This window comes from Schistocerca nitens, chromosome 4 (genome assembly GCF_023898315.1).
Source record: "Schistocerca nitens isolate TAMUIC-IGC-003100 chromosome 4, iqSchNite1.1, whole genome shotgun sequence".
Lineage (NCBI taxonomy): Eukaryota > Metazoa > Arthropoda > Insecta > Orthoptera > Acrididae > Schistocerca > Schistocerca nitens.
The window spans coordinates 331,359,496-332,359,095 of record NC_064617.1 but is presented as its reverse complement, the minus strand read 5'-3'; the positions used below and the strand labels follow the sequence as shown (position 1 = coordinate 332,359,095).

The window sequence follows — 999,600 nt, the reverse complement described above, 5'->3', positions numbered from 1 at the left end:
TTGTCATGATCTCTAGTGAAATGCTAGTGTATTTTGTTTCTTGTAGTGTTAAGTGAAGGAATTTCACCACGTTTGGAAAATAAAGTATTATTCACCATGGCACACAATTTCTGAAATGCCAGTGTACTGGCCTTTTCAATGGACAGGTGTATTAAAAGATGAAGCATTGGTACAAACTGTGCAGTTATTTTTGTTCACCTATTTTCGAACTACATAACAGTTAAATCACTGAACTTACTACCTCATTTCCTATAAAACCTCTCCTCACACAATAAACTTCTTTGAAAACTCACAGGATTGACTTTTCGGTAGCCTGTTTTCTTATGTAATAGCAATATAAAGGACGCTTTAAAAAAATGCGTCCCTACAATGTATTGGTAAAAACTAGATGAAATGTTGTAATATACCTAGGAACCCATTCCTGTTGAGATAAGGTCCAGTCTATCCTCGGGGCCCATCTGTCCTCTTTCCTATCTGATTGTTACATAGTAGATACTGTAGGTCATGCTGCATGTGGTTACACACATTCAGACACATCTTTCAGCCTTTCTTCGCAGTGAGGTATACCCTCTTTGAAATACATCTAGCTCAATTTGGAGTGCATCACATGCGCTGGTCTCACACTCTTGTAACATAGGTTGGTCACACAACAATGCCTTTAATTGCCCACCATAGCAGAAATCCAATGGATTCAGGTCTGGTGAATGGGGAGGCCATGCAGCTGGACCACGTCACCCCTGAAACTGTGCGGTAGGTACTGTCACTCGTGGCCCATCCTGCATAAACCACAGTCATTGTCTTTATGCCATTGTAACAGTCTCAAATATTGTAGGTAATTTGTTGCAAAAAAATTGGTGATACAGCACCTGTTAATCTATTTGGTAAAGTGCATGGCCCTATGCGTCTTGTCACAAACGATTCTGTGCACATTATCAACACTTCCTCACCTCCATGATTGCTCAAGAATTTGCACCTGCCCACATGTGTTTTGCGGTAATTTCTTATGCCATGTCTTGTGAATCCTGCTTTATATTACAAATTACTCACCACAAGAAAAATTATCCATATCAGCATAGATATTGGTTCATGGACATACAGTTATAGGCAGTTTTTTTCTAGGTTTGATCAAAACTTCATCTTGTAGGAATACACGACACTTTCTTTAAAGGGTCTGTAATAGCAAAAATGAAACAGCAATAATTGAAGTCAGTCATTGCTCAGAAATGTGTAAACAGCATTTCCATTCTTATGCCTACAGAGAACAACAAGCATTTTACATTTTTTCCTTGCCCTAAATCTTTCATAGAAAAATTTTATGGGGTCAGTATATGTAAAATACTTAAACAGCAGCAGTAACAAGTACTTCAGGCTGGTATCAAGTAATCATAATGATATAAAATTTCATCCTGGAGTGGGTAATATGTACATATCTAATGAGACTGCAATTGCAGCAAAGTACAATAGGGCTGATAGTGGTTTTTTGCTTTTCTTTCCTAGTTTATGAATTTCACAAATGTTTGTAAGAATTGTAAAACATTAGATGAAAATTTTTAGGGGAAGGGGGGGGGGGGCAGTTACTGTGGTGTACAATACAATGTTATGATGAAAGCAAGAGATGTTTTTGTCTTCTTGGCTAGTGGGATAAGGAAATAACTTACTGATCAGCTCCCATATTTTAGGTAGTGATATTTATTGTATGAGTAGTAGTAATATATTTTTAACCACCACCTTGAAAAAATAAAAATATGTAATTTGTTCGTTTGAAGATACATCTGCAAGCCTGGCACAGATTGAAATTCCTTCACCTCAGTACTTCAACTAGAGGGGGAGGGTGGGAAGGGGAGAATGGGAGGAGAGAGGGGCATTGTTAAACGTTTTGGCTCTACTAGCAGGGTGCTGTGGTACTGTGAAGTGAGCAGTTTGTTATTCAAGACTGCAGATTAGTACCTACAGACAAACGAAAAATCAGTTAAATAATTTTTTTTGTAAGTGATCATCAAATTATTCACAAAATATGTATCGTATAAGTAAAGATGGGGAAAAAAAGTATCAAACATCTTCAGAGCATCTGTTTGGCCTTCCTCAGTTGTTGTTTTGCAGGAGTGTCCCCTTTTCACTCACTATCCAGCAACAGTAAATATGGTCGTACTCTGTTCCTCTCAGTAGCTTTGCACTATTAATGATATTCTGGTGATAAGCACTCATTGTTCACATCAATGCAATTTGATTGGAAGATATCAGATGTGACAGCAAAAAGTTCATTTTTAGTGACATTTTACCTTGCAGATATTCATACTAGTACACTAGACCATCCTAAATTTTTTTTATTTTAGAAAAACGTTTCCAGGAGAACTATTTAATATTCTAAGCATTTGCCGTGGTATTCTCTCTCTGCCCTTTGGCACTTTTTCAAATTCTTTCTCTGAAAAATTCTGTGATCTGGGATTTTTCAAAACTAAACTTTCGGACGTTTTGATGTAAGTTAATGCAGAATTTTATATATATGGAAGTAATAATGTACTTGGCTCTATTAAGGGTGGTGGTTGGTGTAAAAACACGTTTAATGGTACAAGTTAATGACCAGTCAACTTTTATGTGAATGGTTTTTGTGCCTAAGAATGGCCATCCCTCTCGCACAAAGCACTCCTTTGTGTGACAGATTGCAGTAACAGTATCATGAAAATATCGTAAAAATCCCCAAATACTTCCTGCCTCGTGTGATAGGATTATATCAGGATTTTCTAACATTTGGATACGTTTTTCATGTTGATTTCTTCATCACAGGAGTAGAAGGAAACCTACTACCATAGTTTGTTTCAAAGTGCCTATGAACATTCACCTTTGATAAGGTCTTCGAAGTTTGTGAGGCTATCATCAGTTTTAAAGAGCTGCTCCAATTCTGTTGTGTTGTGAAATACAGGCATGTCCTCACAATTTCATAGCAGCTTATTATTTTGAACATATTTCAAAAGTTCTGCCCTGTTTCTAGAAAGTTACTGGTTATAGAGGTGGTTGAGCTCTTCACATTTGTGAATAGAGGCATGTGTGCTCAGGGAGAAGCTCCAAATCGCAATACTTTAGAGCTCATGGAAACTTTTTGTGTAGGTCCAGAAACAGGTTCTTTCTCATGAGTTACACTGAATGTGATATTTGAAGCTATCTGAGTGGTGTTATTTCTTAAGGCTACGCTGACACTTGAGCAACGCCATATGATGTTGCATTGCGATTTGGTGATCAATGCTGCATTGTCAGTAGTCAGTTTGAAGCTTGTTCCGAATATAGTTCTGCAGAACGCCTTTCACAATCAAAGAAAGAGTGTTTTAACAATAAACTTTTTTGGATGTAAATTGTTTAAAATTCTAAATGAAAGATTTGCAATAAAATATCGAAAGACAGCTGCTCGTACAAAAGATTGTGCAGAAACTGAGCACTAAACTTAGAGCAACTGATTCACTCACTAATGCCAAACATAAATGTGTAAAGAAAATTTATTTTCTGGAAAATATTGATAATGTTCAGTAGTCTATGGTAAGAAGTCCATGGAAATCAACTAGACTTCTGTCCTCCCAGCTACAGACCAAACGAACAACATGCCAGAATCTATTAGAAGCTGTTACATGTGCGACCGTACTGAGGAGTAGCGATGCAAGCATTGAAACATATGGATTACACACGATGACACTATTGCAAATGGTTACTCTGCATGTTGCTGATGGTTATCTGGATCCATATCTTTACTTCAGCTCGGACAAAGCATGGTTTCGCCTTAACAGCTATGTGAATTCTCAAAACATGCCATTGGTCAACAGACAATCACAGTGATTGCTTTCAGGTGCCTCCGTTTGGTTGGAAAGTAGGCATTTGGTGTGCAGTTCTAGGCCAAGGGATTGTAGGCCCCATTTTCTTTACCAATACTGTGAACTGTCAAGTGTATGTAATGGAATTGTCACAGCCATTTATAGTGAAGCTAATAGAGGAAAAAGAGAGGATGCGTTTTCACAGCAAGCTGGTGCCATGGCGCATACTTCAAAATTTTCAATGTCAATGCCTACAAAACTTACAGAGAAGAATGTAGAGGTTCAACGGGTTTGTGGCCTCCTAAATTGCTCGATCTGTTTGTCTGTGATTTCTATTTGTGGGGTAATTTAAAGGCTAAAGTTACAGTAACAGTCTACATACAGTTAAAGAGTGGAAAACAAACATTTGCAACGCTATCGCAGAAATCATACCAAATGAATTGCCAAAAGTTTCCAGGAACAGTTTGAGGTGTGCTGAGTTGTGTATTGAAGTCTATGATGAACATTTTCAGCACCTCCTGTGAACTATTCACCTATAGATTGTTTAGTATGTGTTTTTCGACTCGCTATTTTGAATTAACAATAAATGAGGGGAATTGCATGTATATTGTTAATAAGACAAGGGCCTCTTTTTAACTTGGCCTCCCTGTGCAAGACATGTTGCAGAGTAAATCTTAAAGAGTATACAACTCCTCATTGTTTCTTCAGGGTGACACTTTTTTATGGGGGACCATACCAAAATATATCATTTGTATGTGCAAGGTGTATAAAACCCAGGAATTTTTTCATCTGGGAGAAAACCGAGAAAAACACTGGAATTTTTCATTGTTTTTGCTTTCAGTTAATTTTTTGTAATTTTGACTGCAGAATTGATTCTCTAGCAAAGAATGTTATTGTATCCTTCTACTGGAGAATGATACTGCAGCAATAAAATATAAACGAGAGGGAAAAAAACTAAAGCTGTAGTGGCAAAGGAAATGTGCAGTTTACAATAACAAAACACCGTGTACGCACAAGACAAGCGTCTGCAAGTAGCAAAAATATGTCAAAGGTCGTAGGGCGCAGACTGTAGTTCTTCATAACAATAAACTGCTTGCTATGAGCATGACGTCACAACTGTTCACATTAGGTTCGTTTGACCAATTGCCAGCGGTCTGTTGCGCATGCGCATTTGACTCGTGTATAAGCAGCACCTTCTCCCGCTTCCCGCTACTTGAAGTTTGGCTGTGAGCTGTATCGGTAGTAGCAGCAAGCAGCCAGATGCAAACGAGAAAAATTTTTCTCGCGCGCCCTAGCTGCCAGATTCGCGCTTGCACAGAGTTGTCTGAGTTGCAGTGGGGAGGGGGTTAACCTCCACGTGAACCGTGTTTACGTTAAGTGATTTCGCTGCTTCTCTTCGTGTACAGCTCCCAAGTCAACTGAAAACAAAACGGATATCTGTGCCCGGGAGCTATCAAGCGAACTGAAATAGATTCACATACCGTATTTACTCGAATCTAAGCCGCACCTGAAAAATGAGACTCGAAATCAAGGAAAAAATAATTTCCCAAATCTAAGCCGCACCTGAAATTTGAGACTCTAAATTCAAGGGGAGAGAAAAGTTTTAGGCCGCACCTTCAAATCGAAACAAAGTTGGTCCATTGTAATATGAGACACAGTTTAGGTCGAATGAAAGACGATACAGCTACAATAGTTTGGTTTGAGTCTTAAGCTTAGCAGTTAAGCTTTACCGTGTAGCCATTGCTATGCGCCAGGTGCTCCGTCCATATTTATACGGGTAGCCTTCCTTTTTCACGTGCTTCGTCTGGTTTGAATCGATTGCTTATTTTGCTTTGATCTGATAAGTGCCATTTTCTTTGTTATAGGTGTTTACGTCACTCTAAGCTGAAAATGCATTACTGTACTGCGTCATGCATTGTTTGTCACATTCTGATAGTGCGTGTTTATGGCCTGTCGCCGCCCGCGGCATGTCTTGCTTTTGTGCGCGCTGCCGCCGCTTACGATTAAAAAAACGAGAGGAATTGTCTCATTAGCAAAACAATGGCAAGTGACTGCTACTTGTTGTTACTTACACTGCTGGTTTCTTTGATAATGATCAACAAGAACCAAATAATAGACTGCGTATGATAGAACATGTTCTGAATGAGAGTTAGACGAAAATTTTTCTCTGTTTGAAAATCTTTGCGGCCACTTCTTTAGTACATCAAATTCTGCCCAGAAATTAATCATTTTAGATTTAAAAATCTAGTCAGTTGCCGTGCTTCATTTCTGACTGTATCACTATTAGGCATAAGAATAATACGAATATAAACATGACACGATACGTATATTCTTCCGCGTTTGCTGTTGCCTCACTCTAGTTTCGTAGTTTATTAGGCAGACAGGATTTAAATGAGATAGCAGCAAACATGAAAGAATACATGGCAAAATGTTTATATTCGTATTATTCTTATGGTGAAGAGAATACTGCATGTGATTCTCATTTCATCAGGTTCCTATTAGCAACAGTCTTGCCAGTCGGATTTTCGTAGTACATTGAAATTCTGCTACTTTCGAAGACGAACAATACGGAATTTGTATTTACTTCGTTGGATAATGTATGAAAATGCAGTGGTTGAAACTCGGGGCGGAGAAAAAAAAGCTCGTCTTCCACCTTTTTTTTTATTTATTTACTGACGCAGAGGTTTTGGCGCAAGTATTTATCTCTGTGCCTACAAAGCATCCCTGTGTAGCACTACATATATTCGACGGCAGAAGTTAGTTGTGGCGGCACCTACCAACATTTTTCAGAACTTCCGCTTGCTTTGCACTCGATTCTAAGCCGCAGGCGGTTTTTTGGATTACAAAAACCGGAAAAAAAGTGCGGCTTAGATTCGAGTAAATACGGTAATTACGGAGGGCAAAAATATGATATTAATTTCAGTTTTCTGATTTTATTTCTAGCTGGCCGAAGTGGCCGTGCGGTTAAAGGCGCTGCAGTCTGGAACCGCAAGACCGCTACGGTCGCAGGTTCGAATCCTGCCTCGGGCATGGACGTTTGTGATGTCCTTAGGATAGTTAGGTTTAACTAGTTCTAAGTTCTAGGGGACTAATGACCTCAGCAGTTGAGTCCCATAGTGCTCAGAGCCATTTGAACCATTTTTTTTTTTTTTTTTCTAAGTCAGCAGCAGTCAATCATTAATCGCCTCGCAGAACAATGAAGTTATTTTTGCAAGTTTGCTAAAGAAATTTGGCTTTATTAATCTTTCCGCTGAGGCTATCATTTTATTTGAAACAAGGGGGTTTCATTCTACAGTATTGGCTAGTTCCAGCTGTTCACTGATTTTCAAGTGCATGTTATCATCTTCTGCCATATATGGCATTATGCCATAATAAAGAACCAAAAATGAGATCCTAGAGTACTGGTACTCCAAGAAAATTTACATCCCAAAAACCACACTGAAAAGCTTAATATCAGCTGGGACCTACTTCATTGTGAATCTGGGAAAGCCAATTTGCACTTCAAGCTGAATTATGCATTTTAGTATGGTTTACGAAATTCCGATGCTCTTTGGAGTATCCTCTGATGCCCTGTTTCTTTTATGGTGTAATGTAAGCTCTCTTAGTGCTTTATACACACGAACATGCGGGCTTCCAACACCACTGCAGTTTCACACGCACAATAATGCCTGTTTTCTGGCACACTCTGGCAACTGGTAAATCGAACCTATTTCTAACAGTCTCCGGATAGTATTGCGAACGGGAAATTTACTGGCATATTTGTGTGATGTATCTTAAAGTATAACACACCCAAAAAAAGATCAATATTACATGTGAAAGCTTAGCTTTTCTTGTAGATATAGGGTACTGTGTACATTAATGTAAACCGTTAACTTTTCCTCTTGTGTGTTCGCACTATGTAACCAGTGATCTTTCTATTGGCTGACTATAACACATGTCCTATGCTCTGAATAGCTGCTGTCATTGGTTGGCGAGATCTTGTGGCCTGAGATGTGACTCGCTTACAAAAGGACATCTCAACCTTGGTTTCAACTCTCCGGAAATCAACGCACTGTGTTTGGTGTAATTCGAATTTATACTTCCGTAATACGAAAATATGCAGCGTGTATGTCATATCTCTCTCTCTCTCTCTCTCTCTCTCTCTCTCTCTCTCTCTCTCTTTCTTTTTATTATTAAAAGTCTCTTCAAAACTTCTCTGCCCCGTCTTTTCTTTTTTCCCCGGGGTAAGTTCTACGTGATTGTATAAAATGTTAACCATTCAAAGGATTGATAAGTTTTACAGTTCCGAGCGAAAATCTATGGAAAACCTACTCTACTGTCACTTAGCACAGAAAAAGTGTATTTTCGCCCGGGAAAAAAGCCTATTTTTTAAACAGGATATCCGAGAATGATCCGGGAATTTTTTTTCCTTGTCCCCATATACACTCTGTATGTGTTGGCAGACTGTCCATGGCCCCTCTCCTTTTATCTACACAGTAAGGATGAATGACAATGTAGTTCTGTGTAAAGGCAGTGCCCATTATTGCCCTGTTTCCTTGTCATAGAGCCAAAATATAAGAAATATGCTTTTTTAGTATATAGGAAGTGTAACTGAACAGGTCCTCGGAGCAGATTGTGTCACAGTTAATACAATGGAAATTATTAGCATTTTTACGAGGCATATGTGTCTGTTAACAGTAGATTACAAACTGTAATTACATCACAATTAAATGTTCGTGTAAACACTTGGAGAAACTTAAAAACACAACCATTAGTGTAGTTCGCCACTGCTTCATAAGACGTAGCATGTATATCCAGTTGACGTATTTTCTCTGGTTAATTGTTCATTATGGTTGCATACTTTATGACAGCAGTTTGCTACTGGAAGATAGGGAACTTCGGTTATTCACTATTATGGATTTTTAAGGATATGTACTGAAAGGTCAACATCTGGTACTGAAGATGTGACAATGTCACAAAACTATCTGTGGCCAATAAATCGTTTTGACGCAGCTGTTCATAATAACTTAACAGAAATGTTTACAGTTCTTTGGCAACATGTGAAGGACACCTGCAGAGCATGTAGCAGATTATGGGTTGATACCTTGCTGTGAACAGAGCTAGGTGGCGCAGTGGTTAGCACACTGGACTTGAATTCAGGAGAATGGCGGTTCAGTCCCACGTCTGGCCATTCTGATTTAGGTTTTCCACAATGTCCCTAAATCGCTCCAGGCAAATGCTGGGATGGTTCCTTTGAAAGGGCACAGCCGATTTCATTCCGGTCCTTCCCTAATCTGATGAGACCTATGACCTCACTGTTTGGTCTCTTCCCCCAAACAACCCAGCCCAACCCTTGCTGTGAAAAGTATGATAGGATCGGGTACTGCCTTCAGTTGCTTATGTGGGGGTGTGATATTTATTGGAAAAATTTAAATAAAACTTTGCCTTGGATAAAAGAAACCTCTGTGAATGAGGAAATATTAAAACACACATCCATAAGAACAGACGTCCTTTTAATTAATTTAGTTGCATTGATATTTATTCAAACCACAACCGGTTTTGAGATTCTAAAATCTCGTTTTCAAGTGTATGAAATTATTGTATTTGGTAAAACATAACATACGCTGGGCCATTTTGATCCTGCAGCCACTATGAATCAAGACACAAAGGAATTAGACATCAGCTGCTAGTGAACGTTTATGTATATCAGTAGGGATGTTGAACATTTGTGGTGGACTGTGATTCGAAGCTGTGTCTCCTGCTTACTAAGCAGATGTGCTGACCATTACACCATATGGATGCGGGTCGCTGCAACTGCGTGGACTACCCTAGCGCACCTCTCATCAAAGATGCTCAATTTCTGCCGGACACTATTGATGTAGTGCCACTGATCATTAGCCTCAGTACTCGCGGCATGCTGATTCCTGTATGAGTATGAGCCGAATAAGGTGATTACAGCCAACGATCCCTTTAGTGCACATGAACACCAGGGTTGAACTCTTACGAGAATCGGCGAGATACCCCAAGTAATGAGCCTAACGAGCAGGGGCACGACATAAGTAGTTTGTGGTCTGACAAGAGACATGCTAGGGTAATCAGTACAGTAGCACGGCATAGTGTTCAATGCATCTGCCTAGTAACCTGGGTTTGAATCCCAGTCTGGCACAAATTTTCAGTTTACACCATGATATAAATCAGTGCCCACTGGCAGCTAATGTTTTTAATTCCTTTGTGTCTTAGTAATAAAAGATGAAAGTAACTGATAAAATGAGGTAGCATAAACTTTTTTCCATGTATCATCTTCTAAATAACTGAGTTCCATGTTGTTGGAATTTTCACAAATACTATTAAGCACTCTAGTTATAGTTTGTTGTTATAATGTGCAGATTAAAAAGTTGTTTGTGGGGTCCAACAAAAGTTGATCCTGACAAGGAAAAAACCTGCCATTACTAAGGTTTTATTGATTGCTGTGGAGGCATTGCACGAGTGTGTGTGATGAAGCTTATGACACTAATGTAATTCTACAATTCCTGCTAAAGGTATTAGTTCCACTCAGTATTACTAGGTGCCAGACTTCCTTCCATCAGTATCATCGTGGCAAGTGGTTAATGCGGTTTCTGTGCCATTATTTGTAAATATATTATTTATGAAGACTCCAGTTTCCAGTTTGTGGTAGTTTTACCATAACAGTGGATAAAATGGAGTGCACGTAGGATGTCACACACACACACACACACACAAAATCAAATGTAAGAAACATTATGGGGTTAAAACAGCCCATGAAGTTGGACATGAGAATGTCATTGTCTAAAGCTGTCTCCCCTAAAACTGCAGTTACTTCTAGTTGATTACATCAGTGCCATCTGTCTGTCGTACTTTGTAATAACACAGTCAATATCTTTACTGACAAAGCCATTTCATTTGAATTGTGAAGTAAGTAGAAATTGATTAGTAGGAGGATGTGTGCAAACATACCACTAGTATCGGGACAATTTGTGTGAGTGAAAGTTAATGTTGCAAAGCATACCATAAAACTCATTTGTCAAAGGCAGTGTTGTAATGAGAATTGGGTCACAGAAAGCCTGCTTTTTCAGCTTTATGAGAACAATGATAACTTCATACTGCAGCAGGATAGTAATCAGCTGCACTAGTAAGGTCAGAGCCCTTTTAACAAAATACCTACTGTTCCATACATATGTATGTCATAATACAATTTTCATGAAAGGATTTAAAAATTGCACCTTTTTCCCAAAATTCTGGATAACGTTGTGCACTAATGTGTTGCCTCCTAGTAATTTATGACTGTTGTTAGTGAATAATCAACAGTTTGCAGATCCAGAAAGATTGCTGAAACCTGGTCACCATTATGTATCTTCACTTAGTACTCCTATCATTCCTCTTAATGTGTACGCGTCCCAGATTCTTCAGGTAATCGTGTGTGTGAACAGGTCTCTTCGTAATGGAAACTTCTTGGCCACATTAAAGATTACGGCCAACTAAAATATGAAGTCTGTCAAATTGGTTACAAAGTAAAATGCTTGGTGAGATTTAATCAAACATTGTTGCAACTAAATTTGACTTTTGTAGGTGCAGTCCCAAAATGAGATTTAAAATGTCATTTTAATGGGATGTAGTTTCTAAGGAACTCCGATAAGTAACCAGTGTTAAAAATAAGCAGACTCCAGGTACTCTTCCAGGCACACTTTCTACCAGGAAACTGGTAGAAATAAAGACCTGAAACTTTTTTTACAGAATATTGATTAAACACCTTCCTCAAATTGCATAATAAGTGGTTACTGTATTTTATATGTTACGCGAAAAGCTTTTTTATTATGAAAGAAAAAATTACTTTAACTTCATGGAGCTTGCAAATTTTTTCTTGGTGTCGCTACAGGTTCCTTTTTTATGTGATTAATCATAACGACAGATACTGAAAGTTTCAAGTATTTATCAGTCTTACTTTTTCAGGAAAGTGTGCCAGAATATATAAAAAGAATTTTGAGAAAAACTGTGTTAAAGTTGTACATATAAGAAATTAATGTACATTTTCATCCTGTTCATCTACTTTCGTTCTTTTGTTTGCTTATCTGGCTATCCTGGCAACTGTGGTAGCATTTCCTTTAGTAATTCCCAAATAACGGATCATGTCTTTGTTGATGCTTTTAGTTCCCTTTCAATACTGATGCCATTCGTTGCTCCAAGAACCTTAACACAGAAGTTTTCTTCGTCACACCACGATTGAAACACATCATTGTATCATGAACCTCAAACTTTTGCAATAAAAACAAATGTCAAAATAAAAAACTTTCATTCAGATTCTTAGTGTTACAATGGATACACTCTTTCAGTAGCTCTTGCAAATAGGATAGCTTCTGGACTTGTATGTTTAAGCTTATAATTGGAAGCTGTAGCTGGGATATAGAATTTGCACTGAGTGCCTTGGGCAAAGATGATGATGATGTGGCTTCTCATCTGTTAATATTTCATGAAAGAATATAGCCCAGATATGTCTGTCTGTTGCAGTTATTCCTAACTGTCATACCATAATTATTCTGGATACTGTATACTTAAACCTTTCTCAGACCCCTATTACCACCTAACTTCTTTTTCTTACATATCTCCAGAACTTGTGACGCTACTTGTTTTTGTACAAGCCGTATACACTCCAGGATATCAGTGTTGACTGTAGGCCCACACAACTTCTCCTCTACCACTTTCTGATTAGCCTTTCCAAAATTAGTTGACTGCTTAGAGCTGATGAAAATGTGAACAACATTGGCCACTTCCATTCCTCCATTAGAACCATTAATCCTTACTGCACATATGTGGATTTTTGCCACAAATACTGCAAAACTTAGTAATTATTTCAATATCCAGTACCAAGAGAAATGGTTCACATAACACAAATTACAGAGTGTGCCCATGTTTCTGTCAACTGCCATCAAGACCACAGCAATATGCCTTGGGTTAGATTTCAGATCAGTCAACTGAACGCTGTTTTTGCTGCTTTCACCATAATAAAAGATGTACAACTATGCTTCTGCCATTTTTTCCACAACATTTGAGGCTTTAATGAAACGAGTTGGTTACATATGTATCATTCAAAGTATATTCCATTGCTGGCCACTACTTTCTCCCATCTTTTGGCCAGTGTACGAAGCCTGCATTGAAAAAATTGCTCGCCTTTTGAAGCGATCCAATTTGTGACTTCTTCATGAGATTGGAAGTGTTGGCCAGCCACGCCACATGCCATTAATCTACACAGGTGATAGTCAGAGGGAGGATTGTCTAGAGAATACGGTGGGTGGGGTAGACTTCCCATTTTAACATTTTGACTTATTGCAACGTGGGGTCGAGCATTGTCGTGCTGCAAAACCACGTTATCATGCCTCTCGCTGTATTGGGGCCATTTGTCTTTTAATGCTCTGCTCATACGCATTAATTGCATTCAGTAATGAGCACCTGTGATTGTATCACTTGGTTTTAACACTTCATAGTACACGATGCCAAGCTGGTCCCATCAAATGCAGAGCATGATCTTGGAACCGTGAATATTCGGTTTGTCCGTCGACGTGGAAGGATGGCCGAGATATCCCCATGATTTTTGCATTTAGGGTTATCGTAATGAACCCATTTTTCGTCCCCGGTCACAATGCGGTGCAGAAATCCCTTCCATTTTTGCCTCTGAAGCAGCTGTTCACAAACACACAAACCCCGTTCAACGTCTATTGGTTTCAGCTCACAAGGGACCCAAGTTCTTCTTTCTGACTCATGCCCAAGGCCATGAGACGTTTTGAAATGGCTTGCTGTGTCAATCCCACTAATCGTGCCAATTCTTGACTTTGATGCGAGTCTTCACTCAGCAATGTCTCCAATTCTGCATCTTTGTAAACAGTCTCTCTTCCACCACCATGCTGGTTTACGACATTAAAATCACCTTACTTGAAGCGTTGAAACCACTCAAGCCACATTCTTTCACTAATGGCATCCTTACCATACATACTTAAGAGCATTTGATGAGACTCAGCTGCTGTTTTCTTCATATTGAAACAAAACAGTAACACCTCCCGCAAATGACGAGAATTAGGCTCGTAAACTGACAGCTTCAATCAAGAACAACTTTTTGATGCAGACACAAATCAACTAATGTTTGAATGAGGTTATATTGACCAATGCCCAAGCTAACTGCCTGACATCTGTGATCTGTTTCTTTTGACCGCTACTTACCGTTGTCGCCACCTATCGGCAAACAGCGGAAGCAAAGTTGTACACCTTGTAGACTCAACTCAGCTACAGCAGCACCATTAATCTTGTTGTAAACAAACTTTCTGGGAGGTGGGGGAATATTTATCACTCCACAAAGAATTGCTCCTGAATTTCACCCTTTACCAATAGATGTAGGGGCATATTTATTGTTTTCATACACTCTGCTTCTTGTTGCATGAGATGACAATATTGGCAGCAAATTTACATGGCAAATATTTTTGAACTATGTTAGAAAACAGTTTCCTAGGTTTTCCTCACAACCTCATACAAAGTGATGTTTCCACCACAGCCATTATAGCACATGTGTTTTTCCGTAAGTTTACATTATAATCTCATGGAAATCAGACTGTGTGTGTCAGTAGAAGCAGAAACACTGTTCATGCCACACGTTTAACTGTCAAGCATTTGAGAGGCACTTGGAAAACAGAAAGCACCAAGAAGTTAATTACTTGAAGTGCTGACACTCGGGCTGGTTTCCCTTTCAACATCATTTTCTTCTCTCTGTTTGTAACTAGTGGTTTCATGGTTTACTTTTGTAAATTTATTTTAATGAAACCTGGGCTTGTACCCAAACTTCCTTATTCTACCCATTCTGCTTATACCTTTCCATAACTCACACTACAACATTACTTTTGTATCACCAAAACATAAACAACAAAGATGAGAGCTGACAAATTATAGTCAATAATGCAAATAGGCTGGCAAACATCGAAACAGTTCTCTGTTGCAACCGAAATAAGAATATCTGTGGAACTCAAATAATGGCTTTACTGTAGGCATTGCTCAGCAAAAGTGGGCATGGAAACTAGTTGCTATGCATCATGAAAAAAATTAATAACTCAGTAACTGATGGTCAGATTTGAACGAAACAAATAGCATTTTGTAACCAAATAATTGGAGCACTAAATAAAACTAAAAAAAAAAATAATTTTTTAAGCCTTTTAATGACTGTGTCCCTTCAATGTTCTACGCTCATTTGTCTTTTTAAAATACTTGTCAAACCACATGGAGCTCCTGTCCAGGATTCTGTACCCTACAACTATTACACGAGGAGGCCCACACCTCTTTGTACGCACTTGTGTGCCTTATTTACATTTGATTTTAAAGAGTAGGACTGTTTAGGTATGAGGAAATGAATGAAACACTCCAGAATTTCTCAGTGCATTTTTTGGTATGCAAACCTTGTGAGAGCCTTGGGAGTGTAAACATGCATCCGATGATATGATTTTGCACCAATGTCTGAGGGTAACAACAAATTCAGAATTTGGCAAAGCAGAGCCATTTACAGAGGTGTGGCCTTCTGTTCACAGCACAGTGCTAAATGGTAGTGTTGCGATACCAAACACTGCACTGGGAAAATTGTAGTCCAGCGTCACCAAACACAATATTAGGATTTTTGTCATTTCATTTGAGCTGTATCATTCATTGGTGTGAGAATACTGCATATTTATATTTAAAATTAATGGTGATGAAGAGGAAATCTTGGGTCAGGAAATATTTTGTGGATTTCACAGAAAATTAAGTGCAGTGTCATTTTGTTCTCAGTAAATCAGTTTAGAAATCTAAAATACAACAGACATAATTTGCCATTTGAATAATCAAGGAATATTTCAAGGCATTCAGTTGTCAACGAGTAGCTCTAGTTTGTGAGTTACTACTACAACTGAAAACTTGAATATCGTACTCATTTTCTGTAGGTGAAGTTTTTTTTTTTTTTGCATGTGTTCTATGTTACTGACACAATTTGTGACAGTTTTGCCATAAGTATTGTGTACATCGGATTGATTTTCTTTGTAGCAGCTATCTTCATATACCTACAGTAAGTGTAGATTAAATTCAGATGCCGAGATATATTTGCTTTTGAGTTTAAACAAGTTTAACAAGATCATATGCTGCAGTATTTATTAAAATCAAAAAAGTGAAACATTGCTTGAAGTTTTATTGTAAATGATGCAGTCATCCATTTTTGACCACTAACAAGTACTCTCACTTAAGGTTCCTATTTTTTCTTTTAATTGTCTGTGGTCATATCCTCATGGTAACATCAGTTGAATGAATTTATTGTTTTTTTGCAAAATGACAATTTGACGTTGAAGATTTTGTGGAGATGAATAACTGTTGCAGCGTCAGTACACAGCAGACCAAAAATTCGAAATTGTTTCTCCAGAAGCGCAGTGAAAAAAATAATATACATATTGTCATACTAAGTGCTATTGCAACCAGATGTTTCGTTTCCTCTATTCAAGTACCCTTTAGAATCATAAATTGACCGATTCTATCAATTTTAATATCCCTGTTTTCTTGGGCGTCATATACATAAGTTTTATTTGCAACTTGATTGCTTTTAATGCTGGTTTTCCATGAAAGTTTCAAGATGTGTAAATCTGGAGACTGGAATTTCTCAGCTGTTTTGGAATGTTTTTCGAGGACCTCATTTTAGTATTTGTGGCAGTATGCTTAATACCATTTTCCTCTTGGAATATGAAATTTTCTTATACATTTATAGACACCACCATGTGATATGTGATTTTTTTTGGGGGGGGGGGGGGGGTGGAGTGATACTTCACGTAACAAAAACTTAGTTTTTCCGCACTCTTGCACAGCTGATTGATACAATTAGTTCGTGTTGCCCATTAGTCCAACGAAATGCAGGTTTCTGATTTCAGCACAAACAAGGAAGCACTGACTTACCTCCATATTTTGTGATACAGTACTTCTTTGGGCTACACCTTTGTATGTTATAGATACAAAGTTGGGAAAAAAATGTCATGGATGTCAGCATACTAAATTATTTTGATATAGAAAATGCTATGTTCATTTCATTAAGAACAGAATAAACTCTTATAGGAGGGAGCAGCAGTTTGTGTTTGTATAGAGTATGTAGTTTAGTGTTTTCTTCTCATGAGCTTCTATCAATTTTAGTGACTCTACCTAATTCCTTTGGTCCTTATAAGGGCATAGGCCATCCGTGAGAACTTGCAATTCGTTTGTCTTTTGCCATTTCCCTCATTTCATCCCAAACCTTGCTAATTCTCCTTGCTTTCCCTTCCACTCTGTAACTTGGATATTATCTCCTTGGTTGCTTTCCAACTTCCAGTGGCACATATAATCACAGCCTTCACAAAAAGGAAATTTTTGTTTTGCATGTGATGTTTCTGTTTCACCATATTGAGTACAACTGACGTGCTGAGAACAGAAGGCCTAATGATCATTGTTGTCAATTTTGAGATTGTAGCATGTATGCCTTGCTCCTGATGCCTGTTGATCTTATGGCAAACCAAGGTTATCCTTGCTTTTGCAGGCCAACGTGGTATATATGAATATTCATGAAAAGCTGTCTCACCAATTTATCTGATACTCACTTCCATGTGGGCCCAAAGCAGAAAGCATAATTTTGTTGACAGCTACACTTTATTGTTGTATGATGTTGACTTAAGTCATATCAAAATAGTGATGTTTGGTACCAAGTTACCTGGGAAACAAAGCTAGCTAATCCTTTCATAGTCTGTCAAATGAACACTGAAGATTTACAATCTGTAATAATGTTACCGATCTCACTACCAAACTAAAAGTTGATCTACATAGTAAAAACGTCTCTTCAGGAACTTTACAATGATGTTTTCAACAGGTTGCATAGAACTGTTGTTTAAAGTAACATATTCTTCATTATAGTCTTTGGAGATGTCTGCAAGTCACGCTAAGGGAGACCACAGTTTGCCATTTCCCAGTATCCTGTATATGTCTTGCTAAATCGAGTTCCCAAATAAGTATGTGGATGGCAAATATCACCCTTGAAAAACAGGCTTAATAAAACTACTAGATTTCATGCTGGTAGTGGGCAGGCAGGTTTATCTGAACCTCAAGCCACAGAATGTGCATAATGAAAATAACAAGCACCATAAAGTCTTAGAATAGGTCAACTTGTGTGTGTGTGTGTGTGTGTGTGTGTGTGTGTGTGTGTGTGTGTGTGTTGCATTTACTATCACTTTTTATGTTCTGATTCTAGTTTCACATTATTAAAAACTTTACAACTGTTAAAAAGTCACTATTTTCGCTAGTGTATATATGAAAGTTTTGTGGATTAACATCTATAGTAATAATAACCAATACTGAATAAAATTTTCTAACAAAGTGAGTACATTATTTTTTCATGTGAAGTATGGGATGATGACACTTTTTAATCAACTCCAACCTGTGAGACGTTTGCTTACAAATTTGATTTTCACAAACATCTGTTTTTCTCAAAACTTTGTGTTTGGGCCTTAATAGTTCCTGTTCATCAACTGTACGAAAGCGGCATTTGCCTTCTTTATGTGATTCTTAACACCTTCTCCAGCTCCACCGTCTTTTGTCACCACACTACCGAGAGGCAAGAATGAGCCCAGTCTCCACCTCCTGCTCATGTATAAACAAAAGTACTTTCAAGTTCCCAGAATTTAGTTTCATTTCCTTTGTATTACCTACATTTATCTGGAGGCAAGCAATATCAGCTTCTCTCTCTCTCTCTCTCTTTATCTTTCTTGACACGTCCAGAAATGCTACAGAGTAGCTTCAAGAACAATCTTCTGAGTTTTAAATACTTCCGCTGGCCACCAAACTCCCCGGACATGAACATTATTGAGCATATCTGGGATGCCTTGCAACGTGCTGTTAAGAAGAGATCTCCACCCCCTCGTACTCCTGTGGATTTATGGAGAGCCTTGCAGGATTCATGATGTCAATTCCCTCCAACACTACTGCAGACATTAGTCGAGTCCATGCCACGTCGTGCTATTAGACAGGTGTACCAGTTTCTTTGGCTCTTGAGTGTAGTATCAACTGAAGAATAGAATGCTAGTAGTAGCGGAGACGACAATAGCAACGGCGAGAAAGTTGACACATTAAATTTGTATATCGTATTGCAAGTAACCTATGCAGATCAGGTGAATTTCGGGATAAAACTTGTATATGGCAACTGAGGCAGACCATGTTAACATTACTTTTGTCCCCTTTTTTTCCACTAGTATTCCATTCTTCAGTTGAGATGTACAGGTCAGCTGAAGATAAGGATACTAGGACTAAAAGAAGCGATATACCTAATATGTTCGGAATATATATGTACAATATGTTCTCTCCTTCCTGCATTCCTTTGTTTCTCAATATTTGTCTTTGACGTTAAAACTGTGCAATACGTCATCTTTGCTAACTATTGACATCATTCGTCAAAGCCGACAGGTTGTACCCATTCTTAAATCCAGTACCGTGTTTCCCAAGCATCCTGCATCGAGCACTAACGAAAGACATTTACACTTCGTATGGTCTTTGTTAACGGTGTATAACGTCAAAATGACGTTGTGCGTGCATGAAGTGTTTGAACTACAGGTCTCGCTGTGAACTGTCGTCTACAAAATGGTCCGCCATCGTGTCACTGGATTTAGTTCTCTTTTGCACCAGAGATAACTGTAGATCTGAGATATGCCAGAAGAGACAATATGAAAAAATACTTCACTGTCAAGCCACAGTCTTGTTTCGTAGGCCACAGGAATAGTTATGATATTTTACATAATTTTCCATAGGAAAATCAAAATGTCCAAATATGACATACGATCATCGAATTAATCTAAATGGATTCTGGTCAAGGTTACGAGACTGGCTTGAGGGCTCGTGATTTTCCCATGACAGCAGGTGTTTTCCCAGAATCCGTTAGAAAGAAATAGTTCTTGTAGGAATCATCAACTCTCAAAGAAGTGCTATTAGTCAGAGCAGGAAATAACAAATGGAGGAAACGCTTGTATTCTCCTTCCATTGTTGTTTCCCTGAAAGGCCTGGATTTTGAAACAAGTGGCTGAGCTGTTTGGAATTCATGAAATTAGAAAGATAGTCCGTCGGCAGGCCTTGCTACAGTGAGACATATATAGTGAGCAGGGGCGTAGCTACCGCCATATCAATGGTACGAGGCCCCGGGCTACAGGGACCCCGACGTGTTAGCAAAGATTCATAAAATGTGTGGTGTCCTGCCCGTTCGTCTCTTATAGGGTGCCTAAAAGATGCTGCTTTCTCGGATAGCTATACAACAATTCAAGCAAATCACGTTAGTGGTTTTTATTACAATAACGCAGATTGACAATAATTAACTTTGGGTCGCAAGCAAATGGCGACATGCAAATGGCGACATGCAAATAATCAATATCTTTCGGTATATACAGTGTCCAACAAGTAATTCACACAAGTTCATATGGATCACTAATCACGGCCCTTCTAATGCCTCTCTTCTAGTGCGTGGTTTCTAGTCCGGGTCTGCTAGTGCGCATCTTCTACTGTCCAGCCGGCGCGGTGGTCTCGCGGTTCTAGGCGCGCAGTCCGGAACCGTGGGACTGCTACGGTCGCAGGTTCGAATCCTGCCTCGGGCATGGATGTGTGTGATGTCCTTAGGTTAGTTAGGTTTAAGTAGTTCTAAGTTCTAGGGGACTGATAACCACAGCAGTTGAGCCCCATAGTGCTCAGAGCCATTTGAACCATCTACTGTCCAGCCAAGGCTGGCAGGAGCAGCGCTTATATTGTCTTCGGTTAGAGGCCGCTCCTGTCATGCTGCGGTCCCCTACTCAGCATACTGTTGGCTGACGTTGTCTCAACCTTCTCTGCGGTTACGTTCTTGATCTTCATGCCGGCGCTTGTCGTTACGCTGGAATATTCCTCCCCCCCCCCCCCCCCCCAAAAAAAAAAGCGACGGACCGTCGTCGTACAGGGAGACAGGGAGTGCGACAACGGCGAGGGAGGCAGAAGTGTGGGCACATCGCTGGACCGGAAGCTGTGGCTGCACGGTACGTCAAGATTCGCTCGTAACCCACCATCCACCCTTCGCTCTGGCGGAATCATCCCCCAGGAAATGACCAGAAGGGTACGTGTTCACCTCCTGCTGCCATGAACTAGATGAAGGCGGCGACTGCTGCGGTGTGGGCGTTTCCAGCTCCATCGGAAGGACTAGAGGATGCAGAGGACGTGAAAGCTCCGTCTCCTTGGGGTTGTACCGCCGTGTCGTGATGACACCCTCTTTCGGCTGCCGTGGTTACGCTGTCCTCGGGATCCGTGAATCTGGGGGAAGAGACACTGAAAGATCATTGTGCACATGACAGAGGTGAAGTTGATTTTGATGGCGGTGCTGCAAGCCATCTGGACTTGAAATAAGATACATGCAAGCGCCAAGTCGACGGACGATCTCACCTCGCGCCTACCGTCTGCTGCCGCTAAAAACCCTGTGAAAGACAATATATCATGCGGCACGAAGCGATACTTGCAGTGTTAATTCAGCGCCGGATGCTGAGGAGGGTGGAGCAGTGCCGACGGCATCGACCGTGAAGAAATTCCGTCGGCAATGGATCATCTTGTGGGTGCGAACGATACGAGGCGAGAAAAAAATGCAATTGATTCCTGGTGTGTGCGGAGCGAAATTTGGCCATCTGCTGCCTGAAGGTTCTGACAAAATGTTCCGCTTCACTGTTTGACTGTGGATGGAACGGTGCACTAGTTAGATGCTGTATGCCATTGCATTCACAGAAATGTTTCAGATTCATTTGACGTGAATCAAGGGCGGTTGTCTGACACTATGACTTCAGGTGAACCTTCGAGGCAAAAAATAGAGGACAAGATCTGAATTGTACTACGTGATGATGTCGAGTTCACTGGCACAGCAAAAGGTAACTTGCTATATGAGTAAACCATAATCAATCAACGAGTGATCCGGAAAAGTGCCGCAAATTCTATGTGCACACGTTGCCATGGTTATTGCGACTTTTAAGTCAAGCAGAGAATTTTTATGGCGGTGCGGACTGATTTTCCGCACACGCATGGCACTGTGACGTCATCTGTTCTATTTGGGCGTCCATACCCCGCCAAATACAGTGTCAACGCCATAACTGTTTCGTACGAACGATAGACCAGTGTCCTTGGTGAAGTAACTGCAACTCTTCTTTTTGCAAAGCGTTAGGGATCAACAAACGTGAGTGTCCACCGTCAATTTGAAGAAGAATCACACCTTTCTGTACAGCGAGGCTATGCTGACGGACAAAATATCAGCACACTGCAGAGTTCTTTATGCTATGCAATGAGCGAGGCCAAAAAGAGCGAATGTATTTTAGCAAAATTGTTCAAATATGAATCAGCTTCCGTGGGCTGTGCAATTTGCCTATAGTTCAGTGACAAGACTGAAGCGTTTCAGAATCCTGAGCATCGATGCAGCAGAAGCATCAAAGTCTGTGTCAGGGCCAATTGGAAGACGTGAAAGTGCTTCCACATTACCATGTTGAGCTGCTGGACGATACACAATCTCGTACTGGTACTGAGACAACAACAACGCCCATCTTTGCAATTTTTGGGCCGTTCGTGCAGGAACCAGTTTCATTGGATGAAACATGGACTGCAAAATGAAATTTTCACTGTGCACTGGAGTGTGCGCTGATTTGAAACTTTCTGGCAGGTTAAAACTGTGGGTAGGTGGACAACCTTTGTGTAACCCCAAAGTACGATTATCCAAAATGGCGGCCGTGACGTCAGCTGATGACGTCATCCAAGATGGCGGCTGTGACATCAGTTGATGACGCAAGTACCGTTATCCAATATGGCGGTCGTGACGTCAGTTGATGACGCTAGTACTATTATCCAAGATGGCGTCTTTTGGCGGAAAAGTGCCACACCCCCAGGTGGGAAGTTCAAATTCCATCAGGACAATGCAACACACCACAGCTACCTCCACTAACCTAAGAAAATGGCGGGAAGATAGGTCAGGTGGGCTTCCTCCACTAACCTAAGTCAACCGACCGCCCTCTCTTCCTAGGAACTGTCAGGAAGTTCAATTTCCAGCAGGACAATGCAACACACCACGGCTACCTTTACTAACCTAAGAAAATGCTGGGAAAGAAAGGGCACTTGGGCTACCTCCAATAACCTAAGTCATCCGACTGCCAACTCTTCCTGGGAACTGGTGGGGAAAATGACTCAGCCTGTTCTGGAGATAACTCTTTATTTTGCATGCAGTCTTTATTTAAACAATTAGAGGCAGTACTTCCATCACCAAGGGGGCCGGAGTCCAACTGACCTAGTACACAGTACTGCCACCAGAGGGCGCTGTCATCCCTCCTGTGACATAATCCAAGATGGTGGTCTGGAAGGGAAAATAACTCAGCCTGCGCTGGGCTGCTGGAGAGAGGAAGGTGTGTACTTTATTTATTTTGGAACAATTTATTTAGGGACAGATTTCATGTAGTTTATTTATCACACTGATACAAAACACGTAACCTGACATGCTTGGTGTTACAATTCACAGTCTGCAAACCTGCAAACTACTCGTAAGTAATGCTGTACACTGATGTACAGACATGCAAACAACTCGTAAATTACCAAAATAAAGCAGTACACAGCATACTGACCGTAAAGTGCTCGTAAATCACTGAAATAATGCAGTACACAGAAGTGCAGACAGGAAAACAACTCGTAAAATATCAAAATAACTGATGTAAAACGCTCAGCAGACACACTCACTACTCGTAAACTGTTCAAATAATGGATGGAACAGCCTACAGACCTGCTCGCATAATAATGCAACAGACACGCAGACAACGCATGCATGCACCACCTGCTGCCACCTGTCCACTAGACGCACAGGACACTACTGCACACGCTCCTGGAAGTCGGGATGCACCCGCATCCCTTTCGAAGTTACGACAAGACTGTCAGCTGCCAAGCCATGTGTAGGTGCCCGTTTGGGCCCCTGAAGTACGAGGTGGCGACATCATACCTTGTTAGTGCTCCATCTCAGTCGATCACCCCGTCCACTCTCTGCCATCCTTTAACTGCAGATGCATTTAAGTTTAGAGGCGGATGGTTCTCTGTCTTCCTGAAAAGCGTCAAATACAGTAGTCAACTACTGCTATGCATGCTATTACATCACAACACTTTCAAATCTGTTACTATACATCAATAAGGAGTGCTAACCTCCTCGACATGAGGGCATCCCAAGAAGTCTTGTGCACTTGGATGGGCGAGGACTTGGCAATCTCCATTCTTTCATGAGACATGGAATGTAGCGGTCTACTTCTGGTCGATTGCAGATTAAATCGGTAATAGTGTGACAGGGCGGGTTGCTCATTGACAGTGTGAGGGGGTTTTTCAGTCTCTGTTTTTACTCTAAGACTACGAGAATGCTCTGTGACTCCCATCAGCATAGAGATAGATCGTAAATTAAGCAGTATGCTTGAAGTGTTAGAAATATGTAGAGCACTGTTTGTTATACTTTGATGATGGATGTGTTCAAGAATTAACAATGCATGGACGTACTGCACAGTCATCTATCTGCATTCACAATGATACTCGCAAAGTGGAGAGGGGGTGGTTTAGCTATGATACTGAAACTGGGAAACATGCTCTCACATCATTGGTCAGTGTTGAAATTACTGCAAAATCGGTAAAATTGTTCACACAATCAACTGTAATGCTTATTATTTCAATACATCGTGGTGTCTTTTCCATCCCATTTGTTGTCGGCGCAATTTGACGATTTGTGTAATATAGTTTTTTTCCACAGAAAGTCTCATATGCAGAAACAAAAAAAACAAAAAAAAGGTGGACGGTGCTCCCACACCAGCGGCATCAGTAATTCGGCGGATAAAGTTGATAAGAGCCAGTCATAATACCACATTCATCCACAAGACATCCTTTGTGCTCGGATATAGGAGTCTGTACATAGCCGTGAGAATGGCTGCAGATGGTGAAAGCAGGAATGGTAACACGTGATGGACGGGGTGCAATGTTAGGACCACGAGGAAGAATTCATACAATGTTTTTCTGCAATAATTTTGTAAACAGGTTCTGCTAGGGCAAGAATGACCATGCATACAAGCCAAGACATCACAAAAGCTCCTACAAAAGCGAGTGTTCACTATTTCTGGGACACTATACAATTTCCGAGAGGGTGACTTGGTTCTTATTTTACATAGCCATGTGACATCAGTATAACATTGAGAACCATTTTTAGATGTGCTTGCGATGATGTGTAGCTACGCACACGCATTTTGCAGCGATGCGTCAGTCATGCTGGGCAGATAAAATCATGCCTAGACGCGGATCGAATGTCGTGTTAGCATTGCAAGGAAGAGAGAGCAGCCTGTACTATTCTGGGAAGCACTGGAACGGACTTCTGCAGTGTCTGTGAGGGTCAGTCGCTCTGCAATAAGGTCTTAGCTCCTGTCCAGTTGCGTCAGCAATGGTGCCTAGGTGAACACGTATTTCAACAGGAATTTCTCAGGTGTCAAGTATGAAAGGGATGTTGCTGCCTCATGCTTGTGGGACCCAAACGGGCACCTGTGCATGGCTTGGCAGCTGACGGTCGCGTCGTAAATTTGCAAGGGATGCCGGTGCATCCCGACTCCTGGGAGCATGTGCGGCAGTCCTGTGCAGTCTTGTGGACAGGGGGTGGCAGGCAGTGCATGCATGTCTAGTTCGCGTATCTGTTGCATTATTATGTGAGCAGGTCTGTAGGCTGCGCCATTCATTATTTGAACAGTTTATGAGTAGTGAGTGTGTCTGCTGAGCGTCTTACATGCGTTATTTTGATATTTTACGAGTTGTTTTCGTGTCTGCACTTCTGTGTACTGCATTATTTTGGTGGTTTACAAGTAGTTTACAGATCAGTATGCTGTGTGCTGCAGTATTTCGGTAATTTACGAGTTGTTTGCGTGTCTGTACATCAGTGTACAGCATTATTTACAAGTAGTTTGCAGGTCTGCAGACTGTGTATTGTGACCCCAAGCACATCAGGGCAAGTGTTTTATATCAGTGTGTGAAATGAACTACATGATATCCATCCCTAAATAAATTGTTCCAGAATAAATAAAGTACACTCCTTCCTCTCTCCACCATCCCAGCGCAGGCTGTCATTTTCCCACCATTTTCCCCTCCAGACCACCATCTTGGATTATGTCACAGGAGGGATGACAGCGCCCTCTGGTGGCAGTACTGTGTACTAGGTCAGTTGGACCCTGGATCCCTTGGTGAACACACTGGCTGGAGGTACTGCCTCTAATTGTTTAAATAAAGACTGAATGCAAAATAAAGACTTATGTCCAGAACAGGTTGAGTCCTTTTCCCCACCAGTTCCTAGGAAGAGGTGGCAGTTGGATGACTTAGGTTAGTGGAAATAGTCTAAGTGCCCTTTCTTTCTCAACATTTTCTTAGGTTAGTAGAGGTAACTGTGGTGTGTTGCATTGTCCTGCTGGAAATTGAACTTCCTGACAGTTCCTAGGAAGAGAGAGCGGTCGGTTGACTTAGGTTTGTGGAGGAAGTCCACCTGACCTATCTTCCCGCCATTTTCATAGGTTAGTGGAGGTAGCTGTGGTGTGTTGCATCGCCCTGATGGAATTTGAATAATGGCTCTGAGCACTATAGGACTTAACATCTGTGGTCATCAGTCCCCTAGAACGTAGAACTACTTAAACCTAACTAACCTAAGGACATCACACACATCCATGCCCGAGGCAGGATTCGAACCTGCGACCGTAGCAGTCCCGCGGTTCCGGACTGAGCGCCTAGAACCGCGAGACCATCGCGGCCGGCATGGAATTTGAACTTCCCACCATGGGGGCGCGGCACTTTCCCGCCAAAAGACGCCATCTTGGATAATGGTACTTGCCTCATCAACTGACGTCACGTTCACCATATTGGATAACGGTACTAGCGTCATCAACTGACGGCACGGCCGCCATCTTGGATAATGCTACTTTGGGGTGACATGCAGATTGTGCCCCTACTACTGGGTGCCGGACCGAGTTTCAAACTCCGGACCTTTGTCTGTTGCGGGCAACTGCTGTACCACCACATGTGGGAAAACTTGTGAATATAAAATTATGGAACAAATTTTCTTATAAAGATGCATACTGCTTGCATACAAATCTAGTGAACACGTAGCTCACATGTATTTATGTAGTGCAGTTTGTTCGACTAGACGACAGACCTAGATGCAACTTTTCATATGCTACTGGTCTCGACCGACATGCACTGCAAGCGCTCTCTTAATATAACCCTATGGTTTATACCCTAATTCAATAAATTTACATATGTTGTACATTTCTGTGATGACGTGTAATGATACTTAAACGAATTCCACACTGCATAACCTGACCTAAATTATAAACAAGAAGTATTTTTTCCACGGAGGAAGATAAGGTTTTAGTACTTACCATTGCAAAGTAAATCGCTTACAGAATCCGAGTGCTGAAAAAATGAAGAAATTTTGGGCAATTTCCTTAGAACTTCCTCCTCCTATTTATTTATTCTATTCACAGCTCCGCTGGAGTAATCTCTCTTTCTTTCACAATTAAACTTACTAACGAACAAATAATCATTAGATTTACAACGTCTGAACGTCATAAACCGCGTGTACAGACTGAAATAAACGCGTATAGATAGTTCCCATTAAATTGAAAAGGAGAAATACCGTAATCATTGTTATTTGGTCACGAGCGCGTCAGGAAATCTGAGACGTTCACTGTTGCCAACATTTGGGTGCCTGGTTAATTAAGTGTTTAGTGTATGGCCTAAGACTTTAGCATTCACCTTGAGAGAAATTGTGGAAAACATTTTGTTCCGACGTAACGACAAGCGCTAGCACGAAGATCAAAAACGTAACCGCAGAGAAGGCTGTGGGATGACGTCAGCCAGTAGTATGCTGACTAGGACCGCACCACGACAGGAAGAGAATATAAGCGCCTCTCGTGCCAGCCTCGTCCGGACAGTAGAAGACGTGCACCTGCAGACCCGGACTAGAAACACGCACTAGAAGAGAGGCACTTGTGTCACTAGAAGAGAGGCACTTGTGTGAATTACTCTTATGGACATTGTATACAGGGTGTTACAAAAAGGTACGGCCAAACTTTCAGGAAACATTCCTCACACACAAATAAAGAAAAGATGTTATGTGGACATGTGTCCGGAAATGCTTAATTTCCATGTGAGAGCTCATTTTAGTTTCGTCAGTATGTACTGTACTTCCTCGATTCACCGCCAGTTGGCCCAATTGAAGGAAGGTAATGTTGACTTCGGTGCTTGTGTTGACATGCGACTCATTGCTCTACAGTACTAGCATCAAGCACATCAGTACGTAGCATCAACAGGTTAGTGTTCATCACGAACGTGGTTTTGCAGTCAGTGCAATGTTTACAAATGCGGAGTTGGCAGATGCCCATTTGATGTATGGATTACCACGGGGCAATAGCCGTGGCGCGGTACGTTTGTATCGAGACAGGTCCAGAACGAAGGTGTCTCGACAGGAAGACGTTCGAAGCAATTGATCGGCGTCTTAGGGAGCACGGAACATTCCAGCCTATGACTCGCGACTGGGGAAGACCTAGAACGACGAGGACATCTGCAGTGGACGAGACAGTTCTTCGTGCAGTTGACGATAACCCTAATGTCAGCGTCAGAGAAGTTGCTGCTGTACAAGGTAACGTTGACCACGTCACTGTATGGAGAGTGCTACAGGACAACCAGTTGTTTCCGTACCATGTACAGCGTGTGCAGGCACTATCAGTAGCTGATTGGCCTCCACGGGTACACTTCTGCGAATGGTTCATCCAACAATGTGTCAATCCTCATTTCAGTGCAAATGTTCTCTTTACGGATGAGGCTTCATTCCAACGTGATCAAATTGTAAATTTTCACAATCAACATGTGTGGGCTGACGAAAATCCGCACGCAATTGTGCAATCACGTCATCAACACGGATTTTCTGTGAACGTTTGGGCAGGCATTTTTGGTGATGTCTTGATTGGCCCCCATGTTCTTCCACCTACGCTCAATGGAGCACGTTATCATGATTTCATACGGGATACTCTACCTGTGCTGCTAGAACATGTGCCTTTACAAGTACGACACAACATGTGGTTCATGCACGATGGAGCTCCTGCACATTTCAGTCGAAGGGTTCGTACACTTCTCAACAACAGATTCGGTGACCGATGGATTGGTAGAGGCGGACCAATTCCATGGCCTCCACGCTCTTCTGACCTCAACCCTCTTGACTTTCATTTATGGGGGCATTTGAAAGCTCTTGTCTACGCAACCCTGGTACCAAATGTAGAGACTCTTCGTGCTCGTACTGTGGACGGCTGTGATACAATACGCCATTCTCCAGGGCTGCATCAGGGATTCCATGTGACGGAGGGTGGATGCATGTATCCCCGCTAACGGAGGACTTTTTGAACATTTCCTGTAACAAAGTGTTTGAAGTCACGCTGGTACGTTCTGTTGCTGTTTGTTTCCATTCCATGATTAATGTGATTTGAAGAGAAGTAATAAAATGAGCTCTAACATGGAAAGTAAGCTTTTCCGGACACATGTCCACATAACATATTTTCTTTCTTTGTGTGTGAGGAATGTTTCCGTACCTTTTTGTAGCACCCTGTATAGGGAAGGACATTGATTATTTGCATGTCGCCATTTGCTTGTAGCCCAAAGTTAAGTATTGTCAGTCTACTTTATTGTAATAAAAACCATTAATGTGATTTGTTGTATAGCTATTCGAGAAAACAGCATCCTTTAGGCACCCTATTAGAGTTGAGTGGGCAGGACACCACATTGGCGACGAGTTATACGACGAACCAGTGCCTGGCGGCCACGGAATTTTCGTTTATATTTTGCTGGCGCTTTAATTCTCTCTTGTCTTTTCTCTGCAGGGGGCGTTTACTTGTTTTAACAATACATTTTGCTACTTAGTGTTTTTAGGTGCGGAAATTTTCTTTGCTTTTGTCCTAATTTTGCTTGCTTGCCTTATCTGTTTGTTGCATTGGTCTCTTCCAAAATGCCCACCCCGCCTATCCCTCCCCAGCTTAGGCCCCACAGCCGCAAGCATTAGATGTCACACAGATAATGCGGATGTTTCAGTTCTAGACTTTGATTTATCGTGGTTTTTACTGTCTGGTTTGAGTATATCGAAGAACAAGCAAATAATAATAATTAATGATAATAGTATGTGAACAGTTTATACAAACTTTGCGCACTTGACAATGGCTTTTTGCGTAAGGTCCGTTCATTGTGAATTGACCGTGATTTTTTGAAAATATCGGACTTCGTAGTTTGAATAATTCCAAAGCTTTCGTTCGTACTGGACCTTTGATATAATTTGTAACACGGAACCTTTAGTTTTGCCAAGACGCCGTTTAATTGGAACAATAGGTTGCAACATAAATGAAACACAAGATTAAATAACATCACTGTATTCCTAAAAATATACTATACTAAATTAAACCATATAGACAAATTAATTCTGTTCTTGTGTGCAACTATGAGTACGCCTAGTGAGATTGCGTCTCCTAGAATGGTGGCGGTGTGCCAAATAATTATCTGCAGCGATGGCAGAAATGCGTCCGGCCAGGACAGCTTCCAGAACAAAAAAGGTGCCATCTTCTCCGCAAGACAACTGAACAGCGTAATTATTCTAATGTTTCAGCGGTTGTACGCCAGAGTCGATACAACCGCTTATACTAATTAATATCTTATGTAATTCTTTATTTATATTCTGAATTTATATCTACGTTTTTGCTATATATCCACCGCCCATCCTGTAAATATGCCTTTAAAAGACGCCGCAAATTTCTATATTTCTCGACACGGTGTAGCAGCTACTGGTCAACACTGCACGCCCAACGAAACAAACACCGCCTACAGCAACACCTACTGCTATACCGCCTTTTTGACAGTTTCGTGACAAGAAGAGGAATGGCTCGAGTGGCTACAACAGTTTGAAGCACACATCCTCGCTCACAACGTACCAGGTACTATGAAATGCTATTATTTCTTATCCACAGCAGGACGTGCAGTGTTCTGCTTCACCACCAAACTTTTTCCTAACGCCTCTCCGAGTGAAATGTCGTGTGAGCAAGTTATCGAGTCGTTAACTAACAATTATGGCCAAGAAGAGAATGTGGTAGCAGCTAGGTACCAATTCTTTAATTGCAAAAAACGGTCAGAAAGCACTCATCGTGAATGGGTGACAGATTTACAGGGTATGACAATGAAATGTAAATTCAAATGTGTTTGCAGTGCTTTATATTCAGATGTTATGTTGCATGATGCGATTGAGTGTATGTCCCAGATGCCAAACTCTGAGAACAGGTTCTGGAACAGTTTGATCCATCATTTCAGCAGGTAGTGCAAATACTACATCAGTACGATTCCGGTGCCTTGTCGACCCATAAATTTGAGCAGCCAGGTATATGTCGGGTTGAGTCGCATGTTTGCGATCGGCCCATTCAGTGGCAGCTTGCACTAGCCACGCCTCGTAAACACATCTACACGCATCGTAAGTAGCTAGCTAAACAGGCGACAATTAAGTCTTGCCCTCGGTGTTATTCACGGCACAGACTGCCCCTCCCAACATGCTCAGTGTTACACTTGTGGAAGGAAAGGACATGTACAATTCGTATGTCTGCAACGCAACTAGCATAAGAATTTGGTACACTTACAAATATCTAGTCACAATGACCATGTCATTACTGCAGTATATTCAGTCTGCAACAGGCATTTGCAAAACTAGCAAGCGTGCAGATTCTTCAGTGATACGCCAGTCAAACAAACTTTTTGTTCATTTTTTGTTGTTGTGGGAAACATGAGACATTTCAGTTGGATACGGGTGTCTCTGTCACATTGCTAAATCGTCACACATATAAACTGTTAGGCTCCCCACACCTGTCTAAAACTAGTACATAACTGATCCCAGATAGCACAGTAAGCCGGTTTCAAACTTGTTTCCAGATGTAAAGTTCAAGTATATAAGCTTGATCAAAGCTGGAATATTCAGGCCTGTTATTTGGATTCAAGCTTGAAACAAACATCAAAGTTGGCAGAGTTCAAGCTATATTTCAAGCTTGACTTATCAAGTTTGGCTCCAGCTGTATCTACACACATGGAATACAGCCTGGCATTTACAGCTTGTTTTAAGCTATATAATTATTAATCTTAATTTATTGAACCTAATTAATTAAATAAATATCAGAATGGAAATGGTATGAAAAAATTATCAAGACATTTATGTTTAAAATTTTTTATTTTCAAAGTGTTTAAAATTGTTTTATTTCAAAATTTAATTATTCTGATGCCCCTCCGGCCCCAGCACACAGACCAGAGCAGGATCAAATTTCGCTGACTTCTGCTGGTATAATGATCCTGTAACAGGTAAAAGAAAATGTTAGCCACACCTAAATATAACAAATGTAAAAAGTTGAAACTGATCAACCTAAATATGAAAAGTAATGTTACGCTTATTATGAATATGCTTAACTTTTGCCAAGCATGAGTCACAAGAAATTTTGTGTCCATCACCACAGAAAGAATTAACAGCTTCAACAAAATCTCTCAAGACTGATGGCGTAATAACAGACTGCAACTCTGATTTTACTGTTGCCCCAACTTTAAGACTTCTTTGACTTGAATTTTTTGAGCATGTTTACTTTGTGCAAGAGTGTCATACTAACGGGAAGAAATTTCATATTACCGCAATTGAAGAGCAGTCAAAGCTACGTAAATATAAAAGACTGACACCTATGTAGTGACTGGTTCTTTATGTACTTTTTCCCGTTCACCATGTCATTACTATTTGTATTCACAAAGAGACTTAAAGCACTTCACGATTATTCATTCATGGTGTGACACACGCGAGTACTTACAAGTAAACAAATGTAATAGGGCGATATATATAAAAAGGCGAGATTTTAAAAATAACATTAAGTTTTAATTTATTGGTGCCACGTACTAGAGAGCTAGTTTAAAATGATCTCTTTTTGCTGAACAACTTGTAATATGTATTCTTAGCTGGTAATCCATTTCACTTTCATCCAGGCTCAATTTTTCTACGTAAAAGAATATGATATTTCGTTATGTTACGTAATAGTATTTAACATTTGTAATATTAACGTACCACTAGAGAGAAATGCACCAACATACCTGTAATACACTATATATCCTCTTCAGACCCGGTGTAGCAGTAAGGCACGAGACGCCACACACTTACCGAGCTATTTTCCAGTATAAAACAAACTTCACAACAGTCAACAATCATTAACGCGTGTCACAAAGGTAAAATGGCCGTAAACCGAGCAGAGTCAGTGCAAGGCTTATAAACGCTTGTGGCGCTTCCCGTGGACATCTATGGAAGCTATGCTGCACACACATCTGCTGTACAGCCTTCCAGGGAAATTACAGTTTATTTCAAGCTTGGGAAAATTATTTTAATTCAAGCTAAATTTTTACAGCTTGATGTAAACTGTGTAACAGGTTGATTTTTCAATCTTGAATTTTCAACTGAACCTAAACTCAATATCCACCCTGAAATAAGCTGTGTAACAGGTTGATTTTTCAATCTTGAATTTTCAACTGAACCTAAACTCAATATCCACCTTGAAATAAGCTTGAGTGCTAGCTGGGATGGCTTATAATGGACAAGACATTCTTGATCTAGGAAAATGTACTTTGCCTGCCATGTATTGCTTGCATACATGAACAGTGACTTTTACGGTGCTACAATCACGCGAGTACGAGAACATATTTGGTATTGATTCATTTGATTTGTTTGGTTTCAACTTTCAGGACAATGTGTTGTCAGTGTCTTGCTAGGTTGCTAAAAGAATCCCTGGACCTCTTTTCTGAGCGTGTACAGGTGTATGTACATGGATGTCAAATTTTACGCATTTCGTGCAGACTGTATTATATAAATTTTTATCGTGCACAATCAACGAGATGGTGATACATAAAATTTGTTTGCAACAGTGAGATTACATCAGGAAGAGGTCTTTACCAGCGAGCACATATGGCGTTGAAAGGGCGATGAAAAATAAAATCAGTCAATGTAGATTTTATTAAGCACACATTTAATAAAATAAAATTTTAATCAATATAGTATGGCATGAGTGTTTAACTTCGATAACTCGAAATCGCTCAAGATGAGCTCATGGTTAACGCGAAAAAAATTGGTCCAGGCAGGAATACATTAGTTCTAATAGTAAATTTCATCGGTTAAAACAAATTTCGGTTTAGGCGAAGTACCAACTCTTTCTGAGTCCCAAACGTAATTAAATTTCATTTTAACACAAACTTCCAATATTAGAATAATTTTTTTCCGAAATGAATGCAAGAAATGTAACAACAGATCTAACTACCTATTGTTGACTCGTTTCCAAGGTTACTAAATAATAAGGTTGGGCAGTAAGCGCTCTGCTCTGCCATTGGCTGGCCTAGTGACGTCAGCGTGGAAGCAAGCGCTCACAAGCAGACTACACGGCATGCGCGTTTACGTCAAGTTTTTGGCGGAAGATTTTGTTTATACCAGAATTGAGATGTCTAAACTGCTTTTCTGCTGCTAAAATATTACAGTTAAAACTGATGAGTTATATTCTTTCGCAACTTATGCCTCACACATCGGTAAAATATCAGACCACAACCACACTAACACACACTTGAAATTCGAAACCTCGGCTCAAATAAATCAGAAACTATTCATTTAATCGCATTGAAATGAATTTACTTAAGAGCTCGAAGTTGCACACACTTGTTTGTAAGGACAGCATTCCTTCTTTCTAAAGCCGCTATAGTATTCATCAAAGTAACTTTATCTGTGTCTGAAAAAAAAACTGTCATTGGTACATGTGCTCTTATTATGATGTTTCTTATTTGGTGACAGCTTTTCCAGAGTTTCCAGGGATCTCTTATGTAGTTCTCGTTTCTTATACCGTTTGGTTCTGTCTTCTGTTGCGGGTGACACATTGACAGTCGCACTACTGCACAGCAAATTGCACGAAGGAACTGCATCTGGCTTGAGCATTCTTTTTCGGGGCAAATTAAGCAATTCAGACTGTAAATCCCTTAAGTAATCTGTTTCTGCGAAATGGCGAGAACATATTCGTGCATGCGCAACATTTACACTGTCTTTCCTACAACATTTCGACAACCATAGTTTTTGTTACGTTTCATTACGCGGGAAACTGTGATACATTACGTCAGTTCCCTTTGTGCTCCGGTTGTAAGAAAAACAGCCCGTAACAGCACAGCCTGACATTGTAAAAATTAATTTTCTCACTCACTTGTAGATTATCCAATAAGAATTTCACAGGACGAACCATAAACTATAGAGCTGGCGAACACAATGTTGATCCCGCTGTCCACTATCGCTAACTATTTCAGTTCCGAATCAAATATTAATTACAGCAAAAACCGTTAACACTCCCGAATTCCGAATGTTTCCGCTGTTGACTGAGTACCTCAGAAGAAAGAACTCAATCAAAATACTCCTTCAAACACAAAACAACACAAGAAAAACAATCACATACAATTCGAACTGTGTACTGTTCGGCACAGCTGCTTCCACCGTGACGTCATGCGCACAACTGAGAAAACACGTTGCTTTCTGCGCCCCCCTGCTCGTTTCTAACATATTGTAGGTCGGGAGTCGCGATTATCAGCGTGTACCGTTCATTTAACAAAAGATTATAAAAGCATGTTTTACAGATATTTGCGCATTGTCATACGTAATGAAAACAAAATAAGAGCTGATGCCTCCAAGAGAAAAAAAAAGTTGCTTTGGAGAACTTGCCCGATGGAAAATTCATAATAAGTAAGGACGGCAATCGATTTTCGAGTAAGATCGATGAATTTACGGATAATAGGTTAGACGAAAACGTCTGAACCAGCTACATAAATTCCAGGATGGTATGTTCGATGTGTTGACTTTGTTGGTTAGATATACCCCAAGACCATTAATTCCGTCTTAGAGCTGCTACAAATATTTGTTTCTAATTTTATGCCCTTTGGAAAACATCATAGGTCAATATGCTTACATGGTATTTATTACAACATTCATTTGCCACGAATGGAGAGTATGAAAAAATAGCTCACCAAAGAAAGGAAAGGCACATTTTATATCGACAAAGAACAGGAACACTACAGTATAAGTACATAAGTAATACTTTGCAGAAGTGTAACTTGAACGAACAGAAATAATTCTCGATATACACCAAACTTACAGAGGGCTACAAATGGGAGGAGCATACATACAGGGAGGTCAGTCAGTGCACATTGCAGTTTTGCAGCTATTGCAAAATGATATTAGTGTGGAATGTTTTCTTGCAAACAGAGCGCTAATACTCTTTCGTAACACAGAGACCAGTTCACTGTTACGTTCACTGGTGCCTCCGCAGCGGCGAATTCTATTTTACGTTTTACATTTTAAAAGAAGTGTGATACTTTCAATCTCCGGTGCTTACTTGGTCCACTCGGTTCCATAAAAATCTTACCTAGGAGGTGCCGAAACGCCGTTCCAGCTCAAATTAAGCCCTGTAATCCACTATTTTATTCTTATTTTGACGATCCCCCTATTTCTGAAGAAATCTCGCCTGTGATGCTTAGTACTTTTCGTGCAGCTTTGAAACATCACCTATGCGGTGAACATTTGTGTTGCCCTCCAGTATCAGATATGCCGTGTATGTTTTATTGTTGTTATTATGGCTTTGTTGAGCGCTAAGTTGAATTTCTAATATTACTAGATGGGCAAGGAACGTTTTCCTGGCACATTATCTATTACTTTTTCAACGCCTCAAGGGCACTTAACAGGATCGTGTAAGTTTAAAACGTACCGTATTTTAAATGTCAGTCTTTTCTTACTCATGAAATACACTATGTGAACAAAAGTATCCGGAACTTCCAAAATCATACGTTTTTCATATTAGGTGCATTGTGCTGCCACCTACTGCCAGGTACTCCATATTAGCGACCTCAGTAGTCATTAGACGTCGTGAGAAGGAGAATGGGGCGCTCCGCGGAACTCACGGACTTCGAACGTGGTCATAGGTGATTGGGTGTCACTTGTGTCATACGTCTGTACGCGAGATTTCCAAACTTTTAAACATCCTTAGATCCACTGTTTCCGGTATGATAGTGGAGACGTGAAAGAACACGTACAGCACAAAAGAGTACAGGCCGACTTCGTCTGTTTGACAGAGACTGCCGACAGTTGAAGAGGGTCATAATGTGTAATAGGCAGACATCCATCCAGACCATCACACAGGAATTCCAAACTGCACCAGGATCGAGCGGCTGCTCGTAAGCCACACATCACGCCGGTAAATACCAAACGACGCCTCGCTTGGTGTACGGAGTGTAAACATTGGACGACTGAACAATGGAAAAACGTTGTGTGGAGTGACGAATCACGGTACACAATGTGGCGATCCGATGGCAGGGTGTGGGTATGGCGAATGTCCGGTGACCGTTATCTGCCAGCATGTGTAGTGCCAACAGTAAAATTCGGAGGCGGTGGTGTTATGGTGTGGTAGTGTTTTTCATTGAGGGGGCTTGCACCCCCTGTTTTGCATGGCACTATCACAGCACAGACCTACATTGATGTTTAAGCACTTTCTTGCTTCCCACTGTTGAAGAGCAATTTGGGGATGGCGATTGTATCTTTCAACACGATCGAGCACCTGTTCATAATGCACGGCCTGTGGCGGAGTGGTTACACGACAATAACATCCCTGTGATGGACTGGCCAGCACAGAGTCCTGACCTGAATCCTACAGAACACCTTTGGGATGTTTTGGAACGCCGACTTTGCGCCAGGGCTCACCGACTGACATCGATACCTCGCCTCAGTGCAGCACTTCGTGAAGAATGGGGTGCCGTTTCCCAAGAAGCCTTCCAGCACCTGATTGAATGTATGCATGCGAAAGTAGAAGCTGTCATCAAGACTGAAGGTGGGCCAACACCATACTGAACTCCAGCATTACCGGTGGAGGGTGCCACGAACTTGTAAGTCGTTTTCAGTCAGGTGTCCGGATACTTTTGATCACATAGTGTGTGTGTGTGTTTTGCTTGCATTGAATAAGATGGCGCAGATTTGGCCTATTTATTTCATTCCTTTCACCGCACCGTTGTTCATCCGCCTTCTGCACCTCGTACTACCACACTGAACAACCTATAAAATATGACCCGCTTTGACGTTGAACGTCATCAAGGAGGCCCGTGAAACAATTTGGGTTCGCCGAGCCTGGTTTAAAGATTAACTAAAACATTAAAGATTTGTTTAATTAACATTTTTAGCTTTACAGTTTTGAATAATTTCCAAAAATTCTCAATATTAATTTTACTTAATTTTATTTTTATATTCATCTGGAACACATTGTCTGCCAGAGGTTCGGGAAATAGGAGAAACCCGTGCCGAAGATCTTAATAAGTCTGAGAAATTTTTTAATATATCTTCGTCAGATAGAGGAAATTTTGGCTACAGCCTTACTGAATGCGAACGAAAAATAGTTTTTAAATTGGGGCCATTTAAACCAATTAATCATATATCAATAAGACTGGTATAAAAATTTCAAGGCCATGACTATGTTATTCTAATGTTCTAAATAAACTGTATTGTCACTTCTGTTGATTGTTTGCAGATTGGCAAAACGAATCATACTCCTCCGCATGGGTTAACGGTGTTTCAGTTAGAAGCAATTTTACACAATGTGTATCTGGCCATGAAAACTCATAGCAGCATATTAACGCGGCTCTATCTTTTAATAACTGGTTACAAGATAATACCATCGATACTTTACTGCAAAGTGAAATGAATGGTAAAATTACTTTATGGCGAGAACTATTGCATCGTGTTATTAATGTCACAATTACTTTAGCTTCATGCAGTTTACCTTCTGAATCTGGAAATTTCATGTCAGTTATACGTTTACTATCAAATTATGATCCTATTTTAAAGCCAAAAGCGAAATAAATTATTTAAGCCCTACTATTCAAAATGAGATTGTTAATTACTGCTATGCCAGTTAGAGAAATTATTGTTTTAGAAATTAAAAAGCTTCATTTCTGGCTATTATTTTGGATACAATTCAACACTTGTCAAAAACTGGCAAACTTTCTATTGTTTTTCGATACGTCTCGATAGCAGAAAATGATAATCGTATGCCTAAAGAAATAAAAATCTGCGAGTCCTTTTTGGGATTTATATCAGTAGCTGACTGTAGTGCAGAAGGGCTTAAAACTGAAATTTTTAATAGTATAAAAGAATATGTAATTTATTTGTCCATATCTAGAGGGAAGAGCTACGATGGAGCAAATGTTATGTTGGGTGTGTATAGAACTATAGAGGATTACAAGCCCTTATAAAAGAACATGCACCAAATGCCGATTATATTCATTGTGCGGCACACGCATTAAATTTTAAATGGCGCTACGAAATGTGTTCCTGAAGTGTGAGTTTTTTTCGATAATTTGGAAAAAATGTGCATCTTTTCTTGCAATAGTATAAAACACTTGTCATTGCTGAGTAACGATAAATATTTAAAATATAAAATCATCCTTAAGAAGGCATGCTTCACTAAATGGTCTTCAAGACACGATGCTTTATCGGCTATAAAGATTAAATTTTTCGTTAATAATTAAAATTTTGTACCACATAAATTTAATTTCCACTGAAAAGTCGAGCGTAACGAATGTAAAAGTATACTTAATATTTCACAGAACTGCGATTTTATAGTGTTTGTCGCCTTTTTTAATTCATTATTTGAAATCGTCAATCCAGTTTCTAAGGCTCAACAGCATGAAAATAATGATTTATGGAAAGCTAGTTTTTTACTAAGCAATGTTTTCACAAGATTGAGCGAAATAAGAAATCAAGATTCATTCTATAGTTTGCTAGGCGAGTCCAGAGACCTATCAAAAGAATGGGGGGGGGGGGGGGGGGGACAACTGTTTTCAAAAATAAAAGACGAAAGATGACGAAGCGATATTTTGATGAGTTATAAGAATATGAGAGAATTTCAGACCCGGAATCGTTCTTCAAAGTTAGTGTGTACTATTGCTATTTAGATATATTAATTCGTCAAACTAAACAAAGATTACGAAGCCTCTGTGACCTTGGTAATTCATGCGAAGCGTTACAACCGAAGAAACTATTACCATTTACAAATGAAATAATAAAAAAGGATGCGGGAAAACTGGCTGCTAAATACAGTAAAGACATGTCGTTTGATCTGTATGAACAATTAATTTCTCTTTGAAATTGTGCTTCAAAACAGAAATTCAGAAAATCCATTCCATTAAGGAATTCACAGAATTATTACTCATTAAATCCAGTAGCCTTTCATCCCGTTTTCCAGAGGTAATAACAGGATGTTTCCTGTTTTTGGTCCGTTCTGTAACAACTACAACAACTGAAAGAAGTTTTTCGAAATTAAAACTGATTAAAAACTACCTTACGACTTCTATGAGCCAAGGAGGCTTTCACATTTGTCAGTGCTGTCTATAGAGGCATAACATCTCGAAAAACTAAAATCGTGTTCAGCTATGTATGGTTTAAAAACCAAGTTTGCCGAAAAAAGCCGAGAAAAGTACATATTTGAATTGTTTGGGTAACTTGGCCCTAGGAACATTAATTGTAAATAATTACTTATCTATGTAATACTTATTTTATTCAAAATGAGAGTTTTTGTTTCATTTGAGCTTCGACCCGCTACAAATTTTGATACAGGGCTCCTGTTAGGAAAGCTACGACACTGGTAGTGAAACCAGAGGGATGGAGATGATGTTTTAAATGTTGAGTGCATCAGATCCGTGGTGAGAGATTCCTAGTATTTGTTGTTGTCTCGGCCAGTATGGGAGAAACTTTGAAAGTGTTCCCAGGTGCGTTTCCCTCGTGCAGGTGTGCAATTCTGCATGATCTTCTAGTTTTCACAGTGAATGTTGTGGATGAGTGAATGTACACATGCTTAGCAACAAGAAACCTTACTGGAGAGTTTATAGAATTTTTCAACTTGGGGAAAATACTTATATGGAGGCGCACACACCAAAAGTCAGTTTCCTCCATTTTTAATCTTTTGCACAAAAATTGTTTATTTTTAGAAGAGAACCATAACTACAAAAAATATTCCTCGTAACTTTACACAAAAAGCTCTTGTGAGTATTTCAAATCAGATGAACACTTTTAAAAATATGAGAGTTGGGATAGGATTCTGTTAATGCAGTAATTTTTTTGCAAATTTGTTGCTTTGTTAGTTATTTAAATGAAAAGAGTAATTAAGTATATGGGAATATTTCGTGTATTTTCAGCTTTATAAAGTTTCCTGTGTGTTCAGTGTTGTTGAAATCAGGATTACGTGCCCAACAATGAAAACGGCAAACTCCCAATCCCATTCACTCGCCGTTCCCCTAACAATGTCGTTGCCGGTTTTTCCTACACGTGTCCAGTTAATAGCTGAGTTTTATGTCGTGGACTTCTAAGAGTCGTAAAGGACAGTTCAATTTGTTGTGTAATCTAGAGTTCTTTCTTATTCTCTTTGCTCTTCTGTGAACCGAGAGAAAAATAATTCCTGGCCCTACACTTGTTTTGCTTCGGAAGGAGGGACACCAAAAGCGGTTGGAAACTTTGATACGTGTCAGCAAGGAACGGACGCATGAGGCTCACACTCCTCTACAAAACATTGGGATCAATGAACTACACAATGTACGTCAAACTGAATATATTAAGCAACGTATCGTAAAAAAAAAACAAAGTAATCAGGAAGCTGTACAAATAGGGTATAGAAGTTCAAGGTTGCTTTCGGTTTATCCATTCAGTTAAAAAAACGGCTGTGTCACACGTGCTGAAAAATGTGACATAGAAGCTGAAAGAAAAACCACTCCAAAAACGTCGTGGGATGTTTGAAGTTCATGGAAGAAATGTCAATTAGGGAAGAAGAGAAACAACGTATTAAAGACTGTCTTTCTAGCTTGAGTGGGAATGCACCATCCTTCGACGATTCGGAAAAGATCAAGTGATAGAAAAACTGGGAAATCAATTTGTTGACAGGGGTGATATCAAGAAAAGAGAGAACACCTCACAGTTGTGGATACAATGCTGAGAGCTCGTTGTCCTGGCATTGCATTTCTCCCAGACAGAGCGCATGGGGAATAGAAAACTCCACGTACGAGTATAATGTGTGAGGGCTATGCTCCCCATTTTCCACTTTCCCTATGCTAAGACGTGCCAGTTGTACCTCCAGTAAATGAAAAAGCTGAGAGAAACCATGAATCCTGCGCAGTTTGATAAATTCACAAAGGACAGCTTTTTCACTGTTCGGCTCACTGACAAGTATTGGTATGGAGTATGGACCGACATAGTGATCGAACAAACTCTAATGAAGAACTTGAAGAATGTTGGGGGGCGCTTCACATGGAAGAGGTTTCACCAATAGTGTGTATGCCAATGGCCCATCACGTATCTGCAGCAATGGAACAGCTCTGCAATGTCTTCAGTGAACAATATGTTGAAGTGAGAAGTTGGAGGATAGAAACTAAAGGGAAAAATTCGCAAAACATTTCACCTGTGGCTGCAACAACACTTTCCGTTTGTGTACAAGGAACAACTGTATCCAGTAGCGTCTGGATCAGTTGCTTCTGAGGACGTAAACTGCAACAAAGATGTGTCCGTTAGTGAACAATCTCTTCAAAGAATAGGAACTGACTCGACAAAATTTCGTTCTCTGAAGCTTAAAGCGGCTTTCCAGTCTAGATGTCCGATTTTTACATTTTCAACATTTTCTTTGAGGTGAAATAAAAAGATAAGTCAAACAATGGTTATATGCTTTGGTTAATCCATCTTTTACCTGCAATGAAAACTTTTTTTATCCAAAAATGTTAAGGGGTTACTAAACAAAATGGCGCCGATGATCGTAAGGCATGCCGTGCACCACAAGGCGGGTGGATCTGGTTCGGGTAACTGGGTGGTCTGAAACAGACCAGACCTAAAAACTATAAAAATATACGAGCGTAGCTATGGCCAGACTATATGAAAACTGAAAAAATGTCATTTTTTCACAATATTGCTGCTATTTGAAAAAAGTAAGAAAAATGGACTTTGCTCGGGCCTCCAAAGGTACATAATAAAATCGATATTTTGAAAATTGTTTAACTTTGGGAGGTTCCCCTGGGTAACCTTGATCAATTCTCGGTGGTTCCCTGGGGGAGAGGGTGTGGAGGTGAACTCGAATTAAGTCGGCCAAGTGTGTAACCTGACATCGGCTGTCCTTATCAATAACTTTGTGATAAGAAACCGGTTACAGCTGATTTGTTCGTTGAAATGGTACTGATAACTTAGTAACATTGACCAGTGAGTTAACGTGTTCAACGGATCAAAAGTCACTATGCCCAAGCAACATTATACCTCCACACACTGTAACACCTGGACGACCAAAGTGATCGACAATGCATGATGTTGAGAAGTGGGAACGCGTAATGCACCAAGGAACCATTGTGTCCAGTTTTTCTCTCAACAAACATCAGATGGTAGAGCACTTGTCCGCGAAAGGCAAAGGTCCCGAGTTCGAGTCTCGGCCCGGCACAGAGTTTTAATCTGCCAGGAAGTTTCATATCAGCGCTCACTCCGCTGCAGAGTGAAAATCTCATTCTGGAAACATTCCCCCGGCTGTGGCTAAGCCATGTCTCCGCAATATCCTTTCTTTCAGGGGTGCTAGTTCTGCAAGGTTCGCAGGAGAGCTTCTGTAAAGTTTGGAAGGTAGGAGACGAGGTGCTGGCAGAAGTAAAGCTGTGAGGTCGGGGTGCTTGGGTAGCTCAGATGGTAGAGCACTTGCCCACAAAAGGCAAAGTTTCGGAGTTCGAGTCTCGGTCCGGCACACAGTTTTAATCTTCCAGGAAATTTCAAATATCAGAGGTGTTTGGCCATTGGAACCTAAGGATCTTTTCACCATCATCTACAATGTCAAGTTCTGCCTATTGAGGTGTGATATATTATAGTAGTTGCTGCTTTCGTCGTCAACGCTGCAATTGCAAACAACTGTCACTGGTACGAGAATGCAGTTTTAAGTAGTGATATTCTTAAGTAATTGCTTCACCTAGTTCTTGCCATTTCAGATTAGTTCAAGTAACTGGGTTGCACTTGTCTAGCATCTATGGTTCTCATAGCAACGCTCTAAACAATAGCGAGAGTCTGAGGTGCAATCAACTGAAGTTTTTAATTCAAAGAAGACAGAAAGTGTTGTGCTCTTTATTCTTGAAAGACTTTTGGAATTCGGATTTGCATAAATCATTTGTCTTCAGAAAAAAAATGCTATACTGACATATTTCATACACGCAAATTATTTCTAGTGTCGAAGGCAGAATTATTAGTCCGCCTGCTTAGCTGGGTGGTAACATACTCGCCTCCCATGCAAGTGGGCTTTGGTTCGATTCCCGACCAGGCTGGTGATTTTCTCCGCTCGGGGCTGGGTGTTGTGTTGTCCTCATCATCATTTCATCCTCATCAACGGCGCACAACTCGTCCAATGTGACGTCGAATGAAATAAGACTTGCACTTGGCGGCCGAACTTCCACGAATAGGGGCCTCCCGGCCAACGATGCCATACGCTCATTTCGATTCCCGTACCATTTAACTTGGCCCCCAGAATAGAGGACGACACATTTCATGTCTCATGCAAGTGACAGGACATGAAATGGGGACGCAAACAGAAAATTAATGGAATGAACTTGGAAAAAGAGTATCATTTGGAAGAAAGATTATCTTTTAAAAACAAGATAGAGGAAAGAAGATAAAGATTCAAGGAGAAAGACGAAGACCCAAGAAAAGAGGAACAAGCAATTTGGGGAAGAAGGGGAGTATATCTGTCCAGTTGGTGTTATAAATTCGAGTTTGGAGAGCTTCCAAGACGTCCAGCTGCAACTACACTACTGGCCATTAAAACTGCTACAACAAGAAGAAATGCAGATGATAAACGGGTATTCATTGGACAAATATATTATACTAGAACTGACATGTGATTACATTTTCACGCAATTTGGGTGCATAGATCCTGAGAAATCAGTACCCAGAACAACCACCTTGGATGGCGTGTACAGGTACAGCTGTCCATGCAGCTTCAACACGATACCACTGTTCATCAAGAGTAGTGACTGGCGTATTGTGATGAGCCAGTTCCTCGGCCACCAGTGACCAGACGTTTTCAATTGGTGAGAGATCTGGAGAATGTGATGGCCAGGGCAGCAGTCGAACATTTTCTGCATCGAGAAAGGCCCGTACAGGACCTGCAACATGCAGTCGTGCATTATCCTGCTGAAATGTAGGGTTTTGCAGGGATCGAATGAAGGGTAGAGCCACGGGTCGTAGCACATCTGAAATGTCACGTCCACTGTTCAAAGTGCCGTCAATGCGAACAAGAGGTGACCGGGACGAGTAACCAATGGCACCCCATACCATCACGCCGGGTGATACGCCAGTATGGCGATGACAAATACAAGCTTCCAATGTGCGTTCACCGCGATGTCGCCAAACACGGATGCGACCATCATGATGCTGTAAACAGAACGTGGATTCATCCGAAGAAATGACGTTTTGCCATTAGTGCACCCAGGTTCGTCGTTGAGTACACCATCGTAGGCGCTCCTGTCTATGATGTAGCGTCAAGGGTAACCGCAGCGATGGTCTCCGAGCTGATAGTCCATGCTGCTGCAAACGTCGTCGAACTGTTCGTGCAGATGGTTGTTGTCTTGCAAACGTCCCCATCTGTTGATTCAGGGATCTAGACGTGGCTGCACGACCCCTTACAGCCATGCGGATAAGATGCCTGTCATCTCGACTGCTAGTGATACGAGGCCGTTGGGATCCAGCACGGCGTTCCGTATTACCCTCCTGAACCCACAGATTCCATATTCTGCTAACAGTCATTGGATCTCGACGAACGCGAACAGCAATGTCGCAATACGATAAACCGCAATCGCGATAGGCTACAATCCGACCTTTATCAAAGTTGGAAACGTGATGGCACGCATTTAGGTTAGAAAATATTTATTTATTAGGGAGTAATACACGGAGTATCAAAAAGAATCATTCGTAATGGCACGTCTATATTTCTGAAACTAATGAACATAGACAATGAATTTTTTTTTAATGAACAGGAAACTCAAAATTTTTTTTTCCATACCTTTTTATAGGTGTTCAATATGCCTCCCCTTGAGATGCACGAATTGTTCTCACACTGCAGCGAACATGTCTTGAGTTACAGCTTCCAAGCTGCTGTTAGGCGATGTTTCAGTTCATTCACATTATGGCGGTTCACCTTGGAATGTAGCCTCGTCACTAAACACTAAGAGCGGAAGAAAACTGTCATCCTCCATCTTGCCAAGAACGAAATTACAGAACTCCACAGGTCGTTGTTTGTCACCTTCACGAAGGGCTTGCAGTAGCTGAATTTTGTACGGTTTCATGTGTAAACGTCGCCACAACACACCCCGGATGGACATCGGGGGCATGTTGAGCTGTCTAGCTGCATGGCGAACGGATTTCTGCGGGCTCCTTCTGAAACTATGGAGGATGAGTTGGACGCCTGTGTCGGACACTCGGGGACGGCGCGGCGATTTGCCTTCACACAAAAAATCTGTTTCACGGAATTGTTCATGCCATCGTCTAACGCTCTGCGCTATAGGACGATCCACACCATACCTAGAGCGAAAGTCACACTGAACAGTTATTGCTGACTCACACTGCGCAAAACGTAGAACACAAAACGTTTTCTGTTGTCCCGACACCATTTTTACAAGAACTGAAGTGGGCGCATACTGCTGCTACCTAGCGGGAACCATGTAAAACTCAAAGAGTTCGCTCTTTCCAACAGTTCGTTGCTCACGCGCGTATCATCCAAATCGGATGATTCTTTTTGATACACCCTGTATTTGGTCAACGAGTACTTATTTCTAATAGATGATGACAGTGGAGTCTGTTACTACTGCTGCTGGGAATTTATGGATACTAGGTTATCATTATCAACAAGTGTAACATGTCTGGAGTGTGTATTTGCTAAGTATGGAAAAAATATTTGTAAGCTAAAATTTTAAGCTGTTTCAAATACTTGCTTCTAATATTTACAATAACGGAAGAATTCGATACATATAAGTATAAATGGAAAGAATGTTTAAAAAAATGGTTCAAATGGCTCTGAGCACTATGGGACTCAACATCTTAGGTCATAAGTCCCCTAGAACTTAGAACTAGTTAAACCTAACTAACCTAAGGAATCACACACATCCATGCCCGAGGCAGGATTCGAACCTGCGACCGTAGCGGTCTCGCGGTTCCGGACTGCAGCGCCAGAACCGCGCGGCCACTTCGACCGGCGAACGTTTAAACAGAATGCAACAAAGCAGATAACGAATCCTAAAATAGCTTTGCAATATACACTGCTCTGCAGAACTTGAGGTAGAGATAATTAATGTAACATAACATAGAAAGGACTCGGTGGAAATGAATGAAAGTGTGGGAACATGTTGCCAAAGGTCTCCTAGTCGCGCACAATAAGTTGGACGTCGCATGGGGTGACCGAGCGAGGTGGCGCAGTGGTTAGCACACTGAACTAGCACTCGAGAGGACGACGGTTCAATCCCGCGTCTGGTCATCCAGATTTAGGTTTTCCGTGATTTCCCTAAATCGCTCCAGGCAAATGCTGGGATGGTTCCTTTGAAAGGGCACGGGAAACTTCCTTCCCCGTCCTTTCCTAATCTGATGAGACCGATGACCTCGCTGTTTGGTCTCTTCCCCCAAACAATAAAAAAAAAAACAATCGCATGGGGTGACGACAGCTGCCTGTAGTACCAAACGGGGCTGGCCCCGCAACATGGAACAGTTGAAGGAACGTGAAAAGACAGAGACAGTTACGATGTACTGTGATGGAGTTCTTCATTACAAGACGGTCCAGGGAAAACATGTGGGTGATTTCACATGGAGAAGAATTATCGGGAAATTGGAATAAGGACGAAGTGTGATGAGTGTTACCGAGGTGTCTGGTACTCCTCAAAGGATTGTTTCAGGTGCATGGGGAACTTTCTGAACCACAAGCTCTGCTGCCCAAAGGAGAGGAGGTGGTTGACCACAGTGAACAACCGCAGCAGTCGACTGCTACATTGCGCAACGTGCAGGAAGAGACTCTCGTCAAACAGTGGGTGCAGTCAGTGCCGTATTCAACAGGACTGCGGGGCGTGCAAGGTCACGCTCCACAGTGGTACGGCCCCTGAATGGGGGTGGTCTGCTTGCCTGATGACCACTAAGTTGTGTCCCGTCGACACCCGTACATCGGCGGCAACATTTACGATGGCACCAAGAGCATAGAGACTGGATCAAAGAGGACTAGGATTGGGTGCTCTTCTCGGATGATAGCTAATTCCGGACATACCCTAACATGGCGAGAGGTGGGAACACCTAATGCACCCAAGAACATTGTCGAACGTGATAGTTTTGGTGGTGCAGGTGGCAGGCTGTGGTAAGGCATGATATTGCATGGGCATACAGACCTCCAAATCTTCGAACATACTACACTCACTGGTCAACCTTATTGCGACGCTATACTCCTTCCCCACGTGCTTCTGCCCAGGGTGCGTTCAGTTCAGACTTCATTTTTATGGATGGTGATGCGCTAGTGGAGAAGCTCTTGGAACGACAGGATATTCTTCGAATGGATTGGTCTGGCAGTTACCGCGACTTAAATCCCATCATCCCATTTAGGATGTGTGGGATCCGTTGAGGAGACATTTGGAGAACATCCACGTTCACCAACGACCATCCAGCAGTTTTTAACCGCGATTGTGGAGGAAAGGAACGTCCTACCACACGATCTCCGTACCCACTCTGTGGCCAACATAGGAACACGTTGCAGAACGATGTATTGTCGTCCGTGGTGTTCACAGACCCTATTAAGAACCACGTTCCGCCTTTTGTAATGTAAAGAGAACCATTTTGATTCGCGGTGAGTTCAGTGTAAGTACTGTCTTTGAATAAAAATGTCATTTGTGTGACCCTCACAGCGTATTTCTTTCAGTTATTTTCTGTACTACACTGTACTGATGTATAATCCAAGTCGGCCGGTGTGGTCATGCGGTTCTAGGCGCTACAGTCTGGAACCGCGCGGCCGCTACGGTCGCAGGTTTGAATCCTGCCTCGGGCATGGATGTGTGTGATGTCCTTAGGTTAGTTAGGTTTAAGTAGTTCTAAGTTCTAGGGGACTGTTGACCTAAGATGTTGAGTCCCATAGTGCTCAGAGCCATTTTTGAAAGTTACTTCCGTCCTTAAGGCTTTGACACCAGCGCACATCGAAAGGAATAATAGACTTGAGAAATGATGGACCTAAGACACTGAAGCCGAAGTAGGTTCTTCGAACCTAACCCATGACTGCAGATGATGATGGTGAAAAAGTACTAGGTCCAAGGATTGTAAAATTTTTCAAATGTATGTGTAATCTTATGGGACTTAACTGCTACGGTCATCAGTCCCTAAGCTTACACACTACTTAACCTAAATTATCCTAAGGACAAACACACACACCCATGCCCGAGGGAGGACTCGAACTTCCGCCGGGGCCAGCCGCACAGTCCACGACTGCAGCGCCTCTGACCGCTTTTTTTTTTAACTCATTTTGTTCGTTTTTTTGTTCGTTGTATCTGCTCTAGGCGGCCGTTGAAAGACACCCGTTTCAGTTCGTTGTTGATCCATTAACTCAGTTTTTTTATTACAGAGGGCAGCTAGCCCTCTGACCGAACACGCTGAGCTACCGTGCCGGCGTCCGCTCGGCTAATCCCGCGCAGCACAGGGTTGTAAATTACGGAAATAGGATCTATGGTTATGTTAACATGGAAACTGATTATGATGTTAAAAATGTGAACTGTTGTTGCGTTGATTTGGTGGAAGAGACTAAATGGCGAGGTCATCGGTCTCATAGGATTAGGGAACGATGGGGAAGGAAGTCGGCCGCGTCCTTTCAAAACGAACCATCTCGGCATTTGCCTGAAGCGATTTAGGGAAATCACGGAAAACCTAAATCAGGATGGCCGGACGCGGGATTGAAATGTCGTCCTCCCGAATGCGAGTCCAGTGTGCTAACCACTGCGCCACCTCACTCGGTATGTTCAGTATTTGCAGGGAATGAAATTACACAGGAGAATAACAGTAGTTGAATTGACAAGTCGATCTATTTTAAGCCAATATACTGCAGAAGATGTAAAGGAAAATGTAAATAAGGTAGAGGGTGTACCTCAGAAGGAAGTAGTACGTAAATAAAAAGATTTAAAAATCCTGAAGGAAAGAAGAGTTGCTGGAGTGGTCGGTAGACCAACTGCGCAGTTTTCTCGCAGCTATGGAACGATAGCAGGGTTAGCAGATGTGGTAAGGACGGCACCTTTTTCGACCACGCCGGCCGCTGTGGTCATGCGGTTCTAGGCACTTCAGTCCGGAACCGCGTGACTGCTACGGTCGCAGGTTCGAATCCTGCCTCGGGCATGGATGTGTGTGATGTCCTTAGGTTAGTTAGGTTTAAGTAGTTCTAAGTTCTAGGGGACTGATGACCTGAGATGTTGAGTCCCATAGTGCTCACAGCCATTTGAATTTTTTTCGGCCACAATTTGTGCGTCGCGCGCCTCACGCAGCTGTATGAAAGAACGGCATTTTTAAGCCTCCCGCCAGCACGGCCTGGCCGTGCTCGCTCTTCCATCGCTCGCTGTTCTCCAGTGGGTGGCGTCACGCCTACACCAGAGGACGCTAAACTGAGATGACGTCACTGCTGCGACTTGGATTGACTGGCGCGTCTCTTTCAGCAGCCGCAATACATAGCTTCAGCTCATTTTCAGGGCTTCTATAGATTTATCAAAATTAGTATGGAAGAGTGCAGTGATGATAATACATGATGTAGTAGAACGCTTATAAACATTACTAATATTCAGAGTCAATGTAAGTGTATGTGGTTTCAAGACTTTGTTTCTCTTAAGAAGTTTCTCTGGTTGTATACAGGGTGTTACAAAAAGGTACGGCCAAACTTTCAGGAAACATTCCTCACACACAAATAAAGAAAAGTTGTTATGTGGAAATGTGTCCGGAAACGCTTAATTTCCATGTTAGAGCTCATTTTAGTTTCGTCAGTATGTACTGTACTTCCTCGATTCACTGCCAGTTGACCCAATTGAGGGAAGGTAATGTTAACTTCGGTGCTTGTGTTGATATGCGACTCATTGCTTACAGTACTAGCATCAAGCACATCAGTACGTAGCATCAACAGGTTAGTGTTCATCACGCACGTGGTTTTCCAGTCAGTGCAATGTTTACAAATTCGGAGTTGCCAGTTGCCCATTTGATGTATGGATTAGCACGGGGCAATAGCCGTGGCGCGGTACGTTTGTATCGAGACAGATTTCCAGAACGAAGGTGTCCCGACAGGAAGACGTTCGAAGCAATTGATCGGCGTCTTAGGGAGCACGGAACATTCCAGCCTATGACTCGCGACTGGGGAAGACCTAGAACGACGAGGACACCTGCAATGGACGAGGCAATTCTTCGTGAACTTGACGATGCCCCTTATGTCAGCCTCAGGGAAGTTGCTGCTGTACAAGGAAACGTTGACCACGTCACTGTATGGAGAGTGCTACGGGAGAACCAGTTGTTTCCGTACCGTGTACAGCGTGTGCAGGCAATATCAGCAGCTGATTGGCCTCCACGGGTACACTTCTGCGAATGGTTCATCCAACAATGTGTCAATCCTCATTTCAGTGCAAATGTTCTCTTTACGGACGAGGCTTCATTCCAACGTGATCAAATTGTAAATTTTCACAATCAACATGTGTGGGCTGACGAGAATCCGCACGCAATTGTGCAAACACGTCATCAACACAGATTTTCTGTGAACGTTTGGGCAGGCATTGTTGGTGATGTCTTGATTGGGCCCCATGTTCTGCCACCTACGCTCAATGGAGCACGTTATCATGATTTCATACGGGATACTCTACCTGTGCTGCTAGAACATGTGCCTTTACAAGTACGACACAACATGTGGTTCATGCACGATGGAGCTCCTGCACATTTCAGTCGAAGTGTTCGTACACTTCTCAACAACAGATTCGGTGACCGATGGATTGGTAGAGGCGGACCAATTCCATGGCCTCCACGGTCTCCTGACCTCAACCCTCTTGACTTTCATTTATGGGGGCATTTGAAAGCTCTTGTCTACGCAACCCCGGTACCAAATGTAGAGACTCTTCGTGCTCGTACTGTGGACGGCTGTGATACAATACGCCATTCTCCAGGGCCGCATCAGCGCATCAGGGATTCCATGTGACGGAGGGTGGATGCATGTATCCCCGCTAACGGAGGACATTTTGAACATTTCCTGTAACAAAGTGTTTGAAGTCACGCTTGTACGTTCTGTTGCTGTGTGTTTCCATTCCATGATTAATGTGATTTGAAGAGAAGTAATAAAATGAGCTCTAACATGGAAAGTAAGCGTTTCTGGACACATGTCCACATATCATATTTTATTTCTTTGTGTGTGAGGAATGTTTCCTGAAAGTTTGGCCGTACCTTTTTGTAACACCCTGCATAACTCACCATTACAGACAAACCTATAGCACTTTAAAGCTATGTGTATCTCACTTATTAAGTGTAGCCGGCCTGTGTGGCCGAGCGGTTCTAGGCGCTTCAGTCTGGAACCGCGTGACCGCTACGGTCGTAGGTTCGAATCCTGCCTCGGGCATGGATGTGTGTGATGTCCTTAGGTTAGTTAGGTTTAAGTAGTTCTAAGTTCTAGGGGACTGATGATCTCAGATGTTAAGTCCCACAGTGCTCAGAGCCATTTGAACCAGTTCCAGTATGATGGACATAGAGGAATTAGGTTCAAATGGCTCTGAGCACTGTGGGACTTAACTTCTGAGATCATCAGTCCCCTAGAACTTAGAACTACTTAAACCTAACTAACCTAAGGACATCACACACATCCATGCCCGAGGCAGGATTCCAACCTGCGACCGTAGCGGTCGCGCGGTTCCAGACTGTAGCGCCTACAACCGCTCGGCCACTCTGGCCGGCAGAGGAATTAGGGCAAATTTTAAACAGATTGTAAATTGCGCTCTGGAGAAGTATGTGACTAGTAACTACATTAACGACGAAGAGACCACCGTGTTTTAACAACGAAATTCGGAAAATTCTGAGGAAGCAAACGCTGTTGCACCCTCGGTTCAAAAGAGAACATGCAAATGACGACAGGCAAAGGCTAATAGAGATTCGGGTTAGTAGAGATACGTGCGTCTGTAAAAAAATCCATGCGCGGAACATACTCAGCTACCTCTCACACCTGGCTGAGAACCGAAAAAAAATATGGTCCTACGTAAAACTGCCAAGCGGCTATAAGGCTTTTCCATCCAGTCACTCGTTGACTAGTCTGGTGAGGCAGTAGAAGATAGCAAAAAGAAAGCTGAAGTTTTAAATTTCGCGTTTAAAAAATTGTTCACGCAGGAGAATCGAACAAACATACTGTGTTTTGACCATTGCACAGACTCCCGTAAGAATGACATAGTAATAGTCCTCCCAGGCGTAGAGAAACAGCTGAAAGAGTTGAAAACACGTAAGTCGCTACGTCCGGATGGAACCCCAGTTCGGTTTTACGTTGGCCCCTTACTTTGTTTGCCTTCATCGTGAATCTCTCGCCCACCGCAAAGTCTCAAGCGAACGGGAAAGATCGCAGGTGACTGCTGTATATAAGAAGGGTAAAAGAAAGGATCCGCAAAATTACAGACTAATATCCTCAACACTGGTTTGCTGCAAAATTCTTTGACATATCTACATCTACATCCATACTCCGCAAGCCACCTGACGGTGTGTGGCGGAGGGTACCCTGAGTACCTCTATCGGTTCTCCCTTCTCTTCAATTCGAATGTAATAAATTTCCTTGAGACGTAAAAGCTTCTGTCCACAAATCAGAACGGTTTTAAAAAGCATCGCTCTTGCGAAACTCAGCTTGCCCTTTTTCTCATATTATATATTGCGAACCATGAACGAACGTAAACATGCAGATTCCATATTTCTGGATTTCCGAAAAGCATTTGACGCGGTGCCCCACTGCAGTTCCCTGATATGTGAATGGCTCGAAGACTTATTAAGCAATAGAACGGCGAGTGTTTAACTCAGGATACTGTCAGGAACGTTCCAGAGAACTGTTATAGGACCGCTATTATTTTCTATATGCATAAATGATCTGTCGCATAGGGTGGATAGCAGTCTGTAGTTGTTTGCTGATGATGCTTTGATGTACGAGGAGCTGTTGTGGTGTCGTCATTGAGTGACTATAGGAGGGCGGGAATACAGCACTGGAAATCAGTATAAAGGCAGCGTTCCTGCAGTGGTAATATACGAAGTCTGAAGCATACATATATCGAGTTTATTATCAAAGTAGTAGATCCATATAAGACAAGAAAACTCGTGACGGAATTACAACTCTTCTTTCATAACAAGAGTAACAAAATTAGGCATTTGCGTTTCCTGTATGGAAACTGGAATAAAGGCAGTCACCGTTCTCTTGTGTTATTTGCATTGTTAGTACTTTGTCCAACCTCCGTTCTTCCCATTTACCTCAAAACTTCTCCTCCGCAGCTCGTGGTCCCGAGCACGGGGTCCCGGGTTCGATTCTCGGCGGGGTCAGGGATTTTCACCTGCCTCGAGATGACTGGGTGTTTGTGTTGTCCTCATCATTTCATCATCATTCATGCACGGGGCAAGATTGGACTGAGAAGACTTTGGGAATTTGTACGGGCGCTGATAACCGCGCAGTTGAGCGCCCCACAATCCAAACATCGTCACATCATCAAAAATTCTCTTCAGCATTGATTTTGTTAGGATTTGTAATTCTCAGGGATTTTCACCTGCCTCGAGATGACTGGGTGTTTGTGTTGTCCTCATCATTTCATCATCATTCATGCACGGGGCAAGATTGGACTGAGAAGACTTTGGGAATTTGTACGGGCGCTGATAACCGCGCAGTTGAGCGCCCCACAATCCAAACATCGTCACATCATCAAAAATTCTCTTCAGCATTGATTTTGTTAGGATTTGTAATTCTCAGGGATTTTCACCTGCCTCGAGATGACTGGGTGTTTGTGTTGTCCTCATCATTTCATCATCATTCATGCACGGGGCAAGATTGGACTGAGAAGACTTTGGGAATTTGTACGGGCGCTGATAACCGCGCAGTTGAGCGCCCCACAATCCAAACATCGTCACATCATCAAAAATTCTCTTCAGCATTGATTTTGTTAGGATTTGTAATTCTTGCAGTGAAATTGTCGCTCACTCTTTTCCTACCGCTCTTTTCAGCTCACATACGGCCCTAAATTGCCGTCCATCGTGACAAACACGTCTTGTAAGTATTCGCCCTAGGTTTTCCATGGGGTTCAAATTCAGTCCGGGGTAAGACATGTTCAACCACTATTCCAACCGGCCATGTTAATTTTACTGCAAATATCCATGCCTTTGTGCTGGTTTCCATCACTCTACACCTAACGGATGAGTGTAGTTTGTGACACATGGACGATGACGTATGGAAGTTTGTTCCTGGCCGTGTTTCGTGCACGGATAGCCGAAGCAGTTACGGGACTAGTCACGTGACGCGGGAAATCACTGTCGTCATTTCAGTATACAGCCCATGGTGGTACACATTCCCAATTGCGAATGCATTTCCTGATATCTGATTGTGTTTATTGATCCGCACCTCTAGCGAGACATCAGTTGTCACTTTAATGTGAGCGTAGGTTGTTGTTGTTGTTGTGGTCTTCAGTCCTGAGACTGGTTTGATGCAGCTCTTCACGCTAGTCTATCCTGTGCAAGCTTCTTCATCTCCCAGTACGTACTGCAGCCTACATCCTTCTGAATCTGTTTAGTGTATTCATCTCTTGGTCTCCCTCTACGATTTTTACCCTCCACGCTGCCCTCCAATACTAAATTTGTGATCCCTTGATGCCTCAGAACGTGTCCTACCAACCGATCCCTTCTTCTAGTCAAGTTGTGCCACAAACTCCTCTTCTCCTCGATCCTATTCAGTACCTCCTCATTAGTTATGTGATCTACCCATCTAATCTTAACATTCTTCTGTAGCACCACGTTTCGAAAGCTTCTATTCTCTTCTTGTCCAAACTAGTTATCGTCCATGTTTCACTTCCATACATGGCTACTCTCCATACATATAATTTCAGAAACGACTTCCTGACACTTAAAATCTATACTCGATGTTAACAAATTTCTCTTCTTCAGAAACGGTTTCCTTTGCCATTGACAGTCTACATTTTATATCCTCTCTACTTCGACCATCATCAGTTATTTTGCTCCCCAGATAGCAAAACTCCTTTACTACTTTAAGTGTCTCATTTCCTAATCTAATTCCTCAGCATCACCCGACTTAATTCGACAACATTCCATTATCCTCATTTTGCTTTTGTTGATGTTCATCTTATATCCTCCTTTCAAGACACTGTCAATTCCGTTCAACTGCTCTTCCAAGTCATTTGCTATCTCTGACAGAATTACAATGTCATCAGCGAACCTCAAAGTTTTTATTTCTTCTCCATGGATTTTAATACCTACTCCGAATTTTTCTTTTGTTTCCTTTACTGCTTGCTCAATATACAGATTGAACAACATCGGGGAGAGACTACAACCCTGTCTCATTCCCTTCCGAACCACTGCTTCCCTTTCATGTCCCTCGACTCTTATAACTGCCATCTGGTTTCTGTACAAATTGCTATAGCCTTTCGTTCCCTGTATTTTACTCCTGCCACCTTCAGAATTTGAAAGAGAGTATTCCAGTCAACACTGTCAAAAGCTTGAGCGTAGGTAACAATATGATAACTTTCGTCCTTCCAGTTTCACAATCGCGTCACGGAGGTAGGTCGCACAGAGCGATGACGTGTGAGTTGAAACCTGGTGTGTGACACAGTTATCGCATTTTTTTTTTATTCCCGAGTAGTAAACAAGTGACTGGATTGCCACAGACCAAAGTGGAGCCGACTCCCGCTTTCGGGCGGTGCGGCTCTTCCTGGGGGCTGGTCGGCGCGTCGTTATACAACGAATGGGCTGTCCGAGCGCCGCCCGCAGGTGACCGGCAGCCGGCCAGCCGGTTCGCCTTGGCTGTTGCCGGACGTGTCCGCCGTAGAGGCGTGGCGGCCCGACTCTACCGGAGAAAGGAGAGCGGCGGCTCCCGCCGTTGCAGCGCGGGAAAGGTCGTGGCGGGGAGGGGGTGGCGGCAGGGGGAGGGGGCAGAAAGAGACAGCGGCCGGCTTTTTGCAGCCGCGGGGATTTCGACTCGTGCGGGCGAACCGACTGCCCGACCAGCGCTCTTCACGGCTGCCCCAGTCCGCGGACTCCTGAGGACACGCTAAGCTGCCGTGATCGCGGGGGATGCTCATTGCTCAGTGCCACCACCGGTGACGCTCCTCCGCATCTCTAGGGAAACCGACCGTGGCCAGTGCGACGTAGGGCGCGCATGTGAGAAGACAGTGTGTGCTGCACCTGCGCTGACGACAGCTTATCTCGAGGGAGGAATAAACGACTAAGGTAGGCACGCCCGGTCGCCTTTTGTGTTGCAGTTTACCGCTGTGTTTTCCAGCAGATGTATTCCCTTCTCCATTTCTATTCTTGTCTCAACGATGATGTCGGCCCTTCTCGACAACTTTCATGTTGTTGTTGTTGCTGTGGTCTTCAGTCCTGAGACTGGTTTGATGCAGCTTTCCATGCTACTCTATCCTGTGCAAGCTTCTTCATCTCCCAGTACCTACTGCAACCTACATCCTTCTGAATCTGTTTCATGTATTCATCTCTTGGTCTCCCTCTACGATTTTTACCCTCCACGCTGCCCTCCAGTACTAAATTGGTGATCCATTGATGCCTCAGAACATTTCCTACCAACCGATCCCTTCTTCTAGTCAAGTTGTGCCACAAACTTCTCTTCTCCCCAATCCTATTCAGTACCTCCTCATTAGTTATGTGATCTACCCAACTAATCTTCAGCATTCTTCTGCAGCACCACGTTTCGAAAGCTTCTATTCTCTTCTTGTCCAAACTAGTTATCGTCCATGTTTCACTTCCATACATGGCTACGCTCCATACAGATACTTGCAGAAACGACTTCCTGACACTTAAATCTATACTCGATGTTAACAAATTTCTCTTCTTCAGAAACGGTTTCCTTTGCCATTGACAGTCTACATTTTATATCCTCTCTACTTCGACCATCATCAGTTATTTTGCTCCCCAAATAGCAAAACTCTTTTACTACTTTAAGCGTCTCATTTCCTAATCTAATTCCCGCAACATCACCCGACTTAATTCGACTACATTCCATTATCCTCGTTTTGCTTTTGTTGATGTTCATCTTATATCCTCCTTTCAAAACACTGTCCATTCCGTTCAACTGCTCTTCCAAGTCCTTAGCTGTCTCTGACAGAATTACAATGTCATCGGCGAACCTCAAAGTTTTTATTACTTCTCCATGGATTTTAATACCTACTCCGAATTTTTCTTTTGTTTCCTTTACTGCTTGCTCAATATACAGATTGAATAACATCGGGGAGAGGCTACAACCCTGTCTCACTCCCTTCCCAACCACTGCTTCCCTTTCATGCCCCTCGACTCTTGTAACTGCCATCTGGTTTCTGTACAAACTGTAAATAGCCTTTCTCTCCCTGTATTTTACCCCTGCCTTCTTCAGAATTTGAAAGAGAGTGTTGCAGTCAACATTGTCAAAAGCCTTCTCTAAGTCTAAAAATTCTAGAGACGTAGGTTTGCCTTTCCTTAATCTAGCTTCTAAGATAAGTCGTAGGGAGTTTATCCCATATGAATCTTCATCCACAGAGTGTTTCACTATTCAGGTTACGCTCTTGTAGAGGTTGCAGAGCGGACATAGTACATCTACATCCATACTCCTCAAGCCACCTGACGGTGTGTGGCGGAGGGTACTTTGAGTACCTCTATCGGTTCTCCCTTCTATTCCAGTCTCGTATTGTTCGTGGAAAGAAGGACTGTCGGTATGCTTCCGTGTGGGCTCTAATCTCTCTGATTTTATCCTCATGCTCTCTTCGCGAGATATACGTAGGAGGGAGCAATATACTGCTTGACTCCTCGGTGAAGGTATGTTCTCGAAACTTCGACAAAAGCCCGTACCGAGTTACTGAGCGTCTCTCCTGCAAAGTCTTCCACTGGAGTTTATCTATCATCTCCGTAACGCTTTCGCGATTACTAAATGATCCTGTAACGAAGCGCGCTACTCTCCGTTGGATCTTCTCTATCTCTTCTTTCAACCCTATCTGGTACGGATCCGACACTGGTGAGCAATATTCAGCCAGTGGGCGAACAAGTGTACTGTAACCTACTTCCTTTGTTTTCGGATTGCATTTCCTTAGGATTCTTCCAATGAATCTCAGTCTGGCACCTGCTTTACCGACGATCGACTTTATATGATCATTCCATTTTAAATCACTCCTAATGCGTACTCCCAGATAATTCATGGAATTAACTTCTTCCAGTTGATGACCTGCTATATTGTAGCTAAATGATATGGGATCTTTCCTTCTAGTATTCGCAGCACATTACACTTATCTACATTGAGATTCAATTGCCATTCCCTGCACCATGCGTCAATTCGTTGCAGATCCTCCTGCATTTCAGTACAAATTTCCATTGTTACAACCTCTCGATATACTACAGCATCATCCGCAAAAAGCCCCAGTGAACTTCCTATGTTATCCACAAGGTCATTTATGTATATTGTGAATAGCAACGGTCCTACGACACTCCCCTGGGCACACCTGAAATCACTCTTACTTCGGAAGACTTCTCTCCATTGAGAAAGACATGCTGCAATCTGTTATCTAGGAACTCTTCAATCCAGTCTCACAGTTGGTCTGATAATCCATATGTTCTTACTTTGTTCATTAAACGACTGTGGGGAACTGTATCGAACGCCTTGCGGAAGTCAAGAAACACGGCATCTGCCTGGAAACCCGTGTCTATGGCCCTCTGAGTCTCGTGGACGAATAGCGCGAGCTGGGTTTCACACGATCGTCTTTTGCGAAACCCATGCTGATTCCTACAGAGTAGATTTCTAGTCTCCAGAAAAGTCATTATACTCGAACGTAATACGTGTTCCAAAATTCTACAACTGATGGACGCTAGAGATATAGGTCTATAGTTCTGCACATCTGTTCGACGTCCCTTCTTAAAAACGGGGATGACCTGTGCCCTTTTCCAATCCTTTGGAACGCTACGCTCTTCTAGAGATCTACGGTACACCGCTGCAAGAAGGGGGGCAAGTTCGTTCGCGTACTCTGTGTAAAATCGAATTGATATCCCATCAGGTCCAGCGGCCTCTCCTCTTTTGAGCGATTTTAATTGTTTCTCTATCCCTCTGTCGTCTGTTTCGATATCTACCATTTTGTCATCTGTGCGACAATCTAGAGAGAGAACTACAGTGCAGTGTTCCTCTGTGAAACAGCTTTGGAAAAAGACATTTAGTATTTCGGCCCTTAGTCTGTCATCCTTTGTTTCAGTACCATTTTGATCAAGTTTTACATGGAACCCATGTCCGGAAACGTCATCCAGCGACGCTACAGAGCGCCAAAGTTACAGGCGCTGGCGCCTGTAGATGTACGAGTATGTGCATATAAGATGATTCTGTTATGATGTTACAAACTTTCTAGGACGATGGAGAAGGGTAAATGTATCAATTTGAGGTAAGCGTCCCTGCGCCGGAAACTAACGAATCGCAAGGTTTGGCGAAACTCGTTCTGATACCTCTGACAATGGAATACGTGTACTGTTGCTCAGATTGCAGGGTACGCAAGTTTCAGAGGTAACAGTTTGGACCAAAACAAGAAAAAAATGTCTAGTAAACATGGGCTGTAAAATGCATATCTGAGACGCTATGAGGGCTTGATCATCTTCACTACTGTGAAACACATCTTTGACATTGAACAAGTGCTCACAGCTCTTAAAGTATACATTTTAGAGCCCATTTTTACTAGACTTTCCTACCCTACGACTGTCAGAACCATCAGAACCATCAGAACGATTTGTGCTTTTAACTTCTGACTCGTTCGATTTCGGTACAGGGAACCTTACCTCAGATTGATGCATTTGTCCTTCTCCATTATCCTAGAAAGTTTGTATCATAGTTACGGGATCATCCTATATATATATATATATATATATATATATATATATATATATATATATATAACTTCGACGCTCCGTATCATCGTTGGATGACGTCTCTGGACATGAGTTCCTATGTAAAACTTGATCTACTAAGTCCCCTCTAAAACCACTAGAAGTGCATAACATGAATTGTGAAACATTCCTGTACATATTCATCCTTACTCTGGACAGCCACTGTGAAGTACATGGCAGAGGGTACATCGCATTGTACCAGTTACTAGGGCTTTTCCAGTTCCATTCACGTATGGAGCTCGGGAAGAACGATTACTTAAATGCCTCTGTACGCGCTGTAATTTGTAAAACTTGACTTCGCGATTCCTATGGGAGCGATCTGTAAGGGGTTGTGCTGTATTCCCAGATTCATCGCTAAAAGCTGGTTTTAGAAACTTTCTAAGTAGATTTTCACGGAATAGTTTGCATCTATATTCAAGAGGCCGCCAGTTCAGTTCTTTCAGCATCTTCGAGACAGTCTCCCAAGGGTCGAACAAACCTGTGACTATTCGTGCTACTCATCTTTTTATAAGTTCCTTTTTGATATAAATTCCACACACTTGAGCAATATTCGAGGACTATGTGCAGTCTCCTTTGTTGACTGATTGCATTTCCGCAGTATTCTACAAATGAACCCCAATCTCTCCCACCCGCTTTGTCTACGACTGCGACTGTGTGATAGTGCCATTTCATATCCCTATTAACTACTACATCCAAGTGTTTTTATCAGCTGACCAATTCAAACTGTGACTCACTGGTATTATAATCATAGAATGCTACTTTTTTGCGAGGTGTTAAGTTTTACGTTTCTGTACATTTGAATCAAGCTGACAATCTTTGCACCACTTTGAAATCTTATCAAAATCTGACTGAATATTTTTGCACCTTTTTCAGTACTCACTATCAGTAAATGCTTAGTCTTGGAAAATTCTGCGGTTACTATTAATATTGTCTGCGAGATCATTTATAAGCAACATGAACAACAGAAGACCCAACACACTTCCATGTGGTACACCAGATGTTAGGTTGGCTCTGAGCACTATGGGACTTAACATCTATGGTCATTAGTCCCCTAGAACTTAGAACTACTTAAACCTAACTAACCTAAGGACATCACACAACACCCAGCCATCACGAGGCAGAGAAAATCCCTGACCCCGCCGGGAATCGAACCCGGGAACCCGGGCGTGGGAAGCGAGAACGCTACCGCACGACCACGAGATGCGGGCGATGTTAGGTTGACGACTCTCCATCCAAGATGGCTTGCTGCGTCCTCCCGACCAACAGACCCTCAATCCAGTCACAAATTTCCCTTGATAACATATCGATCCTACTTTCGACATTATGTTTTTCGGGACTCGAGAAATACTGCATCTACCTGACAGCCTTAATCCAAAGTTCTGAGTACGACATATGAGAAAAGTGCGAACTGTGTTTGACATGATGAGTATGTTCGGAATTCGTGCTGGTTCGCATGGAGGTGGTCATTCTGTTCGAGATACCTCATTACATTTGAGCTCATAATATATTCTAAAAGCCGGCCGGGGTGGCCGAGCGGTTCTAGGCGCTACATTCTGGAACCGCGCGACCGCTACGGTCGCAGGTTCGAATCCTGCCTCGGGCATGGATGTGTGTGATGTCCTTAGGTTAGTTAGGTTTAAGTGGTCCTAAGTTATAGGGTTCTGATGACCTCAGAAGTTAAGTCCCATAGTGCTCAGCGCCATTTGAACCATATTCTAAAATTCTACAACAAATCGATGTCAGCGATACTACATGATAGTTTTATAAATCAAGTCTGCTATCCTTCTTGTAGACAGTGTGACGTGTGCTTTCTTTCCAACTACCGAACACGTTTTTTTTGTTCAAGGAAGCTACGGTAGATTATAGTTAAAAGAGGACTAACACAGCCGCAAATTGGGTATAGAATCTGACAGGGAGTCCATCGGGTCCTGGAACTATATTCAATTGTAACGATTTGAGCTGTTTCTGAACACTACTGAATCTAACATCTATTTCACTCATCTTTCCACTAGCACGAGAATTTAATTGTGGTAGCACTGTTGGGTTTTCCTTTGCAACGGAACAATTGAAAACGGAGTTAAGTATGTTCTGCTTTGCTTTGATACCATCAATTTCAGTTTCTGTCTCACTCACGAGTGACTGGAGACTAGTTTTGTTACCATTGATAGCCTTTACATACGACCAGAATTTCCTTGGGTTTTGTAAGAGATCTTTCAATAATATTCTGCTACGATAGTCAATGGAGGCTTTACGAATTGCCCTCTTGGCGGATAGTCGCGTGTCATTCAACATCTCTCTGTCTATAGCTGTAAGCTTTCTTTTAAACCTAATATGGAGTAGTCCCTGTTTCTTTAGGAGTGTCTTTACTGTGACAGTGCCTCCCATCACGAACTGTTCTACTGGTTACATATTTGTTCAGTCTGTGGTCAGCTATTCTTTTAAACTTGTTCCTATCCAAAGTTAAAAAAGTTTTAAATTCCTCAACGGGATGTGACACCATTGCTCTTTTATCCATTTCAGTGAACGTATGAATCTTTCTACTTGTTTCAGGTCTCTTTGTACTTTGGTAATCATTTTTGTCACAAATTTCTCATGGTCACTGGTACCAATTTCGATGTGGACGTTCTCAAAGAGCTCATGTCTATTTGTTGCTACCAGATCTATTTTCACCATGACAGGGTTTTGAACCATTAGTTCTTGGTAGTTCTTTGGAGAAAGCATTTATTAATGTTTCACAGGATGACTTGTCACCCCCACCACTACCAAAACTGTTATTATCCCAATTCATTTTTGGATGATTACTGTGTGATTGGGGGAACTTAAGAACTAGCGAAATGAGGTTTTTTCTAATATTTTCTTTCACATCAGGAGGCGGATATTGTAGATTTCTTTTAAATATACTTCTCAGTCTCCGATATAGAGTCAGGGAGTTTTCGGCCAAATACCAGACGAACTAATACTGGGTCAGAGAGGGCCTCAATTGGGAATATGTAGGAAGGGATTTCCAGTTCCGGCATCTGCCTTACAATTAAGAGAAACTTCTCGAAAATCTTGGTCAGAACCAGGGGATGGGAATATTTTTAACGTACAGTGTGAACATGAAGTCTTTTCCTGAATACGAAAATTTACTTCTAAGGAACTATGTTAGGAACAGCTACACGGTTTGTAGCGAATGGTAGCTTAACTCATACTTCTTTTTTTGTAGACACACTTCATTATGTGGTCTGTTTCTTGCCCATAGCACGTCTAAGTGATAGTTTCTTTCCACGTCTTTGCCAATATCTCTCCTATCGCCGCCTCTACAGCATCTCGTCTCCATGAGGGCGCTGATAACCTCGCCGTTGAGCGCCAGTAAGCACCAAACACCTCGTATCAAATGGCTCTAAGCACTATGGGACTTAACATCTGAGGTCATCAGTCCCCTAGAACTTAGAACTACTTAAACCTAACTAACGTAAGGACATCACACACATTCATACCCGAGGCAGGATTCGAACCTGCGACCGGTTCCGGACTGCGCGCCTAGAACCACGAGACCACCGCGGCCGGCAAACACCTCGTATCCATGACGTAAAGAGTTTGCGCATCAGGAACTGCTGAACTGGGCACGTTATCCTTAACGTCAGCCCGCATCTCGTGGTCGTGCGGTAGCGTTCTCGCTTCCCACACCCGGGTTCCCGGGTTCGATTCCCGGCGGGGTCAGGGATTTTCTCTGCCTCGTGATGGCTGGGTGTTGTGTGCTGTCCTTAGGTTAGTTAGGTTTAAGCAGTTCTAAGTTCTCGGGGACTTATGACCACAGCAGTTGAGTCTCACAGTGCTCAGAGCCATTTGAACCATTTGAACCTTAACGTCATCTCGCAAAAAATCTACAGAGGTTATGCCTGGTGAACGTGGTGTCCATGTTGTTGGACCGGCTCTACCGCTCCATCTGTCCGGAAAGGATTCATCCAAGGAGAACTGCCAAACAAACGACCCCCAGTGTGGTGGTGCTTGATTCATTTGAAATATCTGTAACTGATACTGTGAGAACACATTTAGAAATATACACATAGAAACATCATGAATTAAGCTGTCATATCGAAACACCGCACTGACATGCGGAAATTCCTGTAACTGATGCCAGAGCACGTGTAGAAGAGCATATACTAAAGCTTTGTGAGTTAATCTACCTTTTGCAAAATACTGCATAGGGATGTGGTACTCTATTCAGTAGAGACGTTATTAGTTAAGCTGCGTAAGATAGCACTTGCAACAAAACCGCATGGATGTGTCTACTACAGTTCCTTAGGAGTACATTTTTGGAATTAGGGAAAGATTTTATGTTCATCCTGTATTTCTGGGGCAACAGGTCCCAGATAAAAAAATCCAAGCCTAATGTATGCGAAACTGTGTTAGTTTATGGGTGTACAGAGTCAAGTGTTGACTTGTTCGACAAAAATAGTGAATCTGTAAGCTGATATTGTAAAACACCGTGGCTGTACGTTAACTGAATGTGAGCGCAGCCACTTACGAAGTATTGGTTTATTTCCGTTAACTAGTGTTCGCGCTTTTTCAGGCTCATCTTCAGGTGAGGTATGCAGAATATTCCACATTCACGTTTGAGTGTGACACTAGGTACTGGAGGTAGCCTGTAGCGGCTGTGAGGGCGGTACTGGTGTTGATATCTGCATGGTAGCTTCCATTTCCATTGCCTGCCGGCCACAAAACTGCTTGATTCTGTGACCAGCGCGCTATGAAAAAGGACGCTTTCAGGTGGATATCTGCATCAGTACTGCCTACACTGCCGCTAGGAGCCACCTCCAGTACCCAGCATCGCTATACGCTTTTGGATATGTACTGTTTTGCTTACCTCATCTAAAGGGCCTGGAAAGGTTCTAGGACTGTTTAACAGAAATAAATATTTCGCAACTGACTCTTCACAGTTATCTGCATTTATACTCAATTCTACATCGATACAATGCTCAGCACTTTGAAACACATGGGTGTGGGTACTTTCTACTGTACCTTACATGAAGCTTTCATCCCTGTCCATTCGCGTATGAAGCGCGGGAAGAATGACTGCTCAGATACCTATAAGTGCACTGTAATACTTCTCGTCTTCGTGGTCTCTACAGGAGCAACACGTAGGTGGCTGTATTATATTTCTGGAGCCCTCACTTAACGCTGGCTCTTGAAACTTTGTGGGTTCGCTTTCGTGGTATACTTGGCGTCTGTCTTCATGCGTCTGCCAGTTAAGATTTTTCTGTATGTCAGTGCCCTTTTCAGTGAGTCAAACGAACCTGTGACTATTCGTACTGTCTTACTTTGTCCTCCCCCATTTTGTTTGTGACCCCAACACTTGAACAAATTCTAGCATGAGTTGCACGAGTGTTTTGTGAGCTATCTGTTTTGTAGACTTACTGTACTTTATTTTAGTGGAGCCTTCCGCTGCCGAAAAAGTCATACTTATTATAATATACTTTGATTTTTCTCAAATAAAACGAATTGTCATAGACTATAATACGACTATAATATGAGTGAGCCACAAGTGGAGCCATTCAGTTCATACAAATAACTGGGTGTAACGATTTGGGGGGATATGAAATGGAACGATTACATAGGCTTAGTGGAAGATGAAACAAGTGGCACACCCGTTCACTGGAGGAGTACTAGAGATATGCAGTCAGTTAACAGAATTCTTTCTTTCTTTCTTTCTTTCTTTCTTTTGCTTGCACCTTTGTCCTGCAATGACACGGGGTCGGCATGGTTAATCGGATTTGGCAAGGTTAACTGAAGGGGTGGCCGGATGCCTTTCCTGCCGCCACCCTGTACCCCCGGGACGGAATTAGTGTATACCAACTGTCTGTGTCTAGTGTAATCCATGGAGTAGTGCGAATGTGTTCAGATGTCTGCGAGCTGTGGAACTGAGGCGGGACGTGGGGACCAGCCCGGTATTCACCTAGTGGGATGTGGAAAACCGCCTAAAACCACATCCAGGCTGGCCGGCACACGGGCCTCCGTCGTTAAGCCGCCGGGTGGATTCGATCCAGGGCCGGCGCGCCTACCCGAGTCCAGGAAGCAGCATATTAGCGCTTTCGTCTAACCTGGCGGGTCAGTCAGTTAACAGAATATTCCGGGCTAATTGCTACCGTGGTGGAATGAATTTCTTGGACAAAAGCAACGTTTCGTTCCCATCCATGGAGGACATCCTTAAAGGGAGCTGTAGCATCTCTGAATGTCCGAGTCATGGTGTGAATCAAACATTCATAGAACATACAACCTTCCCCCCTCCCCCTTGAAGATGTCCTCCTCAACTGAGGACGAAACGTTGGATTTATCCGACAAACTCATTCGACCAGGACTAATTAGCCCAGAATATTTTGCTATGTAGCTGCGTTTTTCCGGTATGCTACCAATTTTCTGCGAATTGTCTCACTCTCAATTTCGAAAAGACGCAACACATTCAGGCCTTACATTACTGCAATGCCTGCGTTTCTCCGAATTATGATGCAATTTACCTTCGAACATGCATGCATGTCCGGAGGAATCGACACTACAGCGACTACAGCAGTTATGAAAGACAGGAAATACATTCGTAGTTGTGACTACGGACAGCCATCAGCTGTATAATGGAATAACGACAGCGAAAATTTGTACCGGATCGGAAATCGATCGTAATTCGGAATAACAAAGACGCTGCCATGTTTATCCGTCGACACCGGGCCAGCGACTTACAAGTGAACTGTCTCCCCTGCACGGGAATATACATAATGGATGTAGGAGTACAGATTTTAGACCCATGGTTGACGACAGATGGAAGTTTGGGCGTGGCCGTGAGTCGTGCTTGGGTAGCCGAATGGTTAGGCGACCGCTCGCGATAAGCGGGAAATCTGGGATCGAGTTCCGGTAGCCGGCCTTTGTGACCGAGTGGTTCTAGGCGCTTCAGTCTGGAACCGCGCGACCGCTACGGTCGCAGCTTCGAATCCTGCCTCGGGCATGAAAGTGTGTGATGTCCTTAGGTTATTTAGATCAAGTAGTTCTAAGTTCTAGGGGACTGATGACCTCAGATGGTAAGTCCCATAGTGCTCAGAGCCACCTGAACCATTTTTCGAGTTCCGGTCCGGCACAAATTTTCATTGCCGTCATTCCATTATACAGCTGATAGTTGTCCATATTCGCAACTGTACATTTCCTGTACATCATATTCAGTTTTTCACATCTAGAGGTACTATGCCAGTGACATCATATGGTGAGGAAATAGTAATTGGGGATGGACACTTCAAAATTTTTAGATGTCCATATTGACGAGAATTTAAACTGGAGAAAACTCATTTTCTAACTCTTAAAATAACTTATTTCAACCACATTTGCGCTTAGAATCAGTTAATATCTTGGGGAGAGAAAAATTAGTAGGTTGACGTATTTTGCGTATTTTAGTTCAGTAATGTCACGTGGAATAATGTTCTGGGGTAACTCAATTCATAGAAAGAGCGTCTTCATTGCTCAGAAACATACTGTAAGAATAATATGTGGTGCTCACCCACGACCATCTTGTAGATATCTGTTTCAGGAGTTTGGTATTTTTATTACTGCTTCACAGTATATTTATTTCCTAATGTACGAGGGTCGACTGAAAAGTAATGCCTCCACCTTCGTAACTCTTCAACAGTTGGCAGCATTGGTATGCGGCAGGTACTGGCTTCTTCCGTAGCCTCTTCTCCACAGCTCGAATCGGCGGGAAGCCTTAGCACTGAACGATTGTGTTGTTACAGTGTAAAGTATGGAATCCTGCGCAGACGGTCGGTCAATGCGATTTAAGCAACGTGCAATCACTAAATTCTTGACAGCAGGAGGTGTCACCCCAAAGGAGATTCATCAGAGAATGAAAGCAGTTTCTGGTGATTGTGCTGATGTGAGTACTGTGCATCGTTGGGCGAGTAAGTTTAAAGATGTTGAGGCGGGAACATATGACCTGCGTGACAAAGAGTTGGACGTCCTGTGACAGCAACCACGAAGTTTCACAAGCAAAGTGTTGACAGACTGATTCACGACGATCGTCGTATCACTCAGACAGAAACTGCAAGCACAATCGGCATTTCACAAGAACGAGTGGGTCACATTATTGCTTTGCTTGGCTATCGGGAGATCTGTGGACAGTGGGTATCCCGGATGCTGACTCCTGAAATGAAATTTCACCACCGTACGGCATCCTCCATACAGTCCAGATTTAGCACCGTCTGCCTTCCACCTGTTCCCGATAATGAAAGACGATCTGCGGGGACATCATTATGCTTCTGATGAAGACGTTGAGACAACTGCGAGACTGTGGTTGCGGAAACAGAATGTCGACTTCTTCCGTGACGGCTTCAGTAAACTTGTTCATCGTTGGCAGAAATGCATCCAATTGCCTGGTGATTATGTGGAAAAGTGAATATTCGTAATTAAAGATCACATTCAAAGGAATATTTCTGTGTTTCAGTTATTAAAATATTCCCATCGAAACCCAGTTAACGAGGGTGGAGGCATTGCTTTTATTTCAACTCCCGTAGTTTGTCGTAAATAATCCACTGCAGTTCAAAAGGAACAGTGATGTACATAAATACAATACAAGAAGAAAAAAATGACATTCATTATTCACATCTATATTAAAAAAACACCTTGCAGGTAGCATGTAACCGTATTTACAAACAAATGTGTAACGTGAGTGTAAAATGACTCCTTCCACATCATTACGAATAATCGTACAAATGATCCATGGAACATTAGCTAATTAACTAACTACGAATCGGTGTGTGCCATCTCCTTTACCTTCGCTTGAACTAAAGTGATCGTTCCGTTTCGTATCCCCACAAATTATTACGCCTAGCTATTTCTATGAACTGATCGACTCCAGTTGCGGATCACTGATAGTCCAATCGTTTGATACTGCATTTTGATCTTTTGGGAAAACACAGGCTCTAGATTTTAAGTTGTGAAAGTAGTTCTAAGGTAGTGTTCGCCTTTGTCCTCTGTGATGGTCAGTACCTAAATAAAAGGTCCGCCTTAGACCTTGGTAGAAGCAACGGTTTTTTCTCTGAGAGTTTTGTGTTCTGGAACTACTGGACGAACTCAAGGCCGTGAGGGTACTCATATCAATAATTGGATCCAAGTAATTGAATCGTACTCTTATGCAGCTTTGGTTTTCTAGAAAATTCATTGCTGAGTGCGAGGTTGGAGTCAGGGGACAATATCGCGTTGTTGCGCATAATGACCACGCGCTGCTGCGAGTACCGCACGATAACGGAAAGCGAAAGTCCAGCGTGAGCGGTGGTCGGATTTATCGTGGTAAGAGGCGCCTGCTTATAGGAGAATAATACAATCGTTCGAATTTATGTGTGCTATAGCAGAATAATTATCGTGCAGAACCCAAGAAGTGAGACAGAATTATTGCGTTGTGTGGTCCCTGTGTTAACACTCCCCTTAACGTCCCACAGAAACTCTCCAACTCACTGGACGAAGTTTCCGCCCGCAACATTCAATGTCTCATTCTTACATGACTGCAGCTTTTTTAATGGTAAGTTGGACAGTTAAGAGTGAAATTCAATCTACGTTTCCTAATCGCAGTGGAAACTCAGATGCTAGATGTCTAATTCTTCAATTAATTTAATTAACTATCGCTTTGCTTCTATTTTACATACAGACAAGCAGTATTTCTTGATTGTGTTTTTAATCCTAGCTGAATCACTCTAGGGAGTTTTGGAATCTCACTGCAGTATGGAATATTCCTCCACCGCACTGGCGACCATTTCGTGACAGAAGTTCAGCCATGTTGATGTGAACGACAGTTGCGAGTGCAGCACGTTTGTTGCTTCACAACACTCTGAGATAAATCGTCTTTTTTAAAAATATTTTCTCGGTAGCAATGCGAAAAATGTCTGAATGAATATTGTCTTCATTCAGTTTGATAAGATTTCCGCAAGTAGCCGCAAGGCCCAATAATTATTTTTAAATTTCATAAATCGTTGTTTCTCCGAGCTGGATTCCGTGCACGTGGAGTATTAATATCATTTTCATTTGCTTCGAAGAGAGATGATTAGTAATAAAATTGACTCCAAATGTTAAAGAATATGTTCTAATATCCCTCCTTAAAGCATAATCAAGAGGAAACATACGTCGATAGCTAAATATGCAACTTGGTACAAGAATTGTTCGAGAAATGTAGTCGATGTCGTTTAATGACACTTCACTACATTTTTATTGCATACAGTGTGGACCTGTGTATTCATTGGTATGGAACAACTGCACTTTACAGTCAGAAAACACTCCCCTTAATTGAGATCTTTGTTCCACATCAGTCACTGAAAATGACAGACGAGCTCTTAGCATATCAGAAATCAGGGAAACTTGTTTTTCATGTTTGACTACTTTGCTAATATGGTATTAGCATGACGTAAACGGTCACGGTCCAGCTTTCTGTCGCTCCTGGAATTAATTTTTCCGTGAACCGTAACATGACTGACATATCTGGCCCAAATTTGCTGCATGAGAAAAGATTCACAAGTAGAATTTTCTTTGAGTTTCGGTGTTAATGTTCAAATGTGTGTGAAACCTTATGGGACTTAACTGCTAAGGTCATCAGTCCCTAAGCGTACACACTACTTAACCTAAATTATCCTAAGGACAAACACACACCCATGCCCGAGGGAGGACTCGAACCTCCGCCGGAACCAGTTCGGTGTTAATGCTCATGGGTGGTTGAAACGTTGCGGCAGCAAGAGAAAGACAAATACATATTATTTCCTACGGGTGGACACTTTAGAAAAATCTTCTGTTGCCTAAACTAATTTTACAAATATCTTAGGCAGCATGAGACGTAGCTGCAAGGTGAGCATGTACGTCGTACTAACGGCCTCTGAGGAATGAAAGTAAGGAAGGTTAGGCTTTGCCGTGTCGTCGACGAGGAGATCATTAAAGACGGCACACAAGCTCGGAGACGGAGCGAGGTGTCGCCTTGGTAACACATTGGACACGCTTTCGGCAGGACGAAGACTTTTGTTCAGTCATTCAGATTTACGTTTGCTGTGTTTATCTAAATTGCATAGGTCCTTTCAGTCGAACATTGTCGTGCAATTCTGAATTTTATTTCTCAAGAGGTATTCATCAAATACAGTTTGGTTCTTGTGCTATATTAGTATGCGTTTCTCACGGGAATCCACAACAACCGCTCAACAAAAACTCCCCCATGGTACGTTACCATTCAAGTGTTCGGCCTCTCTCTTATTTACAAATAACTATCGGCTGTCATTTTTCTTTGTTTTCAGTTAGCCATTGGTGCTATCAATTCTGAAAACAACTGCCACAGAGGTCATGCAACAATAAACTACAATCTGAACGAATGACTGACCCTACGATTACTTTTTGTTCAGTTGCAACTCAGAAAGAGTGTGTTCCAGTCAACACTCTCACACGTTTCCTCCAAATTTACAAATGCTACGAACGCAGGCTTTCCTTTCTTCAGTTTAGGATAAGTCGTACAGCCAGTATTGCCTTGCGTGTCTCCACGTTTCTTCGGAACCCTAACTGATATTCCACAAAATCAGCATCTATCAGTATTTCCATTCCTCTGTAAATAAAAATGGGCGAAAGGTTACACACAGCTTGTACAGAAACCAGACTGTAGTTGTAAGAGTCGAAGGACTCGAAAGGGAAGTATTGTTTGAGAAGGGACAGAGACGGGGTTGTAGCCTAGCCCCGATGTTATTCAATAAGTATGTTGGGCAAGCAGTAAAGAAAACCAAAGAGAAATTTGGAAAGGCAATTAAAATTCGGGAGAAGACACCAAAACAGAAAAGCAGCTGAACGGATTGGATATTGTTCTGAAATTCTTACGAATTAAATTTCAATAAAATTTTAAAGAAGGTGGTGGAGTCGAGTGGTACTAAAACAGACGATGCTGAGGGAATTAGGAAACAGGACACTACAATAATAGACAACTTCTGCTCGTAAATGACTACTGCTGAAGGACGGGCATAGATGGTACGGATTGGCAACAGCAAGGAAAGTATTTCTGTAAAATAGAAGTTAATTAACAGCGAACATAAGTTTAAGTGTTTGGAGTATTTTCTGATGGAATTTGTCTAGATTGTAGACTCGTACAGTAGTGAAACGTCGACGACATCGATCTCCGACAAAAAGAGAATAGAATTTTTTGAAACGTGGTGCTACAGAACAATGGTTAAGATTAAATGGAATCGGATTATTGATGAGGAGTTACTGAATCAAAGTGATGAGAAAGCAATTTTATGGTACAACATGACTGCAAGAAACAATCGGTTGATAGGGCTCATCATTACGTTTCAAGGAATGTCTGTTTCGTAATGGAGGTAGTTTTGGGGTAAAGACTGTAAAGGGAGACCACGGCTTAAATAGAGTAAGCACGTTCAAATGAATGTAGGTTGTAGTAGTTACACGTGGTGAAGGGGCCTTGTATAAGATAGAATGGCATGGAAAGCTGCATCGTACCAGTCTTCGGACTGAAGACCACAATAGCAACTGAGAAGATGGAATGCGAGATCTGGTGTGGCGATGAAACGCGCTCAGTTCGTAAAGTGACAGTGACGCCGCCCACTCAAATAGCGTAATTAGAGCGCCGCATTGATCAAGTTTCCAGAATCGAATCCTTCACTGTGCAACTGAGAATCGCCCCACAAAATTCTATAATCTTTCGCTACTTTACAGTGCAGAGCTAGCAGGAGAAAGAACGTGGATTAGCTACGACCTAAAATTTGTTGCACGGTGGAACCTTTCACTCTACAGCGATAGACCATCGGTGAAAGCTAGAGATCCAAGAGAATAACCGCGCGTAACGCTGTTTCATTTACCGTTCACTACAACCTACATCGTGCTGTAAGGATAAAATATTCCGCCTTGAAACTCTACAGGGCAAATATTCTTTTCCCGACAAGTTTACAAACCTAACAAGATAGCCCCTGCCACGTTTGGAACAGCAGAAAAGAACACCTGTTGCGTAGTGATGTGTGATCCGGTAAGTCAGTGTAAACGAATCGAAACTTCAGGTTTAGAGGGTAAAGCCACTCCTTTAATTTCTTTTGCGCTACTAGGAATAAGAAATACAGCAGATATGCAGTACGAAACAGCCTGACAAATTGCGATGAGCAGATTTATTTTTACTTAAGAACAAATATTACCCTTCGCCTCATTAGAGACAGAACATTATCTCTCAAAAGGCTAAGCGAAGCATGCGAATGTGGTCTTGTTGAGCGATGTAGCCTGGTGCGGGAGGCGAGGGAACAAAAAGGAAGGTATAACAAACCGTTAATATCATAATCATTATAGTCAGAAAAATGCATCAGATATTACAGTAAATATAGTTCCACTACGTTTTAATGTCCTTTTTTTAAAAAAGATTACCGGTTTCGAAGAAAATAATCTTCCAGCGTCAGGCAGTTTTAATAATGGGAAATCATTACCACGGGGCACAGAATTGGTTTCCAACCTCCAACCGTCGCACCAGGAAGAATATTAGGCGTGCTTCGCCACATGATTTGGCCTTCCAGACCAATCTGGTTCTCAGCCCATTTTATTGAAGGCTAGCGATCCATTCCAAGCCGTATGGTTATCACTGCACATGATCGAATACCTGAAGATGAAAGATTAATCTTCGGAAACTAGTAGCCTTTCTTAATGGACATTTGAGTTAGAAATTGTATTTACTGTAATTTATAACTGTCCCGATCGAATTGTAAATGTATAAGCTTTAGATCACAAACATAGATATCGCTGACGGAATCGGTAGCAGCCTTGTGAAAGAAATCATCCTAACTTCCCCTAAAGTGATTTAGCAAACCACATAAATCCAAACGACAATGGCTTTCTTTCGCTGGGTTTCACAACCGCTTGGAATTCATTGAAGATTAGAATAATGAATCAATCAGTGCAGTAAACTTTTTTTTGTAAAATTAAAAAATTTATTGGAAATTTGTGCATGAAAGTCATGGAGGACTAAATCTGGCTATATCGGCTTATCACAGTGTAGCACAGTGTAGGAATAAAACTGTCATTGAACTGGTGGCTAATAACATGTAGATAATGGCGATCACCTTCTCGTCTTGCGCCATAGAAGCCACTGCCTCACATAATTACCTTAAATAACAGCACATCACTGAGTACAGAGACTATTTCGGATGAAGGAATATAAGAGGGATGAAACTTTAATAGTGGCAACTATTTATTTACAGCTTGTTCAAGTTAGATACGTGTTTCAAAGTTTTACTGACCTTCAGAGTAGTCACCAGCATTGTGTATGTCCCGTTGCTAGCGATGTGGAAGTCGTAGGATACTCTTAGCAGTACCAGTTGTGTTGACAGTTCGAGCGACGCGGTCTATCCCCCGACGAATTTGTAGCAGTTCTGAAGAGAATGCGGTGAAGTGTTTCCTTCAGTTTAGAAATCGAGTTGAACTCAAGAGGACTTATGCCAGGAGAGTGTAGTAGGTGCTATAGCACTTAGCAGCCCCATCAGGCAAACAGATCAGTAACAGCTTGCACTGTACGTGCTTGAGAATTGTCCTGCAAAATGATGGTCAGGTCCTGCAGAAAGTGTCATCATTTCTGTCTCTATGTTGTTCATTTTTGGAACACAGCCTACGACCAGCTTAGAGACAGAAGTGATGACACTTTCTCCAGGACCTGGCCATCATTTCGCAGGACAATACTCAAGCACGTACAGTGCAAGCTGTTACTGATTTGTTTGACTGATGGGGCTGCTAAGTGCTATACCACCTACAGCACTCCCCTGACTTGAGTCCTCGAGACTTCAGCTCGAATTCTAAACTGAAGGAAACACTTCACGGCATTCTCTTCAGAACTGCTACAAATTCGTCGGGCAATAGACCGCGCCGCTCGAACTGTCAACACAATTGGCATTGCTAAGAGTGTCCTACGACTTGCACATCGCTGGCAACGGGTTATACGCAATGCTGGTGACTACTTTGAAGGTCAGTAAAACTTTGAAACACGTATTTATTTTGTACGAGCTGTAAATAAACAGTTACCATTATTAAAGTTCCAACCCTCGTAGAAGCCACCGTCTCTTCTAACCACACATCAGAGTGGAGTACAGAGCTTAGATCGTGTGAAGTAATATGGCGACTGGATGCTCTAAATGAATATGGGAGCCAATCCGGATTGATACTTCTTGGTTAAAGCACTCTCGTCGCAAGTGATTAGTGTGCCTAAATGCAGTGTGAAAGCGGGGTATAGTTGAGTGTGGTGATGATGCCCTGCTATGAGGAAATCTAGGTTGTGTAAAATAGGATCCATGGTATGTCTACCAAGGTCCCTCTTACCAGAAAACGATACTGAGACCTGCCGGCAGATCACGTTCTCCATTTTACTCACAACACGCTGGATACCTACAATCTGAGGAAGCCAGTTCACCATCCTCCTGTCCTAAATTATGTCAGAGTGCTTAGAATATCTACGGACACGTTTACGGGAGGCAGGGTGGACAAAAGTATGAAAACACCAAAAACACAAAACTACCAAACCTAATACAGTGTAGGAAAACCAATGACATTCAAACATGCTTCCAGTAGTCTCGGAAAGGATAAATACAAGCCTTGTATGTTTTTAAAGAAACCTTTGCCATTATTGCTACAAAATAGGGGCAAGTCCAAGTAATAATGATAGAACTGGACAGCGATCACGCTCCCATCTCTCCAAAGCAGACCACAGAGGATCAATAATAATGAAATCCGCTAATCTAGTGACCGGAGGAGATACGACAGATCATAACCTCGTGCTCACAAAACTAGTGCTGGGCTGCGAGCTTTGAGAACAGGAGCCTTGTGGCCTTGGAACGCGGCGTCACCATTGGGAAACAAATATTGCACCGTAGGCTGTACGAGATCAGCCAATATGGTCACATAACACTTGAAAGTAATGCGACCTTGCACCACGTTTCCCTGTTATGGGTTTGCATCACTGATTAGTAGTTTTGGAATGCCAGTTTATGGAGCTTCCTTCTTCTTTCTTTGCGCTGACAGGGATCGCGAGTGCGTCATTCAGTTCTGCAGTGACTTTCGCAGCTGTTGCCATTTTTCGTCACAATCCTCTTAAACGACTGTATGTCACACACTTCCGTCCGCGTTGTGCGTTAGGGGATGATGTTTTTCCGCTTTCCCTATAAACGATTTAAGTCTTCAACAACGCGCCTTTTGAAACAGCAACTAGCTCCCTGGTTTACGGAATCACTCACCATACGAGCATCAACAATTTTCCCACGTTCGAATTCACTTAATCCCGACAAAATACAATTTAGATTAAGGGATCATTAATGAATTTTAATTCGTTGCTCCAATTGTTGTAGAACTTTTTCTTAGTTTCTGTTGTCCGTGGTCTAAGAGCTGAAAACAAAAGCTGATTGCTAATTTGAACACTCGATATCTAGAGCTTTTCACCTATTGATTCGAGTGAACTCGTAAACTTATGACACTACTATTATAGTTCCTCGAAGTTAAACGATGCCTTAATGTAGTGGTTTGTAGATTTCAATTTCTTATTAGTTCTCATAGGACGCGAAACCATCTCCAACTTCACCCGCAGCGAACCAAAATCGTTTGACACACCATACCTCGCTTGTCAAGATTTCCTACTGGCGTTGCGCACGGAAAGTCGGCAACCCGGCTAACAGCACTGTCGTCGAGCAGAGTACTTGGCAGGCGCTGAGCCCGTATTTAAACCGACTGTGGTTCCGTTTCTAAGGCATCGCCTAGGCCCTAGAGTCATGGTTTTCATACTTTCTTTATTTGATTTCAGAAATGGGTAGGTAACAGATTAATTTGCCACATCGTTTAACTCACTCCCCGCCAACACTGTTGTGATTCCGATCCGATATTATTTTTTTATTTAATATTTATTTGATTCACCTTCAGACACTATACAATATACAGTCAGTCTCATTGTAAGTTGTTAAATATGAAATGAAGTAATTCCAGAGTAGTAGTCCTTGGATGAAATGGCAAGATTGCATTTTAACGGGTTTAGTTATTAAAGACCCATCTGTTGATTCGTCAGAGACAACGCATCCTCAGAACAGCCCAGGGAGGAGTTATAGGACCGCTTTTGTTCTCTGTACACATAAACGGTCTGAAGGATAGGGTGGGCAGTAATCTGCGACTGTTTACTGATCACTGTAGTGTACGGCAAAGTGTCGTCGTTGAGTGACTGTAGGAGGAGGCATGGTGGCTTACACAGAATTTTTGTTTGGCGTGATGAATGGCAGCTGTTGCAGATGAGTAGGAAAAACTATCCTCTAGTGTGCGAATGCAGTATTAGTGGTGTGCTGCTTGACTCAGTCTCGTCGACTGAATCCCTAGGCGTAATGTTGCAAAGCGAAATAAAATGGAACGAGCGTATAAGGTCGGTAGTAGGAAAGGCGACAAGTCGACTTGGGTTTATTGAGAGAATTCTAGGAAAGTATTAGCTCGTGTATAGAACACCTGTGAGCCCCATCTTCGAATACTGCTCCAGTGTTTGGGGTCCACGCTAGCTCAGATTGAAGGAAGACATCGCAGAACTCACAAATGTGCTGCTAGAACTGTTACCAGTAGGTTCGATCAATAGGCGACTGTTACTGAAATGCTCCCTGAACTCAAATGGGAATCCGTGGAGGGATGACGACTTGCTTTTCGCGAAACACTATTTAAAGAACCAGCATCTGCAGCTGACCGCAGGACGTTTCTGTTGGCACCGGCGTCTACATTTCGCTCAAGGGCCGCGAAGATAAGAGAAGGGATATTAGGGCTCGCACGGGAGCATGTAGACAGTTGTTTTCCTTTCGTTCCACTTGCTACTGGAACAGGGAAAGGAATCATTAGCGGTGTTGCAAGGTGCCCAATGCCTCGCACTGCAAGGTACCTCGCAAATTATACATGCGGATGTAGACTGATGGCGATAATGGGAAAGGGGACGAGGGTAGCCGTGCTTCAGAATCTTCGACCCCCGCTCACTTTTGCCCCCGCCCTCCCTCCCCTACTTAGTCCTCGTGTGTACCGAGTGAGGTGGCGCAGTGGTTAGACGCTGGACTCGCATTCGGGAGGACGACGGTTCAATCCCGCGTCCGGCCATCCTGATTTAGGTTTTCCGTGATTTCCCTCAGTCACTTCAGGCAAATGCTGGGACGGTTCCTCTGAAAGGGCACGGCCGACTTCCTTCCCCATCCTTCCCTAATCCGATTAGACCAATGACCACGCTGTCTGGTCTCCTTCCCCAAAAACAACCAACAACCAATCCTCGTGTGTGTGACGTTAATATGGCTATTAACATTCTGTTTTGTCTCCAGCTACGGAGAGAAGACCTTAACGTTGAGAACTGGAGGTGTTTAATTCCTTGCCGGCATTCTGGTCCAAAGACACGTCAATCACAAATTTTTGTTTATCATCCTAGATTAAGGTTGACCTTTACACGCGTAAGCTTGCTTTTATCTTCATACTTGAAGAGCGCTTCTAGAGAAGAACATTAAATTTTTAAGTTAAACAAAGAACGTTATATTTTTTAAAAGGAGAACAAGATTTTGTAGAATGTGGATCTCTTTTTGGGAAAAGACAGCCTATTAGAGAACGGATTGCAATTTAAGAGTGGGGCCTCATGACCGAGGCTGCTCATAAACAAAAATAAAAAGGTAATTGTAAATAAGAAAGTGAAAATGAACAATTTTCTCAAAAAACGGATAAGTTCCATGATACGAATCCAAAGCTGTAGGAATGACTTCTTCTGAGTGGTCACTACAGCCTCGTTAAATCTGAAGAATGACATCGTGGCCACCTGTGTGTATTTTACAAATCGTTCTTTGTTAAGTGCCACTAGCTAGCATCGAGGTTTGCTCATTCTCAAGAGTTTAATGGATGTGGAGACATCATCCTCGATAGTTCTATAACACAGAAGTCACATGCTACGCACAGTTATAAGTAGCACGGTCGTCAATGTGAACGACCTTCGGATATGTATCCGCAATTTAGATACACACATGGAGAGGCTGCGCAACATGTGTGCAAGTGTCCGCGGGAAAATTTAGTACTCAACCACACAGAGAATCTGTAGCAAACAACACAGATACTCGGTGGATGTTGATTGAGAAAACGAAGAAAACATCTTGATTAAAAGAGTGAAAAGCAAAGTGATTTCACCGCTTATACGGCCTAACTTTTAAATTAATTCTCTCTAGGATATCACAGAAGAAACTTCTAACTTCAAAGCTGCGTCCATTATTTTTATAATAATGGGACGTAAAGATTCTTAATTCAGGCGAAAGTATTGATTCTGCGTGTCACGTGAACTCCGCTCGCCTACAACAGCGTCCTGTGCGGCGCCTCTTCAATTCAGTGATGAGGGTACTCTTATTAACAAACGCCACATTTCAAACGTCCTGGCAGACTGAAACTGTGCGCCGTTCTGGGACTCGAACCCGGAACTTTGCACCATTTGTAATCCACCAGTAAGTTTCAAATCGGCGCACGCTCCACTTCAGAGCGAAAATTGTTATTGGGAATACCCCATTAGTTCCGTTGTCTGCATTGATCGTGTGTTAATGGTGTGGATTTCTTTTAAAACTCATTGTAGCCGTCAGTCACAAAAATTGCTTTGTTGAGCTTTCCTTTATTTTCAGGGACTCTAGAATCTTGTAGCGCATCATCACTATGTATATCTACATCTATATCGTCCTCCGAAAAACACCTAATGTTGGGTGGGGGGAGCTACTTCTGTTACCACTAACTTATCCCTCCTACCCCATTCCACTCGCGAATAACTCGTGGGATGAATGGTTGGCGCTAAATCCCTGTATTGGCTATAATGTCTCTAATTTTCTCATCGTGATGATTTACGCGAGATATATGTGGGAAGAAGTAATATGTTCTCCGACTTTTCCCGTAAAGTTCTCTCTAGAAATTTCAATAGTAAACCTGTCCGTGATGCACAACACCTGTCTTGTAACATCTGCCACTGGAGTCTGTTGAGCATCTCGATAACGCTCTCGTGCCGATTAAACGATCTTGTGACGAAACGCGCTGCCCTCCGCTGGCTCTTCATATTTTCTATCAGTCCTACCTGTATATACTGTACAGTAAACAACTGCAGTAGTGATTAAGCTAAGAGTACTTCTCTAGCACTGTTTACCGTAGCCAGTTTCTTAAGATAACCATCCGTAACTCTGAATACAAATCAGGGACCTCAGCAAAGTGAATCTTGTGACTGACAGCTGCTGTATGATGTAAAATACACTACTGGCCATTAAAATTGCTACACCACGAAGATGACATGCTACAGACGCGATATTTAACCAACAGGAAGAAGATGCTGTGATATGCAAATGATTAGCTTTTCAGAACATTCACACAAGGTTGGCGCCGGTGGCGACACCTACAACGTGCTGACATGAGGAAAGTTTCCAACCGATTTCTCATACACAAACAGCAGTTGACCGGCGTTACCTGGTGAAACGTTGTTGTGATGCCTCGTGTAAGGAGGAGACATGCGTACCATCGCGTTTCCGACTTTGATAAAGGTCGGATTGCAGCCTATCGCGATTGCGGTTTATCGTATCGCGACATTGCTGCTCGCGTTGGTCGAGATCCAATGACTGTTAGCAGAATATGCAATCGATGGGTTCAGGAGGATAATACGGAACGCCGTGCTGGATCCCGACGGCCTGGTATCACTAGCAGTCGAGATGACAGGTATCTTATCCGCAAGGCTGTAACGGATCATGCAACCACGTCTCGATCCCTGAGTCAACAGATGGGAACGTTTGCAAGACAACAACCATCTGCACGAACAGTTCGACAACGTTTGCAGCAGCATGGACTATCAGTTCGGAGACCATGGCTACGGTTACCCTTGACGCTGTATCACAGACAGGAGCGCCTACGATGGTGTGCTCAATGACGCACCTGGATACACGAATGGCAAAATGTCATTTTTCGGATGAATCCAGGTTCTGTTTACCGCGTCATGATGGTCGCATCCGTGTTTAGCGACATCGCGATGAACGCACGTTGGAAGCGTGCTTTCGTCATCGCCATACTGGCGTATCACCAGGCGTGATGGTATGGGGTGCCACTGGTTTCACGTCTCGGTCACCTCTTGTTCGCATTGACGGCAGTTTGAACAGTGGACGTTACATTTCAGATGTGTTACGACCCGTGGCTCTACCCTTCCTGCGAAACCCTACATTTCAACAGGATAATGCACGACCGCTTGTTGCATGTCCTGTACGGGACTTTCTGGATACAGAGAATGTTCGATTGCTGCCCTGGCCAGCACATTCTCCAGATCTGTCACCAATTGAAAACGTGTGGTTAATGGTAGCCAAGCAACTGGCTCGTCACTATACGCCAGTCACTACTCTTGATGAACTGTGGTATCGTGTTGAAGCTGCATGGGCAGCTGTACCTGTACACGCCATCCAAGCTCTGTTTGACTCAATTCCCAGGGGTATCAAGGCGTTATTACGGCCAGAGGTGGTTGTTCTGGGTACTGATTTCTCAGGTTCTATGCACCCAAATTGCGTGACAATGTAATCACATGTCAGTTCTAGTACAGTATATTTGTCCAATGAATACCCGTTTATCATCTGCACTTCTTCTTGGTGTAGCAATTTTAATGGCCAGTAGTGTATCTCCTATCTATTCATTCATAGCTCACACGACACAACTCTAAATATTCTTCATAAATTAGAATTGTACTAACGTTCCTCATCGTCTGGCACAGATGTTTTTCATTTTATACGTTTTCTGAACGATTAATGCTGAAGTCGTCACAAGTGAAATTGCCAGTACAGGTATTTCTAGCATTATGATTACTGATGAATAGCTTGCAGTTCTTTTATTCACATCCAAAAGCAATAAAATTCAACAAAAAAAATTTTATTCACATTTAACATTATTACGGCCAGAGGTGGTTGTTCTGGGTACTGATTTCTCAGGTTCTATGCACCCAAATTGCGTGACAATGTAATCACATGTCAGTTCTAGTACAGTATATTTGTCCAATGAATACCCGTTTATCATCTGCACTTCTTCTTGGTGTAGCAATTTTAATGGCCAGTAGTGTATCTCCTATCTATTCATTCATAGCGCACACGACACAACTCTAAATATTCTTCATAAATTAGAATTGAACTAAGGTTCCTCATCGTCTGGCACAGATGTATTTCATTTTATACGTTTTCTGAACGATTAATGCTAAAGTCGTCACAAGTGAAATTGCCAGTACAGGTATTTCTAGCATTATGATTACTGATGAATAGCTTGCAGTTCTTTTATTCACATTTAACATTAGAAATTTTCGACATTTGGTTGCTATGTTGGGGAAAAGTCGCCGGAAAAATGGCTCTGAGCACTATGGGGCTCAACTGCTGAGGTTATTAGTCCCCTAGAACTTAGAACTAGTTAAACCTAACTAACCTAAGGACATCACAAACATCCATGCCCGAGGCAGGATTCGAACCTGCGACCTTAGCGGTCCTGCGGTTCCAGACTGCAGCGCCTTTAACCGCACGGCCACTTCGGCCGGCCAGTCGCCGGAAACCTCCCAGCAACCGTCTCACAGCGGTTTCCGAAATATCACTATCAAAACAGTTCTGATAATGATCAATACTTCTACGTACGAAATAACTACGCTACTGAAGACAAGCACACTTACTTTTCTTTCTAATCAAAGTGTTCACAGTGATCCAACAACAGCGTAAGTGGGCACGCTCTCAACGCCGATGTGCATGATGTAATTCCGTGAGTGACTTGTTGAGAGTCATTCTATCCAGTACGTCGTTACCATTAGTTTTTGCAGCTAACCTTCCTTTTCTTTCGCGGAATGATGTTCTTCGGTGGTCCGGCACCCAACGTTTCCCCGTCGTCTCAACTCTGACTTTAGCTTTCTCTCGGGATTAACGCGATTTAGAAAGTTGCTCTGGCCGGTACAGTGACATCCCACGAGTTAGCCCTACTCGTACGTGTTCCGGTGAATACATTGTACGAAGAGTTCATAAAAAAAACTGAATACCCGTTGCGTCTCTGGAAACAGTTGAGACCACAGTTGTCCTGTTTAGCGGTTAATGCCTTCACTTTAGATGTTTCATGATTTTTGTAGGCAGGACGACCTATCTAACACTCGAGACGCTCAGTCACTTCTTCACAGTTATGGAATGTACGAAGCGTTTCTTGTTTTAGGAGTCATGATGTATGATGAGATACAATATTCATCACGGTTTCTGTAGAGTCACATCTCTGTATCGTCACATCTGTTATAGCGGGAGCATTTCGCAGTGTGGTGTAATGGCTGAGCTACTGGAATAGATGTCGGAGACACTGGGAGTCCAGTCATTTTCATAAAGGTAGGGACTGGGAAAAATGGTTTTCTTTTACGACCAATTTTGGCGATAATTTTTCCAAATTCAGATATTTTTGCTGTGAGTTTTTGTCTCTTTGTTCCTTACACAGTCCGACTAATATAGATTTTGTCATTAATTTTTGTAAGATGATTTAATCAATTATCTTGATATTTTTTGGGACCTGCATCCAAACCTAATATAAGTATTCTTTGTCTGTCACATACTGTTCTACCACAATGTGACTTCGTTATAAAATAACATTAATTTTAGAATCTCAGGGACAATCAACAAGCTTTACTTCAGTTTCGCTTCCGATAGACGAGGGAACGCCTTGTAGACATACTTAAAACGTACTCCTTCTTTGGGTACGGCTTTCACAAACTGTTGAATTAACCCCAACATAATGTACAGAGGAGGTGCTCTACAGTGCATTGCATCAAATCAAATTTTAAAAACCGTTGATATTATTGGTCTTCTGCAACTGTAGGCGAAACGTCGGTTTTGTTCGACTGCAGTTATTTTGCAATATGACGCCGCACCATATCAAAAAGTACATCTATGGCAACTGCTTTTCATCGTTTGCCTGTACTATTAAAATCGCTGAAAATTTTTGGTAAAGAGGACTAGGTGTTTGTTAATTTTAAAATAATGATGGGTGATACAACATTTTTATCACCTTACGAACTCACACACTAAAAACTACTTGACCTGTGTATTTTTGGCTAAGTAAATGGCAAGACAGATCAATAGGGAATGAAATAACAAAATATAACAGTGCATGTAAAGGCGTTGAAAATACAGTGTACTGCTCTTCGGATGAAGAGGTGCACACATGGATACAATCACGGTTCCATAGGCAACCGCAAACATTTTTTCATGAAGGTACTGACCGTCTTCTCTCACATATTAACAGTTATGGAGATTACTTTTGAAATTAACAGTTTACTTGCTCTTTCCATCCGTCTCGTTTTCATTTGGCTGTCTCTTGTAGAAGGGGAGGAGGGAACGAAAGTTCATACGTGGTGTTATTGCAGTGATTAGAAAATCGAGCCAGATTTAGAAAGAACTTGGCAGCATGAGCCTACTTCTCAGAATGACGATGCATCATCTCTTGCCTGGATGCATGCACTGTTCAGCTGGTAAGGGTGTCATAAGGCCATTATATGCTCCCCTGACGCAAGATGGTCCACAACTGGTGTAACTTGTCCTTGATTTCCAGGATATTGCCATTGGAAAGCTGTCCCAGCTTGTCACACAAGTGTCTATCGTCGACAGATCTGGGGATCTCGCTAGCCACGGGAGTACCTCAACATCATGCAGACACGTCATAGAAACACATATCATTTATGGACGAACATTCTTCTGTTGAAAAATGGCATCACAATACGGTCACACGAGAGGTAACACACGAAGACGCAGATTGTCCGCCGGCCGCTGTGGCTGAGCGGTTCTAGGCGCTTCAGTCCGGAACCGCGCTGCTGCTACGGTCGCAGGTTCGAATACTGCCTCGGTCATGGATGTGTGTGATGTCCTTAGGTTAGTTACATCTACATTTACATCTACATCTACATAGATACTCTGCAAATCACATCCAAGTGCCTGGCAGAGGGTTGATCGAACCACCCTCACAATTCTCTAGTATTCCAATCTCGTATAGCGCGCGGGACGAATGAACACCTATATCTTTCCGTACGATCTCTGATTTCCCTTATTCGAAGGAGAAAGTTGGTGATTGGAATTTCGTGAGAAGATTCCGTCGCAACGAAAAACGCCTTTCTTTTAATGATGTCCATCCCAAATCCTGTATCATTTCTGTGACACTCTCTCCCATATTTCACGATAATACAAAACGTGCTGCCTTTCTTTGAACTTTTTCGATGTACTCAGTCAGTCCTATCTGGTAAGGATCCCACACCGCGCAACAGTATTCTAAAAGAGGACGGACAAGCGTAGTGCAGGCAGGCTCCTTAGTAGGTCTGTTACATTTTTCTACGTGTCCCTTCCAATTTAAATTGTTCGTAATTGTAATATCTAGGTATTTAGTTGAATTTACGGCTTTTAGATTAGAATGATTTATCGTGTAACTGAAGTTTAACGCGTTCCTTTTAGCACTCATGTGGATGACCTCACACTTTTCGTTATTTAAGGTCAACTGCCACTTTTTGCACCATTCCGAGATTTCTCCTAAATCATTTTGCAGTTTGTTTTGATCTTCTGATGACTTTATTAGTCTATAAACGACAGCGTCATCTGCAAACAACCGAAGACAGCTGCTCTGATTGTCTCCCAAATCGTTTATATAGATAAGAAACAGCAAAGGACGTATAACACTATCTTGGGGAACACCTGAAATCACCTCTGTTAGGTTTAAGTAGTTCTAAGTCTAGGGGACTGATGACCTCAGATCTTAAATCCCATAGTGCTTAGAGCCATTTGAACCATTTTGATCAGAATGTCCATCACGTAGCAGTGTGCCGTTAGACTTCTCTCAATCAGTACCATCCGTGACCTGAAGTGGCACCCGAAAGGCCGCCACATGATGACGCTAGGAGTAACACTGCTGTGTGTCTGCAAAACCTTTGAAGGTGGGACCTCTGGACCTCTCCCCAAGTCTCCGCCTACTTGTCGACGGTAGTCATTTGAGGAAGTGCAGAACTATGTTTCATCGCCAAACATAATGCGATTCCACTCAACAGCAGTCCAAGTTCCCCAGTCACGACACCGCTCCAAAGGCAGCGGTTTTCGTTCTGGTATTAGCGGCAGCGTCCGCGTGGGACGGTTATTCCATAGTCCGGCAGATGCTAGTCGCAGATCAATGGTGTAGGATGACACAAAATCGGATGTCGGATGACAGGCATGGATGTGGAGGGGTTACGATGTATTCAGACTGAAAGTCGCGAGCTCTGTATCTTCTTATCTCGTGTTTTCTACTGAAAATCTCGTGCTTGTACTCTTGTTAACTTTACTACTACAGAAATCGCCTAAACTTTATTTTTTTAAAAATTGGTCCTGTGCGCAACAAATAACTTACTTGGTCTTTCTGCTGCCACTGCTTGATCTGCTGCATTCCATTATTTAACAAAAACATGAAAAACCTATTATTCATGCTGAGTGCAATGCATGTTCTGTATGGCGGCTCCTGCTGTTGCTGCGGCTGCTGCTGCTTACTACAACTACATATAATTCAAGAGAAAGGATTTTGTCAAATCTAAATTCGATATATGATAACCAAAACAAGTAATTCCTTTTTTCAAAAACTATATTCTGAAAGCGATTCTTTCTCATTCAGTTAACAAAACGCTAGAAGCTCTTTGAACAGCCGCTTCGTATGTAAATCTGCCTCCAGTGGCATTAAAGCAATATTACAAATTAATCAAACTCGTGAGACAGACTGAAATACTTCTCAACTAAATACATAGTGAAACAATTCCCTGACAATTACAAAAGAAATCAATGACGAAAATCAATACTTAATCTATTGGCCTAACAATGGTTTCCCTTAAGAATTCAACACCTATCATTATCAAAATTACTGTCTGCTGCTACTCACATACACAAACCCTTTTCTTTAAATTAATAAGCGCGCTGCAAATTATAAAAAATATCAACTCAATGCCAAATCCTGTGTCGCTGCTGGCGGACACGGCAGTACGGCATCTAGGCGACGACCCCTCGCCCAACACACGGGCTCCTACACTGGCTTCCAAACTGCCACAAATTAATCCTTGCGCTGCGAAGCGCGACAACAATATCTTAGATTCCAGAGCTTGTGTATGCGCGCTGTAGCCAACCTTTAAATCCTAAGAGAGTATTGCCAACTCTCAAGACATGGTTAGCCAGAAGCTTAATGACGAGTACGCATGCCCGCAAGTTCCCACGCAGTCCAACCTCAGCCTACTGTCACATCCGAATGCCCCACAGATCTGGATATTGTTCGATTCGACCAACTAACCGGATGGTGACCCTCAGTGAGACTCCTTTCACGCTCGTATACCCTACCAGGCCTGGTAACAACAGTAAACACGAACAAAACCAACGCATTGTGGTGGCCATTCTATGTTCAAATATGTGTGAAATCCTATGGGACTTAACTGCTAAGGTCATCAGTCCCTAAGCTTACACACTACTTAACCTAAATTATCCTAAGGACAAACACAGACACCCATGCCCGAGGGAGGACTCGAACCTCCGCCGGGACCAGCCGCACAGTCCATGACTGCAGCGCCTCAGACCGCTCGGCTAATCCCACACGGCAGGTGGTGGCCATTCTACCTTTCGCAGAGTATTGCAACTCTGTTCATGGTGTGGACGTATACGAAGTTACACTGATATCACACAATGTCTTTATGCTGCTTCACTTTTTGGCAGGCACGATATATTGTAAATACTAATGGGCCTGTAAGTCTACCTTGGTGTACCTCCGAAGTTACTTTTACATCCGTCTGTTTCGCCCCATTATGAACGATTTTTTGCGTTCTATATGCTGGGACGTTCTGAATCCAGTAACGGATATGTTCCCATAATGGGAAAGTTCGCATTTTGCTCACTAAAGGACGGTGTGGAGCTCTATGGAATGCCTTCCTGAAGTCAAGTAATAAGGCATCAACGTTGTCGCCTTTGTCTATGGCGATCTGGATTTCGCGAAGGAGTTGGGTATTCTAAAACACAAATGTTCAAGAAGCATGACCCCTGGGGCTACAGACAGAGCAAACTATCCTCAGTCGCCCTGTGACGTCATCGTAATTGTAGCCCCGGCAGGCGGTCGCACGCACCTCGGTGCCCGGTGCGTGTCCCAGATACGCGTGAGTGGCTGTTGGGCAACGCGCCGAGCCCGCGCCCGCGCCTGTGCCGGCCGGGACCAGACGGCGCGAAAGTGGAACCGCTCTGCCGTTCACCAAACAGCCGGCCAGCAGGTTCTTGCTCTGCTGCGGCAGCCGAGGCGCACTACGCCACAGGCCGACTTAACAGGCGTTGCAGGAACAAATATCGCCAGTGTTCTTCCATTTTCCGCTTCAGTCTGGAACCACGCGGCCTCTACGGTCGCAGGTTCGAATCCTGCCTCGGGTATGGATGTGTGTGATGTCCTTAGGTTAGTTAGATTTAAGTAGTTCTAATTTCTAGGGGACTGATGACCTCAGATGTTGTCCCATAGTGCTCAGAGCCATGTGAACCATGTGTGTCCTTCCATTTTCCATTCTGCCACTTACCACAGGTTTTTATTACCATCTCTAAAAAAAAAAATGAAGCTGAGATCATGAAACATACTGATGAAGTCCGTCTTTATCTACATGTCTGACATACAAACTTTAGCACTCAGAGGGGAAGAGGAAATAGAATCAAACTTGAAAGGTCGACAGGGCATGTGATGTTATTTCAGTGATCAGAATACACTCAAGCGCCAAAGAAACTGCTATAGGCATGCTTATTCAAACTCAGAGATGTGTGAACAGGCAGAATACAGTGCTGCGGTCGGTAACGCCTACGTAAGACGGCAAGTATCTGGCGCAGTTGTTAGATCGGTTACTGCTGTTACAATGGCAGGTTATCAAGATTTAAGTGAGTTTAAACGTGGTGTTATAGACGGCGGATGAGCGATGGGACACAGAATCTCCGAGATAGCGATGAAGTGGAGATTCTCCCGTATGACCATTTCACGAGTGTACCGTGAATATCAGGAGTCCGGTAAAACACCAAATCTGCGACATCGCTGCGGCCGGAAAAGGATCCTGCAAGAATGGGACCAAAGACGACTGAAGAGAATGGGCTTTCGGAGCAGAAGGTCCACTCGTGTACCCTTGATGACTGCACGACACAAAGCTTTGCGCCTCTCCTGGGCCCGTCAACACCGACATTGAACTGTTGATGACTGCAAACATGTTGCCTGATCGCTCAAGCCTTGTTTCAAATTGTATCGAGTGGATGGACGCTTACAGGTATGGAGATAATCTTATGAATCCATGGACCCTGCATGTCGGCAGGAGACTTTTCAATCTGGTGGAGGCTCTGTAATGATGTGGTGCGTGTGCAGTTGGAGTGATATGGGACCCCTGATATGTCTAGATACGACTGTGACAGGTGACACGTACGTAAGCACCCTATCTGATGACCATCCATTCATGTCCATAGAGTATTCCGACGGACTTGGGCAATTCCAGCAGGACAATGCGAAACCCCGTACGTCCACAATTGCTACAGAGTGGCTCCAGGAACATTCTTCTGACTTTAAAGACTTCCGCTGTCCACCAAACTCCCCAGATGTGAACATTATTGGGCGTATATGGGATGCCTTGCAACTGCTATTCAAAAGGGATCTCCACCCCCTCGTACTCTTACTGATTTATGGACAGCCCTGCAGGATTAATGCTGTTAGTTCCCTCCAGTAGTACTTCAGACGTCAGCCTAGTCCTTGCCACGTCGTAATTCGACACTTCTGCGTGCTCGCGGGATCCCTACACGATATTAGGCAAATATACCAGATTATTTGGCTTTTCAGTGTAGGAACAAATTGACGAAGAACGCAACACCTCTATGTAGCCTGGATGATTGCGCTGATTCAGATGGGAAGGATCATAATGCCGTTCTGTTGTCTCCTAATGCAAGCTGGCCCACAACAGTTGTAACTGGTCCTTGATATCCAGGATGAAGTAGACGTCTGAGCTCATCACACACAATTTCTATCGACAATATCTGTGGGATCTCGCTGGCCACGAGAGTACATGAACATTACGCATACAGTTCATACAGACACGTGGTCTTTTTCGACGAGCATTGTCCTATTGAAAAATGGCACCACGATACTGTCTCATGAGACGTAACTCATGAGCACACAGGAAGTCCGCAACTTTCCGGTGTGCTGGCGAATTTCCTTCGATAACTACCAGTATGATCCGAAGTTATAAGCTATAGTTCCCCACACGGTGACCCCAGAGTAACAACGCTGTGCCTCCCCAGAACATTCGAAGTGTGGTGTCACGTATCGATACCACCATACGGGCGATTGCTATCGACTCGCTATTTCGTTGCCAAGATCGCGACGCCGGTGTGATGGTATCGATACGTGACACGACAGGAAGAATGGGACCTCTCCCCGGATCGCCCCCGACGACGTCCATCCGAGATAGTGCAGAACCACAATTCATCACACAACACCATATGATGCCTTTTATCTGCACGCCTTGCTTCCCAGTCACGACACCATTCCAAATATAGCCGTTTGTGTTGTAGTGTTAGCAGCAGTCTACGCATGAACAGTATTTCCCTAGTTCGGCTACTGCTAGTCTCTGACCACTGGTGTTGGATGACACAAAAGTTGCACCTCTTCTCGGATTGCAGGCGCAAAAATGAAGGGGTTACGATGTGCTTCGTGCAAAGTAGGGCAATCCTCCCTGGTGGTGGTCGGACGTGATCAAGCGGAGTCATGACGACGAGCATGTATGTCCTTACGTTCCCATACAGTCAAACATCGGCCCACCGTCATGTCTGAATGCCCCACAAATCTAGAAATTGTAGGATTCGACCAACCGACCGTATCGTGACCCACAACGAGGCCCCTTTCAAACCTTTAGGTCGTTAACGTGCGTAATCACTAGTGAGCAGCGTAGTTAACGTACGTAATCAATAGTGAGCAACGTGCTCAGGAGGGGTTCATGAGCCACTAGGAGGAAAAGCTGATACAGCGAGCCTGGCCTAAGCCCCATTGCTCGCGATCACGAAAACTTTTTTGGGTACGCAACAGTGTCCTCTCCATTTCGGCCCTTCCTCCTCACCAGAAGAAAATAGGCGACCTGCGCCGAGCGGCTCACAAGTTTACACATTTGACAGCAACGTGCTCGGGAGTGGCTCATGAGCCTCTCGGCTCGCAATCTTTAGATACGTCGAAAGCGTCCAAACCTATCACGACAACACTGCTAGCTGTCCGTCAGTGCAGAAACTCTCGTTAGCCGCCGGAGGGATGACCTAGTGGCAGGTGTTGTACCTTTAACTTCTACAGATTTGGTGACTTTTCCGTAGATAGTTTCCTATCCACATTTTTTTTATGAAGGTACCATTTACAGGGTAGCCAGAAAGTCTCTGCATACCTGAGCTAAATACATTTAACGGTATAACGTGGTAAGATAATTAAGTTTTGAAGTTCTCATCCTAATCATTGATAAGAAACAGTGCTCCTCACGAGAATTGCATTGTGATTGCCACGTAACTACCACGTGACTACCAGCAGAGGTGAATAAAGTGCCGGCCGGAGTGGCCGAGCGGTTCTAGGCGCTACAGTCTGGAACCGCGCGACCGCTGCGATCGCAGGTTCGAATCCTGCCTCGGGCATGGTTGTGTGTGAGGTCCTTAGGTTAGTTAGGTTTAAGTAGTTCTAAGTCCTAGGGGACTGATGACCTCAGAATTTAAGTCCCATAGTGCTCAGAGCCATTTGAACCATTTGTGAATAAAGTAAGTGAGTTGACCAGTTCATTGCTCACTTTTCCATGTTTGGTGAAGTAAAATGACAGATGCCTGCGACCTCACTTTCAAGGAGGGCTTAGTGGCAAGTTTGTGGGTTCATGTGTGGAAGCACAACAATGAAAATCAGACACAAGCGACTGATAAGGTCCGGTAAGCAGCGATCGAACCCTCAGATTCTGATCACGTGGGAGAAGAAAGCTTATCGCTTGGTAAGTGTTTTCGGTATCCATTCCTCTGGTCCATCAATCTGATGGGAAACATGTGCTGAAGCTAATGCGTCAGTGTTGCGGTCACCCTCCGAGTCGACCAGAAAGCGTGCTGCAGAACTACGAAATAAAAGGAGCACGACGCATTTCCACGTGGAAATGGAATGCAAGCATTCCTGACAGTGGCAGTCAGTGCACCACAGACTATGACTTAAACCGTCGGAGGTTTATGAAGCTGTTCAGGGATAGTGGTTGTGCACCTACGAACGTTTTGGACGAAGGAGTAAGTGTCATTAAAGGCACAATGAAATTATTTCACGTGTGATGGTCTTTCTCCCCACCCTGTTCAATGCATCGAAGTTTACCGATATTACGCTGTATGGAGTAGGCAGAAAAATGTTGACTAGGTACGAGTATTTCACAAGAATGGAAGATTAAAAATATGTAAGTAATGCCCCATGGAATGTAAATCCTATAAAATTTGTATAAAAACCTGTGGGTGGCAGGAAGCTCGTCTGGAAAGTTGTCGGAAGCAGAATCTTCTTGCGTGTCGGGTGCAAGAAACAGCGAAGGGTGTACCCCAGAAAGACGGAATAATAATAATAACAACAATAATGCCATTAGGGCATCATCAAAAAAAATGTTCAAATGTGTGTGAAATCTTATGGGACTTAACTGCTAAGGTCATCAGTCCCTAAGCTTACACACTACTTAGCCTAAATTATCCTAAGGACAAACACACACACCCATGCCCGAGGGAGGACTCGAACCTCCGCCGGGACTGGTGTTGTGTGCTGTCCTTAGGTTAGTTAGGTTTAAGTAGTTCTAAGTTCTAGGGGACTGATGACCATAGATGTTAAGTCTCATAGTGCTCAGAGCCATTTGAATCCGCCGGGACCTAGGGCATCATCAGTTTCAATAAAACTTCAATTACAAATGAAACTTTTTTTAATCATAGAAATTGCAATGATTAACATTTTGTTGAAACTGTTGCAGATTTTAACTTAACATTTGAAAACAAATGTAGATTTTTAGAAATGTAACTTTTATTCTACCACATGACTGTGCCGATCTGTAACTGTTAATAAGCGAAGTGCAGAAGTAGATAGACAACATAATTGTCTTAGAAAGTTTATTTTTCTACTTCCCGCAGCGCAAGGTGAAATAAAAAATTGGGTTTCCGATTTATTACAACATGTCAGAAATAACTTCGCGGTTGTAAACGAGGCATTTTAACGGCTGGTGATGGCTCTAAAAACTGCTGATCGTCGTTGTTCGAATAACTGTTTTCTAAGACTACTACTATGGTGGAAAGAGTGTACGATTCTGCTTAGTTAAGTTTTAATTTGTCATTGACAACGACGCCACACAAAAGGGTTCTGTTCAGGAGCACAGGAAGGGGAATACTCGTCAGGAACTTGGCAGAGCTATTGAAGGTCGAAACCAAAGAAGGAATGAAGGAAAATTACGGTTTAACATTCTGTTCTCGTTGTCTCTAAGACGGAGCACGAGTTGACGGCGAAGGTAGTTGGCTGAGTATTTTTCAAATGAATCTTCGTGCTATTCGTGTTCATCGGCTTCTGGAAACTACAGGAACAGCGGCGCTTGGTAGTATAGAACTAGGTGGTCGGCCAATCGCTTCCGGCAATGCTCTGCTTCTTTCGACTGCTATATTCTTCCGCTATGTCTTTCGCCTACGTACGAGAGACAGTGATAAAGTTTTGTTACCTCGAAAAAATCAAATTATGTAATTAATTTTTTATTTATTTGCAGGTAAATGTCTGCTGTAGCTCCGTAGCACGCCAGGAGAGAAAGCAAAACAAAATGGCTGCGTTATGCTCTGGCGGTGTGCTACGGTAGTGTGACGCGGGAATGTCAGTGTGTTGCGGGACTGCAGACACATACCTCTAAAGAAACGAAAAATTAATTACGTAACTTCATTCTTCTCTTGGTGACAGCTAAAAAGCTTTCGGAAACACCCCTCTTACTTCAGAGGAAGCTGTCGGTGTCTAGTACGCTTTCTCTACTACGTTTGCGTCGGGCTCCCATAACTGGGCGTTGTATACCGATTTCCTGTACCTCTTCAGTTTGGCCATGTGAACACTGCAATACAGAATTAGGAAATGCTGTTCCAGCTGCCGGATTTCACTTTCCACAACTGATTTTCGCCCACATGTAAACACTCAATTTTTTGTTTAAAATGTATTTTGGTCTTCAGTTTCCGTCGTGTTTAAAAAAAAATATCCACTAATATACACCGACTGATCTTTTTTGTGCAGCGAGGGTGAAGAAAAGTAATCTTAGTACTGAAATGAAGAGAAACAACCATCTTACCAGCTAAATTGGAAACTAGAACTGCTGATTTCCAGAGGCCCTTCGTGTAAAATAACTGCCAATAGGAAAATTTTTAGTTGGCCATGCTATCAAAATAGCCTCACAATTAACATGCAAATTACATTGAAGAACAGTTACCGAAATTAGCTTTCGTATTCTGATAAATGTGTCACATGTAAACGTAGCAAATGTCTGTTACTTTTTGGTTTTCTTCGGCCGAGATGACACGGGCTGCTCCCGTAAGCGGCATTATAACAATGACAAAATCGCTTTTTAATAGTTTAATATTGACATGATTATAAATTAGACTTCCTTCTATTACTATTTCTTTGTAGGAATGCTGAGTCAAAATAAGACTGATGTCGTTTTCGTCGTCGTCTACTGCGGCTGAAAACTGTTAGATGCGTACAATACTTAAGGCTTAGACCCAGATCACATAAGAAACTTTCTTATGTGATCTGGGGCTTAGATCACTAATCAAGCCGCGCGGGGTAGCCGCGCTTTCTAGAGCGCCTTGTCACGGTCCGTGCGGCTCCCCAGGTCGGAGGTTCGAGTTCTCCCTCGGGCACGTATGTGTGTGTGTGTGTGTGTGTGTGTGTGTGTGTGTCCACATCGTAAGTTAGTTTAAGTTAGAATAAGTAGCGTGTAGGCTTAGGGACCGATAACCTCAGCAGTTCGGTCCCATAAGACCTTATCACAAATTTCCAATTCACTAATCAAAACAGACCTAGTAAGCAAGGTTAAATGCATGTGATAGAGACCATCTGACTTGTTGGTGAAGTAAGTTACCTCTAGTCGAACGGGAACTTACTCTGCTTTCATATTGATAATGCCGAGCGAGATGACGCCGTGGTTAGCAAACTGGACTCGCATTCGAGAGAAAGACGGTTCAAACCCACGTCCGGCCATCCCGGTTTAGGTTTTCCGTGATTTCCGTAAATCGTTTCAGGCAAATGCCGGGAAGGATCCTTTGCAAGGGCTCGGTCGACTTCCTTCACCAATCCGATGGGACCGATAACTTCGCTGTTTGGTCCTCACCCCCCAAATCAACCATCCAACCAACGCTGATAGTCCGACTTCTAGCCCTAGAACATTTTCGCTCCCTGCCGTGTTCTCGGTAGGGTGATGTGACACGTCTTTCTACATGAAGGTTTTTAGCGTTAGTACTAGGCGTTATCAATAAGCAATGCAAAACTTTTTCTGAAAGCAGGTTGGTTTTAATCAGGATTGCAATACACCATATTATTCATCACTCTTTCGGCTACAAAACCCAGTTTTTTGAACATAATTTCCGTTCAATGCGATGGCCTTAGGCCACCATATTGGGAGGGCCTGTATGCCCGCATCATACCACTCTACTGGTCGACGTCAGAGCCAATATCGTTCTGCATCAATAACCTCCCCATCATCCAAGTACTGTTTCCCGCGGAGAGCATCCTGCACTGGGCCAGACATGTGGAACTCGGAAGGTGCGAGATCCTGGCTGTAGGGTGGATGAGGAAGAGAGCCGCGCGGGATTAGCCGAGCCGTCTATGGCGCTGCAGTCATGGACTGTGCGGCTCGTCCCGGCGGAGGTTCGAGTCCTCCCTCGGGCATGGGTGTGTGTGCTTGTCCTAAGGGACTGATGACCTTAGCAGTCCGATGACCTTAGCAGTCCGACTTAGCAGTCCTTAGCAGTCCCATAAGATTTCACACACATTTGAACATTTTTGATGAGGAAGAACAGTTCAGTGACGTTTAGTGAGCTCCTCCCGGGTGTGCAGTTTTGTGTGAGGCCTTGCCCTGTCATGGAGAATGAGAAGTTAGTTTGCAGTTTTGTGGCGACAAATGCGCTGAAGCCATTTCTGCAATATCCTGAGGGTAGCACAATACGTTTCAGAGCTGATCATTGAACGAAGAGGGAGGGCATCAAACATAATAACCCCTTCAAAGTCCCAGAAGATCGTCGCCGTGAGGGTGTGGCTTTGAACTTTTTGTTCGGAGGACAAGTGGTGTGCCGCCACTCCATGAATTGCAGTTTTGTTTCCGGTTTGAAGTGATGAACTCATGTTTCATCACCTGTGACAATGTTCGAGGAAACATTGTCCGATGAACGTCGCATAGCGCAAGCAATTCCGCACAGATGGTCCTTCTTTGCTCTTTATGGTCTTCTACTGGGCGGCGAGTAACCCAACCGGCACACACCTTTGAGTACTGGTGGGTGCGCGTGTCTGTCCACTTGAGCAGCGAGGTGTTTGCTTGTGATTTGTCGATCACCTCGAATGAGAGTATCCGTACGTTCCAACACTGCAGGAGTCACAGCTGCGTGCGGTCGGCCGGCGCGCAGGAGATCGAACAAGTGTGCGGGGCCTTATTGCGATGATGTCAGACGCCTCGCACAACGACTCACTGTGCTTTTGTTAACTGTCAAGTTTATTTAGCGCCTATGAATATCTGTGATGCTCTGGTTTTCCGCCAAAAGAAACTCATAACTCAATGAGAGCTCTCTTCTTGGAACGAACCTCTGTTACAGGTGCCATTTTAAATGCTACTATAGCGCCGCCATCTATCGGATCTTCATGAAACTATAGGGGTTGAAGCGGGAATATTCCACAACGTCCTACAACAAATTCTGTTTTATTTTCCAACCGAAATTGGCCGAGAAAAAAAAGTGTTGCATTACTTATTGAACGCTCCTTGTAGTATTACAGTACACCTAAACTGCGCCCTTAGGGGACAAAGAGACAGTTTATCGCTTTTCGCTTGCTACAATGAAGTAAAATCTGCAACTTACCCACTTCAAATCGACGGTATTTTCAAGAAATAAATTGAGACAGACTCAAGAAAACCTCTCCCCCTCCCAGATGATGCCCTCTCTCTCTCCATTTATCCCTCCTATCAACTCTGATCCTCACCTCCCCCTCCCTTCCTCTGTCCTTTTCCTGGGCTCCCTCTCCCCCCTCTTTTCCATCCTGTTTTTTCACTGCCTACCCTCTCTCTACCTTCCTTCTCTCCCTCAAGTCCTTTTGCATTTCCCTCCTCTACCTTTCCTCATTCCCTCTCGCGTCTGCCCTGCCCCCCCCCCCCCCCCATGAGTCCTCTCCCTCCGTCGGTTCCCGCCACCCCTTTCGTTTTTCCTCTCCTCCCTCCTTTTGTTCTCCTCATCTGTCCAGGTCCTCTCCCATCTGCCCTTGGCTGTGATGTGTCATTTTCGTGCCGACTTTTTGGTGCTGTGTTTCCAGTGATTGTTTAGTGTTGTGCGTCTTTTCCGAAGTGTTGCGAACGGATATCATATTGTCGCTGGGTGTGATTTTTCTATCTCCTGCGAAGAGAAACCTGACTGTCACCCTGTTTTTTAATTGTCTGTCTACTATTTTACCTGTCTGCTTCCTGTGTATTTTATTAGCATCGCCCCCCCACCCCCCCTTGTTTATGTTTTAACTTTCCACAATTTTCCGCTGATTTTCCGCCGTTTCACAATTTAAGTCACCGTTTTATCGCCTGCTTTTATTGTTTCTTATCTTCTTATGTTTTAAAAATTCTGTAGGATGAAGAGCATCGTACTACGCTGCTGCCAGCCCGCCCCCTTCGGGGGGGGGAAATCGAAATTCAATAAAGAAAAAAAAAAAGAAAACTTCTGTGAAATGAGGCAGCAGTACGAAGAACGAAATGGAAGGAGGAGAGATTTGGGGGTTAATGTTCTATTGTCGACGAATTGAGACACAGCATAATGTCAGGTTTGGGGAAGGACATCGGCCGTGTCCTTTTTAAGAAAACTATCATGGAATTTGCCCTAAGTGATTTAGCAAACCGCAAAAGACCTATACCTGGCTCCCTCGGTAGTAGCGAAAGAGAGCCAACGTAAGCGAGAGGTGGCTCGACGGGCCTGCGAAAGGCACGAGAGGGAAACTTGGTCCCTTCTGTTATAGAAGGTCGCGTTCTGAACGCTTCTCGATAATCGGGACAACACCTTTTTGCCCCTCACGAGCGTGGAGAGTAATTGCGAGGAAGGAAGTGGAGAACGAAGTCCCTTCTCTCTTATTTCGATATGCTTTGCAATACGTTATGTACGGGAAGATTTTAACTTGTTCAGCTGGTTAACGTCACGCTCACGGAAGGACCATTGCAGAGCAAGCAGCTGTTATCAGTAAGCTAAAATATGAAAGGTGATCGGCCACAATCCTGAGTCGAGAAACGAAAGATATTAGGGTGAATGCGAATCATTTGGAATTTAAGCCAGAATAACCGATACAAATTGCAAAACACGAACTTTCAAATTAAGATCGGGCTTGTTACCACAACCACGCTGAAACTGGGCCATAAATGGAGAATCATACGACAGCTATGAAACGCATACAAGACGTTGCAGTACACATTGGCGCAAAAGTCTGGTCAACAGAAACTTTACTCCTCCTCCCCTTGCCGGTCAAATATTGACTGTGAAAATTTCTTCCACTACTAGGATTCGAACTGGCTACATTCGAATTGAACGCTCAGGGCACGACCTCGACTACGGATGTGGGTGCAGCTCTTAGAAGACAGATTCAGTATAGTTAAATGTTCAATGACTGTACTAATTGCTACAAAATATTTGCCACGGAATTGAAAAACAGCATTGAAAAATATTGCTGTTCAGAATATTGTTTGATAGCTATTGTTTGTAGCGACTGTACACAAACACTTCCGACACGAAATCTTCCGATTCCTACTGATTCAGGATTAGGTAATCCAGACGCTAATATACCGAGCGAACACAGTCATCTTCCTATTTCTATCAACACAGTTTATGGTTTCAAACAGCCAATATTATATTTACGTACATTTTAGTGGATTCGCTAACGGTACTACGCAATAGTAATACTAAACATTATAGGCCAAACGATGTCGTGGATGGCTATTATTGCTCAAAGAATCAATTCTGTAACAGTTTCGGTTATGATGTTTACCTGTTATTTTCTGGTTGATATTGAATATTTCAACAGAACAATAGCTAGACAAGGATTAACGTAAGGTCAGTTACTGGAGAAAGCATTGCTTACTGACAACGCTAGCAATTTTGTAGTGTATAATAATAGTTCTCAGCATTTTGTCAAAAGAGTAGCGGATATAGATAATTGCATCAGCTGAGCATTTACCCTGACAGATGTGTTAGATCGACGGACGTTGTGCCCGAAGTAATGAAGACACTGAATTCGTGTTGCAGAAGAATCGAGATCAAGTCAGCATCGAGCTATCCAGAATTAAAGTCTCTATGGTTTCTCAAATTCACTTCCACAGTGTCACAGTTCTTTCCTTTTTTCTCTGTTGCTTTTCACTCTCCCGCAGGAGTGGACTGCCAACAGGTAGTACTTGCTCTTCAGTCATGCATATTTCACACACAGAAAGAGGAAAATTAAAACATTCGAAGATGAAAAAATCAGATACTGTTAATTAAAACTAGTCATCTTGATGAGACAATGGATGACTACGACAGCGATAGAGTCGGTGTTGTTATGCTGCAGAAGATGTTGATGTAGGAGCTGCTGTAGTTATATTGGTTGTAGTCTGTCTGGGTCATTGTGACCAGCTCTGGGTAAAGTCACTTTCTTTTGTCTCCTGAAGAGGTATGAAACGGTTCCTTACAGGGCAGTTTATTTACGATTCTCTTGTAGCCGATAGGTATACAGTGAAACCGTAGCTCTCGTTTAAGAACAGAAAAGTCTAGTAAACCGATGACATGACCTGTTGCAGAAAGACGTCATATATCTACTCAACAGCGTGAAGTTTTGTTCACTACACTTCTAGGTAAATCGGTGAATGCTTAACGGAGGAACCTTATGTGGAATGCAATACCTACATTATTTAATTCCCCAAACAAGCCATCACAGCAGCAGCTGAAGGGAAAATCACACAGACGTGATAATAAATCGTCAAAGCAATAACACGGCTTCCCGCCACAGAAGAAACCAATTCCACGGTAATTCATGTTGCGACATCTGAGCCACAGACGGCAATAGTTTTCAACACATTCGCTTTGGAAGCAAAAGCAATTACATTTACAAAAGTATTCCTATTATTAGAAAGCAGAGGGAAGTGTGAGAATGTGCAAATCATTAGAGTCCATACAAGATTGTTACGTGTCAACGAAAGTGCCTATCGTAATAAGAACAAACAACAAAATGCGCTGTCCGGTCACATTAATGTTCAAATTCAAATGGCTCTAGCACTATGGGACTTAACTTCTGAGGTCATCAGTGCCCTAGAACTTAGAACTACTTAAACCTGACTAACCTAAGGACATGACACACATCCATGCCCGAGGCCGGCCACAGCGGCCGGCTTCTGACATGTGGTCACATTAATGTGACTGGACAGTGTATATGCCCCACATGCATGAAACATGTGTTTATATCCTCTTGCTTTCACGGAGTAAGCTGCAATTATACATATACATTACACATATATCCGGAAGCGTTGGCCCTGCGGTTCTAAGCGCTACAGTCTCGAACCGGGCGACCGCTACGGTCACAGGTTCGAATCCTGCCTCGGGCATGGATGTGTGTGATGTCCTTAGGTTAGTTAGGTTTAATTAGTTCTAAGTTGTAGGCGACTGATGACCTTAGAAGTTAAGTCGCATAGTGCTCAGAGTCATTTTTTTGAACCGGAAGCGGTTTTTTGGAAATTTGTGGTAAGGTCTTATTGGACAAAACTGCGGAGGTCATCGGCCCCTAAGCTTACCCACTAGTTAATCTAACTTAAACTAACTTACGCTAAGGACAACATACACTCATGCCCGAGGGATGACTTGAACCTTCGACGGGGGAACCGCGCAGACCGTGACAAGACGCCAGAGACGTCGCGGCTACCCCGCGCGACGAAAGCGTTTCTTCATGAATAAGTTATAGCTGATGAAATTCCGGCAGTTTTTCCGTTTATTTCACGATCATTCATGTCTCTTGATAATTTACTAACGCTTGGAACGCAAAAGTATAATAATTTCGTTAATCAAGTATAAGTTCATACAACCGATTCTAGTACCGTTCCAACCGTCAGACGATAACTTTCACAGCAGTAAGTGTTGCGACTGTAAATGTTAGACTGTGGCAGAGCTCAATGTGACCAGAGATTAGATTGGCACAAACGATGAAATGTCACTCGCAGCGTATTTTTTATCATTACGGTTTATAAACAGGGAACATACTGATGTTAAACTAATTTCAACCCCCAGATTTTGACCAATATTTCCGGTAGGCTCCAGATGGTTATTAGGTTCAAAACGGTTCAAATGGCTCTAAGCACTATAGGACTTAACATCTGAGGTCAGCAGTCCCCTAGGCTTAGAACTACTTAAACCTAACTAACCTAAGGACATCACACACATCCATGCCTGAGGCAGGATTCGAACCTGCGACCTTAGCAGTAGCGCGGTTCCGAACTGAAGCGGTTATTAGGAGAATGCCACAACCGGAAGGCTCTCCAAAATATTCCCGGTGGGCATTCCCTCTGCCTCTCAGCCACCCCCCCCCCCCCCCCCCCGCCGCCATTCTGCTTGGATATTTGGCTTGAAAGAACCACAGAACCACCAGGTCTCAGACACTCCGCTCCACTTCTCGAAGTAGAGAAAAATTTCAGATAATGCAGTCTCTTTTCCCGTATGTTCTCACTAAAAATCCTCTGCCATAATTCCAACCTACTGCGATATTTATCATAATACAATAAAGTTTGTTTTGCAACAGAAGCTATCCAACACTGAGGAGTATGGAGTGGAAGTTGTGAAAGAAAAAGGTCAGTCAGCCCACTGTTGAGTGTGAATCCCGTACCTCCACTGAAGCCGTGCACGTGCATTTCAACTTCCACAAGCTCTTCAATGAGACCCAGTAGTTCAACGCGTAAACAAGAATTGTTGTGTACAGCTTTGTACTCGTTGATAAGGAGAGGTGGCCCGCAGAGTGGTGCGTCAACTGTCGTCGGAGGGAGACTGGACAGGAACAGAAATGATTAGCAAACAAGTTAACAGAGCAAACGGAAGACTTACTTAACTTGTATTTTTCGAAGAGTACAAAGCCTTAGCCGGCCGCCGGTGGCCGAGCGGTTCTGGCGCTACAGTCTGGAACCGCGCGACCGCTAGGGTCGCAGGTTCGAATCCTGCCTCGGGCATGGGTGTGTGTGTTGTCCTTAGGTTAGTTAGGTTTAAGTAGTTCTAGGGGACTTATGACCTCAGAAGTTGAGTCCCATAGTGCTCAGAGCCATTTGAACCATTTTACAAAGCCTTATTGCAGATAATGCAGCAAGAAGAGCCCAGCTCATACTCTTATCAACAAAGATGAGGCTCTTGGTATTAAAGCACGGACTATGGAGTCAGAGCCACGACTAGGCAGCGTCAGCACTACGTCCTGTAGCGAACTGGCTCTGAGTACGAGTGGGCCGCCTGTCTACCGCCAGCCGAGCTATACTGCGGCGGCAGAGCGCGCCCGTGGTAGCGAGCTGCTGGAGGTGTTCCTCAACAGGCGAGCTGCATTGGGTCCGCTGGATCCCACACAACCGCTATCGTCTGGTGGAAACTTCCAATTCCGCTGTTAACTTTGCCGCCCGTGGGGTGGTATCAGTACTTGATACCATAAGAACAGACTGTCCCGTGAAATTACTGCCACACTTACATGGAATATTATAATCAAATGGGACTCGGAGCCGCCACAGTACATTAGTGATCAGTGTGGCTGACTGCCATGCAGGCGACCCGCGTTCGATTCCCGGTACTGGCAGCGATTTTTCCATGGTGCGGGCGACTGGAAAAGGGTGTACTCAGTCTTGTGATGCCAACTGAGGAGCCACTTGACCGAGTACTAGCCCTACCAAGTCTGCCAACCCGACAGTCGCCGAGAGAGAGGTATGCTGCCCTCACACCCCTTTATCCCACATGTCGATGACGCCCTTGGCTGAGCATGACACGGCGATCGGTTGGGCCCATCTGTTTCCAGAATGACGGCGATTTCCTTGAGACTCGGAGGCGATGACTATACGTCAAAGGACGAATCAAGTGATTTCTTAGGCAAACGAAGAACGGTTTTAATCTCAAGATTCGTCCGCATTTACCGTTCTTTTCAACCCTAAGAAACAACTTCAAAAATTAAGAAAAAATTGCTTTTTCTGGACACAGCCAAACGAATAGGCAGAACATCATGTTCGAGCAGACACAAATTCTAGTCCACACTTCGAACTACTGGGACTAAGTCACCAAAGAGGTTTTGGAAATTAGAGTGGTGGTGTACAAATTTAATAGGGATACGGCTTTGGACTTAGCCACTTCATAGCGAGAGACTGGATAGGAGTATTTCCTGTACTGTATAGGGTGTCCCATTGTTTTGATCACCCCAAAACATTTTTTTGTACAGAAGCAAAACAGAAACTACATCAAGCAAACGTTATTTAGCTGCCCGGGGAGGGGGGGGGGGGGGGGTTATTAAATAGCATGATTGCCTTTCTTGTCCATTTTTTCCTTACCTTCTTAAGCATAACGCCTTTTTTTAAAGTATCACTATATTTTTTACTCGATGACCTCTTCTCCTCGTGTCCTGTTCAAGATCGTATCACAGTGCGCAGTCTATGTAAATATGACGTTACTAAACACTTAAAAACGTAACACAAAACTGACTGACTCTCCTGACCTAGCACACCGTGCAGGTACTGGGCATACGTAACTTCTCCACTTGTTGAAGTTGAAAGTAAACGTATGGAAACGCAAGGAAAATGCGCGCCTGTCATTAATTAAACGACGAAGGTATAAATCCTACATATCGTTTAAAAGTACTGCAGTATTGTACTAAATGCACCGGTATTGTAAAAAAAAAAAACATTATTACAGTTACTGTTCTGCTAACTTAAATTCTCCATAGACGATTTCTACCATTTTTTTCTGGTGCGCACTGTACTCACACAAACCCTCAACTGAAGACGCTTGACTGAGTGACTGGTGTGCATTTTCCGTAGATTTCCATTTTTCTACTGTCACCTCCAGCAAGTGAAGAATTTCGCTTGCCCCGCTACCGGCTCTGTGTGCTAGTTCAGTAGAGTCGTCAGTTTTGTGTAACGTTCTCTGTAACTGTATGTTTAATGAAAGATTCACAATGATACTTTTCTAAACAACTCTTTAGGGGAAGAAGTAAATCACCGAATAAAAGAACATAGGGTGCTATTTAAAAATGCACTGCTTTTAATACCTTTGTAATGAATAAAGTTCAAGAAAAACAGTCGTGTTGGTTAATGTCCCTCTGGCACCTAAACAACATCTGATTGATACAGTTTTTGTTTTGCTTCTGTAACAACAGTTATTTGGGGTGGTCAAAATGAATGGGGCACCCTGTACATCGTGACAGAAACAAAGACGCTGAGAGTAAAGTTTCATCGTTGGCGGCAATGTAATTACTGAACGCTTTGAGCACTACTATGTCAGTTATATCTGTGTAATTTCTTTACTTCCTCGGCTGCCAGTTGCTTCACGATGATAATGGTGGATATTGTCAAAATCTCGGATTTTCGTCGAAAAATTGACACAGTTGCACCTAGAACATTTAATACGATAAAGTTATCGCGGAAGACTTCGTGATTACCTGTTTAGTTGCCTGTAGGAACGTGGTGGGACAGAATGAAGGCGCGCATGTACTCGAGGCCATCGTCGTTCGTCGGAAAGATTTTGTGACTCGACAGAGACCTCGTCTTCTTTATTAAAGCTTCAAGAATAGCCGCCATCAACGATACATTTACTTATTGAGAATATAGAAAAGAGGCCTGAGCTCTACTTAAAGGAAGATTTGGACGAGAGTAATAATTTTGCTCTTTCGCTAGTTCTGGAAAACGGAAATGCCGTGTGGCTAGGGCCCCCCGTCGGGTAGACCGTTCGCCTGGTGCAAGTCTTTCGAGTTGACGCCACTTCGGCGACTTGCATGTCGATGGGGATGAAATGATGATGATGATAAGGATAACTCAACACCCAGTCCCTAAGCGGAGAATATCTCCGACCCAGCCGGGAATCGAACCCGGGCCGTTAGGTATGACAGTCCGTTGCGCTGACCACTCAGCTACCAGGGGCGGACTCGCTAATCCTGATACTTATGTTTCCCACAGAGGACGAGAAATTTCAAACTACAATCGAAATATTTCAAATATTAAGAAGGATAAACGTAAACAAGAAGACTGCCTTAAAGCGAAATATCACAAACTGGTCTATCGAACCTACACAACTCGCTGCATCATCTTCTGTGTATTAACAGTTATCCTACTTTGAACGCTCTCCAGCATCAACTCCGCAATCAGTGGAAAATTGGTCAACATCATATATAACGCATTTCAGCCGTTAGTCACAAAGTGTTATACTTGATTTGCCATGATTTGCAGTGTGTTTAATTAGTATAAAAAGTAATTAAAATCATTGGAGATAAGTTTCATTTGTCTCAAAATAACATTTTATTTTGATGATAAAGAGAGCTGCCATGATGTGTCGCGACTCTAAAGGTTCGTATGGAACAAAGGCTGAGTCTTTCATTAAAACTTGTATAAAACTTTAAAAACTTTTCTCACGTCTTCTTCAGATTAAAATGAAATGTAACGAGTTGAATTTTCTATTTAGTTTTCTGATACTGATAATGGGATGTTCTGACGTTTTGTTTTATGTTCTAATATTGCAAAGAACAGGTGAATACATTTCTGCATTACAATTTTAGTAGGTCATAGCTTGAGTAGGATGTACGCACACAGAAACTTGTTAAGATATTTATACGAAAATGTTTTTTTTTTTTTGCGTACTCTTCCAAATAAACAGTTTAGTCTAGTTGAAATCGGATGGCTCATCGATTTTGGCTCAATAGTTGAGTCGACGGAACTATCGGTGGAAACTGGATGGGGATGTGGGGAGTAAAATGGAGACGGATATAGGCGAAGAGCTGATAAGAGTGTGGTTTGGAGACCGGAATTATCATGCGAGATTTGTGAATATTCGGAGAAATTAAACAAGATGTAGCTGCTCTAGTGGTTGATTTTGGGGGCAATAGTATTGGAAACACTGCATCAGATAGGTTAGGAGAGAGAATAAACAAAGCCGGCAGAAAGTGAAATGGGGCTGGTTTTGACGGTATGTGGTGAAATATCGAACAGGAAGCTAGTGTGATTTTTTGGAAGATGTGGGATCTCTCTAAGTGCGGGGGAGTTTGGAGAACGGATTGGTCACTACTTTTTTTTTCAGTTTTACGTCAACAGGTTAGATGTTGGTAAAAAACTTTGTCGTACATTTATAGGAATAGGTGGAATGGTATAGGTTGCAAATTTTAGATGGGCACAGACATTTTAGGTTCAAAAATGGTTCAAATGGCTCTGAGCACTATGCGACTTAACTTCTGAGGTCATCAGTCGCCTAGAACTTAGAACTAATTAAACCTAACTAACCTAAGGACATCACACACATCCATGCCCGAGGCAGGATTCGAACCTGCGACCGTAGCGGTCACGCGGTTCCGACTGAAGCGCCTTTAACCGCACGGCCACACCGGCCGGCGCAGACATTTTAGGTTAGAACATTATTTCATGAACTGATGTGCTATGAAATGTGGACAAGTGGAGGGATTTTTATAATTTTTGATGAGATGGCCCTTGTAGATTAGTCAGTCGTGGCCTTCGGCCATCCTTCTCTATTTCGGGATTATGATCTGTCTAATGGTCTCGCTGCCGACTGTGAGTCAAATTATTAATATCTTAACTTTCCTAATCGCTATTTTTTTAAGCATAACATATTCTGACTACGTCCAAAGCTTGTCAAGGAGGACTGATGATTAATGCTACCTAAAGATGTCAATCTACAGTAGTCACTGTTTTGACGACTGGCTCGGCAGTTTAGCAGTCCCAGACAACGACGCATTGGCGATGTAGAGAAAACACCAGAACTAAATCACACGTTGTCTGTTTCGGCAACATAGTCCTCTTATCAGTACCACAATTCTTATGCAGAGTACTTGTAGACTTGCATCTTGCTAACAGAACGAAGATGGTGTACCATTGGCAAGCCAGCCACATACATGAAAGTGATTTTCCCTCTGATTGGAACGGCTTCACCGTCCCAACTATGTGGACTAGCCGCCGCTGTTGTGCCCGCAATAACGCCTGTCAGCTTGCGGTAAGCGAGGTCGCCGCTGACGCCTTGAACAAACCGGTTCACCTCTTACCCGTACATCGAAGTCTCCAGTTGGCAAACTGCTTTGCTTCTTCCACATGGGGTAATAAAACGGTGTACCGATTGCATCACTGTGCAGAACTTTCTACAGTAACAGTCGTTGTATTACGTTTTGTGAATTTTTTACTAATATTGCCATTACAATGCTTACGACACGTGTTACTAAGTGCGACCAGTATCTCAGTACAGCGTAAGCCTACTTTCACCTCTTACCTTAAAGGTAGAATGAAGCAGTTCGTATCGGCGACAGATCAGTAGGTAAACGTCGTACCGTAACTAGTCATGATGATTTCGTTTTCCTTTTTATTTTCTTCCGAAATACTGCAATTAATTCAATGAGTCTCTGTGAGTTTGACCGCAATTTTAGTCTCATCTGACTCTTTCGAAGACGGGTCAGCTGTGAGTTCATTTCATAACTGCGCCTAACTTTCGATGTATGAATCATTAAATATAACAAAATGTTCATGAGGAAAGAACGTACGAAATTTAGTAAAGATCTATCCATTTTTATCCACTGGGTTATGCGCTCACTTTTTATCGTACATTTAGTAGCTGTATTTTAATAAATAGCGGCCGTAGTGATCTAGCGGGTCGAGACTAGACTCTGTCCTGGGAAGTCCCGGGTTCAAGTCCGAAGAGGGGCGGGGAATTTTTTTGTTGCAGTCCTTCTAGGACCGCCCTAGGTCCACTCAACCTACTACTCAGTGAGTGCCGGTGATATTTCTCGAGGTTAAAGACAGCAGGGACAATGGACTTTCCACCCTCCTCCTCCTAGCGCACCAGTGAGGAAACCCTGCACTCTACCTACAGTCAGGGCAGTAGCTCAGTCGCGGGCTGTGCATCACAGGCCTTTTTACCTTCAGTAGACAAGTGTCACAGCCATAGCATGAAACTTATTGTTGTGATATTGTCCAGACAGGCGGGAAGTTGACGTGCAGAGAGGTGCCTCTCCTGGGTCAGCCCTTCAATCCGTGGTGCTTTGCGAGGAACACAGCCTTTCTATTGAAGACCTGCGGAGTAAATTCATGATAGGTTTTTGAAATATGAGCAATTAGATGACCAGGTGTTTATCACACATATGCGAGTATTCAGCCTTGTTATGGCACAGATCACTAAATAACACTGTGGAAGGAAGGAATCTTTCCTTTTGCTGTGATCTGTACCCTGTTTTGAAACTCCCTGCAGATTAAAACTGTGTACCAGACCGGAATTCGAACCCAGAATGGTACTTCTCGGGGGATTGGCAGCTGAGTCACCAAATGGTTCAAATGGCTCTAAGCACCATGGGACTGACATCTGAGGTCATCGGTCCCCTAGATTGAGAACTACTTAAACCTAATTAACCTAAGGGCATCACACACATCCATGCCCGAGGCAGGATTCGAACCTGCGACTGTAGCTGTCGCGCGGTTCCAAACTGTAGCGCCTAGAACCGCTCGGCCACCTCGGCCGGCCCTTTTGTCTTTCATGAATAGCTCAGACGATAAGAAACAAAAAGTTTCAGGTTAGAGTTTAGGTCCAGCATATAGTTTTAATCATCTAGAAAGTTCCGGTTTGGTAGACTCTGACGTATTGTTGACAGCAACGTCAATAGAGGTGATGCACTAGCTCAACGTGAGACCAGTGGGGAAAGTAATTGTCCGTGTCTTTATCGATTGCACAGTCCAAGTATTCATTTGAAATAGTTTAGGAAAACTGCAGAAGACTGTTTGGATGTGATGTTAGCGATGATTTGGCACAGCGGTTTGTCCTCTCCCTTTCATTCATTTGCATCTTTATCCACTACACACTACACAGCATATTACAAGAGCACTCGTAAACGTCACACAGTATTCGGAAATACACCTGAAATATCATATTAACACTGTAGTTTGGAGAACTAAGAAAAAGATAGATTTAAATTTGTAGTATAGTCAGCGTCGACGTCACCAGTAACGAAAAACCAATTCGGGAATGTCATGTCGTCATCGTCCTCAGTTTTCGGGGGCATGGAGTACAAAAGCTTACATAAATTAATACTGATAATTTTCTTTATTTGTTAAACGCAACCGTTACGTTTTTCTTCCGTAAATCAATATTCTTACCACTATTTTTATGAGTAACTGTAAAACATACTGTAAAACATACAACTACAGATAGGACAAAATGTGTTCAGTTTTGATTATCAGGCATTGCCTTGAAATAACAACTTTTTCTGCTAGAATTTTTATTTTTGACCTGTAATATCTTCGCATGTTGGAGTTAACATCTCTCAATTCACATGGAAAACATTAGTGAATTTGGCGAGGCCCGTGAGGTTGTGTGTGTGTGTGTGTGTGTGTGTGTGTGTGTGTGTGTGTGTGTGTGTGTGTGTGCGCGCGAGAAATGTCTGGTATTACAGGGTGTGCCACAAATACTCCTACAACATTTGCACGTGGATTACACTAGAACATTAAAAATATTCATACTTCAGGCTCAGAATCCCTTGACTAATTGAAAGTTTACATCCATCTTGTATCAAGGTAAAAGTCCTACAACTGAAGTTCATAAGCAATAACTAAAATTAATTGTCTTAGTTAATTTACAGCAACTTTGTTGGGTGAACGACAATTCTCGTGGTACGTTTTAGGCTAGAGACTAGCAGGTGTCCTCCTTTAGCTGCCTCAGTGTCACAGCAGATATCGCATTTAGAACAATATGATTGAGATATGCTGGAGCTGCATCACGCGTAAACCACATGCTTCCCCTTATTTGCAAATGCAGGTCCTGTAATAAGTCTGAAAAAGTGTTCTGCATAAAGTCCTTGTAACCAGCACTTAAAAGACGTACTTACCACATGCTTCCCCTTATTTGCAAATGCACGTCCTGTAATAAGTCTGAAAAAGTGTTCTGCATAAAGTCCTTGTAACCAGCACTTAAAAGACGTACTTGGAGAACATGTGGGTCTACCAAACACCTATACTTCTAGCCCACACATTATTTGAAACAAAAACGCGGCTGAAATTCCAAAGTTCTTCACAGTATGTCAAGGGGTGAGAACATGGGTGTAAATGTTTATGATTATTAAATAAGCAGAAGAAAGATTCTACATCTACGTTTACATGTCTACTCCGCAATTAACACTTAAGTGCCTCGCAGAGGGTTCATCGAATCGCTTTTAGACAATTTCTCTACTGATCCATTCTCGAACAGCGCATGGGTAATACGAATTTCTCCGTGCGAGCTCTAATTTCGATTGGGTTTGATTTGGGTGTAACGTCCCGTCGGCAATTATATTACTGCAGATGGAGTGGAACCTTGAACAACCTAACGAAAGCGAGCAATATCTAAGTGTACAAGGGCATCGGGGCAATTAAATCCTTGCCTCCCAAATGAAAGGCAATTCATGATTATGCGTCCTTCGCATACGGACGTTAAGATGGGAGGTCCCGTTGGTGCTATTTTTTTCCTCCCATACTTATTCATGAGTATACTACGCGTAGCAAGTAAACATTACAATCACCCAAGGTAAAAAGATATACACTTCACCCTTCATGCCCGCCCGACCCTCGCCCCCCCTCCCCCCTTGACTTCCTCCCCTCTTTTGGAGCTGTAACTGGTCGGTGGTTTTGAATATGAGGTTTACAAACGGCTAAATATCTGCTGCTTACTTCTCCTTTTTCATTTTTACTTGTTTCATAAGTTCAAGAGTCACAAATCACTGTGCTTTGTTGCTGTCATAATACAGTGTCATGTTGTATATGGCCTCTCTGGTATTGTAAGTTTTATTCGCTGTTACAAAAACCTCAGGTTTGTTTGTCCATTGATTTGCTTTCGTCCATTACGACGAGAAAATGAACTTTTTTGTGCATTCTTGTTGCAGAGGCAGTCGCCATGAAGCGGACTGCCGTCTTGGTTCTGGCCCTGCTAGCAGTGGCCGCGCACGCACAGAGATCATCATCGGTGAGTACTGCTCAATGTTCATCATATCCGTACTTCAGATTGTTTTTGCACAGGACATAGCTATCAGTGGAGGTCGACTGGCGCCATCCGTAATGTATGAGAATTGCCTGAATTAAGAGCCGCTAGGCCGTTGGCTAACTGAAACAGAGCCAGTGAAATGTAAAAGTACTTTATTTTTCTTTTCGGTGCAGTGCGCACTTACAACCACTGCACTATGTTCTAACAGCCTGCTTACAGTTGTGGACGCTATGAATTCATACATCTGGCCTGCAGGTTGTGTCAGTAGCTCGTAAACTGCCAAGAACGAGACTGACTTTCATTCTGCGCGGTTTTTGAAGCTACGTTATCATTATCCGCTTCATCAAACAGCTGTGTCGAAAGTTTGTAGCAGATTAAATACGTGGGCCCAACTCGAGGTCAACTCCTTGTGTTAGGAAGTTTTATTATAATGTTTACTCACTGCAGATTGAAAGTATAATTCTGTACATTGCATAGATAGATGATAAATCGTTGTCTGCCGTATACTTTCTCTCACAGGTGATAACGCAAGAGACTGCGCAAGAGCCTCTGTGAAGTATGGGAAGTTCTGGCAGACTGAAGCTTTGGGGGTGCCGTTAATCGTGCTCCGCTGGCATAGTTGGCAAGAATCTCGCCAGCATGGCGTAGTGATCCAAGTTCGAATACGCACACGTTTTTGGCTTCAGAACTGTTATTTACGGAGTGCTTCCACTCTAAAGAAGAAATTTCCATCGTGAAACAATTGCGTCGTATGCCAAAAATAACTAATTGCCTTTTATTATCGAACTAGCTTTCTTCCAGTGGCTTCGTCCAGGTGTACAAGTGTCATATATATTTCACAATCATTTCTACATTTAACATATTTCAGACATATTTTCCCACATGTTTCGTAGGTATCTGAAGTCGATGTTGTCGTTCATAACCTGTTTCTGTTTCTTCAAAATAGTTTCACTATTTTTCTTTCCACTGAATCTAATCGACAGACTTAAGTTCCGTTTGAGACATACTGCCGACAGTACCTGATTGTCATTTCGAAAAAAAAAAGGACTGTTGTTGTCAACGGTCTCCTTCTCTGATGTTTTACACCATGCGACGCTAGAGAGGAGGGGAAATGTTTTACTCGTAGTGGTATTGAGCCGTTTCGCATTACCTTTGACCCGGAGACACGCTGACAAAATTATGGGCTAGCTGCTACGTTTATTCTCGTAATCTGGTTGACGCACAGAAGAAGAGAGGTAAGATACATACTGCGCTTAAAGCATATTCCAAGTCATCTGAATACAGAGAAAAAATCAACAGGTCGTTTTCAAATAATTTTGACATTTCCATCTCTAGGGGCAGTAGGGGTATCTTACTCCCACAGTACTTCTATACAAATAATAAGTGTTGAGTGTACCAAATTTGGTTGGAACTGCTGCATGCGTTCTCGAGTTATGATTTTATGCCGCACTTTTTCACTTCCACGCTCAGCCAATGGGATGCTGATACGAGTGTTAAGTTTGGTAAGTCTTGCTTCAAGCGTTACACTGTTGATACATCATTTTGTTTGCAACACTCCTCCCTCCCCCCAGGGCTGAAGTGGCATCAGGACTATCGCCAACGAGCCTAGCGATGAAACTCGGTACTAATACCGGTCTTTATCGGATATTTTTATATATTTGTTGCTGCTTCTCACTCTAATCCCACCCTTAGAGGTGGTAGAGGTATGTTTATTGGTTGAAATGGCTCTGAGCACTATGGGACTTAACTTCTGTGGTCATCAGTCCCCTAGAACTTAGAACTAACCTAAGGACAACACACACATCCATGCCCGAGGCAGGATTCGAACCTGCGACCGTAGCGGTCGCGCGGTTCCAGACTGTAGCGCCTAGAACCGCTCGGCCACACCGGCCGGCGGTATGTTTATTCCCACAGCATTTTTATGAGTCATGTATATAGAAAATTTGATTAAAATTGCTCTAGGCGTTGCTGAATTATGCTTCTATATCATGCCTTTCTCAGCTCCATTCCACCCTACGTGAGATGTAGGTGATTCTTATCCTCACAGTACTTCTTTCCAGATAGATATAAGTGCTTTTAGATCATCGTCGGGTGACCTGAGCACTCCGTCTTCAGGCCACGAGTGGCCTACCGGGACCATCCGACCGCCGTGTCATCCTCAGAGGAGGATGTGGATAGGAGGGGCGTGGGGTCAGCACACCGCTCTCCCGGTCGTTATGATGGTATTCTTGACCGAAGCCGCTACTGTTCGGTCGAGTAGCTCCTCAGTTGGCTTCACGAGGCTGAGTGCACCCCGAAAAATGGCAACAGCTCATGGCGGCTGGAGGGTCACCCATCCAAGTGCCGTCCACGCCCAACAGCGCTTAACTTCGGTGATTTCACGGGAACCGGAGTATCCACTGCGGCAAGGCCGTTGCCTCAGGTCACCCGAGGTGGTTCATAATAGACGACTACTACTGGACCAGAATGGACTTTGTTAGCTTTTCAGCTTAAATATTTTCGACTATACCTACAGCTGAATACTACTCGAGCTGCTACCGAAAGGGACGTCGAACGCATAAAAAGAAGGGTAGCACAAATGAAGACAGGGTTGTTTACAAAATCGGTCGAGTGTCACAGAAAAATATTTTCCATATAGACCTTGCCTGCTTATATGGGATTTAGAGTGGCGGCCCGTGTTCTGCTGTGAAGATTTTCAGCGAGTTGCGGAGTGATATAAAGCAAAAAATTGAGAATACCTATAAATTAAAGAGACATGAGACATTCCTATCTGACTATTCAGATACAAAGATTGAAAATTCCTTTTAACTACGGGCCAAGAAGATAATGCTCATTGCGAAGAAATCTCTTCTTTTATGGTACACAGATAATGCTATTCTATTGTAAATATCACTGCACATGTTACCATAATAACAGCAGTAGTAAGAGATCAGGGGCATCACTGCCATGAAAGCTAGCGAATTTAATACTTATTTTACTATGTTAAATTCAGGTTTATTAAGCACAAATGACTTACACTAGCTAAAATATAGTTAATTACTAATGTACTTCCTAACATCTACCACATTTGATTAATATTTTCTTTGGTCTTACCACATCCTCAAAGTTATTCCTCATAAAGAGGTGCGCGAAACATATAAAAATTCGCACATATCACGCCTGCAAGATAGTAATAATAAGACCTCGAAGCGGTATTAAAGAGTTATCCCTATACTCCGTCCATCAGTAGAAAGGAAAGAAACTTCAGTGTACAGAACAATAAAAAATACCTCTCGCTACGGAAGTTTCTGTGATTTGCATATACAAGGGTTGGAACTTAAATAGTGGCAACTATTTATTCACAACCGATACAAAAGAGTTACATGTTTGCACCTGTTACTGTGCTTCAAAATAGTCACCAGCTTTGTGTAGAACCCGTTGCCAGCGATGTTGAAGGCATAGTATACCGTTAGCAGAACCTGTTTTTGTTGATGGTGCGAATGGAGCGGTCTACTGCCTGTCGAATCTCTGGAACAGTTCTGAAGCGAATGCCACGAGGTGGTTCCCTCATCTTCGGAATCAAATCAAAGTCAGAAGGACTTAAGTCCGGGGAGTATGGTGAATGGTACAGTACTGACCAGTCCCATCGACCGAACAGAGCAGCCACAGCTTACGCTGTATGCGCCCGCGCATTGTCGTGCAAAATGATGGGTGGGTTGCGCAGAAACTGTCGCGGCTTCTTTCGCAAAGCTGGTCGCAGGTGATTCTCCAAAATCGAACAGTAATACAGTGCATTGGCGGTCTGCCGCAGAGGAACGTAATGCGTTAGGATAACACCATCACAGTCGTACACGAGAATCACCATAACTTCCTCCATACTGGGCCTCTGACGCACTTTCGACTTTTGCGGCGACCCATAATGACGCCATTCGTTGGATTGGCGTTTCAGTTTTGGCTCGTACGATGTGGCCCATGTCTCATCCAGTGTTACGCTACGGCGTAAGAAAGCCTCTCCTTCCCGCACATAGCGCTCAAAGTGCGTCTGAGCAGCGTAGTAACACATCCATTTCTGCATTTCTGTCGAGTCATGCGGAACTCATCGTGATGCAATTTTTCGCATGCCTAGGCGTTCCTTGAGGATGCGAAGCACAGTCGTATGCGCTAATCCGGTTTCGTGGGCGAGCTCACGAATCGTATGGCGTCGATCACTGTCCACTAACGCGGCAACAGCATGCACTACTTCTTCAGAGACGCTAGGACGACCTGCCCGACGCATGTCTGCCAAAGTTTGCCGACCTTCTTTGAAGGCTTTTTACCCAACGTGCCACTGTTCTGCACGGCAATGCCGATTCCCCACACGCCTCTTGAAGACCTTGATGACACTGTCGTGCTGTACGACCTTTGACACATTCAATCTTGATCCAACTCCGTTGTTCCTGTTTCGAAAGCATAATGACGCCGTTACGTTAGACCACTCGCTCACAAGTAACTGTGTTTCCCTCGACTGTGCGCACGCCGGTGACGTGGGATGGGCATTTGCTCGGAGGTAAGGTAGATATGTCAACAACGTGTGCTATCAGCGAGAACAGTAGATTCCATTGCATAGTGTCTCCACAGCAGTGTTGCCACTATTGAAGTTCCAACCTACGTAGTAAGTATCAGATATTCTGAAATAGCTGGTTGCAATTTTTTGTATCCATTTCTATGATGCTAGCACATTAGTAGTACAATCCCATTAGGAATCTGATAACGCAACTAATGAGGAGGTACTGAATAGAATTGGGGAGAAAAGAAATTTGTGGCACAACTTGACTAGAAGAACTTATCGGTTGGTGGGACACATTCTGAGACATCAAGGAGTCAGCAATTTAATAATGGAGGGAAAGAGGGGGAGGGGGGGGGGGGGCAAAAATTGTAGGTGGAGACCAAGAAATGAATAAAGTAAGCAGTTTCAGGAGTACGTATGTTGCAATAATTGGTCGAAGATGAAGAGGCTAGCACGGGATAGAGTTGCATGGAGAGCTGCAACAATCCATTTTCGGACTGAAGACCCTAACGACAACAACAGGAGTCTCATTATTACGTTCATTTCTACTAAAAGTACTTGCTCGGAATAAATATACTTACGCACAAAATACTTCCTATACGCCATAATAGAGAACTTTATAAGATTAAATGTAACAAATTTGTTGGTATATTTGCTAAGTTGACGAATAATGTTACATCAATAATCGTCACATTTCTTGCACTAGAAAACAAGTTCTTGCCAGATCGGCAGTGAAGTGTTTCATAGCATTTATCTAACGAAACACGATGTGTGAAAACCAGGAAATTAAAAGCGAATATGTACTGAGTTTTTGTAAGTGAAGTGGATGTGTGCCCTCTAACCTATGACTATATGAAAGAAAAAGCAGATTTTGGCACGGCAGACGAGTAACAGCAGGTAACATTTCACCCACGTACAAATTATAGTGTGACCGGTTTCGAATCTATAGTATCACATGTCGAAACAAAACCGTGTTATTTTATTAAAAAATCCACCGGAGGGATCTTAAATATATAAGACGAAAACGTCTGGAACGTAAATGAGTATTACATTCCAATAAGAACGACATTTGAATTTACAAAACAAACAGATTAAATTTGTTGGATAAGGCAAAAGAAATGCTTTACGTCTGGGAGCATAGCACCGAGAGGGTGCAGCCTACATGGAAATAACTTGGTGGAGGCAGAAGAGAGCAGTAATGTTAGAAGGGACGGGCTGTTGTGCACGCGATGCAAGCTGCACTGGCCACGCCGTGGTGCGTCGGCTCCGATGTCGAAGTTACGTGATGGGCGAGAGTCGACTTGAAACCGTGCACTACACCACTTTCACTTCCGCCGAGATGGTTCAGCGTTACGAGGTATGTAGCTTACTGTGCTCAGAGCGAGCAACAGCCGAAGCATTCATCTCGACTTTCAGGATGTATGTCACTTGTCATCACTCCGGCGGTACTTGGTTCTCCACACTACCACTGTCAACGCCTTGAACCTTGAAAAATGTTACGTCATTACGATGTTTACTGAGTGGTTCACGTTGGTGATTATTCCAAAAAACGACGAAAATCTGAAACTTACGCAAGGAATATACGTAATCCCAAGAACTAGAGCGAAGGTGTTAATACACTCCTGGAAATGGAAAAAAGAACACATAGACACCGGTGTGTCAGACCCACCATACTTGCTCCGGACACTGCGAGAGGGCTGTACAAGCAATGAACACACGCACGGCACAGCGGACACACCAGGAACCGCGGTGTTGGCCGTCGAATGGCGCTAGCTGCGCAGCATTTGTGCACCGCCGCCGTCAGTGTCAGCCAGTTTGCCGTGGCATACGGAGCTCCATCGCAGTCTTTAACACTGGTAGCATGCCGCGACAGTGTGGACGTGAACCGTATGTGCAGTTGACGGACTTTGAGCGAGGGCGTATAGTGGGCATGCGGGAGGCCGGGTGGACGTACCGCCGAATTGCTCAACACGTGGGGCGTGAGGTCTCCACAGTACATCGATGTTGTCGCCAGTGGTCGGCGGAAGGTGCACGTGCCCGTCGACCTGGGACCGGACCGCAGCGACGCACGGATGCACGCCAAGACCGTAGGATCCTACGCAGTGCCGTAGGGGACCGCACCGCCACTTCCCAGCAAATTAGGGACACTGTTGCTCCTGGGGTATCGGCGAGGACCATTCGCAACCGTCTCCATGAAGCTGGGCTACGGTCCCGCACACCGTTAGGCCGTCTTCCGCTCACGCCCCAACATCGTGCAGCCCGCCTCCAGTGGTGTCGCGACAGGCGTGAATGGAGGGACGAATGGAGACGTGTCGTCTTCAGCGATGGGAGTCGCTTCTGCCTTGGTGCCAATGATGGTCGTATGCGTGTTTGGTGCCGTGCAGGTGAGCGCCACAATCAGGACTGCATACGACCGAGGCACACAGGGCCAACAACCGGCATCATGGTGTGGGGAGCGATCTCCTACACTGGCCGTACACCACTGGTGATCGTCGAGGGGACACTGAATAATGCACGGTACATCCAAACCGTCATCGAACCCATCGTTCTACCATTCCTAGACCGGCAAGGGAACTTGCTGTTCCAACAGGACAATGCACGTCCGCATGTATCCCGTGCCACCCAACGTGCTCTAGAAGGTGTAAGTCAACTACCCTGGCCAGCAAGATCTCCGGATCTGTCCCCCATTGAGCATGTTTGGGACTGGATGAAGCGTCGTCTCACGCGGTCTGCACGTCCAGCACGAACGCTGGTCCAACTGAGGCGCCAGGTGGAAATGGCATGGCAAGCCGTTCCACAGGACTACATCCAGCATCTCTACGATCGTCTCCATGGGAGAATAGCAGCCTGCATTGCTGCGAAAGGTGGATATACACTGTACTAGTGCCGACATTGTGCATGCTCTGTTGCCTGTGTCTATGTGCCTGTGGTTCTGTCAGTGTGATCATGTGATGTATCTAACCCCAGGAATGTGTCAATAAAGTTTCCCCTTCCTGGGACAATGAATTCACGGTGTTCTTATTTCAATTTCCAGGAGTGTAAGAACGATGTAACATGACAGTAGCCTGGGTGATTTCAGTGTGCTTTGCAGTCGACTGATATTTCCAGTGTTCTATTTCACGAGGTACTTTGGTTCAAATGGCTCTGAGCACTATGGGACTTAATTTCTGAGGTCATCAGTCCCGTAGAACTTAGTACTACTTAAACCCAACTAACCTAAGGACATCACACACATCCATGCCCGAGGCAGGATTCAAACCTGCGACCGTAGCGGTCGCGCTGTTCCAGACTGTAGCGCCTAGAACCGCACGGTCACTCCGGCCGGCCCACGAGGTACTTTCTTTACAGTTATATCACCTGCATGAAACTTTGCGGATACTACCCGTGGAAAGCGTTGTGCATCGTGCAAAGTCGCCTTTCTTAAAATACTGCGACAGAACGTTCAACAACATAGCACCAGAGACCAGCATGTGCCTGGTGGTCAAGGTAATGGACTCGTGCGTTGGATGGGTTGTGGATCTAGTCGCGTTGGCCATTCTGAATTAGGGTTTCCTGGGTTTGCCTTACTTCCAGCGAGTGCCTTAGTAGGACTGGGATTGACAAAGGTGTAGCGCTCTAATTCATTATAAACACTGAGAGATGTTAAGTTAAAAAATGGACTGTCTTCTTCTAGCTAAGCGCCAGTAATGCCTGAAACTGTTCCAGCAAAAAAATCTGAATAAATAATGTAATTAAAACAAGAAGCTTTGGTCGATACTTAGGTGTCCAAAAAGAGCCCAATTATCCAAACGACGTTACATAGCATCTGGCCTGGATGAACGCACTGATTCAGTTGGTTCAAATGGATCTGAGCACTATTGGACTTAACTTCTGAGGTCATCAGTCCCCTAGAACTAAGAACTACTTAAACCTAACTAACCTAAGGACAACACACACATCTATGCCCAAGGCAGGATTCGAACCTGCGACCGTAGCGGCCACGCGCTTCCAGACTGTAGCGCCTAGAACCGCTCGGTCACCCCAGTCGGCGATTCAGTTGGGAAGGGTGTTATAAACCCGTTGTATTCTCGCCTGCGGCAGGGTGGCTCGCAGCTGTTGTAACTGGTCCTTGGTACCCTGGACACGAGGACTGGGGCTATTCTGGATACTGGCAGTGGTACAGAAATGACATCCGAGTTGGTCCAACACTCCTGTATGGGTGACAGATCTGAGGATCTTGCTGGCCACGGGAGTACGTCAGCATCATATAGAAAGTTCGTAGAGACACGTGACAAGTGTGGACGAGCATTGTGCTGTTGAAAAATGGCTCCAAAATACCATCGAATGAGAGGTAACGAATGAGAACACGGGACGAGCGTCTCGCACCGCTGTGCCCTCAGACTTCCCTCACTCACTACCAACTGTGACTTGAAGGATGGCTCCCCACACCATTAGGCCGCAAGTAACATCGCTGTGTTTCACTAAAACACTGCAAGAATGCGATCTCTCTTCAGATTGCCACAAGGGCAGTGCAGAACTTCGATTCTTCGGTAAACACAATGCGACGCAGTTCATCATCAGTCCATGTTTCTTGGTCACTGCACCGCTCCACATGCAGTCGTCTGTGTAGTTTTTTGAGGCTTGGGACGGTGTTTCCCGAGTCCTGCTCCTGCTAAGTTTCCTACCAATGTTGCAGGATGACGAAGATTGTTGTGGGTAGTCTAGACGTGTTCGACCGGAATCTTGATGACGAATATGTCTGCCCTCACGTTCCCATGGAGTCCAACATCGGGCCAGTGTCACATACGAATGCCCCACGGGTCTAGATACGGCACGATTCGATCAGCCGCCCAAATGGAGACGCACAATGAGGTGCCTTTCAGATTCTGTCAATTGATGAGAACGCTGTCTCACACGAGTACGCGGCATCTTCACAGTGATCACTCAACATCTGACGCTCTTCACACTCTTATACACTCTACCAGGCCTGGTTCAAATGGCTCTGAGGACTATGGGACTTAACTTCTGAGGTCATCAGTCCCCTAGAAATTAGAACTATTTAAACCTAACTAACCTAAGGACATCACACACATCCATGCCCGAGGCAGGATTCGAACTTGCGACCGTAGCGGTCGCGCTGTTCCAGACTGTAGCGCCTAGAACCGCTCGGCCACTCCGGCCGGCACCAGGCCTGGTATCAACACTAAACACGAACAGCAGTAATGCCACTCTGGTGGCCATTACACCTGGCACAAAGAATCCCAACTCCATTCATTAACATACCTACCGGTGGTGTTTTCGTGTACGAAGTTGCCTTGACATCCGAGCATGTCTTCAGCTTGGTTCAAATGTTTCAAATGGCTCTAAGCACTATGGCACTTAACATCTGAGGTCATCAGTCCCCTAGACTTAGAACTACTTAAACCTAACTAACCTAAGGACATCACACACATCCACGCCCGAGGCAGGATTCGAACCTTCGACCGTAGCAGCTGCGCAGTTCCTGACTGAAGCGCCTAGAACTGCTCGGCCATAACGACCGGCTCTTCAGGTTTCTTCACTTTTTTGTCAGGCCGTATATGTTAACACATTTCTTTTCTTCAGAAAGTCTTTTCTTGTTATTGCCAGTTTGAATTTTATATCCCTTGCACTTCCACCATCGTCATTTTTTTCGTGCAAAAGAAAGACAACGCCTGTGAAGTTTGGAAAGTAGGTGAGAGGTACTGGTGGAGGTAAAGATGTGAGGGTTGGATAGCTGACTTATTAAGAGCATTTCCAATGAGAGGCAAGGTTCTGGGTTCGAATCCGACTCCGGCACACACTTTTAATCTACCAGGAAGTTTCAAAACAGCGCACACTCCACTGCGTAGTGAGAGGATCAGTTGACTGTCTGCTCTAGAAGTACACGAAGGGTGTAGGTAATGAATAGCAAGGATTACATTTTCAACGTAGCACAGCAACTCTTTACATAAGATAAGAACTGACTTAGAAATCTGAAACATCTGTCGGGCGACCGTATCAGATGTTCCAGCGAGTAAAGACCGCTGTAGTTTGCTGGGAATCAACAGAAATCAGTGGTGACGGACTCTGATGTCCAATGCAAGCACGCCTTTCATCGATATTCGCCAGGCACCATTCCTCGCTTTCCTATCCGATTACGCTGTCACTTGCTGACTCCCTCCCAAGTAGACTCACTGTCTCTCGACACTGGCTCCATTTTGCGTCTCGAATACGTTTAAGTCAAATTGCTTGCAGTCAATAGCAAATTTAGTATGTACAGCAGCCATGTATCGTGCGTAAAACAGAGTGATTTTAAAGTCGTATAACAGATGAAAAAGGCAGTAAACGAAACCAAACACAGGTGTGAGAAGGAAAAAAATTTCAAGAGGAGAAACAAAAATCTGAACTTTTAGCGATGAAACTGTGGTTCTGCCGGAGACAACAAAGGTCTTGAAAGATCAGTTGAACAGAACTGAAACTCTCTTGAAAAGAGATTGTAATTAAACATCAGCAGAAAAAAAGTAAACCAATGTAGTAGAATTAAATCAGGCGGTACTAAGATTTGGATTGGATTGTGTGGGGGAGGAGACCAGACAGCGAGGTCATCGGTCTCATCGGATTAGGGAAGGACGGGGAAGGAAGCCGGCCGTGCCCTTTCAAAGGAACCATTCCGGCATTTGCATGGAGCGATTTGGGGAAATCACGGAAAACCTAAATCAGGATGGCCGGACGCGGCATTGAACCGTCGTGCTCCCGAATGCGAGTCCAGTGTGCGGTACTAAGAGAATTAGATTAGAAAGTGAGATAGTGATATTAGTTCGAGGGTTTTGCTTCTTGGGAAGCAAAATAACTAGCGATAGATGAAGTCAAGAGAGTACAAAATACAGAATTCGAATCGCAAGCAAAACTATTCTACAGAAGAGAAATATGTTAAAGCCTAAAATAAATTTAAGTGTTATGAACACTTTTCACGGTTTCTTCTGTAGCCGTAATACGGAAGTGAAATGTGGGTGGTAAGCGGTACAGACAAGAAGTGAATCGTGGTGCTACAGATTATTGCAGAAAAGTAGCTCCCTAGATCGGATAACTAGGCAAGAAGTACTCAGTCGAGTCAGAAACGAAAGAAATTTTTAACGCAATCGAGTAAAAGAAGAGATAGGTTGATAGTAGGACTAGTTTGGTAATAGAGGAATATCTGAAGGGATTAAAACTGTAGACGGAGAGCAAGGCTTGATTACAGTCAAGTAGGTTCAAGTGGATGTAGGTTGCAGGAGTTATACAGGGATGAAGAGACTTACACAGGATAAACTGGCGTGGAAAGCTGCATCAAATCAGTTTTCGGACTGAACACCACAACAACATATAATGATTTCAAACAAGAACCTAATAACATCTTCGACGATATGAATGAAGTACGTAAGTAGTCGTACAAAGCCAGAAAAAGCGGGAGACTGACATTAAACTAGGAGCAGCGTTCAAATCAACTCAGATTCATACTTTCCGAGCGTTCCATAAATAAATGATGTGAATGTCATTACGACTCCTCTGATAGAACACTACAATAGCAGAAAAGTTGTAAGTGTAGTATCAATCACGCAAATACGTTGTGCTAACAATGAGTAAAACGTGAATCTCAGTGAATGTGTAGTGCTGCTAAAGTCTTGAGGAATTCAGTTTTTATAATTCTAGAAGAAACAAATTTCTTAGAGCTGTATATGTAAATGTAAGCGTTTTCCAGAAAGCGTAACTATAAATGAACATACGCGTTGATCAGCTAGGCAAATAAAGTGTCTCTTCTCTAAAAACGTTCGCAAACGGATACAGTAGATTATATGTGATAAGTAAAAAAAGTTTATAAATAGAGTATAATTTAGGCCATTGGCAACGCATCAGGAAACAAAAAACGAAACATTAAAGAGTATCTCAGTTGGTTTCGAAAGATACTCTGTAGTTACACTATTTTAAAATTTTTGAACTCACAAAAATTTTCCTGCCGTACATATTTTTCTCTGTACTTGACAATGGCGTAACAGCCGAAAAACGATTCGTGAAATAATAAATATGGCAGAATATTATACCACTGCCGTGTGTTTTTACATTCATGATGTATAAAATGTCCTACCAAGAACCAAGGGAACAATCAATAATGCAAATGTTTACTATGAATTCGTGTTTTCTGAAATATTCTACATCCTAGAGGATCTCCTCTTTCTTGATCTATTGGAACATCTAATCTAATCATGTGTCGAGGCGGGAAGATTGACTGCTTGAATGTCAGTTTGCACGATATAATTAGTCGAATCGTGCCCTAGAAATTCCTACTGGCGTGATACGCAGGGAGTTGTATTATATTCCCGTGTCCATCAATTAAAGCTAGTTCAAGAAACTTTCTAAATAGGCTTTCCCAGGATAGTTTGCGTGTATGTTGAAGTGTCTGCCAGTTCCGTTTCTTCGGCATCTCCGCGTCTCTCGACAATGAGCCAAACGTAGTTGTGACCATTCATGCTGCCCTTTTATGTATGTAGTGAGTTAGGGTAATTTTTACCTGTCAGAGTATCCTTGTACTACTTTCTATTTTTGCTTCAAATGGCAGGTGTTCCACGTACTGCCATTATTTTAGTCTAAATGTAAAACAGGTAATAAAACTGTTACTTTTCAAACAAAATAAGTAGGTGGAATATCAGCCATTTGAAAGACAAATAGTAAGTGGTAAGAAGATGCTCTGTGAGGTAAAAAATTATCCTGATTGACTGTACGTTCAATACCTCCTTTTAGTCCTATTTGGCACGGTTCCACACTCTTGATCTATTTTCTAGAATTAGTCGTACGAGTGTTCTGTAAGCACTCTCCTTTCCAGCGACACTGTATTTCTTCGAACTGATGACCCTAACAAGAACACATCCCGATTTGCATTTTCTGTAGTTTCCCTAAATCGCTTTACTCACAGACCAGGACGATTTCTTGGAAAAGGAAACGACCGATTTTCTGACCCTAATGCGAGCCTTTGCCTTGTTTAATAACCTCGTCATTGACAGGACTTTAGAGCCTACTCTTTCTTCATTCTTTTCTGATACTCTTCGTTGTGATTAGCTGGCGACGTACAGGAAGGGGCTGTGTTGGGGGCGACGTACTTTCCTCCAGGGTGGCTAGTGGGCCATGGGGCAGCAGCTGCGAGTTGCAGCGTGGTGCCTTTCTCTTCCGGCCCGGCTGTGTTCCGTGTGCTGCTGCCGGGTACGAAACCCGTCCCCCGGCGCCGCGCCGGGCTAACGTCCTGCGCGCTCCGCGCCTGCAGAGGAAAGCGAGAGGGGCACACGCCTGTCACCGCCGTCTGTCATGGCTAGTGACTGCGTCTCAGCGCGTCGCTAGCTGCATCTCAGCACGTAGCTACATAGATCGCGTGCGATTTGTTTCTGCTCGTCAGTACAACTAGGAAGTTAACCCTTTGTGCGTCACATTTAGAAAAAAAAATTGGGGAAATTTTTTTTGTGACGAATATTTACTGTATATGTTGCACATATGCCATATCCATTGCAACAGTTCTTTTGAAGCTATTGGTTAATAAATAAAATAATGAAATTGCAATGAAATGAACACCCTTAGCTGCTTACAGGCGTTGACATACGTCAACGGGGACAGATGAAAGTGTGTGCCCCGACGGGGGCTCGAACCCGGGATCTCCTGCTTACATGGCAGACGCTCTATCCATCTTTTTTTTTAATCCCATTTTGCTCTATATTGGTCGATGAATTTTTCGTGGCGGACGTCAGACGGCAGACGTTCAGGTTCTTTGTTGATCCGTTGACTCAGTTTTTTTTATTACAGAGGGAAGCTAACCCCCTGACCGAACACGCTGAGCTACCGTGCCGGCATCCATCTGAGCCACCGAGGACACACAGGGTAGCGCGACTGCACGGGTTTATCTCTGGCACGCCTCCCGCGAAACCCACATTCTCAACGTATTGTCCCGCACTACGTTCGTAGTGCCCCCGCCCATTATACTCATTACTCGCGGCGCGTTGCCGATTCCCGTAAGAGTTCGGGGACTGTTTGTGCATTCGCACAGAAGAAGAAGATGGTCAAGTGGCCGGTGAGCCTTAACTATACTAAGATGGTATCTGTTCTTTCGGACATGTCCGAAAGAACAGATACCATCTTAGTATATATAAATAAAATAATGATTCCAAATGGCATCATTAGAAATTACATAATAATTACTCAAAAAATGCATACATAACTGTATTGTAAACTTACCGTATTTCTTTCCCTTGCCCTTGAGGAACTACGTAAAGATGGTTCCAGAACCAAGAATTTCGCTATACACAGAATAAAACTAAACACAACAGTTATTGTTCACTCACAAATGCAGTAGCACAACTCACGACACTTCTCTGTTCTGCACTTCAAACAAACGGCGAGTCACGAAAGCAAACGTCACTGTGATCTGTTGGCCAAACTTGGAACTACGTGAAGCGATGCCAAATGGTATCATTGAAGCATTGAGAAGCTTAAAAAAGCCAGGAATACTTAATGATGCCATTTGTAATCGCAGACGCAGAAAGGGTTAAAGTGCTAAGGCATAAACATCTTCACTTTATAAATGAATTAATTTAGTTCTCTCGTATTCAGGTCCAAAGTCTCAAAGTCAGAATGATTTTCCAAAATGCATTTTCACTCTGTAGCATTTTCACTCTGCAGCGGAGTGTGCGCTGATCTGAAACTTTGTGTCAGATTACAACTGAGTGCTTAGCCAAGGCTCAAACCTGGGACCTTCGCCTTTTGCGGGTTAATCTTCCGCTGACTTCGCTATGCCAATACTGCTCCTGACCCCCCCGCCCAGCAACCCTACTTCCGCCAGTACTTGATCTGGTACCTTCCAAACCTCTCAGTTCTCCCGCATACCTAGCCCTAGCGGAACTAGGGACTAGCACTCATCGAAGAAAGAATATTGCGGAGACATAGACAATGCCCCACGTTCGAGTCCCGGTCCGGCACACAATTTTAATTTGCCAGGAAATTTCAAAAACATTTTGTCAACCACGGGCTCAATAATTTATTAGAACACATTAAATTACGAAAATGTGGGTGCTAGCTGCTACATTTGTTAAATGGTGACTAACAACAAGTGCTGAAACGAATTTGTCAGTAATGTTTAGACCATTGTAAAACGGTCGACCGATTTTTTTCCCTGTTTTTCTCTGCGGTTGAGGTGCGTGCCGACCACTTCACGCGAGTAAAGAAGAAGGCAGGTTAAGAATTTAACGTCATGTCGACAACGAGGCAGTCAGAGACGTGTCAGAGCTCAGATTACGGAAGGAAGGGGAAGGAAATCGGCTGTAACCGTTTCAAAGAAACCACCCGGTATTTGCCTGAAGCGATTTAGGGAAATCACGGAAAACCTGGAGTTGGGTGGGCGGATGTGGTATTTGAATCGTTGTCCTTCCGAATGTGAATCCTGTGTGCTAAACACTGCGACACCTCGCACGATACACCAATAACGAAACAACGATAAAAAATCGTGGCTAAAAACTTGCATCAGAAAAAGAAGCGGAATTCTATCTGTCGGAAAGATAGCGACCAGTGTATTCCGGAATATGAAAGAGATTTTTTTCGATACCTTGCAAGGAGGAAAACAACAGCTGAAGCATCCTATGCGAAAGTTCTGGACTAGATAGCCGAAAAAATACACTAAAATTAACCTCAGTTGCAAACGAATAAATCAGGACACTGTAGCCGCCTAACATATTGCTTTTGCACAGTGGACTGTGAAATAATCGGAAAAGAAGGAAATTCAAGCGTTTGAGACTCTCCGCAGTATTAGTGAGGAAAGGTATATTTGGAAATCATTTACTAGAAGAAGCGATAGGCGCAACAAACGGAGCCGTGGAGGGCAAAAATTGTAGGGGAAGACACAAGCACGACTACATCCAACAAATAATCGGAGATGCTGCTCTGAGATGTAAAGGTTGACACCGTGGCCGAAGTTGTGGCGGGCAGCATCAAAGCATTTAGAAGACATGAAAAAAAACTGTTCTACTTTGGCAGTGAGAGAACTTAGGTATTTAAAGTACGAACTTCTGGACCCTGGACTTTAGTTTCGGCACCATCTAACTTCCACTTCTCCCCACATCAAAAGAAACTGGTGAGTGTAAAAAGTTTCCATCTAGTGATGATGCTCTGGCAGCCAACGATTGGTGCTTTACAGGCCTTCTAGAATCGCATTTCAAGGACAAGTCCACACCCTGCAAACACGTAGAACAAATTTCGGTGACATTGAAAAAATGTGTGAAATTTTTTTACTTAAAAATACAGTCTTTCATGGTCATAGCGAGAAATTCTTACCTAGCCTTCTACCATGATATCGATGTTAGCCTCTGAAGGTTATCGGATGAATTTTTACATGCGTTTGATTGGATTGATAGAGTTCTATGAACGGTGCACCCTTAGATATTATCTCTTACTACTGTTCGACTGTTAATGTAGTGAAGTCGAGCAGTGCTACATCTGGTGGAGTGATGTCTCACGGCCCGGGGGTAGCAGAGTACCAGGCGGGGTCTGTTCTATCGCCGCGGTGTCCCCCAGCGTGGCTTCATTCCGACAGCGGTCTATCGATCGCGGATCGCACGTCGAGGCATTCCCAGCACGCGGCAGGCGCCAGACCAACCATGCGTGTGATGCAGGCGCGACGTCCCTCAACTATGCGACACTGCTGATTTAAATTCAGTACGTCGTTTTGTTCCTTTGAACAATAGGTTGAAACTGAAGAGGATACAGAAAAAAGGAATGTACCATGAAATACAGGGTGAACACGAACTTCACCGACAAAATTTCTAAGGTTTTTCGTAACTGTGCAATATTATGCAATACTGCTAAAACAACAATTTACGTAATTTACAATTTACACAGTTTACATAACAGAAGAACCTCCCCAAAGGCGTACCCTTGGCAACATCAGAAGTTAGAATGAAACGAATATCCATAGCTGCATATAGGCGTTGATATAAGTCAACGGGGACAGTTGAAAATGTGTGCCCCGATCGGGACTCGAACCCGGCATCTCCTGTTTACATAGCAGACGCTCTATCCAACTTTTGTTTTGTTTCTTTATTTTGTTCGGTGTTGTTCGTTGCGTTTGGTCTGGGCGGACGTCACATGACATCCGTTCAAGTTGATCGTTGATTCCTTTACTCAGTTTTTTTTTTTATTACAGAGGACCACCGTCTCTCTGACCGAACACGCTGAGCTACCGTGCCGGCATCTATGTGAGCCACCGAGGGCACAGAGGATAGTGCGTTGGCAGCGAATTATCTCTGACAGGCCTCCCGTGAGACCCATACCCCACTTAGTGTCCCGTACTACATTCATAGTGCCCCTGCTCATTAAATTCATTACCCGCGGCTTTTTGCCGATTCCCGTAAGAGCCGGCCGGGGTGGCCGAGCGGTTCTAGGCGCTACAGTCTGGAACCGCGCAACCGCTACGGTCGCAGGTTCGAATCCTGCCTCGGGCATGGATGTGTGTGATGTCCTTAGGTTAGTTAGGTTTAAGTAGTTCTAAGTTCTAGGGGACTGATGACCTCAGAAGTTAAGTCCCATAGTGCTCAGAGCCATTTGAACCATTTTTTGATTCCCGTAAGAGTTCATATAAACATCGGATGTGACTGAATATTTCCTGGCGATTCATCCTTTTAATTCCAGAAGATTGCTCCACCTCGATATCATTGAACAGTGCTAAGATCTGGTATTCGTAAATCCAGACACAATCTTGCCAAATAGGGACTTCCAAAGAACCGACGCAATGTAACTGCGGAGGAGAACAGACAGTGGGTGACCTGTGCCGCTGTCCGTGCTGCCCTCAATCGTACCGTGACGAAGAACTAATGAGGGCTGAAGACAGAACAGTGCTCATTCTGGGCGAAGACTTGTCGTCTCTGGTAGCTCGTTATAGAGAAGCTGGATTTCGTTTGATTTCTTACCACCCTCCATGTGTACTGCACTGAAAATATCTGCAAATGAGGACGGTATGCGCTGTATGTTTTGTTTGGAAACAAACTTATTCCATTCACTCCGATACTTGCTACTGACGACAGTAATGCCTATTTCGCTTTTAATTTTCAAGCATGCACTCAGTGCTGCTAGGTTTTCTTTTTCTAGCAGTGTCAGTTGTACGTTAACGGTGGAACACAGCAGTTTTACTGCTGAGGAGGTGCCCGAGATGCACCTCGTGTACGGATAGAATAAATGCAATGGAAGAGAGAGAGAGACAACGGCGCTATGCTGAGCATCTCGCGCAGCGAATTATTAATTTGTAACGAGCCGACGGAGACCCAGAGGTCCTTATACCAAAGTGCAAAACAACCCTTCAGAATATTGTCATTTTTGTGCAGAAACAGACGAAGTGGAAATTATCTAATGTAGTGGCCAATGGTCTAAATAAAACTGTCGATAATAGTTCAGTAGAAGAGGAGGAAATGTAATAAAGAAGTTACTTATTGGACATATTCTAATCTCCTCAATCTTCCCCTATAATTTTTCTCCTTACAGCTCCATCAAATACCGTAGTAATTTTCCTTATTCTGTAACCCATGTCCTATCGTTCTGTCCCTTCATCTTGCCAGTATTTTCCACATCTTTCTCACCTCTGCGATTCTGTGGAGAACCTCCTCATTTCTTAACTTACAAGTCCACATAATTTTCAACTTCATTCTATAGCGCCAATTCTCAAATGCTTAAATTCTCTTCTTTTCCGGTTTCCCCACAATCCACGATCCATTTCCATACGATGCTGTGCTTCAATCGCACATTCTTAGAAATTTATTCCTCAAGTTCGATATTTGATACTACGAGTAATAGACTTCTTTTGGCCAGGAATGGCGTCTATGCCTGTACTAGTCTGCTTTTTATGCCCCCCTTGCTTCGCTTGTTAGGTGATATTATAGATGAAAAGTAGCAGAATTTCCTCACATTATCTATTTCGTAATCATCAATTTTGTTGTTAAGTTTGTCGCTAAATTCATTTCTGCTACCCATAATGACTTCTCTTTCTTCAAATGTTCAAATATGTGTGAATTTCTAAGGGATCGAACTGCTAAGCTCATCGGTCCCTAGACTTACACACTACTTAAACTAACTTAAAGTAACTTACGCTAAGAACAACTCAAACACCCATGCCCGAGGGAGGATTCGAACCTCCGGCGGAAGGGGCTGCGCAATCCATGACATGGCGCCTGAAATCGCGCGGCCACTCCGCGCGACTGTCTATCTTCAGTTTACTCTCAATTCAATGTATGTGTTCATTAGACTCTTTATTCCGTTCATCAGTTCGGAAACATGAGAGGATTAGGAACTGTGACTACTGATAAAGCCACAGGTTGCCCTAAAGACGTACGTACGAGTATCTTACAAATATGTCTCACAAACTGACATAAATCCAGCTGATAATGGAGGTCTCACACTCCGAAACACATAGTCGAAAGAAAAATAAATTCTGTCTGCGCTACAAAAACTTTATTATCATTATTTTTCTGTTTTCCGTAGCGAATGAGGTGGCGCAGTAGTTAGCACACTGCAGTCGCATTCTGGAGGACGACGGTTCAATCCCGCGTCCGACCATCCTGATTTAGGTTTTCCGTAATTTCCCTAAATCGCTTCGGGCAAATGCCGGGGTGGTTCCTTTGACAGGGCACGACTGTCTTCATTCCCCATCCTTCCCTAATCCGATGAGACCGATGACTTCGCTGTTTGGTCTCTTTCTCTGAAATCAACCCAACCCCACCCTGTATTCCGTATTTCCCTTAGTTGCTTTAAATTCTTGGAGGTATGTTCCGTCTATGCAAACCCGCCAGGTTAGCCGAGCGCGCTAACTCGATGCTTCCTGGACTCGGGTAGGCGCGCAGGTCCCGGATCGAATCCGCCCGGCGGATTAACGACGAGGGCCGGTGTGCCGGCCAGCCTGGATGTGGTTTTTAGGCGGTTTTCCACATCCCCCTAGGTGAATACCGGGCTGGTCCCCACGTCCCGCCTCAGTTACATGGCTCGCAGACGTCTGAACACTTTCGCACTCTTCCATGGATTACACTAGTCGCAGACAGTTGAGGTCCATTAATTCCTTCCCGGGGGGTACAGGGTGGCGGCAGGAAGGGCATCCGGCCACCCCTTCAACTAACATTGCCACACCCGATTAACCATGCCGAGCCTGCGTATCCGCGGGAAAAACGGCACAAGCAGAAGCAGAAAGCAAAGCATGTTCCGTCTATGCAACTAACTGAAGACAGTTTGTTTACTGCCATACACGTTTCGCTTCTTTTATTTGTTAAGCACCTTCAGTGGCGATTTCCCGCGCTGTTAACTCATTATGTTGATGAGATAAAGGAAAGTGCAAGTCATCGACATAGTTGATCACATAATGGAAAGTCCAAGTGATGAACATGTGTTGAACACGTAATGGAAAGTGCAAATGATGTATGCGATGTGACAAATGTGGCCGAAAAAACGCCAGAAATCGGCCGGCTGGAGCATGGAAACTAACGAACACATCTCCAAGACCATACACATAACAGCGCTGGAAATCGCTACTGAAGAAGTTTCCCAAATAAAAGAAGCTAACGCGTATGGCAATAAACAAACTGCCTTCAATTATGAAACTTCCTGGCAGATTAAAACTGTGTGCCGGACTGTGACTCGAGCTCGGGACCTTTGCTTTCGCGGCGAAGTGCTTTACCATCTGAGCTACCCAAGCACGACTCACGCCCCGTCCACACAGCATAACTTCTGCCAGTACCTCGTCTCCTACCTTCCAAACTTATAGAAGCTCTCCTGCGAACCTTGCAGAACTAGCACTCCTGAAAGGAAAGCTTCTGTAAAGTTTGGAAGGTTGGAGACGAGGTACTGGTAGAAGTAAGGCTGTGTGGACGGGGCGTGAGTCGTGCTTGGGTAGCTCAGATGATAGATCACTTGCCCACGAAAGGCAAAGGTCCCGAGTTCGAGTCTCGGTCGGGAACACAGTTTTAATCTGCCAGGAAGTTTCATATCAGCGCACAGTCCGCTGCAGAGTGAAAATCTCATTTTGCCTTCAATTAGTTGCATAGATGGAACATACCTCCACGACTTTACTACCTTTTTTCTTTGGGGAGGGGGGGTGGGGTGGAAGGGGTTTTGGTGGCCGCATTCATGAAGCCCAGGACCACACTCTAACCCCCCCCCCCAGCCATTCCCTCACCATGCTACCGCACTTCATACTGTACTCAGTACTCCATTAATAATCTCGCTCACTATCTGCACAGAAGTAAAAGGCGGAACAGTGTGGCCGTCATTAGGAGTCACACATTTTGCTTTCAGACGCCTCTTAACCAGGAGTGAGAGCATTTGAATGCGACCAGGCTTCTAGCTCGGTTGCCGTGTCTAGCTGGTTCTAGCTGGGCTAGTCGGCGACGGCTTAGTCGCCACGGGTCCCGGGAGTGAATCGCTCAGCCGTGTAGAAAGCGCTCGCCGCCTGGGCGTGGCCCGCGGGGTCGCCTAGCCTAGATGTGCTCGTGCCGGCCGCAGTGGCGCCGACCAGCGGGAAAAACAAAACGAGATCCACATTGGGCAACGCCGGCCGCTGCCGGTGGCTCGTGCCTGCCGAGTGAAGCAACCGGCCGCGTCAGCTGCGATCAAGGCGCCGCCGAGCCGAGACGGTCCCAAGCGAGCAGCAGTGTCCATTCTCGCATGTGGCTTGAACTCACTCACAGCTACTCATCAGGAACACACTTTTGACCCGTCTCATGAGTCAACTAGTTGAACTTCCCGTAAGTGCCAGAGTTCCAGAGTCTCGGAGCGCCCAAAGTGTTTTACAAGTCGCTCTGATTTCTTCAATCAACAGGGTCAAATCAGCTGCTGGCTTTACTGTCCTAAGTGAAAGTGAGGAGTTCTTTTACTTCCTTGTGGCAACAATCACAAAAGCGTTTTAAAATGTACACTACTGGTCATTAAAATTGCTACACCAAGAAGAAATGCAGATGTTAAACGGGTGTTCATTGGACAAATATATTATACTAGAACTGACATGTGATTACATTTTCAAGCAGCTTGGGTGCATAGATCCTGAGAAATCAGTACCCAGAACAACCACCTCTGGCCGTAATGACGGCCTTGATACGCCTGGGCATTGAGTCTAACAGAGCTTGGATGGCGTGTACAGGTACAGCTGCCCATGCAGCTTCAACACGATACCACAGTTCATTAAGAGTAGTGACTGGCGTATTGTGGCGAGCCAATTGCTCGGCCACCATTGACCAGACGTTTTCAATTGGTGAGAGATCTGGAGAATATGCTGACCAGGGCAGCAGTCGAACATTTTCTGTATTCAGAAAGGCCCGTACAGGACCTGCAACATGCGGCCGTGCATTATCCTGCTGAAATGTAGGGTTTCACAGGAAGGGTAGAGCCACGGGTCGTAACACATCTGAAATGTAACGTCCACTGTTCAAAGTGCCGTCAATGCGAACAAGAGGTGACCGAGACGTGTAACAATTGCAAAAAATGGTTCAAATGGCTCTGAGCACTATGGGACTCAACTGCTGAGGTCATTAGTCCCCTATAACTTAGAACTACTTAAACCTAACTAACCTAAGGACATCACACACATCCATGCCCGAGGCAGGATTCGAACCTGCGACCGTAGTAACAATTGCACCCCATACCATCACGCCAGTATGGCGATGACGAATACACGCTTCCAATGTACGTTCACCGCGATGTCGCCAAACACGGATGCGACCATCATGATGCTGTAAACAGAACCTGGGTTCATCCGAAAAAATGACGTTTCGCCATTCGTGCACCGAGGTTCGTCGTTGAGTACACCATCGCAGGCGCTCCTGTCTGTGATGCAGCGTCAAGGGTAACCGCAGCCATGGTCTCCGAGCTGACAGTCCATGCTGATGCAAACGTCGTCGAACTGTTCGTGCAGATGGTTGTTGTCTTGCAACGTCCCCATCTGGTGACTCATAGATCGAGACGTGGCTGCAAGATCCGTTACAGCCATGCGGATAAGATGCCTGTCATCTCGACTGCTAGTGATACGAGGCCGTTGGGATCCAGCACGGCGTTCCGTATTACCCTCCTGAACCCACCGATTCCATATTCTGCTTACAGTCATTGGATCTCGACCAACGCGAGCAGAAATGTCGCGATACGATAAACTGCAATCGCGATAGGCTACAATCCGATCTTTATCAAAGTCGGAAACGTGATGGTACGCATTTCTCCTCCTTACACGAGGCATCACAACAACGTTTCACTAAGCAACGCCGGTCAACTGCTGTTTGCGTATGAGAAATCGGTTGGAAACTTTCCTCATGTCAGCACATTGTAGGTGTTGCCACCAGCACCATCCTTGTGTGAATGCTCTGAGAAGCTAATCATTTGCATATCACAGCATCTTCTTCCTGTCGGTTAAATTCCGCCTCTGTAGCACGTCATCTACGTGGTGTATCAATTTTAATGGCCAGTAGTGTAGTTTACTGGTTCCCACCAGTCTGTAATCATCATCAGAATGTCTTCTACAAGATCTGACGTGTCAACAAACTTACGTTGACAGCCTAGTGGGGAATGTTACTTTACTGCTTGCAGCACGTGAGTTTACATAGTATGATGACGATCACAGACAAGTTCACCGCTATTTGCATTTTGAAATGCTTTTGTGACTGTTGTCACAATGAAATCGAACAAGATTACTACTCAGTCAGGTGATCTCTGTCGACAATATTTCAATTTTTCAAAGTGAGGCAGGAGTACTGGAGCTGTTGACAGAGGCATATCAAGGTGATGCTGCACCCTTGGCAGAACTGCCATAGCTTCACATCGTCCTCCCACTTCCCACCTGACCCCTGGTCAACTACCTGCGTTCAGTTTTTTTACACATATTTAGCAAATTTTACAACCTGTAAGGAGACAAGATTTTGCCACCAGACAGTCAATATTCTATATATTCTTTTTAATTTATATTTATATTGCACTGAAGAGCCAAAGAAACTTGTACACCTGACTAATATCGTGTAGGGCCTCCACGAGCATGCAGAAGTGACGAACACGACGCGCAATGGACTCGACTAATGTCTGAAGTAGTGCTGGAGGGAACTGACACCATGAATCCTGCAGGGCTGTCCTTAAAACTCTAAGACTACGAGGGGGTGGAGACCTCTTCGAAACACCACGTTTGCAAGGCATCCCAGATGTGCTCAATAATGTTCATGTCTGGGGAGTATGGTGGCCAGCGGAAGTGTTTAAACTCAGAAGAGTGTTCCTGGAGCCACTCTGTAGCAATTACGGACGTGTGGGGTGTCGCATTGTCCTGCTGGAATTGCCCAAGTCACAAGGAACATGAATGGATGAATGTGATCAGACAGGATGCTTACGTACGTCCCACCTGTGACAGTTGTATCTAGACGTATCTGGGGTCCCACATCACTCCAACTGCACACGCTCCACACCATTACAGAATCTCCACTAACTTTAACAGTCCCCTGCTGACATGCAGGATCCATGGATTCATGAGAAAGTCTCCATACCCGTACACTTCCATCCGCTCGATGCAATTTGAAACGAGACTCACCCGACCAGGCAACGTGTTTGCAGTCATCAACAGTTCAATGTCGGTGTTGACGGGCCCAGGCGAGGCGTAAAGCTTTGTGTCGTGCAGTCATCAATGGTACACGAGTGGGCCTTGGGCTCCGAAAGCTCATATCGATGATGTTTCGTTGAATGGTTCGCACGCTGACACTTGTTGATGGCCCAGCATTTAAATCTGCAGCACTTTGAACGGTTATCTTTAGTAGTCGTTGGTCCCGTTCTTGCAGGATCTTTTTCCGGCCGCAGCGATGTCGCAGATTTGATGTTTTACCGGATTTCTGATATTCACGGTACACTCGTGAAATGGTCGTACGGGAAAAGCCCCACTTCACCGCTACCTAGGAGATACTATGTGCCTTGATAACCAGTGATTGTAGCATCAGTAACCGATCAAACTACTGCGCCCGACACTTATTTTCTTATATAGACGTTGCCGGCACCAGCGCGGTATTCTGCATGTTTACATGTCTCTGTATTTGAATACGCATGACTATACCAGTTTCTTTGGTGCTTCAGTGCAGATAATTGTTTATGATGCACAGTTGGGTTACTAATCATTTCATTGACTAATACTAGCTAGCACCATGTTCTAACAATTTCTGTTGTAATGCATGTCTGAGAGTTAATTAGAGCTGAGCACTGACAGAAAGAGCAACGTGGGGCTCGTGTTCCTTAGAAGTCGCTGTCGGCTGAAGAGAGACTTGTGTTTTGCAGAGATGGACGTTTACTGCCCTGAGAAAGAGAAGAGCGAGAAGGTGGCAGTTTACAATGCTGGAAGCAGCAAACCTCCGTAGTGCGGACAGTGTGGGTGGGAGGTTGCACCCCTGTAGAACGGGAAAAAATTGAGAATAGCGTACATGGAGAAGGGACGAGGGAGGCTACAGCTTAATGTGCAATTTTTTTTTTAATTTGTAGTAAGTTCTATGATGGGACCAAACTGCTGAGGTTATCGGACCCTAGACTTGCACACTACGTAATCCAACTTACGCTAAGGGCAACACACGCATCCATGTCCAAGGGAGGACTCGAACCTCCGACGGGTGGGGGGGGGGGGGGAGGGGGGAGGGAGGAGCGGGGGGGGGTTACCGGGGCAAGGCGCCTCAGACCGCACGGCTACCCCGAGGGGCTATGTCCAGTTCCCGGCGTATCTTCACATCATTCAGAATTGAAGGCCAAGCCAAGGGCAGAGCGAAATATTCCGTGGTCCGCCCGGGATTCGATACCATGACCTTTCGTTCCTGGCACACGCTTTAGCACTAGACTAGACTAGACTAGCACTTTAGCACACGACTTGCACATAACAATCTATTGTGTTAAATAAATTACTAGTTGCATAAATTAAAAAAAAGACTTATTTTTGTGCCAACTACTGTATACTGGTTTCATTGTGATACATAATATTGAAACTTCTCAGCCGGCCGCTATGGCAGAGCGGTTCTAGGCGCTTCATTCCGGAACCACGCTGCTGCTACGGTCGCAGGCTCGAATCCTGCCTCGGCCATGGATGTGTCTGATGTCCTTAGGTTAGTCAGGTTTAAGTAGTTATAAGTCTAGGGGACTGATGACCTCAGATTTTAAATCCCACAGAGCTTAGAGCCATTTGAACCATTTTTTAAGCTTTTCATAATGAAAAACGAGAAGGAGTGATATGCATGTACTTTAAATAACTTTTGTGTAGCCAAAATTGCGTTTCAAACTGTTTTTTAGTGGCCGTCATCTTCATTTAACAACTGTTTTCGTTGTCCATCATGTTCCATTGTGTGTTCATTACTCATGCCATATTAATATTTTAGTGGAGAGTATATTGCACAATCCACACAGGTTTGTCGAAAATAAAATTACACACAGGTTTGAAACAATTAAAAATATACACAGCTAAAATGCACCTTGTGGAACTTGGCATGTTTGCATACGTAGCACTTCTTTTATGCTCGTCAGTTCTTAAAATCGACACAATATAATAAAAGTCGACACTTATATCGATATTTACATTTACATGACGAGTGAAGCACATATTGCAACCTTCTCCTTGAAATAGTCGTACATAGTACAACACTCACGTTGGTACCCCAGCGCCTCCAGAAACGTCTTTGGTGGCCATCAGGGCTCAGTACGAAGTGGGACTCATCACTGGCGACAGTTCTACTCCAGTCAATGAGATTCCAGGCCGCGCTCCAGTCAATGAGATCCCAGGCCGAAGACGTGTCTGGGGGTGGACGAGACAGCGGTGGGATACCAACATTATTCTCGCCCGACATATGGATGGTCTGATGACCTGTAGTGCCAGTTCAACCCCTTTGGTTGTCATCCGCGGCATCCTTACAGCACAGCGGTAGATGGACGATATTCTGCGCGCTGGTTTGTTGCCCTTCATGGCAAGCCATCCTGGGCTTACATTTCAGCAAGATAATGCCCGCTCACATAAGGCGAGAGTTTCTACTGCTTGTCTCCGTGCTTGCCAAACCCTACCTTGACCAGCAAGATCGCTGGATTTCCTCCCGATAGACATCATCCAGCCGTCTCGGGATTTTGAAGTCTAACGCGCCAGTTAGCATAGTTTGGCGCGATATCCCTCATCAGGACATCCAACAAGCTCTTTCTCTTGACTGAATGATCCAATTTTTCTGAAATTGTAATCGTTTATTTCTCTGTACATGAACATCACATCTACAGATTTCCGTCCCATTCAGATAATTCCTTCGTGGTACATTTTTTTTTTTTTTTTGTCTTAGCGTGTGTAAACATAGTGCTGCTACGTGACGGGAGAGTTGGTTTAGGAGCCACTTAGAACGGTTTGCGGGTGCAGACGAGTGTGTTGTGGGTTCGGCCCAGCGCATGGCTTCGCCCGCCGCTGCCATGGGCGCCGCTCTCTCCACATGTGTTCCGATAACTGAGGGCCATCGCGTGTGCCGTACGTCTTCTGTGGCCAGCTTTCTCCGGCCAAATTGCTCTGCCATCTCGCCCGGGATTCGCAGGATTCTTCCGCCTTCGACACAGCGTTACACATACGTGGTTACATCATGTGTCTCCTTTCCCTTTCTTGCCGACAAATTTGCTATCTGCTAGTGACATGAAAACACCTGTTGTTCAGGTATCCGTCATCATTAGCTCTTCAGTAAAATACATTGCTTGACCAAAAAAAAAGTGAAGCACCGAGGAGAAAAGGAAACGGAATGAAAATTCACGGACTGAGAAGGTGTGTGACGTTATTTCAATGATTACAAAATCGATTCAAATTTACAAAGAATTTTGCAGTATGAGTCCGTTTATCAGCATAGAGTTGCGTCCCCTCTGGCATTGATGCTTGCACTGATTCGGTTGGTAAGGGTGTCATAAAGCCGATGTATCCTTTCCTGAGGCTGCCTGTCCCACAGTTTATTTAACTGGCCCTTGATATCGTCGATCGTGGCGCTGAGACGGAGTTGGCGTCCTATCTGCTTCCACACATGTTCTATCGCAGACAGATCTGGGGTCTTGCTGGCGACAGGAGTACACAGTGTCAGACATTTCATACAGACACTTGTCATATGTAAACAAGCACTGCCCTGTTGAAAAATGTTATCACAACACTACCATATGAGCGGTGACATATGGAGATGCATCATGTCCGTCACATACGGTTTTGTTGGCAGTGTTCCATCAAGCACTACCAGTAGTGACTTAAAGTCATCTCCGATGTATCCCCATTCGAGGAGTTACACCACTGTGCTTCTCCAAAACATTGGAAGAATAGTCACCGCCATGCTTGTCGATGATGGTCATCCGGGGTAGTGCAGAACCACTATTCAGCGCTGAACACATTGTGTAAACATTCCTCTCGTGGCACAACTCCAAAGTTCAAATGTCTCTGAGCACTATGGGACTTAAAATCTGAGGTCATCAGTCCCCTAGACTTAGAACTACTTAAACCTAACTAACCTAAGGACATCACACACATCCGTGCCCGAGGCAGGATTCGAACCTGCGACCGTAGCAGTCGCGCGGCTCCAGACTGAAACGCCTAGAACCGCTCGGCCACAGCGGCCGGCACAAATCCAAAGGCACCGGTTTTTGTTGTAGCGTCAAAAGGAGCCTACGCATTGGAAGGTAATTCCTAAGTATGACTGATGCTTGTCTCCGCCCAATGGTATAGGATAGCACAGAATGTTTCAGGGAGTCCATTGCTTGTTCTCGCACTGTGGGCGCAGACACGAAGGTGTTGCGGTGCGCTCGGTGCACAATACGGCGACTGTGGTAGTCAGACGTTGTCGACCAGAGCCTTCATGACGTGCATACCTACCCAGACTTCTCCATGCAGTCCAACATTAGTTCTCTGTCACATCTGAATGCCCTGTAAATGTGGACGTCGCACGATTTGACCAACCTGTTCGAATGGAGCCCCGTGGTGTCCTTCACATTGATCACTCTACATCTGACGCTGTTCGCTCATATTTGCGCTACCAGGCCTGGTAACAACATTAAACCCGAAACAATGGTAATGCACCATGGTGGCCGTTCTATCTGTAGTGTCGGCAGACTTGCCAACACTACGTACACTAATTGAAAGAGGCGGCCAAGATGCACGCGCTAACTCACGAAGGATGGAGTGAGGTCTGAAACCGGAGACTTAATGAATGCTATAAAGAAAAGTACGTAGCTTCTGGACTACTTAACTTTTAATCCGTCCTTGTATACATCGTTCTTGATGAGACATCTGGAGATTGTGGCGATACAAATGAGACTCGTATGATACATGCACTGATACAATTGGCGCCTTGCTAAGTCGTAGCCATTAACTTAGCTGAAGGCTATTCTAACTGTCTCTCGGCAAATGAGAGCAAAGGCTTCGTCAGTATAGTCGCTAGCAACGTCGTCGTACAACTGGGGCGAGTTCTCGTACGTCTCTCGAGACCTGCCGTGTGGTGGCGCTCGGTCTGCGATCACACAGTGGCGACAAAGGGTCCGACATGTACTAATGGACCGCGGCCGATTTAAGCTACCAACTAGCAAGTGTGGTGTCTGGCAGTGACACCACACTATCAATCACAGATAACTGCTACTTCAGTCATTTAAATACCAGCCGATGGTGTGTACTTTTACGAAGTTGCTTTGACATCCGATCAAGAAGACCAGACGAAGATACGAACAACTCCTATAATGTATGTGTTGCTTCCGTAAACCAAGTTGACAATTCACTCCTTTCGAGGCTGTTGTAGGGCTACTTGCTGTCATATCGTACTGTTAACCCTAAAAACTTACTCGACGCAACCACATCCCCTCGAATCATCACTAATAGTAGTTTGTTATTTTGCTGTCGATACTGGAGAATATTGTAATTTATTTTGCACTTATCCGTGTTCTTTGCAAGTTGGCACTCACACTTCCAATTGATAATTCTATTTAGGCGTTTTCAATGTTCTTAGCTATAGACAGTTTTCCTAATTGACGCCATTTCCACGGCTTGAGTGTGAAATGAACTTAATGTAACTGTACGATCTAGGTTGCCTATTGTGATAAGGATATATATCGTAGAACATCACGTTTACGTGGTTAATAATGATGAGAGAGGTAGGAGGGGTGAAAATTCTGAAAGATTGCTTTAGAATAACATCAAGGAGACTGCAGTTCTTAGCTTACTCATTCCACAGATAGAATTCCATAAACGATCTTACATATCTTCATTCGATGAGGCACTTCAAAGAAGTCTGGAATGTAAAAGAGAACACGTGCGCTATGCATGCTAATCGAGAACTTTATTCTACCTCCTCTGCTCCCTTTACTGGCGAAATACTGGTGATTGGAATATTCTTAAATCAAACCGATTGACTCCGAATCTTTCCATGAGTCGATTAAGTCAAGTTCCGGAATGGTTCGTTTAAAACAGATACAGCTGATTTCTTTCCCAAGTTTGAAATATCGAGCTTACCGACACCACTTGCCTATACTGAAACATGACATCATCAAATTGGCAGACATGAACCACTCATCTAAATGGAACATGAGTACAATATGCGCCACAAAACGAATTACAGCTATTCTCACTAGTTAAGTCAGTTACCTATGTGCTGTTGTCATATTGCGACATTTTTTGTTCGTCATTAGAACAGGTGTAGCTTCGTACCTATCGAAAGACAGGTACTCGTTTATATGTTATTTTTAAAGCGATATTGGTGTACTACTGCCACGTGAAATAGTTGAGGTTAGGTTTATCCTATCCAAGGTAAGTGCTGATCCTGCCATTGTGTTTAAACTAGTGAACCTTTGTATTAAAGCTCCAACCAGGCCCTTCATAACGCCTTTTTAAAAAATTTACTGTTGCACAAGATAGCGTTCGGGCCACTGAATACCCAACCTCAGATGGTTGATAATTACAGACGCTTCACATGTCATACCAAGTGCAGTTAGTCGGTAGGATCGTGGAAGTGTTAAGTGATCGTCGAAGTTATAAGTATAGCATTTTAAAAAGTTCGTTACACATCGGCGTGAAAAAGACAGCAATTACGCTATCTGTTTAAAAGCATCCGGGACCCCTATGTAATTCGAAAGTGACCACTACATATCACGAGAAGCGGACTCGCCAATATAAAAGGACCGGGAGGAGAGGGGGGGGGGGGGGGGGGACCGAGCGAGGTGGCGCAGTGGTTAGACACTGGACTCGCATTCGGGAGGACGACGGTTCAATCCCGCGTCCGGCCATCCTGATTTAGGTTTTCCGTGATTTCCCTAAATCGCTCCAGGCAAATGCCGCGATGGATCCTTTGAAAGGGCACGGCCGACTTCCTTCCCCATCCTTCCCTAATCCGATGAGACCGATGACCTCGCTGTCTGGTCTCCTTCCCCAAAACAACCCAACCCGGGGGGGGGGGGGGGAATCAGTTTTGTGTTGTCAGTAGAGAAGCAGTAACAGCAATCATAATAGCTCAGTGACTTCGAGCCACGTCTAGTTATTGGGTGTCACCTTAGTAACAAATCCACCAGGGACAATTCAGCCTTTCTAAAGATGCCAAAGTCGATTGCTGGTGATGTGATTGTGAAGTGGAAACGTGAAGGAACAACCTCTGTCAAATCAAGACTACGAAGACCTCATATACTGACGGCCAGGGATAGTGGAGCACTGCGCAGGGTGGTCGCAAAGTCAGCGTAAAGACTCATCCGTGAGTTTCAAGGTGCTATCAGTAGTTCAGATAGCACAATGACTGTGCTCATGTCGTTAAAAAGAGTGGGATACGATGGTCGAGTAGCTCCTCCCACACCACACATTTCTGTAATCAGCGTGAAGCGATGCTTGAGGTGGTGTAAAGAATGTTACCACTGGACTGGAACGAATGATTTGGAACGCTGAATCACGCTATACCCGGTGACAATCCGACGGAAGGCCATGTGTTTGACGAATGCCTGGAGAACGTTACCTGTCATCATGTATGATGCCGACAGGTTGATACCGAGGAGGTAGTGTTAAGGTATGGGGATATTTTTCGCTGTCAGAAATGAAAATGCTGAATGTGTAAAGTAATGAACACGTTTCACAGCACTGTGTACTTCGTAAAGCAGAGGAAAAGTTCTGAGACGACGATTGTTTCTATCAGCATGACAGTGCACTCTGCCATAAAGCAGCTTCTGTGAGTCAATGTTTGTGGGCAACAAGATTCCTAAAATGGTTTGGCCTGCCCAGTGTTTCGACCTGAAGCCAATGAAATATCTTTGGGATGAGTTAGAATGTCGGCTTCGCCCCAGATCCCAGCGTCCACCATCATTAATGTCTCTGGTTTCGGCTCTTGAGCAAGGATGGGCTGCCACTCCTTAACAGCCATTCAGACGCATCAGTGAAAGTGTCTCAAGCCGTCATAGAGGCGAAGGGTGGACACACTTCATGTTAATTTCCACTAATAGGTGCCCGGTACTTTAGATCAGATAGTATACATCTGAGCTAAGGATGGCCATTTTAGGAAAAACACCTATTTTATGCCCGCCGATCGCTCCTTTATTATATCAAAATAACCAGTTTCGGACAGTGTCAGCCAACTTAATTACTCGTAGTTACAGTGTAACCAGTCTTACTACAAACACTTTCAGTATCAAATATGACGGTGAAACTGACAGTATTTCCGTATAGACGGGTAGCTCTGTAATTATGAGAAGTGATCTGAAGATGGGCAACACTGCCCGAAACCGGTTATTTTGAGATAATGAAACAGCGATGACAAACGTAAAATAAGTGTATTTTCTAAACTGGCGCTTTTTAGCCCACGCTGTTTGACTTGCACACCCGGCTTCACGAAATTTCTCGATGGAATAAGTAGAATGACGTCCTTCGCTATAGCAATGACTGTTTTCTAGTGAATCGGCGCCTCCAAATGAAGCTAAATGGTTCAAATGGCTCTAAGCACTATGGGACTTAACATCTGAAGTCATCAGACCCCTAGACGTAGAAGTAATTAAACCTAACTAACCTAAGGACATCACACACAACTATGCCCGAGGCAGGATTCTAACCTGCAACCGTAGCAGCAGCGCGGTTCCGGACTGAAGCGCCTAGAACCGCTCGGCCACCGCGGCCGGCAAATGAACCTAACGATCTTCCCTATGGAGATGAATTATCTCACAATTTCATGATGTCTTAATGGACAAAAATTGTTTGGAAATGAAATTTAACCAAATTCTTCTTGAAAAAATATAAATACTCAATTAAGAAAGAAAACCTCTGACTATAAATCCTGGCACTGAAAGTCCTCTGCAATATGTGTAAATAAATCCTTCTGAAGTTTAAAATGAAGAACATTTTTAAAACTGCAATCCTTTTTAAATAAACCTTCCTAATAAATCCCAAATACAAAAATCAAACACTCCTCTTGACTGTTTTAAATTTCTTATTAGTTTATTCGCTCCGAGGTGCCTACAGTGCACTGAAAACGCAATAGTGTATCTTGCAATAAGATTACTCTTTACTGAAAATCTTCTTTCGGTGCAGCGCTTTAAAGAAATGAATAAAACAGCTATTGACACAGCACCCACGACGGTGCCTGTTTCGAGTCCCTGCCCGCCATACAATTTTAACATTTCAGTAGGTTTCTAAAACAAATCAGACTGCGCTACAGAGTGAAGAATTGATCTTGCAAACAGATAAGACAGTTTACAAACACAAACACAAGCTTCGGATACATGTTTCACTCACGAACAGCTACAGCCTGAAATGTTTAATCCGGATCATTGGACCCTCATCTCAAAACAGTTTGCAATCCTCTGTCGATAGCATAATTTGTATCCTAATCTTTGCGGTTTCTAAAAATAATTTCCTTAGAAAACTGGTATATTAGTTAACGTATCATTTTTTTCCCCTCCTAGTTGAAGTGAAGTTCTGATTCAATGTCGACACGATCAAAAATCATAACATTCAGATCTTCCTTCATTTACAAGACCGGAAGAAACTGGCGTTTTCATGGTTAATGTACCATATCGTCATCTTATGAACTGATTCAGAGTAAGCAAAGAACACGTAGCTCAAAGGGTGTCACCTAGAAACTGAACAGCGCTCTTTTCGACAGCGAATTTAGTATCTTCACCACTGACTAAGCCCATTTCGTTTTCCATGCTTGACTTCCGGATCATATACAATCGGCTCCATGATGGCTAAACAAAAGACCTCAGCAGTATTATGGGAAAGTTTAATGCATATGAAATCGTAGAATGTTAATGATTTCGTAACAGTTTAATTTCCTCCGTGGAGAAGGATTTCTTCTCAAAACGCTTCAGGAGATTTTCCTCATAATTATTTATTTGATAAGTGTACTGTTCTATTTTCTCTGTTCGGCTCCAATAATGCCCGACACTACCTGGGCGATAAACAGAAGGCTTAGTAGTTTCTAAAAATTTTCTCTTGACTTCTACTTCTTGTGACTCCCAGGTCTGAGGAACGTGAAACAAGGAAAGTTCAAAAAGTTCTTGTTGACAGGTTCCCAAATTCCTTACTTCAGCTTTCTCTGTCAACAGATTTTGCCTTTATAGCATGCCTGTTAATTCAGAGTCTAAAAGGGAACCGGAATCTCCGCGCTGGGGCCACAGAACAGAGCGAAAAATGTCAGAAAAGGAAAGCGACGACCCGCTGTTGCAAATCATTAGAGTTGTTGCATCCCATGGCTTTCCTGGAGAATAGATAAGTGAGTGAGGGAAGCAATAAGAGCTGAATATGTTTCAGCCGCATAGTCATTCAGCATACAGCTCTTCGAAAAGAATAGTTTATTACCTCGTAAAGAGTAATAAACTGTTTCTTAATGCGATTTTCATCGGAAACACTTTTAATGTTTTAATACCATAGACCTCATAAAGATGTTAAAACGCTAACATGCATTCATGGAAACTCGTCATCCACATTCTGCGGCGAGCGGTCAAATGGTTTGAGAAGGAGAGAGTGGTTCCAACAGTCGCTGGCGCAGGATCCATCGTGTAAGCAGGTACGTTTAGCAGGTACACTATGTGATTAAAAGTATCTCGACACCTGGCTGAAAATGACTACAAGTTCGTGGCGCCCTCCATCGGTAATGCTGGAATTCAGTATGGTGTTGGCCCATATTTAGTCGTTATGACAGCTTCCTCTCTCGCAGGCATACGTTCAATCAGGTGCTGAAGGGTTCTTGGGGAATGGCAGCCCATTCTTCACGGAGTACTGCACTGAGTAGAGGTATCGATGTCAGTGAGGCCTGGCACGAAGTCGAAAAAAATGGTTCTAATGGCTCTGGGCACTATGGGACTTAACTTCTGAGGTCATCAGTCCCCTAGAACTTAGAACTACTTAAACCTAAGGACATCACACACATCCAAGCCCAAGGCAGGATTCGAACCTGCGACCGTTGCGGTCGCGCGGTTCCAGACTGAAGCGCCTAGAACCGCTCGGCCACTCTAGCCGGCTAGGCACGAAGTCGGCATTCCAAAACATCCCAAAGGTGTTCTATAGGATTCAGGTCAGCACTCTGTGCAGGCCAGTCCATTACAGGGATGTTATTGTCGTGTAACCAGTCCGCCACAGGCCGTGTGTTATGAATAGGTGCCCGATGATGTTGAAAGATGCAATCGCCATCCCCGAATTGCTCTTCGACAATGGGATGCAAGAAGGGGCTTAAAACATCAATGTTGGCCTGTGCTGTCATAGTGGCACGCAAAACAACAAGGGGTGCAAGACCCTTCTATGAAGAACACGACCACACCATAACACCACTGCCTCCGAATTTTACTGTTGGCACTACGCACTCTGGCAGACGACGTTCACCGGGCATTCACCATACCCTCACCATGCCATCGGATTGTCACATTGTGTACCGTGATTCGTCACACCACGCAACGTTTTCCCACTCTTCAGTCGTCCAATGTTTACGCTCCTTACACCAAGCGAGGCGTCGATTGGCATTTACCGGCGTGATGTGTTGCTTATGAGGAGCCGCACGACCGTGAAATCCAAGTTTTCTCACCGCCCACCTAACTGTCATAGTAGTTGCGCTGATGCAGTTTGGAATTGCTGTGTGATGGTCTCGATAGATGTTTGCCTGTTAAACTCTCTTCAACTGTCGGCGGTCTCTGTCAGTCAACAGACGAGGTTGGCCTGTGCGCTTTTGTGCCGTACGTGTCCCTTCACGTTTCCACTTCACTATCATACGGAAACAGTGGACCTAGGGATCTTTAGGAGTGTGGGAATTTCACGTACAGACGTATGACACAAGTGACACCCAATCACCCAATCCGTGAGTTCCGCGGAGTGCTCCATTCTGCTCTCTCACGATGTCTAATGACTACTGAGGTCGCTGATGTGGAGTACCTGGCAGTAGGTGGCAGCACAATCCGCCTAATATGAAAAACGTTTGTTTCTGAGGGATGTCCGGATACTTTTGATCACATAGTGTAGCATGACCGACGCCCCCCCCCCCCCCCCCCCCCGAACAAGTGGTTGTGGGATTTAAAGGGACCAGACTGCGATGGTCATCGGTCCCCGAACAAGTGCCTCTTCGGAATGGTAGTTTGTAGGCTCAGGTGTAAATACATGGCAGAACGCTTCATAACGAATAAGTTCTCCGACGATATTGCAGTTACTGGCAGTAGAACGGGAAAGGTTACAGTTTCAGATTCCAAAAATGGTTAAAAGGTGATGTAGTGCGGTGGATGTGCAACATTAAGAATCATAAAAGTTTTGGTAAAGCTGCCTCCACTGAAGACAGACTTGCGCTCGAGAATCAAGACGACTCCAACCACGCAGAAATATCAAGTGAAAAAATTCAGAGGCGGAAAATAGAGGGAAGCTGTAGAAAATGTATGTAGATATATATAATTAACTGAAAAGAGAACGCACGGAAGAGACAACCATTAAAGATATGGACAGCTTTCGTAAAGCCATTTGTAAAGCTAGGTGAAAAATTCTACAAACATTACCTACAATGACTCAGGAAGTTCATGCTGTTCTGAGCACTTTAATCATGAAAACTGTCCCGGGTTCGATTCCCGGCGGGGTCAGGGATTTTCTCTGCCTCGTGATGACTGGATGTTGTGTGCTGTCCTTAGGTTAGTTAGGTTTAAGTAGTTCTCAGTTCTAGGGGACTGATGACCATAGATGTTAAGTCCCATAGTGCTCAGAGCCATGAAAACTGTGGACAGGGCGGATTTGTTGTTACATAATGACGCTGAAAAGAATGTTGTAATATTCTGTAAAACTGAAAAACTCAAAATAATGAGTCAGTTGTAGCATTATTCAAGTATTTTGTCAGCTATTTAGGATCCATGGGTTTGTTAATGTCTTTTTTTGCTGTTAAAATTGGTAATCTCGGTCTGGAATTATCTCTGTCAAGAACGTTTTCAGACTTTGAAGGAAGCATAATGAAAACTGGCAGTTAAGTGTGGACTGATGTAAGAACCCAAGGATGTAAATTTCATCTAACACGGAGCTGGGGCGAATGAAACAGAAGTTGGTATTTGCACTTAATGTCAGTAATGTATGTGTGTGAAAAACTACAAATGTTCGGCGAATACTTCTTGGAGACTTACATAGACGAAAACACACTGTTCCCTCCACCCGTGTGGACAGAACTAAGTTGCAATGGACAGAGAACCACCAATGCTTGCGAAAGTTTCCACGGCAAGTACAATAGTTATACCCCTGCAACCCAGATATACAGGGTAGTTCAGTTGTCTCTACGGCTGGGTGTTTTGCAGCCCGCACCTCCTTCAGAAACTAACTACGAGATTTTCAAATTCTCTCACTCACTATATGCTAACCTTCTTGTAAGAAATTTAATGTAATTAAATGTCGTATGGGGACGAATTTTCGCAGCAGGCTACAGTTTCGGAGTTATTCAAGAAAACGCGTTTGACAATCACTTTTGTACGTTTTTCATGAATAATTGGAAAACTATGGCCTCTAGCGAAAATACCGGGTGATCAAAAAGTCAGTATAAATTTGAAAACTTAATAAACCACTGAATAATGTAGATAGAGAGGTAAAAATTGACACACATGCTTGGAATGACATGGGGTTTTATTAGAACCAAGAAAAAAAACAAAGTTCCCAAAATGTCCCACAGATGGCGCTGGACAGCAAAGCGTCAGTGACGGGTGAGAAGTACGCCAATTTGTTACAGAATCGCATCATCCCCAGCCTGGCTGATAAACACCTGCTGGAACGTACGATGTTTATGCAAGTTGGCGCTCCACCCCATATTGCTAGACGCGTAAAAGATCTCTTGCGCGAGTCGTTTGGTGATGAACGTGTGCTTGGCCTCCCAGGTCCCCAGACCTCAGTCCATGCGAATATTAGCTTTGGGGTCACCTGAAGTCGCAAGTGTATCGTGATCGACCGACATCTCTAGGGATGCTGAAAGACAACACCCGACGCCAATGCCTCACCATAGCTCCGGACATGCTTTACAGTGCTGTTCACAACATTATTCCTCAACTACAGCTATTGTTGAGGAATGATGGTGGATATATTGAGCATTTCCTGTAAAGAATATCATCTTTGCTTTGCCTTACTTTGTTATGCTGATTATTGCTGTTCTGATCAGATGAAGCGCCATCTGTCGGACATTTTTTGAACTTTTGTATATTTTTGGTTCTAATAAAACCCCATGTCATTCCAATCATGTTTGTCAATTTGTACCTCTCTATCTTCATTATTCCGTGATTTATTCAGTTTTCAAATTTATACTGACTTTTTGATCACCCTGTATATATCCTAGCACAAAATTTAGCCACATTTAATTTCCTACAGAACGTTCCATTTAATTTTTTTCTGTAGGACTAATAATTTGCGCACAGCGAACGAGAGAACACGAAAATCTTGCGCATGGTATTTGGAGACACTTTTATAGTGTGAGACGTTTGCTTCCTCGTAGTGCACCCTGGCATGAACTGGTACAGACACCACTGATTTACATTTTAGCAATTGAGGCGCGTTTTCTTCCGATAACGAAGTGCAAGGTAATCAGAGTCGTTTTTCCTCATTATTTACGACAGAAAAATGTTTTACAGCTTGCACTGGAGGTATTTGCGTTACTAGCGAATTGGATGTAGCAACTGGGTTCCTTCTTTGACTGCGGGACGCCCGGGTCTTGTAGTCAAGCCACGGATCCTATTTTTCTGACCGCGCGAGGCGTGGGTCCTGTACCCGCAGTGGCGACCCCTCCAGAGCTGTCACAGGGGTGCCTGCGGGTAACGGCGTGCTGACGTCAGCACCGAAACGCAGGACGGGGCGGGCTGCCGCTTATCGCCCTTCGCCTTGGCTCGTTCTCCGCCACGCGTCCGGGTCACGAACTGCGGCCAGCGGTAGGGCGTGGCCGCATGGACCCGCAACTCCGCTCGGGGCCGTCCGGCGAGGATAACTATATAAAAAAAAAAAAAAACACCGGCTGCTGGCCAGCCTGTTGCTGAGGTCAAGGAGGGGGCGCGGGGACGCCGGACACGCCGAAATAGAGCCACAGGCGTCTCCCTTCTCTTCACACGCCTCGCTGCTCACTCGGTATCGGTTCCCAAACGCTGCCATACAGCCGGCAGTTAAAAGGCGTACAGAACGGGTGTGTCTGATCTTGGCCGTTATGCAATACCAGACTGGCGCACAGAGTCAGCTGCCCAGAAAGCCGAAGTCAGGAGCGCACTCAGGAACGACAGGTAGAAGCAAGATATCACGTTCAACGTAGGTTTGGTTCTGGGGAAGGAGGCATATAACTTACGCCACTACAAGTTTTAAAGCGCCAAATTAATAATAAAATATATAATATGTTCTAATACGAGGGTATCGTAATTATGTTAGAGACGGCAAAGGATATGGGAGAGCATCTGCACGAAATGGATAGTGTCTTGAAGAGAGTTTATAAAATGAACATCAACGAAGGTAAAACAACAATAGTAGTTCAAAAAATGGCTCTGAGCACTATAGGACTTAACATCTAAGGTCATGAGTCCCCTAGAACTTAGAACTACTTAAAGTTAACTAACCTAAGGACATCACACACATCCATGCCCGAGCCATGATTCGAACCTGCGACCGTAGCGGTCACGCGGTGCCAGACTGAAGTGCCTAGAACCGCTCGGCCACAACAGCCGGCTTCAATAGTGAAATATAGTCGAACTAAATAGGGCGATGCTGACAGAATCAGATTAGGAAATCGTAGACGTGACTGAAAGACGTAGTAGAGGCATGTGGCCGTTAGAATCACAATGATGAAAATGCTTTTAAAATAGCTGCTTAGTCGCAAAGTAACAGTCACACTTTGTTTCTGGACCCATTTACTATTTATTACGCGTTTCGAGCTCTACCCACCTTCAGATGACCTGATGGTAAATTCATAGGAGAAAAAATTTCCTAACATTCTTGCAGTTTTTTTCCTTTAATGTTATTTCACACTCGTACCTGATGGCATCATGGGTGGGCTGGCAGCGGCACAATTTGCCGCTCTTTTGCCAAGAGACTACATAAAACAACACAGGAGAACTGTTACATACATAAAAGACGGGGAAACAATTGGAGTTAAAATATACAAGGAAAAGGGATAGTTTGACGAGGCACGTTTACGTAAAATCCACCTATAACTAAAATGACACTTGAGGAAGACGTAACACATAAACACTGGCGGCACGAATAGCACAATTAAAAACGGCGTTCACAATACGGGACTTCGACACTGGACATACACTGCACTGATGTAACATAAACGGCGAGCACCAAAACACGACGGAGAGTAACTGTATTAAAATTGGAAGGACCTGCCAAGGGAGGGGAGAGAGGAGCAGAGAGGAAAGAGAGATGGGAGTCGGCGAATGAGGGGGCTCTTGCAAATTTTCAAAGATGAGCTATGCTAAAATATGACTGAACAACAAAGACATTTAAAACAAAAAAACATGCCATTCAGTACCGAACTAATACACAACTTGGACAAGAACATCAATTAATGTCGAAAGAAACAAAGTTCACTAGTCCATCCAGCAAAGAACTTTATGACCTAACATGTGCGCTATTTACAACCCAGTTACGTGGATGGCAGACGACCCCACATAGCTTGTTGATGTTAGATGGCCTAAGCGCTGTGAAACTGCCGTATGTGGCCGATACATAATTGCAAGTTGTAATTTCAATATCTATTACAATATTCTTAAAGATTTTGTTCGAAACAGTACCTCGTCTTTAATGACGGATGAAAGAATATTCATGATGTAGAACGATCAGGCCGACCTTCAGTTGTAACTGACGAACTCGAATTAAGGACTGAAGAAAAACATTAAAAAAGATAAAACGTTTCAGTACCGATGGGCTGAGACTGTGGTTTCCAGAAATTTCGCGGTCAGTTCTTTATCAAAATGTTAGCGGTGATTTGGGCTGTAGAAAAGTGCATGCCAGGTAGGTTTCTCGACTTTTGACGCATGAACCGGAGCTACAATGACTTTTCTCACTCGTTGCAAGGATGCCGAGGAGCTTTTGAAGTAAGTTGTTATTGGTGACGAGACCTGGGTTTCACACGAAATGTCCAGAAACAAAGCGCAAGTCACTAGAGAGCCATCACTCACGGTCCGCACCAAACTAAAAGATGCCAATCAAATTCTAAGATCTAAAGGCGTTTTACTCAACTTTATACCTAGATGAGGGACCATAAATGCCCTACTGTCAGACCCTTCATCGACTAGGCCGCGCCATTTAACACAAACGGTTTTGTTTGTTGTTCGCTTGGTATCGTGCTTCTTCACGATAACGGCCACGCACATTCTGCTGCTTTGACAGTTTAAGTGGGAATTTTTGAACATATACCCTATAGCATGGCTCCGAGTGACTACCTTTTTCTTTCATATTGAAGCTTTTGGGCGGAAAGCACTACGAAAATGACAACGAATCGAAAGAAGACGTTAGTGGCTGGTACAATAACTTAGCGGCAACTAAGAGTGCAGAACGCATAGCAAAGCTTGTGGAGCGCTAAGACAGACGTTTCAGACTGAACGGCGACAGCTTAAAAAATTATTTAACATATCAAAACAATTTGTAAAATAAGATTTCTTTCATTACCTTTCAATAGAAAGGCCCGGAGAAACAAATAGTCTTTACTTTTACAGTAATAAACTGGATAATTACGGTGAAATACATAAAATGTTAAATATAAAAATAATAAAATTTTTAATTACAGTTCAGAGAAAAACAGCATTTGAAAAACAGCGCTTCGAACATTTGAGAAGTTCATGCGTCATGCAGTTGCTTGAAGAACTGTAGCAGCAACGTCGCAATATACACAATATAAAATAAAATAGTGTGCATTCACCATTATCAGTATTTCATCTAGTACTACGATTATGCTCTGCAGACTGTGGCTATGTGAAAACCTAAATAAGAAAATCCATTTCTTTCAATCGTTTACCTCCATGTTTGGGAAGTCATTCTATTTTTTTTTCTTCGATTCTCTAGACTCTAGAGAATATTTGGTAATTTATATGCGTACAAATATAAGCTCTTTTACTGAAACGACTTTTCTTGGCAGTTGTGGTCATCACCCCCATGAGCCCCCCCCCCTCTCCCCTCTCCCGCAACCTACCTCCCTCCTCCCCCCCCCCCCCCACATTGGACCCGAGCCTGATTCAACGTGTATGCGATGACATTCTTTAGGAAGCTGTCCTATTCACCAAGCAAACAGAGCACAGCGTAGAAGCTTGCCACAGATGACTGTTGCGAACGCTGCCTCTTTCGATCTTTAACCATCGAGAATGACGACTGTCTTATCGAATCCTCGATTTCGCGCTATTAACGATATTTACTGAAGCAGATGCGTGCATCCTCTATGCTGCTGCAGGTATCCAGTGGTTAATTTGGACTACACGATCGACAAGACAGGATTGCCTGACTTGTTTCTTGCTGAGTGGCTTCCTAACGTGGTGTAAAAGCAGAAAATGTTACCGAGCGAGGTGGCGCAGTGGTTAGCACACTGGACTCGCATTCGGGAGGACGACGGTTCAATCCCGTCTCCGGCCATCCTGATTTAGGTTTTCCGTGATTTCCCTAAATCGTTTCAGGCAAATGCCGGGATGGTTCCTTTGAAAGGGCACGGCCGATTTCCTTCCCAATCCTTCCCTAACCCGAGCTTGCGCTCCGTCTCTAATGACCTCGTTGTCGACGGGACGTTAAACACTAACCACCACCCCCACCACCAGAAAATGTTAATAAATCAACGGCGAGCCAAATTACAGGAAGAAGTGGAAACTCACTCGCACACAGTCTCCCCATACAGTTTGTTAAGTGAAAGGGGCCACTGAGATAACACCATTAGGCTGATGCCGGAAATGAACGCTCGGAACGTTGGAAAGTGAGGGGCGGAAACGTAGTTTTTTTTTCAGAGTGTGAGTCAGCGTCAAATGTGCGAACATTTCTTTTGCGCCAAGTCGATCGGGCTTAAGTGCTGCAGGTCTAACTGCTCCCTCCCCCTCCCCCCCCCCAATACAAGATGAATGGCTACAGATAAGTGCCAAGTACTACGAAACAGTCCCTGAAATCACTTTGGATAATCCACTTATATGCATAGTATATCGTAGCTACATCATTCAGTGTTGAATGTGAATTGCTTTATTTTTCATATAGTTTGAAGGCCGCGCTACGTGCATAAGACGCCGTTGCACTATTAGGGGCTAGAAAAACATTCACTGCAACACCAGCGACAAAGACGATATGATGTACTTGTCTTCTGACGAACGAGAGTGAATGCTGGCTGAACTTAACGTGACCATTAGGAAAAAACAGTTAAAGGTAAACAGGGTAGTGAAATAATCGTTTATGGTCAACATCACCAATTATTTGATTTCACTGTGTCTTTTAAAACAAGGGGAAAATAATTTGGTAACGGATATGACGGAAAAGCGTGATGCCGTCAAACAAAAATTAATTCTACGGAGAAATCAACTCCAAGTTCACGACATGGAGCATTTCCTGCATCTCAGGGCAGCCATTTTCGGACCAGCCGTGACGGCTACGTTTCAGTATCTGATATACTTCATCAAGACTCCTCAAAGAGATTCCAAGACTCTTTTGTACGATCCAGTCAGTTGCGAGATGGAAACCACAACGAAAATCAAAAATGGTTTATTTCCAACCTTCCAGCTGCTTCTCTACATAGTCGCCGCTCCGAGTTACACATTTGTCGTAGTGTGCAACCAATACCCTCGTCATAGAACGCAGCCGCCTGTTTTTTCTCCAATTCTCTACGCCGGTCTGCAGCTCGTTGTCTGTGCCAAAAAATGTTATACTCATAGACAGTGGTTCATCTTAGCTTTGTGGTGGGTGATCTAACACTTGCCATCGAAAGAACTCTAGCAGTATCTCTGTTGCAGCTGCATTATGTAGCCGAACATTGTCATGGAGGAGGAGAACCCCCAATGAAAAACTTCCTCTTTACTTGTTCTGAATTGCCCTTCACAAACGGTTATCTCGAATCACCCCATTCACTCGCTGTTTCATCGGTTGACACACGCTTCCTTCCCTGACCGCGTGCATCATGAACTACTGTACGTCCTTCTTCAAAGTTCCTGCACATTTGCCAACTTTGCTCTCAGTCATGACAGTTACGTCATGTGGGCTGCATGGAAATATGGTGGAAGTCGAATGACAGCACTTACTTCACACTTGGCGGGGACCGAGCGAGGTGGCGCAGTGGTTAGCACGCTGGACTCGCATTTGGGAGGACGACGGTTCAAACCCTCGTCCGGCCATCCTGATTTAGGTCTTCCATGATTTCCCTAAAATCGCTTCAGGCAAATTCTGGGACGGTTCCTTTCAAACGGCACGACCGACTTCGTTTCCCATCCTTTCCTAACCCCATGGGACCCATGACCTCGCTGTTCGGCCCCTCTCCCGAATCAACCAACCAACTTGGCGGGAGACTCTTTTGTTATAGCCTTGGCCGGCCGGAGTGGCCGTGCGGTTCTAGGCGCTTTAGTCTGGAACCGCGCGACCGCTGCGGTCCCAGGTTCGAATCCTGCCTCGGGCATGGATGTGTGTGCTGTCCTTAGGTTAGTTAGGTTTAAGTAGTTCTAAGTTCTAGGGGACTGATGACCACAGCAGTTAAGTCCCATAGTGCTCAGAGCCATTTTGTTATAGCCTTCTTTACGTGCTCACCGAGCTCTCAGAACTGAAAAGTGGGGCGTCTCGCGATCGACTGTCCTACTCGACACAATGTGCAATGCATTTGCTCAGATCTTCATCGGATTTTCACCGTGGTTTTAATTTCGTGACCTATCGGACCTTGAAAAAAACATAGGCCTCGCAGATGAGCTCAGAATTTCAGAACTGCTCGTGAGTTCATATCACGTCGGAGTAGGGTGAGAATCGCGTAATGCAGCAACGTCGTCACCGAACTGGAATGCTTTTGCGCTACATAGCAACGAACGAGTTGGGCTGCAGCGCCTGCAGAGAGAGGTCACGGCGGACAGTTTGGCCCAGTTACCACCTGCTGGGTGCTGGGGTCGACGTCTGTTCTGCCGGCAACCTCAGCTAGACAACCAAGCAGCCGTGCCGCCTGGGCTGGTGGGCTGTGTGCGCGTCCGCTGGCGTTTAGCAGGCACCACGTGTTGTGTTTAAAGCGTTGTGAGGTCAATAACTATAGATTCAGTAAACTTCAGCGAAAGTGAAGAGAAATTTATGTTACGAAATTATTTTGAAGTGGAACACTACGATATACTAGCAGATAGTTCGGTTTCATTTCCATTTCTGGCACATTAAAACGTTGAAGTTTGACGTTCTCCAAACTAAAGCAATTGATCTATTTCGAATGTTCTCTTTTACTCAAAAATGCCTTGACAGAAGTTGGTAAGCATATTACAGTGAACCGGTTTCGGCTGTAATGTTTCATCATCAGAACCAAAAATTAATTGACAGTTATGGCTCAAATGGTTCAAATGGCTCTGAGCACTATGGGACTCAACTGCTGAGGTCATTAGTCCCCTAGAACTTAGAACTAGTTAAACCTAACTAACCTAAGGACATCACAAACATCCATGCCCGAGGCAGGATTCGAACCTGCGACCGTAGCGGTCTTGCGGTTCCAGACTGCAGCGCCTTTAACCGCACGGCCACTTCGGCCGGCAATTGACAGTTATTAAGAGTTTATCTGTGTGTCCAATAGATTTATCTTGCATACTTATACACTTTTTCTTTGCACTTTATGCATGTTTTGTCAAATTGCAGTTCTTTTTTGTAGCAATTTTATTGAATTATCAAGAGATCTTGGAATTAGAAACTGATTTACTATCTATTTAATTCGTGCCAGGAAACACGGTTATACGATTTATATGACAGTATATTATTAGTTAAAACATTTATACTTATGGAGTTAAATCAAGAATTTATAAGGCAAAATTTAAAATTATTTGAGGCTCTTTTCTGAATCTGCGAAACTTAAACTACGTTTAGGTTCCCCATTGTTTTTTTTTCATACTCACCATGGTACTATTAGTTGAGGTCTTCAAAGACAAAAATTTTGCCAGCCGATGTGGCCGAGCGGTTCTGGGCGCTTCAGTCTGGAACCGCGCAACCGCTACGGTCGCAGTTTCGTATCCTGCCTCGGGCACGGGTGTGTGTGATGTCCTTATGTCAGTTAGGTTTAAGTAGTTCTAAGTTCTAGGGGACAGATGACCTCAGATCTTAAGTCCCTAGTGCTCAGAGCCATTTGAACCACTTGAACAAAAATTTTGGTGGTGTCTCATTCCATTCAGAGGAACCTACTTCATGGCTTATAACACACGATTGACTCTACTTTATTCCCTTGTTTATAAATCTCTGTTACCAGAAAATCTTTTTAGAGTTATAATTTTCCTGATTTATGATTATAAATTATTTCAGTTCTAGGAGGGCTTACGATTAAGAGAAGGTGGGATACAACAGACCTGTGTTTATAACGGATTTACTTACGCTAATATACCCACCAAATGCGATCAAGGCTTTTGTGAATAAAAGGGAGGAATTCAAGTAGGTCACGTGATTTGGTTTCTACAATTCCTGGTTTGCATAGAATAACAGCGCAAGAATGTGGGAAAGCTTTCCTCAAGAACGTCGACATTCCTGCGGCGGTATCCAGCTCGTTAGCTAATGAGATGAAGCTTCAACCTTCCGGGGCTGCGTCATTAACGAGGCGGTCAAAATTCTGTTGTCACTTCATTTTACATTCACGTCAAATATTTTGTCATGGAGAATGATGGCTACACTCTTGCTTTTTATGCGCTTAAGAGTATTTTAATTTTTAATTTTTTTAGAAGTATTTCATTTGTATCGCTGTTTCTCCAGTGATGTTTATACATTGAAGCGCCAAAGAAAATTGTACAAGCATGCGTGTTCAAATACAGATATATGTAAACAGGCAGGATATGGTGCTGCGGTCGGCAACGCCTATATAAGACAAATGTCTGGCGCAGTTGTTAGATCGGTTACTGCTGCTACAATGGTAGGTTATCGAAATTTAAGTGGCTTTGAACTTGTGTTATAGTCGGCGTACGAGTCAAGGGGCTAGCACCTCCGAGGTAGCGATGAAGTGGGGATTTTCCGGTACGACCATTTCACGAGTGTACCGTCAATATCAGGGATCTAGTAAAACATCAAATCTCCGACATTACTACGGCCGGAAAAAGATTCTGCAAGAACGGGACCGATGACGACTGAAGAGAATCGTTCAACGTGACAGAAGTGCAACTCTTCCGCAAATTGCTGCAGATTTCAATGGCGAGCCATCAACAAGTGTCAGCGTGCGAACCATTCAACGAAACATAATCGATATGGGCTTTCGGAGCCGAAGGGCCACTCTTATTCCCTTGACGACTGCAGAACACAAAGCTTCTTGCCTCGCCTGGGCCCGTCAACACTGACGTTGAACTGAGGATGACTGCAAACATGTTGCCTGGTCGGACGAGTCTCGTTTCAAATGGTATCGAACGGATGGACGTGTATGAGTATGGAGACAACCTCATGAATCCATAGACCGTGCATGTCAGAAGGGGCTGTTCAAGCTGGTGGAGGCTCTGTAATGGTGTGGGGCGTGTGCAGTTGGAGTGGTATGGGACCCCTGACGTGTCTAGATACGACTCTGAGAGGTTACACGCACGTAAGCACCCTGTCTGATGACCTGCATCCATTCATGTCCATTGTGCATTCCGACGGACTCGGGCAATTCCCGCAGAACAGTGCAACAACACACACGTTCAGAATTGCTACAGAGTGGCTCCAGGAATACTCTTCTGAGTTTAAACATTTGCTCTGCACACCAAACTCCCCAGACATGAACATTATTGAGCAAATCCAGGATGCGTTGCAAAGTGATGTTCAGAAGAGATCTCCACCCCCTCGTATTTTATGGACAGTCAAGCAGGATTCGTCGTGTCAGTTCCCTCCAGCACTACTTCAGACATTAGTCGAGTCCGTGCCACGTCGTGTTGCGACACTTCCGCGTGCTTGCGGGGGCCCTAAACGATAGTAGCCAGGTATACCAGTTTCTTTGGCCCTTCAGTATAAAAATTACTATCTAATATGATGTTGTAAATTCTTTCATGAACTTCGTGATAGTCTGTGGGCAGAAACTGGTAGTTAAATAAGGACATTTTATCAACAACTCTTGGCTGTAAGTTCGTCAAATAATCACGTTCACTTGGACGTAGCTGTCGGCGGCGTTCGCATGGAGAACTAGCGGCTCAGCGCGGACCAGATGCGGAGCGTCGGCGACGGCAGCAAGTGAAAGCAAGGCGAGCTGCAGACCAGGGAGCAGGTCCGCGTGCCTGCGCCCGGCCCCAAGGATAGCCGGCCGGCGCTCAGTTCAGCCGTGCAGTCTGCATGTAGCCTGGCAGGGGCGAGGGCGGGGCAGAACGGTAAAGCAGCCAGCCACACACGCTAGCAGAGGCGATAGCTGGGCCAGGGTACCATTATGTCGTGAACTGGGACCAGGCTGGACACTCGCAGACCGCACCTCTTCTCGGGCTAGGCACAGGATACGAACACTTCAGGAACCTTTCGTGTTGGCTGAGTGCAAAGATTGGCAACTTGCCTTATGGGTTCATAAATGTCAAATTTGCGCTAAATGAAAAGGTCAAACATAGTATTCCATGACAATAATATCGATTTTGACATTTACAACACTCTCTTGTAGTAACGAGGCTCCAAACATGACCAATTGCACCACTTCTCAAGAGAGAATCTGCCTTTCGTTGCCTTGCGCTATTCGTGGCACCCCTTCGCCACTGTTGTCTAAAAATATGATAATGTCCCCCGTCTCCAACCACACGCACAGCACCGAAGGTACTAGAAAGTTAGAGATACATGATTATACGAATGGACTGTCTTGATTCGACTATTGATATCACAGTCGATATACACGCTAGTTCGTCCCACCGACACAGAATACCATCGCTCAAAGAAAAATAATATTGGTCCCTTCAGTCGAAGGTAGACCTTCTGGTTAGACAATGGGAATCACTGAGGCCAGAGGCGAACTGCATCTTAAGACTATTTTCAGTATCTAAAATTCAGAGACCTTGTTTTTCCAAAAATTAAAACGCAGTGTCTTAGGACTGTAATATCAGTAAGACACAATGTGAATCACGCAACTCATGCAAATGTCTGCGTGTAATTATTTGTGGGCGACTGAAATGGAATGATCACATAAGCTGACTCGTAGGCAAAGCAGTTAATAGTCTTAGTTTCAGTGACAGGATAGCTGGAAAATGCAAACAGTCCGCAAAGGAGACAGAAGACAAAACACTAAAGCGATCCGTCGTAAAAATGTTGCTCAGGTCTCAGGGACGCATAGGATTACTAGGGGAAAATGAACGTATACGAAGGACAACACAATGAAAGGTGACAGGACTGTTTGACTCACAGGATGGCGACTCCGACATGTTGGAAAACCTGAGCTGCCAGACACCTGAAGATAGACGCCAATTATCCCCTTACCTACTTCCCGAGTTTCAAGAACCACCTTCAAGCGATGAATCTAGGAATATACACACGTTAAAAAATGTTTTGCATCATCCCAGTTTCCAGAATTCCTGAAGATTGACGTTGACTGTGGATATTGTATCATAGACTCAATCCCTTTGAGTGTTCAGAGATGTCATTAAACCCGCCCAAAGATGTAAACAACCATGCATGAGCAGTGCCTATTAGACGAAGGGGGTCCGACAGCCGATCAGTTCCAGTCATTCCACCAGGCCGGAGGTACACGGCTCGTGTTGTCTGTAGTTCAACCAAGCCTAGACGGTCCATACCGCGGTTCGATGGCGTCCGCATTGTTACTTTGGCGAGGAAGGGCTCTCAACAAGGGAAGTATCCAGGCGTCTCGGCGTGAACGAAAGCGATGTTGCTCGAACATGGAGGAGATATAGAGATACATGAACTGTCGATGACATGACTCGCTCAGGTCGCCCGGTCGCCCAAGGGCTACTACTGCAGTGGATGACCGCTACCTACGGATCATGGCTCGGAGGAACCCTGAAAGCAACGCCACCAAGTTGAATAATGCTTTTCGTGCAGCCACAGGGCGTCGTGTTACGACTCAAACTGTGTGCAGTAGGCTGCATGATGCGCAACTTCATTCCCAATGTCCATGGCGAGTTCCATCTTTGCAACCACGACGCCATGCAGCGCGGTACAGAAGGACCCAACAACATGCCGAATGAACTGCTCAGTATTGGCATCACATTTTCTTCACCGATGAGTGTCACATATGCTTTCAACCAGACAATCGTCGGAGACGTGTTGGAGGCAACCCGGTCAGGCTGAACGCCTTAGACACATCGTCCAGCGAGTGCAGCAAGATGTAGGTTCCCTGTTGTTTTGGGGTGGCATTATGTGGGGCTGACGTAGGTCGCTAGTGAAGACGTCGTAACGGCTGTACGATACGTGAATGCCATCCTCCGACCGATAGTACAACCATATCGGCAACATATTTTCGAGGCATTCTTCATGGACGACAATTCGCGCCCCCGTCGTGCACATCTTGTGAATGACTTCCTTCAGGATGACGATATCGCTCGATTACAGTGGCCAGCATGTTCTCCAGACATGAACCCTATCGAACATGCCTGGGATTGATTGAAAAGGACTGTTTATGGACGACGTGACCCACCAACCACTCTGAGGGATCTACGCCGAATCGCCGTTGAGGTGTAGGATAAATTGGACCAACAGTGTCTTGATGAACTTGTGCATAGTATGCCACGACGAATACAGGCATGCATCACTGCAATCGGACGTGACACCGGGTATTAGAGGTACCAGTGTGTACAGCAATCTGGACCAGTACCTCCGAAGGTCATGCTGTATGGTGGTACAGCATGCAATGTGTGGTATTCATGAGCAAGATAGGGGTCATACTACAGTGGTTTGAGGAGCATAATAATGAAATAATACTGGTGTCTCGGATACCGAATTCGCCTGCTCTGATCCTGATGGGACACGTCTGGGACACCATCAGGCGCCAGCTCTGCGGCCAGAAACCACCGGCCCCTAATTTACAGCAATTGCTTGATCTGTGCACAGACATCTGGCGCCACATATCTACAGTACTGTAATAAGAAGTCTCCATGACACACTGAATCGCTGCAATATTGCATTGCAGAGGTGGAGCAACACGCTATTGAGCTGATCGTTGTATAACTGTGCCGTGATACGGTGGGAAATACTTACAAACGCTTGACAGTGGCGTAACAACGAAAAGATAACAGAATAAATAACTTCTACAGCCATAAGCAGAAATAACGCCCTTTAAACTTTTAAACCAATTTCGTATCACTCACGGTCCACTCACACTAATGTGACCACCGCCTTTGGTCGACGTCAACATGCAATAACCACTCACAGACGGCAGGTGGCAGCACTAGCAGTGGAGGGTATATAAAGAGTGTTGGGGGGACGCAGGAAACAGTGCAGTCCTTGTCGTAATGTGGGAACAGAGCCATTTACCTGAATTCCAAGAGGCGTGGTCATTGGCTTTCAGGTCAATGCTGGAAGCATTTAAAAATCGGTTTACAAATTTAACCGATTCTTAAATGCTTCCAGCCTTGACCTGAAAGCCAAATTTGTAAACTGCTCACATGCTGCCATGGTTAAAGAATTCTTCCGTGGCTGTTGCTCGTTCTTCTGCAGGTTGGATCGCATCTGACGTTCGTTGAGTCAGCTCAGTGACTGCAGCCTACACGAGGATGTCGGGGCCCCTGGCACCATGACGGGTTGCCGGCGAGCGAATAAGGCCATGGTCCAGTCTGAGGTCGTCTCAGGCTGGCTGTTGGAGTGTCATCGGTCCCGCTCCAAATTCTACAATGACCCTTGATGACCCATCCAAGATGTACCTGATATCGGTAGTCATGTGTTCAATTCACCTACTCCCTACTGGCTGGCAGGTTTCAGCACCTGGAGACACCTGAGGGTTAAACAGGAATGTGGATCCCACCCTTAACATAGACAAATGTAATGTATTGCGAATACATAGAAAGAAGGATCCTTTATTGTATGATTACATGATAGCGGAACAAACACTGGTAGCAGTTACTTCTGTAAAATATCTGGGAGTACGCGTGCGGAATGATTTGAAGTGGAATGATCATATAAAATTAATTGTTGGTAAGGCTGGTACCAGGTTGAGATTCATTGGGAGAGTCCTTAGAAAATGTAGTCCATCAACAAAGGAGGTGGCTTACAAAACACTCGTTCGACCTATACTTGATTGTTACTCACCAGTGTGGGATCCGTACCAGATCGGGTTGACGGAAGAGATAGAGAAGATCCAAAGAAGAGCGGCGCGATTCGTCACAGGGTTATTTGGTAACCGTGATAGCGTTACGGAGATGTTTAGCAAACTCAAGTGGCAAACTCTGCAAGAGAGGCGCTCTGCATCGCAGTGTAGCTTGCTCGCCAGGTTTCGAGAGGGTGGTTTCTGGATGAGGTATCGAATATATTGCTTCCCCCTACTTATACCTCCCGAGGAGATCACGAATGTACAATTAGAGAGATTTGAGCGCGCACGGAGGCTTTCAGACAGTCGTTCTTCCCGCGAACCATACGCGACTGGAACAGTAAAGGGAGGTAATGACAGTGGCACGTAAAGTGCCCTCCGCCACACACTACTGGGTGGCTTGCGGAGTATAAATATAGATGTAGATGGCAAAATGCCGCTATCCAAGACCGACATCAAGCCATCTGTGTTGCACCACCGGCCGTAAATGGCAAGGGTGAACAACGGCTGCAGAGATGTGTACGGGCGAATAGACGTGCAGCTGTTGAGCAACTGACCACGCATCGGCGACGAACACTGGAGTTTGGTTACCAATACTGCACCTGGACGTCCACCGAGTGGCGACAGGTGGCCTTTTTAGACGAGTCAAGTTTCCTGCCCCATTGGACAGAAGGAAATTTAGGAAATTTGTGGTAAGGACTATGGGACCAAACTGCTGAGGTCATCGGTCCCTAGGCTTACGCACTACTTAACCTAACTTAAACTAACTTACGCTAAGGACAACACACACACCCATGCCCGAGGGAGGACTCGAACCTCCGACGGCGGGAGCCGCGCGAACCGTGACAAGACGCCTTTGACCGCAAGGCTAGCCCGCGCGGCTGGACAGAAGGCCACTGGCACGTATAACCCTGCAACAATCGTCGGAAGGGTTCAGCTCAGAGTGTAAGTATGTTGTTTTGGTTTTTAAGTTGGTAACGCCACGTAGCGCTCTGTGTTAAAATTACTAACTGTGCTGTGTGCAGTCTGTGGCTTGTTTGCATTGTTGGAATATTTGCTATTGTAGTGTTGGGCAGTTGGATGTGAACAGCGCGTAGCGTTGCGCAGTTGGAGGTGAGCCGCCAGCAGTAGTGGATGTGGGAAGAGAGATGGCAGAATTTTGAGAGCGGACGATCTGGACATGTGTCCGTCAGAAAAACGAAATTTGTAAGACTGGATGTCATGAACTGATATATATATATATATATATATATATATATATATATATATATATATATATATATATATATATGACTTTTGAACACTATTGAGGTAAATTGTTTGTTCTCTATCAGAAATCTTCCATTTGCTAGTTATGCCTATCAGTAGTTATTGCCTTCCGTAGTTAGAATCTTTTATTTAGCTGGCAGTATTGGCGCTCGCTGTATTGCAGTAGTTCGAGTAACGAAGATTTTTGTGAGGTAAGTGATTCATGAAAGGTATAGGTTATTGTTAGTCGGGGCCATTCTTTTGTAGGGATTTTTGAAAGTCAGATTGCGTTGCGCTAAAAATATTGTGTGTCAGTTTATTGATGAACAGAATAAGTAAAGAGAGAAATGTCTGAGCACGTTCAGTTTTGCTCAGCTGTTTGAAAATCAAATAACGTAGGGGGTTTACCAGCACAGCAATTCATAAATTTTTCTAAGGGGATGTACAAGAGGTTGGTTGGTTGCTTGATTTGGGGTAGGGGATCAAAGAGTGAGGTCGATAGTCCCATCGGATAAGGGAAGGATGGGGAAGGATTTGGACTCTGTCCTTGCAAAGGAACCATTTTGGCATTCGCCCGAAGGCATTTAGGGAAATCATGGAAAACCCAAGTCAGGATCGCCGGACGCTGGTTTGAACGGTCGTCCTCCCGAATGCGAGTCGAGTGTGCTAACCACAGCGCCACCTCGCTTGGTCAGGTCAGAGGATGGAGCATTATAGTGTGGGGAATGTTTTGTGCCATTCCCTGGGTGATCTCGTCATGCTGGAAAGCACAGTGGATCAACACAAGTAGACATCTATTCTTGCGACCGTTTCCACCAGTACATGCAGTTTGGTATTCCATGGCATGATGGCATCTACCAGCAGGACGACGTGTCACACAGCTCACGGTGTAGATGCGTGATTTGAAGAGCACCAGGATGAGTTCTAACGTACTCCTCTGGCCTCCAAACTCCCTGGATTAAAACCATATCGAGAACCTATAGGACCACCTCGATCGGCCTGTTCGCGCCATAGATTCTCAACCGAGAAACCCAGCGCAGCTAAGGCGCCCGAGTCGGCGTGGGTTCTCACCCCTGTCGGTGCCTTCAAGAACGTCATTGACTCCCTTCCTGCACTTCCGCACTGCGAAAGGCTTTCGACAGGTGATGACATTAATGTGACTAGGCACTGTACTGTACACTGAAACCTTGAACTTGAACGAAGAAATGACGCCATCGTTTATGAGAATTTACAAATCGTTTAATCACTAGGCTTAGGATTTATCCGTCCACGCCAACTGATGAACGCTCTGATTCTGGTCTTTGGAAGGTGAGCGCGCCGGAGCGGCCCTGTGTCGCACGCGGAGAGGTGAGAGGCGCGGCAGACAATGAGGAGTCACGGTCGTGACCCTGGCACTGCGCCGTTCTCGTCTCGTCTCCTCTCCTCCCCTCTCACTGCAACAAGTGTGACGACACCTGCCGGGCTCTCTCCCGCGCGTACGGATGCGTCGCGTAACTGCCGCACTGTCTCCCGACCGGGGCAGCGACTGGCTCTCCAGTCGCCACTTACAAGCGAAGCGCCGGGCGTGGTGGCCGAGCGGTTCTAGGCGCTTCAGTCTGGAACCGCGCGACTGCTACGGTCGCAGGTTCGAATCCTGCCTCGGGCATGGATCTGTGTGATGTCCTTAGGTTAGTTAGGTTTAAGTGGTTCTAAGTTCTAGGGCACTGATGACCTCAGATGTTAAGTCCCATAGTGCTCAGTGCCACTTGAACCATTAAAAGCGGAGCACACGCGTCATCAGCATTCACTACTAAATAAAGTCGCCCCTTTAGACTTTATCAGGCTCTGCGAATTTCAGCTGCTTCTGAATGTCATCTGTTGTGGAACTTCATCGTCTACCAGCGTATCGAACGTTCAGAAACTTAGTGAAATGCAGCCGGGCAACGTCATCGACAAACGCAAAAGTTTCGGCATTTATTTTTATATGAAAGAACAGACAGTCCTGTCGGGAAAACTGGATTTTTTGTATTATTTATCCTCCAATGACGTATTTCGCCTTATACAATGCCATCTTCAAATTGGCCTTAGAGAGAAAAATATAATGTTTCAAATAATTGGCGTGCCTCCGATTTAGAAAAATTGGCCTAGCAAGAAAAAATAAAACAATTTAATAGCAAAATATGATGTTAAGCTTACAGGATGCCGCGCATAGGAATGTCCCAGCACGAAACTGCTGTGGCCAGAATTTGGAACAAAAAAAAAAAAAAAAAAGGCATTGTGCGATGTCCCATAACATAAAGAGTAAAATATATCGAAATACCGCCAATAAATGTTCAGAAGCCAGTAAATAGTCTAATGGCTCAAATGGCTCTGAGCACTATGGGTCTCAACTGCTGAGGTCATTAGTCCCCTAGAACTTAGAACTAGTTAAACCTAACTAACCTAAGGACATCACAAACATCCATGCCCGAGGCAGGATTCGAACCTGCGACCGTAGCGGTCTTGCGGTTCCAGACTGCAGTGCCTTTAACCGCACGGCCACTTCGGCCGGCAAATAGTCTAATGCATTAAAACCCTAAAGTATATAAAAAACACGCTACTGACATAGAAGACGTTAAGTATAAGGGAAAACCGCACCTAAAGTACACGAAAGCCCCAGCAGATAGCGGCCCTCGTGAATTTTTAAGGCTTCGCGCCGTGTCTATAAAACACATCGCTCGAGAATAGCCAATAAGTATTCAGAAACTAATAACCGGGTTAGTCTCGAAAGAAATTGTAAAAATAGGCAGCGGATTACCTTGTTAGGTATGCAGCGCCCTCCGCATCCACTAAAAGGGGGTCAAGTCTGCATCACACAGTAAATACGTAGGAGGTGTAGCTGCTCACGCTTCCCGATGTGCATATAGAATTGGGCACAGAAACGTACAGTAAGTAGATGGCTAGTTTGCAGCCCACAGCAGACGGCACGCGTAGGCAATGGGTGGCTATCGGTAGTAGGTTTCCAGATACAATCACAAAGAGAAACATGACAAAGAGTAAAGCCGAATGAGAGATCTTACTTACAATTACAGGTAACATGCCTGTACAAATGGGTCATAATAAACAAGAGCAAATAAATTTTTAAAAAACTCAAAAAGTATAAAAGTATTTATTGATGTGACGTAGAATCAAAATTGTATCAAAACTGGCAGTTTCGTTTAAGTTAGAGTGTTACTCTAATTATGTCCCTCGCACACAGCATGCATCAAATTCTATAACACCCAGCGTGTTTGTCGTGCACTGCAATGTTGCAAGGATCTCTTTAAACGAAATACTTGACTCAAACTAGCGCTCTTCGTTCGTGCAGATGTTGCGTCTAATATTACTGACAACGCTGTAGGATCCGCCAGACTGAACAGCGTCCCTGAGTTGGAATAGTATGTCTGCCCGCCTGAGATAAGTGTGGGAAATGGGCGGGGAGATACTTCATGAATGTGGAACTGGTCGTTATGCGGTTTCAGACGAACACTTATCAGCCGAGATATCAACGGGCCGAAAATTGCTCCGTCGTGTTGGCCGGCCTAATTGCAGTGTGTCTGGCTATTTGGAAATCCAGTGGCGTTGCGCGTACATTGAACAGCTAAAACAGCTTAATATGCTGGAGCCACGTCAAACGTCTGGGCTGCTCAATATTTTTGTGGTTATACAGGAACTTCGCGTATGCGGTTCGGTGAAAGGAGGAATAACTTCTCCTGCAGCGCAAACGTCGCCCTTGTTCGGGTTTCTTAACTGTGTCGTAACTTGTTGCTTTTAGCGCGGAAAGATTGTTTCGTGGGAACTGAATGCCATCCAAGTTCATCTGCTGCTAGTCTACGTGTAAAGTCAAGCACGAAACGTATAGTGTGGGCAGTGCGAGGGCACCAATGAAATTAGTGCGTTAACTATTGTCAGTAGCATTTTCCACGAGATACAGTGAATCCCGTGTGAGTCGCGTTCGTTGCTTTATCTTGAGCTATTTTGCTGGAACCTGTGTTACAGTACATTGCCATTTAGGACTGAGTTTGTGGTACTTCATTTACGTTCAATCATCGTGGAACATTCTCGCATCAGTCGCTATAGTTTTACGATATTCCGGTAGGTGGCGGCGCTATAAGTAGCTTTTTTGGCGGAAAACGAGAGCATCGCAAATATTCCCAGGCGCTTTCAGAATTTCTAAGGAAATCTGGCAATGAACAACAGCACGGTGAGTCGTTGGGCGAGGCGTTTGTCATCGTCGCAATAAGGTCACGCAAAACTGTCCGGTCTTTGAAGTGTATTGTGCTAGCCTCAGGAAACTGAGCATGTTCGTCGCCACAAAAACGCAAACGAATTTCTCCTTCTCCATGACAACGCAAGGCCTCACACTAGTCTGCGCGCTCTAGAGGATCTTAGAAAACTTCATTGAACTATTGTTTCTCAGCCACCCTACAGCTTGGCCTGTTAGCAATACGGCGGAAGTACGCACATCACACGGAATTTTAAGTTTTACTCACATTGGTTCTGTACAGCTGGTGTCTACTGGATCTTATAATATATCCTACAGGGTGTTATTCGACCTGACTCATTCAGCAGTCATGCTTTGTACATTTTGACAAGCATCTTTTCGGCGTACTCAATTTTATTACGACAACCCACCAATGTTCAAATGGTTCAAATGGTTCTGAGCACTATGGGACTTAACATCTGAGGTCATCAGTCCCCTAGAACTTAGAACTACTTAAACCTAACTAACGTAAGGACATCACACACATTCATGCCCGAGGCAGGATTCGAACCTGCGACCGTAGCGGTCGCGCGGTGCCAGACTGAAGCGCCTAGAACCGCTCGGCCACACTGGCCGGCTCCCCGCCAATGTGATTTGAGTCTTAACGCGGGTAGCTTCCCGAAAGCTGGGACTCCGTGATTGTCCTTGTATATTATAGAAATATAACCATTACAAAGCTGAAGATGCGTCTATACTGACGTGTAACCGGTGGTTGCGAATAAAGCACTTTCATGCAGCTATGTGGCCATTGGAAGCACCTCATTATTCTTGTCTTTTCAGTTATTGATTTGAATGATTATTGAGTGTCGACTGCTGTTATTCACAATATCTCTGACCTGTGGTTGTACTCTCCAGAAGGTTGCTTAAATCAGGAAAGAGCTAAATCTGGATGTCTAGGTGGGGATCTGAACCTTCGCTAAGGATTTAGGCTGCCACAGTTAAACAGTGAATGTGAATCTCTCTGCCGCTTCTACAGATGTTCGCGGTGTGACACGTGACCACACTACAGGGCAGATCCGAACTCCACCGACAAAACTTCTGAGGTTGTTCGGGAATATTTTCTGGGTATTTTGATGTATGGTTCCCGCGGCCCCCAATAAGTGCTTACGAAGCAATTGATAATTATGATTTATTTCATTGATTAACCCCAATTATCTTTGTTTGTCTGAAAATACACTGATTCGAATGAAAAATCCTATAATATGCAGTTACCAAAACGTGCAACTTACATACAGAGGCAAAAGGCTTTGATGTGGTTGCCGTTAGTTCGTGGCCAGCGCAGCATAGCGTCCTTGTGCCAGTTTTCCATTGCATTCTGTGGACGAATACACGACATGCATCTAGGCCAGCTCTTCATCACTAAATCTTTCCATACGGCTATCTACAGGGGTTGCACAAAAAATATCGGAACACCACGAGAAATGCATGCTTGAACATAAATGCAGACGCTAGCCGAGCCTGCAGTCTGCGCTGTTGTATTTGACCACGAGCGGCATCTGTGCAATGTCCTGAAGATGTTTCAAGTGTCACTCGTGAAAAGAAACGTTCTGTGTAGCTGTGATTGCATTATGTCGCGGCTGGCCGGCCGGTGTGGCCGAGCGGTTCTAGGCGCTTCAGTCTGGGACCGCGCGATCGCTACGGTTGCAGGTTCGAATCCTGCCTCGGGCATGGATGTATGTGATGTCCTTAGGTTAGTTAGGCTTAAGTAGTTCTAAATTCTAGGGGACTGATGACCTCAGATGTTAAGTCACATAGTGCTCAGAGCCATTTGAACCATTTGTCGCGGCTAAGTGAATTCGAATATGGGACGGTGGCGGAGATGGCCATCGAAAGCTCGAGGATTTTATTCGAATTGACGCGGCTGGAAAACCGAGAAAGTTTTATTCATGTATGCCGTCGCGAAAGACTCCGAGGACACATGGGAAAACTGTTGGCGCTCATGCAGTGGATGCTTTCGTAACCAAAGGAGCCGATGTGTTTATTGATACAAGAGGCTCCATATCGAAGATTTATAACGCTTTCAGGAGAAGCGGAAAAGTACCATTCACTACTTCACAACACGGACGAAAGTGTGTGTTGAGTAAGCTTGATATACCCCTAGCTGCAGAGTATCGTGACGAAAAATAAGGGGACGGTTGTTTCAAAAGTCATTGCAGAACTGATTGTCATACTGGGGAACTCTGGCAGCACCAGAACAACATGAAGGGAGCTCCATAAGCTGGGAATTACAGGGCGTCAGTGATGCAAATGCGCTTAACGGGGAAAAGTTTTACCAGAGCCGTAAAATCTGGACTATGGAGCAATGGAAGAAAGTCATTTCGTCGGATGAGTCTTGCTGCACGCTGTTTCCAACTTCTGGCCGAGAGTGGAACATGGCGGGATTTGGGTGATGATTTGGACAGCCATACCCTGGAATTCTATAGGCTTGCGGCTGCTCGGCAAGGTCGAATTACTGCCAAGGCTTATGTGACCATTTTGGATGATCAGGTACATCCCATGGTACAGTGTCTGATCCCCGGTGGTGATGTTGTGATCCAAGAAGAGACTGCCCCTTTACACACAGCTCGCATCGTCCTTGCCGCGTGGGGTAGCCGTGCGGTCTAGGGCGCCCTCACGGTTCGCGCGGCTCTCCCCGTCGGAGGTTCGAGTCCTCCCCCGGGCATAAGTGCGTGTGTTGTCCTTAGCGCAAGTTAGTTTAAGACAGTGTGATTAGTGTGTACGTCTAGGGACCGTTGTCCTCAGCAGTTTGGTCCCACAGAAACTTACCACAAATTTCAAATAAATTTCGCATCGTCCAGGACAGATTTTGTGTGCACGAGGATGAATTGCCGCATCTCTCCTCATCACTACAGTCTCTAGATCTCAATATTGTTGAGCCTTTGCTGTCTACTTTGGAGAAAACGGTGCGAGATCACTATCCATCTCCGGCAACGTTACCTGAGCTTGTCACTATTTTGCAGGAAGAATAACACTCCCTTGAAGACCATAAACGATCTGTATTTATGCTGTCTGTAGACGACGGGAAGCTGTTTTGAATGTCAACTGGTTTCCTACACCGTATTAGGCATGGTAGTGTGTTGTGTTTTTGGTGTTTCCACGTTCTTGTCCACCTGCTGAATCTCTGTTAACGTAAAAGTTTTTTTTAATTTAATTTAATCATATCGCTAGGATGCCTCTCCCGGGCAGATCGTTAACTGGGTGCCAGTCTTTCAATTTGGCGCCACTTCGGCGACCTGCAGTCGATGAGGATGATAGGATGATGATGAGGACAGCACAACACCCAGTCCCTGGGCGTAGAAAATTCCCCGACCCTGCAGGCAATCGAACCGGGGCCCAGAGGATTGACAGGCCTTCACGCTGACCATTCAGCTACCGGAGGCGGACGAACGTAAAAGTAACACTGTGGGATAAACCAATCAAAGACATAGCGAAGCGGCACTGAATGCAACTTTGAGGGTGAAGGGCAAAGATGACATTGGTGTCAACATTAGCTGCCATGAGTGAATGGAACAAGTTTTTTTGCAAACAAAACACAGGGCATAAGCTCGAAATTTACACAGGTGTACAGATATCTTCGATGCAGTACAGCTGCAAAGATGAATAGGAGTAAAAAACAAGCGAAATACAATTACTGTGTAACGAGCCAATGAAGAGCAAGGGTCGCTTCCACCGAAGTAGAAAATATCTCTGAGCAACGTCCGAAATTCGGTCGGTGAAGTTCAGGTTCACCCTGCATCTCGAAACTGAGCGAATCGGTTTCGTCCCAAATGGAACGGCTGTAAGAGAAAGGCCGCAAAAAAGGCTTAAATGCGCTATATGACTATACAGGCGCTCTCCCGTGTGTCGTTCCTTCCCGCTTACAAATTATTCTCCCGAGTTTCTTCGTCACGACTCGCTGTAACTCATACCCGTTAAATTCGGTCTTTACTGCGGGTGTACGCGACTAATTCCGTTTGCGGCTGTGAGGGTTAGTTTTACTTGTACCTCTCAGCAGATTGTGCTCGGCCTTAACACGGTCGTTCCTGCAGCTCGGCAGCTCGGCGTGACATTGCACGATTGGAGGCGGCGCGCCATGGCGCCGGAGAAAGCAGCCCAGAGTGGGAAAGGCGAACCCCTCGGCCGCCGCGACACTTGTGGTGCACCGGGGACGCTCGTCCCAATGACCCGGATGAGGCGACAGCCTGCTAAAACCGGGCACCACGGCGCTCTGTGGGGCTACAGAACCGCGAGACAGCCCGACGCGAGAGTAGACACACACACACACACACACACACACACACACACACACACAGAGAGAGAGAGAGAGAGAGAGAGAGAGAGAGAGAGAGAGAGAGATGCCACAAAGAGGGAACTTGAAGATCCGCCATGTAAAGCTAACTGTGGCCTCGGACACATTAATTCACGTGACAACCCATGACTACTCACATATCCAAAATAAACTGCCTGACAGAAAATCTAACCGCACAGAAGACATGGTACCTTCGTTGTGGTCTTCAGTCCTGAGACTGGTTTGATGCAGCTCTCCATGCTACTCTATCCTGTGCAAACTTCTTCATCTCCCAGTACCTACTGCAGCCTACATCCTTCTGAATCTGCTTAGCTTATTCATCTCTTCGTCTCCCTCTACGATTTTTACCCTCCGCGCTGCCCTCCAATACTAAATTGGTGATGCCTCGATGACTCAGAACATGTCCTACCAACCGATCCCTTCTTCTAGTCAAGTTGTGCCACAAGCTCCTCTTCTCCCCAATCCTATTCAATACCTCCTCATTAGTTATGTGGTCTACCCAACTAATCTTCAGCATTCTTCTGTAGCACCAAATTTCGAAAGCTTCTATTCTCTTCTTGCCTAAACTATTTATCGTCCACGTTTCACTTCCATACATGGCTACACTCCATAAAAATACTTTCAGAAACGACTCCCTGACATTTAAATCTATACTCAATGTTAACAAATTTCTCTTCTTCAGAAACGATTTCCTTGCCATTGCGAGTCTACATTTTATATCCTCTCTACTTCGACCATTATCAGTTATTTTGCTTCTCAAATAGCAAAACTCCTTTACTACTTTAAGTGTCTCATTTCCTAATCTAATTCCGTCAGCATCACCTGACTTAATAACTCCTTTACTGCTTTAAGTGTCTCATTTCCTAATCTAATTCCCTCAGCATCACCTGACTTAATTCGACTACATTCCATTATCCTCGTTTTGCTTTTGTTGATGTTTATCTTATACCCTCCTATCAAGACACTGTCCATTCCGTTCAACAGCTCTTCCAAGTCCTTTGCTGTCTCTGACAGAATTACAATGTCATCGGCGAACCTCAAAGTTTTATTTCTTCTCCATGGATTTTAATTCCTACTCCGAACTTTTATTTTGTTTCCTTTATTGCTTGCTCAATATACAGATTGAATAACATCGGGGAGAGGCTACAACCCTGTCTCACTCCCTTCCCAACCGCTGCTTCCCTTTCATGTCCCTCGACTCTTATAACTGCCATCTGGTTTTTGTACAAATTGTAAATAGCCTTTCGCTCCCTGTATTTTACCCCTGCCACCTTCAGAATTTGAAGAGAGTGTTCTAGTCAACATTGTCAAAAGCTTTCTCTAAGTCTAAAAACGCTGGAAACGTAGGTTTGCCTTTGCTTAATCTTTCTTCTAAGATAAGTCGTAGGGTCAGTATTGCCTCACGAGTTCCAACATTTCTGCGGAATCCAAACTGATATTCCCCGAGGTCGGCTTCTATCAGTTTTTCTATTCGTCTGTAAAGAATTCACGTTAGTATTTTGCAGCTGTGACTTATTAAACTGATAGTTCGGTAATTTTCACATCTGTCAACACCTGCTTTCTTTGGGATTGGAATTATTATATTCTTCTTGAAGCCGGAGGGAATTTCGCCTGTCTCATACATCTTGCTCACCAGATGGTAGAGTTTTGTCAGGACTGGCTCTCCCAAGGCTGTCAGTAGTTCTAATGGAATGTTGTCTACTCCGGGGGCCTTGTTTCGACTCAGGTCTTTCAATGCTCTGTCGAACTCTTCACGCAGTATCATATCTCCCATTTCATCTTCATCTACATCCTCTTCCATTTCTATAATATTGTCCTCAAGTACATCGCCCTTGTATAGACCCTCTATATAATGTAATTCTCTATGACTGGTTGAACGGCCACCAGAGTGTACTGGTGTTGTCCATGTTTGGTGTACCATGGACTGCAAGTATAGAAAGCCATCAGAGAAAAGATGTTGGACGAAAATTTGATGCTAAGGTAACTGAGTCTGTAGGAATTTATTCATGATGATATATGCGACGATCTTGCAGTTGATTTATTTTGAAGCTTAATATGAATTATTTACGCAGCAGCCACCAACATAATTTTAGAAAATAAATTAAGCTTCCTTCCACAGTGGGATCCGAACTCGGATCTCTTAATTTTCCTAAGTAATCTTCTTAACTGTTCATACCCGCTAAGCACGAATGATGAGTTCGTGCCTGGCTGGTCTCAATGATTCATCAGATTGTTCATGGTTAGTAGGTCAAATTAATTAGATATCAGTTTCAGATGTTCACTGATACAATTTCATGCACTACATTTGACTGACTCCATCTCCATGGATCCCATTAATTACTTTCAGGTATGTCAGTTTACTTTTGCTAACACATCCCCAGCTTTGAAAAATAAAGGAGAGCCTTCTTATGGATCATCACTCGTTATGTAATCATAATTGTGTTAACATAACAGTGACAATGACATAAGTGTACTCCAAGGCTTATACGAACTACACCGAAAATTAACTCGTATCAAGCAGTAAACAGAGTAACAATAGACCGATGTACAGGAACGTCTTTGTAATCACTATATCAACATAAGTTATGATTTCACAGCATATGATCTGTCTTACTTTTGATAATGAGATTTGATATATCTAAACTTCTTAACAAACTTGCGTCAATTGTGGCTGCTTGATAAAACATTCGTACCTACCCGTACTTTCGTTTATTGACGAGCAGAAATGAAGTTTTATTCATTATTTGGACTCCATCTGGAAGGTACATGCATGGATATTATCTTTTTATGAAACACATAAATTGACAGACGGAATATGATATTAATAAAATCGTCAGTTTGTTAATGGGTCTTATGACAAGCTCAAAGGACACAGTATGAAAACTGTATTTGAATTATACGTACGGTGTGGAATTGCACGTTTATCAGAATCAATTATTCGGTACATAAAACAAATCCAAAAACAAATAGACGTGGAGACAACATAAATACATTAAAAAAGTAATGATATAATTGCGTCATAATCAATAGAACACTGGACAGCTAACCAACGGAAAGTAAGACACAGGAGCTCAAATGATGCTGCGACTGATGTTCACACTCTCATATCAAGACTTCGTGTTTTCAGTTGATATATCAGCAAAAATACACGTTCACCTTGATTTGAGACTATAGTCGGACCAAAGAGGAAAACCCTGCGATGAATTGTAATTTCGTACGCACAGTGATGATTCATTTTCAGTTTATTTTTAGTTTCGACCTTAAGGCAAACTTCAAACAGCACCACGCAGTTATTGCGCAAATTTTACATTTCTCTCAAGGAGAGAGAAATTATCATAAGGTTTTTAAGGAATGAGTTTTTGCTGTGATATTGACGTGACTAACCTATCATAGTCAAAATATTCTTTGTGTGTGTAGCGACTCTACACTAATAAGTGTATTGTAATATTTCCGGCTGTACAGGAGTCATATTCAGGTCAAGAAGCTCTTATCAGAGTAATCGAGAAGGCAGCAATGGGAAAATGACGTAATGTGGTGTGAGGTATCGATAACAGATAGTTTGTTCGGTACGGGTATTGTGAGAAAAACCACCTAAATTGTGGTCCGTCTCCGCAACTGGCTGCTGAATCCGGAAGTTGTACTTCAAAATAATAATCTTCTGTTATTAATGTTGGACAAACTAAACAGCGTATTTACTTGCATTTCAAATTAAAGCATCTCTCAATAGCGTGCCATCATTCCATTATTTCACAAGTATTAATAACCAGCAGAATAATAAACAACTGCTAAACGAAAAGGCAGACGAAACACTTCGTTGATCTTCGGATCGCACCTAGCTTGGATGGCGGGCGAAATGATTCCACTGTACGATCAGAGCTGGTTTGGCAGTCTCGGAGGACAGACATTTTGTCTGCTGCAGTCTGCATCAGTTAAGACTTAATTTGCATGTCTAGTTTGTAAATGTGAGACTGTAATTACGAAAATACGCATTTCATTAATTGGTCGAAGAATGGAAATTATTTTTGACTCTAAAGTCGAATGTATTGTGCAGTTTCTCGTGTTAAGCCAATAAAAAGCGAGTGCCATCCCGTAGAAACAAACTGATCGGAAATTTAATTATTTCTAAAATAACAGTTCCTCGCTAAGAGTTTCTTACAGCCTCAAGATTACGGATTCACGACCTATGTGCTGCCCAGGGGACAACAACTGTAGAATATTGAAGGCTGGTGAACATTTATTAGGACTTATGCATTCCACGCAGGGCAGTGGAAGCAAATAGGCACCTCACGTGTACTGCAGTCATATCACAAATGAGATCAGTGACACGTCATCTGTGGTAATACAGAGGAGGTATGAAGGAGAGAAATTTTTGAGGGAGCGGTTTATCATACGGATGTAAATATCACCCTTTCTCCCTCTCACTCACTCTTTTTCAATTTGCCGTAGTATAGCGTCAGTTTTGTAGGCAATGAGACATTATCGCCTTGTCGTTGAATTAATCGTAACCATGACATTTAATGACATTCTACTCAGCCTTTTTCTATATTTACTGTAAAAGAAAATCGTTCTTAGAGTTCTTTATACTTCTGTAATGCCTTATTATACTATTATCAAGAACTAATGCACCATTATATAGTGCAACAAACTTGACTGACAAAGAGGACGAAATTATGTGGCCTCAAAAGAGGTAAAATACTGTAATAACTGCGACGTCTAAACTCACATCATGATAAACCACTTAGAACAGAAGTTGAACAACCTTTAAAGAAAATCCCTGACATAAAAAGCGTGGGATTAGGTTAACACATGAGGTGCAACTGTCTGCTGGCCTCGTGCTCAGTGTTTCACACTTGTGTGAACTCTTCTAATTAGTGTCGTCTTTCTAACTGGGACCTTCCTCATTATGAATTACCTCAACTGGGAAATGCATTTAATTAGGATTGCGACCTCCGCAAGAACTGTTCTAGTAGGCCACGAGAAATATAATTCACAATAAGAAGCTATTGTTTACTGGGACAGGAGGAAAGTGCTCTCAATGGGCCACAGTTAAAAATAGATATATTTTTCTTTTATGTACGGACCGTAAGAAAACGGTAGAAGTCACTGAATCAAAAACTATATAAAATACAACGCTCATCGAGTGGCAGATTTTCTATTTAATACGACGTTCCACGCTTGTCTAACTGCATCTCCAATAGGAGTCAGCACAGATGTTGCTTATTTTTGATACATATCCACCGTCTACTAGAGCTAATAGTCTATAACCTCTCTGAATCGTACTGAATACAAAATACAACGCTCAGCGAAAAGAATCTATTTTGACATTTAAAACAATGCTCTATGCTTGTCAAACCACATGTTCAATAGGGTTAGCATAGATGTTTTTTAGTTCCTAGTTGACGTCTACTAAACGGAATACTTTACAGTCTTTGTGAACCGTACTGTCTACGACCTCTCCTGGCTACTGGCAAGGCAAGTTAATGAATAATCGGATAACTAACACATTTTCCATGTCACACGTTGAATCTGTGTTTATTACTTGATTTAGAAATTGTAGAACTCTGGTGTCATAATGGAAATGAGAGAAATACGAGGCTCATTTTTTATTATTGCCAAAGGTTCACTCTTACAGTACTCATGGCGGAGGAGCTGTATCGATAGACATCGAATGCAGTGACTGACTGACGGTCTCTGCCCGAAAGCAGAAGTGACGTATGGAATTTACGATAGCTGAAATTTTTGTATGTAACCGAGTTCGAATAATTTTAATCTTTGACATGTTAGATCCATAAAATGTTGTCCACTAGCTAACGAGACAAAACCAATCAATCCTATTTTTATTGATTCAGATATTCCCATGAACCACTTTGCCACGAGTCTTTGTAATTTGCGGGTACGGTATTACTGAAACAATCATCTCAACTTCCCGTACAAAAAGCACTCGAAGCGTTAGTAATGTTGCGATGGAAACAAGATTGTAGAGGCTAAGTGTCACGTGCGTCTCCTATTAGAATAATAACTAAAAATAGAAATCGGGCTTATTGTATAGATCTGTTCAAAACATTGAGGATTTTAATTACGCCATGTTTAGTTTATTTACGAGTCAGTCCTGCACATCAACAAATAATCTTGATAATTACTGCACAAAAAGCTCTGTCCATGACGATGAAACAAGGTCTAGACAAAACTTACATTTACCAATAAAGAATAAAAGTAAACTTAAAACACCATTTTCTACCAGAAAGAGCTTATTCACGAGACATTTAAGTAATACATTCTTTACAGCGAAGGATAACCTAGATAACACAGAGAAAAGGTTTGGTGACATATGGAACACATGCAAATAGTCACAGTAACAAAAATGTCTATCATTTCAAATAATACTTTTGAACTACAATGTTGTTTTTTTTTTTTAAGGAAAACTTCACTGCTGAAGCTCTACGATGTATTGTACTAACACCGTATCCTCTTTCTGACCTCATCATCTCACTCATTATTGATGGATGCTGACTCAGTTTTTCAGCAAAGCAAACGCGAAGTTACGGTACACACAATGGAAACCAAACACTATCGCTTCGTTCCTGACGGCAGCTGGTAGCACACGTATTGAAATTGTGTATGAAGTGTATAGTGACTGGTGAGGATGGAAGCTCGAATATTAATTGGGCCATTCTGATTTAAAGTTTTCGTGGTTTCCCGAAATAACTACAGACAAATGCCCAAATGGTTCCTACTATAAGGCACAGCCGACTACCTGTCCATCACTGTAGACTAAACATATATGAACGACGGGGAGTTGCAAAATAAGTCTCCCCTGTCGATTGCGGGCAGAGTTGTGTGATATGGGCGAAAGACGACACGGCAGGTGAACAGCTCGTGCGTTACCATGAATGTGGCAATGACCTTCTGTTTCGAATTGTGACGGGGGATGAAACGTGGGTCCACCATTACACGGCCGAATTGAAGGCCGCATCCGTGGAGTGGAAACATCCGTCATCATCTGTCCAAAAGAAGTTCAAAAGCACTCCGTCTGCAGGTAAAGTGCTACTCACCGTTTTCTGGGACGCCAAAGGTGTTCTGCTGCTGGACTTTCTGGAGGATGCAACCATCAGTGCTGCGCGGTACTGCGCCGCTCTGTCGAAATTGAAAGAGGTGATTCGGAAAAAGCGGCCTGGCATTCTCAGATCTGGCGTTCTGCTGTTGGATGACAATGCGAGACCACACACGGCGACGGCAACGCAAAACCGTATTACCACTCTTGGTTGGGAGCGCCTACACCATCCGCCTTACAGTCCGGATCTCGCACCAAGTGACTTCCATCTGTTTCCTGCTTTGAAGAAGACTCTAGGCGGAAGGGGCTTTGGCAGCAATGCTGACGTCAAGCAAGCCGTTCAACGCTTCTTCCGTATGCAATGCCCTGATCTTTTCCTGGAAGGCTTTTTGAAACTTATAAAGCTGTATGGCAAACGTCTCAATGTACTTGGAAATAAAGATATGTCTTATCTTTAATGTCTCATTCTCTTTTTTTTTTCCTTTCACAGACAACTTTGACCACAGTCGACTGGAGAGACTTATTCTCCAACTCCCCCACGTATATAAGTGACTGTAAACATAACACAATTTTTTTCTCGTTTTTAAATTGTACTACTGTGACGTGTCCTACTGTTACTACTACTACTAAATTACCAGCATTCTGTTTGTTCACGTTGTTCTGTTTTAATAAACATTCTCTTCTCTCTTTTTTTAACAAACGCCTAACACGTATGTAATTTAAAGCAACTGTAGACGGCATATTCGAAACGGAAAACGACTAAGATGTTCTTGATAGAAACAAAGATAGAGAACGTTTAAGTTCAGTGCTTCGCGATTTTCTTCTTTTAGGAAATAAGAAGTCTAATCCTGGACTCTGTCCTTGAGAACTGCTGGTGTTGCCGCGTATCTACTGGAGTTGCCGCTGAGCGAGAGTTCAAGGACACGCCCCGACCTCATTCTCTGACGTCAGCTGTGTGATGGCCAATCAGGGCAGGCTCTTTGCTCGGCCAGGTCCACCAAATGCATGACGAGAACCAGTTCCGCGTCCTTGAGCTTTCTTTTTAATTTGTGTCGCGCTTCTACGGACCCGGTGAGGGCATCGAGCAAAAAGAAAGTCACGCGGCGGAAATTGGTTTATCTTCCTCTTACGGTTTTAGGGAACGGCGGTTGCACTCAGCTCATCGCTAAGATGAAACAAGTAATGCATTAGAGGTTAAATATATTATGCCTACACCTTTGGTTTTTCATCTGCGTACAGGATGTGTGGCTAAGTGGTAAAACTGTCAGACTATAAATACAAAGGTCTCGGCTTGCACCCCCCGGTCAGTACTAACATTTTTATCTGTCACTTACTTCTGTCAAGTCTGGCAAAGATTTTTGATGTAAAAAATACAGAGTTGCGCGTGATTCGGAATCCATGCAAACCTGTACACCCCCGTAACTGGCTGGGTAAATCAGTTGAAAGGTCGGACGAAGTCGATTGCATACCACCTCCATCAAAACGGTTTCTAGTGAAGAACTTCGAATTTATGACTGATTTACTTACTACAAGACGAAAATAACACCACTACATCACCTACCACAGTAAAAGGACAAAGGAACTTTAAATAACAAAGCGCAACAACCACGGTGGCCCTTGAATGAACACTAAAACGACTCAGTGTAGTGCATTTGTCATATGTATCAACTATTCAATACGGAAGACAGAGAGAGACATACATTATTTTTCATACCGTAATTCATGGCGCTTGAGTACTGCAGTGTATAACGATGGCTCTAATGTGATTCACATATATAACGCAAAAGGTTACTGTGTGCATACATACGTATTTGGATCTCAATTGCATTCTTCATTATCCTGAGTACACTAAGAAGGTTTTGTAATGCGAAGCTATAGCTGAACTAATTACGAACTGCTTCAGCACAAGTTTAGGCTTGACCGTAAATCCACTGCACCCAAGACATCTGGCTCTTCCAGTAAGTATTAGCTTTTAATCAGTTACCACCAAGACGTGCTTGAACACGGGAAACTGATGTGGAGTGTTGTCTCGAGAGATGACTGGATCAGAGACTGAAAAAAGAAGTATCGACGAAAGAACTTTAGAGACTGCTTGACCATATTCACAAGCTTCAGAGATTGTTGGAAATGTAACTTCAACACTGATTGGTGTGGCTTTCATATGAAGCTTTTGATTTTCCTGTCCAATGAATTCGTCAGAATGGCACATCGTTTCGATCAGTGTAATTTAAAGCAACTGTAGATGGCATTTTCGAAACGGAAAACGAGAGCATATCGACATATGGCATTGTTGTCTGAGAGACCTGAATACTTGGTTCAGCTGCCTAATACGAACTTTTTCCTTTCTTTGCATACAAAGCTAAATGTGAGAGCTGTCCCCTAAGTGTTGATGTGGTGAGTAGGTGTGTAATTTTAGTGTCGTATTTGTGTTGTTTATGATGATGCTAAGAAGGGAGTGTGTGAAACCCCGGGTAGAGACACAAGCCGTTCCTCTTGAGAAACACCAAGAGTGAATCGAGCTTGACGACCACAACATTATCAAGATGTCTATGCGCCAGGTGATATCGAAGAGATTTCAAATTTGACCTAGGAATTTGACGTAGAGTCCGGCGATCAGGATGTGTCCGCCACCACCTCTTCAACCCTTACCAGCCAAACACATAGTTAACGAAAAATTTCTCGCCACCGGGGATCGAACAGACTACTTCTGAGTCTAGCACCACCACACAAGCATCTAGTAGCGTCACCGGCTTCGGGGACGAGCCTTCTCTCCACTCACTGAAGATAATGTTGCTGCAGTACAGAAATAAGTGAACGGGGACGGCTGTATCTCATATCACAATCACAAAGTACCGTGAGGAAGATCTACTCTGTGTGAGTCTCGAACTATACGGAGAAGAATTTGTCGAAGCGGGTTGAGTGCTTCGCTTCAATTAAATACTCAAAATATTCGAAAGTGGCGGATATCACTATGTGAACAGCATTGTTACACTAAAAAAAATGTGTCTTTGTTATACGGTAGTTCAGCCTAGCGCGTGTTTAAAGATGAAAATTTTCTCTCAGAGAACGGAAGGGATGGCCTATCAAAACAAGAATGGCTTTGAGTCTTTTCACCTTAGGGGGAGTGTTGAAATTTGTCGTGCTCGGCTCGTAAACACAATCACTGCAAATGGCTAGTGAAACTTTCTTCTTTTCTAGAGTTCCAGCTCATCGACTTGCAATTTATCGGCAAGAGCGGATATCATAATCTTATATACGAAGGCCCTTGTCTAAAGTATCTCTATCACGGGGAGTATCGGAGTGCATAGCAGACGGTTTTTTATCAGCAAAATGAATAAGGCCGCTCAGAGAGCTCCATAACAGCCTTTCTAGAAATCTATTTCTGAGGTCATATGAATATCGTTAAGCAATCTCTAAAGTTGTTCGTCGATATTTTTTTCCCAATTACTGATCCAGTCATCTCTCGAAACAACACTCCACACCAGTTTACTTTCTTCAAGTACACCTCTTCACGGTAACTGATCAAAAGCTAAGATTTGCTGGATTATCCATGGGGTCTTGGGTGCAGTGCACTTACGATCAAGCCTAAACTTGCTTTGAAGCAATTTGTGAAACTGGAAACGCATGTGCATGCGCATAACAGTAATAGAACAGATCGATTATGTGACTTTTTCCGCCCTTTGTAACTACTACGTTTGAAATCTGTAACGAGGAATGAAACTCAGTGATATTCCACAAATGTTGCTGGCATTCTGCGAGGGATGTGCTCGTATGTGCGCGTAGTGTCATGGGTCGAGGATAACTAGGCCGACAGCAAGGCATGTGAGAGCAGATGTTTCTTGCTCTGAGGCTGAGGAAGTCATCAGGTTCAGAGCGGCCAGCAGCGTCTCAGTACTGGGACGATAACTCCTCTGTACCATCTTACGGTGTATTTTGTGTGGCAAAAACAATATGATCTTGAACAGTTTTAAGCGAAGTTTTCGACTCAACCACACCTATATGTTAATCACGTAAAGTTAAATATAGGTATAGATGAAATTAAAATGCTCTCTAAGATGCAGTCGCAGTTTTTCATGCATTCGTCATGTTTAGCGTGGAAATACTCTTATCTTTGGGGTTCCAGATCTCAGAGATATCAGCTCATGTTTTCTGAGCAGCGCGAACCGAGTTTTCGTGCAGGTTGCAGCGAGGGCAGGAAGACATTAATGAGAGTTTGTGGAACGATAGGTAGTTAGAAAAATAAGGCAAAAAAAATCAGTATTATAGATGCTATTCCTTAGTTTAGAAATGGAAAAGATTGTGTTGGATACACTTTGCACGAAAACTGCCATTTTTCGCACACACACTCACCCACCCACCCACCCACACACACACACACACACACACACACACACACACACACACACATACACGAAACATACCAAATGAAGATCTATATAATAGCAGTGATCATTCTGGGACCTTTATTAATGTGTTGTGTCATCTAACGATTTCCAAGTAGCAGAAACTAATGTGTGACATGTAAAAAAATAAAATATTTACGGTCTAGACTAAACGCATTAATAAAAAAATATTATTTTATTCACGCTCAGGGCACTGTGTAGAAACTTAACGAAGCAGACAAATATTATTTTATTCACGCTCAGGGCACTATGTAGAAACTTAACGAAGCAGACACTCAGTAATGGATTCTCTTCGATATTTCGTAACGCAGCTGTGAAGATGAGCTCGATCTCACGGAACCTGTTCCATTAGTGAAGGTCGGGAGGTTAGACGCGCACTTCAGGAGGCGATCAGTGAAAGGCGGAAGCAGATATCACCTTAGAGCGAATTGTTGGCAGGTTTAACAGGCAGGTTCCGTTGTCACAGTGAGGCACGTACAGTCCAGTATCGTAATGTAGAATGCCGCTAAAGCGTCTCTCGCTCAGCAAGTACGCATTTCGGAGTTGCCCGTGATACTACACATACGTTACCACCTTAGCCGCTCCCTACACACACACACACACACACACACACACACACACACTCGCGGTTCGTGGACTGCATTCCTCGCTGACGGCACGGTTACTCAGCCATTGCGCAAGGCCTGTGAAAGGCTCCAGTTGCTCCCACGACCTGTTCCCTTCACCTATCCACCTGCGGCCATGTGCATCATGACCAGTACTGCCAATATGCACCCCTCACGTCTTTGACTATAAGAACTCATCACAAATCGTATCTTAGTTGGTGGAAATGATGTTACATGTCACATAACATAGAAATACACTACTGGCCATTAAAATTGCTACACCAAGAAGAAATGCAGATAATGAACGGGTATTCATTGGACAAATATATTATACTAGAACTCATATGTGATTACATTTTCACGCAATTTTGGGGCATATACCCTGAGAAATCAGTACCCAGAACAACCACCTCTGGCCGTAATAACGACCTTGATACGCCTGGGCATTGAGTCAAACAGAGCTTGGATGGCGTGTACAGGTACAGCTGCCCATGCAGCTTCAACACGATATCACAGTTCATCAAGAGTAGTGACTGGCGTATTGTGACGAGCCAGTTGCTCGGCCACCATTGACCAGACGTTTTCAATTGATGAGAGATCTGGAGAATGTGCTGGCCAGGGCAGCAGTCGAACATTTTCTGTATCGAGAAAGGCCCGTACAGGACCTGCAACATGCGGTCGTCCATTATCCTGCTGAAATGTAAGGTTTCGCAGGGATCGAATGAAGGGTAGAGCCACGGGTCGTAACACATCTGAAATGTAACGCCAGTCAATGCGAACAAGAGGTGACCGAGACGTGTAACCAATGGCACCCCATACCTTCACGCCAGTATGGCGATGACGAATACACGCTTCCAATGTACGTTCACCGCGATGTCGCCAAACACGGATGCGAACACCATGATGCTGTAAACAGAACCTGGATTCATCCGAAAAAATGACGTTTTGCCATTCGTGCACCCAGGTTCGTCGTTGAGTACACCACTGCAGGCGCTCCTGTCTGTGATGCAGCGTCAAGGGTAACCGCAGCCATGGTCTCCGAGCTGATAGTCCATGCTGCTGTAAACGTTGTCGAACTGTTCGTGCAGATGGTTGTTGTCTTGCAAACGTCCCCATCTGTTGACTCAGGGATCGAGACGTGGCTGCACGATCCGTTACAGCCATGCGGATAAGATGCCTGTCATCTCGACTGCTAGTGATACGAGGCCGTTGGGATCCAGCACGGCGTTCCGTACTACCCTCCTGAACCCACCGATTCCATATTCTGCCAACAGTCATTGGATCTCGACCAACGCGAGCAGCAATGTCGCGATACGATAAACCGCGATCGCGATAGGCTACAATCCGACCTTTATCAAAGTCGGAAACGTGATGGTACGCATTTCTCTTCCTTACACGAGGCATCACAACAACGTTTCACCAGGAAACGCAGGTCAACTGCTGTTTGTGTATGAGAAATCGGTTGGAAACTTTCCTCATGTCAGCACGTTGTAGGTGTCGCCACCGGCGCCAACCTTGTGTGAATGCTCTGAAAAACTGATCATTTGCATATCACAGCATCTTCTTCCTGTCGGTTCAATTTCGCGTCTTTAGCTCTTACTTTGTTTATCAGGCGACAGCGCGGAACTGTATCGAACGCCTTCCGGAAGTCAAGGAAAATGGCATCTACTTGGGAGCCTGTGTCTAATATTTTCTGGGTCTCATGAACGTTGCAAGCACAAATCCACAAAAGAACACTCTATTTCAACTTGGAAGTTTTATATTTCCGAAATTATTCTGCCGGTTTGATACAGCACAAGTAATGTCGATACAAAATGTGATTATCCCAAATACTAATATAGTACAAACAGCGATACGTGACGTTCTTCATGACGGTGTCTGTGCTTTACAAAGGAAGCGAACGCCATTTTCCTTGTAGACCTGCTATGCAGTTGAGCTTTGTCACCTTTTTGGTTGAAATCACTTATTACGCAGGTATAACGGCCTACGTAATACCAATGACGTCATCTCTACGTACCTGCGCAGCCACACTTCTATCTGGAAAATAGGCCTGTGCGTTCACTTAAAGACATCCCCTCCTATGCACAGACACTGCGTCGTTCGTAGAATCCCTTTCACTGATATTTGACGAGTGACAATGAATTCCTAGTGCCTGTTAATCGAAGTACACACACAGCCATACTGAGAGCTAATCTGAGATCCTTACATGAGGGAGACAACCCTCCATTCATGTAACATCTAGCGTACCTGTTAGTTTGCCTCCTGCAGTCACTTTCACGCAGACAAACGGTGGAAATTCACAGCTGCGAAAGTCACATGCTTATTACTTCCATGCGGCCTTGCTATTCTCGTCGAAATAAGGCTTCTGGTATACGTATGCACACGATAGATGGGATGGCACGGTTCCATATCACTCAGCTAAGGGTGTCCTAAATCTTGGCCACCATTGACTGAATCAGTTCTGATACGTAGTCAGTTCAAAAATGGCTCTGAGCACTATGGGACTCAACATCTTAGGTCATAAGTCCCCTAGAACTTAGAACTACTTAAACCTAACTAACCTAAGGACATCACACACACCCATGCCCGAGGCGGGATTCGAACCCGCGACCGTAGCAGTCCCGCGGCTCCGGACTGCAGCGCCAGAACCGCTAGACCACCGCGGCCGGCGATACGTAGTCAGAAATTGTAGCCGCAACGTATGAATAACAGAAAAAAACTTTAATCACCTTTACCTGAAATTTGTCTGCAGTCTGTACTCACGTACGTTTCCATCGGTGTTCGTGAGGTAAATGATGTCTCCACGACCAAACTAGTTATGTCTAATGTATATATTCATTATCGCACCGCCATTTGCTATCCTACACTTACACGTACAGTTGCTGCTACATAAAGAGCAGCTAACTGGATTGTTGTCTCAGCGTTTTGCATGTGATAGTTTTCTGAAGTACACTCAACTTTCGAGTCAATTGGTTCATGTTTTTCCTACTTATCGCTGTCGTTTCTCCATAATTTGTAGAATCCAGATTATCGCTACGAGACCATATTATTCTACTAACACTTGCAAGAGACACGGTAAAACAGTTCCTACCAATCCAGTTAACTAGACATTACAATACAGCCTTTTTTCGTAACCAGGACAGGAATGCTCCTTCAAAGCACTGACGTATGGCGGAAAAGAGCTACTATAAGATGTCTAGTATGCAAAATGCTGACTGAAATTCCAAAACACATCATTCGAATAAAATAACGTGCTAGTGCTATTAATTATACGATCTTGTTAAATGTCTGGTGATGAACTGTAAACAATACGATCGTCGGTCTGGTAACAGTCTTAATGATATTACAGTAGATTTTTCACTACAGAACTTCGAATTCATACTAAATTAGTTATAGAACTTGAAGGTGTGTTTATCATTGGATGACACCTATTTTCATGTAGGTTAATTTTCGCGAACTTACTGTTCTTTAAGCTAAAATACCTGAATCACTACAGGAAAATGCTAGTGGTTCATAGCCTATATCTGACTCTATTGATGACCATCAAGTTAATGGTCGGTCTCTATGATACGGATATCAAAGGTACGTTGGACTCTGTTCAGAGGGTTTCGAAGCAGACTACGCCATTATAGCATGCGTGGTTTGTGTTCTCGAACGACACTACGGTGAGTTCGCAAGCTATATGAGTATGTTGTGATACAATCACTTATCGACACTCAATACTTTGCTCAAGTGTGGCACAAAGTTCTTTGCACGGACGCCTTCCATGAATGTACTGGAATGGATTTGCATTTGGATTTTTAAAATTACTTTTTTTTACAAGCAGCTTTTAAGAAGTGAAAGGAAAGATGTGAAAGCAATGCCTCTGACGTGATCCTAATGCGGAGGGTCATTCCGCTAGCACTTTGGCAGCCTTCACGGGCCATCGCAGGCTTCATAACCCGTTGCAGACAGCTGTCTGATTTGCGTAGCTGACCACTCTTTCACTAACAGCGTAATGCAGACTGCCAGTTTTAGCGGCGAATATGTGTTGTGGTTTTTCAAAGTGACCGACGATATAGCTCTGAATATTTCGTCATCATTAATGTAACTTTCGGCATACCTACTTAATGTCTCCATAATGCATCAAATGTGAAATCTCATGAGACTGAGCGTAGTGACGTCTCATTTGGTGGTGAATAAACGAACAATATTAAGCAAAATATAAAATTTGTAGATCCTCGTTGTCATCGTTCAACTCCTGAGATCCCAAACACTTAGAGACACTATCTTCACTGTGTTTGAGGACTATAAATAAGAACCGGAATTTTGCAAACAATAGATGTCTTTCCCATGTTGCCTGCTTGTCTGTCTTTGATTACCCAGAATGTATTTCCCTCCGGTTCTGAGAAAGCAACTCTACTAGAACTAGAGAATTACGACCTGTCTTAAGCTCAACGTTCGACGTATTTCTGTACTTAATACACAATTAAAATGTAACTGTAGAATAGATTATGGGTTTAAATAAAATGATAGAGAGAATAGGATCTAGTGACATTATTATTACTAAAGGGCATCACCACTCTCAATTTTTATTATAAAAAAGAATGTAAAGATTTGTCAGCCTTTTTTTTAAATTTTTTGTTACACATGTGGGCAACCCGACTCAAGGAAAATGAATCCAGTGCGATAGCCCATCCGCAGGTGCGTCCTTCTTGCTTCGTCCATCATACATTATCTTCAAAGGTAGCAGAATTTCTTCACTTCTTCTTCGTGTTCCATAATTCTGATATACGTTTCTTACTAATTTCATTTCTGCTACTCCTCATTACTTTCGTCTTTCTTCAATTTACTCTCAGTCCATATTCTGTGCTGACCAGATTGTTCATTCGATTCAGTATGTCCTGTAATTATCAAATAGTGGCATGTTCTCAAAAAAATCGCTTTCATGTGTAGCTTTCTGCTCCTATGGCAGACACCGTAATTGTGGTATGTAATTAGTAGCACCAGTGCGAGTGATAGCGTTGATGTTTCAGTGCAACTCTGCAAAGACTTTTGAAAGCGCGTTTCTTCCACCTGTTTTCGACGGCGGCAGGAAGAAGCTCCGTGACCTTCTGATGCGTGTGGTCTCTCCCGCCAAAGCAATTTATGTCGGACGGCCGGGCAACTTTCGCCGGAAACACAGGCGGTCCTGGTACATTTGGGTACAAGCTGCAAACCGCTGTGTGAAAGCAGGGGGGAAAAAATAAGTCTGCGCACCAGCGTCTGCCTCACTGGGGGGACCCCAGCGGACGGCGGGAGCACACTGTGACCCGGGAAGAAAGCTGTGAGCGCTCCCGGAGTTGAACCCGCGACTCGCTGGTTGCGTAAGGCGGCTGCACCCACGTCTGAACCGCTCGGCCCGCAGTCCACTTTCGCCGGACGCTGGCCGGACACGGCAGACGTAGGGCTACAGCGCCTGCCTCAGCACACAGGGCTACGCGGGTATAACCGCTCGCTACTGCGTACCGCGTGAACCGGCTGGACTGTGTCGAAAGCTGCCCGGCAGGCTTCTCCAGACAGCAGCTGGCACTTCCTGGACGCTCCAGCGCCGTCTCCAGTCCCGGTCTTTCAATTAAGGGTCCCTTTCCCTGGCCCTTTCTCTTAAATAAACGCACGCCCTCCTCCTCGCTTCTTACGATGGAACAACAGAAGAGAATAACTCTAAGGTTTCGGTAACGACGTCGACCGAATGGTATCTGCCAGCCTTGTTCGTTGTCAAGTTTCCAGCAGCCGTTTGCTGATGGTCCGTACTGCCTCCCTATCTTAAGCTCTGACGGCACATCTCTCTCTCGAACCGAATGAGGTGGCGCAGCGCTTAGCACACTGAACTCGCATTCGGGAGGACGACCGTTCAAACCCGCGTCCGGCCATCCTGATTTAGGGTTTCGTGATTTCCCTGAGTCGCATCAGGAAAATGCCGGGATGGTTCCTCTGAAAGGGCACGGCCGACTTCCGTCCCCATCCTTCCTTCCCTAATCCCATGGGGCCGCTGACCTCACTGTTTCGTCCCCTCTCCAACTAACCAACAATTCTCGAACACGAACTTGTCTTCGTATACTCATCACAGATAGACTGGGGAATGCCAGTTTTATTTTTTTTTTTTTTTCAAGTGTGTATGATTCCTTCAACAAATAAAGCAAGAACCTTAAATACAACCAGCCGCTGTGGCCGAGCGGTTCTAGGCGCTTCAGTCCGGAACCGCGCTGCTGCTACTGTCGCAGGTTTCAAATCCTGCCTCGAACATGGATGTGTGTGATGTCCTTAGGTTAGTCAGGTTTAACTAGTTCTAAGTCTAGGGGACTGATGACCTCAGATGTTAAGTCCCATAGTGCTTAGAGCCATTTGAACCATTTGAACCTTAAATACAGCTGATGTACTCATTCACATCCGAGCGCTGTTTCGGTATGTAATCGAAACCGTGGTATATCCTAACCAACCAACCATTCTCGAACAGGAAATTGTCTTCTTATATTCATCTTCAGATCAGGGAATGCCAGCTTTTACTAGTTTTTCTGAAGCGCTTGTGATCCCTTCAACAAATAAAGCAAGAAACTTAAATACAGCTGATGTACTCATTCTGACCCGGGTGCCATTTCGATATGTAATCGAAGCCGTGGCAAAACTGCCTTGCCTGTAGCTGAGCAACCAACTGCTTCGTTTCAATTTGCGTAGTCTTCAGTTTGCTGAACTGGTCCCAGATGAAGAAATTATAATGAAGAGAAAATTAGAAACCAGTATTCCTTCATTTATTAGTCGATTTTTACGCGTTTCAGCGTTAGCCGTCATCAGGATCCTGGTTCGGATGAAACCCATGGTCGTTGCAAGTCAACCATGTAACTATGTAATCCTCTAGGTTTTACCTGGACCAGGATTCTGACGATGGCTAACGCCGAAAGGCGTAAAAACGGATTAATAAATGAAGGAATACTGGTTTCTAATTTTCTCTGCATTAAAACTTCATCTGCAGGCTACGCAAATTATTCACCATGGTCACTTCCCTCTTCGCTGCCTTTATGGCATCCCTTTGTCACCTGCTTCTTGTCTTACCATGGGACGTGCACGCTCTCTGCCACGCCGACTTAACGGCGGTCAGCGTGAGCTCGCCCTCAGTTGTAGACCACCAATAACGGCAGGATGGCCTTCCGAGGACAAGTGCTGGCAGCCACGTAAAGCATAGACGCAATGAGAAACTCCCGAAATCGAGTGTCATTTTGAGCGAGCCTGTGCTCCTATTCTATCAGCTTCCAGGCCAGAGAAGCACGTCGCCCAGATTTGGTTGAAGGCGGCCGTGGAACTTTTTTTTATCTTCAGAAATCACGGGCAAAGCGGAATTGCTGAACCGTACGACGTTGTTTGGTGAGCTCCTTAATGTGTAGAACCGTACAGACTGCTATTCGGATCTTTGCCCATTTATTTAACAGTTTTTTTATAGTGCCTCATTGCATGTTCTGAGCTGGTAACTAAATGTTTATTTATGTTGGATTTCTTGTTATTGACCATTTATTGCCAGCCGCGGTGGTCTAGCGGTTCTAGGCGCTCAGTCCGGAACCGCGCGACTGCTACGGTCGCAGGTTCGAATCCTGCCTCGGGCATGGATGTGCGTGATGCCCTTAGGTTAGTTAGGTTTAAGTAGTTCTAAGTTCTAGGGGACTGATGACCACAGATGTTAAGTCCCATAGTGCTGAGAGCCATTTGAACCAGTTTTTGACCATTTATTAATTGGAACGTTTTTCTCTCTCTTCTAGTAATACCTGATTTCACGATGTACTTTCTTTAATTCATGTTGAAACAGAACCGCCCGAGTGCCGTGAATACGCTAAATTGTTGAATTTCTGATTGTAAATGTATACTTCGCTTTGCTTGCGCTCATCTGAGTTTGTCACACCTCACGTGTTCAGGAAAAAATAAACCAAATATTTGGGGTAGCTTTCAAAATAAATTGGTCTTTCTGTGATTGGAGTGTTATGTTTTTGCGACCTGGCACCTTATCACTCCCAGCTCTTAGCTTGCTAACCTACGTCACATTCATACGAATAATAATAATAAAACGGAGACTAATTATCATTAAGGTCGTTATGGAGAAAGACAGTCGAGAAGAACTAAAATTTCAGTACTGCTGGAAAACCCATGCAACGACAGAAAGGTCACAAAAAATCTCGATCCATTCAATAGTTGAGCCACCCATTGCTCACACTGGTTTTTCATGCAGGGTACTGAGTACTCATTCACATGATATGCCTATGATGTCAGTTCACGTCATCCTGATGAAAACTGTAAGCAGGAAAGGAGATTCAGCATAGCGGACGTCGATTTTCTTTTCCCCCTATGAGATGTATAATGGTTATATCCCGGAATCCAAGTGATCGTCAGATATCATAGAGACCTCCGAAGATGGTGTAACGTAACACTAAAATCTACAGCATATAAACAGGCCTTGGCGGCCCACCGGCGCCGACCGACCGCCGTGTCATCCTTCATAAATGGTGTCATTGAACGCGGTATGGGGGGGCGTAGGATCAGTACACCGCTCTTCTGACCATTGTGAGTTTTCGTGACCGGGAGCGGCTGGTACTCGGTCAGGTAGTTCTTCAGTTGGCGTTACAAGCTCGAGTGTATCCCGTTCTAGTTCTTCCACCAGGGAAATATTCCTGGCAGTACTGAAAATCGAACACGGGTCTTCTGCATGGCAGTTAGCCGCGCAAACCACTCAGCCACGGTGGCAGACGGAAATGAGACCTATAAACGCAACTGAAGATGTCTTCCCTGCTACACAAAGATATGCAGGGTGATCAGAAACAGTATTAAAAACTTGTAACGGTGTTGCAGGGTAGGATGTACTGAGAAATAATTGTTAAAAAATTGCGCGGTTTGCGAGATAATTAACGTTGAATTAGCCAATCCGGTAACTGCGGGCGCAGATTCAAGCGGCACGCTAGATACAATTAATGTCATCTGTTCTCACAGCGTAAATCAAGGGTAGTCAACCTGCTCTAACTATCGCACAAAAAAATGATTCAAATGGCTCTGAGCACTATGGGACTTAACATCTGTAGTCATCAGTCCCCTAGATTGAGAACTACTTAAACCTAACTAACCTAAGGACATCACACACATCCATGCCCGAGGCAGGATTCGAACCTGCGACCGTAGCAGTCGCGCGGTTCCGGACTGAGCGCCTAGAACCGCTAGACCACCGCGGCACCTATCGCACACTTTTATATTTTTGTTAGTCGTAAAATTTTCCAATCACCCAATAGTTCCACGGTAATGGTGATTTACAAAGCAGGAAAGTAACTTCATAAAATTAATGAAGCAGATTTACAGCAAATTAAGCAATATAATTATAGTTACTTACCAAATGCTTTACATCGAATTTTAGAGGGGAAAAACTAATGAAAATTTTTTTAAAATCCATACCATCTGCCGCCCACCACAACAGATGGGCTGTTCGGATCAGGTGGACCACCACAGGCTTAGGTGTAGAGCACGAGATTGCTCAGCCTTTGGCTCGGGTAAGTAAGTAAGTAGTAAGCTACCGTCCTATGTCCAATTTTTGTATCGCTCTCTTGTTCGGTTTTAGGAAACCAAAAGAAGAACGCGTTTGGCGACGCTGTATCTGGTGGGCCGCTTGAATTTGCGCTTACAACGGCCTGATCGGCTAACTTCAGTGCTACTCGTAATTAACTCGGAAACGGCGCAACGTATCGAGCTTTTTAACAATTATTTCTCAGCGCAATCTACCCTGCAGCTTCCTTACAAGCGTCTCAGACTGTTTCTGATCACACTGTAGATTATAGCTTTCGTCCCATGATCTATGAGAAGATGGATATACAGGGTCTCAAATCGCTTCGGACAGCATATTGTTTCCAGGATGAAATTTTCACTCTGCAGCGGAGTATGCGCTGGTATGAAACTTCCTGCCAACTGAAAACTGTGTGCCGGACTGAGACTCTAACTCGGGACTATTGCCTGTCACGGGTAAGTGCTCTAGCGACTGAGTTACACAGCACGACTCACTATCCGTCCTCACAGCTTTACTTCCGCCAGTACCTCGTTTCCTACGTTCCAAATTCAAAGGACGCGAGTTCGAATCTCGGTCAGGCACACAGCTTTTGTCTGCCATCGTACTGTATGCTTTTGCTAGAAGCTAAGGAAGCCACTGTCAACGGACGCTAAGGCGGGCCCAGGGAGACACTGAGCTACTGGTTGGGTCAACAGCCTCCACTACTGGAGTGAGGTAGGCGACCCATGGCGAGGATGCGCCTGCAAGTGGTCGTGGGGGCCGTGGCGGGGGCGGAGGTGGGAGTACGAATCACGACGGCGGTCACGGCCACATCACGACAGGCGACCTGCGCGCGGTCGCTGTCTGACCCTCCGGATAGCGGTTACGGCACTGCCACTCACAGACCACAATACGTACGAGGAGCGCTGCTTGCGATACGCAGTATACGCTCTGCTTCAAGACTGCTTGTGTCGCAGTTATAGTCATATGTTATTGGACACTTTCTTTGACGTGTCAAGGCTGCACATCTGGTTGGTTAGGAAGGAGTTGAAGTTTGTGATGTCTGAAGATGGGTGTAATCCCGAAGCGCGTAACATGTTCTAATAAAAGAGTCAATTGAACACCTCATGACTTTATTGCGGTTGTACAGCACTGGTTGCCAATTATTGACATAAAAATGATCTCAGGCATCAGACGGGATTTTATGTCCTGTACATCATATTTTACAAGTGTGTCATCTTACAGTGAGAAAATGCTGCTGCTTTAGTATAAATGAATAATGAAACTGTAATCGATCATTAAGGATTAAGTCAGGAATCTTTGAGTGACATTTAGTAATAGCCAGAATTTTCAGTACCCATGGAAAATGATGGTATTACAATTTACTTCTTTTTGTTTAGGCCAGTCAGACATTTGGTTTACGGATCTATACTCATACCTTTAGCGCCTAAAACAATCAGCATTACATTATATTTCTTATTTTGCACTCATGTCAAATTGAAGCATTCCAATTTTGCGCTTTTCGTACGTCACACATCTTTAGAAATAACATTCCCTGTACAGTTATAAGCCCTCGCTTAAGTTGGTTGACGACGTCTAAAAGATCTAAAGCCGGTCCATAACAGAATATAAAATATTTTTGTGGACCGTTAATACTGTGTAATTAATATATTTATGTTTGTGCAAATGCCGACGGAATATCCGATGTTTGTCATAAAGTTTAGATTATCGTCTGGAAATAATGAATCTGCGACCATGCAGCTAGATACTGGTTCTTTTCTACACGTTGACCCTTCAGTACGACACATTATTTCTCAAAATTGGACATACTTCTCAGTACAGAATGATCCGAGATGGTTATTTTCAGAAAATTTATTTTCAGTTTGTCGATCACTAGTTTATTGTGTCAAAATTACCGGTTTGACTAACAAAGCCCCCCTTGGGACCATTCTATTAGTTACAGCGTGAATTATCTTAACGGAAACACTATCAATTTCATTGTCACATAGTTTTCGCTATGTATGACAATGAAACAGTAAATATTTCCATTAAGGCAATTCATTCTGTAACTGCGATAATGATCTGAAAATGGTCGTCGCTTCACGAAACCGTAATTCTGATACATTAAAACAGAGATTACAAATTTTTCCCCAAGAATGGATGTCTTGGCGAAGATTGTGGTTCTAGAAGTATATACTCTGACAAAAAAAAATCGCAACATAAAAAAATTAATGTAGAGTAATGAAATTTCTGGAATACATTTGTCTAGGCAACATATTTAAGTGATTAACATTGCAAGATCACAGATTAATGTAAGCACGAGATAAACCATTGTAAATGTTAAATGCTGGTACAGTAATAACTGGTGTAGCCTATCGCGATTGCGGTTTATCGTATCGCGACATTGCTGCTCGCGTTGGACGAAATCCAGTGACTGTTAGCAGAATATGGAATCGGTGGGTTCAGGAGGGTAATAACGGAACGCCGTGCTGGATCCCAACGGCCTCGTATCACTAGCAGTCGAGATGACAAGCATCTTATCCGCATGGCTGTAACGGATCGTGCAGCCACGTCTCGATCCCTGAGTCAACAGATGGGGACGTTTGCAAGACAACAACCATCTGCATTAACAGTTCGACGACGTTTGCAGCAACGTCGACTCCTTGACGCTGCATCACAGACAGGAGTGCCTGCGATGGTGTACTCAACGACGAATCTGGGTGCACGAATGGCCCAAAATTTGTCAGACATTATCTTTCAGATGTAGGAAAACGCTGTTGTAAAACTCCTTTTCGATATTGTGACTTTTTCGTTAGTGTACTTTGACTCCTCAGGAAATGTTCCACCTCGAAAATAACCTCATCGTCAGTCTGGAAATGACAGCCACGCAATGGTTTATTCTTTTGAGGAAAGGGGAAGAAAACACTCGGTGTCGAATACGGTGGATGAGGCAAGATTTGATTGCCCAAAGAAGCAGCGTGTATGTCTATATCCCGTTCTGAACAAGCTGTCACATTGTCGTAGAGCAAACAATACCCCATGAACATTCACGCAGAAAGAATGGATGAATGCATGTATGACCGTGATTATAACTGATACTTGCACGGTGCAAAGACTGAGGTTAGAAAGATGATATTCTGAGTGCGCAACCGTGAAAGGGATGAAAGATGACACGGGTACCGGCTTCTAGAGAAAATTGCATCTGTACTTATATGACTTATTTTAAAAATATTGGGCTGAGAGGTAATTATGGACTGCTGTGGTGATAGTTATGTTCGGAATGTGCTCTTAAGTCGGACATTGCACCTCATAATTACTAGCGATCATTAACAACTACTTTAGGTTCTGTTAAAACACGCCAGACACGCCAAACACGCCACACACACACACACACACACACACACACACACACAAGTTCGCTTCACTTTCCCACTTCGCTTGAGCTTACAAACTGCTGACACGACATGCAACAAGCACCAGCCCCTGTAATTAGAAAGCAATGGTCTAAACATTGGCAGTCTGTATTTTCTCTCTTTTACGTTTACATAGGGTCGTTCTGTTTTTTGTGGCTCTTGCATCTGCCTGTGGCTACTAGATCTTTTACGCTCCTCATAATTTTCACCATCTGTGCCGCTTTCCTCTATGCGCCTTACTAACCGGGGATACTTAACTGTGAGCTGCAACGATTCGTCTGTACTTCCACAATACAACAGACTGACAAGGAAATATCTGCAACCGTTCTTTCATTTTGTCTTGAATGTGCGTTACGGGTGGAAGTGTGGGAAAACGTATCAGCGTTATACAGCGGTAAACTTGTTGGCGTCGCTAGAAAATGTTTGTACGTAATTTTTCTACTCATTTAATACAAGAAGCCTCATGATTCTTGATAATAAACAGCTCTTTATTACTTTTTTTAGTAACTTCATTGCATCAGTTCTTCTGGTAAATACCGAGCGAGGTGGAGCGGTGGCCAGACGTTGACTCTGATTTAGGATGACGGCGGTTCAGATTCCTGTCCGGACACACAAAATTTGGTTTTCCGTGATTTCCCTAAATCACTTAAGGCTAATTCCGGGTTAGTTCCTTTGAAAAAGCACAGTTTAATTCCCTTTGCGATCCGAGCTTTTGTTCCGTCTGTAGTGACATCACCGGCCGGAGTAGCCGTGCGGTTCTAGGCGCCACAGTCTGGAACCGAGCGACCGCTAAGGTCGCAGGTTCGAATCCTGCCTCGGGAAAGGATGTGTGTGATGTCCTTAGGTTAGTTAGGTTTACTTAGTTCTAAGTTCTAGGCGACTGATGACCTCAGAAGCTAAGTCGCATAGTGCTCAGAGCCATTTGAACTTTTTTTTTTTTTTTTTTTTTTTAGTGACATCGTAGTCGATGTGAATTTAAATTTTAATTTTCCTCCCTTCCTTTCCCGTAAGTGTGACTAACGTGAACTCATTAGCAGCTCTTTATTGTACATTCTTTATCTTGTTCAAAAGTTTATAGATCATTCTTTCTGAACACTCTTGTGTCTCCGTCAATAACGTTAAAAGACTTCTACCACAATAATAGTTATTCTGTGGACATCACAAAACCCAGTCTATGTTTCGCAATAATCATTCCCATCTTTACACTGAGGTAAAAAACCGAAGGGAGTTTTCGTTACTTTACAAACTTGAAGCTGACGTCCGCCATCTTACATAGCCCAAAACGTTAGGTTCACAGCTTTTATATCTCCATGGTTTACCTCGGTGATACTTCCCCGTGGTATCACTGTGACTTGCCCGTGCCCGGTTTCGATCGTTGGGGATATCTATCGCTTTTTTGGTCGTATCCCAAACAGCTTCTGATTTTTAGACTGTTTGGAGACGTAGAAGTTTAATAAAAAAATGACAGCTTGCGTCGTTTGCGGGTGTACTAATCGATTCGATCGCAATCTAAAATTTAAAGGAATCATATTTCATTAGTAAGTGGAGCCATTCAAGGAATATTTTTTTTTTGTTTGCATGAATTATGGTTGCGTTGTTTACTTTTATTCTCTACTGTGTATTTCCAAATAGCAAACGCTCCGACATCCGAGCCACAATGTATCAAATGGTCTCGTACCCGCACAACACACGGCCACGTGACCGCGCAAATGTTTGGTGCAGCATCTCACGCCCTAAATTCCTCCCACCAATAATTACTCCTTATTCATAGTTCCTCCTTCTTTAAGAAAGATTCTGGCTAGAATAGGCGGAGACAGCGGTCATGTTTGTGTGAGCTTTTTATGTGTGAATGTGTGAATGTGTGTGTGTGTGTGTGTGTGTTTGTATGTGTGCGTTCTTTGCTTCCTTTGTGAAAAAGGCTTTGGTCGAAGACTTATCAATTTGATGTACATAATGACAATAGCATAATTAAAAAAAGACAGCCATTACACCACATTAAGCTTGTCTGTAGCACGAAAAGGGGTTCACAATGCTGCAATTAAAACTTTTGACCACTTACCCAGTGATATAAAATGCCTGGCAGACACCAGAGTAAACTGGAAACGTTTGTCTTTGACAGCTCCTCCTATTCCGCAGAAGACTATCTGTTACTGTAAAGTGGTGATGCATAGAAATTACTAAAATCTGTCTTACATTAAAAAACACAGAAACTTGGTTCAAATGACTCTGAGCACTATGGGACTTAACTGCTGTGGTCATCAGTCCCCTACAACGTAGAACTACTTAAACCTAACTAACTTAAGGACATCACATACATCCATGCCCGAGGCAGGATTCGAACCTGCGACCGTAGCGGCCGCGCGGTTCCAGTCTGAAGCGCCTAGAACCGCTGGCCACTTCGACCGGCCACAGAAACTAATAAATGATTAGCATGGAGGCATATTTAAAAAAAAAAGTTAATACAAGATGACACCACGATTTAGCGTGCGAAATTACACACAGAACATGAAACTAACTTACTATTGGTGTGTCGCAAAGCATGGTGTAAGCTTATATACCTTGAAAACCTCAAAATGAAATTCAGAAATAAAACGAAGCAGATGATCAAAGTAGACCTACATTCCAATTGCGATATGTTTGGTTATTCCTAAAAAACTGACAGATACAGAGTTAGTGACGAGACGTATTTCGGGAAAAGAAGAAAATAGGCTACTGTCGGAAAGGTAGGTCCATATTTTACACAAAAAGTGGTTCAAATGGCTCTGAGCACTATGGGACTTAACATCTGAGGTCATCAGTCCCCTAGAACCTAGAACCGCTTAAACCTAACTAACCTAAGGACATCACACACATCCATGCCCGAGGCAGGATTCGAACCTGCGCCCGTAGCGGCCGCGCGGTTCCAGACTGTAGCGCCTAGAACCGCTCGTCCACACCGGCCGGCCATGTCACACCGGTTAGGCTATCATTACTAAAAATAATTACTTACATACGTGTTAAAGCGTTTGAGAGCATTCCTTTAATCACATTTATATTATTGCAAAATGCTGGAAGTGTTTAAAACGTTAAATCGTTTTTTTACCCAGAAAATTATTAATGGTCACACACTGAATGACACATCATAGGAAAAATTTCAAAGTGAGAAGATGTGTAAATTATAGTGAAACTAACGCACTGACATCTTCTTAAAACAAGAACTCTATTCTGCATGGAAGTATACCTCTATGCACTTCTGTTCCTTTGACATTTCAATAATCGTTCACTTTGCTGACACGCACAAGGTACGATCGCTTGCCTTGTTTCTTTCCTCAGCAATGAGGAAAGAAACAAGGCAAGCGATCGTACCTTGTGCGTGTCAGCAAAGTGAACGATTATTGAAATGTCAAAGTGCGCTAGCATAGAACACGTAGGTAAGTATTTTGCAAACGTGAACATTAAAAATACTGTGCATACGAGTTGAAAACTGAAAATCTAACGAACAAGAAGCTGTACCAGTAAGCAAACAAGCATTGGTTTGTGAATTCCAGGTTCATTTGCTATCGTCATAAATACAATAAAAATGGAATTAAATGGATTACGGAAGCTTGATTTTCACGTCACTTCCTTGTCTTCTTGGTTATTCGGAATATATCAACAAAAAACAAGTTACCTTAATGAGGCCAAATGTGTCGTATCACTAGAGCAACTATGCGTTCACGAAAAGAAAAACGTTTGAAGTTGCCTTCCTGACGCTACGTTATTCTTGCAAGCATTGTAATTTTTAGTATTTAAAACAGTTGTTGCTTCACACAACAGAAATAATGAACTAGAAGCAATGATAAACGGCATCTTCTTATGTTTTGGGCTATTTAAGATAGCAGAATGCACCGCCCATTGTGGCTTCAAAACAACGTGCGGCATAAGTCTGTAGCACCTCTCCCTTCTTTTTTTTTTTTTTTTTTTTTACCTCTATGTATCTTTAACTGTTTCGCTCCCCAAGTTTTGTAATAACCAATTGTGAATTAATACGTGACGGGAGGCCCTAGCCACACGGCATTTCCATTTATCAGAAAGAACGTACACTGCGTCATTTGCATTCAGTTTGTATTTCCAAGCTCTAACTGGTATTCTCCCTTCCATTTTTCATTATATTCACTAACGCGTCCAACCACTGGTTATAATATTAGTGCTTTACAGACACCTGCGTTGTAGAATCTCTTTAGATTAGTCCAAAATTGTTCATTTTGGCACATTTCTGCTACTTGTATTTTGCTTTCTTCCGTTCGCCTGGGGTTCATACATTAAGGCAAGCAGGACATTTTCATTAAACTTCAGTTCTGTACATTCCTGTTACTTGTTTTTCAAAATCTGCTGTACGGTCTAAGATTCTGGAATTTATATATTTTACTATCTACGTCATCACAGTTGTTGATATACTACATAATATTTTTTAACTCTACGCGTTTATAGCACTGTGCTTAATTCCTTTTAACGAACAGGTGTGACGTAAATTTGATAGTCGCGAAGAACTGCCGTTGTTCTACAGCGCGGTTAAATGAACACATAATAAGAAAGTTATTTCTTTGAAAAGTCATTTTTTAATAAAAAGGTTGTTTATTCTCTCCCCGCCAGCGTCTTCGGTCATTTTACGTCATATTTTGTATTTTATTTGTGCACCAGTGGATGTTGTATCGTCTCCACGCGCTCTACTTTCAAACACTGTACAACAACACATGAGCTGCTTCAATTACTTCTACACAGTCTTCGCCCAGTGGATTGTACTGACTTTCTGGCTGTATGCTCGACTTACGCTGTCGAGTAAGCTGCAGGTATTTTCCTTAATGTTTTAAATAGTTTTTGCGAACATTACGAGTGCTAAACTCGGAACACTGCAAACACATTGACCAGATCTTTTTGTGGTCAATATTATGTGAAACCTTTAATATACGTTTCGAAGTGAAAGCGGCAAACTCTCTTGGCAGATTAAGTAATATGCTGTTTGGTGCGATATAAGAACATAATAGTCGTTTTCGCTTGTAACACACTTTTTACCCAGTGTTCGTCACAAATTACGAAAAACCGGACAATGTTCAGCTTGTCGGTACCCTAGACAAATTTTTATTTACTCGTGTCCAGAACATAAAACACATACACACACACACACAGCCGGCTGGAGTGACCGAGTGGTTCTAGGCGCTACAGTCTGGTTCAAAAATGGTTCAAATGGCTCTGAGCACTATGGGACTCAACTGCTGAGGTCATTAGTCCCCTAGAACTTAGAACTAGTTAAACCTAACTAACCTAAGGACATCACACACATCCATGCCCGAGGCAGGATTTGAACCTGCGACCGTAGCGGTCTCGCGGTTCCAGGCTGCAGCGCCAGAACCGCGCGGCCACTTCGGCCGGCTCTACAGTCTGGTATATATATATATATATATATATATATATATATATATATATATAGAGAGAGAGAGAGAGAGAGAGAGAGAGAGAGGTCCGATAGACAGCAATTTACAAACACTATCAGTACATGATTAAATTCCATATGACATCCAAAATTCCGCCATTTGAACTGCTGTATCATTGGCGATAACCAGATCGTCCATCGGGCATGGGGCTGAGAGATCTCTACAGTTGAGCAGGTGTTGATGATCTTGCTGTTCGCCACATTCGCATAGTTCATCTCCTGGAGAGAAACCCCATTTCTTTAAATTGACCTTGCATCGGGATACACCAGTTCTCAGCCTGTTGAGGACCTTCCATGTTTTATATGGGAGGGTACGTCTTTTAGCAATCTCTTCTTTAGGGTTGTTCCAGTATTTCTCTGATAGTGAGTTACACCTAAGCTGTATTCGACGATTCGCAGGTCACATTAAAAGTGGTTCTGTTGAACAGAGGAAACTCTTTCTTGATCTTAATCCTGGATGTTGGTATTCACATCCCAACAACACTGGATCTGTCTCCTGTTTCCGCTTCTCTTTTTCTACTGCTGTTCTTCTTCTGGTATGTGGAAGTGCTATGCCCATGAGATGATATAATTTATTAATAGGAGTTGCCCGCAAGCAGCCAGTGACAATGCTTTCTGTTTCATTAAGGGCAATGTACACTTGTTTGGCATGGTTGGAGTTCTGCCACACGGGTGCTGCATATTCAGCAGCGGAGAAGTATAAGGACAATGCAGATGTGCGAAGAACATCTGGTTGTGCGTCCCCATTGTCACCTGTCAGTTTCCGAATGATGTTGTTCCTAGCAGATAATTTAATTTTTGGGTCCTTGCAGTGGACTTTGAAGTTGAGGGAACGCTCTAGCTTTACTCCCAGGTATTTTGGGGTATCGCACTTGGTCAGTTGTTGTCCTCTCCAGTTTATGTTTAGGTTCCTTCTAATCTCTCTGTGCCGTAAATGGAAAGCACACACTTCTGTTTTAGAGGGATTTGAATTCTGATCATAATAGGCAGACAGTGTTTGAAGACCTGTAGTTAGTTTTTCTTCCGCCTCCTCAAAGGTTCTTCCTTGGGCAGCAGCTGCTGTATCATGTGCATAGATGAAAGATCTTGTGCCAGGTTCAATTGGTTGGTCATTGGTATAGATATTATATAACAATGGGGCTAACACACTTGCTTGTGGAATGCCATTATTCTGTATCCTCCATCGACTTCTTTTGTTTTGTAGAGTAATAAAGAAGCGTCTATTTTGTAACAGATACCTCATAAATTGCGTCAGATGGTAGTCTTTCGTAACAGCATAGGTCTTTTCTAATAATTTCTTTCAGGTTATTTGACGGTGGAGTGTGATTAGTCGTCCGAATGGGTACAGCTTTCCGCTCTTAGTCCTGACATGGACAGCACTGGCGCTGCTTCTGAGCGGCGCAAACAGGTCGCGGGTGGTTTGTTGAGCGGCTCAGCCACCTTTCACTTCCGCCAGCAGTGTGAGCAGACCCGCAGAATGCCAGCGGTCAGGAATTTCCAGCCACCGGCTAAAGTTTCGACCTTATTCTCTTCCTTTTCTCCTGCAGCTGCACGACACCTTAGTTCCACACGAGAAGAGCTTTCAGGAAAGAATGTGAATTAATCGCAACGTGTAGTGCAGATTCATCACCAGCAGTCACAACAAAGAGGATGAACCCGATAGTATTTGGCTGCAAGATTAGCGCGAAATTTGTACTAACAAATGGTACAAGAGACGAGGTATCTAAATTTTTAACATTTTAGTGCAAGTGATTTCTCATTTTTCCATTTGTAGTTTATGAAGCTGGCCAGTGTGTGGCCAAAACTAGTCACGATAAATGCGGCTAGCTTTGATTTATGTAAAATAAAATAAAAAATGTAAATGTCGCGCCGGTAGTTACGATGCCACAACGTAGGTGCACGCTCTCGTAAGTTGGCACTACGAGAGAAGACGAACTACGCCGACCACAGCGCCCTCTGGCCGACACTGTGGAGCTCAGCGAGTGCCGTCTTGATTTCTGCCCATTTTCATCAAGGGCAGACGGCCTGAAAATTCGCTTCTACTACCGAGTGGGCTAGCTTGCTACTGAACCTACGTATTAGTTACGTTCAGTTAAAGTTTGGACAGCAACGAGTATTTGTTAGTTTTGAGATTACACAGAACAGTCATCCTAACTTCACAGGATTAGACATGGACTACGGCTTCACACCTACGTGCTCGTCGTAGCCAAAGTTATGTATGCATTTGATATTTACTTGTGTTTTTGATTCTATTACAAGTGTTAAAGTTAAAGTCAGTACCGAAGTGCTTCACCTCTCCTGCTCCTGCTCGCTGCCATCACTCTCGGCCTATATTACAGTAGCTGTTCACAGGAGCAGACCCACGCACCGCCTATCCAGGCGGGATACGAAAGTAAAACTAATAAAAATAAGAGAAATAAAACATCTACTACACTATTTTCATTGTCATATATACTGATCTTGTAACGTGCAACACGTGCAGCCAATTCAGTATGAGTTATATGCATATTATGTACACTGATTCCTTCTACGAGGAGCGTTCCATAAATAATGCAAAAAATTTTTTTCTCTACCAGTTGTGGTTGAAAAAATGCGGTCTTTGTTGTAGGACATCGTGGTATATTCCTGCTTCAGCCCTTGAAAAAAATGCAGAATTTGTTGTGCGGTATCGTGGAATATTTCCACTTCAGCCCCTATAGTTTCATCAAGTTCCGATAGGTGGCAGCGCTATACGTAGCCTTCAAAATGGCGTCTGTAACGGTGCTGCGTTCCAAGCAGAGATCTGTCACTGAGCTTCTTTTGGCGGAAGACCAAAGCATCACAAATATTCATAGGCACTTGCAGAATGTTGATGAAGACCTGGCACTGAGAAGAAGCACGGTGAGTCGTTGGGCGAGGCATTTGTCATCATCGCAACAAGATCGCGCAAACCAGTCCGTTCATCCAGGTGCCGGCCGGCCGCACACAGTTGTGACTGGTGCAATGTTGGAAAGTGTGGACACACTCATTCGAGTTGATCGACGGGCCACAATCAAACAATTCGCTGCACAGCTGGACGACTCTGTTGCTGACACACTCGTCCATCAGCTAGGCATTTATAGGTGTGTGCCCGCCGGATTCCTCACCGCCTAACGGAAAACCATAGAGGGCAACGAAGAACCGCCCATGCGGAATTGTTGACGCATTACGTGCATGATGCAGCAAGACGCTGGCGCCGACGTCGACCAGTAGAGTGGTACCATGTGGGCACACAGGCTCTCTCAATAACTGTGGCTAAGACCGTCGCACTGAACGGAATTTATGTTGAAAAATAGGATTTTATAGCCAAAATACTGATGAATGATATGGTGTGTTGGAATCCTGAATAAAACCGACCTGCTTTGAGAAAAAAAAATGAGCTGCATTACTTATTGAACGTCCCTTGTATATTACAAAGATATAGGTTGTAAATGATTTTTGAAACATACTAGTAACTAACGATGAGGTATAAAGCTTCGAAAACGTTTCTAGTACGTTGTGAAAGGCGATGAGAGGGAATACTCCTGGCTGTGAAATACTTTTCCTCCAACAATTTAAATCGGTTGTGTGTTGTGGTGAATGGTGGGAAGAGCAGAGAAGAGGGGGCTCCATGGAGCAAGCGATTCCCTGGAGCAGCGTTTAATGAGGCTAGGCGGGCAAGTAGAGGTTCCGCTCCAGAGCCCAGCAATGCAGCGCCCTGCTAGTTGGGTGTCAGCAGCTTCCACAAGAAGAGACCGCGCTAACAGCTGACTTCCTGTAACCGGCCCGGATTTCTTTTCTAAGCGGCATTCGGTTTCCCGGCTATACGGCGAGTTCATTCATTTTTAAGTCATCCATCGTAAGAAAGCAAAGATTTACTTATTCATGTCCAGCTGAAGTGATATTTGAAAATGTTTTCCTAAACTGGGTCATGAGCCTGGATGTTTTGTTTTCCGCAAGATGTTTCTTACCAGTAGGTTATCAGTGTGTACCATATTATCTGACCCAAGTTCTCTTTGTTATACAATTTCTCCTCCTGTACGCCGAACACTTATAGAGGGCGTTTCCGTAAGAGCGCATAGAGGATGCTCCATTAAACAATTTGAGGTAGGGAACCTGGGGCCGGAAAAGTCAACTTTACGAGAACAGAAAAAAAACTGTGCACTTTTTTATTTACATGAGGTACAATTAACTGCAAATACTCTCATTGCCACAATGAACGTACCATTTGCACTGTATCTTACAAAATTTGCTGAAACTGACGGCCATCAGTCTCAATGCAAGCCTGACATAGGCGAACAAGATTCTGACGCACCCTGACAAATATACCTGGTGTGCTTCGAATGTCATCACAGACAGCTACAATTCTGGCATTAATGCTATCTCCGTATCCACTGGGCTCTCATATGCAAGTGACTTTAGATATCTTCATAGGAAATAATAAAGGGGACTAAGGTCAGGTGAACTCGCAGACCATAAAATAGGACCTCCCCTTCCAGTAGAGCGACCAGGAAATACAGCACTGAGATGGTTGCGGACATCCACACTGAAGTGAGGCGGTGCACCGTCATGTCGTATCCACATCCTCTCACGAACAGCCACTGGTACGTTCTCCAGCAACTCAGGTAGAACTAGTTGTACGAATCTCAAGTACAGGTGGGTAATCAGGTTCGTCCTCCTTGTTTCGTTGCATGAAATAAAGAATGTACATGTAAATGAACAGCACCGTAAATGTAAACTTGTACGCACGTTAGTTTAAATAAGCTGGAAAACAGTAATTCTACACAAAACGGTAGACAAGTTTACTTCCATATCTCCTTAAGCTGGCTTCTCCGACCCCAGGTTCCCTACATCAAATTGTCCAGTGGAGCATTCTCTATGTCCTGTTACAGTTTTGCACGCTCTTACGGAAACACCCTGTATGCAGACCGTTATTTCAACACGTAAATATCATAATTATAAGGGACGGAGATGAAACACTGTTTGTACACAGGCAGGTCATTATACAGTAAAACCAGCCTACATCACCTAAAACTTTGTGATGTTTGCGCCGCAACAGCAGATTCCAGCCAAGGCTTTTCACCTTTAGCACACGTCTCGAATTATTTTACGGAAAGTTTCATCACAAATATGAAATAGACTGTCAGAATCATCAAATTTCAGTTTATCATCATTTATATGTCTGTAAACTCTCGCGAGCAGTCTTTGCTAAAGATATCTGTGTCCACTAGTCGATATCTGTGTAGTCACTCCGGGCTCTGCTACCGTAGTTTGTCTTAACTACGGTGTTAGGAGAGATCGGTGGCTCAGTCAATGAGTATTCGAGTCGACCGTAGCAGACGGTATAGCCAGTGGGTCTGAAGAGGAACAAAGATTGGTATTCCGCACTGGTTTCCGTCCTGTTCGGTTCTCCTGTGTGCATCGATACGGTAAGAAATCTGGATGCTCTGAAATATATTCAGAAGAGAAGGGTGTTATGTGTGATTGCAGCCTGGGTTTGCATGCCTGCAATTACACTCCTGGAAATTGAAATAAGAACACCGTGAATTCATTGTCCCAGGAAGGGGAAACTTTATTGACACATTCCTGGGGTCAGATACATCACATGATCACACTGACAGAACCACAGGCACATAGACACAGGCAACAGAGCATGCACAATGTCGGCACTAGTACAGTGTATATCCACCTTTCGCAGCAATGCAGGCTGCTATTCTCCCATGGAGACGATCGTAGAGATGCTGGATGTAGTCCTGTGGAACGGCTTGCCATGCCATTTCCACCTGGCGCCTCAGTTGGACCAGCGTTCGTGCTGGACGTGCAGACCGCGTGAGACGACGCTTCATCCAGTCCCAAACATGCTCAATGGGGGACAGATCCGGAGATCTTGCTGGCCAGGGTAGTTGACTTACACCTTCTAGAGCACGTTGGGTGGCACGGGATACATGCGGACGTGCATTGTCCTGTTGGAACAGCAAGTTCCCTTGCCGGTCTAGGAATGGTAGAACGATGGGTTCGATGACGGTTTGGATGTACCGTGCACTATTCAGTGTCCCCTCGACGATCACCAGTGGTGTACGGCCAGTGCAGGAGATCGCTCCCCACACCATGATGCCGGGTGTTGGCCCTGTGTGCCTCGGTCGTATGCAGTCCTGATGGTGGCGGTCACCTGCACGGCGCCAAACACGCATACGACCATCATTGGCACCAAGGCAGAAGCGACTCTCATCGCTGAAGACGACACGTCTCCATTCGTCCCTCCATTCACGCCTGTCGCGACACCACTGGAGGCGGGCTGCACGATGTTGGGGCGTGAGCGGAAGACGGCCTAACGGTGTGCGGGACCGTAGCCCAGCTTCATGGAGACGGTTGCGAATGGTCCTCGCCGATACCCCAGGAGCAACAGTGCCCCTAATTTGCTGGGAAGTGGCGGTGCGGTCCCCTACGGCACTGCGTAGGATCCTACGGTCTTGGCGTGCATCCGTGCGTCGCTGCGGTCCGGTCCCAGGTCGACGGGCACGTGCACCTTCCGCCGACCACTGGCGACAACATCGATGTACTGTGGAGACCTCACGCCCCACGTGTTGAGCAATTCGGCGGTACGTCCACCCGGCCTCCCGCATGCCCACTATACGCCCTCGCTCAAAGTCCATCAACTGCACATACGGTTCACGTCCACGCTGTCGCGGCATGCTACCAGTGTTAAAGACTGCGATGGAGCTCCGTATGCCACGGCAAACTGGCTGACACTGACGGCGGCGGTGCACAAATGCTGCGCAGCTAGCGCCATTCGACGGCCAACACCGCGGTTCCTGGTGTGTCCGCTGTGCCGTGCGTGTGATCATTGCTTGTACAGCCCTCTCGCAGTGTCCGGAGCAAGTATGGTGGGTCTGACACACCGGTATCAATGTGTTCTTTTTTCCATTTCCAGGAGTGTATAATGCCGCAAATAGCATTTGTCTATGGCAAATGCATGCGTGGCGTACCATATTGAAATAAGGTGCTATTGTCTCTACTGAGCCATTTTGAGTAGCAAGTTTAGGTTAGTATCAGCCAGTCCTCGTTTTCTCTACACAATGTATTTGATTCGTAACCAAGCTGAGTAAACACGTTCTTCATTCGCCTAATGTTTCTTTGTATTTTTGGTTTCACGAATATTTTGTAAACTAAACCTTTTTTCTGGTCACGGTACAGACACGGCACGGTTCTTGTAACACTAATTATGGTATTATTGTTAATTAACTGTACATTTTGAGCCCCAATAATTATGAAGTCCTACGAAATTTCATGCATTTATTCACACAATTTCCCATCATAAAATTGAGCTAAAATATGACGCTTATTTTAAGTAACAATGTGGCCATGAACTTATCCATTGTTAAGTAATGACATCCAACTGTAATCTTTTGCCTTCGACGTGTTTATCTGTTCACTTGGAACTGGTCTGGATGTGGTACATACATTCAGACAACGTGAGATTGCCGCAGAGTTTTCAGTAGATTTTTACCCTACAGAAAGGAAGTTTCCGTCGAGATCTTTGGCGCAGCATTTACTGTGCCATTTCCCATGCAATATCCTACGAAAAATCAGTATTATCACGTTCTTTGTAGAAAGGTATTCCGAATTACAGTTTTGAGCCAAGCATGGTCAGTGCACATGTTTTGCCTATAAGGTGCGACATATGAAATTGTTGCAAGATCAAGTGTTAGTTCTTTTGATAAGTAGCCCAATCATTAAAGATACTTAAGCAATCCAAATGCCCGATTGAATCGTTGCGTCAGGTAATTTTGTCTGTGTTAAATTATTCATGAACTGTTGTTGTTCACATTGATAGAGAAAAGAGGGCACCTTCAGCAGTGTAGCTTTCGGTGGGATATTTCACTGTCAATTTCATTTATAAACCACAGGCACCTTATAAACATCAACCAACGTTACATCACTACTCTCTTGTTTTCAAGCACTTTCGACTGCCTTAATAGAAACGTACATCGTTCTAGTCTAAAAACATACTTGCTTCAATATCTCAGTTGACATGACAGTTAAAGAGTATTACCCACACATAAAAATCGCGTGCCGCTTTCCCTAGTGTTATCACCTGCTGCAAACTTCGGTCCGATATCTTGGATCTTTGACGTCCCACTTTTACAATAGAGAGCACACAAGAACCTTCCGTGGAAATTAATGGGAACTTACGTTCAGAAAATAATTTCCATTGGCGCTTACTTTTGGCAAACAGCTCTCACTGACATACCACAGTCCAACGAGTCATATACGTGGTGTAATATCAATGAGACAGAAGCCGATGACGTAATTTCCTGTCGAAAGTATGTCCTCAATCTCATTTCGTAACAGGTGCAGGAAATGTCCAGTCTACGGGACATGGACCGCTGCGACTATAGGCCTCATTGCGTAACAGGCACCGACGTGTAATGGAGACGGACAGCTGCTGGCAGTAAATGGAGAAACCAGGATGGCTGCGTGACAAAGTAACGTGTTCAGGATGTCACTCTTGAAAGACAAAATAGATACGAGGCTTGCGTCTGCAATCTGTCCGAGCTGTTCTGTGACGTTAAACGACAGTCAGGAATTAATTTTGCACGCGTGGGATTCTTGTTCCCTCTGTAGCACTATGCACTTGACTTTTCACATCGCTAAGATAACCTGTGAGTCGGCTTGCCCTTCCTATTCATTAATAATGAATGTGGTCCATGGCATAGATTTTAAAAGGAGCTTCCTAAGTTTTGCGAAAGTGGCTACAAAACAGTGATTTCAAAGCCTTCACCTAGACGTCTGCCGCAACGTCCAAACATTGGTCCTTTAGTTGCAAGCAGAAAAATGGACTAATTTTTAGGTAACTGGAGAGAACCTCTAACTCTTAAACTTAAACCCCTAAAGAGTTGAACTTTTGTTCCTTGGCGTTGACAGTTGTCAGCTTTTACATCATTGTAGCAGTAAGGGAATTGCTTCAGAAGAAAGAAAACTGGACAGATATACATTTTTGGCATTTTCTTTCTTTTTACCAAACAATAACTTCAGAGTCCTGTCAGTCATAATCGTCCAGTCATCGGTAAACACTACTTCATGAGAACTGGTTTTGATATAAGCAATTTTCCCTGTCATTCACAATTAAAAACATTTTATATTAGAACACCTTGAATGACTTCTTGATTCTTTACGGTAAATAGCAGAACTACCGCATTTTCCACTATTAGCAGTAAAATCAGGCCATGAGCTCCATTATTTCGGAATCAAATTTCATTTGAAAGTAAAAACCTCTTCTTTCTTTTGCTCTGAAAATAATTAGGAGATATTTCTTATCACTGCCATCTTCTAACTGAATTTCTTCATTTTATTTAGAATAAGTGGAAATATTCTGTTGATGACATGGTGCTGTGTCAGTTTTTGATTGTTTGGCGTATAAATTAGCGAATTCGAATTATTCAACAATGTGTTTTATTTCAGAATCACTACTTTTATAAGTTGGTGTGACAGTATCAGACGTGGAAAACTTCTAGAGTAGATCTGAAATCTCCATATTTTCAAATTTCCTTGGCAGGACCTGTCATGCAATAACATAAAGCTATGGACCTGACGGGACTTGCAAGTACTGAATATTTTATACGAAAATGTTACAAAAATTTTCAATATTCTGTGCTTCTAAATAGTTATTATTATAAACAGATTTACCACGAAACTGGGGAAATTTGAGGACCAGATTATCACAGTGTGCACTCAAAACCAAACACAGAATAAGCCACATCCGGCTGCAGGCAACAGCATAGCGCGAGCACTGCAAGTACTGAGATTCAAACTGCTCTGGAGGCACTGATAATACATCTGTAAAAGTTATGCGATGTGTTAATAATGTATCAGACTAAGAATAAACGGGTCGAAACAGTCCGAAAGACACCTAACGGAAGATAATATCTTATGCTCCTTTTTTATAAGGTGGTAGTCCCGTCAGATCATAAAGGGTAGGCAATCATATGCGTACTTTCTCAGGAGGAAGATCGTCCATTCACTGCCATTCGCGGGTTTCACTCGACCAAGGGCGTGTTGTGGATTGTAAGAGAAATACGTTGACAATTGTCACCTTAGGTTTATTTTTTGCAAGGCATCATCAGTGGCGATGTTTGTAACAGCTGCTCTATTTGAGTAATAATCTGAAAGCCTGGAAGGACAAAATCAGCAAAGCGAACGCTCATGTAAAGCAGCAACTACCACTGGTGATGCCTTGAAACAGAAAGGTGGAACGCTTGTGGCATGATAAAATTTGATTTAATTCAGTTGTTCGTGACAGACCTAACGTGACAATTATCAACATAATGCTACAAGCAGCTGAGGACAAGAAAAGTTAAAGGTGTAAGAGAAATATTCTTTGTTGTCATGATTTCCACTGTGCAGTATAAATTCTGGCCACCATGGTTCAAAGGTGCAAACCTGCATACCCTCCACGACACACAGTGCAGTTGCTTGCGAACGACGGATGTAAATGGCGGAATCCAAAGTTACTTTGGCGGTAGTAACATCGTGCATTCAAGTTTCATTTCCGACTTCTCAAAGTTGCAATAACTACTTTTCATAGTTTCTGTTTATTCTGTTGTTGCTGAGTGATATTAATTCCTTCGACGATCTAAAACAAAAGATAAAAATACAGCTCTTCAATGAGGCGCATGCGACCACGCGAAGTCGACCGACAGATGCTTCATCCTTCGGTAATATAGAGTCGTATGCTCCATGCACCGCTTTAAAATCGTCTTACGAATGACAGCTACCGTTTCGCCTTTAACTAGATCCTCGGCAGTTCTTACGAAGCTCGTATCTTGCATTTATCCACACACGAGGTAAAGTGCTGTTCACTACACACAATGGAAATTTTCTCTAAGTCGTTTACCTGTGGACAACACTTTCTGCTGCTCCTTCTGACAGACCGTTCAGACTGGTGAATGTAATCTATTGGGAAAGTCTTCAGGAAGCAGCTATTGAAAAATATAAAAACACTTGAAAGACCCCTTATGAGAAAAATAATGGTTGCAATACAAAGTACAGATGGTTGGAAGATGGGAGATAATGAAGAGATCTACTAAAATACACAGAAAATACCATAAGTAATGGCGAAGTTAAGATAAACCTTCTTTCGGTACAGAATGAATAGCAATAGGCTACAAACGAAATAATTATTCCTATTTTTCTGGAAAAAGAAGTAATCAGTAGCACGGATTTCATGCATAAGAAAAGTACTAAACAGAAACAGCGTCGAAGAGACAAAAACAACAGAAAGGAACTTTTTTGAGGATAAAATACCGACCTTAGAGGACTTTCGTGGCAGAAAGAAAAAAGAAACCAGGAGCAAGAGGGACAGAAGAAAGAGAACGATATCAGGGTAAAAGATGTGGAATTTGAAAAGTAGGAATCAATAAAGGAAGAAGTGCAACTGAAGTTTTTACATGATCCTATTTGGCTACTAAGAAAATTAAAAAATAATAAAAACAATTTTCACAAGCACATGTCTGGAAATACATACGAAGCATACGAAAACAAGTAGCCACGTGATAAGGAATACCACTCAATCCATGATAAGAAGATTGCAACACTGCACTGACATCAATGGTCATCACTCCGAACGCCTTCAGTAAATGGACGTTCACGCCACTTTTGTGGCCTTCGTTGACCTTCAAAGACCTTACTATTACACATCATTGGATTCGTCTCGATAGCCGCTATCAGAAAATAAGTACCAAGCTATAGTGCCCATTAAAAAAAAAGAAAGTTGACATATATAACTTTTTGAGATTTTTGTTATATATATACGACTTTTTGAGATTTTTGTAACGTTTCCCCATTATTAAATTTATACAACTTGTATATTACATCTGCTAAAATTAGGTATATAAAAATATAAGCGTATTTCAAGGCAGCGCAATACCAAAATTTCAATGGATTCGGTCAAAAACATTCGGAGATTTGCGATTAGAAACATTTACTGTTTCTATATAAGTACAAACGTAGATGTTCGTTTCTTCGAAATCTCAAATCTCCGGAAGTTCTTCATGGATTGGTTTGAAATTTTGACACAACATCGCATTCGAATACTCACGTGTTTTTGTATACCTACTCGGACACCATTTGGTAAATATGTAATAAAAGAGAAAACGTTATAAAAATGTAAATGTTGGTTTGCTGAAAGTTCTTGACAGACTGCTTTGAAATTTTGACGCAGCATTGAATTCTAATATGAGTGTTTTTACATATTTAATTTATTTAATATATGTGTATTTTAATACACATTATATATGTATTTAATAGGGTATAAAAGGAAAACATTGTTACCAAAATCTCAAAATGTACCGTTCCGATTTACATCAAGTTTTTACACGTTATTATAGTAACCGCTTAGACTCATATAGACTATACACTCATATATACATATATGAGTTCACAAACAAGAAAGCTGTACTTACAGGTTATTGGTTTAGGATTTGAGTACTATTACAGAATCTGAATTTGGATTGAGATTAAACAAAGCTCAAAGTCAGAGAGGGAGAGCGGGGGGAGAGGAGATGGGCAGAGGGATGGGAGGAAATTGACATAAAAAAAACACGGGAAGGAGGAGATGGACAGAGAGAGACGGGGGCCAAGAGCAGGTATAAACAGAGGGAGGGAGGAGCAGATGGACAGAGAAAGGGGAGGAGGTGATGGACTGAGGGAGGGGGAGAGAGAGGGGGGCAGGAGGAGATGGGGAGAGAGGGAGGAGGTAATGGATAGAGAGAGGGGAAAGGAGGTAATGGACAGAGAGAGGGGGAAAGAAGAGGAGATGGACTAAGAAAGGGGAATGGGAAGATGGACAGAGACAGGGGGAGGAGAAAATTAGGACGTATATCCTATACGTATTAGAAACGTGTGCTTCCTCTTTTCCATTTAACCATACTGAGCCACAGCAAAGCCTGGCCGGGTTCAGCTAGTGAGAAATATAATTTCAGTCAAATGGCGGAAATGCTATCATTTAGATATTGCCGTGAGTGTTAGCACACCTTTTAGCATATACAATAAATTATAAGTGAGCAAGAAGTCCGGAATCAGAACAACGTAGCAGTCTGCTACGTGGGAGCGCAAAGAGGCGTGTATGGGAGAGCGGCGTCCGCTGGTCACTGCAAGGACGCTAGCGGCCTTGGCGTCGCTGCAGGGATAAAGGGCAGGCAGCAGAGCACCGCTGCAGCGCCTGGGGAAAGTGGTGCAACTGCTCTGCTGGTGCAGGGCTCTCTGGTCGGTGTAGATGCAATATGGTGGACGTTCATTCCTGATTATACACAAAAACCGCAACATTGTTCCTTTCCACGATAGTGTAGCAACCGTATCTGTATTCCAGCGACCGAAACGTCTGCAGTATGTACACTGGTTCTTTTAAGAATCATACAAAATTAATCAAAAAACAGCAATTCATTGTGTAGGGATTGGCAACTGACACTCAGCATAAACGAACGTAACGTATTACGCGTAAATACGAGGAAATGGTTTACGTTACACTACATGACTTGGTTGCTTTCAGTTTATAGTTCACGGATGACACGTCAGTAACCAGTAATGTATCAGAATGTTGCATTTGTCCTTTTCTTCAGTGAGAAACGAAAACTTCACCCCATCGATCATTCACTTACATGTACATAATTCCAGTACTATTGCTATTAAGAGGAGGTTTACTATCTTTTGGTTCAAAAGATCCAATTTTTTAAAATTGCATTTTTGGATCCATAAAAGTGTTTAGAATCCACCCCTGAAACGGTTTCTCCGAATACGGAACGGAAATGTTTGTTATTCGCGGTTGAACAAAAAAATGCACCTGCCTGAAATCGGCCTTTTTCACGCACCAATTTTTTTTTCGTGAATTGCAACTTTGTAGTTACGAAAAATTATTCTATGTGCTTGCCTATGACTAAAACTGATAAAGTGATCAAGGAGCTTAAGACGTACTACGGCTTGGCAATCCGACGGCATTCCAATTCGGTGGAACAGATGAAGAAGGCAATTTGAGCAACGTATTTCCACAAGTGTTCGACGGATGACCACCCACAACATCAAAATTGTCCGGCTGGGGAAACTAGTTGGAGCAAGTAGCGCATTGCAGAGGCTGCCGGACATCTGGACGAATATCAACACGACCAGCCGCTCTCCAAAGAAATTCAAGAAGTGATTCATCCGATCTACGAGGCCCCTTCGGAGGACGAGTTATTGTACCGGTGCTTGGGAGAAAACACACAAAACTCAAATGAAAGTTTGAACGTGTGTGTTTGGATGTTAGCCCCCAAACATTTGCATTCTGGTGCGAAGACTGTGGAGATTGCGACTTTCCTGGCAGTGAGCAGCTTCAACGAAGGGTATTCAGCAATTCTGAAGACCACGGATTCAAGCAGCCGAAAACCGCTTGTCACCGGCCGTACGAGCGGCTCTGGAGCAGCGCAGGATGGCCCAGATCGAGCAGAACGCCCTCTATGAGGAAGAGGAAGGACTAGCTTATGGACCCGAAATAGCAGCTTACATAAGTTGGATAATATTGCATTTATATGTAGTCAAAACTTCAAACGCGTTTTTATCGAAATGACTTTTTTTTATCGCGCAGTATGGTAACTTCAACTCTACTGAACCGATTGGCATGATTCTTTGTTTCCGACGAAGCTAACTAAATTGTCTAGGAGTTGTACCACTTTTATTCCGATGCATCAACTATAAATATTTTGACTTGGCCGACAAAGTCGAAAAATAGATGGAAAAAACCTTTTTTTTTTTTCAAATGGCCGCCGTTTTGTTTCCTGTGGTCCAAATAACTTAAGCGAGGTACAACTCCTAAAGAATCTTATATACTTCGCTAACGTCAACTCAATTTTGATTTCAGACTAACCGACTGACCTGTGACATACCGCGCGTGGAGGTCTACATCGAAATTTTGCTTCGTTCCGACGGCACTTCCGCCTTTACTTTTCGACATTTCCGTTCGAAAAAATTCCAATTTGTAGAGGCAATATCAATAAACATTTGACCAAATTTGACACTGATATCTACAACACATAATAAAGAAAAACATATGTTTAATTGGAGCTTTCTTGTTTCATAACCACAGATTTTAGAAAAGTGGTTAAATGCTGTCAGGAGGAAAAGTTTCCGACCGTCAGAAAACCATTTTCTATGTTCGCAACACTTCAAGGTAAGTTGTTTCCTTGTGAACTACGTAAATTGCAGAAGGCTGAAAGATGGTACTGTTCCATCTATAGTTTTCCGAAGCATATACGGTTGAATTTAAATTACTTTTGTAAACCAAAGGGCCTGTCATGTTCTATTCTACCAACAGAGGTTTAAAGATGCTGTAGTGCAAGCAAGAGGAGAATTCACGCGTAACTTTACCAGCACAATGGCCGCTATTCAGTTTGTCGACTGTTCACCTTAGACCACTCACGGTATTGTGGAGCCTTGTAGCAGACGAAAGCATGGGCAAAATGGTCTTTGCAGCCTGCAAGTGCCTCGCAACTCGCAGAGTGTTACATTGCATCAAAGACATTTGTAACAGAAGGTAGCAAAGGTTGAAAAAGTATGGGACGAGTCTTACTATTGTTTGGGTGTGTATCATGCATTCGGCGGAGGGCACAATGAAGATTTCTGAAAGGCAAATGAAAACTTTGATCTTAAATGTAATTGTAAAAAGTACCACAAGGTTTGTACGTGCGTGGTTTTACAATATATACTGTTGTAAAATGGGATGGCTCTTTCGAGAACAAAAAGTTTTAAGTACTATATGTAACATAAAATTTACCGCAAATTTGCATCTTCATTCATACAGCAGACAGTCTCGTGGAACTGAACGAATCTTTTATGAAATACCCTATATTTTCAATAGCTTGTACAACAATAATGCTCTGCTTATAAATTGTAGGTAACTTTTCTGCGGAAGTGTCCAAACGAATGAGCGTTCACAGTTGCTTTATCGCCAGGCACAAAGAGGACAGAGTGCAGCATTCCACGATCACCAGAGCCTGTTCTCACAGAGTTCCGTGGCGCTCGACTCCGGCGTTGCGTAACAGCCGCTCAGAATTTTTGCCTTTGTGTCACGGAGAGGCCAGGACGGCAGTTTGTCACGCTTTCATTCTGCCATTACAGAAGTCACGGCTTTCAGCGGATCGAGAACTGGACGTTCCACTGCTGAATGCTTCTGTCTGCGTCCAGCGTAGGTAACAGGCCGCGGACGACAGGGGTGGTGAGCGTAGTCGCCAATCCACGCCGTCCACTGCTCTACACTAGCTTGAAGCTAGACGATGCAATTCATATCGCTTTGAAGGAACTGTCAAGTCATTTAGCCACATTTATGTGGAGCTTACTGTGTACTGCTGTCATACTGCGACATTTTGTCCACGGACGCATGTCTTGGCGGGTTCCAATTGCGTATGAGGGGCGTTCATAAGTTATGCAGCACACTTTCTTGTCAAAGCATATTGATTTTATTCAGGATTCCAATACACCAAATTGTTCCCCATTCTTTTGGCTACAAAACAGATTTGTCCACCATAATCTTCGTTCAGTGCAACGGCCTTACATCACCTTACACGGCCTGTATGCCTGCATGGTTAAAAAAAAAAAAAAAAAAAAAAAAAAAAAAAAAAAAAAAAAAAGTTCAAATGTCTCTGAGTCTCTGAGCACTATGGGACTTAACTACTCAGGTCATCAGTCCCTTAGAACTTAGAACTACTTAAACCTAACAACCTAACTAACCTAAGGACATCACACACATCCATGCCCGAGGCAGGATTCGAACCTGCGACCGTAGCGGTCACGCGGTTCCAGACTGTAGCGCCTAGAACCGCTTGGCCACAACGGCCGGCTGCATGGTACCGCTCTACTGGTCGATGTCCGAGACAACGTCTTGCTGCATCAGTAACCTCCCCACCATTCACGTACTCCTTCCCACAGAGTGCATTCTTCGTCGGGCTAAACATATGGAAGTCGGAAGGTGCGAGATACGGACTGTAAGGTGGATACAGAAGAACAATCCAATGAAGTTTTGTGACCGGCCACGGTGGCTGAGCTGTTCTAGGTGCTTCAGTCCGGAACCGTGCGACTGCTACGGTCGCAGGTTCGAATCCTGCCTCGGGCATGGATGTGTGTGATGTCCTTACGTTAGTTAGCTTTAAGTAGTTCTAAGTTCTAGGGGACTGATGACCTTAGAAGTTAAGTCCCATAGCGCTCAGAGCCATTTGAACCTCTCAGCTGCGCAAACTTGTGTGAGGCCTCGTGTTGTCTCGAGAAGGGAGAAGTTGTGACGATGAACACGCTAAAGATGTTTCTTTAATTACCTAAAGATAGCACAATACATTTCAGAGTTGTTCGTTGCACTGTGAGGGAGGACATCAAACGGAATAGCTCATTCAGTGTACCATAAAAAAATGGCTCTGAGCACTATGGGACTTAACATGTGAGGTCATCAGTCCCCTAGACTTAGAACGACGTAAACCTAACTAACCTAAGGACATCACATACATCAATGCCGAGGCAGGATTTCAACCTGTGACTGTAGCAGCAGCGCGGTTACGGACTGAAGCGCCTAGAACCTCTCGGCCACAACGGCCGGCTGTGCCAGAAGACTTCATCATCTTTGAACTTTTTCTTCGGAGGTGAGGTGGTGAGGTGCAACTCCATGGATTGCCGTTTTATTTCCGGTTAGAAGTGATGCACCCATGTTTCATCGAATGTCACAATTTTCGACAAAAACTGTCACGATCAGCCTTGTACCGCGCAAGCAACTCCAACCAGATGGTCCTTCGTTGCTACTTGTGGTCTCTGTTAGGCGGCGAGGAACCTAGCGGTCGCACAGCTTTGAGTACCCCAACTGGTTGGCAAGTATGTCAGCACTACTAACAGAGACGTCCAGTTGTGCAGCGAGATGTGCGATTGTGATCCGTCGATCACTTCGAATGAGACTGTCCGCACGTTTCGGCATTGCAGGAGGCACGCGAAAGATAGGGCAGGTTTGCGCGATCTCGTTGCGATGATGACAGACGCCTCGCCTAATGACTCATCGTGCTTTTGTTCACTGCCATGTCTCCGTAGACTCCTGCAATGAATATCTGCGACGCTCTCTTTATCCACCAAAGTAAATTCACTTACAGCTCTCTGCTTAGAACGCACTTCCGATACAGACCCCCCATTTTTAAGGCTACCTATCTGAACTTCAGTCCGGAACCGCGCTGCTGCAGGTGTTAATCCTTTTTATATTGGATTGCAAATTGCTGGTGATGAACCTGCGAAGAATGATGTAGTGCAAAGTGAGGTTAAATATGTAAAATTTGTTGTTAGAAATAGAGTGTACATGACTTTTTGTAAACGCAAGGGTACAGTAACGTTCTGAATAAAGATTGTTATTTACAGCTAATGTCTGCGTTGGCGTTTTTTTATGGCAACTGGGACCATATCAGAAATTACCCGGACGACCTACGCCTCGCCTTCCTTGTTCCTACCAATCAAGAAAGGATTGATGAATTAGCAATAACATTCTACGGGAACAAAATAAATTATTCAGCTTCTGTAATTGTACTTGAAGAACTGTGGTATTATAAACCAAACCTTAATGAGTTAATACGGCAGTTCAGGGAAGCATATAGAGAGTTTGTGTTTATACCTAATGGAATAAGATGTGCACATAGGTACTACGAATTTAGGCAGGGACGTTATAGTCCTTTGTGGTATAACTACTAGAGCCTCAATAAATAAAACCTCAAAAGTCATACCTCGGATCCTGCCTCGGGCATGGATGTGTGTGATGTCCTTAGGTTAGTTAGATTTAAATAGCTCTAAGTTCTAGGGGACCGATGACCTCAGATGTTAAGTCCCATAGTGCTTTGAGCCATTTTTGAACGGGAATATTCCACGATCTGCCACAGCAAATTCCGTATTTTTTCAACCGAAATTAGCCGAGAGAAAAAATGTGTTGCATTTCTTATTGAACGCCCATCGCAGAACACGGTGCTTCTCACTTCTGCATGCGCTAACATTTCTGAATCTTTTCAATTACGCAACGTTTTCCTCGGATCATCGCCTTTTCACGAACAATAGTGCTCCAAAGCCAGAGATTTGCTTTCTGAATAGCGAAGTTTGAGTTGTAAACGAAGTGGAAAAGAACCAAAGAAGAGCAGCGCGTTTCGTTACATGTTAATTTAAGAAGAGCTTGAGCGTCCCGGAGATGCTAATCCAACTCCAGTGGCAGGCGTTACAAGATAGGCGTCGTTTATTATGGTTTCATTTACTGTTAAGACCATGAGGGTACTATCGTTAGAAGTATCAACAAATATACGGCTTCCTCCTACGTACATTTCGCAAAAATATCGTGAAGGTAACATTATACCGATACGAGCGCACATGGAGGCTTACCAATAATCGTTCTTGCCCCGCCCCATTCGTTACTGGAATAGGAAAGGGCGAAATATACAGTTGTACACAAAGTATCCTTCGCCACACACCAAACGAAGTCTTGTAGGGTGTATAGATGTAGATGAGTTTAATATTCGACACTGGCTCCTACAAATAGTGCACCTTTCAAAGCTAAGTATTTCGTAGTTACAAGGCAAAAAGTACCGCTATGACTGTACAAAGGTTTGTTATTAAAACAACGACCGATTTCTCGCCAGTCTTAGCTCATCCTCAGGTGACCTAAACAGGTATTAGAATGGAAGTATTACACATTTTTTCGTTTTACATTGGCTTAGGAAATATTGTTATGTGGAGTAGAATAGTCATGTACATTAGCTACTTACATAAATTCTGTCCACACCATTATTTTACGCTGTCCTGAAGCGTTTGTTATATTGATAAAAAGGAATTGTCGCTTAAACAAAATAAAACGAGTATTTGGTACGGACAAAATTAACTGATCTCAGCAAAGCGAGGGAAAATGTGTATACACACCAACAGATTCATATACGGCCATAAGAAACTCCGACTAGCCAGAGCCCTATGCAAGCATGTATGAAGAAAACTACATTGGCCGTGGTATCCCTAAACCCAGCTAGATGCCGCTAGAGAAAGTGCCGCTAATGCACCGAAAGGCGATGCTGTACAAAAAATGTATATATTATAATTTAAATCAGGAACGGTCTTTCCGCAGTGGTAACACCGATTCCAGCCGGATCACCGAAGTTAATCGCTGTTGGGCTTTGCAGTCCGCAAAATACGTTGTTGAAAAATAAGAACAATAGGTATCTGGTTATGTCATCAAAATATACTAAAATATTACTATAATTCACTTCGGTATGGGTGTTTAAGTTGAACTCAGGAGATTTTTGTAAGACTCGAAAAATCGCTATTTTGTCTAAAATATTAAGGTTATTACCCTTATTCTCCACATAAATGATTTGTGTACTCTCGCGTATGTCCAGGATCTGATGTCTTGTGGCTTGTAAATGCGCGCTAAGTACTGATTCTGAATTCGCACTCTCAGTATGCTCTTTAAACCGAGTTGAAAAACTTTTGCTGGTTTGGCCTATATATTTGGCGTCACATTGCTGTCAGTGTGGTAGTTAATGAAATCTTGGCCACAAAACCGTTTGTTGCGTAGCGAACCAAATTTAGATGAAATCAGATACCTGTCAAGGAAATCATAAACTTTCAGCACGTTTATGAAGAAACTGCGATCCTCTTAACTCTCAGAACACCTTTGAAGGTGCCTACTCAACGAAATGTATTAGCCGATTAAGACCATCTCCTCCGTCGTATTTTGAGAGTATTCGTACCGAAACGCATAGAAATAAAATCGGGGCTGCCAGTCTAAAATCTCTTGTAATCCTGTAGACGTTTTCAACTAGAAAAATATAGAAAACCTGAAATGCGCAATGTTTTGAACAGCCAATACTGGTGACATGCTCTGTCGATTTTGGAAAGAATACTGCCCTGTGAAGAAGCCCTGCAACGAAACTCAAGCAGAAACGTTTTTCTTGAGCTTAAGAATTCTGTGATCTAGCATTTCACACCCGCCAAGTTCATAGTGGTCATACAAAGACCTGTCGTCGATAACCTGTCGTTCTGAAACGGTACTTTCATATAAAGCTTCACTGGAAAGAAAGTGAGACAACCTTCACCTTTGCAGTGGCTGACATTTGCAGACCACACTTTCAGTTCTCGCTGCTAGGCTGACCGTGCTACGTCTGCAGAGACAGACCGTTTCAACTGATTCTCTCCAAGTGGACGGTGGATCACGCGATGCGGGCACGTCCGTGACATTCTTAAAGCAGCGAAGTCTGCAGTTAGATCGAGTAATTGTATCTAAGTGACACATTACAGAGGAAGAAAACACGCGTAGCTCACAAAAGGGTTTGGTCTTGGATCCGAGAATTGTATCTTCTGATTCTGCAGTCACCTCTAGAACTTGACAGAAATTTTGTGGGCACCTATACTTTAACGCCACCACAGTGACCATTCGTCCCCTATGTTGGATTCCAAAGCTCTTACCGGCGTTTAATAGAGCAATCGCTTAAGTATCTGTTGAAATAATTGCTGCTCTTAGTGCCTCGCCAACATCGACATTAGAGACATAGCATCAAGTCGATTGTGTAAAGGAAATGCAGGAAGGAGCCGTAAGTCACTCAAGAGTTTACGTTTTCTCGATATTTTTTACAGAAAAACAACGTTATGCCTCAATCAGGTATACTCATCGGCATTTTAAACACACTCCTCTTGATTATCAGCCTGCGATCATAGTCAACGATCGACAAAGACGATGCTTCATTCTCTTGAGGTTTCGGGATTGCAGCCGGATCATGTTGATTTCTTGCTACAATATTTCGGCCATCTGCAGGTGAGTGTCCTCCACTGGAGAATGCTAGTGGCAGCGGCACAATCCGCCGCTCTTCAGTCGAATGATACATTTAATAAAAAGATGAAAACAATACATATGAAAGGTGATGAAAAGGAGGCCATAAGAACATAAGAAGGGGAGGCAGTGGGGTTCAAATATACACTTACAGAGAGACGTTCATGTGGGATGGTTAAAAACAGTCCACATAAAGATAAAAAACACAGTTGGCGATTCGTGGAGTCTGTAAAATCACTGAAGTCACATGCACAAGTTAAAAGTTGGCCATAGTACTAAAACACACCAGAATGTCGCCATTCTAAAACCACTGCATGAGACAGGGCACACATGATGAAGAGTAAAAACTGCAGGGAGCGACCTGCCAAGGGAGGGGAAGCCTGAGAGGAAGGAAAAAGAGGGGTCAGGAGGGGGCAGTTGGGGGAGAGGGGCTGGAGAGTGTGGGAGGAAACACCGTCAGGGGGCGCATAAAGGAGCAGGAGATAGGCAGGGTGGGAGATGGAAGGAAACTCAGGAGAGAGCACAGAGACACAGAAGGGGTGCATTGGAAAGGGAGAGGGCGTAGGTGGGAGCAAAAATCTGCTCAGGGAAGGGGAGGTGAGTGGGAGCCCTGAGGAGGGGGAGGGCCGAGGTGGCGTTAGAGTTGGTGGGAGGGGGTAGATATCAGGGTGAAGCTCATCATCCAAGAGGGGTAAGCACTGAAAGTTGCTTTAGTAAAGGAGGTGGAGGGTGCAGAGAATGAGAGAGGGCAAGACACCACAGTAAAGGCACGGAAACGGGCTGGGGGTAGAGGGGATAGAAGACACAAGGGGGGTGGGGAAGATCGAGTCTCTGGATGATGTACAGGGTGCAGATGTGTTCGAGGAAAAGGAGAAAATGTGGGAAGGGGATAAAGTCATAGCAGATCCGTGTGGTGGAGGATGGGAGGTGGGTGCGGAGGGCGAGGGGGAGTGCATGGCATTCAAGAATTGGAAGGCTTTACAGAATCTGGGTGGGGCGGAAATCCAGGTGACACTGGCATAACAAAGGATGGGACGGATCAAGGATTTCTAGGTATGAAGGATGGTGGAAGAATGCAGTCCCCATGTCTGGCCGGACAGGAGTTTCAGGAGGTAGCGTCTATTGTGGGCTTTGTATTGGATCAAAAGGTGATGGAGAGTCCAGGTGAGGTTACAGTTGAGGGTGAGCCAAGGTATTTCAGGGTAGGAGTGAAGTGGATAGGACGACCATAAATGGTAAGGTAAAAATCGTGGAGCCAAAAGAACTGAATGGTACAACCTATGATGATTGCCTGGGTCTTGGAAGGATTGACGTGAAGGAGGCACAGGTTGCACCAGGTGGTCAACTGGTCAAGGTGGGTTTCAAGGGTACATTGGGACCATTGAGGAGTAGGATAAAGAGATGGGAAGGCGGTGTCATCAGCAAATAGGAGTAGGTGAACAGGCAAGGAAGGTTTCTGCAGAATACAGGAGATAGAGGAGGGGGGAAAGGACGGAGCCTTGGGGCACGCTGGTGGTGGGATAGAAAGTATGCGAGTTGGTATTGTGGACAGTGACATAAGAGGTAAGACAGAAGAGGAAGGAAGCAACGAGATGGACGAAATTGATGGGGAGAGCGGAGGTTTGAAGTTTAAAGAGGAGCCCAGGATGCCATACACAGTAATGGGCGTTCTGGAGGTCGAGGGAAACAATGATAGCGGAGTAAATTTGGAGGGAAAGAAGATTTGTAAGATGAAGGAGCTAGCTGGTCGTCGGATGAAGAGGAGGGCCAGAAGCCACACTGGGTAAGGGGAAGGAGGTGGTGCTGGTTAAGGTGGTGATGAATACGGCAGAAAAGGATGGACTCAAAGACCTTACTGAACACAGAGGCGAGGCAAATGGGCTGATAAGAAGAGATGTCAGAGGGGGATTTGTTGGGTTAGGGGAACAGCAGGATGCAGTAAGTCTTCTACAGGTCAGGATAAAAGCCAGTGGAGAGGAGGACGTTATACAGGGTAGCAAGGAGAGCCAGTAAGGAGTGGGGGGAGGGGGATTCCTTGAGGTGGCATAGGTGACACTGTCGTGACCAGGGGCTGGGTTGCGTTGGGAGCAGAGTATGAGTTTGATGTCGTGTGCGGTAATGGGAGTGTTTATGTCTGAGGAGGACGAGTGCTCCAAGTTCTGGAATCTGGGGGCGAGCGACAGGACAGATGTATTGGAGCAGTCAAGGACTGTGGGTAGGAGGGAGTAATCAAAGTGAGGATCGTCGCGAATGGAGAAGACGTTGGAGAGGTGAGAAGCAAAATGATTAGCCTTACTGAGGTTGTTAGGCAAGGGGTGATCGTCATGGAGATGGGGAGAGTGTGCTAATTCCCGGTGTCAGCTTTATAGCAAAAATTGGCGCAGAGACGCATGCGCATTGACGGTCATCGCAGGAGCGTCCTTTATCGAAATCCGCGCCCTCTGGAAATATTGTTCCATTTGTGACGTGCAGGCGCAGGCTTGGCGCACAATACGGAGATCCTCCCTTGTCGTCGTGAGATGTGGCCAATCAGAACCTCGACGACGGGTATACCTGCTCTCACCTCATGCAGCCCAATATCGTGCCACTGTGACATCCAAACGCGCTACAAATCTGAATACTGGACAATTCGGTCAGTCGACCAAATGGAGATCTTCAATAGTCTTCCAAACTCTGGTACCGATAAAGCTATTTCCATGTCCTACACAATGATCGCTCAACATCTGGCGTTGTACACACCCCTCATATACCCTACCAGGCTGGTAACAATACCAAAGGCGAACAACTCTGATGCACTACGGTGGCCGTTCTACCTGTCAGAGGATCGTGGCTCTAATCATTTATATAACCGCCGATGGTGACTGCCTACCTTTACGAAGTTACATTGACATCCGACCACGTATTATGGGGTACTTTACCTTTTTGTCAGTCAGTTTATGTCAGAATTATTATCAAGAGTTGGATTCCATATTATATGTAAGGCGTCTTGTTGTAGTGAATGTTATCTAATACGCGAAGAATCCCTGGTCAGATGTAAGGAAGAGCGTACTAGTCCTGAACTTGCCAGGATAAATAAATAAAAATGAAAATAAAATTCTTGGCATCTTTCAGTGTCTGGTTAAGATATTTTCTCGTTGGTGACGAATAAACTGAGGACAGAAAGTCAAGGGAAGAGCTGCCCCCATTTGTAGACATGTCCTGTAAGAGGCCGAATGTTGCGGCCAGATGCGGCATTTGGCGCGAGTGTAGGCACCATGTCGGAGCAGTCTGTTGCAGACAGATGTACAGTGAACACGGCAGCAGTAGGCGAGTTAATCGACTTCGAATGTGGGACAATTATTCATGTCGGAGAATACTCAAGAATTTGGTTCCACGAAGTCTAGGATGGGTCTTCTGTTTCACGAACGGACGTCGCATCGTCTCCGCAGAGACACAAGAGGCGATCGACCGTCTAACTCTTCAGATAACCGCCGATTTGAATGTGCGACGTCAGGAACCCATTTGTAACAGGACTGTACAGAGATGAATGCACCGCGTAGGCTGCTGCAACCGACGGCCGATTCGTGTGACTGCGTCTCCCCATGACTCAAAGTACTACCATTATTGACATTTCAGGGTATGTCCATTTTGTAATTGGTTTCTGACAAAATAAATATCGAACGAAAAAAGGTAACTGTGGCTAAGTTAAAACAAGGTTAATGCTTGGAACAAGCCCCTTGGGTGGAGAAAGCGTGAGTGATGGCACCGACGCCGACGTATCATGAACTTTCTATGCGCCGGCTCTGCCCCGTGGTCAGTGGCTACTCTGTCGTGGAGGGGGATCGAACAGCTTCCTTCACGCCCCCACGCCCTCACCCGGACCGGTTCCTCGAACTACAAGGACGACTCCTTCATTTCCTGGTGTGTCAGGGCGCACTATGGAAAGCGTCTGATGTACGTTTAATTATTGAGTAGGTCCACATTACGCTGCAGCAAGTTGTGCTGTCATAGAACCCGGTAAGCAGATACAACGTGGAGGGAAGCCTGTGTCACACATTGAACTAACGGATTACTTTCCGATGAACAATATAGATCATATTACCTGAGTGTAATTGCTCCCTGAGGGGTAAAACATATTTTTTTAGGGGGTATGTATTTCGGTCACAAAACGAACCAATTTTTAAAAAGCATTACTACTATTGCTGTTTCGTAATGCTGTAATACTTAGTGCATACCTGTAAAATATCAATAGTTACATTTGTTTTTGAAATACTAGTACTATACGTGGCACAATGTGGTGGTGGCTATAGCTCGTGAAACAAATGTATGAAAATAGACCGAGCGATGTGGCGCAATGGTTAGCAGACTGGCCTGGCATTCGGGAGGACGACGGTTCAATCCCACACCGGCCATCCTGATTTAGGTTTTCTGTGATTTCCCTAAATGGCTTCAGGCAAATTCTTGGAGGGTTCCTTTGAAAGGGCACGGCCAGCTTCCTTCCCTAATCCGATGAGACCGATGACCTTGCAGTTTGGTCTCCTCCTACCAAATCAACCCATCCCTGTGAAAACAACCTTCCTTATACAGTTCAACTGTTACACATATTCTTTTTATCGAGTGTGTTAACACTGTCAACCAGGAGATATGCGATCCGTTGAAAACATTTTTATTTATGTTAGGTTCAAATGGCTCTGAGCACTATGGGACTTAACTTCTGAGGCCATCAGTCCCCTAGAACTTAGAACTACTTAAACCTAACTGACCTAAGGACATCACACACATCCATGCCCGAGGCAGGATTCGAACCCGCGACCGTTGCGGTCGCGCGGTTTCAGACTGTAGCGCCTAGAACCGCTCGGCCACTCAGGCCGGCATTTATGTTGGGAACAGAAAGCCCACGAAGTCAAGAACGCACGTGGAATCTTATTTATTTGAGTTGGTTACTAGTTTCGGCTAATAATCTAGCCATTCTGAGTTTACGAAACATTCTTGTTTGGTGTTGCCTCGATTCGGGTTTCACATGTCGTTAAAATGTTTTTTAAAATGACGGCATCCATACATGACATAATTAAAAACAGCTTTTCATCGTTTGTGGCCAGTGTAATTCAACGATGGTCATAAAACAAAAGCATTATACCGTCACAGCTTAGTAACTGACACAATAAGTGTATACATCATTTCATAACAGAGATCGTCATTTCATCAGCAACTGACATATAACGTTCTCATTTACTAAATAATATAAATACTGACTGTGTCTGTTAGTAGTTGTAACAGCATAACGCTTTTGTCTTACGACCATCGTCCAGTTACTTTAGCCACGAACGGTGAAAAGGTGTTTTTAATTATGTCGCGTATGGATGTTGTCATTTTAAGACATATTTTAACGATGTGTGAAGCTGTAATAGCACCAACACTAATCAAGAATGATTTATGATCTGAAGATGGCTATATTGCTAGCCGAAACTACTAATCAATACAAATAAAGAACATTTCATGAGCGATCTTGAATTCATGGGTTTTCAATATATAACAAAAATAGTAATAGTAATAACAATAATAATAATAACATAATTTTTAGTTTGTACCAAGCATGTAAGACAGTAAACCTGTCACATATACATCACATGCTTAAATATTTCATGAAAATGCCTTCTCAGAGTTGTGATTCCAGCAATAGACGATAAATTGCTTCGCTATTCAATTCGAAACAATAAATGAAAAATAGACAGCACAGCACAACAGTAGCTATGTAATGGATACTACACTGTAGTAGAGCCTACACTGTGGTATTATTATTAATATTATTAGACGCAAAGCAGTGGCAGCATGAAGTCTTTAAATTTCTTGTAGTTTAGAAGTAAAGCGTCCAGAAATACATTAACGTGATTGATTTCGACTGACGGTGCAAGATATAAGTGAAGCAACTGTCGCTAGGGACAGGCGTGGCGCAGATGAAACATGTCTTGTAACAAGTGTCTGCCCTCGATGTGGGTACTTAGCTTTCTTTACTGAGAAGTTGTAGGTAGCACCAGCGAGAGCTTCGTCATTCTATATAAAAAAAACTGTTACAAATAACCAATGCCAATTGTCTCGCTAACTCATTAGTTGGTGGTTTAATGCAACACCCACAAAAACTAAATCCTTTCGCCATTTTAGAAATGAAAGTGTGCAAAGAAAATTCTTTTTCATTCTAAAGTTCAGTTAGGCACTAACCAGTCATGTTCAGGGCTTACTTTGTCATTGCACCAAACAGCAGTCAGATTCTAGCATGTGAAATACATCCAAAAAGTTAACTGTAATTGATGTTACACAAGATCTATTTTGAGACTTCTTGTTCCACCCACAAGAGCTGTTTCGGTGTAGCACTAAGAGGCTAATTATGAGAAGTTTATCGTTTCAAAGTGCAGATTCTTTAAGTACTCGACTGCGTACAAGCATGTAGTTCGCGATCACGTACCACTATCACAACCCATCTTTCATGATTTCATCTGCAGCTGGATACTCTATGCACCCTCTGCCCGCCTGGCACCGAGCGAGTTGGCGCAGTGGTTAGCATACTGGACTCGCATTCGGGAGGACGACGGTTCAATCCCGTTTCCGGCCATTCTGATTTAGGTTTTCCGTGATTTCCCTAAATCGTTTCTGGCAAATGCGGGGATGGTTCCTTTGAAAGGGCACGGCCGATTTCCTTCCACATCCTTCCGAAACCCGAGCTTGCGCTCCGTCTCTAATGACCTCGTTTTCGACGGGACGTAAAACACTAATCTCCTCCTCCCCCGCCTGGCAGAGGCTGCATCGAACCACCTTCACAATAATTCTCTATTATTCCACTCTCGAATAGAGCATCGAAAAAACGAACACTTACATCTTTCTGTGCAAGCTCTGATTTCTCTTATTTTATTAAGGTGATCGTTTCTGCCTATGTAGGTCTGCGTCAGCAAAATATTTTCGCGTTCGGAGGAGAAAGTTGGTGATTCAAATTTCGAGAGAAGATTCCAACGCAACGAGAAAGTGCTTTGTTTTAATTATGTCAGTCCCAATTCCTATATCATGTTCGTGACGTCTCTCCCCTATTTCTCGATGACACAAAACGTGCTGCTCTTCTTTGAACTTTCTCGGTGTACTCCGTTAATCCTGTCTGGTAGGGATCCCACCACCGCTCAGCAGTACTCCAAAAGAGAACGGACAAGCGTGGTGTAGACAGTCATTTTACCAGATCTGTCACATTTTCTAAGCGTTCTGCCAATAAATCGCAGTCTTTGGTTCCCCTTGTCTACAACATTTTCAGTGTGTTCTTTCTAATTTAAGTAGTTCGTAATTGTAATTCCTAGGTTCAAAAAAATGTTCAAATGTGTGTAAAATCTTATGAGACTTAACTGCTAAGGTCATCTAAGCTTACACACTACTTAAACTAAATTATCCTAAGGACAAACACACACACCCGAGGGAGGGCTCGAACCACCGCCGGGACCAGCCGCACAGTCCATGACTGCAGCGCCTAAGACCGCTCGGCTAATCCCGCGCGGCAATTCCCAGGTATTTAGTTGAATTTATGGCTTATAGATTAGACTGATTGATCGTGTAACCAAAGGTTAACGGATTTATTTTAGCACTCATGTAGATTACCTCATACTTTTGAATATTTATGGTCGATTTCCAATTTTCGCACCATAGAGATACCTTCTAAATAGTTTTGCAAATGGTTTTGGTATTCCAATGGCTTTACTGAACGATAAACGACAGCATCATCTGCAGACAACCTAAGACGGTTCGTCAAATTATCTCCTTAATCGTTTATATAGATAAGGAAGAGCAGAGGGCCTATAACACTACCTTGGGGAATGCCAGAAATGGCTTCTGTTTTACTCGACGGCTTTCCGTCAAATACTGCGAACTGTGACCTCTCTGACTGGAAATCAGGAATTCAGTTGCATAACTGAGACGTCATTCAGAAAGCCTCGAATACATTGACTTCTCCTTTGGAAAAGCTTGATAAAGTGACTCATGCAGTTAAATTTGAGAAGTATAAAAGATGTCATGAACCCTGCCAGCCTGAGAGATTGAATTTTATAATAAGGTGGTCTGTGACAGAACTATTACGGATGCTACATAGAGTTCATCAGAAGGAGATGCAAAATGAACTTCTTATTAGTCTTCCTATCTCTGACTTTTATTAGGCAATCTATTTCTTTATGACTGGATTGTTGGATTGGATTGTTTGGGGGAGAGACCAAACAGCGAGGTCATCGGTCTCATCGGATCAGGGAAGGATAGGAAAGGAAGTAGGCCGTGCCCTTTCAAAGGAACCAGCCCAGCATTTGCCTGGAGCGATTTAGGGAAATCACGGAAAACCTAAATCAGGATGGCCGGACGCGGGTCTGAACCGTCGTCCTCCCGAATGTTGTGTAAGTCTCACGCTCACCATATTCGCTAACCTGCAAAGTACTAACTGTTGTTTCCTTAGTTACTTGTTTATTTTTTAACGGAACATTCAAAAAACAAAGTTGTTTAGTGGAAGAGCGAGACAAGTCCAATTTTTTTAACATTCAATAAATATCATAAAAAATCTTTGTTTGGTTATGTAATACTCTATTGCGGTTTGTTAAAGAATGGGAAAAGGCAAGACCGATTAATAAAGTTTTTCAATTTCTGGAGAGTCTTTTGTGTTTTACTGGGAAGTATATAAACGTGATTTATCTTGTTATTGTACCAATGCCTTCAGTTAAGGAGCTACTTAAGTGAGAAGTAGGGACTCAGAGGTCTGGGAAGCCGGCAACGGCTGGGAGAGCGCTGTGCTGGCCCCATGTCCCATCACAATGCATCCAAATGATGCCGTAAGGGAATACCGCATCTAAATGACGCCATGAGGCGGTCGGTCAGAAATGGCTAACCCGTCAGGGTCGGATCGCGCAGATGGTACGAAACACATAGGAATCAGTTTTTCCAACAAATTTGTGAAGCATATTGGACAACACTTCTGCCTTAACCGACAGCCCCCAACTTATCACGTAAAGGGTTCAGCAGCGATATGCGGCACGTGTACGCGTAAGAGCGAATTACAGTTGTGCGTCCGTTAGCCACACCCGTTGCTATGCGACCTTGCCGACTGTATGCCGCCGTCTGTACGCAACGTTGCGCGGCGACTAGCATTTTCCTGTAACGAGCTCAGTAGCGAATCGCAGTGCTAAGGGGGGCTCGCAGTGGGAGCCGACCTGCAGATAACGTCACGGTAGCGTTCACAGGTTTAAGTCACGTATGGCGACCGTGGTACATCGAGAAGTATCCTCTGCAGTACACTTCACAGTGGTTTACTGCGTATAGATGTAGGTTTCCTCATAGGACACACCGGCAGCACTCTGGGACTTCAGAAACTTATATTCACAAGCGTGAAGTAACGAACTTACGAGTCTTCGTTATCAATTATTACTCCCTTCGAAGAAAGTACTGTTGTTGAGAGCCTTACACAATTGAAGATCCAAGTTTTTTGTGAAGTATCAACTCCGTGCTGGCAAAAACTGGAGTGAAATGCAGTATTTCAGTCACGGGTGTCTTTCACAGCAAAATATCTGTTCAGCATGAGGATATCAGCTACGGTCGCAGGTTCGAATCCAGCCTCGGGCATGGATGTGTGTGATGTCAGGTTAGTTAGGTTTAAGTAGTTCTAAGTTCTAGGGGACTGATGACCATAGCAGTTAAGTCCCATAGTGCTCAGAGCCATTTGAACCATTTTTTTGAGGATATCAGGAGACATCAAAGTCTGTCTTAGAATGAGCAGTCTGATTTCGTGACTGAGCGAGGTGGCGCAGTGGTTAGACACTGGACAGGCATTCGGGAGGACGACGGTTCAATCCCGCGTCCGGCCATCCTGATTTAGGTTTTCCGTGATTTCCCTAAATCGCTCCAAGCAAATGCCGGGATGGTTCCTTTGAAAGGGCACGGCCGACTTCCTTCCCCAACCTTCCCTAATCCGATGAGACCGATGACTTCGCTGTCTGGTCTCCTTCCCCAAACAACCCAACCCAACTCTGATTTCGCAGTCAAATGCTTTCTCTAATAAGGTAGATTGTACTGAAAATTTCTCTGAATGCGGGAGCGCATGCCCGCCCCCCCCCCCCCCCCTCTCTCTCTCTCTCTCTCTGTGTGTGTGTGTGTGTGTGTGTGTGTGTGTGTGTGGGCGAGTGCGACTATTTCTCCCATCTGAGCATCACTTACTGTTAACACCACCAAAGGCGAAATATGAATCTGAAATGCCATTTCTCAAGAATTTTGATGCGTGAGTGCCGCGTAAGAAATCTGCATGTTAGTTCGTTACATGCTCCGAGTCTCATTTGCTTGCTGTACCGTAATGTCGTGGAGTGAGTCAATTTACAACTCGTTAACTTAATACAGCTCATTAATTTAATTTACACTTAAACACCTTTGTATGCTGACTTGGTGCAGATGAGGTGACAGTGGAGAAAAGAATATTTAGTTAATAACAAATGTATGTGAAACATGCAAACTAAATAACGTAAAAGCTTCTAAATAGTTTTTTTTATCACGTAGAAATAGGTGCACGTAAGGATATTTTTAGCTTACTTTTAAATTTATTTCCGCAATTTTACAGCCTTTCAATAGCATTAGGCAAGTGATCAGAGAATCTCGCACTAGTGTTACGACCTTACTGCAACTTTAATGAATAAGGGTCACATTCTCTTCCAGTATTCTGATTATGGACTTCATTATTCCTTCAGAATTATACTGGGCTATGAACAAATGATTTGGAGGGAGAGAATATACACTGTGATGGTTTGGTTAAAATACAGGGATGGACAAAAATATGCAAATTCAACACATTACCATGCCTAATATCATGCAGGAAATTTGTAAGCATTCAAAAGAGAGCCCCACTCCTCTTGGAATACAGAAGTAAAGTTCCTGTATGATTTTCAAGGGCATCTTACACCATCGTTCCTGCAAAAGAGTGGCAAGCTCAGATAACGAAAAATTTTTGACGTTTCCCTTATTTGATAGCTCTCATTTAATTTCCCATTAATGTTGTACCATCTGATGTGCAGAACAGAATATACTGTTTCTTTTTTTTAACCTAGAGAGAGAATGAAAGCAGTCATTACTTCTTTTAAACAAATTATGTACAGTTTCTTCTGTCGCTAAATGACTGTTAGCGTTGATTGCAATACTTAATAGCTGCAAAAAGCCTCTTCGATGTGTATTAAATGGAAGAGCATTTGTATATGTAAGATAGCGTAGTAGAAGAATGTCTGCCCTGGAAATGAAACCAAGCCTCTTAAATAACACACTATAATATAAAGAAGTGCATTTGACATGTGACACAACGTTCTGTTTTGAATACTTTGCGGCTAATTATAATTTATGCCAGACGGTGAGTCCCGCGTATATAAAAGGAGATAGCCTAACGGTAAGGCGACTGCGCGGAATACACAGGAATCTAATCCGCATCTGGCACAAATTTTAATTCGTCGCGATGTACTCAACACAGAACGTTACCACCCATCGAATGATTATATCGCTCAGCGATGAACATCTTAAAAGCTGTCGAAAACACGAAATCAAAGAAACAGAAAAATGTACAACAGCTGTGTAGGACTATCTGAGCACACTTCCAATCCTGCATCAAATTTTTATTGTCATTAATTTCCTTCTATGAAATTGTGTATCATGCCTGGAGGCGTGCTCATGTAACCTAAAGGTTAAGGTGCGAAGAGCACAAATCTGGGTTCGAGTACTGGTCTGCCACAAATTTTCATTAGACATGACGTACCGGTTACATTGGATTTCAGCATTTCTGAGCATTACTTAGCTGATTTCGCTGTCATTGCATCTTTATCGATGTCATTGCCAGTATCTCCGTCCATTTCACGTAAGTGAAATTAATTTAATTAAATGTTCTGTTTTGTTAGTGAAGAGCGTCAGTGCTTGGCTTTGAGATGACGATCATGCTATATAATTGGTTCTTTTTTCTTTGAATATTATAATTCTGCTGACACGAAAAATGTCATGGAGCTTTGTGATACGAGAAGTTAGTCTTTGTGAAGTACGCCGGAAATGAAAACAAGAACGGATGGAGGAAATGTGAGAGTTGTCTTCTTCTTACAGACCGAGGGAATTAGATGAAGGCACCATTGTGAACCACTCTTACAATTTGCTGATTCACAGTTAGGAATTCATTTTCATGTTTAATGTAGTGAACAGTCAACTTTAAAAAGGCAACTTCTTCATCCGAGCCTTGTCGACTGCTCTAGAATCGTTCAGTCACTCGTGTTCTGCGTGAAGCTGTTACAAAGAGCACTAGTCGGAATTCAGCGTACTTGGCGCGCTTCCACCTGTTGCGTGACCTTACCTCAGGCAGCGTGCGCTACGCATACTCATTGCGTACTCCGGATCGCAGCGAACGCATTGTCACAGGTAGACTGGCGCATCAAGCAACTCGCTGACCTTCTAGGCTGGCGTACAGTACGACCTCGAATCGAAAATGGAACCGTGACATATACCGTACAGTGTGCACTGTCTTATACCTAACACGTGATCTTTTTTTTCTCTTCAGTAACAGTCTAGGGACCTGCGGAAAGATCACTTCTATTCGCCTTCTACTGCTCTCTCGTTTTGTCTGTTTGTCATGACAATTTGTCAGCGTGAAGCAGTGCACCATATAGTGCGACCGAGAGAGTTTTCCTTGCATACATACGTAGATGCACAGGATGAGGTGCAGAAGGAGGGGGAGGGGCTTAGCTTTCACTTTTTTACCTAAACTACCTATCTGTAACATTACGTCACGTTACACAGTCACGGCTGTGTTTCAGTAGCCGCTCTCCACTTTCTCTTCTTCACTCTGGAGATATTTGTCTATGGAATTTTCTGCTAAACCACAAGCCGTTTCACTCTGTTACACACGTTGTCTTTTGCACACAAGTAACGATTAACTTGGTCAATTCAATTATAATAAGGCTTTTATTTGAAAATAAAATGATTTCATTACGAGTGTCTCTTAACTCCATGTCTGTATACTAATTAGCATAACATCAGCTGTGCTTTTACTCACACGAGACGTTACCGCTGATCGAAGTGAGATACGGTTAAACACAATACCTGTCAGAAGTGGGACTCTCATTCCCTTTCGGGTATCCCCGCGTATTTTTTCTTTTATCACCTACTAGCTGACGAACCCGGCATTTTCCAGGTATTCATTTTGCTGATTTTCTATTATAAACTAGAACAAAAACAAAAAAAACTGTGTCTGTAGTGTAATATCGAAAAAGTTACAATTCCATGTATTCGTGAAAACATGTTTGGAATTATGAAACAGTCTACACGCTGGGCGCAACTGCTTCTCGTGTCTACAAGACAATTTTTTAACGTCTTATGATAACGCTTTTCATAGCTCTATAGACGGCTATTGTTTTCACCTACAACTTTGAAGACTGTCAAAAGCGCTGTCAAGTGTTAAGGATTTCCTTAAGCATCCTCGACTGTAAGAGTATCTTAGTAGTAAAGAATACATATATTAAAACAACATACATACATTTTTTCTCAGAGTTTATGAGGTCATATTTCTTGAAGTATGTGTCGTACAATGATGTATGTGTGGAGGTACATTCAACGGCATACGTCGATACTATCTGCAGAATACGCTGCGAATAGAGTTAGTAACAAAGAAGTAAATAATTTAAACGCCATGCATGATGCGGCAGTTTCTCACGCATGTCAGTGTTTATGACGTCATATCTCCTGATCTATGTATTCATGGGAGCCCTCTCAAGTAGCGGAAGCTTAATTATAACTACCCTGTATACTGCTGATCTACCATTAGCCAAGTAAGTGAATTTAAATATCTCGGAAGCACAATAACTGAAAACTTGAGATGTCACCAGGAGGTGAAATCTCGAATTGTCATAGCGAAGGAGGCATTCAACAGAAAGAGGAGACTCTTATGTGGCAAATTAGATAAATGACTAAGGAAAAGGCTTGGCAAATGTTTTGTCTGGAGTGTGGCACTATATGGGGCAGAAACATGGACGCTGAGACGAGAGGATAAAAAAAGGTTAGAAGCATTTGAGATGTGGTTGTGGGGGAGAATGGAGAGAATAAGATAGATGGAAAGAGTGAGTAATGAAAGAGCATTGGAAATGGTTGGTGAGAGAAGGTGTCTGCTGAAGGTTGTAAGAGAAAGGAAAAAGAACTGGTTGGGACATTCATTGAGAAGGGAGTGCTTGCTAGTAGATGCTTTGGAAGGACTGGTTTGTGGGAGAAGGCTGAGAGGAAGAAGGAGATACAAGATGATAGACGACATAAAGGGAAGAGGAAATTATGCAGACCTGAAGAGGATGGCAGAAAACCGGACAGCCTGGAGAACTACCATGTGAAGACCTGCCTTTAGGCAGAACACTGATGATGATGATGTATACTGATACGCCTCAACAACCTGCCTCCCTTGACTAGGCACGTTTTCCGCATGTAGACATGGTCACCTAATTCTTCTACTACGTTTGGTCACACAATAGTAAAACATTCCTAAATCTTGCATGGTTTCTTTGAAAGGGTACGTCCCATTCCGAAGTTTTGCTGTTTCCGATGACCTCGCCGTAGATGAAACATCAAAGCCTTATCTTTGTTTGCGTTCTACATTTTCTGACCAATGTAAAGTATGGCATCATTGATGTATGTTCTACCGTGACACGTAGATTCGGTTAGCGATTCGGTTCTAAGGGGAAGAAGGCGAAACTCTTCAGCTGAACTGCGTGCGACTCGAGACGATAGGGAACAGCAGTCCAGCCAGTGTCCTATTGAGAACGGGAGGGCCTTTCTGCCTGTTAGTCATTCTGCGGCACGAGCACTGTCAGATTTTACGATCTCCTGTCCCTCGCGTCGGCAAACACGTTCGCCCGAGGGCGCCGCTTGGGAAACAACTGGCCAGCCGGCCACTGCGGTCTTCGCCTTTCGCCCAACCGGCACGATCTCCCAGTCTAACAGTCTGCGCGTTAATTGGCCCCCTATACGTGGGACTGGACCACTGGACACTGGGCCACGAGTTGCGCAACGAGCGAGGCACAGCTGGCAGGTATCTCGAGGAGGCTATCCAGTATTTGGTCGCTCCTTATATGCAGTCTATACCTTAAGAATGAATGTACACTGAAGAGCCAAAAAACTGGTACACCTGCCGAATATCGTGTAGGGCCCCTGCGAGCGCGCTGAAGTGCCGTAACACGACGTGACGTTGACACCTTGAATCCTGCAGGTCTGTCCAAAAATCCGTAAAAGTACGAAGGGGTGGAGATCTCTTCCGAACAGCACGTTGCAAGGCATCCCAGATATGCTCAATAATGTTCATGTGTGCGGGATTTGGTGGCAAGCGGGAGTTTTTAAACTCAGAAGAGTGTTCCTGGAGCCACTCTGTAGCAATTCTAGACGTGTGGCGTGTCCCATTGTCCTGCTGAAATTTCCCAACTCCGTCGAAATGCACAATGGGCATGAATGGATGCAGGTGATCACAGAGGATGTTTACGTACGTGTCACATGTCAGAGTCGTATCTAGACGTATCAGGAGTCCCACACCACTCCAACTGCACCGCCCCACACCATTACAGAGTCTTCACCAGCTTGAACAGTGCCCTGCTGACATGCAGGCTCCATGGATTCATGAGGTTGTCTCCATACCTGTAAGCTTCCATCCACTCGATACAATTTGAAACGAGACCAGGCTACATGTTTCCAGTCATAAACAATCCAGTATTGGTGTTGACGGCCCCAAGCAAGGTGTAAAGCTTTGTATCGTGCAGTCATCAAGGGTACACGACTGGGCCTTCGGCTCCAAAAGCCCATATCGATGATGTTTCGTTGAATGGTTAGCATGCTGACACTTATTGATGGCGCAACATCGAAATCTGCAGCAATCCGCGGAAGGGTTGCACTTCTGTCACGTTGAGCGATTCTCTTCAGTCGTCACTAGTCCCGTTCTTGCAGGATCTTCTTGATATTCACGGTACACTCGTCAAATTGTCGTACGGGATAATCCTCACCTCATCGCTACCTCGGAGATGATGTGTCTCATCGCTCGAGCGCCAACTACAACACCACGTTCAAACTCATTTAAATCTTGATAATCTGACATTGAAGCAGCAGTAACCGATCTAACAACTACTGCCAGACATTCGTTGTCTTATATAGGCGTTGCTGACCGCAGCGCCGTATTCTGCCTGTTTAAATATCCCTGTATTTGAATTCGCATGCCGGTACCAGTTTCTTTGGCGCTTCAGTGTATACTGTTACTCATGAAACCGTTTTCTAATGTTTTCAGGACAGCTTCACTTTGTAGTGTCTAACAATGTCCAAATGACTACATAACGAACAACAAGGTGTTTCGTAGTTCGAACTGTCCTTGACCGGTTACGTTATGAAGTTTGGCGTGTGCCGTCACATGATCGGTAACAGGGATAATGTAAAGCACTGACATGCAAAGACTCTTCAGAGAGACCTACTAATCATAATTTTTTGTTGATTTACTTAAATTATTTAACAAAGCAACACCTTTCAAGATACAAACCTCATATTCAGGCTAGAATGTCAATACAAAAGCATTTAACCGAAGTACACATAAGTATTAAAATTGATCTTTAGAGAATTGGCCATCTCGCGGAGAAAGAGATAGATGACCCACTATAAACTAATGCTTACTACGCTTGTTGGTCTGCTGTTCGCACAAAAAAAAAATAAATAAATAAATAAATAAAAATAAAAAAAAATTAAATGCTTTCAGATCTGAAGGTGATTGTGCCTGACAATAAACAGCTTTAAACAGCAGGTAGGTTAGACTATAACATCTCGTCGACATTGAAATCAGTCGAGTTTTGAGTGGCCAAAGATGGTCGACAGAAGTGTCTGTCAGCTGCTTAAGGAACCAGATAACATTCTCTGGACAATCATTAATTTATTTATTCAGTTTTTACACTTCCCTCTTACAGCTGTAACATTAAAGAATATCCATCACGCTATTACGGATATATCACAACTTTTTTGGGATTACACTTTCTTTTCATTTTCTTTCTTACACGGTTAATCACATTTATCGTCTTGCCTATGAAGTTAATTTTGTTTTAGTTCTCCAGACCGTTCCGGAGACCATTTTTTATTTAATTTTACTTTATTTTCATTTATTGGCATCTGATCAGTGGTCAACATTTTATTACAAAAGTTCACACGTGAACGACATAAAAGACAAAGAGTGCGCAACAACAGACAACTGATCAGTTATCACATCATGGTATCTGGTAACAAGTTCAATCATCTAGATTGTTAAGGGGGAAAAAAGAACAATACAGATAAAGCAATTTCATCAGAAGTGATGTCGCTGTCTAAAATTTCTGTTGTCCTTGGGATCCAACAAGGTAAAAATTAAAGAATACGTAGATATGTCTCTACAGGCGGACAGGCCTTCCATGGGATGGTACGGGTATTCGCTGTCGGAATAGGCACTCAATTTATGTGTAGACTACAATTTGTTAACAAGTCTATGGCAATTCTATGAGACGTATTTTCTGATGCGAGAATGGTGATGTTATATTCGGGAAAAACTGTTTCAATTTGATTAATCTCTCGTACAAAAAAAATGCAGGCTGCAGCCGTTCGCACGAAAAACGTAGGTGAGTTTAATCATTTTCTGATGCTACGTTATACGACAAAGTTGGGGAGTCTCTGACGCCCATTCTGTGAAGATGACTGCCCACACTGCTACCATTTCGTGTCAAGAAAATGTTCCATATCCAGTCTGAAAAAAATTATTTAGTCTTTTCCCTAAATTCTTTTCACATTTTGGAAAGGATTTCTCCAGCACAACTGCCACTTGTCTGCAGTTGACAGTAGGCACAAATTGCCAGCCGTCTCCCTTACAATGGTAATAAAACCACAGTCCTCTGTGGCTTGTACTCGTCCACGGAGCATTGCAACACAAGGACACTAACGCGAAAGAAACTGAAATGATAAAACGAGATGCTCTCCTTCAGACCGCTCGCTAAACAGGTTTGTAACTGTTCCTCTGCCGCTTCGTCTGCCTTGGAACGTCTTCATCATGTCGAGGTCGGCTTCCCGTTACGAAGCAGAAGGCACTCCATGAAAATATGCAAGCGTGAACTTCGCTTTCGCTTATTAATTTCTCCCCCGAAGCACGCTTCTGGGCGTCAAAATTACCTTCCTCGGAGGAAAAACTGCTTGATTATTACGGCTACTTTCGCTACTATGCACGATAAGGAACAATTTTGTTGCTTAATGTTTCTTGGAAGAAGAAATATGAAAGTACTTTTCGTTTCGTTCGTTTTTCTCGGGGCAATTCTCCTGTCTACGTCGATGTCTTTAGAGAAGAAGCAAAAAAATCAAACCCTCGAAGATTATCAGGGTTCTCGTACGCTCTCGATGAAGGTAGATGAAGGCGTTTACTGCACTGAATAAGTGAAACTACTGAAAACTAACTCATAATGGCACTGAATGAAATAGTGCAACGAAAATTTTTTCGGAGGCAACAAGTGCCAACGTCCGCATTTATTTTGATTGTGAGTGTGCCTTTATGTATCTCAGTATGGAATACAGATTTTACCTAAGTAAGTGTTAAAGGGCTATCATACAAGTTCTCGTAGAGTGAAAACATGCTACGTCGTGAACAGTCCTCTTCACACAACGAGGGATCAGAAGCTCTTTGAAAAATTCATAGATTTACATTTTCGGTAATTTTCTGGAATTACCGCTGGGAAATACCAAATAAAAAGTCTTCTGAGTTTGAGACAATAATAGCGAAACAAAATTCAGAGTTCTTTCGCAAGCTAATTTTTAAAGTACATGTAGTAAGTGTAATTTCACTTTCAGTAAGCTCTATAAACCCATTATCATGTGAAAGCTAATATAGTTTCAGTGAAAGATTAAGTAGTTATAGTAATAATCATTTTAGAAGCTCTTTCCTTGTCCACGTTTGCTTCTTAATATGTAACACGGAAATGTGGTTCTACCTTGAGCATAAGAAAATGTGATTCTTCCTTGAGCACAGACATTTATTTTTCTTGTTTTACTACCCATATATGTTTCGGAGAAGTTTCTCCATCTTCAATAGGTTTTATATTAATTATTGTCTATTATTACATACTGGTGTTCACAATCCTGTTTGGTATTTGCAGCATAGCTGTTATATTTCCATCGTGTTTCTACACCCTGTAGAAGCCGGTATGTAACAGTGAGATAATAAATAAAACCCACTGAAGGTGGAGAAACTTTTCCGAAGCATGTATGAGTAATGAGATAAGAAAAATTGTGTTTGTACAAGGCTGGACCGCATTTCCATATCATATAGTAATAGTAAAAAAATTTCCAAGTGTTGTACGTGAGATGCTTCGTCAGCTGCCATCGAACATACAGTCACAGCATGTAAGCAGCGGACTATAAGTCGTAAAAGCTACTAGAACCTATTCGAAGGCGGAACAGAGCGCAGAAAAGCCGGGCCTACATTGACAAAACGAAAATGCTGCTGCACATCTACTTCTATTGAGAATTACTGGAAACTACAAGACTTCGCACGGAAATAAGTGTGTGTTTCGGTGTCATAATTCTGAGGTTATGTTAGCCGATTACTGCGTGGATCATCATCTAAGCTGCCCCCACCCAATTTAAACTCGTTTATCCACTTGGAAAGAGCTGAATATGAAGGAGCAGTGTCCCTGAGTGTGCTCTCAAAATCGGCGTGAATTTCCTCCTTTTTCTTATATTTCTTTACGAAGTACTTTATCACTGCTCGAATCTCAGTATTATTCCATCCTCACAAATCACTACATGGGAACAACAACAGAAAGACGCCCGCATCACAGATCCCTAGCCATAGCGTTGACGCATCACTTTTTACTCACAAAAGATGATTTATTATTACGAGGGAATCTCGTTGCACTAGCGCTGACATCTGGTGGTGATTTCTCGACCTTCTCAATGCCCTCCTAAGAAGCAGTGGGAGTATTCGGAAGCTTGCAATTTTTACACCCCACCGTGTCTAATGTATTTCACTGTTATCCTGCCGCACTCTTATAGAATACCAGACTCGACCGGTTTCCTTGTCCAGTGTAAACTAGGACTCCAAGTCGCCTGGCCTTTAAACTCTAGGTAAAAAAAGAAATGCAGAATATTGGTGTCGCAGTGAAAGTTTCAGATCTTATTACAGATGGACGAACGTAGCAACCAGTCCAGCGTCAAGCATTTTCTGTAACGACCTTTCACCCACAAATTCCACTGTAGGTATCTCCTAAATTAGCGCCTTACAAGGTGCAAGCAAGTCCCGGTTGACATCATAACTGTCTGGAACCACACTTCCGGCTGCCACATGTGTAGTTCTCATTAAGGACAATCCGCTAATGACTTCATTTGCTGTACCAACCGACTGTTGTCTGAACGTGACTGCGAGAATATTAGAACGAAAATTGAACTAATTTGTGCGCTAGTAAGGTAACAAGCAATTTTCGTCCAGGAGTGAAGTGCGGCACAAGTTTTCTTCGCATTTTTTGCGTATTAAGAGAGATCGCGACGGTGCTCCATGTTTGTACTGTTCCTTGCTCCGATAGGTGCAAAATCTCCAAATTATTACTCTCTTAAAAATATGCTACGTCACAGTCTTTTTCCAAGCTCCGCCTCTGTCTTTGTTACTAAATGCTTAACCCGGTTCAAGGTTGATGGTGCAAGATGCCTATTTTTCAGGTTGCCTATCAAACGGTCTTTAGGGACAGTAAAAAATTTCATTTTCAGTGTCTTATATAATTGTCGACCCAATTTAAAAATTTAAAATGCTATCACAATATACTCTGTAAGAGGTACAATCTTACGTTAAATGTTTACACATCAAGGCAAGTACAAAAGTTAGAAACTGTGTATATGTCCTGAGAAAGAGCAATTGACGACGCACAAATCGCCCAGACTATGTTCACCCGGTATTTGAAAATGGGAGCACTTAGCGACTTGCAATAATAAGCTTTGCACGTAATTTAAAACTTTTACGAAACTATTTCTCACTAACACCCCCCTTCACCCCGCACCCCCCCCCCACCTCCCCACCCCGCACCCCCACACCCTCGCTGCCACAAAATCATTATTTTGTTACTAATTCTATTCGAACACATTTTGCGGACAGTAGCCACATATACAACTGAACATAACTGCAAAATTGTATAATTGTACGAATCATAGTTCAGGAGATATGGCGTCATAAATATTCAGATATGTGTAGTTTTTGCTTAAAACGGATCGCAAATTACTCACAATATACTCATCCAGTGTAAAGACAGCGCATAGTGACTTCCAACAAACCTTAACCATTATTCCAAACGTCTTCTAAACTATTCTCGTTCGCACATTTGACGTCAGAAGTTTAACACATTAACTCACATGTAAAGTAATCAGATGTTTGAAACTGCTTGATACATGGAAATTCGACTAATTAAAGAATCGAGGGTTCACTGGTTGTTCACCAAAATTTACGTAAAGCTAAGATTAGCTTATGCTTATCAACTGTCCTATGTACGCGATCGTCATTGAAAAGTACTAATACAAACTTCATTGTTCTCTTCTAAATTTCGGACAGTTACTTTTTCGTATTTGCATTTTCCATACATTCTCTGTCTCACCTACCAAGCTTGCTTTTGGTGTTTATTTAGGCTACATAGCCGACTTTAAATTTTCATGCTGCCGTTCTTCTGCTGTAACAATTTGTATAAGCTTGCAAGGCGATTTCAATTTTGAGCCTAACTTTCTGTAAACAGCATCACTGTTAGGCTGACATTTGCCCATATTTTTTTGAGTCGGGAGAAATAATCGGTTTTATACTTGTTTACGAAACCATAATGAATTCTGGAAATAATTTTCATCACGGAGATCAAATAGCGAGCTAACTGAATGCGTGTCTAGTACACTGTGTTGTCGGCCACAGATTCATAAAAGGACGAATTCACTTTCGTTTCCATGGATGATGATAGTGTTGCGAAGCTAATGTCGCATATTAAGTATCTGTTGATGATCGGTGAAAATCCTCTCGACAAAAATTTATGGTAGTACATCGCTAGCTTGCAGAACTACTGTGCAAGATGGTGCCAGGGCCGATGTTAATACTGTCTTTTGAAGTCGCAGGTTTCAAATCTTCAGCTGCAAATATTAATATTTTAATTTTTAAGTAAACTACCCATTTTGATATATGATGTTAAAGGAAGAGACTTTGTGCAACCCACTTAAAATATCTTTATCATCGTAGACTGATTATACAAAACACTTCTAATTGAAAGCTGGAGACTAACAGTGGCACTTCTCATCTTGCCTATTATAATACTCGCATAGGACAATTTCTTACAAAAGTTTACTATACAGAATGATTACATACTCAGGAACAGTATGAAAGACAGAAATTATAGGTAACAGCTTTATATAACTGGCAATGTGGTCACTATGCTTACTAATTTCTAGATATTGAATAAATGGTACTAAAATTTAGATTCTACGTTTATGGGCTAAATTTTGGGCACGTACTATTTTTCGGCTGCCTAGCAACATGACGACAGAAAATGTATCCTCAAAACAATAAAACTGGCATTTTTGAACGATTACATCCTAAAATTCGAACATTTTGGTATTCTCACAACAACAATTAGTTTGAATAAAGATATTTACTAAATTACATATTTTTCAAAAAACGTAATGTTATATACTAAGAAAAATATAACAGTTTTCAAATAAAGTATGTCATACCTAAAACAAATAATTATTAACATGTTCGAGAACTTCCAGAATCTAAACATCTGAAGATTTTCTCAAGTCGACTGTTTTCAATCGAAATATTGATAAGATTGCCATGAGTCAAACTTCAATTACATCTGAGTAACACAGAATATAAAACTTAATGTTTACCACAGATTTTGTTTGTGTTACGTAGAACGCTGCACTTATATAGGCTATACTCACAAAAATCGTTGTATGTACCGGGTGAACAAAAAGTCAGTATAAATTTGAAAACTGAATAAATCACAGAATAATGTAGATAGAGAGGTACAAATTGACACACATGCTTGGAATGATATGGGGTTTTATTAGAACCAAAGAAATACAAAAGTTCAAAAAATGTCCGACAGATGGCGCTTCATCTGATCAGAATAGCAATAATTAGCATCACAAAGTAAGACAATGCAAAGATGATGTTCTTTACAGGGAATGTTCAATATGTCCACCATCATTCCTCAACAATAGCTGTAGTCGAGGAATAATGTTGTCAACAGCACTGTAAAGAATGTCCGGAGTTATGGTGAGGCATTGGCGTCGGATGTTGTCTTTCAGCATCCCTAGAGATGTCGGTCGATCACGATACACTTGCGACTTCAGGTAACCCCAAAGCCAATAATCGCACGGACTGAGGTCTGGGGACCTGGAAGGCCAAGCATGACGAAAGTGGTGGCTGAGCACACGATCATCACCAAACGACGCGCGCAAGAGATCTTTCACGCGTCTAGCAATATGGCTCTCAAATGGCTCTGAGCACTATGGGACTCAACTGCTGTGGTCATCAGTCCCCTAGAACTTAGAACTACTTAAACCTAACTAACCTAAGGACATCACACAACACCCAGCCATCACGAGGCAGAGAAAATCCCTGACCCCGTCGGGAATCGAACCCGGTAACCCGGGCCTGGGAAGCGAGAACGCTACCGCACGACCACGAGATGCGGGCTAGGAGGTACTGGCGGAAGTAAAGCTGTGAGGACGGGGCGTGAGTCGTGCTTGGGTAGCTCAGCTGGCAGAGCACTTGCCCGCGTAAGGCAAAGGTCCCGAGTTCGAGTCTCGATCCGGCACACAGTTTTAATCTGCCAGGAAGTTTCGCTTCGTTGAATGGTTTACACGTTGACTCTTATTGATGGACCAGCATTGAAATCTGCAGCAAATTGCGGAAGGGTTGCACTTCTGTCACGCTGAACGATTCTCTTCAATTTTTGTTGGTCCCGTTCTTGCAGGATCTTTTCACAGCCGCAGAAATGTCGGAGATTTGATGTTTTACCGGATTCCTGATATTCACGGTACTCTAATGAAATGGTCGAACGGGAAAATCCTCACTTCATCGTTACCTCGGAGATGCTGCTTCCCGTCGCTCGTGCGCCGACTATAATACCACTTTCCACCTCACTAAAATCTTGATAACCTGTCTTTCTAGCAGCAGTAACCCATCTAACAACTGCGCCGACCGCAACGCCATATTCTACCTGATTACATATATATGTATTTGAATACGCTTGCCTATATCCTTTTCTTCGGCGCTTCAGTGTATTTGAAGAACTGTATCTGACAACTGCGCCAGACACTAGTTGTCGTATATAACCGTTACCTAGTGCAGCACCATATTCTGCCTGTTTACATATCTCTGTATTTGAATACGCATGCCTATACTAGTTTCTTTGGCGCTTCAGTGTATATACAGTGTTATATAAGATCTTCCTCTAATGTTTGAGAACAGCTTTACTTTTGTAATGACTAGAAATGTCCAAATGATTACATAACAAATAACATGGTGTTGTTACCCAACGAAGAATTGTGATTTAACGGATGTGCAAAGACTTTCGAACAGAATACTTTTATTTTGGTAACTTTTTTCTTTTTATTTGACAGAAACGTATGTTGTTTAGCGTCAAAATGATTATTCTTTCGCTGCACCCTCCTCTTGATGCTGAATCTACACGCAATGCCAGATATGCAGGTAGTCAAATTTCTTTGAGCAGGTGATTTTGAGTCCTTAGAGCGCTAGCAAGGTGTTGTACAAGGGATTCGGCACGCACGTCGAAATCAGGGTCACCTTGCGGTACGAGAGTTGCGCGGTAGTTGTGTTCGAGACTGTGTACCGGCAGCGGTCGCAGACGCAGACACATTCCGGACGTGTGTCTGCGATTCGTATCGGCGGGCGGGCCATGCCGGGCTGCGGAGTCGGGTTCGCTTCCTGACGCGGAGGCGGCGGCAGCGGTGAGCGGCGGCGAAAGTACTCGCAACAGCGGGCAGCCACTCCCGAATGCGTCATGCGGCGAGAAAGGCGCTGCACAGGCACGCTTAGGAACATACTTAAAGGCGGCGCACTGGGACCGCCCACGCGCTTGCGAGGGCTCGATTTCTGCACTCCGGAAGGTGATCAGCGCTTCCGTTTCGTTCTTGCACTAAGGGATCATCGTATCTAGCACCTCTAAATTATTTTTGGGATCTTACATTGCTCATTCTGGAAACTGGATGTCTCGAAGCGGAAAAAACTGACTCTAGACACATGCATAACGTAATATCCAGAACTGCTCTAGCTGTTGTTATCTCAAGATTCGTTTTTCTGATTTTGTCACAGTATCTTTCAATGTTATACATCGACATTTCTAAGGTACTTCCCCTCATAACAGACTCTCCTTTACAGACTGCCGTTTGCTTTCCTTGTTATTTTAAGAATTATTATCTGCTGCGGCGTTTCCGTATTTTATTTAGCACTAGTGAAACTGACAGTGCTTTGGAATTGCTAAATATGTATGGGAACTGGATATACATCCTAAGGTCTTCTCTCGCCCCCCGCCCCCCTTGCCAACTATACCATCTCACTGTGCGTCACCCCGTCCCCGTTTCTCTCTGTCCATCTCCTCCTGTCCCCTCTCCTTTTTTTTTTTCAATTCCCCCCTCTCTGTCCTACCTCTCTCTCTCTGACCTTGAGACATCTATAGTTATAGCAGACGAAATCTTGATTGTGAACTAATGTCGCTTAAAATGAATGGGTAAATCAGTTAGGATCGTTGGTATATGGGGTATGAGATACACCTTTCTATCTGCTGGATCTGTGAGGATAGTGCTTCAGTGACAGTATTTTTCATTAGAGTATCGTGTCTAAATTTGAAGTAAATCGGTGAAGATCTTTTCGAGATTTTTGGTAACAAAAATGGTTCAAATGGCTCTGAGCACTATGGGACTTAACATCTATGGTCATCAGTCTCCTAGAACTTAGAACTACTTAAACCTAACTAACCTAAGGACAGCACACAACACCCAGCCATCACGAGGCAGAGAAAATCCCTGACCCCGCCGGGAATCGAACCCGGGCGTGGGTTTTGGTAACAACATCTTCTCTTTACGTATTATGTACATATTGTCTATGTTAAAAATCTATAGCCCATGTCCATCCGAATGTTCATTCGACTACCATGTAAAAATTTGAAGTGAATCGGTTAAGAAAGTTTCGAGTTGTTTTGCTAACAACGTTTCCCCTTTACTTACCAGATGGTTATAATTAATATTTCCCTATTTAACACGCTATAACACGAAAACTAATTACAGTACGAGTACAAAACTTGCTAGTATTAATGTCCAGAGTATGGGGTGCATGATTCCCATGCATCACAGCGCCACCCTCCAGTTCCAAGAATGGCCACCAGGTGCCATGATCAGTCATAGTCTCACACACATGACGAGTCGCAGTGCACTTGTTGACGTGTCAGCATGAGCGTGGACAAAAGTAGCAGGGCATTATGGCGAAGTTCTATTATCAAGTAATGCCGCAGCTGCACTTCGAGAATATTGGTAGCTGAAAGGATTACGGAAGAGTACTCTTTCTCTACCTGATGTGCGGAGCATGATGAAGTTCGAATCAACTGGAGAACTGGGCGTCGTTCCAGGGGAAAGGCCGACGACCGGTTGCACCACAGGTGGTTGATGAAATCGCTGTTGCTATGGCAGACAACGCTCCACGCAATTCCCGATCGTCAGCCACTGCACGTACGGAAGGTGCTTCGAATCATTCTCAAATGGTATCCGTACAAGACTCCGCTGTAATTTCTGGTTGTGGGGCTACCTGAAGGACAGGGTTTACCAGGAGAACGTTCACACACGTGCTGATCTGAAGCGTAGCATATCAAGGAGGGTAGCCAGAATACCTATGGACATCTTTCATTCTGCTATGCAGAATGCAATCCTGCGCTTTCAGACTCTTCTGGACACTGATGGGCGCCATATTGAGCCTCCTTTGTAGCAGTAATGGTACCTGTGTGTAATGGTATGATGTACCGTGGCAGCACATTAAAAGTATTTCAATTCAATTGATTCTGCACTATTTCTCTTCCCCAAGTCCTTTACATTAATGCTAGCAAGTATGGTACTCGTATGATAATTAGTTTCCGTGTTATAACATGTTAAATAGGGAAGTGTAATTATAACGACAGGTATTACATATATAGTTATATATTATGTATATTTAAAAATATATAGCCTATGTCCGTCCGAATGTTCGTTAGAGTATCGTGTAAAAATTTGAATTAAATCGGTCAAGTACTTTTTCAGATTTTTGGTAAGGAAGTTCAACAAAGACTTGTCTCAAACAGTAGCAAAGATGACGAGGAAATAGAGAAGTGCAAAGAAAAGCAGTACCTTCCACCACAGGTTCGTTTACTAATCTACTAATCTACACTAGTGTGTAGAATAACATAACAGCGTCCTACAGTTCCCATTACACTCATTCAGGATAGTGAGTTCAGAATTCAGAAAAGAGCCTGGAAAAGATATTCCACATCACCTATTCTCACAAGACTTACAGGAAGGCTTCCCTTCCTTAAATTTGTTAATCGTACATATCTCAACCATTTTCTTTGTGATAATGACAGAGAACTGTTTGTCTCTAGTGCAGATTAACCTCAACAATAAGAAAATAAACTTGAAGGGTCAAGTTTGAAATAAGATTTAATAAAGCAGTTATAAAGAGTAATTTAATACACAAAGGGGTTCAAAAAGTTAGTTACTCATTATTATGGAAGGCCAAGCAACTTTTATTGAATGCTGCACTACACTTCTACTTAACAAAGATACATGACACTGTTTTTCGACATTCATTCGTCGACGATAGAAATCCGCTTCTCAGTCACGGAGAAATTCCGCTGTTTTTGGACGTCCTCATCGTCGGAAAATCTGGGACTGCTCAGAATCAGTTGCGCGACTGCCAGGACATTGTCGTCCGTAGGTGATGTCATTAGGGAGCCACCCCGATCATCGTCACCAAAGTCAGTGCGGCCTTGGTCAGATTGTTGCCACCATTTCACTACGGCTGGTGTACAACTTAGACGTTTTGCCCACAAGAATCGTGCTGTCCTGCCTACTTCAACTTTAGAGTACGTTTCTAGTTGCCGCGCCATTTCACCCCCACTCTGCGATGTACCTGTTATCCGTAATGCAGCAGAGCTATGTCTTCAGGAAGTCCAGAACACGTCCTATATCCTGACAGTGCGCTAGCTTTATTTCATAATGGTCTTAATGTGGCACGGCTTGTGTAACTTACTTTTTGAAGTCTGCTCGTGCAATCAACGCACTGATAATAATGTGGTTCGAATTCATAATTAAGTCATTGAATTATTGATCAGATACTTTGTTTGGGGCACCTGATGACGACTGGACGGACAGGAAAAAAATGAACGCAAGAACAGAAGTGGCCAGGCTTGCTTTTGATAACCGAAATAGGGTTTCCAAATATGAGCCTCCGACGTGTCTGAAACGGAAAGTTTACAGGCGGAAAGTATTATCAACTTTGATTTATGCTGGTAAGATATGAACTTTTAAGGGGAGGCACCGGTGAAATTTCAGCCCAGTCGTAAAAAATTCGCAGGGGGCTGAGAATTTGTTTCATGGCATATCTTGGAATGCTGAATTCAATGGGTAAATTCAATTTGCTAAACAAAAATTTTTGATACTTTTTGATTCTTGAATTCTAAAAACAAAATCAATATTTTTTCCAGATCCTAGATCACGGAAAGTAGCCACAAAAAATTTTGAGCCAAAAATATTTTAAAAAATTGACAGAGATGTAGCATTTTTTTACTTGTGACCTTTTTGATTTTTTCAAAAAAGTTGAAGTATAGTTAATTTTTGTCAGTAGATAGATACATACGGCGCAGAAATTTAATTGAAAAATAAATTTATATAAATGTGTCTGCATATGTGCATAATCTGTATGAACACCCGTAATCGTATATGTATATGTGCCTATCTACATGTACATCCGAAACCAACGTAAATAAATAAACTTAACTAAAATTAACATATTTTTGCAATTTAGAGACATGTGGTTTTACGTTCGCGGTGGACTCAATTGTGAACTGGATGGGTGGCGGCGGGGTATGAGGTTCTTAGGGCGAGCAGATGATTAACAATAGAACTCAGTTCAATTAGTTTACATTGCTTTATTCATACTAAAATACATACATACACTCTAGAGGTAACACCGCTTCAGTCTACCAACTCTAACGCGTCGCGGAAGCCCGGAGATCGACGCCTGGTAGCCAGAAAAGACCAGTTTCTGTCCACGTGGCTAGCTACACCCGCGGCCGACGAACCGCCTGTGCGCACGCAGGAGACGGGAATGTGTGATGCAAATACGTAAACTGAAAATAAAGAAGACAATCTTCAAACGTATCAAGTCGTCTTTTATTTATTTTTCCTTTATACTGAACCAAACACTGCATAATGTCGTAGTGATTCTTGTCACGTATTATAAATACACAATTTTTATAATTTATTTACACTTTTCGTTTATACATAGTGTCAAAAATGTCATTATACTTCAATTTCTTTGAAAGATCAGAATGGCCGAAGCGAAAAAATGCTACTCCTCCGCCAAATTTAAAATTTTTCGTCTCAAAACATTTTAGTGAATATTTTACCTGATAACCAACAACTCCACGTATGGGTTTGAAAAAAATATTGATTCTTTTCAAAACTCAGAAATCAAATAGTATGAAAAGAATTTTGTTTAGCAAACTAGATTTACCCACTGAATTCAGCACGCCAAGACATGCAATGAAACAGATTTTCAGTCCCCTGCGATTTTTTTCCGACCTGGTTGAAATTTCACCGGTACCTCCCCTTAATGCTGAAAACATTCAGAAGTGACGAGCCCATTGTGGTTTAGTGCACTGGTCTGAGGAATATTAAAGATTCTAAAAAGCTATTTCATAAGATTCATGCGTATACAAGTGATCCTGTGCGTCAATGATGCAAATGGAACAGTTTACTACAAGGAAAGGAGTTCTTCACTTAAAGAACTGTTTAACATGAAACTATTGGATACAGTGCAAAAATAATTTTGCTGACGATGGCTTTGACACTGATGATCCGCCAATTGTTGGACGATGTCGACTGTCAGATTTCGTTACTCGACCAGCATTTCGGCTTGGGGCTAACACATGACGACTTGCTTTTCCCTCGTCTGTCCGTCGTTTCCTGCCCTGTCTGGTTACTACAGACCATGGCGTCATTTGGCAACTCGTAACTCCGGCGTACCTATCACCGAGAACAACAAAGATGGTTCAAGGTTAATCTAGACGTCCGACAGTTCAAACCGCAGGAATTGACGGTAAAAGTGGTGGGTGTCAGGCGACAACGTGGTGGTAGAGGCAAAACATGTAGAGCGTCAAGATAACCAAGGTTACATATCGCGCCATATGCAGCGAAGGACGTAGTGACTGAACAGGTGCAGACACAGCTGTCATCCGACGGTGTCCTGAGCACCACGGCACCAAAGAAGGTTCTCTCTCCAGAATAGGGTGGTGAGCGAGTTGTGCAGGCGCGTGTTCCAGCAGTTACCAACTAGCAGCAGTGGGGAGGAGAGAAGATGGAGCCGTGAATACTCCATTGCTGATGTACAAACTAACTTTTGTACTGGTTGATAGATTATATTTTTGTATTTTCATTGTACTTTCTTTCAAGAAATTTAACATTCATTTTTCTGCTTATCATCATGGAGGTGTTATGTATGTGAAAGACTGCATTTAATGATTTTTGAATGACTTTAGTTTTCTGTAAGTGAAAACCAATGTTCCAAACATAACTGTTTCAAGAATACATTTAGTCTACTGTTTGTAGTGATGCGTAATTCTCACAATTATAAGACTGACAGTATTTGTATTGATATTCAATAAAAACTTTCTCTGAAAAAAGAAAGTTGATCAGTGATCGGTGCAAAGTTTCGCTATGCGAATTCCTGTGGGAAATAGAAAAAGAAACAAACGGATTAGATAACAAACTGCCGTGAAAAACGTAATTATGACTGCAATAAAAGTGAACTGCAAATAGTGTAGATGTAGCTAGTTAAATGGATTTTAGATGAACAAAGGAAGTTCTTTGCTAGATTCAGTTACGTAAGAAAAGACATAGATGACGAGCTAGTGGAAAATAGATAGAAAACATCAGAGAACGTGCAGGATCAACAAGCGCGCTAAGATCGTGGTAGATGGAAAAGTCCAGAGGACGTTTTTATCTAACAGTGGACGCCAGCTGTCAGCTTTTGCTAATGGTGCTGATCATACGCTATTAATTTGATCCTGTATATCGTAACTCCCTCGTGAACGAGTTGTTCTAAGTTTTTCAAGCTGCTTTTGTTAGCTGTGTCACTATGTCACCAAGGTTACGATTCCATTCCTCTTCGTTACTTATTTACCGATTTCCTAACGTCATTGCTAATTCTGTACACTTTTTTCGCTTCTCAAGCTATAGTGCCAATGAAGTTATCAAGACACTTCAAAAGTCGAGTTCGCTAAAATGCATATGACAGTGTGCTCGAACCGGGAATGGAGCGTTCCTTATTGTCAGTGGAGTAGACGTGAGGGGGTACGATGTCTGCCACATAGTGCACAAATATGTTCAGTCGTGAAATTGTGGCAATGTGACGTGCGATATTGCTGATGATGGTTCGTTCGTTGGATGAGAAATATCAGCCTTGCTGTTCGAAAGAAACAGGGCATGAGCTGACACCAGATTTCGCTTTCTTCCTTCTTTTCACTTCCACAATCATCCATAACACACAGACACCACACTATACTGCCACATACTCTACAAAGTCGTCCATGGGTCCGCAAATACCCGCTCGACATACTTCGGCGATTATAGTAAAGAGACTGCATAACTTTTTAATATCCCAAGAACACCAATTGCAATATACTATGAGGTTTCTGTTATAGTAGTCAGTAGTATTCAAGACCTCAGGACTACGTCTGTTCGTAAAAAGTCCTCTATAATGCAGTCCGCTTACATGTATTCTCTTCCTCCGTTGGTGGGTATATAAATGTGTAAATAAGTGACATGCTGTCCACCAAGAACTAGCTAAGAAAATGAGTAGCATACATCCGAAAAACTGATTGTACAATAAAACCTGAGACACATCCACAAATAAATTTTCTAGGTCTCAAAGTGTACAAGGAAACTTGGCAAGCGTCCCTTTCAAATATCCAGCGCGCCAAAGAGCACTGACGTTATTATAAACGCCGAACCATATCATTCCTTTCAATGTAAATACGATTATTTCTCCTCACGCATTCATAGCATTCTTCGTCTTCCCACAGGGCAGTTAGAGATAACGAAGGGTCTCAGTACCCTACGGAAAATTGTCCAAAATATAGAGTATGATCCGAAAATAGTCGACTCCATATGTGACAAAATTACGAAGAAGATCAACACTTTACAAACTCCGGATCCGCAGAAGAGAGTAAAGTTTATTACCATGAAATATATAGGCGGGATGTCTCACAAATGGAGAAAATGTTCCGTACGAATAATACAAAAAAATTTCCTCCAGAACGACAAATATAACATTACAACACAAGAACGGCATAAATTAATGAAGAGAGAGAACAGTTAGCAACGTTTGGGTGTTCATAAAATTTCATATCGCAATTGTGATATAAAATATGCAGCCAAGAGGGATAGAGAATTCTATTTTACAAAGTAGAATCATCATGTGTACACCCACACTACAAAACGGTTGAGGGTGTGAGACAATCCTAATTGCAAGCTGCCATCTGACAGCTTACAGTGGCAACAAAAATTTGTTCAGCGTTTCATTTATTGACCGAATTTAAATTTTTAAAATGCTTCCGTAATCTGTTCATCAAAAAGCGTAAACTTACGTTAAAGGACTAACACAATAAGCTACATCAAATTTGAAAGTTAGAAATTTTATAGGCCTATATGTCCTGAGGTAGCCCAACTGACGGCTCTCCAATCACCCAGACAATTGTCTTCCAGTGTTTTAGAACGAGAGCACTTAACTATTTCCAACAAATTTTACACGTAACTTTAAATCTTTTGAAATTTTTTCTCGCTGACTCTCACCTTTCCTCTCCCAAACAAAATAGTAAAACTTCAGTTATCAGTCATGAAGTTTTAGTTTATTACTTCTTTACTACTAACATTATTCGCAACACATTTTGTTTTTGCAGATAGCGTATACAAACGAGCTGAGTGTACACTGAAGATCCAAAGAAACTGGTACACCTGCCCAATATCGAGTAGCGCCCTCGCGAGCACGCAGAAGTGTCGCAACACGACGTGGCATGGACTAGACTACTGTCTGAAGTGGTGCTGGAGGCAATTGACACCATGAATCCTGTAGGGCTGTCCATAAATCCCTAAGCGTACGAGTAAGTGAAGTTATCTTCTGAACAGGATGTTCCAAGGCATCCCAGATATGCACAATAATGTTCATGTCTGGCGACTTTGGTGGCCAGCGGAAGTGTTTATGGAGCCACTCTGTAGCAATTCTGGACGTGTGGGGTTGTTGCATTGTTTTGGTGGAATTGCTCAAGTCCGTCGGAACGCACAATTGACATAAATGGAAGCAACTGATCAGCGAAGTTACTTACGTACATGTCACCAGTCAAAGTCGTACCTAGACGTATCAGGAGTTCCATATCACTCCAACTGCACACGCACCACACCATTACAGAGCCTCCACCATCTTGAAGAGTCCTCTGCTGACATGCAGGGTACATGGATTCATGAGGTTGTCTCCATACCCGTACACGTCCATCCGCTCGGTACAATTTGAAACGAGACTCGTCCGACCAGGCAACATCTTACCAGTCATCAACAGTCCAATGTCGGTGTTGATGGACTCAGGCGAGTCGTAAAGGTTTGTATCGTGCAGTCATCAAGGATGCACTGGTGTTTCGTTGGATGGTTCAGTCGCTGACACTTGTTGATGGTTCAGCATTGAAATCTGCAGCAATTTGCGGAAGGGCTGCACTTCCGTCTCGTTGAACGATTCTTTTCAGTTGTCGTTGGTTCCGCTCTTGCAGGCTCTTTTTCCGGCTGCAGCGATGTCGGAGATTTGATGTTTTACAGGATTGCTGATATTCACGGCACATTCGTGAAATGGCCAACGCTACCTTGGAGATGCTGTACTCCATCGCTCGTGCACGGACTATAACACCACGTTCAAACTCGCATAAATTTTGATAACCTGCCATTGTAGCACCAGTAACCGATCTAACAACCGCGCCAACCGCAGCGCCATATTCTCCCAGTTTACATATCTCTGTATTCGAATACGCATGCCTATTTCCGGTTCTTTGCCGCTTCAGTGTGTATGAAGAACTGTATCACTGTATGACACATAATTCAGGAGGTATGACGTCATAAACACAGAGATACGCGAAAGTCTAACTTTACTTAAAACCGAGCGGAAATTACCCTTACTACGAGTATATTGATCCCATTCTATACACGGGAGTTCGATTCTTTAAAGAATCGGCGTCGGAAGAGAGATGTTGTGGGGTTAGTGATTGCCTCTCAGATAAGTTTGGTATTGTGAAATGATCATGTATTTGTATCACAAAAAAGGAACATAAAGTCTTTCATCTTCTCTGGTCCTTTTATTTCTTCATTTTCTATCTACGAAACAAGTCACCGGCTGCTAAATGCGACACAAACTGAAGGTAATGTATTATTTTTTTAAAGTGAATACCACCACCCCACCAGATTATTGCAGCCAGTCTGTTGTCGTTTGTAATGAAGCTTCATTTCGCTGATGTTAGCCAGTTTGTCAGTGACGCATCTTGTATCAGGACCTAGACTAGGCAGCATCCCCACAGCAGTGGCATCGTTTGCAGACACTTTAGAGACCTTTCTGTGTCAACCGCGGCGTGTCAACAAGTTTGCAGAGGCGTTCACAAACGAATGTTAACTGGCTTCTGATTGCGCCACTTGTTAGCATCTCGGTTCTAAGCGTTTTATGGGCTCGGCGCCGCTGTGAAGCTGACAACGTCACAGCACCGAGATATATTGCCTCTTGATGAGTCACCCAGCTACAGCTAATCTACATCATTTGTCCCAAGCGGCCATTATAGACGCAAAACATCTTTAGTCCGAACGTAAACATAAAAATATAATCAGGAGACAGTCTCAGAGGTACTCTCTGAACAATGGTTCAGATGTGTAAATACAGTGCGGCTGTATCATGCCATACGTTGGACAGAGTACAGAGATCAGATTAGATTAGATTAGATAAGATTGGGTTAGCTGCGTAGATCCATAGTGAGCAGATTCTGAAGGTTGCAGAACATGTCATAAAACAAGAATACACAATACATATTCACAAAGAAAAATGGATATCTAATGCACCGTCCACAGATCCAAAGTGAATTGGTCCTCACGGATGTGGCCTAAGTCAAAAAATGTTAAGTACATTTTCATTTAAAAGTAATGAACTTGTCGCAAACTATATAAAGGTACAATAACAGATAAATTACAGAAAATCAGTACAATACTTACTTACATTGATCACATTAGTGAACTGAATGTGCACAGAAGTCAGACTTCACGCAGTACTCGCGTTATTTAATATTATTAATAATATACGAGTATATACATCAGTTAGATCTACTAAGAAAATTGTCAATAGAGTAGGAGTTGGGCCCCTTTAGGCTCCTCTGTAACTGAACTTTGTTAGTGGTTAATCTTCCTATGGCTGCTGCAAATTATTGAAAACGTGTATTCCTGAGTCACAAAGTATACCGGTATCCTGTAATTTATTGTCGAATCAAGCACATTCTCGTAGTAGCCATCTCAAAGTCGGAACCCTTTAGAGCAAGCATGAGTGGCCGAGCGGTTCTAGGAGCTACAGTCTGGAACCGCGCGGTCGCAGGTTCGAATCCTGTCTCGGGCGTGGACGTGTGTGATGTCGTTATGTTAGTTAGGTTTAAGTAGTTGTAAGATCTAGGGGACTGATGACCTCAGAAGTTAAGTCCAATAGTGATCGGAGCCATTTTTTTAACCCTTTAGAAATCCATTCTTCGGCAATACATTATTTCTTGTCAGACGGTTTAGAAGCCCATTGTATATTACCTACTCAGAAATTTTCAACAATGCTAGCCAAACTGAAATCGGACGAAAATTTGACGATATTTCTTTACCTCCTTTGTGATACAAAGACGTAACTTAAGCAAATTTCAGCTATTCGGGAAATGTTCCACTGATAAATGGTTACGCAGATAGCTTCACATTCGTATGTTACTAAACACTGAAGAACACTCTATAAGAACATCTGAACAAATATGTGAGGAACACAAGCATTACATTAATTTTCATTGGACTTTATATCATCCTGACTTGAGACTACACATGTGCTTGTCAAAAAGAATGTTTTGTCTATCATCTATCAGTCAGCGTGTCGGCAGACAAATCTAGGGTTTTCCCCAACTCGCAAATAGCCCGGAAATTTCGACAGCACGGCGATAATGTGCACTAGAATGGCCCCTAAGAGAGGGTGCCTGCTACAAGGAGAAAGTTGTTGACATATACTTCTTATGCGAAAATGTAAGTCCTGTTCGGAAAGCGTGAAGTTGCACGGTATCCTGTTATTGCCTGCGAAGCAAACGTTCACGGTTTGGAAGTAGAAGCGGCCACATCTGAAACGCATACAGCGACAGTAGCTACATCCTCAGTGTAATACCACTAAATGTCGCAACTGCCGTAGTAAATGAGAACGGAAAAGGAAGTTTCTAAAGGCAAGAAAGTAATCAATTTCAGTAAGATAATGAACTAGGAAAGATGATGGTTAACTACAGACATTACGATCACCTGCTTAACAGCTGGTTTGTCCGTCTCTGGAACGAAATATGTCACTGATTCTGCGCATCAGGGGTCCGGCAATTGGTTGGTAGGTTTGCGGAGGTATGTGGCATTAGAAGTCTGCGCACAAGTCGCGTAATTCGCGTAAATAAAGGGCTGATTTGCGTACGCGGTGATGGCGCCCCAAAGTGATCCAGAAGGATTCCATAGTATTTACATCAGGCGCATTTGGTCGCCGAGACATCAACGTGAGTTCTCTATAATGCTCCGCAAACCACTGCATCACGGTTCTATCTCAGATTCACGGAAAATTACACTGCGGTCGGGGAAGACATCAAGCATGAAGAGATGCAGGTGGTTCACAGGTGCCAGTGTGTCTTCGATTACTACCACAGATCTGCAAGCGCAGGAGAATGTCTCCTTTAGCATAATACTGCTCCCAGCAGCCTGCGTCCGTGGCGCGCTGCACGTTTCGAATCGCCGTTCACCTCGGTGACGGCGTTTGTGGGGACGGCCCTCAACCTATTGTAGCAAAAATGTGATTCACCCGAAGACCCGGCACTTTTCCATTGATCGACGGTCGAATCCCGATGGTCCCGTGCCCACTGCAATCGTAACTGACGATGCCATTGTGTCGACATGTGAACACGTATGGTGGTCTGCTGCGGAACTCCCATGTTCAACGATGTACGATGAACGGTGTGCTCCGAAACAATTGTGCGTGCACCAGCACTGTACTCTTTCGGCAGAGGTGGCACAGATCATCATCTATCCTCCTTTACGGTGCAGACAAGACTCCGAGCACCACTTTCTATGAACAGTCGTGGACGTCCAACCATTTAGTGCCTTGTGGTAGTTTCATTTCTACCACTTTCCATAGATGCTAACAACAGTAACTTGTGAATATTCGACCATCTTCGCTGTTTTTGAGATACTCGTTCACAGGCTCTGGGTAATAGTAATCTACTCTTTGTCAAAGTTGCTTATCTCAATGGATATCCCAGTTTGCAGCCCACATTTTCGCTAGGGTGATCCTCCGCCCGTGTTCGCTCCGCTTACGTGCTTTTGTTACAGCGTCACGTGCGCGCAGCGCCACCACGCGGCATCCAGTGTTGCGGTGGACAATGGTGATAATATTTTAATTGATCAGAGATTATCACAGATCATCTGGATGTTTTGAATTTTTACTTATCCTAGAGCTGGTTAACAAGGTAAAAATTTTAACAACAAACTAAACCGAACGGTGTGCTCTTCCTTCCCGCAGGTTTTTGTCTGTTCGCGAAAGTGATGATTATTTGAAGTGTCAGCAAATACGTGAGCTAAGGAATAATTTTTGTGACTCCGGACCCTTAAGTGTTTTTCATGACTTTTTTGATTTTGTTATAGTGACTGCAATGACTTTTGACTTTGAAGTGTACTGATATGCAGTGATGTACGGTTAAGAGATAAACTTTTTCAGGAAAATTTCTGAAATACTTTTATTTGGTTTAAGGTAGCAAAACATTTATCGTTCGCAACGCAGACGCACTAAAGTGGCGAGAGTGTATGCCTGTACGTGGCTTCCCGAGGAAGTATCCAACTCAGAAAATTAACAAATCGAGGTTGCGACCGCGCGAGTGAGTGACGGAGACAAAATCGCATTAGTTGCCTGAACTCATCTGCGGTGCAAACATAAACTTGATGCTTATTTCCACTCTGACTAAAATAAATCCTGTCCCTCGTTCATTCATTACAGTAAAACAGTTGTTACTAATACGTGGACTTCCATTGTCGTCGCTAATTCGGTGTTCGATAGAGGCGAGAATATTCCTGATTCGTTGGTCGTTTCTTAGAACGATATCTTTTCTGTTTATTTGTTGACAAATGAAAAAGCGACGATAAGGTAATTAAAAAAAGTTATTCTAAAATGCAAATCTAAGGTGTAATTCTACATCTACATATATACTCCGCTATCCACCAAGCGGTGTGTGGCGGAGAGCACAATTCGCGCCAAAGTCATATTTCCCCCCCTCTATTCCACTCGCGGATCGCGCAAGGGCAAAACGACTGCTGAACGCCTCAGTACGAGCTCTAATTTCCTTTATCTTTGAATGGTGATCACTGCGCGACTTGAAAATTGGTGGTAATAATATATGCTCTACATCCTCGGTGAAAATCGGATTTCGGAATTTAGTAAGCAGCCGCTTTCGTTTAGCGCGCCGTCTCTCTGCAAGTGTGTCCCACTTAAAACTTTCAATGAGACTTGTAACGCTCTCGCGATGGCTAAGTGTACCAGTCACGAATCTTGCCGCTGTTCTTTGGACCTTCTCAATCTCTTGAATCAGACCCAACTGGTAAGGGTCCCATACAGACGAACAATACTGTAAGACTGGACGAACTAACGTATTGTAAGCTATTTCCTTTGTTGAAGGAATGCATCGCTTCAGGATTCTACCAATAAACCGCAATCTAGCGTTTGCCTTACCCGTTACTTGAGTAATCTGATCATTCAATTTGAGATCATTTCGAATAGTCACACCCAGATACATGACGGATGTTACCGCTTCCGAAGACTGGGCATTTATTTTGTACTCGTACATTCATGGGGATTTTCGCCTTGTTGTACGCAGTAGGTTACACTTACTAATATTGAGAGATAACTGCCAGCCATTACGCCACGCATTTATTTTCTGCAAATCCTCATTCATTTGTTCACAACTTCCTGTAGACTACAGCATCGTCGGCAAACAGTCTATTACCGCTGTCAATACCATCAACCAGATCGTTTATGTAAATCGTAAAAAGCAGCGGATCTATTACGCTGCCCTGGGCACACCTGAAGTTACGCTTGTTTTTGTTGAAGTCACCCCGTTCAGGACGACATACTGCTCCCTGTCTGTTAGAAAACTTTCTATCCAACCCCATATGTCATCGGATAGACCGTAAGCGCGCACTTTCTGGAGCAAGCGACAGTGCGGAACTGAGTCGAACGCCTTTCGAAAGTCGAGAAATATGGCATCAGCCTGGGAGCCGGCATCTAGAGCCCGATGTATATCATGCACACAGAGGGCCAGCTGTGTCTCGCATGACCGCTGCTTCCTAAAACCTTATTGGCCAACTTCTCAACACGGCTTATCTGTGCTACTGTTAGACACGTGCCTCTGATTTTTTCTTGTTTTTATTGTATTCCGCTAAACTACCTACTTATTGATCCGCTTAAGACGTCCACAGACTAGGAAAAAAATCAATGCCTTTACCGAGTGCTCCGCGTATGAAAATCAGTGATCAAAGAAGACGAAGTGATGAAAGATCAAGAGGTTCAAATGGTTCAAATGGCTCTGAGCACTATGGGACTCAACATCTATGGTCATCAGTCCCCTAGAACTTAGAACTACTTAAACCTAACTAACCTAAGGACATCACACAACACCCAGCCATCACGAGGCAGAGAAAATCCCCGACCCCGCCGGGAATCGAACCCGGGAACCCGGGCGTGGGAAGCGAGAACGCTACCGCACGACCACGAGCTGCGGGCAAAGATCAAGAGGAATCGAGAGATAAACGAAGAGCTGCCTCAGAAAGCTGTTGGGAATTGCTTGGAGTTGTGCTGTGTGATGCTCAACTGAGAAATCACGTTTACCTGTCGGAAAACAAAGGCGTTTATCTCAACTTTAATAACAATGGTAGTGAGACTTTTGCCTAGGATTCGGTAGCGGTTTCTGTAGTGGAATGCTGTTTACGAGACCACTCTACAACGCACGGAATCAAGCCGTGAATACGGTATGGCTGTGACGATATGTCTGTATGTTTTGACATTGTAGTCTTTCGTGTTTTGAAAGGGTATGGGATTAAAAGAGTTTTTTCTAAAATTTTCGTTTCATACGGTGCTCTTCTGGCACACTACAGTCTCACTCTTAGCTACTTTCTCAAAAGGTATCATTTAGGTACGAAAATGTACCCCTCATCGAATGATTTTGAATAGTATATTGTTCCATAAAAATAATATTTATTAATAGACTGATAAAATAGCTATGAAAACTAAACATACTCGCCCTTTGTACGATATCACTTCCTAAAAAAGTTGTTCTGATATTTTAAACCGATTGTGAAGTACTAGAACACACACGTTTTGCGTCTGTATCATTTGCACCCGCATGCTTTTACAATGTTAACTGTAGAACGTTTTGAAACTAATTAGGAGAGAGTCCTCATATATAATCACCTGCAGCTCACAGACAATAGAGCTTTTATTCAGCTCTGACAGCATTGTTCAACCCGCTTCTCGACAACATTTGGGGCCTATTGCGTGAAGTCACTGGTATTCGGTTCCGTCCTCTATCGATTCCAGTACTCAGCAGCCTCACCCACGACAGAATCTAGCTGATGGGTATCCTCCAATGACTTCTCTCCCGATATTAAATCATTGATGACGCTGCTAACTGATTACAAGTTTCACAATTTTCAACAAGATGGAGGAAGGGAATCTAGATACTGCTTTGACGACGAGGTCCTTGTTTATTTATTTATTTGTTTATGCATTTGTTTAACTGACAAGATTAGGGGCGACAGGCCCTGTCTTACGCCTAACCAGACGTGGACCTGACTCACATCAAGTTTACAGTCAAGACTGAGCATTATTTCGCTGTTCCTTCAGTCTACAGTTTTGCCTTCTCAGGAACATTACATAACACTGTGCTTGGTTGAAGCTCTTGCTTCCTAGTATTGTTTCTTCTTTGCTACCGAAGAGGTGGATTTATTAATTTGTTTCTTGTTTTATTTAATAGTTTTAACTACCTACGGGCTACGATTGCACAATTTCCGTCACTCTTTCAGTTCTTTTCACCTTCGGAAGCAATCCTTCGAAGTCTAAATTATTCTTGCTCGCTTTTATTTCGTAAATACTCTTTCGTTTCTTTTGTATTCCGTTGGTTAAATCCACAAGCCCATCTATTTCTGCTCTGAACTTCTTTTTCCTACATCTTGTTCAGTGATTCCACATTGCATAGATCTTCATGTATTCTCTCCAGCTGTAGGAGTAGTATCTTTCTGTTCTCCTGGTAAGTCAGTACCTTATTTGTTACTGCTTAAGATTCCATTCTTTTAACGTGTTAGTAGAAAACAGTCTTCCCTATGGGAGAGATCTTTTCGACTGTGGTTGAGATCTTTTCAAATTTTTCTTATAATTCCGTTTTTGATCTTAAATTACATATAAACCTAACAGCTGTCCTTTGGAATTTCTTTTATTCCCGGGTGTTTCTTGGAAATCACAACTAGTGTTAATCTACTCACATGGACAAAAATGAGAATTTCTGGGCGAACAAATATTGAAATGTATACCAAAATGTATTCGAAAACGAAAAAACACGGGATAAAGTTATGTGGGCATATTAAAAGGATGGAACCAACAAACTAGACACGATGTGAAAGTCTATGAAGCTCGCAGTGAAGCAAAAATTGAAATAATACAATGGCTCGGTGCAGCAGAAAGCCTGAAGGAACCAGGTATAATAAACTGATATACGAGACAGGAGAATATTTAGGCAGAAAATTCACGACTGGACAGATAGTCTGGAAGAAAAGCCCAAGACCGATCAGCTTTGTAGGATGAGTGGAAAAGAGCCCATTCTGAGAGGATTAAAATAATACGGGCACAAAGGAAAGCTAAAACAAAATTCTGAAAATGCCCCATGTTGCTCATCGCATGGTCCAATACAGTTCAAACCTGAAAAATTACACAATTCACCTGCTGTTTTTATTTAACGCAACCACGTGTTATCTAGCTATAGTTTTTACATAAGCCACTATCGGCTGTCTATACTAACGGTAAAGTATCTGGGGAGTCCCAAGTTCCTGCCTGTTCTCTGCTGACAACATTTTAACGACTTTTGCACCAGAACGTAAACATCCTTTCTGAATCCTAGACAATGTGCATAGTTTATACGTAAATGTTCCTTTCAGTTTAATATTTTATTTTTGAATTTTGTTCATGCTAAATACGCTGTTATTAACCATAAATGACGATATGAAATAGACTTCTTGGTAAGTGATTGTTGGAGTACAGGGATGTGGGAAGAGACCTGTGCATTATGTTGGATTAACAAGGTCACATAACATTCTTACTGTACGCTTCTGTTGAACAAATATTTCTTGTGTCACATTGCCACCTTTCTGTTGATGATTTTTACATCTTAGCGCAGTTCCCCATAAGATTATACCATAGTGTTGCATTACGTAAAACTGTGCAAGGAACGCTAGCAATCTTTAAGTGAAAAGTGAGCAAACCTGGGCATTTTGGTTAGCTCATCCTGATAGTGGAGCATGTTTGTTATCTATCTGATTACTGCGAAATTTCACAGAAGAGTTTAATTAATTGTAGGTCCACTGATACCTATTTGTGGCATCTGTACATCATTGATATTTGTTTGGAGTTACATAACATCGGTCATAGTAACATTAAAGACTAAACTTTTTTGTTGTGGAGCAGTTGTAATCCGTAAAGGTATATGCAACTACAAAAATATTATTTATTTACCCACGCGCACTCCATTTTATTCATTTCCAGCGTCGTCAGCTGTCTAGAATAAACCATATTTTCAAGCTTGGTTTGCTTCTAGATCTAAAAACAGTTCATTACAAAAAATGTAAGACGGTGTTTTTTTACTTACAGCGTTCTTGTCTGATTTCCGCTCACATCTGAATGTTTTTAGCCTGGTACTCCACAAACGTGAAATTACACTTGGAACGTCAGTCAAAAACCCTGGAAAACGTACAAGCAGACGACACCTCCAGATTTAAGCAGACGTCAGACAAAAATGTTATTAGTAAAAATGAGCTGCTTTTATATCTAGAAGCAAGCGAAAGTGATAAATATGTTTTATTCCAGACCAATAACGATTTTTTAAGTTTCCGACATCCTAGTGGGTTAATGCCGGACTTCTACGAACGTTCCGCCACAGTTACACGATTCGCGGACGATGAGAAAACGTTCGCTCAATTTCACATGGGCTAACACCAGACGAGCACAGTTGGGATACATAAAACCCGTGCCGTGGGGAAGTGGGAGAGGGTAGGGGGGAGGGATGGTGACAGGAAGGCATCTCGCCACACCCGAACATTGCTCAAATGGCTGAAAGCACTATGGGTCTTAACATGTGAGTCATCAGTCCCCTAAACTTAGAACTAAGTAAACCTAACTAACCTAAGGACATCACACACATCCATGCCCGAGGCAGGATTCGAACCTGCGACCGTAGCAGCCGCGTGGTTCCGGACTGAAGCGCCTAGAACCACTCGGACACAGCGGCCGACCCGAACATTGTCAAATCTAATAATTAACATGCCGACCCCGTGACGATACGGTATAAAGGTCAGGGAAAAGAAGAAAAAGACTGACGATGTTTTTAAATGAGTGGAACGAAACGTGTATGGTAAAACAAATAAGTATATTTTATATATTTTAGTAGTTAGGAAGGTGGATTTCAAATACTTTAATTATCGTAAAGCAGAAGCTGCGACATTGCCGTGAATAAAACAGTGACCCGTATATACAATAAGTTTCCTTTAATTTACGTCTGTGGTCACAACCTTTTTGCTAGCAGATTTCCGGTTTCGGTCTATAATGACCATCATCAGATCTGTTTTACAAAAACAAAGTCCTAATGTACTGCAGCCATAGTGACACCGTCAAATATTAAATGCAAAATTAGCACCAGCATCGTCAAATATATATAAATAACTTTGTTTTTATAAAACAGCTCTGATGATGGTCATTATAGACCGAAACCGGTAATCTGTTAACAAAAAGTTTGTGACTATAGACGTACATTAAACGGAACCTAATCGTAAAGCAGTTATATCACTATGGCCATGCAAAACGAGAATCTGTTTGTAGTTTTGTTCCACGATTATCAGGCTGCATGTGATATGGATGTGGTTGGGCTTTTATCAGTTGTACCATCTGCCAACGGAGCAGGCTTTTAATAGTTCTCTAGTCTCATAGGAATTGGTTTGTGTAGGTTAGGAAAAGGAGTGGACCAAGTACTGAAGCTTGCGGGACTCCACATTTTTTTTTTCTGCATAAATGTGCTGTAACTGAGCTCCAGCTTGTAATTGTGTCAGCCTGGTCGAATCGTGCCCCAGGTAACTTAGCTGGCTGACATGTCGCAGACTCCTCGAATTTCCGCCGGACAGGTAAACAGACTCGCGATCGCAGCGCCGCTGGACAGCTGACGGCTCGCCGCGGGGAGCGGTCCGCACAGATCCCGTTGCCGGGGCCGGCCTCTCCTTGGGACTAATGAGACGTAGCGCAAGGATAGCGGCGATGGCTGCTCTCGCTTTTTGCCGCCCGGTTCGACCTTGCTGGCCGACCCGCACCGCCGGCCGCAGCCGCCGGATCACATATCGTGGAAACGGGGCAGTCGTCCGTGGCGGCTGCGCACAACACGTGTCTCTCTGTCGCCGAGTAGTCCACGGGGCACCAAATACACGTGTGCCCTGGTTCCGAGACCACGTGTAAACACGCTTCCCGGTTGCTGCAGTTTCGCGTCTTAACGATCCTATGGCACAAGCGACTCTCTCGTCACAGTTTACTACTCGTGGCAAGTCAATCTTCTACAGCGCCCTTGGCGTATTTATTTATTACACGTCTAGTTCCGTAGGACCAAACTGAAGAACCATGAACTTATGTCTTGAATTGCATTCATACAATAAAGGCTTTCACGACCGGATGTCTCAGCTGCCGAGAAGTCTTCCAGGTTGTACGGCCGTGGTCCATGGAACTCTTCTGCCCCTGACGTTTCGTCCAAAGCTACGTTGGACATCTTCTGAGGTGCTCCTGGTTGTGCTGAGTCTTGCCGACTGACGAGTCGCACGTCGAAGAACGGCGTAAGTACCGTGGAAAGTGGGCGTGCTCTGGATTTCATGTGATAGCAGAAATAAACCTTGTCAAGGATAAAATATAACTATCGATCATAGTACGTCAAAGATGAAAACTTCTCATCGATTCTGTAGCGCCACTGTCCATATATCGCTGAGTTTCATAGCTTCTTCTTTTCTGTTAAAATTATTCCCATGTTTATATATTTCGATGGCTTCTCTATATAGCCATGGACAATATATAAACATGGACATAATTTTAACAGGAAGGAAGAAGCTATGACATTCAACGATATGTGGACAGTGGCGCTACAGAATCGATGAGAAGTTTTTATCTTTGACGTACTGTGATCGATAGTTATATTTTATCCTTGACAAGGTTTATCTCTGCTATCACGTGAAATCCTGACCACGCCCACTTTCCACGGTATTTAGGCCGTGCTTCGACGTCCGATTCGTCAGTCAGCAAGATTCAGCACAACCAGGGGCACCTCCGAAGATGTCCAACATAGCTTTGGACGAAACGTCAGGGATAGAAGAGTTCCATGGACCACGACCATACGACCTGGAAGAATTCTCAGCAGTTGAATTGCATTATTTGATACATTGCCTATGTTTCACCCAGTGTCCTTCACTACTAAGCTAGTGTAATCTGCAGACAGAAATATTTTAGGATCACCTGTCATATTAGAAATGGTTCAAATGGTTCTGAGCACTATGGGACTTAACATCTGTGGTCATCAGTCCCCTAGAACTTAGAACTACTTAAACCTAACTAACCTAAGGACATCACACACATCCATGCCCGAGGCAGGATTCGAACCTGCGACCGTAGCAGTCGCGCGGTTCCGGACTGCGCGCCTAGAACCGCTAGACCACCGCGGCCGGCCCATATTAGAAGGCATACCAGTTATACAGGGTGAACATTAATAAAACCGACAAACTGCAGGGACGAATTACTGTCTGGAAATGGAGGAATAAAGGTCCTATGAACATGTGTCCAGAAATGGACGGTGTGAGTGCAACAACAACAAATTGTCCCGGGAACCAGTACAGAGATGCATCGCATCCATGTCACAACAGATGTTCATAGTGGCCTCCGTGGGACGCAATGACCGCTTTCACACGTCGCGTCACGGATTAAGGCAATCTTTTACACGTACCGTCCTCTCTCTGAACAGCCTCACAGGCACCGAGAACACGCTGTTGAAGGGTGTGCACATCAGGAATTTGTTTATCATACAATACGCTTTTCAGATGCCCCCAGAGGTAAAAATCCCTGGAGTTTAAGTCCGGTGATCTAGCAGGCCACGCTACAGGAACTCCCACATCCTATCCAACATCCAGAGAAGATGTCGCTGAGGTATCGGCGAACTGTAATGTCGAAGTGAGGTGGTGCTCCATCATGCGGAACCTGTTGCATAGCCAAAGACACATTCTTAAGCAGCGCAGGCAGAGTATAGCATATTCCGCAGGAAGTCTTGGTACTACCTTCGTCTAGGAGTTCTGAAATAATAACCGGTCTGCATATATGGTCGCCAAAAATTTCTGCCCACACATTGATGCTGAACTGATGCTAATGAGACATCTCAGACATTCCCCGAGGATTGTATGTACCCCACAGATGATAATTATGCAGATTGATGATGCCAGCTGTGGTAAAGGTTGCTTCGTCAGTAAAAAGGATTGATGACAGAAATTCTATAATTTTGATGGGCCGGTGAAAAAATAATCGACAAAATACTTCCTGTAGAAGGAAAATAATCATATTTTGGCTTACATCATGTTAGCGGGCCACTTGCGTGGATCTTGTACTAGGGTTCGTTTCAATATCTTATCAATCCCAGTCCTCCAAATCTGGTGTACGCACTGTACACCACCTCCCTGCAGATTCGTCCGATGGAAAGGACTCATGGTCACACAAATGCCACAAAAGGGCTTGAAATGTTTTATGATGTGGTTGGTGTCTGTGAGGGTACTTGTTTTAGTATAGCTATGCTGCCTCTCGACCATTTCCATCTGCCTGATCGTACACGAACACCATCTTGGCTTCTTCCCAACACGAATACCGGACCAATTCTGCCGCTTACGGTACACAGCGTCAATCACATCGCCTCCATTTCCACTCATGGATCCATCCCACCAGTTCGTCGGTTTTATTAATGTTCACCCTGTATGTATATGAAATATCAGTGGTCCCAGCACCGACCCCTGAGGCACCCCCACACTTAACAGTGCCCCAATCAGAAGCCCCCTCAAAGCCATTGTGATTGCTGTGGAGACTGGCCTTCCACTGTTTGTTTTAAAGCATGAGAGGAACCACTTGTGAGGTATTCCCCATATTCAACAATGTTCCAACTTCTGCAGTAATATTTTCTGATCAACACAATCAAACGCCTTAAATAAACCAAAGATGACGCTAAATGTTTACAACATTTTGCTTAGTCCTCCCAGTCCCTCACAGAGAAAAGAAAATATAGTATTTTCAGTCGTTAAACCACTTCTAAAACCGAACTATACGTTTAACAGCTGGTTATATGAACTAGATGATCATTTACCCACATACATACAGCTTTTTCAATAACTTTTGCAAACACCGATGGCATCGAAATAAGTCAAAAATTGTCTACGATATCCCTTTCTCCTTTTTCACAAAACGATTTCACTATTGAGTACTTCAATCGTTCAAGAAACAGGCCATTATTAAAAGCAAAATTACAAATGTGGGTAAATACAGGCCTCACATATCCAGCACAGTGCTTTAGTATTCCGCTAGATAACTCATTACATCCAAGAAAATCCTCAGTCTTCAGCCATTTAATTATTGACTCACTTTCCCGTTTGTCAGTATCACGGAGGTGTATTTCAGATAAGACTTGGAAAACCATTTTCTAAGAGAATTATATGTTTCCCTGTAAAACCTAAGTACTTACTTAATTCACCTGCGATATTCAGAGAGAGGTTGTTAAATAATGCACATACAGAGAGGAATGGTCAATATTCAGGTACATGACAAGAACGATCAACCGAAGCAAAAAAAAAAAAAAATCTAGTTAGCGTGGGCTCGAAAATGTGTACCTTACGAGCTATGAACACTTCTACATCTCCGATACTGTGAACCAAATCTCTTCTACTACAAGCTCTTTGCTTTCCGTATTTTGAGAGAAGTTAATATGAACCAAAACAAGAAAAAGTCTAGAAACATGTGCTCTAAAATGCATACCTTAAGAGTTATGGGCACTTGATTCAGTAAAAGAGACGAACAAATGTTATAGCTCTTATGGTATGTACTTCAGAGCTAATGTTTGCTGAGTATGTTTTTCTTCTTTTAGTCGATACTGCAACCTCTCAAAATATGGAATGCAAAGAACTTCCAGTAGAAGAGATTTGTGTCATAGTATCGAAGATGAAGAATTGCTCATAGGTCGTAAGGTACTTTATATCTGACCTATCAGTAACAAAAACATGGTTACTACAAACTGACATTGTATCTTAGACAATGTGGTGGTGCGGGAATCGCCTATCACCAATGCTCCTTTTTTGTCTTTACGGGCTGCCGCGAAAATTTTGTAATTAGTGAGTGATGCCTACTGTGCAATCTTGCATTTGAATAGTGAAAGTGATGTTATGAAGCCCCGACTTCCTTAAAAATGTCGAAATACAGCAGCAGACTTAATAAACTAGCAATGATAATACAGTTTATTGTTTACCAAAGCAAAATTCATATTCGATATTCTCGAAAAAGATAGCGTGCTAAATTCTCTTCACTGCTGAGAACTAGAAGAATGGAAAAAGTTATTTCTAAACATTCATTTACCCGAGAATTTTTTTATACAAATACGTCAAATAATATTTAGACGCGAATACATCTTGTTTTCCTTCTACGTGCCAAATAATGTCCAAAAATATTCTTACCCTTCAGCAGAACTGATTTTTTCAGTGTTGAAGCAATTTTAGTAAAAAAATATTTCGTATTTATTTACGTTCTTATTTACGTACAGTGTAGTATTGGTGGAACTGAATAATAATAATGTTTTGCTTCCAGATGTTTTGTTTCTCTTGTGCGAGGCACTTGTAGAAAAAATATCACATCGTCATGCAGCCTATGTAGAGCGTCACGAAAATAAAGCAAACAGCAAGATCAGGGACACAAAAGTATAAAATTCAGCACTATAATACGAGTGACAGCGGGGGGAAATTGTTATCTTCTGTTAGCAGAACGAAGCATAGTCGTTTGCTTCTGCGCATGCGTAGTCTGCAGCCTACTCAATTTAGAGCGCCACACTCGGTACAGTTAGTTGATCATTGACCTATTCACTGCTTAGTTGGCAGCAGACCTATAGGCTGGCATGTAACGCGCATCCACCACGGTTAGTCGATTTAGACAAGGAATTGCTCGTTTATAGCTGGCTGTAAACGGCGACAAGCGTTTGTAGCAGCGCTGCACAGTGACCTCGGCATCGATTTCGTCGTTACGTCGTAACACTGCAACCCTCCTGTGGTGAAACCGCAGAGTCTTGTTGCGGCCAATGTTCTACCGTTTCCCAGTAGATGAAAGGACGAGATAAATAAAAATGAGACACAGTTATTTTTAGAGAAAAACACGTAAGATTATTGTAAGGGTATTGGCTTCCGCGGTCGATGTCATCTGACGGTGCACTGCTGCATCAACCTATGAATCAAGCGTAAAACTCAAAGGGTGAACGACACCTGCTGTGTTCTTCTCGGCGACTGGACTTACAAAAGTCATTTTTGTTTTTTGGTTGTCCGTACAGGCTTTGCTTATGACCGTGTAACCTAAATTCCTGTCCAGACTCCACTGGTATGCCTTTTTAGGTGTAATCGAGCCTAAGGCATAGTCCTATGAAGAACTCTCCGATATCGGCTGGTAACGACCACTTCATTTATAAAAATTTGTAACCTTGTGTAAATCGAATTACATGTCAACTGTATACTTATTGAGCTACTAGTTTCCTTCGATATGAGTAGAATAATTTTGAAGTTTCCAGAATCTGCCAGGAAGTATCAATTTTGAAGTTAGTTAGCTAGAACACATCAATAAATTTACACCGCGTTCACTTAATACTTGATCTATATAATTTTGAAAGCTGTAGGTTCTTCTGTGATGCTGAGTACTACTCGACGACATTATTACTGAACTTGAGCTGCCCTACCCTTTACCGAAAACATGCGGTGGCGTTACATTATATATATGAAGATGGTATCTGTTCTTTCGGGCCGGCCGGAGTGGCCGAGCGGTTCTAGGCGCTACAGTCCGGAACCGCGCGACCGCTACGGTCGCAGGTTCTAATCCTGCCTCGGGCATGGATGTGTGCGATGTCCTTGGGTTAGTTAGGTTTAAGTGGTTCTAAGTTCTAGGGGACTGATGATCTCAGAAGTTAAGTCCCATAGTGCTCAGAGCCATATGAACCATTTGTTCTTTCGGACATATCTGAAAGAACAGATACCATCGGTGACCGTGCAGCTCCTTAGAATAAAATTACTATTAAATCAATACAATGAAATGAATACCCTTAGCTGCACACAGGCGTTGATATACGTCCACGGGGACAGTTGAAAATGTGTGCCCAGACCGGGACTCGAACCCGCGATGTCCTGCTTACATGGCAGATGCTCTAGCCATCTGAGCCACCGAGGACACAGAGGATAGGGCGACTGTCCCCGTTGATGTATATCAACGCCTGTAAGCAGCTAAGGGTATTCATTTCATTGTATTGATTTAATTGTAATTTCACTCTAACGACTTGCACTGTCTCCGATGGAATCTCTTCTTTCGGACATGTCCGAAAGCACATACCATCTTCATATATATATATAGGTAAGGCTCACCGGCCATTTGACCATCTTCTGTGCGGATGCACACACATTGTCCGAACTCTTAACGGGAATCGATAAAACCGCGAGTGATGAGTGTAATGGGCAGGGGCACTAGGAACATAGTGCGGGACAATAAGTTGGGAATGTGGGTCTCACGGGATTCGTGCCAGAGATAAGTCCCTGCAGTCGCACTATCCTCTGTATCCTCGGTGGCTCAGACGGATAGAGCGTCTGCCATGTAAGCAAGAGATACCGGGTTCGAGTCCCGGTCGGGGCACACATTTTCAACTGTCCCCGTTGACGTATATCAACGCCTGTATGCAGCTATGGGACGTTAAATTAAACAAGTGTAATGGTGATTAAGGAAAACTCATCGCACTGTCAATGATTTCAGGGCACTCGTGCATATAGTATCCAGTAGTCCAGCGGTATCCACGGACAATTCTACGATAAAACCTCACGATAAGTCGATCGAAGCGGCCTCACTCCCACACGCAGTAACATTGTGGTCGACTAACAAAGTTTCTGATTGCAAGAAATAGTCCTGAATGCTGACAGACTTATACAATATTTAGTAAGGCTTAGTAGCAATATTCTGCTTTGATGTGATATTCCTCGCTGCAGTCTTCCACCCTAACCCAGATCAGTTAGTGTACGGTACCTGGGGGCGAGCTCTTAATTGCGGCTGCTTAAAACTATGTGCCGGCCAATCAGATTTGCGTGCAGGGAGGTCATGTCAAATCCGCGTCCTCTGTTGGCACCACACGAAGTAGAGCATCGACCGATGGAAGAGCGATGCTCACCCGGCGGCGCACTGGCGGAGATATAAAAACGCCGTTCCTCGCGTTGCTGCTTGCGCCGTGCGACTGACGAAGATGGCATCTATATTGCACTATGTAAATTTTATAAAGTTATTTACAACAATGTTTTCACTAACTTTTATTATATGTACATAAATAATACGTGAAGAGTCTATTTAAATACTTCCGCTGCCAGCTATGTAAATGATTACTCCTCACCCGCAGTTGTAATCTCTCTGATATCTCTCGCATCTCGCGATTAGACGGTGTTAAAGTCAGAGATGTTTGTGCTGTTAAAGTCAGAGATGCTTGTGCAATCATAGCGTGTAGTAACAATTTTGTAACTTATGTGAGCAGATGAAAATTATATTACTGTGAAAGTTGAACGATTATTGTTAGTTTTTTGAGTATTCAGAAAATACGGAAGCTGAAATGAATATTCCTTTATTATTTAATATTTAAAGTTGCACATTGAGCTATTACGACTTTGGAAAGTTCTATATTTCTTTGTACAGGGGAAACTCGAGGTGACAACCATACTATGAAGAAGAGAACGAAGACAACTTACGACCAACTAATTGCCAGATTTATAATTTCATCAAAGTGGCAATATCTGCTTTCAATTTTGCTAATAATGACGAATATCTGTAAAGTTGATACGCCAAAGAATTTACAATCCCTTTTGAAAGAACATGCCACAACTTCCCATCAATTACACACCATAATTTCGACGTTATGTTAAAATCAAACAATGGAAAATCCAGATGGAATAATGACAATGTTATGGAAATGATAGATCGCTAATCACCTTACAGCGGTGTTGTGTCACAGATAGGCACAAACAAACAAGTAAGCTTCCGACCAGAAAGGCCTTCATCTGAATTAAGCAACATAGACACATACAATCACGCAAACGCAATGCACGCACCGTGCATATCATAAACAAATTTATGCTGTCGAGTCCTTCGCTAGTGTTCGACCACTTCAGTGACAAAGACTAATCGGGCAGGTGTACAATGATATAATTTTTAGTTCGGATGTAACTTGCTGTTGCAGTGAAGACGTAGTACTAAGTCATTTCGATAAGCTTGTCTGAAGGAATCAGCCATAGCATTCCTGAAGATCCAACACCGGTACTTGAATGAAACCACTTAAAATCGGCATTGCCAGATATTTCGTATACCACTTCACCTCTCAAACATCGAATGGCGTCATAAATTTCTACGCAAGTTGCTTTATTAGGGCTCTTCCAAATAACTATGTTAGACTGTTTATCGAACCGGTTACCTGACCCTACGTGGCACTGGCAATACTTTTTGTATGCGAACGTTCTCGCGGAACAGTCGTTACCAGTCACGACTATACCAGCCTATCTCTTAGTTGCGAAATTCTGTTCTGCTACTGGAAACTGAAAGCGCCGACGCGGTAAAGTAAAAAAGAAAGTACATACAGACAATGGCGCACAGCTGCTATGCAATGTGTTCACAAGAAGCAGTTTTTTTATCGAGCCAGAAAGATCAGTCTCTACAGACGTGTGCAGAACTGCGAGACAAGGCGTTGTGGATTAATCAAACACGTCTCTCGTTGAAACAGAACTTTATCTCCATCGGAAACAACAGAAATAATTTACTGTAATGTGTAATTCTATACTGAACTGTAATTAACAGAATTGCAACGAACAAAGCAGTCCATATCATGACTCTTTTTTACTTTTTTTGACATGTTTCGGCCTAACTAGGCCGTCTTCAGCTCTGAATCTAAAGGCAGGAGGACTACTGCTACCTTCAGTTTGTCACCGCCGTCAGCTGGTGTGTTCCGTTACAGAGACAGTACATCAAGATAGCTTCATAACAGTAAATTCCAAATGGATGGCCCTTCATTTTCGTGTTTATGTATTCGATATTGAATTCGGAAAGAAGGTCAGCGTTAATAACGTTAACGCAGACAGTGCGGATCTACGTGATGAGCTAAAAGCCTACTTAGCCATTTCGTCTGCCGAGTTCGTGTCAGCAGTTCGCCGGCTGTGTGCAGGAGGCGCGCCTCATGCCACTGTTCACTGTGCTTGTCGTTTCTGTAGTTTCCCTGCCACCAAAAAATCCGAAAATTGTCTTCGGCTTCCTCTTTGTGACTGCCATCAGTTTCATTCCTGAAAAGCGAGCGCGGGAAAGGTGAAAATACATTTTGTCGACGCAGAGATGCTGGTAGACCGGATCACCCATCACCAGAGTATAATCATTCGAAGACGAACGAAAATGAAATTCATCATCAGAATGACAGGTCATAAATAGTCTTTCTACTTCCACGTTTCGTAATGCCCGCTTGCACATACTCAAACTGGTTCGTTACACGCCCCTACTCCTGTATTCTCCCCAAAACGAACAAATAGCGAGCAGTAAATCTTCTTCTGCCATCTGTGAGCAATGTTCTAGGAGTTACTAGTACGAATAACAAATTCATGAAGCGCTGTTGATAAATTACTGCCGCTTATACAGACTGATCCCGTGATGATGTTACATACTTTCAGGGATGATGGAGTAGGATATATGTATCAGTCTGAATTAAGGGACCGGAAACGACTGAGTCGAAATTTATAAGCGAAAGTCTTACTGATACCTCTGGCGGTGGTAGTATGGACAAAAACAAGAAAAAAATCTGGTAAATACGGACTCCAAAAAGCATACCTTAAGAGCTATGAGCACTTATTCATCTTCGCTACTGTGAATCATATCTCTGCTACTCAAGTGCCCATAGCGCTTAAGAAATCCCTTTTGGAGCCCATATTTACTAAATTTTTTCTTCTTGGTTTGGCCCAGACAATTTTAGCAAGATTACCGGTAGATCTGTTCCACTGCCATATTTAATTTTAAAAAAAATTGAAATCCGAAAGCTGAGGATTAAGATGAAGCTATCGAGTAGCAGTGGTTGGGAAGGGACTGAGACAGGGTTGTAGCCTCTCCCAGATGTTATTCAATCTGTATATTGAGCAAGCAGTAAAGGAAACAAAAGAAAAATTCTGAGTAGGTATTAAAATTCATGGAGAAGAAGTAAAAACTTTGAGGTTCGCCGATGACATTGTAATTCTGTCAGAGACAGCAAAGGACTTGGAAGAGCAGTTGAACGGAATGGACAATGTCTTGAAAGGAGGATATTAGATGAACATTAACAAAAGCAAAACGAGGATAATGGAATGTAGTCAAATTAAATCAGGTGATGCTGAGGGAATTAGATCAGGAAATGAGACACTTAAAGTAATAAAGGAGTTTTGCTATTTGGGGAGCAAAATAACTGATGATGGTCGAAGTAGAGAGGATATAAAATGTAGACTGGCAATGGCAAGGAAAGCGTTTCTGAAGAAGAGAAATTTGTTAACATCGAGTATAGAATTAAGTGTCAGGAAGTCGTTTCTGAAAGTATTTGTATGGAGTGTAGCCATGTATGGAAGTGAAACATGGACGATAACTAGTTTGGACAAGAAGAGAATAGAAGCTTTCGAAATGTGGTGCTACAGAAGAATGCTGCAGATAAGGTGGGTAGATCACGTAACTAATGAGGAGGTATTGAATAGAATTGGGGAGAAGAGAAGTTTGTGGCACAACTTGACTAGAAGAAGGGATCGGTTGGTAGGACATATTTTGAGGCATCAAGGGATCACAAATTTAGCATTGGAGGGCAGCGTGGAGGGTAAAAATCGTAGAGGGAGACCAAGAGATGAATACACTAAGCAGATTCAGAAGGATGTATGTTGCAATAGGTACTGGGAGATGAAGAAGCTTGCACAGGATAGAGTAGCATGGAGAGCTGCATCAAACCAGTCTCAGGACTGAAGACCACAACAACAACAACATCGAGTAGCTCGCCCTTGAACCTCAGAGAAAGGAACAAATTAGAAACGTGGATTCGAGAAGGGTAAGTTTTAGTTTCCAATAGCAAGGCTCGTCGCCACTCCATGACAGCGTCAATGGCTGTCGCAGAGGGTGCCTGTGCAGAGGCCGGACTGTGCTGCACGAGATATTACGGCTCCCGCCGGACTGAAATTGCTGCCTCACAGATGGAGAGGAGAAACCGGCCGAGTGATCGCTTTCTCGGCTGCGGTGAATTTTCACTTGCGTGCAGCTGCGAGGCGTGTCCCCAAGGCGACTGCTCGCTGGCAAAAAGTGATGCAGTGCCACCTCAAAGAGACAGCCGCCTTAATTGGCCTTGTCATCTCTCGGAGTGTTGGAGACCCCGCGAGTGCGTGCAAGTGCCCTTAAGCAGCTCGACTAGAATCCTGGTTCAACGAACTGAATCTCTAGTTTCCACTCCGAGTTGCAGTTTAAATCCGTGTGTCGGACAGATAAAAATAATGGAACGCAGACCTCAACCTTTGCTTTACCAAATGAGCTACGAGGGCACATCGCTTTTATGCCAACCCTTGCCACCGCTATTCTTTCTTGATGCACACTTCTGCCGTATAAAAAGAGCATTCTGCTATACATAATTTTTCCCTAACGTATGTCAAGTCATCAGTTTTAAAGAGAAAAAGTGTAGCAAGTTGGACATTGTTACCACACCACATTTGGAAAAGTCGTCTCCACGAAAGACGGACTCGATGCGGCGTGTGTTTCAACAAGTCGAGAATCTTACGTGTTTCACTCAGAAATATCCGTCTGCTGCTTTCCTCTTGTTCGCCCAGAAAGGTTTTGTGTGATTCGATGGATGTCCAATCAAATGCAACTATCACACTACTAGAATTAATTTAGAAAATTAAGGGATTACCAAGCCGGCTTTCGGAGGAACAGATCAACTATAGACCAAATATTCACCCTGCGTCAAATTTTGGAAAAGAAATGGGAATACAATAAACCAGTTCACAACCTTTTCATAGATTTTACAAAAGCATATGGTTCAGTATTGCACTCAAAATTGTACAGAATTCGTTTGGAACTTGGAATACCAAAGAAGTATGTTAGACTTATAGAAGCGAGTTTGAAAAACACAAAAGGTAGAGTACGCGTGGGGAAATTGGAGTCAGAAGAATCTGTAGTAAAGAACGGACTTAAGCAGGGAGATCACCTGTCTCCGCTACTTTTTAATTTAGTCCTAGAATATATTGTACGAATGGCAGCAGATAATTCAGAGGGTGTGGAGTTAAATGGAAATATTAAGATATTAGGGTATGCAGATGATCTAAACATCATTAGCAATAGGAAATAATCTGTAACAGCAAATGCGAATGCGTTAATCAAGGCTAGTGAAGATGTAGGTCTAAGGATAAGTGAAGACAAAACTAAATACCTGGTTACTACTAGACTGCCAACAGCAGTAGATCAGGAAATGTAATGAGTTGGAAACATGCAGTCTGAAAAAGTGAACACATGTAAGTATCTAGGCGTGGACATCACTTCGAGAAATGAGATTGAATCCGAACTGAAGAAGAGATTACGGGCGGGAAATGGGTGCTGCTTCTCACCGAATAGATTACTTTCATCACGGATATTGTCTAGGAATTTAAAGATTAGAATATACAAAACTATTATTCTACCAGTTATGCTGTATGGGTGTGAGACTTGGTCTCTCACTGTGCAAAATGAAAAGCCGTTTCGAGTATTTGAAAACAAAATTTTGAGGAAAATTTTCGGAGCAAAAAGGGATGACATTAGCGGAGAGTGGTGAAAACTGCATAACGAAGAGGTTCACGAACTCTATTCAAGCCTTGACATAATCAGTATTATTAAATCACGTAGGCTGCGATGGACGGGTCACGTAGCTGGAAAGGATGAGGGCAGGGCAGCGCGCAGAGTACTGGTAGGGCACCTAGAAGGAAAACGTCCTGTGGGGAGACCGAGGCGTAGATGGGAGGACAATGCGAAGGCTGATTTGAGGAGCCTAGGTATTGAAGGTGAATGAAAGGAAATAGCCCAAGACAGGGACAGATGGCGAAAATACGTTGCTGCGGTAATGGACTCTCGAGTCCGGTATGACCAGTAAGTAAGTAAGTAAGGAATGAGTATTCGTGCTGACTCCTCGAACAGCCTGCATTCGCTGACGTTTCACGTACGTATCGACTACAGAAGTAAGAGAGTAGTTTCGCCATCACACAGTTTCTCTGTGCTCTGTCAAAATTTGTTTTTAATGTTTTTGAAGCTGCGTTCCGTCTTGGATCTTTTGACTCTTGAATTCCTTTCTTACAACGCAGTTCAGATCCCTTTATTTGTTGTTTTCATTTCCGTGAGACTTACGCCCGTATATGTGGTATCTCACCTGATCTCACTATTCGCAACGTTCACTTGCGACTCACTGAACGGACAGTTCGTAATGTTGTGCAAAAATAAAAATAAATATAAACGGCACGAGGGAGTTTTGAACCCGCTTCCTCCGCTTGATAGTCCAACAACTCGACCACTTTTTTTTTAGTCTCATTTTGTTCGTCGCATTTGTTCCGGTAGGACGTCCCCTGACATCTGTTGAAGTTCATTGTTGAGCCATTCACTCAGTTTTTTGATTACAGAGGACAGCTAACCCTCTGACCGAACGCGCTGAGCTATCTTGCCGGCACTTAACTTCGGCGCCGCGTCTGTTCACCTCCGGTCAGTATTACACTCGTTAACCTTGCTGTTTTTTTCACAGTTCAGTACACCTTCTTACTATTTTCATGCTTGATTTGTGTTCAGCTTTTGACTGGCTATCCAATGGGCCCTCTTACACTAAATCTGAGGAGGGGGGGGGGGTGCGATGGGGAGTTTACCTTGTTAGTACTGGAACGTCCCCTTAGAAAAATTATTGAATTACTGTGCTGGTAAACCCCTTAAGTTATTTGATTTTCAAAGAGATGAGCAGAACTGAACGTACTCAGACATTTCGCTCTTTACTTATTCTGATCAACACTAAACGACACACAATATTTTTAGTGCAACGCAATCTGACTTTCAAAAATCCCTACAAAAGAATGGCCCTGACTAACAATAACCTATACCTTTCATGAATCACTTACCTCACAAAAATCTTCGTTAATCGAACTACTGCAATACAGCGAGCGCCACTACTGCCAGCTAAATAAAAGATTCTAACTACTGAAGTCACTAACTACTGATAGGCTTAGTTAGCAAATGAAAGATTTTGATAGAGAACAAACAATGTATTTACCTTAATAGTGTTCAAAAGTCATTATATATATATATATATATATATATATATATATATATATATATATATATATATATATATATATATATATGTATATATATATATATATATATATATATATACACTCCTGGAAATTGAATAAGAACACCGTGAATTCATTGTCCCAGGAAGGGGAAACTTTATTGACACATTCCTGGGGTCAGATACATCACATGATCACACTGACAGAACCACAGGCACATAGACACAGGCAACAGAGCATGCACAATGTCGGCACTAGTACAGTGTATATCCACCTTTCGCAGCAATGCAGGCTGCTATTCTCCCATGGAGACGTTCGTAGAGATGCTGGATGTAGTCCTGTGGAACGGCTTGCCATGCCATTTCCACCTGGCGCCTCAGTTGGACCAGCGTTCGTGCTGGACGTGCAGACCGCGTGAGACGACGCTTCATCCAGTCCCAAACATGCTCAATGGGGGACAGATCCGGAGATCTTGCTGGCCGGGGTAGTTGACTTACACCTTCTAGAGCACGTTGGGTGGCACGGGATACATGCGGACGTGCATTGTCCTGTTGGAACAGCAAGTTCCCTTGTCGGTCTAGGAATGGTAGAACGATGGGTTCGATGACGGTTTGGATGTACCGTGCACTATTCAGTGTCCCCTCGACGATCACCAGTGGTGTACGGCCAGTGTAGGAGATCGCTCCCCACACCATGATGCCGGGTGTTAGCCCTGTGTGCCTCGGTCGTATGCAGTCCTGATTGTGGCGCTCACCTGCACGGCGCCAAACACGCATACGACCATCATTGGCACCAAGGCAGAAGCGACTCTCATCGCTGAAGACGACACGTCTCCATTCGTCCCTCCATTCACGCCTGTCGCGACACCACTGGAGGCGGGCTGCACGATGTTGGGGCGTGAGCGGAAGACGGCCTAACGGTGTGCGGGACCGTAGCCCAGCTTCATGGAGACGGTTGCGAATGGTCCTCGCCGATACCCCAGGAGGAACAGTGTCCCTAATTTGCTGGGAAGTGGCGGTGCGGTCCCCTACGGCACTGCGTAGGATCCTACGGTCTTGGCGTGCATCCGTGCGTCGCTGCGGTCCGGTCCCAGGTCGACGGGCACGTGCACCTTCCGCCGACCACTGGCGACAACATCGATGTACTGTGGAGACCTCACGCCCCACGTGTTGAGCAATTCGGCGGTACGTCCACCCGGCCTCCCGCATGCCCACTATACGCCCTCGCTCAAAGTCCGTCAACTGCACATACGGTTCACGTCCACGCTGTCGCGGCATGCTACCAGTGTTAAAGACTGCGATGGAGCTCCGTATGCCACGGCAAACTGGCTGACACTGACGGCGGCGGTGCACAAATGCTGCGCAGCTAGCGCCATTCGACGGCCAACACCGCTGTTCCTGGTGTGTCCGCTGTGCCGTGCGTGTGATCATTGCTTGTACAGCCCTCTCGCAGTGTCCGGAGCAAGTATGGTGGGTCTGACACACCGGTGTCAATGTGTTCTTTTTTCCATTTCCAGGAGTATATATATATATATATATATATATATATATATATATATATATATATATATATATATATATATATCGAACATACAAGAGCACTTGCCCACAAAAGGCAAAGGTCCCGAGTTCGAGTCCCGGTCCGGCACACGATTTTAATCTGCCAGGAAGTTTCATATCAGCGCACACTCCGCTGCAGAGTGAAAGTCTCATTCTCGAAACATCCCCTAGGCTGTGGCTAAACCATGTCTCCGCAATATCCTTTCTTTCAGGAGTGCTAGTTCTACAAGGTTCGCAGGAGAGCTTCTTTAAAGTTTGGAAGGTAGGAGACGAGGTACGGGCAGAAGTATAGCTGTGAGGTGGACGCGTGAGTCGTGCTTGGGTAGCTCAGTTGGTAGAGCACATGCCCGCGAAAGGCAAAGGTCCCGCGTTCGAGTCTCGGTCCGGCACACAGTTTTAATCAGCCAGGAAGTTTCAGTGATATTTCGGCTTACATGAATTAAGATTTGGACGCGCACTGGGATTCGAACCTGAGTCTGCTGCTCGTTTTTTTTTCTCTTATCCCAATTGCTGGAAGTGCATGCAAAAATTCCCCTTTCGTTAATGACCTGTGCCAAGACAATATTTTGCAATAGCAGATTTGCTTGGCTGTTGTAAAGGTGAGTGACGTTTACGCTCAGTATGACGTGGTAGAACTCCAAGGGATACGGTAAGCATACACGTTATGCAAACCTAGATCATTCTGTACTGAAGTTAAACGGACCTTATCTTAGATAGTGGTCGAGGAACGCATTTCTAATCATATTTCCGTAAAATACGACCAGTTCTACTAGAAATGCTCCCTGCGTTACGCAAAAAGGCCGTAGACTTTGGTGCCACCTTGGTACTACCATCACGCACCCAGTGCAACGTTCGTCGATAGTGCAACGCACGTCTTATCTGTGTTTCACTACAACCATTCCGACGAAAGATGACATCAAGATGGGCTAACTCAGCTGATACTCTCAGGGATCGAGAAGGCGTGGGTCCCGTGAACGAGTAAGGATTACCCATTCACTTCTTCTGAACGGCATGTCCATCATACCATCAGCTTTCCTTATGACCAACACCTCAAGGAAGGGAATGCAGCCATCTTTTTGACCTCCATTTCGAAACATTCCGGTGAACTGAATTCAGATGTTATAAAAAGTTGTTCTAATTCTCACTGCCACGGGGCCGAATAACAAAAGTATCGTCTACACGCCGGAAAAAAATACGCAGCTTTCGAAACCACCACAGGACCTCAAAAGCCATCGTCCCCAATGCACGTTCCTCTACCTCTTTGAACGAGTCTGACATCCTAATAAGTTTTGATGTGATCTCTCTCTTCACTCACATTGCTTCGCATGATTCGTTACGATTCATTGAGGTTAGATTTGCTGTTGAATTAACGAAACTATTTCGGCGTGTATTGACTTCCAGTTGCTATTTATTTAATTATGCTACGAGCAGAAAGATGGACCTGCCGTGGAAAGCCCATTGTCACCTATTATTGCCACTTTGTGTCCCTGATTACTAGTTAAAGACGCCACCCTCAGATCACAGGTTCATTTTTTCTAATTTTTTTAATGGACTTCAAATAAAGAGTGACTGAAACAGGAAACCAGTATTATTTGTTTTTTTACATTTTTTCGACTAACGTTACTTCAATTTTTTCAGGTTAAGCGTATCTTTAAACAAATTTTCATTGCTATTCCCTCTTTGCGGCACGATGGAACTGACAGATAACAAACTAGAACCGATGTAAAGTAAGATTACTTTCACTTTTTTAGATGAAGCTAAGTACGGCATTTTCCGAATATTAAAGAATATTGATTTAAATTGGTTGTATTCTCAACAACCTGAAGAGTGATAGATTTATAATACTGTTTGAATCCCTAACGATATTTTTTTCACCTTTCGGCATATTTTTTAAGGAAATAAAAATAGCTTAAAAGGTATCTGCAATATCAAAATATTGTAGCGGTGCCGGCCGGGGTGGCCGAGTGGTTCTAGGCGCTACAGTCTGGAACCGCGCGACCACTGCGGTCGCAGGTTCGAATCCTGCCTCGGGCATGGGTGTGTGTGATGTCCTTAGGTTAGTTAGGTTTAAGTAGTTCTAAGTTCTAGGGGACTGATGACCTCAGAAGTTAAGTCCCATAGTGCTCAGAGCCATTATTGTAGCGGTGCTGCTCTCTACTGCGTTCCTTTTCCCCACAGCTCCTTCAGTTTGATTTTATCCAGACGCCTTTATACTACGTTAGTACTGTGGGTATGTTAGCCACAATAAATAACAAGCATATCAAAATGCTGAATAAGAACTAATTTATTTACTGCTTGTAAATATACACACAACATTAACCTGCACACTGTACAACAATGGAATGTGCCTAGTACCTCAGAGAGAGCTGCTTCATTTATAACCGTGCAATAATACACTAACTCGTTTTTCATAAGCATGTTAGTTCGATGATAATGTTTGGTTTGGGGGGCGCCCGTACAAATTCCCAACCTTTGCTCAGCCCAATCTCGCCACTTTCATGAATGAGGATGAAATGATGAGGACAACACAAACACACAGTCATCTCGAGGCAGGTGAAAATCCCTGACCCCGCCGGGAATCGAACCCGGGACCCCGTGCTCGGGAAACGAGAACACGACCGCGAGACCACGAGCGGCGGACATGTTAGTTCGAGAAATATATCAAATGAACCGAGACTTACTTAGCTAGATTTCAGAAGCAGAAAAGACCAAGGTCACTAGACAGATGCGCTATCCATTACTCCACGCTGACACTGTAGCTTCAATAGCTGCGTGGAATATCCTAGTACGTCTGCCTCGCCGATACGGATTCCAACTCACGCCACAGCCCATGGTGCTTGGTGGAGTGCCCACGTGGCACCACAGCTAGCGCATCTGCTTCGTAAGCAGGAGACCCCGGTTAGAATCTTTTTGCTGCTACGAATTTTAATTCATTGCTTCAGCCTTATCATTAGTGTAGAATAGGGTGAGATTCAATATGTCTCAGAAACGTCAACTGTATATAGTGTGTAAATATTCAGGAACTTGAAACGATGTCATACAAGTACAGAATATCCGTCGGTGCCGGCCGCTGTGGCCGAGTGGTTCTAGGCGCTTCAGTGCGGAACAGCGCTGCTGCTACGGTCGCAGGTTCGAGACCTGCCTCGGGCATGGCTGTGTGTGATGTCCTTAGGTTAATTAGGTTAAATAGTTCTAAGTTATAGAGGACTGATGACCTCAGATGTTAAGTCCAATAGTGCTCAGAGACATTTGAACCATTTTTATCCGTCAGCGTTGAATCTTTCAAGACATGCACTTCACTTTTAACTGCGCGTGTCGGCCGCAGTTCCAAACAAGTTGCAGTGACGGCTTCCCACGTGCACACACTGTCGCGTCGTTACTTGCACTCGTGGATGCAATTACGGGAACTCTTAGCCGTGCTCTCTAGTGCAGCCCAGAAGAAGTTTATGCAGAAAGCGTGAAGGCTTGGCTTGAGATGGCTATCGCCGTTGCGTCACCTCACGCGACACGGCCTGCTCCGTAGATTGCTGCGGGAGCAAGCAGGCATGTCTTGGGAGGGAGAGGGAAAGAACCGCTCCGCAGCGCGCTCTCCATTTCGTCGAGAGGCAGGGGCACGCCTAAAAGGCGGTCATTAACGACCAGCAAGCGCGATGGCGGGCGAACGGGTTAACAAGTCAGTAAAACATCACGTGGGCGGAGGCGAGGCGAAATGTGTTCGTCGGCCGCTCGATCGTTCCAAAGCTGTTGCGCTGGAACCGCACAGTGACTGGTCAGGACGTAGGCAGTGTACTGTTCTCTGCTGAAAAGAGTGTGTGCGACAGGAATGCGGCAGTACGTCGGATGTGCTTTGTGACGTATAGAACAGTAATACGAGTCGCTCTAAAAACATTAGCGAAGTGCATGTCTGTCAACTTTGTACACTACTGGCCATTAAAATTGCTACACCAAGAAGAAATGCAGATGATAAACGGGTATTCATTGGACAAATATATTATACTAGAACTGACATGTGATTACATTTTCACGCAATTTGGGTGCATAGATCCTGAAAAATCAGTACCCAGAACAACCACCTCTGGCCGTAATAACGGCCTTGATACGCCTGGGCATTGAGTCAAACAGAGCTTGGATGGCGTGTACAGGTACAGCTGGCCATGCAGCTTCAACACGATACCACAGTTCAACAAGAGTAGTGACTGGCGTATTGTGACGAGCCAGTTGCTCGGCCACCATTGTCCAGACGTTTCCAGTTGGTGAGAGATCTGGAGAATGTGCTGGCCAGTGTATCCAGAAAGACCCGTAGAGGACCTGCAACATGCGGTCGTTCATTATCCTGCTGAAATGTAGGGTTTCGCAGGTATCGAATGAAGGTTAGAGCCACGGGTCGTAACACATCTGAAATGTAACGTCCACTGTTCAAAGTGCCGTCAATGCGAACAAGAGGTGACCGAGACGTGTAACCTATGGCACCCCATACCATCACGCCGAGTGATACGCCAGTATGGCGATGGCGAATACACGCTTCCAATGTGCGTTTACCGCGATGTTGCCAAACACGGATGCGACCATCATGATGCTGTAAATAGAACCAGGATTCACCCGAAAAAATGACGTTTTGCCATTCGTGCACCCAGGTTCGTCATACAGTGCACCATCACAGGCGCTCCTGTCTGTGATGCAGCGTCAAGGGTAACCGCAGCCATGGTCTCCGAGCTGATAGTCCATGCTGCTGCAAACCTCGTCGAACTGTTCGTGCAGATGGTTGTTGTCTTGCAAACGTCCCCATCTGTTGACTCACGGATGGAGGCGTGGCTGCACGATCCGTTACAGCCATGCGGATAAGATGCCTGTCATCTCGACTGCCAGTATACGAGGCCTTTGGGATCCAGCACGGCGTTCTGTATTACCCTCCTGAAGCCACCGATTCCATATTCTGGTAACAGTCATCGGATCTCGACCAACGCGAGCAGAAATGTCGCGACACGATAAACCACAATCGCGACACGCTACGATCCGACATTTATCAAAGTCGGAAACGTGATGTTACACATTTCTCCACCTTACACGAGGCATCACAACAATGTTTCACCAGGCAACGCCGGTCAACTGCTGTTTGTGTGTGAGAAATTGGTTGGAAACTTTCCTCATGTCAGCACGTTGTAGGTGTCGTTACTGGGACCAACCTTGTGTGACTGCTCTGAAAAGCTAATCATTTGCATATCACAGCATCTTCTTCCTGTCGGTTAAATTTTGCGTCTGTAGCACGTCAACTTCGTGGTGTAGCAATTTTAATGGCCAGTAGTGTATAATTGACTTGTTCACGCGCAAGCGATGCAAATATACAAGGTGTTTATAAAGACCCTTACTGTTTATGTTTTAACATTAAAAATTTTGTTTTTTTTGTGGGTGATATAAAAGAATGTTCACAATAGAAGAAAGAGCATCTGTTGTTGCTGACCGACTGCATCCGGGACTATGTGAGTAACTTTTTTCCTGGGAGATGAGTTGGTCATATATCGCCAAGACTGCGCTTCCCGCTCGCCCGATTTGACGCCAGTGAACTTTTTCATCTGTGGATTTATCAGATCCGAGGTGTATCAAGTGAAAATCAGTAACCTTCAATAGTTCAAAGGCCGCAGTTTTGCAGATGCGGAACAAACAACGCCAGCTACGTTAGCACCGATGTTTCAGGCTACAGATGAACGATGGAACTTGTGCTTGCATCTGCAGGGTCATGACATTGAAATGAATTAAATTTGTATCAGGAAATGTATCAATGTACGTTCATGATGTTTGTAGCCCATAATAAAGTGTTTAAGTGGAAACTGCTAAGTGACACTATAAACTACCTGTACTATTGAATCACCACACCAACTCAGCGTACTGATATTATCGGAATAGTGTCAGCCAGTGTCTTAATTTCTGTAGCTACGATATTGACAGTGAAGGATAAATACACTGCGTGACAAAAAATAAAATAAAATAAAGCATACCGAAAATGTGGCCGCATGTCAGTGTTACTTCTTACTCATACAAATCATCGGTGAATATATAAATGATTACACTTCCGATTCTCTGCGACAAACAGAACGACCACCAGAGCTGGCACAACTCTGAAATATGGAAAGATCTTGATCGCGCAATTCTTTATTAAGCGTTATGCGTTTCAAAATTTTGTCACCAGACTGAAGATTTAAATCAAACTTTAGTAAACAGCTCACGTAAGTGAGCACGTAGACTGAATATAGTGCCATTATCTATTCGAAGTTAACTAGGTTTCCACTGAAGTTTCATTTAAATCTTCAGACTGATGATGAAATTTTGAAACGCACAATGGTTAATAAAGAACTGTGCGATAAAGACCTTCTCGTATTTCAAACTTGTGACGAGTCTGAATGGGTCACCTGCCTCTACCATGGATGTATTTCTCTACCGAGTAATGAGACCACTAGGATGTATTATCGTTGTTGGTGTTTATTGTTGTTACCAGGACTGGCAGGGCATATTAGGGCGTGAACAGCGTCAGATGTCAAGTGAAAGGCCTCGTACACGTACGAGACAGCGTTATCATCACCTGACAGAGCTGGATGGGGCCTGGCAGTGGGCCTCCAGTTACCTGGCTGGTCGAACCGCGCAATGGTCATGATTGTAGGGCATTCAGACGTGACAGTGGCCCGATGTCGGAGTGCATGGGAACGAAAGAGCAGGTACAGGGGAAGACAGCACGTATGAACCACATACGCAAAAACTGGTATACAACGTTTGTTGTTTGTGTTGAAATGAAGCATAACTGCATAAAACATTTATTTGAACTTTTTTTTTTGAATGAATGCCGAAGAAAAATGTTTCTAACCGAAACGACGCAAAGCAAGGAAAGATTCGAGATCTTTAGAAAAATGCTGTGTAGTATGGATCATACAACAAAACAGAGGTTCACAAATAAATTAATCTGCTTGTATATCAAAATTACAAGATGATAAAAACAGTTGGTTAAAAAACTTTTCAAACTCTGCAAGACATTTCTAATTGTTTCTTCGTCAAATTCTCTTAGAAGTCTTTACTTGCAAGTTTCGTTTCTCTGTTGAATCTGTGAAGCAGTTTTAAATTTTCTGTCAAATCGTAAACGAACCAAACCCAATTTTAGCTAGCGGCATTAACCTGGAATCTAAATCTCTCGTGTGTGCAGCAAGCATTTCTTCGTAATTTTCTTCAGATATTTGTTTGAAAAAACCGCGTCCGAGGTGTCGTAGATGTCGCCGTTTCCCTACAGTTCATTTTAATCTCTTTTTTTTTGGTGTAGTACTAGGGACATTAAAACGATCTGCAGCAGTCCTTTCGTTCATTTCGCCTCCTAAAATCGAAACCGCTTGCTTCATTGCAGTCTCGAACCACTGTCCTCGACCCTTACTTTTATAGCTCGTTGCACCTGTCTTTGGTAATGTCTATACCATCCGACTGATATTTCACAATAAAACACGGCGGGAACAGAAACAGGCCCGAGTGAGCGGCATTTCCTTATTAAGATACAATCGGATTACAACAGTTGTGAGTCAACTTACACAGGAGAAGATAAAACGGCTTCTCTAGTCAACCATCACTGCATTCGCCCGTGCCAGAGAGGGTACAAAGTGATACTGTCAAGTGGGTTAATCCTGCCAAGTATTTTTGTAAATGTGACACGACTCCCTAGTCACTGAAAAAAACATCACATACCATCTCAACTCGTTTCTTCCTCTCCTTCTGGGTGCTTCATTTTTTTTTTTGTCGCGCTCTTTAGTTTATTAATTGTGCTTTAGGCGGGAGGGGGCGGTGATAGCTTCCCTGTGATTCTTGCTTACAGTGAGTATTCGATGTGTGCATGGATGTTTCAGGAGAATTTTGACCTATACCACTGACACTGTAAATACAAAAATTGGCAGGAAAAATCAGTGTCAAAGGTAAAGTTCGTCGCCCTTTGTAGGAGAGAAACATTACATAGAACGCGCATGCACACGCATGCATGAAAATAATATTCGTATCAATCACTGCGTACTAAACACAGTGTTTCAATGCATAAACTAAGTTAATGCCAGCAACGAAACACGACGCTACAAATTTACATCAAAGTTTGCCAGCAGAACTATATTTTTCGAACGCAGCCGCGGAACGGTAGGGGGCCAGGAAAGGGGCTTTGAAGTGCTTCATTGCCGTACAAAAGAGTTGGAACTGCCATCATTTTGTAGATTTTCATCTGGGTCTCACTGTGGCTGTCTTTCAACAGTTATAACTCACCTGCACATTCACACGAAAGTAGCTAATTTCCGATGTCTTGGTCGCCGCTTGTGTAATTATGCAGCCTAGGTAAGTACTGATACTTTTACGAGACAGGTGCTACATACGCGTATTTTTTATTTTACATGGTCCTTTCAGGTGATACTACGCTAAAAGTAGTAGAGCAGTTTGATCGTTTTGAAAAAACACTCTCTATTCATATCTGTTCAGACAAATAGTAATAGGTACCAGCAATTTATGTAACACATGAACAGGAATCAGTAAGTAGCGTAAAACGCTCAACGTTTTTAGGTGTACTTACCGATGACAACTTAAACTGAAAGAAGCACATTTCTGAGTTTCTCAAACGAGTATGTTCAGCTCTCTTTGTACGACTGGTAACCTTGGAAACAAAGGAATTAACCTCCTGACATGTCTTGCACATTTCCACTCAACTGTGTCTTATGGAATAATTTGATACGGTAACTCAACACTTAGAAAGAAAGCGTTAACTGCACAAAAGGGAGCAATAAAATGAATATGTGGTGTTTACCCACGGAAGTCCTCTTCAAGAAGCTAGGCATTTTAATTACGCTGTTCAAAAAATGTGTGTGAAATCTTATGGGACTTAACTGCTAATGTTATCAGTCCCTAAGCTTACACACTACTTAACCTAAATTATCCTAAGGACAAACACACACACACACCCATGCCCGATGGAGGACTCGAGCCTCTGCCGGATCAGCCGCTCAGTACATGACTGCAGCGCCCTAGACCGCTTGGCTAATCCCGCGTGGCAATTACGCTCTCATAATACATAAATTCGCTAGTGGAATTCGTCATAAATAATCCATCACAATTATAGAAGAACAGTAATGTTCATACCTACAACACTACAGGGAAAAGTGACCTTTATTACCTATTATTAAGGCTTTCAGTGGCTCAGAATAGAGTCCAATATGCAGCAATAAAAATTATCCTTGAAAATAACTCTGTCAGTTTACAGGGGGCGGCATCATGCAGCACACACTGTTAATAGACCCCGCTAGTGGTCGAGCAGCCGCACTTGCAGCAGCTTTGACACATACTAGTGATGCCGCGTTATCATAGGAGGAGAAGGCGTTCGTGCCCTACAGCATATAAAGCTATTGATAATATTGCTATTAGTATGAAGAATGGAGTAGGTGCCCAAGTGATTTTGCATGGCTCTTCAGTCTTTTGCGGGTGCGTATTGAATTTCACGCTTACGAACGCAGACGATAATAGACATGGTAGTGGTTGTGTTACTGTGGCTGTAGTACGTGGTCCTAAAGTAGACACTGTAGCGGGGCAGGAGACATTTAACAGTCGAGAAATTATTGCTTATCGGGCATTTCAGATGTGTGAAGTCTGAAACAGAGATAGAGGTACATCTTATTATATGTCCACAACGCCGTTAGTTCTCAGGATGAGGAATCATCGTAAAATAAATGAGTCAGAGTCTGTGTCCGAATGGCTTAGAGGAGCTCTTAACTGTAGCAAGATTAAAGCTGTTGGTGATGTAACACATTGTTATAGAAACTTAAATAAACTAGCTATCCCTTCCTTATCTCCCGTGAGATTAAAACAGTCTACACATTGATCTTGCCAGAAGTCGAGTTTGGTAAAATCTCATCTCGTCATCCCAGGGCCAGCGAATACTAAAGGACGGATAATGTAGCCAGGAAGCCCCTACATGTTTGAGGCAAATTACTTTGAAACATCATGTTTAAGGAAGAAGAACGGACCCAAAACTGAAACTTGTGGGACTCTCTTCGTATACAATTAATTAATTATCTTTTGGATTTCCCTGACGATGAGCACATACCTCGAAATATATTGCGGAAATCAAACACTTCAAGCAACACAACAAAAAACCTGTTTATAAATTTCATCAAACGGTCACGGTCGAACAGCAACCGATACGGTTATAAAGTGTTTGGTGGAGCCGCTTCGTCGACTTGGCATCGAGGCGTGGACGGGTGTGCAGCAGCGACAAGTTTGGGCGGCATTCCGCGACCGGCCGTGGAGAAAGTCGCTCCATTTGCAGCGCGCGACTCAGCGGTTGATAGGCTCGTTCTCCTAGCAGGGCAGCCCGGGAGAAGCAGGAGGAGGAGGAGGTGGGTCCACTGCCCGCTCCGCTTGCGACACCTCGCCAGCGCTCAGCGCTCTGCGCTCTACATTGCCCTCTTATATTGTCTCTCCTCTGGACAGCCGCGCACACATTTGCGTTAATATTTCCTGTTCCATTCCGTCTCTCAGTGGTATTCAGCTTTGCGACACACACACTGCTTTATATGATCGTTAGATAACCTGGGCAGTCCAGGAAAGGGATCGCTCACGACTGCGATGTCGTCATCTTTCATTCCCCGCTCACTGAAAAGTATGTGAAGTTTCAGTTAAGTGGTAGTATTACAATGGTAAAGCTGCCATTCCAATTTCTGGTCTATGATCCTCGAAAACTGAAACTAAAATCAAATTTATTGACTTTAGGGGAAAAGAAGTTGTTGTGCGGTCGGAAAATACATGTGATGCAACTTTCCATCCTAGTCAAATCCTGCGCAGCAGCCTCATTTCTTCTTAACTAATCCAACCTACATCCATTTGAACCCCACACTTCTCTTCGGAGCCGAACGACAATTCCTAGATGCCTCATGATGTGTCCTACCAACCGATCCATTCTATTAGTCAAGTAGTGCCATAAATTTCTTTTCTTCCCAACTTAATTTAGTGCCTCTTCGTCAGTTATCCAACCTATCCATCTAATTTTCATAATCCTTCTGTAGCATCCCATTTCAAAGCTACAATTTCCTTATTGTCTGAATTGTGTATCGCCCATGTTTCATTTCTGTGCCATGCTACATCCCCAACAAATACCTTTGTATAAACTTCCTACAACTTAAATTAATATTCATTGTTGACCTCAATCAGTTAGTTTGCTGTCCAAGGTTAGACAGTTACATATTTGACAGACCATTTGGGCGATTCTTTTATCGAAATGATGGAAATTTGTGGCGAGGACTGTGGGACCAAACTGCTGAGGTCATCGGTCCCTATGCGTACGCACTACTTGATCTAACTTAAACTAACTTACATTAACGGCAACTCACGCATCCATGCCCAAGGGAGGACTCGAACCTCTGACGGGGAGAGCCGCACGAACCGCGACAAGACGACCAAGACAGCACGGCTACCCCGCGCGGCTATTGAAATGATGTTGAAAGTGTCAGTTTACAGGGTAATGTATTCATGATTAGTGTTAACATTAATGAACACATTATTTTCAGTCCTAGTCATGCAGCTAGACTTAAAGACACGTTTTGGAGCAGAACGAGTTGTCCAAGAGAAATGATTTTAAATTCGATTTAAAACTTGCTTTTTACTTGTTAAACATTTTATGGCATTGGATAAATGATAAAAAAATTTGTTGCTAACAGTAATTTATCTTGTTGCTAACAGTAATTTATCCTGCTGCTGCAAGTGTGGCTGCTCGACGACTAGCGGAGTCTATTAACAAAGTGTGCTGCATGATGCCGCCCCCTGTAAGCTGACAGAGTGGTTTTCAACAAAATAACCTTAAGAATGAGTGTCTCTAAGTGGAGAAGGATAATTTCAAAGCTAATTAGTAACTTTAGTTTTGATTGGCATACTCCCTTTCATTTGGAGCAATGACTGGCTCATAGGCAACACACAACGCGTATCCACGACGCAGACTGCCTACGCCCTGCCGCCTCTCACTGGTAAACCAATACAAAATGACGGTATCGTCAGTGAACATTTTGTCTAACAAAAGTGATGTATCACCTCTTGACGTTTGGTGCAAAGTTTTTGGAACATCCTGTATATGTGAATGGCCTTCCACTTAACATTCATCAAACAGAATTAGTCCTCTTTACAGACGATACTAGTGCTGCAATAAATCCCTTTAGTGAGAAAACGACAGATTATTAATAACGTTTTTCAAAGAATTATGAAGTGGTTCTCAGAAAATGGACTAAATTCTGAGAAGACACAGCTATATTCAGTTCTTATAACAAACAGACGCATATGAACTACTGAAATAGCACATGAAAAGGAGTCAGCAAACAGGGTAGAAGGCTGTACATTTTTGGGTATACTTATTGATGAATACTTTAACTAGAAGTACCTTATCACTCATCTGCGCAAGAAATTGAATTCAGCTTCTATAACTCTTCATGTAATTGCTAGTCTTGGAAACAAACATATGAATCTCTCGAAATATTCTGGGTATTTTCACTCAATAATGTCTTACGGAATAATTTCCTGGGAGAACCCATCATTTACGAAGAACGTACTGATTTAGCCAAAACGAGCGATTAGAATAATATGTCGTGGTCATTCGCGGTCGTCATGTAGGTACCTCATCAAGTACTTTGGCATTTTAACTGTGGCATTACTATAGATATATATCCGCTAATGAAATTTGTCATGAATAAGCCATCACATTTTGAGACGGATATTGACGTCCATGCCTAAAACACTAAAGGAAAATTGACTTTTATTACTTATTATTAAAACTGTCAGTGGGTCAGAAACGAACTCAATATATAGCAACAGAAGTGTTCTATAATTTGTGCATAACAATAAATGTCTGATAAGTAGGAAAACTAGTTTTAAATCTAACCTAAATTTCTTCAGTTCCGTGGACATACTTTATTTAAAAACTGGTAGTCTGTAAAAAAACTTATTTTTAAGTGTAGCCGAATGAATGGAACTAAAAATATGTTAATTAATATTAACACTATTCATATGTACATACACCAGCTGTAAAATGCTCTGGATGTCGGTAATAACAGATAATGATATCGGTAAAGGTTTCAAGGTTTCTCGAGAAGACTATCTGAAGAAAATATGATAACAAATCTCGATGATTTGCCATGAATAGAAATTGCAGAAGTGGCCATCCCACAGTTGGTAGTTTGGGTACCCAAAAACCATGATTATTTCGGTTGTATCTTGATAACGCATAAAGATTTTCGAAAACGGGAAAATGGCGTTTATAGATAAATGTTTAAAAATACACAGTTAAAATTTGAGCCATTTGCTACCGTTAGTTATTTAGATAATTGCTGCCCACTGTGCAAAAACGGCCAAAAACCGGTTTTTGCTGTTTTCTGCCTAAGTACGGTAACCTTGAACTTCTGGATCTTGATAACGCATATTGATATCGGAAAAGTTCCGGAGTTCCCGGAGAACATCATCTTAAGAAAAATGTAAACTTTCGGCGATTCGCCATGAATAGAAATTAAGCAATTGGTCATCTCCACAACGGGTACTTTCGCTACCTAAAAATCATGGCTTTTCGGAATTTTCTCAAGAAACGCCCATGAACAAATGGTGCTTTTATAAGCCGCCTAAGGTCCACGATTGACCACACTCAAAGTAAAAGAACGGACCGGTTTGCTCAATTTACCTGGCCTGGGCGATGTGTGTAATTTTTAAACTTTGACCCTGTACTTTAGGATAGTTACCGAATGGCCGTTCTCCCGATAGATATACAAATGATTGCTTCGTCAAGGACTATCCAAAACACTTGATCTCCTATCTCTGTGAATAACAAAACCTGAGATATGATATCCCGAAAAATCTCGTTTTCGCGCGCGGGGTTTTGGAACACTCTGGTGCCGTGCACGGAGAGATGGGTACATACATATCCTGTAAACTGACTTTTTCCGCATTATTTCAATAAAAGAATCGTTCAAATGAACTATGGGACATGTAACTAACTAACGTGGATTTTACTGTATTATTTCTTTAGTACAACTCTATAAACTGTGTAAGCTCACTATACAAAGTACTAGTTAGCCCCTTCAAAGACCACGCTGACCGCTTTGGAGCGTTGTAGATTGTGTATAACTGATATCAGGCCGTCATCTAACCTTCCACCACTGGCGTAAATCGTGGCAGTGAAACGGAGTGTATTTGCGAGTCGGTGTACTGAATCTGCGCAGTAAGGTGCGTCCCTAAGGAGGACACGTGACAGAATGGCAGGAAGGAGCTATCGTGTTTGGACGTGACCGTGACCACACAGTGGATGAAACTGACTGTTTCGTATGCGGACCATCCAACGTGTCCGCAAGGAATAGAGCCGCACAGGGTAGCCGCGAAGTTTGAGGCGTCTTGTCACGGACCGCGCAGCTCCCCCCGTCGGAGGTTCGAGTCCTCCCTCGGGCATGGGTGTGTGTGTCGTCCTTAGTGTAAGTTATTTTAAGGTAGATTAAGTAATGTGTAAGCTTAGGGACCGATGACCTCAGCAGTTTGGTCCCATAAGACCTTACCACAAATTTAATTTTGAGGAACAGAGTACCACTCTTAGCCATGTAACAAGGCGTAAGAATGATAATCGGGAAAAGAAAATAACCGGCAGCGCGGTGACGGATGACGTTCCTCTTCAGTGGCAATCTGTTTCAAACCCGGCAGGAACTGCTGCTGTCAGTCAGTGCAGGTCCATCTGAACCATTTCCAAGCAAAAATTGCGAACGGAACTGTTTGCAGTGGACAGATGGAATTAGGTACCTCGCAAAAGCCCATTATTCACAGCAGAATCTAAAATTGCACGTCTTCAATAGGCGAAACAACACAAGAAACTGGACAGTAGTTGACTGGAAGCGTGTAGCGCGGTCTGACATTTCCTGATTTTGCCTTTTTTAAAAATTATCCAGGGCTTCGAATGCTCTTGTGTTCGAATAAGACGTTTGAAATATCTTCGCACTAAGGAAAGATCGAACACAATTTTCAAAGAATAACTTTATTGAATCACGAAGAGAAGAGAAATTAGGCCTAGTACAGAGGTTTATAGATAGTCATTTTCCCCTCGCTTCATTTGCGAGTGGAACGAGAGAGGGAATGACTAATAGTGCTCCTAGGTAAAGTCCGCCAAGCACAGCATAATGACTCGACCGGGTCACTGTGAAGAGCGCTGCTCTTTTTCGAGTTAATTGCACCCGAGGGCCAATGGCCAAGACGCCACCCCGCCAATGGGGCTAACGGGACGCTCATCACGGCGAAAGGGAGAGCAGAGTTGCGAAAGAGCACTCGGTTGAGCGGCTGTCGTAAGTCAGGGTCCGCGTGCCTCATAACCTGATGGGTGAATATGTATATATCCTTTTATGTATGTTGCTTGTTAATAATAAGTGCTTCTCTAGATATGTTATCGTTCATTGCAATCCGAATGGATCCGAACCATTCTACAGTCCCTTAAATTCCCGGTCCCTCGGTAAAATTGGCTGTTCAAATTTCCGACTGAAGACTTTAACACGGAGAATGTAATGGGTAACAGTTATTGAACTATTTGAAACAAAATCGTCATAGCTTCTGAACGGTTTGCATTACGACGTGGAAAACTGAAAAAAAAAAATGGTTCAAATGGCTCTAAGCACTAACTCTAAGCACTCCGTTATCTGAGGTCATCAGTCTCCTAGACTTAGAAATACCTAAACCTAACTTACCTAAGGACAGCACACACATCCATGCCCGAGACAGGATTTCAACTTGCGACCGTAGCAGCAGAGCGGGTCCGGACTGAAGCGCCTAGAACCGCTCGGTCACAGCGGCCGGCCGTTCAAACTGCACCGTTGGCCGCGGGACATGATGGAAATTAGAATGCGCTGTATGGTTTGGCTTAGCGACTAAGTCCACTTTCATTTGAATGGGTTAGTCAATAAGTAAATTGGCGCATTTGGGGGACAGAGAAACCGTATTTCGCGATCGAGAAGCCTCTTCACCCTCAACGGGTGGCTGTGTAGTGTGCAATGCCCAGTCACGGACAATCGGTCCGACATTCCTTGATGGAACGGTGACTACTGAACGCTACGTGAAGCTTTTGGAAGATGAGTTCAGCCCCATATTCCAATGTGACCCTGATTTCGACAATATGTGGTTCAAAGCAAGACGGAGTCGACCCCATCGAAGTAGCACAGCGTTTCATGTCCTTGAGGAGCACTTTGGGGACAGCATTCTGGCTCTGGGATGCCCAAAGGCCATTCGCATGGGCCTCGATTGGCCGCCATATTCTCCGGATCTGGACACATGCGACTCCTTTTTGTGGGGCTATATTGAAGACAGGGTGTACAGCAATAACCCCCAAACCAGAGCTGAGATGAAAGCAGCCGTTCAGGAGGTCATCGACAACATCGATGTTCCGACACTTCAGGGGGTCATGCAGAATTTCGCTATTCGTTTGCGCCACATATTCGCCAATGATGGCACGCATATCATACATGTTGTTGTGGTTTTCAGTCCTGAGATTGGTTTGATGCAGCTCTCCATGCTACTCTATCGTGTGCAAGCTTCTTCATCTCCCAGTACCTACTGCAACATACATCCTTCCGAATCTGTTTAGTGTATTCATCTCTTGGTCTCCCTCTACGATTTTTGCCCTCCACGCTGCCCTCCAATACTAAACTGGTGATCCCTTGATGCCTCAGAATATGCCCCACCAACCGATCCCTTCTCCTAGTCACGTTGTGCCACAAATTTCTCTTCTCTCCAATTCTCTCCTCATTAGTTATGTGAGCTACCCTTCTAATCTTCAGCATTCTTCTGTAGCACCACATTTCGAAAGCTTCTATTCTCTTCTTGTCTAAACTATTTATCGTCCATGTTTCACTTCCATACATGGCTACACTCCATACAAATACTTTCAGAAACGACTTCCTGACACATAAACCTATACTCGATGTTAACAAATTTCTCTTCTTCAGAAACGCTTTCCTTGCCATTGACAGTCTACATTTTATGTCCTCTCTACTTCGACCATCATCAGTTATTTTGCTCCCCAAATAGCAAAACTCCTTTACTACTTTAAGCCTCTCATTTCCTAATCTAATTCCTTCAGCATCACCCGATTTAATTCGACTGCATTCCATTATCCTCGTTTTGCTTCTGTTGATGTTCATCTTATATCCTTCTTTCAAGTCACTGTCCATTCCGTTCAGCTGCCCTTCCAGGTCCTTTGCTGTCTCTGACAGAATTACAATGTCATCGGCGAACCTCAAAATTTTTATTTCTTCTCCATGAATTTTAATTCCTACACCGAATTTTTCTTTTGTTTCCTTTACTGCTTGCTCAATATACAGATTGAATAACATCGGGGAGAGGCTACAACCCTGTCTCACTCCCTTTCCAACCACTGCTTCCCTTTCATGCCCCTCGACTCTTATAACTGCCATCTGGTTTCTGTACATATTGTAAATAGTCTTTCGCTCCCTGTATTTCACCGCTGCCACCTTCAGAATTTGAAAGAGAGTATTCCAGTCAACACTGTCAAAAGCTTTCTCTAAGTCTACAAATGATAGAAACGTAGGTTTGCCTTTCCTTAATCTATTTTGTAAAATAAGTCGTAGGGTCAGCATTGCCTCACGTGTTCCAACATTTATACGGAATCCAATTGATCTTCCCCGAGGTCGGCCTCTACCAGTTTTTCCATTCGTCTGTAAGGAATTCGTGTTAGTATTTTCCAGCCGTGGCTTATTAATCTGATAGTTCGGTAATTCTCACATCTGTCAACATCTGCTTTCTTTGGGATTGGAATTATTATGTTCTTTTTGAAGACTGAGGGTATTTTGCCTGTCTCAGACATCTTGCTCACTAGATTGTTGAGTTTTGTTAGGGTTCGCTCTCCCAAGGCTGTCAGTAGTTCTAATGGAATGTTGTCTACTCCCGGGGCCTTGTTTCGACTTAGGTCTTTCAGTGCTCTGTCAAACTCTTCACGCAGTACCATATCTCCTATTTCATCTTCATCTACATGTCAGACCTAAATGCGAATATCTGTAGTGATATTTTCGTGTTGAATATAGTGTGTGCACGCAGTAGTTTGCAACTAATTTACTTTTTTCCATGTTCAAAGGGGGTTCAAAGGGTTCTGAGCACTATGGGACTCAACTGCTGAGGTCATTAGTCCCCTAGAACTTAGAACTAGTTAAACCTAACTAACCTAAGGACATCACAAACATCCATGCCCGAGGCAGGATTCGAACCTGCGACCGTAGCGGCCTTGCGGTTCCAGACTGCAGCGCCTTTAACCGCACGGCCACTTCGGCCGGCTTTTCCATGTTGTTCAATAACTGTAACCCAGTATCTGTATATGTATATGTAGACGATGCGCCAGCTCCTATGGCATTTCGTTGACGTTTTCGGTTTTCTGCTTGTATCTGCAGAGGACGTCAGATGACTCGCCGAGGTCTTCGCGGGGCAGCCGCAAGTTCGACAGCACGAGCGCGCGCGAGGAGCTGGGCGTGTCGGCCGCGGACTGGGAATCGGCCGTGACGCCGTCCCTGGGGGCGGCGCGATCCGCCGGTTCCCGCAGGGGGCCGTCCGCTTCCAGGGGGCAGTCACAGCAACAGCCCCAGCAGCAGACCGCCTCCAGGAGGAGACCGGCCGCCCCCGTCGCTCGCCCCAAGATCGACCTGCAGGTACGGACACGAGAAACCGACCCGTTTAAACCGATACCGGTATTTTAGTTCTGGGTAACCGGTATTTTTCGGTATTTGTTTAATCTCGGCTGCAACAGCTTTGTTTTTCATTTTTAGGTTTCCGTACCTCCTCAATCTATGAAAAGAGAACCCTTATAGGATAGCTTTCTCGCCCATCTGTCTGTCTGTTTGTCTGTATGTTCGATGCCAGAATGAGATTTTCACTCTGCAGCAGAGTGTGCGCTGATATGAAACTTCCTGGCAGATTAAAACTGTGTACCGGACCGCGACTCGAACTCGGGACCTTTGCCTTTCGCGGGCAAGTGCTCTTGCATGTTCGATTGTCAAGAACCCTTTTTCTCAAGAACCGGTAAATATATCAAGTTCAAATTAATGGAACCATCAAGATTTTCGATTCCTTGACAGTGTAAAAACTTTGAGCTTCTAAGTCAATTCAATCAGAAGATCAGGCCATTTATGTCAAGGTATTTGATACTTGAACTCGCACATCAAAGCCTATAGGATACTTCCCGTTGACCTAGAATCATGAAATTTGGCAAGAAGCAAACTTTTTTCTGTACGGAATGATGTAGACTCTCTGATTCTGTCATTTTAAAATAACATGATGATGGATTATGACAATTTCTTGAGTCCTCTCCATTAATAAAGCAGCCTGTTAGGCCAAAGGCTTCTTTTTGCCACCGTAGGATCCCTGTAGCAGCTGACTCCTTGAATTTTTCAGATTGCCATTCCCGATAGATGCTGGCACACAATGATCTAAGCAGAATGCCTATCGAAAGCCAGTGTACTTCCTTAGAGTACATCTCTACTCCTCCTATGTTCCATTATACCTTTGGGTTTTCTAAAAAATATGGTTCAAATGGCTCTCAGCACTATGGGACTTATCTACTAAGGTCATCAGTCCCATAGAACTTAGAACTACCTAAACTTAACTAACCTAAGGACATCACACATATCCATGCCCGAGGCAGGATTCGAACCTGCGACCGTAGCGGTCGCCCGGTTCCAGACTGTAGCGCCTAGAACCGCTCAACCACCCCGGCCGGCTAAACAATTCCTTCTTTTGTGTCGTAGCCATCTCGATTGACCAAAAAAGCTTATTCCCACTGATTTGAGGCGGGATGTTACATTCGAGAGCAAGGAATCTCTCTAAAGCTAGAAGACAAAAAATTTGAGATACTACCAATACTAAAGTCTACGCTCAGGCGTGTGAAAGAGGGGTTGATGATGTGGGATACGGTGACATAACATTTGAAGTATTCATTGTGCTTGAAATCTTATGGGACTTAACAGCTAAGGTCATCAGTTCCTAAGCTTACACACTACTTAACCTAAATCATCCTGAGGACAAACACACACACCCATGCCCGAGGGAGGACTCTAACCTCCGCCGGGACCAGCCGCACAGTCCATGACTGCAGCGCCTAAGACCGCTCGGCTAATCCCGCGCGGCCAAGTATTTATTAGGTCTCTTTGAAGGGTCGCACTGGAATACTTCCAAGAATGAGAACATCATCTGAAAATAAAGTTATAATTATCATTGAGATGTTGATTCAATAATTATTACAATAAAAAAATAATGAAAAATCATTATCTGTGATACAAACACAAGTTCTTAATCTGAATAGTTGATATATTTTGTTATCTTAGCTGTGAAAGCTAGTAATATAGTAACTAGTTTAACGAAGAAAGAACAAAATATGAGAAACCCATCACTTTGGCCAAAAAAATGCATGCATGTCCAAAACAACTTAGCATCGTAGTCAGAATAACACAGGCACTGCAGTATCGTATCCCGTTGTTGCAGTCGCTGGAGGTAGAGCAGGTGGCGGCGTCTTCGGTGATAGCTCCGGTGACGCAGCAGTTCGTCTCGCGGCGCCCCTCTGCGGAGAAGGGCCGCTCGGCGCCGGCGCCGGCGGTGGCGGCGCGCCGCAGGGACGTGGAGGCGCCGGCGGGCGCCGCCCCCGAGTCAGCGGCCCCCACCCGGCGCCGGCCGCAGCCCAGCAGCGACGCAGACCTGGCGGCCGTCGCGTTCGAGCCCACCTCCTACACCCGCCGCCGCCCCTCTCCGTCCGCCTCCAGCAGCGAGCTGTCCGGCGGCACCTACGAGGGCTCGTCTTCCAGCCGCAGGCGGCCCGCGGCCGCGCCACCCACCGCCGCCCCCGCACCTGTCGCCGAGCCCCCTGCGCCTCCGTCGGAGCCGTCCACTACGTCGACGACCACCACCACTAGCACTACCACTACAGCGGCGCCAGCTCCGGAGACACCTTCCATTCAAGAAAGGGTAAGACTGCAAAGCACCGTTTCGTGCTGCCCACTTCCATTCTCATCCAGTAAAGCCGAAACTACACCTCGAGTTCCTCAACGAAGCGTGATAGGCCCTCTGCTGTTCATTATCTATACCAGGGCCGGCCACGCCGTGCCAAATATCACTCGGGACGAGCGTGCAAACATGGGCCGGCCAAGGCTCAGCTTTTGGGGTCATCACTCTTCTGACTGGTTTGATGCGGCCCGCCATGGATTCCTCTCTAGACCAACCTCTTTATCTCAGAGTAGCACTTGCAACCTACGTTCTCAATTACTTGCTGGATATATCCCAATCTCTCTCTTCCTCACAGTTTTTGCCCTTTACAGCTCCCTCTAGTACCATGCAAGTCATTCCCCCACATCTTAACAGATGTCCTGCCATCCTGTCCCTTCTCCCTGTCAGTGTTATCCACATATTTGGAAATTTGTGCTAAAAAATGCTATAACAAATGGTTCAAATGGCTCTGAGCACTGTGGGACTTAACTTCTGACGTCATCAGTCCGCTAGAACTTAGAACTACTTAAACCTAACTAACCTAAGGACATGACACACATCCATGCCCGAGCCAGGATTCGAACCTGCGACCGTAACTGTCGCGCGGTTCCAGACTGTAGCGCCTAGAACCGCTCGGCCACTCCGGCCGGCAGTTTGTGGTAAGGTCTTATAGGTTCAAACTGCTGAGGTCATCGGTCCCTAAGCTTACACACTACTTAATTTAACTTAAACTAACTTACTCTAAGGACGACACACACACCCATGCCCGAGGGAGGACTCGAACCCCTGAGGGGGAGCCGCGCGGTCCGTGCCAAGGCGCCGTAGACCACGCGGCTATCTCACGCTGATTTCCACATAGTCCTTTCCTCTCCGATTCTGCACAGAACCTCCTCATTCGTTACCTTATCAGTCCACCTAACTTTCAACATTCGTCTGTAGCACATCTCAAATGCTTCGATTCTCTTCTGTTCCGGTTTTTCCTGCAGTCCGTGTTTCACTTCCACACACTGCTGTACTCCAGACGTACATGCTCAGAAATTTCTTCCTCAAACTAAGGTGTATGTTTAATACTAGTAGCCTTCTCTTGGCCAGGAATGCCCTTTTTACCATTGCTAGTCTGCTTTTGATGTCCTCGTTGCTCCGTCCGTCACCTGTTATTTTACTGCTTTGGTAGCAGAATTCCTTAACTTAACCTACTTCGTGACGATCAATCCTGATATTAAGTTTATCGCTGTTCTCATTTCTGCTACGTCTCATTACTTTCGTCTTTGTTTGATTTACTCTAAAACCAAATTCTGTACTCATCAGACTGTGCATTCCATTCAGCATATCATGTAATTCTTCTTCACTTTCACTCAGGATAGCAATGTCATCAGCGAATCGTATCACTGATATCCTTTTACCTTGAATTTCCACTCGTGAACCTTTTTTTTTAATTTCCATCATTGCTCCTTTAATATACAGATAGAACAGTAGAGCGAAAGACTTCATCCGAGCACTTCGTTCTTAGTCGTCCACTCTTATTATTCCCTCTTAGCTCTTGTACGTATTGTATATTACCCGGCCCTCCATATTGCTTACCCCTACTTTTGTCAGAATTTCGAACATCTTGCACCATTTTACATTGTCATACGCTTTTTCAAGGTCGACAAATCCTACGAACGTCTCTTTATTTTTCTTTAGTCTTGCTTCCATTATCGATTACAAAGTCAGAATTGCCTCTCTGCGACCTTTACCTTTTCTGCAGCCAAACTAATCGTCGTCTAGGTACAGCACGACATTTCACTTAGAATTGCGGTGCGGCATTTTGGCTAAAATGGCTCTGAGCACTATGGGACTTAACTACTGTGGTCATCAGTCCCGTAGAACTTAGAACTACTTAAACCTAACTAACCTAAGGACAGCACACACATCCATGCCCGAGGCAGGATTCGAACCTGCGACCGTAGCAGTCGCGCGGTTCCGGACTGCGCGCCTAGAACCGCGAGACCACCGCGGCCGGCGGCATTTTGGGGTCGGCACAACTCTCTTCGGTTCGCCAGAATCGTTGTGCCTGCGCTGTTTATCTTTCGCTGTTTTTTCGTGGTATAAAGGACGTTCACAGGTCCACTGGATGTTTGCCCTAAAGGAGCAGTCTAGCGATCTATCGTCACAAGCTTTTAAAATGAATTTGATCGACAGAAGAGAGGGATGAGAATTCTCAATATATAAGCGACCGGTACAGAAAATTTTCTAAGATACGGCATTAAAGTACCATCCAGAAAAAATTTAAAGATTCGGTTGACAGTGGAAGAGCAGAAAATTACAACGATCGACAAACAGGATTCATTGTTCTGTACATCAGGCATGCAGCAAGTGAAGATATTGGTGATATGAGTAGTAAATTTTCTGATGTCGCACGCATTATTCCAATTTCAGTTGCAATTTTTTCGACGGAACTGAACAAAAAATCAAAATGGTTCAAATGGCTCTTAGCACTGACTTAACAGCAGAGGTGATCAGTCCCTTAGAATTTAGAACTACTTAAACCTAACTAACCTAAGGACATCACACACATCCATGCCCGAGGCAGGATTCGAAACTGCGACCGTAGCGGTCACGCGGTTCCAGACTGAAGCGCCTAGAACCACTTGGCCACATCGGCCGGCAACTGAACAAAGAGTATGGAGACTTTATATATTACAGCGAAGAACGTTGGTTAAATCAGATGGCAGACTTGGAACGATTTTTCGGTTTAAAACTCGTAATTCTTGAATTTATGAAGGAAAAAGCAATGCAGGAAAGAAAATTAGAACATCCAGAATGGACTACGTACCTCGCATTTTAAGTAAGACATTGCAAGATGAGGGACAACTTCTTCTGATTTGATGGGGGATAGTAAAAAGAAAATCGCGTTATAGCATTGCAGGAGTGACACATTTTGATAAACACAGTCCAGCTCCCTAAACATACTGCCGATAAAGAAAACGCGCGGTTTGAAGAATTCATTGTGGCATTGAAAGAGTTACAAAGATAGTTTCCTAAACGTTTTGCCTATTTTCGAGTTGTTTTCGAGACCGTTTGCCGTTTCACTTGAAAGCGCACTTGCGCCTGTGCAGATGTAACTGACTGATCTGGAAGATAGCTCCCGTTTCAATGACAAATCTTTTAATAGTAAAATTGTCCAGGTCACCGATATCGCTTTCCTCAGATAGTTTTTCCACGTTAATGAAGTTGCAAAACGCTACAGTATTTCGCTCGATGTATGAAACCTGGCAGTCAAGGGAAGGCACGATTCGGTTATATTGTGGACAGGGCCGTAATCAGTTACTATTGGTTGCCTTTTACAGTTACACACAATTTTTTTTAAACCAGTAATTCCAGATTCAACAATAAATAAAAATACCACACATTATTAATGAAGAAATAAACAACTGTGTAAATAATAGTGTTTTCAGTGAGTTACAACTTGGCAAATCACCATTAAATACAGATACAGCAAATAATGTTTTAAAAGCATGCCAACTTAACGATAGCGCGAAAATCTGTGAAATTGTCTGCGTTTGTTCGTTCGCCAACAGTTTCTACCAGATAAAAATTATGTCTTAATCGCGCCAAGAATAATTAAATACCACTGAACACTTGTTTTGTCTGTGATATTGTTGAGAAATGTGAAATATAAAGCCGTGTCGCATGCAGTGCGACTACAGCACCATTTAAAAGCGACGCGTTCCAAGTTCCTCGTCTTCCCCCTCTTCATGCTCAGACACCATGGCTTGGCGGTGGGGAAAATGTGCAGCGAAGTTGACTGCTATGGCAGTCGTACCAGGTAACGGCCCGCGAGCCGGAAAGTTAGTCACTCCTGATCTACGCAGAATTTTTTAAAGACGTTTTGGATACTTTGAAGCGTCGTAATGTACCAAAACGAGGCAAAATTGCCCGGTAATTCTGGGCTCTAAAATGCATACCTTAAGAGCATTTACCACTTGTTCATGTTCACCATTGTGAAACACATCTCTTCTACTGCAAACATTGCTATTCCAAAGCGATAGACACACTAAGACCCACACACACACACGAACAAGACGATGCACCACGAAGTAAATATCCGAATGGGAAGGAAATCGGTAGAAGTAATGTACATGTACACAAACAAATGATTAGAATTTAAAAAAAAAATTCACGATTTACTAAAGAGAACGAGCTTCACAATTTGAGCAGCTCAATAACGCGTTGGTTCACCTCTGGCCCTTGTGCAAGCATTCGGCTTGGCATTGACTGATAGAGTTGACAGACTTGATATCCTGAGGGATATCGTGCCGGATGTCGTCCAATTGACGCATTAAGTCGTCAAAATCCTGAATTGGTTGGAGGGTCCTGTCCATTATGCTCCTAACGTTGTCATTTGGGGAGAGATCCGACAACGTTGCTGGCCAAGGTAAGGTTTGAGAAGCACGAAGACGAGCAGTAGAAAGTTTCGCCGTGCGCGGGCGGCCATTGTCTTGCTGAAACGTAAGCCCAAGATAACTGAAGATTACTGCTTCGTTTTGGTACATTACGACGCTTCATCCCCCGGCTGGGTCGGAGATGTTCTCCCCTCAGGGGCTGGGTGTTGTGTTGTCCTAATCATCATCATTTCACCCCCATCGACGCGCGAGTCGACGAAGTAGCGTCAAATCGAAAGACTTGCACCCAACGAACGGTCTACCCGACGGGAGGCCCTAGTCACACGACGTTTACAGTTATCCAGTTTTTCTGAAATTTGTTTCTCTGTAAATGTACATCACACCTACAGATTTCCGTCCCATTAAGATAATTCCTTCGCTGTTCCTCGAACAGAGATATCAAGAAGCAATTTCATACATGGACATCACATAAAAGCCATGTATTGTCATGGTTTACAACTAGAATTTGGAGGCGTGTATTGGAGCGATTTTTAGTTCCAAAGCTACCAAATAGCCAGGAATTCAGGATTAGTCTCTCGGAGTAATTGGCCATTTCCTCTCCACAATAGGAGTCATCGACTGCACGTGAACATGAAAAGTGACTCCGTTTGCAGAATTTTCGTCAAAAACAACGAAGAAAAAATCAACAAAGTGATGAAGAGTATGCACCAAAAGAGGCATTCGGAAAGAGACAATCTTATTGTTGTGCAGAGTGCAAAGTTTCTGTCTGTGTAGCACTATGTTCTAAAATATTTCAGACAAAAATGATCTGTAATTATGTGGAAATAAAACACCATTCTCTTCTGTAGCACAGTTTATTCGATACTGATCCCTTTAGTTTTGTTCCATGAACTAAAATCAACAAATAAATGTTTTAATGAGTGGTAAAGTCACGCGATGCGACTGTGACAGCCAGCCAATTTATCCACTGAGGCAGACGAGTTCACCCGAAGCATACCTGGTTAAGAGATTAATTATGGGTACTAGTGTGTCTATCGGGCTTAATTAGCAAGTAGAAGATATGGAATAAGATCCCAGATATTTGAGTGGCTTGAGGACGTCTTACGTAACATAATCCTGTATGTTATCCTCCGTGGCGAGTGTTCATCAGAGACAAGGGTATCATCAGGAGCGCCCCAGGGAAATGTGATAGGACTGTTGTTCTGTATGTACATATAGATTTGGCGGACATGGTGAGCAGCGATCTGCGGCTGTTTTCTGATTATGCTGTGCTGTACGGTAAGGTGTCGAAGTTGAGTGACTGTAAGAGGATACAAGATAGCTTACACAAAATTTTTAGTTAGTGTGATGAATGGCAGTTAGATCTAAATGTGGAAAAATGTAAGTTAATGTAGATGAATAGTAAAAACAACCCGATACAGCATTGGTAGTGTCCCGCTTGACACAGTCACGTTGTTAAAATATTTGGACGTAACATTGGAAAGCGATATGAAATGGGACGAGCATGTGAGGATTAAGATAGGGAAGGCGAATGGTCTACTTCGATTTATTGAGAGAATTTTAGGGAAGTGTGGGTCATCTGTAAAGGTGTAAGGTGCCAGGACATGGGTACTTACACGTTAGCTTACCAGCATTAGTGTTAATAATAAAGGGACTGGCAAGGGCATCGGATCATGACACTATTGATTTATGATAAATATGAGGCACTCTCGAGCAGTATTCCCTGCATATCTGCATGCTTAAGTCACTAAATTAAATCGTTCGTGAAAAGTGTCGGAAGTTGAGAATTGTGGAATGTAAAGTCTGCAGCTGGCCGTAGCTCGCCGGGCCGCCGTGGGCGGCAGGTATCGGTCACCGGAAACGCGGGACAATACGGCGCTTTTGGGGATAGCCCAGCATCCGGAGCCACCTGTGCTGGGCAACACGTGGCGAAGACGGGAATTTCGTTTGCCTAGGGGCGTTATGACCTACTCGATCGTTGGTTAGATCTCAAAAATGCCGTTGGAGGGATTTCGGCGATGATAGCCCGTTCGACATTGGCCGAAACTGAGTATTCTTCCGCCGCGTTTTCGTACGCGTGGGAGACGGGAGAATTGAGGAGAGAGTAGACTTCGCCTTCAGCCATCGAGCGATACGAACTTGGAGACGGCCTTGGCCATCGTCTTCGAAGGGAGATATACGGTCTATATCGCAGCACTGGACCGACGCTTGTTCCGTGCAGAGTTCTGTGGTTAGAGCTCTTTGTGTGCTCACAAGGGAACCTCCCCATCGCACCCCCCTCAGATTTAGTTATAAGTTGGCACAGTGGATAGGCCTTGAAAAACTGAACACAGATCAATCGAGAAAACAGGAAGAAGTTGTGTGGAACTATGAAAAAAATAAGCAAAATATACAAACTGAGTAGTCCATGCGCAAGATATGCATCAAGGATAGCGTGAGCTCAGGAGCGCCGTGGTCCCGTGGTTAGCGTGAGCAGCTGCGGAACGAGAGGTCCTTGGTTCAAGTCTTCCCTCGAGTGAAAAGTTTACTTTCTTTATTTTCGAAAAGTTATGATCTGTCCGTTCGTTCATTGACGTCTCTGTTCACTGTAATAAGTTTAGTGTGTTTTGCGACCGCACCGCAAAACCGTACGATTAGTAGACGAAAGGACGTGCCTCTCCAATGGGAACCGAAAACATTTGCTCGCAAGGTCTTAGGTCAACCGATTCCTCCACAGGAAAACACGTCTGATATATTCTATACGACACTGGTGACGGCATGTGCGTCACATGACAGGAATATGTTGTCGACTCACCTAACTTGTACACTTGGCGAATGGGTAAAAAGACTCTTCTACCTTGCCCGATTTAAGTTTTCTTGTTTAGGTGTAGCGTCCGATTAATACGGCGCAGTTACCTTGCATCGGACCGACGGATAATAATTGTCTGAAACTAAAAAATTAAACTTTTCAGTCGAGGGAAGACTTGAACCAAGGACCTCTCGTACCGTAGCTGCTCACGCTAACCACGGGACCACGGCGCTCCTGAGCTCACACTATCCTTGATGCATATCTTGCGCATGGACTACTCAGTTTGTATATGTTGCTTATTTTTTTCATAGTTCCACACAACTTCTTCCTGTTTTCTCGATTGATCTGTGTTCAGTTTTTCAAGGCCTATCCACTCTACCACCTTATAACTAAATCTGAGAGGGGTGCGATGGGGAGGTTCCCTTGTCAGAAGCGAGATTTTCACCAACGCTTAACCATTTCCAACAACTTACCTAATATTCTTGATCTGGTAGTTATCATAGCGAGGTGCCGAGTATTTATCAACGCAGATGCCGTTAATAGGGGCGTTTAATTGCAAATTGTTAATATGCCATTCTCAGGAGTGTATGGGTGGACAAAGAAATTCACGTTTTTTTGTAAATTTTGTCAGTCGTGGGGGATATCAAATTAAAATGTCAATATTACAATCGAATTATCGACTTCATCATTGTAGCTAGCATTTACCCTGTCCCAGTAAGCTTTACATGTACTCTAGTCACTGCACAGCTTGCCCAGACGGGAAGGAAAGGAGGTTTGCTGTCTTCTGTGTCAGCGACGGACAAACAAGCTTACAAAGGAGTTCGCATATAGGACGCTGGTGCGACCTACTCTCGGGTACTGCTCGAGTGTTTGGGATGCGTACCAGGAATACGTCAAAGCAATTCAGAGCTAGATTTGTTACCAATAGGTTCGAACAACACACAAGCATTACAAAGATGCTTCGGGAAGTCAAAAGGGAATCCCTGGAAGGAAAGCAACGTTCTTTTCAAGGAATCCTATTGAGAAATTTTGGAGAGGTGGTATCTGAATCTGACTGGAGAACGATTGTACTGCCTACTGCCAACAAAAATTTCGCATAAGAAGTACGAAGATACGATAAGTTAGAGCTCATATGGAGGCGTAAAGACAGTTGTTTTTTCCCTCACTCTATTTACGAGTGGAACAGGAAAGGAAATGAGTAATAGTGGTACAGGGTGCTCTTCGCCATACACCGTACGGTGGCTTGCGGAGTACGCACGTAGATGTAGAATCGTCTGCTTGCCTGGAATGACCACTGTGTACCCTACAGGTGGTACCTCCGAGATTCGACACCGGCCGCAGACGCAGCGGGGGCGGCAGCGCGGCTGAGCCAGAGGCGACGTTCGGCCCCAGACAGCGAGGCGGCGGTGGCGGCGGCAGCAGCAGTCGCAGGTCCGGGGGCGGCAGCTCGCGCCGCGGGGGCGTGTCCTTCCAGGAAAGCGAGGCTGCGGCCACCCTCAGCCGTGACCGCGCCCGCGGCAGCCGCAGGGAGCAACTCGTCACTACGCCCAGGTATCCTACTCCCGACTCGGATCTCTAGAGATCTAAGCGTCGTACAAACGGAATGTTTCTACATATTATCGTAACAGAAAATTGTTAATGCAAATGTTTTGGGTCAGCAATCATCTGATTGCTTTGACGTGCTGACCTCTTCATTTCACAGGAATTCTTCTTGTTGTTGTGGTCTTCAGTCCAGAGACTGCTTTGATGCAACTCTCCATGCTACTCTATCCTGTGCAAGCTGCTTCATCTCCCGGTACCTACTACAACATACATCCTTCTGAATCTGCTTAGTGTATTCATCTCTTGGTCTCCCTGTACGATTTTTACCCTCCACGCTGCCCTACAATACTAAATTGGTGATCCCTTGATGCCTCAGAACATATCCTACCAACCGATCCCTTCTTATAGTCAAGTTGTGCCACAAACTCCTCTTCTCCCCAATTCCATTCAATACCTCCTCATTAGTTATGTGATCTACCCATCTAATCTTCAGCATTCTTCTGTAGCACCACATTTCGAAAGCTTACCCTCCACGCTGCCCTACAATACTAAATTGGTGATCCCTTGATGCCTCAGAACATATCCTACCAACCGATCCCTTCTTATAGTCAAGTTGTGCCACAAACTCCTCTTCTCCCCAATTCCATTCAATACCTCCTCATTAGTTATGTGATCTACCCATCTAATCTTCAGCATTCTTCTGTAGCACCACATTTCGAAAGCTTCTATTCTCTTCTTGTCTAAACTATTTATAGTCCATGTTTCACTTCCATACATGGCTACACTCCATACAAATACTTTCAGAAACGACTTCCTGACACTTAAATCTATACTCGATGTTAACAAATTTCTCTTATTCAGAAACGCTTTCCTTGCCATTGACAGTATACTTTTTATATCCTCTCTACTTCGACCATCATCAGTTATTTTACTCCCCAAATAGCAAAACTCCTTTACTACTTTAAGTGTCTCATTTCCTAATCTAATTCTCTCAGCATCACCCGACTTAATTCGACTACATTCCATTATCCTCGTTTTATTTTTGTTGATCTTCATCTTATGTCCTCCTTTCAAGACACTGTCCATTCCATTCAACTGCTCTTCCAGGCCCTTTGCTGTCTCCGACAGAATTACAATGTCATCGGCGAACCTCAAAGTTTTTATTTCTTCTCCATGGATTTTAATGCCTACTCCGAATTTTTCTTTTGTTTCCTTTACTGCTTGCTCAGTATACAGATTGAATAACATCGGGGAGAGACTACAACCCTGTCTCACTCCCTTCCCAACCACTGCTTCCCTTTCATGCCTTTCATGTCTCTCGACTCTTATAACTTACGAGGGATAAACACGAAATTTTATTGTTGCATAGATCAAATCTGTATCCTCTTTATTTTGAAATTAATTCCAAGCAGCTCTATTTCATTATGTTCATTTATTATGATCGATTTCGAAGCAAGAAAGAAAGGAAAGGAAATTAAGAGCATAACGTCCTGTCGATCAGCGAGGCCACTAGGGACCTAGCACAAGCTCGAATTACAAAAGGATGGTCAAGTAAATCGGACACGTCGTTTTCAAAGGAACCATCCTGCTATTTGCCTGGAGCGATTTAGGGAAATCGGGGAAAACCTAAATCTGGATGGCCGTACGGGGATTTGAAGTACCGTCCACCCGAATGTGAGTTCAGTGTGCCACCTTGCTCGGTGATGGTTCAGGCACATGCCATGACAATCAAATTACCGCACACCAGCAAAATGTACGGGGTGATTCCGTAATGATGTTACAAACTTTCAGGTATGATGGAGAAGAGTTGTGAAACGAAAGAGTCGAAAGTTAGAAGCGAAAATCGTTTTGATACCTCTGGCAATGGACTTCTTCGACAGCAAGCTCCTTGCTTTGCATATTCTGGGAAACGTAATTGGACCAAAACAAGAGAAAATTATCTAGTAAACATGGGCTGTAAAATACGTACCTTGAGAGCTGCAAGCACTTCGTCAGTAGAAGAGATGTGTTTGACGATAGAAGTGATGAACAAGTGCCCATGGCTATTAAGGTATGAAGTTCGGAGCCCCTGTTTACTGGACTCTTTTTATTCTTTTGGTCCATACCGCATCCTCTCAAAATATGGAAAGCAAAGCTTTTCCACTGCCAAACGTATCAGAACGATGTGCGTTTATTCTCGACACGGTCATTTCCAGGTCAGGGTCCCTTACCTCAAACTGGTACACTTACTCTTCTCCATTATCCCTAAAAGTTTGTAACATCATCATGGAATCTGGACAAGCGTAGAATTGGCAACATCAACCAAAACATCAAGTTGAACTATATAGTGGCTACGTCGGGCTGGGTTATCACTTGGATGGGTGACCATCCGGTCTACCGAGCGCTGTTGGCAAGCGGGGTGCACTCAGACCTTGTGAGGCAAACTGAGGAGCTACTTGATTGAGAAGTAGAGGGTCCGGTCTCGGAAGCTGACATACGTCCGGGAGAGCGGTGTGCTGACCACATGCCCCTCCATATGCGGATCTAGTGACGCCTATGGGCTGAGGATGACATGGCTGTCGGTCGGTACCGTTGGGTCTTCACGCCCTCTTCGGGAGGATTTTTTAAAAATAAACAGGTATGCATGTGGAGCTGCAGAGTAACTAGGCACAACAGGCAAAAACGACTATTGTCAGTTACGTCGGAGTTACACATGTATACATGGATATTTTGTATCCATGATAGTGTTCGACTTGGTCTTCCATTTAATGTTGCCAGTTCCATTTTTGTGAAGATATAGGTACTTTGTGGTTGTGCGGCTATTTGGATGTCACGGGGCCGCGCGGGATTAGCCGAGCGGTGTAAGGCGCTGCAGCCATGGACTGTGCGGCTGGTCCCGGAGGAGGTTCGAGTCCTCCCTCGGGCCTGGGTGTGTGTGTTTGTCCTTAGTATAATTTAGGTTAATTAGTGTGTAAGCTTAGGGACTGATGACATTAGCAGTTAAGTCCCATAAGATTTCACACACATTTGAACATTTGATGTCACGGCATGTGCCTGATGTGGATCCATCAGTACGTCGAAATAAACATCATCAAATATAGCTGTTTGGAATTAATTTCAAAATAAAGATTATAAACAGTTATTCTACGCAACAATACTATATCGGCTGATGTCCGCATCTCGTCAGAAAAATGGAATGAGAAAAAACATAAAGTTCTAATTCCCGCCTAGAAAAAGAGGAAGTACCCTAACTAACTTTTTATTTATTTGTACGTATATGTCTGCACTCCCAGTATACACTGAAATTTCCACACCACAGTACAGTAACACACTACTAGAGGAACCAAAATAAAATGCAGCACCCCATCTCCACTTATCAATGGGCTGCGCGGAAATTTCAATGTGCACTATGACTGAAGACAAATATACATTGCCGGAAAAAAATTAGTACATCTGGAAAGACGACGTCGATGACGGTATATGCCATCTGGGAGTATTTTATTTATTTATTCGTATGGCTAGCCCCAACCCCCCCCTCCCCCCCCCCCTTTCCGCCCGTCGGGCAGACCGTTCGCCGGGTGCCGGTCTTTCAATCTGACGCCACTTCGGCGACCTGCAGTCCATGAGTATGATAATGGTTTCAGCGTCGTCCTTCAACAAATAGCGGTAGTTGGACATGCAGTTTTTTTATGTAACTAAACAGAGAGCTGTTTGCTTTTATGCCACATGCGTTTCGCTTTCTTCTATTTAAGAAGCATCATCGGTATGGATTCTATGGGATCTTATTATCACATAGAAACAACAAAATTTTTTAAATAAGACACAGTGAAAGTGAAGTGTTTAGATGAAATGTGCTCACAAACGCCGAAAATCGGACATAATGATGTAAGCAGGACCAAATTCCAAGCGATACCTGTGTGATAACGAAACGTCATAAAACACCACTGTTGATGCTTCGCAAATAGAGGGAAGCGATGCGAGTATGTCATAAAAACAAAAAGCCTTTTACTTATTTGCAAAGACCATATCTCCAATAATGATAATAATAATGATAGTAGAAGCAACTAAGGAACTACAGAAACATAAATACACTAAACTCTTGGCTAATCCGGCCATTCCTTGCATTTGTGGATGTGGATTAGCGGAAGTGCCAGGTTACTGAGAGAGTCTTAATTTAGTGTAAATGTATAGGCATTGTACCTTATTAAATCCAGAAGTAATTTGATTTTTCATAAAAAAACTTTGTCCTTGAGCGTGTACATATACAATAATATCACTGACTATGAAACATGTTCCAAGTTTCTGTTTGTCGCAATGCTAATAGGCGACGGCAGTACGCTTTATCATACAACGGTACAAGCATTACTTCGGTACTGCACGTTTCTTACTGTTGCATAATGTGCTCCAGGAAGATGTGTGCATGTTCAGCACCAGCAGTGTGAGATGTTTTCTTGTTCTCTACTCCTGTGTCCTCTTCTTCGTCACTTTCATCATAACTTTCCTGTACGCTTTAGATTATCTAGTCGTCTGTTGACGTTTGGTCATAAACAGTTGCTAGTCCAGTCATGGCTTTCTGTGAAGAACCTCATTTCTTCTTATCTCTAATTTCGAGTTTCTGCTTGAAGTCTAGCCTAACGTGTCTCCTTTTAGGAGGCTTGATACTGAACTGTAAAGAAGGCCACAAATTTAAACGTATGTAGCATTGTTTAACGTCGTCATTAATCAACAACTTTGATGCACATGAGAATTCATTATTGTATGCGTCATTTCTGCTTCAACGACTAGAAGTTTGAGGCCGGACTACTGAGCGCCAGATTAGCGAGAGTTTAGTGTAGAAAGAAATTAAAAATTTAATTATGTGAGTTTATTTTCTCGAGGTTATAATCGAAGCTTAATCATTAGCTCTCGTGCACCCAGTGTTCTCTTTTATTTCTTGGTTATATTCCAATCTATCTTTCCCATACAGTTTATGCTTTCTGTGGTTCCCTTCACTATTGCGGAAGTTACTACCTTATATACCACCACATCCTATCCATTCTTCTAATCATTGTTTTCCACATATTCCTTTCCTCGGAGAAACACTTCATTACTTATCAGTCCACTTAATTTTTCCAACTTCCTTCTGTAACATCGCATCTCAAACGCACCGATCATCTTCTTTTTCGGTTTTTCCAACAGTCTATTATTCACTTCTATACAATGCTGTGCTATAGAGCTACATTCTTAGAAATTTAATCCTCAAATTAGGAACTAAGTTTGATTCTTGCGGACTTCTTTTAGTGAGCAACCCTCTCTTTGCCTGTGCTGGTCTGCTTTTTATATATCCGTTGCTTCGTCAGTCATGCCTTATTTTCCTTCCAGTAGAGGTGGCCCAGTTTTGATAAGTTTATTGATAATCTCATTTCCGCTACACCTTACTACTTTCATCTCTTTGTGTACTCTATTCACATTCTGTGCCCATTACACTGTTTATGTCCCTAGCTCGTGGGTCAAAAATGGCTCTGAGCAGTGTGGGACGTAACTTCTGAGGTCATCAGTCCCCTAGAACTTAGAACTACTTAAACCTAACTAACCTAAGGACATCACACACATCCATGCCCGAGGCAGGATTCGAACCTGCGACCGTAGCGGTCGCGCGGTTCCAGACTGTAGCGCCTAGACCGCTCGGCCACTCTGGCCGGCCAGCTCGTGGTCTCGCTGTAGCGTCCTCGCTTCCTAAGCACGGGGTCCCAGGTTCGATTCCCGCCGGGGTCAAGGATTTTCACCTGCCTTGCGATGACTGGGTGTTGTAGTGTTGTCTTCATCATCATCATTCATCGCCATTATGGTCGGAGGAAGGCAATGGCAAACCACTTCCGCTAGGACCGTGCCTAGTACAGCGGTGCGGGTCACCCGCATCGTCCCCTACGCTTTGTCGAGGAGTGTGGGACTTTATCATCATCACACTGTTTATGACACACAAGGTCCTATAATTTCTGCTTTCACTGAAGACAGCAAAGTTGCCAGCGAATCTCAACATTGATGTCATTTTACCCTTCGTTGCATTTGCTGTACTCGACGCTGTCACACGGAGCCGTTATTTCGCGGAGTTCGTTCGTCTGTCGTCGGACTCGGCTTGCGTGATGGACGGAAGAGTTCCGCGTTTCAAGGTGACCAGAGTGCTGTGCGTGCCCCTACAGGTCGACCGCTGCGCGAGGGCGTGGCTCGTCAAGGACCACAGGCAGCTCGACCACCTCAACAACGACGACCACGACGACAACCACGACCACGGAGGCCCCCCTGCTGACCAACCCGGACACGGAGGTAGCGCCCGAATTTAATGGGTGAGCCACTTCAACTTCTCCGCTCCAATTTGCTTTTTTGGTTTCAGTTACTAACTAGAGACATTCACTGGCCTTGCACAGGTAGCGCTTAAGTATCTACGGCCGGACTGGTTGTCTGGCGTAGTAGTAACAAGTCATATAGGCAAACTTTTCTCTTGAATCAGTCAGTGAAAACAGTATCAAAACCCCTCTATCCAGAGAGAGCAGAGCGGACCAAAATAAGAAAAAAGTATCTACACTACTGGTCACTAAAATTGTTAAACCAGGACGAAATGCAGATGATAAACGGGTATTCATTGGACAAATATATTATACTAGAACTGACATGTGATTACATTTTCACGCAATCTGGGTGCATAGATCCTGAGAAACCAGTACCCAGAACAACCACCTCTGGCCGTAATAACGGCCTTGATACGCCTAGGCATTGAGTCAATCAGAGCTTGGATGGCGTGTACAGGTACAGCTGCCCATGCAGCTTCAACACGATACCACAGTTCATCAAGAGTAGTGACTGGCGTATTGTGACGAGTCAGTTGCTCGGCCACCATTGACCAGACGTTTTCAACTAGTGAGAGATCTGGAGAATGTGCTGGCCAGGGCAGCAGTCGAACATTTTCTATATCCAGAAAGGCCCTCACAGGACCTGCAACATGCGGTCGTGCATTATCCTCCTGAAACGTAGGGTTTCGCAGGGATCGAATGAGGGGTAGAGCCACTGGTCGTTTCACATCTCAAATGTAACGTCCACTGTTCAAAGTGCCGTCAATGCGAACAAGAGGTGACCGAGACGTATAACCAATGGCACCCCATACCATCACGCTGGGTGATATGCCAGTATGGCAACGACGAATACACGCTTCCAATGTGCGTTCACCGCGATGTCGCCAAACACGGATGCGACCATCATGATGCTGTAAACCGAACCTGGATTCATCCGAGAAAATGACGTTTTGCCATTCGTACACCCAGGTTCGTCTACTATCGCAGGCGCTCCTGTCTGTGATGTAGGGTCAAGGGTAACCGCAGCCATGGTCTCCGAGCTGATAGTCCATGCTGCTGTAAACGTCGTCGAACTGTTCGTGCAAATGGTTGTTGTCTTGCAAACGTCCCCATATGCTGACTCAGGGGGATCGAGTCGCGGCTGCACGATCCTTTACAGCCATGCGGATAAGATGCCTGTCATTTCGCTGCTAGGAATACGAGGCCGTTGTGATCCAGCACGGCGTTCCGTATTACCCTCTTGAACCCACCGATTCCATATTCTGCTAACAGTCCTTGTATCTCGACCAACGTGAGCAGTAATGTCGCGATACTATAAACCGCAATCGCGATAGGCTATAATCCGACCTTTATCAAAGTCGGAAACGTGATGGTACACATTTCTCCTCCTTACACGAGGCATCACGGCAACGTTTCACCAGGCAACGCCGGTCAACTGCTATTTGTGTATGAGAAATCGGTTGGAAACTTTCCTCATGTCAGCACGTTGTAGGTGTCGCCACCGGCGCCAACCTTGTGTGAATGCTCTGAAAAGCTAATCATTTGCATATCACATCATTTTCTTCCTGTCGGTTAAATTTCGCGTCTGTAGCACGTCATCTTCGTGGTGTAGCAGTTTTAATGGCCAGTAGTGTAGCAAACATGGGCTCTAAAATGCATACCTTAAGAGTTATGGGCGCTTGTTCAGTGGGAGAGATGTGTTTGACAGTACATAAGACGAACAAATGCTCATAGCTCTTACAATATGCGCATCAGAATCCCTACAGTCAGAGGTGGCAGTATAGACCAAAACAAGAAAAAAAGTGTAGTAGACACGTGCTCTAAAATGCATATCTCAACAGCTATGGGCACTTGTTCAGCAGACGAGATGTGTTTCACAGTATCGAAGATGAACGAGTGCTCATAGCTCTTAAGGTATGTACAGAACCAGTATATGTATTCCTGTAAAAGAAGTGATTTCTGGCGTTCCCCACGGTAGTGTTTTAGGCCCTCTGCCGTTCCTTATCTATTTAAACTATTTAGGAGACAATCTGAACAGCTGTCTTAAATTGTTTGCAGATGATGCTGTCGTTTATCGTCTAGTAAACTCATCAGAAGATCAAAACAAATTGAAAAACGATTTAGAAAATATATCTTTGGCAATTGACCGTAAAGAATGAACAGTGTGAGGTCTTCACAGCCGCTGTATCTCTGAGGATGTCTCCCGCAGTCGGAGACGAAACGTCAGGGGAGAGTTTTATACTTCGACGACGGCCTGTCAGCCCCGAAGTTTTAAGTGAAGACAATACCGGCCGTGAAAGCTTACATTGTATGAGTGTGAGGTCATCCACATGAGTGCTAAAAGTAATCCGTTAAACTCCAATTACATGATAAATCAGTCTAATCTAAAGGCTCTATATTCAACTAAATACCTCTGATTTACAATTACGAACAATTTAAATGGGAAAGAACAGATAGAAAATGTTGTGGGGAAGGCAAACCAAAGACTACGTTTTATTGGTAGAACCCTTAGAAAATGTAACAGATCTACTAAAGAGACTGCCTGCACTACGCTTGGCCGTCCTCTTTTGGAGTATCCTTACCAGATAAGATTCACGGGAATACATCGAGAAAGTTCAAAGAAGAGTAGCACGTTCTGTAATATCGCGAAACAGGGGAGAGAGTGCCACGGACATTATACAGGATTTGGGGGTGGATGTTATTGAAATAAAACCGTTTTTCGTTGCGGCGGAATCTTCTCACGGAGTTTCAATCACCAACTTTCATATCCGAATGCGAAAATATTTTGTTGATGCCGAGCTACAGAGGGAGAAACAAAATGCTTCAAATGGCTCTAAGCACTGTGACACTTAACATCTGAGGTCATCAGTGCCCCTAGACTTAGAACTACTTAAACCTAACCAACCTAAGGACATCACACACATCCGTGCCCGAGGCAGGATTCGAACCTGCGACCGTAGCAGCAGCACGGTTCCAGACTGAAACGCCTAGAACCGCTCGACCATAAAGGGCCGGCTAGGGAGAAATGATCATCATAATGAAAATAAGGGAAATCAGAACTCACACGGAAAGATACAGGTGTTCGTTTTTCCCGCGCGCTCTTCGAGAGTGGAATAACAGAGAATTATTGTGAAGGTGGTTCGATGAACCCTCTGCCAGGCACTTAAGTGGTATTTGCGGAGTATCCACGTAGATGTATATATGGTTGTAGATTGTCAGAGGTATCCGAACGACTTTCGATTATAACTTTCGACTCAGTAGCAGGTCCGCTACTTCAAACTGATACCTTTAGTCTTCCCCATCACTCCTGAAATTTTGTAACATCATCACGGAGTCACCCTGTATATCAGTGTAATCAGGAAAGACTAAAATTTTGCCAAGTTGTAAAAAAAATATCAATTTTTCCACGATTCAGAAGTATTAAGTCGTTGTTTATTTCTGTGTTGTTTTCCTAGATTTGTACGAAGCAGTGTATGCTATCGCCAGTAACGTGGTTAAAGAGATTAAAGTTTAGTTCCCAGCTCTCCTGACCTCGATGTTTGGCGCTTGTCTTTTGCAGTGGCGACGAAGACAGCAACGCAGTGCAACAGACAGACGCGGCGACGGCGGAGAGCGCCGCGCAGGAGCTGCCGCCAGTTCCGGCCGCCACCGAAGCGCCGCAGGCGGCGGGGAACCCCCGGGCCGAGACGTCTCGCCGGAAGTCCGCAGATGACGGCGGCGCCACTAGGCAGGCGGCGGCAACGCGGCGGGGCTCCGTCAGGTACCGCACGCTTCTGTAACCCTGTGCTCACTACAGTGGCCGACACGAAAATAGGCAGACCAAAATCATCTCACCGTCTTATGGCACTGCAGTTAGTGATAATTTCAAATGTTAGTAAAATTCCGAAAAAATATCTGGTGTACCCATTTGTAGTTTAGAATATGATGGAGTTCTTTCGAAAAGAAAATTGTTGCGAGTCGTTACGAAAAAAAAAAAGAAAAAGAAAATGATGTTAAAAGAAATTTTCAAGAAAAATATTTTTCTGCTTCATTCTGCGAAAAAAAACAACCAAAAAACGAATAAAGAGTAACATACAGGGTGGCGCACGAAATGTGTTACCAATTGTTTCCTTCACAATTTACGACGCACATTAGACATCCCGCTGGGATCTCTACAGCAGTACCAGCAGAGCTTGGAAAAACAAATGAGTTACGAAATGACGTGTAATTCACGATACTGCCACTAGGAGACTAGTAAGCAGCAATGGCTGACAGTGGAAGACTGACGACACAGCAACGATCGGCAACTGTGTTACTTTTTCATGAAACGAAAAGCTTTGTTGTGACAGAGGCGTTTTCGACAACAGTTTAACACACGATGGGTCCCTCGCAAGAAGACCATCCACAGGTTGTACGATAAATTTGTACAGGAAGGAACAGTATTGGAAGCAAAGCGACCTCGGCCTAAGCCTGTTTGTTCGCCGGAGAATATTGAAGCGGTACGACTTGCTGCACAGGGAAGTCCCAGGAAATCGTGCAGAAAGGCAGCAGTGCAACTGGGAATATCCAGACGCTCCGTTCGACGCATTCTTAAAAGTGACCTCCACATGTACCCATACAAGATGACCTGTGCACAGAAGATCACTGAAGAACACAAGCAGCAGAGACTACTGTTTGCTCAGTGGGTGGAAGATAGGGAAGAAACTCTCAACAACGTTTGCTTTTCAGACGAGGCGCATTTTCATTTAGACTGTGTGGTTAACAAACAAAATGGACGCTTTTGGGCCACTGAAAACTCACAAGTGCTTCATGAACGACAACATAATGCTCCGTGGATTACAGCGTGGGCAGCAATTTCCAGTCACGGACTTATTGGACCCTTTTTCTTTGAAGAAACTGTGAACAGCGAGCATTATTTGAACATGCTTCGCAATAGCTTCATTCCACAGCTTCTTGCTACTGCCTTGCCCTTCAACACGCATTGGTTCATGCAAGATGGAGCAAGGCCACATACTGCAAACACTGTGTTGGAGTTTTTACACGAGCATTTCGACATGCGGATCATTTCACTCAGGTTTCCAGGTCGCTTCAATGACGGACAAAATTGGCCCCCCTAATAGTCCAGACCTCAATCCATGTGACTTTTTTCTTTGCGGGTACCTAAAGGAAAAAGTTTTCCCGAAACGTCCACGTGATTTAATGGAGCTCAGAAGACTTATTCTTCAAGCTTGCAGTGAAATTACGGAAGACATGTGCCGTAGGGTAATCACTAACTTCAGTGTTCGTTTGAAGGAAGTTAGGAAACGAAATGGTAGACATATTGAGCATGTGCTGAGTTGGAACAAATCTCCATGAAATCTCCATGGACGGCTCTTCATTGTAGTATATGTTCCTTTCAGATTGTATTGACAATAAAGTTTATATTCAAAAACAAAATGGTAACACATTTCATGCGCCACCCTGTATTTGGACTGACGAGGAGAACGCAGGAAGTGCCATAACCCGATTTACCATAAACTACGCTTAGTGGAAGAGGGATCAAAATAAGCGAATGTGGCTCGTCTCGTCCGTAGATACTTGACCGTTTATGAGAAAACGACAGTCAGAGTTTTCGAGGTACTTTACATGGCTTTTGGCGAGTCAACATTTCGATTAAAGCGTTGGCTCAGTGGCTACTGTCGTGGCTTGATACTTTTGTTCGCCGTGTTCGAAACCCGGTTATTATCTTTTTTCTTTTTCATTTATCTGCCCATGTCCACTGAAGATTACTACACAAACATTTTGCAGTGTATACTGAAATAACGCTGTCCTTATTCGTTTACTAATTGTGTGTTTGGTGAATCAACGACTAAATATTATAAGCAGCCTAAATGAATGGAAAAATTATTTGAAATTGTTTTCAGTGAAATTCCTGTAGCGTATCTTGATACATAATCAACTGCAAGCTCCAGTTTTCGGACAAGTGATCCATTTTGCGTAGTTTGAGTGAAATCTTCAGCAATGTTAACGAGCTTTCTTTCCGGAGTGAGATTCACACGAAGAAATGTCGCTGGCGCAAACCTGCCTCCGCGCCTTGCTCGTGTTGTCCGGAATTTTTATGTTTAGAATGTTTCTACGAACGTTATCGTCCAACAAGGGAATGAACCAAATCTTCCCGAAGAAAAAACATAAGAATAAAATATAAGAATCAAGGATTGATACGAGAATGGAATATAACAATATGAGATTTTTAAAGGATTGTGTCCCCTGAAAACGCCATACACACGTATGTTATACGAGGGTTCGAACTTAAATAGTGGCAGCTATTTATTCACAACCGATACAAAAGAGTTACATGTTTGCACCTGTTACTGCCCTTCAAAGTAGTCACCAGGGTTGTGTAGAACCCGTTGACAGCGATGTGGACGGCGTAGTATACCGTTAGCAGAGCCTGTTCTGTTGATGGTGCGAATGGAGCGGTCTACTGCCTGTCGAATCTCTGGAACAGTTCTGAAGCGACTGGTACGAAGTGGTTCCTTCATCTTCGGAATCAAATCAAAGTCACAAGGACAATGTCTGGTTCCGATAGTTGAGGAAGAACTGGCTGCTGCCCTTCAACAGACTTTTCAGAATCCTCACGAACGGTGTCCCCTTTTCAAATCATCATAAAGGCAAAGGCAAAGGGTGGACACACCCAATTTTAAAGTCACCGATAGGTGTCCGGTTACTTTTGATCAGATTGTATAGTAAACCATCACACCTTCACAGTGTCTCACGTGCAGAGTTCGTCATAAAACTGAATATGAGACGGCTCAGTATGCTTTTGCTAAGAAGGACAAGGAAGGCCTGGGCAAATGTAGGTTGAACATTATTAGTTACCGCAAATCTGAACTACGATTTATTAAAATTACAAAAATTCACATAATTCCAAATCAATAATCTTAAAAGGTTGGCCCCCAAAACTAAAGAGTACAGTTACCAACTGGCAAATTGAGGGCACTGAGCATCTGAGCGTAAAATTACATAATCTTAACGATGTAGGCCCTTAAATAATATCAAACAACATTTAAAACTTTTTAGCTGTTCGTGTAATAATTTACATAAACTGACAGTAACACCTAACTGAACATTAACTGGGCACATTCTGCGACATTTAAATCAATCTAAATAACAGTTTAAGAAAAGATATGTACAACTACTGCCATAAGAATGTTGAAGATGAAACTTTCACAGAATACTCTGAGTGATCTCTTAATTCTGCAAGCGGTTCGCAACAGATGGTAAATCCCTTGACACTCCACGAGAACACGGCCAAGTAGCCCAAATTAACTTGTTCTAAAACATACACATGGATATTATTACAAACACAATGACATTAACGCATACAAGATGGCTTGGTAACAAATAGCTGAATCTTAAACTCTGGGGATTAGTTTTAGGGATTAGTGGCTCCCCTTCCTTCAAAGCCACTCTGTATCGGTTTGCATAAAACAACCCTATTGATAGCTTAGAGAGCCCAGCCTGCCTCGTCTCCACAAGAAGCACCTGCAAAAACACGGGCGGAGCGTAAAGTCACACCAAAACTTTAAGCTGTTCACAACGGCAAACACTACTGAATATAACGTCGTATGTCCTTCTTCACTTCTCTCACCAAAGGACCAACGTAATAAACAGCAAGCATGTACTATAAGGTAGCTTTACCACGGTAGGCTGAATCTTGTCAAAGGAATCGAGTATTTAAATAGCGAGATGATAATTAGCGGCTATTGCAACTTCACTCGGGCTTGTACACAACCTTTTACCATGACTCGTCTGCTAAAGGGGTTCGGTTGTGCACAGTTGCATTCGCGCCCTGTATCGAGTAAATAGCCATCCTAAGTACAGCAGTGAATGAATTCAAGTATTTGTCTAAATCACGATCGTTCACAAATGATTTACACCGACAACAGTTTAGAGTGAAAACGTTTTTTATTTTTCTAAATCACATTCACAAAACACACTGATGGCCACATGATACTATGTCGGCGGCTCTTAGCCGCACCGACCTTACCGCACCGATGGACCACAATCAAAAGACCACGACCTTTGTCCCCTATCCTCTGTCCTGTGTCCGGTCACGTGACACTGCATTAGTCAAATATATTATTTATAAACATGGCCATCATGCATTTACAATGTTACAATATTAAAATACGTAAAACTAAATACCTTATATTATTATGTAGACAATCATCAGATTATTTACATATTTAAGGGCACTCCACTTTTTGGCAGTTTCACCCCTCTTGTTTTGTTTAATCAAGTCTTTGCCTAAAAGGTGTGGCATACGAAATACTCATTTTGCTCTACATAGATCGAAAACTGAACAGTACCTTCACAATAAAAGACAATAACTTATTATGCAGAGGTTCTCAAACATCCCTACCACTTAATTTTTATATAAACATGTTCTTTAATATCCAAATTATTATCCCTGATACTATGCTTTAAATTTGAGTTTTGAACTATTTTGAAGAGCTCTTATATTTATGGAGTACTCCTATTTCAGTGATCAGATACCCAGCGAATCCAATGATCAGCAAGACAAGCACACCTTACGTTATTAACAGATGTACCAAGTGACATAGGCAATTAAGTAACTAAGTAATTCAACGTGAAACTGTTATATGCTGCCTCCTCTCTTTATCAGGAAGGTGACTCCATATGCCGGCCGCGGTGGTCTAGCGGTTCTAGGCGCTCAGTCCGGAACCGCGAGACTGCTACGGACGCAGGTTCGAATCCTGCCTCGGGCATGGATGTGTGTGATGTCCTTAGGTTAGTTAGGTTTAAGTAGTTCTAAGTTCTAGGGGACTGATGACCACAGATGTTAAGTCCCATAGTGCTCAGAGCCATTTGAACCATTTTGGTGACTCCATAAATTTATTGACTTGTGCTTGCTACACACCAACTGTTCTTCCACAGTAAACATTACCACATCCAGCAAATTAGTTATACTATTACAGTATCCCTTGTAACCTCACACTATCAAATTCTGTCAGAGGTCCACCTAGTTAACGAGCATTACCCAATTAGCGCACCTTGCAAGACACACTGATGGTATGACGTGTAACTGCGCGTAGAACAGCACTGTTGCCCTGCTAAATGTAAGCAAGCACTTCAAAGCCCCTCACCGGTTATTAATGGAGAGACGTAAACGTGCAGCATGCGGTCCCTTACCAGCACGCAGAATAGAAGTCTGTCCCAGACGGCGGTTTGCAGCACCAGTTCTTAGACTGCAGTGAACGTGGCCGCTCTTCCCGTTACACCACCAGCTACGGCGGAGCACGGCTTGCATGCTTGTCGTCAAAAGCACAGTCGCCAACCCGGACTCCCAGGTGCTCAGCCAACACCGACTCAAAGGAAGGCCTCGGCGCTTGTTGGTGACGTCACGTCAGCTATGCACGGCGAATGCCAGCTCTGTTGCAGGCATACTCATAATAGTGATGTCTCCCTCTCTGACACAGGAAAATGTGAAACTATTGGCGGTAGTTGACCAACACACATTGTTCTGAGAGATATCTGCAGTCAATTAACTCTGCAAGTCATTACACTTCTTAACAAACAGTGTACTCGTGAACTTAAATTTCCACCTGTTTTAAGGATTGACATACAAAAACAACTTCATGGTCCAGCAGCAACAGAATTCGCGCTTCTTTACCTTATTTGTGAATCTGAGGAAGTTACGTTTGTACTGGGTTGCTTTTACAAGAAACTGTGAACATATTGGTGCTCTTCTTTAGGTATCTTGGTTGACTATGGGGTGAGGAGCACTAAATGTTGATGAAATATCTTGCGATTGTACACGTTGGGGGAGGGGGTGGGGGACAGAAGATGAGGCAAAAGAGAGATACTTGTTTTATCAAATAAAATTTTTTTTATCTTATGAAGTTTCTCCTTTCAGTTGCAAGAGGGGAATATTTATCTTTTCTAATGTGCTTGTTTAAAAAAAATTTTAAGCTCAGCAGTATTTTCGATGTATGAAGCTATTTTGTTTCCTGTTTAGAATTCCTTTCGTTGAGAACGACTGTAATCTAATGACTGGCAACAGTTGGACATTTACAGATGTAAATTATTTCACATTTCCAGTGACGATGTCAAACGAAAATAAAAAAAAATAAATAAAAGAAACGAGTTAATTGTAAGGGGGTTGGGGTAAGTTTCGATAACGAAATGGATCAAGTAAATATAGTCTTTGAATGTAAAATTTCCGAAGCTTGCAATGGGGCAAAGCATCTTCTCATATTAATCTACGTTTGTTTCGACAGGATTCAGCAATACAGAACTATGATCTTCATTTGTAGCTTTACGATAGTACGAAAATCTTTCATCTAAATAAAACTGTAGAATCCAAAACAATACCAAACATTTTGTTCAAAATGGTTCAAATGGCTCTGAGCACTATGGGACTCAACTACTGAGGTCATTAGTCCCCTAGAACTTAGAACTAGTTAAACCTAACTAACCTAAGGACATCACAAACATCCATGCCCGAGGCAGGATTCGAACCTGCGACCGTAGCGGTCTTGCGGTTCCAGACTGCAGCGCCTTTAACCGCACGGCCACTTCGGCCGGCAAAACATTTTGTCCAAAAATAAGAGATGTATAGTGATCAGCTCGCCCAGGCGTTTCTGCCTGCAATAGACCAGGCGTTCGCCGTGCCTAGCTGACGTGACGTTAATATACAGTTATCAGACTCTTTTCCGTAAGCGCCGACATCAACGCTAATGAATTTGCAATTTGCGTCCACAATAGCCAGCAGAACAACTGAAAATAAAATCTTTGTAATTAAAAGACAGAGATCCACTTTTCTCTGGTGCCCTTATGCGAACATGTTTTCCATCTATAGCGCCTACACAATTAGGTACATTGCATTTAAGCCAAAATTCTTCTTCAATACGTCTGAAATCTGATTCAGTAGAAGGTGGCATCAACATGGGCAGCAGCCTTTTCTTAATATCTTCAAAATATTTTTAACAACTCTTGATATGTAAGATGGTGATACACTGTAGGAAAATGATAAAGACCGGTAACTTTCGCCTGTGGCCAAGAATCTGAAACAAACGAAAACATACAGCTAATATAATTTCCATTTAACAGGTGATGACTGTAAGAAGAAGTGGAAATTTTTAAGGGACGGTTACCAGAGGTTCAAGAAGAAAAGCAAATTAGGAACGGGCTCTGCTGCCTCAAAAAATTCAAAAACAAAAAGGTCACAAACAGCTATCGTTCCTTGACAGTGTTGCACAACACATATCTGGAGGAACAAATATTACATTGACATCACCACAGACAACAATACAAGAAAGCCAAGAAGACAGTGGAGATCGAATTCGTCAACTGTACCTTTCGGCATCACAGGAAGAAGATACGGCAGAAACACATACAATAGGAAATAGTGGTGAAACATCTGTGGTAATAAACGATGAACGTTATGTGTCAGCATGGAAAAGAAAACGCAGTAAAGTTCGTAGTAATAATGATAGAATATTACAAATGTGGAAAGAAAGGGACGAAATTAGGCAAAATTGACTAAAAACGTTTATGCAACACAAAGATGATGATACTGACTTATTTTTCCGTCACATCAGCACAGTTGTAAAGAGTTTACCTCCAGTTTATAAGGCAGAAGCCAAAAGAAAAATTAGTATGATCGTTTCTGATTATGAAATAATGGCTGCACAGTGCATCACACATCAGCCAAGTGATAACAGCAGCCCTTCAACCTCCACAACTCTCTCACAAAGTCTTGGAACTGTAACACAATTTAATAATGTATAACATTTTGTGGACTTACCTCAGCGTCAAATATAATTTTTCTTCTGCACTTACTGCGTTTCTTAGGCACTGTGGCATTATGTCATCTTTAATAAAACTGGGCACGAAACTAAAGTGTCTTTTATTTAAATGACAGTAGCTCCTGAATATATTTTCATCACCTAGCAAATGTCTTTTTATCAGTGCTGTGTAACTACCTTCTGCAGTTCTGCTTTTATATAAAGGCATTACCACCTTTCATCTTTTCCTGGAATGCAACAATAAAATGTCATCGTCTTCGTCTTCTAACAACAGCGCAATAACAGCGGTGGTGTTAACAGACATCTCGCCTCGCGCAGTTGTTCCCGGCAACTGCATAGCTTCTCTGTCGCTGCGTTCCGCAACGCACCGACTGCAGACGGCAGCGTTGCCATCTGTCTTCTGCAGCCGCAGTCGGTCGCTGTCGCCGTGTTCGGAATCGCACCTTACAGTTTCACTTTTCATAGGGAATGTGCCAAGTATGACTGTTCACCGCAGGTCGCGGGGCGGGTCCAGCGCCGGCGCCGGCGACGAAGGCAGGAGCGCCACAGCAGCCGTGAACAGCCGGCGGTCCGGCTCTCGTGGTGGCAGCAGCACCAGGGGCGGCGCCGCTCAGCCTGCGGCCGCAGCGGCTCCATCCGCCCCCGCAGACGACGTGCTGCCCACGGGGGCGGGAGCACCCGCAGCCTTCGCCAGGACGGGCTCACGTCGGCCTTCCCCCAGAAGCCGGTAAGACACAACGGCACACTGCTGGCCACTCAAACTGCGCACCAGCGAGCATAGCAAGTAACAAAATTTCTCTCACTGTTCATTGATATCTACCTTCTTCTCTCTGCCTTCAATATATACAGGGTGGTCCGTTGATAGTGACCAGGCCAAGTATCTCACGGAATAAGCATCAAACTAAAAAACTACAAAGAACGAAACTCGTCTAGCTTGAAGGCGTGAAGGGGGAAACCAGATGGCGCTATGGTTGGCCCGCTAGATGGCGCTGCCATAGGTCTTTTTTTTTTTTTTTAAAAAAAATCTCATTTTGTTCGTTGTACCTGCTCGGGGCGGACGTCGCAAGACACCCTTGTCAGTTCGTCGTTGATCCATTAACTCAGTTTTTTTTATTACAGAGGGCAGCTAACCCTCTGACCGAACACGCTGAGCTACCGTGCCGGCGTATTGTGTGTGCCGGACCGACACTCGAACTCGGGACCTTTGCCTATCGCGGGAAAGTGCTCTACCATCTGAGCTACCAAAGCACATAAAAATACAGTTGGACGCGAACAGGCGACTAAAAGGTTTTTTTTTTTTTACTCATTTTGTTCGATTTTGTTCGTTGCGTCTGCTCGGGGCGGACGTCGTAAGACATCCGTTTAAGTTCGTTGTTGATCGATTAACTCAGTTTTTTTTATTACAGAGGGGGCTAACCCTCTGACCAAACACGCTGAGCTACCGTGCCCGAAAAATTAAACTATTCACTCGGGGGAAGACTTGAACCAAGGACCTCTCGCTCCGCAACTGCTCACGTTAACCACGGGACCACGGCGCTCCTAAGGTCAAACAGATATCAACTGCGTTTTTTTTTTAAATAGGATCCCCCATTTTTTATTACATATTCGTGTAGTGACTGGAATACTCTCTTTCAAATTGTGAAGGTGGCAGGGGTAAAATACAGAGAGCGAAAGGCTATTTACAATTTGTACAAAAACCAGATGGCAGTTATAAGAGTCGAGGGACATGAAAGGGAAGCAGTGGTTGGGAAGGGAGTGAGACAGGGTTGTAGCCTCTCCCCGATGTTATTAAATCTGTATATTGAGCAAGCAGTGAAGGAAACTAAAGAAAAATTCGGAGTAGGTATTAAAATCCATGGAGAAGAAATAAAAACTTTGAGGTTCGCCGATGACCTTGTAATTCTGTCAGAAACAGCAAAGTACTTGAAAGAGCAGTTGAACGGAATGGACAGTGTCTTGAAATGAGGGTATAAGATGAACATCAACAAAGGCAAAACGAGGATAATGGAATGTAGTCGAATTAAGTCAGATGATGCTGAGGGAATTAGATTAGGAAATGAGACACTTAAAGTAGTAAAGGAGTTTTGCTATTTGGGGAGCGAAATAACTGATGATGGTCGAAGTAGAGAGGACATAAAATGTAGACTGTCAATGGCAAGGAAAGCGTTTCTGAAGAAGAGAAATTTGTTAACATCGAGTATAGATTTAAGTGTCAGGAAGTCGTTTCTGAAAGTATTTGTATGGAGTGTAGCCATGTATGGAAGTGAAACGTGGACGATAAATATTTTAGCAAGAAGAGAATAGAAGCTTTCGAAATGTGGTGCTACAGAAGAATGCTGAAGATTAGATGGGTAGATCACATAACTAATGAAGAGGTATTAAATAGAATTGGGGAGAAGAGAAGTTTGTGGCACAACTTGACTAGAAGAAGGGATCGGTTGGTAGGACATGTTCTGAGGCATCAAGAGATCACCAATATAGTTCAAATGGTTCAAATGGCTCTGAGCACTATGGGACTTAACTTCTGAGGTTATCAGTCCCCTAGAACTTAGAACTACCTAAACCTAACTAACCTAAGGACATCACACACATCCATGCCCGAGGCAGGATTCGAACCTGCGACCGTAGCGGTCGCGCGGTTCCAGACTGGAGCGCCTAGAACCGCTCGGCCACCCCGGCCGGCACCAATTTAGTACTGGAGGGCAACGTGGAGGGTAAAAATCGTAGAGGGAGACCAAGAGATGAATACACTAAGCAGATTCAGAAGGATGTAGGCTGCAGCAGGTACTGGGAGATGAAGAAGCTTGCACAGGATAGAGTAGCATGGAGAGCTGCATCAAACCAGTCTCAGGACTGAAGACCACAACAACAACAACAACAACAGCAACAACAACAACGTAAAGAAATATGAATGTTTTAATTGGACCACTTTTTTCGCTTTGTGATAGATGGCGCTGTAATAGTCACAAACGTGTAAGTACGTAGGTATCACGTAACATTCCGCCAGTGCGGACGGTATTTGCTTCGTGATACATTATCCGTGTTAAAATGGACCGTTTACCAATTGCGGAAAAGGTCGATATCGTGTTGATGTATGGCTATCGTGATCAAAATGCAAAACGGGCGTGTGCTATGTATGCTGCTCGGTATCTTGGACGACAGACCGTTCGCCGGATAGTTACGTTATTTAAGGAAACAGGACGTGTTCAGCCACATGTGAAACGTCAACCACGACCTGCAACAAATGATGATGCCCAAGTAGGTGTTTTAGTTGCTGTGGCGGCTAATCCGCACATCAGTAGCAGACAAATTGCGCGAGAATCGGGAATCTCAAAAACGGCGGTGTTGAGAAAACTACATCAACATCGACTGCACCCGTACCATATTTCTCTGCACCAGGAATTGCATGGCGAATACTTTGAACGTCGTGTACAGTTCTCCCACTGGGCACAAGAGAAATTACGGGACGATGACAGATTTCTTGCACGTGTTCCATTTAGCGACGAAGCGCCATTCACCAACAGCGGTACCGTAAACCGGCATAATATGCACTATTGGGCAACGGAAAATCCACGATGGCTGCGACAAGTGGAACATAGCGACCTTGGCGGGTTAGTGTATGGTGCGGCATTATGGGAGGAAGGATAATTGGCCCCCATTTTATCGATGGCAATCTAAATGGTGCAATGTATGCTGATTTCCTACGTAATGTTCTACCAATGTTACTACAAAATGTTTCACTGCACGACAGAATGGCGATATACTTCCAACATGATGGATGTCCGGCACCTAGCTCGCGTGCGGTTGAAGCGGTATTGAATAGCATATTTTCATGACAGGTGGATTGGTCGTCGAAGCACCATGCCATGGCCCGCACGTTCACCGGATCTGACGTCCCCGGATTTCTTTCTGTGGGGAAAGTTGAAGGATATTTGCTATCGTGATCCACCGACAACGCCTGACGCCGGTCGCGGTGGTCGAGCGGTTTAAGGCGCTTGAGTCCGGAACCGCGCGACTGCTACGGTCGCAGGTTCGAATCCTGCCTCGGGCATGGATGTGTGTGATGTCCTTAGGTTAGTTAGGTTTAAGTAGTTCTAAGTTCTAGGGGACTGATGACTTCAGATGTTAAGTCCCATAGTGCTCAGAGCCATTTGAACCATTTTTTTGACAACGCCTGACAACATGCGTCAGCGCATTGTCAATGCATGTGCGAACATTACGGAAGGCGAACTACTCGCTGTTGAGAGGAATGTCGTTACACGTATTGCCAGCCGGGTTCCCGGGTTCGATTCCCGGCGGGGTCAGGGATTTTCTCTGCCTCGTGATGGCTGGGTGTTGTGTGCTGTCCTTAGGTTAGTTAGGTTTAAGTAGTTCTAAGTTCTCGGGGACTTATGACCACAGCAGTTGAGTCCCATAGTGCTCAGAGCCATTTGAACCATTTTGAACGTATTGCCAAATGCATTGAGGTTGACGGACATCATTTTGAGCATTTATTGCATTAATGTGGTATTTACAGGTAATCACGCTCTAACAGCATGCGTTCTCAGAAATGATAAGTTCACGAAGGTACATGTATCACATTGGAACAACCGAAATAAAATGTTCAAGCGTACGTACGTTCTGCATTTTAATTTAAAAAACCTACCTGTTACCAACTGTTCGTCTAAAATTGTGAGCCATATGCTTGTGACTATTACAGCGCCATCTATCACAAAGCGAAAAACGTGGTCCAACTAAAACATTCATACTTCTTTACTTACTACACGAATATGTAATAAAAAAAATGGGTGTTCCTATTTAAAAAAAACGCAGTTGATATCCGTTTGACCTATGGAAGCGCCATCTAGCGGGCCAGCCATAGCGCCATCTGGTTTCCCCCTTCAAGCTAGACAAATTTCGTTCTTTGTAGTTTTTTCGTTTGACGCTTATTTCGTGAGATATTTGGCCTGTTCACGATCAATGGACCACCATATATATATATATATATATATATATATATATATATATATATATATATATATATATATATATACGATGTTAGGCATATCGTGTAGGGCCCCGCGAGCACGCAGAAGTGCCGCTACACGACATGGTATGGACTCGACTTATGTCTGAAGTAGTGCTGGAGGGAAATTGACACTATGAATCCTGCGGGGCTGTCCATAAGCCCCCTAAGAGTACGAAGGGGTGGAGATCTCTTCTGGACAGCACGTTGCAAGGCTGCCCAAATATGCTAAATAATGTTCATGTCAGAGGAGGTTGGTGGCCAGCGGAAGTGTTCAAAACTCAGAAGAGTGTCCCTGGAGCCACTCTGTAGCAATTCTGGATGTGTGGCGTGTCGCATTGTCCTGCTAGAATTGCCCAAGTCGTCGGAATGCACAATGGACATCAATGGATGCAGGTGATCAGACCGGATGCTTACGTACGTGTCACCTGTCACAGTCGTTTATAGACGCATCAGGGGTCTCACATCACTCCAACTGCACACACCCCACTCCATTACAGAGCCTATACCATCTTGAACAGTCCCCTGCTGACATGCAGCGTCCATGGAGTCATGAGGTTGTCCTCATACCCGTACACGTCCATCTACTCGATACAATTTGAATTGTCACTCGTCCGACCAGGCAACATGTTTCCAGTCACCAACAGTCCATTGTCGGTGTTCATGGGCCCAGGCGAGGCGTAAAGCTTCGTGTCGTGCAGTCATCAAGAGCACACAAGTGGGCCTTCGGCTCGTAAAGCCCATATCGATGATATTTCGTTGAATGGTTCGCACGCTGACGTTGATGGCCCAGCATTGAGATCTGCAGCAGTTTGTGGAAGGGTTGCGCTTCTGTCACGTTGAACGATTCTCTTCATTCGTCGTTGGTCCCGTTCTTGCAGCATCTTTCTCCGGCCGCGGCAATATCGGAGATTTGATGTTTTACCGGATTCCTGATGTTCACGGTACACTCGTGAAATGGTCGTACGGGAAAATTCCCACTTCATCGCTGCCTCGGAGATGCTGTCCCCCATCACTCATGCGCTGACAATAACAGAACTTTCAAACTCACTTAAATCTTGGTAACCTGCCATTGTATCAACAGTAAATGATCTATCAACTGCGCCAGACACTTGTTGTCTTATATATAGTCTGCCTGTTTATGTACCTCTGTATTTGAATACGCAGGCCTATACCAGTTTCTTTGTATGGCACGCATAGTACACATATCCCTTACTGTCAGGCAACCATCGCTGTGGCGACAATAACCATCTACCTAACATACTTCAGGAGACATGACGTCACAAACACTGAGATGCGTGAGAAACTGACGCATTGTACATGACGTTAAGATACATTTTCTTCTAACTCTACTAGCAATATATTTCGCAGACAGTGTCCTCCTGTACCCCTGAATGTTATGTACAGTCCTGTATAATTGTATGACTCATAGATCAGGAGATACGACCTCATAAACACTGAACACCTGAAATAATGCCACATGATGCATGAAGTTTTAATACCTTTATTCTTTACTACTAAAGCGCTCCTATGGTCGAATCAACTTAAGGAAAAACCTGACACCTGGCAACGCTTTTGACAGCTTTCAACTGCGAAGCGCAAACGGCTGTAGGTGGAAACAGTAGCAGTCTGTAGAGCTTTTTTTGTTTTCCTTTATTGAATTTCGATTCCCCCCCCCCCCCCCCGAAGGCGGCGGGCTGGCAGCAGCTTATTACGCTGCTCTGCAGCCTACAGACTTTTTAAAACGTAAGAAGAAGATAAGAAACAATAAAAGCAGGCGATAAAACGGTGACTTAAATTGTAAAACGGCGGAAAATTGTGGAAAGCTAAAACAGAAAGCAAAGGGTTGGCGAAGCGAATAAAAGACACAGGAAGCAGACAGGTAACATAGTAGACAGACAATTAAAAAACATGGCGACAGTCTGGTTTCTGTTCACAAGAGATATAAATTCACACCCAGTGACAGTATGATGTCCGTTCGCAACATTTCGGAAAAGACACACAACAGTGAACACTCACTTTGAACAATGTTGGCACAAAGAGGACACACCATAGCCAAGGGCAGATGGGGGGGGGGGTGGACCTGGACAGATGAGGGGGAAAACAAGGAGGGAGGAGAGGAAAAACGAAATGGGGGGGGGGGGAACCAAAGGAGTGAGAGGACTCATAAGGGGGGGCAGGGGCAGGGTAGACGCGAGGAGGAATGGGAAAAGGCAGACGAGGGTAATGCATAAGGACTCAGGGGAGAGAAGGGGGGGCAGAGAGAGGGGAGAGGCAAGAGGATAGGTGGGGAAAAAAGAGGACGGAAGGGGGGGGGGGGTTAGCAGTCTGTGGAGCTACGAAGAGACGTTTTATAGAGAGGTTTACAGAATCGCGCTGTACACGCCATGCAGCTGCGCCTTGCATACCGAAACCATACGGGATCATGTTTCTTAATTTGGGTACTGCAGTTATACACTTGTGCATTATGCATACTTCTTTGCACGACTGTTTCATAATTTCAAAGGTGTTTCCGCGAATATATGGAAATGAAACTTTTTCGACGCTTCGCTACAAACACAGTTCATTTGTTTTCGTTTCTAACAGACAACTGCCTAAACGAATATCTGGGCAATACTGGGGTTGTCAGCTAGTACATATATAAATAACAATGTCCTAGTACGGTTTCTCTCTGTATGTTAGGGCTAGTATTTGAACTACTGTATGCATTATGATACAGTTTTCGGTAACATATAGAATGATTCACGAGAAACGTTAAAGCAACGCCATTGACATCTAGTGGTGAAAGGTAGAACTGTTTGGAATCATCCAAATAGGTATCAAGCAGCGACAGGCTGCTGTACCATTGCTGCTTGGTAGAGAGGGTGATTTGTACGGATGTTCCGAGGCAGAGGGTGTTTTGTACTGATGTAATGTGCCAGAAGTTGCTTCGTTTTAATATTACGTAGCGGCGGGTGCTTCGTACCAATTTTGTGTGGCTGAGGGTGTTTTATATCATGTTGTGTGGCAGAGGATACATACACGGGAAACTCCCTGTCGCACCTCCCTCAGATTTAGTGGTAAAATGTCCCAGTGGATTACTGTCAAAAACAGAACACAGATGCCGACTTTCTGTCTTCTATAAATACAAGCATCCAAACACCGTATGTTGCCGATGTTGAGAAATAAGACATAAGGCCATCTTGTGGTGGCTCTTTTCGCAGAATATTCATTGATGATCTTGCCTAGATTAGATTAGATTAGTTTTCGTTCCATAGATCCGTGCTGAGGAGATCCTTGTGGATGTGGAACAGCCGGCCGAAGTGGCCGTGCGGTTAAAGGCGCTGCAGTCTGGAACCGCAAGACCGTTACGGTCGCAGGTTCGAATCCTGCCTCGGGCATGGATGTTTGTGATGTCCTTAGGTTAGTTAGGTTTAACTAGTTCTAAGTTCTAGGGGACTAATGACCTCAGCAGTTGAGTCCCATAGTGCTCAGAGCCATTTGAACCATTTTGATGTGGAACATGCCTGTTGCATCCGTGGTGGTGTTTTAATGCAAAGCCTGGTTTGCACTTTTCAGTATCACCTCCTACATTTGTGTCATGAGCAAGGTACAGCAAAATCGCAGCACGATTCTTCTTCAGGAAATAGGACTCCAACATAACATCATTATGAGAAATGAAGAAAGATGACACTACTTTCTTCATTGTGTTTGGCAACAAATCTTTAAGTATTTCTTGCTTATGCCTCCTCATTGTTTCACAAAGGGTTCATTTCTCTTGTGAACTTCAATTGTAAGTGGAAGAGACCTAAAAAAAATTATCAGTGGTGATTCCATAATCTTCTCTAAGCAGCTAGTTCGATCCAACACTACTCTTTGTTCTTGATTTTTTTTCTAGGGCATTCCCTTTTTTTCAGTACACACTTGTAAGTTCAGTGAACAGTTTGATTTGGCATCAACCAAAGCCCATACTTTCATCTGTCCTTGGCAGTTTCTGAAATCATGTAAATAACAAACAGACAATGCCTTTGGAAAGAACAAAGTGGTTCATCTACTGTAAGGTGTGAATGAGAATTGTAATTAGACTTTCAGTGGTTGGCAAACAATGTGAAGACATCTCAGACAGCAGGGAGTGTCTCATTCTTTCTCCTTTTGTTTCCTGTAGTGGTGTCATCAAATCTGATGAACGTAGATAACAGCTTAAATCGAGTTCGAGACATAGAAGCAAGGAAAATATTTCTTTTGAATATAGAATTTGGGGTCCACAACTCCACAGGCTTCCATTTAGGTTTTCAACACTCATAGTTGTCACACACCTAGAAATGAGAATTTCGTCAGCAACCATTGTTTCTGCTTTTCTGGATATCTTGCGCCCCATTCCTCATAATACGTCTGGGCCTTTATGTTGATACTGCCCACAATTTTTTGTAATGCCGTCATCAAAGAACAATTTGAAAGCATCACTTACCGATTCAATGCCACTAGTCGCATCTGTAACTCTGGAAAGACTTCAGTAACATTATGAACTGTTCAAAACATATATCGGTGAATTTCTAAACCGAAATATTCCATTTTTGCTGACATAATTTTCATTTACATTGTTTTCTATTTCATCTGCAGTTTCTTCTTCTAACTCTTACACAGTCTCATTTTTTGAGTCGCTTTCGCTATTTGGTTCCTAACAGTTACTATCATTCTGTACCACGGAAATTACTTAATAAAGATGCTCATATCTGCCATGATATATTTCTGTCAAACAGCACTTATGGCTAAATAATAAAACTAAATGAAAACAGACAAAACAGCAATGGCTGCTCATGCTCCCAACAATGAACATACTGAAATGTTTATTAGGTGCATCATTATTGCCAGTGGAACGAAATCATTTACAGAAAAAGAAATTTTTGTATCATGCTGATTGCCAAGTGGGTTCAATAAAGAACCCATTAAATAAAAATAAATATTATTTTCATCATATTCGCTTCGTTGTGTAACCAACCCGAGAGACATGAGGTAACAAGCAAATCTGACCGTAATGAAAAGTTTCATTAAGTACAACTGTTCATTTGACGTCAAAATAAGGGACAAGTGTAGCTCTGGAATCTCGTGAACCCCGCTTGGTAGTTTGAAGGTTAATGGAACTACTTGATTTGAAATGTTAAGTTGCTTTCTTTGTTCCTGTTGTACCGTCGAGATACATCGTTATTGTGGCGTGTAAACGTCGTCATAAACCAACAATTTCTGTTGAAGATGTCACAGTCTTTCATTCCCCTGAACGGCAAACAAGTTCCCGTCATTAATTTCAGGAGACATGCAGTTTGAGGTGGTACGGAATCCAAAATACGGTGTTTCGCTTTGTTCCACAAAGATAGTCAGACGTGAAATTCGCGTTACCAACAAGAAAAATTTATCATGGACGGGTTTTTAGTGCATGCTGTAGGCTTAGGCGCTGTTACATACCGAATTAAACGATGATTTTCGTACGCATAATAAACGTTTTTGATTATCCGAACGAAAAGGACTAGTGGATAATTTATTAACAGAAGCGTGATTACAAATATAACAAGATTTCGTGTGCGTCTACTCTTGGTTTTGCAGACAGATTTCGTAGCACTTACCACAAAAATAGCGATTATCACTGTCAGTCCACTAATATCTGCGGAACAGTACCAGCGTTCGGTTCGTGGACGGGGATCAGTTTGTCGCTTCGACCCTCTTCACCAAATATAAGTACCATTTTTAACGTGCCACGGATGGGTGCGAGATTCATAATAATAATACTAAAATACATAAAATATTTTAATGTACCGTTACCAATAATGAAAAATTTAATTGTCATAAAATATATATATAAGTTATTTTGGTGCACCGATCGGAATAGTTTGTTTACATTAGTTAACGGAACTTTGCTTTAGCATGGTGTCCAAGACATTTCAATCGGAAAAATAGAGCCTTTGCAAAGCACATTCAAAGCACATTCAAAAAATTTATATATACATGTTATGCAGTTAATTTAAAAACCGGAATTATAATAGCAACACACTATCGTAACTTTGATAACGCCATAATTTGCACGATATAAAATCAAATGCACACTCGTAAATTAACAGTATTTCACTAAGCTCTGTGAACTGGTCTGCAAACAATAGTAGTACGAGTGTTTGAATGTGAGGAACGCGGCTTTTTTCGATCGTTTCCGCAAGCGTTTGCGAAGTCACTTTTTTGGGAGTCTTTCCTTACTCAATTTTCCATCGTTTGCAGGTTGTTCCTGTGAATTCTTTTTTTTTTTTTTTTTTAAATTCAGTCATGCTACTACCTTATTCTCAGAAAGTCAACCTACAACGCGTGATCAAAAAGTAAGGAAATTTTGTAGTTTCTCATGTTGTTAGTCCAATTCACGCGATATTTCCGTTGTTGTGTGAGAAACATATCAAAAATATCCGTATATTGTTAGGATATCGTCTGCTTTTAGCAAGGAAGTTCCCAAAGGCGTGTCATGGTGGCGCCGGGAGGGGGGGGGGGGGGGAAGAGAGATCGGGACCGCCCCGCCCCCCACACCAATATCTCCTAAATCAAATTACGCATGACCCTAAGCGCCGCCGTTTAGACAAACTGAAAGATATTCTGATTTTCAGTCATACGACCAAAATGATTTACGCGTTATCGATAGTAAAGAGGCCTTCGATAAATTTAAACTCTCGATATATTGATAGCAATATCGTCTAATCACCCATATCTACTTTAAGCAAGATATTGTTGGCCCTTCCCCCATGAACCATGGACCTTGCCGTTGGTGGGGAGGCTTGCGTGCCTCAGCGATACAGATGGCCGTACCGTAGGTGCAACCACAACGGAGGGGTATCTGTTGAGAGGCCAGACAAACATGTGGTTCCTGAAGAGGGGCAGCAGCCTTTTCAGTAGTTGCAGGAGCAACAGTCTGGATGATTGACTGATCTGGCCTTGTAACATTAACCAAAACGGCCTTGCTGTGCAGGTACTGCGAACGACTGAAAGCAAGGGGAAACTACAGCCGTAATTTTTCCCGAGGACATGCAGCTTTACTGTATGATTAAATGATGATGGCGTCCTCTTGGGTAAAATATTCCGGAGGTAAAATAGTCCCCCATTCGGATCTCCGGGCGGGGACTACTCAAGAGGACGTCGTTATCAGGAGAAAGAAAACTGGCATTCTACGAATCGGAGCGTGGAATGTCAGATCCCTTAATCGGGCAGGTAGGTTAGAAAATTTAAAAAGGGAAATGGATAGGTTAAAGTTAGATATAGTGGGAATTAGTGAAGTTCGGTGGCAGGAGGAACAAGTCTTTTGGTCAGGTGATTACAGGGTTATAAATACAAAATCAAATAGGGGTAATGCAGGAGTAGGTTTAATAATGAATAAAAAAATAGGAGTGCGGGTTAGCTAATACAAACAGCAGAGTGAACGCATTATTGTGGCCAAGATAGATACAAAGCCCATGCCTACTACAGTAGTACAAGTTTATATGCCAACTAGCTCTGCAGATGATGAAGAAATTGATGAAATGTATGGCGAGATAAAAGAAATTATTCAGGTAGTGAAGGGAGACGAAAATTTAATAGTCATGGGTGACTGGAATTCTTCAGTAGGTAAAGGGAGAGAAGGAAACATAGTAGGTGAATATGGATTGGGGGGAAGAAATGAAAGAGGAAGCCGCCTTGTAGAATTTTGCACAGAGCATAACTTAATCATAGCTAACACTTGGTTCTAGAATCATAAAAGAAGGTTGTATACCTGGAAGAATCCTGGAGATACTAAAAGGTATCAGATAGATTATATAATGGTAAGACAGAGATTTAGGAACCAGGTTTTAAATTGTAAGACATTTCCAGGGGCAGATGTGGATTCTGACCACAATCTATTGGTTATGAACTGCAGATTGAAACTGAAGAAACTGCAAAAAGGTGGGAATTTAAGGAGATGGGACCTGGATAAACTGAAAGAACGAGAGGTTGTAGAGAGTTTCAGGAAGAGCATAAGGGAACAATTGACAGGAATGGGGGAAAGAAATACAGTAGAAGAAGAATGGGTAGCTCTGAGGGATGAAGTAGTGAAGGCAGCAGAGGATCAAGTAGGTAAAAAGACGAGGGCTAATAGAAATCCTTGGGTAACAGAAGAAATATTGAATTTAATTGATGAAAGGAGAAAATATAAAAATGCAGTAAATGAAGCAGGCAAAAAGGAATACAAACGTCTCAAAAATGAGATCGACAGGAAGTGCAAAATGGCTAAGCTGGGATGGCTAGAGGACAAATGTAAGGATGTAGAGGCTTGTCTCACTAGGGGTAAGATAGATACTGCCTACAGGAAAATTAAAGAGACCTTTGGAGAGAAGAGAACCACTTGTATGAATATCAAGAGCTCAGATGGCAAACCAGTTCTAAGCAAAGAAGGGAAGGCAGAAAGGCGGAAGGAGTTATATGCAAGGGCGATGTACTTGAGGACAATATTATGGAAATGGAAGAGGATGTAGATGAAGATGAAATGGGAGATAAGATACTGCGTGAAGAGTTTGACAGAGCACTGAAAGACCTGAGTCGAAACAAGGCCCCGGGAGTAGACAACATTCCATTAGAACTACTGATGGCCTTGGGAGAGCCAGTCATGACAAAACTCTACCATCTGGTGAGCAAGATGTATGAGACAGGCGAAATACCCACAGACTTCAAGAAAAATATAATAATTCCAATCCCAAAGAAAGCAGGTGTTGACAGATGTGAAAATTGCCGAACTATCAGTTTAATAAGTCACAGCTGCAAAACACTAACGCGAATTCTTTACAGACCAATGGAAAAACTGGTAGAAGCTGACCTCGGGGAAGATCAGTTTGGATTCCGTAGAAATATTGGAACACGTGAGGCAATACTGACCCTACGACTTATTTTAGAAGCTAGATTAAGAAAAGACAAACCTACACTTATAGCATTTGTAGACTTAGAGAAAGCTTTTGACAATGTTGACTGGAATACTCTCTTTCACATCCTGAAGGTGACAGGGGTAAAATACAAGGAGCGAAAGGCTATTTACAATTTGTACGGAAACCAGATGGCAGTTATAAGAGTCGAGGGGCATGAAAGGGGTAGCAGTGGTTGGGAAAGGAGTGAGAGAGGGTTGTAGCCTCTCCCCGATGTTATTCAATCTGTATATTGGGCAAGCAGTAAAGGAAACAAAAGAAAAATTCGGAGTAGGTATTAAAATTCATGGAGAAGAAGTAAAAACTTTGAGGTTCGCCGATGACATTGTAATTCTGTCAGAGACAGCAAAGGACTTGGAAGAGCAGCTGAACGGAATGGACAGTGCCTTGAAAGGAGGATATAAGATGAACATCAACAAAAGCAAAACGAGGATAATGGAATGTAGTCAAATTAAATCGGGTGATGCTGAGGGGATTAGATTAGGAAATGAGACACTTAAAGTAGTAAAGGAGTTTTGCTATTTAGGGAGCAAAATAACTGATGATGGTCGAAGTAGAGAGGATATAAAATGTAGACTGGCAATGGCAAGGAAATCGTTTCTGAAGAAGAGAAATGTGTTAACATCGAGTATAGATTTAAGTGTAAGGAAGTCTTTTCTGAAAGTATTTGTATGGAGTGTAGCCATGTATGGAAGTGAAACATGCACGATAAATAGTTTGGACAAGAAGAGAATCGAAGCTTTCAAAATGTGGTGCTACAGAAGAATGCTGAAGATAAGGTGGGTAGATCACGTAACTAATGAGGAGGTATTGAATAGGATTGGGGAGAAGAGAAGTTTGTGGCACAACTTGACTAGAAGAAGGGATCGGTTGGTAGGACATGTTTTGAGGCATCAAGGGATCACAAATTTAGCATTGGAGGGCAGTGTGGAGGGTAAAAATCGTAGAGGGAGACCAAGGGATCAATACACTAGGCAGATTCAAAATGATGTAGGTTGCAGTGGGTACTGGGAGATGAAGAAGCTTGCACAGGATAGAGTAGCATGGAGAGCTGCATCAAACCAGTCCCAGGACTGAAGACCACAGCAGCAACAACATTGTTGGCCTTAATTTAGTACATGTGTTGTTCTGTTAATCAGTTCTGTTCCAAGTGTCTAGGCTGACCCTGTTTGAATGAGCTCACATTTCTGGGATTAGTAGACTTCCTGGTAGAGGTCTTCAGAGTAGGAGATTGGTTAGTTTAGAGAGAAAGGGACCAAATTACATGGTGATCAGACCAAGAGTAGGAGACAGTTAACATAAATCATAAGGTATGTGTAACAGAAAATTTGGAATAATATAGTAATATTTTGCAGAAACTGATTACACCAAACATTTCTACCAGCTGCCTGAAGAATATAGCGTTTCAGAAATTTGTCTCTGCAGTAAAATGTAAACATTATTAGTCTCATTTGAAACGTTACTATAGGTCTAGTAGATGTTTGAATGTTGTTTGACAGACCTCTCGGTTGTCATCAGAAATGAAGTAGGAGATGACTCTTGAAAGTTTGGATTGTACAGAGCTTAATTATGTGTCTGTTGTTTCCAGGCCCACAGCAGTGGACTTAACTACTGCTGACACATCACAAAATGATGTCCAACCTCGCTCATCCACAAGAGGCCGTAACCATGGAGACAGTGTCCCTAGCAGCAGCAACAGCAGGAGGACAAATCGCAGAGGCTCTGCCACATCAGATGTGGATGCTAGTGGGAACTCTGCAGCAGGTGCCTCTGTGCAGAGAACGAGCCGCAAGATCAATGCTGAAACGAATGCACGACCCAGCTTTAAGGTACAGTGGTGTAAAATCTGTAGCAAATGCATAACCACTTCCTTAGCCCAAGTTTTTCAAATTCCATCCTGTCTTTGAATGAATCTTTTATATATGATAGATTGAACTCTGGCAACAAAGTCTCAGTACAACTCATTTCTCAAAGTCTGGTCACACTGTTTATTGAAAAAGATAGGAAGAACTGCCATAAGTTCATATTTTTCTGTCATGTTTGCTCACGGATGGCAAAAAGTAGTGGCAGAGCTGAAGCAGAGTGGCTCCCCACAAAGTAGAAGGGAAGTCACATTTGTTTACAGAGGGACATTGGGAGTTTTTCATAACCCCCCGCATAAGATTTTATGAAAGTGAGTGTATGTGCCAAAATAGTACAGTCCTTGACTCACGATATTACTAGTTTGCCTAGACACTGCTGTATTAATTATCTGCCATCTGCAGAATAATCTTACAGATAGGTGTCAGACTATGCCGTGCAATATGAAATAAAAAGTTAAAGTAGGTGTTTCCATGGGTGTATCCAAAATGACAGTGTTATGTTTGTGAGAGACTGAAATGGAAGGATTACATGAGTTGCTTCAGCAAGATTGCACCATGGAGTGCCTCTTGGACTACTGAATTTCCTCACTGAGTTTCCATTCATCTGTCAAACTGTTGTTGTGACGAATTGTAGTCGCAGATACGTCCAGGTTTTTCACATGTGTTGTTTCTCATATAATGTAACTTGTTGATTTTATTTGTATTTTCCCAGTACATATCAGTACTATTATAATTTCCTTGCTCTTTTTTTACAGTGTTATCACTGTAACATCATGCAAAACTTTAATTATCATGTTCTTTCAGATAATAGTTTAGGGCTGTCCTAGGCAATATTCAATCTCTTTCCAGTCTGTGTGTCATCAAGTTATATAAAGTGGAACTAACCTTATAAATCAGCTCATAGAATCATTATTTATTACAGGCCTAACAATCTATTGGTATCATATTTTTTTATATAAAATAATACTCCCTATTTATTCTGAGTATTTTCCCCCATATCAATTCCGTTATACATTTAACTACACTATGAACTTTTACTGAAGTTAAACAGTTCTTTGTACTATGGAACAGTTACTAGCATAATACAGAACAGCTCCTAGTGTAATACAGACACTCTCTGCTAACCCATGTCATTTGCAGGTTGTTTTATGTAGCATGCTTCATCATGAAACCAGATTTTTATTTTTCAAGGAATCCCTCTATGTTAGGCTGCTACCCTCATAGCCCAAGGGTTGTGCTTTGTTTACTCCAACCTACTTTGAAATTTAGAAACAGTTGATATCCAGTTATCTAACTGCTCACATAAATATTTAAAATTCATCAACAAAGTGTGTATTAATGAATAATTATAGCCCGTTTAGTATATTACAAAATGCAGCTCCAGCAGAAAACAACTGAGTTTAGTTTGAACTTTTAGTAGGGATAGAAATAAATTTCTTAATGAGTTCATAAGACAGTTTTATAATCTTAAGACTGGTATTTGCAAATGAATGTTGTGAAAATGAATAACAGGTTTCCCTGTACTTGGTACTGACACCAGAGTTTTCCTCCATTTCACCTTCCAGAACACAAGAAGAGGCACTTCCAATAAAAAATTAACAACTGAAACTACTTCAGTAAAAGAGGAAATTGATGAGTCTGAGAACTATCCTCCTGAGTTCATACACAAGATAAAGTCTTCTGTTGATACAAAGGTAAGTGCAGAGATTTAACTTCTAATTAATTGTATAAAATATATTAGACAAAACATATCACATTTCTGTGCAAGATACCCTTATTTTTGCAGAGGAAGTCAATTTAGCATGTAAATAATTACTGCAGCACATCATAAAGTAATTATTACATTATAACAATGCAAAAGAGGATGTGGTTATAGTGCACTTATGGTGTCTTGTGGTGATGTTGGCCATTTGTTGATGTTGGTTGCAGCCAATTGGGTGGTAATGTACAGTAGCCAGTGACAATCACTGAATGTAATGATTTATTTTAGTATAAGATACGAAATGATTACATTCCTTTTCAACACAGTGAGTCCCAGAATAACTTTTACTGGTCTCTTTATTATGAATTTTAAGGTTGCTTACAACTTTTTATATTCGTTTGATGACTGGAAAAAGCTAGCTGTGCTGACAGAATAGACTGACCTTTAGTGAAGTCTAAGGCCATATTAATTTGAAATGTGACAATTTGGTTGTGAAACTTCCCACCAGATTAAAACTATGTGCCAGATTGAGACTCGAACTTGGGACATATGCCTTTCACAAACAAGTGCTCAGACAACAGGACGATCCAAGTACAACTCACGACCTCTCGTCACAGCTTTACTTCACCCAGTGCCTCATCTCCTATCTTCTGAATTTCATAGAAGCCCTCATGTGAAGTCTGCAGTACTAGCACTAATGGAAGAAAGGATATTATGGTGACAGAGCTTGGCCACAGTGGGTGGGATGTTTGCAGAATGAAGTTTTCACTCTTCAGTGGAGTTTGTACTGATATGACACTTCCTGACAAATTAAAACTCTGTGCCAGACAGGGGACTCGAACTCAGGGCCTTTGCCTTTTGTGGGCAAGTACTCTAGTGACTGAGCTACCCAGTTGTGTCCTCACAGCCTTACTTCACCAAGTACCTCACCTCCTGCCTTCTGAACTTTACAGAAGCTCTCCTGTGAAACTTCAAGGTCTAACACTCCTGCAAAATAGGACGTTGCAGAGTTATGGCTTCACCACAGCCTGTGGGACATTTTCAGAATGAAATTTTCACTCTGCAGTGGAGTATGCACTTGTATGAAACTTCCTGGCAGATTAAAACTGTATGCCGTACTGATACTGGGACTTGGGACCTTTGCTTTTTATGGCCAAGTGCTCTGCAAAACCTGAGATGACATTTTTCATTGCAGTAAGCTACTCATACATGTCATATTTCTGAGTGTGACAAAACTTCTGATAATGTTGTTCAAGTCTAACCTAGTAAAACAAAATACTAGCTAACTGTATTTACAGACCATAGGAAATTACAAAATAGGATCTCATTTGCAGCCTACATCTGAGTTATCATTCATTGTGTCTACTCACCTGGATTCATCATGTGAACTGTTAGCAACAGCTGCACACAGTGGAAAAACACTGGCCCCATTAGTGCACTTATATTGCCACTGTTGTATGAAGCAACTTACTTGTTATATATTTTCTGGCATTCAACTTGTGTATTTTATTTTCAGGATGAGAAAACCACACAGCCTTCACTGTTGTCTAGTTCTCCCGAGGACACATTCATTACTAAAAGTTCGGATAAAGTGGTTTCTGTTTTTACACCCTCTTTACCTGAGGTAAAATTCACTATTTTTCTTATTGGTGAATTACATTGAACAGATTATCATCTGAACTTCAACATATCACTTATTATATATTTCTGCAGGATGAGATAAATGCTGATGAAGATAAAGAAAATCAGAACAATGAAGTTCATCTGAATAAACTGGAGACAAGGAGGCGATCAAATAAGTATACTGGTAGGGCAAGATCTTATAAAACAGGATCAGATGAAACAGGAAAGCAACGCAAAGTAGATCTTCTGGTAAGTAAACTAAAATTTTAGTTTTAATGAGAACTACAAAGTGCTACATAAGAAATTCTATGTTCCTAGTTAGCAGCATATTTCAGCATTTTTTGTTGTATTCTAAGAGATTGTTAAATATTAATTACTTCAATAAATTGCATTGCTGAGAGAGGGAGCATATACATATATTTCAATGAGAAACACCTTCTTTGATATTAATGATGACTGGTTCTCATCTGACAAAGGAAGTAGGTTACAGTATGCTTGTTCGCCCACTGCTTGAATACTGCTCAGCGGTGTGGGATCTGTACCAGATAGGGTTGATAGAAAAGATAGAGAAGATCCAATGGAGAGCAGCGCGCTTTGTTACAGGATCATTTAGTAATCGCGAAAGCGTTACGGAGATGATATATAAACTCCAGTGGAAGACTCTGCAGGAGAGATGCTCAGTAGCTCGGTATGGGCTTTTGTTAAAGTTTCGAGAACATACCATCACCGAAGAGTCAAGCAGTATATTGCTCCCTCCTACGTATATCTCGCAAAGAGACCATGAGGATAAAATCAGAGAGATTAGAGCCCACACAGAAACATACTGACAATCCTTCTTTCCACGAACAATATGAGACTGCAATAGAAGGGAGAACCGATAGAGGTACTCAAGGTACCCTCCGCCACACACCGTTAGGTGGCTTGCGGAGTATGGATGTAGATGTAGATGACTAGCAGATCATCATCAGATCTAGTGCTGCAAGTGCAGTTTGCTGGCTGGCGTGGCCGAGCGGTTCTAGGTGCTTCAGTCTGGAACCGCATGACCGCTATGGTCGCAGATCGAATCCTGCCTCGGGCATGGATGTGTGTGATGTCCTTAGATTAGTTAGGTTTAAATAGTTTTAAGTTCTAGGGGCTGATGACCTCAGATTTTAAGTCCCATAGTGCTCAGAGCCATATATATGCAAGTGCAGTTTGCCAGTAGTGGCAAGAGTGCCGCTTTCACTGCACAAAATGTGGATAACTGTTAGTCTTTCACAAGTATTAGTTCGACTCGTACAATTATCGAGTTACCTAAGAAGTGGAAATGCTGCTGATTATATTAGGCCTACATTAATTTATATAATTTCTATGTGCAAATAACATAACAATTCAACTTTTGTTAACTGTTAATAACAGAAGTAATTCAGAATAGCTGTGTCTCTCTGCTAATGTTGACATTGACTCCTTTCAAATCCATGAACGTTTTTCTTAATGGTGGGATACAATGTATAAACACACAAGTGTAACATCCTGAAAAACTAGCCTATGTGTAGATCTACATTCTACAATGCTCACTGTCTAATTTCTGTTACCTATACCCGGGAAGCTAAATGACAATTGGAGTTGCTAATGGGTAAAATGAGACTTTGAAAATTAGGTTTCTTTTTATGTAGAGATAAGAATGAACAAAGGACTGTACCCAGCTACAGGAGTGTTTTAAATAATGTGTGGGAAGCTGTGTGTGAATTGATTGTTAGTATGGGGATATCATAGGAAGTTATACTGCGGAATAACATATGACGAAACACAGTGTCAACTATATAAACTTCAGAAAATCCCAAGACACACTCTGTTAAAAACTTTGGACATAGCAGTCCATCTTTGAAATTAGTGAGATTATGAGATATTAAAATTGTTGTTAAAACCTTATTATAAGATGAATTCTGTAAAGTAGTGCTGGAAATGATACGTTAACTGTATCATTGATGGTAAAAATGATCTTGCGATAGACACAAGAACAGAAAGAATTTGGAAGAGATGTACATTTGCCATAAGTTAAAATTATACTCTCTCTGGGCACCAGAAGATGTGCTGTTTTTGTCCACTGTTAAACTCTTTTTTAACCTGTTCCAATAATTGCTTATGCAACATGGGTAATGACCAACATGGGCAGTTGTGGAGAAAATGTTTCTATGGGGGCTGAGATATACAGAAACTGATGACAATGTTTGGAGAGCATACTTCAGCCTAGAAAACGATTTACAAATTGTTAAAAAATTATTGTGTTTTGAATGGTTGATAAATGTTGAAATGTTGGCCAACATCAAGCAGATGAAACAGATTATTGTGGACAGCTGGCTCATTAACTTCTCTGGCAGTGTGGTTTCAGTTGTCTGAGACAGCAGACGTGTGTGCAAGTTGTGTGTGTGTGTGTGTGTGTCTGTTTCTGACAAAGGCCTTAATGGCCGAAAGCTATAATTGTGTGAATCTTATTGCTGTGCTGGTGAGTAGCAAATTTCCTTCCCTAATATCATCAACTTCTCAGGTAGAGAAGCAGCTATGGAATTTTCCCAGTTCACACTCAAGAACATAATGCATGAACACCTTAAGTATAGACCGCTACTGTTATGCCTCTTCAAAAATGTGCAACAGTAGCACAGGGAACTTGAACAAGATGGAAAAATGTGGAAAATTGTGCTATCTTGAAGGTAGGGTAGATGCAGATGTAAAAGAGAAGAAAGACATTGTGTTGGACAATTCAAACACTCTCGGTATAAGAATAACAGTTGTTGACACCCGAAAAGATAAATCTTGAGACCAGAAAAAGTTACCTGAAAAGCTATATTCAGAATATAACTCTATATGGGTGATAAACATGAACAGTGGTGAAGATAGAAATGAAATAGTCAGAGGCATTTTAAATGTGGCATTGCAAGGAACTGCTGAAGTTTGGATGAATTGATCAAATAAAGAAAATGCCCCACAATGAGTGAATGAGAAAAAAAATGCTGAAAAACTAATGTAATGAATCAGAGAGATGGAATGATTGGGTGTATTTCAGTACCTGAGCCTTTGCTGAAAACTGTATCTGCAGGGACGATATAAAGAATGAACTGCTAGAGGAGGCCTAAGTATGTTTATATATAGGAGCTTCTTGAAGATGTGGGGCACAGTAATCGTGCTCAACTGAAGAAGATTGTTGACAAATGACAGATATGGAGAAAAGCATTAAAAAAAGAAAACTCAGGAAGGAGTATATTAGAGCAGTAATTGGAATATCATGCTGCACTGTATTGAGGCCAAGGGGCTTCCATACCAACTTGTCACTGGCAATGAGTCATGCCTCCATTATCATGGAGACCAAGTAGCAATGCATGTACTCAACATCAAAGCAGAAGAAATTCTGGATGACATCCTCAGACCTCAAGCAAAGTTTTGGTTGCATTTAGTGTTCTGAAGCAGGAACTGTTGAAGGCGGCAAGTGTGTGAGGTGGCCTGTTACAAAAGAACAAGAAACATTGAGGAAAAGTCTGCTCATGCACAATAACATGGCCTGTTTCAATATGAACTGAGAAGTTTCTGTAGTGCTCACCCAGATAGGCTGTTAGATATGGCTATATTCCCAATATTCACCAGACATGAGCCTGCTTGATTGTTACCTGTTTTGGGCAATGCAGAAAACTCTTGGCAATTGTGATTGTAGTAATGTACCGTATTTACTCGAATCTAAGCCGCACCTGAAATTTGAGACTCGAAATTCAAGGAGAGAGAAAAGTTTTAGGCCGCACCTCCAAATCGAAACAAAGTTGGTCCATTGTAATATGAGACACAATTTAGGTCGAATGAATGATGATACACCTACAGTAGTTTGGTTCGAGTCGTAAGCTTAGCAGTTAAGCTTTGCCAGGTAGCCCTTGCTATGCGTCAGGCGCTTCGTCCGCATTTCACGTGCTTCGTCTGGTTTGAATCGATTGCTTATTTTGCTTTGATCTGATAAGTGCCGTTTTCTTTGTTATAGGTGTTTACGTCACTCTAAGCTGAAAATGCATTACTGTACTGTGTCATGCATTGTTTGTCGCATTCTGATAGTGTGTGTTCACGGCCTGTCGCCGCTCACGGCATGGCTTGCTTTTATGCGCGCTACCGCCGCTTGGAAAAAAAAGAGGAATCGTCTCATTAGCGAAACAGTGGCAAGAGACTGCTATTTGTTGTTACTTACACTGCTGCTTTCTTTGATGATGATCATCAAGAACCAAATAATAGACTGCGTATGATAGAACATGTTCTGAACGAGAGTTAGGCGAAAATTTTTCTCCGTTTGAAAATCTTTGCGGCCGCTTCTTTCGTACATCAAAGTCTGCACAGAAATTAGAGTCATCTTAGATTTAAAACTCTAGCCAGTTGCCGTGCTTCATTTCTGACTGTATCACTATGAGGCATAAGAATAATACGAATATAAACATGACACGATATGTATATTCTTCTGCGTTTGCTGTTTTCTCACTCTAGTTTCGTAGTTTATTAGGCAGACAGGATTTAAATGAGATAGCAGCAAACACGAAAGAATACATGGCAAAATGTTTATATTCGTATTATTCTTATGGTGAAGAGAATATTGTATGTGATTCACATTTCATCAGGTTCCTATTAGCAACCATCTCTTCTCACAGGTAGGAAAAAATTCAGAACGTAGAGTTGGCCATATTGACAAACATTCCAAACAGTCTTGCCAGTCGGATTTTCGTAGTATATTGAAATTCTGCTACATTCGAAGATGAACAATACGGAATTTGTATTTACTTCGTTGGATAATGTATGAAAATGTAGTGATTGAAACTCGGGGCGGAGAAAAAAACTCGTCTTCCATCTTTTTTTAAATTTATTTACTGACGCAGAGGTTTTGGCACCAGTATTTATCTTTGTGCCTACAAAGTAGTGATGGGGAGCTCGTGAATGAGTCGTTCAAATGAACGCTTCACTCCAGTGAAGTGTGAACTAACCACTCAATTTCAATGAACTGGTACTTCAAACTGTTCACAGATAGCACACTCCACACTTTTTTCTAGTTCACTCACTCTCTTCCCCTCTCCCTCCCATAGTACATCGGCGCTACGTCACTCAATCTCCCTTCACTTCAGTCCTCCCTGTACTGCCTCTCGACGAATCGCGCGGTGTTTGTTTCGGAACGATTGGGTTAGGATGGGTAGTGGTGGTGAGGGGCGAGGGGAAGGCAGCGTCAGCTGCTTCCTGCAGTGCTGTGTGAGCACCCACAGCCAACACGAAAATAAAATGCTTACCTTGTGAGTCTGGAACTGAAGCATGCGTGGAATCCACGCTTGAAAGATAATCGTTCATGTAGAAATGTTTATCTCGTACACATTATTGAAATAATTACACTAAATGTCAATTTGACGATTGTCCTAATTAAATTTTTAAAAAATACACACACATATATATATTTATGAATAAACATCAACGGATTTGGTGAATGTTCAGAGATTTCCGTTTAAAAACATGACTTGTTCCACTTTTTTTCCTGTCAGGCGATTTCTTCTGTCAGTTATAAGGTATCCTGCCTTCGAGAACACTCTTACACACGGCGTCGAGGTTGCGACAAAACACAGTCGTATTTTTGCGTAGGTTCAGTGGTTGGAACTGAGATTGTTGCAGTAGCAGTGGATGTGTTCCTCACAAATTTCTCACAGTGCCTGATCAGGTTTAATTTCACCTTCTCAGCAGAATTTTTATCAGAAAAACCATGTAATTTGAACCGGGATCCAATGCAGTTGCTTCCTCGAAAATTGAATTTTCCTCTATATTTCTAAATCGTCGTTTTAGGTCTTCAGCTAACTTTCCGGCCATCTGTTGCACGTCTACATGAATTTCAGTGTTATTAACAAACCTGCAACACCATTTTTTCAACGAGCGACTAAGGAGTACAACTGACAGACAACATTTTCACTTGACATTTCCTCAGTGCAGTCTTTGAAAACTTTCAACAGGTCACAGGCTTGTGTTACACTTGCAATGTCCTTTGCGGTCAGATTTGGAAGATCCGGATAATTCAGAGTGATAACTGTCATTAGGGAATTCTTAACCTCGATTATTCTTCGCAGCATATCATAGGTTGAATTCCATCTTGTAACAGTGTCCTGTTTTAGTGTCAGAACTGGCTCTTTTAAATGTTCCTGTATCTTTTTCAGTTTCGTGCAGGCCTGCGAACTTCTTTTAAAAAAATCACCAATTTTTTTTTTACTTTATTCAGAATGGGTTGAATGTGCGGAAGCCCATTCTGAACAATTAAATTGAGTGTGTGCGCAAAGCAGGGGATGTGTTTCCAGGCTGAGTCTTACAGCTGCCACAATATTAGCAGCATTGTCGCTGACAACACACACGACTTTTTCTTGAATGCCCTATTCCCTTGTGACACGTAGCAGTTCTTCCGAGAGTTTTTCTGACGTGTGCCTTTCGTCGTATTTAAAGCACTCTAGGAGGGAAGGCGCCAGCTCCAGGTCTTTAATGTAGTGTGCTGTCACCGACAAATAACTCTCATTTGTAGTTGAGGTCCACCCATCCATTGTCAGCACAACCGCTTCCGCAGAATTAATTTTGACTCTCACAATTTCTTTCATCATGGCGCACTGTTGTAGCAGTGTGTTGGAAATGGTCTTCCGAGATGACAGTCTGTAAGCACCATTCAGTTTGCCTACAAAACTTTGGAAATGTTTGCTTTCCGCTATGTTGAAGGGCAAATAATCCTTTACAACAGTCTGCAGAAGTGCGAAATCTATCTCCTGATTTCTTTTGTTAGAAAGAGGTTTCGGAAAATACATAGGTAACGTTCCGTGATATTGATGTCTGCTGTCTGATAGTGAAGTGATACTGTTATTTTCTGGCACCAACTGCTGTTCGCTTCTGGCATTTGCTGATGTTGGTTCCGGATTGTCCGGGTTTTTTGTCCAAGAAATATCGGAAGATGCAGGAGCAGGGGGCGTTAAGCGCCTGACTGACATTGACACTGTTGGATGCAGCACTCGAACATGACGCGCTAGATTCCTTCCTTCCTCCTTTATATGAAATACACTTAGAACAACAATTAGACTTTGCTTTCCCATCACCTAAATCGGCGAAGAAACCCCAAATTTCACTACTTTCACGCGATCGCGAGTTGCTTGCCATTGTATGAGAGTGAAAAGACACAAAAACTGCTTTCCAAAGAAAATAAAGAGAGATTTTACCTGAAATCGTACAGGTGACAGTTTACGTTTTGAATTTGGAGGGTTATTATTCTTAACAAAAATAAAATCTACAGGAAAACTTCTGAATAATTACTTAACGTAGGTATATAGACTTTGTAACAGTGGTAAATATACTCATTCTATTTTGCGTTAAATTTTAAAAGGAACATAAAATTGGACTGCATTTCGTTGGTAGCCCTAGTTTTCAGTCCATGAATACAACAAATAAGGTTTCACTTGGCAGATAAAGACTTTTTTGGGCGCTTCATGAGAAAATGTCGAGCAAGATTAAATGTAATACACTGTAAGAGCGTAAAACGTTGCGTGCACGTTAGTGCATAGTTCGGCCATCTGTTGGTAAAATTAGGAAGTATTACGAAGCTTTATTGTACGAGCGAGGCGAAGCGAGCGTAGCCGCGGCTGAGCGGCAAACTGGGCAACTTCGCCAGGCTTCCGTACTTCATGAAAGAACTACTTCATTTGAACGCTTCACGGCAGAGTGAAACGAATGAAGTAGTTCACGGGAATGAACGAGTTCGACCCATCTCTACGTTACAAAGCATGCCTGTGTAGCGCTACATATATTCGACGGCAGAAGTTAGTTGTGGCGGCACCTACCAACATTTTACAGAACTTTCGCTTGCTTTGCTCTCGATTCTAAGCCGCAGGCGGTTTTTTGGATTACAAAAACCGGAAAAAAAGTGCGGCTTAGATTCGAGTAAATACGGTAATAATATATGTGACCAGCTATCTCACCAAGAGTGGACTCTACAAAACTCATGCATTGGCAGATTGGGTTGAGATAGTTGCAACTATACAGAAAATCTTCCTTCTCTCTTGTCCCAAAACTGCGTGTAAATCACTTTAGTATTTTCCTTATATGATGAAATGCACCTGTTGTTGTTGAAATTGGAAAGGTTGAAACAAATGTAGCACGTGATGTAACATAACCACAAGAGTACCTACATGGTATGGGACACTGGGAATGGTTCTTGTACCATACTTTTTAACAATTTGGAAAGGGATTAAGAACAGAAATAGGCTTGGAAAGTAGAGTTAGTTAGTTAGTTTCATGTTTTATGGATCATTTGCCTGATAAATTGTAATGATATGGAATGAACTATTTTACGTACACATCACAAAATAATTTTTAAATACGGCTAAATTCTGAGCATTTATAAAGTATTTTTTTTTTAAATACCTAAAGATGAGAGTTTGTAATTCATACCCACCATCTTTTACACATTACAGCAGTGCTTGCTAAATTTTTTGCTTAAGATCCAACCCAGGCTGCATAGGAATGGGGAAAGTGGGGGGGGGGGGGGGGGGGGAAGGGGGGCGGAAATACTTAAGTGACCACACAAAGAGAAATTTAGTTTTCAGCAAATCATGCTTACTGATAGAAGCATACAACCTACGCATTTTGCATTTTGAATCTATGTAAATTATAAGCTATCGGTACTACATGCCTTTTTCTGAATGCTTACATAGTGACAAATTTTCCATATCTAAATGCTTTCAGTGCCATGGCAACAGTATTCCATGTTTTTCTGATTTCCAGGCACATTTTCTATGCATCTTCACAACCTAGTATCAGAAAGAACAACAGTGGCTCCAGCAGATCATTTTCAATCGCACTTTTGTACTAGGCCATATAGAACAGAGATGATTTTAAATAATGTAACTTAATTAATTGAAAATTGTCACAAAGGAATAGAATGATGGCTGATAGCTTCATCTTTTTTATCCGTTGTGTTACGCATGTTTTTTTTTTTAACTAACTAACTCTTATTGGGTTGGAGAACTTGGCCACTTTTGGGGAGATAATGATACTGCGTGAAGAGTTTGACAGAGTACTGAAAGACCTGAGTCGAAACAAGGCCCCGGGTGTAGACAACATTCCATTAGAACTACTGACAGCCTTGGGAGAGCCAGTCCTGACAAAACTCTACCATCTGGTGAGCAAAATTTATGAGACAGGTGAAACACCCTCAGACTTCAAGAAGAATATAATAATTCCAATCCCAAAGAAAGCAGGTGTTGACAGATGTGACAATTACCAAACTATCAGTTTAATAAGTCACGGCTGCAAAATACTAACACGAATTCTTTACAGACGAATGGAAAAATTGGTAGAAGCCGACCTCGGGGAAGATCAGTTTGGATTTCGCAGAAATATTGGAACACGTGAGGCAATACTGACCCTACGACTTATCTTAGAAGCTAGATTAAGAAAAGACAAACCTACACTTATAGCATTTGTAGACTTAGAGAAAGCTTTTGACAATGTTGACTGGAATACTCTCTTTCAAATCCTGAAGGTGACAGGGGTAAAATGCAGGGAGTGAAAGGCTATTTACAATTTGTACAGAAACCAGCTGGCAGTTATAAGAGTCGAGGGACATGAAAGGGAAGCAGTGGTTGGGAAGGGAGTGAGACAGGGTTGTAGCCTCTCCCCGATGTAATTCAATCTGTGTATTGAGCAAGCAGTAAAGGAAACAAAAGAAAAATTCAGGGTAGGTATTAAAATCCATGGAGAAGAAATAAAAACTTTGAGGTTCGCCGATGACATTGTAATTCTGTCAGAGACAGCAAAGGACTTGGAAGAGCAATTGAACGGAATGGACAGTGTCTGGAAAGGAGGTTATAAGATGAACATCAACAAAAGCAAAACGAGGATAATGGAATGTAGTTGAATTAAATCGGGTGATGCTGAGGGAATTAGATTAGGAAATGAGACACTTAAAGTAGTAAAGGAGTTTTGCTATTTGGGTAGCAAAATAACTGATGATTGTCGAAGTAGAGAGGATATAAAATATAGACTGGCAATGGCAAGGAAAGCATTTCTGAAGAAGAGAAATTTGTTAACATCGAGTATAGATTTAAGTGTCAGGAAGTCGTTTCTGCAAGTATTTGTATGGAGTGTAGCCATGTATGGAAGTGAAACATGGACGATAAATAGTTTGGATAAGAAGAGAATAGAAGCTTTCGAAATGTGGTGCTACAGAAGAATGCTGAAGATTAGATGGGTAAATCACATAACTAATGAGGAGGTATTGAATAGAATTGGGGAAAAGAGGAGTTTGTGGCACAACTTGACTAGAAGAAGGGATCGGTTGGTAGGACATGTTCTGAGGTATCAAGGGATCACCAGTTTAGTATTGGAGGGCAGCGTGGAGGGTAAAAGTCGTAGACCAAGAAATGAATACACTAAGCAGATTCAGAAGGATGTAGGTTGCAGTAGGTACTGGGAGATGAAGCAGCTTGCACGGGATAGAGTAGCATGGAGAGCTGCATCAGACCAGTCTCAGGACTGAAGACCACAACAACAATACTTTACATGGCATGTTTCAAGAAATGATCCCCACATTAAGTGCATTTTTCTCCGTATACTATGAGTAATGTTTTTGATGTGTGAGGTTCTGCATTGTTCTGTTCACTTTACTGCAGTATATAAAAATGTGCCATTTTTAGTTGGTTATCAATTTGTGTACTGTATGTAGTTAGTGGCAAAATTTGGAAGAACTTGTACTTATAGTTTTTTGATGTTTAACAAGTGTGAGCCTCTGCAGAAAGGACAGTAAGAAAACTGTAAGTACAAGTCCTTCCAAATTTCACCACTAACTACATATACAGATCAATAACCAACTAAAAATCGCCAGTTTTTTTATATTGCAGTAGAGTCAACAGAACAGAGCAGAACCTTACTCATCAAAATTATTACATAAAAATGGGGTAGTACAGAGATAAATGCACTTGAAAATGTGAATCATTTCCCAAAGCACGTCATCTAAAATATAAATAAAAGAAAACCATGAATGGTAGCAGGAAAGTTATTTATAAGCAAACCTGTTAAAAATAACAGGACAGTCTTCCTCTGTCAAACATGCTGAGATCAATGGCTGTGTATATTAGACCTAGCCTTACCTCTTCTCAGCAGGCAGCACTGTTTTTGAGGGCAAAAAGTATGCAATGGCCCCCTTCTCCCATCCTGGTCACTTTACCACACCTTACTATTAATTGGTAAAATACATAAATTAGTATCTTATTATTTAATAACACAACTGCAATATGAGACATGACCACAAATGTTAGTGAATGTTTTGAATGTTATTTTTCTTGTACTCATTGCATTGTATTACAGCAGCTTTGATTTGATTTTATATTATTTGCTAGAAACATATATCACATTTGAACATGATCGTCTCTATAATGCACGTTCACAAATCCATGTCGCTTCCATTTGACATTCATATCATAGCAAAATCTGATGTACTGTAAGTGGAAACTTTACATAGCTCACGGACAAATTCACCAATTTCAATTAAAATTAAGCGTATCTTAAAATATTACTGTCTCTGTAAGTATTCACATACACAAGCAAGCGCACCTAATGCACACATAACCACCAACTCCAGCATCTCGGGTTGTAATGCAACTATCACGTGGGATTCAAGCAACAATCTGGAGGGGGCAGGGGAGGGGAAGGGATAGCAGTGTGCAGGCAGGGAGAGAGACGAACACTGCCTGGTGGAGTGTGCAGGGACTAGAACGTCAAGAGGTGCAGTGTAAGGAGATTGTGGGGCAGGGAGGTGAAAGGAGAGGAGCGGAGAAAGATGGGCAGATGCATTGTCAGAGGGCAGCAAATGGACGTGTTGAGAGATGAGAATGGGGGGGGGGGGGGGGATGATGGACAGAGGGTGTGGAAACTGTAGGGTGGAAGGTGTGGGGACAGTAGTTACTATTGGTTAAGGCCAGAATAATTGCAGGAGTTTATAATGTTTTGTAAGGATAACTTCCATCTGTGCAGTTCAGAAAAGCTGGTGGTGGAGGGAAGGACTCATATGGCTCAGGTAGTGAAGCAGCCATTGAAGTCAAGTATGTTCAGCTGCATGTTGTGCCACAGGGTAGTTTACTTTGCTCTTGGCCATAGTTTGGCAGTGTCCATTCATCTTGGTGGACAGCTGGTTGGTAGTCGTACCAATATAAAAAGCTGTGCAGTGATAGCAGCAGAGCTGATACATGACATGTCTGCATTCACAGGTGGTCCGGACCCTGATGGGGGTAGAAGAAACTTGTGACAGGACAGGAATAGGAAGCCCTGAGTGGGTAGATTGGGCAGGTTTTGCATCTGGGTTTTCCACAGGGATATGATCCTTGTGGGAAGGGGTTAGGATTGGGGGTGGCATAGGGATGGACTAGGATGTTGTGGAGATTGGGTGGGTGACAGCACAGCACTTTAGGGGTTTTGGTAAGCATCTCAGCTAGAATGTCCCTCATTTCAGGACATGGTGATAGGTAATCAGAGCCCTGGCAAAGGATGTGGTTTTGTTATTCCAGTCTGGGATGGTACTGGGTGATGAAGGGGACACTCCTTTGTAGCTGGTTTTTGATGGTGGTGGGAGGATTGGGGGTGTGAGGGGAAATGACACAGGAGATCTGTTTGTGGACTAGTTCTGGGGGATAGTGCCTGTCTGTGAAGCCCTTGGTGAGGCCCTCAGTATACTGAGCAAAGGAATTTTTATCACTGCAGATACATCGTCCCCAGGTGGATATGCTGTATGGGAGGGATTTTTTGGTGTGAAAGGAATGACAGCTGTCAAAATGCAGGTACTGTTGGTGGTTGGTGGGTTTAATGTGGACAGAGGTGCAGATGGAGCCATCAGAGAGGAGGAGGTCAACATCTAGGAAGGTGGCACTCTGTGTTGAAGAGGACCATGTGAAGCATGTGGGAGAGGTGTTGAGGTTGTGAAGGAATGAAGATACAGTGTCTTGGCCCTGAGTTCAGATCATTAAGATATCATCAGTGAACCTGAACCAAACTAGGGTTTTGGTATGCCAGGAAGGTCACCCCCATATGTCCCATAAAAAAGTTGGCATAGGAGGATGCCATGCAGGTGCCCATGGCTGTGCTGCAGATTTGTTTATATAGATGTGGGTTAGCATAAAGTTAGTAAGTTGTATGAGAAATGAGGTAGTGGGTTTGGAGTCTGAAGGATGTTGGGAAAGGTATCGTTCAATAGCAGTAAGACCTGGGCATGAGGGCTGTTGGAGGTGGAGTCAACAGTGACGAGTAGGGTCTGGGGGTGGGGATGTTGTTGGAGAGTTGGTGAAGGAAGTGGTTGGCATCTTTGAAGTTTCGAAACTATTTATTATTTGCTCAGCATGTATTATGCTTTTCATTGGTGTTGTACCCCTAAATGTGCAGAAATGAATGTGTTGTGTCTTTTAAAAACTGAGGGTGAGATCATTCATAGAAAACCAGCCATTGATACTTCTAAGAACATTGCTTACTATTTATTCTGTTTCTGTTTGTATGCCTGGATTGATTAAAATACTAGTGTTGTCTGCAAAAACAACTAATTCTGTTTGCTACATATTAGGCAGAAGACCATTCTTTCTGCATTATTTAGGTTAGATATGACATTATTGACTGGCTGGCCATACCATCAGTCCCATAAAACTTCAATGTGCCTAGGAGAATATTGTGATTCACACAAATGCATTAGATAGTTCACAGGAAACATCAACTGGCACTAATTTGTTTTTTAATGTGTATAAAATTTGGTGAATGGCATTCTCAATAGAACAACTTTTCTGAAATTCCAACTGTGATTTACTGAGGATATTGTTGTTGCTCAGATGAGATACTATTGTAGAATATAACACCTTCTCAAAAATTTTGGAAAATGTTGTCAGGAGTGATGGTAGTTATTGACATCTCTCCTATCACCTTTCTTATGGAGGTGTTTGACAGTGGCATATTTCAGTCTCTGAGTGGTTTGATAAGCTAGTACAAAAATACTCTGGAGAAGAATAGGCAATATATGTGCACCATTGTTCATGCTGCTTGAGACAATGCAGTGGGAAGATATTGTTCAGAGATGAAGTATGCTATTGCTTGAGATACCAGCCAACTGGTTTGCAAATAATTTTTTTAATGCATTGACCCAGATTTCAACACCTCTAAGGATGTCTTCGTCAGAATGAAATTTTAACAACTGTAAAGTTGCATTGCGAGAAGGCAATAGTCAAAGTTTCGAGCAAACATGCTCAAGTCAGAAATTAAAAATGAAAAATGTTCCAGCCTTTGGTACGTATAACTTGCAGTAAACAATACAGACTGCAACAGTCTGCTGCTGTTCATTGTGAAGTATATGTACAAAAGGCTGGAACATTTGTAATTTTTAATTTTTGTCTTGAGCATGTCTGTTCGAAACTTTTGACTATTGACTTCTCACAATGTAACTTTACAGTTGTTAAAATTTCGTTCTAATGGAGACATCCTAAAAACCTAGGTCAATGTATATAAAAAAATAGTAATGGTAATATTTGCAAACAGTTGGCTGTGTTATTTCTTCATTGGTTCATAATTTTGTACAGACATTTAGTTTTAATAAATCACTCCAGATGATACCAGAAGGATCCTTGCAACAAGCAACGGACACTTTCCTCTGCCTCCAATAATCTTGTTGTTGATGAGACATTAAATTCTGACCATTGTTTCAAGATGAATGATTTGCCTGGTGCTGGGTGAAGTTTGTTAACTGTATTAGTTTTCCTAATACATCTGATCTATTGTTTAATCATTTATAATAATTTACAATTTGCAATAGTTTGTTATATTTGTTATTAGTTTTGTTATTTTATATCATTTTTGACTTACACTTCATATATCTGTGGTAGATCATCTGATATGAGTAAATGAAGTAAAATTAGATTACTTATAGCTGCAAACTTACTTGTTCAGTTACATTCTGGTGTGCTGAAAGCACATGATGTCCATTTTGGTTTACAAAGGTATTATGTCATACTTAGTTACTAAAAATCACTGTCTGGGTTTCCATTCAGATGTCTTTTCAGTGTACATTAATATTCTGTTTCAGTTGGCACCCTCGCCACCATCTGAGAGGGAAGTGACAAAGCCAACAGTCCGTTCCTCATCACGGAGCCCACATAAATCTTCCAATGGCTACTCCTTGCGAGGCAGTAGACCACTTGACAGCAAGAAAGACACTGCTACTGAAGAGATAAACAAGGTAGATATTCATTTATTTTCATTAGAGTTGTAATTTTCATTGATATTTAGGTCAAAAGAGATAGAATATGTGTACAGGTTTGGAAAAAAAAAAAAAAATAGGGAAAAAGCCAGCCAGGTCATATTCTGGGAATCATTTGGATATATTTTTGAAATTAATGTGGGAAAATTATAGAAGAACTCCAACAGATTGGCTAGATGACACTTGAGTAACAGCCCTAATTACGACAGCATGCTTTTCACTTTTTCATTGTGCCCAAAAATCACAGTCATGGATACAATCTTCTTTCATTGGAATGTCAGCGTTTAGCTTTCCACTACCTCTCTGTAGTAATTTTTGTATTCAATCTTTTCTTGTTTCTTAAAGATAAGTGATTAAAGAGGGATGATGATGTTTGTAACTTACATTAAATTTGTTTGATAGTATACTGAAGCATCTGGCATGCAGTAACTACCACATTCAAGAAAAATAAATCAACTGCAACATACAAAAGCTAGTTCTTCAAATGTTGATATCATTAAAAATGAAAGGCTGAAGGTGAGGTATGCCTATGAAGGGGTTTTTGACAGTTTCTCTTAAATATTGTGTTTGTTCCTCAGTTTTTGATGACCTTGCTCGACAGCACTTTATAAGCCTGTTACAACTGTTTTCCTTTGCTAATATTTGGTTCCTATTATAGGTTGAGACTCCTTCTCCACCAACACCTGACACTCTGCAGCTGGACACTCCTATTACTTCCCCTACACAGAGCACCAGAGCAGCATTTCGTAGTAAGTCAAACTTCAGAAGTCATCACATTTCAAAGCCAGAAGCAGAAAACATTGTAACTGCTCCAGGTGGTACTGAAACTCAGGATTCATCTCCTCGGCCATCATTCAGAAGAGCATTTCCTACAAGATCAAGATCAGCGTCTTATAAAAGCCATTCATCAAGAAATGAACAGGTCACTGCTTCAACAGAAGATAACATTATTTCAAGCAGGAGCTACACACCGAGATCTACATCTAGCAAAACAAGAACTACCTCAAGTTTTCGCAGAAGTATTGCAGCTACAACAGATGACATTCAAAATGAGATCCAAACTTCTGCCCAACCGGTATGTACATTATTATCTTTACTTGTGTTTTGTTAGTGATATTTTCACTTCAACAGGTAAAATTATATTTTAAATCAGGAAATTTTTGTACAGTTGTAATCTGCTAGATATTCTAGATTACAGATAAAGTGGTGTGAATAATTATGATTTTTAATTATTGATGAAGGAGCCTTATTGTTTTCCCATAAATACATTCAGTAGTTACAAGGAGGCACAAATTCCACACAGTCCCTCATAAAATCATATTTATGTACAAAAAAACATCTACAGATCAGAGAATATAGTAAAAGTTTTTGAGGTGCACATTAATAAATAATAAAATGTGTGTATGTTTAGTAGCAATGAAAATACAATTTTTATTGACTTCAGTGGCTAAAAGCAAATCCTGAAACATTAAATACAGTTTTCCAGTTCAGATGCTCACTGACAATGTTAAATGTTGCATTTTGTACCACCATACAGCGAGACCTTCGGACGTGGTGGTCCAGATTGCTGTACACACTGGTACCTCTAATACCCAGAAACACGTCCGCTTACAGTGATGCATGCCTGTATTCGTTGTGGCATACTATCCACAAGTTCATCAAGCCACTGTTGGTTCAGATTGTCTCACACCTCAACAGCGATTCGGCGTAGATCCCTCAGTGTGGTTGGTGGGTCCCGTCATCCATGAACAGCCCTTTTCAATCTATCCCAGGCATGTTTGATAGGGTTCATGTCTGGAGAACATGCTGGCCACTCTAGTCAAGCGATGTCATTATCCTGAAGGAAGCCATTCACAAGATGTGCACGATGGGGGCGTGAATTGTCGCCCATGAAAACCAATGCCTCACCAATATGCTGCTGATATGGTTGCACTATTGGTCGGAGGATGGTATTCACATATTGTACAACCATTACGGTGCCTTCCATGACCACCAGTGGCATACATTGGCCCCATATAATGCCACCCCAAAACAGCAGGGTACCTCCACATTGCTGCATTTGCTGGACAGTGTGTCTAAGGCATTCAGCCTGATCGGGATGCCAACACGTCTCCGACAATTGTATGGTTGAAGGTATATGCGACACTCATCAGTGAAAAGAACGTGATGCCAATCCTGAGCGATCCATTGGGCATGTTGTGAGGTGTATCTGTACCGCACTGCATGGTGTCGTGGTGGCAAAGATGTACTTTGCCATGGACGTCGGGAGTGAAGTTGCTCATCATGCAGCCTGTTGCGCACGATATCCTGTTTCTTGGTGGCATTGCTGTCAGGGTTCCTCCGAGCCATAATCTGTAAGTAGCAGTCATCCACTGCAGTAGTAGCCCTTGGGCGGCCTGAGCAAGGCATGCCATCGACTGTTCCTGTCTCTCTGTATCTCCTCCATGTCCGAACAACATCGGTTTGATTCCCTCCGAGATGCCTGGACACTTCCCTTGTTGAGAGCCCTTCCTGGCACAAAGTAACAATGTGTACATGATCAAACTGTAGTATTGACCGTCTAGGCATGGTTGAACTACAGACAACATGAGCCGTGTACCTCCTTCCTGGTGGAATGACTGAAACTCATCAGCTGGCGGACCCCCTCCATCTAATAGGTGCTGCTCATGCATGGTTGTTTACATCTTTGGACGGGTTTAGTGACATCTCTGAACAGTCAAAGGGACTGTGTCTGTGATACAATATCCACAGTCAATGCCTTATCTTCAGGGGTTCTGGGAACTGGGGTGGTGCAAAACTTTTTTGATGTGTGTAGAATTCTTAACTCTTGTGTCATAATTTGGTTGTGATCCAAATACTGTCCTCTATATTATCTCTGTAATAGAACACAAGAGTCTGTGTTCTACTACAGAGTGCTATGAGTCTAACTGTTTAATGATTAACTGTCAAAGTCATTAATAAACTTTTGGGAAGAATAATGTGAAAGAGGAAACAGCTCTAACATTTGCTACTGCTTCTTTTGAAGTAATTCTCTAAATAGGCAGCAGAAGGCAGCACCTATCAAGTGACAGGTAGCAGGACGTCTGTACCTTGCTCTCATACAAGATGAGTCCAGTTTTCGAGAAAATTGCAGCCCGTGGTATACTTATGCTTCGTTTCCTAAGTGTTAAGCATAAAACAAAAACATATGTGTCAAGTGCAGCTTCCATACTTATTGCTCTGAAATTTGCTTTCAGTCAGGACAAGTTTGTCATTAAGGTCTTTCTCTCCCCAATTTTTCTTATCTTCATTGTTATTTTTTTATTTGAATACAAAAAATTTTGATTTACACTTGAATCGACACTAAAAAGTGTCTCAATTACCCATGTTTTTTGGCCCAGCTTTCATTTTAGAACAGTAGATTTTCTTCTGCAAAATATTTTGTCAATTTCTAAAACAATTTTTTTCTTTTCAAATTTGTGTGTTTGCGCTACTTGACAGTGATGTTATTGGATGACTACATCACATGTCCTATGCTCTGAATATCCGCTGCCATTGTCCGGCAAGGTCATGGGACAAAAGTGCATCATGCAGCACAGTTTGTATTTCAATGCAAAAGCTACAATGCTAATTTGGTTGGATTTGTATTTATACTTCAGTAGTATGAAAATATACAGTGTACATGGTGTCATGCATCAAAAATCTTTGCAAAACATGTTGTTTTTTTGCTGGTTTTCATTTCCTAAAATGCCAGATTGGTAAGTTTTACAGTTCTGAGGGAAAGTATATTGTCACCTAACACAGAAAAAAATGTAAAATGTACTTGCACTTGGAATATAGTGTCTTTCCACCTGGGAAAAGTTTTATTGTATTCAAAATAGAAAATACAGGAACTTTTTATTCCTTGTCCACATATATGCCCTGTAAATGCACATTGATATAGATTTTTTTATAGTTATTGTTATTTTTGTAGTGCTATCACAATTAAATTCAGATAGGTCATGTAGAATGAAAAACATATTCAGGTGAGGTGATTTATTAATCGTTATTGGTGGCACAAATGACACTGAAAAACCTCTGGAAGGAATTTGGAAGAATGTGATATATTCTTTGGAATACATACTTAAACTCACAGACAGAATGAATTTAATAATTCATCCAATACTGCTTAGACAAATGAAAAAAATCAGATCTGTATATCTCATTATGTTTAAAAAAATCAACACTGCCACAGGCGTATGTAGCAAGAGATTATCTGTGAATTTCGAGATTACATGCCTGAAAAGAAATGACTATACAACTCATGGCTTACATCTAAACAAACAAGGAAAGATTCACATTTGTAATAGGCTTCCTTCTTTCATACACATGGAGGAAACTGAAAAACCAGTACCGGTACAGGGGAAAAGCGTACGCAGATGGACAGTCAGATAAAAAGTACCAGTCTTGAAGTGAAAGTACCACACATAAAAAAACAGACAGTTATGGACCAGTACATAACAAAAAAATGAGCTCAAAGAAAGTCTCAGCAACACACTTACTAGGTTAAATTTCAAGTCATCAAATGCAGTAACAAGGCAGTTTAATAGGCAGATGGGTGAAAAAGGACGAAAAAAAGTGGAAATTGGGAACATTTCAACAGAAGAAAGTCCGGAACTCACATACGGTGAACCAGCAAGCCATATGTCAAACACCATGAATGCCATCCCTGGAAAACATTAGGATTTTATCCTACTAGGTATACTAGTTCAAATAGTGAGGTAAGTGGTCAAGCAGGAACTGATTTACTCCCCGTACCTAATTTTGAATTCTTCCTTCAAAATGTTCAATCACTCTCGAATGAACTAAATGAAATAGAAGTAATGTTAAATGACCTAAATGATATTTCTGTACTATGCTTTACAGATATGTTAGAGCAAACATACATTCCTCAGTTCAAACTTGCAAGCATATTTTGTAGGAAAATATCCAGTCATGGGGGTACCTGTGTACATGTTAGAGAAAATATTGAATTCAGTAGTGTAACTAAACACCGAAAACTATCCTGGGAAAAAAAAAATATGGAACTCTCTATACCTGAACTACAAAGGTAAAATACAGTTATTATTTGTGTATACAGCTCACCAGATGGAGACAAAAAAGTGTTTTACAATCACATGGGGGACTCTTGGAAGAAATTCACTCTCCCAAGAAAAATATAATTATATGTGGTGACTTTAATATTGATTTCTCAAAATCCAATAAAGTCAGAGATGACATTATAAATCTACTACCATCATTCAACATCAGTGCAGTGGAAACTAAACCAACTCGAGAAACACCAACCTCTGCATCTATTATTGATCATATCTTGATATATACGTGCAAATATGCCTGTAACATAGAAGTTGTAAACACGGGTTTTAGTAATCACAATGCTCAAATTCTTGCAATGAATATTTTAGGACACTCAATTCTCAGTAGAATACAATACACTGTAAGGAATTTCAGCACAAAAAATGTGGAATATTTTTGTTCTCTCCTAAAGGGTGAAAGTTGGAAATGTATGTGACTGTAATGACACCATTGAGAAATATCATAGGTTTATGGCTATATTCAAACATTTTTTTGAAATGGCTTTTCCCAAGAAAATGACTACATTTAAATCTACTCAAAAAACAAATAAGTGGATTACAAAAGGGAGAAGGATATCATGTCAAAATAAAAGGAGATTATATGAATACTCCAAGCAAAACACTAATCCTGACTTTATTACATATTTCAAAAGATACAAAAGAATACTGACATTAATTATTTTTAAAAAAAACCTAGAAAATGACAAAATATTGTGTGATTCCAAGAATAAAACTAAAGCAACCTGGCAAATCATAAGGAAAGACATGGGCACCAAACTAGTTAATCACAGTAATATAGAGCTGATTATGAGTAAAAATAAACTAACTGACCCCAAACACGTGGCTAGTGCTTTCAACAATTATTTCTCTAATATAGCACAGCTGCTAATAAATACACACCTTGACAAACAGCCAGCTGTCATTCAGATCAAAAAACTCACCAAAACACATTATTCATGTATCCAGCAACACCTGAGGAACTGTCAAGAATCCTAAAAGAATTGCCTAATAAGTATTCAGTGGGTGTTGATGAGATACCAGATGCTATTATCAAATTTAGCTCAACATTTATTGTGAAACCACCAATAGACATAGTAAATTCATCTTTTGAGAGTGGTGTGTTTCCACATAATCCAAAAACTGCAAAAATAACTACTTTGCATAAGAAGGGTGCAAAAAATGACATTTCTAATTATAGACCAGAGTCAGTATTGTCAGGCTTCAGCGAAATTATGGAAAAAATGTTCCATAGAAGATTAACAGTTTTCTTAAATAAAGAGGGGCTCCCAACATGGGTTCAGAGCTGGAAAGTCAACTGAGACAGCAAATATTGCCTTCTTAAATGAACTATTAAAAGCAGTAGATGATAAGCAATGTGTTTCTGGGATATTTCTGGATCAAAGTAAAGCCTTTGATGTTATTGATCATGGCATTATCTTGCATAAATTAATTATGGAATTAGAGGCCAGTCTGAAAGGTTGCTCCAGTCGTACCTCAGTAATCATCAGCAGATTACAGAAATAAAAGACAAAGACAGTGAAACACAAAAAATTTCTAGCTTTTACAGTGATAAGAAGAAAATAAAGTATGGAGTCCCACAAGGGTCAGTTCTGGGACCTGTCCTAATTCTGCTGTATATAAATAACTTGGCTAATAAAATACATGATGAAACCACTGTACTCTTTGCAGATGACACTACTATTCTAATTAAATCACAGAATGAGGAAAATCTGCAGGAGGCTGCAATATCAGTTATGCATACCTTAATACACTGGTGCAGGACTAATAGACTCCTCACAAATTCTGAAAAAAAGGAAAAAAAATGTGGCAGTTAACTTGCACACCACACGAAACCTCCATCCTGCAAACCCTGTTTTCACCATTGAAGGAAAAAATGTGTCGAAGGTCAGTCATACAAAATTTCTAGGTATTCATGTTTAGGCAGATCTGAAGTGAGAGGTGCACCTAAACAATTTAAATAAGAGACTGAATTGACTAGCATATGCTGTTATGATCCTCACTCAGAATACAAGCTGCTCATTAGTGCTGACAGTGTACCAATGTAGTATACAGTCACTACTTATATATGGAATAAATTCTACAAAAACATTTAAAATACAGAAAACGATTATCAGAGTGATAAACAAATCTAAATGCAAGGATTCATGCTGACCCCTTTTTAAAACTCTCAACATATTGCCACTGCCTTGCTTGTATGTATACGAAATACTAATTTTCACAGAAGGGAGCATCTTATAAAAGAAAAAACTCTTCAGACACAACTGTGATATACACACATAAGAAATTAGGCAGAAGACGAACCTACACATGAACACAGTAAATACAAACTTATGCAAAAGAGAAGTGTATCTTACTGGAGCTATATTATATAACTATTTACCTTCTTACCTAAAATGCATACCAACATTAAATGAATTTCAAATAAAGATAAAACAATTCTTTCTTGATCACTGCTTCTAGTCTTTGTTTGAATTTATGGAACATCGTAATAAGTATACATCATTTACCAAATTTTACTAAATGTCAGTTCATAATATAGTTTTGCGTTGTGCTTATCATGTCATCACACTTTATAATTGCTATTATGACATGTAGAAGCAATGTAGTACACCAACCTACATTATTATGAATTTGATTATGTCAACAATGTAGACAAAATGACTATTGTATTGTAAATTAACTAGACTTATCACCGTCCTAACAATGTGCAAAAATGGTTCTTGGACAGATAAATAAATAAATAAATAAATTTACCTCAGATCAAGGCATTTCTACCTATCATATGTCACTAGGTCAAAATTAGATGAAAAAAAGGTGGTAGTGATTAATAATTTTTTCTCTGAGTTGCAGTGTGATGAGTTGTGATAATTCAGTGGCCAGTGCTGTAAATGTGTAATTTTGAACTCTGCCCTTATTCAGTGTAAACTCCAGTTATCATCTTACAACTATCCCCATGCAGATGATGTGATGTTGAGGAGAAGACTGAAGTTTGAGAGGATTGCCTGGAAGAATCAGTCTGGAAAGATATGGGATACTGAACTACTGAGGAAGTATGATGTGCGTTTGGAGTTCTGTAAGGCTGTAGATAAAACAATAATGAATACCACATCAAGCATTTCTGGTGAAGAGGAATGGACATCTCCAAGAAGTGCAATCACAAAAGATGGACTGATAAATATAAATACAAGGAAGACAACCAGAGAGAAACCTTCAGTAACAGAGTAGATACTTCAATTGAATGACAAAAGAAGGAAATACTGTACAAACAAGCACAGGAAAAGACTGGAATATAACAATGCAAGTCACTTGGGAATGAAATAAATAGGAAGTGCAGGGAAGCTAAATGTTATAACGTCAAGTTTAACAAATATATTTCAGAACGACACAACACATATAAGTCACAGAGTAAGTTGACAAGCAAGACATGTGTACACGTTAGCATTTGAATGAGCACTGAGTTCCAGTCTAGCGGCCGCTGCTCGGCTGGCCGCTTAGGTGGCGCAGCTGCTGCATGGCTGGCAGACAGCGCCGCACGTAGAGGACGCCCGTAATTGCGCGGTGGCGCTTTGAATGATCGGCGAGTCACAACACTTTTCCCCCTTTGAAATTGTTGCACTGGTCTTGATGGAGGTGTCCTGGAGATGGCTAACGTCCATAGGCGTTGTTTGACTCGCCGTTAAGTCTCAAGGAGGAGGCTTCCCGTAAGGACGGAAGTGTCCCCGATGATAACGGGTCGAGATGACAGGAGACGTAGGGGTCGAATCTGCACCAATCTGCCCATTGCGGCAAGTCCAGTTGATATGACAGGAGACATGGGCAATGTGTTGGTGTTCGTTGGAGGAGGAGGCGAGTAGATTTGCTCTGACAGAGGATGGTTATCCGGTTCCTGCATGGGCACGTCTCCTGGCGGCATCCGTTCTTGTGCTGGCATCGTGATGACAGTGAGAGGGCTGCATTGTGAGTATTGAGAGATGCCAAGATCCCGAGCGTCAGGTAGGGCCAAAAGTGGTGTAGTGGCATTCGGAACAGGCGTTGCTGGCACCCGAGGCGGAAGCTGGCCCGAATGATGCACTGCAACACCCGTGTCCGTCTGGATATCATACAGGTGTCTGCCACGGTGTCTTAAGATGTGGCCCGGGCTCCATTTTGGCCGCCTGCTATATCCCCGTACCCAGACGAGGTCGTCGGCGGTGAACCGGCCAAGGGAAGGCACCCGCGGCCGTGAGGTGGGAGGCCGCAGAAGATGAAGTAGCGTGCGGGGCTGTCGGCCATTTAAGAGCTCAGCTGGGCTGTGGTCGCCCATTGGGGTGAAACGGTAAGAAGCCAGAAACTGGAGAAGCACATCATCAGCAGCAGAAGAAGTCAGAAGTTTCCGCATCTGAGCCTTAAATGTGTGGACCAGTCGTTCAGCCTCACTGTTGGATTGTGGATGGAACGGCGGGGCCGTGACATGCATTACGCCGTGACGAGCACAAAAATCCGCAAATTCGGAAGAGGCAAATTGCGGACCATTATCAGTAACAAGAGTAGAGGGGAGGCCTTCCAAAGAAAAAATGCGGGCGAGAGCACTGGTGGTTGCAGCGGTGGTAGGCGACGTGCAACGGACAATGAAAGGAAAGTTAGAGTAGGCGTCAATTACGAGGAGCCAATAAGTACCTAAAAAGGGTCCCGCAAAGTCAGCATGAATGCGCTCCCAAAGCTTCTCAGGTGAAGACCACAGTGACAAAGATGACTTCGGGGCAGCGGCCTGTGACGCACAAGGGCCGCAGGCAGTGACCATGTGTGCTATTTCAGAGTCGATGCCAGGCCAGTACACATGACGGTGCACCAGAGATTTTGTGCGAGACACACCCCAGTGCCCTTGGTGAAGGAGGCGCAAGACCGAAGCACGCAAAGACGCAGGTACCACGACACGCGGCGAAGCATTGTCAGTGGAGAGTAGGATAACACCATCCCTAGCAGTGAGGCGGTAGCGCAAAGCGTAGTTGTTCCGCAACGGATCAGAAGTCTTAGCGGACTGGCGATCTGGCCAACCCTTCTGAATACAGTGTAAAACCTGGGAGAGGGTAGGGTCAGAACTCTTAGAAGCCGACAACCTGTCTCCAGTGATGGGGAACCCGTCCACAACCCGCTGCTCAGCAACATCCAGGTGGAAACACAAAAGTTCGTCCCTATCGAATGCCTGATCAGGACCCATGGGAAGGAGAGACAGAGCATCAGCATTTGCATGTTGAGCCGTCGGCCGGAAATGAAGCTCATAATTGAAACGAGACAAGTAAAGAGCCCAACGCTGGAGGTGGTGTGCAGCCTTGTCGGGAAGTGACGTTGATGGATGAAACAAGGAAACAAGTGGTTTGTGATTCGTAACAAGATGAAATTTTGAGCCATAGAGAAAAACACCAAACTTATGAAGATCATAAATAATGACCAAAGCTTCTTTTTCAATTTGAGAATACTTTTGTTGGGCATCTGTGAGCGTTTTGGAGGCATAAGCAATGGGTTGTTCCGAACCGTCAGAAAAACGGTGCGCAAGGACTGTACCGACCCTGTATTGAGAGGCGTCTGTGGCAAGAACAAGATGTTGGCCAGGTCGATAAGTAGCCAGGCACGGGGCCTGTTTCAGCGTAGTCTTCAATTTCTGGAAATAGACAGACAGAAGTGAGCACATTTCAGCAAAGGACAAAGATGCAGGATCTTTCAAAGGAGCCAATTGCGACAACAACCGATACATTTGAGGTGAAATCCAGGAAAGGACCAGAGACTTACATGGTTGTTCGCCCGTGATATGAAATGCCAAGAAGTGCTGTCGAAGATGTTTTTCATAATCAGACCAGTCTTCCGCCGTCTCGTCATAAGGAGGAAACGGAGGTGCAGCCAACGATGAGAAACGCCCCGCATTTGACGCCGCGACAAAATCGCGAATCGCCGCTGTTAGAAGCATTTGCTGTTCAAGGAGATTTTGTAATAGTTGCTCGACAGTAGCCATGGAATCCTGTGGGTCAACGGTGAAAAGAAAAAATCCCATCCTCGTCGCCAATTGTTATAACGTCAAGTTTAACAAATATATTACAGAACGACGCAGCACATATAAGTCACAGAGTAAGTTGACAAGCAAGAGATGTGTACACGTTAGCATTCGAATGAGCACTGAGTCCTAGTCTAGTGGCCGCTGCTTGGCTGGCCGCTTAGGTGGCGCAGCTGCTGCATGGCTGACAGACAGCGCCACACGTAGAGGTCGCGCGTAATTGCGTGGCGGCGCTTTGAATGATCGGCGAGTCACAACACTAAAGCTAAGTGGTTGCGGAGAAAATGTGAACACATCAAAAAATAAGTGCTCATCAGAAGGACAGATTCAGCATATAGAAAAGTCAAAACAACTTTCAGTGAATTTAAAAGTAAAAATGTCAGAATTAAGAGTGTTAGTGCAGTTCTAGTGTTACATCCAGAGCAAAGAGTGCATTGTTGGAAAGAATACGTTGAAGGCCTCTACAAGCAGAAAGACTTGTTTGATGATGACAGAAGAAGAAATGGGGATTGATTTGGAAGACATAGGTGATCCAATAGTAGAGTCAGCATTTAACAGAGCTTTGGAAGACTTGCAGTCAAAAAAGGTGTAAGGTGTATGTAAAAGTCCTTTGAAATTTCTAAAGTCATTAGGGGACAGTGGCAACAAAATGGTTCTACAAGTTGGTGTGTAGAATCTATGAGACTGGAGACATACCATCAGGCTTTTAGAAAAATATCAACACTTCATCTCAAAGATAGCATGGGCATAAAAGTGCGAGAATTTTTGACAATCAGCTTAACAGTACAATCATTCAAAAATAATATGCAGAAGGATGGAAAAGAAAACTGAGGATTTGTTAGGTGACAGTCAGTTTGGCTTGAGATACAAAGGCACTTGAGAGGCAATTCAGGCATTGTGCTTGATAATGGAAGGAAGACTTAAGAAAAATCAAGGCTCTCTGTACAGGATTTTCTGCCATAGAAAAAGCATTCAGTAATGTAAAATGATACAAGATGTTCAAAATTCTCAGAAAAAATATGTAAACTGTAGGAAATGATGGGTAATATACAATATGTTTAAGAACCAAGAAGGAGCAATAAGAATGGAAGACCAATAATGAAGTACTTGGATTAAAAATGATGTAAGAAAGGGATGCAGCCTTTCTCCCCTACAATTCAGTCATCACTTTTAAGAAGCATAACACAAATAAAAGATAGGTTCAGGAATGGAATTAAAATTCAGCATGTAATAATATCAATGAAAGATTTCCTGATGATTTTGCTGTACTCATTGAAAGTAAGGAAGAATTGCGTGACTGAAGAGAAGGAACAGTGTACTGAGCACATGATATGAATTGAGTGGAAATGGAAGGGAGACAAAAGTAATGTGGAAACATAACATTAAAATAGAGGACCACAGAGTAAATGAAGTGAAGGAATTCTGCTACTTTGGAAGCAAAATAACACATGATAGATAAAGTCAGGAGAACAGCCTAAGAGTGTACTCCTGGCCAAGGAAGTCTACTGTAGTCTGATTCATGACAGATGGCAGTTTGTGCAGGTCAATCCGTGGATGGGGATTGCATTGTTGCCTGCTGCAAATGTCAGTTGTGGTATGTGCATGCACTTGCTTTGCTCTTGAAGAAAGTATGTATCCTACAAATTTTGTCTCTCAGATTGCTTATGTAGAATTTATTACTTGCCACCACCATCAGCATTGACAACTCACAGCAAATGGAATAAAAATTCACTAAATAACTCCCTACCATCACATTTAATACATGCATTAGCTATGAAATTCACAGCAGAAAGCTCAGAACACTACTGAACTCTCACTAGTTATTGGAGAATGCATGACATAAGTGTGCAGAACAATGACTCCTACTATTGCACCGAGCGAGGTGGCGCAGTGGTTAGCACACTGGACTCGCATTCGGGAGGACGACGGTTCAATCCCGTCTCCGGCCATCCTGATTTAGGTTTTCCGTGATTTCCCTAAATCGTTTCAGGCAAATGCCGGGATGGTTCCTTTGAAAGGGCACGGCCGATTTCCTTCCCAATCCTTCCCTAACCCGAGTTTGCGCTCCGTCTCTAATGACCTCGTTGTCGACGGGACATTAAACACTAACCACCACCACCACCTACTATTGCATCAAACACTGATATTAATTTGAGAAATAAATGTGTAAGAATGTTTTAAGTGCAACATTTTATAGAAAGGTGTCAGGGATGGTGGGAAAACCAGAAAATGTTTGAGACATGTTACTACAGAAGGATGTTGAAAATTAGCTAGACTGATAGGATAAGAAAAGAGGGTATCTTCTGCAGAATTTGTGAGGAAAGGAAAATATGAAGCACAGTGATAAGAAGAAGAACAGGGTGATACGACATGTGCTATCAGGGAATAACTTTCATGGTGCTAGAGGGAGCTGTAGAGGGTAAACTCTGTAGGGGAAGACAGAGATTGGATGCTGGGAGGACATTGGGTGCAAATGGTGCTCTGAGTTGAAGAGACTGACACAGGAGAGGAAGTCATGGTGGACTGCATCCAACCAGTCAGAAGAGTGATGCTTTGTGGAGTGTGGATGTTTCTTTTACAGTTTTTGACACATTTTTGTGGTCTGTACTATTATATGTTTATCATCTGACAACTATATATAAAATTAAAGCTTCCAGTCTGGATGTTAAAATTCAAATTATTACTGCTATATATTTCACAAGACGAAACATATTGAATAACCTGTGAAAAACTGGTGAAGCTGATTATTTAATTTTTGTGAATCCACTCTGATATATGAGGACCAATGAGAGACATATCTCAAGGTGTACAAGATGTTTCAATACCTTAATATAGAACTATGACTGGTGGTGTCAAGTCTTTCTTCTTTTTGGTAAAGGAGAGATGGTTAACAAGGTTATTGAATTCAAAATCTTAGCAAAAAAAACTCCAGTAACTATCCCAAGCAGAAAAGTGGAGTAATCGAGACATCAGTAGAGCAGGCTAAAATAATACGTGAGCCACAGAACTTGGAGGAATAGTTCAGTCATTTAAGAACCAATGTCAAATGAATCAGTTGCTCTGAAAAAGAGAGAAATAGGGTACTACAATATTGTATTGTATTGAACTGGGGACCTAGAAACGATGGAGAGGCTTCGTCCCCGCTGTAGCCTCAGTGGTACACAACCCCACAACAGGCTACAGCAGTCCACTAACCCCTCCGCTGCCCCACACCGAACCCAGGGTTATTGCACAGTTCGGCCCCCAGTGGACTCACCCAGGAATGTCTCACACCAGACAATTGTAACCCCAATGTTTGCATGGTAGAGTAATTATCGTGTATGCGTACGTGGGGAAAGTGTAACTGAGACGGAATAAGGGGAACCAGCCCACATTTGCTGAGGAAGATGGAAAACTGCCTTAAAAACCATCCACAGACTGGCCTGCACACCGGACCTCGACACTAATCCACCAGGCGGATTAGTGCCGGAGAGCAGCATGCCTTCCCGCCCAGAAAGCAGTGCGTTAGACCGCATGGCTAACCTGTCAAGTGTACTACAATATAGTAAAAGATCTGTATCTTCTCGCAAAAAAGAAACAGCTAAAGGAAAAGTTTTCCTTTGGTTCCTTTGTATCAGCAGAGAGCTAAGAAGACATGATATTGATAGTGTTTAAACTGAAAATAAATGTAGATGAATATCTGAATATTGCAAAGAACTTATGCCCACCACTTGCCACAGCAGGAGTAAATAAAATTCCTTGCCCATGTAGCCAGGTGTACATATGAACTACTAAAAGAAGCAGCAACACTTGGCTTTAAAAAAATCCCTTCTAAGCAACATAGATAAATTTCCAGTAATCAATCATGCATTGGGACCAGACAACCACAAAAGCCAATTCTCTGATGGTATAATTTTAAATCTGTACTATGTTAAGATGTACAGAGAGCCCTTAGAAATTCAGAACCATAAAAACACCTGTAATGGAATAGATAAAGGACTAAAATTAGACAAGTTGTCAGCCTTAGTGCTAGAAAAAGCAAACAACATCAACCATTCTGCTGTAAAAAAATCCATAAAACACTTTGACATGACTCTGCGATCTTTGGTGGCTTCTGGATGACACCGTGGACAAACTGTGATGTTCTCACATGTGGACAGTTTGGCAATGATGGCTTACTGAGCATTTTTAACTTTCAAAATTAAATTACTATATCAGTATAGACTTTGACGATGTCTCCTACAGTAGGAGAGAAAACATTAGGCACAGAAGCATGTCTTGAGCCACAGCCTAATGCCCATAAAACTGAGATCACCAAGGATATAGTGGGACCAGATCGTCGACTGGTTTGAGATTATATGCAATAAACTCAAGTCACTAGTCAAAAGCAGTGCCTGAGACATTGTTGACGGAGAAGAAAATAGAAAAATAACTGATCATGGGCAGCTTTGAGAAATGAGTATGTTAGAGACACATCTGTTCTTTGGAGAAAAGCCAGAAAAGCATGTTCAAATATTGTACCAATGAACCTGAGTTGAATTAATGGAAATACAGCTACAAGTATTGAGACTTTTTAACTATACAAGACTGATGTTAGCCAAATTCAATTTTTATATCTTGCAGTTGGATATCATCTCTGCATAGACTCATTCATCAAAGTCTTAAAGAATGAAGGACACATCAGACAGGTTAACAGTAACATGTCAAGTTAAATGGAACTCTGGAAGAATATGAACTTCAGTCAACAAATTCAGATTCCTGTGTGTATAAAGAGGATCAGGGGAATTGTTCAGTCTTCCTATTTATTATCCCTGTGCCACAGTATCACAACATGCTGATAGAGGAGCCAAAACAAACTGGTGCATCCCATGGACGTATTGGAATATTGTGTGGTAGTTGGTTTTCTGTATTTGGAGAGGAACAACACTGCAACAACCCATACTGAACCAGTGGAAGTGTAATGCAACAGTGCTTCATCATAAGACACAATGTTTAGGTGATGCAGATATATGAAAAATTTGTTCTCACATTTCTGAAACTTTCCCTAGAGCTGGATGCAAAGTAAAACATTAGATGTTTTAAGAAAATAGATTAATAGATAGTTTCTCAGGTGAGGTATAGTTGAGGTACGGAATGTAAAAAGTAGCTCAGTTTAGTTGACTGAGTCTGACCTGAGTGTCACATTCCATATATTCTTCAAACAAATAATAGAGAAAGTAATTAGCAGATTGGAAAATGCAGATAAGAGATTGAATAATGGTAGGAACTAAATAGAGATGGATAATTTTGATAATAGAGCAGATGAAGCCAACAATTAAGACACAGAACAAAACTTCCTTGAAAGAGACAAAGAGAGAGAGAGAGTAACACAACTACAAAAGAATATGTCAAAGAAAAAATCAGCAATAAACATAAGGAAAGAATAATGAAGAAGAAATGACAAAGTCATTGGGAAGTAAACGAAGAAAGGAATATGAAATGAAGAAAGGAATATGAGAAAGTGTAGCATGTGGAATAGAAATGAGGCATGAAAACTGATTGTACAGTAGACTTCCATTGCACTTTCTTTTGAAGTGGAGCATAGGACTCTCTTAGATTTGAACCTTATATCTGGATAGTTTAGCAGTTGGTTAATATACATCTTCTAACAGTAATTTTTACTTAATCTACAGGATGCAACTTTTTCAATGAATTGTCAAATATTTGTATTATTAGACTCATCTTTACACAAATCTGAACTTCAGTTCTGCCATTGCGTTACTCTTTTTCCTTTCTTTATTTTCTCTTTACATCCTAATGGAAAAATGTCAAGTGTTTGGTGAATATGCTGTATTCATGTTCTGTAGATAGTATTAATGTTTTACTCTTTTATGCTACTGAAAAAAGTTGTAAGCCCTTCAGTTGTTTCTACTTACCATTTATCTGTTTTTATAGCCTGCTACCCCACGCTCATTAGTTGGAACACAGAGATTCAGTGCACGTTTCCGTAGTGATCTGCTGTTAGCCACAGGAGGATTAAGATCTACTACTACTACTCCAGCTTATATACCTACTGTGCCTCTCATCAGGGCAGCAAGCACAACAACCACAGAAACATCAGCAGTAAGTTCTGTTGCACATGACCTGCAGCTGTGCATGTTGCTTCGACTTTTCCATGGCTGACTGAATTGCAACTGGCAGCCAGACTCCAGCTTTTAACTTTCAGCTGATAGGCTATGTAACAAAGCATTAATTAATATCTCATTTAAGAGTTGCCTAACCAAGAGAGCTTCTTTGATTTCATTAATTTATATAAAATTGCAGCTTATAATTTCACTAGAAATCATTCTGGTGTTAAATTCATTGTTTGAAATTCTATATACATGTTACGTAGAATTTACGTCATAATGAAAACCTTAAAGCAGCCTTAAAGAATACAACAAGCTTAAGATCAAAACTATCTATAGTAATACAAGGCTTTTTATAACTTGATGTAATTTTATGTAGTTGCACAATCAGTTAAATGTAAAAAAAATTGCTTCAAACATTATGTAGATAACACAGAAGTGCACCTCATTCTTTGTATTTGTACAATACACATAAAACAAAAATTTTATAAGTATAAAAAAACTCTGCTAAAAGCACTAGTAAACATGTGTCAATAGTTAAATTATTTCATTTAAACATGAGCTTTTATTAATATTGTGCCAAACATTCATTACAAAGAAAATTTTGTTTCATTGTTAGATATATGATTTATTGTATGACAGATATCTGGCAAAAAATGATAACTATTCTTTCGTAAATGATTTTGCCCAGTGCAGTGTGCAGTAACAGATTACTAATAGCATTCTTTAAGGGTGATTCAAAATGGTTTTGCACTGTGTTTTGTATGAATCATGAGTGGCCCAATAAAGATTCCTTCATTATTCAGGTATTCACTTCAGTTTGCAATTGGTTTTAAACATCCTTCTCCCAACTGCTTAAAGCCAATGCTTACAAAAAAGCTTGTGATGGGTTGTGCTTTCTCTCGTCGATTATTATAATAGATATCTACTGTCTGTCACACAGTGATCACAACAGTTAGATATCTGATGGTATTAAGTCTTCTTAGTAGACTTGGTGTTCCAGTGTTTCCACTTCATATTTTGATGTTTTTACACTGCACCATAGTGGCAAGCATTATATTACTGAAGAAAATGTCCTTTAAAGTTCTCTTTCTTCCTTTGAACCAGCAAGGGATTTAGTTCTTGCAGCTGTAAATCACAATAGTTGACAGTTATGACGATTCCTCTGCTTTTCTGGTAGATATAATTGCAGAAATTTGGACATTAGAGATAAAAATCAACACTTTTCCAATTAACAGTTTTCTACAAAATTTTTTTGCATCTTATATTGTTCATATTTTGTTGTTTACTTTCCTGCTTTCTTTCATGTTCATAATTCTGCCAACAGAAAGGCTCAACCACTGACAAATATGTCAACTAACATAAATTAAAATTGAAATGTTTTGTTATTTTCACTTGTCATGAGTTGATGCTTTGACATCTGCTGCTGCATGGATTTGATAGGGCACTGGGATGTTTTGAATTGTGGATAGTGCTGTTTGACATTAATTCTCGATTGACCGGCAGATTTGTAGAAAAAAAAAAAAAAAAAAAAAAAAAAAAAAAAAAAAAAAAAAAAAAAAAAAACCCGAAGATGACAGTTTAAGCTGTTGAAATCAGTCATCAATAATAAATATTTATTAATGCAATCTTAACTAAAAAAAGTTCAAGTTCAAATTCCCATTTGGGTACCTAATCATAGGGTTTTTATTGGTTTATACAAATGCCATAATGATTCCTTCTAATGGCTGTAGCCAGTTTCCTTTCTCATCCTTGCTCATTTGAGCGAGTGATCCATCTTTAATGCTCATGCTGTTGCTAAATGTTGTTAATGTTATGATAAAAACCCAGCTGTTGAAATAATAATGCTTAATTTTCTTGATCCATGCTCTGTAAGAAGACTCTCACCCTTATTTCTCAGCACTGCATCTACTAGTATGAAGCAAGTATGACATATTTAAGTAGCCCCTTCTCATGTTCATATTCATGTCCCTTTACATTTGGTATGAAGTGCAGAACATTTTTGAATCATTCTTGTATATTAAACTCCTGTGCAGCTAATATGTAAAAAAAAAAAAAAAAAAAAAAAAAAAAAAAAAAAAAAAAAAAAAAATAGTTGCATGTTCAGTCTCGTCACTAGTCTCTTCTTTTGCATGACTTGTTAATAACAAACTTTCCTTCTTTTAATGTTAATGACGACATCCTTGTAATCACACTCCCATAGGCTTTATCTGTGTGTCTGTTTGAAATCTGATGTTGTAGTATTTGTACAACAAGCCATATCTGGTCTGCAATCTTAGTTTCAATATATTTAACAAATCTGCTTTTGTTTAGTATCTTATCTGTGTTAGCATGTTGCATGCACATTGTTTTACATTTTCCTTGTACTGGTTTCAGTTTTCCAATGTAATTTACTGTCATGAATTTGTGGTCATTAATTACACAAAGGTTTAAGTTTCATATTTAAACTGTTATCAATTCTAACCCCTCAGGTAATATTTGGGATATCATTCACTTGATGTGGGAAAAATATATACCTAACAGTTGATTTTGAAGATATTTTCTGTATCCATTTCTTACTTTAGTGTTTCACAATTTTGATAAAGAATAGGAGACTTAGACATTTAAAGATAATTCTGTATTTCTCCACCTCAGATTTTTATGATAAAATAACTGATGTTCAGTTGTCTGTAATACGACATGCCACTATTGATACAATACACATATTAAAGCCAATATTCCACAAAGACATTTTAATTGGCATTTGGAAAGATGAAGCAAACAATTTATATTTTAGTGGGCTGCTAAACAAGGAATTAATGTTTTAATGTAGATTAGAACAAGGACAACTTTGTCAGATGATGGATGACAAGTATAACAAATTATTTTGCTGGACCTTTTATCCTGGAAGTAAAGGAGTAGCATTCTGTGTGGAAAAGGCTTCTCTCAGAAAATTAAGTAACTGGGAAAATAGGCCAGGAGTGCTGTTAAACAGTGTAAGAATTTATTTAGAACAGTAACTTTTGACAAAAGACCTAAACAAGAAGCTCTTGCCTGATCAAGTGCAAAAAATGCAGTCTGCCACCTTTGGTGACCAAACTAATCTGTGATGCTGTATAGAGAAACTATTACAGCTGGGATAGGAAGGTTTCATGAGAAGTTAGTGCAAGCTCAGGCATCACATGTAAGGCGAGAAAACTGGACTTTGTCCAAAAGTGTTTTTAATTGACACTTCTGGATGAAGAATAGTTTGCTGTTTATAAAAACTGGAGAGATGCAGAATTGAACAATTTAATTTTTAGTATGAATTGAGAGAACAAAGAACTGTTCAAAGTGTACATTGATGGTGAACTTGAATGTAAATAATTTCAGTTTGCAGTGATGAGGTTAATAATAATGATAACAACGATACTAGTGATAAAATTTCACATGTCAAGTGAATGATGGCCCCTTTAGTTTTCAAATTTTAAATTTGTGTGAGTTAAGTATTATTGTTTCATAAATCAGTTGTAATTTGCAGTAGTGTAGCCAATAAAGGGGAAAAGTGAATTTAACACTTTTAGTGCTTTGCAGTAGGCTCAGGTGCATAGATAGATTATATGACATAAAAAATAAAGAAGTCTTATCTTTTCTTATCAGAAGCATTGACAAAGATGAACTTTGTGTTTTTTGTAATAACTGTTGAACAGGAACAGAATTGGCCACAGCATCTGTAGAATCTTTTATTATTTTTATCTGAAAATTGACAGCCAAAAATGGGGATATTAATGCTGATGGCTGCATTGATCAATCATTGAGTTGGAGATCACAATACATCAGTGGAGACAAAAATGCCATTTCATTAATGGCTAAATCTGATGAAATTCCCTGTTTCCTGTGAAAATATTAAATGTGAGATTTACAGATTAAACATGCTTGAAAATATTCTTCAAAATATATCTTCTTCAATAAAATGGCACCTGATGGTGTACTGTCTTCAGTTTGCACAAATAAACTTCACTGTTCCCGTTTTTCCTGCACAGACGTTTTCTCAATATAAATCACACATTTTCTCTGTAGTATAATAATGTATAACAAAAACTACAATTTGGTTTGTACAGAATAGGCTGTTCATAATGTTTCTTGTTTCTGAAGGGATCTGGGAAATGGTCGACTAATCGTGGACGAGCAGATACACGCTCTCGCTCTGCTCGTGTGAACCTCTTGTGACGTCGTACTACTGGAGGCCATTCATAGGATCACTATTTCACTATTGTTCCAGTATTCAGTATGCAAAGTGCAAACTTTGAGTTTTTCTATAAAAAACAAATGTGCAGGCTGGTGAGAGCGTAAGCACAAATGCAGCTATTTCCCACAGAAATTTTCTTTTTAAAGAATGCATAGTCACTCTGAGCTGCTTGGTGCAATTCACCTTTTCTAGCTCCGAGAAATTACATACGACAGAACTAGAGATTGATCTCTAGTGTTTTTGATATCCTGAAAGATGTTGTCCATCAAAGTTTATACAACACTATCTCATTTTATTTTGAAATTGTGTATTTTAACTTCAGGTGACTGAAGGGAAATTAATCATTATCATTTTATCATTTTTTAACAATTATTTCCTCTAACTTTGCTTAACTGTGGTAGCACTGGAAGCAAATTTTTTGGAGATTAACCAAATGTAGTGGAATATATGTAACTTTCAGTAGTCTTGCTGCTAGCATTTGTTTGGATCTCACAGCCTGCACAGTTGGCATAGTAATGACAAAATTTAATTTTGTATCAGTTTCTTTCTTTTTGTACTGTAGAGCCAGTAGATAGTGGAAATAAGTAGTTTTATTCTTTGTGATTACTGAGCGTGTTTCATCCATGAACATTTTGAAGCATGATTTATTAGGGGAGTTCCACTTGTAATGTTCTTTTTGTAATATATTATCTATTATGTGTTTAGAATGTGCTGTAAATATTTTGCACAGGATATGTGATCTTCACTGTTGTATATAGTAGCTGTAAAATTGTATTTAAGTGATGTAGTTTACTCAATCTCCATTTCAGTAGACATCATTTATTCATAATATACATTGGTACTTTTTTCATTGTGGTCTGTGTCAGTGGAACTGGATGCCTGTAGAAACAAGTAGCAACATTAAACATCATGACCTAAAGAGAGCTGTCCATTCATAATTAAGATAGTATTTGTATCTCCATGATAACTTGTAAATTCATTGTTCTAACATCATCCCACATTAAAGCACCTGCACTGTTAATTACTGTTTGTTAAAAATCCTTCATCTAGGAGACAGACATGTATGGTGCAAAGAAATAAAGACTATTTTCATTGTAATGAATGTTTGGCATTTGTTTCAAAGCCATTAAAATAATTTTCTTAAATTAAAATTGCATTTCTTTACATAGTCTCTGAATGATTTTTAATTTCAGGAAAGTCCATCTGAAGGTTTGACATTGGACGAGAGTAGTTTGACAATGACTGAGGACAATTTACTTGATGACTCCTTCCAGGACAAAGTAACAGTGGATAATGATGTTAGTTTTCTCTTGGACAACTCTACAGAAATTAATTACATAGACGAGGAAACAGTGAAATCTCATTCTACAAGTAGTAGTTCAGTTCCACCTACAACAGTGAGCAGTTTATCCCCTGCATCTGATAACAATGATGTAAATGCCCAGGAGACAATGACGACATCAACGACATCAGAAATTACTGACTCTGTTTTCACTACTCTTAACCCCGGGACCAGTATACCAAACAGCCCCTTGGTACAAACCACAACCAGCATTATCTCTTCCCCCTCTCAGTCATATGGAAAAGAAAGCACTGAAGTGCCTATGATGACTGAAACGGTATCAGAGGTACCAGAGATGCAAAGTACCACATTTGGCAGCACATCTACAAGTTCTCGACTTTCTCCTAGCACTCGGAAGAGAAGATTGCCTTTGAGAAAGGATTTTGCTATTGCACTCTTAAAAATAGTTTCCCGTGTGAATCGCCCTACTGTACCATTCTATGTTACAACTGTCACTTCTAATTTAAATGAAGATTCTACAGTACCATACTCACTACCTGTTACTTCAGCGGCTGAAATGATTTCAGAGCTCTCTCAACAAGACGTCACTACCTTCTCCCCATATGTCACATCATTGGCAAAAAAGATTACAACAAGAGCTGTAACATATTCTCCGAAGGTTGTTTCTTCTGCCACTGTGGGAACCACACCACATAGTTCCACTGCTAAACTAAAAGCCACTTCCATTAATTCGGTGACACAGAAAATGCCAGAAGTTTTCACTACATCTGACTTGTTTAAATCCACATCTACATTTGCACCACTGTCTTCACCATTACTTAGCCTTTCTTCTGATGCAATAAATTCTACCACAGAAACTCCAACTGCAACTGTAGCAGTTCCCATTACTGAAACTACTTTATCAGAAACTGTCACTGTTGTTTCCAATACAGAAACTCTCATGTCAACAGTTTCCGAAATAAAGCCTCCTACAAGCACAGAAGCTGTAAACAATCTTGCTGCAAATAAGTCTGTAGCTGTCTTTACAGAAAATATTACTGATGAAATACAGACCAGTTATTCCAATAAAATTGTACATACCAGCAACTCATCTTCTCAGGAAGCAATGAAAATTAGGAATTCTAAAATCAGATTTGTTTCTGTTGACAGACCACCTCTGGAAAGTGACAATCTTGTTACTGAATCGTCACCTGACTTAAGTTCTTCAGTAAAAGAGTCTGTAGTTACGGAGCAATCAACAGCAACTTATTCAAATACTGAAAAAATTTCAGCATCTTCTACTGTACAAATTCCTGCCTCTTCTAGTACAACAAGTGGCAGTGAGTTTGCTTCTGTAGAGATGCTGAAAATGATAAATACATCAACAATGGCTGTTTCAGTTGACAGAGCTCTTCAAAACAATGATACCCTTGATGCAAATCAACCAATCAGTCTAATACCTTCTGCTTCATCTAACACATCCAGCATTTCCTTGCCAGTGACAGAAGCATCAAAGCTCATTATAGACTCTGTGACGCAATCTGTACCATTGTCTACAGAGACTGACTCCTTAGTTAGAACACGCTTCCCAGTGAGAATTACTATTGCACCAAGAGGTACTGCTAGTACCACTACTATACCTCCACTTGTAAAAGGAAAAAGCAATAGTGATCCAGTTGCCCAAAGGAGGATGGTAGATAATGTTAATGACGAGACTCAGTATTTAGCCACTACATCTCATTATCAAACTACAACTACAGTCCGCACTCCTCTTCCCTTTGTTATCTTTGGAATATTCCCTAATAACACTGTGTTCCGCAAATACCCTCATTCTGGAAAGACAGAACAAGTCAGTGAAAATGAGATTGCTAGACATCAAGAGTATTATCCTGAAGAGCAGACATCACAGACCAGTTATACTACCTCAGTAACTGGTGACCCAATAGGAAATGAAATATTATACAGGAATGCAATGAGAAATTCAGTTCAAACAAGTCTGCCTCGTGCTACAGTGAATACAAGGCTGCCTGCAGGAAGAAATCCATCAGAGAATGAAGTAGCATGGGCTCTTGGCACCAGAACAAGCATCCCTATTCCACCAGCACAAAGTGAAATAGACAGCGGGCAGCAGACTGAAATGGTAGATACTGAAACATCACTTTGTTTATCAAGTCCCTCTTTAGGATCCAGATTATTAGCAGTTCTGTATGGTATACCAGTTGTGCTTAGGACTCTCTCTTTCTGTTGTGAAGATGCTTTAAGATGATTTTCTTAATTCTGATCATTCTTCTTTAATTAATGAATTCATTACTTGTAGATTTCTGTGACAGTGGAAAACGTTGTTTTAATGACAACTGCAGACAGGCACATACATGATTCTGTCGTACTTCAGATTGAAGTAAAGTATTTTAGGAACATGTATTCATGTACAGAACTGCTAGTAATATCAGTGTCCTATGAAATAAGTTTATTTTTACTGCATGCAGTAAGAAATACAGACTTCTACTATGGTTGTCTTTAAATCTCCAGGTGCATCTACAAGTACATAACTGTATCGAAAAATTTCTGCAATTGTTGCTCTCTGTACATATTGTAGGTGACTGTCTTGAATAGTAACCAAATCTAACATTATTTGATAGTATTGGTGTGTACAGTGGATATGCATAAACGGAAATATCACTGCTATCACTAGTCCTCTATTTGCAGTTGTAAACCTCTATGAAGAAGTTTGATGTGACTGCTATAAAAAATCATCTTTATAAATTAGCTTCCTTGTTGAATCTGATGATTTTTGACATTATTTCTTCATTATGGAGACAATATTTTTTTGTAAAAAAACAAAACTTTCTGTAGGTGATTTTATCTCAGTCACTACATAACATCCAAGTTATTTTAATTCAGGATTACTTTTTTCGCTGTGTAGTAGATCAGACAGTAAAATTTATTTTATTCTGTAAAGTTAATAGCCATGTAAAATGCCCCTATACTGAAGTTGTATCACATCTGTTGATGCATAAAAAAATTATTTTTTGTGCCTCAAGAAAATTTACCCTGATTAATTACTGATATTTCCTGCTATATTATTGTCATGATTTCATCAACTATCATCTTTGAGTTTCAAAAACATTGCCCCAAACTGTATACAATTCAGAACTGAAGGATGTTAATTTCAATGATGTTAGGGTTCTTATTCAGCTGAAATCTATGCACAGTTTTTTTCTTCTCAATTGTGTTTAACAGTTGTGGTCCTTTGAATGCTGTCCTTTCCATACATTCAATATATGATGTTTCAGTCCATGCACCAGTTGTGTGATTTGCATTTTGTAGCCATGAATTAATGCTAGCAAATGTACATGCAAGATAATTTCATGCAATAGTGATGATGGTGTTTGACTTTTCTGAATATAAATGCAGATCAGTGATTCATAAAATGTCATTCTTTACATTACTCCATTTATGTTTCCTTAGAAGAGGTTGCGCCTCTTTTGGAGAGGGCTGATTTTTTGTGACATAAAGTTGAAAGGTATTCTCTAAACATCTAAAAATTCCAGGCAAATTATTTTAATGTTGCACAAACACAATATTAGAACTCCCATCAACTAACTTTTAATTCATTTCCACATAAAGGAAAATACAGCCACATTGAATGATGTAGTAAGTACAACACATGAAATCAGGGTTTATATTAATGAACAATGTAACTTATAGAACACCGAAGGCCTGAGGAGCCAGCTTATATGCAGCTTTTTACACATGGCACAGTGCTTGCTGTGCCATTTGTGCTGCTGTGAGGTTGCCTCTTTAAACTGCCCATGGAGGCTTGCACTGTTTAATTATGCACACTCTGTGTGTGGGATTATACCATCGTAAATGTAACTTATAAGGCCTTGGCAGAAAACTTTGTTACTGACCCAAAGTGTCTTTCAGATCTTTGAAGATTGCTCTTAAGATTTTATAGACCTTTACTCAATGATCACTGTATATAATTAAGGCAGATAAGTGGAAGTAAAAAGGTTAAAGTCTGTGATACAATCCCATGACCAAACTGTCAGCGTGACTGCAGACAGAGTGCAACCAGGAGAATTTACGCATCATTACCATTTTTCTTATCAGAAATAGTGATGGATGGCATCACACCTATCATGGCTAACGGTTGTCCTTTGTTACTGAATGCTAAAATGATATTGCTAGGAACAAATCTTAATACACCACATGGTTCTGGAGTCCATTCTTGTGTATTCAAATGTCAACAGTAGACCTACTTTCAAATCCACATTTGGAAAAGTTATAAATGTAGTAAATAATCTCCCTCTCCTGCTTGTGAAGTACTTCACATTTATTGCCATCACCTGACTATTATTTTAAATCACACTTAAATATTTGCAGATACACATTCACAGCTACACTGCTACAAGAAAAAAAAACTGACAGTTGAATGAATTATTTGGTTGTCATGAAGTATGGCAACAGTGCAGTATGTAGGAGCAATATTCTTGCTGTCTAGCTGTAAATTGTTGTTAGCTGCTCGGAAAGAGAATGAATATGATTGGCTGCCTGTGGGTAGTGGAGGAGGATGCACAGAATGGCTGAAAATTGGGCTGCCTTCCTTTATGATGCGGACTTTAGTACATTTACCTTTAAAAGTCCTGTGTGTTATACTGGAATTCATGGCCTGCTCTACATATGAAATGTGGCCATTATTTAAGTAATGACAGATGTGATGTTGTGGCCTAAACTGTTTTAACTCTGTATTCATGTATATTTTGTGCTTCCTTGGGAAAGAATTTGCAACATGTCCTGTATACTACATGTATTTTTTTGTATCTTTGAACAGAACCCGTGAAGGTGGTCGATACTTGGGTTTTAAATAAAAAAGCAGCTGATGATCAAATACACATTTTATACATTACTTGACAGCTGTTAATAGTTACCTTCCAAAAATGTTCAAATAGTTTGATATGTGTTACAGAACACTCAGAGTGAACTGCAAAGTAATTTTAGGTAAGCATTAACCAAAGTCCAGTTTGCACAGTAACTGGTTTTCTCCAAGTACAGAGTCTGAAATGTAAACACTGTAAACCAAGCAATGTACCTGTCTCATAATGCAGACTTTCATTGCCAGTATTTGCATTATTGCTGGTATTTGTTTTATGGGCATAAAGGTCATTGTCCAAGGCATAATTCTCTGCCTACTGTTTAGTCTTTCAGTGCTGAAGACATCATCAGAGGCTTTAATGACTCAGAAAGCAGATACATTCTGTAACAAGCATAGCATGCCACACTGTTTTATGTATCCTTGCAATGGTCAGTACATGACATCATCAGACCACTGCCTAAGATCTCAGAGTTGCACTTACATGTGTTATGGGGCTTGTATCGGGGAAGAGTTGATGCTGTTCTGTTTTATTTAGCACTAGGGCCCACAATTTGCTTAATTTCAATCATACTTTTCTATTAAAGCTGTTTATGTGCTTTTGCATTTGTATGGCCTCCCTGTACATTCTGGCATAGTAAAGATTACATCATACCAAAATCCCATTGTCAGATAAACAAATCTGATGGTTCCAAATTAGACAAGTTGTGGGTCATAGTGATAAATAAAACAAACAGTGCCAACTCTTCCACACTACAAGCTGCATAACACATGTCAGTGTGACTCTGCAATCTCAAGCAGGGGTCTGCTGATTGCATGTATTGACCATTGCTTGGATACAAATTAACAGTTCAGTCTGCTGAGCTTGTTTGAGACTGTAACTGCTTTCTGAGTCATTAAAGCCTTTGATAATGTCTCCATCATTGGAAGATGAAATGTTAGACAGAGAATTATGCTGAATCATGCCTTGGACCATGGTCTCATGTCCATAAAAGAACTGCAATAATTACCAACTGGTGTGCGCTTCACTGACCAAATTACAACTGCCTCAGACCAACCCTGGACTGGCTTATATATAGGATTATAGATATGGGTGGCGTCTATTCTGTTGGACATGTCCAGCAGTATAGACACCACTTGTAATGAAGCAGCTGAGACATATAAATGAATAATTGGGGTGAAAGGAATGGAAAACAAAATGTAACGGAAAGAGATATGAAGGAAATAATGACTTCCAGGTGAACAGAGCACTGCGGGAATACAATGAGGAGAGTTGAAAATTTGTGCCTGACTGGGAGTCGAACTGGGTCATTCCACTTTTCTAGCAGTTAAGGTAGTTGTATTAGAGAGAAACAGAGCTTCCAGGACTCAGACTGGGAACACTGCTTCAGTAGCAGTAAAGTCAACATTTTTAAAGAAAGGGAACTACTAGGTTTGAGTTCTGGTCCAGCACAAATTTTGAACTTTCACCATTGCATTGTTGCAATGCCCTGTGCACCTAGAAGTCATTATTTCCATCCTGTCTCTTCCTTATCCTGTTTCCTTTCCATTCCTTTCACTCTAGTAGTCATTTATATGCACGAGTCTGATATGGTCTTGTCGAGGGTACTCTTGATGAGAAATACCATCTGGTTGGTCGTGCTACGGTGGTCAACAGTAATGTTGTACCAACCACTGTGTTTCCATACTGAACGGTGGCACCACTATAATAAGGATCAAAATGTTTTGTGAAAAGGTATTTTAAAGAGGATTCAACCAGAAGATTGGTTCAGAAAGCTCAGAATTTCTATCATTTTCTTATCTCAGACAAGATTATTTGAGGTATAGGTAACATAGTAGATATCTGATGAAATAACACCTATATATGAGTATGTGATGCATTCATTAGGAAAATATTATTGGGTTGACTTTTACTCTGAGGAGAATCTTCTTGACAATACTGTACCTATTGGAGTTTTCCAGTTGCCATACTCAGTGTGGAGTTTTCCAGTTGCCATTCTCAGTGTTTCACTTGACTTTTATGCTTCTGCTGTTCTCCACTGCTGTGTCAGTGGCTCATCATCTCCCTTTGTCATCACTGACTGTACTTTGTATTAACAATAACTAGTCTCAAATAAACAGGTGCAGCCTGTTGTGAGATTCAGTCACTGGTGTTGTTGGCTTTCACAATGCGCCCTTTTTCCCAACTGTAGCAGAACGCATTGTCATTTTGGGTGACAGGGATGCACTGGTTCATGAAGGGGATCTTGTCACACAGAGGCAGTTTGTTAATGTCACACTTCCACTTCAGAAAATGTTTTCATGGAGACATTTGTGTATTTAATAATTAAACAAAATTATCAGATATTTAAGTGTCACTTTCTAAATAATCTGAATTAAGGTGAATCTGATAGCAAAACAAGATTTACAAATTTTTACAACAGGCTTTTACTAACAATCAATATTCTTGAACTAAATAATTCATAAATATTCTTCATATGAGAAGGGAGGGATAGTATTTGTGCCTCCAGCATTTTTTATGACATTCGTGGAAGAACAGCAGAGAAACTTGCAATATGGTTCTGGTTCTTTACCATTATATCAAATGGCAAAGTAAAGTCTGGTTGAGGGCTAAGACTTCCAGTTATTTAGTGTTGATCCCCTTATTATTTCAGCACACTCGCCACCCTCTTCCGATCAAACTTCTTTTCTCAAAGTGCTGTAGTCCCTCCTGGAAGTTAAGAGCACAAATACAAGGTCTAACTCTCAAAATAAATGTGAGGCTCCTCATTAACATTGTCTCATATACTGTATTCATATTTACAGTATCTGTGCATTACAAAGTTGTTGCATTATGCAGAAGATCACAAAAACATTGATGAGGATGAAGTCCAAAAGTGTTCTGTCTTCATTAACGTAAGTCAATTAAATGTATCTGTGTGACAAGCTTTCTCTTGCCCATGTGACATCACAGGCATTGTCATGCTGCTCTTGCTGTATGGTGGGTCCAAGGCCAGAACTGCCAATGACACGGAATAAACCTGATCAGCAGGTACCGCGAATGAGCTACAACGTTTATCATTGTCCTGACTTGCAGATACACATGGTCCATCCATCTCACAATACAAATGCATAAATAAAACTTACATCCAAACAGTAGATTATCTAATACATTGTCGTAGTAAACTTTTTATAGTCGCAATCATCACTCATCAGTACAAAAAATGCTTGTGCAATATATCACTTCATGAAAATGATTTGCCACTCTACTAACTGTAAACAATACAACATCTGGAAGCCTGTTCACAGATGATGCTGTTATGTATAAGATAGTTGCAATAGCAGAAAATTGTAATAAAATGCAGGAAAACTGCAGAGGGTAAGTGCTTGATACAGCACGTGGCAGTTGACCTCAACATATTGTGTGCAAGTAGGTGGAAAGACCCTTTCTTATTTGATTACACTATTATCCACAATTAACTGGAAATGAGAACAACTATAAAACATCAGAAAGTAATTGTCTGGATCACCACATGTGGAATGACTAAATAAATGTATTGTAATAAAGTCTGACTGAGACTCTTCAGAAGTGTCCTAAGGAAATGTAATTTACTTACACAAGAGGTGACTTACAAAACCATTATTCAACTGATACTTGAGAATTACCTGTCATTTGGAACAGTACAAGTAGGATTAGTAGAGGACATAGAGAAGATCCAAAGAAGAGCAGTGAATATTATCTCAAGTTAGTTTAGTAAGTGTGAGAGAATATTGTATCAAACTCTACTGGCAGACACTACTCCTAAAGTTCCTAGAGCCTATGTTCCAAAGAGAGTTATGAAATGAGATTTCACAGGTTACATTATACATAATAACTTGCTTCTTGCTTCTGGCATTACTGTATTATTACTCTTTGGAGCAGTAAAGCGTTCCAAGTGGGTGGCAAAGGGTACTTATCATTCCTGATGATACTTCTGCAATTTTTATGCTTCAAAAAACTTTTACATTTGGTTTGGTAGCTGACTGTTTGTGTTCTATTACTTCAGAGTCAGTAAGTTACTCTAAAATCCTGGCATTCTGTAGTCATCCACTGTTAGTACATAGTCCTTTCACTGCAAAACCCAAGCTTCTATCCTTGCTCTTGACAATTATGCAGGACCTACTATTGTCAATTTCATTTTCTTGTGATTGTGTACCTCTGTGTACACATTCAACTTTCTCATTCCCTTTTGTCTTGTTTGGTAGTTGACTATCATTAAAGTTCTAGGCATTCTGATATAGTTAAAACTTCTGCATCAACAATGCAGATCGTTATGAAGTGCGAGGCAGAGAATAGTACTTATTGTACCAAGGTTTCTTCCCATTCCATTCACAAATGTGGTGAGGGAAGAGCGATTTCTTACTTGCTTCTCTGATAGCCAATATTTGCTTAATTTTATCTACACAGTCTCTACAATGTCAGCATGTAGATAGATGGAAAATATTCATAGTTTCTGCCCTGGAAGACAGTCCTTGATGTTCATTTATGTTACACACTACTCATCAGTAGAAAGCCTGTGACAATTTGTGCTGCCCTTCTTTATATACACTTGATGTTGCCTGTCATTTTGACCTGATATGGTGACATACACTCTAGCAATATTAAAATGTATGTATAAGTATTTAGTATGCAATCCTATTTGTAAATGAACTGCAGTTTCCTAGTATTCTACCAATGAATTTGATGTTGTCATTTGTTTTACCTGCAAATGAGCCAGTGTAGTTGTTCTGTTTTTATCTCTAAACACCGTTACTCCCAAATATTTGTGTGATATGACTGAATTTGGTTATAACAGGTTAATACTATAGTCAAAGGATATCATGGTTTTATGTTTTATGAAATATGCAGCTTTGTATTTCTCTACACCAGAGCTACTTGAAAGTCTTTGCAATTAGCTGTTATTTTGTCAGGATCTACAATTTTTACTGAACAGAATGTCCTCATTTATTACTTCATTATCTACAAAAGATCTGAGATTTCAACAAATACTGTACTATCCACTAAGTTATTAATATATATTATGAACAATAATAATCATAGTTCACTTCCCTGAAACAGAGTAGGTGTTACTTCAATGCCTGTAGATGATTCTCAGTCCAGAACACAGAAACATAGGCTTCCACAAGGGAGGCAAGAGGGGGCACTTGCCCCCTCCTGGAATCTGGGTAAAGGCTTTCTACTCATCAAAGAATTCTCTGAAATTTATAGCAATCATTGTGAGTGACTCTAACAAAATGCAAATTTAACATTGCTGACTGTGACAGAAAATACTACAGTTTTAGCAATCAGTATATATTGTTAGTTCATGGGAAATTATGCTGTGGTTTTATCACAGTTAAGCTGGGTGCAAACCTGTACAGACCAGTGCTGAAGTAGGAGCTTTGATCTTTTTCTTTCACTTCTTCACTCAACCTTTACCAAGCTGCAGAAAGCAACTGGTCCAACTCCATGGTATATGGATTATAATGTCAATTTGGAATGCATCAAAAGCACAGTTGCAGTATACATGGCAGTCATTCCTGCACAATTCTCATAAGGATGTCCCTCTTTGCACCACAATGGAATCACAACATTTGTCTATGGATAAGGAATACCTATGACTGCTTGCTGGTTCTTTATCCAGGTTTACATGACAGAGCTATTGTAATACACTCATGAAAACATAGCTATCCCTTACTATACATTTATTCATGTATACTTAATACCAAATATGCAGCCAGAAAAATACAATACCATTTCCTGCACTAGAAAAGAGGGAAAATAATGTGAACTTTCAGGGTCAAAAATATGGCTTCTGAGGATTGGAATCTTCTCAGTCTGTGGGTCCACCACAATACCACAGTCAGTCAGAGCTACAAATTGTGCAGTTCAGTTGGCTTGACTGGATGGTAATGTGACAAACTGGGAAGACAAGGATTACCTTGGTTTAGTCCTAGGATGTTAAAAGTTGATTCTGCCAGCCAATTCGATGGTGGGTTTGGAAGGCTTCACACATTCACATCATTTACTGACACTGGGTGACACTTTATCTAATTGACAAAAAAATGTAGCTTGTAAAATACATTTTGTTTTATGCCACTAACAGTAAAAATTATAAAGCATGAAAGTAATCCCATAGATTCATTAATGTGATTAGATGTGAAATTTTATGAGTCAACAAAGTTTTCTAGATTGTATCACAGTTAAATAATCCTGTTTTCTAAGTCTATTCCCTGTTTTTCCACATTGAGAAAAATCAGTGTGGCATTTTGTCAGTCATGCTAACTCTTTTCCTATTCCCTGTTTTTAATTTTCCACTTTCAACCCTACATTACAGGAGTGAGAATCAATGTTTTTGTGAATGTTTTCTAGCTTAATTCTGTAATGTTGGATACCCTGGGTTTAATCATATGAGGATGGAAGTTCAGATCACTGAACCAAAAAGGTGGTATCCATATTCGTATTCATAACATAAAAGACGTGTTTTTCAAATGTCATTGAAATTTGTTTACCATTTAGGTATCAAAGTTATCTCCATTAAAAATACTACACAGATAACTATGGGTCTTTTGCGATTCAATAAGTTTTGTGTATTGCTTGCCACATTTAGTTTTTGGGTCATGTCACATTCTCAAACTCGCTGAATTCTGTTATATAAAAATTCACAATTAGCTCCTCTTGGTCAAGTTACTGTGGATGCCCATGCACAGAAATATAATTTGTTTGAAGGTGTTCATGTGATAATGAATCGAAGGTTTTCCAAAACTCTAGAAATACTATTTAGTGAAGTTTCCTCTATGCCTGACACTGAGCTTGTCATGAGTGAAACATGCAAGTTGGATTTTTTGGAACTCATGCTGAATTTCATGGAGTTTAGTTTGTTCCCTGTAAGATTTTTCTGTACTACTGATTTGTGGGAGGAAGTAATATGTTGTTTGACTCCTCTTGGATTGGAATCTATACATTCTATAGGTAGGAATTTTAGCAGTAAACTTCTCTCATGTAGTAATTGAATCCAGAATTGCTTGAGAATCTCTGTGGCACTCTCTTGTTTATTAAACTAATGCATGAAAAAACGCTTTGACCTTGTTCATCTCGTTTATCAATTCTACCTAGTGGGGCTCTTGAACTAACAGGCAGTACTCAAGAACATGTTTAATAAGGATTTTGTGTGCCACATCCTTCATATGTTAATTATGTTTCCTTAGTATTCTTGCAGTGAATCTGTCTTGCATCTGCCATTCCAAAAACTAGCTTTTTGTGGTCATTTTACTCAAAATCACCAGATATGCAACAATTGTAACTGTTTTCAGTGACTGATTCCAAACTGTCTGATAAAAAATAATGGGATCTTATAAAAATTTATTTCAAAAATGGGGTTGGTAGTTAACTGATAGCCTGTGCACCAAGAGTCCTCTGTAGATTTTACTGTAGTTTCCTGGCTTAGTAGCTTTCCTATGTGTGATAGCATCAACTGTGAACAACATTACAAAGATTCCAGCATTAGCCACCAGATCATTTATAGGTATTATGAACTGTAATGGCCCTATAACATTCGCTTGGAGTATGCCTGAAGCTGCTTTCACATCTCATGACTTCTTTTAGTTAAAAACAATGCGTAGAGTTCTATATCCTAGAAAGCCTTCAGGTCACTTACAAAGCTGATCCAGTATTCTGTAAGGTCATATTTTATTCAGTAGATAATAGTGTGGAACTGTGATGAATGCCTGCCAGAAGTAATAGAATGTGATATCAACCTGTGTTCCACTATTTACAGCTTTTTGAATCTCATCTCATCACCTTTATTGATTCTTATTGCGAAGTATATTTCTTGTTTCCAAAAGAAAAAAAATCATAATACATGAGTATAAAATGTATTCTATAATTTTACAAAAGACTGACATCAGCAATAAAAGTCTGCAGTTGCTTGAATCTGTCTGATGATCCTTCTTGAATACAGGAATGACATGTACTTTTTCTTCATCTGTTTTGAATGCTTCATTGATCTATGGTAAAAAATGCTAGAAGCAACTTATTCATGTGATATATCCTATTAAAGCCCACTGCATTTATTCTATTAAATAATTTTTGGCGATTTTTCTATTCTGTGGTCATTATTTTCATGTTGTCATATTGCCATTTCGGCAACAATTGAAAACCAGAATATAGTATTCTATTTTGGAATTTCAGCTTTCCCTATGTCCTCATCTGTTTGCATGCTTGTATTGCAGTGAGTGGTGGGTTAGATGTCATTGATCTGTTTCCTAACTTCAACTAAGACAAAAATTTCCTTTTTTAATATTTCTTTTGGTAAATTATACTATTGCAGCATTATGGTCACTCTTAATTGAATTGAAAGGTGTTGAAATCTGTGTGAGAGAAAATCTGAGATGTTACCCACATGAGTCAGTTCTTTAGCTAATTGCTGAAGATAAACTTTAGATACAATGTTTAGTGCAATATCATATGACTTCACTTCCCTGCCAGTTGTTGCAATCTTATGCATCCCCCAGACCACAGCTGGTAGTTTTGAAATGTTCTGTCATTAAAACTGGTAACTTAAACTTTCTCACTATTACCATAGCATGTCAGGAAATTTTCATGCAAATTCTTGAACTTTTTTATTAAGGCTGCTGAGAGAGATGAAGGATCTGATTACCATGTCTGACTCGCCAAGGCCACTCAACTTCACCCAATCATTTCACATTCAGAATCTGCAATAACTTCATTAAATGCATTTGGTAATAGGAAGTCATAGACTGTAAGCATACCTCAAGGTAGTGCATGTAATGATGATGATTTTGTTGCTAATAGTAATATTATAATTTATGTGGAGTACTAGCATTGATAAGAGTTTTGATGGACAGAAAAAGGAAATTAGACACCAAAACTAAGAAACTGAGAAGAGAAGAGGATGTTGAAGAAAAAAAAAAGGCAGTAATGTTTAGAAGTATTGATTCCAGATATAGCCATGAGCTGAGGGCTGGAAAAGTGAAAAAAAGGAAGTAAGTGAAAGGAAGTAATGGATAAACACCAGTTTGAGCAAATGATGTTGGTGAATAGCAGCATAGCGTGAGGAAAGGCTTAATTGAGAATGACAAAACCACGAATAATGGAAGGTTCTAGGAAAAAGACAAAGTTTTCTGGGCCAAATTGTAATGTTCAAAGTTATAAAATGGTATTACTTACTGTGAGACTCTAGATGACAATGAAACTAATATGGATATGATTACTAGTATCTTTCCAATGGTAGGATTTAGACCTACTGCTATAGGTCTTACACCAATCTAGAGTCTTGCCAAGTGTCTGTGTTAAAGTAATGGACAGAAAGTTTTAACTTGCACTTTTCATCCCATAATACCTAAATTTACCATTACTAAATATTACATATTAAATCTTTGGATTATGTGTGACAAATGATTTGTCAATAATGAATTTTGTACCACTGAAACACAATCACCAAATACTGGTATACCCTTTTCAAATAAAGAAAGGGACAAGTTATGAATGTCTTCTGACATATTTGAATTTATGGGTTTTGATCTTTAGAAACTGGTTGTTTCATAGAAATACATTAAAATCTATAATTGATGAAAAAATGCCTACTAACAAATTTCAGTCTTTACAAGTTTTCATATAACTGTTGGAGTTGCCATTATTAATAAAAGAGGAATAAATCAAGTCAGAGATTTTGACTGTCTGAGAGATGGCACTAGAGACAACTGCATTCTTATTGCTATGGGAAGTGATAGTTCTAGTCTAATAGCATAGACCTACAGTTTCCATCTATTTCTTAAAAGCTAAGTGAATTTATTAAAACAAGTGAAGCACCCTTCAATTATTTTACTGCTTATAGACTTTCACAAAAGTCTAATCTGAATACAATACATTTAGAATATACAGATAGTATGAATAATTGACAAAAATGTGAAAACAATGTAGCTTTACACAAAAGTGTACAAATATTGTGGGTAATCCAGTTGTACCTTTAAATAATTAGTGAGGACAGGCAATCACTCACCCGCAGATGAATGATGGTGGATCACACACACACACACACACACACACACACACACACACACACACACATGTATATAAATGCATACAGTTCAGGAAATACTCTCTTAGTTTCACATTCTGTGCATTGTTAATAGGTAACTATGTTTCAAATCTACATGAACATTTACGTTTTTTCCTTTATGTTTAGGGTCCTTTGTACATTGCAGTAATCTTTGTTTCTAATATACTTACTTCAGGCTTCTTTAAAACCTCATATAAAATTTACACACTTCAATTAATTCAATTAGCAATAAATTTGGGTCTGTCACAAACTTAAAAGTAATCACTCACAAATTCCACTGTAAATTTATCCTTCATTTAAGACTAGACTTATTAAAGCATGGCTTGTTATTTATGGCAATGCATGAATAAAAAAAACCTGCAGTGTTGCATTAACTAGTCTGTAATAATAATAGTATTGCATTATACACAGTTCATATTGTTGTGTTCACACTTACAGTAATGTTACTCTTTGTGGTGGATGGATGCCATATTTAATACTTCATGTGTATAAATAAGCTACATGAACTTACTGTCTCTTACTGTTGGGTGGAATTAATTACTCTCAGTATAAGGTTGTATGTGATATTATTAACTCAAAAATCACAACTAATGTAGTACTTACTATCAATCTGTTTTAATTATAAGGAATGTTCCAGTTACACTTTTATCTTATTAGCAGTTATTAATTGTGAATAACCTATTTTGACAAATAAGTTTTATGAGGCTTGTTGTGACATTCAAGTTTTTGGGCCTTTGTTGTCCAGTAAATAAATTTCTTACTTTTCTGACATAAATTTTCATCCTATGAATGTAAAAGTACTGCTGTTGAAGTGTGTTTTATGATTTATATTTGGCACCTTTAGTTTATTCAAGTACTGGTCATATATTTAACTGTGAATTACAGATTGGTACAGCAGTATGAGGGTGAAATGATAACTCTGACAAATTTCTATGAAATAATTATTATTAAGCATTGTGACCAGGGATATATGTTTCTCGTGTGGGTTTTGTTCATATTTTGAAGTACATGCAACACAAAACTGGCAACTTTGTTAAGTAAATGGTGTCACAAATTTTTTAGCAATGGATGAAATGAAATGATTGTATGGCATTATTGGCCAAGAGACACTGTCTGTGCTTCTTCAGCTGTCTGGAGAAAGTATTTCTATTTGACACCACTTCAGTGATTTGAGTGTTGATGAAGATGACATGAAATGATAAGCACAACACAAATGCGCAGCCCAGGGCAAAGAAAATCTCTTGCCCAGCCTGGAATCAAACCCAGACTCCACAGACTATACCACAAGGTGTAGACCAATGGATACTAATGAGTATCAAGCAGTGAACATATTTAAAAAAAGAAAATTTCAAGAGGGTTTGTGACTGATAAATAAAGATGAGAGAAACTGATGAGGACTCTGCATGAATACTCCGGACAATGCAGTACTGAATAAGTGAATTCAAAGTGCTCACGCAATTACTGAATTAAACTTGCTTCAGATGTGTTATTGAGATTACTTGCAAATAAACACTGAATAAAAACCATGATATTGTGAGTGCAAACATACAAATTAAGATTCATGAGATTATTGAGATGGTGGGTATTTTATCTAATTAGGCATAAGATACCCTGAATGAAGTACTGCATAAGAAGAAACTGTGTGTACTGGTGCTGTATTTATTAACTCCATACCAAAAACACTAATGTAAAGATATCTGCAAAGTGTGTTTGAAGAAATTGATGCAACCTCTGGTGAATTTGAAGTGTAATTATTTAGCTGAATAAAATGTGAATGCACCATTGTAACCCAGAGTTAACAGTGCAGTAACAGTGGTGGGTAGATGAAGGCGAAAGCACCTCAGTAGGTGATTATCATTTTATTGGCAGTAAAACCAATGGCAAATTTTATTTAGAGACTCACAAGTCATCGTCATTATTGACTACGTACAAAATGCTAAAAGAGTGGCTAGCTCATTTTATGCCATGTTATTGGGCTATTGTCATAGTGAGTTCAATCATTTATGTGTGAAGAGGAGCTGTGACATGACAATATGTATGATTATACACTAGCAATTACAGTGGCAAAAGGGCACAAGCTGGGCTATAAAGCTGTTCCCTAAGCATCCTTTCGAGTACCATATGCCTCTTTTTTATTTTGCAATCCTGGAAAATGGTTGGGGTGGAGTACATTTGTTGAATTATTTGGTTATAATTTTTAATGAAACTGAAAAGTAATTTATTCTGGCATATCTGTGAGCACTGAGCTTGTCACAGAATGTAGTGAGAAGTAAATTGTGCTTTTTACAAATATATCTTATTTACCGTGATGTTTACAATACCCATCAGTCCACTAACTTGTTACTGTTTCTTCCATACAGGTTAAGTATATCTCGCGAGCACATGTGTGGATGACATAGCAGTTCCTCTTTGTCTGTTTAGATCAGTATTTAAATGTATTCAGTTTCAGAAAAAAAAACAGATTACATTTGATTTGTGTGTTGAGAGCTCAGGAAGAGCTGCTGATTTGATTTGGATGCAAAAGTCAATGGCATGATGTGTTATGTACAAGTTATGAAGGGTTGCCACATTTCTGTGTGGTGAATGTGTAACAGCTAGATTACTGAATGACTTTTATTGCAGTGTAATGTCATAACATGAGACTGCACTAAGTTTCCTTCAGTTAAAACTTCTGAGCTAAGAGGCCTTGGTTGATGCATAACACTGTTCCTTGATGTTTCATCTCTTAGGAGAAAGCAACTACGTCAAAGGCTCAAAGTGCCCGCAAAATTTAAAAGAGCTGTAGAGAGGCACCACCATTGTCACATGATGCCAATGATTATTTCTGGTTGGCATCATTACCCTCAGAGTTTATTCATAAAAAGAGCTTTAGATGACTATCACAGGGAATATAAATGAAATGTCAGGGAAAAGTTTTGTGTATTGACCATGGCCTTTCAGCCTGGAAGCTTCAACTGAAATAAATACTATACCAGTAACTCATTTCAGTTTGTATGAAATTGCTGTGTTCAGTGAAAAATGGAATGTATGTAGTTATTTATGCTCTATGCAGTCAGAATCTTGGTTAATTTATGATTTAATTGAATTTGTTTGTTTATGTGTGTGTGTGTGTGTGTGTGTGTGTGTGTGTGTGTGTGTGTGTGTGTGTGTGTGTGTGTCTATACCATTGGAAGTCACAACCTTCTGATGCTACCTCCAAGACTATCAATCTCATAGCCAAGTAACTGGAGGAGGACCTGGTTTTGTTTCTTAAGAAAGGGGTCAATTTTGCACCCACTCCTAAAAGTGCACGCATCACATAGATCATCAATGCAGTTGCACAGCTTCCACCTGAAGCAGCTGAAGAAGTACTTTTTGAAACTTGTCATGCTCTCACATGAACAAAACCTGTAAAACTTGCTATTTACTCAGTGGGATCAGGAATAATGACTACAAGTAAAAGTTTTGTGTTTGAACTGATTGATATGTTCTGTGAAAGGTTCACATGCACAAAATATTCTATTATTACTAATATCCCTATTGGAAACAGTGCTATTAACAGTTCCAAGGTGACCTCTATGGGAAGTTCCAAGTAAAATGGTCTATCACCTTGACTTCTAATTGCCAAAGTTAATTGCTCACCTTAAAAGTGGAAAATAATCTCGCCACTTGCCATACGGTTTTGTCAGGCAATTAGTTACTTCCGTGAAATCTAAGCGATCCATTTTGGTGTACAGCCCTCAAGAGTTCACTACCTACTTTCACTGAAAACACTATTGGTAAGTGACTAGCTCATACATCATCTGAGGCACAGTGCACACAGGTGTTTGATTGACGCTGACAGAGTGATATCTCGGTGCGAAGTGTCTCTTCCCACTGCCTCTCTGCCGAATTTATATATCAGTGCAGCAGACTGCCAAACAGAAAGTCTGCTATCAACTGCCCTAGGCAAAGATAGCAGCATCTAAATGGCCCCTTTGTTGGATACACATTAATTAATATCTCAGTTGTGTAACAATTTACAATCTTATTAATTTTTATACAATTGGAGTTAAGTTTGCTCCAGTTACGGAAATAGTTGTTACTCGACTGCATTGAAACTTGGCCGGCTAGAATTTGTAGAATTGAACCGACAGTAGAATGACTTCTGAACTGTGTCTTTAAGATCCCTTGTAATGACTGTTACCGAGCGAGGTGGTGCAGTGGTTAGCACACTGGACTCGCATTCGGGAGGACGACGGTTCAATCCCGTCTCCGGCCATCCTGATTTAGGTTTTCCGTGATTTCCCTAAATCGCTTCATGCAAATGGTTCCTTTGAAAGGGCACGGCCGATTTCCTTTCCCATCCTTCCCTCACCCGAGCTTGCGCTCCGTCTCTAATGACCTCGTTGTCGACGGGACGTTAAATACTAATATCCTCCTCCTCCTTGTAATGACTGTTATTTGCAATACAGCTTTGAAACCTGGTACAGGTTATACTTAATCAATTATCAGTAAGGACATTTTCATTCCAAATTTGGTTTTTAGTAAATAACTTGAAAACTGTTATTGGTGTCAATGATATATTGTTAGACCAAACTGAGGCTACATATGAATTTTCATCTTTTTGAGTCTAATATTTAGTGCCTTCATTTTTTTGTAAAAATGCCAATTTAGACCAAAATGTTGTTCCAAGCAAGTTGAGATGTGTAACTTTTTATTGTGTCATACATTTGTGCATTCTGAACTGTTTTTAGCTTTCCAACTGTGTTGTTTAGTGCCACTTCTTTTTTTTCCTATGATGGAACTTACCAAACGAAAGTGTTGGTTTGTTGATAGACACACAAACAAACACAAACACACACACAAAATTCAAGCTTTCGCAACCCACAGTTGCTTCATCAGAAATGAGGGAAGGAGGGAAGGAGAGGGAAAGACGAAAGGATGTGGGTTTTAAGGGAGAGGGTAAGGAGTCATTCCAATCCCGGGAGCGGAAAGACTTACCTTAGGGGGAAAAAAGGACACGTATACACTCGCGCGCACGCGCGCGCGCACACTCGCACACACACACACACACACACACACACACACATATCCATCCGCACATATACAGACACAAGCAGACATTTGTAAAGGCAAAGAGTTTGGGCAGAGATGTCAGTCGAGGCGGAAGTACAGAGGCAAAGATGTTGTTGAATGACAGGTGAGGTATGAGCGGCAGCAACTTGAAATTAGCAGAGGTTGAGGCCTGGTGGGTAACAGGAAGAGAGGATATACTGAAGGGCAAGTTCCCATCTCCGTAGTTCTGACAGGTTGGTGTTAGTGGGAAGTATCCGGATAATCCGGATGGTGTAACACTATGTCAAGATGTGCTGGCCGTGCACCAAGGCATGTTTAGCCACAGGGTGATCCTCATTACCAACAAACACTGTCTGCCTGTGTCCATTCATGTGAATGGACAGTTTGTTGCTGGCCATTCCCACATAGAAAGCTTCACAGTGTAGGCAGGTCAGTTGGTAAATCACGTGGATGCTTTCACACGTGGCTCTGCCTTTGATCGTGTACACCTTCCGGGTTACAGGACTGGAGTAGGTGGTGGTGGGAGGCTGCATGGGACAGGTTTTACACCAGGGGCAGTTATAAGGGTAGGAGCCAGAGGGTAGGGAAGGTGGTTTGGGGATTTCATAGGGATGAGCTAAGAGGTTACAAAGGTTAGGAGGACGGCGGAAAGACACTCTTGATGGAGTGGGGAGGATTTCATGAAGGATGGATCTCATTTCAGGGCGGGATTTGAGGAAGTCGTATCCCTGCTGGAGAGCCACATTCAGAGCCTGATCCAGTCCCGGAAAGTATCCTGTCACAAGTGGGGCACTTTTGGGGTTCTTCTGTGGGAGGTCCCACGCACCTTCCCACCACCACCTACTCCAGTCCTGTAACATGGAAGGTGTACACGAACAAAGGCAGAGCCACGTGTGAAAGCACTCACGTGATTTACCAACTGACCTGCCTACACTGTGAAGCTTTCTATGTGGGAATGACCAGCAACAAACTGTCCATTCGCATGAATGGACACAGGCAGACAGTGTTTGTTGGTAATGAGGATCACCCTGTGGCTAAACTTGCCTTGGTGCACGGCCAGCACATCTTGGCACAGTGTTACACCGTCCAGGTTCTCTGGATACTTCCCACTAACACCAACCTATCCGAACTCCGGAGATGGGAACTTGCCCTTCAGTATATCCTCTCTTCCCGTTACCCACCAGGCCTCAACCTCCGCTAATTTCAAGTTGCCGCTGCTCATACCTCACCTGTCATTCAACTACATCTTTGCCTCTGTACTTCCGCCTCGACTGACATCTCTGTCCAAACTCTTTGCCTTTACAAATGTCTGCTTGTGTCTGTATATGTGCAGATGGATATGTGTGTGTGTGTGTGTGTGTGTGTGTGTGTGTGTGTGTGCGCGCGCGTGCTCGCGCGAGTGTATACCTGTCCTTTTTTCCCCCTAAGGTAAGTCTTTCCGCTCCCGGAATTGGAATGACTCCTTACCCTCTCCCTTAAAACCCACATCCTTTCGTCTTTCCCTCTCCTTCCTTTCCACTCCCGGGATTGGAATGACTCCTTACCCTCTCCCTTAAAACCCACATCCTATCGTCTTTCCCTCTCCTTCCCTCCTTCCCTCTTTTCTGATGAAGCAACCGTGGGTTGCGAAAGCTTGAATTTTGTGTGTGTGTTTGTGTTTGTTTGTGTGTCTATCAACATACCAATGCTTTCGTTTGGTAAGTTACATCATCTTTGTTTTTAGATATATTTTTCCCACGTGGAATGTTTCCCTCTATTGTTAGACCAAACTGAGGCTATATATGAATTTTCATCTTTTTGAGTCTAATATTTAGTGCCTTCATTTTTTTTGTAAAAATGCCAATTTAGACCAATATATATATATAAAAACAAAGATGATGTGACTTACCAAATGAAAGTGCTGGCAGGTCGACAGACACACAAACAAACACAAACATACACACAAAATTCAAGCTTTCGCAACAAACTGTTGCCTCATCAGGAAAGAGGGAAAGAGAGGGAAAGACGAAAGGATGTGGGTTTTAAGGGAGAGGGTAAGGAGTCATTCCAATCCCGGGAGCGGAAAGACTTACCTTAGGGGGAAAAAAGGTCGGGTATACACTCGCACACACACACATATCCATCCACATATATACAGACACAAGCAGACATATTTAAAGACAATGCTGATTTACAAATCACTTGTCAATGTGGACAGCACACTTGGTGCTTCGACATCTTCTGCGAAGGGTAAAAAGAACGAAATAAGAGGAGTTGGTAAAACTTCTCAATTTGTTCTTATTCATGGACCTACTCTATTTTGTGGTGCGAGGTTAAACTTTTCTATAATGAAAGTTTCTTCTTCATCCACTTTGGGTAATGGATGGTTAACTGTAGCTTTCGTTGCTTGCAACAATGCAGGGAGAGCTGGTTTGGAATCCTTTGAATGTCGGGAAATCTTAGCTTACCGTACTATACCGGTTTCTGAGATTATTATTGCTAGTGAGGGTTCCTACCTACTTCCGCACGGGAGTTTGTCTTTGTCTTGTCGTAGACGTTGTAAGATAAATTCTGATTGTAGTGTTCACGTATGGGTGAAGGCAAGTGGTCCTTCTTCTTTGGAAGATTGTCTCATTGTGGGTGATTGTACTCTATATAATCATTGAAAGCAGTTGTTAATAAACAGCCCTTTTAAGGGCCACAAATACTACAAACTTTGATCTTGCCAAAAGCCGAGAAACTTGTGTCTGTATATGTGTGGATGGATATGTGTGTGTGTGCGAGTGTATACCTGTCCTTTTTTCCCCCTAAGGTAAGTCTTTCTGCTCCCGGGATTGGAATGACTCCTTATCCTCTCCCTTAAAACCCACATCCTTTCGTCTTTCCCTCTCCTTCCCTCTTTCCTGATGAGGCAACAGTTTGTTGCGAAAGCTTGAATTTTGTGTGTATGTTTGTGTTTGTTTGTGTGTCTGTCGACCTGCCAGCACTTTCATTTGGTAAGTCACATCATCTTTGTTTTTAGATATATTTTTCCTACGTGGAATGTTTTCCTCTATTATAACCATATATATATATATATATATATATATATATATATATATATATATATATATATATATATATATATATAAACAAAGATGATGTAGCTTACCAAACGAAAGCATTGGTATGTTGATAGAGACACTAACAAACACAAACACACACACAAATTTTAAGCTGTCGCAACCCAAAGTTGCTTCATCAGGAAAGAGGGAAGGAGAGGGAAAGACGAAAGGATGTGAGTTTTAAGGGAGAGGGTAAGGAGTCATTCCAATCCCGGGAGCAGAAAGACTTACCTTAGGGGGAAAAAAGGACAGGTATACACTTGCACACACACACATATCCATCTGCACATATACAGACACAGGCAGACTCAGTTAATATACTGAAGCATACACTGACAAAGTTTGGAAAAGTCATTTTAATTTTCAATTTCACTCTTAGATTACAGTGCAATCCTTTGTATGTTAAGCACAGGTGCATTATTGTGGGATAAGTCCCAGCACAGTCGCTCACCTCTGTATCTCCTACAATGATACAGCACTTGTTTCACCTCAAGGGAAACTTGTCACTGAAATAAAACTATAATTAAGAAGCATGTGATTAGTTCTCACCATCTATTACCCCTTCATCTTTTACTGATCACTTCTGTTATCTAACCTGCTGCAATTCAGCCATCCTCTCTCTCCACACCCTGGAATGTAATATCAGTGCTTTAATTTTTAGGTGCTAAGTTTCATATATACTCTAGCAACAGTAAACATAAAAGGGAGATCAGTAAAACAAATCTTTTAAGTCATTTCTAAAAAAACATTTTCAATATCAAACAGTAACGGGGGCAGAAGATACAGTTTTGAAGTGCACAATGGAGTAAAGGTGTGTTTGGATGTAAAACATTGCTGCTGGGGTAAAGGACAGAAGCAGTTAAAAAAATAGAAGTGTGTTCAAAGTTAACTCATTATTTCATTTTTTTCCTCCTTTTAAGTGACAGTCATTTGCATGTTATGTTGGCATTCTGAGATTTCTCTGATCTCTTCTTCCTTTTCACTTTCAGTCATGTTGTAGCCCTTATGATGTGTTGCTGCTCAGCTTTGATTCTGTTGGATCAATCTCCTATTTGGTTTGCTAATATTTCTTCTTTCTTCAATTTACTAATGAAGTACTTGTTTGGATAAATTTTCATTGGACACCCTTTGAACAATAATTCCTGTTGTTCACTACCTTTTCTTCTATGCTCCTGATGTTAAGCTGCAGCAATTATGCACATTTCTTCTTGCTCTTTCTATTCTGGAAAAACTATAATCGAAAAAAAAAAAATACTCATTCAGCCTAGATTCCGTTGGTCTAAGAGGATAGTTTGTAAGAGAATAATTTGATCATCTGCAAATGAAAGGGGAGAAATAAAACTATTTGGATATTTTCAGCATTAAAATTGAAAAGATTGTTACTAACCATATAGCGGAGATGTTGGGTCACAGACTGGGTCAACAAAAAGGTTGCTGTAAATGTTGAGCTTTCAATAAAAAGGCCATTTTCTAAAGTAGACAACATACACAAATGCACGTGCCCCCCCCCCCTCCCCCTGCCCCCTTACACACACACTTTCACACAAGCGCAACAACACACACATGACCACTGTGTCCACTGAGCCAGCCTCAGTGGCTAGAGACAGTGGTCATGTGTGCATGAATTGTGCTTGCGTGACTGTGTGTGTGTTGTCTACTTTAGAAAAAGGCCTGTTATCTGAAAGCTCAACATGTATGTCTGTCTATGACTCAACATATAGGGAGCAGCAATCTTTCCTTTTCATAATATTGTCATTATCCCATCCTGAATTTTCCATTGTTTAAAGTTTAATAAAACAGTGCATTGATGTAAAATTGAAGATTGAGTATAACAATATTAGACAAGGAAAGTTGCTACTCACCATATAGTGGAGATGATGAGTCACGATAGGCACAACAAAAAGATTCTCACAATTATAGCTTTTGGCCATTAAGGCCTTTGTCAACAATGGACACACATACAAACACAAACACTCACACAAATGCAACTCACACACACATCTGCAGTCTCAAGCAACTGAAACCACATACCGTTGTCTGAGACTGTAGACGTGTGTGTGAGTTGCATTTGCGTGAGCATCTGTGTGTGTGTGTGTGTCTATTATGGACAAAGGCCTTAATGGCCAAAAGCTATAATTGTGTGAATCTTTTTGATGTGCCTATCGTGACTCAGCATCTCTGATCTATTGTGAGTCGCAACTTTCCTTCTCTAATATTGTTACATTCCATCCTGGATTTTCCATTGTAAGATTTGCATATAATGTGTTTATGAGGACACACTGCTTTTCATTAAATAAAAGACTTGTTGAGTAGCAAACAAACTTGCATAACAGATATAAAATTTCTTTACTAAAGCACACACACACACACACACACACACACACACACACACACACAGACAGAACCACTAAGCTGCCATTGTCTCCTAATCTAATACATCATTTAGTGTGTGTGTGTGTGTGTGTGTGTGTGTGTGTGTGTGCATGTGTGAACTTCTATAAAGACTCTTTCTGAAAGCTAAGTGATTTTTCTGTCTTTTCTATGTGCCTATCTGCTGCTCAGTGGCTTCTCAATTTGGTGGGCAGTAATATTTCTTCATATATATAACAAAGTTTGAACTCATGTGGACCCAGGGGCAAGACACTTTACCCTCATTCCTCAGCAATAACATCTTTTTGCCTATCTGTTTCACCTGTTCCTCTTCGACCCAGAATACCGTCTTCCTGGATGTTAACTTCCACTTCTCAGGTGACTTGATAAAAAGAATAAGAAACAATCCTTTGCCCAGTATGATGCAGTTCTAGCTAAAGCTTTGGCAGATGGGCACAACTGTTCAAATCCAGAACAGAAAATATCTCCTGTGCCATACTCACGCATGCCTTTAATTTTCCAACCATCCTCATAAACTAGGTTTGACTACTTTTGTCATAAGAATAATTGTCAACTTTGGGAATATAACAGTCAGTAAGCAAACATGTTCTGGATATTTTCATTCACCGATGTGTTATGGGATAATATTCTTGGGCAGTCCTCACTTAGACAAGAAATATTCATTACACATAAGAAAATAATTAGAATTATGTGTAGGGTTCACATAAGTACATCCTGCAAGCATCACTTTAAGGCTGGTGCCTCATGAGCAGAATGTTTCCACAATGGAACACATACTGCAGTGAGATGCTGAGTCCTGCAGCTATGCGGCTAGCTGTAAAATGGCATGCAGAGAGCCAAATATGAGTATTCTGCTGTGCTTCTAAAATTTTTGTTTTATTTAAATGAAGCAAAGCTGCATCCAGCTCTGCAGTCTGTTTCTCATAAAAACTTCTGTTTTTTGTGTAACCAGCATTTTGGGATTCACATGTGTTCTCCACTATACAGTCCATCTCATTTGATTATGAGAAAATTATTTGATAAGGAAATGTGATTCTGCTTTTTGTGTAACCAGCATTTTGGGATTCACATGTGTTCTCCACTATATAGTCCATCTCATTTGACTATGAGGAAATTATTTGATAAGGAAATGTGATTCATTTGTGTCTTTTGGTCTCACATCACAGCTTGATAGTAAACTTGCTCTATTTTTGTTGTTGCATATAGTTATTATGTTACTTCGAAATTAAGTAACCCACTGCATATATTTAAAAAAAGCATGTAGTGCTTAAATAGTCGCTGGCCTGTTTACATTTGGTACATTTTATGGCAAACATTGTTGTTAATGAAATGTTGCCAAAATATCAAAACTGTTTTTAAAGCTGGAGGGAGAGCCATGCTTATTTCTGGTTTCTATTAAACAGATAATATATATTTATAATAGAGGGAAACATTCCACGTAGGAAAAATATATCTAATGACTCCTTACCCTCTCCCTTAAAACCCACATCCTTTCGTCTTTCCCTCTCCTTCCCTCTTTCCTGATGAGGCAACAGTTTGTTGCGAAAGCTTGAATTTTGTGTGTATGTTTGTGTTTGTTTGTGTGTCTGTCGACCTGCCAGCACTTTCATTTGGTAAGGCACATCATCTTTGTTTTTAGATATAGATAATATATATTGATAGTTTTCCGCTATGGGTTATGACACACCTTGCCAAGATTATGGTCATGCACTATGTGGTGTTGTGGCTCATATTTCCCTTTTGTATGTGGTTTATGAAGTCAGCTACAGCCATACTCAAAGTGAACATAGCATTAAGAGTTTTTTAAATTTTAAAACTGGAGTTAGATGGTCACAGATCCAGCAATAGAGTTAGTCATCTACTGAATTTTTTCTTGTCTGCACTAACAGTTTCCTACATTTAATTGTTTTTGTTCATGGAATGTGTCCAGTGGATTCTACTATTGATATAATTGAAGTATGCTGTGTTCTGCATAATTATTTAAGTGAGAGAGATGATCACCAACTTGAAGACACATTCACTGTGAAAGGATTTGAGTGTACCACAAACTGGGTCAAAAGAAAAAGAACGAGTCAGTGATAAGAAACAGAGATACAAAGGCTAATTATTTTGTAAGTGTATGTGGTAAAGTACTTGGCAGGACATAAAAACCTAAAGTGTTACCTAAGGCAGAATTTTTTGTGCTGTAATATCACTTTCCCTTTCCACTATATTTTTGAACTTTTATTTTTCTGTCTTGATTGTTATTTTCAGTGCTTGTACCTTACAAACTAATCTGTTACTGTTGACTCTGTCATACTATCCAGAAATCCTTTTTACAGCTGTGATTACTGAATGTCATTTGTTTAGTGTTCTATTTTCATTGATGTAAGCTATCACTCTTTCCACTAACTAAACTGTCCAAGGCAATCATGTGGCTTATATCATATGATGCAAAGGAATCAATGCCATTATTGCCACTTCTTCACAAAATGAGTGTAGGAACAGTATCATTTGTCACGATTTGTAAGAAATTATTTCTTACAAATCGTGACAAATGCTGCCGCCAGTGCTTCATTCTCATTGATCACACATAAAAAAAAAAAAAAAAAAAAAAAAAAAAAAAAATATATATATATATATATATATATATATATATATATATATATATATATATATATATATATATATTAGCAGTATTGTGAAAAGACTGTCACACATTGAGCTTTCAACCAAAGATGTACTCAGAAACGAAGCTGAAAAAGGCTTTGAATGAAAGCTCAATGTAACAGTCTTTTTGTTGTGCTTGCCTGCAGCTCAATGAGTCCTATTTACAGTGAGTAGCAATCTGTACTTTCCATAATACTGTTTGTATTCCAGCCTGGATATTCTGTTTTTTGGTTAACAAATTATGCATTTATCTGTATATCAGTGGTGAGTATTTTATACATGTTTCCAGTATCTAGTCATAGCTCAGTCACGCCATGAAGATTTCAGAAATCATATCATTTTGAATTTTCATAAATAATTTACCTGTCTCATCTTTAGTTGCATGTGAAAAAACCTGTTATTGGATTCCATATTAACTACAGTTGAGTTAGTCTATTTACTATATTGTATCGGAAGAAGCGAGATGTCAACAACATAAGAATATAGGGGTTTCTCTCAATTTGTCACTATTGATAAGTCTCTGAACAGCACATTTGGGTTTACTATATCACTAAACGTGTTGCAATCCTGACAAACTGTGTAACCCACAATATTATTGCAATAAAAGAGGTGAAAAGAATTACTTACCAACAAATTTTCTCTCTCTATGTGAACAATTCACAGCAGATGTTGTGTCATGCCGTATCTTTCATGATTAAATCCTTGAATTCAGCAGTCTATATGTCCCAAATACAAGGCCTTTTCTCTACCTTCATTATTAATGTTTTTGTGTCAAGTTTCTCTGTACCCTGAGGAAACATAATGGAAAACACAGAATGGAGAATGCAACACCGTGTGCTTTCAATTGGCCAGTCCACTCCCAGTACTGACTGCCATCAGCTGGCCCCTCTTTACACACCTGTCACGCTGCCCATGTGAATTGCTCAGTTTATTCTCATGGCCCATAGCACTGTGACTCCCACCATTTAATTCCCATCTTGCTACGGGTGAAGTGGCTGGCAAGTGGCAAAATTCTGCAGCTGCAGATGTTTTTACATAAAAAGCTGTAAATGATCAGTAAGTAGCCTTATAAATATTTTTTCATGGGTGTGTGTGTGTCCTAAATTTGTTTTATTGAGACATTCTGCATCACAATATTTATTGTGAATATTATCTATGGAACAACTAACTAACTAACTAACTAGGTACTGAAGGGCACCTCCCTTATTATCCAATAGTACTGTGGTCTGGAACAAGCTAAGCACATTCTCTGTTGTGATTATGACTACCTGAAAGGATCCCTTCTCAAAACCTTTCTCACCTCTCCCAAAGTGATATTCTGTCACCCACCTAATCTACAAGGTATCTTGGACTATCCTCTGCCACAACTACACTCAGCACCTTGCCACATGTGTCATTTCCCTGTGGAAGACACATGTATAATATGTGTCCTATAGATTCAAATGAACACATCCTATTCTAGGTGTGTCGTAAGTCTATCCTACCACATCAGAGGGAGAGTTATGTGTGAAAGAAGTCATGTCATTTATAAACTCTGTTGCAGCTTGTGCACAGACTTCATTAAAGTCTACACAGCAACCAACCACTGGGAATCCAGGATCTGTTATCTTGAGGCTTTCTTCTTTCTTGTTGGGGCTATTCTCGTGTTTGTGTATTTCTATAGCTTCTGTGAACAGTAAGTGTGATAGCTCTTCTCTACAGCCAGAACTGTGGTGTCAGTGAATTTTACTATGTGGTCAGCCTCACACAGTGCGTGCTCTGCCATGGCCAATTTCTCCACAAATTGCAATGTCGTTTATGTTCTGTGATCTTGGTGTTGAATGATTGTCCAGTCATTACAACATAAACTTTTCTGCATGTGCATGGTATATGGTATATTCCCAACATTGCAAGTGGGTGCCTTTTCTCCTTTGCCAATCTGAGACATTCTTTGATCTTCTTTGTCAGTTAGTAAATGGTCTTTACACCATGTTTGTGCAGTATACGGCTGATTCTGTCCATCACTCTAGGAATGTATGGCATAAAGGCTGTACCCAACATTTCTTTTTCCCAGTGTGTCACTTCGCTGAGTGTTTGACTCTGTTATACTTCTAATATAAATGGTTGAGTACCCATTGCTCCTTAGAATACTTTCCAGGCATTGCATTTTGCATCTCAGGTGCTATGATTCACATATTTGTCTTACTTGCATTATGAGTGTATTAATCACGTCTCTTTCTGGCTCAGGTGGTGATTTTGCATTTGTGCAGATATCTGTCCATGCATGTTGGTTTTTGATACATGGTGTGTCCCTGGTTTTCATCATCCCTTGTGACTAGCACATCTAGAAATGGTAGTTGTTCATCCTTTTCTACTTCCATGGTAAATAATTTTATGTTGGCATGGATGCTGTTCAGGTGTCTTAGGAAGTCACCAAGCTGTTCCTCACCACAGCTCCACACAACGAAGGTATCATTGACAAATCTGTACCACACCTTATGTTCACAAGGTGTCAAGTCCAGTGCCTGTGCTTCAAAATCTTCCATGAAGAAGTTGGCCACCACTGGACTAGGAGGTCTGCCCATGGTGACACCTTCCAGCTGTTCATAGAAGTTACCATTCCATGTGAAATAGCTTGTGGAGAGACATGCTTGAAAGTGCCTGGTGATGTCTTGTGGGGAACATGCACCAAAAGACATCCTGGTCAGCTTTGATGTTGTTTTCTTGTTTACCAAAGTGCCACTTAGTGACTCTCTGGAGCACATCGGTTCCATTTTCCCATTCAGTCAAGCTGTGCCATAAATTTCTTTTCTGCCCAATTTAACTGAGTACCTATTTGTTAGGTACCTGAGCTCCCCATCCAGTCTTCAGTATAATTCCATGACAACACATTTCAAAAGCATCTCTAACATCTTGTCTGTACAGATTATTGTCTACATTTCACTTCCTTATTATGCCACACTTTAGACAAATAACTTCAGAAAAGGCTTCGTAAATCTTCAGTTTAAATTTGATCTTAACAAGTTATTCATTTTCATAAATATTTTTCCTGCCATTGCCAGTATGCGTTAGATGTCCTCTTTATTTCTGTCATCTTCTTTTATTTTACTCCCAAATAGTAAAAAGTCATCTGCTGCTTACAATATATTACTTCCTATTTGACTACTACTGTTGCTTTACTTTATTAATGTTTATCTTATAATTTCTTGGGTTCTGTTCAGTTGACCTTTCAAGTCCTTTACTGTCTCTGATAGATTACAGTGTCATTAGAGGGTCTTGAAAGTTTTTATTTTTTCCCCATTAACTTTATTTTTTCCAAATTTCTCCTTTGTTTCCTTCACTGCTCTATAGAGACTGAATAATGTGGGGACTGACTACAATCTTATCTCAGACTTTTCTCAGTTACTGCTTTCCTTTCATGGCCTTTAACTCATGCATTTTGATTTCAGCAATAGAGATAATCTTTCACTCCCTCTATTTACAAATGCTATAAATGTGGACTTGTCTTTCTTCAGTCTATCTTTTAAGATAAGACTCCAGATTAGTACTGTCTACATTTATCCCAAACTGATCTTCCTTCAGTTTGGCTTCTACCAGTTGTTCCAACTTTCTGTAGATAATTCATCTTAGTGTTTTGCAGCCATGGCTCATTAAACAAGTGGCTCTATAATATGCACAGTATTATTACATTGTTCATGAAGTATGAGAGTATTTCATCTGTCATATATTGTGCATATCAGTTGGAACAGTTTTGTCATGGATGGTTCTCCCAAGTACTGTAATAATTCTGAAGGAATGTCATGTACTCCAGGTACTTTATTTTGACTTAAGTCTCTCAGTGCTCTGTCAAGTTCTTCTCTCAGTACGACATCACCAGTGTTATTTTTCTTCACTTACTCTTCCCTTTCCATAACTTTGTCTCCAAGTTTCTTTCTTTTGTATAGCCTGTATTTAAATTCCTTCCATCTTTCAGCAATCTCTTCTTTGCTTAATACTGGCAAAGTATGTGTGTTCTTCATGTTCATAAAGCTACTTCTCTTTTCTCCAAAGGTTTCTTTAACTTTGCTTTAAGTGGTTTCTATGTTTCATATAATCATGCATTCTTCTACAACTTCGTATTTTGTCCTCTAGTAATTCCTATTTTGCCAGTTTACATTTTCTGCCAACATCATTTTATTGGTGGATGTGTTCCCTTTACTTACCTCATTTGTTATATTTTTATATTTTCTCCTTTATCATTGAAATTTAATATCGTGGATCTACTTGTCAATATTGACATTCAGGAGGCAAAATATTAGCAACACCAATTGCCACAAATAAAAATAAACACTATCCTAGTTTTTTATGCTGTTACCATATTTACCCGATCATAAGGTGAGGTTTTTTCTTTAATTCATCATTCAAAAAATATGGGGTCATCTTATATTCATAGATTAAACTATTTCTAATGAAGTCAATGTTTTTATATTGTTTATCTAAAAACAAAGATGTGTGACTTACCGAACGAAAGCGCTGGCAGGACAATAGACACACAAACAGACAGAAACACACACACAAAGTTCAAGCTTTCGCAACAAACTGTTGCCTCATCAGGAAAGAGAGAAGGAGAGGGAAAGACGAAAGACGAAAGGATGTGGGTTTTAGGGAGAGGGTAAGGAGTCATTCCAATCCCGGGAGCGGAAAGACTTACCTTAGGGAGAAAAAAGGACAGGTATACACTCGCACACACACACATATCCATCCACACATATACAGACACAAGCAGACATATTTAGAGACAAAGAGTTTGGGCAGAGATGTCAGTCGAAGCAGAAGTGAAGAGGCAAAGATGATGTTGAATGACAGGTGAGGTATGAGTGGCAGCAACTTGAAATTAGCGGAGCTGAGGCCTGGTGGGTAACGGGAAGAGGGGATATACTGAAGAGCAAGTTCCCATCTCCGGAGTTCGGATAGGTTGGTGTTGGTGGGAAGTATCCAGATAACCCGGACGGTGTAACACTGTGCCAAGATGTGCTGGCAGTGCACCAAGGCATGTTTAGCCACAGGGTGATCCTCATTACCAACAAACACTGTCTGCCTGTGTCCATTCATGCGAATGGACAGTTTGTTGCTGGTCATTCCCACATAGAATGCATCACAGTGTAGGCAGGTCAGTTGGTAAATCACATGGGTGCTTTCACATGTGGCTCTGCCTTTGATCGTGTACACCTTCCGGGTTACAGGACTGGAGTAGGTGGTGGTGGGAGGGTGCATGGGACAGGTTTTACACCGGGGGCGGTTACAAGGATAGGAGCCAGAGGGTAGGGAAGGTGGTTTCCCTATGAAATCCCCAAACCACCTTCCCTACCCTCTGGCTCCTATCCTTGTAACCGCCCCCGGTGTAAAACCTGTCCCATGCACCCTCCCACCACCACCTACTCCAGTCCTGTAACCCGGAAGGTGTACACGATCAAAGGCAGAGCCACATGTGAAAGCACCCACGTGATTTACCAACTGACCTGCCTACACTGTGATGCATTCTATGTGGGAATGACCAGCAACAAACTGTCCATTCGCATGAATGGACACAGGCAGACAGTGTTTGTTGGTAATGAGGATCACCCTGTGGCTAAACATGCCTTGGTGCACGGCCAGCACATCTTGGCACAGTGTTACACCGTCCGGGTTATCTGGATACTTCCCACCAACACCAACCTATCCGAACTCCGGAGATGGGAACTTGCTCTTCAATATATCCCCTCTTCCTGTTACCCACCAGGCTTCAGTCTCCGCTAATTTCAAGTTGCCGCCACTTATACCTCACCTGTCATTCAACATCATCTTTGCCTCTTCACTTCTGCTTCGACTGACATCTCTGCCCAAACTCTTTGTCTCTAAATATGTCTGCTTGTGTCTGTATATGTGTGGATGGATATGTGTGTGTGTGCGAGTGTATACCTGTCCTTTTTTCCCCCTAAGGTAAGTCTTTCCGCTCCCGGGAATGGAATGACTCCTTACCCTCTCCCTAAAACCCACATCCTTTCATCTTTCGTCTTTCCCTCTCCTTCCCTCTTTCCTGATGAGGCAACAGGTTGTTGCGAAAGCTTGAATTTTGTGTGTGTGTTTGTGTTTGTTTGTGTGTCTATCGACCTGCCAGCGCTTTCATTCGGTAAGTCACACATCTTTGTTTTTAGATATATTTTTCCCACGTGGAATGTTTCCCTCTATTATATTTTTATATTGTTTAGTAGAGTACATAGGGGTCTCACATTTCTAGGGGTCATCTTACATTTGGAGGTGAAGCATTGGCTGTTGAGGTCACGCGGAGATTTATTTTGAAGAATTTGAAAGGGTAGGGCTTGAGATTTCCCATATACTGAAGCATTTGATATAGAATTGACATTGATTGAACAATCATGTGAAACTGACTTGCACAGTGCTAGTGCAAGGGATATGCGAGAAACTAACAACTAGCCACTACAAAAGTCTATTACCCTGATAAAAATTTGAAAGTTTTGTGAAACACAGGAGGAAATATCATTAAATTCTATCATCATACAAACTTTTGTTGTATTTAAACAGGTTTTCAATAAATGTTCTCGTGCATGTATGGATACCATATACAAACATTAATGCTGCTTTTTAAGTAAACATAACAACCAAAATCAGGAATTTTACTCTTCTAAAAACATTAGCTGATTCAGAAACCAGACCAATGTTTTATTTGGTTGTGGGAGATTAATGCTCTACTAAGTGGATTTTAAATGAGAGATTCAGTCACTGTCCAACAGCAGGGCAAATGGCAAAGCCAACATTGGAAACATCCCACGTCTCCTGCACCAAAGAAGTCCAAAGCTGTTCACACAAGTTCTGCTAAGGTCATGATGATATTCTTCTTCAATTGCAGCGGCCTTGAGCATGGAGTCAAAATCATTGCACAGTACTATGAAGACACTTTGCACTAACTTTGATGCTCCGTAAAGCCAAAATGCCCAGGAAAGCTGTTGTATGGAATCATCCTGTTGCATGATGGCACCTGGCTCCACACTGCCAATTGGATAAAGGCTATGCTTCAGTGATTTGGTTGGAAACACTGCAATGTCCTCTGTACAGCCCCAATCTTTCACTACATGGATTTCACATCTTTGGCAACCTGAAGAAAACCATGCATGGATATCAGTTTCAATCGAACGGGGAAGTGCAAGAATAAGTGTGATAGTGGATTTGTCATTGGTTAACCTTGTTCTATGAAACAGAAATTTACCCCAGTAGGATAAATGTTTAAATGCGTGTAGTGATTACTTTTGAATGGACCATTCCATGGTTCCATTGTGGTAGGTATTCAGTTTTCATATGACTGCCCCTCATACAAGTATAAAGGATAAATCAAATGAAAGCGTTAAATAATTTTTTACATGTGACTAGTTGAACAGAAGTGGAACACAAGTGTATCACTTTTTGACATAGTTTTCCTGACAGTGAATGCACTTCCTTTTTTGTTATGGAGAAAAATTCTTGTTGCTTATGCAACCACTCTGCACTGTGTGGTGCACATCATCTTTGGAACAATTTTGTTTCCTCCATTCACCCCTTTGAGTAGTACAAACATGTGGTAATCACTTGGGGTGACATTTTCTGAGTAAGGTGCATGTGGAAGAGTATTAAAGTGAATGTCTGTTGTCTGTAACAGTTACGATCTTGTACAGGCAGAATGAGGTTCAGCATTGTCATGTTGCAAAATGACATCTAATTTCAGAATGTCCATGTCAATTTGTTCTGATTGTAGCCTAAAGATTATTTTTCAACAGGCCAGAGTATGACACACTGGAGATGGTGTTTCCGCTAGGATTATAGTATTACAGGATTACACCCCATGCACCCCAAAAGAGAATCAGCACAAACTCTTTGCACATGTCTGGGCACTCAGATTTGTTGTTGAGGAATTACACTATTCCCTGTTTGTACTCTTGATTTTAGGTTGTAGGGGGATTCTAAGATTTCATCTCCTGTAATGATCTTCACAAAGAAGCCCTCAGAATGCTGCAAAAGTTCTTCACATACAGCAACATGTCATTCTTTCAATTCTGGAGTGAGATGCCACAGCACCCACCTTGCAAAACCTAGTCACATTTTGAATAATATGATGTTTTGAGCCATGTTCAGATCTGCAGGTGTTTCATCCACCATCACTCATTCATTATCCTTCACAATGACTTGAGCATCCGATTGTGGTGTCATTATGTGGTGTGGTTGGCTTGGGCAGGGAGCATATGCCGCAGAAGTCATGTCATTTCTGAAGTTACTACTTCACTCATAAATTTTCTGCAGTTTTAGAAATGCCTCACCATACAGGACTTCTTTTTGCCAATGTATTTTGATAGGTTTTTCACCTTCATGGCTCGGAAATATATGACAGAACATTGTTGTTTGTTGTTGCATATTGCAAGTGTAGCAGCCATTGTAAACTGGTATTGTGGCTGTGTTTAATTTTTCTGCAGTATGTTACTACCTTCTGGCCATTCTGTAAATGTCTGTAACTGTACTTCCAACTTACAGAACAGTGACACAGGGAATCAAATGTTTATTTTTTTAAGGTTTTCATTTGACTCTTCCCCATATATGCCTGTTAACAGCACTAACATTTCAACTTCTTGAGGTAAATAAAAGTTAGCAATTCTGTTTCATAATTTTATAGTTTTCTCAAGAAAATTTTCCTCTTAGTACAAATTTAGTATCTGTTGTATTATTAAGGTATTTTTGCTGGGTCTTGTCTTTTACTCAGTTTTTTTCTTTTGCTACCTTAATTATTTCATCTTTTAAAGTTACGTATTGTTCTTATATTGCATTCTTATCGCTCATAAATGTCTTATCAAGTTTTCCAGGTCCTATCTTCTAAGTTTTCTGACCTTTCACAGTTTCTTCAACGGTAATCTATATTTCATAAATAATGAAACATAGTCAGACTCCACATTCCTTAGAAATGTTTTATAGTTTAAAACCTAGGTTTCTGCCACATACACAACCTTCTTTCATGATTTTTAAATTAAATGTTAACAATAACTAAACTGTGCTCTGCTGGGTTGCTTTCATTCCTATTCCTCAGTCCATGTTCACCTAGTGTTTTTCCTTCTCTTCCTTTTCCCACTATCAATATCCAGTTTCCCATCACATTTAAAATTTCATTGCCCTTAATGTACTACATAATTTGTATACATGTACTGCAGTGGGGTGTCATACTTTTGCATCTGTCTTGACAATGATAATCTGTTCATTTTGCTGTTCATAACAGGTCATCTGAATTCTTACCTTCTTATTTATTCTGAGACTTATTCCTGAATTATCCCTGTTTTTATTTAATGTTAGTAACACTAATCAGTCAAGAGAAATTATGTTCTTCCTGCAACTGCGGTTCACTAATTCTCACTGTATCTGACTTCAGTTTATCCATTTCCTTTCAAATTCTGAAACCTGTCAACACAAGTGAGGGTTCTAACGTTCTTTGTTCCAACACATAGAATGCTGGAATTGTCTTTTCTTCTAACGAAGTCCCCCTGAATAGGCCCCACCCAGAGACCAAAATGGGGGACTGCTTATCTCCAGAATATTTTATCCAAAATGATGTCATCATCATTAAGCAATGTGCAGAGCTTCATGTCTTGCGAGATTATAATAACTGTACTTTCCTCATACTTATTGTTGTCGTTCTAAAGTAAATTAGGGTATTAGTTTGTTTTTGAAATACAATTTAAGTCATCTGAGGCCTTTGGATTCTTTCTTTCCTCTGCTTTTGTCTTAACTTCATTTAACTGAATTATGGAGTTGACATGTTTTTTAGTTTTTAATTGCATTTTATACCATGATCTACATACACTGACTGGTTTAATAACAGTGATAAATATTTGCAATTTTTCTGTTAACAGGTTACTAAATGCTACCCATTTTATGTTATACTTCTCTACTTCCTTTGCAGCTTAATTAAGTGGCTTCCATTTAAAGAAGCAAATATGTGTTCAAGTAAATGTAAGGGCTAAATTTTGTTCCTTTTTTTGTCATTTTTATCCAACTCTAAAACTGTAAAATTTCACCTGACACTGAGACAGTTGTCTGCGATGAGTCAGTTCTCATGTGAATGCATTTTAACTACTTGAGTAGAAGTTATGATATCAAGTTTGTCTAAAATAAAATGAACTGTTTTATTACATGTGATGAAAACAGTCATATTCAACCTGATTGCTGTTCCTTCAATGATTTCTTCATGATGCCATTGATATATGTATTACTGATATTAGTCTTTTGGTTCTTCCTCTTGTGAAAGTGCTTCAGTTTCCACAATAATAATTTAATTACTCAGATGGAAGGCATTGTACACAAATTGTTTCTGTTTACTACATTACTAAAATTGAGTAACAGTGAAAGTTTGGTTTCAATTCCTGAGGTATTAAATGGCTTTTGAAACAGACAGCCACAGGTGGCACACATTTTATGCCATTCTCATTCAATTATGGTACTGCATTTTCCTAAATCCAACCTTGTGAAAAACTACGGATATAATGTTGTTGTTGTTGTTGTGGTCTTCAGTCCTGAGACTGGTTTGATGCAGCTCTCCATGCTACCCTATCCTGTGCATGCTTCTTCATCTCCCAGTACTTACTGCAACCCACATCCTTCTGAATCTGCTTGGTGTATTCATCTCTTGGTCTCCCTCTACGATTTTTACCCTCCACACTGCCCTCCAATGCTAAATTTGTGATCCCTTGATGCCTCAGAACATGTCCTACTAACCGGTCCCTTCTTCTTGTCAAGTCGTGCCACATACTCCTCGCCGGCCGCGATGGTCTAGCGTTTCTAGGCGCTCAGTCCGGAACCGTGCGGCTGCTACGGTCGCAGGTTCGAATCCTGCCTCGGGCGTGGATGTGTGTGATGTCCTTAGGTTAGTTAGGTTTAACTAGTTCTAAGTTCTAGGGGACTAATGACCTGAGAAGTTGAGTCCCATAGTGCTCAGAGCCATTTTTGAACATACTCCTCTTCTCCCCAATTCTATTCAATACTTCATCATTAGTTATGTGATCTACCCATCTAATCTTCAGCATTCTTCTGTAGCACCACATTTCAAAAGCTTCTATTCTCTTCTTGTCCAAACTATTTATCGTCCATGTTTCACTTCCATACATGGCTGCACTCCATACAAATACTTTCAGAAACGACTTCCTGACACTTAAATCTATACTCGATGTTAACAAATTTCTCTTCTTCAGAAATGCTTTCCTTGCCATTGCCAGTCTACATTTTATATCTTCTCTACTTCGGCCATCATCAGTTATTTTGCTACCCAAATAGCAAAACTCCTTTACTACTTTAAGTGCCTCATTTCCTAATCGAATTCCCTCAGCATCACCCGATTTAATTCGACTACATTCCATTATCCTCGTTTTGCTTTTGTTGATGTTCATCTTATATCCTCCTTTCCAGACACTGTCCATTCCGTTCAATTGCTCTTCCAAGTCCTTTGCTGTCTCTGACAGAATTACAATGTCATCGGCGAACCTCAAAGTTTTTATTTCTTCTCCATGGATTTTAATACCTACCCTGAATTTTTCTTTTGTTTCCTTTACTGCTTGCTCAATACACAGATTGAATTACATCGGGGAGAGGCTACAACCCTGTCTCACTCCCTTCCCAACCACTGCTTCCCTTTCATGTCCCTCGACTCTTATAACTGCCAGCTGGTTTCTGTACAAATTGTAAATAGCCTTTCACTCCCTGCATTTTACCCCTGTCACCTTCAGGATTTGAAAGAGAGTATTCCAGTCAACATTGTCAAAAGCTTTCTCTAAGTCTACAAATGCTATAAGTGTAGGTTTGTCTTTTCTTAATCTAGCTTCTAAGATAAGTCGTAGGGTCAGTATTGCCTCACGTGTTCCAATATTTCTGCGAAATCCAAACTGATCTTCCCCGAGGTCGGCTTCTACCAATTTTTCCATTCGTCTGTAAAGAATTCGTGTTAGTATTTTGCAGCCGTGACTTATTAAACTGATAGTTCGGTAATTTTCACATCTGTCAACACCTGCTTTCTTTGGAATTGGAATTATTATATTCTTCTTGAAGTCTGAGGGTGTTTCACCTGTCTCATAAATTTTGCTCACCAGATGGTAGAGTTTTGTCAGGACTGGCTCTCCCAAGGCTGTCAGTAGTTCTAATGGAATGTTGTCTACTCCCGGGGCCTTGTTTCGACTTAGGTCTTTCAGTGCTCTGTCAAACTCTTCACGCAGTATCATATCTCCCATTTCATCTTCACCTACCTCCTCTTCCATTTCCATAATATTGTCCTCAAGAACATCGCCCCTGTATAGACCATCTATATACTCCTTCCACCTTTCTGCTTTCCCTTCTTTGCTTAGAACTGGGTTTCCATCTGAGCTCTTGATATTCATACAAGTGGTTCTCTTTTCTCCAAAGGTCTCTTTAATTTTCCTGTAGGCAATGTCTATCTTACCCCTAGTGAGATAAGCCTCTACATCCTTACATTTGTCCTCTAGCCATCCCTGCTGAGCCATTTTGCACTTCCTGTCGTTCTCATTGTTGAGACGTCTGTATTCCTTTTTGCCTGCTTCTCTTACTGCATTTTTATATTTTTTCCTTTCGTCAATTAAGTTCAATATTTCTTCTGTTACCCAAGGAGTTCTACTAGCCCTCGTCTTTTTACCTACTTGATCCTCTGCTGCCTTCACTACTTCATCCCTCAGATCTACCCATTCTTCTTCTACTGTACTTCTTTCCCACATTCCTGTCAATTGTTCCCTTATGCTCTCCCTGAAATTCTGTACAACCTCTGGTTCTTTCAGTTTATCCAGGTCCCATCTACTTAAATTCCCACCTTTTTGCAGTTTCTTCAGTTTTAATCTACAGTTCATAACCAATAGATTGTGGTCATAGTCCACATCTGCCCCTGGAAATGTCTTAGAATTTAAAACCTGGTTCCTATATCTCTGTCTTACCATTATATAATCTATCTGTTACCTTCTAGTATCTCCAGGATTCTTCCATGTATACAACCTTCTTTCATGTTTCTTGAACGAAGTGTTAGCTATGATTAAGTTATGCTCTGTGCAAAGCTCTACCAGGTGGCTGCCTCTTTCATTTCTTAGCCCCAATCCATATTCACCTACTATGTTTCCTTCTCTCCTTTTTCCTACTCTCGAATTCCAGTCACCCGTGACTATTACATTTTCGTCTCCCTTCACTACCTGAATAATTTCTTTTATCTCATCATACTTTTCTTCAATTTCTTCATCATCTGCAGAGGTAGTTGGCATATAAACTTGTACTACTGTAGTAGGCATGGGATTCGTGTCTATTTTGGCCACAATAATGCGTTCACTATGCTGTTTGTAGTAGCTTACCCGCACTCCTATTTTTTTATTCATTATTAAACCTACTCCTGCATTACCCCTATTTGAATTTGTGTTTATAACCCTGTATTCACCTGACCAAAAGTCTTGTTCCTCCTGCTACCGAACTTCACTAATTCCCACTATATCTATCTTTAACCTATCCATTTCCCTTTTTAAATTTTCTAATCTACCTGCCCGGTTAAGGGATCCGACATTCCACGCTCCGATCCGTAGAACGGCAGTTTTCTTTTTCCTGATAACGACGTCCTCTTGAGTAGTCCCTGCCCGGAGATCCGAATGGAATAGTTTACCCAAGAGGACTCCATCATCATTTATCCATACAGTAAAGCTGCATGCCCTCGGGAAAAATTACGGACGTAGTTTCCCCTTGCTTTCAGCTGTTCATAAAATTTCTAAATTTGTCATTTTTCTATACTCTGCTTATAAGAGATGAGGTATTGGCAGAAGTAAAGCTGTGAGGATGGTTTTGAGTCATGCTTGGTTAGCTCAATAGGTAGAGAACTTGTCTGTGAAAGTCAAAGGTGCAAGTTTGAGCCTCAGTCTGGTACATGTTTTTAATTGGCCAAGAAGTTTCATATCAGCACGCATTTCATTAAAGAATGAAGAATTCATTTTACAGATGATAAGCTCGGTGCAGTAAGTGACAGAATTTGGCTATTGATAGATTTGAAATACTTTAACCATTCAGGAAGTTATTTGTACACAATTACAGTACAAAATAAAAGTGAAAATTCAATAAAAAATACAACTGATCTTGTAACTGTTAAAAATGGACTTAGGGTATGAAGAGACTATTACAAAATGATTTAAATGTGATATGATATAATGAAAATGTAAAGGTATTTAGAACATTGCAACTAGTTTGTAACCTTTGTAAACTCATTCAGTAAAATGTGAATTGAAAAAATTTAGACCTCTATTTCAAGAATTTTTGATTAAATGCTCACATACAGTGTATAGTACAAATGACAATTTTAATAGAATAACAGGAATAGAAGAATGAAGGCAAAATGTGTGAATGAATTGAACCAACATAGAGATGATACATAGCTTATTATTTATAATTTGTAATTGTTTTACTGTCAACATTAGGACCTTTTCTAACCAACATTGCATGGCACACTCAAGATGATGAACAAGTTACAGCTAATACTAATACTAACACTACTACTGCTACTACTGATTGCAATAATCCATGTAACAGCAACACTAGAAAGTATGCATTGTAATTAAAGCAGTGGCAGTGGTAGGAAATGTTTTGACACAGAGGCAAGAGTTAACTGAGTATTGGATGTATTGTGCAGAAGATACTGGTACCGTTTAAGAGAGGTAGAGATGCGTATATAAATAGCATCATTAGAGATGCATATATAAATAGCATCATAATGTTGGAGAACATTTTGGATAATTATGTGATTTGATAATTGTCATTACAGTTATCATTTTTGGGTTGTTTGAGTAAGCAGTAAGATTTCTTCTTGGTAATCGATGTCTCATAAAAAAATGATTTATTTATATATGTATGTTTTACTGAGAACTGTAATTACTAAGGTCTTATCTGTGATGATTCAATGGTAAGAAATCAATAATGAAATTTACATTTGTTCAAGCACATGTGCCTTTCATTTCATTAGGAAGTTTTATTTATTTATTTATTTGGCCCAAGTGATCTGATATTACACAGAGTGCTGCTGATGACAGGCAATATTATGTTAATATTTACATTGGGTATCAAATGTGTGTCTGTTTAGTGCATGGTATTCCTGATAAATTGACTAACAGATATTATGTTGACTTACACATTGTTTTGTTTCCAAATTGGCATTGTGGAATAATGCTGTGAACTTTTAAAAATCTTTTTCAGATCAGTGATTCCAAAAAGTTCTTCACAGGGTCTGAGTCAATAGTAGTGAGTGCTTCTGACAGATCAGTGATTCCTACTGTAAGTGGATACTATTATTAAATTAGCATATTCATAGCTGAAAATACTATTTTAGTTAGACATGTGTACATAACAGGAATTGCACAAGAACACGAATCAAGGGTCATAAAACTGATAGATACGTTTCTTGGCTATAAAAATATCGTATTGACATTAAGGTGATTATTACTTTATAACAGTTAGGATGAATATTCAACCTTTGTAACACTGGGAGAGGAGAGAAAGAGAGAGAGAGAGAGAGAGAGAGAGAGAGAGAGAGAGAAGAGAAGAGAAGAGAGAGGAGACCACTTGCCTGCCTAAAACTCAGGTCAATAAACAGCGTACCCCGGAGGCCCAATTGTTCTGCATGCCCACTTATGTTCTTATGTTCTCTGTTTTAGAGTTCATCAATATTTCTCATGGTTTTTCTCCAAATCTTTTTTATGTTTCTGGGATTACATTACTGAACAAAACATTTGTAAAAGGAATTTATTTACTGAAAATAGAAAATGAAGAAAATATTTTATGTGGTTAAAATGGACATTTCACTCTTGAAAGTCTCATCAAAAAATGACAAAAATAGTTTATCGTTTGCACGTCCTTAAAAATAACAATTCACTACATTTGAGGGGCATGAATGAATAGTCTTTTCCTTTAGACTGTCACTGTTCCTCTTCAGATGAATTTTTCAGACACAGAGCAGGGGGATGAACTGAAGTTATGAAAGCAGAATTCACTCAGTAATGTTGGATGAGGATATCTGGTTGCTTTAGTTTCAGTCCTCATGACATTTTGTCTACTTCAGATTTGGAAGAAATGGCAATGTCACTCTCTTTGTGCATTATGAATGTCTTTTAATTTCTATATATTATTTTGAATCTCATATTTCACTCACTTTCTTCCTGTGACACAGCACAGAAAAACCAAGCCATGAGCTGACATTAGTAACTTTTTGTGGGAAGTGTGTTCATGTCTGTGCTGCTTTGTCAGTGTATTTGGTAAGTTAACCTAGCAGATAATATTCTCAGCCCCTATGAGAATGTATGGCAGGTGAGTAATATTACACAACTGTGGCAGCAAACACTAAATGAAAGTTACTCCCTTGATCAGCGTAACAAGTGAGGAGCATGCAGGAAACATCTGGCACAAATGAGTTAACATGTCAGGAACCAGAGGAGAATTTCTGGCATGAACAAGTTAACAACACATTAGGAGCTGTGAAACTGTAGCTTGTGAAATCCACACTGCAGTGGGTTGCTATTTTCATGGCAGTTGAAGGGAATGCTACATACTGCCAAATTAATATTCATTGTATTCATAAAATTAGACTTATCAGAATAACAAAATAAAACACATAAGTAATGAGTTTCTTACTTAGCTTTCATAGATCATTAAAAGAGTTAAAAAAAGGGACTTATATACATAGGCTCTTATAGGAATGCAGAGCAGTGTAACCATTCAGGACTATTATATTTTCAATAAAAAATCTATATGCTCAGACTTAACCTAGGATATTATTCAAAGTAAAAGCACACAAGTGATACTTGAGTTGTATTGGAACTCACTATTTAAACATAATTAGATTTAAATGTTTTAATGTTTTTTCTGTTCCAAACACATCAAAATCACTTACAGGGGAAAAAGATTCCTACAACTCTATTAATAAAGAAGACTGAATGAAAGAATTATAAAAATTATTTTTCAGGTTACTCAGCGTATACAGCCTCAAGTGACATTTGCTCTTCCATCTGAGGTATCAAATTCTGTCTATAATGTTCAGGTATGAACACATAATATGCTTATTTTCACATTACTTGAATTGGATATTTGTTCTGCATGTCTTGCAGTAAATGCATGTCTTATGTGTAATGGAAGCATGGTAGTTATCTACAATTGAGGTGTAGTTAGAGGCTAGAGCAGGATTTGTGGTTTTGTGTGGCATGGAATGAAATGCTTACTGCTTGTACATAGCCCAAATAGATTATGTTGAGCTTATGTCTCTAAACTATGTTCTCAACAGCTTCAGTAAGCTTCGTACATATTGGAAGTGGATAAGAGAAATGAATATAAATGGATACTACATTTCTTTAGCTGTATTCCAGCTTGTGTGTCATGTCTCTCAACCCTAAATTTGACCTAAAAGGGAATGGGCTTCAAACTTTCCCTTCATTAAACTTCAGCAACTTCACATACAGCCATCTATACACAGTGGTTTAACACCCTGTTAACAGGCTCATTACCAGGGGTGTATGTAAAGCCTTAATCTTCACCTCAAAAAGTAAAGCCATGTTGTTAATTTTTTGTTTGTACATTGGTACATGTCTGCAGTCCTGGTACATATTGAAATATACTCATGCAAAAGTACTGTAGAGGAGGCAAAACAAAATGGCAGTGCCCATTGGTAAAGCAGGGTATTGTGCAATCATGCAATTTTTGCATTTGAAGACAAACAAGAACTAGGAATCACAAGAGAAGTGAGACCTCTGGTGCAAGAAGGTTGGTGTATCACAATCAAGGAGATAGTGGATAAAGTGAAAATCAGTGATGGATTAATTTCCAACAGGACACACTGGACATCTCCTGATGAGGTGAAGATGGAGTTTCATGAAAAGCTGTCCAAGGTGTTCTTTTTTTTGTGGGACATACTCACACATATTGCTTCTAGTCAAATTTTGTCTTATAGTCTCCTGCTGAGCAGGCACCCAGTGACTTCTGCCATCTTCCTTGGCTGAAGGAAACATTATGTGGCAGATGTTTACAGAATTTTTGAGGTAGAACATTTCCCACATAGCCACACTGCTGACTACTAGTCGCAAAAACTGACAATGGCCATGAGAGTGGTGTGCTAACCACATACTCCTCTGTATCCACATCCAGTGATGCCTAATGGCTCAGGATGACACAGCATCTGGTTGGTACCATTGGGCCTTCATGGACTGTTCAGAGGAGCAGAAGGAGATTTTTTTTTTTTTTTTGGAAAAAAATTTTTGCATTAAAGGATGAACAAGAAGAGAAGAACTAATAATAATACCAGATTTCATAGAGATTCCAGGTGATAATTAAGACTTTATGACTACCCCTCGTAGGTATGAATCACATCCTTAGTTTGACCACAGGTGGGAGAGAATACTTGTGTCACTTTAAACTTGGCATTTACAGTAAGCAATTTAGAGGGACTTCTAGACAAGAATGGTGGGTCGGCATTTGGTAAACTTCACTGATGTGACCTTGCATTTAGACTTCAGTAATCATCATATACCCAGTACATTCGTTAGTGGGACCAAAAAGAGGGAAAAAAGCTGACTCTGTAAGGACAGGATTGTATTGTGGGTGCAGGAGTTTAGGAAAAATCTGCAATTTTCTGTAAACAGAAGCCACAACTTTGGACCACACATTATTGTGGAGTAGTAAGACACTTGCAGCCTTCGAGACTGCGACTGGGAGTCTCAGTGTACATTTTGGCATTGTCAGTTATCCAGATTAGATGGAATTCAGCAACAGTACGCCATGGATGCCCTAGAACATGATAGTGATGATCTCCTTTGTGGATGGTGACACTTTGTATTTCATTGGTAACTGAGGTAAGGGACACTGGATGCCTGAATTGATACAGGGAAGTAGTGGGATACCCAGGATTCATCACCCTTCCCATTGTCATAACCATGTGCCATATTATGCTCTTAAGTGGTTGAGGCAAATCAGCACCCACTTGCTCTTGTAGTAATTTGTCCCATTCTTTGTCCATTGTGAGTTCTGACTTTTGCAAAGTGCAGTTGACTATGAAGCACAGTAAAACATGAAGTATGTAATTTCTTTATATCGTGGTTCACTGATATTCCTGTGACCAATCACAATCCCTTGTTCATTGCCTAAAACATTCAGCATTGTTTTTGCACTTGCTGATCACCTGTGATATAATTCATCAGCAAAGTTGACAAGGCCCAAGGCAAAGAAAATGTATCTCACTCACATACACATTTCAATGTCAATTTTACTGCTTCCTAACCACAGTAATGTGGTGGCGAAATGTGTTGTTCATTACTTTCCAGTCCACTCTCTTATGATAAATGAATAAAGATATTCTTCAATAGCCTCATGATTAATGTACTTCATTATGAAGTGAATAATCTCTGATTAGTACCGTTAAATGGGAAACACTTCCTAATATTTTCAATTTAATATTATTATCATGTTCTGCCAAGCAACAAGGACGTCTATTTTCAGGTTGATAGTGGAGCCACCATTTCTCTGATGAATCTGGCAACATATCCACAACTGGGCTTGCCTGAGGATGTCTCTTCCCTCACAGTGTTTGGCGATGTATGGGCATAGTTCATCCCCTGTCATAGTCACAGCAGTCTACAAACACTTTACATAGCCCATTATGCTATTTGTTGTCAAACACCCACAAGCTACTAACACTTTTGCCCATGATGCCTTTACACGGTTTGGTTTTTCTGTCTCCGACAAAGTAAAAGTTGTATCCACTGCAGTCACTTTCCAGGAACTGAGTGATCTTTGCTTGGCGTCTGCATTTCTATTTGAGCTGGATTTAGGGTGTGCCATGAATTTTGAGGCACATATGACCCTTCAGCCAGACGCCACACCTCATTTTTACCATGCTGGTCTCATTCCAGTGGCTTTACATCTTGCAGTGAAGCAGGAGCTGGATCATCTCCAGGCTGCCTGATTTATTAAAGCTATGAAATTAGCTCATGGGCCATCCTCCTTGTCATACTCAAGAAGCCCAATGATTCTCTTCAATTATGTGGGGATTTCAAGTTACCATCAATGCTCAATCACTAGATGAAACTTATTCTATATTGTGGACAGAAGACCTTCTTAACAAACTTGCTGATGCGGAATACTACTGTAAGATTGACCTTGCTGATGATTATCTTCAGTTGCCTTTGGATGAGGAATCTCAAAAACTTGTTGTCGTCAACACACCCTTTGGATTATACGAAGGTTGGAACTTAAATAGTGGCAACTGTTTATTCACAACCAATATTAAAAAGTTACATGTTTGCACCAGTTACTGTCCTTCAAAGTAGTCACCAGCATTGTGTAGAACCCATTGCCAGTGATGTGGAAGGCATAGTATACCATTAGCAGAGCCTGTTCTGTTGATGGTGTGAATGAAGCGGTCTACTGCCTGCCGAATCTCTGGAACAGTTCTGAAGTGAATGCTACGAAGTGGTTCCTTCATCTTTGGAATCAAATCAAAGTCACAAGGACTTAAGCCTGGGGAGTATGGTGGATGGTACAGTACTTCCCAGTCCCATCGACCGAACAGAGCAGCAACAGCTTGCACTGTATGGTCCCATGCATTGTCATGCAAAATGATGGCTGGGTTGAACAGAAAGTGTCACCACTTCTTTTGCAAAGCTGGTTGCAGATGATGCTCCAAAAACAAACAGTAATACAACTTAAGACCTTGTGACTTTGATATGATCCTGAAGATGAAGGAACCACTTCATGGCATTCACTTCAGAACTGTTCCAGAGATCTGACAGGCAGTAGACTGCTCCATTCGCATCATCAACAGAACAGGCTCTGCTAACAGTATACTACACCTTCCACATTGCTGGCAATGGGTGCTACACAACGCTGGTGACTATCTTGAAGGACAGCAACAGGTGCAAACATGTAACTCTTTTGTATCGGTTGTGAATAAATAGTTGCCACTATTTAAGTTTCAACCCTCGTATAAGGACAAGTGACTCCCATTTGACATTACCTTAAAAAAATGGTTCAAATGGCTCTGAGCACTACGTGACTTAATTTCTGAGGTCATCAGTCCGCTAGAACTAAGAACTACTTAAACCTAACTAACCTAAGGACATCACACACATCCAAGCCCGAGGCAGGATTCGAACATGCAACCGTAGCGGTCCCGCGGTTCCAGACTGTAGCGCCTAGAACCACTCCGGCCACTCCGGCCGGTGACATTACCTTAGCTCCAACAATTTTCTGAAGGTATCTGGGACAACTAATGCAGCACATTCAAGCTTGTGTGAATTATCTGGATGATCTCATTGTTATGGAACCCTCCCGTCAGAAGCATTTGCAAGATCTCTGCACCCTCTTTACCAGCCTGCAGGATGCAGGTCTGCATTGTCATAGGAGAAGTGTCAATTTTTTTCAACCAGAAGTACAGTATTTGGGGAATTGGCTCACTAAAGAGGGAATCAGGCCTACTGATCAGAATGTTGCCACCATTTGTTCTCTTCCCTGCCTGAAGAACTTAACTGAACTCCAGGTGTTTTTTACGGAAAGTCAACTATTACTCCAAGTAGCCCACTTTTCACAATCCCTCAGTCATTTGCATAAGAAAGCAATGCCCTATGACTGGACCCCTGCCTGTGACCAGGCTTTTAAGCAATTAAAAACCTGCTGAAATCTGCTCCTTGTCTCACACCTTCCTCTCCCAGATGTCTATTGCTTGTGGAAGCCGAATCATTTACCTGTGGCATTGGGGCGGTTCTGGTGCACAGAAATGAGGATGGCTCTGAACAGCCAGTTGCTTATGCTTCTAAGACATTGACCCCTGCACAACACAACTACTCACAGATCGAACAAGAGACATAGGTGATAGTGTTTGCCATTAAAAAATTTCATGTCTACCATTTTGGTGCAAAAATCTCTCATTACAGATTGCAAGCCATTGGTTACCTTAATTGGGCCACAGTCAGACATCCCAGTGTGAATGGCTCATCGTTTATAGTGCACAGTTCCTTAGCGCTTACAATTATACCATCTTGTTTAAGCCCATGGTGCATTATGCTAATGCCGAAACCTTTTCATGTCTACCCGCTGGACTGGACCCTGATTTTGAAAACAGGAGGTCCTCTGCTTCCACACTGATACTGCATGGCAACATACATTGAATACTTTCCCCATTATGGCCACATGTTTCGCTGCCATCACACACTGCAACCCCACACTGTGACAGGTCCTCTGATATGTGACCTGTGGCTGGCTGCCCTACCTCACCCATCAGCTGGCGACGGAGCTCAGCCCATGGAAACTACTTTCTCACAGGTTCTCAGTTGTCAATGATGTTCTTCTCTTGGATACTGGGACTGACATGCATCAGGTGGTGATTCCCGCCGGATTGCAGCGAGTCCTGTGCTTGCTCTACCAGAGACATTGGGGGATGTCCTGCATTAGGGGTTTGATTCACCGACACATGTATTGTCTGGATATCAGTAGTGACATCAAGAGAATGGTTTGTGTTTACATGGTATGTGCCCAGCACCAAACAGCACATCCATCATCATTTCCACCCTGGCCTATATGCACCATCCGTGGGACTGCATCCACCTCAATTTTGTGGGCCTGTTTTTGGGGTCGATGTGGTTGCTCATTGTGGATGCCTACTCCAATTACCCATATGTGTTATGCATGGCACCACCATGACCAATGCCACTCTCACTGCCTTGGCCCAGGTTTTAGCCATCGAAGCATTACCTCACACTTTGTTTTCAGATAATGGCCCCATTCGTGGTGTCTGTTGTCAAAGAGTTCTGTGTGGCAAATGGCATAAAACATATTGTCAGCCCTCCATTCCATCCTTCCTCAAATGGTCAAGCAGAACATCTTGCAACAAATGAAGAAGGTTGTTGAATCCTCTGTCACCACCTCTGCCCTCACTCTGTTTTTGAGCACCTGTCACACCATGCTGATTGATGGTCATATCCCTGTTAGCTGGTCTACAGGCAGCAACCACAGACACTGCTTCATCTTCAGACATTGCTCTCTCCTGCATCGTGCTGTCAGCTGTCTGGGCATTAGGCACCTGGCATGGCTATGGGTCCACTCCTATGGAAGTCCTGTGGCTTGGACACCAGCAACGGCAGTAGAGAACTGTGGGTGTTGGGTTATATCTGTCCAAACATGGACGGGGCTTGAGTGCCACCACCACAACCAGCTCCGACCATGAGCTGATATGGAATACTCATCATTGCCATCTCCCCCTCCCTCTCTACCTTCTGTTAATAATGATGCCCCAGGGCCAGCGACCCCCCCGAGGGCTCCAGGACCGCCTTCTGCTTAAGCGGGAATCAAAGGAACCCTGCGGTGCACTCACTTCTAGTGACATCATGATGGGCACGCCAATCACCATTTCTTTGCTATCCTGCTGTTGATGGGTTTGGGTCATCACCCATACCTGCTTTCCACCCCTATGGCACCATCTGGGGTGCTCCCAACTGTTCGTGCCTATTGTGAAGGGGGTGGGGGTGGGGATGGTGGGGAGGGATCTGGTATTGAGTACCACAGAGGTTGAATGTCCACTGGAGGAGACGGACCTTGATAGCTGATAGAGGACACTGTGGCGGCACTGCACTTGCATGGTGAGCCTGTCACTCTCTTGCCTCTTTAGTGTGCAAGCCAGTACCGTTCCACACTGCCAGTATTCAGGCAGCTGTACAATGCACAGCCAGTCAGTTAAGTGCTCACACTTGATACTTATGGATTGATCTTTGTTGTATCAGAACTGTTGAATAATTACCTTGTGTGTCACCCAGTTATTCTCTCTGGTGGAATCTTGGATTTGTCTCTCTGCTGCTTTTGGTTTTGGTGTCATCATTGTGGCAACTGCTTTGTGTGGCACCTCATTGCAATAAGATTGTTTGTCTGTGTCCTGGTCTATTGTCTTGTCCATAGTCCATCCGTCACGTTTTGTTCTCTATACTGGAGGGTTGGGTTACTCTCCCACCTGGCAGCTCCCTGTAATTCTGAATTCAGCAATGTGTGCTCCGATGTCCGTCTGCTGCGGATATAGCACACTACTCTGGGAATCATGTCATCTTGTTCAGACAATAATATTTGAGGAGGAATTGTAGGATGGTATAATTATGGAGAAAGAAATTCTGTAACATTACCAGGTTATGCACATTAAGTCCTTTTTTGAAAAATATTATCCCACAGATCCAAAATGTGTAGTACTCCTCCAAAAATTGACCCTTGACTAGTGAATAAGGAATAGGTGGTACATGTGCATTTTAACACGAGATAAATAAATATGTTTTTGTCTGTGGAACACAGCAAATATATGAAAATATGTTTCGTTAGTCTTTGAATGAGAGTTAAATACTAGTATGGTGATACGTAAACATTTTTTTGAGTTAATTTGTTTTCATTAATTCAAATAAGGTGAAGATTTATTATGGGAACCTGAAAGTACCATTTTTTTATTGCCTGCTTTATAAATTATTGCATGGGTGTTTGAGGTTCAGATGCATGTTAGCATGTTGATTAAACACAGTATTTCATAGACAACTGGCAGCTTATCAACCAAAGTGAGTAACATTTTTGCTTCAAGAAATTTTTTCCCCAAAGTGTAGATGCAGCTTATGATCCAGTGTGAGTAACATTTGTTAATTAGTTTGTAAAATGATTTTTGTATTTCCTTCTGTATACCTGTGATAACAAGCAAGATTAAAAACTGTTACCATCTGTAGGAATTTACCAATGGCTAAAACAATAACTTTTTTCTTCAGTATCACTAGGCAGCTGATTTATTATCTAGTTTTAATCTAAGAATTTGTGTAATAAGCCGGTTGCAGCAGTACCATTAGTTGCAGGTTTACTCAGTGTAGATCAAATAAACCAAAACATGAAAGTTATTCATAATCAAAAAATATAGTCAAGTATCATATTATGCTAAACTTGATGTGAACAAACTTCATGATCAACCATTATATTAATGGAGAAAATCATCTGCCACCTAGCTAAATTTCCACAATGAATTTTTAGTCTTCAGTGGAGTGTGTGCTGATTTAAAATTTCCTGGAAGATTAAAATTGTATGCTGGACTGGGAGTGAAACCTGGGACCTTTGCTTTTTGTGAGCAAGTGCTCTACCAATTGAGCTGTCCAAGCACAGCTCACAACCTTCAATCACAGCTTTACTTCTGCCAGTACCTCATCTCCTATATTCCAAACTTCATCAAAGTTCTCCTGCATGTCATGCATGACTAGCACTACTGGAAAAACAGATATTGCTAGTTAAATGCTTCAGTGTTGATACATCTCAAGGATGAGTTCTCTGTGTTAACACTTGAAGCACTGTAACACAGTTGGAAGTGATTCTTTATACTGTCCCAACCTAATCTTCCACTCTTTATTTCTTATCCTCAGACAGATAGTTTACCATCGTAGCCATTTTAAAGTTCATAAATCTTTATTGTGTAAAAACATAAATCTTCCACAATCCAAAGAATAGTTTGAGCACTGCAACACTTTACAAGACATGGTCTTGTTGCAAATGATATGCCAGTGCTTTCCTCCAACCATTGAGCTGACTGAATTAGTCAATTGAGATCCTGCCATATCAGAATACACTATATGACCACATTATGGTGTTTGAGTGGGTGATGTGGAGAGCCTTCAACCATCAATCCACAGGAAAGGAATATTCATTACATTCGGATCCCTTGTTCCATCGCCCAATGCCTTCTAAGAAGTTGTTGCTCATTTTGTACACATCCTATCACTATTTAATTCTTACTATTTAATATGCCCCCATTAGCTGAATGGTCAGCATGGCGGAATGCCAAGCCAAAGGGCCTGGGTTTGATTCCCGGCTGGAGCAGGGACTGGGTGTTGCGTTGTTCTCATTATCATTACATCCCCACCTCCAATGTGCAAGTTGCCCAATGTGGCGTTGAATGCAATAAGTACTTGCCCTCAGCGGCTGAACATCCCCGAATGGGGGACTCCTGGCCCACAATGCTGTATGCTCATTTCCATTTTTTTCCTTACTATTTAAACATCATTCCTTTTTTGATTGACCTATAAGCTGTGTACTCTTTTCATAATCACTTCACTTGTGTGATAACTTCTATGAAGTGTACTCTGTATGTAAATTTCACATTGGACAAATGCCACAAAGACATATCCCCATATTGTATATTAGTTGGACCTGTATATCTTTATAATACTAATTTGTATAACCTTTGTAAAGGCTGCTTCTGTTAAAAAAATAGTTTAAACACAACATGTCAAATATGGCATTTGTAGTGCATGAATAAACCAGAACACATAGAAATAGAGGCTATAGTAAATGCAGTAGTGTAGCCAACTTGTACTTAACTGTGCATAAATAGTATTGTATGCTAATGCCTTGTACAAATCAAGCAGTTACTTTTTTGCCTATTTCAACAGTTTATCAGCGTAGAAACAATCTGACGACAAATACATAATGTACAATATTTATTGAGATTGTGAATTATTTGCACCCTGGACATTACCAGTAACAAGTGTGTAAATGGCTTATCTGATAAGAAATGTCTTACAGCCTGTTACTCATCTTTTATGTTAATTTTCAAGTTCTATTTGTAATGTATGTACAAAGTACCAGTTTTATAGATTTTAAGACATTTCTGTACTAGCAAATTTTGAGAAACATGGCATTACTTGAAGTTCCTTTTGTAAACAAAAAAATATCTGCATCAGTGTTACAGCTTCCCTTAGACTCCATCAGGATTATGTGGAGTTTCGAATTGAAAGTGGTGATATGGCAAGGAGTTTCTCCACTGCCAAAACCGTTCTCAGCAACTCTAGATGCAATTTTCAGATCCTTAAACTGGTAAAAAGTAGAATGAATTTGTGTTAATGTGGAAATCTCGGTTAATCCATATGTTGATGTCACTGAAGTTTTTGAATCCAGTGCAGGTGAACGGCAGCACTGAATGGGAGAACCTAATAGAGCAAGTTTTATAACAGACTTGAAAATTTATTATTCTGAGTCTAAAATAATGTGTGGTCATGAAATCAAGAAAAAATAGTACAAATTTTGGCCAAAATCATAGAACCAGTTGATGAATTTTTGTTTCTAGGGCAGTTGAAGCAACTACTGGATGGACAAGAAAAATAAATAAATAGAAGAGTATAAATGTCCTGCAGTGCTTTTGGTACATTAAGAATACCATAGTTTTTAAAACTAAGCTTCCTATGTGTCTAAGACTGAAAATATATTGCTACTTACCATGAAGATGACACATTTAATTTCGACAGGCACAAGTAAAAAACAAAATTATGAAAAGGAAAGATGCCTCTCACCATGTAGCGGAGATGCTGAGTCGAGATTGGCACAACAAAAAGACTCTCACAAATAAAGCTTCTGGCTCATGAAGCCTTTGTCAAAAATAGATGACAAGCAGACACACACACACACACACACACACACACACACACACACACACATTCGCAAACACAGCTCACACACACGACTGCAGTCTCAGGCAACTATAGCCACACTGCAACTGTAGCCTAAGACTGCAGTCATGTGTGTGTGAGTTGCATTTGCTTGAGTGTGTGTGTATATGTGTGTGTGTGTGACAGTCTTTTTGTTGTGCCTATATGTGACTCAGCATCTCCGCTATATGGTGAGTGGAAACTTGCCTTTTCATAATATTGTTATGTTCTATCCTGGATTTTCCATTGTTTGACAAGTAAAAGACACTTACGCAAAGCTTTCAGCCACAGCCTTCATCAGAAAGAGAGAAACACACACCATTCATTCACACAAGCAACTGCATATAATGCACACATGACTGCCAACTCTGGCAGCTAGGGCCTGTGTGCAACTTAATGTCTCATCTTTACGGTGAGTAACAGTCTATCTTTTCCTACAAAGTCTATTACCAGTGAGTATCAGTTTTCACTTGTGGCAGTGTCATATAATTTTATATTAAAAGCTGTTCAAGGTGAACGATGGAGAAATGGAATGGACATTGGGAATTACTGGTAGAAACTGGGAGTAGCCCAAGCAACCTACTGGAGTGGAAGATGTAATTATGGTGCTAATGAAAATGGAATGGAAGCAAGTGGCTCATTTAGTCATGTGAAAGGAAGGAACATGGACTAAGGAAACTGTTTACTGGACTCAAAAAGATAAGAAAACACTGAGAGAGTGGTCTAATGGAAAGTGAATAGCCTGTATTAAAAAAAATGCAGATGCAACATGGGTACATACCACTGAAGATTGTGATTCATGAAAAAGTCTAGAGAAGGCATGAATTTCAGCAGTGGATGTTAAATGGCTGATGACAACAACAATGATTTGAAATTTACTGTTACTTTTCATGAAGCATTACATTTCTCAAAATGATGGAAGTGAACCTGGGTGTTAAAGTTAAACTTCTAACATTTATTTGAAAAACATGTGGACTGTATTTTAAATATCTTCTTAATTATGATCAATAAATGAGCCACAGACATTATGTATCAAATTAATGAATAAGAAAATTCAAGTGAAGAAGCATACTCAAAATGAATGAACTGAAATTATTTGAAAAAGTTAAAGGATGCACAAAATTAAACTGTATCAGAAGCTGTACAAGCTAAGATACATTGGATGTTCAAGGAAAAGATGAACCATTGCACCTTGTACATTGGAGGTCACTATTCCGACAATTAAAAAAGAGAAGTTAATGAACCACAGTCTCATTAACCAAACGAACTGCAAATTATCTGAACATTTGGATCCTGCAATTTCAGACAGCTGCTAGTGTGGTGTGCCTCAGGATTTATTGCACTTTATTATTTTGCGCACTAATGGGTTCTCAACACCATAATAGTGTAACTGCAGGGGTCATGAATAAGTGCCAGATTTCCATTTAAGTGTGTCAGTGAACAAGAGACTCCAATTTAGAAACATATCACTGAACCTTTTATCGACTAACTTGCTTGCACATATTAGAGTTGTTTAAAAAGAATTGAACCACAGGCTGTAAAATGAAAACAACTGAAAGGACGGTAATGTCATTATCTGTGGAAGAAGAGTGCTGAGGTCCCGACCTTGCTGCTAGAAGTAATGAGTGCATACCCACATGATGACATGAATGAGCACGAGCACATGTCAGCTGTCCACTGCACACAGTTGTGGTGAAAACAGAGCAATGGGAGCTTCAGAAGAACGGTAAAGGGATGTAGTGCATTTCCTCTCAGCAGAAGGAGCGTGGAAAATGGAAATTCATCAAAGAATGGAACATGCATACAAAGAGCACTGCATGTCAATTGCAATAGTACCACTTGGCACAAGTGAGTCAAGGAAGGACAGACATCATTGGCTGATGATCCACAATCTAGAATGTCACACTGCATTACTGATAGATTCTCCAGCAGGTGAATGCCCTCATTGTTGAAGCATGGCAAGTTACAATGGCAACAATTGCCCTAGAGGTTGGATTCAGCATCAGAACTGCAACAGATTTTCATTGCTCTCCATCTTGTACCATTCTTTGATGATTTTCTGTTCCCTAAACCCCTCCCAACATAAAGAAATGCATTATACCTCTTTACTCTTCTTTTGAAACCTCCATTTCTCTGTTTTCAGCATTGTACGTGTTCCTTTCAATCAGTGACTCTAGTACAGAACTCAATGTTTTAATGTACATTTTTGAAAGAAAATAGGCTGCTTTCGATGAGAAATATGAATCATTTGTTTCATAATGTCCAGCTTTTATGTCATATGGTCTATCATACAATAGATCTGTCAAGAGTTTTAATGAGTGACCATTATTTATCTTTTATTTTAAAAAAGGAGTAAAATTGTCACAATATGAAGTACTACTTGTAGTTTTGACACTCTACAGATAAATACATACTTACATAGCTAAAATAGCAAATTTTTCCTCCATGGACTCTTTAATGGAATAGTACCACTTCTCCACTATAAGTATTGTTAATGAACCAATACACTCCTACCTTTCAGCTTATTATAAATTTTTGGCTGTGTAAAATGGAGTGTTTAGTTACAAAGTTTTTTTAGCAATTTATGGTGTGATTAATACTTTTTGGTAAAAAGTTTTGCAATTGTGCAGTAAATGGAAGTTTTCTAGTGTGTGCCAGCTGTTGTAGAGGAATTAATAATTTAAAAATTTACAAGTAAGAAATGCTCATTAGTCGCAGACTTTGTGACTTTCTTTGTTGGGCAATATACATGCCTTTACTTTCTTTCTCTCTCTTTATTCCTTTTTAGCCTTGTGATATTAGTTGATTGTTCCCAAGTAATTCTACTATAGCAAATAACCCATTCATGTGGTTTTAGAATTTTGTTTTATATTGTCAATTTTGTTTTATATTGTCCTCATAAACACATCTTGAGTACTAACAATTTTACTCTAGCTCATTCTTAGCAGGCCTGTGTAATTCATTTAGTTAGCTTGGCTCCCCATTCCACTTTTCCTAATATGTTTAAAGCCCATGCAGTACAAAGATGTAAATGCACACTTCTAACATTCAATTTCACATTGCTCATTTCATTGCTTATCATTCTCTCTTCTTATTTTTATTTTTTAGTGAAAAGGTACATTTACATGTGAAACTCCTTTTCTCATAGCAAAAAAAGTAGTTAAAAAAACATTTTGCACCATCCTTATGACCACTTTTTCAATAGTTTTTGAGCACAAGAAATCCTATGCAATGGAGGTAAAGCTAAACCTGTATTCTCAGTGCAGTTGCATGTCTCCAGTTGTGAATGGAGCAATGCAGCTTGTGTACAGTGTTCCTCAAAGGGTCTTTTCAAACTTGGGATATGCTCACATTGTCACTTGCTGGCAAGAACATTCATTAGGAAAAGTTGATCACCGAATTTCCATACAACATGGCAACCACTATTGCGATACATGTCACATTTAAGATGCGTCTTATAGTGGTGGCTTGTGGTTAACAATAACAGCTGGTGACTGCTACACACAAATTATGGCTTGTGAGCACCCCACAATGAATTGCAGTAGAACTGCACGCTACCTTTTTGGAGTTATCTGGCAGGACTGTTGACTCAGGCAGTGCTCAACCATTGCCACACAGCCAATGAAGCCTATAGATGTGCTTTACAAATAACTGTACAAACCCCAAAGCACTGTTTTATGTGAAGAATGTGGCCAAGAGAACACCGGATTAATGGTGTTGGTTTTCATCATCAAGCAGTGTAGAACTTGGCTAATGCCTGGTAATAATTGTAGAAGTTTGACACGTAAGTCGCTGAAGTGGTGTCGAATCGGAAGACTTGCACCCAGCGAACGGTTTAGCTGACGGGAGGCCCTAGTCATATGACATAAAAAAATTGTAGAAGTGTACGGAAACAACCAGCTACCATTATGCATCTCAAGCATGCAGCCCATATGTTCATCAGAGAGGTGGGTCACTCCTGTTGTAGGAGAGAAGAGGGTCACTCATGTTTTGTGCTGATATCATGTATATGCGTTGGACACCTCTCATTGCTGTTAAGGGCAATTTGAGGGCTGTGCGATATGGAGGACAGGATCTTCCTGTCTGCTGTCCATCCTTGTAGTTAATGTTTTGGTGACAGGCTTGTCTTTGAAAATGAAGACGCACGAGTGTGTGGTGAAGAAACTAATGCCACATGCTGCCAGACGTCCCAGATACACAGGGAAGATGTCCTCTTAGGCCCATTGTTAGTGCAGTCAGTTCATCTTCCTATAAACCTGCAAAACATCTAGCAGCATTATTAACACCCAAACTAGAACATTGCAGACAGCATGCTGTTAATTTGCAAATGTTTGTTGATAAACTCAAGAAAGTGAAGGTAGACTAGAACAACATAAAGGTTAGTTTGACTGTAGTGTTTCTTTTTAAAAGGGTGCCAGTATAAGACCTTAGTGTCCCTAAAGTTTCCATTTTTGATCATCAGGTCGTTCCTCCACACCTTAATGACAATGTACTGCCTGTACTATGATGAATGTAATAAGATGACATGTGGTACAATGACGAGATCCCCACTGTCTCTGGCTGTTGCAGACATCTTCATGGAGAAAATTCTGACTCTATGACAGTGCATGCAGTTTGCTTCCTACAGTGTGTTGGCAGTACTTTCCTGGTAGGGCCACACTGTGAAAATCCACTGCAGCAGTGTGTTGATCACATTAATGATGCCCATCCCAACATTACATTTACTGTCAAGATTGGAAACCAACAGAAAATGAATACAGACTGACTGGTATTTGAAGGCAAATAGTTTTCACCATCTGGTACACAAGAAAATGATCATGAACACATAGGTACACAGAGCAAAGATTATTTTTGACAATGACCAGCTACTGTCTGAATTACGGAATGGGAGACATTGCTGGTGCTTTAAGGTACTTTTCACAAAAGATGCCTCATGAATTGGCAGAAAAGTCCAACGCATCTATGTTCTTTCCATACCACGGGCCAGTGACAAGCAAGATGCAATGTGTGCTGTAGAGACATGGACTGAGACCAGTATTACCAGTATTCTGGGCCACCTCCAAGACAAGATATTTTATGGTACGTTAAAGAAAACGTAGGCCTGTGAATTCCTGGTGTGTATGGTATTCTTGAAAATGCAGATGTATCTACATAGGCCAATCTATTTGCACTGTTGATGTATGCTGTGCTGAGAAAATACATCACATTAAACAAAGGGTGCTTGAAAAATCAGCTGTGGTTGAATATTCTTGTGAATTTAAAAAGGCAAGAGTCCTGCCTCATGCGTCATCATGTTGTGGTTTCGTTATAGGAGGTGACTGAGATTAGAATAAACAACAACAGTTTTAACTGAGACCAGGGGTAACCACTTAGTAGGGCATGTTTGCAGGCTTTGAATATTTAGTAGAAGCAGAGACAGATGCTTGACACTTCTTGGAAGGTGAGGGTGTCAATTCGAATGTGGTGCCAGCACCTTCTGCCACCTGCTGTTACCCAGTCCTGCAGCAGACAGGAGTTGCTGTTACCCACCTATTAACCCTCCTGACCCTCTGTGTAAGTCCCAGTTGCTGCTATCATACCTGTATAAATGGAGCACTGTGACTGCACTGGTGTTCAGTGCGTTTTCTACTTCTGATGATGGTGACAGCTGTTGAAAGCTGAGCATTTTATTCAAACTGACACAGCTTGAAAACTGAGAAGATTTTTGTCAGTGCATGAGAACACTGCAACCACCCCATGAACACCTTCCTCCAGGAAACAGGAATCAGTCAAATGGAATGGCCTGAAGTATCTGCTAATATGGACCCAACTGAGTATTATTGGGACTAGCTGAAACCTGCAGTGCATCATTGCAGGAACCAACCCTCCTCACACTCTGGATGACCTCAGTATGGCATCTGTCAATGAGTGGCTTAGGCTTGGGCAGCAACATCTTGACTACTGTGTGGACAGCATATCAAGGAGAACTCGTGTGTTACAATGCATGGGGTAGAGAAATGTGGTATGGAATGTCATACAGTAGCAGGTTTTGATTACTCTTTCATTACCTGCTCACCTTGAATACAAGGTCACTGCCATTTGCAAATATGTAGGTGGTGCAAAAATGTTTTGGACCTTTTTTATATTAAAGCTAATAATCAATAGTTGAAATCAGAGTGCAGTGAAGATAACATAGATGAAACGTCAAAGGGAAAAATTAAGTTACTTAAACAAAATAAAAAGTAAGAACCAGGCAACAGAAAGTTTGATAAGAGTAGGTGCTTGGGGAAAGGGAAACTTGTATCAAAAGCCATGTAAGTGTTACTTTTATTCTGGGCATAGGTAAGTAGGTGATGCCATTCCATCTCAAGTGTTTTAATATTACTTTCTCTACTTTTACTTCAACTTTTTGAAAAGAAGCAGTAAACACTGCATGATAAATTACCAAGCTATGATTTATACAGGGCTCCAAATACAGCAACTATTGGTCCAGCTCCACGAGTGAGAAGCCCAAGTTCCACTACATTACCAGCAACCCTCTTTTTGCTGTGAGTTATTTTACTAACATTATTGTATGTGCATATTAAGTACCAGTGTTTGACATTAATATATTACAGTGAGTCTGAATAATTGTTGGTCTGTATCTGGCCAGCTTAAGAAGATGTATGTAACAAGAATTTTTTTTTCTGCTACATTTATTGCCAGAGTGTGATGATCCTTAAGGGACTACTAGAGAAGACAATTCACGTAAATAATGAAACTGAAAGTAAATACACATTTGGGACTCTTGAATTGATTAAATAATTACACAGAGAGAAGTTCTGTTCAAGAATTTGTTTCAACTGGTCTATCGCACACAGTACTGAATGTGTAATTACACACACTCATGAACATTTATTCTCCTACCATATTTTATTGTCACAGTTACTGCATTTTATAAATTCCTTCAGTATGATGATCTCAGTAAAATTTTAAACTACGATATTAACTCAACTTGAGAATTGACTTTGTGCCAAGATCCTTCTCCTTCTGTTGTTTGTGATAACTGTCACAAATATTGAAATCTGGCAGGTTGTAATGCAGTCTTTTAGTAAACGAAAGATTGACAGTGTAATAAATGGACCATTAAATTACAACTTTCTGTTCTGCTTTTAAAGTTCTTAGCAGATACACTGACCAGAGATGATCAAATTTAATAAGAATGAAATAGCAGTTGTTTAGTTCTTTTATTATGTGTCTTTTCTTGCAGTTTAGTTTATTTTGTTTACAGTTTTGTCAGTGAAAGGATTACATTGTTGGTCACTGATTCCTGGCCATTGATGTGTTTTTTTCTGTTGATCACACCAATGAAAGTTCTATTTCTTTTCTTAGCTTCTCCATTTTTCTTTTTATTTCTTTTTTTCTGTGACCTTTTGTCATCCAGATCAAATAGCAGACAGAGTTTGGGCCCAGATATCTTATTTGTTTAATCTGAAAGAAAATGAAAGTTATAGGTACTGTACAATATACCGAAGGTTGAGTGATATGAGAGAGAGAAAATGGTCAGCCTGTAAGTGAAAGACAATGTGTTTGAGATGAAATATGCACTTATTTTCTGATATACTGCTCTTTATAGCCAATTGTGGATCAACTCTTTCTACTGTGCAACATCCACAACTCTAATGCTTCTCAGTAAGTTCCACAAAATACTTACCTACTGCTGCCATCAGACAACAGATATTTCCCAGCTACCAATTTCTCCAGATGTGAAGTTAGATAGGGGGTCTGAGGACGCCATGGTTGATGAAACAATCCTTGCGGAAACCCAGTGTCTCATTTCCAAAGTACTTTTGTGAGCAGATCCATTCTCCTGAGGAAAGATAGTTATTTTTCCTTTGTGATCAGGGCCTCTACTCATATTTTTTGTTAAGTTAGTCCAGAAGACTTGTAGTGTTCACCAGCTACTGTTTTACCTTTTGTAAGGTAATCAATAAAAAGACCCCTTTTGCATTCCATATAAAAGTGGTCATAACTATTCTGGCAGATAAAATAAATTTTGTCTTCTTTGGTGCAAGGATACAGGCTTCCAGCACTTCTTTGATGTCTTAATTGGTGAATCCATCCATAGTGTCAAAGTGAAACATAAAATCTACAGAAATCTTTTTAAAATGGTCCATACATTGCCAAGTACATTATTTTCATATTTGCTTTTGGTCACACAAAGCTTTCTCATAGTTAAATCTTCACATAAAATGTACTTTTCTTTGTGCTGATATGGCCTCAGCTGTTTCACACACATTTAGTTCTAGACGTTTCAATATAATATTGTGAATTTTATTAATGTTATTATCTGTGATTGCAGTTTTGAGATTTCATTCATGTGCACAATGTTCAGCAGGACCATCCATTTCATAAGTGGTGAAAATGATGTAGCAGCTTCCTCATAAATATTGTCCAACTTTGGATGAATTTACATTTGTGATTTGCTATTGAAAAATGAATTGTTCAATATCATGGTCATCCAGTTTATTATTGATTGAAACATACATAACATGTTAACTGTTGAAAGCTATCTCGACAAAAATTATTTAATGAATAAGGTTATCATATCACTTATGTCATTGTGCAACAGTACCGACATAATGAAAGCAAAATTGCAATTTAGTTAATGAAGTTTCTGTGAGAAGCAAAGAAATTTTTTTCTTCCCTTGTGGAAATCATTGTTTGACATTACCAATATATGCAACCCAGTATTTAGAGAACAGTGTAGGGTGATATGACTGGATGCAAGATGATGTACTGAACATACGCAGCCTTGCAAATATAGACACTTTGTAGAAAGGAAGGAAAGAGGTTAAATTGTGTTTGCAAAAGTAGTTTTAGGTGTCGTATTGAGAGAATATTTGCTGAGAACTTAAAGTTAGAAGAAAGTAGTGGCTTTAGTATGGATTATTTTCATAGTTTCAAATTTTCTTGGAGCATGTAGTGTATCATGCTTTGATTATTTTTTAAATTTATTTATTTTATCTGAAGGCAGTTATTAATTACTCATGTATCCACAAATTTCTTCTTGTTTGAAGACTGCAGCATGTTTTAAAATGATGTACAATTGTACTAGCACTAACAGTAGTGGCTGAAATGTTGGTATATCATTTTATAGCTGTCTTTGACCCAAAAGAAATTTATAAAAATCGACTGCTGTCGCAAAAGTATACACTTCATTTTTTCTTCAAGACAAGGCACCAGTCTGTCATGGCAAAAATTAGTGTTTGGTGAAGCCAAATATGCAGAAATTATTTGGTGCTATATATCACAGCATTGTATGTAAAATCATATACACATTTTTTTCCCTTTTACAAGTATTCTTACAATTAAAAAATCACAAAAGAACAATATAAGAGATGAACAAGCAGTTTTTTCAGGCAATATCCCTTTTGTCTCTTAGAAAAGAAGTTCATTCACACCTCTTTTAAGTGTAAATAAAGTAAAACCAGTACTTTGATTAATGACACACTTTTAAAGCTATTTTACTCGAATTCAGAATAAAATGCAATACACAATTCAAAATTTTTTAATTAGTTCTGTATATGTTAATGTTCTTCCCCTTATTGTTATTTATAGAATGAAGTGTAACTGAATGAAAAGAGAAACGAGAAAGGAATAGCTATATTCTTTATTGGGACTAAGTTCTTGAAATATTTAAGTACATCGTCCAGTCACATTAATGTGACCACTACCTATGTTTGACATCAGTGTACAGTAACTCCTCACAGAAAAAGGTGGCAGCAGCAGTAGTAGTGGATGATATACAAAGAATGTCTGTGGGATGCAGAAAACAGTGCAGTTGTTGTTGTAATTTGGGAGTGGGGCGATTTATCTGATGTTAAAAATGGTACTGTCATTGGCTTTTGGGCCAGGGATGGAATTTTTTCTAAAATGGCTGAGTTTATAAACTGTTCATATCATTTCGGATGGTACAGTGATAAACACAAGTATGCATCTATCCTTGGGGACCATTACCACCTCTACATGCAGTTTGGTTTTTCTCAGTGCAATGGCTTCTACCAGCAGGACAGTGCAAAGTGTCACACTGCTTGCATTGCATGGTTTGATGAGCACTAGGATGAATTTACCAAAATTCCCTGGCCACCAAACTCCCCAGAGTTAAACCGAATCTAGAATTTGTGGGGCCAGCTTGATTGGGCTGTTCCTGCAGTGGATTCTCAGTCAAGAAACCTAGCACAACTGGCCACAGCAGTGGAGTTGGCATCACTCCACATGCCTGTTGGTACTTTTCAGAACCTCACTGACTCTTTTTCTGTACATCTCACAGTGGTCTATGCTGCAAAAGATGGTTATTCAGGCTTTTGGTCACATTAAGTAACTAGAGGGTACATTTTTGTAAGATGTGCAAGATCTTACTCAGAATGTTTCCTATTTCATGTTTATGTAATATTTTTTCTGAACTGAACATACATATGACTAAATTATTGAGGCTTTTGTGGCGCTCATTTATGTATTGCCTGTTGGCTTATATTTCAGGATCTTCAGCCAACATTTGTTAGCAAATTTTCTTATGTTTTGCCAGCACGCGTGGTTGATGTTGTGAAAGGTTCACCCTCCATTGCCAGTGGCAGACTGGAGTCGATACAATGGGCTGAGATATGAACCTATTGCGCTAAAGTCTGAGGGCTTTCCCCTGGTCAGTATCACTATGGTTCTCCTCTTACTACCTGCAACTGCCGTTTGCAGCAGCATGGAGATTCAGGATCTGTTTGTCTCGAGGCTTTCTTCTTTCTTGCTGAAACTGTTGCCATGTTTGTGAATTTCTGTGGCTGCCCTGAAGAAGTGGGCATTATAGCTCCTCTTCACAGTGAGAACTTCTGTGTCAGTAAATTTTATTATGTGATCAGTCTCACACAATGTTTGCAATGAACATGAGTCGCGGTGATTCACAAGCTTGCTAACACTGTCTTCTCCCACTGTGCCATCACAAAAGAACACTGTCTGGCCTATGATGTGTCTTTGCAGTCTCCAGTGCCAGTGAACTTGAATTTAAAGTGATTTGTGTTATCAGTAACAGTAAAATATTTTTGTTAGTAACTAGTTTTATGACTGAAAAAAAAATGAAAGGTATTAATATTGTATGGGCTATAAATTGAAAGTAATAGCTTGTGCAGAAGAACGTGGAAACAGAGCAGCTGAGCAACATTTCAGCTCTCCACCACCAGAAAAAACCGTTTGTGATTGGAGGCCTAGTAAAGAAGACTGCAAAAAATAAGGAAGACTAAATGTGTAATTAGAGGACTGAATACAAGATGACCAAAACTAGAAGATGATAGCTTTCAGGATTTTAAATGTCAGTTCAGTTTTATAAACTAAGATTTTTTTAGTCTGGCTTTGCAATCTAATAATAAAATTGGTAAAAATGTTATTTCTTTAAAAAATTGCTTAAAAATTAAGGTGCACCCCAGACATGAGGGACAACATCTGGAGTTTGTTCTAAGGAGCAGTGAGTACTCCACCAGTTGCATAAGAAGTTTCACAGAACCTAACACTTTTCAAAGTGACACAACAGTAGGAGAAATGTTGGGTACAGTTTTTCTGCCATACATTCTTGGGCTTATGGGCAGAATTGTCCATATATTGTGTGAACAGAGCATGTAAAATAATACCAAAATTGACCCAGAAAATCAGAGAGTAAAAGGATAAAAGGGACCCTCTTGTAATGTTGGGAATATGCCACATACCTTGTACATTTAGGAAAGACTGTTGCAATGACTGGATGATCCGTCAGTACCAGAATTATCAAACAAAAATGGTATTGCTGGTTGGGGCAAGTGGAGAAATTGGCAGTTGCAGAGCACACACTGTGTGAAACCAACCACATATTAAAATCTGCTGTCATACAGGTTCTCACTGTGAAGAAGAGCACTTGCCCGCGAAAGGCAAAGGTCCCGAGTTCGAGTCTCAGTCGCGCACACAGTTTTAATCTGCCTGGAAGTTTCATATCAGCGCACACTCCGCTGCTGAGTGGAAATATGATTCTGGAAACAGCCCCCAGGCTGTGGCTAAGCCATGTCTCTGCTATATCCTTTCTTTCAGGAGTGCTATTTCTGCAAGGTTCGCAGGAGAGCTTCTGTAAAGTTTGGAAGGTAGGAGACGAGATACTAGCAGAAGTAAAGCTGTGAGTACCAGGTGTGAGTCGTGCTTCGGTAGCTCAGTTGGTAGAGCACTTGCCCGCGAAAGGCAAAGGTCCCGAGTTCGAGTCTTAGTCGGGCACACAGTTTTAATCTGCCAGGAAGTTTCATATCAGCGCACACTCCGCTGCAGAGTGAAAATCTCATTCCAGCTACCATACACATCAGTTTAGAGAAGCCAGAGAAATTCACAAACATGGCAAAAGCTTCAACAAGAAAAAAGAAAGCCTCGAGGTAAATTGATCCTGGATTCCCGTGCTACAGTGAATGACCGTCACAGGTAAGAAGGAGAGATCCATGGCATTATAACCAGATGCAACAGGCACATATAGGCTAATCTTTTTACATAAGCTCAACTCTTGTCTGCCACCAGCAATGTAGGGTGGATCTTTGACAATACCATATACTCAAGCAGACAAAAAAATTAGGAAAATTGTTAATCATGAGTTGAAGATCATGGCACAGAAACCAACAGTCATACATATGACCGTCCACTTCATTTTGCAAATACTGTATATGGCCAGTGAATTCAGTTTTGTAGGAAGCTTGCTCATTTCAGTAACTTTCATAACAGCATTATAGAATGTTTGTGTATTACAGAATGTTTGTATACAATTTATTTTATAGACAATCTGCAGTGTCTCATTGTTCTATCAGTATTTCATTATTTCTAACTATGTTACATTTATACTGATATCCAAATCTACTTTATTTATATATTTAGTGGTGAAAAAATTAGAAATTTTCTTCTTTTGCACACCGTGGCCAGTGTAAGAAGCAAGTTGATTCCTACAAAGATCAGATTGGATATTTTTGCTGATAACTCTTTGTCATAACTGATCGCTTTAGCTTTAAAAATCTCAGATTGCACTTGGGATCCTTCTGAAGTGCTCTGTTGGTGGCTCATCATCTGGAATAATATGGTATATTGTGCATTTCAAAAATTCTTCATGGCTCAAAAACAAAGTAATAAGCAGAAGTGCTGAAAGGGTAGGACACACGTATCAGATTCCACTGAAATACTGAAATAATTAAAAAATGATTAAAGTGTTTTTATGTTTCTGTACTTTGACCAACTGCTGTCTTTCCTCTTATTTCATCTGCTTTCTAATTTCTTTTTGTTATGTGATGTAACTAATTTGTTGAGTAACAGTCTTAAATTACTGTAGGAAATTTCAACATCAACATCTATCCCCCTGTTCATTGTTACACCTGAACCAGCAACTCCCAGCACGACAAAGATAGTATATAAATGGAAACCAGTGACTGATAAGGTGAGTTTCATTTTCATTGTTATTAATTTCAGAGTAATGCATGTTTGTGCATGAGTATGGTACAAAATGAAGAGAATGATGTTAACTGCTTGATATTTTACTTCTTGTGATAATTTTTGCATGAGTACCACAGGAACTATGGGTTTAAAGTTATGCTATAAACACAAAGTTAACTGTCTACTTTCATGTGTAACAAATACAATTATGAGAGCATATGACTGTGTTGTATTTGTCAGGAATAAGTTTTAAATATGAGTGACTCACATTTGAAGCATTAAAGTTATATGAGACCACATAGCAATTTTGTAGAAACACACCAACATGAGAATTTCATGTAAATGCAGTTTCTTTGATGGAATAAATTCCTTAATTACCAACTAAAAGTGAGCCAATAGTACTACTGGTAATTTTTTTCTTCGTGATATTATTTCAAGAAAAATTTATAATGAAGAAGTTCTAATATAGTCAATTATGCAGATTTTCATAGCTGTGGATAATTTTCTAGTAATTTTGGCTAACAAATTGACTTTTCATTGTATAATTTTTTCCTGGCACCAGTGACCTGCATTATCAAAGAATAGTGATCTGCAACAGGCGTATAACCATTACCAGAATTATACTGTCACAAGAGATGGGAGTTGTGTTAGCATGTAGTAACATTATGAGCCAGAACTACTGACTGAAATGTATAACGTGAAGCGCAGTTCACAATTCTAATTCAGCTGCTGTCCCTGTTAGCATTGTGTTTTGTTCTTTTGATTCCAAATTTTTACAGAACCCCAAGTGTTACTTTGACACATACAAAAGTGGATCTTGTTCACCTTTGGCTGTTATCAGACGCATGCTGATTGTCATCTGATTCCCTTAGGCAAGATTTGCCAAGCAGAATATCGTTCATAGCTGGTATCCATTTAACCTTAAATGCCACTATTCATTTATCCTCAGCCATACATACATTTACTGTTGCTGGTATGGTGACCTGTATGAATTCAATGTAAACTGTATTACTTACATACTCTCCATTTCTCATAACTAAAATATCAAAGAAACCAAATTAATGATATTTGTATCTAAACATTAACACAGAAATTGTTGATAGTCAACCTACATGTTAATACTGTACTTGTCTGTGGTAACATCATCATGTTGCCTACTACACTTTGCCAATGCTTTGCATTTGTGCCAGTGACATGTCTGCTGATGAGAAGTACAAATGTTAGCATAAAAACTCAGAAAATTATCCTGTATGTAACTGATCACTGTAGGGAAAGTCACATGTACAATGTGAGTGCCTTGTAACAAGTAAGTGAGATAGAAAAAAAGTTTAAATGCTTCTTATGTATCCCATTAGTTGCAAACTAGATTCCAGTTTGTAGCATAATGTAGGAAAAATCTGAATTATCTAAAATCTCAGGCAACACAGGAATTCAAAAAAGTATATTGCTTAGTGGAAGATCAACAAAATAAAAAGGATAATTGCTACTCACCACATAGAGGAGGTGCCAACTCACAGGTGTGTGCAGTGGAAAAGACTGCTGAACATTTAAGGTTTTGCTAAAAAAAAGTCCTTTTTCTGAAACAGAAAACACACACATGCATCCCCAAAAGCATAACTTAAACAGATACAGCCACTGTCCCCAGTCACTTGGGCCACAGCATTCAGAGACAGTGGCCATGTGTGTGTGTTATGTTTTCATGGCTCTGTGTGTGTGTGTGTGTTTTTAAAGACTTTTTTTGTCCAGAAACTTAAATACTTAGCAGTCTTTTTCATTATGCCCATCTGTGTCCTGGCACCTCCTCTATGTAGTGGCTATCCTTTTCATTTGGTTGTTATTTCATTTTCATTTTGTTGTTATTCCATTGTGGACTTTCCATTTGTGGGATATCATTGATACATATAATAAGAAACACAGTGAATCAAGAACGTAACATTGCATTAACCCAAGCTTTTCAGCAGTTCACTTAGGTTCTTATTTGTTTACAGTTTGTTAATACTGGGAAAACATGTTGTTCAAATATTTTTAATTTGAATGGAACATTTGATAAACTTTCATTTAATTCTACAGAGCTACAATTAAGCAAGAATATACCATTTTACGTACATTGAGATGCTTTTTTTCACTGAATGGTGTAAGTGCTGCATTTATAAAGAATAAATTAATTTCATGTTACTGAAACTTTCCTGAAGCCAAACTGCAAGTGTGACAACAAATATGTGTTTAGTGTCTGCTTTCTGAATACAGTGAATGAGCATCTTTTATAATACAATTTGTGTGGTTGTCATATTGTAGACCCTGAGATAAGGAGAGCCAGGAGGGTTTGTTTGAAAAAACTAGCAAGTAAACAAGTATGTTTATGAGAGCTGATTTCACTGCAATTATTTAAGTGAACATCCAGCTGACATTGCCTTTGATCAAATTTAATAAAACAACAGAAAACATACCAGTATGGCACAGTGTACTCATATTCCGTTGCAGTCTGTTATGTGTTAAGTGTCAGATGTGAACGGAAGGAAAGTTTAAAGACAATGTTTTCAAATAAAATAACTCATTGAATTGGTAAATGATTCTGTAAAAGAGGTGAGATAATGGTGGAATTTATCATCAGCATGAAGCTTTATGTACAAGAATTTGTAGGAAGATAAGAAAAAATCAATGTGGCATTCAAAAGAAAGCATCTCACATTTTTAATATACATCTGGTGATGGCCAAAACTCACATGACAGCAGTTCATGTTTGTTTGAATTTATTAAACATTGGGAAGTCCAGGATCGAACAACAACAATGTGAATGGATAGATCGCTACTCACCATGTAGAGGAGGTGTTGATTTGCAGAAAGGCACAATGGAGAAGACTGCTAAAATATTAAAACTTTTGGATAAGGTCTTTTTTCTACAGTAGAAAAACGCACACAGAAATTCACACAAACACAGCTCACAAACACACGACCACTGTCTCAAAGTGCTAGGACCTGACTGTGACTGCATCTGAGAAAGCAGCAATCCACTGTCCACTGGGATCCCAGTTCTCGCTCCCTGACATAGTGGCCATGTGTGTGTGTGTGTGTGTGTGTGTGTGTGTGTGTGTGTGTGTGTGTGTGAGGTGTGCTTGTGTGAATGTGTGTGTGTGTGTTTTCTACTGCAGAAGAAGGACTTTGCCTAGAAGTTTTAATATTTTGGCAGTCTCTTTCATTGTGTCTGTCTCTGAATAAGTGCCTCCTTTACATGGTGAGTAGTAATCTATACTTTCCATACTGTTTAATATAAAACTGTGTGATTAGAATAACCTTCAGATATTACTGTGACTATTAACACAATAGCTAGTCATCATTTAGAAAAAACACTACTTGTGATAAAACAGTGGCTGTTAAACTGTTCCCTTAGCATGGGATGTACTGATTTAAATATGTGATAAGGATGTACTGATAGATAACACTTTGCTTTTGGCTCAGTGGGGATTAAACATTGAAAAAAAAATTATAAAAAAAGAGCTAAAAGAATGAGTTAAAACAATTTATACTCTTTAAACATTAAATCATTTAACTTTACTAAAGGTATAACTGCATCTTTAATTTTTCTAAAACAAATCCTCTTCATTATATTGACAGCAAAATCTTGTTGAAAAGACAACCGACAATGGCATATCCTCAACAAAAACTGAAAAACTGAACATTGCTACACAGTTGCCCATGCAAACAAATGCTCAGACAGTCACTTCATCAACTGTGAGCAGTACTGAAGCAACATCACCATTGTCATCATCAACCATGACTATATCCCAGATCACAGATAACATATTACGTGGAGTACCTAAACTTGAGACTGCTGCTACCATTCTATCCGGCATCAGTAATCCACAAGAGATGACAACCCCAGTGATCAGTGCAAGTGAATCAACAAGCAAACTATCCACAGTTGAAAGGACCGGTAGCACACTTTTATCATCAGTGCCAACTATGAAAGAAAGAGTAGCTACTAGTGCTAGAGTAACTACAGAAAGATTCTTGTCACAACCAGCAACATCACCATCACCCCCACTGAGTATTAGAGGCTTGATTTCGAGAGTTCTGGTAAGTACCTGTATATTGGTAATCTGGAACAACTAACTGTTGCAATAAAATCATGAATAAAAACAAATTACTAAAATAAATACATGCAAAATAAAAGGTGTCTTGTGAAGTTATAAGTTAATGTACTGAAAGTTTGCTTGTTTTGCATAACAGTGAATAGAATGTAATGCTTCCAGAATGAATTTTTCACCATAACGTGTGCTGATATGAAACTTCCTTACAGATTAAAATTATGTGCCAGACAGATACAAACTTGGGACTTTTTTTCTTTCATGGCAGAGGCAAAGGTTCCAAGTCTGAGTCTCAGTCTGGCACACAGTTTTAATCTGCAAAGTAGTTTCATATACCTCTTGCTTTGAAGGACAATTCTACTGTACTCAGATCAGTAGGTATTTGGTGCTGACTGTGAATGTTGATATTGTACAGAAACATATTAATCTAGATGCTGGCTGGAAATTGTTTTTGCACTTGTGATTTGTACATTAGTGTCATCGTTTTACATGTGTTTGACTGTATAGAATTTACTTTGTTAGTTGAATGGGTGATGAGGCAGTCATAGTGGCTTTTTACTGCTTACAAATGTTATGTTCAACAGCAATTCCAGATTAGCCAATGCCATACCTTCCCTGGTACATATTTTACAACAAAGAAATTGATTCCCCCTCCTGCACCCCCTCTCCACCACCAACAAGAGAGATTATTCAGAAGTCATACAGGACTTGTGTAGGAAGAACTGATTGGTTTAGGAATTTTGTGGGGAGTAGACAAGTAAGTGTGGTGTCTCCATTATTGGTTTTCGTGGTGATGGATGAAATAGTAAAACAGACAAAAGTTGCTTATGGAAGAAGGGAGATGAAGTTACTGCTACCTACTGCTTATGTTGTGTTGTGGGAAATTAACAGAAAGGATGTACAAGAGCAACTGGACATACTAAATGAAAAAGTTGGGAAATGAGGCATGAAATGACCTATGAACATCTTCTGATGGTAACCAGAGAAGATGCAGGAAGGAAATGAACAATTAACATTAAAAGGAAGGAAATTGAAATTGTGGACAGCTTGAGTAATTTAGGAAATGAGATAATGCAGAATGCAAAGGTGGAGTCTGAAATTAGCCAAAGGTGTAACAGAGCAATGCATTTTGCAAGGGTATGAGGACCTTAGTCTGGGAAAGGAAGCTGCCAATGAAATGTACGTAAGTACAAGACGTATTGTACAGCCATATTGATATATGCATCCAAACTAGTGAAATGAAATTACAAAGATGTACTTTAGGAAAAATAAGGAGAGACAGAGTGAGAAATGAAGTTGAAATGAAGGAAACTGGATTAGGAAAGTTGAATGACAAACTTGAGAAGAGTAGGTTAAAATGGTTTGGACATGTAAAGAGAATGAAAGGAATGTCAAAACAAATGATGGAGACCTAGTTTGAGAACAAGAAGGGAATCCAGAGCAAAGTGGATTGATTTGATCAAGACCAGTATAAGAAGAAGAAATCTGGACTGAAACAAAACAGTTACAGAAGAAGAATGGTGGAAAGACGGTGGAAAGTGGAGAAGTACCACCTTGATGGTGGATAACGGGAAACAAAGATGACAATAAACTTTCAAATATTGACAATGGGGATACTCTCTGTCATGTGATGTGTTCAGTGCCTGTCATCTCCATACATTCAATAATATAGTGATGTGTCAGTTATTTATTTGTTAACTTTTCATTGAGCACTCACATGAAATTATAAAATATTATGAAAGGGATAGTTTCTACTTGCAATATTACAAAAAGTTTGATTTCACAAGAAACCTGAAACTATGTTTATTTCCTTTGACAATCTACTAGTAAGAAGATATAAACAGAAACTACAAACGGATGAAATTGAGTAAGACCCACGACTCATGTACAGATGAATGATTGGTGAGACATAGACACTAGCATTCACACTGCTGCTCTTTTTCTAAATTTAGTGCAAAGACTCCCTCTCTGAGTGCTGAAATGGCTGCAGAGGCAAGCATTTGGTAGTCTGTGTAATTATGTGAGAGGAAGAACATTTATTTTAAATCTGGGAAAAGAGTAAGAATACAAAAGCAAATTTCGACTTTTTCAGTATGCCTATACATCATCCACCATTCATCTGCAGATGTGTGTTTATGCTAAACTCTTACTTTTTAACTCTATCCTGGACTTCTGCCATCATAGTAAATTAACAATTATCATTTTTGCAGGGAAATATTACACCAAACTTGTCAACAGCTTCAACTATTGGAAAGCCTACTGCATCTCCAGTAATGACAGTGACAGCCAAAAGACAGCTGACAACTATGACATCACTACCAGTAAGTTCTTACATAACTGAAAGACTGGTGACAGTAACCCCTGTTGCTCCACTGACAAATAATTCATCTTCAAAACCTGTTGACATATCATCTGCATCTGTAGAAACTAAAACAGTTGCTCCGACCACTAAACCAGCAACCTCACAACCGACTACTGCTAAGGCTGCACCTGCCACAGTAACAACTATTAAGACAACAACCAAAGCTACAACTGTGAAACCAGCTATTGTGACCATTGCCACATCTCTCATGACAACAACTTTGAAACCTACCAACCAAAAGTCATCAACCTCTAAACCCTCTACACCAAAGCCTACAACTCCCAAACCTACCACAGCAAAGCCAACAACTCCCAAACCAACCACGCCAAAGCCAACAACTCCCAAACCAACCACATCAAAGCCAACAACTCCCAAACCTACCACACCAAAGTCAACAACTCCCAAACCTACCACACCAAAGCCAACAACTCCCAAACCTACCACACCAAAGCCAACAACTCCCAAATCAACCACACCAAAGCCAACAACTCCCAAACCCACCACAGCAAAGCCAACGACTTTCAAACCCACCACACCAAAACCAACAACTTCCAAACCCACCACTCCAAAGCCCACAACTTCCAAACCTATGACTCCAAAGCCAACAACTTCCAAACCTGCTGCACCAAAGTTAACAACTTCTAAAACTACAGCACCAAAGCCTACAACTCCCAAACCAACCACACCAAAGCCAACAACTCCCAAACTCACCACTGCAAAGCCAATGACTTCTAAACCCACTACACCAAAGCCTACAAATTCCAGACCCACCACACCAAAGGCAACAACTTCTCAGCCGGCAGCACCAAATCCTAGTACTTCTAAACCAACACAAAAAATTACCCGTCCACTGGAAAAGACCATATCCACAGTTGCTCAAACTACATCTGACTCAACTTCCGCAACTTATACTCCACCTCCTGTTACTTCTCCTAGAAATTCACTTGCATACTCATCACTGAACACTGTAGAATCAGGCATCAAACATGTAGAAAGTGAATCTGTGCATGAAAGAAATAGCTGGCAGATGCTAAACAGACAAGGTCGTTTAGAAGAACTCTCTCTTCTTAATATTCTGGTAAGTGATATATTATTCAGTTATTAATTTTTAATTTAATGAAATAATTATACTAAAAGTTAAAACTTATCTAATCAGATATATTGTTTAATTCATCAGTAAAGGCTGAAAATCACTGTGTCAAATAAATTTTCTTTGTTCCTAAACTAATAATGTACTTGCTAAAATAGAAAAAACAGCAAATATTCCAAGTTAATTTATACCATATTCTGTACATGAATATCTCCCCTTTATTTATATAACAGTACCAGTAGAAAATTTTCAACACTTGTTCAGCCTGCTTTACTCTATAGTTTCATTGTAGAACTGTCATTTGTTTATGAGTGCAGTTGTGCAGGTGGTTTCCTTCTCATTGTGCCCACTGAAAAATAGTTGTTATTTACATAAAAACCTACTTCAGTTTTATGTGGAGTTTTGTTTGATATGCTGAGCACATAGTAAAATTGCCAAATTTATTATCTTATAAAACAATAAAGAAATATTGCACAAGAAACCATAGGTAGCATGACTGTAAGATTAGTAAACAATAGGCTAGTTTGGCTGATGACAAAAATGTGTGAAGGAAAGCATTGTGGATTGAATTGACAGTCTTCTGTGTACAGTTCATTTCTTTTATTTGAGATTTAGAGCTTCCATCAGCAGAAAAGCAACCATTCAACTAAAATTAAAAACTGCTTAGTGAAATACTAGGTGTTTTAAGCCAGTAATGCACTTACCAGATTATACAGTCACAACATCGGCACTAGGCTATCAAGATGGCAGAGCAAAACTCATTGTGTGTCATCTCTGCTTGTGTATTAATGCCATACCATTATAAACCTAGTACTGATATGCAGTTCATATTATTACTTGACAGGTTGTCTAAAAAGGAAAACAGTTTGCATGAATACTACAATTATCAAATTCACATATCAAATAATTCCTAGTTGTTCATACACTGTTATACTGTTTAATTTTATTATAGCCTTTTTTCATTCTGGGATAAGCCACATCATTGTCTCACTGCTTAAGAAGTGGTAATTCATATTTTAGTCTTGTTATGATGCTAAAATGTTACTTTAGTCTAATGACAAAGTTCACAACTTCTGGCTATGCTTATGTTTCTAGAAATGTTTTATTTACCTATGCCTACAGTTCCTATTATGCATACCAGTTAATGTGCAGGCAAGTGCTTCATAAAACTGGTGGTCTATGTGTTTCCTCAAGGCAATGTACTTGATACACGACTATTTATGACAGCTGGGTAAATGTGATTCCCTGTATTGTCCAGCCACTACTATTAATTACTGAAAGTGGCTGACAATGTGATATTTAAAAATAAATGTCAAATAACCCATGCAGTAACTTTCCAGAAAAGCTCGATTCTAAAAAGAGCCATCCTAGCCAGCAAAGAGTCTGGAATTGCCAAGTTCTGTACACTTACATTGTCTTTAGCACCAACAAAAATGATGCTTATTTTTTCTCATGTGTAAGCAACTCATGACACTAGCTACAGTCAGCTGCATACAGATTATTTTTACATGTTTCATATACGATAACTAAACCTTGCTCTTCTTCATACACATTGCTATCACTTTCTGTTATATTTCAGAAAGCAAGTATTTTTAGCCGTAGAACATGTATGGTACTGTTTATACATTTATTTGAGTCTGTGGTCAACAGTTGTACCAGGTTTTTAGAAGAAGTAATCGTTATTTCATTATTCGTACATCACAAGTGACAATGTTTTCCACTGTAAGTTACTGTAACCAACACCTTCATATAATGTAATGCCATGTTGTTTCTAACTTAGGCTCCAGAAACATAATGATAACAGAAGTTTCAGAATGAAGAAAATGCTTAGAAGTGGGTGTAGGCAGAAACTCACTTTCAGGTGGATAGTGGGTTCTGTTTTGGTAACAGTAGTAAAATTGAAGGGGTAGAGTGTGAGCAAAATGGAAAGGAGAACAGAGGTACAATGTTAGGAGTGAACAAGATATGAAAGGAGAACAGAGATACAATGTTACAAGTGAACAAGATATGAGAGGAGGAGGGTAAGGGAGTAAACGGGTGAGGGGATATCTGAGACAGTTGAGTCCAGAGGAATTAGAGGAATGGATGCTGTCCTGCTGAATCACTCCTACCCCAGCCCCTTACCCTCCATCTCCATCTACTTGCCCTGAGACAATACATTAACAGTCAGTAATGCCACAATCACGGAGGCAGCAGAGTGGAATCTCAAAATGTTGTAGAGTTATACAGATCTATATCTCTATGTGCCTCGCACTGTTCATCTGCAGGTGTGCGGTTGCATACCATTTTCTGTTAACAGACTCCAGAAAACGACTGACATCTGATTTTTCTTTTTAGGCACAAAATGTTGATGGCAGGCAAGAACAAAAGAAAGTGAATCTGGCTGATAAGGTAAGCAATCTGTGATTTGTTGTAGTTAATTTACTTTCACTATTGCATGTTGTTGTGAAATATTATCATCAGTTGATATGCTTCACATGAGAAATTTTTCTGTTCTTGACTTGATTTGCTCCATATATTTACCATAAACTATGAACTTGTATTTATGCCTATATTTATGATGAGGGAGGAGTTTCTGTGCATCATCTGCCGAAGACAAGGCTAAAAAATATACAAATAATAATAATAATAATAATAATAACAACTTGCCATACAACATAAACTAATAAAACAACACGTTCCCACATACAAGGTATGCACCACAAAATGTACTGGAGAATGATGAATACAAATTATACTGGAACAGAACCATTATAACAGATAAAACAACACCACATAACAAACCTGACATCATACTCACCAATAAAAAGAAGAAATTAACACAACTAATCGAAATATCCATAACCAATACAACAAATATACAGAAGGAAACAGGAGAAAAAAATTGAAAAATACATCCAACTGGCTGAGGAAATCAAGGACATGTGGCATCAGGATAAAGTTGACATTATACCAATTATACTATCAACTACAGGAGTCATACCACACAATATCCACCAGTACATCAAGGCAATACAGCTACATCCAAACGTATATGTACAACTACAGAAATCTGTAATTATTGATACATGTTCAATTACCCGAAAGTTCCTAAATGCAATGTAAGATATACCGTACAGTTAAAAGGAAGTCACGCTTGATCAAGGTCCGCGTCACTTTCCATTTTTAACAGACATAATGTCTGAGAAAGGAAAGAAATAACAATAATAATAGAAAGAGCATGAATATCAAACTTTAAATTTTTCAACATTTATTTGTGTCAGTAGTGGCACAGATTGACACTCCGCAAGTCACCATATGGTGCTGGGTGGAGGGTACCTTGTACCATTATTAGTCATTTGCTTTCCTGTTCCACTCACAAGTAGAGGAGGGAAAAACAATTGTCTATATGCCTCCATATGAGCCCTAATGTCTCTTATCTTGCCTTCATGGTCCTTACATGAATGTTGCCTGCAGAATAATCGTTCGGCAGTCAACTTCAAATGCCGGTTCTTTGATTTTTCTCAATAGTGTTTCTTGAAAAGAATGTTGCCTGTCCTCCAGGAATTCCCATTTGAGTTCCCGAAGCATTTCCATAACACTTACATGTTGTTCGAACCTGCTGGTAACAAATCTAGCAGCCCATCTTTGAATAGCTTTAATGTCTTCCTTCAATCTGACCTGGTAAATATCGCAAACACTCAAGCAGTCAAAAACTGGTTGCACCAGCATCCTATACAGAGTCTTCTTTACAGGTAGACCACTCTTTCCTAAAATTCTCCCAATAAACTGAAGTCAATCATTCACCTTCCCTACCACAGCTCTCACATGCTCATTTCATATTGTATCACTTTGCTACATTATGCCCAAATATTTAAACAATTTGACTGTGTCAAGCAGGACACTAGTAATACTGTATCCAAACATTACAGGTTTGTTTTTCCTACACATCCACATTAACTAACATTCTTCTATATTTAGAGCTAGCTGCCATTCATCACACTAACTGGAAACACTGTCTAAGTCATCTTGTATCTTCCTCGTCACTCGACTTTGAAACCTTACTATGCACCACAGTATCATCAGCAAACAACCAGAAATTGCTGCCCAGTCTGTCTGCCAAATCATTTATGTATATAGAAAACAGCAGCACTCCTGTCACACTCCCCTGGGGAACTGACAATACCTTGTCTCTGATGAACATTCGCCTTTGAGGACAACATACTGAGTTCTATTACTTAAGAAGTCTTCGAGCTAGTCACATATCTGTGTACCTATTCCACCTTTGTTGTTAAAAGACTGCAATGGGGCACTATGTCAAATGCTTTCTGGAAATCTAGACATATGGAATCTGCTTGTTCCCCTTCATCCATAGTTTGTTTATATCATGTAAGGAAACATCAAGCTGAGTTTTGCAAGAGCAATGCTTTCTAAAACCTTGCTGATTCATGGAATTATAATAATTGTGGTGAATAAAAGGAATAAATGTATTTGTGTTTATTTGGTCCAGTAAATCTTACACAAACAGTACAGCAGATCAGATATTGGACAGGTCAATGCAAATATATCTTCATGATATGATTATAATAGAGGGAAACATTCCACGTAGGAAAAATATATCTAAAAACAAAGATGAAGTGACTTACCAAATGAAAGTGCTGGCAGGTCGACAGACACACAAACAAACACAAACATACACACAAAATTCAAGCTTTCGCAACAAACTGTTGCCTCATCAGGAAAGAGGGGAAGGAGAGGGAAAGACGAAAGGATGTGGGTTTTAAGGGAGAGGGTAAGGAGTCATTCCAATCCCGGGAGCGGAAAGACTTACCTTAGGGGGAAAAAAGGACAGGTATACACTCGCATACACACACATATCCATCCACACATATACAGACACAAGCAGACATATTTAAAGACATCCTTTCATCTTTCCCAGATAGTCATATTTACACAATATTTTTGTATTTGATAAAGAATGTGGCTTTGCACTTAACATTAACTTTCTTAGGCTCTCAAAGATTTTTGGAGACTCTACCAGACTATAGAAGCAGTGTATTAATAGATATTCTTTCAATACTGCTTTAAATTTTTTTAGCTCATTTATTACTTTAATTTCTTTTGGAAACCTATTGTAAATAATTTTACCATAGCATAGTGCTCCTTTTCGGCACAAATTGATTTTTTCGGTCGTCTGTTATGTTCATGCAGACTTCCATTTTTGAGGCGGACACTAGAATTTAGTATTGCATATTTCTTAATAAACATTGAACTTTCAAATGTGTAAATACATGGAAGAGGGAGAATCCTCATCTTTTTAAATAGTGCTCTGCGGAGTTTGTTCCTTTTTATTCCCGTCATGATTCTCACTATTTCTTTTTGTGTCCTGAAGAGTTTTAGGTGGGATGATAAGTTACCACAGAAAATGATACCATACTTCAGAATCAAATGTATATTAGCGTAGTAAACAGTCATGAGGCAGTTCTTTTGACAACGGTTTTCAAGCACCCTCATTAAATAACACATGGTACTTAGTATCTTAAATCTTCTATCAGTGTGAGTATCTCTAAGGTTAACTTGGAACCAGGAAAATATTTTAAACATTGTATCAAAGAGAGCACAATGCAGAGTAATGATGTGGGAAATAATAATAGCCTAGTAGCTGTGATGAAGCTGATGGAAATATCTCATGTATCCAGCTGATGGTAGTGTTGAAATTCTGCAGTGTTATGACAAATGTTCAGAGGAACTGTAGAGACATTGTAGGTGTCCCCTTTCTCCTGGGTGTGGACACAATAGTCTCATATTCTTTGGTGGCATCTAAAATCAATTTTATGGGGGGTAGGAATCCTTGTCCTAGCTTGTGCATTCCGCACTACCAGGTATACACTTGGCTTAGGCCCTAGAGCTGCTAACACAGGATTCCATGCCAAGCTGAATTGATAGCCCTATTCCCATGGCAGAAAGAGAGACTACTTCATGAAATATGTAGCTTTAAAAATTCCGCAACTCAATTACACATATACTAGAAAAAATATTCCAAAATACCAACAAAAATTATAAGAACAGCAAAAATAATGCTTAATGATGAATACATTTATAGTTTGGCTAATAAATTGGAGGCTATGTGGAGTGTTATAAAAAAATAATCTGGGGGACACAGCAGCATGTAAAAATACAACACTTATCACAAGGAAATAAAAAGATAACAAACCCCTTAAAAGTAGCCAACACTTTTAACAACTTTTTCACTGGTGTTGTTTTGAGAGAGATAATGTGAATAGCTACAGACCTGTTACAGTTTGCCCTTACATTTCAAAAATGCTAGAAAAACGTTATCAAACCATGGAAACTCCAGGTTGTAATATAAACAATATAAGGAAAAGATAGATTGCTACTTACTGTAAAGATGGCGTGTTAAATTGCAGACATGCATAACTAAAAGACACTTACACATTAGCTTTCAGTCATGGCCTTTCTCAATAAAGGAACACATACACACACACACACACACATTCATTCACACAAGCAAGCACACATCACACATACATGGTCACCAACTCTGGTAGCTTGGACCAGAATGCCATTCCAGTCCGAGCTGCCAGAGATGGCTGTTATGTGTGCGTGAGTTGTACTTACTTGTGTGAATCAATGTGTGTGTCTTTCCTTTACTGATGAAGACTAATGTGTAAGTGCCTTTTAGTTGTGCCTGTGTGCAACTTAACATGTCATCTTTATGGTAATTAGACAAAGATATGTATGACAAACTTATATATCTAAAAACAAAGATGATGTGACTTACCGAACGAAAGCGCTGGCAGGTCGATAGACACACAAACAAACACAAACACACACACAAAATTCAAGCTTTCACAACAAACTATTGCCTCATCAGGAAAGAGGGAAGGAGAGGGAAAGACGAAAGGATGTGGGTTTTAAGGGAGAGGGTAAGGAGTCATTCCAATCCCGGGAGCGGAAAGACTTACCTTAGGGGGAAAAAAGGACGGGTATACACTCGCGCGCACGCACACACACACATATCCATCCACACATATACAGACGCAAGCAGACATCTCACAAGCAGACATATATGTCTGCTTGTGAGATGTCTGCTTGTGTCTGTATATGTGTGGATGGATATGTGTGTGTGTGCGCGCGAGTGTATACCCGTCCTTTTTTCCCCCTAAGGTAAGTCTTTCCGCTCCCGGGATTGGAATGACTCCTTACCCTCTCCCTTAAAACCCACATCCTTTCGTCTTTCCCTCTCCTTCCCTCTTTCCTGATGAGGCAACAGTTTGTTGCGAAAGCTTGAATTTTGTGTGTGTGTTTGTGTTTGTTTGTGTGTCTATCGACCTGCCAGCGCTTTTGTTCGGTAAGTCACATCATCTTTGTTTTTAGATATATTTTTCCCACGTGGAATGTTTCCCTCTATTACACTCCTGGAAATTGAAATAAGAACACCGTGAATTCATTGTCCCAGGAAGGGGAAACTTTATTGACACATTCCTGGGGTCAGATACATCACATGATCACACTGACAGAACCACAGGCACATAGACACAGGCAACAGAGCATGCACAATGTCGGCACTAGTACAGTGTATATCCACCTTTCGCAGCAATGCAGGCTGCTATTCTCCCATGGAGACGATCGTAGAGATGCTGGATGTAGTCCTGTGGAACGGCTTGCCATGCCATTTCCACCTGGCGCCTCAGTTGGACCAGCGTTCGTGCTGGACGTGCAGACCGCGTGAGACGACGCTTCATCCAGTCCCAAACATGCTCAATGGGGGACAGATCCGGAGATCTTGCTGGCCAGGGTAGTTGACTTACACCTTCTAGAGCACGTTGGGTGGCACGGGATACATGCGGACGTGCATTGTCCTGTTGGAACAGCAAGTTCCCTTGCCGGTCTAGGAATGGTAGAACGATGGGTTCGATGACGGTTTGGATGTACCGTGCACTATTCAGTGTCCCCTCGACGATCACCAGTGGTGTACGGCCAGTGTAGGAGATCGCTCCCCACACCATGATGCCGGGTGTTGGCCCTGTGTGCCTCGGTCATATGCAGTCCTGATTGTGGCGCTCACCTGCTCGGCGCCAAACACGCATACGACCATCATTGGCACCAAGGCAGAAGCGACTCTCATCGCTGAAGACGACACGTCTCCATTCATCCCTCCATTCACGCCTGTCGCGACACCACTGGAGGTGGGCTGCACGATGTTGGGGCGTGAGCGGAAGACGGCCTAACGGTGTGCGGGACCGTAGCCCAGCTTCATGGAGACGGTTGCGAATGGTCCTCGCCGATACCCCAGGAGCAACAGTGTCCCTAATTTGCTGGGAAGTGGCGGTGCGGTCCCCTACGGCACTGCGTAGGATCCTACGGTCTTGGCGTGCATCCGTGCGTCGCTGCGGTCCGGTCCCAGGTCGACGGGCACGTGCACCTTCCGCCGACCACTGGCGACAACATCGATGTACTGTGGAGACCTCACGCCCCACGTGTTGAGCAATTCGGCGGTACGTCCACCCGGCCTCCCGCATGCCCACTATACGCCCTCGCTCAAAGTCTGTCAACTGCACATACGGTTCACGTCCACGCTGTCGCGGCATGCTACCAGTGTTAAAGACTGCGATGGAGCTCCGTATGCCATGGCAAACTGGCTGACACTGACGGCGGCGGTGCACAAATGCTGCGCAGCTAGCGCCATTCGACGGCCAACACCGCGGTTCCTGGTGTGTCCGCTGTGCCGTGCGTGTGATCATTGCTTGTACTGCCCTCTCGCAGTGTCCAGAGCAAGTATGGTGGGTCTGACACACCGGTGTCAATGTGTTCTTTTTTCCATTTCCAGGAGTGTATATATGACAAACTTATGGAATTCATAAATAAAAACGGTACCCTGTGTAATGAGCAACACAGATTCAGAAATAAAAGGTTAACAACAACTGCATTTATGTGTGCTTCAGTTGTATACTAAGCATGATGAACAAGAAACAGGAATTAACAGGAGAATTTATTGACCTACTAAAAACTTTTGATGTGGTGGGTCGTAAGATTCTGCAGCCAAAGTTAAAAAAAAAAAAAAAAATGGTTCAAATGGCTCTGAGCACTATGGGACTTCTTCACTTCTAAGGCCATCAGTCCCCTAGAACTTAGAATTACTTAAACCTAATTAACCTAAAGACATCACACACATCCATGCCCGAGGCAGGATTCAAACCTGCGACCACAGCGGTCGCGCGGTTCCAGATTGGAGCACCTAGAACCGCTCGGCCACCCTGGCCGGCAAAGCTTGAAAAATACGGTATTTGATGTCTGTATAACAATTTGATCTGTTTCTTCCTGAATTATTGTAAGCAATCAGTGTGCATCAAACAAACAAATGTCAACCTAAGAACTATTCTGAATATTTGTCAGGCTATAAACTAATTAAATTTGGCACACACCAAGGATCAATAATGGAATCCCTTCTGTTCCTTATGTACATAAATGATCTAAGCTTAAATGTGGATTACTGTAATCAGTAAACACTGTCACGAAACAGCTTAGCAAATGGGCACAAAAAAAAACCCACACACATTACACTAAAATTCCACAATGCTTAAAACAAGGAAATGCACATCCCATTTGGCTCTATCAACTATGAACTAGTTGGTATCAGTACAGAAAAGAAATTCTTAGGGCTATGACTGCACAGTAATGTGAAATGTAATAAACATATTGGATACCAATATGTAAAGCTAAGCGAGACATGCTACCTTCTTTTCCCACTAAAAACTTGCTGCAGCAATAATGAACACACATCACACCCTCTTTCACTCTCTCCTTAAATATGTACCGTATTTACTCGAATCTAAGCCGCACTCGAATCTAAGCCGCATCTGAAAAATGAGACTCGAAATAAAGGAAAAAAAAAATTTCCCGAATCTAAGCCGCACCTGAAATTTGAGACTCGAAATTCAAGGGGAGAGAGGAGGTTTAGGCCGCACCTCCAAATCGAAACAAAGTTGGTCCATTGTAATATGAAACACAATTTAGGTCGAATGAAAGACGATACAGCTACAGTAGTTTGGTTCGAGTCGTAAGCTTAGCAGGTAAGCTTTACCATGTAGCCATTGCTATGCGTCAGGCGCTCCGTCCGTATTTATACGGGTCCCCTTCCTTTTTCACGTGCTTCCTCTGGTTTGAATCGATTGCTTATTTTGCTTTGATCTGATAAGTGCCGTTTTCTTTGTTATAGGTGTTTCTCACTCTAAGCTGAAAATACATTACTGTACTGTGTCATGCATTGTTTGTCGCATTTTGATAGTGCGTGTTTACGGCCTGTCGCCGCATGACTTGCTTTTGTGCGCGCTACCGCCGCTTAAAAAAAAAAAAAGAGGAATCGTCTCATTAGCGAAACAATGGCAAGAGACTGCTATTTGTTGTTACTTACACTGCTGCTTTCTTTGATAATGATCAACAAGAACCAAATAATAGACTGCATATGATAGAACATGTTCTGAACGAGAGTTTAGCGAAAATTTTTCTCCGTTTGAAAATCTTTACGGCCGCTTCTTTAGTACATCAAATTCTGCACAGAAATTAGTCATCTTACATTTAAAATCTAGTCAGTTGCCGTGCTTCATTTCTGACTGTATCACTGTTAGGCATAAGAATGATACGAATATAAACATGACACGATACGTATATTCTTCCGCGTTTGCTGTTGTCTCACTCTAGTTTCGTAGTTTATTAGGCAGACAGGATTTAACGAGATAGCAGCAAACACGAAAGAATACATGGCAAAATGTTTATATTCGTATTATTCTTATGGTGAAGAGAATAGTGCATGCGATTCACATTTCACATTTAGCAACCATCTCTTCTCACAGGTAGGAAAAAACTCGGAACGTAGAGTTGGCCATATTGACAAACATCCCTAACAGTCTTGCCAGTCGGATTTTCGTAGTACATTGAAATTCTGCTACATTCGAAGATGAACAATACGGAATTTGTATTTACTTCGTTGGATAATGTATGAAAGTGCAGTGGTCGAAACTCGGGGCGGAGAAAAAAAAAGCTCGTCTTCTACCTTTTTTTTTTAAATTTATTTACTGATGCAGAGGTTTTGGCGCCAGTGCCCACAAAGCATGCTTGTGTAGCGCTACATATATTCGGCGGCAGAAGTTAGTTGTTGCGGCACCTACCAACATTTTTCAGAACTTCCGCTTGCTTTGCACTCGATTCTAAGCCGCAGGCGGTTTTTTGGATTACAAAAACCGGAAAAAAAGTGCGGCTTAGATTCGAGTAAATACGGTAGTTACTTTTGGGGGAAACTCTAAAACAACTAACAGCACTTTCACAGGGCCATTACAACCATGTTTAGATGGAAACCTAGAGACTCATGCAAACCTCTGTATAAGATTATTGCTCTTCCTCCTTTACTGTATATCTCTCTACACGATGGAAACTGTTATATTCTTTAAAATGGATGCAGTGTATAAGGACTGCAGATTACAAATAAATTTGCTCACCTTTCCAGACAAAACAAAAACTTACATATGCCCCAAATCATCACATCTCTGTGCCAAAATGTTACTTTCCGCATGGGAGTTAAACTTCCCAAAATATCAGAACAGTTACCTAGGTCAAAACATTTGGAAAACCTTTACAGTCATGTTTACAGTATAACTGCTAGTACTCCATTGAAGAATATTTAAATTTATAAATTATACTTTATAAATATTTAATGCATGATGTGTATTTTTGTAATTTTAAATAAGTATGCATAGAAATCAATTTCACCTACATACTTTCAAACTGATATGACCAATGTCTTATGCATAAGCTGCTTTGTAGGCAACAGGACCAATCAAATATATTCTAAAATTGAGATTACTGTTCATTATGAATAATTTCTTTATGATCATCTCTTAGTAGTCACTGTTACATAAAGCACTATGAGATACAGTGAGACACTGCATATACTTGATTTCAGTAGTTTCACTTGGAGAGTTGAATACTTATTCCATCTTTTGTGAATGTAAGAGAAAGTGTTAATGTTGCATTTTGCAGTCACCCTTGTGAGCTTGACTATGTCCTTTCCACATGTGGTCTGGGGCATAGAGTAAGGTGGTTAACACTGTATACCATTGTCAGGTGATGACAGACCACTGCATGCAAATGTAGGTCTTGCTTATTAAGATGCCTAAGAAAGGGAGATACTCACCATGAACAAAGATGACTACAAGACAACCTGTGCCAAAAATGTAGGTTATCTTATGAATCTCAGGTGATGTGAATAATTCACAATGACATAAATTAATGGAACTGGTGAGGTGGTAATGTATGTGATAGGTATGTATCTATTAGTGTGGATTTACAAATTATGATGCAGCAGCAAGACTGGTCAACAGAAACCTTCAGGATGTGCAGCTTCCAGTACTGCTGGTACAAACACTTGACACAGAAAGTAATACTCATACTTTTTGAAATTTTATGTTTCTTCTTCAGGGAGGAGAGAGGCACTGGTTGGGGAAGGCTGTAAACTGAGAAGGGGCAGTGCAGGTCACTCAAACTTTGATTGACTGTGACTTCTCTGCTGTATGGAGGGAGGGCTGTTCTGTTCACTAATGGCATATCATGGGTTGGCAAGTGCTTACAGAAATGTATTCTCTTTCCATTTTTACAGAGTGGTTATTCACTAACAAGACTGTCAAAATTAAGAACAGAAAATCTGATAACTTCAGAAAATAAGTGTCTTTAATCTTTAAATATTGGTTTTAGCTTAAGATAAATGTTCACAGAGAACCATGTGAATGGCACCACCACAACTCCACTACCAATGCCAGGCAGTGAGGCACTGCATGATGCTGTAATGCATCACATAGGTAGAAACTCTAACTTAAAGTAACTGGAATTCATAACATTTTGAATCAATTACAACTGTTTTTGATAAAAGGACTCTGCACCTCCCATTCAGCACAATAGTGCAAACTCCATACCATCAGTTCTACAGTACTAGGTCAACAGTTATTTCTTCTAAGAACTGGCTTTGGTGTTAATGACACATGATACTAGTTTCCAGCCTTTGTTATTTAAAAATTGACGGCAGATAAGGATTTTATAACATAAACCATGTGTTGTCAGTGATAATTACTTGTCAAAGTACCCTCCAGAAACAGTTTACAATATTCGAGTTTGCAAACAGTTGCAATATTAACCTCAAAACGTTTTAGGAAACTAATAACAATTTACCACAGGTTTTTGTGTTGCCTTAATATAAATCTCATTTTGTGTATTTGATTCAATTCTTATAGTTAATTAGCAACTATTTAGCCTAACAGATTAAAAGATAAGCAGGGGGCTTATTTTAAAGTTACTTTTTCACTGCCTTGCAGTACATTGCACCAGCCAAAATGCAGACCTACTGCAAATGCTGTTCTCGAACTTGGGATGATTTGTTGACATTTGTAAGCAGCTGGAAAACACCCTGACTATTGTCAAGTGACTGGCAGCTGCTGCAAATTGATGTATTGGAAGATCTCTCAAGAGTCACATACATGTAATACTGGTACCAGAGCTACCTCAAGTACCATCCTCTCTGTGGATTCTATCTCCTCTGCATAAAGTACAGGATCTGTCATTACTCATCCACTTGACTGCTAGTGGTGTCTCAATGGTAGATCTGGGCATCCTGTACAGTTTGGATGTGGACCAAGGAGGACTCAAGGTGTTGCTTGATCTCTCTAACCAACAAGTTTGAGGTGCTCTCTCTCACTAAATCTGAGTCAGTGGGACTCATACTTAGGTCATTCCAGTGACTGGCAGAGACGTTTGAAGAAACCAGCCTTATGCATGGAGTTTCAATGAAGCTCGCAATTTGTAGCATTGTCCACAGAACTGATCATGGCCCTTTGGTCCTGAGTCAAGTGCAGGGAGTGAACCAGAGACCTTGAAGGTTCTGTGACAAGCTAGGCAGTGGCTTTCTACATCTACATCTACATCCATACTCCGCAAGCCACCTGACAGTGTGTGGCGGAGGGTACTTTAAGTACCTCTATCGGTTCTCCCTTCTATTCCAGTCTCGTATTGTTCATGGAAAGAAAGATTGTCCGTATGCCTCTGTGTGGGCTTTAATCTCTCTGATTTTATCCTCATGGTCTCTTCGCGAGGTATATGTAGGAGGGAGCAATATACTGCTTGACTCCTCGGTGAAGGTATGTTCTTGAAACTTCAACAAAAGCCCGTACCGAGCTACTGAACGTCTCTCCTGCAGTGTCTTCCACTGAGTTTATCTATCATCTCCGTAACGCTTTCGCGATTACTAAATGATCCTGTAACGAAGCACGCTGTTCTCCATTGGATCTTCTCCATCTCTTCTATCAACCCTATCTGGTACAGATCCCACACTGGTGAGCAATATTCAAGCAGTGGGCGAACAAGTGTATTGTAACCTACTTCCTTTGTTTTCGGATTGCATTTCCTTAGGATTCTTCCAATGAATCTGTCTGGCATCTGCTTTACCGACAATCAGCTTCATATGATCATTCCATTTTAAATCACTCCTAATGCCTACTCCAAGATAATTTATGGAGTTAACTGCTTCCAGTTGCTGACCTGTTTTATTGTAGCTAAATGATAAAGGATCTTTCTTTCTATGTATTCGCAGCACATTACACTTGTCTAAATTGAGATTCAATTGCCATTCCATGCACCATGCATCAATTCGTTGCAGATCCTCCTGCATTTCAGTACAATTTTCCATTGTTACAACCTCTTGATATACCACAGCATCATCCGCAAAAAGCATCAGTGAACTTCCGATGTTATCCACAAGGTCATTTATGTATACTGTGAATAGCTATGGTCCTATGACACTCCCCTGTAGCACACCTGAAATCACTCTTACTTTGGAAGACTTCTTTCCATTGAGAATGACATGCTGCGTTCTGTTATCTAGGAACTCTTCAATCCAATCACACAATTGGTCTGATAGTCCATATGCTCTTACTTTGTTCATTAAACGACTGTGGGGAACTATATTGAACGCCTTGCGGAAGTCAAGAAACATGGCATCTACCTTGGAACCCGTGTCTTTCTGGACTTGGCCGTAGGATTGTGAACTGTAGGGACACCCTAAATGGGTTAGGTGTGCACTACACATCAGAGGCTGTTACTCAGGTAGGTGACTATGTGTGGTGTGCGTACAAGGATTTTTTTAGCTTAGGCAACTCTCCAACCAATCCAGATAATGATAACTGTAGGAAACCCAGAAGTATCAGTGTAAGATCGAAAGAAATGACTCCCCCAGGTGAGCATATCAAAATTGTAATGGTAACCTGCTGAAGCATTTGCAACAGGGTGCTGTGTTTTGAGATGCTCATGAAAAGCAGTGAAGCTCACATAATACTTGGTACTGAAATTCATAGCAGTGGGATTTTTGGGGAAATTTAAGTGTATATTGAAAGGGTAGGCAAATGGGGGTGGTGTATTTGTTGCAAAACAAGAAACTCAGACCCACTAAGATAGATTGAAGCTGCATATAAGATTGTTTAGGCAAGACTCAGTTTCAGGGGTAGGCCAAAATGATAATTGGATCCTTCTATTGCCCACCTGACTTGTCTCCTAACATAACCAAAAATTTAGAGAAAACTTCAGTTCACTTGTATGTAAGTTCCCCAGTCATACTGTAAACGTTGTTGGAGACTTAAATCATCCAACAATTAATTGGGAAAATTACAGTTTTGTTAGTGGTGAGTGTGGTAAGACATCCTATGGAAAAATATTAAATGACTTCTCTGAAAACTACCTAGAACTGATAGTTGGGAACCCCGCTCATGATGGAAACATATTGGATCTAATGGAAACAGACAGACCTAATCTCTTTGAGGGTGTCCATATCGAAACTGGTATCAGTGACTATGATGCTGTTGTGGCAACAATGATTATGAAAGTACAAAGGACAACTAAACCGAGAAGAAAGATATAAATGTTCAATAAACAGTCAGTAACATCATGTCTCATTGAGGAACTTAAAACTTTCAGCACCAGGCAGGAACAAGTAGAGGAACTATGGCTCAAGTTTAAAAGAATAGTTGACCACGCACTAGACAGATATGTACCCAGTAGAACAGTCCATAATGGGAGGAAGCCTCCATGGTATACAGGTAAAACTTCTAAATAAACAGAGATTACTGCATAATAGACGTAAAACAAAGGACAGGGCTGTAGATAGAGAGATGCTGAATGAAATATGTTTCACTGTTGAGAGAGTAATGGGTGATAACTTTAATGATTAACTCTGTTTTCAAATGTTCCACTACAAAGCAAAATCCAGGAGAATTACCCGCTTTAATCTTCATACCACTGAAAAGATGAATGAAATAATTATTAGTGCCAGTGGTGTTGAGAAACAGCTAAAATTGTTAAAATTGATCAAAGCTCCAGGGTCTGGTGGCGTTCCTGTCAGATTCTATACTGATTTGTGTCTGAGTTAGCCCTCTTCTAACTATATAATCTGTCATAGATCCTGTAAACAAAATACTGTGCCCATTTCTTGGAAAAAACACTGGTCACACCCACCTACAAGAAGGGTAGTAGAAGTGATCCACAAAACTACCATCCAATATCCTTGACAACAATTTGTTGTAGAATCTTAGAACATATTCTGAGTTCAAACGTAATGAGGTATCTTGAATAGAATGACATCCTCAACCCCAAACAGCATGGATTCTGAAAACTTCGATCATGTGAAACCCAACTTGCACTTTTCTCACTGGACATTCTGAAAACTTTGGGTCAAGGCTATCTTTCAGTCAGGGCAATCAGATAGACGCAGTATGTCTTGATTTTTCAAAAATCATTTAACTCAGTACCACGTCCAGGCTTAATGTCAAAAGTTTGATCATATGGGGTATCAAGTGAAATTTGTGACTGTATCGAGGACTTTTTATATAGGGAGGACACAGCGTGTTATCTTGGTTGGAGAGTCGTCGTCACATGTTGAAATAACTTCAGGTGCACCACAGAGAAGTGTGTTGGGACGCTTGCTAATTATTTTGTATATTAATGGCATTGCAGACAATATTAATAGTAGCCTCAGGCGTTTTGCAGATGATGCTGTTATCCATAACACAGTACTGTCTGAAAGAAGCTGCATAAATATTCAATCATATCTTGATAAGATTTCAAAGTGGTGCAAAGATCAAAGATTGGCAACTTGCTTAACATGTTCAGAAATGTAAAATTGTACACTTCACCCCCCCCCCCCCCCCCAAAGGAAAAAACCATAGTATCATGTGACGGTAATATCAGTGAGTGGCTGTTGGAATCAATCAACTCATACATACCTGGATGTAACACTCTGTAGGGATATGAAATGGAATGATCACATAGGCTCATTTGTGGGTAATGCAGGCGGTAGACTTCAGTTTATTTGTACAATACTAGGGAAGTGCAGTCAGTCTACAAAGGAGGTTGCTTACAAATCGCTCTTGAGACTGGATCTACATTATTGCTCATGTGTGGAGGATGTATACTGTAAAGGACTGACAGATGATATTGAATGTATACAGAGAAGGGCAGCATGAATGGTCACAGGTTTATCTAACCCATGATAGAGTGTAACAGAGATACTGAAGGAACTGAACTGGAAGACTCTTGAAGATAGACGTAAACTGTCCAGAGAAAGTCTATTAATAAAGTTTCAAGAACAGGCTTTAAATGGTGGCTCTCGGAATGTACTACAATCCCCTTCTTATCACTCACATAGGGATCGTGAGGATAAGATTAGAATAATTTCTGCACTCAGAGGGATTCAAACAGTCATTTTTCCCATACTCCATACGTGAAAGGAACAGGAAGAAATTCTAATAACTGGTACAGTTGGACATACCCTCCACCGTACACCTCACAGCGGTTTTCAGAGTATAGATGTAGCTGATCTCTGTGGTAACATATATCCTCTTGCCTTATGTGCCTGGTATTCTTCTTGAAAATGAAGTCTTGGAGTGTGGGTTGTGTGGATCTACTGTTTGGGAACAGTATTTAAAACCTAGGAAAAGCAACTTTTGTTTTCCAAATCTATATTTCCACTACTGTGAATCAATGCCAGTTAATATTTTTTCTCTTCAGCAGTTGATTTGTTTATTAAAAGTTTGAATTTATCAGCAAATATTGTGTGCAAAACATTTAGGTAATTAAAAGGTATTGCTTTTCTGTGTGTTTAGGTCATTGAAGCAGCTTTGCAGCGGTCTTCTACAACTTCTTTGCCCCTTTTCAACAATAATCTTCCAGTAAGTAGTATGTTCTCTCTCTGACATTTATCATGCATTATCCCTTTTTGTATGTTATCGGAGCAAAGAAAATGGCAGTTGCAATGATCAGAAGGAAACAAAAGGGGAAAATGTTTTATTTAATTGTGGAATCATTAAGAGGCGGCAAAGTCAATCATGGGAGTACCATGTAGCTATCAGTGTTTAAACAACACCTATAACCTCTATAGATGACTTTCAGTTGACAAATCATGTAGGTATTTTGCTGAATATCATTTGACCACTGAGATGGGAATGCTGATGTGGATGAGTGTAGCTTAGCTTTAGACTGTTGTAAAGAATATAACTCTTCTCATATAATTATTTGCATCTAGATATATAGGAATCAGCTACAGTGCTAATAATATAAATTTAAGTCACAAAATCCACACTGCAAAATCACAGTGCTAATTGTATACTTGATGGATTTTCAGATTATGATACTCAGCTATTGATGTTTAATGTCATGGTGCTACTGGCTTTGGAGGTTTTGCTCTTTTTCCACTGGAAGTCTTCTTGTACCATTCTCTTGATTTTCTGAGGAGACATATGAGAGAAGGAGAGGAAAAAATTGGAGGTATGGGGCAAGGAGGGAAGACTTACAGATCTCAGTGACTGTGGCAAAATTAATATCAGTAGAAGTAACTGTCACAAAACTGAGGGGATGGTCCATAAAAGAGAGAGAAACAGGTGTGGAAGGAGATTTCAATGTCAAGACAGTGGAGAAAATGTTGGAAAATGAGAGAACAGTTAAGAGTGGGGGAAAGGGAGTGCATCTCAGAACAAATGAAGTTCTCACAGGTACCAAACTGTACGGGAGGAAGTTTTCAGCATGGAACAATGACAGCCTTCTGCATTTGATATGGACAGAGATTTTTATGGAGTCCTTAGAGGGTTGAAGATCAACATATGTAGCTCAATCAAACAATGGAAAATCCAGGCTGGAATAACAGCAATATGAACTCGATAGATTGCTACTCACCACATTGAATGACAGTCAGGTACATTGAAAACAAAGTGGCAGTTCTTCTGGAAAACTTGGAATTCTCAGGAAATTTCATGAGTTTCATAAAATATCAGAGAATTCTGTGTTGTTAACCTAGCACTGAAATTTAATTTAATTGAGTTTTACAAATCACAAATTTTAAAATAATTAATATTTAAAAGTGTGTTAATTATATGAATATTATTCCATATAAATTATCAGTGTTTAACAGCTGTAGTTAAACTACTGCTAATGGCTAGTACAGCTCACCTAAAGAAAAGTCATTATTGTGGCATGCCCCCCTTCCCTATGCTCACCATTAATTTATCAGGAGCATTTGGACTCCCATCTTCTTCCACACACCTGGAATGCTCAGGGAATTTTCTTTTCAAGTTTGAGTAACCACCCTGGAAAAAAGACTGCTAGACATTATGAGCTGTTGAACTAAGTCCTTTTCCACTTGTAGAAAAAAGTCATACACATTCACACATCCATAACTCACATACACAGTCACTAGCATCTCCGGGTGCTCAAGCCTGACTGCAACAGCAGACTGCATCTGAGGTGGCTGCCTGCCTTAGATGCAGTTGGGCCTTAGTACCTGGAGATGGCAGTGGTCATGTGCATGTGAGTTATTCATGTGGGAATGTGTGTGTGCATGTTTTACCTACAGTTGATGTGGGAAGGTAGCTTATTTAGGTGAGAAAGTCCAGGTGAAGTGAAAATGAGTGCAACCGTGAAATTTTCCTCAGCAGCATCCTCATATAAAATTTTCTTAGCGCATAGGGGTTATCACTGTGATGAAGGAACTTGATTACATGACAGGGTTAGGGATGGACATAGTGTGTTGAGCAATTACTAGTGGTCATAATGATATTCTATGCGGGAATCACAGTGGTAAGGTTTGTATATGTAGATGTTGGGAATCTAGCACACTTCAGAATATAACTTAAAACTAAAAGATGGGTATTCTTCATATCATGGAACACTAATGATTACAGGTTAAAATGACATTACAGAGTGTATTGTATAGTTATAAGGAGCATAAAAATGCAAGTACTATGAAAAATGATAAGCTCCATTAGCAACAAGATAAGAACTATTTGAGAAGCAGTTAAAAAACTGAATTTTACATACACCTAAGTGTGACAACATTTATGTGTGTTCCTCAACTCCAAATAAAGACCAAGTGAGGTGGTGCAGTTATTAGCACACTAAACTTGCACTCAGGGAGATGACGGTTGAAATCCACATCTGGCCATCCAGATTTAGGTTTTCTATGTTTTCCCAATATGCTCCAGGCAAATGCTGGGTTTATTCCTTTGAAATAACAGGACTCCTTTCCTTTGCCACCCTTGAAACAATCCAAGCTTGTGCTCTGTCTCTGATGATCCTAAGGATCATTAAATCCTAATCTTCCTTCTTCCTTTCTTTTCCAAACAAAGGTTTAATATTAATTGTATCAAACACTTGAATGTAAGTTTTTACATGGGTGCAATGAAATAACAAGTAAACAATCAACCACAGTATTTCTTCTAGGGTATTTAGTATGGTCTGACAAGTTATCAAAACATACAGTATACATGCATGTGCCTGACTCCTTTCTTAGCTGGTGTTACACCATCAGAGGCTTTGTGTACTTGTTTTGTGTTCTGGTATTATCATGTTTTGTAATATTTTGTTAGTAAAGAGGAGTCTGATAATGGTGAAGGATATTAATGAGTTTACATATTGTGAAACGGCTGTATAATAGTATGGCAGTACTAGGCAGTAGGATGAAAGAATTCAGATTCAGATTCTTTATTTGTCATTGACCACGTACAGTAGAATAGGCTTTTCCAGTGATAGAAAGTTACAGTTACAATCAAAGTACAGGATATCTCAAAAGAAAGTTCATATTTCAAGAGCTATCTGTGCATGTGCAGCAAATCAAAAGAGAATGGGGGTTATGTTCATCACTTGCTTGGTCAGTAGGAATACAGTCAATATGCAGCACTTCTTAGGAATGGACCACGCAGTCTGTGTGCAAGAATTTTATGGAGATGGTGAGTCAGTGATTGTAGCATGAAGGAAATTTTGCTGTGATCATGAATTGCACATTTAAATGAATTTGATAATCTAAAAATAACAAAACTATATTGTTATAGACCCCACTGAAGATGCCATAGAGCAATAAAAACACGGTTGGGAAAAATAAATTAAGTTTCAGCAAGAAAAGGCAGTTTTATTTACAAAACGAGTAAACTCCATTTGGTTTATAGTGAAGTACCCTGTCATGGCACTGAGCAGTGAGATATCAGCATTTTTCCCAGAGAGAGCAAACACCATCTCTGGCCAGCCACCAAATTATCTTCTAAATCATTCAGTGCCCTTGAGGCATATGAAGCTGCCTTATTACCACTTTTTTATTCCTAAAGAAAAACAGCTCCTACTCCCAATTCCACTGATAAGTTTGTAGATAAATTCGGGATTGGAGACTTGCAGGGTAAAGGATCTGAGATTACTCAACCTAATACTTTCCTAATTTTCCTCATTTATGTTTGCATCTGTCATGTCTCACAATGTAAGAAAGACCATTTTCTACATTAAAGAATGTTCAGCAGACAAATGCATGAGCCTAAATGAAGAGAATTTGGATTATTATGTAATTATCGTATGGCTGGAAACTTCTGAGGAGATGCTTGGCTCGCATTTGATGCAGCTCTTTGCATTTAAGGAGAGGGGCTGCACCTTTAAAGGACTTGATAACTGTCAGGATATAAATGTATTTGGAAGGGATTGGCTGTGGCAAGGAGAAAGGGACCAACCACAGCAATTGCATAAACTGGGAAGCCACTGAAAACCATTTTGAAGCTTATCAGCAGATGGATTCAAACCACCTCCCCTCCTGAATCCAGGGATTGCTAGCTCAGTGGCTAAACACTCAGAGCTACCCCAGGCTGGTGGAGATTTTGGAAGAACTGATTGTTGTATGTTGTTTTGAAATAATATAAAATGAATCACAACAAAGGATTCAATTCTGACATTGCAATTTTTCCTTTAATTTTACGTGTTTATTCATTAGATAGTGTATGAATGTATGCATTTTTTTAAGATTTAATTGTGCATGGAATTGCTGTCTTAAGTTATTATAATATGAAAGAGCCTAAATAGATTCTGGACAAAATGGGGAGGAAAGGATGCAAGATGTAGTTGGGACCAAATGAACTATGGAATGTGCTGTCATCACTTACCCCTTTTGCTCTCCACAAACCCCTCTCCATCACTCCATATTGGAGCGGGGTTTCATAACTGAGTACTGCTTGGGTAAGGAGGCCGGGTGATATTTTGCCATATGGGCTACTAATGATAGATTATTGAGCAATTTTTTTAAAGAAATGAAACCATCATGATTTGAGCAATATTTTTCTTGATCAATGCTGCTTTTGGATGAAATAGACAGATCCAAGTGTATTTTTATGCACTGATTTTAATTTAACTTTATTTGTAAAGATATTTACTGCTCTGCTGTCTTGTAAACAAGCTGGAGGCATAATTACATAAACCAGTACTTGTATGTTAGAAGTATTAACTCTGGCTGTTGAGACACTTGTCTCAGTGTGACACAAGGTGGTGAATGGCTGTCTTATGAAATTCCCGGGGCTGCGATGTTAACCAGTTCCGCATGTACAGCTGGACATTGTTGTCCGAGATGGATCATTTGCTACTATGTTGACGTTCTTCGTTGACGAAGATGACCCCCTTCTGATTCACTCCCTGCAGCACAGGACAACACTGAATGCTCAGCGTTACTCACAACCTCGACCACCCATCGCCAAGTGATCAAATCAAAACAACCAGGCAATTTTACCTGTGGGGTCATTCTGCTCCAGGGCATGCAGAGCCTCATACAGCCAACACAGTCATGGCACTCCTGCAGAAATTCAAATGGAAGATTCTTGGCCACCTTTTGTACAGTCGAGATGTCTCTCCCTGTGATTACTCTGAGGGGCAAAAGATTCACCCCTGATGACGACGTCCAACTGTACGTGCAGAACTGGTTAACATCACAGCCCTGGGAATTTTATGAGACAGCCATTCACTGCCTTGTGTCACAATGGGACAAGTTCGCAACAGCCAGGGGTGCTATGCAGCTGTTGTGACAGATCATTTCACTGGGGGGAATGTAGTGGCATGGAAATTGGGGAACAAAATGAGACTCTTCCTAGGTACTGTAGACTGTGTTCACGGGATATGAAAATAGTAGAACAGGTGGGGAGGATTAGAGCCCTTTAGGCTGAATTAGATAAAGCTAGGGAGGAACTAATTAGGTTAAGGTGGAGAAGGGTGAAGAGAAGTGGGAAGTGGCCACAGAAAGAGAACAGTATCTGAGAGTTTCTTTGTTGGCACAAAAAATTGATTTGCCCAGCTGCCACAGTTAAGTAATGAAGAGCCTCATGTAGATGTAGGTGTAGCTGATGCTCGGCAGAATTCAGTAAGGAAGCCTGTTCCTTCAGAAAAAGTAGGAAGAAAATTCTGCTGTTAGGTATTGGTCTTGGGAGAGGTGTGGGCCAACTTCTGCAGGGAAAATTAGGTGACAGCCACCAGGTCACAAACTTTTTCAAGCCCAGTACATCTCTCAGCCAAGTGATAGAGGGCATAAGATCTTTGTGTAAATGTTTCACCAAGGAGGATCATGTTGTAATAGTGGGTGGAGCAGGGAACAGTATTGATAGGGACTAGGGCTATAATATTGAGAGTGACCTGGTAGAAATAGCATCAGCAGCAAACCATTCTAATGTTGAGTTTGTGCCTGTTTTCAAGTGGTAAGATCGACCCCAGTTGAACAGCTCTGTGAAGAGGGTCAATTTGGAGTTGCATCGAGTGCTTTGGGCTGGTACGGGGTCAGGGATTGGTTTGGTTCCTGTTGACACTATTGGTAGGTGGGGCTTTACTTCTCATGGCCTGCATCTCAGTAGAATAAGGAAGGATGTACTGGCTAGGTTGATAGCAAATTCTTTAAGGGGGGACACTGCAACTCATGGAAGTAGTTCTTTTTTAGGTTAAGCTCATTATCTACACATTCAATATTGGAACAAGATGTATCTGAAAATGTTAAGCATGTTACTTGTGAAGACAAAAAAAGTAACAGTAAATTTACTATATCAAAATATCAGAGGTTTAAAAAACAAAATTAATGAAGTTCAGATCTGTTTAGATGAGCTACAGTCTACAAATCCTGTTGATATTATTTGTATTTCTGAACATCATTTAAGTAGTGAAATTGAAATGCTTAATATGGAAGGGTATACCTTAGCTTCAAAGTATTGTAGAAAAGAGATGGAGAAAGGAAGAGTTCCACTTATATTAGAAAGGGTCACAATTATAAAAACACTGACATTCTTAAATACTGTAGTGATCAGCATGTTGAAGAATGTGCCACACAAGTAGAAACACACAAAAGAAAAATAGTTATAGTCACGATATACAGGGCTCCAACTGGTCATTTCCAACTATTCACTAAACAGCTTGACGCAGTATTAAATTTCTTAACTTCTAAAAATAATGAACTCATACTAAGTGGAAATTTAATTTAAGTTTTCTGGAGGATAGTCACTCAAGATCCATACTAGAGTCTCTTACCACTTCTTATAATCTCATCCCCTTAGTACCATTTCCAACCAGGGTTATGGGTACCAGCAGCACTGCTTTTGATAACATTTTCATAGATACTACCACATAGTACAAATCCAATATTTAATCGCCTTTCAGATCATGATGCCCTGTTGCTTATGTTTAATATAGTGAGGTCTGATTCAACTAATAACAGGAAGTGGGAAACTATATGAATAATAAATGAAAAATGAATTGAAGGTATAAAAAACTGTTTGAGGATTACAGACTGGAAAGATGTATACAATTCGCCCAGGATAAATGAAAAATATAACTGTTTCTTTAATACGGTCATAGGTCACAATGAAAACTGCTGCCCTAAGAAAGTAATCAAAACAAATAGCTTAAATGTTTCATAACCTTGGATTACAAATGGAATAAAAGTATCTTGGGGGGGGGGGGGGGGGGGTAAGCCTGTACTTAATATCAAGGGAAAACGATGACTACAGAGGTAAATCACATTACAAATTATATTGTAAAATTCTAAACAAAGTAATCAGAACCTCAAAATGTATTTATTTTCAAGAAAAAATAAATGCCTCTAATAACAAGACAAAAACTATATGGAACATAGTAAAAAGTGATACAGGAAAAACTAATCAGGCAAATGAGTAAATTATGTTAAATGTAAATAAAGAGTTGATTAGAGATCTCCTAAATTGTAGGAACTTTCAACAACTTTTTACTTCCAGTAGCAGACAAGTTAGGTTTGCATAGATCCTCAGAAGACAGCTTCAAATATTTAAAAAATGCATTTCTGCAGAATTCTGACAAATTCAGCTATATCCTACCTCACCAAAAGAGATTTCTAATGTTATTAGCTCTCTTAAAAACAAATGTTCCAGTGGTTATGACGAAATCAGCACTACCATAATTAAAAGTTGCTCCTCAGAACTTTGTGACGTACTGATTACTTATGTAATGAATCCCTCCACAGTGGTACTTTTCCAGATACTCTTAAGTATGCTATTGTCAAACCATTACACAAAAAAGGAGACAGATCATCAGTGGAAAATGTCCATCCCATTTCATTTTTGGCATTATTTTCAAAAGTGTTTATTGCCAATATTTTGAAAAGTGTTTGAATGGGTTATGTACAATAGACTTTATAAACACTTAGTACAGAAAAATATTCTCATTTACAATCAGTTCGGATTTCAGAAAGGATTGTCAACTGATCAAGCTATATTCACTTTTACAGATGATATATTAGAATCAATAAATCAAAAGTTATTACCACTTGGAATATTCTGTGATCTGGCTAAAGCTTTTGATTGTGTTAAGTATGATATCCTTATACAAAAATTAAAATATTATATGATAACAGGAGTAGCAGGCTTACGGTTCTCATCCTGTCTTTTTAATAGAAAACAGTGTGTGTCTGTATCAGGCTTACCACGTAATAATAGTCATTCAAAACATGAAACCATCAGACAAGCGGTGTCTTAGTGCTCTATTTTAGGTCCTTTATTGTTCCTATTATATATTAATGACATTCCATATGCAGTGTTACAAAATGCAAATTTTGTCTTATTTGCAGATGATTCAAGTATTGGTATAAAAAACAGCACCCATGATCTCACTGAGCAATCACCTAATGAAATATTTGTAAGTATCAGTGGGTGGTTCACAGAAAATGGATTGTCACTGAATTTTGACAAACCCAGTACATACAGTTTAGTACCTCACAAAGAATACCTGACCTTATAAGCTGTAGACAGTGTCAAATTTTTAGGGCTACAAATTGACCACAACCTAAATTGGAAAACTCACACTCTAGACTTAAAGAAACGCCTTAGTTCAGCTACATTTGCTGTATGTGTGATAGCAGAAATAGGCGATTTGCATTCACTAATGAGTTACGGAATCATGTTTTGGGGAAACTCCTCTCACAAAGAGAACATTTTCAAATTAGAATTATATCTGGTGTCAGTCCTAGATCATCATGCAGTGACCTCTTTAAGAAACTTGGTATTCTAACTACTATTTCTCAGTGCATATACTCATTGATGCCCTTTGTCATTTCCGACATGTCTCTTTTTACACAAAATAGTGCAAAACATGATTATAATACCAGAACCAAAAACAATCAGTATAAGGATTATAAAAGCTTAACATTAGTACAAAAAGGAGTCAAATACATGGGTACTCATATGTTCAGTAACTTACCAGGGCATATCAAAGGTATTGTAAGTGATAAAGATCGGTTTCAGAGTGAATTAAAGAACTTCCTGTTGGCCAACATCTTCTACTCCATCAATGAATATCTTCACAAGGATTATAGCTCATAATTGAAAACGTTGGCTCTTTCCACATCGCAGAGTCTCCTCTCCAAGGGATCCATGGAAAATGAAAAATGTAATGTAATGTATGTAATATAAGAGATAAAACTTACGCAAAACAAAGAACTGTTAACAAAAGACACAAAGATACCCATGTGGCATTATATACTCACTTCATTTCTTATTTTTTACATTGCTGCTGTTAGCTTACTTAGGTTATTCTTGAAGGTATGTTAGTACAGATGACAGCTTGGTATAATGTAAGAATTTATTTAATCAATAAAATGAGTTTGTTGCCAACATCTTGTTAGTGAGTTTTCAAAGTGTTTCTCAGCCATCTCACCAGTATGGGTATTTTTGCCAAGTTCAATTTAAATCTATCATACATAAATTTAGTATTCTGAGATGTATTTGTTTGTTTATTAATCAGTAAACAAAATAACTTGCTTCGTGACTGTTAGATCAGACATAACAGTAAAATATTTTAAGTATTTTGTAATTTAATATGTGATTTTGTTTGCTTGTTTCAGAAAACAAAAGTATTACAGACATTGGAAAATGGTGTAGAGAGTAATCGTTTCTCTTTGGTAAGTATTTTATGAGCCACTGTATATCATGAATAATCATAAGACCTCATAAAAAATGAGAAAATTGTCAGCTTAATGGGGATAAGGAATCAAACCAAATGCAATTAGTCTGTAAGAAGTCACCAGAGACCACAGGTCCTGTGTACCAAAATATTCTGAAAATGTACCTCAGTAATCTCCAGTTTTGTCGATAGAGTTTGAGTTCATCTTGTAAGGAGAAAAGGGCATATGTAAACATGTTTCTGCCCAGCCTGTAGAAAATGATCAGCATCCTAAGCTCCTCCATTTCTATGGTGTAAAATTCAGCAACATTCCTTATTTACTGGGGTGCAGCTCCACATATTCAAAAGTGATACATCCTATAAATAACAAATCAGGGCTAAGGAAGTACAGATTTTATGACATTTCTGTTGACATGTTGGTATTTACAGAGGAAAGACTGACTTTACTGTACTTTTACTTCTATGCAGGCCGGCTCAATGGACTGTGAACTCTACATATCTCCTCCTCCATTGTCTTTTATCCATTGCTGCCATCTGCCATCCATCCACACCCATCACTGATTGTTTCAGGTCTACATGGAGACCATTTCTACACTTCTTCCTTGGTCTTCTCAGGGGGATCTTCTACCTGTGGGCATGAAATTCAGAAGCTTCCCTAGCCACCTGGTGCCTTCCATCTGAGCCCCAAGTTTGGCCCACAGTAGTCACTTGCATCTTCTGATTCCTACTATACTGGTGTCTTGGTGCAATTCTTCTAGCTCATTGTTGTGTCTGTTCTTCCAATTACTGCAATTTGTGTTCAACACTGGACCAAAGATCTTCTGCAACCGTTTTTTCTGAATAACAGAAGTTTATTAAAACCATGCTTTCAGATACTCCACATCTCACAGACATTCAGTACTACAGGTTGGATATGGGTTTTATATAGCCAAATACTGAACTGTCTCAAGAGACACCTGGGCTGAAGCAGTGGTGTTAGGCTGTAGAGGAATCGGTGCACTGCCTGTGTCCTGGCATTGATCTCTACTTCGTATGATGAAATCTCTATGAAAACTGCTCCCAGGTATCTAAATTCATAGACTCTTTTGTAGGCCTGGTCTGCCATCCACAGTGAATGTAGTTGTTCAGTATCTCGACCTTGTCGACTAGCCATAATGACGTAATCCATCATGGCTTCATTTATGAATAACCACATTTGCTGACAGCCATTTCCAGTGCCATAATCATTTGTTTCAATTCCTTTTCAGATCTGCTGATTAAATAAACATCATTTGCATAGGTTATGTATGCCACGTTCTTCCTTTTGACTTGCATCCCTTCAAAGTTCTGTTTAAAAGTCTGGGGAATACGGAAACCAATTGAGGCCCATGCCAGTGCTGTCCAGATACCCCAGAGCCAGAATGCGGTCCCTGAAGTGTTCCTCCAGGACATCAAATACTCTTCTGCTTCCATGGGGTTGAGCTGTGTTTTGCATGAACCACATCTTATCAGCCTTTCACATACTGTTTGGTAGTCACTGTACCATCAAGGAATATCACACTGATTATTCTGTGACTGAACATTGCACACCACACAGTCACCCGTTGAGGGTGAAGAGACTTCTCGAACACGAAATACGGATTCTCAGTCTCTCAAATGTGCTAATTTTGCTTATTGATGAACCCATCGAAATGAAAGTGGGCTTTGTTGCTAAACCAAACCATATTCACATCAAAGTTCTGTTCGTCAATCCTGTGGACAATAGTGTTGGTGAAATACAGCTGCTGTTCCATGGCCCTGGGGCTTGATGGCTGATTGGTTTGAATTTTGTATGGGAAAAGATGCAGATGTTCAACAACAATTTGTCGCAGTTTCTACCAGTTGATTCCCACCTGTTGTACAGCTCATCTGATCAATTTCCTGGGGCTGGTTTGAAACACAGCACTTGCTTTCTTGAGCACATGTTTTCTAGATGTTTCCATGCATTTTCACCCATTTTGGATGACTGACATTGCCAACTCTGTCATCACAAAACTATCCGTGCCTTGTGAATCAAATGCTTGATTGTTAGCACACTTTGACTGGTTGTCCTCAGCTTGAACTCGGTCACAAACTTACTTTAAACCACAGTCGGTCTGTTATTGCTTGCACAGTAGGACTTCACAGACACTATATGCTCAGGCACACTTACCGTGACATTTTCACTTGCAAATGGCCAATAACAACAGGGCACATGCAAATACTAATTCCCATCAGGGCTTGTGGCCAACCATGTAGTTTGAGTGTCCTAACGCAAACCATTCAGAAATTATGACAGTTTTGTTTCATACAGTTCAGTAATTATCACCCTGTATCTCTCCGCATACAAAATCTCATTATCCTACACCTCATTGTACTGTGGGAGTTTGGTGATATCTTCACTACTAGTAATGCTTTCCAAAAACAGGTAATTGTCTGTAAGAAAAATAGATGCATTTACCCTCAGTCATCCATTTCTCAGAGTAAGATTAATGTGAAGATATATACAATAAATACTGCAATCAAAACAACCGCTACAATGAAATCTTGCTAATGCTATTTTAAAATTTCCTGTAAAACTTTTAAAAATTATGATGCTTCCAGGATTTGAACCTGTGTTCTTCTTATACATAGTTACATGTTGTATCCATTGCACAACTGAGCACATGCTTCTGCAGGTATCTCTGCAGAGTATCTTGTATACTGGAAATCAGCACTAAGATATTCCAAGAATAACTTTATTGTGCTTTGGGTTGTGGTTCAAGACTGATAGTTGACAATCCACTTATAGGATAGAGACTCATTTGCAAAAGTTCCACAATTCCTTAGTTTTGAGCGGGTTTAATGTTGTTACAGGAAGCAGGTAAAAGAATGTCAGTCTTTGCACATATCACCACTCTTAATGAGTGGAGCATAAACACATCAATTTTAGTTAGATTTCCACTATCAGTGTTCTTAAAATTCCTTTCTATTATTACTTAAAAGTTGTAAATGTGTTTTGGTCACCAAGTAGCTAAACTATTTGCAGAAAAATTGCATAAAAACCTATTAACTTCAGGCTAACACTCCTGTATGTATAGCTTCATCATACTCCTAGACTGCGACATCACCAGAGCTTCAGCCAATAACAGAGGACTTTCGATTACATAACCAAATCTTGATATTTAATGGCTTTTTAAGCTTTGATTACATAAAAATAAGAGATATTTTGTGAGAATATTGACCATAAATGCAATTTGAATGTTATAATCACTTCGAATAACAACAATACAAACCTTCAGTGTGAAGTTTGGAAGGTAGGAGATGAAGTACTGGCAGAACTGAAGCTCTGAGGGCAGGTTGTGAGTTGTGCTTGGGTAGCTCAGTTGGTAGAGTACTTGCCCGTGAAAGGCAAAAGTCCTGAGTTTGAGTCTCAGTCCAGCACACAGTTTTAATCTACCAGGAAGTTTCATATCAGCGCACACTCTGCTGTAGAGTGACAATCTCTTTCTGGAAACATCCTCCAGGCTGTGGCTAAGCCATGTCTCCGCAATATCCTTTCTTCCTGGAGTGGTAGTTGTGCTAGGTTTGCAGACGAGCTTCTTTGAGGTTTGGAAGGTAGGAGACGAGGTGCTGGCAGAATTGAAGCTTTGAAGGCAGGTCGTGAGTCGTGCTTGGGTAGCTGAGTTGGTAGAGCACTTGCCCATGAAAGGCAAAGATCCAAAGTTCTAGTCTCGGTTTGGCACACAGTTTTAATGTGCCATGAAGTATCAATCCAAACTACATTTTTAACATAGGAAAATAGTGTTTTCTGAACATGTCATTGACTTGATTACATTGCTTGGTGGATATAATGTCACTGGATCTTGTCAGACTTTACCAATAAAGTAAAGGATGCCTAATGAAAAACCTTCCTAATTTCAAGTACACTTAAAGCTGGAAGAGCCAAATAAAATTAGTTGCAGAACTCCTAGACATTACGCCTCAAAGCACCTTTTGGGAACTGATATGACCATGATGATAATATGCTGATGTTAAGGGAAAATATCACAGGTTTAGTATATGGGTTAAGGCTTATATGCAGAGGTGGCAATAGTCAGTTTTGAATCTTAAAAAGAGAGTGGAAATATTTCTCAAATTATAACATGATAATTCATGATTGCCATGACAAGAACACCCTGAGCCGTTTATATAAGAATGCTAGGGTTCTCATGATGTGGACTGTAACAATTTACTTCACATAATTCCTCAATATTCGGTTCTGTATTTCCTTTCAAATAATGTTGTTCAAGACAGTTATTTCATTTGTTTTAGTTTTAATGTACTTTCCTAGTGCTGTTAGAATACTTTGTCATGGGGAAATGTTTTTAAAAAGCAAACAATATTCAGTCCCCATAAATAAAGCACTGCTTTGAGGCATAATGACTGGGAGTTCTATACTAATTTCATTCGGCTTTTCATACTTTAAGTTACTTTAAATTATGAAGGTTTTTCATCAGACATGCTTTGCTTTTTTAGTAAACCACCCAAAGTGATGATTTTTTTCTATGTTGTTGTTGTTGTGGTTTTTGGTCCGAAGATTGGTTTCATGCAACTCTCTATATTTTACATAAATGATACCGTTTTGCATCTTGATTCTTATAACTTAAATACAGTTTTGCTTAAAAATGCTATTTTATGAATGGAATTTATTCCTCCTCTTTTACATGTTTAGATGACAGCTGATTTTTCTTCTCATTGTTAGCAGAGGTGTCAGTTGCAAAAATACTGAGATCTCTTTCACTGCTCACTGTTTTTGGCTTTTCTAAGCCCACATTGCCCATAAATTTTTATAAAACCTAGAAGCAGTTAACAGGAAAGAAGATTGTCTGAGCTAGTGTAAGGTTACTGACCTTAAAATGTCTCGTTCAAAGTCTCATGTTCAGATGATGATTAAACAGATGCATGAAATATTTTAAATAACTGGCATGACAGCCACTTGAAGTGCAGCGACTGAACACTTACTTTTCATAATAATATGCACATAGACTGGATTGCAGTTTTTAAAGTTCATCAAAGTTAACATTCCACAGAGGCTCCACTGAATCTAATAAATTAAATGAATGGCAATACTGTTTAAACATAACTAAGGAGAATAGTGACTCTAGAAACTTACTCAGTGAATACTAAATGAGAAGTCACTTCAATACAAGTTCAGTTCAAAACTAATTTTCTGTGACCACTCTGATAAAGCAAGTAAGCCAGCATTTACATGCTGGATGCCTGGGTACAGGTTTGTTGGACTTGGCACTCAAGTATAACTGAAAGTCATCAGCATACATGTTATATTTTCAGTGAAGAGAATAGTTGACACATCATTAACATATAATTAGAAGAGTAGTGAAAGCTTTTCTGAAATCCTAAAAGCACATAATAGTCACCTCTAGTCTGTCCACAGCTTATTTCAGATTGTCTGTCAGTTTTATAAGAACAGTCAACTGTCATTTTTGTGGAAACCTGACTGGTATTCATCTGAAAGTTTATTCGAGGTTCATAATTAGCTGATAATGAAATATCTGTTGTAAAGCCTGAAATAATGCTGGTAGAATGCATATTGGCATGTTGTCACAGAGTTTTTTGTCAGATTCCTTTTTTGGTAATGGTTTTATCAGCGTGTTATTTTAGGCTGATGAGGAGTTTCTGGAGGTCAGAGATTTGTTAAAAATTCCATTATTTTGGGTGGTAGTGGATCGATGAGCAAATTTATCATTTGCAGTGTAATATTATTGTATAGTGTAGTTGCCAAACGAATTTGTACAGTTGGCTTCTGACCATATTATCATATTACAGGCTGCAGATTTTTTTTCTTTTGTAACAACAGTTGTTTAATGGAATCAACATTTTGTGCCTTCATGTGTTGGTTAAGTAAAGATGTTGGCATGATGAAATACTTTACAGATCCCTAATAGGAACTAGAGGTTCAGCTGTAGCTTTGGGTTTACCTGTTTCTAAACCTCATAGATTTTTCCACAAGATAGTGGGCTTGTGTAAATACTAAAGTAACATGTGGGCAAACCTGAGTTTTGCATTCTCATGGATAACTGATGATGCTGTGGCTGCATTGTTGCTTGCAGTTGAGTTGAGTATCAGGGGTAAAGTGCCACTTATATGCCCTGTATGCTGCATCTCTGATACTCATAAGGTGTTTAAGGTGATCTGTCCACCATGCTACAGGTTTTCTCTTTACTCTTACTGTTTTAGAGGAGCATGCTTATAATATACACTCCTGGAAATTGAAATAAGAACACCGTGAATTCATTGTCCCAGGAAGGGGAAACTTTATTGGCACATTCCTGGGGTCTGATACATCACATGATCACACTGACAGAACCACAGGGACATAGACACAGGCAACAGAGCATGCACAATGTCGGCACTAGTACAGTGTATATCCACCTTTTGCAGCAATGTAGGCTGCTATTCTCCCATGGAGACGATCATAGAGATGCTGGATGTAGTCCTGTGGAACGGCTTGCCATGCCATTTCCACCTGGCGCCTCAGTTGGACCAGCGTTTGTGCTGGACGTGCAGACCGCGTGAGACGACGCTTCATCCAGTCCCAAACATGCTCAATGGGGGACAGATCCGGAGATCTTGCTGGCCAGGGTAGTTGACTTACACCTTCTAGAGCACGTTGGGTGGCACGGGATACATGCGGACGTGCATTGTCCTGTTGGAGCAGCAAGTTCCCTTGCCGGTCTAGGAATGGTAGAACGATGGGTTCGATGACGGTTTGGATGTACCGTGCACTATTCAGTGTCCCCTCGACGATCACCAGTGGTGTACGGCCAGTGTAGGAGATCGCTCCCCACACCATGATGCCGGGTGTTGGCCCTGTGTGCCTCGGTCGTATGCAGTCCTGATTGTGGCGCTCACCTGCACGGCGCCAAACATGCATACGACCATCATTGGCACCAAGGCAGAAGCGACTCTCATCACTGAAGACGACACGTCTCCATTCGTCCCTCCATTCACGCCTGTCACGACACCACTGGAGGCGGGCTGCACGATGTTGGGGCATGAGCGGAAGACGGTCTAACGGTGTGCGGGACCGTAGCCCAGCTTCATGGAGATGGTTGCGAATGGTCCTCGCCGATACCCCAGGAGCAACAGTGTCCCTAATTTGCTGGGAAGTGGCGGTGCGGTCCCCTACGGCACTGCGTAGGATCCTACGGTCTTGGCATGCATCCGTGCGTCGCTGCGGTCCGGTCCCAGGTCGACGGGCACATGCACCTTCCGCCGACCACTGGCGACAACATCGATGTACTGTGGAGACCTCACGCCCCACGTGTTGAGCAATTCGGCGGTACGTCCACCCGGCCTCCCGCATGCCCACTATACGCCCTCGCTCAAAGTCCGTCAACTGCACATACGGTTCACGTCCACGCTGTCGCGGCATGCTACCAGTGTTAAAGACTGCGATGGAGCTCCGTATGCCACGGCAAACTGGCTGACACTGACGGCGGCGGTGCACAAATGCTGCGCAGCTAGCGCCATTCGACGGCCAACACCGCGGGTCCTGGTGTGTCCGCTGTGCCGTGCGTGTGATCATTGCTTGTACAGCCCTCTCGCAGTGTCCGGAGCAAGTATGGTGGGTCTGACACACCGGTGTCAATGTGTTCTTTTTTCCATTTCCAGGAGTGTAAATTATTGATTTCTTTAGTAAAATTAGATACTTCATAATTTATATCATAGTTATCCTGCAATTACCTAGCAAGAAATATCATAGGCAGCAGCTGTAAGCTCAACATATTTATTCACTTAAAACCTCTAAATGTCTCCTCTTGCTGCTTGCAATGAGTAGGTTGTGAATATTATTATATCATGACCACATATGTCAGGTGCAGAAATCTGATCAATGTCAATCACCTCTAAATGTCTCCTCTTGCTTCTTGCAGTGATTAGGTTGTGAATATTATTGTATCATGAGCACATATGTCAGGTGCAGAAATCTGATCAATGTCAATCATTGTATTTGGATATTTGGTTGCAAATTTATTGATAAACATACAAGTGTCTACTGTATGTGGATTTTATCCAAGTGGAAGCAGTGCACAGTTTGAACAGGAAAGTGTACAACTAAATTTTGAAATGAACGACTGATGTATAGAAAAGTTATGTTCATATCTCGAATTACAGTAAGGTGTTCATACAAAGATTCAAGGCCTGAAGGTGCAAATTCAAAGCTAGAAAGCTGCCTAATTTTGGGTGACTTGTATAACACAGAGATAAGATATTCTGTGTAGAGGTTCATTTTTGGGCATGAGCATGCTATTGTGAAACAAGTTTCCATGTATATATGCTGCCATCTGACCTTCGTCTATGAAATCTGTCATGCCTCAGAAAAACTTGGATATCAACACTTAGCTGGAGTGTATTCTTGGCTTCAGCCATGTCTCTGACAGGAGTATGGCATGAAAGTTGATGTCCTGAAATATGCAGCAGACACTAACAAATTGACTAGTAATAAAAACTGCACATCTGTGTGCCGAGTTGTAGTATAGAGCCATTGAGAGTCACTTTCGGGATAAGCCAGCAGGTAGTAAGAACACCTGTCATGGAAAAGGGCATACCTCTGTGCCTTTCATAATGCAGGAGGATCAGAGGAGGGTGGGAGGGAGGTCCACACAAATCTGAAATAGTCAGGTAGAAGGCCAGAGAAAGAGGGGAAGCTCAAGGTCGTGAAACTTGCTGTAACAGAGTGTGTGATAGTTGAAGGTGTTAGAGAACAGAATGAATAATTCATTAATGAAATGGATAAAGCACAGTGGCTAAGTAACAGCGTATAAATGTATAAGAAAGTAGCAATAATAGTAGTGATTACACCAAATGGTAATAAAAAGTAATAACTTAAAACGGCACAGCAAGAACAACAGAGCAAGAGTGTGTCTAAAATTGCATTACTTATGAATAAAATGATAATTTGCCAGTAAATTATCAACCAGGATCAGAATCCTGCGCGAATAATGAAGAAACAGTGAAATTCAGATTATACAAGTAATGAAAGTGCAAAAATTGAACTCTAAATTAATAATTAGTGGTTAAAGTAATCCTAAACAAACAAATCATAATAACAGAAAACTGTTTAAGGAAAAATAATGCACAACAAAATGTTTATTAATGAAAGAGACATTTTGGGCTCATGCAGTTTGTGCTTTAAAGTTCTGTGTTGTTGTTCATGGATTCTTTTTTTTTCTTTTCAGTTGTCTTTATTATTATTCTGCCATCACTGATCCATACATTCTGCAACAAACTGGAAGATCCCCATGTTCAACATTTTCATCCTTGCAGATGTAAGGCCTCTCTCATACAGTCATTCTTGATTTTGCTAGTTTCTTCTTTGCCTTAAAGACTTCAGAGCATTTTGAATTGGACAGGAATTTTATTATGACAAGTCTGATTTTTGCGGAATTTACCATCTTGCATTCTGCCCTGTGGCTCCTATTAATATCAGATTCTGGAATCTGTGGACCTAATTTTTTACAGGCAATTTTGATGATCACTTCATCTGTGTTTTCATCAGGTTCTTCTGGTACTCCAAAGGTTTTGAGATTATTAGGTCACTGGTACTGTTGAATCTCATCTCATCTTTCAATGATCTGCTTTTCAAGCATACATACTTTTTCTTGTCAGCTTTGGCAAGGGACTTATGTGGGGCACTAACATGGTTCACATTGAGTTCTGTTGCATTCTGGATTTACTCAAGCAGTCCAGTGGAGATGGCATCAGTGATGGATCTTATAACGACGTTGAGTATATCAGAACGCTACAGTGTGGCCATCATGTGAGTGCAGTTGAGCTTGCTCATATCCCCTGGGATGCTGGCCAGCATGGCCACTACTGCCAGAGCCAGCTGACCTCCAGTGCTGAAATCATCAATGGTGGTGGAATCGCTGCATATTCCTCAATGTTTTAGCTATTACTTTAATGATACACAACCAAGAGTGCAAAAGAATGGAGTGTAGCATAGATTAGAAATGCTCAATACATTATTTATTGATAATATAATGTAAATGGACAGATAAAAAAATCTACTCACAAGTGGTGGTAGGGGAACAAACACACAAAAGGATTTAAATTTTACAAACTTTCAGAGTGAGTGGCCCCTTCTTATGACAGAAGAGTGAAGGGGAAGGAAAAGGGGTGAAGGAAAAGGACTGGACGGGCTTAGAGAAAGGGGTACAATTCAGAAAAGTCACCCAGAACCCCGGCTCAGGGAGGCTTACCGGGCAGGTGAGAAGGAAAGTCTTTCTTTCGCATCCCATCCAGTAAGTCTCCATGACCTGGGGTTCTGGGTGACTTTTCTGAACTGTAACTTCTTCTGCCAGAAGTAGGAGTCATTGGCTCCAAAAGCTTGTAAAAGTTAAATCCTTTTGTATGTGTGTTCCCTTGCCACTGCTTGGTGAGTGGGTTTTTTTATCTGTCCATTTACATTATATTATCTATATATAATTTGAAACAGTGGCACTGCCATGGAACACCTTCAAACTTTGTATAAACTAGCAAGCTTTATGTAGCACAATTCACTTGCCAGTCACCAACTTAATATGCATGTTGGTTGGATACTGAAGTCTATAAGCAAAAAATGAAACGAGGAGGAATTACTTGTTCACATATAAATTGTCTGTTCACAAATAAAAGAAGAATGTGGACACCGTCTCAGATTATAAACACACAATCTGTCTACACAAGCCACAAAATGCATTGCAATTGTTGGTGACATTCTTTAAAATTTTATTTTAATTTATATTAGAGTAACAATCTGTTATTTTTCCATCACCTGCAGTTTTCTCCTACCTCATGGTTGCAAAAATTCTGAAATCATTAAGAATCTATCATATATCCGTATGAAATCTTTTATTGTGACTTACCCTCACAATGCCTCTTTCCCCTGAAACACATTGTTTATTTCTGTGCATTGATTAATATAAAATTTTCATGAAATTTTGATGCTGACTGCTGTCAAATGAACAGAAATTGTTTTCTAGTTTTTTTAAAAATATTGTATAAATTACTACTCAATTTTCCACTATGTTCTCCATTATTGTAGAAGGACAATTTTATAATACATGCAAATGGCAATGAGTTGATACTCTTAATAAATGATATTCCAATATTATTTTGTAGGACCTGCTGGGACAGCAAAGTGTAAACATTAATGCAGATGACGTGACTGATGAACCAACTGTTAGCTCAAGCATAGTGGAACTGGAGACTCCAAAGAATACTCCTGTAGTTTCTTCCAAGTCTCCTACAGTGGTAAGCATAGATTTGTTTATAATAATGTGCACTGAATTAAAGAGTGTAACAGACAGTACAAAATTATTTTAAAAGAGACTGGAGCAATTTGTGACTGGCTACTTCTACTCTTAGACATATAATACCTAAAATGAAACTGGCTCACCCACACAGACACACACACACACACACACACACACACACACACACACACACATTGAAACTATGTTTTGGGCATGTCACGTAAAAGCAAAAAGCAGAATCTTTTATATATAAGAATAATGGAGTAAGAGTAACAGTTTGCTGTTTGTTTGCGGCAATGAGTGGCTGAAAGGCACATAAACAAGACTGAAAATGTTGCTAAGCTTTCAGATTGTGTCAGTCTTGAGGGATAACTAGTACAGAAGGGATCATTAGATGGTGGCACAAGTTCCAGTAGGTTAAGGATTGGGAAGGAAACCAGTCATGCTCCGTTCAAAGGAATCATCCTGGCAATTGTGATCATCACTGTAAGTAAATAACTGAAATCCAGAACCAGGATGGTTAAATGAGTTTCAAACCATGCTCCTCCCTTCTGTTTGCCAAAAGCCTAAACCTATGTGCCACTACGCACAGCATTGATAGTCTTTACAGGCATGAAATTAACCAGTGGAGCAAATAGGTGTGATTCTGGCATTTTTATATCTAAGATTATTCACAATGAGAGATACTTATGCATGAGCAAATGCCAAAGAAAGACTTGTACATTGTGCACTTTCCATAACTCTGGGACACTATTTTTGTTTGACCTGTGATATTTATCTGCATAATGTCATGAGCTGTTCAAAGGATGCTACATCAGTTGCAATCTTCCATGAATTTATCTGAAAGGAGCTCACTTTTACTTAACTGAATTAAGTATAAACTTCAATAAGTTGTCGATGTTCTGCTTACAGTGGTTACCTTTAGGACGACTACATTCCTTACTTAATATAATTCTCATCTATATCATAATCTAGAGGGTACAATGGATATCAGTATCTATATTCTCCTGTCTGCAGTCACAGTTATTGTCTCTTTAAGGACCCAAGACATTGACTCACTTTATAGAAACTGTGCTCAATGTATATAGCTTCAAAACATAAAAATTTAGGAATGAAATAGGTAAAAGTATTCTGTAGAGCTAGAATGATTGTTTGGAAGACAGGGGAAGCATAATCATACATACAAAAGGTATTACACAGGATTACATATAAGGAGCAAGAAAGATAGAATGAAAAGCCCCAAAGATACACACTCTGGACATCACATTTGGTAGTATGTGTAGCAGTGAAGAATTTTTGTCTTTTTTTATATTTTAAAACTATGATCTTTTTACTCTTAGTTGTGTGAGATGGTTGGCATGTGGCACAAACAGCACTTTCTTTTTGTGAGTGCTTTGTGGTCAACAAAGTGGCAAAAGCAGGACACACATTACAAAGCAAATTCCTCCATGGGTCAAATTTTCATAACAGTTGCTCAGCAATAAGCCATGAACTAGAAGTTAGAAAGCAATTTAAGACTTACCATTAAAGCTTCTTATGATGACTGTTTATTATATTGCATAATGTGTAAGGGGCTGTACGTATTTATTTGTAAAAGTGTAAATGAACATTCTATTAGATAGACTTGAACTGAGTATGCTAACAAATTCCTCAAATTCAGTGGCTAGAAACTAAGATCACTCATGGAAGAAATAAATAATAAGATAAATGGTAACTTTTTTTTATTCTTAAGGGTTGTCATATTTTAAAACTGGATTAATGACTTCTTGCTTTCGTACATATTTGATTTCTCTTTGTATATTAACATTGTAGTTTTTTCAGTTCAAACTTTTTGATGTATGTTTTCTAATTCTTTTTTCAAATAACTGTTTAGAGAATTTTGTAGATATGTAAGCTCTTGAATATTATTAATAATAATTTTTTTTAGGAAACAGTCACTTCAGGAAAACTGAGCCCTCAGGATGAGCAGCTTCTTTTAGCATTGTTTGGAAATCAAATTTCAGGTGCTCTTCAGCAGCCAAAATCTCAGGTAATGTCTAATATAAAAGTTTGAAAAAATAATTATAATTCGGTCATTGACATATTGTTTTGATTCAGTCAAATTACATAGTGTAAATTTAATTTCAATGGGATTTTTGTATGCCTTTTTTCATATGGTTTCTGCCTAGATATCAGTATCAACACACCTTTCTATTTTATTTGCAGAAATACTATGCATACATGTTTAGCTGTTTTGTGACTCTGATAAAATACAATAGAATTTTACAAATAGCTCCTTCATATAAATATCTTTAGATATCTGGTATCTGAAATAATTAGTCTTGACAGAGACATAAAATAATGACTGGATAATTCTCAAGTAACCAGATTCAAGGATTATTCCGTAGGCTATGAGGGGAAAAAAAAGAAATAAATTTTATACGCTGAATAGTTAGTTGATTAGTTGATACAGTTTGAGATGAACACTGTTGAGCCTTGAAAGTTAAATGTTTGTAGTTGGCAGTACAGATGAAAGAGTCATCATGGTAGCTAGTGTTGAAATTGTCAAAGAGATTGTCAGAATTGTCAAAGGGGTTGTTTTGTACATGATACAAAAAGTTTATCAAGGCTAGTCAAGAACAACATTGCAAGAATATTCTAACTATGAAAGTGACAACATAAAATACAAGACATAAAAGTTCTGATTACTAAATTAAAATTTGCATCATGATCAGTTTGATTGTAGATAAATAAGAAATATATGATGATGCAAGCGACTGTTATGATAATATTTTTCAGTATTCATATGGGTGGTGTGCAGCTTTCCACATTAGTCTATCGTAGGCAAGTCTCGTAGAACTGCTTAACTACTGAAACTGACACCTATCTGAACCTGCTTACTATATACAAACCTTGACCTTCCCAATTAAGTGTTCCTTAGAGCCTTTGTATATATGCTGTCAACTTGCCTTTTTTTGTCAAGTTGTGTCATACAAATTTGAATTGGTTCACTACCTCTTCATTAGATACTCAGTCTACTGATTTATTCCTCAGCGTTCTTCTGTAATACCACATTGCAAAAACTTGTATTCTCAACATGTCTATTCAGTTTATCATCCACCTTTAATTTCCATATAATGTAACATTATAGACAATTATTTTCAGAAAGTATTTTGTAACACTTTAATTTGTATTTGATGATAACAACTTTTATTTTCCTATAAGATTTTCTTGCTGTTTCCAATCTGTACTTTTAACCACCTTTGGTTTTGGCTTCATCGGTTATTTTGCTGCCCAGTTATCAAAACTTGTGTAATACTTTTAGCATCTTATTTCCTGTGGGATGAGCTACTTTTAAGAAGCTTAGACTCAGTCACATATGGTTATTTTTTTAAATGCATAATAGGTAACAATAAAGCAATCATTTGGTTTTTATGTGTATTTTCATGTTATTTGTAATTCATGACAAAGTAGCTGTAAAGAACTGAAAATGTCTGCAGAGTACACGATCTCGGTCCAGATTGAGCCCAGAAGAGCAATTACTAGCTTCACTGCTCCGTCAGCAAGCCTCAGCAGACTTAAAAACCTCTTCAAAGGTAAGGTGACAGATCAGTGTACTATGAATTTTTTGTTGTACAATGGGTATTATAACAAGCAGTTTGATAATACTTCCCTCCCTCTATTTTTGAACCCAAGGGTGGCCAGCAGCAAAAGGAACAAGTTCCTGAGGGACACTCCCTATCTACACCATCAACAAGACCAAAATCACAGGTATGCTACGTTAATTCTTGAATCCATATCTGTATTAATCTGTATACTGGTTCCTAGCCAAGTAAAAATTTTGTCAGTAATTTACTATTACACCTTCACAATTATAATCTCTACAAATCACTGTAAAGTGCATGTAGAGAAAGAGTTACTGCTTTTATGACTTTGCATTGACTTCTATCAGTCCAGTTTTATTTTCTCTGTACCTCTGGCAGCAGCATGAAGATAGCTGATATTTTTCCACCTAAGACACTAGATGTTGGAATTTTATAAGGTGATATTAGATTTCTGCCTTCAGTTGTTTGCTGTTTCAGATTTTCTCCGTTGTGTCAGCTAGTACTTAATGATTATTTTTCCCTTCTTTGTTTATTCTAAAAAAAATTCCATTTGTTCAAATAAATATCTTTAATAGATACACTATAGTTTTCCAGGAAATGTGAAGTGAATCTGTTGGATTTCATGCCATAGAAGATTTTGGAAATGCTGTGGAGAAAGTTATTTTGTTTAAGGCAGATAATTATGTTTGAATTCACAATATACTCAAGGTTTCTGTTATAGACAAAGGTCACTGGCAATGGGACAGAGCTATGTGAATATGTTCTGATACCTTTTTCTTAGAGAAAGAAAGAAATAGGTATAATACACTGTCCAGCCACGATTATACGATCACCAGTCAGGAGCCTGAATAACCACCTTTTGCTGTGCAGATCTCTCCGAGACATACAGGAAAATAGTCAGTGAGGTCCTGTAAGGTATGTGGACCCATGCTGACTACAGTGTCATTCCAGCTGTGTGAGGTTTTATGGATGAGGAGCCATGGTACAAACAGCCCAATCAAATAGTCCCACAGATTCTCAGTCGAGGTTTAAATCCAGGGAGTTTGCCTGAAGAGGTCATCCATTGTCACACAGAAGAAAACCATATGAACAGTTCATGAAACATGTTCATGCCATGGGCTCTTGTACAGCACATAGATCAGAGCCCATTGTCTCAACTGTGTGCGTATGATGATGTGGGAGATTTGAAAGTGATCTAATTGACAAACTTATTTTACACTCAAACAGTGCATTATGGACATGGTGTTCTGATCAAAACTTTATCTACTAAGTTCCGTCGACAACCCCTACAAGCCTATAATAGGGATTGTAAAATACACTGTATGTCCACCCATATACTAACATAGTTTGATCTGAAACTGAACTGAAGCTGTCTCAAAATCTATGAACTCCAGACAGTGTGGTAATTAATGTTCATAGGTCATTCTATAATTTATTTTCACGACTTGCAAATGTTTCAAAGTACTGTTTCCAGTTCAGCAGCCTACATGTTCTTTTGCTTCATTAAAATCCAGTGCTTTTTCTGTGTCGCTGGTAATGATTTTAGTGAGTATGTTGTAAAGTATGCAGTGGAGGCTGATAGATGTAGGTCTTTAAATATTCCGCCTCTTCTCTTGTGAAGTAAAGTAATTATGGCAGTCTTCTAATTTTTAGTAATGGTTTCTTTCACACACTTTCTGTAAAGAAGTTTGCAAGTTTCTTATAACTTTTCCTCCAGTTTTAATCATCTTTCTTTAAATGTCATAATTTTCTTCCTTCAGCCCTCAAATGACTTTGTTCATCTTACTGGCCATTTTTGTTACTTATTGTTTGTGTTTCTCATTTATCATTTAAGTTATTCAAACATTTAATGAAACCTTTGACAAAACAACTATGATCTCTGCCACTAGCAATTCCAGTGCTAACGAGGGAAGACTCACCTGTGACAACTCCTGCAGTTTATTGATTCGTATGCAGATGTTGCACTATAAATATGCTCTTTGTAAATAGTGTTTAAAATTTCAAAGATGGCAGAGTAATTGGTGTAATGTGAGGAGGAGTTTACAAATTTAACCTTGTTTCAGTTAATTCAAATATGTAGCCTAAGTCTTAGTTCTAGAACAATTGCTTGGCTGCTTTTGATTGTTTGCATGATGAAGTAACTACAAATGCATTTCAGGGACTGCCAGTACCTGGAAAACTAAGTGAAGAAGAACTGCTTCTATCCTTATTGGGTGGTCAACCCAAAACAACACAGAAGGCAACAGAACGGGTATACAGAGAAAATAATTAAAATCATTATTAAAGCCTCTCTCTTTTTCACACACACACACACACACACACATACACATACACACACACACACACACACACACACACACACACACACACACACACACACACACACACAATTTGTTCTTTACTTTCTATTATGAAAGATGACTTTTAGATACATGGAAAGGCTCTGTTATCATGAGCAAAAATATTGATAGTGCTACACTGTTTTGAAGAAAGTTCATGATGATAATGTGCCAATAAAAAGAGCTGTCACTGTTTTATCTTTAGATGCTACTTTTAAATTTTAATATTTACTAATGAATGCACTCCATGCTATGTGTTACACATCACATAAGATTACTAATTTTAAAGTCTGCTGTTTATATAACATTATAATATTGGTGGATACGTAGGCCTATACTGTAAGATGACAAATATGCATTCATATGAAAATGATAAGTGATACAACAATGAGCCTTACAGAAAGGTGAAACCTCTGAGATGCATAAATTATATGAAAATGACATTAAGGTATAGAAGCAGCTATGTACTGCCTCTATAGCAGACAGTAATGACTAACTGGCATTAAAGATTGACAACATATATTGTTTATCAAAGTAACTTCCTAATGCCTTACCACACTCTTCAAAGATGCTGAGGGAATGAGACTAAAATAGTAGATGTGTTTTGCTATTTGTGGAGCAAAATAACTGAAAATGGCCAAGGTTTGGATGATATAAAATGCGAGAATAGCAATAACAAGTAAAATATTTCAAAAAGAGAAATATATTAACTCTCCTCGCATCATGCCATTGTATTTTGTACAACACCTCACTTATTTTAAACTGCCCATCATTTCTGATCAGCTTCTCAGAATATTGACATCAGCTATCCATCACTCTTCTTGCGACCTGACGTGGCCCACCACTTTGTTGCGGGTACATAAACAATTTAGTCACTGCATGCCTGGTAGTTGTACTGAATCCAATATATGAACAGTGGTGGGTTGAGATAAAATATAAACTTAAGAGTTTGGGATTATTTTCTGAAGAAGGAGGTACTGAAATGAATGGGAGGAGAAAATAAATTTACAGCACAATTTGACTGAAAGAAGGGACTGATTGATACGACATATTCTGAAGCATCAAGAAATTGTCAGTTTGGTAATGGAGGGGAGTGCGGGGAGTAAAAATTGTAGAGAGAGGACCAAGGCTTGGCTACAGAGAGCAAGTTCAAGTGGATCTAGGTAGCAGCAGCTATGCAGAGATGAAGTGTCTTGTACAGTGTAGACTAACATGGAGAGCTTCACCAAACCATTCATTCTGCAACAACAACATGTGTAACAAATTTGGCTGCAATTGCTCTCAGAGTTCCAGATTTGTGCTCTGTAAGTCACCCCTTCTTATCTCCACCCCGATATAATATGGCATCAGGACTGTCGCCAATGAGTCCCTCAGCCCCCAAAACTACGGGTTTAATATTAGTCAGTTTGTTTTCAGTTATTTTAGTATGTAACTTTCCGCACATCCCTACCCCAACACTAGTGATTTTTTTACTCTGACAATAGATTTTTCCAGCTTGTAAATGATGTGTATACCAAGTTGAAATTTCTCCAAGCATTGTAAAGTTAAGGTTACATACTGACAGTTCAGAGCAGTTCTGTTGTAGCACACTTTGGTAAAAAATGAAGTTACAATGCCACTGCATTGTCCAAATTAAAGTTCTGTCTGTAAAATAAAATCATAACTGCTCTGCTTACTATTCCAGCATACAAAGAAGATGCTTGAACATTGTAACTGCAAATTCCATATATTATCAGTATAATAGCATTGCAACTGCTGTTATGATCCTCTTCACACTCACATCTGTGGCAGCCTGAGCTACCTTTTATTGTAACTGATTTTATGATTTTGTTTCACTGAACAAACAAATGATTGAGGAGTGGAAGTGGAGGAGAAATATTAGAAAAGAAGCTTATCAGGAGGGGAAAAGTATACATTAATTCAAGTTCGTGAATATCAAGTGCCAAATGTATGCAAAACTATGTTTCTGCATGCCTTTGGTATTACTGATCAGTGGATAAAAACAATTTTTTGGGAAAACTAGTCCAGAAGGTGTGGTGAGTTAGACCAAACATAACGAAAATCAGATGATATTATGGAAGGGACAAGAAATCTTATATATTCATTTGTTAAAGAAGTATCACACTACATTAGAAAGGATGATCTATGGCAATCCTAGATAGCATTCTCAGCATTCTAAAGATGTATAGAACGTACATTCAGAACTACCAAGAGGAGAGGAAGAAGCATGGATCAGCTTGGATGTATAGTTTTTTCAATAAGAATACAATCTTGGGTTTTTCAAGCCTAAAAAGGATGCATGTGATGAGTATGAGGTCTACAAGAATGCTGAACCAGAAAATAAAACTGCTTTAGAGGAAGAAAATACAATGAATTTTGAAAAACAAAGACATGCCTCGAGCAGGAAAAGATTCTGACAAATTGAAGGCACAAACAGACAGTACATTTCTTTGTGCTTGTTTTGATTTATAGCAGGTACTCATCGCTTCACAATGTGAAGTATTGTTGCTCTATTACACAAATAGCTGAGCACCTACAATATGATTATCTACAACACAAGAATATGAAAGAGAATGTTCCTCATGTGGCATAAGGGAACTGGACATAGAGGAAGCATATACATAGCTTGCTGGATCTACAAATTCCTAAAGCAGCAAAGTGAGAATGGCTGCCATAATGTTTCTTTCTTTTCTGACAATTGGTCAGAACTGAAACAGACTTTTTTTCATGAATCTGTACAGTGTGAGTACTCTACAAATTGCTCCAACCACCTACATATTTCTTGAGAAGGGGTGCACCCAAAATGAAGGAGACAGCATGCACAGTGTTATCAAGAGAGCAAAAAAGGGCATGAATATTTATGTACCACAGCAGTGGTAGACTCTAGCAACCACAGCCAAGTAACATGGGAAAAGGTATGTTATACGTGAGATGTCACAGAAGGGTTATTTATTTATTTATTTATTCCAAAGAGGCTTTATTGAAGGTCCAAAATGGAACTCAAGTTGAAAATGGTGAAAGGATCAGAGGGTCTGATATAAGAGTAATAATGGTGAGGCAAGAAGAACCATGAATGATGTCATTTAAATATGAATATGACCCAGATTACAATACCATTGATTTAATGCACAAGTTTGGAGGTCGCAGCCCAAATGTAGAACAAGTTGTGGAAGACTTGTCATGTGTATATTCATTCTCAATGCCAATTTCAGAGGAAAAATTTTCTGATCTGATCCCCTCTGCCAGAACAACATTGTTCCAACAGTTTACTACGAATTCTATCCCAATCTGAGGCATGGGGAAGCTCATGACATTAAAAAGAAAGATAAATGAAACTAATATCATCATTAAATATAACATACAGTCTTTATTTTTTTCCTGGGAACTGTTTTTATGTTGTGTTGCGTTTACGTATTATCATATTCATGTGCCAAAACGTTCTGGAATTAAGAAATGTTGTAGAGGCATTGTTACTGCCAACAGAATGTATGAAATAAAGTTATTCACACTTGTAGGCACATGCTGATGTAGTACAATTTCAGTGAAATATCATTGTAAGTGACATTAATGTCAGACATCAATGCTTTCATTAATAATGCCCTCTCTCAAATAACTTCTGGAACGTTTTTTGCTCTAAAGTACATAATAACGTTGGAACACTAGTACATTCTAAGCAACATCCGCAGGTGTACATTTTCAGGATGATTTATGGAAAATACTGGAACTTTCAATTTGTCATACTGTAAAGTTTAAGAAATGCTAGCTACAATAGTATTGCTCTGAACCTTTGATTTTTCTCTTTGTTGTTCCACCCTTACAAATAGGGTTACGTCAGCTGTATTACCCTCATGGTAATCTCCTGGTACTAAGCGGAGGTGAAATTGTTCCAAGCATTCCAGAACTTTGGTGGAACATACAACCACATACAAACATACATATATTTTATGAATTAGGTATTGATGCAGTCCTGTGCAGTCATAAAAAGCAATAAATTAACATACATAATGTATTTTCATTTACTAATGTCATATGGAACTGTATTCTCAGCCAAATAGAAAGGAAATTTTCATTGAATAAAAGTATGACACAGTAATAATATTCAGCACTCATCCACAGTAATCTTGTTGTCACCTATTTAAAGACTCAGGCATTTTAACTGCAGCTTTGGAGTACATACATTCTCTAATTACAGCTATTGTGAATAATACTTCACATTTCAAAAGAAATAACAGAATTCATAGTTATGACATTTTAATCCATTCCCTTGAAAATAACTGTGATACAAGTAGGAGTGAATTATGGTCCAACAACATTTTCGAACATTTGCTCAGTGATTTAAAATGACTGATGGATTTACTGTCTGCCAACCTTAAAAGCATGTTTATAATTATAGTTATCTTGGCAACTCCATGTACACAAAAAGAACATACTTTCTTTCTTAATCCAATTCTTATTTACTTCTTGATGCCTAGGGTATGAGAAATGTAAATCTTTGCCTATTCGTGGATATTGCCTTTCTCACTGACAGTCTCCTGTCCTGGAGTGCATACTTTGCTCCATTTTTGTCCCTGGCTGTCCTCATCCATTCTTGCCTTCTTCCCCTACACGCTTCATTGATCTTGGTAGGCAACCTTTCAACATTTGCTAGAAATTTCCAAGTGACTTCAGCTGTTGATCTTGGAGCAGAGGATTTCATTTAAATTTTTCTAAATGGATGTGCTCTGATTCATGCCTTTCTTAGCCTATTTTTCTATTTTTTGAAAGAAGCTCATTTCTGCTGCTTGGATACAACTTTTTGTTCCCGTACTTACTATCCAAGATTTATAGCCATGGATCAATGTCATTATATCTGTATGTAGCTAGCTTTGTCTATTTTGATATCTCTCTATTGTTGAGCTAATTCCTTATGATTTAAACAGAAAATCTTCTGGCTCAATCCTTTCTCTAATTTCCTTTTATATCTTCCCATTTCTATCTAAAGTGGGCATCTTTGTACTGTAAAACAATTACATTCTTACTAGCTGTCAGATAATTAAGTAATTTTTTCTGCAAATGTGTAGCATGCACGTCTACAAAAATTAATTACTCTAACATATTTTAAGAACTGCAGTTATGTGATATCCAAATGATCTCTGGAGTATGTAACACCTCCATCATGATGAACTCTTTGGAATATTATATGAATAAATGAATACCTCATTCAGTATCACTGAGCATGCTCATTTACACTGATATTTACAGAACACAGTATGTTTGTACACATATGGACATGTATCCATAGGAGAATTTAGCAGGAAATTCCTAATGACATGTTCATAAAAATTGCAGGTAAATTCCACCCGTACAAAGCTTTCTGATGAGGAGATCCTTGCTGCACTGTTAAGCGGACAATCAAAAGGATCTACAAGAACGGTGGCAACCACACAGGTATTTAACCCTTACATCTTGGGGGTGTCCCATTTACTATATTGATTTTAAATAATGTGTCTTATGACTCCTATCTATGTAAAGCATGACAAATTGTTTTCCATTTCTAAAAGTGTAGTTCTACCAGTACTCTATGCAACCACAGTTCAAAATAACTGCCATCTAATATGCCATATTAAAAGTGTCTGCAATATACAAATTTTCGAGCTTTAGCTAATGAACAAATGTAAGTGTTTGTTTCTTATAAAATGCTACGTCCCATTGCTGAGTACTGTGTTGCACTATGCTACGTGCATCTTAAATAGACCATTCACCTGTGCACAACTCTCATTGCACTAGATTCATTGAGAGCACTGATACATCATTGCATTCATGTGCTTTTTATTTTACGAAACAGGTTTTTATGCACATCATCTTTCCAAATTGGGCTTTGCCAGTACCAGCAACTGAAAATTGGTTATATTTTTGATATTTAAATGCAGAAAATGAAGCAATTTCAAACTATCTCTGATAAAATAGTTCATCTGGATACAATTTTCTATGAAATACTATTTTAAGTAATTTCACGTTTTTGCATTTTGAGGTAGAATTTGCATCTATTTTGCATTTAACACAAAATGCAAATTTTTCCGGTCACTACAATTAAGTTGCTGTTAGTACTGAGTAACAGTTTGTATATCCTGATTGCAATTGGTTCCACTCAATTTCCTCACTGCTGATATTGGTAACTGCTGTTGTTGGATAGAACTGGACACTAATTTCTGCAGGTTCCACAAGCAACTCACATTCAGTTTGTCTACTGGTCTACTGTATTTTCAATTCTGTCACTGGACCACACACAAAACCTAACGTGTTAACAAGGATAAGCTACCTTACGAGGAAGTACTACTATACCTATCTGTACATGAAACATTCAGAATTTTCTTTGTGATATACAAAATATGTAAAAAATGAAATTTACAAATTATGCTTCTTGAAATTTCCCTATAAATAGTTGAATTACAGTTTACTAAACAGTGATGAGATGTAGTTCTTTTATATTCTGTTCTTGATGTAAAATGTATGTACTTCTCATTTTGAAATGTCTGGTTAATGAACTTGATTGTTTTAAAAGAAAGAATACATGGAATAATTTTTTCCATAAAATGACTTGCACACACATCAAAAAAAGTTTTGCATCACCTTGGTTCTGAGTCTTTCGGAATCTGTACAGAAAACTGGAATAGAGATCAACATAAACATCATTGCTGCCCTTTTTATTGGTAATGAAAACCACACATTGCATGTTGTACCACCCCCTACAGTGAGACCTTCAATGGTGGTGGTCCAGACTGCTGCACACATTGGTACCTCTAATACCCAGTAGCATGTCCTCTTGCATTGACACATGCCTGTATTCATTGTGGAATATTATCCATAAGTTCATCAGGGCACTGTTGGTCCAGTTTGTCCCACTCTTCAACCGCAATTTGGCGTAGATCCTTCGTAATGGTTTGTGGGTCACATCGTCCATATACAACCCTTTCCCAGGCATGATTGATAGGGTTCATGTCTGGAGAACATGCTGGCCACTCTAGTCGAGTGATGTCATTATCCTGAAGAAAGTCATTCACAAAATGTGTATAATGGGGGTGCGAATTATCGTCCATGAGGATGAATGCTCGCCAGTATGCTGCCGATATGGTTGCACTATCAGTCGGAGGATGGCATTCATGATTCGTACAGCTGATACGGTGCCTTCCATGCCCACCACCAGTGTACATCAGCCCCACATAATGCCACCCCAAAACAGCAGGGAACCTCCACCTTTCTGCCTCACTGGACAATGTGTTTAAGGCATTCAGCCTGACCAGGTTGCCACCAAACACGTCTATGACGATTGTCTGGTTTAAGGCATAAGCAACACTCATTGGTGAAGAGAACGTGATGCTAATCCTGAGTGGTACATTCGACATGTTGTTAGGCCCATGTGTACCATGCTGCATTGTGTCGTGGTTGGAAAGATGGACCTCGCCATGGATGTTGGGAGTCAAGTTGCACATCATGTAGCCTGTTGCACACTGTTTGAGTTGTAACAGACTCCTGTGGCTGCACGAAAAGCATTATTCAACATGGTGGCATTGGTGTCAGGGTTCCTCCCTACCATATTCCATAGGTAGCGGTCATCCACTGCAGTAGTAGCCCTTGGGCAGCCTGAGCGAGGCATGTCATTGACAGTTCTTGTCTCTCTGTATCTCCTCCATGTCTGAACAAGAGCACTTTGGTTCACTCAGAGACACCTGGACAGTCCCCTTGTTGAGAGCCCTTCCTGGCACAAAGTAACAATGCAGATGTGATCAAACCACGGTATTGGCCATCTAGGCATGGTTGAATTACAGACAACATGAGCTGTGTACCTCCTTCCTGGTGGAATGACAGGAACTGATTGGCTGTCAGACCTGCTCTGTCTAATAGGTGCTGTTCATGTGTGGTTGTTTATATCTTTGGGTGGGTTTAGTGACATCTCTGAACACTCAGAGGGACTGTGTCTGTGATACAATATCCACAGTCAATCTTCAGGAGTTCTGGGAACTGGGGTGATGCTAACCTTTTTTTGATGTGTGTATTTACATTTGTATGATTTAAGTATAGTGTCATTTACATGCTTAGTGATAACACATCATATGTTTTTCCTGGCTTCTTGCAGGCTTAGTTACTTTCTTTGTTCATTTCCTTCTCCTTCAGTTTCTAAAGATTATTTAAGTAATTTACTTATTTCTTGCAGTTTTTTTAAGATGACACATTTTGCTGTTTGAAAGATACATAAATGTCACTTTTTCAGAGAACATCCACAAAATCTAGAAGACTGTTGACAGATGAACAGATCATTGCTGGGTTGCTATCAGGCTCAACCCCGGCAAGTCCAGCGGACCAGGCTCGCTTAGCTGTAAGTTCAAAAATGTTTATTACAGTTATAATTTCTTCTGATAAATGCAATACAGTATTATAGATGTTCTTTTTGAGATAGTATCGTTAACTATAAATATTGATGTACTGTTAACCATGAGGAGTACTTATCAATATAAAGCATCTCAAGGGAGTAGGATGTTGGAATGTCCTGTTGGCATTATGAGTCTCTTATAATGTATTAATAGAGTTGAGTAAAGTAAGAAAATCAGGTGTTTTAGAGCAACATGCATAATATTTCTATAAAGTTGTTTTTAAATCATCATTGTTTTTCACTCACACAGCGAACTGCAGCATTGCACTTGCAGTAAATGGTAAATGTGATGGTGGCTTTTGGAAATGGAATGTTGGGTCATGCTGGAAAATTGTGGCATTAGCTTGGAGAAATGTAGAGCTATTTGAATAGTAAATTGCCAGTTTGGCAGAATGCAAAATTGTGCCTTAGGGGTGAGACTAGGATGTTTAGACTAATCTTCCCTCCTTATTTCCGTACTTATCATGCTTCAGTCTGATTCTATGAGAAGCTAATTCTCATTGATACTTCTCAAAACTGTATGAAAAAACTTTCTCTTGTGTGTCCTACATAGATATTCTGCACCTTCTCTTATTTATTCTTGTGAATCAGAATGTGTTACTCATAATCACTGTGCTTGATTGTGTGTGTGTTCTCTCTTTTTCACTTGTTTTTCCATAGATTTTTGTTCAAAGTGACTTAGTATAATTGAATGGCATCAGGTTGGTGTGTGTGATGTATTACAGCAGTTCATTATACTGACTTAAAATATATCATGATTGTTCAACATTGGTTTCAATTGTCTGGTGAGAAGGTATCTCAATAACCGACAACATCAGTAGTGAACAATTTGAAAATATTACCCTATCCACCTGACAGGTGTTACTTTAGGCTGTGCACAAAATGTTTACACTTACTGGTGCATTACCGAAATTACTGAGAGACATGTGGTGCATTGTTTTTCATTGCATTCTTCACAGATGGAATATGGAAAGAATTACTGCTAATGTATGTGGGAGATCTCTCCGTGTACATAAAATGTACTGCAAAAGGTAACCATAAGGAAGGTGAAATGGATTGAACTGTACTCTAGTGACAAAAGATATTAATGTTCTTCGCAAAGAAGCAGCTCATTAAACTTCCAGTATAAATTTTCATAAAATTATTTAAGTCTTTCTTTGATCTTCTGACAGTTCAAATTATTCAAAATTTTCATAACATTATTATCAACAATGTCTGATCATTAAACAGAACCATGCTACTTTCTTACAAACAGCTGCATATTGCCCTTTCCAGCTCTGATAACTACACACTTTTCATCCATTCATCATAATTATGAAGGTACTGTTATATTTAGGTAACAGCATACAGGCTTGGCAAAGGAAGGGAGCAAATATATGTAAGTAACAAAAAACCTTTGTGTTAAGATTATTCCTGACTAGCTAACAGTTTCATTACACACTCGAACACCAACATATAAGCAATTTTTGTTGCTCCGCTGGTAGAAGAGACACGGATCAGCCCTACTGTTTTCAAATCCAGCTTTGTTCATGAAACGCTTGTTCCAACAAAGTGGTGCCTGCTTGAGACCACACAGACTTTTCTTCAGTAAACATACATGTCCAGTATCATCTTCAAAATCTTCAGCTGTTCCATGTATACATATTCTTCTAGGACACCATTGAGAAAAGCTGTTTTGATGTCAAACTGGTCGAGTTTCATTTTCTGTGCAGCAGGTACTGCCATCAGGGTTCGAATCGTATCATAGCACGCAACAGGGCTGAATGTTTCTTCGTAGTCAATTCCCTACCTTTGTACATGTCCTTTGGCCACAAGTCAACCCTTGAAATGTACATTCCCATTTTATGCAGTTTTCTTACGCAAGACCCAACGATTCTGCAAAACCTGTGCATCACTTGGGTGCTCAACTAATACTCAAGTATTATTCTCTTCGAGGGACTTCAATTCTTCATGAGTAGCCTCCAGCCACTGAATTTTATTGCTAGACTGCAAAGCTTCAGTATAAGAGCTTGGAACCTTGTCCCTGTTTATAGGAGTTCCAGCCATGTACACATAATCTCCACTGCTCATCCATTCTGGTTTTTTCTTCTCACGTTTGTTTCTTCATTTCTCGCTTAAACCTTTACTTCCTCTTGAACTTGATGTTGTGTCTAAATCTTCTTCCTCCTCACTTAATCCTTCTGACCTTTTGTTATGACTGACATTTTCTGATTCCTTTTCCTCATCAGAAGTCTCATTAGGTTCACTTTGTCTAATGGTTTCATCCTGAGCAACTTCAAGTTCAGTAATGTTGGTCTGCAGATTGCATACAACTTTAGCCTTAAATTTCACATCATGACTTAGCACAACCTTCCCCTGAGATGGTATCCAGACCCTGAAGCCATCTCTGTCATTCACATATCCAAACAGATGTCCATGTTACGGCCTTGTCATCAAACTTCGTGCGAAAATTCTTGTTTACATGCACATAACACTCCGTTCCAAAGATTCTCAGGTGATTCAGGTTGCCAACTGGTCATCCATACCACAGTTCATATGGAGGTTTGTTTTCAATAGAAGACTTCCCAGTGTGATTCAAAAGGTATGTAGCAGTACTGCAAGCTTCTGCCCATAATTCTTTTGGCAGTTTATTAGGATTCAACATCGAACATGCCCATTCCATAGTTCAGCTTTCTCTTTTGGCAACACCATTTTGCTGTGGTGTGTAAGGTGGGGGTGATGCAGTGTTCAATGCCTCTGTTTGCCAGCAATTCCGAGACCTTCTTGTTGTCAAATTATTTTCCTCCATCACACCTGTACAGTTTAACAATATGACCATCCATCTTAACTTCATTCAAGAACTGTTCCAAGATAGTGCTGACTTCATTCTTCTGCCTCAGGAAGAAAATTTTTTGAAATTTACTAAAGTCTTCTTTAAAACATACACAGTAACGAGCTTTTCCAAGAGATTCTATAGTCTTAGGTCCATTTACATCAGCATGGATTTGTTCCCCAGTAACCATTGGTCGATTCATTTGAGTCCTGAATGGCAATCTATGCATTTTACCCACTGCACATCCATCACAAAATTCTTCTTTGCACCCTTCCACATTGCTGTTCATCTGCTGCAAAACACTTTTCACATGTTGTTTGTGTTGGTGGCCAAATCTCTCATGATAAATTTGCAGCATATGTGACGATGTCACCAAGTTCACTTCAACTGGTTGGAATTGTTTGGGTACATGTATGTCAAGAACATAGAGACCATGATTGACATGACCAGTCATCATTGTTTCACCAGTCACTTTGTCTTCAATGTGGACACTTTTGTCATCAAGTCTTGTGCAGAAACCTTTTCGTGCAGCTGCTTTTACAGAGAACAAGTGAGCACTTGCTTCAGGAACATAAAGCACTTCTCTCAGTTCAGCATTCTTTGTGGAATTATTCAACTGAATCTGAATTTTCACAGTTCTCTGTCCATGAGCCAACATGCTTACACCTCTTTTCCCTGTTTATTTGCAGTGAGGTGATTTGTGGCACCACTATCACAACACCAACTGTCGACTTCAAAACCATTATTGACCGAAGTGGGGGGGACACCACCCATGTGCCAAAAATGCAAAATTCTTTTCAGACTGATTGATGCGAATGTTTTAATCTGACTTTTTCACTGAGCACTCTGCTGCCCAATGCCCTACCTGCCCATATTTATCCATGGAAATTTTCGTTTTGTATGTTCCACATTCTTTTTCAAATTTTTCACTATCATCACATTTATTTCACTGAATTTTCTTCTTAGGACTACTGTGTACAACAAACGCAGCCGATTCAACCATACTTTCATCACAGAATTCAATGGTACACAATTTTTCTATCAGAAGATTCACACTTTGATTTTCAGACGGAATTGTGTTCCACAAGTCTTTAAAGTTGTATGACAACTTTGCCTAGCGTGGATAAAATTTGGCCATGTAAGATTCTTTCAGACAAAACATTTTCTTCATGCTTCTGCAGTTCATCATTCAAGCCCTCAAAAAGTTTCTGCAATTTCGCAGCGTGAGTGCTAATATCCTCTTTGTCGTCACGTTGAACACGAAAAAATGACTCTGTTAACATATTCAGTCATTATATACTACTACGCTTGAACTGCGCACATGATTTGTCCCAAATTTCACTTGCATGAGTGCATGTTGAAACGAGTTTGAATCATATTTCTTCATATGCATATAACCCCTGATTCTATTTCAAATTTTATCTAGTTCAGATTGGGTAATTGTGTTCTTACTTGATATAGAACACAGTAAAATAGTTACCTGTCTGAGTCACATTAATTTAATAAGACACATGGCATGTTTCAAAGTGTGTTGTTGATTTATACAGATTTCTGTTATTTTGTAAAGCAAGTGGTGCTGATATCTGTGTACTCATTTCTACTGAGGAATAAAATTACCAGGGTGATTCATGACTGGAAACTGGAAAATAAGTTCAGCATTTAGTTATATTAGGTTTGTGTTATATTTGGTTCCTATGCTGTGATCCACTGACAGTATGTAGTTTTTGTTGCTCCACTGGTAGCCTTAATACATAGGTGAAATTAGTTTGGTTTTGAAAAATATTCTGTAATAATATCACTCTATGTTGTTTTTTATTCCTACTGAGTGTGCCTGACTTAATTATAGGGAAACAGACAAAGTTTTTAAAAGCTTTTTAGTATTTTTTGCTCAACCAGAAGGGCTTCCTCCACTGTGAAGTATGCTGGAAGGAAGACACTTATTTAATACTTGATAAGCTGTCTGGCTGAACTTGACCACATCTCATTTACACTTTTGTATGTGGGATCTCCAAAAAGATGGTATTTGCAAACATCATACTTCCTTAATTATTGACTGATTTTCAGTGTTTTAGTCAATGTTCAATTAAAAGGGTAATGTGAGACCTAAACCTTGTAAAGAGTACCAATCAGATGTTAGTCCTTGCACACTCCTGGTTTGCAACTTAAGTGAAATGCAACATAAACATCAGTGAGCTGCTAGACATCTCACTTAAAATTGTTGGGACAAACACAAACATTTAGCTATTGAAAATACTTCAGTTTTGTCTTGAAAATATTCTCCTTAGATATTCTATAAGAGTCTGACATTTGTTATCCCATATCAGACCATTGATATAAAAGCTTCAGTCTATAATTTTTAATTGCTTTCCTTTTTGCGAGTAGTTACATTAGGGATTGTAATTGTTTATATCACTGCTGCACATTATAGGTCCTTTTCTTGATGCACAAAAAGTAAACAGTTTAGGTACATAGGCATTAAGAATATATTGTTAAGTACTTATGCTGCACATAAACTTCATGCCCATTCCATGCATAAAACTTGTCACCATCTTCTGTACTTGCAACATTCTATTTAGATATTGTCTGTTGAAAATCCCCACAATTATGTACCATTATTAAGATAAGGGTAAACTGTCTTGGCGATAGTCACAAGTGAATGTAAATAATTTAGATTTACTGAAATTCACTTTGAGGCCATGATGAATGAACTATTTTGTTATATCTATTACACTAACTATAGCAATGATTACCACTTCCCTAAAACCTCATCCATAGAATAAAACTGAGGTGTTATATGTGTATCTTACCTTATGGGAGTTGTAGTAGTTGTGTCATGCCATTATGAAGAGAACCAGAAACTATACCTGTTGTATATCTTTTATTGCTGATGTTTTTCTGGATTGGCAATTCATAGTATTATTATCTATTTTCTATCCCACCAGCTCTTGTGCAAATTAGATGTAAAACAGGAGGAATGGAGTGAATGTTGTGTGAAGACTGGTCTAGTGGCTTCATTGCCTAATCAGCAGTGCTTCAGTCTATGTAGGTGTCGGTTTGTCTGAAGACAGAGTAAGCTGCTGTGTTATGTGACTTAGGCATTAGGTGACAATGGTAGGCCCAACTCACTGTGCCACCCATTTAGAGCTGAAAGGCCAGCCTGACTCATTCCACAGTAACTTTGGAGGTTTTGCCATTAACCGATATTGTCATCATGTGGGTATTGCATTCTAATACCAGATACAGATCCATGTAAGGTGTAACGCTTACTGAGTCTGTATGTAGCTTGATGTGAGAGCACAAAATGAGATCTTTGTGAAGGAAAATGGAGGGGTTCATGTGGAAAGATGCTGTGGATGGAAAGAAACTAGGTCTTGATTTTTGTAATAAGAAGGGAGTATCTTTAGGTGGATAGTCCCACTGTTGGCTGAAGAACTATACAGGGAGCCTGATGGTCTCACCATACTAGCATTGGCAGATTCTGTAGATGCAGTCCTGTATTTGGGGTATTGGCAAACGCCTGTAACTCTGCAGCATTGTCTTGCACCCCAGCCAGTTGCATGAGGCCAATGCCTGTGGAAACCACATTTATTCCAGAGAAATAATCAACTACAACAAATTACAACATTATCTGCACCACATAAATGTCAAATATCAGTTGTAAACTGACTGATAAATTCCAAGTGATGGGACTCTCTTGGTGAGAATGAGTTGTGTGGGGTGTTCAAAACCAAATAAGCCAGCATGTGATCAGTAACCACTGTGAAGCGCCATGCTTCCACATTCAGTGTGAAATACTTAGTGGCTTTGTCTATATATTGTATTGATCCAAAAACTAACTGCACTTTTTATCCAAATTTCAGCCTCAAAAATTAGATGCAGCTTATATCCGATGCCTTGTCTTTTTACAAACAATTGCTGTGCAATAATTAAGCTCATTTTCAACAATACAATTGGTGTCTGTAGCCAAAGCTGGCAACGTGACATTTTATTATGCAACAGTGCAACCTTTTACTGATGTATTACTGGCGTTAACTTTGAGTAGGTCTAACAGTATTTTTCATTAGATACAGATAAGAAACCCTTATTTATGATGATGTGAATGACCATTTAGAGTGAAAAGCATCCATGCTAAGGAATTCGGCATAGTTAAAATGCAAGCTTCAGACCAACAATTGTCCATTATGCCAACACCACAACCAACAGAGAGACCAGAAGAAAGTATAGACTAAGCGAATCTAATGTACAACTTTGGGTTTCTTCAAAAGAAAAGTGGAAGAAGATAGTTTCAATGAAAAAAAAAAATCATTCACGGGACTGAAATGTGGCAAGTATCTGGAAATATGGGGCACCTATCACGTGAGAAATGATCCAACTAAAGGCCTTGGAAATCAGAAAAGTCTTTTACATGCCACAACAAGAATTTCATGTGAGCATTGGGTGGTGTCATCGGTTTATGCAGAGAAATGGCCTTGCTCTCCAATGAAGTACTACACTAGCACAGAGAACACCAGCAGGTTTCAAGGAGAAGCTGATCAACTTCTAGTGTTATGTCATCCAGTTGAAAAAGGCTCACACATACTCCTTTCATCAGAGTAGCAATGCTGACAAAACTCTAGTGTTTCTTGACATATCAAACAATACTACAGTAGACATGAAAGTGGCAAAAAGTGCCCTCATTAAGAGGATCCGGGAATGAAAAAAATAGAATAACTGTGATGTTAGCTGTTACAGCTGATGGGGGAAGGCTACCACATTGTATCATTCTGAAGAGAAAAACCACACCCAAAGAAAACTTCCTGTAGGCTTTGTGATTCGCTGTCAAGAAAAGGGCTGGGTGACAACGCAACTGATAGGTGACTGGTTGTCTACTGTTTGGAATTGCAGACCTGGGGCACAGCTTGCTTAGACAGCCATTCAAGTTCTGGGTGCTTTTAAGGGACTTCTAATTGATGAAATAAAAGATAAATTTTCTGCACAAAAGGCAGATCCTGTCGTAATACCTGGAGGAATGACTTCAAAACTACAGATACTAGATGTTGATATTTTAAACATTTTGTGGCTGTGAGCCAACAACCATGCATGCAATTATATAAAATGTAATAGTCAGCCATCCGTTTGCAAATGATTTTTTTAAAAAGCACATTAACCAGGTTTCGATAACTCTAAGACTATCTTCACCAAAATGGTAAAAGTTCCTGAGAAAAATAAAAAAAATGGTTCAAATGGCTCTGAGCACTATGGGACTTAACATCTGTGGTTATCAGTCCCCTAGAACTTAGAACTACTTAAACCTAACTAACCTAAGGACATCACACATGTCTATGCCCGAGGCAGGATTCGAACCTGCGACCGTAGCAGTCGCGCGGTTCCAGACTGAGCGCCTAGAACCGTGAGACCACGGCGGCCGGCTGAGAAAAATATATAAGGTATAGATAATATACATAAAATAAAGACATATGTCAAAATTCTCAACCAACACCAGAAAACTGTATTTTGTACTAACATGAAATCACACAACAACTTTAAAGTTCCAGCAACAGTGCTCTTGTCAAATGACATGTTTGTATTCCATGAGACAAAATAAAAATCGTAATAATGATTATGATTTTTATTTTGACTTGTGGAATACAAACATATTATTTTACGAGAGTTCTGCTGTTGAAATTTTAAACTTGTTATGTGATTTCATGTGAGTGCAGTTTTCTGGTTTTGGTTGAGAATTTTCACATCTGTATCTATTTTATGCATATTATCTGCACCTCATATGTATATTTCTGGGCAACTTTTACAATTATGGTGAAGATAGTCTTAGAACTATCGAAACCTGGTGAATGTGTTTTTTTAAAAAATCGTGTGCAACCGGTTGACTGATGATTACATTTTACCTAGGACTGGGTCTTAAAATCTTTCACTTTAACTATCTTTTTCCCCCTGGATGTGGAAGGATCTGCCACTAGGATTTCTCCTAACTTTATTTAAGGTACGCCTGATCATCTAAAATGTCATGTTTTTCATTGAGAATAATATTACTTGCATGATCTTCATGGATGCTCCTTCCCTGTACTTTATCACCCTACAAAACAATAAAAATCTGTTGTGGATGCAGCAAAATGGCCTCCCTCAGGGAGGTTTGTTGTCCCTGATGCTGTATAACATCTACACAAATGACCAATCAATTAGCTCTGGAGCTAAAGCATTTATTTATGCTAAAGAGACAATAATTGCTTCCCAAAGTAAAGCCTGTGAGGAGGTGTAGATAAAGCAGTCAAGGGCTCTCAAAGATCTGCCCAAATATTATGATCATAACCATCTGAAGCCAAATGCTGTTAAGACACAAGTTTGTGCATTTCACCTAAGAAACAGGAAAGCCAAAAGAAGACTGAACATAACTTGGAGAGGAGAACAACTAGTCCATTGTGACACTCCTAATACCTTGGAGTAAAGATGGGCCAATCCCCTACATTCGTATCCTACCTGTTACCTATGCAAATTTGCCCTTGGTAGCTGCTCCACCTTTGAAACTGGCTGAAAAGGAGATTTAGAAACTAAGCTGTTGTCAATAATTCAGTCTATATCAGATTTGCAATTCACACACTTTAATTTCATTTGGATGCTGAATGAACTACTGTTTATGGCCAGTTTGCATTTCATTTATTATAATTATGGTACAGATAATTGGATAGCCACATACTGCACTGATATCCTGCAATATTGCTTAAGAGCAGTAACTTAACAGTGATGCAGTTAAGCACAATTTTTAACATTCAGCAAGAAAGTTCAAAGAAGGGCAGTGTGTTTTGTATTATTGAGAAATAAGGGAGGGAGTGTCACAAATATGATACAGGATTTGGGGTGGACATAATTAAAACAAAGGCATTTCTCATTGTAGGAGATCTTTTCACGAAATTTCAATCACCAACTCTCTCCTCCAAACGGGAAAATATTTTGTTGATGCCTAGCTACATAGGGAGAAACAAGCATCATAATGAAATAAGGGAAATAAGAGCTCTCATGGAAAAGTATAGGTGTTCATTTTTCTGCATCCCAGTTAAGAGTGTAGTAATAAAGAATTATTGTGCAGGTGGAAGGAATCCATCTACTCTGTTACACTTTCAAAGCTCACTGTGAAGAAATAAAACTCAAAGTATGTGTAAGGAACAACAGCATCCATAAACTTACAGAAAATCCTGGGGCACTCAGCCAAAAGTGCTTTGAACATCTGCCCTGGCCCTATGTTTCTCCACAGCAGAATGTCCTGCATCAGTCTGGCAACATCCTGTACATACAAACAGCTCTGAAAGTGACTGGACACATTGTGACTGGCTGTCTATGACCAAATCCTGTCAGTGAACTGTACCAAATTACATGCATAGTACTACCAAATATCCACAGGAAAGCAGCTTCAGAAGTGGAGAAGAAGAAACAGGAAACTGATCACAGAATCCTTTGTTTGAACATGGGCACTGACAACCAAGACTGAGATCAAGAAAGAATATCACACTGACAACTACAGCAATTCCTTCATCTCCTGGAACCCATTGAATGAAATTTGGATGAGATTTGTTTGCTTGAGTCATACCAAATGAATGTCAAAGAGGAACCAGCTGCAAGCTCACACCTGCCTTATGTGTCATGGAAAGTGCTGAATGGAGTGAGATGTGGGATGTCATGATGCAAAGTCAACCACAGGAAATGGGGCTTCAGCAATGATGATGAAATTTGCCAGTGTGGTGATGCTTTTGCTAGTCTGCAAGGACCTGCCAGATACTGCACTATCAGTGACCTTGCTGCACCTAACAAAACAGCAGTGAGCACTGCCAAATACTGGGCTCTCCACAGAACAGCTCTTGCTGTTTGTTTGTTTTTATTTACCTTCCTGTCTGTATTTTATTAATTCTTATTGTACATATTAAACTCTGTATTTTTACTCCTTTACTTTCTGTCTATATTTTATTGAATTTTGTCTGTAATTGATTCTTTGTATTACGTAATTAATATCTGTGTGCATGTTATTAGTACCCTACTAATACTGCATAAAATAAATAAATCAACAAACTATATTACTTTCCCACTCTGTTTAAGACTCCTGCTATTTCTCACTCTTCAGACATTTGTGCTGTTTCTGATTTTTGACTGATGCTTTCCAATATATTTGTTTGTTGTATACATTAAAATTTAGTAGCATTAAGTGTCTGTTGAATTATTCATAAAATAAAATGAAAGGCTGCTGAATACCATTTTTTTCATCTGGTTAGGAATTACTTAATGGCGGGAGACACAGAACAAGAGCGACAACTACAACTCCTGCTGTGCCAAGAGGGCTTGGTTTTCTCTTAGCACGTCCTGGATCACAGGTGATTATATGAGATACAACTCAGATTTAGATCCCATATATATTTTTGTGACCATAGCTGATAACATGTTAATACCAGATACATTTGTAGCTATTATAGTGAGTCTTATTAAGTTCTCTGCATTTAGCTGTCTTGTCAACAAAATGCATTTAGACAAAGAATATTTAAAATTAGCAAAATTTGTCAGATTATTATGTCATGGTCTTCTATGATCTGTTAGATAACCCAACATTTCATGCCTATCTGTGAAGGGCATTTTCAGGAAGGTTTGTGCCTTCGGTGTGGAGTACCTGGTGGCTCACTACTGAACCCCCCCCCCCCCCCCTCCCCCACCTGTACCCTAGATCCCAGAAGATTACAGCATTATAGCCCAGAGAATTTTAATTTTAACTTCTCCATCTGTGAAATTTGCATTGTAGAAAATTGCCAAATGTCAGCAATGAACATTCCTTAATATTGGATCAAAAGAAATTAGTTCAAGTCTTCATACGCCTATTTCTAGTAATGATTCTTTGATTTTATCTGTTGATTGGAAAGAAGTTTGTATTCTTTCTTCCTACATGGCATAGGAATATCATATTCTAGGTTTAAGATAATATGTTCTCTCTTCCTTACACTTCTGTGTACCATTCTGTGTCTTTACCTTCCTGATGTCCCTAGATCTGTTATCCTGAAAGATCATGGTATATTGTTTGTTTATGTGTGTTTCTGTCACCTTCAAGATTTCTATTCTGCTGGGTGTGTACATCCTTTCTGTCTTGTCCTTGATGTGAATTTTACGAATTGTAGATTGTATAAAACTGTTTCTTGTAGTTTATTTTCTTGGCTGGTATTCATTTTCCATTCATCTCTGCACTTTTTTTAAATGCAACCCCTTTGTTGTTTTCTTTGCTCTTCACTGAAGATTCTTTATATTTGCTTTTTATTACTATTTCTCAAAAATAATGAAAGTTTTTCATTTTTATTCTGATATTTTCTTTATTTTTTATTTGTTCATTCTGTATGGTCAGCTCTTCTAAATGTTTTTGATTTTCATTGAGCCTTTTTTTGGTCCAATTAACAACTGGAAAATTTGTTTGGCTAATCTGTTGTTACATTCTTTGTGATTCCAATTTTGATCGGCATTAGACCTTTATATAAGACACATTTCATCTCCTAATGCTGGAAATTTGTTCTGGGGTTATAAAGATTTTGCTAAGTTGTTTTTTGAAATCAGAAAAGCTGAAAGTGTCTCCAGCATTAAGAGATGAAACAATGGGTGTACAAACATCCTTTAGACCATAGCCTAATGCTCATAAACCTAAAATTACCAAGAACATAAATTCCAGCTGTGAAAGCCTACATTGTATATAAGATGGTAGGGAGCTAGGTTAGTGAGTGGTAAGAGTCTGGAACAAACAAATTGATACAATTCCAATTAATTTATTTAACAGTAAAAGCAAACATAAGAAATAACAAGAAGTTTTTTAAATAACTCAAATTTTCTCCAAGGCAAGCAACATTTCCTCATTAAAAAACTGACATTGTGTACCTTTTGCAGAGGAGGGAGCCCATTGTACTACTGGTAGTCAAACAGCAGTGTATTACTATCTGAGTCCAGCAAGGCACAATGGATTCATGATTCAAAGTAGCACAAATGAAAGGTAAACCAGATCTAGAAACTGCTTTCACTTGACAAAAAGCCTTAAGCAGGCCCTGTAAGATCTTACTGTGGGCTGCCACTTCATTGTGCCAGCTCTACTTCACTCTGTCCCACATTAGTGGACAGTCTCACATCAAGTGGCCTCACACCCAGGGGCTCACTGCTCTTTGATGGGTTCATGTTTGGCTACCATGGGGCCCCAGCCTTTGCAGCATCTTTTCCCTTCTGTACTGCATGTTTATCCTATTGCTGTTCTTTTTCCCCTGCCATGGGGAACATGTGTGGGATGTTTTTGGAAATGTGTTCTGCATATTTAGTAGCTGATATCAGAACAGTCTGTCCACTGTCTTCATACTTTTTTTCTTTCTTCATTCGAATCCTGCCTCGGGCATGGATGTGTGTGATGTCCTTAGGTTAGTTAGGTTTAAGTAGTTCTAAGTTCTAGGGGACTAATGACCACAGCAGTTGGGTCCCATAGTGCTCAGAGCCATTTGAACCATCTTTCTTCATTCCCCTTCTCCTATCCTTCCTCTGCTTTGGCCTTTGAGGTTTCTCTTTTTCTTCTTCCTCCCTGTGTGCTCCTGAAGGCCAGTCCATGCATCTGATGTGTAACAGGTGATTGGGTAATGCATAATTCCCAACCCGAAATTGACAGATAGGGTTCGCAGTACTCCCTGGTACAGGCCAGGCCCAGGGAGAGATGATTGCCTGAGCTGTTATCTTCCCAAATTGCCGATTGGCGCCTCTGTCAAGTGTAAGGGAGGTGTGAACAATTACCTAAGGCGTGTTCCCCCCGTTCAGAGGGGGTCTCCAGTTGAAAGGAGTGTACCATTGGAGATGCTGGCAATTGTGGGGGATTTTCTCACTGTGAACCAGTCATCTTCTTCTCAGTCAATGTCTGCCAAACATAAATAGAATGAGGCTAATGATTCAAAGACCCTCCCAGCTGTACCATGGTTCCTCATGGTTTCACGTAATGAAGACGGTCACTCCTTTGCTATGGTTCATCCATTTATTATTTAGAAAATCGTTGATGCAATTGCTGGCCCTGTGAAATCTTGCTCTCATTTACAAAATGGCATTAACTACTTCTGATTCTCAAGCACAACTACTATTTGCAGCTTCGCTCCTCCACGGCTATCTTGTTCGTGCTGAGGTTTATTGAACACTGAATTCTTCCCATGGTGCTATTTACACTATGCTGCTCAGTGGCCTGGCTGAAGCAGAAATCCAAACATATGTCTCTGATCAGAGTGTCATTGCAGTCCATTATGTGATGAAAAAGGTAGATGCATCCTTAGTCCCACACACACTCTTTTTATCAATTTTGATAGAGTGATGCTTCCATCAATGTTATCACAGTTGACAGTACATTCCAAACCTGATGTGCTGCAACCGGTGCCATTGTTACAACCACACTCAAATGTCCTGTTGAAACCCAGCCACATGTGTAACCTGTGGTACGGTTGCTCATGACTGCAATCGTCCACCTCCTCCCCACTGTACCAACTGCAATGGCAACCATGCCTCCTCCTTCCGAGATTGTCCTATGTATCTTGATAAGCAGACTGTCCGGAGATCTGGGTGAAGGCAAAAGTGCCTTACCCAGTTGCTCGGAAGTTGTTGGCTAGTCGGAAACCCTGCATTCTATCATCCAGCACTTAAAGTACTGTACTTGCTACATCTCACTCCACGAATGACATGGCCATGCAGACATGCAACCACAAATTCAGCACTGCAGTTATGAAATCGTCCATTGTCATTGTAGCAGACCTGTCTCCTCCTCCAGCTGTGCAACAAGCCACCAAACTTTTGCCTCATGAGGGAAGTCATCTGCTACACAATTGGCAGGCCAGATAGGACAGAAGGAATACTCCCACAAAGACTTCCTATGTCTCTCCAGCCAACAAACATCTGAGTCTTCCTCTACCAACCAGAAAGGCTCCAAGATGGCAGACAAAGGCAAATGGGCTTCTCCTTTGCCATCTCGGAGATCCTAATCGATGATGTTGCCACGTGATACCCTCACGCATCACCAACAATTTTTCTGCCCTGGACTCCACAGATCCACAAAGGGAGAATGGCAATGCCTCTTTAGATCTCATGGAGCAGGATACTCAAGCCTCTGTACACTGTCGCAGTGAGTCTTCAAAGGCTGGCACTCAGCAACCACTGAGGTGACTCCCCTTCATTTTTTCCCTCCTCCACTTTCCTCATTGAGACTCTCCTCCAGTGAAACATCCATGGCCTTCAATCCAACTAAGAGGACTTACAGCTGCTCTTAGAATCGGAGCGTCCATTTGTTCTCTGCCTCCAGGAAACGAAATTGCTTCCTCATGACCACTTTGAGCTCTCGCATTTTTTCCCAGTGCACTTTGACCTTCTCCCCAGGATGGCATTCTATGACATGGGGGACTCATACTGCTCATGTGGGATGAGGTACTTAGTCAACCTCTCTCCCTGAATACCGAGCTTCAAGCTGTTGCAGTCCACTGTATACATCACTCCGTCACTTGGTGTCACCAGAGCCAACTTCCTTCAGCTTATTGGGCCACTGCCTCACCCCTTTCTGCTGCTCAGTGACTTTAGGGACATTGTATGTCCTGTGAGGCACCAATGTTAAATTATCGATTTATGTGACCCATTATCTTGGAAACTTTTTAAGATACCGGCTTACAATTTTCCATAATTATTGAATGCACAGTTGTAGATACACTGAACTAGAATTAATACTAAAATTGTATTGTGGGGCATGTAATCTTTTTTTTCAAACACTCAAATTTTTGACAGAATTTTGTAAATAAATGAACGTAAAAACAAAACAACTCAGGAAATTTTAATTATTCTAGTTCCACATGTGTTGAATCTGACACTTGGAATGCTGTGGAAATTTCATGTCTCTACCATCAGTACTTTTTAGAAAATGGGTCATTTATTACAAAAAATGTGATTAGAGATACTGAAGTTTAAAACTTTTTGTATTACAACTTCTTATACTGACTTCTATTTCTGCATCTTTTATGCACTAGAATTGCCCTGGACCATAGTCTGTATCTTATTCAGTGTCACAACAGCCCAGTGCTTGCCTCCTCCTTTTCTTTCTTGCTTCTTTTGTCATTTGCAGAGCAGCTAACTCTGCTTCATGTGCATGAAGCTCATCCAGTTCCCACAGTTCTTTAGCTGTGTTCTGTCCAAATCTTACCCCTAATTTCTCCAGAACCTTAAGTCTTTCATAGTTCCCACCATTAAAATTTATTACAGCATCAGACTATGCTCACTTTACAGTCATAAGGCCAACAAATACATTTTTAGGCATACGGCACCACACAACATTATTGAAGGACTCAATCACATTCAGGGTCTTCCCATGTAAACACTTCTTTAGTAGCTGAGGATTTGCCAAATCTCTGTAAATAAGTTTGATTGCCTCCATTACTGCCAAAGTAAGAGAATGTATATGTGTAAATTCATGCATGGTGCCAGAAAATTCAGATTGCCTGTATTTACAAGTGTTTAATGGAGGTGGACACAAAGCATGACATGGCTTTTCATCGGTTGATATTCGATGAAAGAAAGTGCTCCACACAACTCTTTTCATCTTCTCTAAATTGTCACAGTTATCTCTACTGGCCTTCCCATAATATTCCTGTAATTCATCAATTACTTTGTCCAGTGGTCTTCCAGCACATTTTATTGTCTTGCCACCAGACAGTTTTGTGTTACCCAGCTTGGTTTTTAGGCTATACAGATGTGTTCCCATCCTTTTCTTAACATGTACTACAAACTCAAGTTTTTTGTACAGGAACTGGCTTACTGTTTTGTACTGCAATGAATGCCTTGCTGTCTCCATCACCTAAGTAATTCACATCTCTGACACCTGTCTCCCTCTGCGAACACTGGAAAATGTTAACTGCTCCTTTTAGTTTCATTCTTCCACTTGTGCCATCATAATTTTTTATACACTGCTGCTTATGAAGTAATCTATTCTTCTGGTTCACTGTACAACCTTGGTAGTACTTACTGAGAAATTCAAAATCCAAAACTTTTCCAGTGTTAATACTTACTGCAGATGTAAAACCATTTTTAGAACTAAAGCTACGCTTTTGCCAGGATCCATCCACAGCAATGCTGATGTCTGTGTCACCCTCATTTTGTTCAACAGGTTCTGATGTAGCAGCAACCACTGAATCTTCAGCCATAGCATTTACAGAGTCGCCAATTACTGAATCTTCAGCCACAGCATTTACAGAGTCCCCAATTGCTGTTACATATTTCATATACGTAGAAGGTGGTTTTGGCAAATACAACACAGTGCAGAGAACATTACCAGCCCTTGCACCTTTACCAATGCATCTAAAGCCATAGAATAGTCTCACATTAGTTTCATACAATTCATTGCCTGAACACTTTGATGAAGTATGAAATGCTTTTTCGTTTTTGCAAGTCTGACATTTAACAATTAATTTAGACACAACACCTATTCTAGCTCCAATATTCTCATTAAGTTTAACTTCATCACCACAAAGACAGCAAGAGACAGTTTCAGAAATAACTTATGCAAGGATTTGCAGATCAATAATGACGTTATCCAAAACATCATTACTTTTTCCACTGTCACCTGTTTCTAAAGTTACTTTCCTTTTCAATACACTACGGGGCGTGGTCACTTCAGAAACATTAACGTGGTTTCCTTCACTGCTAGCACACGTGTTGTTTTCAAGAACTTCAGAAGAAAATGCAGGTCTCACATATCTGTTACATGCAAATTTGCGTTTCTTGAAGTTACTTTAAGCAAGTCATTTTATTTACATATAAAAAGCAATAGAAGTTAGCTTACTACAAAAATAGCCGATAATCACACTACTTTCAACAAAAACTAGTATCAGAAACAAAGGACTGATTTGTTTATTCATATTGCCAACTTCTGAGACATAGCAGTAGGCACAAAACAAAGCAATTCACAACCTTCTAGAGTGTGTAGTTCCCAAGATATGACTGCTCAATTGTGGCAGTATATGCATAGCTGCAAAATTTGACAGTCACACATATATTATTTGAAGGTCTCACAATTATCTGATTTTAATGTATTATATACCAAAATGTTTAGGAAAGGCCAAAGTACATTATGGAGTAGAAATCAGAAAATGTCAAATTTCAACGAATTTCACATACGTTACTTAAAGCACACCATCCCCTTTGGGGCTCGCCCAGAACCTGTCAGAGAGGTGCCCTTTTGGCTGACCTCAATCACCTTAATCTCACCTGCCTTACACGAGAACACCAATTTTCCTTTCAGTCTCCATTCTCACCTATTCCCATTTGGACCTCTCTTTCTGCACTGCCCAGTTTTGCCATCATCTTCAGTGGTCCATTCTCTCTGACGTGTACTTGTAGGCATCTCTTTAAAAGATTAGGAATTCTTACAACAGTCTCACAGTACATTTTCTCAGTAATGAAATTTGTTCTCAATAACATGGACCAGTTTAAAAACAACAGTGACATTCATGATTATATTACCAGAAGAAAGAAAGACTTACACTATCCTCTACTTAACATATCTTTGGCACAGAAAGGGGTAATATATGCTGCTGTAAAACTCTTCAATAAGTTGCCAGATGAAATAAAATATCTGACAGACCGCAGTAACAGTTTTAAAAATAAATTGAAGTCATATCTTATTGACAACTCCTTCTATACCATAGGTGAATTTTTGAACACTTAACTTTCAGTTGTGCATTTCTTATGCACTTTTTACACATTTCACACCATAACAGTTACTGTGAGTTTGATCAATGGAACACATAACTAACTAACTAATTAACTAGCTTCCTCTTTGCTACACCGTGTCCCAGTCCCTTGGTGGACTGAGGTGTGCCGTGAAGCAGTTTGCTCACAGAGACTTGCTCTCTGTGTTTTTAACCATCATTCTATGATGGCCAACTGCATTCATTACAAACAGTTGCATGCACAGTGTCATTGCCATGTTCTTTGGGATAGCAGGGAAGCTAGATGGATTTCCTTTACTAGTACTTTTAGCAGTTCCACACTATCTTCCATCATATGGGCCAACCTCTGACACCTGTCTGGGACCAATGTCTATTCCCCAGTTTTCTCCCTCCATTGGAAACAAATGGAGGAGGCTCAGGTGATACTCTTCTCTTCTTAGAATCATGAGTGCTATAATGCTGCTTTAACTATGAGGGAGCTAGATCATGCTCTCACTTCATCCCAATCATCTGCCCCAGGGCTGGACGATGTTCACATTCAGTTGTTGCAGAACCTTTCTCTTGCAGGTAAGCACTTTCTCCTTCATATGTGCAATCACATCTGGGCAGAGGGCATGTTTCCCACATGCTGGCCTGAAGCCACTGTCATACCCGTACCTAAGTCCAGCAAGGACAAACACTTTCCTTCTAGTTAGATCTCCACATCTCTCACCAGCTGTGTTTGCAAGGTGATGGTATGATAATTCATGCCTGGCAGGTATGGTGGCTTGAGTCTCACAAACTAACCACTGCACAGTGCGGATTTTGAGCATTCTGTTCTGCAGTTGACCATTCATCTCTTTGTCAACCCATGTTATGAATGGTTTTCTGCAGAAATACCAGACTGTGGTCATGTTTTTTGATTTGGAGAAAGCCTACAACACCTGCTTGAGGACTTGTATCCTCCGTACTCTGTACACATGGTGCTTCCATGGCCACATGCCCTGTTTCCTTTGGGATTTGTTAAAAGACCGAGTTTTCAAGGTACGTATGGGTTCTGCCTTGTCAGACATCTTTTTACAGAAAAACGGTGTGCCTCAGGGGTCCGTGCTAGTGTCACTCTCTTTGCTATTGCCATTAACCCTGTTACGGCATGTTTCCTGCTGGGCATCTCCGGCTTCTTTTTTATTGACAATTTTGCGATCTATTGAAGTTCTCCATGGACTTCTTGAGCAGCATCTTTAGTGACGTTTCAATCACCTTTACTCATGGAGCATCGATAATGGCTTTTGCTTTTCCACTGACAAAACTGTTTGTATGAATTGCTAGTGGCACTATTGGTTTTTTCCACTGTCTCTACATCTTGGGTCTGTTACTCATCCGTTCATTGAAACTATGAAATTGCTGGGGCTCATGCTCAATAAGAAACGTTCTTGGTCCTCACATGTGTCTTATCTGGCTGCCCACTGTACGCAGTCCCTCAGTGTCCTAAGTGTCCTCAGCAGTACATCTTGGGGAGCGGATCGGACCACCTTCCTCCATTTGTATCAGTTCCATGTCTAATCGAAACTACGCTATGGGTGTTTCGTTTATGCATCTGCATGTCTGTCCCTCTTATGTTGTCTCAATGCTATCCACTATCATGGCATCCTTTTTGCCATTGTCACCTTTTACATTAGCCTGGTTGAGAGTCTGTATGCCGAAGCTGCCAAGCAACTGCTGTCATAATGCCGTGACTTTCTCCTCGGAGATACGCATGCTGTTTATCTGCCATGCCTGGCCACCCATCCTACGCCTCCTTCTTTGATGACTACTTTGACCACCAGTGTGGGATGCATCCTCTTCTTTGTTATCTCCTGGAGTTTGCTTTTGGCTCTTGTTCCAGCATCCTAACTTCATGCTACCTGCCACTTTCCCGAAATGGATGTGAATCCTTCATCACCTTGGCTCCATGTAGAGGCCTGTGTTCATCTTGACCTTCATTCACTTACTAAAGGCAATATTCCAGCCTCACTCTATTGCCATAAGTTTCACAACTTTCGCACAGAACTTCGCCATAGTACCTTTGTGTACACTGATGGCTCTCGAGTCCGTGGTGTTGGGTGTGCCTTTGTCATTGGCACCAATGTTTTTCAGTATTGGTTTCAGGAACACTGCTCAGTATTTGCAGCAGAGCTCTTCACCCTGTACATGCGGTGACACAGGATTTTCAATTGTGTCATCTGGTCTGACTCTCTGTGCCCTTCAGAGCCTCAGTGTGCTGTTAACCATCCATCCCTTAGTGCAATGGGCACAGGAAAGCTGTCACTTGGTCACTCTTGAAGGAGCCACTGTGATGTTTATGTGGGTTCCTGGTCATGTCAGTCTGATGGGATACAAGGCCGCTGTTGCTGCTGCCAAGGCTGCAGTTGTTGTACCTCGGCCAGCTAGTTTTTCCACTCCCTCCAATGACCTCTGTGTTGCCATCTCTCAGGAGGTGGTGTCACTTTGGCATCATCACTGGTCCTTCTTTCAAGGGAACGAGCTCTGGGTAATCAAGCCCCTTCCATTGGCTTGGACGATCTACTCTCAGCCCTCTTGCCGCGAGGAGATTATTTTAGCTAGGTTGACTATTGACCACTTTGTAAGTGGTGCTCCCCCACCACTATGTGTTCATTGCCCTCAACCTCTAATGGTTTGCCTCTTCCTGACAGAATGCTCTTTTTTTAACCACTTACTTTCTCATTTATGTTTGCGATGTGAGTTACTGCCCGATTTAGCGAACAGCATGCAAGCTTTCAACTGCATTTTACTCTTTATCCATCATAGCATAGGACATTTAATCTTTAGTTCAGAACCTCAGTTTTTCTATGTTGTATTTTATGGATCTTTCTACAAGTTTTTGTTTTTACCTATCTTTCCTTCCATCATTTGGGCTTAGTGTGTAGTTGTTTTTAACTCCTTTTTTTCCATAGTGTTCTGCGGTTCTGACATGGGCGTGTATGGCCATAGTTATTTTTGCACCCTAAAACAAACCAAAACAAAACAAACCAAAACAAAACAAACCAAGTGGCCTCACTGATTCATTGAAAACATGTCCTATTGCTGGGTGCCTTCAGCTTCAACACACTTTGCTGTGAAGAATTCCCACTTACAAGTGCTCTAAGCACTGATTACTGCCATACTTTTTGTCACTAAAATGGATGTTTTTGATGACTGCCTCTGGCTTTTGAATTTCATTGAATGTTTCAGGTTTACTAGTGAAAGGGATACATACCAGTCCTCCAGGTGCATGCCTTCAAGAGCATTATTGACTGCCTCTACTTCTGATATACCAAGGCTAAGGGCTGACATAGCCAGAAAGCTTTTGCAGAACCTGCTCAATGATTCCCCTTTGTTAAGAGCTTCCATAATAATTCTGCTTGATTTTCTGTAAGTTAAGGGATAGATAATTTGAAAGATGACAGAGCCAGTAATTTGTAGTGGCTCAGCCTGATTCTGCAAATGAGTCTCAACAGTCTAACATCTGATCACTTGTGTCTAGAGATAATTTATCAATGGCCTGCATTATTGACCAAAGCGGGTTAGACATCTAATTAAATAATTTCCACCTTCCTTCATAGTTTCTGCCCAAGCCCTCAATCCTTTCCTCACGTGTAGCCTGCCCAGGAAGTGAACCTTTGTCCTGCCCTGCACTATCTTGGTGACTCAGCCAACTGTCATCAAGCTATAACGTAATAATTTTTCCTTGCAGTTTTTGAATATGAGGTATTTTTGTGGGATCACCATGCACCATGCTTGCATGTGGTTGCATAAATGATTCAATTTGTCTGGATCCTAACAACCTGTCCTTGTGTAGGGGCACTACACAAGAACTCAACATTCACCTGCACCCCGAACAGCAAACTACCACACACAGCACAGGTGTCACCTACTTCACTGACAGTCTCTGTTGTAATAACAAGGCAGTGGTCCAGTGCACCATGCAAGCATTGATGTAACTTGACCATGCTGCCTTTCACTGGGGGAACCTGTATAGTGAGCTCATATTGAAGGTATTTTTTGGTTAGATTGGAATTCCTGGCACACTTATCCAGACCATGACCAACTCCACCTTTACAACGACTTGAAATATAGATATAAAAAAATAACAAGCAGTGCACCTAGGCAAAACAATTTCTCTGTACCAGTATACAGGATCAGAATCCTGTCACTCTAGAGTAACCATGCTCTACTACCTTCAAATGGTAGGGAGCTAGTGTGTGTGTGGTATGGTGCTGGATCAAATAAATTGATACAGTTTCAATTAGTTTATGTAACAATAAGATTAAACATAAAAAACAACATGATGTTTTTGCTCTCTTAATGTTCCATGGAGACACTTTAGAAAAACAATTTACACCTTATTAACTTTTCTGCTGTGGTAAACATTCGGGATAATGAGGTTACAGGAAATGAAATTTGGAAAGCAAGTACAACTATTAGCCACCTCAACAGGCAATAGAACAAAGAAACACCATAATTAACCAAGTTTCTTCATGTATAAATATGATTTTAAAACTGTTACAATTAGTAGCTCACCTTAGTCAGCAACAAAGATAACCAAAATATTAAAAAATAGCATGACAACTAGCCATGACACTGTACATCCCTCCAGAGGTGTAGTCATAATTGGAAAGTGTTGTGTGCTTGTAATCAGTACTTTGTATTCAGGTTAAAAAAAAAAGAAACTGTATCATACATTATAAATATAAAAATTATAAATACAAAATCAAATAGAGGTAATGCAGGAGTAGGTGTAATAATGAATAAAAAAATAGGAGTGTGGGTAAGCTACTACAAACAGCATAGTGAACGCATTATTGTGGCTAAGATAGACACGAAGCCCATGCCTACTACAGTAGTACAAGTTTATATGCCAACTAGCTCTGCAGATGATGAAGAAATTGATGAAGTGTATGATGAGATAAAAGAAATGATTCAGGTAGTGAAGGGAGACGAAAATTTAATAGTCATGGGTGACTGGAATTCGAGAGTAGGAAAAGGGAGAGAAGGAAACATAGTAGGTGAATATGGATTGGGGTTATGAAATGAAAGAGGAAGCCGCCTGGTAGAATTTTACACAGAGCATAACTTAATCATAGCTAACACTTGGTTCAAGAATCATGAAAGAAGGTTGTATACATGGAGGAATCCTGGAGATACTAGTAGGTATCAGATAGATTATATAATGGTAAGACAGAGATTTAGGAACCAGGTTTTAAATTGTAAGACATTTCCAGGGGCAGATGTGAACTCTGACCACAATCTATTGGTTATGAACTGCCGATTAAATTGAAGAAACTGCAAAAATGTGGGAATTTAAGGAGATGGGACCTGGATAAACTGAAAGAACCAGAGGTTATACAGAGTTTCAGGGAGAGCATAAGGGAAAAATTGACAGGAAAGGGGGAAAGAAATACAGTAGAAGAAGAATTGGTAGCTTTGAGGGATGAAGTAGTGAAGGCAGCATAGGATCAAGTAGGTAAAAAGACAAGGGCTAGTAGAAATCCTTGGGTAACAGAAGAAATATTGAATTTAATTGGTGAAAGGAGAAAATATAAAAATGCAATAAATGAAACAGGCAAAAAGGAATACAAACGTTTCAAAAATAAGATCGACAGGAGGTGCAAAATGGCCAAGCAGGGATGGCTAGAGGACAAATGTAAGGATGTAGAGGCTTATCTCACTAGGGTAAGACAGATACTGCCTACAGGAAAATTAAAGAGACCTTTGGAGAAAAGAGAGCCACTTGTATGAATATCAAGAGCTTTGATGGAAACCCAGTTCTAAGCAAAGAAGGGAAAGCAGAAAGGTGGAAGGAGTATACAGAGGGTCTATACAAGGGCGATGTACTTGAGGACAATATTATAGAAATGGAAGAGGATGTAGATGAGGATGAAATGGGAGATATGATACTGTGTGAAGAGTTTGACAGAGTACTGAAAGGCCTGAGTCGAAACAAGGCCCCGGGAGTAGACAACATTCCATTAGAACTACTGACGGCCTTGGGAGAGCCAGTCCTGACAAAACTCTACCATCTGGTGAGCAAGATGTATAAGACAGGCGAAATACCCTCAGACTTCAAGAAGAATATAATTATTCCAATCCCAAAGAAAGCAGGTGTTGACAGATGTGAAAATTACTGAACAATCAGTTTAATAAACCATAGCTGCAAGATACTAACGCGAATTCTTTACAGACGAATGGAAAAACTAGTAGAAGCCGACCTCGGGGAAGATCAGTTTGGATTCCGTAGAAATGTTGGAACACGTGAGGCAATACTGACCTTACGGCTTATCTTAGAAGAAAGATTAAGGAAAGGCAAACCTACGTTTCTAGCATTTGTAGACTTAGAGAAAGCGTTTGACAATGTTGACTGGCATACTCTCTTTCAAATTCTAAAGGTGGCAGGGGTAAAATACAGGGAGCGACAGGCTATTTAAAATTTGTACAGAAACCAGATGGCAGTTATAAGAGTCGAGGGGCACAAAAGGGAAGCAGTGGTTGGGAAGTGAGTGAGACAGGGTTGTAGCCTCTCCCCAATGTTATTCAATCTGTATATTGAGCAGGCAGTGAAGGAAACAAAAGAAAAATTCGGAGTAGGTATTAAAATCCATGAAGAAGTAATAAAAACTTTGAGGTTTGCCGATGACATTGTAATTCTGTCAGAGACAGCAAGGGACTTGGAAGAGCAGTTGAACGAAATGGATAGTGTTTTGAAAGGAGGATATAAGATGAACATCAACAGAAGCAAAACGAGGATAATGGAATGAAGTCGAATTAAGTCGGGTGATGCTGAGGGAATTAGATTAGGAACTGAGACACTTAAAGTAGTAAAGGAGTTTTGCTATTTGGGGAGCAAAATAACTGATGATAGTCAAAGTAGAGAGGATATAAAATGTAGACTGGCAATGGCAAGGAAAGTGTTCCGAAGAAGAGAAATTTGTTAACATCGTATATAGATTTAAGTGTCAGGAAGTCATTTCTGAAAGTATTTGTATGGAGTGTAGCCATGTATGGAAGTGAAACGTGGACGATAAATTGTTTGGACAAGAAGAGAATAGAAGTTTTCGAAATGTGGTGCTACAGAAGAATGCTGAAGATTAGATGGGTAGATCACATAACTAATGAGGAGGTATTGAATAGGATTGGAGAGAAGAGAAGTTTGTGGCACAACCTGACTAGAAGAAGGGATCGGTTGGTAGGGCATGATCTGTGGCATCAAGGGATTACCAATTTAGTATTGGAGGGCAGCGTGGAAGGTAAAAATCGTAGAGGGAGACCAAGAGATGAATACACTAAGCAGATTCGAAAGGATGTAGGTTGCAGTAGGTACTGGGAGATGAAGAAGCTTGCACAGGATACAGTAGCATGGAGAGCTGCATCAAACCAGTCTCAGGACTGAAGACCACAACAACAACAACTTCTCTGGTAGTTGCTACTTTCATTTGTGAATCAATTTTTACTTGTTAGATTTTCTTTTTCATAGAATTCTAGACTTTCTCTCATTTCATTGACTTCTGAAGTGAAACTAAGTAAATATCTTTGAACCTTGGATGCAGCATTGTCATGCCTTAGTAGGTGATTTGAATAATTGATATGTCCATAAGCAAATGAAGCATTGGTACTAACACATACAGCACTGATAATTTAATCTCCTATAAAATTATTTGTCCATCAGATTTCACCAGGCATAGGAATAGTTCGTTTTATACTGTTATGGAAGTGCCTTTAAAAGATAAAGGCTTTTGTTATGGCATACCAGTAGTCAGTTTCGGTGGTTTATTTTCTTAGACCCTTAAAATACTGTAAGTAGATTATCTGACCCTTTGCTCCCATTACAATCCCTCAAAGCCAGCTCACAGAAATCACTAAAATTTCTGAGAAGGGAAGGCCCTATTATTGACTTTTATCAGGATCAAAATTAAATTTTAATTGCTTGATTACTAGTTGCAAGGTATTCTCAAGCAAATAGTGGAACCATGTGAGACTGTAAGCACTGTAGCCCAATGTGCACCATAATAGCCTATTTGATGCAGGGAAAATAGTAGCATGTTGTTGTTGTTGTGGTCTTCAGTGTGAAGACTGGTTTGATGCTGCTCTCCATGCTAGTCTGTTCAGTGAAAGCCTCGTTGTCTCTGTTTTAAATTATATTGGACAGACTGAGGGAGTGAAGTGTCAGTGTGTGCTGCTCCAAAGCAGTGTACTATTTAAATGTTGAATGAATATGCAAAGTATGGAAATTATTTCCAATTATCTCTTTAACAGTAAGTACTGAAAGTAACCAAAGTAAATAGGATCAGTCGTTGCTGATAACTACCTCTCTGATTTTAATATCCATGATAACAATATAAGAAAAAAGATAGATTGCTACTCACCACAAAGATGACACACTGAGTTGTGGTCAGGTACAACAAAAAGACTGTTTCACATTTAGCTTCTGGCCAAAGTCTCCTTCAGAAAAGGACCACACATACATTCATTTACATAAGCAAGCACTTATTGTGCGCTCATGACTGCCATCTCCAGCAGCTCAGACTAGTACGCAACTGTCACTTTGAATGGAAGCAACAAACTGGATGGGGCAGGGAAGGGGAAGGGATAGTGTGGTATGAGTCAGGGGAGAGGAGAGAGCTGTCTGGCCAAGCATGCTATGACCAGAAGAAGGTATGACAAGACTGTCAGCAGGTACAACCATGGAAGGCTGTGGTGTGGGAGTTGGAGGGGGCCAGGAAGGAGGGTGGTGGTGAATTGGGAGCAGAAAAGGAGAGGAGCAGGGAAGGGGAAAGACAGGTGGGAACATTGGCAGAGGGTGGCACACCAAGAGAGTGAGGAGACGTGAATAGGGTGCAGATGATAGGACAGAGTGGGTGGAAACTATAGGGTGGAGGGTGTGGGGACAGTAGGTTACCATAAGTTGATGCTGGGATAATTTCAGGAGTGGAGAATGTGTTGTAAGGATACCTGTCATCTGCACAGTTCAGAAATGCTGGTGGTGGAGGGGAGCATCAAATGGCCCAGCTTGGGAAGTAACTATTGAAATCAAACATGTTATGTTTAGCTGCATGTTGTGCCTCAGGGTAAATGTGGAGATGGGAGTTATCCTTACAACACATTCTCAACTCCCAAAATTATCCTGGACTCAGCTCACTATAATCTGCTATAAAATTATTTCTCTATCAGATTTCACCAAGCATAGGAATAGTTACTATGGTAATCAACTATCCCCACACCCGCCATACTACAGTTCCCACCCTCTCTGACCTATCACCTTCTCCCTATTCACATTCCCTCATCCTCTTTGTGTACCGCCCTCTGCCAGTTCACTCACCCATCTTTCCCCTTCCCTCCTCCTCTCATTTTCCATCCCCCATTCCCATCTTCCCCCTCCCCCCCCTCCCCCATCGCCCCAACAACCTCCACCCTGCAGCCTTCCAACACTGCACCTGTTGACAATCTTGTCATACCTCCTTCTAGTCCCAGCATGCTTCACCAAACAGCTCTCCTCTCTCCCTTCCCCACCTGTACACTGGTATCTCTCTGCCTTCCCCAACCCCTCCAGATTTCCATTTCCATTCAACGACACTGTTGCATTAAAGTCTGAGCTGCTGGAGATAGTTGTCACGTGTGTGAGAGGTGTGCTAGCTCGTGTACATGAATGTGTGTGTGTGTTTCCATTTCTGAAAGAGGCTTTGGCCAAAAGCCGAATTTATAACAAGTCTTTCCACTGTGACTGACTGCAGCTAATTGTGTCTTCTTTATGGTGAGTAGCAGTCTATCTTTTTCCTTATATTGTTGAATACCAACCTGGAGTTTCCATTGTTCAATATCCATGTTAAATTTTCCATGTTTTTACTTGCCTACTTCATCATATGTAGTCATTTGACTGGTGCTTTTCCCATTTCAGAATTCTTAGTTAATGAATATTCTCCTTCCTCTCTTCTTTTCCTTGTGTTTTCATCCTTCTTTCATTTCCCTGGCAGTTATGCAATGTCCATACCTCTTACTTCTCTGAAATTATTAATGTTCTATTTTGCCCTCAATTTGGTTTATAGCTACTTGTTGCCTTTTACTTCTACCTTTACTAATGAACTTTCCTCATAATCATCAGCATCTTCTTCTTCGTCCGACTTTTTTTAATTTTTTCAAATGTTCAGTATCTCATCTGCATGAATATAAAGGAGATAATATTTCATTTTTATTTTTACATGACTACAACCAGGCACACCCTTATTTTTTATTTGTTTCAGGGTCTTTTCTCATCTGCCCTCCAGCCAGATGCAGGAAGTATAGATCCAGGAGCAGATCTGGTGTGTACTAATTTTTTATTTCATCATGGTACTATAACAAAACACATTTGGCAGTTTTACCAATATACTTCTTAGACATGCAATTTAACCTTTACATTTATTGTCATAGTTACCTATTAAATTGCCGATATGAGTATCCTCTTTTCATCTAAAGACCAGTCAAAGTTGGAGCCATTTTATCCTCTTCCTACATTGCATTGGAGAAAACCAATATATTTTCCCATGGAGATCTTTCTTACAAAAGTGCAACAGACATGTCTCAGTCTCCCTTGAGTATGGAATGGGGGAGGGGGGAGGGGGAAGCTTGAATAGGTATGCTTGAGTTAAAAACTGAGTAATCAATATTTTACATCTATAAATCTACATCTGCACTCTGCAGGGCACCTCATTGGGTGTGGCGAAGGGTACTTTGTGCACCACTGCCACTTCACCACTTTGCTATTTCATTCTTGAACAGAGTTCAGGAAGAATGGTTGTTGGTAAGCATGCGTGTGAGCTTGACTCTCTCTAATTTTATCTTCATGGTTTTTTCATGAGCTATACATAGGAGGGAGCAATATGTTGTTTGGCTGTTCTAGAAACATACGCTATCATAATTTTAACAAGAAACCACAAGTGATGCACAGCATCTCTCTTGTAGCATCTACCACAGGAGTTGGCTGAGCATCTCTGTGATACTCTTGTTCTTACTAAATGAACCTGTAACAAACTGTAGTGCTCTTCTTTGGATCTTCTCTACTTCTCCTGTGATCTTGTAAGAATCACATACTGACAAGCAAAATTTGTGTATTGGCTGAAGAAAGGTTTTATAAGCCATCTCCATTGTGGGTGGTAAACGTTTCCTGAGGCTTGATCCAATAAATCTCAGTTTGGCATCTGCCTTACCTGTCATCAGTTTTGTGTGTTCATTCCACTCTGAATCTCGTATTCGTAGATGTTTTATGGATGCAACTGCTCACAGTGATTGTTTGCAATCTTGTAATTGTATGAGGCTTAACTGCTAATCCATGCACCAAGTATCAATCCTTTGCAGGTGTTCCTGAATTTTGCTACCATTTTCTAGTGTTGCAAGTTCGTTATATGCAACAGCATAAGCAAAAAGCCCTATGGAACTTCTGAAGTTATCCACAAGGGCATTTATATGTATTTTTACAAAGTAATGGTCCTATAACACTCCCTTTGGGTATGCCCACAGTCCAGCACATGCAGTCACTACACTGCTGCTCATTTTAATATGTTTCTATTAGGTAACTTTATTGTCTGTTTGTCTGTTCCGTACACATTTGTCAGTTGGCGAACTAGAGAATTGAAACTTTCAGCATAGCTCAAAACTTGATGATAATGTGATAGTAACTCACTTTCATGGTTGGTGTGTGATGGAGGGTACTTCGTTTTTCTCTGTGTATGTTCAGTCAGATTCTGGAACTGACTTCAAACTTATTTTCTGATGAACTAGAGACTTGAAACTTTCAACATAGTTCAAAACTGGATGAAAATTCAATATTAACTCACTCTTTTGCCTGGTGTGTGGTGGAGGGTACTTTGTTGTCATGTTTGTCTGTCCATCTGTCTGTCTGTTTGGTACATATTTTGAAATTGATTTTAAACTAACTTCCCAGTGAGCTAGAGAACTGAAACTTTCAACATAGCTCATAAGTGGATGATAATGCAATATTAACTCCCTCTCATGAATGTTGTGTTGTCTAGGATACTCTGTGTGTCACTGCTACTTCAGTCTTTTCCTGTTCCAGTCACAAATGTTTCACAGTAAGAATGATTACTGGTAACTCTTTATGTGAACTCAAAACCCTCGTAATTTTTACCTTTATGGTCCCCTGTAAGACGTGCATAGGAGGAAGCAGTACACTGGCTCACTCAGGTGAGCAGGGACTCAAATTAATCTGAAATTTACCTTGTGCCTCTGTTGTAATCTCATTGGAATACTTGATGATTAATGAACAATTTCATACTCACAAGCAGACAACCAGAAAATAATTATTTAAACACAAAATCTTTTTAATTCAACAAGTTTTTAAAATGGTTTAAAAGGTATAAAATAATTTCTCCTAGCCCCATACAGATCCTAACCCATATAGGTAGTCCCAAAAACTTGTGATCATGAATATTTAATAGCTGTGACTGTGTTTCTAAAATTTAAAATTAAAAACATGGGGCTCATGCTCTAGGTAACACTAAGGAGTGTAGAGAATAGCTGTTGTTGAGAAAAACCACACAACAGTTCAGAGCATTCATAATACAATAAAATTGCTAATGACTTAGTTGAACTATTCATGCATCAATTATCTATTGCATGCACCCAATGTTTTCATTTTAAATTTTACAAGTATTGTTATTGCTAGTAAAAATTTACAGTCACTATTTTTCAGGACTATCTTCGTGGGGCAAGGAAAAATTATTTTATACTTTTTATTCCATTTATAAAGTGTTGTATTAAAAAGTTTCTTATTTAAATAATTATTTGTAATACACTGCAACGGCAGTACTCAAAGCAGAAAGGAAACTACACTTCTGCATGTGATATCAAAGGAGTGTAAATGGTGTTGTTTTTGTTGATTTTAACCTAGTAACTACAACAGGGAGCATATGTAGTGCCATAAAAATCAGCAATGACTAAAAATGGCACAACATTTGTATTTATTTAGCTTTCTAAGGGTCTTGGGAATTATGAAATGGTATGTTACTGGACAGTCTGTGTACAATCCTCTTGTGGCACAATCATATTTACTGAAGACTGTTGTTCTCTTTTAAGAAAAAAAGACTAGTAAACAGTAGATGACCTGAACTTTTGCAGAATGATGTGGAGTTTCATTTGCTACAATTCCAATCAGATAAATGGACATGGAATGCAGGAAACTTGCAAGGAATGCAATACCTACATTATTTAATGTACCAAATACACCACCACAACTGTAGCTGAAGGGAAAACCACTGAAAACTGATAATACTATGTAATAAAACTGTTTCCCAACACACAGAAAACCAATTCCACAATTGACTATGAAGTCTTTTGCGATTGAGTCCTTGCATAAAAGGTTCTTGATATACTTGCTGTGTCAAATTTGGATAAAATCCCGAGCTTTTGATGACTACCTCCGTCATCTTCATCAGGGTAAAACTGACTTGTGGATTGGTGAGGCTTCCTCTTTTATAAGCGGTGGACAGCTTTCCATTGGCTGGATAACATCATGGTGAAAATGGCGCGTACCGAGGTGGCAGCCTCTATGTCCATAGATTTTGTTTGCGCAATTTATCCAGCATTGCTTGCAGCGCCACCCGTTGCAACAGGCAGAGAACTGCGAGGAATGTAAGAAGTCTCGCTCTGTGCTTTTTCTTTATCAACTGCGTGCTTCCATGCATTGCTGAGTGCATAAACGGAGTCCCAAATTTAGAACAGCTTCCATTGTCAACAGCAGAATTCTAGATTCCATAATAGATTCCCAGTTGCCTAATGGCAAAATATGCATGCTCTTCTTTTAGGCAAAATATGCATGCTCTCCTTAGATGCACAAATAAGTTCTGCACAGGACTGAGGATTTTTGGGCCCTGCATAAGCATTCTTAGGCCACTTCCCCAAATTTTTTGTTTTAAACTTTGATTTTTTTTATTAAGACAGAAAATTTTAATGTAAAAAAATACATTTTTTAAGAAACGGTTACAAAATAACACTTTCTTTCTAGTTTTTTTCAGATGTGAATTCTTTTATAATTCTAGTACAATCTAATGAATGGCATAACTCTGACTCTATTGTGACCAGAGCTAATCCAACAAACCGCTCTTGCCCCATTGTAGTTTCCAAAAAATTTGTTCTTAGCTCTTGCAAGAAACCTGAATGACCACTCTGCTTTGGCAACAAAAACAGGGAAAGTGCAGAAAATCCATAAGGCTACCATTATGTGTGGAAATAGCCTGTGTTATAAAAACTGCAATTATGAATAGCATTGAAAAGGTACAGGGGATGAAGTAGCTCAGAATCATAACTAGCTACATGAATCTTTTCAACCACAAAATTTCCTTCTTCCAAATATTGCTTATGAACTTCTATGCCACACAAAGATGCCAGGTTTCCTAAGCACTCTGATAGTTTATAATTGTCTAAGCTTACACACTTCCATAAGAATCCAAACGTGTGCCTTATGTTGTCTATGGCAGCATACCTTATAGTTAAGTTACCTACAGGCTCAGGTTTAAAACCTCTGCTGCTGTTTCATCTACAAAGCATTTTTCCTCTGTTTCTCTGTGTTGCAAATTGTTACATACAGTCAGGTGAGATTCCAATATTTTCTGCTAGCCTGCAACTTTCTGCATAAACAATTTCTGTCTACTTCTTAATCTATTTAATTCTCCCATTAGACTCTTAATATTGGCACTGTAAACATCTGTTGTGGGCTCCCATATCTATTGTGGCTTTCCTTGCTTGAAGCACAATATTATGTGTCTTCAATGCAGCTAATACTTTGTACCGTTTTGAAGACATCAAGTCATATTGAATTAATTTCAAGTAGTTCTGCACTGCCTTTAATCCAGTATGTGCCTTGACCTTTGTAATCCTGACAATATCTTACCAAATGGATGCTCAGAATCTATCCTAGCGGACCATCTGATTTCTGATAGTCTGTGAAGGGACAATCCAATATTTTCTTTTAAGGCTGTCCACCTTGGGAGACTAGACTGATACTTACACTTACATTAAAATCTGGTATCAACTGATGGAAATTAAAATATGTTTATGAATATTACAACACTTGCTCATATGTAATAACAATATTTTTTGCTCTACAGTGTCTGATGTATTGGTTGGGCCTTACATGGAGAACATCAATATTTTGCATTAATTTAACCACTACTTATATGGGTATATGGTTTTTGAAACTATCCCACAGTACTCAGACCTTCTATTCAATATCATAGATGCACATTTTAAAACTTGCATTGGATATTTGATGTCTTTTTTAGTAAAGCTTCTCGGTGGGGGGGGGGGGGAGGGGGGGGGCAGACCTCAGATTCTTTCACCCCATTCCCCCCCCCCCCCCCTCCACAAACACACACTCTCACCCTCACACCAACGCAGGCCCTGGGTGTATCCAGTAGTTAATGGCCATGCACAAATCAAAGAGCCCAAGAAACAAACAGGAAGAAACATTGGGAAGAAGTTGAAGAAATTATTACAAAAATTTCAAATAAATACACTACAATATGACTGAGGGATTTTAATGCACAGCTGGACAGAGGAAAAATTCAGGAACAGTTCTGGGAACTAGCCAGCTCATAAAAAAAAAGGAACAATGAAAGACTAATAGAGCTTTGCAGAACAACCAGAATAGTAATGAAACACACTGCCTTTAAGCATCTCTCCAGAAAATGGAAAATGTGGAGCTATCCAGACTCCAGTGTAGGTGAATTTCAAATACACTGTCCACCCAGATTAATGTAAGTGAAGAACCATCATTTGCAATACAGACTGCTTCAAGACCTGCAGGAAGAGAGTCATGCCAACTCCAGTATGATGGCCAGCTTCACTGGGTTTATTGGTTGATGATCCATTGCATGAACAGTCTTATCAAGATGGCCTCACAGATTCTTTATTGGCTTTAAATCTGGCGAGTTTGGTGGCCAGGGCAGTACAGTAAACTCATCCTGGTACTCTTCAAAACCACGTGCAAACAGTGCGAGCTGTGTGACTTGTTGCATTGTCTTGCTGGTACATACCATCATGCTGAGGAAAAACAAACTGCATTTAGGGGTGGACACATTCCCCAAGGATAGATAAATACTTGAGTTGATTCATTGTGCCTTCAAGAATGAAGAGATCACTCAGGGAATACCATGAAAACATTTCCCAACACATAATGCTCCCTCATCAAGCCTGGACGTTTCTGATGATCTAGTGGACATCTATCAGATGGAGCATAAAACATGATTAATCTGAAAAGGCTACCTGTCAGCAATCAGTGGACGTCCAGTTCCAGTACTGATGTGCAAATTCCTGCCTTCGTCACCAATAAACAGCAATCAGTATGGGTGCATGAACCAGGTGCATGTTTTGGAGACACATACACAGAGATATTTACTGAATGGTCATTGATGAGACACTGTTGGTAGCCCCTTGGTTCATCTGGGTGGGCAGTTGCTCAACAATTTCACATCTGTTTGGTCATGCACATCTCCACAGCCCTTTATCTATGGCCTTTGCTGCACCACAGTTTCCTCAATGCTGGATTTGGATAATACCAAATAACCATGGTGGCATGCGAACTGTTTACAAACTTAGCAATTTCACAAATGCTTCCACATGTGAACTGAAAGCCAAGAATCATGCCCTATTGGATGGCAGACAAATTGCTCCATTTCTGCATTATGACAATGTCTGCACTGTTTTCTGCACCCCCCCCCCCCCCCCGCCCATCCCTTGCCTGACACACTTTATATACCCTTCACTCCTAATGCTTGGGACCTGCTGCCTGTGACTGGTTATCACGTTGACATAAAAAAAGGCATTGGTCACATTAATGGGCGTGGACCGAGCAGATCAGGTTGCAATATCTAGATAATCCTCCCAACAAATCCAGAATGTTAAGGTAATAAGAAGTGCTGATTTAGATTCTGACCACTGTAATGAAAGTTAATTTCCACTTAAGAAGTACCAGGAGATAAGCCATACCGTGGACTCTGAAATATTACATGCAAAACACGAACAAGGAAGAAACTTTAGTGATAAACTGGAGGCCAGAAATCCAAAAAAACTGGGAACAACTGAAACAATAATTTGTTCAAACAGAAAAAGAAAAAATTCTTTTGACCAAAATCAAAATACGGCAGAATTGACATTCGAAAGAAGACAAAATGCGTGACAAAAATGAAATAAAGATAAAAATATGGAAAACAGACAGTATTCCTTGAAACCAGGAACAAAACAGCCAAAATTATTAGGAATACAAAGAAAAGTTATGGTAAAACACTAAATAACACCTACTTCAAAGTGAAATTTAGAGGTGAAATTTCTAGAAGTTTTGAGATTAAAACTGGAGTCAAGGAGGGAGATGGTCTCTCCCACTGCTCTTTAATTATGTTGTAGAAAAAATTATTAGGGAATAGAGAATGTCATTTGAAGACAGCTAAATCAATGAGGGAATTAGGTTAAGTTACAAAAAGAACAACCTACAAATAGACTGTCTAGTACTTCCAGACAACCTAAGTATTTTTTCAGAAATAACGGAAACAGCCACTACACAGACAGAATTGCTGAAAGAATAGTCTGAAAAGACAACCTACAAATCTCCTTTGAGAAAATAAAATTCATGGCCACCACAAAGGCAGCTCCCAAGATAATGAAAACTAAATACAGAAAGACTGAGAGAACTGTAGAATTAATTTGAAATAGATTCTTTGGGTGCGAATATCTTGACATTGGATGTATTGGGTATAGATATGCTATCTGTTAGCGAGATATGGGAATTCAAGGCAGACTGGTGCTCAACCTTGGATTTCCTACTTATCCCAAGTGCTCACCTAAACTACTTTGGTGATTTATACACACCTGCCCAAACTTCCACATGTCACATTGTCACATCCTTGTGCCATAGTCCCCTACATTCATGACTTGATGCTCAAGGTATTACTCTGGATTCCAGCATCAGTGAGAATGAGACCATCAGGAATTATGACCAATGATGTTATCATCTTCTGCCTGCCTCGGCATGTAATACTAACTTACATGTCTAAAGGAACAGACTATAGAACTGCTGAAAGAACCAGATGAAAAAGCAGACTTACAAATCTCCTTTGAGAAAACCATGATAAAGATTAAGGCATTCTCCAAGATATTGAAAACTAAATATGGAAAAATGAGAAACTAACAAATTCAAGTGTCCAAGAGAAGTAACTGAACAAGACATTTCAGAGAAAGCAATGCTTAAAGCAAGAGTTAAAAAGATGAAAAAAGTGTACTACCTCACTAAGGATGTACATAATAAGAACTCAATATTCCTAAATGCTAAACTGAGACACTATAGTAATTCACCCATAAACACTTTATGCTGCATAATATTTAATTCTAAACAAAAAGGCAATGGGGGAAACACTGGCAATCATAGAAAGAAAAACCTTAAGGCAAATTTTAGGACCAGCTAAAGAGAAAACACAGTTCAAAATAATTCATTATGCTTTATACAAGTACTGAAAATATTATATTCATGATTATGAAAAGAAGAATAGCTTTCTGTGACCACATCCAACAGACTGACAAAAAGACTGTTCACTTATTTTGGTAAATTAAAAGTAGATAATGCAAGGTGCAAAGAAGTTGGAATGGACATATCCAAACTCTGAATTACCCCACTAGATACCGAGGAATGTCCACCACTCAGAATGGAATTGCATGGTTCCAAAGGTTTTTGTCAAAAAACTAAGAAGGAAATGTGGAAGAAAAGAAAGAAGAAACAGTTGAAATAAATGTAGTCAGTAGTGGCTCATATGTAAAAGAAGAAGCAGTATATTAACTTGTATAGGTTCAGTGCTGTATTTTAAAATTTACTGTGTACTTCAAATTGATTTTCAATGTTAACTGCATTGTTTCATATGTTCCATCCATTTTCCTTATTGATATCACTTTTGTGTTGGTATAACAATGTGTAACACTTGTTCTATATTAATATCAAAGATTGTTGTGTATAAATGTATTTCATTTCTTAATTATCTGACAGGTACTAGGGCTTAGTCTGGGGTGCAGCTTGATGAAGACAAGTAAAATCCTTTTGGTATAATTTCATATCTTATGTTTGATTACAATCCTTTACAGAGAAGAAAGTATATGTCTTGTAGTCCTCAATTTTGATCACAAAAGACATTTATTAACACTTTGATGAATACACTGCAATGCAGAATGAATGACACATAGTCCATAAGAGTTACCTACACTGTGAATTTTCCAGTACTACAAATGAAAACAACCAAGACTTAACACACAACTTGAACTATGGTGGTGGAAACAACTTGGTGGCAAAACAGTCACTTGACTGTATATCTATGTGCAGCGAAGTACTGCATAATAGCGGTATATCAATGAGGGTAAAAAATAATTAGTGTAGTACAGCAGAGTCATCATCAGTACTTCAGTCTGCTTTGGAGAGGATCACATTAACAACTGAACAGAACTGAGGCTGGGCCTGCTGCCACTTGACCTTAAATTGGCTGGCTGATGGACCCACATGACTTGCTAGTGACAAATGGTGGTCCATTCATAGTGACCCTGCCAGATGTAGGTGTAATGAAGCATAACAGTATTGTGGACCACCCATTGATGTGTTCAGGTGGATTATAAGAAATATTTTCTCTATTTCCTGAATTGGTTTTGTAGTACTGTACTGTAATTACACCAGTCATACCGACATTGTTGAGTTCATGCATTTTTGTTACCACTCAGTGTGTTTTTTCTACACTACAGTTAACAGTCCTAAAATTGATATGTACAAAGTACTTAAAATATTGGAAAGACAACCAGTCACCTATAGTGTGTCGATGCTTGGAGCACACTAACACATAACAGAAAGCAGCAATCACAACAGTTTTCAACCACTGGCTCTTTCACTATCAGTAGTATACACATTCACTCACACAACCACACAGACACTCAAATCCATGCTTCCATAGCCATGGCAATACTGTGCTCTACGCATTGATCTGATATAGAAGGGTTGTTGCATTTGATTTGTTTTACATATTGCACCATTCAGAAATTTCTATTATTGTTATATACAAAGTACCTTTATATGTAGTTAATAGTGACATAGTTCAACTTATATTTTGCACACACATCCTTTATTTGTCTGATTTCAGAAACAGATTTACCTTCTGCTTTTTCCTGCTTTTTCTAAATTCCTACCAGTTTGTAGATCATAGAAACAGATTCGTTGTGATTTAGTTATTTTATGTGATGGTATACATTTAAGTGAAAAGTGTATGGTATTCCAGAAAGTATCATAATTTTGTTATCAAAATCATACTCTTGCAGTCTAGTGACATACATTTATTGCCATGCTTTTACTTTCAGAGTGATGGGCAAGATGGAATCCGTGGTCCAAGGGAACAGGGCACACTTGTGAAGGCTGCGATTGATGTAACAAAGGCTGTTTCACAGTTTATGAGTGCTGTTATCCAGGTGGGCAAATCACTCAGTATAATGGTATGAAAGACAGTAAAGTTAGTTAGTTGGTTAGTTTCATGCTCCATGGATCATATGCACGATAAACAGTAATGATGTGGACTGAACATTAAAGTGTCAAATAGGCAACAATGTTATTGACAGTAATTATTATAATTTATTTTAATACAGTGTACAGTATCACACTGTATAAATCTGTTATTTATGCTGATGATATCACTTTCACTGCAACTGGAAATGACATAGAGGACCCAAAGGAACAAATCGAAACCAACCTAAGAATTTCCATTATCTGGTTTAAAGACAGTGGATTAACTGTAAATCAGAATAAATGTGAACATGTAATCTGTAATTTATACAGTACTAACATTAGTCTGTCATACTTGTGGGTGTAAGCTTAGAATCACATACTTGTTATGTAAACTGAGAGCATATATGAGTACAAATGTGATGCTTAGCTCCTATTATGCATTTTTTCATAGCCACATAACATACTGCATACTGCTTTGGGGCAGCTCCACTGGGAAAAAAAGAGTTTTTATGTGGCAAAAGGGTGTAGCAGGTGTTTCCAGAAACAACATAGCCTGTAGGTCTCTTTTTAAGAAACTGGTTGTTGTGACAGTCCTTATCATTACTTGTACTTAGCTGCCTAGTCCACCCAATAGGAAACAGAGAGAGCAACAAATTAAGGCATTAATTTCATTATCATAATACATGGCACAAAGAAGTTATCAACCAACTGTTTGCTAGACTGAGCAAGACTCACAATAGTTATATATACCTTGAAGTTAAATTGTTCAGGGCATTACCACTAGAAGCACACACTACCTCATTAAATTTTTTTTATAAATGTTATACAAAAGGGGCTTAAAAAGAAGGATTTTTGTCAGAGAGGAAAACTTTGATTGTGTGAAAGAGGAACTTAAAATTTAACTTATACTCATTGTAAGTTAGCAAGAAAATCTGTATGATTTAACTGTTAAATTTAATACCATATTATATTATTATATGCCTGAATATTATTAATTTAATATGTACAAATTATTGACATCAGCAGCATGCAGAGTGCTCACAGATTAAAAATAAATAAATAAAAATGTTGTAGAGGTATAGGGGTGCATGCGAAAATAGATGTTATTTCCTATTTGAAAGAACAAGCAATACACAGCAATGGAGGAGACTGATTTTCAGTTGGTATAAATTAGTTTCAGAGCAAGATATATGGATACACAAATAAACAGTCAAATGTGAATGGTGTTTAACAACTCTGTATGTATGAAGTATATGAATCAATTACAACATTTTACTGAAAAACATAAATACAACTTAAAAGGGTGTATAATTATGTCTCCATTGATATGACATTGATATACTACTGAGTGACCTTATGTAATTGATAAAACTACATTTAATTTCTTAAGAAATGAAAAACCTTTTAAGTTGTAGCAGATTGCCAGTAAAGAGATTTTATGATAAGAGACTCTTTTAACAGAACTGTATTAGAGAAATTCTTGCTGAGTGTGGTTTGTGCTTATATGGTGAGGGAGTAGTAAGATAAAGAAAAGAAAGGAAACTTACTTGATGCACAGTTTGGTGGTTATGTTTGAAGAACTAAAACAAAAAACAAATGTAAGTAGAAAAACATGAGAATACAGGGTGCACATAAAGTCTGGGAACACTTTCAATTATTTATTGCACAAGAACCAAACATTGTATAGATATCAAACATATGTCATTTTGAAGAGAAACCATGAAAGTGTAGTTCGGTAACTAGCCAATAGTCAGCACTAGTCGCTAACATGGCGAGCTCAGGTGTGGAGCGAGCTTTCTGTGCATTGGAGTTTGATATAAACAAGTGTGCTACAGCTGTTCAGTGGATGTTTAGAACATGTGTGGTAAGAAGCCACCAACAAGGAAGGCCATTTACCACTGGCACAACAAATTTGTTATGATGGGTTACGTGTGCCTGTCAAAGAGAAGCAGATGTCCCAGTGTGAATGAAGTGAATGTGGAGTGCGTACGAGAGACATTCATAAGGAGTTCAAAGAAATCGATGGGCCATGCATCCCGTGTTTGTGAAAAAACTTTCAGAGTTTCTCTTCAAAATGCAATATGTATGACTTCTGTACAATGTTTAGTTCTTGTGCAATAAATAATTTAAAGTGTTTCTGGACTTTATGTGATGTTACGTGACTGAGAACAAAAATTCAACATTTTTTTGTATGTTTAGAGTAAGGAACTGTAATTGCAGCATACAGGTTTGCACATGATCTCTCTTGTGGCTCAGACTGCTGTCTCTACAGCTTCATGGTTTGTATGTGTTTTTCTATTACACTGTGATATGAGAGTCCATGTGTTTTCTTTGAATATTTTTGAATGAAAATGCTACAAGAACCAAGAGAGAATCTAATTAACGCAATTCTCTCTTTCATGTTCTGTTATTTTGTAAACTGCGACTGTGTAAAACAAAGTAAAATCCTGCACCATTACGTTGGGTAAAGACAGTAGGTTTTACTTGACTGGTGAGATATGTGTGGATTTTTGCAGGATGCAATCATTCCACCTGCATTAATACACTATAGTTGTAACCATAAATACTCAGTTTCAAAACTTAGTAGCATAAAAAATAACCAAAGGATTCTACAATTGAAAATAAGTAGTAACACATAAGGCAAAGGAAATAAAGAGCATTACTGGTACATAAATTGTTAGTTTACTTAATATTTAATGTTATTGCATTGTGTATTATTAATGGTGAGAATGAAATTTTAGCATGGATTTTATTGATTTTTACTGCTATTTAGGGAATGGCAAAATCAGATTGTCAATATGACTTTAAAGCCTTCATGAAGAAGTGACTGTATTGTTAATATTCTCAGATTTGATAGTCTAGAGATGTCAAGATATGTTGAAGTAATTGGTCAGGTTTAAAGTGTTTCACATCATACACCCAAGATGTTACTTTGTTTTTGAGTGGAAATGGATTCTTTTCATATCTCAAACTATATTGTGAACCATTCTTGTCAAAAGCCAACCAGTGACTTAAAAATAATTCATTTGCAATTACTTTTCTTTTTTATCTTCTCACACTGATTAAAGATTTCATCTGAGGGCTAACAGTGCATTCCCTTTTTGGACAACTGTTAACAACCCTCATCAAGCGACCATCACCTTGACCCACTGATTATCATATATATTAAACAGAGAAACATTTTCTGTCGGCTGTCCAAACATATAAATTTAACTGTGAATGCATGAATTTTGATCATCATGATGGTCTTTTAATTCATGGTCAGTTCGCATAGTGTTGTAAACATGGTCACCTTTGCTGTGACTGAGATTCAGTGTTTCCTCGTGCCAGATGACTGATAACATGCCATATATCTCCCAGCTTTTGAAAGCTCTAAAAAACTTCACCAGTACTATTTTTTAGTGGCAGTAATACAGTTTTCTTTCTGTTAAAATATAAATTTGCATTCATCTTAATGTGGCTTTACTTTTCTTAGACTTTTTCATACCTTGTGAGTAAGTACATTTAACATAAAAATATTTTGTGCTATTTGTATATGTAGTTAATTCTTGGGTTGTTAAGATTATATGATATTAAAAAACTACAGACACAAATAATGTAAACCACTTATTTATTACAAGTCTAAAGTAATGAGTTAGCAGATTTGGCTGTGAATTTTCTGCCATATTAAGTGGAAGAAATATTTGATTTAAACAACTCTTAATTACCATTACTGTTTGTAAAACTAATCTCAAATGTTACAGGGTGCAACTCGTTCTTTCCAGTCATTCTTTAGGAGTGGCACAAATCTACTGAGCCAGTATTTTAGCCTGGGTTCAGCTCAAGCAGGAAACTTTCAGTTACGGTAAATGAAAATGTGACTGCTTATAGCTGATAATTATTATAATCAGTGTTTCTCATATCTCTTCAACTTAAAAATGTTTCTCATTTGTCCAATCATTAATTTAATGACTATTAGTGTTCCTTCACGAAAGACAGCACATTTCTCTAAGCCTATGGACAAAAATTTCTCTCTTGTCCCGCTTGATATTTTTGTATAATCAGTTTCTCTTCACTTTCTACTTCCATGAGTTGATGAAAAACTCACCTTGTGCACTTGGCAAATTATAACTCAAGAACTGTGGACTGAGGTGGGTTTGGTATATCTTTAATTTTAATAAGTAGAAAACTTACACAAATTCTCCCAACAACAACTTACACTTTAAGACAATGCCCATGTGTGCAAGAGCTGTTGTGTGAATGTGTGCAAGTTTTCTACTTCTGAAGAAGGGCTCTGTTCGAAAATTGCAATATTTATAGCATTCTTTTTCATTGTATCTGCCTGCAGTTCAATGTATTCTCTATGTGGTGATTTGCAAATTATCGTTTCCATGTTGTTATTCCCTCCTGCACATTCCATTGCCTAACTGTGAAAAGATTTAGGTACAGTGACGTATAAATGTCTACTTTAAATGGCATATGCAGTCACATTTAGAAGTGGACTGGGAAAGTGTTGATAAGTAACATATATTGTTGGGAAGAAATTTATTCACTGAAACAAGAATAACGTGAAATATATGGGAAATAGTTTTAGTTATAAGGAAATCTCATTGGTGTGATATAAAGGAACTGATTTTTATCTATAGTAGAGATTGATTGTGAAACACTTGTATGGCACTTAAATAAAAACAATTCAAGTGTGTGGATCCAGGGTGTACAATTGATCACAAGCCATTCTGACCCTTGAGCGGGTGTTATAGGAGTGCTGAAAATAGGCAGTGTGACCTGCATAAAGAAAGACTACTTCCTACCCTCCCAAAAATATGGCTAATTAATTTCATAAATCGGTTTTAAGTGAGTAAACTAGAAACATCATACGGTAAACCCTCTCTTGAAATCGTAACAGAAATATATTACCCAGAAAAGATTGAGACATGCAGAAAGGTAACAACTGGACTAAATTACAGCTATGCAAACATTTGGACAGCAGATACTTGGCTGCAAAGGATAGACCATAATCTACAAGAGAAGGATAGTGAGTTGAAATTACAAAGGATAAACAAAAAGAGAAATACTATGAAGAGAAATTATCTAAGGCAATAATCACCAAGCTACATAGATAGAGTAAAGTTCAGTTTTCAAGGACTGAAATATTGTAAGAAAGGGAATATGAGCTTCATTCAAATGAAACCTGGTCAGTGCATCTACCTTTGCCTTACACGCAAGGTGGCACCACGTAACTGCAGGTATGGTGGTGCCATCTATTGGTAGAGAGACTGACGCGTGCACACTGTCTGATGTGGTGTCATTGTGGTTTCACGCCGAAGAGAAGGTGGTCACACAAGTTATTGTCCACTACAGGACATGTAGGTGAGTAAGCAGGAACAACGGGGAGTGATTTAATTTTTGGCGGTGGAGGGAGTTGGAGGCCATGAAATGTATTGATGGATGAAGACTGTGGATGGTGAGTATAGTCTGAGTTGTTCAAGTGTTGTGGAATGGCACAAACGATTCCTTGAGGGGCACGAGTCACTGGAAGATGAGGCTCATTGTGTCACCACACCGGAAATGGTTGTGGAAGTGAATCGTTTAGTCTTGGACAACCACAGAATCACAGTAGGTGAGATCCACCAGTTACTGGGTATTAGTGTGGGCACCGCCCATACCATAATGCATCAACACTTGAACTTTTGAAAAATCTGTGTGCAGTGGGTTCCCCACCAACTGACCACCAAACAGCACAATACTTGAATGGCGCTGTCTTTGGACATCTGCAACTTTATCATGAGGAGGAATAAGGCTTTCTGTCACCTATTGTCACTGGTGATGAAATATGGTGTCACCATTTTGAACCAGAAAGCAAGCATCAGAGCAAGCAATGGAAACATGCAACTTCACCACCTCCAAAGAAATCAAAGGCCATGCACACCAGTTCTGGTAAGGTCATGATGTCCTTCTTTTTTGACTACAAGGGCACACTGCTTGTTGAGTTCCTGGAACAGGGAACTACCATCAATTCCCAGCGTTAGCAAGTCACTTTACAGGACCTTTGACGAGTCATCAAGTCAAAACGCTGAGGCACGTTGTCCAATGGCATTATTCTCCTGCATGATAATGCCTACTCACACACATGGCCAATGCGGTGAAGATGACATTGCAGCAGTTTCAGTGGGAAATGCTGGAACATCCACCGTACAGTTCTGACCTTTCACCGTGTGACTGTCATGTGTTTGGACCTCTAAAACAAGCTATTTGCAGACATCGATTCACAACGGATGATGAAGTGTGTGGCTGGGTCCAGGCCTGGATCTGACAGCAGCCCACTAACTTCTTCATGGATGGAATCGACAGGCTAGTGTCGCAATGGGATAAATGTGCCAACAGCTTTGGCGACTATTGTCGAGTATGTGCACTGTGTGTAACTACATTTTTGAGTTAATAAAATCGTTACGTTATTTTGCACTAATGAATGGGTTTCATTTGAATGCTTCTCATAATTCAGGCTGGAGAGGCCACCCATAGATGCTGAAAAACCACATGAGAAAAATTTGTGGGCATATAATCGAAGACGCTAGCTTAAACTGTAAAATAGCAATCTTGTTTAGAAATGAAATCAACTTGAAATGCAGTGAATCAGAACCAAAATGGATGAATCATTTATGAAACTACAGGGTTTGAGAGGGTATGTGATGTTAGTTTAGTGATTACAAATTAAAGTTGGATTTACAAAGTACTTGGTGGTATGAGCCCACTGATCATTATGATGTTTTACCACCTCTGGCCTGGATATATGCTCTGATTTGATTAGGAAGAGTGTCATAAAGCTGTTCTATCCTCTCCTGAGGCAAGTTGGCCCGCAACTGTTGTAACTGGTCCTTGATATCCTGTATACGGGCATAAGGATGGAGCTGATGTCTGAGCTGGTTCCACACATTTTATTGGGAACAGATCTTTGGATCATGCTGGCCACTGGAGTACCTTTGCATCATGCAGACAGTTCACTGATACATGTGCCATGTGAGGATGAACATTGTTCTGTTGAAAAATGGCAGTACAATTCTGTTGCATGAGAGGTAACATATGAAGACATAGCATGTCCGTGATGTAGCATTGTGCCACTAGAGTTCCCTCAGTCACTACCAGCCATGACCTGAAGTCATACCTAATGACTCCACACACCAGGATGTCAGGGGTAACACCACTCTGCGTCTTCAAAACACTGGAAGAATCGGACCTCTCCCTAGGTTACACTATTCATCAGCACTTCTTGCTTTCCAATCATAGCATCACACCAAACACAGCTGCTTGTCTTGTGGTGTGAACAGCAGCATATTCGTGGGAAAATAATCCTCTAGTCCAGTTGCTGCTAGCCTCTGACCAACGGTGTGGTGGTCAGACACAGTTTACAGGAACCTTGATGACAAGTATGCTTGCCCTTCATGCTCCTATTCAGTCCAACATCAGGTCACTGTTACATATGAGTGCTCCACAAATCTGCACATTGCATTATTTGACAAGTCAACCAAATGGAGATCCACAATGAGGCCTCTTTCAGACTCTGCCAAGTGCTAGTAACACTGCCTCACACAAGTATTTGGCATCTCTGTGTCCTTCACAGTTATCTCTCAACATCTGATGCTGTTCTTGCCTTTTCTACATAGCCTACCAAGTCTGGTAACACAAAACATGAACAACTAATGAACGTGGCCATTCTACCTGTTGCAAAGAATTAGAGCTCTAATCATTTACTTAACTGCCAGTGTTGTGTATATGTAAAATGTTACACAGACATCACACCGCATCGTCTGGATGTTTCATGTTTTTTGTCAGGCAGTGTATATGAAGAAACTGGAAAAGCTATGGTTATAGAAGAGTAGATTCTGAGTACATAAAAATGAAATGTAATTTGAGGAAAACAAAAGATAGTAAAGGGCTTAATGTATTGGGGCCTATGGGAAGATTATGTTATGTGCGAAATTAAGGGTACATAGATATTAGATATGATAAAATCTCTACATTAATAGAGATATGCCATACAACATGATAGAAAGGAAAGAGAAGGCTGATGTGGAAGAAGTAGATGCTGATGCTCTTTCACAATTAATTGCAGAACCCCTATACAGTTGAGTCAGAGGAAAGCATGTTACAAAATACCCATGCATCCACTATGTTGTCAAACAAATGTTTTACTCAAGGACAGGTCCTTACTGCATCATTAACTGGAAGTTCTTGAATATTTATTTAAGAAGGTTAACTCTGAACATATCCATTTATTGACATTTTACAACAAGCACTCTGATGTACTCCACCTCCATTTCTGATGTTTTGGCCACATGTCTTCCAGTCATCGCCGCAGTTAACCAAAGACTATATGTGTAGGCAGCAGTGTATGCATCTGGACTTTATATTGACTGGCAGTCAGAAGAGCTGCATGGTCACCGATATTAAAACTATCAAATGTTAACCCCTTGATTGGACTGTCCCTTGTGCCGCTATCTGTTCCCGCCTGTGTAATTATTCCCATGCCTCACAGTGCTTTCTTGGAGCGTGGCATAATGTGACACATTTTGATGCATTTTCCTGAAATCAAGTGATTGTTGCTATTGTAAGTTGTTGACGATTTGAAGCTTTGGCAACAGGAACATTTATTATGAAAATAAGTACATTACAGATGATTTATTTTGACTGTTGCATGAAGGTTTTAGCTGAAGGAGCAAATACCTGCACAATACTTTCTGGATAATAGATGTTTCAAGATTTTTTTCCCTCAAGTAATACATTTCAGAATTGGGTTTCTGATGCATGCTTTGTAGGATTGTGAACAAAGAATAGAAATTTCAGTTGTTATTTGCTACCCATCTGTTCGCTTATAATCATTGTTTCTGTGTACCCAATGTGAACTTACAAACTGTTCAGCATATTTGTTTGTCTCATTAATTACTATCATTAACAATCTATCATTGAAAATGAATGTGAAAATACTAAGTAGACCCTTGCAGCTGGTGTAAAACTCTAAATACACTTTGTAGAGCGTCCTGAATGTCTTCAGCTGTGGGCCCAAGCACTGTTGATGGAGCACACAGTGCATCACTGCCAGGCAGGCTGAACTCAGGTTGTTAACCACAGTTGAGGGGTCATTACTGGCTATTAAAGAACTTGAAAATATACCATTTTGTTACGAAGTCTGTTGTAATTTAAAACTATCCAGTGTATTTAATCAACTTAGTTGTGAATTTTGCACTGTCTGTGGACATATCACTATAGGACTTGAGTTGTCATCCTTTAGTGAAACTCTCCAAGTATTTGTAGTTAAATGTTCACCACAAATGTTCAGTTATTTATTTATTTTGACTGTATATTTTCAATGGGATCAAAAATAGGATCAGTACTGCACGTAAAGCACATACAGTGGTGGTTTTGATAGGTTTCTGTAGATTTATCTTCTACATTACTTACTTTTGTTAAGAAAAGTTCGGTTAACTTGAGTAGATGGGTGTAGGAGCCACTGTTCAGTCACTAGACAGGGAGGTTTACTTAGAGAAATGAAAAAGTGTGGTGGTGCCATGTGAAACTTACATTTTAATTTGGTATTTAATGTTTTAAGTGGAAGTTTTCTCCCACACATATGGAGGTAATATCTAAGAGGCATTATGTTGAAAGTGCTGTGAGTGTAAATATTTAGAGTAGCTGACTTCAGTGATTATGTAAACTGCTGTATTTCTTTAAGTTTTAAAAAGTTGAAGTTAAGAAGAAGTTTTATTTATTTATTTATTAATCTCTTGTTCCGATGATCCATGTTGTGACACTATCACAGCATATGGAATGTGTCAATTTTACAAGCTCTTGGCCAGAATTTATGGTAATACATAAAACAAAACAAAAACAGTTAACAGTAATTTAGGTCCCACTACAAAAAATACATTTTAGAGATAGATGGAGATTACAAAACAAAAAACAGTAAACAGTAACTGAGGTCCCACTATAAAAAATACATTTTAGAGATAGATAAAGATTACAAAATAATAAGTGTTACAGAGAAATAAATATTGCAAAATATATGTTTACAATAAAAATATTCGGTATTACAAATACAAATTTGCGCATACATTTGCAATTTACAGTACAAGAAATGTTAAACACTGTAGTTCAGGAACTCTTCTATTGTATAAAATGATCCTTGCAATAGGAACTGCCTTAAGGGTTTTTTAAACAAGAGATCATCATCTACCAAACACTTAATTCTTGAAGGGAGGGCATTAAAAATCTTACAGCCAATGAAATGGACTCTTTTTTGCAACATACTTAGGTTTGGCTGTTCATGGTGGATATCATGTTTCCTTCTAGTATTGTGACTGTGATATGGACTATTCAGCTTAAAGATGGATTTTTCTTTCCTTATGAAGCACATCAACGAGAATATATATTCTGCAGTGGATGTAAGTATTTCAAGCTTCTTAAAAAGATTCCTGTATGTGGCTCTAGGATGGACTCCACACATGATACTTATGGCTCTTTTTTGTACACACAGTACTTTTTTAGCCAGTGGCTGATTTCCCCAAAATATAATTCCAAATGCCATAATTGCATGAAGGTAACCATAATACACTGACTTCATGGTTTCCATATTTCTATAAGAAGAAACAATGCGCAATGCATATGTTGCTGAACTTCGTCTTTTGGATAGATCCACGATGTGGTTTGACCAATTCAGTTTTCTATCAGTATGCAAGCCTGGTTATTGTCTGCTCACCTATTTTTATTACTATTTCATCATCTTTGAATGTTTTGTGGAACTGAATGTAGTTTGTTTTACAGTAATTTAAAGAAAGACCATTAACGTTGAACCAGTTCACCGTTTCATTTAAAACCTTATTTGATGTTACCTCAAATTTATGTACTGAATTATCAATAAGTAGTGTAGTGTCATCCGCAAAAATGATGTTGAGATTTAGCAGCTAGTTAATACCTCTTGATAAACATATGCAACCACAGTCATCAGGTCAGTAATCCAATCCACTGGCTTATGTAACATCAACCTGAAAGGCATATTGGTGAAGTATTGTGTTTAATCTTTAGACCCACAATGTACTGTCAGCAAATATAAGCTTCCAATTTCATTTGTTGATGATGATATAGTGAGGAAATTTTGTTTTATTGTCTGTACTTCAGCCACTACCTCTGTACTGACTGTTATCATTTAATGGGGCTAGCCTCTGGCACATACATTAATTATTATAATTTATGTCTGTTTCTCTCAGCTATCATTTTATATTATTTTTGCCAGTTTTATCAAGTTCACTTACTTTATACTTGGTAGAAATAACCATTTCCTCACAGATGAGTTTGTATTGATTGTTGGATCATATCAAATGTCTTTGGGGCATACACATTTCACTTCCCATTCTGTGCAATTTGTAAAACTACATAATGCTGAACTGTAACAAGTACAGCTAATACTTTTGGAAATTCTGACAGAATTCGTCAGATTTCCAATATTTATGTGAATGTCAAATTTTTGTTAGCTGTCATTGGCAATATTCGCATTATCATTTCTGAAATCAGTGTTGTAGTGTATCTCATGGTTGGGGTATGATCCCCTTATTGTGAGAAAGCACAATAAATGCAGAAGTATATGAACACTTTTTACATTATTGTGTACTGCTTATAGAAGAGGAACAATTTGAAAATGATGATTATTTGTTTTGGCATGACATCGCATCCTGTGATAAAGCAGCATTTGTGAGGCAATGGTTTGTGGACAGTGACAGTCCTGAAATGGACTGGTCTGCTCAGAGTCCTGACCTGAACCCATTGGAATTCCTTTAAGATGAGGTATAATGTTGACTTCACTCCAGATACCAGTGTCCAATATCACCACCTACTCAGATTTTGGCTGTTGAAGAATTGGGGGCTGCCATTCCTCCATACTCATACAGAAACTTGACTAAGAGTGTCCGCAGCAGTGTTAAAGCTGTCATAAGGGTGAAGGGTATGCTACTTATAGGTGAGCAAATACTTTTGATCAAGGAGTGTATATGTGTTTTTGTGTGTCAGGCTCTGAAGAAAAACATGGATTGAAAAACTAAGCTACAGTATTCAGTCACTTCTTTTAGCAAGTGTCCACTGCTCAATGGTTCTGCAAAGTGAATTTTCTTCACACATTATTTACACATTCAGTAATTTATATTTTGTTCAAAAATTTACATTATTAATATCTTCATTTTAAGTTTTTGATTATGTGGGATATCCAAGTGTCATGGTTGTAAGAGACCCATGCAGCCACACCTAATACCTAAATTTTGCTTTACTTTCCTCACTGTGTTGAACATTCACATAATTACGCTAACATAAGTTGTACATGTTTTAAGCATTTTGTACAAATTAGAAAGCATACCTCTTATATTCATTTCTCCATGCAATGCAAACAATGGACTTTGGTTTTTCTCTTTCAGGTGAAACAATGGAAAGAATACATGAAGAATCATATGGCAACTTGCAATACTAATATCTCAGGACAGAAGCACCAAATTCAGGGAATAATCAATTTAATTAATATGCTACATTTGTGATTTGTGGCATTCAATTTGGTAAAGAAGTTCCTTATTTTATACCCCAGTCTATTTTGTGTACTTCAGTCATATGAGGGTATCTCATTTGAGGAAGCTAGTGAAAAAGTACAGATAGGCTGTGCAAGGACAAATAACTTCATAAAAGCTTGTCAACAACAGCTGACCTAGATCCTAGTGTGTATTTTGTTTTGGGTTTGTATGAATCTTTTTCAACTGAGACAAATCAGCATCTGAAAGATTCACAGCATTTAAAGTCCTTATTTTGTTCAAGCATGATGCATCTTGCAAACCCAAAATTAAATGCATAAAACTGAACTCCAGTGTTAGATGACTGTTCATAAGGATCACTTGTCTACTGGAGTAATAGCATAATTTGTTGTCATTAATGAAAAGCAAAAATCATTTATTTCCACTAACAGATGACCACCCTTTTATGTGTAGCAGCTTTAACTGTCCTGTGCTTAAGATGGAATTTTTGCTTGATGTGGTTTTGATTAACAGTGTGTAAAATGACATCTGGTATAGTTGTAAATATTACACTATATTTGTTTTAATTTTTGTTCTGTTAATATATTTGGGTCTCATACCACCTAAGATCCTGTGTAATGAGGTACTGTACATGCTCTTGGTTCGATAACATTATTATCACAGTCTGAAAGTCATATTACTATTTCATTTTAAGTGAGCAGCCAGAAATGAAATTTAATCATTTACCTTCATACTTTTTTAATTTGTGAATGTGAATTTCCTTTAAAGCAGCAGATTGACTCAATTTTGTATTATGAAACTGCCACAGTAGTTTTCCATTTCAGAGAAAGTACAAAGTGCTTGTAATAATTTTTTTATATGAGACTTAGTATAATGCTGCAAAGTGATCTTTGCAGTGTGACTGAGGATAAAACTAAGACACAAATAATGCATATATGTTGTAAACCAAGATTTATTAATAATTATCAGCTAAGCTGCTGATATTCCAGAAAATGTTTTCAGTATGTAATCTCCCAATTCATTGTTGATAACAGGAAATTTTTGGTAGTTCTTTTACTGATATGTATGTGATTTATGTCTCTCAGAGGACTAGGTGCAGTTACTTTCAGAAACACGTGTATAAAATTGCTTTTGTTGTTTGTACAGTGTATGTTTGTTTGTATAATAATAAATGATACTTGTTAATAAAATGTCGTTAGTTTCTTATTGCTCATATTCCCAATAAGAACACAAGGAAGACATTTCAAAATCAAAAGTAAATAGATCAACAGAAACAGGATTTCACCCATTTTTGTTTTTACTTTGTACATTTGTATATATAATTTCTTCTATTTGCAAACGCGTTTGCGAGAGAGTGTGTATGTTGTCAATTTTTGACAAGGCCTTGTTGGCCGAAAGTAAACTTACCAACAGTCTTTTTTGTTGTGCTTTCTGTGACTCAGCATCTCTGCTGTATGGTGAATAGTGAATACCATCCTTTTCATTCTATTGAGAAATCTAGATATTCTTTCACTCAGATGACTGCACCACAGACATACATAAAGAGATGAGACATGCAACACTTTATCTGTAGTTTTAAATTCTGGTCTTAAAATTATTTGCTGGCGCTCTTTCATACATGTGACTTGAGTACAAACATACAGATCATAAGTTACTTATGTATATACTATTTTACACTGTAAAAATCTTTTTGTGCCAAATGATCCTTAAGAAGGTTTTGGAATGCCTTCTTATTCACACTATCTCACTACCTTTTTGGCATACACTTTCCTAATTGAGCATCTGAGTATTGAGGATCTTTTTCAACAGTTCTCAATCTGTGGGAATGCTTTGCAACTGATCTTTACTTCTTGTGTCATTTGAATAGAAACCATCGTGTTTCCTAGAAGTGTATTAGCTTGTATTAATGAAACAGTTATTCTGTATATGCACACAGAGAACTGTCAGTATTGTTAGATTAGAGAAAGCTGTTCTGTATGACTCAATTTCTATTTTATTTTTTAAGGTGTTTTCATTTTGCAGTGCAGAAATTCTTTTTGTATTATTGCTGTTGCAGTTCCCCCATGCTGCAAGTATGGCTCAGAAAGACCAAGACACTCTCTACAAAGAATGTATTTACTGGCATAATGTGCAAGCTGCTTCATAATAAATAATGCAGTTTTAATTTACGGCTAACATTGTCTGTATGTTGTCTCCATTGCAGCTTATTGTCTTAACATCATCCCCAAAAAATTTATGGCTGTAAAATTTCCAGTCTTGTGTTATCTATAAATATATGAGATCCTTCTCTTCTTTATTTGTGAACGCCATACACACTGTAATTTTTTGGGCTTAGAATGAAGTCATTCTGTAAGAATCATCTCATTGTGTTATGTGCTCTCTTCAAGTGTGTCTTAGATTTATATCTACGTGTCATCAGCATACAGTAGCTTTTGTTCATTCTGACTGATTTTGATATTGCTTACGAAGAGGTTGAGTGATAGTGGACCAAGTACAGACCCTTGAGGTATATCAAACTCAACCCCTTCTAGCATCAGTAGTTTCTGCCTAAAACCACAAGTTTATTGGTTTTGTTTTGAAGTACCAATGTCTTTCACCTGAAACCACTGATGCTATTGGAATACAGAAACAGGAAACGCTACACTGAGGTATTTCCGTGAATGTAGAGCAGTGTAACAGTTACCTGCAGCATTCAAATCAACAATCGGTGTGACGATTGTGTCATGTGATTGTAGAAGATTGTTATGTGTTTTTTTGAGTAGTGATTATACCATTGAGACCATTAACAGTTCAAAGTTACTGTAATTGTAATGTAAATTTGAGTTTATACTATTGCTTTTATAAATGGTTTCAAAATGAAATAACTGGGCAGTATGTACTTCTGATATAAATTTATTAAGTTTTGGGCCCAGTTTTGCTTGTTATTTATGACCATAATTTGTTTTTGGCATTATGAGATCAGTTAAGTTTTTAGATGTGAGATTGTGTCCAGGAAAAATGTGAAATTGCTTTCAGATTAGTCTCATGAAATAATGGTTGATTGAAAACTGTATGTCCCAGTGGTTCCAAAGTGAAACCTTCTTCTTGAAACAACTGATTCTTTACTTTTTGCCAATGTCTTCTTCTATTCATTGCTCACTATGATAATGAACATTAATTTTGTGAAAAATTTTAAAAATGTAGTTCAAATTGAAACCACCTCTTTAAAAAATTGAATGCTTACTTTTGGAAATTTCTTCTTGTATTCGTTGCTTACTATTATGATAAAGGTTAATTTTATGAGTAATTTTAAAATTAAAGATTTATTTGTAATATTGGGACTCAAACAGTTAATAACCTTGATTTCAAATATGTATCCAGTCTGTGTAGTCAAACACTGCTCACTATTATGAACATATTATTTTAGCCATTGCACTGCATGGGCATGCATGCAGTACCTTCCAAATTTCCTATTAGAGCTGCATAATCAATTGAGACAAAAGCTTTAGAAAAATCCAGAAACATAGCAGATGCCAAATATCTACTATATACGGCATCTGTAACAAATATAGCTGTTTTTGACTTTTCCCTGTTTGAATATCTTGTAACGCCAGAATCAGAACACTGCATTCCTCTAAGAGTTGAATCAATCTAGTGTGTATAATAAGTATCTCTAATATTTTTGAGAAACTATGTATTACAGATACTGGCTTGCAGCTGCAACATCTTTATTGTCTGTAATTAAAGTTAAACTTTCAAACTGCTGTAGAAATAATACCACTGGTCGGAATGATGTCAAATAACAATGGAATGCGATTGGAGAAGTTGGAAAATGTATGGCAGAAGAAAAATAAATAGTTGCAAAATCCAGCATCATAATTTAATAATCGTCGACTACGAATGACAAATGAATCATACAACAATGGCTGAGGTGTACTTTTGACATTAAACAAACTGTACTACTCAGTGTGTACGGGTGTGATACTGTTAGTTACATAAGCCCATCCACCACAGCAAGGTTATATCACATTGGATGGGAAAAATCAGTTTTTAACTGTCCTGAGGCCAAGAACCGCATAAAAAGCATCAATCAAAATCAAATCAGATTATTAACCTCCATGTTAGTGGCGCAAATCATGTTCACTATGTTGTCCACCATTTTCCGCAACAAGTTGAAATCAAGAAACAGCATCTTCCACAGCTGATCGAAGTGTTTCCGGGGTCCCATGCAAAAAATGTTGGGCAATGTGTGCCTTCAATGCAGCTAAGTTTGCAGTCAGATCAGTGAACACAACATCTTTCAGGTAGCCCCACAGCCAGAAGCCACATGGATTAAGATCAGGTGATTGGGATGGCCAGGCTGTAGGGAAATGGTGGCTGATAATTCTAGCATTTCCAAAACGGCGCTTCAGAAGCTGTTTAACTGGATTTGCAATGTGCCATCTTGCATAAAAATAATCCTATCAACACATCCACGCCTTTGGAGAGCTGGAGTGACGTGGTTGTGCAAAAGACAGTCATAGCACTTACCAGTGATAGGACTGGAAGCACCCGTCTCTTAGAAAAAATATGGCCCTATGATAAATGATTTCGTAAACCCACACTACACAGTGACCTTTCCAGGATGAAGTGGTACTGATTGATTTGTGTGTGGATTTTCTATTGCCCATATTCGACAATTCTGTGTATTGAGATATCCTGTCAGTTGGAAGTGGCTTCGTCTGTCCACAAAATCTCTTGCTGGCTGGTCAACAGGAAGCAACTCATGCACATGGGTAATTTTGAATGGATAGCAAAGAAGGATGTTTTGTAGGATTTTATGCACCGAGCTCACGGGTATGTCCAATGTTGACTAGTCTCCTCCTGCATTGCTGTGGCCACTGCTACCACTGACGTCAAATCAATTCGTTTTCTACCTCTATCAGGTGGCAGACCATAAGAACCCATCTTTTCGAATTTCTGAATCATTTTCTCCTGACCCAAGGCAGTCATTGGACCGACACCTTTTTTCAAGCCCTTCAGTGTCTGGAACTTCTGCAGAGCGACGTGTGCACAGTCATCATTGTTGTAATACAGTGTTACAACCAGAGCGCGATCCTGCTTTGAGACAGTCATGGTGACCATTGCAGATGCAAAAGGAGGAAAAGCCATGTACCCAGCATGTTTATACCAAATTCAATGGGTCATGCGCATGACAGGTGTTTTCATGTATGTATTCTGACACACACAGCACCATCTATTGATCAATTTTCACACTGTTTTTTTTCTTCTGGGATATTTTTTCCCCCTACTCTGATAATATTCCATTGCAATTTGACATCATTCTGACCAGTGGTGTTATTTCTACAGTGTTTTGAAAGTTTAACTTTAATTATAATCACCCAGTATATTGGCTATTTTGCTCATTTTTAATTTTTCTGGAAGTACCCCTTTCTCTTAATAAGCAGTAGCATCAGAAGAGATGTAACTTGTAGGGATGTCATAAGATGTAAAAGACTTAACTTACATAGCTGAAATTAATAACAGTTACATCTGGCCCTTTCCTGATCCTTGCTCTCTTGCCACTGTTGATTTTCACATCTTTGATATTATACAGGACCTAATAAGCACTCTGTTAATGTTTCTTGTTCTTCTTTTGTACCAGTTGTAATTTACAAATTTCAGATTGTTCCTCTTTCTTCTTTTTCTCTGTCATTTCTTCTGTATGCCATAAGATCTGTTTATGATAGGAGATGATGATGATGTTTGATGTTTGGTTTGTGGGGCACTCAACTCCGTGGTCATCAGTGCCCATACGAAGTCCCAAGTTTTTTTTATACGGACCAGTTTTTCGACACTGTCCAATTGAGCCACTGTCACGAATGATGATGATGAGGATGAAATGATGAGGACAACACAAACACCCAGTCCCTGGGCAGAGAAAATCTCCAACCTGTCCGGGAATCGAACCCGGGACCTCATGATCCAGAGGCAGCAACACTAAGCACTAGACCACGGGCTGCGGACCTTTATGATGGGGAGTCAGCTATCCATAATTTGGCAAGAATTCAATTATTTTCATTTTAATTCTTTGGTTGTCTCCCCTTGCTGTTGCTCTTAACGTCAACCATACTTCCGGAGGAAAGAAGTGTGTACCATTTGCTAAAATTTCTTTCTTTGCCTTGTTTGTATATTCTAGAAATAATATTTTTCATCAAAAAAAGCTGTGGTGAAGGAGTCATCATGCTTTTACAAATGAAAGTGTCCATTTGTATAATACAAGGAAAGACAGAATCTGCACATTCAGCACACATACACAAAGTGAGTTGAAATGGACATCTGGATGAAGGGAAAATGTTTACAATAAATTACCACTAAATATAAGTCAGAAAAAGAAACTGAAAAATTTGAAGTTGGAGTGAAAAATTACTTGCAAGAAAAAGGCATCTGTAGTGCAGAAGAATTCATTGAAACATAAATTTAAAAATTTAACTTCATTTGACTTAAGACTGAAAAGAAAGATACTGTTGTTATACACAATAAAAACAGAACTCTGTAAAATGTATATTAACATACTTAAAAACGAAATTTGTGTGTGGCACATATAAAATTTTTGAAATGTATTATCAAAGTGAAGGAGTGTGTTTTTGAAAAACATAATAACAATGTGTTCATCAATAATACTTATGCATAAATTTATTTATTGAATTGTTAAGTAACTATAGGTGTATTTAACGATGTTTTAACAAGAACAGTGTGCTTATATATTTGTTTTTAATGTCTTTGTAATTATGTCTCCATTTCAGTATGTTTTCCTTCCTTTAATTATGTCTTCACCTAGTCATATATGCCACAGCACAACATTTATCCATATCCCCTTGTCACTGCCGTTTTCCTTCCTTTAATTATGTCTTCATCTAGTCATATATACCACAGCACAACATTTATCCATATCCGCTTGTCACTGCATCATCTGGCACAGTCCAGTCTATCGCTACTGACTTCCCCTATATCTTTTGTACTGTAATAATGTATGGACCGGTAATGTAGAACTACAATTATGACTTTTTTGTGAGTATTTATATTTTAACTCTGTGCATTTAATTTTTGAGGTATAAATTACAAAGTAAGGGGGGTTACATAATTACTCTGAATTTTTTACTCTGCTTTCAAGATCAGTTGAGGTATTACATGTCACATACACTACTCAGTCAGCTTTCCCTCAGAATAGTATCATGCTTATATATGGGTGTATATCTTGGTGTATATGAGTGCAATGGTTCTTACAATTATTTCAGTGCAGATGCACATTACATTGGAACTCCTGTGAGAATCAGATGACAATGGATAGCGAAGCTGCTTGCTTATGACAGAATTGGACACCGTGCATATATGTGTGTGCATGTCTTCAGTTTACAGATTTGACTCATGGGAGAGTGCCACAGAGATACTCAGAAACTGAACTGGCAGGTACTTGAAGATAGATGCAAACTATCATGGGAAAGCCTACCTACAGAGTCTCAAGAATTACTTCCAAGTGCTGTACCTAAGAATACACTACAGTCTCCTACTTGTTGCTCCTTTAGGGATAGTGAAGAGAAGATGAGACCAATTACAGCATGCACAGAGGCTTTTAAGCAATGAGTCTTATCAGGTTACATATGTAAAAGAAGCCTCAATAACTGCTACAGTGGGAAGTACCTTCTGCCTGTGCCTCACAGTGGTTTGGAGAGTATGGATGTATATGTAAAAAGTCTAGCAATGTAGCTTAGGGCATTTGTGTGACACTGGCTAAATGAACGCATGATCAGTTCTTCTCTGCTTTGGATATTCCTTATGTCATCACTTAGTCCAACATGGTAACAATTCCAAACTGATGAACAGTATTCATGCATCAGTCAAATGAGGATTTTGTAAGTGTACCCTTTTGTATATGAGGTACACTTTCTTAATATTGTCCCAAGAGTCTGGGTCCATTTACCCCACGGTGAGTTCTAAGCGACTGTTTTAACTTTATTCCTAGTTACTAGATGGTAGAACTTATATTAGAGACTGATTATCAGTTTCAAAAGAAACTAGATCTTTTTATACAAACTACATTATGTTTAATGTCAGTCTTTGCACCAGGTGCTGATCGTCTAAAAGGTTCTTTGTGTTTTGTAACTAAATTTTAACTATGTTATATGTCTGTTTACAACTCTGGGTCAGTGTGAGAATAGTTTTCCTCACAAGTGACATATCATCTCCCTAATTCCTACTTTTCCTTCCTCAGACATTAGTTTTAGTTGCTTGGGCTAAAGGCAAGATCTTTAAAAAGATTCTGAATATATGTTGTTGTTGTTGTGGTCTTCAGTCCTGAGACTGGTTTGATGGAGCTCTCCATGCTACCCTATCCTGTGCAAGTTTCTTCATCTCCCAGTACCTACTGCAACCTACATCCTTCTGAATCTGCTTAGTTATTCATCTCTTGGTCTCCCTCTATGACTTTTACCTTCCAAGCTGCCCTCCAATACTAAATTGGTGATCCCTTGATGCCACAGATCATGCCCTACCAACCGATCCCTTCTTCTAGTCAGGTTGTGCCACAAACTTCTCTTCTCTCCAATCCTATTGAATACCTCCTCATTAGTTATGTGATCTACCCATCTAATCTTCAGCATTCTTCTGTAGCACCACATTTCAAAAGCTTCTATTCTCTTCTTGTCCAAACAATTTATCGTCCATGTTTCACTTCCATACATGGCTACACTCCATACAAATACTTTCAGAAATGACTTCCTGACACTTAAATCTATATTCGATGTTAACAAATTTCTCTTCTTCAGAAACACTTTCCTTGTCATTGCCAGTCTACATTTTATATCCTCTCTACTTCGACTATCATCAGTTATTTTGCTCCCCAAATAGCAAAACTCATTTACTACTTTAAGTGTCTCATTTCCTAATCTAATTCCCTCAGCATCACCCGGCTTAATTCGACTACATTCCACTATCCTCGTTTTGCTTTTGTTGATGTTCATCTTATATCCTCCTTTCAAGACACTGTCCATTCCGTTCAACTGCTCTTCCAAGTCCTTTGCTGTCTCTGACAGAATTACAATGTCATCGGCGAACCTCAAACTTTTTATTTCTTCACCATGGATTTTAATACCTACTCCAAATTTTTCTTTTGTTTCCTTTACTGCTTGCTCAATGTACAGATTGAATAACATTGTCTCACTCCCTTCCCAACCACTGCTTCCCTTTCATGCCCCTCGACTCTCATAACTGCCATCTGGTTTCTGTACAAATTGTAAATAGCCTTTTGCTCCCTGTATTTTACCTCTGCCATCTTTAGAAATTGAAAGAGTGTATTCCAGTCAACATTGTCAAAAGCTTTCTCCAAGCCTACAAATGCTAGAAATGTAGGTTTGCCTTTCCTTAATCTTTCTTCTAAGATAAGTCGTAAGGTCAGTATTGCCTCACGTGTTCTAATATTTCTACGGAATCCAAACTGATCTTCCCCGAGGTCGGCTTCTACCAGTTTTTCCATTCGTCTGTAAAGAATCCGCGTTAGTATTTTGCAGCTGTGACTTATTAAACTGATAGTCCGGTAATTTTCACATCTGTCAACACCTGCTTTCTTTGGGATTGGAATTATTATATTCTTCTAGAAGTCTGATGGCACTTCGCCTGTCTCATACATTTTGCTCACCAGACGGTAGAGTTTTGTCAGGGCTGGCTCTCCCAAGGCCGTCAGTAGTTCTAATGGAATGTTGTCTACTCCCAGGGCCTTGTTTCGGTTCAGGTCTTTCAGTGCTCTGTCAAACTCTTCCTGCAGTATCGTATCTCCCATTTCATCTTCATCTACATTCTCTTCCATTTCTATAATATTGTCCTCAAGTACATCACCCTTGTATAGACCCTTTATATACTCCTTCCACCTTTCTGCTTTCCCTTCTTTGGTTAGGACTGGGTTTCCATCTGAGCTCTTAATATTCATACAAGTGGTTCTCTTTTCCCCAAAAGTCTCTTTAATTTTCCTGTAGGCAGTATCTATCTTATCCCTAGTGAGATAAGCCTCTACATCCTTACATTTGTCCTCTAGCCATCCCTGCTTAGCCATTTTGCACTTCCCATTGATCTCATTTTTGAGACGTTTGTATTCCTTTTTGCCTGCTTCACTTACTGCATTTTTGTATTTTCTCCTTTCATCAGTTAAATTCAGTATCTCTTCTGTTACCCAAGGATTTCTACTAGCCCTCGTCTTTTTACCTACTTGATCCTATGCTGCCTTCACTATTTCATTCCTCAAAGCTGCCCATTCTTCTTCTACTGTATTTCTTTCCCCCATTCCTGTCAATTGTTGCCTTATGCTCTCCCTGCAACTCTGCACAACCTCTGGTTTAGTCAGTTTATCCAGGTCCCATCTCCTTAAATTCCCACCTTTTTGCAGTTTCTTCAATTTTAATCTGCAGTTCATAGCCAATAGATTGTGGTCAGAGTCCACATGTGCCCCTGGAAATGTCTTACAATTTAAAACCTGGTTCCTAAATCTCTGTCTTACCATTATATAATCTATCTGATACCTTTTAGTATCTCCAGGGTTCTTCCATGTATATAACCTTCTTTTATGATTCTTGAACCAAGTGTTAGCTATGATTAAGTTACGCTCTGTGCAAAATTCTAACAGATGGCTTCCTCTTTCATTTCTTAGCCCCAATCCATATTCACCTACTATGTTTCCTTCTCTCCATTTTCCTACACTCGAATTCCAGTCACCCATGACTATTAAACTTTCGTCTCCCTTCACTATCTGAATAATTTCTTTTATCTCATCATACATTTCATCAATTTCTTCATCATCTGCAGAGCTAGTTGGCATATAAACTTGTACTACTGTAGTAGGCGTGGGCTTCATGTCTATCTTGGCCATAATAATGCGTTCACTATGCTGTTTGTTGTAGCTTACCCACACTCCTATTTTTTATTCATTATTAAACCTACTCCTGCATTACCTCTATTTGATTTTGTATTTATAACCCTGTATTCACCTGACCAAAAGTCTTGTTCCTCCTGCCACCGAACTTCACTAATTCCCACTATATCTAACTTTAACCTATCAATTCTGAATATAATGATTGTCAAAATGGATATACAGGGTGTTACAAAAAGGTACGGCCAAACTTTCAGGAAACATTCCTCACACCCAAATAAAGAAAAGATGTTATGTGGACATGTGTCCGGAAATGCTTAATTTCCATGTTAGAGCTCATTTTAGTTTCGTCAGTATGTATTGTGCTTCCTCGATTCACCGCCAGTTGGCCCAATTGAAGGAAGGTAATGCTGAGTTCGGTGCTTATGTTGACATGTGACTCATTGCTCTACAGTACTAGCATCAAGCACATCAGTATGTAGCATCAACAGGTTAGTGTTCATCACGAACGTGGTTTTGCAGTCAGTGCAATGTTTACAAATGCGGAGTTGGCAGACGCCCATTTGATGTATGGATTAGCATGGGGCAATCACCGTGGCGCGGTACGTTTGTATCGAGACAGATTTCCAGAATGAAGGTGTCCCAACAGGAAGACGTTCGAAGCAATTGATCGGCGTCTTAGGGAGCACGGAACATTCCAGCCTATGACTCGCGACTGTGGAAGACCTAGAACGATGAGGACACCTGCAATGGACGAGGCAATTCTTCATGCAGTTGACGATAACCCTAATGTCAGTGTCAGAGAAGTTGCTGCTGTACAAGGTAACGTTGACCACGTCACTGTATGGAGTGTGCTACGGGAGAATCAGTTGTTTCCGTACCATGTACAGCTTGTGCAGGCACTATCAGCAGCTGATTGGCCTCCACAGGTACACTTCTGGGAATGTTCATCCAACAATGTGTCAATCCTCATTTCAGTGCAAATGTTCTCTTTATGGATGAGGCTTCATTCCAACGTGATCAAATTGTAAATTTTCACAATGAACATGTGTGGGCTGACGAGAATCCGCACGCAATTGTGCAATCACGTCATCAACACAGATTTTCTGTGAACGTTTGGGCAGGCATTGTTGGTGATGTCTTGATTGGGCCCCATGTTCTTCCACCTATGCTCAATGGAGCACGTTATCATGATTTCACAAGGGACACACTACCCGTGCTGCTAGAACATGTGCCTTTACAAGTATGACACGACATGTGGTTCATGCACGATGGAGCTCTTGCACATTTCAGTCGAAGTGTTCGTACTCTTCTCAACAACAGATTCGGTGACCGATGGATTAGTAGAGACGGACCAATTCCATGGCCTCCACACTCTCCTGACCCCAACCCTCTTGACTTTCATTTATTGGGGCATTTGAAAGCTCTTGTCTACGTAACCCTGGTACTAAACGTAGAGACTCTTTGTGCTCGTATTGTGGACGGCTGTGATACAATACGCCATTCTCCAGGGCTGCATCAGCGCATCAGGGATCCCATGCGACGGAGGGTGGATGCATGTATCCTCACTAACGAGGGACATTTTGAACATTTCCTGTAACAAAGTGTTTGAAGTCACGCTGGTACGTTCTGTTGCTGTGTGTTTCCATTCCATGATTAATGTGATTTGAAGAGAAGTAATAAAGTGAGCTCTAACATGGAAAGTAAGCGTTTCCGGACACATTGCCTGAGTAGGCCATGAAACATGGTCAAGTGGGCCACCAATTCTCCAGGGCAGATATTTAGAGTACTGTTACCTCAACATCTTGCACTCTACGAGCTGCCCTCCAACAGCCCAGGATGCATCACACCAACAACTTGGGCAGCACTTTTCTTGCATATGTGGCAATAGCCACAGGACTTTTTGTCACAACAATGCCAACAGATGAATATATCTGGGTCTCCAGTGCAGCAGTAGAGCACTTGCACTGGGAACTTCTCTTGTCATCAATGTTAGAACTGTCAAGTCCTGACATCAGATTGGGCTTCTGATGTAACTACCACAGTGCTGTGCTGTGCTTCAACTTTGCTCCTGACTTGGTGTCCAGACGTGACTTCAATGCAGTCTCAGTGCTAGCCTGCTGCTTCCTCAGTCTACCCTGACTACTAGATGCAGTCATGAACTTTCTAGCACCAGCTAAACTGGTGTCCTAGGGATAAAACTTGGTCCACTCTGGTGGGGCTGTTCAGTCCATGTCAGCACTTTTTTAGCGCTCCATCACTGCCAGACATCCGGGGTTTGACCTGGGCTTTTCAGCTTCCAGACTCACAGCAGCACTTGCTGCTGGCTGTTCTATGTGACAGGGCTGTGCTGACACTGCCTACCTCAGCAAATTTGCCACAGCTGGCTGCTGCCAGCATAACAGATATTGTATTCTGCCATCTCAGTAGTTTCTGACTACTGTCAATGGCCATCTTCCTGTATATGCTGTAGTTACAATAAAAACTTATTATCTCGGTGCCAATATATTCTTGGTGTCACCACTGTGGACAGGCAGTTTGGCATCAGCAGTGGGACTGGCAGAGATGCTACAGACATCAAACAGTGCAAGTGAGTACCAGCATATGTGTTTTATAATCACTCATTGGGTTCTGGTATCTTTCTTTTTTTGGATTTGTCCTACTGTCCTGATTCTCACTATTTCTAGCATAGACTCAGTTTCAGTTACTGGGTAGGGTCTAAGGGATGAGCAAGTGACACTAGTTGTATGTACACAATATAGCCTACTGTGTCAAGTGCCCCCGTGCACTGACTCATGCAATATGGTATGTTGGTTAAGGAAAGGCAGCCATGCGCCTGCAGCAGATCAATGCATGCATCACAGTAGCACATAACGGAACATTCCATTCACACTAACTTTAGCTCTAGCTGTTTGCCTGGCAATAGCACACACATTCATGCACAGTTGCACAGACACCAAAATGTGCACTCCCATGGGCACAGCAAGTCACTTGCAAGGGCTAGTGCTTGAAAGCTAGTGTGAATGGTGTTTTCTGTTAGGTGTTACTCGTTCCATGCATCAATCTGTTATAGGCGAGTGGTTGCCTTTTCCTTATTTTATGTATTGCTCCATTGAGGAATTTCCGCATAGTATGTTAGGTATGCTCAAGAAAAGAGTATTTTGCCAGGCAGTGCAGGGAGAGTGCGTGGTTGAGATGAGGAAGACTGTGGGTGCTATAGATAATAGGTGATTGTACATACAGTGTATTGTGAACTGTATCAACACATTTGTAAGAAATTTAGGAGTACTGCAAGGGTCTATGCTAGCAGATATGTAATTTGACACACACAGAGTGCTTCAGATGGGTGTGGAGATTATCTTTTTCAAATTCTTCGCTGCACTCCTACTGCTTATTCTATTTCCTAGTGAGATAGAGGTAAACGACAGTACAGTGCTGACAGAGTGAAACATAGATGCGTGTCAAAACTGTATTGTATGGTTTGTGTTTTGGGTCTTAGTATCATGTGACAATGGCTCATAGCAAAGTAGTGAGGTGCCAGGATAGTACACAGGAGAGATGGTCATTAATGTGACATCTAGGGCTAAAATGATAGTTTCCAGTTTTGTAAACATCATAACACAACTGTAGTGATTCTAACATGGATTATTTACTAATTGTGAATAGTTCATATTAAGTATAAGATTTAAGGAGAATGGCACATGAAAAAGCACGGGTACATAGTTTTGTAATGTTGTAGGGCATCTGCCAGATCCCAACACTCCTGTTCTTACAAGATGGTTGGCACTGCTGCCAAATGAGCAGATCAAAGATGAAGACACTGTGCTGTGATTGATGACTGAATAGAAGATGAAATGTACATAATAGCTGTGTGAAAGTGGAGATGTAGAAACATAAATATAATAGGAATTATAGAAATGTCACAGGTTGCATCAAAAAGAAGTGTGTAAGGGGGCTGCAGGTCAAAATTCCGGTGGTAGGCACTGTGATACTACTAACTCAGCATCCTGTACTCTGAAAGCTGCCCTACATCAGGCCAGATCACATCATGCCAACACCTTGGGCTGCAATTTTCATGCATATACACTGAACAGCCAAAGAAACCAGTACACCTGCCTAATAACGTGTAGGGCCCCCAGGAGCATGCAGAAGTGCTGAAACGTGATGTGGCATGGACTTGAATAATGCCTGAAGTAGTGATGGAGGGAATTCACACCATGAATCCTCCAGGGCTGTCCATAAATCCATAAGAGCATGAGGGGGTGGAGATCTCATCTGAACAGCACATTGCAAGGCATCCCAGATATGTTCCATAATGTTCATGTCTGGGGAGTTTGGTGGTCAGTGAAAGTGTTTAAACTCAGAAGAGTGTTCTTGGAGCCGCTCTGTAGCAATTCTTGATGTGTGGGGTGTCTCATTGTCCTGTTGGAATTGCTCAAGTCTGTCGGAATGCACAGTAGACGTGAATGGATGCAGGTGATCAGACAGGATGCTTACATACACATCGCCTGTCAGAGTCATATCTAGGTGTACCATGGGTGCCATATCACTCCAACTGCACAGGCCCCACACCATTACAGAGCCTCCACCAACTTGGACAGCCCCCTGCTGACATGCAGGGTCCATGGATTCATGAGGTTGTCTCCATGCCTGTACACGTCCATCCACTCAATACAATTTGAAATGAGACTCGTCTGACCAGGCAACGTGATTTCAGTCATCAACTGTTCAATATTGGTGTTGACGGGCCCATGCGAGACATAAAGCTTTGTGTCATGCAGTCATCAAGGTAAACAAGTGGTCTGAATACCCACATCAATGATGTTTCATTGGATGGTTCGCATGCTGACACTTGTTGATGCCCCAGCATTGAAATCTGTAACAGTTTGTGGAAGGGTTGCGCTTCTGTCATGTTGAAAAATTCTCTACAGTCATCATTGATCCCGTTCTTGCAGGATATTTTTCCGGCCACAGCAATGTTGGTGATTTGATTTTTTACCAGATTCATGATGTTCATGGTATACTCATCAAATGGTTGTTTGGGAAAATCCCCACTTCATTGCCATATTGGAGATAAAATGTCCCATTGTTCAAACACCAACTATAACACCACGTTCAAACTCACTTAAATCTTGATAACTTACCATTGTAGCAGCAGTAACTGATGTAACAAATGCACCAGACACTGGTTGTCTTATATAGGCATTACTGACCACAGCACTGTATTCTGTCTTTATATATCTTCGTATTTGAAAATGCATGTCTTTACCAGTTTTTTGGGCTTCAACGTATGACAACAAGTACAGGACTTCTTGTCACATCAGTGCTTATCAGATGAGTGTATCTATGCCTCCAGTCAAGCCAAAGATCACTTGCACTAGGGACTTGTCTGTCATCACCTGACGTTAGACCTGCACTGTCCTGATGTCAGACTGACTGTCAGACATGACACCTGCACCATGCCATGTTGCCAGGGTGTGCTTAAACTTTGGTTTGGACTTCATCCCCAGCCGCAGCACCAACACATTCTCAGTGCCAGCTGGATGCCTACTGGATTCAATCAGGGGCCTGCTAGCACCAGCTATCCTGATGCTCTCAGGCGATGGTCCACTCTGTTGGGGAGATTAGCAAGTGCCATTTCCTAGCACTCCATCATCACCATTGGTTATGAATTCAACCTGGACTATGCTGAGGCTGGCTTGCTGCCTTCCACTGCCAGACATTGCATTCCTCCAATTCAGTGGTTCCTGACTATGGACCCTAATCAACTTTACTGTATAGAATTAGCTACTAGTGAAAGCTCTTTATATTCTAAGAGTTTTCTCTGACTTCATGTCACCACAGACCTTCCATTATCCATTCCCTAAGATAACCCACACTTGATATCGTCATGGCCAGGTGACTATCCTGCTATCCTTGGGTGACTATTTAGTAGTCAGCAATCATGACTGCTACACTCTGTAACAGACATAAATTTCTGAATCTTACTCCAGTGTAAATGTTAAAAGAACAACTCATTCCAATTTATGGTAATTCCTGAGATTTGGAAAGCCTTTAGTGAAAACAGAAAGAACCAGATCATTATATTTTTCTCACTGAAATAAAATTGTGTGATCTATTGAATGGAGTGAAAAAAAATGAAAAGGAGATATTTCTGTTTTCTTTTTACTTTATTTTTTTAGCTTAATAATGGAACTGTTTAATTCTATAATTTACAAATTATTTCATTGTCCATTGGAAAAAGTGGGACAGAAATACAAAAAAATTCATCTAATTTTGTACTGACATATGAAACATAAGGCACTGCTTATCTGTGTCAGTCGTATGTTATGTGTGAGGGTAGCTCACTGCTAAGCAGAAAAATTTTAGAAAATTTACCATAAAAATAGTTGAAAACTGATAAAGATTTGTATGAATGTGTGGTGTCTGTTCTTTCTGGACAAGACGAAAACTCTTCTTCAATAAAGCACTTCTCCTTCTCTCCCACCCTTTGTTAACTGATGATTTCACACTAGCCTCATCCATCCAACACTTGTCATTTATGTGAACAACAACATCTGACAATTTCAGAGGTTTTGGCATTGTTTTGTGCTTGTGTAACAACTGCAAAATATCTAGGAATGAATAATGATTCTCAGTTGAAGTGCGATATGAAAGGACAAAAGTGCAATGCAGTGCATTTTTTCATGTCCACTTGTTGTAAAAACATGTAGAGTGGGGGAAGTTGTGCAGCAAACTGACATGTTTATCAAGTTGACAGCTAAGGACGACATGTTCTGTCTCAGCATTCCAGCTTATGACAGCAGCAATGTTAGTGCCTCAATAATAACTGTGCTTTGTGTTGTTAGGTAACGGCGTTGCCACAGTGGATACACCGGTTCCCATGAGATCACTGAAGTTAAGCGCTGTCGCGCATGGCCGGCACTTGCATGGGTGACCATCCAGCTGCCATGCGCTGTTGCCATTTTTCGGGGTGCACTCAGCATCGTAATGGCAATTAAGGAGCTACTTGACCGTATAGTAGCAGCTCTGGTCAACGAAAACCATCATAACGACTGGGAGAGCGGCGTGCTCACCACACGCCCCTCCTATCCGCATCCTCCGCTGAGGATGATACGGCGGTCGGATAGTCCCAATGGGCCACTTGTGGCCTGAAGACGGAGTGAATTTTGTGTTGTTATGTTAAAATTAACAACTTGAGAGGCATATTTCTAAAGTAACAAAAGTGCCTTGAACACATGTTGTCTGCAAGAAGTGGTATGTGGTTGTTGTGTACATAGTTCCGCGTAGTCAGCACGTACACAAGTTTCCAACTAGAGTGTGCCCCGCTAAGCACAACAGCACAGGCGTAGCACTCGTCTGTCTCCGCACTTCGAGATGGCGCTGCCATAGAGACGGACCAAAGTCCGCTTTCGCCGACCCGCGTATTAATATGTAACACAGCCAATGAGGTTGCTGCTAACGTAGAACCTTTTCTCCTCGCAGATCACACTCGTGTAGTGATACATGAACCCGCGAGGTATTATAACGAGTGTACAGACCTCCGATTAGTCAGACTGCATTTGTCTGCACCAATCTGCATTAGTCTGTACCAGTCTGCATTAGTCTTTACCAGTTGGTACAAGTTCTACATTTGTCTGTACCAGTCTGTAGTAAAGTTTCAGTCTGCGCCTAATAAGATTACCATATTCTTGTACATAGCCATGAAGATAAATGTATAGACACTTTTGTCAAGTATCAGAGATATATGAGAGAATAAGATTAACGTACCAATACCAAAGGAACTTCAGATTGTCAATCATAAATAGCATCCAGAACCAAGTTAAGTAATTTTTATGCTTGTTATTATTTTAATAAATGTGTGTGAAAATTAATCAAGTTCTGTTTAAAGTTGGTCACCGTCAATCTGCTACTCCAAGCATGCAAGAGGCATTTCTATCGTCTGACCTAACGGCAGAAGGTAAACGTGCCACGATAAGACCACGAGACATATTGCTGACACTCGCTTACTTCGTTAGAGCGATGAGTCAAATAATCTGATGGTGTGGGTACTTAAGGTCGTACAGTACGCACACCACAGTGGTACAGTGGAGCCAAAATAGATCTGTGGTATTTTAAGGTAGTGGGAGCATTGAGATGGAGATGTGCTGTTCGTGATTTCGATCACTTCAATCATTCTAAGATCAACAAAAGTTCAGTGCAAGATGGTATAGCTACTCCAACAGATTCTGCATGCAATAAATGTGGAATTCAAAGCACACAAAAACAATTAACTGCAAAATACTGTAACATAGTTTCCAAACATCAGTCAGCGCTATTTAAGTACAATGATGCTGTGCATGGTACTCCCTCTCACCATTAGCAAATGTTCCATTAAAGCTAGAGTCTTCCATGCCATATGCGGCTTATAGATTCCCATATGATTTCGAAATGTAATGTGTTTTGGAAGAAAAAACAATACCAATAATCCAGAGAGGCAATACAAATGTAGCTTAATTTCCAAACAACTTCAGGGCTATTTAATTACAGTGATGCTATGCAGGGTACTCCCCTCCATAATTAATAAATGTTCAATTAAAACTACAGTCTTCCACACTGTAGACATCACATAGTGATTTTTGAAATATAATTCCGTATCGGTAGCATTTAGACAGAATCAAACTCGAACAATCGATTTCCATAGTTATAAATCACAGCTTCAAAACCAGGTTCCTTTTAGTGGAGGGATCTTCATATCGCATTCCTACAGAAGAAGTCTACGACACAGCCACTTCCAGGACGGCAGATTTCCGGTAAGATGGGGGCTAGATGTTTGAAATTCTAAGAAAATTAGCATTAACTGCAGGAAAAAGAATTGTAAGGACTGGCAGCTACTGCAATATTCCAGACAGTTGCTCCATCAGAACAATATTTTTTAACGTCAGCCATTTCCAATCTACAAGGTTTGATTGTGGATAGTCAGATGCTTTCCTGCTACTACATATCACATGAGGCTGAACTTAAAGAGTTCAGCTGTTACAAAGGCACACGGAGTTATCAATTTTTCTAGTGTGCTACTCACATGCGACATTCCAACCATTTAGAGGAAGCACGTAATTTCTGATCTCCATTCACCCGTATATCACTAACCCTGAAATATCTAACAGTTGGCCCGCATCTCGTGGTCGTGCGGTAGCGTTCTCGCTTCCCACGCCCGGGTTCCCGGGTTCGATTCCCGGCGGGGTCAGGGATTTTCTCTGCCTCGTGATGGCTGGGTGTTGTGTGCTGTCCTTAGGTTAGTTAGGTTTAAGTAGTTCTAAGTTCTAGGGGACTTATGACCACAGCAGTTGAGTCCCATAGTGCTCAGAGCCATTTGAACCATTTTTTTGTCTAACAGTTACATTTTCCGGTGTAGCTTCTCAGTTTGTTCCAACATATGACCATTTTCAAGAATATTCCTGTCACATCCCTACAGAAGGGAGTAGAGTATGTGACTCGGTCACGGCCAGGAAGGTGGAATTCCGATGTGGTGAATACATGATCGAAATTCTAAGAGGCCCGCAAGGGTCGACTGAGTAAAAGCGCCTTCTAGTGGCCAACTTAACATCAATATTTTCAAATCTTTATAATTCGAGAGGCGATCACTGACGCAACACAATGTTTTCTCTCAAAGCAGATTGGTGTGTTCTTCAGGATTCCAAAACACCAAATAATTCCCCTTCCTTTTGGTTACAAATGCAACGGCCTTGCCGCAGTGGATACACCGGTTCCCGTCAGGTCACCGAAGTTAAGCGCTGTCGGGTGTGGCCGGCACTTGGGTGGGTGACCATCCGGGCCACCATGTGCTGTTGCCATTTTTCGGGGTGCACTCAGCCTCGTGATGCCAATTGTGGAGCTACTCGACCGAATAGTAGCGGCTCCGGTCAAAGAAAACCATCATAACGACCGGGAGAGCGGTGTGCTGACCACACGCCCCTCCTATCCGCATCCTCAGCTCATGATGACACGGCGGTCGGATGGTCCCGATGGGCCACTTGTGGCCTGAAGATGGAGTGCTTTTTTTGTGGTTACAAATCCCTATTTTTAAACAAAATCTTCGTTCAATGCGACGGTCTTGCGCCACCTTACTCGGAACGCCTGTATGCCTGCGTAGTATCACTCTACTGGTCGACGTGGGAGCCATCGTCTTGCTGCATCGATAACCTCCCGCGGAGTGCACTCTTCGTTGGGCTAAGCAGATGGAAGTCAGAGGGTGAGATATCCGGGCTGTAGGGTACTTGAGGGTCAACAGTCTAATAAAGTTTTGCGAGCTCCTCTCGGGTGCGCAGACTCATGTGAGTCCTTGCGTTGTGGAGAAGGAGAAGTTCGATTGCATTTTCTGGCGACAAACGTGGTGAAGTCGTTTCTTCAATTGCCTGGGGGTTAGCACAACACATTTCACAGTTGATCGTAGCAGAATGAGGTAGGGCATCAAACAGAATAACCTCTTCAGAGTGCCAAAAGACCGTCGTTATGATTTAACCGTCTGAGGGTGCAGCTTTGGACTTTACTTTCGGAGGAGGGATGGTGTGCCAGCGCTCTATGGATGCCGTTTTGATTCCGGTTCGAAGTGATGAACCCATGTTTCATCGCATGAGACGATTTTCGACAAAAATTGTCACTATTAGACTCGTAACGCACAAGCAACTCCATACAGATGGTCCTTCATTGCTCTTTATGGTCTTCTGTTATGCGGTTGAGGAATCCAGCGAGCACACACCTTTGAGTACCCCAACTGGTGGACAAGTGTGTGTCTACGCTACTAACAGAGACGAAAAGTTGTGCAGTGAGGTGTTTCACCGTGATCCGTCGATTACCTCGAACGAGAGTGTTCGCACATTCCAACGTAACAGGAATCAGAGCTGTGTGCAATCGGCCGGGACATTGGAGATGGGACAGGTTTGCGCGACCTTACTGCGATGATGACAGATGCCTCGTGCAACGAATCACTGCGCTTTTGATCACTGCCAGGTCTAATTAGATATTCTGCTAAGGGTCTATAACAATCTGCGATGCTCTGGTTTCCCGCCAAAAGAAGCTCAATGGCAGCTCTCTGCTAGGAACGCACCTCTGTTACGGGCCCCATTTTGAAAGCTACGTATAACGCCGCCACCTATCGGAACTTCATGAAACTACAGAGGCTGAAGTGGGAACATACCGCGATGTTCAGCAAATTTCTCAATCGAAATTAGCCGAGGAAAAATGTGTTACATTACTTGTTTAACCGTCCCTTGTATTTAAATTGTAAAACGACGAGAATCTTGTGAATACTAATACAATAATGAAATTTTAGATAGAATGTTTTTGTTCCTTAATTTAACGAAACACGTAACATATTTTTATCCCTTTTGTAGTCATCACTAGGGGGTCGATAGTGGAGGAAGTTTTATGTTATTTTTAGTTTTCGATTCTAGTATATAAAGTGTAGCAGAACAGTTTTACTTTAATGACAATGCATGGCCCTCCTGTGCAGCAGCTGGGTATGAGATCTTGATTATCGCTTTATTTTATAATGTAAAATAAATTTTAATGTCGTGTGACTAGGGCCTCCCGTCGGATAGACCATTCGCCGGGTGCAAGTCTTTCGATTTGACGCCACTGCGGCGACTTGCGCGTCGATGGGGATGAAATGATGATGTTTAGGACAACACAACACTCAGTCCCTGAACGGAGAAAATCTCCGACCCATCCGGGAATCGAACCTGGGCCCTTCGGATTGCCATTCTGTAGCGCTGACCACTCAGATACCGGGGGCGGACATTTTATAAATATAAATGTATTTTAAATGTGCCTTCGTTGCCTATATAGGATTTTTGCTATTTATTTCTGAAAATGACCGTCTGAGACTTTAGAAAGCACTAGTCGGAAAAGATGTTTCCGAGGGTTATGGAAAACAAAAAAGAAACATTTTAATTCCTACTTTTATTGTTTTGTTTAAGCGCAATTCTATGGAACGTATGCTGTCTATTATATTCAACAGTCCTTCTAATTCTTTATTTTCAGCCGGAAGGACTATATCATCTGCAAACATTAGCCTTTGTATCTGCTACTATAGCACTTTTATTCCTGTTAGCCTACTATCCTCTCCATCACACTTCCCCAGGCGTTGTTTTCTTTCTTAATTTTTGATATTTATTACTCGTACTTGGTTTATATAGGTGTTATACATCAACCGTTTGTCTCCGATAGGATTCCCCGTCCATGATCCAGTACATGAATTCAACAGTCTTATTTTTAATACCGGTAGTATGTTCTCAAAAATTTTCTCTAAATTCATAGAAATGTATGTATTCTGGATTTTATTTACTGCTCTTTCTATATTATAATAAATGTAAAAAAAAGCACCTTTCAATGTCAAATGCTGACATGCTGTTATGTAGTTTTCATGACATTAATACTCATTTGTTTATGGCATTGCTATTACGACCAAACTGTGGTCTAGGTTTAGGCACACTAATTGTTACACGTCCCAGAAACTGAACGGTCTTCTGAGAAACAATGACTCTCAGGCAAGCGAAGTTTGGATGGGTAAGTCTGATAGAAACTTTTAAGGGATGAGGAATGTTGTTAAACCGCACCTTTGGTGGTACGTTTAACTCTTGTCACTGTTTCGTTGAATGTTTCAAATGAATTCATTGTAGTTGCTAATTAGTAGCTGTTTGATATGGGTTGTTGGACATGTAGTGTAGAAACTGGAGACAAACGGATTTCGTGCTATTACCAAACACTTTCATTTTATGGGTTCGACAGTTCAGAGTAACAAAAACGAAATTGATTAAGGTCATCCGGCCTCTTCAATGATGTTAGAACTATTTCTTTCTGGATTTCTGAATTTAAGGGTCGAAGGTGAACTACGCTCCGGTGAAGCAGTTGAAATCTCCACACATGTAATCACTTTAATTAATGGTTTCTAACTACAAGTTGGCAATATGAGTGTGAATCAAAGAGCTGATACTGAAAGGCATCTCAAGTGAACGAATACGCGTTCCTCAAGAAAATCTGGACATCAAAAAGCCCTGTGTGCGCTAGATGACACTTATGTCATCAGGTGTATTGGGCAGATCAATATTACTTTTGCGATGCTGGTTATTGGGCAGTTTATTTATTTATGACAAGATGCAGCCATCGGTTTATTCATCTATACTTTTCGAAAGGCAAGATTTCCTGTATGTCGGGTTTGAGTGTGGGTTTTGCCAATTCAGATTAGATTTTTTTATTATTATTAATATAGGTATCAATCCAACTGTAAATTTTTCACCTGGTTTACTCAGAATTTCTTAACTGAATGAAGTAATCTATTTTATATGATTGCACGTTTAATTAGAGCGTTTGAAATTACTGTACAGAAGGTAAAAACACATTTACAATTACGAGACTCATCAAATCAAAATCTACAAACATAAAACAAAAAATAATCCTTGTAGAGAATAAACATTAATAGACAGGAAAGTAGTTTTATGTAGTTAATAATTGAATTGTAATAACAGCCAATATATTTTGTAGATAAATTTTACTGTAAACATTCAGTTTTATATGTTGTATCTCTTTCTTGATCCATCTGTGGCAAACATACGTTTTGTAATATAGTTAGTTATTTGAGAAAGCGTATGGCGAGTGGAACTACGTGAGAGAGCTCAAGGAGAGCGATTTAATGTGGAGAATGGTCACTGTATTGTCCATAAAATGTTTAAAATTGATAAATAAAACGTAGTTCATTGTGAAAAATGTGTTTGAAGAAAGTTGTACCAAAAAATTCATTGTGAAAAATGTGTTTGAAGAAAGTTGTACCAAAAAATTTGATGACTTGGATAGGGGAAGAATTATGATGAAATTCAGACAACGACAATCGTTCTAGAAGACTTCAAATGCTAAGTAATTTTTCCATCATTTAGTCGCTTATCGTATTCTCATTCTGCATAATTAATTTCTTTTACATGACGGGCTGTAACTCTGTTACAGTTTTAGATTATACGCTGATTTTGGATATTGAGCTGCTGAATGGGAAATTAGGAAGTTACATGCTGTTGTTAACTTTTACTCCATAAAGGCATGATGCTGAAAAAAATAGCAGAACATGGAAAGGTGTAGCGGAAATATTCATAACGTTTTGTTCAGATTTGGCACAATGCGTAAAACTTAGACCTATCACCATACGGATGAGTCCAAGCAACATCTAGAACTATGGACAACGACTTGCGAGAAGTCGCAAAAGAAGGCAACAGGCATTTTGCCATGTGGTACCACACTTTTTAGGATTTCTAGGGTGTAATTCTAGCAGATTACGTAGACAAAGATAGAAAAAACAACATGCGCTATAGAGTTCAGTGGTAGATCGTTGATAAAAAAAAGTTGATTGAAAAATGGTTAAGAGTGGTACGCAAGGAAGATCAATTTCAGCAGGACAACGATCCACCAATTATAGTAGAAATTACAATGGCTATAGTTTGGTTTCTCATCCACGTTAGTCTTCTTGATTATCCTTTTCTTATTGCCAAACTTAAAAATTTATTTTATGGGAAGTAACTTACAGCAATGACGTCATCAATGAAAGATAGCTGTAGAATTTGACAAAGCGGGAGTCTCTGATATGTTGAAAAATCTGGATTCTCGTTAAGTTCATAACTATCGAATAAATCTGTTTTAACAATTAATTTAGAAAAAACATTTCTTTGTTGCTTTTTAAGCAGACTCGTCAATCTTCTTTTGTTCTCTGCTATTGCGGTTACTAAAATTATATGTATAAGAGACGTTAATAGTAGTATAAATCATAGAAATGTGAAATTATCGTCAGTAATAAGTGTTACGACAATCAGACAAAAGATGTTTTCCCCACATGGTGCGCAACATTTTCAAGTGTAGTTAGAAATTATGCTGGTTCTCATCATCCCCGAGGGTGGGATCCACGAATTGCTTACAATGGGGGCGAGGTATATTAAAAAAAAAAGAAAAAGGATGGTGTCTGTTATTTCGGACATACATGTACGAAAGATCAGACACCCTCCATATATAATATGTAAATGCCAGACGACGTTACGATATTTCAGTGCAGATGTACAACAGTACACGAACCCTCTCGGGAATGCAGTTAGGCTGGGAACAAGTGAATTAATGGATAGGGGGCGCTACTCTGTAGCATGCGGCATATGAAGATTTTGGTCGGACAGAGGATATGCACGGATAGCCGAGGCGGCCGCTCACGTAAAGCGAGAAATACGTGTTTCACTCTCCATCCGGCACAGATTTTCGTCTGTCGTTACAGTTCACTTAGTGCCCCACTGCAGCTCAATATCGCCAAAAACGTTCTTAGACCCCAACAATTAGATTTATCTTCTCCCCTCAAACAAACAAGGTGCCCTTGATCCGGACTGAACTTCGCTCGACGTGGGTGTTTCGCGGGACGCAGTTGACGACAATGAAGCCGAGTAGATATTTTTAGCATTGTTTGAAATGACTGGGCGGGCAGGGCGAAGTCGGCCATCGTGTTCGGTTCCATTGATAGACGGTATCCTTACCTACAGCGCTCAGTGCAACGTTTGACTCGTGTATCTCGATGCCTCCTTACAGCCTTTCACTCTTCGCGAGGAAGTCTTGACTGTATTAAGAAGTGGCTTCTGGTTACTGACGGATATGAAAGAACCAGCGGTCCATCAAATGGCGGAGGGGAGGGAGATACTCCAAACGCGAGGGTATGATGAGAACTGATTATTGCTAGGCTTCACGAAAGCTACAGTCAGTGATGATGAACGTCACAGTGTGTGATTTAACCGCTTCAGCTGCTGATAGCACGAAAACTAACAAGTTAAAGAGATCTCTTGAATCTAAATGACCTGAATTAACGGGAAAACCAAGAGATTTTTTTTGTCAGGAATCTAAATGTTTAATTGTCTACTTAGAAGAACTTTACTAAAACGATAAATGTGACTTCCAAGGCCGTTGTAGTCTCTTGCTGGATTTCACATTGGATGCCTAAATGCAAGAAACCACACACAATTGCGGAAACTTTAGTTTTACCGGCAGAAATTGGTGTTGTATCAAAGATGTTTGGTGACTCATTTGGTGAACAACTGAAAAATATTCCTACCTTTAAAGATACTGAACGTAGAAGAATTTTATACATTTTTGACTTCAACAGTTAATATATAAAATGCGTAACAACCGTTCTGCACGTTAAGTTGTAGCCAAGCAAGCTGAGACCCATTCCCATTTTGTTTTGTTATTTGCCTCCTTAACTGTTATTTTTTTTTGTTTTCTTAATAGGCTTAGTAATATATGTGCCATAAGATAAATCTGTTATTCTGTAGTCCCGAGTAAGAAACAAATCCCACATTTGTTAAATTACATTAGTCAGAATAATTTCCTAAGTAACTAGAATCATTTCAAGTAACAAGTTTTGCTGAAGCTCAGTTCAGTTAGGTAACAGTAATTAGTTCCTATTCCAGTTACACTGTTGACATTTAAACAGATGAAATTACTATCTTACTGACAAATTTAGGAAAAAGCCCATAGAAATATGTAAAGTATTCATGTAGCCAATTTACAGAACATGGTAGGAAGATCATCAGTTAATTACTTTTCGGATAATTAACGCTTTTATCCGTGGTGTGGTTTGTTTAGCCATTTTTTCAGCTTTCGTTGTCAATAAGGCTTATTTCAGTCGGAACTCTTATTGTATCACTGTTCAGGCAAAAAAAAAAAAAAAAAAAACAATTTTTCTGCACTATTCAGTTAATTTGAGATGTAAAATTCTAATTGCAAATTATCGAAATTACGCATTTAATAATGTGTAACTTTAGTACCCTTTTTTGCAGAGCTATATAAGCACCTGGTGTGAAGCCATTTTTAAGTCTGTTCCGAGATTTCGAGAGGGGAATCCGAGTCTGTCAGAACCTCAATAATGTAATGGTTCAATGATGTGTTGTTGTGAATAAGAAAACGGACAGTAAATTAGGAGGACAACAACAATGATTACTGATTAACTTTAATACTCTACTGGCCATTAAAATTGCTACACCACGAAGATGACGTGCTACAGACGCGAGACTTAACCGACAGGAAGTATTTCAACATCGATTTTCATGAATTTAATGGTATTAAAATTCCATTCAAAATGTTTCTGGACCATCGTGTCTAAATATAGAAGAGCAGGAACAACTTATTTTTCTCACTTGTGATACTTCACTGGAGAGTAAATTTAATGACCTGTTTTGTTGAGTTTTCAATACATATTAGCAAGGAATTCCCAACGCCGAGTCAAAATGCAATAAAGATCCTGTTTCATATTGCAATAACATACTTGCGCGAGGCTAACTGTGCAGCTTTGGCAGCTACGAAGTCAAATTACCTTTCAAAACTAAACGTTACTCCATGTCTTGGAAAACTTTCTTCTCAAAAGCAAACTCATCGATCGTTGAGAACTTCGTAGCTCAGATTTTTAATGTTCTTTAATTCTTATTTGCTCAATTGTAAATATTGTTCATTTCATAGCGTCTGAATAAATAAAATGTGATAAAAAATTTTGCTCCGGACTTTCGTTATAATAATTCATGTAGTTGTGGATTTTCTTGAATAAAGTTCTTCTAAATTGAATATGGTAAAGCAGAGAATAATGCAAAATAAATATAAAAAATGATTATCTTTATTAACAAAATAGGCTATGGGGTCCTGATACCATTTTTCCACGTGACGGAGGGCCCAGAGAAAAAAATTAGGAGAACTAGGCTCTAGTGTATCGTCCTAGTTTTACTTTAGAGGTACACAACGCACACGTATGGCGCGCCAGGAATATCGCTTGCCAAGTTGTTTTTCTCTCCAGTTTTTTCCAGTCACCAAACAAGTCCTTGTAGCCACTTACGTTCTCCAGGGAAGTCGTCGCTTAATTGCAATTGAATAGTCATCTGTATTCAGGGATGTCATTTCACTTGAAATGACCTACAATTAGCCTGATGGGTGTTTGCAGTCAACTCTTAATATCGGAAATTTGCTTCTGCACACATCGTTTAGTCAAGTACATGTTTGTGGCAGAGTATCGTGCACATTCTGTCGACCATCGTACTCAAACACTGCTCAGTAAAACGCTTTAGCCGCACCGTTTCTAAGTTTCCAAATTCTTCGTCACTTCTGGGAGTTTTTGTACTGATTTAAATCAAATTTGAAAGTAAGAGTACCAGTTAATATACCATACTTTCATTTAGGTCATAAGGCTATCGCACGGGAAACAATATCGGCGTGTGCCCCTCTCTTGCAGCTTTGCACGCATTTACTCTGTCCATAAAGTGACTAGCAGTGACTAATATTCTTTAACACGTTTGTGCTTCGAGTTAGGAGATACAAAGTTCAAATAAAGATGGAGGTTTGTTCTGATACATTTGGCGTCAATAAATGAAAGCCATTGTCTTGGCAGTACCAATGGGAGGAGAAGTCTTCAGCCAGCCGTTGTGGCCGAGCGGTTCTGGGCGCTTCAGTCTGGAACCCCGCGGCTGGTACGGTCGCAGACTCGAATCCTGCCTCGGGGATGGATGTGTGTGATGTCCTTTGGTTAGTTAGGTTTAAGTAGTTCTAAGTCTAGGGGACTGATGACCTCAGATGTTAAGTCTCTAGTGCTTAGAGCCATTTTTTGAGAAGTCTTGATTAAATCATAAATTTTCAACTCCCGTTTCATACAGATGTAGCTAAAGAAACTGTAGCTATACAGTGCTTGACAAAAAAGCGAAACAACAACGAGGGAGGAGGGAATGAAACTTTACGATTGAAAGAATAAACGTCGTGTGACTAGGGCCTCCCGTCGGGTAGACCGTTCGCTGGGTGCAAGTCTTTCGATTTGACGGCTCTTCGGCGACTTGCGCGTCGCTGGGGATGAAATGATGATGATTATGACAAAACAACTCCTTGTCCCTGTGCAGAGAAAATCTCCGACCCAGCCGGGAATCGAACCTGGGCCCTTAAGATTGACATTCTGTCGCACTGACCACTCAGCTAACGGCGGCGGACACTTAACGATTTGAGAGGATATATGTGAAGTTATTTCACTGGTGACAAAATCGTGTCAAATTTACAAAAAACTTGGAAGTATGTGTTCACTTAATAGTATGACCTGGCCTGGAAGCATGGACTGATTCGGTTGGGAAGGGTCGCATTAAGCTGTTGTATCCCCTCCTGAGGCAAGGTGGCCCCTAACTGCTGAAACTGGTCTTTATACCCTGGGTACTGGCACTGGAACAGTTGACGCCCAAGCTGGTTCTGCTGTGGCCTTCTCCACCAGACATCACGGCGCCTACAGTGTCAGCAACCAAACTGACAACCTGAAGCCGCGGGTTGCCTGACCCGCAGGCACACCAAAGCACTACACAACCGACAGGCAATATTGATGAACGGCCACAGCAACAACCACAACAACAACACCACAGCAAAGACACCAGCGTTCACCAGGGGCCACTACCGACCCACATAAACATAAGGAAGAGGTCGCTGCAGATCCCAGAACTATATTCACACGTCAACCACGTGATGGAAAATAGTTCCGAGGTACTCATCCGCCGAAGCGCTATAAAGGCCGGCGCTCGGCAGCACATCCCTTTCCTGACAACCTCAGTAAGGCCAACCACTTTGCCTCCCATCTCTCTGGTGTTTTTTCCATCCCAGATGATCCCCACTTTGATTATTCCCTCTTCCCTGATGTCATGGACCGTACGAATACCTCTGTTCCTCCCCTTGCTCCTAGCTTCCAGTACTTGGGCCACACCCCACCATCTGAACTTAACACTCCCATCACTACCCAGGACATCAGCCTCACACTCCGCACTAAACGCAACACTGCTCCCGGCCACGACTGCGTTACCTACCGCCACCTCAAACACAGCCCTCCCTCGTTCCTTTCCATCCTTGCCACCCTCTACAATGTCATCCTTGCCACTGGCTTCTATCCCGACCTGTGGAAAACCTCCTGATGTTCTCCAAACCCAACAAGCCTCCATCTGATGCCTCTTCCTATCGTTCTATCTGTCTCACATCAGTGTTCAGCAAGCTCTTGGAATCCATCCTTTCCCGGCGCATCCATCACCACCTCCGCCAAAACCACCTCCTCCCAAACACCCAATGTGGCTTTCGACCTTCCTTCTCTGCTGATGACCAACTCCTCCACCTCACTCATCTCCTCTCCCTCCAGCTAAACTCCTGTCGCTCCGCCATTTTTGTCTCCCTTGACCTCGAAAAGGCCTATGACCGTGTCTGGCATCCTGGTCTCCTCTTTAAACTCCACACCTACACCCTTCCTATCAACTACATCCATCTGGTGGCCTCCTTCCTCTCCCACCGCCCCTCCTATGTTACCATCCATAATGCCAATGCCCACACCTTCTACCCCTCTGCAGGTGTGCCCCAGGGCTCTGTCCTCTCCCCTCTCCTTTACCTCCTGTACACCGCAGATATGCCCCAAACCCCCCCTCCAGTACACCTCTTGCAATATGCTGATGACACCGCATTCCTCGCCCTCGCTCCTACCCTCCAACGATCCCAACGCATTCTCCAGAATCACCTTGACCTTTTGGCTGCATGGTGTAACCAGTGGCTCCTGAAACTCAACCCTTCCGAGACCCAGGCGATCGTCGTAGGTCGTACCACTCGCTCCTTCCGGCTACTGGATTTCTCCCTTACTGTCTGTGCCCGTCCTGTCCGCCTCACCCCCACCCTCACCTACCTTGGCCTCACCATTGACCGTCACCTCACCTGGATCCCTCATCTCCGCTCCATCCAATCCAAAGCCCACAACCGCCTCCAACTCCTCAAACTCCTCTCTGGCCGGACATGGGGGTTGCACCCCTCTACCATCCTCCACACCTACAAATCCTTAATCCGTCCCATCCTCTGTTATGCCATTCCTGCCTGGATATCTGCCCCCCCAAATTCTATAAGTCCCTCAAGATCCTTGAGCGTCATGCACTCCGCCTCGCCTTCCATATACGCCTCCTGTCCCCCACGCGGATCCTCTATGATCTCATTCCTTTCCCCCATCTGCTCCTATTCCTCGAACATATCCGCATCCTCTACACCTCCCGCTATCTTGAACCCCCTCACCCCCTGGTTGCTCCTCTCCTCTCCCCGCCCCCTGCCACATCTTCACCGTTGTGTCCCCCCTACCCTCAATCTCTACACCCTACATCTCCTTTCCCACGGTGGCTTCCATCAACTCCCCCTCCCAGATGATGCCCTCTCTCCCTCCATTTATGTCTCCTATCAACTCTGATCCTCACTCCCCCTCCTTTCCTCTGTCATTTTCCCGGGCTCCCTCTCCCCCCCTTCCATCCTCTTTCTTCCCCACCTCCCCTCTCTTTGCCCCCTTCTCTCCCCCGAGTCCTTATACATTTCCCTCCTCTGCCTCCTCTCATTCCGTCTCGCGTCTGCCCTTCTCCCCCTTTATTAGTCCTCTCCCTCCTTGTGTCCCCCCCCCTTTTTCGTTTTTTCCTCTCCTCCCTCCTTGTTTTTCCCCCTACTCCAGGTCCCCCCCCCCCCTACATCTGCCTTGGATCGGGAATGCCATCTTTGTGCCGCCTTTTTCGTGCAGTGTTTTACAGTGTGTTTTTCCAGTGCGTGCTCCGTGTTGCGTCTTTTGGGAAGTGTAGCGAACAGCCATCATACTGTCGCTGGGTGTGCTTTTCTTTTTTTTATCTCTTGCGAACAGAAACCAGGCTGTCGCCATGTTTTTTAATTGTGTGTCTACTATGTTACTTGTCTGATTCCTGTGTATTTTATCAACATTGCCAACCCCTTTTGCTTCCTGTTTTAACTTTCCACATTTTTACGCCATTTTACACTTTAAATCACCATTTTATCGCCTGTTTTTCCTTGTTTCTTTCTTCTTCCTTTTTTAAACAAAAGTCTGTAGGCTGTGGAGCAGCGTAGTAAGCTGCTGCCAGCCCGCCCCCTTTGGGGGGTATTGAAAATCAACAAAGAAAAAAAAAAAAAAAGCCGCACATCGGCAGTTCATCGAGCGCCAGCAGACATGGATAGCTGCCGCCCCGGCAGCCCGGCTTAGATCTTTTCGCTGATCTCTGGATTATGCTTGGTATATCGGAGAAGTCTCTGGCGGAAACTAGTAGGAAATTATTTCAGTTATTTTCTATCTTATTCTTGTATGTAGTTGTGATTCGAAGATGGATCACTGCTTTATGTTGGTGTTATACTTGGAGAATTTGTTTTGGTTAATTGAACAGTCCAATAAATTGTTTCGGACTTCGATCGTTAGTTTCTTCTGCTTACGCAGACATATCAGGTTCCACACATGTTCTATTAGGGAAAGATCTGAGGATCGTGCTGGCCACGGGACTGTCTCAACATCATAGTCTGGTGCCATGCATGGACAGTTACTCTCCTGTTGAAAAATGGCACCACAGTACTGTCAGTGAGAGGTAACTATAAATTATGTGTGTTCTTTGGAAGTTAGATCTGGAAGCCGGAAAGATATGGAGAGACTGAATAAGAGCCCCTAACTATTCTTTCCACCAACCTGTCGTCTTCTGCCGGTCGGGGTGGCGGAGCGGTTTTAGGCGCTACAGTCTGGATTGATTAGGAACAATTAACATTTTTAACGTTTATTAAGATTAAAAATGCACAAAAATCTCGTCACTGACGACCACACAGATAATTCTGGTCGAAACTATCCGGTAGCGAGCAGGCTAAATTTTTCATTTATTCTCCTTATTTGAAAAGGCCAATCATAAATTGCTTTAAAATGAAATCACTTTATTAAGAAAAATATTTAAGACAATATTCTAGCCATACCAATAATGATAGCAAAATCCACGGTTTAATATCTAAAATTAGACTTTTCTGCCAGTTTTAAATACTACCAAACCTTTTGAAATTTCAGTTGCGTTCACATTACATAAACTAGTAATTAACTACCTATTTCCACTCTGACTCACGAGGCACCAATAAGCATAAGAAAATTAAACATATTTTTATGTTCACAAAGAATGCAAAAACTGACAATGAATAATGGATAGATAGGAAATTTGTTTCACTATATGTAGACGAATCAGCGCCGCTTAGCTTATATTAATGCTCACAGAATTGCATTTGTACATAATCAGAAAAAGAACATAACTTCTCTTTTAGTAACGTCTGGTCGTGCAGCGGCCGCTGCTTCATCACATAACATGTCGACGTCCTGCGTCCGTCTACAGCGGTCCGCAGAAATTCAAGACAATACCAGCTCTCGCACAAGAGAGCAAAAGTAACAACTTCTATCAGCCAAATGGCTCGGGCATAATTCACCTCCACTCACTTCTCACAACAGCCACTGCAAGCATTCTTATACTGGGTTATTAATAAACAAACTGACACGAGTGAGCGTCAACTACACTCCTGGAAATGGAAAAAAGAACACATTGACACCGGTGTGTCAGACCCACCATACCTGCTCCGGACACTGCGAGAGGGCTGTACAAGCAATGATCACACGCACGGCACAGCGGACACACCAGGAACCGCGGTGTTGGCCGTCGAATGGCGCTAGCTGCGCAGCATTTGTGCACCGCCGCCGTCAGTGTCAGCCAGTTTGCCGTGGCATACGGAGCTCCATCGCAGTCTTTAACACCGGTAGCATGCCGCGACAGCGTGGACGTGAACCGTATGTGCAGTTGACGGACTTTGAGCGAGGGCGTATAGTGGGCATGCGGGAGGCCGGGTGGACGTACCGCCGAATTGCTCAACACGTGGGGCGTGAGGTCTCCACAGTACATCGATGTTGTCGCCAGTGGTCGGCGGAAGGTGCACGTGCCCGTCGACCTGGGACCGGACCGCAGCGACGCACGGATGCACGCCAAGACCGTAGGATCCTACGCAGTGCCGTAGGGGACCGCACCGCCACTTCCCAGCAAATTAGGGACACTGTTGCTCCTGGGGTATCGGCGAGGACCATTCGCAACCGTCTCCATGAAGCTGGGCTACGGTCCCGCACACCGTTAGGCCGTCTTCCGCTCACGCCCCAACATCGTGCAGCCCGCCTCCAGTGGTGTCGCGACAGGCGTGAATGGAGGGACGAATGGAGACGTGTCGTCTTCAGCGATGAGAGTCGCTTCTGCCGTGGTGCCAATGATGGTCGTATGCGTGTTTGGCGCCTTGCAGGTGAGCGCCACAATCAGGACTGCATACGACCGAGGCACACAGGGCCAACACCCGGCATCATGGTGTGGGGAGCGATCTCCTACACTGGCCGTACACCACTGGTGATCGTCGAGGGGACACTGAATAGTGCACGGTACATCCAAACCGTCATCGAACCCATCGTTCTACGATTCCTAGACTGGCAAGGGAACTTGCTGTTCCAACAGGACAATGCACGTCCGCATGTATCCCGTGCCACCCAACGTGCTCTAGAAGGTGTAAGTCAACTACCCTGGCCAGCAAGATCTCCGGATCTGTCCCCCATTGAGCATGTTTGGGACTGGATGAAGCGTCGTCTCACGCGGTCTGCACGTCCAGCACGAACGCTGGTCCAACTGAGGCGCCAGGTGGAAATGGCATGGCAAGCCGTTCCACAGGACTACATCCAGCATCTCTACGATCGTCTCCATGGGAGAATAGCAGCCTGCATTGCTGCGAAAGGTGGATATACACTGTACTAGTGCCGACATTGTGCATGCTCTGTTGCCTGTGTCTATGTGCCTGTGGTTCTGTCAGTGTGATCATGTGATGTATCTGACCCCAGGAATGTGTCAATAAAGTTTCCCCTTCCTGGGACAATGAATTCACGGTGTTCTTATTTCAATTTCCAGGAGTGTATTTACGTAAATATTAACAACCCATATTCAGTAATTCCCTTTTGCACAACACGTACTTACGGAGACATCTAGCCTCTAAGTAAAAGGCTGCAATATTATCAGGACACAAAGCTAGCACAAGGTTCAACAGTACGATATAGAGAGCAATATTCCACAAAAGTGATGACAACGTACATTGCTGGCCATTAAAATTACTGCAGCAAGAAGAAATGCAGTTGATAAACGGGTATTCATTGGACAAAAATATTATATTAGAACTGACATGTGATTACATTTTCACGCAATTTGGGTGCATAGGTCCGGAGAAATCAGTACCCAGAACAACCACCTCTGGCCGTAATAACGGCCTTGATACGCCTGGGCATTGAGTCAAACAGAGCTTGGATGGCGTGTACAGGTACAGCTGCCCATGCAGCTTCAATACGATACCACAGTTCATCAAAAGTAGTGACTGGCGTACTGTGACGAGCCAGTTGCGCGGCCACCATTGACCAGACGTTTTCAATTGGTAAGAGATCTGGAGAATGTGCTGGCCAGGGCAGCAGTCGAACATTTTCTGTATCCAGAAAGGCCCGTAGAGGACCTGCAACATGCGTTCGTGCATTATCCTGCTGAAATGTAGGGTTTCATAGGAATCGAATGAAGGGTAGAGCCACGGGTCGTAACACATCTGAAATGTAACGTCCACTGTTCAAAGTGCCGTCAATGCGAACAAGAGGCGACCCAGACGAGTAACCAATGGCACCCCATACCATCACGCCAGGTGATACTCCAGTATGGCGATGACGAATACACGCTTCCAATGTGCATTCCCCGGGATGTCGCCAAACACGGATGCGACCATCATGATGCTGTAAACAGAACCTGGATTAATCCGAAAAATGACGTTTTGCCATTCGTGCACCCAGGTTCGTCGTTGTGTACACCATCTTAGGAGCTCGTGTCTGTGATGCAACGTCAAGGGTAGCCGCAGCCATGGTTTCCGAGCTGATAGTCCATGCTGCTGCAAACGTCGTCGAACTGTTCGTGCAGATGGTTGTTGTCTTGCAAACGTCCCCATCTGTTGGCTCATGGATCGAGACGTGGCTGCTCGATCCGTCACAGCCATGAAGATAAGACGCCTGTCATCTGGACTGCTAGTGATACGAGGCCGTTGGGATCCAGCACGGCGTTCCGTATTGCCCTCCTGAACCCACCGATTCCATATTCTGCTAACAGACATTGGATCTCGACCAACGCGAGCAGCAATGTTGCGATACGATAAACCGCAATCGCGATAGGCTACAATCCCACCTTTATCAAAGTCGGAAACGTGATGGTACACATTTCTCCTCCTTACGCGAGGCATCACAACAACGTTTCACCAGGAAACGCCGGTAAACTGCTGTTTGTGTGTGAGAAATCGGTTGGAAACTTTCGTCATGTCAGCACGTTGTAGGTGTAGCCTCCGGCGCGAACCTTGTGTGAATGCTCTGAAAAGCTAATCATTTGCATATCACAGCATCTTCTTCCTGTCGGTGAAATTTAGCGTCTGTAGCACGTCATCTTCTTGGTGTAGCAATTTTAATGGCCAGTAGTGTAATTTTGCCGAGGGACAGCACCTACTGCAAAACCATTTTCTAATCAACACAACGTCTGCATTTACCCTTTACGTGTCTGACCTCTGCAGACACTGTCAAGTTTCCGATCGCCTTCATCTGACTGCGCCTGCAGTATTCTGTGACACCACAGTCTGCTTTGAGTCACCGTGAGTGCTACATTCTCCGCACGAGAAGCTAACCGCTCTTCGCAGAGCATCTCGACCAGGTAAACAGTAGCACTCCAGCGTCGAGTCCCATTTTCCACAACAAGCGCACGGTTCCTCCTGTTCCCGTCCGTCAGCACCATCACATACTACTGGTTGACTTCCTTCTTTTGTCCGAAGCATGCCCGTCCCCCAGAAAACACACTTCTTCCTCAGATGTGTTTCACGTATCATAGGTAGGGAAGTACCGCCAAACGAGGTCGAGTGGTGCCCATCAAGGCCATCGTGCTGTATCAGAAGACCCTTACGTTTATAGCTGGAGATGTGAGGGATGACATGTAAGAATAATAAAAATTTAAGACTATACGTCTCAAATCCGAGTTTATCGGGGTCACCAATCTGATTGTAGACGATCCTGATGATACACTACTGGCCATTCAAATTGCTACACCAAGAAGATGACGTGCTACAGACGCGAAATTTCACCGACAGGAAGAACATGCTGTGTTATGCAAATGATTAGCCTTTCAGAGCATTGACACAAGGTTGGCGACGGTGGCGACACCTACAACGTGCTAACATGAGGAAAGTTTCCAACCGATTTCTCATACACAAACAGCAGTTGACCGGCGTTGCCTGGTGAAACGTTGTTGTGATGCCTCGCGTAAGGAGGAGAAATGCGTACCATCACGTTTCCGACTTTGATAAAGGTCCGATTGTTGCCTATCGCGATTGCGGTTTATCGTATCGCGACATTGTTGCTGGCGTTGGTCGAGATCCAATGTCTGTTAGCAGAATATGGAATCGGTGGGTTCAGGAGGGCAATACGGAACGCCGTGCTGGATCCCAACGGCCTCGTATCACTAGCAGTCCAGATGACAGGCATCTTATTCGCATGGCTGTGACGGATCGTGCAGCCACGTCTCGATCCCTGAGTCAACAGATGGGGACGTTTGCAAGACAACAACTATATGCACGAGCAGTTCGACGACGTTTGCAGCAGCATGGACTATCAGCTCGGAGACCATGGCTGTGGTTACCCTTGTCGCTGCATCACAGGCAGGAGCGCCTGCGATGGTGTACTCAACGACGAACCTGGGTGCACGAATGGCACAACGCCATTTTTTCGGATGAATCCAAGTTCTGTTTACATCATCATGATGGTCGCATCCTTGTTTGGTGACATCGTGGTGAACGCACATTGGAAGCGTGTATGCGTCATCGCCATACTGGCGTATCACCTGGCGTGATGGTATGGGGTGCCATTTGTTAAACGTCTCGGTCACCTCTTGTTCGCATTGACGGCATTGAACAGTGCACGTTACATTTCAGATCTCTTACGACCTGTGGCTGTACCCTTCATTCGATCCCTGCCAAACCATACATTTCAGCAGGGTAATGGACGGCCTCATGTTGCAGGTCCTGTACGGGCCTTTCTGGATACAGAAAATGTTCGACTACTGCCGTGGCCAGCACATTCTCCAGATCTCTCACCAATTGAAAACGTCTGGTCGATGGTGGCCGAGCAACTGGCTCGTCACAATACGCCATTCACTAGTCTTGATGAACTGTGGTATCGTGTTGAAGCTGCACACGCCATCCAAGCTCTGTTTGACTCAATGCCCAGGCGTATCAAGGCCGTTATTACGGCCAAAGGCGGTTCTTGTGGGTACTGATTTCTCAGGATCTATGCACCCAAATTGCGTGAAAATGTAATCACATGTCAGTTCTAGTATAATATGTGTCCAATGAATACCCATTTATCATCTGCATTTCTTCTTGGTGTAGCAATTTTAATGGCCAGTAGTGTACTTAATATAGGACTGCGAGAAATAGGCAATCGAGTAATCGGCTTGTACGCAAACAAAAATCTGGCTAAATTATAAAGGAATAATAGTAAAGCTCCTGAGGCATTGTCACTTGATATGAGGATAGTTATTAAACTCTCCATCAAAGCAGTATCTGTCACAGACCGGAATACGATTGCAACTTTACAGGTGTAACACGTATACTTCGAATCATTATTGCTAGTAAAGAGGAATTTTTTGAAGTGTTATAGCTCGATAATATTCGCAATAATAAAAGAAATTACATCTTTTTACCTACTTGATCCTCTGCTGCCTTCACTTCTTCATCCCTCAGAGCTATCCATTCATCTTCTACTGTATTTCTTTCCCCCATTCCTGTCAACTGTTCTCTTATGCTCTCCCTGAAACTCTGTACAAGCTCTCGTTTAGTCAGTTTATCCAGGTCCCATCTCCTTAAATTCCCAACTTTTTGCGGTTTCTTCAGTTTTAATCTACAGTTCATAACCAATGGATTGTGGTCAGAGTCCACCTCTGCCCCTGGAAATGTCTTACAGTTTATAACCTGGTTCCTAAATCTCTGTCTGACCATTATATAATCTATCTGATACCTTCTAGTATCTCCAGGATTCTTCCATGTATACAACATTCTTTTATGATTCTTGAACCAAGTGTTAACTATGATTAAGTTATGTTCTGTGCAAAATTCTACCAGACGGCTTGCTCTTTCGTTTTTACCCCCAATCCATAATCACCTACTATGTTTCCTTCTCTCCCTTTTCCTACTCCCGAATTCCAGTCACCCATGACTATTAAATTTTCGTCTCCCTTCACTATCTGAATAATTTCTTTTATCTCATCATACATTTCATCAATTTCTTCGTCATGTGCAGAGCTAGTTGGCATATAAACTTGTACTACTGTAGTAGGCGTGGGCTTCGTGTCTAACTTGGTCACAAAATTCGTTCACTATGCTATTTCTAGTAGCTTACTCGCATTCCTATTTTTTAATTCATTATTAAACCTACTCCTGCATTACCCCTTTTTGATTTTGTATTTGTAACCCTGTAATCACCTGACCAAAAGTCTTGTTCCTCCTGCCACCGAAGTTCACAAATTCCCACTATATCTAACTTTAACCTACCCATTCCCCTTTTTAAATTTTCTAACCTACCTGCCCGACTAAGGGATCTGACATTCCGCGCTCCGATCCGTAGAACGCCAGTTTTCTTTTTCCTGATAACGACGTCCTCTTGAGTAATCCCCGCCCGGAGATCCGGATGGGGGACTATTTTACCTCCGGTATATTTTACCTAAGAGGACGCCATCATAATGTAACCATACAGTAAAGCTGCATGCCCTCGGGAAAAATTACGGCTGTAGTTTCCCCTTGCTTTCAACCGTTCGCAGTACCAGAACAGCAAGGCCGTTTTGGTTATTGTTACAAGGCCAGATCAGTCAATCATCCAGAATGTTGCCCCTGCAACTACTGAAAAGGCTGCCCCTCTTCGGGAACCACACGTTTGTCTGGCCTCTCAACAGATACCCCTCCGTTGTGGTTGCACCTGCGGTACGGCCATCTGTATCGCTGAGGCACGCAAGCCTCCCCACTAACGGCAAGGTCCATGGTTTATGGGGGGGGGGGGGGGGATCTTCATGGTAGTGTGACGGTATTGCTGTAGCTCTTAGCGCACAGAAGATATATTGAGAGCGTTGGTACCCGTTTTTGGGACAAGTGATTAATTTTTGTACTTTACTTCGGTTATCTGTGTTATACAAGGAATGACATCTACCAAAGCTTTCCTGAAAATTTCTCTAAAAGAATGTACAGTATGACTAGATGTTACTGCGTTTTTGTCGTGCAGTACCGGTCACCATATTGTCTTTCAGTGTCTACCAGAAGTAATTTTAATTTTTAAATTATATTTTCTTCTTCTTAACGTCTTTTCATATTCAAATGGCGAGAAAGAGAAAAAAGTAAGAGGAAAATGGAGCGAAGAGTGCGTGTAAATGGCTGTGAGCAAGGTTCTATGTAACAAAATGACCACGAGGAGGCAGCTGAAGCGTTTTTAACAGTTAGAAAAGAAAAAGATTGCCACCGAAGAGGAGGGATTAAAAACAGGAAAAATACACTCTGGAAAGCCGCTGAAGGAAGCTGAACGTAAGTCGGATGTCGCAAAATAAAATAAACACTCAAAAGGTGGCTATGGAGAGCCGATTACAAAGTGGCGAAGAAAACTGTAATCTGATGTAAATAATGGATCTACGGAAGGCTATTTGAGGGGCTATGCACATGCTGGATGTTTGAATGAGAAGAATATTTTGTATTTTATTTGCTGTCTCTGCAAACAGCACTGGAGAACTCGGTAAAAATAATAACGATAAGATCCCATGCTTATGTGTTCTATTGTTTTTCACAAATTATCAGTGCAGCTTATCATTAACAACCGATATTACCACGGAAAAGACAATGGCCGATACTGTAAAACACTTTCTACAAGCCTTGTAACTGTAGCTCTTTTATTTTCTATTTAATTCAGTACTGTTGTTGTTGTGGTCTTCAGTCCTGAGACTGGTTTGATGCAGCTCTCCATGCTACTCTATCCTGTGCGAGCTTCTTCATCTCCCAGTACTATAAATAAAAAAATCACAATAGAACTCTCGGAGAAGAAGATGCTTTATGTGTCGTGCACAGTATAGTGCAACATGCAGTGTGAGGAACCCCTCTAGCTCATTTTCGTCAAGTAAGCGCCTTTGTTTTCTCTTACACCTACTATGAAAGCACTGGAAACATTAGTTCGGACCGCATATTAGTCGGAAACCCCCTGTTACTCACCAGTTTATCCGATTCGCTGAGCGCTTCTTTACATTTCCTAGGGTTTATTCCGTCGTGTGGGTTCGCTGTATTCACGATTTGTCAAATTCATGTTATCTGAGCTTTGTGTTCCAATAGCCTTCCTGTCGCCATAGTCGTTTGTTGTGGGGAGTTGTGCGCCCCATCTGTCTGTGAATCGTATAAACTTTGTTCCGCGTGGGATCCTATTTTAACTGGTTGTGTATCGTCATTTATGATGCGGAGTTTGGGAAGCAACTCAGCGTTTGCTACAAATCAGCAAGGAAAACCACCAAAATATCGCCGGAAGACAGTTGAACCCTTCTGTTTTTACTCACTCCCTCGGAAAATTACAGTACTGGCCATTAAAATTGCTACACCACGAAGATGGCGTGCTACAGACTCGAAATTTAACCGAAATGAAGAAGATGCTGTGATATGCAAATGATTAGCTTTCCAGAGCATTCACACAAGGTTGGCGCCGGTGGCTCCACCTACAACGTGCTGACATGACGAAAGTTTCCAACCGATTTCTCATACACAAACAGCAGTTGACTGGCGTTCCCTGGTGAAACGTTGTTATTATGCCTCGTGAAAGGAGAATAAATGCGTACCATCACGTTTCCGACTTTGATAAAGGTGGGATTGTAGCCAATCGCGATTATGGCTTATCGTATCGCGACATCGAGATCCAATGGCTGTTAGCAGAACATGCAATCGGTGGGTTCAGGAGGGTAATACGGAACGCCGTGCTGGAACCCAACGGCCTCGTATCGCTAGCAATCGAGATGTCAGGCATCTTATCCGCATGGCTGTAACGGATCGTGCAGCCACGTCTCGATCCCTGAGTCACCAGATGGGGACGTTTGCAAGACAACCATCTGCACGAACAATTCGACGACGTTTGCAGAAGCATGGACTATGAGCTGAAAGACCATGGCTGCGGTTACCCTTGACGCTGCATCACAGACAGGAGCGCCTGCGATGGTGTACTCAACGACGAACCTGGGTGCACGAATGGTAAAACGTCATTTTTTCGGATGAATCGAGGTTCTGTTTACAGCATCATGATGGTCGCATCCGTGTTTGGCGACATCGCGGTGAATGCACATTGGAAGCGTGTATTCGTCATCGCCATACTGGCGTATCACCCGGCGTGATGCTATGGGGTGCCATTGGTTACACGTCTCGGTCATCTCTTGTTGGCATTGACGGCACTTTGAACAGTGGACGTTACATTTCAGATGTGTTACGACCCGTGGCTCTACCCTTCATTCGATCCCTGCGAAACTCTACATTTCAGCAGGATAATGCACGACCGCGTGTTGCAGTTCCTTTACGGGTCCTGCTGGATACAGAAAATGTTCGACTACTGCCCTGGCCAGCACATCTCCAGATCTCTCACCAATTGAAAACGTCTGGTCAATGGTGGCCGAGCAACTGGCTCGTCACAATACGCCAGTCACTACTCTTAATGAACTGTGGTATCGTGTTGAAGCTGCATGGGCAGCTGTATCTGTACACGCCATCCAAGCTCTGTTTGACTCAATGCCCAGGCGTATCAAGGCCGTTATTACGGCCAGAGGTGGTTGTTCTGGGTACTGATTTCTCAGGATCTATGCACCCAAATTGCGTGAAAATGTAATCACATGTCAGTTCTAGTATGATATATTTGTCCAATGAATACCCGTTTATCATCTGCATTTCTTCTTGGTGTAGCAATTTTAATGGCCAGTAGTGTACATTTTACCCCTCAAGGCATAATTACCCATAGGTTGGGGATCACAGGACTGGAAAGACGGCTAAAACTACTGCGACAGATCAGTTAATAATGGTTGTCTGTAATCCGTACTTTGAATTCCAGTTGTGAGGAGCCTCATACGTATTTGATTTAAATACTGGAAGTAATTGTTGGCCGTTACAGTAGTTACACCACTAAGGCGGCAGGCAACATACCTCATTGGCATAAATGTTACTACATGCTTGGATCTACCTATGACACACAAGTAGCAGGAGTATCTGTCTGTAAGGAAAGATTACGCAGTGGGTTCCTTGTTCAGAGACTGGATTTGAGTGTTAGTTGTATGAAGATCGCGTTATGCCTCGCTTAAGAAGGAGAAACGTCTGCCAGCAAATATCGGAACAGTAGCAGCATCGTTGTCTATCGAGACTACAATTTAGCGTGCCGTCATACTGCTCCTCATTGTGGTTGGGATCCCACGACAGTCGTGCGCATATGGAACTGATGTGTTCGTGAGGGCCGTACTCAACGTTATGCAGGAACTCAACGGCCGCAGGCGACTAGTGCCTGGGATTACAACAAAATAGATTGCTTGGCTGTGCATTGTCTTATCACTGCAGGGAAGGGGCTAGTTTACCGCAAGGCAGTTATCTTACTGGACGACGCAACCGGATCTGACGCTCTACGAACTGTCATTTTGACAACCATTGTTGCTGGCTTCCTCGACATGGCATTAGAGAGAGTCGCGCCAACAATTGTGAGGCCAATCATAACAATTGACAGAAGGGGGGCACCAAGTCGTCTTTTAAGATGAGTCTGAGTTCTGCATGCACAGTAACGATGGACGTCTCCGTGTGTAGAGGGCCCAAGGAGAACGAATGTTAGATTCATGTAGGACGTTATCACCGTCGTAAGGATCCAGCAACTGAACCAACAGGGAGGAGCATGCACAGAAATGCCGAACCGCCTAAACATATCTCTACTTGCAGCACGATTGGTGTCAGACATAAGTGATACAAAAATATTGAATCTGGCACGCTAGACTTACTTTCATCCCATAACGTCATACGGGATTTTTTATTTTTTATTTTTAGGTAGCTCGTCAAGCCAAGCTAACATTTCTCACGTCCAAAAATGTGCTATAAGAAGTATTTGTGGTGAGAACTCAAGAACATCCTGCAGAGGTCTGTTTACGGACATAAGAATTATTGTCACAAAGACTTAAAGTCACTTACTTTGGCCCAGAAAGGCTTTCAATATTCAGAAACAAACAGTTTCAATAACTTGCCAGCAGCCATTAACAGTTTCACTGTTCAGTTTAAGAGGAGCCTAATGGATTAGTTGATGGCCACCCCTTTCTACGCCACTGATGAATTTCTTAATGTAACCAGCTGATGATAATATGTTATTAATAATATGAAATAATGAAAATACTGCGTACAATCTGATTTCTGTACAAATTCAGCGCAGTAATGCGATCATTGTAAATAATTTTTCCACTTGGTGACGTGTGCCTACGATAGGCAAAGAATTACCATATCATATCAGTGTATTCAGCGTTTACATGTTTTGTGACAAATTATTATTTTGACTTTAAGATTTCTTTTATTTACTCCACATCCATAAGAACTACTCGATTTCGCATCTGTGGTAGATACATTGGCATATTCGTTTGCTTTGTAAATATTTACACTGAGGTGACAGAAGTCATGGAATAGCGATCTGCACACATACAGATGGCGGTAGTATCACGGCAGTGCATTGGCGTAGCTGTCATTTATACTCAGGTGATTCATGTGAAAAGGTTTCCGACGTGATTATGGCCTCACAACGGTGGTTAACAGCCTTTAACGCGGAATGGTAGTTGGAGCTAGACGCGCAGTACACACGATTTCGGAAACTGTTAGGGACATGAATATTTTGCGATGCACAGTGTCAAGAGTGTGCCGAGAAAATCAAATTTCAGATATCACCTCTCACCACGATGGCTTTCGCTTAACGACCGAGATCAGCAGCGCTTCCGTAGAGCTGTCAGTGCTAACAAACAAGAAATACTTGAAATAACCACATAAATCAATAAGGGACGCACGACGAATGTATCCATTAGAATAGTGCGGTGAAATTGGACGTTAATGCGCTTTGGCAGCAGATGAGCGATGCGAGTGCCTTTCCTAACAGTACATCACCTGCAGCGCCTCTGCTGGGCTCGTGACCATATCGATTGGACAGACGACTGGAAAACCGTTGTCTGGGCAGGTAAGTCCAGATTTCAGTTGGTTACTGCTGATGGTAGGGTTCGAGTGTGGTATAGATGCCAAGATGCAAGCTGGTGGTGGCCCCATAATGGTGTGGGCAATGTTTACATGAAACGGTCATATGATCCAACTGAACCGACCATTGACTGGAAATGATTATGTTCGTCTACTTGAAGGCCATTTGCAGCCATTAATGAAGCTCATTTATATAGATGATAACGCGTCATCTCTCAGGTCACAATTATTCACGACTGATTTGAAGAACATTCTGAACAATCTGAGCGAATTATTTGTCCATCCAAATCGCCCAACATAAATCCCATCGAATAATTATGGGACATGATCGTGAGGTCAGTTACTGCACAAAATTCTACACCGGCAAAGTTTTGCAATTATAGACTGCTATAGAGGGAAATGGCTCAATATTTCTGCAGGGACTCCCAACGTCGTTTTGAGTCCTTGCCACGTCGAGTTGCTGCATTACGCCGGACGAAAGGAGGCCCGATACGATATTAGGAGATATCCCATGACTTTGGTCTCCTAAGTGTATTGCGTGTTCTTGTCTTTCAGACATTTTCTACTTTGCTGGAGGATCTCCTCACTATCGATCTATTGAAACGAGAAGTACATCTAATCTAACGTAAACTGTGGGATGTCATTGGGTACACAACTTGAACATCTTCCATTCGGGTAACCGGTAATTTCGATAGCAGGTATTACATTTCTGACGTGATAAGGCCACTGGCTGTACTCTGACTTCTGTATCTCAGTGACGTAATCTTTCAGAATAAGCTCGACAACATGTTGTCCGTGCTGACCTGACCTACCAAAATACAGGGGATGGTCGTCTGTTATGCTGGCCAGCATGTCCTCCAGGTCTCTCACACATTAAAAACAGCTGGAATTGGGTTGCCGGGAGACTGGCAGTCCATCACTCACCGTACACTACGACTGATGAAGTATATAGATCTACAAGTGAGAGGATAACAGATTTAATTTATTCTCACATCGATAACAGCACATCTAGACTTTTAATGACCTGTCATACGATGCCAATAGTAACATGAAACTTTACACAAATTACTCAATTATCTTCTGACTGTTCTGATGCGGACCGCCACGAATTACTCTCCTGTGCCAGCCTCTTCATCTCAGAGCAGCACTTGCAACCTACGTGCTCAATTATTTGCTCGACGTGTTCCAATCTCTCTGTCTTCATCTACTGTTTTTGCCCCCTACAGCTCCCTCTAGTACCATGGCAGTCATTCCATCATGTCTTAACAGATGTCCTATCATAATGTCCCTTCTCCTTATCAGTGTTTCCCGCATATTTCTTTCCTCTCCGATTTCGCGCAGAACCCCTTCATTCCTTAACTTATCAGTATCGGTTAAAAACAGTCTCGGTTGAAATTTTTTTTTATTTTTCAACGACGCGTTTCGCCTTATTTAGGCAATTTCAGGATGCCTAAATAAGGCGAAACGCGTCGTTGGAAAAAAAAATGCAACCAAGACTGTTTTTAACCGATACTGTTAAGCACTGGTTTGCTGTTATGCCACATATGGATTGGAAGAATTCCTTAGCTTATCAGTCCACCCAATTTTCAACATTCCTTTGTAGCACAATATCTCAAATGCTACAATTCTCTTCTGTTTCGCTTTTCCCACAGCCCATGTTTCACAACCGTACAACACTGTGCTCCAAACGTATATTCTAAGAAATTTCGCCGGCCGAAGTGGCCGTGCGGTTAAAGGCGCTGCAGCCTGGAACCGCAAGACCGCTACGGTCGCAGGTTCGAATCCTGCCTCGGGCATGGATGTTTGTGATGTCCTTAGGTTAGTTAGGTTTAAGTAGTTCTAAGTTCTAGGGGACTAATGACCTCAGCAGTTGAGTCCCATAGTGCTCAGAGCCATTTGAACCATTTTTTAAGAAATTTCAACAAATTAAGGCCTGTGTTTGATACTAGTAGATTTCTCTAGGCGAGGAATGTCCTTTTGGCCAACGCTAGTCTGCTTTTGATGTTCTCCTTGCCCCGTCCGTCATTCGTTATATTGCTGCCTAGGTAGTAGAATTCGTTAACTTCATCTACTTCGGGACCATCCATCCCCATGTTACGTTTCTCGCTTTTCTCATTTCTGCTACTTCTCATAACTTCCGTCTTTCTTCCATTTACTCTCAGTCCATATTCTGTACTCATTAGAAGGTTCATTCCATTCAGCAGATGATGTAATTCTTCTTCACTTTCGCTCAGGATAGCAATTTCATCAGCGAATCTTATCATTGGTTCCCTCTCACCTTGAATTTAATTCCATTCCTGAATCTTCTTTTATTTCCCTCTTTGTTTCTTAGATGTACAGATTGAACAGTAAGGGTAAAAGACTACATTCCTGTCCTACACCGTTTCTAATCCGAGAACTTCTTTCTTGGTATTCCCTTTTGGCTCTTTTACATATTGTCAAACGCTTCTTCCAGGTCGATAAAGCCTATGAATGTGTCTTGATTTTTCTTTAGTCTTGCTTCCATTATCAACTGCAACTTCAGAATTGCCTCTCTCGTGCCTTTGCCTTTCCTGAAGCCTAACTGATTGTCATCTAACACATCCTCAATTTTCTGTTCCATTATTCTGTATATTATTCTTGTCAGCAACTTGGATGCATGAGCTGTTAAGCCGATTGTGCGATAATTCGCGCACTTGTCAGCTCTTGCAATCTTCGGAATTGTGTGGATATTTTTCCGAAAATCAAATGGTATTCCGCCAGACTCATACATTCTACACACCAACGTGAGTAGTCGTTGTGTTGCCACTTCTCCCAATGATTTTAGAAATTCTGATGAAATATTATCTATCCCTTTTGCTTTATTTGATCGTAAGTCCTCCGACGCTATCTTAAATTCTGATCCTAACACTGGATCACATGTCTCTTCGAAATCCACTCCTGTTTCTATCACACATGTCTTCCCCCTCGTAGAGGCCTTCAATGTACTCTTTCCACCTATCCGCTCTCACCTCTGTATTTCACAGTGGAATTCCCTTTGCTCTCTTTATGTTACCATCCTTGCTTTTAATTTCACCGAAGGTCGTTTTGACTTTTCTATATGCTGAGTCAGTCCTTCAGACAATTTTTTTTCGATTTCTTCATATTTTTCATGCAGCCATTTCGTCTTAGTTTCCCCGCACATCCTTCTTATTTCATTCGTCAGCGACTTATATTTCTGTATTCCTGAAATTCCCTGCACGTTTTCGTACTTCCTTCTTTCATCGATCAGCTGAAGTATTTCTTCTGTTACCCATGGTTTCTCCTTTCCCTCTTTTGTGACTGCACTTTTAGAGATTTCCATTCCTCTTGAGCTGTACTGCCTACTGAGCTATTACTCATTGCTGTATCTACAGCATTAGAGAACGTCAAGCGTATCTAGTCATTTCTTAGTCCTTCCGTATCACTTCTTCGCATATTGATTCTGCCTGACTAATCTCTTAAACTTCAGCCCACTCTTCATCACTACTACATTGTTATCTGAGTCTACATCTGCTCCTGGGTATGCCTTAGAATACAGTATTTGATTTCGGAATCTCTATCTGACCACGATGTAATCTAACTGAAATCTTCACGTTCAAAAAAATGGTTCAAATGGCTCTGATCGCTATGGGACTTAACTGTTGTGGTCATCAGTCCCCTAGAACTTAGAACTACTTAAACCTAACTAACCTAAGGACATCACACACATCCATGCCCGAGGCAGGATTCGAACCTGCGACCCTAGCGGTCACGCGGTTCCAGACTGAAGCGCCTAGAACCGCACGGCCACCACGGCCGGCGAAATCTTCCCGTATCACCCGGCCTTTTTCCAAGTGTACCTCCGCCCCTTTGATTCCTGAACAGAGTATTCGTTATTACTAGGTGAAATTTATTGCAGAACTAAATTTTTCTCCACTCTCATTCTTTGCCCCAAGTCCATATTCTCCTGTAACCTTTTTTCTACTCCATCCCCTAGAACTGCATTCCAGTGCCCCGTGACTATTAGATTTTCATCTTCTTTTAAGTATTTTATTACTCTTTCAATACTCTCAGATACGTCCTCTATCTCTTCATCTGCAGCTTGCGACGTCGGCATATGACTTCATAATAGGCTGGAAAATAGTCCCCGTGTGCGTACATACAGCTGTGCTGTGTTGTCTGCCATTGGCATAGCCATCAATTTGTGCCACGTGTCGTCGAAATACTGTGAGGACATTCGCCCTGTTTGCAAAGCGCCTCCAATTCAGTAGTTTGCTCAGTTGTGGGACGAGGTCTAAGTCGCATGGGTTGAGGTCTGGCGAGTAGGGTGGGTGGGGGAGGATCCATCTTGTAGCACGGACAACCTCACACTAAATGTTTCAGACGCTGGTACCGAGCCATCCTCGCATGCGGTTGCAATCTGTCGGTTGATTTCGGTAACCTTTCCGCGGGTTTTCGGATGTATTTAATGCGGTTACAGTGGCACCGCACGTTCGCACGATGTACTGTAGATGCCATGACTTGTGGAATGGCACTCGTATAAGACGCAGACATATAAAAACGAGGCGGATGGAAATAAGTAAGTAAACTGTTTATTATTTCAAAAGTAATCGCCGTAACTGTCGGTACTTTTACCCCAGCGTGAGACATTTTCCCACGTAGGCGTTGACTGTCTGGTCAACGCCTTCGTGGGAAAATGTTTGCGGTTGTCTACGGAAACATGATTATACCCAGCCATGCAGATCTTCATTGGAAGGCTCACATGTTGCCACATGTTTCGCTTGGAGATCCTTGCACATCATTCATACAACCATGATCTGCCCCCAGGCGATTTCCGAAGAAATTCGAGGCCGTCGATTTCCTTCGGGTGAACATCTAGGCAAAATCACATTTTTCTATGAAGGCACTGACCGTTTTGTCTCACAGGAAGATATAAAGTATTAAGACTTATTGTGATTGCTTTTGAAGTAATAAACATACTTACTTTTTTGCATCTGTATCGTTTTCGTTTGAGTACACTTCGTACACTCCTGGAAATGGAAAAAAGAACACATTGACACCGGTGTGTCAGACCCACCATACTTGCTCCGGACACTGCGAGAGGGCTGTACAAGCAATGATCACACGCACGGCACAGCGGACACACCAGGAACCGCGGTGTTGGCCGTCGAATGGCGCTAGCTGCGCAGCATTTGTGCACCGCCGCCGTCAGTGTCAGCCAGTTTGCCGTGGCATACGGAGCTCCATCGCAGTCTTTAACACTGGTAGCATGCCGCGAAAGCGTGGACGTGAACCGTATGTGCAGTTGACGGACTTTGAGCGAGGGCGTATAGTGGGCATGCGGGAGGCCGGGTGGACGTACCGCCGAATTGCTCAACACGTGGGGCGTGAGGTCTCCACAGTACATCGATGTTGTCGCCAGTGGTCGGCGGAAGGTGCACGTGCCCGTCGACCTGGGACCGGACCGCAGCGACGCACGGATGCACGCCAAGACCGTAGGATCCTACGCAGTGCCGTAGGGGACCGCACCGCCACTTCCCAGCAAATTAGGGACACCGTTGCTCCTGGGGTATCGGCGAGGACCATTCGCAACCGTCTCCATGAAGCTGGGCTACGGTCCCGCACACCGTTAGGCCGTCTTCCGCTCACGCCCCAACATCGTGCAGCCCGCCTCCAGTGGTGTCGCGACAGGCGTGAATGGAGGGACGAATGGAGACGTGTCGTCTTCAGCGATGAGAGTCGCTTCTGCCGTGGTGCCAATGATGGTCGTATGCGTGTTTGGCGCCGTGCAGGTGAGCGCCACAATCAGGACTGCATACGACCGAGGCACACAGGGCCAACACCCGGCACCATGGTGTGGGGAGCGATCTCCTACACTGGCCGTAACCCCTGGTGATCGTCGAGGAGACATTGAATAGTGCACAATACATCCAAACCGTCATCGAACCCATCGTTCTACCATTCCTAGACCGGCAAGGGAACTTGCTGTTCCAACAGGATAATGCACGTCCGCATGTATCCCGTGCCACCCAACGTGCTCTAGAAGGTGTAAGTCAACTACCCTGGCCAGCAAGATCTCCGGATCTGTCCCCCATTGAGCATGTTTGGGACTGGATGAAGCGTCGTCTCACGCGGTCTGCACGTCCAGCACGAACGCTGGTCCAACTGAGGCGCCAGGTGGAAATGGCATGGCAAGCCGTTCCACAGGACTACATCCAGCATCTCTACGATCGTTTCCATGGGAGAATAGCAGCCTGCATTGCTGCGAAAGGTGGATATACACTGTACTAGTGCCGACATTGTGCATGCTCTGTTGCCTGTGTCTATGTGCGTGTGGTTCTGTCAGTGTGATCATGTGATGTATCTGACCCCAGGAATGTGTCAATAAAGTTTCCCCTTCCTGGGACAATGAATTCACGGTGTTCTTATTTCAATTTCCAGGAGTGTATATAGGACGAAGAGGGTGTATACAAAGAAGGACGATGTATATGGTGATACTTTTGTTTACTTACGGGAGTGCGAGGCGGAAATGTTAAGAAGCTTCAACTGGTAGCCTCTTGCATATAGAGAAAGCCTATATGTAAAGTTTCAAGAACCATATTACGTTAGGAATCCATGGAAATACTGCAGCCTCTTAGGTACGGCTACCGTAGGGACTGTGAAGACCATATTAGACTAATTAGACAATGAGTAGACGCAATTTAAGCACTTGATCTTTCCGCGCGCTGCACGCGAATGAACCGGAAAGAAACGTTAATGTTACGTAGTACGAAGGTGCTGTATGCTGGCGTTAATGCCTACCCGCATTACTGCCGGGCTGCCTACGCGCCAGACGTCAAGCACGTAATAGCAACATGTTTACGGACAGACTTGAGAAAGGCACAACTCGGTAAGGAGCACCATGGGCGCCACAGGCGGCGCCGAAATCACCGCACTACTTCCTGACGACCGCCACCTGTATGATAAGAGAGCAGCAGAAACAACCCTCCGTTCAGCCTGTATTTAGTAGAGATGGGGGATCCGCTCCTGAACTGATTCATAGAGTTGAATCTTTCAAAGGAGTGAACAATCAGTGATTCAGAAAAAAAGAACGGTAGCTCCAAACGTTTCAGAGAGAGATGGAGCATATCAGCGGGGCCTCTGCTGGTCAGAGCACACTGCAAGCCACACAACACAGCCAGCGCCGGCCTCTGCCCTGCTTCTGCCTTGGCTGCCTGCATTGTGCAGTGCCCCATTGGATTTTGTGTTTCACATATGCTGTGCTGTCTCTGTGCTTCCTCTGCCGCGTGCAGTGTCTGGAGCAGCTTAACTTAGCATCGCACTCCGTCGGCGATCGTTTCAGTCGCACGTCCTGCCCTCTGGGCGGTTGATGCGAGCAACAAGACAGAGCCTCCTAGCAGAGAACATAAGAACTACTTGCAACAACCTGCTCGCAAGAGAACGGACGATTTGTCTCGGAGCGGGTGACTGGTGGCCGTTCACCGCTCCCCCCACCCTCGGAACTCGCCCGCTCAACGCTCACCCCACCGTTCTCGACTCTAGCCAGAGCGTTGAGCAAAGCAACTCAGGTGTCACTCTGGTCTCTGTGGTCTTAGCTCACGCAGCAATACAGCTCGCGGCTCGACCTGCTCGATTCAGCGCCTCTGCATCTGAGTTCGTCTCTACTGGATATTGTTCTTCGTAGTAATACCGCTATGTATATTACATTATTATGTTATGTATACATCATTTGTTTTTATTTTATTTTTATTTGTTTAAACTGATCAGATGAGGTTCCTGACGACTCCTCTTATTATAGGATTTTTATTACGGACACTCGAATTTACGCTTTAATTACGAGCGAACCGATAAATGTATCACAAAATGTGATACACCAATATATTCCTTGTTTTATTCTGCATAAGACTATATGCAGCACTTTAGTCTTACAGTCAAATTTATATATATTTTTTTCTTATTCTGATACGGATTTTGCGATTTTAGGCGTCTTCAGAAGGAAATGTTCACTTTAAAAATATATGGCTTGCGATGTATTTGTACGAGGTTAATGAAATTTTAATACATTATAGCCAAATATATTGCTAATTTAAATCTCAAGTTACAACATTTTCCGATCACCCAAAAAACCACGATAGTGCAAAATAAATCAATAATCAAAAACTTTGTCATATTGTGGAAATTTCAGTAAACAATACAAAATTCTTACTCATTATCTGTGTTACTTCAAAATAGGATCAAATAAGATCAAAATACAGGTATAGTACTGGAATAGACCAAGTTTAAAGGGCAATGTGCCTTCCATTTATTTCCTATTGTGAATGAGTGGTGAGTCATGAAAACGAGCTAGTTCATTTCAGGGAGTGAACAGTTCTGATCCGATCTCTGAAAAGAACAGTTTTGCCCATCTCTAGTATTTAGGAGACTACATGGCTCCAAACCGGCCAGTTGTAGTTGCAGGGTCAGTTGAATTGTGACTCGAATGAAGTAAAGTGATCAACGGCTACCTGTGAGTTCACAATTGGTTATCGACGAGTGGCTTATCTGTAGTCATCAGGGGAGCGGAGATTTCTATGTGGGATTGGGCGGGATCGTGATGGTGGGGGAGGGGAGGAAGGGGGGGGGGCGGTGAAGAACGAGTGCTCAAACTGCCGTTGCTCACGGTAATCTTGTCTTTACAATCCGTACGGTAGCCATACATGAGGGGCTGCAGAGTTTCCCTAGATTTCTAACGTAGTATGGTTACCCCAGAAAGCTCACTAGCTTGAGCTAGACTCTGAACCTGGGACGTGTAATTTTCCAGTTTTGACTTTGCTCTTTTTGTTGAACTTGTGTCAGTTACCCGGAGGCTTCACGTATGACTTGAATTGTATATATTATGACTTGAATGAATGTGGTGAGTTTTATTAATACTGTCATTTGTAATCACGTAGCCATCTTGGAGACAATAACATTTATTTGACGTGCAGCGCGGCCCTCTGCGACTGATATCACCACAAAATCGCGACGAGGATGTTTGAAAATGAATGATAAATTATATTTCCAATGTGCCTACTTCATTGTTGTTGTTGTTGTGGTCTTCAGTCCTGAGACTGGTTTGATGCAGCTCTCCATGCTACTCTATCTGTGCAAGCTTCTTCATCTCCCAGTACCTACTGCAACCTACATCATTCTGAATCTGCTTAGTGTATTCATCTCTTGGTCTCCCTCTACGATTTTTACCCTCCACGCTGCCCTCCAATGCTAAATTTGTAATCCCTTGATGCCTCAAAACATGTCCTACCAACCGATCCCTTCTTCTAGTCAAGTTGTGCCACAAACTTCTCTTCTCCCCAATCCTATTCAATACCTCCTCATTAGTTACGTGATCTACCCACCTTATCTTCAGCATTCCTCTGTAGCACCATATTTCGAAAGCTTCTATTCTCTTCTTGTCCAAACTATTTATCGTCCATGTTTCACTTCCATACATGCAATGCAAATATATGAACTGTTCTGAGTGAAATATTTGGTTGTGCCTGAGCCTTGTAGCGTGGTCGATACACAGCGCCCAATGAGTTGTACACTGTCTTTGCTCGTGAGAGGATCTTTGGTTGGCGGACTCTGGGAAGAAGAGACGAGTTCTGTGTGGCGACGGAAGTCAAAGGTGAACGGTCAGTGTGAGCAACCGTGCAAGGGCTAATGTACGGAGTGTTCAAAAAGTCTCTCCGCAGTGCGGTGTGTTCGTTAGCCGCACGTGCTGGATGCCGCAGTGAATATACTGAAATGAAACTCAGTGAAATACAAGCTATTAATTTACTGAATATTCATTTTTACTTACAAATTTTCACAATAAATATTGAAAGTGTCCCCCCTATTGTTGAATACACAATTAAATTCGTCTAATCATGTTTCCAAACATAAGCTGTAACATTTCTTCTGTGACAGTAGCAGTGAACGTGGATATTGCAGTTTTCAATTCATCGATGGATTTTGGACGGTTTTTATAGACAGTTGCTTTCGCTGCACCCCTGAAGAAAAAGTCAGGTGGTGTTAGATCCCTTTGAAATTATGCCATCACCAAAAACATCTGCAAGCAGTGACATTGAAACGCAAACTGTATGCGCGGTTGCACCATTTTGTTGAAAATAACCGTTCAGTATTTCACTTAACGCAAGTTCTCCTATGAATGGGTACAGAATATCACTGCAGTATCGTTGTGCGTTTATTGTTTCGTTGAAAAATATGGGACCCACATTCCGACGTCTTGAAATTGCAATCCAAACTCCTATTTTCACAGAATGAAGTGGTTCCTCATAAATACACAGTGGATTTGCCGTACTCCACATACGAGAATTTTGCGAGTTCATGTACATGGCCGCGCGGGATTAGCCGCGCGGTCTCAGGCGCTGCAGTCATGGACTGTGCGGCCGGTCCCGGCGGAGGTTCGAGTCCTCCCTCAGGCATGACTGTGTGTGTTTGTCCTTAGGATAATTTAGGTTAAGTAGTGTGTAAGCTTAGGGACTGATGACCTTAGCAGTTAAGCCCCATAAGATTTCACACAGATTTGATCATTTTTGATGTACCCGGATAAATGAAACCACGCCTCATCAGTGAAAAACGTTTCATTAAGAATATCCCTTCCATTTTGTTGAACGAATTTTTTGAACCATTGACAATCATGCGCCGGCCGCGGTGGTCTCGCGGTTAATGCGCTCAGTCCGGAACCGCGCGAGTGCTACGGTCACAGGTTCGAATCCTGCCTTGGGCATGGATGTGTGTGATGTCCTTAGGTTAGTTAGGTTAAAGTAGTTCTAAGTTCTAGGGGACTGATGACCACAGATGTTAAGTACCATAGTGCTCAGAACCATTTGAACCATTTTTGAACAATCATGCAGTCTCTTGCAATGATCAGTATTTTTCAGTTCTTGCACGACTGTCACTTTGTATGAGAAAAGTTCTAATTTTTTCCTTACAGCTGTGTGGGCCGTTCCGACACTAACAGCGATTTCCTGTGCGAGTTTTCTTACTCACTTGTTCGGACTCATGGACATTTTATCGGAAATATCGAGTAGTTTGTCCTCAGAAAAAACGCTAGGACTACCACTTCTCGGTGCATCTGTCCCTGACCCCGTACTTCGAAATTTGTTATCAAATCTCGCACAGTAGCGAGATGTGGGAGTGTTGTCTCCGGAAAAACTGAATTAAATGTTTGACGAACTGAAACAGTGTATTTACTGCCAGCTTAGAACTCTTGTTCGACTAAAATCTTAAGCGTTCACGTCAACACGTAACGACACACACCAACGATACTACTGACGCTGGCTGAGATAAACGAAACAGTGGAATGTTGGGAGAGTCCACCTGAAGGGAAGTAACCCAGGCAGGCGAACAACCATACGGCACGCGCGGCTAACAATCATACGGCACTGCGGAGAGACTTTTTGAACACCCTGTACTTGTTTCTTAGTGAGGCGGCGCAGACATTTTTCCAATCGAGCACTGAGAGCGGGTCCTGCGGGACGTAGCGGGGTGGTTGTTGTCGCGGCGTGCCTGCGGTGCTAGTGCTGTCCCGGCCTGCGTCAGGCCTCTGTCTCCCTTGGGTTCCCTGATCGGGAACAAAGCCCCGAAATTCCCGCCAGATACTCCACGATGAGCATCGTTCGTGAGAATTCTCGAAAACACCGTGTCTCTCTTCGGCAGCTTGTTGTGTTGGAGAGGCTTGGTGCCCGCCTCCGTGTATGGTTTGAAGTCAGCAGTCATTCGACCGCACGGTGATCTGTTGGTTCTCCGCTAAACGAGCTGCCAATACGTGCGCAGCTCGCTCCGGTAGAGTAATTGGTTTGCCTATCAGAACTTGTTCCTCTTCAGAACCGATCACATAGCGATAGTGAAGGTGCCTGGTGGCTTGTGAAGACTATTTTCTGAGGCCTACTTTTACATTTGTTCAGGTGATTTTAATACGTCTACTTCTTTAATAATTATCGAAATTTGTCGCTCCCGCATTTGTACTATTTGCCTTGAGTATGGTACCGCTGAGACAGGCGAAATGTTTATTGTTGCGACCTTGCGTAGTGTAACAGAGCTTTGCTATGTGCGTTGTAGTTACACTACTTTCCTTGTCTCATTGGGGCCGAGAACTGGTGCCCGATGTCTACTTCTGAGCCTATTGTGCCTCCTGCGGGCTTGCGCTACGATCCGACGTCGGCCTGACCAATTGTAATTTATTCATGTTTGATGTACTTATTTCTTGTGACAGGAAAATCTTGAAACATGGTTATAAGTTAAAGTGAGACTTGAGTAAAATTGTATTCTTAAAGTCTGTTGGTTCTAATGAAAAAAAGACATTTCTGCTTTGGGTTCTTTAAACGCAAATTTATGCTTGGACCTTGTAACGCGTTAGTAAATGGTTTTGCTGTTAAAAAATTGTTTATTAGGATTTGCAAGTAACAAGCGGCGTTCAATAAGTTTCCCAGCCGTTCCTCTAGGATCTGATTGTTGGTGTCCTTTTCTTGGTATACCTCTTTTATCGTGTCCGTTCGCACCAATTCTTTAATTATAATTGGATGCTTTCACCTTCCACTGTGGCGACTCCGAATCGGATATGGCAGCGCAAGACCTACTATTGCTGCACAACATTCAAAAGACACACCATACTGAAGGTGGTGAGAATACCGCCACCTCCGTTTCTTACTTTTGATAAGAAGTTGAAGCGGTGGCTGAACTAGATTACCCGGCTGGAACAGCATTTCGTACCCCGCAGGGTCACAGGTAATATTGCAACAGAAAGCTTTTTGCTTACATATTGTGGTGCAGATGTATGTAGACTTATTCGCGCAGCTAAAAATTCTTATTTCATTGGGATAATAGTTTCGGCGATATATTAAGATATTTTTCTACCCTTGACCGACGTGTAAGCAGACTCCACCTCTGGTCCAATCAAAACAGGGGCCAGCATTCAACGATAGGCATCCATAGATTTTTGAGATAGCAGTCGTTTCAAACGCCACTCGCCAGCTGACTGGATCAGAGGTGGGAATCTCCCTACAGGCGAGCAGGGAGTCCGAAGATGACGTAATATATATTTCCGAAAATGTTAGCCCAATAAAATAACAATTTGGAAATTTAGACGCCTGAAATGTGTTTGATTTGACGTTCTGTAACGAACAGCCAAGGTCCCGCAACCATCTGTGAAAGGATGGACACACAGAGGCTCTGTATTGTAAGGTTGCATCATGTTCCTCTTCAAATTTCAATAGGCAGTATCCTGCTAGGATCGAGAACACGTTTCATCCGGTATTCAGCCAACGGAAGACACAGAAAAATCCTAAAGACGATCCCAGTTGAGGAGTCGAAACGTCGACTACTGAAATTTTTACTTGACGGCCACGAAAGATTGCATCTTTACATCTGACATTCCTTTCGTCGCTGTTCAATTATTTCCAGAAGAACGGAATAGAGCAGCAAAAGCCAACACTAAGAAAGGTCAGATGGGTTCTGAAAAAAAAGTAGGAACACGTGAGGCAACATTGACCTTACTATTTACCTTGGAAGACAGACTAAAAAAGGCAAATTTACATTTATAGCATTTGTAGATTTAGAGAAAGCTTTTGACAATGTTGACTGGAGTATACTCTTTGAAATTCTGAATGCAGCAGTGGGAAAATCCAGGGAGGGAAAAACTTGAACAGAAATCAGACTGCAGTTACAAGAGATGAAGGGAAGCAGCAGTTGAGAAGAGAGTGAGACAGAACTGCAACCTTTCCTCAGTGTTATTCAGTCTGTACATTGAGCAAACAGTAGAAATCAAGAAGAAACTTGGAAAGGGAATTAAAGTTCAGGGAGAAGAAACTGAAACACTTGCCGATGAAATTGTAATCCTGTCAAAGAAGGCATAGGACTTAGAACAGAAGGTAAACTGAATGGAGCGTGTCTTGTAAAGATGTAAGGTGAACACTTACAAAAGTAAAGAAAACATTATGGAATGTAGTCGAATTAAACTAGGCGATGCTGAAAGAATTACATTACGAAATGGGACAGTAAAAGTAGCAGGTGAGTTCTGATATTTCGTCAGAAATGGAATGGAAGAACTAGCGGAGATATAAAATGCAGACTGGAAATAATAAGAAATCTATTTCTGAAAAAGAGTGATTTGTTTGCAGCGCACTGAAAAGTAATACCTCCGTAATTCATTATTCTAATATGAACATCGGTTGGGATATAACGAGAGGCTCTCAATAAGTAATGCAACACATTATTTTCTCGGCCAATTTCGGCTGAAAAAATGCGGAATTTGCTGTGGTACATCGTAGAATATTTCCGCTTGAGCCCCTGCAGTTTCATGTAGTTCTGAGCGGTAGCGGCGCTTTACGTAGCCTTCCAAGCAGAGAGCTGTAATTGAGTTTCTTTTGGCGGGAACTAGAGCTTTCCGTGTATTCATAGGCGTCTGCAGAACGTCTACGGAAACCTGGCAATGATCAAAAGCACGTAGAATCGTCGGGCAAAGCGTCCTTCACCATTGCAACAAGGTCACGCAAGGCTGTCCAGTCTCCCACGTGCCAGCCGACAGCACCAAGCTGTGACTCCTGCAATGTTGGAACGTGCAGACACTCTCATTAGATGTGTTCGACGGATCACAATCAATCACCTCGCTACTCAATTGGACGTCTCTGTTGGTAGTGCTGAGACACTCGTCCACCAGTCAGAGCACTCGGAGGAATGTGCCTGCTAGGTTCCTTGCCGCCATCTATTTGGCCCAGTGAAGGATATCTCCTGCGGGAAGCAGTACGTCGATGATAAGATTATTGATGCAGCAAGACATTGGCTCCGACATCGAACAGTAGCGTGGTAATATACGGGCTTGCAGGCCCTGCCAGTAAGGTGGCGTAAAGCCGTAGCACTGAACGAGGATTATGCTGAAAAATAGGGTTTTGTAGCCAAAGAGTGGCAAATAATATGACGTACTGGACTCCTGAATAAAACCAACCTGTTTCTAGAAAAAAAAAAATGTGTTGCATTACTTACTGAAGGCCTCTCGTAAATGTCATGCATATTACTCAGTCAATCTTTCTGCTTCTCTGGTGCATATTAAAACGCTTTGCCGCTAGAGGCCTCTGAACTGTAGCATGTAACATGGCCGTGTATAACGTAACTATGTTGGTGCGTGAGAAACAGAGAGCTATAATTGAGTTTCTAACGGCAGAAAACGTGCTTCAAGTTGAAATTCATAGAAGAATGACAGCTATGTAAGTCGATGATTGTCTCTACATCAGTAATGTGCGACATTAGGTTGTTAGTGCTCGCAGTGAAGGAGATGGTGGCGCTAACTTCAGCTTGGTGCCATCCGATTTACATCTGTTTCCAAAAATCAAAGAACAACTATGCTTTGATAGCGATGTAGCGATTGAAGCTGATATGAAGTTGTGGCTCCGTCAACGAAGTCAAACAGTCTACTGCGACGGTATCAACAAACCGTTCTCTGGTTGGGGGAAACGTGTTCGTCGTCATGGTGACTTTGTTGGGAAATAAATGTATAGACAAGAAGATCAAAGATGTAAACTGTCAAAGTTTTTTTTTAAATTTAAAAACCTTTAAGAGATTTCTTATAAAAATTCGGAGGCCATGCTTTTCAGCACGCCCTAGTGTATGTTGGGAAGTGCCTTGTTAAGGTGTTTGTCTGAGACATAGCTTCGGATTCAGTAAAATGTAGGCAATAAACAGTTTAGACAAGAAGAGAATAGAAGTTTTTGAAATGCTGTGTTATAGAAGGATACTGAAGAATAGAAGGGTAGTTGGAATAACTACTCGGAGGAGGTGGAACGTATTGGGGAAAAATAATTTTATGGTATACCTTAACTTAAAAAATGGGTCGGTTGATAGGTCACATTCTGCATCGTTAAGGAATATAGAGCGGCTGATTTGGGCACAGACGGGCCAGTTGAGACCGTCGGACCGCCGTGTAATCCTCAGATAATGGAGTGATATGGATGCGGTAGCGGTATGGAGGACTTGGGTTCAGAAAACAGCTTTCACGGTCGTTGTCTGTTTAGCATACCTGGTGTTACTCTTCTTCGTTCAAGTAGCTCCTACAATGGCCCACCAGGGAAAAATCCGTGGCAGTAGCGTGAGTCAAACCTGGGCCCTGCGCATGGCAGTCAGCGATGCTGACCACTCAGTTACGGAGGTGGACCATTACGGAATAGTCAATCTGGCAAGGAGGGAAGTATGGGAGACCAAAGCTTGAATGCAGTAAGCAAGTTCAAATGGATGTAGGTTTCAGTAGTTACGCAGAGGTGAAAAGGCTTGCGTAGTCATAATGAACGGGGGAAGCCTAAAGAGGGTAGATCGGTTCAGATGCTTCGAATCAGCCGTTATAAGTAATAGAAATTTTGATTATGTGGTAGATATCAGAGTGCAAGCTGGATGGAGGAATGAGAGAGGATGTCTGGAATCGTCTTTGACAAAAATATGTCGTAGGGTAATACAATATAAGGAGTCCAGGTGCAGCATTATTCTATGGAACGGAGACATGGCCAATAAGTAAGAACCACTAAAATAAACTAGATATGGCTGATATGAAGGTGGATAAGTAGATTCGCCAGAATGGCAGAATGGACCGCATTCCAAAGGAGAAAAGAAACTGAGAAACCGTAAATATTGTCAACGTGGCGAAGAAAGTGCAGGAGAGAAGTCTCCTATGGTATGGACGTATCATGAGAAGAGATCGAAATCGTGTTGCAGGGAGAGTGGTGGAGGTGGCAGTGGGTAAGATGAATGTCTACGAAGACGTCGACGAACTGTATTCGAGAGTACCAGAGAGAAAAACACTTCTGCGATTTCAACAGTGTGTTGGCTTAAAGGACCGGCTATTCATTTTATTTTTTAATTATTTAGTTTTCCGCCATAGTTCCGTGTACTCTTTAGTGGTGACTAGTCTTTAATGCTTGCCAACGGCCTTGGCGCAGTGGTAACCCCGGTTCCCCTCCCATCACCGAAGTTATGCGCTGTCGGGCTGGGCTAGCACTTGGATGGGTGATCGTCCTGTCTGCCGAGCGCTGTTGGCAAGCGGGGTGCACTCAGCACTTGTGAGGCAAACTGAGGAGTTACTTTATTGAGAAGTAGCGGCTCCGGTCTCGTAAACTGACATACGGCCCGGAGAGCGGTTCAAATGGCTCTGAGCACTATGGGACTCAACTGCTGTGGTCATCAGTCCTCTAGAACTCTTAACAGCTGTGGTCGTCAGTCCCCTAGAACTTAGAACTACTTAAACCTAACTAACCTAAGGACATCACACACATCCATGCCCGAGGCAGGATTCGAACCTGCGACCGTAGCAGTCGCACGGTTCCTGACTGCGCGCCTAGAACCGCGAGACCACCCCGGAGAGCTGACCACATGCCCCTCCGTATCCGCATCCAGTGACGCCTGTGGGCTGAGGATGAAACGGCGGCCGGTCGGTACCGTTGAACATTTCAAGGCCTGTTCGGACGAAGAGAGTAAGAGAGTCTCGAACCAGGGTCGCCTGGACGGGATACTCGTTCGCTTGCCACTTTTTTTTTTTTGATTTTGCATATCGGCTTTAATTATACGGACCTGTAATTTAGTGGCTTATTCCTGTTGCCTTTATTGAATATTACTTTTAGGCTGGCGAGGTTACTGTTATAAAAAAATGGTTTTAGTGCCAACAGATCCAAAAGTAGCCACATGGAAACTGCATGAAAAAGAAACCAGATACTGTAAAAGAAACGAAAAAAACCTGTAGATTATTCTGCTGAATATAGGTTTTTCTGCACCAGCTAATACTTAATCATTATTTTTGCACAAGGAAATTTAGGGACAGATTCGTAGGCGAACCCAGGTCTTGATCGAAGTGTTCACCTGCATTACATACGAAACGATCAGCTACTTGTATCTGTACAGAAATAACATTCCCGCCCTCGGGTGGGCTCGAACCACCAACCGTTTTTTTTTTTTTTTTTTTTTTTTGGTGAGAGATGGGTCAGGTAATGGGGTGGCGGGGGCAAGGTGGGCAGGGGTCGCAACCACAGGCCTGGCCACGATGTCTCCTCCGTCCCATCCTGGGGATGTGATGTGGTACAAAGGATGCAGTTGGTGTATTATTGTAAATGCTTTTTTATTATATTAATTTTTAAATTTTTTTGTAATTTTTTTAACAGTAAGCAACTGAAAATTAGTAAGTACACTCGTTGCGTCGAGTTGGGGACGCACATAACTAAAAACATGCTTATAGTTGTAGCAAAAGGCATAAAGAAAGAGAGCAGAGTGCGGGGTTAAGGAAACCATGAAAAAAAACTAAGGGTGGAATTCATACCACCATTAACCGGTGCTACATTTTGCACCGGATGGGAAACAAAAACTGCGAAGACCTTTTCTCTCCGGGGACAAAAAGACGAAATGGGGGCATATACTGCTATAAGCTATAGAGTGCAAGGGTTCACGACGAAATTCTCCATCTGCTGTATCATCGAGGTATGACTTCTCGTAATGACCAAGGTAGATCCCACGTTGTACCGTGTAGTGTTCTATAATCGTCTTGTAATTTTAGCTTCTCTTACCCGTGATGCCGGCTGGGATGACCGAGCGGTTCTAGGCGCTACAGTCTGGAACCGCGCGACCGCTGCGGTCGCAGGTTCGAATCGTGCCTCGGGCATGGATGTGTGTGATGTCCTTAGGTTGGTTAGCTTTAAGTAGTTCTAAGTTCTAGGGGACTGACGACCACAGCTGTTACGACCCATAGTGCTCAGAGCCATTTGAACCCCCACTATAAGCAGGTGAAGTGGGAGCTCGTATTTCGATGCACCTCCCAGAAGGCCCCCTCGTTAGGTCTCCGTTAAATGTACCAAATGTGTTCATTTACATCTACATCCATACTCCGCAAGCCAGCTGACGGTGTGTGGCGGAGGGTACTTTGAGTACCTCTATCGGTTCTCTCTGCTATTCCAGTCTCGTATTGTTCGTGGAAAGAAAGATTGTCGGTATGCCTCTGTGTGGGCTCTAATCTCTCTGATTTTATCCTCATGGTCTCTTCGCGAGATATACGTAGGAGGGAGCAATATACTGCTTGACTCCTCGGTGAATGTATGTTTTCAAAACTTCAACAAAAGCCCGGGTACCGAGCTACTGACCGTCTCTTCTGCAGAGTCTTCCACTGGAGTTTATCTATCATCTCCGTAACGCGTTCGCGACTACTAAATGATCCTCTAACGAAGCGCGCTGCTCTCCGTTGGATCTTCTCTATCTCCTGTATCAACCCCACCTGGTACGCATCCCACACTAGTGAGCAATTTTCAAGCAGTGGGCGAACAAGTGTAGTGCAACCTACTTCCTTTGTTTTCGGATTGCATTTCCTTAGGATTCTTCCAATGAATCTCAGTCTGGCATCTGCTTTACCAACGATCAACTTTATATGATCATTCCATTTTAAATCACTCCTAATTCCTACTCCCAGATAATTTATGGGATTAACTGCTTCCAGTTGCTGGCCTGCTATATTGTAGCTAAATGATAAAGGATCTTTCTTTCCATGTATTCGCAGCACATTATACTTGTCTACATTGAGATTCAATTGCCATTCCCTGCACCATGCGTCGATTCGTTGCAAATCCTCCTGCACTTCAGTACAATTTTTCATTGTTACAACCTCTCGATATACTACAGCATCATCCGCAAAAAGCCTCAGTGAACTTCCGATGTTATCCGCAAGGTCATTTATGTATATTGTGAATAGCAACGGTCCTACGACACTCCCCTGGGACACACCTGAAATTACTCTTCCTTCGGAAGACTTCTCTCCATTGAGAATGACATGTTGCGTTCTGTTATCTAGGAACTCTTCAATCCAATCACACAATTGGTCTGATATGATGGTTAACTGTGGTCCTGAAAAGGACCAAGACGATGATTCTGGTGTGAAAGGATCAGCCGCCAGAGAAACCTGACGCCCAGGGTACGCCCGATTGCAAGTCTTATCTTGGTCGGAAATCATTGCAATCTTCGTGGAGGCTCCTTTCATGTACAATCGGAACCATCTCAGACCAAACCCTTCGAAGACACAAGTTTGAGCCTTTCATTTAAGGAACAGGGAAGCTAATCGTGAGCTACATATTGCATGGTGAGGCATCCAACTCCAGCATCACCACGCACCTAAATACTTTGGAGTCACTCTCGATAGAACTCTGACATTCAGAAATCACTGCAAGAACACCAAAATGAAAATCTCCGCTCGAAACAACCTAATTCGCAAACTAGCGGGGACACAGTGGGGATCACATCCACAAACTATTCGCTGTTCTGCAATGGCACTGTGCTTTTCTATTGCTGAACATGCTTTCCAGTCTGGTACAGGTCATGTCATGCCAGACAAGTAGACATTGCTCTCAACGAAACCTGCAGGTTGATCACAGGTTGCTTAAGACCTACCCCAACTGATAAGCTCTACTGCCTGGCTGGAATAGCGCCACCATGGATACGCAGAACAGTGGCTGCCAACAAGGAGAGACTGAAAGTGGAACAGGACAGTGCCCATCCACTGCACGGACATAATCCACCACAGCAACGGCTGAGATCGCGAAAGAGCTTCCTGAGAACATCCGAGAAGCTCACCATTTCACCAGAGAAGGCAAGGCTGGAGTTATGGAAGAAGTCGAGGCCTCACCTGCAGACGCCAGAAGCTGAGGAACTACCACCTGGACACAACGAGAGCTGGCTGGTGTGGAAATCTTTAAACAGATTACGATCAGGAGTTGGACGATCCAGAGACAACCTGAAGAGATGGAGCTTCATAACAGAAGATACGTCCTGTAATTGTGGACAAGAACAAACCACGAGTCACGTGATCCAGTGCCTTTTGTGTCCTACGTCCTGCACGAAGATTGATCTCCTGCAAGCCACTCCAAGCGCCTTGGAGGTTGCAAAGTACTGGGCACATGTAATATAAATACAATTTGTGTATATTTATGTACATATTTATTGATGTGTATGGCTACTGTAAATTTGTATGTTTCTGATTCGAGAATATATAATATTGTTCTGATAGTCCATATGCTCTTACTTTGTTAATTAAACGACTGTTGGGAACTGTATCGAACGCCTTGCGGAAGTCAAACACGGCAAGTACCTGGGAACCCGTGTCAATGTCCCTCTGACAAGGGGAAGGCCTCAGACACAGCCAACCGATTCGTCTCAGATTTGGTAGGTCGCTTGTGTACAACTTAAAACGAAGGAATCTAAGATATTTTGGGTCAACACCCCGACGTTTTTGAGAAAATCACCCCTAAAGGTTGTGACGAGCGATCGACTCGTAGTTGGCGGGATCGATAGATAATTGTAAATAGAGCATTTTTCATCACCAGGTATGGGGTCCGAAAACGCATACTTTTCCAGAAATCGAGGTAAGAAGCTTTTACAACTATCTCGTCTGTACCCACATGGTCAACTCTTTTCGCCGACAGCACCGATCGCCCAACTGCCAAGGTAACTGGCTGCGAATCTCGAAGAAACGCAGTGGATGTTATTCTTTTGGTTTGTATTTTTCCATATTTCAATTGATATGCATAGGAGGGTTAATAAGGTAAGTAAATCAACACGGAATGATAATAAGGTAGGCAAATAAATTTCTCAAACCTCTTGTGATAGTAAACAACTAAAATGTTACTCCAGGTCACTTTACAATGTCTCTTTCAGTCACTGTTACGTGTCCTCACTTTTCTTCGAACAACTAGATGGGTGGTACCTGTCATACAAACATTCGAAACAAATATACTCACGGCACCAAAGGCATCTAATGAATGCAATCTTTCGACAGCCACACTGTTCCTTCCCTATGATATGACGAAGAGGCAACCGGGACAACATAACTCTCCCCGTGTGCATCCTATCCCGTGCCTCGCTGTAAACAAGCGTCGCACGGTTGGATATCTGTGATCCCGCGTGAGGAAGTTGCAGCACTTTTACTCGGAGTTGTTTTCATGTGACAAGGCTTAAAAGTTTAATACTTTACTAACTCACGGCGTTTGGGAAATTAGTTTGCCTACCTTATTATTATCATTCCTTATTGATTTACTTATCTTGGTAACCCTCCTATCCCTGTCAATTGAAATATGGAAAAATACAAACGAGAAGAATAACATCCGCTAGATTTCTTCGAGATTCGAATCCGGGTTTTCCGATTCGCAGCCAGTTACCTTGGCCGTTGCGCTATCGGCGCTGTCGGCGACAGGCGTTAACCATGTGGGTACAGACGCGGCAGTTGTAAAAGTTTCTTACCTCGATTTCTGGAAAAGTATGCATTTTCGGACCCCATCCCTGATGATGAAAAATGCTCTATTTACAATTATCTATCGATCCCGCCAACTTTGAGTCGATCGCTCGTCACAACCTTTAGGGGTGATTTTCTCAAAAACGTGGGGGTGTTGGCCCAAAATATCTTAGAGACCTTCGTTTTAGATTGTACACAAGCGACCTGCCAAATCTGAGCCGAATCGGTTGACCGTCTCTGAGGCCTTCCCCTTGTGAGTCTCGTGGACGAATAGCGCGAGCTGGGTTTCACACGATCGTCTTTTTCGAAACCCACCAAATTTATAGAAAAACGCTACGAACTTACGCACCAGTCCAACAACAAGTGCTAGAACATCCGAAAGCTGATTGTAGTACTGTTGATGACGGTGCAGCAGATGGAAACAAAGTGCTGTTGCGCAGCGGGCACGCGCGCCTACAGGGGTTCTGCTGCCTGCTGGGGCGTAGCACGTGCACGCCGGCCGCACACGTGGACCGCACGCGGGCAGCGCGGCTCGGTGAGGACCTGTTGCTGGCGGCGCCCCCACCGCGCCACACGGGCTGCCGCAGGCTCAGCTCACTCGCGGCTCGGACGCGCCGCCGCACGCACCGCCGTCACTGCCGCCGCATGCCTCGCGCCACGGCAGCCGCTGTCGACTGCTCACCCGCCGCACACATTCGCGCATTTCGTGCGCTGGGGCGGTCGGACTCCGCCAGCGCTAAGTGTTGTGTTGTTGCTGCTGCTACTACCACCACCGCACGCCTAGTGACAAGCGAGTGCTCGTGACGGCCAACTCTGCAGCGTCGATGTGTACCGCTGCTGCTGCCGCCGCCGCCGGCTTCGACACCGGGACATAATTCAGTCGGTGAGTCGTCCGCCGCATTGTAATTCGTAGGCGTCGCGAGCGTCCTTCCTCGGAACAGCTCTTCACTTTCAAAATATTTCTGGAAGAAAAGCAGCCAGTTGCGAAATTTTTTAATGTATGGAACTAGAGCCACTGTGAATTTCTCTGAGGAAACCATTTACCTGCATAGGCAGCTTTATTTTGAAGTAACCACTTCATTTCATTGACATTTTCAACTTCTTAGTCCTGAATTCCTCAGTTGCGTGTAATATTACGATATATAGATAAATTTTACTTATGGACCGTCTGACAGCAACTGAGTAAAACACAATTTTAGTGCCTTACGCGTTTCGCCTTTATTTTCTGCAAGGCATCATCAGTGGCCTGGAATATGTACATATAATGGAACAAATAAGCCCTCGGTCACAAATATTAAGTCAAAATTGACGTGGTTTCGACGCTACTATGAGCGTTGTCTTCAGAATTAGACTAACTGTTCTAAAACATATTAGGTATATAGTACATCAATAAAATTAAAGTTTGTACTGGCTGGAAAAGATGAAGTACTTACAAGTCACATATTAAGAAAGATCTAAGCCGGAAAGGTTACGTCATGAACAGTTGTGAGATGGCGAGCCGCTAAGGGCTGCTCGTACTGTGAACAAGGGTTGCAACATTACTTTTCTAATATGTCACTTGTAAGTACTGCATCTTTTCCAGTCAGTACAAACTTTAATTTTATCAATGTAATATATACCTAATATGTTTTAGAACAGTTAGTCTAATTCTGAAGACGACGCTCACAGTAGCGTCGAAACCAGGTCAATTTTGACTTAATATTTGTGAGCGAGGGCTTATTTGTTCCAATATAATTCTGACACGGTCACTGAACCTTAGAAATATGTTCAATGTTTCATATGTACAAATGTTTGCTATTTCATTTACATTTTTGTCACTGTACCTGTAGGTTATAAAATAGTTCTGGTGGTTGGTATTTCCTATTAAGTAGTAATGTTTTGAACTGTACTTACAGGTTGCGTGGACAATTTCTTATATATTACGCTCCTGTTACATTTTTGGTGTTGTTCATCTTCTTATGAATGCCAATTTGCGGTTTTTTCCCCACATTCCACAGCACTGTGAACTGAACGCTTGTTTCAATGCAATGTTTTTGTTTCTGTTGCCGACTGTCAAATGTTTTTGCCAAAGATCGAATGTTATTGACAAACTTTCGAGTGTAATTATTGAAGTATCTGTTCGTGTGGTACAATTTTTTTTGTCCACGCAACCTGTAAGTACAGTTCAAAACATTACTAATTAATAGGAAATAGCAAACACCAGAACTGTTTATAACCTATAGGTACAGAGACAAAAATGTAAATTAAATAGCAAACATATGCACATATTCCAGGCCACTGATGATGCCTTGCAGAAAATAAAGGCGAAACTCGTATGGCACTAAAATTGTGTTTTATTCAGTTGCTGTCAGACGGTCCATAAGTAAAAATTATCAATATACCGTAACTTCATTTCATTACTTAGCGACTACAGAAATTCACCCCTTTGGCGTTATCAAGCTACATCACAGTAAAAAAAAACTACTATGCGTATACACCCCCTCATAGCATAATACAGAGTATATCAAAAATAATCTTTCGATTTTAAAAAAAATCATAAATGTTATGTTATTTGAGACGTGTGTTGGAAAGTGCAAACTCTCGTGTTTTACATGGTTCCCTCTAGGCAGCAGCAGTATGCGGTAATTTTTAAATCATAGGATTCCTGAAAGATGGGTCGGTCGCACTTGACCAAATGTTTCAGCCTTACATTACTGCGCCGGCCGAAGTGGCCGTGCGGTTAAAGGCGCTGCAGTCTGGAACCGCCAGACCGCTACGGTCGCAGGTTCGAATCCTGCCTCGGGCATGGATGTTTGTGATGTCCTTAGGTTAGTTAGGTTTAACTAGTTCTAAGTTCTAGGGGACTAATGACCTCAGCAGTTGAGTCCCATAGTGCTCAGAGCCATTTCTTACATTACTGCCTTCCAAGGTCACCTGATTATATGTGATTATTTTTGTGGGGGTTGTAAAAGACTGTTTGTGTACTTCCGTCACCAATAACGATGAATGAACTGAGACATCGCATAACAGCAGCTGTGGTAGCTGTAACTCCAGACATGCTCGCTGCAGTGTGGGAAGAATTTGAATACCGCATTGACATATGTTGTACATCTCAAGGGGGGGGGGGGGGCATATTGACATCATCAGATCTTCTGCAGTACACCAAGGAAAACGTACGAAAAAACCTTTTTGAGTTTTCTTTAATCAAAAACCAAAATTCATTGTATATATTGATTAGTTTCAGAAACAATAGACGTGCCAGATCGGATGATCCTTTTTGATACACCCTGTCTATTCCACACATCTGTGTGGACGAAGCAGCATGTGGAGGCGTAATTAATAAGGCTGTCACACATCCACAAGTAATGAGTACACTTACCTTATACGTGAAATACATATCTAAAGATGGAAAAAAATTCGAGCCTTAAACAACGATTTTGACACGCTGTCCACGTCATGTACGTTCTTATTTTAAATAGTTACAATAAAACATTGTAATATGTTGTATGCTGTGACAGTGACAAAAACCGCACAAAGATCGCATTTATTTCCATATTACATATGCATTTTACATCTGAGGTAGTTTTGCCCGAACTAGGGACGCCATCAGACAGGTGTTTTGAATGTGTCTTTGTACGTGCGTTACAATTTTTTTTGTCGTGCTACATTTTGATAATGCCCAAGGAACGAAATCAGTTCGTCGTTAAATAATGAAACAAGGTGGTTATTTCAAAATGAAACCGCTTACCCACGGAAACGACTTCCCTCAAGGTAGAAACGTTCAGTTGAGGTCGCTATTTTACAGCATTTATTGTGCTGGCCGGTTTCAGCAAAGTACGTTGCCATCATCAGATCTTCTGCAGTACGTTGTTTTATGTAGTAGTTATTTTATGTTTGACTTGCTGATATACCACTGTTCTCACTTTCATGAAGTATCGTTCTGTTATATGACACGGTATATTACCCATTTGATCAAGAGTCAGTGAAATGTACTGCAGAGGATGTGATGATGACAGAGTAGATCGCTGAAATCGCTCATCACAATAAATGCTGTAGAACAACGATGTTGGCTGTTTGAAGTTGTATTTCTGCTTCTACACTGATCTAGATCGCCTCCAAACTTGATAATGTCAATCATATATTATTTACTCTCGGTGTTTTTTTTTATTATTATTGTCCGTCCTTGAACATGTTCATCATGCGACCTTGACAATTACAGGAGATTACAGCGTAAACATAGCGCAGTTATTTATAAATATTTTCATTGTTACAGAAATAACTTGCGGTGTGATGGGTTATGCTCTTAATCGTGAAACTCTGAATTGCATATCACTATAGCCAATGGAAGAATTGTAGACAGCATTGTGAGCTGTAGGGTGAGGGGGGCGGGGGAATAAGAAAAATTAAGAGCGAGGCCAAGGCTTGACTATAGCAAGAAAATTCAAATGGACGTATGTTGCATTACGTATGCAGAGATGATGTGGCTTACACAGGACAGACTTGTGTGCGGAGAGTCATCAAATCAATCTTCGGTTTGACGAACTAAGAAAAAGCTACGTAGTGGACCTCGCTTGCGGTTTTCGTAGTTTATGCACGATATTTCTGCATAACAGGCGTTAAAATACTATCAGAGATTTGTCCATTACGTACTATTGGTTCTCTGAATTTACACTGCAGTTTTAATTTTAATGACGAAAGGTGAGTTAAATATGGTGCGGACGTCAACATTAGTGTACACTACAAATCACTCTGTTATCACAACTTTTAATTGTCATTCAAATTCGTTGACAACCAAACTGTCATCTTCTATCCAAACGCAGACCTCGAGTTAGACTACAGATCAACCCATCACCATTATGGAGATTTCGTGTGTGTGTGTGTGTGTGTGTGTGTGTGTGTGTGTGTGTGTGTGTGTGATTCTAGCCAAGACCCCGACCATAATAGTTACAATTTTTGATAACAGTTTCTAATGCCTACCGCCTCCCATGTATGTTCATACGCATCAAAATATTGTAAGAGATTTTTAACTTTTCTAAACTTTCTTTGCACCTCAGACTCAATCTGTTACACTTGTTGCTTACGCCAACTCAAAACCAATTTGTCACTTTTCTACTTAACCTAGATCTCAGGTGACGCTACAGATCGTTCTGTGACCACAACCAATATTTTAAAGGAACTGACTATCACACTCCAGTCCAACTTTTGTGCATTGTGGGACTTTATTAATAATTCCATCTTGCATCACTCTGGTTTTCTGGAATGAAAGAATCGTCAAGTGTTTCAGCACAAAGTAGCTACGTATAGTGTGTAAACAAGGATAAAAAATTTAAAAACAGTTATGAGATTGACCTATTCGTATTTGAGGTGCTGCGATAGAAGTGACTGACTAAAATACATGAACCAGGACAAAACATGTTTAAAATGTGAGACTTACCTACGCGTCTTCTTCCGATACTGGAACGACAGTATTATTTGCACTCTGTCTGGGGCCCCAGCCGCGTCATTCGACGAACTATATCGAATCATCAACTTGTCAGGAACCTATAAAGTATTATCATTAAATCACGGTGAAAAATCTCAGAAATCACAATGTTTAAAATTAGTCTAAATTTTCCGTGGAGAAAATGTTAGTTTATAAAAACCAAACTAGGAAAAAATCATAGCTATTTATGGTGGTATTGCAGGAGAGGAAACAATACCTGAAAATCTTTTTACATTTTAAGAAGATGGTGCCCCAGAGCTCATTGTTTGAGGAACGTCACGATTTACCGCCAAGAAATGCTGATAAAATTTCTTTATTATACAACCAGTTTAGGTTCACAGATCATCATTAGGATCATAAAAGCTTTTAAAACTTCATACCAGGAGATAAAATCAGGGGCATCAGATCGTAAAATCCGTGAATTCGTCGCTGTTGTCAAACAGTAGAAAATTAAATGGTAAACCATAAAAATATGCAGAACAGTGCACCAATTCATATTTTCTTTATAAACATCGACCAGCAGTGCAGGAAGCAATTGTAGTGTGTCCGTTCGTAATGTTAATGGTGAATGTTAATATAAAACGAATGAGTCCTATGTTTTGCAAATTATGATTCACGATGTAAATTTTTACTATTGGATGACAGTACCAAATTTCATGGATTTTCCTTATTTAAAGCCATTAATTTTATCGTCTAGTATGATGCAGAAGCTTTTATGAAACTGGTGATTGTCTGTGGATCGAAACTGGTTGTTCAATAAAGAAATTTTATCAGATGCTCTTGGCGGTAAATCAAGACGTTCGTCAAGAAAAAATTTTTGTCACTCACTCTAATCCACCATTCGTAGTGAACGAAGGGGTGTGAGGAAAACACGTTCTGCTACACGAGCCTGAGCAAACATATGGTTGTATTCACATTGTGGCGCATGCGTTAAAAAACTAAGACTGGAAAAAAATTGGCTAACGGACACACAAACATTTCAAGAAAGAAACCTACTGGTTACTGTTTCTGCTCGAATTAATCTCAATTTACGAATGTCGCGCAGCGTGCGATGAAGTGTACCAGGGCAAGATAACACAGACAAAAAAACCACTCAAGTCCTAGAATAATACCTGCAGTTATCATATCTGTGCAAGTTTCATTCTGTGCGAGAGAGCTGTATATTGCCTGATAATTGTTTTGGAATGATGTTAAACATCTACAGTTTTTAAATGCGATGGAAATTCTGCAGATTTATTGAAATTCGTTTATCTATCAAGTGTTTCTCGCGCATATTTATACCATATATTTTTCTGTAATGTAAGTGACACTGGATATTTCTAAAGTGATTACTTCTACTTCCATTATCTAATACTTACTGTCGCTTTCACCCATGTTTTTACCGAGATTTCCAGTTTCTTTCTGTGAAATAAATTTAGACGTTTGTGTCAAACAACATCTTTTTCTTTTTTTGTGGAATAACCGAAAGCTGGTTTTCTTTTATTTTTATATAAATGTATTGTAACAAGCCAAATAATTACTGAAGCCCTAATTCGTAATTATGAAGCACTGCAATTTAACCCTCGTAAGTCAACAAATTCTTCAGCTCAAATGAAACTACTTATTAACTACTCACATAGACTAGTACGTTTATACAGTGCGTGAAATATGCTTTGACAGTATTGTAACAGCCTTTGTTGCCCCAAAAACGTTAAAATTTTGTAAATTATCTTTGTGAATGCGAATTTCTTGTAATACCAATGTATATATTACGGGTTTACTATCCATCGAGTTTTTGCACCCTGCATTCATCACGACGATAGCACGCCCAAAGCATAAAAATTGATATTCCCATAGTCATTAATGCAGAATCGTACTGTATGGTGATACTAAGGTTTTTAAGTGTTCTCGGAAGTAAAACATTTGTAATAAACGCTGTGAAGATCAGACTACGAAACGATTGATACGTGAGTAGTGAATGCGGCAACGAACTTTTTTTTCTCGACCTTTTTAGCATTCACGGAAACTGTCGCCAATAGCTCACGATCTACTAACTATTCAGTTTTGAGACTTTTACTATACTGCTGAAAAGCTCGTGGTCAGTTGATAAGGTTTCGTAATCTGTCTCAATCTGATCTCTCGCACTTTGTTGTAACTATTGACGAGTTCTCTTATTTTATACTTAGCACCTATAGCAATTTTTTTGCGTGATATATTGTATCAGATAAATACGACTCGTAGAAACATATCTCTATGGAGGGAAAAAGTTATTAAGTATCGGACAGATATAAATCTTGAAACGGACGAAACAGGGGATCTTCAGATATTGTTCCTGCCTATGATTTGTTCAAGAATGCGCGCAAGGAAATAGATGATTTCCCTACACGGATAAATCAAATTTTCAGAATGAGATTTTTCATTTTGCAGCGGAGTGTGCGCTGATATAAAACTTCCTGGCAGATTAAAACTGTGTGTCCGACCGAGACTCGAACTCGGGACCTTTGCCTTTCGCGGGCAAGTGCTCTACCATCTGAGCTACCGAAGCACGACTCACACCCGGTCCTCACAGCTCTACTTCTGCCAGTATCTCGTCTCCTGCAGGAGAGCTTCTGTAAAGTTTGGAAGGTAGGAGACGAGATACTGGCAGAAGTAGAGCCGTGAGGACCGGGCGTGAGTCGTGCTTCGGTAGCTCAGATGGTTGAGCACTTGCCCGCGAAAGGCAAATGTCCCGAGTTCGAGTCTCGGTCGGGCACACAGTTTTAATCTGCCAGGAAGTTTCATATCAAATTTTATTTAATTTTATCCATAGTTGCCAGTGCTTCTACCGTGACTGTATTGCTTTCGTAATCAAATTTTGTTTGTGAAACCCTAGATTATGAATTCTCTGTTGAAGCCACTGTACGATAAATCTGGTCAAAACCATGAACGATCTAGGAAGATATTTATTGGGAAGACCGACTCAAAATGGTTCAAATGGCTCTGAGCACTATGGGACTCAACTGCTGAGGTCATTAGTCCCCTAGAACTTAGAACTACTTAAACCTAACTAACCTAAGGACATCACAAACATCCATGCCCGAGGCAGGATTCGAACCTGCTATCGTAGCGGTCTTGCGGTTCCAGACTGCAGCGCCTTTAACCGCACGGCCACTTCGGCCGGCAAGACCGACTCACAAATCATTTGTGACAGCTAGTAATTAATTTTGCTAATATTCTGATGAATTTTAAATACCTCATTGTCTTACGCAATAATCATTTTGACCATAGAGTTATCAACATGAGCTCACGTAACTCCACTTTTTTTGGGTGACTTGGCTTGACTTTCGTATGGATAACACAAATTATGGTTCCTGTTCTTGCATATGTGAATAAGGATCACGAAATTTTTTTCGAAAATATCAACTTGATATTGAGTATACTGTCAGCGGAAAACTATCATTACTATTGGATTTTACGTTGTGCTAAATACATTTGTTTGAATGTCTGTCCCTATGTTTTGGTGGTTATTGTCAAAATAATTTTTTTTTATTTCAACATTCTTATCAGCCAATGACATCCACTGCTAGGTAAATGTCTCCTGACATTCGTGCATTGCATTCTTTAGCTAAATGCATACACGTGCACATTGCCCCTGAATGGATTTTTAATGTCATATACACAGGTTCCATTACTTTCTTATCTCCTGGAGTCCAGCAAAGTATTTCGTTGTTCCATCGGACATCCATCCGATATCCGTATGTCTTACCAACCCGTAACTTAGTTAGTTCAATAGCAGGTTGATTTATAACAAAATTCGTGCAAGGTGGGCGTAGCACCGGCTGCTGACTGACTTTCACAGCACAGTAGCCAAATAAAAGCAACCCGTAGATAACTAAAACGCATTTAGTAAAGCATCTCCATCTACCGATTGCATCTATAATTATGATCGTCTTTCTCTTCTCCTTCTTTGTCTAACCGTCTCCGCAAGTGTCCGTCTAAAAGATGCATAACTGCCTCTGGAAGGAAGAAAGGAAGATTAGGGCATAACATTCCATCTACAACGACGTCATTAGTGGTGAAAAATAATTTCAAATTTCAAGAACAACCAATTAAACTCGCCGTGTCCTTTTACAAGGAACAATCCCGGCATTTGCATTGAGCGATTTAGAAATCACAGAAAACCAAATTCTGGATGACCAGGCGGGTGTTTGGACCTCCACCCTCCCGACTAGGATCATAGTGTTTTACCAGGGTGTGCAGGTCATCTAGCCAGTCTAAATTTTTTCTCGTTTAAATTTTTGTCTATAATCTTCGAGTACAATTCATTGTGGTCTCAGTAGCGAGTAGGGATGGTGGTTATAGCTGAAACAACTGTTTTTCGATTCTATCGTTTTTTTCCACGCCAGTTTAATCCGACGGTTAAAATCACTCAAAATATTCGGTTTCCGAATTAACAGATTTTCGGTTTTTTATTCTTATTATTTTCTGAAATAAACGTAGAAATAGAATGAAAAATTTTGACTTTCAGTTCCAGGATACATAGAATCAAAATATTCATTTAAATACGCAAATAAAAGAAACTGTAGTTCGTCCATTATTCACTACTTTTCTCGAAAAGTGGTAAGTGGTTGAATACCACTAAATAATCACCAGTATTCTCCTGCTGATTCCAATTTTTTGAAACTCTGTACAAAAACTGTTATTATCGGGGATTATATCACTATTTGAGTACTACGAATAGTCAGAGCTCGGGGTGGCCGAGCGGTTCTAGGCGCTTCAATCTGGAACCGCGCGACCGCTACGGTCCTTTGACTAGTTAGGTTTAATTAGTTGTAAGTTCTAGGGGACTGATGACCTCAGAAGTTAAGTCCCATAGTGCTCAGAGCCATTTGAACCATAGGTAAGAGCTAAAGAGTGAAACTCGAGGTTCAAGAACTCTGTTTTTCGTGTTAATTGATCTGTTTTCAAGGACTACAAGCAGATGACGGCATATTATGTAGACACAGGCAGATGATCAGCTACTTTCTATTTTTATTGTATACTATGAATGAACCGTTGGTAAGTTTTTAATTTATCACTGCGACCATAATTTCCTTCCTCTTCAATTATTTCATAGAAATGGCAGACAAATCTTTTATCTTTTAAAGTAAATTAAGCATTATACTTCATTACTACGTTTCTTTGTAAGAGAATTTCCAGGCTAAGATTGCCTGCGACTACAGCGATAAACCAGCGAATAGACCAGGTGGGAACAAGTATTACGCACTGCGCGTCCACGCAAACCTTACGCCACGACACTACGCAACAGGGACATTATTGTCTCAGCATTGCTGTACCAGTGCTTGTGCTATGTGTTTGTTGCTCGTTTCTGTCAGCATCGTTATTAAAAGAGCACTGTTAAGTTTTCCCAATCTCTATAACACAATATTTCAAATCAATACAAATTTTCCAAACAAAGATTGGTTCATTTTTAAAAAAGATTTCTTTAAAAACAAAAAAATTTAGTACTAATGCTATGGCTAATTGATACTCGCCAGGGTAGCCGAGAGCGCTAAAGCGCTGCTTCCTGGACTCGGGTAGGCGCGCCGGCCGTGGATCGAATCCGCCTGGCGGATTAACGACGAGGGCCAATGTGCTGGGCAGCCTGGATGTAGTTTTTAGGCGGTTTTCCGCATCCCGCTAGGTGAATACCGGGCTGGTCCCCAGGTTCCGCCTCAGTTCCACGCGTCGCAGACATTTAAAACACGTTCGCACTATTTCACGATTTACACTAGATGCAGACAGCTGGGGTACACTGATTCCATCCCTGGGGTACGGGGTGGTGGCAGGAAAGGCATCCGGCCACCCCTAAAACTGACCTTGCCAAACCGTTCTAACCACGCCGACCCTGCGATCGCTGCGGGACTATGGCGTAACCAAAAGAAAGAAAAGAAAGCTATGGCTAATTGGTATTTCGGTTTTTTACTCAGTTGTTAATGAATAAATAAAAGACACCTGTTTTAACCGAGAGCAAGCCAATATCGAAAAGTACCGGTTATTCAGGATTGAAACACCGGTGTCCGGTATTCCCGCCCCTTTTTCCGAGTAGGATTGGCGCTTCAACAGTAGTTGTTAATTCCCGTGAACCCTGCTGACCAACAAGGCATTGCACAGCTTTTGAACAGCCAATGATGAGAGTGGGAGGGAAATCACGTGTCGAAGCCACTCAGTCTGGCACAATTGCGCCACCTGCATACGGAGGCCATTATGCAGTGATAGGAGCGTTGCACCTTGATACACTTTTCAGATGCATACTGGCAGACTGAAGCGACGAATGAAAATCTGTACCATGGTGAGGATTCAAACCCAGGCCCCCTGCTCGCTATGCAGATGCGCTAACCATACGCCACCCTGACACAGCACGCCTCCCTCCTTGATCCAAATACCCATTCACGCTTCAGGCCTCTTTTTTTCCTTTATTGTTATTTTGACACCTTATACGAAGGTAGGCCGGCAGCGGCAATATTACGCCGCTCTTTGGCCACAGATAATACATTTATTACAAGTCGAGACATCGAAAAACGAGACAACGCGGTGGATAGACAATAGTACACACGCAAACATAAAATACATGAAGTCGTTCACAGGTGTAGCGTCCAAAGAAACACGTGCAGCACTCTGACACTAACAGACGACAGAAACGGCACACGTGAACGAAGGAGCACAAATGATGAAACACGGAATCACTAACACGATGGCACACACAAAACAGTGGGGACGATCTCTGGCACGCGAATGTTCACTTTACGTGTACAAGTCCGGGGACCTGCCAAAAGATGAAAGGTGGGGGAGGGGGGGGGAGAGGAGGGTGTAGATGCCAGTGGCAGAGGAGATGAGAGGGGGAGGAAAGAAGGTAGAAGGGGTAGAGGAAGCCCAGGGGAGAGGAGGGAGGGAGGAAAGGAGGAGGGAGAGAAGGGAGAGAGGGTGCCCATGGGAAAAAACACAGAGGGTGGATGGGGAGGATCAAAGTTGATATTAGGGGTAGATGGAGGGTAGGGGGCATCATCAGGGAGGGGGAGTTGGTGGAAGCCACCTCAGACGAGGGAATCGATAGTGGAGAGATGGAGAGCAGGTGGGATGTGTGAATGCAGGCGCAGCAGTGGATGAGGGTGGGAGAGTACAGGGAGACAAGCGAGTGAGGGGGATCAAGTTTCCGGGGGGGGGGGGGAAGAGGATCCATATCCGTTGGAGGAAAAGGAGGAGGTGCGGGAATGGGATGAGGTCGTATAGGATCTGCGTGGGGGATGGGAGGCGGATGCGATAGGCGAGGCGGAGCATGGCGTTCTAGGATTTGAAGGGATTTGTAAAAGGTAGGAGGGGCAGAGATCCAGGTGGTATGAGTGTAGCAGAGGATAGGGCGGATGAGGGATTTATAGATGTGGAGGATGGTAGAGGGGTCCAGAATCCATGTGCAGCCAGAAAGGAGCTTGAGGGGACGGAGTCAGGAGCGTGCCTTGGCTTGGATAATCCGCCAGATGGGTGGTCCAGGAGAGGTGACGGTCAAGGGTGACGCCAAGGGTGGGAGTGAGGGTGATAGGACGGCCATAAATGGTGATATAGAAGTCGAGGAGACAGAAGGAAAGGGTGGTTTTGCCTACAATGATCGCCTGGGTCTTGGAAGGATTGACCTTGAGCAACCACTGGTAACACCAAGCGGTGAACCGGTCAAGATGGGATTGGAGAAGGTGTTGGGAGCGTTGCAGGGTGGGGGCTAGGGCAAGGAAGGCGGTGTCATCGGCGTACTGGAGAAGGGGGGCGGCGGCGGCGGCATGTCCGCCATATACAGAAGATATAGAAGAGGGGAGACGACAGAACCTTGGGGCACACCAACGAAGGGGTAGAAGGTTTAGGAATCCTTGTCATGGATGGACTTCAGGCCTCTTGGTATTCCCCATAAATTCGAACAGCACGCAAGGATCTCAAATAGCATTGGAATACCACCTCAGCATCAAAATAAAAGGCGGATCCAGCCTGAATCCCTGGCGCAGGCGTTTTAATCAAATGGAACTACATAGTTCCAGAGACCCTTTCAAATTTGACATCCATGACGTATACATGCAAAGTAAAGCAATGAATGAAAAAATCTGCTAAGGCCGGGATTTGAACCCGGAACTCGCTAACCATTATGCCATCCTGGCACTATGGCTTTGCACTACAGCATGGGAAACCCTCCCCCCTCACTCGAATCCGTTTCATTTGATGCTGAGGTGCTCTTCCAATACTGTTTGAGAGCCTCTGCAATGCTGTTCGAGCTTAGGGGGAATACCAAGTGGGGTGAGGCGTGAGTGGGAATTTGGACTGAGGAGGAAGGCGTGCTAGGGTAGTCCGTGCAGTTGTGCACTGTGCCAGGGTGACGTAGCGCTCTAGTGAGCAGGAGGCCCGGGTTCGAATCCTGACTTTTGGTACATAATTTCAACTGTCGCTTCAGTCTGCATGTATACATAATACGTGTCAGAGATTTGAAAAGAACTCAGAAGGATATAGTTTCATTTGATAAAAACACTTTTCGGAAGTTCAACATATTTTCTTATACCATTATTAAATCTTGGCATTCTCTTTTTATGTGCTGCAGTCTTTTTCTGAAATTACAAAAATTACTCCGCAAAATTAAAGTTTTCCAGAAGTTCAAACATGTTCCATGGTACAACATGGTCATATATCTAGGAAAAAATATCATATTGAAATATAAAAGAGTTGTAGTCGAGAAAATCTTGTGAATACTATGTTTAGCAGCCTATCTGTTAAGTTATTATTGCTCTGCTACACAGCAATAACCAGAAAGTGAAATCAAATTCAGCATAATTATCATCAAAAATCAGTTACATATCAAATACGTTTTGAAATTGAAGCTACTGCAAACTTAAACGAACTTCTATTTTCAAGACAGGTGAATTGTAGAGACATTACAGAAGCTCAGTTCGTTTCCATCTGTTACATGTTACATGTTGCATGGTAAAAGACCTTCTTCTCTTTGGAGGCGCAAGATGGTGCGGGACAGAATATGATTTTATTATCCACATGTTATATAAATAGTTTAAAAAATGTACAGCATTTTACCGTCCAGAAAATTCTGTCCCACGAAGAATGATCAATATTGAGGGATGTAATGCGAACGATAATTTCAAGCAAGAAACTTCCTATGGACACATGCCCTGTTGTGAATGATTTCCAAGATAGAACATATTTAGTGTACATTTCTTTTTGAGCTGGTGATACGCACGTGTGTGTGTGTGTGTGTGTGTGTGTGTGTGTGTGTGTGTGTGTGTGTGTGTGTGCGCGTGTGTGTCTGTGTCTGTGTCTGTGACAGTTATCCACCTAACCTCTACGACGTTTTAGTGTAACTCAACCTACCTCGTTAGTTTCAACCTCTTTGTTCGGGATCTCTTTCTGTCATTAAACTAACTCATTTGCCAATGGTTCATTGTGAGTGAAGTACTGCGAGGGATTGAGAGCGTATCAAAGAAAAGCATTGGTTAACTGAGTTTGTGCACGAGCTGGCTAAAACGCCAAACATCTTCACTAATGAAGAACATGCCGATCTGATGCATGTTTACTGCCTCTGCGATGGTAGTGCTCCTGCTGTTGTCGAAGAATACAGTCAGTGTTTTCCGACGGTTCGAATTCCTGGAGTGTTTACCAGAGTTACCATCACATTGCGGGAAACGTGTAATGCAGCTACCTGTGCAGGAACAGCCAACCATTGTTGAAATGGTGCAGCACAGTCCTTACTACTAGCATAGGGCGATTTTGTGCACGTATCAGTGTACCACGAACACCCATGTGACGGACATTACACGCTGAAAACTTGTACTCATTTTACATAGAGTATGTACACAATCTTCACATTGGCAACAGTGCCACGCGACTAGACTTTTGTCATTAGTAAAATGACAATCGTCATTTGCTACCATTAACACTCTTCTCTGATGAAGCGACGCTTACACGGAATGAAATCAGCAACAGACGTAATAATGACCAATGGTCGGGGTAAAATCCACACTCTGCAGTGGAAAGTTACTTGCAAGTTCTTTTTTCCATGAACGTTTGGTATGACATGACCAGTAACATGGTGATAAGTCCATTCGTTTTAGAATAGAGAATGACGGGATAGAATTACTTGCATTTTCTTTTTTTGTAAAATTTGTTTGTTGAATACCTTGAGAACATTCCTTTGGCCACAAGGACTACAATGTACTTCCAGTATGACGGAGCCCCTCCAAATTTTACCAAACGTGTGAGGGAACATCTCGACCGTACTTATCCGAGGGTAATGGAGGTGTGTAATCGGCAAGCTCATCCAGTTGGTATTTTTAGTCTACCGTTACCTTTCTGTTAGATGGTTAGCACGTGGGATATCTGCGTTAGTGGCTTGTTAAATGTTAGTCCTAGATATGTGTTGGTTAGTAAGAAAGGATCATCATAAATGGTTAGGTAGAAATCATGGAAGTGGAAGCTGTGGGTGGTTCGTCGTATAATTATTGCCTAAATTATGGAATGGTTTATCTTGAGGAGCCACTGATAATACCAGGAGATGAGTTGTTCAAGGTGGCTTTGGAGGCTAGTTTGGATTTCTGAAGTATTTGGCAGAGGGATAGCAAAGCGGTGTCATGAGCCTACTGAAGGAGGTGATTATTTTCCAATAAGTCGAAATTGGTGATGAAACTACTTGCTTGACCCGTGGACTGATAAATATTGTAACAAAATTCGTCACAAGACTATCACTGTGTTTCCCTCAGGTAGCACGCTCAGTCTGCGCCCTTCTTTGACGAACAAAGCAACAGACGGAAAATATTCTCTTTACATTTTCGATGCGTTGTTTTACTTGGGATAAAGGGTGGTGCCATCTACCAAGCAAAAATAAGAAATAAGGGTTTCCGTATCAGAGAGAGATGGAGGTCTGATAAAACTGTTGCTTAGCAGAGTCCAATCCGAAACCCCTTATGATTTCCTTTCATACATCTCCGCCACTTCCTAATTTAGCACCCACTAATCCTTTTCGTTCTTCTCCTTCTCCTTCTAGTCGTCCCTCGTACATTGTTTTCCCTCTTTCCATTTCCTTTCACCCTCCATCAGTTTCTTTCTCCTGTCGCAATACGGCGACTCACTGGAAACGGCACCCATACCTTAGCCAAGGCACTGATGGGACTGTAACAGGTTTGCACTGATGTCCTCAATAATTTACCTCTAATTCACTTTCGTAGGTATCTGTAATTGACACTGCAACTGAAGAAACAGCGTGCTATGACTAGGCCGCGTTATACACCGTTACCCACCGTTACCCAACGATTTACTTTCACACCACCAACCTTCTCTGTCTTCGTAGTGTCGGGGTAGCGTCATCGCTTTGTAAAGTGTTGGTCGTTGAATCTGGTCCCAATTAGATTCTAAAATCTTTGTGCATTTTAAATGACTGGTTACAGTATGTTGCCTTCAGAGAAACAAAAAAATAATCAGTGATCATTCATCTTCACACACATTAGCAATCAGGTGGACAGAGTGAGCAGCAATCTGCGACGGTTTGCTGATAATGCTGTAGTGTACGGGGAAATGTTCTCTTTGAGTGGCAGTAGGAGGATACCGGGTCTTGTGTGATAAATGACAGCTTCCTCTAAATGTGGAAAAGTATGAGAGACTGCAGATGAACGCCGGCCGCGGTGGTCTAGCGGTTCTAGGCGCTCAGTCCGGAACCGCGCGACTGCTACGGTCGCAGTTTTGAATCCTGCCTCGGGCATGGATGTGTGTGATGTCCTTAGGTTAGTTAGGTCTAAGTAGTTCTAAGTTCTAGGGGACTGATGACCACAGATGTTAAGTCCCATAGTGCTCAGAGCCATATGAACATTTTTTTTTTTTTTTTTTTTTTTGCAGATGAACAGCAAAAATAATCCTGTAATGTTCGAATACAGTGCTAGTGGTATGATGTCTGACACACTCACGTCGGTTAAATATCAAGGCGTAGCGACGCAAAACGACACGAAATGAACAAGCACTTACGGCCGGTTGTAGGAAATGCGAATGGACGATTTGAGGGTATTAGGAGAACTCCACGAAAGTGTATCTCCTCTATAAAGGAGACTGCGTAGAGGGAACATGTGGGATACATTCTTGAGTGCTTTGGATCCTCACCATGTCGGATAATATGAAGACATCGAGGAAATTCGGAGACGTACTGGAATTAAATTTTTAGTGCGCAGTGGAGTGTGTGCAGATATGAAACTTCCTGACAGGTTAAAACTTTGGGCTGCACTGAGACTCGAACTCGAGACCCTAGTCTTTCACGGACATGTGTTCTACCGCCTAAGGCACTAAGCTATCAAAGTACCGCTCACGACCCGTCCTCGCTACTATACTTCCGCCAGTATCTCGTCTCCACTTAGCCGCGACAGGCAAAGGTCCCGAGTTCGATTCTCGTCCTGGCACACAGTTTTAATTTACCAGGAAGTGTCATATCAGTGCACACCCCGCTGCAAAGTGAAAATGTCATTCTGGAAACAAGGCTGAGGCTAGGCCACGTCTGCACAATATCCGTTCTTCCATGGATGATAGTCCTGCAAGGTTCGCAGGAAAAGTTCTGTGAAGTTTGGAAGATAGGAGGTGGGGTACTGGCTGAAGTTAAGCTGTGAAGAAGGGTCGTGAGCTGTCCTTGGGTGAATGCTGCGTGAATTAAAATTGGAGACATTGGAGAGAAGACATTCTTCGCGGGAAGCAGAACTGAGAAAACTTAGCGAATCGGCATTTGTGACAGACTGTAGGCCGATCTTACTATCACCAACATAACGGTTCATGCAATGGCCACGATTACAGGATAAGAGCTTGTACGCTTTATCCTGTGCGACAACGTTGCAGCTTATAAGAAATGTTGTTCAGTCTGTACGTTGAGCAAGCTGTGAAGGAAGCCTAGGATAAATTTGGCAATAGAATTACACTTAAGAGAGAAGAAACAAAAATTTTTAGGTTTGCCGACGGAATAGCAAATCTGTCATAGCAAAGGACTGGGAAGAGCACTTGAATGGATTGTATAGTGGCTTGAAAGTGGGCTGCAAGATGAACATCAATAAAAATAATCAATGGTAATGAAATATGTTCGAAGTAAATCAGGCGGTGGTGAGGAAATTATATTAGATTAGGTTTGCTATTTGGGCAGCGAAATAACTGATGGTGGTCGAAGTAGCGAAGATATAAAATTTAGACTGACGATAGAAACAAAAGTGCTTCTGAAACTTAAGTGTTGAAGTCTTTACTGGGGGTATTTGGAGCGTAGGCTGGTATGGAAGTGAAACTTTGACAACAGGCAATTCGGACAAGAAGAGAATAGAAGTTTTTGGAATGCAGCGCTGTAGAAGATAGCAGGAGATTAGATGGGTAGATCGAATCACAGATGAGGTGGTGCCGGTTCGAATTGGGGAGAAAAGAAATTTATCGCAAAATTTGATCAAAAGGAGGGATCAGTTGACAGAAGACAGCCTGAGGCATCAATGAATTGCAGTTTGGTAATGGAATGATGAGTGTGTGTGTGTGTGTGTGTGTGTGTGTGTGTGTGTGTGAGTGAGTGTGTGTAATGGGGGGGGGGGGGGGTTAGACCAATGATTTAATACAGTAAGCAGCTCAAAATTGATTTCGATGGCGCTAGTTACACTGAGTTGCAGATCTTACACAGGATAGACTAGCATGGAAGCTGAAACCAATCTTCGGACTGAAGACTACAACGGAAACAACAAACACAAGAACAGTAAAGAGATCATAATCTGAAAGGTTGGTGGTTTTTTAATAAGCGTGATTCTATTGGACTTGGAATGTCGTTGCCGTTCTTCGACCTATAAATGCTTTACCCAACCAGTTAAAGGGTGACCTACAGTATCGCCACAACGCCTTTCGATTAGCGGTGAGTTGCACTTCTCGCTCAGGCAACCGTTTGGAGTCACGCAGCCGGTCCCCATTAGCGCAGGTCGTCTGGGTGGTGTCTGTTTCTGGGAAGCTCTGGGTAATAATTCAGAGGCGGGCCGCTTGGGGTCTCCTCCCACGCAGCGACGCTAGTCAGTCGGGGGAGGTGGAGGCGGTTCGATGAAGCATTCTCCCCCTCCCTACCCCCCCCGCCCCGCCCCCGTCCCTCCTAGATCTCCCCTGTCACCGCGACGCGACGTAAACAATGGAGCGCGCTTATCTGTTCCAGCACGCCCTCACCTCACCTCAGCTGAGCTCGCCTTCCAGTTGACTGCAGGCGCGTGGGGCTCGATGCGTGTCACGTTCTGCACGACTCCCTCCTCCCGTGCCCTGGAGCGCACATGATGCAGTGAATTGCTGCGATCCGGAAGGCAAAGCGAGAGCTCTCGCCGATAAAAGTTTTTCCACAGGCTGTTGCACTCTCTCTTTCCTGGCGTTGATCCCGAAGTGCAGGGTTCGCTGCTTTCACGATTTGGTATATTTGTGGCATTTAACTTTCTGCCCGGATGCTGCTCCTGTGGCCAGAGTTAACCTAAGGCCAACGGCACACGGACCGTCCTTCCGAACGTTAACATTGAGCCTGCCGAGTTCCACTTGCTGCTGAACGCTCAGAAACGATGCGACTTGTGCATACGGTATACGAGCGTCAAGTCCGCCCCCGGTAGCTGAGTGGTCAGCGCGACAGACTGTCAATCCTACGGGCCCGGGTTTGATTCCCGGCTGGGTCGGTAATTTTCTCCTCTCAGGGACTGGGTGTTGTGTTGTCCTAATCATCATCATTTCATCCCCATCGAAGCGCAAGTCGCCGAAGTGGCGTCAAATCGAAAGACTTGCACCAGGCGAGCGGTCTACCCGACGGGAGGCCCTCGTCTCACGACATGAGCGTCAAGACAGTGTAAACGATCACAGCGAGTTCCAGCGGCAGTTGTCGGTTGCTTCTGGCTCGCAAATCACACCATTTCCGAAACTGACTGGCATAAAATTCAACGTTAGCACAATTGAAAAGCAAATTTCTTTCCATGTCCATAAAAGTCATGTTGTTATTCCTGTAGTATACATAAATAAAAACTTCAATATCCCTGGACATGTTATAAGACAGAAAGAAAAGTACCATATCCTGTCAATAAGGACATTAGCTTACAAAAGTTCCATTACAAATAGTGCCATACAAATTTACAATAGTTGACCTCATAAGGTAAAGATTATTACACTATTCTCACTTTTAATAAAACTCTTACGTCATTCTTACGTGATCACTGTTCCCATTCAGCAGCAGAATCTTTAGAGCACGTGAAATACAAAGTTTGAAGGAAAGAAGTGCAAAATATCATACTGCAAGTAATACAGGCTGCCTTGTAGGTAAAGTCAGTCGAACAAGCCCACCCGGTGATTAGTGTTGAGGTCCGGTGTGCCGGCTAGCCGGTGGATGTTTCCAAGGCGGTTTTCCATCTGCTTCGGCGAATACGGGCTGCTTCCCATTATTTCGCCTCAGTTACACTATGTCAGCGATTTCTGCACAAACACTGGCTCCTTATAGTCTTACACCATAATTACTCTACCACGCAAACATTTGGCGTTACTGGGTTACTCTCGGGTGGGGGGCTTCCACTGGAGACCGAACCGCACAGTAACCCTGGGTTCGGCGTGGAGCGACGGTGGGGTGGGTGGACTACTGTGGCCTCTTGTGGAGTTGTCAGCCTCTGAGGGCTACGGTGGGACGAACCCTCTCCGTCGTTTCTAGGTCCCCAGTTCAAGGAGAGCGTATTTATACGAAACGTCGAGTATTGTATAATGTAGTTCTGTTAAAGCAATGAGAAACTCAGAATCTATTAGAAACCGCGAAGACAAGTAAAAAAGGTCTGGACTCAGTGAGACGCAAACCAGCAAAACATCACTTGCTGTCCTACAATTCTGCGCCTCTGCTCTTTACGCTAGACCAACCTTGAAGGCACTACGACTGTACTTTGGATCTTACCGCTTCCGAAAGCTTTAATCGTACACATGTTAGTATATTAAATTTCGGGCATGCAGCCGTGCAAATAAAATTTCCTCCATCGATATTTCGGCTGCCTATCGTCCGGCCATCCTCAGAGTGAGTCACAAGACTGACAAGATGCCAAGCGCGGCCTTATATGCTCCACCGCGGCGGTACTCCGCATGGGGGTCACAGATGCTGATCGGCGGCAGAGACACACACTTACACATGCGCAGCCTGTTGCAAAGGCGTACAGACATTCGATTCGCTTATCGATGTATGATCGGCGGCGATGTCACCATGACGACTTCTCTGCAGTTTAATTACTCAAAGAGCGGGATTCTATGCTTTGTTCAAATTAAAACCATTATGTCTATTTATTAAATTATTAGCTTATCTAATCTCTCTAACTCCCCTCGCCCCTCTGGTAGCTAATTTTTTCATGGAAGACTTAGAGGACAAGGCACTGGACTCAGCAAGTTTCAAACCAATGGTCTTCTGGAGGTACGTGAACGACACATTTGTGGTATGGCCGCATGGTATGGATCAATTACATCGATTTCTTGAGCATCTGAATTCCATCCATACTAGCATCAAATTTACTATGGAAATAGAAAAAGACGGCTGCCTACCCATTTTGCATGTTGTCGTTCGCCGTAAAGTTGATGGCACGTTAGGACATGCCGTATATTGGAAACCAACACACACAGATCTATATCTTCATGTTAGTAGCTGCCATCACCCTTCACAGACAATAGGTGTCCTTAAGACCTTAGTGCATAGAGCGCACTGTATATCCGATAAAGACAATTTGCAAGAAGAGCTCACATACCTCAGCAGGAGTTTTAAATGCAATGGATTTTCTCCGCAACAAATTCGTAGAGCATTCAATGCAAAACCTAGAATGCAGTTGTGTGATGGGGAAGAAGATAGTAATTCCTTCAGATCTAGTGCGTTTTTGCCCTATGTGGGTGCTCTTTCCTCGAAGATAGGCCGTATTCTTGAGAAACACTGTGTTAAGGTGATCTTCCGCAGCCCCCCCCCCCCCACACACACACACACACGAAGATTGCAGCTTTTCTCGGCTCTGTGAAGGACGATTTACAGCTTCGTCAAGAGGGTGTGTATCAGATTACTTGTGGAAATTGTGAGAAGTCGTACATAGGTCAAACAACACGCACCGTTCATGAGATGTGTGGAGCATCGAAGATACACACTCTTATTACCGCCAGACAAGTCAGCTGTGGCCGAAAGTTGTATTGATACAGGGCATTCCATGAATTACAGTGATGTGAAGATTTTAACATCCTTCTCTTCCTTTTGGGAATCTATCTTTAAAGAAGCTATAGAGATTAGATTAGCTAATAATTTAATAAATAGAGATAATGATTTTAATTTGGACAAAGCATGGAATCCGGCTCTTGGGGTAATTAAACTGCAGAGAAGTCGTCATGGTGACACCGCCACCGATCATGCATCGATAAGAGAATCGAATGTCTGTACGCCTTCGCCACAGGCTGCGCATGTGTAAGCTTATTTCTCCGCCGCCGACTAGCATCTGTGACCCGCATATGCAGTACCGCCGCGATGGAGCATATAAGGCCGCACTTGCCATCTTGTCGTCCAGGCGATCATTGTAAGCAAAACCACCCCATCCTTCCATCTCCTCGACTTCCATATCACCATTTATGGCCGTCCTATCACCATCACCCTCACCCTCACCCACACCCTCAAGTACCTTGGCATCACCCTTGACTGTCGCCTCTCCTGGACCCACCCATCTCCGGACAATCCAAGCCAAGGCACACTCCCGACTCCATCTCCTAAAGCTCCTTTCTGGCCGCACATGGGGTCTGGACCATTCTACCATCCTCCACACCTATAAATCCCTCATCCACCCTATTATCTGCTAAGCCCACCCTGCCTGGATCTCCGCCCCTCCTACCTTTTACAAATCCCTTTAAATCCTTTAACGCCATGCACTCCACCTCGTCTATCACATCTGTCTTCCCTCCCACATGCGGATCCTTTACGACCTCATACTGTTCCCGCACCTCCTCCTTTTCCTCAAACAGATATGGATCCTCTACACCTCCTGTAAACTTGGTTCCCCTCACCTGCTTGTCTCTCTCCATTGCCCCACCTGTATTTCCATGTCCCACCTGCTCTCCTTCTCTCCACTCTCCATGCCCTCGCCCAAGGTGGCTTCCACCAACTCCCCCTCCCTGATGATGCCCTCATCCCCTCCACCTACCCCTTCTACCAACTTTGATCCTCCCCTTCCACCCCTGTGTTTTTTCCCAAGGGCACCCTCTCTCCTTTCTCTCCCTCTTCCTTCCTCCCTTCCTCCTCCCCCGGGCTTCCCCTACCCCCCTACCTTCTTTCCTCCCACTCCCATCTCCTCTGCCACTAGCATCTACACCCTCCCCTCTCCATCCTTCCCCACCTTTTCCCGTTTTGGCAGTTCCCCGGACTTGTACACATACAGTGAACATTCACGCACCGGAGATCGTCGCCAGTGCTTGTGTGTGCCATCGTGTTAGTGATTCAGTGTTTCGTCGTTTGTGCTCCTTCATTCACGTGTCTCATTTGTCGTCTCTGTTAGTGTCCGATTGCTGAACGTTTTTTATTTGGACACTGCACCTGTGAACGACTTCATGTATTTTAACTTTGTGTGTCTACTGTTGTTTATCCACCATGTTGTTTCGTTTTTCCGATGTCTCCTCTTGTACAGAATGTATTATCTGTGGACGAAGAGCGGCGTAGTTTTGTCGCTGCCTGCCTACCTTGTATGAGGTTTCAAAATGACAATGAAGAAAAAAAATCTTCTCGTCAGTCTTGTGAATCACTCTGAGGATGGCCGGACGATACGAGGCCGAAATATCAGTGGGGGAAATTTTATTTGCGCGGCTACATGCCCGGAATTTAATGGACTATTCGTTACGCCGTGAGAAGTTGAAAACGTACATATGTTATTAATTGACATTTCATTATAACAAATTGTACCAAGAACAGTGCGTTTTTCATGGATCCTCAGTGTGACGTTGCCTTGAAACGGTACAGTCTCATATGGCGTCTCGCAACTCTGTACTGAAGAGGAATGCCGTCATGTGACATAGGTGGCGTCCTTCCATCTCACTGGTGTAAGTTCAGACACACGGAATAATGCGCATACATAGGGGCAGAAATCCATTCCAGTACGATTATGCCATAGGTGGTAAATCATTGGAAGCGGTAACGACCGTAAAATACTTAGGAGTTACTATCCGGAGCGATCTGAAGTGGAATGATCACATAAAACAAATAGTGGAAAAAGCAGGTGCCAGGTTGAGATTCATAGGAAGAATTCTAAGAAAATGTGACTCATCGACGAAAGAAGTAGCTTACAAAACGCTTGTTCGTCCGATTCTTGAGTATTGCTCATCAGTATGGGACCCTTACCAGGTTGGATTAATAGAAGAGATAGACATGATCCAGCGAAAAGCAGCGCGATTCGTCATGGGGACATTTAGTCAGCGCGAGAGCGTTACGGAGATGCTGAACAAGCTCCAGTGGCGGACACTTCAAGAAAGGCGTTACGCAATACGGAGAGGTTTATTATCGAAATTACGAGAGAGCACATTCCGGGAAGAGATGGGCAACATATTACTACCGCCCACATATATCTCGCGTAATGATCACAACGAAAAGATCCGAGAAATTAGAGCAAATACGGAGACTTACAAGCAGTCGTTCTTCCCACGCACAATTCGTGAATGGAACAGGGAAGGGGGATCAGATAGTGGTACAATAAGTACCCTCCGCCACACACCGTAAGGTGGCTCGCGGAGTATAGATGTAGATGTAGATGTAGATGACAGACAGTACTCTACACGTTCGGGAAGACTCCCCGCCGTTTTTTTTCCAGGCTATGACCTTACAAGGGAACCTCCCCATCGCACCCCCCTCAGATTTAGTTATAAGTTGGCACAGTGGATAGACCTTGAAAAACTGAACACAGATCAATCGAGAAAACAGGAAGAAGTTGTGTGGGACTATGAAAAAAATAAGCAAAAATATACAAACTGAGTAGTCCATGCGCAACATATGCAACATCAAGGAGAACATGAGTAATGAGCGCCGTGGTCCCGTGGTTAACGTGAGCAGCTATGAAACGAAAGGTCCTTGGTTCAAATCTTCCCTCGAATAAAAATTTTACTTTCTTTATTTTCGCAAAGTTATGATCTGTCTGTTCCTTCATTGACGTCTCTGTTCACTGTAATAAATTTAGTGTCTGTTTTGCGACCGCACCGCAAAACCGTGCGATTAGTAGACGAAAGGACGTGCCTCTCCAATGGGAACCGAAAACATTTGATCGCAAGGTCTTAGGTCAACAGATTCCTCCACAGGAAAACACGTCTGATATATTCTATACGACACTGGTGACGGCATGTGCGTCACATGACACGAATATGTTGTCGACCCATCTAACTTGTACACTTGGCGAATGGGTAAAAAGATTCTTCTACCTTGCCCGGTTTAGGTTTTCTTGTGGATGTGATAATCACTCCCAAAAAAGTGATTAAAACATAAGAATTTGTCACATAAACTGCAACAAATGAGTGCAACAGTTTCACAGTCGCACAGTTTTCCCTGTGTTCTGTCAAACCATATGTTTTTAACGTTTTCAATTTTTGTGTGTGTAGACCGTCAAATCCTGCATACGTCCAAGCAAATCTGAACATGTCCTGGAATTTTGGATAGTGAAGGTAATTATGTGTGAGTGCCTGAACTTTGATAATTGTCTGAAAATAAAAAATTAAAATTTTCACTCGAGGGAAGATTTGAACCAAGGACCTTTCGTTCCGCAGCTGCTCACGCTAACCACGGGACCACGGCGCACATTACTCATGTTCTCCTTGATGTTGCATATGTTGCGCATGGACTACTCAGTTTGTATATTTTTGCTTATTTTTTTCATAGTTCCACACAACTTCTTCCTGTTTTCTCGATGGATCTGTGTTCAGTTTTTCAAGGCCTCTCCACTGTGCCAACTTATAACTAAATCTGAGGGGGGTGCGATGGGGATGTACCCTTGTTAGAAAACCGGCACGCTCAAAGTTCAAATGCACGGCTTAAAGCCGTGTTTACACGAACGAGGCACCTGACGTCGACGTGGAGGTGGACGCTAAAAACCAACCACGCCATACGGGCGCCCGTGTTACGTGGGGCGCGCTGGTTAACGTTATGTGCGCGTGCAGCACTCTCCAGCGGCAGCCGCCGGCTTCATGTGGCTCGTAAATCACACTTTGTTTAGGAAAATGGATGGGCGTTAAATTCTTACGTTAGATATTTTAAAATAAACATTTCCTCCTTTTCCCATTTGCTAATCGTGTCGATCTATCTGCAGCAGTTACAGGGTGTCCGGGAACGGCCGTTACAAATTCCTAGAACTTGTAGAGGAGTGTGAGTGCACAATACTTTGAACAGGAACCCATGCCCAGAAACATACCGTTTCCGTTCTACGACCGTTTCACCTTAGATGTTTAACACATCCACAACTGCCTGTGGAACTGGATTAGGCGTGTCGCTTTACAGTTATTAGGTAACAATTCGAATGGAAACGTAACGGAACATCCATTTATCACTTAAGTATATTTGTTTGTACTAACACTTAAAAATTACTTCTTTACATTATTCCAAAACTAAAAAGAACCCAGGATACCGTACTTACAGAACAGTACAGACCCATTTCAACAGCGGCTTGATGTACCTACGGAGCACGTTCTGGTACACACTCTCCGTCCCACCTGGTCATTCTTCAATTTATAATGCAGTGGCCAGAACTCGTGCCAGCAGACCTTCCTCTGCCTCTACAGGTCTCTCAGCAAGGCAGAAGTTTAGAAACATCGGGTGACCGTCTGAGATAGTAAACGTCACCCTCTCTACCCTATTGCACACCACGACAAGCAACTCTGAGACGTTTTTGTTTCTCTCAGCAGACGTGGACGCATTACACACATAAATTAAAACCGTCGTGGAAACCAAACGCTACGTTACTGGATGTAAGTTCCTATTCAAAATATTATGTACTCAATCCCCTCTATAAGTCCTAGGAACTAGTAATGGGAATTTCCGAACACCCTGTATAAATTATAAACTTCAGTACCCATGAACATGTTATAAAGCAAGACAGAAAGTCTCATTTCCAGTCAATAAGGACATCAGCTTATAAAAGTTCCATTACAAAAATTGCGGTACAAATTTGTAATAGTCTTCCACATAAAAAGAAATTATTGCATTACCACATTTTAGTAAAAGCCTAAGTTCATTTTTACTTGGTCACTGTCTCCATTAAATAGCAAAATTTTTTGAACGTGTAAAATACGAGGACTGAAACAAGAACGTGCAAAATAAGCAGCTGTGAGTAGTGAAAGTTCTCTTTTAGATAAAGCGAAAAAAAAGAAAAAAGTAACACAACGTTACTTTTATATTTTCCGTACGTCGTGTGTGTGTGTGTGTGTGTGTGTGTGTGTGTGTGTGTGTGTGTGAGAGAGAGAGAGAGAGAGAGAGAGAGAGAGAGAGAGAGATTGAGATTGCATCACACAGGGAAGTAGAAAGAAATCTTGCAATTTGTTGGTCCATGTTCCTAAGCGTGTTCACAAAATCGAACAAATTCATTCCTGAGAATGATTTACATAATACTGCAGAATATAATTCTAATTCAGAACATTTTCGAAAACGCAAAGGTGAATAAAGTTTTTTTTTTTTTTTTTTTTTTTTTTTTTTTTTTTTTTTTTAAATATCGAGATGTGTAACAGCTACATACTACTTCGTAACACCACGCAGCTATCCACTATGCTTCGCTGAACTTCTGCAGCGTACGATCATGTTTTATGTTACAGTCTCCTGAAGGCTTCATTCGCCGACATGTTGTTAACTGGCATTTAACTACAACAAATCGTACTAAGAACAAATCGTTTGTGACGAATTTTCAATAAGAAATTGCCTTGAAACGATATATTTCATGACAAGTGAGTTGTAATACTTCTTCTTCTTCTGCCGCCTTTCAGTTAATAGATGTTGGCAACCACACGATGCAGCTTCATTCTTTCAACTACAGTGTGTAATAGTTGGTCTGTACCTTATAATCCTGTCCACTGTTCTATGTCGTCTAATCAAGATATTGTTCTTCGCCCTTTCCTTTTACCCTCATATTCCCTTCGACTGTAGAAGTATGTATTTGGCGTTCAGTAAGAAATGTGCTAGATAGGCAATTTTTCTTCTTTTAAACGTTGTTAGAATTTCTCGCTGTTTGTGAATTCTTCACAACACTTCGGTTTTGCTTATCCTCGATGTCCATAGTATTTTAAGTATTCTATGGTAAACCATGTTACAAAGAACTGGATCTTTCTGGCTGTTGGCATATTTACTGTCCATCCTTCAGAACCATAAAGAGGTAAGGACCAGATGTAACACTTTACAGATCGAGCTCCAACGTTTAGACCTAGGATTGTACTTGTATTTTCTTGAATTTTATGAAAGTTTTACACACGTTTCTAGGTGACATTTTTATTTCCATGTCTCATCTACAATCTACCCATAGGCATGTTCCAAGGTACTTAAGCTAGTCTACTCCTTCTATTAAGAATAACCAAACACGATTTTTTTAACCACCAGTGTGATATTTCCTGTCATTTCATTATAAATTGTAACGTGAAGGACGCCTCTTTGAAACGGCATGTATCCATAGGACCGACAAAATATGGGATTCAATTGAAAACGACGAAATCCAATATGGCGTCTCCCACGTTCTGCTTGCGATATAGGGAGAGTTCTTGCCTCTTAGTGGCCAAATGTTTCGTTGCATGTTGCCGAAATATCACAGAAATTGTTTCGTGTCTCACGTGCGGCACTGCTTCTTCAATGAGAAATAACTGGAACTGACGTCACAAAACTCGTACAGCTCCACGTGCACATCAATTTTTCCGTCTCGTGTCGGGCGGCTTAAAGAAGGAAGTCGCGTTGTGCCATTTGTTTGTGAATTGTGAGAAGTCATGTGCTTTCGTATTTTAATTGTTTGTATATTGTGTCATTTGAAGGGAATGGATAGTGTCTTGAAAAGAGGGTTGAAGATGAACATCAACAGAAGTAAAGCAAGGAAAACTTCATAGGCAGTAATAAAAATAAAACAAAATAAAAACGAAAGGTACTAACATTAAGAATGCAAGAGGCGTTTCACAGTTAAACGGAGAGGAGAGAGAGGATAAGTGGAGGAGTAAAACGAAGGTGTCCATGGGAGGAGGAGTGGGGTGGGGGAACTGATGACGTAATAGAAGATACGGGAGTCGATAAGGACGACATAAAAGAGTTCCAGTGTTAGAGAGTTCAACAGAGCTTTGGAAAACTTAAGAAAACATAACAGTGAAGGTACAGGTCACATCCCTTCGGAATTTATACATTCATTGCGGGAAATGGTAACCAAACGATTATTCAAGGTGGTTTTTAGTATCTATGAGTCTGGAGACGTATCATCAGTGTTGCCGAAAAATACAAACCACATAATCCCGAAGAGTCATAACTATCGCAGAATCAGCTTAACATCTCGTGCATGGATTTTGCAGGCAAGAATAATATTAGAAGAACGGAGAATAAAAACCTGTTAGATCACGATCTCTGTGGCTATAGGAAAAGTAAAGACGCTAGAGAGACAGTTCTGCATTACGCTTCGTAATAGAAGCAAGACTTGAGAAAAATCAGGATATGTTCATGGGATTTCTCGACCTAGAAAGTGTTTGACAGTGTGAAATGGTGCAAGGATATCAACGATACGATTAGCTGATAACATTGCTATCCTCAGTGAAGTTATAGAATACTTACGAGATCTATTGAACGGAATGAATTCTGTAATGAGTACTAGATATGAACTGAAAGTAAAGTGAAGAAAGACAAAAGTAATGAGAAGCAGCAGCAATTGTGGACCACAGAAGTCTTCTACCTATGTACCAAAATAACCCATGACGGTGCAAGGGGAACATAAAAACGGACTAAGACAGGCCATGAGGGCCATTTGTGTCGAAAGAAATCTACTAGTATTAAACACAGACCTTAAGTTGACGAAGAAATTTATGTGTTTCATTCTGACAGCGTGTTAATTCTGTAAATAGTAACTGTTCCACTTTACCGCACTGTATAGACTTATTTCCACAATCTCCTGACAAATGATGAGAGTAATTATATTTAAATGTTTTATGTTTTTATGCTATATTTTCTGACATGTTCCACACCCACACGAATCAACTCATTTTTTGGGTCTCTGGAATGAAAACTGAATCTAATCTAATCTAATCTGATAATATACTTACACGTCTGAAGCTTATTAGTCTTTGGAAGTGAATCATAGATTGTAAAACCCGAAAAAGAAGAGAGAGACTCGAATCGTTTGAGATGTGGTACTACAGAAGAATATTGAAAATCTAGTGGACTTATAAGAAACAAAGAGGTTCTTCGAAGAACCTCGTAGGAGAGGAACATGTGCGGAACGTTGACAAGAAGCAGAAAGAGGCTGATGCGACATGTGTGAAGGCTAACATCTATGCTACAACATGGAGGGGAATATGTCCAACGAATAACTGAGGACTTTGGCTGCAAATACTACTGTGAGATAAAAAAGTCACACGTGGTATCAGTGCAGTCGTAAGGATAACGTAAAAATGACGAAAAATAGTGCTGTTACAAACATGTGTCATCCTTCGGCTGATTATTGACGGCAGTGTCTCCGGATGATGCTTAGTTTATTTGACGCCACAGTAAGAAAGTTTCCATACAGGACGTTGTAAATAATTTGAAACTTTTTTTTTTGGTCATGAATGTACTGACTGGTTTGATGCGGCCCGCCACGAATTCCTTTCCTGTGCTAACCTCTTCATCTCAGAGTAGCACTTGCAACCTACGTCCTCAATTATTTGCTTGACGTATTCCAATCTCTGTGTTCCTCTACAGTTTTTGCCCTCTACAGCTCCCTCTAGTACCATGGAAGTCATTCCCTCATGTCTTAGCAGATGTCCTATCATCCTGTCCCTTCTCCTTATCATTGTTTTCCACATATTCCTCGCCGATTCTGCATAGAACCTCCTCATTCCTTACCTTATCAGTCCACCTAATTTTCAACATTCGTCTATAGCACCACATCTCAAATGCTTAGATTCTCTTCTGTTCCGGTTTTCCCACAGTCCATGTTTCACTACCATACAATTCTGTACTCAAGACGTACATCCTCAGAAATTTCTTCCTCAAATTAAGGCCGGTATTTGATATTAGTAGACTTCTCTTGGCCAGAAATACCTTTTTTGCCATAGCGAGTCTGCTTTTGATGTCCTCCTTGCTCCGTCCGTCATTGGTTATTTTACTGCATAGGTAGCAGAATTCCTTAACTTCATTGACTTCGTGACGATCAATCCTGATGTTAAGTTTCTCGCTGTTCTCATTTCTACTACTTCTCATTTCTACTACTTCTCATTACCTTCGTCTTTCTCCGATTTACTCTCAAACCATACTATGTACTCATTAGACTGTTCATTCCGTTCAGCAGATCATTTAATTCTTCTTCACTTTCACTCAGGATAGCAATGAGCCGGCCGGTGTGGCCGTGCGGTTAAAGGCGCTTCAGTCTGGAACCGCGTGACCGCTACGGTCGCAGGTTCGAATCCTGCCTCGGGCATGGATGTGTGTGATGTCCTTAGGTTAGTTAGGTTTAATTAGTTCTAAGTTCTAGGCGACTGATGACCTCAGGAGTTAAGTCGCATAGTGCTCAGAGCCATTGATAGCAATGTCATCAGCGAATCGTATCATTGATATCCTTTCACCTTGTATGTTAATTCCACTCCTGAACCTTTCTTTTATTCCCATCATTGCTTCCTCGATGTACAGATTGAAGAGTAGGGGCGAAAGGCTACAGCCTTGTCTTACACCCTTCTTAATACGAGCACTTCGTTCTTGATCGTCCACTCTTATTATTCCCTCTTGGTTGTTGTACATATTGTGTATGACCCGTCTCTCCCTATAGCTTACCCCTACTTTTTTCAGAATCTCGAACAGCTTGCACCATTTTATATTGTCGAACGCTTTTTCCAGGTCCACAAATCCTATGAAAGTGTCTTGATTTTTCTTTAGCCTTGCTTCCATCATTATCCGTAACGTCAGAATTGCCTCTCTCGTCCCTTTACTTTTCCTAAAGCCAAACTGATCGTCACCTAGCGCATTCTCAATTTTATTTTCCATTCTTCTGTATATTATTCTTGTAAGCAGCTTCGCTGCATGAGCTGTTAAGCGGATTGTGCGCTAATTCTCGCACTTTTCAGCTCTTGCCGTCTTCGGAATTGTGTGGATGATGCTTTTCCGAAAGTCAGATGGTATGTCGCCAGACTCATATATTCTACACACCAACGTGAATAGTCGTTTTGTTGCCACTTCCCCCAATGATTTTAGAAATTCTGATGGAATATTATCTATCCCTTCTGCCTTATTTGACTGTAAGTCCTCCAAAGCTCTTTTAAATTCCGATTCTAATACTGGATCCCCTATCTCTTCTAAATCGACTCCTGTTTCTTCTATCACATCAGACAAATCTTCACCCTCATAGAGGCTTTCAATGTATTCTTTCCACCTATCCGCTCTCTCCTCTGCATTTAACAGTGGAATTCCCGTTGCACTCTTAATGTTACCACCGTTGCTTTTAATGTCACCAAAGGTTGTTTTGACTTTCCTGTATGCTGAGTCTGTCCTTCCGACAATCATATCTTTTTCGATGTCTTCACATTTTTCCTGCACTTCCTATTTATTTCATTCCTCAGCGACTTGTATTTCTGTATTCCTGATTTTCCCGGAACATGTTTGTACTTCCTCCTTTCATCAATCAACTGAAGTATTCCTTCTGTTACCCATGGTTTCTTCGCAGCTACCTTCTTTGTACCTATGTTTTCCTTCCCAACTTCTGTGATGACCCTTTTTAGAGATGTCCATTCCTCTTCAACTGTACTGCCTACTGCGCTATTCCTTATTGTAGTATCTATAGCGTTAGAGAACTTCAAACGTATTCGTCATTCCTTAGTACTTCCGTATCCCACTTCTTTGCGTATTGATTCTTCCTGACTAATGTCTTGAACTTCAGCCTACTCTTCATCACTACTATATTGTGATCTGAGTCTATATCTGCTCCTGGGTACGCCTTACAATCCAGTATCTGATTTCGGAATCTCTGTCTGACCATGATGTAATCTAATTGAAATCTTCCCGTATCTCCCGGCCTTTTCCAAGTATACCTCCTCCTCTTGTGATTTTTGAACAGGGTATTCGCTATTACTAGCTGAAACTTGTTACAGAACTCAGTTAGTCTTTCTCCTCTTTCATTCCTTGTCCCAAGCCAATATTCTCCTGTAACCTTTTCTTGTACTCCTTCCCCTACAACTGCATTCCAGTCGCCCATGAGTATTAGATTTTCGTCCCCCTTTACATACTGCATTACCCTTTCAATATCCTCATACACTTTCTCTATCTGTTCATCTTCAGCTTGTGACGTCGGCATGTATACCTGAACTATCGTTGTCGGTGTTGGTCTGCTGTCGATTCTGATTTGAACAACCGGGTCACTGAACTGTTCACAGTAACACACTCTCTGCCCTACCTTCCTATTCATAACGAATCCTACATATGTTATACCATTTTCTGCTGCTGTTGATATTACCCGATACTCATCTGACCAGAAATCCTTGTCTTCCTTCCACTTCACTTCACTGACCCCTACTATATCTAGATTGAGCCTTTGCGTTTCCCTTTTCAAATTTTCTAGTTCCCTACCACGTTCAAGCTTCTGACATTCCACGCCCCGACTCGTAGAACGTTATCCTTTCGTTGATTATTCAATCTTTTTCCCATGGTAACCTCCCCCTTGGCAGTCCCCTCCCGGAGATCCGAATGGGGGACTATTCCGGAATCTTTTGCCAATGGAGAGATCATCATGACACTTCTTCAATTACAGGCCACATGTCCTGTGGATACACGTAACGTGTCTTTAATGCAGTGGTTTCCATTGCCTTCTGTATCCTCATGTCGTTGATCATTGCTGATTCTTCCGCCTTTAGGGGCAATTTCCCACCCCTAGGACAAGAGAGTGCCCTGAACCTGTATCCGCTCCTCTGCCCTCTTTGACAAGGCCGTTGGCAGAATGAGGCTGACTTCTTATGCCGGAAGTCTTCGGCCGCCAATGCTGATTATTTATCAAAATTTAGGCAGTGGCGGGGATCGAACTCGGGACCGAAGACGTTTTGATTATGAATCAAAGACGCTACCCCTAGACCACGGGTTATCCATTGAAACATCTGAGTATGATCAAATGGTCGAAATTGTGAGTTAATATAGATTTAGCAGCAGCTCTCGGCCATTCTGAAATAAATGGCACAATCATAGACAAGTTTACAGATGTAATGAAGCAAAATTGGGGTGGTGGATGGAGGCGAACAGATTTAGTCTTCCTGCATTCCCCAACGGTTTTAGACACTATACCACACTGTTAACTGACAAATAAAGACACAAATTTAAGGAGTATCTTCACAGATGCGCGATTGACTCGAAGAAAATTATAGACCACAGCACTTTTTACTGGATGGCGAATGTGAACAGAAAAGAGAGTACAGTAGTTGTACAAGATATGGAAACACAAAAAACACAACTCGTTATCATATCTAATATACTGCAGGAGACCCATTGGCATTCAAAACAGCTTCCAGTCTTCTCGGAATGGATAAACACAGGTCCTGTGTGATTTTCAAGGGAATATTACACCATATTCCTGCAAGAAAGAAGTTCAGGTAAAGATGTTTGAGATAGAGAGCGATCACTCACTCTTCTCTCCAAAGTAGACCACAAAGATTAAGTGAAATCGAGAACTGGTGACTGGTGGCCTGGGGAGATGCGACAGTTCATCCTCCTGCTTACATAACCAGGCTCGAAGATGCGAGCTGTGTGAAAAAGGGCCCTATCGTCTTGGAAGACGGTATCACCATTGGGAACAAACATTGTGCTATGTGATGGATCTGATCAGCCAAAATGGTTACATAATCCTTGTCAAAAATGCGACCTTGCAGTGTAACCATGGCACACCACGATACGGCTGCCCAAGTTATTACCGAACCCCATCATCTTTCGTTCTTGGCAGCGGGCTGTCTGCATCATAAACATGAGGTGGCGTAGCACACGTAAGCTCAGCCCGAAGTTGGAAACAGAGTGAAACAAAACTCATCCGACCAAACGACTTTCTTACATTTCTCCATATTCCAGGTTTTATGGATTCGACACAAAGTTTTCCTGTTGCAGGGATTTGCTTTACTGAGGAGTGATGTTGAAATTCCAGCTCGCCCGCGATTATCTGCTCGCGGAGCTCCCTTCGCGTTGTTTTGGCACTGACAAGGTTCGCGAGTGAGACATTCGGTCCTGCAGCGAGTTAAGAAGCTGCCGCCCCCTTATTTTTCGTCACAGACTTCTTGAATCTTCTGTTATGATCACCCTACGAAACTTTTATCCGTGTTGCAACTTAAAGTTGGAACGCCCTATTACGACAACGTTAAATATTTAGTGACTTGGCTTCCCTGTATTTCAGGAACCACTGTAGTTATTGACATGAAACTTCTACAGAACATTAAACTGTATGTTCTGAGTCTACTGAACTACAGTAATTGTATTTCAGCCACTGCTTTCGGAAATACAACTTTTTAATAACACGGTTAAAATTTTGTGTACTCTTTGTATGTTATCCTAAATAATTTTAATTATACGTAACATCATATTCTTCTTTTAGTTCAGTAGATTCAGCATATGTATATTATTACTCCCTGAAAATTTGAATACTCTACTCGAAGTGGTTTCTGAGATTTTGGGAAAAACGCAACAGAAAATATAAATTTTCAGGAACGGCTTCTAAGGTTTGAAAGGACTGTAACACACAACATATGCTTATTTTTTTTTGTTTTTAGTCACTCAGGTGCACCCTACACCATACTGTATAACATCCTCTTGATCTTTACCAAGTTTTTTCTTCTTTTCTTCTTTCTGGACTGCTTAGTGGCCAACTGTGTTGCATGCTCTGCTTTATCAATGCGAACCTTCTCCATCCGTTCAAGTTCTCTGATGCAATTCTCTCCAGGATTAATTCCCATAAGCTGTAGCACTTTCACCCTACCATTGTTGCCATCATTAAAAGAAATAACAGCATCACACAAATGTATTTTTTATGAAAGATTAAGCAAAGGTCATTGCTTTTTCAATACAACATAACCGGCGCCTTTCAATAAATCACCACATTAAATGGAATATGTAAACCTCAGTAGTTGCCAGGAGTGAGAAACATACCCAGCCTTCACACTAGAGCAGACACTATGTTTAGGCCCCGCTGAATTGATTACCTGATTTGGGGGAGGGGACCAAACAACGAGGTTATCGGTCCTATCGGATTAGGAAAGGATGGGGAAGGAAATTGGGCGTGATATTTCAAAGGAACCATCCCGGCATTTAGGGAAATCACGGAAAACCTAAACAGGATGGCCGGACGCGGGTTCGAACCTTCGTCCTCCCGAATGCGAGTCCAGTGTGCTGACCACTTCGTCACCTCGCTCAGTACCCCTGGACAAGCATCAACTGCAACTTACGACGTACGTTCGTACGAAACCCGCCTGTGTACCACAGGTCACAATATGCTGCGTTCTACGTGAACGTAGATTAGCTATAGTGTACTAATGTGTGGTGTCACCGCCAGACACCACACTTGCTAGGTGGTAGGCTGTAAATCGGCCGCGGTCCGTTAGTATACGTCGGACCCGCGTGTCGCCACTATCAGTGATTGCAGACCGAGCGCCGCCACACGGCAGGTCTAGAGAGACTTCCTAGCACTCGCCCCAGTTGTACGACTTTGCTAGCGATGGTTCACTGCCTACTTACGTTCTCATTTGCCGAGACGATAGTTTAGCATAGCCTTCAGCTACGTCATTTGCTACAACCTACCAAGGCGCCATTATCAGTTACTATTGATATTGTGAATCATGTACCGTCAAGACCGACGTTCATCATTAATGGATTAAATTATTCCACCAGCTACGTCCGTTTTTCTACTGTCCAATTTCCTTGTCCTGTTCCAGACCTCACGCTAGCCTGCGTGAGCTAAAACGCGTGCATTTCGGCGTCCTCTAGTAACACGGTGTTGGCTCTCCTGCCAACCACAACATAATGTTCCTCAGCTAATCAAAACACATTACAGTACTGCACGTGGGATACAGACAGACTTACACGACGACGAGATTACAGCGGTAGGCGGAAAGACAACACTAACTCAGGTTTCAACTTTGAAAGACAATATGCCTCAGCTGTTCTTAATACCACATGAGAAAAGGAATGACGAGATAGCCAAGCACGACCACCACGAAACAAGTCCAACAACTCTTGTCGCTGTGGTATGACCAACAAATATCAAATCGTTCTGACTTTGTGCTTAGTAATCGTACCATTATTTGAACAACGGTATATTGTGGCATTTGTAGACGAAGGGAAAATCTTTGATAGTGCCGGACAAATGAATGAAAATGTCATACAATATCGTTCTCCGGGGTACCCATTAGTGGTAAAGCATGCTGAATCGGAAAATTCTTTATTCACAACCACTGGGTACCTATCACTTTCGGGTGTGTTATGTCTTCAGGTCTTAGTATAGGTGACAAACGAGTGCTTGTCGAGAGCGCAGCGTCGTGTTTGTGTTGTTAGTATAAGTGAAGGGAGCAGGTGGAACCCGATGCTGCTGTATGACCTACTCCTATCGGATAGTACCAAGGGGAACGTCACCTGTTTAGTTAAAAGTAAAGTACGATGCGTTTACAGTGTTTAGCACACATGGTCGGTGTATGACGTACGGAATTAACACATTAATATTCATCGAAAGCTTAAATATTTAAATGTCGTATAATGAAATTATTAATGTACTAATCTTGAACTCTAACTTGTCCTACTTAATGCCACGATAAAGCAGTGCACAGGACCACTAACAAGGTTAAGCTTTAGTTTTACATCTGTGTATTGATTCTGTTGTAAGATTGCAATTCATTCGAAACACTGCATTATTTACGCTACTGTGAACCAATTTTGTTTTAGCCAAGAGTGGGGGCATATGTTTATTACTACTTAATTGATATAAAATAGTAAGCATTTTCACGTCCAACCAACCATTATATTTAATTTGGTCCTTACAACAACATCAGTAGTATTTGACGAAATTTACCTTTGCAGTTATTGATTTTCTGCTGTTATTCAATGTTGGGAAGATATTTGGGGGGGGGGGGGGGTAGGAAGCGTAAGGGGGTTTAGTGATTTACGACGAGATGTAAATAGGGGCGTCGACTCTAGCTCAGCCACTGCTCTCAACATACTTGTAAACAATCACACTTGGAATTCTAGTTATTCTGCAGTCACACAGTCTGGATAAAAGGGACATCAACTATCATTTGCAGATATGTGCACGCTTCATCACCATTCTTCGCCTGAACTACTTTCGTAGCTGGTGATTCACTTGTTATTGGTATTAAAGGATTTTTATCATAACTTAGGGCACAACAGTACAGAGAGTCTTCAAAAACTCAGTGCCCACACTAACAGGGGTAATACAGGAGAGCAAAAACAAATGTATTTTGTAAACAATCATGTGTTATTTAAAAGAGTGTGTTATCATTTATCTTTTGTATTATCTAGATTTCGAGTTTTATGCCATTCTAAAGTACAATGCTAAAAGCAGGAACATGCAAATATTAAGACACACAGTAAAAAAATGAAACTAACAAAAACTTAGATGTACACCGACATAAAATTAAGAGATATTCACTTGCTTGTTAGACTTATTACGTTATATCTGTTAAGGCACTCCAAAGCAGGTAAACAAAACTGACACATGACTTTAGGATGTAACTCTCATCAGGTGTCATCTGACAGCATGTGATTATCTTTGGAACCAGCATTGTGAATCATCATTTTTGCATTTACTTGTATACATCAGATCGTTAATAACAGAAGGTGAATATGCTTTATGCAGCGTCAAGAAACCAAAGTCTGTAAGGAGCAGACGAATAAACTACAGAAGCCAATGAACGATAAAGTAAATGTAGTAAATGACTGTATTAATATAAAAAGTATTAAATATGATATATAAATAAAGTAATATATGCGTGCAAAGCAGAAGAATAAAGTCCAGAAGAAAATGAATCGTGGTTAGCGATATAGTAAGTGCTAGTACTAATATAATAATTACTAAATATAACAATATGAGTGAAAAAACAAGGGGGACAGGAAGGGGGGGGGTGGTAGAAATGGGGGAGAAGAAATAGTAGATATTATTGTGTGAAGGTCATAAAGATTCGGAAAAGGAACAAAATGAAGAGTGATTGGAAGGGTAAGCGGATGAAGGGTTTGGTGGGAATTGTAGGGGAATGGTGGCCCAGATATAGACGTCAGTTGGTGGAATGGATAAGTAGAAAATCTAGTGTTATCAGTAGTTACATATAGCGGAGATGGTAGAGGCGGTTGTAATATGGGCGGCTTGGAAGTGGGAAACAGCATAAGAAACATGAATGAATATTTTATTGAGTGTTGAACTTGAATAGGCCAGATTGGGATGTTTGGATTCTTTGGGGGAAGAGATTAAACTGCGAGGTCATCGGTCTCATCGGATTAGGGAAGGATGGGGAAGGAAGTCGGCCATGCCCTTTCAAAGGAACCATCTCAGCATTTGCCTGGAGCGATTTAGGGAAATAACGGAAAACCTAAATCAGGATGGCCGGACGCGGGATTAAACTGTCGATCTCCCGAATGTGAGTCCAGTGTGCTAACCACTGCGCCATCTCACTCGGTACAGGCCAGATTGGGGATCAGGGGTGGGGGTGGGGAAGACTTTGAATGGGACAGGACAAGAAATTATGAGAGACAGAGTGATTAAGAAGGAGTTGAAATCTTGCAGGAAGAAACTATAATCGTCATTATGTTAGGTACAAGGAGTTGAAGAATTGGGGGAGTGGTGGAAGGAGAGTAAGTCCATAGGATTGGATTAGTATAGTAATGGTGGTTTTTTTGGGGGGAGGTGGGAAGGGTGATGAGAAAAATGAGGATGGGAGAAGAGATGAATTAGCAGACATGTATGATGAAGTTTACAGAAAGGGCATTTGAAAGTGTGGGTGGTGGGTGATAGGTGGAGCGAGGGGGGGGGGGGGAGGCAAACAAAGTGCAAGGAATAATATGTGATTGAAGCCACACAGCAGCTTGTAAGTGAGCCTATGAAATACAATATAAGAATGGGAAAATATATAGTACCCATAATATGCTTACAAATGAAATGAAATGATCGTATGGCATTGTTGGCCGGGAGGCCCCATGCGGGGAAGTTCGGCCGCCGTATTGCAAGTCCTTTTTAGTTGACGCCACTTCGGCGACTTGCGAGTCAATGATGATGAAATGATGATGAACACACAACACCCAATCATCACGAGGCAGAGAAAAATCCCTGACCCCGCCGGGAATCGAACCCGGAACCCCGTGCGCGGGAAGCGAGAACGCTACCGCAAGACCACGAGCTGCGGACAATATGCTTACAGAAATGTAATAACACACTACAAATTATATTGCCAAAAAGAAGTCAGCAATAACTTAATGCAGAAACAGTAGTGGCCATGTTTGCACTGTCAACCAGTAACCAAAAATGTATTGCTCATACAAAGCTTTTACAGAAACTTTTAACAAAGTACATCTAGCCAGAAAATCTTACATACACCTAACTGAGACAGAAAATCAGTCAGCAACACAGAGGTAAACCACAGTACCAAGTACCTTGAAATATTTGTTATTGTGGCATACTAACATACAGCTTTATATATTAAAGGAATGATGGAACCCAATAGGCAGAAAACATTAAAAGTATAGGCTATTATAAGTTTGATATGCACTGAAGAAAACATATTGTACATAGAGCCTATGAAAGGGAAAACTTATGACAATTAAACTGCACTTGCACAAAGGAGTCACAGTTCAGCATCTAGTATACATGTGAGAAACATTGCAAGAAATAGGAACCATATAGTAAACACAGCATAGTCCTAGAAGTGTTTTAAAGTATTATATTACATTGGGTAATAGACTGTAGGAAACCCACCTAGTGAAAAATAACGTTGGGTCAATATAACAAATATTGACCAGTGAACATGTTCATCATAGCTTGTTAATGACAGGTGCAAATCATGAGTGCTGCAAAGAGATTTGCTAGAATTGGAGAATTTACAGATACCTCAAGTATCCAGCAGGTTCAGTAAACCTCAACTTACTGTAGTTCCTATTAAGTACAAATTATTACACTCTTTTGTTGCGGATGGGATCAGAAATGCTCTGCTGGAGACATGTAGTTATTCAATGTAAAGTAATGCCAAAAAAGAAGTAACCAGTTACTTAATTTAGAAGCAGTAACAGTTCTGTTTGCATCGTCAAATGAAACCAAAATACATTCCTCAAATAATCTCTCTCACAGAAACTTTCAGCAAAGTACATGGTTCCATAAAACCTCATACAGACACAACTGAGTAAGAAAATCTGTGGTAACATAGAAGTAAAACATAAAACTAAGAACATAAAATGTTTGCCACTATGGTGTAATAAAATACAGTTTCTGATATTACAAGAATACCATAAATAAACAAGTACAAAACATAAAGAGCATAGAAAATTACAAGTTTGGTGTGAGTTGAAGAAATATCTTATTCATTGTGCTCATGAGAGGGAGAAGTTAAAATAAGTAACTCACCTTTGCACAAATATATCACAATTTACCATCCAAGTGTACACACGACATACACTGCATGAGATATGAAATGCATATAAACTATGGTATGCTCCCATAAATGTATTAAAGCATTGCAGATTAGATAAAATAGGGTAATAGCCCCTTAGTAAGAAAAACCATCTAATGAAAAATATTTTTGAATTGAACTCAATAAGTATACATGAGTGAATGACAAATGCAATCAATTCAATATAATTTAGGAATGTACAGAAATCTTTAGTGAGTACAACAAACCTAAATGTGACATAGAAGCTACTGATGTAAAAAAGCATCATAATATGATTAAATTTTATCTAATTCCAATCTTTTTCGGATGTGTGCACTCGGTATCTTCAACTTAAGACATTACCAAAAGTAAAAGTCATATTTGTATTACCAAGTACAATGTATTGCTTACAGGATGCGCATTTATAGGAGGTTTAAAGAAATACATTAACGTAGAAAACTACATGCATGCACTTGAGTTAAGATTCTATGCACAATATAAAATACGCCTGGACCTGTAGCATGATAGTGTATGGGGGTACACATTACCAGTTTTTTTCTCGTAAAGTTTCATTTAATTAACTCTGTGGGCACCCAAAAGGGTGGTACAAAACAGCCACACAGCTATTCTATGCGAGAAGGGTAGAGATGGAATATTACTGTAACAATTATATGGTTAAAAGTAGTGCAAGAAAGGAAACAGGATAAGGGGAGCAGAACAAGAGAAATGACTGCCATCTACCTAGAATACAAAGAGAAGGTGTATCTGTAGTAAGCTATAAATTGAACCTAAATGTCATAACATCGTCAATGAAAAACCACAAAGTTAGATGAACTATTTCTCTACATAAACGCTAGAGATCATACAGCGAATGTAAGGTTTCACAAGAAGCTCCTTTTTCTAAGACCTTGTTGATCATTCGGAACTGTAACAGGGGCCTTAGACAAAACATTATATATTTCTATTTCTTCCAAGATATTCATATTTTTACACTTAGGATAACACAAGTATTATGTCTATAGATTTTTCAATACTTAAGGTGTTATTTCCACTATCCCTAAGATGTTTACTTAATTCGAAAGTGTTGCTTTCAGTCTTCCTACAAGCTTTTTGTATCTGTCCTGCCAATCTGTCCTATATAGCATTTATTACATGGCCTGCAACTGACCTCGTGTACTCCAGATTTTGGGTATGGGACAATTTAATTTTTACAGTGCCTTAATTGCTTGCCTAAATTATTATCAGTTCAAAATGAAATTTGCACCCTTGCATTTTTAAATATTGAGGCAATTCAGTGGAAACTGTTCCAATGTGGGGTATAGATCAAAGCATTGTTTAGTGTTATTACTAACCTCCTTAGCAATTGCACTTCATGCTGTGACATATCTGACCTTTTAGCATTCAGAATATTGGTCACTGCTGGGTGCTGGGAGGGGGGGGGGGGAGGGGGTGGTTGGTGCCATTATTGATGGCAACCTCTTACAAGGTGCATACCTCTTTATCTACAGGGTGTAAATGGTATATGCTGCCAAAATTATACAGACGGTACATCTCGGTGTGCTTGAGAAAAAGTCTAATGAAATATCCTTGTACCATGTTCTTTATTCTTATATTTCTAAAACACAGCTATTTGTAGGTGTGATAGTAGACGCATTTCTGTTTACATTGTGAACTGACGGCACGCGTCCTTGCTCGTGTATTACCGACTTCGATGCGACAATCAGAGAAAGGCGACAGACGACGGGAACAATATAAACATTGGACGTGTACAATGACATGGTGTGGCAGCTAGTTACTACCGAAACATGTGGTTTAAACAGTCATTGGGTTGTCAAAAAAGTGTAATTCGGCTTACGTAAGCAATGAATTACGCACAACCAGATGTTTTCTCTTTTACAAGCTCACCGTAACGAAGATTGTGGTAGTAAAGAAAAGCTAACATCAAATTAAATGTGTTTCTCTTGGCGCAAAATCAGCTAATTACGTCATTTTGTTGTCCATTAATTACAATCAACTGTTTCCACTTTCTACAACAATACCACAACGAAAACTAAATTCAGATTATTTTCCTTTTCTACAACAGTACCATAACGAAAATGAAACATAAATTACTTTGTTTCCTGTTACATGAATACTACAGTAAGTGTTCAAAATGCCCACCATTCGATTCGACGCATGCTTCATTACGGCGAGCCCAGTTTCGTCGTTCTCGTTCACGCACATGCACATTTGCTTTTATGGTATTGGCAGCATCGAATATCCTCTTCGTTAGTTCGTCCACATTATTCACTTGCTGAGCATAATTGAGCACCTTCATATGGCCCCAAAAGTAAAAATCCAGTGTATTTAAATCAGGACTGCGTGCTGACCATCGACATGGACCAAAACGTCGTATCATCGCCCTGGAGGTAGTCTATTCAAAAACCTTCGTCCTCTGTGACCTATGTGGGGTGTAGCACCATCGTGGACGAACCACACGTTGTGATGTATGGCTAACGGAATATTTTCTAATAAAGATGGCAGCAATGTTTCCTCTAGAAAGGTTCTGTAATTGTTACCAGTCAATCGTGCATGTAAAGCTTAAGGACCAATAATGTAATCATCGATTATACCCTCCCTTACATTTACGGAAAAACGGTGCTGAGAACGCGTTGCTGCTATTTAGAGCGGACTGTGTACACTCCACGTGCACGTTATGGAAATTAGTTACTCCGTCGCGAGTGAAACACGCTTCATCTATGACGAGCATTTTGTTTACAAAATCATGCTGCGATCGTTGTAACGAAAACCACTCTGAGAATTCTGTTCGCTCCTCTTTCAAACTGCGATGCACGACAGTGTGTGATACTTCGTAAAAACTGACAATGTCTGATGGGATAACCGCAATCAGTGGTTTTACAATGTTACTTATAATCCGTCTTGATTGCAAAAATGTTTATTCACATGACCGATTTCGGTTCCTCTAGAACCATCTTCATATCTGCAATTTCGGTTTTAGGAGTAACCCGTCTACACACAGCAACCTTCAAATGCTGTGTCACACCACAATGTGAAGGTTGCTGTGTGTGGACGGGTTACGCCTGTAAACGAAATTGCAGATCTGAAGATGGTTCTAGAGGAACCGAAACTGGTCATGTGAATAAACATTTTTGCAATCAAGACGGATTATAAGTAACAGTGTGCGATATACCCACTTGGTGGGCGATGCTTCTAGTACTCTGAACAGGATCTTCGTTAATGCGACCTAGAATTTGTTACCTAGCTTCCAATGTATGTTCTTTGTGTTGTGGGCCTCTGCCTTCTACGAGGGGAGTAAAGAGGCATTATCTCTCAATCTACGCAAATGAATACGTTTTCGTAAGCTTTAGTCTGTCATGATTTATTTAATAACAAAACGAAAGCATACCATAACAGACAAAACGTTTCACATACAGAATTAAAGGTAAAAAGATAAAGATAAGTTCTGGACTTTGGTGCGAATGAAGTCTTCACTATGGGAAGCGTTCTCTATAAATTCGCACAGGTGCCCTCGCAACACCTTTTGCCTCGCCATAAATTAAATTAATATCGCATACTTCAGTGAGAGAAAATCTCCCTTTCATCCAAACGTTTAACAGAGAGTTGCAGTAATGTATGTACAGGTAACGCGGCGACAGCCGATGATCTGCGTATTATAGCGACTCAACCACGTAGCCAAAGTTGCCCGTGTGTTTGCGACACAGGCTCGCGGCGATATCAATACGCGCAGCGGTAAATAACACGAACCGTTTGCTTACGTAAGTGTACCTGTGTTAGGGGAGAGATGGAGCAGGCACCCCGTAGTGTTTTGACCCCCTTTAATGAATTCTCCCAGCTTACTGCGCAAAACGTTTCCAAGAGTCACATCTAATCAGTTTTCACTGTCCAGTGTCTGCTTTCCCAAAACCATTGTCCCGAGATTTTTTTTCTGGGGCAACAGTAGAAATGGACAAATATGTTACGAAACGTTTTAAATCAGTTACTTGTCTTCTATTAATAGGATTTTTTGGCAGCTTACACCGTTTACACCCTTTATTTCAGTTCGTGTTAATAATAAGGTTCTCAGTCTGTTAATCATGGAATTGAAACAAGCTATCGTAAGAGTACCTGGATGACATATATTGAATTTATAGTGCGATCAGTAGTAGTAGTAGGCTTAAGGTGAATCACCCGAGTAATGTCTCTAAATCTTTTGTAAATTTTATATTATGATGTAAATTATAAGAGAAATGTGCAGATCATCAATTTCTTGCACAGAACCCTCAAACAGAAAAGTGGAGTCATCTACGTGTCTTTCATGTAATTTTTCTAGTACTTTGTTCATAATTGATAAACAATTTTCTTTCTAGACTACTGATAAAGATATCAGCTATTATGCCTGCCAGGCACCTTCTCATAGCTAGACCATCTTTTTGGATACATATGTGGTCTTTTAACTGAGAATAATTACTGGAAGTTACTATTTGTAGAAGGTCAATAATCTCTGCGGTTTCTGGGTGGGAAATTTGATTAAATTTAACGATTTTGCTCCTTATTAGTTGAATTGTCTCTGATACCGGGATATTAGAGTACATATAAGAAATATCAAATGAGACTACTTTACAATTAGGAGTGACAGTAGTGATCACTAATCATGAGGGAATTGCCCTTGAGTTTTTGACTGTGTAATTTTTTCCCAGGTAAAAATATTGCTGATAATCGTGTCTAATGTTTTACTTAAACATACGCTGGGCTATTTATGCAGTTAATGAGTGGATGAATAGACATATTTTCTTTATATAGTTTGGACTTTGCGCTGAACTTAGGAGTATGAGGATTCATTACTAAGCGTTGCCTTACCTCTGCTGAACAGAAAATCACATTCTTTTAACATACGTTTAATCTGTCAATCTGCCTTTGCTGTGAGGTCTTTCTCTATCATTAAAATATTATTTTTATCAAACAGTTCCAAGACTTTAATTTCATATTCCATCTCCTTCCTTATTACATCAGTATTTCCTTTATCTGCTGTTAAACATCTAGTTTTTGATTGATATATCTTACAGTCCTATTGTCACAAGATGCTTTGATTTGTCTACCTCATACTTCACTATTCCAGCTACCTTACTTGTTATTTGTTTGACTTCAGCGGAAGATAATTTTGCTATAACAGTGGGTACCTTAGCAGGGGCGATTAGATTTTTAATTGCACTATCTTCCAATTTTTACGTAAGTTTAACTGTAAACCCTTATTTAAAAGACTCATTTCCACATAATTAAAAGAAATGCCTCTAAAATTTTCTTCCCTCTTAAAAATAAAATTTTTGTTGTGTGTTCTATTCACGTGGTTCCTACTGGATTTTGTTTTTTGTGCACAATATCCGCTGACTTCTTTGCTTGGATATGCTTGATTTGAAGAGCCGCATATTGCGAATGTTCTTCAATAACACTTGTAGTGTAATCAAATTGTAATGTAGATAGCACTGCTGTTAACATCAGGTAGTCTGCGGACAATTTCCTTTGAGTGCTTCTTATGTTTGTAGCTTTATTTAATCCGAGACTTAAGCCATGCATATTGTCCTGCTTTGATAGCCTGTCTTGGATTTTGTTCGTAACTGAATGTGGTTTGGCATCATATTATGAAATCTACATTTATTATTGGATTTGATACATTTTATGGTCTTATGCAATTTTACCAGTATTGGTGAGCACTGTGCATGCATAGGTAACACACGAGAGGAGCAGATAAAAGTCGTTGTGTCTAACGTTGTTACACCAAATGTTAGTTTGAGATATCTTAGCATGTTGCGATGTCATGCTCCTCGTCACTGAGTCAGTAAACAGCGGGTAGCGCTAGTTTCTGCATGACAGATGCAGTGTCGAAATGGAGCGCTACATATGGAGAGAATTGCGAGACATGCACTTTGTGCTTGTGGTGCAGCTGAAGACAATTGTCGAAGAGCCCAGTGAATGCACAGCGAACGTTTACCTGCACGCAAATGTCCACATCATCGCACATGTACTGCAATCCACGCTCGACTGGAGAATACTGGCACATTGATGGCAAGCAGGGCTGATGCGGGCAGACCATGGACGGTACTGTTACACTTTGAGAACAGTCCAGAAACAAACACACGAGCAATTGCTGCTGTGCTCGGCATTCACCATAGTTCGGTATGGGATGTGTTGAGCGAACAGCTGCTTCGTTCTTATCGCCCTACGAGAGCACAGGCCTTGAGACCAAATGACTATCCATCGCGTTTTGAGTATGTACCCTGGTTCCTGTTACAAGCTAATGAACACCCTCGTTTTCTTGAATTAATGTTTGCAGATGAGGCTTACTTTACTCGGGAAACTACACACATCAAAAAAAGTTTTCCATCGCCTCTGTTCCGGGAGTTCCGTAACATGTACAGAAAACTGGAATAGAGAGCAATATAAACATCGTTTCCACCCTTTTTATTGCTCATGAAAACCACACAGTGCAGGTTCCACCATACAGCGAGACCTTCAGAGGTCATCAAGGCACTGTTGGTCCAGATTGTCCCACTCCTGAACGGCAATTCGACGTAGATCCCGCAGAGTGGTTGGTGGGTCACATGTACATAAACGGCCTTTTTCAATCTATCCCAGGCATGTTCAATAGGGTTCATGTCTGGAGAACATGGTGGCCACTCTAGTTGAGCAATGTCTTTATCCTAAAGAAAGTCGTTCACAAGATGTGCGCGATGGGAACGGTAATTGTCACCCATGAAGGGGAATGCCTCGCCAATATGCTGACGATATGGTTGCTCTATCGGTCGGAGGATGGCATTCACGTATCGTACAGCCGTTTTACTGTGCCTTCTATGACCACAAGCAGCGTACGTCGGCCCCACATGATGCCACCCCAAAAACAGCAGGGAACCTCCACCTTTCTGCACTCGCTGTGTTTGTTAAGACCTGGTTGCCTCCAAACAAGTCTCTGACGATTGTCTGGTGAAGGCATATGCGACACTCTTCGGTGAAGAGAACGTGATGCCAATCCTTTGCGGTCCGTTCGGCATGTTGTTGGGCCCATCTGTACCGCGCTGCACGATGTCGCGGTAGCAAAGATGGACCTCGCTATGGAAGTCGGGAGTGAAGTTGTGCATCATGGAGCCTATTGCGCACAGTTTGAGTCGTAACACGACGTCCTGTGGCTGCACGAAAAGCATTATTCAACATGGTGGCGTTGCTGCCAAGATTTCTCTGAGCCATAATAGTAGGTAGCGGTCGTACACTGCAGCAGTAGCTCTTATGTGGACTGAGCGAGACACGTCATCGACAGTTCCTGTCTCTCTGTATCCCCTCCATGTCCGAACAACATCGCTTGGTTCATTGAGAGACACCTGGACAGTTCGCTTGTTGAGAGCCCTTCCTGCCACAAAGTAACAATGCAGACGCGATCGAACCGCGGTATTAACCGTCTAGGCATGGTTGAACTACAGACAACACGAGCCGTGTACCTCCTTCCTGATGGAATGACTGGAACTGATCGGCTGTCGGACCCCATCCTTCTAATAGGCGCTGCTCAAATGCATGGTTGTTTATATCTTTGGGCGGGTTTAGTGACATCTCTGAACAGTCAAAGGGACTGTGTCTGTGAGACAATATTCACATTCAATGTTTATCTTCAGGATAATTACTATTAAAAATAGTAATTATTTATAAGACATTGATCACTGCTGTTCCCGAAATGCATTCAAAAGTAATTATCTTCAGGAGTTCCGGGAGCTGGGGTGATACAAAACTTTTTTTGATGTGTGTATTTACGATGGTCACAATTCATATGTGTGGACGGATCAAAACCCACGTATTACAGTTGTGAGAGGTCACCAGTAAATATGTGGGCCGGTATCGCGAGCGACTCCTTACGTGGACCTTACATGTTGTCTGCTCGACTCAGATGGCTAGTATACAGAGTGTTATTGGAAGATCAGCTGCCAACGTTACTGGAGGAAGTCCCCCAGATATCAGGAGCAGGGCGTGATTTTAGTATGATGGGATCCCACCACACTTTGCGGAGCCAGTCTGAGGAATAATAAGTACTTTTGGCAGTTAGTGGAGCGGCCGGGGAGGACCTGTACATTGGTTGGCAAGACCGCCGGAACTCACCCCACTGGACTTCTTTCTCTGGGGCTATACGAAAGCCGAGGTGTATTCCATCCATGTTGACTCGGAGGCGGTATTGGTTGCCAGAATTCTTGCCACAGCCACGCAAATGCAGAACACATCACGCATTCCCCAGAGAACGCGGATCTCCTTGTTAAATCGATACCTTCCCTTCGCTGAGGTTAATGGTGATCATATTGTGCATATTGTAACGTAATAGTGCTCAGAATAACAAAGCAATGGAAAATATTTAACACCATTTTATTCCCAATCACACACAATAATGTCCTGCATAGTCAGTACTCCAACAAAATGCGTCCCCGATACGTGATTGCTTTACGAAATGTGTTACCTGTTTTTGTCTCCGCCATTATCTCTGTTACTTTGGGCAATGAATTTCTGAACACACTTTGTGTCGAGTTGTGCATTTTTGAGTAAAATTTTGAATGCGTCACATGTAATAGCAGTATTGTCAGAGTGATAGATAGTGCCATTTCCTTTTGTTCCGTTTCGCCAAAGAACTCTAAGACGTATTGTTGCTGATAACTAATATATCCCTGTTTGTATTCACTGTACTTAAATTTCAAAATTAGGATCACAGATAGAATGAGATTTTCACTCTGCAGCGGAGTGTGCGCTGATATGAAACTTCCTGGCAGATTAAAACTGTGTGCCCGACCGAGACTCGAACTCGGGACCTTTGCCTTTCGCGGGCAAGTGCTCTTCGCAGGGGAGTTTCTGTAAAGTTTGGAAGGTAGGAGACGAGATACTGGCAGAAGTAAGGCTGTGAGTACCGGGCGTGAGTCTTGCTTCGGTAGCTCAGATGGTAGAGCACCTGCCCGCGAAAGGCAAAGGTCCCGAGTTCGAGTCTCGGTCGGGCACACAGTTTTAATCTGCCAGGAAGTTTCAGGATCACAGATAGTTAATACAGGTCAATCTGAAACAGTAAATAGATCGGCTGATGTTACGCCTTTCAATTCCACACTAAGGCTGAACGAAAGACAGCGAATATTATTTACCTATCTGGTGTTGTACGTATGCATGAAGCTTCAAGCAGTAATCAATTGTTGACAACAAAGTTCATAAGGCGTAAGTGTACTGTGATGCGGTTGTTGGTATACCCAACAGTTCAAAAAAATATGTACAAGAGGTTCTAAATTGGACACGATACGTACATTGCACAGATCTATGGAATGAACGTTTCCGTTACTGACAACTTATCACAGAATATGATGGCATAAGGCATTAGTGAATGAAAATAAGTCAAATGTTTAACGTTTTCATATCCAAAGTCGGATGTATGTAATGCAGCAGTTGCAGCGCTTAGACGTTGAACAATGTCTATAATTTGTGACTTACAGTTCAGGTTCTTATAAATATAAACACGTAAGAATTACGAATTCTCTCTTTCATTTATTGATTTTCTTACGTATTATTTCTAAGGACGTGATCGGGCCTTGAGATGTACTAAATTGCGTCTAATGTCTTTCTTCGAACTTCTGAACGAAAATTTATTTACATATTCAGTTACTGAAATTACTCCATAAGACTTAATTATAATACTTGCATCTTCAGCAAAGAGAACTGTTTCGGATAGTTGGATATATTATGGTAGATAATTTACATACAACCAGGAGTGGACCTAATATAGACCTCTGTGGTGATTATTCCCCATTTTGAAGATCCTGTGTTACTCTGTACACTCCCTGAGTTTATTAATGCACCACTCTTCATTCCTCAACATTCAATAACCATTCAAATTATCATAAAATCTAAAACAATTAAAAAGTCAAGAATGATGAGGTGTTTCCAAACGGCACATACCTGTATGAGGGTGCTTTATTCGCAATACCGATTTTACGTCATTGTCAATGCAGCAGCTTCAGGTTTATAATGGTTATATTTCCATAATATAAATGTTTTGACTCTTAAAGTGGATAACTTCCCGAAAGCTGAGACTCCGTAATTGTCCATCTACAGTACGGAAATACAGCCAAATATATCCATTATAAACCTGAAGGTGAGTCTACTGACGTGAAACCTGTAGTTGCAGGAAAGCACCTTCATACAGCTATGCGGTTTTTGGAGACTCGTAGTTCTTGACTTTTTAATTGTTAAAATTTTTACGATAATTTTAATGGTAATTGAGTGTTGTTATTCATAATGTCTTTGAGCTGTGATTACCCTCCCTATAAAGTTATTCGTACTCTGCATCTTTTTAGTTAGGTAGAATGTAAACAATTTACTACCATACCATAAAATTTGAGCATCTGTAGGAAAATACTATGAACTGCCTAATCAAATGCGGCTGACATGTCGCATAAATGACAGTATTTTTAATTTAAATTTTTTATAATGTGAGTCATGAAGTATCTTATTTTGAGAGAGGTGTGTTTCGGTTCTTGCATACATATTTGTCGGTACCTTCGAAGAGGAGCTAATTAGTGAAGATGGTCAGTAATAATTAAAATCTGCGTTAGTATTTTCTCGTAAAGGGGCCAGACTGCAGCGTACCTCACATTCTTTAATTGATTTCCCGGTTTTGTATTGTCCATATAGATTTAATTTTACTATCAAAATTATTAATTTGAGACATAACAAGAGTTTTTTAATCACTTTCCTTAAGATAGCATTGTATTTCTTGTAATATGTAATCAGTCCTACATCTCTGTTTGTTATAATCATTTGAAAAAATTCGTTTTTCTTGGATGTGATATTTTGATTCTTGTTAAAATTGTGGGAGGTTTTTAGTGTCTTACTACTACCATACTTTATTTCCTTGGGAAATGTCAACGATTGAAATAACTCTATCAATAAACACATTAAATTTAGGATTAAGATTGGCACATTATATACACCTTTAAAGTCATCTTCACCTAAGGCTGCTTGAAACTTTATCTGCTCATTAATTATTCTACTTTCTATGGTATCACTTCACTGTAATGAGTTATATATCACAGTCAGAGAGGCTATTCACCTACAAATGTTGTCGTTAGTGTACTACTTTCCTGTCTATTTCAGATAGGAAAATAGTTGTAGAACTCATGTTATAAGTGTTGAGCAACATTTCTAAATCATTTGTTTGATTTGAATCTTTCATAACATTAACATTATAATCTCTGTAAAAATCGTCTGATTTATTTTGCCTGTGGGGATCTATAACATGTAATAACTGTAAGTGCGTTCTCCAATAGACGATACTGCTGGACGATAAGCATCTGCTGTTGTGTGATTTTTACTAGGCTTTAATATATTTACAGTAATTGATATGCCCTGCTGCTCTGGTCCTTTCAACGTCCGCAGAAAAGAGACAGGTGATCAGACTGCGATGAGGGACTCCAGGTATAATAATTATACAGAACAGACACGTTGATCTTACCTGTAATATTTGCCACCATTACGGCACACAGCTTTTTAGTGAATCAAATTGTTAATAAACTGGAAAGTGTGATGAAAAACTGAAACTTCTGAAGTTTGTAAACCTATCACATGCAGCTACAGAACAAGTATTTGAAGTAATTAGGATAAAGGAATGTCATCTCAGATACTACGTAAGAAACGACTAAGGTTGTCTAGTGCTTCCGTGTTAACTATTTATTGATTACAGTTCGTAATGGTTGTAAAATATCTGATAATATAAAATGTCATTGTGAATTTATTAGGACTTTTCAATCTATTGGAGAAAAGTAACAGTTCCGGAACTATGAAGTGCTGAAGGATTTGATGCAAACTAACATTGATCTAATATTTTAGTACGCTGCTAAAGAAACCTACTGAGACTATAATAGATCGTCAGCGACACAAAGATGTTTCTAGATAGGCAGATGTACTAGGGTAAGTCCAGTTTTAGGAGTTTGCATTGGTAGCACTGATGCTGGAGGAGAAAACATCTTGGATGGGCAGCCAGAGTGCGTCGGTCTCGTCATGTATTGCCCACTGCGAGGGGAAGTGTTGCTGTTCCTGGCAGCGTCATAACATTTACTTGACGGCGGGGGCGGGAGCGAATTTTCCGGTAAACAACGAAAGCCCTTGTATAACACGAACAAGCGTCTGTGTTTGCCGTGAAAGCCGGCGGTATGTTCTGGAACTGTAATGCATCCGTCGCAGCTTTGTTCGCTCTTCTTTCAGGGTGGAAAATAATAAATACAATATTAGTCATATAATTAGGAGCTGGCTACGTGACAGCATGGCCAACGCTTATTGTGATACATTTACCTCTATGCTACAATGTTAGTCACATATGCTATACTACGATTTCTTGGACTATTTTCTGTTACTGTGAAGGAAACATTCAACAATGACACATTTAAACTACCCCTGGATTCAGGATTCTAGTCGCGACTTTATTCGGCGACCTAGGCTTGACTACGTGCCCACATAGAAGTGGGTGACTTCTACTTTATACCAAGTGAATCAAACACATGGAAGGAAAATTGTGGAAACTTAGTGTTACAGGCTATCTTAGACTCATGAGTTAGACGCGGCTCTCAAACAATGTTTTGTTGGTGTTCTGATCAATTTTTACTCCAAATTGCTAAATTCAGGCCATATACAACAATTTTCACTTTGTTAATAATAAAATTTTCATATATATATTTCTAAAAGCAAGACAATTTCTCAATAATATAACACGACGATGTGAGCAGCCGACCAGTATGTGTCAAATTAGTTGTTCCACACATTTCAAGATCATTTCAGTTGTATTAGTATACGATGACACCCAACATACAACTGATAATATTTGTGGAATACGGTTCGAAACGTCGATCGTGTAGAAGAAATATGACGAGGCCTAACAACCCCGAAGATTTTCATTGATAATGCACACCTAGCTCGATGCTGTCCATCACGAATTACTCATTTGCCCGAATTTCTTCATCAGAAAGTAGCACATGTACCCTACTTCAAACTCAGAGTTCCCCCATAATTTTAGTCTATACGGAATCCTGTAGTACACTGATTTACAATCTTTCTGAGCACCTAACTTACCTTTAGGATGAAAAAAGAATTTTCTTTGAACATTTATTTTTGAAATGACGAAAGACAATCGATATTTAGATTTTGTAGGTGTTCTATTAAAACACAGACTAATGGGTCGGTTAGACAATGGGTACTGATTATTTCTGATGAAATAATTCTCAATCCATCGCGACTGCTGCCTACAACTTCTCCTCAGAAGAGAATTCTGTCCACATTGAAGCTACATACTTGTTACAAAACACGTTTCCCCTACGTCTCCCTTCTCCCTAGCGACACTTATCTCATCCATATTCTGTACCCCATTTAAAATCAACTAAGTTAAAATGTTTGCACTACACTTGCTGTTCGCAAATCACTTGATTGATTGCTTATTCTGTAATGGCATAAAGTGGAAGACTTCGCTCCTTGTGTAGGACCACTGCCAATAATAATAATAATAATAATAAACCCCGTGGAGGCCCGGGAAAAGAATAGGCCTCCGGTATGTTCTGCCAGTCGTAAAAGGCGACGAAAAGAACAAACCACTAATAGGGCTAACCCCCCTTTTAGTGTGATTAGTTGGTCAGGACAGAACTAGAGAAGCCTCGGACAAGCACTGTAATGGTCGCGGACGACGCTTGAACCCTATGCCCGTCCACAATGATAACGACACTGCTAGGCACACAGAAAATGATTTAAATTATTAGATCCTGTTTGGTGAAGAAAAAATAAATAAATTGCTACTGTTGCAGCAATAATAAACGGTAGTACAAAATGGAATGTAAAGAATCGATTTAATGTTACATTATCAACAGGTGTTTTGCAGGATATGCTTCCTGCAACCACTCTAGAAGGAAAACAAAGACAGAGGATGAGATGTTCAGATGAAGTTCCCCGACACATCATGTTCTGTTATTACCAAGCAACAAACTTAGGAACCAACACAACTGGATACAGATCACAAGTATACACAACATATATTACTAGATACCCAGAATTAAAATTTTTAACAGAACAACGACTAGCTGATCAGATCCATGTAATAATCAAAAATAACAGGATACCCCAGTCAGAATTAGAAAACATCAAACAACAAGTACAACAAATACTGGAACAAAATAATGTGCAATCAGAAGAAGAAGAAGAAGAAGAAGAAGAAAATACAGTAATGGACTCAACATCCAGAGCAAACAAACAAAAAAATACCACGCATCAACTAAACAATCAGAGGAAAACAAAATCTTCAGACAGCCACCAGAACAAGCACAAATAGAACATGAAGTGACACACATGTTAGATATAGAAGAAAAATTTCAGTTAACATGTATAGAACACAAAGACACAAATACAGACATTAGACCATTCTTGCATAGATCACCAAATAACCCACAAGTCGATACAACAATAACAACTATCAACACAATCATACACAACAGAATAAATGAAAATACAACTATGGAAGAGTTACAACTACTGGTTTACATAGGAGCACTCACTACACTAAATATACACACTAGGCAGAGATCAGAACAAACCAACACACAGAAGAAACCAACAAAATCAGCATAGCAACACAGCCTACAGATCAGAATAGAAAAACTGAGAAAAGACATCGGACAGCTAACACAATTTATAAGAAATGAAATGTCAGACAAAAAACGAAAAAGGTTAGGTAAATTCTCACAACAAGAAGCGATAGAGCAATTAGATGAAAAGAAGCAGAAATTACAAGCATTGGCCAAACGACTTAGAACATACAAAAAAAGTGAAAATAGAAGGAAACAAACCAAAAGAAATTTTACCAGACAATAGATAACACACACATTAAAATAGACAACCCACCAAACATAACAGACATGGAACACTTCTGGAGCAACATATGGTCAAACCCGGTACAACATAACAGGCATGCAAGGGGGATACAAGCAGAAACAGACACATACAAGATAATACCACAAATGCCTGAAGTGATAATGTTGCAACATGAAGTCACCCGAGCAATTAATTCTACGCACAATTGGATAGCCCCTGGAAAAGATAAAATAGCAAATTTCTGGCTAAAGAAGTTCACCTCAACACATTCACATCTAACTAAATTATTTAACACTTACATTGCAGACCCATACACATTCCCTGATACACTCACACATGGAATAACTTATCTGAAACTTAAAGATCAAGCAGACACAGCAAACCCAGCAAAATATCGCCCCATAACATGCTTACCAACAATATACAAAGTATTAACTTCAGTCATTACACAGTAATTAATGACACATACAACACAGAACAAAATTATAAATGAAGAACAAAAAGCCTGTTGGAAAGGAGCACGAGGATGTAAAGAGCAACTGATAATAGATTCAGAGGCGACATATCAAGCTAAAACTAAACAAAGGTCGCTACACTACGCATACATTGATTACCGAAAAGCTTTTGATAGTGTACCCCACTCATGGTTACTACAAATATTGGAAATATACAAAGTAGATCCTAAATTAATACAGTTCCTAAACATAGTAAAGAAAAACTGGAAAACCACACTTAATATCCAAACAAATTCAAATAATATCACATCACAGCCAATACAGATTAAGCGTGGAATATACCAAGGAGACTCATTAAGTCCTTTCTGGTTCTGCCTTGCTCTGAACCCACTATCCAACATGCTAAATAATTCAAATTATGGCTACACTATTACTGGAACATACCAACACAAAATCACACATTTGCTATACATGGATGATCTAAAACTACTGGCAACTCAACCAATTACTAAAGTATTCAGCAATGATATAAATACGGCTTTTGGAACGGACAAATGTAAGAAAATAGCATAGTCAAGGGAAAACACACTAAACAAGAAGATTACATATTGGATAACCACAGTGACTGCGTAGAAGCGATGGAAAAAACAGATGCCTATAAATATCTAGGATACAGAAAAAAAATAGGAATAGATAACACAAATTTTAAAGAAGAACTAAAAGAAAAATCTAGACAAAGACTAACAAAAATACTGAAAACTGAACTGACAGCATGAAACAAGACAAAACATATAAATACCTATGCTATACCAATATTGACCTACTCATTTGGAGTAGTGAAATGGAGTAACACAGACCTAGAAGCACTCAATACACTTACATGATCACAATGCCACAAATATAGAATACATCATATACATTCAGCAACAGAAAGATTCACATTAAGCAGAAAGCAAGGAAGAAGGGGATTTATCGACATAAAAACCTACATTACGGACAGGTAGACAATTTAAGAAAATTATTTATAGAATGAGCAGAAACTAGCAAAATACACAAAGCAATCACTCATATAAATACATCGGCTACACCACTGCAATTTCATAACCACTTCTACAACCATTTAGATCACATAACATAAACAGATAAGAAGAAAGTAATTTGGAAAAAGAAAACACTACATGGCAAGCACCCGTATCATCTAACACAGCCACACATCGATCAAGACGCATCCAACACATGGCTAAGAAAAGGCAATATATACAGTGAGACAGAAGGATTCATGATTGAAATACAGGATCAAACAATAAACACCAGATATTACAGCAAGCATATTATTAAAGATCCCAATACCACAACAGATAAATGCAGACTTTGCAAACAACAAATAGAAACAGTAGATCACATCACAAGCAGAAGTACAATACTAGCAAATACAGAATACTCCAGAAGACATGACATTGTAGCAAAAATAATTCATCAAAAACTTGCCATACAATATAAACTAATAAAACAACACGTTCCCACATACAAGTATGCACCACAAAATGTACTGGAGAATGATGAATACAAATTATACTGGAACAGAACCATTATAACAGATAAAACACCACATAACAAACCTGACATCATATTCACCAATAAAAAGAAGAAATTAACATAACTAATCGAATTATCCATACCCAATACAACAAATATACAGAAGAAAACACGAGAAAAAATTGAAAAATACATCCAACTGGCTGAGGAAGTCAAGGACATGTGGCATCAGGATGAAGTTGACATTATACCAATTATACTATCAACTACCACAAATACCACACAATATCCACCAGTACATCAACGCAATACAGATACATCCAAACGTATATATACAACTACAGAAATCTGTGCCGGCCGGAGTGGCCGAGCGGTTAAAGGCGCTACAGTCTGGAACCGCACGACCGCTACGGTCGCAGGTTCGAATCCTGCCTCGGGCATGGGTGTGTGTGATGTCCTTAGGTTAGTTAGGTTTAAGTAGTTCTAAGTTCTAGGGGACTTATGACCACAGCAGTTGAGTCCCATAGTGCTCAGAGCCATTTGAATCATTTGAACAGAAATCTGTAATTATTGATACATGTTCAATTACCCGAAAGTTCCTAAATGCAATGTAACATATACCATACAGTGAAAAGGAAGTCACGCTTGATCAAGGTCCGCGTCACTTTCCATTTTTAACCAGACAATGTCTCAGACAGTAAATAATGATGATAATGATGGATGATGATGATGATGATGATGATACCCTGTGGGTTCTACAGCAACGTAGTGGCCATTATACAGTTACTGGTGTGATGTGCTGTTAATGATCTTTTGAAAATAATTTAGTTCTCTGACCGAAACACAATCGAATCCTTTTGTTTTTACCCTCAGAAAATTTCATGTTACCTCTCAGCTCTACTGCGAAGCAATTTGTTCCCTAATGGCTTAAAATATGACCTCTTACCTCGTCTATTCTTCTTGTCAGTGTTTCTCATTTGATATTTTCTCGCTGATGCTATGGAGCCTCCTCATACCTTATCAGTCCACTTAATTTTCAACATTCTTCTGTTGCACCACATCTCAAATGGTTCGGATTCTCTTCTGTCCCGGTTTTCCCACAGTTTGTGATTAACTTCCATCCTGTATCTCAAACATACATTATTAGAAATTTCTTCCTCTGATTAAGGCAGATGTTTCATTCTAGCAAACTTCTCTTGGCCAGGAGTACCCTGTTTGCCTGTTCTAGTCTGCTTTTCATGTCCCCCTTGCTTTTTCAGTCGTGTGTTATTTTCCTTCCAAGGTAGAACAGCTCCTTAACTTCGTCTACTTTGTGGTCGTCAGTGTTGATACAAAGTTTATTGAAAGTCTCATTTCTGTTGCCCTCATTACTTTCGTTTGTCTTCGTTTACTGTCAGTCTGTCTTCTCTGCTCTTTAGGCTGTTAACCCAATAAACAAACACTGTAATTCTTTATCACTTTAAGTACGGGTCTGGCAATCATCCTATCGTTGATATGTATTCATCTTTGATTTTAATCATCCGCTTGAATCTTTCCCTTTTTGTTTCCGTCATTACTTGTTTGATTTATAGACATAACAGTAGGGGAGAAGGACTTTATCTCTGTGTTACACCATTTTTAATCCGAGCACTTCGATCTTAGTCTTCCATCCCTATGGCCCCGTCTTAGTTCTTGTAGATAGTGCAGTATTATCCGTCTTTCCCTATAGCTTTCTCGGAATTTCGATCAACTTGCACCATTTTACATTGTCTATCAGTTTTTGCTGGTCGACAAATCCTACGAACATATCATGGTTTTTCATTAATCTTGTTTCCATTATCAGTCGCAACATCAGACCGACCTATCTGGTGCCCTTACCTCTCCGAAAGTAAAACTGGTCGTAATCTAACGGATCGTCAATTTCCTTTTCCTTTCTTCTCTGTGTGATTCTTATCAGCAGTTTCGATGAATGACGGGGTTAAGCTGACTGAGCAATAGTTCTTGCCTTTATCTGCCTTTGCTGTCTGCAGGATTGTATGGATGATATTTTTCCGAAGGTCTGATGGTGTCTCTAAAGACTCATAAATTCTACAAGCCAGCTTTAATACTCGTATGGTTTCCACTTCCCTCAATGATTTCAGAATTTCTGAAGATATATTATCTCTCTCTTCTGCCTTATTTGATAGCAAGTCTTCCAAAGCTCTGTTAAACTGTGACCCGGATGTTGAATCCCCATACGTCTTTCATACCGAGTCCCATTTCTTTCTCAGTCACATCATTAAACAAGTCCTCCCTCTCTTGGTTAAAAAAATGGAAACACGAAAAATAAAATAAATTACCATGACCAGTATGGTACTGGAAACACTTGGGCATTCAAAACAGCTTCCAGAGTGTCGTTTTCAAGGAAATATTATTCATTCTCCCTGCAAAATAGTGATAAGTTCCGGTAACGATGGTGGAAGTGGATTCTCTCCAAAGTAGATCTGGTGACTGTACGCGACAACTCACCCTCGTGGTCACAAAACCTGTCCTACACAATACGAGCTGTGTGAACAGGAGCCCTGTAGTCTTGGAGGAACAAACATTCTACCGTGCGATAGATATGATCAGCCGAAATGGTCACATAATCGTTGGCAGTAGTAAGGCCTCGGGGAGTATCCATGACACATGGAATACCTTTACATGGCTGCCCAGATCATCACTGAACCTCCGCCATGTTTCACTGCTTGGACGTAAACTGGGCCGGAAGTTGAAAACAATATGAAACAAGACTCACCGAAAGAGACTAGTTTCTTCAATTGTTCCATAGTCCAGGTTTTATGGCTTTGGTACTACGTTTTCCCGTTTCCGTCTTTTTCATCGCTGAAGATTGGTTTTTAATTACAGCTCGCTCTGCAATTCCATTCTTGTGGAGCTCCGTTCGAGTTGCTTTGGCGCTGACGGGTTTCGCGTGTGCGACATTCAGTTCTGCAGTGACTTCTGCAGCCGCAGTCCTCTTATTTTTCGTCACTGTCCTGTTCGATGTCCGTTCGTCACCATTACTCAACACACACACACACACACACACACACACACACACACACACACACACACACATCGTCCGTGGTGTGACTTATCGTATGATGTTTTCCTGCTTTTCCCATATACGGTACAAGTCTTCCATATGGTGCCTCTTCAAGCATCAATCATTTCGGATACCTTCGTTAGAGAATCACCCACCATACGACCACCAACATTTTGCCCACGTTCGAATGCAGTTAGCCACGGCACACAGAAAACTGATCACGACTGACACTTGTATCGTGCCGCCCGGGGTGGCCGAGCGGTTCTACGCGCTTCAGTCTGGAACCGCGTGACCGCTAGGTCGCAGGTTCGAACCCTTCCTCGGGCATGGATGTGTGTGATGTCCTTAGGTTAGTTAGGCTTAAGTAGTTCTAAGTTCTAGGGGACTGATGACCTCAGAAGTTAAGTCCCATAGTGTTCAGAGGCATTTGAACCATTTGAACGTGTAACGTATTGAATACATTGCACAGACGCTGTTCGTGGTCGAACAAAATCCTGCAACCTGTAAGTTTGGCTAGCATGTGCATTTATGTTCAGGTGTGCATTTCTCAAAGTGTTTCCATATATTTATCCTGCACTCTTACTTTCTCCTCTGCATTTAGCAGTGGATTTAGCATTGCACCCTTAAAGTTAACACCTTTCGGTTTTTATTTCACCGCAAGTTGTTTGGACTTCCCTATATATTCAGTCAGTCCTTCCGAGTCCAGCCTCTTTTCGCTCTCTTTGCATTTTTCCTGAAGCCATTTCAACTTACCTTCCCAGCATTTCCCATTTGTTTCATTCCTAAGTGACTTGTATTTTTTCCTTATTTCGTCGATCAAGTATTTCTTCCTTTACCAAAAGTTCCTCGTACCTACTATGGTCTGTCCAACATCTGCGGTTGCCCTATTAGAGATGTCCATTCTTTTCCAACTGAACTGTCTACTGTGGTAGTATATATAGCCTCAGGGAATCTGAAACGCATCTCATTGTTCGTCAGTACACCACTGTCCCACCTCTTTGCACATTTATTCTCCTGGACAAGTCTCGTAAACTTCAAACTGCTCTTCATCGTTACTAAATTTTGTCCTGGGTACTTCTTAAACACCAGTGCCTAATATCGGGATTTCTGTTTGCCCATTATATAATCCAAATTGTGTCGTCCAGTACCTCCAGGCCAAGTATACCTTCTCCTTTTGTGATACATCAGCAGCGTATTGAATATTCCTTACTGTAATGTTTATTAGATTGTCATCTTAGTTTGTATACCACATTACCAGTTCAGTATAGTCATACACATTTTGTATCTCTTCATCTTCTGCTTGCGGCGCCCGTGAGTATACCTGAATCATTTGTTTGCTATCGATTCTGATGGTAGCAACCTCATCACTGAGCTGCTTACGGTATTTCACTCTCTGCCCTACATTCCTATTTATAACGAGTCCTACTCCTGTTGTACAATTTTCCGCTGCTGTTATATTATCCTACATTCGTCGAACCAGAAATCCTTGCCTCCTTTCCATTACTTCACTGTTCCCACTATATCTAGAGTGAGCTTTGCAGCCTCCTTTTCATATTTTCCACCTTCCTTAGAACTTTAAAACTTATGAAATTTCACTTTCTGGCTCGTAGTATGTTACTTTTCCTTCGATTATTCCATCTTTTCCTCACGATTACTCTCCCCTTGGCAGTCTCCTTCCGGAGATATGATTGGGTGACTAATCCGGAATCTTCTGCCAAGCGAGAGAACATCATGACACTTTTTCAATTACATGTCACAGATCCTGTCGATATGCACTATTTATCGTAAATGTAGTGACATTTTCTTTGGCAAAAATAAAAAAAGGCTTCTGGTGTTAAAATTTGGTACTCATTTGCCTGCGCAAGATTGTCTTTGGCTGTAAAGAGCTTTGGAGTGCAACTTGTGCTATGACATAGACTTTTTGCATAGCTTGTGTCAAAGAAATTCACAACAGAAAACATTTTTGTGGCACATGGAGCTTCAGGTCGCTACATATATACGAGAACTGAATGAAGTGTAACTTGATTATACGTCCAGTAGTACTCTTGCACTGCATTTTGAGTATTATATGAGAAGTTTCAAGAAAAATCTTACAAAAGAAATTTCACATTCTTTTAAGATCAGTTTGCATTTTGTTAGAAACCGTATTTGTCAGTGTAAACGAAACACTACTTACCGTATGGGTACCAAACTTCATATGAATAACGTTCAGGTTGTGGGCTGCACGAGTTGCGTTGTTAATAGCGCTGCCATTACGAGCTGGCACTGGTATGGTGACGTAGGTGGAAGTCTGACCCATAGGACCAAGTACTTACAACATGAACGGCACTCATTACTGTGACTTACTTCGTCAACATGTGATCGCCGCTCAACGGGAGAAAGGAGCATTGGATGAGGATGATATTTGGTTTGTCAGATGCTCAACTGAGCGGTCATCAGCGCCCGTACAGAACCCAATTTTTTACTCAGTCCAGTCCAGCCACTGCAACGGATGATGATAATGATGATGATGATGATGATGATGATGATGATGACATAATAAGAACTTTGGGCTCGACTTTAGTGCACGACGGACCTCCACCTCACACTGGTCATGACAACACGCGGTCACTCTATAGCACATTTGGGGAAAACCGAATCGTTGCTCAATCGTTCCTAACTACGTGGTCACCAAAATCACCAGATGTAAGCCCATGTGATTTCTGGGAGTGGGGATACCTGAAGGACAGTGCTTATCAACGGGATCCTAACACATGGAGCTGAAGATGAGAATAGCCAGATAGACAGCCTCTATCCAATCTGAGGTGTTTCGTGCAGCAGTGGAACAATCAGCAGTGCGGTTCCAGGCTGTCGTGGATGTAGATGGTCGTCACATTGAGCGATGTTTGTAACCTGTTACGTAACCACGGTACGCAATTAACAAATGTTATAATCTCATATGGAAATTAATATGTGTGTTTCAGTGGCTTATTCGTTATTTCGTTTCTGCATGTCCTTACAAATGTTCCCACCAAGTTTCATTGTCATATGACCACGCGGTTTCCTCTCAGGTAGCGAAAGTTTATTTATAACCACCCTATTTGGTAAATAACGTTACCGATAAATTACTCTGCAGTCAAGCAATCGTCGGTAGTGTGGCTGGAGGTGACATTATACGATGTTTATGACATATTGCACCAAGTTTATACGTTGATGAACTACGAGCATTATCTGGGCACGTCAAACAGTTTTGTAACTTCTTTACTGCCCAGCTAACAGGAACAAATGAAATTAGTTTTATTTTTCATGTTGTGGTTTTGCTAACTGTAATTTTAGGTTCATATTTTCCAATAGTTTAGCATATTCTTTTCCTAATATTACAAAGTGTAATTCATCATAGGAGTTACGTGCTTGTGACTTAGGCTTACATGAAATGTGTTTTCTAGCCTTTCTTCTATAACAGCAACTGTAGTCTCGTGAAACAGTCAAGATAGGAAGACCATCTTGGGATGAGTTAAACGTCTTGCATTTCTTTCGTGGAATCCAATGAAAGCATCCTAAAACTACTACTTGTTTTTGCTTTGAACCAATTTTATGAATCACAACAAATTTCTCCAAGTTCGTTGCAATACACTGATTCATCACAATACATTTTCTTGTCGTTGAACAAATATACGAGTATTCCAAACTTTCATCTTACCTGATTTTAAATTAGGTGTCCTATTATTCTTATCAAAGAGATTAATTACCCATTAACGGCTAGTTGGTTGTTGTATGTGGTTTTTTATTTCGTTCTTAGTTGATTTACCTACAGAACAATGCATTTTATTACCTTGTGAACATGAACGACACAGAGAATGACAAAACTTGAGTGAGACTAATTACCATTCCATTACTCTTTTTCAAGACAGTGTAGCGTCCAGATTTAATTATTGTCCTTTGCCTGATGAATAGTGCACAAACTCCTGAAAACCAAAAAACATATTTTGTTTCTTACCAATAGAAACTGAGGTTTTGTAAGTGCTCTAATAATGTTAGTATTCAAATATAATTTGAATTAAAAACCAAGCTGAAATTTAATATATAAATTAGGAAATAAGTTCTGAACTTCTCATCCATAAGTCTCAGGTTTGGTAATACTTTTATAGCTTGAAGACGTGACATAACTTTTTTTTTTACACTAAAGAAACTGAGTTAGTAAAAAGACCATCAGTTTTTAAACTACAGACAATTTAACTATGAGAGTGGTGTAATGTCTACGTTCACTAACTGAATACCAAATTTTATCATAACAGACTAAAAATATCTCTGTAAATCCATCTTTATACAGGATGGTTGTGGGACCTGGGCTGTTCACTATAAAATGTCAAATCAAAACACCTTCAGCCGTCTATATCTCCAATTTTCTTATATTTGTGCTACCAGTTTCGGCGTTAACCTACGCCATCTTCACGCTCCCTGACAGACGTGTAGGAAGAATTCCGCCTCTTGTACAATCGAAATAGCGACCGCGTTTTTTCTATCATAGATACAAAAGGATCCATAGGAAGGTGCTGATTGCAGCAAAAAAGTCATTTAATGACAAAGTAATATATAGCGCACAGAATAAAAACAAAGCAGCCTGGGATGTTGTAAAAAAGGAAACGGGGAGAGGCAAACAAACACAGAATAAAATACTACTAAGGGAAGGGGATAAAGTAATAAATGATCCACAACACTTAGCAAACTATGTAAACGAGCATTTTTCAAGTAATGCAGATAAGTTACAACAAAAATTCCCCAAAACAAATGTAACACCTGTAATTAATGTTGCACTAAATACAGTGTGTTACTTCCAACCACAGAGAATGAAGTCAATAAAACTGTTCAAAAACTAAAAAATAAAGAGTTAACAGACTTAGATGAAGTACAAATGTATGTAATGAAACAATGCATAGGGATTATACAAGGCCCCTTAACAATATAATAAATGAATCCCTGACATCAGGGACATTTCCAGAGCAGTTTAAAAAGGCAAGAGTTGTACCTTTGCTTAAGAAAGGTAATGCAGAAGACATAGAAAATTACTGGCCAATTTCCCTGCTGTCAGCATTCTCAAAAATAATACAAGCAATTATGAAAGAAAGATCAATGAATTACGTGAATAAATACATTCTTTTAAGCAAATCATAGTTTGGTGTCCGAAGTGGAAAAACTTCTGAGTCAGCAATAGTAGAGTTCGCAAAACTTATACTTGATGCTCTTGATAAAGAGGAGTGTGTCACAGACATATTTTTGGATCTTTCTAAGGTGATTGACATCGTCGACCACAATATTCTATTACATGAATTAGAAGCATTAGGAATAAGAGGAATAGCTAATGACTGGTTTCGATCATACCTAACAGATATGGTACAAAGAGTAGAGATAAGACATACTTCAAATAGATCTAAACATTTAGGAAAACAATTATCAGAACCAAAATACATTAATATAGGGGTTCCGCAAAGTAGCATATTAGGACCAATACTATTCCTGATATCCATCAATGACTTTGGTTGGTTGGTTGGTTGGTTTGGGGAAGGAGACCAGACAGCGTGGTCATCGGTCTCATCGGATTAGGGAAGGACGGGGAAGGAAGTCGGCCGTGCCCTTTCAGAGGAACCATCCCGGCATTTGCCTGGAGTGATTTAGGGAAATCACGGAAAACCTAAATCAGGATGGCCGGACGCGGGATTGAACCGTCGTATCAATGACTTTCCCAGTAGTGTTACGCATGGTGAAAAAATTCTCTTCGCTGATGGCAGCAATATTATAGTCGCTGAGAAAACAAGAGAACTCCTTGCTGAGAAAGCAAATGAAACTCTCAAGGGAGTTTATTATTGGTCAATAAGCAAAAAGTGACATTGAACATAAAGAAAACTAATGCCACGAATTTGATTGAAGAGGAAAAATGACAATGTTAAATTAAATGTAGATGGCACCTCTATAGACTGTGTAACAAATGCAAAATTTCTAGGAATGAATATTGATTCTCAGTTAAAGTGGTGTGAACACACAAAGGTACTTGCAAACAGAATGTCATAAGCATGTTATGCCCTTAGAATCCTATCATCAGTGTGTAACATGCAGTGTCTTTTAGTTACATATTATTCATATGTACACTCAGTTCTTAGCTATGGCATTCTGTTTTGGGGAACAAATGCACAAAATATGAACACAATTTTCAAACTCTAGAAAGGAGCCATATGAATGATAACCAAACATACTAGTCCAGCTCATTGTAAAGATCTGTTCAAAACACTGGAGGTTTTAATTGCTCCATGTGAATACATTTACCAGTCACTTGTACACATAAAAACTAATATTGGTAATTACTGTACAAACAGCATTGTCCATGACCATGCAACAAGATATATCTACCAAGAAAAAAAAATAAACATGAAATTCAAAACATCATTTTCTACCAAGGAATAAAACTGTACAATAAATTACCAAAAGAGATTAAAGAAATTTGCAAAAATACACTTATTTAAAAAGGCAGCTAAAAAGTACCTGTTATGCAATACATTTTACACATTGAAGGATTACTTAGATAAAACAGAGTAGGGGTTTGATAAAAAATGCTATATAAATAAATAATAGTAATAATGATTATAAAATATCCAACATTCCACGTAACACCCTCACTTTGGTTTTTCCTTCTTTATTCCTTTGTAGAAAGATTTACCCCCAAGCTATGCATAGCACAATACTAACACTTCTTCTTTCTGAGCTCAACATCTCACTCATTATGGAGGGATGCTGAGTCAGTTTTTCAGGACAGAAAATGGGAAGTTGTGGTACAGAAAATGGCCTAGAGATCACCAGTGTGTGTGTGTGTGTGTGTGTGTGTGTGTGTGTGTGTGTGTGTGTGTGTGTGTGTGTGTGTGTGTGTGTGGTGAGTGAAGTGTTATTAAACAATGTGTGTATAGAGTGTGCAGTGACTGATAATGAGATATGAGTGAACAGCGTGGCAATACATTATTTAATAATGTTATTTGTAAAATGCTTGTACGATCGTCAGTCTGTACATTTTCAAATGCAAACAGTTTCTCAACACACGCCAAACAGTTGTATGTGGGATTTGCAGTTCACGAGATGCACGCCGGTTCGATTTCGGAGGGCTGTTGACTAAACGTTGTCTCACACGCTCAGCGACGCCGTCAGATGTGCTTGGACGACCCGCTGATTTCGCAAACCTTACCGAGCACCCTGTTTCTACAAAACATTTATGCCACTCATAAATTGTAGGCCCACTATCAGGATCTCTAGCGTACTTCGTACAGAAATTACGCTGAAATGTTGTCGCCGACTTCGATTCCTCAGATCAAATCACACAGCTAGCACGATCGGGTTCAGTGGAGGCACTCATCTTTAACGCAACTGCCGCTAGCGCTCCTTACGGCGTGATTCGGCACTAGCGACCTATGCGAGACAAAACTTGATGCATTTCCCTACAAACTGACTCTACAATCACCGCTATAGGTACTATGAATTAATTTACACGAAATTTAAAGTTTGTTAAGCCCTTTTTGAAATACCTGTATTGTTTCGAAACTTTTGTCATTCCAAAAAATTAGACCAAGTCTGATGAAAAGTATTAGGACGCCCCTATGTAACTACATCATAAAATAAGCAGAAGGAATCTCTCGTGAATTAAAAAGTGCTGCCAGAAATCTAGCTAGCACAAAGACTGGGCATATGGAGTTAAAAAAGAATGGGGTACAACGTCCGAGCAGCTCGATATGTTACACATTTCTGCAGTCAGTGCAAAGCGACCCTTTATGTGGTATAAAGAGCAACGCCACTGTATAGAGTGGATGACTGAAAACTAATCATTTGGAACGACGAATCACGCTATACTCTGGTGTAATCGGAAGTTAGGATTTGGGATTTTTGCGAATACCTGGAGAACCTTAACTGTTATCATGTGTAGTGCCAACTGTGTCGAACAGAGGAGGTAGTGTCATGGGACGTTTTCTTGTGGTTGTGATTTGATATCCTTATCTCGCTAAAGATACACGCTAAATCGGGAACGACTTAAATACATTTTACGGCACTGTGTACTTTGTATAGCAGAGGAATGACAATGCGGCCTGTCGTAAAGCAGTACATAAAGCTCAACAAAGTTCGTATATTATCACCTTTAGAGCTTTTTTTTTCTTTTTCTTTTTGTAGGAGAGTCGAATAATAACTTGTGTTCAGTGTTATTGATTATCACGGTGGTTACTGCCACTCGCACAATCGATTACTTGGAGCAGAGGTCGTTGCGGTAAAGAAACAGCTTACGCACGCACCCGCTTTTCATTTAGAAGTTGAAATCTGTTGATTTCAAATGTCACACATCTGCGATACGTACAGGTCCGCAAATTGTCACCTCACTCCGATCCTATTTCACACAGTGCTCTGAGAAAACTGTTTGATCAGCATCATGTGTCACGATCGACCTCGTTTCTGTGCTTCGCTTGTTCATCGATCTTCTCCGAAGTCTCGAACCATGCATCACTATAATTGAAAGTGGCAGCTAGAATATCTCCTAGAGGCCACTGTCACTGACTTCGTTGTCGATATCTACAGAAGGAGCTGCCCTTCATTTTGTACACTACTGGCCATCAAAATTGCTACATCACGAAGATGACGTGCTACAGACTCAAAATTTAACCGATAGGAAGAAGATGCTGTGATATGCAAATGATTAGCCTTTCAGAGCATTCACACAAGGTTGGCGCCGGTGGCGACACATACAACGTGCTTACATGAGGAAAGTTTCCAACCAATTTCTCATACACAAACAGCAGTTGACCGGCGTTGCCCGGTGAAACGTTGTTGTGATGCCTCGTGTAAGGAGGAGAAATGCGTACCATCACGTTTCCGACTTTGATAAAGGTCGGATTGTAGACTATCGCGATTGCGGTATATCGTATCACGACATTGCTGCTCGCGTTGGTCGAGATCCAATGACTGTCAACAGAATATGGAATCGGTGGGTTCAGGAGGGAAATACGGAACGCCGAGCTGGATCCCAACGGACTCGTTTCACTAGCAGTCGACATAACAGGCATTTTATCCGCATGGCTGTAACGGATCGTGCAGCCACGTCTCGATCCCTGAGTCAACAGATGGGGGCATTTGCAAGACAACAATCATCTACACGAACAGTTCGACGACGTTTGCAGCAGCATGGACTATCAGCTCGGAGACCATGACTGCAGTTACCCTTGACGCTGCATCACAGACAGGAGCGCCTGCGAAGGTGTACTCAACGACGAACCTGGGTGCACGAATGGCAAAACGTCATGTTTTCGGATGAATCCAGGTTCTGCTTACAGCACCATGATGGTCGCATCCGTGTTTGGCGACATCGCGGTGAACGCACATTGGAAGCTTGTATTCGTCATCTCCATACTGGCGTATCACCCGGCGTGATTGTACGGGCTGTCATTGGTTACACGTCTCGGTCACCTCTTGTTCGCGTTGACGGCACTTTGAACAGTGGACGTTACATTTCAGATGTGTTCCGACCCGTGGCTCTACCCTTCATTCGATCCCTGCGAAAACCTACATTTCAGCAGGATAATGCACGACCGAATGTGCATGTCCTGTACGGGCCTTTCTGGATACAGAAAATGTTCGACTGCTGATCTGGCCTGAATATTCTCCAGATCTCTCACCAACTGAAAACATCTGGTCAATTGTGGCCGAGCAACTGGCTCGTCACATTACGCCAGTCACTACTGTGGTATCGTGTTGAAGCTGCATGGGCAGCTGTACCAGTACACGCCATCCAAGCTCTGTTTCTCAATGCTCAGGCGTATCAAGGCCGTTATTACGGCCAGAGTTGGTTGTTCTGGGTACTGATTTCTCAGGATCTATGCACCCAAATTACATGAAAATGTAATCACATGTCAGTTCTAGTGTAATATATTTGTCCAATGAATACCCGTTTATCATCTGCATTTCTTCTTGGTGTAGCAATTTTAATGGCCAGTAGTGTAGTTTCGTATGTTTCGTCAACCAAACAGCTGTACTTGCTGTGATCAGTGAAACAAATTCCATATCACCAGAGCTTAAAATTGTGTAGTGCAGCAGAAAACTGAAAAACCTTTCAGAAAGATCACAGTGATATATTGATACTGAAAGCATAATATAATTACTAATTATTGCGTTGTTTTTGGTGAGCGGGCCATAGTTACCTTCAGCAATATACAGAGGAATTTGAGAATTGTTGCCCGCATCTCGTGGTCGTGCGGTAGCGTTCTCGCTTCCCACGCCCGGGTTCCCGGGTTCGATTCCCGGCGGGGTCAGGGATTTTCTCTGCCTCGTGATGGCTGGGTGTTGTGTGCTGTCCTTAGGGTAGTTAGGTTTAAGTAGTTCTAAGTTCTAGGGGACTGATGACCATAGCTGTTAAGTCCCATAGTGCTCAGAGCCATTTGAACCATTTTGAGAATTGTTTTTGTTCTTAAAAAATCAAATAGATTCGAGTTGTGACAGTTGCGTGTATTCGGCCTTCTTCCGGCTTTCGAAAGTGGGTATACCCATTCAGTATTTCATTTCCTGCTTCCAAACCATAATTGTGTTGCTCGAATAATGCAGATGGTTTCGAAAGTATAGCCTCATTGGTGCTCATGTTTTGAATCCTATATCGTAACACGCACGGCAATGCAATGTTTTGGTGGTACGAGACTTACAATGTACATAACGAGGTAGTAACATTAGAGGCCATTTTACAAATTATGTGGCTGGCCGAAGTGGCCATGCGGTTCTAGGCGCTGCAGTCGGGAACCGCGAGACCGCTACGGTTGCATGTTCGAATCCTGCCTCTGGCATGGATGTGTGTGATGTCCTTAGGTTAGTTAGGTTTAACTAGTTCTAAGTTCTAGGTGACTGGTGACCTCAGAAGTTGAGTCCCATAGTGCTCAGAGCCATTTGTACAGTTATGTGCTGATCAGACGATGGCAGATTCCTCGGGACAAGTGAGTTGGGAAACTCGTTTGTATTACAGAGTCTCATGTAATTTTTGAGATATCTTGATAGCCATCTATTTGGTTTGGCGCATAACTGACATTTCTCCATTAACAATTAGCATTGGCGAAGACGACCTATTTCATTGTTTTTCGCATCCAGTTTCATCAATAAAAGCTGCTTCAAGTCCAGAGTTACGGAGCTCTAAGCCGTTTCAGGGCGCCTATGCCTCTTTAATGCGTGAAGAGATATAGTCTCTGCAATGCCGTATCGTGTAGTGATAGATCTTGTGAACGTTTGTCTATATGCTAATTTTCGTTGCTTTATCGCAAGCAGTTTCCGATCTATCGCTGAGTAACAAGATTCAGCGCTATCTGCAGTGCCTATGTGTCTCAGAAAAACCACTCCAGTCGTTACATTTCCTTTACAGGGCCTAGAAAACTTTAGGCTACCAGTCAAAATACTGTTGTACTGTGACTGGTAGCAGAAATTTTTCTACATCCTATAAAGGAACAGTCATGGAGTTCGAAAGCATCCACTGTGGATAAAATTCACGTTATATTTCCCTATTTCTTTGTCCCAAGGAAACTACTCACGGCGAATCAGCATGTAATGATGAGATATCTAGTTTTTACTTTTTGTGACACATGGCTGGTTCAAAATAAAATATCTGGAATAGTTATACTTAAAATATTACAGTCTGTATCTAGTCGATCCCTACCACTCTTCTGCCTGGTTTGATGCGGCCCGCCGCGAATTCCTCTCCTGTGCCAACCTCTTCATCTCAAAGTAGCCCTTGCAACCTACGTCCTGAGTAATTGGCTGGGCGTATTCCAGTCTCTGTCTTCTCCTGCTGTGTTCATCCTCTACAGTTCCCTATAGTACTATAGACGTTATTCCCTGACGTCTTACGCGTGTCCTATCATCCATGTTTGTTTACTAGGAAACCATGTGCACCTAAATACTGTCTGTGTGTGTGTGTGTGTGTGTGTGTGTGTGTGTGTGTGTGTGTGGGTGTGTGTGAGACTTTGTCATGCACATCATAAGGCAATGCAATCACCACGACCCTAGCGTGTAGGTGAAACATGGTTCGTGTAAAATCTCCATCTCATGATGAGACTTTCCGAATCGGGAACTACACTCACGTTCAGAAAAAACAGAATACCTGAACGACTGGAGATAGAACGTTCATATTCACAGGAAATGTGCATTAGTATGTTATACAGAAATGATTAGCATTTGAACTATGTCGCCCTGCGGGTTTAAGGTCAACATCAACATCACAGCGCAACACCATCTACCGGTAAAATGTGTCCGCGTCTCTCGTTCTCGCTACAACCCGAAGGAATGCATCGGTGTGACTTAGGCAGACGTGCAGGATGCCTCGCAGACGTATGCGCGAACCGCAAGGTCAAATCACTGGGTTTGAAAGAGGGTGCATATGGGCGTGACAGAATGTGCAGCATCCATCTGGGAAATTGCTGCTGGGTTGGGTCGAAATCTTTCGGCAGTGCGACTGGTGTGTGCAGAATGGTTCACGGAAGGCCGTAGAACACGACGAGATGGTTCAGGTCCCACCACCCAAACCGACCCTGAAAGATCATCTCATACGAATGGTACTGCGACAGAGGTTTTAACACATCATATACTATCACTGGTGATGTCCGCAGCTCTTGGCCTAGTGGCTAACGTTGTTGCCTCCGATTACAGGGCTCCGGTTTGACTCCGGGTTGGGGCTTTTCTCTGCCAGGGGACCGGGTGTTTGTGTTGTCCTCATCATTTCATCATCATTCTTGAAAGTGGCTAGACTGGACTGTGTAAAGATTGCGACTTTGTACGGGTGCTGATGACCACGCAGTGAGCGCCCAACAAACCAAACATCATCAGTGGCGACAGTCCGCCGCCCTTTATTACGACACAGGTTACGGTCGCGTCGTCCACTACTCCACCTATCTTTGACGAATGTGTAGAAACATGCTAGACGAAAGTGGTGTATGGAATGACATCACTGGGGACAGGAATGGCATCAGATAGTGTTTCGGACGAATCCAGATAGTGTTTGCTTGAAAATGGTAGCCGCTTCTTAGTTCGGCGCAGACAGGGGGAGCAACAACGCCATTTTGCAGCAATACAATGCACGACCATAAGTTGCTCCACGAACATGTGCCTTCTTGGTGTCATAGGAAGTTAGCCTTTTGCCCTGGCTCGCCAGATACCCCGAGATGTCGCCGGTCGAAAATGTGTGGGATATGGTGAAACGCCGGATGCGGTGCTGTGACCCAACCACTATAGATGAACTTGAGAACCACGTGGATGGAGTACGGATGGCTACATCACAGGACGCCATTTGCGATTTATACCCTTCGATGCCGTCAGGCAGGAACAAGTTATCAGGGCCCATGGCGGGCACTATGACTGCTAGGCAACAGGACACATGCCGAACCGAGGTGAATGAAATGCTAATCATTTATGTAGGACCTACCAATGAACATGTCCTGTGAATATGAACGTCCTATCTCTAGTCGTTCAAAGTGTTCCGTTCTTTTCTGAACATCAGTGTAGTTAATGGTACAATAAATAGTACAATATTTAAAAATATGACTGGTTGCACAGTATATTATACAATAAAACGTCAGAGAAACTGGTAAAGGCATGCGTATTCAAATAAAGAGATGTGTAAACAGGTATAATACGGCGCTGCGGTCGGCAACACCTGTATAAGACAATGTCTGGCGCAGTTTTTAGTTCGGTTACTGCTGCTACAATGACAGGTTATCAAGATTTACGTCAGTTTGAACGTGGTGTTATAGTCGGCGCACGAGCGATGGGACACAGCATCTCCGAGGCAGCGATGAAGTGGGGTTTTCCCGTACGACTATTTCACGAGTGGACCTTGAGTATCAGGAATCCGGTAAAACGTCAAATCTCCGACATCGCTGCGGCCGGAATAATATCCTGCAAGAACGGAACCAAAGAGGACTGAAGTGAATCGTTCAACGTGTCATAATTGCTGTAGATTTCGATGTTAGGCCATAAACAAGTGTCAGCGTGCGAACCATTCAACGAAAAATAATCGATATGGGCTTTCGGACCCGAAGACTCACTCGTGTACTGTTGATGACTGCACGACACAAAGCCTTACGCCTCCCCTGGGCCCGTCAACACCGACATTGGACTGTTGACGACTGGAAACATATTGCCTGGTCGGACGTGTCTCGTTTCCAATTGTATTGAGCGGATGGACGTGTACGGGTATGGAGACAACTTCATGCATCCATGGACTCTGCATGTCATCCCCTTTTACAGCTGGTGGAGGCTCTGTAATGGTGTGGGGCGTGTGCAATTGGAGTGATATGGGACTCCTTATACGTCTAGTTACGACTCTGATAGGTGACACGTACGTAAGCATCCTGTCTGATGACCTGCATCAATTCATGTCCATTGTACATTCCAACGGACTTGGGCAGTTCCAGCAGAACAGTGCGACACCCCACATGTCCAGAATTCCTACAGAGTGGCTCCAGGAACAGTCTTCTGAGTTTAAACACTCCTTCTGGCCACCAGACTGAATATTACTGAGCATATCTGGTATGCCTTGCAACGTGCTGTTCAGAAGAGACTTCCACCCCCTCGTAATCTTACGGATTTATGGACAGGCTTGCAGGATTCATGCTGTCCGTTCCCTCCAGCACTACTTCAGACATTAGTTGAGTCCATACCACGTTGTGTTGAGGCACTTCTGCGTGTTCGCGGGGGCATTACACGGTTTTAGGCAGCTACACTAGTTTTTTTGGCTCTTCGGTTTATTTCGATCACAGTGGCAGTTCACCATTCGCGGTGGGAGTAGCGGCTAGTAATTTGTTTCTTATGTTTAGTTTCCTTTACACTAGCCTCTCACGTGGAAGTTAGTTGTTGTTTCCTGACGATGGACAAATAAGCAGGAAAACGGTTCGAAACAAATATTAGAGGGAGAAAAATGTCGGTTTTTCTGGAACTTTAAACACACGTCGTTAATTAGAAAACAAACTTGTTAGGACAACTTTTTGGATCTAGTTGTTACCAGCACACCACTCGTAGACGAGGGAATCAGTCAGCACAGGGCCGTTATAACAAAATTACAAGTATTTAAGGAAATGTTAAGAGATCGAAAATACTTTTACTAGTAAGTGTAATGGAATAAAGTTGGAGATTATCTTAGCATTCGAGATCAAGTCCTCACCTCTGGAATCGAAAATGTGTAACAAAAATAGATAAAAATTAAAAGCACTCTACAATACGTCTTACAAGGAAACTTCACCAACTTGATCTCTAATTTTAAGGACCTCATACTGTAAGGGGAATAATGTACACTTCCAATATATCAGCCCCAGCAAGCCCACGCGATAATTTAGGCGATAACTGCGATATTCAGCAGTTATCTTCTGAACGAACGACGTTTAAACATGCGCTCACAGCTTCTCACTCGCTCCGCCCCACTGTAGTCAGCTTGATGCCCGAGGGCAACGTACTTGTCAGGGGAGTCAGTAAGAGGTTCGTGAATTACTGTTTTCACTTCGTTAACCTGATTTGTCCACTGTGTCGAAGGTCCCAGTTTCTAAACTGTAGTTGGTACCAGTGATCTCTTTGCTTTGAACATGTTTACAGGGCGACAATTATCGTACTATATGGAAAAAATACGAAAATTAGTTACAAACTACGGCGTGCACACACTTAATTCAACATGTAAAAGTTAGTTTGGGATATGTTCCATACGCCAGCCAATGACGACGATGCGGTGCATACGAATAGTGGAATTCTACATGACCCGTTGAAGTGTCGGAACGTCGATGCTGTCGATGACCTCCTAAATGGCAGTTTTCAGCTCAGCAATGGTTTTGGAGATATTGTTGAACATCTTGTCTTTAATATAGCCCCACAAAAGGAGTCGCATTTGTTCAGATCCGGAGAATATGGCGGCCAATCGAGGCCCATGCCAGTGACCTCTGTGTACCCCAGAGCCAGAATACGGTCCCCAAAGCGCTCCTCCAGGACATCAAACAATCTCCTCGTTCCATGTGGTCGAGCTCCATCTTGCGAGCCACATATTGTCGAAATCAGGGTCATTTTGGATAATGGGGATGAAGTCATCTTCGAAAACGTTCACATACCGTTCGGTAGTCACCGTGCCATCAAGGAATATCGCACGACTATTCCGTAACTGGACATTGTACACCACAGAGTCACCCGTTGAAGGTGAAGAGAATTTTCGATCGCTAAATGCGGATTCTAGCTCCCTCAAATGCGCCAGTTTTGCTTATTGACGAACTCATCCAAATGAAAGTGGACTTCGGCGCTAAATCAAATCATGCGGATGCGCATACTAATTCCCATCATGCCCCGCGGCCAACCGTACGGTTTGTAAGTCCTAACGCAAACCGTCCAGAAGTCATGGCGATTTCATTTCGTGTAGTTCAATAATTGTCACCTCGTATGTAGCGATTCACAAATGAGGTATAAATGACTCAAACGAATGAGTGCGTCTTTAAAGAAGAAGCGTAGTGCTATTTGATTATTAACATCACTTTCCAGCGTAATTTTCTTTGGATATTAAAGGGACGCTCTTAAAGTATATTTTCAGGAGACGCTCTAGTCTTCAACGTAATTGGCATGATTAAACTTTAAACAGAACATTAACTTCATTTCATAATAATTCTTCAGTTGCTTGGATTCGTTCATTTTGATTTTGAGGCGTATATATATATCTGCACAATATTAGTACGGGAATATTGCTAAAATAATATCGAACGCATACAGGGTGAATCAGGAGGGCACAAAGTTTGATGGGTGATACTATTTGTGACTCTAAACCAAAGACTTCATATGCCCTATCCCGAATGTTTTACGAGATAGAATACATTCCAAGTTCATTTTTATTTATTTTATATATTATTCGAACATTGTAATTGTTTACAGCGTACCATGGTAGTGAGGAGGAAGTTGAAGCGAATAATTTTATACTGGAAACTTGGGGGCTTATAAAGTCGGGGAACAGCCTCAAACTGGCCTACAAATTTATCTAAGCTAGAGCGTATACGGTTTTCAATATTCTCATGCTCTCTTCGCGCAAACTATTAGTCCAAGAGAAGAAATGAAACGGACCTTTTTTGCAGGAAATTTAATGTAGTTTAATTTTCTTCTGCGATAAGTTTTCACTGCAGTGCCTGGTTTTCGAGTTATTAAAAAAATGTGATAGCAAATGTTTGTACCTCGGAAACTGTTCGGAATAAAGCATTCGTCCATCTGAAGCTTTAGCTCAGAATCATTGATGCTATAGCCCCTCGAAGCATGTACCTTTGCTCCGACTCTGTATATGTGCAAGGTTCGCATTATTATGTACAAGAATTACGTATATATTTTTCGCGTCAATAAAGCGTTCTCGAACAAGATGTCAAAACACGTTGCGCAGAAGTGCCCACCTCTCCCTCCTCTGGTTGTTACTCCGCCCGCACAGTATTTCTCGCACGGGCTTTAGGCGATTGCAATGGGGCGGAACGAGTAACAAACTTGTGACCACGAAGTTTAAAAGTTGTACTTTCAGAACGTCGTAATTCCGTACTGTCAGAATTGTGGCCCAAATTTTCGGACAGTATTGATTGCTGGGGCTGACATCTTACAACTGCACGCTTTCCTCCGTGAAGTACGGGATCAAGCTGGTGATGTTTCCTCGTTAGACTAGCTTTTCATCTAACTGATGCGATGGATGGAAAAGATCCACGGTGGTACAGAAACCACAACACAAAGTTTCTACGAAAGCAAAGCAACCTTCTTCACTTTTTAAACCAAGTCAACGTTTGTGAAAATAAAAGGAAAGAAACCAAAAGCAATGCGAGGAGAGTAAGGAAAGAACTGTTAAGCGATTTAGCAGGTAAAATTTTGCCAGCCAACCCGACTAAAAGTCCTAAGAAGTTTTGGTTGTACGTAAACTCAATAAGTGGATCAAAATTGCCTGATTCACTCGTCGGGCGTACTATTACCTAATCAGAAGAAGACTGGAAGAAGACGTATACACTGAATTGGCCCCCAGAAGTTGTTTCACTACAAAATATTGTAATAAGTTCCTGTTTTAAGTAATTACATGAACGCCGGAAAGTAATTGCGGATGCGATAATGGTAGTATTTTAGAGGGATTATGCAAAAGAACCTTTTCCCCCTTCTATCAGCAATTCTTCATAAACAGAATTTCTTTTATGCTCCTTTATAATCTCCTTCCAGATCGAAATTGTAATCTCAGTTCGCCTTGAAACTTACTGGCAGATTAAAATGGTGTGCCAGACAGAGACTCGAAATCGGCGTCTTTGCTTTACAGGGGCAAGTGCTCTACCGGCTGAGCCACCCGTGCGAGACTCACGACCTGTCCTCACAGCTTTGTTTTCGTTAGTACCTCATCTCGTATCTTCCAAATTTCACAGAAGTTCTCCAGCAAAACTTGCAGGACTAGCACTCCTTTCGTCCAGGAGTGCTTGTCTGCTTGTCACACAGGTGCTAGTTACGAAACACTCGTTCGACCCCAAGTATTGCTCATCAGTTTGGGACGCTTACTAGGTAGTATTGATAGTAGAGGAGAGGATCAAAATTGAACGTCTCGTTTCCTCACTGATTTCTTTAGTATGCTCGTGAGCGTACCTGAGGCGCATAGGTGATTCCCCAGTCTGGTGCCCCACTAGAAGCAACTACAGGGTGTTTCACAAAAGTATATGGGCCCTCCACAGCCCGGCTTATGATCACTGTCAATGCAGTGCGCATACATGACCGGGGTTTGTTTATTTTGTACAAAATACGTTAGCACTAAAAGGAATGCAGGTACGGGTAATTAACAACACTAACGCAGACATTGCATATGGACAGAATCTGCGTATATCTCTGCACACTGTTGTACTATGCTAGAGGAGAAATTGATTCTTAGTCATCCTGCACGGCGACAGTAATGCTCGTCTGGTAAAGGCAACTAACTATCCCAACACGAGCGCTGCTCGATTTTCAGTTTACAGACAGGCTATACCTCTCCGGCCCTTCCTGTCCAGTTCTCTTATGTGAGTATACAAAATAACTTCTCCGACCTCGTGTTTATACAATGGAGTTACTTTCAGTTTATTAAGTGATTACTTATCTGCAGTTGCTCCGTAAGCTCGGATGCGAAAGCAGCTAGCAGTAAACGACAAGCGTCCACTTGCTGAGTAGTTCACGAACACATTAACTGAAAAGACAACGAGCTGTACATTACATAGTTCTGCCAATTGTCGCACCAGACAATATGACACAGAAGCGAAAAAGGGACAGGTAATACCCTTCGCAGAACCTAACAATGAACACACTGAAAATCATAAATCTGGCGCGGAAACTATGTTCTTTGAATTCTGGATTTCAGATGTGGCAAAGTTACGTGACTGTTGATAACCACGTGTGCTTTATTATACAATGGAAGCGGCGTGTGAAGGAGCGTTTTATAAATATTTCAAAACTCTCAAGAAAGGAAAGCCACGTAAAGCATCTTGCTGCTCGACAGAGCTGTGGGGTTGCCAGCATCAAGGCTTCCCAGTCAGCCAAATCGAAGTCTCAGGGCTGTGCTTGCTGCTGAAGGTCAGTGTCTGACATTTCCCGCCGTCTCCTCCTGACATGAGGAAAGCATTGAAGAGACGGTGATACCTACGAATGTTGGTGTCGTAACTACGACGTTGCACGTAAAGATGTACGCCAACCCGCGGGAATGTACATTTCTCAGCTACATACGTTCCCCTCCTACTTTTAACAATAGCTAAACCCTCATTCAATTTAGCTATATTTGTCTGCGAACTCTTACTTTAAATATATTGGAGTAAACAAAGTTTTAAGTATTATGAACTGAAAAAAACCTAAATTTTCTGAACAAACTCGTTTTTGTGAATGAGTATTGTCAGCCTCGACTTCACACAATACGTGCTGAAATGCAGATTCTCAAAGACAGATTTTGCGCAAAGATCACGAGTATAACAAAATAAGTACTCACTAGAAGGTTACATTGCAATGTAGAATACAAAATGTCCAGGTCGTTTTAGTGTTAATGATTCTAACTTTCAGGGAAAACGTAACAGTTTGAAGTAGGTGATTCTGGTACACGAATTTCTGGGTCGTTAGTGAAGAAGTCAATTTAAGTGTGGGATAACGGTGATAATTGAAGACGAAAGCGTACAAATCTTTTGTACGATATAATAAACTTTATTTGTTGTGTACATAATTGCTTCATCTGTATCGTAGACGAAGTCAACCAATATGTTGGGGTACGTAAGAAGTCCTGTTTTCGTATCACTATTTGTGCGGTATGATAAAATTATTTATTATGTAGGTACTTGCAAGAAATTTTGCGTAACTAAATGTGGCCAGTACTTAGCCGTACATCGTAACAAGTTTTCTTTGTGAATGGTTACGTCATTTTATCTGAATCCACATTTGTGTTCCTGTGAAAAGACTCATTCACGATGGAAGAGGATCTGATTAACTTCTCGTAGCTGGGATTCCGAAATCAGATACTGAATTGTAAGGCTCACCCAGGAGCACATCTCAGGAAAAATCAACATGCAGATAAGTGGGATACGAAAGTGCTAAAGAATGAAAAGACACGATTGAAGTTCTCTAAGGCTATAGATACAGCAATGAGGAATAGCTCAGTAGGCAATACAGCTGAAGAGGTTCAAATGGCTCTGAGCACTATGGGACTTAACTTCTGAGGTCATCAGTCCCCTAGAACTTAGAACTACTTAAACCTAACTAACCTAAGGACATTACACACATCCACGCTCGAGGCAGGATTCGAACCTGCGACCGTAGCGGTCACGCGGTTCCAGACTGTAGCGCCTAGAACCACTCAGCCACACCAGCCGGCAGCTGAAGAGGAATGTACATCTCCAAAAAGAGCAGCTACAGAAGTTGGAAAGAAAAACAAAGGTACAAAGAAGCTAATTGCGAGGAAACCATGGGGAACAGAAGAAATACTTCAGTTGATCGATGAAAGAAGAAAGTACAAAAATGTTCAGTGAAATTTAGGAATAAAGAAATACAACTCGCTGAGGAATGAAATACACTGAAGAGCCAAATAAATTGGTACACCTGCCTAATATCGTGTAGGGCCCACGCGAACACGCAGAAGTACCGCAACACGACGGGGCATGGATTCGACTAATGTCTGAAGTAGTGCTGGAGGGAACTGACACCATGAATGCTGCAGGGCTGTCCATAAATCCGCAAGAGTACAAGGGATGCAGATCTCTTCTGAACAGTACGTTGCAAGGCATCCCAGATATGACTAATGATATTCATGTCTGGGGAGTTTGGTGGCCAGCGAAAGTGTTTAAACTCATAAGAGTGTTCCTGAGATACTTTGTAACAATTCTGGATGTGTGGGATGTCGCACTGTACTGATGGAATTGCCCAAGTCCTTCAGAATGCGCAATAGACATGAATGGATGCAGGTGATCAGACAGAACGCTTACGTACGTGTCATCTGTCAGAGCCGTATCTAGACGTATCAGAGGTCCCATGTCACTCCAACTGCACATTCCACACGCCATTACAGAACCTCCATCAACTTGAACATTCCCTGACCTGCAGGGTACACGGATTCATGAGATTGTCTCCATACCCGTACACGTCCATCTGCTCGATACAATTAGAAACGAGACTCGTCTGACCAGGCAGCATGTTTCCAGTCATTAATAGTCCAAAGTCGGTTGACGGGCCCAGGCGAGGCGTAAAGCTTTGTGTCGATCAGTCATCAAGGGTACACGAATGTGCCTTCGGTTCCGATAGCCCATATCGATGATGTTTCGTTGAATAGTTCGCACGCTGACACTCGATGATGCCTCAGAACTGAAGTCTGCAGCAATTTGCAGAAGGGTTGCATTTCCATCACGTAGAACGATTTTCAGTCGGCGGCGGTTCCATTCTTGCAGGATGTTTTTTCGGTCGCAGAGATGTAGGAGATTCGTTGTTTTACTGGATTCCTGATATTCACGATACACTGGTGACATGGTCGTAAGGAAAAATCCCTACTTCATCGCTACCTCGGAGATGCTGTGTCCCATCACTCGACACTAACACCACGTTCAAATTCAAATCTTTATAACCTGCCATTGTAGCAGCTGTAATCGATGTAACAACTGTGCCAGACACTCTTGTTATATATAGGCGCTTTTGACTGCAGCCGGCCGAAGTGGCCGTGCGGTTAAAGGCGCTGCAGTCTGGAACCGCGCGACCGCTACGGTCGCAGGTTCGAATCCTGCCTCGGGCATGGATGTTTGTGATGTCCTTAGGTTAGTTAGGTTTAACTAGTTCTAAGTTCTAGGGGACTAATGACCTCAGCAGTTGAGTCCCATAGTGCTCAGAGCCATTTGAACCATTTTGACTGCAGCGCCGTTTTCTGCCTGTGTACATATCTCTATATTTGAATACCCATGCCTATACCAGTTTCTTTGGCGCTTCAGTGTAAAATAGGAAGTGCTGGGAAGCTAAGACGAAAAGGCTGCACGAAAAATGTGAAGAAACGGATAAAGAAATGAGTGTCGCAAGGACTGACTCAACATACAGGAAAGTTAAAACAACTTTCGGTGAAATTAAAAGCAAGGGTGTTAACGTTAAGAATGCAGCGGGAATTTCACTGTTTCAGAAGATAAAACGGATAGCTGGAAAGAGTGCATTGAATGCCTCTGCGAGGGGAAGATTTGTCTGATGTGATACAGAGAGAAATGGGGGTCGATTTAGAAGAGATAGGAGAGTCAGAATTACATCAGAATTTAAGAGAGCTTTGGAGGACTTAAGATTAAATAAGGCAGAAGGCATCGATAACATTCCATTAGAATCTAAAATCATGGGGAGAAGTGGCAACAAAACGACTATTCATGTTGATATATAGAATGTATAAGTCTGGTGATATACCATCTGACTTTCGGAAAAATGGCATCCACACAATTCCGAAGACTGCAAGAGCTGACAAGTGCGAGAATCATCGCACAATTAGCTTAACAGCTTATGCATCCAAGTTGCTGACAAGAATAACACATTAAAGAATGGAAAAGGAAAATGAGGATGCTTTAGATAACGATAAGTGTGGCTTCACGAAAGGGAGAGGCGCCAGAGAGGCAATTCTGACGTTGCGGTTGATACAAGAAGCAAGACTAAAATAAAATAAAGACTCGTTCATAGGATTTGTCGACTTGTAAAATCGTTTGACAAAGTAACATGGTGCAAGACGTTCGAAATTCTGATAAAAATAAGGGTAAGCTATAAATAGAGCGTGGTCGTGCGGTAGCGTTCTCGCTTCCCACGCCCGGGTTCCCGGGTTCGATTCCCGGCGGGGTCAGGGATTTTCTCTGCCTCGTGATGGCTGGGTGTTGTGTGCTGTCCTTAGGTTAGTTAGGTTTAAGTAGTTCTAAGTTCTAGGGGACTTATGACCACAGCAGTTGAGTCCCATAGTGCTCAGAGCCATTTGAACCATCTATAGATAGAGACGCGTAATATGTACAAAGGCCAAGAGGGAATAATGAGAGTGGACGACCAAGAACGTATTGCTCCGATTAAAAAAGGTGTATGGGTGTAGTCGTTCGCCCCTACTGTTCAATCTGTACATCGCAGAAGTAATGATGGAAGTAAAAGAATGGTTCAGGAGTGGAATTAAAATTAAAGGTAATTGGGTATCTATGATACGATTTGCTGATGACATTGCTATCCCGAATGAAAGTGAAGAAGAATTACATGATTTGCCGAATGAAATGAACAGTCTAAGGAGTACAGAATATTGACAGAGTAAATGGAAGAAAGACGAAAGTAGTGAGAAGTAACACAAAAGGAGAACAGCAGGGAACTTAACATCAGGATTGATGGTCACGAAGTAGATGAAGTTAAGGATTTCCACTACCTAGGCAGCAAAATAACCAATGACGTAAGGAGCAAGGAGGACATAAAAAGCAGACAGACAGCGGCAAAAAGGGTATTCCTGGCCAAGAGAAGTCTACTAGCATCAAACATTGGCCTTAATTTGAGGAAGAAATTTCTAAGAATGTACTTTTGAAGCACAGCATTGTATGGTAGTGAAACATGGATTGTGGGAAACCGGAATAGAAGAGAATCGAAGCATTTGAGATGAGGTGCTACAGACGAGTGTTGAAAATTGGGTGGATTGATAAGGTGAGGAGTGAGGAGGTTCTGCACGGAATTGGAAATAAATATGACTTCCATGGTACTATAGTGAGCTGTGGAGGGCAAAAACTGTAGAGGAAGACAGAGATTGGAATACATCCAGCCGATAATTGAGTGCGTAGGTTGCAAATGCATAAGTGCACTACTCTGAGATGAAGAGGTTGGCACAGGAGAGGAATTCGTGGTGGGTCGCATCAAACCAATAAAAAAAGAAAAGGAAGTGGAGTTCAGACATGTAAAAGTCTCTAAAAGACGCCACATTCACATTTGCATATAATTTATGCGTCATGTATGTTATCATGTGGTATACTGCAAAAGCTAAACAACAAAGAACAGATTGTATATATGGAATGGCACTAACATCATGCCTTGCTTATGGCAATTAAATTACAAAAAATGCCAAAAATTGTACGTTGTTTACACCGTATTTAGCACATGTGAAAATTTGAAGATCTGACATGTATGTCATTGTCGTATTTGTGTGTTGAGCCTTTTAACTACAATAATACATCACCATTAAACGAGTGCGAGGCTGCGTCTAAATCGTGAAAATGGAATTAATTACATATGGTATTCCTGTTGTTACCATACTCAACACGAATTCCACACTGTTTACATGGCATCCGAGGAAAACGTTCACAGGTCGTATTTTTTGCTCTTTGTGCATATCAGGGATGTTCGAACGTGTACAACACAATTTTGTGTGACAACGTCATGCCTGCACAGAAATGGGGATATGTCTCGACAGCTGTTCTGAATGTATCACCTTCTGCAGAAAATAAAATAATTACAGAAAGTCTTCATCATCATCATCATTAGATCTTTGGTAAAACTGATATTTTCCAATATTTGATCATAACATTCGACTATTCGACTTAGTCGTTTCCACTACAACTGTCAGATACATTTGGTCTTTCCCATCGTTGATTGTATGATATCAATGGAAACAGCGTGTAAAGGCAATATTCGCGTTCACTGTGAACGTAACATCATGTAAATAAACTAATTATATTCATATTGACTGCACAGAAACAAGAATAGAGCGTCCCCCACATTGCTATAAAAAAACAAGCTGTCTTCACACTAGACTATCCCAGCATTCAAAATTATGTTCCACGGAAGTAACAGGCAAACTTGTTAACAAGGACACGGTTAATTTAATTAAGTTGTAACACTTTTTTTCACGACTTAAAAGAAATCCTATGTTTTATCATTTCATAGACGATTAGATCATCAGAGACTGAGCACAAGGCGGAGTTCGATCAATAATGAGAAGAAAAAAAAATCAGCTGTGTGCTTTCCAACGGAACTGTTGTGCCGGCAGTGACAAGAGTACTGTATTGAAAACAAAACAGTGTCAGGTTTTAAAAGGTGAATGACAGTATTAATAGTTCACAGCTTTTATTCAGGGCATAGTAAATACGGTTAGTTATAAGATGAGACTGCATAAAATACACATGTTCACGAAGGATGACTCAGAAGCAAAGTTCAAAGTGGATACTTTATACATTCCTGGTTCGAAGTCCAATCCAGGCAACCCGGCTTGCTGGAATAGTCCCGTCGATAAATATTGGTAAACCAAAGTGGAAATCTGAAAAGTCGCTCGAATTACTCGATGACCGCCGCTAGACAGTTCGTGAAAAACGTTCGTAGCTTTCGGAGGTATGTGCTGATCACTTCACTTCACTGGAGTGACAATTCAACTGGCTGTCGTGGAGCCGCGTAGCTTTGTAAGTGCCAGCAGAGCAGACGGTACTTGTCCAGCTCTCTACTTGTATACGTGAATAATGCGGCGATGGTGGCGCCGCCTGTCCGGGTAGCGTCTTCCGCAAGGTGTCCGTCCGGGTCGGATGGTGAAAACAGTGAAAATATGTTCTTACGCCTTTGACATCTGTTGGGTAGGCAACCCGGCAGCCCAAATTGTATTGCGGGAGGGCCTAAATCACTAGGCTACATCATCAACCGTACCAATATTGCCATTAATCGGTTTAATGGAGCCATTTAGAACTGGGTACATTTGCAGAGGTATTAATTGACCCCATGTGTGTCGAATACGAGTCCATTACCTTAACCGCTGCACCACCCCACTCATTTGTAACCTACGATTGAGCAAGTAAGAAGGAAGGAAAGTGACTCTTCCTGCACAGTGCATACATGCCGGTGTCACTACTGTGTTCTCTGCCTTTATCACATGGATATGCTCCAGCTGCTGGTAAAAGTTAACACTTGCATAGGCGTCAACGGCCGTGCAAAGGTGGTCTCAACGCTTTGCGTCAGATCACCGAGTTAAGCGCTGTCGGTTGTGGCCTGTACTTGGATGAGGGACTGTCTAGGCACGCTGCGCGCTATGGACAATTTTTCCTTTGCCTTTACGCAAGAGGGGACAAAATGATAGTGGCGTGAAGCCTCTGATCACTAGTCTTTGAGCCAATGTCCTTGATTATATTTTAAAACTTCTCCGCAATGTTTCACGAACTGACGGCATGCTACACTGTTGACCATGATCCGTCCGTCGGATGGGGACATTAAGCTTGGCTGCCCTCTTAGAATTATTCGAGATGAGTAGGCTAGGTGTGGGTTCCCTTCTCTCATCGTCATCGTCTATCAACACTTACATGACTACACTATACACGCAAACCAATTATAACCGTCTACACTTAACAGCTACTCACATAGCTCTCATACATCACGAAGGACAGGAAACCGTTCCAGTTAGGAGGCTGAACCTGCCCTTCGGCACCTCCCAATCATTCATACTATACGATCTTACTTTATTTTACTTGGGTAAGCGCTATGTCGGGTGGAAAACGCTTAACAGAATATCTGTTGTGTCTGCTTTATGCCACCAAAATTGAACACTAAATTCTCTAAGTACCTCCACTACTCCTGAAATAACATGAAAATTAACACCAAATGTTCTACGTCTGTCTTGAAGCGCACGCTGGTGTCAGACGCGGCAGAATGACGCTATTGTCTGGACCGCCACGTGGTGCACCGCCCCTTGCTGCTACCCACCGCTAACTACCCTAGTCCCTGCGTGCGCACGAATTTGAATGATCGAAATGCGAAGTTGCATACACTGTTTTCTTCGTCGATTTATTAGATACTGATGTCCTCAATACTTCCCTTCACGCATCGTATGCCTGTCACCATATTTCACAACTGCAGTACAAGATCAGATACGTTCAGCGTCCTCTCTTTCCACTCTTCAGCACATGACTCTGCAATACGATAACCTGAGTCTGACCCAGAATCACTCTGCAGTCAAGATGATATTAAAAATTTATCTGTTATCATCTGCTTAGCTTCTTTCGCGGGATACCACTGCTGTATTTCTACTACGCACTGAAGAACCAATGATATAGAGACTCTGACGAAAAAAAGTTGCAACTTCGAGAAGGAATAGCGCGACATAAACGAAAGTTGGTAGTCATGTTTCTACATGAAAGATAATGTCTAATCAAATTTCGTGCCAGTTGCATTTACGTTTTAGACTGAACGCGGCGAATAGATGTTAGTCAAGAACGCCTTTAAGGCGAAAAAGACGTAATTATCAACACCTCACTGAGCTTGAACGACGTCGTCTGGTAGGGATACGAGAAGCTGGATGTTTCTTCTGCGATACTGCAGAAAGACTTGCCAGAAATGTAGCAACTGAACTGATTGCTGGCATCTCTGGTCGCGAGAATGTTCGATCACAAAAAGACTGGGCTCCAGTCGGGCACGTAGCACTACCGAGGGTGATGACCATCGTGTTCGCCGTATGTCTCTGGTGCATCTTAATGCATCTGCTACAGCAATCTGAGCTGCATTTGGCACCACAGTAACACAGCGAACTGTTTCATACCGGTTGCTTCCAGGACAGCTCCGACTCAGACACCCTGTAGCGTGTATTCCACTGAACCCAAACCAGCGCCACTTGCAGCTTCTATGCTGTCGAGTGAGAGCTCATTGGAGAACAAGGTGGAGATCTGTTGTGTTTTCTGATGAAAGGTCGTTCTGCGTCGGTGACAGTGATGGCAATGTGTTGGTTAGAAGGAGACTGGGTGAGCGCTTGCAATAAACCTGTCTGTCTGCATGCTAGACACACCGATCTTCAGCTGGGATTGGCCTGGGTTGCGATTTCGTATGACAGCAGGAGTATTCTCGTAGTTATCCCACGCACGCTGACAGCAAAATGGTGCTGCAGTTTGGTGATTCAGCCTGATGTGGTGGCATTCGAGAACAGCATTGCAGGGGCTGTTATCCGTCACGATAACGCTTCTCCAGATACCGCTGTTGTAACCCAACATGATCTGCTGAGCGACAACATTTTGCCTGGCCCTGATTGATCACCACGTGTCTCCAATCGAGCGCATATGGGACATAATCGGACAACAACTCAAGCGTTATCCACAAACAGCATTAACCGTCCCTGTACTGGCTGGCCAAGTGCCAAGGCATGGAGCTCTATGCCCAAACTCATATCTGGCATCTGCTCCTGTGCATCCCTGCATTTGCCATCTGGCGGTCACACCGGTTACTAATGTACCAGTAGTTCACATTTGAAATTGTTTATCTCGCACTTATTTTAATCTGTGATCTTGCAATGTTAATCACTCAAATATGTTAAATAAACAAATATGTTTTAACATCATTGGGTAGTTATTGCTGAGGTTATACGTGTTATGGATCCTCACAGTTGCAGCAGACAAGGGGTAGAGGTTAAAGTTTCGAAATGGAGTCATGTGCGTTTTATTCAAGAAAACATTCACCCCTCCGAGAGCTATTCAAAAATGTATCACAATGTACCATTTTTATTAATAAAACGTAGATTTCCGAACGGTAAGAAGTACACACGTTGTGAAGAAACCGAACTGTTTACTACCCTCATTGTACACATTAATTACCCACTGTAATGCTGTAGTTGAAGTGTGTGTGTGTTTTTTTTATGATTTCTGACTCACGTGAATACCGGATGCCCCGCACGTAATGTCTTACGAGCACGACGAATTCTGGACCGTAAATACGCTGGAAGGTGGATTGGTCGTGGTGGGGCAGGTAGTTGGCCTGTCCGTACTCCGGACCTTACACCGCTGGATTTTTTTTCTGTGGGGAGAAATCAAGAATACTGCCTACCAAAATGTTACAACAACACCAAATAACATGCAGCAACGCATTACTGATGCTGTGCAGCCATCACACGTCACAGATTAAGTAGCAGCACATTGTAGAGCACCCCTCATCCACAGAGTGATCCTATGAGTGAGTGCCAAGAGTCACTATTTTGACTATGTTGTTTAAACGCTCTGTTTTTCATGTATTGGTAATATCACAGTAAAAGTTACTAGAAAGGGCCATGTTACTTCTGCATTGTCATAAGTATTGTAATACGATACTGTACAGTCACAATATCTAGCTACTGTACAATGCAGTACTGTTGCAATTCAATTTTTATTGGTAATTTGTAAAAATATTCAAACACATCTTGAAGAAGTTAAGTGAATTTGTTAATGGAACAACTGAAAGATATTTAAGTTAGAGAAGTAATTTATTTATCATTTCCATAGGTACTAGTTTCGTGGCTAAAATGGTACAGCGTGATAAATTTTTGAATAGCTTTTGGAGAGGACGGCTGTATTCTTGAATAAAATGTACATTATTCCACTTAAAAAACTTAACCTCTAGCCCGTATCTCAATACATCTGTGGCGATACCTAAAACGTACACCCTCAGCAATGACTACCCATTGATGTTAATAAACATTGGTTGAAACAATTTTTCTTTTTACACACCTGAATAAAGTTATTTTGGGTGAGCAACATCTTGTCTTCACCAATTATTTCTCGCTGTTCTATGGGTTAGTTAAGTTTCTCTCCCCGTTTGTGTCTTTCTCTACTGTTGGCTTGCATTTCTGTTGAAGCCGTTGCTACCTTTCGACAGTAATGTTAATTTACTGGAAGATTACTTAATACGATGTTAAGAAAGCTTAACTTATGTAACTCTGCAGGCTTTCGTGGCTGTTGTTACTACAAATAAAATCTTCTGGGTTGTTAAGCCGCTTCATATTTCCTCTAAAGTAATCGACGTTTCGACCCCACTGCTGAGATCTTCTTCAGTATGTTTCAGTGTTCACTATTGCACAGTGTTCACTATTGCACAGTGGACGCCGAAACATCCCGAAGAAGATCCCAGCAGAGGGGTCGAAACGTCGATTACTTTCTACGAAATATGACGTGGCCTATCAACCCAGAATATTTTAACTTTAGGACTGAACTTACTGTAATTCCATCTATTCAGTATTGTTATTATTATTTATAATTATTCACAATTCGTGTATTACGCACTTTATTCTCTAAGGATGCTTGGTTGGATATCAGCGAAGATTTGAATGCATTAGCCTTGCTAGGTGGGATATATTCATAAATAAATGAAATACAATCAAATATTAAGTAATATTTAGCGCGTAATATAGTGTTAAGACCTGCTTTGTTCGTAAGAGACTGGTGTTGCACTGATAATATATATAAGACCTGATTAATTTTGGTTATCTACTCTTACTGACTCATATATTAAATAAAATTACACATTACTCTTTTAAAATATCAGTATGGGAATAAGCCGAGAGGATGAATATTGTGCAAATAATTAATATCAATTATCAATTTAAGTATTAATTGTTAATGTAAGAACTCTGGCAACACAGCAGTACTTCTCATGCAGCAATATCGTCGTGCCATTTTTCAACAGGACAATGCTCGTCCATACATGGCACGTATCTCTATGAACTATCGGCGCGATGTTGATGTAATCTCGTGGCCAGAAAGATCCTCAGATCTGTCGCCAATTGAAGATACGAGGGACTATCTCGGACATCATTTTCGTCCCACTGTTAGTATCAAGGATATCGCGGACCAGTTACAACAGTCATGAGCAAGCTTACCTCAGAAGAGGATACAACGGCTTTATGACACTCCTCCCAACGGAATGAATACCTGTATCCATACCAGAGGGGGTACAGCGTCATACTGATAAGTGGGCTCATGTTGGCGAGTTCTTTGTAACCACCCGTGAAGTTTCATTCCGTTTTTCCTCCCCTGCTCGTTGTTTCGTTTTTTTTTTTTTTGTCAGACAGTGTACATTATATCAACATATTGGTGGGATAGGTTAAAACGTAAAGCATCATACCCAGTTGCCTTCCATATAGCGTTTAGTGTGTTAACTTATCCTACTAAGAATTTTTTGTTATAATATACACTACTGGCCATTAAAATTGCTACACCAAGAAGAAATGCAGATGATAAACGGGTATTCATTGGACAAATATACTAGAACTGACATGTGATTACATTTTCACGCAATTTGGGTAAATAGATCCTGAGAAATCAGTACCCAGAACAGCCACTTCTGGCCGTAATAACGGCCTTGATACACCTAGGCATTGAGTTGAACAGAGCTCGGATGGCGTGTACAGGTACAGCTGCCCATGCTGCTTCAACACGATACCACAGTTCATCAAGAGTAGTGACTGGCGTATAGTGACGAGCCAGTTTTCAATTGGTGAGAGATCTGGAGAATGTGCTGGCCAGGGCAGCAGTCGAACATCCTCTGTATCCAGAAAGGCCCGTACAGGACCTGCAACATGCGGTCGTGCATTATCCTGCTGAAATGTAGAGTTTCGCAGGGATCGAATGAAGGGTGGAGCCACGGGTCGGAACACATCTGAAATGTAACATCCACTGTTCAAAGTGCCGTCAACACTAACAAGAGATGACCGAGACGTGTAATTAGTGGCACCCCATATCATCACGCCGGGTGATTCGCCAGTATGGCGATGACGAATATACGCTTCCAATGTGCGTTCACCGCGATGTCGCCAAACATGGATGCGACCATCATGATGCTGTAAACAGAACCTGCATTCATCCGAAAAAATGACGTTTTGCCATTCGTGCACCCAGGTTCGTCGTTGAGTACACCATCGCAGGCGCTCCTGTCTGTGATTTAGCGTCAAGGGTAACCGCAGCCATGGTCTCCGAGCTGATAGTCCATGCCTGCTGCAAACGTCGTCGAACTGTTCGTGCAGATGGTTATTGTGTTGCAAACGTCCCCATCTGTTGACTCAGGGATCGAGACGTGGCTGCACGATCCGTTACAGCCATGCGGATAAGATGCCTGTCGTCTCGAGTGCTAGTGATACAGAGGCCGTTGGGATCCACCACGGCGTTACGTATTGCCCTCCTGAACCAACCGATTCCATATTCTGCTAACAGTCATTGGAATTCGACCAACGCGAGCAGCAGTGTCACGATAAGATAAATCGCAATCGCGATAGGCTACAATCCGACCTTTATCAAAGTCGGAAACGTGATGGTACGCATTTCTCCTCCTTACACGAGGTATCACAACAACGTGTCACCAAGGAACGCCGGTCAACTGCTGTTTGTGTATGAGAAATCGGTTGGAAACTTTGTTCATGTCAGCACGTTGTAGGTGTCGCCACCGGCGCCAACCTTGAGTGAATGTTCTGAAAGCTAATCATATGCATATCTCAGCATCTTCCTCCTGTCAGATAAATTTCGCGTCTGTAGCACGTCATCTTCTTGGTGTAGCAATTTTAATGGGCAGTAGCTAGTAGTGTACTTTCGCATCCACTTTAAAATGGTACCTCCCATAAAAGTTAGTCGTCAGTAAAGCATTATTCAATAAAAGCAGCTTATGGTAGTAGCAAGAATATCTTCAAATTTATTACAGCCGTGTAGCGCGTTCTACAAAGAATATGAGTATTTTGAGTTTTGCTGTTAGAGAATATACATCTGCATTCATACTCTGCAAATCACCACGCACCGCGAATTGCATGGCAGAGGGTGCACCCTGTTCTACCAGTATGATGGTTTCTTCTCGTTCCATTCACATACGGAGCGAGTGAAGAATGACTGAATGCCTCTGCGCGTACTGTAATTATTCTTATCTTGTCCTCACAATAGCTATGTGAGCGATACGTAGGGGGTTGTAGTATATTCCTAGAGTCATCATTTAAAGCTGGATCTTGAAGCCTTGTTAGCAGACTTTCTCGGGATAGTTGACGTCAATCTTCATGAGTCTGCCAGTTCAGTTTCTTCAGTGTCACTGTAAAACCCTCCCATGGGTCAAACAAACCTCGGATCATTCGTACCGCCCTTCTCTGTAAAAGTTCTGTTATGGCGTTAAGTCAAGCGCCGGATCGCCAGTCTGGGACGAGAGAACAGAGAGGGCGTGAAGAAGACGTCAGCCAATTACACGATGACCGACCTGTCTCCAGGACTAACGCGACAGCAGCAGCCTCTATGCCTAGAGAAGATAAACACCGCGCCAGTGTGGCCGCGGCCCAGTGCAAGAATAGCTTCAAGAGTAGTCGTTTCGCTTGTACTATATTGCACTGTCTATACCGAAGAAACGCTTATTTTGTAGGTCGTCTTTGCTTGCGACACTTCTGCGTAATAGTCCAAGTGAAATAGCTGTAAATTTCATTTTGTAATATAACTTATTAATACGATTTGTTTGAATGTTGCCTAGCGATCCGAGAAAGCAGGTTTACTAAAAAAATGGCTCTAAGAACTATGGGACAACATCTGTGGTCATCAGTCCCCTAGACTTAGAACTGCTTGAACCTAACTAACCTAAGGACATCACACACATCCATGCTCGAGGCAGGATTCGAACCTGCGACCGTAGGAGCAGCGCGGTCCCGGACTGAAGCGCCTAGAACCGCTCGGCCACAGCGGACGGCCAGGTTTCCTAGACATCCCATATTCGACGACTAGGAAGGATTCCACAAGTTCAATATCCCCTGTTAGTTCTATATGGTACGGGTCCCACAAACTAGAGACATATTCTAGAACGATTTGTGAGCAATCTCCTTTCTAGACTGCCTGCGTTTTCCCGGTACTCTAGCGGTAAACCGAAGTCTACCACATGCTTTACTCGCAACCAACCCTAGGTGATCATTCCATTTTGCCGGCCGGGGTGACCGAGCGGTTCTAGGCGCTACAGTCTGGAACCGCGCGACGGCTACGGTCGGAGGTTCGGATCCTGCCTCGGGCATGGATGTGTGCGATGTCCTTAGGTTAGTTAGGGGGAAGTTCTAGGGGACTGATGACCTCAGAAGTTAAGTCCTATAGTGCTCAGAGCCATTTGAGCCATTCCGTTTTATATCCGTACAAAGTGTTACACTCAGGTATTTGTTTGAGTTGGCTGATTATAACTGTATTATAGTCACAGGATACTACGTTTTTTTCATTTAGTGAAGTGCACAGTTTTACATGTCTGAAACGATTTCTTTGGGTTAGCGATAAGTGCCTAGATCTTTCTTCTACGCCTGTGTTGACGCACTGAAGTCGCTGTGTTTACGATTTGTAGCGGGGCACAGAGAGAGGGAAAACAGACTTTGATGTTGATGCAGCCAGCGCGTGTTGGACCTCGGCGTTTGTAATATCAGGGGCAGGCCGAAGCGCGATATCTATGGCGAGGCTCTGATTACCACGCGTCTGATGGATGCCGATCGCGGTGCACACCAATAACAGCGTGCCCGCACACGTACGCGCGCGCACACACACACACACACACTCTCTCTCTCTCTCTCTCTCTCTCTCTCTCTCTCTGTGGGCGGCGAAACGTGGTTACACCGCTCCATTGTAGCTTCTGTCACCTGAGCGGGGCGTTACACTGCACTGCGATCAATCTGCGTTGGTGGCGATTGGAATTTACTGAGATTACGGAATGAACACCTGCGCTTTGGTTTGAGCGGGTCTGTAATTACAGTGTGGCGAACGAGGTTCTGAATAGCCTTGGATCGACTTTGCAAGCCACGTAAACTGGCGAACTCCTGACTGTCAGTTTCAATCTATACTGAATGTATGCCAGATGGACCACGCACGCCGTGCTCCGTTGACGTTAGTTAATCCTGGATATCACAGACTCCGAAAGGTTTGCCTGACCAGAACAGTAAAGGAGACTCCACACCAAGAGAGAGGAGATGCTGCTAAACGAAAGATCAGCACTTGAAAACAATCACTTTACGACTATATCTGGTTCTTTAGATCGTCGCTAGAAAACTTTTTTTTAATATATATAGGGTACTGGGTTCGATTTCTGGGTTCAAGAAAGGTGTCTGTATAGAAGAAAGGTTGCCCCTCACAAAAACAATGTGCACAAGGGCCAAACCATATTAACTATCTGCAGAATGAAATTTTCCCTCTGCAGCGGAGTGTGCGCTGATTTTGAAACTTCCTGGCAGATTGAAACTGTGTGCCGGACCGAGACTCGAACTCGGGACCTTTGCCTTTCGCGGACAAGTGCTCTACCACCTGGAAGTTTCAAAATCAGCGCACACTCCGCTGCAGAGTGAAAATTTCATTCTGGAAACATCCCCCAGGCTATGGCTAAGCCATGTCTCAGCAATATCCTTTCTTCCAGTAGTGCTAGTCCTGCTAGTTTCGAAGGAGAACTTCTGTGAAGTTTGGAAGGTAGGAGACGATAACTGGTGGAAATAAAATTGTGAGGACGGATCGTGAGTCGTGCTTGGGTAGGTTAGTTGGTAGAGCACTTGACCACGAAAGGCAAAGGTCCCGAGTTCGAGCCTCGGTCCGGCACACAGTTTTAATCTGACAAGTTGTTTCATATTAATTATCTCTTTCAAGGCATATCAACATATTGTACCTAATTTATTAACACCACATAATCCTACAATCCATGTTTCACAATTGGCAGTATTACATAAATGCTGTCACATATATCTGACTGCAATAAAAAACAATGAATGTAATGAATGTTAAGTGATGTTCCTTTAAACCTATGTTCTAGACTGACTGATCTTTACAATTGTGTTATTTGAAACAGAAATGTTCACATGTATATCCGCCCTGTTAGATGCATTGATGTAAGCGCCTCTCGGTGTTAGCATGGACAGACCTTAATATTTATGCAGATATAGAAGCGCAAGCTTGACGCATTCGTTAACACGTCCGGATTTTCCGGTTCCGTTTCGTACATCCTGGCTCTCATATAACCCCATATGAAAAACTCCAAGGGCGTTAAATCAAGGGATCTCGCTGGCCATCGAATGCAACCACGAGGACTTATGCATTGTTCAGGGGACACGTTTTTGACATATTCCCTAACCCCCCCCCCCCCTTGCAATGATGGTGTAGTTCACTATCGTGCTTAAACCAGAGCTTCACAGCTAACTGAAGTGAAGTGGGATGTCTTCTAGGAGATGCCCAAGATTCAGATTCAGCTCATTCTGTAGAAATTCTAGATATAGCCTACCAGTTAGTATGGGAGCCAAATAAACTGGTCTAATATCTCTAGACTGCCGCACCGTACGCTAACACACCAGTGCCCTTGCATGTGCGTGTGATGTGGTCGTATCCAGTGAGAATTTGCAGAAGCCCTGTACTGTAGACTGTGTCCGTTGACAGTGGCGTCATTGGTGAAATAGCATTTATCTCCCCATAAAATCTGCCTGATGAAATCCGGATTTACGGCTACTTTGTTTACGAGAAATCTACAGAACGATACCCGATTTTGAAAATCTTTTCCATATAGCTATTGGTGTGGGCACAGGGGATGCCATTTCAGTATTATTTGTACCAAACACTTCGATATCCCCAGGTCCGCAGCAGATCTTCTTTGCCCTAAGTCCTTTGAGAGAGAGGTATTACTGGGCGAAATCTAATGACTTTATTAATAATGACCGTATTATTATTATCATCATAGGTAGAAGTAGTACTGCAAGCTAAATGCTGTAGCACATTGTAAGCACGTGTTATTTTCATATAAGCTGTGCTAACCGTGCGTGGGATGTGCTTCAAAATACTCAATAACGTTCCATCTGGTGCGTCGCGGATTGGTCTTTCCATGGCACGTTTTACATGGAAAGCTTTCTCTTTTGTTAAACGCATCTCTGGACGTCTAAAAACATGCACAGGAGATAGACGTCGCTGTGTAAAACGTTGTGAATACAGCCTTAGGGCCCCAGCTGCATTGCGGTTCGGCTCCCGATAGGTCAGTATTATGTCGGTGTAGTCTTCGCTGGAGGACATTGCACTTGTTATCTGTCTGAAAAATGTTCAAATGTGTGTGATTTACTAAGGGACCAAACCGCTGAGGTCATCGGTCCCTAGACTTACAGGCCACTTAAACTACCTTATGCTAAGAACAAAACACACACAAACACACACACACACACACACACACACACACACACACACACACACACACTCATTCCCGAGGGAGGACTCGAACCTCCGGCTGGAGGGGCCGCGGGATCCGTGACATGGCGCCTCTAACTACGCGGCCACTCCGCGCTGCTAACTGTAAGACCTGACTCGAACTACAGAGACGACGTCGTGACCTTATCAGAGCAGAACCAGAAGGAAGGCGCACGCAGATGGCGGCATAGCTCGGTGGAGGTTCGCTTGTACATGCACTTTCCTTTGGACAGGAGTGGCGATGAAGAAGATGGTGATGGTGATGGTGATGGTGATGATGATGGTGATGATATTTGGTTTGTGGCTCGCTGAACTGCGAGGTTACCACACAAACACACACACACACACACACACACACACACACACACACACACACACACACACACACACGACCGAGGGAGGACTCGAACCTCCGGCTGGAGGAGCCGCACAATCTGACATGGGTCCACTAACCGCGCGGCCACTCCACGTGGCCATATACTCTCTCTTCATTTTCAGCTTGCGACGTTGTGTCTGGTCATGACTCCTGCTCAGGTAGCCTTATTGTGAACCGGCCGCTCGCGATAAGCGGGAAATCCGGGTTCGAGTCCTTGTGCGGCACAAATATTGATTATCGTCATTCTGTTACACCGGTGATGGTTAGCCATATTCGAAAACGCGAATACATTTGATGTATAAAATATGGCAAGGTTCACTTTCTCAAAGCTTCCACGCACCGATGCGTCCATTGTGATCTTGCATGCAGAACCAGGACTCAGCTGAACGAGCAGTTGTGTGTCACTCCTGTGTCGAGTGCTGCACAGTGGATGCGACAAAGTCGGGACGCGCCTCTCTGCTGCGAAAAGGAAAGCCACAGCTATGGTTGCCGTGATAACAGACTGTCTCAGAGGTTACTGCACTTTCAGCTTGGATACTTGCCTTGATGCAGACTAGCCCATTTCCCGACTCAAGGTGCATGATGTGTGTGTACAAACCTGCACGGCCAAGCAAACAATATGTCTGCCCTCACGAGTGCTAGTTACGTGGGGCCATTGAGGTCCTGCTTGGCTTGGAGTATTTCCTACGGAACCCTAAGATTCGATATTTGCATGATTAATAAAACAATGGGGAACAATAACCTGTAGCTTCGATGGAATGCAAGCCCACCATTGTCGATTTTCGACAAGAGCTGCTAGACGTTCCTGACAAGATCTTCTCACAAACAGCTGCCACTCAGATCCACTTCTGAATATGAAGCTCGCTCTATTATCCTTCCTTATTTACAGGATGTTCCACTTACCTTTGAAAGCCCCCCCCCCCCCCCGCCCCCCTCCCTCACCCTGTACTGCCTTTCTCCTCAGGGACTCGTTGTAGTTGAGACATATCTGTTTTACAAATACTGTGCTTAACATTATGTACTTGGCCATGAGTGACCAATCGTGTGAAGTTCCATGAATATTAACTGAGTATTAGCCCTACCTTCTATCCTAAGAAGGAAACTCTACAATGGAAATGGAATTAGTGAACTACAAATCGACTCATTGGGGTTTGCACTTCATTAAACATTTCAAATAATTTTCTCCTCAAATGTTTCAAATGGCTATAAGCACTGTGGGACTTAAAATCTGAGGTGATCAGTCCCCTAGACTTCGAACAACTTAAACCTAACCAACCTAAGGACATCGCACACATCCATACCCGAGGCAGGATTCGAATCTACGACCGTACCAGCAGCGCGGTTCCAGACAGAAACGCCTAGACCCCTCGGCCACAGCGGCCGGCAATAATTTTCTCTCATATGGTACATGAGGTTAGACATCACAAGACAAGGTAAAGCGTGCTGGTATGTATATTCTGACGAAGTTTACTAAGTAGCTTCACAATGAGCATTTATTTAGCCGATGGAGCATACTCCTGAATCTGCGCTTACATGGAATACTCATAAAAATACTAACACTATCGTTAATAAAATTTTCTCGGGCTTCCAGCCGCGTCAGGTGGTTAAAAATCCCACGTGCTTTCGACCGAGCTCTCCCCGGTCATTGTCATGTGATAAACCGAAGTCTACCACATGCTTTACTCGCAACCAACCCTAGGTGATCATTCCATTTTGCCGGCCGGTGTGGCCGAGCGGTTCTAGGCGCTACAGTCTGGAACCGCGCGACCGCTACGGTCGCAGGTTCGAATCCTGCCTCGGGCATGGGTGTGTATGATGTCCTTAGTTTAGTTAGGTTTAAGTAGTTCTAAGTTCTAGGGGACTGATGACCTCAGAAGTTAAGTCCCATAGTGCTCAGAACCATTTGAACCATTTTTAGAACTGACATGTGATTACATTTTCACGCAATCTGAGTGCATAGATCCTGAAAAATCAGTACCCAGAACAACCACCTCTGGCCGTAATAACGGCCTTGATCCGCGTGGGCATTGAGTCAAACAGAGCTTGGATGGTACAGCTGCCCATGCAGCTTCAACACGATACCACAGTTCATCAAGAGTAGTGACTGGCGTATTATGACGAGCCAGTTGCTCGGCCACCATTGACCAGACGTTTTCAATTGGTGAGAGATCTGGAGAATGTGCTGGCCAGGGCAGCAGTCGAACATTTTCTCTATCCAGAAAGGCCCGTACAGGACCTGCAACATGCGGTAGTGCATTATCCTGCCGAAATGTAGAGTTTCGCAGGGATCGAATGAAGGTTAGAGACACGGGTCGTAAAACATCTGAAATGTAACGCCCACTGTTCAAAGTACCGTCAATGCGAACAAGAGGTGACAGAGACGTGTAACCTATGGCACCCCATACCATCACGCCGGGTGATACGTCAGTATGGCGATGACGAATACACGCTTCCAATCTGCGTTCACCGCGATCTCGCCAAACGCGGATGCGACCATCATGATGCTGTAAACAGAACCTGGATTCATTCGAAAAAACGACGTTTTGCCATCCGTGCACCCCGGTTCGTCGTTGAGTACACCATCGCAGGCGCTCCTGTCTGTGATGCAGCGTCATGGTCTCCAAGCTGACAGTTCATGCTGCTGCAAATGTCGTCGAACTGTTCGTGCAGATGGTTGTCGTCTTGTAAACGTTCCCATCTGTTGTCTCAGCGATCGAGACGTGGCTGCACGATCCGTCACAGTCATGCGGATAAGATGCCTGTCATCTCGACGAGGCCGTTGAGATCCAGCACGGAGTTCCGTATTACCGTCCTGAACCCACCGATGCCATATTCTGCTGACAGTCATTGGATCTCGACTAACGCGAGCAGCAATGTCGCTATACGATAAACCGCAATCGCGATAGGCTACAATCCGACCTTTATCAAAGTCGGAAACGTGATGGTACGAATTCTCCTCCTTACACGAGGCATCACAACGACGTTTCACCAGGCAACGCCGGTCAACTGCTGTTCGTATATGAGAAATCGGTTGGAAACTTTCCTCATGTTAGCACGTTGTAGGTGTCGTCACCGGCGCCAACCTTGTGTGAATGCTCTGAAAAGCTAATCATTTGCATATCACAGCATCTTCTTCCTGTCGGTTAAATGTCGTGTCTGTATCACGTCATCTTCGTGGTGTAGCAATTTCAATGGCCAGTAGTGTAGGTTACAGTACACATGTTCGCACACTGCTTGAATACTGCTCACCGGTGTGGGATCCGTACCAGATAGCGTTGATAGAAGAGATAGAGAAGATCCAACGGAGAGCAGCGCGGATCGTTACAGGATCGTTTAGTAGTCGCGAAAGCGTTACGGAGTTGATAGCTAAACTCCAGTGGAAGACTCTGCAGGAGAGCTCAGTAGCTCGGTACGGGCTTTTGTTGAAGTTTCGAGAACATACATTGACCGAGGAGTCAAGCAGTATATTGCTCCCCCCTACGTATATCTCCCGAAGGGACCATGAGGATAAAATCAGAGAGATTAGAGCCCACACAGAGGCATACCGACAATCTATCTTTCCACGAACAATACGGGACTGGAATAGAAGGGAGAACCGATAGGGGTACTCAAAGTACCCTCCGCCACACACCGTCAGGTGGTTTGCGGAGTATGGATGTAGATGTAGTAGCGACTGCTACTAGTGTAGTCACCGGTAAAGTGTTAGATGTGGAGATAATGTCTAAATACTGCAAATGTTGTAAAGTCAATGGACATAAAGAACACAACTGTGTGGCTAATTTTAGAGGAACAAGTCGTGGCATTGAAGTTCATGGAGTACAACAAATATCTCATCTCTCCGTAGAAACAAGAGGCGTACGGTACACCAAATATTTGAGCGATGGTGACAGTAAGGCACACAACAATGTGGTGAACTCTAAGCCATATGGAAATGCCATTATTAGCAAAATAGAATGTGTAGGCCATGTTGTAAAACGTTTGGGAACAAGGCTGAGAAAACTAATTGCTGATATGAGAGGAAAAAATTAGAAGATAGAAAATAGTTGACCGGACATGGTCGGTTTACTAAAACTGAAATAGAAAACTTGCAGGTATACTATGGGCAGGCAATCAGGAGAAATAAAGAAAATCTGGAGGCAATGAAGAGAGATATTTGGGCTATATTCTTCCATAAGTCCTCCACTGATGACAAGCTATGTCATGGATTGTGTCCATCAGGAGAAAATTCTTGGTGCAAATACAATAGGGCTCAGCCAACTGGGGAATCTTATTCTCACCAGCATTCTCTTCCTGCTGCTGTTATTACAGCAATTAAACCTTTTTCAGAGACTTGGCTCATCCTGACCTTCTGAGGAAATGTCTGCATCGGCGGACACAGAACTCAAATGAATGTTTCAGCACGATAATTCGTAACCGACTTCCTAAAACTGTATTAGTAGGCATGCATACAATGAAACTAGAAGTTCATGATGCTGTTATTACATTCATTTCTAATAATATTAGAAAGTGTTGGGTACTGAAAAAGCTGCGAATGAATCCTGGTGAAAATATGATCACGGGGCTGCAACATTGCGATAAAATGAGGATAGCCGATGCAGACAGCTCTGCATCTAATATGGCCAAGAAAGCAAGACAAACATCCGTCAAGGTGAAAAAGAAGATCTGTTAGAGGCCAAAGAAGGGCCATCATATGCAGCAGGACAGTTTTAATTAACTGTAAGTAACAAATTTCAAAAGTTTTTTCTTTAAAGTCAATTTTTCGCAAACTAAAATTTTCAATACATATTCCCCATCTTATCAGAAACTATCATGGATAAACGAATGAAATTTTCAGAGACTCTGCATAAGATTAAAAACCATCTCTGGTACCACATTCATTATATTACTCCATTAGGAAGTTCACAAAACAATATTTTCTGCAGAAAAAGCTTAATGTTTTTGTTAATAAATTTGAAAAGTATTTCTTAAAAACTAGAAAATGGATAAATTAGGTTGTAGTACAGTTGACTCTATTAGCATCATGTAACATACAGTAAAATTTTAAGGTCCTGCGTCAAATAGTTTTTTCCGAAATGGGTCAAATACTTGTCTAAATTAAGGATGTGGTCCTCTTAAAAAAGCGGGAATTGTTAAATTGACACTGCAATCATTTTCTCGCTTATGATGTTTGTGGTCGATAAGAAATTTGTTTAAAAGGAAACCTGTGCTCATAAGAAAGAGGAACAATCCCTATCTCGCAAAACTTGCATTTTTAGGATTTCTTTTGTCTGTTACAACATATTTCCAGTTGGCGTACTCAAGATTTACGTTAAATGTGTCGTGAAAGTTACTGAGGTAAATGGGAAACTTCACGATAATATTAACATAAAGACCAGTCATCGTTAAGCTTTTGATCCATCCATCGTGGTTTACACCTTCGATGATTTTCAAAAATGTTACAAACAAATGCGAGAAAGGTTCCTACAGATATGCCATGTCCGACCTTTTCATAACCATTAGCGAGGTTTGTAGAACGTTATGGTGCAATATGTATTTATTTAATATTACTATGATGACGATTAATGTTGTGATTCTTGAGTTTCTCCCGGCGTATTTGATAATCAAAATATCCACGGGTGTACTGCCGGTCTACAGTGTCCAACGGGCACAATATTTCGGCGATCATACATGTCGCCATCATCAGGTGAACTGACGGACTGAGCTCCTGTGAACGTACCGGCACGGAGATCCGTACACTATGGCTGCTCAGGGGGAACTGGGTTCGGTCGCGGCGGCGGGCGATTTAAATACCCTCCGCCCGCGGCCCGCTCACTCGGCCGTCCGCGCCCCGCGCCACGGTGGAACAGATTGCAACGGCGTCTGAGATGACGTCGGTGTGATGGCTCTGTCCGCCGTGGTCGTCACAACTATACATTTGCTCGATTTACTCTTGATTAACCCAATCGCTGGTTCCCAAGCCTTGCTAAGATTGTAGCCACAGTCACGGTTTATGAGGTCGTCATTGGTGCGAATTTAGATGGCCTCTCGAACAACGCTGCCCCAGTATCTCGACGTCTGTACCAGAATCCTCGTGCGTTCATACTCCATTTTCCGACAAACAATGTTCAGCGACCGCCGACTTGCTCGGATACATCAGTCGAGTGTGCCGCTGGTGTTCACGGTATCGATCCTCGACGGTACGCATCGTCTGACCAATATACGACTTGCCACATTCACACGGAATCTTGTACACGCCAGCCTTCCTCAAACCGAGGTCATCTTTGGCGCTCCCCACCAGTGCACGAGTTTTATTCGGAGGACAAAACACAGTTCCGACACGACACTTCTACTACGCTTGTCCATCCTCTTCTGGAGTATTGCTACACGGTATGGGATCCGCATCAGATAGGACTGACGGAGCACATCAAAAAAGTGCAAAGAAAGGCAGCTCGTTGCGTATGCCACGGATACAATACGCGAAGTGGGTTGGAAATCATTAAAACAAAGACGTTATTCTAATGAAATTTCGATCACCAACTTTATACTCAGAATGCGAAAATATTTTGTCGTCATACACCTACACAGGGAGAAATGATCATCATAATAAAATAAGAGAAATCAGAGCTCGCATGGAAAGATTCAAATGTTCGTTTTCCGCGCTCGTTGTTAGTGTGGAGCGGTAGAGAAATAGCTTGAAGGTCGTTAGATGAACGCTCTGCCAGAGCCTTAATAGCGGTGGAAACTTTCACGGATTATTACTACGATTAGTCTCAAAATTAGAATTAATTGCTGTTAAAATTATACTTACACTTCTATGCACGATTTTTCAACAGAAAAGGTAGATGAGACAGTCGCAATTTGTTTAGTTGATAAAGTGTGATTATTTGATGTCTTGCATGTATGCAAAAATAAGTGTGGGTCCACATGCCCATAGCTTATTACCGTGCTATAAGCGATGTCGGTTAATTGCTTTTCATACAACGTCAGATTTTGGTTACGTCTATTCAGGTTCATGTTAGTTAAATTGTCCATTGTAACTGGTTGCGTTAACTAAAGCTTTCCTGCCCATGTCATGTTCTATATATTTTACAGTCAGATCGTGTTACTAACTCGATTCATTATATATGAGCGGGTAGTGTTCAGTTCAGGACATGTTCCAGACTTCACAGGTAATCTTTCAAATCCTGACGGAACTTTACAGAAATGTAATAGCTACGGTTTCTTACAATTTTTACAATGTCGTAATAATTTACTCGATATAAAATCGTAAAATCCAACTGTACACCGACCATTAGGGAGCATTTCGCCTCTGTTTGGGAACGTCAGTTTTTCGTGTTTTCCTTATTTAATCCAGAGCGTTTCCCTTTCTGTCTTCCTTTACATACAGTTTGCCGGTTTCAATTGTGGAACTACGAACTATGTCGGCGCCATTGTTGGCAGCAGATACTGCGAACCTGTGAGTGGATCATATTGATAGCTGTAATGTTTTGTACAGCCCGTCACGTCACAAACGCATAAATATTTCTTAGCCCTCATAAGCGCAATTGAAAACTACCAAAGTGTCCAGGACTAGACGTAGCTTGTGATTTTCTAAAATTCCTTGCATTTTTATACACTACTGGCTATTAAAATTGCTACGCCACGAAGATGACGTGCTACAGCACGAAATTTAACCGAAAGGAAGAAGATGCTGTGATATGCAAATGATTAGTTTTTCAGAGCATTCACACAAGGTTGGCGCCGGTGGCCACACCTAAAAAGTGCTGACACCAGGAAAGTTTCCAACCGATTTCTCATACACAAACAGCAGTTGACCGACGTTGCCTGGTGAAACGTTGTTGTGATGCCTCGTGTAACGAGGAGAAATGCGTACCATCACGTTTTCGACTTTTTTAAAGGTCGGATTGTAGCCTATCGCGATTGCGGTTTATCGTATCGCGACATTGCTGCTCGCATTGGTCGAGATCCAATGACTGTTAGCAGAATATGGAATCGGTGGGTTCAGGAGGGTAATACGGAACGCCGTGCTGGATCTCAACGGCATCGTATCACTAACAGTCGAGATGACAGGCATCTTATCCGCATGGCTGTAACGGATCGTGCAGTCACGTCTCGATCCCTGAGTGAACAGATGGTGACTCTTGACGCTACATCACAGACAGGAGCGCCTGCGATGGTGTACTCAACGACGAACCTGGGTGCACGAATGGCAAAACGTCATGGCCGTGCGGTTAAAGGCGCTGCAGTCTGGAACCGCAAGACCGCTACGGTCGCAGGTTCGAATCCTGCCTCGGGCATGGATGTTTGTGATGTCCGTAGGTTAGTTAGGTTTAACTAGTTCTAAGTTCTAGGGGACTAATGACCACAGAAGTTGAGTCCCATAGTGCTCAGAGCCATTTGAACCATTTTTTTGGCAAAACGTCATGTTTTTCGGATGAATCCAGGTTCTGTTTACAGCATCATGATGGTCGCATCCGTGTTTGGTGACATCGTGGTGAACGCACATTGCAAGCGTGTATTCGTCATCGCCATACTTGCGTATCACGCGGCGTGATGGTATGACGTGTCGTTGGTTACACGCCTCGGTCACCTCTTGTTCGCATTGACGGCACTTTGAACAGTGGACGTTAAATTTCAGGTGTTTTACGACCCGTGGCTGTACCCTTCATTCGATCCCTGCGAAACCCTACATTTCAGCATGATAATGACGATCGCATGTTTCAGGTCCTGTACGGGCCTTTCTGGATAGAGAAAATGTTCGACTGCTGCCCTGGCCAGTACGTTATCCAGATCTCTCACCAATTGGAAACGTCTGGTCAATGATGGCCGAGCAACTGGCTCTTCACAATACGCCAGTCACTACAGTTGATGAACTGTGGTATTGTGTTGACTGCATGGGCAGCTGTACCATCCAAGCTCTATTTGACTCAGTGCCTACGCGGATCAAGGACGTTATTACGGCCAGAGGTGGTTGTTCTGGGTACTGATTTCTCAGGAACTATGCACCCAAACTGCGTGAAAATGTAATCACATGTCAGTTCTAGTATAATATATTTGTCCAATGAATACCCGTTCATCACCTGCATTTCTTCTTGGTGTAGCAATTTCAATGGCCAGTAGTGTATTATTAACTTTCATGCTACCTTATATTCCGAAATTTAGCTGAAAATGATTGAAATTGATATATGTAGAAATATAAATACAGTCAATAAAATGCTCTTTTTTGGAGGTGGGTGTCATGGAAACCTCGGGTTCCGTGCCTATCACTACTCGACATATTTGCGATTCGCCAGTTTCTTGGATCTGCGTATAGTGTCATTCTGCAGAACACTTATTTATTTATTGTGTCCTTCTTTATACGAGTTGCCGTATTATTCATTAACAACTGAAGCCCTATTATTTCCAGAGATGGACGATCTACGCAGTTTATCTGGGCTTAATCTAGGTCACAACAGCGCCGTTATTGTGGCAACAAAGCAACGTACGTAATACTCTGCCTTCGCGGCTGATTTGATGAGTTTCCTGCGGACAGAGGCGAGGCCGAAGTCAAGGCCGCTCCGGTGCACAAAGGCCGAAGGCTAGGCGAAGCGAAGGAGGCGGTGGTCTTTAGCAGGCCTCCGCCCCCATCTCAATTCTTCGCCCCCGCCGGAACACGAATCTAAGCCGCCTGTACTACCGCCGGCGTGATTGATGGAGGAGAAACGCGGGTAACCTACCACCACGCCGTTGCCGCACGGCGCCACGAAAATAACAGCTGCACTTTTGTGTACCCCAGATTACGCCATTATGGGAAAACAGTTTCGCCGTTATAAATGTGATAAGCATACCGGGAAAAAACATTAGTCACCTCAGGAGGCATACGCTAATACCGTCTCTAACCTTTATAATGATGTCAGTTCGGCGAGGAAAAGAGCCCACAATGTTCTCGAGGTGTACCGCATCCAGATGTGGTTACTCATTGATGATCAGATTCTCATTGGACTGTCAGAGCACAAGACGCGAAATCACGGCCTGTCGGACCTATATATCACCAATCAGTTACTGCCTTCTTCTGATCTGTCGGAACCAGGCAGAGATGAACTTTTATTCACTGACTACAATAATTCCTATCGGGTTTGAAATCCACTATCGGTTAGGACCTGTTTTGGCCACAGTTCTTACGCTGTCATACATGGCTGCGAATGATGCGCCATTCCATGTGGAAACGTAGCCAGTGTAACAAATGGGATAGCGTCATTCATGGTGTGGTCACGGTCACTTCCCAACACTATAATCCCATGTTGTGGAAAAAATATTCCATATGCGAGACGATGATTGGATTTTTTTTTGACATAATCACTTTTTTATGATACAGTCACAATCGGTCTTCAAAGACCAACTTGAGATGCTACAATAGAAAGCAGAAAAGCTTAAATTAAGACCTGAGACAAGAACAGTTATCTTCACTAGGTCTACTTGTGAGCTCAGTAAAGGCTATTGAGATGCGTATGTTTCATACCTACGGGCGACATTTGATGAACAGGTGTTCACGCATTGCCAACTAATCACAAAAATGGAAATGAAGGAACTGAATAATACAACCAAGCCTACATTTCTTTTTTACGCTAGATGCACGCGTCTTCTATAATACAATCTTTAATCATAAAAATCATAACATATGAAAATTATTACTTAATATTTTAATCGATTATGCATTAAATATGAAAATTAATACGGGTCGTTAAAACAGTGAAAACATTTTTGAACAAAGTGAAGTCTTTACAGTAAAAGAGACGGAGTAGCGACCCTTATGGTATATTTTTCGGTGTCCGGTGGCTCCGCACTTCAGGCTGGTAGGTATTTACGCCACAGCACAGAAGCTTAGGAGAAACGACACGGAATGGACAACCAGGACAGTTCCCTAATACGGCTCACTGGCAATCTTCTTCCGGCTGGGAGGTGTTGACGTTCTCCGGGTACATGTTAGGAAGGGCAAACGCGAACCGGAAAGCGCAATGCGGCACTCTGTCGCAAGGCGGCCCATGATCACCTGGAGCATGTAGGCGGGAAGCAGTGACTACGTCAGCTAAGGAAATCTTCTTAAATAGTAATATATTGTTTGGTTGCAAACTCCTCCTACTCATTGAGGAGTTTATCAGGTTCTTTGCGTTTCGTGACGTAAATCTCCAGTTCTTCTAATATGTGTAACCGTCTACTTTCTTCAACTTCATGTAATATTTTTAGTTACTGGTCAGTGCTACCAATATAGTGTGCCTCCTCCTGCATATGTAAGTCTAGCGTTGTTTTATTGCTGGCATAGGTGTGTTCTTTGAATCTGAAGTCAAAGGACCAGCCTGTCTGTCAGACATAGATTTTGTTACAATCACGGCATGATATTTTGTAGACCCACTATGACGCACCAGTGTTTTTGTGTTATCTGCTGTTCTGAAAGCAATTTTGACTCGCTTTCTCCGGAATCTATGCTCAGTTCTATTTAATGATTTGCTTACATATTTCACGAGACTGATTGTGTCATAAAAATGTGACTCCGTAAACAATGAAAGAATAATATCTTAATATAACTCCTTTCTGCCGTTCTACCACATCTTTACCATATTATTTCGCTCATTTCACGTAACCAACTAGCACATACAGGACCTAGCGAATGGAATGAACACTGCTAAACACAAAATATGGGTGGTGGTGGGCGGAGGGGAGGGGGTCACAGGGTCACACAACGCCTAATACCGATTGTAAACATCTACATCAGCTATTTTAAGGAGACGCCTAATATTCTACCCTGTGAATTTACCCATGAGCGGCACCTCATAACTACCGATTCATTGAATTAATTACCTACTTCAGCATGAAATTGGATGATGATGAACTTCATTCAGTATTTCTTGTTTAAGAATTCTTGGCTTCCACACAAGAGGCCACATTCTCAATAATTGAATTAGGTAATAAAAGAGTATATGATTATCAAGAATGCTGTTAACATGTTTTTAAAATGCACTATTATCAGAAAATCATTGTTCAGGTTGACCTCACTAGGAATAAAGTAATGACTGAAAGCGACTGGAAATACATTTAAAGCGGGAAATGTATAATACACAGAAGATATAGACCAACAACTTCCCACAAACGGGTACTGACCAAAGTCCAATAAATTCTGTTGTGATTTGTTAAATGTAAATGTGCCAGTCGCTTGCCCTATTATAAACTTCAGCAACTAATTGGAATGTCGGGTAGATACAAACTTTCAACAAATAACTAATTACAGTACTTGTTAAATGTAACGCGACTGCTCTGTCATGGATTATATACCAATCTCTTTCATCTTCTACAATTTTTGCCCTCTATGACTCCCTTCGATAATTGTAGTTTTCTATTGAAGACTTGAAACGTGTCTTATCATTCTTCCCTTTCTTGTAGTCAGTTTTCTCATCTTTTCCTTTCGTCATCGATTCTGTGGAGAACATCAGCATTCCTTATCTTACCATTGCACTTAGCCTTCAGCAAGGAACAACATATCTCAAGCGACTCGATCATCTTCTCTTTAGTGGTTTTACCCACTGTCCATGATTAACAACACTGTGTTGGAGACGTACATTCTTAGAAATTTTTTCCTCAAATTAAAGCCTATGAATTCCTTAACCTCGTCTATCATATGGTCCCAAATTTTGATAAATTTATCGATAATTTCTTTTAGGCTACTCATCGCTAGTTAAATTTTCCTTTGGTTTTGCTTTAAGTCCATATTTTGTGCTTCGTAGTGTTCATTCCATTCACTAGCTCTTATATTTCTTATTTAGTTAAACTAAGCGTAGTAGTTTCACCAGAGAATCTTGTCAGTAATATCCTTTCACTCTGAATTTTAATCCCACACCTGAAAATTCCTTTTATGTCTTTTATTACTTATACTGTGTTCATATTAAGTACTAGGAGATAGACTGCATGCATTCCTTATAAACTTTTCACCCTGAGCATTTCTCCTTTGGTCTTCCTTTCCTACTGTTTGCTGTTTGTTGATATGTTGTTTCTATTTTTCGCATCAATGCTGCAATTTTGCATTTAAACAATACTAGCGAACCCAGCAATGCTTTGCAACTTCTGCATCTGCATCTACATCTACGTGATTACTCTGTTATTCACAATAAAGTGCTTGGCAGAGGGTTCCATAAGCCACCTGCAAGCTATCTCTCTACTGTTCCATTCTCAAACGGCCTCCGAGAAAAACGAACACTTAAATTTTTCTGTCTGAGCCCTGATTTCTCTTATTTTACCGTGATGGTCATTACTCCCTATGTAGGTGGGTGCCAACAGAATGTTTTCGCAATCGGAACAGAAAACTGGTGATTGAAATTTCGTGAGAACATCCCGTCGCAACGAAAAACGCCTTTATTTTAATGATCGACACTCCAATTAACGTATCATGCCTGTGGCGCGATATCCCCTATTTCGCGATAATACAAAACGAGCCGCCCTTTTTGAACTTCTTCGATGTCATCCGTCAGTTCCACCTGATGCGGATCCTACGACTCCGACCGATATGGCCGAGCGGTTCTAGGCGCTTCAGTCTGGAACGGCGCGACCGCTACGGTCGAAGGTTCGAATCCTGCCTCGGGCATGGATGTGTGTGATGTCCTTAGTTTAGTTAGGTTTAAGTAGTTCTAAGTTCTAGGGGACTGATGACCTCAGATGCTAAGACCCATAGTGCTCAGAGCCATTTGAACCATTTGATCCCACACCGCACGGCAATACTCCAGAATAGGGCGGACAAACATGGTTTAAGTAGTTTCTTTAGTAGACCTGTTGCACCTTCTAAGTGTTATGCCGATGAATCGCAGTCTTTGGTTTGCTCCACCCACAACACGATCTATGTGATCGTTCCAATTTAGGTTATTTGTAATTGTATTTAGTTGAATTTACAACTTTCAAATTTGTGTGACATATCGCCTAATCGAAATTTAGCGGATTTCTTTTAGTACTCATGTCAATAACTTCACATTTTTCTTTATTGAGGGTCAATTGCCACTTTTCGCACCTTACAAGTATCTTATCTAAATCATTTTGCAATTCGTTTTGGTCATCTGATGACTTTACAAGATACTGAATGACAGCATCATCTGCAAACAATCTAAGGCGGATACATAGATTGTCTCCTATGTCGTTAATATTGATGAAGGACGATAGAGGTCCTATAACACTTCCTTGGGGAACGCTGGATATTACTTCCGTGTTACTCGATGACTTTCCGTCTATTATTACGAACTGTGACCTTTCTGACAGGAAATCACGAATCCAGTCGCAAAACTGAGGCGATATTCCATAGGCACGTAGTTTGGTTAGAAGACGCTTGTGAGGAACAGTGTCAAAAGCATTCTGGAAATCTAAAAATATGGAATCAATTTGACATCCCCTGTCGATAGCACTCACTACTTCATGAGTATAAAGAACTAGCTGTGTTTAACAAGAACGATATTTTCTTAATCCGTGCTATGAGTCAATAATTCGTTTTCTTGGAGGTAATTCATAATGTTCGAACACAGTATATGTTCTAATATCCTACTAAAATCGACGTTAGTGATATGGGCATGTAATTCAGCGCATTACTCCTATTTCCCTTTTTGGGTATTGGTGTGACATGAGAAATTTTCCAGTCTTTAGGTACGGATCTTTCTATGAACGAGCGGTTGTATATAATTGCTAAATATGGAGCTATTGTATCAGCATAATCTGAAAGGGAACTGACTGGTATACAATCTGGACCGGAGGCCTTGCCTTTATTAAGTGATTTAAGCCGCTTTGCTATACCGTCGATATCTGCTTCTATGTTTCTCATCTGGCAGTTGTTGTTGATTGGAATTCAGGAATATTTACTTCGTCTTATTTGGTGAACGAGTTTCGGAAAACCGTATTTAATAACTCAGCTTTAGTGACACTGTCATCGGTGGCTTCTTTTAAATTTGGCATGCCTTTTTCGTTGCTCCTGCAACAGCGATCTGAGCCGTTTAGTGTACCATGGGGGATTAGTATCGTCACTTATTATATATATATATATATATATATATATATATATATATATATATATATATATATATATATATATATATATAAAATGTGGTATATATCAATTGCCGTCGATACTGTCTCTTTGAAGTCATTTCACATATTTTCTAAGCTCACGTGATCAGATCTGAAGGAGTGGAGCGTTAAGAGCATTTTTATCAGCTTTTTTAAATGGATGTGTTTTGCGTGACTTTTTGGTTGTTGTGTGTGTTACGGTAGTCAGCCTAGCAGCAACTGCCTTGTGGTCGCTAATCCCTGTATTCGTCATGATACTCACTATTAGTCCAGGATTATTTGTTGCTAAGAAGTCAAATATGCTTTCGCACCCATTTACGTGCTCAGTGGGCTCATAAACTAATTCTTCAAAATAATTTTCTGAGAAAGCGTTCAGTAGAATTTCAGATGACGTTTTATGTCTGCCTCCAGCTTTAGACGTATAATTTTTCCAGCATATCGAGGGTAGATTGAAGTCACCGCCGACTATAATTGCATCTGTGTGGTACGTATTTGAAATGAGACACAAGTTTTTTTTGAACTGTTCAACTATATCTTCTGAGTCGGGTGGTCGGTAAAACGATCCGAATAATAGATTAGTCCGCTTGTCAAGTATGACCTCTACCGATAATATTTCGCAGGAACTATCTACTTCAATTTCATTACAAAGTAAACTACTTCTGACAGCAATAAATGCTCCACCACGTATTGTATTTACTCTGTCATTTCTGAAAACTGTTAGGTCGTTCGGCCGAACTTATTTCGGGCTTTAGCCAGCTTTCCGTATCTATAACTATTTGAGCTACAGTGCTTTCTATTAGGGTTTGGAGCTCTGGTTCTTTCGCAACACAACTACGACAATTTACAACTATAATACCGATCGTTGCTACAACTACCTTACTGTGTTTTACCTGCCCCCTTTTAGCAGGACGCCCGTTCTGTGGTTTCCTGAGACCCTCTAACCTAAAAAAACTCCCGGTCACTTCCACATAGCCGCTTCTCCTGCCCTATTAAGCGGAATCCGGAAACCTACCACCAGATGGAACAAGTCAAGGAATACGCAGCCTACACGGTCACAGAACTGCCTGAACCTCTGATTCAGACCCTCCACTCGGCTCTGCACCAAAGAACCACAGTTGGTTCTGTCGACGATACTGCAGATGGTGAGCTCCGCTTTAATCTCGTAAGCAAGATTGGCAGTCTTCACAATTTCCGCTAGCCGCCCGAAACTGGAGAGAATCTCCTCCGATCTAAAGCGACACACGTCATTGGTACCGACATGAGCCACCACCTGCAGTCGGCTGCACACTGTACTCTTCATGGGATACGGAAGCACCCTTTCCACATCCGAAATGACTCCCCCGGTACGAACACGAAGTGCACACTACCTTCAGTGTCGGTTGGACCGTCAGTGAGAGAGCATCTGGAGTTCCTGCTGCTAATAAGGCGAGTACACCGTTCGTTTACTACAATATCAGAGAAGGAAAGTTGCTACTCACCATACAGCGGAAGTGCTGAGTCGCGAAGGGCGCAACAAAAAGATTCACACAGTATAGCTTTCGGCCATTAAGGCCTTTGTCAGCAGTATACTCACATACATATACTCACATACACACACTCACGCAAACGCAACTTGCACACACGTCTGCAGTCTCAGACAACTGAGTGACTGCAGACGTGTGTGTTGGTAGACCGGAGACATTGCAACACCCTCATCACATTTAAGCGATTCGGCACTAGGGCCTGATACCTAATTAAATACAGTAAGAATGAACGGGGGAGCGCTACGTCTCCTCCTTGGGGAACATATGGCTCTTCCTAGATGCAGTAATTTACCAAAAGCCGTATGTATTTTAGGAATTTATTTTATGAACTACCAATTTTGGCATTACATTGATGCCATCTTCAGGGCCCTATACAATGAGTAGAACAAATGTACTATTATAAAAATATAGAACATACTTTAACAATTGACAGGTATCGTGTTAACTATGTAAGTGGCTCAAAAGGACATAATGTATATCATTAAAGCTATATGTAACATTAGGGAAAACATTCTTCTGCCTACGTCATGCTGTGGTTAATAGTTTCCACTGTTTTACTCAAATATAGCATAATAGATGAACGTATGTATGCGCTGTTATTCATAAATCCTTATCTCACAGTTCTATTAGGCCATGCAACACAACAATCAAATGTACTGCATACAATCATATGTCCAGTGGAAGAATTTTTCAAAATAATTAACTAATATAAATAAATAATAAAATAAATTAAAATCCAATAAAATGTGACAATTATGTCAGAATAGGTAAGTTACGTATGTGTAGCCTAGGTCGTGTTGTGTGTGGTACGATAAATAGCTGCCGAAATATTAACGATAAGAAGCATAAAAAGTTTGTCTTAAAACCCAATTGCATTCACGAATTAAACTAATGCAATCGTACTATAAAAATCATCAAACACCTAGTCCCATAGGCACTACATCAGAACCCCTATGAAAGACCACCTCGCACTGTGCTGAGTGGATTAATGCAACGGCTGATATTAAGATTAGCGGCACTGCTACATCAGCTACATCTGTGTGATTTCGTGACCACTTCGGCAGTCTGTCACTTCCCTGAGGGAGCCAAGGAAGGATATTGTCGAAGGCTTGGATTTTGTTGAGAATTAATAATTTAATTGCTCTGAGAAAATTTGTAAATGCTTTTTCAATACATCTTGACATAGACTCCCTGAAAACTAAACGCGTTGGGCAGCCATTCTGTTCCATGACTGCACAACCACCACCCACAATTCACTGAGGTCGTTCAGAACCGGCTCCAAGACGCAAGCGTGTTGCTCGTTGTCCTCGCAAATTGTGTGTACAGTAGGAATGTGATCATATGGTGACCTAGAGGGCTACCTGGGCGCTACTCTGCCCAAAGTGTGTTCCACAAACCCTTCTAATGCAATTCGGGTTTGGGGTGGGAGATACCTGTGGAACGCTGAAGAAGTAAAAGCCTTTGCACATGCTCGCGTGGTAGGTTGCAGTCGTACCAAGGGTCCAACTTAACTCCATGTAAACATCCCCAACACGAGTATATCTCATCCACAAGTGTTACCTCATGTGGCTAATGCATTTTCTGCGAGGAGATCCACATAGTCATTATGGTGAATTCCTTGGTGCGATAGTATCCAGAAAAATTCCGTCTCCGTACGCATGTAACTCAACCACAGTCATCACTATCTTCGAGAGATAAATGTTGCAGTCTTCCCGTATTTCTGAGAACAATTGATGAGTCACGTGTTGTCAAGATAACGTTCATGGCCACTGGACAGGCAACTGGAGAACGTGCTTAGCGGCCTCTTCTGCCCATGCCTTTGTCATTAGATACGAAGAGTAGACTAAATGTTGATGGAGTTGGAACAGTTTGCTTACTGAAGTGCGTTGCACTCACCGTCATGCAAACAGCATGCGCGTCGTCCGTTCGTCATGTACTGCATCAGCGTAGATGGAGAAGCTGACAGTATTAATGCGTTGCAGGTACTGATATTGGTACGGTAACTTCATCAACTCACCTCGCCGCAGCGTAGGATGTAATATATCAGAGTACTGGAAGAGTTACTTCTTTCCACAGAGACAGCATACAGACGCAACTACCCATACTTAGACTACCTAACAAAACAGGGAAGTACCCAGAAGCAGGGGGGAAGACGAAATGAAACTTTAAACTTCAAATGTAGTCAGATTTACAAAGGATTGGGTAGTATAAGACTACATAACAGCATGACGTTGCACACGCTCTGGTGTGGAGGCTATCATGAAGCCGTTGTATTCTTTCCTGAGGCAAGCTGGGCCACAACTGTTTCCCCCAGTGTCTTGGATACTGGCCTGGAACGGAGATGACGTCCGAGCTGGTTTGGGGAACTTGTTGGGTATGGGAGTACTTCAGTATCGCATAGACAGTACATAGAGATGAGTGTTATGTATGGACGAGCGTTGTCCTATTGAAAAATGGCACCACAGTACTATTGCACGAGAGGTAACAGATCAGTATATAAAACGACAGCGACGTACTGTTCTGACGTGAGAGTTCCATCACTAGCAGCTGTGACCTGAAGTCATACCTAATGGTTCCCCATACCAAGACGCAAGCAGTGAGGTTTCTGTTCTTCTCCAAAACACTGGAAAATATGTCCTCTTGCATTTATTTAGAGTAATAATTAGGATCTCTCTCTCTCTCTCTCTCTCTCTCTCTCTCTCTCTCTCTCTCTCTCTCTCTCTGTCTCACACACACACACTCACACTCACTCACTCACTCAGAGAGAGAACTGTCTCTCAGCACATAAAATTGGCGCATTTAGGAGGATGTATGAGCTCCCATGTCAAAGGAAGCTTTTGACAAAGAGTATCACTTGATCCTACAAATAACACAAGTCAAAGGAAATGTAACAGAAGTATGTTTTCAAAAAAGTAAGACCATTTACCCGAAGGGTCATCCCTTGGTTAATATATCTGATAAGACTGTTCCAAGATGAAAAGAAAAAGTATAACACCATCTTACTTCATTCCTAACAGTATCGGAAATAAGAGTAGGCATGGGTAGAATGAAACAAATCACAACTGTTCAGCTGCTGGGTATACTGCATCAGATGCGATAGTTGACCCTTGAAATACATTGACAGGAATTTTGAGAGCAGGATTCGTGAGAACTTTAATTTGACCAACTAGAAATCAGCACAAAGTACTCACCTTCATGAGCACGGGTACATAATTACCAATTTGTCAAATAATTTAAAAATTTTGCATCGCCAAAGTAAAGGTCACACTTTTAGTATACTTGAGGAAATTGAGATTCTGCGCTGGTGGAACTTCCACTCTAAACATACATTAAACAGCCTAAACATTAATCTGCCTGTAGATGCTGATTTTGACAGTCTACATCGAATAAAATAATGTGGTACTTGTTGTGTTTCGTTTATTATCATTTTACTTTCATATGGTTTTATTATGTTTGTTTAGTACAGCTCAGAGAATGCCAACACCCTTACTCATATCATCTTCTGACTTCCTTCATCTTGCTGTACCATCTGTTTCTCGGTCTGGTCCCTTTTCTGTCAATTTGACACGTGTGCATGCTGTCAGTATTCAGCTGGTATCGGCCCATGCTTATTCTCATCGTAACACGTCCTAAGATTTCTATCCTTCTACTTACCTTGTTTCTTTGCCACTCTTCTTATCTTCTGCCGATCTTATTTTCATTATGGGTTCCTGTATTTCACTACCGTTTGTATAGTTTTAATGCTTTTATAGTACAGTCCATTTCATGGCCTTACCTGATAATTATCGTTATTTTCCTCCGGGTGAGCACGCTGCAACAGACTTTTATGAGTTTTATCCATGTCGTAGTCTGGTTGATATAGTTTGTTTATTATTCCCCACGTCGCTTTTTAGAAGTTCTGGCTCCTACCATGGCGGATTCCTTCATTCTGCCACTCTTATTTTGACTACCGTTCCATTTATGGACGCTTTAATACAACCCCCCTGAGAGTGATAGGGACATCCAATAATCTTTATCTCTATGATTCATTCTAAATGATTGGAATACGAGTATTCTGCTTCTTACATACCCGATTCTCTTGAGGGTTATGTCCATTTCGTACATTTAGTATCTAAACATCATTGTAGTTCCATATAGATTTCTTCTAAAAAATTTTTATATTTTTCCGCTTCTGTGTGTTTTTTTTTCCTATTGAGATTTACTTGATGACGCAACTTTAGGTTGCAAAACTAGTTATACTAACGAAGGACTATACGGCAGCTGCTGTGGTTTTGTTTAACAACAATGCATTCTTAGAGCTGTGATTCAACACAAGATACAGCGTGTTGCTAAGTGACGTATGTTGTACGCATCTCCTAAACAAACCTTTCTTTATCTGATATCTACTACCCCCCCCCCTCTCTCTCTCTCTGACCACCTCCTCCCCCCTCCGCTATGCCCATCTCGTGCTCTGCTCCCTCACTGTCATCTCCTCCACCTCCTCTCTTTCTCTCTGCTTGTCTCCTCCTGCCCTTTCATCTTCTGCTGCCCTTCAACATCTCCTCGTGCCCCTTTCGCTCTACCCATGTCCTCCTGCCCCTTTACCCCATCCATCTCCTACCGGCCCGTCTTCTTATCCATATCCTCCTGCATCCTTCTTCTAATCCATATCCTCTTCCCCTAACCCCTCACTCTGTACCCTCATCTATCCATCTCAGCCTTTACCCAGCCATGCACTTCCGCATGTGTGGCCCTGCAAAACAGGTTGATTAAGCAGGCCGATACTACTACCAAAACACACCTGTCATGTAGGGCAGCCCACGGCTCAGGGAATCGAATACAATTCTCTAACACTCACTATATTGGCTGCCTTGCAAAGCACATCGATAACGCATACAGCCAATACTACATCAATGAAACACACCAGTGATGCAGAGAAGCCTATATGCCCATATCTCAGCTCTTATTGGCACTAGGCAGTTATAAACACCACAGTGCTGATACTTACTGAGTTTGCCGTTTTTAAGCAAAATTTTGTTGAAGGTGGTATAGGGGTTTGGGAGGAGATACGGACATACATATATACTCAGATTATCAAACCATTCTAATAATTAGAAATGAACTGCAGTAAGAAGCAGAGCTATTGTCAGGGAGAATATTTTACTAATAAATCAGTCCTCCCATAAAACTTATTTTTAAACTGAAACTTCGTGGCAGATTAAAACTGTGTGCCCGACCGAGACTCGAACTCGGGACCTTTGCCTTTCGCAGGCAAGTGCTCTACCAACTGAGCTACCGAAGCACGACTCACGCCCGGTACTCACAGCTTTACTTCTGGCAGTACCTCGTCTCCTACCTTCCAAACTTTAAAGAAGCTCTCCTGCGAACCTTGCAGAACTAGCACTCCTGAAAGAAAAGATTTTGCGGAGAAATGGCTTAGCCATATCAGCGCACACTCCGCTGCAGAGTGAAAATCTCATTCTTGTATTTTCAAACTACTCATGACATCATCGATTGTTTATAAATGCTTAAAGACAGTTTGTAAATGTACGATTATGAGCGAATAATGTTTCCCTTTTCTGTGCTACATTTATTCAGTAATGTACTGGAAAACTGTACGTAAAATGCACCAGATACCTATAATGCAATGTAAAACAGTATTACCGAATTTCCTACTATAGAGGGAAAAATTACCAGTCAGAATTATACTTTTCGGGGCACTTATGCTCTGGCTTAGTACACACATCAAAAAATGTTTTGCATCACCTCGTTTCCGAGAGTTCCGGAACCTGTACAGAAAATTGGATAAGAGATCAACATAAACATCATTTCCGCCATTTTCATTGCTCATGAAAACCAAACATTTCACGTTGTACCACCATACAACGAGACCTTGAGAGGTGGTGGTCCAGATTATTGTACACACCGGTAGCTCTAATACAACTAGCACGTCGTCTTGCATTGATGAATGCCTGTATGCGTCGTGGCACACTATCCACAAGTTCATCAAGCCACTGTTGGTCCAGGTTGTCCCACTCCTCAACGCCGATCCCTCAGAGTGGTTGGTGGGACACGTCGTCCATAAACAGCCCTTTTCAATCTATCCCAGGCATCCAGAATGAAATTTTCACTCTGCAGCGCTGATATGAAACTTCCTGGCAGATTAAAACTGTGCCGGACCGAGACTCGAACTCGGGACCTTTCCCTTTCGCGGGCAAGTGCTCTACCATCTGAGCTACCCAAGCACGACTCACGCCCCGTCCTCACAGCCTCACTTCTGCCAGTATCTCTTCTCCTACCTTGCAAACTTCACAGAAGCTCTCATGCAAAGGTCCCGAGTTAGAGTCTCGGTCCGGCACACAGTTTTAATATCCCAGGCATGTTCGGTAATATTCATGTCTGGAGAACAAGCTGGCCACTCCAGTCGAGCGATGCCGTTATCGTGAAGGAAGTCATTCACAAGATGTGCACGATGCGGGTGAGATTTGTAACCCGTGAAGACTGCCTCGCCAATATGCTGCCGATATGATTGCACCATCGGTCGGAGGATGGCTTTCACATATGGTACAGCCGTTACGGCGCCTTTCGTGAGCACCAGCGGCGTACGTTAGCCCCACATAATGCCACCCCAAAACAGTAGGGAACCTATACCTTGCTGCTCTCGCTGGACAGTGTGTCGTAAAACGACGTCCTGTGGCTGCACGAAGAGCATTATTCAACTTGGTGGGTTCCTCAGAGCAATAATCAGTAGGTAGCAGTCATCCACTGCAGTAGTAGCCCTTGGGCGGCCTGAACGAGGCTTGTTATCGATAGTCCCTGTCCCTCTTTATCTCCTCCATGTTCGAACAACATCGCTTTGGTTCACTCCGAGACGCGTGGACACCTCCCTTGTTGAGAGCCCATCCTTGCACAAAGTAACAATGCATGACGCGATCGAACCATGGTATTGACCATCTAGGCCTGGTTGAACTACAGACAACACAAGCCGTGTACCTCCTTCCTGGTGGAATGACTGGAACTGATCGGCTGACACCAAATAACGTCGCCCTCATACATTATGCAAACACGTGACATATCCTTCGTAAGCGCAAGGGGCTTATTGTCTTCAATACGTACCCTACTAGCACCGATTGAATATTACGCATATGGCTCTAAGCACTGTGGGACTTAACGTTGGAGGTCATCGGTTCAAATGCGTGTGAAATCTTATGGGACTTAACTGCTAAAGTCATCAGTCCCTAAGCTTACACACTACTTAACCTAAATTATCCTAAGGACAAAAACACACACCCATGTCCGAGGGAGGACTCAAACCTCCACCGGGATCAGCCGCACGAGGTCGTCAGCATAGATTTAGAACTACTTATACCTGCTCGAGGCAGGATTCGAACTGAGATCGTAGCAGCAGCGCTGTTCCGGTCTGAAGCGCTTAGAACCGCTCTTCCACAGCGGCCGGCTATTATGCATACTTTGTGCGTAAACAAACACTGAAAGTGTACTGAATTTTGCCTTACAGGCTCGATTCGTAACTCATAAAAGTTCTTACCGTTTGTTGAAGACATGACCTCAGAAGAACTAAGCAATGAGCTGTAGTGGACCTGAAAATTACTAAGCTTCCACTCCAACCTTCGTCTCAGGATGTTCGTCATCGCTGAAAAATAGTGCGAAACATAGCAGGCGTGCGCATCACAAAGCGTATATGTCCTCTGATTCTTAAGTGTCCCAGAAAATAGCGTTGGGTGCCTTGAGGCCACCTCATATCAGTGTGAATGAATAACGCCACCTGCTGTAGGGAAGAACAAGGATAAATTCTCTACTTCCATAAATATGAGAAAGGACATCTCAGAAAATGAATACTATAATGTATGAGATTGAATAATACAAAGTTTGTAATTCCCTGGACAGCACAGTGCACTAACACAACTCGTAACTCATGCGTTAATTCAATTCATAAATCGCTTACTTACCAGATAGTACAAAATAAATTGGTTTAGCGAAAGTGGGGGGGGGGGGGGGTGCGAGAGAGAGAGAGAGAGAGAGAGAGAGAGAGAGAGAGAGAGAGAGAGAGAGAGAGCGAGAGAGAAATCAAAGCCAGTTCTATTTTGGGATGTAAAATTTATAACTCGATGTTGGTACCCACAAGTGCACGTGGGTTCTAAGAGGTCGCGAAATTAATTTGATGGTTCAAATGGCTCTGAGCACTATGGGACTCAACTGCTGTGGTTATCAGTCCCCTAGAACTTAGAACTACTTAAACCTAACTAACCTAAGGACATCACACACATCCATGCCCGAGGCAGGATTCGAACCTGCGACCGTAGCAGTCGCACGATTCCGGACTGCGCGCCTAGAACCGCGAGACCACCGCGGCCGGCAATTAATTTGAATGTGACATCATTCGGAATACGTGCTTGGAACACGAGAACCATGAACTAATCGTGAATGAAATATTGGCGCTTGCAACAAGCAATAGTGTTCAATTGAAAGGAGTCAACATCACAATTAACATGCTTCTAAAATAATTTCATACCTAACCACTAACATGGACTAATTTCTGCTTCTTTCATTCGTCGAGGCGACACATAGAAAAATCATTACGGAAATTTTAAAACTTAGTAATTAATAACTTACTGGTTAAACAATATAGAAATCTTTATATAAACCAAGAGCCTGGAATTTTTTGCACAGAATTTTCCGCTCCCTGGGGTTACTCACTACAAAAATTTTCGTCTAACATCCAACTTCTAAAGCTCGAAATAAATTGTTGACGCGGTAGACACAGAAGGAGCACAGCGCGAATAGCTTAGCCTGGCTATGTGTGTAGTGAGATTACCGCCGAAGCTTTGGAGGATTACACCCTACTCAGGGGGCAATCTCACCAAACCCACAGCTGCGAAACCGTTAGAGGGGCACAAACAAGTCGATGAGGCAGTCCTTACCAGTAGCGCAAGAGATAAATGTAGTTAAAGTACATAGAGATTGGACAAATTAGTATAAATATTGGTTCAATCTGGACTGTTTACCCTGATGCTTCCTGTAAATCCACGAATATGTCATTAATTATTTTTCAAATACGGCCACACCTTGGCTCCACATAATTCATATCTGGCGATTGAGACCAATGAAGACGTAACGTTCCATTTTCGTTAATAGCAAACCAATTTTGCCCATTTCTAGGCTTTTTGCTGGAAACAACGGTGCTATTTACGAATATCGGTTGGCGGAATAACTTAATTTTATGTGTTTGTTCGTAATTAAAAATAAGAACATTCAACTTGTGTTATTTCAACTTATATCAGTTTGCGAATAAAAAAATTTTTTTAATGGAATTTGATTAACACTATAGAGAGCCAACAAATCACTAAAATGTAAGACTCAAAGGTACTCTGAAGTGTAATCCGTAATCTTCAGTCGAATTTCGCTGGAAAATTGATTGTAGAGATGAACAACACGGTCATCCCAAAGTAATTTCTACTACTTATGACCTGCCCAGAAGACCTACTGTAAAGTAAGGTATTACGGAACTCCCAGTATGCCTAACAGATGTAAGAGGATAGTACCTTTGGCCAGGTATTCATCATACCCAAAACCGTCCTGCGGCAGTGAATAGTATAAAAGAAAATGCATCAGACAACCTCCTTGTACCTGTAACGCCTCGTTTTTATACTACCCTTGTTTACAAGGCGTTTGGCAACAACTATGTGTACCATGAATCGCTACTGCTTTGTTTAGACACTCCTGTAGTCCTGACTTAATTGATAAGGTATTCTCTAAAAAACATTAAACTCAGAAGTGACCTTCATAACTGTGGCCTTACTAGAGCAGTTTCTTTGTGTTATGTCCCAAACTTCATAAATTCTGGCGGAAAATTACACAGGCCAATGAAAAATTATTTTTGAAAAACTTTTTTTACTTAGCTGATCTTTATAGATTTTTATGAGCTGAATGCAAAACTAGTCTTAGTTTTTTTGTAGCACCCATAGTTTTCGAGAAATATGCTTTTTATTATATGGTACAATAAACCTATGTATACAGTAAACCGAGAAATTAATGAAACGCTTTGTTACAACATAAGCATGGTTTGTATTTACAGTAAGCTACTTCAAACAATAAGTGTTTATAGAGGTTTCACTTGTCAGCTGGAATTGGTTTGTATTTTCTTTCTCTTTTTTCTTTGAAGCTTCTTGTGTAGCTTTTTCTAAGATGAGTCGCTGCTGAACTTCTCGGTGAAGTGACCAACAGTAGACCCATATTATGTTGGTGTTCCAGCGGCCTTGGTAGCGTTTTTCCATCAATAGTTTTGGATAACAGCCTCCAGTCTTCCTTTTTGTATTAAATATCAAACTCATTCATCAGACAGGGAAGGTGTGAGCAGTACACTAAATCACCCTCTTGTTGAAAAAAACTTCGAAAATTGCTGCTCTCTCTTTCTATACATGTATATGCTGGTTCCAAATGCCAATAAGTTCTTTTCTTTTAATCTAGATCCAAGCAATTAACATTTTTCTTTCGTTAAGCCCAGATCCCTAACCAAATCGTTAAGCTTAGTCTGAGTGAACAATTTGGGCCCTAGACTTCCTATATTACAATGGAATTCATCATCATCTGGTTCATCTAAATCAGATTGTACATCAGAAAATACATCTGTTGTAATAGAATTTAAATCACGTGGTGGTTTAGGAACCGGCAAATGTACACCATGTCCTACTAGTCGGATGGTGGACGGAAGTTTAGAGTAGCTTATTACCTTCTTGTTTTTCGAATTATGACCAGTAATGTCAACACTGCAAAAGTATCAATCATCGGAATGATTTCTTGGCTCCCTTCATACCATACGAACAGCAAATCTATAGGCTTTTTTCCCCTTTTTGGATCATTTTCTCAGATCTTTAACACACACATAACATACCTTATGCGGAGCCCAAGATTTATCTTGATCACCAAGTTTAGATCCAAAGTATGATAGATAAACCCTTTTCACAAAGACTGTAATGTTTCTTTGGTGTTTTTTAATCACAAATTCACCACAAATATAACAAAAAACTGTCAGCAGAATTTTTACAACTATGATTAGACATTGTACTGAGCACATGTATAAGAAACGGAAAAGTCGTGTTAGGTTGACAGAAAACAAAACACCATCTGTTAAAAGTAGAATCGACCTTTTTTCGCCAGCAAATGTTCTTCAGCAGTGCTACAAACGTCATCTACATTCATTACCTTTTATTATTTTAACTATATAAAAGCTGTTAAATTCTTTAAAAATCGCTTAATTTAATAAATTAACTGTAAAATGTGAAGAAATGGTAGATACAGTTTTTTAAGTATCATATTTGGATTTCCCACCATAAAAAACATAAGAATAAGGTATTTTCAGCAAAAACGTTTTTCCATCCTTGGCCTGTGTTATCGATCCTTTGCTTCTTATCAGAGGTATCAATTCTGTTTTAGTGCCATTAGTTTTGTTTTTCTGTTAGAATTTATTAGTTAACGGCCTCTGTATGCTGTCATGAAACTACAACCATTAGCTGTTAATATACTTTGTCTGTTAGTATTCCTTACTGGTGACGTAAATGAGCTAATTTGCTCTCACAGAAAGTACTTATGGGTTAAACGTAACAGTAGGTCAGTACAAGAAAATAAACCTGGGGCTAACTGTAGGTTACAGGTATACCTGACGATGCTGATGAAGCTAAACAAGCAACAACGCACGTCTGTGCTTAAGTCATGTCTACTTCAAGGAACGATAGCACTGCATTAATCTTACCCTTTCCCCGCTGCCACGAATTGATAATCTGTGAACGTACGAACCATTGCAAGCAGGATACGCCCAATTTCTGAACTGAGATAATGGTTGTCATTTTATTAGAAATAAAAAATTCTGCTAAATGCGTAGTGTAGCAGCTTGCCGAGATAGCGAATTGAGCCACACATGAATTAGATCGAACGACCACTAGCGCGACATTCAGGCGAGTCTGTGTGTGATTACTGCTGAGTTTCCCACTCCCGTGTAGCCAAATGGAAGTTGGTTTCTAAGAAACACAATCAAAGAAGACGTAAAAACAGTCACAAAATAATTATAAGAGTATTGACGGGTAGTATATACCTCTGTCCTTGGTGTAGACGTTGTACTGGAACTAGAAAAAGAAAATACGGGCAATGGATGATGAGTCCAGGTCGCGCGAGTACCCATGTTGGGTGGAGAGAGCAGTAACGAAAGGAATGTAATAGGTCATTTCTTTGTCATCGAAGTAGTAATACGTTTTCTTCATTTGCTGCAGTAATTAACCACCTTGCTGATAGTGGTTTGTCGATTACGGGCTATAGTATGTGAAGATGATCAGTATATGGCAGAAACCGGTAATGTATGTAATCATGTATTGAGATTATATCTCAAAGAATTTGTTCATGAAAAACGCATTTAGCTTAAATTCAGAGTATTCTGCCAAAGAAATGGGGCACATTCAGCAAATATTTCACTGTCTCAATAAATATTTTGACTGTGAAAAGGAACTGTAGACAGAACTGGTAGTTTTCATGCGTGACATTTGAATTGCATTTAACTATTTGAGGCAATGCTGTAAATGCAACAACTCTCTTCTCTAGCGAATACGTTAATGAAAGATAGCATTCTTAAGATGCATAGAAGAAACGTTGGAAGAATGTGCTATTGAGTATTTTGCCATTTCTTTTCCTCGAATTCTGTGTAACATTAATAACTCAATCTCTTACACGAATAGAAAACGTATATGTTAGAGAAGGAGGTTTATGAATTGCAGACTAATGCTGCGATCACTATTACCGACAACGGTCGCTAGACATCGTCAGCAGAGATCGCACGATAACATCGGCCAACGGTTTGGTCTGAGTGCGACCGAATTCTTTGGTCAGGTTTCGGTGGGATCAAAGAGATTAAAACCTGTTCCGTCAAACAGGTTGGAATATACTGTATCATGTAGGTTGGAATCTATTTTATCAAGAAGGTAGAAGCTACACTACTGGCCATTAAAACTGCTACACCAAGAAGAAATGCAGATGATAAACGGGTATTCATTGGACAAATATATTATACTAGAACTGACATGTCATTACATTTTCACGCAATTTGGGTGCATAGATCCTGAGAAATCAGTACCCAGAACAACCACCTCTGGCCGTAATAACGGCCTTGATACGCCTGGGCATTGAGTCAAACAGAGCTTGGATGGTACAGCTGCCCATGCAGTCAACACGATACCACAGTTCATCAAGAGTAGTGACTGGCGTATTGTGACGAGCTTGGCCACCATTGACCAGACGTTTTCAATTGGTGAGAGATCTGGAGAATGTGGTGGCCAGGGCAGCAGTCGAACATTTTCTGTATCCAGAAAGGCCCGTACAACACCTGCAACATGCGGTCGTGCATTATCCTGCTGAAATGTAGGGTTTCGCAGGGATCGATTGAAGGGTAGATCCGCGAGTCGTAACACATCTCAAATGCAACGTCCACTGTTCAAAGTACCGTCAATGCGAACAAGAGGTGACCGAGACGTGTAACCTATGGCACCCCATACCATCACGCCAGATGATACGCCAGTATGGCGATGACGAATACACGCTTCCAATGTGCGTTCACCGCGATGTCGCCAAACACGGATGCGACCATCCTGATGCTGTAAACAGAACCTGGATTCATCCGAAAAAATGACGGTTTGCCATTCGTGCACCCGGGTTCGTCGTTGAGTACACCATCGCAGGCGCTCCTGTCTGTGATGCAGCGTCTAGGGTAACCGTAGCCATGGTCTACGAGCTGATAGTCTATACTACTGCAAACGTCGTCCAACATTTCGTGCTGATGGTTGTTGTCTTGCAAAAGTCCCCATCTGTTGACTCAGGGATCGAGAAGTGGCTGCACGATACGTTACAGCCATGTGGATAAGATGCATGTCATCTCGACTGCTAGTTATACGAGGCCGTTGGGATCCAGCACGGCGTTCCGTATTACCCTCCTGAACCCACCGATTCCATGCTCTGCGAAGAGTCATTGGATTTCGACCAACGCGAGCAGCAATGTAGCGATACGATAAACCGCAATCGCGATAGGATACATTCCGACCTTTATCAAAGTCGGAAACGTGGTGGTATGTATTTCTCCTCCTTACACGAGGCATCACAACAACGTTTCACCAGACAACGTCGATATACTGCTGTTTGTGTATGAGAAAGCGGTTAGAAACTTTTCTCATGTCAGCACGTTGTAGGTGTCGCCACTTGCGCCAATTTTGTGTGAATGCTCTGAAAAGCAAATCATTTGCATGTCACAGCATCTTCTTCGGTTAAATTTTGCGTCTGTAGCACGTCATCTTCGTGGTGTGGCAATTTCAATGGCCAGTAGTGTATTATAACCATACAGGGCGCGATGGATGCTACGACGACTGTATGCTTGGAGACGTGTGCTGCGTTGCGGCTTTTATTATTAAAACGCCAAACGCATGTGAATGAGCTATACACGTCTAGAAAAGAATGTATCAGGTACTGTGAACTCTTTTTCAATTACTGGCTTAACCAAAGAAATGTTACGATATATGAAATGAACAGAGAAAGGTTGTATTACATAATCGAGATAAATCGTCGTGACACTGAAGATCACGTCGTGAGACTGAAGCTTACAAATATATTTCACAATTTCATATAAATTCAGCAAAACAGACATACGGTTGGAGGGGCTGGGAGCGTCAGATATATGGAAACACCAAGAACATAACACATTATCATGCCTAACGGAAATGCCGTGTGGTTAGGTAGACCGTTCGTCTGGTGCAAGTGTTTTGAGTTGACGCCACTTCGGCGACTTGCTTGTCGATGGGGATGAAATGATGATAAGGACAACACCGCACCCGGACCCTGAGCGGTGAAAATCTCCGACCCTGCCGGGAATCGAACCCGGGCGTTAGGCATGACATTCCGTCACGCTGACCACTCCACTACTAGGGGCAGACACCATGCCTAATACAAAGTAGGAAAACCGTTGGAGTTCAAAATAGCTTCTAGTCGTTTCGGAATGGCTGAGTACAGGTCCTATATGGTTTTCAAGGGAATCTTATACGGCTCTTCCCGCAAAGTAGGGGTAAATTCAGGTATCGATAATGGAAGTGGATAGCGATCACCCACCGTCATTCCCAAAGCAGACCACAAATGCTCTGTAATGTTGAGGTCTGGTGACTGTGACGGCCGGGCGAGATGCGACAGCTCATCCTGAGACTCGCAAAAGCAGTCCTGGACGATGCGAGCTAGGTGAACAGAGAGCCAGTCGTCTTCGAACACAGCATCACCAATTGGCAGCGAATATTGTACTCTCGGATGGACGTGATCAGCCAAAATGGTCACAGTGATGTCACTTTGCAGAGTGACGAAGGGGTCCATGGAATGCAATTATATGACTGCTCAAATCATGTCTTAGCCACCAACATGTTTCACCCTTCGGACGTAAATGAGACCAGAAGTTGGAAATTGCGTGGAAGAAGTTTCATCTTACCGAATGACTTTCTTCCGTTGCTCCACATTCCAGGTTTGGATACGGCGCTACGTTTTCCTGTTACCGATGAGTGGTTTGCGAATTCCAACTCGCTTTGCAATTTTCAGCTTATGGGGCGCCATTCGTGTTGTTTTGCTGCTGACAGGGTTCGCGGGTGCCGCTTTCATTTCGGCAGTGACCTTTGTAGCTGTCGCCCTCTTACGTTTCGTCACAATCCTCTTTAGCGACCGTCTGTTACCATCACCCGACACACACTATCGTCCGCGTTGTGACTTAGCGGATGATGTTTTTCCACTTTCCCTGCATGCGGTATAGATCTTCGATACAGTGCCTCTTGAAATACCAAACACTTCTGTTGCCTTGATTAGGGAAGTACCCACAATAAGAACACCTACAGTTAGCCAACGTTCGAATTCACTTAGCTCCGACATAACGCACACAATTGCATGATACACTGTTCTGACGGCGACTTACACTTCCAACGTATTGCCGACATTACACAGGTGCCGTTTGTGCTCAAATAAAACGGTGTAGCCTCCAGGCTTGCAAGTATCCGCAGTTATGTTCAAGTACGCACTTCTCTCGGTGTTTCCAGTATTTTTGTCCAACCCCTGTATATCAATTAACCTTCACTGAATGTCATTTAGCACTGGAGCGAAAGACAAACACAAATTTTTGAATAAGATATTCTGAACACTTGAAACAGTGAAAAGTGAAACACATACATCATACTTACAAACCACCTCAGACAACAGAATCACCACCCTAATGGCGCAAGACACCAATAAGTAGTAATAGCAATTCGTACACAGCTATTACAGACCCAGCATAACCCAAGAATGATCTACTATAGTAACATTAAACATCAACATTGACATAAGCAACCTTCCTCACAAAATTTTTGAGTTTATAATTTAAGTGTAAAATTTCCGACACAGATTTTGACCATGTCGCATATGATATGCTACATTAAGCATAGATGAATTGCATAGATAGCCACAGTACATACATATGTAATACATGGCAAGCTTCAGTTAATTTTTTAATTTCTTGGATACTTCTGGTTTTCAATAAAGTAACGATTTCAGATCACAGGCTCCGAGACATATCCCTGTTATTATACACTCTAAGGAGAAAAAAAGAAATCGGTTGATGTCGTGTATATGTATAGACAAACAAAGATTTACAATTTCAGTCAAGTTGGATCATTTATGCAACAGAAAGAGCTTCACAAAGTGAAAAGTCATTACCGCGTCAGTCCACATTTGGCCCTTATGCAAACAGGTTTCGGCTTGCCATTGATTAGATTATTGGATGTTCGCCTGAGGGATATAGTGCCAAATTCTGTCCAGTTATCCATTTAGATCGTCGAAATCCCGAACCGGGTGGAGGGCTCTGGCCATAGTACTCCAAACGTTCCCAATTTTGGAGAGATCAAGCGACTTTGTTAACCAAGGTAGACTTCGGCAAGCATAGAGACAAGCAATGAAAATTATCGCCGTGTGCGGGCGTCATCTTTCTGAAATGAAACGCCAGGATGGCTTGCCAGAAGGCAACAAGGCGTAGAATATTGTCGATCTATCGCAGAGCCATAATGGTATCACAGATGACAACCAAAGGTGTCCTGCTATGAAACGAAATGTCACCCCAGAACATCGCTCCTGTTGTCGGCTCGTATTTCAGGCGTCAGTCAGGTTGATATGCCACCGCTGTCTGGGGCGTCTCCAGATGCGTCTTCGCTCGTCATAGAGGTTCAGTTCGTAGCGGAACTCAAAACAATTCTACTCCAGTCATTGAGAGTCCAAGGCCGAATTCGTGTCCTAAGACACTTTGGGGCTGGGATATGCTGCGCTAATCTGACGATGGAGAAAGCAATAGAGGGGGAAAATTGTAGAATGCGACTTAGATTATTAAAGAGGTGGATCATCATCATCATCGTCGTCGTCGTCATTAATTGCACATCTACTGGTGGTTAAAGACCCGCTCTATACTTGTCTCTGTATTTTGGTTTACACAAATTTCCCAATGTCATTTCGGAATCCAGCAATGAAATTCATTGGCCCATTTATCATCCATTCGCCCACCTAAACGTCCTGATCACCGTAATTTCGTTTCCGTCACGGTCAGAACTATGTCTTCGGTCTCTTCTCTGATCCATCCTGTGCCCTGTAACAGTGTTCAACATAGATATCTCCATTCCCTGTGGAGTATTTATGCAGATGTGAAGAGATCATTGTGGACTAGAAACAAATGCAAAGTTACGTCAAACCAGTCGCAGATCTGTTGACTGGGAAGACAGACAAAGAAGAAGTGCAAAACGGAGGCCAAGAATACGGAAAGGAATAGGAAACAGGAACAGGAAGTAGAAACCAGAAACAAGAAAAGGAAACTGGGTAAGAAATCAGGAAGAGGAAATAGAAAGAAAATATATAAACAAGAGGTAGGAAGAAGGTGAAAGGAAAGAGGAGGGGGAAAACATCAGTGTAGTGCCTATGTTTGACAGTGACTGTCAAGTTCGATACAATGATCCTTCGGACATGCCTGCATTGCTAACGATTTATAACCGTATAATATCATGTAATATACCCGCAAGTTGGGAATACGGTACCACCACAGCTACACAGTGTATTGGAAACAAATGTAAATGTGCCAGACGGGGATAGAATCCTGGTTTCCGTCTTTAAGCGAGAGATCACATTACCTGCTTAGGCTATCCGAGCACACTCAATAGACAGACCCGAACTTCCATATGTTCCGTTGTCTGATACCCATGGTGCTCGTCATTATGTGGTTCCAGCACATGAAAATACTTACGAAGTTTTCTCGTCACATTGCCTTGGCTTCAGCATGGAATACATTAGTGCAGTGTCTGTATTAGACAATGTCTGTAAAGTTCGATGCAGCGAAGAAAAAAACGAGGCAAAGAAAAGAAGGGGCAAAGAGAAAATAGAGGGGAGTGAAAGCATAACCGTGTGGTGAATGGAACCACTTAGAGCTTTTGCTTAACGTAATCACTACAGACAACAGCGCAGGCTGACACATGGGCGTTAACAGTTTAACAAAAATCTGCAAGAAATTGATAAAAACCAAGTGAGGATATCAATTTATTCTTTGTAGAATGTAAGAAGCAACGACGAATGAAAACTGTTTACCCGACCCTAAATCTAAATCTGCTACTGTTTTGTGGTCTGTAAGAAATTGATAGTGGTCTTGTCACCTGTATGTGCAACGATATAAGGCCTTTCGATGGCAGACTTGGCGTTTTCCGTTATGAATTTGAAGAATACGCAAAGAAAATATCAGGAAATGGGGTTCTCCCGCTGGATAATCTGAAGTAAAACGTAAGACAACTCGGGAATGTATGTGTAGTTTATAAATTACCAGGCTGACAATTGACGGTGCCAAAGCGGACGTAGGACAAGCAAGTATCACATCTTGTAACTTGAGCACCTGTGGAGAAATGTGCAAGAAGCGGTGTAGCGAGTGTTTTGAGGGTGGTCCGTTGACAGATGAAGAGTATTCGGAGCATCTGGCGGAGAAGATACGGCGGCCATTGTGCGCGGGGCTCCTTTGTAGCAGGCCGAGGCCCAGGGAGGCCGTAACGAGCTCGCCACGGCCGGCTCCGGTGTCGCAGCACCACACTCTCCTCTGGCCACCGACAGAGCTGCAGGACCGCACCATCCCGCGATTACACTGTCAATCACGTTATTAACACCATTTTCTGTTCTGTCTCTCGCTTTCAAACACACATACAGCCTGCCACAAAAAAGTGAAACACCTGGAAGACATGGTTGGTTAACAACTAACATTCTACAAGTACATACCAACAGTTGATGCATCAGTATTATTCTTGTTTAGTGTTATTACCAGGGTTGGTAAAGTATATACGGCTCGTGAACAGCTTCAGATAGTGCGTGAGCACTCTGTAGCGCATGTATGCTGCATACTTATGTGAGAACATAGCGAATATGGTGGTGACCTGGGACGAGGACCCATTCTTCCAATTTATTCCTCTTGGCGTCATGGTGTGCGAAGCCGTTGGGTATGACTTTAGATCACAACTGTTAGTGATTGATGGAAATTTCACAGCTCAAAAAAGGCAGTCGTGCATCCTCAGGTAGCCGGCCGGTGTGGCAGAGCGGTTCTAGGCGCTTCAGTCCGGAACCACGCTGCTGATACGGTCGCAGGTGCGCATCCTGCTTCTGGCATGGATGTGTGTGATGTCCTTACGTTAGTTAGGTTTAAGTAGTTCTAAGTCTAGGGGACTGATGACCTCAGCTGTTAAGTCCCATAGTGCTCAGAGCCATTTGAACCCATCCTCAGGTGACATTTTCGTGGTGCCATTTTCCAACAGGACAATGCTCGTCCACTCACGGCACATGTCTCCTTGAACAGTGTGCGTGATGTCGAGGTACTCCTGCGGCCAGAAAGATCCCCACATCTATCTCCAAAAGCACATGTGTGGGACCAGCTCGGATGCCAACTGCGTCCTAGTGTGATATGAGAACCAGTTACAACAGACGTGGGCTGTCTTGTATCAGGAGAAGATGCAACAGCCTGACGGTACTCTACTCAGCCCACTGCATACCTCCACCGAGCGAGGTGGAACAATGGTTAGACACTGGACTCGCATTCGGGAAGACGACGGTTCAATCCCGCGTCCGGCCATCCTGATTTAGGTTTTCCGTGATTTCCCTAAATCGCTCCAGGCAAATGCCGGAATGGTTCCTTTGAAAGGGCACGGCCGACTTCCTTCCCCGTCCTTCCCTAATCCGAAGAGACCGATACCCCCCCCCCCCCCCAACCCACTGCATACATCCAGGCCATAGAGACCAGTATCTAGAAGAGTGGTAAGGATTCTGTCAGGTACTTACAGGCAACGCCGCACTGACAGAGGGATGATAGTCCAACACAAATGGCGCGGGTTAGGAGGGACACAATACCTGGCCGAAAAGAAAGAACAAGAAAGAAATATGATTTAAGAATTATGGGTATTCTCCTCTGCTTACAAGGAGCAGCCTTTCCGTCTGTCTGAGGCTATAAAACAGTGTCGGTCGAGGTGATGCAAACTACACATGAGCGCCATGTGTGGGCTGAGTGCCAGCTCAGGCATGGCCTGTCTCAGCTTTGTTCGGTCCATCTCTGAAGTATTCCGTACAGCACTACATTTCATTGAGCATTGCGGTGCCGCATTTTTCGGTCGACACGACATTCTTCGATTTGGCAGAATCGTGGTGTTAGCGCTGTTTACCCTTCGGTGTTTGCTCGTTGGAAGGTGCAATGGCTGTTTGCACAAAAAAGAGGCAGTCAAATTGTTTATCGCCACAAGCCTCTAAAAATGAATGGTAATGACAGAAGAGAAAGATAAAAATTATCTATATTTATTATGAAGTCGCATAATCGAGAAGTACGGCAGATTTACTATGAAAGAGCATTACAACAGCAAGCAGAAAGAATTTAAAGGTTTAGTTGATGATGAAAGAGCAAAAAAATACAACGATCGACAAACGGAATTCACTATTCTGTTTATAAAAAAGGAGTCCATGCTAAATTTGCAGGCTTTTAGCGCAACACGGAACTGGTGATGCGAATAGTAAATTTTCTCAAGTCGCACGCATTATTAGTCAGACGCAACAATTTTCGATGGAATTTAACGAAGAGTATAAAGAGCATATGTATTACTGGAAAAAGTGTGTTATTTAAGTCAAGGGGCATGTCTGGAACGATTTTTCGCATTAAAATCAGTTATTTTTCAATTTATGAAGGAAAAAAAGTAGGAACGAAACTAAGAACATCCAGAAAGGATTGCAGACCTCGCATTGTCAGTGAACTTGATCGCCCACTGCCCACAGTACGATATAGCGAGGTGAGAAACAATTTGTTTCTGATTCGATGGGGATGCATTTAAAAAGAAAATCACCATGTAGGGGGGAAAAATTCTGACAAACACTGTCCGTTTGCCTAAGCCCACTGGCTTTAACGAAAACGTAAGGTTTTAAGAATTCGTTGTGGTCTCGAAAGAATTAGAGTCGTTTCTGAACATACTGAGGTCACTGATAATCTTACATCTGTTTCCGAGCCGTTTTCATGAGCGTTCGGCATTTCAATCTAAAGCGCCCGTGTACATGTACGGATGGAACTTATTGATCTGCTGTGTCATTCCTGTACCTTAAAATTGTCCAGGTGATATGGGTAGTTTTCCTCAGCAATAGTTTCCACATCTCCATAATGTGGTTCGAAATGTAATACATTTCGATTGACATAAGTGTGTGAAAGGCTCATTTCGATTATGAAACTAGATAAGCCACGATTATTTGAAAACCTGAGTGCGAAAATCTGAAATTGTCTGCTTCTCCTTGGTACCAGATAAATAGTAATCAAATACCGAAAATTTGTTTTGTTGTGATTTGCATGGTTGAGGAATATGGAACCGAGTCCTATGTAGGGCAACTACATCGGCATCTAAATGTGGCACATCGGCAGTTTACCTCTGTTCCCCTCCTAATGCTCGGACAGTGTGGTGGTGGGGTGGTGGGGGGAAGTGCGCAACCAGGCGAGATAGCTCCGCAGGCGTGTCTAGGTTTTGGTTGTCCCTGCTAGAAACGCACGCTGTTGTCACAGACTGATTCCTGCAGTGTCATGTCGACAACCAGCATCATAAAGAAATGACCATTGTGAAACAAATGTCTGTTGGTGGCATGGTTTTTATGGCAACAATGCACTTCGTTCCCTCAGCTACCATCAACACAGCCCAATCATGCTCATCAGTGGAATTCTTGTAGATACTTTTCTATGGTATGGTAGGATTTCAAACTATGTTGAGCGTTTTCTGAAGCAGATGTGGTATTTTTCGGAAGACTTCAGGTTTTATCTGGTTTCTGCCGACTGAGGACTTGTGCAAGATTGTTTTGGTTAGGGTGTTTCGATAGACTAGTAAAAATGTAATGGAAAACAGATTTCACAGATTTCACTGTCCATCGGGCAATAATTTCTTATCAGGAAGCAACTTGTCTTGGAAAATATGTGCAACTGATTTTAGTGCCAATTACGGCTGAAACCTTGATACAACTGAGCTAGTTAACTCACTAGCTGTTTTGAAGTTCCATATGAAAGAGTTGATGAAGAGTATGGACACAGGTTCCCTTGTGAATATTTTGAAGGTTTTTTGAAAGTGTGGTTTAAGAGATGATTATCCAATCACTGAAGTAGCTCTGAGGATATTTATGACAATGCCAGTGACTGCAGCATCTTGTAAACGCAGTTTCAGCAAATTAGAGATGATAAAAATACTTAAGGTCGTGTAGCTGTGAAAGCAAATTTAACTTTCTTGTCGATCGCTAATGTGAAAGATGTCATCCTCTCTAGATAAGAAGTTCATCTTAAAATGATTAATCAGCACAGAGAACGCGGCCTCGGGATCTGTGACGAAAGAATGCATATAACAGATCGCCAATAGACCCTACTGTCCACAAAAACTGCACAACAGATCCATAGCTTCGTAAAGGGCAGTGTTAATTATCCGTCACATTGTCGAAAGCCGAATGTAAAATATGTATGACCAAATTCTTTAGCTTATTCCAGTGCATTTTTTGTACTGTCAACATAAGTGTGCTCACTTTGCATTTTGAAGCAAATAGGCACCATCGTCATGGTCAGAGCATTAAATGCTGCAGCTTACATATGTCGCCAGGCAATGTATTTTTTGAATTGCTGCAGCTAGCGAGAAGCTGAAGTAATAATGAGCCAGGTTATAAAAATAATGTTTGAACCAGAAAAAAAATATTTTTAAGATAATTCTCCAAATAATTAGGTATTTCTTTAGTACATTTTCAGTAAGTCTTGAAAACTTCAGTAAAAACCACCAAATGCACATAGCAATTTTAGAATTAGGAAATAAATAATTTAACTAAGGACAGTCAACAGTTGAGTTTAACCTCTTCAGTCGTCCTGTTCGGACATAGATTAAACAAGTACGTATGAACTAAAACTGAGACGTTTTCATTGGCAAATAATATACAACATGATTCAGCTGCCCCTACCTATAGGTTTTATGAAACCCACAACGCCTTCAAATACCATATGCGAGATTTTCATATTTTCTCACTTGCTACGAACAAACTCTGTCCCCCCCCCCCCAAAAAAAAAAGAACAGGACCTTTTTGTAGGAAATTTAATGAACTTAAAGTTTGTACTGGGATACGTTTCTTGTGGAGGCCACAGTTTTCTAGTTACTCAAGAAAAACTCATTTGAAGGTCACTTTGCTACGTTTTTCTTGAATAATTCGGAAACTAAGGCTAGCTAAAACGTATCCCACTATAAAATTTAGCTACGTTACATTTACTACAGAAAGGTCCCGTTAATTTTTTCTGTAGGAGTAATAGTTTGTTTGTAGCGAGCGAAACAATAGGAAAATCTTGCAGTTGGTAGTTTAAGGCTTTATGAATCACTATACCAATAATACTTACATGAATGGACGTTTAGTTATTATTTCGGAACAGGGAATGAGCCACTATTACAGAGAAAGGGGAATGATAAAAGAGGTAGAAACAATTTAAAGGAGAACCCCCAGTTGGCGTTAACGAAAAGTAATACATGTAACCCTTTTGCCCATCCCAGACCAAATAATACTCCTACATTACAAAGAATGCTAGAATCTAATAGACAGGAGCACATGCAACCTTACCAACGTACATGGCTTGATTCTAAATTTCACAAGATGGTATTTAAAACTTGGACCAGAACTCCCATATAGCTTCAGCTAAGAAAGAAAAATTGAACTTCCCTTTATGCTTGTACACCTCACAAGAACCTCTCACAATATTCATGAAATGTCGCCAGAGAACAAGGCAGCAGAATAGAATAAGCTTGAAGTAAAACTAAGTTTATCACTACAGCTGCTGGTCAACGCCTCTTAATAAAGCAGTGGTTAACTGAAGCCTAAAATACAGACTATAAGAATCCTAAAGCACAGAAGATAACTTCAAACAGTTTGTCATACAGTCTGCACATTGAGATGCTCACCAAACGAGTCCATATGGCTCACCCAGTCCACCATGCCTGTAATTTCTGTAGACACCAGACAGCAGACAAAGCACAGGGCCATCTTGCACCAGTTTCAAGTGTCGTGTTCCTCTGTCGTGTAAATTAAGACGTATCTAGCGCAAACTTTTGCTCAAAGCGCTACTCAGTTAAGGCAGTTTCTTGGAGCCTCCATGTCCCACATAAACGTTAGGAGCTGCAACTGTTTGGTCTATAACACTATTTGTTTATGATTCATCTAAACTTTTTATAATTTTTTGCTTTAAAATTTTCGCATATTGGTAGTATATTTTCTGTATATGTAAAGTAAAGTGTGCTATACTGGAGGTTGGAGTTTTTTGCATTTTAGTGAGTAATGTATGTAAAATACTATGTAAATTGTTTATTACGTTAAATAATTCTCTGACGAGATTTTTTATTTAAAAACATTTGTGTGTATAAAATGTTCATGTTGATGAAAATTTGACAATTGTAAAGAAAGGTCATTCTTAGTAACTGTGTAAGAAATAGGGGTTATTTAAAGTTCAGTGTGCTCTTATTTGAAGCGAAAGTGGCTCTGAGGAGTGGAAAAGGTGGCGGGCGAAGTAAGTCACACCGTCTGAAGGCAGCAGTGATTGAGGCAACACCCACGTGGAGCAGGAGAAGCTTTGTAGCTTCAACAGTAGCAAGAAAGTCGGCAAAAGTCATACTAATGCTTTTGCAGTACTTCACTGTTTCATTGCCTGGACAGGCTGGCGATCGTTAGCACCTGTTTTAATGCACTAAATGAACTTGGAACTGAGTTGTCATAGCTTCAATATAATACTATTCATACAGCGTTTCTGTCTAACCACTGGGTGAGATCTTAGGAAAAGAATTGAATAGTCCGATTTACTTATCCATTAGATACAAAACACGGTCAAATCCTATAAAAAGGGTAACTCTACTGATAGCCTTTTTCTATTAACAGGACTATCCTCCCATAGTGTACTTTATTTGGAAAATAAACTAAATTTAGTAAGAGAAATACGTGGCAACATAGAGACAAGGTTTTCTGTTGTTTAGGTAAAAGCATTCTAAATTACCATTGTAGTGGTACGGTTATAGACCCTCCTCTTTTTATCAGTGAGCTGATTTCGAGACGGCGCGAAGTCGACGCGGCACACCGCGAGCGTGCACCCTGGCGGAACACTCAGGAGATTGCATACATACATACATACATACATACATACATACATTAATCCTTGTTCCATAGATCATGAATATGACATTTCGTAATGACGTGGAACGTGTCATTTTAAGTTATGTTTTCTATACATAAAATAATTAATTATTTTATTTATTTATTTATTTTATAAATTATTTTTACAGTTACTACTTCATATCTAAGAATTCATCTATTGAGTAGAAGGAGTTGTCATTCAGAAATTCTTTTAATTTACTTTTAAATGTTAGTTGGCTATCTGTCAGACTTTTAATACTATTTGGCAAATGACAAAACGATTTTTGTGGCAGCATAATTCACCCCTTTCTGCGCCAAAGTGAGGTTTAATCCAGAATAGTGAATATCATCCTTTTTTAATAGTGTTATAACTATGCACTTCGCTGTTATTTTTGAGATGGGATGGGTTATTAATGACAAATTTCGTAAGTGAATATATGTCTTACGAACATACTGTGAATATCCCGAGTTTCTTAAATAAATGTCTGCAAGGTGATCTTGGGTGGGCTCCAGCTATTATGCTGATTCCATGCTTTTGTGCAATGAATACTCTCTCTCTTAATGACGAATTGCCCCAAAATATGATGCCATATGGAAGCAGTGAATGAAAATAGGCATAATAGGCGAATTTGCTGATATGTTTATCACCAAAATTTGCAATAACCCTAATAGCATACGTAGCTTAACCTAACCATTTCAGCAGATCATCGATGTGTTTCTTCCAATTCAATTTCTCATCAGTGCACACACCCAGAAATTTTGAGTATTCTATCTTAGCAACAGACTTCCGTTCATAGTCTATATTTATCAATGGTGTTATGCCATTTACTGTACAGAACTGTATAAACTGTGTTTTCTCAAAATTTAGTGAGTCATTTTGCAGAGAACTACTTAATAGTTTTCTGAAAGACATTATTTGCAATTTCCTCAGCGGATTCTTGTTTCTTGGGTATTATCAGCAAAAAGAGCTAAATTTGCATCTTCATGAATACAGAGGGGCAAGTCGTTAATATATATTAAGAAGGATAAGGGACCCAAGACTGAACCCTGTGGGACACTATTATTGATACCTCCCCAGTTAGAGGACTCTGCTGGTTTTTGTAGGCCATCTGTACTGTTAATTTCAATCTTCTGCAATCTTCCAGTTAAGTATGAATTATACCATTTGTGCACTGTCCCTCTCATACCATAATAGTTTAGTTTACTAGAAGAATTTCATGATTTACACAATCAAAAGCCTTTCAGAAATCACAAAATATCTCAATGGGTGTTTGGTTATTCATTGCATTTAATATTTGATCAGTGAAAGTATATATAGCATTTTCTGTTGAAAAGCCTTTCTGAAAACCAAACTGACATTTTGTTAGTACTTCATTTTTACAAATATCTGATGCTACTATTGAATACCTTACTTTTTCAAGAATTTTGGATAAAGCTGTCAGAAGTGAGATTGGGCGGTATGTGTTAGCATCAGATTTATCCCCTTTTTCATGCAATGGTTTAACAATAGCATATACCAGTCTATCTGGAAAAATTCCCTGTTTCAGTGAGCTACTACATATGTGGCTGAGAATCCTACTTATTTGTTGGGAACAAGATTTTAGAACTCTGTTAGAAATGCCATCAATTCCAAGTGAGCTTTTACTTTTGAGTGAATTTATTATTTTCCTACATTCAGTAGGAGAGGTGGGTTGAATTTCAATTTTATCAAACTGTGTAGGTACTGCCTCTTCCATATACTGCCTTGCATTTTCTAACGAATAACTGGAACCTATTTTCTCTACAACACCTAAAAATGATTATTAAAAATGTCTTCTACTTCTTGTTAACAAGCTTTTCATTGTGTTTGATAGAAATATAGTCTTCCAGTCCTCTCGGTTGCCCTGTTTGCCTTTGCACGATATTCCAAATTGTTTTAATTTTATTATCAGATGTGCTAATCTCAGACATAATGCACTACTGCTTAGCTACAGGTCGAGAGGCTTAATCGCGCTTTCTATTACATATAGAAATTGCGCACGGCTCATTTTTGGCTCAGCTAGAAATGGTGGAACACACATTCAGACCTTTTTAATTGTAACGGTGATTATAAGCAGTAAAAATTTAATTGTTCTCTGTATTGCATCGTTTATGCGAATCACATTACACCTTCAGGATTTTATTCCATGCTAATAACAAATTCGAGTCTCATTTCAAATGACAGTTTGTTGGCACAGTATCACCGTAGGTTTTGAAATAGATAATTTGCTTTTCAAATGATGTCAGCTGGTAGGATATGTTTCCCAGTAATGAAAGCTACAATTATTTTTAAGACCCAAAGGAATTAATGACATTTGCTGCTAGTGAGCGTTGCTTTAAATCAATGGGGGAAGCTGAAAATATGTGCTGGACTGGGATGCGAATCTGGGCCCCCTGCTTACCAGTCAGATGCACTGACTACTGCGCCATCCGGATACAGTGGCCACCTCAGCTGTACGGACTGCCCTAGCACGCTTCCCACCATACCCAATTTCTCAACTTATCCGCACACTACTGACGTTGTGCCCATTGTCCATCATCCTTATTACTCGCGGCATTTTGCGATTCCCGTAAGACTTTGACATCCACAATGTAGTGATCGGTTGGTCGTCCTCATCTTAATTATATACATGATGTCTCTTCTTTCAGACATGTCCAGAAGGATAGCCAACACACAATAATGGTTTTGTAGCCAAAGAACATTTAGTTTTCTTCATTCCCATAGTAACCAAACAATCTTTTCAAATAAGTGACCTTGAAAGTAACGTATCAATACTCCAAATTTCGTATCTTGTGTACCTATTGCATTATCGGAAGACAAAACTGTTGGAAGGTCAATTCCGAGTTTATTTTCAAGTACAAATGATTCCACAGCTTCATGAACTTGCTATTGTTCTCATTCCGTTTAGCTTGATTCTGAGTTGGACATTAAGAAACTTTACACGTTACATTTCATTAAGTGGCAGACACTTGCCAGTTTTTGCTGCCTGCAGACTACTTTTATTTCTTTATATTTAAAAAGTGCGAATTGTTCTAAGAATGAAATAGAAAGTGATCGCTGTGCGGGGGTGTTTCCTGTGACGAGTTGTATTCCAATTTAAGAACGATGTTGATTCCCTCTTGTGTTTTTGTTGAAGCTGTTGATTAACTTGTGCTGAGCAATGTTACTATTAGTAGCAATCTGCTTTCTGTCGGTGTACTCAATCCTTTGGGTGTCATTGACGTCGCGATATTTTGTTTGTAAGGAGGATTTTGTGGTACATAAAATCACAGGGTTTTACATGATTGCAGGAAAACTAACAGAATAACTATGTTTCAGCAACAAGAGGGTGTGCAAGATGCGGTAACTTCACCGAAAGATGAAACCAGCCCTGTGCGAAGTAGTTCGTGAGCCACATTTACGCGGCTTGGAGTAACTGTTTTATTTGCTACAGCGGCAAACGAAAAGTCGAACACTAAGGAGGATGTCAAAGCATTCCGCCGCTTTTGCTGAGACTCTTATGATGTGCACCATCCACTTCAGATGCAGGCAACCTCTCAAGTGCCTTCGGGCTTCCTGTAAGACGGAGATGTAGTGAAAGGAGCGCCTGGAGATGCTTCTCTTGCAAGACGTTCGGAGAGAGGCGCTTTTGGCACTTACGGAAAAATGCGAAATTTTTCTTTCGTTATATTGAATGACAAGACCATGTAAATACTTGCATTTACGCGTTTCCCAAGAAACAAATTTAGATATAATTTGACTTACAGTGGTTTTCTTCCGTCAACAAAGAAATGTGTACAGAGCTTATGACAATAATTTCGAACATCTATTGCACTTGCCCTACACTTTAGGTCTAGCTTCACCATCTTTTTTGAAAGTCACAAGTACCGCCATCAAGTCCGTAGTAAGCAACAAGCACATTTTTCGCATGGACAGTCCTTGATACAAATGTTAATCAGTTTCTTTTACTACATTATCAGTTCAAACTACACATTCCCACTAAAATCAGCATCCACATTAAACCGCCTATCTACTGGTTGGAAACCGCATCAAAAATTAATCTGTTAAAACTTAAATACGAGGGTTGGAACTTTAATTCTGGCAACTATTTATTTACAGCTCGTAGAAAATAGATATGTGTTTCAAAGTTTTACTGACCTTCAACGTAGTCACCAGCACTGTGTATAACCCGTTGTCAGCGATGTGAAAGTCGTAGGATACTCTAAGTAGTGACAGTTGTGTTGACAGTTCGAACGGCGCGGTCTGTTGCCCGACGAATTTGTAGCAGTTCTGAAGCGAATGCCGTGAAGTGTTTCCTTCAGTTTAGAAATCGAGTTGAACTCATGAGGGCTTAAGTCAGGCGAGTGCAGTAGGTGGTATAGCACTTAGCAGCCCCATAACTCAAACTAATCAGTAACAGCTTGCACTGTACGTGCTTGAGCATTGTCCTGCAAAATGCTGGTCAGGTCATGCAGAAAATGTCATCACTTCTATCTCTATGCTGTTCATTTTTGGGACACAACCTACGACCAGATAGTAGTGATAACACTTCTGGTCAGGAATTCGAGAAGCGGAACCCATGTGTCTCCCAAACAGTAAACACACACCACTTCCCGCGCCAACACAGTGTGCTTGAATTTAGCCTTCCAGGGAGAACCACTGTGACGCCAGTGCGTCGACTGCTGCTTGGTTTCTGGGGTATTGTGTGAAACCCACGTCCATGTTGCTTAGAACACGGTCTAAAAAGCCATCATTCGTACCAGATCAGCATCTAAAGGATACGGTAGCATCAAAATCCAAAAAAATGAAGCTTATTATTGATCCACTACTGCCGATAAATATCTTCAAGCACTTCTTAACTACGTTTTCCCTGAGGCCTGGAAACAGGGGCTGGTTAAGCCGTTACCTGCCGCAACACCCTCGGATTTCCGGACTATATACGTTCTTCCCGGCCTGTCCAAGGCCTTATAATGTACCGGGTGTTAAAAAGTTTCGAATGCTTTGAGAGGTGGTAGTACTCATCCAAAAATTAATTACAATAAACATGGTCCGCAAACGAGTGCATTCCGAGATAAACACGTGTTTATAGGAAGGGCTGTGCGATATTAGCACATCGTTGCACTGGCGCTCCGTCAAATGTGTCGGCAGTGTATTATGATGTCTTACTCACAGTACTCTACCTACCATTAGGTAGTCTACAGTCAGCTGTGTGGTTCGTACTGTAGGCTACATTAGTCGTCGTCGTGTTTGAGTGCGTTATTGTAAAGTACTGTCAACCCAGGGTGCATATAATGGTGTTTTGCCTGCTTCCAAACGCGGATTCACTTCACTATGTGATCAAAAGTATCCGGACACCCCAAAAAATACGTTTTTCATATTACGTGCATTGTGCTGCCACCTACTGCCAGGTACTCCATATCAGCGACCTCAGTAGTCATTAGAAATTGTGAGAGAGCAGAATGGGGTGCTCCGCAGAGCTCACGGACATCGACGTGGTCAGGTGATTGTGTGTCACTTGCGTCATACGTCTGTAAGCGAGATTTCCACACTCCTAAACATTCCTAGGTCCAAAGTTTCCGATGTGATAGTGAAGTGAAAACGTGGACACGTACCGTGCACAAGCGTACAAGCCGACCTCGTCTGTTGACTGACAGAGACCGCCGATAGTCGAAGAGGGTCGTAATGTGTAATAGGCAGACATCTATACAGACCATCACACAAGAATTCGAAACAGGGTCCACTGCAAGTACTATGACAGTTAGGCGGGTGGTGAGAAAACTTGGATTTCATGGTCGAGCGGCTGCTTATAAGCCACACATCACGCCGGTAAATGTCAAACGACGCCTTGCTTGGTGTAAGGGGCGTAAACATTGGACGATTGAACAACGGACAAATGTTGTGTGGAGTGCCGAATCATGGTACACAATGTGACGATCCGATGACAGGGTGAGGGTATGGCGAATGCCCGGTGAACGTCATCTGCCAGCGGGTGTAGCGCCAACAGTAAAATTCGGAGGCGGTAGTGTTATGGGGTGGTCGTGTTTTTCATGGAGGCGGCTTGCACCACTTGTTGTTTTGCATGGCACTAAGAAAGCACAGGCTACATTGATATTTTAAGCACCTTTTTGCTTTCCTTCTGTTGAACAGCAATTCGGGGATGGCGATTGCATCTGTCAACACGATCGAGCGCGTGTTAATAATTCACGGCCTATGGCGGAGTGGTTACACGACAATAACATCTCTGTAATGTACTGGCCTGCACAAAGTCCTGGCCTGAATCCTAAAGAACACCTTTGGGATGTTTTGGAACGTCGACTTCGTGCCAGGCCTCACGGATCAACATCGATACATCAGTTCAGCATTCCGTGAAGAACGGGCTGCCATTCCCCAAGAAACCTTCCAACACCTGACTGAACGTATGCCTGCGAGAGTGGAAGCTGTCATCAAGGCCAACACCATATTGAATTCCAGCATTACCGATGGAGGGTGCCACGAACTTGTAAGCCATTTTCAGCCAGTTGTCCGAATACTTTTGATCACATAGTGTATATGTTTACTGTTACGGCGCTGTTTGTACGTACAATGGTGTAATACATTTACATTTTCTCTCTTCCACCGCTTAATAGCGATGGAAGCCTGCTACTCGACAGTCAAATGGCGAATATGATATTCTGATATACACTCCTGGAAATTGAAATAAGAACACCGTGAATTCATTGTCCCAGGAAGGGGAAACTTTATTGACACATTCCTGGGGTCAGATACATCACATGATCACACTGACAGAACCACAGGCACATAGACACAGGCAACAGAGCATGCACAATGTCGGCACTAGTACAGTGTATATCCACCTTTCGCAGCAATGCAGGCTGCTATTCTCCCATGGAGACGATCGTAGAGATGCTGGATGTAGTCCTGTGGAACGGCTTGCCATGCCATTTCCACCTGGCGCCTCAGTTGGACCAGCGTTCGTGCTGGACGTGCAGACCGCGTGAGACGACGCTTCATCCAGTACCAAACATGCTCAATGGGGGACAGATCCGGAGATCTTGCTGGCCAGGGTAGTTGACTTACACTTTCTAGAGCACGTTGGGTGGCACGGGATACATGCGGACGTGCATTGTCCTGTTGGAACAGCAAGTTCCCTTGCCGGTCTAGGAATGGTAGAACGATGGGTTCGATGACGGTTTGGATGTACCGTGCACTATTCAGTGTCCCCTCGACGATCACCAGTGGTGTACGGCCAGTGTAGGAGATCGCTCCCCACACCATGATGCCGGGTGTTGGCCCTGTGTGCCTCGGTCGTATGCAGTCCTGATTGTGGCGCTCACCTGCACGGCGCCAAACACGCATACGACCATCATTGGCACCAAGGCAGAAGCGACTCTCATCGCTGAAGACGACACGTCTCCATTCGTCCCTCCATTCACGCCTGTCGCGACACCACTGGAGGCGGGCTGCACGATGTTGGGGCGTGAGCGGAAGACGGCCTAACGGTGTGCGGGACCGTAGCCCAGCTTCATGGAGACGGTTGCGAATGATCCTCGCCGATACCCCAGGAGCAACAGTGTCCCTAATTTGCTGGGAAGTGGCGGTGCGGTCCCCTACGGCACTGCGTAGGATCCTACGGTCTTGGCGTGCATCCGTGCGTCGCTGCGGTCCGGTCCCAGGTCGACGGGCACGTGCACCTTCCGCCGACCACTGGCGACAACATCGATGTACTGTGGAGACCTCACGCCGCACGTGTTGAGCAATTCGGCGGTACGTCCACCGGCCTCCCGCATGCCCACTATACGCCCTCGCTCAAAGTCCGTCAACTGCACATACGGTTCACGTCCACGCTGTCGCGGCATGCTACCAGTGTTAAAGACTGCGATGGAGCTCCGTATGCTACGGCAAACTGGCTGACACTGACGGCGGCGGTGCACAAATGCTGCGCAGCTAGCGCCATTCGACGGCCAACACCGCGGTTCCTGGTGTGTCCGCTGTGCCGTGCGTGTGATCATTGCTTGTACAGCCCTCTCGCAGTGTCCGGAGCAAGTATGGTGGGTCTGACACACCGGTGTCAATGTGTTCTTTTTTCCATTTCCAGGAGTGTAGTTTAGCGAATGAACCTGGCCTGCGAGCTCGTGCCCTCTTCGCTGAAAAATATCCACAGCGCAGGGTGCCCTCGATAAGCTGTTCGGCAGACTTTTCCAGTCCCTGAGAGTCAGAAGACTGACAGTGGAAGGCTCCGCACAGTCAGTACACCTGAAATGGAGGAGCGTGTGCTACGTACGGTGGAAGAAACCTGTGGCACCAGTGTAAGGTGGTTAGCAGCAGCAGAAGGCGTGTCTCACTCTCTTGACTTCGGTGTTCTTCATGAACAATTGCTGCACCTATATCACCCACAGCGTGCTCAGGCCCTAAGGCCGCAGGGTCATCATGGCGGACGGCGGTTCTGTCAATGGGTGTTGCAGAAGTGTGCCGCAGATCTCCTGTTCACTTATAAGATTTTATTTGCCGATGAGATAGGGGTCACAAGAGATGTTGTGAATTTCCTTAACCAGCAGGTATGGGCAGATGTAAATCCCCAAGCAATTCAGGAAAGAGGCCATCAACGCCAATTCTCAATCAACGTATGGGCGGGCGTACTTGGCGACGGTCGATGGGGCCGTACGTGCTACCACGAATACAAATGTGGTTCACGCATGATGCACCAGCACGCTTTCGTCACAGTGTGCTCGAAAATCTGACGCAGACATTTCGAGAACGGGGTTATTTTGGGAGGTTATTTTGGGAGGTTATTTTGGGAGCCCCACACCTTAGCCTGATCGTCTCCAGACCTCAGTATCCTAGACTTTTGGTTATGAGGACACAAAGAATTGGTTTACGCCACACCAATCAACGATGTGCGGACACTACAGGGTCACGTCTTCAATGTGTGCCACGAAGTACAACAACAACCGGGTATACTTCAATGGGTCTGTCATTCCTTACGCCGGTGGGCAGGGAATGCACTGTCATGAATGAACGCCACATTGAACACCACCTGTTACCACGTGTTTATCGCAGAAAGTATGCATTTCCGGCACACGTTTATTGGACTTATCTCAGAAAGTATATATTTCCGGATCCATGTTTCGTGGACTTATTTTTCTTGTTTCGATGAGTACTGCCTTCTCGCAGAATATCAAACACTTTTCTTTGAACACCCTGTATAACCCACGACCAGCTACTAAACGACCCAAGTACGAACAGCCTACTAGACGAGTACCAATCAGGCTTCCGTAAACATCGCAGCACAACATCTGCCTACATGGATACACAAGGGGCAACTACTATTTGCTTCTTAACCTTCAGTAAAGCCTTTGACACCGTCGACTATGACATTTTGCTTGCCAGTCTTTTCAGCCTAAATTTCCCGCCAAGTGCAGTGCAATGGTTTTACTCATATCCGACGTCTCGCCAGCAATGCTCCGTGTCCGGCACAATAAACTCACAATGAAACGGGTAGTATGAAGAGTACCCCAGGATTCGGTATTAGGTCCTAAACTCTTTTCATTGTACACAAATGATGTGTTATCAGTTTCGTGCTACTACAAATACCATATGTTTGTTGATGACCTCCAGTTGTGTGTAGTCTCCCTAAGTTTCCTTTTTCCAGAACGTGCTGTATCAGAAAACATCTGTTTTGTTGACCTGTAAATTCTCGTTTCATCTAGCGCCATCATAATTCTTATTAATGGCACATTGTTATTGTTGTTATTTTTACTGTTATCACTATTAGTGGCTGCAGCATCAGTGATCAGGCAGTGCCAGTATTAATTTTGTTATAGTTAGTATAATTCACTCACAGCGACACTTCTGATACTTAAGTAGTTTTAATACAATTTGTCGCAGTAAAATTCTTATTTTCTTAGGTAACTGTGATGTAATAGATACTGTGTGCGTGAAACCCTGGTCTGATGTAAGAGAGGGCCTAATGACCCTAATCAGATCATGTTACATAAATAGATAATAAATAAAATCTCATATGATAAGCCAATCCAGAAACTTGTCATCGGAGTAATGGTACTACCGCAGAAAATTCGAACCTGCACCCAGGAGTTTTGTTTAGTGTTGTGGAGTCAGTTGCTTCGGCACCCGCCTGGCGCCCTAATTCTGGAACAACAGGTGCACCGTGACAATTTAGCGCAAGAAGTAACGGCATATCCGTGAGAACTCACTGCTGGTTTCCGTGATTGCGAAGCGGTGATTTTCCGTAAGGTGTTCCTGCACGAATTCTACAAGGTCTCCTGCAATGATGGATTGCCCCCTGCTGCACCCCACAGCATGAACGTTTTCCGGACCTGCTGCAAAGTCTGTGTAACAGTGACGTGTCATATGCTTCCTCATGGTTAGGTCCATACACATGGCACAGTTGAGGGTGAATTTCAGTTCACACGACACGGGAGCTGTAATACGACCATCAATTTTCAACTGCTGCCACAAAGCTCTTGTGAGGCCTCGGGAAGTTTCGTTAGCCCTGCGCCAGGCCATGTCATTACTCCTATCATGTACGCACAGTCACTTGGCGCAACATACGATTCTCCAGATGTGGAGAGAGTGGAAACTAACTTTATGGACGCTCCTCACAAATACCGGATGTTTTAGAAAATGACTTACGGACTGTGTACGTTATCCACTACATGACCACGCACGTATTACTTTCAGTTTCAAGATGGTTTGACTTACGCAGCCAGTCAGTTACACTGCCACTTGCAGACTCAACAACAGCAATTGACCATTGAATTGCACAAAATAAACCGACAAAAAAAATAGGCTCACCTTACCACTCGCCCATAAATACTTTGTAACGGCACAGTGCTGAATCCAAGTTAGACAAATAATGATCACCATTTATATCTAATGCTAATTGCACGAATACGTAAGATAACACAGGATTTTTTTTTGTAAAGAGGTTCAAATGGTTCTGAGCACTATGGGACTTAACGTCTGAGGTCATCAGTCACCTAGAACTTGGAACTACTTAAACCTAACTAACCAAAGGATATCACACACATCCATGCCCGAGGCAAAATTCAAAATTCGAACCTGCGACCGTAGCGGTTGTGCGGTTCCAGATTGAAGCGCCTAGAATCGCTCGGCCACACCGGCCGGCGACTGGTTTCACAACATGACAAAATTTACCTAACATTATAAACACACTGGTGTCCAAAAGTAAAGCAACAAACCGCTACTTCCCCGTCCAGTGCCTAATTCAAAATATCATCAAAGAAACTGTCAACCAGATGTTCATCCGATCGTGTTCTGCACAGAAGATGGCAGTCCAGTCAGCGAAAACCATACCATCGATGCCAGGGCACATATGAAACGTCGTATTGTTTGCCGGGTAGCCCCACATCCACAGTCGCTGTGTACACGGTCACAAACTGTGCAGTACGGCACAGACAAGATGCCTACCAGACACTCTGCGTTGGAGGGCCAGAGAAAGAAGGGAAGCACGACAGTCGCAATCTGACAGGGGCAGATGGCTTAGTGTGAATCGTTCTGTTGTTTCTCGGAGGTGGCGACAGTGTGCATAGAACGAAACTGTATCCCGAAGACCAGGGCAGAGCCAATCACGTGTGATTTCAGAGGAGAGGACCGTCATTTGGCTGTAAGGACACGGCAGTACGTCAACTGGCATATGATCTTGCGTCATCCACTGGACTTGTTATATAGAGCAAACGGTGTGCAGAAGGTTTCGGCAGAGTGGCCTATTGTGACCTGCTGTATGTCTACCCCTGACGCGTCTTTACAGAAGGGAACGGCTAGAGTGGAATTATCAACATGCCACTTGGTCAGCTGAACAGTTGGCCGATGTTGTTTTCACGGATGAGTTACGATTTAGTCTGGGGAGTGTTCGCAAGGGATTCGCATCTGGAGGGAACGTAGAACACGATTTCGGGACCCAAACATTGTGGAAAGAGACCGGTATGGAGGAGGAGCCCGAATGGTGTTGACTACTGGAACCCCTCTTCATGAAATTATGAATCGGCAAGGTGTGACTGCTGCCAGGTATCGTTGCGACATCTTGGGACCTCATGTGAGATTTTAGCGAGGTACTGTGGGCCCAGACTTCGTATTGATGCCGATAATGCTCGATCTTATAGAGTGCGAGTGGCTGACGTTTCCTTGCAAGCGGAAGATATTGCACGCATGGCGTAGCCTGCTCGCTCTCACGATTTGAATTCCATAGAGCATGTCACATTAAAGAGTTGTCGGAATGTGTGTGCGCAAACCCGTTAAGTTGGAAAAAACGAACATTTTTGTCTACCGTTATGCATGTTGCAGTTCTTTACGTTCTGTATTCTTTAGATTGTTTCTACTTAACTATCATAAGTTTATGCTGTTTTCTGGCAAAATAAAAGCAACTTTCTAAAATTCGTGTTTGTTGCTTTAATTTTGGACACCAATGTACACATTAAACAGAAAAATGTGCTCAATTGGTTGAAATGGCTCTGATCACTATGGGACTTAACTTCTGAGGTCATCAGTCCCCTAGAACTCGGAACTACTTAAACCTAACTAACCTAAGGACATCACACACATCCATGCCCGAGGCAGGATTCGAACCTGCGACCGTAGCGGTCGCGTGGTAAAAATGTGCTCACTCATACACTAGAAATATCAGGCAAGGCTCTGGAAAGCTTACGTTGTCTTCACGTTATGTGTAACCGTGGAGGGCTGCTATTATTGGCACATTTGCATATCATCTTTTGATAATCTCTTTGTGGTTCTTTATACGCATGCGTGAGTTGAAAAGCAGCTGTTTGTTTGTATTTATTGATGTCATCTTTGTGTGTGTCTGAATTCCTAACGGACCAAACTACTGAGGTCCCTAGACTTACACACTACTTAAACTAACTTACGCTAAGAACAACACACACACACACACACACACACACACACACACACACACGTCCCAGGGAGGACTAGAACCTCCGGCGGGAGGAGCCGCACAGTCCGGGACGTGACGCCTCAAAGCACACGGCCACCCCACGCGGCAATTTCATCTTTCACACGATGATCCACTGGATCAGTTGTTACCAATTTGTGTAATCTATCGTAATAAAAGCACTTTCAACTTTATCAGTATTATTCATGCTTAAAGTTTCAATGAGCTTGTATGACCATGGCAAATCTTCTGCTGTACTGGTTTTTCTGTATGTTTGTAGACTCCGTATCATAGTTTCATTGGAATGTAATACCTTGCATTTGAATCACCTTTGCCGTTACTGAGTCACCTCCACCCTTCAGACAAGCGTGCAAGCTCCAGCCAGGAAAAAGCCCGCACCCGGCACTGTTTTACCTGCGTTCTTGCCCGGTGGGTTAGTCGAAATGAGCTGTCAAAACCCTGACCACTGCCTCTCGCTCCGAGACGGCTTCTCGTACAATCACTTGCCTCGTAGCTCTATCTCCTCCTGCGGTACACTCCATCGAGATAGACATGCGGCATTGATGCCTTGGTGCCGTTGAGGACCATGCATTCTCATGACAGTCTATTGTAACCCTAAATCTCAAAACGATGTGATGTAACCTCAATATTTACAGGTATGGATACTGTAGCATGTGATTTGGAAACAAACTGCTGGTGGTTGAGATTGCGGCTAATATTTTGTAGACGGGTGTGCGGTGATACCCATCTACCTCGGAGATTAAAAATGGGCACTTAGATTATTTATGTAGACTTTTATCTTACCAGGAACGTTTCCTAAAAAGTTTAAGGAAATTTCGTACAACACACATTGTAAGGTGGACATGTCATTTTGATTTCTGCAAGTAATCGACTTGTACATCAGAGGGAGAGCAAGTTACGTTACTATTAAACAATCGTTGAACTTATTGTGCAACAGTCTTTGCCTCTGCGCAGGCTGATACATTCTTAGTTGAATTGTGGTAGGTGATGGACGTGTTCAGTAGTGCGGTGTTGGCTTGTGATTGCATCTGTAAGTCTGTTAGATGAAGAAAGATTTATTGTAAATGACAAAAAGGATGAATATGACATATGTGTGGGAAGGCGAAAATAATATAAATTTTGAATAATATTATTTCGCTACCGTCGCAGGTTCGAATCCTGCCTCGGGCATGGATGTGTGTGATGTCCTTACGTTAGTTAGGTTCTATGTTCTAGGGGACTGATGACCTCAGAAGTTAAGTCCCATAGTGCTCAGAGCCATTTGAACCAAAGCTATAATATTATTTTTGAAGGGAAGACGTTTGAGGTAAGACTTTACGCAGCTAGTTTCTGGGAACGATTATTGTCAGCTAGTTAACTTGCTCAGAGCTGAGAGAAAAACCACCCTATTTCTCTGTGTCATGCATTGAGATATCAGCTGTTTAAGCTGTTTGCTTTTTATAGAAATTCTCTGTTAACATTGTACCTTTTCAAATCATTTCTCACTCTGTTAGCATAGTATTGTTCAGACCTGTGTTGTGTGTGAAGATGACGCGAAATTACACTCTGTCTTTTTGAATCGTGCTTCATTCGAAATTAGTTGTGTTGGAATATCATAGCTAACCTCCCCATCCCACTGTTTATCATTACGCATTACAATATTGTTTGAAAATTTTATTGAAAAACAGAAATCTAGCTTAGACGTCGCCTGCTTGCTGTTTGTTGTTGTGCTTTCGGGAAATCTGGAACAATGTTGTCAAGACGCGAAATAAGTGGAAATTTTGATTAGGAACAGATAATTGTTTTACTTAAGTTACGCATTTAATATAAAGACAAGTTGTATTCAGGCCAGTTACAGTTCACTTCAAATTAAATTCTGTCCAGTCAAACGTTAGCATATGTGTTTGAGTTGGATAACAGTTTGTGGGTACATATTTTTGGTAATATACATATTTTTGGTAATATACATATTTTTGGTAATACATGTTTATAGAGTGGGAGGTAAATTTGGGCTGAATTTCATACAGAGATATTTGTTGAGAAGCTTACAACATGTAACCAAAACAATCGGACCAAGACAGTACCTTGATGCGATACCTAATCACATTGTCGATATTTTCTATTAAGGAACTTTCAAGGAACCATATCCGATACACAATGAGGGGAAAAGTTACCATTTATTCACTCGTATTAGGCGATATCAGGTAAGGACAGAACTCGTACTGAATAAGACGATCGACGCTGTTGACAAAATTAGAGGTTTCTGTCAGCAGGGCTCTGTACTAATCCTGCATGTTGTTTACAGTTCATCAATATTTCCCGGCAAACATCTTTCCTCTCTTTGCCATTTCCGAAACCAAAATGTCCGTCTTCGGTTATACCTACCATTTTCTCCTTCTTCTGAATTATTATATGAAAAATAATCCCACTACAATAGGTCATTTAAAACGAATGTTATGTCTTATAGTTACCCACTCAAACATAAGTTTACTAAGTGTTGATATTGACTCTCTTTTGTAGGCCTGAATATATTTTTACCACAACTTTAAATACAATGTTGTTCCTAAAACTTCCATTCGTTTGATCGTTAATATTTCATTACTGCTTTGGGTTGGGGGATGGGTGAGATAGGAGGGACAGCGGTTAGCTTTCCTTAAGAACTGAGTTAATTATATGCTTTTGGACATGAGCTGCGCTCCAAGGCCGGCCGGTGTGGCCGAGCGGTTCTAGGCGCTTCAGTCCGGAACCGCGCTGCTGCTACGGTCGCAGGTTTGAATCCTGTCTCGGGCATGGACGTGTGTGATGTTCTTAGGTTAGTTAGGTTTGAGTAGTTCTAAGTTCTAGGGGACTGATGACCTCAGATGTTAAGTCCAATAGTGCTCAGAGCCATTTGAACCATTTTTTTGCGCTCCAAGGCAGCACTTGTGCATCTGAGGAAACTGCAGTTGCTGCAAATCATGAACCTGTGCAGCACAGCCGTATCGCTGAGCAGATAAACGCTAATTCTTTTAGGCGCACAATGAACTTGTGGTATCACGAGCAAGAATTCATAATACGTATAAGAGAAGAAAATTTCTGCAAAAAGTTACACTGTTGGAAAGTTATAAGTAATTGTTTATCACAACTCGTAATCGCTATTTAATCTGACAGGCTTCGCCGGTTAGGGTCATCTTTCAACCTTTCCAGCTGAGCTGCGGTGTAAGATGTCAATATCGTCATCCATATACGGCTGTCCTAACATTAAGATGCGACATTTTAATTTTGATACAGTGAAGTGAACGCGTCACACTGCAACTCAGATGAATTACGAATTTATATTTATGAGACGGTTTTCTGGTCGATCAGGAGAGTGCAGTTTTGCGTTGTTGGGGCGCAGGAACACAACAGATGCCAGCTTACTGCTCAATACTCTTGACTAGATTCCAGTGGCGATACCGAGGCCCACGAACCACGAACCTTTCCGACGGACGGTTTACCATCAAAAGACCCTTAACTCGGAACATTGTCATATGATTTGGTGAACAGTAGCTGCACATCTCTGCGTCTCGTCCACTTCGTGGAAGAGAAAAGGTGGTGAAAACTTCTTTCGAGAGGCTATACACCGCCTGCTCAAAACGGTCAGGGACTGGTTTTATTTCAAACGTACAAGCGACGTTCGCGCAGTAACTGCGGTGGCATCTTGAGCAGATGTGTGCTCGACCAATCAGTTGGAAGCAGGCGCTCTTAAGTAATGGACTGCGACTTTAGCGTGTTAACGTTGTAAGAGGTCCATGATAAAGGAATTTGTTGCTAGCGCACTCGAGCAGATGTAATTTCGATGGATTGCTCACGCGCTGCCTGCGATATGTAAGCTATAAGAGAATCTCAGACCATAGAGCAGTGTTGTTAGCAGTAGGAACTGTGTAGCAATTGTAGTAGTAGTAGCAGCAGCGAGCAGTCGTGTGTATGGAGTTGGCTGGGCCGGTCGTGTGGAGCGTTGGCGGTGCCTGAGCGATGTAGTATAAGGTAAAAGCAGCCTCGCGCATATGTACTATTGTTATATCAAGTCCCATGTAAATGTTTTTAAAAATCTCTTAATAATAATCTTTCTTATAAAAAAGTGTAACCTCCCCACAGATAAATAAAATGTATAATAACCTCCCAACAGTAAAAAATATAAGTATATAATTCACATTCAGCGTATCCTCCCACAGATAAATTCCGTAACCTTTGAACAATAAAATGTGAATAATCTCCCAATAAAATTGTGGCTCACTTATAACCTTTCAATAATTGACTGTGATTTTAAACTGGTAAATTTTGGACGTCAACAGCGCTGTGTCATGGCCCTGAAAGATCATTCTGAATAAAAAATGAAAATTCTTACCTCAATAAGGTTTCCGGATAACGCGTATATGGCTCCTCCTATAAGAAATTTTTCTGGCACAGCTCAGTGCAATGCTGGCCCATAGATTTGTCATGTATAATAAGAAACAACTGATTTTTCCTTACAATAATCAGGATGACCATGGATTGGAGAAATTAGTAAATTTTTTAAATTGAGATGAATTATTGTCAAAAGTTAATGTTTATAAGAAACATTATTATTAAAAGAATTTTTAAAAACATTTACATGGGACTTGATATAACAATAGTACATATGCGCGAGGCTGCTTTTACCTTATACTACATCGCTCAGGCACCGCCAACGCTCCACACGACCGGCCCAGCCAACTCCATACACACGACTGCTCGCTGCTGCTACTACTACTACAATTGCTACACAGTTCCTACTGCTAACAACACTGCTCTATGGTCTGAGATTCTCTTATAGCTTACATATCGCAGGCAGCGCGTGAGCAATCCATCGAAATTACATCTGCTCGAGTGCGCCAGCAACAAATTCCTTAAGCATGGACCTCTCACAACGTTGTTGTGTCTCAAATCGCAATGGAGCAAGAACTCTAAATCTCGCTTTCAAGACATTCTCCAGAATGTTTCGAAGAGGAGGAAAGTGTGTCTAAAGTTTGTCCCGCACATTTTGACAAACGAATAAAAATGCCGACGCGTGGACTCCTGCCGCTACTTGGCTGAAATGCAAAACGAGGACAGTTCTTTTCTGGAAATAAAATCATCGCAGTGACGAGACCTGGTGTTATCACTACGAACCCACCACAAAAACGACACAGTGCACTAATTCAGACGAAGGGCAGAGTTTTGACTGCATACGCGACGTTCGAGCCAGTGTCACGCGTAAGTTGAACAACAATCCAAAGAAGGAACTTCCTTTTGACATGGATTACATTGAGGCGACCAAAGCCACGGGATAGCGCTATGCACATATGTAGACGGCGGTAGTATCGCCTACACAGTGTGTAAAAGGGCAGGGCGTCGGCGATTCAGGTGATGCATGTGAAAAGGTTTCCTACATAACTAAGGCCGCACGACGGTGGTTAACAGGCTTTCACAACGGAATAGTAGTTGGATCTAGACGCACGGGACATTACATTTCGGAAATCAAAAAATGGTTCAAACGGCTCTGAGCACTATGGCACCTAACTTCTGAGGTCATCAGTTTTCGGAAATCGTTAGGGAATTTAATACTCTGAGACCCACAGTGTCAAGAGTGTGCCAAGAATATCAAATTTCGGGCATTACCTCTCACCACCGACAACGCAGTGGCCGACGGCCTTCACTTAACGACCGAGAGCAGTGGCGTTTCCGTAGAGTTGTCAGTGCTAACAGACAAGCAACACTGCGTGAAATAACTGCATAAATCAGTGTGGGACGTACGACGAATGTGTCACTTAGGACAGTGCGGTGAAATTACAGGCCCATATCGTTAACGTCGATATGCAGCAGGATTGTAGAACATATATTGTGTTCGAACTTTATGAATTACGTCGAAGAAAACGGTCTATTGACACACAGTCAACATGGGTTTAGAAAACATGGTTCCTCTGTAACACAACTAGCTCTTTATTCACATGAACTGCTGAGTGCTATTGACAAGGGATTTCAGATCGATTCCGTATTTCTGGATCTTAGGAAGGCTTTTGACACTGTATAACACAAGCGGCTCGAGGTGAAATTGCGTGCTTATGGAATATCGTCTTACTTGCGTGACTGGATTTGTAATTCCCTGTCAGAGAGGCCACAGTTCGTAGTAATTGACGGACAGTCATCGAGTAAAACAGAAGTGATTTTTGGCGTTCCCCAAGGTATTGTTACAAGCCCTTTGCTGTTCCTTATCTATATAAACGATTTTGGAGACAATCTGAGCAGCCGTCTTCGGTTGTTTGCAGATGATGCTGTCGTTTATCGACTATTAAAGTCATCAGAAGATCAAAACAAACTGCTAAACGATTTAGAAAAAAATCTGAATAATGCGAAAAGTGGCAGTTTACCCTATAAATCAGTCTAATCTAAAAGCCGTAAATTCAACTATATACCTAGGTATTACAATTACGAACAACTTAGATTGGAAGGAACACAAAGAAGATGTTGTGGGGAAGGCTAACCAAAGACTGAGTTTTATTGGCAGGACACTTAGAAAATGTAACAGACCTACTAAGGAGGTTGCCTACACTACCCTTGTCCGCCCTCTTTTAGAATACTGCTGCGCGGTGTGGGATCCTTACCAGATAGGACTGACAGAGTATATCGAAAAAGTTCAAAGAAAGGCAGCACGTTTTGTATTATCGCGAAATATGGGAGAGAGTGACACAGAAATGATACAGGATTTGGGCTGGAAATCATTAAAAGAAAGGCGTTTTTCGTTGCGACGGAATCTTCTCACGAAATTCCAATCACCAACTTTCTGCTCCGAATGCGAAAATATTTTGTTGACTCCGGCCTACATAGCGAGGAACGATCACCAGGATAAAATAAGGGAAATCAGAGCTCATACGGAAAGATATAGGAGTTCATTCTTTCCGCGCGCTATACGAGATCGGAATCGTAGAGAATTGTGAAGGTGGTTCGATGAACCCTCTGCCAGGCACTTAAATGTGATTTGCAAAGTATCCATGTAGGTGTAGATGTAGAAATCTGGCGTTAATAGGCTATGGTAGCAGACGATCCACGCCTTTGCTAGCAGCACGACATCGCCTGCAGCGTTTCTCCTGGGCTCATGACCATATCGGTTGGATACTAGACCTGGAAAACCGTTACCTGGTCGGATGAGTCCCAACTTCGGATGGTAAGAGTGATGCGGAGACCCCACGAGAACGTGGATCCAAGTTGTCAACAAGGCACTGTGCAAGCTTGTGGTGGCTCCATAATGGTGTAGGCAGTATTCACATGGAATGGAGTGCGTCCTCTGGTCCAACTGAACCGATCATTGACTATTAATGGGTATGTTTAGTTACTTTGAGACTATTTTCAGTTATTCATGGACCTCATATTACCAAACATCAATGGAATTTTTATGCATGACAATGCTGCATGTCAGAACATTCCGGACAATTCGAGCGAATGATTTGGCTACCCAGATCGCCGGACATGAATCCCATCGAACTTGTATGGGATATACTGGAAAAGCCAGTTTGCGCACAAACTCTTGCATCGGCAACAATCGACGCAGTTATGGGCAGTATTGCTCGATATTTCCGCAGGGAACGTCCAATGAATTGTGGAGTCGATGCAACGTCGAGTTACTGCAATATGTTGGGGAAAAAGGAGGTGGGACTGATATGAGGAGGTACCCCGTGATTTTTGTTACCGCAGTCTATTTAGAACAACTGGAGCGTTAAAAGCATCATGGTTTTGTTTCTCTGTTTTATTATTACTTCAGTCCCGATACTTTTTGGACATGTCTCATTAAGAATCATGACGAAAACTGTAGGAAAAGGAACATCACACACATATTTCCATGCAATAATCTTCCTATATAGTATCTACAAAAGTAACTGTACTTAAGGAACATAATGGTATGTCTAGATATTCTATCTGGAGTCTGCACAATGGATATTACAAGAGAGACATTATTGTAGAATGCCGTAAGTGACTTAGTCAGAATATTTCCCTTCGTGGGGTCTTCTGAATTGAGGAAAAACGCAGCGCCGGCCGCGGTGGCAGAGCGGTCCTAGACGCTTCAGTCCGGCACCGCGCGACTGCTACGGTCGCAGGTTCGAACCCTGCCTCGGGCATGGATGTGTGTGATGTCCTTAGGTTAGTTAGGTTTAAGTAGTTCTAAGTTCTAGGGGACTGATGACCTCAGAAGTTAAGTCCCATAGTACTCAGAGCCATTTGAACCATTTGAAAAACGCAGCCGTTAACTATGAACTTTGAAATTCTCTCCTGCTCTCCTTACACAATATCGAGCTATGTTAGCATTCACTTCCAGTAATGTATTCGTCGTCCCACTTTGAGATGCAAATTCATGAGTTCCTCGGCTTTACAAATGAAGTTGTCACTGCATCTGTTATGTGGCTCTTCTACTTCACCGTGAATAAGGAAGTAGGAAATCATTTATTTCATGTCCCTTTTGCTTATGAAATAACGGGCAACGTCACTGGTAACTTCTTTCGCTATCGTCGCACAGATTATATTATTATATGCAAATTTGATTCTTGATAGTATTTAAAATTTTCGATTCAATTTCTCTCACACCACAAATGACTCTGAATAAAATACGCCGAAATAAACTGAAATAATGAAATTTCTGCGAAAGCAGTAAGAAAGTTTCCTGTTGGTGATCGTCTTCAAGTTTCACAATGTCAACAAAATATTAATCGGCATTTGCCAGAACTAGGTGCATTACGTACTCTCTTTCGAAACATATCGTTCTTGAAATTGCTGCAGACTCATTCATTCGATGAACGACTTTTTTACTTAATCGCCGTGACTACAGTTGTCGCAAGAAGTCATTTTTAAAAGACAGCCAACAATACTGCAAATGACAAGCTCACCAGCAAAAATCTTTGTGTCCTGTTAAGAGCATATTGGTTGATATGGAGCACTGTAAATAGCGTAGACTTGTTGCCAGGCGGAACTGCTGCTTTCGTAGCTATAACCGATTTAATAATCAATGAGTGACTTCTGTTGGATGTGGCGTAAAGAAAATTGAAGTTACTCTTCCTAGTCAAATTGAAGCCGTTGTCAAACTAGAGGTAGTGTCAAACCGAAGTAGCATGTTACATTCCAGAGGTATTAATTTTTTGTCTGGTTTGCTGATCTGAATTTAATGCGAGACTTGATGAAGGGATATGAACATCAGTGCTCCGAAATTTGACTTTCGTAAAATATGACAGCGGAAGAGTGGAGGGAAGTCTTCACTAAGGCCACGTCACCCATTTATTGGACCGGTTCGATTAATAAAAATTTTTAAGAGCAAAGCAACAATCAATACGCACTAACCGTTCAAATTATTATAAAAATTACAATACAGAATCAAGAATGATATGTTTCCAAAAGCCACATAGCTTTATTAGCAACTACCGGTTTCACGTCAGTTTAGACGTATCTTCAGGTTTTAATAGTTATATTTTAATAATGTAGAAGAATGATTATAGAGTCACACCTTACCCAAGTTGAAAGTCAAACCAGAATGGTGAATTGTCATAATAAAGTTGAGTATACCCAATTGATGCTTTTAAAAATGTACAAAGCATGCCTTCTGAATGAAACAGGCCGGATAACACCACGTAGGATATAAGGTCCGGTAGACTCTAACTGTATAAAATCAATGAAGTAAAACTTAAATCCCGTATAATGTGAGTGCTTCCACCGGACTGATATGGTGTTAGTAGCTCGTAGAGGATAGCAATAGTGTGTGTGTCACTAGCCTCCTCGGGCTCCTCACACCAGATCGGCCAGTTATCAATACGGCCGGAGTACGCGATCTACGATAATGATCGAAGCAGACGAAATGAATTAAAATTTGTGCTGCGGCCGGGACTCGAAACCGGGTCTTCGAGCTTGCTAGGCAGAAATGCTAACCATTACACCACGGCAGTACGATAGTCAACAGTGCTGCACGAAATGTCTAAGCTGAGTGCCCTCCCCAACACAAAGTTCAATTCATTTTTCCCTTACATACTGTCACTACTGCCAGGACTCTCCCAGCCGGAGCACAAACTTTAATTCATTTCGTCTGCTTCGATCATTATGGCTGTTTACAGATTGTGTCCAACAGATCTTACGATATATCCTACGTCGCTGATTGAGCACTCATGCTTCGTATATTTTTACAAGCATCTTTTAGGTGTACTCAACTTTATTATGACAACCGACCATTGTGGTTCGATTTTTAACGTGATAGATAACTTCCCGAAAGCTGGGATTCCTTAACTCTTCATCTACATTATGGAAATACAAGTACTGTAAACCTGAAGATGCATATATACTGATGTGAAACCGCTAGTTGTGAATAAATCACCTTCATACAGTTATGGAGCTTTTGGAAACGCTTCATCATTCTTGACTTCTTAATTGTTGCAATTGCTGTGATAATTCGGATATTTATTGAGTGTTGGTACTGTCATTCATAATGTCTCTGAGGTGTCGTTGCCTTCCACAGAAAGTTGTTTGTAATAAATATTTTAGTTTACTTCAACAGTGATATAGTTCGTGAGGTACAGAATATGACAGAAGCGTCGCAAATTTTTTTTTCCTTGTATCACCATTGAAGTCTGCGACATGGCAGTGGCCCAGGAATAGTGTGCACAATGTTCCAAAGGCCTTGTTCAGAGTGTCTGCTGAAATAGATGCTACTTTTAAATATAAAGCTGAATTTTAATTTTTGTATGTGACATGGTAAATTGTTTTCGTGTAGCATTTGAAGCTCATAGAAGGTGAAGAAAAATTCGCGCACTCAGACCTCTTAGCGCGATTTTTTACATACTAGCGATACAAAAATGTCTGTCACAAAATTTCGTCTTTCGCATATTTCTGGCAGTAAATGGACGTTAAAGAATGGCAATCTGCCAACACTGTAATCATACGTGCAGTAACTACGCTGTCAGGAAATAGTAGTAGAGTTCTGCAGGTGGTGCCGTGGATAGCGCTTAGGTTAGCATATGGGAGGTCGAGAGTTCGATTCTGGGTCGAGGCGCATTTGTTTTTCTTTTCAGTTTCATTCTACCACATAATACTGTAGTATACATTGTTTCTTCAGCCAAATGTATTCGACATTTAAATAGTACGGTGCTAGCTTTGACGTAAGGCCATAACGAAGTGCAATGGACCTGAATGTGGCAAGAATATTAGTTGGTACTAATCGATGGGACTACTGAGGGAGGGTGCACTCGAAACAGGTTTCGAATCTAGTAGACGCAATGGTGTGAAACAGTTTGGGGTGTGGTCCCTAAGGACACACGGAAATCACAATCGAAATCAGTTGTAGTTGACACACAATTCTTTATTACAAAAACATTGCTCATAATACATTCACAACAATCATAATTACAACAAAGCTTGTCTTATAGAACACAAAAATCTTTTAAGGTATCTTCCACATATCGTTTTCTTTCAACCACGTACATTAATTTAAGCCATGTCCATGGACCCATAGTTAATTCAATATGACTGATAAATAAATCACACCTACTACATCACTTGCACGGAAAACCTTTTATCTATCTTTTCATCACATCCAAGTTCGGAATTCAACAGGCAGTAAAGTTTTAAGGCTTCTTTGGCCAATTTTTCATAATTTAAAAACAATATTCATAAAAGTAGCCTTCGTAAAATATGAATGATTTAACTAGCTCAGATAAAAATATTGGTGTTCGTGGAACTCAGAACTTTTAAGGTTTTCTCGGGCAACTTTTCATTAAATGAAACACTATTCATAAAACCGTTATTAAGACAAGTATGGCTGACATAACTAACCCACTGTTCAACAGACAGTAATGTTTTAAGGCTTCCTTGGCCAACTTTTCATAATTCAAACAATATTCATAAAATATATTACCATAACTATCCCAGTTAAAAGTTCTGAGTTCAACAAACACGAAAATTTTAAGGTTTACTCGGGCAACTTTTCATTAACTAATACAATGTTCATAAAATCCTGATTCATAAAATATGACTAACATGACTAACTCACATCAAAGTTCTGAGCTCAACAAACCCCAAAATTTTTGAAGTTTACTCGGCCAACTTCAAATTAACTAGAACAATACTACTTGCATATAACAGGTTCGTTTGATTTCAGTACCTGACTATAACGAGAAGATCTTCCCAAGAAAAAGTTAACAGGGGCCGCTTCCACTCTACATGAGAATTTAGTGATGGACGCGAGCACACCAACAGATTTCAACCAATACAAGAAATGTACAGGATAGGGAATGAAATAAAAAGGTACTCAGCTTTGTACTGCGCTTGAGCTCCAGAAACCGTAACTCTCAAAATGGTTCAAATGGCTCTGAGCACTATGGGACTTAACATCTCAGGTCATCAGTCCCCTAGAACTTAGAACTACTTAAACCTAACTAACATAAGGACATCACACACATCCATGCAAGAGGCAGGATTCGAACCTGCGACCGTAGCGGTCGCGCGGTTCCAGACTGAAGCGCCTAGAACCGCTCGGCCACCAGCGGCCGGCCCATAACTCCCCACCGAAAAGATGGATCTACATGACAGTAACAACATAACCAGAGACTTGGGTTGGGGGGGGGGGGGCGGGCAGGGCCTCAAATGTCATTCTGCCACCGTGGTAGTCCGATCCCAGTTTGCTCGCGTCAACCACTGCCAATTATCTGCAACATAAAACACATCAGAGGCAGACAATATTCTGAGGGATGAGATACACAATCCTAGCTGCACAACAAATTATCATTATCGTTCAATGATATACTTCACAAATGAAACCAACAGAATTAACCTCCGTGAGTTACTTGGGCAGTCACGGCTCTTAAAATTTGGTTAGCCAATCCCTTAAAACCATCACTAATTAGAACAGCAAGAATAAACTCGGAGCATATTTAAAGGCCAGACTAAAATAACGATATAACAGGTAGAACTGGAAAAATATTTCAGCGCAGCTTGAAACGCCAAACACAGACTTACGCACTATTTAGTTACTCTTCTAGCTTCTTGTCTGTTTGGTGGGCGTCGTTAAACTTCGTTAACTGCCGTCAAAGTATCAAGTAACGACACCAAATTCAGTGATTCGGCACTAAAACAATTCCAAATGGTTTTTAGTAAAATGGCTCTGAGCACTATGGGACTTAACTGCTGAGGTCATCAGTCCCCTAGAACTTAGAACTTCTTAAACCTAACTAACCTAAGGACATCACACACATCCATGCCCGAGGCAGGATTCGAACCTGCGGCCGTAGCGGCAGGGGCGGTTCCAGACTGTAGCGCCTAGAACCGATCGGTCACTCCGGCCGGCAAATGGTTTTTAGTATACTGGAATATTTAGTTAATATGAACACCACCCACCGAAGCAACTCGACGACTCCAGTTCATTTGCCCTGTGTAACTTGTAACTAACTCGACCGAACTTGTCATTCCAACCTCAAGGAACTCCCTTTACCACGCGCAGAAGATTTGCCTTGTAACGGCTAAACTCGCAATAGCGGCTAGCCATGCTCCTTCTTCATGCCGATTCGGCCTCTCGCCGTGCTGCAAACAAACACAGTCCCACTTCACACCACCTCACACCGCGGATACCGGCACACCAGCCACCAGCAGAGCGCGGGCGCTGCAGTTAAAATCCCCCGCCGCCAAAGATATGAAGAAGACAAATAAGCATCGAAAATCAAATGAGGGTGATGGAAACTGGCACAGGCAACGCACCAGCTCACAGTTCGCGGCCAAACGTGCAAAAAGCTTCTTTAAAAGCTGATCAATGAAAACTATTGCACTTCCATTTTTGTGTTCGTAGTATGTAAGTACAAATGTTTTGTAGAAGATTCACTTAATCGCTGTATGACGATTAAGACACCAGATACCGCACCACGAACACTACATTTAACAAATAAAAAAAATTACGTCTTGACCCTTTATCGAACGTTTGACCTCCAGAATGCTAACCCAGAACGCTATCCACTGCTCCAACCTGCACGGCACTACTACTGCATGCTGACAGAGGTAGTTACTGTACATTTCCTTACAGTGGAGCCAGATTGTCAGTCTTTAACGTCCGTTAACTGTCGGAAATATGCGCAGGACGAAATTTTGTGACAGATATATTTGTATTGCTAGTATGTGTGGAATCGCTCTGTGAAGTCAGAGTGCACAAATTTTTCTTCACCCTGGATGGATTACTAAACGGCAATATGGAAAACCGGAAACGCGTTCCAACTGCAGGTTGCCGATCTAATGGTTCCCAGGGCTAACAAAAGTTGGATTTTCAATTTTTCACGTAATAATTGGACATTAAATATTTAAGATGCTACATTAAATATTTAATATGCTGTCTTAATCTAGTCGTTGGGAGATACAATCTTATGTTAAAATTTTAATACAATAAGACAAGTGTGTGAAATGTGTGTGAAATCTTATGGGACTTAATTGCTATGGTCATCAGTCCCTAAGCTTACACACTACTTAACCTGTATTATCCTAAGTACAAACACACACACACACACACACACACACACACACACACACACACACCCATGCTCGAGGGAGGACCCGAACCTCCGCATAGACCAGCCGCACAGTCCATGACCGCAGCGCTTCAGACCGCTCGACTAATCTCGCGCGGCAATAAGGCAAGTATTAGCGTTAGAAACTGTATGTTTACGTTGTAGCAGCGTAACTGATGACTCACAAATACCTGGACATTGTTTCCGGTATTTGAGAATGGAAGCACTTGGTGATTTCCGACAAACTTCAAGCGTAATATCCAATCTTTCCTGAACTTGTTCTCGCTTACATGCTTAAGTGCAAGTATTTAACACACTAACTTATTTACAAACTGATCAGGCTTGTTAGACTATTTTATGCATGAGAGATATTGGGGATTCACTGGTCTGTACTAAAACACTGTATTTCACCAGACCAAAACTGTTGGTTTGAGAGCATGAAAGGTCCCCCACCTATCAGAGGTCATTATACTGAGCAAGACTGGATGATAACAAAGCTTAACTAAAAGTTAGGCTGAAAAAGGAAATTAACGAGCCTACTTCGAAAATGAGAAAAACTAACAAAGATTTAGTTAACGATAGAACAAATTAAATACAAACATTTTTATATATCTTTTACGCTGAGTGGCCAAAGTCATCGAACGTCACTAGATGTTTAAGATTATGCATTTCATTTGTCCCCGTGTGGTCCTGGTACGAATGGGGTCCCGTCGCCACACATTACATCGGCAGCGACAGCAGTATGTCGATCTCCCCGTGTGGCTGTCCGGGGATGTCCGCTCGTCATACATTTGCGGTCATTCTTTACGATGGTTTACGGATGTGGGAACACCATCCTGCGTTACTGAATATCCATCCCGAAACACTGTTGATCTTAGAAATCCGAATTCTTCGTGCAACCTTCGAGATGCTATGAGCCGTACATCTTGCATCAATAATCATCCCACGTTTTATGTCTGTTAACTCGCCACGTGCGATTGTTCTCACAACACAGACCGCTCAGATATGGCGTCTATAAGTGCTGTTCAGGCAGTACCTAGCCGCATGCGACATACGTATTGAAGAGTGAATGTGTAAAGGACTGGCACCAAATTTCGTACTCACAGCTTTTTCGAGTTGATAATTGAAAGTTTGTGGCCGCCTCCCGTAATATTTTTTCATTCCATCTGATAATGTTTATCTTCGGCTGACTGTACCCATTCTGAATTTACGCGCTCGTACATGTTCTGTTTCGCTCAATGAATGTAATAGCGGATAGGAATGGGTGGACGGGAGTGGACAAGGTGCGAGAGAGACTGTCAGAATAAATAATGTCCCCGCACGATGCGCAGAGCCTAAAACATATGTGCGGGTGTTTCTGCTGTGCGGCGACTTCCGAGTTTACACAGGCGGCGCTTAATCCGGACAACGCAGGCTCTGGGCCGCAATTCATCACGACCAGGGCGTGGCCACGCCCTCCTGGCCACTACGCGTCAGGTGTCGTGTGGTAGCAGCGACAAAAGGGGGACTGTAGTGTGTGTGTGTGTGTGTGTGTGTGTGTGTGTGTGTGTGTGTGTGTAAAAACTCTGACAGCAGCAGTGGGGTGGCTCTGAGTCATCGACAGTGTCGTCCAACTTAAGCTTGAAACGCAAAAAGGGACAGCCAGCGTTGCCATTCTGGCTGCCTCTTTTTGTCTCACAATCTCACAATCTAAAACGAGTTACTGTCTCACTATACACAGCACGCTCCAGTTATTTAAGCTTGAAAGTTTCATTCTCTGCCTTCGGCATATTTTCTTCCATTTTTTGTAAATGTCGTAATGTATTTTAGAATGTCACTTAACTGGGTGGTTTGAAAAGTCACATCTAATTTCAGAAAACACTATCTCCTGTGTGAATGCAGACAGTATAAGCCCGATCAAAAATCCACTTGAGGGCGTTCCTGCAGGGTATATGTAACGTAATGCGGCTCCGATGCAGGTATACAGATTGTCTCGAGCCTTTTGGATCAAACTGAAACAGGTGGTAGTGGGCCCAAAACCGATGATATTGAGGTGAGGACTCAGTGATCGGAAATTCCTATTTATTGTGTTATGGACATAGCATACACCGCGCAACAGCGTAGCTCATAGTAACTGTTCAAAGTGATGACCGCTATGCATGCATGGCAAAGGTGTATGTATGAATTGCTGTTTAGTACAGGATGTCAAATCAGAACTCATTTCAGGTGTCTAAATTTCCAAATTTTTATATTACTGAGCACCCAGTTTCGGTGATATATTATGTGATCTTCAGGCCCCATGACTGACGCGTAGGAAGATTCTCACCTCTGGTCCAGTCAAAATAGGGCCAGCAAGATCGACAGGTGATGATCGGAGAGATAGCTAGAAAAAAAAAAGAATCTACAGATACGATTCGTTGAATGCTGGCTCCTTTTTCTTTTTGTCTAGAACAGAGGTGAGAATCTTCCTGCACGTCGGCCAGTGGGCCTGAAGACAACGTAATATATCGCCGAAACTGGTTGCTCAATAAAATAACAATTTGGAAATTTAGACCACCGAAGGTGTTCTGATTTGACATCATGGAAATGGTTATGTTCAGCTACATGGAGACCATTTGCAGACATTCATAGACTTCGTTCCAAAACAACGACGTCACGTCGCTATGCCAAAATTGCTACCGATCGGTTTCAAGAACGTTCTGGACAGTTCGAGCGAATGATTTGGCCTTCCAGGTCGCCCGACATGAATCCCATGGAACATTTATGGGTCATACTCGAGAGATCAGTTCGTGCAGAAAATCCTGCACCGCAGTTATGAACGGCTATGGAGGCAGCATGGCTCAATATTTCTGCATGGGACTTCCAGAGATTGGAGTCCATGCCACTTCGAGTTGCTACAATGCGTCGAGCGATAGGACGTTCGACACGATATTAGGAGGTATCTCATGCCAGTGTGTGCCCCTCCCCCAGTTCAGCTAGAAAACTTGCTCGTTCTCTACCAACTATGAAGCTATTCCAGATGACGAAAGCACAGCAACAAAAGCAGTTTGGCCTTCTCCGTTTCAGCAGATGCAATTTGGTTACCACTGTGTCGAGTGATTTTCTTCTAGAGTACCGAACCAAAACAATGGATTGGCCGTAAGTGGTCTACGGGTTTCGCATTGCACCATTAGCTTCAGAGGTTGCCTGATATCACGGTATGTTTGGGGAAGAATGGCTCTGAGCGCTATGGGACTTAACATCTGAGATCATCAGACCCCTAGAACTTAGAACTACTTAAACCTAACCAACCTAAGGACATCACACGCATCCATGTCCGAGGCAGGATTCGAAACTGCGACCGTAGCAGAAAAACAATACTGAATGCATAGTTGAGCATACGCTCTCAAAAGGTTCACTATCGATGTTTGCAGAGCGTCCGATAGAGGGCGCATCGTACATTCGTTAATGGAAAACAACTGCTTTGATTTTAGACGCTAATGTATAAGATATCCGTGAATAGTATGTGCAGGCATGTGAAAGATACACCGTTCAAAAATCGGATGGTCCTTTTCAAAATAAAAGCTTCTTAGCTGCATCCTTTACTGAAAATTTACCAGAAATTGCTATCTTTGGTGATGTGGAAAGAATATATTTTAAAGGCCCGTTATTTTAGAATGACTCTGTATTTCTGGAAGATGTAGAATCGTTGTGTATTGTCGCATTGTAAAGTACTCTTGTACTGATCATCCCGCTCAAATTCTTTACTTCTTACATAAAATTAAAAAAAAATGGTTTAAGTGTTTTGTGAAATGTTTAGTCTAAAATTAAGAAATAAAATAGTTTAGAGCAAAATTTGATCCACCTCAACTGGTGTACATGGTTTCAAGCATCATTTAAAGGTGGGCCAAACGTTTCTCTATTCTGTTTTATTATTTTATTTTTAGACAAATAATTTCACAAGACACTTGTCGAATATTCTTCAACTTATGTCTTCATCTTCAAGTTTTGTTCAAAAAGCATGACATTATTGACACTTACTTGTCTTCCTACTGTCTACTTTTCTCATAACGTCCTAAATGTAGTACCTGATTGGAAGGAAACGATTGTAAAAAAAGAAATATCACATCAGTGCAACATTTTACGCAAAGTACTACACCTTGAAGAGATGAACTTTTTCACACTTGATTTGTATAGCAGCAGCTGCTCGTTAATTATTTCAATTTTCCCTCAAATCACTAAGTTTTTCTTAATTACACTGAATACTCTCTCCAAATAAACCCTTTCTTGCAAAACTAAACCTCACGCTGGTCAATTTGATACCCAATTTTCCATTTCCCACCGTTTGGCTATCAAAACTCGGGCGATAAACCATTGTGCAATTTATACGGCATATTGATATCACCCCAGTAAAAGATCTGACCAAACGTTTAGCAATATTTCGTGGCATATTCCCTGTCAGCAGGGAAAGAATCAATTTGAAAAACATAAATGCAAGTCTTGGGATCTCAGTAGCGGTGCTGCTGCCTTGGTGGTCTAGTGGTAAAGTGTAAGCGTGGAAACAATGATGCGGTCTAACATCAGTATGTTTCAGTCTGCCTTTACTCCAGTCTCTCCCTCATAGTGATGTGTAGATTCGCTAGGAATAACACGTCATTCGGATTCTACGTTAAAACGTAGGGTCTGTTTCCCTCGTATGATCACTAGGGTAGATTAAGGTTGTTCATGTCACCAAGGGTGTAATTAAAAGAATTTCGGGGAATCCCAACCAATAATGCCATAAGAATTTATTTTTATTTGTGGTCTTGGTCCTTACACTTAATATTGGTTTAAAAGCGGTATAAAAGTGGAACGTGATAGTAGGCAGGTCGGAACCTACAGAGCACTTAGAATTACATGGGAGATGTCGGGCAACAAGTCTCCTCTGCAGAATTTTATGACCTTCTAAGGGACCCAGGACCATGCTCATCAAACTGTAACTTGACCTTTTCCGATGATTTATGTTAGTTTGTATTTAAGTTGCACTTAAAACTTCGGAGATGAGACGCTGTGGTCGATCAATAAAGCAATTCACAAACGTGTGGTCTTCAGGAGACATCTTCTGCGAAGAAGTGGCATCTCTGAAAATATCTCCTGCAGATGTAGTTGCAAAGTTTTCGAATTGTTTCATGAATGAGTTCTCAGCCATAAAGTTGTAACTGAAGTAAATACCGGCAGTGAAACCCTACATTTTGTTTAAAAGTTACCAGTACGTTAATATTTTTTGTGCGGTGTTATTTCAGCAGAGTGTAGAATTCAGTATTAGTATCGCTGCAATCACGACAACCAACGAAGATAAGAGTAGTGCCTAGACACGTAAAGTCGGAGAGTACTTTGTACGGATTGGATTAGGTAGTGCATAGTTACTTAGGTTGGAAGCACGACAAAGGATTAGCAAGACTCCAAGTCTTTCAGATGCGGTTATGAAACTTCGAAAGCGTGTGGAACAGAAGCAAAATAGTACGATTTCGATGGGGTTTACTTTTACACAATTTGTCGATAGTGTTTTAATACCAGTGTCTTTTCATTTCTTTTCATTCGTCTACTTATGTTGAGTTGAACATTTATTTTCCTTCAGAGAATTTTGACTGTAATTTGAACAGTAACAAATGGTAATACAGTACCATTTGTGTGTCAAACGACGTGAAATTGAGACATAAGAGGGCAAGTATTGATGAGGTAGGAATAAATAAATAATTCTTGTGCTGTACTGTGCTCTCGTATTGTCCTGTATTTTTCGCAGAAAACAATTTCGCACTTGGAAATGCTAACAATTAAAGACGTTGTTGGAATAATTATTAAAGTAAAATTTTTGACTTAAGTAGGTCATTTTGGTTATTTCTAAAGGAACTTGGGCAAATCTTTATACATCGCCTCTAGCTCTTGTTTAAAGACATTTATTCATTTAATTTCTTTATTGATAATTATTTCACTGAACTAGAGATTGTACACTTATATATTTTCAAATATAATCTTTCAGGATCCATATCCTTTTTTATATTTGTGAGATTTACTGAAATATATTCCAAAGATTTCGAGCAATTCAGTTATTCACAACTGAAACACGATTACGGTAGTAGTAACAATAAAAAAGGTAATAGTGAAATAACATAGTTTCAGCGAACTTGGTATTTTTAAACAATGTGACTAACACATGAAAATGAGAAATTATGCCGCGCGAGATTAGCCGATCTGTTTAAGGCGCTGCAGTCATGAACTGTGCGGCTGGTCCCGACTGAGGTTCGAGTCCTCCTCCGGGCATGGGTGTGTGTGCAACTTCCTGGCAGATTAAAACTGTGTGCCGGACCGAGACTCGAACTCGGGACCTTTGCCTTTCGCGATCAAGTGCTCTACCAGCTGAGCTACCCAAGCACGACTCACGCCCCGTCCTCACAGCTTTACTTCTGCCAGTATCTCGTCTCCTACCTTCCAAACTTTACAGAAGCTCTCCTGCGAGCACTGGTAGAGCACCTGCCCGCGAAAGGCAAAGGTCCCGAGTTCGAGTCTCGGTCCGTCACACAGTTTTAATCTGCCAGGAAGTTTCATATCAGCGCACACTCCGCTGCAGAGTGAAAATCTCGTTATGGGTGTGTGTGTATGTTTGTCCTTAGGATAATTTAGGTTCAGTAGTGTGTAAGCTTGGGTACTGATGACCTTAGCCGTTAAGTCCCATAAGATTTCACACTTTTTTTATTTTATTTTATTTTTTTGGAGAAATTATTGCAGCAGGTATACGACTGAAATGATGATAATTGTGCTTTTTAATAAAGAGGAGGGCCCCAGTTTCAGAACATACGATGGGATGCTGGGGTAAGTGAAAGAATTCGATCTGAAGTTTATACACTTTTACAGAAGGAATTATTATTGTGATAGCAGAGATACGATTAACTGTCTTCAGAGACTGGAAAATTATCTCATATGTGGCTTTTACCAGACATGCATGCTATATCGAATCAGTTTTATTTATGGGGCAAGTATTCAAATATTCAGACCCACTTTTAAGTGGTGCGTTGTCTCTCTGCTGTTTGGGATGAAGATCAATATCAATGGGAAATTTCTTTCTGAACTTCACAATTCCTCTGCCAGTAAATCAGATAGATTTTTGCGTGCTCTTAAGAATACTCAGATGCAGTGATAGTTGTTCTATTCACTTTGTATGTGGGAAATAAAAACCATCCACAATGTCGTCTCATAAGATGATTCGGCTATTTTTACGAGTATGAAGTCCGCATTTTCCAAAGTTTGTGTTTGTAGCCTATGTACATTTATAAACAGAATTTAAGAATTACTTCCGTCGTAGATTAGATTTTGTTCTACTTTAACATTGTTTAGTAACTCCTAAGTTACACAACGAGAAATTTCGCTTCTTTGTGTGTCAGCGTACACATTCAATACTTGAATCGTTTCAACTCATCAGTAGGTGCTGATCAGCTTTCAACTATGGCTAAATTATTGCTATTATTGGTATTTACTGTTTTGGATTTACAGTTGGGCTGTATTGTTAGTCCAACCAACAAGCTGAAAAATCAGCTGAAGATCTATAATGTAATGAAATTTTGTATTTCCTGCAATGTTACTGGAAAGTATCTACGAAGTCATCATTAAATTATTGTGTACATAGATATTATGGCCGTATGTATATACTGGATATATACTAAGACTCCATGTCCATGTGTGGGGATCACATGGCTATACAAACAAATTAGAAATTACTTGTGATTCACCAGTTCCAGCAACGTTTTCGGTAATTTTTCTTGGTCTGTGACGCAAGTCTAGAACTGGAGATCTAGTCCAAAATATTTACATCTAAGAAACCTGCGTCCCAATACCAGATTCTTAGTGCCACCCCCGCCCACCTCCCCCCACCCCCCATGAACCATGGACCTTGCCGCTGGTGGGGAGGCTTGCGTGCCTCAGCGATACAGATACCCGTACCGTAGGTGCAACCACAATGCAAGGGTATCTGTTGAGAGGCCAGACAAACGTGTGGTTCCTGAAGAGGGGCAGCAGTCTTTTCAGTAGTTGCATGGGCAACAGTCTGGTTGATTGACTGATCTGGCCTTGTAACACTAACCAAAACGGCCTTGCTGTGCTAGTACTGCGAACGGCTGAAAGCAAGGGGAAACTACGGCCGTAATTTTTTCCGAGGGCATGCAACTTAACTGTATGGTTAAATGCTGATGGCGTCCTCTTGGGTAAAATATTCCGGAGATAAAATAGTCCCCCATTCGGATCTCCAGGTGGGGACTACTGAAGAGGACGTCGTTATCAGGAGAAAGAAAACTGGCGTTCTACGGATCGGAGCATGGAATGTCAGATTAGAAAATTTAAAAAGGGAAATGGATAGTTTAAAGTTAGATATAGTGGGAATTAGCGAAGTTCGGTGGCAGGAGGAACAAGACTTCTGGTCAGGTGAATACAGGTTTATAAATACAAAATCAAATAGGGGTAATGCAGGAGTAGCTTTAATAATGAATAGGAAAATAGGAGTGCGGGTAAGCTACTACAAACAGCATAGTGAACGCATTATTGTGGCCAAGATAGACACGAAGCCCACACCTACTACAATAGTACAAGTTTATATGCCAACTAGCTCTGCAGATGATGAAGAAATTGATGAAATGTATGATGAGATAAAAGAAATTATTCAGATAGGGAAGGGAGACGAAAATTTAATAGTCATTGGTGACTGGAATTCGATATTAGGAAAAGGAAGAGAAGGAAATGTAGTAGGTGAATATGGATTAGGGGTAATAAATGAAAGAGGAAGCCACCTGGTAGAATTTTGCACAGAGCATAACTTAATCATAGCTAACACTTGGTTCAAGAATCATAAAAGAACGTTGTATACATGGAAGAAACCTGGAGATACTGACAGGTTACAGATAATCATATAATGGTAAGGAAAAGATTTAGGAACCAGGTTTTAAATTGTAAGACATTTCCAGGGGGCGGATGTGGACTCGGACCATAATCTATTGGTTAAGAACTGTAGATTCAAACTGAAGAAACTGCAAACAGTTGGGAATTTGAGAAGATGGGACCTGGATAAACTGACTAAACCAGAGGTTGTACAGAGTTTCAGGGAGAGCATAAGGGAGCAATTGACAAGATTGGGGGGAAGAAATACAGTAGAAGAAGAATGGGTAGCTTTAAGGGATGAAGTAGTGAAGGCGGCAGAGGATCAAGTGGGTAAAAAGACGAGGGCTAGTACAAATCCTTGGGTAACAACAGATATAATAATGCAGTAAATGAAGCAGTCAAAAAGGAATACAAACGTCTCAAAAATGAGATCGACAGGAAGTGCAAAATGGCTAAGCAGGGATGGCTAGAGGACAAATGTAAGGATGTAGAAGCTTATCTCACTAGGGGTAAGATAGATACTGCCTACAGGAAAATTAAAGAGACCTTTGGAGAAAAGAGAACCACTTGTATGAATATCAAGAGCTCAGATGGAAACCCAGTTCTAAGCAAAGAAGGGAAAGCAGAAAGGTGGAAGGAGTATATAGAGGGTCTATACAAGGGCGATGTACTTGCGGACAATATTATGGAAATGGAAGAGGATGTAGATGAAGATGAAATGGGAGATACGATACTGCGTGAAGAGTTTGACAGAGCACTGAAAGACCTGAGTCGAAACAAGGCCCCCGGAGTGGACAACATTCCATTGGAACTACTGACAGCCTTGGGAGAGCCAGTCCTGACAAAACTCTACTGTCTGGTGTGCAAGATGTATGAGACAGGCGAAATACCCTCAGACTTCAAGAAGAATATAATAATTCCAATCCCAAAGAAAGCAGGTGTTGACAGATGTGAAAGTTACAGAACTATCAATTTAATAAGTCACGGCTGCAAAATACTAACGCGAATTCTTTACAGACGAATGGAAAAACTGGTAGAAGCCGACCTCGAATAAGATCAGTTTGGATTCCGTAGAAATGTTGGAACACGTGAGGCAATACTGGATCTACGGCTTATCTTAGAAGCTAGATTAAGAAAAGGCAAACCTACGTTTCTAGCTTTTGTAGACTTAGAGAAAGCTTTTGACAATGTTGGCTGGAATAGTTTCTTTCAGATTCTGAAGGGGGCAGGTGTGAAATACAGGGAGCGAAAGGCTGTTCACAATTTGTACAGAAACCAGATCGCAGTTACAAGAGTCGAGGGGCATGAAAGGGAATCGGTGGTGGGGAAGGGAGTGAGACAGGGTTGTAGCCTCTCCCTGATGTGATTCAATCTGTATGTTGAGCAAGCAGTAAAGGAAACAAAAGAAACATTCGGAGTAGGTATTAAAGTCCATGGAGAAGAAATAAGAACTTTGAGGTTCGCCGATGACATTGTAATTCTGTCAGAGACAGCAAAGGACTTGGAAGAGCAGTTGAACGGAATGGACAGTGTCTTGAAGGGAGGATATAAGATGAACATCAACAAAAGCAAAACGAGGATAATGGAATGTAGTCGAATTAAGTCGGGTGATGTTGAGGGTATTAGATTAGGATGTGAGACACTTAAAGTAGTAAAGGAGTTTTGCTATTTGGGGAGCAAAATAACTGATGATGGGCGAAGTAGAGAGGATATAAAATGTAGACTGGCAATGGGAAGGAAAGCGTTTGTGACGAAGAGAAATTTGTTAACATTGAGTATAGATTTAAGTGTCAGGGAATCGTTTCTGAAAGTATTTGTATGGTCTGTAGCCATTTATGGAAGTGAAACATGGACGATAAATAGTTTGGACAAGAAGATAATAGAAGGTTTCGAAATGTGGTGCTACAGAAGAATGCTGAAGATTAGATGGGTAGATCACATAACTAATGAGGAAGTATTGAGTAGAATTGGGGAGAATAGGAGATTGTGGCACTACTTGACTAGAAGAAGCGGTCGGTTGGTTGGACATGTTCTGAGGCATCAATTTAGTATTGGAGGGGAGCGTGGAGGGTAAAAATCATAGAAGAAAAAGGATGTAGACTGCAGTACATAATGGGAGATGAGGCAGCTTGCACAGGATAGAGCAGCATGCAGAGCTGCATCAAACCAGCCTCAGGAGTGAAGACTACAACAACAACAACAACAGTGTATGCCAGAAAATATCAGAAATAAAACCTTTTTGCCACGGCAGCTGGGCAATGGAACAAGAAGTAACCCTTATACAGAATACAGAGTAATATCTTATATTAGTAACACTGAAGGTTTTTTTCGAGAATAAACATATAAGTTTTGTAAGTGATGTGGATGTGTGCTACTAACATTTTCAAATAAGCATCTAGCAGCTGTAGTAGGAGTACAGTATTGACAACTTCCCAATCTGTGAGAACTTTGGGGTCATCAAGAAGTTGGTACTGGGACTCCTGAACAGCACATGAAATCACATCAAATTGCATCTCTCTCACTGCTCGCTGAACTCAGACTTAATACATGACAGAGTAATGGGTATTATGTGACAAGGGTTGTACGAGGGCCGTTCAGAAAGTAACCTCCGGTTGATTTAAAAAAATACACCAAGTTAAATAAAAATATTTTAATATATACATCTTACAACTACATCTTTGCACTATTTTTCTACATAGTCTCCATAGCGATTGAGGCACTTATCGTATCTCTTCACAAGCTTTGAAATTCCTTCTGCATAAAAATCACCCGCTTGTGCCTGGAGCCAACCTGTGACCGCATCTTGCTGTCACTATCTCGTACAAGAGAGTTTTAGAAATCTGTGGAAAACCAGTAGACAACTCCGACATTGAGAAACGTTGATTTTCACGAACTTTTGCATCAACTGTCTGAACGAGTTCGTCAGTCACCAATGATGGTCTACCCCTCCTCTCTTCATCATGAACGTTTTCTCGTCCACTTTTAAATAAACGTACCCATTCATGGACAACTCCTTCACTCATAACTCTTGGTCCGTACACGGCACAAAGCTCACGATGAATAGCTGCTGCAGAATATCCTTTGGCTGTAAAAAACCTTACGACAGCACGCACTTCACATTTGGCGGGGTTTTCTATTGCAGCACACATTTCAAACTGCCACAAAAACTAAACTAGCGCAGGTACGACGTTCACTCAACCACGGCTTGATGCCGACTGACCTGTTGAGTGCGTGTACGCACAGATGGCGTCGCTACTCCCCCCACAACCCGCACTGTGACCAATCGGAGGTTACTTTCTGAACCGCCCTCGTATTTATGAATGGTGGCTATTCATGTGATCAACAATCTGCTCCAGTGCATCCACATAACTTATTTTTGTTTAATTTAGGCACAATCACGTAAAATGATTAGAGCCATTGCCATAGCGCCTGTCATTGGAAGTGTTGTGTCGTTTATGATGCGAGGAATCCAAAGATGCTCAATGTGTGACCGAAACTGTTATTAAATGACACATGTTACGGTTGTGTTAAAATAAAAACTGCATTAATCACTTTCCTTTTCATTTTGCACATACATAGAGCTGTTACACTGTCGTGCCTAATGTATAGTTTCTCCAGTTTAATCTTTAGATAAAACCCAAAATAACCTTGCAGGAAAAAAACAATAATTAAACGTGTAACAGTAGATCTGTTGCGACGTGTCTCTCTCTGTAATTAGAACAGGGTACTGTTGTTAATTAAGACGCACATTGACTATTATCACGTGCACCACGATCGTAATAATCTGCCACGTCTGGTGTTTCACCAACAAGCAAATACTGATAATTACTGTTTCATATGTATAGAATTTCTGCAAAAAGCTATTGGTTTAACGTTTCTTATAATGAGCTGGGCCACACAATGGACTAATAAAATACTTTAAACATGGTTTGGTAATCTGTATTGCTAGCCGTATAAAACGGTCAACAAAGTCCCATGGCAGGTTGCCTATCTAACTGCTTCCAGAGGCAACAAAAAATTTATTTTCAATATTTCCTATAATTATTGACCGAATTTAAAATTCTGAAATACTGTCATAATCTACTCATTAAGATATATAATATTACGTCCTAAACTTAGAAAATATGTATACGTCCTGAAACAGCGTAGCTCACGGCACGCAAATTACCCAGATTATTCATCCAGTTTTTTGGACATCGTTGTGGAGATGAAGCAGCGATTAGTATGATCAATCGATTATTCAAAAACAGTCTTAATCGCATTTATTATTATGCCGCCAACCGGTTTCAACCCGACGTAGGGGTCATCTTCTGGGCGTTTACACCATTGGTCGACTGCTGGTGGTGTCACTCCTGTCTACATAACGGCAGGAAACTATAGTCTACATAACGGCAGGAGTGACACCACTAGCAGTCGACCAATGGCGTAAACGTTCGGAAGATGACCTCCACGTCGGGTTCAAACCGGTTGGCGGTATAATAATAAATGCGATTAAGACTGTTTTTGAATGATTATTCATCCAGTATTTGACAACGAGGCCACATAGTGATTTCCAACAAACTGTACACATAATTTCAAACTTTTACTTAATAATGAAAAGAAAATTTAGCGCTCACTACATTTTCACTTTTCTTAGAGTGAAACTTCAGCATAGGCATGAAGTTGGCTGTATCTCCATGTCATCTCATAGTTCAGGGGACATGATATCATAAACACTTCCGAAGTCCAAGATTTACCAGGTTTAGTTTATACTGTTTTATTATTGGATAAGCGAATAATCCGTTACTAATAAATCCTGTTGTGTCTAGACAAGACAGCCTAGACACAATGAGAGGAAGCCGAAAGGCACGCGCTTAAACTCACGCAGGCTGGCGTGAGGTCTGAAACAGGATACGTAATGAATGCTATAAAGAAAAGTACGTAGCTTCTGGAATACTTAACTTTAATCCACCTTTGTAGAACATCGCTCTTGATGATACATTAATAGAATCTCAATATCAATTGAATACGGCGCCTTGCTAGGTCGTAGCAAATGTAGCTGAAGGCTATGCTAACTATCGTCTCGGCAAATGAGAGCGTATTTGTCAGTGAACCATTGCTATGAACGTCGGCTGTACAACTGGGGCGAGTGCCAGGACGTCTCTCTAGACCTGCCGTGTGGTGGCGCTCGGTCTGCTATCACTGACAGTGGCGACACGCGGGTCCGACGTATACTAATGGACCGCGGCCGATTTAAAGGCTACCACCTAGCAAGTGTGGTGTCTGGCGGTGACACCACAAATCCAATATAATTAATGTCTTGGGTGTTCAACCGCGAAGATTTTACGTACTTAATCTCAGACATTTAACACGTTCAGTCATGTGTGAAGTAATCAGACGTTTGAAAGAGTTTTTTGGGTGGGTGTTCGATTATTTAAATAACGAAGTAGGGTTTTCTTCTATAAAAGTACAAACCTTGCCACGCACATATACTAATGCGCTATTTCACTGAGACAAATAAATTGTTTTTATATTCCATACGTCACAATAACATGAGCATTTTACGCAACCATAAACTATTCCAACCAGTCAGTGTTCGTCTTCAAACTACCACTAGATAAAATGACTTAAGAAATAATTGTTACACAATCTATTAAACCCGATAAGTAGCTAGCTACGTATTGATAAAGAACAAAATTATATGTTCCTTCTTATCGTTGTGCGTCTTTACTTAGCAGATTTAATAGATTCTATGAAAATTTTTTATCATCTCATTATCTGTGGATATGCTGAAGATGAGCACTGATTGGTCGAAAGAGGTTACAGTTGTATGAAATATTTATGTCGTATAAAATAAAATAAAGTAAATAAAATAAGAAATTAAAGAACATAATCGAGTAATCTCTGTGGACATTGTGTCATATTTTGCAACCTAAAAATATTACTGTGTTGGAGGTAAAGCGAAATTCGTAATTAGTAACAAATAATTTTATTAATTATTGAAGCCATTTGTAATCCTTATGCACAACTATTAGAAACTGCGTATTTTTGTCCCCAAAAGCGCTTCGTTTTATTTATATAAAACATGATCATTGGTCTGTAATGAAACATATTTAGAATTTGGCTGTCTTTCAAATCTCAAAACATTCAGGAAATGTCGTCTGCTTGCACAATTCTGAGGTTTTCTGTCGTTTGGCACCACTGTAGTTTTGCCTAATCACACATTTATTGACGTGAAATACGACACAATATAGCACAAATACTGTATGTATACTTCTGGTTAAAACTGTGTCTGTGCGTTTTTGTGAGTAGTGCTAGCTTTGGTTTTCACTTATTCTAAAAATGTTGTCTTCGTCTGGGGTTGATCATATGTGAACTATTCCATTTCGTTTACAAATATGAATTCTCAGCCTGTACGCAACGTTTCGGGAAGTATACTCGCTTCTATCTTCTCGCTGATGAAAAATTTCAATGTACATTGTCACACAATTAATAAAGAAAGCAGAATATCACGTTAAAATACTGTTGCATTTTACAAGTCTTACTCTAGTTTGTGAAAAATAACGTAATGTTAATACGCAATTAAAACATTGCATCTACAGTCAAAGAAAAGTTGATCTCAGTGTTTTCAGTCTGAGTTGGGTGAGCAGTGAGAGAGATTCAATATGATGTAACTTTATGCGTTGTTCAGGAGTCCCAGTACCAATTTCTTGATGTCCTCCTAAGTTCTCACAGATTGGGAAGCTGTCAATACTGTACTCCTAGTATTGCTGCTAGATACGTATTTCAAAGTTTGTCACGATTTAGGTTCCGCTGGTGGTCTCTCTTCATCGATGTCGCTGGCTTCCGTTGCGTAAATTGCTTTTAGGAAAGCTAGAGCGGTACCAACTTACGCCAGTCACATATGGTATCCATACAAGTAGTTTTATGTCTGTGTTCTATTTCAGGTTGCATCAGACGCATTCTGATAGCTATTCAGCGATGTTACTGTTTACAGGAATAATTGCCAGGGCTTCGGTCTTCCTTGTTCTCTTCGGCCAATGCATCTGTATGACGGTGCCACATCCGGAATACTTGTATTCTCCATTCTTTCTAAATGCTCTTCCCACTTCCGTATTCATCCACTTAATCCCGTGTTGAAAATATCTGTCACTGATTCCGAATATCCTGGTTTCTTATTTTATCAAGGCCGTGTGTCCCATCAATGCTCTAAGGTAATTCATTTCTGCGGTATGGCTGTGCTGTTTCGGTCTTAATTTCCACGTTTCACTGCCAAGTAGAATAAACGGCACTGCCACCATCTTATAGAGTTTGAGCTGTCTCACGGTCCATGCTGTTGTCATTATTCTTCGAATAGTTCAGCACATTGTCTGGTATTTATATATTATTTATGTCTGCATTGTAATCATACGAAATATCACAGCCTAAATAATTATTAAACCAGTTCTAAAATTTCGTCATCCAAAACAATCCTTGTTTTTATTAGGTGTTTGTCCTGGAATGTCAGAGTTAACGATTCTGAGGTAGAAATTTTGAAATTATTTTCTTTACAAACACTGTGAAGCAAAAGCTCTTTGGAGATTATATACAGTGTTTTGCATAAGCACAAAAGCATCAGCATATGCTAGCACCTGACTTAATTCCAGGTGGTGCCTGATCCTTCCGTCTTTGTAGGATGTCATCCATATACATGTTAACTAGCGTGGGTGGTAATGCACGTACATGTCTCACTCCATTGTTAATAACTATATTTCCCCAGTGTAATTCGATAAACGGAGTTTGAAGCAGTTGCCATTATAAAAACTTTATGTACAAATTATTATGCGTTGAAGGTAGTCCCGTTTAGCTATTACATTTCAGAGTTCATGCCTGTATGTCAACAAATGCCTTAGAGGTGAGACAACTATTTCTCTGTTAGCTGTCTCAAAGTAGATTCATTGCCATTGTAGACACTTTCTTTCTGTTTCTTTTTGCAATATGAACCCGCTATTGACTTTAATTGGTCATTTAATATACCAAAATATAGTTAAAGGTTGAATTTAATATATTTTTACCTCTGCAGTTTGTGAATTTATTTCTTTCGCCTTTTCTTAAATATTGAAGAGGCGGTTGCCGTTATCCTTGTACCGGAGACCATCATTGTAAGTGAGCAAGTGTTCAATAGATGAAGGAGGTTGAGACCTGCATTGTTTATGAGTTCTACATGTATGCCCCTTTAGTTGGTTTGTTACTGCCACTAATTCTACCGAAGTAAGAAAGTCGATATTTACAATTAATTCTCCGATCCTATCTTCAGATTAGTAGGAATTTCTGCCTGAGGCTTAAACCAAATACTTATATAATATTCAGTCCATTCATCATGTGTTACCACGTATATTCCTGCGTTGCCTACTTCTCATTTATATAAATTCTTTATTTTTTATAAGAAAAGTTCAATGTTAAACGCAGAGGACAGAGCGGATAGGCGGAAAGCTTTGAAAGGTTTGAGATCAAATAAGTCACAAGGGATAAATAGTATTCCATCGAAATTTCTAAAATCATTGGGAAAAATGGCAACAAAACGACTATTCAGGTTCGTGTGTAGAACCTATGAGACTGGCGATATACCAGCAGACTTTCGGGAAAAAATTATCCACACAACTCCGAAGACTACAACATCTGCCAAGTGCGAGAATTATGGTACTGTCAGCTGAACGGCTTATGAATTCGAGTTGTTGACAAGAACAATATACAGAAGAATGGAAAAGAAAATTGTGGATGTGTTAGACGGCGATCAGTTTGGTTTTAGGAGAGGTAAAAGCACCAGAAAGGCAGTTATGTCATTGCGGTTGATAATGAAAGGAATACCTGAAATATCGTTGTTGGTGTTGGTTTGCTGTCGATTCTGGTAGAAACAACCCCATCACTGAACTGTTTACAGTAACTCACTGCCGCGCGGGATTAGCCGAGCGGTCTCGGGCGCTGCAGTCAAGGACTATGCGGCTGATCCCGGCGGAGGTACGAGTCCTCCCTCGGGCATGGGTGTGTGTGTTTGTCCTTAGGATTTAGCTTAAGTAGTGTGTAAGCTTAGGGACTGATGACCTTAGCAGTTACGTCCCATAAGATTTCACACACATTTGAACATTTTTTTAACAGTAACACACTCTCTTGCCCTACCTTCCTGTTCATAACGAATCGTACTCCTGTTATACTATTTGCTGCTCCTGTTGACATTACCCTATAGTTATCTGACCAGAACTCCCTGTCCTCGCCGGCCGGTGTGGCCGTTCGGTTCTAGGCGCTTCAGTTTGGAACCGCGTGACCGCTACGGTCGCAGGTTCGAATCCTGCCTCGGGCATGTATGTGTGTGATGTCCTCAGGTTACTTAGGTTTAAGTAGTTCTAAGTTCTAGGGGAATGATGACCACAGCAGTTGAGTCCCATAGTGCTCAGAGCCATTTCTCCCTGTCTTCTTTCCATTTCAGTTCACTGATCATCCTACTATTTCTAGATTGAGCCTTGGAATTTCGCTTTTTAGAGTTTCTGGCTTCCCTACCACGTTCAAGCTCCTGACGTTCCACACCCCTACCCGTAGAACTTTCTCTTTTCGTTGGTTATTCAACCTTTTTCTCATGAGCACCTGCCACTTGGCAGTCCGCTCCCAGAGATCCGAATGGGGGAATCTACATCTACACAACTACTCTGCAATTCACATTTAAGTGCTTGGCAGAGGGTTCGTCGAACCACAATCATACTATCTCTCTATCATTCCACTCCCGAACAGTGTGCGGGAAAAACGAACACCTAAACCTTTCTATTCGAGCTCTGATTCCTCTTATTTTATTTTATGTTGATGCTCATTCCTACCTATGTAGGTTGGGCTCAACAAAATATTTTCGCATTCGGAAGAGAAAGTTGGTGACTGAAATTTCGTAAATAGATCTCGCCGCGACGAAAAACGTCTTTGCTGTAATGACTTCCATCCCAATTCGCGTATCATATCTGCCACTCTCTCCCCTACTACGTGATAATACAAAACGAGCTGCCTTTTTTTGCACACTTTCGATGTCCTCCGTCAATCCCACCTGGTAAGGATCCCACACCGCGCAGCAATATTCTAACAGAGGACGAACGAGTGTAGTGTAAGCTGTCTCTTTAGTAGACTTGTTGCATCTTCTAAGTGTCCTGCTAATGAAACGCAACCTTTGGCTCGCCTTTCCCACAATATTATCTATGTGGTCTTTCCAACTGAAGTTGTTCGTAATTTTAACACCCAGGTACTTAGTTGAATTGACAGCCTTGAGAATTGTACTATTTATCGACTAATCGAATTCCAACAGATTTCTTTTGGAACTCATGTGGATCATCTCACACTTTTCGTTATTTAGCGCCAACTGCCACCTGCCACACCATACAGCAATCTTTTCTAAATCGCTTTGCAGCTGATACTGGTCTTCGGATGACCTTACTAGACGGTAAATTACAGCATCACTTGCGAACAACCTAAGAGAACTGCTCAGATTGTCACCCAGGTCATTTATATAGATCAGGAACAGCAGAGGTCCCAGGACGCTTCCCTGGGGAACACCTGATATCACTTCAGTTTTACTCGATGATTTGCCGTCTATTACTACGAACTGCGACCTTTCTTACAGAAAATGACGAATCCAGTCGCACAACTGAGACGATACCCCATAGGCCCGCTGCTTGATTAGAAGTCGCTTGTGAGGAATGGTGTCAAAAGCTTTCCGGAAATCTAAAAATACGGAATCAACTTGAGATCCCCTGTCGATAGCGGCCATTACTTCGTGCGAATAAAGAGCTAGCTGCGTTGCACAAGAACGATGTTTTCTGAAACCATGCTGATTACGTATCAATAGATCGTTCCCTTCGTGGTGATTCATAATGTTTGAATACAGTATATGCTCCAGAACCCTACTGCAAACCGACGTCAGTGTTATAGGTCTGTAGTTCGATGGATTACTCCTACTACCCTTCTTAAACACTTGTGCGACCTGCGCAATTTTCCAATCTGTAGGTACAGATCTATCGGTGAGCGAGCGGTTGTATATGAGTTGTAAGTAGGGAGCTATTGTATCAGCGTAATCTGATAGGAACCTAATCGGTATACAATCTGGACCTGAAGACTTGCCCGTATCAAGCGATTTGCTTCGCAACCCCTAAGGTATCTACTTCTAAGAAACTCATGCTAGCAGCTGTTCGTGTTTCAAATTCTGGAATATTCCATTCATCTTCCCTGGTGAAGGAATTTCGGGAAACTGCGTTCAATAACGCCGCTTTAGCGACACAGTCGTCGGTAACAGTACCATCGGCACGGCGCAGCGAATATTCCGGAATCTTCTACGAATGGATAGATCATAATGTTACTTTTTCAATTACAGGCTACGTGTTCTGTGGATAGACATTGTGTCTTTAATGCAGAGGTTTCCATTTTCTTCTGTATCCTCACGCAGTTGATCATTGCCAATTTATGCGCCTTTAAGGGGTGTTTCTCACCCCAATGACAAGGGTGTGACCGGAACTTCTGTCTGCTCCTCCGCCCTGTTTGACAAGGCCACTGGGGGAATGAGGGTGACATCTTATGCCGGAAGCCTTCGGCCGCCAATGCTGATTATTAATCAAAATTTAAGCGTTAGCGGGTTTCGAACCCTGGTCTGAGGACGTTTCGTATACTAACCAAAGATGCTATCCCTAGACCGCAATATTATCGCCCAAGGGAGTGAGGGAGCTTCGGTACGCCTATTATGAATCAGGGTGTAATTAGCTTTGCGGAGCAATGGCAGGATGGTAAAACTGTAGTTACCTAATGCAAACTGCACTAACCTTGATGATTAGAGTTACGAACATCACCCAGGCAGTAGACGCCAGGTTAGTCATCTGCTGTATTTGTTTCAGCGAAATCTATTCCACTTTCACCTGCCGTGTCATTTTCTCTATTACTATTTCGTCATGTGCCGCATATTCATCTTCACTCTCCAGACCAACATCGATTATTATGTTCTTTATTGCTTCTTCCAGTAACCCACCTCGATGTCAATGTTCATTTTCAATTCCTCATTCGTGTTTCGAAGCTTTTAATCAACCATGTACTGATATCTTCGATAAAGACTCTAGTTATTTGTTTTAGGGGTATTAAATTAATGGAAGAAATGTTTTTATGCAATTTTTTGTTTCATTATATTCCAGATTAGCTTTGTATTCCAGATTAACTACACACGGTTCAGAACACTATGGTATAGCGGATGCCTGAGAACAGAATATCCCTTACGCTTTAGAACTGCTTATGCGTTAAAAACAGGCTTTGGCTTTGGCTTGTTATAACATACAATCTGTAACAGTTTATCTCTTACTACATTCCGTTCAAAACTGATTTCGTTCTTAATGATCAATTTAGTTATTATGTTTTTGTGAGGTGCATAAATGAGGGTTCAAATGGTTCAAATGGCTCTGAGCACTATGGGACAACATCTGAGGTCATCAGTCCCCTAGACTTAGAACTACTTTAACTTAAGTAACCTAAGGACATCACACACAACCATGCCCGAGGCAGGATTCGAACCTGCGACCGTAGCAGCCGCGTCGTTCCGGACAGAAGCGCCTAGAACCGCTCGGCCACAGCGGCCGGCCATGCTGCTAGCACTTTTTGATGGTATAATGAGTATAGACCACGTTTCGACCGTGAATACGATTGGTTTATTTGACCACTTTTCATTGTTTCTGATTCCTATGAAGTATTCCTCATGCTTTGCAACAATGTCGGAACGTTCTGTTAAGACGGTTCTCTTGTTTTTAGATTTTGTTTTTTAAAAAAATTTCCGAAAATTTTCCCTTCCCCACTGGAAATTTTCTACGTTTTTGAAAATATAAGTAACTTTCTCAGTGTTGGGATTTCCTTCTTCTGCTCACAATACTCCAAAAATTTTCTTGCAATAAGTGCTTCACCGGAGTTATGTGGGGAAAGTACTTTACTAGAACGCCTTTATTTTCCAGGAGATTTATCTTTTAACCCGTTTCTTCCGTTACCGTAAAGTCTTTGAAAATGTATTTTACTGCTTCTTTTCTGACTTCTCTATTTTTGCCACCCAAAGGATTTAAGGATTCTCACACGCAGTGTTGAGTGCTATCCACAAGGGTTTTTAAATTAATTCTATATTTCTAGATTTCCGGAAGGCTTTTGACACCTTACCTTGCAAGTAGTTTGTAATCAGATTGTGTGCTTATGGCGTATCGTCTCAGGTATGCGTCTGGATTCGTTATTTTCTGTCAGAGAAATCACAGTTCGTAGTAACTGACGGAAAGTCATCGAGTGAAACGGAATAGATTTATGACGTTCCCCAAGGCAGTGTTATAGGCCCTATGCTGTTCCTATTCTAGATAAACAATTTCGGAGACAATCCGAACAGCCATCTTAGGCTATTTGCAGATACATGATACTGTCGTTTAATTTCAAGTAAAGTCATCAGAAGACGAAAATCAATTGTAAAAAGATTTAGATTAGATATCTGTATGATGCGAAAATTGCCAATTACCCCTAAATAACGAAAAGTGTAAGGTCATCCATATGGATGCTTAAATGAATCTGTTAAACTTGGGTTATACGATAAATCAGTCAAATCTAAGGGCCGTAAATTCAACTAAATGCCAAGGAATTACAATTACGAACTACTTAAACTGGAAAGAACACACAGAAAATGTTGTGGGGAGGCGAACCGAAGACTGCGTTCTATTGGCAGAACACTTAGAAAATGTAACAGATCTACTAAAGAGAGTGCCTACACTAGACTTGTCCGTCGTCTTTTGGAGTACTGCTGTGCTGTGTGGGGTCCTTAACAGACAGAATTAACGGAGTACGCCGTGAACGTGCAATTGAGGGCAGCACGTTTTGTTTTATTGAGAAGAAGGGGAGAGAGTGTCATGGACACGATACAGAATTTGGGGTGGAAATGATAAACAAAGGCGGTTTTCGTTGTTGCAGAATGTTCTCAGAAAATGTCAAACAATTTTCTCCACCGAATGCGAAAATATTTTGTTGACGCCGACCTGCATTGGGAGAAACTATCATCATAATAAAATACGGGAAATAAAGCTCGTTTTTTCCACGCACTCATCGATAGTGGAGTAATAGAGAATTAGTGTGAAGGTGGTTCGATAAACCCTCTGCCACACGCTTGAGTCTGATTTTCAGAGTTGAATTGTGTTAATAGGTGTCATAACCTGATTCTCTTTTGTTTTTTTCCTGGGAAAATTGTACAACTTTTAATATAAGTTCTTTGCACGAGAATGTGTCCCACTTAGGCGAAGTCTTTCTCTTTTTTCCACTCTCAGGTATTTTCGTGATTATATAATGGATAACACGGCACTGCAGTAGCGACAATATTTCATCGAGGACAAGCTGATTCGCTTGATATTGCACGCACAACCGATCTGAAAGCAGTGCGTTGCCTTTCACTTTGTCACTGCTGTACTTGTTTATTGTAACGCTACTTCGCGTTTCCAATAGAGGCCAGGCGAGGCCAAATGCAATAATACCGTGATCAGGTAATAACCACTCTGTGTTACGCCGCAAGTTATATCGCAACGAAGACCGTACTGTAGTAGTTACGACGGTTCGGCGGAAGTACTTGACGCCCCACCTTACGCGCGATGGCAAATAAATAATAAACAGCGGCAGCACGACGGTGAGCGGTTCGCTGCGTGGCGGGCCAGCCTGCCTGCGCCTGCGGTGCGCCGGCGAGCCATCGAGCAGCAGCGCGAGGGCAATAATCGATGTCTGCGCGTGCGAGGTGCGGCGCGCACCTGCTGCCGGCCAAACAATGCTCGCAAGCCGCCGCCTCTGTTCGGTCGATGTGGCCGCCTCTGTCTGCGGCAGCCCGTTCTGTTTAGCAGCACCCGCAGATGCTTCGGGGTACCACTGTACAGAGAACATCCGGCGTGAAAGTGAATTCCCTGGTCACCGCGAGTATGCGTGAAACTGCTGCTGCCAGGTATCGTCATTCCATTAGTGGATATTTGTCAATTGTTATTGGTATTTTTTCCGTCTTATGCATACTGCAGTTAAAGAGTATTTTACATCAGACACATTTCACGTTTATTTACGAAGCATCTTCTGTGGTCGTTCTGAAAGTATGGATACATTTATGTGATCACCGTGTATCTTCGACGTCAACGCGCAATGACCACTCACAGATGTCGGGTGACACTAGGAATGGCGGTGATCGCCGAAATATCGGTTTTCTGTTATATCGTTTTTTTTCCACATCAGTTTAACCCACTGTTAAATCGCTCAAAATAACCAGTTTCTGAAATAAAGCTATTTTCAGTTGTTTATCCCTGTTATTTCATGTAACAAACGTAGAAATCGAGCAAAGACTGAACAATTTTGACTACCTGAGTCAAGATACATAGGATCGAAATATTAAATTAAATAAGCAAATAAAAGAAAACTTTTTTATCCACCATTTGCGACTTTTCTCGAAAAGTGTCAAGTGGTTGAATACTACAAAGAAAAAAAAAATCACCAGGATTCTCATATTGAGTACTTTTTTGAAACACTGTCCTAAAATCATACTGCAATCTGGTATCATACCACTACTTCGGCATTACGGACAGTCAGTGGTAAAGGCTGAAAACTGAAGTTTAAGAATTCTGTTTTTCGTGTTAATTTGTCCGTTGTCAAGGGCTACAAGCATTAAAGGTATCGTGTAGACACAGGCAGTAGTTCGGCTAATTTCTGTTTTTATTGTGTACTATTCATAAATTGTTAAGTTTTTAATTTATGCTGTTGCCATACTTTCCTTCCTCTATTATTTCATAGAAAAGACAGACAAATCTTGCTTTTAAAGCAAATGAAGTACTGTACTTGACTACTACGTCACTTCGTAAGAAATATTTCCAGATTAGGGTTGGTGCCATTCTGCAATACAGCAGATACCCTGTAACAACAGCGAGAAATTACTGTTTAGACCACGTTGGGGCAAGTCTTTCACATTGCAGGTACACGCATACCTTAAGCCAGGAAATAAGGCAATGATGTACCAATTATTATGCCTTGTTACTTTAGTATGGGACCTGCAGCGCATGTTACGTCACAATAGGACATTATGCGGGAAATTAGCAGATAGTATGGTGCTTGAAACTTTATTTTAGTATATAAGTTTATTGCCTCCGTCAGTACATGTCCTGACGTTGTAGACGGACACATGTCAAACTTGAGTAAACTATTACTGCTGTCCGTAGTTGTTGGATGTAACATTTTTTTTCAGTAACATTTTAAAGTTGTTTGATGATTTGATGTTGCACTTACATTATATACGTTTTCTATTATTTTGACTATCGTAGAAATTCGAGTTGGCAGCTAGTTGTTTACTTGAGGATGAAGGCAATAAAGCCAAAATAAGGTTATGTAGTAAAATAAAATATCAAGCAGCATGCCTTCTACTAATTCTCTGCATAATGCCCTGATGCCATGAGTTTGTTGCTGGTTTCTGTTGCCTCAGCTATTGAAACAGCGCTGATCACTATAATAAAGCAATATTTCAAACTATTGCAAATTTTGCAATCAAAGTTATTAGTTTCTTAAATAATGTTTATTTAGAAACGAAAAATTTTAACATTGCTGCTATGGCTGACTGAGATTTCGGTGTTTGCACTCGTTTATTAGTAAAAAATAAAAAAAAAAAACACTTGTTATAACCGAGACCCGACAAATACCGAAAAATACCGGTTACTCAGAACAAAAATCCGGCATCGATGTTATCTGGCCGGTTTTTTTACATCGCTATGGGTGGGGAGGGGGGGGGGAGGGGGGAGGGAAGTGAGGAAACGGAGCGATTTATCTGACATCCAAAAGAGCATGCTCATTGGCTTTGGGGCAAAGGGTGCGAACATTTCCGAAACGGCTAAGTTTGTAAGCTGCTCGCATGCCGCCGTGGTTGAAGTGTACCATGCATGCAAAACGGCGCTATCCAAAACTGGCGCCGAGGCAACTGTGGTGCATCACGGGTCATAGGTGACAGGGGTGAACGACGGCTACGGAGTCTTTTACGAGGGGAACAGACGTGCAGCTGTCGAGCAAATGACCGCCCTGATCAATCGGGGGCTACCAACAGTGTCTCCTCAACGGCAGTCCAGCGAACGTTGCTGTGTATCGGTCACAGCAGAGGGCGCCTGTTTCATGCACCCATGCTGATTACTCTTCATCGTCGACGAAGTTAGGAATTTGCATGCCACTACCGCAACTGGACGCCAACTGAATGGCGACAGGCTCTCTTTTCAGATGATTCACGTTTTATACTCCATTGAAGAGATGAACCTCGACGTGCATGGGGGGAAACGTCTGAAAGCAGACACACTGAAACAATCTAGGAAGCGTTGTAGTCTGGGGAATGTTTTCGCGGCATTTACTGGGCGACCTCGTCTTTCTGGGTGGTACAATGGATCAACACAAGTATGCACGTATCCTTGAGGACCATGTCCACCCCTACATGCAGTTTTCTTTTCCTCGGCTCGATGGCTTCTACACGATGGCATCTCCAAGCAGGACAATGCAACGTGTCACACAGCTGGCAGTATACGCACCACGACTACTATACCGTACTCCTCTGGCAACCAAACTACACGGAGTTAAGCCTAATCGAGACCCGGGCTGTTCGGGCCATGGATTCTCAACAAAGAAACCTAGTGCGGCTGGCCACAACATGGCTACACATTGCTGTCGGTACCTAATACAACCTCATGGACTCTGTTCCTGAACATCTCTTGGTTATTCATCCTTTTGACAGGTGCTCACATTAACATGTCTGTACGGTGTAATACGTGTGTACATTTTGGCCTTTATAGTTTAAAAATAGTGTTATTTCCTTAAAAAATTTGCATAAAATTTACTTACTGTGCCCTTTTGCCACTTGATTACATGTTCTGCAGAACCACGGCTTCTTTCTCCGCTGTTAGGGGAGGCTCAGGCCGAAAGAAACTAGATTTCACATTCATCCATGGCAATTTTTCGCTTTATTTGGATCCACTTTTTATTGCGCTGCGTTTGCGTCATTTACTCTTCACAACAGAAATAGAAAAATGGTTTTACATGTTCCTCAACCTCCTCTAACACCGAAGAAAAAGGCAGTGGTTTGCAAAATATGTAAAAAAGATGCAAAAACAACGTAAGTAAATTGCATGTCAACTTACTAGGGAAATGCTGTTTTTAATCTATAAAGACCAAATACATATTACTATCCATATTTACAGAATGACCACAAAGAGGCTTTGTAGATAAAAGCTAAACGCACCCGCTGTAAAATACTCTTTAACTGCAGTAACCTTACAACGGAAAATAAACAATAATAATTGATAATAACAGCTACTTCGGAAGATGACCAATAGTGGATCCATAGCCTATAGAAGCCGCGTCCCATGAAACGAAATTACATTGATAATACGGTGAAGTGATTCATTTTAAACTGTTGTTTTCGTATTCATGGCTTGATAGGCCTAATTTGTTCTTCGTAACTATATTAGCCGTCTCTTTGGTCACGAAAACTGGATGAACAGCAATACACGACTCACAGATAACTGTCTCGACAGCAGGGTTACAATTTCAATGTGTAGTTGACAGTAGAATCATTACAGATGAAGAGGCTGAGGGCGAATACATATGCTTCTTCGAGGGAGCTGCTACTTCGAGGTACCAACCCCAGCATTAACCTCAGGTGATAAAGGGAAACAGCGTGAAAACTGTACCTGGATGAGCTAGTGTAATGTGAATGTTTAATGTTCGACTAAAAACTGGCAGCGATTTTCACCCTTCTTCAACCGGTTTCGAGTCTCACGCATCGATGCCTATCTCCCTCCGATAACTGAAACGATCACAAAGTCAGGTGGCACTATTCCCCGTAAACTGCGGATACTATCCAACGGCAGCAGTAGATCTGTGTTTACCCCAGACTATAGTTTATGAATGAGCAGTTTACCATCCAGTATCTTGTTTCAGCGTGCAATATCGTGATTTCCATTACTCAAAAGACCAACGGCATCAGTGCAGCAGTACCGTTAGTGAAGGGTAGCGTAGACCCTGTTGGAGGGTGGGAGAGTAGGAGTGGACTGTCACTGCGGCTAATCGGACTTCCTCAGCTCAGATGCGTGGGCGTAGTGGTTCAATAGAGGGAAGCGGGAACATACCCACCACGCTGAGGTTGTAACTAGTTGATCAATTTCTCACGTATGTACCAAATACCCATGATCTAGTGGTATGGTCTTTGAAGAGCAATCAAAAGTGCTAGGCCTTGGATTCGACTGAAACGCTGCTTAAATTTTGAATAAAAATCATCAGAAATGTCGGCCGAAGACTTTTCGTAAGTTTAATTCTACAGAACGGCCTTCTCAAAAACAATGGAGAAGCGAACTGTGTTTCAGGTCACCTTCTTGACCTTTGAGCATAAAACTGATCTAAATGGCGGAAGAATCAGTAATGATCAACTGCAAGAGGATGCATAAGGCAATGGAAACCACTGCATTAAAGCCACACAATGTGTATTTACAGGACACGTGGCCTGTAACTGAAAAAGTGTCATGATGATATCTCTATCAACAAAGTATTCCTGATCAGCCCCCTTTAGGATCTGCGTGGATTGGGAGACAACAACATAAGAAACAGTGAATAACCAACAGACGGGTAACACCTATTGGTAGGAGCGTGGAATATCAGGAGTTCGAACGTCGTAGGTAAATTAGATAATCTGACTAGGGATAGGTTCAATTTGGATACAGTGAGCAGTCAGCGGAATCTAATGAAGGAAGGTAAGGATTTGTGATCGGACTAATATAGGGTAACATAAACAGCAGCAAGGCTGTAGCATGGGTAGGAAGGAAGGCGAGAGAGTGGGCTGCTGTGAGCAATTCAGTGACAAAGTTGCCTCGGCACCACTGAAAACAAACCAATGCGAAGAACAATAATTCCCGACTTCGAAAGCAGAGGATGAAGAGATAAAGAATAGCAGGATGCTAAACAAATTGAGATGAAAATCGAATTATCATGGAGGAATGGAACACTGAAGTAGGGGAAGGAACAGAACACAGAGCTACAGTAGAATATGGGGAGGGGGAAGAGTCTATTTCAGTTCTGTAATTAAATTCAGCCGGTAGCAGCAAATACAGTCATAAAAAAGTCACAAGAGGTTGAAGTATACTTGGAAATGACTTGGTGACACAGGAGGATTACAGCTGCATTACATCATTATCAGAGAGAGACTCCGCAATCATATATTGGTTTGTAAGTCGTGTCCAGGAGTAAATACAGACGGGGATCACAACTTATCAACGATGAAGAGTAGACGGAATTTAAAGGGAACCATCTCGAAGAATTAATGTGAAACTAAATGGGTTACTGAACTACTGAGTAATGATGAGATATTTGAAGTTCTCTGAAGCTGTAGGTGCGCGATAATGAATAACGTAGTACGCAGTTCAGTTCAAGAGGAATGGGCATCTTTAAAAAGACAGTCACAGAAGTAGGATAGCCTGTCATAGATAAAAGAAAGCTAGCTATAAAGAAACCTTCGGTAACAACTTCAGCTGATGAATAGAAGAAGTAAGTACAAAAATATTAATAGAAATTCTGGAATTAAAAGAAATCAGTCATGTAGGGACGAAATAAATAGGATGACTAGGGAAGTTAAGGCGAAATGGCTACAGGAAAAATGTGAAGAAATCGAGAGAGAAATTGTCGTCAGAGGGATTCATTCTGCACAGAGAGAAGACCAAACAAACTTTCTTCAAATTAAATCAAAGGCATCAGTGGCAATTCCATTGTTAAGCGCAGAAGACAGAGAGCAGATAACCCACCAAGGTAGCCGAGAGCGCTAATGCGCTGCTTCCTGGACTGGGGTAGGCGCGCCGTCCCCGAATCGAATCCTCCCTGCGGACAGTCTTCTGGCCAGCCTGGATGTAGTTTTTAGGCGGTTTTCCACATCCGATTAGGTGAAAATCGGGCTGGTCCCCACGTTCTGCCTCACTTACACGACCCGCAGACATTTGAAAACGTTCGCACTCCTACATTGCTTACACTAGATGCAGACAGCGGGGTACACTAATCCTGTCCTGGGGGCGGGGGCGGGGGGGGGGGGGGTTGGTGTGGTGGCAGGAAGAGCATCCGGCCACCCTCTGCGACTAACAGTGCTAAATGAATAGCAACACAGCGGACTCCACGCTGGCGCGGGACAAAGGCGCCGTGAAAGAAAGAAAGAAAGAAAGAAGAGAGAGAGAGAGAGCAGATAAATGAAAGAGAGTTCACTGAAAGCGTCTCTGAGGGAAGCACTTGTCTGATGATGTGACTGAGGAAGAAATAGGTATCGATATGGAAGATGTAGGGGATCCAGTATTCGAATCAGAGCTTAAAACCGATTCGAAAAACTTTCTGTCAACTAAGGCAATAGGCATGCATGAGGCTCCTTCTAAATTTTTGTAACAACTGGTAGAAAGTGGAAACCAAGCGAATACTCAAGTTGATGTGTAGAATCTGCGAGTCTGGAAGACGTACCAACTGGTTATGAAAAAATGTTACCAACGTTACTCCGAAGATTGCAACGGCAGATAAGTGCGGCAACTATCGCCCACCAGTTTAACGGCTCATGAATCCAAGTTAATGACAAGCGTGGTATGGAGAAGAATGTACAAGAAACTTAAGAATCTGTTGGATGACGATCAGTTTGATTTTCGGAAACGTAAAGGCACAAATAGAAGGGCAGTTCTGACATTCCATCCCCCCATGAATCAGCACAGTTTTAGAAAACCATCCGTTCGTAACTCAGCTTGCTCTTTTGTCACCGCGAATGCTGCGAACTGTGGATAGTAGATTCCATTTTTCCGAAAAGCATTTGACATGGTACGCCTCTGAAGACACTTAACGAAAGTACGAGCATACGGAATAGGTTCGCAGATATGTGAGTGGGTCGAAAACTCTTTAGTTAATAGAACCCACTACGTTGTCCTCGATGACGAATGTTCATCAGCTACAGGGGTATCGTCAGGAGTGCCCCAAGAAGTGGGATAGGACAGCTATTAATTTACATAGACAGAAATGATCTGACGGACGGGGTGGATAGCAATCTGCAGTTGTTCGATGACGATGCCGTGGTGTACGGAAAGTGCGGTCACTGGGTGACTGTAAGGTGATACAAAATAACTTAGACAAAATTTACAGTTAGCGTGATTAACGGTAGCTAGCGTTAAATGTAGGAAAATGTAAGTTAATGCAGATCAGTAGGAAAAACAAACTCGTAATATTCGAATACAGCATTGGTAGTGTCCCGCTTGACATAGTCACGTCGTATAAATACCTGGCCGTAATGTTGAAAAGCATGTAAGAGTTGTGGTAGGGAAGGGCAACTTTCGAAATCGATTTATTGAGCGATTGTTGGGAAAGTGGGTTCATCTGTAAAGGAGACTGCACATAGGACGCTGGCGCGACCCATTGTTGAGAACTGCTCGAGTGTTTGGTAACCGCACCAGGTGGGATTAAAGGAAGATACCGAAGCAATTCAGATGCGTGCTACTAGATTTGTCGCCGATAGGTATGAGCAGGACGCAGATATTACAGAGATGCTTCGGGAACTCAAATGGGAATCACTGGATCGAATGCGACGTTATTTTCGAGGAACGCTATTGAGAAGTTTTAGAGAACTGGCATTTTAGGCTGACTGCAGGACGATTCTACTGCTGAAAACATTCATTTCGCGTAAGGACCACGAAGATACGAGAAATCAGGGCCCATGCGGATGCATGTAGACAATCGTTTCTCCATCGATGGGCCAGTGGAACAAGAAAGGAAATGACTAATGGTGTTGCCAGGTGCCCTCCATCACGGGCAGTACGTGGCTTGCGAAGCATGTATGTAGATAAAGATGTACGCGATAATTTGGGATAACTTCACTGGTACTAGAGGTACCTCTTGAGGTTAAAAAAATGTAGAGTAAGACAGAGATTGGAATACATCCAACAAACATTTGAGTACGTGACACGCAAGTGCAAGACGGCAATTCGTGGCTGGCTGTATCAAACCAGTCAGATGACTGACGCATCAAAAGATAACTTCAAAGGGTGAAAGTTCTCATATCGAGTTTCACAATCTTACAGGGTATATACGTCACGTAAAACTCGTTACTCTGTAACTACGAGACATGATCTGAAAATGGGTTACATTCCCGAAACCTGTCATTATGACACCCAAAAAATAACAGCTTCCGACAGACAGAAAATAAGCCTATTTTGTATTAAGAGGGATCACAGATACCTCCCCGTGACAAATGTAAGAGGGTGAGTCAAATGAAAACCTTAAATATTTTTTTAAATATTATTTATTGTGCAGAAGTGGTACAAATCTGTCTTTTCAACATAATCTCCCCCACGCTCAATGCAAGTCCTCCAGCGCTTACCAAGTGCATAAATTCCTTTAGAAAAAAAAATACTTTCGGTAGTCCGCGGAACCACTCATGCACCGCGTGGCGTACCTCTTCATCAGAACGGAACTTCTTTCCTTCCATTACGTCTTTGAGTGGTCCAAACATACGGAAATTGCTTGGGGTAAGGTCTGGGTTGCTCGCTCTCTTCGTTTCCGGTTGGTGGAAGTGAACCTACGTTTCGTCCCCAGTAACGATTCTTGCAAGGAAGCCATCACCTTCTCGTTCAAAGCGCCGAAGAAGTTCTTCACACGCATCAACACGCCGTTCTCTCATTTCAGGAGTCAGATGCCGTAGCACCCATCTTGCACACACTTTGTGAAACTGGAGCACATCATGCACAATGCGGTGTGCTGACCCATGACTAATCTGTAAACATGCTGCAATGTCATTCAGTGTCACTCGGCGGTTTTCCTTCACTAAGGCTACAACTGTTGCAATGTTCTGTGGAGTCACGACTCGTTGTGCCTGACCTGGACGAGGAGCATCTTCCACTGAAGTCACACCATTTGCGAACTTCCTACTCCTTTCACAGACTTACTGCTGTGACAAGCGTGCATCACCGTACTGAACCTTCATTCGTCGATGAATTTCAATAGGTTTCACACCTTCACTACGCAAAAACCGAATAACAGAACGGTGTTCTTCCCTGGTGCAAGTCGCAAGTGGGGCGGCCATCTTTACGCTGATACTGCGACGGTATCAGTGCATCTGCACTATGCTGCCACCTACAGGACATTCTGCATGCTGTTTGTAGCACGCTCACCAACTTACAGGATAACGGCGCGAAATTTCGATTTGTTATACAAATTTAAGGTTTTCATTTGACTCATCCTCGTATCTAGTTTTGATATATGAGAAGAAGAGATCTGCATGTACAATACCACCAGGTGAATGCAGGGAATATAGAGAAAACAAATGGCCCTATCAGCCGATTTAAAGTTTGTAATCGGCACTTACTTGCACCCTTCTTCTTAATGGTCCCTTTGAGCTGCTGCTGCTGCTGCTGGTCTGCAATTGTTGCGCTGCGTCCTTGATGTCATTGATGCCCGACAGCTTACTGCAGTACCAGCTAGGTCTTCTGACATCAGATGAGGCGTCATCGACAGTGCTGGATAATGTCGACCCGACTGAAGGGAGCGAGATCAGAGCAGGTCGTCCGACGCTCTCATCACGAGCGCTGGGTTCTCTAGTGGGGAAGCAGAATCAATTGCAGCCAAGTTCAGGTTGGAACCAGTGTATCTGATTCTCCAGCAGGTAGCAAGGTGGGCGTTGAAACCGCGGTCCTCTGCGGCAACGCCTTGTCGTATCCTCGCCTGTGACCGCCACCGCTCATCGTGGCCCAGAAGCGGAGCGATCTCTCTAAGGAAAACATTCCCGGCCGGCGAACGGATTTTTGTGCCAATTGCTGGCGATGCTGACCGTCACAGCTATGCCGCGAGTAGGGTGCGCAGGTGGCCTGTCCCAGCAGCGGCCGGTCTCAAACAGGGAGTCAACCCTAGCCTCTGACGAATGGCTGACGGTAGAAGTCGCTAAGCGCGTCGGTGGCGACATAGGTCCTCGTTCGACAGTTGTCCCATCGGAGCTGCTGCTGGACTGCGGACGGACGTCAATGGAATCAAAAAATGTGTGTGAAATGTTATGGGACTTAACTGCTAAGGTCATCAGTCCCTAAGCTTACACACTACTTAACGTAAATTATCCTAAGGACATACACACAGGCCGGCCGCGGTTTGTCGTGCGGTTCTAGGCGCTGCAGTCCGGAACCGCAGGACTGCTACGGACGCAGGTTCGAATCCTGCCTCGGGAATGGATGTGTGTGATGCCCTTAGGTTAGTTAGGTTTAAGTAGTTCTAAGTTCTAGGGGACTGATGACCTAAGAAGTTAAGTCCCATAGTGCTCAGAGCCATTTGAACCATTTGACATACTCACACTCACACACACACACACACACACACACACACACACACACACACACACACACACACACACACACACACACCCATGCCCGAGGGAGGACTCGAACCTCCGTCGGGACCAGCCGCACAGTCCATGGCTGCAGCGCCTTGGACCGCTAGGCTAATCCCGCGCGGCCAATAGAAGCTCCAGCAGACAGAGGTAGAGCGACAGTACTTCTCTGGGCCACACGGCAGTAGCCTGCTCTACACCATTCCTTCACTCAACACCCTTTGCCAACAGGGTACACATAGTGTGAGCGTAGTTTGCAGTTTATGAATAATGGGTATTAGTCTCCGAAGAAACATTTCTATGAGAAATGTGAAGAATGTAGTATGAATAGCAGACATCAGTTGTAAGAAATGACTGAGGGATAGATCACTCATATGAAAATTTTGATTATTTCTTTAATTAATAATTGATACGATACCATCGCAATTATTCGATATAATTAGAACTGCATTATTTGTGTAATAATTAGGCTGAGGAGCAGGAGAACTGTAATTCCAGAGTGTGGACAGTTTCATCCCACATTTTATTATCTAGGGCAATTTCCTATGATGACTGGAAATTTTCAAAAGCATATTCTTCTTGGACATGCCAGGGCACGCCGAAAACGATAACTGAGAAACGGGAGCCGGCTGGAGTGGCCAAGCGGTTCTAGGCACTACAGTCTGCAACCGCGCGACCGCTACGGTCGCAGGTTCGAATCCTGCCTCGGGCATGGATGTGTGTGATGTCTTTAGGTTAGTTAGATTTAAGTAGTTCTAAGTTCAAGTCCTCAGACCCATTATTTGTGAAACGGAAGTTTCTGGCGGTTACTATTAAAGAAAGTGTCTCACATCTTCGCAACAAACATGCCTCCGCTCCTGCCCGACCTTGGGTTTTGATGGCCACCAACCTGGGATAGCAGAACCACTTCGCTAGCTTCGTTGAAACTGGGTTGCCATCTCTTGCCACTGGAGATCTGTTTGCTTTAAGACACAGCTTTTGGGACTTCGAAGTCATTCCTTTCGGACTGAATTTGTAAGATCTTGATCTGATTCTCGATCATTTGGTGGAGTGGCTGACTTGCACACATAACATGTGTTCGGCCGACATGATTTCATCACAGAAGTTACGAGGGTTGCCCAGAAAGTAATGCACCGCATTTTTTCCTGAAAATTTCTTTATGGAACATAATGAAAATTACACAGGCGAAAGAATGGTGTTTATCTACACACCATGTTTATCCACGTAATCTCCATCCCATTCTATGGCCTTCCTTTAGACCGAAACAAGGGCCTGTATGCTCTGTCGGTACCAGTCCTTATCTTGGTGGCGAAGCCAGTGCTTCACTGTGTGAATCATGTCCTCATCGTCCTTAAAATGTCTTCCACGAATGGCATCCTCTAATGGCCCAAACAAGTGGAAGTTCGAGGGGGCTAGGTCAGGTGTGACAGCCGTGAATGGTCTCCCCGACCGCTGCAAATCGTGGAGCTTCGCCGAACTGGCTTCTGATGACCTCACCATCCAAGCCCAGCGACGAACTGTACTTCCGTCGACGCAGAGTTTCCATAGACTTTGCAAAGGCGTTTGTGAATATTCTACACAGTTCCTTCCTCTGCAGTGAGAAATCCAATGACGGCACGTTGCTTGTAACGTACATCACCTAAAGATGCCATTTTGAAAATGTTCTACAGTTACGTTTTTGTCGGAAGTGACGGAAACTTTGCGAGCTCACTCAGGAGACTTCAAATAATACAAGTGTAACTTTTCGCATTCGTAGCATTGTTTTCGGCTGACAAAAAAATAGCGCTGCATTACTTTCTGTTCAACCCCCGTACAACTACAGAAACTTTTGATAAATGTGAGTTTAGTACAATATGGGCCATCAGCCATGTGTCTTCCGAAAAAGCAGAAGTAGCTTGAAGCGATTGGAGGTGTTATTGAGGAGCATTCAAATGAGAACCGAATACCCGCAGCAGTGGAACAATGGAATGGTTCTACTCAAGGGTAACCACAACATGCATTAAGACATTTATCCCACTAGGAGACGTAGAACGTGGTCGGCGGCTGACGGGTCCATAACCGCATCCACTCGGAATAAAACTGATGGTCACACAAGTTTTTCTTCAGGTCACCAAAAATATGAAAATAACGCCATGAAAGTTATGCGCTGTACGGACTAAGTTGCAGTGTTTCCTAACCAAATCGCTGAAGCGTAGCCTTTGTTTGGTTGGCGGTGTGGGGGGCGGACTTTATCGTGCAGCAGGATTGTTCTGTCCGACATCATTCTGACAGCCCGAGAGGAAACGACAAGGCCAACAATGTAAACACGCCACATCTCCCCCAACCAAATAATCCGGTAAGGTCATGTTGACCTCCTTCGACCACAGGGGCTCTCTGCTCGTAGAGTTCTTAGAATGTGGACCCACAATCAATGCGCAGCGCTACGAAGACGATTTGCAGAAACTGTGACGCGCCATTGTAGTCAAAATTCCGAGGAACGTCACTAAATACCATCTATATGTATGTTTCTGAATACTTGTGTAACTATACGTATGGCTGTAATACACAGGTCAGGTTCTCGTAAACTGCCCTCCTATACTCTCTAGATGGTACTTACAGACCTGCACACATTTTCAATTCTCTGTCCGCAGCTTTTGAAACAGTTCTTGCAGAACATACAAAATATCATTTTACTGTTAATTTAAATATGTAGTCGTTTATACAGATTGACTTTGGAATATCGCTAATGTGTATCAAAGGAGAATTATAATTTTTTGTTATGTTACCGGTAGGATTTTCATAGCATACAACCTCTGTGTATTTTGTTTTACATTTTCCTCTTACTTCCCCTTTTCAGTATACTGTGGTTGTAAAACTTGTTTTGTGTCGGAATCAATAATTTGCTAAGTCTTTGCAACTTCGTACCAGGGTACTACTGACACCAATGTCGACTTTGAATTGTCGTGCTAAACTGTAATCTGTAATATAACATTTCCAGTGTTGAGATGGATGTGTGGGTACATTCCGAAAGCCAGTAAATTAAAAATCGAGTTGCACTACAACTAGGTAACCTTTCACCTGAAGTCAAGGAACATGCATCAACCTGGGTGCTGTTTTCTTCTACTCTCTGGCTGTCAGTGACGAACTGATCGAGACCAGTTTCGCAAGGCCTCTGTTTGCGGATTCCATGTTGATTATACGAATGAGTATTTGGGATCGACCATAATCAATATGGATTCTGCATACAGAGATTTTTCGAAACTCAGCTTGCTTCTTTCGTCGTATGTAGTTTATACCCCTTTCCCAGGTTCTACTATCAATTTGTGTGTGGATAACGACGTCGATAGTAGAAAAACAATGCACTAAAATACCTGCCCACAGAGAAAAAAAGTATCTACGTGCTGAGGAGGGCCAGTGCAGCACAACCGAAATGTCGCTTTTTCTTAGAATTCCGAGTATTAGTTACGATGATACGGCTCTACACCCATAACGTTTCACGACAATTTGAAGTTTCTTGTGTCGCGAAAACAACACTAAAGTAATCCAAATGCTGCATTCACCTTTTTCAGTATGTTTGTTACCTACTACAAATCGCTAATTTAAATATTTTTTATTACTAGAGGGAGCAATCGCGCTGAATGATATAGTACTGAAGATGCCTTTCATGGTTTCCTTCAGTTGAAATTGTCCGGCGTCTATGAAACTGAAACTGATGCAATGAGAATTTTGTGAAAAGCCCATTTTGATTATTATAGAGTGCCTTTTACACAGAAGCTCTTCTGTTTCTTGAATTGCACTGTGTAACACACCATTCGTCGTATAGAGTGTCCAGAAAGTATCGCTATCACTTCAGAAAGTAGTAACTTGGAAATATTAGAGATAGAGAAGCATGGTTTGTTGTAGGGCGTCTAGCAGCTCTAAAAGTGTATTATTTTGTCCTTTGTTACAGATTTGACTTGGAGTGCATTAAAATGGTGACAGCCCAGGAGAAGGGATGATGTGTCATCTCGTATGCAGAATCCAAAACTGCGACAACGGTAGTGCGAAATTACCGACTCCAGTATGCGAGAGAACCACTGGCAAAAATATGCACATATAAATTATTAAAAACGTTAAAGAGAGAGGAAGTGGCGAACACCTTCCTCAAAGTCGGCGTCCCCCTGAATTTCAAGCACGACTTGGTAGGGTGGAGACTGCATATCGGTGCAGCACTCAGATGTCAATTTGTCGGGTATCACGCGAGCTGCAGGAAGTAAGTTCAGTTGTCCATTTAATGTTGCATAAGAACAATTTTTTATTTAGTTGTCTTGATTTCAAAGTTTTTTTGAACAGAATTACCGGATTCGACTACACAAAAAAAAAAAAGAAACCATCTTCGGAATCTACAATAGAAGTGAAAGAAAATCATTACTATTATTACAATAAGAGATTAAAAACAAAAGACAAAAAATATAATATGAACACGATATACCTCTCATTCTGCGGCACTGCAACAAATCGTAACAATAGAAAAAATGTTAAGAGGTAGAACTGCCAAGCATGCACAAATGTACATACGAGAACAGGATGCAAAGCTATCAGAGACCTCGTAGATACGTGCATATATGTCCGATTGAAGCACAGTGGCAGTTTTGACATACCATTTTTACATGGTTATGCCTTCCTGTAGAAGGAGAGGTACATCGTGTTTATATTGTAGGCTTATCTTTCCCTTTTAATCTCTTATAGTCGTAGATATTAATGTTTTCTCTATCACTTCTGTTGTAGATTCTGAAGATGCTATTGCACAGACGAAACCGGTAATTCCGTTCAAAAACTTTGCGACAAAAACAACTAAATAAAACATTACATAGGCCTGTATACGATCGCTCTTCAGATTGTCATTTCACGTCAGATTCTCCTATATTACATAAGCGATTACCCCTTTTTTTGGGAACAAGGTGCGAATGGTCCAAGCAGTGCAGCCAACGATCGATCTCTCCCATGTGCATTCACGTGTCACTTGCTGGCTACCATAGATGTTGACAATGAGAATGACGTCTTCCAACTTGATACTGCACCGCCACATTGGAGATTGAACATCAGGGACATACTGAAGGACACATTTACCAAGAGGTGGATGGGTCATGATGGTCCCGCCGCACGCCTGCCGCGCTCTCCCGACGTCACGCCATTAGATTTGTTTGGTAGCGTTACGTCAAGGATCGAGTGTACACAGCACAGATCAATGACACTGCTGCCTTTTGTGCGTGAATCAGTAAGGCAATCAGAACTGTTGATGCCGAAATGGTGACCCGTGTATGTGCAGAATTCGGATACAGTCTTGATGATGATCGACAAGGGACGAGTGGGGCACACATCTAAATTCTGGCAGAAGGGGAAAAAACACTTTTAGAGCTGCTTAACGTTTTACAAGCCACGATTCTATGATAGTTTCCAAATTATGATTCTTTGAAATGGTAGTGGGACTTTATAGCTACTACACTACTGGCCATTAAAATTGCTACACCACGAAGATGGCGCGCTTCAGAGGCGAAATTTAACCGACAGGAAGAAGATGCTGTGATATGCAAATGATCAGCTTTTTAGAGCATTCACACAAGGTTGGCGCCGGTGGCGACACCTACAACGTGCTGACATGAGTAAAGTTTCCAACCGATTTCTCATACACAAACAGCAGTTGACCGGCGTTGCCTGGTGAAACGTTGTTGTGATGCCTCGTGTAAGGAGGAGAAATGCGTACCATCACGTTTCCGACTTTGATAAATGTCGGATTGGAGCCTATCGCGATTGCGGTTTATCGTATCGCGACATTTCTGCTCGCGTTGGTCGAGATCCAATGACTGTTAGCAGAATATGGAATCGGTGGGTTCAGGAGGGTAATAAGGAACGCCGTGCTGGATCCCAACGTCCTCTTCTCACTACCAGTCTAGATGACAGGCATTTTATCCGCATGGCTGTAACGGATCGTGCAGCCACGTCTCGATCCCTGAGTCAACAGATGGGGACATTTACAACAACCATCTGCACGAACAGGTCGACGACGTTTGCAGCAGTATGGACTATCTGCTCGGAGACCATAGCTGCGGTTACCCTTGACGCTGCACCCCAGACAGGAGCGCCTGCGATGGACTCAACGACGAACCTGGGTGCACGAATGACAAAACTTCATTTTTTCGGATGAATCCAGGTTCTGTTTACAGCATGATGATGGTCGCAGCCGTGTTTGGCGACATCGCGGTGCACGTACATTGGAAGAGTGTATTCGTCATCGCCAGACTGGCGTATCACCTGGCGTGATTACATGCCATTAGTTACACGTGCTACACGTCTCTGTCACCTCTTGTTCGCATTGACGGCACTTTGAACAGTGGACATTACATTTCAGATGTGTTACGACCCGTGGCTCTAGCCTTCATTCGATCCCTGCGAAACCCTACATTTCAGCGGGATAATGCACGACCGCATATTGCATGTCCTGTACGGGCCTTTCTGGACACAGAAAATGTTCGACTGCTGCCCTAGCCAGCACATTCTCCAGATCTCTCACCAATTGAAAACGTCTGGTCAATGGTGGCCGAGCAACTGGCTCGTCACAATACGCCAATTACTACTCTTGATGAACTGTGGTATCGTGTTGAAGCTGCATGGGCAGCTGTACCTGTACACGCCATCCAAGCTCTGTTTGACTCAATGCCCAGGCGTATCAAGGCTGTTATTACGGCCAGAGGTGGTTGTACTAGGAACTGACTTCTAAGGATCTATGCACACAAATTGCATGAAAATGTAATCAAATGTCAGTTCTAGTATAATATATTTGTCCAATGAATACCCGTTATCATCTACATTTCTTCTTGGTGTAGCAATTTTAATAGCCAGTAGTGTATTTCATTAAAAGTATTAGACTACAGTGTTTCGTATTATATCAGATTTTTGTAACATTTTTGTAACTTCTCTTGTGTTATTTTACGTTAGTTATGTTTTCTATTTGACAGTGGTGTTAGAAAATTTTGACACTTACTTATTCTTCATAGACACTGCTCTGACACTTTTGCTATAAAACCATTGTTTCTTTATATTTTGTAACATCTATGGCATAAGTCAACTGCAGCATGAGGTCTACGTTTCATTTAATGTTTTTTGTTTATATGTTGTTTGACAGTTATCCACTAGATTCTTAAATATCCAAGTGGTTTATAGCTACATTACGTTGTTAAAACGGAAATTGTGTGATAATCTTTAGTGTTATATACACTTGGTACCAGCAGTCCATACAGCTAAATTAGGTCATTCGTTTGGTTATGCTGCACTTACTTCCAGTCTCGTGATGGTAATATTACTGTTAGATTTGGTTTTTTAAAATAATCTAACTCATATGACAGTTACATATGATGTGGTCCTTCATATGTGACAATTACAGTATGGCAATGGTTGAGTAATGTACAAAGGATGTAAATGAATGGTAGCTGACAATTTGTACCTGTTTTTAACAACTTCGTTTCCTAACCACATTTATGTTAGGAACACCATGTAAGTTATGTTTATGTTGGGACTGACGCTTGTTTTATACACCTCATGGATTATTATGTAATAATTATGCTGTTGTTTAGCACCTAGATATTGCAGAAGTTTGTACCTTCTTGCTGTGAGATAGGTGGTTTTCTACACACATCAAAAGAAGTATTGCATCACCCCAGTTCCCAGAACTCTCGAAGATAGACGTTGACTGTGGATATTGTATTACAGATACAGTCCCTTTCACTGTTCAGAAATGTCACTAAATCTGCCCAAAGACGTAAACAACCATGTACGGGCAGCGCCTGTAACACGAAGGGGGTCCGACAGCAGATCAGTTCCAGTCATTCCACCAGGGAGGAGGTACGCGGTTCATGTTGTCTGTAGTTCAACCATGGCTAGACGGTCAATACCGCGGTTCGATCGCGTCCGCATTGTTACTTTGTGCCAGGAAGGGCTCTCAACAAGGGAAGTTCAAAAATGGTTCAAATGGCTCTGAGCACTATGGGACTCAACTGCTGTGGTCATAAGTCCCCTAGAACTTAGAACTACTTAAACCTAACTAACCTAAGGACAGCACACAACACCCAGCCATCACGAGGCAGAGAAAATCCCTGAACCCGCCCGGAATCGAACCCGGGAACCCGGGCGTGGGAAGCGAGAACGCTACCGCACGACCACGAGATGCGGGCAACAAGGGAAGCGTCCAGGCGTCTCGGAGAGAACAAAAGCGATGTTGTTCGGACATAGAGGAGAGACAAGAACTGTCGATGACGTGCCTCGCCCAGGCCGCCCAATGGCTACTACAGCGGTGGATGACCACTACCTACGGATTATTGCTCGGAGAAACCCTGAATGCAACGCTACCATGTTGAATAATGCTTTTCGTGCAGCCACAGGACGTCTTGCTACGACTCAAACTGTGCGCAATAGGCTGCATGATGCGCAATTTCATTCCAGACATCCATAGCGAGATCCATCTTTGCAACCACGACACCATGCAGCGCGGTATAGATGGGCCCAGCAATATGCCGAGTGGACCGTTCAGGATTGGCATCACTTTATCACCGATGAGTGTCGCATATGACTTCAACCAGACAATCGTCGGAGACGTGTTTGGACGCAACTTGGTCAAGCTGAACGCCTTAGGCATACTGTCCAGCGAGTGCAGCAAGGTGGGGGTTCCCTGCTGTTTTGGGGTGGCTTTAGGTGGGGACGACGTACGCCGCTGTTGGTAATGGAAGACATTGTAAAGGCTGTACTATACGTGAAAGCCATTCGACCCATAATGCAACCATATCGGCAGCATATTGGCGATACATTTGTCTTCATGGACGAAAATCTTCGCCTCCATCGTGCACATATTGTGAATGACTCCCTTCAGGATGACGACATCGCTCGAGTAGATTGGCCAGCGTTTTCTCCAGACATGAACCCTATCAAACGTGCCTGGGGTAGATTGAAAAGGGCTGTTTATGGACGACGTGACCCACTAACCACTCTGAGGAATCTACTCCGAAACGCCTTTGAGGGGTGGGACAATCTGGACCAACTGTGTCTTGATGAACTTGTGGACAGAATGCCACGATGAATGCAGGCATCCGTCAATGCGAGAGGACGTGCTACTGGTGTGTACTGTAATCTGGACCACCACGTCTTAAGGTCTCGCTGTATGGTGGTACAATATGCGATGTGTGGTTCTCGGGAGCAATAAAAAGGGCAGAAATGATGTTTATGTTGATCTCTATTGCAATTTTCTGTACAGTTTCCGGAACTCTCGGAGCAGAGGTGATGCAAAACTATTTTTGATATATGTATATTTGTAATGGTAGCTTAGCTTTTCACTTCTGTCTACTTGAGAGAAGATCGAGTCTCCTGCAGTCGGTAGTTAATTCATATCGTCATCATATGATGGAAGGTTTAGTGGAGGTCTTAACCAACTTTTCAGTGTAAGTACCATGATAGTACTTACTTCTCTAGCCGTATAATAAGTGTCTATACTGTCCTGTTAATTGATGTCACTACTGATTACGCCATAATATAATAGGAATTCATTACGTATTATAACACCTTAAGAGCATCCACTGTCGAACAGTGACATGAGATGTATTTACTTGAACTGTTTTTAACCTTTTAAGAATTCGCGTTCGTTTTGTACCCGTTTATAATATCTTAACATAATTTACCTGTGTTTGTACCTTTGGATGGATATCCATTGATGATGGTCTAAGGCCGAAAGTCATTGATGCTTACAGTTCTTATGAAACAGCTCTCGGTCAAATAGGCTTTTCATGTCTTTATGGATCCTCGTGTCCTGCAGCAGCCATATGGAATACACTACTGGTGCTTGCCGCTAGGCGTACGTAATTCGGGGAAGACTGCCACAGATTAAAACTGAAAGTGACAAAACCGGCAAATAAGGCTTTTAAATCTCTCGATTTTATCGAGGCGTGTAGCTAGTTAACCAATAACGCACTGGCATTTGGTTAATTGACTTTCATGTAATGGCTAAGCCCCTTGTCTCAATATTATTAAGGATATTGATCGTAGGGGGCAGTTTCTTGGTTAAATGCGTGTTTCATTACTATCATTATGTGTGAACTCACACAGACCAGAGTGTGTACTACTGTGACGTGATGCATCACATACGTGTTCTTCGCTATTGCATGTAATCCCTCGCTGGCTGATCACATAGTTTTTACCCAGTGGCGTTGCTGGCACGAGCAGTATAACTGCAGAGCTCAACTTTAGAGCACTTACACAGGTGACGTGACCAAAACTTCTGTCGGCGAATCGACTTCCGTGCAGCTACATTTCCACTGGAGTTTGCTTAATTAGAAGGTACGACTAATTTAAACTTCCTCATTGTGCGTAAACGGTACTTCCTTGAATGGCAGATCTCCAGTTTATGTGTGATTCCAGTCGCCACGTTCGTGCTCCTCACTTGTTCAGTATAACACTTTACATAGTGTCTACGGCTGCCAAACATTTATCATAAGAGCTCCAAGTCGGGTGAAACTTATTTTTCAGATTATATTGGATGGCACCTCTGGACATGCTAAGGACGAGATTCTACGAATTCAATTTCGCGCGCTGTCATTAAAAGATGGCATTACTCCGGCAAGATGAACGGTTCTCGGCTTGGTTGTAAAAAAGTGACTTTATGGCCAGAAATACTCAGCGTAGTAACCTTACTTTTTAATGTGCTTCGTCCCAATTTTTTCCTCTGTGTAAGTTTCCGATGTTCCAAAAAATACAGATCTAAGGCTGTCATAAAATCAATATTGAATTCTAAACGTGTTCGAGCCACAAATGTTCGAATAGCTAGTTGTCAAAAAGTTCCAAATTAGCTAAAGGAGGTGCATACTTATGAACAGGTGCTGTTCCTCGAAGACAGATTTTTTTTTTTTTGCAATCCTGCTTTTTATTACGTACTTTGTCCACCCAGTTTTCAAGTGTGTAATCTTCGCCATTAGTTGTCTTAACCTTGGCAGCGAACTCAATAAGAAGAATGCCTTTTGAGGTCCCAGAAACCACGAAACGTAACCTGTCTCGCAGATGAAACAACTTCTTTTGTGGCGTTGGGTCAAGGCTTTACAATCATTGATTTTTATTGAGGTCTCGTGTCTGACTGTTAGTAGTGGAGCCCCGTCCCTTTCATTGTAACAGTACGGCACACAAATTCAGTTGCTCATTTTGAAGCTGTCTTAGATATCGCTGAGAAAATCGTTTTCACGTTTCGGTAGGCATATGTCAAACTTACCATAAATCATTCTCAAAAATTTCCAGTAGTTAACGAACAATCAAAAATGTACCGTGCAATCTGATGTTTGTATTTCGCCTTTTATCAGCCTTTAATGATTGCTCTCTATAGAATAATGTGCAGTTATTGTTGGTTTTATCTGTGGCCTTAATTCTGGGAACTCCAGCCTGTAGAACTTTTCAAAGAGAAATACAGTTATGTTTGAATTCAGCCAGTTAACTGTTGACAGAAAAAGTGTTCCAAGAGAAAGACAGGTTGAAATAGTATTGTAGCGGTAATCTTACATACATGAGTTAGGCACTGTCTATAACATCTTCATAAAGATTACATTCTTCATGTCTTCGGTCGACCTGTGTCTATCCACCCTTTCCGAAGGCAGTTCAGAATTTTCTTGACTAATCTTTCATTTCTCATTCTAACCACTAGTTCACACTTAGCCTTACATTTATCTGTTTTCTCAGTAATAGCTCTTACATTCAACTCAAACACGAACGCTTTCATTTTTATGCAAATCACCTCAAGAATCTCATCTCTTGTGCTAGGATAGTGTTGATATCTGTCTTCTCATTTGTCCTTTTATAGCTTTCATACCATAGTAAACTTATCGACAGTTCTATAAAAACGAATTTTTGTAACTTTCGGCGATTTGTGGTTAAATGTTCTGTTTATTGTTCCACATAATGTTTTCAGTTGGAACATCTTCTCATCTATATCATTAGCACAATCAAAGGTTGTGTAACGACTCAAATATGTAAAACATTACACCTGTTAATTACCGTCTTCGACCGTAGTGACTATTTACCTTGAATGACCAGAACTTACGTCATATGTAATGAGATTTTAAGATTATTTTGTGTTCTTATTTGACTAATCGGATATACTCCTTATTGGATACAATCTTCAGCTTCTTGCATTATTACTTCACCATCTGAAACAGGTAATGCTTTTAATTGAGTATCTTTACCTAACCTAATTTCTAAACAACTAGCTGAGTTACTGTTTATAATGATGGGTGAAGAGAACAGCTTTATCTTGTTCCTTGCTGTTTTTTTTTTGTCTCATTTGTTTCTTTCTCTTTTGTACTTATTACTGTTTTCGTTCAAGGTAAAAGCTTTTGATTGTCCGTGTAAGTGATGCGTAGTGAGTAGCCAATGCCACTTTTTACTGTCTATAAAATGCGCCGATCAACTCAATGGTCGTCTTTTTCAATATCATTAAAAGCATTTGCGGTTTCAGGAATAAATGTTTTTCTGCGAGTAATTATCTTCTAGTAGACTAATAATGTCACTACACGAATGCACTTTTCTAAATCAACTTTGATCTTTTTAAACATGTTCCTCAGCTACAACTTCTAAGGCCCCGTCTAGGAAGTGAAAGTAAGTCCACATACGTTCTGAATCAAGTGGTAAGCCCTCTCTTACACAATATTTAGATCCATAAATCAAACTAGTACTGCAATCAGACTGCAAAGAGTTTGTAGAAAATTACCTTCTTATTTTCCTTTTCCCCACGATTTATAATGGGCATAGCAAAAGGAAACTGAATTTATGTGAACCAGAATAATGATAACAAGCTTCTCGGCATCCATGATAAATGTTTAGAGCAACTGGCTCTAGTGCAGTTCTGTGGGCATGTGGACCCAGTCTGTTATTAGAATGTAGAATGAAGAACGGCGGCTCTGCTTGCTGCATCAGCACCAGCACCTGTCCTTTCTGCTTGAATATCATAACAAAAAAGCGGAGTATGATATTCACAGTAATTGGTGCTATTTTTGATACTGATGGCAGTAAGAAATCCACAAAGATTCTATTAGCTGCTGATGGCAAGTAGTACGAGTAGCAGGTTTCTCATCGTATGCAGTGACTGAAAGTAGGCATGAACTCATCTCAATTGGAAAATCATAAGCAAGGAAAAATTGATTTTAAGAAATTCGAATGTAAATCCTTATAATTGATACTCAAAAGCAATTATTAACAACAGAACAAGTAACATTAATGATGTGAAACCACGTAACACACAGAATTACAACATGTAAGAAAACCAGGCAAGTTACGTTCTACAAAATCTATACAGATCGCAAGACATTGAATATATCACTGACGGGGAGTGTGAGGACATTAACTATTTTACCATTCCGATGAATTATTAGCAAGGGATTCCATACCAAGCCTTGAAACATACTCTCTTCACAAGACTGGAACTCCATAGGTGAGTCGAGCGAAAATGTTATGAATGAATGTTTCTGCAACTTGAAGATGCGAAAAAAAAAACCGTTTAAACCATATCCTCGTTGTGAATGATTAACTAAATTGCACTGCAAGTTTGCTCTTGCTCCACATAATCAAACTACATCTTACCACAACACCATACAGCAAATAGGAACACGCGAAATCAGATTTCAAAGTCCTCAGCCAAGCACCGCAGGACATGAAAAGATCATTCATACACGCAACCCAGTATTCCTAGGGTGGGAGCGCCGTGATCCCATTGGTCGGCTCAGCTGGAACCCAAAGAACTTCCGTAACACCTGCCCATACAGCCGGTGAATTATTGAAAACCCTCCTGAAGAAAACGCGGTTGCAGTCTTTCTGCGCCTATATCGTCCAAACGGTGGGAGATATAACAAAAATATTAAAACATAATTTTCGTGGATGCTACTATACTTTACAACTTTGCAGTTACAGCTCTAATCATTTTGATGTGTTTAGAAATCCTCCCCTCACCTCACAATTTTTGAAACGGTAAAAAGTTTGTGTAGTAAATCTAATAGTATATTTAACAACAAATTCAAACATACATAACAAAGTTACATCCCGTAGTCACAGTAGTCAGATGTAAGTTGGAAGTACCCCTATATACCGCTATACGCGCGCTCTGTCCGGCATATGACGCTTGTCATACATGGCTATAGTGTTGTCAGCAATTTCGCATTGCAATAATAATAGAGGAGCTCCTGAAGGATTTAACTGAAACAGTAAGGTCTAGCTCTCTGTCAAGCCCAGGAATAACAAAGGTGGAAGTGGCGAAAGTCTATTCCCGTTTTGTTTTTTCATGCACTTGGTTTTATTTGTTTGTTGTTTGTTTTGTTGAGTTTCTTGGTTTTGCATAGTACGTTTGCCATATACTTTGTTATATTACAATATTTAGTTTGTGTTGCATCTTTGATAGACAGTGAAATAATGAGGGGACCTTGTATTACAAAATACAGATTGTTCACCATGCACATCTGATTGTTGCAATATTATTGCGCAATTTACAGCGTGTATCAAAATTTTTAAAGCAATAAGTAACAGGAGGCTCATTTTTATTAGGTTTTTATGTGGTGTATTCGCTCTTGAACCACGCATACCTAAACTTGTTCACAAATAGGGGGGATGAAAACTTATTATGAATAAAAGATTGATTATTCTTCTGGTGCAAATTTACATCACAGTCGAATAGCAGGATTACATCAGAGAACTGTCTGAATGTGTAAACATCAAGTGGCTGGATTATGCCTGTTGTTGCAGCAGAAATCGTCATAATTTTTACGTCCTTATTACCTTTGTCTATGTTGTTACATTTCTTTTGCGGTTTTTCCTGTCTAGGAATCCAAACACAGAATCCTACAGACAGCATGCAAGTGAACATCCGCAAACCACTTAATAGTGAGATCTGATGTTAATTCCCCAGACGTTTAAGCTAATGGAACAATATCCTGTTTACTTCAGAACTATAATCAAATAGGATTGTAAAACACAACTTGCAGTTAGGATTGGCTGTATCTTGTAGGTATGAGTTAAGGAATTCAACCATTGAGCGAGAGATTTAATTTTTAGTGTTCCTTTGAAGGATAGAGTATGATCTGCGTTGGTGTCCAAATTAAATCGAGATTGGTCTGAATCGTAAACATTGTCCTCTCGTAATGATGCAATATTAGACTTTACGTTTGCTGTAAATGCATCAGCTTATTCTACTAATGGCTATTTATTGGTTAATTGTTTTTGAGTAACAATTTTATTAATCTTTCTGAAAATAATTCTATGCCTTACTTTACAATGGTGAACCCCTTTCGCAGGTGCTGTGAATGTGTGGCACGACAAATTAACTTCGTCCCTCGGCCTCAAAGCCCATCGTTTCTGGTCCAAGTCATGAATAGGTAGTGATTTATCTCATGCCTTCTGTAACTTTTCCAATACGTATTTGGAAGGCTGTAATAATTTGTGGCTTCGTGTTCCACTTTCAGTTACTTGGTGTTTCTCATCTATAAAGTGATTTTGTATCCTTAACCTTTCTGAAATTATCTTGGACTGTTTTTAAACTTTTATTCCTCTTCTTTCCACGCCAAAACGTAGCTGCCATTTTTGTATTCCAGATCGATTATCATTTTACGCTTCTTGCTGTCTTCCACAACATCTCCATAATCATCTTCAAACACCCCTTCCACTGTGACTGCCTCAGAAAATACACTTTAGTCATCATAGGTCAAAGCACTATAATTGTCTACAAACACGGCTGTGTTGATGGCCTCTTTAATCAAATTCGCTAAATGTAATGCGAACGATGTGTCTTTGTCGGTAATGATAGAGTCGATAAATTATTGCGGATGATCAAATCTTTTGTGTAATAGGTGTAATACATTATTTGGATTCATCTGTGCTGAATTTGGAATAAACGTGTATACACTCAATCTGCTACACTCTGCATACACTATTCGATTTCAATCCGACGTTCGTCTGCAAATTCCGGCCTCCTGTTTACGGGAGCGGTAATTACCGAACGACAGTACGTGCACCTGTACGTAAGCAATTGAAGCGCGTACAGTAATGAGTACCTATCCTACTGTCCGGCAGTCAAACACTTCAAATCGCTTGGCGGAAACACGATGATGATGTCCATACCGGCCCTGAGGCATGTGTATTGGTGTAAACAGGAGGCGGCCATGCGCGCATGTGCGGAAATCTTGGGCAGACCGAGTGCGTTGTGCTCTCGTCGCCGCCCTTCCCCCAGAGTCCACGGTCGCAGTAACATGTTGTCGCTGAAGTCCGTATTCATGCTTCCTACATGCTCATAGTTACCGCAGCCTTTGTAATAATTTATATTGTTGATTGGACTTTCCATTATTACGCTCTTCTGGCGATCTATCGCAAATACGAGGGTTGGAACTTTAATAGTGGCGACTATTTATTTACAGCTCGTACAAAATAGATAGGCAGGTCCTGCAGAAAGTGTCATCACTTCTGCCTCTAAGCTGGTAATAAGTTGTGTCCCAAAAATGAACAGCACAGAGACAGAAGTGAAGACACTTCCTGCAGGAACTGGCCATCCATCGTTTTGCAGGACTATGCTCGAGCACGTACAGTGCAAGCTGTTACTGATTTGTTTGACTGATGGGGCTGCTAAGGTGCTATAACACCTACCGCACTCCCCTGACTTAAGCCCTCGTGAGTTCAACTCGATTTCTAAACTGAAGGAAACACTTCACGGCATTCGCTTCAGAACTGCTACAAATTCGTCGGGCAATAGACCGCGTCGCTCGAACTGTCAATACAACTGGCACTGCTAAGAGTATCCTATGACTTCCACATGGCTGGCAACGGGTTATACAGAATGCTGGTGACTACTCTGAAGGTCAGCAAAACTTTGAAACATTCATCTACTTTGTACGAGCTATAAATAGATAGTTGCCACTATTGAAGTTCCAACCCTCGTGTATGGAATAAGGAAATAAGAACGTACAATGTCTGACGATTCCTGTTGGAACAACGGGCATAATCCAGACACTTGATATTTACACATCACACCGTCGAAGAATTTTCTAAAATAGTTCTCTGATGTAATCCTACTATTCGGCAATGATGTAAATTTGCACCTGAGGAGTAATATCCTGAAAATTCAATCTTTGATTCATAATCAGTTTTTACCCCTCGACTTGGAAACACATTTAGGTATGCGTGGTTCAAGAGCGGATACTCCACAGTAAAACCCCATAAATGTGAACCTCCGGTTAATTACTGCTTTAAAAATTGTGATACATTCTGTAAATTGTCCAATAATACTGCAATATTCAGATGTGCGTGGTGCACAAGTCACTGTGTGTACAGCACTTCCTTGCAATGGATAATACAATGTCCCCTCATTATTGCACTGACTATTAAAGACAATGCAACAAGCCGGCCGCTGTGACCGAGTAGTTCTAGGCGCTTCAGTCCGGAATCTTGCTGATGCTACGGTCACAGGTTCGAATTCTGCTTCGGACATGGATGTGTGTGATGTCCTTAGGTTAGTTAGGTTAAGTAGTTCAAAGTCTAGAAGACTGATGACGTAAGATGTTAAGTCCTATAGTGCTTAGAGACATTTGAACCATTTTAATGCAACACAACCAAAATTCTACAAAATAACAAAGTGGATGTCAAACGTAACATTCAAAGCCAAAAAGCAAAACGAAACAAACAACAAATAAATAAAACAAAGACCATGAAGAAACAAAACGATGGTTATTCCCGGACTCGACAGAGCCAGACATTTTTGTTTCAGTTAAATCCTTCAGGAGCCTGTCTTTTATGGTTGCACTGTGAAATTGCAAACAACATTATCGCCATATACAGTCGGAGGCTAAAGTCTCCATACACGCCCATTTTGCAGCATGTTGCGTACAGCCTGGATGCACAGAGGTAGAGGTGCAACTCTGTGCATGTGCCTGCGCCCATGTCCACAGTAACATAAACCAAGGTCTTAATACCGGTACCGTGCACTGCAAGCGTAATAGATGCAACGGTGTTTACTGCGGTACAGAAAACATATACTTAGAGTCCGTCGTTAGTTGCAAGAGAGACGTTGCAGTGAACACAATGCAATTAGTGTTGTTTGTTGATATAATAGACGTGTGTTGCAATACAAAATTTGATCGCGAAACATTGATTCAAAAAGAACCGAAATATCAGTGGAGGTGAGGAACAATATTATTGAGCTTATCACTGCGGAAAATTCGGGAAATTGTTGGAAGGAGCCATGCAAGTGTCCAAACCAAAATAAAAAATTGCTGGAATCGAGGAAGTGTAGAAAACAAAGCTAGATGTGGACGACCACCAAAATTACGTAACAGGGAGCGCCGACACATTAGGAAGGTGAATGCGGATCCCAGAATTACAGCTACGGAGTTGGCATTACATGTCGCAAATACTAGTGTAGATAATGTTCATCCCATAACAGTACGAAGACTGCTGCACGGTTGTGCACGTGAAAGTAGAACAGCAGCCGGCCGCGGTGGCCGTGCGGTTCTAGGCGCTCCAGTCCGGGGCCGCGCTGCTGCTACGGTCGCAGGTTCGAATCCTGCCTCGGGCATGGGTGTGTGTGATGTCCTTAGGTTAGTTAGGTTTAAGTAGTTCTAAGTTCTAGGGGACTGATGAACACAGCAGTTGAGTCCCATAGTGCTCAGAGCCAGTAGAACAGCAAGGAAGAAACCGTTCATAAGCAGGGTAAATGAACAGAAGCACCTAGAATTTGCAACTATGCACCGAAATAAAGATTCCACATTTTGGAAAAACAGTACTTTTCACGGATGAGAGTAAGTTTAACATCTTCCAGTGTGACGGACAGAAAAAGGTGTGACGAAAAAGGAATGAAAGTTGGAAGAAGAAAAATCTTGTCCCATCAGTGAAGTATGGTGGAGGAAATGTTCTTGTGTGGTGTTGCATGTTTATATCTACGTCTACATTTATACTCCGCTAGCCACCCAACGGTGTGTGGTGGAGGGCACTTCACGTGCCACTGTCATTACCTCCCTTTCCTGTTCCAGTCGAGTATGGTTCGCGGGAAGAACTACTGCCGGGAAGCCTCCGTGCGCGCTCGAATCTCTCTAATTTTACATTCGTCATCTCGGGATGTATAAGTAGGGTGATACCTCATCCAGAAACGCACCCTTTCGAAACCTGGACAGCAAGCTACATCGCGATGCAGAGCGCCTCTCTTGCAGAGTCTGCCACTTGAGTTTGCTGTCACGCTTACCAAATAACCCTGTGCTGTGACGAAACGCGCCGCTCTTCTTTTGATCTGTCTGGAGCTGGAGTACGGAATTTAGTATTTATTGAAGGTATTATGGATAAATGGAAGTATCTCATCATCTTAAAGGAGAATCTGAAGCAATCTGCGGAGAATGTGGGACTAAGAACAGACTGGGTGTTTCAGCAGGACAATGACATCAAGCATACGGCCATTATCGTAAACGAATAGCTACTTTACAATGATCCAAAACAGTTGCATTCGCCTCCACAATCACCAGACATTAACACAAATGAACATCTATGGGGAGAACTAAAGCGTAGGATGAAAAAAATACATCGAAAGCAAAGATGATTTAAAAGCAGCCTTAGTGAAATAGTGGAATAACTTTACACCCGCGTGCACAAAAAAATTGGCGGAATCTGTGCCTCGACGTTTAGAAGCTGTGATCCAAGCAGAGGGTGGCAATACAAAATATTAAATTGGGCCTGAAAGTGAAGAACATCACTGACCGCTGTTTCATCTGTACGCTGAAGATGTCAGTATATGGAATTATTATTAATTATGCAGCGTATATGCTGTTTTCCAGTTACAAAGAAGTCTGTTTATCTCACAGGAAGGAATACATAATATTTTCTTGTTTGATTTTAACTTAAAGTGTTATTTTTGAGATGTATGTAGACTTTTGTGTCTGACTGTATGACAAGCGTCATACGGGGGCCAGAGCGCGTTTAGCGGCATATAGGACTACTTCCAACTTATATCTGACTTCTGCGACTTCGGGATGTGGCTTTCTCATATATTATTTAATTTGTTGTTAAATATACTATTAGATTTACCAAACAAACTTTTTACCGTTTCAATAATTGTGAGGTGAGTATTTCAAAATACATCAAAGTGTTTAAAGATGTAATGCACAGTTGTAAAGTATAGTAGCAACCACGAAATTATGTTTCAACAGTTTTGTTACATCTCTTACTGTTTCGACGATATTTGCTCAGAAAGATAACAACCATTTTCTTCGGGAAGATTTTCTCCACTTCAAATGCCATATGGGCACGTATAAAAATATAAGTATCTCATATTTTGATTTAGACTACAAGATATTCGAAGTGTATCTGAATTGGAGAGTGGCACTTTGTTAGTGTTACTTGTGTGTTGAAACTCCTATCAGATAAAATCTGAGGTAACCAAGCACGATTCACGACCCGCGTTCACAGATTCACTTCTGTCAGCTCCTCATTTTCTTCCTTTAGCTAAAAGTTCACCTGCTTGGCGGATTTTTACAGATGCGCTGGCGGAAATAAAGCGAATCGTGAGTTGTGGTTTGGTAGCTCAGTCTGCAGAGCACCTGTCCGCGAAAGGTAAGGATCCCATGTTCCAATTCCGGTCCATTACACAGATTTTATCTGCTAGGAAGTTCAGATTTGCGCACATTCCGTTGTAGAGTGAAAATTCTGAAAATTAAGATTAGTTACTGGACTGCCTATAACAAAGACACGCATTAGCTAATATGCGAATTAAATTAATGGTGTAAGTAGCAAATTAAATACTGGTAGCTGCAAATGTAACTGTCAACTTTCAAATTCTTACTCTGTTGAAGTTTTTGAGTAGATTTTATACACAGCTTTCAACATTCTGTTGTCTCTCAGACTTCTCACTTACTTCTGTTGCCCTTTTTTTAACAGAGGGAAGTTCCACCGAATTGAGCGAGATATTACACCTTTCGCATCATGCACTGATAAGATGTACAAATCGGGAATTGCTTGACTATATACGAGTATTTATTCCATCTGCTTCTGCAACTCTCCTATCTTTTTTTTGGTTTCTTTTGAGAGCGTTTTGTGATTCGTAGGTTGTTATATTGCCAACATTTCCAAATTCTTTTTCCTCATGAAAACGCTTGCCATTTCCATTATAGTTGGCTTGTATGATTAACTCTTGGTAATTTATAATCAACAGATCACTTTTCATCATGTTCAGTCACGCTGTATTTTTTCCTGACTGGTACGCTAGTGTATGTCATACGTGTATATTTCTTTTAATTGTCTGGAAAACGCCCGAGCTGCTTAATTATACACTGCCGGTAAAAAACTAGTACACCATTTTAGAGGTTTCCAATTCAGTCAGGATTTATTGTTGCAATAGTGCATATGGAGTACATAAAATGATTACATTTATAGATCAACAGCAGAAGCGGTTCTGAGGTACCCATATTAGAACGTCCAGCAGCGTCTATGGGTGGCAGTGCAGTCGCTGACTCTGGCATTGAGTCGATTGCAGAGATAACGAATACTGTTCCGGGATACATTATACCAAGCCTACTGGACTGGAGACAAGTGTGGAGATCGAGCTATCTGCATTTCAGAGCACGTTGAATTTCACGGGCAGTACGTGGGCGAGCATTGTCATGTTGGAACAACACATCACCTCGCTGTTGCAACAACGGCAAAAGAATAAGTCTAACAACATTCTGCACGTACCGAGTGCTGGTTAGCATCCCCTCCAGAAACACCAAATGTGAATGAGAGTTGTAGCTTATCGCACTCCAGACCAGCGTAAGCTCTGGGTTGGGATCAGTGTGTCTTGGACGAATGCAGCCTGTGAAACAATGCTCACTATGTCAACGATGTACATGGAAACGACCATCACTTGGGTGTAGGCAGAATCTACTTTCATCGCTGAAGACCACGGAGCGCCTTTGCAGGTTGCAAGTGACCCTCTGACGGCACCAGTCGAGCTGTGCACATCAATGCTGTGGCGTGAGTCGAGGACAGGCTAGAGATGTGCGTGCCAGTAATCCCACTGCCATTAACCCGTTAGCAGCAGTTAATGTTGACACGTGTGCCCTCACAAGCTGTGTTACCTGTGCTCTGATGGCTTTAACATCTGCTTCTGCTGCCAATACAGTACGATGATCATGGCTTGAATCTGTGCTGCGTGGATGTCTAGAACCATGTCAGCGGATGTTCACGTGATCACTGATATCAGCATCGTTGCTTAACTGATGCAGGGCGTCAAACTTGTGCGGCAGTTCTCCGGAAGGACCATCTCCCCATTCGAAAGGGAAAGAAAGAGTGCGTCCCCATGGCATGGCTGTCTGCTTGGTTGACACGTTCGCACCACACTGTGCCTTCTGGCTGTGAGCACTTCTTATTAAAGGGTAGACACACATGACGCTCTTGTAACTACGCCACTATGCTCTATGTTGGCGATCGACGGAGAAACCACTATCAGTACTTTCGAATCGTTGATGATTGTACCTCCAGTTCTACATTTGTATACTTCTCGTTGCTCATGTCAGCTAATCGTCAACACCACTTATAAAATAAGTCTCCCCCGCAATCTGTAATAACTGACCTACAAAATGTGTGGCCAAAGCTGCATTCTACACTACTGGCCATTAAAATTGCTACACCAAGAAGAAATGCAGATGATAAACGGGTATTCATTGGACAAATATATTATACTAGAACTGACATGTGATTACATTTTCACGCAGTTTGGGTGCATAGATCCTGAGAAATCAGTACCCAGAACAACCACCTCTGGCCGTAATAACGACCTTGATTCACCTGGACATTGAGTCAAACAGCTTGGATGGCGTGTACAGGTACAGCTGCCAACGCAGCTTCAACACGATACCACAGTTAATCAAGAACAGTGACTGGCGTTTTGTGACGAGCCAGTTGCTCGGCCACCATTGACCAGACGTTTTCAGTTGGTGAGAGATTTGGAGAATGTGCTGGCCAGGGCAGCAGTCGAACATTTTCTGTATCCAGAAAGGCCCGTACAGGACCTGCAACATACGGTCGTGCATTATCCTGCTGAAATGTAGGGTTTCGCAGGGATCGAATGAAGGGTAGAGCCACGGGTCGTAACACATCTGAAATGTAACGTCCACTGTTCGAAGTGCCGTCAATGGGAACAAGAGGTGACCGAGACGTGTAACCAATGGCACCCCGTACCATCACGCCGGGTGATACGCCAGTATGGCGATGACGAATACACGCTTCCAATGTGCGTTCACCGCGATGTCGCCAAACACGGATGCGACCATCATGATGCTGTAAACAGATCTCGGATCATCCGAAAAAATGACATTTTGCCATTCGTGTACCCAGGTTCGTAGTCGAGTACACCAACGCAGGCGCTCCTCTCTGATGCAGCGTCAAGGGTAACCGCTGCCATGGTCTCCGAGCTGATAGTCCATGCTGCTCTAAACGTCGTCGAACTGTTAGTGCAGATGGTTGTTGTTTGCAAACGTCTCCATCTGTTGACTCAGGGATCGAGACGTGGCTGCACGATCCGTTACAGCCATGCGGATAAGATGCCTGTCATCTCGACTGCTAGTGATACGAGGCCGTTTGGATCCAGCAAGGCGTTCCGTATTACCCTCCTGAACCCACCGATTCCATATTCTGCTAACAGTCATTGGATCTCGACCAACGCGAGCAGCAATGTCGCGATACGGCAAACTGCAATCGCGATAGGCTACAATCCGACCTTTATCAAAGTCGGAAACGTGATGGTACGCATTTCTCCTCCTTACACGAGACATCACAGCAACGTTTCACCAGGCAACGCCATCAGTTGCTGTTTGTGTATGAGAAATCGGTTGGAAACTTTCCTCATGTCAGCAGGTTGTAGATGTCGCCACCGGCGCCAACCTTGTGTGAATGCTCTGAAAAGTTAATCATTTGCATATCACAGCATCTTCTGCCTGTCGGTTAAATTTCGCGTCTGTTGCACGTCATCTTCGTGCTGTAGCAATTTTAATGGCCAGTAGTGTATATTCCAAGTGTTCACTGTAAATCAGGTGCATTCTTTCTGACGGCCACTGTAGTTTCACTGTTTTCGAACGGTTTCATTGGAGGAATAGTAGACGATAGAACTCAAAATGAGAACGCCATTTTTAACTTTAAAAATAGTAAACTTGTATTTTAAAAGTATGTAATACGTAGTTGATAATAATGTGCATTGATAATATTATGCATATTTGCATTTTACTCTTAGAAAATGTAACGGAAAAAATATATTTTGAAAAGCTTCGAAAAATACGAGGAGCTTTCAATAATTAATGCAATAGTTTTTTCTGAAAGTATGTTGGTTTTATTGGGTATTCCAGTGCACGTTATTTCCACAGTCTTTTCGCTACAACACCCTATTGCAATGGGACGGCCTTACTCCACCTTAGGGCCTCTTTGCCCGCATGGTACCGCTCTACTGCTCGAAGTCGGAGCCAACGTCTTGCTGCACCAACAACCTCCCCATCATAACCTCCCCATCATAACCTCCCCATCATCCACGTACTGCTTCCCGAAGCATGTATCCTTCATTTGGCCAAACAGATGGATGTTGGAAGTTGCTATATCCGGACAGCAGGGTAATGGAGTTTTGGGAGGTTCTTTCGGATGCGGAAACTTGTGTGAGACCCTACATTGTTATGGAGAACGTCCTTTGCATTTTCGTGTCGACGTACATGCTGAAGTGGTTTGTTCAATTTCCTGAGGGTGGCAGTCACAGCTACGTACGGCCGACCGGCATGGGGAGGCCTGTGAGTACCTGCGATGCTCGGGTTTTCCGAAGCTCTCTGCTTGAAAAGCCCTCCGTTCAGAAGCCATTTTGAAGGCTACGTAAAGCGCCGCCACCTGTTGGAGCTTAATAAAATTATAGGGGATGAAGCTGGAATATTCAGGATGTTCCACACTGGGTTCCACATTTACCAACCAAAATGGGCCCAGAAAAAAAGTGTTGCAGTATTTATTGAACGCCCGTCGCAGTTGTCGAAAGCGGCTCACTCCCCGCCTGTAAAAATAATCAAAATAGTTCTCAACAAAATCAGGAGGCGATATTAAATCAGAGAAATATGATCTAGCTTCAAAGTAGGTACAATAAAACACCTCACAGACAGTTACAGAAATTCTCCGAATTTTCTTTGCTGAACCCAAGAGCCCTGCTGTAAGAAGTTCCTGTAGACGTTTAAGAAAAAGACAAATCCACTTTTGCTCACCAATTTCTTTGAAAGGGTATTCACTGTTATTTGTCTCTGGCAGTTGTATGGCCATTCTTCGCAAGTCATTATGGGCATGTCCAAAGAAACATGCTTGCATAGTAACACAATAATTAATAATTTCTTCTCGATCCTTCCACAAAATTTGCTAGCATGAATTTTGTTTTTTTACTGTTTGCTTACGTGTATTGTGCTTCATGTTGAACAACCTCACAAGTGTTGTTTTTCGGACAATAAACTGTTTACTTACCTTTCTTCATACCTGCTTTTGCTGAACTGCGTCAATAGCTGTAGTCATTTTAGACAGAGTCCACTTCCTTTGATCAACTGTCCCCATTATCCGATAGGAATCTGCAAGAAAATTCCTAGTGAATAAGACAGTAAGGCTTTATACATGAAAAAGTAAACGGTCCGAGTCAGGCAAATGAAGTTTTGTGCTACATTGTGTGAACACAATAAATTTTTAAGCAAACATCTAAATGAAACGTTTTAATCATAAAGCATTCCCCATAAACCGTAATGTGGAAGAAAGGTTGTAAGGCTTACCTACCAATATCTAGTAGAAATAACAAAAGATGTAGCACAACGTTAAAACTTTTTCCATTGTCAAAACGCGTAATGGCTCACTGATAAGTAATAGGTGAAGCAGACGACTTGTGCATCCCACTACAGAGTGGCAAAAGGCTAAGCTACCGTTCATTCTTGGTCACATCAAAGTTCAGAATAACGCAGAGCCAAGAGACAAGAGCCATGGGGGGAGGGGGGGGGGCTGTTCTAATTTAGGGAACTTTCCAACTTTCCGCCATTAATATGTGCTTCAATTTCGGCGTTTTTCCGACCACGAGTTTGATGTATGGACAAGAAAAAACAGAAATATTGGAGTTTAACGTCCCATGGCAAAGTTCGGATTCCTTTCCAGCTCTGTGATTTCGGAAAACCTAAAGCAGGGTGGCTGGAAGGTATTTGAATCGCCTTTCTCCCGAATACGAGTCCAGCGTCTTCCACTCCACCCTCCCACTATGGGCATGTCTCGGTCTGCTTGAATAAACGGCTTACCGTACTACTTATCTACATCATTTTTATACACTGAATACTCAGTATGCAAACTATTTCGCACGGGAAAAAATGGTTCAAATGGCTCTGAGCACTATGGGACTCAACTGCTGTGGTCATAAGTCCCCTAGAACTTAGAACTACTTAAACCTAACTAACCTAAGAACAGCACACAACACCCAGCCATCACGAGGCAGAGAAAATCCCTGACCCCGCCAGGAATCGAACCCGGGAACCCGGGTGTGGGAAGCGAGAACGCTACCGCACGACCACGAGATGCGGGCTTTCGCACGGGAATTCACGGGTTAGTGAGTACGCTTGCACGACTTTTCGATGAGGTTAATTTAAGGCAGTCAAGATTGTTCGAAGAAATACATGGAAAATTTAGGATGAATTAATGACCAAACAAACACAATTGGGAATTATGCTGCTCAATGTGTGTGCGAAATCTTATGGGACTTAACTGCTCAGTCCCTAAGCTTATACACTACTTACCCTAAATTATCCTAAGGACAAACACACACACACCTATGCCCGAGGGAGGACTCGAACCTCCGCCGGGACCAGCCAAACAGCCCACGACTGCATCGCCTCAGACCGCTCGGCTAATCCCGCGCGGCGAATTATGGTGCTGAAAAGGAGAAGAAAACGAGTAAGGAGGAAGGCTTTGTGCGCCCTTTCTCTGAACAATATGGTGTTGTAGCCCAATGCCCAACTCCAAACCAGAAGGGAGAATATTTTTCAGTCGAGCTTTCAGTTCTACATCCTTCTTTCCAAGACACGCCATTTAAATGCCGAGACGGTTACTTACAGAAGACCACAGCGGATGAATAAACTTACCAAGTCCGACGCACAAATGCGTTTGATCTGTAGCGCGTGGTTACATCATATAACGAACAGGAGTAATTGTTGGTCTATGGGTGCAATATCTCGTAAATGTTTAGTTCCCCATCAGCGGGCAGTGATGTGATGCAGCGGCGGAGCCTCTGGGCTAGTCTGTGAAGTCCGCCTCACTCCATTCTTTGTTCTTTTCTGGCGGCCACTGACGCTTCTTGCCTCCGGCGATGAACCTCACCATCGATCCGGACGCAGCTGCTGCCAGCTACCTGGCCAAGGAAATTACGTCCACTCTGTCAGTCACTCTAAAATGCTGAAATTTTTGTGAGACACCTAGCTGAAATACTAACGTATACGTGCATGGGGGCTTAATTAAAATAAATGCAAATAATTTTAATTTTTTGATTTAGTAACTGTCTGTTCGGTTACGAAGTCTCGTAACGGTATGGCCCTGACTAGTATTATTACGCTATCTGACTGCATAGAACAATAACAAAGAATGAAATGGAAATTTTCATTAACACAATTAATTAATTAAGTCCCCAGCAACTCTAAAACCTACGAAACCAAAGCACAAGTGTAACTGTTCTGTGTGTGGAAGTATGACTCAACGTACGCATCTGGCACGGTTCTTCTTCAACAACACAAGAAATTTTAAATGTCATTTATACTGAATTAATTAAAGGAAATAGAAATACCATAATTACTCAAGAGAACCAGAATTACGCTCTAATCCCAGAACACAAGCCATATGCTTTGTTGACTGAACCTGTAATGAAGCATTATTTACGACATTAAATAATGAAAAATAAATCAAGTTTCGTTACCTTCATATATTGACCAAAATCACTCTAATCATTACAATATATCTCCACACCGACTCGCTATTACCACGTCTCAACAAGAACTTTTCAGTATCACATCTCAACAAACACTCTCTGCTACGAGTTCTTAACAAGCACTGACTACCACGAGCTCTCCCCAAGCACTGCCCACTACGACATCTCAATAATCACTGCCAGTGGAGGCGGCGGAACAATACTCTCTAGCGCGATCTCTGGCGCTGTGGCTCAGTGTAGCCACCTTTCAAAAGGTGGCAATACTGGCAAAACTTCGGTATATTCTGAACCTTGATAACGTACACGTTCACTGCCAAGCCCGTGCTAATGTTAACACAGTCGTGCACAAACCCCTTCATTCACGTTTGCAAGTTTACGGTAACTTATTTCCCGAGATCTGAACAGCTACCAAGCACAAATTGTTCTTAAATGACAATACTCGCCATACTATTAAATTTATCGGTGACCAATGCACTCAAGTTTTTAGTCACCGATCTGCTCAATATGCCACGCGGAATTACTGTCTTTTATCATACACAATATTATTTAAAAATACGTACTTTCTAAAAAAACACACTGGGATAAACACGCCTTCACTGTAAAACACTTTGAAACATATAGCACAACTAAAACTGGCAAATTATAAATTCCTTCGGAGGTCACGACCGTACCATTGAAAGGCTGGGCTCCGACTAGTTTAGACTGCTGTAAGCATCCTGTATCTACAAGTGAAAAGACACGCGAAGAATACTCTGTTCTGATTGGTCAATTTTGTCTAAGGCGATAGAAAAACATCCTCCAGCGTCAGTCCGCGCTTTTCACGATTAACCAATCAACAAATAACACACTTTCGAACCGTACTTTTTCCCGAAATAGATCTTTAACATTCTAATATTTTGTTTATACTTTACGTTATGAAATATTTTCATTTGCACTCGAATTAGCTTTCCTTTTACCATACACTTACTTAAAATATTATGATACACAATTCCCCACCGTCTGCTTTCAAACTCTCTTAAAACTTTCTCACACTAGTTCGTGCAGCGTTAATCAGTAGCACAATGATCTACATATTTACTTTAGACCACATTCACGCATCATTCACACTAATAAAAGCACATACAGAACTGTACAAACATAAATTAACAAAAAAAGCCTTCGAGAAATAAACGGAACAATTGACAAAAGCATTCTCTTGATCTTTTTCTTGAATGTCTCTGTGCAATACTAGACTCTGGTGGTCAAAATTCTTAACTACATTATAATTCTTTCTGTTTAGTCCTGTCCACTACTGTCCCTCACACGCACGAGTCATTCTACCGATACACAAGCTCCAGACAGGAACGATATAAGGCGCCAAGTCTCAGACTGGGGGGAACCCGCTTGTCAACAGCGCTCGGCAAATCGGATTGTCACCCATCCAAGTGCTAGCCCAGTCCGACAGCGCTCAACTTATGTGATCTGACGGCAGCCGGTGTTACCACTGCGGCAAGGCCTTTGGCTATATCGCAGTAAAATTTTATTAATGACCAGCATAGACTTCATGACACGATCTTTTTACCGTGTGAGCATCCGAGGAGCCGCCAGCAGCTGCCAGATTGTGCTTTTTTCTGAAGATGACGTCTGCGTGAAATCGAAACCGGTCGTAAATAAAATATGGTCCTACTGAAGTCTGGATTTATCGCTAAGTAGGAGTGGGAGGGCTAGGTAACGTTCCGGGGGATCGAGAAATACATGCTCCGACAGAGATAGCGAGTGGCGTGCCTGAGAATAGGCAACTCTCCCAACCCAAATACGCGCCCAAGGTACAGGGTCCAGGATCACGGTTGAGTGCGGAACATCGGAACCAATGTCAGCCCTGCAATGATGATAAATCTAGACGTTTCTTGTCTTCCCAAACATTAAGTAGGAAGAATGTGTATATAGGGTACACCAAAATTATGGACCTGCTGCGACCCAACATATACATACATTAAAAATAAGGAAATTTAAACAGCAATATACCGGGTGATCAAAAAGTCAGTATAAATTTGAAAACTTAATAAACCACGGAATAATGTAGATAGAGAGGTAAAAATTGACACACATGCTTGGAATGACATGGGGTTTTATTAGAACAAAAAAAGTATTGCTAGACGCGTGAAAGATCTCTTGCGCGCGTCGTTTGGTGACGATCGTGTGCTCAGCCGCCACTATCGTCAGACCTCAGTCCGTGCGATTATTGGCTTTCGGGTTACCTCAAGTCGCAAGTGTATCGTGATCGATCGACATCTCTAGGGATGCTGAAAGAAAACATCCGACGCCAATGCCTCACCATAACTCCAGACATGCTTTAGAATGCTGTTCACAACATTATTCCTCGACTACAGCTATTGTTGAGGAATGATGGTGGACATATTGAGCAGTCCATGTAAAGAACATAATCTTCGCTTTGTCTTACTTTGTTATGCTAATTATTGCTGACCAGATGAAGCGCCATCTGTCGGACATTTTTTTTTGAACGTTTGTATTTTTTTGGTTCTAATAAAACCCCACGTCATTCCAAGCATGTGTGTCAATTTGTACCTCTCTATCTACATTATTCTGTGATTTATTCAGTTTTCAAATTTATTTATCACCCAGTATATATATCATTTAACGGTGAACAAACAAACGCGAGCTCAGGCAGATCCAAACTGTCAAACAGTGAGTGTCGCTCTAGCAGGAGGCAATCTCGCCGGTGCGACATTGCGGGCAGCAAAATAAACAGCAAACAACCGGGACATACTAGCAACCAAGAGGCTAGCCTGTGTGAGGCAGCTTCGAATACTAGTGGCCACAGTTTAAACCACTGCGTCCTTTTTAAGGGAGGGGGCGTGGAGGGGTACAATACATAAGGAAGAGCAATATTACCACAAGAAGCCGGGAACTCGATAAAACAAACGACAGAACATCATTCCTCCAGGCACATCGCTACACCGTCCTTCTGGATGAGTCGCAACACAAACCACGACGAAGTGTGGCTTCCCACCTCGAAACAGCTCACTCTGTGATACAATCCCGCCCGCGAAACGCTGCCGTGCACGTGGGCCACCTACCACAAACTGCCTGTACGCTAGTACGTCCTCTCTCTCCGAAAGCCGCCAGCCACCTCACGCTAAGTACCGGGCCCCCTCTGGCGATGCACCAGTGGAAGGGGAGCACGGCTCAATGCTGTTGCGACCTGGACTGTTTTAACGTAGGTATATCACTAGATCCCAGTTAACTCTCTGAACCATGTTGCCCACATTTGTCGAGGCATCCCTCTGTCCCAGGCTAGGATTTTGTGCCGATGTTCATCCGCTATGCCATCTATCCTGTCCACTGATAAAGGCTCCGTTATACTGTATCAGCTCTTATTTACATAGGCTAGCAATTGCAGCTTTTCCAACTATACATCAGCATCTATACTTCGCAAGCCACCTTAGGGTGTGTGGTGGAGAGTACTTAATGTACCAATGTCAGTTCCCACTTTCCTGTTCCAGTGGCGTACGGTTCGCGGAAGAACTATTGTTGATAAGGGGAATATACATAAGAGAAGCAGTAGATTGGTTAACTCCGTGGTGCAGAGCGTCTTTCTTGCAGCGTCTCGCCCTGGGGTTGACTGTGCTTCTCCTTGACGCTTTCGCGCTTACTACGTGAAAGTCTTCTCAGTACCCTCTATTAGCCCCACCTGGTAAGGATCCCATACTCAGGAGCACTACTCTGGTATTGTTTTGTAAGCTACTTTCTTTATTGATGGACTACGTTTCCCGAAGTTCTTCCAATTCTCTGGAACATGCTGTGAAATTTATCAACGTAAGACCAGTTTACATCTCTCTGTCCCAGGCGTAGGATTTCGTACCGCTGTTCACTTTGTCTGGTATCTACCTTATTCGCGACAATTTTATGTGGTCGTTACACTTCAAACCACCCCGTAAGCATAATCCTAGATATTTTATGGAAGTTCTGCTTCCAGCGGTTGTTTTGCGTTTTTAATCCTACAATATACGGTTATTCTGTCTATGTATTCGCAATACGAACACATGTGTTTATGTTTAGGGTTAATAGCCACTCCCTGCACCAAGCGTCGATTCTCTACATATCTTTCTTATTTCACTACAATTTTCTAGCGCCACGACTTCTCTGTATACAACAACATCATTCGCGAAATGGCTCAAGGACCTTATCTGCTAGATCATTTACACATACTGTAAAAAGTAATGGTCTCATGAAATTCCCCTACAGCACGCGCGAAATTACTTTTACGTCTGAAGATATCTGTCCATTTAGAACGACGTGCTGTGTTCTAGCTAGTGGAAACGCTTCACTACTGTCACGCAGTTGGTCGACATTCCATAGGCTCATATTTTGTTCATTAGGCGACTGTGCGGAACTGTATCGATTGTGTTTCAGAAGTCAAGGAACACGGTATCCACCTGGGTGCCTCTATCTACTGCTTTCTCTGTCCGTAGGCGCAAACTGATAAACACTCAGAAACCACACGCAGACCCCAACGGATCATTTGCTGTCAATCCAGTACCGATTACACTATCTGATAAAAAGTAATGGACACCCCCAAAAACATATGTTTTTGATATTAGGTGAAATGTGCAGTCACCTACTGCCAGGTACTCCATATCAGCGAGCTCACTAGTCATTAGACATAGTGGGAGAGCAGAATGGGGCGCTCCGCGGAACTCACGGACGTCGAACGTGATCAGGTGATTGGGTGTCACTTATGTCATACGTCTGAACGCGAGATTTCAACACTCCTAAACATCTCTAGGTCCACTGTTTCCAATGCGATAGTGAAGTGGAAACGTGAAGGGACACGTACAGCACAAAAGCGTACAGGCCGACCTCGTCTGTTGACTGACAGAGACGGCCGACAGTTGAAGAGGGTCGTAATGTGTAATAGGCAGACATCTATCCAGACCAGCACACAGGAATTCCACTGCATCAGGATCCGCTGCAAGTACTATGACAGTTAGGCGGAAGAAGAGAAAACTGCGATTTCATGGTCAAGCGGCTGCTCATAAGCCACACGTCACGCCGGTAAACGCAAACGATGCCTCACTCGGTGTAAGGAGCGTAAAAATTGGACTGTTGAACAGTGGAAAAACGTTTTGTGGAGTGACGAATCACGGTACGCAATGTGCCGAACCGATGGCAGGGTGTGGGTATGGCGAATGCCCGTTGAACGTCATCTGCCAGTGTGTGTAGTACCAACAGCAAAATCCGGAGGCGGTGTGTTACGGTGTGGTCGTGATTTTCATGGAGAAGGTTTGCATCTCTTGTTATTTTCCGTGGCACTATCACAGCACAGGCCTACATTGGTGTTTTAAGCACATTATTGTTTCCCACTGTTGAAGAGCAATTGCATCTTTCAGCACGATGAAGCACATGTTCATAATGCACGACCTGTGGCGGAGTGATTACACGACAATAACATCCCTGTAATGGACTGGCCTGCACAGAGTCCTGACCTGAATCCTATAGAACACGTATGGGATGTTTTGGAACATGGTGCCAGGCCCCATCGACCGACGTCGATACCTCTCTGTGCAGCACTCCGTGAAGAATAGGCTGCCATTCCCCAAGAAACCTTCTAGCACCTGATTGAACGTATGCCTGCAAGAGTGGATGCTGTCATCAAGGGTAAGGGTGGGCCAACACCATACTGAATTCCAGCAATAATGATGATGCGCCACGAACGTGCAAGTCATTTTCAGCGAGGTGTCCGGATACTTTTGATCACATAGTGCATGTAACGCGATTTTGATCACGAGATGTCACTGGTTATCACCTGTGAAACAGCTCCATTAGGTATGAAACTCTCTAAAACTCCCAAAGTCGACCTTCGGTGACGTGATTGTTTCGTGGGAACGCGAAGGAACAACCATAGTTCACCAACACCTAAGAGACCTCATGTGCAGATGGACGAGGACTGTCGAGAGTTGCGGAGGGTAGTTTTAAAAAATGGGACGAGATCAGAAGAAGGAATTAGTCATAAATCACAAAGCACTACCTGCAGTCCAGCTAACACAGTTGTTGTGGGAGCTAAAAAGAATCGACTACAACAGTCAAGCAGCTCCTTATAAGCCACACATCTCTGTAGTGAATACTAAGCGACGAGGGGTGTGTAGAGGGCCAACACTCCAATTGAAGGCTGGAAACGTGTGATTTGGAGTGATGAATCGCTCTGTATCCTACGGCAATCAGATTGAATGGTTTGGATTTGGAAAATGCCTGGGTAACTGCTCAGAGCAGCTTTGGAGTAACTCAGGACAAAAATGAGCTGCTATTTCTCCACCAACATTCTGATGCCTCAGCAGAGTTCAACCCGCCATAGACGTGAAAGGTGGACATGCTCCGTGTTGGTCCACTAATAGGCGTCCAGATGCATTTGATCACATAGTGTATTTTCGATACTTCCTCAGTTAGAACTTAATCCATCCATTTAGTTCGTAACATTCTCTGATACATTTCAAATACTTCTATTTTCTTCCTCGGATTTCCGATGAACCACGTTTAGATTGCATACAATGCTGTCCTCCACACCTATAAATTCAGGAACTATCTCAGTTCCTCATCAATATCTGATTTTTAAAGAAAATTATATTTATACTGAACTCTTGTTAAAATACACTTTTTCGATATCAGTTTCGACTAAAATGATCATGTTCAGCCAATCTAAAATTATTACTTCAGCCTGTATGATGTTACTCTTACTGTAGCTTTAATAAAAGTAAACTTACTAAAAACAGTCCCATGTCACTGTCGTTATGGGTTAAATGAATTTCTGCAATTAAGTTATCGTAGTACACTGCCCATTTATATGTTACCTGTTTGTATCTGTAATGCATTCTACCATTCTTAATACTGAATCATCTTTCTTTATTACTCAGGGATGGTATACATGTCAAGTAACAGCCAATATGAATATTTTTCTTCTTTTACCATTTCGTTTTATTCGCTATATTTTGTAATAAATGTCAGTATATCCAAATATTAGGATGAGTCAAACGAAAACCTTAAATTTGTATAACAAATCGAAATTTCGCGCCGTTATCCTGTAAGTTGGTGAGATTGCTACAAACAGCGTGCAGAATGGCCTGTAGGTGGCAGCATAGTGCAGATGCACTCATACCGTCGCAGTATCAGCGTAAAGATGGCCGCCCCACTTGCGACTTGCACCAGGGAAGAACACCATTCTGTTATTCGTTTTTGCGTAGTGAAGGTGTGAAACCTATTGAAATTCATCGACGAATGAAGGCTCAGTACGGTGATGCATGTTTGTCACAGCAAAAGTCTAAGAAAACAGTAGGAAGTTCGCAAATGGTGTGACTTCAGTGGAAGATGTTCCTCGTCCAGGTCAGGCACAACGAGTTGTGACTCCACAGAACATTGCAGCAGTTGAAGCCATAGTGAAGGAAAACCGCCGAGTGACACTGAATGACTCTGCAGCATGTTTACAGATTTCTCATGGGTCAGCACACCACATTGTGCATTATGTGCTCCAGTTTCACAAAGTGTCTGCAAGGTGGGTGCCACGCCAACTGACTCCTGAAATGAGAGAACGACATGTTGATGCTTGTGAAGAACTTCTTCGGCGTATTGAACGAGAAAGTGATGGCTTCCTTGCAAGAATTGTTACTGGGGACGAAACCTGGGTTCACTTCCACCAACCGGAACCGAAGAGAGCGAGCAAGGAATGGCGCCATTCCTCATCACCAAAACGAAAGAAGTATCGAACAGAACCATCAGAAGGAAAGGCTATGCTGACTCTTTTGGGACGAAAAAGGCGTAATTTTGGAGCATTACATGCCTAGAGGGACCACTGTCACCAGTGCATCATACACAGATCTCCTAAAAAATCATCTGAGGCCTGCAATCAAATCAAAGCGACGTGGATTGCTGTCAGTAGGTGTCCTTTAGCAACATGACAATGCAAGGCCCCACACTGCCCGTACAACAGTTGCAACAATCACAGACATGCATTTTGAGTGTCTTCCTCATCCACCATACTGACCAGACCTTGCCCCCAAGTGATTTCCATATATCTGGACCACTCAAAGACGCAATGGGAGGAAAGAAGTTCCGTTCTGATGAAGAGGTACGCTACGCGGTGCATGAGTGGTTCCGCGGACTACCAAAAGAATTTTTTTCTAAAGGAATTAATGCACTTTGTAAGCGCTGGAGGACTTGCATTGAGCTTGGGGGAGAGTGTGTTGAAAAGTAATACTGCTTTGTACCACTTCTGCACAATAAATAATATTTAAAATATATTTTATGTTTTCATTTGACTCACCCTCGTATTACAAATATAACTATTTTAAAATGTTTTAATGTGTCTGTGCTATAAGAGAGCCTGTTTGGAGTATCGAAACTGAACAATCGAGCGGTAGGACTGTGAAGAGAGAGGCCGGCTGTCCTACTGACTGCATGAGTGGTGGGGTGACTTTCATGTCTGAGGACACTGATAAAACTTTTAAATCAAAATTTGTACAGTAACAACGTGAACTGCCGACAGGTAGTGATTGATACTGAGTAAACTGTGTGCTGGGCTTTTATTTCTGGATGAAGTAATACTGTTTTTGCATTTGCAATAGACGCAAATCGGGGTCGCTGCTGAAACAATGCGTGTGCACGATATTAGGTTTGTATGTTACGAGGATAGTGCTTTGATGTGAATAATCGAACTGTGTCGTCTCACTCACTGAACTGGAACAGGAACAGGGGTGCCACGAGTACAACGTCGTGCAGACAAATATACTTCGTCGTTACGACAGTGCCGTATATTACAATTTGTGCACTCTCCGGAACTGCAATCCCACGAAATCAAGCTCCCGACTGCAATTGCGAAAGCACGGGAGTGGCGGTGAGTCAGGAGGAATGGTACATGCTTTGAGGGTTGATAGTGATTCTGAACAAAAAACTTCGTATGGATATGTGGCCTATTCCGAATGGTTTCTGGGGTAAAACACATTTGATATCACTTTTGTGCGTTTTTCTTGAATAACTCGAAAAGCGCACCCTCCATCGAAAACGTGTTGCTCTACAAAATTAAACTACATTAAATTTCCTACAAAAAAGGCCTTATTCATTTTTCTCTGGGACTAATAGTTTGCGCGGAGAGAGCGCGAGAATATTAATAATTTGCTAGGACGTGCATGCGCTGTAGCTTAGGCAGTTTTTGGTAGGCCAATTTGAGGTAGTTTCCCGACTTGATAGACCACATACGTCGAGTATGGAGTAGTTCCTCTGAGGATACGGTGAGACGGGAAGCGGCGGGCCACCCGCGCCCACGTACACGGCCCACACGGATAGGCTACGCCCGATGGACCGGCGGGTAACAAATAACACCCCGGAGCAACGCCTCCAAGTACTACGAACAGCTCGGGAGAGAAAACAAGCAGACATATAATTCATGCATAATAATCATAGAATATGCGAAAGTGTTCATACCGAGACAAGAAGTCAACCTAAGCGTGGCCCAAAGCCTCAACCAAACCTTACGTGTAACAACAAAAATTTTACAATAAGAATTACTAAAAGCATTAACGAGTTAATCTTACAATAAAATATAACATGTTAATGTAATAATCGGAAAATCACACGACCCTCAAACACATTAACTTAAGTGGCTTAGATGGTAACGGGAGGCAAATCTTTAGGACTAACACTCAAACAACTGCAACAGTAATTGTATTTGAAACAGTAAATATAAATTTTCCTGTAAGGGGCAAAATCTCGACCAGAGTTACGGAACTAAATTACCCAAATGACCCAAGATTCAGTTGGCCGCTAGCGTTTGCTTACCCAAGCAGCAGGCAATTTTATAGTCACTACATCAGTCAAAGAAGCAACCGCTTCCAATACAAATGAGAATCAGTTTCGACCTTAGTGATAACTAACACTCAGGGCGGCCTAGAACATTAGATAATTAATTTCATGCGCAGCTGACAAATAAGAAGACATTGAACAAATTGTAATTAAAAGAAATTTTAAACATACAAATATGGCACTCAATTCCAAACAGGGGCACGTAAGGGTAAATTCAACTCTTCGAACAGAGTGATGAGGAACCACAGGCAATCCAGCGTTCGGGGAGCAACTTCAGCACGTGAACATATGCGTCGGTCAAGTAAAATGGTCCAAATGGCCCTGAGCACTATGGGACTTAACATGTATGGTCATCAGTCGCCTAGAACTTAGAACTGCTTAAACCTAACTAACCTAAGGACATCACACACATCCATGCCCGAGGCAGGATTCGAAGCTGCGAACGTAGCGGTCACGCGGTTCCAGACTGAAGCGCCTAGAACCGCTCGGCCACAGAGGCCGGCGTCGGGCAAGTAACGAGTGCCTTACCCGCAAAGGGCAGACAGAGAGCACCAGAAAATAAACGGCACTTCAGCATACATATAAGTAACTGTGCGGCCGAGTGGTTCTAGGCGCTCCAGTCCGGACCCGCGCGATCGCTACGGTCGCAGGTTCGAATCCTGTCTCGGGCATGGATGTGTTTGATGTCCTTAGGTTAGTTAGGTTTAAGTAGTTCTAAGTTCAAGGGGACTAATGACCTGAGATGTAAAGTCCCATAGTGCTCAGGGGCCATGACTGTGCTTCCTTACTGCAGGGCAAATTGGCTGAGTCAAAATTATGCCCAAGCATTGCCGACTAACACAGCTCTAGCAACGAGTGGCCCCGTAGACAATCGTACGCTTAAGCACCATGAACAGCTCGCCGTACGTCACGTGTGCATCTTACTTCTCTCTCACCCGGACTGTGACCGACTACCTGTCAATGTAGTCAACAAGCTGCTCCAGGGAACTACAACCAAAGACTCCACTAACAGGCGAGCGAAGCGCCACCCGGCGGCCATACAGGGATGGGACGCGCCAGTAGGCAAGGATGTAAAAGCATAGAACGCATCATAAGGTGGCTTGCGCAGTACAGATGTAGATGGGCATAGTGCGTGACTTCCAGCCAACAAAGGAGACGCTGGCAAGGCTATAGCAGAGACGTCATTTAGAGACTCACAGTAGAGGTGAGGCTTCGTTTTCTACCCCTCGGCCGAAAGACACGCACTATTCACCTCATCCAGGCTGTAGCGAGATGGACTACCATGGAGGTATACGTGGTGGATCACCTAAAATTTGCACCGCAAATACTGTCGAAATGAAAAGTGGTATTGTTGTGCGGCCTACCAGATAAAATATTTTTAAAAGTTGTTTGTACCATTCAACCTCCGTAGTTTCTAGGTACGACATTGGCATGTTTGCTTATAGTCTACTTGTGTGTTTCTTGAGTTAATTGCGACTTGCTAGTCAATTAGTGTGGTATAGTCCAAGCAGTAGGTCGTGAATGAGAGATGGGATTTACCAACGCAGAAAAAACGGACATCCTCATGGTATATGGAGATTGTAGGAAGCATGCAGTTCGTTCTTGCATGACGTATGCGGCAAGCCATACCAATAGATGTCAACCATCTCGGCAGTTACTTGTCAACCTCTTGAAGCAGTTCCTTAAAAGTGGTAATGTAACATCTTTACAACGTAACAGAAGCAAATAAGTGACAACAGAAGAGCGGGAAATTAATGTTCTTTCTGGTGTTACAGTTGATCCGAAAGTTAGCTCCCCCTCAATTACACGAGGAAGTGGCATGAGTCAGGCAAGCGCACTACGCATTCTCGATTGACATGGTTTCAATCCTTATCATACCTCTCTGCATCAAGAGCTGCGTGGAGACGATTATAAGAACCGTGTTTACTTCTGTACATGGGCATTAAGAAAGAATACTCCACATGTATCATGTACCTTAGCGATGAAGCCACATTTACCAATCATAGCCAGGGTAACTGCCGAATCATACAAATGGTTCAAATGGCTCTGAGCACTATGGGACTCAACTGCTGAGGTCATTAGTCCCCTAGAACTTAGAACTAGTTAAACCTAACTAACCTAAGGACATCACAAACATCCATGCCCGAGGCAGGATTCGAACCTGCGACCGTAGCGGTCTTGCGGTTCCAGACTGCAGCGCCTTTAACCGCACGGCCACTTCGGCCGGCTGAATCATACACTATTGGCCTGTTAACAAGCCCCGTTTGCTTCGTCAGGTGGAGCATCAACGTCCATGGATAGTAAACGTGTGGTGTGGGATAGTGAACCATCAGCTCATAGGTTCGTTTTTCATACATGGACCAAGGAACGCGCACAAGTATAGCAACTTCCTAACAGACCATCTTCCAGGGTGCAAGAAGACGTACCTCTGTGGAACCAACATGATGGCTGTACAGCCCATAGAGCACGAGGTATTACAGCAAGTCTTCACGAATTGTTTTCAAATCGTTCGATTAGACGCAGAGGATCTGTACCTGGGCCAGCCAGTTCCCCGGATTTGATGCCTGTAGACTTTTTTGTGGGGAAAGCTAAAAAATCTCCTTACAAGAATATATAACTACACCAAATGATATGCAATGATGTATTGCTCCAACCTGCTCGGACACCTCCGCTGAAATGCTAACACGTGTGCAACAGTCGTTCCATACCAGACTAGAAGCGTGTATTGCTGTTGCCGGCGGTCATTTTGAGCACAAACTTTGAAGATCAGTTATCTTGTTAGTGGTCAGAATCCACATAACTAGTGTAGTTTTTATTTAGTGTATGCTGTCACGGTATTGCACAAGTGTCATTGTGTGAATTCTTCAAAATACTACATATCGTAAACGACTCGCAGTATATTCCCGCAACAAACACTACTGACATTCTAATTTCCCCTAATTTTAGTTTGTTAATGTCAACAGACATTGTTATATTTAAAAACGTATGTCTGTACAAAAAATACACTTCCTAAGTATTATTACGATCTGTTTATGGACTAACAAAGATGGTTCAAATGGCTCTGTGAACTATGGGATTTAACATCTGTGGTCATCAGTCCCCTTGAAGTTAGAACTACTTGAACCTAACTAACCTAAGGACTGAAATGATAATTAAATAGACACCCTAGCTGCAAACAGGCGTTGATATACTTCACTGGGGACATGTTGAAAATGTGTGCCCAGACCGGGACTCGAACCCGGATCTCCTGCTTACATGGCAGACGCTCTATCCATCTGAGCCACCGAGGGCACAGAGGATAGTGCGTCTGCGGGGACTTATCCCTTGCACGCTCCCTGTGAGACCCACATTCCCAACATGTCCACACCACTACATTCGTAGTGCGCCTAATAGATGTTTGCCCATCATACTCATTACTCGTGGCAGATTAATCTACCAAGTCCCGTACGAGTTCGGGCATAGCGTGTGCGTTCACACAAGAAGGTCAATGGCCGGGAAGCCATATTTTAACTATATATGACGGTAGTATCTGTTCCCGAAAGACGCACTATCCTCTGTGCCCTCGGTGGCTCAGATGGATAGAGCGTCTGCCATGTAAGCAGGAGATCCCGGGTTCGAGTCCCGGTCGGGGCACACATTTTCAACATGTCCCCAGTGAAGTACATCAATGTCTGTTTGCAGCTAGGGTGTCTATTTAATTATCATTTCATTTCTAGCAAAGCTGCATGGTCATCCACGGTATGTGTTCTTTCGGGAACAGATACTACCGTCATATATAGTTAAAATATGGCTTCCCGGCCATTCACCTTCTTGTGTGAACTCACACGCTATGCCCGAACTCGTACGGGACTTGGTAGATTAATCTGCCACGAGTAATGAGTATGATGGGCAAACATCTATTAGGCGCACTACGAATCTAGTGGTGTGGACATGTTGGGAATGTGGATCTCACGGGGAGCGTGCAAGGGATAAGTCCCTGCAGACGCACTATCCTCTGTGCCCTCGGTGGCTCAGATGGATAGAGCGTCTGCCATGTAAGCAGGAGATCCGGGTTCGAGTCCCGGTCGGGGCACACATTTTCAACATGTCCCCAGTGAAGTATATCAACGCCTGTTTGCAGCTAGGGTGTCTATTTAATTATCATTTCATTTCTAGCAAAGCTGAATGGTCATCCACGGTATGTGTTCTTTCGGGAACAGATACTACCGTCATATATAGGTAACCTAAGGACATCACACACATCCGTGCCCGAGGCAGGATTCGAACCTGCGACCGTAGCGGTCGCGCGGTTCCAAACTGTAGCGCCTAGAACCGCTCGGCCACTCCGGCCGGCTTAGGACTAACAGTACGAGCCCTTCACTATTCATCCATTTCGCTAAAACCGTACGTCAGTAGCACTTCCTGTTTTCGCAATATCTGCGATGTAAGTTTTCGGTGACTAACCGTCTATAGAGGCCCTAAAAACACCAAGCAAGACAGAGTTAGGCAGAGTTCTAAAGTTGCAGCGAACAGAAGCTGCCTCACGCGATCGAACCTACAGCAGATGGTACGTAAGTGAGCAGTGAGACTTATGGTTTCATGCATTAAGAAGGACCTGCAAACTCTTACTTGTACGTACCTGTTGCTAGTGTTATTGCTTCCGATAATTTTCACATATTTTTGGGCCACAGTCATGTAATAATGTTTGATTGAATTTTCTCATTACGAGAGTACTGAAGGGTGATCTGTTTTAATTCCTAAAAACCATTGAAAGCCAAGATCGCACAAAATATCTTTTATTCAACACAACCGGTTTTAACAGTCTTTACTGTCATCTTCAGTTCGGAAACATACGTTTGTAGTAAAACATGTTTATTTTACGCTGAACCTCATGCACAAGATGTCAAGTGGTAACACTCGGCAGATTATAAACGTTAGTCATCGCTATAATATATAAAAACACAAAGCATCTTTTTAATAATAAAGCTTGAATGATACTTACGCCGTTTGACTGTACGAACTTTTTTACTGTCAAGACTTCGGCCTTAAGCCTTTATCAAGTACAACACTGAAATCTTTTTGTACAAATGGATACAAAGTGAAAAGGGCCAAAATTTAAAATAATTATGCTATTCCAATGTGAGAATAAAAATAATCGAAATAACACTATTTACATATTGGATATAATCAGAGTTTAACTGAAGTGATCGACTGTTTCTGGTAAACTGGATTTCCCAGCGTGTAGATAAATGCAAAATCAAAAAATATATGGCAGATAGCCAACAAAAATGTTTTCCAACCAGAGAACAGTTGAGCCACAGTATGAACAATAATACAGTCGTTACACGTGCATTGAACATAGCCTGCAAATATGCTATGGAAGTTATCGGTTGGTTCGTGGTCAAAGATGAACAGTCCGCAGCTCGTGGTCGTGCGGTAGCGTTCTCGCTTCCCGCGCCCGGGTTCCCGGGTTCCCGGGTTCGATTCCCAACGGGGTCAGGGATTTTCTCTGCCTCGTGATGACTGGGTGTTGTGTGATGTCCTTAGGTTAGTTAGGTTTAAGTAGTTCTAAGTTCTAGGGGACTGATGACCATAGATGTTTTGCCCCATAGTGCTCAGAGCCATTTGAACCATTTGAAAGATGAACATCTTGTGTTCTATTTCTATGTTGCATATTCCATGATAACACGAAGATCGCCGCGCGGCCTGCCTTCGCGGTTTGAGGCGCCATCTCACGGATTGCGTGGCCCTTCCCGCTGGAGGTCCGAGTCCTCCCTTGCTCATGGGTGTGTGTTGTTCTTAGCGTAAGTTAGTTTAAGAAGTGTGTAAGTCCCAGCAGTTGAGTCCCTTAGGAATACACACACACACACACACACACACACACACACACACACACACACACACACGAAGATCATAGACACATAAAATTGAAACGCACTCACACATCTCTGGAAGAACAGTGTTATCTTTGAATACATCTATACGTATTTCTTGACACCCGCGAATATATGGTGTAAGCAATATACTTGTAGCTCGAAAATATGACATCATTCCGAAAAGTGTACCGTTCATTAAAACTGATTTAAATGAGAAAAACACATACTTCAGAGCTGCAAAGAATAATTACAACCATCACAGAACCTAACTATATGTCGAATCTTATTATAGAGCGGGCCTGTGCTATACATGAACATAAACCACTGTGCTATAAGGCATGCTAGATCATCACCCCTGGTTGTCGGGCCTTACGGTGGGCTGTAGTCAGGTTGGTATCCCATCGCTGTCTGGGGTTCTCCAGGCACGTCTCGCTGGTCGTCGGAGCTCAGTTCGAAGCGGGACTCATTACTGCAGACAGTGAGATTTAAGACCGAAGACGTGTCTCGAGACGACCCGGACTGAGATAGGATATTAGCCTAACTGTTGCCTGCCTGAATAACTGCCTGAATAATGGCCAGAGATGTACCAACACGTTGCTGGCTTGCTCACTTTGTGAAGCTCTTTTTCTTGAATAAATGAAGCAGTTTTCTGAAATTGTAATCATTTGTTTGTCCGTATGTGTAGTTCAGCGATAGGATTCTCCTCTTCGGAATCGACAGCAAACCAAGACCGACAACGATAGTTCAGCTACACATGCCGACGTCGCAAGCCGAAGGCGGAGAGAGAGAGAGAGAGAGAGAGAGAGAGAGAGAGAGAGAGAGAGAGAGAGAGAGAGAGAGAGAGGAAGTATATGAGGATATTGAACGGGTAATTTAGTACGTAAAAGAAGATGAAAATCTGATAGTCATGGGGGATTGGAACGCGGTTGTAGGGATAGGAATAGGAAAAAGGTTTATGGTAGAATATAGGCTTGGTACTAGGAATGAGAACGGCCAATTGAGTTCTGCAAAAATTTCAGCTGGTAATGGCGAAAACTCTGTTCAAGAATCACAAGAGGTATACTCGGAAGGTACGGGAAGATTTCAGTTAGATTACATATTGGTCAGGCACAGGTTCCAAAATCAGATACTGGACTGTAAATAGCACCCAGTAGCAGATATAAACTCGGATCACAATGTAGTAATGATGAAAAGGAAGTTTAAGTTTAAGAGACGAATCAGGAAAACTGAATGCCCAAAGAAGTGGGATATAGAGGTACTAAGGAATGAGGAGATAAGCTTAAAGTTCGCTGAGACTATATGCAGTGCGATAGGGAATAGCTCAATAGACAGTTCAGTTGAAGAGGCGCGGACGTCTCGAAAAGGGTAATCACAGAAACTGGAAAGAAAACAGTTACAAAGAAGGTAATTGTGAAGAAAACATGGGTAACAGAAGAAATACTTCAGTTGGTCGATGAAAGAAGGAAGTACAAAAATGTTCAGAAAAATTCACGAATGCAGACACACAAGTCACTTATGAATGAAATAAATAAAAAGTGCATGGAAGCTAAGGCGAAATTTCTGCAGGAAAAATGCGAAGAAATCGAAAAAGAAATGACTGTCGGAAGGACTGACATCGCATATAGCAAAGTCAGAAGAACCTCCGGTGAAATTAAAAGCAAGGTTGGTAACATCAAGAGTACAATGAGAATTCCACTGTTAAATGCAGAGGACAAACCAGCTAGGTGAAGACCTCTATGAGGGGAAAGTCTGATGACGTGACAGGAGAAGAAACAGGAATTGCTACAGAAAAGGTAGGGGATCGAATGTTGGAATTTAAAAGAGATTTGGAAGACTTTGAGATCGAATAAGGCAGAAGGGATAGATAACATTCAATCACAAGTTCTAAAATCCTTGGGGGGAAATGGCAACGAAGCGACTATTCATGCTGGTGTGTAGAATATACGAGTCAGGCTTTATATCATCTGACTTTCGGAAAAACATCATCCACACAATTCCGAAGGCGGAAAGAGCTGACAAGTGCGAGAATTATCGTACAATCAGCTTAAGAGTTCATGCAATACAAATTAGTGACAAGAATATTTCAAAAGAATGGAAAACAAAATTGAAGGTCTGCTGGATGACGATCGATTTGGCTTCAGGGAAAGTAAAGGCACCAGAGAAGCAACTCTGACGTCGCAGTGGATGATGGAAGCAAGAATGAGGAAAAATCAAGACATGTTCATAGGATTTGTAGACCAGGAAAAAGTATTCGACAATGTAAAATATTGGAAGATATTCGAAATTCTGAGAAAAATATGGTAAACTGTAGGGAAAGGCGGGTAATATACAATGCCTACAAGAACCAAGTGAAAATGATACGAGTGGTAGTCAGAGAACGAAGTGCTCGGATTAAAAAGGTTGTACAGCAGGGATGTAGTCTTTCGCCCCCTCTTTTCAATCTGTACACCGAAGAGGCGATTACAGAAATAAAAGAAAGCATCAAGAGTGGTATTAAAACACAAGACGAAAGGATATCAATGATAAGATTCGCTGATGACACTGCTAACCTCAGTGAAAGTGAAGAAGACTTACAGGATCTCCTGACTGGAATGAACAGTGTAATGAGTACAGAATGTGGATTGGGAGAACTTAACATCAGGACTGACAGTCACAAAGTACATGAAGTTACGGAATTCGGGCACCTATGCAGCGAATTAGCGCATGACAGTCGGAGCAAGGAGCACATAAAAAGCAGACTAGCACTTTAAAAAAGGGCGTTCCTGATCAAGAGAAGTTGGTAGTATGAAAAGCAGGTCTTAATTCGAGGAAGAAATTTCTGAGAATATGATTTTGGAGCACAGCATTATTTGGTAGTGAAACACGGACTGTGAGAGAACCCGAACAGAAGAAAATCGAAGCATCTGAGATGTGGTGCGTACGGGCTTTCAAATAAAATTAAATGTGTGAGGTGGCCCTCAACTACGTTCCCCCCGACTCAGCGTTGCAATATTAAAAGTTTTGGCTAGTTTCTTTGTCTAGGGGCTGGGATACGTAGTTGCCGCATTACAGACCAAATACTGCTGAGTCTACAGTATACGATAAGAATCGACACATGAATCGAATGGTCGAAGGTTTCTATCACTCGGCAATTGCGAATTATGAAGGTAACATATAAATTTATAAATGAAAGATTGCAATTAAATAAAATTTGCAGGTACTATCTTAGCGACTTTAACCCATTACTGGCCAAAACTCTACTGGATCATTTTTTGCAAACTTTTATACATAAATACGTTACATTGAGTGGTTAATTGAATAAAAAGTTGTTTTGAAAATTTTCAGTTTATTAGAACAAAAACTACAGACCGTCCCATTTTTGGGACATTGGCCAAATGCGCTATCCAAATTCACTACCTTATTCTCCATGCATAATATTGTAAGAAACAACACAAACAATAAATAAAGAATGTTTTAATATTATTGAATGTATATTCAGTATGAAATGAAGTAAACACCTGTCGTGTACACCAACATTGCACCTATCACAAATTTTTGTTGTTTTTTTCTTGCAGTAAGCACATCTCTTCTGTGTTTTACTCTCTTCAGTGTTTTACTTGGCACAATGAAATGATTTCCTGGATCTAGTCGTACATCTGTGCTCACCCGTCCTCCCATCAATTTGCTTCCTTGTGGTCCTCTGCGTTTTGGTACTGATCCTGTTTTCTTTGATAGGTAAAACATCACTATTCTCTGTCGACATCCAAAAGTGAAAGCTTCTCTCGAAAGTACCGGCTACATCTTGTACAACAGACTCATGTCAATGTGTTCTTCATCTGTTATTGCATCTGCATCGGGTGGAATAATCGCCAATTCTACGTCATTATCTTCATCGTCACTCTCTTGATGGTTCGCTAGTTCTGCTAGAATTTCTTCAAGTGAAAGTCCACGCGGCATCTTTCTATCCTGTTGGAATCTTAAAATTCGAATAGAACATGAAAAAAGCAGATATAAAGAACGTAACATGCAATTCTTCTCTGTACAATACGTGTATACAAGAATAGGGCACATAAACAATAAATGATAGTGTAACATGCCATTGTCCCATTATTGGGACGCATAAAATAAATCGATATTGCACTTACTTGAAAAAATCTGAAGTATACTTAATCTTACATGGACAACAATATGTTCATAACAAACACTCCCAGAGAACTAAATCATAGCTCATTGTCGTCCAGGAACTACCAGCAGACATACAGTGCTGCCAAGTGCGAGAACAAAAAATCGGCAAGTTTATAACTTTCTTGACGTGAAGTACTTAGAAAAAAGGTATTTATTTTGCATTTACAGGTATTATAGCAGTTAGTTGAACCTACAGGTGCAACAATAAAGGCTAAAAGCTCCATTTTTTACGTAGAAATAAGTAAAATATACGCGTCCCAAAAAAGGGAAAATGGCCAGTAATGGGTTAAATGATGAGTATGATAGAACAAGTTCTTCTAAGAATGCGGTATATTCTGCAAAACACTTATTGGTGTCGATGGTTCTAAATGGTTCAAATGGCTCTGAGCACTATGGGACTTAACATCTGAGGTCATCAGTCGCCTACAACTTAGAACTACTTAAACCTAACTAACCTAAGGACATCACACACATCCATACCCGAGGCAGGATTCGAACCTGCGACCGTAGCGGTCACGTGGTTCCAGACTGAAGCGCCGAGAACCGCACGGCCAAACCGGCCGGCGGTGTCGATGGTCCAGCAATTAAATAAAATATAAGTTGAATAACAGGGAAACAATAGATTCCTACAGCACGTAATTAATTATGAACAACAACACAGCTCGCGAGATATTCACTTCCAAACGCACACTACATCTTCACCGTAGAAGCCACGGAAATCTCACAAGTGCATAAGTCAGCACTACAAAATATTTCTATCCGCCGCGACCACGCGCAAACTGCTCCACTGTCCAAGTCTTTCCGCCGACTGTGCGTCCGTCGCGCAGTACTGTCCGCGTCCAGCACTCACTCCCAAGTCCTGTGCCGTACCCCTCAGCACTGCTCAGAACTCTCTCGAAACGATCCTCCTCCCCCACTTCCATACAGTCTCACCATTAACGACCGCTGTGATTCGCTAGAGCGCTCCCGCCACGTCTCCAAGCGAAGGTACACAAAAAAAAGTTCAAATGTGTGTGAAATCTTATGGGACTTAACTGCTAAGGTCATCAGTCCCTAAGCTTACACACTACTTAGCCTAAATTATCCTAAGGGCAAACACACACACCCATGCCCGAGGGAGGGCTCGAACCTCCGTCGGGATCAGCCGCACAGTCCATGACTGCAGCGCCACAGACCACTCGGCTAATCCCGCGCGGCGAACGTACACTCACAAACACATTTAAGCACATACGAAATACTGGATTTACATTTAAATGCTTGAAATTAAATAAATGTTCCTAAGCCTGGACCGTAAACACGCTCTAACACACATTATTAGATACATAACAAATTAAATAAACATATATCAAAGGAATAGAAGAAAAGGTAAGCCAGTAGCCTAATGTCTCTGTGATTTCTAAAACAGAGTAAATATTTAAGCAATTTCTTCATGCATAGTATATATATCGGATATAAACAAAGACGTAGATGAATAAATATATTTATAAGCATGCTGCTACCGTTTTTATTTCGTGTAACTGTGGAGTACTTATGGCCTGACGCGATCGATAGTAATCGGCCACTTTGACCTCCAATAACTCATGTACTATTCAAGTTATATGTCTGTAATTCATACCAATTTAGGTTTACACAAATGTCTTTCTAAAGACACGGTGATCAACAATATCGGATGATGCGTTTATATTTTGGAAATTCGTTGCCGAGTGTTACTTGTATAATTTACAGTCAGATACTAAACTTTAAACTAATAAAAATATTGAAAATCTGACTACACCATCAGAATCGTCGTGCACATGACGGTAATGTACATGTTTCTTTTTGAGATGTCATGACTCATCTGGCTACTGTTAATTTCTATACGAACTGTGAAATGTCTGCCATTAAGGTTTCACAAAGTCCGCCATCTTTGGCACTCCCGGAGTGACTCCTTCATCAACACAGTGTCACCACGGAATTCCCAGCCACGAGGCTGGACCCTCTTGCTTCGGCCAGCGTCTGGCACCACGTGGTCGGCCTGCCGAGCGGCCCGCGCCCGCCAATGCGGCCACTGCTTCCTCCGAACTTTGAATATTTTCAGGGCGCGACGACTCGCCCGTTACCTCACATGCTGCAGTAGAATACTAAATATTAGGTGGACTCATAAAGTAAGGAATAAGGAGGTTCTCCGCAGAATCAGTGAGGAAGGAATATATGGAAGACACTGACAAGAAGAAGAGACAGGGTTATTCACCTTCCGTCATTATCGTAGGTAGCACATCTGTTAACACATCGAAGAATAAATTCCATGGTACTAGAGGAAGCTGTTAAGCGCGAAAACGGTAGAGGAAGACAGATCGGAATACATACAGCAAATAATTGAGGACGTAGGTTGCAAGTGCTACTCTGAGATGAAGAGTTGGGCATAGGGGAAGAATTCATGACGGGGCGCCTCAAACCAGTCAGAAGACTGATGACTGAAGGAAAAAAAAGTATATCTCATCTACGGATTTCCGTACCATGCGGATAATTCGTTCGTGACTTTTTTTTTTGTCTTGGCGTGTAGATTATAAGTCAGTTTAAGATATCATAAGAAGAAGATATGGTGTTCTGTGAGTTTTACTAACAGAGTTTTTCCACTATAAGTATAGTTCCGTAACTTTAGACTCAGTCGTTTCCCACTGGGGAACGCCCATCTCAAATTGATACATCTGCCATTATCCACCATCCCTGAAATGTTGGACTGTCATAACGGAACCGCTACGTATATTCTGCATCAATTTCCACGTGTGCACTTAAACAATGTCGTTTATTCACAGCGCTTACGGGATCCATATTTACATAGGACGCTGCTTACTGCTGCTGCTGCTGCTGCTTTGCCGGTTTTGATTTTAATTTTACGTCGCGGTTAGCTGAGCAGACTAGAGCATTCGTTACCAATTAAAAACTTTGTTTGCAGGCTCGTTATCGCTGTGTATGCAGCAGTATTTCGTGTACATATTGTTCGTTACGCAACGTTTCCGCCTCCGCGGAATTTTTATTTCTCCGTTTGGATGCCTATGAAAAACAGGTGCGCACTTGAAACACTGCTGCTTAAAAGGCTGCCCACCGGAAATTTTGCCAGTGCGTAGTGGCTTACGTCTGTAGCAGGGCGGTTGTCCACTGATAAACAAACTGAAACGGATGGATTTATGCCACGACGGAATATATGAGGCAATGTACGAGGATCAAAGCGAGCGTTGAATAGTCGGTCATCGAATGACTCACGAGCTAGATCATAAAATGCTCGTAATACAAATGAAAAAATGAATTACCACGGTACGCACGAATTAGTAACATTACAGGTAAATAGTAAAATAGTTCGAGGAACTCACGTACGGAATACTATGAGTGTGACAAAATTCAGCCTTTCGATTTAAATTTAGAAGTATAGAATGCGCTACATATTTCTGTTTTAATGTTCTTCAGTCTGAAGAACGGTATGATGCAGGTCTCTGCCCTGTTGTGTAACGACGACGGCGAGCGAAAAGTAGTGTGTAACTCTTAAGGCTTTTTAAATAAAACAAACGTTATTAACATTGTACATCTTTATTCCCATGTCTAAATATTTATTTCCTAACACAATCACCCTGATGACGAACACATTTCTCCCAAATAGAGACCACTTTGTTGATAACGGCACTTAGAGTGTTTGCACTTCATCACTATGAATCAGTAGTCCCAGAAGGCTTTGGAGACAGACGGAAATCGGGTGGTGTCGTGTCGTGACTGTGTGGAGGATGACTGACGACGGTGAACCCAAGGGCTCGGATTGTTGCAGATGTCGCAGCGCTCGTGTGTGGTCTGGCACTGTCATGCTGAGGGAAAGGGTGCTCCATGTGTGGACGAACTCTTCGAATCAGAAATTCGATTACAGCGCGCTGTCGTGTCACGCACCGAAATAGTTACGTTAAAGCCGCCATGTTACACGCTACAATTCAGAGCCCTCTATCGGCAGGTGGCTACATATACTTGGTGATCGGAAATTCCCGTTACAAACTTCTAGGACATATAGAGGGTTGTGAGTACATAACATTTTGAATAGTAACCCATGTCCGGAAACGTATCGTTTCCGTTCTACGACAGTTTCAATGCAGACCAATATCTCATCCACACCCACGTGAAGAATATACTTAGGCGTGGCCCAGTACAATTGTTGCAATCCATTTGAAAAGAATACTGACTCGTTCCGTTATTACTTACACATTTGCATTACGACCTTCTGGTTTAAATTAGTCGACAATAAGAACCCAGCCGCAACATACCGATGCATTACAACAGCGGCTCGATGTGGCGACCATCAACGTTGTTACACATATTGTACCTCCGAAGCATGTTCTGGTACACTCTCTCCATCCCACGTGGTGTCTCTTCAATGTCTTGTGCAGCGGCCAGAACTCGTGCCAGCAGATCTTCCTCTGTCTCTACAGGTGTCTCATAAATTAGGCTCTTCATACGACCCCACAAGAAGTAGTCCATAGGGGTTAAATCCGGCGATCGTGGCGGCCACGCGGTTGGACCACCACGGCCTATTCATCTTTCACCATGCCGTCTGTTGAGATGTCTCCAAACAGCCAGTGAAAAGTGAGGTGGTGCTCCATCATGCTGAAACCCTATTTCCTGACGGACATTCAATGGCACAGCTTCCAAGAACGGGTCCATTGCGCGTCGTAGGAAGACTAAGTATGTGGGACCAGTGAGCTTGGATGGAAATACACTCCTGGAAATGGAAAAAAGAACACATTGACACCGGTGTGTCAGACCCACCATACTTGCTCCGGACACTGCGAGAGGGCTGTACAAGCAATGATCACACGCACGGCACAGCGGACACACCAGGAACCGCGGTGTTGGCCGTCGAATGGCGCCAGCTGCGCAGCATTTGTGCACCGCCGCCGTCAGTGTCAGCCAGTTTGCCGTGGCATACGGAGCTCCATCGCAGTCTTTAACACTGGTAGCATGCCGCGACAGCGTGGACGTGAACCGTATGTGCAGTTGACGGACTTTGAGCGAGGGCGTATAGTGGGCATGCGGGAGGCCGGGTGGACGTACCGCCGAATTGCTCAACACGTGGGGCGTGAGGTCTCCACAGTACATCGATGTTGTCGCCAGTGGTCGGCGGAAGGTGCACGTGCCCGTCGACCTGGGACCGGACCGCAGCGACGCACGGATGCACGCCAAGACCGTAGGATCCTACGCAGTGCCGTAGGGGACCGCACCGCCACTTCCCAGCAAATTAGGGACACTGTTGCTCCTGGGGTATCGGCGAGGACCATTCGCAACCGTCTCCATGAAGCTGGGCTACGGTCCCGCACACCGTTAGGCCGTCTTCCGCTCACGCCCCAACATCGTGCAGCCCGCCTCCAGTGGTGTCGCGACAGGCGTGCATGGAGGGACGAATGGAGACGTGTCGTCTTCAGCGATGAGAGTCGCTTCTGCCTTGGTGTCAATGATGGTCGTATGCGTGTTTGGCACCGTGCAGGTGAGCGCCACAATCAGGACTGCATACGACCGAGGCACACAGGGCCAACACCCGGCATCATGGTGTGGGGAGCGATCTCCTACACTGGCCGTACACCACTGGTGATCGTCAAGGGGACACTGAATAGTGCACGGTACATCCAAACCGTCATCGAACCCATCGTTCTACCATTCCTAGACCGGCAAGGGAACTTGCTGTTCCAACAGGACAATGCACGTCCGCATGTATCCCGTGCCACCCAACGTGCTCTAGAAGGTGTAAGTCAACTACCCTGGCCAGCAAGATCTCCGGATCTGTCCCCCATTGAGCATGTTTGGGACTGGATGAAGCGTCGTCTCACGTGGTCTGCACGTCCAGCACGAACGCTGGTCCAACTGAGGCGCCAGGTGGAAATGGCATGGCAAGCCGTTCCACAGGACTACATCCAGCATCTCTACGATCGTCTCCATGGGAGAATAGCAGCCTGCATTGCTGCGAAAGGTGGATATACACTGTACTCGTGCCGACATTGTGCATGCTCTGTTGCCTGTGTCTATGTGCCTGTGGTTCTGTCAGTGTGATCATGTATCTGACCCCAGGAATGTGTCAATAAAGTTTCCCCTTCCTGGGACAATGAATTCACGGTGTTCTTATTTCAATTTCCAGGAGTGTAGGTATGGTCCAATCACATGACCGTCCAGAATACCTGGTCACACGTTAATTCCAAAGCTGCCTTGAAATCCCTGAACATGCGTGGCATGAGGGTTTTCGTCCGCCCGGACGTGGCTATTTCGAGCATTCAGAACACAATCCCTTGTGAACCTGCATTCATCTGTGAAGCGAACTTGACGTGAAAACAGGGGCGCGTCGATGCAACGGTGCAGGAACCATGTGCAGAAGGCGACGCGTTGTGGAAAGTCTGCTGGACCCATAGAATGTACCCTTTGTAAGTGGTACGGATGTAATTGTTGCTCATGCAGGACGTCCGAGGCGGTACTGTGAGTAACAGCCATTGCACGCGCAATTATTCGCGAACTCGTTGACGGGCTGTTTCGATGCGACGCAGTGCACCTTCTTCAAACTCGGGAGTGCGGCGTCGCCGTGGAGCATCACAGTCCTGCCTCCTCACGGTGAAGGTACCCGTTTCTCGTAGCCGTTGTGTAACTTGGGCAAACAGTTTGTGCGATGGAGTGTGACGGTGTGGAAAACGTTCGTGATACAGCCGACTAGCGGCTCTTCCGTTACCTCCAGCTTCGCTATACACAAGGAGCTTGTCTGTGTATTCCCCAAACGTGTACAGCACCATGTTTCCTCTATCGGTCTCACAGCAAGGCAGACAATAAGTGACATCAAGGGATCGTTTGACGTAGTACGCGTCATCGTGTCTACCCTGTTGCATACCAGGACAGGGAACTCAAATGGCTCTGAGCACTATGGGGATTAACATCTGTGGTCATCAGTCCCCTAGAACTTAGAACTACGTAAACCTAACTAACCTAAGGACATCACACACATCCATGCCCGAGGCAGGATTCGAACCTGCGACCGTAGCAGTCCCGCGGTTCCGGACTGAACGCCTAGAACCGCTAGACCACCGCGGCCGGCAGGACAGGGAACTCTGAGACGTTTCTCTTGCCCTAAGCAGACGTTGACGAGGTACACATCTGAACGGAAACTGTCGTAGAACGGAAACGATACGATTCGGGACATGGGTTTCTGTTCAAAATATTCTGTACTCACTACCTTCTACAAGTCCTAGACGTTTGTAACGGGAATTTCCAACCACACTTAACGTAGACATGAAGAATAAAGATATATGTTAATAAACTCTGCTTTATTTAATAAGCTTTAAGAGTTTTCATACAAAAACTACGGAGGCATTACTTTTGAGCACGCTCTTGTAGTACATGATACATATATTTAAACCTACTTATAGCATTCGAGCCTTGTTCTCCCTCTACAATTTCCCCGTCCCTCTTTCGTTTTTCATTTTGATGCCTCAGCATGTATTCTGTCAACCGAACCAGTCTTTAAGTTAATTTGGGCCTTGAATTTCCCCTCTCCCCATTCGATTCAGTACCTCATTAGTTACTCGATGGACCCATCTAGCCTTCAGCATTCTTCTGTAGCAACACGTTTTGAAAGCTTCTATTCTCTTCTTTTCTGAAGCGCTTATCGTCCACGTTTTACTTCGATACAAATCCACTCTACAGACAAATATCTTCAAAAAAAGACGTCCTAAAAACTTATATTCGATGTTCACAAATTTCTTTCCATTGTCAGTCTACATTTTATATCCTTTCTACATCGACTATCATCAGCAAAACTTTTCTGCCACTTTTAGGGTCCAATTTTCTAACTTAACGCCCTCAAATCACCTAATTTAATTCACTACGTTCCATAACATGTTTTACTTTTGTTGATTTTCATCTTTTAATCTCTTTTCAATATACTATCCATTCCGTTCAATTATTGTTCCAAGTCCTTTGGCGTATATCAAAGACATATAATGTCATCGGCAAACCGCAGTGTTTTTATTTATTGTTGCTGCAGTTTAATTCCGTATCCACGTTTCTTGGTTTCTTTTAATTCTTGCTCATTGCAGAGATCGAATAACTTCGTGGAAAGTTTCTGTGTTGTGCCCTCCGGCCCTTCAATGCCGTCTGGATTTTGTGCAATTTGTCTATATTTTATCCGTGCTGACCTAAAAATTCCAAAGAGAGTATTCCAGTCAACATGTTCAGAAGTTTCCTCTAAGTCTACAAATGCTATAGGCTACGTTTGGGTTCCTTTACTGCGTTCCTTTAACCTGTTTTCTAAGACAATCCGTAGGGTCATTACTACCGTTTGTGTTTCCTACATTTCTGTCCAGACCAGCGTGCTTAAGTGTCCGTGAGAGTAGGGCTATAGTGAAGCATTCTATTATTCGTGTTAAATGGCACAAAGTAAAGGAACATGAGTCGGCGATAGTTTAAGGACGACCTTTATGAAAGAACTCTTGATCCCCGTAGTCTGAGAACCAGGCAGCATTCTTACAGTGGCTAAGTGTGAGGCTGGAACTACTCTGTATAGTTTCCAATGAAACGTATTCTTTCATAGTGCATATTTACCTTCACTGCTTAATTGATTTCACTTCGGCTGCAAACTTTCTCTTTCCAGAAACAGGAAGTATCGTGTTCTGTAACCGTTACTTCACAATCTCTTCACAGTAATTCTCTAATTGGTTCGATATTTGCTAAATCATCCGCTTTGAAACTTGTTCCTAAGTACGGTAAATGAGCAGCTGTTGGGGTGAGTCCTGTGGAAAAACGGTCTCTGAACCAATAGAGCTAGCTGGAGAACTTAGCGCATCCGGCTATGCAACGTATTGCTCTTTATATAGGAAAGATCTTGAAGGTAGTATTGTGCTGAGGTGACAAAAGTGACGTCTTGCCTCCTAATATCGTTTCGGACCTCCTCCTGCCTGACATAGAGCCACAACTCGAAGTGGCGTATACTGAACAAATCGTTGGAAATCCTATGCAGAAATATTGAGCCTTGATGCCTCTACAGCCGGCCATATCTGCGGAAGAGCACGAACTGACCTCTTGATTATCTCCGGTAAATGTTTGATGGGATTCATGTCGGGCGATTTGGGTGGCCAAAGAATTCACTCGAATCGTCCAGAACGTTCTGACATGGTGGCTTGTCATTCGTATAAATTCCATTGTTGTTTGGGAACGTGAAGTCCATGAATGGTTGCAAATGGCCTACAAGTACACTCCTGGAAATTGAAATAAGAACACCGTGAATTCATTGCCCCAGGAAGGGGAAACTTTATTGACACATTCCTGGGGTCAGATACATCACATGATCACACTGACAGAACCACAGGCACATAGACACAGGCAACAGAGCATGCACAATGTCGGCACTAGTACGGTGTATATCCACCTTTCGCAGCAATGCAGGCTGCTATTCTCCCATGGAGACGATCGTAGAGATGCTGGATGTAGTCCTGTGGAACGGCTTGCCGTGCCATTTCCACCTGGCGCCTCAGTTGGACCAGCGTTCGTGCTGGACGTGCAGACCGCGTGAGACGACGCTTCATCCAGTCCCAAACATGCTCAATGGGGGACAGATCCGGAGATCTTGCTGGCCAGGGTAGTTGACTTACACCTTCTAGAGCACGTTGGGTGGCACGGGATACATGCGGACGTGCATTGTCCTGTTGGAACAGCAAGTTCCCCTGCCGGTCTAGGAATGGTAGAACGATGGGTTCGATGACGGTTTGGATGTACCGTGCACTATTCAGTGTCCCCTCGACGATCACAGTGGTGTACGGCCAGTGTAGGAGATCGCTCCCCACACCACGATGCCGGGTGTTGGCCCTGTTTGCCTCGGTCGTATGCAGTCCTGATTGTGGCGCTCATCTGCACGGCGCCAAACACGCATACGACCATCATTGGCACCAAGGCAGAAGCGACTCTCATCGTTGAAGACGACACGTCTCCATTCGTCCCTCCATGCACGCCTGTCGCGACACCACTGGAGGCGGGCTGCACGATGTTGGGGCGTGAGCGGAAGACGGCCTAACGGTGTGCGGGACCGTAGCCCAGCTTCATGGAGACGGTTGCGAATGGTCCTCGCCGGTACCCCAAGCAACAGTGTTCCTAATTTGCTGGGAAGTGGCGGTGCGGTCCCCTACGGCACTGCGTAGGATCCTACGGTCTTGGCGTGCATCCGTGCGTCGCTGCGGTCCGGTCCCAGGTCGACGGGCACGTGCACCTTCCGCCGACCACTGGCGACAACATCGATGTACTGTGGAGACCTCACGCTCCACGTGTTGAGCAATTCGGCGGTACGTCCACCCGGCCTCCCGCATGCCCACTATACGCCCTCGCTCAAAGTCCGTCAACTGCACATACGGTTCACGTCCACGCTGTCGCGGCATGCTACCAGTGTTAAAGACTGCGATGGAGCTCCGTATGCCACGGCAAACTGGCTGACACTGACGGCGGCGGTGCACAAATGCTGCGCAGCTAGCGCCATTCGACGGCCAACACCGCGGTTCCTGGTGTGTCCGCTGTGCCGTGCGTGTGATCATTGCTTGTACAGCCCTCTCGCAGTGTCCGGAGCAAGTATGGTGGGTCTGACACACCGGTGTCAATGTGTTCTTTTTTCCATTTCCAGGAGTGTAGTTGAACCTAACCGTTTCCAGTCAAAGGCTCTGAGCACTATGGGACTCAACATCTTAGGTCATAAGTCCCCCAGAACTTAGAACTACTTAAACCTAACTAACCTAAGGACATCAGACACACCCATGCCCGAGGCAGGATTCGAACCTGCGACCGTAGCAGCCCCGCGGTTCCGGACTGCAGCGCCAGAACCGCACGGCCACCGCCGCCGGCTTCCAGTCAAAGGACCGGAGGGCCCAGTCTGTTCTGTGTGAACACAACCTATACCATTATGGAGCCACCACCAGGTTCTACACTGACCTGTTGAAAACTTTGGTATGGTGTGCGTCACACCTGAACTATACCATCAGCTCTTATCAACTGAAATCGGGACTCACTTCATCAGCCCACGGTTCTCCAGTCGTCTAGGCCGCAATCGATGTGGTCCCGAGCCCAAGAGAGGAACTGCAAGCGATGTCGTGCCAAAGGCGCTCGCGTCGATTGTCTGCTGCCATAACCCATTAATGCCAGAGTTCGCCTCACTGTCCTAACAGATACGTTCGTCGTGCGTCTCTTATTGATTACTGCGGTTATTTCATGCAGTGTTGCTTTTCTGTTAGGACAGACAACTCTACGCAAACGCCGCTGCTCTCGGTCGTTGAGTGAAGATCGTCGGCCACTGTCTTGTCCGCGGCGAGCTGTAATAACTGAAATCTGGTACTCTCGGCTCATTCTCGCGGATCTCGGAATATTGAGTTCCCTAACAACTTTCGAAATGAAATGTCTCATTTTCCTAGCTCCAACTACCATTCCGCATTCAAAATCTATTAATTCCCGTCGTGCGTCGGAAACTATTTCAAGAAATGCTCTTTCATACCTTTACAGCCATCTATAAAAGCGCATATTCCTATCCCATGACTTTTGTCATCTCATTGCATAGAAAGGGAGTACGAAGTACATGATTCATCGGATAATAGGATACCGCGATAAAAACTGGACAGAGCACAAAAAGACTCAAGTCGGAACAAGATCCATGGAGTAGACATTCTTCACAATTTTTGAGATCCTTGGGAGGGCAGAAGTAGGAAGGATGAAATACAGGGAGCGGAATGTTATTCACAACTTTTACAGAAACCAGACTGCAGTTGTGAGTGGAAGGACTGGAAAAGGAAGCAGATGTTAAGAAGGGACAGAGAGATTTTATAGCCTACCATCGGGGGATGGTATTCATTCTGCGTAGTGAACAAGCTGTGAAGGAAACCAGGGAGAAGTTCTGGGAGAAGAAATAACACCTTTGCGGCTTGTCTATGACATAATAATTCTGTCACACACTGTTAATGATTTGGAAGAGCAGTTCCATAGAATGTTTAATGGCTTGAAAAGAGGTTATTATCTAATCGAATTACATCAGGTGAGGCTGAGGGAGCTAGAGTAGCAGAGCCATGCGTGACACAATTATTGCAACTTGTAAGCAAGATACGTGAGACACGCAAAATGCCCTCAGACTTCAAGATGAATGTAATAATTCCAATTTCAAAGACTACAGGTCCCGACGGACGTGAAAATTACCAAACTATCAGCTTAGTAAGTCATGCTTGCATATTAATGACACGAATTGTTTACAGCAGAAAGGAAAATGTGGTAGAAACCGATATTGGAAAGATTAGTTTTGGTTCTTGTGAAATGAAGAAAGCACATGAGGCAATACTTTCGTTATGGCTTCTCTTAATAAATACGTTAAAGAAAGGCTAATCTAAGTCTATCGAATTTGAAGATTCAGAGACAGCTTTTGACAATGTTCACACTGTGAAATTCGGTAGGTTTTGCCACGTGCATACAAAAGGGCTGACTGATCTATCGTGTTCAGTGGCAGAATATTTCTATTAGGGTGACTTCCCGACGTGTTACAAGAAACACAAACTAGTGTTGACAGATCCACATCTAATTTTCTGCATCTTACAAACCAAAAGCCGAATGAAGATAAAACTAATTAATACGTAAAATGCTCAATTACAATGTTTTCGTGAACTAATTAGTACAAACGAAGGGTGTTGGTAGCAGCACGCACGGCAAAATTTCAGTGGTGAACCATGCTAAATACGCAACTGACAATGGAAACAACCGTATTTACTCAGTGTCTGCTCTGCACCGTTTCGCTTTCTCTTGACGCCTGCACACGGCTTCCAAATGGCTCTGAGCACTATGGGACTTAACTTCTGAGGTCATCAGTCCCCTAGAACTTAGAACTACTTAAACCTAACTAACCTAAGGACATCAGACACATCCATGCCCGAGGCAGGATTCGAACCTGCGACCGTAGCAGTCGCGCGGTTCCAGACTGTAGCACGGCTTCCAGCCACAGCCTAATTGAAATGGTCGTGTCTGTAAATAAAAATATTTGTTATTGCTTGATGAAACCGTTAGGCAAACGAGAAATGGAACCGAAACTTTCATTTGCGAATTGTTTTTTCTTTCTACTGCGATGTTTCCATACGCTCGAAAAGTAACACCTTACTTCAAGAAAATGAGTGAAAACACACCGTAATCCTATGATGCCCATACTGCCAGTGCTTACCTGCACCGTAGCTGGATAAAATATTTCCTATTTGTTGACACTGCTTTCTATTTATTAGAAAGTAGGAAAATATTGATAACCGCCTCCCATGTTTAAACATTTCTCCAACTTTACGCAGAAGTACAGCATTTTCACCACTGTCTGTAACAAAACTAAAGATTATTTACTATCCCGAAGAATGACTGGGAATACAGTACTTCGGAACATAACTCGCTGTTTTAACACCGGCAAGATTTTGACCACCCTTTGTTTTTTTCCGCGCACAGGTGCTGTGCAGTAAACAGGGTGTTACGCAATTCCTACTACAGGCTGCTAGAGTAGTAAAAGCGAGTTAGAAGTTATATATATTAGCCTACGTTCAGAACGTACCGTTTGGATATACTGAGAGCTTGAAGATTGGACAACCTTCAAGTCTCCCGCTTCACGGTACGCACACAGCGACGATGAGTTCTGATCAGTGTGTTGTACAGGAACTGCTATACGTGGCGAAACACGTGTTCGTTGCAAAGACACTCAGAAGCGTTTGAAGGGGACCATAATGAAACTGACAGAAAATGTCAGTTTTCAATTTATTTTTTGTTTAGAAGGAATGTTTTCACAATCGGAGGAGAAAACTGGTGATTGAAATTTCACCAGAAGATCCCGTCGTAACGCAAAAAGCCTGTGTTTTAATGATTGCCACTCCTATTCTCGTATGATGTCTGTGGTACTATCTCCCCTATTTCTCGATAATGCAAAACGAGCCGCCCTTCTTTGAACTTTTTGGATCTCATCCGTCAATCCCACCTGATGCGCATCCCACACCACACACCAATAATCCAGAATAGGGCAGACGAGCGTGGTGTAAGCAGTCAAAGTTAGTAGAACTGTTGCACCTTCTAAGTGTCCTGTCAATGAATCTCAGTCTTTGGTTTGCTCTCCCCACAACATTATCTATGTGATCGTTCCAACTTCGGTTATTTGTAATTGTAATCCCTAAGTATTGAGTTGAATTTATAGCCTTCAGATTTGTGTGACTTATAGCGTAATTGAAATTTAGCGTATTTTTTTGTACTCGTGTGATTAACTTCCCACTTTTCTTTATTCATGTTCAGTTGGCACTTTTCGCACCATACAGGTATCTAAATCATTTAGAAATTCGTTTTGGTCATCTGATGACCTTGCAAGATGGTAAATGACAGCATCATCTGCAAACAGTGTAAGAGGGGTACTGAGATTGTCTCTTATGTCATTAATATAGATCAGGAACGATAGAGGGCCTATAACACTTCCTTGGGGAACGCCGGATATTACTTCTTACTCGATGGCTTTTCGTCTAGAACTACGAACTGTGTCATGTCTGACAGGAAATCACGAATCCAGTAGCACAACTGAGGCGATGTTCCAAAGCCACGCAGTTTGGTTAGAAGATGCTTGTGAGGAACGGTGTCGAAAGCCTTCTGGAAACCTAAAAATATGGAATTAATTTGACGTCCCCTGTCGATAGCACTCATTACTTCATGAGTATAAAGAGCTAGTTGTTTCACAAGAACGATGTTTTCTGAATCCGTGCTATGTGTCAATAAATCGTTTCCTTCGAGGTACTTCGTAATGCCCGAATACCGTGTATGTTCCAAAACCCTACCGCAAATCAACGTTAGTGATATGGGCCTGTAATTCAGTGGACTACTCCTATTTCCCTTTTTGGGTATTGGTGTGACTTGAGAAATTTTCCAGTCTTAAGTACGGAACTTTCTGTGAGAGAGCGGTTATACATAATACCTAAATATGGAGCTACTGCAACAGCATAACCGAGCGAGGTGGCGCAGTGGTTAGCACACTGGACTCGCATTCGGGAGGACGACGGTTCAATCCCGTCTCCGGTCATCCTGCTTTAGGTTTTCCGTAATTTCCCTAAGTCGTTTCAGGCAAATGCCGGGATGGTTCCTTTGAAAGGGCACGGCCGATTTCCTTCCCAATCCTTCCCTAACCCGAGCTTGCGCTCCGTCTCTAATGACCTCGTTGTCGACGGGACGTTAAATACTAACCACCACCACCACCACCACCACCACCACCACCAACAACAGCATACTCTGAGAGGAACCTGACTGGTGTACAATCTGGACCGGAGGCCTTGGCTTTATTAAGTGATTTAAGCTGCTTTGTTATACCGAGGATATCTACTTCTATGTTTTTCATCTTGGCAATTGTTCTTGATTGGAATTCAGGAATACTTACTTCGTCTTCTTTGGTGAAGGAGTTTCGGAAAACCGTGTTTGATAACTCTGCTTTAGTGGCACTGTCATCAGTGACTTCACCGTTGTTATGGCGCAGTGAAGGTATCGATTGCGTCTTGCCACTGGTGTGCATTATGTATGACTAGAATCTCTTTGGGTTTTCTGCCAGATTCCGAGACAGAATTTTGTTGTGGAAATTACTAAAAGCAGCTCGCATTGAAGTATTCATTAGATTTCGAACTTCTGCAAAACTTTGCCAATATTGCGGATTTTGCGTTCTTTTAAATTTGGAAGGTTTTTTTCGGTGCTTCTGCAACAGCGATCTGACCCGTTTTGTGTACCGTGGGGAATCAATACCATCACTTACTAATTTATGTGGTATAAATCTTTCAATTGCCGTCGATGCTATCTCTTTTAAATCATTCTGCATCGTTTATAGGCTTACTTGATCAGATCGGAAGGAGTGGAGACTGTCTCTTAAAAAGGCGTTGAGAGCATTTTTTATCGGCTTTTTTTAAATAGATATACTTCGCGTTTCTTTTTTATGGTCGTAGGTGTTACGGTATTCAGCCTAGCAGCAACTGCCTTGTCGTCGCTAATGCCCGTATTCGTCATTATACTTTCTGTTTGTCCAGGATTATTTCATGCTATCACGTATGCTTTCGCAACCATTTACGCTTCTTGTGGGCTCATGAACTAATTGTTCAAAATAATTTTCTGAGTACAATTTCGGACAACGTTTTAGGCTTGCCGCCGGCTTTAAACGTATAATTTTTCAAGCATATCAAGGGTAGATTGAAGTCACCACCGACTATAATTGTATGAACATACTATTTCGCAGGAACTGTGTACTTCAATTTCACTACAAGGTAAACTACGTCTGACAGCAATAAATACTCCACCACCAACTGTATTTAATCTATCCTTTCTGAACACTGTTAGGTCGTTTGAAAATATTTCGGCTAAACTTATTTCCGGCTTTATCCAGCTTTCCGTACCTGTAACTATTTGAGCTTCAGTGCTTCCTGCTAGGGCTTGGAGCATCCAGGGCAAAGGAGGTGCAATGTTGTACTGGTAACGGAATGTCAAGTTCTTTGTAATTTTACTTACATCACACATCACCTGGTTGCAATGTAACAGTTCCCTTTTCGTCTTTATTTATCTTGTCAAGTATCCTTTAGGAGCTCTTAATCAGTCTCTGTCGCCGTCTCATTTTCAGTTGTCTTAAAAATAAATGAAGAGTGGCAGACATTGTCATTTTCTGGTAGCTTTGGAGTTGAGCAGCCACAGTGGCGCACTTGCGGTTTTGTAACAGATATGCTAAAATAAATGGACAGATAAACGGAACATATTCAACAAAGCGGGGAAAATAGTTCCCTCAATCTCAGTCGCAGCATCTAGGTTATAGCGGACTATACCACTTCAATAGCTAGTTTGAAATCTCCTATGGTTATCCTGATTTTTGTCTTAGTTGTGTCCCTGGGATACATCAGACAATTACCAGGATACTTCCTCCAAGAACGACCGATTTCATATCCCATTTCATATCCTTTGGATACATCAAGCGCTACGGTCGCAGGTTCGAATCCTGCCTCGGGCATGGATGATTGTGATGTCCTTAGGTTAGTTAGGTTTAACTAGTTCTAAGTTCTAGGGGACTAATGACCTCAGCAGTTGAGTCCCATAGTGCTCAGAGCCATTTGAACCATTTTTTTGATACATCAAGCAATTACCAGGATAATGCCTCCAAGAATGTGCGATCGATTTCATATCCCATATTTGTCTAAGTCGAGCTGATGCTTCGTCTCTAATAACCACACATAGAGAGCACGTCAGCCTATTTTCTTCCTTCGCACAGGATGTCATCGAAGTTTCTGAGGCGAATAGATATTGTGAATACAACAAAGCGAGCATTAACCACGACAAGAAACGTGAATTGAATTCTTAAATAAACAAAATGCATGATAATTATGCAAACCCGTAAAAGCATCCAATTTACTTCTGTCTGCATGGCCGAACGAATTTCAGAAGACAAAATATGTCGGATGTTGAATACGGAACGATTTTTCTCTCCGCCTCCCTCCCCCCCCCCTACCCGCCCTCGTCCCCCAACCCTCCCCCCCTCTCTCTCTCTCTGTTTCTCTCTCTCTGTCGTGTGTGTGTGTGTTGCGCCACAAGAATATTAAAGCACCGGCGGCGGTAGCAGAGGGGAAGAGACACATTCTGGAGAAATCTAATTTCTGCCAAATCTAACACAGGTGGCACCAAAATAGCATGATGAAGGGAAAACCAGCACGTCTTCATGGGCGGAAGACGTGGTAGCCTCAGTGGACTGGAATAACTTTGCTAGATTTCAACTTCTAATTGAACAAGCAATTTTTTTTTATATTTGCGCGAGAGAGCTTACTGATGGAGCCACTAATTAATACTGCCTGCGCCAGAGTTAGGGAGCAAAGCAAAGAGAGGACCCAAGAATAATATTAATGAAAAGCTTCAGACTTGTTTTTCAGTTTGCTGTGGTCGACTCGTTCATACATTAACAGCAAGAGAGCCTGGCGCTGTCTTGCCCGTCTGCTTTTTCATTAGGCGAAGTAATTATTTCCATCCGTAACTAATACTAGCGCAAAGCACACACACCAACTTTCAACAGATAAAATCTACGAAAACCGTCCAGTAACACCACGAAGTAGTCCTATTACGTAGGTACAGGACTGTGAAACCAGGACTATGACATTTTGCTCTGCAAGTTCGTTTAGTTCATAGATTTAGTATGGCGCACTATCTACATCTACATATATACTCCGCTAGCCACCAAGCGGTGTGTGGCGGTGGGCACAATTTCCCCCCCCCCCCTCTGTCCCACTCTCGCGGATCTCGCGAGGGAAAAACGACTGTCTGAACGCCTCAGTACGAGCTCTTATTTCCCTTATCTTTGAGTGATGATCATTACGCGAATTTCAAGTTGGTGGTAATAATATATGCTCTACATCCTCGGCGAAGATTGGATTTCGGAATTTAGTGAGCAGCCCCTTCTGTTTAGCGTGTCGTCTATCTGCAAGTGTGTCTCACTTCAAACTTTCTATGAGATTTGTAACGCTCTCGCGATGGCTAAATGTACCAGTCACGAATCTTGCCGCTCTTCTTTGGACCTTCCCAATCTCTTGAATCAGACCCAACTGGTAAGGGTCCCATAGAGACGAACAGTACTCCAAGACTTCACGAGCTAACGTATTGTAAGCTATTTCCTTTGTTGGAGGACTGCATTGCTTCAGGATTCTACCAATAAACCGCAATCTAGAGTTCGCCTTACCCGTTACTTGTGTAATCTGATCATTCCATTTGGGATCATTTCGAATAGTCACACCCAGATAATTGAATGATGTTACCGCTTCCAAAGACTGATAATTCATTTTGTACTCATACATTAAGGGGGATTTTCGCCTTGTTATACGCAGTAGGTTACACCTACTACTATTCAGAGGTAACTGCCAGTCATTACAGCACGCATTTATTTTCTGCAAATCCTCATTGATTTGTTCACAACTTTCGTGTGATACTACTTCCCTGTAGACTACAGCATCATTGGCAAACAGTCTAAGGCCGCTGTCAATACCATCAACCAGATCGTTTATGTAAATCGTAAAAAGCAAATGACGTATTACGCTGCCCTGGGGCACACCTGAAGTTACTCTTGTTTCTGTTGAAGTTACCCCGTTCAGGACGACATACTGCTCCCTGTCTGTTAGAAATCTTTCTATCCAACCGCATATGTCATCGGATAGACCGTAAGCCCGCACTTTTTGTAGCAAGCGACAGTGCGGAACTGAGTCGAACGCCTTTCGAAAGTCGAGAAATATGGCATCAACCTGAGAGCCGGTATCTAGAGCCTGTTGTATATCATGCAGCTGTGTCTCGCATGACCGCTGTTTCCTAAAACCGTGCTGGTTTCTGCAGATGTGCTTCTCTGAGTCTAGGAAGGTCATTATGTCTGAACACAAAATATGTTCCATGATTCTACAACAAATCGATGTCAGTGAAATTGGCCGGTAATTATGTGCATCCGATTTTCTACCCTTTTTATTGATTGCTATGACCTGGGCCTTTTTCCAGTCCCCTGGAACTTTCCGCCGTTCCAATGATCTCTGACTACGCTATAACCGGGGCTGAGAAAATTATCTGAGTGGGTGAATAACAAGGCTGCCTATCACTACAACATTTACAGACTAACGCAAACCTTAAAATTCCTGGCAGATTGAAACTGCATACCGGACGTGGACTCTAACCTGGAACGTTTGCCTTCCGCGGGCAAAGACTCGACCACTGTGAGGACCGGTCCTGGGTCGTGCTTCGATATCTCAATGGGTATAGAACGCTTCCACGAAAGTTCCAGTTTCTACTTCTGCTCCAACACACGGTTTTCAGCTGCTAGGAAGTTTCAAACCAGCACACACTCCTCTGCAGAGTGATTTCGTTATGAAAAAAGATGGAAAAACTCTCATATTACAACTGAATCTCTTGTTTTGCAGAATTTTCGCCGAATTCATAAGTACATGTACATCTACATGGATACTATGCAGAACCGATTTAAGCGCCTGGCAGAAGGTTCATCGAACCACCTTCACAATAATTCTCTATTATTTCAATCGCGTACAATGTGCGGAAAAAACGTACACCTATATCTTTCCTTGCGAGCACTGATTTGCCTTATTTTATTATGCTGATCGTTTCTCCCTATGTAGGTCGGCGTCAACAAAATATTTTCGCATTCGTAGGAGAAAGTTGGTGATGAAATTTCGTGAGAAGATTCTGCCGCAATTAAAACGCCTTTGTTCTAATGGTGTCCACCCCAAATCCTGTATCATTTCAGTGACACTCTCTGGTCTATTTCACGATAATACAAAACGTGCTGCCCTTCTTTGAGCTTTCTTTATGTACTCTGTCAATACTACCTGGTAAGGATCCCACACTGCACAGCAGTATTCTAAAAGACGACGGACAAGCGTAGTTTAGGCAGTCTCCTTAGTAGGTCTGTTACAATTTCTAACTGTCCTGCCATTAAAACGCAGTCTTTGGTTAGCCTTTTGTGTCCATTTAAATTCGGCATTTTTTAAATTGTTTCTGCAACAGTTTTCTGTTCCGTTTCGTGTTCCAAGGAGGATTATCTCCGTCTTTTGTTATTTATTTGGTATAAATCTCTCAAATACTGCCGATGCTATTTCTTTGAATGTAGTCTACACTTACACTGTTAATTTGGAAGGAGTGTAGATTGTCTCTCAGGAAGGCGTCAAAGTGAATTTGTATCTGTTTTTCATTTTGTTTTTGGTAGTTATACTTTTCCTTTTTTTTTTTTTTTTCATTAACTCAGGATTATTTGTGGCTAAGTAGTCAAGTGTGATTTCACAACTGTTTACTGTTCGTGTGGTCTCATGAAAAAATTGCTCAAAATAAAGGTCAAGTGTGTTTTCACAACCGTTTACTATTCGCGTGGGCTCATGAACTTGCTGTTTGAAGTAATTTTCAGAGAATGCGTTTAGTACAATTTCGGATGATGCTTTATGCGTACTTCCGAAATTAAACATGTATTTTCGCCAACAGTGTGTTGTGTAAAACAAGCTGCAGACGACAGATATAATCCTTTGTCATCTTGTACTGCTCGCGAACAGTTACACAACTATTTTACGTGTTAATAATTACGATGATTTTGTGTGTCTTACTTTCACAGCCAGTTTGAAATAAATATTGTAAACAGATGTCAATGTTGAGCTGTAAGTGTTTCGAGATACATGTAAAATTACGAAATATTCATTCTTTTTTGTCGAGTCATGTGATACTCACATTACGATCAACAGAAGGCTGTGTACCAGAAAATACACTACCTATAGATACTGCCTGAACCGAAATATGCTAAGGTCATTGTCATACATATTCACTTGCTTTTCTTCTTTGTACCTTGAAATAGTGTGTGTGTGTGTGTGTGTGGGTGGGTGGGTGTGGGTGTGGGTGGGTGGGTGGGTGTGTGCTCTAAGCGCCGAGTAGTTCTTCATTTCACCATAGCCTCGGTGTTTTCGAGAATAGATAGCGCGTGCGTGAACTCAGTAACCGATCTCCTATTTTTCGTTCGTGAATAGTTAATGTCAGTAGTGCTCGAGACCAGAACAAGCACTTTAATTGGGTGTTCTCATAACTGTTCTGCAATTTCGTATCGCAAACATGTGTTCGTTTTTGTTTGTACTCGTAAGAGTTCTCTGTTCCTGGATGTGTGTAAGCTTTTATTTAATTCCCAAAGGCCCTTTACTACGGTAGCTTGGCAACGGATTTAATTTGTTATACAAACAAGAACGTTGTTTTGAACGTATAACACAATGCCACAGAATATAATTTAAAATCCGAAACAAGTGCAGACTCAAGAAGGAAACAGATGCTTCCCTCATTAACGCCCGCCCTCCCTTCTCCTCACCCTCGAGGGTTTTTTTTCCGCCATGTACAGACGCGTCCGCGCCCTCCTGGTAGGCAATGTCCTCACAGCTTGCCCAGGAATCGTGACAGAGGCCACCGAAAGGCTTGTAAATTCCCAAACGTTTAATCTCCCCACGCCTTCTTCACCCAGCGCATATCCTGCAGCTGTTTAGTGGAAGTGCACTGCTTCATTTTAACGAATGTTGCGATTCATTTTCATTTCAAGTTTTAAATGTCCTTTTTTGTCTTTTTATCTTTTCTGCCAGACTTTTTACTTTCCCGTTTCAACTTTACATTGTATTTTAAAATCTTTTAATTTTTTTGCATCTATATATTTTGTCATCTCATATGGTTAACAGCAAACACACTAAATATACCACAATCACAGTGTAGACACGTTTATTGCACCGAGATGACCGGTTTCAACATTCTTACGCTGCCATCATCTGATCTGCTGGAACTCTCTATAAAACTGACATGTTACACAACATGAAGCATAAAAATCACTCGACACGTGTACATGTCTAGGTAAAAATCCAGCCGATAAAATAACACAGTTGGTAAATTGCACACAGCATAGTGCTGTGCGGCAAGCTTGTGAGAATCATCTGCGCCGCCAGCTTCCGTGGAAGATACGGAGATTTTAATTGTATGTTTTGTATAATTTGCGTGCAATTTACCAACTGTGTGTATTTTATCGACTGGATTTTTATCAAGAGTTCATGTAATGTAACATGGCAATTTTAAAGCAAGTTCCTGAAGGTCAGATGATGGCAGCTTAAGAGTGTTGAAACCGATCATCTTGGAGCAATAAATATGTTTGCACTGCGATCGCGGCGTATGAAGTGTGTTTATTGTCATTTCTTCATCAGTTTTTGTAAATGCTCCACTCTGTAGATCAGGATAGTGTACCGCTGGCAGTCCACCCCAATCCAGTATGTGACGAGTGGGATGAAATAATAAATGAAAAAAAAAGAAACTAAAATTGTCGTGAAATGAGCAACGAACGTCCGTCTCCAAAAGGACTGGACACACAGGTCGTTGACAACATGCAAGGCATGATTCAGCCTGCCTTGACAAACGGTAAAGATGGTATGTCGGCGTCTACCGTTGTCTAAAATAATGTCTAGTTGTGCAGGAAAGAGTATGACCGCACTACGTGGAAATCGAGGCGAAAGGAGGCGCTATCTTCACATAGCTGATAACTTTGTGGTTGAATTATTTTTGTTTTCCAGCGTCTACCTAGGCAAAAGTGATTTAAATTTTGAACAGGAACTGCGAATGACAGATATGTGTTGCAGATATTTATGTGGTACCAGGGGGTTAGATGATGTACACAGCTTCTGAATTACGAATGTACGATCTCCTCCTTGCCCTTTGGTAAGCCTGTGATTCTACACAGAGTACGCGAAAGAACTTGCCCCCCTTCTAACAGCCGTGTACCGCAAGTCTCTAGAGGAACGGAAGGTTCCAAATGATTGGAAAAGAGCACAGGTAGTCCCAGTCTTCAAGAAGGGTCTTCGAGCAGATGCGCAAAACTATAGACCTATATATCTCTGACGTCGATCTGTTGTAGAATTTTAGAACATGTTTTTTGTTCGAGTATCATGTCTTTAATGGAAACCCAGAATCTACTCTGTAGGAATCAACATGGATTCCGGAGACTGCGATCGTGTGAGACCCGACTCGCTTTATTTGTTCATGAGACCCAAAAAATATTAGATACAGGCTCCCAGGTAGATGCCATTTTCCTTGACTTCCGGAAGGCGTTCGATACAGTTCCGCACTGTCGCCTGCTAAACAAAGTAAGAGCCTACGGAATATCAGACCAGCTGTGTGGCTGGATTGAAGAGTTTTTAGCAAACAGAACACAGCATGTTGTTATCAATGGAGAGACGTCTACAGACGTTAAAGTAACCTCTGGCGTGCCACAGGGGAGTGTTATGGGACCATTGCTTTTCACAATATATATAAATGACCTAGTAGATAGTGTCGGAAGTTCCATGCGCTTTTCGCGGATGATGCTGTAGTATACAGAGGAGTTGCAGCATTAGAAAATTGTAGCGAAATGCAGGAAGATCTGCAGCGGATAGGCACTTGGTGCAGGTAGTGGCAACTGACCCTTAACATAGACCAATGTAATGTATTGCGAATACATAGAAAGAAGGATCCTTTATTGTGTGATTATATGATAGCGGAATAAACACTGGTAGCAGTTACTTCTGTAAAATATCTGGGGGATGCGCACGGAACGATTTGAAGAGGAATGAACATATAAAATTAATTGTTGGTAAGTCGGGTGCCAGGTTGAGATTCATTGGGAGAGTGCTTAGAAAATGTAGTCCATCAACAAAGGAGGTGGCTTACAAAACACTCGTTCGACCTATACTTGAGTATTGCTCATCAGTGTGGGATCCGTACCAGATCGGGTTGACGGAGGAGATAGAGAAGATCCAAAGAAGAGCGGCGCGTTTCGTCACAATGTTATTTGGTAACCGTGATAGCGTTACGGAGATGTTTAGCAAACTCAAGTGGCAGACTCTGCAAGAGAGGCGCTCTGCATCGCGGTGTAGCTTGTTGTCCAGGTTTCGAGAGGGTGCGTTTCTGGATGAGGTATCGAATATATTGCTTCCCCCTACTTATACCTCCCGAGGAGATCACGAATGTAAAATCAGAGAGATTCGAGCGCGCACGGAGGCTTTCAGACAGAACCATACGCGACTGGAACAGAAAAGGGAGGTAATAACAGTGGCACGTAAAGTGCCCTCCGCCACACACCGTTGGGTGGCTTGCGGACTATAAATGTAGATGTAGAGAGCATCTAAGAACTATGTAATCAGAATTCGGTAATGCGCTAGCAAAGGAGTAAATAAAGTAGAAGTCGGAAAGAGTATTATGAACATTCTAGAATTAGAATATGAGAAAATTCGCCTGTTTTCTTGTTGATTAAGTCAGTCAGCCTTGAGGAACACAGTTCCTGGGACCCTCCAACAATTATTGTCAGCATAATGTGTTTACAGTCGGATCTGCACTTAATGGTAATGTCCGCTGATCGTCATCGTAACTACTCTTTGGCACTATTTGTTCAGTGCTTTTAAGGATGACGAGAAATGAATGTCTTACATCTAGTACGAGGTAGTTGCTTTTGAAGAGCTAAATGACGTTCGTCACGCACTTTATGGTGGCCTTCTGGAGTATATATGTAGATTTATATGTGGTTCAGTTTCTCTAAAGGGGTAAATGAATATGAATTTTAATTGAATACGATAGCTCTGTTTTCCACGTTCCGGCTTCAAATTTAGTTTGTGATATCAGTGTATCTCAAAATAACACCAGTGTTAAATTAAATTCCTGGTGATCATTGCCTTATTGCCGGCAGCGACAAAGCGGTTACGAAACGAGGGCGGAATGACTCGCATTCCAGTGCAGCAAATTCCACATACTGAAAATGAAAGATGTATGGCATATTTTCACGGAAGATGATATTGAAATGCGGTAAGAGGAACCCTTCGAGAAAACGCTTAGGAAAGAAGTTAAGGAACAAAATTTGAAGTGATTAAAAAGAACAAGTTTCTTAGCTGTCTTTGATCGTAGTTTGTTAAAATATTACTGGTTTCGTATTAGAAAGAATCCGTCTTTAAATATATTCTCCTTACAAAGTAAGTCACCACTTTAGGTGCTAAGCGGTCCCCTTGTGTCACGGAAATTAAAATGTGGAGTTTGCCTACTTTCTGAATTGACCCGCTGCTTTGTAAGAAGAAGATATCTGATGACGGATCATTTGTTAGCCAAAATCGGTAATACAATTAAGCCTCACTATTTTCTTACTAATTGGGACAACTCTCAGTTCGCTTTATTGAAAATTCGAACAAATGTGTATTTAAAAAGTGAAATATGGCATACACTTGTATGCTGCGATTAAAATTAAATGATCTGTTATATTTGGTGAAATACTGCACAGAATATTTAATTTAAAGCAACTAATGTAATGATGTCACAATAATGCATGACGGATGTTTCAATATATATTCAAAGGTTCCATTAAACAAATACCAGTATTTTTTGATAATGGGTTAAGGAGCGAACTTTTTGTTGGTGGAAAAACTATGTGCACTGATCTTTTATCACTTGTTATTACCGCTCTTTTACTGTAAGGTAATACTTTTGCAGATATGGATAAATACCACTTAAACTGATAAGATCGTCCAGATTTGCCCAAACGTTTGATAGATTAAACATTGGTCTATTTCTGTACATTGACATATCACTGACTTCCTCTTTCGCAGTGAAAACTCCTTGTTCTTGGTCCCGTACTTCGTCCTCTGTCAGAATTTGTTTGTTGAAACCTTAAACTTTGTACGCCAGTTACGAACATACTAATTGGTTGTAACTCCAAGAAATCTTATATTCCTTCCAGACCAATGTCTCTGTCTTTGTTGCACGAAATACTGTATTGGGCGTGCTAAAGTTTAAAATTATTCCAGCTGCTGTCTCAGTTGAAAACGGCGCTTTTGACATCACAAGTTTTCAGTTTCATTAGAGCCGTTGGCCAAAATTGTCTTTACCATTGTTGTCAGCAAAGAAAATCATCATACATTCATCAAATTGCTTGCGTCTATAATGGCACTTACAAGTAAGGATCACTCTTAGGTCCATACCAAGGATGACAGCTGCGCCAATCAACTGCCCTTTTATACATTATGTCTCCGATATTATTGCCGTCTGTGTATCACTATCTCATGGCATTTGTCACCTCAATGCATACTACTTTAAATATACTTATAAGCGATCACAGAGATGGCGACACAATGAAGCATCTCTTCAACGGTCTACATATACATCTACATGGATACTCTGCAAATCACAATTAAGTGCCTGGCAGAGGGTTCATCGAACCACCTTCACAATTCTCAATTATCCCACTCTTGTATAGCGCGCGGAAAGAACGAACGCCTATATCTTTCCGCACGAGCTATAATTTCCCTTACTTTATCGTGGTGATATGTATGTCGGTGTCAAAAAAATATTTTCGCATTCGGGGCAGAAAGTTGGTGATTGAAATTTCGTGAGAACATTCCGTCGCAACAAAAAGCGCCTTTCTTTTAATGATGTCCACCCCAAATCCCGTATCATTTCTGTGACTCTATCTCCCATATTTCGCGATAATACAAAACGTGCTGCCCTTCTTTGAACTTTTTCGGTGTACTCCGTCAGTCCTATCTGGTAAGGATCCCACACCGCGCAGCAGTATTCTAAAAGAGGACGGACAAGCGTAGTATAGGCAGTCTCCTTATTAGACCTGTTACATTTTCTAAGTGTCCTGCCAATAAAACGCAATCTTTGGTTAGCCCTCCCCACAAAATTTTCGATGTGTTCCTTCCAATTTAAGTTGTTCGTAATTGCAATTCCTAGGAATGTAGTTGAATTTATGGCCTTTAAATTAGACTGATTTATTGTGTAACCGAAGTTTAAGGAATTCCTTTTAGCACGCATGTGCATGACCTCACACTTTTCGTTATTTAGGATCAACTGCCAATTTTCTCACCATTCAGATATCTTTTATAGATCGTTTTGCAATTTGTTTTGATCTTCTGATAACTTTATTAGGCGATAAACGAAGGCGTTATCTGCCGACAACCTAAGACGGCTGCTCAGATTGTCTCCCAGATCGTTTATATAGATAAGGAACAGCAAAGGGCCTATAACACTACCTTGGGGAACGCCAGAAATCACTTCTGTTTTACTCGATGACTGTCCGTCAATTACTACGAACTGTGATCTTTCTGACAGGAAATCACAGATCCAGTCACATAACTGAGACGATATTCCAGAAGCATGCAATTTCACATCAAGCCACTTGTGGGGTACAGTGTCAAAAGCCTTCCGTAAATCCAAAAATACGGAATCGATCTGAAATCCCTTGTCAATAGCACTCAGCACTTCACGTGAATAAAGAGCTAATTGTGTTTCACAAGAACGGTGTTTTCTAAACTCATGTTGCCTGTAGACTGTTTTTTTTCTCGAGGTAATACGTTATGTTGGAACACAATATATGTTCCAAAATCCTGCAAATCTGTGACTCAAGTTGACCGTGGAATGCAGAAATGAACAGTGGTCACGATCGGAGACACAACTACGCGCCACAGAACTGTAATGAGAATGGAGATGCGCTTGCCTCTCCGTTACAAAAGTACACAGCGATTTTCAGTGGTCAAAAGCATTGAAAAATAGGTTTCTAATCAAAATGACACAAACAATAAAAGTCGTACTTATGGTGCAAAACTTTTTGAGCAGGTTATTACGAAGACAGGTTACCTCGACTATTGTAAGATAATTAGTAACGTACTTTTAGATAGGAAGCTTGGGGCGGCGGAGATAGAAGCTGTTTTAATTTCAACAGAGAAACGGATGAGGGAAAAACTAATTTGCTGAGTGAATAGCCTTATTTGCATTTTAAGAGAACGCTGACGCTGTGAAACGTGCTATTACGTGACTCCGAGATGGCATGGCGATAATTACTAGTAGCGTAATAACTCATAAATGATGTGAAGTGAATCCTCTCAACTGCGTTTAATGCTCTTATATAAGTGTTCACCAAATACACTGACCTGGTAAACGACGTGGGTTAGTGATATGCACATGTACAGATATCGGTAGTATCACGTACGCTAGATATAAAAGCGCATTGCCTTGGCAGACCTGTCGTTTCTACTCAAGTGAGTCATGTGAAATGATTTCCGATGTTATTATGGCCGCTCTACGGGAATCAAGTCTTTGAACGCGACGCGGAATGGCAGTTGGAGCTAGACGCATGGGACATTCTATTTCGCAAATTGTTAGGGAATTCAATATTCGGAGATCCACAGTGTTAGGAGCGAGCCGAGTATACCAAATTTAAGGCACTACCTCTCACCACGGACAACGCAGTAGATGATGGTCATATTGGTTGGACCCTCGACGACTGCAAAACCGTGAGTTTGTCAGCTGAGTGCCGATTTCATTTGGTAAGAGCTGATGAGAGGGTTCGAGTGTAGCGCAGACCCCACGAAGTTACGGACACGAGTTGTCAACACGCCACCGTACAAGCTGGCGATAGTTCCATAATAACGTGGGCTGTGTTTACATGGAATGGACTGGGTCCTCTAGTGCAACTGAACCAATCATTGACTGGAAATGGTAATGTTCGGCTACCTGAAGACGATTTGCAGCTATTCGTGGATTACATGTTCCTAAACAATGATGGAATTTTTCTGGATAACAATGTGTCATGTCCGCGGTCCACAGCTGTTCGCGATTGATTTGCAGAACATTCTACACAGTGCGAGCGAATTATTTGGCGATCCACATGGCCCAGAATACATCCCATCGAAAAATTATGGGACATAATCTAGAGGTCAGTTCGTGCACAGAAGCTTGCATGGGAGACACTTTCTTGATATTGGACGGCTATAGAGGCAGCATGGCCCAATATTTCTTCAGGGTACTTCGAACGACTTGTTGAGACTATGCCTCGTCGAGCTGCTGCACTACGGCGGACAAAAGGAGATGCGACACGATATTAAAAGGTACGTCATGACTTTTGTCATCTCAGTGCACAAATAAATATGAAGTGGTTTAGTCGATTACCGAGTGAGAAAAAATACATCTGAAAAATTCCGGAAGTGTGAAGACGTACATTGAATGTTTAAGTGATTGATCAAATGAGTATATAGATTATCATATAAAATTCCGTCCTATGTAAAGATTAAATATCAGTCAAATCGAATCTGTGATTTTCAACAGATTTAAACCACATTCATTTAAATTTGTTGTCATCGTTGATGTGATCTTCAGCCCGGAGGTTGGTATGATGCTGCTCTCCATACTAATGTATCCTGCACAAGCCTCTGTGTTTCTGTATTGTTGCCACAAGCTACTTGCATTTCAACCTGATTTCTGAATTCAAGCCTTGATTTCCCCCTACAACTTTCACCTCCTATTTTTCCTCTAGTTACCAGACTGGCAGTTTCTTGATGTTTCAGGAAGTGTTCTATCAACTGATCCTTTCCTTTAGTGAAATTGTGCCACAGATTTGTTGTTTCCCCAATGCGACTGAGTAACTGCTCGTTTGTTATTCCATCTTCCCAAACAAACTACAGCAGTCTTCTGTAGCACCATATTTCAAAAGGTTCTGTTCTATTCTTATCTGGATTGCTCATCGTCCACGTTTCACTCCCATACAAAGCAACATTACAGACAAATAGGAAAAGGAAAATTAGTCCTTATCAGAGATCTACAACGCAGACAAATACCTTCAGAAAAGATCACCTAATGCTTAAATTGTTATTAGATGTTGTCAAATGCTTTGCTTGCCGTTATCAGTCTGTATTTTATATCCTCTCTATTGCAGCCATCTTCAGTTGTTTTGTTGCCCAAACAGCAAAACCCATGTACTAATATTAGTGTCTCTTACCCTAACCTGATTCCCTCAGAATCACCTGATTTAATTCGAATGGCCGCGCGGGATTAGCCGAGCGGTCTTAGGCGCTGCAGTCGTGGACTGTGCGGCTGGTCCCGGCGGAGGTTCGAGTCCTCCCTCGGGCGTGTGTGTGTGTGTGTGTGTGTGTGTGTGTGTGTGTGTGTGTTGTGAGAGTGTGTGTGTGTGTGTGTGTGTTTGTCCTTAGGATAATTTAGGTTAAGTAGTGTGTAAGCTTAGGGACTGATGACCTTAGCAGTTAAGTCCCATACGATTTAACACACATTTTAACTTTTTTTAAATTCGAATGCGTTCCATTACTCTGGTTTTACTTCTGTCGATGCAGTGGTTAGCACACTCCACTTGCATTCGGAAGACGACAGTTAAACTGCCCGTCCGGCCACCCAGTTCTAAATTTTCTGGGATTTCCCTAAATCGCTTAAGGCAAATGCCGGGATGGTTCTCTTGAAAGGGCAGGGCCGATTTCCTTCCCTATCCTCCCCTTAGTTTGTGCTCCGTCTCTGATGACCTCGTTGTCGACAGGACGTTAAACCCTGATCGTTCTTCCTTCTATTGATATTTATCTTACAACCTCTTTTCAAGACACTACTCGTTCTGTCGAACTGCTCTACCAAGTCCTTTGGAGCATCTGACAAAATGACAATGTTATCGCTGAGCTATGGCGGCTCGTATCGATTCTGTTTTGCACAAGAGTCGCTCTCTTTGGTTTCGAGCTGCTCGAATTGGCCAGCCGGCGATCGGCGGCAGCAGGAATATTTTGGCGAGTACGAGTAGCTAGTGAGAAAGTGGTCGAGAAGTGAGTAGAGAACCGGAGTGCTTCTGGCAGATTTGGCGCTTGCTTTGCCAAAGTGCGAAGTATCCGGGCTCGTGGTGGTCCTGTCGTCGTGCCTTCTTGAGCGTTGCCATTTTGTGGAACATAGTTTGTTTCCGCCTTCACCCTGGTCAATGATTTACTTCTTGGATAGCCGGAAAGTCCAGAGTTTCCTATTGGGAAGTTGGCGGATTGTGTTTGAGTATCTCTCACTCCACGCTTTGCAATTGCTTCTGCTTCTACTTGTGGCGCTGTTCAACGTGTGGATTAGGCAGTGCCTTTTTAGCTGTTATATGATGATGGAGCCGCAATCGTATCGTACGAAGGTGAGTCAAATGAAAACCTTAAATTTGTAGTAACAAATCGAAATTTCGCCCCGTTATCCTGTAAGTTGGTAAGCATGTTACAAACAGCGTGCAGAATGGCCTGTAGGTGGCAGCATAGTTCAGATGCACACATACCGTCGCAGTATCAGTATAAAGGTGGCCGCCCCACTTGCGACTTGCACCAGGGAAGACCAGCGTTCTGTTATTCGGTTTTTGCGTAGTGAAGGTGTGAAACGTTTTGAAATTCATCGACAAATGAAGGTTCAGTACGGTGATGCATGTTTGTCACAGCAGCATGTCTACGAATGGAGTAGGAAGTTCGCAAATGGTGTGACTTCAGTGGAAGATGCTCCTCGTCCAGGTCAGGCACAACGAGTTGTGACTCCACAGAACACTGCAGCAGTTGAAGCCATAGTGAAGGAAAACTGCCGAGTGACACTGAATGACATTGCAGCATGTTTACAGGTTAGTCATGGGTCAGCACACCACATTGTGCATGATGTCCTCCAGTTTCACAAAGTGTGTGCAGGATGGGTGCTACGGCAGCTGACTCCTGAAATGAGAGAACGACGATGCTTGTGAAGAACTTCTTCGGCCCTTTGAACGAGAAGGTGATGGATTCCTTGCAAGAATCGTTACTGGCGACGAAACCTGGGTTCACTTCCATTTTGAGTGTCTTCCTCATCCACCCTACTCACCAGATCTTGCCCCCAAGTGATTTCCATATGTCTGGACCGCTCAAAGACGCAATGGGAGGAAAGAAGTTCCGTTTAATCAAGAGGTACGCCACGCGGTGCATGAGTGGTTGCGCGAACTACCAAAATATTGTTTTTCTAAAGGAATTTATGCACTTTGTAAGCGCTGGGGGAGATTATGTTGAAAAGTTATACAGCTTTGTACCACTTCTGCACAATAAATAGTCTTTAAAAAAGTATTTAAGGTTTTCATTTGACTCACCCTCGTATGTGACTTTTTATTTTTTAAATTTTTTTTAGAAAGGGAGAGAAAAAATGAAGCTGATTTCCTTTTGAGAGTTATTTAAGCTGCCTGCTGAGCTGACGAACTGATCTTCATAAGAAAGGGGCCCTTTCCATAATATTGAAAGTCAATTGTGTGCTACCATTTTCTTTTTTTCTTATATTAAAACTTTAGTGTGTATTAGTTTCTTTTCCTTGGAGCGTCGCTAAGAGTCGTTGCGGTCTGGGGCACAGTCCGATTGCGGCGTCTGAAGCTTTGGGCGTGTGCATGGTGATAACCGCCTGTGTGTTGGGTGAAGAAAAGCAGGTTGAAAACGATAAGCAACTTCGGTATTAAAAGTAGCATGTCTCTATGTACCCTTGACTATTTAAAAGCCGCTTATATCAATTTCGATGTTTGAGCTCCTATGAACACTAATGCTGGTTCGTAGCGCTAACATTATTAGAGAAATTTGGTTGCAGTACCTACCTTTGGATTACCAAGCCGTCATGGGGTGCATAATTATCTATTATATGAATTCGCTCTCATTGGTTTATTGTATCACTATCGCAACAAATTTTTATGGTAGTCTAGTGTTATGTATATTATCTGGCGACGTCATTAATACCTGATTCTAGGTGCAGCTTGCACTTAGGCCAACCCTTATTGATATATTTTCTCCTAATTCAACCATAAAGGCTATTAATGAACTATGGTCATAGTAAGGATGAAAGTGAGGGAGAAAATTCTAAAACTGCTTTATGCCAGTTGTTTGTAGCTTTCTTTAATTTACTTTCTTGCAACCTGTCCATTTTACTCTCTGTTTCGTGTGGAATCTGGTGCTGAATATTTATTATGCGTTCATTAGTAGCCTTTTGTCTGCCCTACATGTGCGTCTGGGGATGTATTTGTTATTTGGAGGCTTGATAAAATTTATCTTGCTGTTATGTTTTGACCTATCTCAGCGTTGGATTTTGTTTTGTAATCACGGCCAGCGTTCAGCGCTACCTGCCAGTTTAGACCAGCACCTTGGTGGTTAAAAACAGTTCAACAGCCAAGATCACACAAAATATTTCTTTATTAAAGACAGCCAGTGTCCTTTGTTTTTAAATAGTTTATCGATGACAAACCTTTATAACGTGCTCTATTTTATCCACTTGACGTCTTGTGAGTGAGGTTCAGCGTAAAATAAACGTGTTTGACAACAAAATTTAAATAAACCAGTGGATCGTTTTCAACCAACATTGGTTCGAATTTCACTTACTGTCCTGAAAAAAGCACTATTGGTAAGAACACTTAACGCCCAAGTGGGTGGGGTTGCAATGAAAAAATAGTTCTTTCTTTCTGTAAAGTGCTCAGAGAAATGACAGTTCGATTCCTGCTGGACCAGCCTATTGTGCAGGTAGTAACGGAAAGCACTGCAGGCAGTACAGTAGAGGATGGTCACGTCTGCGTAGAGACAGGCGTGAGACGGAAATTGATATTGAGAAAGGGGACGTAGAGATGACCAGTGAGAGAGAGGGTGAGGTGGGGGTGGACGGACAGGGTGGGGGTGGAGGAGGGGGGGAATTGGGCAGAGGCATGGGGAATGTGTAGATGTTGGACAAGAAGGGGTGGAGGAGGAGATGAGAGACGGGGTGGTGGACTAATAGAACAATGAATAAATATCCTGACAACGCTGAGTTTCTCTGATAATAATAAATAGTTGCCGAAAGACATGAAACTATTACTATTTTTAATATCACTTTTTATGAACTGCCGCATCACAAGAAATTATGCGAATGGGTCTACTAGGTGAACGATGGAAGGGGATAAAGGACAGTATGAAAGGAGCAGCGGATGAAGTATTGGACACACAGACCACTTGGAAGCCCAAGAAAGACTTTGGAGTATGGAATGACGAAATAGAGAAGGCCCTCAAGGTGAGCAAATAGCGTTCAAAACGTACCAACAGCTAAAAACAGAGGTAGCTAGACATAATTATGCAGCTGCTAAGAATTCCTCTCTTGCAGCTACCTCTTCATCTCTGAGTAGCTCTCGTAATCTACGTCCTATGTTATTTGCTAGATGTATCCCAATCACTGTCTCCCTCTACAGCTTTTACCGTGAACAGATCCCTCCTAGTTGTTCCGTAATGTCTTAACAGGCGTCCTACCATCCCGTCTCTCCTTCTTATCAGTATTTTCCACATATTCCTTTCGGACATGTCCGAAAGAAGAGATACCATCTTCATTTACATACATCTAATTTTCAACATCCTTCTTTAAAACCACATCTCAAATCCAACAACTCGTATGTTCGTTTTTCCCACGTTCCATGTTTCACTACCATACAGCGCTGTGCTCCAAACGCACATTCTCTGAGTTTTCTTCCCCAAACTGAGGCCTATGTTCGATACTAATAGACTTCTTTTGGCCAGGAATGCCCTTTTTTCTACTAGTCTGCTTTTTATATCCTTCTTCCTCCGACCGTCATGGGTTATTTTGCTGTCTGGGTAGTAGAATTCCTTAACTTACACTTAGTGATTGCCAAACCTGATCTGTTTCCCTCTGTTCTCATTTCTGCTACTTCTCATTACTTTTGTCTTTTTTCGACTTACTCCCAGACCACGTTCGCTACTCATTAGACTTTTCATTTCATTCATCACATCCTGTAATTCTTCTCAACTTTCACTGAGGATAGCAATGTCACCAGCAAATCTTATCACCGATATCCTTTCACCTTGAATTTAAATTCCACTCTTGAACGATTCTTTTATTTACGTCATTGTTTGTTTGCTGCATAGGTGAACAGTAGGGGTGAGGGGCTACATCCGTATCTTCGTCGTTTCACACCCTTTCTAATCGGTGCACTTCGTTCTCGGTCTTCCACTCTTAATGTTCCCACATGGGTCTTGTACATATTGTGTATTACCCGTCTTTCACTATAGCTTACCCCTATCATTCTTGGAATTTCGAACATCTTGCACCATTTTACGTTGTCAAACGCTTTTTCCAGGTCGACAGATCCTATGAACGTGTCTTGATTTTTCCTTAGTCTTGCTTCCATTAGCAACCGTGAAGTCAGAACTGCCTCTCTTGTGCCTTTACCATTCCTAAGGCCAAACTGATCGTCACTGAGACGTGGGACACACGCTAAAGGATACTTCAACTCAATAAAGACAAGGCAATAATTACCAATCAAACACAAGTTCTGGCTTGTAATTTACTAACCATTTTATTTAATGATTGCACGACAACAGCAAACTGTTATTACCCTCCCCCCAGGGGGTCCACAACCCTTTTGTGGATACGTGCGTAGCGAGCACGGGTCCCCGAGCTAATGTGGCCTTCCTTCCTTTCCGGGCTGCATACCTTCCCTTTCCGCATCCTTCCCCATCCCCCATCTTCGCCCCCCACCCCTCACCTCTGGCTCTTTTCTTCCCTTTCTCCCCCTCTGGGAGTATGGTTTGTGCCTGCGTCCGGAGATGGATGCTTGAAACTGTAACAAATTCTTTGTTTACTCTGCTTGCACGTCTTCGTCCTTCCTCTGTCCTTCTCTTTTCCTTACCTCTTCTCTTTGCCCTTTTCCCCGCTGCGGCGTTTGAGACCCCTCTTCTTTCCTTTCCCTTTCTCTTTTTTCCTTTCCCTTTCTCTTTTTTCCTTTCCCTTTCTCTTTTTTCCTCCCTGTGCATGTCTGAAGGCCAACCCACGCATTTCCATGCGTAGCTGGTGATGGGGTAACGCGTAATTCCCCACCCCGGGTAGACAGGTAGGACACGTACGTAGCCCCTGGTAACGGACAGGCCCAGGGAGGGGTGATTACCCGAGCTGATACCTTCCGAAAGTGCCGATTGGCCCCTCCGTCCGTTTGTCAGGAGGTGTGACCTGAGGTGTGAACGATCACCTAAGGCGGGAGTGCCCTCAGAGAGGGCCCCCACAAGGGAGGAGCGCGCCATCGGAGACGCTGGTAATCATGGGGGATTCTTCCACAATGGTTTCCTCACCTTCCACTATGTCTGCTCACAAGCGTAAGTTCACTGAGTCTCAGCCACAAACAGTTCTTTCATCGTTGCCACAGTTCCTTGTTATTTCTCGGTCGGACGAAGGTCAAGACTTCTCCACAGTCAACCCTTTCATTATTGAGAAAGGTGTCGACGCAATTGCGGGTCCTGTAAAGTCTTGTTCCCGTTTACGAAATGGCACCTTGTTGTTAGAAACAGTCAGTGCCCTCCAGGCACAAAAATTTCTGCGTGCTTCACTGCTAGACACCTTCCCTGTCCGGGTTGAAGCAAACCGCACTTTAAATTCCTCACGTGGAGTCGTTTATACACGCTCCCTCGATGGATTGTCTGACAAAGAAATTCAGCACTACCTGTCTGACCAGGGCTTAACGGCTGTTCATAGAGTTACGAAAAGTGTTGACACAAACATCATTCCACCCCGCACTGTCTTCTTGACATTTGACGAACTCCCATCGAAAATCAAAGCAGGCTATGAGATAATTTCCGGTCGCCCTTACGTCCCCAACCCTACGCGTTGCTATCGGTGACAGCGGTTCAATCACACCAGCCAGTCCTGTTCCAATCCGGCCAAATGTGTTACGTGTGGCAAGGATGCCCATGAGGGTGCTTGTCCACCTCCATCCCCTCGCTGCATCAACTGTATGGGTGACCACGCTGCTTCCTCTCGAGATTGCTCCATTTTTAAAGACGAAAAGCTCATCCAGGAAATCAGAGTGAAGGAAAAGGTGTCGACCTTTCCTGCTCGAAAATTATTCGCCAGTCGACAGCCCACCGTGCCTCAGACAGGAAAATACAGCACAAATGAGGCGGCCACGCAGACTTGCGACCTCACCTTTAGTACCACGGTAGTCAGATCGGCCAGCGCAAAGATCGCCCGTTCAACCTCACCACCTTCGCCTGCCCACTCTTATGGCTCACCCTTCATCGGGTTCTGCTAAATCTCGAGCCCAAAAGTCAGACACCAAGACTTCGAAAAAGAGTATACTCGTGAAGATTTTTTACGTACCCCAACTTTACAACCATCGCTTCGTCCTTCATCTAAACGTCATATTTCCAAGAAGGCTAATACGAACCCAGTTCATCTCCTCCTCCGCCAAGGAGTGTCCCATCTACAGCACCACCTGGCGGAAATCGCCCTCGGCTGTCTTCTGTGTCGCCGAGGCGCACTGCTGGCGGCCGATCAATCGGCCGATCGCTGGTGGTAGGAGCTGCTCCTGAACAACCTATGGATCAGCATCTTCTGCCTTCGGCTGAATGCCATTCCATGCTGTCGGTCGCAAACTCTGAGCAGTCGTTGAGTTGACGGCAACCTTGGTCACATTCCTCCATTTTCTGTTCACCCTATGTCCATTATCCACTGGAATATCCGCGGCATTCGAGCCAATCGGGATGAATTGTCGATCCTCGAACAATCCTACACGCCGGTGTCTTCAGGAAACAAAGCTGCGTCCCAATGACCGCTTTGTTCTCCCCCATTTTCAGTCCGATTTGATCTCCCCTCTGTTGAAGGCACTCCAGCCCATGGAGGACTCATGATTCTTCTCCATGATACTCTCCATTATCACCCAATCCACTTAAACACTTCCTTCCAAGCTGTCGCTGTCCGTCTTTCCCTTTCTGGATATACCTTTTCTCTTTGTACTGTATACATTCCATCGTCCACACCAATGGCACGAACTGATCTCCTTAATCTTCTTGGTCAACTTCCACCCCCCTATTTGCTGGTTGGGGACTTCAATGCCCACCACCCGCTTTGGGGATCTCCACATTCTTGTCCACGTCGCTCACTATTGCTAGACGTCTTCCACCAAGCGGATCTAGTTTGCCTCAACACTGGGGTCCCTTCATTTTTGTCTGCCTCCACGACAAATTTCTCTCATTTGGACCTTTCGGTCGGTACTGTTTCGCTAGCTCGGCGCTTCGAATGGTTCGCCCTTGATGATACACACTCGAGTGACCACTTTCCATGTGTCCTTAGATTGCAGCCACACCTGCCATATATGCGCCCGCGACGCTGGAAGTTTGCCCAAGCCAATTGGACACTTTTTTCGTCTCTAGCGACATTCGATGACCATCACTTTCATAGCGTCGACGATGAGGTCACACATCTTACCGACGTTATTCTTACAGCTGCGGAACGTTCAATACCACGCACCTCCGAATTGCCCCGGCGCCCCCCTCCCCCCCCCCCCCCCCAGTTCCTTGGTGGAACGAGGCATGCCGAGACGCAATACGTGAGCGGCAACGTGCTCTTCGCGTTTTCTGCCACCATCCTACTTTGGCCAGCTGTATCCGCTATAAGCAGTTCCGTGCGCGATGCCGTCGCGTCATCCGCGATAGCAAGAAGGCAAGCTGGAAATTCTTTACTAGCTCATTTAACAACTTCACTCCCTCCTCGGAAGTTTGGAGTCGAATTCGACGGTTATCTGGCGCGCCTAGTTTCTCCCCGGTCTCTGGGCTCACTGTCGCGCGTGATACGTTAGTGGATCCCGTCGAATTTTCTAACTCCTTGGGTAAACAATTTGCTGCGATTTCGAGCTCTTCAAATTACCCGCCAGCGTTTCTCCCGAAGAAACGTGCAGCGGAAGTGCAACCTCTTGCTTTCTTCTCTCAAAATCGCGAAAGATATAATACTGTTTTCTCCATGCGGGAACTCCAACATGCACTCTCTTCTTCTCGCTCCTCCGCCCCAGGACCGGATGGTATCCACATTCAAATGTTGCTGCATTTATCATACCATAGTCTGCGTTACCTCCTTCGCATTTATAATCGAATTTGGACCGACAGAACTTTTCCCAGACAATGGCGGGAAGCTATCGTCGTTCCTGTTCCGAAACCTGGAAAGGACAAACATCTCCCCTCTAGCTATCGCCCCATTTCTCTCACGAGTAGTGTATATAAGGTTTTGGAGCGTATGGTGAATTGCCGTTTAGCTTGGTGGCTGGAGTCCCGAAGTATTTTAACACCTGCCCAATGCGGTTTCCGAAAGCATCGTTCTGCAGTTGACCATCTTGTTCCTCTCTCCACTTATATCATGAACAATTTTCTCCAGAAACGCCAAACAGTAGCAATATTTTTTGATCTGGAAAGAGCATACGATACCTGTTGGAGGACAGGCGTCCTCCGCACACTGTTCTCTTGGGGCTTTCGAGGTCGGCTGCCCCTTTTTCTTCGCGAATTTATGGCAGAGCGCACATTTATAGTGCGGGTGAACACTACTCTCTCCCGTACTTTCTCCCAAGAAAACGGGGTACCCCAGGGCTCCGTGCTAAGTGTTGTACTGTTTGCCATTGCCATAAATCCAATTATGGATTGTCTCCTTCCTGATGTCTTGGGCTCCCTCTTTGTGGACGATTTTGCGATCTACTACAGCTCTCAACGGACCAGCCTTCTTGAAAGACTACATGGATGTCTCGATCGCCTCTACTCTTGGAGCATCGAAACCGGCTTCCGTTTTTCTCCCAGTAAGACCGTTTGTGTTAATTTTTGGCGACGTAAGGAGTTTCTTCCACCCTCCTTACATCTAGGACCTGTCAACCTTCCGTTTTCGGACGTCGCTAAATTCTTGGGTCTTATGACAGAAAACTGTGCTGGTTCTCCCACGTTTCCTATCCTTCGGCTCGCTGTCTGCGATCCCTCAACACCCTCCGTGTCCTGCATGGTACCTCCTGGGGAGCGGACCGAGTGGTCCTTCTCCGCCTCTATCGCGCCCTAGTGCGCTCGAAATTGGACTATGGAAGCATAGTCTACTCCTCTGCTCGGCCGTCTATTCTTCGGCGTCTCGACTCTATCCACCACCGTGGATTACGTTTAGTGTCTGGAGCTTTTTACACCAGCCCTGTGGAAAGCCTTTATGCTGGGACTGCTGAACCTCCGCTGTCCGATCGGCGAGCAGTCCTTCTGAGTCGTTATGCTAGCCATCTGTCTTCCATGCTGCTAATCCAGACCATGACCTTTTTTTCGACGCCTCCTTTGATGTACGGTATGCAGGTCGCCCCTCCTCCCTACTACCACCGGGAGTCCGCTTCCGTCAACTACTCCATTCTCTTTCCTTCCGCTTTCCTAAAACCTTCTTGACAACTTGGGGTACAGCACCGCCTTGGCTCCGTCCGCGGATCTGCCTGCTCCGTGACCTTTGTCAATTTCCCAAGCATGGTACCCCTTCACTTGTTTATCGTCGGGCATTTGCTGCTCTATGTGCACAAATGAAGGAAGCCGCATTTATTTACACTGATGTAAAACATCGTTAGGTGTAGGGAGTGCCTATATTGTTGGCGACACCCCAAATCAATTTCGGCTTTCCGACCAGTGTTCGGTTTATACTGCGGAGCTTTACGCTGTTCTCCAGGCTGTCCACTACTGCCGCCGCCATCAGCGGATAATGTTATCTGCTCAGATTCTCTCAGCTCTCTCCTCAGTCTCCAAGCTCTTTACCCTGTCCACCCTCTGGTCCACCGGATTCAGGACTGTCTGCGCTTGCTCCACCTGGGGGGCGTCTCTGGCTCCCAGGACACGTTGGTATCTGTGGAAATGAGGCGGCCGATATAGCGGCCAAGGCTGCAGTCTCTCTTCTTCGGCCAGCTATTCAATCGATTCCCTTCACCGATCTACGGAGCGTTTTATGTCGTCGAGTTGTTCTTTTATGGCACGCACATTGGTCGACACTTCCCCATAATAAATTGCGGGACGTGAAAGCTCTTCCTTGTGCTTGGACCTCTTCCTCACGAACACGTCGTCGGGAGGAGGTAATTTTAACTAGACTCCGGATAGGGCACTGTCTTTTTAACCATTGACATCTTTTAAGCGGCGATCCTCCCCCAATCTGTCCCCACTGTTCTCAGCTGTGGATGGTAAGACACGTTTTAATTGAGTGCCCCTATTTTACTCCGTTACGCGCCAGTCTACAGCTGTCGCCTGATATATCGTCCATTTTAGCAGATGACACGCGCACGGCCGATCGCGTTCTTGAGTTTATTAGTGCCAGTGAAATGACGTCAGTCATTTGAAGCTTTTTTTTGGGGACAACCAACCCCTTTCTGTAGTGGGTTTTTAAGCCTTCCTTCTGCTTTGTTTCTCAAATTCTTTGAGTTTCGTTCCCATTTCTGCTGGTTTCCATTTTCGGTTTTTACTGTTTCCTAAGTCACGGACCGGGCGCTAATGACCATAGCAGTTTTGCGCCCTAAAACAAAACAAAAAAATGTTATTACCCTAGAATAATGTACATAATTGCCCTAGATTTTGAAACATTACTAAACAGACAAAATGTCTACGGGCGTCAAAGCCCATCCCCAAACAATAAATCATTTTAAAACCCTCTTTTCATAAATCTTAAGAACTATCCAAACAGTAAATGGTGATATGGGGGTAAGTACTGGAATTAAGGAAAACGTGGAAGGGAGGACCCACCAATATAACTTCCTTTTCACACAACATGCTTATTTAACAGTATATAACCACATTTTTTTAATTTTTTTACCAAATGAACGAATTTGCAAAATTATTTGTGCCTCAAATCTTAAGATGAATAAGCTTTTGCAAAAGCAATCAAAACAGCCACAATATGACAATGATAAGGCTTACTTCAAAGTAACCAGCCTCTTAATTTCAATCGGCAACCAAGGTGCGACTGAATCCCAACTCGTCCTTTTGACAATCTTATTTTCACTAAAGCCTTGGTGACAGTTGGCTGTTAATATTTTCCAAGTTAAACTGATTGTCAGTTTTTATGCCCGCTCTGGATGAACGTCTTAAAACATTACTTGTGAATACTTATTACAAGAGAACTGACTCGGCGGGACCACTAAATCCAGCTAAAATACACCAATAATGACCCGGCCTTACAATCATAGCAACGCACAGCTTATTACAACCGGTTGTTCAGATTATAACTAATGACTGCGAAATACAATCAAAGAATTGAACCGGTTAACATCTAAATCGAATCACAGGGCTCCTGTTTCTTTTAACGGCAACCCGTGCCTTAGTACAATCGTTCCGGCTGTATATACGAGCAGGATCTGATTCATTAGAACATTAATGATCGGGTATAAACCAGAAAGGCAAGGCAATATAATAGCGGGACAAAGTTTTACACGACAGTACAATACTACGGCCTATATTTTCGACCGAAGAGCCGACTGATTAAAACTCTGAGTGTCGGGTGCAAACCAGAAAATAATAAGGAGGGCAGGTAGTCAATGGCACAAATCACCATGTGTATTACAGAATGTTACTCCCTTTGTCAGCAAGCAGTTCCATGGATCTACTGGACGTCGCAGCGGTTACTGAGTGGTGCCGATGAAAGCCGGATGGAAGAGGGCAGCCAGGCCACGAGCGGTCGTCCGACACTAATGTTGCCAACCAACCGACGGGATGTTGGCCTGCTGCTTATAGTAGACGCTGACCCCGGCGAAGTACTCCGGTATCTTGGCTCTGCGCTGGCCTTCCTTGCGCAGCTCGTGGCTTCGGCCGCTCGGATCTCGTCAACGCCTCTTGTCACGACACTACCGCCAATCCCCAAACTTCGTGCCTCTCCCTCTCAGGCCAGTGAACCCCGTAGGCAGCAAAGACCTAAGGACGCAACCCACAGATACCAACTCTTCCTCAAAAGATATTGGCAATGGGGCCGCAAGAGGGATAGTCGATACTACCCTTGAGCCAGTGGGCCAGACACAACAGTCTACTAACTCAATGGCGCCACGGCTCAAATGGTTTACTGACCAGGGAACCTCCCCATCGCACCCCCCTCAGATTTAGTTATAAATTGACACAGTGGATAGGCCTTGAAAAACTGAACAAAGATCAATCGAGAGAACAGGAAGAAGTTGTGTGGAACTATGAAAAAAATAAGCAAAATATACAAACTGAGTAGTCCATGCTCAAGATAGGCAACATCAAGGACAATGTGAGCTGAGGAGCGCCGTGGTCCCGTGGTTAGAGTGAGCAGCTGCAGTACGAGAGGTCCTTGGTTCGAGTCTTCACTCGAGTGAAAATTTTATGTTGTGTCGATTCCCTAAGGTCTCGACACAATGAGTGGCTAGGTGCACGCGAAACTAACGCAGACGGGCGTAAATTCTGAAACAGGAGACTGGATGAAAAACTATAAAGAAAAGAAGAGAGATTGTCATCTACTTAACTTTTAATGATGTTCTTCTTGTTGAAATACATCTCTTGCATAGTAGTAAGCAATTAGCAATGATACACATGGCGCCTTGCTAGGTAGTAGCGATGGACTAGCTGAAGGCTATTTAATCTGTCTCTCGGCAAATGAGAGGAAGACGTGATACGTCTTGTCGCAAGCTATGTCGTCCGTACAACTGGGGCGAGGTCATGTCCGTGTCTTGTGACCTGCCATGTGGTGGCGCTAGGATTGCGAGTACACTGTGGCGACACGCGGGTCCGACATGTACTACAGGACCGCGGCCGATTTAAGTTACCACCTAGCAAGTGTGGTGTCTAGCGGTGACACCACATTTTACTTTCTTTATTTTCGCAAAATTACGATCTCTCCGTTCAATCATTGACGTCTCTCTTCACTGTAATAAGTTTAGTGTCTGTGTTTTGCGACCGCACCGCAAAACCGTGCGATTAGTAGACGAAAGGACGTGCCTCTCCAATAGGAACCGAAAACATTTGATCGCAAGGTCATAGGTCAACCGATTCCTCCACAGGAAAACGCGTCTGATATATTCTATACGACACTGGTGACGGCATGTGCGTCACATGTCAGGAATATGTTGTCGACCCACCTAACTTGCACACTTGGCGAATGGGTAAAAAGATTCTTCTACCTTGCCCGATTTAGGTTTTCTTGTGGATGTGATAATCACTCCCAAAACAGTGATGAAAACATGAGAGTTTGTCAGATAAACTGCAACAAATGAATGCAACAGTTTCACAGTCGCACAGTTTTCCCTGTGCTCTGTCGAAACATATGTTTTTTTTACGTTTTCAAATGTTTCTGTGTGTAGACCGCCAATCCTGCATATGTCCAAGCAAATCTGAACATGGCCTGGAATTTTGGAGAGCGAAGTTGATTATGTGTGAGTGCCTGAACTTTGATAATTGTCTGAAAATAAAAAATTAAACTTTTCACTCCAGAGAAGACTCGAACCAAGGACCTCTCGTTCCGCAACTTCTCACGCTAACCACGGGACCACGGCACTCGTAAGCTCACACTTTCCTTGATGTTGCTTACCTTGCACATGGACTACACAGTTTGTATATTTTGCTTATTTTTTTCATAGTTCCACACAACGTCTTCCTGTTTTGTCGATTGATCTGTGTTCAGTTTTTCAAGGCCTGTCCCTGTGCCAACTTATAACTAAATCTGAGGGGGATGCGATGGGGAGGTTCCCTTGTGAGAGAAACTCCCACAGAAGCAGGGCACCTTTTAAGATACAACAACAGAAATAACTCACAGTTTCTCTTTCTGAATAAGATATTATAAACCCAGTACAATGAAAGGCATCTTTCACATATTACAAGCTTTCAGTAATGGCACATCACAGGCGCGCGGACGCTAGAACTCAGATCGAGCCTGAGTGAAAGCTGAAAGGAACGGCGAAAAAGGAAACACGGACGCCTCGGCGTCATCAGGAACAAATAATAAAATACTCAACTTAAATACGCCAAAGAACTGCAGTTTACTGATAAACGCAACGACCGCTCTATAGGTACAATTAAAACTGGCCGCCGCCAAGGCGTCGTCCCCCTGTTAAACGACCAGCTACAACGAACGATGCGCACCGCTGATTATACCACTGAAACAGCAACATAAATCCACACAGAAACTGGGCAGTATTCAGAGTAAAACAATTCTTAAAACATTAGAAAAATTCCACGACAGGAATACAATTACTCTTTGCAGCCAAATCAAATCTCTAGCAATCACTGTCTACAACAACAGTTCACACTCCCTTAGCACAGGAACCACGATACATGGAAATTCACTATGAGAACACTGCAGAATGGGTAGCAACCAGAACACATACTCTGTCTCATAATTCTAAATAATAATTACATACAAGAAGAAAAACAATTTCATAAATCTCTTAATTTTACAAGAGAATGACACTATGGGTGGATTGCTCTTAATGGCAAAAGCCAGAGAGAAGTGCCAGAAGACCGAACCTGCGGTTATTTCAAAGTGCACAGATACGCACTTAGATATACACTCCTTGCCAGTATCTCACGTGCGACCAAAACGAGGCAAACCTCATTCACCCAGGTAACCACTGTTCCATAAGTTGTGCACCCGCGGTCAATATGAAACAGATACATGGGCATCCAAACACCAGGAGAGCCGTTAACTGCAAACAGCACGAAATTCAATATATATATACACAGCAGGAATTTAAGAACATGAATAACTCCCACACTTTGATACTGTAGCGTATCCGGTTGCGGCTGATACATTGCAAAGCCACTTTCACAGGTTCACATCGTTTAGCAGCACAGACAAGACCATCACCCTTTCACTAGACACAGTACACTCTCTCCGACTACAAGCAAGTCTCCGTCCGCAGCGTCACTGACCACGTGACAGAAAGAGGCAGAGCATGCGCAAAGAGTGACTGCCGACAACCAGACTGCACACCGGAGTGCCAACCAACCGACCAAAACCAGTCCTCTCCCCACAGCGTCGTGCGCTTAAATAGCCGAAAAGCGACCAAAGAGGATAACCACAGCCACGCGATAATCGCAGAGATCTTAAACGAATACAGAGAAGCGACTGGCGCCAACGACGCCACGTATCATCCTCCGCCTGTCAATGGAGGCCACGACCCCCATCAAAACGGACCCGAAGGTTACCCCTGCTGCCCCGCGGGCTTCATTTGACTAAGATGAACCCGGAATCCTCTGCCGGAGGACACCTCATTAACCTCCAGATTAACCGGGATAAGAGTCTTATGATACGAAAGGGGCCCCGGTAATGCGGTCTTCTCTTGCCCTTAATATCCTGGACCTGGCCTTTTTAATAAAGACGAGATTACCGATTTTTCTCTCAATGGGGCGGCTTGCCCGGCGATTTCTGTCAACTTGTCGATGGTGGGCCAAGCTCCCAATTCTCCCGGAGACTTGCCGGGGTAACTGTGGCATGCAGCAGATCCTTGATAATCCACAGGAGTGACAGCGAAGAATTCGAAGTATATGCGAACATGAGGGAGGCGGAAATGACACTTGTAGCTTTGTGACGAGCGGAATTAAATGACTGATAAAGCCAAGGCAAAGAGTCGCCTTTAGGTTTCTTTTCACCCGTTCGGCAAATGAGGCTTTGGAATAATATGGTAGAGTTGTAATACGTTTGATCCCAAGGCTAAAATAGAAACTCTTGACGATTTTAGACAGAAAGGCGGGTGCTTTGTCACTCACAAGGGACTTAAGTGGTCCAAACCAGGAAAGAACCCTGGATAACTGCTGAACCGTAACTTCGGTTGTCACCCCTGGAGTAGGTAATAACTAGGTAAAACGAGAGAAGGCGTCTACCACCACCAGCACATACCTATTTCCTTTCTTCGTACGAGGTAAGATCCCGATGTAATCATAGGGTATAACTCCCTCTGAGACTGTAACAGCCGTCTCCGTGCTCCGGAAGCCGGTGTAGCACACTTGCATTGCTCACATCCAGACACGGAACGCCGGGTATCGCGGTACATGTTCGGCCAAAACAGACCCCCATGAACCCTGTTCAAGGTTTTGTATAATCCGAGATGACCTCTCACGGAGAATCGTTTGAACCAGATCGACCGGAGGCAAATCTTCAATTCGTAATCGTCTCCAAAGTGCTTACGTAGCACTGCTTTATTAAGGCAAAACACCGGAACCGCCTTTTTCAACTTCTCGCGTATAGGCGCCCATGTGGGATCCTGCGCCTGCTTAGCCCTTAAATGGCAGAAGAGCCCGGGTGTCATGGATAGAGTAGTATTCGCCCCGAGATCCGGCTGAGCATTCTCCTGACCTTTCCCGGACTCTTCCGCGAACATGCGACTGAGCACATCAGCGATGACATTCTCGGTTCCCCACATATGCTTCAGCTGAAAGCGGAAAGCAGAGATCCGCGCCGCCCACCGCGCTATGCGGTCTTGCGAGGCCTGGCTAATACCCAACTCAGGACTAGATTGTCAGTCTCGAGGAGAAACTCCTGATGTTCAAGGTAAAAACTGAACTTCTCGAGACCGAAGAGCACGGGCAGGGCTTCAAATTCATGGATAGAATTATTCTATTACTCTCGGCATTGGTAAGGCACCGGGACGCACACGCGACCGGGCGTCTATCTCTTTGCTGTTCTTGGAGAAGTACCGCGGCAATTCCAGTATGGGACGCATCGATTTGTACAACAAAGGTACCATTAAAATCGGGCACCGCCAAAACCGGAGGATTTGAATATCTGTTTTAATTGATTCAAAGGCACGATGCTGATTTTGCCCCCAAACGAACTGTTGATTTTTCCCCATGACTTAGACTTCCATAAGCTTTTATGTACGCGAATTACCGGTTCAGTATCCTCGTAAACTTTCTTCATCTCTTCATTTTAGGCTTTCGATGTCGACATGTATACCTGAACCATCGTCGTCGGTGTTGGTTTGCTGTCGTTTCTGACGAGAGCAGTCCCCTTACTGAACTCTTCACAGTATTTCACTCTCTGTCCTACCTCCCTATTCATAACGAATGCTACTCCCCTTGCACCAAGGGAAAAATGCTAATATCAGATCACAAAAGTATAGGTTCCAGAAACTCCATTCTACTTTCCTCAGCGCTCTTAAGTTGTACGAATATGTTCGTGCTTTTTTGTGGAACGGACAAAGAGACGCTGTGGGAAAGAGATGGAAAAATGATAAATACTGGAAGGTTATAGAGAGTGGTTGTGGTGTAGAGAGAGCGAAGGAGGCAATGGTAGTGTCAGAGAAAGAGAGGGACCCACTGTCAGTGGAAAGTAATTGACTGTGACAGAAAAGTGCTAATGAAAGAGTGAAGGAGACAGTGCCGGTGGGAAAAAAAAATAAAGAGAAGGAGAAAATGGATGTGAGCGAGAATCAGTGATAATGAGAGACAGAATATATGACGACGACGAGGAAAAGAGAGATTGTGACAATGGGAAAAGATAGCAGCAGTGGGAAGGAAGGATTGAGATAGTAGCGTGTAAGAGAACAACAGGGAGGTAGTGGCAGTGAGACAGTAGTAGTAGAACACTGGACTCGCATTCGGGAGGACGACGGTTCAATCCCGCGTCCGGCCATCCTGATTTAGGTTTTCCGTGATTTCCCTAAATCGCTCCAGGCAAATGCCGGGATGGTTCCTTTGAAAGGGCACGGCCGACTTCCTTCCCCGTCCTTCCCTAATCCGATGAGACCGATGACCTCGCTGTCTGGTCTCCTTCCCCGAAACAACCAACCAACCAACCAACAGTAGTAGTAGGGCAGAAACGTAGGAGACTGTAATTTTGGGACTGGACACAGTGTCAGGTAAACACACACAAAGAGACAATGACAATGATTTGGGCTGAATCAGTGATAGAGAATGGACAAGTGTAGTGGTTTGGTATGAGGTACTTACTGAAATTGACCAGTGGGTTTTAGAAAGTTATCATGTGAGCTTGTGGTAGTGAGAGGCGAGGTGCATGTTAAAAAGATCGCGAATGTGTTCGCATGCCACAATTTTTGGAAAAAAATTTGAAAGCTGTCGAGGAAGATAAAAAGAGGCAGCTGGTGCCCCACCATTCAGTCAGAGTGTTTTAAACCTGGAAATCATTCGCATTTTTGTGTTCCGATAGGAGCATGTTTCGTCCAGGTTACTGTGGAACAGTTAATACAGAAAGGAAGGGAATACAATTTCTACACCCTCGAGTAGAGTGGTATGAATTATGGAATATAATGGATAATCGACGATGTCCTCGACACATAATAATGTTGTTGTTGTTGTGGTCTTCAGTCCTGAGACTGGTTTGATGCAGTTCTCCATGCTACTCTATCCAGTGCAAGCTTCTTCATCTCCCAGTACCTACTGCAACCTACATCCTTCTGAATCTGCTTAGTGTATTCATCTCTTGGTCTCCCTCTACGATTTTTACCCTCCACGCTGCCCTACAATGCTAAATTTGTGATCCCTTGATGCCTCAAAACATGTCCTACCAACCGATCCCTTCTTCTAGTCAAGTTGTGCCACAAACTTCTCTTCTCCCCAATCCTATTCAATACCTCCTCATTAGTTACGTGATCTACCCACCTTATCTTCAGAATTCTTCTGTAGCACTACATTTCGAAAGCTTCTATTCTCTTCTTGTCCATACTAGTTATCGTCCATGTTTCACTTCCATACATGGCTACACTCCATACAAATACTTTCAGAAACGACTTCCTGACACTTAAATCTATACTCGATGTTAACAAATTTCTCTTCTTCAGAAACTATTTCCTTGCCATTGCCAATCTACATTTTATATCCTCTCTACTTCGACCATCATCAGTTATTTTACTCCCTAAATAGCAAAACACCTTTACTACTTTAAGTGTCTGATTTCCTAATCTAATTCCCTCAGCATCACCCGATTTAATTTGACTACATTCCATTATCCTCGTTTTGCTTTTGTTGATGTTCATCTTATATCCTCCTTTCAAGACACTGTCCATTCCGTTCAACTGCTCTTCCAAGTCCTTTGCTGTCTCTGACAGAATTACAATGTCATCGGCGAACCTCAAAGTTTTTACTTCTTCTCCATGAATTTTAATACCTACTCCGAATTTTTCTTTTGTTTCCTTTACTGCTTGCTCAATATACAGATTGAATAACATCGGGGAGAGGCTACAACCCTGTCTCACTCCTTTCCCAACCACTGAATAACATCGGGGAGAGGCTTCAACCCTGTCTCACTGCTTCCCTTTCATGCCCCTCGACTCTTATAACTGCCATCTGGTTTCTGTAAAAATTGTAAATAGCCTCTCGCTCCCTGTATTTTACCCCTGCCACCTTTAGAATGTGAAAGAGAGTATTCCAGTCAACATTTTCAAAAGCTTTCTCTAAGTCTACAAATGCTAGAAACGTAGGTTTGCCTTTTCTTAATCTTTCTTCTAAGATAAGTCGTAAGGTTAGTATTGCCACACGTGTTCCAACATTTCTACGGAATCCAAACTGATCTTCCCCGAGGCCCGCTTCTACCAGTTCTTCCATTCGTCTGTAAAGAATTCACGTTAGTATTTTGCAGCTGTGACTTATTAAACTGATAGTTCGGTAATTTTCACATCTGTCAACACCTGCTTTCTTTGGGATTGGAATTATTATATTCTTCTTGAAGTCTGTGGGTATTTCGCCTGTCTCATACATCTTGCTCACCAGATGGTAGAGTTTTGTCAGGACTGGCTCTCCCAAGGCCGTCAGTAGTTCTAATGGAATGTTGTCTACTCCGGGGGCCTTGTTTCGACTCAGGTCTTTCAGTGCTCTGTCAAACTCGTCACGCAGTATCGTATCTCCCATTTCATCTTCATCTACATCCTCTTCCATTTCCATAATATTGTCCTCAAGTACATCGCCCTTGTATAAACCCTCTATATACTCCTTCCACCTTTCTGCCTTCCGTTCTTTGCTTAGAACTGGGTTTCCATCTGAGCTCTTGATATTCATACAAGTGGTTCTCTTCTCTCCAAAGGTCTCTTTAATTTTCCTGTAGGCGGTATCTATCTTACCCCTAGTGAGACAAGCCTTTACATCCTTACATTTGTCCTCTAGCCATCCCTGCTTAGCCATTTTGCACTTCCTGTCGATATCATTTTTGAGACGTTTGTATTCCTTTTTGCCTGCTTCATTTACTGCATTTTTATATTTTCTCCTTTCATCAATTAAATTCAATATTTCTTCTGTTACCCAAGGATTTCTACTACCCCTCGTCTTTTTACCTACTTGATCGTCTGCTGCTTTCACTACTTCATCCCTCAGAGCTACCCATTCTTCTTCTATTGTATTTCTTTCCCCTATTCCTGTCAATTGTTCCCTTATGCTCTCCCTGAAACTCTGTACAACCTCTTTCAGTTTATCCAGGTCCCATCTCCTTAAACTCCCACATTTTTGCAGTTTCTTCTGTTTTAATCTACAGCTCATAACCAATAGATTGTGGTCAGAGTCCACACCTGCCCCTGGAAATGTCTTACAATTTAAAACCTGGTTCCTAAATCTCTGTCTCACCATTATATAATCTGATACCTTTTAGTATCTCCAGGTTTCTTCTATGTATACAACGTTCTTTTATGATTCTTGAACCAAGTGTTAGCTATGATTAAGTTATGCTCTGTGCAAAATTCTACCAGGTGGCTTCCTCTTTCATTTCTTACCCCTAATCCATATTCACCTACTACATTTCCTTCTCTTCCTTTTCCTAATATCGAATTCCAGTCACCCATGACTATCAAATTCTAGTCTCCCTTCACTATCTGAATAATTTCTTTTATCTCATCATACATTTCATCAATTTCTTCATCATCTGCAGAGCTAGTTGGCATATAAACTTGTACTATTGTAGTAGGCTTGGGCTTCGTGTCTATCTTTGCCACAATAATGCGTTCACTATGCTGTTTGTAGTAGCTAACCCGCACTCCTATTTTTTTATTCAATATTAAACCTACTCTTGCATTACCTCTATTTGATTTTGTATTTAAAACCCTGTTATCACCTGACCAAAAGTCTTGTTCCTCCTGCCACCGAACTTCACTAATTCCCACTATATCTAACTTTAACCTATCCATTTCCCTTTTTAAATTTTCTAACCTACCTGCCCGATTAAGGGATCTGACATTCCACGCTCCGATCCGTAGAACGCCAGTCTTCTTTCTCCTGATAACGACGTCCTCTTGAGTAGTCCCCGCCCGGAGATCCGAATGGGGGACTATTTTACCTCCGGAATATTTTACCCAAGAGGACGCCATCATCATTTAATCATACAGTAAAGCTGCATGTCCTCGGGAAAAATTACGGCTGTAGTTTCCCCTTGCTTTCAGCCGTTCGCAGTACCAGCACAGCAAGGCCGTTTTGGTTAATGTTACAAGGCCAGATCAGTCAATCATCCAGATTGTTGTCCCTGCAACTACTGAAAAGGCTGCTGCCCCTCTTGAGGGACCACATGTTTGTCTGGCCTCTCAACAGATACCCCTCCGTTGTGGTTGCACCTACGGTACGGCCATCTGTATCGCTGAGGCACACAAGCCTCCCCACCGACGGCAAGGTCCATGGTTCATGGACATAATAATATGTATAAAAAAGTTGATATCATGGCACCTGCCTCAAACACAATTTATCTAATTATAGTTGGGGAAATATAGTTACAGATGAGAAATTAGGAAAAAAATGTAAATTTGTAGTTAGGTCTTATGGGACCAAACTGCTGAGGTCATCGGTCTCTAATCTTACACACTACCTAATCTAACTTAAATTAACGTACGCTGAGGACAACACACACATCCGTGCCCGAGAGAGAGGACTCGAACCTCCGACAGGAGGGGAACCGCTCCAACTGTGACAAGATGCCCATAGACCACACGGCTACCCCGCGGGGCGAGAAAGTAGGACAAGAGTGTGTGTGATCACTCATGCTTTTCGACATTTATATAGACGATATTCCACACAGACGGATCAGGCACCACCTGGAATTAGAAATATCTACTTGAAATTTGATAGCATATGCTGAGGGTTCTCTCTGATGTGGTAAGTCGTGGGATAGCGATATTCACGTATACAGATGGCGGTAGTATCACGTACAAAAGGTATAAAAGGGCAGTGCATCGACGGAGCTTTCATTTGTACTCAAGTGATTCATGTGAAAAGATGACTGACATACTTACTGCCGCGCGCTGAAAATTAGTAGACTTTGAACGCGGATTGGTAGTTGGATCTAGACGCGTGGGACATTCCATTTCAGAAATCATTAGGGAATTAAATATTCCGAGATCCAGTGTCAAGAATGTGCCTAGAATACTGTATTTCAGGCATTACTTCGCAGTACGGACAACGCAGTGGCCGATGGCCATCACTTGACGACAAAGAATAGCGGCGTTTGTATACAATTGTCAGTGACAACAGACAAGCAACAAACGAGGAAATCGGCGAACTTATCTGCTGGGATAGTGCGAGGAAATTTGGCGTTAACGGCCTATGGCAGCAGACGACTGACACAAGTGCCTTTGCTAAAAGCACGACGTCGCCTGCAGCGCCTCTTAGATTTTATGAAGAATTTTGAAAGAACACGACTTTAAAGTATCTGTCTCAAAATGAAAACCATGGCATTCCAGAAAGACACCATGTAAGAATAAAATTTATTTTGATGACAGAATTTTAGAACAGGGTTCAACATTTTATTTATTTAGGCTACGTTATCTCGTATGATTATGATAGTGACATACACTACTCACCATTAAAATTGCTACACCAAGAAGAAATGCAGATAATAAACGGGTATTCATTGGACAAGTATCTTATACTAGAACTGACATGTGATTACATTTTCAGGCAATTTGGGTGCATAGATCCTGAGACATCAGTGCCGAGAACAACCACCTCTGGCCGTAATAAGGGCCTTAATATGCCTGAGCATTGAGTCAAACAGAGCTTGGATGGCGTGTACAGGTACAGCTGCCCATACAGCCTCAACACGATACCACAGTTCATCAAGAGTAGTGACTGGCGTATTGTGATGAGCCAGTTGCTCGGCCACCATTGACCAGACGTTTTCAGTTGGTGAGAGATCTGGAGAATGTGCTGGCCAGGGCAGCAGTCGAACATTTTCTGTATCCAGAAAGGCCCGTACAGGACCTGCAACATGCGGTCGTGCATTATCCTGCTGAAATGTAGGGTTTCACAGGGATCGAATGAAGGGTAGAGCCACGCGTCGTAAGACATCTGAAATGTAACGTGCACTGTTCAAAGTGCCGTCAATGCGAACAAGAGGTGACCGAGTCTTGTAATCAATGGCACCCCATACCATCACGCCGGGTGATACGCCAGTATGGCGATGACGAATACACGCTTCTAATGTGCGTTCGCCGCGATGTCGTCAAACACGGATGCGACCATCATGATCCTGCAAACAGAACCTGGATTCATCCGAAAAAATGACGTTTTGCCAATCGTGCACCCAGGTTCGTCGTAGAGTACACGCTCCTGTCTGTGATGCAGCGTCAAGGGTAACCGCAGCCATGGTCTCCGAGCTGGTAGTCCATGCTGCTGCAAACGTCGTCGAACTGTTCGTGCATATGGTTGTTGTCTTGCAAACGTCCCCATCTGTTGACTCAGGGATGGAGACGTGGCTGCACGATCCGTTACAGCCATGCGGATAAGATGCCTGTCATCTCGACTGCTAGTGATATGAGGCCGTTGGCATCCAGCACGGCGTTCCCTATTACCCTCCTGAACCCACCGATTCCATATTCTGCTAACAGTCATTGGATCTCGACCAACACGAGCAGCAATGTCGCGATACGATAAACCGCAATCGCGATAGGCTACAATCCGACCTTTATCAATGTCGGAAACGTGATGGTAAGCATTCCTCCTCCTTACACGAGGTATCACAGCTACGTTTCACCAGGCAACGCCGGTCAACTGCTGTTTGTGTATGAAAATCGGTTGGAAACTTTCCTCATGTCAGCATGTTGAAGGTGTCGCCACCGGCGCCAACCTTTTGTGAATGCTCTGAAAAGCTAATCATTTGCATATCACAGCATCTTCTTCCTGTCGGTTAAATTTCGCGTCTGTAGCACGTCATCTTCGTGGTGTAGCAATTTTAATGGCCAGTAATGTAAATAATAAATTAGGAATATACCAGGCAATATGTTGAACTATTCGAAGGGCACTGAAAACAGCACGGACCGAAACAAGATGATGGCAGTGCCTTTTATTTTTTATGGCAACATGGAAATTTACAGAGAAACGCCATAAGTCAAATACAAGCCATAGAAATTAAATTCCTTAGGACACTACTGGGACACCATCGGTTCGGTAAAATAAGAACCCATGATACGCGGAAAAAGTTATAAATATTTGCAATACGGAATGAAATGGAGAATATAGAAGCATGTGGAATCATTTACAAGGAATGGACAATACCAGGATTCAGAAAATTGCACTGTCATAAAGACCTATTGGTGAACGAGTCTAAGGGAGATGCAGAGAAAGATGGACTGAGACTGGAACAAGACCAAGGGTCTAATCCCTGAAAGGATGATGATGATGATGACTGCGGGAAGACAGACTACTCGAGAATGGGGGAGGGGGGGTGGTGTGTATGCGAGTAGGGAGTAGTACACGTTAGCTCTGCAGCGGGTGATGGTCCGTGACTTTCAGGCAGATGGGAGCCTAAGAGAAAGAAGCAGCCCCTTCTTGCAACTCCTTAGGCTAACCGTGGGGTGGGTTAAGCAGCAAACCGGCTGATGGGCAGAGGGCTTACTCGTGCAGAGGACGAGAGCTGCGCAGGGCAAAGGACGTGGGGAGCGCTACTGGCAAAGAGCCCAAAGCACCCACGGAGGAGGAGTGCGTGACCCAACAGTAACACAGGGAATGAAAATGTGTAGTTAACAGCACCTGTCGAAGCAGGAATTTTAAGTGCCGCGTGCTGTCACCAATGTAAAAATAAAATTTACTCAAAAAGCTTGTTATTTGGTACTCAAAAAAATTTGTAGCTGTAATTCAGGTCGACTTCCTTCATTTTCATTATTACTCCTCTGTATTCCTTGCGCTATAGCTTATAATATTTACGGCATACATTTCTTTCTCTAAGGTCTTTACTTGTTACTGCCCTTAATAGTAGTTCCTATGTGAGGTTGTGAGTCTCAAATCAACGAGCGAGGTAGGGTTGTGAAGGAAATGAAATGCTGTGTGGCTATGGCCTCCCGTCGGGTAGACCGTTCGCCTGGTGCAAGCCTTTCGAGTTGACGCCACTTCAGCAACTTGCGTGTCGATGGAGATGAAAGGATGATGATAAGGACAACACAACACCCAGTCCCTGAGCGGAGAAAATCTCCGCCACAGCCGGGAACCGAAGCCGGGCCGTTAGATATGATATTCCGTCACGCTGACCACTGAGCTACCAGGGGTGGACAGGGTTGTGATTAAGGTTGTGGAGTCGCATTCGAGATGAGTGGAACGCGAATTTAGGTTTCCCGTGGACACGCTAAGACTAATGCTGGGATGGTCTCTTTGAAAAGGTCCTGAACGGTTTCTTTTCCCATTTTTGTTCAGTTAGGTCTTGTGCTCCATCTCAAGTGATTCAGGCTGTCAATTGTTGATGGCCTCCCCCCCCCCCCCCTTTTCCCCATACTCTCCACTTTCTTAAAGCAAAAAAGCCTTGAGCGCTTTTTTTTTTAAGAAAAGAAGTTTACAAAACCAAGCTTCGAATAAATTTATCCGGAGCAGAAAATTGCAACAAAACACACTTTTTGAGTGATTGATTTATGGTACCGTTACTAGCATCCAGGCAGTGTCCGTAGATAAAGAGCGAGTACATACCGCAAAGCTCTTACACTTTTTTGTCTTGAGCAAAGATTTTAATTTATAACATTACACCTACCTCATGTTCAGCATCTCACATATCTGTGGTGCAGATCTTTAAGTTGTCAACCGGTAAAGTTTCATTTCATTTCCTTCACCCTACCTGGATGATTCACTTTGTTTTCAGGCAATATATGTGTACGTATATCATTAGTATAATGAAGTATTTCCATTGGTCTTGCCAGCTTGAGAGCCATGCGTAAACATTAAACAGTAGTTGGTTTAATATCTATCCCTGTGAAAGGCGAACAACAGCATACCTTGGGCCTACAGTCTGTATAGGCGTAAGACAACAGTTCTAACGGAATATTTGCATATACCATAAACGAAGTTGTAAGTCAGTCCAAGTTCTGTTAATCATTGCCATAATAAGGCAACGCCAATAGTATCGTATGCCTTTCCAGTATCCACAAATGTGGATGTAACCTACTGTCTTTCCTCAAAAGATGCCCTCTTCTCCCCCCCCCCCCCGCCCCCCCCTCCCCATTGTGGAAACCATTTTGCATACCTGATAGTAAATTGTATGTTTCGAGCCAATACTCAAGACGATTTTTAAATATTTCTTCTAAGGTTTTTGCAGTGCGCGACTAGAGTACTGCGGGTCTGCAGACTGCGGCACATGCTGCATCCTTACCAGGTTTCTGACTGCGTCCTTTCCAGATTTCGGAATTAGTATCATTATCTGTGTAGTCCAGTATTACACGCCTAAATTTCCAGCAGCTATTCTTTCACGGGTTCAGATAAATTTCGCAGCATTATATATTACATACTGTTTACTCACAATGATGTATTCGCTGTGCGGGTTAAGAGAATCGACAGCTCGTCCTTTGTGAAAGGGATGCTTAGGAAATGGTGTGATACTTCTCCTAGAGCACACAAAGGTTATGACGATACTAATGAAAGCGCAGTTTTGTCTAGGACTGTAAATGCGAATGGTTCATCCATCCTTTTGAAGTTTATGGTACCTTGATTCGAATGCCGAAGTGTCCATATACGTCTCCATAATAAAGTCAAAACTTTCGTCAAGACAAAAGTGTGAAATATCTGCGAGAAACCCTCGCTGCTGTCTCGATATGGGTCAACACCCGAAACTGGTTTTTCTGAAGTAAGTCATTCAAAAAGTGTGAATGATTCCAGTTTCTTCTTCAGTGATAGTTACAAAGGTAGCTATGGTTTTCTCAAACCATCGTGGACAAAATAGTGGGTTTCAAAAACATCTAAACTGGAATATTTATAACAGTGTTTACCACCTTTTAACGAGAAAAGCGAAATACGTTTGCAAGCGAGCAGCTAGGAATGGTAAGGTGCGAGGGCGTATGTAAAAGTGTCTCCATCATGCTACATACTTCGGTATATTCTGTCTTAGCTGAGATCTGCGTTCTTCTTAATTCCATGTCTGGCTATTTTAATGAGACAACCGCTATCTTTTGATGAGAGCTCAAATAACATTTCTCTGATTTACTTAAATATTACATTTCACATCATTTTATAGTTGCTCTTTGCTTGTTTTGATCTGCTGAGTAAACAGGCGTTAATAGATGTGTTAAGTAAATGAGTGTTGATTTTTCTTTTTGCAACAAATGTTAACTGAAATATTTTCTCTGTCGCTCTAGTAGTACTTAAATTCAAACTGTGCTTTATCAAATTTATTTTGAGACAGAATCTCTAATCAGTGTCAGGATTTCAAGCCTCAACAGAAAATTGCTCAAATTTCAAATATTAAAATTTATTGGTGATTTTCTTGCATTCATTTAAGTTTGTCAAAATGTTGAGCTGATTGTGCGATAGTTCTCACACTTATATGACCTTGCAATATTCGGAATTTTATAGATGATATTTTTCCGAAAGTCTGGGACGTCGTCAGTCCCATAGATTTGACACAGCAAATTGAATATTCGTTTGTTTGCCACTTCTCTCAACGATTTTAGAAATTCCGATTGAATATTATCTGTTCGTTCTGCCTTGTTTGATATAAAAGTTTTCCAGAACTCTTTTTAAAATCTGAGTCCAATACTGTTTCCCCTATGTCGTCCTTATCGATTCCAGTTTCTCCTATCGCGTCAGCCTCATAGAGGCCTTCAGTGTACTCCTTCCACCTATCTACGCTCTTGTTTTCTAACAGTGGAATTCCCACTGCACTCCTAATGTTACCCTTCCCCCCCCCCCCCCCCTGCTTTTAATATCAGCGAAGACTGTTTTGACTTTCCTATTGCTGAGTCAGTCCTCCCAACGATCACTTCTTTTTCCATTTCTTCACATCCTTTCTGCAGACCCTTCACCTTCACTGCACTTCATTGTTGTTGTTGTTGTTGCTGTTGTTGTTGTGGTCTTCAGTCGTCAGACTGGTTTGATGCAGCTCTCCATGCTACCCTATCCTGCGCAAGCTTCTTCATCTCCCAGTACTTACTGCAACCTACATCCTTCTGTATCTGCTTAGTGTATTCAGCTCTTGGTCTCCCTCTACGATTTTTGCCCTCCACGCTGCCCTACAATACTAAACTGGTGATCCCTTGATGCCTCAGAACATGTCCTACCAACCGATCCCTTCTTCTAGTCAAGTTGTGCAACAAACTTCTCTTCTCCCCAATCCTATTCAATACTTCCTCATTAGTTATGTGATCTACCCATCTAATATCCAGCATTCTTCTGTAGCACCACATTTCGAAAGCTTCAATTCTCTTCTTGTCCAAACTATTTATCGTCCATGTTTCACTTCCATACATGGCTACACTCCATACAAATACTTTCAGAAACGACTTCCTGACACTTAAATCTATACTCGATGTTAACAAATTTCTCTTCTTCAGAAATACTTTCCTTGCCATTGCCAGTCTACATTTTATATCCTCTCTACTTCGACCATCATCGCTTATTTTGCTCCCCAAATAGCAAAACTCCTTTACTACTTTAAGTGTCTTATTTCCTAATCTAATTCCCTCAGCATCACCCGACTTAATTCGACTACAGTCCATTATCCTTGTTCTGCATTTGTTGATGTTCATCTTATATCCTCCTTTCAAAACACTATCCATTCCGTTCAACTGCTCTTCCAGATCCTTTGCTGTCTCTGACAGAATTACAATGTCATTGGCGAACCTCAAAGTTTTTATTCCTTCTCCATGGATTTTAATACCTACTCCGATCTTCTCTTTTTTTTCCTTTATTGCTTGCTCAATATAGAGATTGAATAACATCAGGGACAGGCTACAACCCGGTCTCACTCCCTTCCCAACCACTGCTTCCCTTTCATGCCCCTCGACTCTTATAACTGCCATCTGGTTTCTGTACAAATTGTAAATAGCCTTTTGCCCCCTGTATTTTACCCCCGGCCACCTTCAGAATTTGAAAGAGGGTATTCCAGTCAACATTGTCAAAAGCTTTCTCTAAGTCTACAAATGCTAGAAACGTAGGTTTGCCTTTTCTTAATCTTTCGTCTAAGATAAGTCGTAAGGTTAGTATTGCCTCACGTGTTCCAACATTTCTTCGGAATCCAAACTGATCTTCCCCGAGGTCCGCTTCTACCAGTTCTTCCATTCGTCTGTAAAGAATTCGCGTTAGTATTTTGCAGCTGTGACTTACTAAACCGATAGTTCGGTAATTTCACATCTGTCAACACCTGCTTTCTTTGGGATTGGAATTATTATATTCTTCTTGAAGTCTGAGGGTATTTCGCCTGTCTCATACATCTTGCTCACCAGACGGTAGAGTTTTGTCAGGACTTGCTCTCTCAAGGCTGTCAGTAGCTCTAATGGAATGTTGTCTACTCCCGGAGCTTTGTTGCGACTCAGGTCTTTCAGTGCTCTGCAAACTCTTCATGCAGTATCATATCTCCCATTTCATCTTCATCTACATCCTCTTTCATTTCCATAATATTGTCCTCAAGTACATCGCCCTTGTATAGACCCTCTTTATACTCCTTCCACCTTTCTGCTTTCCCTTCTTTGCTTAGAACTGGGTTATCATCTGAGCTCTTGATATTCATACAAGTGGCTCCCTTTTCTCCAAAGGTCTCTTCAATTTCCCTGTAGGCAGTATCTACCTTACCCCTAGTGTGATAAGCCTGTACATCCTTACATTTGCCATCACTGCTTAGCCATTTTACACTTCCTGTCGATCTCATTTTTGAGACGTTTGTATTCCTTTTTGTCTGCTTCATTTACTGCATTTTTATATTTTCTCCTTTCATCAATTACATTCAATATTTCTTCTGTTACCCAAGGATTTCTATTAGCTGTCGTCTTTTTACCTACTCGATCGTCTGCTGCTTTCACTACTTCATCACTCAGAGCTACTCATTCTTCTTCTACTGTATTTCTTTCCCCCATTCCTGTCAATTGTTCCCTTATGCTCTCCCTGAAACTCTCTACAACCTCTCGTTCTTTCAGTTTATCCAGGTCCCATCTCCTTAAATTCCCACCTTTTTGCAGTTTCCTCAGTTTCAATCTGCAGTTCACAACCAAGAGATTGTGGTCAGAATCGATATCTGCCCCTGGAAATGACTTACAATTTAAAACCTGGTTCCTAAATCTCTGTCTTACCATTATATAATCTATCTGATACCTTTTAGTATCTCCAGGATTCTTCCAGGTATACAACCTTGTTTCATGATTCTTGAACCAAGTGTTAGCTATGATTAGGTTCTGCTCTGTGCAAAATTCCACCAGGCGTTTCCTCTTTCGTTTCTTACCCCCATTCCATAATGGTTCAGATGACTCTGAGCACTATGGGACTTAACATCTATGGTCATCAGTCCCCTAGAACTTAGAACTACTTAAACCTAACTAACCTAAAGACATCACACACATCCATGCTCGAGGCAGGATTCGAACCTGCGACCGTAGCAGTCCCCAATCCATATTCACCTACTACGTTTCCTTCTCTCCCTTTTCCTACTGACGAATTCCAGTCACCCATGACTATTAAATTTTCATATCCCTTCACTATCTGTATAATTTCTTTTATTTCATCATACATTTCTTCAATTTCTTCATCTGCAGAGCTAGTTGGCATATAAACTTGTACTACTGTGGTAGGCGTGGGCTTCGTAACCATCTTGGCCACAATAATGCGATCACTATGCTGTTTGTAGTAGCTTACCCGCATTCCTATTTTCCTATTCATTATTAAACCTACTCCTGCTTTACCCCTATTTGATTTTGTGTTTATAAATCTGTAGTCACCTGACCAAAAGTCTTGTTCCTCCTGCCACCGAACGTCACTAATTCCCACTATATCAAACTTTAACCTATCCATTTCCCTTCTTAAATTTTCTAACCTACCTGCCATATTAAGGGATCTGACATTCCACGCTCCGTTCCGTAGAACGCCAGTTTTCTTTCTCCTGATAACGAAATCCTCTTGAGTAGTCCCCGCCCGGAGATCCGAATGGGGGACTATTTTACTTCCGGAATGTTTTACCCAAGAGGACGCCATCATCATTTAACCATACAGTAAAGCTGCATGCCCTCGGGAAAAATTACGGCCGTAGTTTCCCCTTGCTTTCAGCCGTTCGCGGTACCAGCACAGCAAGGCTGTTTTGGTTAGTGTTACAAGGCCCGATCAGTCAATCATCCAGACTGTTGCCCCTGCAACTACTGAAAAGGCTGCTGCCCCTCTTGAGGAACCATATGTTTGTCTGGCCTCTCAACAGATACCCCTCCGTTGTGGTTGCACCTACGGTACGGCTATCTGTATCGCTGAGGCACGCAAGCCTCCCCACCAACGGCAAGGTCCATGGTTCATGGGGGGTGCACTTCATCTGGTATTTATTTCACTCCTAGGGGATTTTATATTGATAAACGTCTGGCATTCCCTGAACATTTTTTGTACTTCCTTATTTCGTCGATTAGTCGAAGTATTTTTTCTGTTACCCGAGGTTTCCTTGTAGGTGGCTTCCTTGTACCTATGTATGTCTGTGCAACATCTGTGATTGTCCTTTTTTTATAGATGACCGCTCATCAGTTGCCTGCTCTGGTATTCCTCATGTATTATCCCAATACTTAGCGAACCTTAGTGATCATATAGGCATCGAAACGGAAGATACCAAAGAGAATGCCGAAATGCTGGAAAGGACAGGTCATTTCCGTTTTCAAGAAGGGTCTTAGGACAATAGCACATAATTAAAACCTATATTACTGATGACAATCCGTTGCTGAATTATGAAACATATTTTATGCTCTAGAATTATGACTTTTTGGAGAACCAAAATCTCCTCCATAAAATATGAACATAGATTCAGAAACTCAGCTTGCTCTGTTCTTCTGTAAGATCCATAGTGCTTAGGCAACGGCGCTCAGGTTCATGCATGTTCCTTGATTTCAAGGAACGCATTTGACACCGTCTCGCACTGCCGTTTAGTGAAAAAATACGAACCTACCAGACCTTCGACTGGATTCAAGACTTCCTTGCAGATACAAGTCAACATGTCGCTTTTAACGGAATAAAATTGACATATGTAAAGTTGATATCCGGAATACCCCTGTGAGCCATGGCTGGCTCATGCTATGCGCTGGATTAAACCTTCGCTGCGATTCTGTGTTTAGTCTCCCGCGGATACCGCGATTATGCTGTTATCCTCTCCTTCCGCGGGTGGCATCAGCGGTGTGTATCGATATTCGCACTTTGGGCTATCTTTGACCTGGCGCTTATAGTTTGCGGCTGGGCGGTGTGCAACCAGTCGGTCGGTTGCGTTGAGCAGTGACGAATTCTCCGCGGCACATGGTTTGGCCGGGGCCGCTGGCGGTCCCTACGCAGAGTCGAAGTGTGTGTGGCTTTCACATTGCTGCGAGGTCCGTGGCTCACTGTCCCTGGACACGAAAGTTTAGTTTTCATTTACTCTACCAGCAAGTCAAGACTGTTCATATAATGTCGTTTGGAGTTCGTTGTCGGCTGTTGGGATATTCCCGCAAGCAACAACGTGGTTTTCAGGTTGGAAAATTCTACCACCATCCGGTGGAGTTTCACTGTATTTGGTTACTTCAGTTGAAGTGCACCAGCGGAATCTTCTGCCTTGTGGCCGTTAACGTTCCTGTTACCTGCCCTGGCCGTTGACGTAAATTTCAGGCAGTGTGGTTTCCTCACCGTGTTGTTACTGTCCAGCACGGTGTGTAGTTTGACAGCTCCATGCATGATTGGTTGTGGGTGCCAGTATCTTCTACGTTGTTCCGTTGAGCCGGCGGGAGTGGCCGAGCGGTTCTAGGTGCTACAGTCTGGCACCGCGCGACCGCTACGTTCGCGGGTTCGAATCCTGCCTCGGGCATGGACGTATGTGATGTCCTTACGTTAGTTAGGTTTAAGTAGTTGCAAGTTCTAGGGGACTGATGACCTCAGAAATTAAGTCCCATAGTGCTCAGAGCCATTTGAAACACTTATTTTTTTTTTTTTTTTTTTTTTTTTTTTTTTTTTTTTTTTTTGTTCCGTTGAACTCCCTGTTGTGCCATGGTCGGGTGAAGTGGAAGTTGTCTTGTCGGTGGGTCCGTTGACTGTCGGTCAGTTGGGTTGTCGTCTGATCGTGAATTGTTGGCCCAACTGCCTGTCTCACCTGAGAGTTAGTTTTTGAATCCCAGGCCGACGCTCGACCATCTGAGCGCCCTTGGGTGTACTGCCTTTTTTTTTATTTCTTCTTGTTTTTTGTAATTGTATGTCCTCTTGCCGTTGTTTTAGGTTAAGGTTGTTTTGCCCTTAAGGCGTAAGATTCTTTAGGCCTTCAGCCTAATTTAAAGAACTGTTTCACGTAAGACCTTTGGCATTTTAAGGGTTTTAATGTTGTTGGACCTTAAGTGTTGGGCTTTCAGCGGATTTTGAATTCAAATTGTTTGCTCTCAAAATCTCAGATTATTTGGGCCTTCAGCCTAAATAAAGAACTGTTGTAAGATAAGGCTTGCCTTTTTAAATTTGTGATTGTGCTTAAGTTTTAAGTTATTGGCCTTCAGCCGTTTTTAAATTAAAGTTTTTAAATTAAGTCCCAAAGATTAAAGCTATGTGTTTAAAAAAATTTTTTTGGGGCTCTTGTAATGTTTGATCAAATAATAAAGTTGTATGCTCCAATGTAACCGACAGCCTCTTATTTTGGCCCCTTTTCACAATTTAAACTATATGTCCTGTACCGCAGGTTAAGCCGGGGCGTCTCACCCAGATGATGCAGAAGACGCGGTTGTCTACACGAAATTAGCAACGCCAGAAAGCAGTATCTGTTTGCAGAAGGTCTCACAGACGATTGATGAATGGTGCAGCGTCTGTTAGTTGTCCCCGACCGTAAATGTAACATATTGCGCAAACAAGAAAAAGAAATTCACTAATATACAACTTCACCGATGATGACAAACTGCTGGAAACAGCAACTACCGTGAGATATACCCAGAGCGATGTTAAGTGGAATGACCATATGAAACAGCCGGCCGGGGTGGCCGAGCGGTTCTAGGCGCTACAGTCTGGAACCGCGCGACCGCTACGGTCGCAGGTTCGAATCCTGCCTCGGGCATGGCTGTGTGTGATGTCTGTAGGTTACTTAGGTTTAAGTAGTTCTAAGTTCTAGGGGACTGATGACCTCAGAAGTTGAGTCCCATAGTGCTCAGAGCCAACCATATGAAACAAATAGAAGTAAAAGCAGATACCAGAGAAATTCGTAAGAAAAATCTTAAGGAAACGTAACTCATTAACGAAAGTAGTGGTTTGTAAGGGGCTTGTCTGACCGATTTCTATTATTCATGTCTGGAACCCCACATGTTGAAAAATGACCACGACGAAAAAATCCAAGAAATTAGAACTAATACCAGCAATCATTTTTTTCCCAAGCGCCATTCGCGAGTGGAAGAGGGAAGATGCAAGTGTTTCCATTGCCTTCTGCATGCTCGTGCCGTTGGTCATTGCTGATTCTTCTGTTTTTTAGGGGCAGTTCCCACCTCCAAGTGGAAGAGTGCCTTGAACCTCTTTCCGCTCCTCCAGTCTCTTTGATAAGGCCGCTGGCAGGAAGGTCGATCTCTTCGGTCGCCACTGCTTAAGTTATGAATAAAAATCATTACCAATGACTTTTATTCATAGCTTAAGCAGTGGCTGTGTTCGAAGCCGGGATCCAAGACCTTTTGATTAGCAGTCAAAGAAGATACTCCTAGATCATGGGTACACCATCAAGCCATAAGGCATTTACAGTAGCTTAAAATCTAAGAAAATAAACTCAGAAATTATGGAGTTAGAAGTAGAGAGCTCGCTCTTCCTGAAGAAACAGCGTGTCGTGTGTGCTGTAAATAGCATACGAAATTATAAATGGACTTGGTTTGTCAATAATTAGTACACTGTTTCTTATCCGCAACCTGCTTCATTACAGCTGAGTTAACTGTAATTGTTCTAACAGAAGACGTCCTGACGGATGAACGTGTTTCGTCATTGAGGATAACAGTCAACCTCTGTATCTCTCTGCGACATGGAATGAAGGATTAGGGTTTTGCGTTCTATCGACAATGAAAAAGATAAATAACACCCATATGCTCCTATAGGACAGGGAGAAGGGGATGAGAAATCTGACGTGACGTTTTCGAAGCAAATAATTTGCCTAAACCGTGGAAAGTCTAAATTGTACTGATCTCTCTCCATCCGAAGGCGAGTCAAAGGCCTTAACAACTACACAACTTAGCTGTTTTTCGTCTGCATAGTATTGAGTCGTTGTTTGTGACTGACGGTCAAATGTCAGTCTGACGGAAAATCTTGGAGTAATGCCTAAGTACTCTGATAAGACAACATTACAGATCTACTGGTTACTGTCAAATTAGTAATGTCTTGTAGTAGCGCCCGCATCTCGTGGTCGTGCGGTAGCGTTCTCGCTTCCCATGCCCGGGTTCCCGGGTTCGATTCCCGGCGGGGTCAGGGATTTTCTCTGCCTCGTGATGGCTGGGTGTTGTGTGCTGTCCTTAGGTTAGTTAGGTTTAAGTAGTTCTAAGTTCTAGGGGACTTATGACCGCAGCAGTTGAGTCCCATAGTGCTCAGAGCCATTTGAACCAACCTTGTAGTAGCTGTTCTGAAATTTGTTTACAGCTGTGCCTTAAATTTTATACTCATTGATGTTTACCAAGCGCGCCCAGTAAGATATCAGGTGACTCTCATTTCCCAGTAGTCATGTGTACCGACAAGTGATAACAGTTACGCACCAACGAGGGTTAGATCCTCAGTGAAAAGCAAGTGCGTCATCTTGGCCGTCGATCTACGCAATGACATACGTATACATCCTCGTTTTGCCATTGGCTGAAGGTCGAGATAAGAGCGCAAACCTCGAAAAGCCTCGGACCACTTCACATCACTTGAAATTGCACATTCAGGGAAGACAGAGGAGCAGCATGGGCACTTAAACCGTCACAGTCGTTCAGGAAATACCGCCTGTTTAAATATTCGCTGGGCGTCGTCTGAAGAACAGTGTTGCTCTTTGGACCGATATTTAGAGAGATAGGAGATGTTAGGTGTCAACAGTAGAATAGTGAAGGAAGGAAATGTAGGTCCCCAGGAATGGAATAGGCTGAGTATGCGATATGAAGACCGGCATCGATCAAATAACAAACTGCGTGCTGCTCCGAAATGATTCAGTACAAAGCGAACGTCTGTGGAAACACGTGGCCTTGCGAGGCGAGTGTTTTCTTATCGTATTTGGTAATCCATTATGGAGGTGAAAAGGAAGAAGGAAAAAACAAATCAGAGAAGTGGGTGAAAGAATCCAGAGTAGGGCGCATAAATAAGTAGATCGCATACAGACTTGAAAAACCTAGTGGGGGAAGGAATTCTTTAAAGACCCGATAAGGGCCCGGCGTCTGGGAACGAGGTCTTCGGAAACGGCGGATCTGGTCGGCTTTTGGCGTGCTATAGTCGTGGAAGTGGTAGAAAAACGGTGTAACTGCAAGTGGACGACGAAGTGTCGGACGTTCACGCTTCTTCACAGAACGTGGTGGTCGGAGGGTTGGCCCCTCTCTGAAGTAGAATAGGCGGTGACCTGTGGCAGATCGGCCGACAGCGTACAATGTTGGTCCCGGCACAAGTATAACGGGACATACCTGTTGTTGAAGATGGTGCTCCACATCGGACGACTCGTACGTTTTCCTATGTTGAGTCAACGACGCCGTCATCTGCGACTGCAGTGCGCACGGAGCCATCGAGGTCGATGTATGATCGAACAAACGACGTTCATTGTTGTAGCAGGTCGATAGTCGTGACCGGAGCTACTGTCATCTAAAGGAACGCCTGTTCGAAACATCAGCCTTGCCACCGCGCAGACTGGCGGGGACAGCAGTATGTTGTGGGAGACACTCATCTGGGCTTCCATGTGACCCGTGGTATTAATCGATAGTAATAAATCACCATGACATCTGTGAACTACGCAATGCAGACGATCATCTGGATCCCTTCAAGCTTGACCATCTGGATGCCTCCACGCTTGGTGTCTCTTTGGATGACGGTGCCACTTTTCAGCAGCATAAGTGTTTGTGCCACAAAGCCAAGACCATGCTACAGTGGCTTGAGGGTAGCGAACTCCTGAAAATTGCTTGGTGTGAACCCAATGTAACACATCTGTGACACCAACGGGCACCAGCTCCTCACCCACAAGCCACCGGCCCCTATGAGGACTGCGCGACTAGTGCATAGACATCTGGCTGCGTACTTACGAAAATCTACCATGAAAGTATCGAATCCGCGTCACCCATAATCGTTGCTGCACTGCGTTCCAGAGGTGGAGTAATTTGCTATTAAGCAGGTGGTCATTATGTTTTGGGTTCCGGTGTATGTCGCCGCAGGACTGTACATTCTCTGTGCGTGACTTACGGCATCAAAAATTGATCTGACACTCTGGAAGCGGCGGAAGTGAGATGCTGCCGGAAATAAAGCTGAGGACGGGTCATGAGTAGTGCTTGGGTCGCTCAGTCAGTAGATCACTTGCCCGCGAAGGGAACGGTCCCAAATTCGAGTCTCGGTCCGACACACCGTGTAAATCTGCCAGGAAGTTCCACATCAGCGCATACTACGCTGCAAAGAAAATTCCATTGTGGCGTATGATGGTATTCAGGCACAAGCATAAGCAGTAGTAACCAACAAGCAGTGACCAGTTGCAACTTCTGGGCCACTGCGGCACAGGTTTCATAAGTTAAACAAAATAAGTCTTAAACTTCTTCTCAAAAGAAAGGGAAACGAAGTAGGGGGTGCACGTGAAGAAATACGAAATTCTAAAAGGAAAAAAAAAAAAAAAAACACTCTTGGCGATGAGAAGTGCGCTACATCAAGAAATTATGTGAAGTTCGTTCCTCAACTAAATTCTCATTATTAAAGCCAATTTAAGTAGCAGCTGACAGCCTCGTTTAGACTCATGGACGATCTTCAGGGTGAGCTAATAATCCTTTAGGCAACGTACCACATCGTTTCCAAGTTCCTTTGCGTTGTAGGACGTGGAGTCGTTCGAGCACCATGCAATGTAAATATGTCGCTAAGGTTGTAGGCTACGTCTTCAGGTCTCTTTGATTTCCGAGCCCTGAGAATTATAAACGTAGTGAGATGAACATGGTAGACCCTTATAAACTTGTACTCCCTATCCGGATGTGGCTGAAAATCGGTGAGGTCGACCTGAAAACGGGAACTGAATAAAAATAAAAAATAAAAACTGATAAGACAATAGCGCAAGAAACAGTAACGCGTAAAAGCACAATATGATGCAGTGATTTTATGTCTGAAACAAATGAAAATCCGAAATAGAAAACAGTTTATTGTTCGCGGATAACAAGCTGTATAAAGTGCGGTAAATACAAAACTTTCAGCATGAAACAGATGATACCATTTTGTGAGGGAAATACAGTTGTACAACCATCTTAACCTCCAAATTATTGTTGTCTCTGTCAACATAGCGTAGACGTATGGCGTTTCATGACTCAACTGTGTATAATATAGTCTTTACTTATATATTATACTGACGCCAAATTAACAACTAGCTACATACAAAAGCAGCTACATTATCGATTTTAGATGAACATAAGATACCGTGAGACAGAATAATAAACAAAAATCCACCGTAGATATTTCATGAAAGTGCTGCGTAATATGCAAATTCTTTTTTGTGTGAATAAATAAAATCTCTAATCGAGCCTCCAGTTGCAATCAGCAATAATGGCAGGCTAGAAAAATGCTGAAAGAGCACTGGTGCTGCAAAAGTAAGAATTTATATGGAGGGCAGGGACATAACATGGTACAGACTGAGATCTCCGCTGAACATTAGCGTCAATTTGGAAGTTGAAGTAGATAAGTTGAAAAAAGATGGGATGCACCTGGCATTCGTCTCAAACGCCGTAGCGCAAGGGGGGGGAAACTCAGTTAGGATTGTAGGTAATAGCACCATCGCCGGTGTGTGTGTACACTGCCTTTTTCGTGTAGCGGTGCTTCATAATCTCGCTTACTTTCAGTTTTATTTTGTGGGAACATTTACACCAAGCTACTCGGCACGTGAGAAGTAAGTCGAGTAAGTCGTTCAAAGTTGATCGTGTCTTCTTGATTCAGACATTCGATTCTGTTGATGCTGTTGTTTCAGTTTAGGTAGCACCGCCATCGTTTGCAGTAAATGTACAGTTCGAAATCGTAAGCTGTACATTGTGTATAATACACTCTTCAAAAATGTTTTGCATCAGCCCGGTTCCCAGAATTCATGGAGACAGACACTGCATGACAGACACAGTCCCTTTGGCTGTTTAGAGATGTCACTAATCCTGTCCAAAGTTGTTAACAACCATGCATGAGTAGCGCCTATTAGACGGAGGGGGTCAGACAGCCGATCAGTTCCAGTCATTTCACCAGGAAGGAGGTACACGGCTCGTGTTGTCTGTAGTTCAACCATGCCTAGACGGTCAATACCGCGGTTCGATCGCGTCCGCATTGATACTTTGTGCCAGGAAGGGCTCTCAATAAGGGAAGTGTCCAGGCGTCTCGGAGTGAACCAAAGCCATGTTGTTCGGACATGGAGGAGATACAGAGAGACAGGAAATGTCGATTACATGCTTCGCTCAGGCCGACCAAGGGCTACTACTGGAGTGAATAACCGCTACCTACGGATTATGGTTCGGAGGAAACCTGACAGCAACACTGTCATGTTGAATAGTACTTTTCGTGCTGCCACAGGACGTCGTGTTACGAGTCAAACTGTGAGCAGTAGGCTACATGATGCGCAACTTAACTCCTGACGTCCATAGCGAGGTCCATCTTTGCAATCACGACACCATGCAGTGCAGTACAGATGGGCCGAACAACATGCCGAATGGACCGCTCAGGATTGGCATCACGTTCTCTTCACCAAGGAGTGCCGCATATGCCTTCAACAGGACAATCGTCGTAGATGTGTTTGGAGGCAACGCGGTCAGGCTGAACGGGTTAGACACTGTCCATTGAGTGCAGCAAGGTGGAGGTTCCCTGCTATTTTGTGGTGGCATTATGTGCGGCCGACGTACGCCGCTGGTGGTCATGGAAGGCGCCATAACGACTGCACGATACGTGAATGCCATCCTCCGACTGATAGTGCAGTATATTGGCGAGGCGCTCGTCCTCATGGACGACAATTCCCGACCCCATCGTGCACATCTTGTGAATTTCCTTCAGGATAACGGCATCCCTGTCAGTGTTTGCCATACGCTTCTTTCTTCACTATTCTACGGAGAACCTCCTCAGTCCTTAATTTATCAATCAGCATGTTCTCCAGACATGAACCCTGTCAAACATGTCTAGGATAGATTGAAAAGGGCTGTTTGTGGACGACGTGACCCACCAACCACTCTGAGGGATCTACACCGAATCGACGTTGAGGAGTGGGACAGTCTGTACCCACAGTGCCTTGATGAACTTGTGGATAGTATGCCACGACGAATACAGGCATGCATCAATGCAAGAGGACGTGCTACCGGGTATTAGATGTACCGGTGTGTTCAGCAATCTGGACCACCCATCTGAAAGTCTCGCTGTATCGTGGTACAATATGCATTATGTGGTTTTCATGAGCAATAAAAAGGACGGAAATGATGTTTATGTTGATCTCTGTTCCAATTTTCCGCACAGGTTCCGGAACTTTCGGACCGAGGGGATGCTAAACCTTTTTTGATGTATGTAATTTGGTGTATTGCTTCAAACAGCATGCAGCAGTCTACATATAGTACAAGAGGGTTATCTCTCTCCATAGAAGTTATTAGTTTGAAGATTTGTTAACGAATACCCTTTACACGAAACATTCCGTACTTGTTAATTTGTTAATACACTGTGATATCATTCTGACGTTTAACATTGAACAATTCGAGGTTTATGAGTTCCTCTAAAGTAGCAGTGCACAGCACCTATCACCCATCACTACACTAGCGACGTAATACGACACCGGAGAGGCGCGGGGCGACGAGAATGTTGCAGGGATCCACCGCGAAGCGGTGCGATGCGGTTATTCTGTCCTGTGTGTGCAGAGCAGCCGCAACTGCTGCTGTGCGCTTGACAGTCCAGTCGGCACAGTGCATTCATTACGGACGGACAAAAGAGATTTGTAATACAAAACGCCTAACTTAAGCATGAAATACTGGAGAAACATTGTCTACGACTAAGGAGTGAAACTCACTTTCAAGGATAATTTCCCAATTCATGCTAAGAATTGAAGTGTGGACCCTTCTTGTTCAAGCATTTCGTTCGAATGGTACCTACAATGTTTGGTTACGAGGACACTATAAAACCTGTTGTGCAAACGTGATTCCAGTAACTTCCTGGGACCCTGGGACCTACTTCCTTTGAACGACTATGGTGACTTGAAGGTAAGAAAACAAATAAGTAATAACTCAGTTCTTTTATTTCTTTATTATCATAACAGTATATAATTATTCCTTTACATTTCTCAAATTTCCCTGTCAGTGTTTGCCGTACGCTTCTTTCTTCACTATTCTACGGAGAACCTCCTCAGTGTTTGCCGTACGCTTCTTTCTTCACTATTCTACGGAGAACCTCCTCAATCAACATAATTTTTAACATTCTTCTGTCACCACATCCCAAACTCCTCGATTCTCTTCTGTCCAGGTTTTTCCACAGTCCATGGTTCACTACCACACAACAGTGAGCTGCACGTGTACTTTCAGAGACATTTGTTAAAGCGTATGTTTGATACTAGTAGACTTCTCTTGGCCAGAAACGTTTTTGCAGTGCTAGGCCGCTTTTCCGCCAAAAACCTTGACGCAGTGGTTACGCCGGTTTCCATCAGATCACCGAAGGTAAGCGCTGTTGGGCTTGTTTAACACGTGAATGGGTGACCGTCCCGGTCTGAGGGGAGCTACTTGACTGAGAAATTGCAGCTTCGAGTCACGAAAACTCAGCGGCCGGGAGAGCGGTGTGCTGACCACATGCCCCTCCATATCTGTATCCAGTGACACCTAGCGGATGAGCATGACACCTTGGTCGGTCTGTACCATTGGGCCTTTCGCAGCATGATAGAGCGGAGTTCAGTTTAGTTTTAGTCTACTTTTCACGTTCTCCTTGCTTCGTCCTTCATGCGTTAGTTTGCTTCCGAGAGCAGAACTGCTGAACTTCATCTACTTCGTGATCACCAGTTCTGAAGTTTCTCTGTTTTCATTTCTGCTACCACTCATTACTCATTACTCATTACTTTCATCTTTTTTCTATCCATATTATGTACTCATTAGACTGTTCATGTCATGCGTCAAATCCTGTAATTATTCTTCAGTTCCGACGAAGGTAGTAATGTCATTATCGAATCTTATCGTTGATATCCCTTCACCCTGAATTTTTATCCCTCTCTTTAGGCTACCTTTTATTTCCTTGCCGCGCGGGATTAGCCGAGCGGTCTCACGCGCTGCAGTCATAGACTGTGCGGCTGGTCCCGGCGGAGGTTCGAGTCCTCTCTCGGGCATGGGTGTGTGTGTGTGTGTGTTTGTCCTTAGGATAATTAGGTTAAGTAGTGTGTAAGATTGGGGACTGATGACCTTAGCAGTTAAGTCCCATAAGATTTCACACACATTTGAATATTTTTTTTATTTCCGTAATTGCTTTTTCTGTGCATAAACTGAACAGTAGGGGCAAAAGCCTACATCCCTGTTTTATTCTATTTTTAATCCGAGGACTTCGTTCTTGGTCCTCCACTCTTATTGTTCCCTCTTGGTTCTTGTAGACATCGTAGGTTACCCGTCCATCACTGTGGCTTAACCATATTTTTCTCGGAATTTCGAGCATCTAAGTACAGTACATGCGAAGCTATAACGTCATCATGTATCATCATACGCATCTCGAATCAATAAATGAGGTCGTGATTGCATGTTTCCAGGAGATATAGCGAAATGTATCAAAACATCACTATAAAATAATGTACAAAACCACGAGCAGCCCTACAAATGAGGGAAAATTTTAACTGTATTCTGAACAAAATCGTACACGAAGAATGTAAACTACACTACTTAATAAATATGTTGTTTAGACTTATTTGGTTCACCAATTATTTTATCAACTTCTTCTAGTTACAGTACGATATTAAAGGGTTATCGTAATTTTTATTGCTCTTGATCTATAATGGGCAACTTTTTTGAGCAGCACTTACGAAAATTTCAGACATTTCAGCTTGAAACATACATCACAGCCCTGTCCACTTCGAGCGATATTATCAAACCACTTGATCGCATCCTCTCCGTCACATCGTGCGTCGCTCGATGCCCCGCAAGGGCGATTCAGAGGCTTGCGATTATGTATTTTCGCTTGCTCGCCGCTCCGCATGGCGTTCGCAGCAGTTCGTTCTGGGACAGGGGCGGCCAAGATTTAGGTTCACGGGTCGTGTTCGGGCACGAGTGGCTTAGCACTCAGCTTCTCCACACCGTTAGAGAGAGAGAGAGAGGGGGAGGGGGAAGAGGGTAAACTGCGAATGTACCGCATTTAAATGGCAGTGTAGTCACACTGCATACGACCTGTTTTTTTTATTTCACATTTATCAACAGCATAAATCGCAAGCAAATTAAATTTTCTGTGTTATTTAATTATTCCTGGCGCGCTGAAGACATAATTTTAGTGTGATGCAAACTATCAGCGTAAGCACAGACGAAGATAATGTCAAAGATCTTCGCAATCAAGTTGAGACGTAATTTTGATAATCGAAAAAGGTCTTTCTCACAGATATATCGATCGAAATTTTGCAGCAATTCTGCAGCCTTATCATGGAGACGTGGAAACTCTGCTCGAGGAAAGCAGCGTATACGACCTAGGCAGTTTTAACGTAAAAGGATTTCTCATTACCTCGAGAATTTCCTTGCAGGTCATCCGGTTACAAAAAATTGCTCTGGGCACTATGGGACTTAAATTCTGAGGTCATCAGTCTCCTAGAACTTTGAACTACTTAAACCTAACTAACCTAAGGACATCACACACATCCATGCTCGAGGCAGGAATCGAACCTGCGACAGTAGCGGTCGCACGGTTCCAGACTGTAGCGCCTAGAACTTCTCGGCCACCCCGGCCGGCCATCCGGTTATATATCTACAGGAACAGGGGCGCCTTCAACTGAAAACGGCAAATGGCCTCGAAAAGATATGTAAGATCGACAGTGTCCTCAAAATCTTTATAAAACTATCCTTTTATTTCTTTAATGGCCACAATGAATTTTTCAAACCATACGTTTTCTTTAAATGCAGTGAACTTGGGAAACAAAAAGCGTACACCTCTAAGGCGATTTCCTCTTTAAATGCATCCCTATCAAATCAGAAAGAAGTTGTTCCTCACCTTGCAGTGTCTTAGTGTGAGCAGTATGCAGTCAAATCCACACAAAATGTAAGGTCTGCAATCCATTCCGAATGTTCTAATTTTCGTTCCTGCACTTACGTACAAAGTATTCATACTCTTCATTCAGTTGTATCGAAAACAGTTGCAACTGACAGTAGAATACTGTGTGCGATATCAGAAATTTTTCTATTCATATCACGAAAATCTTCACGAGCTTCATGCATGCAAATTTAGCACAAAGTGCTTCTTGATATAGTGAACTACGAATCTCGACTGTCGATCGTTGTAGTTCTTTGTTCCTTCATTGTCAGTTAAATCTCTAAATTCTTTCTGTATGGTACTGTAATATTGTTTCCAAGCACATTTTCAGCAACAATCGCTTATGCGACTACATAATATATATACGGAAAATTCTCATCCATTTGTAGATGATTCTGACGACAGATCATTAGACAACCTCTTTCTGAGCAAACATCCACTGCACCTGTGAACGTCCTTCATACCATGACAAAGCGAAATGCATACAACACTGACATGATATTCGCTAAGTAAAAAGACGGCAACAGAAAAAAGAGCACAGAAAATATGTCACAAACAGCGCCAATAATAGCTTAAAACATGCTGTAGCATACAATAAATAAGGTAGTATAAAAGTATCAATATAAAACTATATTTCAAAAGACGATTTGTAGAAATGTAATAATGTTTTACTGCGTTTGTACAACCATACCATTTTCTGCATGTTTTAGATGGTGATATTTGTCGCCGAAACTAGTCTGGGATAATAAAGAAATAAACAAATAACAAGGTGTTTTGCATCAAGGCGGACTCAATTTGTGATATTACTGACACCACGATTCTGCCGAACGGAAAGTCGTGTCGACCGAAAAATGCCACACCGCCATTTTTTTTACACCCTTTACGTACTTCGTGACTATCAACCCTGACGTTAAGTTTGAAGCTGTTCTCATCTCTGCTACTTCTCATTAGTTTCGTCGTTCTTCGATTTACTCTCAATTCATATTCTTTACTCATTAGATTGTTCATTCCATTCAGCAGGTACTGTAACTCCTCTTCACTTTCAATCAGAATAACGATGTCATCAGCAAATCGCATCATTGATATCGTTTCACCTTGAATTTTAATTCCACTCGTGAACCTTCCTTTTATTTGCATCATTGCTTCTTCGATGTACAGATTGAACAGAAGGAGTGAAAGACCACATTCGTGTCTTACACCCTTATTAATCCGAGCACTTTGTTCTTGGTCGTCCACTCTTATTCTTCCCTCTTGGCTCTTGTACATATTGTATATTACTCTCTATCCCTATAATTTACCTCAATTTTTCTCAGTGTTTCGAACATCTTGGACCATTTCACATTGCTGAACGCTTTTTCCAGATCGACAAATCCTATAAACTTGTCTTTATTTTTCTTTAGTCTTGCTTTCTTTACCAACCGCAACGCCAGAATTGACTCTCTGGTGCCTTTACCTTTCCTAAAGCCCAACTGACAGTCATCTATCACATCCTCAAGTTCATTTTCCATTATTCTGTATATTATCCTTGTCAGCAACTTGGATGCATGAGCTGTTAAGCTGATTGTATCATAATTATTGCAGTTTTCAGCTCTTGTGTGGATGATATTTTTCCGAGTGTCAGATGGTATGTTGTCAGACTTACACATTCTATACAGCAACGTGAATAGTCGTCTTGTTGCCACTTCCCCAAATGAGTTTAGAAATTGTGATGAAATGTTATCCATCCCTTCTGCCTTATTTGGTCTCAAGTCCTCCTAAGCTCTCTTAAGTTGTGATTCTAATACCGGATCCCCTGTCTCTTCTAAATCGATTTCTGTTTCTTCTTCTATCACATCAGACAAATCTTCCCCCTCATAGAGGCCTTCAGTACATCCTTTCCACCTATCCGCTCTCTCCTCCGCATTTAACAGTGGAATTCCCTTTACACTCTTAATGTTACCAGCCTTGCTTATAATTCCACCGAAGGTTGTTCTGACAGAGCTATATGCTGAATCAGTCCTGACGACAATCATTTCTTTTTCGATTTCTTCACATTTTTCATGCAGACATTTCGTCTTACCTTCCCTGCACTTACTATTTATTTATTTCCTCAGCGACTTGTATTTCTGTGTTCCTGAATGTCCCTGAATATTCTTGTACTTTCTTGTTTCATCAATAAACAGAAATATTTCTTCTGTTACCCATGACTTCGTTGCAGTTCTTTGTACCTACATTTTTCTTTCCAACTGCTGTGATTGCTCTTTTCACAGATCTCCATTCCAATTGAACTGTACTACCTACTGAGCTATTCTTTATTGCTGTATCTATAGCCTTAGAAAACTGCTAGCGTATCTCTTCATTCCTTAATACTTCTGTATCCCACTTCTTTGCTTATTAATTCTTCCCTCCTAATGTCTTAAAATTCAGTCTACTCTTCATTACCACAACATTGTGATGTATGTCTATATCTGCTTCTGGGCGCGCTTTACAATCCACTATCTGATTTCGGAACTGCTGTCTTACCATGGTATAATCAAACTGAAATCTTCCCGTATCACATTGCTTTTTCCAAATAAACCTCCTCCTCATGTGATTCTTGAACAAAGTACTCGCTGTTACTATGTGAATTTTATAGCAGAACTCAATTAGTATTCGCTATTACTATGTGAAATTTATAGCAGAACTCAATTAGTATTCGCTATTACTATGTGAAATTTATAGCAGAACTCAATTAGTATTCGCTATTACTATGTGAATTTTATAGCAGAACTCAATTAGCGTATCTCCTCTCTCATTCCTTGTCCCTAGCCCACATTTTCGCTTAACCTCTTCTTCTATTCCTTTCCCTACAATTCCATTCCAGTTCCCCATCACTGCTTCTTTTCACCTTCAACTCGACGTCAGCATGTATACCTGAACTGTCGTTGCCGGTGTTGGTTTGATGTCAGTTGTGGTAAGAACACCCCTATGACTGATCTGTTCGCAGTACACGGTCGGTGCCCTACCTTTCTATTGATAACGAATCTTACTCCCGTTTTATCATTTTCCCCTCTGTTTTCCTATACTCATCTGACCATAAATCCTTGTATTCTTTCCATTTCACTTCACTCATCTCCTACATCTAGACTGAGCCTTTGCATTTTCAGATTTTCTAGCTTCTCTGCCACGTTCAAGCTTCTGACTTTCACATTCCGACTCGTCGAACGTTATCCTTTCCTTGGTTATTCATTCTCATGGTCACCTTCTCCTTGACAATCTCCTTCCGGAGATCCTAATGGGGGACTATTCCGGAATTTTCTGCCCCCTGGAGAGACCATCATGATACTTTTTTAATTACAGGCCACATTTCCTGTGGATACACGTTATGTGTCCTTAATGCAATGGTTTCCATTGCCTTCTTCGTACTCATGCCGTTAATCATCTCTGATTCTTCCACCTTTAGGGGCAGTTTTCTACCCCAAGGACAAGAGTGTCCTGAACCTCTGTCCGTTCCTCCGCCCTCACCCTAGCCACACCGCAATATGAAATATCGCGCTGTACGGAGCGCTTCTGTGAAGGAACAAGAAAACGCGATATGGGCAGAGCCTTGGCCCGCACACTCGGCCCGCGTGAAGTTCGGCACGTCGTGGTCTGACACGGTCGAGGACGACGCCTATAGGACGCCGTCTGCGCTGGCGGAAATTTAGCGGCCTCTTCAGTTTGTCACGAAGATCGCGTAAGTTCGTTCTTAGATTCATGTGTTTATATGTGACGGCATTAGTGGTCACTAATAACGTAGAATCCCCTATTTGTAAATCCTGTGATTGTTGGTTGTCCAGCGCTGCAGTTCTACGACTTCGTTCTGTGTTTGACGCTCTTTTAACTTCATAAATACCAAACGAAAATTCTGAGTATTTATTTGTTATTGTTCAGTAAGAAAGCAATAAATGAGGTGCAGTGACATATCTCTCTGCGTCAGTGTTGTCACCTTCACACTAGGAAAAACAATACAGCGCTCTCTCAGAACAGACGCGCAGCCGTAGATGTCACAGGGTCTGCTTGTTGAAGCTGTCGATATCGTGTGAAGACCCATCGCTACTGCCTCCATCTGAGTGAGTTATTCTGGAGGCTTGTGACGACACTCATCATCGAATAAACCCTCCATCAGAACTCCAAACTATCACAGAGCGAGGTGGCACATTAGACTCGCACGCGGGAGAATGATTGTAAAAATTTCCAGGTTTAGGTTTTCCGTAATTTCCCTAAATCGCTTGAGGCAAATACCGGGATGATTCCCGCCTCGCCCCATTGACTGAACCGGGTTGACACGTGGATTTAGTGACATTTCTGAACAGTGAAAGGGGCTGTGTCTGTGATAGAATATCCACAATCAACGTCTATCTTCAGGAGTTCTGGGAACCAGGGTTATGCTAAACTTTTTTGATGTGTGTATTTTGACATTCCATTCGATCCCATCCGCATTATTACCCTGTGCCAATAAGGGCTCTCCATAAGGGAAGTGTCCAAGCGTCTCGGAGTGAACCAAAGCGATGTTGTTCGGACGTGGAGGAGAAACAGATAGCCAGGAACTGTCGATGACATGCCTCGCTCGGGCCACCCATGGGCTACTACTATAGTGGCTGACCGCTACCGCCGGCCGGAGTGGCCGAGCGGTTCTAGCCGCTACAGTCTGGAACCGTGCGACCGCTACGGTCGCAGGTTCGAATCCTGCCTCGGGCATGGATGTGTGTGATGTCCTTAGGTTAGTTAGGTTTAAGTAGTTCTAAGTTCTAGGGAACTGATGACCACAGATGTTAAGTCCCATAGTGCTCAGAGCCATTTGAACCATTTTTACCGCTACCTACGGATTATAGCTCGGAGGAGCCCTGAAAGAAACGCCACCTTGTTGAATAATGTTTTTCATGCAGCCACAGGACGTCGTGTTACTACTCAAACTGTGCGCAATAGGCAGCATGATGCGCAACTTCACTTCCGACGTCCATGGCGAGGTCCATCTTTGCAACCACGACACCATGCAGCGCGGTACAGATCGTCCCATCAACAAGTCGGATGGACCGCTCAGGATTGGCATCACGTTCTCTTCACCGATGAGTGCCGCATATGCCTTCAACCAGAAAATTATCGGAGACTTTTTGGAGGCAACCCGGTCAGGCTGAACGCCTTACACACAGTACAGCGAGTGCAGCAAGGTGGAGGTTCCCTGCTGTTTTGGGGTGGCATTTTGTGGGGCCGACGTACGCCGTTGGTGGCCATGGAAGGCGCCGTAACGGCTGTGCGATACATGAATACCATCCTAGGACCTATAGCGCAACCATATCGGCTGCATATTGGCGAAGCAATCGTCTTCATGGACGACAATTCGCGCCCCCATCGTGCACATCTTGTGAATGACTTCCTTCAGGACAACGACATCGCTCGGCAAGAGTGGCCAGCATGTTCTCCAGACGCGAGACCTTTCGAACATCCCTGGGATAGATTGAAAAGGGCTGTTTATGGACGACGTGGTCCACCAACCACTCTGAGGTATCTACGCCGAATTGCCGTTGAGGAGTGGGACAATCTGTACCAACAGTGCGTTGACGAATTTGTGGATAGTATGCCACGACGAATACAGGCATGCATCAATGCAAGAGGATGTGCTACTGCGTATTAGAGGTACCGTTGTGTACAGCGATCTGGACCACCACCTCTGAAGGTCTCGCTGTATGGTGGTACAATATGCAATGTAAGGTTTTCCTGAGCATTAAATAGGGTGGAAACGATGTTTATGAAACTTCCTGGCAGATTAAAACTATGTGCCGGACCGAGACTCGAACCCGGGACCTTTGCCTTTCGCGGGCAAGTGCTCTACCAACTGAGTTACCCAAGCACGACTCACGCCCCGTCCTCATAGCTTTGCTTCTGCTAGTACCTCGTCTCCTGTGAGGACGGGGCGTGAGTCGTGCTTTGGTAGCTCAGTTGGTAGAGCAGTTGCCCGCGAAAGGCAAAGGTCCCGAGTTCGAATCTCGTTCCGGTACACAGTTTTAATCTGCCAGGGTGTTTCACATCAGCGCTCACTCCGCTGCAGAGTGAAAATCTCATTCTGGGAACGATGTTTACGTTGGTCTCTGTTCCAATTTTCCTTACAGGTTCCGGAACTCTCGGAACCGAGGTGATGCAAAACTTTTTTTGATGGTGTGTTTTGCCGATAGTCACCCCCACAGGCAGAGGAGATTATTCTTATAGAATACGAAATATCAGTGCTTGCACGGAAAGATTCAACTGCTCGTTTTTCCCAAGCGGTGGTAGAGTTGAACGGTAGAGAATTAGTGTGAAAGTGTTTCGATGAACACACTGCCAAGCGCTTGATTGGACTGGAATAGATTATATTAGATTAATACTTGTTTCGTAGATCATGAATAGAACACTTCATAATGATGTGTAACGTGTCAGTTCAAAACATGTTTCTTTACAAGTGGTAATCCAACGTGTAGTTTTTTCTTTTTTCTTTATATGTGTGATTACTAATTTATGTGTAAAAATTTATCCCTGGAATAAGTGTGAAATGCAGAGTGGTCACGTAGATGTATAGCCGGCCGCGGTGGTCTCGCGGTTCTAGGCGCGCAGTCCGGAACCGTGCGACTGCTAGGGTCGCAGGTTCGAATCCTGCCTCGGGCATGGATGTGTGTGATGTCCTTAGGTTAGTTAGGTTTAAGTAGTTCTAAGTTCTAGGGGACTTATGACCACAGCAGTTGAGTCCCATAGTGCTCAGAGCCATTTGAACCATTTTAACGTAGATGTATATCAGAACCCAAGTTTGTTACATAGTATTTTGCGTTGTACGTTACAAAGGAGTTTTCATCTAAAGCAGTCGATATGGCCTAATAATAGATTCAGTCGTCACAGTTGATCTCAGATTTTTGAATAGAGCGACTAATCCAATAGAATCATGTCACAGTGTGGTGTCACTAAAGTGACTGTAACCATTCAAAACATTCGTTCATACAACTGAAAGTGAGTTAATTAATACCAAACTATATAAATAAATGTATCGATTAAATTGTATTATGACCTGGGTTTTATATTGATCATCCATTGGTGGCAAGGTTTTATTTATTTTTTTTAACAAAATGTACTACACACTGCTTGCTTGATGTCTCACCTAACAGTGGTCAGGCGAATTTTCTCTGGTATTTTTGAATATATTTGAAAAATCCTTTTTGGTTTGAGTAAATGGAGACAGCCCGACGATACATTGCACGTTACAACTATTTAATGCGACATCCAGCGTCGAAGGAACATTTCGGTTTGTTTAACATTAGAAACTGGTATTTTCAAAGCGGAATTTGATGTGCCCGTTCCATAGCGTGGTCACAAATTAGTTTAATACGTTGTTCGATCTAACGATACGTGTTAACAGGGCCAGCAAAACAAGGACTCTAGCAGCGACTGAGTAACACTGTTGCCTGCGAGTAGTAGAATGTTTGCGCGTTACGACTAGCAGACGAGTCGGCGAAAGTCGAAAACAAGCGTTTGTCAGATTTCGACAAATACCTTTCTGAGTTTTTTCGTGTTTTAGACTGCATTAGACATGTATAGACATTACTAATACACTACCCCTTTCAGTCTGTTTCGACAGAACGGCCTGGAGTTTGTTTCCATGTGCTCACTTACTCCGTACTATGTGCTTAGTGCCCGCATCTCGTGGTCGTGCGGTAGCGTTCTCGTTTCCCACGCCCGGGTTCCGGGGTTCGATTCCCGGCGGGATCAGGGATTTTCTCTGCCTCGTGATGGCTGGGTGTTGTGTGCTGTCCTTAGGGTTAGTTAGGTTTAAGTAGTTATAAGTTCTAGGGGACTGATGACCATAGATGTTAAGTCCCATAGTGCTCAGAGCCATTTGAATCATTTTATGTGCTTAGCCGCGTACAGTAGACTTGCTGCTAGCGCCATGCGGCAGTGGTAAGCCGGGTTCGCACACGCAATTCACGAGGCGCCACAACTTGTGGCATTCTGCAGTGATGTCGTGAGCTACCGTTTACACGGCATGCCACAAATTCTGCGTAGTTGCACGTGTTTTAATATGGGGTCAGCGTCAACTAGATGATTCGGACATGTTAATGTAATAGTTCGGCTGAAACTTAAAGAAAAAGAAAAGAAAACATAAATGTTGAAAACGAAAATTGATATCACACAGGAATAACATGGGGGCTACAAATAAACCTACTGAAAAATTAACATTTCAGACAAAAATTCGTTCGTAAACCATTTCAGAATGACAAAAACGAATTTCGAGTAGTTGTGTCGTTTATAGAGGTCTGTTCGAAGATCTGATACACATATGAGGGATTCTGTCCAATTCGTGTGAAACTAAAAGTGTACCAATGTATAGTGGGTTTATAAACAGCCTCTGCAGGCGAACCATTCATTTGCGATTTTATTACTATCTTATTTTCATTTATGCAGGCATTTCGAATAGTTATTTTTACATTTGTAAGACTTGCATCAGGTCCAGAGACGTGTCCATGCATATTGTTCACAATATATATATATATATATATATATATATATATATATATATATATATATATATAATATAGCTTCTTCTCTCAAATTTCACCTTTTTTAATATTCACTGTTTTGATTCTGTAAACATGGACGTAGTGATATGGTTACAGAAAATTATTGTAGTTAAAGAGTACTTTCTAGACATGTCATGCGCACAGAAACACAAAACACACCAAAAATGCGGCGTCACAAAGTACAACCGAGTTGAACGTTTTGTGGCAAGACAAAAGTGGTTCCACTTCAGTGACGCCGGTGAAGATTGTGGTGTTCCCACATGCAACTGCGGTCCCACTGAATTATGCCTCTAGCTGAGGCGTCATTTTAGTTAGTGTGGAAAGCGGTCTTCGCTCAGTCGTTGTTGGAATACTGGCTACTATTGTTGCTGTGGTGTTATACCCGTAGTTGAGCCGAATATCGCACTGGAGTGATGTGACTCCCCTTTACTGAACCGACACATAAAATTCTCCTTTAGAAAGCATTTTATTTTTAACAAAACACAAACCGACATTTTCCATTGTGGTTAAGACGTGACGAGCTACATATTTTTTCGGCAACCTCGTTCACACAATGCAAAAACGATTTTACAAATATCTACCGAAACATGTGTGAAAACACTGGCGATTCGTATAAGAAGGACTTGGTGTACAATTGACGCGCATAAAAATTGCTGCCTTTTATTTTGTGACCCGTTCGATGCCTAAAATTTGTTTTCGAATGTGATAGTGGGCAGTGGGGCTCTCAGGTTTGTTGCATATTCGATACAATTAATGCCAGTATCAACAGACGTTGAAGCAAGTATGTATTGTTTTTAAATGGTACGGTGTACTTTTAAAGACATTAGAAAGCCCTTGAAGACTAGAATACTGTGACATAACGCTTGTTAATGTTGGCGTTGAATATTTTCACAGCAGTATCACATCATTGAGATAAAACTGAAAGGCAAGGCAGCCGAAATCGGCTATTGGGGTTCAGGAAATAAAATGGGTTCAAGTTTTAAGTGATTCGCAACGTATAATAAAAATCAGTTTACAGTTTGTGCATCATATGGCAGACACGTGCATCACAAGACACAATGTTAACTGTAAACAGTATTGATGCTGATCGGAAATAGTCTGTCACTTCCATTACTCCGTATTCCCCCTGTACATTGAGCATAGCATAGCTTGCGGTAAACAATAGATCTTTCTGACAGGGTTTCTTACAAGGTCCTGCCTGTCCTTGACACTCATCCTTTGTCTTTTTTCATTTTTGGAGATATGGTACATCTTTCATTTATTCCCGAAGGTGATAGTTCATTTTATACGTCACAACGGAGGTACAATTTCTTCAGTTTAAGGATAAATACAATTTACTAATGAGGAATATCAAAATTCTTCTATGCCAGGATGTTAAACTAAAACTTCAGGAGAAAACAAGCAAACAAAGGCTACCGTAATGTCTCTATAGCAAAAGATCTTGTAAGTTAGCTGGGGAAAGATGAAGTGCAGATACTGCCATTGTAACATACTGCCCAAGCAGCTACGAAAGTGAAACACGAACAATCGGAATACCTGTAAAGTGCAAACAAAGGCATTTGATATTTATTTTGTTTTTTTTTTCAGCTCGACGTTAACATTAGGTACGAGAAGTTCAGATAATGTACAGAGTAAGTAAAAGTTACTAAGGAGGCTCTTGACATTGTATTGATTTCCCTGTGACCTAGAAGAACAGTCGCTTTTGAAGATGAGGAAATTTTATAGAGAAATAACTACTGACCAAGACAGAAATAAGAAAGTCTTTCACAGTTTGTTTTCTGTACTACGTTCGCAAGGAGTAGTACACAGCAAAAAAGAATTGACGACTTCGTCGGAAGAAGTGAAACATTAATAAGTAGGAAGTCACGCTGACAAAAGGAAAGGTTGTAACGCTTGCAGCTTAGCAACGATCCTCATACACAGTTGACCTTCTATGCAGCACAATCGACTAACGCTCAGAAATTCTCTCTGATATTTAATGCAAACTCCACGTCAATATCTGTGCATGCATCATACATGATTTAGTGGTGCAATTCCTCAGACGTCCGTACCTGTTGTAGCGTCTATTAGACCTATTCTTACTATTTATTAATCTTTGTTAAACGATTTTCAGTACAGAATTCATGGCAAGCAACTTATGCAATATCATAAGAAATAGAAAAGTTAAAATTCATTTTGCGTTAGCGTTTCTCTGTATATAAAGAGATATCTGGAGATAGCTGATTTGTAAAAGAGCTGAAGAGCGAGTTAAGGTTCAAATGGCTCTGAGCACTATGGGACTCAACATCTTAGGTCATAAGTCCCCTAGAACTTAGAACTACTTAAACCTAACTAACCTAAGGACATCACACACACCCATGCCCGAGGCAGGATTCGAACCTGCGACCGTAGCAGTCCCGCGGTTCCGGACTGGAGCGCCAGAACCGCTAGACCACCGCGGCCGGCAGCGAGTTAAGGAAACAATCTACAGCCCACGAATATAGTAACACATTGTTTCGAGAAATCCTATTTGATGATCCTGTCGGAATTAGCGCAAATGCTTAGGAAAAAAAGAACGAAAAAGGAACTGTAAACAAAGAGCAAAAATGGGAATTGGGCTTGGCACTGTGGAACAGGTATAGCCTTTCACTCGATTGTAGTTTTCGTGTTAAACCTCAAGGCTCTCTGTGGCATGCAAAAGTTTTCATTCATAACCCATTACGGGCAGAGCGAATGATAAATTCTGAAATGTTGACAACTTCTGGGAAACTGCAGCGCTTTGGCGAAGCAGTCCAACGTAGGGTTGGTGCAACAATGTCTTCTATAAAGTGGTTAAAATGACACGATCTGAAACCAATCGGTGTGGGTGCAAGCCTTAAGAATATTGTAAATAGTCTTAACGGGTGTGGCGCTGGATGACGTTGTGCAAATTCCACAACATTTCCCCGGAGCAACTATCCGATATGTTCAGGTGGTTGACCCTTCCTGGCGGCTAGGTACGACTGACGGTATCCGCACGTCGACGCCCCGGATTCTACGCCAAAAAAATACTTAAGGTTTACCCAAACCATTGTTTCCCATTCTTGGCGGGTGGCGTTGTAATTGGCCAATATAAGGTGTGCCTGTTTTGGCAATTACGAACCGATAAATTTCATTTTTCATTTCATTTACGATGTAAATGTAAACCTTTGTCTTCAGACAGTTGGCATTTACTTTCGAAATTTATTTAGATCCTGCCTACAGTACAAATAATATGCCTAGACATTGACATTTCTGGCAAATAAGCTCCTTATACGGTAACCCAGTTTTTTGTTTCCTAAGGAACTGATTGTGATATGTCCCTAAGTCATCGGAATCCTTGGTTTCGATGTCCGCCCTCTAGCTCCACCATCTGGGCGACAGATTCGTGTATGTTTTTCCATCCAAACGCCGTAAATTTCGAGCGGGTCGTTACGCTGCTACATACGGAATACAAACCATAACCACTGTAATAACATTAAATGTCCATATACTGATAATGACAGACGCATCTGACATGGATACTGATCGCAATGCTTCAGTCTGGACCCGCGCTGCTGCTACGGTCGCAGGTTCGAATCCTGCCTCGGACATGGATGTTTGTGATGTCCATAGGTTAGTTAGGTTTAAGTAGTTCTAAGTCTAGGGGACGGATGACCTCAGATGTTAAGTCCCATAGTGCTTAGAGCCATTTGAACTGACCGAAATCAAGCATCCCAGATGGTGAGAGGCAGGGGGACTCACCGCTTTGAAGCATCCAGATGGGAAAAGAAAACTTATATGTACGTCCTTCCACATCCTTGTTTTTGGATCATGCTAAACATAGTGACTTCATGATAGAAATCTGCCAAGGACAGTACTTCTGCTTATGGCATGTATCGGTTAGAAAAACGCACTGATGATGACTGATATCAGTCGAAATCAATTTGCAAGATAAATAAATTATGTTTCCGCGACTGGTTGCTACATTCTTTATAACTTCGTATTTCACAATCGCTGCACAGAAAGGGAACCTTATGGAACCCAACATTCAAAACATAGCTTCATCAGACACTAAAGCGGCTAACCATTGTGTACCCTACAATCAAATTAGCAACACTAAAGTAAAATTCGAATATAAATATCGACTGTTGGAACACAAAGGTTTACATTTACGTCGTAAATGATATGTAGAATCAAATGCGTCGGTTCGTAATTGCAAAACAGGCACAATTGTCAAGTATCCGAAGTGAACACTCCCAAAGCGAATTCACGGAATCCAGATATTGAACGCTGCAGTTATGCAGGTATCGATACCTGATCGTCTATATATACATTGCATAGGGGCCTGAAGATGGTATTAACGTGAAACCGAAGCTGGTTGTCTAAAAAAAATAAGTTCTCGAAACTTACGGCTGCCTATTAGAGCGCCTCTACCACGGATGGAAAACAAAGGTTTGGGTAAACCGTACGTATTTTCCTATTAGAAAATAAAAGTTGACCCCGCCCACGTGGGAGGGATATATAGGAGGTGACCAGCTGTAGCACAGACCGATGACCCCTTTACTGATCTTAACGTTTTACCTAGAACATTGTTTTCTACTATGCGACTTTTTCGAGATATTTAACTGTCTCAAGTTAACACACACACACACACACACACACACACACTCACACACACACACTCTGTATACACAGTTTCTAACTTTAATACTTGACTTAACGTGTTCATTCAACGTAAGATTATACCTCTTAATGAGTAGATTATTACATGATTTTAATTTCTTTAAATTTGGCTAGTAACTGTATGAAATGCTGAGACTCAAATGTTTGTTGCTCTGGGAAACCGTTAGACAACCTACTACTGATATCGGGCGACGGTTTTCCGTTTCGTAATAAGAATATGTCATTGGGTGTAGAGCTTGGTTAATGGAATCCCATCACCCCATCTGTGGGCAGTCGGTCAGTGACATCACTCACCATCATCAAGAATCTCCGAGCATCTCTCTATGACAACTTTGACTAGAATGTTCACATCAATGTAACTTAGGGAAGGTAGATTCAAGACAATGGTTTACCGGAAGAAATGCGCTTCACGTAAAGGAGCTATCCAAAACCTCTCATTTAACTAACTCTTGTGTACTGATTTAGATCTGGGACAGCTAATATAATCAGTACTACAGCGTTAAGAAAAGGCTTTACCATGAAATGCGCTGAAAAAATGTCGGTGCATTACGAAAATCCTTAGGTAAAACTCTAAATGCCCATGGATCGGTACGGTTCAAGAAACATGTGATACTTCCAACTTGCATATCACGATGGTTCAAATATTGTATTAGCTGACTTTCCAGTAATTTTAACGATGCTACTATGCTATTATATGGCACAGCATGTCCACAAGCTTCAAATTGTAAGTGCCTGTTGTTGTGTGGACGGCATGGAACCGTACACTATGCTTTGTGTCGTGTGGCTAAGATGAAAACCATAAATCTGCTGTGGTTACTATTCCAAATATTTAACTCCGGTTCACACAGCCAAAAGCCTTGCTTAAATCACATAACTTTCCTATATATAATAATTTAGGATTTACTGGTTGTAGTACGTCGTTCTTCATTATAACTTTAACCCCTTACGTTGAAAAGTTCTTTTTGATATCCAAGCTGTTGCAGTTGAACAGGATTTTGTTTACTATTTTAATACAGTAATAAAGTTTTTGAAAATTTTGTAAAATAGTAGTAATAATGTGATCAGTAATTCCTCAGTACTGTTTATTAAGTGGGTTGACAATAGTACATTTAGCCGTCCGTTGTGGCCGAGTGGTTCTAGGTGAGACCGCTACGTCGCAGATTCGAATCCTGCCTCGGGTCTGGATGTGTGTGATGTCCTTAGGTTAGTTAGGTTTAAGTAGTTCTCAGTTTTAGGGGACTGATGACCGCAGATGTTAAGTCCCATAGTGCTCAGAGCCATTTGAACCAATAGTGCATTTACCTTTGTCTGGGAAGATACCGCTATGAATGATTCATAGATTACACATGTAACCAGATAACAGTGGTGCTAACCATCTGTATACACAGCAGCTACTAGGTTTCTTAGAAAATTATAAATAGTGTGTGTGGAATGTCGTGTCAAAAGTATGGCGCACCATCGCATTCCTGCTTATATTTCCAGAATATGTGCCACAGCTTTCCTAATGCTGTATCCTTAAAAGGCCAACCTGTAGGAGGTCTTATCTCTAATCAGTGGGTATTTCTCGGTAACGCTACGTAAGGAATATTATTAGCTCGGTGCCAGGTTACCACTTAACCTGTTTTCGTGAACTGGCAATGTAGACAATTGCTACATTCACGTTTGTCACGATCCAGCAACCTACAACAAGAATACAAAAATGTGTTACAGCAGTGCAAATATTGCATAGACAAAGCCACCGTCATCAGGAGCGAATCCATTGGAGGGGAGTGGATGCCATGGAAGAGGGTCATTGGAGTCATGGTCCTTCATAAAAAAAAAATTAGTAAAAGCAGTTATATTTTTGCATATGTCAACTTCCAGAGTTCTCAGACAAATTGCGGACGAACTAAGCGCCTCAAAGAGGGTAAGGAATTCTAAAAATTATAGGCTACCTTTAACACAGGATAACGCTCACTTTGTTTCCAGACTGGCCAGGCGCATGTCTATACCACCTGAGGACTTTCCTTAAGCAAATCCGACACAGTTATAGAGACCACAGGTAGAAATCGCGACTAATGTGAGACAGAGAGGGAAAGACCTTACACTAAGGGAGGAAAATAAGAGAAACCACGCAGAAAGACTGACGTACCTAATGCAAGAATAAGTGACTGAAAGAAACAGCAGTCCACTTAGTCAAAGATCGCACAGCCATAATCTGTAAACCTTTGTTCACAATAGTTGTGTTAAGTGAAATAATGATAATGATGTGAATTATGACATGAAAATTGTCGCTACTGTAAATCTCAAATCAACTGCATGATAGTTGTATATCTCAAATTTTGAGACAAATCCTTTTCAATAATGTATTTTCGCGAAATGCAATTTGTTAAGCCCGTGGAGGGGGGGGGGGGGAGTGGTGATTTAAGACCTCCTCCCAGAACCGAACGATCGTTCCGTGGCTGGTAAGTGTGTCCACAGAACACTACAGCCCCGTTACTGATGAGGAGCGCTTGTAGACAGGAGTTCGCTAGGAGCTGAAAGCATCTGAAGAGCTTTACTTGGGCAACAAGTTGCAACATGTTTAGACAGAAAAGCAACTACTGGAAGATTGCTCCAGGTTAAACAACGAATGAAGTCCACAGAAAATACGGGCCAAGCAACGAACTTCGGACGTCACACTATTTGCTTTGCCCGACGTATTGTACATCGCAGACGCACGGTTACGTCCGGGGCAGGGGGGGAAATCAGTATGTCAATGAGAAGGTACCTGCCCGCATCTCGTGGTCGTGCGGTAGCGTTCTCGCTTCCCACGCCCGGGTTCCCGGGTTCGATTCCCGGCGGGGTCAGGGATTTTCTCTGCCTCGTGATGGCTGGGTGTTGTGTGCTGTCCTTAGGTTAGTTAGGTTTAAGTAGTTCTAAGTTATAGGGGACTGATGACCATAGATGTTAAGTCCCATAGTGCTCAGAGCCATTTGAACCATTTTGAGAAGGTACCCACTGTAGTGTCTAACTTTTTCATGTCGAGAGATTGAATGTATTAAACGTGCAGCTGCGAAGTATTAAACTGGTCTGAAATAGCAACTTAGTTGCAACGGCCGCCTCCAGCGGGGACCAAGTAGTTATCACGTGCTGCCCCGTCTATCTTCTTGGCCGCAGTATGGAGTAAGTGACGACCTACCAACAGCTGCGCCTCGGGTAGTAGACGCAGAATTTGATCGAAAAGACGGAAACATATCCGTTGGTTCGTTTCATACAGATCGCCTAAATTTGTCACTTGGGAGTCATGTTTGTTGCGCCGTTTTGAGTTTGCCACGCTCGATCCTTACCATGGCAATACTGCTGCAAATAGGTGCGTGGGAATGGACCAAGCTAGGTGTTTCATTTTACTTATTCATATGGAGGCTATTTTAAATTCCTTTATTCTGTATTTCATGCGTGATTTGCGTTAAATGACTGTGTAGTTACTGGAAAATTAACACAGCACGGAGGCGGAGGAAGAAATTGGGCGATAGGCACAAGGCGAGAGCGTTGGTTGGGAGCTTTCAAACCTAACTAATCTCCTCCATCACTGGTTCTTAAAGCAAGAAACCATTTCTGTATTCGAAGTCGTTTCAGCCGCGACAGAGAAAGGAACACGCCCTGAGAAGGATAGATGAACGCGAAGCTTCAAACGAGAGAGTGGTTGCGTATTTCAAATACGAAGAATTTGTCCCCTCTTTTTTTGAATAGAAGAATCATTCTCTGAATAGTGTGGGGGTGGACACGACAGAATGAGATTCGGACAAGAATTAAGCGGTTACGATGGGGACGAGAGATTTTGGTTACTCACTTCAAACTTAAAGAAGCCCCGTAATGCCCTCTCTTGAGGGCAGAGGAATCATTTCGCTAGCGGGGGTGTTATCGAATCACTTCTAGCCGAACCGGATAACTGAACAGACGTGTTCGTCAGAACGCTTCTGCCTTGTTTTGGGAGAAAGATATTAGATTACATTAGTTTTGTGATTCTTTCGTGTTCGGTTACGTTTGAAATATTTGGTGGTGTCAATAACTTTCAGTGACTTTTGGTTTTAATAAGACTTTCATGGACATTCAGTCGCAAGTTAAAAGGTTGTACTTTCCTACTGTCACCGGTTTTTTAGAGTAGTGAACGGTAATTAGTAGACTAGCATGGTTTTCATGTGTATCTGCTCGGAATGCGAGAGTGTAATATTGTTTACTTTATCTCTAACGATTACCTTAGTTCCTCCAAAAATGAGTGCGTCTGACACTTTTAACTGAATTTTCGACTGTTGTGTCTTAGGGGGACCATTATTGGTGTCGAACATGGTCTGACAGTAATTACAAAATGCGTGTTGGATCACTTGCCTGTGTGTTAAGAAATACTTGTTGAACCATTTGAACACACGTTAAGAAATAAAGATTCGCTTTGTAAATCGTGGAAGCATTTCACCGCTTATTCAGAAGGATCCCAAACGTTCCCTAGACTTTTTTTTTCAACATCACGACTTACATTATTATATATAGGACGGCGCACGAAAAGCGGCACCTAGCACTAGACTGCTCTAGCACCACGCTAAAACACATTCATGGGCAACGTACCAGATTGCCATATGCGCTACCCCGGGTCACTTTCCGACACCTTGAGACATAGAAAGTTGTAAACACTCAATCTATTATATCTTCTGTTCCCCACAACAACAAAAAATTTTCCTGATTTTTCATTCTAGTTTTAAGACAGTTGCACATGGAATATGTAATGTACACATGAATATTTCAAAGTGTTATTTAGGTAAATTTGCATTAAAATATCTTATCCAGTTTGTTGTAGTGAAAATGATGATTTCAATGATGCAGTTAGTTTTAATAGAAGTTTTATGAATGAAAAGTTATGGCTAATAGTAAGTTTTACTACAACATATAACGAGAAAACATTTTGAGGTAATGGACAGAAACTAAAGTATTGTTACCATTCATTCGGAAGCAGTCATCCCATTTTTTTATGAGAACAAACTTTTAGTTACCTAAAATTGATTAACTTTTGTGATAACTGACATTTAAAGTGAAGACAACCATGATTTTCCATTTCTAATTTTGCCTCGGGCATGGGTGAGTGTGTTTGTCCTTAGGATAATTTAGGTTACGTAGTGTGTAAGCTTAGGGACTGATGACCTTAGAAATTAAGTCCCATAAGATTTCACACACACACACACACACACACACACACACACACACACACACACACACTCTCTCTCTACATTGTTGGCAGTTTGGTCTGGTGTAATACTTCGTTCAGTTTGTGAGACATGTGAATTAACTCCTAGTTTCTTCAGAAGACTCCATGCTTTTCTGCTGGAGCGTCTAAAATCTAGTTTTTCAATGTTGTTCCTCCACTTGACCCTCCTAGCTTCGTCCAGGCTATGCAGGAGGCCACCTGCGACTTCAGATCTTCCGCTCCTCTCGTAGTCCTCATACAGCCGTTCACTAGCTTCACTCCATCCTGGTATATACAGCTTTTTAATGCCCTAGGAATGTGTGTTCTAGCTGCCTTTAGAACTGTGTCAGCAAATTTTTGTTAATGCTGAAGATGAGGGGGTATGAATCGTATATTAGAGTCCAGGTCTCTAGAAAAGCCAGACCAGTCAACTTTGGAGAAATTCCACCAGGACAGTAGAGACGTAAGGATCACGGGGATCTGTATACCCACCTCAAGAAATATTGGTCTGTGCTGGCTGTGCGGAAAGTGTTTAACGATGTGACGGTTAACAGGGATTGGCTTGGTCCTCGGGTCGGTGGAAACAAAATATAGGTCGGGGTTTGTCTCCGGCCCCCACCTAGCTGATTTGAAGGTTGCCATGTCTTTATGGCTATAAATTACATGCATGTTCTGCATCCCAGCCCATTCCATAATCCTGAGACCGTTTGCGTCGTTTTCCCTCTACTTCCATTCAGTATGGTAGCTAGTAAAATCACCTGCAATTACGGCGGGGTGGCCGACGAGTGGAGGCTGATTTGCTGGCCAAGAGACGGCGGTCGGTTTATAGATGTTAATGGTAGTTAAATCTCTCATTTTTATAGTAGTGTTATGGGCCAAAACGGCCTTGCTGTGCTGGTACTGAGAACAACTGAAAGCAAGGGGAAACTACAGCCGTAATTATTCCCGAGGGCATGCAGCTTTACTGTATGGTTAAATGATGATGGCGTCCTCTTGGGTAAAATATTCCGGGGAAAGGAAACTGGCGTTCTACACATCGGAGCATGGAATGTCAGATAACAAAATTTAAAAAGGGAAATTGATAGGTTAAAGTTAGATATAGTGGGAATTAGTGAAGTTCGGTGTTAGCAGGAACAAGACTTCTGGTCAGAAGAATACAGGGTTATAAATACAAAATTAAGTAGGGGTAATGCAGGAGTAGGTTTAATAATGAATAAAAAAATAGGAGTGCGGGTAAGCTACTACAAACAGCATAGTGAACGCATTACTGTGGCCAAGATAGACACGAAGTCCATGCCTACTACAGTAAAACAAGCTTATATGCCAACTAGCTCTGCAGATGACGAAGAAATTGATGAAATGTATGATGAGATGTAAGAAATTTTCCAGGTAGTGAAGGGAGGCAAAAATTTAATAGTCATGGGTGACTGGAATTCGAGAGTAGGAAAAGGGAGAGAAGGAAACATAGTAGGTGAATATAGATTCGGGGTAAGAAATGAAAGAGGAAGCCGTATGGTAGAAATGTGCACATAACATAACTTAATCATAGCTAACACATGGTTCAAGAATCATGAAAGAAGGTTGTGTACATGGAAGAATCCTGGAGATACTGGAAGGTATCAGATAGATTATATAATGGTAAGACAGAGATTTAGGAACCAGGTTTTAAATTGTAAGACATTTCCAGGGGCAGATGTGGACTCTGACCACAATCTATTGGTTATGAACTGCCGATTAAATTGAAGAAACTGCAAAAATGTGGGAATTTAAGGAGATGGGACCTGGATAAACTGAAAGAACCAGAGGTTATACAGATTTTCAGGAAGAGCATTAGGGAACAATTGACAGGAATGGGGGAAAGAAATACAGTAGAAGAAGAATGGGTAGCTTTGAGGGATAAAGTAGTGCAGGCAGCATAGGATCAAATAGGTAAAAAGACGAGGGCTAGTAGAAATCCTTGGGTAACAGAAGAAATATTGAATTTAATTGATGAAAGGAGAAAATATAAAAATGCAGTAAATGAAGCAGACAAAAAGGAATACAAACGTCTCAAAAATGAGATCGACAGGAAGTGCAAAATGGCTAAGCAGGGATGGCTAGAGGAGAAATGTAAGGATGTAGAGGCTTATCTCACTAGGGGCAAGATAGATACTGCCTACAGGAAAATTTAAGAGCCCTTTGTAGGAAAGAGAGCCACTTGTATGAATATCAAGAGCTCAGATGGAAACCCAGTTCTAAGCAAAGAATAAAAAGCAGAAAGGTGGAAAGAGTATAAAGAGGGTCTATACAAGCGTGATGTACTTGAGGACAACATTATGGAAATGGAAAAGGATGTAGATGAAGATGCAATGGGAGATACGATACTGCGTGAAGAGTTTGACAGAGCACTGAAAGACCTGACTTGAAACAAGGCCACGGGAGTGGACAGCATTCCATTAGAACTACTGACGGCCTTGGGCGAGCTAGTCCTGACAAAACTCTACCATCTGGTGAGCAAGATGTATGAGACAGGCGAAATACCCTCAGACTTCAAGAAGAATATAATAATTCCAATTCCAAAGAAAGGAGGTGCTGACAGATGTGAAAATTACCGAACTATCAGTTTAATGAGTAACAGCTGCAAAATACTAACGCGAATTCTTTACAGACGAATGGAAAAACTGGTAGAAGCCGACCTCGGGGAGGATCAGTTTGGACTCCGTAGAAATGTTGGAACACGTGAGGCAATACTGACCTTACGACTTATCTTGGAAGAAAGATTAAGAAAAGGCAAACCTACGTTTCTAGCATTTGTAGACTTAGAGAAAGCTTTTGAAAATGTTGACTGGAATACTCTCTTTCAAATTCTGAAGATGGCAGGGGTAAAATACAGGGAGCGAAAGGCTATTTACTATTTGTGCAGAAACCAGATGGCAGTTATGAGAGTCGAGGGGCATGAAAGGGAGGCAGTGGTTGGGAAGGGAGTGAGACAGGGTTGTAGCCTGTCCCCGATGTTATTCAATCTGTATATTGAGCAAGCAGTAAAGGAAACAAAAGAAAAATTCAGAGTAGGTATTAAAACCCGTGGAGAAGAAACAAAAACTTTGAGGTTCGCCGATGACATTGTAATTCTGTCAGAGACATCAAAGGACTTGGAAGAGCAGTTGAACGGAATGGACAGTGTCTTGAAAGGAGGATATAAGATGAACATCAACAAAAGCAAATCGAGGATAATGGAATGTAGTCGAACTAAGTGGGGTGATGCTGAGGGAATTAGATTAGGAAATGAGACACTTAAAGTAGTAAAGGAGTTTTGCTATTTGGGGAGCAAAATAACTGATGATGGTCGAAGTAGAGCGGATATAAAATGTAGATTGTCAGTGGCAAGGAAAGCGTTTCTGAAGAAGAGAAATTTGTTAGCATCGAGTGTAGATAAAGTGTCAGGAAGTCGTTTCTGAAAGTATTTGTATGGAGTGTAGCCATGTATGGAAGTGAAACGTGGACGATAAATAGTTTAGACAAGAAGAGAATAGAAGCTTTCGAAATGTGGTGCTACAGAAGAATGCTGAAGATTAGATGGGTAGATCACATAACTAATGAGGAGCTATTGACTAGAATTGGTTAGTGGAGAGGTTGGTGGCACACCTTGACTGGAAGAAGGGATCGGTTGGTAGGACATATTTTGAGGCATCAAGGATCACCAATTTAGTATTGGAGGGCAGCGTGGAGGGTAGAAATCGTAGAGGGAGACCAAGAGCTGAATACACTAAGGAGATTCAGAAGGATGTAGGTTGCACTAAGTACTGGGAGATGAAGAAGCTTGCACAGGATAGAGTAGCATGGAGAGCTGCATCAAACCAGTGTCAGGACTGAAGACAACAACAACAACAACAACAACAACACATGGATATTATCGCTGTCAGATGTAGAGGGAAGCTTCACTTTATCAATAATTGTCTTTGCGTAGGTAGTGGTCCCATAGCTTGGGTGGTATGTTGCGCCAATCAATCTGTACCCTGGGATTTTTCCTCTCGATTGGAGCTGTGCTTCGTCTGTAGTGTGTGTCTGTTGTATTAATAGGATGTCAATGTCATAATCTAAAAGAAGCTTTGATAAGCATTCGCTCTTTGGTCTGCTTATGTTCTCTATATTAAACGCACAGACGCGCAAGATTGGTCCCACGGTCTTTGTCCTAGGGCTTTGAGGAAGGGCATTCGCTTGTTTCGCTTGCATTGTGTCCTGTTGTCCTGGAGGTTGTAAGACAGTTCGGACTGCCTAGGTTTCTAACTCTTCAGCCGCTTGACAGCGTTGCCCGGGGTATAGCACATGGAGGCGAGTTAGAAATTACACCCCACTTGCTACGGTAACGTTTTCTTACCGCTTCACTCATATTGTATAACTAGTGTATAGTAAGTTGCTTTTTCTTCACAGTTCAGTACACCTTCCTCCAGTTTTCAGGCTTGGTCTGTGTTCAGTTTTTACGTGCTATCCACCGGGCTTAAATCTGAAGGGGGTACGATGGGGAGTTTCCCTTGTAAGAGGACCATCGTATAATTATTCTTTGAATAAAATTTTAAGTTCTGTTCACATCACTGCGTATTCCAACAAGTTAACTTCTGTACTATACTGCAGCAGTTCTTTCTGTGTATGGTTGTAGGTTCTTCAGCCTGTTTCACTTGGCAGTGGTGCATAATGCGAAAATTACTTCAGTCCTTGAGTTTTGCATACACCACTGTTAGGCATCACCTTCAGATGTCTTCAGCTTAGTTACAGTATAAATTCGTGAATGTAGTCGCCATATATGACCTCCTCATTATTTTAATGTTTTGCCTGTCGTACATGGCGGCGAAATTGACGTGTACATTGTACTGAAGCTGAAAGATCTGAAGATGACCATTAACTACGGAAACCGCTAATTGGCTGCATTATATCGCAGCTCTCAATGAAATAATCAGCTATGAGAGGGTAACATCGCTGGTTCCTCGGAGATTTTGTGCTCAGTAAGGTGCCCACGTAGTTGTAGTGGGAGAGAAGCGTGGAATTTGGTGATGAAACTGCGGTCTGTGAGGTATTGTATGAGAGTGCAGCCGGGGCATGAGTGGCAATCGGAATGTAAGTGCAGTTTATCGGCAGGTATTATCGAAACTGTATGTCAAGAGAGCACACACAGAGGCCATTCGTGAAGACACCGACCAGATTCTGATTTCCTGTAATGGTTTGTTACAGTAAAATGTATTTATTTTATACAATATCATTTTGTTGACTTTTTTGGAAACTGATCGTGAAAAGTATCAGGATGATTACCTGTTTGCCACTTGTGGCCGAGCTTACATCCCAAGAATGAAACATGAAACATGGCAGGGGGCTTGGCCACGATTTGGGCAGCCATACGGTGGTATTCCTAGCGCCCCACGGATACTCCGCGTGTCGCATTACTGCCATAGATAATGTGAGCATTTTGGCTGACAACATCCACCACACGACGCAACCTTTGTCCCCGAATGATGATACAATGTTCCAAGACGACTGTCCTCCTGTTCGCACAATTCACATCGTCAACAAATGGTTTTATGAGGACGAAGATGAACTCTCTCTTCTCCCCTGGTCACTACAAGCACCGGTGTTATTGAGCCTTTGTGGAAGGGTGCGTGATAGCTCTCTACGTCGTAATTGTTACCTGAACTTGCCACTATTTTGTAGGAAGAATGGTATAAGATTCCCCTGAAAAACTAACGCAGGACTCGCATTCATCCGTTCCGAGACGACTGGTAGGCGTTTGAATGAGGAAGGCTTCCCTACAACGTAATAGGCATGGTAAATATTTCTGTTTGTGATGTTTCCATATTACTGTGGACGAATTTTGCTATTTTGGCAGCAGAATAACATATGATGGTAGAAAATGTAGACTGCTTGATCACTATTCACCTCCTTTGAAGTTAGCTGCACTTCTCACTGTTTTGCAGGAGGAATGCTATAGATTCCCTTGAAGACCGTACACGACGTTTCCTTAATCTACACTCCTGGAAATTCAAATAAGAACACCGTGAATTCATTGTCCCAGGAAGAGGAAACTTTATTGACACATTCCTGGGGTCAGATACATCACATGATCACACTGACAGAACCACAGGCACATAGACACAGGCAACAGAGCATGCACAATGTCGGCACTAGTACAGTGTATATCCACCTTTCGCAGCAATGCAGGCTTCTATTCTCCCATGGAGACGATCGTAGAGATGCTGGATGTAGTCCTGTGGAACGGCTTGCCATGCCATTTCCACCCGGCGCCTCAGTTGGACCAGCGTTCGTGCTGGACGTGCAGACCGCGTGAGACGACGCTTCATCCAGTCCCAAACATGCTCAATGGGGGACAGATCCGGAGATCTTGCTGGCCAGGGTAGTTGACTTACACCTTCTAGAGCACGTTGGGTGGCACCGGATACATGCGGACGTGCATTGTCCTGTTGGAACAGCAAGTTCCCTTGCCGGTCTAGGAATGGTAGAACGATGGGTTCGATGACGGTTTGGATGTACCGTGCACTATTCAGTGTCCCCTCGACGATCACCAGTGGTGTACGGCCAGTGTAGGAGATCGCTCCCCACACCATGATGCCGGGTGTTGGCCCTGTGTGCCTCGGTCGTATGCAGTCCTGATTGTGGCGCTCACCTGCACGGCGCCAAACACGCATACGACCATCATTGGCACCAAGGCAGAAGCGACTCTCATCGCTGAAGACGACACGTCTCCATTCGTCCCTCCATTCACGCCTGTCGCGACACCACTGGAGGCGGGCTGCACGATGTTGGGGCGTGAGCGGAAGACGGCCTAACGGTGTGCGGGACCGTAGCCCAGCTTCATGGAGACGGTTGCGAATGGTCCTCGCCGATACCCCAGGAGCAACAGTGTCCCTAATTTGCTGGGAAGTGGCGGTGCGGTCCCCTACGGCACTGCGTAGGATCCTACGGTCTTGGCGTGCATCCGTGCGTCGCTGCGGTCCGGTCCCAGGTCGACGGGCACGTGCACCTTCCGCCGACCACTGGCGACAACATCGATGTACTGTGGAGACCTCACGCCCCACGTGTTGAGCAATTCGGCGGTACGTCCACCCGGCCTCCCGCATGCCCACTATACGCCCTCGCTCAAAGTCCGTCAACTGCACATACGGTTCACGTCCACGCTGTCGCGGCATGCTACCAGTGTTAAAGACTGCGATGGAGCTCCGTATGCCACGGCAAACTGGCTGACACTGACGGCGGCGGTGCACAAATGCTGCGCAGCTAGCGCCATTCGACGGCCAACACTGCGGTTCCTGGTGTGTCCGCTGTGCCGTGCGTGTGATCATTGCTTGTACAGCCCTCTCGCAGTGTCCGGAGCAAGTATGGTGGGTCTGACACACCGGTGTCAATGTGTTCTTTTTTCCATTTCCAGGAGTGTATATTAAAAATGAAGGAATTCCTCCAGCTGTATTTAAGGCGTCGACTTCATTTTGGCAACTAGTTTCAACGTTGTAGCAACGTCATCTTCAGGCCCATACACTTTCTGACGTCAACTGCGTGCTGCTGATACTAGAAGTCAGTGCTGAGATATGGACATTGTCACAACGTTGAAAGTAGTTGGCAAAATAAAATCTACACCTTAAATACAGCTGGAGGAATTTCTTCATTTTAACATAAATTTCTACCAGCTGACGTCTCACTGTTCTCCATTTCAACTATGGATGTACGAAGGTTTCCTTAATCATTTTGTGACGACTGGAAGCTGTTCCAAATGTCAACAGTTTCGCTATACAATAACACCGTCATACCTGGGGCAAGGGGTGCCACCACCACACGCCCTGGCTCGCAGGAAAAGATAAAATATAGTGTAGTGAGGGGTTTTCTTTCAAGAGAATGATTTAAAATTCGATATTACGCAGGTTTTTAACATGGTCGGAAATTAAACTATCTGTGACTACTTAAAAGTCGCCGTTCGTGTTCCAAAACACTGAAAGTACTTTGAACACCCAGGTCCAGCCCCTTCGAACTACATACTATCGTGTGGGCGCACTTGTTTCACCGTGTTACCTACTCCCTGCAGATGCTTCACTGGAGTACAAGTTGAACAGTGACAGACAAAAAATTCCATTCGTTTCTTATGCTTCACCTAGACGACGGTGAACAGTAGTAAAGAACTACAGTGATGTAGTTAAACGATTTGATGCATTGTAACGAATGCAGGATGACGGCTATGCGTATAGCCCATCGGCTACGCCATGGGAGTGTGTGTGCTGCGGGTAACGGCGCAGTGTGTTCGCAGGCGCGGCGTAACCATGGGCCGCCGGCTGGGCGGTGAGCGAGTCGTGGCGCAGCGCACGCCTGAATGAGCAGAGCTGAGCCGAGGCAATATCCGGCGCCGCTGGCTGGTGCCTGCTGGCGGCTGCGGGGGCGTGCGGCTGCCTGCCTGCCGCGCCGCTCCTAGCTTTGCCTCCAGACCCGTCAATCGCACGCACCGCACGGCCAGTTATTGACGCGTCACTGGCAGCGTTTTTCTTGCCGTGCGACGCGCCGGCTGCTAACACTTCAGCCCCTCTTCCACCTGGCTAGGTCCACCCTCAGAGCACGGAGTCAAGTTATACCGGTTCCCCCACCCCCCACCCCCTTTTTTTGTTGTCATCGGTCACCTGACTGGTTTCTCGCGGCCCGCCACTAACCTCTTAAACTTAAGTCTATTCTTTATCATTACTAAAATGTCAGATGTTTTTTATTCCAGTCTTTGATCATAGTATCAATTTTTATCATCTAAAGAATTCATATTGTGATCAAAGACTGGAATAAAAAACATTTGACAGTATTGGATCACTGTTTGTATACGAGACTGTGTCGCAGTTGGTGGTATTACTAAAATGTGACCTGAGTCTATATCTGCACCTGTCTACACCTTACAATCCAGTGCCTGATTTCAAAATCTCTGTCTGACCACGATGTAATCTAACTGAAATCTTCTCGTATCTCCCAGCCTTTTCGGGGTGTGCCTCCACTTCTTCTGATTATTGCTGATTACTAGCTGAAATTTATTACAGAACTCAATTAATCTGTCTCCTCTCTCATTCCTAGTCCCATCCCGGACATGCGAATGGGGACTATACTGAAATCTTTTGTCGATTGAGGAATCATTGCCGGCCGGTGTGGCCGAGCGGTTCTAGGCGCTTCAGTCTGGAACCGCGAGACCGCTACGGTCGCAGTTTCGAAGCCTGCCTCGGGCATGGATGTGTGTTATGTCTTTAGGTTAGTTAGGTTTAAGTAGTTCTAAGTTCTAGGGGACTGATGACCTCAGATGATAAGTTCCATAGTGCTCGGAGCCAACCATTTTTTTGAGGTATCATTCTTTTATTAAGAAAAGTGAAAAAAGGAACTTCTACTATAACCAAGTGTATGAATGCATTTTCTCGCAAGACTTTCCGGAGGTGGCTCAGTTCTAGTGGAAAAATTTGAAGACATCGACTTGAACACGGCTCCAGCTAAGCCAAGTTGCTTTTATCGTTACGTCGATGACACTTTGATCATCTGGCCCCATGGTCGTGAAAACCTGGGAGAATTCTTAGAACACCTGAACAGCTTTCACGGCCACATCAAGTTTACGATGGGAGTGGATACAATGGGAGTCGATACAGATGGTGCATTGCCCTTCCTTGACGTCCTCGTTCGACGGAAAACCAATGGGCACCTCAGCCACAGTGTCTACAGGAAACCGACACACACAGATGGGTATCTGCACGCTCTCAGCCACCACCATCCGGCACAAAAACCAGGCATTCTGAATACCCTCGTCCATCGTGGTAAAAGTCGTCTCAGACGCTGAAAGTCTGCCACTAGAACTGAGCCAACTCCGGAAAGTCTTCC

The 999,600-nt window shown here is 42.0% G+C and overlaps 1 protein-coding gene, 4 non-coding genes and 1 pseudogene across 5 annotated transcripts; all 6 read left to right on the top strand.

Annotated features, from left to right (window-relative positions):
* The first annotated feature begins 57,161 nt into the window (after positions 1–57,161).
* On the top strand, positions 57,162–576,646 carry LOC126252285 (mucin-5AC-like). Its single transcript, XM_049953159.1, has 37 exons — positions 57,162–57,438; positions 112,477–112,556; positions 307,456–307,710; positions 309,539–310,015; positions 318,516–318,757; positions 324,907–325,050; positions 328,613–328,813; positions 337,342–337,572; positions 352,369–352,609; positions 354,208–354,336; positions 355,861–355,968; positions 356,058–356,216; positions 371,074–371,226; positions 371,906–372,322; positions 388,300–388,467; positions 393,873–396,101; positions 437,308–437,385; positions 439,070–439,144; positions 456,011–456,094; positions 462,895–462,999; positions 466,607–467,068; positions 469,290–470,519; positions 472,869–472,922; positions 488,723–488,788; positions 498,256–498,312; positions 509,457–509,588; positions 511,518–511,619; positions 513,070–513,165; positions 513,266–513,340; positions 515,333–515,425; positions 520,842–520,940; positions 523,762–523,866; positions 534,988–535,086; positions 552,705–552,764; positions 562,831–562,938; positions 566,716–566,816; positions 575,404–576,646. Exons 2-37 carry the CDS (start codon positions 112,488–112,490, stop codon positions 575,405–575,407), a joined length of 8,508 nt encoding a protein of 2,835 aa, XP_049809116.1. The 5' UTR covers positions 57,162–57,438; positions 112,477–112,487; the 3' UTR covers positions 575,408–576,646.
* Positions 290,960–291,043, top strand: Trnas-gga (transfer RNA serine (anticodon GGA)). The gene is given in 2 exon segments: positions 290,960–290,999; positions 291,009–291,043. It is a non-coding gene; the product is annotated as a tRNA-Ser (tRNA).
* On the top strand, positions 413,081–413,153 carry Trnaa-cgc (transfer RNA alanine (anticodon CGC)). Its single transcript has one exon. It is a non-coding gene; the product is annotated as a tRNA-Ala (tRNA).
* A 19,450-nt stretch (positions 576,647–596,096) lies between the features above and the next one.
* On the top strand, positions 596,097–596,214 carry LOC126254055 (5S ribosomal RNA; annotated as a pseudogene).
* Positions 596,215–889,130: 292,916 nt separating this feature from the next.
* On the top strand, positions 889,131–889,205 carry Trnat-ugu (transfer RNA threonine (anticodon UGU)). Its single transcript has one exon. It is a non-coding gene; the product is annotated as a tRNA-Thr (tRNA).
* Positions 889,206–889,570: 365 nt separating this feature from the next.
* Positions 889,571–889,644, top strand: Trnat-ugu (transfer RNA threonine (anticodon UGU)). Its single transcript has one exon. It is a non-coding gene; the product is annotated as a tRNA-Thr (tRNA).
* Positions 889,645–999,600: the final 109,956 nt, after the last annotated feature.

Coding starts and splice junctions, on each gene's coding strand:
- LOC126252285 (XM_049953159.1), top strand. CDS start 112,488: ATGAAGCGGACTGCCGTCTTGGTTCTGGCCCTGCTAGCAGTGGCCGCG. Junction 112,557..307,455: donor ACGCACAGAGATCATCATCG/GTGAGTACTGCT, acceptor TTGTATCTGCAG/AGGACGTCAGATGACTCGCC. Junction 356,217..371,073: donor AACGCAAAGTAGATCTTCTG/GTAAGTAAACTA, acceptor ATTCTGTTTCAG/TTGGCACCCTCGCCACCATC.